This window comes from Strongyloides ratti (assembly GCF_001040885.1).
Source record: "Strongyloides ratti genome assembly S_ratti_ED321, chromosome : 1".
Lineage (NCBI taxonomy): Eukaryota > Metazoa > Nematoda > Chromadorea > Rhabditida > Strongyloididae > Strongyloides > Strongyloides ratti.
In genome coordinates, this window is record NC_037307.1 from 3148611 (window position 1) to 4216751 (window position 1068141).

The 1068141-nt window shown below is 22.2% G+C and overlaps 349 protein-coding genes across 349 annotated transcripts; 164 read left to right on the top strand and 185 right to left on the bottom strand.

Moving 5' to 3' along the window:
* Positions 1-576: 576 nt before the first annotated feature.
* On the top strand, positions 577-1840 carry SRAE_1000101800 (Paired domain and Homeodomain-like and Winged helix-turn-helix DNA-binding domain-containing protein; the record flags this gene model as incomplete). Its single annotated transcript, XM_024647921.1, has 3 exons — positions 577-672; positions 733-1703; positions 1792-1840. The coding sequence occupies 3 exons, from the start codon at positions 577-579 to the stop codon at positions 1838-1840; spliced, it is 1116 nt and encodes a 371-aa protein (XP_024501950.1).
* A 1452-nt stretch (positions 1841-3292) lies between these two features.
* Positions 3293-4690, top strand: SRAE_1000101900 (PDZ domain-containing protein; the record flags this gene model as incomplete). The annotated part of the gene is made up of 4 exons (XM_024647922.1): positions 3293-3346; positions 3596-4420; positions 4489-4580; positions 4639-4690. 4 exons carry the CDS (start codon positions 3293-3295, stop codon positions 4688-4690), a joined length of 1023 nt encoding a protein of 340 aa, XP_024501951.1.
* A 4614-nt stretch (positions 4691-9304) lies between these two features.
* On the top strand, positions 9305-10663 carry SRAE_1000102000 (Hypothetical protein; the record flags this gene model as incomplete). The annotated part of the gene is made up of 3 exons (XM_024647923.1): positions 9305-9402; positions 9766-10599; positions 10651-10663. 3 exons carry the CDS (start codon positions 9305-9307, stop codon positions 10661-10663), a joined length of 945 nt encoding a protein of 314 aa, XP_024501952.1.
* A 3856-nt stretch (positions 10664-14519) lies between these two features.
* SRAE_1000102100 (SoxNeuro) lies at positions 14520-15503 on the bottom strand (the record flags this gene model as incomplete). Its single annotated transcript, XM_024647924.1, has 1 exon — positions 14520-15503. One exon carries the CDS (start codon positions 15501-15503, stop codon positions 14520-14522), a length of 984 nt encoding a protein of 327 aa, XP_024501953.1.
* An 11539-nt stretch (positions 15504-27042) lies between these two features.
* Positions 27043-30261, bottom strand: SRAE_1000102200 (Geranylgeranyl transferase type-1 subunit beta; the record flags this gene model as incomplete). The annotated part of the gene is made up of 6 exons (XM_024647925.1): positions 27043-27218; positions 27272-27768; positions 27824-28195; positions 28252-28357; positions 28400-28425; positions 30245-30261. The coding sequence occupies 6 exons, from the start codon at positions 30259-30261 to the stop codon at positions 27043-27045; spliced, it is 1194 nt and encodes a 397-aa protein (XP_024501954.1).
* Positions 30262-31073: 812 nt separating this feature from the next.
* SRAE_1000102300 (Protein-tyrosine phosphatase, receptor/non-receptor type domain and Protein-tyrosine/Dual specificity phosphatase domain and Protein-tyrosine phosphatase, catalytic domain-containing protein) lies at positions 31074-32648 on the top strand (the record flags this gene model as incomplete). The annotated part of the gene is made up of 2 exons (XM_024647926.1): positions 31074-31731; positions 31774-32648. 2 exons carry the CDS (start codon positions 31074-31076, stop codon positions 32646-32648), a joined length of 1533 nt encoding a protein of 510 aa, XP_024501955.1.
* Positions 32649-36325: 3677 nt separating this feature from the next.
* Positions 36326-37341, bottom strand: SRAE_1000102400 (Glycoprotein-N-acetylgalactosamine 3-beta-galactosyltransferase 1; the record flags this gene model as incomplete). The annotated part of the gene is made up of 2 exons (XM_024647927.1): positions 36326-37133; positions 37199-37341. 2 exons carry the CDS (start codon positions 37339-37341, stop codon positions 36326-36328), a joined length of 951 nt encoding a protein of 316 aa, XP_024501956.1.
* Positions 37342-38449: 1108 nt separating this feature from the next.
* SRAE_1000102500 (MSP domain and PapD-like domain-containing protein) lies at positions 38450-38950 on the bottom strand (the record flags this gene model as incomplete). Its single annotated transcript, XM_024647928.1, has 1 exon — positions 38450-38950. One exon carries the CDS (start codon positions 38948-38950, stop codon positions 38450-38452), a length of 501 nt encoding a protein of 166 aa, XP_024501957.1.
* A 1923-nt stretch (positions 38951-40873) lies between these two features.
* Positions 40874-41636, top strand: SRAE_1000102600 (Hypothetical protein; the record flags this gene model as incomplete). Its single annotated transcript, XM_024647929.1, has 2 exons — positions 40874-41461; positions 41574-41636. 2 exons carry the CDS (start codon positions 40874-40876, stop codon positions 41634-41636), a joined length of 651 nt encoding a protein of 216 aa, XP_024501958.1.
* Positions 41637-42654: 1018 nt separating this feature from the next.
* SRAE_1000102700 (C-type lectin domain and C-type lectin-like domain and C-type lectin fold domain-containing protein) lies at positions 42655-45540 on the bottom strand (the record flags this gene model as incomplete). Its single annotated transcript, XM_024647931.1, has 2 exons — positions 42655-43471; positions 43958-45540. The coding sequence occupies 2 exons, from the start codon at positions 45538-45540 to the stop codon at positions 42655-42657; spliced, it is 2400 nt and encodes a 799-aa protein (XP_024501959.1).
* A 1866-nt stretch (positions 45541-47406) lies between these two features.
* Positions 47407-48696, top strand: SRAE_1000102800 (ADP-ribosylation factor GTPase activating protein 3; the record flags this gene model as incomplete). The annotated part of the gene is made up of 1 exon (XM_024647932.1): positions 47407-48696. The coding sequence occupies one exon, from the start codon at positions 47407-47409 to the stop codon at positions 48694-48696; it is 1290 nt and encodes a 429-aa protein (XP_024501960.1).
* A 753-nt stretch (positions 48697-49449) lies between these two features.
* Positions 49450-51111, bottom strand: SRAE_1000102900 (Hypothetical protein; the record flags this gene model as incomplete). Its single annotated transcript, XM_024647933.1, has 1 exon — positions 49450-51111. The coding sequence occupies one exon, from the start codon at positions 51109-51111 to the stop codon at positions 49450-49452; it is 1662 nt and encodes a 553-aa protein (XP_024501961.1).
* A 1262-nt stretch (positions 51112-52373) lies between these two features.
* SRAE_1000103000 (Histone RNA hairpin-binding protein) lies at positions 52374-53453 on the top strand (the record flags this gene model as incomplete). The annotated part of the gene is made up of 2 exons (XM_024647934.1): positions 52374-52614; positions 52660-53453. 2 exons carry the CDS (start codon positions 52374-52376, stop codon positions 53451-53453), a joined length of 1035 nt encoding a protein of 344 aa, XP_024501962.1.
* A 1727-nt stretch (positions 53454-55180) lies between these two features.
* SRAE_1000103100 (Si:ch211-105d4.5) lies at positions 55181-55711 on the bottom strand (the record flags this gene model as incomplete). The annotated part of the gene is made up of 2 exons (XM_024647935.1): positions 55181-55306; positions 55355-55711. The coding sequence occupies 2 exons, from the start codon at positions 55709-55711 to the stop codon at positions 55181-55183; spliced, it is 483 nt and encodes a 160-aa protein (XP_024501963.1).
* A 517-nt stretch (positions 55712-56228) lies between these two features.
* SRAE_1000103200 (Hypothetical protein) lies at positions 56229-56539 on the bottom strand (the record flags this gene model as incomplete). The annotated part of the gene is made up of 2 exons (XM_024647936.1): positions 56229-56488; positions 56536-56539. 2 exons carry the CDS (start codon positions 56537-56539, stop codon positions 56229-56231), a joined length of 264 nt encoding a protein of 87 aa, XP_024501964.1.
* A 1059-nt stretch (positions 56540-57598) lies between these two features.
* On the top strand, positions 57599-58511 carry SRAE_1000103300 (Hypothetical protein; the record flags this gene model as incomplete). The annotated part of the gene is made up of 2 exons (XM_024647937.1): positions 57599-57728; positions 57778-58511. The coding sequence occupies 2 exons, from the start codon at positions 57599-57601 to the stop codon at positions 58509-58511; spliced, it is 864 nt and encodes a 287-aa protein (XP_024501965.1).
* A 664-nt stretch (positions 58512-59175) lies between these two features.
* SRAE_1000103400 (Hypothetical protein) lies at positions 59176-59607 on the bottom strand (the record flags this gene model as incomplete). Its single annotated transcript, XM_024647938.1, has 1 exon — positions 59176-59607. One exon carries the CDS (start codon positions 59605-59607, stop codon positions 59176-59178), a length of 432 nt encoding a protein of 143 aa, XP_024501966.1.
* A 2451-nt stretch (positions 59608-62058) lies between these two features.
* On the bottom strand, positions 62059-62469 carry SRAE_1000103500 (Hypothetical protein; the record flags this gene model as incomplete). The annotated part of the gene is made up of 1 exon (XM_024647939.1): positions 62059-62469. One exon carries the CDS (start codon positions 62467-62469, stop codon positions 62059-62061), a length of 411 nt encoding a protein of 136 aa, XP_024501967.1.
* Positions 62470-64259: 1790 nt separating this feature from the next.
* SRAE_1000103600 (7TM GPCR, serpentine receptor class x (Srx) family-containing protein) lies at positions 64260-65045 on the bottom strand (the record flags this gene model as incomplete). Its single annotated transcript, XM_024647940.1, has 1 exon — positions 64260-65045. The coding sequence occupies one exon, from the start codon at positions 65043-65045 to the stop codon at positions 64260-64262; it is 786 nt and encodes a 261-aa protein (XP_024501968.1).
* Positions 65046-70698: 5653 nt separating this feature from the next.
* Positions 70699-74101, top strand: SRAE_1000103700 (Hypothetical protein; the record flags this gene model as incomplete). Its single annotated transcript, XM_024647942.1, has 4 exons — positions 70699-70765; positions 71781-72045; positions 72106-72556; positions 72602-74101. 4 exons carry the CDS (start codon positions 70699-70701, stop codon positions 74099-74101), a joined length of 2283 nt encoding a protein of 760 aa, XP_024501969.1.
* Positions 74102-74652: 551 nt separating this feature from the next.
* SRAE_1000103750 (Hypothetical protein) lies at positions 74653-74962 on the bottom strand (the record flags this gene model as incomplete). The annotated part of the gene is made up of 2 exons (XM_024647943.1): positions 74653-74724; positions 74774-74962. The coding sequence occupies 2 exons, from the start codon at positions 74960-74962 to the stop codon at positions 74653-74655; spliced, it is 261 nt and encodes an 86-aa protein (XP_024501970.1).
* Positions 74963-77571: 2609 nt separating this feature from the next.
* On the bottom strand, positions 77572-81936 carry SRAE_1000103800 (SH3 domain and Variant SH3 domain-containing protein; the record flags this gene model as incomplete). Its single annotated transcript, XM_024647944.1, has 6 exons — positions 77572-77843; positions 78352-78615; positions 78670-79085; positions 79135-81445; positions 81482-81745; positions 81792-81936. The coding sequence occupies 6 exons, from the start codon at positions 81934-81936 to the stop codon at positions 77572-77574; spliced, it is 3672 nt and encodes a 1223-aa protein (XP_024501971.1).
* A 738-nt stretch (positions 81937-82674) lies between these two features.
* On the top strand, positions 82675-83218 carry SRAE_1000103900 (Probable rRNA-processing protein EBP2; the record flags this gene model as incomplete). Its single annotated transcript, XM_024647945.1, has 2 exons — positions 82675-82835; positions 82879-83218. The coding sequence occupies 2 exons, from the start codon at positions 82675-82677 to the stop codon at positions 83216-83218; spliced, it is 501 nt and encodes a 166-aa protein (XP_024501972.1).
* Positions 83219-85445: 2227 nt separating this feature from the next.
* SRAE_1000104000 (RE39068p) lies at positions 85446-87161 on the top strand (the record flags this gene model as incomplete). Its single annotated transcript, XM_024647946.1, has 5 exons — positions 85446-85511; positions 85565-85690; positions 86139-86264; positions 86592-86951; positions 87006-87161. 5 exons carry the CDS (start codon positions 85446-85448, stop codon positions 87159-87161), a joined length of 834 nt encoding a protein of 277 aa, XP_024501973.1.
* Positions 87162-87402: 241 nt separating this feature from the next.
* On the bottom strand, positions 87403-88379 carry SRAE_1000104100 (Origin recognition complex, subunit 2 family-containing protein; the record flags this gene model as incomplete). The annotated part of the gene is made up of 2 exons (XM_024647947.1): positions 87403-88221; positions 88260-88379. 2 exons carry the CDS (start codon positions 88377-88379, stop codon positions 87403-87405), a joined length of 939 nt encoding a protein of 312 aa, XP_024501974.1.
* Positions 88380-88787: 408 nt separating this feature from the next.
* SRAE_1000104200 (Glutamine synthetase/guanido kinase, catalytic domain and ATP:guanido phosphotransferase, N-terminal domain and ATP:guanido phosphotransferase, catalytic domain-containing protein) lies at positions 88788-90030 on the bottom strand (the record flags this gene model as incomplete). Its single annotated transcript, XM_024647948.1, has 2 exons — positions 88788-89900; positions 89941-90030. 2 exons carry the CDS (start codon positions 90028-90030, stop codon positions 88788-88790), a joined length of 1203 nt encoding a protein of 400 aa, XP_024501975.1.
* Positions 90031-95461: 5431 nt separating this feature from the next.
* Positions 95462-96511, top strand: SRAE_1000104300 (G protein-coupled receptor, rhodopsin-like family and GPCR, rhodopsin-like, 7TM domain-containing protein; the record flags this gene model as incomplete). The annotated part of the gene is made up of 1 exon (XM_024647949.1): positions 95462-96511. The coding sequence occupies one exon, from the start codon at positions 95462-95464 to the stop codon at positions 96509-96511; it is 1050 nt and encodes a 349-aa protein (XP_024501976.1).
* A 563-nt stretch (positions 96512-97074) lies between these two features.
* SRAE_1000104400 (Hypothetical protein) lies at positions 97075-99141 on the bottom strand (the record flags this gene model as incomplete). Its single annotated transcript, XM_024647950.1, has 1 exon — positions 97075-99141. One exon carries the CDS (start codon positions 99139-99141, stop codon positions 97075-97077), a length of 2067 nt encoding a protein of 688 aa, XP_024501977.1.
* Positions 99142-100402: 1261 nt separating this feature from the next.
* SRAE_1000104500 (Hypothetical protein) lies at positions 100403-102259 on the bottom strand (the record flags this gene model as incomplete). The annotated part of the gene is made up of 1 exon (XM_024647951.1): positions 100403-102259. One exon carries the CDS (start codon positions 102257-102259, stop codon positions 100403-100405), a length of 1857 nt encoding a protein of 618 aa, XP_024501978.1.
* A 1602-nt stretch (positions 102260-103861) lies between these two features.
* On the bottom strand, positions 103862-106732 carry SRAE_1000104600 (Hypothetical protein; the record flags this gene model as incomplete). The annotated part of the gene is made up of 4 exons (XM_024647953.1): positions 103862-103881; positions 103946-105574; positions 106580-106609; positions 106648-106732. 4 exons carry the CDS (start codon positions 106730-106732, stop codon positions 103862-103864), a joined length of 1764 nt encoding a protein of 587 aa, XP_024501979.1.
* Positions 106733-107162: 430 nt separating this feature from the next.
* Positions 107163-107375, bottom strand: SRAE_1000104700 (Hypothetical protein; the record flags this gene model as incomplete). Its single annotated transcript, XM_024647954.1, has 1 exon — positions 107163-107375. One exon carries the CDS (start codon positions 107373-107375, stop codon positions 107163-107165), a length of 213 nt encoding a protein of 70 aa, XP_024501980.1.
* Positions 107376-107789: 414 nt separating this feature from the next.
* On the bottom strand, positions 107790-108791 carry SRAE_1000104800 (Alpha-2-macroglobulin receptor-associated protein, domain 1-containing protein; the record flags this gene model as incomplete). Its single annotated transcript, XM_024647955.1, has 2 exons — positions 107790-108584; positions 108627-108791. The coding sequence occupies 2 exons, from the start codon at positions 108789-108791 to the stop codon at positions 107790-107792; spliced, it is 960 nt and encodes a 319-aa protein (XP_024501981.1).
* Positions 108792-109639: 848 nt separating this feature from the next.
* SRAE_1000104900 (Hypothetical protein) lies at positions 109640-110398 on the top strand (the record flags this gene model as incomplete). Its single annotated transcript, XM_024647956.1, has 1 exon — positions 109640-110398. One exon carries the CDS (start codon positions 109640-109642, stop codon positions 110396-110398), a length of 759 nt encoding a protein of 252 aa, XP_024501982.1.
* A 513-nt stretch (positions 110399-110911) lies between these two features.
* SRAE_1000105000 (Basic-leucine zipper domain-containing protein) lies at positions 110912-111671 on the top strand (the record flags this gene model as incomplete). The annotated part of the gene is made up of 2 exons (XM_024647957.1): positions 110912-110957; positions 111205-111671. The coding sequence occupies 2 exons, from the start codon at positions 110912-110914 to the stop codon at positions 111669-111671; spliced, it is 513 nt and encodes a 170-aa protein (XP_024501983.1).
* Positions 111672-112736: 1065 nt separating this feature from the next.
* On the top strand, positions 112737-113928 carry SRAE_1000105100 (Calponin repeat-containing protein; the record flags this gene model as incomplete). The annotated part of the gene is made up of 3 exons (XM_024647958.1): positions 112737-113003; positions 113069-113174; positions 113228-113928. 3 exons carry the CDS (start codon positions 112737-112739, stop codon positions 113926-113928), a joined length of 1074 nt encoding a protein of 357 aa, XP_024501984.1.
* Positions 113929-115084: 1156 nt separating this feature from the next.
* Positions 115085-117352, top strand: SRAE_1000105200 (LD31742p; the record flags this gene model as incomplete). The annotated part of the gene is made up of 1 exon (XM_024647959.1): positions 115085-117352. One exon carries the CDS (start codon positions 115085-115087, stop codon positions 117350-117352), a length of 2268 nt encoding a protein of 755 aa, XP_024501985.1.
* A 102-nt stretch (positions 117353-117454) lies between these two features.
* SRAE_1000105300 (Mitochondrial-processing peptidase subunit alpha) lies at positions 117455-119051 on the bottom strand (the record flags this gene model as incomplete). The annotated part of the gene is made up of 2 exons (XM_024647960.1): positions 117455-118942; positions 118995-119051. The coding sequence occupies 2 exons, from the start codon at positions 119049-119051 to the stop codon at positions 117455-117457; spliced, it is 1545 nt and encodes a 514-aa protein (XP_024501986.1).
* Positions 119052-119156: 105 nt separating this feature from the next.
* On the top strand, positions 119157-120135 carry SRAE_1000105400 (Methyltransferase-like protein 16; the record flags this gene model as incomplete). The annotated part of the gene is made up of 2 exons (XM_024647961.1): positions 119157-119261; positions 119302-120135. 2 exons carry the CDS (start codon positions 119157-119159, stop codon positions 120133-120135), a joined length of 939 nt encoding a protein of 312 aa, XP_024501987.1.
* Positions 120136-120444: 309 nt separating this feature from the next.
* On the top strand, positions 120445-123591 carry SRAE_1000105500 (Ubiquitin conjugation factor E4 B; the record flags this gene model as incomplete). The annotated part of the gene is made up of 3 exons (XM_024647962.1): positions 120445-120537; positions 120587-120913; positions 120958-123591. 3 exons carry the CDS (start codon positions 120445-120447, stop codon positions 123589-123591), a joined length of 3054 nt encoding a protein of 1017 aa, XP_024501988.1.
* A 477-nt stretch (positions 123592-124068) lies between these two features.
* Positions 124069-126639, bottom strand: SRAE_1000105600 (Hypothetical protein; the record flags this gene model as incomplete). Its single annotated transcript, XM_024647964.1, has 1 exon — positions 124069-126639. The coding sequence occupies one exon, from the start codon at positions 126637-126639 to the stop codon at positions 124069-124071; it is 2571 nt and encodes an 856-aa protein (XP_024501989.1).
* Positions 126640-126945: 306 nt separating this feature from the next.
* Positions 126946-127519, bottom strand: SRAE_1000105700 (von Hippel-Lindau disease tumour suppressor, beta/alpha domain and von Hippel-Lindau disease tumor suppressor, beta domain-containing protein; the record flags this gene model as incomplete). The annotated part of the gene is made up of 2 exons (XM_024647965.1): positions 126946-127347; positions 127388-127519. The coding sequence occupies 2 exons, from the start codon at positions 127517-127519 to the stop codon at positions 126946-126948; spliced, it is 534 nt and encodes a 177-aa protein (XP_024501990.1).
* A 341-nt stretch (positions 127520-127860) lies between these two features.
* Positions 127861-128256, top strand: SRAE_1000105800 (Hypothetical protein; the record flags this gene model as incomplete). The annotated part of the gene is made up of 1 exon (XM_024647966.1): positions 127861-128256. One exon carries the CDS (start codon positions 127861-127863, stop codon positions 128254-128256), a length of 396 nt encoding a protein of 131 aa, XP_024501991.1.
* A 73-nt stretch (positions 128257-128329) lies between these two features.
* SRAE_1000105900 (Hypothetical protein) lies at positions 128330-128947 on the bottom strand (the record flags this gene model as incomplete). Its single annotated transcript, XM_024647967.1, has 1 exon — positions 128330-128947. One exon carries the CDS (start codon positions 128945-128947, stop codon positions 128330-128332), a length of 618 nt encoding a protein of 205 aa, XP_024501992.1.
* A 639-nt stretch (positions 128948-129586) lies between these two features.
* SRAE_1000106000 (PHD finger protein 10) lies at positions 129587-131102 on the top strand (the record flags this gene model as incomplete). The annotated part of the gene is made up of 2 exons (XM_024647968.1): positions 129587-129746; positions 129792-131102. Coding segments are annotated over 2 exons (1471 nt in total), but the record flags the coding sequence as incomplete, so codon positions are not given.
* Positions 131103-131204: 102 nt separating this feature from the next.
* SRAE_1000106100 (Hypothetical protein) lies at positions 131205-132381 on the top strand (the record flags this gene model as incomplete). The annotated part of the gene is made up of 3 exons (XM_024647969.1): positions 131205-131280; positions 131325-131598; positions 131637-132381. 3 exons carry the CDS (start codon positions 131205-131207, stop codon positions 132379-132381), a joined length of 1095 nt encoding a protein of 364 aa, XP_024501994.1.
* Positions 132382-132463: 82 nt separating this feature from the next.
* SRAE_1000106200 (Hypothetical protein) lies at positions 132464-133649 on the top strand (the record flags this gene model as incomplete). Its single annotated transcript, XM_024647970.1, has 3 exons — positions 132464-132563; positions 132605-132896; positions 132941-133649. The coding sequence occupies 3 exons, from the start codon at positions 132464-132466 to the stop codon at positions 133647-133649; spliced, it is 1101 nt and encodes a 366-aa protein (XP_024501995.1).
* A 544-nt stretch (positions 133650-134193) lies between these two features.
* On the top strand, positions 134194-136437 carry SRAE_1000106300 (Hypothetical protein; the record flags this gene model as incomplete). The annotated part of the gene is made up of 1 exon (XM_024647971.1): positions 134194-136437. The coding sequence occupies one exon, from the start codon at positions 134194-134196 to the stop codon at positions 136435-136437; it is 2244 nt and encodes a 747-aa protein (XP_024501996.1).
* Positions 136438-137149: 712 nt separating this feature from the next.
* On the top strand, positions 137150-139186 carry SRAE_1000106400 (Hypothetical protein; the record flags this gene model as incomplete). Its single annotated transcript, XM_024647972.1, has 1 exon — positions 137150-139186. The coding sequence occupies one exon, from the start codon at positions 137150-137152 to the stop codon at positions 139184-139186; it is 2037 nt and encodes a 678-aa protein (XP_024501997.1).
* On the bottom strand, positions 138796-139221 carry SRAE_1000106500 (Hypothetical protein; the record flags this gene model as incomplete). The annotated part of the gene is made up of 1 exon (XM_024647973.1): positions 138796-139221. One exon carries the CDS (start codon positions 139219-139221, stop codon positions 138796-138798), a length of 426 nt encoding a protein of 141 aa, XP_024501998.1.
* A 555-nt stretch (positions 139222-139776) lies between these two features.
* Positions 139777-140851, top strand: SRAE_1000106600 (Protein Wnt-4; the record flags this gene model as incomplete). Its single annotated transcript, XM_024647975.1, has 2 exons — positions 139777-139832; positions 139891-140851. The coding sequence occupies 2 exons, from the start codon at positions 139777-139779 to the stop codon at positions 140849-140851; spliced, it is 1017 nt and encodes a 338-aa protein (XP_024501999.1).
* An 811-nt stretch (positions 140852-141662) lies between these two features.
* SRAE_1000106700 (Transmembrane protein 41B) lies at positions 141663-142506 on the top strand (the record flags this gene model as incomplete). The annotated part of the gene is made up of 3 exons (XM_024647976.1): positions 141663-141760; positions 141826-142048; positions 142108-142506. The coding sequence occupies 3 exons, from the start codon at positions 141663-141665 to the stop codon at positions 142504-142506; spliced, it is 720 nt and encodes a 239-aa protein (XP_024502000.1).
* Positions 142507-142628: 122 nt separating this feature from the next.
* Positions 142629-143954, bottom strand: SRAE_1000106800 (Hypothetical protein; the record flags this gene model as incomplete). The annotated part of the gene is made up of 3 exons (XM_024647977.1): positions 142629-142840; positions 142999-143310; positions 143363-143954. The coding sequence occupies 3 exons, from the start codon at positions 143952-143954 to the stop codon at positions 142629-142631; spliced, it is 1116 nt and encodes a 371-aa protein (XP_024502001.1).
* A 3031-nt stretch (positions 143955-146985) lies between these two features.
* SRAE_1000106900 (Glycoside hydrolase, clan GH-D family and Glycoside hydrolase, family 27 and Glycosyl hydrolase, family 13, all-beta domain and Aldolase-type TIM barrel domain and Glycoside hydrolase, superfamily domain-containing protein) lies at positions 146986-148396 on the top strand (the record flags this gene model as incomplete). The annotated part of the gene is made up of 3 exons (XM_024647978.1): positions 146986-147315; positions 147385-147810; positions 147896-148396. 3 exons carry the CDS (start codon positions 146986-146988, stop codon positions 148394-148396), a joined length of 1257 nt encoding a protein of 418 aa, XP_024502002.1.
* Positions 148397-148476: 80 nt separating this feature from the next.
* SRAE_1000107000 (Epidermal growth factor-like domain-containing protein) lies at positions 148477-154174 on the bottom strand (the record flags this gene model as incomplete). The annotated part of the gene is made up of 2 exons (XM_024647979.1): positions 148477-153948; positions 153992-154174. 2 exons carry the CDS (start codon positions 154172-154174, stop codon positions 148477-148479), a joined length of 5655 nt encoding a protein of 1884 aa, XP_024502003.1.
* Positions 154175-155102: 928 nt separating this feature from the next.
* On the bottom strand, positions 155103-156713 carry SRAE_1000107100 (Hypothetical protein; the record flags this gene model as incomplete). The annotated part of the gene is made up of 1 exon (XM_024647980.1): positions 155103-156713. One exon carries the CDS (start codon positions 156711-156713, stop codon positions 155103-155105), a length of 1611 nt encoding a protein of 536 aa, XP_024502004.1.
* Positions 156714-157589: 876 nt separating this feature from the next.
* On the top strand, positions 157590-158742 carry SRAE_1000107200 (Hypothetical protein; the record flags this gene model as incomplete). Its single annotated transcript, XM_024647981.1, has 3 exons — positions 157590-157691; positions 157742-157930; positions 157975-158742. The coding sequence occupies 3 exons, from the start codon at positions 157590-157592 to the stop codon at positions 158740-158742; spliced, it is 1059 nt and encodes a 352-aa protein (XP_024502005.1).
* A 303-nt stretch (positions 158743-159045) lies between these two features.
* SRAE_1000107300 (Hypothetical protein) lies at positions 159046-160130 on the bottom strand (the record flags this gene model as incomplete). Its single annotated transcript, XM_024647982.1, has 2 exons — positions 159046-159747; positions 159792-160130. 2 exons carry the CDS (start codon positions 160128-160130, stop codon positions 159046-159048), a joined length of 1041 nt encoding a protein of 346 aa, XP_024502006.1.
* A 3636-nt stretch (positions 160131-163766) lies between these two features.
* SRAE_1000107400 (ADP/ATP translocase 4) lies at positions 163767-165285 on the bottom strand (the record flags this gene model as incomplete). The annotated part of the gene is made up of 4 exons (XM_024647983.1): positions 163767-164579; positions 164639-164796; positions 164839-164844; positions 165267-165285. The coding sequence occupies 4 exons, from the start codon at positions 165283-165285 to the stop codon at positions 163767-163769; spliced, it is 996 nt and encodes a 331-aa protein (XP_024502007.1).
* A 2348-nt stretch (positions 165286-167633) lies between these two features.
* Positions 167634-174205, top strand: SRAE_1000107500 (Hypothetical protein; the record flags this gene model as incomplete). Its single annotated transcript, XM_024647984.1, has 4 exons — positions 167634-168303; positions 168368-170187; positions 170442-173969; positions 174014-174205. The coding sequence occupies 4 exons, from the start codon at positions 167634-167636 to the stop codon at positions 174203-174205; spliced, it is 6210 nt and encodes a 2069-aa protein (XP_024502008.1).
* Positions 174206-175413: 1208 nt separating this feature from the next.
* On the top strand, positions 175414-176140 carry SRAE_1000107600 (LD39266p; the record flags this gene model as incomplete). Its single annotated transcript, XM_024647986.1, has 3 exons — positions 175414-175459; positions 175547-175732; positions 175788-176140. The coding sequence occupies 3 exons, from the start codon at positions 175414-175416 to the stop codon at positions 176138-176140; spliced, it is 585 nt and encodes a 194-aa protein (XP_024502009.1).
* A 247-nt stretch (positions 176141-176387) lies between these two features.
* Positions 176388-176908, bottom strand: SRAE_1000107700 (Ribosomal protein L26/L24P, eukaryotic/archaeal family and Translation protein SH3-like domain and Ribosomal protein L2 domain 2-containing protein; the record flags this gene model as incomplete). Its single annotated transcript, XM_024647987.1, has 3 exons — positions 176388-176501; positions 176551-176707; positions 176760-176908. 3 exons carry the CDS (start codon positions 176906-176908, stop codon positions 176388-176390), a joined length of 420 nt encoding a protein of 139 aa, XP_024502010.1.
* A 12-nt stretch (positions 176909-176920) lies between these two features.
* SRAE_1000107800 (Hypothetical protein) lies at positions 176921-177919 on the bottom strand (the record flags this gene model as incomplete). Its single annotated transcript, XM_024647988.1, has 2 exons — positions 176921-176928; positions 177574-177919. The coding sequence occupies 2 exons, from the start codon at positions 177917-177919 to the stop codon at positions 176921-176923; spliced, it is 354 nt and encodes a 117-aa protein (XP_024502011.1).
* Positions 177920-178372: 453 nt separating this feature from the next.
* Positions 178373-179188, bottom strand: SRAE_1000107900 (Hypothetical protein; the record flags this gene model as incomplete). Its single annotated transcript, XM_024647989.1, has 2 exons — positions 178373-178623; positions 179038-179188. 2 exons carry the CDS (start codon positions 179186-179188, stop codon positions 178373-178375), a joined length of 402 nt encoding a protein of 133 aa, XP_024502012.1.
* Positions 179189-179736: 548 nt separating this feature from the next.
* Positions 179737-180837, bottom strand: SRAE_1000107950 (7TM GPCR, serpentine receptor class ab (Srab) family-containing protein; the record flags this gene model as incomplete). The annotated part of the gene is made up of 1 exon (XM_024647990.1): positions 179737-180837. One exon carries the CDS (start codon positions 180835-180837, stop codon positions 179737-179739), a length of 1101 nt encoding a protein of 366 aa, XP_024502013.1.
* Positions 180838-181373: 536 nt separating this feature from the next.
* SRAE_1000108000 (Regulator of chromosome condensation) lies at positions 181374-182685 on the bottom strand (the record flags this gene model as incomplete). The annotated part of the gene is made up of 3 exons (XM_024647991.1): positions 181374-182062; positions 182105-182327; positions 182371-182685. 3 exons carry the CDS (start codon positions 182683-182685, stop codon positions 181374-181376), a joined length of 1227 nt encoding a protein of 408 aa, XP_024502014.1.
* A 1388-nt stretch (positions 182686-184073) lies between these two features.
* On the bottom strand, positions 184074-187345 carry SRAE_1000108100 (ATP-dependent DNA helicase Q5; the record flags this gene model as incomplete). The annotated part of the gene is made up of 5 exons (XM_024647992.1): positions 184074-184123; positions 184185-184233; positions 185557-185906; positions 185952-187046; positions 187087-187345. The coding sequence occupies 5 exons, from the start codon at positions 187343-187345 to the stop codon at positions 184074-184076; spliced, it is 1803 nt and encodes a 600-aa protein (XP_024502015.1).
* A 4773-nt stretch (positions 187346-192118) lies between these two features.
* SRAE_1000108200 (Tetratricopeptide repeat protein 17) lies at positions 192119-195473 on the top strand (the record flags this gene model as incomplete). The annotated part of the gene is made up of 3 exons (XM_024647993.1): positions 192119-192346; positions 192407-195112; positions 195183-195473. The coding sequence occupies 3 exons, from the start codon at positions 192119-192121 to the stop codon at positions 195471-195473; spliced, it is 3225 nt and encodes a 1074-aa protein (XP_024502016.1).
* A 289-nt stretch (positions 195474-195762) lies between these two features.
* On the top strand, positions 195763-197403 carry SRAE_1000108300 (Neurotransmitter-gated ion-channel transmembrane domain and Neurotransmitter-gated ion-channel family and Neurotransmitter-gated ion-channel ligand-binding domain and Nicotinic acetylcholine-gated receptor, transmembrane domain-containing protein; the record flags this gene model as incomplete). The annotated part of the gene is made up of 4 exons (XM_024647994.1): positions 195763-195921; positions 195981-196090; positions 196145-196260; positions 196307-197403. 4 exons carry the CDS (start codon positions 195763-195765, stop codon positions 197401-197403), a joined length of 1482 nt encoding a protein of 493 aa, XP_024502017.1.
* Positions 197404-199263: 1860 nt separating this feature from the next.
* SRAE_1000108400 (Hypothetical protein) lies at positions 199264-199627 on the bottom strand (the record flags this gene model as incomplete). The annotated part of the gene is made up of 2 exons (XM_024647995.1): positions 199264-199448; positions 199504-199627. The coding sequence occupies 2 exons, from the start codon at positions 199625-199627 to the stop codon at positions 199264-199266; spliced, it is 309 nt and encodes a 102-aa protein (XP_024502018.1).
* A 3254-nt stretch (positions 199628-202881) lies between these two features.
* On the top strand, positions 202882-203756 carry SRAE_1000108500 (Hypothetical protein; the record flags this gene model as incomplete). The annotated part of the gene is made up of 2 exons (XM_024647997.1): positions 202882-203522; positions 203630-203756. The coding sequence occupies 2 exons, from the start codon at positions 202882-202884 to the stop codon at positions 203754-203756; spliced, it is 768 nt and encodes a 255-aa protein (XP_024502019.1).
* Positions 203757-206467: 2711 nt separating this feature from the next.
* SRAE_1000108600 (Hypothetical protein) lies at positions 206468-206869 on the top strand (the record flags this gene model as incomplete). Its single annotated transcript, XM_024647998.1, has 1 exon — positions 206468-206869. One exon carries the CDS (start codon positions 206468-206470, stop codon positions 206867-206869), a length of 402 nt encoding a protein of 133 aa, XP_024502020.1.
* A 190-nt stretch (positions 206870-207059) lies between these two features.
* Positions 207060-209345, bottom strand: SRAE_1000108700 (CAP domain-containing protein; the record flags this gene model as incomplete). The annotated part of the gene is made up of 8 exons (XM_024647999.1): positions 207060-207203; positions 207250-207341; positions 207388-207491; positions 207605-207678; positions 207725-207749; positions 208514-208961; positions 209029-209253; positions 209297-209345. 8 exons carry the CDS (start codon positions 209343-209345, stop codon positions 207060-207062), a joined length of 1161 nt encoding a protein of 386 aa, XP_024502021.1.
* Positions 209346-210934: 1589 nt separating this feature from the next.
* Positions 210935-213321, top strand: SRAE_1000108800 (tRNA (guanine-N(7)-)-methyltransferase; the record flags this gene model as incomplete). Its single annotated transcript, XM_024648000.1, has 3 exons — positions 210935-211191; positions 211239-211804; positions 212981-213321. The coding sequence occupies 3 exons, from the start codon at positions 210935-210937 to the stop codon at positions 213319-213321; spliced, it is 1164 nt and encodes a 387-aa protein (XP_024502022.1).
* Positions 213322-213586: 265 nt separating this feature from the next.
* Positions 213587-213917, top strand: SRAE_1000108900 (Zinc finger protein 593; the record flags this gene model as incomplete). The annotated part of the gene is made up of 2 exons (XM_024648001.1): positions 213587-213800; positions 213844-213917. 2 exons carry the CDS (start codon positions 213587-213589, stop codon positions 213915-213917), a joined length of 288 nt encoding a protein of 95 aa, XP_024502023.1.
* Positions 213918-214849: 932 nt separating this feature from the next.
* SRAE_1000109000 (Ethanolamine kinase) lies at positions 214850-215864 on the top strand (the record flags this gene model as incomplete). The annotated part of the gene is made up of 4 exons (XM_024648002.1): positions 214850-214869; positions 214926-215386; positions 215434-215663; positions 215721-215864. The coding sequence occupies 4 exons, from the start codon at positions 214850-214852 to the stop codon at positions 215862-215864; spliced, it is 855 nt and encodes a 284-aa protein (XP_024502024.1).
* Positions 215865-216941: 1077 nt separating this feature from the next.
* On the bottom strand, positions 216942-222944 carry SRAE_1000109100 (Myosin head, motor domain and Myosin tail domain and Myosin, N-terminal, SH3-like domain and Myosin-like IQ motif-containing domain and P-loop containing nucleoside triphosphate hydrolase domain-containing protein; the record flags this gene model as incomplete). Its single annotated transcript, XM_024648003.1, has 2 exons — positions 216942-222491; positions 222549-222944. The coding sequence occupies 2 exons, from the start codon at positions 222942-222944 to the stop codon at positions 216942-216944; spliced, it is 5946 nt and encodes a 1981-aa protein (XP_024502025.1).
* A 1075-nt stretch (positions 222945-224019) lies between these two features.
* Positions 224020-224956, top strand: SRAE_1000109200 (GM06185p; the record flags this gene model as incomplete). Its single annotated transcript, XM_024648004.1, has 3 exons — positions 224020-224151; positions 224191-224692; positions 224745-224956. The coding sequence occupies 3 exons, from the start codon at positions 224020-224022 to the stop codon at positions 224954-224956; spliced, it is 846 nt and encodes a 281-aa protein (XP_024502026.1).
* Positions 224957-225291: 335 nt separating this feature from the next.
* Positions 225292-225675, top strand: SRAE_1000109300 (Thyroid transcription factor 1-associated protein 26 family-containing protein; the record flags this gene model as incomplete). The annotated part of the gene is made up of 2 exons (XM_024648005.1): positions 225292-225386; positions 225429-225675. The coding sequence occupies 2 exons, from the start codon at positions 225292-225294 to the stop codon at positions 225673-225675; spliced, it is 342 nt and encodes a 113-aa protein (XP_024502027.1).
* Positions 225676-225813: 138 nt separating this feature from the next.
* Positions 225814-226167, top strand: SRAE_1000109400 (Hypothetical protein; the record flags this gene model as incomplete). The annotated part of the gene is made up of 1 exon (XM_024648006.1): positions 225814-226167. One exon carries the CDS (start codon positions 225814-225816, stop codon positions 226165-226167), a length of 354 nt encoding a protein of 117 aa, XP_024502028.1.
* A 702-nt stretch (positions 226168-226869) lies between these two features.
* Positions 226870-227456, top strand: SRAE_1000109500 (Hypothetical protein; the record flags this gene model as incomplete). The annotated part of the gene is made up of 2 exons (XM_024648008.1): positions 226870-227139; positions 227190-227456. 2 exons carry the CDS (start codon positions 226870-226872, stop codon positions 227454-227456), a joined length of 537 nt encoding a protein of 178 aa, XP_024502029.1.
* A 486-nt stretch (positions 227457-227942) lies between these two features.
* On the top strand, positions 227943-228895 carry SRAE_1000109600 (Hypothetical protein; the record flags this gene model as incomplete). Its single annotated transcript, XM_024648009.1, has 3 exons — positions 227943-228229; positions 228385-228670; positions 228773-228895. 3 exons carry the CDS (start codon positions 227943-227945, stop codon positions 228893-228895), a joined length of 696 nt encoding a protein of 231 aa, XP_024502030.1.
* Positions 228896-234247: 5352 nt separating this feature from the next.
* On the top strand, positions 234248-234703 carry SRAE_1000109700 (Hypothetical protein; the record flags this gene model as incomplete). Its single annotated transcript, XM_024648010.1, has 1 exon — positions 234248-234703. The coding sequence occupies one exon, from the start codon at positions 234248-234250 to the stop codon at positions 234701-234703; it is 456 nt and encodes a 151-aa protein (XP_024502031.1).
* Positions 234704-235560: 857 nt separating this feature from the next.
* On the top strand, positions 235561-237300 carry SRAE_1000109800 (Band 7 protein family and Stomatin family-containing protein; the record flags this gene model as incomplete). The annotated part of the gene is made up of 5 exons (XM_024648011.1): positions 235561-235651; positions 235731-236162; positions 236310-236622; positions 236675-237160; positions 237256-237300. Coding segments are annotated over 5 exons (1367 nt in total), but the record flags the coding sequence as incomplete, so codon positions are not given.
* A 1995-nt stretch (positions 237301-239295) lies between these two features.
* On the top strand, positions 239296-242309 carry SRAE_1000109900 (Hypothetical protein; the record flags this gene model as incomplete). The annotated part of the gene is made up of 4 exons (XM_024648012.1): positions 239296-239384; positions 239448-239548; positions 239683-241095; positions 241240-242309. 4 exons carry the CDS (start codon positions 239296-239298, stop codon positions 242307-242309), a joined length of 2673 nt encoding a protein of 890 aa, XP_024502033.1.
* A 242-nt stretch (positions 242310-242551) lies between these two features.
* On the bottom strand, positions 242552-250568 carry SRAE_1000110000 (Thioesterase domain and Acyl transferase domain and Acyl carrier protein-like domain and GroES (chaperonin 10)-like domain and Alcohol dehydrogenase, C-terminal domain and Polyketide synthase, KR domain and Beta-ketoacyl synthase, N-terminal domain and Beta-ketoacyl synthase, C-terminal domain and Acyl transferase domain and Acyl transferase/acyl hydrolase/lysophospholipase domain and Malonyl-CoA ACP transacylase, ACP-binding domain and Thiolase-like, subgroup domain and Thiolase-like domain and NAD(P)-binding domain and Polyketide synthase, acyl transferase domain and Polyketide synthase, phosphopantetheine-binding domain and Polyketide synthase, beta-ketoacyl synthase domain and Polyketide synthase/Fatty acid synthase, KR domain and Polyketide synthase, enoylreductase domain and Fatty acid synthase, domain 2-containing protein; the record flags this gene model as incomplete). Its single annotated transcript, XM_024648013.1, has 2 exons — positions 242552-250363; positions 250491-250568. 2 exons carry the CDS (start codon positions 250566-250568, stop codon positions 242552-242554), a joined length of 7890 nt encoding a protein of 2629 aa, XP_024502034.1.
* A 5632-nt stretch (positions 250569-256200) lies between these two features.
* On the bottom strand, positions 256201-256434 carry SRAE_1000110100 (Hypothetical protein; the record flags this gene model as incomplete). The annotated part of the gene is made up of 1 exon (XM_024648014.1): positions 256201-256434. The coding sequence occupies one exon, from the start codon at positions 256432-256434 to the stop codon at positions 256201-256203; it is 234 nt and encodes a 77-aa protein (XP_024502035.1).
* A 1883-nt stretch (positions 256435-258317) lies between these two features.
* Positions 258318-259433, top strand: SRAE_1000110200 (Peptidase M14, carboxypeptidase A domain-containing protein; the record flags this gene model as incomplete). The annotated part of the gene is made up of 2 exons (XM_024648015.1): positions 258318-258749; positions 258801-259433. The coding sequence occupies 2 exons, from the start codon at positions 258318-258320 to the stop codon at positions 259431-259433; spliced, it is 1065 nt and encodes a 354-aa protein (XP_024502036.1).
* A 1457-nt stretch (positions 259434-260890) lies between these two features.
* Positions 260891-263536, bottom strand: SRAE_1000110300 (Protein of unknown function DUF1647 family-containing protein; the record flags this gene model as incomplete). The annotated part of the gene is made up of 5 exons (XM_024648016.1): positions 260891-261427; positions 261472-261882; positions 261931-261988; positions 262623-263131; positions 263183-263536. The coding sequence occupies 5 exons, from the start codon at positions 263534-263536 to the stop codon at positions 260891-260893; spliced, it is 1869 nt and encodes a 622-aa protein (XP_024502037.1).
* Positions 263537-265015: 1479 nt separating this feature from the next.
* On the bottom strand, positions 265016-265365 carry SRAE_1000110400 (Dolichol-phosphate mannosyltransferase subunit 3 family-containing protein; the record flags this gene model as incomplete). The annotated part of the gene is made up of 2 exons (XM_024648017.1): positions 265016-265174; positions 265234-265365. The coding sequence occupies 2 exons, from the start codon at positions 265363-265365 to the stop codon at positions 265016-265018; spliced, it is 291 nt and encodes a 96-aa protein (XP_024502038.1).
* Positions 265366-270126: 4761 nt separating this feature from the next.
* SRAE_1000110500 (G protein-coupled receptor, rhodopsin-like family and GPCR, rhodopsin-like, 7TM domain-containing protein) lies at positions 270127-271761 on the top strand (the record flags this gene model as incomplete). Its single annotated transcript, XM_024648019.1, has 2 exons — positions 270127-271139; positions 271197-271761. 2 exons carry the CDS (start codon positions 270127-270129, stop codon positions 271759-271761), a joined length of 1578 nt encoding a protein of 525 aa, XP_024502039.1.
* Positions 271762-272581: 820 nt separating this feature from the next.
* SRAE_1000110600 (Nicotinamide mononucleotide adenylyltransferase 1) lies at positions 272582-273256 on the top strand (the record flags this gene model as incomplete). The annotated part of the gene is made up of 1 exon (XM_024648020.1): positions 272582-273256. The coding sequence occupies one exon, from the start codon at positions 272582-272584 to the stop codon at positions 273254-273256; it is 675 nt and encodes a 224-aa protein (XP_024502040.1).
* A 2228-nt stretch (positions 273257-275484) lies between these two features.
* SRAE_1000110700 (Sodium/potassium/calcium exchanger 6, mitochondrial) lies at positions 275485-277522 on the top strand (the record flags this gene model as incomplete). The annotated part of the gene is made up of 3 exons (XM_024648021.1): positions 275485-275539; positions 275627-276865; positions 276912-277522. 3 exons carry the CDS (start codon positions 275485-275487, stop codon positions 277520-277522), a joined length of 1905 nt encoding a protein of 634 aa, XP_024502041.1.
* A 1243-nt stretch (positions 277523-278765) lies between these two features.
* Positions 278766-279192, bottom strand: SRAE_1000110800 (28S ribosomal protein S33, mitochondrial; the record flags this gene model as incomplete). The annotated part of the gene is made up of 2 exons (XM_024648022.1): positions 278766-279035; positions 279082-279192. The coding sequence occupies 2 exons, from the start codon at positions 279190-279192 to the stop codon at positions 278766-278768; spliced, it is 381 nt and encodes a 126-aa protein (XP_024502042.1).
* An 824-nt stretch (positions 279193-280016) lies between these two features.
* Positions 280017-281027, top strand: SRAE_1000110900 (Ground-like domain-containing protein; the record flags this gene model as incomplete). Its single annotated transcript, XM_024648023.1, has 2 exons — positions 280017-280652; positions 280701-281027. The coding sequence occupies 2 exons, from the start codon at positions 280017-280019 to the stop codon at positions 281025-281027; spliced, it is 963 nt and encodes a 320-aa protein (XP_024502043.1).
* A 736-nt stretch (positions 281028-281763) lies between these two features.
* On the top strand, positions 281764-282809 carry SRAE_1000111000 (Zinc transporter ZIP2; the record flags this gene model as incomplete). The annotated part of the gene is made up of 2 exons (XM_024648024.1): positions 281764-281972; positions 282041-282809. The coding sequence occupies 2 exons, from the start codon at positions 281764-281766 to the stop codon at positions 282807-282809; spliced, it is 978 nt and encodes a 325-aa protein (XP_024502044.1).
* A 158-nt stretch (positions 282810-282967) lies between these two features.
* SRAE_1000111100 (Cation efflux protein family and Cation efflux protein transmembrane domain and Cation efflux protein cytoplasmic domain-containing protein) lies at positions 282968-284143 on the bottom strand (the record flags this gene model as incomplete). The annotated part of the gene is made up of 2 exons (XM_024648025.1): positions 282968-283709; positions 283788-284143. 2 exons carry the CDS (start codon positions 284141-284143, stop codon positions 282968-282970), a joined length of 1098 nt encoding a protein of 365 aa, XP_024502045.1.
* Positions 284144-294825: 10682 nt separating this feature from the next.
* On the top strand, positions 294826-298331 carry SRAE_1000111200 (Zinc finger, FLYWCH-type domain-containing protein; the record flags this gene model as incomplete). Its single annotated transcript, XM_024648026.1, has 3 exons — positions 294826-294883; positions 296868-297999; positions 298058-298331. The coding sequence occupies 3 exons, from the start codon at positions 294826-294828 to the stop codon at positions 298329-298331; spliced, it is 1464 nt and encodes a 487-aa protein (XP_024502046.1).
* A 3265-nt stretch (positions 298332-301596) lies between these two features.
* SRAE_1000111300 (Zinc finger, FLYWCH-type domain-containing protein) lies at positions 301597-305282 on the top strand (the record flags this gene model as incomplete). Its single annotated transcript, XM_024648027.1, has 3 exons — positions 301597-301654; positions 303425-304481; positions 305006-305282. The coding sequence occupies 3 exons, from the start codon at positions 301597-301599 to the stop codon at positions 305280-305282; spliced, it is 1392 nt and encodes a 463-aa protein (XP_024502047.1).
* Positions 305283-308956: 3674 nt separating this feature from the next.
* SRAE_1000111350 (Proteolipid membrane potential modulator family-containing protein) lies at positions 308957-309192 on the bottom strand (the record flags this gene model as incomplete). The annotated part of the gene is made up of 2 exons (XM_024648028.1): positions 308957-309076; positions 309139-309192. The coding sequence occupies 2 exons, from the start codon at positions 309190-309192 to the stop codon at positions 308957-308959; spliced, it is 174 nt and encodes a 57-aa protein (XP_024502048.1).
* A 1595-nt stretch (positions 309193-310787) lies between these two features.
* Positions 310788-311729, bottom strand: SRAE_1000111400 (Ubiquitin thioesterase OTUB2; the record flags this gene model as incomplete). Its single annotated transcript, XM_024648031.1, has 2 exons — positions 310788-311343; positions 311413-311729. The coding sequence occupies 2 exons, from the start codon at positions 311727-311729 to the stop codon at positions 310788-310790; spliced, it is 873 nt and encodes a 290-aa protein (XP_024502049.1).
* Positions 311730-318876: 7147 nt separating this feature from the next.
* Positions 318877-319647, bottom strand: SRAE_1000111500 (Zinc finger, C2H2 domain and Zinc finger C2H2-type/integrase DNA-binding domain and Zinc finger, C2H2-like domain-containing protein; the record flags this gene model as incomplete). The annotated part of the gene is made up of 2 exons (XM_024648032.1): positions 318877-319263; positions 319330-319647. 2 exons carry the CDS (start codon positions 319645-319647, stop codon positions 318877-318879), a joined length of 705 nt encoding a protein of 234 aa, XP_024502050.1.
* An 858-nt stretch (positions 319648-320505) lies between these two features.
* Positions 320506-322446, bottom strand: SRAE_1000111600 (Thrombospondin, type 1 repeat and Apple-like domain-containing protein; the record flags this gene model as incomplete). The annotated part of the gene is made up of 5 exons (XM_024648033.1): positions 320506-320807; positions 320850-321573; positions 321618-321772; positions 321823-322332; positions 322389-322446. 5 exons carry the CDS (start codon positions 322444-322446, stop codon positions 320506-320508), a joined length of 1749 nt encoding a protein of 582 aa, XP_024502051.1.
* Positions 322447-323206: 760 nt separating this feature from the next.
* Positions 323207-324437, top strand: SRAE_1000111700 (7TM GPCR, serpentine receptor class v (Srv) family-containing protein; the record flags this gene model as incomplete). The annotated part of the gene is made up of 4 exons (XM_024648034.1): positions 323207-323287; positions 323442-323654; positions 323715-324122; positions 324174-324437. The coding sequence occupies 4 exons, from the start codon at positions 323207-323209 to the stop codon at positions 324435-324437; spliced, it is 966 nt and encodes a 321-aa protein (XP_024502052.1).
* A 324-nt stretch (positions 324438-324761) lies between these two features.
* SRAE_1000111800 (Hypothetical protein) lies at positions 324762-325490 on the bottom strand (the record flags this gene model as incomplete). The annotated part of the gene is made up of 1 exon (XM_024648035.1): positions 324762-325490. One exon carries the CDS (start codon positions 325488-325490, stop codon positions 324762-324764), a length of 729 nt encoding a protein of 242 aa, XP_024502053.1.
* A 626-nt stretch (positions 325491-326116) lies between these two features.
* Positions 326117-327335, top strand: SRAE_1000111900 (Speckle-type POZ protein; the record flags this gene model as incomplete). The annotated part of the gene is made up of 3 exons (XM_024648036.1): positions 326117-326221; positions 326286-327179; positions 327225-327335. The coding sequence occupies 3 exons, from the start codon at positions 326117-326119 to the stop codon at positions 327333-327335; spliced, it is 1110 nt and encodes a 369-aa protein (XP_024502054.1).
* A 277-nt stretch (positions 327336-327612) lies between these two features.
* Positions 327613-328406, bottom strand: SRAE_1000112000 (Hypothetical protein; the record flags this gene model as incomplete). The annotated part of the gene is made up of 2 exons (XM_024648037.1): positions 327613-328240; positions 328285-328406. The coding sequence occupies 2 exons, from the start codon at positions 328404-328406 to the stop codon at positions 327613-327615; spliced, it is 750 nt and encodes a 249-aa protein (XP_024502055.1).
* Positions 328407-329908: 1502 nt separating this feature from the next.
* Positions 329909-330186, bottom strand: SRAE_1000112100 (Hypothetical protein; the record flags this gene model as incomplete). Its single annotated transcript, XM_024648038.1, has 2 exons — positions 329909-330131; positions 330170-330186. The coding sequence occupies 2 exons, from the start codon at positions 330184-330186 to the stop codon at positions 329909-329911; spliced, it is 240 nt and encodes a 79-aa protein (XP_024502056.1).
* A 257-nt stretch (positions 330187-330443) lies between these two features.
* On the top strand, positions 330444-331668 carry SRAE_1000112200 (Hypothetical protein; the record flags this gene model as incomplete). The annotated part of the gene is made up of 3 exons (XM_024648039.1): positions 330444-330626; positions 331484-331510; positions 331648-331668. 3 exons carry the CDS (start codon positions 330444-330446, stop codon positions 331666-331668), a joined length of 231 nt encoding a protein of 76 aa, XP_024502057.1.
* Positions 331669-331677: 9 nt separating this feature from the next.
* On the top strand, positions 331678-333306 carry SRAE_1000112300 (Transcription factor IIIB 90 kDa subunit; the record flags this gene model as incomplete). The annotated part of the gene is made up of 1 exon (XM_024648040.1): positions 331678-333306. The coding sequence occupies one exon, from the start codon at positions 331678-331680 to the stop codon at positions 333304-333306; it is 1629 nt and encodes a 542-aa protein (XP_024502058.1).
* A 1038-nt stretch (positions 333307-334344) lies between these two features.
* Positions 334345-336114, top strand: SRAE_1000112400 (Set1/Ash2 histone methyltransferase complex subunit ASH2; the record flags this gene model as incomplete). Its single annotated transcript, XM_024648042.1, has 4 exons — positions 334345-334400; positions 334484-334576; positions 334623-335629; positions 335675-336114. 4 exons carry the CDS (start codon positions 334345-334347, stop codon positions 336112-336114), a joined length of 1596 nt encoding a protein of 531 aa, XP_024502059.1.
* Positions 336115-336256: 142 nt separating this feature from the next.
* Positions 336257-338071, bottom strand: SRAE_1000112500 (Glorund; the record flags this gene model as incomplete). The annotated part of the gene is made up of 5 exons (XM_024648043.1): positions 336257-337044; positions 337081-337220; positions 337310-337448; positions 337610-337921; positions 337981-338071. The coding sequence occupies 5 exons, from the start codon at positions 338069-338071 to the stop codon at positions 336257-336259; spliced, it is 1470 nt and encodes a 489-aa protein (XP_024502060.1).
* Positions 338072-338539: 468 nt separating this feature from the next.
* On the top strand, positions 338540-340244 carry SRAE_1000112600 (FERM domain and Pleckstrin homology-like domain and FERM, C-terminal PH-like domain and Band 4.1 domain and Protein of unknown function DUF3338 family-containing protein; the record flags this gene model as incomplete). Its single annotated transcript, XM_024648044.1, has 2 exons — positions 338540-338703; positions 338816-340244. 2 exons carry the CDS (start codon positions 338540-338542, stop codon positions 340242-340244), a joined length of 1593 nt encoding a protein of 530 aa, XP_024502061.1.
* Positions 340245-341257: 1013 nt separating this feature from the next.
* Positions 341258-343138, bottom strand: SRAE_1000112700 (Hypothetical protein; the record flags this gene model as incomplete). The annotated part of the gene is made up of 3 exons (XM_024648045.1): positions 341258-341338; positions 341384-342979; positions 343043-343138. 3 exons carry the CDS (start codon positions 343136-343138, stop codon positions 341258-341260), a joined length of 1773 nt encoding a protein of 590 aa, XP_024502062.1.
* Positions 343139-343513: 375 nt separating this feature from the next.
* SRAE_1000112800 (Synaptotagmin beta) lies at positions 343514-345074 on the bottom strand (the record flags this gene model as incomplete). Its single annotated transcript, XM_024648046.1, has 3 exons — positions 343514-344657; positions 344708-344857; positions 344932-345074. 3 exons carry the CDS (start codon positions 345072-345074, stop codon positions 343514-343516), a joined length of 1437 nt encoding a protein of 478 aa, XP_024502063.1.
* Positions 345075-348028: 2954 nt separating this feature from the next.
* On the bottom strand, positions 348029-348367 carry SRAE_1000112900 (Hypothetical protein; the record flags this gene model as incomplete). Its single annotated transcript, XM_024648047.1, has 2 exons — positions 348029-348193; positions 348257-348367. 2 exons carry the CDS (start codon positions 348365-348367, stop codon positions 348029-348031), a joined length of 276 nt encoding a protein of 91 aa, XP_024502064.1.
* Positions 348368-351224: 2857 nt separating this feature from the next.
* SRAE_1000113000 (Hypothetical protein) lies at positions 351225-351815 on the bottom strand (the record flags this gene model as incomplete). The annotated part of the gene is made up of 1 exon (XM_024648048.1): positions 351225-351815. One exon carries the CDS (start codon positions 351813-351815, stop codon positions 351225-351227), a length of 591 nt encoding a protein of 196 aa, XP_024502065.1.
* Positions 351816-352291: 476 nt separating this feature from the next.
* SRAE_1000113100 (TMC family-containing protein) lies at positions 352292-357664 on the bottom strand (the record flags this gene model as incomplete). Its single annotated transcript, XM_024648049.1, has 3 exons — positions 352292-353579; positions 353744-356167; positions 357330-357664. The coding sequence occupies 3 exons, from the start codon at positions 357662-357664 to the stop codon at positions 352292-352294; spliced, it is 4047 nt and encodes a 1348-aa protein (XP_024502066.1).
* A 3079-nt stretch (positions 357665-360743) lies between these two features.
* Positions 360744-364119, bottom strand: SRAE_1000113200 (Serine/threonine-protein kinase N2; the record flags this gene model as incomplete). The annotated part of the gene is made up of 3 exons (XM_024648050.1): positions 360744-360881; positions 360939-361413; positions 361466-364119. The coding sequence occupies 3 exons, from the start codon at positions 364117-364119 to the stop codon at positions 360744-360746; spliced, it is 3267 nt and encodes a 1088-aa protein (XP_024502067.1).
* Positions 364120-371410: 7291 nt separating this feature from the next.
* Positions 371411-373515, bottom strand: SRAE_1000113300 (Rho-type guanine nucleotide exchange factor; the record flags this gene model as incomplete). The annotated part of the gene is made up of 3 exons (XM_024648051.1): positions 371411-372965; positions 373002-373348; positions 373414-373515. The coding sequence occupies 3 exons, from the start codon at positions 373513-373515 to the stop codon at positions 371411-371413; spliced, it is 2004 nt and encodes a 667-aa protein (XP_024502068.1).
* Positions 373516-374375: 860 nt separating this feature from the next.
* SRAE_1000113400 (Eukaryotic initiation factor 4A-II) lies at positions 374376-375762 on the top strand (the record flags this gene model as incomplete). The annotated part of the gene is made up of 3 exons (XM_024648053.1): positions 374376-374395; positions 374450-374525; positions 374617-375762. The coding sequence occupies 3 exons, from the start codon at positions 374376-374378 to the stop codon at positions 375760-375762; spliced, it is 1242 nt and encodes a 413-aa protein (XP_024502069.1).
* A 463-nt stretch (positions 375763-376225) lies between these two features.
* On the bottom strand, positions 376226-377809 carry SRAE_1000113500 (Carboxyl transferase domain and Acetyl-coenzyme A carboxyltransferase, N-terminal domain and Acetyl-coenzyme A carboxyltransferase, C-terminal domain-containing protein; the record flags this gene model as incomplete). Its single annotated transcript, XM_024648054.1, has 1 exon — positions 376226-377809. The coding sequence occupies one exon, from the start codon at positions 377807-377809 to the stop codon at positions 376226-376228; it is 1584 nt and encodes a 527-aa protein (XP_024502070.1).
* Positions 377810-380123: 2314 nt separating this feature from the next.
* SRAE_1000113600 (Cytochrome c-type heme lyase) lies at positions 380124-380977 on the top strand (the record flags this gene model as incomplete). Its single annotated transcript, XM_024648055.1, has 2 exons — positions 380124-380569; positions 380626-380977. The coding sequence occupies 2 exons, from the start codon at positions 380124-380126 to the stop codon at positions 380975-380977; spliced, it is 798 nt and encodes a 265-aa protein (XP_024502071.1).
* A 239-nt stretch (positions 380978-381216) lies between these two features.
* On the top strand, positions 381217-381777 carry SRAE_1000113700 (Pre-rRNA-processing protein TSR2 family-containing protein; the record flags this gene model as incomplete). Its single annotated transcript, XM_024648056.1, has 2 exons — positions 381217-381329; positions 381375-381777. 2 exons carry the CDS (start codon positions 381217-381219, stop codon positions 381775-381777), a joined length of 516 nt encoding a protein of 171 aa, XP_024502072.1.
* Positions 381778-382958: 1181 nt separating this feature from the next.
* SRAE_1000113800 (Asator) lies at positions 382959-384712 on the bottom strand (the record flags this gene model as incomplete). Its single annotated transcript, XM_024648057.1, has 4 exons — positions 382959-383249; positions 383294-383723; positions 383759-384086; positions 384160-384712. The coding sequence occupies 4 exons, from the start codon at positions 384710-384712 to the stop codon at positions 382959-382961; spliced, it is 1602 nt and encodes a 533-aa protein (XP_024502073.1).
* A 244-nt stretch (positions 384713-384956) lies between these two features.
* SRAE_1000113900 (Hypothetical protein) lies at positions 384957-385910 on the bottom strand (the record flags this gene model as incomplete). Its single annotated transcript, XM_024648058.1, has 2 exons — positions 384957-385762; positions 385802-385910. 2 exons carry the CDS (start codon positions 385908-385910, stop codon positions 384957-384959), a joined length of 915 nt encoding a protein of 304 aa, XP_024502074.1.
* A 513-nt stretch (positions 385911-386423) lies between these two features.
* On the bottom strand, positions 386424-388097 carry SRAE_1000114000 (Tyrosine-protein kinase Fps85D; the record flags this gene model as incomplete). The annotated part of the gene is made up of 1 exon (XM_024648059.1): positions 386424-388097. One exon carries the CDS (start codon positions 388095-388097, stop codon positions 386424-386426), a length of 1674 nt encoding a protein of 557 aa, XP_024502075.1.
* A 3177-nt stretch (positions 388098-391274) lies between these two features.
* On the top strand, positions 391275-391953 carry SRAE_1000114100 (Hypothetical protein; the record flags this gene model as incomplete). Its single annotated transcript, XM_024648060.1, has 2 exons — positions 391275-391532; positions 391585-391953. 2 exons carry the CDS (start codon positions 391275-391277, stop codon positions 391951-391953), a joined length of 627 nt encoding a protein of 208 aa, XP_024502076.1.
* A 316-nt stretch (positions 391954-392269) lies between these two features.
* SRAE_1000114200 (Atrial natriuretic peptide receptor 1) lies at positions 392270-395446 on the top strand (the record flags this gene model as incomplete). Its single annotated transcript, XM_024648061.1, has 1 exon — positions 392270-395446. One exon carries the CDS (start codon positions 392270-392272, stop codon positions 395444-395446), a length of 3177 nt encoding a protein of 1058 aa, XP_024502077.1.
* Positions 395447-395565: 119 nt separating this feature from the next.
* SRAE_1000114300 (PAN-1 domain and Apple-like domain-containing protein) lies at positions 395566-397029 on the bottom strand (the record flags this gene model as incomplete). Its single annotated transcript, XM_024648062.1, has 1 exon — positions 395566-397029. One exon carries the CDS (start codon positions 397027-397029, stop codon positions 395566-395568), a length of 1464 nt encoding a protein of 487 aa, XP_024502078.1.
* Positions 397030-398476: 1447 nt separating this feature from the next.
* Positions 398477-399949, top strand: SRAE_1000114400 (Cytochrome P450 18a1; the record flags this gene model as incomplete). The annotated part of the gene is made up of 1 exon (XM_024648064.1): positions 398477-399949. One exon carries the CDS (start codon positions 398477-398479, stop codon positions 399947-399949), a length of 1473 nt encoding a protein of 490 aa, XP_024502079.1.
* A 450-nt stretch (positions 399950-400399) lies between these two features.
* SRAE_1000114500 (ATP-binding cassette sub-family D member 4) lies at positions 400400-402211 on the top strand (the record flags this gene model as incomplete). Its single annotated transcript, XM_024648065.1, has 2 exons — positions 400400-400535; positions 400590-402211. The coding sequence occupies 2 exons, from the start codon at positions 400400-400402 to the stop codon at positions 402209-402211; spliced, it is 1758 nt and encodes a 585-aa protein (XP_024502080.1).
* Positions 402212-402966: 755 nt separating this feature from the next.
* Positions 402967-405065, bottom strand: SRAE_1000114600 (Hypothetical protein; the record flags this gene model as incomplete). The annotated part of the gene is made up of 4 exons (XM_024648066.1): positions 402967-403004; positions 403099-403412; positions 404851-404896; positions 404936-405065. 4 exons carry the CDS (start codon positions 405063-405065, stop codon positions 402967-402969), a joined length of 528 nt encoding a protein of 175 aa, XP_024502081.1.
* Positions 403080-403427, top strand: SRAE_1000114700 (Hypothetical protein; the record flags this gene model as incomplete). The annotated part of the gene is made up of 1 exon (XM_024648067.1): positions 403080-403427. The coding sequence occupies one exon, from the start codon at positions 403080-403082 to the stop codon at positions 403425-403427; it is 348 nt and encodes a 115-aa protein (XP_024502082.1).
* Positions 405066-405120: 55 nt separating the features above from the next.
* Positions 405121-406568, top strand: SRAE_1000114800 (La-related protein 1; the record flags this gene model as incomplete). Its single annotated transcript, XM_024648068.1, has 3 exons — positions 405121-405250; positions 405304-405717; positions 405775-406568. The coding sequence occupies 3 exons, from the start codon at positions 405121-405123 to the stop codon at positions 406566-406568; spliced, it is 1338 nt and encodes a 445-aa protein (XP_024502083.1).
* Positions 406569-408546: 1978 nt separating this feature from the next.
* SRAE_1000114900 (Histone H3) lies at positions 408547-408957 on the bottom strand (the record flags this gene model as incomplete). The annotated part of the gene is made up of 1 exon (XM_024648069.1): positions 408547-408957. The coding sequence occupies one exon, from the start codon at positions 408955-408957 to the stop codon at positions 408547-408549; it is 411 nt and encodes a 136-aa protein (XP_024502084.1).
* A 235-nt stretch (positions 408958-409192) lies between these two features.
* On the top strand, positions 409193-409504 carry SRAE_1000115000 (Histone H4 family and Histone core domain and Histone-fold domain-containing protein; the record flags this gene model as incomplete). The annotated part of the gene is made up of 1 exon (XM_024648070.1): positions 409193-409504. The coding sequence occupies one exon, from the start codon at positions 409193-409195 to the stop codon at positions 409502-409504; it is 312 nt and encodes a 103-aa protein (XP_024502085.1).
* Positions 409505-411086: 1582 nt separating this feature from the next.
* On the bottom strand, positions 411087-411458 carry SRAE_1000115100 (Histone H2B family and Histone core domain and Histone-fold domain-containing protein; the record flags this gene model as incomplete). The annotated part of the gene is made up of 1 exon (XM_024648071.1): positions 411087-411458. The coding sequence occupies one exon, from the start codon at positions 411456-411458 to the stop codon at positions 411087-411089; it is 372 nt and encodes a 123-aa protein (XP_024502086.1).
* Positions 411459-411749: 291 nt separating this feature from the next.
* SRAE_1000115200 (Histone H2A domain and Histone core domain and Histone-fold domain-containing protein) lies at positions 411750-412139 on the top strand (the record flags this gene model as incomplete). The annotated part of the gene is made up of 1 exon (XM_024648072.1): positions 411750-412139. The coding sequence occupies one exon, from the start codon at positions 411750-411752 to the stop codon at positions 412137-412139; it is 390 nt and encodes a 129-aa protein (XP_024502087.1).
* Positions 412140-412885: 746 nt separating this feature from the next.
* On the top strand, positions 412886-414334 carry SRAE_1000115300 (Hypothetical protein; the record flags this gene model as incomplete). Its single annotated transcript, XM_024648073.1, has 1 exon — positions 412886-414334. The coding sequence occupies one exon, from the start codon at positions 412886-412888 to the stop codon at positions 414332-414334; it is 1449 nt and encodes a 482-aa protein (XP_024502088.1).
* A 196-nt stretch (positions 414335-414530) lies between these two features.
* On the top strand, positions 414531-416631 carry SRAE_1000115400 (Hypothetical protein; the record flags this gene model as incomplete). The annotated part of the gene is made up of 2 exons (XM_024648075.1): positions 414531-415394; positions 415441-416631. 2 exons carry the CDS (start codon positions 414531-414533, stop codon positions 416629-416631), a joined length of 2055 nt encoding a protein of 684 aa, XP_024502089.1.
* A 136-nt stretch (positions 416632-416767) lies between these two features.
* SRAE_1000115500 (RNAse P, Rpr2/Rpp21 subunit family-containing protein) lies at positions 416768-417348 on the bottom strand (the record flags this gene model as incomplete). Its single annotated transcript, XM_024648076.1, has 2 exons — positions 416768-417160; positions 417196-417348. 2 exons carry the CDS (start codon positions 417346-417348, stop codon positions 416768-416770), a joined length of 546 nt encoding a protein of 181 aa, XP_024502090.1.
* A 505-nt stretch (positions 417349-417853) lies between these two features.
* SRAE_1000115600 (Six-bladed beta-propeller, TolB-like domain-containing protein) lies at positions 417854-418821 on the bottom strand (the record flags this gene model as incomplete). Its single annotated transcript, XM_024648077.1, has 2 exons — positions 417854-417940; positions 417982-418821. 2 exons carry the CDS (start codon positions 418819-418821, stop codon positions 417854-417856), a joined length of 927 nt encoding a protein of 308 aa, XP_024502091.1.
* Positions 418822-419225: 404 nt separating this feature from the next.
* SRAE_1000115700 (Hypothetical protein) lies at positions 419226-422395 on the top strand (the record flags this gene model as incomplete). The annotated part of the gene is made up of 3 exons (XM_024648078.1): positions 419226-419246; positions 419301-419449; positions 419506-422395. The coding sequence occupies 3 exons, from the start codon at positions 419226-419228 to the stop codon at positions 422393-422395; spliced, it is 3060 nt and encodes a 1019-aa protein (XP_024502092.1).
* A 1696-nt stretch (positions 422396-424091) lies between these two features.
* SRAE_1000115800 (Zona pellucida domain-containing protein) lies at positions 424092-425460 on the top strand (the record flags this gene model as incomplete). The annotated part of the gene is made up of 3 exons (XM_024648079.1): positions 424092-424173; positions 424218-425300; positions 425351-425460. 3 exons carry the CDS (start codon positions 424092-424094, stop codon positions 425458-425460), a joined length of 1275 nt encoding a protein of 424 aa, XP_024502093.1.
* Positions 425461-425523: 63 nt separating this feature from the next.
* On the bottom strand, positions 425524-427939 carry SRAE_1000115900 (Bifunctional 3'-phosphoadenosine 5'-phosphosulfate synthase 2; the record flags this gene model as incomplete). Its single annotated transcript, XM_024648080.1, has 2 exons — positions 425524-427392; positions 427925-427939. The coding sequence occupies 2 exons, from the start codon at positions 427937-427939 to the stop codon at positions 425524-425526; spliced, it is 1884 nt and encodes a 627-aa protein (XP_024502094.1).
* A 1214-nt stretch (positions 427940-429153) lies between these two features.
* SRAE_1000116000 (Hypothetical protein) lies at positions 429154-429776 on the bottom strand (the record flags this gene model as incomplete). The annotated part of the gene is made up of 2 exons (XM_024648081.1): positions 429154-429551; positions 429617-429776. The coding sequence occupies 2 exons, from the start codon at positions 429774-429776 to the stop codon at positions 429154-429156; spliced, it is 558 nt and encodes a 185-aa protein (XP_024502095.1).
* A 1690-nt stretch (positions 429777-431466) lies between these two features.
* Positions 431467-431942, bottom strand: SRAE_1000116100 (Hypothetical protein; the record flags this gene model as incomplete). Its single annotated transcript, XM_024648082.1, has 2 exons — positions 431467-431808; positions 431871-431942. 2 exons carry the CDS (start codon positions 431940-431942, stop codon positions 431467-431469), a joined length of 414 nt encoding a protein of 137 aa, XP_024502096.1.
* A 7203-nt stretch (positions 431943-439145) lies between these two features.
* On the top strand, positions 439146-442128 carry SRAE_1000116200 (Protein argonaute-2; the record flags this gene model as incomplete). The annotated part of the gene is made up of 2 exons (XM_024648083.1): positions 439146-441430; positions 441486-442128. 2 exons carry the CDS (start codon positions 439146-439148, stop codon positions 442126-442128), a joined length of 2928 nt encoding a protein of 975 aa, XP_024502097.1.
* Positions 442129-443010: 882 nt separating this feature from the next.
* SRAE_1000116300 (Heat shock protein 83) lies at positions 443011-445101 on the bottom strand (the record flags this gene model as incomplete). Its single annotated transcript, XM_024648084.1, has 1 exon — positions 443011-445101. The coding sequence occupies one exon, from the start codon at positions 445099-445101 to the stop codon at positions 443011-443013; it is 2091 nt and encodes a 696-aa protein (XP_024502098.1).
* Positions 445102-447446: 2345 nt separating this feature from the next.
* On the top strand, positions 447447-448496 carry SRAE_1000116400 (Adenosine kinase; the record flags this gene model as incomplete). Its single annotated transcript, XM_024648086.1, has 1 exon — positions 447447-448496. The coding sequence occupies one exon, from the start codon at positions 447447-447449 to the stop codon at positions 448494-448496; it is 1050 nt and encodes a 349-aa protein (XP_024502099.1).
* Positions 448497-449669: 1173 nt separating this feature from the next.
* Positions 449670-451259, top strand: SRAE_1000116500 (Sulfurtransferase; the record flags this gene model as incomplete). Its single annotated transcript, XM_024648087.1, has 5 exons — positions 449670-449894; positions 449941-450024; positions 450124-450298; positions 450347-450891; positions 450936-451259. The coding sequence occupies 5 exons, from the start codon at positions 449670-449672 to the stop codon at positions 451257-451259; spliced, it is 1353 nt and encodes a 450-aa protein (XP_024502100.1).
* A 487-nt stretch (positions 451260-451746) lies between these two features.
* SRAE_1000116600 (Mediator complex, subunit Med4 family-containing protein) lies at positions 451747-452369 on the bottom strand (the record flags this gene model as incomplete). The annotated part of the gene is made up of 3 exons (XM_024648088.1): positions 451747-452081; positions 452121-452244; positions 452286-452369. 3 exons carry the CDS (start codon positions 452367-452369, stop codon positions 451747-451749), a joined length of 543 nt encoding a protein of 180 aa, XP_024502101.1.
* Positions 452370-453757: 1388 nt separating this feature from the next.
* Positions 453758-461575, bottom strand: SRAE_1000116700 (Spectrin beta chain, erythrocytic; the record flags this gene model as incomplete). The annotated part of the gene is made up of 4 exons (XM_024648089.1): positions 453758-454215; positions 454298-454381; positions 454464-460718; positions 461452-461575. 4 exons carry the CDS (start codon positions 461573-461575, stop codon positions 453758-453760), a joined length of 6921 nt encoding a protein of 2306 aa, XP_024502102.1.
* A 7001-nt stretch (positions 461576-468576) lies between these two features.
* SRAE_1000116800 (28S ribosomal protein S11, mitochondrial) lies at positions 468577-469940 on the bottom strand (the record flags this gene model as incomplete). The annotated part of the gene is made up of 3 exons (XM_024648090.1): positions 468577-468852; positions 468903-469240; positions 469427-469940. 3 exons carry the CDS (start codon positions 469938-469940, stop codon positions 468577-468579), a joined length of 1128 nt encoding a protein of 375 aa, XP_024502103.1.
* A 299-nt stretch (positions 469941-470239) lies between these two features.
* SRAE_1000116900 (Machado-Joseph disease protein MJD family-containing protein) lies at positions 470240-471036 on the bottom strand (the record flags this gene model as incomplete). The annotated part of the gene is made up of 3 exons (XM_024648091.1): positions 470240-470592; positions 470647-470974; positions 471013-471036. 3 exons carry the CDS (start codon positions 471034-471036, stop codon positions 470240-470242), a joined length of 705 nt encoding a protein of 234 aa, XP_024502104.1.
* A 170-nt stretch (positions 471037-471206) lies between these two features.
* SRAE_1000117000 (Hypothetical protein) lies at positions 471207-476609 on the top strand (the record flags this gene model as incomplete). The annotated part of the gene is made up of 5 exons (XM_024648092.1): positions 471207-471269; positions 474246-474302; positions 474467-474591; positions 475276-475505; positions 476065-476609. The coding sequence occupies 5 exons, from the start codon at positions 471207-471209 to the stop codon at positions 476607-476609; spliced, it is 1020 nt and encodes a 339-aa protein (XP_024502105.1).
* Positions 476610-476641: 32 nt separating this feature from the next.
* SRAE_1000117100 (Protein SERAC1) lies at positions 476642-478439 on the bottom strand (the record flags this gene model as incomplete). The annotated part of the gene is made up of 4 exons (XM_024648093.1): positions 476642-476890; positions 476932-477080; positions 477127-478319; positions 478366-478439. The coding sequence occupies 4 exons, from the start codon at positions 478437-478439 to the stop codon at positions 476642-476644; spliced, it is 1665 nt and encodes a 554-aa protein (XP_024502106.1).
* Positions 478440-478939: 500 nt separating this feature from the next.
* Positions 478940-479397, top strand: SRAE_1000117200 (Hypothetical protein; the record flags this gene model as incomplete). The annotated part of the gene is made up of 2 exons (XM_024648094.1): positions 478940-478957; positions 479002-479397. 2 exons carry the CDS (start codon positions 478940-478942, stop codon positions 479395-479397), a joined length of 414 nt encoding a protein of 137 aa, XP_024502107.1.
* Positions 479398-479487: 90 nt separating this feature from the next.
* On the bottom strand, positions 479488-480329 carry SRAE_1000117300 (Methylmalonic aciduria and homocystinuria type C protein; the record flags this gene model as incomplete). Its single annotated transcript, XM_024648095.1, has 2 exons — positions 479488-480204; positions 480258-480329. 2 exons carry the CDS (start codon positions 480327-480329, stop codon positions 479488-479490), a joined length of 789 nt encoding a protein of 262 aa, XP_024502108.1.
* Positions 480330-481144: 815 nt separating this feature from the next.
* Positions 481145-483510, bottom strand: SRAE_1000117400 (Xylosyltransferase oxt; the record flags this gene model as incomplete). Its single annotated transcript, XM_024648097.1, has 4 exons — positions 481145-481254; positions 481336-482439; positions 482491-483249; positions 483300-483510. 4 exons carry the CDS (start codon positions 483508-483510, stop codon positions 481145-481147), a joined length of 2184 nt encoding a protein of 727 aa, XP_024502109.1.
* A 416-nt stretch (positions 483511-483926) lies between these two features.
* On the bottom strand, positions 483927-484349 carry SRAE_1000117500 (Apoptogenic protein 1, mitochondrial; the record flags this gene model as incomplete). The annotated part of the gene is made up of 1 exon (XM_024648098.1): positions 483927-484349. One exon carries the CDS (start codon positions 484347-484349, stop codon positions 483927-483929), a length of 423 nt encoding a protein of 140 aa, XP_024502110.1.
* A 131-nt stretch (positions 484350-484480) lies between these two features.
* On the bottom strand, positions 484481-485626 carry SRAE_1000117600 (Queuine tRNA-ribosyltransferase subunit QTRTD1; the record flags this gene model as incomplete). The annotated part of the gene is made up of 1 exon (XM_024648099.1): positions 484481-485626. The coding sequence occupies one exon, from the start codon at positions 485624-485626 to the stop codon at positions 484481-484483; it is 1146 nt and encodes a 381-aa protein (XP_024502111.1).
* Positions 485627-485771: 145 nt separating this feature from the next.
* SRAE_1000117700 (General transcription factor IIF subunit 2) lies at positions 485772-486620 on the bottom strand (the record flags this gene model as incomplete). The annotated part of the gene is made up of 1 exon (XM_024648100.1): positions 485772-486620. The coding sequence occupies one exon, from the start codon at positions 486618-486620 to the stop codon at positions 485772-485774; it is 849 nt and encodes a 282-aa protein (XP_024502112.1).
* Positions 486621-487150: 530 nt separating this feature from the next.
* On the bottom strand, positions 487151-487842 carry SRAE_1000117800 (Hypothetical protein; the record flags this gene model as incomplete). Its single annotated transcript, XM_024648101.1, has 3 exons — positions 487151-487545; positions 487592-487732; positions 487770-487842. 3 exons carry the CDS (start codon positions 487840-487842, stop codon positions 487151-487153), a joined length of 609 nt encoding a protein of 202 aa, XP_024502113.1.
* A 4573-nt stretch (positions 487843-492415) lies between these two features.
* SRAE_1000117900 (Putative hydroxypyruvate isomerase) lies at positions 492416-493752 on the bottom strand (the record flags this gene model as incomplete). The annotated part of the gene is made up of 6 exons (XM_024648102.1): positions 492416-492768; positions 492830-492964; positions 493073-493119; positions 493184-493280; positions 493516-493646; positions 493697-493752. The coding sequence occupies 6 exons, from the start codon at positions 493750-493752 to the stop codon at positions 492416-492418; spliced, it is 819 nt and encodes a 272-aa protein (XP_024502114.1).
* A 6464-nt stretch (positions 493753-500216) lies between these two features.
* SRAE_1000118000 (Dopamine D2-like receptor) lies at positions 500217-504657 on the top strand (the record flags this gene model as incomplete). Its single annotated transcript, XM_024648103.1, has 6 exons — positions 500217-500639; positions 500966-501078; positions 501374-501706; positions 501801-501883; positions 502014-502847; positions 503027-504657. 6 exons carry the CDS (start codon positions 500217-500219, stop codon positions 504655-504657), a joined length of 3417 nt encoding a protein of 1138 aa, XP_024502115.1.
* Positions 504658-508176: 3519 nt separating this feature from the next.
* On the top strand, positions 508177-510335 carry SRAE_1000118100 (Ribonuclease H1; the record flags this gene model as incomplete). Its single annotated transcript, XM_024648104.1, has 3 exons — positions 508177-508182; positions 509771-509884; positions 509922-510335. 3 exons carry the CDS (start codon positions 508177-508179, stop codon positions 510333-510335), a joined length of 534 nt encoding a protein of 177 aa, XP_024502116.1.
* A 1300-nt stretch (positions 510336-511635) lies between these two features.
* Positions 511636-512500, bottom strand: SRAE_1000118200 (Hypothetical protein; the record flags this gene model as incomplete). Its single annotated transcript, XM_024648105.1, has 3 exons — positions 511636-511715; positions 511755-512326; positions 512370-512500. The coding sequence occupies 3 exons, from the start codon at positions 512498-512500 to the stop codon at positions 511636-511638; spliced, it is 783 nt and encodes a 260-aa protein (XP_024502117.1).
* A 453-nt stretch (positions 512501-512953) lies between these two features.
* On the bottom strand, positions 512954-514348 carry SRAE_1000118300 (Alpha tubulin-like protein; the record flags this gene model as incomplete). Its single annotated transcript, XM_024648106.1, has 2 exons — positions 512954-514297; positions 514346-514348. The coding sequence occupies 2 exons, from the start codon at positions 514346-514348 to the stop codon at positions 512954-512956; spliced, it is 1347 nt and encodes a 448-aa protein (XP_024502118.1).
* Positions 514349-516960: 2612 nt separating this feature from the next.
* On the bottom strand, positions 516961-518826 carry SRAE_1000118400 (Hypothetical protein; the record flags this gene model as incomplete). Its single annotated transcript, XM_024648108.1, has 5 exons — positions 516961-517193; positions 517241-517585; positions 517666-518323; positions 518363-518700; positions 518745-518826. 5 exons carry the CDS (start codon positions 518824-518826, stop codon positions 516961-516963), a joined length of 1656 nt encoding a protein of 551 aa, XP_024502119.1.
* Positions 518827-519484: 658 nt separating this feature from the next.
* SRAE_1000118500 (Hypothetical protein) lies at positions 519485-520897 on the top strand (the record flags this gene model as incomplete). Its single annotated transcript, XM_024648109.1, has 1 exon — positions 519485-520897. The coding sequence occupies one exon, from the start codon at positions 519485-519487 to the stop codon at positions 520895-520897; it is 1413 nt and encodes a 470-aa protein (XP_024502120.1).
* Positions 520898-522632: 1735 nt separating this feature from the next.
* On the top strand, positions 522633-523394 carry SRAE_1000118600 (Electron transfer flavoprotein subunit beta; the record flags this gene model as incomplete). The annotated part of the gene is made up of 1 exon (XM_024648110.1): positions 522633-523394. The coding sequence occupies one exon, from the start codon at positions 522633-522635 to the stop codon at positions 523392-523394; it is 762 nt and encodes a 253-aa protein (XP_024502121.1).
* A 302-nt stretch (positions 523395-523696) lies between these two features.
* SRAE_1000118700 (Hypothetical protein) lies at positions 523697-524620 on the bottom strand (the record flags this gene model as incomplete). Its single annotated transcript, XM_024648111.1, has 1 exon — positions 523697-524620. The coding sequence occupies one exon, from the start codon at positions 524618-524620 to the stop codon at positions 523697-523699; it is 924 nt and encodes a 307-aa protein (XP_024502122.1).
* Positions 524621-530415: 5795 nt separating this feature from the next.
* On the top strand, positions 530416-538985 carry SRAE_1000118800 (Girdin; the record flags this gene model as incomplete). Its single annotated transcript, XM_024648112.1, has 7 exons — positions 530416-530624; positions 531004-531121; positions 532434-532503; positions 534719-534861; positions 534925-537822; positions 537876-537969; positions 538012-538985. The coding sequence occupies 7 exons, from the start codon at positions 530416-530418 to the stop codon at positions 538983-538985; spliced, it is 4506 nt and encodes a 1501-aa protein (XP_024502123.1).
* A 189-nt stretch (positions 538986-539174) lies between these two features.
* Positions 539175-540112, top strand: SRAE_1000118900 (Girdin; the record flags this gene model as incomplete). Its single annotated transcript, XM_024648113.1, has 2 exons — positions 539175-539187; positions 539367-540112. 2 exons carry the CDS (start codon positions 539175-539177, stop codon positions 540110-540112), a joined length of 759 nt encoding a protein of 252 aa, XP_024502124.1.
* A 4131-nt stretch (positions 540113-544243) lies between these two features.
* SRAE_1000119000 (Hly-III-related family-containing protein) lies at positions 544244-545366 on the top strand (the record flags this gene model as incomplete). The annotated part of the gene is made up of 3 exons (XM_024648114.1): positions 544244-544369; positions 544429-545025; positions 545079-545366. 3 exons carry the CDS (start codon positions 544244-544246, stop codon positions 545364-545366), a joined length of 1011 nt encoding a protein of 336 aa, XP_024502125.1.
* Positions 545367-545485: 119 nt separating this feature from the next.
* On the bottom strand, positions 545486-547629 carry SRAE_1000119100 (Kinesin-like protein KIF2A; the record flags this gene model as incomplete). The annotated part of the gene is made up of 2 exons (XM_024648115.1): positions 545486-547465; positions 547507-547629. The coding sequence occupies 2 exons, from the start codon at positions 547627-547629 to the stop codon at positions 545486-545488; spliced, it is 2103 nt and encodes a 700-aa protein (XP_024502126.1).
* Positions 547630-550133: 2504 nt separating this feature from the next.
* Positions 550134-553415, top strand: SRAE_1000119200 (Hypothetical protein; the record flags this gene model as incomplete). The annotated part of the gene is made up of 2 exons (XM_024648116.1): positions 550134-550152; positions 550873-553415. The coding sequence occupies 2 exons, from the start codon at positions 550134-550136 to the stop codon at positions 553413-553415; spliced, it is 2562 nt and encodes an 853-aa protein (XP_024502127.1).
* Positions 553416-553817: 402 nt separating this feature from the next.
* Positions 553818-554114, top strand: SRAE_1000119300 (Transcription initiation factor TFIID domain and Histone-fold domain-containing protein; the record flags this gene model as incomplete). Its single annotated transcript, XM_024648117.1, has 1 exon — positions 553818-554114. The coding sequence occupies one exon, from the start codon at positions 553818-553820 to the stop codon at positions 554112-554114; it is 297 nt and encodes a 98-aa protein (XP_024502128.1).
* A 393-nt stretch (positions 554115-554507) lies between these two features.
* On the top strand, positions 554508-555503 carry SRAE_1000119400 (Methionine aminopeptidase 1; the record flags this gene model as incomplete). The annotated part of the gene is made up of 2 exons (XM_024648119.1): positions 554508-554690; positions 554727-555503. The coding sequence occupies 2 exons, from the start codon at positions 554508-554510 to the stop codon at positions 555501-555503; spliced, it is 960 nt and encodes a 319-aa protein (XP_024502129.1).
* A 252-nt stretch (positions 555504-555755) lies between these two features.
* Positions 555756-556519, bottom strand: SRAE_1000119500 (Thymidine kinase, cytosolic; the record flags this gene model as incomplete). The annotated part of the gene is made up of 3 exons (XM_024648120.1): positions 555756-556160; positions 556199-556406; positions 556449-556519. The coding sequence occupies 3 exons, from the start codon at positions 556517-556519 to the stop codon at positions 555756-555758; spliced, it is 684 nt and encodes a 227-aa protein (XP_024502130.1).
* A 1072-nt stretch (positions 556520-557591) lies between these two features.
* On the bottom strand, positions 557592-558146 carry SRAE_1000119600 (Hypothetical protein; the record flags this gene model as incomplete). Its single annotated transcript, XM_024648121.1, has 1 exon — positions 557592-558146. One exon carries the CDS (start codon positions 558144-558146, stop codon positions 557592-557594), a length of 555 nt encoding a protein of 184 aa, XP_024502131.1.
* Positions 558147-558845: 699 nt separating this feature from the next.
* On the bottom strand, positions 558846-562569 carry SRAE_1000119700 (Diacylglycerol O-acyltransferase 1; the record flags this gene model as incomplete). The annotated part of the gene is made up of 7 exons (XM_024648122.1): positions 558846-559218; positions 559261-559801; positions 560030-560281; positions 560769-561477; positions 561534-561679; positions 562196-562453; positions 562506-562569. The coding sequence occupies 7 exons, from the start codon at positions 562567-562569 to the stop codon at positions 558846-558848; spliced, it is 2343 nt and encodes a 780-aa protein (XP_024502132.1).
* An 862-nt stretch (positions 562570-563431) lies between these two features.
* On the bottom strand, positions 563432-564944 carry SRAE_1000119800 (Hypothetical protein; the record flags this gene model as incomplete). The annotated part of the gene is made up of 2 exons (XM_024648123.1): positions 563432-564771; positions 564824-564944. 2 exons carry the CDS (start codon positions 564942-564944, stop codon positions 563432-563434), a joined length of 1461 nt encoding a protein of 486 aa, XP_024502133.1.
* Positions 564945-573501: 8557 nt separating this feature from the next.
* On the bottom strand, positions 573502-575023 carry SRAE_1000119900 (Ankyrin repeat and Ankyrin repeat-containing domain-containing protein; the record flags this gene model as incomplete). Its single annotated transcript, XM_024648124.1, has 2 exons — positions 573502-574737; positions 574790-575023. 2 exons carry the CDS (start codon positions 575021-575023, stop codon positions 573502-573504), a joined length of 1470 nt encoding a protein of 489 aa, XP_024502134.1.
* Positions 575024-576303: 1280 nt separating this feature from the next.
* On the top strand, positions 576304-579434 carry SRAE_1000120000 (Edem2; the record flags this gene model as incomplete). The annotated part of the gene is made up of 4 exons (XM_024648125.1): positions 576304-576389; positions 576445-578134; positions 578787-578993; positions 579039-579434. The coding sequence occupies 4 exons, from the start codon at positions 576304-576306 to the stop codon at positions 579432-579434; spliced, it is 2379 nt and encodes a 792-aa protein (XP_024502135.1).
* A 1622-nt stretch (positions 579435-581056) lies between these two features.
* On the bottom strand, positions 581057-582476 carry SRAE_1000120100 (Poly [ADP-ribose] polymerase 1; the record flags this gene model as incomplete). The annotated part of the gene is made up of 2 exons (XM_024648126.1): positions 581057-581894; positions 581944-582476. The coding sequence occupies 2 exons, from the start codon at positions 582474-582476 to the stop codon at positions 581057-581059; spliced, it is 1371 nt and encodes a 456-aa protein (XP_024502136.1).
* Positions 582477-585659: 3183 nt separating this feature from the next.
* On the bottom strand, positions 585660-586271 carry SRAE_1000120200 (Proteinase inhibitor I2, Kunitz metazoa domain-containing protein; the record flags this gene model as incomplete). The annotated part of the gene is made up of 3 exons (XM_024648127.1): positions 585660-585841; positions 585925-586194; positions 586241-586271. The coding sequence occupies 3 exons, from the start codon at positions 586269-586271 to the stop codon at positions 585660-585662; spliced, it is 483 nt and encodes a 160-aa protein (XP_024502137.1).
* A 945-nt stretch (positions 586272-587216) lies between these two features.
* On the bottom strand, positions 587217-587931 carry SRAE_1000120300 (Proteinase inhibitor I2, Kunitz metazoa domain-containing protein; the record flags this gene model as incomplete). The annotated part of the gene is made up of 2 exons (XM_024648128.1): positions 587217-587848; positions 587886-587931. 2 exons carry the CDS (start codon positions 587929-587931, stop codon positions 587217-587219), a joined length of 678 nt encoding a protein of 225 aa, XP_024502138.1.
* A 3048-nt stretch (positions 587932-590979) lies between these two features.
* On the bottom strand, positions 590980-592137 carry SRAE_1000120400 (Thyroglobulin type-1 domain and Proteinase inhibitor I2, Kunitz metazoa domain-containing protein; the record flags this gene model as incomplete). Its single annotated transcript, XM_024648130.1, has 2 exons — positions 590980-592019; positions 592071-592137. The coding sequence occupies 2 exons, from the start codon at positions 592135-592137 to the stop codon at positions 590980-590982; spliced, it is 1107 nt and encodes a 368-aa protein (XP_024502139.1).
* A 2413-nt stretch (positions 592138-594550) lies between these two features.
* On the bottom strand, positions 594551-595626 carry SRAE_1000120500 (Elongation factor Ts, mitochondrial; the record flags this gene model as incomplete). Its single annotated transcript, XM_024648131.1, has 2 exons — positions 594551-595483; positions 595528-595626. 2 exons carry the CDS (start codon positions 595624-595626, stop codon positions 594551-594553), a joined length of 1032 nt encoding a protein of 343 aa, XP_024502140.1.
* Positions 595627-596214: 588 nt separating this feature from the next.
* On the bottom strand, positions 596215-597059 carry SRAE_1000120600 (Hypothetical protein; the record flags this gene model as incomplete). Its single annotated transcript, XM_024648132.1, has 3 exons — positions 596215-596433; positions 596478-596646; positions 596938-597059. 3 exons carry the CDS (start codon positions 597057-597059, stop codon positions 596215-596217), a joined length of 510 nt encoding a protein of 169 aa, XP_024502141.1.
* A 976-nt stretch (positions 597060-598035) lies between these two features.
* SRAE_1000120700 (Galectin, carbohydrate recognition domain and Concanavalin A-like lectin/glucanases superfamily domain and Concanavalin A-like lectin/glucanase, subgroup domain-containing protein) lies at positions 598036-598990 on the top strand (the record flags this gene model as incomplete). Its single annotated transcript, XM_024648133.1, has 3 exons — positions 598036-598056; positions 598115-598291; positions 598352-598990. The coding sequence occupies 3 exons, from the start codon at positions 598036-598038 to the stop codon at positions 598988-598990; spliced, it is 837 nt and encodes a 278-aa protein (XP_024502142.1).
* Positions 598991-599374: 384 nt separating this feature from the next.
* On the top strand, positions 599375-600113 carry SRAE_1000120800 (60S ribosomal protein L12; the record flags this gene model as incomplete). Its single annotated transcript, XM_024648134.1, has 3 exons — positions 599375-599485; positions 599528-599708; positions 599908-600113. The coding sequence occupies 3 exons, from the start codon at positions 599375-599377 to the stop codon at positions 600111-600113; spliced, it is 498 nt and encodes a 165-aa protein (XP_024502143.1).
* A 283-nt stretch (positions 600114-600396) lies between these two features.
* SRAE_1000120900 (Serpin domain-containing protein) lies at positions 600397-601563 on the bottom strand (the record flags this gene model as incomplete). The annotated part of the gene is made up of 2 exons (XM_024648135.1): positions 600397-601122; positions 601162-601563. 2 exons carry the CDS (start codon positions 601561-601563, stop codon positions 600397-600399), a joined length of 1128 nt encoding a protein of 375 aa, XP_024502144.1.
* Positions 601564-603412: 1849 nt separating this feature from the next.
* Positions 603413-604771, bottom strand: SRAE_1000121000 (Equilibrative nucleoside transporter 3; the record flags this gene model as incomplete). Its single annotated transcript, XM_024648136.1, has 2 exons — positions 603413-604173; positions 604228-604771. The coding sequence occupies 2 exons, from the start codon at positions 604769-604771 to the stop codon at positions 603413-603415; spliced, it is 1305 nt and encodes a 434-aa protein (XP_024502145.1).
* Positions 604772-606467: 1696 nt separating this feature from the next.
* SRAE_1000121100 (Hypothetical protein) lies at positions 606468-608376 on the top strand (the record flags this gene model as incomplete). The annotated part of the gene is made up of 5 exons (XM_024648137.1): positions 606468-606540; positions 606596-606779; positions 607270-607391; positions 607441-607616; positions 607663-608376. The coding sequence occupies 5 exons, from the start codon at positions 606468-606470 to the stop codon at positions 608374-608376; spliced, it is 1269 nt and encodes a 422-aa protein (XP_024502146.1).
* A 1414-nt stretch (positions 608377-609790) lies between these two features.
* SRAE_1000121200 (P-loop containing nucleoside triphosphate hydrolase domain-containing protein) lies at positions 609791-610562 on the top strand (the record flags this gene model as incomplete). The annotated part of the gene is made up of 3 exons (XM_024648138.1): positions 609791-609836; positions 609877-610292; positions 610332-610562. 3 exons carry the CDS (start codon positions 609791-609793, stop codon positions 610560-610562), a joined length of 693 nt encoding a protein of 230 aa, XP_024502147.1.
* Positions 610563-611270: 708 nt separating this feature from the next.
* SRAE_1000121300 (Hypothetical protein) lies at positions 611271-611597 on the bottom strand (the record flags this gene model as incomplete). Its single annotated transcript, XM_024648139.1, has 2 exons — positions 611271-611526; positions 611569-611597. 2 exons carry the CDS (start codon positions 611595-611597, stop codon positions 611271-611273), a joined length of 285 nt encoding a protein of 94 aa, XP_024502148.1.
* A 1457-nt stretch (positions 611598-613054) lies between these two features.
* Positions 613055-614191, bottom strand: SRAE_1000121400 (Hypothetical protein; the record flags this gene model as incomplete). The annotated part of the gene is made up of 2 exons (XM_024648142.1): positions 613055-613684; positions 613727-614191. 2 exons carry the CDS (start codon positions 614189-614191, stop codon positions 613055-613057), a joined length of 1095 nt encoding a protein of 364 aa, XP_024502149.1.
* Positions 614192-615524: 1333 nt separating this feature from the next.
* On the bottom strand, positions 615525-617689 carry SRAE_1000121500 (Hypothetical protein; the record flags this gene model as incomplete). The annotated part of the gene is made up of 5 exons (XM_024648143.1): positions 615525-615806; positions 615849-616118; positions 616174-616278; positions 616336-616566; positions 616742-617689. 5 exons carry the CDS (start codon positions 617687-617689, stop codon positions 615525-615527), a joined length of 1836 nt encoding a protein of 611 aa, XP_024502150.1.
* A 556-nt stretch (positions 617690-618245) lies between these two features.
* SRAE_1000121550 (Hypothetical protein) lies at positions 618246-618577 on the bottom strand (the record flags this gene model as incomplete). The annotated part of the gene is made up of 2 exons (XM_024648144.1): positions 618246-618473; positions 618509-618577. 2 exons carry the CDS (start codon positions 618575-618577, stop codon positions 618246-618248), a joined length of 297 nt encoding a protein of 98 aa, XP_024502151.1.
* Positions 618578-618944: 367 nt separating this feature from the next.
* On the bottom strand, positions 618945-620853 carry SRAE_1000121600 (PDZ domain-containing protein; the record flags this gene model as incomplete). The annotated part of the gene is made up of 3 exons (XM_024648145.1): positions 618945-619163; positions 619207-620600; positions 620661-620853. 3 exons carry the CDS (start codon positions 620851-620853, stop codon positions 618945-618947), a joined length of 1806 nt encoding a protein of 601 aa, XP_024502152.1.
* Positions 620854-621687: 834 nt separating this feature from the next.
* Positions 621688-624484, bottom strand: SRAE_1000121700 (Transitional endoplasmic reticulum ATPase; the record flags this gene model as incomplete). The annotated part of the gene is made up of 6 exons (XM_024648146.1): positions 621688-621750; positions 622130-622433; positions 622498-622729; positions 622776-623432; positions 623482-624359; positions 624417-624484. 6 exons carry the CDS (start codon positions 624482-624484, stop codon positions 621688-621690), a joined length of 2202 nt encoding a protein of 733 aa, XP_024502153.1.
* Positions 624485-624938: 454 nt separating this feature from the next.
* SRAE_1000121800 (Cytochrome b561, eukaryote domain and Cytochrome b561/ferric reductase transmembrane domain-containing protein) lies at positions 624939-625863 on the top strand (the record flags this gene model as incomplete). Its single annotated transcript, XM_024648147.1, has 2 exons — positions 624939-625666; positions 625725-625863. The coding sequence occupies 2 exons, from the start codon at positions 624939-624941 to the stop codon at positions 625861-625863; spliced, it is 867 nt and encodes a 288-aa protein (XP_024502154.1).
* Positions 625864-626065: 202 nt separating this feature from the next.
* On the bottom strand, positions 626066-627260 carry SRAE_1000121900 (Transforming growth factor-beta, C-terminal domain-containing protein; the record flags this gene model as incomplete). Its single annotated transcript, XM_024648148.1, has 3 exons — positions 626066-626877; positions 626923-627113; positions 627154-627260. The coding sequence occupies 3 exons, from the start codon at positions 627258-627260 to the stop codon at positions 626066-626068; spliced, it is 1110 nt and encodes a 369-aa protein (XP_024502155.1).
* A 511-nt stretch (positions 627261-627771) lies between these two features.
* Positions 627772-629015, bottom strand: SRAE_1000122000 (Alcohol dehydrogenase class-3; the record flags this gene model as incomplete). Its single annotated transcript, XM_024648149.1, has 3 exons — positions 627772-627805; positions 627852-628843; positions 628896-629015. 3 exons carry the CDS (start codon positions 629013-629015, stop codon positions 627772-627774), a joined length of 1146 nt encoding a protein of 381 aa, XP_024502156.1.
* A 362-nt stretch (positions 629016-629377) lies between these two features.
* On the top strand, positions 629378-630574 carry SRAE_1000122100 (Hypothetical protein; the record flags this gene model as incomplete). The annotated part of the gene is made up of 2 exons (XM_024648150.1): positions 629378-629467; positions 629513-630574. 2 exons carry the CDS (start codon positions 629378-629380, stop codon positions 630572-630574), a joined length of 1152 nt encoding a protein of 383 aa, XP_024502157.1.
* Positions 630575-630625: 51 nt separating this feature from the next.
* On the bottom strand, positions 630626-631316 carry SRAE_1000122200 (NIF system FeS cluster assembly, NifU, C-terminal domain and NIF system FeS cluster assembly, NifU-like scaffold, N-terminal domain and HIRA-interacting protein 5 family-containing protein; the record flags this gene model as incomplete). The annotated part of the gene is made up of 2 exons (XM_024648151.1): positions 630626-631130; positions 631183-631316. 2 exons carry the CDS (start codon positions 631314-631316, stop codon positions 630626-630628), a joined length of 639 nt encoding a protein of 212 aa, XP_024502158.1.
* A 181-nt stretch (positions 631317-631497) lies between these two features.
* Positions 631498-632972, top strand: SRAE_1000122300 (Diphthamide biosynthesis protein 2; the record flags this gene model as incomplete). Its single annotated transcript, XM_024648153.1, has 2 exons — positions 631498-631605; positions 631650-632972. 2 exons carry the CDS (start codon positions 631498-631500, stop codon positions 632970-632972), a joined length of 1431 nt encoding a protein of 476 aa, XP_024502159.1.
* An 81-nt stretch (positions 632973-633053) lies between these two features.
* Positions 633054-634460, bottom strand: SRAE_1000122400 (Epoxide hydrolase 1; the record flags this gene model as incomplete). The annotated part of the gene is made up of 2 exons (XM_024648154.1): positions 633054-634331; positions 634377-634460. The coding sequence occupies 2 exons, from the start codon at positions 634458-634460 to the stop codon at positions 633054-633056; spliced, it is 1362 nt and encodes a 453-aa protein (XP_024502160.1).
* A 545-nt stretch (positions 634461-635005) lies between these two features.
* SRAE_1000122500 (Major facilitator superfamily and Major facilitator superfamily domain, general substrate transporter-containing protein) lies at positions 635006-636537 on the bottom strand (the record flags this gene model as incomplete). The annotated part of the gene is made up of 2 exons (XM_024648155.1): positions 635006-636347; positions 636392-636537. The coding sequence occupies 2 exons, from the start codon at positions 636535-636537 to the stop codon at positions 635006-635008; spliced, it is 1488 nt and encodes a 495-aa protein (XP_024502161.1).
* Positions 636538-637300: 763 nt separating this feature from the next.
* Positions 637301-637577, top strand: SRAE_1000122600 (Hypothetical protein; the record flags this gene model as incomplete). The annotated part of the gene is made up of 2 exons (XM_024648156.1): positions 637301-637379; positions 637420-637577. The coding sequence occupies 2 exons, from the start codon at positions 637301-637303 to the stop codon at positions 637575-637577; spliced, it is 237 nt and encodes a 78-aa protein (XP_024502162.1).
* A 261-nt stretch (positions 637578-637838) lies between these two features.
* Positions 637839-638339, bottom strand: SRAE_1000122700 (Cytochrome b-c1 complex subunit 7; the record flags this gene model as incomplete). The annotated part of the gene is made up of 3 exons (XM_024648157.1): positions 637839-637952; positions 637999-638240; positions 638282-638339. 3 exons carry the CDS (start codon positions 638337-638339, stop codon positions 637839-637841), a joined length of 414 nt encoding a protein of 137 aa, XP_024502163.1.
* A 1094-nt stretch (positions 638340-639433) lies between these two features.
* On the top strand, positions 639434-640414 carry SRAE_1000122800 (Hypothetical protein; the record flags this gene model as incomplete). The annotated part of the gene is made up of 1 exon (XM_024648158.1): positions 639434-640414. One exon carries the CDS (start codon positions 639434-639436, stop codon positions 640412-640414), a length of 981 nt encoding a protein of 326 aa, XP_024502164.1.
* A 7998-nt stretch (positions 640415-648412) lies between these two features.
* SRAE_1000122900 (Gonadotropin-releasing hormone receptor) lies at positions 648413-649843 on the top strand (the record flags this gene model as incomplete). The annotated part of the gene is made up of 2 exons (XM_024648159.1): positions 648413-649223; positions 649275-649843. 2 exons carry the CDS (start codon positions 648413-648415, stop codon positions 649841-649843), a joined length of 1380 nt encoding a protein of 459 aa, XP_024502165.1.
* Positions 649844-650208: 365 nt separating this feature from the next.
* Positions 650209-651314, top strand: SRAE_1000123000 (BESS motif domain and MADF domain-containing protein; the record flags this gene model as incomplete). Its single annotated transcript, XM_024648160.1, has 3 exons — positions 650209-650356; positions 650398-650433; positions 650530-651314. The coding sequence occupies 3 exons, from the start codon at positions 650209-650211 to the stop codon at positions 651312-651314; spliced, it is 969 nt and encodes a 322-aa protein (XP_024502166.1).
* A 765-nt stretch (positions 651315-652079) lies between these two features.
* On the bottom strand, positions 652080-656283 carry SRAE_1000123100 (WD40 repeat and Small-subunit processome, Utp21 domain and Quinonprotein alcohol dehydrogenase-like superfamily domain and Alpha/beta hydrolase fold-3 domain and WD40/YVTN repeat-like-containing domain and WD40-repeat-containing domain-containing protein; the record flags this gene model as incomplete). Its single annotated transcript, XM_024648161.1, has 6 exons — positions 652080-654533; positions 654572-654749; positions 654800-654807; positions 655022-655510; positions 655645-656142; positions 656191-656283. 6 exons carry the CDS (start codon positions 656281-656283, stop codon positions 652080-652082), a joined length of 3720 nt encoding a protein of 1239 aa, XP_024502167.1.
* Positions 656284-657278: 995 nt separating this feature from the next.
* SRAE_1000123200 (MSP domain and PapD-like domain-containing protein) lies at positions 657279-658114 on the bottom strand (the record flags this gene model as incomplete). Its single annotated transcript, XM_024648162.1, has 2 exons — positions 657279-658030; positions 658096-658114. The coding sequence occupies 2 exons, from the start codon at positions 658112-658114 to the stop codon at positions 657279-657281; spliced, it is 771 nt and encodes a 256-aa protein (XP_024502168.1).
* Positions 658115-659051: 937 nt separating this feature from the next.
* SRAE_1000123300 (Rabconnectin-3B) lies at positions 659052-662717 on the bottom strand (the record flags this gene model as incomplete). The annotated part of the gene is made up of 3 exons (XM_024648164.1): positions 659052-661697; positions 661907-662612; positions 662680-662717. The coding sequence occupies 3 exons, from the start codon at positions 662715-662717 to the stop codon at positions 659052-659054; spliced, it is 3390 nt and encodes a 1129-aa protein (XP_024502169.1).
* A 49-nt stretch (positions 662718-662766) lies between these two features.
* Positions 662767-663612, top strand: SRAE_1000123400 (Transcription initiation factor IIE subunit beta; the record flags this gene model as incomplete). Its single annotated transcript, XM_024648165.1, has 1 exon — positions 662767-663612. One exon carries the CDS (start codon positions 662767-662769, stop codon positions 663610-663612), a length of 846 nt encoding a protein of 281 aa, XP_024502170.1.
* Positions 663613-664214: 602 nt separating this feature from the next.
* Positions 664215-665259, bottom strand: SRAE_1000123500 (Rabconnectin-3B; the record flags this gene model as incomplete). Its single annotated transcript, XM_024648166.1, has 2 exons — positions 664215-664260; positions 664334-665259. The coding sequence occupies 2 exons, from the start codon at positions 665257-665259 to the stop codon at positions 664215-664217; spliced, it is 972 nt and encodes a 323-aa protein (XP_024502171.1).
* Positions 665260-665527: 268 nt separating this feature from the next.
* Positions 665528-666033, top strand: SRAE_1000123600 (Prefoldin subunit 5; the record flags this gene model as incomplete). The annotated part of the gene is made up of 2 exons (XM_024648167.1): positions 665528-665740; positions 665779-666033. 2 exons carry the CDS (start codon positions 665528-665530, stop codon positions 666031-666033), a joined length of 468 nt encoding a protein of 155 aa, XP_024502172.1.
* A 141-nt stretch (positions 666034-666174) lies between these two features.
* SRAE_1000123700 (Exosome complex component RRP45) lies at positions 666175-667074 on the top strand (the record flags this gene model as incomplete). Its single annotated transcript, XM_024648168.1, has 1 exon — positions 666175-667074. One exon carries the CDS (start codon positions 666175-666177, stop codon positions 667072-667074), a length of 900 nt encoding a protein of 299 aa, XP_024502173.1.
* A 962-nt stretch (positions 667075-668036) lies between these two features.
* SRAE_1000123800 (Protein-tyrosine phosphatase, receptor/non-receptor type domain and Protein-tyrosine/Dual specificity phosphatase domain-containing protein) lies at positions 668037-669330 on the bottom strand (the record flags this gene model as incomplete). Its single annotated transcript, XM_024648169.1, has 6 exons — positions 668037-668125; positions 668167-668200; positions 668246-668355; positions 668399-668507; positions 668556-669094; positions 669261-669330. The coding sequence occupies 6 exons, from the start codon at positions 669328-669330 to the stop codon at positions 668037-668039; spliced, it is 951 nt and encodes a 316-aa protein (XP_024502174.1).
* A 659-nt stretch (positions 669331-669989) lies between these two features.
* Positions 669990-670694, bottom strand: SRAE_1000123900 (Hypothetical protein; the record flags this gene model as incomplete). Its single annotated transcript, XM_024648170.1, has 2 exons — positions 669990-670225; positions 670391-670694. 2 exons carry the CDS (start codon positions 670692-670694, stop codon positions 669990-669992), a joined length of 540 nt encoding a protein of 179 aa, XP_024502175.1.
* Positions 670695-674381: 3687 nt separating this feature from the next.
* On the bottom strand, positions 674382-675921 carry SRAE_1000124000 (Serine/threonine-protein kinase Chk1; the record flags this gene model as incomplete). The annotated part of the gene is made up of 4 exons (XM_024648171.1): positions 674382-675481; positions 675526-675561; positions 675604-675756; positions 675795-675921. 4 exons carry the CDS (start codon positions 675919-675921, stop codon positions 674382-674384), a joined length of 1416 nt encoding a protein of 471 aa, XP_024502176.1.
* A 451-nt stretch (positions 675922-676372) lies between these two features.
* Positions 676373-679245, top strand: SRAE_1000124100 (Parafibromin; the record flags this gene model as incomplete). The annotated part of the gene is made up of 6 exons (XM_024648172.1): positions 676373-676393; positions 677395-677450; positions 677501-677547; positions 677606-677646; positions 677685-677887; positions 677943-679245. 6 exons carry the CDS (start codon positions 676373-676375, stop codon positions 679243-679245), a joined length of 1671 nt encoding a protein of 556 aa, XP_024502177.1.
* A 102-nt stretch (positions 679246-679347) lies between these two features.
* SRAE_1000124200 (Uridine 5'-monophosphate synthase) lies at positions 679348-680296 on the bottom strand (the record flags this gene model as incomplete). The annotated part of the gene is made up of 4 exons (XM_024648173.1): positions 679348-679572; positions 679618-680045; positions 680178-680200; positions 680247-680296. The coding sequence occupies 4 exons, from the start codon at positions 680294-680296 to the stop codon at positions 679348-679350; spliced, it is 726 nt and encodes a 241-aa protein (XP_024502178.1).
* Positions 680297-680428: 132 nt separating this feature from the next.
* SRAE_1000124300 (Uridine 5'-monophosphate synthase) lies at positions 680429-681838 on the bottom strand (the record flags this gene model as incomplete). The annotated part of the gene is made up of 1 exon (XM_024648175.1): positions 680429-681838. One exon carries the CDS (start codon positions 681836-681838, stop codon positions 680429-680431), a length of 1410 nt encoding a protein of 469 aa, XP_024502179.1.
* Positions 681839-682982: 1144 nt separating this feature from the next.
* SRAE_1000124400 (Putative deoxyribonuclease TATDN1) lies at positions 682983-684030 on the bottom strand (the record flags this gene model as incomplete). The annotated part of the gene is made up of 3 exons (XM_024648176.1): positions 682983-683644; positions 683698-683796; positions 683838-684030. 3 exons carry the CDS (start codon positions 684028-684030, stop codon positions 682983-682985), a joined length of 954 nt encoding a protein of 317 aa, XP_024502180.1.
* Positions 684031-684643: 613 nt separating this feature from the next.
* SRAE_1000124500 (Hypothetical protein) lies at positions 684644-685793 on the bottom strand (the record flags this gene model as incomplete). Its single annotated transcript, XM_024648177.1, has 2 exons — positions 684644-685711; positions 685758-685793. 2 exons carry the CDS (start codon positions 685791-685793, stop codon positions 684644-684646), a joined length of 1104 nt encoding a protein of 367 aa, XP_024502181.1.
* An 828-nt stretch (positions 685794-686621) lies between these two features.
* On the top strand, positions 686622-687063 carry SRAE_1000124600 (Multiple coagulation factor deficiency protein 2; the record flags this gene model as incomplete). Its single annotated transcript, XM_024648178.1, has 2 exons — positions 686622-686710; positions 686763-687063. 2 exons carry the CDS (start codon positions 686622-686624, stop codon positions 687061-687063), a joined length of 390 nt encoding a protein of 129 aa, XP_024502182.1.
* Positions 687064-687374: 311 nt separating this feature from the next.
* SRAE_1000124700 (Multiple coagulation factor deficiency protein 2) lies at positions 687375-687799 on the top strand (the record flags this gene model as incomplete). The annotated part of the gene is made up of 2 exons (XM_024648179.1): positions 687375-687463; positions 687508-687799. The coding sequence occupies 2 exons, from the start codon at positions 687375-687377 to the stop codon at positions 687797-687799; spliced, it is 381 nt and encodes a 126-aa protein (XP_024502183.1).
* A 1237-nt stretch (positions 687800-689036) lies between these two features.
* On the top strand, positions 689037-691551 carry SRAE_1000124800 (Astacin-like metalloendopeptidase; the record flags this gene model as incomplete). Its single annotated transcript, XM_024648180.1, has 4 exons — positions 689037-689651; positions 689690-690494; positions 690905-691370; positions 691416-691551. The coding sequence occupies 4 exons, from the start codon at positions 689037-689039 to the stop codon at positions 691549-691551; spliced, it is 2022 nt and encodes a 673-aa protein (XP_024502184.1).
* Positions 691552-692971: 1420 nt separating this feature from the next.
* On the top strand, positions 692972-695464 carry SRAE_1000124900 (LD35640p; the record flags this gene model as incomplete). Its single annotated transcript, XM_024648181.1, has 5 exons — positions 692972-693031; positions 693265-693331; positions 693492-693816; positions 693871-694570; positions 694805-695464. 5 exons carry the CDS (start codon positions 692972-692974, stop codon positions 695462-695464), a joined length of 1812 nt encoding a protein of 603 aa, XP_024502185.1.
* A 1107-nt stretch (positions 695465-696571) lies between these two features.
* On the bottom strand, positions 696572-697732 carry SRAE_1000125000 (GPCR, rhodopsin-like, 7TM domain-containing protein; the record flags this gene model as incomplete). Its single annotated transcript, XM_024648182.1, has 3 exons — positions 696572-696722; positions 696769-697512; positions 697563-697732. 3 exons carry the CDS (start codon positions 697730-697732, stop codon positions 696572-696574), a joined length of 1065 nt encoding a protein of 354 aa, XP_024502186.1.
* A 4151-nt stretch (positions 697733-701883) lies between these two features.
* Positions 701884-703215, bottom strand: SRAE_1000125100 (G protein-coupled receptor, rhodopsin-like family and GPCR, rhodopsin-like, 7TM domain-containing protein; the record flags this gene model as incomplete). Its single annotated transcript, XM_024648183.1, has 3 exons — positions 701884-702447; positions 702493-702735; positions 702799-703215. 3 exons carry the CDS (start codon positions 703213-703215, stop codon positions 701884-701886), a joined length of 1224 nt encoding a protein of 407 aa, XP_024502187.1.
* A 2340-nt stretch (positions 703216-705555) lies between these two features.
* SRAE_1000125200 (Carboxylesterase, type B domain-containing protein) lies at positions 705556-707214 on the bottom strand (the record flags this gene model as incomplete). The annotated part of the gene is made up of 6 exons (XM_024648184.1): positions 705556-705595; positions 705664-705773; positions 705824-706065; positions 706108-706593; positions 706645-706942; positions 706993-707214. 6 exons carry the CDS (start codon positions 707212-707214, stop codon positions 705556-705558), a joined length of 1398 nt encoding a protein of 465 aa, XP_024502188.1.
* A 1026-nt stretch (positions 707215-708240) lies between these two features.
* SRAE_1000125300 (Phosphate-regulating neutral endopeptidase) lies at positions 708241-710526 on the top strand (the record flags this gene model as incomplete). Its single annotated transcript, XM_024648186.1, has 1 exon — positions 708241-710526. One exon carries the CDS (start codon positions 708241-708243, stop codon positions 710524-710526), a length of 2286 nt encoding a protein of 761 aa, XP_024502189.1.
* Positions 710527-712042: 1516 nt separating this feature from the next.
* Positions 712043-712754, top strand: SRAE_1000125400 (Bifunctional epoxide hydrolase 2; the record flags this gene model as incomplete). The annotated part of the gene is made up of 3 exons (XM_024648187.1): positions 712043-712339; positions 712389-712431; positions 712471-712754. 3 exons carry the CDS (start codon positions 712043-712045, stop codon positions 712752-712754), a joined length of 624 nt encoding a protein of 207 aa, XP_024502190.1.
* Positions 712755-713198: 444 nt separating this feature from the next.
* SRAE_1000125500 (Protein BUD31 homolog) lies at positions 713199-713666 on the top strand (the record flags this gene model as incomplete). Its single annotated transcript, XM_024648188.1, has 2 exons — positions 713199-713333; positions 713385-713666. The coding sequence occupies 2 exons, from the start codon at positions 713199-713201 to the stop codon at positions 713664-713666; spliced, it is 417 nt and encodes a 138-aa protein (XP_024502191.1).
* Positions 713667-713743: 77 nt separating this feature from the next.
* SRAE_1000125600 (Tubulin polyglutamylase TTLL5) lies at positions 713744-715828 on the bottom strand (the record flags this gene model as incomplete). The annotated part of the gene is made up of 2 exons (XM_024648189.1): positions 713744-715438; positions 715484-715828. 2 exons carry the CDS (start codon positions 715826-715828, stop codon positions 713744-713746), a joined length of 2040 nt encoding a protein of 679 aa, XP_024502192.1.
* A 2424-nt stretch (positions 715829-718252) lies between these two features.
* On the bottom strand, positions 718253-718989 carry SRAE_1000125700 (Desumoylating isopeptidase 2; the record flags this gene model as incomplete). The annotated part of the gene is made up of 3 exons (XM_024648190.1): positions 718253-718776; positions 718825-718897; positions 718951-718989. The coding sequence occupies 3 exons, from the start codon at positions 718987-718989 to the stop codon at positions 718253-718255; spliced, it is 636 nt and encodes a 211-aa protein (XP_024502193.1).
* Positions 718990-722569: 3580 nt separating this feature from the next.
* SRAE_1000125800 (Fermitin family homolog 1) lies at positions 722570-724804 on the top strand (the record flags this gene model as incomplete). The annotated part of the gene is made up of 3 exons (XM_024648191.1): positions 722570-724303; positions 724349-724618; positions 724694-724804. The coding sequence occupies 3 exons, from the start codon at positions 722570-722572 to the stop codon at positions 724802-724804; spliced, it is 2115 nt and encodes a 704-aa protein (XP_024502194.1).
* Positions 724805-724964: 160 nt separating this feature from the next.
* SRAE_1000125900 (Cytochrome C oxidase subunit II, transmembrane domain-containing protein) lies at positions 724965-725500 on the bottom strand (the record flags this gene model as incomplete). The annotated part of the gene is made up of 2 exons (XM_024648192.1): positions 724965-725210; positions 725312-725500. The coding sequence occupies 2 exons, from the start codon at positions 725498-725500 to the stop codon at positions 724965-724967; spliced, it is 435 nt and encodes a 144-aa protein (XP_024502195.1).
* Positions 725501-726835: 1335 nt separating this feature from the next.
* On the top strand, positions 726836-728512 carry SRAE_1000126000 (Cct8 protein; the record flags this gene model as incomplete). Its single annotated transcript, XM_024648193.1, has 1 exon — positions 726836-728512. One exon carries the CDS (start codon positions 726836-726838, stop codon positions 728510-728512), a length of 1677 nt encoding a protein of 558 aa, XP_024502196.1.
* Positions 728513-730247: 1735 nt separating this feature from the next.
* SRAE_1000126100 (CUB domain and C-type lectin domain and C-type lectin-like domain and C-type lectin fold domain-containing protein) lies at positions 730248-731083 on the top strand (the record flags this gene model as incomplete). The annotated part of the gene is made up of 3 exons (XM_024648194.1): positions 730248-730617; positions 730666-730915; positions 730960-731083. The coding sequence occupies 3 exons, from the start codon at positions 730248-730250 to the stop codon at positions 731081-731083; spliced, it is 744 nt and encodes a 247-aa protein (XP_024502197.1).
* Positions 731084-731592: 509 nt separating this feature from the next.
* On the bottom strand, positions 731593-734373 carry SRAE_1000126200 (AT03104p; the record flags this gene model as incomplete). The annotated part of the gene is made up of 4 exons (XM_024648195.1): positions 731593-731702; positions 731748-733796; positions 733845-734230; positions 734282-734373. The coding sequence occupies 4 exons, from the start codon at positions 734371-734373 to the stop codon at positions 731593-731595; spliced, it is 2637 nt and encodes an 878-aa protein (XP_024502198.1).
* Positions 734374-740644: 6271 nt separating this feature from the next.
* On the top strand, positions 740645-742401 carry SRAE_1000126300 (Hypothetical protein; the record flags this gene model as incomplete). The annotated part of the gene is made up of 3 exons (XM_024648197.1): positions 740645-741164; positions 741204-742273; positions 742327-742401. The coding sequence occupies 3 exons, from the start codon at positions 740645-740647 to the stop codon at positions 742399-742401; spliced, it is 1665 nt and encodes a 554-aa protein (XP_024502199.1).
* A 276-nt stretch (positions 742402-742677) lies between these two features.
* On the top strand, positions 742678-743164 carry SRAE_1000126400 (Cytochrome oxidase assembly protein 1 family-containing protein; the record flags this gene model as incomplete). Its single annotated transcript, XM_024648198.1, has 2 exons — positions 742678-742929; positions 742970-743164. The coding sequence occupies 2 exons, from the start codon at positions 742678-742680 to the stop codon at positions 743162-743164; spliced, it is 447 nt and encodes a 148-aa protein (XP_024502200.1).
* Positions 743165-743403: 239 nt separating this feature from the next.
* On the bottom strand, positions 743404-744723 carry SRAE_1000126500 (F-box domain-containing protein; the record flags this gene model as incomplete). The annotated part of the gene is made up of 2 exons (XM_024648199.1): positions 743404-744074; positions 744138-744723. The coding sequence occupies 2 exons, from the start codon at positions 744721-744723 to the stop codon at positions 743404-743406; spliced, it is 1257 nt and encodes a 418-aa protein (XP_024502201.1).
* Positions 744724-748687: 3964 nt separating this feature from the next.
* SRAE_1000126600 (Hypothetical protein) lies at positions 748688-749246 on the bottom strand (the record flags this gene model as incomplete). Its single annotated transcript, XM_024648200.1, has 3 exons — positions 748688-748885; positions 748949-749051; positions 749134-749246. 3 exons carry the CDS (start codon positions 749244-749246, stop codon positions 748688-748690), a joined length of 414 nt encoding a protein of 137 aa, XP_024502202.1.
* Positions 749247-755282: 6036 nt separating this feature from the next.
* Positions 755283-756476, top strand: SRAE_1000126700 (Histidine phosphatase superfamily, clade-2-containing protein; the record flags this gene model as incomplete). Its single annotated transcript, XM_024648201.1, has 2 exons — positions 755283-755363; positions 755412-756476. The coding sequence occupies 2 exons, from the start codon at positions 755283-755285 to the stop codon at positions 756474-756476; spliced, it is 1146 nt and encodes a 381-aa protein (XP_024502203.1).
* Positions 756477-756705: 229 nt separating this feature from the next.
* On the bottom strand, positions 756706-758771 carry SRAE_1000126800 (Potassium channel subfamily K member 18; the record flags this gene model as incomplete). The annotated part of the gene is made up of 2 exons (XM_024648202.1): positions 756706-758658; positions 758697-758771. The coding sequence occupies 2 exons, from the start codon at positions 758769-758771 to the stop codon at positions 756706-756708; spliced, it is 2028 nt and encodes a 675-aa protein (XP_024502204.1).
* A 482-nt stretch (positions 758772-759253) lies between these two features.
* On the bottom strand, positions 759254-759841 carry SRAE_1000126900 (Mpv17-like protein 2; the record flags this gene model as incomplete). Its single annotated transcript, XM_024648203.1, has 1 exon — positions 759254-759841. One exon carries the CDS (start codon positions 759839-759841, stop codon positions 759254-759256), a length of 588 nt encoding a protein of 195 aa, XP_024502205.1.
* Positions 759842-760537: 696 nt separating this feature from the next.
* Positions 760538-761744, bottom strand: SRAE_1000127000 (Ground-like domain-containing protein; the record flags this gene model as incomplete). Its single annotated transcript, XM_024648204.1, has 2 exons — positions 760538-760729; positions 760782-761744. 2 exons carry the CDS (start codon positions 761742-761744, stop codon positions 760538-760540), a joined length of 1155 nt encoding a protein of 384 aa, XP_024502206.1.
* Positions 761745-763068: 1324 nt separating this feature from the next.
* On the bottom strand, positions 763069-765438 carry SRAE_1000127100 (Exocyst complex component 3-like protein; the record flags this gene model as incomplete). The annotated part of the gene is made up of 1 exon (XM_024648205.1): positions 763069-765438. The coding sequence occupies one exon, from the start codon at positions 765436-765438 to the stop codon at positions 763069-763071; it is 2370 nt and encodes a 789-aa protein (XP_024502207.1).
* A 682-nt stretch (positions 765439-766120) lies between these two features.
* On the bottom strand, positions 766121-766581 carry SRAE_1000127200 (LDLR chaperone MESD; the record flags this gene model as incomplete). Its single annotated transcript, XM_024648206.1, has 2 exons — positions 766121-766444; positions 766483-766581. 2 exons carry the CDS (start codon positions 766579-766581, stop codon positions 766121-766123), a joined length of 423 nt encoding a protein of 140 aa, XP_024502208.1.
* A 1014-nt stretch (positions 766582-767595) lies between these two features.
* Positions 767596-768006, bottom strand: SRAE_1000127300 (Hypothetical protein; the record flags this gene model as incomplete). Its single annotated transcript, XM_024648208.1, has 1 exon — positions 767596-768006. The coding sequence occupies one exon, from the start codon at positions 768004-768006 to the stop codon at positions 767596-767598; it is 411 nt and encodes a 136-aa protein (XP_024502209.1).
* Positions 768007-769158: 1152 nt separating this feature from the next.
* SRAE_1000127400 (Soluble calcium-activated nucleotidase 1) lies at positions 769159-770295 on the top strand (the record flags this gene model as incomplete). The annotated part of the gene is made up of 1 exon (XM_024648209.1): positions 769159-770295. One exon carries the CDS (start codon positions 769159-769161, stop codon positions 770293-770295), a length of 1137 nt encoding a protein of 378 aa, XP_024502210.1.
* Positions 770296-770889: 594 nt separating this feature from the next.
* SRAE_1000127500 (Amino acid transporter, transmembrane family-containing protein) lies at positions 770890-772425 on the top strand (the record flags this gene model as incomplete). Its single annotated transcript, XM_024648210.1, has 1 exon — positions 770890-772425. The coding sequence occupies one exon, from the start codon at positions 770890-770892 to the stop codon at positions 772423-772425; it is 1536 nt and encodes a 511-aa protein (XP_024502211.1).
* Positions 772426-773234: 809 nt separating this feature from the next.
* On the top strand, positions 773235-776977 carry SRAE_1000127600 (Farnesyltransferase, CAAX box, beta; the record flags this gene model as incomplete). The annotated part of the gene is made up of 3 exons (XM_024648211.1): positions 773235-773312; positions 773355-774421; positions 774559-776977. The coding sequence occupies 3 exons, from the start codon at positions 773235-773237 to the stop codon at positions 776975-776977; spliced, it is 3564 nt and encodes a 1187-aa protein (XP_024502212.1).
* Positions 776978-779700: 2723 nt separating this feature from the next.
* On the bottom strand, positions 779701-780507 carry SRAE_1000127700 (Hypothetical protein; the record flags this gene model as incomplete). Its single annotated transcript, XM_024648212.1, has 2 exons — positions 779701-780252; positions 780295-780507. 2 exons carry the CDS (start codon positions 780505-780507, stop codon positions 779701-779703), a joined length of 765 nt encoding a protein of 254 aa, XP_024502213.1.
* A 1074-nt stretch (positions 780508-781581) lies between these two features.
* SRAE_1000127800 (Hypothetical protein) lies at positions 781582-782713 on the top strand (the record flags this gene model as incomplete). The annotated part of the gene is made up of 3 exons (XM_024648213.1): positions 781582-781591; positions 781651-781820; positions 781865-782713. 3 exons carry the CDS (start codon positions 781582-781584, stop codon positions 782711-782713), a joined length of 1029 nt encoding a protein of 342 aa, XP_024502214.1.
* A 60-nt stretch (positions 782714-782773) lies between these two features.
* Positions 782774-786267, bottom strand: SRAE_1000127900 (FERM domain and Ezrin/radixin/moesin like family and Pleckstrin homology-like domain and FERM/acyl-CoA-binding protein, 3-helical bundle domain and FERM adjacent (FA) domain and FERM, N-terminal domain and FERM, C-terminal PH-like domain and FERM central domain and Band 4.1 domain and Band 4.1 family-containing protein; the record flags this gene model as incomplete). Its single annotated transcript, XM_024648214.1, has 6 exons — positions 782774-784090; positions 784137-784728; positions 784768-785031; positions 785088-785323; positions 785381-785971; positions 786028-786267. The coding sequence occupies 6 exons, from the start codon at positions 786265-786267 to the stop codon at positions 782774-782776; spliced, it is 3240 nt and encodes a 1079-aa protein (XP_024502215.1).
* Positions 786268-787901: 1634 nt separating this feature from the next.
* Positions 787902-790339, bottom strand: SRAE_1000128000 (Hypothetical protein; the record flags this gene model as incomplete). Its single annotated transcript, XM_024648215.1, has 2 exons — positions 787902-790199; positions 790250-790339. 2 exons carry the CDS (start codon positions 790337-790339, stop codon positions 787902-787904), a joined length of 2388 nt encoding a protein of 795 aa, XP_024502216.1.
* Positions 790340-790752: 413 nt separating this feature from the next.
* On the top strand, positions 790753-791343 carry SRAE_1000128100 (Hypothetical protein; the record flags this gene model as incomplete). Its single annotated transcript, XM_024648216.1, has 1 exon — positions 790753-791343. The coding sequence occupies one exon, from the start codon at positions 790753-790755 to the stop codon at positions 791341-791343; it is 591 nt and encodes a 196-aa protein (XP_024502217.1).
* A 2395-nt stretch (positions 791344-793738) lies between these two features.
* SRAE_1000128200 (FCH domain and SH3 domain-containing protein) lies at positions 793739-797089 on the bottom strand (the record flags this gene model as incomplete). The annotated part of the gene is made up of 5 exons (XM_024648217.1): positions 793739-793773; positions 793825-793831; positions 793919-795290; positions 795340-795584; positions 796958-797089. 5 exons carry the CDS (start codon positions 797087-797089, stop codon positions 793739-793741), a joined length of 1791 nt encoding a protein of 596 aa, XP_024502218.1.
* Positions 797090-797843: 754 nt separating this feature from the next.
* Positions 797844-799220, top strand: SRAE_1000128300 (Ubiquinone biosynthesis protein COQ4 homolog, mitochondrial; the record flags this gene model as incomplete). The annotated part of the gene is made up of 6 exons (XM_024648219.1): positions 797844-797987; positions 798032-798227; positions 798274-798559; positions 798624-798710; positions 798772-798924; positions 799061-799220. 6 exons carry the CDS (start codon positions 797844-797846, stop codon positions 799218-799220), a joined length of 1026 nt encoding a protein of 341 aa, XP_024502219.1.
* An 811-nt stretch (positions 799221-800031) lies between these two features.
* On the top strand, positions 800032-801783 carry SRAE_1000128400 (G protein-coupled receptor, rhodopsin-like family and GPCR, rhodopsin-like, 7TM domain-containing protein; the record flags this gene model as incomplete). Its single annotated transcript, XM_024648220.1, has 2 exons — positions 800032-800127; positions 800671-801783. The coding sequence occupies 2 exons, from the start codon at positions 800032-800034 to the stop codon at positions 801781-801783; spliced, it is 1209 nt and encodes a 402-aa protein (XP_024502220.1).
* An 846-nt stretch (positions 801784-802629) lies between these two features.
* On the top strand, positions 802630-804529 carry SRAE_1000128500 (RNA-binding protein 25; the record flags this gene model as incomplete). The annotated part of the gene is made up of 3 exons (XM_024648221.1): positions 802630-802636; positions 802675-803273; positions 803315-804529. 3 exons carry the CDS (start codon positions 802630-802632, stop codon positions 804527-804529), a joined length of 1821 nt encoding a protein of 606 aa, XP_024502221.1.
* A 43-nt stretch (positions 804530-804572) lies between these two features.
* On the bottom strand, positions 804573-806557 carry SRAE_1000128600 (RNA recognition motif domain and CID domain and Nucleotide-binding, alpha-beta plait domain-containing protein; the record flags this gene model as incomplete). The annotated part of the gene is made up of 3 exons (XM_024648222.1): positions 804573-805748; positions 805794-806323; positions 806404-806557. 3 exons carry the CDS (start codon positions 806555-806557, stop codon positions 804573-804575), a joined length of 1860 nt encoding a protein of 619 aa, XP_024502222.1.
* A 218-nt stretch (positions 806558-806775) lies between these two features.
* SRAE_1000128700 (Phosphatidylinositol phosphate 5-kinase type III) lies at positions 806776-811588 on the bottom strand (the record flags this gene model as incomplete). Its single annotated transcript, XM_024648223.1, has 2 exons — positions 806776-811295; positions 811342-811588. 2 exons carry the CDS (start codon positions 811586-811588, stop codon positions 806776-806778), a joined length of 4767 nt encoding a protein of 1588 aa, XP_024502223.1.
* Positions 811589-814792: 3204 nt separating this feature from the next.
* SRAE_1000128800 (Schwannomin interacting protein 1 family-containing protein) lies at positions 814793-816381 on the top strand (the record flags this gene model as incomplete). The annotated part of the gene is made up of 4 exons (XM_024648224.1): positions 814793-815353; positions 815430-815549; positions 815597-815798; positions 815846-816381. The coding sequence occupies 4 exons, from the start codon at positions 814793-814795 to the stop codon at positions 816379-816381; spliced, it is 1419 nt and encodes a 472-aa protein (XP_024502224.1).
* A 2881-nt stretch (positions 816382-819262) lies between these two features.
* Positions 819263-820736, top strand: SRAE_1000128900 (Hypothetical protein; the record flags this gene model as incomplete). Its single annotated transcript, XM_024648225.1, has 3 exons — positions 819263-819337; positions 819453-819780; positions 819835-820736. The coding sequence occupies 3 exons, from the start codon at positions 819263-819265 to the stop codon at positions 820734-820736; spliced, it is 1305 nt and encodes a 434-aa protein (XP_024502225.1).
* Positions 820737-820864: 128 nt separating this feature from the next.
* SRAE_1000129000 (Hypothetical protein) lies at positions 820865-821450 on the bottom strand (the record flags this gene model as incomplete). Its single annotated transcript, XM_024648226.1, has 3 exons — positions 820865-821186; positions 821305-821402; positions 821439-821450. 3 exons carry the CDS (start codon positions 821448-821450, stop codon positions 820865-820867), a joined length of 432 nt encoding a protein of 143 aa, XP_024502226.1.
* Positions 821451-821721: 271 nt separating this feature from the next.
* SRAE_1000129100 (Hypothetical protein) lies at positions 821722-822304 on the bottom strand (the record flags this gene model as incomplete). Its single annotated transcript, XM_024648227.1, has 3 exons — positions 821722-821762; positions 821829-822197; positions 822241-822304. 3 exons carry the CDS (start codon positions 822302-822304, stop codon positions 821722-821724), a joined length of 474 nt encoding a protein of 157 aa, XP_024502227.1.
* Positions 822305-822628: 324 nt separating this feature from the next.
* SRAE_1000129200 (WD40/YVTN repeat-like-containing domain and WD40-repeat-containing domain-containing protein) lies at positions 822629-823606 on the bottom strand (the record flags this gene model as incomplete). Its single annotated transcript, XM_024648228.1, has 1 exon — positions 822629-823606. The coding sequence occupies one exon, from the start codon at positions 823604-823606 to the stop codon at positions 822629-822631; it is 978 nt and encodes a 325-aa protein (XP_024502228.1).
* A 3396-nt stretch (positions 823607-827002) lies between these two features.
* SRAE_1000129300 (Epidermal growth factor-like domain and Laminin G domain and EGF-like calcium-binding domain and Concanavalin A-like lectin/glucanases superfamily domain and Insulin-like growth factor binding protein, N-terminal domain and Concanavalin A-like lectin/glucanase, subgroup domain-containing protein) lies at positions 827003-832555 on the top strand (the record flags this gene model as incomplete). Its single annotated transcript, XM_024648230.1, has 4 exons — positions 827003-827042; positions 827145-827865; positions 827917-828565; positions 828689-832555. 4 exons carry the CDS (start codon positions 827003-827005, stop codon positions 832553-832555), a joined length of 5277 nt encoding a protein of 1758 aa, XP_024502229.1.
* Positions 832556-833200: 645 nt separating this feature from the next.
* SRAE_1000129400 (Hypothetical protein) lies at positions 833201-833707 on the top strand (the record flags this gene model as incomplete). Its single annotated transcript, XM_024648231.1, has 1 exon — positions 833201-833707. One exon carries the CDS (start codon positions 833201-833203, stop codon positions 833705-833707), a length of 507 nt encoding a protein of 168 aa, XP_024502230.1.
* A 1117-nt stretch (positions 833708-834824) lies between these two features.
* SRAE_1000129500 (Hypothetical protein) lies at positions 834825-835495 on the bottom strand (the record flags this gene model as incomplete). The annotated part of the gene is made up of 3 exons (XM_024648232.1): positions 834825-835108; positions 835152-835269; positions 835310-835495. 3 exons carry the CDS (start codon positions 835493-835495, stop codon positions 834825-834827), a joined length of 588 nt encoding a protein of 195 aa, XP_024502231.1.
* A 2005-nt stretch (positions 835496-837500) lies between these two features.
* Positions 837501-839354, bottom strand: SRAE_1000129600 (Cyclin-dependent kinase 19; the record flags this gene model as incomplete). The annotated part of the gene is made up of 2 exons (XM_024648233.1): positions 837501-839082; positions 839122-839354. The coding sequence occupies 2 exons, from the start codon at positions 839352-839354 to the stop codon at positions 837501-837503; spliced, it is 1815 nt and encodes a 604-aa protein (XP_024502232.1).
* Positions 839355-841593: 2239 nt separating this feature from the next.
* SRAE_1000129700 (UDP-glucose:glycoprotein glucosyltransferase 1) lies at positions 841594-846144 on the top strand (the record flags this gene model as incomplete). Its single annotated transcript, XM_024648234.1, has 1 exon — positions 841594-846144. The coding sequence occupies one exon, from the start codon at positions 841594-841596 to the stop codon at positions 846142-846144; it is 4551 nt and encodes a 1516-aa protein (XP_024502233.1).
* A 98-nt stretch (positions 846145-846242) lies between these two features.
* SRAE_1000129800 (DNA-directed RNA polymerase I subunit RPA12) lies at positions 846243-846629 on the bottom strand (the record flags this gene model as incomplete). Its single annotated transcript, XM_024648235.1, has 2 exons — positions 846243-846472; positions 846515-846629. The coding sequence occupies 2 exons, from the start codon at positions 846627-846629 to the stop codon at positions 846243-846245; spliced, it is 345 nt and encodes a 114-aa protein (XP_024502234.1).
* A 195-nt stretch (positions 846630-846824) lies between these two features.
* On the top strand, positions 846825-847268 carry SRAE_1000129900 (39S ribosomal protein L23, mitochondrial; the record flags this gene model as incomplete). The annotated part of the gene is made up of 1 exon (XM_024648236.1): positions 846825-847268. The coding sequence occupies one exon, from the start codon at positions 846825-846827 to the stop codon at positions 847266-847268; it is 444 nt and encodes a 147-aa protein (XP_024502235.1).
* A 324-nt stretch (positions 847269-847592) lies between these two features.
* Positions 847593-849798, bottom strand: SRAE_1000130000 (cAMP-dependent protein kinase catalytic subunit PRKX; the record flags this gene model as incomplete). Its single annotated transcript, XM_024648237.1, has 3 exons — positions 847593-848070; positions 848129-848561; positions 849711-849798. 3 exons carry the CDS (start codon positions 849796-849798, stop codon positions 847593-847595), a joined length of 999 nt encoding a protein of 332 aa, XP_024502236.1.
* A 5867-nt stretch (positions 849799-855665) lies between these two features.
* SRAE_1000130100 (Hypothetical protein) lies at positions 855666-857676 on the top strand (the record flags this gene model as incomplete). Its single annotated transcript, XM_024648238.1, has 3 exons — positions 855666-856119; positions 856165-856643; positions 856687-857676. 3 exons carry the CDS (start codon positions 855666-855668, stop codon positions 857674-857676), a joined length of 1923 nt encoding a protein of 640 aa, XP_024502237.1.
* Positions 857677-857848: 172 nt separating this feature from the next.
* SRAE_1000130200 (Hypothetical protein) lies at positions 857849-858378 on the bottom strand (the record flags this gene model as incomplete). Its single annotated transcript, XM_024648239.1, has 2 exons — positions 857849-858240; positions 858282-858378. 2 exons carry the CDS (start codon positions 858376-858378, stop codon positions 857849-857851), a joined length of 489 nt encoding a protein of 162 aa, XP_024502238.1.
* A 1164-nt stretch (positions 858379-859542) lies between these two features.
* On the top strand, positions 859543-860871 carry SRAE_1000130300 (Hypothetical protein; the record flags this gene model as incomplete). The annotated part of the gene is made up of 2 exons (XM_024648241.1): positions 859543-859571; positions 859608-860871. The coding sequence occupies 2 exons, from the start codon at positions 859543-859545 to the stop codon at positions 860869-860871; spliced, it is 1293 nt and encodes a 430-aa protein (XP_024502239.1).
* Positions 860872-861208: 337 nt separating this feature from the next.
* On the bottom strand, positions 861209-861943 carry SRAE_1000130400 (Hypothetical protein; the record flags this gene model as incomplete). Its single annotated transcript, XM_024648242.1, has 1 exon — positions 861209-861943. One exon carries the CDS (start codon positions 861941-861943, stop codon positions 861209-861211), a length of 735 nt encoding a protein of 244 aa, XP_024502240.1.
* Positions 861944-863452: 1509 nt separating this feature from the next.
* On the top strand, positions 863453-865411 carry SRAE_1000130500 (Homeobox protein prophet of Pit-1; the record flags this gene model as incomplete). The annotated part of the gene is made up of 6 exons (XM_024648243.1): positions 863453-863714; positions 863756-863873; positions 863912-864056; positions 864972-865044; positions 865102-865246; positions 865303-865411. The coding sequence occupies 6 exons, from the start codon at positions 863453-863455 to the stop codon at positions 865409-865411; spliced, it is 852 nt and encodes a 283-aa protein (XP_024502241.1).
* Positions 865412-871816: 6405 nt separating this feature from the next.
* SRAE_1000130600 (UPF0364 protein C6orf211) lies at positions 871817-873061 on the bottom strand (the record flags this gene model as incomplete). Its single annotated transcript, XM_024648244.1, has 1 exon — positions 871817-873061. The coding sequence occupies one exon, from the start codon at positions 873059-873061 to the stop codon at positions 871817-871819; it is 1245 nt and encodes a 414-aa protein (XP_024502242.1).
* A 476-nt stretch (positions 873062-873537) lies between these two features.
* SRAE_1000130700 (UPF0160 protein MYG1, mitochondrial) lies at positions 873538-874581 on the bottom strand (the record flags this gene model as incomplete). Its single annotated transcript, XM_024648245.1, has 1 exon — positions 873538-874581. The coding sequence occupies one exon, from the start codon at positions 874579-874581 to the stop codon at positions 873538-873540; it is 1044 nt and encodes a 347-aa protein (XP_024502243.1).
* Positions 874582-874670: 89 nt separating this feature from the next.
* SRAE_1000130800 (UPF0160 protein MYG1, mitochondrial) lies at positions 874671-875703 on the bottom strand (the record flags this gene model as incomplete). The annotated part of the gene is made up of 2 exons (XM_024648246.1): positions 874671-875562; positions 875603-875703. 2 exons carry the CDS (start codon positions 875701-875703, stop codon positions 874671-874673), a joined length of 993 nt encoding a protein of 330 aa, XP_024502244.1.
* Positions 875704-876861: 1158 nt separating this feature from the next.
* On the top strand, positions 876862-878264 carry SRAE_1000130900 (Splicing factor 1; the record flags this gene model as incomplete). Its single annotated transcript, XM_024648247.1, has 2 exons — positions 876862-877667; positions 877712-878264. 2 exons carry the CDS (start codon positions 876862-876864, stop codon positions 878262-878264), a joined length of 1359 nt encoding a protein of 452 aa, XP_024502245.1.
* Positions 878265-878865: 601 nt separating this feature from the next.
* Positions 878866-879384, top strand: SRAE_1000131000 (Cysteine alpha-hairpin motif superfamily domain-containing protein; the record flags this gene model as incomplete). The annotated part of the gene is made up of 2 exons (XM_024648248.1): positions 878866-879010; positions 879053-879384. 2 exons carry the CDS (start codon positions 878866-878868, stop codon positions 879382-879384), a joined length of 477 nt encoding a protein of 158 aa, XP_024502246.1.
* A 374-nt stretch (positions 879385-879758) lies between these two features.
* SRAE_1000131100 (Major facilitator superfamily and Major facilitator superfamily domain, general substrate transporter and Major facilitator superfamily domain-containing protein) lies at positions 879759-881313 on the top strand (the record flags this gene model as incomplete). Its single annotated transcript, XM_024648249.1, has 3 exons — positions 879759-879984; positions 880027-880049; positions 880090-881313. 3 exons carry the CDS (start codon positions 879759-879761, stop codon positions 881311-881313), a joined length of 1473 nt encoding a protein of 490 aa, XP_024502247.1.
* Positions 881314-881427: 114 nt separating this feature from the next.
* SRAE_1000131200 (Xanthine/uracil/vitamin C permease family-containing protein) lies at positions 881428-883154 on the bottom strand (the record flags this gene model as incomplete). The annotated part of the gene is made up of 3 exons (XM_024648250.1): positions 881428-882680; positions 882747-882820; positions 882874-883154. 3 exons carry the CDS (start codon positions 883152-883154, stop codon positions 881428-881430), a joined length of 1608 nt encoding a protein of 535 aa, XP_024502248.1.
* Positions 883155-884827: 1673 nt separating this feature from the next.
* On the bottom strand, positions 884828-887975 carry SRAE_1000131300 (Amontillado; the record flags this gene model as incomplete). Its single annotated transcript, XM_024648253.1, has 3 exons — positions 884828-885964; positions 886914-887579; positions 887787-887975. The coding sequence occupies 3 exons, from the start codon at positions 887973-887975 to the stop codon at positions 884828-884830; spliced, it is 1992 nt and encodes a 663-aa protein (XP_024502249.1).
* Positions 887976-889168: 1193 nt separating this feature from the next.
* Positions 889169-890580, bottom strand: SRAE_1000131400 (Hypothetical protein; the record flags this gene model as incomplete). The annotated part of the gene is made up of 4 exons (XM_024648254.1): positions 889169-889864; positions 889926-890222; positions 890277-890419; positions 890520-890580. The coding sequence occupies 4 exons, from the start codon at positions 890578-890580 to the stop codon at positions 889169-889171; spliced, it is 1197 nt and encodes a 398-aa protein (XP_024502250.1).
* A 2323-nt stretch (positions 890581-892903) lies between these two features.
* SRAE_1000131500 (Sterol-sensing domain and Patched family-containing protein) lies at positions 892904-895764 on the bottom strand (the record flags this gene model as incomplete). The annotated part of the gene is made up of 2 exons (XM_024648255.1): positions 892904-895608; positions 895659-895764. 2 exons carry the CDS (start codon positions 895762-895764, stop codon positions 892904-892906), a joined length of 2811 nt encoding a protein of 936 aa, XP_024502251.1.
* A 2390-nt stretch (positions 895765-898154) lies between these two features.
* Positions 898155-915366, top strand: SRAE_1000131600 (Jitterbug; the record flags this gene model as incomplete). Its single annotated transcript, XM_024648256.1, has 13 exons — positions 898155-899510; positions 901482-901799; positions 901863-902463; positions 902790-903473; positions 903537-903758; positions 904624-906654; positions 906774-907991; positions 908149-908910; positions 908960-909106; positions 909229-911383; positions 912208-912358; positions 912397-912766; positions 912926-915366. 13 exons carry the CDS (start codon positions 898155-898157, stop codon positions 915364-915366), a joined length of 12456 nt encoding a protein of 4151 aa, XP_024502252.1.
* Positions 915367-916285: 919 nt separating this feature from the next.
* SRAE_1000131700 (Putative cleavage and polyadenylation specificity factor subunit 4-like protein) lies at positions 916286-917258 on the bottom strand (the record flags this gene model as incomplete). The annotated part of the gene is made up of 2 exons (XM_024648257.1): positions 916286-917089; positions 917133-917258. The coding sequence occupies 2 exons, from the start codon at positions 917256-917258 to the stop codon at positions 916286-916288; spliced, it is 930 nt and encodes a 309-aa protein (XP_024502253.1).
* A 985-nt stretch (positions 917259-918243) lies between these two features.
* On the top strand, positions 918244-918464 carry SRAE_1000131800 (DNA-directed RNA polymerases I, II, and III subunit RPABC4; the record flags this gene model as incomplete). Its single annotated transcript, XM_024648258.1, has 2 exons — positions 918244-918397; positions 918442-918464. 2 exons carry the CDS (start codon positions 918244-918246, stop codon positions 918462-918464), a joined length of 177 nt encoding a protein of 58 aa, XP_024502254.1.
* A 1384-nt stretch (positions 918465-919848) lies between these two features.
* On the top strand, positions 919849-920431 carry SRAE_1000131900 (ADP-ribosylation factor-like protein 1; the record flags this gene model as incomplete). Its single annotated transcript, XM_024648259.1, has 2 exons — positions 919849-920160; positions 920201-920431. 2 exons carry the CDS (start codon positions 919849-919851, stop codon positions 920429-920431), a joined length of 543 nt encoding a protein of 180 aa, XP_024502255.1.
* Positions 920432-920712: 281 nt separating this feature from the next.
* SRAE_1000132000 (Protein-associating with the carboxyl-terminal domain of ezrin) lies at positions 920713-922516 on the top strand (the record flags this gene model as incomplete). The annotated part of the gene is made up of 4 exons (XM_024648260.1): positions 920713-920928; positions 920968-922033; positions 922088-922446; positions 922505-922516. 4 exons carry the CDS (start codon positions 920713-920715, stop codon positions 922514-922516), a joined length of 1653 nt encoding a protein of 550 aa, XP_024502256.1.
* Positions 922517-922902: 386 nt separating this feature from the next.
* SRAE_1000132100 (Integrator complex subunit 3) lies at positions 922903-926335 on the top strand (the record flags this gene model as incomplete). The annotated part of the gene is made up of 3 exons (XM_024648261.1): positions 922903-922992; positions 923046-923225; positions 923267-926335. 3 exons carry the CDS (start codon positions 922903-922905, stop codon positions 926333-926335), a joined length of 3339 nt encoding a protein of 1112 aa, XP_024502257.1.
* Positions 926336-926645: 310 nt separating this feature from the next.
* SRAE_1000132200 (Alkyl hydroperoxide reductase subunit C/ Thiol specific antioxidant domain and Thioredoxin-like fold domain and Peroxiredoxin, C-terminal domain and Peroxiredoxin, AhpC-type family-containing protein) lies at positions 926646-927361 on the top strand (the record flags this gene model as incomplete). Its single annotated transcript, XM_024648262.1, has 3 exons — positions 926646-926660; positions 926707-926852; positions 926899-927361. 3 exons carry the CDS (start codon positions 926646-926648, stop codon positions 927359-927361), a joined length of 624 nt encoding a protein of 207 aa, XP_024502258.1.
* Positions 927362-930877: 3516 nt separating this feature from the next.
* SRAE_1000132300 (Hypothetical protein) lies at positions 930878-931705 on the top strand (the record flags this gene model as incomplete). Its single annotated transcript, XM_024648264.1, has 6 exons — positions 930878-930990; positions 931046-931105; positions 931165-931296; positions 931346-931414; positions 931459-931554; positions 931594-931705. The coding sequence occupies 6 exons, from the start codon at positions 930878-930880 to the stop codon at positions 931703-931705; spliced, it is 582 nt and encodes a 193-aa protein (XP_024502259.1).
* Positions 931706-931823: 118 nt separating this feature from the next.
* SRAE_1000132400 (Trafficking protein particle complex subunit 5) lies at positions 931824-932524 on the bottom strand (the record flags this gene model as incomplete). Its single annotated transcript, XM_024648265.1, has 4 exons — positions 931824-931934; positions 931977-932274; positions 932329-932417; positions 932462-932524. The coding sequence occupies 4 exons, from the start codon at positions 932522-932524 to the stop codon at positions 931824-931826; spliced, it is 561 nt and encodes a 186-aa protein (XP_024502260.1).
* Positions 932525-939591: 7067 nt separating this feature from the next.
* Positions 939592-943831, top strand: SRAE_1000132500 (Sodium/calcium exchanger 2; the record flags this gene model as incomplete). Its single annotated transcript, XM_024648266.1, has 8 exons — positions 939592-939875; positions 939939-940471; positions 940520-940770; positions 940821-941365; positions 941928-942109; positions 942450-942533; positions 942711-942782; positions 942924-943831. 8 exons carry the CDS (start codon positions 939592-939594, stop codon positions 943829-943831), a joined length of 2859 nt encoding a protein of 952 aa, XP_024502261.1.
* A 626-nt stretch (positions 943832-944457) lies between these two features.
* SRAE_1000132600 (LD15927p) lies at positions 944458-945672 on the bottom strand (the record flags this gene model as incomplete). Its single annotated transcript, XM_024648267.1, has 1 exon — positions 944458-945672. One exon carries the CDS (start codon positions 945670-945672, stop codon positions 944458-944460), a length of 1215 nt encoding a protein of 404 aa, XP_024502262.1.
* A 944-nt stretch (positions 945673-946616) lies between these two features.
* Positions 946617-947044, top strand: SRAE_1000132700 (Hypothetical protein; the record flags this gene model as incomplete). The annotated part of the gene is made up of 2 exons (XM_024648268.1): positions 946617-946683; positions 946728-947044. The coding sequence occupies 2 exons, from the start codon at positions 946617-946619 to the stop codon at positions 947042-947044; spliced, it is 384 nt and encodes a 127-aa protein (XP_024502263.1).
* Positions 947045-947255: 211 nt separating this feature from the next.
* SRAE_1000132800 (Potassium channel subfamily K member 18) lies at positions 947256-951896 on the bottom strand (the record flags this gene model as incomplete). The annotated part of the gene is made up of 5 exons (XM_024648269.1): positions 947256-947537; positions 947578-947709; positions 947864-951603; positions 951694-951814; positions 951879-951896. The coding sequence occupies 5 exons, from the start codon at positions 951894-951896 to the stop codon at positions 947256-947258; spliced, it is 4293 nt and encodes a 1430-aa protein (XP_024502264.1).
* Positions 951897-953230: 1334 nt separating this feature from the next.
* On the bottom strand, positions 953231-957798 carry SRAE_1000132900 (Zinc finger protein 296; the record flags this gene model as incomplete). Its single annotated transcript, XM_024648270.1, has 4 exons — positions 953231-953407; positions 953466-955102; positions 957118-957184; positions 957241-957798. 4 exons carry the CDS (start codon positions 957796-957798, stop codon positions 953231-953233), a joined length of 2439 nt encoding a protein of 812 aa, XP_024502265.1.
* An 11929-nt stretch (positions 957799-969727) lies between these two features.
* On the top strand, positions 969728-971247 carry SRAE_1000133000 (26S proteasome non-ATPase regulatory subunit 5; the record flags this gene model as incomplete). Its single annotated transcript, XM_024648271.1, has 2 exons — positions 969728-969912; positions 970011-971247. 2 exons carry the CDS (start codon positions 969728-969730, stop codon positions 971245-971247), a joined length of 1422 nt encoding a protein of 473 aa, XP_024502266.1.
* Positions 971248-971304: 57 nt separating this feature from the next.
* SRAE_1000133100 (Cytochrome P450 18a1) lies at positions 971305-972684 on the bottom strand (the record flags this gene model as incomplete). The annotated part of the gene is made up of 1 exon (XM_024648272.1): positions 971305-972684. One exon carries the CDS (start codon positions 972682-972684, stop codon positions 971305-971307), a length of 1380 nt encoding a protein of 459 aa, XP_024502267.1.
* A 1046-nt stretch (positions 972685-973730) lies between these two features.
* Positions 973731-976225, top strand: SRAE_1000133200 (Cytoplasmic dynein 1 intermediate chain 2; the record flags this gene model as incomplete). Its single annotated transcript, XM_024648273.1, has 5 exons — positions 973731-973745; positions 973992-974022; positions 974257-974391; positions 974431-975944; positions 975989-976225. The coding sequence occupies 5 exons, from the start codon at positions 973731-973733 to the stop codon at positions 976223-976225; spliced, it is 1932 nt and encodes a 643-aa protein (XP_024502268.1).
* Positions 976226-978194: 1969 nt separating this feature from the next.
* SRAE_1000133250 (Ground-like domain-containing protein) lies at positions 978195-978957 on the bottom strand (the record flags this gene model as incomplete). Its single annotated transcript, XM_024648275.1, has 4 exons — positions 978195-978374; positions 978423-978469; positions 978824-978841; positions 978948-978957. The coding sequence occupies 4 exons, from the start codon at positions 978955-978957 to the stop codon at positions 978195-978197; spliced, it is 255 nt and encodes an 84-aa protein (XP_024502269.1).
* A 4456-nt stretch (positions 978958-983413) lies between these two features.
* On the top strand, positions 983414-985164 carry SRAE_1000133300 (Hypothetical protein; the record flags this gene model as incomplete). Its single annotated transcript, XM_024648276.1, has 4 exons — positions 983414-983564; positions 983606-983808; positions 983868-984419; positions 984475-985164. 4 exons carry the CDS (start codon positions 983414-983416, stop codon positions 985162-985164), a joined length of 1596 nt encoding a protein of 531 aa, XP_024502270.1.
* Positions 985165-985542: 378 nt separating this feature from the next.
* Positions 985543-986213, top strand: SRAE_1000133400 (Homeobox domain and Homeodomain-like-containing protein; the record flags this gene model as incomplete). Its single annotated transcript, XM_024648277.1, has 2 exons — positions 985543-985812; positions 985854-986213. 2 exons carry the CDS (start codon positions 985543-985545, stop codon positions 986211-986213), a joined length of 630 nt encoding a protein of 209 aa, XP_024502271.1.
* Positions 986214-986966: 753 nt separating this feature from the next.
* Positions 986967-987911, bottom strand: SRAE_1000133500 (Calcineurin-like phosphoesterase domain, apaH type and Serine/threonine-specific protein phosphatase/bis(5-nucleosyl)-tetraphosphatase domain-containing protein; the record flags this gene model as incomplete). Its single annotated transcript, XM_024648278.1, has 4 exons — positions 986967-986978; positions 987025-987423; positions 987471-987790; positions 987839-987911. The coding sequence occupies 4 exons, from the start codon at positions 987909-987911 to the stop codon at positions 986967-986969; spliced, it is 804 nt and encodes a 267-aa protein (XP_024502272.1).
* A 262-nt stretch (positions 987912-988173) lies between these two features.
* SRAE_1000133600 (Alkyl hydroperoxide reductase subunit C/ Thiol specific antioxidant domain and Thioredoxin-like fold domain and Peroxiredoxin, C-terminal domain and Peroxiredoxin, AhpC-type family-containing protein) lies at positions 988174-988896 on the top strand (the record flags this gene model as incomplete). The annotated part of the gene is made up of 2 exons (XM_024648279.1): positions 988174-988765; positions 988817-988896. 2 exons carry the CDS (start codon positions 988174-988176, stop codon positions 988894-988896), a joined length of 672 nt encoding a protein of 223 aa, XP_024502273.1.
* Positions 988897-989182: 286 nt separating this feature from the next.
* On the bottom strand, positions 989183-990405 carry SRAE_1000133700 (Maverick; the record flags this gene model as incomplete). Its single annotated transcript, XM_024648280.1, has 4 exons — positions 989183-989424; positions 989467-989809; positions 989896-990153; positions 990310-990405. 4 exons carry the CDS (start codon positions 990403-990405, stop codon positions 989183-989185), a joined length of 939 nt encoding a protein of 312 aa, XP_024502274.1.
* A 2563-nt stretch (positions 990406-992968) lies between these two features.
* SRAE_1000133800 (Hypothetical protein) lies at positions 992969-994027 on the top strand (the record flags this gene model as incomplete). Its single annotated transcript, XM_024648281.1, has 1 exon — positions 992969-994027. The coding sequence occupies one exon, from the start codon at positions 992969-992971 to the stop codon at positions 994025-994027; it is 1059 nt and encodes a 352-aa protein (XP_024502275.1).
* Positions 994028-994374: 347 nt separating this feature from the next.
* On the top strand, positions 994375-995199 carry SRAE_1000133900 (Hypothetical protein; the record flags this gene model as incomplete). Its single annotated transcript, XM_024648282.1, has 3 exons — positions 994375-994537; positions 994607-995005; positions 995045-995199. 3 exons carry the CDS (start codon positions 994375-994377, stop codon positions 995197-995199), a joined length of 717 nt encoding a protein of 238 aa, XP_024502276.1.
* A 2148-nt stretch (positions 995200-997347) lies between these two features.
* SRAE_1000134000 (FACT complex subunit SSRP1) lies at positions 997348-997878 on the top strand (the record flags this gene model as incomplete). The annotated part of the gene is made up of 3 exons (XM_024648283.1): positions 997348-997390; positions 997449-997600; positions 997660-997878. The coding sequence occupies 3 exons, from the start codon at positions 997348-997350 to the stop codon at positions 997876-997878; spliced, it is 414 nt and encodes a 137-aa protein (XP_024502277.1).
* Positions 997879-998616: 738 nt separating this feature from the next.
* Positions 998617-1001065, bottom strand: SRAE_1000134100 (Prolactin-releasing peptide receptor; the record flags this gene model as incomplete). The annotated part of the gene is made up of 4 exons (XM_024648284.1): positions 998617-999104; positions 999152-999660; positions 999921-1000199; positions 1000989-1001065. The coding sequence occupies 4 exons, from the start codon at positions 1001063-1001065 to the stop codon at positions 998617-998619; spliced, it is 1353 nt and encodes a 450-aa protein (XP_024502278.1).
* Positions 1001066-1004215: 3150 nt separating this feature from the next.
* Positions 1004216-1004763, top strand: SRAE_1000134200 (Zinc finger, LIM-type domain-containing protein; the record flags this gene model as incomplete). Its single annotated transcript, XM_024648286.1, has 2 exons — positions 1004216-1004407; positions 1004500-1004763. 2 exons carry the CDS (start codon positions 1004216-1004218, stop codon positions 1004761-1004763), a joined length of 456 nt encoding a protein of 151 aa, XP_024502279.1.
* Positions 1004764-1010021: 5258 nt separating this feature from the next.
* SRAE_1000134300 (Low-density lipoprotein receptor-related protein 5) lies at positions 1010022-1015761 on the bottom strand (the record flags this gene model as incomplete). Its single annotated transcript, XM_024648287.1, has 2 exons — positions 1010022-1015468; positions 1015665-1015761. 2 exons carry the CDS (start codon positions 1015759-1015761, stop codon positions 1010022-1010024), a joined length of 5544 nt encoding a protein of 1847 aa, XP_024502280.1.
* Positions 1015762-1017722: 1961 nt separating this feature from the next.
* Positions 1017723-1018970, bottom strand: SRAE_1000134400 (Protein quaking; the record flags this gene model as incomplete). The annotated part of the gene is made up of 2 exons (XM_024648288.1): positions 1017723-1018856; positions 1018911-1018970. 2 exons carry the CDS (start codon positions 1018968-1018970, stop codon positions 1017723-1017725), a joined length of 1194 nt encoding a protein of 397 aa, XP_024502281.1.
* A 1113-nt stretch (positions 1018971-1020083) lies between these two features.
* Positions 1020084-1020865, top strand: SRAE_1000134500 (Hypothetical protein; the record flags this gene model as incomplete). Its single annotated transcript, XM_024648289.1, has 2 exons — positions 1020084-1020130; positions 1020172-1020865. 2 exons carry the CDS (start codon positions 1020084-1020086, stop codon positions 1020863-1020865), a joined length of 741 nt encoding a protein of 246 aa, XP_024502282.1.
* Positions 1020866-1021018: 153 nt separating this feature from the next.
* SRAE_1000134600 (General transcription factor 3C polypeptide 3) lies at positions 1021019-1023941 on the bottom strand (the record flags this gene model as incomplete). The annotated part of the gene is made up of 2 exons (XM_024648290.1): positions 1021019-1023858; positions 1023899-1023941. 2 exons carry the CDS (start codon positions 1023939-1023941, stop codon positions 1021019-1021021), a joined length of 2883 nt encoding a protein of 960 aa, XP_024502283.1.
* A 325-nt stretch (positions 1023942-1024266) lies between these two features.
* On the top strand, positions 1024267-1025952 carry SRAE_1000134700 (Nrf2-associated protein keap1b; the record flags this gene model as incomplete). The annotated part of the gene is made up of 2 exons (XM_024648291.1): positions 1024267-1025392; positions 1025441-1025952. The coding sequence occupies 2 exons, from the start codon at positions 1024267-1024269 to the stop codon at positions 1025950-1025952; spliced, it is 1638 nt and encodes a 545-aa protein (XP_024502284.1).
* Positions 1025953-1029518: 3566 nt separating this feature from the next.
* Positions 1029519-1031345, top strand: SRAE_1000134800 (Frizzled-5; the record flags this gene model as incomplete). Its single annotated transcript, XM_024648292.1, has 1 exon — positions 1029519-1031345. The coding sequence occupies one exon, from the start codon at positions 1029519-1029521 to the stop codon at positions 1031343-1031345; it is 1827 nt and encodes a 608-aa protein (XP_024502285.1).
* A 2300-nt stretch (positions 1031346-1033645) lies between these two features.
* On the bottom strand, positions 1033646-1034596 carry SRAE_1000134900 (Hypothetical protein; the record flags this gene model as incomplete). The annotated part of the gene is made up of 2 exons (XM_024648293.1): positions 1033646-1034464; positions 1034510-1034596. 2 exons carry the CDS (start codon positions 1034594-1034596, stop codon positions 1033646-1033648), a joined length of 906 nt encoding a protein of 301 aa, XP_024502286.1.
* Positions 1034597-1034852: 256 nt separating this feature from the next.
* SRAE_1000135000 (Probable 2-oxoglutarate dehydrogenase E1 component DHKTD1 homolog, mitochondrial) lies at positions 1034853-1039634 on the bottom strand (the record flags this gene model as incomplete). The annotated part of the gene is made up of 6 exons (XM_024648294.1): positions 1034853-1034957; positions 1034999-1035084; positions 1035131-1037727; positions 1038336-1038914; positions 1038962-1039170; positions 1039515-1039634. The coding sequence occupies 6 exons, from the start codon at positions 1039632-1039634 to the stop codon at positions 1034853-1034855; spliced, it is 3696 nt and encodes a 1231-aa protein (XP_024502287.1).
* Positions 1039635-1039982: 348 nt separating this feature from the next.
* SRAE_1000135100 (Negative elongation factor A) lies at positions 1039983-1040948 on the bottom strand (the record flags this gene model as incomplete). Its single annotated transcript, XM_024648295.1, has 3 exons — positions 1039983-1040538; positions 1040599-1040675; positions 1040724-1040948. The coding sequence occupies 3 exons, from the start codon at positions 1040946-1040948 to the stop codon at positions 1039983-1039985; spliced, it is 858 nt and encodes a 285-aa protein (XP_024502288.1).
* A 187-nt stretch (positions 1040949-1041135) lies between these two features.
* SRAE_1000135200 (Probable elongator complex protein 3) lies at positions 1041136-1042850 on the top strand (the record flags this gene model as incomplete). Its single annotated transcript, XM_024648297.1, has 2 exons — positions 1041136-1041360; positions 1041411-1042850. 2 exons carry the CDS (start codon positions 1041136-1041138, stop codon positions 1042848-1042850), a joined length of 1665 nt encoding a protein of 554 aa, XP_024502289.1.
* Positions 1042851-1044024: 1174 nt separating this feature from the next.
* On the bottom strand, positions 1044025-1046572 carry SRAE_1000135300 (Transcription factor HNF-4 homolog; the record flags this gene model as incomplete). Its single annotated transcript, XM_024648298.1, has 7 exons — positions 1044025-1044141; positions 1044193-1045068; positions 1045123-1045153; positions 1045197-1045266; positions 1045327-1045506; positions 1046442-1046448; positions 1046567-1046572. 7 exons carry the CDS (start codon positions 1046570-1046572, stop codon positions 1044025-1044027), a joined length of 1287 nt encoding a protein of 428 aa, XP_024502290.1.
* Positions 1046573-1046748: 176 nt separating this feature from the next.
* SRAE_1000135400 (28S ribosomal protein S18b, mitochondrial) lies at positions 1046749-1047526 on the bottom strand (the record flags this gene model as incomplete). Its single annotated transcript, XM_024648299.1, has 2 exons — positions 1046749-1047111; positions 1047161-1047526. The coding sequence occupies 2 exons, from the start codon at positions 1047524-1047526 to the stop codon at positions 1046749-1046751; spliced, it is 729 nt and encodes a 242-aa protein (XP_024502291.1).
* Positions 1047527-1047642: 116 nt separating this feature from the next.
* SRAE_1000135500 (Pre-mRNA-processing factor 6) lies at positions 1047643-1050756 on the bottom strand (the record flags this gene model as incomplete). The annotated part of the gene is made up of 2 exons (XM_024648300.1): positions 1047643-1049899; positions 1050224-1050756. The coding sequence occupies 2 exons, from the start codon at positions 1050754-1050756 to the stop codon at positions 1047643-1047645; spliced, it is 2790 nt and encodes a 929-aa protein (XP_024502292.1).
* Positions 1050757-1052208: 1452 nt separating this feature from the next.
* On the top strand, positions 1052209-1052895 carry SRAE_1000135600 (Alpha-ketoglutarate-dependent dioxygenase alkB homolog 6; the record flags this gene model as incomplete). Its single annotated transcript, XM_024648301.1, has 1 exon — positions 1052209-1052895. One exon carries the CDS (start codon positions 1052209-1052211, stop codon positions 1052893-1052895), a length of 687 nt encoding a protein of 228 aa, XP_024502293.1.
* Positions 1052896-1052902: 7 nt separating this feature from the next.
* Positions 1052903-1054258, bottom strand: SRAE_1000135700 (Hypothetical protein; the record flags this gene model as incomplete). Its single annotated transcript, XM_024648302.1, has 2 exons — positions 1052903-1054042; positions 1054082-1054258. 2 exons carry the CDS (start codon positions 1054256-1054258, stop codon positions 1052903-1052905), a joined length of 1317 nt encoding a protein of 438 aa, XP_024502294.1.
* A 206-nt stretch (positions 1054259-1054464) lies between these two features.
* Positions 1054465-1055865, top strand: SRAE_1000135800 (Extracellular solute-binding protein, family 3 domain-containing protein; the record flags this gene model as incomplete). The annotated part of the gene is made up of 3 exons (XM_024648303.1): positions 1054465-1055040; positions 1055078-1055580; positions 1055625-1055865. 3 exons carry the CDS (start codon positions 1054465-1054467, stop codon positions 1055863-1055865), a joined length of 1320 nt encoding a protein of 439 aa, XP_024502295.1.
* A 445-nt stretch (positions 1055866-1056310) lies between these two features.
* SRAE_1000135900 (Dim1) lies at positions 1056311-1056773 on the bottom strand (the record flags this gene model as incomplete). Its single annotated transcript, XM_024648304.1, has 2 exons — positions 1056311-1056610; positions 1056654-1056773. 2 exons carry the CDS (start codon positions 1056771-1056773, stop codon positions 1056311-1056313), a joined length of 420 nt encoding a protein of 139 aa, XP_024502296.1.
* Positions 1056774-1057750: 977 nt separating this feature from the next.
* SRAE_1000136000 (Kinesin-73) lies at positions 1057751-1061044 on the top strand (the record flags this gene model as incomplete). Its single annotated transcript, XM_024648305.1, has 2 exons — positions 1057751-1057802; positions 1057851-1061044. The coding sequence occupies 2 exons, from the start codon at positions 1057751-1057753 to the stop codon at positions 1061042-1061044; spliced, it is 3246 nt and encodes a 1081-aa protein (XP_024502297.1).
* A 990-nt stretch (positions 1061045-1062034) lies between these two features.
* On the top strand, positions 1062035-1065168 carry SRAE_1000136100 (Hypothetical protein; the record flags this gene model as incomplete). The annotated part of the gene is made up of 5 exons (XM_024648306.1): positions 1062035-1062234; positions 1062282-1062639; positions 1062679-1064227; positions 1064621-1064973; positions 1065019-1065168. 5 exons carry the CDS (start codon positions 1062035-1062037, stop codon positions 1065166-1065168), a joined length of 2610 nt encoding a protein of 869 aa, XP_024502298.1.
* Between the last annotated feature and the right edge of the window lie 2973 nt (positions 1065169-1068141).

A 1068141-nucleotide genomic window follows, 5' to 3' on the forward strand; every position in this document is an offset into this window, starting at 1 on the left:
TTTACCTCTTCCTCAAAAATAAACACCCTTATATATGTATAGACATTTCCTTTATAAAAATTCATTATTATTATATTTTTGTTTTTTGATCAAATATTTGAGGATGTTAAATTATAAAAAAAAAAAACCTGCTATATACACTTTTTTTTTTCAGTTAAACCTTTTTTTTTTATTCCCTCTTCATAATTTAGTTGTAGTTTCCCGATCAAAAATCTATACACTTCTATTTTGTTTCTTTTTGAACAACAAAATTACTTACCAATTACAAAGTTAATATAAAAAAAATAATCAAATTTAATTTAACATGCTACTTACCTCTTCTTTGTTGTTTGAAGGAATATTTAAGTTGTAGGAATTGCTTGAACCATTTCATTTACTATAAATAATAACCATTTCATGTACTTTGATTCTGGTAAAATAATTTCTTATAAAATATCTTATCATTATAAGAAAAAATAATTCTTTATTTTTTTTTAGAAATAAAAAAATTATCTACAATTAAGCTAAAAAAATATTTCTATATTTTATTATTATATAAATTTTTTTAATTTTTGTTAATAAGAAAAAATTAGACATATGAGGATGACTGAATGTTTACAAGATCAAAATAATTATCTTATTGATACTTCAACTCCAGAGACATTGGAACGGGATTTTTATGCTTGGTTAAATGTATGTTTAATATTAAAAGATAAATAATTTAATTTTTTATTAATAATATTTTTTTTTAAGACTGATTACCCTCCAAATTATTCATATCCATCATCTGGTTATATGTATTCTGGTGGAAAAATGTATTATGCTCCAACAAATTATACAACATCAACAATGTCATGTTCAGGGGATGAAGCACAATCAGATAGATCATCACCAAATTTATCATCATCACCTCAAAGTATTATGGGTGAGAATGTTGAGTATAATTATTATAATTATCCAGCTCCAATGACGATAACTTCAAATATGGTACAAAGAGATGATATATATACAAATGGATATCCAAATATATCTCAAAATTCATCATTACATCATCCACTTCAACAAGGTACTATTATGGGAAATGGTTTGATTGGTAATAATTACATGTTAAAACAAAATAATATCCACCAACAACATCATAATCCTCATCATCCAATTAATGGTGGAATGATTATGAATTGTAATGATAATATGATAAGAGGAGGAAAAATATCTAATAATACACAAATAAATAATACAAATTTTATTACAACTAGTAGTTCATCATCATCACCACCACAATCACAACAGACAACATCATCATCATCATCATCATCAACATCAACAACAACAACAACAACAAATTGTACTCCACCATCAAATCAAGGAAGATCCTCTGGTACTAATCAATTAGGAAGAACATACTCACCAGGATTACCATTATCGATGGGTGAAAGAGAACAAATTGTTGCTTTATATCAAAATGGTTGGAAAATATGTGATATCTCAAAAAAATTATGTGTTACACATTCATGTGTATCAAAAATATTAAATAGATTTCGCCTAACAGGCTCCGTCCGTCCCAAAGATGCTAAAGAAGGGCGTGTGGAGTCACCATTAGTCATAGCTATACGTGATTACAGATTTAGACTTGGTATGACAAGGCAAAGTGAGATACGTGAACAATTAATTGCTGATGGTATATGTAGTCGGGAGAATGCTCCAAGTAGAAGTAGTATTAATCAGTAAGTTTAACTAATTAAAATGTCCTTTATATTATAATTAATTATTTTCTTATATAATTTTGTTTTTTTTTTCTTTTATCTTTTTCAGCATTCTTCGCACTAAATTAGATATAAAAAAGAAACCAAAAATTGTTTAAATTTATGGGAGAATGAAAAATATTTGAAGGTTAAACTAATAATCGGGAGAAAAAAAAATTTTTTTTTAAATGATATACAAATATTTTTGTCTAAACAATACATTTATATATTTGGAGGAAAAAAGAGAAAAAAAAAATTTTTTTTTTAAATTAATATTTTTCAATTGGTACTAAGTTTCAAATATGTTTGTAATTACTATTATCAAATTGCATTGGTTATCTATGTCTTTTTTTTTACTATCAAAAAATGATTAATTTTAATGGTAAGGAGAAAAGTAAAATACTTTGATCTCAACCTTTTTTTTACATACCATCAAATTGACAGTTTTTTGTATTTAATATAAATATTTTATTGAGGATGCCTTTCAAAGATACAAAAAATGTTTAAACCGTTTTGGAAATCAATGACATTTTTTTCTGGTATATATTGTCTAAAAATAATTTGTATATTTTTTTTTTTGTATGTTACGAAGAAATATTATTATAATGGATATTTTTAAATATATATAATGTTTTTTTTTATCTGGTATTTTTATATAATTATATTATTTTTCTTAGTGTATTCAATACACATATGATAAATGATATTATTACAATAATCAATATTCTTGATTTTATCATTTATTTATACTTATTTTTATTTTGTATATGTGTCTGTATAAAGAATAACATTTTTTTTATTGTTTAATTTTGTTTATGTATAAGGTTAAAATAATATAAGTATTAATTATGATAAAATAAATATATATGATGAGTCATGAAACTAAAAAAAAATACCAATAAATATAATTGAATAAAAGTTATTTTAATTTCTTTTTTTATTAAAAAAAACTAATGGAGATTCACATTAGATAATGTAATATTCATTTATTATATACTTTAACAGAAAATATTAAAACATTGATAGTGTTATAACAGGTTAAAATATCATCAAGGTTAATATCTTATATATTGAAATATTAACATAACAAAATTGACTTTCAATATAAAATCATCTCTTTATTTTCATCAATTTTTTTTTATTTTCTTCCATTTAAAGGTTATTATATTGATTTCATTTGATTGATATAATTTTTAACATTTTTTTTTTCTATTTAAATATATTAATATTTATCGTTCTCAAGATAACAATGAAATATGAACTTTTATGCTTATTTATTGATAATGAAAATTTATATTTTATCAGTTTATTCTTTAATTTCCAATACATTTAATACCCCATATTATTATCATCATACCAGGAGACCTCTATTTATAGTCAAGTTAAAAATGTAGTTAAAAGAAATTTTATGTTTATTTCTTAATTTATTTCTTTTTAATCTACATACTTTCTTATTATAAAGAAATAAAAATATTTAATATTTTATTATAATTGTAAATTTTTATAGATACATTTATAATTAAATTTATTTAAGAAAAAAAAAATTTTTATAAAAAAAAAATTTTGAAAAGATGTCAGTATTTTACCCATCCCTTGAGGATATGACAGTGGATCAGTATATTGTGGTAAGTTCTTTTTTTTTATTAATATTTTTTTAAACATATCTTAGAAAGTAATAAATTTAAATATATCTTTTTTAATTAATTTTTTTTTTTTTTAAATTTATAATTGAATAAGTTGATATAATTATTTAATTTTTTTTTTCTATAAAAATTTTTTATCATTCATATTCATGGTAAATTTTTATACATTTACATATATAACTTTTATTTATTTACTTTTTTTTTATATTCTTTTTTATTTTTTAATTTAAGTCTCACAGACATCCATCACACCCACTTCCAACTGCTCCAGCATATTATTATGCTCGTGATTCACAAAATGTAAGTAATAATATAACAAATGTACCAATATATGAAGCTATTGGTAATGATGATAAGGGTAGAAAAAAAGAATTGGGTAGGCATTGTAATGAAAATTTGATGCAATTTGATGCTTCAAAATTTAATACTGATATGTGTGGTGAGGACATTACAACAATACCAAGAAATAATCCTGAACAAACTATTATTTCATGGAATAATGATGATAGAAGAGTAATCCAAAGTAATGGTGGTATACATAGTGATGTAACTGAACAACTACCAAATGGAGCATTAATGGTGGCACCAGTTAGTATGTTATCAAGTTCCTTATCTAAGTCTGTTGTCCATCATGGTGTTAGGACGACAACATTATATAAAGAAAAAAATGGTAGAGTTGGTATAAGATTAAGATGTATTAATATGGGGATGTTTGTACAATTTGTTGCTGAAGACTCTCCCGCATCAATTGGTGGTATACGTTTTGGTGATCAAATTTTAGAAATTAATGGTATTGAATTACTAGGATTATCAGAAAATGAGGCAATGGACTTATTAAATTCATCTAAAGATGAACAGACATTAGATCTTGTCATAAGAGATAGACCATTTGAGAGGACAATTACTTTACATAAAAATAATGTTGGTTCCTTGGGATTTGCCTATGCTGATAATAAGATCACCCATATTATTAAAAGTACATCTGCATCTCGTAATGGATTACTAATAAACCAAAGAATTCTTGAAGTTAATGGGCAAAATGTAATTGGATTTAAAGTACGTTAAAAAAAAATAAAATATTCAAAAATATAATTTTTTTTTTCCTTCTAATTATATTTTTATAGAGTCCACAAATGAAAAAAATTCTTGATGAAGCTGAGCAAACAGTAACATTAACAATTATAAGTAATGAGATGTATAATGAATTATTAAAAAAGTAAGTTATTATATCATCAGAAATATTAAATAGTTTCTTTTTAACATTTCAATTACAGTGTATCATGGAGTTTGATATTAAAGAAACAGGACCATTCTGCTCCAGAATAAATATTATATTTTTATGTCTATATAAATTACATTGTATATTTTGTTCATTTACAATAAAATAATTAATTTTTTTTTTAGATATAAATATTTATATATGATATATGTAATATTTTAACATATTTAATTCAGAAAATATTTTCTTTAGCTGTTGTTTTAAAGCAATTAAATAAGGGAATTTAAAAAAAAATATATAAATTGTTAATAATCCATGAATACAATCAATAGCATATTGTTTAGGATAAAGTAAATTAACTAGCTCAAGAAAATAAAAAAAAAAACTATTATATTTATTATAAAAGTTGACATATTTGAAAATTTAATATTTTACAGAATTTAAAAAAAAAATTATTAAAACGGAGGATGTCTTATCAAAGTGTAGTGTAATCGTAATCATATATAACTCCCAAACCAATGTAAAAATATTCCCATAGAATAAAAAGTTAACAAAAGACAGTGACATCATTAGAAGCTTAAAATATAGGATATATATTTATATATAGTATCGAGGAGTATTTTTTTTTTATACATTTAAACAATAAATCTATATATCTATTTATTTCTAATTCTCTAAACAATTAAAAAAAAAGAATATTTTGAAGTATTTATATATATATATATATATTTAGCTTCAAAAAAATTATTTTTGTTATACTATTATTTGTACCTTTTTAAGTGGTTAAAATCTTTTTAATGTTTTATCATTATTTTAAGTTTATACAATTTTACTGTGGGATATCATTTTATTTCTTTGTTAGGTTGAAAAATAAACCTTTAATTTTTTTTAGATAATTATTATTATAAAACAAATATAATAATAATATTAAAAATAATAATTCTAGTCTATATAATTGTCAAATCTTTTTATTTTATTTTATTATCTATATATTTTTAAAGATAAATTTTTTTTTACCCATTTTTATTAGAAAAATACACATATAAATTTATATTAAAACTTTTAAAAATACTTATTATTATTGTTTTGCTGTTCTTTTTTTTTTAAAAAAAGCATAGTTTTTTTTCCACGGTTTTAAAAATACCTAAGTTAATAAATAACATTATAGTACAAAAAGTAATTATATTATAATTCTCTAAATTTGAATTGTTTATGAGGGCAATTTTACTGCATTTTTACGTAAGTCCATCATCCTCTCCTTCTCCTAAAGCTGTAATAAAAAATAAAATATGATATAAATTGAAATTCTATTGATACAACAGAAAAATTGGCAATCTAAAAAAAATTTGTCATTATATTTAGTGTTATCATATTGTTGTTTACTATAGTGTGATTTATATATATAAATTTTTTTTCTTATAAATATTCTTAAAATAAAAGGTTGAGTTAATACAAAAATATAAATAATTTTTTTTTACCCAAATCTTATATAAATATATGTTTATCTTCTTTCAAATTATTGATAATTATAATTAATTATCACATGTATTTTTTTATTTTTATAAAAATAACTTTTTTTTCCATTTTTATTGCATACTTTTTTTTTTAAAAATCACTTACTTTTATATTGAAAATAAAATTATTACTATAAATAAAATATTTTATGTTTAATATTTTTATTTCATCATTAAAAAAATATTTTTGAACTTAAAATTATGTTAATTTTTAACCAATATTTCAATATTTTAATAAGTACATTAAACTATTTTTAAAAAGTTACAATAAAATGATTTTTGTTTTCTTAAATACAAACTATTACAAAATTTTATCCTTATCCTGATAATAAGTGTATTTTAAAATACTAATTTTTTTAAAAATTATCTTAGTAAGTAAAATTATTTATTACCCTCTTTTATTTATTTATCATTAGTTAGATTGGGGGAGGAAAATATCAGTATATTGTATATGGATATATTTAAATATTTATCTCTCTTCAATTTTTACTATTAATGCTTCTAATTTTTTTTAAATATTAATGCACAAAGACACTTACATTTAATTTTTAAACACTTAAAAAAAATTTTATTCCTTATTGTTAAGAATTAACTAAAGAGCATTCTTTTTTTTTTATAATTTTTAAATGTAATATAAAATAACTATATATAAAAAAAAACAATAAATTTGTTTAACATTTTAAATTAAGAAAATAAATATTTATTTGTATTTTTATGAAAGTAAATGAGTAAATTAAAAAAAGTATGCCACTGAAAGGTATCACGTCATTCATTTTTATATGAATATTAAAACTAATTGTCATTTTTATTAATTATTCTCATGTATAGATAAATTTTCTGATAAATTTTTTTATAAAATTATACTTGATCATGCCATGTATTATTTTTTTTTTCTAACTTTTATTGTAACAAGTATATTCTCATTAAATTTTTCTATTTAACATATTAAATATTACCTTATAATGGAACAATAATTCTCAAGAAGTAAAATTTTTTCTTATTAAATAAAGTTAATTAATAGTAATTTTTCAGGATACTGATAATTATTTTCACATATATGTATATATATATATTTAGTTATCTTTTTTTTTATTATTAGTATCAAAATATTTTTCACTAAAGACAAACTAACTTTTAATGTATTTATTTTTACTGTCAAATCATGATATGAAAATTTATAAAACATCCCACGTATATAAGGTAAATTATCCTACCTTATAATTGTAATTTTATCCAAAATATATATAATTATCAAAAAAACAATAATATCATTATTCATAGATATATTTACATTTGTTATATTATTCACAACAAATTATATAACATTTTATATTTTCTTCAATAGTTATTATTTTAAATATCAAAAAACGTATATATATTTTTTATGTTATTATTTTCAAGAGTACCTTCCTTATTCAATTTTAAAACGTGATAAAAGTTTAAACTTCATACAATATAATTAATTTTTCATTTTATTTCAAATTTTTAAAATTATGTAAATTTCTAAAATTATGTATTTCCTCTTCTTTTTTTTTTTTTATTCATAACGTATAATTAGGTAGTACATTTAGAAACCAATTTTTATAACACAAAAGATTAAAATAGTATAAAACAAGTCTTTATTATTTTTTTTTGTTGTAACATTTAGTATAAAAAAATTATTTATAAGAAAATTTTTAATATAGTACTCATTTATTAAAAAGTACTTTTTTTTATTTATTCTAAAAAGACAAAAATTAAAAGTTATAAAATAGTCATTCATAGATTCTATTAATAAGAATCCTTTTTGTAAGTTAATGGTCATTCTAAAAAGCCTTATAATGGTCTTTTCTCTTTTATCAAAGAAACTCAAAAACTAAAGATTTATACATCATATATATTTATATGTATATAACTATCATCTTATTTATTTTTAATTATTTTTAAATACAAATTTTTTAATAAGAAAGTAACCTATTAAAAATTACTAAAATTCTTTATTATAAATAATAAAAAATTTACCAAAAATTCATACATTCTACAAAATTTCTATAGAATTTTTAAGAAAAAAGATTCCATTAAAGGGTAAAAAAAAGTTTACTTACCATTAAATAAAATACATCTAAATATTTATAATTTAAAATTATTTTCTTTAAAAAGTGTGAGTATAATTAAGAAACCAAAGAAGAAGTATATCTTAATAATATATTTCCTTTAAGCTTTATTTTCAAAAATAAAAGATCTTTTTTTTTTTTCTAACTAAAATATAATTTATTTTTACTAAAATTATTTTCCTTTAAAATTGTTACTTTTTTAAATTTAGGTGTAAACTAATTAAAATATTCCCAACAAAATATATTATTAATTTTTTTCTTATTTATTTTTTTTTTGGTCTAAATTTTAAAATATTACAAATTTTAATTGACGTATATAATTTATATAATAAAAATTGTTATTAAAAAAGAATAAATTTTTTTTTTATTACTACATTTATTTTAACTTTAAATAATTTACTTTTTTAAGAAATATATGATGAGATTGATATACTATTAATTATAACCCTACATCATTCATATATATATATTGAAAATATAAGGAAAAAATTTATTTTTGTTATTTAATTTCTTTATATTAAAAAGAGTATATTTATATATTATTTATTAAGAAAAAAAAAATTATTATTTTGGAGAATTAAAATATATATTTATTTCTTAATATCAATTACAGTACCAAAAAATTAATTACTATACTATCCTCCTCCTCTTTTTTTTTCTAATATATATATATTTTTATTCATTTTACTAACTTTTCACCATATCACATAAAACATTCATTTATAAAATATTAAAGTTTAAATATACAACTCTATATTAATCTATAAAATATATATTCATTTATTGTAACATTTTTTGGTATTTAAATTTGAATTAATTAATTAAACTTTTGTAGTATTAAAATTATATTTTAATATATAATCTTCAAATTTTAATTATACCCCTGAGTAATATAGACACTCATGTTAAAATATCAACTGATAATATAAATAGATTTTTGTTTGGAACAATTTTTGATATTTTAACATTTTTATCTTAAAATTTTTAATAACAATATTATTATATATTTATACATACATTAATATTATTTTTCTGTACTTTTTTTCTGAAATAATTAATTAATTAGTTAATTAATTAAAAAGTTTTTTTCAGTTTCAAATTTGGAGGATTAAACATGACTATCAACTATTGTGATATAAGAAAGATCTGTAGATTAATCTTTATCCTATCATTAATCACCGTAAATACCAATGGTATTAATAATGATAATTAGTAAGTTTCACAAAAATAAAGGTTATTATTTTTTAATACAAAAATAAAATGATTATATTTATGTGACGTAATCCAACATATAATTATACTTTTATTATATATATAAACAAAAGAAATTGTTAATTCTTATTAATTTAAAATAATTATCATTATTTGTTATATTTCTTAAAAAAAAAAGAAGAAGAAGTAATTATTTTAAATTAAACTTATAGATAAATTATTTTTATTAAATTAATGTAAAAGAATTTTTAACAAATATATTTTATAATAATGATATACAGTATATTTAAATATATACATATACATATATATATATATATGATATCATAAAAAATAATATAATAATTAAATTTATATTTTTAGTTTCACAGCTATTAAAAAGTCACCATTAGATTTTGCAGCAATCACTTCACAATTAGGATCCGCTGAAAGAATGAGATATGGTAAAAGAAATGGTTTTGATGTTACAATGTTACCACATGTTTATAAATTAACAGAAGTTGGTAAGAGAAATGATAATGATAATATTAATAAGAGATCAAGTAAATATATAATGGAACTTGGGGAGTATTCAAATTTAGGGAAACGTTCTGATAACTTTTTACCTGAATTGACTAAATTTAATGAAGTTGGTAAAAAAAGTAATTATTATGATAATTTACTAAAAAAATATAATCCATTGACTAAGAGATATCGTGGAGATGTTAGAGATATAACACATCTCTATAATTTAGGTAAACGTCCAATGTTATCAGAAATTGGTGAGTATGAAAATGTTGGTAAAAGGAATAGTGAACATATTCCACATATTATTGAATTTGAAAAATTTGGAAAACGTAACTCACCATACCTTAATGAGATTGAAAAATTTCATGAATTAGGTAAAAGAACATCTTATAACCAGGTAATACCAATATATGAAAGTGCTGGAAAAAGATCCTATTATCCATTTTATGATAGTGATACATATTATTATGATTCTGTTGGTAAAAGATTAAGTTCAATAATAAAAAATGTTGCTGAGTATAATGAAGTTGGTAAAAGATCAAATTCTTTAATACCAAATTTAGTTCATTATAATGATTTTGGTAAAAGAAATGATGATTATGAAAATTTAAATTATTATTTTCAACATGGTAAAAGATCACCTAACTTGAATGCCATCATTCAACATCTTAATGATGCTGATAGATTAAGGTAAAAAAAAAATTTGTCATACTAATGTAATTTATATTAATTATTTTTCAGATTTGGAAAATAAATAGATATAATTGAAATAATTTTTTTTAATCTTATCATTATCTTTTATTTCAATCAAAACATTACATATACCTATAAACGACATCACATACAATATCAATTAATTAAAAAAAAAATAATTTGTATAAAATTTATAATCGAAATCATTTCAAATATATGTTTGCTGCGATCAATGGGATTTTTAGTAGTTATTAATGGAGATTTTTGTGTAATAAAAAAAAAATTTTTTTTCTATAATCTAAAAGAATAAACATATGTTCAATGAAGCCAACAACCGTTCAAGTCATTGACGATTAATAATATTTTTTTTCATAACATTGTTTAGGAGAGGATGGAAAATGTGACAATACATGAAATGTTAAACAAGAAGAATGAGACCTTTGTTAATTAATATTGAGAGAATATTTCAATTATAAAATATTTTATTATATACCTATTTTTCTTTTATTGATCTCACAATTAAAAGATATAATTTTATTATATATTTTTAAATACGAGAATAATGTTTACATGTGTCAAATATATTTCATTAAAAATAAATAAAATCTGCTTCACGATAATTTTTTTATTTAATATATATTTTTTTTATTACAACTATGTTCCCTTATTTATAGTTTAAAATTCAATAAAGAATATTTAATTATAATAAGTTTAAACATTTACGTAATTGTAAAGAAATAGATTGAACTAACAAAGTATGACTCCACTTGATTATTATTAATTTACCTTAAAAAAAAATCTCGGCACACTTCTTCTTATCTTCACTCCATGTATCAAGAATAAAGGATATTACACAGTAATGTGAAGTGTTTAAACTGGCAGAGTTAAATTAAATATAATAAACATATTTTCTAACATTTAACTCTTCATTATCTAATTGAAAATATATGAATTCTTTTCACCTTTAACTGTCATGCCGCTCCCCTCCATATAATGTTTATTTTTGTATCTTTTTTTAGATAATCATAAAAATAAACAACGGTAATTCATTGTTTTGTAAATAAAATCATCTTCACAACATATTACTAAACTTTTATACAATTAATTACACTCTTGAAATGATATAAACATAACTTTTAACAAAAGATATATATCTTTTTTTTTCAATATAGGTTAACTTTTAACGGCAACATAAAAAAAAAACTACTATGTTGATGAGGAAGATTATACACTTCATAAATCATATTAAAAACAAACTCAAATTTATTTGTTTATTTTTTTTATGAAGAAAAAAAAATTTTTTTTTTATTTTAAAAAAAAACAAAAGGTATATAAAATGATTAATAAAATAAATTTCATGACTTTTAAATAACATAATACATTAAAATAACAATATTTTATCATTGTCTTATGTATTATATTATGATTACACATTATCAATAAAAATTTTATAGTCCCTAAAATAATCTTTTAAAAAAATATTATCAGGTAAAAATTTTTCCCTTTACATCATAAATAGTTATAATCATAATAGTTGTGGTGTCGCGCTAAGGTAAAGAAGAGAATAAATATGAATAAAATTTATTATTTTTCAAAATTACATTATCAATGAATAAATCTTAATTTACCAGAATAAATGTATTATATCATTCACTCATGTTAAAAAAATAAGAAAAAGAGGGAGAGAAAGTATTAATTAACATATTAATTTAACGATGTGATTATTTTTAAATTACATAATTAGATTCTTTATAATTATATACCTGTGAAAAATGAAAAATGTTGATTGTCTCTTTGATGGGACCCTACGGATATATAAATATATTTTCTTTATAATCATACCGTTTTCCTTTTGCCTTTATTTAGATGGATGACAACTTATTCCATTATAAATTCATACTTTTAAGTACATATTTAATGAGGTGTTATTAAAAATGTTAATTATTTTATACCTTTAAGATATGAAAATTTTTTTATCAAATAAAAAGATTTCTTTTTTAAATAAACGGTATCTAACATTTGATGTTTTGTATAACTTATTTTAAAAATTAAAATAGTAAAAAAAAATTATTTTTTTTTAAAATGCATATTTAATATAATTTATTATATAATATTAATAAATATAAATAATCAAATAAAATAATAATTCTTTAAATTTAATTACCTTTTTTTTTGATTTATTTTACTTAAAAATTTATTACATTTCATTAATATTAATGATATACTTTTAATAAATTTATATACCACACTAAATATGTTATATATTTAATTATTTTATAACCATTATTTTAAAAATAAATCACTATATTAGATAAAGTTAAATAATATTTATATACTATTAAAATATAACTGAGTAAAATAAATTTTTATTTTATATAATATTTTATAACAAACATATATATATATATATATATATAAGTTACCCTTTAATATTGCAAAAAGAAATATAATTATTAAAAAGATATAGAAATAATTTAAAAAAATATATAACAAAGAACCTTATTAAAAGGTTAAAGTTATAATCTTATCATTAAAATATTTCCACGAAACTTTTTAAAACAATAAAATGGTAAAAATTTGTTTTTCAATTATTTCATTATTTTTTTTTATCAATTTTTGCAATAATATCGGAAATGTATAAATTTTATTACATCAATTTACAAGTTAATGTTAATAAAAATTTTGATAAGAAAATGGTCAAGAAAGGTTATAAAATTTCATAGAATTATTTTTATAATAAATAATAAAAATACAAATATATATCTAAATTTGATATGATTATTTATAATATTATTGAAAAATTTTCCTTATGATGCATCTTTTATATTATTATAATCAAAAAAAAAAGTTTGCATTTAATTTACTATACAAAGTCTAGACTCACTTCTTATCATGTAAAAAAAATATATTTCATTTATATGTTAATTTTTAAAAAAAATTAAGATTTCATAATTTTTTTATACTAATAAAATATAACTTAATAAATTATATAATATTATACCTATTAATAAAAAAAAATTTCTTAACTCTTCAAAAATAATTAATTACAATCCAAACAACTGTCAATTGTGTATAAATCAACAATATATAACAATTTGATTAATTTAATTTTTTTTTCTTGTCTCTTCTTACAATATTTAAAACTTTTTGTATCACATAAATGTTTATCCATTCTTTATTTTAAAATTAAATTTAATATAATTATTTTAAATAATTAATTATAAGAAATATAAAACAAGCATATTTCTCTTTTCAAAAGGTTACGGTAATGAAACACTTACCTATGTAAATATTTTGTTTCTTAAAACACAAACACACACACCCATACCAATAAACAAAAACAACACAAATTAAAAAAAAATTTTTTTTTATTTAATATAATTTTTTATTAATAAAAATAAAGATCAATTTGAATTTTTATACAAAAAAAAAAGAAGAAGAAGAATAAAAAAAATACAAAAATAATAATAATATTAAATTGTAGATAAAAAAAAAAATTTATGGGACAAAAAAAAAGTATTAATAATAATGACTAATCTTTTTTCAATGGAATTATATTACATATTTCTATTATTTATTTTTCTATCTTTTATCTGTATATGTAAATGTAATAAAGAAAAAAAATATGTAAAAAAATTCTAGTTTTCATAATAGAAAAAAAAAAACCTGGAGAAGAAGAGAGAAAAAAAAATGTTATAACAAGCCTTTCTTTATCGTTTTTTTTTTTATTTTTTTGTCTAATGATCTTTTGTAGAGTAAAGAGATAAAAAAAAAAAGAACGACAAAAAGATTATACAATTCTCCAAAGAATAATAATAATAATAATAATAATAAAATGAAAAGATATTAATATAATGAAAACAAAAACAATTGAAGTGTACAAAAAAAGTAACTTGAGAAGCAGGATTATTCATTGTTTACATATTTAAATTATGTGGAGCTGTAGTTAAGGAATGCATAAATGCTGCTGGAGAAACACCGATAGAATTTAGAAATAAAGAAGCTGTATTATTATTATTATTATTGTTGTTCATTGGAGAGGATGAATTTGTATCAGAAACAATATTCTCCATATCACTGGTTGGACTTGTGGTGTTGGTTGTTGAAGAACTTGTCGCGACCTGATTTCCTTTTATAGTTGGAATTGGTGGCATCTGTTGAAATTGTGATAATGTCATATGATGAAGTAAAGATCGTTGCATTGCTTCAAATGACAATGCTGCTGCTGTTGCTGCTGATATTTGATTTTGTTGTAAATGATGTGGTTGTTGTGGTTGATGGTGATTGCCTCCAGACGACAATTTACTGAGATCAGATAGATGGTTAAGAAGTTGTGTAGTAAGTATAGGATTCAAAGGTAATTGTGGATTGCCAAAAGTTCCAAATGGAGATATAGAATTAATATTTCCTAATACTGAAGGTTGATTACCTCCCATACGTGGTAGTGATTGAACAGACATATTTGATGGATGATTAATAAGTGTTGGTGAAGAATTTGTAGAAACATTTTTTGGTTTTCTTCTTGGTCTATATTTATAATCTGGATGTTCCTTCATATGTAATGCTCTTAACCTTTTTGCTTCATCAATAAAAGGTCGTTTCTCAATTTCACCTAAATTTTTCCACTCAGCACCTAATCTTTTAGATATCTCACTATTGTGCATCTTTGGATTCTCCTGAGCCATCTTACGTCTTTGTCCCCTAGACCATACCATAAATGCATTCATTGGCCTTTTAACATGTGAATTAAAATTACAATTAAGTGTAGGTGATTTATTATCAAAATCTGAATGTGAATCATCTTCTAATGTCATCTCATGATCATATACCTCATCATCAAGTTTTAAACCAGGTGATGATTCTTGTTTCATAACACTCACAGCCATTGATTCTAAAGCCATATGTTCGTATAATAATAATATTAATTATATAGCTTCTGTTTTTTTTAATAAATATTAAAATAAACTTTGCCAAAGATATATTCCTAATTATCTTTATTATAAAAAGAAAAAAAAATTATTTTTTTTTTTTGGATGGCAAACAAATATCACAAAACTTTTGTCTTTTCCTTATAATATTATTTTTTTTTCTTATTAAACCCAAAATTTAGAGAATAATAATAAAGAAAGTAATAATTCTTCCGTATTGGTATAAAAATAAAATTCTCCCAAATCTGGAGAAAGTGAGAGATTTGAAAGTAAGTAATAAGTAATTAATTTGAAACCAAGATATAAATTTATTTATATTATATCCTTTTTAGAGATACAAATAGAGATCTGAAATGATATAAAAATATATACACATATATATATTCAATGAATAACATAATAATATAAATACATAATATATTAATAGAAATAACATAAATAAGGTGCTAAAACATATCTCGTTATTTATAAAAAAAAAATAATTAAAGAAAAATCCATAAATGTATAGGTATTTATATATATTTATATATAAGATAAAAAAAAAACATACTTTATAACAGTACAAAAAAAAATATTTTTCTTGTTTAAGAAAAACTAAATCATAAAAATGAGGAAAACAAAAATGTTTAAACAATTATATTTTGTTTCCATATATAAATACTATCATTTTTAAATATATTAACCAATTACATATCGAGATTTTGATAAAAAGTACATTTTTAATGAAAATTTATTGTTGATAATATATTTATATATATATAAATTTACGTGGTAAAGGATCCTATCATTGATAAGGTGAATAGTATTATTAGAGGAAGAACAAAGATTTTTGAAGACATAAATATATGATAAGAGATTGGTAACCTTATAATATAGTTATGTACTAAAAATGATTAGGTTATTTTATCAATTAATTATAATAAATAAAAAAAAAAAACTTTTATATTACTCTTATTAAAATATATTTTTATAATCTATAAAAGATATAAACCAATATTTTTTTTTAAAGATAATAAATGTTAAACTTTCTAATAATTACTTTTATAAAATGTTATATTTATTATAGTTTAGGTGATATATATATATAATGTGAGATATATTACAAAAATAAAGGGAAAAAAAAATTTTTTTTTTATATTTTGTACTAGGAAAAAGTAATGATAAAAATAATAAGTATCATATAAATTTTAAGACACAAAACTTCTATAAATAAAGCTTTTAACTTTTGAAGGGGGGAGTAAAGCTAAAATTATACCTTCAAATGGGAGAATAAACAGGTAGATGTATCTTTATTAAAGACAATAATAATCAAGGTTAAAGATGCTTGTATTATCAGTGTGTATATGGTATAATAGTAATACAAATAATAAAATAACTAATATAGGTTTGGATAGTTTGTTTTAATATAATAATAATAATAATAAAATAGATTTGCTTAAGTGGAAGAGAGATAAATGAAAGTTAAGGTGATTGTTGTTTCAATTAATTAATGAACCGAATATTAGAAATATATATAGGTATAAATATCATGCAATCCACAAAAAGGATAATAGATTTTAGCATATACTTTATTACCTATTTATGATAAATATTAAATATATACAATTATTATTATTGTTATTATTTAAAAGAACATGATAAGATTCATAATATATGATAATTATATATTAAAAATGTAATAAAAATACTTACTTAATATATTTATTAAGAAATTAGATTTAGGATAATAAAGAATATGTTAAATTGACAGTAAAATAAGATATAAATTATAATAATAATAATGATAAAAATATAAATTTGTTATGATATATAAATATATAATATTACTTATCAGTATAAAAAAAAAATTGCTACAAAAAAAAATAAGACAGGTGTCTGTATAGTTATTGTTATATTAAAATGTTAATGGATAATTAATTTTAAATTTACATTCTCCAGAATAAGGAAAAAGGCGTGTCTTCTGGATGAAAAAAAAAAATAAAGAGAGAGTGTTTAGCTTTTATATTAATCATAAATAAGAGAATATAGATATATAAATAAGAATATATATATATGTTACATATTTTAACTAATAGGTGGGAAGAACATATCTTAAGATGTTTGTTTTGAAGAAAAACAATACTTCAAAAGATTAAGAAAGTGGATAATAATTATAAAATGTTTAAGATTAATTTAGATGTTAAACTTTTAAAAATAATTAAACTTTAATAAATCTTTATATAATATAAAAAGAAAGGTCCATAAATTAACTGGTCGCTGTTAAAGTATATAACTAATAAAATGAAATAATTAGGAAGATGCCGAAATTTAGATAAAAGAAACCTGTTAAGATAATAAAAAATTAAGCTATATTGTAATAAAAAAGAAGAAATTATATAATTTTACAATATAATAATACAAAATGATGTTGTAAGTTTTTATAGTAATGTTATATCTCTATATAAATAAAATTTGTATTCTTTTTGATATATTTCATTAAGAAGATTGTGGTTCATTAAGCGCAGGTGAAAGGTACATGTATAATATATTTCATAATATAAAATATAAAAGTGTATAAAATAATAATAAATTCATTGGTATATATGTAAATAATAATAATAATTATTAATAAGGTATTTAATATAAAAATGACCATAACAATAATAATAATAATATTATAAATTAATTAGAACAGTAAATTAAATGCCATTTATTTTAAAGTTTAACAAACTTAAATAAAAAGAAATTACAAAATAAAATGCTAATTGGATATGATAGTTTCATATACAAGAATAACCCTTTTTAACCTGATGATACTATTATAAATAAAAATAAAATTTATTACTAAGTTAAAATATATCCCTTAATGAAGATAAGAATTAAATTTAATCAAAACTTTTTACAAATATAGCTATAAAATGGAGATACAACTCACTTCATTACTATTGTCATTGATAATAGAATTGTAATTAATATAAACTTTAATCTTATTATTTATCAATTGCATACAAAATGATAATGATATATTTAATAACCTTCTAAAAATATACATAAAATATAAGATTTCAACTAATATCCTTATTTAAGAAAGAAAAAAAAAAGTAGAAAAAAAAAATATAGAAGAAGATATAAAATAATTTAAAATATTATTATATAATATTTAACAAAATAATATTCTTATTTGATACATCTAATGATATAAGAATAAATTAGGAGGATATTAGCATGATGTCGTAACATTACAAGGTAACAAAAATACTACATCCGTTGCGTGATTTTTGCTTTTAAATAATAAGGATATTAAAAAAAAATATATATATATACGTATATATATATATTATTTTAAAAGATTAATATTATTTGTTAATAAAACTTTTTTTTTCATCAAAACAAAACATGACAAAAGAGATAGATAAAAAAAATTATACATTTTATCTTTAGATATTTAACCATCATAATCAGGATTTTTCTTTTTTTTTATTTTACTTTAACAAAAAAAAAGAAAGAAAGATAATTTTTGTACAAAAAATATTATACTAGTAAAAAAAAAATAGCAATTTATATTGTTTCATCATTAAAAAAAATAATGGAAATTTAATCTGTCATATTTAATGTAAAAAAAAAAAAATATTAGGCTAGAAAAGTTTGACATTTAAGAAGAAGATAGAATTTTGTAAATGAGAAATCATTTTAATAACACAATAGAGATATTAAAATACAAAATAAAAAAAAAGATTATTTATTATTATTGTATTGAGGTAAAATATCAATAGTTAAATGATAGATAAATATATATATAAAAATAAAAGGTGGCAATAACTTATAAATTATACAATATCGTGTATTATAAATTCAATTTACCACATTAAAAGTAATTATACATGATAAAAATGTGAGAATTTTTTAACTAAAAAAGTATATATTTTAAAATTAAAAATTAACGAGTAAAGTACAGGACACGGTAGAATAAAAAAAATAATAAAAAGATATTTAACTTGTATATTATAATAAAAATTAGTTATTTATAAAAAAGAAAACATGCAGTAATTCTTTTATTTTTTTTTTCTATTTTTTAAACATTTTTATAATATTTTTTTTGATACTCATTGTTATTTCTTTTATTCATTTTTATAAAGGTACAAAATATATATTTAAAAAAAAAGATCTAATTTTGGAAAAGAAAATGTCATGATAATACTTATGTAATAATGTATGATTAGTAATTTTAAAAAAAAAAAAAAAAAACATTGTATTGAAAAATGTAAGAATAAATTTGTTACTTGATAAACGTAACAATGACACAAATTTCGTTATACAAAATGTGTATGATAATAATAAAAGGTTTAGTAAGATAATTATCAGCTATCAAATGATTCTTTTGTTTAAAATTATAATAGTATTAAAAAAATCTTCAAAAAGCAAAACTTGTGACGCTTTTTGATGAGGTGTATTGATAAGAATATAAACTACTAAGTGAAGAATGATGAGATAAGAACACAAAATACAGTATTTTTTGTTCTTATACTAAATAATATTGTGTAAGAGAATAATAGAGAGAACAAAATATTAGGCAAAAAAAAAAGTAAGAAATAAATAAAGGAGGAAAAAATATCATAATATAATATTAAGGTATTTCAAAGAGTATTACAATAAAAAAATGTGATAAGAAATTAAAAATAAAGAAATACACATTATACTTTTATTTTATGAGTTAAGAACATTAAAAAAAAAACAATAAAAATGATACATATTATATTTAAAAGAATAAAAAGTGGTTATATATATATAAAAAAAAAATTGTTTTATTAAATATGTTAAATGAAGCTTATAAAAATCAAAACAACCTTAAATAGCTATAAAAGGAATGTATCTTTTGATAACAAAAATAAATAATAATTATTATTATTATTTAATCTAGTATTTAGGGTAAGTGAAAACATTGCGGAGATAATGGGAATTGATAAATTGAAACAGGTTTAGAAAATGTATGATAAGAATACATTTGACAAAAAAAAAAAAAACGGTCAAAAAATGTTTTACCTAATAATAACAAAATGATTGGTAAAAAAAAAAAATTTGCACTTTGGTGAATATCTACAATTTTAATAGAATATGATTATATTATATACTAGATATAACTTTGGACTTTGCTTTTAAGAAAAACGTTAATAAATAAAATTATACACTTAAAAATTAACGATAATTAATTGGAAGAAATGTAGAAAAAAAAATTTTTTTTTTTCAACAGATTCATTAACAATGGTATATAACACCAAAATGATGTATTAATGATTAGCTTTTTTTTTTGTTATATATATTCTAAAACAATAAATGGGTAACAATGATAATATAATAATAATAATAATTTTTTTATCAAAAAACACAATGTTTATTGAGGTAAAAATTTTTATGAGAAAATATTTAATATAATTTATATATCATTATATATAAGATCAACCGGTTGTCTTGATAAAATAAGTATATAATAAAGTATATTAAATAAAAGGTCAACATATTATAATGAAAATTATTTAAGAAAGAATAATCTTGGATAGGGTGTGGAATTTTTCTTCCTGAGAATAGGTAATAAAAAAACAGTTACTTGTTTTATCATTTATATTAGTAACAGAAATAAACCTTGCTAATATTCTTTGTCAAAGTTTTGTTGATAAGAAAATTTTTTTTTTATTTATTAAGTTAAAATGTGCATATTGAAAGAATGAATCAAAGGTTTTTTTTTTTTCTAAATTCTTTTGCTTTTAAAACATTCATTTTTATTTTTTTAAGGTATTATAAGAAATATATATATATATTTATATATATATAAATAATAGAAACTTAATTAAGAGGGGTTATGTAAAAAAATGACTATGATAATAATAAAAAAAAATAATAGTGAATGATAAGGGATAACTAAAGAGACAATAGAAACAAAAAAATACCAAAATAGTATATTATAAATAATAAGCTATGTATAATTAAATTGTGATTTATTATATAATCCAGTAGTAAATGAAAAGAACCTGTATTAAAAATATTAAATTAGTAGTTTAGTAACCTTTTTTTTTGTATGATTTAAATTTTAAATGTCCTGAGGATGAGTAACTTTATAATTTGTAGAGGAAATAAAACAATAATTAGACAAAAGTGATGAATGTATTATATAATGAATAAAGAAAATATTATTATTTTAAGAAGTATGAAAAAAATTGGAGGGAAGTTAATTTTATTGTAGATGAATGTTAATTAGAATTATAAATAGAATGATTAAAGAATTATAATCATTCTTAGTTTTTTTTTTTATTGTTTAAGTTTAATTGAAACAATCCATTGAATAAGAATGATTCTTGTTTTTAAATTACTTTTTATGTATTCTTTGAATAATATATGTTTTTAAGTACAATACATGGACATTAATATTTAAAAGAAGAAAGGAAAAAAAAAAAGATATAAAGAAGTATAGTCAACTAGAAAATGATATTTCTTTTTAAAAAACAAATTTAATATATTTATATATTGTAATTCTAATTGAAGAATAGTCAAAGAAGATGTGTTGAAAAGATAAAAATACGATTCCTTAATAATAAGATTTGGTATTGAAAAAATTGTTGTATTATAATATTATAATATGTATATTATTTTTCATTTAAGAATGATTATTTGTATAAAGTATATTTAGATCAAATCCATCATCATATCCTAATCATCATATATGTAATATCTTTATTTTTAAATATAAAATAAATAAAAAACATATAATAAAAAATAAAGAAAAAGAAGACTAAAACAAAGTATGAAAACATCTCTAACTCCTTATTATAAATGTGATGACATTATAGATTAAATAATGAATACAATTATATATGTAGCGATAAAATAGTCATTGTCTCCAAAAGATAAGGGATGAAAGAGTGGGTATTATTTTGTTGGAAACAATATGTATATAATTGAACAATGGTAAATTAAAATAAAATATATAAAGTTACAATATCCTCAACAAACAATAGCGATTTTTAAATAAAGAAATAAATGTTTGAATGAGAGAATTGAAATATAGAAGAATGTAATAAATATATTCACCTGTCATTTACCAAGATTTGTTAAATTGGTTAACAATAGTGTATGATCAATGAGGGAAGAAATTTTTGTATCATTTTTCTTATATCTTAAAATAAACTTTATTACTATAATTGCCTTATTACATATATTATGAAAAAATATATATATAAATAAATAGGTATTATCTTCAAAAAGGACAAGCCGAATTTTTGTTTAGACTTTTCTTTTTATAAAGAATAGTTAAAAAAAAAAGAAAAGAAAAAATATAATACAATATAAGGTGATTTGCATAATTTATTTTAAAATAACCATTTAAATAAAATCTTTTTTTTTTAACTTCTTTTACATCTCTTCCGATGATCAAGAAAAAAGGAGGAAAAAAAAAAAGAAATACATTTGTCTAATAAAATGAGTATAAATATGTTATAATCTTTTATGAGGAAGAAAATAGAAAGTTTAGTAATAACATTTTTTTTTTTCCTTGATATCTTAATTAAATAATATTAAACAATAAATAAAAATTTTTTTTTACCACCTAATGTTTCCATAAATAAAAAAGAGTGTAACTTTTGTTTTATAATTTAAAACTGACACTATAAAATTTATTTATCTTTAATATGACTCATAATCTAAAAATTTTTTTTTTTTTTTAGTTACCTACAAATAAAAATTTTTGAAGATGTATTTTTGTATACTTATTTCTTCCTCTCAACTTTTATTTTTTTTTTAAGTTGATAAAAAAAAATTTTTATCAATGACACAACTTCCTTTTATAGGTTCATTTTTTTTTGAAATACAAAAGAATTTATTTTTGTTAATGGCTATTTGTAGGTATTATATATATATGGTTTTATAAAATAATATATAAGAATCGTTAACAATATGATTGAAAAGTAACTGGAGGAAAGTTTTGTTTGAGGGAAAGAATGATTGTATAATAAGATAAAGAAATAATATCATTTAACTTTAGATAATTGTAAATAAAAATATAAAAGTCTTTTTTGTGTATTGTATAATATAAATGAATATATTTATATATATATATATGATTTTTCTAATATATTTACACTATCTGGAAGGTTTTGTTAGAAGGAAGTGATTGTTTTAGTTAAGTGGAACTAGTTAAATTTAAGTTTTCTCTTCTCATTAATTTTAAAGTATCAATATACATATATATAAATAATTATAATGAAATGTAATGGTAAAAAATATCTTGTGATTAGTATTAATGTATAATTAGTAAAGTGCAAATATTATTTATAAAAAAAAAAATTTTGAAATATATTTTCTATAAAAGGATAATATTAATAGAAGGTTTTAAAAAATATTTTGTTAAAAAAGAAGTAAAAATGTAGAAATTTTTTTTTTTGTTAATATTTTATAATAATAAATAAAAAAAAAAAAAAAAAGAAGTTGTTATAGTAAGGTTAAAAAATGAAAGTGCAACAATTTTTAGTAAAGTATGGTAAAAAGAATATAAGAAAAAGATAATAAAATTTTTAAAAAATTAATTGAATTTTAATACCATAAGATATGGTAAAAGATGTGTCTGGAAGAGGATTGTTAAATAAAATTGTTAGGAAGTTATAATAATAATCATAACAATAATAATAGTTAGATAAGCATTTTCTACATAAAAATCGGAATGTGTCCCTTTTTTGGATAAAATAATAAGTGTATATTTGTAAGAGGAAAATAAAAGAATGGTAATATAAAAGTAATTGTGAATATAACAAAAGTTTATTGTTATAGAAATAAATTTAAAAATTATTAAATTTATGTATAAATATTTATATTCTTTATCCTTTTTTTGCTTATATTTATAAGTTGAATTATGAAATTGAAGACGAGGCGTTTACAGTTGCGTCATCAAGTTATTATCCTAAAAGAAACTTCGTAATCAAACTATTTTTATATTTTATGATATTTAAGGATACCAGAATAAAAGCTATTAATATTAAGGAGACGATAATGATGATATATATTTTAAATAAAAGATATATTGAGAATCTTAAAAGGATATATTTTAGTAATTAAATTACATATTTTTATAGAGAATTAATAAGCTTACTGTATATCACCAGAAATCAACTAAATTTAAAAGAATTATTAAATTGTTAAAATATAACAAAGAGTAGCAATGTTTTAGGAGATGAGATTATATTCCATTGTGTATCTTCACTCCTTAAAAGCCATTGGGAATGTAAATTAAGCTGGTATATTATTTGATTTCCTTATTAATAATAATAGAATAAAATTTAAAGTTTTTTCATTGTTTGGGATTGAGTAGAAAATATGAAAAATTTTGGAATGTCAAAAGATTTTGTTAAAAATGAATGTTAAAAAATAAAAATGATGGTATAAATAAATATATACACTCCTAGTCTGAAACCTTAAAAATCATTTTTATTGAATCTTTTCAAACTTTTCATATCTATATTGTAAATAATACAAAGAAATAATAAAAAAGAATATAATGTGAATTAGTCTTTTTTTTTTTGTTATATTTGAAATATATAATCGTCTCTTGATTTCTATAAAAAGTATTTAGAAAAAGACATGATTAAAGTTAAAAAAAAAGAAAAAATTTTTATATTTATATTTATATTTTTTTAAAAGATCATCATTGAAAGTTTAAAAAGTTCAATATCAAAAATATACATATATATTTATAAATAATACATATAAAAATGAAGAACATTTATTAAAATATATAGTCACTAAATATTTTTATAATATCTTTTTATATTTACATATAATAATTTTATAGAAATATGTTTTATTTAAAAAAAAAGAGGAAGTTAAAAATACCTTTTTAAACTAAATTTGAATAGAAAAATTAAATTTAACTAATAATAAATAAAACTTTTTCTTTTTATTGTTAACTCTTTATCCATTTCTAATAACTGTATAAATACATACCCAAAACTCCATTCAACCCATCAATTTCCTCCCTCTTTCCTAATAAAATTTACACTTCTATTGGTTATAAATATCAAAATTTAATCAAGAGTAATAATTTGGTAGTATTTTAAAAGTAAATGGAATAAATGTTTTTATTAAAATTATACCAAAACCAAGGTTCAATGAATTTCGGAGCTTTAAAATATTACAATGAAACATACAAAATATATAATATAATGAATGATATAAAAGAGGTAACAACCCATGAATAAAATACATAACAAATTATAATAAATAAATAAAAAATATAAAAAAAAAATTTGAATTGTATTAAGAAAAAAAAAAAAGTTGTTTCTTAAGTACGCTACAAATTATAAAAATAATATAAATGTTGTTTTTTTTTATATTTTTTTGTTAGTTGAGGTGAACGAAACTAAATTTTTTAAAAATATATTATATAAATATAGAAGAAAAAATAAATTTTTTTTTTATATAATTGTATATATTTTTCCTCCTTCTATAATATTTATTATATATATAAAACTATTAAAAAGTTTCTATCTGTCTCCATTTTTTCTTACACTTAATATACTCCTGAAAAAAGGCAATAAAACATGTCTTTATAAAGCAATTATAATAATAACAAACTTTTAATCATATCTCTCTTTTAACTACCTAAACAACTACCTATTTAATGATTATTTAATAAAAACAAATTAATTAAAATCACATTAAGGAATAGTTAATTTTACATGATAACAGCTGTAAATACAATATGTACAACAATAAGGAGAGAATGTGATACAAAAATTTTTTCTATATTAAAAAAAAATTATATAACATAATTATATAATAGAATTTAAAATTAAAAAAAAAAAGTGAACTAACTTGATTTTTATTTAAAAAAGGTGGATTGTATATATTTGCATTTATTACTAAAACAAGTGAAGAGAAAAGTATATGATTATTATTATTATTATTATTATTAGAATATAAAATTTGTCATTTCAAATAAATGTATAAATGTAAAAAAAAAAGAATATAAATATATATTATAATTAAATATCTAAGGAAAAAAAAATTTTTTTTTTTTATCATCATTCAAGAATATAACAATTTTAAAATGTATTATTAAAAAGAAGCTATAATACTTTGTTAAGTATTCACACCACAATCTCCTTAATATTCTAAACTAACCTTTTGTATCTTTTCTCATTATTCTTATTTTTATAACATCATTTATTAATAAAGGAAGACTTTTATAATAATGAGAAAATATAATTCTTATTCTAATAGCATATATTATTAAAACAATTAAAAATGAAAAAAAGATCTATAGTAATAGGATAATGTTAAAATTTATTATGGAAGAAATTGCCGTTGTTGTTTTTTTTTCCATTAATATTACTGGTCATTTTACTTATCATATTATTTTTTTTTTCTATTCATTTCTCTAACTCACCAGATGCTTAAAATTACAAATATTTAATTATATTATATATAGAAAATAAAAGTTGATTTTTTTTTTTTGATATATAAAATTTTATGATTATTAAATAATGACATTAAGTTAAAAGTTTATATGTGAAAAATTAGATGTTTCATGTAATGAAATAAGATGTAAATAAGCTTGTTTTGTAATGTTTAATGGAACAAATAATGGTGATACAACTAAGTCTTCATTTTGTTTGTCAGCATGAAGTAGTAATGAAATAGAAGCTATTGAAAAATAGGAATGAAGAATATCTAAAAAAAAATTTTATTAATATTTTTAATATAAAAAAAAATATAATTATTACCTGGTGGATATCCTGGAAGTTTTGCAAAGCCTCCTGTAAAATTATCATAACAATGTTCTAGAAATTTAAAAGCATTACTAGTTGAGACAACACTTAAATATCCCAAAATTTGTAATGTACCACAAACCCAAAATGTATAACAAGCATCTTCATTTTTATTAATTCTTCCACTAAATCCTACAATTTGCCGTGAAACACAAAATCTAACAGTTTCTTCAATATCATTTTTAGTTAAACATCTTCCTTCATCTATTACAGATGGTGTTAACATTCCTAATAAATGTAATGATGCTATGGCACAAAATGTTGAACCCGAATGAGCCTCTAATCCAGGCCTCATACCAAATCCACCGTGAAAAGATTTACACTTTTTAATAAAACTTATTATTCTATTTTTATCAAGATAATCGAGACCATTCAAAATATATGCTATAGATACACCACAATAAACCATTCTCATGTCATATTCCTCTAAATCATACTTTGAAACAGCAATACTAAAAAAAAATACAAATAATTTTTATTCATATGAAATTAATAGTAATAACAAACCCTCCATCTTCTCTTTGACATTCTTTAACACTTTGAAGAATTTCTTTTCTTTTAACACGTGTTAAATCATCACCAAGTGATAAGAGAACACAAAGTGCTGAGTATGTTTGTGATATTGTGGGTATATCATATTCATTTTTTGCATCTTCTAAATGATCAGAATCTTTTATATAATTACCGGCAGTCATAAAAGAACCCCTAAAACCAAATTCTGCATTACTAGAACTATCAACATCATCGAATTTTCCATAAATTTGTGTTCTATAAATCCATTCCACCATCTCATTTGCACTTTTATTATCCTCATCACAGCATTTATCCAGACATTTCAATATATCTAATCCAATAATAATAAAAGAATTAAATGTTTGCCTTAAAAATAAAAAAAAAATTAATAAACAAATTTTTATTTAAAAAAAAAAACCAACTTGTTACTATCGACAGCTTTAGCATATTCAGATGGAAAAACATCACCAAAACGTTTCAAAAATTTTTCACTTTTTTTAATATTAAACCAGGAAGGTGATGACATAACTACATATAAACAAATAATAAAAAGTAAAAAAATATACAAACTTTTTTTTATATGATATGTTTTCTTACTATACAAAAATCATTAGAGAATATTAGAAAAAAAAATGATAACAAAACTAAGAAAAGATATGTATCTTTACTTATTAAAAAAAATTAATAAAAAAAAATAACTTGTTGATTTTTTAATCACCTGCTTTTTCTTGTATAATAGTATGTTGTATATTTAGAGAGAGAAAAGATAACAATGAAACAGAACACCAAAATGTTTTATTGGAATACTATTCTTAAGGAGAATGATAAAATATGGAAGGAAGATTTCTTGTTTTTAATTTTCTATAAAATAATAATTAAAAAAAAATGTTGAATTATAAATTTTTTTTAATAATACTTATTTTATTATCTTTGAATACTAAAATCTTTTTTTTTTATAAGAAAATTAATCTTACAAGAATTATTAAAAATAATTAAAGAAATTTTATGAAAAATTATCTTTTCAACGTGATTTTTTTAAAAAAATATTAGAAGAATATATCATTGCTTCAAAAAAGTGGTTGGTATACTTTTTTTAGCTCTTATATGGAATAATATAGATTTTGAATATGTGGCTTATGAATTGTTTTTTCTTTATCAGTATTTATATTAACAAATAGATTTGTTTTCAATATTTTGATTAGTTTTTTTATGAGATGATGGAATTTTTCTTTTTTATCTTGATAAGTATTTTTTTATTTCTACGTCATTTTACTTTTAATAATGGAAACAAGTCAGTTGAAGGTTCTAATAAAACTTTTAAATTTTTTAAGAATTATGATAGTTTGATAGGTGTACATTTAAATTTGACAAAATTAGACGATACATTAAACTCAGACAAAAACAATCAAAAAAATTTACTTGGAAAAATTACTGAAAAAAGAAATCAAAAAGACAACTTAAATACAAATGATTTGAAATCAAAGATTAAGCCAGTTCAAGATGTATCTTCTGATTTAGATGGTAAAACCAGTGTATCATCTAGTAAATTAAATGATAATTATTTTCAAAAAAATAGATCAAACAATATCTCATCAATATGTTTATTCTACAACACCATATTTATCATATTTTTTTGCTTTGTCTTTTTATGTGAATGATAACAAATTAAATGGTAAATAATATTTTTAATACAATTGCTCTTTTAAATAATACTAACTTTTATTAAATAAAAGCATACATTCAAGAAAAACTTTATAAAATTAAAATTCAATTGATAAAATAAAATAAGAAATAATTTTAATGTTTTTTTTTGTATTCAGATTGTTTAAATATCATTAACGTATTTTTCGTATAAAAGATATTTTTGTTCTGCATATATTATCAAAAAACAATTAATATTTATCAAATAATGTAAAAATAAAAATGTTTTTAAAAAAAATAATACAAATAATAAGATAGAATCAAAGAAAGAAAAGGAAAAAGACAATTTTTAATCTATTGTATTTAGAATAATATGTTAATGTAATTCTTAAATTAATAATAAAGCTAAATTTAAGCAAAGAAATATTTATTTAAAAAATATTATTATTATCAAATTAAAAAAATGTATTAAGAACTTATAAAGGAATAATGACGTTTTTCCTGTTAATAAAAATTCATAATAATAAACTAAAGAATGATTTTCAAAAAATTTCCTTTTTTTAACAATATATTACAAACTATATAATATTCATTGAAAATTTTTCCAGAAATTTAATTTAAAAGTAATTAAAATGTGAGTAATTTTTCTTCATTTTAATATAGTTAAAAGTTAAATGACTGATTATAAAAATATTTTTAATGAAAAAAAATAAATTATTATTGATTTTGTCTTATTTTCTGATATTTTATTTGGAATTCGATAATACTTATCACCTGAAATTTGAGTACATTTAAAATCAAAAAATTTTAACAAACAATAAATTATATTGTTATCTTTTTAGTACATAATTTCATGTGCTAAATTTGTTATCATATTATTATTTAAAATTCACTAAACAGTTATTTGTATCTTCTTTACTACAATTTTATTTTTACAATTAAAAGGTCAATCACAAAAATTACTAATTACAAAAATATGTCTAAAAATTTTTATAAAAATAATATCTTTAAAATTTATAAATATAAATCAACTTTTATTATTTATTTTTCAATTTAAATGATAGTTTTAACAAATCAAGTAGTTATATTACAAAGATATAAAAATAAATATATTTTTAGATATTTTGTCAAAAATAAAAATGATTAATGTTATCATATAATCATCAAAATTCTAGTAACATTAACAAATTAAAACTTTTTTTTATTGTTTTAGAATGGATAACTAGTTGATTGGTTGTTAGGTAACCAAAATTTTTCTTATAATTTCATAATTAATTGTACTTTTATACTAGATATTTAGAAAAACTTGATTTTAAAAAGTAATAACAATGTACTATTATATACATTTTTGAGCATTAAAATAATAAAGTTTTACTTTGCAAATTATAGTAAAATTTTTAATAATTCTTGCAGAAGATGAGGGCATTTTATTAATACTTTATCAATTAACTTAAATTATAATATCAATTGATATCTTAAAATATTTTACTATATATGAATAGGTAAAATTTAAATATAACAATAATAAATTCATATACAAAAATTAAACTACATAAAAATAAAAGAAATTGTAAGTATAATTATTTGTCATATTTTTTAAATAATGTCAGCACCCGTACGTCCACCACAAAAACATTACTCCCCTCGTACACCTGAACATATAAAAATTGACAATATTATAAATGGTAAAAAAAAAATTAATATTAAAAAACCAGAAGGTGATGAAAAAGATGGAAATAAAAAAAATTATAAAATAATAAATGTTGGAGGTAAAATTTATGACAATAGAAGACCCAATGATTCATGTCCAATTCTTAAAACTAAAGGAACCTCTAATGTGAATCTTAATAACAGTGCAAAATGTGGAAGTTTAAATAATCAAAATAATTTTAAATCAAAAACAAGCATAAATCTTTCTGAAAGAAATAATAAAAAAAAACAAAAAGTTTCAAGTATAAATATTAAAGAGGAGATTAAAGTTCCTCAAAATTATTTGGGTGATAATGATCATGGAGAAACAAATGATGATGACTTAAATGTAATAGAAAAAAGAGAAAATATTTTTGCTCTTGAAAAAAATACAGTAGAACAGTATGATAAAAGAAAAGATTTTTGTAATAATTTATTAGCAATAAAAAATTTTAGATCACTCTTAATTTGTCCTGCATTCAAAGATCCTAAATATAAACCAACTGATTATACCAAAAAAGCATGGCTTGAAAATCCTTCTTTGAATCGTTTTAATGATGTTTTTTGTATTGGTAAGATATATTATCTTTAAATTTTGAATATTTATAGATTAGATAGTACAAGAGTTATTTTAAAACGTTATTTTTCTAACAGTAACAAGTCAACTGCTGCATCAAATTTATGTCAAAATATTCATAATCAGGCGTTAAAAGCAAAGAAAAAAAATGATTATATTCATGCTAATTATGTTAAAATTCCATTTTCTGATTATGTTTATATTTGTACTCAAGGACCACTTCAAAATACAATTGAAGATTTTTTATTAATGTGTTGGCAAGAAGATAGTAAAGTTATTGTAATGTTATGTGAACTTAAGGAAGATGATACTGAAAAATGTTGTAAATATTGGCCTGAAGCTAAAGAAGTTGCTACTTTTGGAAGAATTTGTGTTTACAATGAAAGAGAAGATACTAGAAAGTATGAAGGAATTGTAATAAGAACATTGAAGATTCAGTTAGGTGAAACAAAAAAAGTAATAATACAATTTCAATTAAAATCATGGCCTGATCATTTAGTACCTTCTTCATCAACTATTTTAGTAACATTACTTCGTGAAGTTCAATTAATAAGTTCTAGAAATCCTATTGTAGTACATTGTAGTGCTGGAATTGGGAGAACAGGAACTTTTATAGGAATTCATTATGCTAGTGAAAGATTTAAAAATCAGAAAAATGAAGATATAACATTATTAGATGTAATAAGAGAAATAAGATCACAACGTCTTCAATCTATTCAAACAACAATTCAGTATGCCTATCTTAACATTTGTCTTCTGGAATATTTTGCACTAGATAACATTATCGAGTATGATGATAATGTTAAACAGTTTATAAATAAAAATATTTCATTTATTCAGGAATATGCAAGAAGATTACTTGCCAAAAGAACCAAAGTTAATTTAACAAAAAATAAAGATACACAAGAATAAAATATAATTAATTAAGTTATTACGTAACTAACAAAATAATATGTGTTATGACAAACTGTTCTATCAATAATAAAGAAATAAATAAACTTTAATAAATTATTTTATAACTAAGTTATATAAGTATTACTTATTCGATAATTTCCTTTTGAATTATCAAAAGTTTCATGTTATATAAATAAAATAGAAATAACTTTTCCAACTACTTCCAAAGAAAAAATATTATTATAATATAAAACAAAGTTACCATATATTACTCTGGAAATTAAACAAACATCTTTTTATTTTACTGTAAATGAAAACAAAAAATGGTGGATTTTCTTGTAAATGATGATATAAATCTTTTTGTGATAAGTTTTTTGTCTCTTATTTTTATCTATTAACTCTTTATAAAACTTTTTACGTGTTTCTTGTTAAAAATTTGTTAAATAAGATATTAATTTAATTACTATCTTCAAAACTTTGTTATTAAATTTATTTTTTTAAACATAACATTCAAGCCACAATCATATGATAGCTCTTGAAAAATCATAAATTTTGAATATAATAAAGAGCATAAAAAAAAGAAAAGTTTAGAAGTTATAGTCAAATGAAATTAGAGGTGAAAAATGGGGAATTTTTTTTGAAAAAGATCGCCTTTCACGGTACAAAAGAAATTATTTAAATCAATGCAACTATTCTAGATATGTTTTTTATCGGAAATTCACTAAGCTTAGTTTTATTTTTGTAGAACGTCTTAAACTCGAGATATGATAAGAAATGTAGTTTGATAAAATGTTTCAAGAACGTGCTCATAACTCGGCTAAATGATGTCGCAGAAGCATAAAAATAGATGCGCTAAACTTCTTATAAGTGTTCAAACAAAGTCTACGTTGAAAAGTTTTTCATAAAATCAATTCATCTTGAAATATGATATGTGGTATTTTTGCGCGCTTAATCTTTTGTCATCATTTTTTTATATTTCATGAAGGATTGGAGATAAAAAAAAATTTTGAACGTGGACCCTAAATGAAAACTGATTTGAAGTCTATTGCAGAAAGTTGCTTCATTTTATCTTAGTTTTTAAGAAAAGTATAGAAAAAGATTCAAAATTTATAAATTTCTGACTTGATATTTGACATTAGCACTAAAAAAAACTTTTTTTTGGAATCCGGAAATGTAATTATATTCATTCGATAGCCCTTGAAAAATGATGAATTTCTAATATAATCAAGACTATGCTAGAGTTAAAATTTTAGAAGTTGTGATCACTTGAAGTTTGAGGCGAAAGTGGGGAATATTTTTTGAAAAAAATCGCCTTTTGCCATTCAATGAAGTTATTTGAAATAAAGTAGACGATTCTAGCCCAATTTTTTACGAAAAGTTCATTAAACCTAGTCTTATTTTCATAGGATGTCTCAAACTTGAGATATGATGAGAAATGTAGTTTGAAAAACGTTTTCAAGTACGTGCTCATAACTCAAGCAAATGAGGTCGTAGAAGCATGAAAGTAGATGCGCTGGACTTCTTATAAGTTTTTAGGCATAGTCTACGTTGAAAATATTTTCTGAATATCAACCCATCTTGAGATATCATATGTGGTATTTTTGCGCGCTTAATCTTTTGTCATCATTTTTTTATATTTCAGAAATGGTTGGAGATATAAAAATATTTTGAACGTGGACCCTAGATGAAAACTTATTAGAAGTCTATTGCAGAAAACTTCTTCATTTTATCTTAGTTTTGAAGCGAGATATAAAAAAAGTTTATAAGTTTCTGACTTGGTCTTTGACATTGGTGTTAAAAAAAAATTTTTTTTTTCGAATTCAGGAACAAAAATATATTCATTCGATAGCCCTTGAAAAATGATGAATTTCTAATATAATCAAGGCTATGCTAGAATTAAAACTTTAGAAGTTATGGTCACTTGAAGTTAGAGGCGAAAGTGGGGAATATTTTTTGAAAAAAATCGCCTTTTGCCATTCAATGAAGTTATTTGAAATTAAATAGAAGATTCTAGACCAATTTTTTACGACAAATTCATTAAGCTTAGTCTTATCTTCATAGGATGTCTCAAACTTGAGATATGATGAGAAATGTAGTTTGAAAAACGTTTTCAAGTACGTGCTCATAACTCAAGCAAATGAGGTCGTAGAAGCATGAAATTAGATGCGCTGGACTTCTTATAAGTTTTTAGGCATAGCTTACGTTGAAAAGTTTTTCATAAAATCAACCCATCTTGAGATATCATATGTGGTATTTTTGCGCGCTTAATCTTTTGTCATCATTTTTTTATATTTCAAAACTGGTTGGAGATATAAAAAAATTTTGAACGTGGACCTTGATTGAAAACTAATAAGAAGTCTATTTCAGAAAACTGCTTTCATTTATCTTAAGTTTGAAGCGAGATATAAGAAAAGGCGGAAATTTTTCTAAAATATTCATTGTTCTCGACTTTTCAATATTTCGGGTGAAACAAGACATATAATAATGAAACTGGTACCAATTATTTTCTCTCAAAAAGTTAGTTTAACATGACAATTTCTATAACAATATCTTTAAAAATTTAGTAAGATTCATAAATATGTAATTTAAATTCTATATTTCTGACTTGGTTTTTGACATTGGTGTTAAAAAAAAACTTTTTTTTAGAATCTAGAAACGTGATTATATTCATTCGATAGCCCTTGAAAAATGATGAATTTCTAATATAATCAAGGCTATGCTAGAATTGAAACTTTAGAAGTTATGATCACTTGAAGTTAGAGGCGAAAGTGGGGAATATTTTTTGAAAAAAATCGCCTTTTGCGATACAATGAAATTATTTAAAATTAAATGGACGACTCTAGACCAATTTTTTACGACAAATTCATTAAACCTAGTCTTATTTTTATAGGACGTCTCAAACTTGAGATATAGCAAAAAATGTAGTTCGATAAAAGTTTTCAAGAACGTGCTCATAACTAAGGTAAATGAGAACGTAGAAGCATAAAATTAGATGCACTAGACATCTTATAAGTTTTTAAGCATAGTCTACGTTGAAAATATTTTCAAAAGTTCGACCGTTCTTGAGATACATTGTTTGGTATTTTTGCGCGTTCAATTCTTTTGTCATCGTTTTTTATATCTTAATAACTGTTGGAGATATAAAAAAATTTTGAACGTGAACCCTAAATGAAAACTGATTTGAAGTCTATTGCAGAAAACTGCTTTCATTTATCTTAGGTATGAAGCGAGATATAAAAAAAGGCGGAAAATTTTCTAAAATATTCATTGTTCTCGACTTTGCAATATCTCAGCTGAAACTTGACATATAATAATGAAACTGGTACCAATCATCTTCTCTCAAAAAGTTAGTCTAACATAAGTAATTTTCATAACAATATATTTTTAATTTAGTAAGATTCATAAATTAGTCAATTAGATTCTAAATTTCTTAACGTGGCTTTTGTCATAAGTTTTAAAAAAATAATTTTTTTCAGAATTCAGAAACGTGATTATACTCATTTAATAGCTCCTGAAAAATCATAACTTTTTTTTGTAGATCTATAAAGACTTTTAATCATGCTAATGTTTTATGTAAAAATTATGTTTTAAAAAAATATCCAAAAACAATGATAAAAATATTTATATAATAAAAAAAGGAAATAATAATTTAAAAATTCTTTTCTATTTAAATTTAAGACAAATATTTTTTTATCTCATTCATACATCTTTTTGTATATTTTATCAATTTTTGTATTGTTATTAACTACATTCATCTTATAAAAAAAGTACTCTAAAAAATACATGTCACCATTACGAATATGGTGAAATGATATAGGATATCTTGATATTTTATCAATAGCAGTAAAAATAGTATTTTGAGATTTATTATTAGATGAATCTGTTATATTACCAATAAAATTTGAAGCAAGTTCTGATGGAGAAAATTCATTAAATATTTCCTTTTCTTCTGTATCAAGACTATTTTTAAATTGTAGACCTAATTTTTTAAAACATCTTGCAACCTCAACGTCATCAGGAGGGAAATTCTTTTGTACACAATATTCAGATGAGTTAAGCCCTTTATCAACTAAAAGTCTTACAGCTTCTTTGCTCATGACATAACCTGCACCACCTTGAGCAAATTGGGTGTCACCTTGTCGTGGTGGATCCATTCTTAAAAGTCCATGATACTCAGGTACATTTTTATCTTGTTTCGATAAGTATGCTTTTAAATTTTCCATAACTACATATGAATCATCATCTAATTTTATATACCAATCATATTTCTCTCCATTGTTTTTCCAAGCATATTGTATTGTATTTTTAAATTTACAAAATGAATCATTATACTCATCACTATTACATGCTTTTATAGCAGGTAAAATATTATTTTCTTCCCCAGACCCAAATATATAATTATCACAACGTTTAACCCATGTATTTTTTTGATGAATAGCTCTTCTCATATGATTAAATTTTGAAGTTAAAATAATACAAAAAACTTTTATATTACTTTTATATCTTCAATAATTAAAATAATATTAAACATAAAAATTATTATAAGCAATAAAAAATATTAAATTTACCTATTATCATTTTCGTTTTCAGGATACAAAAATTTAAATATATTATTCGTTCCTCCAAAATTTGAACATACAATAAAAAATGATACTAAAAAATTGATAACTATAAAAGCTAACAGATATAGTATTATTTTTTTATTGGACATTTCGAAATAAAGAAAAATAAATTGTCAGTTGAAAAAAAATTTTTTAATATTTAGTTATTTATTAACAGGAAGAAATTTAAATATTACATTTGTAAACATAAATTTTGTAAAATTTACTATTTTAATTGTTTTCCCTTAGTACATGATAAATAGAAAAATAATATTAATGATAAAATAAGCAACTTTAGTTTATATTGGGATGCTTACCAACAATAATGCCTTTTTATTTTATTTAAAATCTGTACATTTTTCTAATTTATATTCACTTAATAATAAAATTTAACATCATCTATTTCTTTTTAATAAAATATTTATAAAATTTTTTATATTTAAAAAAAAAAATTAATAATTTTAAAAAAATTACTGAAAATTTTATAATTTGCATAAAATTTGATGCAATGCTTATTCCATCAAATTGTTGTTTGATATTGTTGTTAATTTTTAAAATATTAAACTTTCCTTTAGAAATTTCTAAAAGTTCATAATAAATATGCTACTTCTAATGAAACTATTATTATTTATGCAATGTTAACTACTATGGAAACTGGCACAATAAATGTATTTATAAAATTAATTACAAAGAAAACAAATAAATTTAATCTTTTAAAAATAGAAAAATGATTTTCAAAGATTGAATGACTTTTAATAATAAAAAAAAATTATTTAATATTTCATTTAAAAAGTTTTGATATACAATTAACTTACTTCTTATTTATATATACCAGGATTCTTCAATTGATTTTTTTGAATGATAAATTTATATAACATAATTTTAAATCTAAAATAATTAATTCAATAAATGCATAAGTAAGCATAAAATATTTTTAATTTATTTAATTGTTTATAAAATAATGCTTTTTTTTACAATTTTTTACTAAAAAAAAAGTAATAAAATAATTTACAATTATGAACATTTTTATATACCTAAGTTGTCATATAGATACAATTTTATAAATCATTATAAATATCAAATTGGTAGAAATTAAATAAAATAGATCTGAATTTTTAAATTTGTTAATAAATTACAATACATTAGATATTTATGTTTTAAAAAAATGTTACAGTATGTATAGTGAAAAGAAATATTTTGAATATTCTCTGATAAACTTTATTCTTTTTTGTCCTCTTTCTTTTCATCATCTTTTTTCTCTTCTTTCTTTTCATCATCTTTTTTCTCTTCTTTCTTTTCTTCTTCTTTCTTATCATCCTCTTTCTTTTCAGGGACATCTGGTGCTAACTTCTTAAAGTCAGCAAATAATTTCTTTGACTTAGCTTTCCTTCCTTTTTCTGAATTAAAAGCTATTCTAGCATTATGATAATCAGTACATGGTGTTCCATAGACAGCAAAATAGTGTTTTCCATTTTCAGGTATCTGTTTTCCAGCATTAAATATGACATTAATATTTAATGGTTCCTGTCCAGGTGGAGAAAATGTAACTGGAGGACGTAGTCTGAAGAAATCATTACTTGTACATTTGATTTTAAAAGCCTGTGGTTCATTAGTAGTGTTATAAACTTTCAATACTACAGAACAACTTTCATCACCTAATGTTGAAGATGAAAATAATAATCTTTCTGATGGTTCTAATTTGAATGGAAAATCACTCATAATCGTAATATAATTAAATCGATTTAATTTGTTAGAAAAAAAATTATGTATATATGTAAAAATTTGTTATTAAAATATGAATTGAGTATAGATATAATTCTAAATTATATTTTATATCATTGCCTAATAAAATGTAACTATTTTATCAAGCAATAAAACCCTACAATAAAATGAAACAAATTATTAAAAATTTCTAAAATATCTTGAAAAAATAATAGTTTACATTATAATTAAAAGTTTTAGTTCAAAATTTTTTTTATTAATTTTAAATATAATTCATCAAGTGCCAAAAAAAATATGAAAATAAGCAAGTGTTCGTTTTAAGACATGATTGACATAGAGCATTATTCTAAATAAGTTGAAAATTTAATTTATGCTAATAATATAATGTTTTTCAGTATTAAAAATTTTTAATGCTAATAATTTTAAGTTAATTGATATTCTTGGAAATGCTATGCAAATTAATATTTTCTTGGCATTTTAAATTTTTGATTGTGTTGTTCTATTGAAGAAATATTGAAATACAGTAATTTGATTTAATACAACAAAAGTTTTACTAAATTACTATTTCAAATAAATGATCAATTTTAAGCTTAATAATTTTTTAAGTATATAGATATTTTGTTGATATAATAATACTAAGTAATTTAACTTGTAATCACACTAAAATATTTATAGGCACTTTATAGTGGATTTATAAAATTTATACTTTTAATGAGTACACTAAATATATTTAATTAAAAAACATTCTCTTAAACAATTTAACTTCTTGTAATACAAAATTAAAATGAACAACAGATGTTGCTTAGTTTTATTTAATCTATTTTTCTTAAAAAAATTTTTAAATTATTTTACTCTATTATTTCCACAGTTTCAAAAACATTTTTTATCATTTATTATGTCTACTATTAATTATTCAAATGTTAGATAATTACATTTTTAATGAATTTAAGTTTATTTTTAATTTTTAGGTAGAGGTAATTTTTAAATTAAGATAAAAATTTAAAAATATTTTTGAGAATAAGAATAATTAAAATCAAATACAATGGAATTGTTAAAAAAAACCTACAAGAATAATGTATTAATATTTCATAAATAAAAAACTTAGCTCTAAAATATTTTATATGAAAAATAAAAACATTTAACTATAGGAATAAGATATAAAAAATACATAAAAACAACAAAAAAAAATTTTAAATATTGATAATTACAATAATTAAAATTATATATAATGTGAGATAACCAAAATAATATCTTTGAAGCGTAGAAAAAATTTAATTTAAATTTGTTGAAATTACAAGTTAGAAATAATTGCATAGAAAATTTTTCACCATAATAATAAAAAACATATTGATAAAAAAATAATTATTTGAAAAAAATTTGAATAGTTTTTAAAAGTTTGCATATTATACTGAAATTACAATTTTATACTTCAATTATAATAAAATTTTTAGATAAGTAATTAATATAATAAATATTTTTTCTTATGATTTATTTGAAATCATACTATATATTTTATGCATGATTGAAGTATCTTTATCTAATTTAACATATTGTCGAAATAATGATATATTTGATATTCATTCATTTTATGAATATTCACATGGAAATAAATTTTTAGTTAATTCTTATAGAAATGTTACGTTAAATAATGGAGAATACCAAAATTTTAAAAAAATATATAAAAAACTTCCTCAAACAAATATTTTTTACATTGAATGCTGCACTACAAAAACTGAAAAAGGCTTGATATATGTTAATCCAAGTAAAATTACTATAAAATTTCAAAAGGAATTTACAATTGTAAAACATATAAAAATATTAAGTAGAAAAAATAATAAAAACACTATTGAAATAGAAGATAGTATAAAGTGTTCTTGGCACCGATGTTATATTGGAAATATTTTTATTCATCACAGCTATATGCTCAACAATTGGAAAGGAAAATTTAAATTAAGATATTGTAATGAAATTGTTATTCGTTTCAAACCAACAACTAACGAATTTTCTTTTTTAACCATTTCATATAATGGTGATAATTTCCTTGCTCATGGTTGCCCAACAGAAACTTTTCTTGGTTACAATGATGATATCAAATATATTACTGATAAATATGTTTTGGAAAAAGGAATCAAACATTCTATGCAAGATCAATCATATATATTAATACCTATTTTTCCAAGAAAGCCAAATGATACTTTTTTTGTTTGTGGAACGTTAAAACAACCATCACAAGATGATTTACATTTTGGATTTAAATTAAAAGATGATGCGTATTTTTTTTATTATTATTTGAAAGAAAAATCTTTAGATGTTTTGGATCCTTTTTGCAAAAACAATGACAACATGTATCATACTTTTAACTATTTACATTATAACTACAAATTTGAAAAGATCAAAATGACTGAAATTAATGCCTCCGATGAATTGTATTATGGTAGCAAAACTGTGGGTTACAATTTTAAAGATTTCACAGATAGTAATTATGATAAAAAAGTTGATATTATACCTGTAAGTCCAATTTGTAGTCAATATTCTAAGAATTATATGCCTGAGTGGAACTTTATAATAGATGATAATGTTTCGATAAATAAATTATATCTAAATGTTTCTTACTATTTAGTTAATTTTAATAACGAAACTTCTTATGACAGAAATATTTCTGTTAAATGTGGTTTTGATTTAAATGACAAATATTATTCTAAATCTATAAAATTTGAAGTTAGCCGTACACATTCAAAATCTAATAATCAAAAATCGTTTATAAAATATATTTTATTTAAACACAACGATCTAAGTTCATTTGGTGAATACTTTTGTCAAATTGGTGAAAAAATTCCAGACATTAAAGTAGATAAATTTCAGATAAAAAATTTTTACTTTATTCCTTCGCAAAAAAGAATATTCATGTTACCTGATATTTTATTTAAAATCAATGACAAAAATAATGCTTATTGTAACAAAAAAATTTCAAATTACGCTTCAATTAGTAGCATGGAATTAACTGATTATGTAATTAAAATTGGGAAATTTTCTAATGAAATATATGATAAAGAAAAATTTACTATATCAAATGATACGGTACAATATATATCAAAAATAGTTGCAACAAATGTAAAAGTTAATTGTATATACAAAACTATTGTTAATACTTATTTTACAACAATAAGAAATTTTGAATTTTATGGCTTTGTTACAGAAACAACAACGAAAAAACCTGTTTACTTTAGAAATAATACTAAAAATCAAGGCAGTGAAAATTATTCAACAAAGGATTCAAAAAATTATGCTACAGAAACTGATGCGCTTATAGAACAAAACAATTTTAAGTCAACTTTATCCAATGATGACACTTTAAATGAATCAGAAATATTGAGAATTATAGTAATTTTATTAATTATTATTGTAATTTATATTTTTGGGTTACTTATTTACTTAGTAAAGAGAAAAAAAAGAAAAAAAATGAAGCACAAAGGCACTAATTCAGAGTCTTTAAGTTTATAACTCTATATAATTTTTTTAATAACTATAATATTAACATATATTCATAATAATCTCATATTTAAATTAAATTATACTTTAAAAATTCATTATATTCTTATGTTAAAAAAAGTTGTCAATTCAGTACATTTATTTATTAATTTATTTTCAAAAACATATATATAGTGAAAGTTTAATATTCTTTATTAATTTTAAATTTCATTTTATATATTTCTAATTTGACAAACTACTTTTTTTCGCGTATTACATTTATCTGCTCCCCAAATATTTTGATTTTCCATGTATCCACATAAATTGTCTTTGGTTAAATTTAAATTATCAATTCTTGCATATTTCAACATTTCATTGGTACTCCATTTACAGGTAGAAGGATCTTTTGTAGGACATGAAAAACCAAGCCAAAAAGGAGAACCTATTTCTCTAAATAATTGATTTAAAACCAAATTTTCAAAGTCATAATTTATCATTGGTAAAGTTCCTGAATGTTCTCTACACATCATTTCTGCAGTCTTTTTGGTAAAACTAATATTTTCTAACAATGTATAACAATTACCATCACCATATTTTTTATATTGAATGTGATTAGTACAATTTTTTATGTATAAGTAATCTTTTTCACAACCAAAAATAACATCATCTAAATCACCGAAACTTATACAATAAAATTTAAAATTTTCTCTGTTCATTACACCTCTACATGGAAATTCATTTGTTAAAAATTCAATTTCATTTTCAATTTTTAAATCATGACCTGTATTTAAAAAACAATTATCTGAATTTTTGTAACAAAAAAATCCTCTATCAATATACTTAAGTTTAATATTCTTAAAATAAGCATTAAGTAATTGAATAAAAGCATGTATATCACTGTCAGTAATAAATCCCGACAAAATTCCTTCATCCATTTCACAAAATTGTTTCATTAGATATTTATCTAGATGTTCATGATAAATTTTGTAACATTTTCTATTTATTGCCATAAAATATCCTGGTAATCCAGCACATGGTTCTGAAATAACACTTTGAAAAATAAATAAAAATATTAAAAAACAAATTTCTATTTTTATTATCACCATATTATTATTATTTTTATAAAATTAAATTAATGAACAATAAACAATTTCAAAGTAAATTTTTTTTATTTAAAATATATTATTTTACTAAATATGAATAATAATTTTAATACCACACACTAAAATCCACAAAATATATACACTATATTTAATTTAAATATATTCAAATTTTTTTTATTAATAAATTTACACTTCAAAATTAATTAAACATATACACATTAAATTATTAAGCAATGAAATAATACAATTTTTTTTTCTAAATTTATCTTATTAAAAACAAAATCAACATATCAAACAATTCAATTAAAATTTTACTATCCTATAATATGTTATTTAATATTTAAAAAGAAAGTTTTTAATTTTATATCATAAATTTACTATTAATTATATTCAGTAAATTTAATAGTAACTTCCAATAATTATGCGTTTATACATGTCCCATTGTAAAATATCATTAAAAAATATATAATCTCCTTTTGTTGTTTGAAGACTTTTTTTAAATCTTTTCGAATATGTGCTAAGAACTTTTTGATTTAGAGATTCATCAACACAATCAGTTAGAGAAACTCTTTGTAAAATTGCAAGAAATTTTACCGATTTTGGAATATCAATATTATAATAATCATAAGAAATAAATGCTTGTAAATTTTTGAAAGCATTAAGACAAGTTGAATCTTTATAAGATACATCATAAGTTATTAGTAATTTTATATTTGGCATAAATTTACTAATTGTTTCAGTAATTTCATTAGTTAATTCAAATCCATTAATTAAATCAAATCTTTCAACACAACTTGGCATTAGAGAAGCTAAAAATTTTAAATTATTATAAAATATTGGTATTCTTAAATCATTTCTTTTTTCTTTGTATCCTTCAAAATACAATATAACTCTTTTTAAATATTTACAATTTTTTAATGATAAATTATCAAAGTCAAATATTTTCATTCTTTGAAGACCTTTTTTTAAATCAGAAAATCGTAGTGATATTATTAACATTTCTAAATTTTCAAGACCTTGCATATTCTTCATAATATTAAAAAATACCCTGGAACTTTTAATATCATTAGCAATTGAAGTAATATGTTTTCCCATTGGCACAAAATAAGGACATCTTTCAATTGAATAAAATCCACTGCCTTTATTATTAGATAATGGGAGAAGATTAATAAGATTACATTTTATTTTAACATTATATTTTTTTGCAAGTTTGATAAACATATGATTGTATAGAATAAATGTTTGGTAGGTATTGTAAGTACTTGTCAACACAATTGTAGGATCATTTTTTTTAGAAAGATCTTTTAAAATATAATGTAAAATTTTTTCATTTTCTAAAAGTTTAAAATAATCATTCTTAGTTACATTTCCAAAAATAACAAGTTCATTTAAATTAGGAAATCCTTCAAAAATATTGTCTAAAATTATATCATTTCCACTACAATCAGACATCAATGCACTTTTTTGAATTTTAATTCTTTTTATGTTTTCATGTTGCATATAACATAAAGCATATAATATCATTGAAGAGTTATCCGGAGAATTGCTAGTAAAATCAAGTATAGTAGCATTTTTTCTTGTTTGAAAATTTAAATCTATTGCATCAACTAACATTTTAAAGAATAAATTATCTTTTTCTCCTCTATAATATTGTATCATATTTTCTATTTTGACAAATATACAATTAGAACTAGCAACTACTTCTCCATTAAAATTACTAGCAGTATCTAATATATCCAAATTACATTCTTTGGGTGAAAAATCAATGTCATTCATACTTAAAACAGCTAAATCATTTTGAAATCCATCTTTAACTTTCATAGTAACAGATCTTTCATCCTTATACCAAAACATTTTTTTTCTAATTATATCATTTTTAATATAGAAATTAATAATTTTACAAGTTTTGGTAAGATTTTGTATATCTTCAAAAGTTGGAACCCATTTTAGAATATTTTTTCTTAATAATCCAGTTTCCATAATTTCAATAAATGACAAATTTTGACCAACCTTCATTATTTAATATATTAAAGTAGGATAATTTTAAATATTTTAAAATTAAATTAAGATGGAAATATTAATAAGTGTAAACACATTAACTATTTTCTTTTTGTACTAAAAAAACAAAACATATATGCTTAAATTTTATAACAACAATTTACATATTATGATTTTATGTGGCCAATTAATTAATGAAACGTCAAACTTTTACATAAATAGATTGTGTGTTTTGTTAATAGGACAAAAAAAAATAACAAACATTTTTATAAAAAAATGTTTACCGCGTAATTAGAATACATAATTATAATAAAAAAAAATAATACAATATATATTTGATTTAATAATAAAATTAAATAAATTACAAAAATTGATGAAGAAATAAAATTTTATACAAGTTATAAAACATCTTTTTTTTAAATTGTCATAAATTTGTGTTAACAAATGTGGTATAATAATAGTTGCTTATTTTTAGGTTAGAGAAATATATGATTTTTCATCAGGTACAAAATATCATTTTATACTTTGAAATATATAAAAAAGTTTAAACATTCATTGTGGTCAAGTTAGCAAATACCATGCAATATATTTGTCTATTTTAAACAAAAGATTTTTATTCACACAAAAAAAAATAATCTTTGTAATTTGATGATAATATTATCATTTACTAAAATCATATAAAAGCTGTTTACCAAGAAGTTTTTTCCAAGATGTGCACCAATGGATTAAATATAACTAAATTATAAATTAATATCTAAAGTTAAATGGTTGATTTGTTTATTTTAAAAAAAAACATAATCTTCCATCTAACATATATTTTTTTTTTATTATTTTTGCGCCTAACTTATTATCTTTTCAAAATTAACTAAATAAATATTTTTCAATTTTTTTTTTAAAATAATAACACATGCATTTATATATAAAAAAAACATTAAAGATTGTTCTTGAAATTTACACACAATATTATATTCTTACATATGATATGATACACATATAATAAAGAAACTAATTATAAAATATTGTTTAAAACCTATATTTGTTTGTCTAGTATAAAATTTTTAATTCAAAAATTGCATTTAGATTCGGTAATTAGATTCACTCTTGCAGCATTAGGTAATATTCCCATATCAACCTTTTGGTACCTTTTATTACACTGTTAATTCTAACTTCTCATTGATCTTTTCTCTTCATTACTTCTTTTTTCTTTTTATCAGATACATTCTCTTCTTTTTATCTTTTTTCTTTCATTGTATTAATGATTTTTAGTCAATAACTAATTTATGGTTAAAAATAAATTAGCAGTCTGGGGAATTATTTGGAAAAAGTAAGAGAATAAATATTTTATCCATTAAATATAATTAATAGATCTTTTCATTTAATAACTTTTATACTTGTATTACCTATTTGATATACTTGGTGAAGATAATATAGATTCTCTAGAATATTTCATAAAATTTTGAAAAAAGAAAAATCCTTTTTAAAATGATATTAACTTTAACAAAAAGAAGTTTATAATTAATTTATGTTTATAAAAAATTTGGAAGTATCTCATTGATGAATGAATTTGTGGCTATGTTATTTCTTTAAAAAATACAATGACTAGAAATCATGAAAAATTGTATGATATATTGAAATTGAAGAGAATTTTCTATTACAAAATTTTGGTTTTATTAAAAATTAATTTAAAATATTTTATAATAATAATATAATAAATCTGTATTAAAATTTTTTATAAATATGTAGAATTTGTTTTTAAAATAAAAATTAATTTGCATAAATATATTTGATTATTTTATCTATTATATATAAATTTAATTTTTTAAATTCCATTGTTTTTATAATTGAAAAAAAATATTATAGTTTTAAATTATTTTTATTTTAGATATGACTTCAAATTTACCAACCGTAGATGAAATTCAACAAATAATTTCAAAATTAAAGAACCAACCATGTAATAAAATTTGTTTTGATTGTAAGGCACGAAATCCAACATGGGCCACAGTTACCTATGGAGTATTTATTTGTATTGACTGTTCAGCTATTCATAGAAATCTTGGTGTACATATTACTTTTGTTCGTTCAACAAATCTAGATACAAACTGGACCTGGCATCAATTACGTGCAATGCAAGTTGGTGGAAATGGTAATGGTACTAAATTTTTTAAAGAAAATGGTTATGAAATAACTGATATTAAAATAAAATATAATAGTCGTATTGCTACAATGTATCGTGACAAAATTAATAAAATGGCTATACATGCTAATGAAACATCTGGTGGAAAACTTTTTATTGATACTTTTAATAATAATTTAATAGATGGAGAACAAAATAAAGAAGAAGATTTTTTTTCACAAGAATTTAAACCTGCTGTACAAGTAATAAATATACCAAAAAAGTTGATTATTGAAGAAAAGAAAATAAATAATGAATTATTGGATGATAGTTTAGCTATTGCATCGCAATCAGTAAAGTCTTCTGTTATAAAAAAACCAATAAAAAAGATATCTCTTGGAGTTAAAAAAAATCTAGGTGCCACTAAAGTAAACAAAAACTTTGATGAAGTTGAAAAAGAAATTATAGAGGCTGAAAAAAAATCAGAGGCATCACAAAAATTACTTGATAAAATTTATGTTAAAAAATTAGATAATAAGTTTTCAATACTAAATTTAGAAAAATATCAAACAATTAACAAGAATATTAATAAACATTTAGAAAATGTAAAAAATGATCCAAAGAAAGGGGAGATAATTGAAAGATTAGGTATTAGTAATGTTCAAAATTATGAAATTTCTCATAATGTTTCATCTGGCATTTTTGTTATTAATAAAGACAACGATATACCAAAACAATCAAAAAATCAAATAACTTCTAATTTATTTGATACAAATAAATATAATCAATGTTTAGATGTAAGAAGTAATGAAAGCTATAGTTTTAAAAATAAATATGATAAGCAATTAAATTCTAGTTATTCTCCTTTATCTACCACTACTTCTGATTTACAGGCTATAGAAGAAAGATTAAATAAATTTGTAAAATCAAAGTCAATATCTTCAGAACTGTTTTTCAATAACAATCATGTGGATGATGAAACTCGTGGGAAAATGAAAAATTTTCATGACGCTAAAAGCTTTGGTAGTGCTGATATTTTTGATGATATTAAATCCAGTTAATCTTCTATGCCTTATGAATCACCTGTTCTTAACGTATTTGGTATTCAAAATAAATTTCAGCATTGAATTGTTGAGGCTAATGAAATGAATTCCATTTTTAGATATTTTTATAAATTTCAAAACATAAGTATTATATTTTTAATAATAATAATATCGTTATTACTATTTTTGAAATAATATTTAATTTAAAAAAAAAGTTATTACTGTAAACTATCTTTCAATAATATATTTTAATTATTTTGTATTAAAATATAAATAATATTCATTAAAAAGTATTTGATTATTCATATTTTATCATGATAATTATATTAAAAAATTTGATCTGGAATCTCTTTGTTTTTTCTTTAACTATTTTCTTAGTACATTTAATAACTTCTTTTATTTATTCATTACTTATATTTTCAATATTAAATTTTTTATCTTTTGTTTGTCAGTAACTAAAATCAAGATACTCGTGTGGAAGTATGTTGTTTGTAATTTAAAACTAATTATTGTTTGATAATATACCAAAACACTTCAATGATAGAAAGAATATTATTGTTTTAAAAATAGGTAGTAAAAAAATATTATGTAAATTGACATTAAATGTGTTAATAATTATATTGTTTTTTAAGAACATCCTTGGAATTTTATTATAATAAATTTTATTAGTAGATATAAAAAATAAAAAAAAAAAAATTATTTATATGAAAAATTAATATAAGATAACTGAAAAAGTAATTTTATTTTCTTCCAAATAGAAAATAAAATATTTTAAGTTTCAAAGGTATAATTTTCAAAATATTTACAATATTTACATTGTCCAAAATGAATAAATTCACCATTGTACATTTCGTCAAAAGCCATCTCATTATTGGAGATAACTAATTCATAATCAACATCATCTCTACATCTAAGAAGTCTGGCAAAATTCATAGGTCTAGGAAATTCTTTCATCATTACTTCAAGACGTTTAGGCATACCAGATCCAAAACCTGACATTATAAGAACATCAAAATCAACCATTTTTTCATTTTGTGGTCTTTCAATAATTTCTTCAAAATATCTTAAAAATGAATCTCTTACTATAAGATTAGCCTCTTCTAAAGAAAAGTGGCGTAGACGTGGAAAAAGTTTAATAATATCAGGAATAAGTAAAGAATCATGTGTTAATTTTGACAAATTAATATATCTCAATGAAGGGCATTTATCAGCAAGTTGTTTTAAATGTTTTATAGTTAATGTATCACATTCTTTTAATGTTAACTTAACTAAACTTGATGGTAAAACATAAATTAAATTCATAAGTTGTTCACCACATAATCTAAACTTTTTTTTAATTACACTTGTTAAATTTAATTCAACTAAATTACTACATTCAAAAAGAACTAATTCAAGAAAAATTGTAAATGTTTGACTTTCTTCAGTAATTAATTGTTTAATAATTTTTTCATTTAAAAATAATTTAAATGTTTCAGTCTTATGAAGGAAACATCTTAACATATGATGAAGAACAGCTGGTAGAACATCAAGATCATCCAAACAATCTACTTTTATAACTAATTCTTCAAATTTTTTAGCTATAAATAAATTTTGTGAAACTTTTATTATATCTGTTGGCATGAATGTAAAAGCCATTGAATTTGTCATATGATATAACATATTAAGAACAGTTAATTGTAATGTTGGTTCATCTTCTCTAAGAGGAGTTTTTAACAAATTAAAATCAATTTTTTTTAATTTAAAATTGGTTTGTCTTAATGAAAGTATCTTAGAAAAAATACCTGTTAAACGATATAAATTTTCAGACCATACCATTGTTTCAAGTTCACTTGTTATTAATTCACCTAAAGTTTGTGAATTTTCAATAAAACTTCCATTAATAGAATGAAAGTTAAGTGCATCATTATGAAAACATGCTATTTTTGGTCTTACGACTGAAAGATGTTTCAATACATCAGAAACTGATTCAGAATTTATTAATGAAACTACCTCAGCATCTTTATAAATATATATTAATTCTCTATGTAACTGTACATGGCAATGAAGCATCTTAAATGAATTGTCATATGATATTACAGCATATCTGATTGATAAATTTTTGACATATTTACTGCACTTTCTAGCTAATGACAATATTTTTTCATTATTTCTTATGTTCTTAGCATCATCATCAAAATAATAAAATGTTCTTAGGTAACCACAAGCATTAACATATATTCTTGAACCATATAAAGGATCTTTATCAGCAAAATAAATTGAAAACATTTTATTTGTATATGGATCTTCATCAGTATATTTGGCATAACTAGTCAAATAATATAACCATCTTGAACTTTTTGATAAATTAGCTCTATCATTAATAGATGTTATTTCTTGAATTATTTTAAGCATAATATATGGATCACTGTATATTATATCAACAGCAGTCTTCATTTTTTTTTAAATAGTTGAAAATAAAAAAAAAATGTAGAAAATATTAGTTATATAAATATATATAAATAATAAAAAAATAAGCAAATAAATCCTGAAGATTTTATTTTATCACAAGTCTAAGATCAATACCAATGTGAAGGATATCCTTTTATCATCCTCTAGATCAGATATATAAAATGCTTTTTGTTCATATAACCTCCGAATGTGTAAGATGTAAACTTAAAGGCCAGCTGTCAATAGTTATCATTTAAAATATATCCTCACGAGTTATATTATACAATGGTTTTTTTTAAAATGAGGACAAAAATTAAATATAATATTTAATAATCAACAATAATATATGTTCGATTTATAAGAAGATATGTACATATATTTAAATATAAATCCAAAAAAAATGAGGATAATAGCAGAAGAATAATTCTTTTATAATATTTATTTATATTAAGAAATAAAGAAAAATATAAAGAATTTAAAAATATATTTAAATAACCTTTCTTATCACTTTAAAATTATACTCCCTTACTTAATCTATAAACACTTTAAAAAATTTTTATTAAAAATTAATTTTATTTGTAAAATAAATAAAATATTATTACCTAATTAATATTATTTTTAAAATAATCTTGTTTGGTAAGTTTTATGTAAGTAATAGTGAAACATTTTACTAAAGATTTATTATTTTTAAAAAGATAACATGTAATTACTTGCTTTTAATAATAAAAATTTTGTTTATCAAAATATGATTAATCGGTACTTCAAAAGTTGAATAATATTTTGACATTGAATTTGAAAAAGATATCTTATTATTTCCTACATTTGATAAGATTAAACGAATATTCAATTCATAGATATGGCTAGTTTTTTTTTTCTTTCTGTTTTTCAACTTTTCATCAAATTTTCATCAACTTTTGTTTTTTTTTCTTTCAAGTAGTAATTATTGTCATTAACATGTCCTTTCCTCTTAACGCCAATTTTCTTTAAAATCATTAATAACTTAGATGGATGATTTTTCAAAATTATAGATAACCAATCAAATATTTCAAAAGACCATTTCAAAAATTTTGATCATTATCAATACCAGCATTATTCACAAATTCATTACAAAAAAAATTACGTCTTATAAAGAAACATTTTGGTATCTTGGTATCAAGGCGCTTTTCTTTTTGTCAAAATAATTAAAAATCATTCTATTTTAAGTTTTTAGCAAATTTCTTTTTTTATTATCTCTTATTTTTTCTTCTATTTTTAGAATAATAATAATAATGAATCAGAGAAGAGGTATTGATACAGAAAAAAATTGTATACCTACATCACCAAATAGAAAGTCTCCAAGAATACTAAAAAATCAAACTTTAAATGATTTGTCAAATACAGAAGTTGAAAGTCATTTTCAATTACTTCTAGAAAACAATAAAAAGTTGGAAAATAGATCATGGGTTGATATATGTGAAAGTGAAAAAAATGAAAGAGAACCTGGTAGTGTTAAAACTACAGATTTTAAAGGTATGTCTGATTCTAATGAGATTAAAGCAAATTTATGTAATATAGATGACACATCTTCTTGTACAAGATCCAGAAAACAAATTGCACCTAAAAAATCTTCAACTACTCCTAGGTACATGAGGTCTAGAGTTAAAGATGTAAGAAATGAAGAAGGATTGAATAGAAAGAGGAGAATGGACCGATCCCGTTCATCTTTTAAAGAGGAAGAATCTACTGATATTGAGATGAGAGATATAAAAGGATCTCCTAGAAAAAAGGCTTGTACCACACGATCTTATTCCGCTTCAAATAATAATGATGTAAGGTCAAAAGAAGGTTGGGCTGAACCAAAACTAGGATGGTGTAAAGATCCAGAAGTTCTAGCCCGTCGATCTAGAGACATTGAAAGGGCCAAAGAAAAGTCTGTATATGTTGAATATTTGGAGGCAATACCAAAGTATGAACGTGTAAAAGGAATTCACCCCAAAACTCCTAATAAATTTATAAATTATTCACGTCGTTCCTGGGATGCCCAAATGAAGTTGTGGAAAAGAAGTTTGTATGATTTCTTTGGAAGGAGTCCCGGCACTTCATGTCGTTCAACTCCACGTGCATCTCGTGATGTATCACCTGTCACATCTCCATGCCAAAAAAATAAAGGAAATATGGAAGAGGAAACGCAAAATATTGGAAATACTGAGTTTTCCATTAATAACATTGATCCAGATAGAATGGCTTCATTATTGTCTAAATTTGAAGTAGATTCTAGAAAGAAATTCCAGGACGGTGATGATGAGTCAACTTTAAAGGCTCAAACAGCTACTCCTGGTGGACCTACAAGTTTTGCCAATGTTATTTGAGAATCTTGTTATTAGTACATTTTGTCTTAGTTACGCTTCACTTTTTTAAAATAAATGTAATCTAATACTTGTATCATTTAAAGAAGGTTTAAATTAATAAAATGTTTTACGATTTTTAAACTTTTACAAAATTTTTTAAAAAGAAAAACTGCACTGATTACGAAAGATAAGATTTTTTTTTTAAATTTAAAATGGGAATTTAAGAACGCAAAAATACATTTAATTATATAATTATATAAAAAAAGATATTGACGAAAGAAAAACAAACAAAATGATTGCAAATTACTATATGTATGTATTGCAAATAAACATATATATAGTTGTTGTTAGCTTCTTGATATTCAATTGATATATTTGTTTATTCTACATGCATAGTAATTCATAAATTTCTTCCCATTGAACTAAAATCATATGCATAATACAAATAAGGTAAAACGGTTTGATACTATTTTATTATGACCAAACTTTTTTTTTTTATAACTTCAATAGTTTCAACATTAATTTAATTATGGAATTTTTTTAAACTTTCAAAAAGATGTAAATTTTTAAATCACAAAAAAAATAAGTATCATTTTAAAATATTTCTGTTAATATTGCATTGTAAAAAAATATTTTATTACATCAATAAAAATTGTTTATTGTTATGCCGTATATTTCAAGTCAATATTTTTTTTTTATTTTAGATTTTACGTTTTATATTCTTAGTGATTTTTAGACAAAGTAAGAATATGTAAAAAAAACTTTTTTTAAAGATTCACTACAACATTGTAATAAAACTATAATTTTAAAATCTTGGTACTTAATCTTATCTAAAGAGAAATCCTGTAACAATTTTGTACTAAATTAAAGTGTCAGAAATTTTAATTTAAAAAAATACTTAATAAATCATATATTTTTTTTAGACGATCAGGGAAAAAAATTCATGAAATACTTTAAACGAGAAAACTATTTCTTACATTTTCAATAATATTTTTGAAACTAAAAAATTAAAACTAGGATAAAATGGTAATTAAAAATTAATGAATCCAGTTGAAGAGAAAAATATAGAAAATGTAAATTTTTAAAATTACTTATAATTTCATTTAATATATGAAACTTAACGTAAAAAAAAATTAAAATACATAGCTGTTAATTGTGTGAATGTTTTCTTGAAGAAGTATAAAATATCTTTATTTTATTACTCATCTATTTACCAATTATTTTTTATAAAAGTATACTCTAGTTATAAAGTAGAAATTTAAAACAAGATATACACTTATGATGTTAGGAAAGTTTCATTGAATATAAAATTTGAAAGGGTTAGTTTATTTTTATATAAATTTTAGTAAAGATAAATGTTTCAAAAATAATAAAAAAAAAGTAATAAATTTTTTTTATTTTACCAACAAATATTATATATTGACATTTAATGATTGCTTTATTTTTGAAGATAAATATTTTTTACTTTTTAAGTGTTGGTACTCGTGATTATTTAATATTATTAAAATATATTTAGATATATAAAATAATTTATAAAATTTATAAAACTTAATAATAATAGTAAAAATGTTTGTTATAATGTTATCAAAAGAATTTTTTAAAAATATTTTGAACCATCATATATTAGTATATCAGGATAATTAACATGTTATGATAAGAAGTGTACAAATTTTATTTTTGATTATATGTTTCTAATGTTATCTAATATGTGTACAATAAATATTGACAATTGTTTATACATAATACTATTATTTTATCCTTGAATATACAACTTTTGAATGCCTTAGAAGACCCGTTTCTGGATGTGTTGCTGTTCTCATTTCTAGTATTTGCTCCATATAATTATCACCAACCTTAACAAATGTTCGTCGTAACTTAATAAAAAAAAATTAAATATTTTATAAAAAATTTTATTTACTTACATCTTCAACCGGAAGATCCCTTGAAAATGATATTCTTCCAATATCTTTAAGATTAAGAATAATTTTATCATTATTAACAAATGAACCAACTTCATATTTAGCAAAACCATTACCACCTGATGTCATTAAAGTAACTTGACCATTTCTATTAGCAATTAAATGTCCCCATTCACTATGAAATTGATCTTTATTAGTATGACTCCAGGCTTTTGCAGTAAAATTAAGAAAATGAACAATTTTATTATCAACAAAAGTATCATAACCTTCACCAATTTCAATTTCTTCTCCAAATGTCATTGTTGGAATTGTTGGCCAGGTAACTTTACCACCAAATTCACTTCTCCATTTTCCAATCATCCATGAAAGTTTTGAATTATCAGTATTTATCAATGAAGATACATAAAAAATTAATTTAAAAAAAATTAATAAAGTAAATAAAAAAGTCATTGAATATTCTTGAAAAAACAAATTAAGGTATATTTAAATAAAAATATAGTATGATGTAATTTAAAAGATAGCAATATATAATTATAAAATATTCATTTAATTTGATTTCTATGTATATTACAACAAAATTAGAAAGAGCAGTAGAAGGTTGCTATATAGAGGATATTAATAAATTAATGTATCAAAAACAGGTTATTTAATTTATTATTTTATAGCAATTGAAAAATAATTATTTAGGTTGGTTATAGGAATGTTGTCAAAATATAATAGTTTATCTAAATATTATTTTTTTTTGTAAATTTTAAATTAAATAGCTATTTAGGTGTTTTAAGAAAAAATAGATTTTGTAAGTAATTATAAATTTATTGTATCCTACAATTTATAAAAGAAAAATTAAGAATATAATTCATGTTATAATTATTTTTATTTAATGGTGTTTCTCTTCATGGTGTTTTTCTTCATGATGTTCATGATGTCCATGAGCTTTATCATGGTGTTTGTCATGGTGTTTATCATGATGTTCATGGTGTTCGTGGTGTTCCTTATCATGGTGCTCCTTTACATTATGTTTTTCATGGTGTTCATGGTGTTCATCATGAGCATGAGCATCATGAGCATGTTCATCGTGGTGAGCATCATGGTGAGCATCAGCGTGATGGTGTTTGTCTCCGTGTTCATTAGTCAAATCTAAAAATATAATAATAGTATAAAATATTAAAGATATATAAACTTACGCATAGTTAATTAGAAGTTGTTGTTTTGTTTATAAAACTTAAACTGTTTTATTTTTACAATTTTAGTTTTCCTTTATATATTCATGAAAATTAATAAAAATTTGATAATAATATGATAAAAAGAGGATCTTTGATATAAGAACATTCCAAGAATGATAATAAAACTTGAAAAAAAAAGAAAAAAAGCATGACAAAACTATCTTAATTAAAACATAATCTTTATAATAAAACAACTTTGTTTCCTTAATAATTAAAAAAAAAAGTAACAAATTTATTATCAATTTTACTACTTAATCTAATAAAACCACTATACTTTACAAGAACAAAATTATAATTAAAATCTTAAGATAAGGCTAAAAATAGTTTTATTAGTGATTGCAAAAATATCAATCACTACATGAAACGTAATCCTTGATCATATAATTTAGGTGCAATATTCTAAGAACAATGAAATTAATATACTAATTAGTTATATAATATTAAAATGTAAGTTTCTTTATCTTCAACATGTCAAAACATCAAAAATAAATTTTGTTGCTTTTTTTTTACCTCAAGAGTGATTTAATTAAAAAAATTTTTTTTCTTTTTTTTAAGTTAAACTTTCAATTAAAATTTTACAGTGGAGTATGGATTTACAATATTTATGATTTTTTATAAAAATATTTTTTAAATATTTACTTAAAATGATATTAATTTTTTAAAATAAAAAAATGAGACAAAATATTAGAAATGTTTAATCATTTAACACTAAAATTTTAATAAAATACATTTTTGTTTAATTGAATGTATTTCATATTATTGACAAAAAACTTTCATTACCAATTTTCGTTTTAAATCTTTTTTATTTCTGTGGGAAATTTGTATTAATTTAAGAAGATTTTTTAAAGTTATTTATATTAGATATTTTTCTACACTTTCTTTTTTAAAATACTCTTACATAGAAAGAAAAATTACTGAATAATAGTTTGTAAATGCTGACATTAAACTTTATACTATTTTCTGACATCTTTTGCCTGATAATGCTTGCTGTTATTCTATCTGTTTATAAAAATTTATTGTAAAAATGAACAACATTAACTCATCAAATTTCAATGAAAATGATTCTTTTTCTAATGATTCTTATGAAACTGATGGTTTCAATAATGAAATTGCTGAAATCTTAACATGCATCTGTCAAATTCGTAATATAATAGGTAAGTCTTTAATAGTGTTAAATTATTATTAATATTTTAAAATCAATAGAAGGAGATTTAACTTTTATAGTAAAAAAATGTTTCGAAAAGTTAGAAAGTCTAAATGAAAAACTTAATGGAGGAGATAAATTTTTGTTAGATGATTTATCTACTTTAAAGATGTTTACAGATACATTTAATGAAAATTTTGATAATTTTAAAAATTCTTTAACAAATATTCAAAAAAAACAAAATTATTTTGATAAAAGTTCATATAACACTACTGCAGTTAAGTGTCCCAAAATTAATGATACACCTACAATTTGTAATGGTGAAATTTCATCAGAATTAAATATATGCTTAACGTCAACTGAAAGTGATTCACACAGTGAATTTAATTTTTTACAAGATGATGACAACCAATCTAGTCATCCTGAAACTATTATTTTTCCATACATAGCTAAGATAGTTATCAAATTAACTGAAATCACAAAACTTAGAAAAATCAATGTTAATTCATATGGTTTTTTTAACGAAAAAGAAAATGAAAATTTATTGACTATTAATGGAAGTGATAATTGTTATAATTTATATCATTTTTCAGTAAAGTGTTTCTCTAATGATAATTGCTTTTCAATTGAAGAAAAAAATGGAACAATTCTATTTGTTATCAAAAAAGAGGCAATTGTTGAGGCAAATGTACAAGTTGATAAAATTGCCATTTTTGTTAAAAAAACAAATAAATATAAAGTATTTTTGGAAAAAATTTGTAACCCAAAAATATTTGAATTATTTTTTTCCTAATTAAATATATTTTTTTTATATATTTTGATATACCTAATTGTTATTAAATATATTTATTAATTTAGACAAAAATGATATAATAATTTTTTAGAAAAATAAATATCTGTATTATTAATAAATAAAATTGCTTTAAGAAAATATTTTTATTAATATTTTTTTTTTAAATTCTAGCTTTAACAAAATTTTTTTAATAACAACCGTTAACATAATTTTAAAATAGTCTTATATGACTATTTAGATTCTTAAATAAAATTTTAAAATTATTAAATTTGAAACATAAATATATTTATTTAAAAAAATCTGTAGAAGTTATATAATGTAAAAAAGTAACTTAGATTTTTATATTATCATTTTTTGTAATTTTGTAACGTACTTGAAATTTACTTTTTTTAATTTTGTTAATATTTTAAATTTTAATTTATTTAAAAATATTAACAGTATTTTTGTGATTAATTTATTATTATGAGTAAAATATATTTTATTTTAAAAAAATTTTGATATTCTTATTGAATGGATTATTTTATTTGTAAAAAAAAATAATTATTTTAAAATAAATTTTATATATATACCATAAAAAATATAAATTAAAAAAAAAAATTAAATATAATAATACATAAACATCAAATTTTTTTTTATAAATTTCTTATTTTGATATGTTCTATTATCAAAAGTCTGAATCATCTTTTTCGTTACTATTATCTTCTTTTTCTCTTGGTGGATTTATTGAACGTTTAATTTTTTCAATTATATTATCAACAATAGCTTTTGTTATACCTTTTCTAAGTGTTTTATTCGTCTCTAAATTTTTTGCTACCTCCTTTTTAATCATATTAGTAAAATTGCTATCTGATTTTAATGATTCTACCATTTTAATTAAGCCAGATATATCAGTTGCTGAAACAAGATATGTCTTTTCTTTTTTTTCATTCTTATTTTTTTCAACTTCTACATAATTATCTGTTGATGAATTTTTTCCAGCATTTGCATACAACTCCTTATTATTAACATTTAGTTTTGTAGAATTAGTATCAGTAGCTATGGATAAACTTAAAAAAGTTAAGAAAACGAATGTTAAAATAATATTTTTTATCATCATTTTAAAAAATAATATTTATTGTAAAAATTTACACCCTTAAATATTTATTTTTTTTTGCATTAAATTAATTCTACTTTTTTTTTGTTATATATTTTTGATTTTTATTTTATAAATATTTATAGGTTGAATAATAAAATTTTTTATAAAATGAAACTTGATTAATAAACAAAAATTAATGATTGTTATATGTTAATATTATAATAATATTATTCATTATTATTATCTAATAATGTTTTATTTTTATATTGAAATAAAATAAATATTTATAAATGTAAATAATAATGTTATAAACAAAAAATTTTTTGTGGATATTTAATTTGAAATATTAAAATTTTTATGCTTTTTATGTTTTAAATGAAAAACTAATATTATAGTTATTGTTTTTTTTTAAAAAAAAAACATATTCAAAAGTTATATGAAAAAAAATTGATTAATATATGTTAAAATAAACTGTTATCACATATATTTGTAAAACTTTTTAATAACATTTAAAAAAATTTTTTAATGTTTATTGTCTTTCTATAAGATATAAATAAACAAGCGCGTGCTTCGCACACACTTGCCAGCAGGGCATGACTTAGTAAGCTTTATAATTTTTTAATTATATCAATAGAGTAAATTAAAGTTTTGTAAATAAAATTCAAATACCTTTTAAATTTTTTAAAACATATTTTTTACATTTTTTAAAAGGATATATAAAGTAACGTTATCACTTAAGTTAATTATTTATTTTTTTTTGAAATAGAGGTAAAATTTTCGTTATTGATAAAATAATACAAATATGAAATTTTTGATAAAAAAAGTAGAATAAATTTATAAATTTAAAAAAAATGCGCTTTTTCTGATTTAACTTGTGATTTCATTCATTCTTTTGAAGTGATTAAGTAAACTAAATTAATAATTATAACAAATTTAAAAAAAAGAATTTTTTTAAAAATGATTATATTTATTTTTCTTTTTAAAAATATTTTTAATAAACAAAAAATCTTTTTAAATAAATGAATTTTTTTTATTAAATATTTCATTATATGTAATTTAATGTTAACATATAGTATATATAAAATTTTTAAATTATTTCATATTTAAAAATGTTACAAAAAAAAATTATTCGTATATATAGTATATACATTATTTTATATTTATATTAAATTTTGGTAAAACGTTCATATAAAAAAAAATTTTTGCAAAGTGAAATCAGTCTGAAGCGGGTTTCATATATCAGATCAAAATATTTTTTCTTGATTTATATCTTAAATTGAAGCCAACAAAATTACCCCGAGTCGTTTTTTTTTTTCTTAAAAAGTTTATTTTAAACTTTAGTTTTCAACGTTTGAAAAAAAAATTAAAAAAAATACAAAAAAAACACAACATTTTTTTTCTTCATATCTCATGAACAAAAAATTATTTTTGATTGAAACTTATTTCGATCGAAAGAGAATTAATTAGTGCGTAATTAATGTCTTATTAACAATTTTTAAATTTTTTGTTTAACTATCATTTTTTTGAAAAAATACAGAAAAATTTTTTTCTATTTTAGTGAATCTTATATACACAATCTCAATATTTTTTCATGAATCTGATATCAAATTGTAGCCCATAAAAATATCCCCAGACGTTTTTTTTCTTTTCGCAAAAACTTAATTTTTTATATATTTTTATTAAAATAAACACGAAATTTTTCAAAATTTTAAAATTTTTTTTTTGGTCATAACTCTGGAGCGAATGAATATTTTTTCATGAAACTAATTTTATCTGAAAGGCCTTCAAAAATTACATAATTAATTTACTCATCATCTTTTCAAAAAAATTACTTTATAAAAAGTTATGGCTAATAAATAATTTTTTTGATGGAAAAAAAATTTATTTTTTGATTATCTCAAGAACGAATGAAGTTACAGAAACTTTATATTACTTAAAATGTAGCGCTTTAAATTCTCCAGGATGTTTTTTTTTCTTTTTTTGAAAAAATCTTTTTTTAAAAAGTTATGGGACATTAAAAATTAAAAAAATGCAGTAAATTTTTAGTCCAACTACGGAAGCTTTTATCTTGCTTCAAAATTATTTTTTTCAAGATGTTAATATGAAAAACGGTTTCTCCGAGCTTTCTTTACTTTAATCATAATTGTTTATTTCAAAATCACTTGAAATAACAATTTTGGAGCAGATATTACTGATGCTTCTTTTTCATCTTTATGCTGCATTATCTCTATGAAGAAATTATTTTTTGAAAAAATAAATGTGCTTATCGTTATCAGCGTGTTTTTTTACATTAGAAATTTTCATAAAAATTTAAATTTCAAAAATCACTTTTTAAAAGTCATTTCTCCTCTATATATATATAGGATTTTATATATATACCATAAAAAATATAAATTAAAAAAAAAATTAAATATAATAATACATAAACATCAAATTTTTTTTATAAATTTCTTATTTTGATATGTTCTATTATCAAAAGTCTGAATCATCTTTTTCGTTACTATTATCTTCTTTTTCTCTTGGTGGATTTATTGAACGTTTAATTTTTTTACGCATTTCTTCAAGAATAACTTCTGTCATATTTTGTCTAACTAATTTATTCTTCTCTAAATATTTTATTACCTCCTCTTGAAATTGTTTTATAAAATTTTTATTTGATTTAAATAATTCTATCATTTCAATATATTTAGCAAAAGCAGCTATCATAGCAGGGCTTAGCTTATTTTTTTTAACTTCTACATGATTATCTTTTGATGAATTTTGTCCAGCATTTACATACAACTTCTTAGAATTAACAACTAATTTTGTAGAATTGGTATCAGTAGCTATGGATAAACTTAAAAAAGTTAAGAAAACGAATGTTAAAATAATATTTTTTATCATCTTTTTTAAAAAATAATATTTATTGTAAAAATGTACACCCTTAAATACTTATTTTTTTTGCATTAAATTAATTCTACTTTTTTTTTTGTTATATATTTTTGATTTTTATTTTATAAATATTTATGTGTTGAATAATAAAATTTTTTATAAAATGAAACTTGATTAATAAACAAAAATTAAAGATTGTTATATGTTAATATTATAATAATATTATTCATTATTATTATCTAATAATGCTTTATTTTTATATTGAAATAAAATAAATATTTATAAATGTAAATAATAATGTTATAAACAAAAAATTTTTTGTGGATATTTAATTTGAAATATTAAAATTTTTATGCTTTTTATGTTTTAAATAAAAAACTAATATTATAGTTGTTGTTTTTTAAAAAAAAAACAGATTCAAAAGTTCTATGAAAAAAAATTGATTAATAAATGTTAAAATAAACTGTTTTCACATATATTTATAAAACTTTTTAATAACATTTAAAAAATTTTTAATGTTTATTATTTTTCTATAAGATATAAATTTGCTTAATTTTAAAAATGCACTATTTAAAAAGTTTCAATTAATCCGAAATCGACTATTTCTTTGATAAACAAAATATTATCATTAAATCCAAATGTATACATTTAAAAAACAGTTTCAATTTTAAGAAAATTTGTTTTAACTTTAATGGCATAATTAATATTTTGATTAGATTTTTGATTACAAAACTTTTTAACATATAATTCTGATTTTGACTAAATTATATAGATTAAATTTTTACCATACCTCATTCTTTACTTTATGACATAAGAATAATTTAGAAGCAGATGAAGTAACACTTTGTTTTTGAATTGGCAGATGAACTTTAAATTTAATTTTACATTAACATCAACTTTAATTAATTTATACATATAAAAATAATTACATTTAATATTAAATTAACATTTTATCTTATACATTTAAATTAATCATATATTAGAAAAAAAAGCTAATTACTTAAAGTTATTATAAAATTAGAAAATATTCTATTAATATCATGTTTTTTTATATTTTTCCACCTATAAAAATTAAATTTATTAATTATTTATCCTTAATTATAATTTCTATTTAATATAAAATAAATTTTTCTAATAAAAAAAAAGTATTTGCATTTCTGTTTTAAAGTGATGTTTTAAATTTAATCATTATAAATAATTAAGCTTTTATAGATTACTCATCATATTGATAAACAAATACATCATAATAATAATTATATTTCTTCATCCAATCTTTTATTTTAGTATTAGAATGTATATCAAGAATAAAAATTATTAAAAGAGATAAAAGTAATTAATATTTAATTTATTTCTTTGAACATTGATAACTTTTCACCAGCATCTGTTTTAAAATTACTTTTTTAAAATATATTTTTAAGACAAAAAAAAACAATTTTGTGTTTAAAATAATGTTAGAAAATGATATTTATAAAGATAACTTAATTAAAATTACAATTTCAATGGAAAATTTGTGGAAAGTTTTTTGAGATGCACGAAAAAGATAGATTCTTTCAAAACACTTAAAGATATTTGTAGAATTTATTTACAATTTAAGTGATATAAAAAGTATATCTATAAAAATAGAATTAGTGAGAAAAATATTTTTTCACTTTTTTTATTTATTTTGATACATCAGAAATTTCAATGAAATGATAAAACTTTAAAATTTCTACAAAAAAATATTAATAATTTAATATATTTATTTTTTTAATACTAATAAATTGTAATACATTTGAAATCATTAATTAAAAAAAGTTTTTTTTTTATTTTTTTTCATTTGAGTCTGTAGCAACAGTAACAGCATTAACAAATATCTTAACTTTAGTTGGTACAATTTTTGGTCTCAAAAAAATTTTTTTTAAATGTAAGTATAAATCTCTATAACATATTCCTAAAATAAATCCACTTAATGAATGATACTCCATCCATTGAAATGTTGTTAGAACAAATTCCATTGAACCTGTACCAACATAGTATGGGGCAATGATATGAAATTGTGTACAACATGCTATAAGACTTATATTTGCTAGAACAGTTTGAAAAAATATTCTAATTTGTCTTATATCAATATTATTTTTTGTAATTCCACTTTTTTTTCGTTCTTTTTTACATAAATATATTGTAAAAGTTATTACATCAATTGAAAGAACCAATAATCCCATAATTATACCAAGACCAAAATCTTGAATTTTTGAAAATATATTACATAATGTTGTTTCAAGATAGACCCAAAAATATTTGTCAAAATAAAAGGTACAGATGTTATGAAATGAGTATGGAATAATCATACAACAACTTAATATTACATTTAAATATGTAAGATATACTGTATTTTTTGTTGAAAAAATTTTTTGATAAGCTAACGGTGCTGTAATAGCAAAGAATCTATTTAAACTAAGTAGAAGATGACTAAATTCTGCACAATACCAACCTATTAATATAACCTGCCCAACACGATCTTCAATTATGTAAGGGAGATTAATCAAATTAAACATTTTAAGAGGTACCCATAAAATATCAACAACCAAAACAATTAAATTTCCAAACATTGAATTAACAGCTAATATTGTAAAAGAAGTTTTCTTTTTAATTTTATATGTAAAATAATAAATAGAATATCCATTACTAATAATTCCAAAAATTGTTATTATCACTATCATTAAAAGATAAATGATATCCATATTTCATTTGTAATTTAAAAATTATATAATTTTTTTTTATAATAATCACTTTATCCAAAAAAAAAAAAATATAAAGTACTTATTATATATTGTTATTTAATTAATAGTTAATTATCTAAAAACAATAAGTAGTGTTTAAATTTTAAAATGATATTTTTATTTCCATTATTAAATATCTTTTAAAATATTACTATCTGAAAAAAAAGGTAATATTTTGATTTTTATCACTGTTATAAATACTAAAATATTTAATAAATATTTTTTAGTGCGGTATATCCTTTTTAACAATTATATACGGTTTTTAGATATAAAAGTACTTTATAAATATATTGTAAAGGAAGAAATTTAATCATCAAAACTATTTTATGAATAGGTAAAAAAAAATTTTTTTTTTTTCATTTAACTTGAAAAATAATAATACTATAGATTTTAACAATGAAGAAAAAAAAATTTAATGTAAACTTGAAAGAATATATATTCAAATAAATACCACAAAGGTTTTTGTTATATATTTGAAAATGTTATAAATGAAGTTGATAGATAGTAGTAAATATTCATAAAGAATTTTTATTTAATTTAAACTGTATAAATCATTTTGAAAATTTAAAAAATTTTATAGAAAAATACTAACTTAATGTTATCATTTGTATGATAAATTATTATTAAAATAACAATGAAAATAAAACTTTGTATTTGTTAAAAAAGAAAAAAAAATGATATTCATAACTTTGATAGGTAAAGTAGCAACAGAAGATTCTTTGAAATAATTATTTTTATCAAAGTTTAAAGAACTCTCCTAAGAATATTTATTTTTCATACTTTATACTAACAAGAAATATCAATTAAAAGTTAATGAATATATTTAAAATATATTAGTTGATACCTTTTGATTTAATATTTTTTTTTTAAAATTACCTTGAAAAGTAAAAAGCTTAAAGTTAATTAGTAAGAAATATTTTTACTATAAAAATATTCATTAAATTAAATGTAAATAATTTTAAAAAGATTATGATAAGATAATTTGATAAGTATTATCAAACTTACAAAAATTTTTTTTTATTGAAAATGTTAAGAAAATAAATTATTTAAATGTATATTTGCTATAAATATAATTAATAAATATTATATATAAATAAATTAAATTATATTATTATGGCACATCAACATTTTATATTAACAAACCATAAAGTATTATTAAAAATTCAAAATTGCAAAAAAGATATTTATTTTAATAAAAATTTTTGTTATATATTATTAAGAACACTCAAGATATATAATTGAAAATGAAATATTTTACATGCCTTTATATAATATTATTATAATTGTTTTCCTATGATTAATCATCTTGTTATAAATATCATTTTATGTAATAACTATAACTTTTTATATATAACATTATAGAATTTTAATAATTAATTGACCAATTAAAAACTTCAATTAAACATCAAAATAAAAATATAATAATTTTTCATTACAAATTAACATTTTTAAAATTTTTATAATGATGAAAATAATAATTTTAAAAAATATTTATTTATTCATTTTTAAATCAATGTATCTCTTTTTATTTTATTGACATTCTCACTTTTGTACAGTTTTGACATAAATTTCAAAAAAATCATTAACAAAATAAAATCAATTAACAAATGTTACTATAAATTTTTACAATTAAACGGTAAATAAAAGAAAAGGATGTAAGAAATACTTATAAAAAAAAAGATTACTTTTAATAATAATTTTTAATTTGTTTACACAAAATGCCAATACAACATTATTATTAAAAGTAATTGAAAATACAAATAATAAAATAAAACATGTTTTTAATTAGTATGTTTATTCTTTTTTTAAGGAATACAAAATTTTATAAACTTAAAATTAAAAAAAAAAAAGGTATTGAAGATAATTTTTAATGTTTATTATTTTATTTAAAAATTCATACACCATTAGTTGTGATTGTTTGATTTGAATTATAAAAAAAAAAAGTTTAAAAAGATCAATACTACTAATTTTATGTAATTTGTAAAATGAAATTTTTAAAAATAATAATAAAATTATAAGTCATAATTCTTTTAACAAACAATATAAAGTATTTAAAAACTTTGGTAGAAAAATATTTCTTTTTTTTTTACTATTAAAAGATTTTTAAAAATATAATAAATTAATACTTTTTCTAAATCATTTAATTTTATTGTAAATAATTGATGTAGAATATATATATATATAAATATACTATTATTAGTCATATTTTAAGTTATCAAAATACTATTGTTACAATTTAATATTTTGTTTACAAATTCACTCTAAATCACAATAGGAAATTTGTAAGTTTTAAAAAGTTATTAAGAATTTTTTTTCTCAATTACTTATACTTTAAAACAATACCAAAACACAAAAATTCGTCATCAATTTACTTTATCTTGTCTGGGTACTTAACAATTTGCAAGAATCTTTCTTTTAAAACTAACTCTCTGAGACATCATAACTTAAGAATGCTTTTAAGTAAACTGATGAATTGGTTTGTTGTTTACAATAACCACCTTCCTATGCTTTTTTTTTATAGCTATTTTAAGTATTTTATGTGCAAATGTATTTTTTTTTAAACACAAAAAAAAGAAACTTGAAGTTCTTAAAACAATGATATAAACAATTTTTTTTTTATTAATAACACTTTTTTTTATCAATACCGGCATAAAATTATAATAAATTAATAATCATTTGGATTAAGAAATATAATATTTTTTAATTAGATAACTGATAAAATATATTTTTCCAAGAAACAATTTATATAATTATAATTAGATTGATATGATAAGAAGTAAAATTAAGGTTAAGATTATCATTTTATGTTAAGGGCAATAATCATACTATAACATTAATAAAACTTTATTATCTTTTTGAAATTATATTGTTAACATTAAAAATGATTGTTCTTGTTTATCATTTTTAAAAGAAAAATGTATTAAAAAATATCATTTTAAAAACTTAATCATCTATTTAAGAAAAAGTAATGTTAACAACAAATTTTCTTAATACATTCTTTTTTGTCAAAGCTTAAATTATAAAGTTACTTTTGAATCACCAAAAATACAAAAAGATAATAAGGTACAAAAATCAAAAAAATATAAATATATTTCTTTTTTTTTCTGAAATCTATTACATTCTTATTCCTTATCATAAATATTTATGAGAGAATGTTAAGAATAAATAAAAATTTTTAAAATATAATTATTTAATAACTATTTAAAAACATAAAATAAAAAAATCAATGAAAAACAATTATTTCTAATCTCATAAAAATGTCATATATATTTATGTACTATACTCTTCTCTTAATCACCTGATAAGCAAATACCATTTTCCAATGATTATTTCTCTTCATTTTATATAAATAAATTCCAATCATACTTTAACATTTATACTGCCTCACCTAATATCAAAATGCTTCTTCTTGATTTTACCACTGACTCATTAATATATATATATATAATTTTTTTTTTCATTTTAATTTTATCATCTTAAAAATAAACTTCATTATATTCTTGTTAACGTTGTAATTGTTTATACGTATAAAATATTGTTTTAATATTTTGTTGAGGAAAAAAAAAGATAATTTTTAAAGTACCTTTTTGTTATCTGATATATATTTATATATCTTACCTTTCTCCAATATTAAAAGAAAATGAATAAAGTATATATTTAATTATCCTCAAATTCTTAACATTTCTTTTTGTCATTAAAAAATGTACATCTCACTTAAATTATATAATTTTATTAACATCATTTTTCTTTTTTACATCTTTTATTATCAGTATCCAATTTAATTTTAAATAAAGTTGTACATTTTTTTTAAACAATAAAATATTTAAACTTTAAATATCCTTTTCATTCAGTTTATTTACATTTACTTATTACTTTATAAAATGACTCAGAAATCTTCTCATTTATTACATTTAATTCTTTTATTTTTTTTATAAAATTAGACCTACTTACAAAATTTGTATCTTTCATTCATAAACAAATCATTTTGCTAATTATTTGTTGTGCAAAAAAAAAAAAAAGTTTTTTTGCAAAAAGTTTTGTCTACGAAACCACTTTCGATCATTCATTTAAAAAATTTATAAAAATATTCATTTTAAAATGTATGTCTTTTAAATATTATACTCTATTAAATTTTTTGTTATATTATATATATTATAAAAAAAAAATACTACCATTATATTGTTTTTATATAAGTTAAATAAAATTTTTATATTATCAAATTTATTAATAAATACTTAAAATACATTCTTCTTAACATTCCATACCACTTTTAATTTTTAAGTACACGTACACATATATATATATATATTTATATATATATATTCTCACACATAAACGTCAACAATTCTAAAAATAAAAATTTTTTTTTTATTTTATTATCTTTTTTAAATAAACAAAACAAACTACATCTGTTTTATCTTAATTTTTTTTTTTTCATCCTCAATCTTTATCATAAAAATTATTTTAAATAAATATATAGAGTGATTGATGTAGATATATATATATATATGTATATGTATATAAAATGTAAACACAATCAAAAATGGATGTAAGAAATTATTTTTAAACTGATTATTTATTATATTACAATCAAACCTCCATTCTCTAAAGATATATGTACATTTTATATTACCTTCCTCCTTTTTCTTCAATCACTATTCTATTTCACCCTCTTTGTCCTCTATATTTATATATATATATAAATTTCTACATAAACATATTTATTATAATTATTATTAATAATATTATTTAATTCACCTCATTTTTAACTTTTATTATTCCTGAATACTACAAAATTATTTATTTAAACATACAATATGTTTATAGTATTAATACTTGTTAACAATAATACAAAATTATATTAAACTAAATTATTATAATAATTTTGAAAAAAAAAATTATAATATTATTATCTAATTAAATATATTTTTCCTCAAATTTTTAATGGAATGAATGGAATTTTTTTTTCATTTTTCACGAGTTACATTATTAATTAAAGATCAATCATTATTTTAAATATATATATATATATATATTATTTTTTACCTTTTCAATAACAAACTTTTAATTCATATGTAATACCACACACTAACTAAAAAATATTTTATTCATCCAAATCAAAAAATGCAAAATTTTTACTTGACATCTATATTTTAAAAATAACCTATAATAAACAAAAATTACTTTTTAATTACTATTCTTATCTTTGAATATTAAAATTAATCATTAAATATTTTCTTTTATTATTAGAGAAAAAAATTTATATCACATTTTTAATACCTATTTTTAATGAATAAAACTTTTTTTTTTTACAATTATTTACATGATTTTTATTCTATTATTTTTAAGTTTTTTTTCACTCTCTCTCACTCTTTCTTCATTCTATTATTATTATTATTTAAAAAATAATATATATTTATACTCAAATTGGAGGAAAAAAAAAAACAAATATATTAAGTTATTTTTTTATATTACCATTATAATGGAACAAGGAAAATTTCTTCATAGTCTTATTGAGGAGGCACATTCTTTACAAAATATGAATCAATGTAAGTTTATTTTTTTTAAATTAAAAAAAATATCTACATTTATTTATAATAATATGTTATTATTAGTATAAAAATGTTTTAAAAATATTAAAAAAAAAATTTTTTTTACCACATAAATATATGCTTCATCTTATTTTACACTTTTAAAAATAAAAATAATTAATATAAAAAAAAATATATATATATATACAAATATATATATAAATGTATACATATAATTAATTAAATCGTCCTTCCTATCTTTATGTTTTACATTATATCTTTTTAATGTAATTTATATATATATATATTTTTTTTTAATATTTTAATTAGAAACGAGCGAGAGACACATTATATAGATATAAATGTCGAAGGTGAATTGAATTCTTATCAGTAAGAATATTTTTTTGTTGTTTGATTGACAGTATAAAAGTGTATACTTATGTGAACATGTACATATGCATATAAACACATCATTCTATCTAATTATATTTTTGTTATACTCTTAATATCATGAATTGATTTTCATTTAATCATCTTAAACTTCTAGTTTAAAATAAAAGAATTTTTATAATATCATTTTCTTTTTTGTTTTATAATAATATACTATATGAAAAATATAAATATTTTATATAATTCCTGCTTTTTATTCTTAATATATACTACTCTAATTTATATACCCCCAAGATAGATTGATAATAGGGATGTATTCTTGATTATAAATATTTCTAACAATTCTATTTTTAATATTTATTGCCATCAATTATCTAATAAAATATCTTCTTTATCACACATAATTCTATCTTTTCATTATTATTATAATTAAATAATCATAATATACATATATATATATATTTTTAATTCATTATCATAATTTGAGAAAAAGAGATTAACATATACAATAATAAATATATACTTTTATTAATAAATATAACTGTCTATGGAAAATTATAATTAAATATATCATATTATATTAAAGTTATTATACTACTAAAAATATAATTATTTTTATTTTAAAGTTATTATAATTTTTTAGCTGATAATAACTCTACAATGAATGATGAAGATCTAATGCTTCAAAATATGATTGATAATTATCAAAGAGAGGTATTAAAAAAGAAACAAGCTAATATTTGTAGAGCCTCATCAGCAGCAAAATGTATAAGTATGGTGGAGAAAAGAAAAAATTTACCAACATCAAGTCATTCACAACCATGTCTTTTTAGTATGGTTGAATCAAAATCTTCACCAACATCACAGGTTCCTTCATCTCCAAATAGTTGTGATGATAAAAAAATTATGTATGTTAATTAATTATATTTATTTATTTATTTATATTATTATTATTATTATTATTTTAGAGATTTAAAATATGAAAGCATATCATTTTCACAAAATACAAAAATACCATCTTGTTTTGTGGTACCATCACAACAACAACAACAACAACATAATTCAATACTACAGGGAACACCTGGACAAAATATTCAACAACAACCACCAGCTTATCAATTTACGGGAAGAGATAATACATTAAGAGGTGAATTTTTTACTATTCAAAATGAAAATAAACAATTAAAAATAATTAATAATCAATTAAGAGAAAAATGTATGAAATTAGATAATTTAACAATAGCCTATGATAATATTGAAAAAGAATTTGAACTTCTTTTAATTAAAAGAGAAAAAAGTGAAAAGGTACATGAATCAACAATTGAAAAATTAGAAAAACAAATAGATATATTAGTTAATGAAAATAATAATCTTAAAAAAAGAGTTGATGAAAAAAGTAAGAATGATCATCAAAATGATGTAAGTAAGATGAAACGTTTTATAAATGAATTGATGGAAATTAAGGAGAGGCAATGCCTAGAGATTGAGGCACAAAATGCAACATTACAAGAACAAAGAAATCATATTGATGTTGTGGAGAAAGCTTTATTTAATGCTCAGGAAAGGTATAATTTAAAGGAAAGACAATTATCAGAAATGGCAATGGTTAATAAAAGTTTACAAAAAAAATTAGAAGAAATTTTAGTTAGAGAAAATGATTTAATTAAAGAGATTAAAAAACTTAAAAAAGGTAATGATGAAATTTGTGAAATACAAAAATTAAGAAGATTAATATATGTGAAGGAAGAAAATATATCTAATTTAAAGAAAAAATTAAAAGAAGCTGAAAAAAATTGTGGTCTTCAGGATGAGACTGATGAAGATGGTGAGTATGATGATGAAGATTTTGATGATCCTTATATTCCATCAAGAAGTACCTCACATACACAAAAAATATTTTCTAATAATAATCTATTAATTGATAATTTGGATGAAAATTTAAAAGAAAAAACATCTTTAAAACAACAATATCAGGATGAAAAAGATAAATTGGAGGAACGATTAAGATATGCTAATAATAGAAATGAAAAACAACGACTTTTTGATAATCTTAATAATAGCTATTTTCAAGATGGATGTAGAAGTAGGAACAATAAAAAACCAGGAATAAAAAATATATATGCTTTTAAACAACAACATATTCCATCAACATTTAGCTCCAGTTACAGTAGTCAAAATCATTCAAGAAGTTTATCTAGTGGTACTGAATTTCCACAAATATCTATACCACCAAATCCTATTGGAGCATATAGAGATAATTTATTAAGAAGTATTGGTTCTAATAATAATGTTAATCATGAAAATGAATATAATTTAACAAATTATCAAAAAATGTATAGATCTTATCAACAAATGCCAATAAATATTTCACCAAAATCAAGTAACTTTAATTCTGATAATTTAACAGCTGAAGAGTACCTTGAAACTAAAAGACATGAGTTACCGTATAATGGTGATCAATCAAATTTTGAGAATGTACTTGTAATTGACACAATATCAAATAACATTCAAAACACAAAACCATATACCATAGAAAATGCCATAAATTCACAAATAAATATCTTTACATCACCAACAACAACAAATGGATTACGTAGAAATAATGGTAGATATCAATTATCTTTTAAATCATCATCATCCTCCTCATCAACATCAAATAGTAAGACAAATTCAATTGTTATCAGTGAACCACAAACACCTACCAATATTAATAAAAGTACCTCAACAAAACATGTATTATTATCAGAAGGAACTAAATCAAGTTCAATAAATTCAATGGCACATTCAAAATCATCAAGTGAGGCAGAGAATACAGAAGAGATGATATTAAATAAAATTGAAATACCACATCCACATTTTGTAGAGAAAGCCATTGAAATACCTAAAAATCATTATATTCATGTCCAGACAAATCATAACACTCTCGTTCCAAAAACTATCATTGTTAATGATGATGAAATTTAAATCTTAAAAAAAAACAACGACAAACAAATATATTTGGGTATTTTTTTTTATTCCTTTTATTAAAGGAACTATTCACTGAAAAATTATTTTATTATATAAATTTACTTCGTAATTACTATCCATTTTAAAATTGGAAAATTAAAATTATACATTTTATGTATTTTATTTTAGCCAAAAAAAAAAAAAGATATATATTATTTATATATTCTTATATTTTTTTTTATAATTTGTAGGTATATATCAAAGAGAAATGCAATATTGTTTTAGAGTTTTATTTTATTGTAACGGGTTTTTTTTTGTTAATAAAAATTACAATTATTTTAATTTTTTTTATTTGTTTAAATTTTTTATTAATGGGGCTTGATAAAAAAATTTTTTTTTTATAGCGAAAATATTATGTTATATTTATAATACAATGTCATATTTAATGGTTAATTTAAAATACTTTCATATGGTATTTAGATCAATTTCATAAATGAGATGCTTATAGAGAGTACATTAAAAAATGATTTTCTTTCTTGTCTCATAAATAAAAATAGTGAAGATACTTTTTAACGTCCAGGTCTGAAACCATCACCTCTTCCGATGGCAAGATTTCTTGTCTGTCTCAAAAATGCACGCAACTAAAATTTTTTATTTTTTTTAATAAAAAAAAAATTATTTCTAACTTACATTATATGATTTTTCAAGGTAATCTAGCATATCTCTTAATCTTTCAGCTCTTACACGATCAATTTGATAATAGTCATCATCATCTTCATCAAATCTTATTAATGATAAACCACTACATAACATACAAAGAAGTGATAAAGCAAAAATAAAAATAAAAAGTTTATAATAGTTATTCATTATACGAAACATCTTCTTTCAACAATTACGAAATCTCTATAAATAAATTTTTATCCAATAATTATATAATTTAAAGTTATTAAATACAGTAATAATAATAATAAAAAAAAATTATATAATTTTTACTTAAGTTCATACATTAACTTAATATCAAAAAATATTTGTTTTATATGAAAAATTTTGTTTGAAAAAAATTTAATTATCTTCAAATTGGTAATTGGTATTAATAAAAAAAAAGTATATGATTGTTAATTAAGCATATATATGAATTTCAAAAAATAAAGCATTAACTAATTACAAATAAAAATGAGTTAAAAACTTAAAAAATGACTGTTTATATATAATTTAAAAATTTACCCTTATTAAATTTTTTTTACCCCATAGAATTAATTAAAAAATTTTGTTGTTTTTTTTTAAGAGCTTTAAATATTTAAGTGTAAAAAATTTAAAATCCTACCTTTGGGAATGAAATTAAATAACTATATTTAGTCAATTTTTTTTTTGCATCATTAAAAAGTTTAATTATAGGATTTTCTTTCAAAGATATAACTAATAATTACATCTCAAAAATATACTTATTTACAGTATTAAAGATAAAGGTTTTGAAGGATAATACAAATATTAAAAAGGATAAATAAGTATTTAGTCAAAATGATAAAAGTGAATTATCAAAGAACCAAAATTATTACTAAATATATTGGTCTATGTTAATAATAAAATTAAATTTTTAACAAAAAATTTTATAAATAACGTTTTGAATGACTTTCTGGGGATTAAAAAAATTTTTATAATTATAAATAATTTTTGTGCAAATTTTATTTTATTAACTTTTCTTTACACCCACTAAAATAATGTACTATAGTATTAAAAAAGCAAAATTAATATAATTAAAAAAAAGTATATCTTATTTGTTATAAATTTATAGTAATAGAATAATATTTTTAAATATATATTTATTAAAATCAACATTTAATATTTGAAACTTTTAATATATAATTAATTTCTAATAATAAAAAAATTGCCAAAATTTGAATAATTAAAAAAAGATGAAAAGTTAACAAATGAAACATGAAATTTTCTATAATTATATATTTCTTTTATTGGTATCTAATAATTGTAAACTTTAAATATATATATCATAAAATAATAAATAAGATAAATTAATAATATGTGATTAAAATTTTTATATGTAGCCATTTTTGATTCCAAATAAAATTTGTAAAAACATTTTTTTTAATATGTATATCTGTCTACCTGTAGATATCACTTAAAAACTAAAAAATTCTATTTAAAAAAAATTGAATTTTATAATAAAATAATATTATAATCTTAATAGATATAATTTTATTTAATTACTTTCTAATAATTTCCTTTACATATTACACACATAATTGCTACAACTATTAAAAAAAATCCTTCCTTTTTTAAAAAATAATAAAAACATTTCAATAAAATAAGATGTATTTTTAATAAAAAAAATGTATCTTTTTTAAAAAAAAAACTTTTAAGAGATAGGCTATCAAGATCATCTAATTAATCAAATAAACGTAGAATTCATATTGGAATTTTAAGTTGCCAAAAAATTTTTGTTTTTCTACAACATTTTAAAATATTTTTATATAAAAAAAAATTGGTCTGTCTGAAAAACATTTTTTTGGCAAGATTCATATACCTGTAATTTTCTATTAATAAAAATCTTTTTTATTTCATAGTAAGTTTACTGTTCCAGAAGTTTTCAACGTATTTTTTTTTCAAAAAAAAAATTATACTTCATAAAAATGCCAATAAAAAACTTATGATGTAGGTAATTTTTATATTACAAGAATGTACTTATTTTTTTATTTCTTAATTTAAAAAGTCAAAAATTATTAGTTTCAAGAATGCAATTAAAATTTTTTATTATTGGAAGTATAAAAAATTTTAAACTTATTTAAAATATACATATTTATTTATAGTTTAAAATTATTTTTAATTTTCAACATGATATGTTCCAAAATGTTTTCCATATTCTTCCTTATAGTTTTAATTCAAAGAAAATTATTAACTTATTATCTTTTATTAAATTTACTTTTAAAAAAGCAAATCTCAAGAATCAATTTTTTAAAGTAATTATTATTTTTATTAATACACTTATTATTGGTATAGTTTAAAGTTTCATTTATAATATTTTTCAAATGTACTATTCATTCACTTTACATCATATAATTTTAATTTTAATAGTACTCACTATTTAAAATTAAAAAAAAAAATATTATTTAAAATAATGTTTCACATATGGTAATATTAATTTTATATTTTAAAAAATTAATTTCATTTAAAAATTAAAAAAAAAACAACTACCATAATTAATAAAATAAAAATAGACAAAAATTTATTTGAAAAAGATTAAAAATTCATTACAAATACAATTAGCAGAAATCTGAATAAATAATTAAAAAATTGACATTGGAACCGTGAAAATAATTAAAAAAATGATCCTACCAGAATTGAATAGGACCAAAATTTTTTTCTTACTTGTACTATACATATATATCATTTTGGTTCAATAAGAAAATCTTCGTGAACCACCTTGTTTTCATTTTTTTTAATTTATAATATGTATTTCTTCTTCTTTTTTTCATTTATTTTTGGCGTTGATTTGATGGTTGTGGGTGATGAAAAGAATGTTGTTGATATTCAGGAAAATCATATCCTGTGAATGTTAATGGACTTACTAGTCGTTCACCTTCTCTACCCTGGCTTCTACTCCTGGTTCTTCTAGTTCCACCATTATGTAATGTTTGTGAACCACCATGTAACATTTCTCTTCCAACACTACGTCTTCCACTACTTGAGGCATATTCTAAATGTGGTGGTGGTATACCATAATTATTATATGACATATTAAGCATTCCTAAAATTATATTTTATCAGTATTTTTTAAATTGAATTACATTATCATCTTTTATCTTATAATTATAATATAGAAAAAACCAAAAGTTATAATGATCTAATTTAAAAAAATAGTCCCAGAAAACTAGTATTATTATTTTTATAATTATACTTAAAAAGGTAGAACATCAAAATAAGCTACTTTAAAAATTAATTTTAGCCTTAGTGTAAGGAAGAAGATAAGTTTACCTTATGTTTTAAGGAAATTAATAATATACTTGTATTTTAAAATTAATTGTACATAATTTATCAGATGCAAACTATGTGAAATAAGTTTAAACCTATATTAAAATTATGTTTTAAAAAAATTAATAGTAAATAATACCTATTTCCAAATTTGAGCCAATAAAATAAAAATATTTTACTCTGTTTATAAAACTAAATAACATGATTTTTTTTAAATAAACCCCTAATATAATATAATTTAAAAACTAATTGATTGTATTAAAAAAATTGACTTTAAAACGAACCTTCATGTAATGGAGGCTTACTTTTCTTCATACTTTTCCTAATCTTCACATTCTTCTTTAAACTTCCATTGTCACTACTATCTAATTCACTACCAAATAATGATGCTTGGTTCCTCATAGTTGATGAAGCAACTGGAGCATCATCAACATCACTCCATAGAGGTCTAATAGGACCTGAAGAATTCATGAGTGGATTCGTTGCAGTAATGGGTAAGCCTTCACTTAAACCTATTGACTGTCTACTACTATTTCCGCCAGCAAATTCTGTATTATTTAATTGTATACGTGATTGAAGAGTCTCATTCTGAAATTTCAAACCTTTTATTTCACTATTTTTTTCTTCTTCTAGTAATTTCAATTGATTTTTAAGTTTTCTAACTTCATTGTAATTTATTGTTTCAAGTTTATTAACTTCAGATTGTAATGATTTGACTAAACTTTCTGATTCTTTACATTTAAATTCAACACCCAATTTTTCATCCCGTAAATCACGGTATTTTTGATCTAACTCCACATATTCATTACGTAATTGTTTTTCCCGTGATTGAAGATCTTTAATTTCATTACTACGCTCCTCAACTAAAGTTAAAAGTCTACTTATTTGTGCTGAATTTTCATTTCTTTCTACTGCATTATGTGTTAACTCATTCTTTTGGGCATCTATTTCATGCTCTAATAAAGATATTCTATTTAACAAACTATCTTTTTCTACAGTTTCCTTTGTTAATTTAACACTATAAATAAAAAAATAATTTACAAAAAAATTAGGTAAATAAAACAAACGTTATATTCTCAATTTCTTGCTCAAGTCTCTTAATCTCAGCTCTACTCCTAGCTAAATCCAAAAGATTTCCTCCGCTAAGATCTGGACTTCTTCTTTTTACAGTTTTATTGCATCCCAAACTATTACTTCCAGCACTTTCAATTTCTACATCACCAACATCACTCCATCCTGTACTTCCAATACTTCCAGCACCCTCATTATCCTGATTTTGTGAATTTTGATTCATTTCTTCAAGTAATTCAGATAAACCTTCAATCTCTTTTCTTAATTTATCATGCTCATCCTTTCCATTTTTCAATTGTTCTTCAATATCAATAATTTGATGTTTCAAGTTTTTATTTTCTTCAATATTTTTTTCACATTCTTTTGAATATTCTATTATTTTCTTATTTTTTTCATCTAAAATGTCTTTTAGTTCATTATTTTCTTTTGATAAATTATTATTATCACTTTGAAGTTTAGAAGATTTCATTTCTAATGATGTTATACTTTCATCTTTACTATGTAATTTATCTTTAATAACTTTTAATTCATCCTTCAAAGTAATATTCTCATTTTCTTTTCTTTCAAACATTTTCTTAAAGTTATTATTTTCATAAGACAGTGATTCTTTTACTTTTAAAAGTTCTTGATTCTCTCTATATATTCTTTCATATTCCTCTTTTAAACCTTGAAATTGTTTCATTAACTGAGGATCAGCCTGTGTTTCTTTTAATTTATTTATCATAACTTCTTGTTCTTTTATTTTTGTTAAAGAATCATGAAGATATTTTCTTTCAAAAACTTCCTGTGATCCATCATCTGAGAGGAGGAATTTATTTGTTAAATGTATTATTATTGATATTGGGGCTAAAATAAGAAGAATGATACCAGAGTCATCTACTTTTGAAAGTGGTTCTGGTAAAGTTTCACGGAATGATGACACAGCCAATTTAAGATAATAACCTATATATAATTGCAAAAATGATTTTTCTTCCTCAATTTCTTTAGTTTTATTGTTATCATAAATGACACCTTCTTGAGATATGTTTTCTTTTGTTTCAAAAGTTTCGTTTGCGGATGAGTCTACTGACATAGATGAAGGTACTGTTTCTCCTTCACCTTTAATAGGTATATCTGCCTTGTTCAATGGTGGACTTTCTCTTAATGAAGGTACAGTTAGTAAATCACCTAATGGTGGCAGGCTGATAGATTCAATAGAACTAGGAGTGACTGTTTGTTCATTAACCATTGGAGCAGCTGTAGTTGTATCAACAACGATAGGAGGTGGGCTTACAATCTCATCAATATTTGGAACTGGAGGAGTCACATGTTCATGAGGTATTGATGGCATTGAATTTTCAACAAAGACTGTAGATTGTGTTGTTACTTCTTCAACAATTGGTTTTGAAATTTCAGAAATAGTTGGAGATGGTGTTGTAACTGTAGAAATAGTTGGAGCTGGTGTAGTAACTGCAGAAATAGTTGGAGCTGGTGTTGTAACTGCAGAAATAGTTGGAGCTGGTGTAGTAACAGCAGAAATTGTTGGAGCTGGCGTTGTAACAGCAGAAATAGTTGGAGCTGGCGTTGTAACAGCAGAAATAGTTGGAGCTGGTGTTGTAACTACAGAAATAGTTGGAGCTAGTGTTGTTGAAGCAGCAACAACTGGAGGGGGAACTGTAGCTCCAGAATTATCCGTACTAGGTAGATTAACTCCAGCATCTATTGGAGTAGGTGTAACTGTTTCTGAATTTAAAATTTGTGGTTCAGTATCAGCAGTAATTGATGCAAAGGCCTCTTGTATAATTTCAGACTTTATTTTGTCTAAATTTCCATGCATATCATTAATGTTAGTAACAATTTTTTCATTTTCTACATTGTCCTTAAAAATTTCATTTTTATTGTTTATATTTTCAAAGGTTGGATTTTCATTTATAATATTGTTATTAAAATCTTGGTTTGGCACATTTATTGGTGGCGGTACAGAAGAAGATATTATTATATCATTTTGCAAAGTAAGCTTTTGATCTTCAACGTTTGGAGATGGAGTTGTTGTAGTTAAATCATTTGTAACGGTATTCATAGATGGGACATCTTTATTTGCTTCAATTTTCTTCTCAACACTAGGAACCACGGTTGTTGTAATAATTTTTTCTTCATGAATATGGCCGTGATTATGTGATGTTTCTTCATGTGAATGACCATGTCCACCGTGTGAGTGCCCATGTCCACCATGTGAATGACCGTGACCTGAATCATCTTCTTTACTTTTTTTTGGTACATAAACTCCATTAGGATTAAAAGCTACATGAAGATCACTATCCAAAAAATCTGAAGCTACAACATTATTAATAAAGAGTCCTTTACCAATCTTATCTTCTGAAAAGCTTACAACAGACAAAATATTTTCATCTGTTGCAGTTATGTTAATTAAAAAACTATGATAAGGATCTTTATCAACAAAATTAGTATAGAAATATCCTCTTTCTCCATTAACAATTCCCTCCATAATATCACCTCGATGTGAAAACTTTATTGCAACTACATCAATTGTATCTCCCATTTTGAGATTACTAAAATTTGGGTGAGTTGATTTATAATTCCTAATAACTTTTGTTGAAAAAAATACTCCTAAAAGTTAATATTATGAAAAAAAAAAGATAAAATATTAATTTACCAGTACAATTTACATCTTTACACGTTTTTGTTTTCTCCTTTGAGATAACACAGTTAACTTTTGTTTTGTAGTTTATTAATAGTATAATAAAAAATATAAATAAAAAAGAAGAAAGTATTTTGGAAAAGGCTAAATTTCGAGTCATATTTCATAACCAAAATGATTATATTAATGTATATTCGATCATAAAATCTCAATTGCACAATATTACCATAAATATAACTTTAATCGTTCTGAAAAAAAGATAAATACAAATATTATTTCAACTGAAAATAAAATAAAAATCAATATAAATTTATTTCAAAAATGTTTAAATAAAAACATTAAATTTATATAATAACATTATTTATGGGTAAGTTATCACAACACGATTGGTATTTTAATTAACAAATAAATTATACACGTGTCAACAAAAGGATATATCATTAACTTTTCATAAAAAATATTAAGGAAAGATATAAGCTAGTTGGTAATAATTTAAATAAATTATAAAAGAACAAATAAAATAAAAATATAATTTATCTAATTCTGTTTTTAAAAAAAAAGAAAAAAAATAAATCATAAGATGTAAAGATTTTTGGGTAGATAAATTTTCTAAATGTTTCAGAAAGACTAGTAATAATATGATCATATTAATAAGTATGTTAATAAACAAGAATAAAATAAATTAGTAAATAAATACCAAGAAAAATTTAAAAAACCAGTTAACTTAAACCAGTATGTACACGTATGTGTGGTATTTTGTATATCAAATGTCTTGTCACGAATTAATCTTCACACAGATATTGGTATTTCGTTGTTTTAAAATTTCTAATTTAAAATATTATTTTTTTTATTGTATTATTAAATTTAGTTAACATTTTAAAAATCTTTCTTGTATAAAATGAATGTTGGAAAGATTAATAAGGTAGAGGAGATAAAAGCTAAATTGGCAGAAATGAAAAATAATCCATTGCCTTGGATTGAAAGTATGGATGTATCTGTTCCAAGAGATGAACTTGCTTTAGAAGATATTAACGACGATTTTAAAAGAGAAATGGTTTTGTAAGTTTTAATATTATTATTTTTAAATTTAACATTACTTTAGCTATAATCAAGCAGTTGCCGGAGCACAAATAGCTATAAATAAATTGAAAAAATTAAACATTCCAGTCTTCCGCCCACCAGATTACTTTGCTGAAATGGCAAAATCAAAAGAACATATGGATAAAGTAAAAAATAGATTAGATGATATTAAGAAACAAGAAGATTTACAAAAAACAATTCGCAGATTACGTGAGGAAAAGAAATTTGCTGCAAAAATTCAAAAGAAAAGGAAGATGGAACAAATGGTTGAGAAACACAAAGAAAAAAAAGAGTTGGAAAAAACAAAGAGAAGGGCTTTAAAATTAAAACCAAAGTCAAAGCCATCAAAATCAGCTAAGTAATTTTGTTAATAAGTTGTCTGTTAATTAAATTTTTGGTTTATGTTTATTTTTATTATAAAATTTTAATTCTTAATATTCTTTAATTTTTCTGTCAATTCAATGGATCAAGATATTTAATCATTTGGACAATCAAAGTAGTTTGGTTTATATTTAAACTTTGCTTTTGATTAAAGATTATTTCCAGAGTTTTTATTTTTAACAACCGGAAATAAAAGAAGGTTATGTAATTTAATATTAAAATAAGAAAAATAGTGTTAAAAGTGAGATAAAATTTCACCTACATCAAATGATCATGGCAACGATAGTAGTTTAAGTGTCCAGCATTCAAGTATTGTTGAATCAAGTTCTAGAAAGAATTTAATTAAAAACATTGAAAATGATAACATTAATATAAAGTAATTGCATATTAGAAGAATTAAAAGTTTGTCAAAATTTGAGTTTATGAACTTTTTTACCACAATTATAAATTAAGTTTACAAATTGAAAAGTTTCCTTGTAAATATTTAAGATACTTTTATCAATAACACTTTTTATTAAAATTTGCTACATATGGTTGAAACTATCTTATTAGACTAAATCAAATTTTTATGAGATATACTTTTGAAGATATTGATGAAAAAGAATATTTTGCAATTAAACTAGATAACATTTTGAAGAAATGAAAAGTTAATATAAAATATATTAAAGGAATTTTTTAACATCGCATTATAGCGATTCTATATGATTTGATATTTTAATATTTGCTAATGCTTTCTTGCTGTTACTTTGATTTTTTAAATGTTAATAGTTGTAGATATTCAAATATAACTTTTTAACTGGACAATATTTATAATTATCCCACCTATATTTAAAATCTGTAGTAATGTTTATTTATTTAACTGAAACTTTAAATTATATAACCAAATTTTGAATTAATAAATTTGTTTTTATTCTTAAACATTTAAAAAATTTTAGGAACTTTTTTGAAAATAATGATATTAAAGTTTTAATTTAAACTTAAAATAAAAAAATGACATTTTGTTTTGAGATAAAAATTGAATTTTGTGTCTTCAGTATACTTTATGTACATATGAAGCAAGAAGATAGTTTTCATTATATTTCGTGAGAAGAAATTCAAAATAAACCACAACACAATTGTCAATTGCTTTATTATATTTTTGTTAAAATATATCTAACTTATACATAAGTTGTAATGTAATAAAATGTTATTAAGTTAACTTATTAATTAATTCTTTTTTTATTATAAATATTGATAAACAAATTAAAATTTTATTATTATAATTTGATCAACTCACTAAATATTAAATTATGTTTTAAACGACTGCCAAAGTTACTAATAAAATTAAAGTATACAATTTATATTTAATTATAAAAAAAAACGACTTATCTATGAATTAAATTTATTTTTAAAAATAAACTTATAAAATATAACTTTTTTTTTTTATAAAAAATGAAATTATTAATGAGGAAAAGTTAATGATTTTTTATTCAAATAATTCTACATCATTTTACAGTAATAAAAAAAAAAATTGAAAACAAGTACTTGAAATATTCTTCAAACTTTCAACTTGGTCAAACCAATTCATTAATTAAATTATCTTTTCATAACAACAATGATACTACCAAATGACATGTGGGAGGATACATATATAATATTCGTTTACATACAATCACATATATATTTTAAATTTTCTTCTATATATCTCCAAATTATTTATAACAAACCCAACAACTAAAACTTTATCATCTAACTTATCATATCATTAACTCTTATATACATTTAACATTAAACAACATCACAAACATCTATCTATATTTTTGCCTTATTTTCGTTGATACAAATAAAAATGTCATAGATATTTTGTCAAAATAATAAGAAACAAAACTTTACTTAATTTTCAGGAAAAACCAAAAATAAATTATGAGTTGACAATTTTTATTTAATACATTTTATTTTTTATCACTCACTTCAATTTGATATTATATATAAAAATTCAGATGATTTATAGATAATACATCTTAAAAAAATGTCATTACTCATTTTTATTTGTATGTTTATCCTATCTTATTAATAGTTTTAATACTATCAATTATAAAAATAAACTTTTTTTTACTAAATAATTATTTTATACTAATATTTATATATCATTATCAATTTTTATAGTTTTTATATATAAGAAAATACTCTTATTTCATTGAATACAATTCTAAAATTTAAATTAATATTATGGGTTTATCCTGTGGAGCAAGAGCATTAAAATTTTCTTTATTCATTTTTAATCTTGCTTTTCTAGTAAGTTTTATAATAATTTTGAAATAAAAAAAAAAATTTTGATTTTATTTTAGTTTTGTGGTATTGTATGTGTTTGTTTAGGAATATGGTTAATTCTTGATAAATATGCTGTTGATAATCTTGCTGCAGCAACAGCCAAAATGAAAGGTTATGAAAAAGACGATGGATTAAGAGATTTGGTAAGAAAACAAAATATCAATTATTTAAAATTTATTACTTGTCTGAAGGTGATACTAATAAGACATTATAAATCATAATTAGTCTATTTAATCTGTTTCTTGTTAAGTTTAAAGTTCTAAATGTCTTAATATATATTATAATATTTCATTATGTTTAAAATAATTTAATCAACTATCAATTTTAAGTTTAAAGTGTTAAATTTACTTAAACTTTGTCTTTACAATTTCCTAGAAAAATTAATCATTTTATATTTATATGTTTATTAACAATTTTAAATTAAATTATTGCCAAAATATTTGATAATAAATTGAGACAATGAAGCATATATGACAAAAATAATACTTCCTATTATTATTTGTTTGTTTTTTTAAAAAATCAAAAAATAAGGAAAATTAAAAGGGATTTTCTAAGAAATATTAAAGGAAAAAATAATAAAAGTATTTTTAGGCTACCAAACCAACAGCTGTCCGTCAAATCGGATATTTATTATTATTTGGAGGCATTGTTGTCATTGTCGTAGCATTCCTTGGTTGTTGTGGAGCCTTCAAAGAATGGAGACCTTTATTGTGTTGTGTAAGTTTTAAGAGTAAATAAAAAACATAAATCGTAAAAATACATTCTTAATTACATAAATATTTTATGACATTATTAAATATTGTGTACTATAATACACGATATACATATTCTATTTTATTGAGACTTTAAAATAAGATATCATATAAGAAGTAAAATATTTAATGTCAATGAAATAATCATAAAACTATTCTCATAATAAGTCTTTTCCCAATTTATAATTCAATTTAATCATTTCTTTCTTTCAAATAGAGAACAATAAAAAGTTATTTATGGAAATGATATCCTTACCAATAAAAATAAACAACTAATGATAATTATTTTTAGTATGCAACATGTCTGATGATAATATTGGCAACAGAAATAGCAGCTGCTATATATGCTGCAATGCATTCACATATGTTTTCTAAAGATTTTAGACAAATTCTTCATGCATCTTTAAAAATGTATAATGGTACTGAGATTAATGATAGTTATGAAGATGATACAGTTCTTGTTAAACATGCATGGGATAAAATTATGATAGAAAAACAATGTTGTGCTGTTGATTCTAAAATTGGAGAATTTAGAGACAGTGGTTGGTATACTTTTAATAATAAAAAATATGAATTTCCACCAGCTTGTTGTCCACCTGGTAGAAATGGTAAACTTTTACCATACTGTCCTTCTATTTCACGATATGGAGATGTAAGTTATTATTAATATTGTATTGTATCGTTATTGTTTTGTAATATTATTTAGGGATGTTATGAAAAACTTAAAGAATCATTAAATGTACTTAGCCATCATTTTAAAGTTGTTGCGTGGACAGCGGTATTTATCTCCTTAATTCAAGTATTTGGTATAATTGTTGCTTTTTGCCTTTGTGATTCTATTACTGGAGATGAAACATACTAATAAAAAATACCATTATATTATTATACTTTTATAGGGGTGTTATAATGAACTCAATTTGGATTATTATCTAAGATTTTCTGTCGTCCTGGGATTTACGATATTTCATATTATCGTTATTATTGGCTGTATACTTCAAGCAGTAAAATTTTCATCTAAAATAAATGAAGATCTTTTGTATTTATATTAACAAACACAAATATTTGTACAATTTTTATTTTTAAAATAAATTACAATTATTTTATCATTCATCATCATCTTCATCTTCTAATTCAATTCCTTCTGATTCCATAAAATCATTCAATACTGTTCTTTTGATTCGTAAACTATATTTTATCTTCCCCGAAAGATCATGACATTTTTCAATAAATTTGTGGTCAAGAAATTCAGTTATCATTTCTTGCATTTGTGAAACACTATTTACCCAAAATCTGTCTTTTGCAGACAAAAATACATCATCAGAAAAGATACTTTTAAAGTTATTTTTGATGAATTGTTGCATCATTAAAACAAATAACTTTTTAGTATTAGACGTAAGACTGTCATAAACAACTTTTATAGATTCAACTTTGTGAGTTACTTCATCATCGTCATCCAAATCCATGGCATCATCTTTGTTGTTATAATTTACAGATAAATTAAATGTCGAAAATTTTAAAAAATAACATCTCAAGTCTTCACGTGCACTGGAACCAGGAGGAGGGAATAATGGATAAGTACAGGTGGCAATAAAAAAAACCTTTTTTTTACTACATATTATTTTCAAACAGTCATGAAAAGCTGTATCATATATTAATTCATCATTGTCACAATTATTTATCAAAAGTGCTAAACTAAACGTTTTTGGTCTTTTATCTATTTCGTCTTTTATCATGTTAGCATATTGAAGAAAGTCATTTTTTGAAAAAATAATATTTAGTTTACATTCTTCATTTATTGCATCAAGAAACATTCTTGTACGGAAACGTATTGAATTTGCCTCAAAAAAAATGGTTTTTATTTTAGATAGATAATTGTCTCTTAAATTTTCTAAAATTTCACTTTTATCACCAATTCCATAAATCTAAAAATAAATGAGTTGACATTAAGAGTAATACTTACAACAATATTCCTAAAAATAGATGGTCCTGTGTTAAGAATAACACTTATTTCTTTATATGGAAAATTTGTATTATAGAATAATTTCTCATTTACTTCACGATACTGCAACTCTGGAGCCATACTTGTAAATATTAAGTATTCTTTATATAATTATTTTGCCTCCATAAACATGAACGTTGTACAAACAGTTGATCGTGTTAAGAAAAATAAAAAAATATAATTTTAATCCTTCCATAGAAATAAACATGTTTTAATCTTTTAAAAGTTTTTTTTTTATCAACATTAAAAAACAATTTTATTTCCTTCTTAAATTATTTTCCAACAAACGTAATGTGGTAAAAAGTAATATAATAATAACTTTTTTTTCTTCTTTTAAATAAATATAGCGCAGAAAAATGTTTACATAAAAAATGGTAATTTTTTTACAAGAATCACTAGTGAGAAAAAGAGGTAGGAAAAAAGGAATATAAAACTTTTATTTGTCCTAATAAACATAGTCATTTTTTAAATTTACTAATATTAACAAAATTATTTAGCTTGTTCTTCCATTCTAATAAGTTCCTTAACACCATCATACATCTGTTTAACAGCTTCATACTCCGTCAAACCAAGTCTAGCTTTATTTGAAATATCATAAATACCACCTTCTGATTCAGAGTGTTCTCCATGAATACCACGAACTTGTAAATTAAGTTTCTCACAAATTTCCTTGAAATCTTTACGTGCAGAAACTTTTGGTAGTTTGATATGGACAGAAGCACGAACTGAACTTCCAAGATTGGTACAACAATGTGTTAACCATCCTAAACGTGGATCACGAGAAAACTTAAGTTTTTGTTCCATACTTCTAATACCACGATTTAATCTTTCCAAGACAGCACCAACATCAGAACCATTTTGCATTGATATTATTCTCATATGGTCTTCTTCATTAACCCAGATAAGGAAAGTCTTATCATTATTGTGATAAATACCACGGCCTAAAGGCCAATATTGGCAGGAATTAGCGTGTTGGAGGTGCCTATCACCTTCCTTAAATAAGAAGTGATCAGCAATAAGTTGTTTTTGATCAGCAGGTGTCATACCAACTAAACCGTAATATTTTCCTTTTAAATCTCCCTCTTTGAATGTTTCTAATGCATTCTTAACTTTTTGTTCCATAACTAAATAGTCATCCCCGGTTAAAAGAGGATTAAATGGATATCCTTCCAAACTACGACCACAACGTATTCTTGTTGACTTAATATATTTTCCTTTTGGATCAAGAGGTGGGAAATCAGAAGTTTTACCTTCACCCAAGTCAACTGGAGGTTGTGTATCATTTGGCCCAAATCCATGGTACTCTTCAATCACTGGGTCAAATAAATCTTTGAAAGTATTATATGACTCAACATCTGGTGCATAAATACCTACTCCAGCATCAAGATTAAAAACTCCCGATCTAATAACATCATAAAGAGATGCACCAAGTTTTGTCTTACGGTATTTTAATTTATCAAGAACATCTTTTGTAAGATGTTTCTTTAAAAGAGAATTACATTTATCAGATTCTTGAAGTTTTTTGTAAGCTTCTTCAATTTTTTTTACTGTAAACGCATCATTCTCATTTATTTGCATATTTGCCATGTATAATTCACGATTCTAAAAAGACAATATTTTGATAACATACATTTTAACTTACATAAGGATAGGCTACAAAATAAGCACCTGCCCCAGTTGCTAATGCAGCCAAACCACCAAAGACAGTTCTCCCATTTATTAAAGACGACATTCCTACAATATTAAAAATAAAGAAAATATAAAAAAAAAACTATTAATTTATATCATGATATATTATAAGTCTATTTGAAAATTTGTTGTATACATTTAAAGCATATTACTCCAAAACAATATAAACAACATTCGTTTTAAGAAATTTGTATTATTGGACTTGAAAAAAGATTGTATAAAGTTTGACTTATTATATAAAAATATAATTTAAAATTTTTAAGTATTTTAAATGTTTATTGAAAAAATAAAAAAAATGATATATTTGAGGGTGTGGGAAAGTTAAAAAAAAGTTTTTGTAACAAAACGGTATGCTTCAAAGTATACAGTAACTAAATGTAAGTTTAAAAATAAAAAAGAACTTAAAATGTACCAATATTAAAGTATTGTTTTTAAAAGGACATTATACTTTTTTCATTTAAAAGAAAAAGTAACCAAAAAAGAAGCATAATAAGGAATGAATTTTCTACTTTAAGAATGTTTCTGATATCTATTCCCAGAAAAAATTATTTAGAATGTAGGAAAAAAAAAAAAAAGTTGTTCATAAAGAAATATACAATTTTTTAAAAGCATTTTAAGAATATAGAAGTAATTTCTTCCTTGTTAAGAAAAAAGTAATTATCAACAATTTTTTTTTTTACATGCAAATGTATATTACATATTTCTGATTAATGTTTTTAACAGTATATTTAATTTAATTTTTTCATATGTATATCTAATTTGTTTTATCATATCATAGATTTAATTCTTTAAGGAGTATGTTTTTCATGTTTATATAGGTTACATAAAAATTTTTTTTTTTATAAAGGAAAAATTTTTAATATTATTGTCCATCAAAGATTTATAAATTTCATAAAGTCAAGTAGATTAAAGGTTAAAATAACTTTTTAAGAATACTTCTACTTGTATGCTTTTTAATAAATTTTGTTAAGCATAAAATTTTAATTATTTACTTGATACTTTTAATAGCCAAAAATAAGTCGCTTTTAACAACTATTTTGTTGATTTTCACCACTAGTTTTGGCCCTCCCACTCATAATGATTCATTAATTTTATTTTATATTCAATTATTTTTTAGTCTGTATGTACTTGAATATAAATTGTAAATTTATTTAATTTAAACTACTTTATCACATATTTTTTTTTTTGTAAATAAGTTGTGTATTTAATAAATAATATTTTGTTAAAAATTTATTTTATTCAATTTCTCAATGTAAATTATACTGTTAGCTAATATTTCTCATGATAATTTAATGATTTTTATAATAATTGAAAATATATTTTTATAGAAATTGTATATATTTTTATTATGATGGAAAATAATTTGTAATTATTTCTCATTAACTTGTTATTTTATTTTTTATTAAAACTGAATACTCATTATTAATGTTTTCTTTTTTTTTCCTTTTTTTTTACCAGAAATTAAATAAATTAGATTTATATTCAAAAATGGATCAAAATAATTATTTTTATTAATAAAATGTGGTTAATTTTTAAATAACTTATGTTTGAAATTTATCCCAAGTAATATTTACTACATATTTTTATTTTTTTATGAAAATAATTTTAACCTTTTAAGTGATAAAAAAATTAATCACATTTGAAGTTTATTCTCAAAAAAATAGTTTTTATTTAGTTATAGGTTTTTTTTCTATAAATTTACTATTTATTTATAGTATTTTTTTTTATTTGTTTCATATACATTTTAAAATTGTGAATATTCAATAAAAAAAAGAGAATATATACTGTAAAAAGCAACTATTATAATTTTACATAACATTAAAAGTTTTAAAATTTATTTATTATAATATCAACATTTTTATAAATTCAATTCATTTTTTTGAACCACAAAGTTGATTGTATCTGCCTCTTTTTTAATAATGTTTTGATAAAATTATTAGACTATTTTTTTTTATAATTCTTTTTTTTTAAAGGTGTTTACCAAGATGGATTATATAATATTATATGATTTTCTTTATGTGTAAAACAATAATCCATTTAATACATAAATTTATTAAATTAAAAATCACAATCTTCAGCATCTGGTTGTGGGAAGTGAAACTTATATAATATAATAAACACAATATTATATAATATGAAGTAAAAAAAAAAAGAAGGAAATATTATAGAAAAATAATAAAAAAAATTGGGAGTATTAGCATTAGAGCTAACAATTTTTTAAACTCATTAAAATCCCCTTTCTTTATCAGTAAAAAAAAAACATTATTCCCTAGTGTAAAATTTTAATTATAATACGGCAATATCATTTTTTCTTCCTTCCCATAAACACAATTTGAAAATTAAATATTTATAATAAAACCCAAATTTCAATAAAATATGTTTCTATAATAACGAAGAAACTTTTTATATAAGCTAGAGAGATTAAAATACATCATATATTTTAGCTATTTACTACCAAATTTTTATAAATATTTTAACAAGATATTTTGAGATGTCTTCATTAATCAAAAATAGACCTTAAACTTTGTAAATATTCCTTTGGGGTTTTATATTTTTATTCAATTGAACCTCAATAACTCTTGATATTACTTATAGCCCTTGTAGAAAGAAATATTATTGATATCAAATTATCATATAATTATTAAACACTTAATATTTCACTCAAAATATTGACCTTTTTTTTAATAATTTTTTTTAAATATGAATTTTAAATGCCATAAAGAATCTAATTAATATTTTATATATTAAAAATTATAAAAACAATTTTTAGATAATAGAAAACAATTTAGTTGTTATGTTAACCACCTATCCTCATTAATCTAACATAACTTAAAAATTAATAATATTTAAAAAAAAAAATACTTTTAAATTTTACCTCAACCATTAATATAATTTATTTCATATAATTAAAAATGAATTACTATTTAATTATATTAATTTATCAATTTATTTTTATTTTCTTTCACCAGCCACAAATGACCATTTGCCTTAACTGGTAAATATAAATTGTAGTAAAAATGATAAAAATTAAGCTGTGAGTAATAAAAGTGTTTAATTTAATTTTCACAACCATCATCTTTTAATACTATTAAAGTATTGAATCTTTTTAAAAAAATAATCAACAAATATTTTTTTTTTACTAAAATATCTATCAATTTTAAAGGCATTTCTAAATATATATATATATATTTATTGTTATTTTACTACTCATATATATTTTTTTTAAACTACTTGATAAATCATTTAAAAAAAAGCAACATCTTGATAAATAACCATATTTAAAAATAAAAAAATAAAAATACTAATTTATATTTGTATGTATATTTATACATATATATATACATTAGTATTATACAATTTCTTTTAATTATTAAAAGCAGCTGATATGGTAAAATATTATTTCTATTTGGGTTCATAAATTACAATAATTTTACCCTACTTATATTTATTATATATATTATATATATATATATTAAGTATAAGCTTGAATTTCATTCTTCAAATTGAATCATATATAAATTAAATTTTCCATCTCACTTCACCAACCATATTATTTTTATTTATATTAGTAGGAGAGGAAAGAAAAAAAAATATTCACCTTACCTTAATAAAAATTTTTTGTCACTAATAAAATATACCTACTTAAGAAATGTATATATTTTTATCAAAAAAAAAAAAAAAAAAATTGAGAATATTGTTTGTAGTTACACTATTTTTATTAACATATCAAAAGCTCTCGATATCATATTGTCATAGATTGGTAGTGATATTGAGTTTTCAAGTTATTTAACATTCCCATGGAGTGTGAAAATAAATGTAGATCTTATCAAAACAAATTTTTCATATCTTTTTTTTATCTTCCCTTTCTTTGTTTTATATCTATAAAAATTTTTATATTGTATATTTTGATTTTTCTTTACTTTTAAAATTACATTACTTTTATACTAATGTATATATATATATATATATATTTTTTTGTGACAGTATTATTACAAATACTTGATGCTAATATAAAATGAATAATTTAAAAAGCTAATTATTTTAAGGATGTTTATGGAATGTAATAAGATTCTTCTTCTCATTGATTTATTCAAATATTTTTTTTTCTTAAATAATAATAGTTTTAGAAGTATTAACACTATAATCTTTTTCTCCTTTTATTTACATAATTTTTTTTTTCAAATATCAATGAAAAAAAAAAACACCAGTTTTAACTAAATGTAATAATTAATGATATTAAAGTGTAATATTTTTTTGAATATACTATTTTCTTACTTTTAATTTTTTTTTTTTTATAATTTAATACATATATATTTTGTTATTGATATCTAAAAGAATTAAAATCTATTTTATTTTTTCTAATAATATCGTTTATTTATTTACATATTATCTCCTCCTTTTTATTATGTAAGTTTAAGTTATTATACTTATAAGTAAACTTTTTTTTTAACATTTTATCTAATCAAATATTCATATTTGGTTTTGACTATCTTATTATATAAATTTCTTAACTATCAAAATTTATCTTATATAATTTAAAAATATTCTAGTTTTTATTTTTAACTAGTGAAATTAATGCTTAGATCTAAAGTTTATACTTTTTAAAAGGTATTAATATCAAACAAACTTTTTCTTATTATATTAAAATGTCTTAAAGAACAAATTATATATAAAAAAGAAGATTAAATTCAATCCTTAAAAATTTTTTTATAAATTAAATTCAATTTACCACACAAAAATATGTATCATACAATTGTGGGTGGGGTACATTATAAAAAAAATAATAAACTGAGTACAAATTTTTATAAGATTATATATTTTCTATCAAAATTTATATCTATATATACTACATATTAACTTTTATAATAATGTATTAAAAAGGAGCAACTTAAGATGACTTTAAATTTTCTAAAAAAAATCTTCACAATGACTTTATGTCCTCTTGTTTTTAGCATCTTATTATAAATTTCCATTAACTGACAGCTTATTAGGAGAAGAAGGCTAAATATATATATATATATATATAAGTAAAACGTCATTTTTCCTATCTTTTATTTCTTATTAAATTTATCTAAATTTCTAAACATAAAAAATCTGGAGAAATTTTATTTGAAGTATAATTTTTAAATTCAACAAATTTATGAATATTTTTTATTTACTTTTTTTTTTATAAGCATTTCAATTTTTCCTACACATTATCTTTTGCCAATATCTTTTTATTTTATTTTATTATCATATAAAAATTATTTTCCTTATAATACATAACAAGAATGTTATTAACTTTTGTTATTTTAATTGAATTTACCATGGAATTTAGTATTATAGTTAAAAAATTTGTAAAGTTATTTACATTAATAGATTAAAAAAAATTAACCTCTTTTTTTTTTATTTATTTATTACTAATAAATTTTTTTTATTATAATATCATTTTATTTTATTCATTTAAGACTTTATGTAAAAAAATGATACAAAATATGAATAATAGTATAGAAGAAAATTATCATTATGAAAACATTTATACATCATCATCTAATTATCTTACTTTATCAATAATAAAAGCTATTATTGGGATTCTATTATGTATAACAAGTACACTTCTTATTTTTGTATATCAACGAAATCGAGAATTCAAAAAGAAGTATACAAATTTAACAATAATATTAAAAGCAATTGCAGATTTAGCTTTTAGTATTTCACTCCTCTCTGAATCATATATTTCAATTGGTTTTTTACCAAATACAAATATGATATTATCAAATCAAGATTGTTTATTTTTATTATCACCACAAATTTTATGTTTCCATTTTAAAACAATTATAATAATAGCTGTTACATTTGATCGTTATCTTGCCATTCAACATCCATACACATATAGAACGTTTGCTATTAAATGGAGAATTTCTTTGACACTCATATCATCATTAACATTTTCAGCATTCTCAACATCACTTTTCTTTTTTAATAACAACTTTTTAAATCCAATTTCTTCATGTCATTTAGGAACTATTGAAACAGACTTATTTAAATCTTATTTTATTTTTACTGGCTTATCCTGTTCAACATTAGTTATCTCCGTCTATATTTTTATGATTGCCTCAACACTCAATCCAAAAAGAATGAAAGATGTCAAAAAAGGAAATAAAAAATATCATAAGGTAGCCAAAATGTTATTTCTACTACTTTCTATATATTTATTTTTTTGGTTTTTACCATTTTTAATATTTAAAATTATTGAAAGTATAATACGTAATACTCAAAAACATATAATAATTGCTGGAACGTCATTAATTATTTTATCTAATCCTATTATATCATTAATGGAATTTGCCATTTACCTTCGTTATCATAAAGAAATACGTAAAACTCTTCATCGTGATGTTGTATGTTTCAGTTGGTTAGATGAAAATAATGGTACAGCTGCACTTGTCTTACGAACTGGTTTAGGTTTACTTGGAGCAACTATTAAACCAGATAAGGAAATGTTAGTAGATTATGGTTTTCCGGATAGTAGTAAAATTATTTAAGAATTTATTTAAAATTTATAATATTATTTTCATTATAAAGACGGGTCTTTATTATACTTTTTTATAATATTTTTTTCCATTAAAAATATTAGTTCAATTTATTATTTTAGTGTTTTTTTTTTCATTACAAGTATATTAAAGTAAATATATGATCTCAAGATATATTTTTATAATAAAAATTTCTATTAAATTGTTTTATTTATATAAATTTTTTAAAATAAATATAACTTAGCATTAATAAACACCTCTCAATGTTAATGATATCTTATTTAAGTTAAACATAAAAAGTGTACATTTAAAATTTTATAAAAATATATTCTTGAGAAAAGAATAAATACATAAATTGTATTTTAATTTAAAAATTATCCAATTAAATAAAAATATTTATTAGCTAATTTATAATATTTTGAATACAAATATTTATATGATTACATATGTTAAATTATCCTCAGAAAAAATTAATTAATTTTTGCATTTTATATTTAATGCTAAAAATTAAAAATTATAATTTTATCACAAGCTAATTGATAATAATTTTTAAAAAATTTCTTAAAGCAAGTATTTTATTTCACTTTAGAGATTGAACTAAAAGATGAATTTGAAGAGAAATTTGAATTTAACTTCGGGTTATTTTTGAAAGGTAATTTCGATGATGTAAATTTGCTAAACTTTGATCCACTTGAATCTGACATAGAAGAAGACATTGAAGTAAAAGAAAATTCTGATGTTGCCGTTTTCGACAACATATCAAGCTTTTTCTTTAATTTTTTAGCCTTTTTAGCTTTTTTCAACAAAATTATTAGAATAATAAGACAAATAAAAAATGCTGCAGCAACTACAATTGCAACTATAATTATTATATCCGGAAACATTGAATTTTTAATTTCATTTTCCAAAATAATGCCTTTTATTTTTATTGTAAAACTTGTATTACCATTTGTTTGATATTTACAATGATAACTTATATCTTCAATTTTATTTACTTTAGAAAAATAATCCTCATATTTAAATTTAACAGAATCATCATCTTCAAAAAACATTGACATTTCCTTATTTATTGAATTTCTATATTGTAATGTTTCAGAAAAAATTACATGCATATCTTTCAATTTTGCAAAATTAGAAAATTTTTTTTTACAACTTATTGTAACAGTATTAATTGATGGCCATGTAATTTTTTGAATTTCTTCTATCATTCCAATAGGAAATGTTTCAAAAGTTAATGGTTTAATATATTTGGCATCTTTGTGAAGTTTTTCACCATTTAATGAAGTTAATATACATGAATATCTACCATATCCTTCAAAATTATTTTTAAACTCTAATGTTGTAACATTCTTCTCATTGCCAAAATCATCGATAGATACCAATTTTGCAATAAAAGAATTTTTATAAAAATTTTTTAGATGCACATTTTCTTTAATATCATCAACTTCTATTTTGCAGTTATATTTCTTTCTTATATTCATCAAATTTTTGTCAATTGAAAAGATTTTAATATTAGGATTGTTTTTACTTTCAGAAAACTTAATTTTTTTATCATTTTCAGTAACAACTTTTAATGAAGCATTTAATGGTTTTACAATTTTTGCACATGAAGGTTGTATTACAGGATAGGGGTAACTTGAATTACCTATGTGAAAAAAAAAATTGAACCCATTTTTTTCAAATTTTTTTATTTTATCATTTTTTTTATCATACATATAGATTATACTATCATGATAAATACTAAAATTTTTTATATTTGCTTTATCTATAAATTTCATATTTGAAATTTTGCCATTATATAAATTATAAACAAAATGATAAAATTCATTTTCCGGTTTATCATTTTTGCATGATAATTTTTCATTTAATAAATTTAAACTTTCGATTTTTAATTCATTTATTTTTTCTTTCTTTATTTCATAACCAATCTTAAGTTTTGTTCCGTCCAAATAATGAACTTCACCACAAATAAAAACATTAGTATCAGCATGTTTTGAATATATTGGAAGCAAAATATGACGGTTAAAAAATTTCTCAAAAACAATTCCTTCTTTTTCTATTGGTATATATTGTGATGAACTAAGTTTATTAACCCAACCTTTATTTGGGCACAAAATTAAAGGAAAATTATTTGATTTTATAGTAATTGGTCCAAATAATAGTTTTCCACTATTTGTAACATATTTCATGTACACTATTTGATAAAAATCTCTAATTTTATCATTAAAAAATTTCATTCCCGTTTTTGTCTTGTGAAAAAACAGCAACCCTACTTCACAATGTGTCAAATGGCATGAAGTTTCATCTGCACCTGTAAGATGTTCATTTTCTGAACGCCAAGTTGTTATTGTTTGTTTATATTCATTTTCATTTTTATGTAAAAATCGAACTCCATGACTATTAACCTGAACAAAGCTAATATCTACCTCATGTATTGGAACATTTATTATATCAATATGCTTGAAAATGTTTATTGTTTGATTGAGAAAATTTTTTCTTTTTAATTCCACATGAAATTTTTTACTAAATCTATAATCAGTAAATTGATGTCTTATTATTCCATCATGTTTTTTACCATCCCATATTGGTTTTTCTGAAAATATTATTGAAATCAAAGATAAAAAGTAAAGATACTGCAGCATAATTTTATTTATTAATCATAACAAGTTTTATTTTGTATTTAATTAATACATTAAAATTTAAATATAACAAAATAATTTTTTGCATTTATTGTTACTTGTTTGAATATATAAAAAAAAAGTTAAATTTTAATTTTTTTCTATATACAAGAAATGTAAATTTGAATTTTTCAAGAATAACCTTTATCATAAAAAAATATTTTTTGAAATCATCATTTATCAAAAAAATATTATTATTTTATTTTTTTTATCATACAATATGCAGTGTCTAGTTTGAGATAGTATTTTTTTAACGCCTACCATATACGATATTGGAAAAATGTTCACATTAATTTGATAAAAAATGATTTTGCTTAATTTATAAATTAAGTACATACTCCATTTGTTTAATTTTTTAAAAGAACACTTTTTAATTTTTATTAATGAAAATTGTTTTTTATTTTAGACAAAAATTTTTTAACTTTAGTGATTAGTTAAATAAATATACCCAAATAATTTATTAAATTTTTATTCAAAAATTTATTTTGCAATAAAAAAATATAAAAGTATCAAATGTCAAAATATGTAATAAATATTTTATTTAACTAACTATTAGTTTAATTAAATATATTAAAACTTTAAATTACAAACTTTTTTCACGTCATCAAATTAAATATTTAATAAAATTAAAGTGTAATATGTAAATAGTTTTCATAAAAATATTATCAAAAAACATTGTTAAATTTTTTTTTCTATTTATTTTAATCTTTATCAATTTTAATTTTGTCATTTAGCATTTAAAAATTTAAATAAATAAAAAAAGTTAATCCGGTTATGTGTACTATTTAATTAAATATATTATATATGTGCAATTAAATCATTTTTTGAGCAAAATTATTATTATAATCTCGGTGGGGATCCATGGGAAAATTTGTTAGAGATTCTAAAAAAAAGATTCTTTAGAAATACGTTAAGTGATATAATATAATTATTTTTTTATTAACAGTATTAAAATATACATATTTAAAAACGAGATTGAGTGAGAGAAAAATTTCTCTCTTTTACATGGTCTAGTGCATCAGATATTTCTGTCCGATGACAATAATATTTATTAGCTAATTTATAATATTTTAAATACAAATATTTATATAATTATATTTGTTAAATATTTTTTAATAAATATTAATTAATTTGTGCATTTTATATTTTATGTTAAAGAAAAAATTATAATTTTATTACAAGTTAATTAATAATAGTTTTTAAAAAGTTTCTTAAAGCAAGTATTTTATTTCCCTTTAGAGATTGAACTTAAGGATGAATTTGAAGAAATATTTGAATTTAACTTTGAGATATTTTTTAAAGGTAATTTTGATGGTGTAAATTTGCTATTACTTAATCCGCTTAAGTCTGACATAGAAGAAGACATTGAAGTTGAAGAAAATTCTGATTTTGACATTTCCGAATTTAAGCCAAGCTTTTTTCTTAATTGTTTTGCTTTTTTAGCTTTTTTTAACAAAATTATTCCAACAATAATACCAATAAAAATTGCTGTTACAACTACAATAAATACTACAATTAATATTGTTTGATACATTGAATTTTTAATTTCATTTTCCAAAATAATGCCTTTTGTTTTAATTGTAAAACTTATATTACCATTTGTTTGATATTTACAATGATAAATTATATCTTCAATTTTATTTACTTTATAAAAATAATCTCCATGTTTAAATTTAACAAAATCATCATCATCAAAAAACATTGACATTTCCTCATTTATTGAATTCCTATATTGTGATGTTTCAGAAAAAATTACATGCATATCTTGCAATTTTGCAAAATTTGAAATTTTTTTTTTACAACTTATTGTAACAGTATTAATTGATGGCCATGTAATTTTTTGAATTTCTTCCATCATTCCAATAGGAAATGTTTCAAATGTTAGAGGTTTAATATATTCGGCATCTTTGTGAAGTTTTTCACCATTTAAAGAAGTTAATATACATGAATATCTACCATAACCTTCAAAATTATTTTTGAACTCTAATGTTGTAACATTCTTCTCATTGTCAAAATCATCGATAGATACCAATTTTGCAATAAAAGTATTTTTATAAAAATTTTTTAGATGTATATTTTCTTTGATATTATCAACTTCGATTCTGCAGTCATATTCCTTTCTTATATTCATCAAACTTTTGTCAATTGAAAATATTTTAATATTAGGATTGTTTTTACTTTCAGAAAATTTAATTTCTTCATCATCTGTAGTAAAAACTTTTAATGAAGCATTTAATGGTTTTACAAATTTTGCACATGAAGGTTTTGCTCTCGGGTAGTAGTATTCTGAATGACCTATTTCCAAAAAAAAACTATACGCATGTTCTTCTAATTCTTTTATTTTATAATTTTTTTTATCATACAAATAGATTATACTATCATAATATATATTAGAATTTTGAATATTTGCCTTATCTATAAATTTCATTTTTGAAACTTTGCTATTATATGAATTATAACTAAAATGATAAAAATCATTTTCTGGTCTATCATTTTTACATGATAATTTTTCATTTAATAAATTTATACTTTCAACTTTTAATTCATTTATTTTTTTGTTTTTTATTTCATAACCAATCTTAAGTTTTGTTCCGTCTAAATAACGAACTTCACCACAAATAAAAACATTAGTATCAGCATGTTTTGAATATATTGGAACAAAAATATGACGATTTAATAGTTTCTCAAAAATTATTCCTTCTTTTTCTATTGGTATATATTGTGATGAACTAAATTTGTTAACCCAACCTTTATTTGGGCACAAAATTAAAGGAAAATTATTTGATTCTATAGTAATTTGCGAGAATAATAGTTTTCCACTATTTGTAACATATTTCATGTACACAATTTGATAAAAATCTGTAATTTTATCATTAAAAAATTTCATTCCCGTTTTTGTCTTGTGATAAAACAGCAACCCTATTTCACAATGTGACAAATGACATGAAATTTCTTTTGAATCTGTAAGATATTCATTTTCTGAACGACCAGTTGTTATTGTTTGTTTATATTCATTCTCATTTTTATGAAAAAATCGAACTCCATGACTATTAACCTGAGCAAAAGCTAATATCCACTTCATGTATTGGAACATTTATTATATCGATATGCTTGAAAATGTTTATTGTTTGATTAAGGAAATTTTTTCTTTTTAATTCTACATCAAATTTTTTATCTTTTTTATAATTAGTTAATTCATGTCTTATTTTTCCATCATGTTTTTTACCATCCCATATTGGTTTTTCTGAAAATATTATTGAAATCAAAGATAAAAAATAAAGTAACTGTAACATAATTTTATTTATTAATCATAACAATTTTTATTTTGTATTTAATTAATACATTGAAATTTAAATATAGTAAATAATTTTTGTGAATTTATTATAATTATTTGAATAAATAAAAAACAACAGTTAAATTTTTATTTTATTTTCTATATTCAAAAAATTTAAATTTAAACTTTTCAAGGATAACTTTTATCACAAACATATAATTTTATGGAATCATTATCACATAATGAATATATCTTTTTATCATTTTTTTTATCATAAAATATGCAGTGTTTTGTTTGAGATAGTATTTTTTCTTTTAAACTTACCATATGCAGTATTGGAAAAATGCTCACATAAAATTGATAAAAAATGATTTTGCTTAATTTATAAATTAAGTACATACTCCATTTGTTTAATTTTTTAAAAGTACATTTTTATTAATATTAATAAAAATTGTTTTTACATTTAAGCAAAAATTCTTTTACTTTATTCATTTAATTATACAATTTTAACCTAATAATGTATTTAATTTTTATTTGAAAACTAATTTAAAAATTTATTTTTCAATAAAAAAATGTAAAAGTTTCAAATGTCAAAATAAATAATAAACATAATATTTAATTTTCTATTAACTTAATTTTATATATCAATATTAAACTATGAATTTATTTTATTAAAAACTTTCTTTAACGTCATAAAATTAAATATTTAATAAAATTAAAGTGTAATATATAAATAGTTTTCATGAAAATATTATCAAAAAACATTGTTAAATTATTTTTTCTATTTATTTTAATCTTTATCAATTTTAATTTTGTCATTAAGCAATTAATAAATAGAATAAATAAAAAAAGTTTATCAAGTTATATTTACTAATTTATTAAATGTATTTTATATGTGTAACTAATTTATTTTTGAACAAAATATTTGTTGTTATATCAGTGTGGATTTATGGAGAAAATTTTTAAAGATCATAAATATAAAGATTCTTTAATAATGCGTAAAGTGTTATAATATAATTAATTTTTGCGTTTTATATTCAATGTTAAAAATAAAACTTATAATTTTATCACAAGTTAATTGATTATAGTTTTTAAAAAGTTTCTTAGTGCAAGTATTTTATTTCCCTTTAGAGATTGAATTTGAAGATGAACTTAAAGAGAAATTTGATTTTAACTTTGATTTTTTTTTTGAAGTTACTTTTGATGACGTAGATTTGCTAGACTTTGATCCGCTTAAATCTGACATAGAAGAAGAGTTTGAAATTGAAGAAAAATTTGATTTTGACGTTTCCGAATCCAGACCGAGTCTTTTTCTTAATCTTTTAGCTTTTTTAGCTTTTTTTAACAAAATTATTAAAATAATAATAAAAATAAATAATGCTGCAACAACTACAATTACAACTATAATTATTATTGTTCGATACATTGAACTTTGCAAAACAATGCCTTTCGTTTTAATTGTAAAACTTATATTACCATTTGTTTGATATTTACAATGATAACTTATATCTTCAACTTTATTTACTTGAGAAAAATAAACTTCATGTTTAAATTTAACAAAATCATCATCATCCAAAAACATTGACATTTCCTCATTTATTGAATTTCTATATTGCAGTGTTTCAGATAATATTACATGCATATCTTTCAATTTTGCAAAATTAGAAAATTTTTTTTTACAACTTATTGTAACAGTATTAATTGATGGCCATGTAACTTTTTGAATTTCTTCCATCATTCCAATAGGAAATGTTTCAAAAGTTAGTGGTTTAATATATTTGGCATCTTTGTGAAGTTTTTCACCATTTAAAGAAGTTAATATACATGAATATCTACCATACCCTTCAAAATTATTTTTAAACTCTAATGTTGTAACATTCTTCTCATTGCCAAAATCATCGATAGATACCAATTTTGCAATAAAAGTATTTTTATAAAAATTTTTTAGATGTATATTTTCTTTGATATTATCAACTTCGATTCTGCAGTCATATTCTTTTCTTATATTCATCAAACTTTTGTCAATTGAGAATAATTTTATATTAGAATTGTTTTTACTTTCAGAAAATTTAATTTCTTCATCATCTGTAGTAAAAACTTTTAATGAAGCATTTAATGGTTTTACAATTTTTGCACATGAAGGTTTTATTTCCGGGTAAGGGTAATGTGTTTCATCAATAAAATAAAAAAAATTATACCCATCCTTTTCTAATTCTTTTAGATTATCATTTTTTTTATCATACAAATAGATTATGCTATCATGAATTATACGATAATTGTTAATATTTGCCATATCTATAAATTTCATCATTGAACCACTACCATTATATAAATTGTAACCAAAATGATAAAAATCATTTTCTGGTCTATCATTTTTACATGATAATTTTTCATTTAATAAATTTAAACTTTCAATTTTTAATTCATTTGTTAATTCATTCTTTATTTCATAACCAATCTTTAGTTTTTTTCTATCCAAATAATGAACTTCACCACAAATAAAAACATTAGTATCAGCGTGTTTTGAATATATTGGAAGCAAAATATGACGATTTAAAAATTTTTCAAAAATTATTCCATCTTTTTCAATTGGTATATATTGTGATGAACTAAGTTTATTAACCCAACCTTTATTTGGGCACAAAATTAAAGGAAAATTATTTGATTTTATAGTTATTGGTCCAAATAATAGTTTTCCACTATTTGAAACAAATATTATGTATACTACTTGATAAAAATCTTTTACTTTTTCATTGATTAATTCCATTCCCATTTTTTTTTTGTGATAAAATTGTAGCCCACATTGACAATGTGTCAAATGACATGAACTTCTATCTCTGTCTGTAAGATAATCATTTTTTTTGCTTCCAATGGTTACTGTTTGCTTAAAATTATTCCAATCTTTATGATTTAATCGAACTCCATGATTATTAACTTGAGCAAAGTCAATATTTATTTCATATATTGGAACATTTATTAAAGAGACGTGGTTGAAAATGTTTATTGTTTGATTAAGGAAATTTATTCTTTTTAATTCTACAACGAATTTTTTATTTCTTTTATAATTAGTTAATTGATGTCTTATTTTTCCATCATGTTTTTTACCATCCCATATTGGTTTTTCTGAAAATATTATTGAAATCAAAGATAAAAAGTAAATTAACCGTAACATAATTTAACTTATGTATCATGACAATTTTTTTTTGTTTTGAATTAATACACTGAAATTTTAATATAGCAAATAATTTTTTTGAATTTATTATAATTATTTGAATAAATAAAAAACAACAGTTAAATTTTTATTTTATTTTCTATATTCAATAAATTTAAATTTAAATTTAAACTTTTCAAGGATAACTTTTATCATAAACATGTATTTTATGGAATCATTATTACATATTGAATATATCTTTTTTTCATTTTTTTTACCATACAATATGCAGTGTCTAGTTTAAGATAGTATTTTTTTTAACACCTACCATATACAGTGTTAGAAAAATGCTCACATAAAATTGATAAAAAATGATTTTGCTTAATTTATAAATTAAGTACATACTCAATTTGTTTAATTTTTTAAAAGTACATTTTTATTAATATTAATAAAAATTGTTTTTAATTTTATACAAATATTTTTTAACTTTAGTGATTAATTTTAAAATTTTTACTTAAATGAAATATTTAATTTTTATTTTACAATTAAAAAATATTAAATTATCAAATGTCAAAATATGTAATTAATATTATTTTTAACTAACTAATTGTTTAATTAATTATATTAAAATTTTAAACTATAAACTTTTTTTAACGTCATTTAATAAAATATTTAATAACTCTAAGGTATAATATATAAATAGCTTTGATTAAAATATTATCAAAATATGCTGCTATATTTTTTTATTTATTTAAATTTTTATTCTTTTTAGTTTTTTCATTAATGTACTTGGAAAATTAAATAAATAAAAAAAGTTAATCTAGTTATTTGTATTAAATTATTTTATTAAATAAATTATATATGTGCAATGAACTCATTTTCTGAGAAAGATATTTGTCAATGGAATTAAAAATTATTTAAATTACATTATTATAATACAAATTAATTTTAATTTTTTATCTTTTTTTCAAGTTGACTGGTTGTTTTGAATCCTTCTTTTATAGTCTCTAAAAATAAAATTTTAATAAATATTAATGATAATTACCTTTCATGCCTTTATAATAACTACCACGAAGATTATAATGATTACTAAATTCTTTCAAGAGTAATAAATAATTTTTTTCACCCATTTTAGAACTACTACTTTAAATTGTTTAAAATTTATTAATAATATTTATTCAAATAAACGGTAGTTAATTGTAAAAAGTATCGAATAAAATTTTTATTATTAAACTATACTTTTAAAACTTTGTCCTTTAATTAACTTCTGCCAATCTTCTTGTATTAATCACTTTAATAAAAGAGTTTTTCTCACCAGATTCTTCATAGAAGTCTTAACGATAATATTAACTTTACAAATTTATTTATCAAAACAGATACAAACTAATACTAAGACAGAATTTTATTTTGTAGTAATGTTTTATGATAATAAGTTTAAATACAAGAAAAAAAAATTATACAAATACTTAAAAATGGGTTGTGTATTTAATAAAATATAAATTGACTAGTGTGAGTATCAGAAATAATAAGTTAAATTAAAAGATAAACAGAAAAAAAAAATTAAACGTGCTTGAAGTGTCCACTTTCACCAGCTAAACATCTTGGACATGCCTGTTGTTTTGGTGTTTCCTTAACAATATTATACTGTGTTTTTAATATGGTAGCTGAGTCTTTTTCCAAACGAATCTTTTTATTTCCTTCTCGTGGACAGTTGTCAACATAAAGAAGTTCTATATTATATTGGTAAAAAGGTCTTTTGCGTGGAGGAAACATATCTGTAAAAATACTACATAAAATATAAATATTATCATATAAAGTATTATAATAAAGGTGATTATTTTATACTATCATATTGCCTTATCAAAGATAAGGACCATTAAATCTTATCTAATTTTGTCAATTTTAAAGTACACATTAAATACAAAGGTAGTGTATTCCAATTTTCTCGATAAAACAATTTTTAAAATAAAGAAATTTTTAAAACATGTCTAGAAGCATTTTTAATATTTTACAAAGAAAAATTCATTTATAGTAATTTTCTTATTATAAATTGTAATTTGATAAAGATATATAATTAAAAAAATATCATTTATTATGTTGAAATCAAATTTCTTTGACATGTTGAATATTAAAAGCATAATAAAACAAATAAATAAATATCACAAAATATAGATTTCTAAAAATAATTTATAGTTCTAAGTGAGGATTAATTCTATTTCTAAGATATTCAGTATATTTTTTAACTTTCTTCTTTAACATTTCCGCCATCTCTTCATTTTTTCTAATATCTTCTGTTACTGCTTCCTTTTTTTCATATTGAGATACTTCCTCAAGTTGGTTTTTATGGTAGTCAAGACGGAAAAATTGTTCCTGTAAACTCCTTAACTCATTACGTAATGTTTTTTCTTCATCTTCAGAAAATTTTTTAGATGTTATTACTTCATTATAAAGTTTTCTCACAACTTCATGTAAAAATGGATTTGTTTGTAAGTTACCAATTTTTTTTATAATTCTTATATACTGATCTTCTAATTGATTATTTAATAATTTTGCTTCTTTTTTCTTAGAAGCAATTAAATAATGATAGTCATCATTAACATTATTTTCTTTCATTTCAATTTCATTAATATCCTTTATCAATTCGTAATATCTTTTTAAATCATCTTGATAACCAACTAATATATCATAAATCATCTTTTTTTCTGAATTCTTTTGGGTGATCTCACAAGTTTGACTCCACAACTTTTGAACTTCTTGAATTTCAAAATCTTCAAATTTGTTTATTTTATTAATTGAGGAATCCTCCACAAAAAGAGAATGTTCATGTTTGTATTTTGTGGAAAAACTTTTTGCAGCCTCCTCCAACCCATACTTATTTAACATTTCAACCATTTTTCTATCAACCTCATAAATTTCTTTTTTATCTAAATTTTTTGATTGTTTTAGATTCAAAACAATTTTATCAAATTTCTCTAATTCATTCTAAAAAAAATTTTATAATTTTAATATTAAAAAAATTATTACTTTTAATTTCTCAATTTTTGGCCCCTTATCATATAAGAATTTTGCCTTTTCATAAATATAATTAATTTTTTCACTACGAAATTCTTTTTTTTGACATAGTATATTTGTAGAAATTGAAATTAATACATAAAATATTATCCATGTATGGAAATTTATAAATAACATGATTTTTTTAATAAAAAAAAAATTTTTTTTTTAAAATAATTATTGTAATTAAGTTGATAAATGTTTACACAATTAAGATGACTTGTATTTGTACGTATTTTTCCAACATCTACATACTTTATTTCATAATTTTTTGTAAATAAAATTACTTTAGATTCATTTGGATCATTTTTCAAGGTTGGTGTTATATTTTTATTCTTTTAAATTTTAATAAAAAGGTAGTATAGAAATACAATGAAAATTGTTATTTTAATATGGTAATAATATTTAAATTTTAAATTTTTATAAAGTTTTTTTTTTCTTTTGAAAGTGACGCCGAATCTATATTTGAGGCGATTTTATTTTTATTGACAATTTAGAAAGTCATTAATTTTTTACAAATAAAATATAACTTTTTAAAATGAATATATTTATATTTCATCTATAAATTGTTTGACGTATACACAATTTTTATCTGTTAAAAAGTTATTTGTAGTACGCTGATAACATGTTACTAATAAAAATTTTCTTCTAGTATTTTTTACCATTAAAAAAATAAACTAAATCTATATGTGATGTTTGGTAAACTGCAATGTTCTTAAGGTTGTCGCAAGAAAAAAAAAATTAATTTTTTTTTTACTAGATAGACATATTGTTTATACCCATTATATAAAATTTTTAAAAATGTTATATATTAATATATTCATTGCGTAAAGTATGTATATAATATTTCGAAATACTTTTCGCGTATGAATTTATTTCTATTGATTATTTTTTATTTATTTTATTATAATATATTATATATTTTATTTATAGATAATTTCTAATATTATTATTGTTGAATTTTGGAAAATTTTTAAAAAACAAATATGTCGTCAATAAACAAAAGAAGATATAATTTTGTTCCAGACACTGAAAAAAATTCTGATTCATACAAAAAGAGACGTGAAGCTAACAAGGCTGCTGTTGATAAATTTCGTAGTAAAGAAAAAGAAATAAGAGATGTTCAAAATAAGATATTTGAGGAGAAAATTCATTCACTTGAGAAACAAGTTAAACAATATGATATAAATAGGCAAATTGATCTAAATATTATGAAGAATGAATTTACAAGACAAATAGATAAATTAAATAATTCATGGCAATCTTATTTTGATCAATTTGTTTCTAGTGTAAATTATCAACAACAACAAACTAATGCACAACTTGTACAGCTAGTTAGCACTGTTGATAACTTAAATCGTATTATCCAAAATCAAATTAGTGGTGGTGCAACAGGTAATTTATATTGTGAAGGAATGCACTTCCCAGATGAGGATGTATTTGTAACGTCTTTTGAAGATAATGAATTTAGCCCAACAAAAAATTCTGAATTTGGTCCATTAAGTAATATAAACAATGATGACCAAAATCTTCCTGAATATCCGTTGAATGATGAAAGCTGTGTTCCGTTAAACGCAACATTCACTACAGAAGGTGAGATTAACTTTAATGGTCCTATTTCAAATGGTGTGATTTTACCTGGTCGACCTCCACCTGCAGTTATGGAAGAACTGGAAGATGTGACAAGTTTAGATGAATTAAGTTATGTTACTGAGGGCAGTGACACATTTTCTTTTATGCTTTAAAAATGCAAATAACAAACTCTCTTGTTAAAAATTAATAATAATTATTTAAATTGTAGAGTGTTAAATAAATTTTTAAAGTAAAATTTTTTACTTTCTATTAATAGTAGAACTGTATATAATATTTGAAGTTTTTTTTTATTCTTATCACGTTAGGTAAAATGAATTCCAAATATGTAGAAAAAAATTTAATGAAATTAACACGGTTGATATAAACACAATCAACCCCTAAAAATCCAAATGGTTTTTTAAGAAAATTAACTACCAATTTAATTTTTTTATTTTATATCAACTGCAGAAAAAGAGAAAAAAAAATTTTTAATCATTATCATTTTAATGTAGCGCTTTTCATTTAAAAGATTATATAAAAATGTCATAGTTATTTTTAATACTCTCTTATACTTAATATTTTTTTTTTATTAAAAATTTTGAAATATTTATAATCATATCAAAAAAAATATAAGTATATATTTTTTAATAAATAAAAAGGCAAAACATAACTATTAAAATTTTGATATGACACTATTTTATACACAAATATTTGTCATCTTTAAATTTCATGGTAAATATATTAAAAACATATGATAAAGTTTTTTTTAATGAAATAATTACTTTTATCAGCAAAGATAGTCCATGAATCAATGTATTACATCATAATCAGATTCATTTTTTTAAAGTTTATTTCCAATTATATTTCTTTTTTTATCTTTAAAAAATCTATTCATAAGTGCCTAAATTTTTTCATTTTTTTTTTATTTCTAAAAGCATTATTTTAAAAATTTCTAAAAAAAATTTTTTTTTAATTTTAGATATAGATAGAATGCCACGTAATTATGTTCCAGATTGTAAAAAAGATGAAGCTTATTATATAAAACGTTTCAATAATGCTGCATCGGTAAAATCATTTAGGGAGAAGAAAAAAAAAGCTGAAGAGGAACACAATAAAAAAATTTTGAATCTTAGGCAAAAAATTAAAGAATTATCTGAGAGTATTCATATTTTAACAAAATATTATCAACTTACTGTGAATAATCTTAATTATAATTATGTAACTAATTTAAATAATATTTATATAACTTACAATCATGAAATTATTAGACAAGTAGAAATATTAGACAAGATTATACATGATATTCCTCAAATTAAGACTAGACAATATGGATTAAAAAAAATAGTCAAAGAAATTAATTGTAATATTGGGATTAATAAAAATAATCCAAGTGATTCAAATACTAACTATAATAAAATTACTTGTGAAAACAAACATTTAAAATAATATATGAATAAACTTTGTATAAATTAAAATTTTTTTTCTTCATTTGATAAAACTTAAAACTTTTTGGTTTAAATACAAATTTTTCTCAAAAAAAAGTATATATATTTTATCTTTTATATTTAATTTAATTTCTACATCAAATCTTGTTATATTCAATAATAATTAAGTTATTAAAAATATAAAACCATAAATTAAAATTTTTTTTAATATCACATGAATGAATAAAATAAGTGTAATTATTATAAATTAAAATAATTGACAATTACACAAATAAATCCATTTATAAATGTAAAAGTTTTTGGTTGAGAATTATTGAATAAGTTATAATTATTTATACTTAAATATATAAGTAATAATAAATTATTATTTTTCTTATAGAAACTTTAGTTGTAATAAGAAACAGATAAGATATATTCTGTTAAAGATAATATATTGGTATTTAAGAACGATTAGTAAAACATTAAAAACTAAAAAATAATTATAAAAATTACTTTAAATATTTTTGAAAGTTGACAAAACATTAAATAAAAATATGAAAACTATTAGACATAAACAATTATTTCTAACAAATATATAATAGATAAATTTCACATTTAATATTATTACCAACAACAACCTTTATTTTATAACCATAGCACATTTTAAAGTTAACATCAAAAATCACATTATAGTTAAATGTTTGATCTTAAAATAAAACAAAACAATTAATAATAACATACTTTAATGAAATAAATAAAAAAAAAAAAGTATATTATTAATTTTATAAAATACGAGAAATAGTATACTTCAAAAACAAAAAATTAGCTTTTTAATTTTTCTTAAAATTTAATATAAAATATCAAAATTCCTCATTTTAACTTATTTTTATAATATTTCTAATCTTTATCCAAACATAAAAGGAAATAAAAAAGATTTAATAAAATTTTATTTATTTCTCTTCTTAAATATATTTATGTTCCTCTTTTTTATTTTATAAACATTAACATTATAACTATTTTTAGTTTGTACTTTCTTCTATATTATTCTTTTATTGTTACATAAATACACTATATTTAAAAGTTAAGAATGGTTGTTAATAAAAATGATATAGACACAGTGAATGGAACAACTTTTTCAAATTTTATACCATCAAAACTAGAATTGTCATTAGATTGTAGTTTCCCCAAGTCCAAAAATTTAGTCAATTTTACTCTTCATAATTGTTATTGTCAAAGTACAGCCACCTCAACAAGAGTTTGTTTACTTTGTTCGATCAAAAAATTGAAACGTTGGAGGAAATTTAATAATAATGAAAATATGGTTGGTTCTGATAAATATTTAGAAAGTATTAAGGTAAAAATTATTTATATATATATACCTACTTTTTTTTATAATTAATAATTATTTTTTTTTTTTAGAAAAGAAATAGAATTCCTTTACCTAATGTTATACCATGGGAAGCTGGAACAAATAAATTTTCAAGTCAATCTGGTTCTTTACCATTTGGTTGTTATAGAAATATAGGTAAAATAATATATAATTAAGTTTTTTTTTTTTTATTAATAAATTTTTTTTAGTACCAAATATTTATTTACCACCACATTTAACATTAGATGATAAGAGGAATGATGAATTAATAATACCATATTTAACATGTCCACCATTACATCCAAATTCATTTCTTTCCTCACAAAAAGGATGTCCTCCATTTGGAAGTTTTAGAAAAGAAATTTGTTCAGTGACATATTGTGATAATAAAATAAAAGTTGAAGATTTACTTTCAGAGGATAAAAAAAAAAATTCTTCTATTTTACCTAAAATTTTTATACCACCTGAGGAGAGTAAAAATGATACAATTTTTGGAAAATTTCGTGAATTAGAAGTTAAATCACATGGTAATGGTGGTGTTAAAGAAATGAGTAAAGAAGATAAATTAAAATGTAATAGTGTTATTAAAAAAATTGATGATCCCAGGGATACGGTGGCAGAGATAGATAAAAAACAATTTAAATCACCATTATTTCAATCTTTTTATAAAGGTGATAATAATCCTGATGAAAAAAAAAGAAAAGCTGATGAGTACCACAATTGGATGGGTGGGCAATTGACAATTCATTCAACATATGATACAAATAATATTAAAAAAAGTAGTAATAAAAGTTATTATGATAAATTGATGAGTGAAAAAGATATGACTGGAGATGAGTTGTACCATAATAAGGCATATAATTTAAAAACAGATACAGATATGATTAATAAAAAAATTACTTCAAACTAGAAGTAATTATTTTTAAAAAAAAAATTTTAAATATTATTTTTTTGATTTTCTTTAATTTCATTTTATTATTAAAATTCTTATAAAATATTTTTTTTAAAAAATTGTTCAAATTTTTTTTATAATTATAATTTTATAAAATTCAAAGTCAAAAGTCTACTAATCATATACTTCCTGTCCAATCAAATAGACATGTGATTATAATGTCGTAAATACAAATTTTTATAATTTTCTTCTTATTTAAAAGAAGAAAGAGAGATAACAAAATCACGATAACTATATAAAAGTTAATATATACTATCTTAAAATGGACTTTGCCCTTTTTTTATATTATTCTAAATTTAGATGACATATTTTTATTCATTTTATGATTTATAATAAATTCTCAATCTCCAAATAATCATTCATGCCAGTATTAAAATTTTTTATTGTTATAATGCGTAATTTGATTAATCAAAAGAAGTCCAAAGTACAAATATTTTTGCAAAAAAAGGAGAAAAAAAAAATCTTATGATATTTATATTTATAAAAATTTGTTTGTTATAAAATTAGTGAATCATAACATAACTTTTTTTTTCACTAATTAATTGTAAATAAAGATTGACCTTTGCCCCCGGACTACTTTATCTGTCAAGTGTATTTTCTAATCATATAGTATTTAACTTTACGATATTTCTTAAATGATATATTTAAATTATACTTAAAGATCATTAACTCCAAAGGTTTCTATTTTATATTATATAATTCATTAGAAGTGGTTTTGTGATTTGATACCAAATAAAAATTATACAATGATCATACAACATACTTTTGATTAATTGTCATTAATTATCAAATATAAAAAATAAAATTATACTATAACATCACACAGTAAATATATTTGATCCACCTTTTTATAACTTTAATTTTTTGATAAAAATTTATTTATCATTTAACATTAAATATAAATTTTTATGGATGACGATGTGGTGTTAGCTTTAATTATAAAATTATCTCCGTCTGCCAGCCCACTTCTTTTAATCAAAAAAGATAATGGTCAGATATATATAGAGTATTTAAATTAAAGTCTACTCATCAAATACCATCATTTAACAGTTTGATATTTTTAAAAATTCTTCTTACAATAACTTTATTAATACTGTAATATTATCTAATAAGAATGGGAAAAAATTTAAAAGAATTGTCTGGTGAAGGTAAATTTATCCCAACCAACCAATATGATATTAAAAAAATTAAAAGAAAATTGGAGTTATATGAAATTACCCTTAGAAATAAATGTTTTCCATTAAAACCTGAATGGTTAATTTCTTTTATATTTTTTAATATTATTCTTAACTATTTTGGGATGGCTCCATTTAACAATTTTATAAATAATTTGTCAACAAAAATAGGTGATATATTAAATATTGAATGGCCAATAAGATTAGGAATAATTTTAACAATAGGTTTTATTTTAAGTACAATATTTGTTTTATTTTCAAGAATTTTATTTTCAATATTACTTTATTATCATGGATGGATGTATGAAGAAATTGGTAAAAAACCTTCAATACAAACAAAAATCTTTTTTGTTATTATACAATTTGTCTATTCATATGCAACATTTTTATCATATGAAAAATGTATGCCAAGAATGCCAATACCAAAAGTTAAAAATACTATTAAACAATATCTTAAAACAGTTAGACCAATTATGGATGATAATGAGTATAATGATATTGTTAATTTAGCTGATGATTTTGAAAAAAATGTTGCTCCTGGTTTACAAATTAAATTATGGCTTAAATGGTTATCATCACCTAATTATATATCTGATTGGTGGAAAGAAATTGTTTATATGAGATATAGAGGTTCTCTTATCAAAACAAATGTTGCCAGTGGTGATGTTATATATCAAAAAACAACAAATATTCAGGCTGCCAGGGCTGCTAATGTTACATTAATAAGATTACAATTTGGTAAAGATACTATACAAAAACAAAGTATGTTACCAATGACATTAGGTGGAGTACCATTATGTCCTGTACAATATAAAGATCAACATCGTTCAATAAGATTACCTGGTGAGGAATCTGATGTTATGCATAGATTAATTGATACAAAATTTATTGCTGTTTATTATAAAGGTGTATGGTATAAAATTAATATATTTTATGGTAATAGACTTCTTAGACCAGCTGAATTAGAAAAAGCTATACAAAAAATTATTGATAATCCAAAAAAATCTAATCCATTTGAAGATAAAATATCTTCATTAACAGCTGGTGAAAGAGATTTATGGGCAAAGATTAGAAAAGAAAAATTTAATAAAGGTATTAATAAAGAAAGTTTATTTATTATTGAAAATGCTCTTGAAATTATATTTTTGGATGATCAAGATTGGGAATATGATCCATTAAAACCTGAAACATATTCTAAAGAATGTGCAAAAGCATTAACTGGTGATGGTGTAATGTTATGGTGTGATCGTGTTAGTGTACAATATTATTCTAAAAATGGTCGTCAAGCCGGAAATGCAGAACATTCTGTTGTTGATGCTATGATATATGTTCATATTAGAGAATATATTAAATATCATGAAGAATTTATCTCAACATATACAGAGGATGGGCATTGTAAAGGTGAAATTGAATTTGTACCTAATGTTGAACATTTAAAATGGGAACTTGATGATGAATTAATTAATGCTATTAAGACAAGTTATACATTTGCAAAAAATGTTGCTGATGATTTTATTAATTCATATGTTATATTTAATAATTATGGTAAAAATTTTGTTAAAAAAGCTAATGTTTCACCGGATGCTTTTATACAAATGGCATTGCAAATGGCATATTATAAGGATCAAGGAAAATTTGAATTAACTTATGAACCAGCTGTAATGAGATTATTTAAAGAGGGAAGAACTGAAACAATAAGATCATGTTCAATAGAATCATGTAATTTTGTAAGAAGCATGTTAGATAAAAATATTGATGATAAAGAAAAATTTTCATTATTAAAGATATCTTGTGATGGACATCAAAAATATTTTAGAGATGCTATGACTGGTAAAGGAGTTGATCGTCATTTATTTGGAATGTATGTTGTATCAAAGTATTACAATATTCAACATAAATTTCTTGATAAAGTATTTAGTATGAATTATGCTTTAAGTACCAGTCAAACACCACAACATCAAATGGCTGAATATTCAAAAAAATTAAATGCTGATCCTAAACTTTTTTGGCCTGCTGGTGGTTTTTGTTGTCCTGATGGAAGTAATTATGGTGTATGTTATACAGTTGGAGCTTCTGGTGATTGTTTCTCATTCCATGTTACTGGATGGAGGTCGCAGAAACACACTGATGTTCATAGATTTATGAAATATATTATTGAAAGTATGGGAGAATTAAAAACAATGGTAGAAAATGCTATTAAAAATTAAACTTTTTACATATATTTTTTTTTGTACAAACTTGTAAATATTATTATATAATTATTTTTATTTTATAACATTCTGCTTAAAAAAATAAAAAGTGTAACATATTTATTTAAATCTATCCATTTGTAAGTTTCCTGCTTTAATTTGATTACATATAGCATCATACTTATGCATCATCCTATTATTACCATACATAACAACTGTTGGCACTCCTGATAACATTTTTTCTGCCACCCTTCTTATATCATCACTAGTTACAGCTTCAATTTCTTTTATATATTCCATTGGAGATTTTCTTTTTCCATGACCTAAAACTTGTCTTGCTAAATCCTCAAACATTACTGGTTTCTGTTCAAGATTCATTAACAATTGTGATTTAAGAAGTTGTTTAGCTCTATTTAATTCATCATCAGGAATTGGAATAGTTAATTTTAAAAATTCAAAAATTGCATAATCTACTGAGTTACCTGAATAGTCTGGATCATTACCAATATGAATACAAAATATACCACTATCAGAGTAAGAGTGATTGAAAGCTTGAGCATTGTACATTGTTGGATTATGTCTTAATACATCCATATATAACCTCGTATACATTCCTTTACCTGGACCACCAGCACTAAAACTTTTACCACCACCAAGTATATATTGCATAACACAACATGTTACAAAATCTTTATCTTTAAAACTAACACCTTCAAAAGCAAGAACAAAGTGTGCTAATTCAGGAAAGTCTACTATACTAAGTCCTTTATTACTTAAATCACCTATTTGATGAACTGATCCACCTACATATTCAGCAGGAGTATCATCACATATAGATGTATCATCAAAAGAAAAATCTTCTTTATTACTTATCCAAATAGGTTTTTTGTCAACAAAGTGTTTTTGAACCATTTCAACAAAATGATCATGATCAACTCCAACACCCGCAACAACCATATTTGAAGGTGAATGATATCGAGCCATATATTTTAATATATCATTCTTTGTCATTTTTTTTGCATTATTTTTATCAAGAAATTTGCTGATCCCAAGTGTTTTTGATTTATAAGCAGCTTTATGAAGCCAATCCATTAAAAGAGGCTCAGGATCTGGATTTCTGTACATTTGCTGTAACTCTAGTAAACAAATATCTATAGCATTTTGTAATTCATCATCTAATATAAGTGGTCTAAAAAGGGTATCAGAAATAATTGATAAAATATCTTCCTGACTACTATTAAAACAAGATGAAGCATATAAAAAACAATCTCTAGTAGATTGACAATCTAACAAGGCACCACTTTTTAGTAAAAAACTTTGTGTCATTGAAGTACTAGGATAATTTTCTGAAGAACCAAAAGCTAATTTTTGTAAAACATGTGTTAAACCTTTCATATAGTTTGTCTCATATCGACATCCAGAATTAATTGCAACCCCAATAGTACTAAAAGTACCGTAACTTTTTTCTGTAGCAACTGTTAAACCATTTGAAAGTTTTGTTATTTTTGCATCAAATAATTCTACATCGTCTACTGATTTATTCTTAAATTCATTACTTTGAAATTTTTTTAATGGTTTCGACAATGGAGTAGTCAAAGCATTTTTTATCTAAAATTTTAAAGCAGAAAATTTATTTTGAAGAATAAAAAAAAATACTTACATCAAATCCAGACCTGAACCTTTTTGTTAAATATAAAGGTATATTTGTCCTTAACATTTTAAACATTACCACAAATATTAGTTAAAAAAAAAGGATTTAACAAATTTTGAAAATAAAAAGTTTAATATATGTTTGGAATTCCGTCACTCTTATGTTTAAAGAATGCATCCAAGAAATATTTTCTTTAACAATGAACCAGATTTCAACAAATTAGCCATAAAATATGAAAATCTAAGAAAAGTTTGTAAATTGAATAAAAAGGGAAAAGTAAGTTTTTTTTTTAAAAAAAATACTTCTATAAAGTCAGTTTCAAGTGAATTTCCAAGACATTGATAGTAGTCGTATTGTAGCCGAAGTCCTTCTAAAAGAATATTTTTCATTAGATATAACATTTAGTAAAAATCATCTAATTCCAAGAATAAATAACCGACTTGATTATCTTTTAATAATTGAAGATTTTTTTAAATTGAATTACAAGGAAAATGGCAAAGTTCTTGGGATTGATATTGGAGTTGGTGCTAATTGCATATATCCATTGCTTGGAAATAAATTAATGGGATGGGATTTTATTGGTATTGACATTGATGCAAATGCGATTGAGGAAGGAAAAAAAATTATTTCTAATAATAATTTGAAAGAAAAAATAATGTTATTGATAAAAGAAGAGACAGATGTTAGTAATACTTTTGCACTTGCAGTAAAAAATATATCTAATAATGTAAAAATATTTTCAATGTGTAATCCACCATTTTTTGATGACGATGAAGTTAATAATCGTTTTATAAACGTTGAAAATTTGAAAATAAATATGTTATCTTCAAAAAGGCATACACCTTCATCTATTACCATTGCCACAGAAAATGAACTTTCATCAACAGGAGGTGAGATAAATTTTATTAAAAAAATGATCGAAGATAGTCAGGATGAGGATATTTCAAAAAAAGTGTCATTGTTTACTTCACTAATTGGAAAGAAAAAATCAATCAAAGTTATTGAAAATATTTTAAAAAATATAAAAAGTTGTTATTATAAATTTTATGAAATGAAGCATGGAAAAACAAGTCGATGGATTGTTATGTGGACATTCAATGAATCTCATACTTTTCCAAATAAAAATTGGAGGAAACGCAAAAAAATATAAAAAAAAATTAAGTATAAAAAGTTTTTTACAAATAAAATTAAAATAGGTGAATAGTTCTTTTTTTTTTTAATTTAAAATCATCTAAATGTGACAAGTTGAATAAGTAGCATAAAGATTTAGAGAAAAATATTAGATAAAAAATGTAATTGTCAGTTGTTTCTGACTTAATGGCTTCCGTTTTTCCAACGTCACATTAATTCTCATACGGACATAAGTTGTCATCTTTCCAAATAAAAATATAGTCATCCAAATTTATTTCGTACACAAATATATTTTGTTTCATTTGCGTTGTGGCAAAAATTTATTATTATGAGTGAACAAGATATTGGTGTTGTATTTAAAAATTCTGCATATGGTTATAATGAAACTTTTAATTTACTAGATACCGATTTTAACGTTGCTGTATGTTTTGTATATTTATTTATTTAGATTTTATTTTATTTCTTAATAGTCTGCCTTACCTGATGAAGTTTCAAGGATATCTTCAACACTAAGTGATGTTATTGGAATCGATGAAAGTACTTGTAGAAGATGTTTGGAAGACTTTTGTGATGGTACATCAAATAATAGAGCGCAAGTTGAAGCTTTCTTGATGGCAGTTTATTGTCATAAGTTGGCTCAAATTAAACCTGATGAAGATAAAAATCCAGTAACGTCCAAAATTCAAGCATATTTTGGTTATTCTTTCACTCCTGAGATTGGTTGTCAATTGGAAAATGCCTTTTGTAAATTATTACTTACTGATTTTGAAAAAGTTTACAATGGAAGTTGTAATGAGGTATGTTAAATTTTTTTTTTCTTACATAAAATTTTTTTTTATAGTTTTTTGATGTTAAGGTTAGAAGGTTGTTGAAAGGAATGTCCTTTATCATTGTACAATGTTTTATAAATATTATGGTTGATGAAGTATTTTGTTTTTCACTGTCAAAAAATGTGTTTGTCGATGGATTTATCTATCAATTATCAAAGATAGATAAAGAACAAGAATTTAAGTTACTTGTAAAGTTTATGTCTGAGCATTTATCTGACGAGTTTATGACGGCTTTTTTTACACCAATTTTTCAAAAACTACGTAAACTTGCTATTGATAGAAGGTCAACTAGACAAATTGCTTTAACATCCACACAAGTTGTTCATGCAGAATTACAATGGTTTCCCTTAGTTATTTTTTCAAAATTACTTTTACTTGATGACAATACTAAAAATCCATTCAATATTTTTGATGTTGTTGTAAATCAAAAAAATTTTAATTTTGATTTTAGTCATAAAGATACGTCATGTTTTATGGCTATGAATACATATCTGGGTCCATTTTTTTCATTAGGTATTTTTGAGAATGGTGATATAGAATGCTCTAGGGAGATGAATAGAGTTTTTGAAGGGCAAGAAGTTGAAAACATATCTAATTCTGGTCTTGCTCGTCAAATTCGAGATATTCACTCAAACATACGAAGACATCTTCTTAGTATTTGCCAAGCACTTGTAACAAAAACAACTACAAGACAAATCATGACACAATATTTGGTTGATGTCATCATTGCAACAGAAGGTCGTGGTAAATATCACTTTGAAAAATCAGAACATCTTGGACATGTTTTTATGACTAACTTTTTACATGTTGTTATTAGTTTAGCATCCAAAGTTCGTCTTGACAATTTAGATTTCAATTATCTTGCAAAAAAAGGTTGTCAGTTGCCAGTACATGATTTAACGAAAATTAATATGACATCACAGGAAGCTGATGAATTTTGTAAACAATTTGATGATAAAGATGAGAAATTTAACTTTAATACTACAATATTTTATGTTGCTATTTATGCTATTCATACAGGTTTTCAACCTCTTATTAATGAATTTACAAGTTGTAAAAGAGATTGGGGTTATGTGAAGAAAGATCTTAGAAAATTAAGAGAAGCTTACGATAGGGAAGTTGAAAGAGGAGCTCATTCAGAAATTATTAGATCATACATGCAATTTAGAATGCATGAGGAAAGTACAAAACAATTGAAGTATTGTTTAATGTCTTCAATTATTATGTTATATGATCAAGCTATAACTAGAGTACTTGCTCCATTTATGGACAAGTTAAGTCTTTTCCTTTTAGATGTACTTCATCCAGAAGCAAAGAAGAATTTTATACCAGATAATGCCAGTGATTTATTTAAATTTTTACCGGAAATGATTATTGAACATATTCTTTCAATATTTCAATTTATGGAAACTGATAGATCTGGAAATGGTTATTGTCTTCCTCTTGTACAAAGATTTTTAATTGTCTTATCAGTTTCTCCACATTACTTTAAAGCACCATTTAATTATGCAAAGTTTTTAGAAGTTATTGTTCAGTCTTGGAGTCATGCCAGGACTCAAATGTCTGTTAATTATTATCAACAAATATTAATCAATAACTCAACAAATTCTAAAATAACACCAATTCTTCTTAAATTCTATTGTGACGTTGAATCAACAGGTGCTTCATCAGAATTCTATGACAAATTTAATATTAGAAGGTGTATTCATTTTATTTTAGAACGTTTTTGGGAACATGCTAATCAAAAAGCAATGCTTATCAAAGCTATGAACAGTACTTCACAAGAAATGTTACGTTTTGCTAATATTGTTATTGGTGATTCAACATTTCTTTTTGATGAAGTTGTTGGTGGTATGAAAAAAGCGGTTTCATTAGAAAAGGAATTAATTGAATTAAAAAAAAGTAGTCATAGAGATAATGATGAGATAAAAAATAAACAATCAAAGTATGACGAGGCTGTACGTGGTGTAACTTCATGGATACATACACTATCTGAATCATTAGATTTACTTAAGAAATTAACTGATTATTCTCCAAAAGTATTTATGAATCAACTTATTGGAGAACGTCTTGCTGCATTATTAAATTATAACTTAGTTGAATTATCTCCCCCTAATCATTTAGCGTTTATATCTGAAAAAAATTTAGCAAATGAATTAGGATTTAGCGGGCGGGCTTTGGTAACTAAAATTATTGCTGTATACAACGCCTTAAATACACAACAATTTGCTAAATTTGTCGCTTTTGATGAGAGAAGTTTTACTTCAGAAAAATTCAAAACAATTTTTGATGGAATTAGAAATGTCTTTGGTATATCTGGTGTTTTGATGGAGAAATTTTCATTGTTTTTACAAATTGCATACAGTGAATATGATTCTAAAATGGAGGAAGAAGAAGATTTTGGAGATGATGTTCCAGATGAATTCCGTGATCCAGTTATGGATAATGTTATGTTAGATCCAGTTAAGCTTCCATCTTCAGGACAAATTATGGATAGAAAGAATATCATTAAACATTTATTAAATATTCAAATTGATCCTTTTAATAGGCAACCTTTGAAGCAAGAAGACTTAATTCCGGTGCCAGAATTAAAGCAGAAAATTTCAGAATGGATACAAGAGAAGAAGAAAGCAAGAAATCATTAATATATTTTATTTGTAATAAGATTTATGTATATTATTAACCTATAATTCTAAAAATAAATAAAAATTTGTCAGCTAACATTTATTAAAAAAAGCTAATGTTAAAGTTTCTAGGAAAAAAAGGTTTTATAATGACTATGTTATCTTTTTAAAATAGATTGAAAGTCATTTTTTAACTATTATTTTTATATATATATAAATGTTATTAAAGTTTATCTATTTTAATTATCAGTAATCTATATTATAAAAATGAGAAATTTTTTTAAAAGTATTATTAACAATTTTTTTTCATTATCACAATTCTTTTTGCTTTTTTGTGGAGTCGTGGAAAAATGTAGAATATGAACTCATCAATCCTCGTACTTCACAACAATGCTTATTAGAATAATTTTTCAAAAAAATTTTTATTAAACATACTAAATAATAAACCAATTAAAAAAAAATAACAAAAACAAAAAATCTATAGTATAAATTAATTATTTAACCAACTGAAATTCTATATTTAGCAAATTGTTGATATATAATTTTGAAACGTTGCCTATTTGATAGAGGTATTTTTGCTGATACTAAATCTATTCCTTTTTTATCACACAACATTAATAAATACATATATGGTAAGGTTAGTTTTCTAGAATATCCCAAAGCAACAGATAAAGTATATGGTGATAATCTACGATAAATATCTTTCTTTAACTTAAGAGATTTTATAGCAAGTGCTATGTAATGTTCAGAATGAAGAACATCACTAGGATTAATGTTATAAGAAGGAAAATATTTGATTTCACTAATAAATTTTACTAATTTTCCAATTATTCCACTGATTAAAGAAGCTTGTATAACAAGATGCTTATTATTATCACATTTCAATATATTTCTTACTGTAGAGACAAGAAGATTAAGAGAAGTAATAATAAACTTTGGCTGTTTATTTTTGAAATCATTATAATCAATTGACGATAGCAATAAAATAGTTGTTGGTAAAACTTGATTAAGTGAATTTTTTTCACTTCTAACATTTTTGATTATAGTTTTTAACATTGTTAATGATGAAATAATATTTTCTAAAGATGGTATAACACTGACTACAGCTTTCATTAAATATGTAATCACTGGAACAAATGATATACTTCTCTTAGTTGCAATACATCCAATAACCTTAAAAATTGATGTTAAATCCAACTCATCAAGAGGATATGGTTTCAAATTTTCTAATAATTCTTGTAAAGCTTCATTATTTGTAAAACTTGTCTCCAGAACTTTATCCATTAATGATTCATTATTTTTAACAATATTACAAAGAAATTTCCACTTTAAAACTTGGAAAGGCTTATTTAATGAATGATGAGCATAAAAAAGAAAATTAAAAGATTCAGTAAAAATTAAAGATATATCAAATGAAATAACAACCAAATCATGGAAATAACTTTCATTTAAACATTTAGATGATATCTTATATACTTGAGAAACAATTTTATCCTCAATAATTTCACCATCCATACCAATTTCTTTTAATATATATTTTGTTATAGATATGGCATTAAATAAACATGCAAATTTTTCTAATCTTTTCAAATCTTTTATCTCCTGATTATTTGTAGTTGGTATATGAATCATAATACTATTAACAACAGAAGCAAATGAAACAAAAAGTTTCTTTAAATCTTCAAAATATTTTTCATTCAAATGACGTTTCAAATTCATTATATGAAATACTTTATAAAATGTAATAACTGAAATAATGTCAACATTTGTTATTTCACCATCTATATGGAATTTTTTTGTTGATTTTAAATAATCTGATAAATATTTCAAATAACCTTCTGCATTTGAAAATTCTTTTATTTGTGTTTTGGTAACTAATAAATTTCCAACAAATGTTCCAAATGAAAATGCTTGTTTTGTGTTAAATTTATTGACAAAATCATTCTGATAAACCATACTATTGAATGCTATTTTTACCAAATATTCATTAGCAAATGAAGTGTTTAATGATGATAACATTTTGTTAAGATATTTTACAATTTGAGTACACGTGTTTGCTGGTAAAATTTTCATTGATATAAGCAATGATGAGAAGATATGAAGATAATTATCCTTCAGTCTTAGTATAGAAAACAGTTTATCAAAGATAAATATCAACTCTACAGTTAAATCAGAATTAATATTATCAAAATAATTTTTAAATTCTCCATTTTTTGAAATTTTCTTTAAAACATCTGGTATATTTTCTAAATCAGAATTAGCAATCAAAAGTATGGCTTCACCCACAGGATTAATAGATTCAGAATCAGATGACTTTTTACTTTTTTTAGCTACAGGTTCATTATCATCCTTATCATTGAATTGTTCACCATACAATTTTAATAGGCATTTGATTAGAAGTGATACAAAAGTAGATCCGCGTGTAGCAACAAGATAAGCATTACTTGACAGTCCAATGACAATCTTACTTAAAATTTTTTTCTTTGATGCATATCCAAGTATTAAATCCAAAAGATTCTCTTTATTTTCATAAACATCATACAATGTGTGAAAATGTTGAATAGTTAAATTAAAAAATTTATCACTATACATTACATTTTTACATAAATATTTTAAATTATTATTCCAATTTAAAAGAACGTCACCACTATAATTATTGTCTATAGCTTTTTCTAAATTATATATTCCAAGACAATGAATAGGACTTTTTTTTAAATTCTTAATTTTATAGAAAGAATCAATTACATTACGAATTTCCTCAGAATTTTTTTTTCCAAAATAATAAAACTCCATAAGAAGACATTGAGAAAGAAAATCTATAAAATATGCTGATGCATAATTAACATAATCCTTTTCTAATAGATTTTTGCAAGATTCATAAATTTCAGTCTTAATAAAATCTTTAAATTCAATATATCTCATTATATCAATTTTATAAACTAATTCGTGAAGTATTTCAAGATCTTCTTTTGATTCTGTTTCCAAAATTTTTGATAACAGCTTTTGTCCTAACTTTACAGCTGACTTGACTCCAATTGTTGGATAGTACCTATCTTTTTCTTCCTCCATTTTTATTTTTTAACTAAAATTTTAAAAATAATAAAAAGTTAGATTAACAAAAAGTTTATTTACGAATAAAATTTTAAATTAATTATAAAAGCAATTTAAAAAAAATATTTTCAATACACCAATTATCTTCGTGCTAGGATCGAGTTGTCAAAACCTACAAAGAAAAATAATCAGTAATGATGAATAAATAAAGAATTCTATTTCAATATAATTATTAAAAAAAAAATTCTCAAATACTATTATAAAAAGACTTAGTCAATTTCTTTTATTGAAATTTTCCTAATTTTAAAAATCTCCAACTTTTTTCTATGGTCTCTGCATTATGGCTGTTGTAAATTCTCTGTGAGTCTTAGCTCGGTAATCTTTAACAAAAGATGCAACTGCCGTTATATTTCTTACAACACTTTCAGGTAAAGGCAATTCTTCTAATGGAATTTTTTGTGATAAATTTGAAAAATATGTTATTAATATATCTTTTAATGATTTTACTTCATCTATCGGAAAACACAAAGCATAATTTCTTTGGTGGTCATTAAGTTCTTTAGGACAAGGTATTGCTTTAACAAATGAAGAATCATTCTCGTGTGAAAATTTTAATCCAACTAGATTACCATTTTTAAAATTCCTTGCACACCAAAGATGACCTGTATAAGAATCTATCGTAAGACTTTTACCATATGGAATTAAACCATATAACATAAAATTTCCCTATTAATAAATAAAAAATATAAATAAAAAATAAACATACATTATGAGTAATCCAATAAATACATATGTGTTTTTTTAATGTGTTTCGAAAAACTATCTTTACATGTTCTGCTGAATCTGGTGATTTGTATTGGCAGGACATAAATTCTTCATATTTTTGAATTTCTTCCATATCTATAGTAGAAACACTATACCAAAATTATAAACAATATATTTTTAACAATATTAAATTATTAATCAAAATCTGCAATAATTTACATTAAAATTATTGATCTTTTTATTGTAATAATGACATCAAAGTTCAACGAAAACTCGGATTATCAATTCTTACTAGAGGTCTTATCAAACAAGAAAAAAATTAATCACAACTACAATACAATTCAAAATAAAATAGAAAATTTATACCAAGAGTTTATTATTTTATATAATAAAAATCAAAAAAGTGTTTTTTACAAGTGGATAAAAAATGGAAATGAAAAACAAATTGACAGAATACAGACATTTACAAATCTCATGTTACCGAATTTAATCAATGAAAAAATTCGCCACATCTTTGAAATACCAGAAGAAATAAATATTCCTAATGATGTTACAACAAAAATATCAAACAAATTACTACAGATGTTTGTAAAAAATTCAGAGAAAAATACAACTAACAGTATAGTTATATCGTTAGATGAAGAAAATATCCCTAGTAACAGTAAAACATCTAATTATTTAAAAAACATATTAAAAGAAAAATTACTATGTGATGATGAAGATAATAACCTTAGCAATTATCAACAATACACAAACACAAACAACACAAATGATGCTTCAGAAAAATTACGTAAAATATTTGAAGAAAAAACATATACTGATGATGAAATATATGCAATATCGTCCGATATCCAATCTGACATGAATTGATCTAAAGATGAATTTAAAAATATAGCAAGCACAAATAAAAATAGTTCATTAAATAAGGTCAAATAAAAACAAATTAACGTAATTGTTTCTTTACATAAAACATGTTACCGTTCAACACATGATTCATTGCCTCCATTGCCTCCAAAGATGGTTCTCTTAAAAATGTGGGAACATAATTTATGTTGTTAAATTTTTTGTCATATGTAATTTTTAAAAACTTATGAAATGGTAGTTGGTCTGGTCTAATAAAAGGTTCTAAAAATTGATTGGCATTTGATGTAACGTTGCAACTTTTTTTGTTTGTTTTTTCTGTAGATTCATATACATAAGGATATTTATTAAATAAATTTTGCCTCTGTCTTTCTTTTTCAAATTCATTGGTTATATTTTTTGGTTTTGAATAACAATAATTTTTATTTTCTTTTATAGTATTATAATTATTCTTATAATATCTTTTCTGTCTATTTCTTTCATTTTCCCTTGGATACTGTTTAAAACTATCTGACATGAAATATCTTCCTTCATATTTAAATTCTGGTACTTGTTCATTTGTAAACTTCCTAGTACAGTCAATAATATTGAATAAATAATTATCCATAGGATAATGTGGCTCCGGTATTATTTCTTTATATAGATAATTTCTATTTTGTGTTCTTCTATCAAATGCATATGAATTTACATTTGAAATCATATTAAAAAAATCTATACCTTGTTGTAGTAGAATACAAAAAAAAAAACAAGAACTATTCTTTTAACTCAAAATAAATAAATATAAAAATAAATAAATAAATTTTACTTACCTACTAATTGGAATGTCTGATATAATATTTAATCTGGTGTTAAGATAAAGGTATAAATTTGTTAAGTCAGTGAAGAGTAATAGCAATATAAGCTAACAGGCCTATACTTTATACAATGATACGAATTTTATTAAAAAGCTACAGAGAGGAATAGATAAAAATGGAGATATTATAGAAACTCTAAAAGTGTTAATAGACTAATTATATAATTTGCCTATTACGCATAATTCAAAAAAAAATACATCCACTTTCCGAATTGTTGAATTAAACAATTTTAGCAATCCTTACATTCAATAATATTTTTTAGATTAAAGTAGAAGAAATATAAGTATATCTTCTCATAAAAAAATGCAAAAATATTTCAAAACATCTAATTTTATTAATAAAAGAAAAAGAAAAGATAGTTTTCCCATTCCTGGCGCGAGAATTAAAACAGAGGAACATTATCCCAATTGTTAGTGTTTGTTTAAAAAACTGTAATTAAAGTTTGTACTTTGCATGTATAAAATCTATTTTATATACTTTTTATAATGGAGGATTCAAGTACTTCATTATTATCTACACTAGAAGAAGATTCTACATCATTATCTCAATTTCCACCAGAAAGTTATGCAGATGAAAGTCAAGATTCAATATCAGTACCAAATTCAAAAAAAGTTAAGTTAGAAGATGATGAAAGTACAAATGATGGTATGTTTTATAAGATATATTTTTTAAAATATTTTATTTTTATAGGTGAATCAAATAAAAAAGTTCGTATGTCTAGGTTACTTACTCAAGATACAATACACATGCAAGTTGAGGTTGATCAAATTATAGAATATGAATGGCCTCTCAAGTCAAATGTAAAATATTTTATTCAAGAGCAAATTGCTGAATTACTAGATATTAAGTCTTTTAAAAGGAAATACCCTGATCTCACAAGAAGACCTGTTGAAGCTAATGAGCGCAATTATTTGGTTGATGTTCTTCATTTGGAAAAAGTTTTACCTAAGCATATGCTGTCAAATTTAACTGCTCTTAGAAGCTCTGAAATTCATCAATTAATGAGTCAAGAACATCCAGAGAAATATGCAGATTATCAAAGAGTTTCATCAGAAAGGGCAAAGGCAGCTTTAGCTGAACAACAAAAAATGTTACAAGCTTTAAAAAATGATTCTAAACAATTAGAAATAGTTAGAAAAAAAGCAATGGAGAATTGTAGTAGGTTTAATTCATTTCTTCAGGAAGTTAAAAGAAAGGAACGTTTTAAATTTTTTGATCTACAAACAGGAATAATACAAGAACCACAAAATTTAAGATACCGAGCTACGGCAGATGAAACAAAGATTGGTGAATATCCTGTTGCTTTGTTACAAGGTCAATATACAGATGGATATAAAATTTGGTCTTCAGATGAATTGAGGAAATTACCTTTAAGTACAGCTATTGAAACAGAAACATTATATCCTGTGGAAAGACCAGTTTCTCCAACAGAAAATTTAGAGATTTCTGAGGAGGAACATAAAAATTATATAAAAAAACGTGAGGAAGAAGAAGATAGAAAACAAGCTTTATTGTTGCAACAAAATCCCGATACACCACTAATTTTAAACAAAGATGGAAAAATATATAGATGTTCTAATTGCTCAAAACAAGGTACTGAAGAAAATACTATTGAATGTGCTAAATGTAATACAAATTGGCATCCTGAATGTTTAAATATGCCACCAAGAATGGCTGCTGTTGTTAAAAATTATGATTGGCATTGTGCTGAATGTAGAATATGTACAGTATGTAATAAAATTAACCGTGATGATCAAGTAATGTTTTGTGATGTTTGTGATAGAGGTTACCATACATTTTGTGTTGGTATACAGAGACCCCCAGAAGGTACGTGGTTTTGTGGTAAATTTTGTGTTACTGATGGTAAATGCCAAAAATGTTCTTCAATTTTGGTAGAAAAAAAGACACCTTCTAGGGGAAGACCACCTAGGAAACCGGCTGCACCTGTAGATAAAATTGTTCAGACAATCTCTGGAATGTGTGATGAATGCACAGAGAAATGTAATTAATATTTTAATTTTTGTTTGTTCACTTTTTATTAATATTTTTTCTATTTTTACATATTAAAATATTGGTGAAATTTTTTTTTTGTCTTTAATAACAATGAAGTTGTTTATTTTAGTTTTGCTATTTTCTATCATTGATGCTCATGATTCTTTGAATTCTATATATCAAGATTGTGAGTTTATTATTATTTTAATATGATTGTAACTTTTTTTTCAGATAAATGTCGTTCCAATAGACTTATTGATATATCTGAAAGTTTTGATTCAAATATTGTATGGGTTTTAACTCAAGATTGTTTTTTATTTTTGAAACTTGATTGGCAAATGAAATATTTCATTAAAAAAGGATTAGATTTTACCAAAATATGGAATAATAATTGTACTTTATATACAAAAGAAAGTAAGATGTTTATCAATGTTGTGAATAATCATATTTACATTACTCGTTTTTATTATACATTATTAGAAGAATTAGAAGCTATAGTTAATCGGTAAATTTAAATATTCTTAATTTAAAAATTAATTTTAGAATAAATTTTATAAAACTTTTACATCAAAAAGATATTGAATATATTAAAATAAAAACTTTTACTACTGATACACATGAACATCATGATTATATTGAAACACTACCAGTATCAGTTAGTACAACAAATTTACCCATAGATTGTATTGTATTACATAAAAAAACAATTGAATTAAAATGTTTAAAAAAAGAATTTGATACTTTATCTTTATTATCATATACTGTAACATCAAAAAACAAATTTGAATTAAAGACAAAAAAAAAATTAAGAAATATTATAAGTGAGGAACAATATAAATACAAATTATTTTTAAATTATGATAAACTTTTTCTTATTTTGTCACATAATGAAATGAATACTTTTGTTTTAATTAATGAAATAATTGAAAAAGATCAAACATCTAAAGAAAAATCACATCAAAATTTTATTGCAATGCCAAGTTTTAACAAAAAATTTTTTTTTAGTAATATTATATCAACAATAAATAATGTTGGATTGACAGTAAATTATTGTAATAAGCATGACAAAACTGATAAAGATATTTTTAATTGTAAAACATTTTTTGTTAAAGGAGAAATTTTTACAAAAAACTCAGTTTGTGTTTATAATTTTTTATTTAACAAAAAATTTGTTTCTTTAAGTGGTTTAATTCCTTTAAAAAATTTTAAAAGAACTCCTACAACATTATATAGAAAAAATGAATGTATAAATGAAATTTTTAATATATCAAAAGATGAAATAAATTAAATTTGTTTATGAATTATAATTAATAAAAATTGAATAATTATTTGTTATTTTTATTAATAAAAATCTTTTGTATAATTTTATAATGAATTTCTATTATCTTTTTATTTTTAATATTGGATATTTAATTTTTTTTTCAAAAATTAATGGAAAAAAAGTTTATCAATTTCCTATTTTTCAAAGTAGTATGTTTTATTTTATTTTAACATTATTAAGTTTTAATTAGATGATTGTAAAGTTAATAAATTAGCTGTCATTCATCCTAAATATGATTCACATTTAACATGGGTTTTATCACCAACTTGTGATTTTGCTGTTAAATATAATTGGGATGTAGGAACATTTTTAAAACTATTACATGAAGAAACTACACAATTAGAAAATTTAATAGGATATTGTTCTGGTAATTATAATAACAATATATTTACAAATTTTGATAATGGTATATTATTTATCATATTTCAAGATAAAAAAAACAATAAAGTAAAACATAATAAAGTATATTATGATGTTATTGTGTAAGATGTCTAAATTTATTCTAATAATTTTTTTTTCATTTCAGCATTGATACTATAGAATTTTGGAATTCTAAATTACCTTACATTAATATTTTAAATAAAATACCAGATAATATAACATTCATTAATAAATTGTCATTTAAAAGTAACGTTACTTTTAATAGTTGTATTGGGGATAAATCTAATGTTACAATTAATGTTGTATGTATTTATGAATCAAAAAAAATTCATTATCAATATTTTTTAAATAATACATCTAAAAAAACAATGATTATTAAAGAAGTATTTAATTTGGATTTTTTTTTACAAAATAATCATATATATTCTTTACATTATTATAAAAATATTTTATATATACTTTATTGGTCAGTTTATTTAGATGATGAAATTATATATGCTCATGAAACTGAAAAAATAAATTGTAAAAAATTAAATGAATGTTATCCTGGATTTAGAGTACCAATATATAGAAATGATGATTTATATTATCATAAGATATCTTCAATTAAAAATCTTGGAATTACATTAGATATATGTATGAGAATATCAAGTGAATGTAAGTCATACTTTTTATCAGATGATAAAATGTTAGACCCATTTGTATGTACACATGCTAAATCATTTGATGGTTTTAATTTGATTTTATCAGGAACTATACCTATTGCTAATCCTTATATAGGATTATTTTCATCAATGTCTTCTGATTCATGTTCTATTAAAAAAGACTATATATCAAAAAAGTATATTTTATAATGATTAATAAATTTTTTCTTTGATTAATTTATCTTGAATTGTAAAGTAAAATAAAAAAGAATGTTACAATCAATTTTACATTAAATTTTATTATCTAATAATTTTATAGATACTATTAGTAATATTTTAAAAATTTTTCTATTTTTATAAATGCAAAATATACTAATTATATTTTTGATTATTATTATTAGTAACTTATCAATTTCAACATATGTCTCAATGAATATTTGTGATCATTTGGAGACAAGAAAATGTAAAATTGAAGAAACATGTTGCCAATATAGTAATGGAAAATGGGGTAAATAAAAATTTATATTTTATTTAACTTTTTTTAAAGGTTGTTGTATGTTTCCGTTTGCAGTATGTTGTCCAGAATTTAATTCATGTTGTCAAAGTGGTTTTAAATGTGATAATATGAATAAAAAATGTATAAAAAATTTAAATTAAATTATAATTTTTCAATTAACATCTTAACTATAATATATTTAAATTTATAGAATATTAAATGATTATTTTTTTTTTTAAATAAATTATTTTAAAAATTATGATTCCATATTTATGGAAAATTTTCAAAATATCTTTTACGATATTATTTTTATTTCTATCAACAATAAATGGAAATGATCGTACAAAAAATGCTGATGGTATTTCATTTGTTGTTAAAGGATTAGCTAAACCATCTGGTTCTAGTTCACCTTCTCAAATAACTAGTAGCGTTGGTGATTATAAAGAATTTATTGAAAATATTAAATTTCACAAGACAACTTTATTTAAAATGAGAAAAATTCGAATAAAAATGGATACTTTTGTTGATCAACAAGGAGTCAAAGTTGAGTTTAAAAATTTTGAAGATAATTACTTATCAATAGCAAGAAAAAGTAAATCTGGTCAATATGAATTAGTATCAGAAAAAGCTGGAGATTTAAAAATTATTTGTTCTGTTACTAGATGTGAACCTGGAATTGTATTATTAAGTAAAGCTAGATTAACTAATTTAGAAGGTGTTACAACAGTCGACGTTGAAGGAGCATTTTATTTAGAATTTTATAACAATATACCATATATTGCTAGAAAAATTAATACTAAAAGAAATAAACCATTTATGTATATATGTCCTGGACCAGCTTGGATTCATGGTTCAACAGATTTTAATTATGAAATACATGAAGATAGTCAGTATTGGTTTGAAATAAATAACGGAATATCAAATATGAATGAAAGATATCCACCAAATAATGCATGGGAAAATATTATGAGATCATATGGCTCAATATTTCCAGTTCCAGTTGTAGGTGGAATTACTTCTCCAAAAAGAATGATTTGTGGTACTATAAAACGTTTCACTGATAATTCACCCATTCTAGAATGGGCATATGAAATAAATTATATAAATATTTCTCCAGATCAAATTGCTTTACAAGAAACGATTAATAAACAAAATTCTATTTTAAAAGATGATATAAATAAAGATTTATTTTGCAATGGAGATAATTCTGCTGTCAGTTATGTAAAAGTTGGTTATTTACCAAATTCACAAACAAAAGATTTGTTAGGAAAATATGTATATGAACCAAGTAAATCATTAAGATATTTATTTCATGATTATCATGTAATATTTTATAAATATAACGTTTTAAAAAGAGAACTTGAAATGAAGGATGAATATCATTATGATGGAAATTCTGTTGAACCAGCTTGTATTAAACATCTTCTTCTTAACTATACTGATATTGTTGCAACAATGGAAGTAAATCCCTCAAAAAGTAACAAAGAATATAAGAAAGTTCAAATAGATGGAAAAAGTACAAGTATATTTGAAATCACTCATTCAAGTTTTGATAAAACATTATCAAAAATTGATATACAATGTAAAGTTGAAAGCAATCCTATTGGACTAAGTTTAGATGAAGAAAATAAAAGAAAATTTAATAGTTATTTTAAACCTTATTTTAGTTTAGGTTATAAAAAAATTGATAAAACTGGATATAGTATTAATTCTACTGAAAAAATGATTCCCAATGGCGTTTTACATTTTAATAAATCTGATTTTAATATTTATGGTATGTATCAATGTACTGCAAAAAATATTGAACAAAATATAAGATATTTAAAAAATGAACCTGAAATATTTTTAATTCTTCCCAAAAATGATATGACATTTAATGTAGAAGTTGAAGTATCTAAAAATGGTTCTATGAATAAAGAATGTTATTTTGAATTAGGAATTTTTGCAAATCTTTCATCAATTACAATGCAACATAATGAAGCAAAGGTAACGGCTAAGGTTAATGAACTTAAAAATAATGGATACTTTGAAGTTATAAATGGAAAAAAAAAGTATGTTCAATTGAAGGGTGATCTTAAAAAAGGTGATACATTATTATGTACATATAAAACACGTTATAATACTACACTTCATACTAAAGTAGCATTTCATCATGAAGATGATTTTATAAATAGTGAAGCTGCAAGTACTAAAACAAAAAAAAATACTTTAATTTTTGTAGCTGTATCAATAGTTTTGTTTCTTCTTATCATTGGAATAACAATTGGTGCTTTTGTATTGTTAAGAAAAAGAAGAAGAAGAAAGAGACTTAGAAATACAGGATCATTAGGAAGTTTATCTACTACTGGTAAAAGATCAAGGAGTAGTTTTTCAAAAAGTAAATCATCAAATTCAAAAAGTAGAACATCTCGTTACAGTAAAAGTAAAACTTCTAAAAGTTTATCTAAATCACAACGTTCCAAAATAAGCTCTAAATTAGTTAATTTAAATACTCAAAATTGATGAAAAAAATTGAGTACTTTAGAATAATTTCTGTATAAATTCTACTTTTTTTATAACTCTAATACATTAAATAATGAGTTTATAGAAAAGTCTTTAGTATATAAATTAAATTTTTGCTTAAAAAATAAGATATTTCTTTTTGGATTGTCAAAATATTATTATAAGTAGGAATTAAATATACAATTTCATATAAAAAAGTGTATTGTTAATTCATAAATAAAAGTCTTGTTTAAAAAATATATTTTAGCTTTAAAATTAGGAAATATTTTTTTTAAATATAAATGAACAAATTTTAATATAATTAATTTATAAATTTAAAAAATAAAATAAAATAACTAATAATTTTTTTTTGATTAAACTAAAGCAATATATACTATTAATATCTATTTATTGTTTTTTTTTATTAAATATTATAAAAATTAATAGTAAAAATTTTGATATTTTTTTATATTACTATATTTCAAAATCATTCATAAATTAAAAATTATAATATTTTCTTATAAAACTAAGTAAAATTTTGAATATTAAGAAAAAAAAATTAAAATTATAGAAAAAATCTTTTATTAATAAAAGATGGATTCAAAAATTTTTGTCATATTTTTTTAAAATGATATATATTCATAAAGACTACCTTTTTAAAACAATATTGTTTTTTTATTTTATAAGTATTTTGTATGCTGTTGATAAGAACTATGGAGAAAATTTTGGAAATATGAATGTAAAAGTTGTTGGACTAAAACAAAATACAATAGTTAAAACATTTTCTATTAGTAAAAAAAAACTTGAAGATACTGTTTATTTTGGAAATAAATTAGGTCTTAAACAATTGAATATCATTAGTATTAATATGGATGATTTTACAAATGAAGAAGGTGTTAAAGTTACATTAAATAAAGGTGATGGTGTAATAAAGTATGCAACAGTTTATACACCATTAAATGGTAATGGAATTAAAAGTCTAGAAGTTGCTAAATTTGATATGTATTGTAATGTATTTGTCTGTGAAGGAGGAATTGTATTGCTTTCTACCAAAAAATTTGGATCTGAAGATGATGTTAATATTGATGATGTACCTCACGCTTTTTTTTTAACATATTTTAGTACTAAAAATTACATAGCTAAAACTTTACCAACTGATGTTAAAGTTCCAAATGCTTATGAATGTCCAAAACAAGGTTGGATTCATCCAAAAAGTTTAATGAAATTTGAATACCATCCTTCAACAGGACCAATTGATGCAAAATTAATTCATCATTCTTTGGACCATAATTATTTATACAGTAAAGTCTATAAGCAAATATTTATGTCTCCATTAGTACCTGATAAAAATTCTACAATAAAAACTTGCAATATAGTTACAATGTATGATAAATCAGTTTTAAAGTGGAGTTATGGTTTAAAGTATGAAACAAATAATGTACCAGAAAGTATTATAGATTTTCAAGAAGTGAATGGTCAATCATTAACTTGTAGAGAAGCAATAACAATTCAGAATAGTCACAATTATCTTTTTATTGCTTATATAGACAATAATGCCGTTGGAAAAGACAAAAGAAAGTTTAGTTATCAAACTTTCATTCCAACCCATTTTTATTATAAATCAATATTTTTAGTATACAATATTTATGGTGGTGACGATAGATATACTAATTTAGTTGATGCACCAAAAATTCCATTAAAAGCAGTATGTTACTATAAATTAAAAAATATACCTGAAACATTAAAAATTAATATTGAGCTTGAAACAAGTGTTAAATTGGGTAAAGATATAGCATTACCTGATTATAAACAAGCAAAAACAATAATAGTAGAAAAAAATGCTTTTGCTTTAACCAGTGAAAAAATCATTGATATAAAATGTAAAGGTAAAACTCATGTTAGCAAACCTGAACATCAAAGTATGTTTAAAAAGTACTTTGATCAATTTCTTACACCTCAGTTTGTTAAAGTTGAAGGATTAAATAATATAGATAAAGCTGTTGAAGATCCAAGTGATAATAAAGTTATAACATTTAAGGAAGGTAATATGGATTACTATGGTCTTTATAAATGTATACCAAATCAAAGAGAGCATCATATTCCTATTGATCAAGCAGATCATTTTGTCATTCTTCCAGAAGACGGTATGGTTTTGAAACTTCCTGTTCGAGTTCATCATCAAGAAACTATAAATTCTTGGTGTATTCTAGAATATCCAAATTTTGCCAAACTAGTACAAGTATCTATGGAGTTTCAAGGTAAAAAAACAGTAACAAGTTTAAATGAATTATATCTAAGTGATCATTTTATTCTTAATGAAGAAAAAAAAAGAATTGAATTTAAAACAATTTTACGCAAAGGTGATATTATGAAATGCAGTTATGATACTGTATATGGTACCAGATTAACAACATCTTTCAATTTTGACAATGAAAAAGAATTAATGAAAGGTAAAGCGGCGGAAACTGTTATATATACAGATAGAACTACATTTATAGTTGTTGCTGTAGTTGCCTTTGTAGTTCTGATTGCTGCCGCTGTTGCTGTATTTCTCTTTATAAGAATTAAAAGAAAACGTCGCATGAGATCAGAAGAATGTTCATTATCAGGAAGTTTATCAAAAACAAGTAAATCTAAAAAAAGTAAATCATCCAAAAGTAAGAGCAATTCAAAATCATCAAAAAGTAATAGTTCAACTTCTAAATCTAAAAAAAGTAAATCAGCATCTAAATCACAAATTAAACCAACTGTAACTTTATCAGCAAGATAATTAAAGTCACCACTTTTTAACATATTTTTTTCCATGTATATTGAAAAGCCCCTTTGCAAAAAGATTAAATTTTACCAATTTCATTTAATTGCAAATATTTATAACAATAAAATGTTCATTGATTTTATGTAAACTTTATATTTATTTGAAATTTCTATATAAATTAATGAATATTTGACAATACACTTTTATTCCTTTTGCAACAAAATAATTTATTTTTTAATCAGTTGTTTTAACAAAAAAAAATATAATTTAAACATAAATATATATAATATGTCAATCACTGAACTGTAACAAAATTAAACATATCATTTTTATCAATTTAAACAATATCTTTACAATCAAATAAACTAAAAAAAAAACTTTGCTATCAAACTATAAGAAATATATGACAGTTCAAAACTCTAGTTTATTTCATTCATTTATTGCTACAAGCAATTTATCAAACATATTACTCTCAAAACAACATGCATTTTTCTAGCTTGAAGATTAGTAATGATAAAAAGTTTTCAACAAGTATAAATAATCTTACTTTTATCTTAAAATAAATAGTAATTTACCCTTCTAACATATTTTAACTTTTTTTTACAATGTTAAAACTAATCATCTTACTTAATATCTTTTTTCTAAATGTCACATCATTCATGTAAGTTTCTTTTTTTTATTTTAAACAATAAATTAAAACTTTTTATATTTTTTTATAGATCATTAATAAAATTCTACGAAAACATTCAACAAAATGAAACATTATTTAATTGTAACGACATACCTAATTTAACTAACCGTCAAAGATCAATTTGTTATAATCATGGAACTTCTTTTGAAGATATTTTGAATGGTATTGTTAAAGCAAAAGTTCATTGTACAAATTTATTTCAAAATGATGTTTGGAATTGTAAAGAAACTAACGAAGATAATGTGTTTGGTTTTGACATATCAAAACTTCAAATTAAAGAAAAAGCTTTTGTTTATGCTTATGCTTCGGCTGCTGCAACTATTTCTGTTGCTAAAGGATGTGCCAGAGGAAGTAATCCTAGGTGTAATTGTGGTTCAATGCCTGAAAATGAAATTGATATGGAAGAGAAATATGGTTTCAGGTGGAGTGGTTGTTCTGACAATATAAAATATGCCGGAAATGTTGTGAGGCACTTTTTTGATCATCAAAAAAAGAATAGTCATCCTGGTATTTTAATGGATAATCATAATTTTATGATTGGAAGAATCATGGCTAAGAAAAGTTATAAAAAAGTTTGCAAATGTCATGGTATTAGTGGGTCTTGTCAAACAAAGACTTGTTGGATGAGTACAGGTAGTATTGATGAAATTGGAGGTGATTTGAAACAGTTATTGAATTCAGCTAAAATTATTAAAACACACAACACCAGAAGTGTTGATGCCAGAGGTGGAAGCTTATCTTTTTCCCGTGATTTAATATACTATGATTCTTTTAGTAATTTTTGTCAAAAAAATGGAACTTTAGGAATATCTGGTGTATCAGGAAGAGAATGCTTTTCACAGGAACATTGTAATGAATTATGTTGCGATAAAGGTTTCACCTCACATATGGAATTAATTGAAGAACCATGTAATTGTAAATTTGAATATTGTTGTCAGGTGAAATGTAAAAGCTGTCGAAGAATTGTAACCAAAAACTATTGTAAATAATTCGTATTTTTAAATTATTTAGTATATTTATTATATTTTGATATTTTTTTTTGTATTATCTATTAGTAATTTAATAAAATTTATACCACTAAAAGTTTTTATCAACCCACTTATTATGATTTTTTTAAAATTTGTTTAATAATTCAATTTTCAAAGTAAATTTTTTCTTTTTTAATATATTTTTATTTATGCCTTATTTTTTGAATTATAAGTAAAAGTGTATTTTTAAAAACTTAAGAAATTAAGTCAACTTCAAAATTACATATCTAACATCAAAATTAATTTTTTACAGAAATTTAATTTTACAAGTGTTTCTTCTAATTTTTTTTTACTCTTAACATTAATGTAACTTTTAAAATTAGCATTTTGCCAAAAAAAATGTTAATTAAAAAATTTTGCTATAAAATTTATAGAAAAGAAATACTTAGTTAAAATAAATAATTTATACTTTTCATTATTAATATATTATTTTTCATAATATTAAAATAGATTAATAATAATTAAAAAATATTTCATACTTTATTTCTTATCTATATATTATTCAAAATATTTAATACTATTATGTACATTTTCATATATGATAACAAGTTAAAATTAATGACGGTGCGTTATAAAACACTTTACCAATTGGTTAGTACATGACATAATTTTTGATAATTTTGCTTTACTAATATTTGTTATAATTTGTTAATTATTTGTTATAATACATGAGACAAGCATTTGTATATTAATTGTTTGCTTGAAAATTTATTCTTAGTATTTATTTTTTTATAAGAAAAAAAAAATAAAATTTACTACCATTATTTTTATAATGTTATCAAACAAGCAATTATCCATTGTAGCTTTAGTTTTTGGAGTCTATGCAACAGCCTTATACGTAATATATATAAAATTTCCTTCATTAGAAGAGTATGTTTTTATTATTTTTATTATCTTAATATTTTTAATTAACAAAAAATATTTTTTCTTTTTAGAAATGAAAAAGTACATTTAAAATATCCAAGAAATTTAGAGGATGCAAAACAATTGGGTATAGTTTTATCAAGATATACAGACAAACATTACTATAATGTTTTATCTGGTGTAGTAGCATTGTATATAATTCTTCAATCATTTGCTATACCAGGTTCATTATTTTTAACATTCTTATCAGGATACCTGTTTAATTTTTATCATGCCTGCTTACTTGTTTGTACGGTAAGTTAATAATTTTTATAAATAATGATTAATTTATTTTTATAAAATAAATGATTTAGTGTTCAGCAATTGGAGCATCTGTATGTTACTTTTTTTCTCAATGGATTGGACGGGAATTATTAATAAAGTATTATCCACAAAAAATTGAAGCATGGCAAAAAGAAATTGATAAACATCGTTCAAATATTTTTAATTATATCTTTTTTCTTCGTGTTACACCATTATTTCCAAATTGGTTTATTAATATGACAAGTCCAATTGTCAATGTACCTTTAGTGCCATTTTTCTTTGGAACAATGTTAGGTGTAGCACCACCATCAATAGTCTTTATACAAGCAGGGAAGACATTAAATTTAATGACAGATACAAATCAAATATGGTCATGGAATTCAATTTTGTTATTAACATTTTTTGCCTCACTTTCTCTATTACCAGTATTTCTAAAAAAGAAAGTTTAATAGAAATACTATATATATATTTGTATATTTTATTAATATAATAAAGTTTATTAGTAATTTTATGAAGTAATATTATGTACATAATATATTATGATTAATTTAAAAAAAAAAAATTTATATTTTTATAATTCCCGTTCTTTATAAAAATTTCTTTTTCCTTGATTGGTACCTATTGTTGATGTATTTGTTGTTAAGGTTGTACTTTTATAACTTTGATTCATTGTTGATCTAGTACTATTGTCATTTTCTAATGTTCCATAGACAGCAGGATCTAACATTTGTATTGGTCTAAGTCTTTGCCTTCCATCTGGAACATAACTTCCCTCAAAACCATCTAAAAAATAAAGATTAATAATTTTTTTTTTTAAATTATTATATTTTTTATTAATATTTTTGTATTAAAATAAAATAGAAGCCAATAAATAAATGTAATAAAAAATAATTAATATTTTTTAACGATAGATAAATTATTTTTTTTAATCATAATCTTACCTTCATCATCACCAGCTCTTTTTTTTATTGGTGGTAGGGGAGGCCGACGATACGGAGCTAAATTACTAGCAGATATTTGTCGTTCCAAATTACCGTAGTCTTCCTTTCTTTTACCACAACATTTAAAAAGATATTTAATAATACTTCTTCTTCCATTTAGATTCCCGTACTCATTTAAAGCCTTATCACTTCTTTCTTGGCGTATAATTCTTCTTCTATTACTAATAAGAAATGAAATAACAACACCAAGAAATAGGAAAAATATAATAACAATTGCGATTAATATTAAATATACAAGAAACGGATATTTTTCTATAAAAAAAAAAGTAATAAAAATTTGTTAGAAAAAAAAAGTAAAAAATACCAAAAATATTATTATGATGTTTTAATCTGGTTGTCCTTATAGTTGTACTTATAATAGATGTTATTATTGTACCACTACTATTGCTACTACTACTACTATTAACCATATTTTCAAAATCATCTTTGACTTCATCAATCGCCTTACCAATGATATCTGTGACATTTTGAGTAATATTAAAATGAAATGTTGTCATTTCAGAATTTGATGATGGTATAACATCTAATGTATTATTATTACTAGTAATATTGCCTAATATTTCACTCATCTTCTGTGGTACCATTGATGTTGAAATATTATTAAACAACTCAATATTAGTTAAATTATTAAATGATGTTGTTGTTTCAAAAATATTATTATTAATATTCTTTTCTAATTCATTTTTATTTACCTCCTCCATTATACTTGTAGTTAACATATTTTGAACATCATTTAGTAAAGTGATATTATTTAATGATTTATTTTGATAATCTATTATTGGAATTGGAGAATTATGAAGTGACTTTGATTGAGTGATTGGAGAAGGTGAAATATTTAAAAAACTAGTGTTATCCTTGTTGGGAGGTAATAAAGTTGTAAAAATATCTTTTGACATATTTAAACTGGTTTTGGTAAATATTTATTAGCTTGGATTTATGTAATAATTTGGTTAACAAATATAAATAATACTTTTGTATTTAGATATAATAGTATAAGAACTAAAAAAAAAAAATAAAAATTTTTTTTTTCTTCTATATAAATATAAAAAATGTATAATTAATATAATAGTAGGTATTTAAATGCAATAATTATAGAATTTAAAAATGAAATAGTAAATAATAATGTTAGATAGATGTATTTTAAATATATTTATTAAAGTATAAAAGGTGACCGTTGTCATGGAAGCTAATAATCCTTTTACATTTAAGGTAAAATATTAAATATGTTAACTAATAAATATAATATAAAGATATCATAAGTTTAATCTTTTGTCTAGAATAATATATATTATATATTTAAATGTAATATCCTCTTATTTAATGTAAAAGATACCAGGTTAAAAGAGAGGAGGAGAAAAAAACTAATATACAACTATTTTTTTTTTTTAAAGATTAAAAATTTTTGCCACTCAAAACTTATAAACATGTTTTTAGGAAAATGTATTTACTTAATAAATAGTTTTTTTTATTCAAGTGAAAAAAAAGAGTAATTAAAATTATAAAGATAATTTTAAAAAAATCCAATTCAAAAGAATACAATTTTTTTTTTTTTTGGAACAAGAAAAATATAATTAATATTTCCTTGATTGAAAGAGGAGAATATTAGATTAATAAAAATATATCGGTTGATGAGGTAACCATATTATGGCAATTATCATCTAATGATATACGTAAATCTATTTACATATTTTATTTTATTACATTAATAATGTTATATAGAAAAATAATCCTTGAAACAGTTAAAAACATTGTACATTAACATTAAAATGATAGTAAATTAGATATAAAAAAAAACAAATAAAAATAGTAAAATAATATTAAGTATAATTTTCTCATTTATATAATCAAAAAATCTATTTTTTTTTATTTATTTCCATACAATAAAATACAAAAATAAATAAATTATATAAAAGAGTGGAAATAATGAAAGGTGATTTGGTTTAAGAAAAGCTATTGTATTATATTACATCATACAAAGATACATTTTCCCTTGAAAATTGGTTATAATAAAGATGTATAAATTTAAAAAAAAAAAAAGTAATATAAACCATATATAGAGTATTTTAAAAGAGTAACAATAAAATATTGATAAAAAGTTTGATGTATTATTTTGTGAAAAAATTGCAATATTTGTTAAGTATCTTTTGAGGAAGGAAATTAATAAAATAAGATTTATTTGTTCAAAAAAAAAAAAATATTTTTAAAACGTTGTGTTTTGGTGATGGATAATGGTGAAGTTATATAAATATGTGAAAAAAAATGTGTAGGGTTGTTAAATAATTTAATTAACTATCCATTTCTAGTTAACTTTTAATTTGTATTCTATATTTAATAGCTCAAAGTTAAAAAGTGGCAAGTTTTGTTTAATAAAAAGAAAATGTATTGCTGTAAAAAGATGTATATTAATTTTCTTTCTTTCTTTCTTACTCACGTTATATATATATATATTAATATATATTAGTAGATGTTGTATTTAGATATATATTTATATATATATATACATAAATATATAAATATATATATATATATATAGGTAAAAGAGAATATAATTATTTACCACACATAGATGAATGATTTTGTTGTTAATTTTTACACTATAATCAAGGTTTAATAAAGAAAATAAAGGAAATAGGTATATAAAATCATTATTACTTAAAATGAAACATTTTATTTCTATAACATATGTTTAATAAATTTATACATTGACTTATCAAATATAATAAATGTTAAAAGTTAAAAGAAAAAGAATAGATAAATAATGTTATTTCAGTTCATTACAAACCGCAAACCATCATTCAATGGCAATTGAAATTGAATTGAGATTGATAATGTTTTAATAATAAGATTATTTTAAATATTTTATGGATATGTTAAGCTAAGATATTAAAATATAAAAATACCCTACCGCCTTTTAATACTTTTTCTATCTAAAAAGATTAAATATCAAAAAGAGGATAAGGTTATAGGAGGAGAATAAAAAGTCAAAAGAAATTGACCCTCTTTTATTATTATATTTTTTTTATTAATTTAAAAATTACCTTGTTAAAAGATTTTTAAAATAATGTCACATTAAAAGAGCAATTAAAGTTACAATATTAATACAAATTAAATAGACAATTAATAATAAATAAACTTTAAAATTAACACATTAACATACTCCTAAGTCAATTTTATATTATCATTTTTCATTTTGAAACAAGATGATGATAAATTTACCCCGAAAAAAGAGAGAGAAAAAAAAAAGTTAAATATTTTGATAACATATGCTTTAAAATATATTTTCTATAAACAAAGTTATCTTAAATTTCAAGATCAATTAAAAGCACCTCTGAAGATGATTTATATAAATATGTCATTTATTTTATTTTATTTTTTTTTGTTTTATCAAAAATACCTTTAACCAACAAAAATATAATAGATGAAATTTAATATTTCTAATATATTCTTTTTTTTACAACACTTTTATATCATTTTAAAGATAACAACATGAATGGATAAATAATACTTAAACATTTCAACAATTCATTGATATATTTTTTATTTTTAAATCTTTATATCATGTTCAATTATCACTTTTTTTTTATACTATACAATATTTTAATAATTCTAGTATCGGTTTCTTTTTATATATAATATAGACATTATATTATATATCATTTAAATAAATAGATTAAAATATATATTAAGATAAGATAATATAGAAGATAAAAAATAAATTTTTCCATTTATGTGTATGTGACTTGATTGACCCCAAGTTGATTGTCAATATCTTTTTTACTTATTTCTTTTACAAACAAATATAACTTGATTAAAGGCATTTTTTTTTATATTGTTTCAATTGTCTTTATATTTTATACTATATAAAGTCATCACATTATCATTTTAAATTTTTTTTTTTCTTATTTATCATTTTTTTTTTAAAGTATCATGTTAAATATCTTACTTTTGTTATTTTTTATATTTATACTTACTATTAATGGACTAGAGAATGGTTTAGCAAGACTTCCACCTATGGGATGGATGTCATGGACAAAATTTTATTGTGAAACTGATTGTGAAAGGCATCCATTTAGTTGTATTAATGAGAATCTTTATATGGATATGGCTGATGCTATGATTGAACATGGATATAAAGATGTTGGTTATGAATATATTCATGTTGATGATTGTTGGACTGAAAAAAATAGAGATAGTAGTGGAAAGTTGGTTGCTGATAAGATAAGGTTTCCTTCAGGTATTCCTGCTTTAGCTAAATATGTAAATTTTATTTTTATTTATTTTTTTTGATTTTTTTTTAAAATATATACATAAAATATTTATATATAGGTACATGAAAAAAATCTTAAATTTGCTATATATGGTGATATTGGAACATTAACATGTGGAGGATATCCAGGAACATTAAAACATGAATTAATTGATATAGAAACATTTAAAGAATGGAAAGTTGATTATTTAAAGTTAGATGGTTGTAATATTGATGAAGATGAAATGGCAATACGTTATCCATTAGTTAGTAAATATTTAAATGGGACAAATATTGTTTATAGTTGCAGCTGGCCGGCATACCTTATACAAAAACCAGAGAAGGTTAATTATACAGTTATTGCAAATTATTGTAATTTATGGAGAAACTTTGATGACATAAATAGAAGTTGGAAAAGTATACTTAGTATTATTGACTATTATGTTGCAAATCAAGACAAATTGATACCTGTAAATGGGCCAGGTAGATGGAATGATCCAGATATGGTAAGTTAATTTTTATAATAAAAAAAAAAAGAAAACTTTTCTTTTAATTTTTTTTTATAACAATATTTATATGTATATTTTAAAGATAATTGTTGGAAATACTGAAATAACAGTTGATCAATCAAAAGTACAAATGACAATTTGGAGCATCTGGTCTTCACCATTAATCATGTCAAATGATTTACGTATCATACCAGTAGAGTATAAAGAAATCCTTCAAAATGAAGATGTAATAGCAGTTGACCAGGATCCTCTTGGTATAATGGGACGAATGATATTTAATGTTAGTAATATTCAGGTATTTGTTAAACCAATGACACCATATGACAGTGAAAGAAAACTTTTTTCTTATGCTGTAGCTATATTTAATAGAGGTACACATGAATTAGAAACAGCAATTGAATTAGATAAAATTGGTCTTACAAACAAAGAAGGATATGTATTTAAAGATTTATGGGAGCATAAAAGAAAAGGAATTTTATATCCAAATGATAAATTGAAGGTCATTGTACCACCAACAGGTGTTGTATTTTATAAAGCATCCCTTCCAAACATGATACTTAAAAAAGATTTTGAAGATTTTTAAATCTTTTCTCAATTTTTTTTTTTATTTAAAAATAAAAAGTTTAAAAAATTAATAATAATAATAATAACTATAACAAAAATTTAGGGTGATGAAAGTTTTTGTAAGATCCATGTAGCAGCATCACTTGGTTGAGATATTCCATTCTGATAAAGATAAACAGAATTTTCATCTCCAGTTAATTTTATTCCTACTTGTTTATATTGTTGATCCATAACAATAACTAAAATTTTAAGTCCACTATTTTGAGTTTGTTTAATATTTTGTAATGTTGTTAATGTATCACTTATTCCATAAATAGAAGAACCAACAAAGATAACATTACCAGGAGATTTTGTATAAATATTGGTATTTGTTAAATTTATATTTACTTGATTATTATGAACAATACTTAAGAATGTTATATCACCTCCTGAAGCTTTTTGTGCACGTACATATTGAGTTTCAACATTTAATAAATTATTGTCATTTGCCTGTATAACTGTATAGTTATTATAAAGAGTATCTTGACCTTCTGATTCTATTAAAAGTGATGTTGAGACATTACTTGTAGGATTAAAAAATGAATTTATTATTTTAAGTTGATTTTCAATTGTATTTGCTCCATTAGAAGATTTATCACAAATGAATAAACTAAAATATTGGTTGGTATTCAAAGGTGATGTTGTTTGAGTGACTGTTGGTCCTATTGTTGTAGTTGTTGTAGTTGCTATAGATGTTGAAGAAAATGTTTTTTCACATAAATCACCCCAATAACCTGGAGGACAATAGCATACTGAACCATCTGAAGTACCACCATTTTTACATATTATTGTATTACAATCAAGTCCTGTAAAGTCAGTAGAAGTACAATTACAAAAACCATTATTATTGAGGACACCATTAATACAATTTATTGGTGTTGGAATATAATAAAATAGGCGTTGTATAGACTGTGCAAATTGATCTTGACCATTAATTTGTATCATGATAACATTTGGTATACTCATTTTAGGAATAGTTATTTGTGGTGAAATATATTGAAATGAACATGTATCTGGATTACGTAAATTAAAATTAAACATTGTAATATCAGTTGTTGTATCACTATCCATAATAATTGAATAAACTCTGGCATTTTCAAGAAATATATTCATATCTGTAAACATACTATATGGAAGATTTGCTGCAATATAATTTTGTGTTGAGGATGTTGATGTAATTCCTGGAAGTCTATTAACAAAATCATTTGTCATTGTTTCACTAAATCCAACTTTGACAAATACTTTTGAAGTTATTCTAACTTGAATTCTTAATGAACCAGAAGAACCCTGACCTTCTACCTTCCATTGTCCATAAAAATTTTGTGTAAATGCTATTCTAGAAATTTTTATTACAACATATCCAGATGTGAAGACTAATGTTTCATATTGTTGTGGTGGTACAAGATTTCCATTACCATTATAAACTTTTAAAGTATTTAAATTATTAACATTTTTTCCTAAAATAGAAATTGTAAACCATTCTGTTTGATTTTCAACAGGGAAAAATACTTTTGTTAATGATTTTGAAGAGTCACTAACAAATTTATCCTCAACAATTGCATCTTCCTGTAAAGTAGATGGAAGATAATTAGTAATTAAAGAAGACAAATCATTTCCATAATTTATTGCAATTAAACGACCACCAGATCCATAAGCAATAAGTTGTGGATACATAAATTTAGTTGATGTTGAAAATGATGGAGTTTGTACATTTGTTTTTGGAACATAAATATAGTTTATTTGTACATTTGAATTACCAATTTTTGAGGATGTTGTAATAAGACTACTAGTATCACTTGCTCCATTTGTTGTAAAAACATAAATAATTGTTGGTTTATATATAGAATATTGGAGAGCTGCATTAATTCCAGAAAATGTTTTAACATTTTGACCAGATGATGTTGATGATGGTATAGAGAGAACTTTTTTAAATATTTCAGTAAATTGTGATGGATTTGGTGTAACAATAATATTTTGACTAGATATATCATCAACAGTTATTAAAACAAATTCTTTAGCACCATTATTTTGTGAAACTGTATTAATAAATGTTTCTATATTTTTAATTAAATCATTATTCATATTTGCAGAATCAGCTGTATTTTCAACAATAAAAATAATTGTATTATAAGAATATCTATTAAAATTACTTAATGTCTTATAATCAATGGAATCACAACCAATATATTGGCAAAATTTACCAAAATAATTTGTTGGACATTTACATTGATTTTGTATTGATGTTCCACCATTATAACATAATGGTTTTTCACAATAATTACCAGAATAACCACTTGGACAGATACATGTTCCATTATTTAATGTACCACCATTTATACATCCACCAGAAGGTGGTCCTTGACAATATGATAAAATTGATCTTTGAGCTGTAAATGTTTCTGTTGATGAGATATTAACACTAATTGTTGCCGTCAAATAAAATGGTGAATTCATTACTTTACATGCATACTGTGAATCATAAAAATAATCATAAGAACATGATGATGATCTTAAGATTCCTGTATTATCATATGCTCCAGTTGAAAATTTTAACACATCATTTAATTCTATTGTTGGTTGATTTTGAAAGGCTGTTGATAAATGTATAACAGGATGATATGGAATTCCAAAACTAGGATTAGTATCATTATAATTTATTGATACAGATTGAGTAAAAGCAATAAATGGTACAATATCACTTTCTTCTAATATAGTAAATAAACATGATCCTTGATTTTGTGAATTTACCCCAAATATATATTTAGTATTTTTTTGAAGTGAAGATATATCATATAAAAAGATATTTGGAGTTGTTGAGATAGAAGTACCAACTTGTTGAGGAATACTATTAGCATCAGTTATAGACAATGTCAATGAATTTTTAGCATTTGAATTAATAAGAACAAATTTTTTATCATTAGAACTAAATGAAGCTGTAGCAATTTGATTACTATTACATTGTTGAAGAGTTGTTTGAAAAACATTTTCTACTCTATAACTTATTTGTCCAAATGTTGTAAAAAGATTTTGAATATTATTTAAATCTGGAAATGTACATAAATCAAGAATAACACCACCAGTTGTATAAGCTAATTGACTTAATTTACTTTCAAGTTGATTTTTATTATTTTGACATGATGAAGTATTTGTAGTAGTAAATGGATTAAATGGTTGAGCATAAATAATATTTACAGGTATTTCATTAGAAATGGCAGATTTTTGTGCCTCCTCAAATAATACATTATTCTCATCTTCAATTGTATTTTGATCAACAAACCAAAAAATTATTCTTTTTCTATTATATTTAATAGGTAAGTTTAGTGAACTAATAAGACCTTCAAAACTATTTTGTGATGTTGCAGCTGAAAATGGAAATTTATTTAATCTAATACTATTAACCAAGTCATCAGGTGATGTGAATTCTATTGAATCTACAGAAGCTGTATAATTATTAGTTACAAGATCAGATATATTAGAATAAAATGTTAATGTAAAATAATTAACAAAATCAGGATTTAATTTTGAGGATACATTTACATATTGTTCAATGGCATTTGCAATGTATGGTGCAAGGTATGCCTGTGAATTTACATTTGCCATAACAATAGAAAAAGTTCTATGAGAAATGTCAAATGTAGGATTTTGTTGATCTTGACATGTATCTTTTTCACAATGATTACCATGATAACCATTTATACATATACATTGATTATCTGTTCCAAGAGGATAAGGATTAACAGAACCACCATTATAACATAATGGTGTTTGACAAAAGTTTCCAATATAATCAGAAGTACATGTACAACCATTTCCTTGTGAATTTGGAGTACCACCATTTTGACAAGTTATTGGAACTTTTGATAAATCATATCCAATTTGACATAATGTTGGGAAAATTCTTGTATATGTTGAATTAGATACCAAATCATTATATTGAATTTTAATAACATTATATCCAACTGAACAACTATTTATAGAATTACTAAATTCAATATTAAATAATCCTTCTTGTTGACTATTTCTGGGTGTACTGGTACCAAGATTAATTACACCACCATTTTGAGAATTTGATTGAAGGGTCATTTGACTTGTGGCAACATTATATCCACGCATAACAGCTTTCATTGGAAATTGGTTAATTAAATTGAATGAATAAATATCTACTTCAGGGTGGGTTCCATCTGTAATAGTAGTAAATCCAGGAACAATAATATTTTTAACTCCTCCAAAAATATAATAATTTATTGCTCCATTACATTGGAAATTAATTGAACCAAAATCTTTTTTATTTATTGTATATATTGATATTGGTAGTAATGAAAAAACTGGAGTTTGATTAAGAATTTGCCCTCCACCAATAATTATAATATTAACTGAATCATCAAAAGTATTTAAAGTAACAGTAAATGTAGATTGAGATATTTGATTTCCATAATCAACAATTTCTTTTGATAATAAAAATGGTAATACATTAGTAACAAAACTACCAATATTTTTCTTTGTTGAATCAAAATCAAAAACTTGTCCAAGACTGGCAGTGGCAAGTCTTCCATACACCAAAAATCCATCAGCATTCTTATCTATTTGATAAAGAGAAGAACTTGTTAATGAAAAATAAATATTAATATTCCAATTAATAGAAGATAAAGTGATATATTTTTCAAAAGTATCATTAGAAATTTGAGAAAAATTGTATCCCTCAGACATACTTGATACAGAATCACAAAATACAAACATATTTGATCTTGCTTTCATTGACTCTTGTGTTGATAATGTATTATAGATAGCTGGTAAAGTTGGTTGTTCTAAATCACCATAAATAAATGTTGCTGCCTCGAGGGCTGTGATAAATTCATTTACAGTTGTATAGGTTGTTGTTTTTATGAAATTGAATGAAAGATTACTGTTACTTACATATGTTGTAAGAATAAAATTTTTGTATGTATTAATTTTTTTTAAAAGATCATTATTTGTATTAGTTACAAGATATTGAAAATCTTCAGCCATTGAATCACGTAAATTAATAACATAAATAAATGATTTATCATTAAAGTCAAAAGAATATGTTGTTGGTTGTGTTAAATGTAATGGTTCACAGTGAGTTGAAATAAATCCAGGTGGGCAGATACATCTTCCATTTGATGGTACAATTCCAGAATTAAGGCATACAATTTTTTCACAATCCTGTCCCGTAAAATAATCTTTACATTCACATGTAACATTTGGTAAAAGAATTCCACCATTTTGACATGAACCAAATGTTAAAAGTTGATTCTCAAAAATATATGAATCAGGATTATATTTTATTCTTCCTTTAAATAACAAAGAATATTCTGATGGTTTTGATATTTTAAAAACAGATAATGGTCCATTTTTGTTAATCTTATCAATAAGATTATTTCTTTTTAAAATATTGTTAATATATATTTGTCCAGTAAAGATTACAGTATCAAATGAGTCTTTACTTAAACCACTTAACTCTACATCAACAATATCAAGAAATTTAAAATCTGATTTAAATAAATCAGAAAACTAAAAAAAAAAATAGAAAATATTTCATAAAAATTAAACTTACAAAACTTGAAAATATTGGAGTTTGTTTATTTTTTAAATCTTGAAAATTAGAAAATTTTTTTAAATTATCTATATTAAATCCTTTGTAATGGAATACAAGTTCATATATATCAAAGTTATCTAATGATAATACCAAAGAAAGGTAAGAACAAAATAAAAAAAGAATAAACTTATAATTCATCATTTTTCATTAACGTTTAACCTTTAAAGTCAAAGTTAGATGGATGAAAAATATTTTTATGAATAATTAAAATAATCTCATAATAATATATACCGTCACTCTTATCAAATTATTCTGAAAATTGTGTAAAAATTTTTGATAAGCTACAAAATGATAATTAACAATTTCATAAGAATAAACCAATTTTATTTGATTACTTATTAACTATTAGTGTAATTAAAAATTGCAAAAGTTATGTTGATTAATAAATATAATTAATATATTATCACACATTAAAGAATGATTATGTCAAATTATACATTTAAAGATATAATGTTTTTTTCTTTCATATTTTTAATCATAAATATATTTGTAAAATGGATAGCATTTTAATACCACCAAAAAGAACTTTAATAAGCTATAAAATTTTTATTATTTTTTTTATTAGTATATAAATTTTAACTATCATATTAATATGATATATTATAGCTTCATAAAATTTCTTTTTAATACCAAACTCAAATAAACAATTATTAAAATATTTGTTTAATTACTTTAATATTAAAAAGTTTTTATTTAAAAAAAAACAAAATTAATAAAACATTGAAAAACATTCATTTTACATTTAAATAGTTTTTTTTTCTTTATTTTTATTATAGTATAAAAATAATAATTAATATTATAAATAAAAAAGTGTCATTTTTATATGATTTTTTTTCAAAGTAAACATTAAAATACATTTTTAACAATTAATAATTGTGAAAGAAAAAGATGATTAATTTTAATATACTTACACTTTTAAATGATCAATGGTTATATAATAAAAAAAAATAATTTAAAAATTTTTTTAATATAAAATATTAAAAGAAAAATAACCAATTTATTAAAAAAATTATTTTATTTTATAATTAACAAATAATTAATAATTTAAATATTAGATATAAAAGTTATACTAACAAAGATAATTTTGGATTAAATGTTTATACATATACCATTGTCTAATATCATCAAAAAAAATGTAATAATCTTTGTTATATTGAAGATGTTTAGAAAATATTTCAGAAAAAATTTTTATAAATTCTATCTGAATATGTTTAATTTTTTGACCATCCATAGTATTATTATTTTTAATGGTAAGAAGTTTTAATTTACGTGGTAATAATATAGGAAGATTTTGATTTGATATTAAACCTTGTAAATTGGTAAATTCTTTAAGACAATCAAAGTCCTTATATGATACATTATTCATTATTAAAAGTTTTATATTTGGTAAATATTCATTTAATATTTTAGTTGTTTTTGTAGTTAAATTGTAAGCATAATTTAATTCTAATTTTTCAATAGTTTTTGGCATCATAGAAATAAGATATTCTAAATCTTGACAAAATAATTGATCTTCAATATTTTCTTTACCACAATATCCATTAAAATCTAATTTAATTTTTCTTAATTTTTTACATTGTACAAATGATAGTATGTAACTATTTGATTTCATCATTTTATCTAAGCCTTCTTTAATATTATTATAATTAATTTTTAATTCTAATTTTTCAAGATTACTGCAACACTTTAGATTGACTATAATATCCAAAAGTTGATCAGAATTATAAATTTCAAAGTTAAAATAACTTGTTATTACTTCCATTGGAAAGTGATTACATTTGGTATATGAACATGGTTTGTTTTCTTTCAATTTAAATAAAGGAAAAATTGTTTCACCATTAGATTTTAAATTGATTTTATATTTTTTTGCAATTTTTAAAATCACAAGAAGATAATCAAAAACTTTGTAATTACTTTTAGCAAAATGTAAAATTAGAGTTGGATTTTTTTTTCTTGATAAATCCTTTAAGACATGTTTTATAATTTTCTTGTTTTTTAAAACATTTATATAATCAATATCAGTGGAATGACCATAAATTATTAATTCATTAAGATTAGGAAATCCTTTAAAAATATTATTTTTTAAACCATTATAATTTTTGATAGAAGATATAAATGAATATATTGGAATTCTAATAGATGTTATATTTTTATGATTTATATAACACAAAACATGTAAAATCATATATTCATTTTTATGAAAATCTCCACTCAATTTAAGATTTGTAGCTTCTCTACGAACCATGCAATCTAAATACATTTTATCAATAAATAATTTAATAAAATGTTTTCTATCTTTTTCTCTACATTTTTGAACATAATTTTCAATGTTAATTTGAATAAGACTTTTGCAAATAAAAACTTCTCCAAAAAAATCTTTAACATTATCTAGTCTTTCATAAAATTCTTTATCTTCAATAATATTAATATCTTCCAATTTTAATTTATTTATATTTTTTGAAACTTCTCCTTCAAATTTTATGACAATTTTTTGTTTGTCAAAATATTGTAACATTTTTCTTGTAATTTTTTCATTATAAATTAAGTAATCAAGATATTTGGAAGTTTTGGCTAAATTACTTATACTATTAAAAGATGGTATATGATCTAGTATTTTCTTCCTTATTATACCGATTTCCATAACTTTCTCCAATAATGAAATATTTATCCTTTTATGCATGGTTTTTTATTATTATTATTATTAAAAATTATAAGTGCGAAACTATAATTTTACAATAGTATAGATTATAATTTTGTATTAATAATAATAATATACAGAATAGAAATAAAATATATATATTTACACATATATGTAATGCAAACAAAAATATTCAAGCTATCAATTTTAAATTAACAAACAATTTATGTATAATAACAAATTCATTTTACATATAATAAAAACACTCCTTAAGTAGAACTATTTGAAAGGTAAATTACATTGATTAAAACTATAAAATTTATTAATTGATAAAGAAGTAACATGACAAGACTAAAACAAATAAGTCGTGCAAATGATTTCAAATTTTTCTATATGTAAAGTTTGAACTAAATTTGTAATTTCAACTGTTTCTACAATTTTTTTTCTATATAATAACAAATTATATAAATTTAATATAAGAGAATCTAAAATTGTGTCAAATTTTTCAATACCAATTTTCGATTAAATATATATCATCTTACTTGAAATTTATTTTCTGAACAATTTAACAAAAAAAATAAAATAATAAATAACTGTATTAACAAGATCACTTTATTTTTCATAAAAATAAACTTTTTAAAATATTTTATTAGTAATGTTTTGTCTAAAAGTAAAAAAGAAATAAAAAAATTTAGCAATCAAAAAATGTTTAAATAAAAGTTTAAATAATTTGTGGGATAAATATAAAAATGTTGAAATTTAAGGTCTCGAAAATTAAATACATTGAGTTAAAAAATAATAAAATATATAATTTTTATCGATAGAACTAAAATAAATTTTTTTATATGAAATATTTAATGATGTTAGTTTTATTTTTATATTTGTTTAATTTTTCTTTTAAAGTTTTTATATTTTATTATGATTTTGACTCCTGTATCAAATTATTTTGAAAGAGCAAATTACAGACCTTCTAGTCCTCATAAATATTCTAATTTATGTGAAGAGAAACTTGGTATAAAGGTAAGTTAAAAAATATTTTTATTTTAATTTGTGTCTTTTTATTTTTCTAGGATTCATTAAGAAATGTAACAATTTTATTATTAATTTCCAATTTTATATTTTTAATTGGAATGTGTTTCCTTTGTTTTTTTAATTTTATTGTTCAAACAGTTTTAATTTCTGTAGAATGTTGGTGTATTTATATGATATTTTATAAAAAAATAAATCCAACAATAATGAAATTTTTTATTTTTGAACAGGTATATTTACAGTTAGTCAACATCTATGAAAAGTTTATTCTTAGCTTACTAATAATGTATATGCAATTTTTAGTATTATTATAATTATTGCTGTTAAAACTAATTTTGGTTATGATTTTTTTAATTATCATAACAAAGAAATTATATTTACAACTTCTGATAAACTTATTATAATATCTAGTGTTATTATAATATGTTGTAAAATATTTTTAACGAATTTTTATAAAAATATTTACAAGCTTCTTGTTTGGCATCAAGAACATGTAAATAAAATGATTGAAATACATAAAAATTCTGTTACTCAAGGAAATAATAATCATTTAAATTCACCACCAAAACATTTAGTTATTCCTGAAGTGAAAAAAGGTACCAAAAGTGAGAGATTATCACCAATACAAGAATGTAGTGATAAATTGGAAGAAATGTCAGTATCACAAAAATCATCATTAAGAAAATTATCAAAAGTTAGTCCTAAATTGTCATTACAAGTAACTCCAACATCATTTAAAGATTATTCAAGTCCAGCGACACCATATGACATTAATTATTCATCTGATTTTTATTTGGTACCATTAAATACTCCATTTAATTTTGATGTCAAATTATCATTATTTGATGAAGAAGAAAAACAGAATGATGAAGAAAAAGAAAACAAAATTGATATTGAAAAAAATAGTGAAGAAAGGAAAAAAAGTGATGTTTTGCGAAGATATTTTATATCATTGAGTGATGTTAGCACAGTAGATAATAACAATTATTATATTGATAAATTCAATAACTCGTTACAACAAAATGATCTAAAATGGATGTAATTTTTAATAAATATTATGTCAATTTTTTTTATTTATTTAAACTTTTTTTATTAATATTTATTTTATTAACTAGCAAAAGTTGTATTAAAAAGTTGTTCATTAATTACTTTTTAATCAATAAATAAAAAAAGTTGATTTAATTTTAATTAAAATAAAAACTTTTCATCTTAATATAAAACTTTTTTAATATATTTATTTTAAACTCAATCTGACTGTCACAAAAAGCTAATGTAAATTTTTATAACTATAAAAACATTATATGTGTCTTTTTTTTATCAAATATTATTTGATTTTTTTAATGATTTAAAAATTATTTTTCTTATTATTATATGGAGGTAAATTGGGAATTTCAGATAATTTTAAACTTGAATCTGGTATCGCATTTACAGCTTTTTTTATAACTTCACAAAAATCATCTTCATTGTTAGAGTTTACAACTATATTAACATTATTTAAAGTTAAATTATTTGATGTCAATAAACTTCCAATTTGACCATCAAAATGTCCTGACTTTTTCTCATCATTTCTAGATTTTTCATCAACACTAGAGTTATTTTTTACTTCTGGAGTTTGTTTTGCTATATCAACTGTAGTTGGTGGTATGTAAGAAGTATTGGTTTGGCATTTAATTAATTCATTTGACGAAGCCTTTCCTAAAACATTTTCTTCTTTGGTATTTTTTTGATTTGTTCTAAGATCAATAACTCCAAGAGGGACATTAGCAACTGGCTTACTAGATTGAATATTTTGTGATGAATCATTCATGCTTTTTTCAGGATTACTACTTTGTTGCTTAAGTAACAAGGGTGTAGAATTATTTATTGTTTCCTTATTAATTTGTGGAGGTGGTGAGTTAATTGTAATATCATTACCTTTAATAGGAAGATTATTATTAATTTGTGTTTTGGTATTAGACTGACTTTGGTTGTGCATACTTTTATTATTATTTTGGGATTTTTTACTTTTAGATCTACTTCTACTCTTTGATCTACTTCTACTTTTAGACTAAAACTTAATGTATTAAAAAATATTGTAATGATAAAATTTACATTTGATTTTGAGTTATCACTTTTACTGCTAGAAGGTGAAGATGATGACTTTCTATCACGTGAACGAGATGATCCACTTCTAGAAGAAGATCGCTTATTTCTAGAAGACGACGATTTTTTCTTAGAACTTGAAGACCTCGATTTTCTACGTGATGAGGAAGATCTAGAACCAGACTTTGATCTTGATATTGAAGATGATGACTTCTTGCTAACATTTCTTTTTTTTCGAATTTTATCTTTTTCAGCTTTTTTATAACAATAATATCCTATTATTATAGCAAAAAAAGACAATAAAATAACAAGGCAAACAGTGATAGCAATGATAACTGTTATGTCCATCTTTTTTAATAATAATGAAAATTCTAGATATCAATGTATTTTTTTTATATAAATCTAAAATTTTAATAAAACCATTATAAAAAAAACATATATGAAGCTAAGGTAATTTGAATATTATAAATAAAACGTCTGATTGTATTTTAATAAAAAAAATCCTCAATTAATTTATAATTTTTTGCTATTTAATTATAATATTCATTTTTTTTATATATGAATTATGAAATCTAAGTATATGTTATTTTATGTTTTTTAAAAAAACGGTTTGTTTGTCAATGGTCATTTGCTTCTATTTTTTTCAAATCAAAATTTTGAAAAAGTATTGTTTTAAGGTTTACTTAGTATGAAAAAAACTTTTTTTTGGAATCCAGAAACAAGACTGTATTCATTTTATAGCCCTTGAAAAATAATGAATTTCTAATATAATCATGACTATGCTAGGATTAAAACTTTAGAAGTTATGATCATTTGAAGTTAGAGGCGAAAGTGGGGAATATTTTTTGAAAAAAATCGCCTTTTGCGATTCAGTGAAGTTATTTAAAATTAAAAAGACGATTCTAGACCAATTTTTTACGACAAGTTCATTAAACCATGTTTTATTCTTGTAGGACGTCTCTAACTTGAGATATGATGAGAAATGTAGCTTGATAAAAGTTTCCAAGAACATGTTTATAACTAAGGAAAATAAGATCGTAGAAGCATGAAATTAGATGCGCTGGACTTCTTATAAGTTTTTAGGCATAGTCCACGTTAAAAATATTTTCTGAATATCAACCCATCTTGAGATATGAAAGTTGGTATTTTTGCGCGCTTAACTCTTTGTCATCATTTTTTTATATTTCAAAACTGGTTGGAGATATAAAAAATTTTTAAATGTAGACCCTAAATGAAAACTGATTTCAAATCTATTGCAGAAAATTTCTTCATTTTATCTTAGTTTTAAAGCGAGATATAAAAAAAGTTTATAAATTTCTGACTTGATATTTGACATTAGCACTAAAAAAAACTTTTTTTTGGAATCCGGTAACGTAATTATATTCATTCGATAGCCCTTGAAAAATGATGAATTTCTAATAAATCAAGGCTATGCTAGAATTAAAACTTTAGAAGTTATGGTCACTTGAAGTTAGAGGCGAAAGTGGGGAATATTTTTTGAAAAAAATCGCCTTTTGCGATAAAATGGAATTATTTGAAATTAAATAGACGATTCTAGACCAATTTTTTACGAAAAGTTCATTAAACCTAGTCTTATCTTCATAGGATGTCTCAAACTTGAGATATGACAAGAAATATAATTTGAAAAACCTTTTCAAGAACGTGCTCATAACTCAGGCAAATGAGATCGTGGAAACATGAAAGTAGATGCGCTGGACTTCTTATAAGTTTTTAGGCATAGTCTACGTTGAAAATATTTTCTGAATATCAACCCATCTTGAGATATGAAAGTTGGTATTTTTGCGCGCTTAACTCTTTGTCATCATTTTTTTATATTTCAAAACTGGTTGGAGATATAAAAAATTTTTAAATGTAGACCCTAAATGAAAACTGATTTGAAGTCTATTGCAAAAAACTGCTTTCATTTATCTTAGGTATGAAGCGAGATATAAGAAAAGGCGGAAAATTTTCTAAAATATTCATTGTTCTCGACTTTGCAATATCTCAGCTGAAACTTGACATATAATAATGAAACTGGTACCAATCATCTTCTCTCAAAAAGTTATTTTAACGTAAGTAATTTCCATAACAATATCTTTAAAATTTAGTAAGATTCATAAATGGGTAATTTAAATTCTAAATTTCTGACGTGATCTTTGACATTGGTGTTAAAAAAAAAACTTTTTTTTGGAATCCGGAAACATAATTATATTCATTCGATAGCCCTTAGAAAATGATGAATTTCTAATATAATCAAGGCTATGCTAGAATTAAAACTTTAGAAGTTATGGTCACTTGAAGTTAGAGGCGAAAGTGGGGAATATTTTTTGAAAAAAATCGCCTTTTGCGATAAAATGGAATTATTTGAAATTAAATAGACGATTCTAGACCAATTTTTTACGAAAAGTTGATTAAACCTAGTCTTATCTTCATAGGATGTCTCAAACTTGAGATATGACAAGAAATATAGCTTGAAAAACCTTTTCAAGAACGTGCTCATAACTCAGGCAAATGAGATCGTGGAAGCATAAAATTAGGTGCGCTGAACTTCTTATAAGTTTTTAGGCATAGCTTACGTTGAAAAGTTTTTTATAAAATCAACCCATCTTGAGATATGATAAGTGATATTTTTGCGCGCTTAATTCTTTGTCATCATTTTTTTATATCTTATGAAGAATTAAAGATATAAAAAAATTTTAAAGGTAGACCCTAGATGAAAACTGATTAGAAGTCTATTACAGAAAATTGCTTCATTTTATCTTAAGTTTGAAGCAAGATATAAGAAAAGGCGGAAATTTTTCTAAAATATTCATTGTTCTCGATATTTTATATCTCATCTAAAACATGTTGTAGAGTAATGGAATTAGAGCCAATGGCTTTCTCTATAAAAATTAATATAAAAGAAAAAATATTCAAAAGAATATCTTCATTTTTGAAAAATTTTTAAATTTGTCAAAGAATTTATGAATTTCGGACTTGATTTTTAACAACTCTTTTTTTATAATGTTTCGAATATTGTTATGTATAACAACATAAAAATATTGCTTTTTAAATGTACATTTATTAACAGTTAATCTATCGGAACATTTTTTTTTAAATTTAAATATAATACCTGTTATTATTAAAATTTTTAAATTATATTTAGAACAAGTGGATTTTTTTGTTTAAACTCATGATGCACCATCTTTTAAAAGATATATAATGGATAAAAGTATGAATTTTAATTTTCTGGTTTTGAATACTTCGAAAATTTTTAATCAAAATTCAAAAGATAAATTTTTACAAATTGTTAAGTTACACTAATTCCATAGCATCTTTTTTTAATTTATATTTTTCATCATTATCTATTTCTTTATTTACTTTAATCTTTAAAAATATTATACAATTAACATGATTTTAATAATTAGTATTTGTTTTGTAGAAACATATTGGTTTTTTTTTATCATAATATGACAGGTATTGTAGAAATATATAATTTAACATTAGTATTATATTTTATTCATAATAAATTTACATATACATCTTTTTAATCTTTTTATAAAACAGATTTGTTATGAAATTTATTAAGTATAGGTTCATTGAAACATAAACATACATCATCATACATTTTTCTTATACAAATTGCGTACTGAAGTTCATTATTTTTGCAATATTCTATACAATCTGTATTTGGAAGTATAATATTTTCACAAATCCCATATTTATTATGATTAATTCCTTTTAATAATTGTATTAAAAAACTTATAAAAATTAATAATTTAGGAAACACTTTCATTTTATGAATAATAATCAAATTGTTAATTTTTTTTATAAATTGTTAAATTTTTTATCCATGAATATTCAAGAAAATTATTTTTTTTTAATATATAACATTATTATATAGATAAAATTATTGTACATATTCTCTTCGTATATATTTGTTATAACATTAAATAAATAGATATATATATATATAAAATCTAAATTTATTAAAAAATCTTTTTTTTACATATATTTTTCTAATTCGTTATACATTGCCAATACCAATGCGGCACCGACTCCTCTTATAGCATTCACCATTGCACCACTATAAAATGCTTTGAAACCCTCATTTAATAAGATATCTTTTGCACAGTGTATTGAATTTTTATAAACTTTATCTATTTTTCCTGATTGCATCATCATTCTTCTTCTAATAGTATCTAATGGATATGATATCATACCAGCTGAAAATGTTACTACCTGACCTAATATGAAAGCTTCAATAAAAGGTAATTTAATATTTTCAAATTTATATGATTTATTTAATTTTCCTTGTGATTTTCCATATAAACTTTTTCCTGAGTCAAAAAACCCGTAATAAGATCCTCTATATAAAAAAATATAAGCTAAACTTGGAGATAAACCACGATATAATCCTTGTATTCCATCTACTTTAAATATTTTTTTAACACAATCAACCATTCCTTTAAATTCTCTATTTGTTTTTCTACCCATATCTATAGCAAGTCTAGTTCTAGCAAAATCTAATGGATAAATAATGGCAAATGTTGCAACTCCTGCAGCTCCACCAGCTGCCAAATTTTGGCATGTCAATTTTAAGACACTTGCCTCAGTAATATTTTCATTCACCAGAAATCGTCGAAAGATATCTTTAAAAGCAAAACCTAGAGATTCTTGAGATGTTGCTCGATAAATATTAACCATATTTCCTCTCCAAAATGAAAAAAAACCTTGTTCTTTTGGTAAGCGTAAGAAACAATCAAACATTCCTTTATATCTTTCATTACTATTTATTGTAACTTGTGCTGTTTGAAGCTATAAATATTAATAATAATAATAATAATAATAATAATATTATATATAATTAAACTAACTTGAAGTATTAATTTTACTCTTTCAACAGGAGCAATTATAGTTTTTGCCACAATAGCAGCCACAGCACCAGCACTAAGATCTTTTGAGACTTTTATTGTTCTATCAATAAATATTTCTCCATACCCTTGTTTGGATGAGTCTCCATGAGAATTTAAAGCTGGAATTTGCATGGAATAATAAAATTAAATTTGAAAATTACAATTGTCTGGTCCAATGTATGTTTGAATATTAGAAAAAGTATGATTTTAATATTAGATATTAATATATTGTTAATGTATATTTATAATACAATTGAAATCTAAAAATCATATGAATAAAAAATTATTTTTTTTTTAAAAAATGATTTTTGAGATGTATAATATTATTTTTTTTTCTTAAAAAATAAAAATATAATTATATTCTTATGTTACTTATTTTAAGCCCTTCAAAAAATAAAGAGTTTTTTTTTTATTTTTTTAAATGAAAAGTAAATTTGAATAAAAATAAAATATAACATAAGACTATAAAATATAATTGTTTTTCTTATAAGACCTTCAATTCCACTTCAAAAGATCAAAAATGTATGTATGAAAAAAGAAGCTTAACATGTGATGTGGAATGATAAAGTTGTAATATAATATATTTTACCTACAAATAATTTACACATATATATTGAACGATCAACTAGTTAAAATTACATGTTTGTATATATAAATATATAATTTTAACATACTTTTAAAATAAAATATATTAATAATAAAATACATTATACCATTTATGAAAATAATTTTCCTATAAATAAAGCAATTTTTTTCTATATCTAACCAATTAATTTTAAATGATAACTTAAAATCATTATATTTTCTCTATCTTATCATTTATTCTCTATGTTATATAATGATATGTATATATATATATATTTTATAAATTTTAAACAATATATAAGCTAATATATATTTATTTGTAGTAACCAAAAAATACTATTTCTTTATAAATTTATCTTTTATTATCAAGTAAAAAAAAAAGTACATAAAAATAATATAAATAAAAAAAATAAAGTATTAAACAAATAATATAAATATAGTAAGATATAAATAAATAAATATAATATAAAATAAATTAAATTTTACATAGATACGGATAAGATAAAAAGCACTTTTAAACAATTTTATACTGAAGACATAGATTTGACAAAATAAATATAAGGTCATCTTTATGTAATAGACTAAGAGAATGTGCTAAGACAACAAACTATATATAGAGAAATGAAAAAGTTAAAAATTTGATATGTTAAATTTGATAAAATGCAAAAGAAAAAAAATATATATATATATTTTACAAAAATTTCAACTGAAAAATTAATTAATATTACTTTTAAAAAAAAAAACAAAAAAAATTATTGTATAATAATTAATTTAATTGCACTTTGTAGAATGAATTATATCACATAATATTATTACACTTTAAAATTACTTTTAAAATAATAAAATATTTAGGATATAAATAATAAAAACTGTATAAAAAAAACTCATAAAAATATCTAATTATTTTTTTTTATAATAAATAATATTAATAATGTGTCCTCTAAAAGTTATTATATGTAACATAATATTATTTTTAAAATTATATTTTAATTAATATATTAAATTATACTTCATAAATCTAGATCATGCGTTAAATTATTTTATAGAAAAAAAAATATATGAAAAAGTAATATTATATTTTGTAAAATTCATGTGAATTGTTTTCAATCATTTTTTCGATATAAATATAACATTCATCAACAATTAATTGTAAAATAATTTTTATTCTATTTCTTATTTTATTTAATAATTTTATATATTGTAAAGAAAGACAACAACTTTTTTATTTGTCAATCTACAGGTTATAAGTTGTATATTTTATCAATTCAAAAAAAGAATACAATGTAATTTGTAAAAAAATTTTTCTAATTTGTATTATTTAATCATAAATTTGTGGATAAAATATTTACATATTCTAAAACAACTGACCACTTTCTTGTTATTAAACTCCTCTTTAAATATCTATTATTTTTACCTTCAGACGGCTTTTCATTTATTAGTTATATAACATTCGTTAAAGTGTTAAGGAAGAGTTAAGATTAGGTAAATAATTTAAAGTTATACATAAAGAAAACTTAAAACTTGAGGTGGTATGATTTTAATTTTATAGTTATATTATATATTAAATCTTACTTAACTTGCTACTTGCCTGTTAAATCATCAATTGACATAATTAATACATGAATGATACATGAGAAAGGTAAGAATATAATGTAGATTATTTTAATAATAATATAAGCTTATATTTCAAGTATCTTTTTTAATAATAGTAAGTAACAACTTTGTATCTATTTTAGTATATTAAAAGTTAGGAATATTCATTATCAACTAAAATATATTCTAACATTATTTTTATTACTTATAATATATAAAAATAACAATACTTCTGTTATATGCTATAAATATAATATTTTTTTTAAAATAATTTTATAGACTAAAAAAAGTTAGATTATTAAAAGAAAAAACTTTTGTTATATACTATATATATATACTTTTTTTTTTTTAAAAAATTTTATTTACCATAAGATTACGTTAATAATATTGATTGTTAGAAATAACAGAAAAATAATGTTTGCCATTCTACACATGTACATAATATTAAAAAGTTTTTCCCATCATTTTTGGTAATTTTTTTTTTTAATTATAAATACTATATTTAAATTAATTTTTTTTTTAATTATTAACTATAAATTTTTAAGGTTAATAGAAAAAGATTTTTAAAATTATTAATAATCATTTTCAAATGTAATAAATAAAAATAACTAATATCATATTATAATTTTTAACCCCAATATTAAATAATATAATAATAACGACACTTGAAACATCTTTTCCCTTATACTCTCCCCATTTGTCTTTGATTATTTGAAAAAATTAATGACACAACATAATATATCTATATATTATTTTCTAATAATAATATTATAGCCAGATGGATGGAAATGAAGGAGATAAAAATAGAAAGAATGAAAATTTATTCTGGCATTCTATTCCTAAATCTAATCATCCCACAAATTATAATTCATTTTTTATAACTCCTGCTATTGGAAGACCAATAAAACCTAATATTAATACAAACATTCCTAATTTAATTACTAAATATCCACCTAATGATAATAAAATTATTATTGGAACAAAAAAAAATAGTTTAAATGAATCTGAGTTACAAAGTAATATGTTAAGGTATCAAAAAAATAAATATAATTATGATACTATGACATCACCACCATCATTACGTTACACAACATCTGACAGAACATCAAAAGAAAATGATAAATTAATATTAAAAAATCCAACATCAAATATACCTATTAGTGGAAGTAGTTCATTACCAAGAAAAGGAATTCTTAAACGACCAGCATCTGGTTTTATTGATAAACAATCTGATAATCAAAAAATACCTTCAGATGGTAAATTAGAACAATCAAATGGTAGTTGTATGACAAGAAGTTTACCTGGAAAATTAATTGATGGAAATAATGATATATTAACTCAGGAGAAAAATATACGATTTGATGAAGTGACTATTAAAAATACTACTACTAATGGTGATAAAAATAAAGGATGTAAACCTAAGTTAAGTTGGAGTGAGAAAGATGCTAGTATGTTTATATTATATATATATTAATAATAATAATAATATAAATATTTATTATTTATTTTTAGTTGCAATTTTTGGTGATACATCTGATGACTATACAACTGAAACAGAAAATGATCTTAATAGTGAAAGTAAAAAATTAAAAAAATCTGATTTAAGTATTTTTTGGGATTTAAATAAACGTTCCATAACTATTCCCAGAAAACCATCTGGTGTTATATCAAAAAATATTCCCGATACTTTATCAGAAACAGCTATTCTTAGTTCTGAGGAGAGTGGTCCTGATGAAGGACCATCAAAAATTAATGATAATAAAAATAAAAAAGAAGATAATTTATTAGAGAGTGGTGAGATGTCAGATGAAGGAACATTACATAGTACTACAAGTACCCTTCTTGAAAATGGTAAAGATAAAAAAATTGATGAAAAAGGAATAAAAGAAATATCAACAAATATACCAACAATACCACCATCAGTTATAACAAAAATTCCAACTATATCATTGAAGGCTGATTTTCCACCATTACCAAAAAATGAGGAAAGAATTAATATATTAAAAAGTAATTCAGGAAGTCATATACCATCTATTATACCTAAATGTTTACCATCAAATAATATATTAATGATAAGAAAGACACCTGAAACAGAGGAAGATATTGATAAATCATCAGTTGCCAGTAGTACAGGATCATCAGTTATTGCTGGTAAATGGTGGTTTGGAAAAGATACACGTTATCAGTTACACTGTGAAAAGAAAGGTTGTGCTCATAAAAATTGTGTACAAAAAAATGATGATGATTATTTAACACCTACACAAAGATATACACAAGAAATAAATAAATTAAAAAATGATTTAAGAAAGTGTCAAAATCAAATCAAAGATAAAGATAAACAATTAGAACAATTACGAAGTAAATATAAAGATATAGAAAGTCTCATAACAAATTCTGATAAATTTGGTAATCAAAAAGAAGTTCTTGATAGAAGAGAAAATGAGATGAATGAAATGTTTAGGAGAGAGAAAAATGAAATATTAGAGAAACATGAAATAAGAATAAGACAACTTATACAAGAAACAGTTGATGCAAGAACAGAGATGATGAAATATGCAAAAAAATTAGATGATCTTAGAGATATAAAAGAAAATATGGTTGATGCTTCAGTAAATACAGATAATATTGATTTTATTGATAATAATAATATACATTTAAATACAAATCAAGGTGTTATGATTAATTCAAGAAGAATGTCACCAAGTTTTCCACCTGTTGATCCTATTGTTAAAAATGGTGAAAAAGATTCTTCTGATATTAATGGTAGTTTTAATACATTAAATCAAAATTTATCATATAATAATCAAAATATTCCTGAAGGAATAAATATTCAAGAAACATTAAATCAATTAGCAGCTTATCAAAATGAAGGATTTATTTGGAGAACAAAAGCATCACAATTAGAAATTTGTTTAAAAGAACAAATATTAAAATCATCTAATAATGAAAGTATTTTATTAAATAAACTTGAACTTTTACAAATGGAAAATGAGAGTCTTAAAGATAAAGTTAGAATATTAGAGAGTGATGAAATTAGTGATAATGTTTTTGAAAATACAAGTCAAATTATTTTATCATCAAACAATGGTAATTCAGGAAATCACTTAACTGTTGATGTTTCATCTAATCCAAATTCAAGAAATCTTTCTCCAAATACAACATCAGATGGTATATTAATGGGAAATAAACTTTCTCCATCACATGAATTAACACCAACACAATTAGGTGTTATTTCAGCAGCAGCAATGGTACTAGGAACAGATTGTAAAATGAAAGAATGTATAGAATATAGAAAGAAAATAGGAGATGAAAATAAAGAATTAAAAGAAAAGGTTAGAATAAACAATCAACAAATTTATGAATATTTTACGGTAGCAAGTCCAGTGATAGTCTTCGTTTTGAGAGTTTATATTTTTAGTTAATATTTATTTATATTTTTATTTTAAAGAAAAAATAATTTATACTTAAGTAATAATATTTGTTAACTAGCATGTAATTGTTTTGTGATGTATATATTTTTTTTTAACATTGCATCTTAATTTATTATATAAAAAAATATGATTTATGACATTTTTTTTCTACTCAGGTTTCTCTCCAAATTAATCAACTCAATGATTTGACAAATAATTTAGAGGATTCAAAAAAGAATATAAATAAATTAAGTAATGATTTAGATTATATGAAGAATAAAAATGAACAATTAATAGGAAGTATTGAGGAGAAAACTGCTGAGGTAAATGCTACTTCAATGACTATATCACGTCTCCATGCAACTAATGACTCACTTAATAAAGCTGTAACATATTTAGAAGAAAAATTACAAGTATATCAAGATACAATTTTAAAACATGATTTATTAATACGTGATAATTTTGATAATGCTCATTATGTTAATGATAACCCCAGTACATGGAGAATAGGTTTTGTTGATAGTAATCGATATTCTGTAAATTATTCAAAACGTATTCAAACAGATTTGACAGCTGAAGACTTGTCACATCATGAAAATCAATTTACTACATTAACAGATAAAATACATGAATTAGAAAAAGAATTTGAATCTAAAAATATAAGTATGACTGATCGTTTTATGGATATAGAAAAAAATTTAATATTAAAAGCAAATTTAGTTGAAACATTAAGTAAACAATTAGATGAAAATGCTAAATTAATACAAGAAGAAGAGAAAAATAGGCAAAAAGAAAGAGACATATTTGAAAATCGTATAAATTCACTAGCAGCAATGGCAAATAAAGTTCCTATTCTTGAGATGGAGTGTGAAAAGTTACGTGAAGCGAAAAGTTTAGGTGAATTAAAGTATAGAGAATTAGAGGATGAGTATAATGATATTTTAAGTAGAAATCTTGAAACTAATCTTAATAAAATAAATCAAGTAGATGTTTATTGGAAAGAAAAGATGTACGGGCTCGAAAATAAAAAGAAAGTTGTTGAGGGTGACTTGGCGAAGATTAAAAAAGATTATGATAACTTAGTTTTAAGAAGTAAGGTTGAAAAAGCTGACTTAGAGGCAAAGTTGACGAGTAGTATCACGCACACAAATGAATTATTTAAATGTATTAATAAAAATACAGCAGAAAGTGAGGCACAAGTTGAACCATCAATGAATTCAAAGTATGTCTCCTGTAAACCTAATATGAAACATAAACCAACTGAAATTGGTAAAGATGATTTATGGAATGAAGATGAAGAAAGATTAAAGTCAATGTTAGCTGAACTACAAATGACAAAAAAACAAGTAAAAGTTTTACAAGAAAAATTAATTGAAATAGAGAAACATAAACGAGAAAGTGAGGAAAAAAGTTTAGGTGGTTTACAAATTAATGTACCAAAAAATATTGGAGGACTTAAAGGTAGTTCTCGTTCAACATTATCTCCAAAACCATTAGAACATAAAAGTGAATCTTTAATGCCAATACCAACAATTAGATGTCATTCACCTAGTGTAACAAGAAGTTTATGTTCTGAGGTACTTTCTGGATCAATCATGACATCATGCCGTTCATTATCTGCATTCAACGACAATATATGTAAAGATAGCATACTAGAGAATGATGAAAGAATTGAAGAATTAATAGGAACAAATTTAGGATTAAAACAAAGAATAGAAGAATTAGAAACTGAAAATAGTGAGTATGCCTCGAGAGAAAAAGAAAGAATTCAAACATTAACGAAAGAATTCGAAACATTACGAGATGAGTTAGATGAAGAAATTAAAAAATATGAAAAAGAGAAAAAAATAATGAAAGAAAAAATAATATTTTTGGAGAAATTTAAGGCTGAAAATATGGAATTAAGAAAGAAATGTAAAAGTTTAAGAAAAATATTAAAAGAACTTGGTAAAGATAGAATTGATAGTATGGAAAGTTTATGCCCCCTTAATCAATCATCAACATTCTTGGCAATTGATAAAAAAATTCAAAAATCAAAATCAAGTAATGATATTGTTGAAGAAAATAATAATAAAATGATTGAAAGGCAAACATCAACTAATATTATACATAGTAGTACAATAAATGAGGATGAAAATTTAATTGAAATGCAAAAATTACGTAATAAAAATATGATATTGGAGAAAGAATTAATAATAATTAAAAAATTATTGGAATCAAATATAAAAAAAACTTTTGTTTCATTGTCAAAGAACGATTTTCCTCAAAAAGCTATAGAGGAAATTAATTTAGAAAATACAAATATATTGACAGAATACTCTGAACCTGAGTACATCAATTTGTCAAATGATTTAGATGAAGTTTGTTTTGAGTTAACTAAATTTATGGAATATATTATGGATTCTGATGGTTCTAGTAATTTAGGTGACCATCCACAAAAAATTCATGTAGCGAAAGAAAAAGTTAGTAAGTGGTTTAATGAAAATATAAAAAATAAAAATGAAAAAGTATTAGAAAATGTAAAAGATGATAAGGATAATGATATGCAATATAGTTCAATTTTAATACAATCACTAGCATCACAATTAGATGTTGTGACAAAAAATCTTCATGATGCTTATCTTGAATTATCTTTATTTAAACAAGAAAATAAAAATAGTAGAAAGATGTCTGCTGGTGAAAGAGAAAAACATGGTTTACAGAGGAGTCGTAGTCACTCTGGTAGAGGATATGGTTCTGATTTTAAAAATAAAAATGATTCATTATCTTTAGCTGGAAAAGAATTAAAAGAATGGAAAGAAAAAACTGGAACAATGTTTAGAGAATTATATCGCTTACGTGGTGAATTTACTAAAGTTGATGAAGAAAGAAGAGAATTAATATATAATTTAAAAATTTTAAGAGGAGAATTAGAAATAGAAAGAGCAAAAAGAGAAACATTAATTGAAAAAATAATGGTAAAATTTAATGATAAAGATATTATTGAATCTATTGAAAGTATTAAAAATAATACTAATTCACAAAAATCATTTGATAAATGTGCAATTAATAAAAGTATAAATAGTTTATATTATAGTGTTAATGGAGAACACTCCTTGGGTGGTAATGAAACAGGAACATTTAAAAGTTTATCAAATAATTCTTCAATTAAAAGAAAAGCTTTTAGTGAAAATTCATTTGTTTCTAATTTTGTTTCTTGTTATTCATTAAATGATCTTGAAAGTGATCATGAATCTATAAATGAAGAAAGTGTAGCAACACTTCTCCAAGAAAATCGAGGAAATAAAAATGTACCAGTTAAACAACTATCGTTAGGTGAACCTATAAAATTAATAAATAAAAAAAATATATCAACACAAGTTATTTCTAAAAATAAAGTTAACATAAAAAGAGTATTGTCTCAGGCAGAGAGTGTTGAAAAGATTACTAAAAGAAATATAGAAACAGAATTAGATATTCTTAAAGAAGCACTAAAAAAACAATCTATACGTTTAAAAGAAAGAATTAAACATTTAGAAACTGAACTTGAAAAATCAAAAGTATCTGAAGAAGAACAAAAGTATATTAGAAATAAAATTGAGATGCAACGAATAGAAAATGAGATGTATGAAAGAAAAGTACGTGAATTGGAGGAAGAACGACAAAATATGTATTTAGTAATGTTTAAGAAAGGTCAAGAAGCTCAAAAATTTGAAGGTGTTGAGGTAATTTTTGATTTTATAATATTTTTTACTATATTTATTTATAGAAAAAAGACATAAGTCAGATGACAGAAGATAGGATTATTTTAAATTTCCTTCACGATGCATTTTATTATTATTTTGTAAATAAAGGAGATTCTAAGGAACATCTACAAGCAATTTTAACAATGTTAAATTTTACTCCTAAACAAAAAGATGATGTTTTAAGGTGTACCAGTAAAAGAAAAAGTCCATTTTAATAATATTATTTTTTTTCTTATTATTATATATATTATATTAAAATATATATTAAAAATTATAGAACAAGAAAAAATATTACAATTTCTTCACTTTTTATAATTATGATCCTGTATATAATATTGTTGTGCCTTAAACACACTTAATATTCTAATAAATTCATTTTATATTTTAATAATACTTTTTTTTTATTCTTATATTTACAGGATGGTCATATGAGAATTTTCCCTCATTTAACATATTTTTTATGTCCCTTCATAAAGTTTTTCCTGTTAAATATAATGAATGTAAAGTTAAACATTGTGCTTCAAAATTTTTTTTTTATATTTATATAAAAAAAGTTTCCAACTCATTCTTAAAAAAAATATTATATTCTTAAATCTTTTTAAAAAAGCTTACAATTTCAATCAAGAATGACTTTTATTCAAAAAATTTTTCTTATTAACAATGTATAAAAAACATATTTTTTAAATGTGATATAGATAATTTAATTCTTTGTGAATCTTTTTTCTAATACTGATTTTTGATATTTAGAAATATAATATTAAAACATTTTATTATGAAGATTTAATTAAGGCGATTCTTTTTTTTTATGTTTTAAAAAGCTAATTTTATTTAAGAATTATAAAAATACCTTAATTAACATATTAAAAAAAAACAAAAACTTAGTACATAAAAAAGCAAAATATGAATAAATAAATATAAAATTAATATTAAAACTATACAAATAAAAAAAATATTTTAATAAAACTAAATAATATCAAAATGTTTATTTTTGTCTGTGTTATAGAATACTATTTTAACTCAATAGGAAAAACTTCATGAACATCCCTGTATATAATAATTATATATTGTTTTTTTTATTGTTTATTCATTATAACTGTATAAACTAGATATAAAAATTGATAACAAAATAATATATTAAAAAACAATACAAGTTTTTTTTTTAGTGAACTAATAGAATATTTATTCAATCTAAAAATTTTACTTTTTATTTACACTCTGAGGTCTCACCACGCAAATTTCCTTCAATCTAGTGATACATCAGTTGAGTCGTCTATTTGCTGACGTGTTTTACGCCTTCTTGTCGCGGCGTCAACACAAAACTTTGTTAAGTGCACCTTCAATTATTGTTATTATTTGAAGGCATATTATAAAATTAATTTGTACCAAGTTATATATATTTTTTTTACTTCTAGATATTTTGGTTATGTCTTGGCTCTGGGACTGGTTTTCTGGTGTACTAAATTTTTTGGGTATGTTTAATATACTTACTCATATATCATTCTTTAATTTTATTATATTTTTATATTAATTAATTTATATGTATGTATTCATTTTAGGATTGGCAAAGAAATCAGGAAAGCTTGTCTTTTTAGGACTTGATAATGCTGGTAAAACAACTCTTCTTCACATGTTAAAAGATGATAGGATTGCTCAACATGTTCCAACGTTACATCCAACATCAGAAGAATTATCTTTAGGTGGCATTAAATTTACAACATTTGATTTAGGAGGTCATGCACAAGGTATGTAATCTTATCTTACTTTAAATCATCTCACTTCTTATTACTATCATTTTAGCACGTCGTGTATGGAAGGATTATTTCCCAGCTGTGGATGCAATTGTATTTTTAGTTGATTGTGCAGATCAAGAACGAATTGTTGAGTCTCGTGAAGAGTTACTTAGTCTAATGAGAGATGAACAGATATCTGAATGTCCTATTCTTATTCTTGGAAATAAAATTGATAAACCAAATGCACTTAGTGAAGACTACTTGAAATATCATTTGGGAATTACACAAATGACTACAGGTAAAGGAATTATTTCAAAGTCAGATTTAGCTACAAGACCATGTGAAGTTTTTATGTGTTCAGTTTTAAAAAGACAAGGATATGGCGAGGGATTTAGATGGCTTGCTCAGTATTTAGACTAATTTAACTACCAAAGCTATATCCTATTTTTTTACGTAATATACAACTTTAAAAATAAACATAATAAGAAATATTTATCTCTTACCAATATATTTATCATGCTATTTTTTTATATTTGAATAAAAAAGTATATATATAAATATTTCTTTTCGATTAACAAGTTAAACTTTATTTCAAGTAACAACAAGATAAAACAATGTAACTCGCAAGACATTTTATGTCCCCCAAACATAGGATGTTAAAATATATTTAAACAGTGGAGTGTTTTCCCTTAAGTTCTCCAAGAACAGCTTTACGTCCTTCTGCTTTACGTTCTAATGTTTTACGTCTATCATCATTCAACTTAAGTTTTGTGATAATAACCTATAAAAATATTTATTATTATATTATAATATGCCAATTAAAAAATTACATTTGATGGGTGAATTCCAATGTTGACAGTTGTTCCATTAGCCTTTTCACGTTGAACTTTATCAATGTGAATAACGAATTTTTTACGGTAACACTTGACAACACGTCCAGAGTTTCCCTTGGCACGTCCAGTAGCAACGGTAACTTCGTCATCTACTCTAAAATAAAATATTATTAAAATTATATATAAATCTAACAATTAAAACTAACCTAATTGGACAGGAGCGGACACCATATTTCTCACGAAGTTCCTTTGAAAGAGGAGCTGACATAATAACACGTCTAACGTGTGATGGAGCATTGAAGTGTCTAGCGCGAGATTTACGGGCACTGGATGAAACAAGTGGATTGAATTTCATTGTGAAAAAGTGCTAAAAACCTATAAATTAAAAAAAAATAAGTATTTTAAAAAAATAATATTATGTGTTTGCCAAAAATTACGCATAAAGACAAGGAAAAATTAAAAACTTCTAATTTTTTTTATAATAAGCAAAAATTTAATAAAAAAGAAAGTAGAAAAAAATTATCTAATATTTTAGAGATAGAAATATAGTACCAAAATCAACAAAAACAACATAAAAGTTCAATTATAGTAAAAATTTAGGGAAAAAATACAACTTATTGGTAAAATGTACCTCAATAACTATCAAGATATCGTTTTAAGAGATACCTTGAATTAGAAAGACAATTTGGTGGTTTGTCCATAAGACATCACATGTTATTAAAATATAAAGAAAAAGAGAATAGATCAATTAATAAAAACAACCAATATATATATTTATATTTATTTATATTACTAAATATTTAAGTTTTTAATAATTACTATTAGTCAATAAAATTATTTGTCATAACTTTTATTGTGTAAAAATTTTTTTAGAATAATTATAACAGAAATTTCTTTCTTTTTTTATTAATTTGTATAATATGTTAAAATCTTTTTTTGTTTCTTGGCTAGTATAAATAAGATAATTTTGTTTTCTGTTTAAAAATTTATCCATTGAATTGATTGCTGCTTTTAAATCACCTATTTCAGTTTTAGTACATTCAGAATAAGTTGTACTATTACAAGAAGTTTCATCTAATTGAAAGTTACTCTCACTTTCAGCATCAGATGTTAATTCTCCAATATTGATACGTCTCTTGGATTTTATGTAATTTTTTAAATATTTTAAATCTTTATAATGATTTTTTAAACGATAAAATGTTTCTTTGAAATCTCTACTTTCATTTTCTTTTAAAACTGGTTTAATTTTACGAAATGATTCATACATTACTTCAATGTAATACATAAGATTACAAACATCTCTATAACCATCAAGTGTTCCATAAATACGTTTTGTTAAATCTTTATAATATAATTGGGAATTCATACTGAATATAGTAAAAAAAAAATTCTATTATATCGAGTAATTATTTATTTTATATTCTTTTTTTTATTCAAATTATATTGTTGATAATTTTAGTAACTAAATAAAAACAAATTTTAAATTTTTCTTTTGTCTTAAGTAAAAACCTACTTTGACTGTTATTCAAATTGTTAATGGAATTTTTCAAAAGGATTTATCAAAAAATTTGTAACCATTTTTATAAATTTTCTTCAATGATTAGTATAACAATCTTCTTAACATTTCTTATATATTTTTATAAAAGGAGGAGATTTCCAAAAAAATTACCAAAAAAAGATCTTGACAAATTGATGGAAGCTAAAAAAAATTCAAAATATTACAATCATATAATTGTTTTATAAATTTACCTACAATGTTCAAGTATATATTTTTTTTTTATTGTAAATAAGATTATTTTCTAGAGATATACATTTTTTTTTAATCCCATTGTTTTTTTAACTGTTGAAAATAAATATCATTTTCATTTTTTATACATGAAATTTGTTTATGATTTGTGGGCTGAACTTTGTTCATTTTTTTAAAGGAACGTTTTGTTAAAAAATATAATTTAAAATGTGTTATTAAAGTTATAAGGATAATTGTAATTGAAGTTAAAATATATGTTGATTGTAATAATTCAAGTCTTATAATCCTTCTTCTTAAGCCAGTAGTATTAATAGCAATAGAATCTGAATAAATAAAAATAATAATATTTATAATTGATGATATGCAATAAATTAAAATGGAAGGAAAAAGTGCTTTTAAAAATTGTAAATTTTCTAATAATTGATATTTTTTAGAGAGAATATTTTTAGAAAAATTTAAACTTGATTTTTGGTATAATTTTCTATTAAATGTTAGTAGTATGAAAAAAAGTAATGAGGTAATGATTGCCAAACTATTCATTGTAATAAAAGTTATTCTTATATTTTTGTTGTTAAGATAATGATGTATGATTAGACATTGTATCTTTGATTTTTTATCACTTAAATTTAAATTAATTGATAATACTACAAGTATTAAATTAGCTATAAAATGTAGTGAAACAATAATTATATAAGTAAATTTTTTTCGTTCATTTTCATATGTATTATATCTGATACTTGCAATTGTTCTTTCAACAACAAGTATATAAAAAATTGAAACAGATCCTAATAAACCAAGTCCATATAAACAATTAGATACCCAACAATATAATCTTGTATTAAAATTTATATCTATAACACCACTTTCTAAATATACCAAAAATATCATAAATCGTGAAGTTATTATAAGTAGAAAATAACAAAGCATTGAAATTAGTATAATTCTTACATTAATTTGATGATGATTAGACATAATTAAATTTTTAAGAAATAATATTATAAAAATTGATGTAATCATATTAATGATATTTTCAGCAATAGGAATTTTAATAGACAATATATAAGATTTAATTGAATCCATAATAAAATTTAAAATATTTTTTAATATTTTTAAGTTTTATATATACTATAATTTGTAATAGTACACGATTTCATTATTTATATGAATTTATTTAAATGTTAATTAATATATTAATAACATAATTTATTGTAAATATTTTTAATTAATTTTATCTATTGAATTATACTCCAATTATAAATAATAATTTAATGTTAATTAAGATAAATAATAGAGTATTATAAGTTTTAAGCTAATAATAGAAAATAAAATAAGAAAATATATTGTAATAACTAAATATACAATATTGTACAATAGACTTAATTATGTATCATTATGATTAAAAATTAAAGAATATTTTTATAAAAATTATAAATATATTATTTTTTTGGTTTCTGACAATCCCATTGTTTATTAAATTGGTTAAAATATATATCATTAACAGTAGTTGGTTGTATTTGATTGTTTTTTGGTACTTTTTGTTTTTTGACATCATATAAATTATGATTGTTTTTTTTAAGATACATTTTTTTTAATCTTTTAAATGTGATATATGTTGTTAAAGGGATAGTAACAAATGATATTGAAAAAATGATATCTGATATTTGTCCCATCTCTACAATATATATTTCTTTCTCCAATGAATTTATTCCTTTTATAAGTTCACTAATTATATATATAAAAAGCATTCCATTTAAAACACTAGATATCAAGAAATTCAAAATACATGGTAGGAGAGCTTTTAGAAATAGCAAATTTTCTAATATTTGATATTTTGTAGAAAGGATATTTTTTGAAAATCTTAAATTTGATTTTATATATAGTTTTTTATTAATTATTAGTAATATAAAAAACGTTAGAGAAGATATTGTTGTCATGATTAAAATTACATATGATATAACATTTAAAAATCCATTATCAACATTTCTTCTTAAACATGGTATTCTGTTGATTTCTTTGTTATTTTTTGCAAATTCTCTTAAACGAAAAAACATTATAACAAATATAGTTAAGGAGTGTAGGCAAACAATAGTAATACATAACAACTTTTTTTTTTCATTTTCATATGTTTTATATCTAATACTTGCAATTGTTCTTTCAATAACAATTATATAAAAAATAGAATTATAACCTAAAAATCCAACACGATGAATTAGAAAAAAAAAGAAACAGATATTTTGTGAACCAAATGTAACAGATCGAAGAATTTTGCCTTCTAATAATGCCAAAAATATCAAAAATCTTGAACTTATTATAAATATAAAATAAATAAGCATTGTAATTAACATTATTCTTATATTTATATGATAATGTTTAAAATTAACCAAATGTTTGAAAAATAAAATTATAAATATTAATCCCAAAAAGTTAGTACAATTTTCAATAATAGGAATTCTAATAGGTAATACGGTAAATTCGTTTAATTCCATAGTTAACAAAAAAATAATATTTAAATTTATTATGATAAGATTGAATAACATTAATGTATCTTATAAAAATAAAGTTATACATTATGCTTTTTCTAAACTTGAAATAATCTCATATGTTCAAATATAATTAGCATAAGTATTGTGAGAGATTATTATCCATGCATTTATTATTTTTATAAAAATACGGAAACAAAATGCAATTTTATTTCAAAAGAAAAAATAAAACGTGATAATTATTAAGTAAATTTCTTTTAGATTAGTAAAATAATTTCTAATTATGTCTTAAAAAGGATTTTAAATAAATATTTATTTAAATTAATTGTTTTAAATCATTTGAAAATTATTATAAGGTATATGTCAATTCGTGACAATCTTTTTTTTTTCTTTTTATAAATTTTTTTTCTTATTATTACTTTTAGAAAAAGAATATCTAACAAAAAAAAAGATTAATCTTAGTTTGATACAATTTATTGAATATAAAATTGTTAATTAGTAAATATAAATACATATATACATATACACAAAGAATTTAAAAAATTATAGATAATTAAAATTATGAAAAATATTCAAATAAATAAAAAACTTCTTTAAGCATCAGTTGCTAAGAAGATAGAATGATTATCAGCAATAGATACTTTTAATATTTTCTTTCCAATTAAATGTTTTGATACAATTTTTTTAGGTTTTGGAACCATTTTATCATCATCATCTTTTATACCAAGTCCCAGTTGACCGGATGTATCTGATCCCCATGCCCATGCATTTCCATTAACATCCCAAGCAATGGAACATCCATAAGCTGCAGTTATACCAGCAATCTTTTGACTAAATTTTATTTTATTTAATTTACTTGATTTCCAATTAACTTCATCATTTTTTCCTTTCCATGAACCTACTCCAAGAGCATTGTCAATATTTTTTCCTATAGAATAAACATCACCATTATCATATCTTACAACAATATGTTGTGTTCCACATGCATGTGTTATTTTAAGTCCTTTTTTTGTAAAAATTGGTGACTTTTTAAAAGACATAAATCTATTATCACAATTCTCACCAGTAGATGCTGGAAATCCAAGTTGATCAAAATTATTTAAACCACAAACATATACATCTCCATTTTTATCAACAGCCATTGACCAATATCCACCAGCAAAAATATTTTCAAAACGAATATCTTTTCCTTTAATAATAATATTAGGAACTTTTATATTTTCTCCAGATGAATCTCTATAAAAAGCTCCACCTCTACTGGGATATCTTCCATTAACTCTACCTAGTTGTCCTTTAGATAAATCACCAAAAGTAAATAATTTACCCTTATTTGACAAACATATTAAATGATTCTCACCGGCAGCAATTTTTATAATATTATATCCTTTACTAGAATCAACAAGTACATTAACTCTATTACGTAATTTATCAAATATCTTATGATTTTCCATTTCACCTCCACCATCACGAAAGTCACCCCATGTTAGAACACTTCCCTGATCTGTTAATGAAGCAGTAAATGATGCTCCAGCAACAATACTTACAATCTATATTTTTTTTTATTACATTAACTTTATTAAAAAAACTTACTTTTCCATGAGCTTTTATTTCTTCATCAAAAAAAAGTTTTGTAAATGTATTAATGGAATCACAGTTATTATTTAATGGATCATCAATAGGAATTGTACCATTTTCATTAATACCACAACTATATAATTCACCGTTATTTGTTAACACAACAGAATGAACACCACCTGCAGCAATGTCAATCACAGTTCCCAGAAATAATTCTTCAATCATACGAGGTTTCTTTGTTGTTATACGAGGACCATGACCTATCTGTTCTCCACTTCCACACGTTAATACAAAATTTTCTTTAGTTTCAGGAAGGTAATCAGTAGACATATCTAAAAAAAAAGTTAAATTTACAAAAATTTATATCATAATAAAATTAAGTAACTTTTTTATCGTGTAGTATATCGGGTAATGATTATTATAGTACTACAATACAGATGCCAATAGCAATGTGTTAAAAATTATAGTATCAATCTGAAGAAAGTACTACCAGGGAATATATAAATTGGAAACCTAACATTATCATTCATATTCTATAAACTTTTATAAAAATTTAAGCATAATCTAATGAATAAATATAATAGCAAACGCCAAAATAAAATAAATTAGTTACAACGTGGTAACCAAAAATGGCTCAGATATTAAGACTTTTTAAATGACAATACTTGAATAGACAATTGGTTAAAATAATCGGATAAAGAAAAATAATAAGAAAAATGACTATTTAAAGGTATTCAAAAAAATTTTAGGATGATTATTATAGATTAAAAATAACACGTATTATTCAAACATAAAATAAAATTTTTTTTTGAAACATTATTAATTATTCAGATTTAATAAAATCTTATTAAACTAAAAATTTGTATTAATTACCAGTACGACGAGTTTAAAAATTTGTAAGAAATAAATTAAAAATTTATAGGCAAATATTTGATTTTTCAAAAATTTTAAAATATACATTTCACCATAAACAGAATTTTTTTTTTATCATTTGATCATCAAACATGAATGTTTGTACTCCTAGGAAGTTATTTTATTTTTGTATTTGAAATATTTATAGGTAAAAGTATCAATAACAAGTATATTCTAATTAGTGTCATTTGTTTGAAATTAAAAATAGGAGAAGAAAAATGTTGCTTTTTTAATTTATGAAAAAAATATATTTATTTAATTGATCTGATATTTAGTAAATTTTTTTTTAAACCAAAATGAATGTTGAAAAAAAAATTAAAAAAATATTAAGCAAATAAAGTACAGTTGAATATGGGGTTTTTTCTAAATTATTTATATTTCATAAAATATCAAAAAATTTAATATTCTGATTTTCTACACAAGCTAAAATGTAACTAATAAATTTTAGTAAATTTAATAATTAATATAATCAATTTCTGCTATCTGTACATCAAATTGCATCTAATCAAAAGAAATTTCTTGGTACTTTTGTAATCAAAGGAAGATTCAAATTAGAATAAAAAGATGGGCTCAACCGGTGATCGAAACCGGGGCCTCTCGCACCCAAAGCGAGAATCATACCACTAGACCATTGAGCCGTGATGTCATCAATTTTTCATAAAAACTTTCGGCCTTCAAAAGTAATTATCTCCTTTTTAAAGAGAATTAGTTATAAAATGACGTTTAAATAAAGTGTATATAATTGATAGAGATTTATTTTTTTTATAAACTTTGCCATTTTAAAACTTTAAACATTTTTCTTCTTTTCATTTTCTCTTTAACTTCTTCAAAAACTTTAATAAACAATGTTTCTTAACTAAACAATTAATTTAATAAAATATCACATGGATTTTATCAATAAATCATAGTAAACTTACTCAAAAATATAATATATAGAATTACTTTTTTAATATGGTTTATTATTAACTAACATTTATACATCTCTCAAAGATACAAAATATTTTTTATCTTATATTTTAAAATGTCTTATCACAACATTGTACAGATACATTATTTCAAAAAGTGTATTATAAACATTTCTTTGTACCCTGTTTAAAAAGTTATAATTTCATTGTAATAATATAATGTACCTTCAATATAATTTTAATCTATCTACTTTATCAAAAATTGGCTAATAATATGAAACGCAATGTGTGTGATAAAAAAATTATTGTAATACAATTTTCAATAAATAATTTCTAAAATTAAATTTTTTTTTTTTATTATTGTAAGTATAAAAAATGGTTAAATTTTTTACTTTAATCACATTATCATAACTACACTCGAAATTTGGATTAATTTTTGAATCTCTACCATAAATGTACTTCTAAGTTGTCTCTATATCATGTCAAAAAACACCTGTTAACAGTTTTGTTTTTAAGGAAGTTTTTGATGTTTTCGTGCAAGTGCTTTATTTTTTAGAATTCATGTCAGAAACTGATTTTCAATAATAAAATTTTCTTTTTAAAAAATTATTAAAACGGAAATTAAAAACAAAAACACATTTTTAATAAAATGATATCATATTTATTTTAAAAATAAAATTCTTTGTTTTCTTGAAGCTATTTCTAAATACGAAAAAAATTCTTTTGGAAATTAATGTCATTCATAAATAATAATCACCAATAATTTAAATCAACAATTGGTACTCTTATTGCTTTTATTCACTCCACATATCAGAAATGATAGAAGCTTCTGAGTCTATCCTTCTTTCAACACTTTCACCAATGTATTATTTAATTTTATTGCAAATTCCGTCGAAGTACCATTGTTTCACCATCATCTTCCTACAGTGATTCATCCTCTTAGCAAAGAAGGTTTCATAGATTTTATTCATTGACGATTAAATTTCATCTTTATTAAAATTTTGTTTGTTAAATCATAATCTAATTAAAACTTAATTTATCCAATGTTACATTATTTTAAAAAAATTTAACTTTTTCTTATGTATTAAATATTTATTTAATATATTTTATAAAAATAAATTGTTAGCAGCATTTTAATCGTATAATTGATAAAATAAATATATTATTCATATTTTTTATGTTAACTTTCACTAGTAACCGGATATTGAAAAAAAAACTTTTTTTAAAACTATTTTACATCATTTTTAATTAATAATTTATTATTTAAAAAACAAAAAAAAAATTACAATCAATTTTTTTAGACTATTCAAAAAATATGAGAGATAAAAAAAAATAATTACCTAATCATTTGTTCATTTATATATACTTAAGAATTATCTTTCACCATTCCACTAGCTTTCTCAAAAAACGATTTTTTTGGTTTATTTAAAATATCGTTGTCATGGGGATTAATTTCTTCATTTGTAATTCTTTTCCTTGTGAAACTTGTTCCACTCGATGCAATATTTGTTTCTATTTCGTTACGAAATGACTCCATCTGTTTGTGAAATCTATCTTTATCTCTACAAAAATCACAGTTTTTTTCACAACGAATACATTCAGTTTCTCCAAAGTACTCACATAACATACTATGTCTACACTTTTCTTTTTCACAATATTCTATCATCTTTTCAAAAGTATAATTTAATTGTTTACATTTTCTATTTTTTTCTTCTTCGTTATCTTTTTCATTACCTGATATTTTTTCTAACTTATTACTTTTAAAAAACTCTGATTTACTTTTAATGTATGAAGAATGATATATTCTACAATAACTCCTTTCTCCATCTCTTCCTGCTCTACCACTTTCTTGATAGTATGAAGCCAAGTCATCTGGAGTACTAGTATGAATTACAAATCTAACATCTGACTTGTCTATACCCATACCAAAAGCAATTGTAGCACAAATAACAGTCAATTCATTTACCATCCACTTATCGAGAATATTTTTTTTCTCATCCTTTCCTAGTCCAGCATGATAGTGACAAGATGAAATACCATTTTGAATAAAAAAATTTGACATCTCTTCGCATTTCACTCTTGATCTACAATAAACAATACCACTAAATCCTTTAAATTCCTTTCCATTTCTTTTTTTGTAAGTATTAATTAAATTTTTTATATATTTTACAGCATCTCTTTGAATGACTTCTGTACAATTTCTTTCTCTTTGATTTTTATAATCCATAGCACTCATTGTATTTACCACTGTTTTACAATCTTTATTTTCTTTATTTTTTATATCTTCTTCTTTTTTAAGTAAATATTCTGCAATTACAACATCATAAAAAAGATTTGATCGATAAGGTGAAGTTCTATATGTTTTAAATTTTTTGGGATATTTTAATTGTTTAAGAATATCTTCTTCAACCAAATTATTAGCAGTAGCTGTTAAAGCCATCCATGGAACGTTAGGACATATATCACGTAATTCTGATATCATTAGATATGCAGGTCTAAAATCATGTCCCCATTGACTTACACAATGTGCTTCATCAACAACAAAATAATTTAAAAGATTTTTTGAATATAAACTCTTCATCATACTCCTAAAAAATTCATTTTTTGATGATTCAGGAGTAGTGTAAACAACATGATATTTAGGAGAATTGGAAAACAAATCTTTGGATATAGTTGAACGATCACTAGTTGATAATGTTGAATCCCAGGCACAGCAACGAATATTTTTTTTTAATAAAGATGAAATTTGATCTTGAATCAAAGCAATCAATGGAGAAAATACTATTGTTACTCCTGGTTTAGATAAAGCTGGAAGTTGATAACATAAACTTTTACCAGCTCCAGTAGGGAAAGATACAAATATATCACTATTTCCTAAATAAAATATTTATAAATATAAAAAAATTAAACATACTTTTTATTGCATCAACAACAACATTTCTTTGATGAGGTTTTCTAAATATAGTATAATTAAAAATATTTTTCAAAAGATATGTTGCTTTTCTTCCAGGATTTAGTGCCAAAAAATCTTGTGCTTTTAATTTATCATCAATATCATTCATAGCTTCCTCGTCTATTACATCATATGAACTTTTTTCAATTTTTTTCTTTTTTCTTGAATGTTTTCTTTTTTTTACAATATCAATTATCTTAATATCTTCCATATCCGACATTTTTCTTTAAAATTTTTTGTGATGTTAGTTACATAAAAAAGCAAAATAAATTCTATATCATTAAAATATGCAAAATATTCAGAATAAAAAAATCTAACTACTGATTGTGTCAGTTATTAATGTTAATAAATATATTTTAAAAAATTGATAGAAAATAAAAAAATAAATTAAAAGATAGTTAGTTTTTTTAATATCTAATATTAATAAAAAACAATAAAACAGTAATTAAAAGGAAACAATTGTTTCCCAGTAGATCATTACTCCAACTACTTCCCTTATTTATTCTAAAAAGAATTCTGTCTCTCACTAAAGGTCAACTATTTAGAAATCTTATTTTTTTAATGTCAATTATTAAAATATTAATAATTAAAAGTAAAAAAAAAAGTAATTGATATTTGATTTTTTAATGAAAAATGAATAAAAATTAATAAAAAAAAAGTAATTGATATTTGAATTTAAATAAATAATTATATAAACAATAAAATTTGATTTTTTTTTCTAAAAAATAAGGAAAAAAAGGTAATTATTGATATTTGAATTTTTATTAAAAAACTTCATTGATATAAAGTAAGAGAATTTCTTTTCCTTGGACTTAAAAGAAAGATATATCACAGTACTTAAGGTTAATAGTACATAAAATGTATTTTTAATTACTATCAGTAAGATTTTTAACAAAAATCTATTTCATTTTCTATTATAGTTATATCTTTTTTTTTTAGAGTTATGAATATTATTAAGCTTCTGGAAATTATCCCTGATGAAGAAAAACTCATTAATTTTCTTCAGGAATATAATTTTTATAACTCAAAAAAAATTCTTTTTGTATATTTCTTATTTAAATGTAAAGAATAAATAAGATAGTTTTTCTTGAGTTATCATTGAACTATGATATTGGCATCTTTTTCATAATTTAAAAACATTAGTTATTATTTTATTGTTTTTTAATATTTTTATTAAAAAGAGGCAAAAGAAGGGCTTAGCCGGTGATCGAAACCGGGACCTCTCGCACCCTAAGCGAAAATCATACCACTAGACCACTAAGCCGGAGGCAGTGAATGCCACAAAAACACCCGTTTTCGAGGAAAAATTTGCATGGATAACTTATTATTTAACATAATAATAAATATATTTCGAACATATGCGAAAATTAGGAAATTTTTTTTATTAAATTTAAACTACAAAACAAATACATGATAGATAGTTAGTTTATGAAAAAATATTTGCAATCTATATTATAGATACCAATAACTTTTTATAAGTTAGTTACAATTGAAATTGAATACTTTTGTAAAGTTATTTAAAATAGGTTTATATATAAAACACTAATTAAATGATTGATTATTCTTATTGAAATGTATTTTACTTTTTATTTTATATATGTGTATATTTCTTTTGACAATATTACTTTCAAATTTATCTCCAGTAAAGTTAAATATATATCAAAATTTTATTAAAACGGGTTTTTCCTTGCAATTAAAATCATTAAATTAAAATGAATTAATGAAAATTAAACACTGTCAAATAATAAAACTATACAAATTTTCACTAAGGTATAAATTGTCATTTAGTAAAATTTCCAACACTCTAAAAATAGTCATTGTCCTTGTAACTATTTAATTTGTTAATTTTAGTTTCAAAGAAGGAGCATACTTAATTATTGTGAATTAAATATTTTGCAAAATTGAAAATATTTAATGCAAAAAAAATTGTTTTACTTGTGAAAATTAACATATTTTATTTGAAAAATGTTTCGTTTCAACATTCATATAATGTGTTACTTTTTTCCACATGATAGTATTATACATAATATTTTTTTTATAATTGAAAATAAGGATAACTTTTTAAACTAAGCATCTTTTATCTGTATTATTGTTTAAAAATTTAAAAAGTTTTGTACAAGGAATAATTTATTTATTTCTATTGTAATATTTATTTTTCATGAGGGAGAAAAAGAGGGCTCAACCGGTAATCGAAACCGGAACCTCTCGCACCCGAAGCGAGAATCATGCCATTAGACCATTGAGCCAGCCCGTTTTCGGGCCTTCCTAGCTCAGTTGGTAGAGCGTTAGACTTTTAATCTAACGGTCAGGGGTTCGAGCCCCCTGGAGGGCTTACTTTTGCTCTAATTACTTTTAAATAATTAAATTTTTATTAAAAACCGTCAAAACATAAATAATCACACACATAAAACATTAAAAACTTGAAATTTCTTTTATTTGCTCAAAAATAATTTCAATCATAAAATAATTTTAAATATAATTTAAATTATTCATTTTTTGAAGCTAAATTTTTTAAATTGGCAATAAAATGTTAAGATTATGGTATCAACTTTTACATGGAACAATCTTTTAAGCATTAAATTAAAGAATAGTTAAAGTAAATAAACTTTTCGAAAATAGTATAAAAAAACTTTTGAAAAAGATAATTTTGTATTTATTATTGTGAAATGAAGCAGAAATACTAATACTCAAAATCTTCTATTGTTATTATTCAATAACAATACTATTTCCATTGTTTATTAAAGTTTTTGAAGAAGTTAAAGAGAAAATGAAAGAAGAAAAATGTTTAAAGTTTTAAAATGGCAAAGTTTATAAAAAAAATAAATCTTTATCAATTATATACACTTTATTTAAACGTCATTTTATAACTAATTCTCTTTAAAAGGGAGATAATTACTTTTGAAGGCCGAAAGTTTTTATGAAAAATCGATGACATCACGGCTCAATGGTCTAGTGGTATGATTCTCGCTTTGGGTGCGAGAGGCCCCGGTTTCGATCACCGGTTGAGCCCATCTTTTTATTCTAATTTGAATCTTCCTTTGATTACAAAAGTACCAAGAAATTTCTTTTGATTAGATGCAATTTGAAAAAAAAACTTTTATATATCATTTTTTTATACTACATAGAAGTTTATCAGTTGCACTTTTTATTGTTTCTTTATTTTATCGCTACAAAGTATCAATTATAATTTTATGATTTCATGGAAAAATATGGATTCAAAAAGTATAAACTTAATATTTTACAACTATGATGGCAATTTATTTAAAATTTACGGCATCAATATTTTTATGATAATAAAAATTTTAATATTAAATACTAAAAATTCAAATTTTATTAGAATTGTAAATAGTTGATATGAATCACAACTTTTTATTTTTCCACATTACGTATATAATTAAGTGTTTGTTAGCTGTTGAAGTGTTATTATTGGTATTTGCTTTGATCATTAATGTTTAAATGAGTGGAAATTATTTTGTTGTCAATACTTTTTAATATTTTAGAAATCTACTAAGAAGTGATATATTATTTTATGAAACTAATAAAATATTTATGAGAAAATAAGGCAAGTTAATATATGGGAGTTTTTTTAATGTCTATTAGTATAATTGATATTTTTTAAAATTAAATTAAGTCGTTTTTTTTTTAATTCAATGGCAGTTTATATTAAAGTGACAATATTTATTGTTAACTATGTTTATCAACACATAATAGAAATATAATATTATTTTTTATTTCTCAACACATTTAAACAAATTGGTTTTTATATAATTTATCTATCATTACAATATATCACCAAGTTTTAATTTAATATGATAATGGCATCATTAATGCAAATTTTATCGTAGAAAGATTTTTTTTAAATTTACTTTATAAATAAAAGTTATTTTTCTTTATTTATAGAATACAATAATTTTAACCTCATAAAACTTCACTACAATCCAAGGTCAATACTACTACAAATGATTTTACAAATAATTATTCATTTTCTTTATCTTTTTTATATATTTTTTTAGTAAGTAAAATTATCTAATATTACAATTATACAATCTATATCAAATATTGTATTTCCATTTCAAACAATTATTTCCTTTCATCTTCATAGTACATTACACATGATAATTACAATAATCAAAAAACATTAAAATATTCTTCTTTACATATTTATTTTTAACAAATAGTATTAAAAAAAAATATATTCAATTGGAAATAGAATAAATTAAGAATTTTTTTATCATTTTTTTTAGATTATTTAATAGATGTCCTAGAAAAATAAATTTTCCATCTATCTTTGTAATATTGTTAAAAACTTTTTTTTTTGTATAACATAATCATTTTAATTATTGTACATCTTAATAATATAACAATCTTCAAATAATAATACATAGATCTTACTATATAAATTTACAAAAGTCAGCATTCTTTAAAACTTCCTTTTACTACATTTTTATGTCTTGTTAATATGTCTGAAGATATTTGGTATAGTGTCATTTTTATTTTTTGGATTGTAACTTTTGGAGATTTTTCATAAATATACATCTAATTCATACTTTTTTTTTATAATAATATAACTTTTATTAACATTTTAAAAAATAATTAATTATAACAATAAAATTGATATGATACTATAAATAAATTTCTTTATTTACCTATCTTTTTAAATATATCCATCTTAATCATCTACAAAAATGACATTATTTTTAAAATAAATTTAATATTTAAGACATCTAATTAACTTATCAATCACTTAAATAGATTTATATGTCTAGAGAAATAAAAAATATTATTGATAATTTTTTTTTTACATAATACAAATACACTTAAAATCCTAAAATAAGATAACTATCAAATTGTCCTTGAAATGATTTTACAATAATTTTAACCTTTTTCTGCCACGTTGTCATTAGAAAAAGAATAGATTTATATTTTTAAATTATTAAGAAATTATTTATCCATTTTTTTTTATAGATATATATAAATATATTTATTAAATATTATGAAATTAATATGTATAACAGCTGGAATTATATTATCTTTATTTATTTTATTTCTTTCTGTCTCAGCTGTTACACACTGGCAATTAAATCAAGATGGTACTGTTATACAACCTGTATCTAATTCTCCATATCAAATGAAAACTCCACAATCATTAAATAAAATGATGGAACAAATTAGAAATGTAGACATGTTAATAACAAATAAGGAGAATGTTAAAAGAGAAATTGTAAGAGATATATATATTTAATCATTATTTTTTTTTTTTTCAAAATTAATTTTTTTATAGGCAGAGATTCAAAAAAAATTAGATAAAGATATTCCTGATTTGGAGGAACAAATAAGAAGTACTGATGGTGATTGTATTTCATCAAGAGATCTCGAAAGTACAGAAAGTAGTGATGTAGGTTTTGCTTTATTAGCAGCAGGAAAAATTGAGGAAGCAAATAATGTATTTAGAGAAGAAGTTAATAAAAATCCTAATTGCCAATTAGCAAGAAAAAAATTAGCATATGCACGTTGTTATTTAAAATTAAAAGCTGCCTTAGAAAGTAGTCATCGAAATTTAATGTCTATATTTGAGAAATATGATAGATATAAAGAAAGATTAGCATTTGTTCAAGAGTTACAAAAAAGAGTATCTGATAATATGTTAGATGAAGAAGAAAGAAAACAAAGTATGTTAGTGGCAGATTTTTTTTCTTATGGTACTATTGATTATTCAATTTGTAAACCAACCATTGAAAATAATAAAATGGCAATCAAATGTAAAGTTAGTGATTGGCAAAATTATAATGCAACAGTTTTTATGAAATATATTAATAAATTTACTACTGAATTTGAATTAAGAAAAAATAAAAAGAAAACAGATTCTACAAAACAAAATAAGGGTGATGGTTATGTTGAACAGGGATTATCTGTTGATGATATAAAAATGACTGATAAATTTTATAGAGCCTTAAAAAAATTTTCAAATCTTGATACAAAAGATTTTTTTGAAGAAATTGGATTTATTCAGAATGGTTTTATTGGAAAATATCAATTTTATGATGAGAATGAAGATTTTGAAATGAAAAGTCGTTTAAATTCTGTTCAAGGAAAAGAATTTGACAATTCAATTTTTTCTATTCTTCATACAAAAGGAAGAATATTAGGAACACCAAATGAAATATCAAATATAGCTAAAGAAGCAGTAACTAAATATTTAAATTTAGATAATGGTTCAAATCATCCATTACCATGGTTAGAACCATATTGTAAAAAACCTGATCCAAGAATTATTCAAAGTCCTGATAAATATATGAGAGATGAATTATATAAAGTTACTGGATTAAATCCTAATGAAGTTCCATTAGTTGAGATTGCTCAAAGAATAAAAACATTAATGGATAATAATTTTAAACCATTTTGGTTATTAGCAAATCTTGCTGCAATGTATTTTAGAGCAATTGGAAGGATTGGTGATGCATATAATTGCCTTAAATATACTGTTGAATATGAATATGAAACATATGATCATAGTTATACATTATTTCATTTTTATGATATTAATTTTTTTATGCCACTTTTTAATTATACAGCACAAAATTCAATGTTAAATAGTCAAGAATTATTAAAACAAATGAATGAAGGAGATTTTAAAAAAAATTTAGATAATAATCCTTATTATTTATATTTATACAATTTAGTTCACTTAACTTCATACAGAGAAAATGCAAATTTTAAAAAAATTAAAAAATCATTAATAAAAATTGCTCATTTAAAAGAACCTCATGATAGTATTTTAACATCAAATGCCATTGAATGCCTTGAAATATTAAAATGTTTGGAAGAATTTAGTAAATCAATACCTAAAAATAAATATTATTTACAATGTTGTGATAAAAATCAAAATGTATATTGCCTTCCGATGGTAGATTATTGTTTTTCTCCATCAAAATATCCATCTGGTTTATGTTACTCATCTACAGATACTTCTAAGAAATTAGATGGTTTGTCAAACTTATTATATTACATTTTACCATCAAAAGAAAAGAATAATGAGAGAAATGAAGTTCCATTGATGGTTTCAGATCCAATTAGTTTGGCAATAATAAATGCTGCTAATAAGAAAATTGAGAAAGATATTAAGGCAGAGGAAGAAAAGTTTGATATTAATTCTCCTGCAACATATGAAATGCCATTAGATTATGGTGGATATGATAAAAAATTGTTTTTTAAAAATACAAGATTTGTCAAAAAACAAATGCATAAATTTAAAGATAGTGTTGTGATATTTGATGCTCCTCAACAAGAATTAAATGTTCCTCTTGAAGAGTTAACATCATTATGGAAAAGTATTGATGGTGAGATGGTTCATGATTTAAAAAATATTAAAGATAGAAGAGAAATATTACATTATGATTTAAAGTTTTTAAATAAAATTCCTGAACCTTTTAATGAACAAGTTAAAAAAGGAATGATATATTTAAAACCACCAAAAGATAAAGAAACATTAGATACTTTTTGTTATATGTATTATAAAAATCCTATTAATATAGATCAACCTGTTAGTACATGGGTTTCTGTTACAGCAAAAGGTATTAATATGGAAGATTATCTTGATTTAAATATGGTTGTTCCTGGTATTGCTAATCTAGAACCTGTCTGTCCTGGTATTGAAAATGACAAGAGTGATATTTCTAAATTAACATTAGATTATCTTCCTGCATTCTTATATAGAGATCAATTTTATTTTTATAAACCAGAAAAAGCTTTAAAAGATACGTTAAGAAGTCTTGGTAATGAAGGAGAAAAAATAGAACATGTTGCAGCAAGATTAACTTTAGCAATGCGTGTCTCAAAAATGTCTTCAAAGACATCAGAAAATCAAGATTCTGGTGTTCATTGGACTTTAACAACAGCCTCAACATTATATTGGAGAGTGAAAGGAGATGCTGTAAATGCTGTAAAATGTCTTCGTCATTCTCTTAAAAATGCACCATCAAATATGAGAGTAAGTTTTTTTTTTATTATTATTTATTTTATTAATATAACAATTATATTATTTAAAATCTTTGTTATAGGATGTTGCTCTTATAAATATGGCAAATATTTATCATCAGGCAGGATTTTATCATAGTGCATTATATGCTGGTGGGAGGGCATTAGAAATATCTCCAGAATTAGTGGCCATTCATTTTACACTTGCAAACATCTATGCATCAATGGGTGACAATGATCGTGCTTTGAAATTTTATTATTCTACAATAGCTTTACAAAGTAATTTTCAACCTGCCAAAGATAGAATACGTGCCATTATTTGCCAAAATAAAGACAATTCTTTTGAATTAGTTGAAAGGCTTAAAAATACGTAGTTTATTTTATTATCTTTCACCAATTTTTTTAAAAAGTTTTTTTTTTTTGTTCTGTATATTAATATTTGTATAAATTAAAATACTTACCACTTATAAATTTTTTATTTCATTTAATCTTTTATTCTATTATTTAACATTTATTTTAAAGGATATTTTTCTTATAATGAAATTATATATAATTATATTATATATATCAAACATTATTTTATTTTATTTTTCTAAAAATTTCAATGTTAATGCATTTTTTAATAAAAATGTTCAAAGAAATAATAAAATACCATATTTATATATGTTACATAGAGATTTATTTCAAGATTACATTTCTGATGTAAGACCTATACATAATGACTCACTTCCAATAGAAGTTACAATACAATTTTGGTTAAAACAACTTTTAAAAGTTAATGAAATAGATCAAACAATAAGATTATACTTATGGTTAGAATTAGTATGTAATTTCAAAAAAAAAAAAATATTTTTATCTTTTATTGTTTATTACTTTTTTAGTATTGGAAAGATGAGTTATTAACATGGGATCCTATTAATTATGGGAATATTACGGAAATTCACATTCCGGCAATAAAAATATGGAATCCAGATTTGGTTGTTTATAATAGGCAAGGAATATTTAAAGTTTTTTTTTAAATAAGTTTCTTTTTTTTTTGTTTTAGTGCAAATATGAATGTTGAAGAAAGTGATATGGAAAAGAATGTTGTTATAAAATATGATGGAAGTGTTGTTTTATTTAGATCAACTATTACAGATATAACTTGTAATTTAAATTTAGGTATTATTAAATAGATAAAAAAAAGTTTTAATAACATTTTTTTTAGCTAATTTTCCTTTTGATTATCAAATGTGTTATGTTACTTTGGCATCCTGGTCAATGGATAATTCAAAAATTCAACTTAAACCTATTGAAGTAAAAACTAATAATTCATATCTCGAATTGTATGTTCAACATTCTATGTGGAGAATGATTGGAATGAAACATAAAACTTATTTAAAATTTTATGATTGTTGTATGCATGCATTTCCAGATATAACTTATTTTTTTGTTCTTCAAAGATCACCTTCATATTATATATTTATACTTATTATTCCATCTACATTTATTACTGCTGTAACAATTGTAGGATTTTTTACTCCTCACTCAACAACTGGTGAAAATACAGAAAAAGTTTCATTAGGTGTAACTGCACTTTTATCAATGGCAATTATCATGATGATGGTATCAGATGAAGTTCCTGCAACTAATGATGGTTTACCCTTAATAGGAAAATATTATATTGGCTTAATTGGCCTTATCTTTTCAGCAGCATTTTCCACAACAGTAACTTTGCACTTTCAATTGCGTGCAAATGTTGGTATAAGGATGTCTGAACAATTAAGAAATTTATTATTTATAAAAGTTGCCAGAAACAGAATATTTCAATTTTTTTTTTCTCTTCAAATGAAAAAACGTAGTGCTAGAGACATGAATAATAGCACTTTATTATCCGGATTACAATCAGTTAACATTATGATAAATAGTCATCTTATTAAATCAAATCTTACACAAGCTTTTCTTAAACGTGATAGTCTCCTTGAGCATAGTAATTCATATACAAACTTCAAAACTCATCAAGATGATGTTTGGAAGTTAAATGAAGATATAAATTGCCAAAAAAATGAAGGGAATGTTGATGGAAAAATGAGGCAAATATTTTATAAAATATTAAATCATATTTCTGATATATCTTTTATCATGAAACACGAACAGGAAAGGAGAATTATAAAAGCAGAATGGCAACAGGCTGCCAGAATTCTTGAAAGATTGTTAATGTTATTTTTTCTTGTTGCAACGGCATTATTTCATGTTTATATGTTAACTAATACATATACTGATATTATATTATCAGACGAAGAACTTGAAAAAATTAAAAAATAAGTTTTAATATTTAATAAACAATATTATTTTAAAATTATTTATAAATGATTATTTTTATGTTTAAATATTTTTTTTTAACCATTACTTAAGATTTCTACAATAAAAAGAATATTTAATTCAAATAGTAAATATAATATTTCTCCATATAATTATTATGCAATTTTTTTCAATACTTCAGGATGTATTTTTTTTTACTATATTTTTGTACTATAATAAATAGTGAAATATCATTTTAAAATAAAATACTAATTTATAATAATTACCATAAATCTTTTACCCATACAATCTATTTTTACATTGAATAAGCAATGGCAATTTTTTTTTTTGAAAATAGTTATAAATTAACACTTTGTTTTTCCTCATTTATATTACCATTTTTTTTTATCTCATTGCATTAACATTAAATTCTGATCTCCCTCTTTAAGCATCTTTAGTTTTTGGATTTACATTTTAAGTACCATAGCTAACTATTTTTAAATTATTATAATGTACTCATTAACATTATAAAATTTCAGGATTTTTAACTCTCTTTTTTTTACATATAAAAAATAATCATTTCACATATTTTGATAAATCTTTTTACAATTTTATTGAAACCATGTAATATTTTCTATATATTAAAAAATAATGGTAAACATTTGATAATATTAAATAAATTTATTACTACAAAAGTATCATATTAAATGTTACTCATTTATTCATTTTTTTTTATTAAATTGACTCCATAATAATTGAAGCATAACCAAAGTTAATAAAAATTATTAAAATTAAAACTAAATATATACAAAATGTGTATTCCCTTATTTTCAAAAAAAAAAAAAAAAAATAAAGTTTACCATCAAAAAAACCTTTTTTGAATGTTGTTGTAAATATAAAAAAAATACAGTAAAAGAAGATACTTAAAAAATATTGGTAAATTTTATGTTTATCTAAAAGTATTAATTATTTATTTTTTTCTAGTATTACTTCAATATCTTTTTGTATAAATAGGTGTATGTTATCTTGTTACATACTAATAATAAGCATTGTATTTCTAATTACTTTTAATTTACACCTTTTTTTTCACATGCAATAAATGATAAAAAAAAATTAAAATCATATATTAATGTAAAGTATAACAAATTTAATATTTTTACCTTATTAATATTTAGAAAAATTGTTAATTATTTCTATATATGGTAACTAATTTTAAAATTTATTAATTTATTTAAAAATATATATACTTTTTATTTAATTCTCACATTGATAATAAATGATTATTTAAATTTTTTTGAAAAAAGAAAAATTAAGAATTGATGGAGAATATAATTACTTTTATCATAAATTAAATGAAAATAAAATTTTTCTAAATAAATTGAAAAAAAAACTCTATTCTACTTATTTTAAAATATATTTTATCATTTGTATGTAGATCATTAAAGTATAATACATATTTATATCCTAACTGTCATCTCATATCAAATAAATTTAGCTTAAAAGGAATGTTAATACCAAGGGCATTACGAGTTTTATTTAATTTTTATGATATACTTATTAAACTTTCTTATGTCTACATAGTTTTATATCATAATGTTATTAATTTTTGCAAGTTTTGAAAATATTTTATTACACTAGAAAAATATATATATATTACAAAAGATTTATTTCAATCTTTAACAATTTTATCTTTTTAATAAATAAAATAATAATAATATTAATAATTTTAAAAAAAAAGAAATATTTATTTTATAAAAATAAGCTTATATTTCAAGTAAGATATTTAGATATTAATAAAAATTCCCTTAAACATATATGATATTCTATCCTCAATGTTAAACACATCTATCTAATAAAAAGATTATATATTATCATTACTTTCTATTAATGACTTTTTTTTCTATCATTAGTTTCATATATAATTTTATTAATTTTTTCTTTTATTTCAACTAACTTAATTCTTTCTAAAGATATTTGTGCAATTATAAGAAGTAATTTATTTAAACAATTTTCACTTTCTCTACATCTTGTATCATCCATTTCATTATCCTCCAAAACTTTCTGTAACACTAAAAAAATATTTATTTGATTTTAATTAAAAAAAAAAAAAATTTTTTTTATTACTTATACGGTATTCACGTTCATATGTAAAAAGCTTTTGATTATTTTTGTCAGCATACAATTCAAATTCATTAATCTTTTCCACAATCTCATTTATCATATCTTTTGGATTTTTAATAAATGACATCCCTTACTGATAATATAAAGAAAAAATTAATAAATTTATAACTAAAATTTCCATTTTATACCAAACATTTTTCCAAACAACAGTATCTCTTAAGAAGTCTATAAAGTATAATTAAAGTGGTGGTAAAAGAAAAGTTCAAACTATGGGTAAAAAAATTTAATAGTGCATAGTAAAGATAAATAATTTAGAAAATTTAGCAAACTCATGAAAATAATTCCCTATATATTTTATCAAAAGTATTTCATATAATCTTTTCCTTTTTTTTTTTTTTGCCAAAATTATACTTTATTTTAGTTTTAAAAAGTTACTCACTAATAGTACCACTACTCTTTTCATGTTACTTGAATGGCATTATAAAAAATAAAATTACATCTGATATTGAAAGTATGATGTCACTAAAATTTTTATAACTTTTTTTTTTTTTTTCTTAGAAATATGTTTTTAATATTACTTTTTTTTGACATTTCTAAGAGTAAAAATATTTATTTTTTTTTTTATTAATGTTTTTTTTTATCAGATATCTATTTATTTCTGACATTTTATTAAATTTTTAATAGTATAAAATGAAAGGGACAAAATAAAATTTTGATATCAAGCTTGTTTTTTTGGATTAAAGTTGACCTTTTATAATATAAACATTTTATAATTATTTAAAGAGTAAAGAATTTTATTATATTTTATTAATTTTATATTACATTTCATTCTTCTGCCATGATGATTTGGCACATTTTATGGGTGCCTTGAAATGTATATATTCATTATTAATAGTATTATATATTTTAATTGTCTATTTTAAAAATATGTCTATATGAGAGAAAAAATTTTTTAATAATGTAAAAATCTTAAATTTAAAGATAAGAAATAAAATTATAATAAAAAATTATAAAATAGAAGATATGAAAAATATTTTCTATTATAATCAATGTTGTCCTAAGTGCTTTTAATTTTCTTTTAATCCTAAATAAAAATCTTTTTTATTTTTTTTACAAAATTAAGATTGTAATAAAATTTATCGGGAAAAAAAAAGAAGCAATTGTAAAAATAAAAATTTTTTATTATTTAAAAAAAAGATTAGTTTAATTTTTATAAAAAAAAATTGTAAAATCTAAAATTAACTTAATTTAATATTTCACATGACCATACACTTTCTTTTCTGGCAACCTATACTCTAAGTATATTAAACACAAATGTCTCTTGTGTATTAGTTTCGACTATCAAGTGCTATGTTGATGCCAATAAACATGGTGTTTCATAGCGCATGTGATGTGACGTTAAATATTTTTCATCTAAAATATGAATATTTTATAATTAATATATTTAATAAAATTAGTATTCTTTTGTGTTGAATATTTTAGTTAATAATAATTTCTTTATTGTATAAATTGCTTTTTTTTTCACACATTTAGTATGTTGTTAAAAATATATATATATATATATATATATTTTTCTATTTAATTAACGAACCAATTGTTTTTTACATCCTTTAAAAATATAAAAAAAAATGGCAATTTTTTTATGCATCATAAAATATCTATATACATATAAATATATTTATTTATCTGTTAAAAAGTTAATTGCAAAATAAATATATATTGTATATATATATATATAGATATATATATCCTTTGTTGACAAACAAACTATTATTTAAATTTTCATAGTTTAAATTTTAAATAAAATCTTCACATGCTCTATGGCAAAAGATAAAATAAGTGTAGTATGAATCAAAAATCTATACTTATTAAAAATGAATACTTTATTTTTTATCGTTTTTCTTATTTTTTGGTATAAAAATTTATTAAACTCAAATTTGGAGGATGTTAAAAAACAATTTTAACAGTTTAAGATTATCGTGAGAATATAACTCTTCTTAATTTATAATTTATTCCCAATAGAAAACATTTTTTTTTGTTTTATTTTCAATTTTATAAAAAAAAAATATCAGTTTTTAGTTTATTTTTAATGATATTATTTCTTTAATCATTAAACTTTTTTTTTTTCCTCAGCTATTTACAAAAATGGTAGTTTTATAAATTTAGGCAATTTTTCAAATGTTCATTAATATATATCCCTTTTCTTTATCATTCTTTTATTCTAAAAATAATTTATTATCATTGCTTAACCATCAATTTATTTGAATAATGGTATATATAATTTTTTTTTTTAAATTACACTATAATTATCATTAACATACACAATCTTTAATAACATAATATTTTTATAATTATATAACTATCTTTATTATAATAGGACATAAAATTTAAAAATGTCTCCATTTGTATGTGATGTTGAAAAAATATATATAGTTTTTAATATAAATGACAATATTTATACTTGTCGTTTTATTTACTTTTTTAATTTACCAAATACAATATAAAAAAAATATTTCATGTTTTTTATTTTTTTGTAAAATAAACTAATTTCATCATACCATAATATATACTGTGCCATTTCACAATACATCTTAAGAAAAAAATATGTGAAAAAAAATTTTTTAATATATAAATATGGATAAACTTAATAAAATAATATAAAAAAGTTTTTTTTTTATTTTTTTTTTCCAATATTTTTGTTTATTTTTATAAATATTTATAAATTATACATATTTAGTAATTAAATGTTATGATAAAATTTATTTATCGAAAACAATATTTTTTTTTAGTATAAGAATTATTTCTTTTGTTTAATTGTTTTCCTTTTTTTTTTATAATATTTTTCATATCTTAATTTTCCTTTATTTTTTTTTTATAATATACAGTACTATTAAAGATATCTTTAATATAGATGTCTTCTTTTTAAATAAAATTATTTTTAAATGTAAATATATATATTTAAACATATTTTATATAAGTTACAAACTTTTTTACGTTTATTTTATCTATTTTATATAATTTAAAAATTAATACTCCTATTTCAAGTTGATTAGCATAAATTTATGGTAAAATAATTTATATAACTAACAAGAGAATATGCTTAATATGTAGAGACATTTACATGAATGCTAATTAAGTATAATATACTAAGAACTTTCATATTATTTTATTTTCATAGAATATAATTTCTAAATACCCACCTAGTTTTTTTTTTTATGTTATTTTAATACAACCATATTTCATATTTTAATAATTTTTTTTTTTATTTTCTAATACTTAAAATATTTTATAGAACAGCATAATCTCCTTATGAGAGGCTGTATAAATTGGTAAAATTTTTTCACTAACGTTAAAAGTTTGTTGAAAAAAAAATAACCTAATATGAAATTTTTTGGGTTTTTTTATAAAAAACCTGATAAGTCAGGTACTACTATATCTAATTCTAATGATGGTCCCGTTATTGATGGTATAATTAATGAACAAAAATCATTTGGTATTAAAAGTTATCTTCATAATTTTTATCAAACTCCAACTGATGAGGAACGTCCAGGTACATGGTTACTTTTACCACCACCTCCAGCACAAAGACGAGGAATGTTATTTTGTAGAATTTTAACTGTTCTTGGTATTTTATTATTAATGTCAGGTGCAATTGGTATTGTTGTTGGTTATACCTGGCCACATGAACCAATTGAAGAAAGTTTATATAAGATTGCTATTGATATTGATGAAGATGGAAATTATTATTTACCACCAGGTTCATTGGCATACCTTATGAAAGATCCTATGAAACAATGGAAAGTTATTGGTTTTATTTTATTTGCTGCTGGTTCTGGACTTATGGCAATTGGTCTTTTAGTTCCAACTGTGGCACAATTATTAGGTGGTACAAGATTAGCAGCTTTTGCTAGTGAAGATGGTACACCTAATGAACCACCAATTAGAGTTTACTCTTCAAATACCTGCCCTAAAAGTATTAATCCTCCAAAAAAAGCAGGCTCAAATAAAATAAGTCCAACTAGGTATGTAATTTTTTTTTTTTATAAATAATTATATTAAAGTACATATAATAATTTATACATTAAAAAAAATAAAATAAAATTCTAACTAATTTTTTTTTCATTTACAGTGGACCAGTACCAGTAGCTGAAGAATTATCAAAAGTACAACCTTTAGAAAAAAAATCATTAGAAAATTCAATGACGGCAGATGATTTGTTAATGTCTTCTGATGATACTACACCTTTTATTAAATAATTTATAATAAAAGGGGGGAAAAACAAAGGGGCTAAAAAATGTTATTAACAAATATAAAAAAAATTCCATTTTTGATGAGATTGCTAGTGGTTTTGGAAAAATTACATATTATTATATATCATTACTATATTTATGCTGATGAAAGTGATTATCTAATGGCTGATCTTGATGAATCTAACAATAAAGACAAAAATTATTTTGAATACTTATGATTTTTTCTTTGAAAGTGACAAAAATTTTTTTACCTTTTTTTTGAATTTTCGTTTTTTTTTTTTTTTAAAATTTGGAGAAAATGGTTTATCTCATGTGTATGTGTTAAAAAAAATATATATATAAGAAAAAAAATATGTGATCTTATTTTGGTATTGAAGAGATGTTTTTTACAAAAAATATATTTAAAAAAATTTATTACTTTTTACTTTGTTTTTATACTACAATTATAAAACTTTTGATTATTATATTTTATAAAAATTGTCAATTTTAAAAATAAAGTAACAACATTTATTTGTAATTAAAATAAGAATAATCTTATAATTTTATTTTTTTAAAATAATTGTTGTTTGGTTGACGATAATAAAACATAATATTATCATATTAAAATACATTTGAATTAAAAAGAATCGTACTTTGTAGTTGGATTGTTATAAGTCAATTGTTTCTTATTATAATTGCATACAATAAGAATTCATAATTATCTTCATGGGAACATGTTTTAATCTATGTTTTCAAAACAAATATTATTGATGCTTTCATGGTTATTTTTTTATTGTTAGAAAAAATTTATTAAAGAACTATTTTTAGTCGTTCAATAAAATCTTTCAAATAAATAAATTTTTTCCATTAAAGAAATTGATATTTATTGATAAAAAAAAAAAGATGAATTATTTGGGACAAAAAAAAAATGTATTTGAAATTAAATGTTTCTCACAATTCAAAATGTTTTTTTATTATTCTTTTATTTAAACACATTTCATCCAATATCTTATAATATGAAAATAATTTAAAAAATTTTTTTTTTATTAGATATATAATTAAAAATAAATACATATTATTATTCTAATTAAAAAAGCAACTTTGAATTATATTTTCAATAACATATTGAAGAAAAAAAGTTAAAAATACACAGATGAAAAATAACTTTATATGCATCAATTTATTTGTTATTTTAAAATAAAATTATTTTAATCTTACTAGAAAACTTTTTTTTTTTTTAATTATAGTACAAAGAAATAATATCTTCTAAGAAATGTTTTAATTTGTAGAAAGGTACAATGTATGCATATATTTTATTTTCTTATAAATCATAATAAGTCAAATTTAACGTAATAAATTATATAACAACATTTGGTATTTTATCCAATTTAATTAATGCGTGGTATAACTAAAGTAATATTAATATTTGTAAAATAGTGAATAATACATGAGATTTTGTGTTATTTACAAATTTATAAGATGTTTTCATAACTAATACTTTTTAATACGTAAAAAAAAATCCAATAATATAATTTTAAAATGGTATTTATTTTTTAAAAATAAATGTTAATCTAAAAATACGCAATTTTTATATAATATTTATCTCTTTAAAAACTAAAAGAAGATAAAATATCATATAATTTATGAATGATCTGTTATTAAAATAATAATTAAACAAGCGAAACGTGGTTTTTAGAAAAAAAAAAAAAAACTTTATTATTTTTTTAAGAATCAAAGAATATAAAATAAAGCAACAAATTGATATTTGATTTTTTTTAATATAAAATAGTATTATTTATTCATTTATGAAATAAATAATTTACAAAATGTAATGTAAATAAATTATTACACAAGTACAAATTATTTAATATTCAATAATATTTCAACAAATTTATAAAATATGGAATCAAAGCTTAATTTGTGTTACAAATTGTATTTGTTCTTATGAATAAAAAAATAGAATACAGTTATTATTAAATTTCACACACTATAATGTTATTTGAAGTAACATTTTTTTGAAAAAATTTCTATTAAATTGAATTTTAAAAAATTACAATTGGGACATTAAAGTGTTTTCAAACTTTTATCCAATTTTAACAAATTTAAAAAATAGAATTTTTTTTTTAAATTTTACTACCATATATAATGTTTTATTAAATTAAATTTATAAATACATTTATGATAAATAATTGGTTTTAAAAATTAAAAAAATAAAATAAAAATATATTTTTGATAAAATAATTTTTTTCATAATATTTTTATGGTATTCTTTAATATTAAATGTATGACTTTTGACATTCACACTTATTTGTAAAAGATCATTCATTATCAAATAGGTAGTTTCAATAATTTTAGTGTAAATTTTTTTATAATGTAAAAGTATACTTCATTATAAAAAAAAAAATTTTTTTTTAATCAAAATAATTTAGGTTTGCCGTCAACAATGGTAGTGCTTTAACCTTTAGGAGTATGTATATGTATTAGTAATACTTAACAAAAAAGTTAATTATTTCCTTTTTTTTGTTTAATACCTCACATTATATAAATAATTGTAGATTAATCCAAGTTACTTGTCATAAAACTAGTTTCAAAAAGGTTGTCTTATATTTTTACTTATAAGTAATTATTATAATGATTATCAAAGTTATTCTTAATTTATAAAAATGCGAATAGTTATATATTTTATTTTGTCTATTATTCTACTTTTTTCTTCATCTCGAAGTCAGGAGGCTAAAAATATGTCTGAAATTCTTTCATCAGAACATGCTAATAATAATGTTACACATATTCATGAGACAATTGAAAGAGATGAAGGAACAGGATTTAGAATTGGGACAAATTTTTTTATTGATAACAGTCAAAAAAGAGGTAGAAGAGATACTCCAAATATTGGAATAAAAAAAGTTAATGATTTTAATTATCAGGAAATAAAAAATCAAATAAATGAGAAATCATTAAACTTTCAATTAACTACAAAAAAAACAAAAGCAGAAATTGATTTAGAAAATAAACAAATAAAAAATATTTTAGATGATGTAAATGATAGTACTACTATAGTTAACAATGGAAGAAATAATAATACATATTATTTTTTACCAATTACATTATTAATAATTTTGTTGTTATTAGTTGTTTACTAGCTTAAAATTTAACTTTCAAATGTATTATAAAATTAATTGTTTTTGTATTTATTGAAACAATACATCTATAATTAATTAATTTCATGAACATATATTTATTAAATAAAATTATGTCATAAAGAATCTTAAAATATAATAAAATATTTTTTTTTATTGTACTTTATAAAAGTAATCATTAAATTTTTAAACATTAATTAATTGATGGAAGAACATTTTCTTTGAACTTCCGAAGAATGTTACCTTTTGGATCAAAATTAGCAACTATTATATGTTTAGATGAGGCTGGATCTTTACCAATACCTATTCCAATTTTTTTTGTAGATTTCCAAACTAACTAAATAAAAGAAATTATAATTATAATATATAATAAATAATTTTACCTGAGTAAAATGAAGCGTTTTAAAATTTGTATCACTTGAATTATAATCATATTGCTCAACTTCATTATACCATAAATCAATTGAATGAAGTACTAAAAGTAATTTTATTTTATAATTTTATTTTGTTATTTAACATACATTCTGGACCACCGATCATTGCTATATTTTCACCATACAAATTGTTTGGCCTATGTGCTAATCCATTTTTTCTTACAAGTTTTTCTGCCCATTCCTGAGCATATCTAAAAAATAAACATCGATTTTTAATAATGTATTTAGAAAAAAAAAGAAGATTTTTTATTAATAAAAATAATTTTAATTAATATCTGTCATGGTTTAATTAAATGAAACACACTTGTTAATTTCAGCATCTAAAATTAATGGTTCAGCTTGGTGACGTTTTCGATATTCATTTATCTTTTGAAGCATCTTCAAATAATAAATATAAACATTATTAAAAAAAAAAAAAACATACCACATTTCTAAATTTTTCTATCTCACTTACTTCCATTATTCTAAAAAAGAAATAAAATATATATCAAACTAGGAATTCATTTCTTTTTAAATATTTCTGAATATTGATAATTCGTGACTTGTTGTTATCATAATCATTTATCAATATTATCAATTTTCAATTCTATTATTTTGATATGTCATGTTCAGAAATGTATCATTATTAAAACAATTTTTTTTATATATATTTTATGACTTTTATTTAATTTTTGCTATATAAACAAACTATTCTTGGTTATTTTATATAATAGAAAATTACATATTAATAGATATTATATATGAATTTTAATATTCAATTTTTATTTCTTTTTTTTTTATTTTTAAATTTATTTTAACAAGTATGAATTATTAAAAATATAATTTAGTAAAACATTAACCTTGGTTTTGAATTTAAAGTTATCTATAATTATTCCTCAGCAAGTGATAAAGGTTATTTTATGTTATAATAATATATAATAACAATAGAGGGATATTTATTTTTTTCAAGAAATATAACATAATAGTACAATAAGCATCTATGAATGAATGATTAAAACAAAATGAATTTCTTTTATTCTAAAGCATGAAAAGAAAAAATTAAAATATTAATAAATTTTTGAAGCAAAAGAATTTTTTTATATTTATTCTCTCTTTTTAATTTGTAAACTATATTACTATATAATATTGTTACAGAAATATATATAATAGATATGCACAAAATGTTATAATACATTGAAACTTGTTAAATATAAATGAAATATTTCCATTAGACCATTCGTCATTTTGTCTTGAAATATTATTCTCATTACTTTTCAATAAATTTCCAACTTTTTTATTACTTTCCATCTGTCTTCGCTCCTGTTTTTGTTTTTCTGTTTTTACAATTAATTTTCTTGAATTCCCATATGGATACCCTCCAGATGGAACACTATACTGCCTACTATCTGAAGTCCCGTCACCAATTGACCTTGGTAATATTGGAAGAAGTTCATAGATTAATTTTGTATCATTAATCATTCTTTCATCTACAATACTCTGTTGAGCCTCATGATTACAATACGCCTTTGAACATATACATCCAACATAAGATATTGCTGGTTCACCGGGAAATAATGGTTTTGAACGTATTAAGTAACAACCATCTTTTTTTAAAGCATCTTCTTCACCTAATTCATAACGAAGAATTTGTTTAACACAACCACGAATGGTAAAATTGAGATCTTAAAACAAAAAAAAAAGTATGATTTAATTATAAAATTATTATAAAAAAATTTAAATAAAATATACCTAAATTTGGTGATAATGTAATACATGCATCTCTTCCTGAACATAATTGACCACTTATATCAGTAGTCATAATATGATTTCTTGAAAAATGTGGAATTTCATTATGGCACATTTGAGATTTTCCATCAATTGGCCAATAAAAAGTATCCCTTTGTGAACCTAATATTCTTCTCAATGAAGTTTCAAGATATTTTGAGTCAGAGACACAACTATAACAACCAAATCCTAAAAAAAAAAATTATTATTATAAAATTGTTTACAAACTAACCTATAACAGAATTTAAGGTTAATAAAATTATTATTAAACATATAAACATAATATAGTTGATAAATTTATTTCAAAATAGAGTATTATTCTAAAATTAGAAATAGTTTCAACTTTAAACATGCAATGTTCACTTGAATATTTTTGAATAAGCTTCACTTATCTTCATCTGATCTACCATGCATAAAACATTTAAATGTCCAAAACTACAAACAAAATTTCTTTAGGCATGTAAATATATAATATCTTCTCAAAAATAGTTATTGATATTTTATAAAATAAAATAACAAAGTAATAAATTGTTTAAACTTTATTACCATGTAAATATAAAAGATAGTAAAAATTTCTATCAGCTCTTAAAATAATAAAATATAAATAGATAGTTGTTTTTATAATAAAAAAAATAGTTTTGTATCTGTAAATATATTTCTAAACTAGTGTATTTTCTTTATTGCAAAATGGAGTAAAATCCCAGTATTTAGATATGGTAAAAATTTATAAAACTCTCCTGAGAAATCGTTATAGTTTGTTATGATGGTGGTATATTAAACAATGAGATTGATATGGATGAATAAAAACAGTTATTTAATATTAATATTTATCAATTATTTTATTGAATTATTATCAATTCTATAAAAATACCTCTTTTGTTAAAAATTTTAGTTTAAAAAAAACTAAAAGCTTCCTTTTCAACATCATAAAAAAAAAGTGTCATTTTATTAACTTTAATAAAGTGTTAGAAAAAAAAATTCAAATAAATTAAATCAATGTTATTTATTTGGAAGATTTATTTTTATAATAATAAAATAAATTATTATAAATGGCCATTCCTTGAAACACACCATTCATTTATAATAAAAATTTTTCAATGGTCTTTTATTTTGATTAAATTATCTTTTATTAAGATAATACACTAATACTATCAAGTTTTAATGCAAAAAAAAACAATTTATTTTTATTTACCCAAAACAGGACATTTCACTTTATTGCAAAAGTATTTTTTTACAATTTCAATTGCTAAAAGCATTATTGTGATAAACAAAAACACACTACTGTATCTGTTAAAAGCTATTTTTTAAAAATTTTATTTTGTTAATAATAAATTAAAATGAAATTAATGCACTTAAAATTACTAGTAAAGAAAAATAATCAAATTATAGTATTTTAAGGATAATACAAGAATTACAGATTTAACTGAGTTATTATCAATTAAATAATAATTATTCTAATTGTTTTATGATTGAAATATCCACTTAGACAACTTTTTCCTCCAACAAAAGAGATGTTTTTTTAAACTAGAAAATTGTTGCTTTCATTTATTTAAAAAATTTTTAATTCATATAAAGTTTTTTGTCTGAAAATTACATTTAATTGGTTATTATTTGTTTATTAATTGCTATTTTTATTATGGCTAAAAAAATATATACAATAGATTATTAATTTAATTAAAGCCTATTTATCACTTTATCAATAGGCTAAATAATTATATCTGTGAATGAAATTTTTAAAAAAGTTACTTTATTAGGAAACATCTTTTTAACTTTATGAATATACACATTTCCAAAAGTCGGTACAGAATAATAATTTAATTTAAAAAAAAATTAAATTTAGTATTTTCCATTATAATATTCTTAAGACACAATGTCCAGTGAAGATGAAATATTAGATGGTGTTACAAATGGTGTTGAAGATACTACAATTTCTAAGGTAATTGGTAGCAAATCAGGAGAATGGCAATTTAATATTGAAGATCCAGCAAATTATCGTGTATTTAAATTAGATGGAAAAATGTATTGTTTTCCAGTTCCAAAATTGCCACAGAAAAAATATTACCGCCAAAGAGCACATTGTAATCCAATGTCAGATCATAATTTGAATTATCCATTAAATCCATCAGCGTAAGTTAAGCTTAATACAAATTTTTATAAAAAAAAATTCTTTTAAGTGTTGATTGGTATCAATGGTATGGAGAAGAAAGTAATACTAATAAAGTTGAATTTTTAGATATTGGTTGTGGATATGGTGGATTATTATTTAGATTATCTGAGGAGTTTCCTACTAAATTAGCTATGGGTATGGAGATTCGTGTAAAAGTAACAGATTTTGTTCAAGATAAAATTATTGCTTTAAGGCAAGGATTACCAGGGTTATATAGAAATATTTGGTGTTTAAGAAATAATACAATGAAATATTTACTTAATTATTTTGAAAAAGGACAATTATCTAAAATTTTTATTCTATTTCCTGATCCTCATTTTAAGAGACGTAAACATAAGTGGAGAATTATAAATCCAACACTTTTAGATGAGTATGCTTATGTTTTGAAGGTTGGTGGATTGATCTACACAATTACAGATGTACCTGATCTCTATGACTGGATGAAGGAACACCTTGATGATCATCCACTTTTTGAGCGGGTTGATGTAGATGAATTACATAAACAAGGAGACATTTGTGTAAATTTAATTCACAACAGTACTGAAGAAGGTGCTAAAGTTTCAAGAAATAAAGGTCTAAAGTTACCAAATATATATAGGCGTATTGAATCAAAGAAAATCTAACTAATCGTTTATATTATCTGTTTTGTTTTAAATTTCTTGTTATTGTTTTTTTACATGCCTACTTTTAAATTTTTTTGTTTTTAAGATAAATCATCTTTTATCTTAATCTTCTATTTAAAAAAGCCTTTGATAAAAAATTAAAATCATAAAAAAAATCACTATTAAATCTTAAAGATTATCCAAATTTTTGTTTGCTTTAATAAGACAGTAATATAGAATACTTTAAGTTCCACAAAAAATTACGAGATCAATGCGAAATTTGAAAAAACAAATATTTGGCCTAATGATTGAATTTCACAACCTACCAAGATACATTTTATAATATTAAATTATTAGAATACATTTCATTTTGAAAGAAAATTATTGAAAACATATTGTACAATTTAAGTATTTCCAAATTAATTCAAAAAAATAATACAAATTCTTTACAATTTCTAAATTTTTTAGTAATCAACTGTGATAAAAAAAGACAAATATATTTAAGCATAGATTTGTGTGATTATTGAAAAATGTTTAAATCAATTATAAGATTATTTTTCTTATTTAATTGTTTAGTAGGAGTTGATTTTTTTTTGATCACATAATTAATGATCTTTGTTCTTAAAAAATGAAACATCTTGGAAGCATTTAATTGATTTAAAAAAAGGCGGACCAACATTTTAATATTGACAATTTTAAAAATGAATCTGAATAATGTGTCAACGTTATATTTAAATTCTGAATATTTAAAGATAGATACTAAGAGAAAGAAAAACTAAATTAACATTAATCTTATCAATTTAAATAACACAAACTAACGAAGGTAAGTACTGAATAGTAGTAAAATAATAATGAAACAAATTTTACGCGTCCCAGATTGCAAACAATATTAAAAGTTATCGATGCTCGCTACTCAACATATTTCGCTCTGAGAGGTTTTTTATCTTTATGAGCCATTCCAAAGACATGGTTTGGGTTGTTGCATCATGTAACGTAATTTCCTCTTTTGTTTGCCTCCCCTATAGTTTATTGTTTATCATTTTTTTAAGTTGTGATAATAACAACCCACTTAATTTCATATATTTTATCTTCTGATTTGTTTTAATTTTTTTATACATATTTATTCTTTTTTTTTTAATTTTTTTAGAAATAATGACTATTCCAGAAGGAGATTACGAGAAAGGAAAAAAACTCTTCAAATCTAGATGCCTTCAATGTCATGTAATTGATTCTAATGCATCTAAAACTGGGCCAACTTTAAATGGTCTTATAGGAAGAACTTCAGGAACTGTTCCAGGTTACGACTTTTCAACTGCTAACAAAAATAAAGGTGTTGTCTGGACACGTGAAACTCTTTTTGAATATCTTCTTAATCCAAAAAAATACATACCCGGAACTAAGATGGTCTTTGCTGGATTAAAGAAAGAGAGTGAACGTGCTGATTTAATTAAATTCATTGAAGTTGAATCTGCTAAACCACCACAATAAGTCTTTTAAAAATAAAAACTTTTATAGAAACTTAGATGTACTAATTTTTTGTTTTGATAATAAAGTGATTTAAAATATTTTATTTAATTTTTATGTTTGTATATTTTATAGTTTGAACATGACGTCACTATTGATGAGTTTTTATTAACTGGAAAAAATATTTCTCCTATGACGACTACCTTTTGTACATAGTGTATTGGTTGTGAAAATTATTTTAAAATTTTTGTATTGTTATTTGTTAATTTTAATATATATATTATCTAGTATGCCATCCAGACACACAATTAGTAATAAAGTTAGAAAAAGGCCTGGTTTAGATTTAGATCAAGTACAAAAAAATCTAGAACCAGAAAAGCGTGAAAAATTAGAAAACCAACCTTTTGATGAAGATCTTCCTGGTGGAGGGCAACATTATTGTGTTCCTTGTGATAAACATTGTGCTTCAGCAAATGATAAAGAAAAACATATGAAAGGAAAATGTATGTTTTATTATATATTTTTAAATTAATATTAAATTTGCAGCTCACAAACAACGTGTTAAAGAACTTGCTAAAGGACCTGCTTTTACTCCAAAAGAAGCTGAAGAGGCTTTTTAATTTGTTATTTTTGAAATTGTTTTTTTTTAAATTGTATTATATATTATAAAATAAAAAATATTTGGTTAATTTTTTATTTTTGTAAATTTTGTATAGAATTTTTTACATAGCTTTTTATCAAAAAAAATTATTAATTAAAATTAATTTATCAGCAAATAATCATAAAACTTGTATTTATTTAACATAGTTAATGTTTTGATTTTTAATCTTTATTTTTACACATTATTTCTGCACATTATTTAAATTTAATAATTATTTATTTTTATAAAATTTTAACGTTAACAATTTCTAAAACTAAATTACGAAATTAGCGAAAGATAATAATTTAGTATCACATTTTTAGTGTAGTGAAATTATAACAAACTTCAAATAACATTTATCAAATAAGGTAATATAAAATCTGGTTGATTTATATAAAACACGTGAGATTGAAGGCGTTCATACAATTTTTAAAAATAATTGTTTGATTGCTTTATCATTTGAACCTGGTGCATTATCATTATTACCTGATGCTTGTCTTTAATTTGCATTTGTTTTAAATATTTATAAAATTTTTATGTTTGCAGTTTTGACTATTAAAAATGCTAACAAAAACGTTTGGATCTTTATTTTGATTCCAACAAATTTGCAACATTTGATATGTTGTTATAGAAACCAGATATAAATATTTAATTTTTTTTTACTTCAAAATACTATAGACGCTTTTTTTTTATACATTCTTATTTATAAATTACTAATTTTTTGTTTTTATATTTTCTAGAAATATTTTTTTATATTAAATATGATTGTAAGAAATTCTACTAATATTCCATCATTTCTTATAGAACTTCCATTAAATAATGATAATACACTTGAAAATTTAATGATTAGCCTTAGTGAACAATTATTTACAGAATGGAAGATGTATAATAAAAAAATTTCTTATTTTACTAATGGAATTACAAATAAAATTGTAGGAATACAAGTTAATAATTATTCAGGTTCTTATCCATCACGTCTTATTTTTAGAATTTTTGGTAAAAATACAGAAAATTTTATTGACCGTGATACAGAATTGTACAATTTTCAAATGTTAAATTCTGTTGGTTTGGCTGGAAAAGTTTATGCCAAATTTAAAAATGGTATAATTGTTGATTATCTTGATGGTGAAACGATAACAATTGATACTGTTCGCCAACCTGAGATAAGTAAAAAAATTGCCATTGCATTAGGTAAACTTCATGAATTAGATGTTGATAATGATAATCAAAGACCGATGATTTTTGATAAATTAAATGATTATTTTCTAATTATGCAAAATAAATTTAGTAACAAAAATTTTCAAACAAATTATGATAATTATTTTAAAAATATTTCTATACAAAATGATTATAATGAATTAGTTGATTATATAAAAAATGATCCATGTGATCTTGTTTTTTGTCATAATGATTTGTTACTTGGTAATATATTATATGATGAAATGAAAGGTAAGTACAACAAATAATAATATAAATTATTATATATTTAATTATAGATTCTATTCATTTTATTGACTATGAATATGCCGGTGTAAATTATCAATTATTTGACATAGGAAACCATTTTAATGAATGGGCAGGTATAGAAAGTATGAATGACAATCTATTTCCTACTGACATTCAAAAGAGACAGTTTATAAGAAATTACCTTCAAACTTTATCTAATAACCAAGACTTAGATAAGGAAATTGATAAAATAATGATACAATTGCCTTTGTATGAAGCTGTAAGTTGCTGACTTTAAAAAATAACACGTATATATATGTATATATAATTATTTTAGACTTCACATTTTTTTTGGGCTATTTGGGCTATAGTACAAGCAAGTAATTCAGTAATAGATTTCGACTATATAAAGTTTGCTATTGAAAGATACTCATTCTATAAAACAACATTGAATCTTTATAAAAAAAATCATTACAATTAAATAAGTAATTTTTTTAAAGATATTTTATTATAAAATAAAATAATTCTTAAAAAGTTTTGATTCTGTATTCCTGCAAATTCTTTCACAAAAGTTTTTCGTATTGGTTAACAGAATTTCACCAGTCTTTTTTATATAACTTTTGACCATGAATTTAACTTTTGTTGACTATCAAATGTCTTTTATTAATTTAAAATAATTATTTATATTAATAAGAGAAAAACTATAAATATATAATCATTGATAAAACCAATAAAATAAAACTTTAAAAATAGAAAAATTTTGAATATCACATTTACCATAAAATTAAAATAAAAAATTTATAAAGATGTACAAAATTTAAACTATTAAAAATAAAAAAGTTTAAAAAAATATTATATAAAAAAATTAATTTAATTATAAATTATAATAATTGTTTTTTTTTAACTTAAATCATTTTTTCCTTACTATCAAAAAATAGTTCTTGAAATTGGTGATTTGATATAGAAACAATATTTTTATTCTCTAAATAATATCAATATTTTTAAAATAAAGATTTAATGTAAAAATAACTATAAAAAAAGACTGATAGAAAAGTTTTGCTTATTAAAACATAATTAAATTAATTATTTTTAAAAAATCTAACTTTTTCTTATGTATTTAATATTTATTTAGAATATTTTTTAAAAACAAATTGTTAGCATATATTTTAATTGAATAGTTTATATAAAAAAAAATATTGATCATACACTGTATATTAACTTTCACTGGTAGCAAAATATCAAAAAAAAATTTCTTTATTTAGAAATCTTTTAAATAATTTTTAGTTAACAACTAAATTATCAATTCTCCTTTGATTATTCAAAAAATGTAGGAGATAAAAACGATTTTTTAGTTAAATTGTTTAATTTACTATTTTAAAAAAAAATATCTTATGAATAAAATATTATCTAAAAACACTAATCATATTTTTTATTTAATATGTTCTTTATCGCCTTTTAATCAATTATAAATTACCCTTTATTAATTATATTTGAAAGGGGATGGAACGAAATAGTAAATTTTGTTAATAGATTAATATATAAAATAAAGTTATTTAAATTAAAATGTCCCATCAGTACCAACACTCTCAGCATCGTCATTTCCTGGAAGGTTATCACTACTGCTGTTTGTCTTTGATGCTAAACCATTTCTACTTCCAGAAACAGGTCTTAAACCAGCGTGTAATCCAGCATGTCTACGATTTACTGCTGAAGAACGAAGTTGAGCATTATCTCTTTTCAGAGTATCATTTGCTTCACTGATATCATCAATCTCTCTTTGAAGATTTCTTGACTTTGCTTTTTCACGTGACAATTCTTCTTCAAGTTCATCCATCTGCCTACGCATTTGACGATGACGTAATGATACACGTTCAGCTTCTTCTTTAGCTTGTTCTGAAATTCTTTTTTCATCTTCTAATTGAAGATTAGATTCATTCAATTTCTTTTCAAGACGGCGAATGGTACGAGATAAACTGGAACGCTCACCTGTTTCAGCGGCAAGTTGTTCTTCCAAAAATGCAATTTTTGCTTCTAAGTTCGCTACTTGAGCACGAGATCTTGTTTGAGCTTGAGTTTCTAATTCAGCTATCTTTGTTTTTAACTCACGATTAGTTTTTTCCAAAGTTTGCTTATCAGTCTCTAAAGTTTGACACAAATTTCTTTCCATTGATAAATCAGAAGTCATTTGTTCTAACTGCATTTGAGCTTTCCTCAATTTTTCTTGTGCTAAGTCAGCATTTGCCTGTTCATCTTCTAATTCAAATTCAAGTTGAGAAATCTTACTTTCCAAGCGTCTTTTTTCTTCTGGTGAAAAAGTCCCCAATTTACCTTGATTTTCTTCAAGTTCTACAATTTCTGCTTCAAGATTTCTTTTTTGAGTTAATACAGCATTGTACTGTTCAGTCAATGCAGAATGATCATTCTCAAGAGTACGTAATTTTCTTTCGCAATCTTTAAGAGTATTACTCATTGCTTCACGACTTTGACGAGATTCTTCCATATCTTGTTGAGCATCACGTAACATTTGTTGAAGCTTTTTAATTTGTTTATTATAATCATCCTTTAATTTTGTAGATCCTTCTAATTGAAGTTCCATTTCAGCTAATTGAGATTCAAGTTTTTTACGTTGATTGGTTGCAGCTAATTTGCTGCGTCTTTCATTTTCCAATTCCTCTTCCATTTCACGAATTGTCTTCTGAAGATTCTTACGTTTTTCCTCAGCTTCATTTTCCTTATTAGCATGATTTCTATCGTATTCAGCTTTTATTGCTTGAAGGTTAACTTCCAATCTTAAACAATTGTCTTCAGACAGTTGTAGAGCATCATCAAGTTCTTCAACTTGATTTTTATAGTTCAAAAGTTCTGCTTCAAGAGCACGTTTAGTTTTCTCTAACTCATGTACATTCTTTCCATAATCATCTTTACTTGATATCAAGTCATCAAGTTCAATTTGAAGCATCTTCTTCACTCTTTCACTTTCAGCTAAATCATTATGAAGTCTATCAATATCCTGAGTCAAATTCATAATTTTTGTCTCCTTTTCACGGGCTTCTTGAGCAAAACTGTCCCTTTCAGCAATAACGTTTTGGTAGTTAGATTTTTCTTCATTTATTTGTTGATCAAACTTACGTTGTTTCTTTTCAATCTCTCTCAAAGTAGCACGAGTATTTTCCAATTCAATATTTGCATCTTCTAATTCAAGTTGGATTTTCTTCTTGGACTTTTCAGAACGATCACGTGCAGCCTCAGCGTCAATAACTGCTTTCTGAGTATTTTCCAAATCACGTTGAGCTTTCTTTTTAAAGTCTTCTAATTGTTGGAAAGCAACTTCTTCGGCTTTCCTCTTACTTTCAACCAACTGCTGACGTAACATGCTAAGTTCTCTTTCATTTTGTGATTTAACTTGTTCAAATTCTTCAATCTTTTCATTACACAAAACTAATTCATCATTGAGTTGACGAAGTTTAGATTGAGCAGCCAATTTTGTCTTTGTTTCTTCATGCAAAGTTTCATTTGTTTCATGTAATTGAGATTCAAGATTAGCAATTTTTCTTTCTAAAACAGATACACTTTGATCATCATCTTCTTTTTGTTTAGAAATTAATTCAAGTTCGCTTTGCAATTTCTGAAGTTCTATTTGAATAGTATTACGTGATGCTTCCAAATCAGAATATTTAGCTTGAAGTTCATTATAAGCAACTTCAAGTTGTTTCCTTTTTTTTTCAGATTCTGTTTTGTGTTGTTGAAGAGTAGTTATTTCTTCTCCAAGAGAATTGTTTTCACTTTCCAAAGCTAATTTAGCTTTTTCAATTTGTGAACGAAGACGAGAAACTTGATCAAGTTGATCACGAAGTAAATCTATTTGTTGTTGATGTTGAACTTTAATTTCATCGTGTTTAGTTTTAAACTGTTTCTCTTGAGTTTCTAATTGTCCTTGAAGATATTGTAATTCTTTATCCTTTTTCTTTTGTAATTCTTGAGAGATTGTAGACTTATCTGTAGCCTCCATGAATTCAGTCTTCAATGACTCTAATTCCTCGGCAATGTCACGACGATTACGTTCAGCCTTCAAACGTCCTTCTTTTTCAGTTTCAAAATCATCTTTCAATTCATCGATCTGCAATTCATAGTCGCGAATTTGCTTTTGCAAATTTGATAAAAGACCTGCATCTTCATCAGCCTTTGAGAGAAGTTTAGATATTTGTTCATCACGTTTAACCAATTGAGCATTCAATTCCTCCAACTTTAATACTTTTTCATCAATAAGTTCTTTATTTTCATTTAATTCGTTTTCTAAACGGCGTTTGATTTTTTCCAATTCAACACGGCTTTCATGCTCTCTAGCAAGGTCCTGTTCAAGTTCATTGATACGAGCTTGAAGCTTATGTGACAAACTAAGATGCTTCTTACTTTTGTCCTCCTCATCGGCAAATCTATTTTCAGCATCATGACATTTATCCTCAAGAAGTTTCTTCTCCTTGACAAGTTTTTCGTGTGTATCACGAAGTTCAGCAAGTTGTTCCTCAATTTTACTGCATTTTTGATCAACGTTACTCTTGTCTAATTGAAGCTTCTGTCTAAAGTGCTCTTCTTTTTCAAGTTGGTCTTCTAAATCATGTACTAATTCTTCAAGACGTTTACGTTCTGTAACATACTCGTGCATTTTTTGATCTTCCTCTTCCAAACGATTACTTAAATCGTCACAAACTGATTGAAGTTCTGATACACGGGCCTTATATCTTTCATTAATATCTTCCATTTCAGCCTTTTCCTCACTTTCTTGTTGTAACTGTATTTGAAGTTGTTGTTTATCAGCAAGTAATTGAGCTTGTTTAGACATAGCTTCTTTGTTTTCAAAAATAATTTTATCAAGTTTGTCCTGAACAGTCTTCAATTCTTCATTTTTAGCCGAAATTTCAGCTTCTGCATTTGTTACTTGAAGAAGTGGTTTAACTTTAGTATAAAGTCTCCACCATTGCCAATGTCTTAGTTTCATCCAAGAAGCTCCATTTCTTTGAATAATTCGTATAGCATTAGCTTGTTGAATTCTCAATAAGTAACGTTTCTTAGCAATATGTGCACGAGCAATTGCTTGGAAAGAGATAACTAATTCAGTTAATTTTAAATCACGATCCTCTTCAAGTTGTGCCAAAACACCAGCACGGAAGAAAATTTTAGATTGTCCAATTCGATAAATATTTTTATCCATATCCAAAGCTTCAACCATTTTACGAACAGCTTCCTTACCATCCATGAATCCTTTTGGAATAATATTTGGTGTAAGAATATCATATCTGTGTCTAAATTCTTGGAATAAAATACGATTTGGAAAACCTTGTCTACAGATTCTTATACCCTCAAGAACACCATTGCATCTAAGTTGTTCTAAAACAAGTAATGGAGCAATTTTGCCAGGTTTCTTTTCATGATTAGGTATTATACAACGAACAAAGTGTGGTACAGTATTTCTAAGAGTTGTCATAAGTCTAGCCAATTGTTCTTTATAAACTTGAGAAACAGTTCTAAACATGCCTTTACGACTACGAGCTCCAAAAGCAGTTTCATTGATTTCGGTAGCACCAAGTCCAGCAAATTCAGCATCTTTCCAAATATTAACAACAAAATTGTCATTTGAACTTTGAATTAAACTAACCAAATTTTCATTTAATGGGTCCATGTTTTTCATAAGCCATTGATCAGAACTGTAGTCAACTCTTCCGGCATAATGAATAACAGCAAAATCACTCTTAGCTTTCATTTCAGGAACCAAAAATTTTGGATGTTTTTCATGATTATGAATAAGTTTGTGAACAAATGATTTATCTGTTGCTTTAGGAAACAGACATTCTTCATCTAACAATGCAAGAACTCCCATATTCTTGTCAATAAGATCAATTGTTGGTTGAAGATCTAAACCAAAATCAATAAATTTCCAGTCGATTCCTTCCCTTTGATATTCTTCTTGCTCTAGTACAAACATTGTATTATTAAATAATTGTTGAAGTTTTTCATTAGTATAGTTAATGCATAATTGTTCAAAACTATTAAGATGGAAAATTTCAAATCCGGCAATATCCAAAATTCCAATAAATGAAGCACCTTGTCTTCTAGTTCTATCCAAAGATTTGTTGATTCTAGTAACAAGCCATTTGAACATGCGTTCATAGCAAGCTTTACTTATTGCTTCAACAGAAAATTCAGCCTGTTCTTTATTTTGAGCTTTGTGAACAAACTCCCTACCAACTTTAATTTTTGGCTTTAATAAAGCTCTACTGAAATCTTGAAGAGGAATGCCCAATAAATGACAAACTTTTTGAGCAACACTATCATCTACAATCAAGGCTTGATCAGATTTTTTTTCTTGAGCAAATTCAATGTTTCCGAACATTAAAACAGTGCTTACAACTTTAAAAATTGATTCAATTTCACTTTTTTGGAATCCCATAATTTCCATTGATTTAATAGTGTTATTAAATTCTGTAGAGTCATCGACATTTGGTAAACTAATAAAACCATTGTTTAAGAAACGATAGTCATCACAATTCATTAAAAGTAAATTATCTTTCATCTCAGCAGGTGCACCTTTTAACAATTGATAAAAAACATGAAAAGATCTCTCATCAGCAGCCTGACGACATGTTCTAGATTTCTCAAGAAGGTAAAATTCAATATTACCACCAGATATCAAGCCAGCTGTATCAAAATTAATTCTTATAAATTTACCAAAACGAGAGCTATTGTCATTTTTTACAGTTTTACTATTACCAAATGCTTCTAATATAGGGTTGGCTTGCAAAAGTTGTTGCTCTAATTCACCTTTTGAATTATTTGATATCTTAGATTGTCTCCCCGTACCAGCAACATAGGCCAAATATTGTATAACTTTCTTAGTATTCTCTGTTTTACCTGCTCCTGATTCACCAGTACATAAAATAGATTGATCTTCGTGTTCTGATAACATAGACCTATATGCCGTATCAGCAATCGCAAAGATATGAGGAGGCATAATGTTCCTTTTTTGTCCTTTATATGCCTCGATTAGATTATCAGTATAGATAGGTAAACGTTTATACGGATTGACAACTACGCAAAATAGTCCTGAATATGTCTAAAATAAAGATAACCATCAATTATTATTAACTTTCTAATAACATGTTCTACTTACATAAATCAGTCCAGAAAAGTATCTTTCTCTAAGATTATGTAGCACAGAGGCTTCGTTTAAACACGTCAAATCTGCCATGTCTTCTACCTTGTCAAATTTTGGTGGATTCATCTTTTGACAATCATCTTTACTTAATGTAACTCTTTTCCCAGTGTCTAATATTTCAACTTCAATATCATTTTGACGATCTTCAATAACTGATCCTACAACAAAACCCTCTTTTTCATGAGGTACCCAGACAAGACGTTTTTTAGCCCATTCAGCTTGCATACTAGGATCATTGATAGCGTCACGTTTAACACGAAGAACACTTAAACTTGATTCCATAGATTGGACAGCAGTAAATTTCATGTCCGGATTGTTATGATTCTCCTCCATTATATGGACACCTATCATCTGTACAAGATACTAAAATTTTACCAACTGTTGAAAAATTATAAAAATTAAATAATATAGTAAATAAATCAGCAATTTGTATATAACTGAAATTCAAATTACATAAAATCAACATCGTACGTAAAAAAAAAAAATTTTAAATACAGAAATGACAATTAAATATAAAATAGGGAGGAAAAAGTAATATAAACTTTAAAAAAAAAAAAAAAATTCTTTAAATCGTCATTGGTAAAAAGTTCTTTTTTTCTTTTGTGACAAATAGTAAAATAAGACAACATTCACAGTTATTTTCCTTCTGTTATTATATTATTTTAATAAATAAAAAGTTCAATTAGAACCTATTTTTCTTAGTAAAGAGTTAATATTTGCATGCGTAGTCAAATAAACATAGAAATTTTACTATAGTAGATCGATAGGGCAATTAAGACAATTCAAAATGGTGAGTTCTTTGGATTGTATAATTTATAAAAATAACCGATGGTATTGTTTACGGCGTCAAATTATTAGTATGACCTAACACTACACCTAACTGACACTGCAACCGCCCTTTCTGTTCTCCTTGAAGAGTCTTAAGAATGCGCCAGTTCTCTTTACAAGGACAACTTAAAAAAAAAAGGTTACCGTTAAAACGAGTAATAAAATATATACTAACCAGCTTATCTAAAGTATTGGGGAACGGATATCATGAATAAAAATCATAGTCATATATTTTTAAACATTACAATAATAAAGGAATTTATGACTACTTAGCAAAATGATTTTTTTTTGTCAAACACTTCTTGATGATAAAAGCATTATAGAAATTATAGCAACTGGTAGATAACAACTGGTGATTCATTTATAAAAAGAATTAAGAAAAAGAAATGCTATATATTGAATACGAGATATTTTTTTTTTGTGACGAAATGTATACTATGTACCCCTGACAAATTTTATATGTTTTCTTTTGCCTCTCTAATTTATATCATCTTAACAAGAATGGCATTTGGGAATATATGTACCAAGTGATAAAATTAATTCTGATACTAGATATTCATTATTTAATTGAATTACTTACTAAATATATATAAAAATTATGATTGCTGGAAGATGTCTATCAATAAAAAATTCCAGAATTCTTGCAACAAGAAGTGGATTTTTTAGTAAAAAAAAAGATAAAGCTAAAGAAGAAGTAGATGTGACTGTTGAACTGACTGATAAAGAAAAGGTTAGTAAATATTTTTTCTTCTTTTAAACCATATTTAAGGGAGCCTTAAAATCACGTTTTCCAGAAGTATTTTCTAAAATTGATTCTAGTATTAAAAAAATGATAGAAACTATGGATATATCAAAAGAAGATAATGACATATTTGAAGAAAATGAATTTGATTCAATTCGTGCTAGAGGAATATTACCTTTTACTTATACATATAATCCACCATCTAATTTAAATGATATTATATTAAATGCAGTAACGTCTGTCCTATCAACAACAGAAAAAGACTTTAGTAAGATTGATATATCAAATAATTTGAAGGATAAAGCTGCTTTATTAAAATTATTGGAAAAAAAATTACATCACAATATTCCTAATTCAAGACTTCATGAAATGAAAACAGTAGCTGATGTTAATAATTTTTATCTAGAACCAGTGACTAATGTTACAGAGTATATAAAAATGTCAAGGGATAAAACTGTACCAAATAATGTTTTTATGCGTGAAGAAGCTTTTAGATTCCATCCTGATGATGTAGAAGCCTATCATGGTGGTATGTCATATTTTTTCTATAAATTAAATATATAATAAAAATATTCTTATAGGTGTAACAGCTTTTCCTGGACAAGGAGGTAAAGTATATGGATTAAGAAACAAAAGATTACTTAGAGAATTTAATCCTCGTTCCAAATGGTATGATTATGAAGAAATGAGTTATGATTATACAAAAGTTGATGAAGGTCTTCCATGGGATCCACGTATTGCCAAAAAAATGGATAGTTATGTTAATAGGAGATATAAAATAAACAAGAACTAATTTTTACGTGAATTTGTTATACTTTTATATTAAATTGTTACGTCAATAATTTTATATTGTTGATTAAACTTATAGTTGTTATTTTTTTCAACCTAGTATAGATAACACTGTTATGTGGGAATGATAAATAAAAATTTGTGTGATTTAACAATACTGCCTATTAATTTTTTTTTTTTTTGATTAAAATATCTTGTTTACCAATTTTTCCGGTTTTATCTTTTATGAATAAATCTATTTTCATCAACTGACAACAGATATAATTATTTTAGCAGTATTGGTAAAGTGTCTCTATTTAGTTTTAAATTTTTTATTTTTACTTATAATATTGTTTAAAAATGGGTAAACCAGAAACAGAAAAAAAGGAAAAAGTTTCAAAGAAAAAATCTAATTATTTCGAAAAAAAGTTTGCTCATAAAAAAAGGAAAAAAGTGTAAGTTAATTTGTTTTTACTCCAATTAATTAAATTTTTTAGTACAGCTGCTGTTAATGAATTTAAAAATGCACAGGAAACATATAAACGTTTGAAAAAACAAGAAGAAGATGAAAGAGAAAGAAAAAAAAGAGAGATGGAAAAACGTCGAGAAAAGATGGAAGAATATAATCATATTAAAAAAGACATGAATAATGCATTAAGGAAAAGGAATAGAAAAGGGCAACCAAATTTAGGAGCTCAAGTAGAAGTTCTTTTGAAAAAAATTGAAAGAAAAAATCAGCAATAATTATTTAAATTTTTGTTGTACTTTGAATGTTATTGTAAATAAATTTAAATTTTCTTTTAAATGATATGTATTAAAATATAAAAATGTTAAATTTTTTTAAGCTGTTAAGTACCTATACAAATTTATTTTACTAATATTATGGCACGCAAAGATAATGGAAAGAAATCAAAAAGTAGTTCTACTACTCAAAAAAAAAGTAAGGATGTTAAAAGTCAACCATCAACGGAAGTTAAAGTAGATAATAAACAACCAGGTCTTTTAGCTCAGACAGCATCTACTGCTGCTGGTGTAGCTGTTGGAAGTGTTATTGGAAAATCTGTTACTGATGCATTAACTGGAACTTCTAAACCTAATTCTCAAGAAAAGTCAAAATGTCATATGGAGTTAAAAAGTTTATTTGATTGTTATACTAATAATAAAACAACAGGTACTTTTCAGCAATGTGAAAGTTTTATGGAATCATTATTCAAGTGTTTTAATAAAACGAACTGAAATACTAAACTAACTATTTTGTCCTAACTTACAATAATAAATAATTTGATATATTAAGTAACCAATTGATAATAAAATTATAACATTTATACATTTAACATATTTTCTTTAACTTAAAAGTAATTTTCTTTCTATGACAATATATAAGGATTCACATAAATATATTGCTCTACATATTTTTATTTTAAAAGTTTATATATTTACAGATAACATTTATATTTAAAACAAAAAGTAAACCTTTTCCATTTGCTTATATTTTCTTAAAAATCTTGATATTTATGCAAATCTTCATAATAAAAGAATTTTATTAATTCAGTTAATTGTATATTTTTTAAAATTTTATAAAATTATATTTATTTTGTTTACCGATGCATAAAAAAAAACAATTTTTTTTTTATTTATATTAATCAAAAATAAGTTATTTAAAGAAATTTTGTAGTATTTATCTTATCTTAGAGCTTTATCATTTATTTATCAGTATGAAAAAAAAAATTATATTAAGATACTTTTTTTTTGATTAGGCAAAATAAGAATCCTTCATTAAAGAGAGCTTAAAATTTTTTTTTTTTACTTTGAAGGTCTTTCTAAAAGCTATCATAGGTGCCTAGGAGTGTATTAGATAATAAATTTTTATATTTTACATCCTATTTTATTAAACTTTTTATATACATTTAAAATTTTCATTTCATTTTAATTTTCTTAATGTTATCTAACAAACCATCAGAAGGTTCATCTACAGATTCCAGTAATTCAGAGACACCGGAAAATAATTTACCAAAAAAAATTATACAAAATACTAATTGTTTAGAAAAAGAAATTACTCAAAGACCACCTTGTGATAGTTTACATTTACCATCAAATAACAGGCAATTTATAAGACATCAATTATCTGCAACTGAAGAAGAGCATAGTTCTGACGACGAAGAATCATTAGTATTAAGAAAAAAGCTATCTACTAAAACTAAAAAAGATGCTAGTTTTAATGTTTTCCATTAATTTAAATTATTGTTTTTCCTTTTTAGATACATCCGCTTTTTAAAAAAATTAAAGAGCGTAACTCTGATAAACCACCAATAGGAAGTACATTAAGATTATCTCCTCATAATATAGATACTTTATCAAGTGAAATGCCACCTATAGGTAATAATACAACATCTCCAACAAATCCTGTTCCAGCGTCACCACAAAAATCTATACATAATAGATTTTCTGGTGCACATGCTTCATTTCGTATACGTATGTTGCAAGAACAACATGGTGTTAAGAAGACTGGAGAGCCTGTAAGTTAATATATTCTATCATAAAATAAAAATATCATCCATACGGCTTCTTAATATGACAATAATAATATATATTGTTGACTTTAAAAGTCTTCATTATTTATAAAGACATAATTAGCATAAAATTCTATTCCAAACAATTTGTTAAATCATATATTTTTTGAAATAAAGAATACCTTATATGAAGAAATATAATATAGTCAATATTTTTAAATTATAAGTTTTAAAAAAATCATCCTCTTTATAAGAGGTATGTAGGCTTTTAAATTATTATATAATTTTATCATAAAATATCATAAAAATAATTTATATTTTATATATATTTATTTAAGTATTTATATATTATTGCAGCACTAAGTTGTTTTACTTTTAAACTTTCTTTTAGAAAATCATACTAAGATTTATAAATATAAATTATTAATAAAAAATATTACCTTTTATATCATATACATATTTACATATATATTTATATATTCAAAAATATAATTAGCTACAATGGCATCTAGTGCTTCATCTAGAAATAGTTCTATAAATTCTTTAAGATCATTTAAAAAAGAAAGTACTATTTCTACTATTAATGAATGTACAAAAACATCCTGGAACATGGAGATGCCTGGTAGTAAAGATATTAAAAAAAAGCGTTTTTTTGTTAGAAAAAATGCTACTTTAATATTAGATAGTATTTTGCATAATAAAAATCATTCATCACAATATGTTTCACCATCAGAACAACCATTAATCAAAAGTTCTGATGCAAAAAAGAAGGTGGATCTTGAAAAAGGGTAAATTATTGAATAATTTATTATATTATTTTTTCTTTTTTAATTTTTTTTTTATCAAAAAAAAAATCATAATTATTTATCTTTTAAAATACTTTTTATATAAAAATATTTTTTTTTATTTTTATTTTTTTTATATATTATCATTTTCAATTTAGTCATTCAATTCCTTCTCTTAAATTTTCTTTTTCTGATTCTGACATAATAACAATGCCAGAAGAAAGTAATACTATTAATGATTTACCACCTGTATCTCATCATGAATTTGGTCATAATAAATCAACTGACCATTTTACACAACAATTTGCACCATTACCAAAACATGGAAGTGTTAAAAGTAAAGGTGAAAATGAAGGTAGTTTTTTTAGTCCTAAAAAAACCTTCAAAATGGCTCATGCTAGTTTTAGAAATAGAATACATAGAGAGATGTATGGATTAGAAACGGTGTGTTTCATTTTTTAAAAAACAAAATTTAAATTAAATTATTAAAAAAATTTATTTACAAAAAAAAAGCTATCTTTTCTTACTATTTTATTTTTTTTCTAGGTCTTTATGACAAAAAAAAGAACACGTGATACAAAAAGTTCAGAATTTCAAGGAGGGGATCTCAATAAATATACTTCCCGGACATATGCAATACAAAATGGAAATGAAATATTTGGAGGTTAGTTTGTTAAAAAAAAAAAATAAAAATATCAAAAGAAGATTAAAATCTGATAAAATTTAAATAAATACTTTGAAGCAAAAGAACTTGTATAAAAAATATTTTTGGCAAATTTCTTTTTTTTATCAATTGGTGATAACCAATTTAGCATGCTTTAAAATATATATCATCTTATCTTAAAATAGAGATACTACGAAAATAATGATTTATACTATTGACAATAGAAAGACAAAGGGATTATATAATTATTTTTATCAAATCAAATTTCGATATAAGGAAAATTTGTTGTTTTTTTTTCCTCATTTAAAATTTATCAAATACAACATTTTTGTTGTAAAATAATTTTTTTTTTTCTACTTTTTTTTTTTTTACTATTTTTATAATAATGCTACAATAATTATTGAGGATACAACTATTTTGATACTTTTTTTTTGTCAATACAATAATAATGTTCATTTATATATATATTTTTTATAACATTAGATTAAAAAAAAAATATTTAATCATACTATTATGTCTGGGTATTTTAAAATTAAATGAGTCTTTTTAGTTATTTATAAATTGAGTCACTTATAATGGTTGTAAGTACAATTGATAATGAGAGACAAATTAATAGGAATACTCAATAGAGTTGTACAATTTACCTAAATTTAACTTTACCATTTATATCCTAATTAAACTTCCTTTGAGATAATTAAGTTAAAATTATATTTCTTAAGATAAACTAATTTATTTGATAATATTAATCACATAACATTCCAGACATTATGTTGTTAGTCAAGTAATATTATCGAGATACTCTCTTAGGAATATCTTTGTTTCATTATTAAAAAGCTTGAACATCTAACACTTACTTCTTTATTTTGGTACTGTCAAACTTTCATGAATTATCTCCTTATTTTTAAATTTTATGTGTCATGTCACTTACTTTTGTTTTTCCAATAAAAAAAGTTAAATTACTAACCCTTATCACATGAGATTTTTGGAGATAAAATATAGAAAATGGCAAAAGTTTTTGAAATATAGATGTCAGCTTTAATAAAGATATAAAATTGTATGTACTTAAAAATTATACATTTGACATTATCTAATTTTTATATATGATATGTAAATATCTTTTTTTTTTTAATTCTTAACTATATTTATATATAATATCTTTTTTTTTTCTGATCATCGTTTTTTTTTATTTGATAATATTTTTAGATATATATTATCAATGAAATGATATTAAAAAAATTTTTTTATTTAATCTAAATTTAATTTTATGTAATAACATTTATAAATATATATATATAAATATATACATAATAAATATTATATATATCATAAAAAAATTTTTTTTTCAAGATGCTGTCCACAGAGTTAAAATCAACTATGGAAGGTCTAGAAAAGATCACTAGATTAAATATGTCTAATATGCCGGGCCATAGAAAAAGGAAATCTTCATTTACAATGGTAAAAGGTAAATCATTTAAAATATAACTTCTTTTGCTTCATTAAGTATAAAATTTGATTATATAAAAATATACTCTAACTCTCTATTTTATTAAAAATATTATTCCTTATCAGCTGTAATTATTAAAAAAAATTTTTATTTACGTTATTAAATTTTTCTTTTATGAGTAAATAATATACTTTAAATTAATTACTTTATAATATATATATAATGGAAAAAACTTTCTTTATTACTTTAAGAACAATAAAATATTAATGTTTCTATACATTATAATGTGTTAATAGAAGAATAATCTATTAAGATCTGGAATTGGTTAAAAAAAAATCTTTTTTCGGCATTCCTTCATTTATTATAATAATAAATAAAATTTTTAACCATTTACTTCTACTTGCAAGAATATATATCTAACATTCAACTTTAGTTCTCCATATCTTCACATTCTGCCATTTCCTTGAATTTTTAAATAGAATTCTTACAAGTGTTATTAACGTAAATAAATTTTTTTTACAAGTAATAAATACTAAACTTCTAAATAAAATTTTTTTTCCCATTTAAATTAGATAACAATAATGAAAGTTATTATAGATTGTAGCAAAATTTTTTACATTAAAATAAATTCTTACTTTTTTTTTACTTTTTTTTTTTGATAAATGTTTTATCAACAAATTATTATTATTATTATTATTACTATTTTTGATTATTATTATTAGATAAAAAAAAAATTAGATATTCTTTTTAATAATATATTTTTTATTCCATTAAGTATATATATATATTTTTTTTTAAAAAAAAAGTTATAAAGATTTATTTGATAAGGCAAATATTTTATTATTTTTTATCTTTTTAACTATTATTTTAATTTTTATACAAAGAATATTGTTTCTTTTCCTTTATCATTTTTATTTAGATTATTAAGATAATCTTTTTATAAATAAACAAGTTGAAGCATACTCCTAAGTAGTATTATAAAAGATGTATTTTAGTGTTTAAAATATTATTGTTTCATTCTTTACCATAAAGTACAATATTTTATGATTTATTAGTTTTAGTAAAATTAAATAATTTTTAAAAATAAAAACCTACTATAAATCATTTTTTTAAATAAATGTTCAGAATGTCTTAATATTTTCAATATGTGTAATTTGAATTTATAGATAAATTTTAAAATCAACTTATATATTTTCTTAGTTACAATAAATAAGATTATTATAAAAAATTTAAAATGTATTGTTACTTTTTATGAAGTTTCTATGATGCTTTTATTTCCGTAAATTAAATAACGTAATTTAAAAAGAATGGAAGTAATATTTTCTCTTTATTTATCATTATAGAGGTGACAAAAATTGTCCATTAAGTAAGATATAATAATACATCTTATACGATTAAGTTTTCAAATATATATATATATTTTTCCTTTTTTTTTTTCTTATTGTTCAAAATCTTTCTAATAAAATTAGATAAAGATGGGAATGATGATTAAAGGACAAGTAGTTTTGGTTAGAATAAAAATTTTCTAGTCTATTTTATTATTTCATATTATTTTATATTGATCAGGACATTTCTAGATAATGCAAAAAAGTGTTCCCATATATATATAAAAATAGTTACTATAAATATTAAATAATCCTAATAATATTTCGAGAATGCCAATTGTCAATCCAAGCATTAGAGTTGAAAACTTCCGTCATTATCCTAAACCTTCAGATAGATATAATGTTTACAAAATAATTGGTGCTGATAATGGTAAGTAAAAAATTATTTTATTTTTTTTTTTAAAATAGAGAGACAAACATAAATATATATTTAATTACCTGATACTTTAACTCAATTATCTCATTAAATTTTAATTATTCTATGGAAAATTGAAAATTATTCTTACAAACATATATTAAAATATTTATTTTTATTTACATAGTTTTATTTATGAAAGTTATACTATCATTTCATCCTACCTATATAACAAAAACTAATGAACCTTAATATTTATTATAACAATTTAAATTTTTAACATTAACAATTATGTTTTTCAAAATATTTGAGATAAGATATTAAAATATATGTAATGAATATATTAGTTTGTGTATTGACTCTTTACATGTAATTTACTACTTTTTTTTTTTTATTAATAAATATTAGTACTAATAAATAAATGTAGTTTTTTTTTTCTTATAACATCATAAAATATTTAAAATGGTAAGTTAATTATAAAACTATTTTTTTATATTAATTTTTAAAGCTCTTTCTTTTTTTTTTGGTAAATTAAATCTTTTTTAATTAACATCACACCCTTGTTTCTATTATTATTAATAAACATTCTAAAATTTTGTTTTTTATTATGTTTTTTTTGGTGCCTTTCCCTCTAATTACTTTAAATGTTTTTTTCAAATTTTTTTATGTTATTTAATTTATTTAGAATAAAACAGTTTTTTTTTTGAGATTTATACATATAAATGGGTTTTTTTTTTCCTAAACACCATATGAAATTTCATCTATTTACACTTCTTTATTTTTTTCTATATTAAATACCTTAAAAGTGTAAATTACGTAGAAAAGATATTTAAACTAAAAAAAAAATATTTTTTAGTATAAATTGTCATTTATTAGTCATTTCCATTAATAAATTACATATATCTTTTAAATTAGATAGAATATTTAATTCAAAAGGAAAAAAAATAAGTTTCTTTTTAATTTCATTACTTCTATTAATTAATTTAATTGTTTTTTTAGTATTTATTCTTATTAAATATATTTTGTTCCTTAATAAGAAAAAATAAATATAATTGGTAATGAGGCATAAACTTATTAATGTTAAAAAAAAAAATTTTTAAACTTCTAAATAGATGATTACAAATAACAATAGATATTTACCATATATATTTCTTTTTATTTCTATATATATATATATATTCACTCTCTAATTTTTTATTTTAAATATCTTTTATTATTATTTTTCCAAGGCATTATAGATTCTTTAACCTCCACCCTTTAATTTTATCTCCATATATAATATTTTTTCTTCATAATCAGGAGACCATTTACTTTTTAACAATACAATTTATCATTTATTTCAAATTTCTCTTAAAAGCACATTACCTAATACCTTTTTCAATAACTATTTTATACCTTTTAACAACTTTTAATATATTCTAATATAAAAGATTAAAATTTTTAAATTTATACGTTTAACTTGACATGCTCAATTTTTTAGAAATATAATTCTTTATTTTCTCGAATTACGATTAGTCATTCCTCCAAGTATTTCTTTTTTAATATACTAATATACTAATAATAATATTTCAATATATAAATATATATATATATATATTTTTATATCTAAAATTGTAAATATTACTAATAATAATTTATACCACTCTCTCCTTTTAATAATTATATCATTAAATATTCATAAATTTATTATGTAAAAAATTATAATTTTTATACAAGAATCAAACTTCATTTTTAAAATTTCATTTTTAAACTTATATTCTCTTTAAACTTTTTAAGAATAATAATCATTTACCATTAAATGTAATTTTATTCATTTAAAAAGCTATTTCTTTATTATGATTAAAATAAAAAAAAAGTTTAAATATCTGTATTTTACAAGTATAACCTATCTTTATACTCTATTTTTAAATGGGATATAATCTTTTTTTTTTTTGCCTTCTTTAAATCTATAGTTCTTTAAAATTATACTATCTTCAATTACTTTGTATATAATTTGTAAAATAATTAACTATCATTGAATACTTTATTAGTTTTAATTTTACAAATAACAATCATTATATCCTTTTTAAATTATATTATCCTTTTTCTAACTTGTAAATTTATATTATATTATTATTTTTCTATTAAATAGATCAACAAAAAAAAAGAATATCAAATTATTATTCTTATTTTAATGAGTTTCCCACCTATCTCTATGAATTTGAAGAGTGATTCAGAGGGAAAACAATATAAATTAATATCACCATCTCTACCTAAATATTCTACCTCATCTTGTATCTCAAATTCATCCTCTACTAATCAGTATTTTAATGGTTTACCTAGTATTGATGTTCCTAAATCTGAAAGTTCCAATTCTGGAGTATGTTCAAATTTTACGGTTATTGAGAGAAGAAAATCTTCTCGTCTTGATTCCTCTTTTATGAGTAGAAAAAGGAGTATGAAAGCTTGCCTAGCTGAAATTGAAAGTTATACTAATAATAATAAAGGTGATAATGAGTTAAAGTATCAGTTAAGAAAATTAAGTCCTGCTGTCTATAGAATACCTAAAAAAAATTTCAGTGATAAAAAAAGTATTGCAAGCAATCGTATTGACCTTCTTGGTGGTGCGTTTATTAAAAAAAAAAATTAAAAATTAAAAATTAAAAATTAAAATTAAAAATATTATATAATATTAATAAAAAAATTATATATATATATATATATATATATATAATAAAATTCTAAAAATAACAAAATTAGAAAATTATTTTTATAAAAAGTATCCTTCATATTTACTAAACATCCCTTTGTCTAATATTGCAAAAATAATGAAAAAAATTTCTTTATTTTTATATAATGAAAAATATAAATTATTTTTTCATTAATATTTGATTTTCATTAATCTAAAATCATTTATTAAACTATAAAATAAGATGGTTCTCTTTATTTATCTCTATTTTTTAATGAATAAAACAATATAAAGATTCATAATAAATGAGAATGATACTTCACAACTATATTGAGTATGTAATATAAATATAAAAGAAAATATTCAAGAACAAGTAAATGATACTGTCTTTTTTTTTTTATTCCTTCTTCAAGATATATAGTGGTTTAGAAACTTTATAATTACCATTTCATGAATGCATAATATATATATATATATAGAAAAGGATAACATTTTTATTTTTATTTTTGAACTGAAAATAACAAAGATAATATATACAATAACTAATAGTAATATTCTTTTTTAACACAAAAGTTGAGTAAAGAATTTAGTTGCCCTATCAATTTTAAAAATAAGTTATATCTTTTTTAAACTATATTTTAATATTATCTTCCTCCATCATCTCTATAAAGGCTGATGAATTATTATACTTTTATTGTTTCTTAAACTTAAAAAAGACAAGTTGTTTTAAAGGAAAAAAAATTAAATATTCATCAATTTACATCATCACATATCTTTTTTAAAGTTTAAAAATTTTCCATTAAAATAATATATACTAAATGACATCTATCAATAGTAACGTGAGAAATTCTATTGTATCAATAAATTCTTCCAATGCTATTATCACTTCAATTCCACCATCAACGAATGGTAAGTTTAAAATATTTATATTTTTTTTTATCTATTATAATAATAAAATACTTTTAATAAATTATTTTTTTTTTTTTAGGAATGTTATCTAAGTCTAGTTCAAAAAGTTCATTAAAACAACTAGGTAGAAATCAATTATATAATAGACCTATTAGTGAAATGTCAAATTCTGTTACATATACAGGACATGATCATGATGATGGTACATTATCTGATTCCTCAAATGATTTAGAAGCTGCTGCACTAGAAACTTTACAAAATATACATGAAGATGATAAGGTATTAAAAAATATTCCTGGGCATGATGTTACTAGTATATTATCTAGTTGGGATGGTGGTGATGGAAGTGATAAAAAAAGTATTAGGGGAAGTGTTGAGGATAGTAAGGTTAAAATATTACCTAATGATGTAATAAATTTTGATAGAGATAAACATATAGAGAATGGTGATTTAATAAATAGTGATAACAAAAAAGAATATAATATACAAAGGGATGAAGGTGACAATGAAGGTGAGCCTTCACATTATGCTTAACTTTTTTTTTTGACAAACTTTTAAAAATTACAAAAATATAAAAAAAAAAAACAAAACAAAACTTTTTTTTCTTTTTTTTTATTAAAATATATTTTATTAAAATATCATATATAATTTTTTTTAGCTAATATTCAAAATGAATTTGGAATATGTGGTTGGATTCTAACAATACTTTCTTATATTCTTATATTTTTTACCTTGCCAATATCTGCTTGTATGTGTATAAAAGTTGTTCAAGAGTATGAAAGAGCTGTAATCTTCAGACTTGGTAGATTAATGCCTGGAGGTGCTAAAGGTCCAGGAATATTTTTTATTGTTCCATGTATTGATACATATCGTAAAGTTGATCTTCGTGTACTATCATTTGAAGTACCACCACAAGAAATTTTATCAAAAGATTCTGTAACTGTTGCTGTTGATGCTGTTGTATATTTTAGGTTAGAAAAATAAAATATTATTAAATATAATAATTCATTTTTTTTTTTATAGAATATCAAATGCAACTATAAGTGTTACAAATGTTGAAGATTGTTCCAGGTCAACAAAACTTCTTGCTCAAACTACATTAAGAAACATTTTAGGTACAAAAACTTTAGCTGAAATGTTATCTGATCGTGAGGCAATATCTTTACAAATGCAATCAACATTAGATGAAGCAACAGAACCATGGGGTGTTAAAGTTGAGCGTGTCGAAGTTAAAGATGTCCGTCTCCCAGTTCAATTACAAAGAGCAATGGCAGCTGAAGCCGAGGCAGCCAGAGAAGCTAGAGCCAAAGTTATTGTTGCAGAGGGAGAAAAAAAAGCATCAAGAGCATTAAAAGAAGCTGCTGAGGTAATAGCTGAAAGTCCTAGTGCATTACAATTAAGATATTTACAAACATTAAATAGTATTAGTGCAGAGAAAAATTCAACTATTATTTTTCCATTTCCTATTGACTTATTAAGTAGTTTTTTAACAAAACCAACACCAAAACCGTAAGTTATTTTTATAACTTTTTAATATTTTATTTGTTTTTAAAATATAATTTTTGCTTGCATTTTTAAAATTTTTTTTTTTTTGCTTATTTTAGAACACAATCATCAACAACATCAACCAAAAGACATCTGTTAGAGGAGTCAGCTTAAAAAAAATATTTCTGCACATTCTAAAATATTTTTCTTTATTATTTTTATTAATAATCTCAATATAGGAATATTAATGAAAGATTAATATAAATATTTGATTTTTTTTTAAATAACTATTCTTTTATTAAAAAAAAATATTTTTTTTTTAAATTTTAATCTTATAATACATGTATTTGCAATAAAATATAGTAAAAAAAATATATAAATTTTTTTTTTATTTTAATGCTTTTATGTTAAAAATATATTTAAAATATTTTATATTAAAAATTTTTATTAGTGAACCACCTCCAGTTACAAAAAAAATTCGATCATGTTGTATGTATAAGTATCCTGATTGGGTTCAAAATATGCCTGGAACAACAGGACATGGTGGAGTAAGTACATCTCAAGGAAATGGATTAAAACAATCAACCTATCAAGGGTAAATTTGAATGAAAAAAAAAAGATAAATTTAAAATATATTATCCTTATACTATTATGGAAAAATAATAATTATAAAAAAAAAATTATAAAGAATACACTAATTATTTTTATATCATTATATCTTTTTTTTTCTGCTTCTATTTAATAAACACTTTTTTGCTTTTAAAACCCATTTTGTTGTGTGTAGTATTAATTTTTTTTTTGTTACTGTTACAAAAAAAAGTAAAAAAAACAAAAAAAATTTATACATTTGTTTATAAAGTATTATTTTTGTTTAAAAATATTTTTAAAAATATTTAAAAATCTCATTTTGAAATTTGTTAAGAATTTTGAGTATATATAAAAAGAAGTTATATCTTATTAAAGTAAAATAAAGTTAAGAAAAATTTGAATAAATAAAGAAAGATAGTTAACTATAGTATATATTCTATTCAAAAACATCCTTTTAAAAATTTTCTCAACTATCATTTTCCTTATCAATCTTTAGCTTGAACAATAATCTTTTTTAAATTTTTACTTTATTATATATAGTATTTTTAAAGACATCTAAAATTATTTTTATTATTATTTTAAGAAATAAAATTTAATATTTAAATGTTTTCATTTATCAAGAATAGTCCCTGTCTACATAAGAAAAATCAAAAAAAAGTTACCTTTCTAGATACACCATATTATATTTATTTTACTGATTCACAGGATGATTATAATGAAAGGTAAAATGATATCTTCTTTACAAAAAGTTAATTCTTTATTATTAAAATTTTTATTTTGAAGTTTAATAATTTTATTTTACCACATATAAGAAATGCTATAATGTAATGTGAGACTCATTATATAAATATGCTTATTCATCTTATATATAATTTTAATATTACCAATTTTTTTTTCTAAATTTTTTTTTTTAATCTTTATCTTATTTATTATATTGTCATATGATTTTTTTTTTAAAAAAATTTAAAAAAAAAAGCTTTCTACATTTATTAATTAGTAATTTTATAGTTGTGATAATTTTATTAAATTTTAATGTAATAGTATATTAATAAATTTGATTTTGGCATTTTATTTATTTATCTATATATAATTAACTTTACATTTTTATAATAATTAATACTAAAGAATATTATAAATAAGATATGAAAACTGTAATGTGATATCACAAAATTTTACTTCATTATTTGAACATATATATTTATTTGACCTATAGGTAAAATGATTAAAAAGTATATTAATATAAGCAATAATAATTTCTTAGTATAGGAAAATTTAAGAATATAAAGCGGTAGGATAAATGACTTTATCACAAGATAATCAAAATGTTAAGATGATAGGTAAAATTGTAGTGTTAAAGTTGTAACATTTTTAATACTTCTTTTTGTATTTTAATTATTTATATATTTTATTACTAGTAATATATTATACTATTAAAACTTTTCCTATAAATATTGTCTTTATGCTTATTTTCTATTTTTGATTGAGGTTGTATAATTAATTGATGTATTATTATTTTAGTTATTTATTTCTTTATAATTATATTATATGTTTAAACATCATTTTTCTCCTATATGCAGTGTGTTGAGCAATTGTTTTTTTGTAAAAATACTTGCTCTAAAAAGAACAGAGAACAATTTTTAGCAAAAGATGAAATTGATTGGTAGGGGTTTATATATATTATTAAAAATATTAATCTTTACTTTTCCTTATATTAAAATTTTAGTTTTCGGGCAAATATAACTGGTGGAGATGTTACAAATAAATATCCATCCTCAGAACATAAATCACTTAAAGCACCACATTTTGGAGGAAATCGTACACCAGGTTTGTTAATATTTTTTTATTATATATTTTTTTTTTCTATCTTTAAAACATTTTTAATATTTAATTTATAATACTTTTTTTTTTAAAAATATATATATAACAAATGTTTCGTATTATTCTATTAATCATTATAGTTCAATCATCATTTTCATATACTCCAGAAATAGCTACAAAAAGTATTACAAGTAATATTAAAGGATTATATGGATCATCAAATAAACAAAGTACAAAATCTTCTAATAATATATTGTTAAAACAGGCACTTGCCAATAGAATTAACCACCCACAATTAAATGAAGGATCATCAAAAGATAATACTTCGGGTAGTAATGATAATAAAAAAAATAATGAAAAAGGAAATGATATAGAAATGTCACAACAACCTGATGAATTAATAATAAAGTGTGATGAAGTAAAAAATAATAAAATAGTAGGAAGAAAAATCAGTGATGAGATGTCGTCATCAATCTTATTATCACCTGCCTGGTATAGAGATAGTGAAGGAAAGACTGGAATAAAAGAAAAAGAATGGGAAAAATTGCCAAATCAACAAAAATGTCCTATTAAACATAAAAAAGAGGATAAAACAAAAAATGATAAACAAAATTATGAAATTGAAAATATTTATGAATCTATTAAAAATGATTTTCAACCAACTACTTTGTCAGATAAAAATGATAAACATAAAAATAAAAATAAATTAAAAATTAAAAATGATGAAAAAAATGGCAATTTAGAATCTGAAGGGGGAGAAGGTATACAGAATGTTGAAATTAATGAATATCTTCACACTATTCCATCAACAAGTGATAATTTTAAAAATAATAGAAGAATTTCTGATAACAGTGATCATAGTAAACTTTCAAGTATGTCTAGAAAAAGTGTAACATTTTCTGATCAAGTTGTTATAAATGAAATTTCAAGAAGATTAGATGTTGATAAACAAATTGATTTTAAAATTGGTGAACATTTTGATGATTCTGTAGATTCAGAGGAAGATATTCCATCTACATTAACAGCTGTAACAATAATTAAAAATAATGATGAATTACCACCAACACATATTGATCCTTCTTTAGAAGTTTCAAGAGAATTACAAAAAGAATTTACTGAATATAATAATGATAATGTTTTCTCTAAACAACCATTTCTTCTTGGTCCAAATGTTGAAAAGTCTATCTATTTTGATGAAACACTTGGTGCTAATGTTTATTTATTAGAGGATAACTCTTCTGAAGATGAGTATTTATTTGATTCTGCATCATTAAATTTACCAGAATCTGTTAAAAGAGCTTTAAGAGCAGAAGCATTAGCTAGAAAAAAAGATATTTCAAATTATGAAAGAGATATTACTATTGGATGTTTATATGGAAGTATGTCACGATTACATGCTGATGATAGTCCAAATTTATCATTACATGATTTGTGTTATAGTAATACTGTTTCAAGAGAAGGAAGTTATAAAAAGAAAATTAAAGAAAAATCTATTAATGATAGGGCATATGATGGTGAGGCAGGTGAATGCAGTAAATTAACTACAGAAATAGGTGAGAAAGAGTTTTTTGCTATCAAACCACATTCTAATATTTTTCACTCCCTAAATAATACCAATAACAAGATAATTTTAAATTTTCTCTCTCATAATGCTTCTAATAATAATATTAATAATATTACTCATTCATCTATTGTAGGAGATAATTTTATCCTAGAAAATAACGAAATACCTATTGAAGATAATAAAAATAAACAATCAAAAAGTATTAAATATGAAAAATTAATGGAAGAAAAAAAAAATAAAGATTACAACATATCACCTAGTAATCTTCTACCATCATCACATAAAAAAGAATACAAAAAAAATAGAAAAAAGACAATTAATGATACATCAGAGGAAGGATTATCTACATCACCAGATTCAGAATATGATTATAATAGAAGATTATCAACAATTGCTGGTTCACCAAATCCTTCACATATTTCAAAAGTATCTAATAAATCTTCACTTTCATATAATGCACAAAAACCACCTCCTGGAAATATTTCTCCATCTCGTTCCAATTCTATCACTTCGTCTAATTCAGTTAAAAAACAAAATGATACATTAAATGATAATGATTCTCAAACAAAACATAATCATCCAAAACCATTTATACGTTCTGCATCCGGTTATTTTGAACCACCTGATTTATCTAAACAAATCATTCACCATGTTGAAGTTGGTGATACAAAAAGTATTACCATATCAGAAGATAATGATGGAGGAGAATGTAAAAATATTACTAATGTTATCAAAAGAATACCTAAACCATTACCACCAAAAGAACCTGGTGGTGAAAGTATACAACGTTCTTATTATGATAATGTTTCATATGGTGGTGTTTTTACACCACCAGAAAATTTAACTAATAAAAAAGTTATAATATCAAGTAAAAATAAAATAAATGATAATAAAGAATTAAAATTACCAAGATTAAGTATTGTTGTAACAGATGAAGATTCACAAACAAAAGATAGTGAACTTGAAGAAATTTATAAAGAAAAATTTATGAATATGTATTCTAAAAGAAAAGCACCATTAGTTATAGAGGAGTCTCAAGAAATAGCACCAAAAGATCCTGATCATTCATATAATTATGGATTAGGACCAGATTCAAATAGAGAACGTAAAGGAAGTATGACATCAAACAGTTCCAGGGAATCAGTTATATCAGCTACCAGTTACAAAGCAGAAATTAAAGTTAGAAGAAATTTTAACTATTAAATTTTTATTAAAAATAATTATATATTAGTAAATATAATATATAAAAAATAACAAAAAAATGGTATTAAATTACTATCTTTTTTGGTGTCAGCAAAAAAAAATTAGTAAATATATTCCATTTTTGTCAATTATTAAAAACACTCAAAATATAAAAAAAAAAAAAGTTGAGTATATTAAAATTTAAAAAAAAAGTTTTCTTTTCATTTTTTCTTTGTTTTTTTATATAAATAATATTTCACTCACTATTTTTGATATGATTTTTCAACTAATGTATTTATAAGTTCAACTGTCTTTAATGAATTTTTGCCCTGTACAAATGTATCATGATCTCCTGGTACAACATAAACTTGACTATCCATAGACACTTGACTGATGCCATAATCTGAACCAACATCTTCTTCACGAGCAGCTCCCTGTTCAGCTCTTATTAATGTTATTTGACCATTGAATTTTCTAACTGGTCTATATTTATCAGCCATTAAAAATTTACAGCGCATAGCTTCACAGGCAAATTGTATAGTATCTGGAGACTTGAAAAGTCCTGTCGTCATAACTGTATCAACAACTTTTTGTACTCTTGCTTTAAAACTAGGAAGTTGTAATAATTCTATACGATATTTCTTATAATCAACATTAGCAAAACGGAAAGTTAATGCAACTAAAATTTCAGTTTCAAATAATGGATCATTTGTTAATGTTTCTCCAGTAACACCAAATGCTTTACGATAAACATCTCTATATGTTTGCATATATAAATGTGAACCATCTAAAAGAATTAATTTTTCAACAGCATTTTCACCTTCTTTTTGCTGAAGTTTTGTTGCCATTTCAAATGCTATACATGCACCATAAGAATAACCAATTAATCTCCATGGACCTTCTGGTTGAATTTTTTTCATTTCATTTATATATTTATCAGCAACACTTTCAATTGAATCATTTGGTACATCTTTTGTTGATTGGAAACAATATGCTGGGAATATACAATTTTTCATTACTTTCATTAATGGTGTAGCAATTCCTTCAATTGAATGAAGGAAGAATACTTTTGGTCCTTCTTCTACTTCATTACATTTAATTATTATTTCTTGTGGTTCCAAATCATTAACATCAACTCTTAATTTGAATAATTGATTAAGTTGTTTTTCTAATGCTTCAACAGTATTTTTTTCCTCATCTAATTTATTCTCTTTCATTAAATCTTTTTCAGATGTTCCGAAATTTTCTGAATCATTCGTTCCTCCACTTTCAGCCATTTGTTGAAGTTTATTTAATGTTAATGTACGAATATCTTTCATTGATAAAACAATATCATAGTCACGTTCAAGTGCTTGTTTAATTTCAACACCCATTAATGAATCTAAACCAAGATCACCAAGATTAGTGTCTGGATTTAATTGTGTAATATCATTAACACCAAGAATATGTGCTATTGTTTGTAAAAGATTGCCACTACCAGATGATTTCTTATTAATATTATCAGCTTTAATATATGATGATACAATAGGATGATTCCATGATAAGAATAAATCTAATGTTGTTAAACATGATGGCATACGTTGTGGTAATGTACCACCAACAACAGTATTATTATCTCCCATATTTTCAAGAATAACACCTACATCACCAACAGCTCCCCATTGAATAGCTATTCCTGGATATCCATCTTCTCTTCTTTGTTCAATCATACGTTCCATAGTAGAATTTGACCATCCATAATTTGTCTGTCCAGCATTACCACGTCCAGCAGAAATAGAAGAAAATACAACAAACCAACGTAATGTATCTTTTGATACTAATTTTCTTGAAATATTATCTAAATTCATTGTACCAAAATATTTAGCTTCTGCTGAATCACGGAAATTTTTAACATTTTGATTTTCAAATAGACAATCACGTAAAACCATAGCAAGATGGAAAATACCACCAATAGGACCAAGTTCTTGACATTGTTGTATTAATGTATATGTTTCTGATTCATTTCCTATATTAAGTGTTGATATTAATACATTAACACCCATTCTTCTCCAGAAATGTACAAGACGTGCTTGATATCCTGTTCTTATTCCTGATCTTGATGTTAAAATAATATTTCTAGCACCACGATTAATTAACCATTGTGACAATTCCAATCCAAAACCACCTAATCCTCCTGTTATAAGATAAGAATATTTTGGATTACATAAACTTCTACATATAGCTTTAACTTTTATTGGTTTTGGTACACAAATTTTTTCTTTTTCTTCTTGTCTAATTTCCATTAAAACTTTACCAATATGTTTACCAGCTGACATGAAACGGAAGGCATCTTCAGCTTTCTCTGCAGAGAATGATGAATATGGTAATGGTTGTACAACACCACTTTTAATTCCATTTTTAAGAAGTTCTGATACTTGAAGCCAATCTTCTTTACAACCAATAGATGTATCCATAACAGCATCAAGTAAAATACCATGGAATGTTACATTTTTTAAGAAAACAGCCATACCAAGTGATGAATTTTGTGATAAATCAACTTTACCAATTTCTAAGAATTTACCATGTTGTGCAATACAACGTACAGATGCTTGAAGCATTTCTTGTGCTAATGAATTAAGAACAATATTAACACCTTTACCAAGAGTAACACGTCTAATGTATGTTTCAAAGTTAGCTTTTCTACTATTAGCAAAATGTTTATCTTTTAATTGTGGGAAACGTTTCATTAAAAATTGTTTCTTTTCTTCTGTACCAACAGTTGTAAAAACTTCACAACCATATGATAAAGCAATAGCAATAGCAGCTTGACCAACACCACCAGAACCACCATGAATAAGAACACGATCAGTTTTTTTAATTTGTCCACGCATAACAAGTGCATAATATGCAGTAGCATAAACAACAGGAACAGTTGCGGCTTCAGCTAATGTCCAATTATCAGGAACTTCCCAAGCATATTCTGTATCAACAACAACTGTAGTAGCTAATGCTTGAGCTGGTAATATTCCCATAAGTCTTTTACCATTTCTTAATCTTCCAGCAAATTCCATTCCTAATAAACATTCACGATCAGCAAAGTTTCCTGGAATAGCATCTGGTGGTAATCTACCATAAGCTAACATAACATCACGGAAATTTATTGCAGCATAATATACTGAACATAAATCTTGTGTTGGTGATTTATTTGGGAATGAATCATAAAATTGATTTGGTGATTCAAACCATTTTAATGAAGCAACATCACCTCTAACTAATGTATTAATAAATGCATGTTCACAATCTTTATAAACATGTTGTTCTTCATCTTTAACAACAATATGTCTCATACATCCCCAAACTCCATCTCTATAATTATTTGCATGTAAATCAAGATCCATAATTTGTTTGCCTTCTTCATTATCAAGTGAAATTTTTGGTGGTCCTGTTCTATTACATTCTTTAACAGAAATATCACAAAATGTTCTAAATCTATTATTTTTTAAATTTTCTTCATTAAAGCATAATGCCATACCAATAACACCATTATTACGAACTTTATCTGAGACAAGCCAAATAGATTTTGTATCAGGTTCAGTAAGACGTTCTTCAATTTTAACTTTTAAATCTTCTATCCATTCAAAATTTTCAACATCATCAACATTAATAATAACAGGATCTTTGGGTTCAGTTGGTACTTTACGTATTATATACATTGTTGTTAACATACTTGGATCAGTTTGATAACAAGAAACAGTTAAACCAGTTTCTTTAAATAAATTTAATAACATATCATGTGTATAGAAAGCACCGAATATACGTCCATTCTCATCTTTAGATGATAATTTTCTACCATTTAATACTTCAATAGAAGTAACAAATTCAAAATCTTTTGTATATTCATTAATAATAATAAATCCATCACTTCTTAAAAATTCACAACATTTCTTAATAAAGGTTATTGGATTATTTTGCTTATTTAATACTTTATCTAATATTATATAGTCAAATGGTTTACTATCATTTAATTTAGCATCTGGTGAATCAAAGTTAATTGTTTGTTTCTTAATACCTAATTGAGTTAAAGTATTTTCATCTAAACTATTATTAGTATTTCCAACAACATTCCATTCAACTTCTAATAATGGATGAGACTCAATAGATTTGATAAGATATTTTAATATATCAGTAGATGTAGCATTAAAAATACCACATCTTGCTTTATGTCCAGCAGTATTTTCTATAACAATATCATGAATAACTTTTATAATACGATCATGATTAAATGATGCACCCCATAATTTATCACTATCAAATGTTTTATATGATGATTGCATTTTATTAATAATTGTATCTTCTAATTTTTGATCCATAGAAGTTGATTTTAAAGATTGATTAAAAATATCACTTAATGTACGATATAATGAATATTGTGTTTCTTCAGTATATTTACTTGTCATTTCACTATCAGATTTAGGTAAAACATTTTTAAGTTTATTAATAATAATATTAAGTATTTCTGAATTTTCAAATGATTCAAGTTCACCTGATTTTTTCCATTCACAAAGACCTTGATAAAGTAATGCTTTAAGTGATTCTTTGTATGATGTTAAACATGAAGCATCTTTTGGAAAATCAGAAAAGGCATGATCATCAGCATTTTTGACAAAGAATATTTTTTCCATATAAAGTTGTCCAGAAATTTGTATTCTTCTAGAGACAGTATTTGAAGTTAATTCACAACATTCAACACCACCAGCAATACAACCATTTGTAGGAACATCATTACGAAGTTCAATAAGTTGAAGACCTTTTTCATCAATAACAGAATTTAAATGTTTAACAGGATCAATACGAAGATATCTTAATCTAGTTGGAAGGCGTAATGTATCAGCTTTTTCAACAAGTAAAGATGTTTGAAGTAAAGAATCCAAAAATGTTACCCAATTTCCATTCCAATATAATTTACCTTTTTCTCCAGAATTACATACTTTATATATACCACGGAAAGCTTCTTTATATTCATAACCACGAAGTAGAAGTTCTTTATAAGAATCATCTGAATCAAGTTCAATTCTTTCACCAATTGGTGCAGGTTCAATACCTTTGAAATCATCATAATATGGTGGTTGTGATTCATCTGGAATATAAATTTTTCCACTAGCACATACTTGATCTTCATCTAAAATTTCAAAATATCCTGTACCAGGTGTTACAACAACATCTAATCTAATTGGTTTAGTTAATATTGTTGCTTTAAAAACATTAACATTTTCTAAAACAACTGGTGTTGATTGAAAATCTACTCCTTTAATTTTACATAATGTTTTCCATGCAAGTACCATATGTCCTGTAAATGGATATAATACTCTACCATCAATACAATGATCAAGAAGATAAACATCTTTTGAATCATTAGCAAATGGATCAATATTGTATGATGCTGATGATGGTACTTGTCCACCACCACATGTTGCCATCATTTTACCATCAACAACTGACCAATCTTGTGAATGATCCCATTTCCACATTGGTCCAATCATTGGTGTACCTTTTGGTACAGGATATGTAACTTTTGGATAAAGTTTTTGAGGGAAAATTACTCCACCTGCTTGATAAATTTTTCCAATTGCTTGTAAAGTAAATTCTAATTCATTATCTGCTCTGTTACTTACTAAACCAATATTAGTACATGTTTTTGGTAAATTTCTTCTAAGAATAGCTTGAAGAAGTGCATGTGGTGCAATTTCAATAACAATAGCATTTACTGGAATTTTTTGAAGAGCAGAATAAAAAAGTACTGGAGAACAGGCATTGTTTACATGATATTCAGCAGATGATGTTTTAGCTAATTCAGAATCCCATTCAGATTCAGGAATTGATGTTGAAATCCATTTAGATGATCTTTCTTTTGGTTCAGTAACAGCTTGTTTCATAGCATTTAACATAGCATCTTTAACTTGAAGCATTTGTGGAGAATGGAATGGAATTCCTGATGTATCAACATACTTTGCAAATACTCCTTCTTTAGTTAATTCATCAACCATTTCTTTAATTTTATCAGCATCACCAGATATTGTTACAGATTCAGCACCATTATGACAAGCTGGAACAACACCTTTTGGACATCTTCTTTCAGCTTCTTCCCATGATAAACCAATAGCAGCCATACCACCAACAATTGGTAATTTACTTTCCATAATACTTGTACCACGATAATAAGCTAATTCCATAGTTTGTTCTCTTGATAATGAACCATCACAATATCCACAACCCATTTCACCAGTTGAATGTCCAATTAAACCATCGGGAACAACACCAAGATATAATATTAAATCAGTAAGAGCTATTTGAATTGATGAAATAGCAAGCATACAATTTAATGTATTATTTTGATATTGTGCTGGATCAGAATTACATAACATTCCATAAACATCAATACCAAATCGTTCTAAACATTTTGAGGATGCACGTAATGATTCATCAACAAGAGGTATTGACATTAATCCTTGTGCCATACCAGGCCATTGTGATCCCATACCGGAATAAACAAACCAAATTTGACGAGGATCACTTTGTGCAATTTTTTGAATATCAGTTATTATATCATCTGTACCTTTACGATTAAAAAGCATATAACCACGATATGGAGCAACTTTTGGTGACATATCTATTTGATTGTATAATAAACTTTGTAAATAAACATTATCTTTATTTTCTTCAACATTTTTAAATATTTCTTTTACTGCTTCTTGTGTTCTTCCAGGATATATAAGTAATCTTGGTAAATTTGATGTACCTTTAATTTCATTAACTTTATGATCAGCAGCTTTTAATAAAACATGAGTATTTGATCCACCAAAACCAAATGAATTAATACCAACATAACCACCTTTAAATGGTGTAACTTCAGAGACAACCTTTAGACGACCGTCAGACAGACCTGGTATATATGGATTTGGTGTTTTATAATGAAGGTTAGGTGGAATTGCACCCCTTTCCATAGCAAGAATGACCTTCGCTAATGAGCACACACCTGAAGCTGGTTCAGCATGTCCCATATTAGATTTAATTGAACCAACAAGAAGTGGGTTATCAGAAGAGCGATTACTACAAAATACTTCACAAATTGCATTTACTTCCTGTGGATCTCCTACTTTTGTTCCTGTACCATGACATTCAACGTAAGTTACACTATTTGGATCAATATTAGCCTCTTTATAAACTTCTTCAAGTAAAGCTGCTTGTCTTTCACCAGATGGAAAAGTAATACCTTGATCTTTAAAACCATCTGTATTTGATTTTGCATGTACAACAGTTGCATAAATACGTTTAGCTACTGGGACACGTTGTAAAAGAATTGCAGCAACACCTTCTGTACGACAATATCCATCACCGGATTCGTCAAATGTTCTACATGCACCACCATCTGATAACATTCCAAGTCTTAAAAATTGAAGTGCAGCAGTAGGAGTAAGTGTTATATGACTACCAGCTACAATAGCTGAATCACATTGTCCTTGTCTCATTGAATCCAAAGCTAACTGAAGTGCACATAATGATGAAGAACATGCTGTATCAACACTAAATGATGGACCACGAAGATCAAAAGTATAACTGATACGATTACTAAACATAGATCTGACACATCCTGTTAATGTATAACCTGTAACAGTTTCTGGATCTTGTGTTAAAGCACCACTTGTTTCTGAAGCAGAGCAACCAACAAAAACACCAGTTCTTGTACCCCTTAAATCTTTTGGATTTAATCCAGCATCAAGCATAGCTTCACCAACACATTCCAATAATAATCTTGATTGTGGATCCATAAAATTAGCTTGTTTAGGTGTAACTCCAAAATATTGGGCATCAAATTTTTTTAAATCTTTTAGTTTTCCATGACGATTTGGAAGTCCAAATAAACCAGGAGTCCATCTGAGATCATCCTCAGTAATTAAATCATCACCAGCATACAAATGTTGTTCAAATTCAGCCATATTATCTGATCTAGGAAAACGTCCACTTACACCAGTGATAACAATATCATCTTGTCCTCGCCAAAATGTACTATCACCAGATGCATGAATATTTTCAGTTGACTAAAAAAAAAATAAAAAAAAATATTGGTAAATTATGGCATTAAATAATAATTATTAATATGTTAATTTTATTTTATTACATTATTTTTTTTTCTCTAAATTATTTATTATATTCTAATTTACTTACCGCATTACTAGAAGACATATCTGATACACGTTCCCAGCTAGAAGACAAATTTTCAGGAGTATAATTAGACTTTTCCATGACAATTGTCAAAAAAAACTATTTTTCTTTTAAAATTTGAAATTAATAGAATAAAAATAATATCTATTAGCTGTCTATAAAATAAAAAGAAGAAAGATAAATATATATTTAAGAAGGTTAAAATAATAAATAGATGTCATAAAAGGTAGAGAGAGACGTTAATGAAAAAAGAAAAGAAATGATAGGCGAAGAAGAAAGTAGCCCACTTGGATTGCGTATTATTAGAACCCAGAAAATAATTTGTAATTTTGTAATATGAACAAGTACAAAAAAGATAACCAAATCAAGTAAGAAGGAAATAACCTGTTTAGATTGTATCATAAATATCATCTATATTTATACTTTTCATAAAAGACAATATTAATCAAGAAATTCAACACGCCTTTTGACCTCATATGTTTTTCATTCTAAAGCCAATCTTCAAAGGCATTTATCTTGGTAATATACTAAAATTTTTGTGACAATAACATTTTGGTCACGCCCTACGCCCACTTCTTAATGGCATGAGGAAACTTTTTTTAAAAAAAAATTTTAATATTTTAATTTTTAAACTTTTGATTTTTTCTTCAAATTCTAAAAATATAAAAATATGAAAGTTTTTTTTTATTAAAATTAAAAAAATAAAATATATCTATAAAATATTTCTGATTAAATAAAAAGTGTACTGAACTTTGGTAAAACAATTATCAACAAATAAAATATTAAAAATAGATCAGTCTTCTTTAATATGTCAATTTAAAAAAGACAATTTTTAATTTTATTAAATCATATTAAATCTTCCGAAACTTTATATAAAGAATATTTTCTTTTTTATGTCGATATCTTATAATTTATGGAAAAAAAATGTTTTTCTAAATAATAATTAATGAAGTAAATTTTATTATATTAATTTTTAATTAAAATATAATAAAAGTTTTAAAGAAAATATTACTTACATTTTTCAAGTCTAAATATTTGTTATCTTAAAAAATTATATATTTTTATGCACAAAAATGTTAAGAAAAAAGTTTGAAAAATGGATTTTTTCAATAATTTTATAATAAAGAAAATTAACAAATGGCCATACTTTAAAAATTACTAAATATCATTTTAATCTGAGTATTTTAATTTCAAGAAATCCAATAAAAAATTTTTAAAACAATTAATTTACAGTAAATTATTTTTAATATAAGAACTTAAAATACTTTTAATTATAGATATTATAGTCTTTGTAAACTTTTTTCTCGCATTTATATTATATATCATTGTTATAACAGTTTTAAAAAGATTTACAACATTTGACATTTTTACAAGACTTATCAAGATTAACCATGGACATTAGGATCAAGTTATTTAATTACTTATTACCTTACTAACTTATAGAAAACTTTTTTAACTAGACAAATCCTTTTTAATATACCATCATAAATTTATATATTTTTGCAAAAAAAATATCTATATAAGAAAAAAAAAATTATTTTATGGGTAATCTTAATTTTAATTTTTGCTCTATTTATCAAAAATAATTAGTATATTTAAATATAAATATTATTGTAAAAAAAATTAGACTATACTTTTTATCTTTATTTTAAAATATTATATATTTTATCATCTAAAATTGACATTTTTATAAATTTCTAATCATTTAATATTTTTTTTTAAAATAAGTCAAATTCAAAAAAAAAAAAATTATACTAGAATTAGATACATATTTATAGCTATTTAAAATAAAATGTTATCAATATAATATTATAGACAATTTTTATAAAACAAATTTATTTTATTAAAAAAAAAAATAAAAACATAAATTTTTATACATATGTAGAAAAATTTTATCTTTTGGAGAAAAGTGTGAAAAAAAGTAAAAGTAAAAGTATATTAATATATTTAAATTTTTGCACTATATAAATTTATTATAAGTAGAAAAAAGTTAGTAATAAAAAAATGACACATATAAAATAGTAATAAACTAAATTTTAATGATATTTATTTTATAAAAAAAAAATAATTTTCTTTTTTATAATAACTAAAAGTATAAATATGGAATTGATTTTATATATTTTTTTATAGAAAATAATAATAAAATAAAAAGTTTTAATTATTAATAAAATGTATAATTGTTATATATATATATTTAACATCTTTAATATTAAAAAGATTTGTTAAAAAAGAAATTTTTTTTTTATTAAAATTTAATGGTATTACCTTTTGATTTATAGAAGAAATATTAACCAATTTACAAAAGTTGGTGATGAAGATAAATTTCTTAAGTATTATTTTGAAGAATTTGAATTATGTCAATATCAACATAATCCACTTATTTAATGTATTAATTCACATAGACAAATATCAGCATAATTTAAATTGTTTTTTGAGATAGTTTAAAATCAACATATTTCATGTAACATTTTTATACTGTCTAATATCAACATTTATTCTTTTGCCACATTACAACGATATTTAGTAATGTAAATGTGGTTCCATACCATGATTGTTAAAATATATATGGTAGAGGCAATAAATTGCTAACAGGAAAAATTTTTTTTTAATAAATGATGGCAATTTAAGATAGTATATTTTTTTTGATAGGTCACAAAGATTAGATAATTATTAAAAACTTCATAAATTAGTTATTAAAAAAAATACCGCATTTCTTTGAAGAAAAAGTTTGATGAATAATCCTTATCTAAATTAGTTATCCTTTTACTTTTTCTTGAATCATTAATTAATAAGTTAACAATGAATGATATATTAAGTGATAAAATAACAATACAACCTACAATAAGGATTTCTCATAGATATTTAAAAAAGATATATGTTATCAGTCATTAAAATAATACGTCATAATATAACTATAAAACTATTTAATAATATAAAAAGATGAAATAATTATATTTTAAAATGGTAGAATTAATTTTACAAAAGAAATAGTTATTATATATAGCGTAAATTGGAAGTTGCCTTTGACATAATAAAATGACATTTGTTTATAGTTGATAAAAATTACATTTTCTCGGAATGGTATTACATAGTTATAATGGTAATAACCATATTACTTACTATCGCCATCATCTTTACATTTTGTAATGGTGTCAGGATTTTACATGCATAATAATTCACTCTTCCATTAACTTTTTTGATATCTTTTAACTTTAGAAAAAAAAAAATTTATTATTATTCACATTTATTTATTTTTCATTTTTAATTATTTTACAAAACAAAAATAATAAATATTATCATCATTTATTGTGATAATAATTATAGGTTAAAAAAATCAACCATTAATATGTAATGGCAAACTTTTTTTTTTTAATATCAAATACAAAAAAAAAATTGAATATATTTTGTCATTGATTGTTAATCTTCAATAACCTATAATATTTTTGATTGATATTATAAGCTTTTTTTTTATTTAAAATTTTTGTATTTTTGTTAGTTATGATAACCAAAATGTTATTGATGATATACCTGGCACAGGTAAAATGATAAGGGTTATTATTTTTTTTTTTTATTTCATTGCATCATATAAATATTTTTAAATATCTGATAAGGTTATAATAGACTTATAACAAAATATTAAATTATTTTATTATCTATCTTTAAGCTTTAATAAAAATAGAATAAGAAAAAAAAAATTTTTTTTTTTAAATTAAAAATAAATTGGTAGAAAATTTGATTTTAAGATAAATTTATTGAACAATTTTACATTATCCTCTTCAGTACAAACAATTTATATCACAATATGTGTCTTTTTGAAGATGTTTAAAAATAAAATCAAGTATAAGGAAACCACGAGACACCGGGGTAATCTAACATGACAACAAAGAAAACAGGATAACATATTTCTCTTTTCAATAATTAACATTAACAATGTATAATATTATTTCTTATACCTACATAAAAAAGGATCAAATTTTTAAATTGATATCTTTATATATATCAATTCTAAATTAATTTCATTAAATTTTTTAACAGACCATATAATGACTTATGTCATTTTGAAGGGGTCAAATTATTCATATGTTGATTTTATTGCTTACCATACCATTAAAATTGTTAATGAGAGAATAAATAATTAAAAGACATATTAAAAAATTTGTCAAGGAAAGGCTCTTTTTCAATGTTGAGGAAGTACTCCATTTCATTTTCTACCAACTTTTCATCCACAAATTAATTGTTAAAATATTTTTTTTTTTAATTTGTTATTAGGGACCAACTATATAAATATTATTTAAAAAAAAAATATATATATATTTTTTTTTTATTTTAATTTTTGTTAGTTATATCATACCATATAATATTATTTTTTATACTTTCTATTGATATAACTATAATATAATCAAGGTTATGTAAACAATATATATTTTATATCATTTTGATAAATTAATATATATATTAATAATTATAATTTAATAATCTTTCTTAATATAAAATTTTTTTAAAAAAAAAATAAAAATTATTAGTATAGTTTATCATACCATAATCGTACCATGATATTTTGCTAAGATAGTTAAATATAAATAATGATTGATAATATTATAAAAATAAACATATATTATTTTTTTTATATATATTGAATTATTTGTTATAATATTTTGTGTTGATAAATTATTATCAAAGTGCAAAAATATTTAGAAACATACTAGGGACTTTTAAAAACTAGTAGTATTTTAAAATATTTTTTATGGCAAAGAAGATAGAAAAAAAAATTTATATTTATTATGATTATATTTTCAATTAAGAAGTTAACAGGAAATCTTTTTTATATATTTCAACACATTTTAAATAGTTATTTAAAAAAATTGGTTTGAGCAAATCACAACTTGTAGTATATTTTTGATGTTCCTAATTTATAACAGTCAACTTCTGTTACCATGTTTTTTTTTCATAAGTATGTCTATTATACCTAACTACATAATTAAAAGTTAAAAAAAAATACATACATTTAATCAAGGTGTTTTAATAATAATAAAAGCTATTAATAATAAATATTTTTTGCACTTTATTTTTTTATAAAAAAAATATTTAAAATATGATTTTTTTTAAGACTATTATCTATCATTTTATTTTATCAACTTATTTTTTCTTCTTAAAATAGTACTTTTAATATTTTTCAAAGGAATACTTTTTATCAAAATATAGTATTAAATCTTGATCAGTAACTTATAACTATTATTAGAAAAAATTTCAATATTCATAAAAAAAAAATGTTATTATAGATATTATGACAATTATGAAGTTTTATCTTTGCTTTCTATCAATTTATATCTGATTTTATGTAACTCAAAAGTATCATTGTACTTTATTTTTTTCTATGATGTGGTATTTTTACAAAATTTGTTCTTACATATGATTTAAATTATTATAAAATCAAATATTTTTAGATCAAATTTAATAAAAGTAAAATTTTTTCTCGTTCTAACTAATTAGATCTAATCAGTTTTTTTTCTACCTTGATAATTTATAAAAAATTTGATTTTAATCAACAAAAAATGTTCAAATAAATGGTGAAAAAGGATAGTAAAATTACAAATAACAAAAATGTATGAATCATAATAAAAAAAAAAGGAACGAGAAAAAAAAATAACTTTATTGTTTTAAAATCAGGAAAGTTAAGAAGTTTTTTAATAATAATGATATAAATTTTTTAAAATTATTTTTCATATCTATAATATACCAAAGTTCTTAGAGCTTGAATTATTGTTATAAAAGATATTACCATTCCTATAAGTTGCATCAAAAGAATTTCATGAATTTTTGGTTCATACTCTCTTGAAAAGTCATAACTTTTTTTTTCAATTTCATAAAATTTTTCACGATATGATACTTTATTTTGTAAAGTATAATCTACAATTCTTTTAATATTTTTATAAAGACTTTCATTCATTATAATAAAATGATATTAACATCAATTATCAACACATAAAAATATCTAATGATTAGCTTAATTTTTGTAAACATTACATTGAAAAATTTAAATAAATAAATTTTACAATATTAATTTAGTTTCTATCATTATGTAATATTCAAAATTTACATTAAATTAATAAAACAACAATTCAAATGAAACATTTTTATTTTTAAACATTTATTTTTAAAATAATAAAACATTATTTTGTAGCTTACTTAAAAAAATTGTAACTTTCCAAAATATAGTATACATCATTAATTTTTGTTTAATTTAAATTATCTATCAATACTGTTTTATTTTTATATACAAAAATAACATAAGAAAGTATATAACTTTTCTCATGTTATATTTTATTGTTTTGTGAATGTTAAAATTTTTATAAACAATTTATTTTTCCTTTATCTTTTTTGCAAACTTTTCAAATATCATTATTATAATTTAAATATTTGTGTTTATTTAAACTAGTAACAACTGCCACATTAATGAACTAAAAAATTTTAAGATAAAAATTATACTCATTATTGATAAATTTAACATTTTTTATAATTTTCAATTACATTAAAATTAATTAAATCTCAATTTATTAACAAAAACTTGATCATATTATCAAGTTTTGATTACAAAATAAAATGCTAAAATAACTTTTTATTAATGATATCTTTTAGCAAAAATATTAATGACATAAAGACAATAATTTAAGAAAAGAAAATTTATTTATTTACAAGTTAAAATAAATAGACGTTATCATTTTATAAAATTCACCCATGAATAATAAAGTGTTTATTGAAACAAGATAATGTTATTTATCTTCTTTTCAAATTACAATCAACTGTTTACAAGTTTATTATATAAAAGATTAATCATATGTTATCTATAAATTTATTCAAGTTTAAATGGATAATCAATTATATATGTGTTCTTTCCATAAAAATAAATAAATTCAAATTAGCTAATATTTTAAATCAACTTAAATTAAGTTAATAATTTTTTAATCAAGAAAAAACATTTATATAAATAAATAATATATTTAATTAGAGAAAATAAAAAAATTGAAAATATCATATCACTATTGTTATTTGTAAAAGAATATATATGAATAGGATAAATTATTATCTTTACTAATTTTAAATTTATAAATTTTTATACAATATAATAGATATTTAATTGAAACCTATTAATTTATTTACTAGTATATTATACATACATTTCATACTAAATTACTTCAAAATTGTTTTTTTTTTAATTTTGTAGATGCTATATTTTTTAATTTTGCATTTTTATAAACGGTTTATTTAATTATTTAAGTATATTTTTACATAGAAATTTCATTTGTTACACTACAGATCAAAATGTAATATTCTATTTAACTTTTACCTAAGATATACGTCAAAGTTTCAACCAACTGGTTAATTTTATAATTCTAAATGGAAACCTGATGTTTAAATAAATATTTTGACACTTATTTATTTATTTCTGTCTTATTAATTAATATTAATAGATAAAAAAAATACTTTTATAAAATATTATATAGAAAATTTTCAATTAAATGAATAAGTTTTTATAAATAGTTTTTTTTTATATAAAGAAAGTAACTTTTAATAAATTTAAAATAAGTTTTTTCATAAAATAGCACTTTATTTTTATATTAACAATAACATTATTTCTTTTAAAATATCTTGAGGATAATTATAAATATATAAAATTTAATTACTTAAATTGTAGTGATTAATGTTAATTGAAATACCATTAACATCATTTATTAAACTGACCTTATATCATGATATTATAAATAGTTTGTAACTTTTGTTATTTTGTTTATTACCACTAAACTATCTCTTTTGATATCTATATATATTTATATGATTAAGTTTGGGATATTTCTAATAATTTATATTCCTATTATTTTATATGGATATATACAACCATTTGATTTTAGTAAGTATCATGGGTATACAGAGATTAAACAATTTATAAGAAATGTTGCTTCAAATAATCCTTCTTTTGTGAAACTTGTAAAAATTGGTCATTCTCATGAAGGTAGAACATTGGAAGGTTTAAAAATTGGTAAAAGTATTGATAATATTTCAAAACCTATTGTATGGATTGATGGTGGTAATCATGCTAGAGAATGGCCTGCTGTACATTTTTCTATGTTTTTTATTAAAGAACTTGTTGATGGATATGAAAAGAATGATGAAATTACTAGATACATAAATGATATGAATATTTATGTATTTCCTTTACTTAATCCAGATGGTTTTGTTTATTCAAAGTCATCTAAAAAATCTATTGTAAAAATATTTATTATTATTATTATTTTATTACTCTTTTTTTTTTCATAGATCAGACAATGGAGAAAAAATAAAGCACCAGAAAATTGTACTGGATGGACTTATTTTAAAAGTGGTATTTGTTGTGATGGTGTTGATTTGAATAGAAATTTTGACATAGGTTTTGATTATAAATCAGAAACTTTTAGAAATCCATGTTCTGATGAATATCAGGGACCTTATCCATTTTCAGAACCTGAAACAAAAGCTGTACGTGATTTTATATTATCAAATGAAATTAAAGGTAAATTAAAAGGACTTATTTCTCTTCATACACATGGTCAATTTATTGTCTTACCTTATAATTATAAACTTCATGAATATCCACCAGACTATGATAAATTGATGGAACTTGGTGAAAAAATAAAAAATTCTATAAAAGCTCATAGAGGAACTGAGTATCAAGTTGGTACTGCAGCTGATCTTTTTAAAATGGCAGCTTCTGGTGGTGCCATAGATTGGATAAAAAAAAATACAGATGTAAATTATATATACTTATTTGAACTTCCACCAGAATGGAAAACATGGTTTGCTTTTCAGATGCGTGAATGGCATCTTATATATACAGCTGAAGAAACATGGCAAGGTGTAAAAGTTTTATTAAAAAGATGTTATCAGGAATTTGTAACTGGTATGAGATTTTAATAAATTTTTCTCTTTCTTTTTGCAAATAAAATTTGAAATATATTATAAATGTACTTCAAACTTTTATTAAAGTGTATTTGAATTTAATTGAAATACTCTAAAAATAAAATCTTCTTTATACTATATTAAAAATAAATATAAAAGCACATGTTTAATACAATAAATATCAAGAGCATATACATAAATGAATGTACAATAAAATTTAAAATAATATATTAAGTAAACTTTCTAATAAAATGATAAAATATTGTATCACCATTAAAAAATATACTTCAAATATTGTTTTGTATATTTATTTATCAAAATTTTTATTATTAAAAATACTACAATGAAATAAATGTTATAAAAAGTAGAAATATTATCACTTTTAATACAAATATAAAAGTTTTCCACTTAATTAAAAAAATTATTATAAAATTATATAAAAGTTATTAAAAATAAGGTTGAACAAGTAGAATTTGTTCATGATAAATTTTTTAACGTGAAAAAAATGACACTATAATCATTGATATATGTCAAGTTTAACTTTAGATAATGAATTGTCGAGAACAATGAATATTTTATAAAATTTTCCGCCTTTTCTTATATCTCGCTTCAAAGTTAACATAAAACGAAGCAATTTTCTGTAATAGATTTCTAATCAATTTTCATTTAGGGTCTACCTTTAAAATTTTTTTATATCTTTAATCCTTTATGAGATATAAAAAAATGATGACAAAAGGTTAAGCGCGCAAAAATATCACTTATCATATCTCAAAATGGGTTGATTTTATGAACAAATTTTCAACGTAGACTATGTTTAAAAACTTATAAGAAGTCCAGCGCATCTAATTTCACGCTTTTACGATCTCATTTGCCTGAGTTATGAGCACGTTCTTGAAAAGGTTTTTCAAGTTACATTTCTTGCCATATCTCAAGTTTGAGACGTCCTACAAAAATAAAACTTAGTTTAATGAACTTGTCGTAAAAAAGTGGTCTAGAATCGTTTATTTAATTTCAAATAATTCCATTGTATCGCAAAAGGCAATTTTTTTCAAAAAATATTCCCCACTTTCGCCTTTAACTTCAAATCACCATAACTTCTAAAGTTTTAATTCTAGCATAGCCTTGATTATATTAGAAATTCATGATTTTTTAAGGGCTATCGAATGAATATAATCCTGTTTTCAAATTTGAAAAAAAATTTTTTTTTATAGCATAGAGTTGGAACAGCATTAAAGTCAATTTCATATTACGTAAATTTTATATAAAAAATTTTTCAAAATCTTTTGTAGTAAAACAATTATAAAACTTTCTAAAATTTATGGTAAAAAAATTAACCAAAAATGTTTTTAAAAATTTTTATCCATCTAAAAAGATAAATTTTGAGGAATATTTTATTACACCTCTTATCTATATTAAAAATAGTTAGAAAATTATAAATTTTTTTTAATTTTTAATTATTACATAATTATAATTTATTTTTTACAAAATAATAAACTTTTCCATTGACCTTTTTGGCCTCTTTTTACTCTATAAAAATTATTATATCCACTTGTATATTCAGTTACATTTTGATTATAGGCATTCCATAAGATAATATTTATGATACTTTGATCTTGTCTGTGACAATTATCAACATTATAACTATAACGATCACTTTTGAATCCATTACATTGTTTTTTTGAATATTTTGGAGCAATACAATCTTCTTGTAATGAACATAAAACAAACCATTTTATAACATTTTTCATTGATTCATTATTTCTTACAATATATGCAAGTCCTGACTGGTACATTGTAACTTTTTCTTCTAATAATTTTGTTGTATTAGATGATAAATAATCAAAAGTTCCTGAGACGGTTCCTCTAAGAATACCATGTCCAGGATCATCATGTAAAAGATATGATGATTTTTTTAATTCCATTGCTTTGTAAACATCTGTTAGATTTGATCTTGTAAAAGTTATACTTGAATCTATAAACCATATAGATTTGTAGATTTTTAAACTTTCCTAAATATGAATAATTTTTTATTAAAATATTCTTTATAACTTACTGCAATAACAATAGCTTTAAATGCATATGTCTTTAAATTTGAAACATGTTTGGGATAATTTTTAAAATTAAACTTTTTATATATAACATTACAAACTTTTTTTAATTGAATAATATTATTTTTTCTAAGTCCAAGATCATATACTATAATTTTTGATTTTGGGAAATATTTTAAAATTGATTTTAACATTACAATTCCTCTTGGAACAAATGCATCAGACATCTGTGTAACAAAAACAGGATTTCTCCTTTCTTTTAACGTAACATTTGGATAATCTTTTTCTAATAATTTTAATTGTTTCAAATATTTATATAATGATATATCAAATGTTTTCTTCATATCATTACTATATTTTAATTCATTTTTTATTCTATCTAAATTTTTAGTATAATTTGCTATATTTTTTATTCCCTGAATTTAATGAATAGTTAATAAATATATACTTGTCTTATGGCTTACCATTGTATTACAAATTTTTGTAAAAAGAATAATAAATAAAAGATATTTTAAAGAATTCCTGCATATTAAAATATTTTTCAAAAGTTTTAATAAATTCAATATCATTTGTTACAAGAAAAAAAAATGAATCTAAATATATGGTTAATTAATTAATTTGTAAAATAAACAAAAGAAAAAAATGTTTTTGAATAATAATATATTGTTTAATATACATAATATAACATATATTTGAAAAATATTATTAAAATTTAAAAATTTATTTTTGAACTGATTTTAAGATTAATTGTTAGAACTTTTATTTTCTAAAATGGAAAATACTATATAGTTGGAGTATGGAAACTAATCTTTTTGATATTTAAAACTTATTATTTGAAAATTATTCATTGTCTAATAATTATTAAGGATGTAAAACCTGTAAGCAGGTAATGTATTAAAGTTAAAATTTTAAATCCCAATTTTAATTATTAAATTAATTATAACTTTATTATAAATGGTTTTTATCTTTAAATCTAATATTTTATTTAAAACAAATAAGTTATATAATTTTAAAATGAATAAATATTGCTTTATCAACAAATATTTTTTATTTTTTTTTAAGTGAATTCAAGAATAAAATTATAATAGTTAAACATGACTTTTAAATATTGGCTTTCATAATGATAATGTTTTAGTAACACATTTGAAGTTTATACCATTTATCTTTTCTTTTTCTTTCAATAAGATAAAAGTTTTTTATACCACTAGTGTATTCAGTTGTATTTCCTTCATAGGTATTCCATAAAATAATATTAATAATACTTTGATCAAATCTATGACAATCATCAATATTATAACCATACTTATTTGAAGTTAAAAAGTCACATACTCTTTTTGAATGTCTTGGAGCAATACAATCTTTTTCTAATGAACATAAAAGATACCATTTAACAATTTTTTTCATTGTCTCATTTTCTCTTAAAATGTAAGCAAGTCCAGCTTGATACATTAAACCTCTTTTTTCAACAATTTGTTTTATATTTGTAGGAAAATAATTAAAAGTTTCTGAAGCTGTTGCTCTAACTATACCATGAAATGCTTTAGAATGTAAAAAATATGATGATTTTTTTGATTCCATTGCATTGTAAACATCTGTCAAGTTAGATCTTGTAAATGATACACTAGAATCAATATACCAAATTGCTTTATAATCACGTAAAGTTTCCTAAAATTTTGTTATACTTTACAAAAAAAAATATTTTGTTATCAAACTTACTGCAATAACAATAGCTTTGAAGGCATAATTTTTTAAATCCAAAACATGTTTAGGATACTTTTTAAAATTAAATTTTTTATAAATAACATTACACGATCTTTTTAAATGTTTCAAATTTTTTTTTGTAATACCAAGATCATAAACAATTATATTTGAATTAGGAAAAAAGTGTTGTATTGACTTTATTAAACCAATACCTCTTGAAATATACTTATTTGACATTGATGTTAAAAATACAGGATGCATTTTTTCTTCTTTTGAAACATCTGGATAATTATTTTTTAAAAAGTTAAGTTCCAATAAATATTTATATAATGAAACATCAAAATTCTTTTTCATCTCATAATGATACATCAATTCATTTTTTATTTTTTTAATATCACTATAAAGATAATTTTTATGATTTTTAAAAGATTTTTTTATATGTAAACATAATACACCTTTTGTTACTTTATTATGCAATGTTATAAGTAAAAATATCATTAGTATGTTTTTTAAAATATATATCCATCTTACATATTTTATTAGTATAAAAAATATATCTAAATTTATTTTTACCATCTAAAAAAATATTTTTAACTATTTGTCCATAAATTATAAATAAATAAATATATTATATATATCATTAAAAATGTTTATGATATCTTATTAGAAAGATACTTTCCTTTTAGGCATACAAATATAATTAATTTTTAGTTTTATTTGTTCTTTATCAAAATTTCTATCAAAATATTATTAAAAATATTTGAGTAATTTAAATTTAAAAAAAAATAAATTTCAAATATTGTTAATCAGAAAAAAAATATAAAAAAATAAATGTAAGAACATTTATTTTTCATAATTACAATAAGAAATAATTTATTATGACCAGACATTTAAGATAATGATTATTTTATCCATAAAAAAAAAGTTCTTAATTAAAATTTATATTGGCAAAAGTAATAGTTATGATAAATAAATTTTGTTATTATGGTTATAATATGAATAAATTAGCTTAATTATTATTGTTTTACTTAATTTTTAAAAATAATAAATGTATGATAACTTTATTAGATTTGATTCATTGTATCAAAAACAATTTTTCATAAATAGCAGATAATGTGTTGATAAAATCTAGAATTATACTTTTTAACTATTTTATGAATGTTGATTTTTATCTTTTTAGATTATTTACAACAACAATGAAGATAGAAAATATCTTTTTTTTTTTATCACACTTTGAGATTGAAAAATAAAAATTTAAAATAAACTTTACTAGTTTTTAAAAAAGGTAATATGAAAATAACAAATTGCCATTGGTTTTAATGGTAAATATAAATATAAAATCACCTTAATTTATTTTTTTTTTATATTTTAAACATCTTTTACAGGTTATTTTCTCATAAGACATCAACAAAGTTACTCATTAAATTTAGACAATTTCCATTTTTATTTAATATAGGAAATAAAAATTATTTTTATTTTAATTTATTGGATTTCTAGATAATTTTATACTGAAAAAATACGACCAAACTTTAAATATAAAAGTTATTTTCATTATGAAAAATTCTCATTAAATTTAAATAATTAATTTAAAAAAAGGAAAAAAAAAAAGAATGAAGTTAAAATTTTGGCAAATTACAGTATCAATATAATTCAAAGGCTAACAAATTCCTCCTTAAACAATAGAATACAATAACAAAAACATAATAATTAATCAATACATCAATAGAATATTACATATTCATTAAGCTAATGAATGTATCTTACAACCAAATAAAGTAACTTCATATTATTTAAAAGAGATAAGTTAAAATTAGTAACATTTATTTTAATAAAATATATTAAAAAGAATTATGAAATAATATTTCTTTCTTTTAATTCTTTTTTAACTTCCATAACTTCATCCATCAATTCTTTTTGTGCCTCTTTACAATCATTAAATGTAGCAACACCATATATAATTGAAAATACAGCATACATTCCTAAACCACCAATAACAAAAAATGGAATCTAAAAAAATAATAATTAATTAAATATATATATATGTATATTTTTTTTTTATAACATACATAAGCCAAAGTATCTATAAAATATATAGGTAGTCTTCGATTGATTTCTGGAACCCATTCATTATATAAACCTAGCCATGATATAATCAATGGAAGAATAAGAGAAGCAAATAATGCTAATTGAGTAGCCATATATAAATTATTTTTAAATATTTATTAATTAAATGAAGTAACAAGTATACCTAATATTGATAACTCATTTCTAAAATCATGCTTACGTAGTCGTGTTGTATATCATTTGTGGTAAAGTGTCTTAAAATTTTTTTTATTTATTTTAGATTTATTAAAACTGGTGATCATAAAAATATTTGATATAAAAATATTAAAACCAATGATTTTTTTCTTTTTTTTATAATTTTATTTAAACTTTTTTTTTTAAAGTTATAAAGTAATTCATTTAAAAAAAAAATTGAAATGTAAAAAAAATGATTGTTAAAAGAATTATTGTTATTAAATAATTTCAATATATTTGCTGTGTTTAATTTATGTTATTTAAATAAAATTTACAAATAATGGTTAAAAAGAAAAAAAAAAAGCAAAGCAATAGTTGAAAAACATTCATATATAATATTTATTTATAATATAAAAACACTTCACATCAACTTAATAAGTTGTAAAATTTTTTTTATTCAAAAAAATATATAATGGTATTGGTATTTATTAAATAATCTATAATTGAGTTAAAATATATTTTAAATGCAAACATTAAATCTTACACTTATTCTAATATAACATCAATTTTTTTTTGTTTTTTATTCTTTGTTGTGTTAATCAAGATTAGCAGAATCAATCTTCTTTTATATCTGATAACAAACATTTGAAAGCAATACTAAATCTTTCTTCTTGCCTTAAAACTTTTTTTTTATTTTGTCATATTCAATTTTAAATTTTAGTAATTATTAATAAACAAATTATTATTCTCATTTACTTATTTTGAATAGGTTTTTTAGAAAAAAAGTTTAACAATATTATAAATTATGTCCCTAAAAACCAATTAGATATGCCCTTTACGATTACACAGGAAATTATTATTTACAATACCAATGACATTTTTAAATTTTAACACTTTAACTTATTATGGACCTAAATGTTATAAATGCTTATGTAATTAAATCCATTTTCCATTCAATTTATCATTTTTCCTTATCCTGTCTTTTAGATATCCATAAGTTATTTCTTTTCTCTTTAAGTCTTACTTCAATTTAATATTAATTTCTTAATTAGTATTTAATTAAGTATTCCTAAAAAATCAAATTGTCTTGCTAAAAATAATATAAAGAAAAAGAATATTTTTATTTACTTTATATTTCAAAAAGAAAAAAAAAACTTTTTTAATACCTCAATTGTATAATAATATATTTTTGCAAATTCATTTGATATTATATAAAGATTAAATTGAAAACACAACTTCATAACATTTTTTTAAATTAATTTTTTTTTCAAAACTATTCTTTACAGCTAAATCAATTTATAATTTCTTTGTACACTTGTAAAAAAAAAAGAAATATTAATAATTGTAATGTATTATAGTATGTTATTGAAATTCTAACAAATTTTTTTTTTGTTTTTCACTAATTAAATACTATAAGAATTAATTAAAAATATATTATGTATTGTATGAATTAGTATTTAATAAAAAAAACCAACTTTTTTTTTCAATAGTTGTTAACACCTAAAAGTGTCAAAATTTTATAACATTAAAATTTTATATTTATTTCAAATACTTTAAAATTTCTATTGAGATCTCCTACTATTACACTAATGAAGTTTGATATTTTATCAGAAGACATAGTAATTAATCTACGATGTACTTTTGAAATATTTTATAATAATAGAAAATTTTCAATGTTGTGCTTTGATAAAAATTTTTTTGTTACACAGACATCTTTATGTTGGATAAGATAAAATTTAGTAAATACACGTTTTTTGATAAATTTTTTTTTTTGATAACATCAAAAAAAGTTCAATAAAATATATTTCACAAAATTATATTAATTACCAAATAAAATCTTTTAAAAATCTTTTTATTACCAATTATTTTTTAATATCTTTTTTGTATAATTATCAAATTAAATTTTAAATTAGAATTTCAATTTTTAGAATTTTGAGTTTGACATAAAAGCATATATAAAATGAATGCATATTCATATTATATTCACTTAAAAAATATGTTTATATATTATAAAAAAAAAATAAGATTTTGATATTTTTATTCAAATATAATATGAATTTTATCTTATAAAAATATTAGTCTATTTCACACTATTTTTTTCATCTTTATGATTGCTCAAATATTTAAACTTTTCAAATATGTTTTTGATATAATTAGTTATTGTTTATTACGAATTAAACTTTTAAATAAAGTTATTTTTTAAAAATTTTTTTAAATAATCAGCTCATTTAATATGAAAAATAAAATAATACCATTCAAAATACTCTTTTTTTTTATAAAACAAAAATGTGAAATTATTAAATTTTATGAAAAACAGCTAATTGTAAAAACATTTTTTTTTTGATTTTAATATTTTAAAATTTATACATATGTTCATTTAAATGCTTATTATATATTATGTCTGATTATACATTGCAAAAATATTTTATTATTACTTTGTTTTTTTTTTATTTTAAAGTAATTTAAAAAAATTTTTTAATTTATGTAGACATAAAAAGTAAAATAAGTTTAAATAGAACACCTTAAAACTATTTTATACTTCAATTTTTTTTTTTTACCAATATATAAAATATTTTAAATTTTTTTAGCGGAAACAAATTTTCAATTATGAAATGTATTTTCATCTATTTTAAAAACTTTCTAGTTTTTATTATAATTTAAAAAAATAAAGTGTTTTACAAAAATTTGTATAGCTATTCGTGAAAGCATATGCTTAATTACTGTTAAAACATTGAATTTTTATATATTTTATTATATATCATAATAATACTAATAATAATTTTTTTTTCAAACCTTTTACTCTTATCTTTCTTTTAGTTTCTCCATATATAGATACCTACAACAAGTATATGTCTTAAATTAAAATTATTATTTTAAGCATCTTAAACAAATAAAGATATTTAGAGGATATTTAATATATGAAATAAATTCTTACAATAATTTTGTAAAGCTATGTATCATTATATATATATATAGATATTATATATTAATATACTTCTTTTTTTTTTTATTTTTTTTTAGTATAAAAATAATATATTTTATGACTCTCTTATTATTATTATATTATCAATTTTATCTTTTCTTAATAATTACCTCTACTACCATTTTAAATAAATAATGTTTAAATAAATATATTATTTTTGAAACAGTTTTTCATTCAAAATTTGGTTTTTATTATTTACTTATAAAAATACTTTTTTTATTTATTTAGTTAAAGATAAAATAAGTGATAATTTTTTAAAATTTAATTACCCTTTAAATTTCTTTACGTTTTATAGTAATATATTTAAATTAAAAAAAAAAAAAGATTTTGTTTGATAATATGGAGTCATTATTATTATACTCATTTCATTTGAAATAAGACGGGGAAATAATGAGAATGATAAATGTTTCTTTTCCCTAAAATTCTTGAATACCAAATAAGAAGAGTAATTTTATTAAATTTCTTTTATTAAAACAAAAATATTATACTGTATTTAATGATAACTTCTATATCATTTACATATTAAAATACTAAATAATTAACAAATTTTTTTTTACTTTTAATGGTTGAAATTGTAAAATTCAACTAATAATTATAAACAATTTGATGTTAAACTTTAATTACTCTTATCTATTTTATATTACATTTTTATGTACTTACTTTAATCTTCAATTTTTTAAATAAATAATATAATAAAAATATAAGACTAGGATATAAGTTATAATTCTAATAAAAAGCCATAAATACAATTTCTTTCCACTAAACATATACATTTGTTAAAAATTATGAATTAAAAGTTTTTGTTTATTTAAAAAAAAATAAATATTATCATATTATTAACCATTTTTTTTTTTTTTTGGTTTTATCTAGTGAATTAATAAAAGTAAATAATATTTTGAATGTTTCATTTTAATAAAAAATAAATATATTTTAAAAATAAAATAAATCTCACGATATTTTAATTTTTATTTAACTATTTTGTATTAATTAATTAAAAAATTATTTATTAGTTCAATTATTATACATCACTAAATTATTTTTTAATTAAGCTAATATTAAGAATTATACAAAGGAAATATTAGGTTCATATTTATATCGTAATATAATACTTCCATAAAACTTTTACTTTTATTAATCATAATTATACAATATTAATTTTATCATAAAAATAATAATGTTTTTTTAATTTTTTTATTAAATATATTATTAACTTAATAAATCTTAAAATAGTAATAATGTAAAAATTATAAAAGAAATTAAATTTTTTAATTTATATAAATAACTATCAATTTAATTTATTCTATTTTTTAATATCAATGTTAAATAAAAAAACTAAGAAAATCTTCTTAAGTTCATTTAATTTATTGTATATAAAAGTATAAACATTTTCACAATTTTTTTTTGTAGAGTTATATTAGAAGCCGATATTATTACATTTATTCTAGTGCTTTTTCAAAATTAAATCAAGAAACTTTTAAAAAATATATATAAATTACTATTCAATCTTTATAGATGTGTTGAAATGTTCAAAAATATATTAACTATTTTATTATTTATTATATTTTTGACTAATTTTGTCACATTCATTAATAGTAAAATAGTTTTGCAAAATAAAACTTATAATGGTTATGTTCAAACATTTAGGATATCAACAACTCAAGAAATAAACCAAAAAATATTTCCTAATACAAATAGTAGTATAAATACTTTAAATTTTAATAAAGAAAATAGTATTAATATGTCAACAATTACCTATAATATTCGAATGATTATATCAATAGTTCAATTAATATTAGTATTTCTTGGTTTAGCTAATATTTTAATAATTCTTGTTGTATTAATAAGGCCATATATGAGATCAATCACAAATGTATATATAGTATCATTATGTCTTGCAGATTTTATTTATCTATCTAATCTTGTACTTGTTGTAAGTACCCAATATAATAATCGTGAATGGCCATTTGGTGAATTTTTATGTACAACATATCATGGAACTGAAACAACAGGAAAATTTGCTTCTGTTTTATTTGTAGTATTATTAGCTGGTGATAGATATTTTGCCATGTGTTTATCACATCTTTGTAGTAGATATCGTACCTATAAATTAGCTATAACAGCATCAATAATTGCATGGATAATTGCTTTTTTAGCAGCATCACCATTATACATGTATGCTACAGTTATTCAAATGAAAAATTATAATGGTAATATACGTACATTATGTATTGCTAAATGGCCATATCAAGCATTATCACATTATTATGTAGGAATATTAACTATATTAATTTATATTATTCCTTTAATATTAATTGTTTATTTTTATTATCATATAATTCATAAGTTACGTGAAGCAGTAAAATCATCAAAAAGATTAAAACGTGCTTCAAAAACAAGAGCATCATATCATCGTGTAACAAGGCTCGTTTTATGGGTTGTTATATTTCATGTTATTTCATGGTCACCATTTTGGATGTATAATATTGTAAATTCAATTTTTAAGTTACGTCCAACCTCACATTTTGATAGAATTTTTGCAAATATAATTCATTTATGTCCTTATATAAATTGTGCTTTAAATCCATTTTTATATGCTGCTGCTGCTGAAAATTTTCAAACTGCTTTTAAAAGTCTTATATGTATTAATGGAATTGGAAAAAGACTATCAATATTTGAAAATGATAAGAATGTTTTGACAAATGCCCTTGCTACATCTGTCGTTCCAAAAACAAGTGAATATCATAAGTTACCGTAAGTTTTTGACATTATTTAAAATAAGAAAATTTAATAATATTTGATTCTTTATAGTGCCGCACTTATTCCTCAGTCAGTATTAGTTTTTACACCAAATAATGTTAAAGAAGGTGGATCTGTTACAAGAACACAATTTAAAAAAAATGATAATGTAATGGAAAATATTTCTAATAATATGGTTACACAATCTTTAACAATTCCTGTTGTTCAATTTAATTTATCTTCTTCTTCAACTTCTATTTTTCCTTTAGATGAAATTGATAGTAATACTAAGGATATCCCATTAGTCATTCATAATACAACATTTTTTAATGGAAAAAATTCACCTAATGATAGTAAAAAAATAATTTTTAATGATTGTGTTGTGGAACATTATGATAATGTAACAGAAAATGATGTTAATGAAGATACATTATCTTATGAGGATGAATCTGAGACACTTGAAACATTAATTAATCCTTCAACAGAAAATGAAAATAAAATTAATATTGATTGTTATCAAAAATCAAAAAATTCATTAAAAATTGAGGAAGAAAAAAATAATATGATTTGTAATGAAGAAAATGATAATGATTTTAATGGTGATACATCATTTCATGAAGATGATATAATAATTTAAAATAACTATAATGAATATTAAATTAATTCTTTCAATAACAAAAAAAAAAGAAATTATATATATAGTGTTAATTTATTCGTAAAAAAAAAATAAAATTTCTTTCAATATTTTATATATTATAATAAAATTGACCTAATGTAACCTTTTAAATAAATTAATTACGCTTCTTTTAACATTGTAACAATCCTTATAATTTAATTTTTAATATTTATCTTCCATATCACTAAACAATTTCTTTTTCATATATATTTATATATATATATAAATCTCAGAAACTTCAAAAATTATTATTTCATATCATTTTTTTTTATTAAACATCTAAACTTATCTTTTTTTTTTATAATAATTTTTGATAAATAAACAATTACAAAAAGTTCAAAAGAGTAGTTAAATTTATATAAATTTATTATTTTTATTATATTATTTCCTGATATTATACGCTTTATTTATTATTCATAAATATGACGTTTTATTGATAAAAAAAATAAATAAATTTTATTCTAAAATTATTAAAAAAAATGAATAAATAAAATATATTGGTAGGACTAACTTTTGAAACGTTAAGTCAAATATAAAGTTGTTGACAATCATTAATGGAAGTTTTGGAAAAAAGTACATTCTAAAGTATCCTAGATAATAATAATATATAAACTAGATAAAAATTAAATTAGCGAACTGATATTTTCTTAAAAATTTTTATTGTTATTATTTGAATAACAAATTTTACAAATCTAAAGTTTACATTTTTTTTAATAAAAAAAAAACATCTATTTTAGAGTTGCACTTTCAATTTTTTTTTTTTTTTGCCTCTTAACTATTTATGATGATATCAAATGGGACAAAAGTTATTCTTCTATCATGTGGAACATTTAATCCCCCTACATATGGACATCTTAGAATGATGGAAGGTGCTAAAGATTATATTGAAAGTGTTACTGGATGTACAGTAATTAAAGGTTTTTTATCACCAGTTTCAGATTATTATCAAAAAAAAGAAAAAATATCATCAGAACATAGGATAAAAATGTTAGATTTAGCTTTAAAAACTTCATCATGGTTAAATGTACATACCTGGGAATCTAAAAGAGATACTTGGAGTAGATCAATAGAAATTATCACTCAATTATATAAAGAATATAGTCATGTAAATAATTTAAAAGTTGCCTTAGTATTAGGTGGAGATGTTTTTGATTCATTTACAGTCATCAAACCAAATGGAGAAAGATTATGGAAAATATGTGATATTGAATATTTTGCCACAAATGGTTTATTATGCCAATTTAGACCTAATTCTTCAATTGATAATACAATAAAAAAATTAAATTTAGAAAAATATAAAAATAATAATTTATTTGTATTTGATGATAATATTTGCCCCAATGATATTAGTTCAACAAGAGTTAGAGAAGGTATAAAAAAAGGAATCTCTGTAAAATATACCATTCCTGATAATGTATTAGAATATATTATAACAAATAATTTATACAAAGAATAAATTTTTGTTTACACATAATTGATATTATTTTAAATTTATATATTTAAAAAAAATGAATTATATATCATCATAAACAATATTATAAAAATTTAAATAGTTTATTATTGAAAAATTATATCTTAAAATTATTATCAAAAGAATTGGTAATATATTATTTTTATTACTTTTATAATTTATTTAAACAAAATGTATTATTACAAAGTTAATGAGAAAAAAAAATGTCTATTGATATAATTTTAAGATATCTTATAAAAGTTATCTATTTAATTTCTTCTTAGTTAAAAAGGAAAAACATAATTATTTATTATCACTACTTACTTTTGAATTCAAATTAAATCTATCTTAATTAAGTACTTTCTCTTTTAAGACAACAAATGTAAAAAATTTATTTTTTATTTCATATTTTTTATAATAATTTTTAATCTTTTATTATTAAAGTTTATTCTTTGTGTCCAATAAAAGTTCAAATTTACTAATAATTGTTATAAACTTTTATCAATAAAATTTATTTATAAAAAAATTTAAATGTTTTTATTGTTAGAAAAAAAAATAACAAAAATGTTTGTAATATAATTTTAATAATAATTCAATAAATAAATATAATAAAATGTATTGTTTATCATTGCGATAATTTTTATTGAATAAATTTTTATCACTTAAGAAATAAAAATTGGTAAATAATTTATTAAAAAAAAATTAACTAACTGTAGTTAAATAGCTGTAGTATCTTATTATCAAAAATTAATATTGTTAATTATTAAAATTTTAATCTTTTTTTCTATAAAATATGGAGAACGATCAATCTTATTGACAGAAATCAAATTAAATAAAATAAGATTAAAATTAGAAAAGTAACATTAAATATTATTTTTAAAAAGTAACTATCCAATTAATGAATGATTATAATGAGAGGAAAACTATTGCATTAATTTGTATTTCAAGTATATTAGTTGCAATTAAAATGAAATAAGAATTAAATATTTTCATTAGTTACTAATAATGTCTTAACAATCTTTAATGAAACTTGATTATAGGAAGACAAAAAAAAAAAAAGAAAATATCTTGAGAATTATTTATATATTTATATTTATCAACAAAAAAAAATATTCTTATTGTATTATTAAATAATAAAAATACATTTATGAAACTAGTTGAAAAGAAGAATATATTTAATACTGTACTTTTCACAAGGTTATAAATATATATTGAAGCAAATAAATTTTTCTTAAAATTAAATGTTATTGTTATTTTATTTTTATTGACAAATTATGTTCTAAGAAATTCATTTTACTATCTGTTTGTAAAAACATTTCTTCTATTTTACTTTAATGAAAACATTTTTAAAAATAATTTATATGTATTTTTATTTTAATCTAAATCTTTTAATCAAAAATAAATAAACAAATTTTTATAGATGTAAAAAAAAAGATATTATGACTCTTTTTCTTAACCGTTTGTATTATCTTAATTGATAAAATCTTTTTTTTTTATTACTAACAGTTATAAATATATATATTATTTCAGAAGTTAACAATAATTTTTCATAATGTTTATGGATTATGCTATTGCACTTTTTTTAATATTGGTTGTCATTGTTGCTATTATTGTTTTTATAAGCAAGAATAAAAAGAATTTTGGTAATCTACCAAGATTATTTTATGATAAGGAAGATGGAATGTCAATTAGAGATGACACCTATATAACCATATAAAAGTTTTCTTCATATTAATCATAATAATAATATCTGTTAGATGTAAAACAATTTCAATATATTAATTTAATATTTTAAAAATATAATTTCTTTTTTTTTTAATACTTTACGTAAATAAACATCTTATCAATATATAAATTATTTCCTTAATTATATAATGCTTTAAAAAAAATGATCTTTAAGTTACCTAACGTTTCAAGACTTGTTATCACAAATATTAAAATCATTAAATTAAATATAAAAATATTTTAATTCTTCATAAATTTTACAATTTCCATATAATTATCTTTAAAGAAATTATTATCAAGAATATATTGATAACAGATTCACCTTTTTTATAGGATAATTATTTTTACTAGTAGGTTACTACTTTTTATTATTAAAAATTAAGTTACTTTTGACGTCAGCATACTTTTTTTTTTTTTTTTAACCTAACTATTCTTATGATAAAATTTGATAAGTTTTTTACAAGATACTATATTATCAATTTTACTTTTCTTGGTGTTTCTCATTTACTATGAATTTGACTGATGTCAGTGAATGTACCCCATCACATAATTTAAATATAACTGGTAAGTATTATATAAATATTTTTTACTATTATAATAATTAATGGTAATAAATTGATTATGATTATTAAAATAGAAATTTAATTTTAGAATTATGTAATTATATATCTAGTCATACTGATGTTTGTGAAGGTGGTGGTTTTGTATTATGGTCAACGTGGACATTATGTCAAGAAACGATATTAAAAAAATATTTTGTCTTTGCTTTTAGTATATTATGTTTGGGATATTTTATATTAGTTCTCCTAACAACAGCAGATGATTATTTTTCTGTTAATATAGCACAAATTGTTGAACATTTTAAAATTAGCCAAAATATAGCTGGAGTTACTTTTATGGCATTTGGTAATGGTGCACCAGACATTTTTAATTCACTTGCTTCTATATTATCTTCAAAAAATCCTAAAGCAGGACTAGCATTAGGTGAACTTTTAGGTGCAATTATATTTTTAAGTACTATTGTAGCAGGATCAATTGGTATGATAAAAAATTTTACCGTTATGAGAAGGCCATTCATACGAGATATCTTATTTTTTTATCCACCATTTGTGCTTCTATTAATTTCTTTTATTACTACTAATTCTGTTCATATTTGGTTACCAATAACATTCTTAGTTATTTATATTATTTATGCAATTATTGTTATACTATCACAATATATTAGAAAAGGAATGATAAAGGCAATTGACGATGTAAGATCAACAAAACAACAAATAAATATTAGTGTAATAACAACAGAAGATGAGGTAAATGATATTACATCAACTTCTGAGGTACAGGGACCAGTGATAACTGTTACCTCACTTGAAGAACCAATTCCACGTTCTCGTCCTGAATCATTTTCAAATTATTATACTACTCCATCAAATAATTTAAAAACACCAATTTTAACAAGACACAATTCATTAAATTCATTAAAAGAACGTGCCAAAAGTTTTATAATAGATCATTCCTCTTTATTTGTACCAAATAATGAGGAAGAGGAAGAAGAAGAAATGGTATATGTATCAAGAACAAGAAAATCAATTTTTGTTCATGATGCAAGAAGTAGAGCAGAATCTGAATTGACAAATAATAATGCTAAACTGGAAAAGAAAAAAAGAATGTTAAAGTTAAATATAATTCAAAAAATTTGGGCTGATATTAATCCCTGGGATCAAGAGATGTTTGATGAAGAAAATATTTCTGGAAAAATATTTTTTATACTTAAATTACCTATATTTTTAGCTTTAAATATTTCATGTCCTCTTGGTGATAGAGAATGGAATAAATGGTTAACATTAGTTCATATATTTATATGTCCTATTATTTTATTTACAGCATTTCAAGGTAATTATAATTTTAATTAATATTTTTAATATAAGTTTTATTCAAGTTTCATTAATTGTACCAAATTATGGTGGACCAAGTATAGGTATTTATGTTATAATTGCATCATTAATCTTAGCAATTATTACACATTTTTTTACAAAAGAAGATGAAGAACCACGTTTTTATAAAATTATAGCAATTTTTACTGGTTTTTTAATAGCAATAAGTTATATTTATGCTGCAGCAACAGAAATTGTTGGAATTTCTGGGACAATAGGTGTAATAACAGGATTATCACATGAAATATTAGGGTTAACCATCTTAGCTTGGTCAAATTCAGTTGGAGATTTATTTTCTGATACGGCTGTTGCAAAAGCCGGTTATCCTCGTATGGGTATTTCAGCAGCAATAGGTGGACCACTTTTCAATATTTTAATCGGATTTGGTTTACCATTTACAATTGGAGCTATACAGGGAAAACATATATCACTAAAATTTTCAACTTTAACAAAAATTCTTTTAATTTTTGTGACATCATCCCTGACATTTACACTGATTTTTGTTCCTTTAAGAAGATTTAGAATTGATAAAGTATGGTCAATTTGCCTCTATTGTTTGTATGTAGGATTTCTTGTAATGGCATTTCTTGCAGAAGCAAAAATTATTTCTTTTTAATGTTTTTTTTTTATGATGTATATATTTTAAATATTTTAATAAATTTCTATACTTTAATTTATTATATCATTTAAAAAAAAATTAAAAAGATAACTTAATAAATTATTATCAATTTACACATTTCATTGAAAAATATATTTTCATCTTGTTAATAGTTGTTTATTATAAATTTACTTTTAAGTGTAATAAAACTTGCTACAGTACTAATTAATCTTCTTTTTATAATGATTATTACTTTAGATCCTTTATCAAAGATAAAAAAAAAATTTTTTTTTTAAAACTATACACAATCTTTAACACTTGAGGAAATATTTATATATGTCTGATAACATTTTATGATGTATATAAAATGACTATTAATTAGATAATAATTAATCAGTTTAGCTAAAAAAAAAACTAATTTTCAGTTTTAATAATCTTACTTTCTTTGCAGACTATATTTTTTTAATCTCAGAATGTTAACAAGTTATTATATCTTAAGTATTTACAAAGTAAATTCTTACTTTTAATACTCTTTCTTTAAAATTATTATTTTTAAAAAAGTTATTGATATTTTTTTTAATATAATACTTAATTTTTTTTATTATTAAAGTATGTAACGCTTCAAAACTTTTTTTTCATTTTTAATACTAATTTCAGGATTTGGATTATTTTCTAAATTTTTATCATCATATGCTCCAAATTCTTTTCTACTTTTTGTAAAGTCAGATTTGTTAACATCTTTATTGTAAAAAAAAGTTGTTACTTAAAAAATAATTTTTTTTTAAATTAGTTTTTTAAAATTCTCAATATTCTAGTTACAAAAAAATTTTTTATCATGTAACTTTAAAAGTTTTAGATTAAATCCTTTTTTATTTTTGGAATGGGTTATTTGTGTCATCCTACATTATATAACTGTTAAATAATTGTACATATCATTATTTAAATTTATTTTATTTTTTTTAAAGAAATTTCTGGAATTAAGATTCATTTGTAAAATATCAATATATTGTCACAGATGGTTTTTTTCTACACTTTTATAAAATTTGAATTCAATTGTCTTTTTTTCTATCAAAAATATTATTTAAAAGTATCATTTAAAAACTTTTTTTTATTAAAAAAATTGTTCCTCTTCAAAAATTGCAAAAAAACCATAGTTAAAAATTAACAAAATATATTTATTTAATTTTTTTTTAAAAAAATTGCCCTACCAAAACTGAACAGTACCAAAAAAACTATGCAATAAACATTACAACCAAACAAATTATTTCTTGGATCTTAATTGAGCACGTTTACCTTCTCCAATAACTGGTTTAACAACTTTTGCCCTCAAAAGTTTCAATTCATCTTGATATTTTCTCCAAACTACATGTTCATCAAAAAACAAACCATGAAGATATAATAATTTTGAAAGATAATGAAACATTGGTAAATTTGGATAATAAGAAACAGATTTTTGTTCCTGTTGTTCTAGTGGTTCTGCTGACATAATTCTAATAACTTTCATTGATTTTGAATCTGTCGGCGTAACTAACTAGAGATAAAAATAAATTTGATTAGAAATTTTAACTATAACATACCTCATTAAATATTCTATTTGATAATCTTTCCATACGTTTTCCATATGGTGTGGTATTTGTTATTCCTCGTCCATAAGTGACGACCCTCGAAGCCATTGTTTTTCCAGACATTGTCTTATATAATAAAATTTAGAATTACTTGGAGAGAAAGACTACTAAAGAAAAATCTAACTTCTTGGTAAAATGTTTTGTATTAATTCTTTTAAAACGAAAAATTCAAACTACATTATAAAAATATTTTTAATAAAAAAAAATATTATATTTAAAAGTTTAAGTTTTTCTTATTAATAAAATAATATTAAATCCATACACTATAAATATTTTATGACCTTTCTTTTTTTAAGAGTTTTAACCTTTAAGAAAAGTGGTAGCTTAAAACTTTGATATTTAAAGAAAATTACCTTGAGAATAAAAAAAAAAATGATTTTTTAAAATATTATATAAAAATAAATTTATTTGCATATCAATAAAATAATAATTTTTGTATGAAAAGATTTTTAGATAAAGATTCAAAAGACATAAGTATTGATAATCTTATTTACTATAGGTTATCATAGAATCACAATAACCTTGTATTTAAAAAATTCAAAATTTGTTACAATCATTTAACAGTACTTAAAAAGGTAATAAATGTTGAAAAGAAAATATTTAACACTTACCTTTGATTTATTTACCCTTTTTTTTATAAATACTAATATGTATATTCTTTTTATAATAATAATCATTATCAAAATACTAGTTGGTTTATGGAGAACTAGTTTAAAGCTTAAATAATATCCTATATAAAAGAGAAAGGAAATAGAGAAGGTGGATATGACAGTAGATTTCCGAATTTTACGCTTCATTTAATCAGAGTTTATAAAAATAAATTTTATTGTCCACTCATATTAAGTTTCTGTTCCAATATTACTGTTAACCCTTTTACTATTATTATAATGAAATTTCTCATTTTTTTTACTATTTTCTATGTTTCTTCTGGATTTCTTCAATATCCTTCACCACCATGTTGTAATAATGCTAATTATGGTTGTGGAATACCTATGAGTGGTAGTATGAATCCAGGATGTGGAAATCCATTATCACCAGCTCCTTTAGTATTACCACCACCACCACCATTACCTCCAGCTCCATGTCCACCACCATTACCATGTCCAAAAATTACATGTCCTGCTCCACCTCCATGTCCACCAACATTTTGTCCACCACCTCCACCACCACCACCATGTAATTGTCCTCCACAATTGCCACCAAAAATTATTCATGTTCCTGTACCAGTACCAAGTCCTCAACCATCAGGATGTGGATTAATTATGACATCATTTGGACCACAACCGGATCCTTCATGTAGTGGTGGTAATATTCAAATACCTCCAAGAGTTTTACCACAACCAATACCTCAACCAATGCCACAACCAATACCACAACCAATGCCACAACCAATACCACAACCAATTCCTCAACCAATTCCTCAACCATTACTACCACCAATGGGTTGTGGAGGTAGAGAAGGACCTTATCCATTTGGAGGTAGTTGTGGATCACCAAGACCACCATTTTTCCCACCTCCAATTGTAAGTTAAAAAAATATATCTTAATTTTCTTTTAACCATAAACTTTAGAATGATTGTTGTTGTAATTGCCTTGCACCATGTGCTTTTAATGTCCAAAGGAGTCATCTTCGTTCAGCATTCGCCTCCAAAACATTCAATTCACCTCAAGATCCAAAATGTAATCAAAAGGAGTTACGATTAATTATAAGAAAATATATATCAAATGACTTGGATATCTCTAAACGTCTCATTCAAAAAGCTGCACAAGAAAAATTGGAAAAGAAGTATAATGTTATATGTGGAAATGGAACATTTAGTTTTGTAGTTTTTTCAGATAGTTTTTGTCAACATACGGTAGATGATGTTACATGTTATGTCTTTCATCCAATTGCCTAAAATATGAATCTTGTAATATTATAAGTTATATTAATGGAAGTATGTGCCAAGATTAAGATAATATATTTATATAATTTTAGTCTTCTAGAAAATCAAAAAAAAGAAATTTTATTATTTCTATTTTTCAACTTTTTTTTTTCATTGTAAATAAATATTGATTGTCTCTTTTGATATGATATCATTTTTTTTTTATATATTTGTTTAGAAATATCTTTTAAACATTAATAGAAAATACCTTTTATATAAACTTAATATTGTATTAATAAAAATATTTTAAACATAAAAATAATATTTTTATTATATTTGATTTGTTGGACATTATAATAAAAATATAAATATTGTACAAATCTATAGGTGTATGGCTTTTTCTTGTAAAGTCTCAATCTATTAATTGATAAGAATCATCTGAAAAATAATATAGAATCATTTTGTAGATTAAACTTTAGTATGAGTATATTTGATCATTTATTTGATAAGACATATATTCATCTTGTCAATATGGCTATCCTTCTACAAATAAACTATCTTTTTGATTTAATTTTTCACTTCTATTTCATAACTGTATTTATAATCTAAAACTGCTATTCTTTTGTGAATATTTAATACACTTAATCATTATAATATTACCCACAATTTTTAATATTGTATTAACAAAAATTATATATATATATATTTTTTTAATTAAAAAAAAATTTTTTTTTTTACAATGTTAAATTCAAATAATGGTATATATTTTATGTTTGGTCTTATAATTTCCTTATTTGGTGTTACTATCATATCTGGTATTATTGCTGCTTATGTATCAAAAAAAACATCCAAAAGAGTTGTAACAAATATTTCAATTGTTACAACTAATCGTGATGCCAAAATATTATCATTATTATCATGTTTTGGTGGTGGTGTATTTTATGCAGTTTGTTTTCTTGATATATTTCCACATATAACGTATGTATACATTTTTATTTTATTTTTTTTAAATAAACAATTGACAATAAATATATTATTTATTTTAGAGAATTATATGAAAAATTAAAAGGAAAAATAGAATATGATATTCATTTACCAGTTACACAACTTTTAATATGTTTTGGTTTCTTTTTTGTTTACCTTATTGAGGAAATAAGTATTAAATTGATAGGTGGTAATAATCATTCACATAATCATGTTTCTATTGATATTCAAAGACCTTTGAATGAGGAGAGAAATTCTTTCATTGAAATGAATTCAAGACGACATAGTTTAAAAAATAATGAAAGAAGGTTATCTGCACAAATTGTTAATGTTATATCAACAGAAGATAATAGTCATAATACTTCACTATTTAAGGCTATCCTTTTTGCATCTATAATGAGTTTTCATTCAATTTTAGAAGGTATTGCTTTAGGTGTTAAAGATGATAGTAAAAGTATGCTTATAATGTTTGGATCATTATTAATACATAAATCTATTGAATCATTTAGTGTTGGTTTACAAGTATCAAAAGAAAATTCATCAAAAATGAAAATGATTATAATAACATTATTAACATATAGTTTTATGACACCACTTGGAGCTGGTATTGGAGCTTTTCTTCAAAATCTTACAATTGATGAAACAACAAAAATATCAATAATATTATTTTTAGAATGTTTAGCAGCAGGAACATTTATTTATGTAACATTTATGGAAATTATTGCTATAGAAAGAGAGAATGAACATGATAGTATACAACAATTATTAGCTATAATAGCTGGTTTTGTAGTGATAACATTACTACAAATCTATACACATCCGGATTATTGATATATTTTAAAAATAATCTTTGTTTGAAACATTAATTATTATTATTATTATTATTATTATTACACAAAAATAGTTTTTATGAAAATGAGTATATAAATGGTATTTAATATAAAAATAATACAAATAAAAGTTATAAATGAGAAATATCTTAATCACTATTAACTTTTATAATCACAATGTATAAAAACTCTTTCAACAAAATCCAACATATTAAGTTTATGTTTTAATGCTTCTGTTATAGTATGAATATCTTTTAATGTTAATTTTTCATCCATTATTATATAAATTTCAACTTGAGCCTTAACACCAATATAATATACTAGTATATGATCTAAACGTTTAATCCTCCTATCATGATTAATTGATAGATGGACAACTCTATTATATTGTTCTTGTTTTAATTGCCCACCAACAATTAATGGTATCTGTTCAATTAAACTAACATACCAAGAATAGACAATCCATGAACAGACAAGTATAGCACCAATGGGATCGGCATACTTCCAATAATTTGTACCAATATATGCTCCAGTTATAGCAACAATATTTGTTAATATATCACTTTTTAAATCAACACTCAATACACGTGATGATGGTGTATTTATTTTTCTACATCCTAATAATAATAAAAATTTACAAGCAACACTAAATAATAAAATAAGAATGGTCATTGTATCAATATTTAATATTATATTATAATCATTAAAAAATATTTTTATTGAATTTAATATCATTAAAAAATTTGCAATACTCATAATAACAGCACAAATAATTCCACATAATATTTCTAATCTATCTCTTCCTCTTGGATATAATAATTTATTTGTATTATCAATGGCATGATTTGCATAATGAATAATTCCACCAGTTGTTAAATCTAAGAATGAATCTAAGAATGTACTATAAAAAATAATATAAAATATATGTTATCAAAAAATAAAAATAAAATAATTTTTTTTTTCTTATTTAAAACATTACCTTATAACTGAATATGATCCAGAAGTAATTGAAGCAATAAAATTAATTAGAAGACGTATAATATTTATTATTAATGATGCCCTCGAAAGTAAAATATATGTTTGGCGATTTGAATTATCTAAATCATTTTCTTTATATTTTATTTTATTATTATTATTAAAAAATTCTGTTATATATAAATCTTCCTGAAATATTTTTAATAAACGAAGTTCCTTTTCATAGTAAGCTAACACTTCCTTCTTTTTGTATCTATTAATTTTTAAAATGTCAAAATATGAAGAATAAATTTTTTTTTCATTATATTTTCTTTTTAATAATTGAAAAGTATACTCATTGGTAATATTGGTTTTATCCATACTTTATTATTATTAACAAAGTATTAGTAATATATATAAAAAAAATAGAAATAATTTTTAAAAGCTAAATTTGTGATTCTTTATATAACCTTCAATAATCTTATCGGTAGATACTACTTTCCTTCAATCATGAAATAATATTTTTATTTACATTAGCAAAAATTATTAACTTTCATCTTCAAAAACACTATAATATCTTTCTTCTCTTAATTTTGATCATACAATTTTTTAAACAAATCATCATATAATCATCAAGATAAAGTATAATATTATCTTATCATTAAAATGCCTTTTCTCTCTTAATATATAAATATATATTCATATATTTATTTGAAACAAAATATTGTCTTTAAAAATGAAAAAAAAAAAATCTTTTTTTTTTAACCCTAACCTAACTAATTATTTCTTTTCTTCTTTCCATTGAAAGAAATCACCAATGGCATACACTAACATAGACACACACATTTATATATATATATACGCTATTCATCATCCAATAAATCTAGACACAATTTGCGCAATAAACAACAAATTTATTATTCTTTTCCATTGATAATTTTGGGTAAAAATTTTAACAAAGCACAATATGTTTAATGCCAACAATGTTAATAGAGATAACATGTCAAATGTATTAAATTGTTAAGGTAAAGAATGATCATTATTTTAAAACACAAATTGCTTTTTTCTTAAATCCATTGTTTTGCCAAACATAAATAGAAGTACCACAAAAATATATATATATATATATAAATATATATATCTATTCATTTTTACTATACCTAATGATGATACTTCTTTTCATTCAACTATGTTTTTTTTTTTTTACTTCTATATATTTCTTCATCTTCTATCACACATTTGGTAGATTATATGTGTCCTTTTTAATTTTAAAACAAAAATCATACACAAAATCAACCATGGCAACATTTTTATTAAAGTGAAGTATTGTGAAAAATTTTTCCACAATCAAATGATAATATTTTAATGAATGTTTTAATGTTATATTTTCTTTTAACATACAACTATTAATATTGCCATTTAGTTTTGACTTTTAGAAGAGGAATGATAAAACAAAAAATTCTAAAATTTCAAATATTTTCATTTTTCCCTATATTTATAAAAATGATAACTAAAAAATTTTTTTTAAAATTATATACAATATAATAATATATTATTCTTGTTAGGGGTATATAAAATTTTATATAAATTATCTTATGATCAACAAGTTAAATTATTTTATTAATGATAGCAGTTGGCATTTTACTTTTAACCCATGCCATTCTTCTTCAAACGGCAATTGTTAATTTTTAATTTGATATAATATATATATATTTTTATATATATATTTATATTTATATTAAAATTATATATTTTACACAATCTTTTTAAATAACTATCAAAAAAAAAATAATTATTTCCCATTAAACAATGGCACTTATCAGTTAACATTTTTCCTTTCATTGATATTACCAATTAGCTGATATTAAAAACCATATGGTTTTGGTATGTCTTTTGGAGAAGATAATATTTCTAAACTATATTTTTGTCTTCTATTCTCATTCCTTATATCAGGTACCACTTTTAAACTAATGTAAATTTTATTATATATACTTGCCATCAACTATCATTCTCCTATCTTTGATTCATAGCACATGTATGTTTGTTTATATCAATTTTATATTTTATCAAAAAGTAATATTATTATTTATACAAAATATTTCACAATTTTAAAAGATGGCATTTTTATAAGTGATAACAAATTGGGTGATATTATAATGTTAAAGTATAAACATATTCAGCTATCATATATTATTATATACTATTATTGTCCTAAATAAAAAAAATAATAAAAATTTGTTATCTTTTATATTTTTTTTTATTAAACTATTATATTTTTGATATTGGCAAAAACAAAAATTCTTTATATATATATATATTTATAAATATATTTAATATTATTATTTTTAATTATTATAAATATAAAATGTATATATTATAATATTAAATTAAATATTATTTTGATCAATGATACATCATTCCTTGCCCTTATCTAATGAAATGGCATACTTAAAGTAATTATATTGGATGAAAAGTATTATGATATGATTTGAATAATATCAGTAAATTTAAGTAGCCATCAATTTAGAAAGGACATATTTGATTATATTACAATCAACCGCTTCCCATTTTAACCATCAAACATCGGCACCTATATAAATATTTGACAAAAATAGTTATTTGTATATTTTAAAATTAGTTCGGGGCATGGAAATAAAGTCTTTTCTATTATTATTTTATATATATATATTATATTATATATATACATATCTATATGTATAACTATTATAAATGTGTTTGGTAACTATTTTACATAACTTTAACTTAATTTTAAGATACCTTAAAAAGATTAATATGTGAGATTTATTATGTTTCTGATCATGCCGTGCCACTTCATATTTTTAATTTGACATTGTATATAGAAATATTTTAATGTTTATTTCATCTATTTCTTTTACAAGACCTTGAATTGTCCTTTATCCTAACAAATATTTTTTATACTTTTCTTTTCACATTTTGCCACTTTATTCCATCCACATTTTTTTTTTGTTTGATCATTTTAACAGTTACTAATTTTAAAATGTACAATTTTTGACATATCTTTAATATATACAATTATTTCTAACAATAAAAATAATATCAATGTTAAAAAAAAAGATATAATACGTTAGAAGATAATTTTTTTTTTTCATACATATAATTATTTGTACTTTAAAAGGTTATAACTTTAGTACACAATCATTTTTATTAATGTTTCCTTTTTTTTTTTTATTTAATTAAGCATTTTAATATTATAAAACTTTTATATTATTTTATAAATATTATCATTTAAGTGGCATAATAAAAACGTGACTTGATCTTATTTCATGTTAATCATAGTGATATAAATTATATACTAGACAATTTTCCTGAATAGTGATGGATATATCAATATATGATATAGGTAAAAGACACATATTCATGTTCATTGAAGGGGCCTATTAAAAATAAGAATCGTCATTTTATATATATATGTATATATATGGCAAAAAAAAAAATATATATATAATAAAAATATATGTAAATAAATTTATTTACCTCTTACAATTTTATTATTATAGTATTAAATACTTTATATATATAATTATCTTTTTTTTCTTCTTAATTTTTTCTTAATCAAAATTCTTATAATACAAGTATTTTAAACTCAAAAATATGTGTATAAAATTTTATAAAATATTATACATTTAACATTTATAATATCAACCAAATTATATATACAATGTAATAAAATACTTTGTTACACTATAGATAAAAAAAAACTTAAAAATTTATTTAATCAAAAACAACCGGTTGATATATATTATCACATGGCATACCTTGGAATTATTTATAATATAAGCCATACGTAGTATTTTATATTTATATATATTTATTATAGATAATAAATAAAAAGATTTTTTTTTTTTTTATTAAAAAAAAATTAACAAACTAATCATAATTTGAAAATAAAAAGTATAATTAAAAAAAAAACACTACAATGGTATAATAAATTATTTCATCTTCTATAGTTTAATGGTATTAATTAATTTACCAGCATGAATTAAACATTTTTTTTTATTTCTCTCCAAAACTTTTTCCTAAATATAAAATATCTAATTTTAGAAAATACAAAAAAAAAAAAAAAACCAAAAAATCTTCAAATAATATTTCCACCACAATAATACTATATATACATTTAAATATTATTTCAAATAATATTTTCTTTTCACAAAATAAATTTATAATAAAATTAAAGATTTGTAATTTTTCACTGATTTTTATTATACAAATATTTTTGCCTTTCTCGTTCCTCCTAAATCATTAATATAAACATAAAAGATGTTTTAAATGTATTTATAAAAATATTTTATCAAAACTTGATACTTTACAACAAGCATTTTTAATTTTATAGTTACCAATTTATTAAATTATTTTGGTGAAAAGAAAAATTTAAAAGTGATTATAAATGTGTGAAAAAAAATTATTTTATATTCTTTAGTGTTATGTTAATTAAATAATAATAAAAAAAAAGTTTTATATATAATTGTTAATTTTATTACTTTATATGATTTTTTTTTATTTATTTAACTGTTTGTTGTTGTTATTATTATTTTTTTTTATTTTATTATTATTTTAATTTATTGAATGATATTTTTATTGGAGAAAAATTTTAATTTATAAAACTTATATACTATTTTATGTAAATTAAGTTAAATCAAATAATTCTCTAAAATTTGTGTGTGATCAAATGAGAAATTATATACATTTTAGATGTATAAATATATATAAATGCTTATCATTTATATGTAATGTGTATATGTATATATATGTATATGCATTTAAACAGTAATGGCATTTTGTAGCTTACCTAAATTGAAACTTCTCATCTATCATTAAACTGTCACTACCAATCACTGCTCCATTTCCCTGCCAAATAATTCTATTTAGTTATCAAACCTTTGTATAATTCAACCCATATATACTTTTCTTTGCCGCAATGAGTGGTTCATTATTTATAAAATCATTTCTTATATGTGGGTTCCTGACAAACAATTAAAAGTAAATGATATTTTGTTAATTATTATTTATTTATGCCATTTAAAAAAGTTTACTTAATGCAATTAACTGTTTAATATTCTATCTACCTATCCTTTTTATCTATACTTATTTAAAAACTATATCCTGATAATTAATTTTTTTAAATATTGAGGTTAATGTTCCTCATATTTTATTTTTTTTTTTAGTTTAAATTATTACATTTTATTCTAAAAAAAAAATTTATCACAATGAAAATTGTACGTTCACAATTATTTTTTAAACACTTTATTTATGATAACAATATATAATAATTTATAGTTTTACTCACATTCTATTATCTATGATTAATGCCATCTTTATCTATTATCCAAAAAAAAAAAAATATTAATAAATAATATTACAATAAAAAAAAGTATTGTTTACTTTTTTTTATGTCACAACCAATTTATAATATATTATCATAATAATAATGTATATATATATAAAAAAATAAAAACAATTATTATGAATCCAAATAACTTTTTAAATATTTTTATTTTTAATATTGCTTACAATAAAATACAATTAACCTAAAACATCTACATAAACTTTTTTTTTTTATTTTTTTTAAATACAAATCATTATTCTTATCCTTCTTAGGAGTTATTTAACATATTTATATTTTTAATAAACCTTTCCCAAAATCAGTTGGAGCGCCACGTCAACTGCCAATTTCGGTTTATCTTTTTTTTTTTTTTTTTGTTAATTTACCTTCCTACTCCTCATTGCCATATTTTTAATCATTCATCAGGGAAAGAGAGAGAGAGAGAAAGTTTATCTATTTGATCGGCAAACTCCATCAAAAATAATACATATAAAGTATTATTTGCACAGTTTATTTGATCATTGCCGTTAAAACTTTTGAAAGCTCAATACAATAATTGAATTATATAATGAGAATAGGTATTAAACAGAAAATAAAATATATAATAAGGTATACAAAGAAATAATCAAATTATAATATTTTAAATCTCTTTTTTTTTTTTTAAAAAAATAATATTTTTTTTTTAAATCATTTATATATTGTAACATAACAAGATTTACCTTTATTAAATCAACATAATATTTCTATATTTGCCAATAATGATCATTATATTTTTACAATTATAATAATAACAATAATAATAATAATTATTATTATTATATGAAATAATAGATTTATAATATATTATATATATCACATTTTTGGATGAACAAACTACCTTTACAATTATTGGCAACTTTTAAATTAAACAACTTAAAGTGTTTCATCTACCCTTCACTCTCTACAACATTATCACGATTTTATTTATTAGATAAGGATATGGTACTAAATTTAAATAGAAAATCTATAATATCTTGTTAAATATAATAAATTTATTTTACTAGTTAAATATAAAATATTATCTGTAATCTCTTACATATATAATTAATTATTAATAAATTTAATAATATTACTAATAAACATTTAAACAATAAAAAAAAAATTAGAAATAAGAAATTTTATATTATAATTTGCCATTGACATTTAAAAAAGGTAAAAAAAAAAAACTTTTTTTTTTTCTAAGAAAAATAAAATTTTGAATATAATTTATATATTTTAAACTTTATTCTTTTAATACTTTGTATGAACTTTGTATATATAGTAGTATAGTTTTTATAAAATAAATCACATGTAATTATATCATATTATAAAAACAAGTACCTCATCACAACATATTTGTCAATTAAAGAGACTATGTTTAAATAAAATTTTATTTCGGCATTTTTTAATATATATATATTTATAATAAAATTAGGTAAATAAAATATTATTTATAAAATTTAAATAATATTACAAATAATTGGATGGCTTTTCATGTCTACTGATCATTCATATAAATTATATAACAAAGTCCGTAATCCAACATTTTCTTTCCACTATTTTATCATCCATAATAAAATGTATATATTATATTAATATTTGACAAATACCTGTTTCTATCCTCCATCTATAACCAATATGATAATATAAAATATATATATTTAATATATATATATACATATATTCTATATTCTTTATTTTGTTGCTTGTGCCAATAATTTTGAATGATAAAAAAAATTGTATACTGTACTTTTATATAATATATTTAAATTATTATTTATTTAATTGTTTCTTCTTTTATTTTTTTTTTTTTTTAAAACTACCTACACTAATCTTTTTTATATATATATTTTTTCTAAATAATATAAATTGTTTTGTTTAATTTGAAAAATAAAACAAATTGTATAGGTATTTTATTTTAAAAATTTTATTTTATTAAAGTTACAACATCGTTTATTTTATTATTATTTGATATATATATATATATATGTGTGTATACTCTTGCCATCTATTGTTTTGTAAAATGGGGTAAAAGCTCTTAACAAAAATTTAACTGAATTGTCAATGTACTATAAATTTTGATATATATTATTTGTTTTTATCATTTCATACTTTTACAAAACTTATTTATATGTAATATACAATAATAAAAATAATATATTATTGTCTTCAAAAAGGCAACCTTAATGTCAGAAGTTAGGAGAACTAGTTTCGTGAAGCAGCTTATACAATTAAATAGCCTGTCCACTACAAGACATATACATTTCTATACCATCAGTCAAATAATATAATAATATTTCTATCATATTTTCTCCACTTGCCTTCCTTTCACATTGAAATATAATGTATTATTTTAGAAGGTATCTCTCTTTTCTATTTCTTCTACCTATACAAAATATTATACATTTATTTATATATATATTAAAATATTTTATCATTCTTTAGAATAAATTAACTTTAACAATAATTTTCATTGACATTTGGCCAAAATTTTATTATATATATAAACATTCCTTTAATAGATCATTAATTTATCTACATAATTTTTATATCTTTTTTTTTTCTCATTTATAATTATCTATTTTTTTTTATAATATTAATCATTTTATATTTAATTTTTATAAGCTTACCTCAAAAAAAAAATCATATTGTTCCTTTACGCCACATCATAACTAATCATCAAAAATTATTACTCATGCCACTATTCTTTTTGAATTGTTTTATACATCCTACCAATAAAATAGGTTTTTTTTTATTTTATTATTCATTTTATCATTTTTACCTATGAAATAATTAAATAGAGACATTTATAATAATTCTAAGAATTCTTTTTTTATTTTTTTTTAAGATATAATATTTACATTATATATATATATATAATCATTTTGTTTATCATATATTTGATACTCTTTACCAATCATTATACAATATTTGATATATATTAAAATTATCTATAATTTTAACAAACCCGTACCTATATTTTATTGGCAATTTGTTCATTTTTAAAAAAATTTAATCTACTCAACATTATTTTATATATTATTATATTCGTATATCGGTATTACCTACTATATCAATCAGTTGATCTGATTGACAATACAAGCTGTCCTTTTTTTTTGTTTCCTTATTTTCCCTATCAACAAATTATGGATACCAAAATTATATATATATATATATATACTATTTATTATTATATTTTTTTCTATTTCTTTTCCTATACTTCATTATATTGTACATATATATATATTTTTATAATGTAATTTTTAATGATTAAAAAAAAAAAAGTTGTTGGCATTTTAATATAATATATATACTTACTACCAGTTTTTTACAAGCCTATTCATATTTTATAGAAAGAGAGAAATGTCTATCTACAAAATAAGTACTAATAAAAAAAAACAAATTTTCACATATTTTATAACATTATCTTTTTTTTTATGTTATATATTTTTTCTCCTTTTTTTTATTTTGTTGTTTTTGTGTTTTGACATTGATAGTAGGATATGATCTTTATATATGTTGATTTTGATTCTTTTCAATTTTAAAATCATTTTTTTTTTAGTTTATATATTATTATTATAATAATTTTTAAATAATATATATATATATATAGTTTGAGAATAAAAAATAAATATGTATACAATTGGTAGGTATTACTAGTGTCCTAGACATTAAAACAGGCATCAGCGTAAAATAAATTATACAAAAAAAAAATAAATGATAAGAGAAATATAAAAGAGGAAAAAAAAAAGATTTTTATTCTATATTAAGGATAGGGTTGTATGGATAAAATATTAATGTATCAACTGTGATGATCATTATATAATGAAGGAGCATAATTAGTAGATGAAAATGTTTGTGTGCGTGTATAATATATATATATATATATATATATTCTGATACACATCTAGATATGCTTATAGATGTGTTAAAAATTTTGTACCTTGCCTTTGAGAAACAAAAAATACTATAACTACTATTTTTTATTGTTTCTGTGTTTTTTTTTTCAGACATAAACTTCCTTGAATCCAGTTTAAATATGTAGCAGTTGTATTTTTGCAAAAATTTTTTGATACAATAACCATTAACAAAAATATATATTATTATTATTATTATTATATATAATGATAGATAGATATTATGTGTTGTGAAATTTTTTTTTTTTTTTTAATCACAATTTTAATTGTAAAGATATAGGAGAGAGACCATTTTGAATTTGAGAGTTTTATCATTAAAGGAGTGTATTTTTTGGGTGAAATTTTTTTTTTGTAAAAAAAATTGAAGGTTGTTTTTTTCCTTATTTTAAAATATAGTCTTTTTTTTATATTTCTTTTTATTTATCCTTCCTGCCATTGATAATAAAAATGTTTCTGGTTGTTTATTGTATACCTTTTACATAATACATATTTTGTTGTCATCTTTTACGTTTTTTTATTTTTATTTTTTATTCACTGATAACACTATTCATTTTTATTGTAGATTTTATTTTTAAAGTACTCTTTTTTGTATAAAATGATGTATTTTTAGATGAAAATTATTTATTGTGTCATACATTATAATAATATATTTTATTAGGTATGCCGATAAGGGGAGAAAATAAGAGACATTTATCATAATAGATATAGAAAATTATATAAGTAGATTTAATTATATTTTATCATTTTCTTACTTTTTATGATTGTGGCGTTTTAAAATTTTGTTTTTTGGGGTTCTCATTGTAGTTTGTGGTTGTGATGGTGGTAGTGGTTGGTGACACTGTACTTTTAAACTCTCTTTTTCTTTTCTTGCCAATTACACTCTTCATCTTAATACTTTTATTATACCCAACTCAACAATAAAAGCTTTCCCTCATATTAAAACATTAAAAAATACTGTAATTTAGATAGGAATGGCATATATCTAGAGGTAATTTATCTTTTAATAAATATCTATTGTTAAAAAAATTTTAAAAGTTTATTGTTAAATTAATAGTATCTGACATATTTCATCACTCAAAATCTATTTTTTCCTTGTGTTAAAAAATTTATGCCTTTGATATATATATTAAAATAATTATATTTATTGTCTTTTAAATATGTTAATGAATAATTGTTTTAAGTGGTTAAACTTTTTTTTTTTAGTATCTTATACTTTTTGATGCCGTGATACAAATAAAGTATTATAAGGTTCTTGTTATCTTTATACTATTCGAAATGATATATAATCATCTATTGCTATTTTGAAGTAACATTATAACAAAAATTTTTATAAAATCGTCGATCGTGTCTTGGTGCTCAAAACCTTCGATCCTTGCCTCGTCTTGTCTACTAACATTTCATTTAATATTATATATATATGTATTTTTGCCTGCCCATACAGCACCCCAACAAAAATTTTTATAATATCACTAGTCAACAATGTTTGCATTTCAGGCCTCTTATCAGAGACACTACTACCAATATATACAACCTGTTTGCCGTTTGAGACTTTCTGCGGTTGGAAGAAAAGAAGAAGATTAAAAGAGAATTTTTATTGCTGTCTCTAGAAATTTATATATATATATAATATTATTTAATAATTCATCACTAAAGGTAGAATTATATTAGAATTGTTTCTTAAAATCTTGCTACAAAGATATATATATTCTCAAGAAAAGGATTAATAAAATTATATATACAAAAAAAAAGAAAAAAGAATTTAAAAAATGTATAATTTTGAAAGATATGATCCTGATAAACCTAGAATGGTTACATCATTCAAAGGTAAGTTGAATTAATCAAATCATATGATTTTAAAAGCTTTAAATACTTATAAGTAGAAGTAAGCTTCTTTTTTTTTTTAAAAAAAGATACTTTATTATTTTAAATATGAGATTCTGTTATTATTATTATTATTTTCTATTAAATTTATACATTTGACATATTTCGTAATAACATCATATCATAAAAAAGATTAATTAAAATGTTTTCTACCATTAATTTAAAAGGTATTTCTTTGTCAAAAAAAAAAAAAATTATTTTATTTTTTAACAAAAAAAAATATAAAAAAAAAATCAGGTAAATTAATGGCGCATACCCTTTTAAAATATTTTTTTTTTTATATATTATTAATCATGGAAAGGAAATGTGAAAAATGTAATCATGGATGAAACTATTTCTATTGTTTCATTATATTTAATATGACATTTTAAAATCAAAATACCATATACAACACTGGTGGCAGGTCCCCCTTCTTTTTAATATTTTTCATTGTTAATTGTAATACATTTTTATTATCGGTATTATCTTTTTCTCCTCTAGTTACCCCCCCCCCTTTTTTTTATTTTTAAAATAATGTATATATAATATGAAGGGGAAAAATTCATTAAAAAAAAAAAAAGTTATGAGAAATACCTTCAGTTGAAGTTTTATAAGTCGGCAGGTTTTTACCTCACATGACAACACCCAATATATATTAAATGTATATCTTTTTTCTTAATTTTTTTCTACCATTGTATTATATATATTTTTATAATATAATCAAGTAAAATGAATAGATGTGAAATCTTTTAGTATTATTTTTGTATATTATTGTAAGGCAAAAAAGAAAATGAAAGTAATGAGGTATTTGAGGTTGAATTTTTGAAATGTAACTAAACACAATTAAAAGAGAAATATGAAGATATTTGTTAATTTTTAAAATATAAGTATATATATATTCACTTTTAATCTACGATATGTGGCAATACTTAAAATTATTAGAAAGTAGTAATATACTTCTGCGCAATAAGATTATATTTAAAAGAGAGTATAAATTTTAAATGAAAGGGAAAATTTCATAATCTGTTATTTAATTATTTTATTAAAAAAATTATTAAAATTTAACATTTTTTTAATTTCTTTTATTTCTATTTTTATATAAATTGGTAAAATTTCTTTATGTGATAAAATTTCTTTTATTTATGATAAAAAAATTTTTTTTTCTGGAGAACTGTTTATATAAATTTGTAATTATAATTAGGTGCGTAATAGTGATAAAAATATAATTAAAATGAAAGGGAAAAAAGAAAGAGTGGGGGGGGGGGGGAGATTACATTGAAAGTTGAATGATTGTCTACAATATTACGTACATATACGTGTTATTTGGGGGGGGGTATAATATTATGAAATATAATAACAATTTATTTATTCTCATTGATACATATCATTATTATTTAACCAAATAATGATATAAAAATTAATCACTTTCATTTAGAAAAAGGGATATATATTTGATTTTGAAGATTTGTGTGCGTAATATAAAATTAAACAATATATAAATATATTTAAATATATAATAATATTATTATTATTTTATTTATGTGTATATTTATTACACATGTCTCAGCGATCAAAATTTTTCTTTTTATTAAAAACTTTATGGCAATTCAGACATGACTTAGGGATGATCATGTACATATAAATAATATTTAGACATTAAATAGAAAAGATTAGCATTATTGTAAATAATACTTTTCTAGAAAATAATATTTTACATCATATGTTAAATAGTTGAATAATTCATAGTAAAATGTTGTTATTATTTCTATTCTTCAAGGTAAATAAGACAAAAAAAAAATTACAAATATTCATAATAATATAAATATTACAGCTGATTATATAGAAATAAATCAGCTGATTAATATACATAACTATTATAAAACAAAGAAATAAAATAAAAATTATTTCTAATAAATATATAATATAATTATTATATTTATAATTTTAGGTAATCAAAAATTGATCTTTGAAGGATATCGTTATAATATTCATCATATCGTTCCAACAAAAGGTGTCAAAACGTGGAGATGTGTATGTGCCAAAAAATTAACATCGGCACGTTCATGGTGTAAAGGTAGAGCAGAAACCTGGGATTCAGATACTCAGGGTTTAGCTAAAGGTGAACATAATCATGATCCAGAACATGAAGTTGCTGAGTTAGAATATTTTAAATCACAATTAATTATGGCTGCTATTGCTTGCCCTAATGTCCCATTAAATGATTTGATTGCTGAGGCACAGCAGTATATGACGGAAGGTTTACAATTTACCTCAAAAGACAGTTTAAAAAAATCATTAACTATTGCCCGAAAGAGTAGTGATAATGGTGGTTTTAAATTTAGAAATTATAAAACAGCTGGTGGTACTGGTATAAAAAATACTAATAATAAAAAGGAATTTGATACAACAAATGATTTTCCAACACTTTTAAATTCTATCATTGCAAATACTCCAAAATCTGATATACCATCATCAATGGCTACACTTATTCATTTATCAATGAAATCAGATATGGAAAAATCAATAAATAGTAATACATCAACAGAATCAGAACATGATTCTTTACCGGAGCAAATTATTTCTAATCCTATGATACAATTAAATACATTACCAAGATTTCAACCAGATAACAATCCTTTCCTGACACATTTTAACTTATTAAGACAAATTGCTCTTGCACAACAATTAAGTTCTGCTGCTGCCTCTCAACAACAACAACAACAGCAACAACAACAACATCACCTTTCAACACCACAACAACAAATATTTAATGATAATAATTCAATTTTTGATCTCTTAGGAACTCCACAAACTCCTAGAAAGTACCGTAGAAATACAGAAAATAATTGTAAAGGGTCATCCGTTAAAATAAAATTACCCCCAACACCTAAAACTATTGATAAAAATAATACAATTGGAAAAATTTCTTTTAATTCTCCAGTTTTACCAAATATAACAGAATACATTAATGGTAATAATGTTGATTTATCTTCTAATATAAAAAAAGAGATAAAAATTAAGGAAGAAAGTACAGATGAAAGGATTCTCAAGGCTAATCGTTTAACAGATATCTTTAATAGGTAAATAAAATAATTAATTATTTAATTTTTTTTTTCTTTTTTTTTGTTTTTATTTTAGACTATCATCTCGTGCAGCAATGAATATTGAGTCACCACCACCAGATCAGTCATCACCTACAAGTAGTTCTGGTGAAAATATTTCACCAGAAAAAGTTACTATTGGTACACAAACAGTGTGCTCTGCTGCATTATTCAATGAAGTTGAAAAGAAGGAGGATGACAATGATATTTGTATAACAACATCAGCATGTGGATGTAAAGCTATCAAAATGTGTTGCTGTATAAATTCTTCAGGAAATAGAAAACGTCCCTCTGATCAAATTAGTTGTTGAAGGATTTATTTTTTTTTTTTATCAACTACTAATAATTATATGTATAATTTTTTTTATTGAATCTATTCCTAATATATTTATATTTTTTTAAGATATGTATTTTTTACTAGTATCTTCAAATATATCCCAGCCAACATATATATATATATATCATCATCATCTCTTTTTTCTTCTATCACTTTAAAGCCTTTAAGCTTACTTTATCCTTTTTTTTTATAATATTACGGTGCCTTTCTCTAATAACCTCATATCACTTATAAGAAGGATATGCCTTTAAATTTTATATTCCTCATTCTCTACCAATAGTTTTATAATATTAGCTTTCTTAGAATAGACAAAAAAAAATTGTATATATTTATAATATATATATAAAAACTATTCTGTCTTTCCTATATTATAGGGTTTTCTTAATTTTTTTTTCTTACAAATAAAAAATTTTTTTTACCAAATAGATATATATATTTTTTTTGTTAAATGATAAATTTTTAATAAAGTTAAAAAAAAAAAGTTTTAAGCATTATACATTGTATTTTTACGGTGCCTTTCGATGAAAAAAAAAAATAACCATATATTGTCACTTATGAGAATTTCATTCATTATATGTCCTTTTCTTTTTATACAGTGAACTTTTTATATTTTTAAAAGTACATAACATTATATATACCCTATTTTTTTGTACAATTTTTGAAAAACATTTAAGTATATATTTTTCAATTATATATATAATTATAAATATATATATATATATATATTTTCTATGCAATATAATTGTAATTTTATATGTCAATTAATAAAGTATTTTTTTATTTAATTAATAAACTGATTATCATTATATTCAATGAATTTTATAATATAGTAAAATATCTAACAATTTTAATTGAAATATAATTAAAAATTTTAGGTATTTTAATATATTCATTATAATATATTTTATATAATTTGATATCTATCTTTTTGGAAATTGTATGCAAAATATATCAAAATTTTGGAGACTGATTTGATGCAACATTAAAATACATGACATCCTAGATCATTATAATATAAATGTATAAAGATTGTAATTGTATAATAATCATTCATCTATAAATAAAAATTTTTATCTTGTCTTCTTTTAAATGATATAAACTTTTAAATTTATAAGCATTCCATAACTACTCTTTCTCCTGCCATTATAGAAGCAAAAAAAAAAAAAGTTTTCTCTTCTCTATTTAACAATAATATAATATAATATTATATATATATATATATACTCCGCAATCAAGCGAAAATGTGTAAAACATCCATATGATTTGTGAAACTAGTTACAAATTTTTGAAAAAAGACAATCTTTTTGTCTCCGCCAATATTCTTTTCTTGTTACCACTATAGTACTATCATCCAAGAAGCAGATAATTAAAACCTATTTATATTTTTAGCTATTACTATTTATTAATATAGCTGGTAAAATGTTATAAAATCATATATATATCATTAAAGACATTTTATTATGAATCAACTCTTAAAGTTTTACCATACATATTATTGCCATTTTCATATCAAGTATACCCTATATATATATTATTATACACATTCATATTATATATATATATATATACATATATATTTAAACAGTTGATAGCGATTTGATGTACTCGTAAATGTTAATGTGTGCAAATTATATATATAGGTGTGCCGATATTTTCATCTACCAATAGATAATCAAAAAGTATATAGAGAGAGTTGCATGGCTGTCAATACCTTTTAATTTTGATTAAAAATAAATTTATTGTACTTTTTTTTTTAAGATAGTTGGCATTGAAAAGTATTTTAATCTTCTTTTTTATTTTAATCATCTTGTTTATAAAAAAACAATATTTATGTAACAATTTGTACTTTCTCCACTTTTTTTTTTTGTATTGTTAAATATATATATCATTATTATTATTATTATTTAAGTTTTTGTATTTTAAAAATTGACACTGTCATATTATATATAAGATATATAGGTATATAAATATAAAAGTTTATAGAGAATGGCAAGATAGTGGGAGTGATTTGAAATAAAATATATTGAAAAACAATGACATAATCGTGTTGGTGATTCTATCAGTCCCATTTTGATCATTCCCTCTTAATGCCAGCCTCCATTCTTCTACCTTTATTCTATATAATATGTTTGTATATATGAGGTCCCTCTTATCAGCGGAGGGTAGTTAGATTGTCGACGACGACCTGTTTGCCGACAATCATCATCACAATCATCATTTCATTTCTCGAACTCCACACCTCGCCGTAGACGTCTGTAGACGTTTCAACAACCAGCCACAAATATATTCATATATATATATTTATTTATAATATCAACCACTTTATCTATAATAGTAGTATTCTATTCAAAAAGTTTTCTTCTTCTTCTTCTCCTTTCATATTCCCCCACAGCAGCCGGCGGTGCTTCGGATGACGACGACAGGTCTTTATATAACTACATCTATACACTCCTATAAATATTTCGCTTTCGCCATTGTTGACAAAAATATAATACAATTGCTGCAACCAAAAAGACATATAAATATATATATTATATATATATATATATATATTATGTATAATATATAAATATATATATTTACAAAACGTTTCCAATCACAATGGGTGTTGTTAGGAAAACGTTATAATTCTTCAAGAAAATACATTTTAATTGTATAAGAACCAAGAAAGAGAGCTAACTGTTTGGGAGAATTGTCTGTCTTGCTAACATTATATACATATATATATATAAATATATAATTCAATCATTCAGATCTTAACAGAATAGTATTGTTATTTTGTCATTGGCTGGTATTTATATTTATGTTCAGGTGACTTGATGAATGCTCCAATATTTTACAGGAGGAGAGGAACGTCACATACTCTTTTTCGTGCTCTATTCAAAAATTTTATTTTTTTTTTTTTTAATATAATTTATTATTTTCTTATATTATATATATCTTTTTTTTATATTATATATATTTTTTAGCTTTAATTTTTATCAAATTATTACTTGCATTTTATTTAATAATACAAAAATTTGTTCTGTGCAGTAGTATTCTAATTTGTTGTGTCTTTTTTTACCTATCCTGATTCATCTCATATCATCGGCTACTACTACAACATTTATTACTATTATTATTATTATTATTTTTTTTTTTTATTACTATTATTTTCTTAACTAGCTAAAAAATATATATAAAAGAATAACTTATATCAAAAAGTTTATAAAAGATTGTAGAGAAACTTTTTTGATAGTATGTATCAATTTGAAAGATATGATCCAAAAGTGCCAAGAATGGTAACTTCCTTTAAAGGTAAGTTGTTAAAGTACTATTGATTTATTTAATTTTATTAATTATATAAATATCAACAAATATATATAAGGGTATTTCAATTAATCACCCTACTTCTACCTCACTTCAAATGTACTTTCCTAATATAAGTACTTATTACTAATTTTCTTCACTTGATTCATTTTACCTTCTGATCTTGTTAAAATCTCTTATTATTATTTAACCAGTATCTTTATATTATAAATAAGAGTAAATAAATTCCATTCTACCTTTTCTAAATTGCTTATATTTTATTTTCTTTCTTAATGATCAAGTTTTTCAAAAATTTTATAACTACTAGTGCTTGATTATAGGGGGGGGGGGATGATGATAATAATAATTTATACCAAATTACTATTTATATAAAGATAATAAAATAATGGTAATAATATTTATCAAATAAAAAAAAATTTTTATAGGCACAAGTAATTTATTTTTTTTTATTTATTATTATATTAAATATTCTAATTATTATTGAATATATATATAAATTAAAATAAATAAATAAATGTGTTAAAAAATTAACAATCCATAGAAGTTTTTTTATGTTTAAAAATTTACTATAGGCATACTTTATAAATATTTTCTCTCTCATCAACATTTATTTTTTTTTTATTAATATTTTTTTTTTATTAATAACATAAAAGGTTTTTTTTTATTAAATGTATTGTCTGTTAATGTATATTAAACGATAAATTATATTCTTTATTAATATATATATTTATTATCATCATCATCATCCCTCGTTTGATAATTTATTCAAAATGTGTTTTTTTTTTGTAAATGATAATTTTGTATTAATATTGTATATATTTGATTGTATACTTAGGAAAAAAAAAATTTATGCTAAAATAATGGCAATATATATATTTATATTGTATTATGAAATAGGAAATAGGAAAAAGATAGAGGGGGTACATATTTTAAAATATTGGTATGAGAAATAGAGTTAGAGATAATTTTAAATAGTTGGGAGAAGATAAAAAAAAAATTTTGTGTATAGAAGTTTAGACAGTATTCGGCAACCAATAAAGCCATTGAAATGAAATATATATATATATAAATATCTTGTAAAAATTTTTCTTTTGATAAGAGAAAAAGCCAGTTTGGTTGATCAAAAGCCTATTGTAATATTTGTTTTACAGCTCAATATATATATATATGAATATAATCATTATAGAATAGAAAAGGGGTATTTGTAAAGATAGTAGTAGGTATGAAAATTTAAAGGCGCCGCGCCGACCGTAATTCTTTTTTCATAATGTGATGTCAGTTAATGTTATTTATCTATGATGAAGTGAGGCACGACAAGACTGATTTATATAATGGAGTAATATTATATATCAGGTAGATTGTCATAGTTAAAATCATATTTGTAGTTGTAAAATTTTTTGGCAAACATTGACAAAGTACAAAATTTATATAACTTGGTAAATGGTTAAGAATCAAGGGAAAATGATAATATTATTATATTAACAGATAGACATACCTGATGAAATTTTTTAAATTTTGGGGGATTTTTTAAAATTTTTTTTTTTATTATTATAATAATTATATATAAAACTTTCTGTTTATGGAAAAGTTATAGCTAAGTTAATGATTTATTACCATTATTATTATAATACCCTTGTCATATAGGGCATATTTTTATACAATAAATCATGTTTTGTTTTAAAAATTTTTTTTTTTTTTATTAAAAAAAAATACAATAAATATAATGAAAGAAAATTTATAACTTGATTTCAATTTCAGGGAATCAAAAATTAATCTTTGAAGGGTACCGTTATAATATACATCACCTGATACCAGCAAAGAATGCCAAAACGTGGAGATGTGTATGTGCAAAAAAATTGACATCAGATCGTTCTTGGTGTAAAGGTAGAGCAGAAAGTTATGATAATGATACAAGGGGTGTTGGTAAAGGTGATCATAATCATGAACCGGAACATGGGGCTGCTGAGTTAGAATATTTTAAATCTCAATTAATTATGGCTGCTATTGAATGCCCTGATACACCATTAAATGAATTGATTGCTGAGGCAAAACGATACATGAATGAGGGACTTGATTTTCCATCAAAAGATAGTTTAAAAAAATCATTAACAATGGCTAGAAAAAGTAGTGAAAATGGTGGGTTTAAATTTCGTAATTACAAGACATCTGGTGGTACAGGAGTAAAAAGTACCAAAAAAAAAGAACCAACAAATGAGTCATCAAATACCTTTCCAGCTTTACTTGATTCAATTATGAGTAATACACCAAAACGTGAGGCAGACTCAACAATGAATGCCTTATTATCATTATCAAAGACAGAGGAACCAAAGACATTAGAAAATAATAATTCAATACAATCATTATTTCCAGAAAAATCAATAACTGAAAATAGTAATAATGCATTATTTGCACAATTAGCAACATTTCATTCATTACAAAATAATAATACGGCATTACTTGAAAATATAAATTTATTTAAACAACTTCAAATGACAGCATTAGCTGCAGCGGTAACTGGATCATCAGTGAAAAATACACCACCGGTGAAAAGACCTCGTAAGGCTACAACAACGGGAAATAGTTCATCAAAAGCAAAGACATTAACATCAAAATCATCAAGATCTTCAATTTCCACCAATCCATCAATGGCATCTTCTTTATTATCATCACCTAGTTCAAGTATTAATGTAGAACAACCACAACAATCATCTATTGTGCCAGCATCATCAAATATCGAGAGCAATTCAATGCAACAAAAGAAAGATTCAATAGACATGGCAATTCGTGCCAACCGTCTGACCGACATATTTAATCGGTAAGTTTTTATATTATATAAAGTGTAATACTCATAGACAATGTATCATTGTGACTGATAATAAAAGGCATGAGATAAGTAGATTATTTAAGCGTATTATTGGCATGTTATTAAAGATTACGTAATGATAGTTTGTAAAAGTGTCTATATTTTTATTATAATTATGGTATTAAAAGTATGCACATTTTGTTTATTTTTATCATGACGGCAGGATGATTAAAAGACCGGTTTATTTAAAGGTACATTAATACATATATATCATTTAATAAAATATGTAATTTTATTTTAAAAGAACTTTTTAGGGGTAGATAGATAAAATGAATAATAAAATATATAAATTTATAAAAGATGAATGCCAATAATATATATTAAAATACAAAATAATTAGTAATGTAGAAGGCCATCTTTAGAAACAAAATTATTTTATTTATTTTTAATATAAAAGATATATAATAAGATTAAATTTAAATAAAAATTCTTTCTTCTTTTTTTTTTTTATAAACATAAATTTATTTTTATTATAGAATTTCGGAACGTGCATTAGCAAAAGCAACATCTCCAACAAATACACAATCATCAGGTACATCAACAAATGGTGAAGAAGAAAAACTTGAAACAGAAACAACAAGAACAATTGGTACACAAACAGATAGAGGAGAATCTCCATGTGATGAGGAATTATTAATTGAAAATAATAAATGTATAGCCAAAAAAGATTGTGATTGTAGAACTATAAAAGTATGTTGTTGTTCAACGAAGGGATGTATACGTAAAAGAAAATCAGAAGAGATAAGCTGTTAAAATAGTTTGTTTTTTTTTGAAAATAAAACAAGGAAAAATATCAACTTAATATATATATATATATATAATTTAAGTTGTACCGTGATATTGAACAAAAAAAAATATCCCAGATTAATTAATACTTTCATGATTCGCCTTAAAAATAATTGATAATTCTTCGCTTTTTTATATTATCATTATCGTCGTCCTACCAAAGAATATAGAATTTTTTTAAAAATATTTATTGTTTATAAAAGTAATAAATTTTTTTTTATTGATTATAATAATTATTTATAATAAAATTATTTTTACAACAATAGACTTTATTAAGAATAATTATTTAACAATATTTTATACTTTTTTCTTTTCTTTACATTAAAAATATTGTAATTAGAAAATGTTAATTGATTTTATATTATAATATTTTTTCTTTAAAAAAATTTTTTTAAACATAAAGAAAAAAAAAAAAGAAGTCATGTTGATAATTATACATTCATCAGTGCACATGATAAAAATACAATAGTATAATTTTATGCTTATATAACATAACATTTCCTTTTACTTAATTTACCTATCAATCATTTTTTATGATAAAAAAAAAAGTTTATTAATTGTTAATGAATAAGGTATTTCACAAATTTGATATTTCATTGTTATCATTTATTTTAACAAACTTAATTTTAGACATAATTAAATTTTTACTTCATCAAATTATTGTTTTTTAAAGAAAGAAATTGTAACTTTAAAATTTATTAACTAAACTTAGGTAATAATTTTTATAAATTTTTTTTTTATATTAAAAAAAGTATTATTAAAATACATTGTGGTAAAAATAGATATTTAATTTATAACATATATATATATGTATATAATATTATTTTATCATTAAATATCATTAAATAAAAAAAATTTTCCAAAAGTTATTAAATTTAATTAAAAAGAAAGAAAATTTATCTCTTAAAGTAAAAATTTTTGTTTAACCTTTACACAAAATTTCGCCAATTTTTAAATCTTATCATAAAATAGATAGTCTTTTATTTAATATTTATATATACATGAACTATGATATGTCCTACATTTCCAATTTTATTAATAAAATATAATTTTAATATTGGCATTAATATTTTAATAGTTGTTAAAATTAAAACATTTAAATAATTATTTATTACTTTAATATGTATAAAAATAATTTTGCAAAAGTTTCTTTTATATTAAAATTGTAAAGATAATTATAAAATATATTATAGTCTATTATATATGAAAAGGTATTTGATTCTTTTAAACGTTTAATTATAATATAACATGTACTAATTTTGTTAACAATAATTATTTTAAAACTTTTTATCAATCATTACCATAAAATTTAGTTTTATTAAGTAAATTTAATAGTCAATCATATAATGTAAAAATGTTATTGTCATTGTGGTATATAAAGTTTTGTACAAAATATTTGCCAAATTACCGTATGAAGGATAACTCACAAATTAAGAGAAATACATTTTTAAGTTGACAAGATGGTAAAAAAAAAAAAACGTTAAAGAAAAACAAACTTTAACAGGTATTGTTTTTTTTTTACCATTTTAAAGAAAGTAAAATAATATTAGTTATTCGTGACAATATTATAACAATTACATAACGATAAGTACTATAAAAATAACTATTTATATTTTTACATAAACATACTATTTTTTTAACATAAAGTTTAATTATTTTCCTCCCACACAAATGTTATAAAAAAAAGTTTTTTTTTTTGCCATACATTTATTACATTTAAAATAATAAAATATTTGTTAAATAACTTATATTATAAATATAATAAAAAAATTAAGTTGAATAAATATTTGTCATATGTAAATAGTGTTGGTGGTTTTATATATATCATCATTAAAAATTAACTTTTTTAAAAAAAAAAATAAATAAATAAAGATAATTTAATGACTTTAGAATGTTTTATCATTTTAGTAAATAATTACTTTATTTATGTTGAAAGTTTTTAATAAGAATTTTATACTCAATTTTTTTTTTGGTAATTTTAATTTTATTTGGGGGGAAAAATTTTTTTTAGTTTAAAATATTGTTAAACAGGAGTAATTACTAATTCTTATTTGATAGATTATGTTTCTATAATTTTAATAATTATTTATATAAATAAAATAAAAAAGATAATCTTTTTCTCAAAACATTTTCTTTTTATTAAAGACTTTTGAAGATGTTCTTAAAAATAAAGTACACAATTTTATTTAATTACAATTAATAAGATAAAAGTTAAACCACTATTTAAAATGATAAAAGATATAAATTTGTTTTATATATTCAATTTATAAGTTATTTTATAAACAAATGACAATGATATTATCAATCTTCCGATACTAAAATTAAATGATCTTAAAGAGTTAATTTGATGAATATACATTTAAGTACAGGTAAAATTAATTAATTACACATAAAAATAGTACATTTATAAAAACTTTTTTTGTTGTTTCATTGTAAAGATGGCACTTTAAAATTGTAACGATAAGATAATGTCAATTTTATTAATCAGTTAGTTATTTATGTTATGGATTTAGAAATCACCTTGATACCTTTTCATATGAAATATAAATAATCTAAAAGTATAATGATTTTAAACTTAATTTGACCTGATCATTTTATGGATACGATAACAGTCACTAGAAATAAAGAACAATTTAATTATCTTTAATGCTACTTAAAAATTTTTAAATTTGATAATTTTTATGAGATTGTACTTTATCATAGTGTGAATTTTTATTATAATATATTAAATTTTAAAATCTTTTTTAATATAATTTTTTATTATCATATTTATTAGAATATATTAATAGTGGTAAAATGTTATGTAGAAATAAAAAATGAACTAAAATTGTGTAGAAATACCTCATTTCTTTTTATAGATTCATAGTATTGATAAAACTTTTTTATAATATTGTATTATTTATATTAGTGTGCTTAAAATCATATACCATTAAAAATATTATTTGTATTAAATTTATGCTATTTTTGATTTAAAAAAAAAGAAGATGTTAACAAATTTTGGACAAATTTCATAAAAATTTGAGGAAAAATTTAAAAAATTTTAAGGCAACATAGAACATTTTTTAAAATTAGATGTATACAAAGTTTTTTATACATTTTTAAATAATTGTTAACATTTTATCATTCTCATATATAATCAAAAGATAATGATTAATAAAAAAAATGTCTTTAAAAAATGACTATTTTTCCAAAAGCTGTATACAAATATTATTATTATTATTAGATATTATACATACATTTATAATCACAAAGACCTTTAGAAAAATTTTTATGATTTTTCATGTTTTCATATTGATAATGTTTGACTGAACCAACAATTTTTTTTTTGATTTTTATTTAAAAATAAATTAATAAATTTATTTTAAATTTGCATTTAAAAAACAAATTAAATAAAGAAATCATTTATTTTTAATTATAAGAACAATTACAAAATTTCGTCAAAAAAAAAAATACTCCTCACATTAAAAATAAATTCAACAAAAATTAAAAATAATTTTTAATATAATGAGTTTAAAAAAAAACTTCTTTAAAATTATTTTAACAATTGAAGAAAAAAAACATTGTTATACATTGAAATCAACCAATGAAAAAGCTTGAAAATATTATTCGTAAATTTAAATATATTGTTTTATATTATCAAGCTAATATTTTACAATAATAAAGCATGCATGTATAAGACCTGGTATATATCCAAGAAGTGTCAAAAGAATATTGATAGCCAAATGAACACTGCATCCTTTTTCAAAGAAAACACCAACAGGCTATAAATATAAATTAATAAAAAAATAAATTTAATATATATTAGTAGTTGCCAAGGACTTACTGGAATAATTACACTGCAACAAATTTTTGGGCAATCGCTACAAGTTAATGGCATTTTGAAGAAATTTTCTAAAAAATATAAAATGAAAAATAAGTAAAATTATTTATTATATATATAAATATTATATATATAACTCGATTACATATTTCTATCAACCTAGAAAATTTAAATGATATAATGTTATATATAACGAATTGATTTATAAATAAATATATGATTCATAATTTCATTAATAATAGGTACCACAGTATGAAGATAATATCTTCTTGTCAATATTTATACTTCCACATATACTATCGTAAAAACTAGAATTGTCAAAAAGATAGAATGAAATATAATTATTGTTATTTTGTTAAAATTTACCAGAAATATAAATATATATATAATGTTAAAAAAAATTATTGTTACAATGAGAGACAACTATATATAGTTTAAAATGAAATGATATATCTAAAAATAAAGCGTTGTAATAGATATATAATAAAGTTAACTATAATGCCAATAATACTACAACTAATAGTAGTAATAGATGCTTCTCATATAAGCGCCAAATATATATTTACTATTCATCAAAGGTTAAAACAAAATATAATTAAGATATATATATATGTCATAATATCCATTGAGCAATTTCTTTCTCTATATTAAAAACTTTGGAGGTTGTTAATTTCTAAAAATAATTTTATCTTTACATATACATTAAAATAATGAAGTATATAGTAATAAATAATTAAATAACTTCATGGAAATAAAATTTATTTTAAATTTTATAATACTAAATAAATAATTAACTAAAATTATTTAAAAAAAAAAAATCAAATAATAGATAAAAATTCACTTAATAGCAAAACCACACATTTTACTAAAAGCATCTTTAAATGATAAAATTTAAAAGGGTTTTTTGATACAAAATTGTAAATTACCAAATTTAAAAATATTATTTTAATTTAAAATAAATATTTTTAATGTTAATGGTAATATTATGAACGAGAGGAAGTCATGTGAGAATTAATATTTTTTCATGAATTTAATATAAGCTTATTAATCTTATAAACTATATTTTATATATATAAAATTTTGGTTTCTTTTTTTTTCCTTAAGTTATTTTATAAATAAAAATACTTTGAATAGTAAACTATAGTAAACGAAGACTAATTCAACTTTAAAATGAAAATGGCAATAACACAATAATACATTTATATATATACAACATATATATATATTGTCTATTGATAAGAAGGAAAAGGATGACAAAACATAACAACAAAATAAAATGAATGATATCTTATTATTTTATTTTACTCTAACAAGCATACAAATAGTGGAGTAAAAATCGTTAAATAAAAATATATATTTGATAGTATGTATGAAAAATATTTTTAAAAATATATTTCTATACATAATGAGTCGTTATTATTAAGTACAAATATTTATTATTGTTGTACTCTTGATATAAATAATTATATAAGTAACACTTGATATATTTATCATATTTACCTAGAGAGGAACAAGTTTTAAAGACAAAAACTTTACTTATTGTTTACTATTTTATCAATAAAACTTAACCATTTACTAGTAAAAAAAATAAATGCAATTTAAAACTTAAATAATGTTTATTATCCAATCAAAAACTCGTACATTAGTGAAACTTAGTCTTTATACAAAATATCATAATGCCCTGGTCTGTAAAGGAAAAATAAAAATGGTTCTGTGTTAGGGGAATCACTACCACAAATATCATAGTGAATACCACCTTCTGGACTGTGACTTTGATCCATATATTCAATACGAATGTTAACTTTTAAAGCATTTACAAGAGCAATTATTGTGATATGATCGCATTCCTTCCACATAGGTTCTACCTCATCCAAACAAAATGCCTCCATTGTCCTTTCACCTTCAATAAAACCTTCATACAACTCCTTATTTTCTCTTAAAAAAGCTGATGTTAATATTCTCATGTATGCAACATAATAATTAGCAATATTTTCATCACCTAATGTTACCATTAATGAATTACAATCATAAACATCATTTCCTAAATCTTTTAACAATTCATCAATACTATCACAAAAATCTGAGGTCGTCAATTCAGGAAAACCCATAGCAAAAAATTTATCTCTCCATTCTCCTGCTAGTTTTTTAAATTGTTCTAGTAAACTTTTATCAGTTAAACATTTTTCAAGGAGTGCTGTCAAAATTGATCTATAAAAAAATTCATTATTTTTAAGATATGAATAAAAAAATATTATAAAAATTGAAAGTGCAACCTACCTATAGAAACAATTTCCATCACCACGGACACGCCTCACATGTCCATATGTATTTGATAATTGTACAGCTTTTTTAGAATATTCTGGTGATGTCTCAGGAACATATGCCTCAACCAAAGTTAATATATTTGATTTTGGTCCAATTAACTCTTGATTATTTCTTACTTCATCCTCAATTTGTAATGAAAATATCCTTGATTGCTCATATAGTAAATGTTCATTCTCCTGTAACTGTTGTTGTAATGTTTTGCCATTGTCGTCTAATTCATTATTAGTAACTTCGTTAACTGTTCGTGGTATTTGATTTTCAGCAGACATATTTTTCTAGAAAAAAAAAAGAAGGGTACCAATAGTTAGTTAAATATGTAAGAAAGACACCATAAGACGCGAAGTTAAATATTGATACAAATTTAATATAAGATTAAAGTAGTTTTAAATGTAAATAATTAATTGATCAGAAATTTATAATTATTCTCGAATTGTCTAGAATATATAATATTATTTGTAATCAGTAAACGCTTTTGGAGTATAGTGTACCTTATTCAGCTTATTCAATTAAATGGTTTAATCATTAAAATTATTGCAAAAATTATATCAATTAAGTGTCTACTTTAATATGAACTTTAAACTTTCCAATCATGACTAAGAATTTTCGATCATAAAACAAAAATTTTTTTGTACTAAGAAAACGTGAAAATTTTAAAATTGATAAGTATTTATGTTAATTGTTATAAAAAATGAAAGAATAAGTATTACTCAAAGAATAAAAATATTTTTGTCATGAGATAAACAACTTAAATGTGAATCAAAATATTAGTTTCTTTTTTTTGTGAAGATATGTAAAACTTTAGAATAATTATGTTAAAAAAAAAATTTGAAGGAAAACATCCTACTATTTTTTTTTTTAATACAAATTCAATCTTGTTACAAACATCATTTTTAAGAATATAAAGAAATAAATTTGATCATCAAAGAAAAAATGACAACATAAAAAAAGAACAATTTTCTTTGTTAAAAAATTAAGAACATTTGTAAATAAAGTTAAATGTATGCCAACAACTTTTTTTTTTAAATTTTAATAAAAGTTTAGGAATTATTTTATTAATAATAGTTTGAATTGATAATCAAATTAAACAAGTCAAAAAATGATAGATCAAAAGTAATTTTTATTTTTTATTAATATTATTTTTTATAGGAAAATTAATATATATTTAAAAATTACATAAAATAAAATAAAAATGGTTTAAAAAGTTAGGTTAATAGTAGAATAAAATGTTATTTCAGCAATTAATTACTATAATTAAAACTTTTTAAGTAGAAAAATTGTTTTCTACTTTTTAGCATATCATGTGAAAGATAATTCTTTTAATATATTTACGTCAAAAAATGATCATGGCAATTTATGAAAATACTTAATGACAATAAAATAAAAAATATCATATATATATAAAAAAAAAGATAATCTATGAAACATAAAATTTTATCACATAAATGTTTATAAAGGTAATTTTCTTAAACAATTAATTCTATTTATAAAAAAAAAGACAAAAACAATCAAAATAAAATCTCTGGGGTTTTTTTTATTCATGATACTAGTTTATGAATGGCTTTGTATATATATTTATTATCCATTGAACAATGTTTTTATAAAATAAAATAAAAAGTTAGAGAAATAAAAAATATGTATATATCATAGATTATTGTGGAATATTTTTTCAGGTCGATATATATTTAATCAGATATGTTATGATTTATATTTTGTAACTTTATATATATATATATATTTGATAATACTTTATTAAAAAATTTAATATTATGGCAAAAAAAAAATTTGATAATTTATGGAGAAATAAGAAAATATTTGAAATTTGATATATTAACTAATATTTGTGTTATTTTTACACTTTATTAACAAAGATATATAAATTGAGTATTTGTAATACTAATAAGAAAATTTTAAAATGAAGCCTAAGATTAATTATAAAAAAAAAATGCAGTATTAATAATAAATAAACAAATAGTATATAATTTGTTCTTTTTAAATTTTTTGTATTTATTATACATATATTTATAATAAATGTAAAATAATAGTTAAAACTATAAGCTTTCATTTTATACATTGTTTTGGTAGATTATTGTTATATCATATATATATATATATATAAATATATATACATATATGTATATAAACATAGTATTTTTAAAAATATTTTGAATATTCATTTACAAGCAATTTGAATTTATCGGGAGAAAATTACATAAATGTAGAAATAAGAAAATGAAATTTTTAAAAATGTTAACCTGAATTTGTTTAAATTATATGAATATTTTTATATTTATGATAATAAAAATATCCTCATTAAACTAACAAATTTACCTTTAAATTTGATACCATTAATGTAACATCATTTGATAGATATCATTACAATATTTTTAATTATTACAATCATTATTTTTTTTTAAAAATCTTTTTATAGATTTAAGTAAAAGAACTTACCACAAGATATAATGAAAATATTTTAAAATTAAATATTCATTTAGAAGTAATAAAAAATATGTAAACATTTTTTTTATAATTATATAATGTTTTAATTTTTAAGTTAGAAAAATACCTATATTGAATTTTCTTATATTTATAATTTATATCATATGTGTTGATAATAAAATAAAAACATATTTTATCTTTAGATATATTTTTATTATTTTTAAGCTAATGAAACTAAATACATTTTTTTCTATAAAAAGAGAGGTAAAGATGTTCATCATGAAAATGTAAAAAATTTTTACTAAAAGTATAAAAGTATCAAAAAGTATAAATTTTACATTATGAAATATTATAAAATAGAATGTGTTAATATATTGAATAAAAAGTTTTCTACCACAATAAATATATATATATATACGTATATATATATATTTCAACTTTGACAACTTTTGATGGTAAATTTTTTTTTTATTATACAATTAACTTTTGTTTGAATCTTTAAGTTTTTGAAAAATTCATACTTTTTACATTATTATTTATTCTGGTTACAAAATTAAATTTTAAAATTCAACATTCTTATGACATGTTTTACTTATTTTTTAAATGTAATCTTTTTATCAATCTTTGTTAATCGCATATTTTTATAATTCAATAATTAGAAAAAAAATTTTTCTTTTATTTAATGATTAAATATAATGACATTGTTGTGGAAAAAAAAATATTGGCAAATAAATATTTTAATTGGAAAACTTTGAAAATATTTATTATAAAAGATATATAATTTATGATAATTATGATAAACAATATTTAGTCTGTTGTATAAATAAGTTACCTCTTTTTAAATAAAATAATTTTGTTGAAAATTCCCTTATAGTTTGAAATTAATAGAAATTTGTTGTTACTTTTGACAAAATTTTATATTTAATGGTATATTACATAGTAATAAATTTAAAAAACTTTGTAATAAAATTGCAAAAAAAAAAAAATCAATTTACCTTTTTGAAATTAATTATAGACATAAATACGTATTTATTAGTTTAACTTACAAATAAAGTTATATATAAAAAGTACCAGATGAAGTATTTAATTGCATTGACAACTGTCATAATGTTGCTAAAAATAACATTAATATTTAAATCAAAAACACTTTTTTTTTACAATTATTTACAATCAAAAAATATTATAACTTCATTTTTATTAATTTTTTAATATACTTATTATTATGTTATTTGTAATTAATGATTAAAGGTATGTGTTAATAAGTTAGTGGAATGAAAAATTAATGAGAAAATTGGATTTAAAAATAAAATATTATTGAGAAATATTTGTTCTTGTCAACTTGCATTTTGTAAGTAAAAAAAATATGCTAAAAAAAGAAATTTTTTCCATAGATTTCTAATCTTGTATGATAAAAAAAGCAAAATGTTATGCAGTATAAAATTTTTATTTTTAGAAATCATACATATTTATAAAATCATTTGACGTCATTACATGGAATGACGTATAAATATTAAAGTTTATCTTTTTTTAGCTTGAAATTTTTTATTTTCTTTATTTATTATCCTTGATCCCTTATCAATGTTTTGATTTAAAACTATGATTAAGTATACATAATCCACCATAATCAAGTTCTGATATAACATTTTTAAAGACCATCAACCAATCATTGAAATATACTTCTTCTTTTTTCTTTAGATTTATCCTTTTAAATCTTCCTGTACCAGCTAAGTCAACATAATTAAATTTTGAAGTTAATATTTCAATTTTGATTTCAATATATTAAAAAAGTTTTTAAAATATCAGCACTAAATATTCAAAATACATATATGTTATATCATTTACAATTTTTCTAATTTTTTTTCTTTCATCTTCTATAATCCTCAGTTTACTATTATCCTCTGATAATAGATCACTTATCATATATATTATTTACACTAAGAAAACATTAGTATCATGCAATTAATTTGTTGATAAAATATTGTGTTTAAAAAAAAACATGGACAATTCTGATGGAATATTTAAGTACTTTTTTAAAAATAATATAATAACTATGGAATTAAAATGTCTAAATAAATATATAAAAAAAAATAAAATAATTAATTAAATAAAATATAAAAATTTATTATTTGATCTGAATACATAGATTGTTTTCAAACATCATATAATCAACTATCACTATCAATCCGTATATATACTTTTCAAAGTATATACATATGCAAATTAAATATTAAAAAAAAGGAAATGTCTCCAAAGTACCTAATATGAAGAAATTATTTTTTATCGTTTTCTTAAAATGCCATAAAAGAAGTATATCATACATATATGTTATATGAATACTTTAATGTTAAAGGTATTAGAGATAAAAGACAAAGCTATAACTTATAGAGTAATGATAAAAATGCCTAACAACTTTTTATTAGCGTTAAACATACAACTATGATAGTAACAATGACATTTATCATTTATCTATTTTTTTACCTTTGGGATTCAATTGCTTTTTGATATCGTTTCGGGAATTAGTTTTTGATGAAATAAAACATTTCATTTGTAGTGAATATTCTTCATTTTTTTTTAAATTCATTTCAATGTTTGATTGTAAAACTTTTCATTTTCTTGAAAGAGTGTTGTTTTCAATAATAATAATACTATAAACTTTATCTATTGGATTACAGTAAATATTTTCAATAGTAATGGTGAATATTTTTAATCACAACAATGATATATTATTGAGGTGATTATTAACATAAGAATGATTTTAAAAAGAAATTAAAAACATTCTTTTCTTCAATTGAATGTTGATTTAATCTTATTTATCAAATTTTTTTTGATTTTTATGGAAATTTAATATACTCAAGTAGCTCCTATTTAATAGGGTATTCAGGGATGTATGAAATTTATTATGAAATAGTAACAAATTATAGTGTTCTTCGGTAAGTCAGTAGAATAAGTTACTGAACCAATAGATATTTTAAGACTTCTAATGAATATAAATTTTTTAACTTAATCATTAATGATTCATTGAAATGATTTAAAAAAAAACTATTGAAAATGTTTTTTGTATTTTGAATATCTCTTGTTAACTTTGATTTTAAATGAATCAGATAGAGGAAAAAACTCAACTCTTTTTCCATCATATCTTAGGAAGGCAATTATTCCACTTTGGAACTCTTTTTCAATTACTACTTCTTTATTGTCAAATACATTTGGTCAAGTTTTCTATTGTTTTCAAATTTTTTTTAAATTTTTGAAAGATTAAAAATTCGATTCTGTATGTTTATTATTAGAATCAATAGGAAGTATTTCTATTTTTCCCAAAATTTTTAATTTCTATAAGAAAATAAGAAATATCATAGAATCCTATGTATAATTTTATTGTAAGTCAGGGTTTTTAAAATACAAAAAATAGATTTATGGTTTTTTACCAATAACTAAAATATAACCCGTTTACGGGATGTTTTCCTATTTATATAAAAATTTTATTATTAATAATAACACTTTTGAGTAAGTGTTATCTAAAAAAATGGATAATAATTTCTATTAAAATATCAAATTTGGAATTTTTTCAACTATTTTTCAACATCATGTTAATAATAGTAGCATTTTTTGTACTCAAAATTCTCCCAATATATTAATTGATAATTTATTTTTTTCTTAAAATTTAAAAGGGAAATCAATAACATCAGTAAAAGTATAACTATTAAGTTATCACCTTTACCAATATCAAATCTTTACTAAAAAAAATTCCTACATTTATAATCTTTTTCTTCCATCTATTTACTTTTAATAATTTTTAATATTAAATATTTTATTGCTTTTAAAAATTCTCAGCCCATCTGACTTGAAGTTGTACCTATCTGAAAAATATCAAATAAGTGCAAGTTTCTATTCTTATTTCTTGTATCCTATAAAAGTTATCATAGAAGTTGAGAAAAAAATATTAACTTTAAAATGTTATAAAGATTTTTATTTAATATATTTATTAGCTATTATTGCTTAAAAAGTTTTGTTTTTATATCTGTTGTTGTTATTTTGTAACACACTTTCAGGCATTTTATTTTATTCTCATAATATGCTTAATATTATTTATTATTTAGTGTTCTAAAATTTATTATAATTATGAAAATATTTGTTAATGCTATATTAGGTAACATCAAACTTTTTTAGAGTTGACAAAATTTATATTACTTTTTTGTTAAGTAATTCTGATGATTTTAATATTTTTATCTATTTTACCCAATATTGTGTAATATTTTGTACCTTTTAAAACTTTTATATTTTACATCTTAAAATGATAATTGTATAAAATTTTGACAAACTATTTATAAATATATTAAATATACAAAATAAGACTTAAATCAAGTATACTGTAACAGTGAAAAAATAATTATTACATTTCTAATCTTAGTAGATTTTTAAACTTTTTTTACATATTATATGATAAAACTCTTGTTAAAACTATTTATAACAAATTTTTGATTAAAATTTTAACTACTTTTTATTTTATAAAATCATTAAAGATAAATTTTGAATCTCTATTAGTTGAGTTAATAAAATTCCAAATTAAATATTATTTTAAAATTTAAAAAATTTTCTTAAAATTATTATAAAAAAAAGGTGTTAGATATGAATTGTTTACATCTGGACTTTTTTTTATATAAAAAGTAAGACAAATTACTAGTATGGAAATTTATCTTTTGAATGATCAAAATTTAATAGGATTATCAGATGACTGATATATTTACTTTAACAACTGAATGTTCTTATCTAGTAATAAGTTTACCTTTAACTTGTCAATCAAAAAGTCTTTAACTATAACGACAAAACAATCAAATAATATTATATAACCCATACAACTATAAAATGATATAAATATCAATGATAATATAATTAGATTTATATTATTATAAAATTAAAAAATGATTACTATTAATTACAAATATAATTGTTATAATATATAACATTAAAAATTTATATGTAAAATTAAACTTTACATAATGTCCTATTGATTTTAAGGGGTCCGTGAAAATTATAGTAATGTATCATTAAATTTTCACTTCTTGTAAATCCTTTGCCACATTCCTTACAATTAAAAATACTATTCTCATGGGATGTTTTGATATGTTCAGTAACAGCATCAACTCCTTTAAGTGTAAGAGTACAGTTAGGTAACGGGCATTCAAGACCAGCATAACCCTGGATATGTTTCATTCCATGAATATTAAATGTATCAGTTCTAGTAAATGTTTTCGAACATATGACACATTTATAACATAGAGATCCTTTATGGAGACGATTGTGCCTTTGGAGTGAGGAGGAACATCCAAATTGTTTACCACATACACTACATATGAAAGCTTTTTCATTATTCTATAATTTTAATTTTTTTATAAAGAATAAATTATTAAAAAGCTTTCAATTATATATTTAACTTACATTTTTACCATCATCACAACCTCTACTCCATTCATCTTCTTCTCTAGTATTATTACTATCAATTAGCCCATTACCATCTTCAAAATATCTAAGACCATACTCCTGTTGATCAGTATTTTGATTATCATCAATTGATATGGAATGAATATCAATACCAGCAATAAGATTATCCGGATGAGTTGATGCATGAACAGATCTTAACATTGGATCAATGAACATTTCCTCACAAGCATAACATTTATACATGATGTCAAGATAGGAAAGGCAATTTTCATAAGTATGATGAATGATATTTTTTCCTTCTAAATCGTTCATCATCAAACTTTTATGTTGTATATCTGTAACTTTTTTTATGGCAATATACAATAAGATACTATTTTGTCAAACACACAAACAATTTTTTTTTTTTTTTTTGAAATTCTTTTTCTTCTTTATCTTGATATATATATATAATATATATATTTATATAGTATACCTGTAAAAAGTATAAAAAAAAAAAACAAAAAATAGTGTATAAGGTTCTGTTTCTATGGTATAGGCAGATGATGACTGTATGTCTCTGTGTCTTCGTAGAAGGAAGAGGTAATATCATAAAAGTACACAAAAGGATGTATAAAAAAGGAATGTTTTTTTATCTTTTTTTGGACTTTTGTATCTATAAATGTTAAGAAAAAAAAAATGTTAACTTAATGATAGAATGGATTTTTTTTCTATTAATTTTTCTAACCCTTTATTAACCTATACATACTTATTTTATATTCATTTTTATTATATTTTTAGTGATATATTTTATCATGGTATATATATGTTTGTTTTAATAGATATTGATAATGTCCTAAGGTACCATTTATGCATCGTTATCAATTGTACATAACATGAATTGATGATAAATATGTACACGTTAAGGGGTAGGATTATAATTTCTCATCAAAATTAATAGATAAATATAATACTTTTTTTTTCTATCCAGACAACTGTCATCAAGAATTAATAGTATATATATAAATGTAACCAAAATCATCATAATATAAATTCTTTTTTTTTTTAATTAAATTATTAGATATAAAAAAAAAATATTAGATTCATATCATACAAATTAACATATAAAATATTAGAATTAAATATATCGAAATTTTTCTTTTAAAATAATAAACTAAAAAAATGATAAGAAAAAAATTAAGAACATTTTTTAATATATAAATCACCAGAACCACTTTGGAAAGAACTTATGTCACCATTAGTTAATGGTTTGTATAAGTAACAATTAGGTGAAGTTTTCATAAAACCTGCTACCGGATTAAAAACCCAAGCTCCACAATATTCTGTATCAAATAATGGATGATTCATGTTACATAGTTGTTCACAATGATTAGCATCCATAGTATAATATCGATATGCTACATTTGCTGTTGTCCCTGTTGTACCATCGACTTTGTTTTCTTGTTTTTCCCATACACATATTGCTGTTTCGGGTGTTTCTAAAATTTTTATATCTAATACTTTTATCTAAAATAACTTACTTCCCACAACACAATTTATATCTTGCATATAATATATTGAATTTGAAACTTGCATCACTGGTTTTGTAACATTTCCAAATAATATACATGATTTTCCTGGACCTGCTGTTATATATGCTCCACATTTAAACTTTGTTTCACTTTTACATCTAGTAATACAATTTTCTTGTTTACCTACAGCTTTAAAATTTTTTGATGGACGAGAATTAGAATCAACATTATCTATTCTACAACCATCTTCAACAATAATTGGATGAGGTGATGTTCCTGGAGGTGGACATAATCCTCCAGTACATGATCTTGTTTCTATAAGTGTATCATTCATTGTTATACAGTAATCCTCCTCACCAGAAATTAATGGTCTTTCTTTGTTTTGTATACAATCTTTATTACATTCACTCCAATCTGACCAATTACCAAAAATACATGGTGCTAAAGTTGATGATGATTGGACAATTTTTGATGACGAAAATGTTGTTGGAGGTAATGTTGAGGTGATGGGAGTTGTCTCTGTAATTTCTACTGTTATTGTTGTTGTTACTGGAGGTGGTGGTGTTGGACAGGCGCCACCAGTACAATTTTTATTATTTATCAATGGTTCATCAATTGTATCACATTCTTCTACTTTTCCTGTTAATAATTCTCTTGTAGAAAACTGATTACAATTTTCATCACATTCACTCCACATACTCCAATTACCGTATGTACATATTGAGTCGCAGGACTATAAAATTGAAATTATTTTTTTTTATTACCAGTTTTACTTACAACGGAACAATTTTCTGTTAATGATTTTTCTGAATCTAAACAGGGAACACCATTAGGATCACCTTCTTGTAAGACTTCTCTTGTTTTTATGTGAACACCATCACACGTCGCTGAACATGCTCCCCATTCACTCCATTGTGTATATTCACAATTTTCTGAAAAAAAAATAAATTTATTTTTTTATTAAAAAAAAGTTATATTTTACTTGGTGGTGCATGACAATTTTTTGTCCATAAATTTAAGTTACCAGTTGGTAAATCTTGTGGAATATCTTCATAAAGCATACAATTAGATAAACCATTTGGATTAACAATAAATGCTTCATAATTAAATCCTTTATATTGATTTATACAAAATTGAAAACATGATTCTTGTGTTGTTTGCCCCGGTGATTCTGCTTTTGCAGATGGATGGTAAGTGATACCTGTTTGATTAACAGTAAATTCACAATATCCTATTGATGGAATTGTATCATTACAACTTTTAACATAAAGAATATATGGTCCATCATCTTTAAATATTTGTATTGATAGATTAACTTTATCAAAAAGATAACAATGTCCAGGATATCCTGGCCATAAAAAAGCTGTACAGGTAATATTAGTTTCTTTGATACATGCATCACGACAATCATCACTATTACGTATGAATATGTTAGTTGAGTATCCTAATGGTTGTTGTGTATTAACACCATATAATATTGGAAAATAGGAACCTAGAAAAACATATCAATTAATTTACTAGTTTGTTACTTTATTCATAATAACTTACATGTTAATGCAATTTGTGGTAATAAAAAAAGTATAAAAACAAAAAATATATAATTCATAATAAAAAGAGTTTGGATATGACTATAAAATAATGGATATAAAATACTACCTATTTTATAATATCTTTTAGTATAATAAAAAAAAAAGTACTTTATTTCAAATTTAATAGTAATATATTATATATATTAATAATTATTAAAGAGTAATCGGTTTATTCTAGTATATAATTTAATCTCTTAAAATTTACTTGAATTTTAGAGTATGGTATTAATGTAAAAAAATTTTTTTTAATTATATGGTATAAATTTAAAAAGATAATTATATTTTTTTAAACTTAGCAACTTTAATTATTTCTACTAAATATATTTTTTTTATAACATTTAAAAAATTATAATATTAAAAAAAAAATTCTATTTTTAATTATATAAATAATTATTATTTCTCTTAACAGATTTATAATCTTTTAAATAATTGTTTTTGTGGAAAATAAATAAGTATATGTACCTATATAAATTAGTCTTCTTTATTATAAAAATAAATTGACAGATATTAATTATATTAATAAAATAAATTATATAATTATGTATAATTAATGAAATTTCAAATAAAGTTAAAATTTATAAAATTACAAAATTTATTTCAACATATATTATAATTACTAATACCTTCATTTCATTTAATTTTAAAAAGAGATTTATTTTAAAGTAATAAAGTAAAATAGATTTTTATTTTTAAAATATTATGTATACTTTACAATTAATATTGGTATGTTTATACTATATATATGGTATACCATCATATTTTTTAATGTTACTAGTAATGTATATTATTTTATTTTCAAAGCAATATTCTGATTTAAAATCGGCTTACTATCAATTACAATTTTATATTCTCATTGTGGTATGTTTCTTTTTATTATTATAAAAATATTTTATATAATATGTGTTCGTTTAATTAAAAAATAAAAAGTTTTTTGTACATTGTAATTATATATATAATTAATCTAGTTACTTACTGTTAATAAAATATTTATTTTGATTTATCAATATTATAGGATTTTTTATCATATTTAAATTCAAATGCCTCAAATAGATTACCGAATTATGGTGTATTTAATAATTTTTTTGAAACATTACGTATTCAAGAATTTGATATAAGAATTATAAATTTTATTTGTTATACAACAATCTTTTCACAATATATAGGTGTTGTATTTTTATCATTAAATAGATTTACAGCTATCTATTTACATATTTATTATGATAAGGTAAGTAACTTTTTAATTAATTAATTAAATTGTTACTTTTTTATTAAATTATTTTTATAGTTCTGGAAATACTTATTACCAGTTGCCGTTTTAATAATATATTTATTTCCATTAATTTTTACCTGGCCATATCTTTGTAATTTAACAGTTTATAGAATCCTTTGGGATGATGATGGAGAAGGTGGTTATAATATTACAACAAAACAAAATAAATGTATATTTTTTGATAAAGCATTAGTTGTATCTACATTTTCATTTGGTTGTTCATCCATCTCTGCTGTACTTAATTTTGCCTCATTAGCTCATCTTGTCAAAGAGAAGGGATTTCTTGCACTTTTTAGAAATAATAAAAAATGTCCTAAAAAAACTATTAGTGAATATGAGATGAATAAAACTAGAAGTGAAAGGAATATGTTATTATGTTCAATATTATCATTTTTCTTTGGACTATTATTTGGAATTTGTTCTGTAAGTCTTTTTTTTTTAATAATAATTTTTTATAAAAAATATTTTTTTAAGCAATTATCTGCCTACTTTGCTGAACGTAAAATGTGGAGAGGTTTCAGAATTAATTGTATGGCTATTTCTGTTTTTTATGATTTAACATCACTCTCAAAATGTTGGATGTTGTTTATAACAAGTTCAACAATCAGAAAAGAGATTAAAAGGATATTCTTTGGTAACAGTAATCTTACTCGGGTAAAATTAATTAACCTTCGTTCATCAAATATTATTCCTGTTGGAAAAAAAACAAAAACTGAAAAAAGTAAAAGTTCAATTTAATATATTTTTTAATTTAATTTTTATAAAAGATAAATTTCATAAGTCATATTAATAATTAATTATATTATTATTCATGAAAAAACAAAGTTTTAGAATGTATATATATAATATAGAAAATATGATAATATACCATAAGAAAATGTTATTAAATTATAGACAAAAAAATATTTATATTTTAAATATTTTCAATTACAATGAAGAAATAATTTTGTAAGGCATTAAATTTTTTTATATTTCAATCATTTTACATGCTTCATAACTATCCTTTTTTTTTTATTAAAAAGGACATTGAGATTTTATATTGGTTCATCTACATTAATGATATTATTGTTCATTGTTATTATTGGCAGGTGAAGTTATATTAACATTTCCAGCAAAACTAATTGGTTTTGAAGTTGAACCCATTTTTGATCCCATTTTTGAACCACTTTTTGAACCACTTTTTGAACCTGTTTTTGAACGAGTTCCTGAAAACATTCCTGAACCTTTACTACTAGTTGTTCCTGAAAGTGAACCTGAATAACCAGATGGATTAAGATCATCAAGTTGTCTTTTTTTATTTGGTATCTCACAACACCATATACTACATATATTAAAAAATATAAAAAGGGCACCTAACCAATTTAGGCCAACAGCAATAAACCATCCAATATGTATAGTATCTTTTTTGTTTAAAGAAATATTTCTTATTCCAAAGTGCATTGAAGCACCATTAATAACATATAATGCTATTGTAATAACCAAAAGAACAATCTTTCCAACTGATGATAAATTTTTTTTTAAACAATTTCTTATAAGAAACATTCCAAGAAATGGAAAAATAATGGCTACTGGAATAAAGATTACTGGAGCATACATTTCTGGAACTTTATTATCAACCCATGTACCAATATGTGTACTGGAATATGGTGAGTAAGACTCAAGACCATCTTTTCTGAAATCTTTGCCTAAATATTTAAAAAATGGTCCCACCATCAAGATAACCCATGCTGTAATTGTTACCACTATTTGTAAACTAAATAGTATATATGATGCTACTGTTAAATGAAACATTTAAAAAAAAAAATGTTTTTATCACAAATGAAAATAATTTAACACTGGAATAATTTTTGTATAATAATTTTTATATTTATATATTCTTAATATTCATTTTTTTTATAAAAAATAGAATTTGTTGTCAATTTGTCTGTAGGTAAATTTTTTATAAATTATTATGGATTTTTAATTTAAAGGAATTTATTATGGTAATTGATAATAAATAAATAATATTAAAAGACACAAAAAATTAAATTAATTATCAAATAAATTATATCAAAATACTTTTACCTATGAACTTCATTCGTTTTATATAATATTGTATTACCTTATTTTATAAAATTTTCATTATTGACGTCATAAAATATTTTTGATATATAAAGTACAAAGAAAAGGATTATAATGATTAAATATATATATAAAAATTTTTTTTAATAACTTAAAATAATTATAACATTTAAAGTGAACAATTTGATAAATTGAATTCTTTTAAATGTATGTTTCTAAATTGATGATAAATAATTATATTTTAATTTTATATTAATATAATTTTTTTATCGATAAAAAAAAAGTATTGTAATTATCTAATTAATTTTTTTTTTGTTTAAGGTTCAATGATAATAAATATTTCAAGTTTAAATAAAATGAGTAATTCAGATTCATCTTCTACCACAAAAAATAAAGTAGTTTTTCATGAAAGTAATAGTTCAATTGTCATTGATACTGTTCACCTACGCCATGAAATGACTGTAAGTTTTTTTTTATATTTTAACGTTAAAAAAATAATTATCATTTATATTTTTTTTCTTATAGATAAGTAATTTTTCATCATTATTAAAATTATCAATGCCTAAATCATGTATCAGAAGTGATATTTTTATTGATCCAAATATACCAAAAGTTTGTTGGGAGATTTTTCTTTATCCTGGTAAAGAAAAAAATTGTAATATTATTTTTTTTGGATTAAATATGTCAACACTGATACCGGTTGAAGAGTTAACATTAAGAGCATGTTGTAGATTTTCTTTTATTAAAGATAATGGAGAGTGCCAATATAGTACTGAGTGTATCAAGGACTTTCATCTTATAGCACCATATTTTATTCAGATTGGTTGTATTAAAACTATGTCAAGATTAACTGTTGAAGAATGTATAAGAAATGATAACTCATTATTTTTGGTATGTGAAATTGAATATATTCCAAATCAGGAAAGATTTTTTTCAAGTGTTACTTTTAAAAATAGTCTTCAAAAAAAAGACATTACTACTTCTGATGTTAATTATATTTCAAGAATATCAGAAATGTATGAATTAAAAAGATTAACTGATTTTAAAATTATCTGTGATGATCATCAATTTTTAGTTCATAAATTTATATTAGCTACACATAGTCCTGTCTTTAGAGCAATGTTTTGTCATAATAATACCAATGAAGTTAAAGATAATTGTTTAACTATCATTGATTCAAACCCATTTATTGTTGAAAAAATGATTAAGTATATGTATTATTTAGAAATAAACAATACTTTGAATGTTGATGAAGGATTAGGTTTGTTACACTTAGCTGAAAAGTATGATATAATTTCATTAAAAAATTTATGTGAAAAAGAACTTTTAACAAAAATATCTAATGATAATGTTTGTATGATTTTACAAAACGCCGATATTTATAATGCCAATATTTTGAAGGATATCTGTATTAAAATGGTAAATTTCTAATGTTTTTTTTATAATTTTTATAAAATATTTTAGATTTCACAATCTTTTAAAAAAGTAATGAAAACTAAAGAATGGGATCAACTTAAAAATACACATCCAGCAGTTATTGATGAAATATTATATTATATTACTTCTTCCTGTTAATAATGTAACTTTTTTTTTAAATATGAATTATTTTTTCTCATATCAATACAGTACTTTTTGTTATTTATGCTGAATTTAAAATAAAAAAAAGATAAAGTGTTTTGTACTTTTATTTATTCATTTTTATTTTTATAGTTATTTTAAAAGTTTATTGTTAGACATTTTAAAGAATTTATCAATTTTAAACATTTACTAAATTTTATAAAAATATAATTCAGTTCTATTTTACATAATTTAAACTATAAAATTATCAATTTAAAAAAACTTATCTTTTAATTTAAAATCTTAATACATCATTTATAATAAAACTCATTTTAAAATCTTTTTTAATTGTCAATCCATAAATTTTGGCTATCGGCATGTCTAATTGATAGACACAACATAATATCCATCTTTCTTCCTTGAAACCTTTAAGATAATCAAAATCTTTTCTAATAAATGATACACCATCATGAATAACATTTGTAATTTTCTTATTTGGAAGAAGTATTCTAATAATATCTTTTAATGTTATTTTATATGGATTAATTTCAATTGTAATTTTTTCAAGAATCCCTTTTTTTATTTTATCATATCTGAATGACTTAAGATAAATGTCAATTTCAACATTTTCATCTTCAGATGGAATAATGTATGTATCTAAAGCTTGGTACTTATAATTTTCTTTGCATTTTGGACCATTATAAATAGTAAAAGAAACTAAAGGTGATTTTAATGATGTACACATGGTAGATGAATAATATGATGAATCTGTCATTGTTGACTTTGACTTATCTGTTGAAGTATTACCATTATAAATTGATAAGTTTGAGTTTTTTGATGTCTTATTAATAAAAGAAGGAATATCAAAATCTATTGATAATTCATTAGGTATTTCAAATTCAATTATCAAATCTAAATTTTCGCTAAAACAATTATTAATCCATTTTTTGATTTATTCTAATCTTACCCATAATTTTTTGAGTATGATCTATTACATTTATAACTAAGAATATCCGATTTTTCTTTTAATATATATAATGCTTTACAAAGTTTCTGACATTTTTCAATTTGTTCATCCTTATCACTCATTATTTAAAAATGAATACAAAAATCAACACAATTAAATAAATTAATGATATTTTTTACTGTTGTAATTAATGATAAAATTTAATATTTTGCATTTTATCATTTTCTTTTTTTAAATTAATATGTATATTATTATAATGTTGATAATAAATTTGGAAATTATTAAAAAATCATATTATTAAATTTGACAAAACATCAAAATGAAAATTATTATTGACATGGGAGAATATTTATCAATATATCTCTTTTAAAAGTTTATTGGAAATTTTAAGTGAAGTTTATTCTACTAAAAGAGATAAAAAAAAATTATAATAATTTATTATGAAAAATTTTTTAAAAACAAATTTCTTTTTAAAACAACCAGAAAACATGTTTAAGATTGATTCTATTTTTGGATAAATTTTACCCCTGTGACCAAATGTATGGTAACTTTTTCTTTACCATTGTTTTTTAAAAATAAAAAAAAATTTACAGTGTATAAAAACAAAGATAATAATGTCTTTTTTATTAATTGTTTTTATATCTTAATTATAATTTAGTATCATACCATTATCAAAAAATGATATTAACTACCATTTAATTGGAGTATTAAATAATAAAAAATATAAAAATTACTTTTATTTTTAAAATAATGTAAAGAAATAAAAGTTGGAACGAATTAACATTTTTCAAATAATTTGTCTATCATTGTTTGTGTAAATTTATGTTTAAAATAAAAGTTGTATGAAAAATATGTGAAACTGTTTGATCTAAATAAAACATTCTTATAATTAAATAATTAAACAATAATAATGTTACAGTTAAATATTTGATATTATTTTAATGATAAAAGATAAATATTAAAATAATTTTTAACCATTATATGCTTAAAAATGTCTAAAAAATTTTAAATAATTTGATGTTGATAATTTAATAAAAATTTTTTGTTAAATATACATTATAAATTTAATATAGCATTTTTAATAATTTAAAAAAAAAAAATTTTAATACTTTAATTATAAATAAAAAAATTTTTATATCCCTTTTAAAAATAAAAAATTCAAATATTATTATAAAACTTATTTTCTGCTTTCTTATTTTTTAATTAATAATACATTTTCATAACGTCTTAATTAAATTAATTTATTTTCTTAATATTTTTAATTCATGTTTAATTTTAATTTAGAAAAAATCTATTCCACTTTCATAGTATTTAGATATTAAAAATGCTAAACATAAATATATAATGTAATAATCGTGTTTTGAAATAAAATATTTTTTATAAAATTACAACAACATTTACATAACCAATAATATATTCATAACATTTTTATTTACATAATTATTAAAAAAAAAAAATATTTTTCCACAACATTAAAAGAAAAATTTGATTTATCTATAAAATATTTTATAATTATTAAAAACAATTTTTATTGATATACAAAAATCTCATAAATGCAAATTGACACAAATATACATAAATCTTTTTAAATAAATTTAAAAGTAAATTATTTAAAAAAATTAAATCAAAATTTTAACAATTCAATTGAAACTTCTTCATCAGGTAAATAAGTTACAGAACAATTAACATTTTCAGGTTTTTTTGCATCACTATTAACTGTGTTTAATTTACTATATTTATTAAATTTTCCAACTTTAATACTGTCCCGTTGATATGTTAACAAAACAATTAGTACAATAATTGGTGGTGTTAAAACAATAATGCCAGATAAAATACCAAGTGCATCTCTTAAAGATATTGAAAATTCTTTATCATCTAAATGTACCTCTTCATTTGTATCATTTTTAATAAAATCTTCACCATTAATATCATATACAAAATAGCAAATAATTAATAATAAAAAAAAAATAATAACTTTTTGAAATGAAAAGTTAAATGTCATTGTGTTACATTAAAACAAAATTATGTATATTTTAAATAAATGTAAAATTCTTTTGAATAAATATTGCATTTATCAAAAATGCAAAAATCCACACACTTATAAAATATTTAGTATTCTAGAATACACTATCTTCTTTGTCGCTTTTTGTTCTTTAACTATGAAATATCATTTACGTCCAGGCGCTTGGGAGGCTGTAGACTTTAACACTGTAGCTAAAATTAGTAATAATACAAATGATAAAGTGAATGATAATCTTGTTGCCGAGTTTAATAAAAATGAAAAGAAAGAAATAGAGAAGGTCTCACAAGATAATAATAATAATAAGAGAAAACTTACTTATGTAAAGTACAAAAATAAATATTTTTTAATTAAAAAAAATTATAAAAAAGATATTGGGCAAAATATTTCTCAAAGTAAAATAAAAAGTTTAAGTTTATCAAAGAAAGAAAGTAAAAAAAAAATTTACAATATTGTGAAACAAAAAAATATATTATTGAATAATAAAAAAGAAGACAAAGATAAATTAGATTGCCTTGCTACATTAATAATAAAACCACCACCAAAGTCAAATATTGAAAATAGTTATAACTTCAAAAGAATGGACTTAAATCTTTCAATGTCAATTTTTAAAATAAATACATGGTTCAGATTGTATATTGGATATACCTTTTTGTTTATCTATTTTTTTTTCATTTTGTACTACCGTTCACAATTAATAATGTATCCCGTTAATTTCAAAAAGTAAAAATGAATTTAAAAATATAACTATAATTTTTATTAAAAGTTTTTAACTATTAATTATTAAAACTTATCACATATATATATAAAAATTGTCATCTATTTAAGCTAAAATTTTCGTTACTTATTATAATAAAAATTTAATAATTTTTATGATTGATAAAAATTTTATTTTATTTTCTTAATGAAATAAAAAATTGATTATTAATATATATAATCAAAAGATGATTATATATATTAACACAAATAAAAAAAGTTGGCTTTTTATACTAGGGTTATCGTCAACTTTTAAACATTGAACTTATTATCACACTCTTCTCTTAACACGAGTATCCATAAATATTTGGAATTTAGTCAATTTATTTGTATTTCCTATTTACATAACCAAGTCAATTTTTATTTTTATAATACAACAATTGCATGAAAATAATCTAAATCTAATTAATAATATTTTAATAGCAATACAACAAATTTATAAACTTTAAGGTATGTTAAATTTTTTAATGGGAGGCACGGTTTCTTCTGTGTCAGATCATAGGATGACATACTTATAACAATTATAGACCCTGGTTCGAATACCTTATGCATTTTTCGTAAAATATTTTAATATTTTTCTTTTATAGTTAATTATCTTTCATCAATAAGTTGTTATAATGGTTCGTACATGCCATCATTGTGGATCATCAGAAATTGATGAAGATACATCGCGTGGTGATACAACTTGTATGAACTGTGGAACTGTTTTGGAGGAGTCAATTGTTGTTTCAGATGTTCAATTTGAAGAGAGAGCTGGTATTAGTTCACTTGTTGGTCAATTTGTATCAAGAGATCGCGCACAACCAAATTCATTAAGTGGTATTCCTGGACTTGGTGGACAAGAATCCAGAGAACAAACTTATCTTAGAGGAAAAAAAATTATTGATGAAATTGCATCACAATTACGTATCAATCAAATGCAAGGAGATATGGCATATAATTTTTATAAAATGTGTGTTAATAGAAATTTTACCAGAGGAAGAGTGAGATCACATGTTGTGGCTGCTTGTTTATATATGGCTTGTAGACTTCAAAATACTGCACATTTATTATTAGATTTTTCTGATGTTACACAAGTTAACGTTTTTGACTTAGGACGTACATTAAATTTTGTTGCTAGATCTCTTAAAATTAATCTACCTGTTACTGACCCATGTCTTTATGTACTTAGATTTGCTGTTCTTCTTGAATTTGGTGATAAACAAAAAGAAGTTGTTTCACTAGCTACAAGAATTGTCCAGCGTATGAAGATGGATTGGATTGATACGGGAAGAAGGCCAACTGGCTTATGTGGTGCTGCATTATTGTTAGCAGCAAGATCTTATAATTTTAATCGTTCTGTTTCTGATGTTGTTCGCGTTGTTCATGTTAGTGAATCAGTTGTCAGAAAACGTTTAGAGGAATTTTCCAATACACCCTCAAGTATGCTTACAATAGAACAATTTAGTAATGTTAATCTTTCTGAATGTGAAGACCCTCCAGCTTTCCAAAAGAAAGTTAAACAAGAACTAGAGGAATTGAGAACAAAAGAGGAAGAATTTATTATGAATATCAAACCTGAACTTAATGCTGTTGAAAGAGAACTAGAAACAGCACTTGAAAAAAAAAGAATAGAAAAATTCAGAAAGAGTAAATGGGCAAAAGAACTTTCTGGTAATGTAGTAGGTTTAGGAGAAGATACAGCTATTGCTAAATCATTAATTGGAGAAGAAATAGTTGATTATGTTTTTAAAGAATCTAAATCTGAATATGAAAAACCATCAAAAAGTGAAATAACTGATGATGACAATACTTATGCACAAAATTGGCCCACCCTTGAACAGATGGGTGTTGGGAGAATACCTTCAAGATCTAATATTGATGAAGAAATATCTCAACAAGAGTGGAATGAAGATGAGTATGAAAACGAAAATGAGGAGGAGGATACACTTAGTGATATAGATGATGATGAAATAGAAAAATATATTTTATCTCCTAAAGAACGAGCATTAAAAGAGAAGTTGTGGTTAAAGGCAAATTCTCATCATCTAGAGGAAATGGAGAGGCGAGCAAAGTTAAAAAGAGAAATGGAGGAAAAAGGTGATGAGGAAAAAACTGAGAAGAAAAAAAGGAAACCACCTAAAAAGAAGGCTAAAATAGAAGCTGATACAGCAACGGAAGCCATGCAAATGGTTATACAAGAAAAAAAATTATCAAAAAAAATCAACTACGATGTTTTAAAAGAAATTGGATTACTCGATGATTAATTTTTTTTTAAATTTTTATGTAAATCTAAACAAGTTTTAAAAACTTTTTTTTTAATATTTAATAAATTTTTTTAATTTAACAAATTGTGTTAATAACAAAAGATGCAATTATTATTTCAGAAAAAATTACATTTTTATATGAGTACTGTAGCGGAAAAAAAATGGTATCGGCAATAAAATAGTTTTTTCAAGTGATTCTGAAGTGAAGTTTAGCTTAAAAGTAAAGAAGAATTGGGAAAACTATTTGTGATGTAAACGTTTTAGAAAAATTAATTTTTAAGCTAGAAACAAAAACTCTGTTAGAAAAAATGTCATAATATTTATATATTATTGGTTCTTAAGAAAACTTTGCTGAAATATTATTCAAGAAAATTGGATTTTAATACAATTACTACTGTTAGCTGAGACAGTTGTCACGAAAAGTTTACCTTTTATAGAAAAATGAAAGAGAATAAATATGGAAGCACGAAATTAATTATAAAGAATAATTGAATTTTTTAAAAACAAATGTTCACTTTACGCATACTTTTTTATTTCAATATTTTATTCTTTTATATTTAATAAAAATACAGCTAATTAATTATGAATAAATAAGTAATGTATAATTTATGTATATATGATAATAAATTGTTTTAATACATAAATTATATTTTATTTTATATTAAATAAATTCTATTCATATATCATTTATACTTTGAATACTTAAAATATACATTAAATATATAAATATTTAATTTGTATTAGAATTTAAAATATATAAAAATTAATAATATTTTAACAATAAATTTATAAGTAGAAAAAAAAAGTAAATAATATTTGAAATAAATGTCTTTTTAATTATTAGTTTTTTAGACATTATTTCATAATGTATTATTATAATAAATTAAGTCATTTGTTAATTATATCTGTGTTTTTACAAAAACAAAATGCCATGTCTCAATAGGAAATTGGAAAGACATCGATTTAAATTATATTAAAAGCAATTCTCATGTATTAACTTATACTCATTGTATCTATTTTTACTACATAATTTTAATTATGGAAGGTAACAATGAAAATATTAATACAGAAGTTACAGATAAAGTTTGTTATTGGTATGTTATAAAAAAAAATAAGAATTATCTTTTTTAAATATAACTATTAACAATTACTTTATTTATTTATTTTTTTCTTTTAGTAATGGAAAAAGAGAATTAGGTTCTTTAGAAATACATTGTATTGGATGTAAAAAATGGTTTCATACTAAATGTTTTAAAGATTTAAAAGATTTGTAAGTTTATCATTTATTGTTAATTTACTTTTTTTTTATAATTTAGTTACGGACTTCCATTTATGGTGTCCTATACTTTCCATTGTAAAGATTGTTCTCCAACAAAAAAAGAGACATGGATTGGTAAAACTGTTACATTTATTCATATGTGTGTTATGGCAATGGCTAATATAACTTATAATAAAAGAGTAGAAACTGGAAGATATGATGAAAGATTTTTCTTTGATGTTGATACTGTTATAATACCATATTTTTCTAGAAATTGGGAAAATTTGTCAGGTGAAAAAAAAAGAGCTAAAAATACTTGGCATCATACATTAAAAAGAACATTACTTAAAGAGAATAATCTTTTTATTTCTCAAGATGCAAATCATTATGCTTTAGTTGAAAGTGATCTTGAAAAAATTGGACCTTTAATGGAAGGTTTAAAAAATCCTGGTAGAAAACCTGGAAGTTTATCAAAAGAAAATATTGATAATAAAGATTCTGATCAAGTGACTACTAGGCAAACGAGAGGATCCAGAAAACGTGCTGCTGATGATAAAAAAGTAGTAGGTAAGAAAGCAAAATTATCTGGTGAAAGTGGATTTGACAAAAATGGAAGTGAAGATTCAACAATAGATTATCCTCTTAATAAAGAAGGAAACCGATATTATTTAGCTGTAAAAGATATAGCATTTCCAGATCATGAAATGTATACAAATACATTAGTAACAAATACTTCTCTTCGTATTCCAACATTTGTCTATCGTTTAGCTGATATATCTAAAGTGACACTATCAGCTTCTGATCATGCTCCGCAACTTTTATTAACAAATGATAACTTAACAGTAGCTAATATAGAGTGTGAAGGTTATTGTATGGCTAAAGCAACACATTCAGTATCAAAAGGTAAATGGTATTATGAGATAAATTTTGATTCACAACCACCTGGCACACATATTAGAATTGGTTGGGCTACAAAAGATGCAATTATACAAGCTCCTGTAGGATATACACAATATTCATATTCATGGAGGTCTAATCATGGTACAGCATTTCATAAATCAAGAGGTAAAAAATATGCTAGCAGAGATTTCAAGGAGGGAGATGTTTTAGGTTGTGCAATATATTTTGATGAACCAGAAAATATTGGAAGTAGATTACCACAATCTGCTAAAACAAGTTATACAGTTGTCAATCATAAATCAAATATATTTTTCCTAAATTTTACAGAATCAGAGACGTTAAAAAAAGAACGACCAATTATTAAAGGAAGTAGAATAGAATTTTTCTTAAATGGTCAATCATGTGGAACTGCTTTTCATGATATCTATGAAGATTTTTACTTTCCTGCAGTATCAATATTTGAAAATGCAAAAATAACATGCAACTTCGGACCTAACTTTATTCATCCACCACCCAAAGATGTCAAACCAATGAGTGAACGTGTATTCGAACAAGATATTGAAAATTGTCTCTCAGATATGTTGTATTTTGTCGAAAATAATAATGAAATCGAAAAAACAAGACAACTATTTATGGAACACAAGATTTAAAAAAATATTTATTTGTAAATATAATTGTATTTGCTTTAACATTCACATTTGTAAATTTTATTTTTTTTTTCTTTTACTTTTTTTTTAACTTAAAAAGAGATACCTTTATAATATAATTTTAATAATTGTCATTTGTTAACATTTAGAAATACTTTGTACGTTTGTGGCTATCAAAAAAATATTCTGGAGACTTATGGTAGTATCCATATGAAATCGATTGTCCATAAAAATTATTACACGGTGGTTTGTTATAAAACGGGGGCATTTCGCGACTTTCAATTTCTGTTGGATATTTTCTTTTTTTATTGTTTGGTAATTTTGAAATTAATCTTTTCACCGGAGTACACAACGATTCATTTGCTTCTTCATTACTAGATTCACGTTTCGTTTTAACATTTGAACCATTTTTAGATAAATTTTTATCACTATAAATTATTTCATATTTAGCACCTTTTGTCAACCTAGCATTTTCATGATTAAAAATTTCAATATACCTTGTACCCATATGTAAACCATTTTTTTTCATCCCTTCTAGTGCTGAATCACTATCTTCAAACTCTACAATACAATCACCTGTTAATTTCCCGTTTTCATGATAACCCATACTAATAGATTCAATATGAATAGGTTTAAAAAATTCTTGAAGATGCTTAACATTAACACTAAATGGTATACCCCTTAACTGAAGTTTATTTTTATTCATCAATTTTCCAGGGATATCCTGATGATGATATCCATCTTCAAAATTATTTGATGAATTAATATTCGTACAATAAGAATTGTTAAAGAAAGAATTATCATTTGAGTATCGAAATTGTGGACAAAAACCACTAGAATTTTGTGGTGAAAATGTTTGATTTTTTATATGACCTGGTCTTCCAGTCATCCTATCATAAGGTCCATGAAAAAATGATGGACCACCACTGCCCCCTGGACAGTATGGTGAATAAAAAAATGATGTCTTACTATAAAATGATCCATAATCATTATTTGTATTAAAAAAACTTCCTTGACCAGATCGTAAAGGGGGTGTAAATTGAGGCGTACTTTTTCCCTCTTTCATACGTATAAATTGATTAAAATCACCTCTAAATACTTCAATATATCTAAATTCAAAGAATTATTAAATAAATTATAAATAAAATAAACACTAATAATTTGAAATGTAGAAAATTATAATATTTAATCCCCCTACCTGCTTCCTATATTTTGTCTGTCTCTGTTAAGTGCTGCAGTGACATCATCACTCGTGGCAAAAGATACCATACCCTCACCTGTCAATCTACCTCCTTTTCTTGGATCTTTTTCAAAAATTATTTCAAGCACTTTTAAACCTAGAGGAAAGAGAATATATATGAATATATATATGTATAAGTTTAAACATAAATATACAAAAATTTACGACAACCTAATGCTTTTTATTTAGAACGATAAAAAAAAAAACTAAATATAATACTATTTCATTTGTTATAATACGCTTAGAAATCCTACCTACCTTTAAAAAAGTTTTTTACATCACCTTTTGTCACTGAAAATGGTAGACCACGAAGTTTTACGCAATTCTTCATTTCATTCAATAAATACCTTCCACGATTTAATTGTTCCTCATATGCTTTATTATTACTTTCCATATTTTTTACTTCAACTTCATCTGTCTTGAATATTTCAATATATCGATGTCCTATTGTATTTTTATGTTTTAGCAATCCTTTTTCAGCATCATCTTTATTTTCAAATACTACATAACATTCTCCCTGTGGACGTTTACCACTTGTTATAGGAAAAATAACATTCACAATTTTAAGAGCTAAAAAAATGATAGTGTTATAAATATTGATAGATTAATATATATATATATAAACATACGTTCAAAAAATTTTATAAAATCAGTTTCTGTAGCAGAATAAGGATAACCTCGTAACCGCAATATTCTATCAGCATTTATATTATCTTCCATTATTGTGATTCCCTTTTAGTATATATTTAGATCAATAGTAAAATAAAAATATAAAATAAATAAGAGTATCTATGATTTCAATAAAATTTATGTCTCTGGATACATAGCTACCAATCTTTATCAAATATCCATTAGTATATATACTTCCAACTAATAATCGCCACAAGATAATTTAATATAGACGCGCTAAAATTAATGGCTTTTTTTATATGTTTGGCCTTCAGTACTTCAAAAGAACAGAAGACTTTCACTATATTTTATTATACTACATCATAACTATATATGTTATATTTTGTTATATTAACTTGAAATAACAGTATTAATTTTAGAACGAATTCATCATTTGAATCATCATCTTTTCTTAAAAAGAACCTACCCCCAACTGTTATTTTAAACATACTAATATTTTAAATTAATAAAAATAATAATAATATCTAACTCTACAATATTTTTTATATTATAAAAGTCATGGTTAAAGAAATTGCCGAGATATGTTATGCCAATGGATCAAAATTAGAATTTCTTATAACAAATAAAACGACAACAGAAGAAATTTTTACAATAGCATCTGATGGTATTGAGATGTCTGAGGGTGAAAGAAAATATTTTGGTATAGCTGTTGTTGATGATGAGTAAGTTAATAAATTTTTACTAACCCCATTTTTATTTTATTTAGTATTTAATTTAAAATTATTGTTTAAATATATATTATAACAAAACTATATTACTACATTTTTATTTTAGTGATCAATACCAATTCTTGGATAGTACAACTAAATTATATGACATTTCTTGTAAATGTCAGGGTATCAATGATAAAAGTAAATTGTATACATTACAATATGCTCTAAAAAGAATTCCTACAAATTTATTTTCAAATATTACATCTCCAAATTTGTTGTATTTATTATTTTTAGAAGCTAAAAATCAATTATTATCGGGAATGTTACCATTACCAAATATTAATTTATGTGCTCATTCTTTTGCCTACCTCCTTCATTTATTGGAGGGTCCTTATGTCAATGAAAAACTTTTTATCATTATGTTAAGATCTTTACAATGGAATCATAGAATATTAAAATATTACAATGTTACAGAAGATATATTTAATAATGAAGTAGAAAAATGTTATAAAGAATGTATATCAAGAAGTAAGGGTGATATATTTTTTGAATTAATAAAATTAATGCAACAAAGTTGGGCTTTTGTTGGAAGATTTTATAAAGTTAAAGATAAAATGAATATGAATTGTTTGTTAGGCTTATGTGAAAAGGGAATATTTTTAGTGACGGATGATGCATTATTAAAAATAAAAAAAGAAATTCCGTGGAAAGATGTACAAAATTTCCAAATGAAAAGGGAATGGTTAATTATTGATGTCGATGGTTATAAATATTCTTTTGCCACTAATAATAATACTGCATGTAAATTATTATGGATTGAAATTGTCAATAAACACCAAGATTTTTTAAATGAATGTTCAAAATCTTTAACATATATTGGTACAAGTGATAAAAGTTTATTTATTAAGAAATATGATACTTTTTTTACCCAAACTTCTGGACAATATTCTGCTTTTCTTAATAAAAATAATAAATATAGGGATTCTGTATGTTCTGTTATATCTTCACTTTCATCAGAAATGTCACTTAAAAGGGAAAATAATCTATTGCAATATAAAAAATATAAAACAGAGAAAGAAAATCTTGTAATTCAATTAATAAAAAAGTTAGATGAATTAAAAGAAATATGTATTCAGGAAGCAGAACTTACTGGAGAACTTCCCAAAGAAATATATAAAACATTAATGCCAGGAGAACCTGAGCCTAAAATAAATAGACGTGTTGGTACAACATTTAAAATATCAAATGACATTCTTAAGAATTTGACAAATGAAGGAAAAAATGAAGTTGATAGGATATTACAAATGGAAGTTGATATAAATGTACAAAGAGCAATAGTAAATGCTGAAAAGTATCTTTCTCGTGATAAGTCAACTCATAAAAGTATAAGAAAAAAAAGAAAAAAAGATTTTGTTGCTGCTAATGAAAGATTAAAAGATCTTGAAAAATGTTTAACTCAGGAAAGAAGTGTTCTTCTAACTAAAGAAGAAGATGTTGTTTTTAAGGATTGTAATCTCACAGAAAAAAAAGTTATCTTTTTTAATTATTAACGGTAGTTTTTAAATTTTGGTAGGACCGTTTTTTTCATAAAAATATGTAAATAAATTGTTGTTTATTATTTTTTCTTATTTTAATGTTAATTTTTCCATTATTTATATTCAGATTTTGGCTAGTAGAATTTACAATAACTTTTAATTATTTTTTTAAATAAATTTTTGTTTATTATTAATGTGTTAATTTTTTAAAAGAATCATTATAAATGATTTTCTACAATTTATATATGTTTTTTCAAAGAATTCTAGAAGAAGAATTTTTATATTACACTTTTGAAGGGCAAAATATTTAGTAAAATAATAATAATTATCATTTTAAAGAATAAAGTATATCCTAGAACCAAATTAGTTGAAGTTTTGAAAATAAAAGCAATTTAAATAATAAAAAAATATGGGAATATATAGAAGAATTTTATAAAAGAATCATGACTTTAAAATACTTTATAAGAAAAATAAAAATATCTACAAATAAATGTAGAAATTATGATTTATTAAATTCAAATTTTTAAAATCACATAAAATCTTCTTTGTGACCGAAATCTTGAAAACTTTATTTGACTAAATTATTAAAAACTATTTATAAACCTTTTAACTATAGTATTGATAAGCATATTGAAAATAAAATTCTTTCAAAGAAAAGTTGATTCTATTTTTTTTACTCTTGGCAAGAAAAGTTAAAAAGAATAATTGATAAAAGTAAATTACTTCTTTTAAAATAAAGAGACTAGCAATTTAATTTTACAGTAAGATAGAAAAGAAGTTGAAGTATACTATATTAAGAATTCAGAAAAACAATACAAATTCTGAAGATAGTTATGGAGACTTGAAAAAAATTAAAAAATTTATCATATTTGTAATGGTAAAAAGTTTTATCTTATTTTAAAAAATGACAATATTGTGATTCTGAAAATATGAAACATTACTTTTGGGAAAAAAATACGACATCTGGTTTATTTTTTGTTTTTTTAATTTAATATTTAATTTTTTATATAACAATAAGTATAAAATAATTATAACATCAAACGATTATAATATTCTCCAAGTAATGTACTAGCTATTTTATTAAGAATCATTCTTCCACCTTCAGGTATCTAAAAAAAAATATTTAAAATTTTATATTTTTAATAATGACTTACAATTTCATCAATATTCTTTTGAGTTATTGTATTTACTTTATCACCAGTTTTTTGAATAACAATATTAGATAATGGTTTTTCTAACAAAATTGTTGTATCAGGTTTAGTGGTTGTTGTTGACACAAAAATATCGTGAGATATTGGAGATCTACGAATATTTGATGGTGTTTGATGTAGGGGTGAGATGATTGCTCGTAAAGCTTGATCTAATGTTGGTGATGGTGTAAATATTGAATGACTTTGTAAAGGACTAAAAATATTTAATGCATCAGGTAAACCATCTAATATTGATGTTGGAGGTGATTGTGGTCCTGAAAAAGGTGCTAAAACATCTGGTACTGTAAATTCATAGGATAATTCTGGTGTAAGAGTATCATAAACTTTATAAGTTTTACCAGGAACTAACTGTTGCCCAAACCAATTGACTGTTCTTTCTGGTTGAGATGGTGGTGATGGTGGTAACGTTGTAGAAATTATAGTTGACATCATTGTTAATCGTTCTGTTTTTGGATATTGTGGTTCAAGTGTTGTTCTTTTTGGTATCTGAACATAAACACCAGTTTCTAATTTTAATTTTCTTAATTTTGGTTTAACAGTAACAGGAATTGATGGTACTGAATGATCTTCTGTATAACCTTCAGAAACTATTGAATCACTTGATGGAAAAAGTATGTCATTACTAATTTTTTGATGTGTTTTATTTCTTATAAATGTTTTATATTTCCATTTATTTTCATTAGCATCCCAATATGCTTGGTATCTTGGTTGTGAGTCTCTATTATTTTCATCAACTTCAATAACATCTAAGTTAACTTTTCTTTTAGGTGACATTCTTATATCATTTTTTATATGTTGTTTATAATAACTTTTATCATATTTATTTGTTTTACCTTTTTTAATAATATTCTCAGCCATCTGTATTTCTTCTAATAATTTAAGAAAAACAACATCAGATATATCTTCTGTATCTTTATTCTTCTTTATTTTATTATTTATTTGTTTTTTTATTATTTCTTTATTAACTTTTTTTTTCATAATAACATTAATCTTTTTTAATTTTCTTCTTCCTATATGTTGTTTATCTTCATTAGATCCTCTCCCACATTTAAATCTTCTTGTCGTTACAGTATATAAAATTCTTCCATTGTCTATTTTTTTATGTATATCAGCTATATACTCAAATGCTACTTGTTTTTCATTACGAAATATTTCACCACCAACAAATATTTGCCCAGGATTGACTTCACCAACACCTTGATCAAAAGAATTTAATAATTTATCATATGTACAACATTTCATTTTCATTGTTGTATTTGTTAATTTTTCATATGGTAAAAATTTTATTCCCCCAACCCATTCACCTGATTTACCACAATGTTTTGATGGAAAACCTTCTTCACATTTAACAATAGATTTTGAAGAATATTGATTTATATATATATCTTCCATTCTAAAATTTTGAGATCTTAAATACCCATCAGGATGCCCATCAACTTTCCAAAATTTTACATTACCTCCTACATGTGTTCCATTTGGTAGCCATCCTAAACATGTTGCCTTGGCACATCCTAATATTGGTTGACCATCTTTTAATGCCTATAATTATATTAAAAATATATAATAACTAATTATTATTATTTTTTTTTATATTATATATACCTCAAAACTAAAAGGAATAGTTCCATTTCCACATTGACTACTTTTAACATAATTATTTATAATAAATAGAAGATATACAATTAATATTAAAATCATTTATGTAATATATTTTTTATACCAAAAAAAAAAAGAATAATAATGATAATAAAAAATAATAAAATTTTTTTTATCAATTATATTAAATATTACTTTGTCATGACCGACATTTTTAAAAAAAAAATAACCTAATTAAGAAATTTCTTTAAATTATTTTTACCTATTATAAATATACTAAATGTTAACAACATTTTAGACAAAATTATTTGAGTAAAAACAATTAAAAAAAAATAAAAGAAATAAAGATTTGATATAATTTATGAAGATAAAGAAAAAAAAAACTAATTTATTATTAAAAAAATTAAAAATTAATTTACATGAATGTAAATAAAATAATATTATAAAAAAGAAATAGATGAAATTAAATAAATTTAATTATGCTCTCTCTAATTGATACCATCGAGCTTGACATTTTTGTTCATGTATAATACCTCTCCATAAATCTTTACATTTATGAAGTGGTATATTTATTTTTCCTATTATTTTATGAGACATACCAAATGTACCATATTCAGTAACAGCTTCAACCTCCAATAACATATCACAAAGAGAATTTTTTGGAACATTAAAATTTAATGATTCATTAAATTGTGGATTTGATGTATTCTTTTTTGAAGATGTCTTTTTTCTTTTAAGTCTTTTTTCACCCTCTAAATGGAGGAGTGATATACGAATGGAGGTACTAACTTGTGATTCATTTGATGAAATAGAAAGATTTCTACCTTTAAAAACATTTACCGTCAATCTTTGGGCTTTTGATAAATATGAAAATGATAAAAGTACCTCACCATACTCATTTCCGGCACCTTCTTCTATTGGTAATACCTCAGCCCAAAAACATAATGGTTTATCTGTAAATTGGGTTATACCTAATCTTCCTAGTGTTAACCATATATAACCAATTCCTTCATCAACAGAAAATTGATCATAATCATATACTAATATTTCTAAACGACATTGTGTTATATCAACATTTGAAGGAATTTGAAAGAAAAATTCTTGATTTATTTCTGGATTATTTGTATTTTTATAAACTTTTGATGTATGAGTAACTTTTCCCTCTTTACTTTCAGGAACCTCAAGACTAATCTTAAAATATGGATTAGGTAATTCTTCTGTCCTTTTAGAAATTAATTCATTAGCCTGTTTAAGAATAATTGTAAATAAATTTAAAGTTGAATCTAAAAACATAGAAATTTTAATACTACCACAACAACCACCAGATGTTTGTTCCTCATCATAACATGATTCCATGTCACCAAAACTTGTCTTATACAAACCACGATCAATTTGATTTTGGGAGATACCCTCAAATAATGATGTATGGGGTTTATTTAATTTTGGTACAACAAACAATCCTGATAAATTTTTCCTATCAACATTATTATCACTATTATTAAGATTTAACAAGTAGTCTTTGTTATCCAAATCTGAAGTTATATTTTTAATTATTGACTTTCTTCTATCACCAACAATAACTTTTGAAATACCACTACACTTTGACTCTTTACTTGGTATCCTAAAAATAATAATTATAAATTAATTATTAAGTGAAAAAGTAAAATTTACATTATTGGACTAGAATGTGATACACTTTCATCCTCAGTATCCATTCTCCTAATATTTTTGTATTTTATAGTTTTTATCTTATTTTGTATTTTGTTATTTGAACCATAAATTGGTTTTGATGTTGACATTTCCAAAAGATTATTCTCATACCTATTTATTTTTTTTAAAAAAATTAAATTACATTTTGTTTTATTTTTAAAATTTTTTTTTTTAAAAAAACATACCAATTAAGGACAAAATTTTGCTTTCTCTTTTGTAATATAATATATCCCATTATTATAGTAACTAAAAACATAGTACCTCCTATCATTACAAGGAGAAAAATAGTGTTATCAGTTAAAGGATCATCAAAAAATTGGAAATCCATTCTTTTTATCTTCAAGATTTATTTTTATTATTTTATATAAAATATTATTTTATGGTATTTATATAAAAAAAAATATTTATTTATGAATAAAAAGGTGAAATAAATTAATTTTTTTTTTGTTTATTTACAAAATATGGCATATTATTAAATAATTAGATAAGATATAATGTTTTATTATTTTTAAAAGTCATATTAATATTATTATGTATAATTTTTTTTTTATCACATTAATTTATGTTTTTTATGAGAGATAATTAATGTTAAAATCTATACAAAAAAAAAGAAAGGATAATTAGAATTATTTTTGATATACAAAAGTAAATATATATTAAATTAATGTTAATAATAATTAATGTTAATAAAAATAGCTTTATATAAATAGTTGTTGCAAAAAAAAAATTATATAGAAATATATATAGAAATACATATGTATATATAAATAACTTAGTATTATTTAATATTTTAAGAATATCTAACTTTATAAATATTATATATTATTTAAGGGCTTTAAATAAATAAATCTATATTATCAGGTGAAATTAAAAAAAAAATTATCATTTTTTATGATATTAAAACATAAGTTAACATTTTTTTTAATAAATAACTAAAAAAAGAACATATTGATACGTTTAAGAGCTATTAAACTACTTAGAAGAGATAAGAAGATTTGATTAAAAAAAAATTATTTTCACAATTATCCATCTTCAATTTATTTAATTTTGTTTTTATTAGAATTAACTAGATAAAGAATGCAATTAAAATATTCAATTTTTAAGTTAATAAAAATCTAAAATATAAAAAGTTACAGGAAATTTATTTTTTTTTAACTAAAAATAATTCTTAAAAAGTTAGATTTTAATAAAATTGTACATCTCACATTTGATTAATATATAATAATATTTCATAGTGCATTTTAATTAATGTTCTTTTAGGATGTTACTTGTGTGAAATAATTGAAATAAGAAGTGATATTTTAATGAAAATACTTCGACTTTTAGACATTACTATTTCTTATCACATTATATTAATAAATATATGCTTAATTTGAGGGGAATAATAATAAGAAATATACATTATAGTATATTACTTAATTAAGAATATGGTTAAAAAATGTTTTAAAATTACACTTAACAACATATAAAAGAAATGTTAGAGAAATTATATTAATTAAATATAAAATAATAATAATTTTTAATATAAAAAAAAAGTATCAATATACATGTTTTTATTAAAAAAAAGAAAAAAAATGTTACATAAAAATTTTTCCCCACTTTTAAACAATATAAAATTTATTATTTGATCTTTGTTTTGGGTATAATTAAAAAAAAAAAACATTTTTTTTAATATGCTTTGAGTTATTGCAATAATTCTTGTAAATATATTTTACCAAGAAAGTAATAATAAAACAATAAAGATTAATTAACAAATTAATATATTTTTTTTACAAAAAAAATGTTATACATCATTTAACATTTACAAAATAATGCTACTTATATTATTGACATTCAAATTGTTTATTGTTTTGAGTAAAAAAAAATTGTTTTAAACTATATTTCTGATAAGGTAATATCAATATAATATTATTTTTTTTAACTCATTTTTTTTTATATCTTTAAAGTTATATCTCAAAAAAACAAATTTATCGTAAAAATGATTAATTGTAAAATAGAATCAGTAATTTATCTTTTTAATATTTGTAGTTAAATGTTGTTATGATAAAAATAAATAAAAGAATACAAGTATAATAAAATTACTCAAGTAAATATGAATATGTAAACATTAATTCATGAAAAATAAATATATAAATAATAGATACAACATTCTTAAAAAAAAAATAAAACTACAATAATTATACTTTATGAAACTTAAAATATTTCTAAATTGTATAATATTTTTTCAAAATATTTTGACAAAAGGCATGTTATATTAAAAAATAAGAACTAATAAAATAAGGCTAAAAATAAATGCTTATATAAGATATATATATTTTAATTATTACCTAAATATAATTAAGTATGTTTTCAATTGAAATATAATTTTGTAAAACATTAAATGGAAAATTTTTTTATATTGGAAAAAAAAAATAGCCTTACAAACAATAAATAATTACCATCATAAATATTTGTAATCATTTGTAGGTATTTTTTTTAGTAATTTAATTTTACTTATTCACAAAACACATACACAATTCTTTTAGAATGAATCTTTTTTATCATTAAAATATTATTTTTATTAATTTCTTTTTAATAAATATTCTTTTAGAAACATCTGTGGTTTTGAATAAGAAATAGAATTACTAATACTTTAAATTTCAATCATACTTCTAACATATCTATTAATTATAATTCCATTTACAATAAAAAAGACATAAACTTTTTTGTCTATTTTTTTTTTTATTCAATAAAAATTTTTTTATACAATAAACATATAAATGTTACATAATGTTTCTGTTAGCCTTTATTTAAAAAAAATCATATTTAAAAAAAAATGAATAATTGATGAACCATTAACATTTAAAAATAAAATTAATTTTTTTTTTTAATTTTATCAAAATTATTTGTTGTTATATAAAAAAAATAGATTTAAAAAAAAAATAAATTATTATTTTTTTGTATTTGAGTATATTCTATTTTATTATACAAAAAAAAAATTATTTTAATATGTAAAAATAATAATTATGATTAACTTTTTTACTTCTTTGTTGTAGTGAGAGAAGATAATGTTTGTCATATCATTGAATTTTTTTTTTTTGGCTGCTTTCAATTTGTCTTATTTTATGGGTATATAGAGATTTTGTTACTGGTAAAATTTGATGTAAAATTAATGTTTTGAAGTGACGTCAGGTAGAGTTCTACAGAAAGATTACATATATATTATAAGTTGGTAAAAAAAAAAATAAAAAATAATAGAATGTATTATTTATTTATGAAATAATTCTACCTATCAAATCGTAGTTATTTATATTGTAATGTTCTTTCTGAAGGACTTTGCCATGGTTCTTCAAGTATTTGATTTGTATCTCGTGGAAGAAAGTAACTGGAAGGCTCCGAACCATAACGTCTACCTCTTGTCGTTATGTCACCTTGAGGCCCTTCACCAAGAAGACCACGAAATACATGCTACAAAAATTAAAATTTTTTATATAATAATAAAAAAATATTTTTTTTTTTATTTTAATTTACCTGAATTCGTGTCATTTTTTCTGGAGATGCCTCTCCACATTGGAATAAGATACTAAGAAAAGTACCAATAATAATAAAGAATAAACAAATATTTTTTAAAAATTTCATCATTTTTCTTTTTTGTTAAATAATTATTAAAAATCTTTAGTCAAATTTTAAAGACCTATAATATTAAAAAATTAATACTAATTAAATCTGCTTATCTTTTAAAAAAAAAAAGAAATTTTTTTAAAAAAGGTACTATAATAAAAATATAATATTTGTAATCTTTGTTTTTAGTTCTAACATTCATAAAAATTCCATTAAAATAATTTACATAAAAAATTAAAAAGAAAATATATTTTTATCTATACATAACTGATATCTACTTTTTGAAGTAAACAAAGAACTATAATATTACTTAAAATATATTTATAACTCTTTAAAGTTTAAATTATAAATGATTATCAAACATTTAAATATATTCATTATACACTAAATATAGTAAAAAAGTCTTTTTAATACATTTTACTATTATATGTATCTAATTTTCTTGTTAAATAATATTATAAAAAGTGAAAATATTTTATTATTTAATAAAAAAAGTAAAGTTTTTAGGTTATGGCAAATAATTATACCATAAGTTTACTTAAACTTTTATTATAGGTGTAAAATATTTTATTAGTATTTTAATGATAAAATAAAAATTTATATATATCCTTCCTCTTAATAATATATATATATATATATATGATATTTGAAAAATGAACATGTCAATAGATAGAACAATGATATCATTTTATTTCTTGTATTAAAATGATATATTGTAAATTAAATAAAAATAGTTTTTGATTGACATATATTCATTTTTATATTTAAAAAAAAAATGTTTAATCATTATCTTTTGATAAGTCAAATTAATTTAAAAAATAAAAATATCCATCTCAAAAAAAGGGGGTGTTTGTTTTTTTTTCTATTTTTTTTTCTCCTATTTTTCCTATTATCATTTAAATTTGTTAATAATAATCACTATTCTCTTTTTTTGTAATTTTGTTTGAGGTAAAAAAATTATATAAAGGTATACGGTATATATTATTAAATATATAATCATTTGTTTTTATGATAAAAGGGTAACCTTATAAAAATAATTATTTTAAATTATTTTTATTAGAATTAGATGGTAATTGAAAAGAAATAACTAAAATTATACAAAATACGAAGATTATTTTAAATATTGATGTTTTTAGTACATAAAAAGGTTAAGTAAAAATAATTATAGTATAGATTCTTGATCATAACTTAATTAATTCTCTATTTTTCTTAATATTTAAAAAAAAAAAAAATAATAATGTGGAGGAAAAATAATATATTTAAAGAATATTATAAAATGGGAAAAAAAAATAACTTGATAATTATAAAAATATTTCTTTTATATTATTTTAAAGTAATATATTATGATAATAAAAAAAAATTGTTAATAAAAAAAATAATTTATTGTGACTAAATTACGATATATTAGATAATGATGTTTGGTAAATTGTTACAATTCACTAAAAAGACAAATTAATTAAATATATATAAAATTAATGAAAAAATATTACATCAAATATCAACATCCTTTTTGTATTATTATTTGTACCTTAATTTATTTCATATATATATATATATTTTTTTTTTCTATTTATTTATTCAAATAAATAATGTTAAAAAAAAGTTATAATAAATTTTATTAACAAAATATATTACTGTAAGGGTTATTTATTCAAAAAAATTTTTTTTATTTAATTTTAAATATTTTTAAGGTTTCTTAATTTAAATAAAATGGACATATAAAAGTTGCAAAAAAAAAAAAGTAAAATATTATAATTTTATTACAAAAAAAGATATGAACATTTTTGTAATATATGTTTATACTTTTAGAAAGTGGTGGATTTAATTACATACCCTACAAATCATAGTTTAAGAAATAATGATAATAGCAACCATGCAATTATATAAAATAAAAATTGAAACTTTATCCTTGGTATAAATAATTATTGTATAAAAATATTTTATAATTATATGGGGGTGGATTGGTAAAAATTAAAATATATATACTATAATATTACATTAAAAATGATGTTATTTTAAAAAGAATAATGTAATCAGTTAATATTTTATGGTCAGTTAGCTTCACATTTATAATCATTTAACTAGTTTAATTTTCTTTTATCTATTATCTTTTATATACTTTTTTACTACTTTTACACCTACTTTAATAAATTTATTACATGCTTGAGATGAAAAAATTACTTTATTTCGATTATCCACATTTTTGAGTAAATATTAACTTTAAAATGATTATAGTATATTAATCATTCTAAAAAAGCTATTACTTTTATTAAAGAAAAAAAAAATAGAAATAGATAAAATAAAATTGTTGTCGCTTTCTTTAACTTTTATTTATCTTTATAAATTGGTATAAAATTTAAAAAAAAAAAATATTATGGAGGTATTTATAATATATGTAGAAAATAAAATAAAAAAAAAGATAACTTGAAAAAAAAAAGTTTTTTTTTTAAATATTAAATATAAGATGCAAATGAAATTTTTATAAGTTTATTATAATGTGTACGGAAAGTATATCATTTCCAATCTATTAATATTTATAACTTATTATCTTAATAATTTTAAGAAACATATTAATGATTACATTTTAAATTAAGGATGAAAAATAGATAGGATATTTATTATAATCAGTATTCTATCATTATTTCTTTTTACTTTAGAATAAAAGTACTTTTAAAAGTTTTATTATAAAAATTTTACCAAAATTATTTAAGAAATTTTTAAGTAATATTAAAGCTTTTTATTTGATGAAAAAATAAACAAAAAAATAACATACATGAGATGATAATTAATTTTTTTTTTAATTATATTCAAAGAAATTTTTCATTTAAAAACTGGTATATTTTATTAATTTTTTTATCTTTTGTCAATTTTAATTTAATTAATTAGGTACTACACGGGGTGAATCATCATCTCCAAATTCTACTCTAGGAGCCATCCTACAAACAGGATCTGAAAAAGTTTTTAAAGGTACATCCATTCTTCTTGTCAATTTTATTTTATCTTCTTTTTCATTACCTGATTTACCTAATAAATAGTCAGCTCCATTTGACGCAGTGGCTATGGCTGTTGACAGTAATTTACCTTTTGAAAAAATATTTTTCTTTTTTAATGGAACAGATGATGATACTTTTTCATTATAATTATCATAATTTTTTGTTTTTTTATCATTATCTTTTTCTTTTATCATATCTGTTAAACATTTTATTTCCACTATATTTCTATTTTTAACATTATTGTCATTTTCTATTAATGAAGGTGAAATTTCATTAAAACTTTGTTTCTTCTTACTTTCTTTTATAAATCTATTTTTGATTGATTGTAATGAAGATCTTTTATTTCTAACTTCTTCTATTGAAGGCCATGGTTGAAATGTATCAACAACTTTATATTGTGGAAAAACATTTTTTATTAAATCACTTTTATTATTACCATTTTCCTCTTCGAGAATTTTACAATGATGTTGTTCCATTTCATCATTACTGTTTATTAAAGTTTTAACATCTTTTATCATATTTCTAAAAAAAAAAGGGAAATATTATAATAACATCAAAAATGATTTCCCCTTCCTGATAAACAGTAATGAAGTATTTAACCAAAGAATACTATAACTTTTCTATTAATATACATATAACTATGTATATATGTCACATGCAAAAAAAAAAGAAAGTATCAACAAAAATAAAGATGTAATTATAAAAATTAAAAGTTGAATAAAAAAAAAATGAATTCTTTCATTTTTAAAATACATAACCACGTAAAGGAAAATAATATTAACTAAAAAAAAAAAAAATTTTTTTTTCTTTAAATTTTTGTTGATATAAGGGACAAAAAAAAAACAATAAAGGAAATAATTATAATAACAGATGACGTTTGATAATACTTAACAGATTAGTAACCAAAAATTATTTGTTTCAATGGTAAGAAAATAGTAATAATATTAATTTGTTATGAACATTTTTCACAAATATCATATTCACTTTGTGTATCAATCTCCAATGGCATGCAGGGAGGATATTGATATAAATTTTTAGTATAAACAGACCCTTTAGAATTTTCTAAATTTTTACAACTTGTACTATTTTTTCTTCCTGATAATGGAATAAGTTTTGGTGTATCGAGACTTGTTATACTTCCACCAATTTTTATTGATGCTGTTTTTGATGGATTTTGTTTTCCTGAGGATGATTGAAATACAACAGTTAAATCATTAGTTGAAAAATTAGAATTTGACAGGACCGTTGGAAATGAGGCTAATGAAAGACCAACAGAATTTGTATTATTTAAATATTCATTTGATTGAAAATTTTTCATTAAACTTTTAACATCATCTGGTGTACCAGATAAAGGAATATTTTTCTTACTTAAATTATTATCAGAAATAATTGAAGAGAAGTCATCTTCATTGATACTTTCACTTAATTGATTATGTTTATGTGGTATTGGTATTACAACAGAATACCTATGACCACATCTTCCCATTTCTTTATTACTTTTAATTTTTAAATTATCCTTCATAACAAGAGATTCTCCATCATTTTCTTTAACAGATTTTTTACCATCTTTAAAATTATTATTTGAAATATCTTGATTAATAATATTAGTAATACTTCCTTCTCTTGTACTTGGTGGTGTAAGAATATTCTTTAAATCTTTAATTTCATCTCTTTCATCACTTGGTATCAATGATTCATCATTAATAGTACCATTATATACTCTCCATGGTTCACGTTTTTTTTCCTCCAAATCACATACATGAATTTTAAGTTTCTCTTTTTTTCCATTTTTTTTTCTACTTCTATTATTATTATCACCAGGAAATATTGTACCACCATGTTTTAATGTATCAAAGAAACCTTCTTTCTTTTTAGCACCACCACCAGCTAATTCAAAAATTTTTTTCTTCTCCTCTGTTCTTTCATGAATTAATTGTTGTTTAAGGTCACTGTTAGCTTCACGTAATCCTCTTACTAATGATACCAAAAAATATATTGTTAAAAATAATACCAACATAACAGGTATTATAACACCAGGTGATACTAAAAATCTTAACCATTTTAATATTTTTGGATCAACTTTTTCTTCTAATACATGTGTAACAACTTTATAAAATGTATCACTACCAGCAAATGGACCACAATTTGATGATGGTCTTTTTGATGCTATTACAAAACCAACTGGAACAGTACATAATAATAACCATATTAAAAGTACCATAAGATAAAAATTTGAAGATCTATAATAATATTGAATATTATTTGATGATAGATGAATATCTTTTAGATCCATATTATCATTTAACTAATAAATATTACTAATGTTAAAATTAATAACAATTATATATGATGTTATTTAAAATTATTTAATAATAAAATTTCTTAAAATTAATGTTAAACTTACCTACTATCTCTAAATATTTCACTGGCAGGAACATTACATGTCATCACTGTCCACCCTCTTATATATAATAAAATAATTAATTTTATATTATTAATAGCAGGTAAAAGTGGTGCAAAGAATAAACCAAGCCATATCATTCCTTGATTATTAATAATATGTAAAACATTTTCAGCAACTTTAAATTCACCATACTCAGGAAATATTGTTTCTAAATCCCAAAACCACCATGTTGAACAATATCTTACCCAAAGACCACGTAAAAAATCTATAACAAATATTGAAGCAATTGTTATATATAAATCCATTGTTACTAGGCGAACAATTTCTTGACCAATCATTGTTTCCCAACATATTTGTCCACTATCATTTCTTCCATTTATTGATGGTAAATTATAATTTTCTTTAACTTTATGAATTAAATTATCATTTGTTGGTTTACGAAATATAATAGCAGTATTATATTTAGCATTTTTTTTATCATTAATTGTTTTATTATATTTTATTGGTTTTAATGTTGATGTTATAAATTTTGGATTTTTTGTTTTTCTACCTTTCCATTGACCAGCTCTGGGAGCTTTTGTTGTTGTGGGAAATTTTTTTAATTTTGGTGTATATAAACTTTTTAATGTTGGTAATGGATTAGTTTGTAAAATTTTTATTGGTTTTTTATTTTTAAATTTTAATTTATCACCTGTTATATTTGTTTGGTGGGCTCTTAAACCTGATACAATTGATATATCTTTATCTGTTGTTGTTAAATTTTTTAACTCATCCTCAATATATTCATCTTTTGGTGAAATTGTTGTTGTAATAGAAGTTAAAATAAATGTTATATTTTCATTTTTTCTATTTAAACTTTTTGGATGTGATTTATAATTTTTATCTATTAATTGTGTTTCTTCTGTTGTATTATTATTTGTATCATTAATTATTGTTACTTTACCATTTTCAACTTCACCACTATCAATAATAGGAACAACTGTATTTTCCATATAATTTAAAAATGCTTTCCAGGTAAAATTTTTTCTTGGTGATGATCTACTAGCTTCAGCTGAAAATTTTCCTAATTGTTTATTCATACCACCTAATTGTCGACGTAATCGTAAAAACATTTCTCCTTCTAAAGGTATTTCATCAAAAATAGGACTTCCACCAGTATTTGATGCTCCACGAATATTATCTAATTTATCAAATAAAGCAATAATAAGAGTTGCATAATTAATAAAATATAAAATAAGAACACGTCCTAAGTGAAATCTTAATGCTGTTCGAGGATGAAAATTTTCAACTTTTCCAATTAAATCAAAAATCATTGGAAAAACATGTGTTATTGTAGCGACAATTGAAGGTACCTGATTTTTAGATAATAAATTTCCACTATCATCTTGAACATGTTGATTGGTATTTGTTGAACTGGAATGAACGGCAAAATATATAATATATATACTTGCTCCTAACATTGCTAAAATTATTGAATTAGTAAAGACTCTTGTAACAACTTGAAGCCATCTTAATTGTTGCCTTTGTTGTATCTTTGATTCAGCAATACTTTCTCTTAACTTTATAACAATAGCCATAACAGAATTTGAGGCTGTCTCACTGTTACCAATAGTATAATCCCAACCAGTAAAAACTTTCCAATTAAAAATATATTGTTCCGATTTACTACCAGCCATTTTACTTAATCTGGCATTTGCAGCTACTTTTCGAAGGATGGCAAAAAATGAATAACCAAAAACAAGTAATACTATTACAAAATATGCTAATGGTAATGCATATTTTACTTTTGTTCCAACATATTTATCATCAGAATAATAACCATAAAATAATGGACTATATTTAAGGTAACCATCAAATTGCCAAATAACTTGTAATTTAGTTGTTATATTAACCTCATTTTCTGGTACTAATTTTCTTGATGCTGTCCTCATTTTTCTATCATTATCTGCAGTTGCATCAGCCAAAACTTCTGGTATTACAACAAAACCAACAACAATAACAGTTATTATAAGATTCATAAAAACAATCCATCTTAAAAATGTAAAATATGATGAAACAACACTCCCAAAATGTGATTCAATTTTTTTAATTTTACTTTCCCATGGAATAAAATATGTATGAACATTTGAAAACCATCTTTTAAATTTAAACCATGCTTTTGTTAATTCTTCTTTTATTGCATGTGTCTTAGATACTTTTGATTCATTTTGTTCTAAATATTTTCGAGCCAATCTTAATGTTCTCCTTTTCCTACTCATATCCCATGGTTGGCATCTTAATTTATTTATTACTTCCCTTTTTTGTCTAATAAGATCGAGAAGATTTTGTCGTGTTGGTGGTTGTTTATTTCCATCTTCTTTTACCTGTTCAGTCTTTTCTTTTTTAATATCATTACCTCCACCAGTAGTTGTAATGTCACTTTCACTATAATAAAAATTTATATATAATAAAATTATTCATTTTATTATAAAATATTATAATAAATAAAAATTTCTTTTTAATGCCCTTATAATATATTTATATATCTTATTTTGATTACTTTTTAAAAGAAGGAAAATGATAAAAATCTGTTTATTATTAGCATACCAAATTTTTACTAAATAAAAATAGAAAAAGTTTTAACAATTTTTTTAATCAAAAATATTGAAAGTCCATACATTAGATTGAAATCATAAATAAATAAAAACTTATTAATTTTCAATGATATATATTTAAATATTACTTATTTTAATAAAAGAAAATTTTAATTGTTCCCCTATCTATACATATATTATTTTTAATTTAAAAAATACAATTGATATTTTGATAAAAATTTAATACATTATTATTTGATGAAATCTTTTTAATGAATTCATTAATTATAATATTAAAAAAGACAATTTAATACTTTTTAAGGGTGGTCTTATAAAATAAATTATTTATTTTTTTTTGCCAACCATTATCTATACACTCTTTTTTAATATAAATTTTTATTATGGTAAACTTATTTTGTTGATGATTTTCTGCATAATTATAAAGTAAATAAATAAATTTTCTCTTAAATATCAATATTCATGAAAAGTATATTAAACTTTTAATGATACAAGTAATTTAATAGTAACAAGTGACTAAATTTTCTCATATAAAAGTTTAGAACATTCTTTAAACAAAATTTAAAACTATATATTATAGTACTTTATAAAAAAAAAAAATATCCCAACTTTCTAATGTGTATAATTTTTCCTTTTGAAAAATATTTTTAGAAAATAAATTACCCTTTAAATAGTTGTTTACTCTTTTATAAAGAAAAGATGTACTTTTCTAATTATAATGGATCAAGTTTCAAAAGATTTTATATGATAATCTAAAAGACATAGATGGTTATAGGAGTAAAGGAAAATTATATTAGCACCTGTTTAACTACTTTAAATGGATATTTAGTAGTTTAATAATAAAAAAGATAATAATAAAAAGAAAAATCTTTTAAAAACTTATGATAAGTTTTTTTTTTTAAAAAAAATAAAGATATATAATAAAAAGAATTTTAAAAAGAAAACATTTAAATTTATAATTTAATTATACATAGAATATAATTAAAAATTCTTACCCAAATGCATGTAAAATATCAAATAATTCTTCATCCAATGTTAATTTACTACTACTTCTTTCACATAAATCGCTTTGTTGAATACCTTGAGTAGAATTAGAATACATTTGAGAGAGTCTTCTTTTAGTATTAGTATAAATTAAAGATCCTCTCCTTGAATAATATTCATGTTCATTAATAGAATCATCTTTATTATTATTCATTATATTATAACAATCTGAAGTAGAAGAATGCCGTTTTGAGTAATGAAATGTTGTTGGGGATGGTTCTCTGAATAAAGATCCACTACGTACTAAAGTGCCAGGAATAAGTGAAGATTTTAGGACTGCCCCCATGCTATTTTTATTTAGAATGTTTGTCGTTCCCTGTCTCTCCATTACATTTGCCATAACTTACAATGAAAATAAATAAAGATGAGGGTAAACTTTTAACGAAAAATTACATATACCACTAAATATTAAATTTAACCACTTTATGAAAATTTTTTTTTTTTAAAATAATTTATTATAAAATATATTCTTTAAATGTTCATTTAGGAATAAAAAAAATTGTTTCTTTTTTTAAAAGTTATCAAGAAAATCATAAGAAAGGTAGTGTATTTAAATTATTCTTATTGAATATATTTAGAAATAATTTTAAATATTTAATTTCTTATAATAATAAAATTAATTTTTTAAAAAACTTTTAATATTTACTAAGAATAGAATTCTATTGTTAAAATAAAAAAAAATATACAGCAAATGGTAGATGACGTTTTGAGACTTATTAAAATACCTTTATATTTATAATTTTTATGACATTATTTAACAAATTTTTTATTTTATTAAATATTAAATTTCTTTGTTTTCTCATTCAAAGATTATTTTCATAAAGATTAACATTAAAAAAATGGAACATTTATTCTTAAAGTATATATATAATCTTTATATATATAAAATATAACAACATAATTTTATATAAAAAAGAAATAAATTTTAAAAGTTAAGTTTTTATTTTATAAAAAAAATGTATATTTATGATGTGATTTGTTAAAAATTATATCCAAACTAATAATATTATTTATTTTCTTATAACAAAGATGTTCTTAAATAAATATATAGTTGATAACTTATAAGGCTAAAAGATTGAACCAAGTATAAAAAAATATTAATCATCTTTTATAAATGTTACATATCAGTTACTATCAATCATTTAAGATTTAAAACATGCCATGTATATCAACGCTTCACTATAGAACATTTTAACAGTTAACAAAAATGACTACTAATAAAATATCCTTTTATAGATAATAACATATCCCATGAGATTTATCACAATTTTGGTTTCTTTTTTAAAATTTTTATATTTAAAATATTGCTTTAAAATTTTAATAATAACTTTTGATTTTTGCACAAGATGTGTTATTCTTTTATAGTGAAAAAAAAAAGTTATAGAAAGTCAAAATAAATAAATTAAAAAAAGGGAACTTGTCTAGTATCATAATACTATTAAAAAAAATTTTTTTTTTTATTTGAAATGTTTAATAAAAAAATAAATAAATAAAAAGAAGGAATAAGATTCATATATGAAGGTGTACTATTAAATGAATTGGCAGACATTTAGAAACATTTAACAAATAATTCAAATCTTTTCATTCATAAATAATAACCATATAACTTTGTCTTTCATGCTTATTGAAGCAAATAAGTTTTTATATACTTTATATAAAAATTTTTTAAAAATCTTGTCTATACTCTATTATATTTATATACGTCTTCCTAGGTAGAGATTAAATTATTACATCACAATGAATTATAGTTGGTCTTTATAATTATTTAAAGAATAAAAAATTACTACTGCTTTTATAGTTTTTATTCATTGAGTTTTATATTAATATATTTAAAGTTTTTAAAAAAAAATTATCTGTTTTAAAATGTTATAAGTTATATTAAAATACATCTTTGATACCATATAAAACCACTTAGTACTCAAATTTAAATTCTTATTGTAAAAATCACTTTTATAAATAACTTTAGATAATACTTTAATATTTTATTTTCAATTGTTTGTTTAGGCTTGTTATCAAAATAAAATAAAAAATATTAGTTATTGGGGAATTTTCATTAAAATAAATAAATTTATATTGTTATAATAATAAAAAAAAAGATTAATTTGAAGACCAATGAAAAAAAGCTATTTTATTCAATTTTCCAGTTACTTGCTGTTGGCATTTAAAAAAAAATACTATTTTATATATTTTAAAGTACCTAAAAATATACTTTAAAAAAATATTATTTACGAGTTAAAATTGTTAAGGTTATAAAAAAAAAACTACATTACGTGGTATAAAATTGTTAATTGAAGTATATATTTTAAAATTGTTTTTTTAATAAAAATGATATCTGAATAATCATTAAAAATGGGATAGTAGAAATTTAGTAAATAATTATTTAAATTTTTAAACATTGAAAAGTTTAAATTAATCACTTTATCTTATCATTATTTTCTAAATGCATATGTTATTATGATGGAAGAAATTATAATACCATATATCTTTTCTGTTTAATTTTTTTTTTGGTAAAATTGTTTTAAAATTTTTTGCTATAAGTTTTAAAGAAAAAAGAATATCTGTAAATCATTTATTTTAAAACTTTTTTATCATTTTTATTATTAACTTATATTAGTTTGCCCATTATTCATATTTATTTTTAATTTTCTTTTGGATTCAAATGTATTTCCTCTTATTGATATTCATAGAAAAAAGATTCACGCAAAATGATAAATTTAAGATTTTAAATTAATATTCATGTAAAGTTATAATTGATAAATACATTTTCAAAAGCAATAATTTCAATGTTTCTTAAAATTAAGAAACAATTTAACACTGATAATGTTGTAAAATTAATTCTCTATTTTAAAATCATTAATAATGTTTCAAAAAACTTCTACAAATAATGTGATGGAAATGTGCCTTTTGTGTTATAATTAACACTTCCTAGATATATGTTACCCATAAGTGTAATAATGACAAAAAAAATTCCAATTTTTATATTGAAAAAAAAAATGAAATTTAAACAGCAATTAATGATAAATAAATTAAAATAATTTATGTTAGTTAAAGTTTTTCTCGTAACCAATTAATCGATGATATTAAAGTTGTAAATTTAAATAAAAATACATAAAAATTTAAAACAGTTTAAAATGATAAAAATTATTTATTATTCAATATTTTAAAATGTAAGTTTCAATTGTTAAATATTTAATTTTTTTAAATTTAATGTCCTTTTATATTTTAGATTTATTTTATCAAAAAAAATGGCCCTACCAAGACTGAAATATACCAAAATTATATATTGGGATGCACGGAATGTGTGCTGTAGTAAGCGAAATATAATTATACAGTAAATACATAAATATAAAAAAAATTCTAATAAATTAGAGTGTTGAAAAATCAAAATCTTTAAACATTGTTTGATCCGCTTCTGTAATTACTCTCTTATCCTTAGCTGGAGAGAATGTTGGAAGTTCTTTTGTAAATTCTTCATCAAAATTTGATACATCTTCATAGCCTTTCTATAAATATAGAAATAATAATTTTTATTAAATAATTTTAATAAAAAAAAAACTTACAATTTTAGGAACAAATTTAGGTTTGATTTCTTTTCTTAGCAATTTATCCCACTCCCAATTTATATGACTAAAGAATCTTTGTTCCTTAACTTCTTTAGCATCCTTCTCCCCACCACCAAGTCTTCTTTCAGGATTTTTTCTCATTAACCTTCTCATAATACTAATAGCTTCAATTGATAAAAATCTAGGATATCTAACATCATCATTAACTATTGAGTCAAATATTTCTTCTTCATCATCACCAGAGAATGGTGGTTCTCCAACCAACATTTCAAATATTAATACACCAAGTCCCCACCAATCTATTGCACGTGTATAACATGTTTCAACTAAAACTTCTGGTGCCAAAAACTCTGGTGTACCACAGAATGTTGATGTTGTATCATTTGGTCCCATTCCTTCTTTACATAAACCAAAATCTGCTAACTTTACATATCCTTGAGCATCTAACAGTAAATTATCAAGTTTAAGATCCCTATAATTAATATAATTTTTAAAATTTTTAATAAAAAAAAAAAACTACTTACCTGTAAATAATGTTATTCCCGTGTAAAAATTCAAGTCCCAACAAAACACAACTAGCATAAAAGCAAGCCCTTTCTTCACTAAAAATATCATCATGAATATGTCTCATCAAGTCACCACCCATTGAATATTCCATTACAAAAAAGACATGTTCCTTTGTTTGAAAACAACCATATAAATTAACAAGGAATGGATGTTTTGTTTTAGAAGCTATCTCAAATATTCTTTTTTCTGTATTCAATGATTCAACCTCATCTCTAGCCAAAATATCACCTTTTTTTAAAATTTTTAAAGCAAAATATTTAGATGTATTTTTGTGTTGTGAGAGAATAACTTTACCAAAATGACCTCTACCAAGAACAGAAATTAATCTAAAATTTGCCAAAGTTAAAGAACTACTTTTTTGAGATTTTTGAATTCCTTCTATTCCATGTTTATGTAGTGTAGAAAGATTATTACTTTCTTTTAATTTTGGAATTTCATAATTTCCCTCTTTAATTTCTGACACTATATTTTTATTTTGTTGTACATTTGGACTACTTTGCCTTCTCCCATGAAATGATGTAGCCCCTCCTGTTGATATGTTACTTGCTGAAAATACTACTGTTTTTGTTGGATCAATACCTGCAAAGTTAAATCCTTTAGCATTTCCTGATATTATTGTTTTATCATTATATACACTTTGACTAACTGTATTTGAACATTTTTTATTTACCATAATATCACTAATACCTCTATTAACATCTTCTAAACGTTTATCTGTATCAAGTGATAATTTTTTTGTCCTATATGCAGCATCATCCCTGTCTTTAAGATTAGCTGATAATCTTGTTGTGGGGAGAACATTCATACCAGGATATGCTGTATTTTGCCTTCCCCAATTTTTATTTAAAACATCTTTTCCTGGAAAAACATCTCTTTTTCTCATAACTCTTTTTTGTCTCATTAAATTTGGTTTCCTTGAAACTACTGGATTGAAATATTTAAATTCAACAAATACATTCCCTTGTGGTTCCAAAGGAAGCATTAAACCAGATGTATCTTTTTCATCTATTAAATCACCCAATTTTATAACTGTAAAAGCACACATTGAACGAAAATCTTTGTAACATATTTCTATTTCTAATTCTTTGGCACGGTCTAAATCTAAAGTAAATCTAGAATTATTCCAGGCTTGTAATGAAATTGGTTTTATTTCTGTTTCACCAACAATATGATTATCTAAACGGAGGCGTGCAAAGGCATCCGATGATTCCTGATTTAGTGATAATTGCCCATGTGAATGATGTTTTTGTAATTTTTTACTTCCTTTCTTACTTAAAATTTCTGTTAGTACCATTGTATTACCATTTGCTGTATCATGAGCTAGATCAGTACGAAGACGTTGTCCAGGAATTTCTTTTATAACATCTTGACATCCAATTATACGAACTTCTAGTTTACCTGATACGGCAAGTTTTGGTAAACCAGAAGGTTGAGCACTAAAAGACATCTTTGAAGAGGATGATGAGCGTCTAGAAGTAGTTGAACGATTTCTTTCAAAAGAATTACTCAATTGTTTATGTGTCAAAGGACTTCCCATAGAACTACAATTTCTTTTTGCTTCACAAGATATGGATGTTTCAATGTCTTTTAACAAAGACCTATTTGGGGAGTCTTCAGGAAGTTCATTACAATATTTAATTAAAGAAAGCCTTATAAGGTTAATCTTTTCTTCAGCCTGTACATAATTTTCAAAAGCATCTTGTAATTGTTTAGAACTACCATTTTCAAATAAATTAGAGCCTTTCTCCTTATTATGAATATTTCTATTTTTACACATTAATTTTAACATATTAGCAGCACCGGAGGAGAATGCCATTTCGCGATGTAACTTATACATTAAATCTTCAACCATTAATTCATACCTGTTATGTTTTGTATTAGATATGTTAATTGTTTTTTGAAGTTCTTGTCTTTCTATTTTTTCAATTTGCATTCTAAGGTATGATATTTTGGCACGAGTATCTTCATACAATGACTGTACCTTAGAAGCTTCCTGTCCTGAGGTACTACTTTTAAGTTGTGTATTACCTGAATTTCTTTGAAATTGTGAATTCATAAAACGTTCAAAACCATCCCTAATTTTTATTTCTTTAGATAATTCATTTTTAAGAATAAATAATCTTGAAGCATTATTAGTTGTACTCTGACTATCTCCATCAACATGATGGGCTATAGAACCATCTAGTAACAAATCATTTGAATCTATACTTTCTCTTTCAGAACCACCAATTTGATAAACTTCTAATATTTGTAAATCTTCCATTAACTCAGAAATAATATCACTTAACTCAGTCATTGATTTTTGTAAAGAACCTTTCATTTTTTCTTTGGTTACTTTTAACATCTCAGCATAACCTTGTTTTATTCTAAGTTGTTTTTTAACTTTTTCTTTTAAAATTTCTTTTAATTTTACAAGATCTTTTTGCCATTCTTTACCAGATTGAAAATTAAAATTATATCTTTCACCCACTTGTGCAACCTCTTTTGGAATCATTTCACTGGAAGAGGGACCATTACCATGTCCCTCTTTACTTTCCATATTTAACCCGCTTCTAGTAGATGTTGGATTGCTGGAACCAAATAAATTTGATGCCGAATGCGATGATGACATTTAACTTCCCAAATATACTTTTTTTTACTATATATAAATATTTGTCTTTTTTTTTTTCTTCCAATGATAGATTAAAAAAAAAATATGTTAGATGTACACTTCCACCTAAAATAAATTTAAAAAATATTAATAATAATAATAATAATAATAATATATTCAGAATAATGACTATGATCTTATAAATCATGATAAACGGTGTACCAAGTTTTATTAACAAAAAAAAAAATTAATGATACTTTTTTTATTTTATTATTATTAATTTATGATAATTATCAAAAAAAAAAAAAAATTAGTTTAAATAAATAAAAACTTAAAATAACAATATTATTATAAAAATATATACATTTAAAAATGACAAAATTCAAAACTATAAGACACCCCAACATCATCACAATTATCCATCTATTCATTAAAAAATTTTCCCTCCCTCTTCTTCCTTCCGATTGTATATATATATATATATATATAAAATATATATTTTATACATATATATGTTCAGGGATTTTGTGTATATGTATTATGTAAATAAAATTAAAATATCACAGGTTAATTTTTTTTTTTGTTAAGAATATATACACAGATGATTTTTAATAAAATCAAAGCATAATCAAATCATGTAATGTATAAAAAAAAAAATGTTTTAACAGGTGTAGATATATTTATAATTATTATATTAATGATAACAATGGAGAAATATTATTATATTAATACTCAGTACACATATAAATGTGATAAATTATTTTACAAATATTAAAATGTATAAAAGATATTATTCTTAACCTTTACATCATCAAATAATATACTCCAAATCAACCTCTTTTTGTCTATCTACTATTATATAATAACAGTTAAAAAAAAATAAAATAAAATCAAACATATATTTTTCAAAAACTCATTAGACACTAATAAGAAGAAGAGTTAAAATAATACATATGTGTATATCTTTTTCCTTTCTTCATTATATGAAAGTTGAAAAAGAACATTGAAAAATGTGAAGTTAAATTATCGGTGTGAAGGAATATATCAAAAATATTCATACATCTAGGTGTATATGAAGAAAATGTGAATAGTGTGATATATAATATTATTTAGATAAAGACAAATTTAACGTAATTTAAAATAAAACTAAATACATAAAATACATCTCTACACTAAATACTATCAATTGAAGTAATGACCAAAAATAATTTTTTTTTTTTATTTTATGAAAACACTATTATTTAGAAATGACTTTTGGTAATGTACTAGATTTATTCTTTTTATGATTATAAGAATAAAGACAAATATAGTACTACTGTCCTTATAAAAAGAATATAAAGATAAAGACCTAAATGTTAGTTTGCTTTTTTTTATATATATATTATTTTTTTAGTACAGGGTGTCCATTCTTATCAGAAGAAGGTTAATTTAAGAACATTTACTTCATCTATCAAATGATATTGTGGATTTTCCAATGAGAATTCATATCAATATAGATGTTTATGTTTTTAAAATAATATCAAAGGTACATATATATTTGAAAAATATAGACTGACAAATTTTTGATATCAAAGTTACATAAATCTACATCAATGACAATATATGTATAAAAATATGTTAAACAAAATATTGTGTAGAAAGAATAAATGTTATTTTAATAGATTAGTAGTTTGTGGAATGAAAAAAAAAAAAGATTCTGAAGTGGAATTAAATAAAAAGTGCTGGGAAACCATATTACACTTATGAGGTGATTAAAATGTTTTTAACAAAACTGTAAAATAAAAAATAATAGAAAATAGAACATTTAAATAAGTGAAATATATATAAAGTTTATATATAATGATTGTTGATTTTTTATAATAATGGCAAAAGATTTTTGAATTTATGATTCAAATATACATTGTAAGGGTTTATATAATAATTGCCAAATATCATGGGACATTCAACATTTCCTTTGAGCTACAATTTTGACTGTTGTCTTGAGGCATATAAAAATAATAAGTTATAAAGATTATAAAGAAAAATTAAAAATCCCTATAGTTATAAAAAAAAGATATGTAATTTAAACATAAGATAACAAAAATACATTTTTTTTCTTGTAAAAAGACATTAAAAAATAAATTTAAGTATGATTATTCAATATGGGTGAAGAAGACCATTATTTGTAAATAGAATTTTATTTTTAAGAATGTGGAAAATTACACATATGCAATAAAATTATACTATACCTTATCAAAAAAAAAAAAAAAAATAAGTAAACGAATGATATAGAAAACAAGAAGACATAAAAAAAAAGATGTTTTTATGAAAATAAGAACGCATACATAAACTAACTAAATACGCTCGAATTAGTTAAAATTTAAAATAAAGAAAAAGAAAAAACTCCAATTCATTTAGATATAAAATATAAATATATATATATTCCATCTTTAGTTTAAAAAGTGATAAAACAACTCCTTAGAACAAAACTCTCAAGAGCTTCAGGGTTCTCCTCTGTTTTGGCATTTAATTGAAATAAAAATAAAGAATTAGTATGTCACATATATTCGACAATTTCTAAGAATCTATCCTCCCACTATCTACTTTTATAGAAGGCAATTTAATAAAAAAAAAAAAAGTTTTAACATAAATAATTGGTCACCAATAAATTTGGACGTCATATAATGAGAAGAAAAATATTATTCTTTGGCATTATATACTATGACTTTCAAATATATATATCTATCTTCATGATTTATATTCTAGAAACAGATAAAAAGATAAATTTTCATATTTTTTTTTAAAATATACACCAACCAACTTATCGTTTTTTTTTAATAATAAAAAAAAAGTATAATATCCTTAAGTAGTTCTATATGTTAAGAATAAATTTTGATTCCATATATAAATATTTTTTGATAAAAAAAAACAGAGATAAGCTTTTAATAAGTATAGATGGTTAGTTGAATTATAATATAATATTATTTTCACTCATGTGACAAATAAATATATAACGAATTTTAATAAAAAGAAATTGACTGGCATATCAATTATTATTGTATGATCAAATAAAAAAGTTAACAATATAGCACACCTATAGTATATATTGGGCTTAAAGTATTGTTATCAAAAATAATATAAAATTGATATCATATTAAATAGTTATAAAGTTAAATACATTAATCAAAATGGCTTTTGATAAAGTAATATTAAATAGGTGAATCTTTTTCATAAATTAAATTTTCTGTAAACAACAAAAATTTGTTCATTTTTAATAATCATTCGTTATGGTTTAATAATATATATATAAATATATCTATAAATTTATATACTACATAAGGGATAATAACTTAATCGAAACTAAGACAATACACTTATAATATAAAAGTTAACCTCCTTAATACAGTTAACCTGTAGAAAAAAAAAGACAGTTACACACCTAGATTAGTAAATAAGATTCTTCCAGCCACTTCTTTTTCAAATGACTACTTCTAAATGTGAAAAGGCCATTTTAATAAAGTGAAAACTATGAATAGTGAAAATTTATGAGAGGTGTGCAAATTGATAAAATATACAAGGTAAGCTAGAAAAAGACTATATAATTTATACATACAAATTTGTATAATAAAAAAAAAAATTTTTAACTATTTCTTTATAACTTAACAGTACATTTTAACAAAAATTGTCACTTTTATTTAATCGAAATATTAAAGAAATCATTAATTTATGTTAATCTAATTTAAGAAATTTAATATTAATAATGACGCAAATGATAGAAAATAACTAATCATTTTATATAAAAGTGCAAAACTTATCTATCTCTCTTATAATCATTGTCAAATTATATTTTATTACATTAAATATACTATATTTAGGATAAAATTTTATCAAAAACAAATCGCACATTTATACTATTTAAAATCCATACACCTGTCATCCTACAAAACTATATAATAGACTTACAGTTATTCTCTCTTTGAAGTTTCGTTTCATTTCGTTATAATATTATAATATGTACCAACTTTCTAAAACACGTCTCTTCTCAGCTCAACATTTTGGTGATTATATATCTAGGGGGGTAAACGTGTGGTAATTGACTAATGATAAAAGAGACATACAGATCACGATTTAGAGTTGATAAATAACTACTAATAATCAAATATAACAAAATTTTAGGTTGTAAGCTTTGAATAAAGCTAACCACAATTGTTGCTATGACTCTCCTCTTTTATTTTTCTCCTTCAAAAAAAAAAAAAAAAAAAATTTCAAAATAAAAATTAAAGCTGTTAACATATACGAATATTTCTTTTAGTACATTTTTCTTTTAAATGCCGCAAAAATATAAATTTAATAATAAAAAAAAAAAATCTCTCCTTTGAAAGAGAAAGATATATATATATATTTATAAATATACATAAATATAACACATCTAGAAAAATGTAAATATTTTTTTTAAAAAAATTATATAAAAAATTAAATAGAAAATGCCAAAAATCATTATAATAATACAGTTTAAGATAAAACGACTCAACGGACAGGCTTCCAAAGAAAGTCCATTTTATAATCGTTACGAAAAAATAGTAAATCTGATTAATTGTTTAAAAGGAAGAATGTCCTAATATGGATAAATATTTAACCGCTCTGTTGTATATGTCAAGTTATAATCAGTTAAGGTCACCAGTATTATATTGAGCTAAAAATTAAGTAAATATTACTCTATTATACTATAAATGGTATAATAACTACTACTCTTACCATTATAACTAACAATTATAATACATTTACCATGCTTTTGATCTACATATTTCCCCTCATTAAAATTTAAATAGGAAAAATTATAACACACAAAAAGAGAAAAGATAATAACTTAGGAAACGACATTTGTTCAAAAAAAAAAAGATAATAACTTTTAAAATAAACTTTTTAATGTTTTTTTTTTTTCAAATTTTATATGATTTGATATGTAAACTTTACTAAGTTTACACAATTTTTTGGTTAAAAACTTTTTCCAAGTTTTAGAAACTTTTTTTAATACTAAAAATTTATTTATACATTAAAAAAAAATTAATAAATAATTTAAATAAAAGGCTTTTAATATGAATATATTAAAGTTCAAATTTTAAAAAATAAATTGATAATTAAAAAATGAAAAAACGGAAAAAAATAAAAAAAATTTTTTTTAACTTTTATTAAAATTGAAAAATTTTTATAACAAAGAAGTTTTTTTTTTTAATTTTTTTTATAGCCTTTTAAAAAAATATAAATAATTAATGAATGGTAAATAAATAAATTCAGGATATGATATAAAAAAAAAATTATTAATGTAAAAAATGTGGATTCATATGTAAAATTTAAATTTTTTTTGCCTAATATTAAAATTTTATAAAACTTTTTACAAATGTAATTTTTTTATTCTAATAAATGATGTTAGAATTATTTAGAAAAATAAATGTTTTAAAAAAAATTCATCTATTAAAATGAACTTTAACCATTATAGTCTATACTTATTACTTTTTAAAGAAAACATAATTATAGTTTCTATTCAAAATTTGATAGTTTACTTATAGATGTGTTTATTAAAAACATGTAATTCAATGCTTAATCTTTCAAAATTCATATTATTTTGTTGAAGCATTAATAATAGGTAACAAAAAGGAACATATTTATTTTGGAAATTTCTATCAACATTATAGACCTTAATTATTAGGTAGATTGTGTGGGTGTTGTTATTATACATATATATTACATATTATGTTCATATCATGATGAAAAGAAAAAGATATATTTTTTATTTTTTTTTATCAAAATTTATTTTTCAACATGCTTAAAAAAAATTACAAAATCTTTTTATTTCAATAAAATTACATACATTTATCAAGAAGTTATCAGTTGACGATGATGCTTTAAATCATTAATAAAATTGTTTTAATATTAATTTTCTAAATTTAGAAACATAAAAATTTTTGTTTATTAAAATTTTTTTTGGGAGTGGCTAGTGGATTATATTTTAACATGAACTTTAAATCAAAATATTAATATTCTTGGTTTCAAAAAAGTTATTATTTTTCATTAAGATAAGATTCAACTTTTATCATTACAAGTTTAACATTTTTCAAATTTTTTACTTTTTTTTTATTCTTTTATATTTACTATCAAAATCTTAATTCTGTTCTTAATTATTAGCATAATACATTTCAAGTTCATCTATATAATTCATTAAAATTAAATTGCTGATATTTGCATTCTTAAAAAAGTTATTAACATTTTTTTCTTATCATTTTTTATTAATTTTCGTGTTAAGAGTAAAATCTCAAGAATCAATTTTTTTTCAAAAAATTGTTTTTATTATCAATTCATTATTACTATTAAGATTAAAAATTTTATAAATAACTTTTTTTTTTAAAAATGGTTATATACACTTTTTAAAATTCTAGATATAATGAAGCTTCTTATCTTATATAATTTTTTTATTCTTTGTATAGGTTTTTTTTTATTTATTTTACATCATATACTATTTTAGTGATTGTAGTTGTCATCATGTAAAAGTCTTTTTTATCAATTTATTTATTTTTTTAATTTTCTCATTAAACTTTAATGTTTTCAAAAATGTATTCTTGTTATGAAGAGACATCTATGATGATTTTTTTTTCTTTGTTATAAGAAGTTACTTTTTTTTTTTAAAAAAACTAAAATAATACCATAGTTAAATATTAACAGATAAAAAATAAACAAAAATTTATTTATAAAAATTAGAAATCTAGTACAAATACAAGTAGTAAAAATCAGAATAAACAGTTAAAAAATCGACATTTAAAATGTGAAAATAAAAATGGTCCCATCAAAAATGACTAGTACCAAAAAGTTTTCTTTTATTTGTATTATAAAAACCGTTTTGGTTAAATGAGAAAACACTTATGAATTCGCCCGTACTTGAAGTAAAAAAAGACATAAGTTGAAATAAATAGAAAAAAAAAAACTATATAAATATAATTTTTTACTAACATTTAAAAGTTTTTATCAATTACGATACGATTATGATAGTCAGTATAGTTTATATAAATAACTATAATGACAAATAATAATTGCTTAAGCATCATTACTTTAAACTTCATTTTAATTTTGCCACTTTTTGTGTTTTTTGATACATATTTATGTTAAGTTGGAAATGTTTTCATAAAAAGTATCGTTTTTCGTAATTAGTACAATTTTTTCTCAAAGAATGTTTTACCAACTATTTGAAAACTGAAAAAAATTTTATTAGCTCAAATTTCGCTTATATAATATATATAAGGACTATTTATATACAAGTAAAAAAAAATAAATAAAAAATAAATTACACCTTGTTTTGAAGTAATTTTTTTATCTCAGCAACATCTTCTTGAAGGTGAGTAACAGAATCACGCAATGAATATACTGTATCAACAAGTGTCTTTTCTTTTAATGTTATCTCTCCTGTCTTTTCATCAACTTCTTCTATAAATATTTTTTCTTCATCTGCAACTATTAACTGTGGACCTTGTTCATCCATTCTTATTATAGCATCCGATAAGGAATTTGATAAATCTTCAACACCTGCTACTTTAAAGGCAGAATAAAATTCATCAATCAAATTTAATAGTTCTGTATCACCCTGTTCTGTTCCACAACTATTACTTTTTTTTCTCATTTTAACATTACTCATTGAATCTATTCCCATATATTTTTCAAGTACGGTGTTTGGTGGTAAAGGTCGAGGTAGAATTAATGGTGTATTTATATTTGAATTATACTCAATATCAAATGTTTTATTTTCATTTGATGATGGTAATCTTGAAATTTCTCTAACATTTTTACTCAAAACTGGAGTTATTGGTGGTTCACAATAATCATCATCACTTTCAAGGCATGCTATACCAAGATCATGATTTACTTTTATTCCACCAATTATATCACTACCAGTTTTTTTTGACTCTGATGAGAGTGCACATTCAGTACGTGTCATCCCAACAGAACTATTTGATCGTTGATTTTTTTCTCTTAAAATTACACCATTTGTTAATTCTAAATTTTTTTCACTATTACATTTTGTCAAGATGTCACTTCTTATTTGTGGTACTGGACTTGTTGGATTTGACATTATACATTGTTCAATATTAATATTTTTAATCATTTTCATCTCATTAAAAACTCCACTCAATATCTCAAATTCATCATCATTTGTTACTATTATAATATAGTCATTTTCTATTTCATTTCCTATTCCAAAACTATGCTTTCCCTCAATATTTTTTCTAACATAAATATTATTTGTTGTGTGAGAATCAACTAATTTGTATGTGGCTGTCTCAATTATTAACTCAATAATTAAAATTTTATTTTCGAATACACCATAATAACGTTCCTCACTACATTTACCGTCTTTTGTATGACATCCACCATCTTTTTTCCATTCTACTATTCCTAACCATTTTATATCGCCAATGTTTTTGCATGTCTTTCCAAATTTGGAGATATATTGTCCTGATATAAAGTCCATTTGACCCTCTTTTTGTTTTCTTACTGTTAAACAAAAACTAGCCATACTCCTATAAACAGCTGCTGCTCTTCTCAAATCTCCTAAATCAGGATGGTTACTTTTTGAGTTTCTATCTATTTCTAATAAATGATTAGCATACTTTTCTATATTTCGAAAATAAGAACTTAAACCCATTACAATATCTTTTAATGGTACCCCACATACATCCTCTAGTAAATTTTGTTTTTTATTATTGATTAGTGTTATATTTTCAATAACTACAGGATGCCTAAAGCAGTACTCTTTTAATAATTCTTTATATTCTTTAGCATTATAAAGTAGTACTCCACCAATACGTTGATCTGTAACAGGTAATGATAATGTTTCTTTTAACCTTGGAAATAAAATATTTTCAATAAATTGTACTAACTTTTGAGTTATTTTAACAAAATTAATTACATCATTATTTTTTTTTAATTCTTCAATATCTCCTAATTTTAAAATATATTCTTCATATATTTGTTTATTTTCTATAATCATTTTTCCCATAAAATCCATAAATTCTTCAATAGTTTGGTCTCTAAATTTCATATTACCACCACTATTTGATATTAATTTAGTAGGAGTTGTCCCATTAATCTCCTCATAAATATCATCATCAATAAGTGTTACATAATTTTCTGGAAACCATCCAACATTTCCATTATATGTTCCTTCCCACCAACCCCCTTCCAACATCTGAGTTATCTTTATAACAGCTGATCGTGGAAAGGACAACTAAAAAAAAATATTTTTTTTATTTGTAATTTTTGTTGAAAATATAATTGAGAAAAAAAAAATACCTCATCATTATTTTTTCCTTCAAAATCAAATTTTGCCACTGCTCTGTATGTCTCAGAATCGTGTACCTCATTTTCTGTTCTTTGGTTATTTTCACCATCCATTATTTTAGAGAATTTTTTTTATATATAGTAGTAACAGTTTATAAAATTAGTAGTATTATATATATATATCTTTTTAAACGTTATTTATTATTTTTATAAAATAAAACTAAAAAACACTATAATTATTTTATTTATCCGATAATTAAGTATAGTTTTATTGCTATTTAAAAAAAATGGTAGGTTAAGACGTCGAAAAAAAAAATTGATTTTTGATTAATTATTGATATGCAAAGAATTTTAAAAATGATAATAAAATCTGAGTTCATGAGATGATGATAATATATAAATAGATCGACAATTAAATGTCACCAAACAGTAGAAAGAAAAAAAATGTTGACAAAAAGAAAAAAAACAATAACTATAGAAGAAGAAAAAATGAATATATAGAGCAGGTGATAAAAAAAATTGACTGAACAGATATATATATATATATATATTAATATTCTGTTTTAATGTTTTAGTATATTGAGAAAACATTTGAGAAATGTGTACTACTTTTATGATTTTACCTACTTCTGTTGTTGTGTATTGTGTGTTAAAATATTTGTTATATTATTAATAATGCCTACACTACTTTTTATTAAATTGCCGTTTTTCTAGTCATTGTATGTATCATTTTTACAATATTTTTATTGAAACCCTAATAGCTGTCATTATTTTATATGTCACTGCACCGTTACATTATCTATATCCCAATGTCGCTTTAAGACAATTTGGAATGGCTTTCCATTTTGTGACACATAATTTTTATTTACCAATTTCAACGATATAATTTTAGTTGACCGCCAAATTGTAAATTTTCTACATTTTTGGCTTTTATTTAACCTGCTACAAAAACAAATAAATTATTTCATTAAAGTATGTCTGATAACAGAGAAGAGTAAGTTTAAAAAATAAAAATTGATTGTTTAATGATGGCAAATTTTTTTTATAGAAATTATGGAGAGAACAATGGTTTTACTGAGGGAGGTGAACATTGTGAATCATATGGTGATAATATGGTTATAGTTGTAAGTATACTATTATAATATATAAATAATAAAATTAATTTGAATATAATTTATTATTGGGGAGACATATTTTTTTATTATTGTTTTTTAGGGAAATTATGATGAGGTAGTTGAAAGCTTTGATTCTATGGGATTAAAGGATTCTCTTCTTCGTGGTATTTATGCTTTTGGTTTTGAACGTCCTTCTGTTATCCAACAACGTGCTATTGTACCATGTTGTGGTAATAAAGATGTTATTGCTCAAGCTCAATCTGGAACTGGTAAGACTGGTACTTTTTCCATATCAGTTCTTCAATCAATTGACACTAATTTACCTGAAACTCAAGCTCTTATTATGGCACCTACAAGAGAACTTGCTCAACAAATTCATCAAGTAATTGTTGAAATAGGATATTACATGGATGTTAAAGTTCATGCTTGTATTGGTGGAACAAATGTACGTGATGATCAACGTATTCTTTCATCAGGTGTACATGTTGTTGTTGGAACACCAGGACGTGTCAATGATATGATTTCTCGTAAATTTTTGAAAACAGATCATATAAAAATGTTTGTTCTTGATGAGGCTGATGAAATGTTGTCTATGGGATTTAAAGAACAAATTTATAATGCTTTTAAGGCTTTACCACATAATGTTCAAGTTGTTCTTTTGTCTGCTACAATGGCTCAAGATGTATTGGAAGTCACTAAAAAGTTTATGAATGATCCAATTAAGATTTTGATTCGTGAAGAGGAAGTTACACTAGAAGGTATTAGACAATTTTACGTTAATATTGGAAAGGAGCAGTACAAGTTTTCAACACTTTGCGATCTTTTCTCCATTGTTTCAATTACTCAATCAGTCATCTTTTGTAATACTAGGAGGAAGGTTGAAGATTTAGCTGCTCAAATGAAAGAACAAAAATTCACTGTATCATTTATGCATGGAGATATGGATCAACAAGAACGTAATGTTATTATGCGTGAATTTCGTTCAGGATCATCTCGTGTCCTTATCACTACTGATCTTTTGGCACGTGGTATTGATGTACAACAAGTATCACTGGTTATCAATTACGATCTCCCAGTTAAAAGAGAAAATTACGTTCACAGAATTGGAAGAACCGGACGTTTTGGTAGAAAAGGAGTTGCTATTAATTTTATTACTGATGCTGATCAAAGACAATTACAAGATATTGAAAAATACTATAGTACGAGAATTGATGAAATGCCAGAGAACATCGCCAACTTCCTCTAAGGTGTTATGGGTAGAAAATAGTGAAGCCGCAGTTTTTTGATGTTCGTATAGAAGATATTTTAATAGCATTGATTAATTATTATTTTAATATATTTTTTCGTTATTTCTTTTTCCCATATGTAAGCCTATTATTTTTATTCTTTCCACTATTCTTGACTTCAATGAGACAATTTTATCTTTGACTTCTCCTGCTACTCCTCAAATACTGTGACTGACGAAATCATTATTATATATTACTCATGCCAGAGATAATTATTTAAGGTGTTTTTTTTTGGTGACGACTTCTCCATCCTACCATTTTGTTGTTATTGTTATTGAGATTTCTATTTCTCATACTAAAGTAATAAATGATAATAAAAAAATAATGTACCTTTATAATTTATTTTTTAACAAAGGTAAATAAAAAGATAACTTTTCTTTATTTTAAAACGTCAAATCACAACTTTTTTTTTAATATTAATAATTATAATGGGATATTAGCATGTCGCTTTTTTGGTTTGACAACTACTTTATTTTCTAAAAGTTTTAAATCTTCACAAATTCTCCTTCTTGTTGTTGATGGTTCAATAATGTCATCGATAAATCCTCTTTTAGCAGCTGGGAAAGGATTTGAAAATTTGTCAATATAATCTTCTTCATGTTTAGACCAGTTTTCTTTATCGTTTCTGTATAAAATTTGTACAGCTCCTTTAGCACCCATAACAGCTACTTCAGCTGTTGGCCAGGCATAATTGATATCAGCTTGTAAATGTTTTGATGACATAACATCATAAGCTCCACCAAAAGCTTTACGTGTAATAATAGTAATTTTTGGAACAGTTGCTTCAGCATAAGCATATAAAAGTTTAGCTCCATGACGAATGATACCACCATATTCTTGAGCAGTTCCAGGAAGAAATCCGGGTACATCAACAAAAGTAATTAATGGAATATTAAAAGCATCACAGAAACGAACAAAACGAGCTCCTTTGACAGATGAATTAATATCAAGACATCCAGCAGCAAATTTTGGATTATTTCCAACAATACCAACAGTTCTTCCATTCATACGACCAAATCCTACAACAATATTTTTTGCGTATTCTGAATGAATTTCAAAGAATTCCCCTTCATCAACAATAGAAGTAATAACATCTTTCATGTTATAAGCAGTAGTTGATTCAAGTGGGATAACAGTATCAAGATTTGGTACATCACGATCCCATGGATCTTCACAGACACGTGTTGGTGGAGGTTCATTACATGATAGTGGAAGATAATTAAATAAGGCACGCATATTTAATAAAGCATCAATATCATTATCAAAAGCTCCATGAGCAACTCCAGATGTAACTGTATGAGTTTTAGTACCACCAAGTTCTTCTTGTGTAACACTTTCATTGGTAACAGCTTTAACTACTTCAGGTCCAGTAATGAAAAGATAACTGTCTCTAACCATAAAAGTAAAATCAGTCAAAGCAGGTGAATAAACAGCACCACCGGCACATGGTCCAAGAACAAGAGAAATTTGAGGAATAACACCAGATGATTGAACATTTCTGTAGAAAATGTCAGCATACCCAGCAAGGGAATCAACACCTTCTTGAATTCTAGCACCACCAGAATCATTTAATCCAATAACTGGTGCACCAACTTTAACAGCTTGATCCATTATCTTACAAATTTTCTTAGCATGTACAGCTGAAAGAGAACCTCCAAAAACAGTAAAATCTTGTGAAAAAACAAAAACTGGTCTTCCAGCAATTGTTCCTCTTCCTGTAACAACAGAATCACCGGCAAATTTTTGCTTGTCCATTCCAAAATTAGTACAGTCATGTTCCATTAACATATCATATTCACGGAAAGAATTTGGATCACACAAAATGCTAATTCTTTCACGTGCAGTTAATTTTCCTTTCTTGTGTTGTGCTTCAATTCTTTTAAGTCCACCTCCAAGTGCAGCAGTGGCTTTGGCATCATTGATTTGTTGCTTAACTTTTAATGTATGTGCAATCGTTGAACATTGTCGATTGAAGCGTAAGATACTTGGAAATTTTGTTAGATACATGACTAAAAAGAAAAATATTTTAAAAAAATAGATAATTTATATACTAAGAATTACACGCAATATAACAATAAGATTCTCTCAAATGTTAAATAATAGACTTGGTGGAAAAGATAGCAAAAAAAATAATCAAAAGAGAAAAATGGATCACACGTAGTTATAGAAGTTGTGTATTGCTCGACTGTGACTAGCATTTTTAAAACCATTATTTGCCGTAAAAATATTATTTAAATATCACGTACATTGTTTAAACTAAACTATAACCAAGTAGTTTCTAGAAGAAAAAAAATACTAGTGACAATATTATTTAGAAAAACATTAATATGTAAAATGAAAGGACAATGTATGTACATCTAACAATTGTTATTTCTAATTTTTTTTTTAAAATATTTAATAAAAAAAAGACAAATTTTAAGGTAAAACAATAAACAATTAAAATGAGCACATTATGTAAATATATAATTAGGAACTCGTTGTGACTTAAAAAATCTACCAAGGTCGTCTTTTTTTTACAAACGTGATAATAAAACCTTTTTTCTTATCCTACAACTGCTCGTATTATTTTGTCTGATGTGTGTATGAAAATTCTTAAGAATACGCGTCTATCATAAACATAAATTAAAATATATTATTTATACAAATTTAACATTTCAAATTAATAACAAAAAGTAAAAATAGATTAAAAAATAAGTTTATTGATTAGTATCAATAAAGAAAAAAATGTACGAATAAAGATCAAGATAAAATTTGTACAAATTTTAATACCAATCAAAATTATCTTGTCTAAAATTAGTGTTACTTTGTAGTATGTGTCTTGTATCTATTGATTATTAAAAATGAACAAAACATATCACTTGTAATTAAAATTAGCATTTAACAATCTTATTTTGAAAATTTTCTAAATTTCCCTTAGAAAGTTTGAAGGGAAATTTTCTAATTAAATTGGCTATAACTATCTTTTTTAACATAAAATATTTGTTATATTTTTGAAAAATATCAAGTAAAATGTTGGCTTCCCAAGACATTCTAGAATAATGACCTTGAATCTACAGTAGATAAATTAAATTAAAAAGCCAAAAAACTCAATACTATGTCATAATTTTTTATAGAGTAAGAATCCCATACAGATTTACTTGAAATTTATCCCGGACATTGCAAGTATAAAAAAGATATAAAACGACTTTTCTGCTAAATAAAATATTTAACTAGTATACAAAGTTTTGGTTTGATTCTTAATAAGAAGAAAAGAAGTAACAAATTTTATGGAACTGTTTCAAAAATGACTTCTCTAAAAATAAAATTATTGTTTCTAAGGGGTTGCAAGAAAGATTTAGAAAGTATAACCACTTTTCTAAAATATATTCTAAATAATAACTATGTAAATTAACAAATTCTTTTACAAATAATTGCAATTCTACTAAAAAAAATTGAAATCACGATCCATTAAATGTTATCGTAATTATAAAACCTAGAAAATTAATAGAAATCAAAATTACATATAACTGATAAACCAACTAAACACGATTAAAACTTTATGCCAATTAAATATTGTGACAACTGGCATACTATAGTCATCACTGCGTCGTTATTTTAGATGACAATACAAATCTTAGAAACGTAATAGTTACTACGTCGATGCGTTATTTTAAACAGTCACAATATATTTTTTGGGGTGTATGAATATTATATTGTACCATTTTTATCAACTTAATATGCAAAATAAATTATTAATGTTTTTTGATAAAAAAATTTACATAGGGATCTATAGATTTGGAAAATAGATTCTAACTGGAGATTCATTTCTCTGTGTTATCTTATAAAGTGTACTTTAACGTAAAAGTAGTTTTATTTATTATATAAAAGATTAACGGAAATTGATAATTTGTTTTAATTTTGATAAAAATGTGTGTGTGTTCAACTTCAAAAATTATAAGTGATTAGTGAGGTTTTTGATCATATCCAACATTATAGTGTAAAGTCAGTATAATTAGTTGATCATTATCATAATGTGAGAATTTATTCTTATCTTAATTTTTTGAAGAATATGCTAATAATTTTTTATTGAAACTGACTTAAAAAGAAATTATTGTTTCCACAATTAAACAATATATGTCCCCCACAAGTTCAGGGTGATTACATGAAAAGAAGGGGAAACTCTCACAACGATGACTTTTGTTTTAGGTTGGAAAATGATCTATTATATCAAATAGGTATAATATTGAAATTTTCTTCTTTTCTTAGTTCTTTTTTCCATTTATTTTGAAATCATACACCACACAGTAAAATAAGTTCAATTTTTAGAGTCAAATAGATAATAATGGGTTGGTTTTGGGGAAGCAGTAGTAACAATGAAAATCAATCTAATATTCCTAAAGAATGCCCAATGAGAAAGGAGAAAGAAGAGAAAGATGAAAATTTATTATTTTTTAGTGAATGTCCTTCAAATATGGCTAATAATGGATCCTGTCCTGTACAAAAAAATCCTTTAAACGGTGAGGAAAATCCTAATCAAAAACCTGCACCAGATCAGCCATTTAGTTTGTCAACTACGAGAGTAAAATCATCGATACCTAAAGCTGGAACTGATGAAAATTGGGAATATCCTTCACCACAAATGTTTTGGAATGCTATGAGGAGAAAAGGATGGAACTGGAGAAGTGATAATATGACACAAGCTGATATGGAAAAGCTGATTCTTATTCACAATGCTAATAACGAAGAAGCTTGGAAAGAAATATTAAAATGGGAAGAATTGCTACATCCGTATGTTTGGTGCCATTACAATAGATTTAATATTTTTTAACTATTTTTTTTTCTAGAGAATGTGCAGCTCCAAAGTTAAAAAGTTTTAAAGGAAACGCTAAGAAATTATCACCACGTGCGAGGGTTCGTAATTGGATGGGATATGAAAAACCTTTTGATAGACATGATTGGATTATAGATAGATGTGGATTGACTGATGTACACTATGTCATAGACTATTATGACGCTGGGGCAGTTGATCCAGAAACAAAATTATTTACGGGACTTGATGTTCGTCCTGCAATGGATAATTTCTCGAATATTATAGATAGAGTAAAGGTGGCTAAAATGAGATTTCAGGTTGAATGGTTTGGTAGTACTCCAAAGTTACCAGATCATTTGAAAAAAAGTGAATCTAGTTCTCATTAACTGTTTGGTATTCTCCATTGTAATTTCTTTTAGATGCTAGGTTATTTTTATAAAATATATATGAGATGGTACATTTTCATCTTTTTCTTCTTATCTAATAAAATTTATTACATTCCTGATTATCTTTTTTTTCTGAAACTCTAATTGTCTTTTAAAGCGATAGTTTCTTTCTACCATTGGGGTCTTGTTTATTTCGAATATTTAATATTCAAATTTCTATTGTAAATTTTAGAAAAAATATGTCTCTAACTATAAATGAATATATTGAAAAATTATTCACTGTATGGGATACAATTGATTTTATTGTAACTGAAAATGCTGGTGGTGATGAAACAAAAGAAAAGTTAGAATGGTATGACTTGTAAATGTTTTTATTCTTTTATACAAATTTTTCTAGGTTTAGAGAAGTATGTGCTGAATACAGTATGGATAAAGACAACACAGATCCAATGGAATTTGCTGATTGGATTGACACAATCTTAAATGATGAATTTAATGTTATACTTGAAGATGATTCTTCAGTTTCTATTGCTAGAAATATTATGAAGTACAGTGATGCTTTGAGGAAAGATGATAAAATACAAATAAATGAAATTATTCAAAAACTACTAAAAGTTATTCAGGAACGTAGCAAAAATTCAAATATTAAAAGGAAAGTAGAGGGAGATAGTGATAATGAGGGTAGTACAGATGACAGCTCAGATGAAGAAATGGAAATTGGAAAAGATAAACCACAAAAAGATAAAAAACCTAAGCAAGTTGTTGATGACGATGGATGGACAACGATTCAAAGACATTAAGTCTTTAAAATTTTTATTTTTTTATATTTTATTATAGTGGAGTTATTCTACTAATATTATTTTTATTACAAGCTGAAAATAGTTAAATGTAAATTATTAAAAAAGTACTATTTTTGTTATTTTTTCTCATCCACATTGTTTACAATATCGTGATACTAGCTTTGGTTTTTTGATAAAGAATAAATATTGTAAATCTGTTATTAAATTATCAAAAAACTATAGTAAAGTAATAATAAACTTTTTAAACATTAATAGTTTTATAAAATTGTGCAATAATTTATTTTGTTGGATAAAAAAAAACATTTTTTTCGAATTCGGAAACGTAATTATATTCATTCGATAGCCCTTGAAAAATGATGAATTTCTAATATAATCAAGGCTATGCTAGAATTAAAACTTCAGAAGTTATGATCACTTAAAGTTAGAGGCGAAAGTGGGGAATATTTTTTGAAAAAAATCGCCTTTTGCGATACAATGAAATTATTTAAAATTAAATAGACGATTCTAGACCACTTTTTTACGACAAGTTCATTAAACTAGGTTTTATTTTTGTAGGACGTCTCTAACTTGAGATATGATAAGAAATGTAGTTTGATAAAAGTTTTCAAGCACATGCTCATAACTCAAGTAAATGGGATCGTAGAAACGTGAAATTAGATGCGCTGGTCTTCTTATAAGTTTTTAAACATAGTCTACGTTGAAAATATTTTCTGAATGTTAACCCGTCTTGAGATATGATAAGTGATATTTTTGCGCGCTTAACTCTTTGTCATCATTTTTTTATATACCAAGAATAGTTAGATATATAAAAAAATTTTGGCGTATATTTTAAATGAAAAATGCCTTAAAATTTATTGCAGAAAATAGTTTTTTATATTCTAATTTTGAAGTAAGTTTTAAGAAAAAAAAGAAAAGCTTTTAAAATATTCTATGTTACCATTTTTTTAATATTTCCACTAAAATTCATGATTTGCATTGAGATTAATTTTAAAAAATTTATGTTCAATAAATTGGCTTACAATATAGCAGTATTATTTTTAATTTAAAAAAAACTAATATAAGTTATTGAAATCTTATTAAAAATAGAAAATATTACTTTGTAAAATTTATTGTATATTTTATTGTGATATAGTAATTAATTTTATTATGAAAGTATAACATCTTATATTTTAATTATTTTTTTAAAAACGCGTTTTTGAAGTTGCGAATTTTTCATATATATAAAATTCATTTAAATTATTTAACATCTTATAAATTGAATTATTTTTATTGGATATTTTAGATTCCATAGATACTTTACTTTTTTGTGCATCCTTCGAAATATGGCTAACTAAAGGAGTTTTATTTTTGCTTTCAAGCTCATTTCTTACTATATCTATTTCTTTAAGAAATTCCTTTGGAAGTTTTACTACTCCTTCAATTTCCCAATCATATAAATCTGACATATAACCTCCTTTTGAAAGAAGCATATTCTATAAATATTAAATAATCTATTAAATAAAAAATAAAAATTTACTTTTAATACATTGAAAATTATTCCATATTTTGGTCTACTGTAATAGTTAAGAGTATCTAAGTAATCCGATATTATTTCTATTTGTGGAAAATTTGGAAATAATTCTTTAGTTGAAATATTTTCTTTGGCTTGAAGAATTCTTAGTTTGTTTCTACCAAATTTTGACCATGGAAGTGGTTGAATAAATTCACTTAAAACATATAATAAAGACCAAAGATCATCATTTCTACCTTGCTCCATATTTTTTTGAGCATTTATGCTACAATATCTTGATGTACCTCGAAATAAAACATTATTTCTTTTTTCTCTTATGACAGTTACTTGATTGTTAATGATAGTATATCCTCTTGATAATCCAAAATCAAGTAGATGTATTATTTTTATTGTTGTTACCACTCCACCAATGGCCATGTTTTGTGGTTTAACATCTCTAAAAATATAAATTCAAAAAAAAAATTATTATACCTATGAATAAAACCAGCTTCATGAACTTCTTTTAATGCATATAAAATTTGTATACCAATTCTAGCAATTGTTGAATAAGAGAAACTATCACATGCTTTACGTAAGTCATAAAGATTATGTCCAAGAAGTGTTAATACAATCCATGAAAATGATTCTTTCTTACCATAACTTACTAATTGAACAATATTATTTTTACCATCTAAATGTTTAAGTACTTTTACTTCAAATTTTAATACACACCCCTTATCATCTATATTTTTTTCTGCTTTTAAAGCAACATAATTTTTTTTTATATTATCAAAACATTTGTAAACAGCACCACAACCACCTAAAAAAATTTTTATATATTTATTATTTTAATTCAAAAATGTTTTTGATATATAGCAAAAAAAAAGTTATACCTGAACCAATTTTTTCTTTTATAACAAATCTACCATTAATAAGTGTTTCCTTATCTAATTCAAATGGTCCTTTTACTGCAGCTTTAGGTTTATTTGCATCTAATTTTTTTTTAACTTTTATTTTTTCTACACCATTTATTGTACTATTTCTATCTTTTTTTATTTTATCTTCACTAACATGAATATCAATATTTTTTGTATTTATAAAATTTGTTTGATTATCTTTATTATTTTGACTACATAATTTATTTTCTTTATCATTTATTGATATACAATTTTTTTTATCATTTTTTTGAATTAGATTATGTTCACAGCTTTTTTTGTCATTTGGTGATATGGTAATTGTATTAGATGGAATTAGTGGTGATTTGGCATTCACTGTTGGTTGTTTGTATGATTGTATACTTCTTGTCTCTGATATTAGTTCAAATGTTGTTTTTTTAAGTTTAAAATTATCATTATCTTGTTCTATAAATGATCTTTGTGTAGCATTTACTGGAAAGCCATTTTTGGTTTTTTCTACATATGAAACTACATTATCTTTGTCAACCATCATAAAAATTTTCTTTTTAAAACAATTTTATCTTATAAAAAAATTTTTTTATTAACAAATTTGAGTTTAATTAAAATTTAAATGATATTAATAAATAATATTAAAAAATATATAAAATAATATTTTTTATATCAAATGATAATATTATTTTTATTAAAACATTAGAATAAATTAAATCAATTTAAATATAAACTTTATTTATTGAATTTTATTATAAGTTTCTAGTAATAATAATTAATAATATTTATGTGTTAGTTTTAGGCTGTCCTTTTTGCCTTGTTAATCTTTCAACGACATTTCTAATTCTATCGTTTGATATTTTATATGTATTTTTTATTTCTGTTACAACATTTGCTGTTGATTTAATAAAATTTGTTGATCTTATTTTACTACCTAAGAATGATGGTTTTAAATCTGGTCCTATAGATGCTGATCTTTTCATTTGAAATCTTTTATGTCTTGATAGATCAGATTCATTATTTAAGAATGGTTTTGTAGCTTTAATTGGATTCATCTTTACTGCTTTATTATGATTATCTAATTGAATAAAGGATGGATATCTATTTACTGATCTATCAAATGAATATGATCTTCTTAGTGATGGATTTAAAATTCTTCCATTTATATTTGTTGTAGTATTAACATTTTGATTATTTATAGGAAATGTATTTTTACAAAAATTGTTAGTAATAGATGTTGTCATGTCAATTAATTTTTGTTGCCTTACATTTAATGCTGATGGTATTTTGTATAACGAACTTGGTAATACAACTTTTTTTGAAGATGTATTAGAGTATTCAGAAGATGAACATTTTATTGTATTCGTTTGTTTTTTAATCAATGAAGGAAGTATCTTACTTGATGTATTAAGATTATCCTTTAATTCAGAAATTACTTTTGATGTGTTTTCACTAGCAATGGGTGGTGGTATAATTTTATTGTTTTTATTTTGAGAATTTTTTTCACCAAGAATCTCATCATAAGATGAAGGAAATTCATTAAAAATAATCAAATTTTCATTATTTTCTTCAGCCATTTCTTTTCTTAATTCTAAAATATATTATATAAACTATTCTCTAGAAAACATACTTTTAAAAAATTTTTCTCCATCGAAATTTGGAGGTGAAGGTTCATCGAATTCTCTGAATGTACAAACTGATTTAATAATCCAATACTCTTCTTCATTTAGCATAACCATAAATTAATAAATGTATATATTTTTGGATAAATAATTTTAATTATATATAAAAATTATTATTAAAAAATTTAAATACAACTATATAAAAAAATAAAATTTTGCAGAATATTAACATGCAAAAATGTATTTTGCTTTGATAATATAAGATAATTTACGTTTGAAGATTATATTTTTTTTCTAAGCTACATTAAAGTAAAATTTAAAAAAAAAATTACCTTTTTTTGGATATTTACTAACATAATTTTCTTTACTTTTTTTTTGTATTAATCTTTTCTAAATATTACATTAAGCCATTCTACTTTTTTGATTCATTTTGAAAGAAAAAAATTTTTTTTTCACATTATATTTTTTTCATGATATTTATGTTAGAAAAAAAATTTTTTATAATGTTTAATAAATTTATTGTCTCTAAGCTTATTTACAGGTTACGAATGAATAATATGATTAATAAGTACTTTTAATGACTAAATATTGATGTTATTTTTTTCAATTTAGAAAAATTTATTAATTTGCTTATTTTTTTAGCATTTTATTATAAATAGTTTTCATTATATTGGTAACTTCTGAGATTGGTGGACGTTTATCTGGACTAAGTTGCAGACATTTATTTTCAATAAGATCAACAATTTCTGGTGGAACTGTAGGTAGTGATTTTGGTTTGAGACCACGGCGAACTCCTGAAATTACATCAACCATAGTTAATGATTCAAATGGTTCTTTACAATTATGAAATAATTCCCATAGAAGAATTCCAAAACTATATACATCTGTTTTATATGAAAAAATAGAATGTTTTAATGTTTCTGCTGATAACCAACGTAAAGGTAATAATGAATCTTTACTATCAAGTTTAAATTCTTTTTCACCTTCTTTTAATATAATAGCTTGTCCAAAATCAGCAAGTTTTACAACTTTATTTGGAAAAAGAAGACAATTTCTTGTTGCAATATCACGATGTATTCCATATTTCGAATGAACATGAGATATACCTAGCGAAGCATCAATAGCAAACTTAAGGAGATCTTTATCACTAATATTTTTCCTTCTTCTGATATATTTTCTTAAACATCCAAATACTGATAATTCCATGGCAAATAATATAGGTTCTGAGGTAAAACAAGCACCATGAAATTTGACAATATTTTCATGTTCAAACACTCTCATAGATTTTACCTCTAATATAGCTTCTGTTACTATTTCAATATATTTATCAACATTTTTTGTTTTTGGAATTTTTACAGCAACAAGTGTATTTGATTGACTGTTATTTATTTTTATATTAGCCTTCCAAATATCACCAAATGTACCTTGGCCTATTTTTTTAATTAATGTTAAATTACTTTTATTAATTTCCCATGATTGTTGTGGTATTGGATTTTGAAGGATAACTTTAAATTCATTATGTATTGGAATTTTATTTGTCATTAATCTATTAACTAATTCTGATATTGAATTACTTTTATGTTCAAAAAGTATTATTTGATTTTCTTTATTTTCAAGAACAAAATGAATTCTCCTATTATTCCATTTACATGATAACATTATTTTTTTTTCTTTAGAATTTGTTATATCAATACGAACTAAAAAACTTCCTGATGTTGAAAGGAGATCTTTGATGTCATCTTTTGTCATTATTCCATGAAACCATTCCTCTTTTTCAAGTTGTTGTAACATTTCTACAGATAAGTTTGGTGATGATATTAAAGGAATATTACCTAGTGTTTCATTTTGATTACCTTCTTTTTCTTTCAATCGATTTACAGAAGATTTTTGTGACTTTGTTTTTTGAAAATTTGCAGAAAATTCAACTTTAATATTCTCATCTGATTTAGAATTTTTTTTTAAAATTATATTTGGCTTAGTCATTGTTGATATAGTCTGATGTTTTATATCAGTTACTCCAATTATTGTTGTTTTTAATTTTGCATTATCATTTTCAATTTCAATGTTGTCATTTTTGTCAGGAGGTATATCTTCTGCTTGTGTTGCAGCAGGATCAATTGATTTATTTCCTACTTTTTTTTGTCTTTTTAAATTAAAACATACACTTTCTTTTTTTTCATATTGGGTTCTATCTAATCTAGATGCATTTTTTTTCTTTGGGCCTTTTTTGTTATCAGTTTTAATTGGTGTATTTACTACCTCCACGTCCATTCTCACACTATTTTTACCACTATATTTACTCATATTTTTAAAGTTACAGTTGTAAAAATAGAAAAATGAATATTAAATTAATTTGTTATTTTTTATTTTTATAAATTCTTAATTTGAATATCTTTTCTTTTATAATTAAATTTTTTTTTTATATAATAATGTATATTAAAAAATATAGTAAAGTAATATTTTTTCTTAAAATTAATCAATCAGAAAAATTTTTAAATTAATTAACGTACCATTCATAAATTTTAATTGAAAATTAATTTAAAATATATAACAACTTTGAAAATATTTTGATTAAAAAGTTTTCAATACTTTTGTATTTTTTAAGTGAATGTTGCTTAATAATTTTTGAAAAAAAAATAAAACATTCTACATTGTAAAGTAGAATCTTTTCTATAAATATCATTTTGTTTATTTTTGAGGTAGAATTTTTTTTTTTTCTAAAGTTATTGTACTTGACAAATTAATTACATTTCAAGAATGTCCTTTGAAAATTAATATAAACTTTTATTTATTAATCATATGGGCATTAAAAAATATTAATAAATCAAATATAATATTTGTCAATGTTAATGACATTTTAACATAAAAGAAAATTTACCCATTCTATTTATCATAATTTATTTTATATTTTTAAAAATTTTGACATCTTTGCTGATAAATGATAAAGCAATATTAGAAACTAGATTATAGTATGATTTAATTAATATTATTTTAAATGTTTCAATTTATAATTTGATCAATTTTTTTCTTGAAGTTTATTTTGATTCCTACTTTTAAGTATTTGTAAAAATTACTCTTTTTAACTTTCTAATATTTGGATTAAACTTGAAATACTTTATTTCTCAACTATAAGCAAGATTTAAAAAAAATTTCTGGAAGAAGTGCCCAAAAATATTCAGAAAAGTGATACTGATTTGTATAAGCATGGAATGAACAACTTTGAACCTTTTGACAAAATATTTTTTATTTAATGATAATACTATTGAAACAGAATAGCAATTTTTAGTTTTAGTTATCTGTAACACTGAACTTTAAATAATTAAATATCTCTTAAAAATGATGAGAAGAATTTTTAAAACTAATTTAATTTAACTTTGATAATATAAGAAGTGAAAAAATACACTTATTAATTTATTTTTACAAAATATACCAAATAAAATTATATACTTTTAAATTTTAAACTATAAAAATGAATTTTTTTTATCCAACTTTTAGTAAAATATATTTTTAATATTTATATGTTAAAATAAACCATCTCGTTTATTGAAGTAAAATATTTTTTATAAAACTACCATTTTAATTTAAATAGTTTATCTTAATTTATAAGACAAGTTCAATGAAACAAGAAAAAAATTTAATAAAGAAAAATTCAAATAATATTGACTGTTGTGTTTTACGTTTTTAAAAATATTTTTTTTTGTTTAAAATTATAAATTATGATGTAGAAAATATTTGTTCAAAAATTAATTATTGATGTTTAATGTGATGGAAAAATTAAATTTCTAGAATTGTATAATCAAAAATTTTATAGTTTAAAATGAAACTTATTTTAAGCATCTTCTTCTTTTTGATGTAATATGATTCTATTAATACTTCTACTGATTAAAAATTGTAGATTTATTTATTGTAATTTTAATTGTTACAGTATCTATTTTTTTAAGTTTTTTTTTTAAAACAAATGTTAATTTTAAACTTAAAACTTTATTATTGGTAAAATAAATCAGTTGCTTTGGTAAATCAAAAATATGTTTATTTTAAATAGTTTAATTTTAAAAGAATAACATCATCTAAACTTTTTATGATACCATTTTTAATGCATTTTTTTTATCTTAAAAACACAAGCAGTTAATAACATCTAATGTACTAACAAGTATTAATAAAAGTCTAAAAAAAATAATAATATACCATTTTTATTTAAGTTATAAATAAAAAAACAAATTTTATTACTGTAATATAGTTTGTATTAAATAAGTATAAATAATTAATTCTTATATTTCAGTAATATCTAAAAATAACTAAGAATTTTAATTAGAAATTAAAATAATATTATAAAATTTTGATATATCAGATATACTTTACTACATCTAAATAATAATAAACTAATGACATCTAAATATGGTTCAAAAAAATTATTTACTAAAGTAACATTTTTAAATTTATATTAACTTTTTATATTAATAATATATGTATTCTAGATATTGGTATTTGAAAAAGTTAATTTTTATTTTATTAGATATTATATCACAAAACTTTGAAACACTAAAGAAGCAATAAATTTTTCTATTTCTAGAATATCTCAAAAGTATACATTTTTAATAGATAAATTTTATCAATTAAAAATCCAAATTCCTAGAATGTTTTAAAATTTTTTAATATAAAATTGCAATATATATTTATATATATGACATTATTTATAATTACAATCTATCAGTAATATTTAAAAACTTTATAAGAAGTATAAAAATTTTAAAAATTTTTTATATTATAATAAATAATAGGCATATTTCTTAAAAACTTTATAGTAGCATCTGTCATTTATAAAATAAACCAGATATTCTTCATATATCCTTATGGATACTTTATTAATTCTTTATCCTATTAACAACAAATTTTTATTTTATATAAAGACAATGAAAAAATTCTTTTATTTACAATAAGTAAGTAAAAGTTCTTTTCTCTTTTCATTGGTATTTATAATCAATCATGTCAAGGTTATATTTATATATTAAATTTTTGTCTTTAAATTCTATTTTAATGTATCATAAATATATTATTTATTCATTTTTCATAATAAATATTATTTTTACATAAATTATAAATAATCTTCTAATAAATTAAAAAGTTAAAACAATATAAAAAAAAATTATTTGTTTATATTTACTATAAAAAATAGTTATAGTTTTTTAATTCCTTTTTTATATATTTTTATAAATAATATCAATGATATATTAATTATATACTAGTTTTATTAATTAAAATTATTTTTAAAATATATATATATATATAAATTATTAGTTCTATTTAAAAAAAAAGCATCATTTTTAATTTTTACAAATAGTAAATATATATTAATAAAAAATCTAATTGTTAATTTAAATCCAATAAACAAAAATTATTATTTTATTTATTTATATAAAATTTTCTTTTTTATTTTTTTCTAAAAATTTTTTAATATAATTATTTAAAATTTTGTTTTTAGAAATGCTTTCAGCTTCAGAATCGGCTTTTATTTTTTTTATCTCATTGTGTATTGTTATTTCATTAATTTTATTATTAGCTGGTATTCATTGTTTCTTACAATGTAGAAGTTATAGAAATGATAATGAAAATAGTGATTCTAACTTATTTGATATTATAGACCTTGATAAATTAATTGGAAGATATGAATTTATTGAAAAAGAAAGATTGAAAAGACAATCTGATAATGGAAATATTTATAAACAAGAAATAATGCCTTTTGTATGTTTTATTATTTTAAAAATAATATTTATATATATATAAAACTTTTTAGGAGTGTTTAAAGGATAAGATGTTTGATGGTGAATTGTATAATAATATTATGATTATGAAAAAATTATCAACATCAACTGAAGAGAGTACACTTCCAATTTACTCAAGTATTGATGAAGAAAATGAAAAAATAAATAAAGGTACTTCAAAAGAGATATCGGAAGATGATATTAAAACTACAAATAATGTATTAGAATATCAAAGGACATGGAAAGGATTAGATGATGATTTAAAAATGATACCATTTCCTATGTTTATTGATGTTGAATGCCAGACAACTGAAACATTGGATAAAGTAACAGCAAAAGAGGTTCTTAAACAATTATTAGGTTTTGATAAAACAACAAAATCTTTAGAGACATTAGTTTAACTAAAAAATAAGGTTTCTTATTTTTTAAACTGTTAAAAATTGAAACCATACTATATGAAATGGTTTTATAAAATGTTGTTTGAAACCTAATAATATAATATTTGATCTCATCTTTTTTTCATCAACAGTATAACAAATTTTATAATGTTTTTATTTTAAAATTGTTATATTACTTATTAAATAACAAAATAATAATGGCTTCTTATTTAAAACTAATTTTAATATTTAATATTTATATATAAAAGTTGATTAAAATAATACTTTAATTATATAAACTATTTTTTTATTATCATAAACTAGAAATATAATATATATAATGTTGAAAATAATAATTTTATTATTATTTACCTATACTTTATCTATTTTAACATATGAAATACCTAAAAAATTTAGTCTTGGTTTTTTAATACCACATACAGATGATCCTATTCTTGAAGCTAATGTTGATTTCTATAGAGTTGCTGGTGCTATACCTATAGCTATTAATAAAAGTAAAGAAGATAAAGTTATTCCTCAAGATACAATTGTTGATGTAGTATGGTATTATGATAATTGTGATGAAGCATTGGCATCTGGATATACAGCTAAATTAATGTTTGATGATAAAGTTGATGTTATTATTGGTCCAGCATGTTCAGATGCTGCAGCACAATCTGGTTCTTTAACAACATATTATAATTTTCCTCAAGTTATATTTGGACAAGTTATATCATCTGATTTATCACAAGTTGATAAATATTCTACACAAATTTTAGTCTCTGCTGATACAGGTAATTTTGCAAGTGCTGTTTCAGCTTTATTACTAAATTTTGGATGGAGACAATTTGCCTTTTTTTATTCTTATACAACTGCAAATCCATTATCTGGTTGTGCTTATATTCAATCTGATATGGATTTAGCTGTTTATGCATTACCTGAATTATCAATGATATATAAAAGAGGTATATCATTATATAATGATGATGAACTTGCTACAGCTATACTAAGAATGAATGTAACAGCAAGAATAATTGTATCATGTTTTGATGATATTGATACACAAATAAGATTTTTAAATTTAGTTAATCAATTAATAGTTAATATGAATGAGTATGTATTTATTTTTATTCAAACATGGAAAAAAGGTTTTGGTAATCCACTATTATGGGATGTTCCAGAAAATAAAACTGTTGCTAATAATGTTAAACAAGCTTGTAAACATGTTATAATATTTGATCTTCAACCATATAATGATTCTTTAACATCTTTTTTAGATGATGTTAAAATTGCCATACAACAGGAACCATTTAATTGTAAAAATTGTACTAATTTAACTATGTCAGAGTTTGCAGCATCTTTAGCTGATGGTATACAGGCATACTTTAGAGGTATAGTAAAATCAATTGAATCTGGTACACCAAATGCTACAAATGATGGAAATAAATTTTTACAAAATGCAGAAACAACATTTCAAGGTTTTACTGGAAAAGTATCATTAAATCAAAATGGTAGTAGAGATCCAACATTTTATGTATATACATTAGGTGATAATTATAATGTTAATTTAATTGCTATGATATCAATAACTTATAATCAAACATCATATACATCTGTTATTAGTGATGATAAAAAAATATTTCAAAATTGGGGTGGTGTAAGACCATTAGCAATACCAAAATGTAATTTTGATGGTAGTGATTGTCAACCAAGTTTTTTTAGTCAAAATTTATCATGGATAATTGTTTTAATTGTAATTGGTATATTAATTATTTTATCAGTAATATTTACAATTATATATGTTTTTTATCAAAGAAAATTAGAAAGAGAGAGACAAAATTTATTGTGGCAAATAAAATTTATAGAATTAACAAAACCTGGAGAAAAAGATAATTTAACAAAAAGTACAAGAAGTTTTCAATCTGGTGTTAGTAGTACATCAACAAAAATAACTATTGATTCAAAAGTTGATACAGATTCTCATGGTTTTTATATATGGAATAATGAAAATGTTGTTGGAAGAAAAAGTAATATAAGAATAAAACTTGGTGATAAAGAATGTAAAGAAATGAGATTTTTAAGATCATTAGATCATGATAATTTATGTAAACTTCTTGGTATGTCAATTGATAGTATAAGTTTTATTGTTATTTGGAGATATTGTTCCAGAGGAAGTTTATATGATGTCATTGAACAACAAAATACTCAAATGGATGATTTCTTTTGTTATTGTTTAATAAAAGATATTGTTAGTGCATTAGATTTTATTCATGATAATTCAATGTTAGCTTATCATGGACATTTAACATCAAAAGTTTGCCTAATTGATGAAAGATGGCAAATTAAGATATCTGGATATGGACCAAAGTTTTTACAACTTCATGAAACAAAAAGTCAACATACAAATTTATGGATGGCTCCAGAAATTTTAAGAGATCCTAGTTTAAATGGTACACCAACAGCTGATATTTATTCATTTGCTATTATAATGAGTGAAGTTATCAATCAAAAAACAGCATGGAATTTAGATGAAATAGAAGAAAATGAAGATGATATAATATATAAAGTAAAAAGGGGGGGTTTAAATTTATTTAGACCTAAACTAGTTCCTGATGATAGACTTCAAGTTAATTCATCAATACTTCATTTAATAAGAGATTGTTGGAGTGAAAATCCTAGTGAAAGACCAAAAACAAGTACTATAAAAAGTTTACTTAAATCTATACATTCAAGTAAAGGTGAAAATTTAATGGATCATATGTTTGGAATTATGGAACAGTATGCATCTAATCTAGAACAAGAAGTTGAAGAAAGAATGAAAGAATTAATTGAAGAAAAAAAGAAAGCTGATATATTATTATATAGAATGCTTCCAAAAACTGTTGCTGATAAATTAAAGTTAGGACAAACTGTTCAACCAGAATCATTTGAATCAGTAACAATTTTTTTTTCTGATGTTGTTTCATTTACTACACTTTGTTCTAAATCTACACCACTTCAAGTTGTTACATTATTAAATGAGCTATATACAACATTTGATGCTATTATTGATGAAAATGGTGTATTTAAAGTTGAAACAATTGGTGATGGTTATCTTTGTGTTAGTGGTTTACCAGTAAGAAATGGTAATGAACATGCTAAACATATAGCTGATATGAGTTTTGGATTTTTAAGAAGTTTAAAAACATTTAGAGTTCCTCATATTAAAGATGGTAGAATTAATATTAGAATTGGAATTCATACTGGACCAGTTGTAGCTGGTGTTGTTGGTTTAACAATGCCAAGATATTGTTTATTTGGTGATTCTGTAAATATAGCTAGTAGAATGGAAAGTAATAGTAAACCAGGAAGAATACAAATATCAATTGAAACAAATAGATATTTAACAGAAATAATTGGTGGCTATCATACTGAACCAAGAGGTGAAGTTATAGTTAAAGGACAAGGTGTAATGCAAACATATTGGTTATTAACAGGTGAAGAAACACCTGAAGATTTAGAAGAAATGAAAAAATAATTATTATTAAATATATTTTAAAAATCTATCATATACAAAATAATAAAACATACATTATATATAAATTAATAATAATAATAAAAATATTAATAAAAAAAATTAAACATAATTTTATTTGATCAAGTAGGTTTGCCTTTCTCATCATCATACATATCAATAAATTTATTAAATTCTTTTTCATTTTTTATACATGGAACAGTTTCACTTTTAACAATACACGTTGTACATTGTAAACGTGTCCTTGTTTTTGTCATACTACTATCACAATCTGACCATACACCCCATTCAGCTTCATCATATATTGTATCATCTGCTGTATATTTATAATCATCATTTGATAAAGCAATTTTTTGATTTTCTTTTAACATACATGTTGGTAATTCTATATAATCAACTTTTTGTTTTAATTCTTGTCTAAAAAATTGATATTTTGTATATCTATTTTCTTTATTTAAAATACAATTAAATTTATCAAATTCATAAAAATACATTATTGATGAACATTTAAATCCATATTTAGGAAGAGATGTTATACAAAATTTTATACATATATTTTGACTTGATGCATCAATTATTTCTGTAGCATGTCCTAATAAAACATGTTGAGGTAATTTAATTAAACCTTCATCACAACCAATTGAAATATCAGATTGTGGGAGGCAAATTTTTTCAAAATATATACTTTGTCTGTTTGGATTATAATCAAATGATCCTGATGGTATTAATAAATCATCATATATATAACATATAGAACGAAGTTTATCATATGTAGCACTACGACATTGCCTTGAGAAACGCCTTCCCTCAATTTCAGAATTTATTCTACATGAATATAAACATTTTTCAGTATCAGGTAAATGTAAACTTATCATTGGTTGTTGATTAATTATTTCAATACCATCAGTTATTAATATTTTAGCTTTACTACTATCAGGACAATCTAACATTATAGGAAGAACTTTAACTTGATTATCCACATTATTATCATTTGATATAAAATTTACTTTTGAAAAAGTTTTAAAAGAATTTTGAATATCATTATTAATAAGTGATGGAGTATCTGTTTTAAAAGGATTTGGTGGTGTATCATTATCTTCTTCTTCTTCATTATTATTATTAAATGCCTCCTGAACAAAACCAACACCCATAGCTTTTTTTGTCTTAACATTTGTAGTATCATTTTTAGTTGTTTTAAAAACTTCTAATTGTGTATTAACTTCACTTGTAAATTCAATTTGCATTTTATAACATTCTTGATCAAAAACAATAAAACTATATCCAATAGATGGAAGCATTGTTATTTCACATACACCATTATCTTGAGATGATTTTTGTAATTCAAATGATCCAACAGAATTAGAATTAACCTGCCTTCTAAAACGAAAAGGTGTTTCTTTTAAATTTTTAATACCAAGTTTTCCTGTAGTTTGATCAAAAGGTGATGGTGTATTAAAAACTTGACAAGATTTTTTATATAAATCATATTGAAGTGTCAAACAACTGGGTGTTTTATTTATACATAATGTATGGCATTCCTCCAATGATACATTAACTTTATATTCAATAGGTACAGCACATGTCATTTTGATATTAGGATATGATCGGAAACATGCTGAGGTTGGTAAACTTTCTAAAATAAATTGTCAAAAAAAAAAGATATTTATTTTAATAATAATATAATATAGGAAAAAAAAATTAAAAAAAAAACCATACCATTTGTATCTTTGAAGATTAGTATAAAAATAAATAACAAAAATAGTTTAATAATCATATCAAAAATATGTAAAAGATAAAAATTATAAAAATTTGTGATCAAAAACTTATGAATTTAAAAATATATGATTGAATAAATAGAATTACTGAAAGAGTATCTCATTTCATATTATTATTATAATTTAATGAATAGTGTTTAACAAAATTTTACCAGGTCAGGAAGAGATTTAAAGGAAGATTTAAGGCTAATACCTTCACATGGGATGAGGTAGATATGATGAGTCGTTTGTTTCTATATTAATAAATATGAAGTCAATTATTGTATACTTTAATATATTAATATATATATTAAGCCAACAGGAAATGGAGTGAAAAAAAAATTTTTTAATATATAATTTGTTACCATTAAGAGTGGGATTTTATTAAAAATGTATGAAAAGAAATTATTCCATAGAAATTTATGTATATTTTTTATGAATTAAATAAGTTATTTATAGTTAACTATATATATATATATATTTAAAAATTATAATCTATTTATAATAATAATATTATAAATAGTTTTGAAAAATATTTCTTTTATTCTTTTTTTTCAATGTCTTGTTATAAAAATATTCTTTATTTTTATTAAGGATTCATAAAAACTAGAATCTTTATTTCTTGCAAATTTGAACAATTAATAATTTTTCATAAGTGAACATTTTTTTTCTAATAAATACTTAACATTCATAATTAAATGTTGAGAATTTCATTTGTCTTTTTTAATTATTATAATTGATTTAATATTTAAAAAAAAAATTTAAAAATTATTTGTTAAATAATTAAAATACAATAATTTTAACAATGATAAATGAAAAAAAAATACTATTACTTTGATAAAAAAAAAATTTTCTGTTATCAATCAAAAATAAGTTTTTATTATTAAAAGAAAAGTTGTATTGTTATCGATAAAAAAAAAATGAATTTAGATATCAAATGACATATAATGAAAAATAAAAACTTTTTAATAATAGTTAAATCAATTTATCAATTAAGGTCACTTAAAATTGCATCTTTTTTTGATAAAATATAATATTCAAACATTTTTATCTATAAAATAGTCTACAATTATCATTTGTAAACATTTTAAAGCACAACTAATTTCTAAATATCACAGAATTTTACAAAATATTACACTTTATTTGGTTAAAATCACAAAAACGTTAGAAAAAATAATGCGCAATTAATTTTAAAGATGATTAAAAATCAAAAGTATAGTTTAAAAGAAAATATAAAAGAGATGAAAATAATGATAAGTATCATTTAAAAAATTAAACTATGATTGGAGTATTAATTATAACTTTACTTATACTATATTTAATAAATTTTTATAAAAAAGTAAAATCACTACCACCAGGACCGTTACCATTACCTTTTATTGGAAATTTATATTTAATTGATTTAAAACAATTACATTTATGGATTTATGAACAAAAAAAAATTTATGGTAATGTTTTTACAATTTGGATCCCACATCCTCAGGTTGTTTTTGCTGATTATGATTCAATAGATGAAAGTCTTCAAAAAAATGCTGATCATTTTATTGGAAGAAATGTTAATGGTTTTCCTGAAAAGACTTTTCATGAAAATGTCAATGCTGGTGTTATCATGTCTGAAGGAGAGGAATGGAAAGATCAAAGAAGATTATCAATACAAATATTAAGAAATTTTGGAATGAGTAAAACAATAATGCAAGATAAGATTCACCTTGTTATTCAAGATTCTTGGGATTATTTAGAAAGTTTAAAAAATAAAAATGATGTTAAAATTGATAAAGTAATTCAATTGGCAGTTGGTAATATAATCAATTCAATTTTATTTGGTTATATGCATACACATAATAATAGTGATTCATTTTTTAAATTTGTTTCTGCATTAGAATTAAGTATTAAGACAAATTCTAAATGGGAAATGAAACTTTTATCATTAATACCTTCAATTGATAAAATTCCAATTATAAAAGATATTTTATATAAACGTTTAGTAAAAGTACAAAGACAATTAAGAGAATTATCAAATATTGAATTAGAAAAATGTTTGAAGACATATAATTCAGAGGAGGAACCTACTAATTTTATACATGCTGTTATGAAAGAGATGAAAGAAAATGATTCAAAGTATAGTTATCTAAAATCTTATCATCTTCAAGCATTAGTATTAGATTTTTGGATTGCTGGATTAGAAACATCAGCCACAACCTTAAAATGGTTTATTCTTCTTATAATGAAACATCAAGATATTCAAGAAAAATTACATGAAGAAATAGATAGAGTAATTGGAAAAGAAAATTTAGTACAATTATCTGATAAAGTAAATATGCCATACATGAATGCTTTTATTTCAGAAGGTCAACGTTACATAAATATGGTACCATTTGTTCCTTCACATAAATGTACAAAAGATACAATAATTAATGGTTATCTTATACCTAAAGATACATTAACACAACCATTTTTCTGGGGTGCAAATAGAGATGAAAAATATTTTAATGATCCATTTACTTTTAATCCAAAAAGATTTTTAGATGATGATGAAAAAACATATAAAATAGAGCATGATCATATGAGTTTTGGAAAAGGAAAAAGAATATGTGCTGGTAAAAGTTTAGCAGATGCTGAAATATTTTTATTCTTTACATCATTCCTTCAAAAATATAAATTTTCTCATCCAAATGGACCAGTAGATTTAAGTTGTGATTTTAGTGATGTACTATTACCAAGAAAATATACATGCAAAATTGAAAATAGATAAAAAACATAATTTTTATATCAATTTATCATACTTTTTTTATTGAAAGTTTTAATATCTATATAAGTACAATTTTACTAGTTAATTTTAATGTATTATAACATCAATAAAATATTTTTAAAAAATGTAATAAATAATTATTTTATCATTTCATCAAAGTACATTTTATAAATTTTTAAGTATTATCCATTTTTAAATTCTTTAAAAATTATAATTTATTATTATAATATCAATTTGCAAATTGATACTTTTGTTTTATCAAAAATTTCAACTGATAAAATATGCAAATAAATCAAAAGTATTATTCATAAAGATATGAAAAATTATTTAAAAAGTATATTCGATTAAGAATTTTCCATCTAGTTAGATTTTGAAAATATTTAATCATAACTTTTTTTGTATAAAAGGAAAAAATTTTTTTATCTTTTAATTTTATATATATTTTATTTTATAATGCAAAAGAAAAAAGATTTTTATTTTGACTTTAGATTTATTAAAGCTCTTTTCAAGTTAACTCCTTCTTTTTTTCTTAAAGGTAATTGGTATTCAGAATGTATGATAACAGTTACTCTTATTTTTAGTGTTGCAAGTAAGTTATTTTTTTTACAAAAATATTTTTTTTATTATATCTTTTTTTTTTAAGGTGAATGGGTTGGTTATAAAATTGGTATGATTCCGGGGCAGATGTATTCTGCCTTGTTAAATGAAAATGATGGAGTATTTTGGCATATTATGCTTATTGGTTCATTAATGTATGCAGGAAAATGTCTTTTAATTGCCTTAGTTAACTTTTCATCATGGTGTTTATATTTAGCATTTAGAAAAAATATTACAAATGCCCTTCATAATACATATTTTAATGGAATGACAATGTATAATTTATTATTTATTTCACAAAATAATATTGATAATCCTGATCAAAGAATAACACAAGATGTTGATAAGATGTGTAAAGATTTAGCATTAACTATTATTCCAGCAGTTTTGATATGTCCTTTTGTTATTGTATATTATACATATAAAACTTACACAACAGCTGGAATATATGGTTGTGGAATGATATTTGCATATTTTATTATTGGTACAATTGTTAATAGAGTTTTAATATCACCATTAGCTAAATGGGCAAATAGAGTAGAGAAATGTGAAGGAAATTTTAGATATAAAGAAGTTTCAATAAGAGATAACTGTGAACAGATTGCTCTTTATAGAGGACAAAATTTTGAAAAAGAAGAAAGTAATAACTTTTTAGATAAATTATTAAAAACTCAATTCTTATTATGTATCTGGAGGTTTCCTAATTATTTTTGGCAAAATTTTTTTGATTATTATGGTGGTTTACTTTCATATGGTATTCAATATATACCAATATTTTTATTACATACATATAAAAATGTTGATCCAAAAGTATTACCAGAAATTATATCAAATAATGCTTTTGTTTATATTTATTTAATTAATTCATTTACCCGATTAACTGATGTAGCATTAACATCAGGAGAGATGGCTGGTTTCCTTCAACGTATTTATGAATTATTAAAAGAATGTAAAGATATGAATGGGACAAGATATAATAACACACAAAAAATAAATAAAAATGATTCAAGATCATATATTTTTGAAAACGTTAATATAAATACACCAAAAGGTAAAGTTATTGTTAAAGATATGTCAATGTCAATTGACAATAATACTAATTTATTGATAAGAGGATCATCAGGAACTGGTAAAACATCTTTAGTTAGAATACTCTCAGGATTATGGAAACATTCTTCAGGAAAAATTTCAGCAAAATATACAATTGATGATATTGAAATTATACCACAAAAATCATATCTTCCAGTTGGAAGATTTTCACTTTATCATCTTATAATGTTTCCTTCAATAAATATTGATGATGGTTTTCAAACAGATATCAAAAGTCAAGATATTTTTGAACTTTTAAATAAATTAAAAATGAAACATTTATTAGATAAAGTTGGCAACATTTTTGATCAATTATCAATTGAATTTATTAACACTCTTACACCAGGAGAAATTCAAAGATTAGTTTTTATAAGAGCTATAATTAAAAATCCAAAAGTTATAATATTAGATGAATCAACTAATTCTGTTGATTCTGAAACAGAAAATGTAATGTATAGTATTATGAAAGAAAATAATATTCAATATATTTCTATTGGTCATAGAGATTCATTAAAACAATATCATGACAAATGTTTAACTTTAGAAACAGATGGAAAATATTCAATTTTAGATTTATAATTAAAAATAACATATTTAATTAGTTTTCAATAATTGTGTTAAGTTTTATTATATGTTTGATACTAATTACCAAAAAATCTTATAAATAATGTATTAAAATAAATAAAATAACATTTTTCTTTTATTAATGTAAAAATAGAATATTATTATATAAATAACTAACTATTTTAACAAAATGAAATACATAAAAATTTTAAAAACGTAATTTGTTTTATTTAAAATACCCTGACACATTATATAAAAATGACATGAATTTCATTATAATACGAAAGAATGTTTCACATTTAAAAAAAAATTATTATATACGCATACAAATAAATTCTTTATTAATTAACAAAAATCAAAACAACTGATACTATATAAAATATGTAAATATAAAAATTTAACATCATTTCAAATTTTTGATGAATCACTAGTATTATAAACATATTTATATAAATAAAAAAAATATTATATATTTGATTTAAAAAAAAGATTAGCATTTGTAGCATTCGTAATTTTTTTTTAAATCAAATTATTTACTTACATTTTTAAAATATTTTTGGATGAATGTTGTAAAAATTGACATCTCTAATTACTTATATTATTTTTAATTTACTTTAAGACAATTATTTATTATTTGTACGATATTGTCTATCTAAAAATTTTTATTATTTAATGTCTTCTAATTATATTCTAAAAAATTTTATTCTTATATATCTAAAACGTTCTTAACAAAATGGTGTGACAAATTGATAACATATGTTATTAAGAATTTAAACCCCCTCCATAAATTTGACAGCAAATGTGACGCCTAAAATTTACATATATATAAGTTAAATAAAATATATAAAAAATATTATAAAATCATTAGACAAATATTTATAAAATGTCTTTTAAAATTTTACCTATTCTAATTATATTTTTTTCATTATCAATTACTATTGAGGCATCATTAGGATATGCCTCTGTATCAATAGGTGAAACATTTAAATATGACTTTGGTCCAGAAGCTAAATCTATTCGAATAAATCGTAATGATGTTGAAGAAATATTATATGCTGGTAAAGAAGGAATATATCCAAATGTTAAATTATCAAATGATGGAATTCTTACAATATCACCTATTACAAAGAATGATTTTGGAATGTATTCTGCAATGTATAAATTAGATAAACAAATTGATAATGCTGTTATTGGTGTGGCACCACCAGCAATAATACTTACGGAAAATTAAAGTTCAATCACTAAAAAATGTTATGATTAATACATTATTATTTAAATTACATTTAAAAAAAAAGTTAACAGAAATATTAATCTAAGTATTAAAAAAAAATTAAACTTACATATTTTAACAAAATTAATGTAAAAATATTAAGAAAATATTAAATCAATAATGACATACAAATTCAATTAAAACAAATATTTTTTTTTATCTTACAAATAAGTTATAAAAAAATAAACAATATATTATTAATTATGATTCATAATATTAATTATCAAAGTTCAACTATCTTATTTTTAAAAACAATTTTTATACTAAAAATTAAATAAATTAAAATTTAATTACTAGTCGTAATGACAAGAAGTGTTCTTATAAAACAATTTATCACAAAATATTTTCTTAAAAAAAAATTTAAAAGAAAATACTTTTTTTTTTCTTATAATATAATTTATTTTCCATGGTGATATTACACTTTTATAATAAGCTATTTCAATTTTGTTGCTTTAATAAACATTGTAATATCAATTTATATTAAAAATGTACTTTTATAATATAATTATAATTTTTTTTATATATTATTGAAATCTTAAATGTTTTATTATTTCTCTTTTTTTTTCTCTTAAGAATCTTAGATAAACATAACTTTGTTAGTTAAATTTCTTTTTTCACAGTTAAAAAAAATTGGTTTCTTTATAATAAAATCAGTAATTTATTAATATTTATCAATAATTCAAATTTCAAGATAAACAAAATATTAATTAACTATTGGATAATACAATTTTTTTCTATATTATTATCATTATTAATTTTTTATTTTCTTATAATTTATTGAGAAATATTTTATTTATGAAATAGGCAAAATTTAATCTACCATATATCATCAAAAATTAACATTTTACATTAAATTAATATTGGTAAGTCTATTTAATTTTAAATGTAACTACTACTATAAAATAATAAAACTTATATAAATTTAATTTATTTCCTTATCAGTCTAAACAAACAAAAATATTAAATCAGAAAGTAATAACATTCTTTACTTAACAACAAAATAAATATTTTATATTAGGTGGGAATTTTAGATTTATAAAATAATAATTTTACATTTATTTTTATCAGTAAAGCTAAACATTTTAATAACTTATTTTAAAAGATTAAAGAAAATAGTTATACTATTCCGTTTCCACAATTTTGAGAGTAAGGTGTACATTATATTCCAAAATTTAGCAATTATATATCCCATTTTTTTAAGCCATTCCAATATTTAACTAAAAAAAATATTTTTTTATTCACCAAATAAACTTTTAATAATTAAAATATTTTTTTTTCAGTAATAATAGTTTTTTTAAATTTATAAAATTTTAGAATCCTTGTTTTACACATAATTCTATTGTTGAAATATTAGATAATGGCTTCTAATATCAACAATTCTGACTTCAACATATTTATTGAAAGTAGTGGTATTGTAAAAAAATCAGATACTAAAAAAGAAAAAATGTTAGTTGATAAAATTTTATTACCTAATGAAAATATTTCTTTAAAAGAAACTGTAACTTGTTCACCTACTTCAAAAATTATAGAACAACTAACTTCTGTTGATTCTTGTAATATTTTAAATAAAAATAAAAGTTTTGATGAAAAAAAAGACATACTGGATATTGAAAATAGGATAAAGAAAGACCTTAAACTACCTATTGATAATAAGATGAATGAATCTATAAGTGGAGATGATGATGATGTATTTTATGATTGTGAGGAGACTTCCAAACACATAGATGAACGTATTTTGTCTCTTTTATTATTATCACAAAAAACTCCTTCTTTAAATGACAATGGTAATTTTTTTTATCATTATATAATGTATAATATTAACTACAATTTTGTTTAGAAAATGTTGGTAAAATTACAGTTTCAGAAGTAGAATCAAAATATTTTATCCAATCAAAAAATAATAATAATTCAAAAAATTCTACTTATTTAGAAGAAAGAGAAAATCAAATACACTCAGAAAAAGGAGAATCTATCAATGATGATGAAAAAAATGTGAAGAAAAAGTTATTTGGAAAAATTGTTAAAAAAAATAGTTTTACAACTAATAACGATATCAATGTTGAGTATTCAAATAACTTTTCTGATACAGCTTCAAAAATTCAACAACCAAACAGTAAAACAAGACATTTATGCAAAACTGTCAAAAAACACCAAACTTCAAATGGTAATAAGCATTATAAAGAAGATGGTTCTCAAAGTCAAGGCTCAAAAAGGAATTCAAGAAGTAGTATTTCTTCTCCGTCAATAAAAAGTAAGAAATCAGGATTACCACTTTTCAAAGATTATTTTAATTTTAATCAAACTTCAGATGATGAAAAAACAAAATATGGTAAACGTTATAAAGAAAATAACTTTGAGGAAGATATCTTTAATGATAATAGTAATTGTAGCAATCACAAAGAAAACAACTTGTATAAAGAACTTGGGCCTTTACCATCATGGGATGAAGCGGCAGAACATGCCGAAAATGGAAAAGATGATGGAATAGATTATATGGCATTACTGGAAGATAAATTTAAAAATAATCCATCATCGTATTATACTATACAATCATTGAACATCAAAAAAATAGAAGGAACAGCAATTGATTCTGAATTTACATTAACCAAACCAAAGCTTCCATTCAGGCCAATTACTATTTCAACAAGTTTAGATACATTTTTAAAATCTCCTGCAAAATTATATACTAGTATGAAAAGTCCTTTATTGAATCACACACTTTATACTCCACCTTATACTCCAAAACTAAATCAAAATATTTTTTTTGAAAGTGTTATGACAACAGATCAAATAAAGAATTGTATCTTACGCCAAATAGAATATTATCTTTCTGAAGAAAATCTTGTAAAAGATTTTTTTATTCTAAAAAACATAGATAAAAATGGATACATTTCATTACCTTTACTGGCTGGTTTCCCAAAAATAAAAAAATTAACTAGTGACATTAATCTTGTCATTGAGGCTATGAAATCCAGTATTCTTTTGGAGATGTCGGAAGATTACCAATTCATTAGATCAAAGACTAATAAAAATAATATTTCAACAATGGATGGAAAAGAAAAAATAGTAGAAGAAATAAAAAATATTACCTTGGAAATATAAAAAGTTTAAAAATATTATTTATTATTGTACATAGCATTATAACTTTTCGATTACTTTATTGTAATAACATTATACTTTTAATAACTTTACCCATAAAATTTGTTTTTATATAAATAAAGTGTTATTTTAACTGAAACTAACATCCGGTTACAAGATGTAGTAAATTTATAATTGAGAAATTTATATTTGAATATTTTCTTTGTTGATCATAGTATGCCTCTCTTCTTGTTTCTCTTTCTTATTTCAACGGTTTCTACTACCCGCAACTGCATTTGACAAATTTTCTGTTTCAAATATTCCATTCATTTGAAGATACCTTTCATTTTTTTCTCAAAGGATTGGATTGCTTAGAGAATTTTATAATTTCATTTAAAATAAAATTCTTTACTTTTTAGATTTAATTTTCTAATTCTTAAAAAAATAAAATAAAGTTAGGTTTTTGAATCTACTTTTTATCAATTTCATTTTTTGATAATACAAATCATCTTCACTATATCATATGCTAGTTGAGATTTCTTTGAATCATCTTTCTGAGAAAAAAATCAGAGGATTCAGATTGATCACGTTTTCTTTTGAAGTTTTTTGATGCCATTAATAAAATCAAATATTCAATTAAACCAAAAAGTTGTATTTATGTGGAATTTTTATTCTTATATACCAATATATTTTTTTATGTACTATACTTTATTTTACCTTTTAATATAATATTTTTTTTAACAATATTCTATAATAAATTACTTTATAACTTTAATAATATATTAATTTACTTTTCTTTTATGTAAAAAATATGCTTATGTTATTGTAAATTAAATATTTATTTACTAATTTTACTTCATATCCCTTAATTTAAAATACTTGAGAAGTAAAAAAAAGTAACAATAATAATAGTTGGCTTTTATAACATTTATCACAAACATATTTATATCAAATATGTAAATTTTAACAGAAAAATTTGAATATTACTTTTACTGCAAAATTAAAATAAAAAACTTGAAATTAACAAAGAAGTTGTAAGAAATTCTTTATTTTAAACATTAATAGAATATATAAACTATTAATAAAAATCTAAAACAATATTATTTTAAAAAAATAGATAAATTATAAATTAAAATAATTAATTATTTTTTTAGCATAAAAACTTCTTCATTTAATGCCAAAATGTATAAATGAAATTGGTAAATTTGGTATGGAAAAAAAGATTTTCATTTTCTGAATAACAACAATTATTAAGAAAAAATTTAACATTAACAATTGTTATGAAGTTTTTAGTTGGATTAGAAAAAATTTGAATATAAAAATAATTTAAAAAAAAGACAAATTTATTGAAAAGTTCTATCTATTAAATCAAAATCTAATTAAACCTATACTTCATCGATGTTACATTCTTTGGAACATAACCTAATTAATTATTTTAAAAAATTATAACTTTTTTAGTGTATTAAATATGTTTTTATAAAACTGATTGTTAGCGATATATTTAATGTATCTTTGTACTTGATACATATCTTTCTAGCATTAATTGTATAGTTTACTAAGCTAATATATCGGTTGAATCCTTAATTTTTACCTGTAACTGAGCGTGATGAAAAACTTTTTTTATTATCTTAAACAATTAATGAGTATTTTTTTCATTAATTAAATAACTATGAAATTTAATTTTTATGGATTAATATTTTCTATCAACCAAAAAATATAAAAGCGTTGTAGGATACAAATTTTATTTTCATACAATACTTATGTTTTAGTAAAGAAGGAAATAAAGCGACTTATCTCTACTCATTTCATCATTCCTTTTTGTACATTTGGCCCCAGAAATATTGTTGTAGAGATTATCAGGAACAATATAAAAATAAAACAAGTAATTTTAAATTTTTTCGTAGATGTAAAAAAAACCACACAGATTTAAAATAAAAAAGTATTAATTGGTGGCCCTAAAGAGGGCCTTTGGGATAAAAAAGATAAGATCTAAGAATTATACTTAAGCACGTTCTCCACGGATTCTTCTGGCCAATTGAATATCTTTTGGCATAATGGTAACACGTTTGGCGTGGATAGCGCAAAGGTTAGTGTCTTCAAAAAGTCCGACAAGGTAAGCTTCAGCAGATTCTTGAAGTGCCATTACAGCAGAAGATTGGAAACGAAGATCAGTTTTGAAATCTTGAGCAATCTCACGAACTAAACGTTGGAATGGTAATTTACGGATTAAAAGTTCAGTAGATTTCTGGTATTTTCTGATTTCACGAAGAGCAACTGTTCCTGGACGGTATCTGTGAGGTTTCTTAACTCCTCCAGTAGCTGGTGCAGATTTACGGGCAGCCTTGGTAGCAAGTTGCTTTCTTGGTGCTTTCCCTCCTGTGGATTTACGAGCGGTTTGCTTAGTACGAGCCATAGTAACAAATAAAGTTATACTCAGATGCGAGTGGTGATAAATGATTAAATTTCTCTTCTTATATATTGCTCAAAACAAAGTGGAACGCCCACAACACACAAGGACATTAAAAGCGCTATATTGAAACACACCTACTATACACTAGGTCAATTTAATGTGTATAAATAGTGAAAATTCCGCATTAGAATTTACCAGTCATTGCGACTAAATTTTATAACTTTATTTGCTGTTAATCATGTCAGGCCGCGGAAAAGGAGGAAAAGGACTTGGAAAAGGTGGTGCAAAACGCCATCGTAAAGTTCTTCGTGATAACATTCAAGGAATCACTAAACCAGCTATCCGTCGTCTTGCTCGCAGAGGAGGTGTTAAACGTATCTCTGGACTTATCTATGAAGAAACCCGTACTGTTCTTAAATCATTCTTGGAAAACGTTATTCGTGATGCCGTCACATATTGTGAACATGCCAAAAGAAAAACCGTTACCGCTATGGATGTTGTCTATGCTCTCAAAAGACAAGGAAGAACACTTTACGGATTCGGAGGTTAATTTATCCTTCTTCTTGTAACATCTTTGATTTAATTTTTTTATCCCAAAGGCCCTCTTTAGGGCCACCAAAAAATTAATAATTATCTTTCTTTTTTAAAAATAAATTTTTCTGTATGAAAAGTTTTATTATTAAATATTATCATTAATAAAAACTGAATTGTCTTAAAAATGTAAGCTATCTTCTGTTTCGTTAGTAAGTCCCTTTAGAAAATACTTATCTATAAATTTTGTTGGTCCCTCTAAAATGCAATCCCTTTCTATTCAAACTTGATATGGAAGTATATTTTTGTGTGTTTTGTTGGCGCCGTTTCAAAAAATGCGGTGGTTGGCTATTGTACACATAATAGAAATATTGTAATGGCTATAACATTGAATTCGCAGAAAACAGGAAATTTAGGTACCTTTTGATTATATACCTACATTTTGAATTATCATTTAAAACATTAGAAAAAAAAATTGTAATTGATATCTAACTTTTCATTTTGTACGAGAAAATAAATAAGTTACTATAATAATGCAAGAGAATTCTTTTTAGCTTGAGTGGGAAATTTTTTTTAAATTGGTTTTATAAAGTTTTAAAAAATCTTGACACAATGAATTTTTTATTTTGTGATTTCAATAAATAGACTAAATTTATTTTGAAAGCATTATTTATATCATTCTACATTATATTCTATTGTAGTAATTTCATTAAGCACTAATAAAAAATTATTTCTTGTAAAAGAAACATTCATTAGCTAATCCTACATATTATATCCCTTTATTTAAAATACTTGAGAAGTAAAAAAAAGTAACAATAACAATAGTTGTTTTTTATATTTCTTATCATAAACATATTTATATCAAAATATGTAAATTTAAATAGAAAAAATTTGAATATACTTTTACTATGAAACTAAAATAAAAAATTAACGAAGAATTTATTTATTTAAAAACATAAATACGTTACATAAACTATTAATAAAAGTTTGAAACAATATTACTTAAAAAAAAACTAAATTATAAATCATAATAACATCTTTCCTTACTGCCATAATGGATCCTTGAAATTGACGATATAATATAGAAATAACACTTCCATTATCTGAATAACAAAAAATTTGAATATAATAACAATTTAAAAAAAAAAACATCTATTGAAAAGTTTTATTTATTGAATCAAAATCTAATCTGACCTATATTTATTCAACGTTACATTCCTCGAAACATAATCAATATAACTTTTTTCAAAAATTTTAAGATCTTATGTACTAGATACTTATTAAATATGTTTATATAAAACTGAAGTGTTAGCAATATCCTAACTGTATACATGTACCTAATACATATCTTTCTAGCCTTAGCTGTATATAGTTTATAAACTAACATATCATTCTATCTTGTATTCATAGCTTTTACTTGTAACCAATTTAAAAAATCAAAGTTTTATAGCGATTTTATTAAAAAAGAAGTTTTTACACATTTTAAAATAAATGTAAGCTTTTCAAAAATACTTTAAGGTAAGCAACAAAAAAAAATATAATTTGGTGGCCCTAAAGAGGGCCGTTGGGATAAAATTAATACTTTTTTTTTATTAAACTGTTTACTTTGAACTGGTAAACTTAGTTACAGCTTTGGTTCCTTCAGAAACAGCGTGTTTAGCCAATTCTCCTGGGAGGATAAGTCTGACAGAGGTTTGAATTTCTCTGGATGAGATGGTAGACTTTTTGTTGTAGTGAGCAAGTTTTGAAGCTTCAGCAGCGATTCTTTCAAAAACGTCATTGACAAATGAGTTCATGATTGACATAGCTTTAGAAGAGATTCCAGTGTCTGGATGAACTTGTTTCAAGACACGGTAGATGTAGATGGAGTAGGTTTCTTTTCTGGCCTTTCTTCTACCTTTCTTATCTCCAGGACGGACAGATTTTTGACTTTTAACAGCCTTTTTTCCTTTGGAAGCAGTTGGAGGAGCCATAGCAACAATAAAGTAAGAGTTATTAAGTATAACGTGCGAACACGAGTAAAGGTTTGGACGAATCTATCTTCTTTAAATACACTCGATATGTGTATACGAGGTGGAGCGTACATACCGCGGCGTACATTTCACGCGCTTAACACCATCAGAGAGTGCGCATCAATAGTTTGACCTATCTTTTTGTAACGCCTTATATACACAACCTATGTATATATAATGACAGAATTCTTTATAACGATTACCGAGTTTTTACTCATTTGTATCGTTACATTTTACTCTTAAAAATCAACTATGTCTGGACGTGGAAAAGGTGGAAAAGCTAAGACTTCGGGAAAGGCTAAAAGTCGTTCCAGCCGTGCTGGACTTCAATTCCCAGTTGGTCGTCTTCACCGTATGCTTCGTAAAGGAAACTACGCTGAACGTGTTGGAGCTGGTGCACCAGTTTATCTTGCTGCTGTTCTTGAATATCTCGCTGCTGAAGTTCTTGAATTGGCTGGTAATGCTGCTCGTGATAACAAAAAAACCAGAATCAACCCAAGACATCTCCAATTGGCCATCAGAAACGATGAAGAATTGAACAAACTTCTCAGTGGAGTTACAATTGCTCAAGGAGGTGTACTTCCAAACATTCCTTCATCACTCATTCCAAAGAAATCTTCTGCTGAAGAACCAGCTGAGTAAATTCAAATGATCTCTATAAAAAAATATCATTTTATCCCAACGGCCCTCTTTAGGGCCACCAACTTTTATTATATTCTTTTTTCATTAGTTTTCTTAAAATAAACTGTGTCGTACATATTAGTATCGAATGATTTCTTTTTCGCGCTAAAATGTGTGTCAGGGCAACAATTTCTTATCTGTCTTAAGTGTACTCTTGTACCAAAGTTATATAGTAATTAGTGGTCAATGTTAGACCTTGGAAAGTTTTTTTTTATTAATTTGCGAGGTTTAGAAGAAACCTAAATTTCTAGTATCTTTTGTTAAAATATGCGCAACTTCTAAAAATAATTAGTGGGTGACATGTGCTAAGTAAAATTAATAAAACAATGAAGTTTTTCTAATAACATCTGGAGGTAAACAATAGACTTTAGAAATAATTTAATTATATCAATTTTCGATCAAAGCAATAATTTAAAATGTTTTGACATCATTCTTTTTCACATTTAATTATTTTAAAGTTAACAAACAAAATTTTAAGCTGATTATAACAAACAAAAATTATAATAACTAAAAATGAATTTTAATATAAAAATTATTAATCCTTGGCAGGGCTCGGATTAAAATTTAAAACGTCATATTAAAAGATCAACTATCTTTTTGATAAATTTAAATTTATGTAAAACTATTTATGAATAAACAATAATCATTTCAAAAATGTATATAAAAGTAAACTTTATTTTTTATTATCAATACAAGCATATATCATTATGCAAAAATTACTTATTTTAACCATTTTGGCTTTAACAGCTTCAACAATTTACTGTGGCAGTGGCAGTGGTTCTTCTGAATCTAGTGAAGCAAAGGATTTGAAAAAAAAGAAAGAATGTGCTGGAGATGTTGTTGATGAAACTGGAACTAGTGATAAACCACTTTTAATTGAAGCTTTATTCAATGTTTCTATTACTTTAACTGGACAAGACAAAATTATCTTTGATCAATTTGTTATTGAACTTGAAGCTTTCTTTGCTACTGAAAATTATACATCACTTGAAATTGTTATGTATTCATCTTTCAAAATAAAACAATTCTTCATCAAATATCCAGTATTTTATGAAAAATGTAAATTTATGTACATTGGATCATGGGGAACATTCTACGATTTATTCCAAGTTGGAGTTTATCTTTCTGCTGATAAATTCAATGGATGTTTAATAGTAAATCAATTTGGTAAATTTGATCTTATTGAAGCATTTTTACAATTCAAATTAAAATGCCCAAATCCAGCAGCTTTTGATGTTTATATCACAGATCTTACATTAATTCTTGAATCAACTGTATATTCTGAATCTGAAAAATATGCTCTTATTTATGAAATGATCCTTAAAATATCTGTTGAATTCCCAGACTTAAAAGAAGAGTTTCTTAATCTTGAAATTGGAAGTTTCGGATCTATTTACATGCTTCAAGAAATTTCTGTTCAATATTACAGAATGAAAGAAATTAAAAAACTTTTTAAAGGAAAACCAAAATGTGAATTTGTTTCTGCTCTTTACACATGTTTAACTGATTCAAAATACCAACTTTCTAATTCAAACAAAGGATTTTTAAAAATTCTTTTTGATAGATTTACAGTTATCATTGCTAATGATACTCTTACATATGCTGAACAAATCAAAGCTATTTCTTATCAATATCGTCAATTTGTCAAAACATATTATTATTTAGAAGAAACTTTCTTATCATTTGAAATTTCTGCTGAATTTGGAACATTCGGTGATTTCCTTGCTATGTTTGCTTTTGGTGAATCACAAGAATGCTGGCCAGAAGATTTCCTTACTCTTCCAGAATTAACAACTGAAGTTTCTACAACTGAAGCTGCCACAACAGAAGCTCCAACAACAATTGCATTGACTGGTGATTGTTCCACTGCTTCAAGTGCTGTTCTTCAAGTTGTTAATGGTCAAACCATCCTTTACACTGCTGCTATGGATTCATGGTCAACATGGGCTGCCATTGAAAAAGCCAACTGGAAAACATTCTGTACTAAGATATATACAAACTATGTTATATCTACAACAATGACTGAATCACAAAAAGTCACAGCCATAATTACAGATATTAATGCATATGTTGCATTCTACTACTACAGAGAAGAACATATTCATTCAATCAAACTTGGAGTATGGGGAACTGTTGGAGAATTGTGTTCATGTTAAGCATAATTGATATATGATTTTTATTTTTAACCTAAATATATTAGAATAAAACATACTTTTAAATATCTATTTTTTTCTACAATTAATGAATATTTTTAAATGTTATTTTATCTTAATTTACATATTAAGAAAATAAAACTATAAAATAAATTTTATTATTTACAGCATTATTAAACAAATAATTTTGTTCTAAAAAATGACTGATAAAGCGTTTACGAAAGAAGATAAAGAAAAATATTTACAAGAATTTTTATCCATCAAAAGAATTACAAAAAATTCACCATTAATAAAAACAATTGAAGAATCAATTAATAACAATTCACCACTACCATTTAATGAAGCACCAAAATTATACAATGATAATGATGCAATTCTATATTCAAATTTAATACAACCTAGTTGTCCTAATGTTAATCAAAATTTTAAACTAATTAATCTTTTGGAACTATTTAGAGAATCAAGTTCTATACAAGCTCAAAATGCATTAAGAAGAGATGATACAGAGTTTAAAGGATTTTGGAGTTCTTTTACATGTTTTTTCATATCTTTAATTAATTTTCAAACTTTAATTATAATTCCAATTATGACTTACGAATATGGATTTGGTTTTTTAAAATGGTTAACTATAGCACATTTTTTAGTTTGCTTTCCTTTTCTAGTCTTTGTAATTAATGTATCTCAATTTTCAGGACTTGATTCTTCACGTGTTTATTCAAGAATCAAGCAAGTTTGGTGTGGAATAGAATATGCTGTACTACTTAGAACTCTATATTCTATAGTTATAGTTACTCAGGAGTTACAATTCACTTTCGAAAGTTTAAAATTAACAGCTGAATTCAAAATATTAAACAAAAATTATTTAGAATCATGCTTATCAAATAAGAATGGTTGTGTAAATATTGGATTTATTCATCCATGTTCTACAGGATATTCGGAAGATGTATTAGATAATATTGATTGCCGTAATATAAATCAAGCTAATTGGGAAAAATATTTGGATCCTAAACCTGTAATAAAAACAATTTCAATGATTCAATATATAACACATGCATTTTCAGTGGTATGTTTTTTTATTTAATCTCAATAACTTTTTTTTTAAATTAAAGCCAATTTTTAAAAAAGATTTAAAAACTGCATTACTAATGCCTTTTGTGGTTGTATTTTTGACAACATTTTTTATGTATTTTGGAAAGGCAAAATGTGTAGCTGTTATTGGATTATTTTGCATACCGATAATAGGTGGACAATTATATGGTATACTACTTCTTACAGTAAATCAATGGTCAATTGAATTCAATCAATTTCTAAATATAGAATTTAACGAATCGTTTCGCATGATGGTTGTTATTTTAACCTTATCTATTCGAAGTTTAAATATGATTGATTTGGTACCAAAAATTTCTGCTTCTCTTCCATCAAAAGTAAAAGCAGTTAACTTAGCATTTCTTATAATTTTATCTAATATTATAATAATTATAATTTCTACATGGATGTATATAATCAGTTCAATATACTATAAAAAAATAATAATGAAAAATGATACTAGTTATGGAAGAATACAAACGTATGAATTATCAAATTGGCTTCCATCCGTAGCGTTATATGAACAATTTATTATTAACAACAGACAATTTGAAAATGTTTCAATTCTTGTATGTAGTTTTATTCAACGTTGTTTCCTTTTATCACTATATATTGAAATTTTTTATGATTATATAAAAACAACCTCAATGAAAACGTATACCATCTTTTATAAAAATGGTTTTATTTCAAAATTCTTAATAACACTTCTTTGTTATTTAATAGGATTATTTTTATTGGAATCGACATATTTTAATATTTTTACCTCTCCAATTATGTTAATGCTTCAAAAGGTAGATACTAGGTTATTATTTTTTCAATTTTTTATTGTTTCCTATGTTTATGGAACCGACAAATTTTTAGGAAATATTAGAGAAATGAATGGAAAAAGTAAACTTAGAGATAATATATTAAAATTTTTAAGAATTATTGCACAAATACTTTTTGTCATTTTAACAATGACAAGAGATGATAACAAAAATTATGAATATTACATGAAACAATATTTTCATGATGCTACAATTATAGTACTTATTGAATCAAACTCAATGCTTTCTACTTTATTTATTGCTACACCAATTATTTTATTTATAATTCTAGAAATCGTAAAATCAAGAAGTAAAGGAATATATTGGAAAACAATTTTTAGAAGTATAGATTACTGGGGTAAAAGAGAAAATAAATTTATCAAAGCTTCTAATCTTCAAGAAGATTAAAGTTAATTTAAAAAAAAACGTTATAAAAGTGTAAAATCTTTTTTTATAAAAACATAATTTAATATTTTTTTTATTACTATTAATAATAATAAAATATATCATTACTTACACATTTTATATATGTAGAATTGCAATTTCATAAAGCAAATGAATCAAAAAATGTAGAAATTTGTGATGACTTGTCTAATTCTATCTGTTCTTGAAGCATCAACTGTAACTTGGATAACTTTTTCTTTGGTTTGATATTTACTTTCGGTTTTATAATTTGTTGATTTTTAGGCTCATCAATTACTTTATTTTTTTTATCTTCTTTTTCATTTAATTTTACTTCAAGAAGTTCTTTATTTTTGGATATTTTAGAAAAATTATTATAAAACACTGCGCCACAACCTTTACATTTCATTTCACATAACTTTTTCTTCCTAGAACGCTTGGTAATTTTAACTATTGTTAGTTGACTAGTAAGTATCAGGCTACATTTTGTACAATGAAATTTTGTGGCAGTATTTCTGTGGGATCCATGAACATTCTGAAAAAATTTATATTTAAAAAAATTAAATTTACCTTTGAAAGTGACTTAGCATTATTTGCTAATTGTGACCTTAAAGTTGGTGGTAAATCTTGTAAATTAGACAATTTTCTTAAATAATTAAGAGTTTCTTTTTCTGTCTTTTCAATTGACTCATCAACAGATATCTCACTAAATAGGAAAGACATTATTTTGATTCAAATAAAAAGGACACATTCCCAATAAAATAAAATCGTCTTGAGATATGGTAAAAGTTATAAAATATTATTTGTAGTATATTTACTAATAACTTTTAATTAAATTATAAAACAAATGAAAATTTATATATAAATTTTTTTTATTAAAAGAGAAAAGTATAAATTCAAAAATAGAAAAAAAAAATTTATATAATTTGTATTAGAATGATTATATGACTTTAATTTTATTTTATTAGCTTACACCTTATACTGATAATACTGGTTTCAATTGATGTAATCACTATTTGTTGATAATAAAAATAGAATAATTTTAAATGGCAATATAATATGATAGGTAAATCTTTTTCAACTACTTATAACAAAAAAAAAACTTTTTTCTAGTTAGGAAATATAAAAAAATAAGAAAACAGCTAAGAAAATTTTGATAAACATATTTTATTGAAATAAGTGAATAATTTGATAACAAGATAGAAATTTATAAAAACATAAAAACATTTTATTGATCACGAAGTCTTTCACTTTTCCATGAACTACCATCAAGTGTGATCTTTTCTAACCAATCATCACAAATTGTTTCTTGAGACTAAAAAAAATTAAAATAAAAATTTATTATTTTTAACTAACCTCATCATAGACAATCCCACTACAAATTATCCATGCTTCATCTCCTACTATTTCAAATCCATTACCAAGATAGGCATCTATTGTGGCTGATGTTTCAAGATATTTACCCTGTCTATTAAATTTTTGAAATTTCCCAGTTTTGTCAAAAATAATTATATCATCTTCATATCTTTTTATTGCTCTTGGAAAATAAATCTGTCCCTCATCTTTTCCATGTGAAGAGAATGGTGGACTTAATTTTTTTTCTTTAATATCAACAAATCTTAACCATTCTTTTGAGTACATGTTTATTGGTACACTAACAGTAGATACAACTAATGTATTATCATCATACAAGCACAATGTTTGGAAAGCTTTCTCATCCAAAACAACCAATTCATCCCATCTTGTTGGTTTATCAATTGATGTTGTATAAATAAAAAATTCATCCTGTCCAGTTTCAGCTTGTTTTGTTATGTACATTTGATCATTTGAACTAATTACTAAACTTTGTACTCTACCATCTATAAATGAATCATGAAGCTCCTCACCAGATGTTGAATAAATTTTAAGTTCAGATAATCCTGTTTTATCTTCATTTTGTATATGGTATATTTTTGATTTATGAAAAACTACCTGTGTATATGCAGACATTTTTTTTGGAAAGGCATTTTCTTTACTCCATAAAACTTTTTTTCCATCTGGTGATAATTTAAATAAACCTCCTTTTGATGCAATCCATATATTTTTTTTATCATCAAATGCCATTGTATATGGAACAACAGCTTTTTTAGGTGTTAAATGGCAAAACATCTGCTTCAAACGTTGATTATCTGATGTGTCAGAAGGTTTTTCAGCCATTTTTTCTTGCTTAAAAGTGAAAATAATACAAAAAAAATAGAGTAAATATTTTATAAATAAATTACGATTAAAAAGATAAAAGATCAACAATTGAACATGGAAATCAAATTATTTTATATTAAATTTTAGTTTAACTAAATAAATAAATTCATAATAAATATAATACTAAAATAGTAAGAAAGAACTTTTATCAATAATAAATGTATGTATATAAATAAAACTATATTTTACTCCATAATAATATAGCATGTAATATCAAGGGCAACTCCATTCTTCTTTTTTCCTCCCTTCAAGTTCATTATTTTTCTTGAAACGAAAGTTTTACACAAATTGGAAGTGTAATCTTGACATACTTCAAGTTCTGTTATCTTTTGTATGTATTGTGTTTGGATAAAAAATAAAAAATGGAATCACAGGATGAATCTGTAAGTATAATCTTTATAATTAATAGTTATTAATTTTTTAAATATTTTTTATAGCATGATGCAAAAATTTTAAAACTCGCAACAGTAGCAGAGAATATAAATATTCATAATTTGTATAGTGGAACAATAATATGGGATAAAATGCCTTTATCAGATATTAAAATTCTTGCTGATTATCTTTTTTCAAAAGATAATGTTTTTACGTAAGTTGTTTATGAATATTCAAATTTTAATAAAGCATAAATTCAATTTTTTTAAGATTAAAAGAAGGAGCTTTTTATTTTGCCTCATCACTTATCCATGAACAAATACATATTCAATTAACTAAAATGGATTTAAAAGATCCAAAACAAAAATATCAACAAAGACAAAATGCTTATAATTATGTATTAGATCATATTTCTAAAAAATGTGAAACAGATGAAGGAACTAAATTTATTTATCAATGGTTAGCTGAACTTTACAAAGATATTGTTTATTTTAATACAAATAAAAAAAATACTGATGTCAAACAAGCATCTACAGGACAATATTATAATTCATCTAAAGCATTAGGACAGCTAAATACTTTGTTTGTTAAAGTTGCTAAGGATGTTTTGGCTAGTGATAAGGATCATTATGTCAAATATTTAATTGAAATGGGAAAAAATCAAAAATTTGTTTTAAATCCACTTGTTAAATTATTTTATGATCCTTCAATATGTGAATTATCACAACATCTTTTATGGGAATATGGTAGTAAAAGTTTTTATCAAAGTTATAAAGAAGGTTTTCTTAGTACAGAAACTCCACAAGAATGGCATGCTTTTATTTTATTTATGGAACATTTTTTAAAGATAAATTCTTTAGCCAAAGAACCATCGTTAAGGAATATTTTGTATGATTCTTTAAATGGTGTTAATGTTTACCTTGAATCATCACCTGAAGCTACTTTTGTATTTCTTATACGTGTCTTTGCAACCAGTTCCTCATTACTTCAAAGTATTTTTCCAAAATTGATGAATGATCTTACGGCAGATTCTGTGATAAAAATTTATAGATATTTTCATTTTATTGCAATTAAATTACCTGCAAAAGATATTTATTATCATGATTTAATATCAAAGTATTTTGATGTTTTTGAAAAAAAGACATTCTTTGTTGTTTTGGATGCTATTATAAAATTATTAATGAATCCTAAGGTGTATCAGGAGAAATATTCATTTGAAGAAAATGAATTTTTACATTTAATTGATGGATGTTTTAAAGTAGCTTCAGAAATAGTTAATGGAGTTTTGGAGATTGTTTATTTTAAAGGTAAAGATATCAAAAGTTGTGATACTCAAATTGATCGCTTTGAATTTTTTAATGATATTTCTAAACCAAATGGAAAGTTAGATAAAATGTTAAAAATTATGATAACAAGTGATACATTGGGTAAACTTTTTACACCACTTCTTCATGCTTTTTGTGTAAATGATTATACTAATCTTGGTATGGATATTGTTTCAAAAGGATTATTTATACCAAAAAATGTAAATGATCTCAAAAGATATTTAGCATTGGTTGTGGCTAATCAAATTATTTACCCTGATGTACTTGTTGATGCAATTAGATATACAAGAAAAAATTTTGATCGTCTTATGAGAGATTTTGGTGATGATGCTATTGATTATAGAATACAAATGTTAAAAAATATGGTTCATTTAAAGAAATGGCATGATAATGTTAAAGGAACAACTAATGTAAAATATTTAAAAATGGAATTATTAGAAGTTACTTGTAATGTAATAACTGTAGCATTTTTTTCAGCATCTTCTATAGAAGAAATTGTCTATAAATATGATCAAGATGGTACAAAAACATTAGATTTAGATATTTTTAATAATTTAGTTAATTCATTATGTGGTATTGCAAATGAATTTAAAACTGATATGTTAATACAAATTGAACAGACATATGAATGGACAAAATGGATGTGTAAAATTTTAACAAAAGTTTTATTAATGATTGAAGATGAAACAACAAGTGTTGATGTAACAACAGCTTTTGATAGACTTTTTTCAAGTTTTCTTCTATTATTAAAAGATCAAACATACATGGTTAAAGTATCTTTTTATGTTTCTGTTATTAGTGATATCCTTGTTAATTCACATAGATTATTTAAAACTGATCTTTACTATGAAAATGAATTAAAGGAAGCTTCATTATCTCATGAATGTTGTTCTATTATTGCTGAGATGGCTGAAAATGATACAGAAACATCAACTTTATATTATTTAAGGAAAAGTAAAGATTTAGTTGTTAAAAAAAAACTTCATAATATGGTACATGGAGGACAATTATCAAGATCAAAACCTTTTGACAAAGATATTTGGAATAATTATGCCATAATGCATAGGAAAGATTTCTTTTTTTCATATTACCTTGATGCTATTCATTCAATAGAACCAAGTATTGAAGTTAGAAGAGATGTTATTAGACTTTTATGTGAAGCTGTCTGTGGAAATTTAGCTCCATCCTTAACAATATCATGGGTTGAGTGGGAATTTGAAAAACCTTTAGCTGATAGTCATATAAAAATATATAATAATTTTAGAAAATTTTATTGGATTGAAGATTTTTTAATTGGTTTATCAAAAGGGTGCCCAGGTTTATTGTGGCATTTTGTACCAGTTTTTAGGTCTTTTTTTGCAAATATAATGTTTAAATTAGAATCATTTCCTGATAAAAAAATGACAGTTATACCATCAATACTTAAATTAATTGATGAATTATTTGTTTTATTATCAATAGGAGAAATATTACCTTTACATATGGAGTATATTTATGAAATGTTTACTGTATGTACAATTCATGAAACATATTTAGTTATGAGTGATATATGGAAAGTAATATTAAAAATGGTAAATTTATGGAATATAACAGAAGTTAAAGATAGGAATCAGGAGAGGAAGCTTCCTAAACCAGATATTAAAAGCTTATCATTAAATTTAATTTATATAATACAAAAATATGATAAACAACTAGGATACCTATTACCGGTACTTGAAGATTGTCAATTATTGTACTTTGAAGATGATGATATGTCACCAGAAAACTTTAAAGGTAGAGATCATCCACAATTTTCAGCTTATACTGAATTTATACGTGTAGATAAAAGAAAATAACTTAATTTAATTTAATTACTTGTTTACTTTTTTAAACTTTTGTATGTATAATGTTGTAAATAGTATTAAATTTTTCAATTTTTTTTTTTAATATAATAAATATATATCTTAGTAGTAGTAGTTTTTTTTTTACAAAAAAAAAGATAATTGTAATGTTTAAAGGAAAAAAAGAGATATCTCTTACAATATTTTGAAATTAATTTTAAATAAAGATAACTGTAACTAGATTTGATTATCATTAAAGAGTAGCTAGGGCAATTAAAAAAAAATAAATTTTTTTTTGTCTTGTTATATAAATAGAAATTTAATTTTCTTTACTACACACTTTCCCTAAATAAAATTTTTTTATATATTTAATTATGAAATGTCCTTAAAGTTTTTGTACATTTATAAAGAGTAATAAATGAAGTAATTATCTTTTTTGTACTACTTATTGTCCGGTGATACTGGCAACCTTACCTTTATAAAAGTATTTTAAACATGAATATATAAACTAATTATACTACAATTTCTATTAACTTTCTTACATCAAAAAGTACAATTACCTATTTGGGTTTATAAATACTAGCTTATTATAATTATTCTTATCAATAAAAATTGTTACATAAAATATTTTCATACATACATCTTATTTGTAACAATTAAATAATGACAAATTTGCCCATCTACCTCTCTTTTTAAAAAGTAATAAAATTAAAAAAAAAAACATTTAAAATTCAACATTGATCACTTTGAAAAATATTTTATTAATCATTCAAGTTATTTTAAAATACTTTTTATTATTATTTTTTTTAAGGATATCAATTTCATCATAATATTATAAAAAAAAAAATAACAAACCATTTACCTAATCTATCTATATAAACTGCTTTTTTTTTGAAGAAAAGAAGTATATATATATATATAGATATATGTATATTATTAGCTTGTTAATAATATATCTCAATTACATAATATTTTGATATATCATAACTACATATAATCTATTAAAATATTTATTTTTTTTTTTAAAATGAATTAATTAAAAAAATTATAACATTTATTTTTAGTTTATAAGTATCAGTTAACAAAAATAAAATGTTAAATAATTCTAGCTCCCATTAAAAATATTATTACATATATTAATAATTTTTATAAATAAAAGTATATATCTATTTAAAGTCATTAAAATATCCCCATCTAAAAGGAGATCTTTTTGTTAATTTTTAAATACCTATTTTATTTCTTTTACATTACAAAATTTAAGATATACCTTACAAAGGATGATAATAGAAAAATAAAAAAGATATTAAAAGTATTAATTTTATAATTTTTCTTATTATCATAATATATCTTAAAGTATTACCTTTTTTCATTTGATCTCTCCACCTTTTTGAGATATCTTTTATGTTACAATTTAATATTACATTTTTATTACTTTCGATTAATATTGTATCATACAAATCTCTTACTGTCTACATTCTTTTTGTAGTATGGTAAAATAAATAAATAGGAGTTTAATTTTTATTAATCATGATTTTAGTAACAGCATGATAATTTTTTCTTTAAATTATATCTTTTTAGATTAAAAAAAAAGTTTTACTTTTTTTCTTTTAAATTAAAAAATAAATCTTGATTTTATTTTAGTACTTAAAAGAAAAGTATAAAGTAACATTAAAATTTTATTTTAGCTTTATTTATATTTATTTACCTATCAATGGTATTAATATATTTATTTATATTTTATCTTATTTGCCATTCCTCATCTGGAAGTCATTTTCTTAGTAATGGTATTACTGGTAAGTTTAAAAAAAATTACTCATTAATATTTATATATATATAGCTAATCCAGTGATAACATGTGCAAGTAATGAAATAATATTTTTTGTCAATACAACATACCCATTTTATGGTAAAATTTTTGTTAAAGGATACTCAACAGATTCTAATTGTTACATATCTGGTAAATCAACTAATTCATTAAAAATAAATTTAAATTTTGAATCATGTGGTTTAAGAAGAAGTAGGGAGATTAATGGATTATCAGTAACAACAACAATAATTGTATCATTTCATCCAATGTTTATAACAAAAATTGATCGTGCCTTTAAAGTTAATTGTTTTTATACAGAACCTATTAAAAGAGTTGCCCAAAAATTGAATGTTTCTGATGTACCAATAGAATCATTAAAAGTTAATGCACCTCTACCAACATGTAAATATGAAATATTAGATGGAAGTAGTGATGGTAAACCTATACGTTTTGTTAAAATTGGTGATATTGTTTACCATAAATGGTCTTGTACATTTGATGAATTAATTAATGAACCTCCAAGATACTGTATATTGGTACATAGTTGTTTGGTTAATGATGGACAGGGTGGAGATGATATAACTGTAATTGATAAAAGAGGTTGTGAAATTGATGGATATATATTAAAAAAAATTAATTATGTTAATGATATGGAAGCTGGTCAGACATCAAATGTTTTTAAATTTGCTGATAAAAATAGTTTAGTATTTAATTGTCAAATATCATTAACTGTTCGAGATCAAATGAATGGATGTTCTGGAACTCAACCTATTTGTGTTACATCAACTGCTATACCAAATAAAGGGATACCTTCTATATATAGTATATCTTCAACAAATTATGAAATGTTACAAAATTATCCTACAGCAGATGATAATAATAAAAATGAATTACAAATTAATCATGTTGGAATTCCATCATTATCAAATTATAATAATAATAGTAATAATACATATAAAACTAATTCATTTAATAATAATGTTATTGAAGTACCACCTAGTGTTTATGTTGGTGAGGAAGAATCTGATGATAATAATGAATATATTGTTCTTAATGGAGTTAAAACTATATTTAATAATATAACAACACGCCAACAAAATGGTTTAAGACATGGTAAATTTTTATTTTATTATTTTTAATTTTAAATTAAAAAAAATTTACAGTACGTAAAATAAGAAAAATTGCTGATTTTGATTTACCAGAACAAACATTGATTGTTCTTGGTATTGAGGATACTCTCTCACCCATTCCTTATACATCAAGTAAGTTCTAAGTAATAAAATTAAAAAAAAAAAAATTAATATAAGATTTAATTAAATTTGTTGGGATTTTTAAATTAAAATGAACCTAGTGATTGATAATAATCAGAAAGTACATGCCATGCCTTCTGTCCCATAAATCCTTGTGGTGGTGTTTGTCCATTTCTTGCTAATTGTCTCATTAATGTACCTGATATAAATAAATAATCATCTCTATGATTTTCATCATAAAAATCCATTTGTCCTGATCTTTTATTATATGCAGCAACTCTAAATGGTATAATTTGTATACCTTTTAATCCTGGTGTCATTGAAAGAATTTTTGATCCATGTGTAGGATCATATAAAAAATCACCTGTATCAGGATTTTGTATACCAGCAGGATCTCTACCAACAATATAACAATCAACACCAGCAGCTATTCTTGCTTTACAATGCCATTGTACTTCTGTTGGTCCAGCATATAACATAGGTGATGGAAATATTGATATAACTGTCCATCTTGGATCAAGAATTCTTTCCTCCAAAACAGCTAAATGTTGTTTTATTCTAATATTTAATGGTACATCATCATCTTTAGTCCATCCACCAATAGGATGTAATAATAACATAGGATTTTTATAACCTTGTGCTAATAATTGTTCTCTTGTCTGTCTCATTAATAATGCATGACCATTATGTATAGGATTACGTACTTGAAAAGCAAAAATAGCATCACAATTAGCATTATAAAAAATTTCTCTTAATTCTCTTGGTGTATGCCTATATTCATCTAAACCATCATTATAATTAATTCTTTCAAATACAATTAAATCACCCCCAATACACCAATCACCCTGTTGTGATATTTTTTTAATACCTGGATGTCGTTTATCATTATAACCAAATATTCTACATATTCTTTCCTCTTTACGATGTGGATATATTTCAATATTTTCTAAAATAGCTAAATATCTACCATCATATTTTAAACCAACATGTCTATGTTTACCAATTTCATGACATTTTTCCTCATTAATAGGTAAAACAATTGGTATTGATTGTGATGAGGTACGATTACTTTCTGGGGTATATTTTTCATTACCAGTTTCATCAAATTTTGTATATGAATCATATATTTGACCAAAATGTAAACATTGAAGATATTGTCTTTCTCTCATGAAACCATTTAATGGACTAGCCCATCCCTCACCTAATACTTGCATCCATTGTAAATCATCTAATGTTAAATCAATTGATGGAAAACATTCTATCTGTTGTTGATATGTTTCAATTTGTTGTGGTTTAGCAAATAATTCTTTAATACCATGTTCATAATATTCTAAAGCACAATCTTCTGGTATAAGACCATGATCATATAATAAACCGAAACATCTTTCAACACAACCATGTTCTGTATTACCAGCAGCATCTAAAATTAATTTTGGATTTGTTGGTATTTCATAAATATCATCAATTCCTGTAAACCCTTTTATTAAACCAGCTCTAGCTTTTTTATATAAATTTTTAGGATCTCTTTTTTCACAAATATTTAATGGTGTATTAACAAAAATTTCAAAAAATAATAAACCAGCTTCTTCATGTTTTTTTCTTGCTTCCTCTCTTTCAGCAATTGTTGGTGAGATAAGACTAACAAGTGTTATTATACCACAATCAGCAAAAAGTTTAGCTGTCTCAGCAACTCTTCTAACATTTTCTTTTCTTTCTTCTAATGTAAAACCTAAATTACTACATAATCCTTGCCTCATATTATCACCATCAAGAACATATGATGGTATTCCTACTCTACTTAATAATTGTTCTAATCTCATTGAAATAGTTGTTTTTCCTGCAGCAGGAAGACCTGTAAACCATAATGTACATCCACGAAATTGTGGATATTTTCCTAAATTTCGGGCACGTTCTTCTCTTGTTATTTTATGAAATTGTTGTATTACATTTGTAGACTAAAATAATAATAATAATTATAATTTTGATGATTATAATAAAAAAGTTTTTTTTTTTTAATAATTAAATACATACCATTTTAAATATTGTTTTATGTTTGTAAGTTATATTTATAAATTATATATGTATGTTTCTTTATAAATATTGTCTTTATTCTCTTTTTAATATTTATTATAGAAAGAAAACAATCAAAAGTTTCTATAAATAAAAAAATATATATATTTATAATGTGTAATAGTGAAAATTTTTTTAATATGATTATATGATAATGCTTATAAAAAGTGTAAACATATAAAATATTATATTAAAATAAAAATTTAAAAGAAAATGAAACATTTTTAGTTACTTGTGTATATTAGTATTAAATACTATTTCAATCAATATTTGAATAAGTCTCTATATATACATTGTGATATGGGTATATATATATATATATATATATATAATTATAAAATTAATAGATAATGATAAATAAATGATAAATATAAATTGGGAAGAAAATTTTATATATATAATTAAAAATAATCTTACAACTCTTTTACTCATAAATTTTTTTAAATAAAATTTATAAAAGACATGAGAAATAAATAACTATTTTATATATTATCTTTTATTATATTAATTTATAAAAACCTAATTTTATTTATTGTAAATAATTTTTTTTTCTAAAATAATATCCTCTTTTATTATATTTAATAAAAATTAACTTTAACATAAAAAAAAGATATAAAAAAAAATTTTTTAAATAATTATTTATAAAAATTTTACCAAAAAGTTTTATTAAAAAAAATTTTTTTTTGTTATCAATTTAAATTATACATATATATTAAAATTAATAATATATAAAACATAATTATTTTTTTTTTAATTTTAGATGGCACATCAAGTAATGAAATAAAAGAAGATAAAATTCTTCAAAATTTACAATCTTATGAAAGAGATGATACAATAAAATGTATAGATCAACAAATCTTGTCATGGCTTTTAATAGGCACCACAATTATTACAATAATACTTTTCTTCCTCCTCCTCCTACTACTAATGAAAGTACGTAAAGATGAAAAAAGTAATGGCATTCAATTTTAACTATCATCATAAAAAAAAATTTTTATTATATCTTTTTCAAAATTATTTTTATACCATACATGTAAAAATCAACTTTTCACGTTTTGTCAAAACAAAAAACAATTATATTATTTATTAAATTTTTATATAATTTTATTGATAAACATGAATAAATTTTAAAAATCTTTAATTGATATTATTATTATATATTTATCAAAAAAAAAAAAATATTGGAAAAAAAATAATTTTTAATTCTTTATATATTTTAATTTATTTTTTAATACATATTTAAAGGTATCATATAAACATTTTTTTAAGAAAATCATCTTTACTCTTTACCTAATTAAATATACGAATTGATATAAATCAAAGTTCAAGGTGTTTAATATAATCAAAATCATTCATTTTATTTCTTTTTTTTTTCTCGATATCTATTAATTAGATGATTAAATAAAAATTAAAACAATTTTAAATGTTTAACATTTTACGTTGGAATATACCTAAAATTTTTAGCATGACAACGTTATGATTTTTGATTAATTATATTACGTAACATGACATGAAAACGTGATCGGAAAAATTTTTGTTAAAAACAATTAATTAAGAATTATTACTTAATGGTGTATAAAGTTTATTCGGATATTAACATTAGTAATTATATTAATTAATATATATTATTAAAAAAAATTTTTTAATTAATGTTGCATATCAGGACATTTGAAATTTGATAAATCCATAGTAGCATGGGTAGTATTTTTATGTGAGACAAATTTTGATAAAGACATTTTTTTTAATTCATTTTTTGAAATGGCACAAATTAATGTACTATCCATGCCATCATTATTTTTTCCTAAGTGTAATTTTTCATATGAATTAATGATAATTCTTTTGTATAATTTATTAATTTCTTTACTTTTTATTTTCATAGTATTTTTTAAATCTAAAGTAGTTTTAATTTCACAATTGTTACATGGAACCTGACAACGATCATAAATTTCTAATTCATAGGTTCTGGTGAATGAAGAGTCAAATTCAAAAATAAAACTTTGGTTTACAAGAATGTATTTTTCAATGTTTTTAAGGCTAAATAATTCTAAAATTAATTTTATTTAAAATGTATTTTTAATATGTAATTTAATTAAAAGTCCCAAAACTTACTCATGACATGTTGTTTTGCAACTATTTTTGCGGCAAATAGCACATCACTTTTACATTTAAAATATCCTGAAATTGCTAAATGTTTTGTCTCCAATAAAGTACTTCTTTGGTAAGACAAAACAAAGGAGGATAAAATTAGAAGAACAATGAATTGTTTCATTTTTTTTTTTGAAATGTTTATTAATTTAATTATTGTTATAATATTTTTAAAAAAATACAAAAATTTTGTAAAAATTTATAAATAAAATATTTTTAAGAATATTAAATTAAAAGTTTAAAATTTGAATTTATTTTTTATTTTGCATATAAAACAAAGACAAAATTTGATTATTCATTTAAAAAAAACAAATTTCAACTACACAAAAAGCTTATTTTTTGAAAACATATTTAAATAATTAAATTTTTTTTTTGAAAGATTAAAGATAACCAAAGATGTGCTGTGGAGATCCATATGGTTCTTATTATGATTCACCAGTTATTGTGCCATCCGCGCCTGTGGTAGTTGCTGTACCTGTGGCACCTTCACCAGTTGTGAGATCTACACCATACTATCGTTAATTTAAAAATGAAGAAAAAATTTTTTTTAAAATTTAACTTTTTAATAAATTAATTTACAAAAAAATTCATGGATTTAACTTGCATATAAAAAAAAACATATTTTTATATAACTTAATAAACATATTTTTAATTTAATTTTACTTTGATAAAAATATTTTTTAAGAATGACTAAATATCATTGACCATTATTCTAAGTTCTTAAGACAGTTTTTTTTGAAATAAAAGGAGTAAAAAATTTTTAATAAATGATGTGAAAATATTTTGTTTTTTGAAGTAGAAAAAATGTGACATTTGTTACCACAGTACATAGATAATACCTTAAACAATTTTTTTTTAACGGAAATAATAGTTAATAAATAAATGATAATGTAAACATTTTTATGGTGCAAAAATTAATTTTAAGTGGAAGGTGTTTTAGGTAATGTGAATGTTTGTTTATGTTTTAACTTATAAAATTAAGTGCTCGTTAATTTCTGGAATATAATCATTGTTACTATATATTATATGTTAAGATTAACTATTTCCTGTTACAATTTAAGATTACTTCTGTCACTTGTTTTGAATATTAAAAATGTACTTAGTATAATTGTTAACATAAAAAATAGAAACACTTTTCGTAAAGTTTAAAAAAATAATTTTTTTTAATATACATAATTTTTCCTTGTCTAGTCGTAGTATTACTTTTTTTTAAAAAAATTATTTACTTAAAATATTTATTTAAATTAATTTTTTTTTTGTTATATCTAGTACTTTTAACAAAAAAAAATGTTTAGCAATAAAAAAATAATTTATTTAATATTTTAGTTTTTATGTTACTTTATTACTGCAATTAATTTATTATAGACAGCTGTGTGTTCTTTAAAAAATTATAGTTAAAATTTTCAATAACATTTGAACTTTTTTCACAAAAAATGTGACAAATATTTTGATCATTTGACATAAAAATATGTTCTTTTTGATTGAATTTTTTTTGTTCTTAATGAAAAAACTTTTTATTTTTAACTTTGATTTTGGTAATTAATTGTTGTCTTGTGAATTTTTTGCACTTACAAGAATAAATATTTTTTAAGAAAATTATTTTTGTATAAAAAAAAAGAAAAATTAAGCTGAATTATTATATATTAAATTTTTTAGTATATTATATGTCATCTAAATATGAAAGAACATTCACTACATAGTTTACATATAAATAATATTGTATAAACTAATTATTTATTGTTTGTATTTTAAAAATTATATTAGATAATTGTAAAATTTTATTAATAATTAATGCATAAATATGTAAATAGACATTAACGAGTTTCAGATAATCGAAGAAGCCATTTTTTTCCTAGTTCTGTTGTTAATTTTTTATCAAAATCAGATGACATAATTTTTTTAGGAACAATTTTATGTTCTTTGATGTCTTTTATTACATCTTCTATTTGAACCCTGTCTTCAGTGTCAATGTCTCCTGTTCTAAAAACATTATATTGCCACAATTTATGTACTTGTAAACAAAAAGAAGGTGATGAATCTTCATTTTTTAGATCTGGAATAGTCCAATGAATTATATCAGAAATGAGTGAAGTATCTTTAATTATAACTACTCCCCAATTTCCTCCATACATATCTTCCATTATTTTTCTTATAATCTAAAAAAATATATATTTATTTATTTATTTAATTTTTTTTATTAAAATATATTAATATCTACCTGCATCTGTAAAGCTGCATCATCTTGAGCAACCTCACTTGCCCTAATTATTACATCCTTAATTGGAGACATTGGACAATTTTGTATTGCCAAAATATTTAAAAAATTAATAATAATTAGTATAATTAACAAAATTTTCATTTTATTAATATGAACGAAACAAATTGGTAAACAATTTTTATTAATAATTTAAATCAAATTTTATTTGAAAGGTGATTATTTAATTGTCGTTTCTTTATATTGTCAAAACTATCGTGAAACTCTTATTTTGCACCTTTTTGCCGATATTATAAAGAGGTTTCACTAAATGATGACAGCTCTTTATCCATTTGTTCATAAAAGACACATTGGTTAAAAGCTAAAATGATTTTATATTAAAAACTGGTTTTTATTAATTTTATATAAAAATCTTTTATTTATAATTTTGTAATTAAAGAGTAATAATAAATTAATAGGCTAAATTTATAATCACTAAATTGAGTTTCCTTTGTTGTTGTATACTTTTCATATTGTTATTATATAATGCTTCTTCATTTTGTCAACATAAAACATTTGAATATATCAATTTATTTATATAACACTTTATCATATAAATTTTTAATTTTTATATATAATTTAAGTTATTTTGAGAAACTTTAATGCTTATATTATTTATATAAATGTAATGAAAACAATTTTTTATAATATGATAATTGTTGTTAATATTTTCTGAATTTTGATTGTGATAAAAAAAAATATTAATAAATGATAATTTTTTATTCCGTAAAATGTTGTTATTATAATTATCATTAAATAAGTTTTATTAATATATATAACTATTTTTCAAAAAACAATTTATAAGATTTTGAAATATAGATTCATAAATTTAACATAAAATTGGCCTTCAAAAATAGAAAATTAATTTTGTTCATAAAATATTTTATCAATTTAAATAGTATTTTATATTATGACATATAGTCATTGTCTATAAAGTAAAATTTTATTTTAATTATATTAATAAAAACAACATTAATAGAAATTAAAAAAACTAATCATAAAATGATTATAAAAAAATTGCTTTAATTATAAATGTACTTAAGTATAAAATTGTTCAATAAAAGTTTTATTTTTGTCATAAAATGATATAAAAAAATATAAAAATTGTTTTATTTATAAACTTTTCTTCTCAAAAAGATAAAATTGGATGTCATTTTCTTTTGAATAAAAAATAAACTTTTTTTTTATTGTCATTAAATATATAACTCAAAGTATCATAAACAACTTTCAAAAAAATAAATTTTAACTACTACTAATTTGTGATAAAAACTTAACAATGATTAAGTACGTTTTTTATTAAATTTATTCCACAATTTTAATAATTTTAACTTCAAAAATCAAACTAACAAAATATTTAATAATAACATGATTATATATTTTTACAGTAATATTTACGTTAAAAAAAAGTTCAATGTATATTTGATTTGTAAACTTTTTTTAGAACTAGAAACATTTTATTTTAATGTATGGGGAAAATTTCATAACAACATCATTACAATTATGATAAATTGTTAACGTTTAACAAAATTTTTATTGGTAAAATTCTAACTTATAATTTTTAAGAAATACATAATTGAGATTTATTTGTTTCTGTTTAATAATTTTAATGTTTACATATATTATCAATTGAGTAATAATAATTTCATAATTACAGTAAAAAGATAATACATTTCAATGTAAATAAACATTTGTACACAAATGGTAAGTTTCAACCTGTAAAATATTAATTTTTCCATATCCTTACCTTGAAGTATTATAACAAAACATTTTTTTTCTTTTAAACTTATGTCAATGTTAATTAATAAATATGATTAAAATTTTTATTTGAAAAATAAAATTTTCTTCTTCTACTTTTTTTTATAATTAAAATATATCTTGTTTATAAAAAAATAAATTAATTTATTTCCCTTAAATCTTTCATTGATTTAGAATTTAAGAACAATGTAGTTAATGAAAAAGCACTATGTGCTTTGTTTATAATAGAATTTTCTGTGCGATAAAATTATATTTTTTGTTCTTTTTTAATATATTTTATGTTACTTTATTGTGAAGAAAATTTAAATAAGCAAATGTATTAAAAAATATCTTTTTTTTTTTATTTTATAAATACAAATATTCTTAAATAATATACATAACTAATTGAACAACATTAATCATAAAATAATATTATCATTTTATAAATATTTTTATTATTACAACAAAAAGTTAATTTTCCTTTATTTTATTTTTAACTTTTTCTCGTTCTGAAATACATAATAAATAATAAGAAAAATGAAACATTTAATTTCTAGATATATTTTAATGTGTATATTTTTATATTAAATATAATATTTATTTGATTATATATGTTTTAAAATTTCATTCAAGTATTTTATCATTATTGTGTAATAATGTTTTTTAATAAGCTAGAATATTCACCAGTTGTTTTTAGTGCATCATTAAAAATTTACCATATATATATATATTTTTTTTTTTTTAAAGAAATATTAAAACTAAATAACTTATATCTTTAAGCAATTAATTAACTTTATTTCAATAGTATTATTTTTACTTTTTAATTAATTAAAGTTTAAAAAAATTTTGGAACTAAAATATTTTTTTACAAAACTTATTTGATAAATGTATATATGCGAAGTAAAAACAAAAACGTCAATTTTCATTGTACAATACAAGAATACCAAATCAATTTATTAGTTTACTTTATTTTTTTATATCATTTATTTTTTAAAAAATATTATCACTATTAAAAATTTAAAACACAACAAATTAGATTAAAAAAATGTTTCATAGTTATTTATACAACTATTTAAAATAGTTTTTTTTTGAAATATTTTATTTTAATAATTTTTATAATAACTATAAAAAATAAATTTTTTTTTTGTTTAAAGCAATTTAAATATTTTCAATCTATATTTTTAAATTTTAACTAAATAAAAAAAGCTTTTTTTATTTACGATTTTAAAATAATTTCACTTAAAGTTTACTCATTATTGCAAGTTTTTTTATTTGACATCAATATTATGTTGTAAAAAATAAAATTTTTTTTTTTGAAAATAGATATTAAAATATATTTATTTAATAGTTTTTAAAAAATGATAAATTTTAAGTATAATCATCAGTGCAAAAAAATTAAATGTTTTAAAGTTATAATAAATCAAAAATCAAACCATGTGTAAAAATATTTTTAAAAAAATATCTTTTCATGATAAAATGAAGATTTATAGAATTTAAATTATCATTCTAAATCAATTTTTGGCGCAAAATCCATTTATAGTAATTTCATATTCATAGGACGTCTTCAACTCGAATTATGAAAAGAAATCATGTTTTGAAAAAATTTCAAGCATGTTCTTATAATTTGAGTTAACAAACTTCTATAAACATATAACATGATGCGCTGGGTTTTCTTCAACATTTTAGTCACAAAATATATTGAAAAGGTTTTCTGATTTTCAACTTTTTCGAGATTAGATATGTGGTGTTTTTGTAAGCTAGGAATATGTGTTATCATTTTTTTTATATCTCAAAAAGGATTAGAGATATCTAAATATTTTAAAGATATACTTTAAACGAAAACTAATTTTAAGTCTATTGCAGAAAACTATTTTCATTTATCTTAATTTTTAATCGAGATATAAAAAGGATTCGAAGTTTATAAATTTCTGACTTGGTCTTTGACAATGGTGTTCAAAAAAAACTTTTTTTTGGAATTTTTAAACATGATTATATTCATTAGATAGCCCTTGGAAAATGATGAATTTCTAATATAATCAAGGCTATGCTAGAATTAAAAATTTAGAAGTTATGATCACTTGAAGTTTGAGGCGAAAGTGGAGAATATTTTTTGAAAAAAATCGCCTTTTGTGATTCAATGAAGTTATTTGAAAATAAATAGCCGATTCTAGACCAATTTTTTACGACAAGTTCATTAAACTTAATCTTATCTTCATAGGATGTCTCAAACTTGAGATATGACAAGAAATGTAGCATGATAAAAGTTTTCAAGAATGTGTTCATAACTCAGGTAAATAAGATCGTAGAAACATGAAATTAGATGCGCTGAACTTTTTATAAGTTTTTAGGCATAGCTTACGTTGAAAAGTTTTTCATAAAATCAACCCATCTTGAGATATGATATGTGGTATTTTTGCGCGCTCAACTCTTTGTCATCATTTTTTTATATTTAAAAAATGCTTTGAGATATAAAAATATTTTGAACGTGGACCCTAAATGAAAACTGATTAGAAGTCTATTTCAGAAAACTGCTTTCAATTATTTTAGTTTTGAAGCGAGATATAAGAAAAGGCGGAAAATTTTCTAAAATATTCATTGTTCTCGACTTTTCAATATCTCAGCTGAAACTTGACATATAATAATGAAACTGGTACCAATCATCTTTTCTCAAAAAGTTATTCTAACATAAGTAATTTCCATAACAATATCTTTAAAATTTAGTAAAATTCATAAATGGGTAATTTAAATTCTAAATTTCTGACGTGATATTTGACATTGGTGTTAAAAAAAAACTTTTTTTTGGAATCCGGAAACATAATTATATTCATTCGATAGCCCTTGGAAAATCATGAATTTCTAATATAATCAAGGCTATGCTAGAATTGAAACTTAAGAAGTTATGATCACTTGAAGTTAGAAGTGAAAGTGGGGAATATTTTTTGAAAAAAATCGCCTTTTGCGATTTAATGAAGTTATTTTACATTAAATAGACGATTCTAGACCAGTTTTTTACGACAAGTTCATTAAATTTAGTCTTGTTTTGATAGAATGTCTCTAACTTGAGATATGACAAGAAATGTAGTTTGAGAAACGTTTTCAAGAGCATGCTTATAACTCAGGAAAATGAGATCGTAGAAGCACAAAATTAGATGCGCTGAGCTTCTTATTAGTTTTTAGACATAGTCTACGTTGAAAATATTTTCTGAATATCAACCAATTTTGAGATATGATATGTGGTATTTTTGCGCGCTTAATTCTTTGTCATCGTTTTTTTATATTTCAAAAGGGGTTGGAGATATAAAAAAATTTTGAACGTGGACTTCAAATGAAAACTGATTTGAAGTCTATTTAAAAAAGTTTCAATCCTTTATTTTTTAATTTGAAACAAAATATAGCAAAAGGCAGGCATTTTTTTATAATATTTATTGTCCTTGACTTGTTCTTTTTTCATCTGAAATTGATTATATGAAAATGATACTGATGGCATTATATTTCCTTTAATCAATTAACATAGAAAAAATGTATTTATATAAAAACCTTCACTTTTCACAGGATTCATATTTTTGCTAAAAAATTTCAGAGTTCAAAGCTTATATTCAATAACTTTTATGTAATTTTATGTTAATTAAAACTTAATATTTATTTTATTATCATTTACATTTTTTTTTATTCATTAATCTCAGTTAAATGTTTTTAAGCATGAAAGTGTTATAATATTTGGAAACGTTTTATATTTATTTGAAAATATAAAAAAAAATTATTAAAAATTAATGAGAGATCATAGTATATTTTAAAAAATATAGCCATTTTATTTCTAACATTTTATTATTTTACAATTTTCTTTAACTAACAAAAGCTTAAGTAAAAATATTTTTTTTTCATAATTTTTCAAGTATTATTATACATAGGAACTAAACATGATATATTACATTTTTATATTTATAAAATATATTGAAAAAATGATCATTTTATTTTATTATGTAAAAAAAGGCTACTTATAGTAGCATTAAAAAATTAAAAAAGTTATAATATTAAAACTAGGGAATATTTATTAAACAATTGTATATTGGTATAAGTATCATTGATTAATAAAAATAAAATATTTAGATTTTACAATTTGATAAAAAGTTTTTTATGTAACATTTTCTTCTATGTTTTTCAATTAAATATTATTATTTATATTTTTATAAAATCATGAAATTATTCTTAACTGATTTTGCAATAAACATTAATGTTACTAACAATAATGTCAAAGTATAAACTTTTAGCAAAAAGTACTTTGTTGTTTTTGTCTTATAGAAAAAAGATCACAATAACAAAATTTCAATTTCTCAATGGAAAAATAAATTTACTTGAATAACTATAAATAATTTCAAAATTTTATTTGGTATTATGTATATAATTATTCTATGATATATTAAAAATTACTATTAAAATTAGTTTTTTTTCATTTTTTTATTTAAAACATTAGTCAATTGGTGAATAAGATCATTTAATGGTTGTTAACAGTTTATCATGTATGCGTTACATGTATAATTCTTACGATAAAACATAGTGATTTTCTGGTTAAAAGTGTTATTAATTCTTTTCCTATCTAATGTTCGCTTTAAAAAATTGTTGATTTTTATTTTTTTAAAAGTATATCAGTAATATTTTAACTTGTAAATATCTTTGTTTTTATTAAGAAATATTTAATAGAAGAAATTTTTATAAATATTCACACTTATTTATTTAATTATTAAAAGTTTTTTTTGATTAAGATATTATAATAAAATGTTACATTTTACAATCTTATTATATATTAACAAGTACATTTATGTTTATCCTAGTTTTTATTTAATTAAACGTTCAAATAAATTATTTGTTTAATGATAAGTTTGATGTACTATATCATTTCATCAATTATTATTATTAATTATTCACAAATTTTTATCTATAGTAATTCATAACATTTAAGAAATAAAAAAAATACATGCATAAAAAATTGTAATACAAACTATTTTATCTTTATCATAGATTAAAGATCACAGATAGTTTGTTATTTTAGGTGTATTTTTGATATAAATTTATTTTAAAATCTCTTATTTCATTTTTTAATAAATTAACTATTATTTTAATTATTTAAAAAAAAATATTATTATTAATTAGTAATGTTTCATCAAATTAATTTATATATTTTGATCTTAATAGAAAATAAAAGTTGAGTTATATTATAAAATAAATGTGTCAATAAAGAATAAGCATATATTATGAATTTAAAATAAATATATTTTTTTAATTAAAATATCAAATTTTTTATATTTATCTAACATTCAATTTGGACATGTTAAATAGAAAACTTTATATTTGCAAATTTTGTCTCTAGTACATTTGTTTATGGTTTGTAAATATAAATGTATACTTTGAATTATCATGCTTCATTACGTTTTGGAATGTATTATTATTAAATTTGTTTTTTTTTTTTGCAATTATGTTTATTTTTAAATATAATTCTAGTTGGATAAAATGGATTATAGTCCTAAAAAAGTTTCATATAGAAGAGGTGGTGGCGGCGGCCGAGGAAGAAGTGGCCAAGAAGGAAGTAGTAGTAGAGGAAGAGGTAGTCAAGGTGAAAATATTAGAGGAAAAAGAGGTCAATTATCTTTTCGTGGTAGAGGAGATGTTAAAGAAAAAATAAGTTCGGATGATCAAGAAAAGGAACATTCAAAAAATATTCATGATGATAGTAAACAAGATAAGCCATCATCTCATGATATTTCAAGTAAATCTACAATACCTACTGATTTGGAGTGTTTAAAGATTGAGGAACCTGATGTTGCTCCAGTCATTTGTCGTGGTAAATTGATAACAGTTGATGAACCAAATTTCAAATCCTATAGACTAAGAACAAATGATGAATTAACAATAGGAAAAGATTTACCAATTATTACAAATGTATATAATTTTAAAGTAAAAGAAAATTTATACGTTGATTTATTTAGTGTTCATTTTTTAAATTCTGATAAACAAATAAATGAAAAATTTAAAAATAGTAGAAAAAGAGCTGTTGTTATGAAAGTTTTAGCAGATGCTGACAATAAATTTGATCTTGATAATTTTGTTTATGATGATTCTAATTTGTTATATGTTCTAAGTGGAATTATGAAAAATCAAAAGTATGAATTTATAATAGATCAAAATGCGAAAGTAATTAATTATGTTCGTTTTGAAAAAGCAAAAAGCTTATTAATAAAATTGACAAATAATGATAATATTTCACATTTTGAATCAAAAACATTTTTGAATCTTATGCTTACACAATTTGCAAAAAATCCCTACAATGAAAATTATAATAAAAAATGTACTGGAATAGGAAATCAACTTTTTTTTAAACCAAGTGAAGCATATTCAAATAAAGTATCTTTGGATTTTTTAAGGCAAATTTGGCCAGGTTTATGTTTTAGTATATCACTTGGACCAAGGGGATTACCAATATTAAATATTAATCAAAATTATGCTTTATTTCCAAAATCAGATTTAACAGCAATAGATTTTTACTGTGAGGCTAATGGTGTAAAAGTAAATACATTAAAATTGGAAAATTTATCAATGAATCAGATACAAAGACAACGAATGACTAATCTTTTAAAAGGTTTAAATCTTTCTGTAGATTATAATAAATCAAGAGAATTTACTGTTTATAATGTTATTGATAAAATTCCAAGTAAAACAATGATAGAAATAGAAGGTGAAAAAATGACTGTTAATGATTATTATAAAAAAAGATATAATATTAATTTAAAATATCCAAATTTACCTTTGATTCAAATGAATCCTGAGCAAGCTAAAATTTACATACCAATGGAACTTGTTAAAATTAGTGAGAAACCACAAAAATTAAAACAAAAATTAGAAGGACATTTAATTGCTAAAATGGTTCAAAATTGTACTAAATTACCTGAAAAAAAATTCTCTGAAATCAACAATTATTTAAAAGATATAAAAAAAGATGGAGATATTATTTTAAGAAAATTTGGTACTGATATAGGAAATCAAATTAAAACAACAGGTAAAATTTTACCTACTATTAAAGTAAGACAACCTGTTGATGAAAAAAAACGTAGTATTTATGATAATAAATTAAAAAATTTTACCTATGGTATTGTATTTGTTAACAATCCAATTAATCCAAAGGCACGTGGTAATTATATTGGTAAAATTAATCATATTATTAATAATGTAAGAAAGTATGGTTGTGGATTTAATTCAAATGTAGCACCATTATATGATTGTAATTTTAATTCAAGAGATAATTTACATGAAGTATTAAAATGTAGATTAGAAAAACTTAATGATGCTGATAAAAAGAATCATCTCATAATTTTTATTATAAGAGATGGTTGTACATCTTATGGATTAATTAAAATGTATTGTGAACAAAAAGAATTTTTAGGATGCCATTCACAAGTATTAAAAAGTAAAACTTTAGAAAAAGTAAATGTTTCTAATCCAAGATGTAGAGTTACATTAAATATTTCAATGAAAATTAATGGAAAACTTGGAGGATTATCAAAAGATTTATATTATGAAGATAATAATCAAAAATTAATTGATTTTAAAAAGAAATTTTTTAATGAAAAAGATGCTACAATTTATATTGGTGCTGATGTTATACATCCATCTCCACATGACTCTGGTCAAAATTTTATACCATCAATATCTGCTGTAGTTGGATCAATGGATATTTTAGGTTTTAAATATGCTATATCTGGTAGAGTTCATACAACAACAGTTAAACAAAATAAACAAGCGTAAGTAATTTTAATTTATTTTTTATTAATATATTTTTTATTAATATATTTTTAGTATGGAAACACTTCAATATTTTCAAGAACAAATACATGAACGTATTATTTCTTTTAAAAATGCTACTGGTGTTGTTCCAAAACACATTGTAGTATTTAGAGATGGTGTAGCTGATTCTCAATTTAAAATTACAATGGATTATGAAGTATATTCAATACATAAAGTTTGTGAAAGTATAAATAAAAATTATAAACCGACTATAACATTTTTAGTTGTTCAAAAACGTCATGGTGTACGGTTTTTTGATCCAAAACAAAGTATAGATAAATTTTTTAATGGTAATGTTCCACCTAATACTGTCATTTCAAAAGATATTGTAAATCCAGAACTTCTTGATTTTTATGTTATTCCACATAAAGGAGCTCTTGGTACTTCAAAACCTTGTCATGTATATGCACTTTATGATGATTGGAAACTTACATTAGATGAAATAAGTTTATTAACATGTTGGATGGCTAATATATGTACAAGATGTACAGATCCTATAGGAATTCCAACACCATGTTACTATGCTGATTTAGCATGTACAAGACTAAAACATCATTATATTGAGAAAAAAGAACTTTTAAAAAAAATGAAAAGTCAAAGTAAGATAACAATAGATATTCATCCATCAATGGTAAATGAACAATTTTTTGTTTAAATTTTATTGACATATTATTATATGTATTTATTTTTTAAACTTTTTTTTTACATTTTTTTAAAGTATATATTATTTCAACTTTTTACTATTATAATGAAATTTTGATAAAAATTTTTCATTTTAAATAAAAATAAATAAAAAGAAAAATCACACTTCAACAAGAGACAGTGATCACAAGATTATTTTCTTGAATGCATATTGCTTTTATCCCCTTCATATATCAAGAATGATAAGGACTTACTGGGGCCATCATTCTTTCAACATTTTTACTAGTTTTTTGGAAGTTATGTTTAGAATCGGCTCTGCAAAGCATTTTTTGATTATCCTGCAGATCCTTCTCAAATACTGTTGCTGCTCCAATATTCTTCGTCATAGCAAAGAGAATTTCATCAGTTTCTACAATTGATGATAAAGAATTATCTTTATTACATCACTTGATTTTCTAGGCTTTTTACAAGTTTATTCTTGAAAAATTATTAGAATATTCAAGTTCAGATTCTTTGTTATTATATATCAAATTTATTTTATAATGTAATATATTTTATTTTAAATATTAATATGTTATGAAAACTATTAAAAATATAAAAGTTTAAAATAATACTATTTAAAAAATTTTTAACTTTCTACTGACTCTCTTTGATTGTTCAAAAACATAAGACGAAAAATACAATAAATATCTTTTTCTGTGATAAATTTTTTCACATTTAAAAAATGAACCCTTAACTGTATATAACAATAGTCAGAATCATTAAACAAAAAAAATTAAACTGTAAAATATAAAAAAATATATTATTAGAATATCTTAGCACAACACATGTAAAACTCGAAATAATACCAATTAAAATTAATAAAAAGAGATCTGGCAGAAAATAATTAAACCTCTTAATCGACCTCTTCCATACGAGCTGAATCTCCAGCATCTTCGTGAACTTCAGTTACAGGAGCAGCGACTGGTTCAGGTTCTGGATCATCGGCTTCCAAATCCAATCCCAATTTAATCATACGATAGATTCTATTGGCATGAGCTGATGGATCGGAGAGTGTGAATCCACTGTTGATTAAAGAAATTTCAAAGAGAAGAATGATAAGGTCCTTAGCTGTCTTGTCGTCTGGATCATTGTCGATACGAGTTTTCAATGTCTTCATTATTGAGTTATTTGGATTTATTTCAAGAATCTTCTTAGACTCCATATATCCCATTGTAGATGAATCACGTAAAGCTTGAGCTTTCATGATACGAGTCATGTTACTAGACCAGCTAGATTCTGTGGTAACAATGCAGCATGGAGACTCTTCAAGTCTATTAGAAACAACTACCTTTTGAACTTTCTTGTCAAGGATATCAGTCATAGTTTTACAAAGTTTTTCATACTCAACTTTAGCTTCTTCGAACTTCTTTTTCTCTTCCTCATCCTCTGGAAGTTCGAGTCCTTCACGGGTAATTGAAACAAGTTTCTTTCCGTCATACTCTTTGAGTTGAGCGACGCAGTATTCATCAATTGGATCACACATGTAGATGACTTCATAACCTTTACGGACTAAACGTTCAACAAATGAAGACTTGGATACAATCTCAATTGATTCACCGGTGATAAAGTAAATTGAATTTTGTCCCTCCTTCATTCTTTCAACATATTGTTTTAGTGAAACTTGCTCATCACCAGAAGCTGAAGTATGGTAACGAAGGAACTCTGAAAGTTTCTTTCTGTTTGTTGAGTCTTCATGGATACCGAGTTTAATGTTCTTTGAGAATTGCTCATAGAACTTCTTGAAGTTGTCAGCATCCTCAGCGATTTCTTCAAAGAGCTCCAAAGATTTCTTAATAAGATTCTTACGGATGACCTTAAGAATATTAGAATGTTGGAGCATTTCACGAGAAACGTTGAGTGGAAGATCTTCAGAATCGACAACTCCCTTAACAAAGTTCAAATACTCAGGCATCAACTGTTCACAGTTATCCATGATGAAGACACGGCGGACATAAAGCTTGATTCCATTCTTATTTTTCTTGTTCTCAAATAAGTCAAATGCAGCACGTTGTGGAACAAAAAGAAGAGCACGGAACTCGAGTTGACCTTCAACAGAGAAGTGTTTGACTGCAAGATGATCTTCCCAGTCATTTGACAAAGATTTATAGAAGTCAGCATATTCCTCATTGGTGACATCATCTGGATTACGTGTCCAAATTGGTTTAGTCTTGTTTAATTCTTCCTCTTCATTGTATTTCTCTGTGATCTTTTTCTTCTCCTTCTTTTCATCTTCCTTGACATCTTCAACATCACCTTCCTTCTTTGTGTCATCTTCGTCATCAGAAACTTCCTTTTCACGTTCCTTCTCAACAACCAATTTAATTGGATAACCAATGAATTGAGAGTGTTTCTTAACAATTTCTTTAATTTTTCTTTCCTCAAGATACTCAGCTTGGTCCTCCTTGATGTGGAGAATAACTTTTGTACCACGAGTTAACTCAGGATCATTGTATTCAGTGATGGTAAATGAACCACCAGCGGATGACTCCCACATGTAGCATTCATCATCGTTGTGTTTTGAAATTAAAGTGATTCTGTCGGCGACAAGGAAAGCAGAGTAGAAACCAACACCAAATTGACCAATCATAGAGATATCTGCACCAGCTTGAAGAGCTTCCATGAAGGCTTTAGTACCAGATTTTGCAATAGTACCAAGATTATTGATAAGATCAGCCTTTGTCATACCAACACCAGTGTCAACAATTGTAAGGGTTCGCTCAGCTGTGTTTGGAATAATCTTAATGTAGAGATCCTTTCCAGTATCAAGTTCTTTTGGTTCTGTAAGAGCTTGATAACGAATTTTGTCCAAAGCATCAGAAGAATTAGAAATCAATTCACGAAGGAATACATCACGATTGCTGTAGAAAGCATTGATAATCAAACTCATTAACTGAGCAATCTCAGCTTGAAATGCAAAAGTTTCTGTTTGTCCTGATTCAGCCATTATGAAAATACAAACTAAAAGTAAATTAATATAATATTACACGTTAAAATAAAGAGTTAGAAAGTTAAACGCGATAAAAAAAGTGTCACTAAAGTAGAAAAAATGAAAAAGAAAATACAAAGTTAGGGCAAACGGCGTACTGAAAGTAACAGAATAACTCTAACACACAGTTGGAGAAAAATGTGCATAGAAGAGGTGGGTAACAACGTATTGAAAATGAGAAACAGAGCTATTTATATGAAAGCAAACACACCACCAGAATATTCGAGAAAAGTTATTGCGCTATGCGAACATTGAAATAACTTCGTACCAATATTTTCTTTGCGAATGGAACGTTCTAGAACATTTAATGTGTGACAACAATAACATGTAAAGTACATAGAAAATTATATTCGCACAGCATTGCTTGTCAATGACTTCGAAATATCTAGAAATGTGTAGAATTTTTAATATATTTATGCCACTTTCTCTTTATTTTACTCTGATAGAAACGCTCTTTATTGTAAATGTTTTCCAAAGTATTCCTTGTAACATAAGGGATAGGTATCATTGTTTTAAATTTAATTTTTTTTCTATTGCTTATCAGTCAGAAAAGTTTTGTCGAATCAAATTTATCACTCTATTGTTTTAAAAGTAGTCGAATTCAAATCGTAACTTTTAATGTCATTCAAAAGTTTTTAAAAATCATTATTTCAAAAGAATTTGATCATTGATAGACGGAAAAGTTTACAATTTATTTTGAGGTAGGAGTAGTAAGTACTGGCATGGTGTGAAAAGGCAATCTTTTATCCAAGAAACGTTTGGAATAGTCAGAAAGTTAATTGCAATAAAATTTGTGAGGATGAATTTATTAGAAAAATTGTAATAACATTGTTTCTTAATGGAAATTTTACAGTATATTATTTTTTGCAAAAATTGATGATACTTACAACTTTCTAACTCTTAAAAGAATGTAAATTTCAGAAGGATTATATTAAAAAGTGAAGGAGTAGTTTGTTAGATAAAGTATATTGTTTATTGAATATTTAAGCAGACATTTTTATGCATCCTACTAGTTGAATTAATTTTAAGTAATACTAACATTTCTTTTCCATTGAAAACAGTGCAAGTAGTATGTTTAAATGTAAAGATAATTTTGTTTTTATTTATTTTTGACATGGTAAAAATGTTTTTATCTTTCTATTATGCCGAATGTATCACTGTAGTAAGAAGTATATAAGATTCAGTACAAAAAGTGGAGAAGTTTGATTCATTCAAATTTCCTGTATACGGTATATTTTTTTTCAGCAAAACGGAAAATTTCGTTGAAATTCTATATGTCTATTGATTAATGCAATTTGTTATAAAATATATAAATGTGGTGTTTTCTATCGTTAAGAATTTCCCAGTGATTGAAAGAAGTTTTGAACTGCCGGATATATTTCCAATTTTTTAATAATTAATGCGATAGTATTATTTAAAGTAAATTAGTTTAAGAAATCTGTGAATCTAAATTTTAGAGTGAATTATTTAGAATCTAATTTATATTGTGTAAGTATAGTTGTCACCAAATATATGATTTTTTTGTCTACTACTCGTTTTGTATACGTAACTGGATTAAATATATCTTTAATTGTCTTGTTCTTGTGACTTGTAGTTATTAAGATTATATACTTTACTTTAAAAAAATTTTTTTTAGATTTACTTGTAAAAAATTGTTGTGTACATATTAAAACTTACTAATGTAGAAAAAGTGTTCGTTTATTTTGTTGGTGAAAATTACTTTGAAAAATATATTTATTAATTACTTGAAGGTTACGATCTAATTTATAAAAGGATTTAAAATTGTATAGAACACAAACATTAATATATATATTTATTTATTTTTAAAAATAATATATTAATCCCTCAGATACTGACAAATATTTGTAACGAATTTTAAACAAAATGCATTATAGAACATTTATGTGTTTTGTTTTTTATGATCATGTTATAACTTATTCATCTAAAATTTTACGGTAATCAAAGAAAAGTAAAAGAATATTAATAACCAATGCTAAAGTATTTTATTTGAATTTGTATTCTTAATTTTACAAAATAACATTTTCTCTGGTATTTAAGTAATAACATGAAATGTCAATCTTAAGTTACTAATATTAATATCTCCAGAGATAGCATCATCTGGCTTAGTGAAAGTGTGGAATAGTATCACACTTCTAATTATATGCTCTTTATGGTAAATCATAAACGTTTTACCAATTGATACCTTTATTATCAATCAAAAAGTTGCTAATTACTTGTGTGTTGGACAGTCTTCTCCAACTTTTTCTTAAACTTTTTTAATTTTCTTCAGTTTATTGTCTGCAATGGTTACAAATATAGATGAGGGAATACTTCTTGGTGTAGGAAATCCTTTATTGGATATGGAAACTACTGTTGATCAAGAATTTCTCAAAAAGTATAAATTAAAATCAAATGATGCCATATTAGCTGATGAAAGTCATGAAGCACTTTTTCATGAATTGGAATCAATGGAAGACATTGCATATATTCCCGGAGGATCATGCCAAAATTCTCTTAGAGTATGTCAATGGATTGTTAAAGGAGAAAAAGCTTGTACTTTCTTTGGTACTATTGGAGATGATAAGAATGGTGAAACATTACAAGAGAAGGCAATGCTTTCAGGTGTTAATGTTAAATATCAAATTAATTCAACTGTAAGAACTGGAAGATGTGCTGCATTAATCAATGACACCCATAGATCATTGGTTGCAGATCTTGGTGCTGCTAACACATTTACTATAAATCATCTTGAAGAAGATATTAATGTTTCCTTAATTAATAAGGCAAAGTTTTTCTACATATCCGGATTTTTCCTTACTGTTTGCCCACCAGCTGTTCAAAAAATTGCTGGGCATGCTGCAGATAATAACAAAATTTTATGTATGAATTTGTCTGCACCTTTCATTTGTCAATTTTACAAGGATCCTTTAAATGCAGCTTTACCATATGTTGATATTTTATTTGGTAATGAAACAGAAGCTTTAACTTATGCTGAAGCCAATGAATATGGAACTGAAGATTTGAAAGAAATTGCATTAAAACTTTCACAACACACAAAAATTAACAATGAAAGAAAACGTATTGTTATCATAACTCAAGGACATGAACCTGTAATTGTATGTAATGAAGGTAAGATAACAGAACATAATGTTGATCTTTTGTCAAAAGAGAAGATTATTGATACTAATGGTGCTGGAGACGCTTTTGTTGGAGGGTACCTTTCACAATTAATTCAAGGAAAAGATATTGAAGAATGTATTAGATGCGCTAATTTTGCTGCCAGTACAATTATTCAACATCATGGATGTACATTTCCAACTGAATGCAGTTATAAGCAAAATAATAGTAACTAAAATTGATTATATTTAGTTGAATATTTGTTGTTTGTTATTTACAACTGAATAAATTTAGAAAATCACATTTTACATTTTTTGATACTTATTTGTTGCTCCACTTTCTGATAAAATTAGTAAAAGTTACTCTGGTTTTTTTTGTAAACTTATTTTATAAGTTGTTTACAATTAGTGATCAATTACAAATTAAATTTATCAAAAGTTAAATGTATAAAAATTATTATTGTTATATAAAAAACAGTTGGCAAAAATTTTACATGTTGATTGTTTATTTTTAAAATAGACTTTGAATTATCTTTATATCATAAAAAGTTTTGTAAGTTTTTAAAGAAAATAAATAAATACTCTATAAAGTTATGTTCAATATAAAAAATATTTTAAATAGTTTTCATTAAAATTGTTTTTTATTTTTTAAAAAATTAATTATTAAAACATTATTCAAATTTATTGTATAAAAGAAATTATCACTAAATATGAAAATTTTTTTAAAATTATAATAATAATTAATAAAACTATTTTACAAATAATTAAAAGTACAATAAATTTATTTAATAAGAATATTTTTTTTTAAAAAATAAATAAAAAGATATAATAACAAAGTATTTTACTTCAATTTAATTTTTTTCTTATATTAATATAATATCAATTAGGTATAAAGTATACATTAAATATATTTTTAAACAACTTAAACACAATTTTTTTTTATTATTTTTTAATAGTTATTATATGTCCAGTTAAAATTTAGTTAATATGTTTTACCATATGTAAGTAACATTTGTTTATTTCATTAAATAAAATTTTATTTTAATTTGTAAAATGAAAAACTTGTTAAGCTTTCTGATATAATCTCCGGCAAATGTTTTATTAAATAAAAATGCTTCTATAAATGTCATAAGATTTGTTTCATATTTTAATTAATTATTTGATATTAAGAAGTGTATATAATGTTTGCTACGATGAGATCAAAAGAAATTTAGGGTGATAGAAATACTTATTTGTCCTTCTCTTTAAAAAATTTACCTAGTTTTGAAGGCGTAATATGTCGAAAAATTTTATATTGTTAAATTAGATGGGCTTTTAATAGTTTGTTAAAGATAATTTACTAATACAATTTTTATTTGTTTTCCCTATTTTTTCATTTATAAATATTTCTTAAAAAAAATTTAATTTAACATGTATTATCCTGATGATAGAGTATGGCAAAATAGGAATAAAAAATATTCCATACAAAATTCATTACCACGTTCTATTCCACAAAATTGTTTTATTAGAACAGTTGATCCAAATATTTCTAATCAACATCAAACTTATAATACAGTTATTGATGATAAAACTGGACCAACTTATGAAGATCCTGATACATTATATGATAAAAATAATATTAAAAGAATAAGTGATGTAAGTATATTTATTAAATATTATTATATAATTATATATACTTTAGATTCCACCTCCATTACCTCCTACAGCAAATATTGAAAGCTTACAACGTCTTAAAAGATCTATGCTTAATAATTCACCACTTGATGTAAGTTAATTATAATTTTAAATTTGACCTAGTACAACATAAAGGTCGTTAACAATAAATATTAGGTCATATAAATTTGTAAACTTGATTTTTTTTTAGTCACTACAATTATTGAAAAAATCTTCTTATAACAAAAAAATTTACATCCTTCTTATAATTGTTTTTATTATGTCAATAGCTTTAGCTATAACTTTAACATCAATTGTTATAAAATTAAAATATCAACAGGAAATAAATGAAAAAGGTATTTTAATCAAAGATAAAGAAATTAGAAGTGAGACAGTACTTGGTAATTTAAAAAAAATTAACTCTGATGATATAGAGAGTAGTGATAAAGTAAAATATGAAGTATTAATAAATGGTAGTGAATTATTAAACCAAATAACAGCAAAAAATAAAATTTGTATTTTTGAAGTTTCATCTGATAGAGTTGATGAATCAAAGAATGATTTTAGAAGAGAACACATTGAATCAGCAAAATTACTTTATTATGGAAATCTTAGTCATGTTGGTGTACCTGTTCATCCACTTCAATTTCAACGATATATTAGAAGTCTTGGAGTTGATGATGATTGTCATGTAATAATATATGATAAAGGTGAAATAATATGGTCAACATATGCCTTTTGGATTTTTAAATTATATGGACATGAAAAAATTTCCATACTTGATGGAGGAATGATTGAATGGAAAAAATTACAATTAACATCAAGTAAATATCATACAGAAAGTGGAATAAGTAACTTTCTTTTTAAAATGGGTAATTTTAAATCAAAATGGAATCCTAAATATATCTTAACTTTTGATGATATTCTTTCAAATTTTGATTATAAAGAATATGATATTGTTGATGCTCAAAGTCCTGAGGTAATATAATATTTATATATATTTTTTAAATATTTTATTTTAAGGAATTTAATGGATTAGATGATAGTGATCTTATTCTTGGACACATCCGAACATCAAAAAATATTCCTATTGAAGAGGTCTATGAATGGTCTATCGATAAATGGAAAAATTCAACACAATTAGATGAAATATTCAAAAAAGCAGGTCTTTTACCTTCGCGTGCTATTGCAGTATATTGCTCAAATTCATTAAGAGCATCATTAATTTGGGTCGCATTACAAAAAATGAACTATAATGCTTCCGTATACTTTGGTTCATGGCCAGAGTGGTTAATTCGGGCACCAGATTATCTCAAAGTAATTCCAGTAGGCAGATTAAAACAATAATTTTCTTTGTTTATTTATGCATAAATTAATAAATATCTTACAGACGTACATTCACCAACTCAAGAATGCTTTAAAAATTTGTATACTATAAAATTATTTTAAACAATTTTACAGGAATAAATTTTATTACCGGTTTAGAATATTTTTTTTCATTCAATATAAATTCATAAAAAAAATTAAAGTTATTCTTTTTATCTTCAAAATCTGTGAAACCTCTATGATATACAGATAATTAAAACTTTGTAAAAAAAAAACAAAGGTTGATATTCTAAATAGTCAACATTTATTTGTCTTCACCACAAAAATATTTTAATTAATGATGGTTTTCTATTTAATTTTTGCCTATAGTTAACTATTAATTTTAACAAATAGCACATTAAACTAAACAAAAACATATTTACTTATTTTTATGCAAATAAATGATTTTATCAAAACTGAATAGTACCGTTAATAAATATAATTGATTTCAGTAAAAAATACATAAAAATTAAATTGTAATTGTACCCCCAAAAGTACTATTTAATAACATAGCGGCAGTAGGATAGGGTCTTTCTTCAGAACCTGGTACCCATGTATAATTGTTATTAATACCAAATGATTTCGCAATACACTTAGAAATAGAAACAGACTCTTCAACATCTAAAGGAACATTTGAAATCTCCTCCATACGTTCCAATTTATTTTGCGCTTTATCTTTAATTTCTAACAAACTAGAAACATTATTTCGGAATGTTATTTCAATATTAGATATTATGCTATCATAAAATTTAACTTCATTCTCCAGGTTTCTAATAATTTCTTGTCTTTCTTGAAATTCCTTTACTAAAAAGTATATTATTTATATAAATATAAAATTTCTACCTTTATCCAATAAATCTTCAAATTCATTCTCCCTTGTTTTTAACAATTTTGCTAAATCAAGAAAACTGACATCTTCACGTACCAATCGTTGACCCATATCACTTGAATTTAAATTATTTAATATCTACAAATAAAAATGATAACAAAACATATTAAAAAACAAACCATTTTAACTATAGCTTCAATATCATTATAGTTTTCTTCAAAGGATTCTCGTAAAGAAAAAGTGTTGTCGTCAAACCGAGCCATTATAGTATTTTATCATTACATTAAATTACTTATTTGGTAAGTTTAATTATCTTTGCTTAACACACATATATAGAAAGCATATCTTTTGCAGGAATTCTATATAAGAAAAATTTCATTGGAAAGATTACACCTCAATAAGGAAAACTTCTAAATACAAATAAAAGAGAAAATAAGATGTATAACATTTTTTTATTTTATTTTAAATTTTTTTGTAAAATTAATTGTGAAGCCAAGTATGATATTTTGAAGCTTAGTATAAAATTTATAACTTTTTTAAAAATGCATATATAAATAAAATCAAAAAAAAATTTTTACACAATTTTTTTCTCTTTATTTTATACACATTATCATTTTTATTTCTTTTTATGTGATTCGGATGGCAATGAGAAATTTCTTGTACTAATTTTATGCTTGTTTTCTACCTTTAATCGATCTAAATTTTTTTTTCTATACATTTACCGAAATATTTTTTTTATAGAAACTTTTATTTGAATATTTATATTTGATTTATTGTAACATTCAAATAAGAAAATTTGTATGTACACAATAATACAAATAATCAAATTTTTATATTATTTAACAGTGATAAAAGTTGTAATATTTAAAATGTAGTATACAATTAACTTTTAAATAAAAATTTTATTTTTTACAAAGCAATAAATTTATCGACATAATAACAGCCATTAATTATGCCAAAGATAAAGGCTGTGCCAAAAGGTTTTTTTTTTTATGATTAACAATTGAAAATACAATATTCAATGTATAGCAGCAATATAAAAAACTAAATTTACAATGTTATTATAATTGATAACTATTGAGTATTAGAGAAATCATTTTGAATTTAGTAAAGAAGCTAACTTTTTGGACGGCAGTCCTGAGCACATATTGTCTGATTTATTGAATAATATCAAACTTTATAGAAATGAAAGATATCTATGATTGTTGGAATTTGTCTTCAATAATCATTCAAAGACTAAAAATGAAAATTAATTTAATTTCTCATGATTGAGAAAAACTTACGAGGAGATAATTTTTGAGATTTAGTCATAAATAATAACTAAAGGACGGAATTATTTTTTAAAACACAACTTAAATAATAAATCTTATCATGCCATCGATTTTCTAATGTAACGAAACAATCAACAAATATATGTTGGAAAAAATGAATATAAGAATTAAGTTAATGGTAACATATGAGGAATGTTGTTAATTTGTCTTGTTCAACAAAACAAAATATTATGAATAGATAAAATTGAAATTCTGATTATAGTGCAATAAAATTGGGTGTGGAAATTAAAAGAATAATATGATGTTATAACAAATAAAAGGCGCTATGATAATGGTGAATTTTTGAATAGAAAGTGCAAATAATATAACTTAAAAAATGACTAATTCTTTTCTTTTTTGGTTCTACTAAAAAAGCCACCTTTTTTGCTCTTTGTTGTTATAGGTTGAGATGAATCCGAGGGCATGGTTTGTGATCTAACATCTTCTTGTGATGCTTGACCAGTTGCCAATTGAAGTTGTTGTAACCAATGTCCCATATCATCTTCATTAGCACATTGTAGCAAGTATTCGCTACCATATGGTAAACGTAATGAAAGAACATGTTTTTTCTTTGAATAATCAGCTGGAGAAACAGAACAACCAGGTAAGGATAATGGTGGCTCTCCATGATATAATTGATTTTCTTCTCTATGTTTAGAATCCTTAAAGAATGCAATTTCTCCACCCTGTATAACGGCATATAATTTTTCCCATGATCTATTAGATGCTTTTTTATCTAATGATTCATATGTATGTTTACGAATAAGAACTCCTTCAAATGCATCTCCATTGAAAGTGCCTAAATAAGAAAATATTAATATTATTTCAATAAAAAATAACTCGGTAAATATAAAATATATATATTTAACATGACAACATACCACGAATATCTTTACTATCAAATTTCTGTGAACGAGATAACGACATGCGCCAACTAGAAGGTTCAGATGGCATTCTCGAACGATCTGGAAGAGACAATGACAAACAATTAATAAATATAATTACAATGCAACATAGGTAAAAACATATCAAAAAAATAAAACTTACCATCAAATGTTTGAGATCTTAATTCAGAAGTGGGAGGGAATGAAGTTTCATAACTTCTTTGTTGTCCTTTTGATGGAGTTGAACCTCTTCTTCTTCTCTCCTCTTCGGCTTTTTCCATATCTCTTTGTTGCATTTGTTTTAATTCAAATGTTGTTAATTTTTCAAGTGCTAAGAATCTTTCTTGTTGAGCAGAAGCACTCTTTTCAAATGCCTCATGTTTCTTAATTAGATTTATAGTTTCTTCTAAGTTTCGTCCATATTCTCTTGACAAAAGATATGGTTCTTGAGCATTAAGCCATGAATCAGCAACAGCAGCATCACGAGCAAACTGATAAACTTCAAGAATAAGTTGAAGATATTCCCATCTATCTTCCCATCTTCTCATCATTTCAGCTCTTTCTGTAGTTAATTTAATTAATTTCTTTTCAATTTCAGCACTAGCATAATGTTTTCTATTTAATAGATCACGTCCAAGAGATATACATTGATTAAAGTTTTCTTCACGTGCATCAATTTCTGCTTTAAGACTTTGATGATTATTCATAAGTAATTCAACTCCAGAAACATCTCTTGGTCTATCATGTGAGGCCATTTCTCTTTTAACTTCATCCATCCATAAAAGTAAATCTCTGACCATATTAAGGAATTTAAATAGATCAGAAGTATCAAGAAGTCTATAATTTCTAGTATCACACATAGCTTTAAGTTTTTTCCATGCTAAAAGAACTTCTTGTTCTCTTGAAGCAATATCAAGTGCTCTATCGCCAGCATAAGAATCACGAAGATTATTTGCATCCTCTTCTACTTTTCTAACACTTTCACCAATTGCTTCAACATCTTTTAAGAAGTTTTGATGTTTTCTAGTTAAAGCACCAACTGTTGATGAATCTCTACCAAGATCATCAGGCATAGCATGTGTCTTTTCAACAATTCTTGAAAGGCAATCTCTACAATCATGGAAGAATTTATGACATTGTCTGCTAGCTTCAAGCATTTGTGATCTTGTATCAATAAGTTCAAGAAGATTTTCCCATGCTTCATTTAATGAATCTTTCCATAATGCAATCATTGGAGCATCTGTATGACCAATAGATATTAATTCATCACAATTATCATTAGCTTTGTCAACTCTTTCACTACCAATAGCTTCGGTATCTCTTGCAAATTGATGGAAACGTTCTTGTAACATTTGAACATGTTCATAATCTTGACCATTTTCTTGACTTCCAGCAACAACTTCTTTATCAGCAATCCATTGGAGAAGATCATCAATTTCACGATGTAATTCATATAATTGTAATGTTTCATCTAATCTCTTTCTTCTTTCTTTACAAAGATCTTGTAAGCCAGCATAAAGTTTTTCAATTTGACTTTGTCTAATAGCTATTTGTTCTGAAAGTGGTGATTTCTCACTAATAAGTTGTTGAGCTCTTCCAGCTAAATCTTTAATTGTTTCAGCATATTGTTTAATGTCTGTATGTAAACGTTCGTGATTTTTAATTTGATTTTGTGTACTAAATTCATCTTTTCCTCTTTCATCTTGCATCATATATAATTCTTGTTCACTCATCCAAGCTTCAGCTTCATTACAATCATACAAATATTGGTGAGCACGTTCAGAATCAGTAAGTTTTTCTTTACGTTCATCAATTAACCTTTTAAGTCTACTCCATTCATTAGCAAGTTCATTAACTTTTTCTCTAAAATCTTCTGGATTACCATATCCTGATTCAATAAGTGCTTGACCATTATTAGAAATTTCATTAATCCATGGTTCATGATTATCAATTTCATTTCTAAGACTTTGTAAATTCTTTTGTAGTCTGTGACAATCGAAAAGATTTTCACCAAGATTTGTGGCACTAGCTGCTGGACAACGTTCTTGAATATAAAGTTTTTCATCATCAACATCTCTAAAGAATTGATATGCAGCCTTCTTTCTTTCTAGAATCTTTCTTCTATCATCAAGTGGTGCTTGAAGTTTTTGTAATTGTTGTTGTACAGCAAGTCTATGTGCTTTAATTTGTTCAACTTCTTCAGGATGCATTTCTTCAAGTTGTGGTTCCATTTGTTGTAATGATTCAAGATGTTGAGTTTTCTTAACCATTTCACTTTCAATCATAGCTTGTTTCTGCATTTCCATGTTAACAGTTGTTAAATCTTTAGATGGATCTTCTTTGATCATTTGTTGTTCAAGTTGTTGTGCCCAATCTTTCATATCACTAATACTTTGTACATATAATTGTTGTCTATTAGCATCAAATAATTTTTGTCCTTTTTCTTCTGTTGTCTTTTCAAGTTGTTGCCATTGTGTAGATAAATCTTCTAATTGTGGATCAACAGTTCCTGTAAATTCAGGCATTTCTTCTGTAAGTTTAACAGCTGCATGTTTTAATTCATTTAGACGTTCCTTATTAGCTTGTAATTCAGATTGGAATGCTTGATGACGCATAAATTTAGAAGTAATTGTTTTTGCATCTCTATAAGTTTCATCCTGAGCACGGATCATTTTTTCTTCTATCCATTCTCTTAATTCTTCACAATCACTCAAAAATTGTTGAAGAGCAAGACTTTCTTTAAGTTTTTCTAATTGTGCCATAGCTTTTTCTCTATTAGCTTCTCTACGTTCTTCAATATTTCTAGCTTTCTTATGAATTCTATCAGCAGCATAATGACCACTATTAGTAAGTTGATCTCCAAATTGTATAACAGCTTTAATCTTTTCATCATTAGCATCCATAGTAGTAATAAAATCTTGATGTCTCTTAAGAGCTTTCTCTGCATGTTCTAATGATTGTGGTTGTTCTTCTTTAGCAAGGAAATTTTCTTGTTGTCCTAAAGAAACTTCAGCTTGTTTAGCATCTCTAAGGAACATTTGAAGATCAAGTCCATGACTCAAATATTGATGTCTATTATCCCACATATTACGAAGTTCTTCCCAACCTTCTTCAAGACCAGCAAGTCTTTGTCTAAGGAACATGTATTGTGGATCAGTTTGATCTTGAGTAACACGATCTCCCATGGCACGCATTTTGGCATAATCTTCTGCATATCCATCAATTTCTTCTTTAATAGCACAATGTTGATTAAGAAGTTGTTCAGCATCAGCAAGGGATTGTGGTTCATCTGCAGAGGCAACTTCTCTTTGAGTTGCTGAAAGCCATGATTGGAAATGATCGAGATCACGAAGGAATCTTTGTAAATCTCCAGCTTCATCAAGTTTAGCTTCATGTTCACGGACTTTTTTATTAAGGACATCCCATACATGGTGAATTCTTTTAATGTCTGCACGAATAAGTTGTGCTTGTTGAGGTTTTTCTATTTCAATGGCATCAGCTTCTTTATGTAAAGCATCTAATTTTGCCTGTATTGCTCCTAAATCTCTTTCCATCATTGATAATCTTCGTTGAAGTTTCATGACACCACTAAGATCGGTCGTTAATTCATCAGAATCTTCAAGAACTCTAGTTTTATCTTCAATCCATGTTACAGTTTCTTGACAATCAATTCTAAATGTACCAAGTCTATGAGCACGATCAAGTTCATCTCTCTTTTGATCAACCATATCTTTAAGTTGTGCCCATCTAGCATTAAGTCTATTTTGTCTTTCAAGAATTTCATCAGAATTTGGATGATCAACATGAAGAAGTTGTCTTGCCAATTCATTGACAGTTGCAAGTTTAGCTGCTTGATTATTCATATCAATTTCAAGTGTTGCAAATCTATGTCTCATTATTTCAACTTCTTCAATATCTTCTGAAGGAGCAAAGGTAGAAAGAAGTTTTCCTTTCTCATCAATCCATGCTTCAAGACTATCAGCATCAGCAAGTAATTTATATAATGAAAGAGCATCAACCAATCTTTGTTTACGCATTCTAGCCAACTCTTCAAGTTCAGTCTTTCTACGAGTTGTGGTAAGAAGTCTTTGCCTAATTTCAGGATGTTCTCTTGCATCAGGAGGTAATGTAGCAACTTGTGCCTCCAATTGTTGAATATGCCTTTCAAATCTTTCAATTTCATCATTAACTCCATCATGTTTTTTAATGAGAGCTTGAACTGTTCCTTCATCACGACCGACATCATCACTTGAAACAACACGAAGAGTATCAAGAAGATAAGCATCAACATCATCAGCATCAGTAATAAATTGATAATAATCAACATTTCCTGTAAGTTTTTCTCTTCTACCTAAAGCTAATTTACGAAGATTATTATAAAATTCTCTGGCAACTTTTAATTTTGGATCAAGATTTTCTGACCCAAGAATATTATCTCTTTGAATGTCTTTAGCCTGTTTATCCATATCACCAAGAACACCTTCAAGGAAATCAAGATTATTTTCAGCATTCTTAAGTTTGGCAAGTAATCTTTGGACAGATGAAACATCTTTTCCAGTATCAGTAGAACTAAGAACTTTTTCTTGTTCTCTAAGTGTATTCTCCAAATCTTGAAGATCCCAAAGGAATTGGCAAAGCCTTTTATTATCTTCCAATTTAGCTTTTCTTTCTTTGGCAAGTTCAATAAGTTCTTTATATCTATCTTCAAGATTTTTCATTCTTTCTTTAACAATATTTACATCAACTGGTACATAGCCAGATTTATCTGGACCCTCTGGATGAGTGAATTTTTCTGCCTGTCCATTGACATCTTTAATACGTTTACCAATAATATTAATATCAGATTCAAGTAAAGCTTGTTTTTGTAATAAATCTTCACAATCCATTAAATGTTGTCCAAGTTCACCACTAATTAATTTACTCTTAATATCATCAGTCCAATCAAGAACATAAACCATATCATGGAATATTCTTTGAATAGTCATACTAAGTTCAAGTCTATGTCTTCTAGCCATAAGTAATTCCAAAAGTTGATTCCATAATTCAAGAACTTTTCCTTTTCTATCATTAATTTTTTCAATATCATGATATTTTTCAGCTTCTAATTCACCAGCAACAGCAACAACGGCCTGTACTCTTTCTTCATAGGCATAAATATCAGTCTCAATTGCTTCATGTTTTTTGGTAGCTGCTTCAACACTAGCTAAATCACTACCAAAGTTGTCTTCAGCAACAAGTTTTTGATTTTCTGTAAGCCATGCTTCACGCATTCCAGCTTTTCTATTAAATCTAGATGCTAATTGTTCTAATTTTTCTTGCCTTATTAATTCTTCTTTTAAGACAAGTTCTCTACCATGTTCAGCTTTTTCAAGTTCTTGCCAAGCTGCATTTATATCAGAAATTAATCTTCCTTCACCTGGTCTATAAGGTTTTTGATTATTAGCTTTAAGTTTTGCTTGTATTGTAAAAAGCATCATTTCAAGTTCACCCTTTTGTGTAAATTTTGGTGGTTTATCTTGTGTTCTGTATGAATTAAATTCAGTCAATTGACTTTGAACACCAGATAATGAGTTAGCAAAATGGCGATCATTTAAATTACTAATAGTATGTTGAATCCATTCCAATAAATCTGATGAAATAGTTTCAAATTCTTGAATAAGTTTATCATTTTCTATTAAATCTGAAAGTACTTTTCCAATTCTTCTAGCTTGAACAGTTTCTTGTTTCATTTTATTAAAATAATGATAAAAAGTAACAATATATGTAATAATACTTTTTTCATCAGGCATATCAACATTTATATCTTCAGCATCTAAAAATTTGGTAAGTCCCAATTTTTGTTCAGCAACTTCAAAAGCATTATTAAGATTATTAAGAGCATCAGATTTTTTTAATCTTTCATATTCAATTAATTCTGGTCTATGTTTATGAATTAATGCATTAAATGCAAGACCATCTCTCCATGAAGTAGTAAAATTTCTAACATTAACGTTAGGATAACCGGCAGTTTTCATTTGACACCAAAGTAAAAGTGCTTCTTTGGCTGAACGTGTTTCCTGATTATCAGTATCTTCAAAAGTAATATCTTGAATTTGGAATCGTAGAATAATTGTCCATATAAGACCAAGTGTTAATCTTGGTGATCCATCAACAATATCCTGTGAACCTAAATTTTCAAGATGTACATGTTGATCTCTTAAAAATTGTAATCCTTTATCAACATTTTCCAAACAATGAATTCTCATTTTTCCTCTAGTTGCTTTTGGTAATCGATCCCCAGAAAGAACTTCTAAAAGCTTCATAAGCATTTTTCCATCTCGCATATCCATATAAAGATCTTGAATTTTACAATTGACACGAATTAAGTGTGAGTTTACCCATTTTGTAAAGGTTTTCTTTTGTACATTTTCTCTTTCATCTAAAATAAAAAAATATTACAAAATTAATTAAATATTTTATTGATAAAAAAAAATTTTTTTTTACTTATTAATTTAGTAATTCTATCATAATAATCTATAAGACTAGATGATGACTTTGAATTTTCAAAGTTTTCTAAAATTTGTTGTATAGAATCACCACAAGTAGTAACAACTTTCATATTTTAAAAGATAAAATTGTAAAAATATTTTAGTGTAATATAATTTCCAAAGATAGAAACATGAAATAATATAGTATATTTCAATAAAAAGAAAATGATTATCTTATATTGGTAAAAGAAAACAAATGGTTGTTCAAATGTAAAATTATGTGAATAAATACTATCTTAAAATTTGTCATTTTCTTCCTACACACTTTTATCATTTTAACATATTGAAGCTATTTTATCAATAAAAACATGTAATAGTTTGATAATTTCATCTTATAAGACCTATTATTAAATGTGTATTATTCTTAATAAACTTTTTATTATCAAATAAATTCCAAATTAGATAAGAACAATAATTTATAAATAGATCGTCCTATTCATTAAAATAAAAAAAAATATTTTAATTTGTTAAAAAATAAAAGTTTACTTAATGTAATAAATATATATATTTAAAACTAATTATTTAATTAAATTAAATAAATTATTTTAACATTATTTATTTTATATAAAAATTATATTTATTTATTTTTTTTCTAATAATTATTATATTTTTAATTTATCTTACCTGCAAGAGCTTTAATACGTGATCTTTCAAAAAGTTTAGCAGAAGAACTTTCATCATATTCATCATATTCCTCTACTCCGAGACCATTATATTCATTGCTTCTTACGGCTATATCAGTCGTCATTTGAGCTCTAAAAAGAAAAAAAAATTTTTTTTATTGGTAAAAATAATTTAAATAATTTAAAAAATAAATAAATAAATGACAAAATAAGTATATTAAAAAATTGTATCATGTTTCAAGAGGAGAAAAAAAAAATTTTTATTTGTTTTTTATTATAAAGATAAAAATGTTGTAGAAAATTAAATATAACTCAAATTTTTAAAATTACTTTGCGCAAAATTATATATTTTTAGTAAATAGTAAACTTTTTTCATATAACATCAATATTGATATTTGAAAAAGAGACAATATGGTACAAAAATTGAATGTATCACAAGAGACCATTGCATGCTATAAAAATCTCGATAAATAGCTAAAATGTTATAGAAAATTTTTCATGTTACAACATAACATGAGGTATAACCTTATACAGTTTATGTATTTAAATGTATATATATATAAATGTATATATATTGAAAAATGAATGTTGATTTTTATGAAACTTATTTGATGCATAAAATATATATATATATATAAATATTATGTATAAATATAAAATGTACATATAAATTTGTATATCAAGGTATACATATAGTATAAATGAGGATATTAATTCTCTTTTTTGATTTAATGATATATAATGATTATTAAAATAGACAATGAATATATATAGATATATTTAGATTTATAAAAATAAATTATATTATTAAATGTCCGATGTCCTTTATTATTTAATATATATCTATATCTATATATCAATATATATTTTGTTTTTAATTTACCATACTAAGTTATATAAAAATAAATAAATATATATATATATAAATATAAATATATATATATATATATATATATATACATTGAATGAATAAAAATATTAATATTTGAAAGTGCGAGGAAAATCAATTTCAAAGGTTAGTGTAAGTTTCTTAAGTGTCTACACTATATATCATCAACATAACTTTTCTAACATACGTATATACATATAATAATTGTTGAAACTACATATATACTATCAGTTAAAATGATGAAGAGGGTTAGTAATGTTTCTATGTTTTCTAATGTCCTCAATGTATAGATATATTAAAATATTTGGATGATAACAATTATTACAAATCTTTTATCATTCTTGTAAAAGAATTTGATATTTTAAAATTTTTCAAATAAATCAAAAATAATAAAAATATTTTTTTTTAAATTTATATTATATATAAAAGAAGATAATTATGTATTGAGAAAAAAAAAATAAAACTTTAATATTAATATAAAATGTTGTACTATTAGAATAATATTATAAATAAATAATAAATACAAGTATCATTTAATATAATAATTTGTATTATACTTAATAGTCTTATTAAATGTTATTGTTTAATATAATAAACAAATACAATTTCAAGAAATATACAACTAATTCGGTTAATAAACGATAAAATGGCATTTTATATACATTATTATAATGTTTTCCTTAGTATCTTTATAATTAATTGGTCACTTAAAATAAGCATTTTTTTTTTTTTTAAATTAAAATATATAACTAAAATTTATCTTTAACATAATAAAATGAACAATTTAAAAGAATTTAATAAAATGCCAACATACTGTAGATAAAAATAAACGTTTGAACGGCATATATTTCTAAAAACAGCCTTACACTATCATTCTGGTCAACACGTTGAGGCCTCGATTTTAGTTGGTCTTGTAAAAGAGTCTCTCTTTACTCTAACAAGCTATGTATGTTATAGTTAGGACAAAACGCAATTATTGTTGTACAGACTGCAAATAAACAGCTTTAATGCCAACGACGGCAACTTTGTGTCATTGATGGCGCGTCCTTCGAAAATAATATTATAATTTCTGGGTCGTCCATACTATCAACATTAAAAATATGTCAGAGAGTTTAAAAATGAAACAATATACTAGATTTTGTGAAATTTGGCCAGAACATTAGGGGTCTAAATGTTGAACGGAAAATTTTTAAAAGAAAAGATGATCAAAAAGATTGGAGAAGTAATATGAGAAATAATAAAAGTTAAGAAAAAGTTATAATAAAACTTAATATTATTTAGTATAGTTAAATAAATTTCTATATATTTTAATAAAAAGGGTTTAAAGAGCTAGAATATATAGTTGATAAAAATTATAGTTAAATGATAGATAAGATAAGTTTTTAAAGTTTGGTTTAAATAAAGATACCACAATGTGTCACAAAAATGATTAATTATGTCAAAAATTATGCCCTCTGATTTATTATTTCTTTTAAATAACAATCTCTATATATTATACAATTTATATTTTTCTATTATAAAATTATAAGTGCTTTTTTCATATCAATTATTTACATATATATAAATATGTATATATATTTTTTTATCACTAAAATCAAACTATAACATATTATTTTTTTAAAAAATTTTATTAAAATTAAAAAACATTATTTTTTTTATTGTTATATGATTAATAATTTTTTAAATAAAAAAATTATTTAAATTTAAACATTTTTTTTTATAATAAAAAAATATTTAGTATAATTAATTATAATAATATTTATAAAATAAAGTTAAAAATGTACCATTTAAATGCTTATAATAAATAAGAGTAATTTTTATTTATATAAATTATCAAGACAAAAAGATTATACAAATATTAAATAAATAATTTTATCTAATTAACTTATAATTGATTAAAATTACTATCAATCATTTATTTAAAGTAACTTTAATGATTTAATGATTTGAAAAAGTTTGAATATTTTTGAAATATAGATTTAGCTTAAAATTGGTCTTTTAAAAGTAATAATATATAAAATAAATAAAAGGATATAATATATAAATTATTTTTTTTTTGTCCTAAAAAGTAAATATAAAATATAGGAGTATAAGTTTGTACATAATAATGAAGTGTATTTTGTTTTTGATAAAGGGTAATAAATTCATAAATATATTTAAAATCATTAAATTTAGATAAAAATTTTATTTTTTATTTCTTGTTTTATTAATGGAAAAATTTAACAAATAAAATTTATGTTATGTTAATATGATTAATAATGATTATAAAATATAAGAATACTAATATTCGTGAGATGATGAGAGTTTTCTTTCCAACAAAATTATATTTGTTTAAATAAAAACATTAACACTTCATTTGAAGATAAATAAAATAGTATGTTAATTGAGTAAATAGAAATTCAATCATATTCTAGGGAAAAATCTATCCAAAATTTTTATTAAATCAATATAAATAATCTCAGTTCTTATTTAATAAACTTGATATAAATATTAAAAATTATAAAGTATATATATATATATATATATATATGTTGTTTAAAAAATTGCCCATTAATAAAATGTTGAATTTTATTAAATGTGACATCTTTACTGATTTTACGGATATATTACTAGTAAATGTTAAATCATTCATTTTATTGTATTTTTAGCTTTTAAAACAAATGGTAAAATAAAAATAATAAAATGTAACAAGAAATATTAAACAAGGCCATTCATTGAAATGTACAACATTAACTGAAACTGATGTCGCAGACAGTGACAATTTTGTAAAGAAACTCTACAAAGACATATTTAGTAAAAATTTTTGAACTACTCTATTTAAGATATAAAATAGGCAGAGGTTTAAAAAGTTTTTGTTAGCATTAAAATGAGTTATCTTTGTAGTTTCATTTTTGGCATGATATTGTTAAAATAAGAATTAAGAGAACAATATTGAAATGGATGTGCGTGTAATAACAAAAAAGATAAAACTTTATTAGTACACTTTTTTTTTTTTTAATTTTTAAATAGGATAACAAAAATAAATTTTTTTTTCATAAATAATATTAAAAATGAATTATTGTGATTAAATATTTAATAAAATTTTAAATCCAAAAAAAAGAAGAATTTAAAAACTATTAGAGTGAAAATTGATAACATTTTATTGTTGATATAAAATGTATGTATTCCTTATTTTATAAAATTTTTATTGATATTTGCAAATGCTTTTGTTAAGTAGAATATCTTAGTAACTAACATGATTAAAAATGTCATTATTCTATTTCGTATTTAAGTAATAATAAAAACTAATACAATAATCTTTCATTTTGAAATATGTTTGATTGAAAAATTTGTTTCATTTTTGTGCCATAAATAATTTTTTATATATATTTTAAATAAGTATAACAAAAGTAAAGTTAACATTTATTTTAACTTGAACTATATAAATAGGATATATTACATCACTATTTTAACCTACTTATTTTAATACATAAAATATTGCAAATGCTTTTTTTTTTTATCATATCCACTCTTTGATAAAATTTTGAAAAAAAATCATTTCTATTTAAAAAAAAAAGTTATAAAATATTTGGATATAAAAATATAAAAATTATTCATATATATATAATAGTTGAGATTTCTTTTGTCATTTGATATGCTATATTATTTTAAAAATTAAATATCCTCTTCATTTATATCGTGATTAAATTATTATAAGTATTATAAAAAGATTACATTATTAATCTATATTTATTAAAAAGGTTTCTATTGATAAAATAGATAGTTATAAATATATGTCTTACTTTATTATCACATGAGATAAAAACTATATTATAAATGTTTTTTATAATACTAATATTTTGGCCGTCAAAAAAAAAAAACAAAATAAAGTTACCGTCATTTAATAGATAATTTAAAATTATCCCTAATTACGTAATAGGAAACACCTTGTATATAGAAAATTTAAAGTGATATAAATATCATTTTATAAATTATTTATAAAACTTGCCATAAAACATCTGTTTTTTTAATCTATCATTTTATAAAAAATTTTTAATGATTATGTAAAAATTAATGTATCTATAAAGTAAATCAGTCAACCAAAAAAAAAAAAAACATTTTGTAGTTAAGTTAATTATCTCACTTAATTAACAACTAAAATTTTAAAGAAAACTTTTAAAAAATTATATTTTAAAAAAAAATATGTATACATAATACTTCAATAGTCATTGAAAGATAATTTAATTTTTTAATAGCTTCCTAAAAATTTAATATCTTTTTTAATTTTATTATTATGAGATAGCTTACAATTACATGGATCATTTGATAAACAATTTCATTAAAATTAAACAATAACAAACAACGTCATAAATTCAAAATTAAAAATAGTCTTTTTTTTTTAAACTATAAAGAAGCAATACATTTTGCACTATAACATACACATGAATAATTTTTATAAAAAAAAAATTTATATATTATAGAGGAAAAAAATTTTTATTATATAAAAAAAAACAATTTACTAGTAATTTTTATGAAAAAAAAAAATTTTTTTTATCAATTTAAATTTGCATATTACATAAAAAGAAGCTTATAATGTATAGAAAATGTAAAATTATTTATTTTCACTAAGGCATACAATAAAATTTACTAAAATTAACTCTTATAAGAAATATCTATTGTATCTGGTATAAAAGAAATGTATATATATTCATAGTAACCAGCTGGTTAGGCAAAATAAAAATAAGTTAAATAAGAGATAGCATATGGTAAAAAGTGGTTTTAAGAACATTTTATTTAACTAATATTTCTTTATTTACTATAATTTCCTATTTTATAAAATGAAATCTATTTAAAAAATTATTAATGTTATCTCTAGTTAGTATAAAAATATTATAAATATATAATTTTATCTTTGATATTTTAAATATAACATTTATATAATACTTTATTTGGTAGTAATTTAAAAAATAATTTCTATCAATATGTTCATATATTTAAAATGAGTATCGTTATGAATTTAATTGATATGAATATATATAAATATATGACTCAGTTTTTTAAAATTTTTATATTTAAAAAAAAAATTTTCTTTAAAATCAATATATATATATATTTAGTAAAAATGAGATAAATTTTTTAAAAAAAAAATTTAACAATTGATTATATATAATATAATTAAAATAAGTGGAGATAAACTTCATTGACATTAAAACATTCTAATGGATTAAAAAGCAAAAAAAAAAAGTTAAAGTGTCAAATATTAATAAATAAAAGTTAAAGAAAATATTAGACTTAAATATTTTAAGAAATAAAAATATTTATTAGAATGTTCATTATTTCCAAACAATTGCTAATCTTCTAGTATAATATACTAATCACTATATCATTTGCATTAACAAATTTTTAAAATCAACAAAAACTAAAGATGTTAAAGAATTGTTAAATAAAGAAGTAACAAAAGATGTTTCTACATTATGATAAATTTTATAGAAAAAAAAAGATTGTAAATTAAAACATATACTAATTGGAATTTATTTTTATATGTACCATAGAACAAACAAAAAAATATTTTTCAATTACAGTTCATTTTTGATCAATATACACTAGTTTTTATATAAATTTTTGCAAACATTCTTTTTATCAAAACTTTTATTTTATATTCAAATGATAAACAAGACTAAAACTCTATTTAAATTTGAATAAGTATTTATTATTCATTTTTGCAGAAGTTTATGAAATTTATTCATAATTAATATATGATATAAAATTTTTAAAAAAAAAACGTCAGATATTTATATATACAAAGGTACTTTGCTTATGATAAACCAATTTTATCAGTACCTTAAAATTGTATCCTTATTTTTATTCATAATAAAATAAATTTTTATTACTTATTAATGTGAATAAAAATTATTTTTAAAAATATAAAATAATAGTAAACACCGCCTACAGAGATATAAAGCATGTAATAAAAAATATTTCACATTTCTCATTACTTTTTATTTTTACGTGGTGAAAAAAGTTTTAAACATAAGAATGCTTATTATTTTTCCAGTACTTTTTGTTCAACTTTTTACAATTATTACCATATATTTCTTTTTTTGACTGATTCAATATGACAGAACAGCTGTATTAGAAAAAAAAATACAACATCTTATTACTTAAATAAGAAATATTTTATTAAACATAATGTCTATTGTTATATGTATTAAAATAAACAACTTTTTTTATACTCATTTTCTTTTAACAACCAACAATCTAAACTCTTCTAATTTTTCTTGGTCTTGGACCTAATTCATTTAATGGTGTATTGTCTGTTATGGTAACAACATTAATACCACACTTTGCCAATCCAAGAACAGAAGAAATTCGACCAGGTCCAATACCCTTTACTACTACTCTAACTGTTAAAATTCCACGTCTTTTTAACCTTTGACCAGCTGCTTCACCAGTCGTCTGACCAGCAATTGTAGATTTCTTCTTGGCATTTTTAAATCCTTCCAACCGACAAGAGGTGTATGTAATTTCATTATACTACAAATTTTATGTTATTTTATAAAAAAAAATAAATAATAAAATCTTACGTCAGAGTCAGTAACTGTTATTAAAGTATTATTTTTCGTTGCTTTAATATATACAATCGGCAAATCTTTATATAATATACCATCAAAAGAAGTTGTTAATAACTCAGGACCAGGTAAACGATCATCAAAATTTGATGTATCAATAGTCCTCCACTTTTCTGAACCAACTGTACCTTCAATGGTACTAGATCTATTTTTTTCATCAGAACTAGCATTCGTTAAGTCTCTAATTGACCGTAATGCTACATTTGATGTTGATAGTGGACGATGAATAATATTATAAATTTGCTTTGAAAATATTCCTGTTTTTGATACAATGTTTTGAAGATTAAACATAACTGTAAAAAAAAATTAAATTTAACATTTAGATAAAAAAAATATATGTAGAGATTATCTATAACCCATTAAAATTTTTTTTAAAAATTATTTTTATATCAATAATAAATATAAAACAAAATGATATTTTTATTCTCTTGCGTGTTTCGCTTCATTTTTTTTTATTTTTGTACTTAATTTATTTTCACATTTATTTAATAAACAATTTTGTCTCTCAACTGCTTTTGTAATATCATTTAACTCTTCAGCTTCAGCCTCCTCAGGGTTTGACAATTTCCATTGAACATATGCTTTATTAAATTCTGACTGAACATCTAGTGCAGCATCTTTCACTTGTTTCGATATAATTTCTGCAGTTTCTTTTAAAGGTAAATCTAGAGCACTTACTAAATGAGATGAACATGTTACACGAAAACTTGAAAGTAATCCATGATAATGAACTAATAAATCTTCTACAGCAATACTTAATCGTGTTTCTTTTAATGGTTCATCCTTAACAGAATCTAGTAAAACTTTAAACTTTGTTTTTCCTTGTTCTGTTCCTTCCTGAACATCCATATTTCTATCCTCCTCTTGTTCTATTTCAAGAGTATCCATTTTATCATCATTATTTGTAGCTTTTTGCTCATTAACATTGCTAGAATTATCAATAGTCTCTGGTACACCAGAATTATCAGATAATAATGAGGATAACTCAGACATTCCTTTTAATTGTTGTCTTCAAATTCTGTAAGAACTATATTTATGGAAATTGTTGTAAATATTCCAGATAATAATAAAATACAAATGCTTTGCAGCAAATACTGTACAAATACTAGAAAAATTGGCATAAATTAAATAAGTAACAGGTATTAAAAAATTAAAGACCTTTTGGAAATATGTACCCTTATATAAAAACTTGTTTGGAATATCATATTTTCTCAAAAAAAAACAAAATAAAAACATTTTTATTTTTTAAAGCAACAGAATCAGTAAAAAAAAATTAAAAAATTTTGAAGTACCTAACTAGTTCCTTCTTTTTTATCATTAGAAGAATCAAAATTATTTTTAAATGCCGTATTATTAACAGCCAATCTTGATTCTTCAAGAGCTTTCTTCAACTCTTCGTCTTCTCTCTTCTGTAAATCCATTTGAAATTGTTGTTCTGAAGCTGCAATTGCTTTCTGTAGTTCATTGTCACTATCTATATCACTATTGGAATCTGCATGGAAAGGTACATTATCTGTATTAGATATTGGGAAACTACAAAATTGTACAACATCATCTGCTTCACAATGAGGAAGAATTCCTTCAACTATAAAAATATGGTAATTTTCTAGAACCATTTGTGAAAGGAATAATGATAAATATGTATCTGTAATTACAATTGGACCATTGTTTAATGAATTTAAAACAACAAATTGACTACCAAATTTTCGGATGGCAAACCAATGTTGATCAAGATGGAGGACAAAGGCATTGGCAAGTGTTGGATTAGCTTTGATATGTGCTCCTTCTGGTGATTCAAAATTTATCAATCTCAAATTTGAAACATTTTTCAAAGCCATTTCAATAACTTGAAGAGAAAAATATCCTGTATCATCCATATGTTGACTAACATAATTCGAACTATCTAAAAGTTGTTCCTTTTCTTTTGTGTCAAGAGTTTGTGCTATCATACCAAGATCAACAGCTGTAAAAATGTGATCCTGAAGAAGCATGTTTATTGCATGTTGGGCACATAACTGTCCCTCTTGCTAAAAAATATAATTTATGTAATGATGAGAGCAGATACCTTCTCAAAATATATTGAATCCATATTAAATTATTTTTGTCTGATATTTTAGAATATCCTTAAGGTAAATTTTCTTTTACTCTTGAAGTGAAAATAATTGCATTTTTTTGGTAAAGTGTTAGCTTGTTTTTCTGAATGTTTATAAGAAGTGCTAGGTTGTTATTTTATCCTTTATATCGTTTAACAGATTAAAAATGGATAACAGTATAGAAGAAAAAAAAAAAGATATTAGTCCTAGCGAGGATCGTTTGGAAAAGGTAAGCAATAATTAATGAAATGAACTCATTTAAAAATATATTAGTTAATATTTATGTCACCAATATTTCCTTAAAATATTTATTTATATTATGAAATGTCTTAGTATAATGTAGAATTTATGTATAATATTTTTCTAAGTTATGAATAGATTAATAGGTTGAATTTTAGTTGAGGTTACGCATTGTTTTGTTGATTGAAAACTACATTAAAATTAATTTTTTTTATCAGTTTGATATATTTATCATTTACTTATAATTTCTGATAAAAAAATCAAAAAAATTTTTTTTTTCTGATTCCCCGTATTTTATTATGTTAGAAAAAGTAAAAAAATTTTTATTTAAAAAAGTTTTTATATGTGTAACATTAACTAAAAGAAATCCCATTAAATGTTTACAATTACTACTTTTTGTAACAATGGAAACTTTTTATTTGTTATGATCTCACTTTATCCTTACATTTTCTTATTTATTGAATTGTGTTTATTTTCTTTTAGTAAGTAGTATAACTATTTTAATCAAATTGAATACCGTATTGAAGAGGAATATATAGTAGTTGTATAGATACTACTTTACTAAGATTCTAGATTTTTTAAAATAAATTTGTATGAATATTTGAATATGTCGACAGATAAACATCTTTTAATTTATTTAAATTTTACTCTAATAATACTATAAGAAGATATATAATAAATAATGTAAGTATAAATTTTTTAAAAACTTTATCTAAAATGTATTATTTTAATTACAATGTTAAGGTTTTTTTTGCTAGTTTATAATTTATATATATTTATTATTGTTTTTATTAGCAAAAAAATCAAATAAATTATTTACTATTATTTTAACTATTTTGTTTTTTTTTTTGACCTTACACTATATAAATATTACAACGATATATTTTTAGAAATTTTCAATTAAAACTACTTTTATTTCTTATAGTATTCTTGTGTTTTAGTTGATGAATATATTTTAAACTATCATTTATTCATAATTTAATACTTTCCTTAGGCCTTAGGAGGCAAATTTTTGTTAATGTAACTCTTAGCAATGTCTAAATAAATCATTATATTTGTAGTTATATTTTGTATATATATTTAAAATTTTATTTTATATTGTAAATTAAAATTAACATTTGTCAATTCATGAAAAAAAGTTTTCTATTAAAGTTATTTTGTTTATTAATGTTCGTTTTTCATTAAGATGTTGTATTCGTATATGAAGTTACAACTACAACATAAATAAGCTTCACAAATCTTTTTCTATTTATGTATTGTTAAAAAAAAACTATTTATAGTGTAAACGAAGTAAAATTTACTTTGTAATTCTTTGTTTCTTTTGACTTTTTATTGTAGATAATATTTCATAATAAAATATTTTACCAGTACCATAACAAATATTTGCAGTTTAGACAATTTTACTTCAAAATTATGTAAGCATTTTCTTTTTTAAAATGATATCATTTTGCCGATAAAAAGTAGTGTTTATTATCTTCTTTCTTGTGGAAAAATTAAATTTCATAATATTAAAGTTTTTGTGTCTTAAAGGAAAATTTTTAAATGAATATTTTCCATTTGGATGAAGGATTTTGTGAAATTTCAAGAATTCGTGCAAATTACTAAAATAAAATTTAGACATATTAAAGGAGAATGAATAATCGAGGAATATCGTCGATTAAACTTTTATATTTATTAACATCTTTTTAGATGGGAGGGACCATATCAAATATTTTATTTATTTTTATCAATTATTTTAGAAATTTTTGTGAAAGATGTCACATTTCTAAGTTTCCTTGATTGTTCCTTAACATTTATATAAATTATCATAAATTCTTAATATTATTTACGAGAATTCTTTATAAGTTTTGCATACTCCTCTTTTAGTTTATGAAATTTAGAATGTTTTTCATTTACTTTCAACAATACACACATTTGCATTAATTTTTTTTATTTACATATAGAATTATACTATTTTATCAAACTCTATCATTTTAACAAAACTAGACTTTTGTTAAAAAAATTTTATTTGTTTAAAATAGTGTTAATTATTTCATGTTTAAATTTTTTTTTTCTTTTGTATAAAAAAAATAATCATTATCATTGGTATAATAAATTTTTTCTACAAACAAATGTTAAGCTTTATTTAAATAATCTTTCTATATCCATTTGTATTTTTTTTTAAAATTTGATAGTATTTTTTTTCTAATGATTAGGTTTAAATATTTGTGTGTGAACTATTTTATTTTTTAACTATTAAGCAAACATTAGAATATTTTACTAATGATTCATTTTCGAATTATTTTTTTGTACATTGTTTAGTAATAAATAAATAATGTATTTTATTATTATCATGAGTATTTATTCCAACAGTATAAAATTTAATCATGTTGTAAAGATATATATTTATTTTTAACAAATTATATATGTTTTTACAAAGTTGTTATAAATTTTTGATGGGCGAGTTTTATTTATTTAATGTTTACTATTTTAATAACTTCCATCTTTTTGAGTTTTTACAATTATTGCATATTTTTATATAATACATAGCAATAAATTTTTATTCTTTTATCTGTTTTTTTGTATCTATTAGAAACCAATTCTTTTTAGTCCATGCCTTTTTTAAAATTAAACAAAAATTGGTTTCCTATTATTGGCATTTTTCTTTAAATTTTTTTCTAACAAAATATTTTTAAAATAATTAAAAAAGATGTTAAGAGAATATTACCATCGGAGACTTTTGGACTCAACCTCAGATTGTAATATGAAGGTGAGCAAGAGCTTCCGGTGTGTAATTTATCTTGATTTTGAAATCTTATATTATATCTAATGTATTTTATTCTTTCTAAAATAAAATATTTTTATAAAAGAAATTAATACAATTTTTTTAAAATAAAAAGGTGACATGAATAAAAATTGTAAGAGATTATAAAATTTTTAATATTCCAGAACTTTATTTTTTATCATATTAAATATTTTTTTTTAGATTAAAAAAATCTTTGGTATTGAGCGTGAACAGGAAGAAAAAAATGCTTGGCAAAATGTTTGTTTTATTATCAGTTGGAAAGTTTCTTTACATTAGGCTTAATAGTTTTTTGTGGTGGTGAATATTTTTAATTAATGATATATTTTTTAAAAATTAAATATTTATTAAGTCTAGTGTGGAACTTTTTTTAATATCATTGTTTGCTAATCTTATTATTTAAGGTTTCTGAGGAATCGATATGTCGATTACTGGATGAATTATTACTGGATCCAACTCAAAATTTGCATGATTTCAGATGTATTTTATTAAGATCAACTGACAATGTTACAATAACTAGTGCAATGCGGTGAGTATAATTTTTATTTTTTTGGAAATTGAAAAAACTTGAATTTAAAATTAGTTATTAGAGTATTCATAAAAAGTTGTTTCAAGAAATTTTTTAAATCATTAATATTTTTAACTTTGTATATTTATTATCAATTACAAATAACACATAAATAGTTCACATAAAATATCATAGTGATATTTAAATTATATAATGAATTATATTGTTATTTCTCCTTTAATTAATTTCTTGAATCAAATAATTTATTCCTCAGTATTTAAAATAAAATTTATCACTGAGAAATTTGTTAAAAAAAAGAGAAAAATATATTGATAAATTAATTTTGTTACATTAATGGTTTTAATTTATATGATTTTGTGAAACAATTTTCTTTCTTTTATTTTTCAAACTAATCTCAAGAGTAAACTTTTAATCTGAAATACTAATCTTTTATTTCTGATATAAACTTATGTTTACGGTATTCCATTTAACTTTAGGATATATATATTGATGTTTGCAGATATGTATATAAATATTAGATATTGTTTATTTTAAGTGATAGTAATTAATGCATTTTTGAAAAGTTCCCCTTGGATAGATAATTAGAAATTTATCATTTTACAAATCTTTTTTTTTTCTCTTATCTAAAACAAATATTTATAAAATAAATACATTTTCTTTATTTTAAAATAAATCTTATTTTAGCATTTTTGGAAAGTACAATCCTTTAGAGATTAGACTAGTTAACAGTTTTTCTGCTATAATACATTTAGAAAGTCCAATTATATGTGCTGCCGCCTTACTTGATGTTTCTAAGGCACTTCGAAGAATAAAATATAAAGTAGTTGATGATGATGTGGAGGAGGATGATGAAGAAGGAATGATTATCAATAATAAAGGAGATCCAGTTGTTATAGTAACATGTAAAAAAAGTGGTAATTTTATTTTCAATTTTAAATATTGAAAAAAATACAAAATTTTTTTATGTAAATGGAAAAAAAATGGAAAAAATAGTTACTATATTTTAAATTTGAAAAAATTTAACTAGTTAATTTTATTTATTTGAAATCATAGAGTTAACATTTTTAATTTATGTTTCTAATTGCAGTTAAAATTATTTTTACTATAGTTGAAAACTAGTTTTTAATATAATTTGATCCTAAAAAAAATTATGTTAAATTAAAATCTAACATTTTTTTTAAAAATTTAACAACAAGCAAAAATTAGTACTTGATTAATGTTATGAATGAGTTTTTAACAATGAATAGATAATAATATATTTCATATTTTATGCTAGTGGATTTTTTTGTCCAACAAAACATTTAATAAATGAACTTCTTTCAAGGACGTTAGGTACAATTAATTTCAATTTTATAGTTGATATAATCTACATATTGTTAATAAATATATATTATAATAATTATCATGAATTTAAATAAAAAAAATTCTATTCATACTTTCTAACATATATTTACCCTATAAAAATTATTTCAGATTCCAGATTAATTAGAAGACATAATAAAGAGGATGATTATGTTGAAGTAGATGTCGACAGAGTCGGTATACCAGAAGGTGCTTGGAGAGTTGCTAAACATACAACAAATAAAGTTCTCGTTTTATGCACATTTGCAAGTGATCTCGATTTTAAAGAAGCTAGAGAAAATAAATTAGAAATATGGAAAAGTTCCAGAAAAAGATTGAGCTCAGGAGGTAATGATATATTTTCAAGAATAACTAAAATTGGAACTGAAGGTGATACTAAAGTTTCATTTTCACGTGAAAAAAATGATGAAATGAATAATGATGTGTGGAGAAGAGATAAAACCCTCATTAGAGAAGGTTTAAATATTTTTAATAAACAGGGTGAAGAACTTGATTTTGATTTTGAACATTGTGTCAGAACATTCGTTAATCCTGAAGCTGACAATACATGTAAACGAAAAATGGATGAAGACAAAGATGGAAAAGATGATCAACCAGCAAAAAAAAAAGTAAGAGGTCGAGGTACCAGTAAATTTATGTCTGGAATTGATCGCTAATTTTAATTAATTTAATTTTCATGACTAATAAATCAACTTTTTAAGTTCCTTAATGAATCTGTAATAAATTTCTTAATTAAGATATATACAAGATCCTCTTTGTTTTTTGGTTTTGTGATATCAATGTGATTAATATCTATATGATAAAATGAACCTTTTTCAAAATATGCTGATTCTGGTGATACCATATGGTACATTTTTAATATATCATGTTTAATGTTTTCCGTTAAACTCATGAAAATTGGTATTTCTTCACTAACATTTAAAAAATCTTTGTGTATCTTAAAAAAATGTTATGAAAAATAAAGGAAGAAAAACTTACTTTTAAAATCCCTTCACTTTCGGGTTTTAAAAATTTAACCTCATTTGAGAATTTTGGAAGGCTACCAAAAAGTTTAGAAAATGTGCTACCCCTGTGAGGGACTGCAATAAATAATATGGATAATGTATTTTCTCGTATACTTGGGTTATCTAAAAATAAAACTTAATAAATGAACTTTTTTACATCTATACATACCTAATAAAATTTTTTTTAATAATATACCACCCAAACTATGAGATATAAATATAGTTGGACGTTTACCTATACCAGCTTCAGAAAATTGTTTTTCAAGATTTTTTGCCAAACTTAAAACCGTATTACTTCTTTCTTTTTGAAAAAAAAATGATGACAAATAGTCTGTAGCTAAACCACGAATAGGAATATTTATTTCTGGAAGTAACCAATCAGCAGGCCAACATTTTGTTTTGTTATTTTTTAAAGAATCATGAGATCTCCATGTAGTTAGACCACTTCCCTGTATTCCATGTACAAAGACAATATCAACAATAGGCTCAATACCATTGGGTGGTGAAAAAATTTCAATAATATCACATGGTATAGGTGAAGTTTCATAGTTATAAGAAAATAAAATATTATGAAATATTTTTTTTGCCCAATAAATTTCTTCATCAGAGATGGGTTGAGTTAACATTTTGCAAAGTAATGAAAACCACTCACTATTTACAATAAAATCAGCACTTTTTTTATCATTTTTTGCAATATTTGAAAGAATTTTAACAATCAGTTGGCATACTTTACGTGATTTTGGTTGATTACCATTTACCAAATCTTCTCTATTATGTATATAAATTAAAAACAAAAGATTCATCAATTCTTTTGAAACAAATCTTCTACAATCTCCAGTTTCGGTTGCCATTAGACCTCTCATCAATGGAACAATACTACCAGAATTTTTAGTATAATATTTTTTAAATCGACCCTCTTCTATACATTGTGAATCATAATCTTCACATAATTTATAACTATAAATCCAAAAATCTTCAAAAAGTTTACTTTTTTCTTTAAAAATTGTGTTAAGACGTTTGTAGAAGAATGTATCTTCATATTCGTCATTCAATTTTTTATCATTAATAATCTCATTATATTGTTCCAGTGATTTTATTACTACTTTATGATTATAAATAATTTTTGATTTAGCTAAAGCTAACAAGCATAATGCTGTATTATCCAAATTATTTATTAATTCTTCTTTCTCTTCTTTTTTTAGTATGTTAAAAAAATTATGTTCCAAATAGTCAATAGCTTTCTTACTTCGAAGTTTGTCTGAAATAAGTTTCAATACTTCTTCAACATTCAAAATATCTGGACTAAAATTAGATTCCTCTTTTTTTAATATTTCATTTTTATGTTGAATTAAATGTAGTGTTCTAAAAATTTTTTAAAAAATATTATCCCTATGTAATTTGGACTTACCCTACAGCAGAAGAAGTTAATGCAAATGTTAGTAAGCTCAATTTTTTATAATTATTTTTAAAAATATTAAACATTGATATAAGATGTAATCTTTTAAATAATAATAAAAAGAAACATGCTATTGTTTTTTTAAAATTTGAAAAATTATTTTATTACTTATTAAGATAAATTTTTGAATTTTAACTAAAAAAAAATATATATTTATATGAATAAATTTTAAACAAATTAATATATATATATTATTTTGGACAAATTTTTTTTTTTTTGATACATTTGGAATTATGCTTATTTTAATTTTCATTTCGTTAAAACAACATGATAATAAAGCTTAAAAAAATAATTTCTAATTGTTAAGTATAAAATATATAAACATTGGAACAAGACAATAGAATATTTATACACGTGATATCTTTAAATTTTTAAAAACAAAATACATTTACAATTTGTAGAGCTTGTAAAGTACTTGATAATTTTTTTAAATGTTTATATATATATTAAAAACTTTTCATCAAAATATATTAAGAATAATATTATAGAATTGTTAAAATAATCAAATTAATTTAATGTTAAAAAAATGATACAATTAAAGTTGGTAAGTTTAAACTAGAAAAATAATAAATATTTTAAAAATATTAGTTACTAGTGTTCTATTTTATTTTGGTTATCATACATATCAAATCAAAAGATGACAATATACTTGTTGAAGCAGGAGAACAGTTATCACATCAACAGGAAAATTCTATCGATAACTCGTTAACTGAAGGAATTTATAAAAAAGCAAAGAAATTTGTTTCTGATATAGAAATGGTTGGTGAAAAAATTGTGGATGCAATTAAACCTAAAGTTGGAAAAGTTAATTTTGACATAGATGATGATGATGTTGATGGTGATGATGATGATTCTATTGATACAATATCTGAGAAAGCTTCTAAAAAAATTATAGATGGTGCTAAGAAAGTTGTAAATTTAGTAGAAAAAACGGGTAGAATTGTTATTAAAAAAGGGACTCGTAAACCTTTAGATGAATTTTAATCTGTAAATATTAAAATATACACCTAGCTTTATTTTTTTTTTACGAATTGTACAAATAATCGAAAAATAATTTAATGTAATATTAAATATTTACATTTGAATCATTTTTTGAATAATTTGCCATCTTTTTTCTTGTGGTGAATTGAAGTACTCAAGTTGAAGTTCACTATATTTATCATCATATTTAAAATTGTCATTTTCACCTATATTTCTATATTTTCCATTAATCCAATTATCATTAAAACTCATTATAAGATTGGCGATTTCTTTCTTATCTTGTAAAACTTTAACTGGAACAGAAGGAATAAAATTAGGAACAAGTAAATTTCTAAAAATTAAAACAGCACGAAAAGCAAAGTTTCCTCCTAATTTACTGTGCATTGCAATACCTATTAATTTTTTCTTTCCCTGTGAAATACGTTCCTCATCACTTGGTACTAAATCCAGACATTCATCTTTACTATAATAGTAGGTTGCTCCTGCTGCATGTCCAGCAGATGCCATTAAAATGTAGGGTTTTCTTTTCCATGGATGCATTGAATGATCAAAGTATATTTGGAGATCATAATCAATAAACATTTTAGTTGCTTTTTCTATATCTGTATTGATACATTCAGATATTGGATTAGGCATTTTTTCTTTAAATTCCTCAAAATTACTAATATGTTTTTCTTTTATTGAAGTTTTAAGAAAGTCAATATATCTATTTCTAAACCATTTTGGTGTATTAATTATAAGAACACAAAATGAATCTTCATTTTCATCAATTTTAAATTCATCACCAATAAATTTATTATAATCCCCAAACTATGATAAAACAATTGAAAAATATATATATTTTTTTTCCATACAAAACTTACTCTAAATGGATATAATTCATAACCATTATCTTCAATTAATTCATTTTTTAAGTGCAGTAATACATCCTCCATTTATAAATCACTATAAAAAAATTTTTATTATTTATGAAATTTTTAAACACTTGTGAAATTATAATATTTTGTTGATGTTAAATGTAATGGGAATATACGTTTCTTCTTAGTTATTAACTCACAAGTAGTTTTATACATTATCATTAATATATGTCATACTAAATTATGTAAAAAATATATATAAATATTAAAATTATTATTTAAAAATATTTTAAATTTAAAATATTGTTATTTTTTAGAGTTAAGAAATTTTTTTTTTTTGATTGTTACAATAGAAATAATGTCTACCAAATATTAAATATATATATTTCATAGATTCAGACAAAATTATCACGAAAATTTTCATATAGTAATTACGGTTTTATCATCGTTTTTTTTTCTTTTAATATGTACCTTTATACATTAAAATAGAATGGATATAATTCTATAAAAGTTTTGGTAAATTTAACTTTGAAATATATAATATGTTAAATAAAATTTCATTCTTATATTCATATAAAAATATTTTTAATTTAATTTAAAACATTAGTACTGTAAAATATTTTTAAATAATAGAAATTAAAAGTTAATTTAAATAAAAACAATTACTCGTAAAGTTAAAAAAAAAGGTAGTGGCTGATAGATAACAGCATAAAAATATTTTTAAAAACCCTAGGTATACATAAAATTAATATTTATATCTTTATTACACATTTACAAAGTTAAATAATTGCACTATAAGATCACACTAAAATTAATATTTGTTATAGGAAATTCCCAATAAAATATATAAGTAAATGATAAACATTTTATTACCAAAAGTTAAATTATTAATACTAAAGAATCCAATTATGTTTCTTATCATAACCATTTATAATATCACTTTTAGGATCGGGAAAATGTGTACTCCATGAAAAAGTTTTGCATTCATCACCAAAACACTCATCTAGAATTTTATAAAATTTTCCCGTTAAATTGTGATTTATATTATTGTTAGTGAGATCAAATACTGGAAAATAAATAGTACCTGTCAATTTACCATTAATTGAATCTTTTATAAGTAATTTCCAAGAACCTGGTTTAATATTTGGTAAAGTATCTAATTCTAATAAAGAATATTGATTATAAAATATACTATCGTATGATGATATATTTTGAATTGCAATCAAAGTTTCATCTCCATCATACCATTCTAAATGTAAAGGTGGACTTGTTTTTCTTTCACTTGATGAGGAATTTTGAAGTTTATCTTTCCATGAAAAAAGAATATATGCTGTTCCTGTTTTTGATAAAAGATTTGTGGGATCTCTAAATATTTCTTCTTTTAAGTCTAAATTTAGACCAAAATTAACATCTAGTAACAAAAAATTGTCAATAATAAAGTTTTTAGGAAGTGATTTATGTTGAATATATTCAATTAAAAGTTCAATTTGTGATATTATATTAAAACATTTTGCGTTGATAGTAACAACAATTTTACTTTTTAGAATTGAGTTATCTTTGAATGTATGAATATCTGTTATATTTATAAATTGGCACTCACTTCGATATTCTATTAAAGTTTTAGCCCAATTGTTAATAAGTTCATTACTTCCATCACAATTTATATTATATAAATTTACCCAACTACTATTGTAACTTGGATGGTTTTGAAGAATAATATCATTAATATTTTCTCTATTTTTCAAAGCTTGTTTTTCGGCAAAATGAATAGCCTTTATATCAACAAAATCATCAAATTTCCTGGCAAAATATGTTGCTTTTTGTTTAACTATTGAATCTTGTATATAACTTGTATCTGTATCACGAAAAACTAATGGAGAACAACCACACCAATCAACAGTTTTTTTTAATTTTGCACATCTACATCCTTGTTTTCTTTTCCAATATGTTAACCTTAAATTTCTAGCCTTAATTTTATCACAAAATCTAGAATTATATCCTAAAGTATGGAAAAAACTTTCTAAAGGAAGTAAAACTGTTTTAAAAATATTTCTTAAATCTCTTGGTAATTCTTCATCTGACAAAGCATATGTGATAAAGTTTCTATGAATTACAATCCAATCACTTCCTCCATCAATATACATATTCTCAGGAAATGTATCTCTTTCTTCAATTCTCCACATTCTCTCTTCACATTCCATAAATTTAAAATTAAAACCTTGTTTTTTTATAAATTTACCAGCACTACTTCCATGACTACTAATAAAATTTATTCCTTTATTTAAAGATAGTTGAATTTCTAATTCTTCTAATGGTATAACAAGAAAGTCACTTTCACTCATATTTATTACAAACTCCCATTCTTTGTCAAGTTGACTTTCTACAAGTTTTAAATACATTGTCAATAAACTTGCACCTCCCCATATAGTACTCCATCTATCATTTGAAACTTTAAAATTTGGTAAAATTTTCTCTAATAATTTCATTTTTTCATACATATATTTTTGTCTTTTATCAACATGAACAATATAATAATGATCTGGACTGTAGACAGACTTGAGCATTCTTTTAACCTGCCTATCATTTCTACCATTTAATTGTAGTAAAAATAAAATTTTTATTTTATTATTTTTATTTTCTGATGTTCTTTCAATATAAACAGGATATGGACGTTTATATTCTTTCATTCCAGTTAAATATATAGCAATAGCTTCATAACCACCACAAAAATAATTATCATTTGGAGGAGGACATTTATATTTTTGGCAGTTTGAATCATCTATCTTTACAACTGATGAACTATTAAAATCAATTTTTTCTCCACAAAAACATTCTTTTGTAAATTCAACACCAGCATATATGTAACCACCCTGAATACATGTATCTATACATTTTTTAGGACTATTCATTTTAGGAATTACAATATCATATGATGAAAGAATACGTTTATTACGTGAATCCTTATAACAACCTATATATGATCCTTTTAATTTTTCATCTAAAAATAATATTATAGTAAAAAGTTTTCTTTTTATAATTTAAAATTACCAAAAAAAGGACAAGAATTATGAATATTTGAAGGCATTTTTTCTACACAAATATAGTCATAAACTTTTTTTTTACATTTCTCTGTTTTCAATCGTTCAAATGTACTTTTAGCAAGAGAATTATTAAGATTAAAGCACCATCCATTATTTTGAGATTCTTCTTCTTTTAAAGAAGGTAGTTCAATAATATATATAAAAATTAAATTAAGCATAAAACAAAATATTATAGATATTAATCCATATTTAAAAAAATTTAGACCCATAGTTGTAAAGTATATATGACCTTTAAGAAATAATCATGTGCTAAAAAATTATATATCATATATAATTATGAATTCATGTAGTGTCATTGAACTTTTATAAACGAAACTTTAAGAAAATATATTATAATTAAGAGTAATTACATTTAAAAAGATATATTGATAAAAATATTAATTTATAAAAGATATATATATAAAATAAATTGTTTATATAGATGATAATTATTTTACACTAAAATATACAGATGGATTTTGACCAGATACAATAACAAAATATAAAAAAATATATATATAAAAAATGTTAAGATTTTATAATAAAGAATAAAACTATTTGTTAAGATTTTTTTTTTCTATAACACTTTTTACTATTATTTTCTAAATAATCTAGATAATCTAATAATATTAACCTTGAAGGCTGGCCATAGCAATTGAAAATTGCGTATATACCATGTTTTATTATATTGGCTTAAAGAAGCATATTCATCATTTAAAAATTTCTTATAAAATGTTGACATATCATTTGCTGTAACATTACCAAGTCTACCTAATTCTTTTTTACGTTCACTTATAAAATTGTCCCTTTGTCTTTCAAAAGAAGCATTATGATTTTCCCAAAATTTTGAATTCCACGCGTTCAACTCTTCCCGATCCATTCGATATTTTCTTTCTATCTCTGTTTCATTGTCAACTATACGAAGTTTTATTGGACGTATTTTAGAAAGACGATCTGGTGGACCAACCCAATCAAAACGTTTATCTAAACGAACACGTGAATTGTTGAATACTTCCATACTAAAATAAATTGACATATTATTCTAATTAAAGTCAGATAATATAAATGGTTTTTTTTAACCAAATAATAATGAATTAATTATAAACAACTTTTAGTAAACAAACAAAAAACATAACAATAAAAAAAAAATTAACAAGAATTTTGAGAATCAATGTATTTTCTAATAATATCAAACATTCTATCATATTCAAAAATATTGTGAATAGTCAATAATAATGGAGCTAGTAATTCTTTTGTATTAACTAGATGAGCCATATAAGATTTTGTATAATTTTTACATGTATAACATTTACAATTATTTGTAACACTTGAAAAATCTTTTTCAAACAACTCTTTTTGTTTAAAGTCAATTTCTTTAAAATTACCACCACAATTTGGGTAGTCATCATTTAATCTGAAACATTTACCCTCTGAAGCTAGTTTTGATGCATAGGAACTATCAAAAAGATCAAAACCAATAGAGATTAATGATAAAATTTGTGTTGGATTAAAAACACCCTCAGAAACTTTAAATTTTTTTACTGGTAAAATTTCAAATGTCACTTTAAGTAAATTTTTGATATATTTTTCATCAAATCCCATGTACAATTTATTTTCCTCAGAATTAGAAAATAGTGTCATATCTAAATTAAATCCTGATGCTTTTGGATTAACAGCAAAGAAAGATGCTAGTTCTTCTCTACACTCTAAAGAATTTCCACCATTTATTGAAACAATTCTTGGAATGTTTACTTCACCTTTACTGTCAAAATTTTTCATATAAATATTAGTTCTAGCAATAGATCTTTTTAATCTTTTTTCTAATGAATCTTTAGGAGTATCATAATCCATTAATGTTGAAAAACTACTTGGTTTTACAATATCAATAAATTTTTTATAATACTCACCATTAACTGATCGTTTTCCAGATTTAGTCCATATAGCCATACCAAGATCATTATTATAACCTATTTCAATTCTCCCTAGTTGATCCAAAATTGTTAAATGAATAGGTAAATTTCTAGGAATGTTAGCAAATGTAGAAACACCTTTACCATAATTTTCTAAAACATCTAGTGAATTAGAAAAACTAGAAATACTTATTTGAACTATAGGTTCTTGCTTTAATTTCAAATAATTTTCAAAATTTTTCCAATGCAAATGAGGTATACTTCCTCCTCGAGTATAAATCATATAACTTGGTGTTTTATGTTTCATATATTTTTCCTCACCCCATTCAATAAATTCACCTAACCTTCCAATATTTGTACATTTTCTAACCTCAAATTTTATCATATTTTTCTATAAAATAAATTATATATAAAAATAAATTAACTATTAAAGATATTATGATATTGACAAAAACATATTATGTATAAAAAATTAAAAAAAAAGTTATTTCGTTAATACTAATATAAAACAAAGCTTAAAGCAAAAATAGTTATTCATCTCCATAACTTCTGTATTCAGGTTTTAACTGCCACATTCCTTTGTGTGGAGGTTGTGAGATGTGTTCAGCAATCTCATTCAAAACTTCATGAACATAACTTTGTGGTTGATCAAGTTTTTTAGCGAGATCTTTAAGAAAATAAAATTGATGTAACTCGAAACATTTGAAAATCTCTGTTTGCAAAGTTTCTTTTTCCATTCGATAAGCTTTTCCTTTCTCTTTTTTTACCTTATCTCTATTAACCATAAATTCATGTTTAGCTAGAGGTTTCAATTTCTCTTTATAATCATCATTTAATAAAATTGCTGTTCTTTTGGGAATTGCAGTTTCTTTAATTTGGTGAATTTTCATATTCATATAAACTTTATTAGGAGGTGGTTGAATTTCAGCTCTTTTTGCAATCTTACCTTGAATAGATAATTTTCCAGAATATAAATTTTTATTTTCCGCCAAATGCGATTTATCCTCATTAAGTAAAAACATTGTCTGATCTTTGACGGAACGAATTTCAAATTTATGTTCAACTGGAATTGCGCTTGGTTGAAATAAACTTGTATATCTTGGTTTCTTTAAAGGAATAATATCAGGATCATGTAAAGTATTTTCATTTTTTTTTGCATTTGCCTCCGAATTTCCATCTTCTTGCTTAAATTTTGCTTGATTTGTCAACCGGCATTGTGTACGTCCTTGAGGATCAGTCCAAACATCAAGTTCACCAACAAATTGACCATGGTTTTGTCTCCAAATATCTGAAAGGTATCTTGGTACCTTTACAAGCCAAACATTTCTTTGAGCATCGTTTACATCAACATTACTTTCAATTTTTTTTGAAGAAGACATTGATTAGAAATTAGAAAGAAAAATAATTAAAGTTAATATCCCTTGTAAGAGATATTTTATCTTTATTCTGAAGAATTAAATTGCTGTATACATATCACCAATTAAAGTCGTTTCGAAACGGACGATTTTTATAAAGATCATAACAAATCACAATTGAAATTTGTTTCTTTGGTTTTGGCATTTAAATTCAAGTCTTCTTATATTTTATCACAAAATTTAGTATTTTTTTAATAAAATTTTTAAATGAACTTATGTTTTTTTTTCTAATTAACTACAAAAAACATTAATCTTATCATTAAGCATTTTAATAATTTATAAAGAAAATTACTACTAATAAAATTTTCTTTTATTTTTTTTCTGAAACTTAAGCACAAAAATTAAAAGTTGAAAAAGAAAGATTAAAAACTCTTTCTGGTATATTAAAGCATCGTAGTAAATTCAAATAATTTCAAGTGATCATTACGTTGCAGTTTATTTTTATAATAAAATTAAAAAGAAAAAAAAAGATTAGTGTACATTCAAAAAATTAGTTATTTTATAATTTTCTTTACTATTTCGCTAAACTTTTCATCATTTATCTTATCTGCCCATGGTGGAGGTGTAATATTTATTTTTTTCATTACATCTTTTATTTTTGATATTACTTCATCATCAAGTGTAAACTCTCTTTTATCTACAGGAGTATAATCAAAATCTTTTTCTGATAGATGTACACTTTCTGTTTCACGTCTTACAGAATCCAAAACATTACTTAAAGCCAAGTTTGTTGTATACAAATTTCCAGTACTCACTTCATTCACTTCTACTTCTGTTTTAACATCTTCTGAATTACTTTCTTCAATTATTAATGGTATTGAGGTGTAACCAGCATATGTATCTTCGTTATTTTTTATCTCATACTCTTCATCTGTGTCAGGCCAAGAAGCTAGAATATTATTAATTATTATAATATAAGAAATATTATAACATACATTCTGAGTCATCATCACTACATGGAAAATTATTTTCATCTTCCTGAGAATTATCATCTAATGAGTATGTTTCAGTACTACGTCCAATCATCTGTATTTCAAAATCTGCTGGAACCCATCCATCTGAATCAGATGCTTGATCTACTAATAAATATTTACAAATTACTATACTATTTACCTTCAACATTTTCAATACTTTTTTCACCAGGTAAATTTTTTATATCATCTTCATTTTTATTATTTGGAGACATAATTTATTAGGAATTTATGGGATAAAGAGTTTCTAATCTTTAATAATAATAATTAGTTGGTTATTGACAGTTATAGTCACTGTACCAAATTGTAAACAAAAGTGAGCGAATTCTGTTTAAGAGTTTGAGATTAGTAATTGGGTAAGCATGCAAATGTAGTATATTTTTATGAAACTTTAAATAAAGATATAAAACATATTCTATATGGTTTTTTTTTGGTTAAAGAATTAAATGGTGGTCTAAAAAAATGTTTTCTATGTAAGTGTAAAAAAAAAATTGAGTTTGAAAAAAAACTTTAGAAAGGAATAATAATAGGAAAAGAATATTTTAGTAGAATAAATAATTTAAAATAATACTTTAATATATAGATTATTAACATAAAAGTATTTTCTATTTTATGATAATTATATTTAATTAGATAATTATTTATGCCATAAACATTATACTAAAAAAATTTAAAGAAATTTAATAAGTTATCAAAAATATATAAAAATTATTCTTAATGTAAATAATAAGAAGACTCATCATCATATTGCAATAATATAAAATTATTAAATTGATAATAATAAAAAAAAATATAGGGTGATAAAAATTTTCAATTTTTTTTATAATTAATAATCTCTAATGGATTTATAAAATTTTATATTTTTTTATGAATTAATAAAAATATTTTACTTTATTACAATGATTTTCGTAATATATAATTATTTTTTATGAAATTACATTAATAAATCATATTTACATAATTCTAATAAATATAATTGATGTAGTGAAACAAATTCCATAAATTATAAATGATTTAAGTAATCAAGAAGTGGTGTAAAATTATAAAGTTGTAAATGTATTCCGATGTTTTCGATAAATTATAATTAAGAAAGTCTTCTAAAAATATTATAAACTCTCCAAAGAATTATTTTAATATTAATAAAACTATAATTATTATAATATATTTTTTTTTATTATTATGCAAATTTATACATTTTCAATGTGTAATAAATTAACGAAAATAATAAAATGTTTTATTTTAACTAATTATCATGATTCACAAAAGAAGTAATTTCTATTATTTCTATATAAAAATTTAGCCTCTTAGATACACTATTGCCAATAGCTACTTGTATACACATAACCTTTTTTTATTTATTAACAAAATAAGTTTAATTAAATATCATTTAAAAAAAAAAAACTTGATTCTATATTTTATTAAAATTAAATATTACTACGACTAATAATTTTAATTATGAACATTTGTAAACTTTAATAATAATAATAAATATCGACTTTTAATAAATATTATTTTATTTTATATATAAAACAATAAGGTTATTTTTTTTTAAATATATATAATTAGGAAAATATAAAATAAGTATATATGGTTCAATAAAAAAGAGGTATCTAAAATACTATTAAACTTTTATAATTTTATGTTAAAAGTATTTACTTTTATCATTTAGAATTTTTGTAATTCATTTGTTTTAATAAATATAGTAAAATATTTTTAACATTATAAAATTGTAATAAAAATACTTAAAAATACATTATTTTTTTTATATTAGAAATAAATCTATTTATTGCATCCCCATAATTTATTTTTTCTAAACTTCTTAATGATAATTTATTGTGGATGTTATGTCATTCTTATTGTTTACCAATGTCATAACAGAGAAATAATATTTTAATAATAGGTTTATTAAGCAATGTTTTCTTACTATACAATTATTTTTTTTTTTTTCAAATGAATATTTTATTAATAAAGGGTAAACTATGCATATCATATTGAAATTGCAGAATTTCATTTTTTGCTACTACTTCAAAATACTAATATTTTGAAATTACTTTTTATTTGGGATAATGAACTTTTAGGAAAACAAAATATTGTTTTAATTATAATTTAAGAATTAAAATTGTTTTTAATAAAGGTTATTTAAATTTGACAAAACAATATGTTATGATGAAGAACCAATAAAGATAATATAACTATCAAGATATCCGATTTAAAAAAAATTTACTTTAAAATATGTTTATGAATTTTTTAATATAACATTAATAATAAATAATTGTTACTAAAATATCATAACATTAACTTTTGTTAAATATGAATTAAAAATTAAGTGTTTTTTTTATGAATATTAAAAAATATTGATAGAACATTAATTTTTTTACAACTATATAAATTATATGTTTAATAATTTAAGCAGTAATTACCGTATTTAAAAAAAAAAATTATGTTTTATGAACAATATAATAAATCTTTAAAATATATATATCCATATTATTTATGCATTAAATCCCCAAAATTTCAAAATTTTCTACAAAAATATGATGCACTTTTATTTATAAATATTTTGATTATTATAAATAAAATAAAAAAAAAATTATTTACTTCTATTTATCTTGTATATTTATTTATATAATAATCATTATATAATTTTATATTTTTAAATTCTATGCCAATGTGTACTTATGAATACTTCAAATTACACATAAAATGATTTTTAAACCTTTTATATCTTTACCGCATATTATGAATATTTTTTGTTATAGTTTAAATTAACATAACTTTTAATCGTTTGTAAAATAAACATTTTAATATTTTATAAAAATTTTCCATTGTATTTTTAAAATGAAAATAATATTTTTAACTTGAAAAAAAAAAAAATTTTTTTTAAATTAATTTATTTTTAGTTGTTATAAAATTAGGTTCTTTAGATGTTTTTAAAACTGTATAATGATAAAAATTCCATAAAATAACTAATAAAGATACAATAAAAAAAAGAGAAATAAAACTATTATATTGAATTTAATAAACTAAAATAGTCTTTTATTTATTAAAAAGATATTATTTAGAAAAGTTTTAAAGAATACTTAATACAATTTTAAGTTTATATATTAGTTATATGATCTTAATTTAAAAAAGTGTCTTCTATAATAAAATGTTTTTATAAAGATATTTAATATTTTTATTAATACATTTTAAGTATCAGATCATTACAATTTTTATATAATCATAAATATTATTTATATGTAAAAATATTTTATGAATTCTGTTTTTAATATAAATATATATAATATGAATTGTTACAATTTAAAAATTAATTAAAAAATTATTTTCCACATATTTTGTGTATACTTTTTAATTAACAATAATGTAAAATTTTACATCTTTCAAAAATTTATTTATAATGTTATTGTTTGTTGATCATTTTTTATTCTGAGAAAATTTGTCAAATAAAATTTAAATTTTATCATTACAATTAATAACATTTCAATTTTTTTTTATATATCTTTTCTTTTTTTTTTTTACTTCTACACTATGTATAGGATGATATAACTTTCCCCTTTTATATAATACACATTTTTAAAAAGAAAAATTTTATATCTATTTAATTTAGAAAGGTATAAAAAAATATATATAATTTACGGTAAAAGAATTATTTATAAATATTGAAAGACAATTCTCATATTTATTTCTTTATTTACTATCTTGATAAATTTTACATCATATCCTTTATTACTTACGCTAGAAACATAATACTACCATATCTTTTTAAATATTTTTTTTAACATTTATATGATTTATATTTTTATTTTTATTTCTATTATAATTTAATCAAAATATAGGAAGTTCTTTTATTTTATATATATTATTTTAATATTTTTTAATAATCATTGTAATTCTTCATATATTGATATATATATATTAATAGTATTATATTTTTTTAAACGATACTTCGAATCTTTGTTTTTAATTATTTGTATATATATTTAAAATAATAAAAAAAAAAGTCATTATAAATTATAATAATTTATTTACTAAAAGTATTATTATCAAATAGTTTAACTAAATATTTTTTTATGCATTATAGCGAAAATTTTAACCTTTTTATTTTAAGTTTTCATTTTATATTTAAAAAAAAAAAATCTTAAATATATCTTATTTTAGTTTATTAAATGTTATTTGAAAATTTAGAATTATCATTAAACTTTTATAAATTAAAAATAAATAGAAATTTATGAATTCTTCTTTAAAAATATTTGAGAAAAGAAAATTTTTACTCGATATACTTCTTTTATGTTGTTTTTATAGTTATACAATACCTTAAAAATTTGTTTTTAACATAAAGTATATATATTAATTTGGTAGATAAATCTGAATTATTTATCATTACTTTAGAATATATTTATTTAATTAAATGAGTATATAAAAATGAATTATTTTAGTAAAAACTAATTTTTTTATAGTTATAGTTCTATTGATAAATAATAATATAGAGAAAAAATTTTAAAATAAATTTAAAAAAATTTAATATAATAATAAAAATAAATTACTTAATTTAAAGAGTTATTAACAATTGTTTTTATTAACATAAAATGCATAAGTGGTCTTATACTAAAAAAAACTTATACAGGAAAACAATACGATAAAATCTCTTATCAATATTTTTATAAATCGTTTTATTTAAAAAAAAATATATTTATTTCATAAAAAAAAAATTTTTTTTTTTAATTTAAGTATTAAAATTATGTTGTAAAATTTTATTACAAAATACAAAAATAATTTGTAATAAACACGTTATAATTCAAGATTACATTTAGTAAGCCATTCATTCATAAATGAAAAATTTTCAATGCCATCATAATTTTTATTTATCAATTTTTTGATGTCATCTGCCTCCAAAAAACACTCAGCCCCTATCATCCAGTTACAATTTATTTTGCCTAATTCAGATAATACATATGGATAGTTTATCTCTCCATCTTTTATAAATATTCCACGAGATGGAACTTGTGCCCCTTGAAGGTGCCCTATTTTTGACATATTAGATATGGCAAATTGTATTAGCTGACCCTGAATTTGTTGTGCATGAAAAAGATCATATAATATTTTAATATTTTCAGAGTCCACCATATTTATAATATCTAGAGCTGAAAAAGTTTAATAATATATAAATTGCTATTATATTCTTTTGAAATATCAAAAAGTTACCTTGTTGGTAGGAAGAAAGAAAATATCCTGGAACAGTATAATTATTTATGGGCTCTATTAGGCACTCAATATTATTCTCTTCTAAAATCTTATTTGCTATTTTTAAATTTCTGACGTATGTTTCATGAATTATTTCTAAAATACATATATTATAATAATGATAGAATAACATTCTATTATAATAAAAATTGTCAAAAACTATATAAAGAATAAAACATACACAATATAACTAAGACAACTTACCTTTACAAATATTCTTATCATCAATTACACCAGCCATTACATGTACCCTAAAAAGTATTTTTAATATATTTTATACAGTTTTTATTTTTCTTTATAATAAAAAAAAATTACTTTTTAACACCTAAAATATTTGCATATTTTACTGCAATATTAATTGATTCTTCCATCTCAGATTTTGAAGCATTAATAGCTATACCTTTATTATTACCTATAAATTACACAAAATTATATAGATAAAAAAATTAATAATAATTATTAAATATATAATCTAACTGTAATCAAAATAAATTATCAAAATGACTTTTTTTTTCTTTAAATTATTTTATTTATAATATATAATCTATTCTATATAAATATAATTATTAAATATTTTATTTATTTCCTATTTAATTTATACCTATGATGTTAAAATAAATAAAATTTATAATAAAAAAATATCGTACCTGCAGGAGCATTTATTAATATGTGTTTCATTCCATATTTTTGGCTTTCAAGTAATAATTTTTCTGCTTCTTCTGTATATGGATTAGGAATTTCAATTAATTTAAATCCTAATTTATGAAGAACACCATATCTTAATAAAAATTGTTATTTTTTTTTATTTATTAAACTAGTAAAACAAACTTTTCTAATAAACTAATAGATGGAAGTAAAGTACCGAAATTAGCGACTAATTTCATTGTTTTTAATTAGATTTAACAAAAATTTTACTCATTTTTCACGTCAACACACCAATGTAATTTCTTCTCAAAACGCAATTTTGTTGAATAGCGGTATATAATATGTATATATATATATTTATTTATATATGTATTTGTTTGGATATAATTTAATTAAACCAAAAAGATGAATAAAGTGCTTGAAAAATGAATGAGTTATTTTAATATGGCATGCTTTGTCTGAATAAGACAATACTTTCATTATATTATTCTATATTTTATCAACCACTTACAACTCTTCCCATATTTTTACAATATTTTTATACATATAACGCATTTAAGCATAAATTACATTATGTAGCACTGAAACAATAGATTTATTAAATTTTTTTGATAAGCCAAATAAAGGAATGTTTTTAAAGTGGGTAACTTAAAGAAAAAAATAATACAAATAAATAGCATTATAAATGTGAAAACATAACAAATTTTGACATGAGTATAATTTTTTTTTATCGGTAGAATGGCAAAATGGTAATGACACGTAAAAAATTTTTATTTAAAGTTGAAATTTAGTTATGATATTTATAGTATTTACTGAAGTATAATTTAGTAAAGAATTAAATAACTTCTTTAATTTGCAGTTATAAAAATTAAAAAAGAAATATATTAATATTTTTATTAAGAAAAAAATAAATTTGAAGGAAAAAATTTTTATAATGGAATGAAATTGAAAATATAATCAGTTATTTTATTTATGATCTTAAAATACTTTCTTTTTTTTTATTTCTTTAAGATACTGAAACATTTACACTTTTATTAAAAATAGTTAAAATTTATTAAATAATTAATTTTTATGTAAAAATTTTAGTAAATATTTTTGTTTATCTTAAAAGATTTTTACTAATTAGAACTGTCAAATGTTTTCTTTAACTCTAATAATGACCCATCAAAATAAAATGGGCATTTATTTTGGAATGTTTTTGGTAAAAAAAACATTTTAATAAAATAATAAATATGACATAATTGTCATTACCATTCTATGTTGCAAGTCTCAAAATATAAAATTATCATCTTTTACCAGATATCTTTAATCAAAATTTTCAAAGATATTGAAATATTTTTGTTCTTTATATGTTTTGTTTACTTCACATTTTGTTACACATGAACAAAATATACCACACAGTAAATACACATGATATTTAGTTAAGGTAAAAATGTAAACCAATATAATAAACTTATGAAAAGTTGTTTAATTTGTTACCTTTTTTTATATATATATATTTTTACTAACTTAGATAATATTTAATTAAATGTTGAATATTAATCGTAATATTCGACATGTTTATTATAGAATTCTATTAATAATAAAATATATTTGTCTATTATATTATTTGTAATAGATTTTAACTTTTTTTTTACCAAGCAATTAATAATAAAATTTTTGTTTTTATTATTATTTAAAAAAAAATTTTTTTTACTATAATTTGTAAAAAAAAATAAAAAAAAAAAAAAAAACTTTACCATTCTCTCTTTTTTTTTTTAAATACTCAAATAATTTAAGTTTAAGTTTTTTTCTTATATAACCAATAAAAGAAATAAAATAAAAATTCAACTCATTTTTCTAATTTATTTATATTACCTACTTAATCAGTATAATAACATCATTCCCAATAACATGCACATATTTTTGGAACAAACAATAAAATTTGAATTTTTAGAAAACAATTTTGTATGTATTAAAAGTTTATAAATAATTATTACATAGTATATATATCAAATTTTAAAATATATCATTTAGTATAACTACAGGAAATAGATATTTCCTATAATATTTTTATAAATGTACAAAACTTTTTAAAAATATTCTTTCATTTAACTTATATTTTTACTAAAAAAATTTCACCTTATTTTACTAACTCGTTAAAATTTTTTGGTATAAAAAACATTTAAATTATTCTACAATTTCCTTTAATCATTTATATATATATATATCATTTGTTAAATATAAAATCTTTACAACATCCGGTAGACTTCACCACAAAAACCAAATCATATGGTTTTTAAAAATGCTATTTTTATGATAACAATTATTTTTAAAAATTTATACCATTATATTCAAGAGATAGTAGATGAGATTAAGGACCTTAACAAAATTGGACATATTACAGAAATGTCCATCCAGTTATAGGATTAAAAAGAGTATTGCTTTATTAAAAGTGAGGAGAATAGTTTTAATAAATTGAATTGTCTTAAAAGATTTTGATTATTTCTTTACCAGAGGTCTTCTTTAGAAATAAAATTAAATAGAAATAAATTTATAAATATTTAATTATGAGTATAAATTTTTATTTTTATAATTCATAATAAAATATTACAAATTAAAGAGATAAGAGTTTCTTTGATTTAAAATATACTGTAACAAAATGTGGTGCTTTTTCAAATAAATGTAAAATAGACTTTTTTAAATTTTAATTTTACTATCAATTTATTATACTTACTATTATATGTACCTTTCAATTTTTTTTTTTCTTTTCACTATTTTATTTTTATTTGCATTATCTATAAAATACTATAAATGTACATGTATTACACTTTTTTTTTTTTAAATATAATTAATTTTTGAAAATAAATAGTAGTATATATCTATTAAAAGAAAAATAAATAAAAATTTCTGTTATACTATATATGAATACTATAATATGCTCAAGAAAATGTAACTATTTCAATCATTCTTCTTGTCAACTTTTATAGATTTTTTCTTTTTTTTTTTACCAACAATAATTTTTAACTGATATTTAAATATAAAGAATGCCAGTTAAAATTGATAAAGTAAGAATATATAGTTTTTATATATGATATGTAAAATTTAATGAAGTGATATAACTTTTTGTGAGTTTTTAAACAATAATAACTTCAATATACATAAATATTTTTTTTTTATTATTAAAAAAATTTTTTTTTATTATGAATTTTTACATTATTAAATTCTATATCTATTGTACTTTTATTAACTTTATTGAAAAAATAAAATTTTTCTATTACTGTTAAAAATGTAATACTGAAAAATTTTTATAAGTGGATTTCAATTAACTTCTATCCTTTGTACTTTGTAACATAAAATTTTCAACATGTAAATATTATAAATGTTACTACGATAATTCTTTTTCATTAAAAACAATTTCAATGATTTATTAAGCATAATATAAGAACATTTTATTTGCCTAAAAAATTAAAAATATCCTCAAAATTTTAACCTTTCTAAAATAAACTATGTATAGTGTTGTAATGCAATAAAACATCAAAATTGTTATCAATTTTGCATATCTTTATAACAAATGCTTTAAATAATATCTTTGTTTTTTTTTCCACATATTTATATTTAAACCATTTTCAATACAAATTTTATTTATTCTACATATTTTTTAAAATTCATTTATTCTATTCTTCAAATGCCCTAATATTATCATAAATTATTAACAATAATGAAAGCAAGTGCTAACAATCAAAATTTCTTTTTCACTTTTTAAAAAAAGCAGGTAAAACATGGAGTTTGGTGAATATTAAAATAGGTATAATGAATTTTTGATTCTAAAATAAATGTACTTGGTTATTCAAAAGAATGGAAATTTAACTTTTCATTTCATTAATGACAACCTCAGATAATTTTTTAAAATTATTTTAGCTTTTTAACAATACTATAACAGTATATATATATGGATATTTGTCAATCGCCAATCTAATCTCATAAAAAATTATATAGCCTATTTGATAGAAGAAAAAATTTAACATAACATGATTAGTAAGATATATATATTTGTTTCTACTTTCTAACAAAATTAATCTATTTTAACTCAATTAACAATGTATTTATTTTCACTAAAATCATTTTATAGTTTAATTTTCTGAAACTTTATTTCTTCTCCTATTTTATTGTTTTTGTATACAAAGCCAATATATATACCTAATTTAATTTATTAGTTACTAGAAGAAGCACACACCGTAACATATATGTGACAATTCCAAAAAACTAATAAACATTTCTTAATTGACAGGGAATTTGTTAAGAAAATTTAATAATGTTTGACTTTATATCAAAATGGTTAGTCAAAATTTTAAGTAAGTAGTTTTTTATTTATTTTTTTTTTTTTTCAGGATTTCTGATATACCCATACAGTCTGACAATTTATTGTTTAATTCTGTCTATTTTTTTATATTACTTGCTTATTTTAATTCTCATGATATTAATTTTATATCATTACATTTTGAGTAAAAAACTCTTTTCAATTTTATTTTACCTAAATTTATACTTCTTCTTTATTCAATGTCATAACTTACTATTATTTTTATCTAATTTCTTATTTTGTAATTTATATTTTAAATTAAGTCTTTAATTCTAAAAGTTTTTTTTATGTACTGAGAAATTTCTGATATCATTTTTAAAATTTGTGCTTATCAAAATTTAAATGAAATAAATATTTATTCTATAACATAGCTTGCTTTTTGATAGAAAAAAAAATCTTATTATATTAGTCACTGAAGAATAATAATTATTTTATTGTTAGATATTATAAAATTAATCATGATATATAAATTTATTTATTTTATACATACTATCTTTATATTTTATTACTAATCATTATATATATAAAAAAAATATTATTAAAAAAATTTGTATTGTTTATATTTCTTAATTATTTAGTTATGGATTAATAATTTTATATAAATGATTTTTTTTTTTGTAAATATTATCTATAGTATATGCTTTTTATATAACTATAAAAATAATGTTTTTCTAATGTATACTTTATAAAAAAAATGAGGTAATCTTTTTTCTTATCCTATAAATAAAAAATGTTAACATTTATCAGTAAAAAGAGTAGTAACATTAAATATTTTAAAATTTAAAAAGTTGATGATCAAGATTGATGGTTTTTATCTTGACTAATGAATAGTTATTCATCTTAATGCTGATAAACCATTTCATAATAATATTTTAAATCTCCACTTAATCTAACTTAATATTCTAAAAAATCATCTTTTTTTTCACATTAAAGCAGGAAGTGTCTTTTGATATTATTTTAATGTAAAAACTTTTTCATATTTAATAGTAATTGTTTTTAAATTTGCTACAGATGTTTCTTCTTTTTTTTTAATAATTTTTATATATATATATATATTTTTATATGGTTGAACTTTAAATATACATGAATATAATACAAACAAGTAAACAAGAATGACAGATGTGATTAATAGTTATTCTTCACAAGCATATGAAAATATTGTACATATTTTTTTTAATACAATATTTATTTTTATAATAAGCTTTAATACAGTTATCATATTATCTTTTTAAAAAAAAAAATTGAGACATATTTAATTTTTTTTTAGGATGAGTTTTTTTTTTTTTACATCATTTATCAAAAGTTATATATATAGTATATGATTTTTTAGAAGGTAATATGCACGTATTTATATATACATATGTTGATAAAAAAAATATAAAACGTGAAAAAAAAAATTGTAAATATGTCAAATAATTTTATAAGCTATTGGTTTATGGTCAATAAAATTAGTAATAATTTTTGTTATTTTTTTTTTTTTTTAAGAATAAGAATTACACAAAGGTAGATTTATTAATAATGTAATACAATGACCTCCTAGAAGTTTATTTTCTCGGAAATACATAAATATATAAAATATATTTATATAAAGAATAGTCTCTATTATTTCATAAACAATTTCATGCAATCTAATCCATTTAAAGTCCATTTATTTGAACTACATTCATAAGAGCGTGAAGTGTCAACAGTTAAGCTGTTTATGAAAATCCATCTTTTATAATTTTCTGTTAAATTCTTAAAATTTCACTCACTTTTTCATATCATATAATTTTGGAAGAGTGAAACTTTTCATTAAACAAATTAAATTTTTTAATAATTCTATCTTTTAATCTAATTCATCTTTTAATCACAATTCAAATACCTCGTTTACTGCTATGTTTTATTAGTAATATATGAATAAATATATATATATATATATATATATATATATATATATATATATATATACATATATACTTATATATATTTATTTATATATGTTTTAATTAATAAATTTATTATTTAAATATTAATAAATATTTAGTACTTCTTGAAATTTATTTTAACTTACTTTTTTTTTTTATTTTTTATTATTTTTAATTATCTTTAAAACATTATTTTGTAATTGTAATTTTATTACCACATATAATTTTTTGTTATAATATCTTATAAATTTATCCTTTTATAGACGGTCTTTCAAAAGTCGGAATGTTAACACTTGAGGAAAGTGTGATACTATATTTTTATATTTAACATAGCTATTTATCTAAATTGGATTTTAAATTTATAAAAAGACATAAAAAATCATTTTGAAAAAAAAAAAAATTCCTATTTTTAGAAATAAGTAAAAATAAGGACAAAATGTTCTTATGGATAAATATAGTAATGCTGATAGCATTGATAATTCCTTTAATTTGTAGAGGAAAAATTTCAAATTATGATTATCCTTCTTTTAACAAGTTGTTGTCATTTCCAAAATTTGAGGATAACGTTAACCAAATTGATAAGAGGAAATTTAATGATAATGAAACAATTATAGAAAAAATAAAACCAGAGGTGATAGGTTTTAGGGCAAATTCTTATGATTATGATTTATCAAAAGATATGGAACAATCACCACCAGCATTAATATATACATTATTTTTATGTTTAATACCATTAGCAACAGTCATTGGTAATGTATTAATTATTGTAGCAGTATTAAGATTTAAAACACTCCATACAGCTATTAATTTTTTAATTCTTGGACTAGCAGTAGCAGATCTTTTGGTAGCACTTTTTGTAATGCCATTTGCTGTATATGTTTATGTAAGTTTTTTATTAGAAAAATTTATATTTTTTATATTACATTTTATTTTGGTAAATTGATTTATAAAATATATTGTTGTGAAAGAGAGTTAGTTAAATTACTAAAAAAAAATTTTTATTATTATATTTTTCTTCTATTTTTATTAACTTATACTTTTTTTTTTATAATTAACATGAAAATACAATTCAATTATTTATTTATGATAAAACATTTTTAGTAAACTTTTAAATATATCACTATTTTACTATTACACCAATTAAACATTTTTATTACTTCTTTTATATTTTTATATATATATATTTTTTTTTTAATTGTAAATTTTTAGATGCATGATGGAAATTGGCTTTTAGGATCCCGAATGTGTGATATGTATACAGCGGGGGATGTTGCTTGTAGTACAGCATCAATTTTATTATTAGCTGTTATAAGTTTTGACAGGTAATATTAATACAGAATGTCATTTTTAAAACTTTAATAGACAAAACTTGGTAAAAACGATTTAATATTTTACTAATAAAAATTTTTTATAATAATGTATTAAAAAAAAAAAAAAAGAATGAATGACAAAATATTTTTTAATTAATTTGACAGAACATCTAATTTATTATAATTCCAAAATCTGTCTATTTTAAGTTTTAAAAATGATACCTTATATTAAAATAATTTATTATAATTAAAAAAAAAAATTTTTGTTTTAATAGTTTAATATTTTTTTTTATATATATATTTTTAGATATAGAGCAGTTTCATCACCAATAGAATATTCACGTCAATCAAAAAATATAAAACGGGTTCTTTTAATACTTTTAGCTATTTGGATTATATCATTTTCTTTGGCATCACCAATAGTACTTGGTGTAAATGAGCCTCCACCTGATGCTTCACAAAATGAGTGTCGTTTATATTCAGCATCATTTTCTATATCTTCATCAATTATTAGTTTTGTTATTCCGTGTTTTATTGTTTTATTTGTATACATACGTATAATGGTTGCTTTAAGAAAACGACAAAAAGCTGCTAAAATGAGGAGAGCAGCAAATGGTGGATGTGGAGTAAAGAATGATAGGTGGGTAAAAATTTTTATATTAATATATTTTTTTCTTTATATATAAAAGAATTTAAATATAATTTATATGATATATATTAATATTTTTTTTAAGACGTTCTTTTAGATTACGTTCTTTTAAAAATCAGACAAATGATTTGACAAAAGATGAGGCAAGTAGAATAGTTTCAGCACCAGGTAAGTAAATTGAGTTTGGTCTTTCTTTTTTTTTTCTTTGAAGTGCCTGCTTGCTAATTTAATATTCCATTTTACCTAATTCTTGCTAGTCCTTTTATTTTTAACAATTGTCTTTTTTGCAAAATTTTAGCTGTCAGCATGATGATGATGGCTTTACCTTCTATGTCTAAACGCATGCAAAAAATGGAAAAATCAAATAAAATTATTGAAAGCACTATTACTGAAGATGATTATGAAGAAGATGACAATAATAGTGTTGAAAGTGATGAATCGACATATGAAAGTTGTATGGATGATAGAAGGAATAAAAAAATGGGATTGCCAATGGTTTCTAATTTAGCTAGAGTTTTAGATAGTAGTAAATCTTATAATCTACTTTTTTCTAGTATTGGATTATCTAAAGATATAAAAGATAAAAAAAATGATATATTAAGAAGAAAAAGTTTTGCATTTAAAAAATCTTCTAACTTTGTTAAATGTATAGAAAATCGACGACATAGTAGTGGAAATATAACAATTAATCCTACTAATTCAACATCAACTTATGCTTTATTTAATGTTAATTCTTTTTCCAATTCAAAAAGTTCTTTTATTTGCAAATCAGTTCCACAAGTTTTATCTAATATTCATTCTTTATTAAAGGCTACATCAATACAATCATTAATTCTTCCACATTCATTAGAAGAAAAATCATTATGTAATGAGTCATATCATAAACCATCATATACTCCATTACATGGTAATAATATAAATTTAAATAAAAGAAAAAATTCTTATGATACTTCATATCATCAAACTTCTCTTATACCATCCAATTTTAACCATATTGAACAAGTTTCTAATACTAACAAACCTGTCTTCAAGTTGTTTGATTATGATATGAATGTGTCAAGTGATTTAATTGATAACCCTATTGAGTTGGCATGTGAAAAGTTAAATGTAAAAGAGTGTGAAAATCAGTCTGGTATGCTTTTTGATTTTTTTATACAGTTTACTATCATTTGTAATTATATTCTATTTTTAAATTAACTTGTTGTTTGCATGTGTGGTGTGTTTAAACAAAAAAAAAAAGATTTATGATTTTTTTTGAGATTTTATTTTTTAATTTTTGAATTAAAAAAATTGATTAATAATATATTTTAGTGCCGTTAGATTCAAGTAATCCATTATATTCATTTCAAGGAGAAAAAAATTTACCATCTAAATTAGAAAATTTTCCCGCAAATAGATTTGTAGATACTTCTAAAAGTACCACATCCGTCAAGTCAACAGAATTTGATGAGTCAATATCTTTAACAAAAAACTCAGCATCTAGTGATTATTCAGAAAGTTTAAGTAATGTTGAAATAGAAAAACCTAAAAGTGAAAAAAAGTCTAATTTTTTTTCAGCTACTGCTAGAAGGTATACATTAGCAAAAATTCCAGGGAGAGAGATAACCCAACATGGAGATAAATTATTAAAAAATGTAATAAATAAATTTTACCTAAAAAAACATTCCCATTCAATTGATGTACCAAATTTATTGGAACAGGTCAATTCTGCCAATCTTAAAAAAATTAAAAATGATATGAATTTTGAGTTATATAAAAATTATAATTTTATTCCTACCAAAGAATCACCATTAATTAATAGTTATGAATTTAATGGTTCCTCAAAATGTTTAGAACTAAATAATGTTATTAAGAATGAATATATAAAAGAAGAGGATAATTTTTCAATAGATGATTTACAAAAATTTCAAGAAGATATATTAGCAGGTAAAATAACAACAAAATGTTATTCTACGGCACCATTAGCAAAATCAGAATTTGATATGAATGATGATACCAGTGGAAAAAGTAGTTTACATTCATTTGACAATTGTCCATCAACTCATACAATATTATATGGATTAGAAACATTAAATGATCCAGCGTTATGTTCTTTACATGAATTTGACAATATGAATGAAATGAATAAGGATGATTTTGATGATGGAATACTTTTGGAAAATGAATATATAATAGATGATATTATTTCAAATGCATCTAATGAAAGTAGCACAGAATGTCAATCTATTCCAAGTAATTCTATAACATTCCAATTAAGTATGGATAAATCATTTAATGATAACAATACAAGAAAAACATCAACAATAGCAAAACAAGTTTCACTACCTATTCAACCATCATTGATTATTCATTCTCCAGAGGATGTAGAAAATGAAAGAAGAGGTAAAAATCCAAAATTAACAATTAGTGCAAGTAACATTGAAATTGGATTTAATGAGATACATCAAAATGATGAAATAAATACAAAATCAAGTTATGAATCAGAAACCAAATTATCAGTAGCTTCAAAAATGTTGGAAATTAAAAATAAATTTTTTAGTCATTCAGAGGATAATTTTCAAAAAATTGTTACTAAAAAAAATGGACAAAAATCAGTTAAAAGAAAAGAATCAAGTATGAAGAGGAAAGCTAACAAGGTTCAGAGAAAAGAAAAACGCGCAACAAAAACACTTGGAATTGTTGTTGGAACATTTCTCATTTGTTGGGTTCCATTTTTTTCATTAAATATAATTAATGGTATATGCAATTTAATTGAAGCTGAATCTTGCCAAGTAGGCTTCAACCCTTTCTTTTATACAACATGGATTGGTTACATGAATAGTTTTATGAATCCTATTATTTATAGTATCTTTAATACAGAATTTAGACGGGCATTTAAAAGTATTCTTACAGGTAACAACAACGGAAATAGAAATAGATGGGTTCTTACGAGAACATCTTAAAAGCTTTAAATATTATTTTTATTAATTTTTTTAAATCTAGAATTTGCAAATATATAAATAAGCAATATAAATACATTTGCTTATTTGTATGTATAAATTTAATTTTTTTTTTTTTGGTTTTCATTTGAAAAATAATATGTATGTCATAAAATAAAGATAATGAATTATTGATATTAAATTTTTTTTTTTTTGAAAAAATTTTGAAAAACAACGGAATTTTATATAATTTTTACAGAATAATATTACTTCACAATATAACAGTAAATAATAGTTATAAATAATTATTATTTTTGAATAGCATATTAGATAGTTTTAGAAATACATAATAATACTCTTTTTGTTTATTTGATTTATTATATAATAGAAATTTTATTTATTTCAAAAAAATGTTTCATATCACAGTATATTTATATTATTTGAATTTGTTAAAATGAGTAACTATAATTTTATTTTAATAAAATTATAGAAAATTATATTAATTTATTTACAAACAATAACATGATAATTTAATAATACAATTTTATTTGCTAATTACAGATGAGAATTTTTTTTTTCTAAAAATAAAGAAAAATATTCATTTTTAATTTTTATATTAAATGTAAACAAAAATGTAACATAAAGTATATTGAAAGTAAATCATAGAAAGCAAAATATATTATTTTTTTAATTTAAAAAAAAAAGAAATATATGTATATATATATTTAAATAAATTCTCTTAACTTTGATATCCAAACAAAATGCAAATTAATATAAATAAGCATATTTTATATAAGCCAACTTTAAATGGATAAAATAATATAATTGGTTGTACCACAAGATTTCTATCTTACTATGAGAAGCGTTTATTAATAAAAGTAATTTCAACTTCTTTTTTAATCATTTTATATCTTTTCTAGTTACTTAATGCAATAAAATAAAATAATAATAAAAATTAGAAATTTTCAAGAAATTATACAAAATTTGTCATCTAAAAAAGGGATGTAAAATTTTATATTAAAATATATTTCCAAAATATTTAAATATTAGGATAACAAAATTAATAATTAAAAAATACAATTGTTAAAATTTTTTCTCAAAACAAGATATGTTATCATCAATGGCTTCTTTTGTTTTAAGCAAAAACAAAAAATTAAAGAATATATATAAAAAAAGTATGGCATTTTTATATTAAATAATACCAATAAAAAGATCGCCCCCGGGTGGGCTTGAACCACCAACCTTTCGGTTAACAGCCGAACGCGCTAGCCGATTGCGCCACGGAGGCTTGGGACCGAAAAAATTCAAGTTAACTACCGAATTTTTTAACGGTATTTAACTGTAATAGCAATATTTCTTATGCATTTAGAAATGTTTAATGATAATCTACATGTTTATAATTTATGTTAAATTTATTTTCCCATAATATTTTTATATACAAAATTATACAACAAAATTTATAAACAAAATTTTATTATTTTTTTGTTAAATTTAATTGTAATACGTTTACTTATCATTTGACTCAAAAAGTAGTTTGCCAAAAGTTTAAAAAAGTATTTGAGTATAATATAATTGGAAAATGAAAAAGTAGTTCATGAAAAAAATATAATTCTTTAAAAATTTAGATTCTCAAAGATATGTTTGAAAAATATTTTACCCTATAACTATGGTGTAAAATTTTGAATTCAATTATCAATTGTCATAAAACATTCTTTTGTAAAACTTTAATTTTTAATAGTTTTCATAGTTGATGATTCTTTTCAAATTTTCACTGATTAACAATTAAGATATATGAAATTATTTGTAAATTATAAAATATTTTTCAATGAAAAGACTAAAGTTTTTATATTTCATTTATAGTTTTACTACTTCTGATTCAATTTTTTTCAAATTGGTTTATTTTCTAAGTTAATATAATAAACATAACACAATTATAATATTATTAAAATCAATTAATTTTAAATAAAATAATTAAATTAATGTTATTCTTTTTAATATAATTTAATCAAACTTAAATTTTCTATTGTATCATAATAAATTTGTATAAAATTTTTGAATTTTAAAATGATAAATTAATATATTGATAATATTAAAAAATATTGCTTTATTTTTATTATCAACAACTACAATGTTTTTATATCTTTATCAGCTTTCTATTGTTGAATTGAGATTGCAACCTTAATGTACTGTAGTATTAAGGCCAACTAAATCTTTTTTATTCATGTTCTTAGTGATACTTTCAAAAAGTATTTTTAAGTTATTTTTAAGATTAACACTTCTTCTGATATCATTTGGTCAATTAATAGTTAAGACAGATTATTTAAATGTTAATAGGATGAAAAAAAATAGTTTTAAGTTATCAAAAGATTACACTTTTATGTCAAATGTAAAAGAGTGTAATATAACATTTAAATGTACCTACATTTCAGTAGTTGAAAAAGCTAATTTTGTTTCATTGTTTATCTTAGTACAAAATGTATTTATAGAAGTGGCTGCTAAAGAATAAGAAATGTATGAAGTAAAAATAAATGATGAAATTTTAAAAAAAACCAGGAAAATTAGAATATTTAAAGTGTAAAGATAAAGTAAAAGCTAATGGAGTGTAAAAATTTTAACTGGGGTTTCTTTGGTCATATTTGTATGCAACACCATTATTGTAATTTACTTATAAAAAAACTATTGAAAAAAGTAATTTAATAAATTATATAATATATATTAATTACCAGAACAAATTCCATTATAAACTACTTTCTTTTTTTTGTATAACTATTGTTTTTCTATAGCAGTTTCTTAAAATTTGTTCTTTGTAAAAATTTTTTTACTTTGATCAAATTATCTTAATCTATTTTTGTTCTAGAATAAATTATCAAACCATTAGTTGGGGGAGTTGCCTGAGATAGTCTATCATAAAGAAGATACATTAAAAAACTTTACATTGGTAATGCTACACTATTAAGAAAATATATCAAATATGATAATGAAGCAATAATATATAAATTGTGTAACATTATTTAATGTGACTTAAAGTTACTTTATAATATATTTCAAAAATATAATGTATTTTTTGATATATGTAACTGTTATTTTTTCAAATTTTATTGAAATAAATAATTTGTAGCTACATTAGCATGAAATAAGTAGATTGAAAAAAAAGCTATAGCAAAGAAAAGGACAAAAAAATGGAAAAAAAAAGAAATCTTTTTAACTTTTATATTTATTAATAATAAACGTCTTTAAAATAAGTGTTAATTATTATTAGAAAAAACGTAAAGATTTTAATTCCAGTGTCAATTCATGAAGAGTCTCATTTGAAGCTCCAAATAAAAAATTCTTTGAAAACATTTAAGTTATGTGATATATTTTATTTATAATAAAAAAGTATCAAAATTGCATGTTAAAAATTAAAATTGAGTGAGAAAAATGTTTCCTCTCATTTTTATGTAGTTTGATACATCATAATTATTTATTCAATGACAAGATATTTTTATTCTACTATTGAAACTTTTTGTCTTATACCAAATATCATGATGCATATTTAACAACATGAAGGTAAATTTTTAAAGAATAAATTTATATGAAAAATAAAGTAAAATGAATTTTAACAAAAGGGAAACAATTTTTAAATATAAAATTTTAATTGAAAAATATAATAGTGAGAAACTAGAAATAAAGTAATTTTATTTTAAAATACATTCAAAAGAATAAAACATAATCTAGATAAAATGAATTTCTAGACAACTGGGAAAGTACAAGTAGTCTATATTTATAAAAGTAGTTGTAGTTTGTTTAGGATAAAATTATTTTATTAAAAATGAAAAATTATTATCCATTTCCATTTTATTTTTGTATATAATATAATAAAGTTTATTTTATTTAAAGTAAAATTTGTCTGATATTATTTAAAAGAAAATTCATAGTTGCAATATGTGAAAAATGCAAAATATTTGTAGTATCAAGTTTTAATACATAAAATTATGAGATCAACATAATTTTAAGATAAACCTTGATATACTTTTTTTTTATAATATAAATGCAAGTTATTATACAATTTGCTATTAATATTCTGTTTTTGAAAATTTATTAGCAATCAAATCAAGATATAACAGATACATTTTTTCCAGACAGATTATATTTTACATTAGATACTTTATACTGATTTATAAATTAAAGAAGAATGTTATATTAGAACAAAATTATATATTAACTTTGTTAGTCTTTTTGTTACAACATTTTTTATTCAATTGATAATTAAAGTGTTACATAAATATACGTTGGTTATAATAAAGTTTTCTAATTATAATATTTGATACATTCTACTATTAAAGGGCGATGCACTTTAGACCATATTGTTAACTTTAGACAAATGCTTTAAATACCATTAAAAGTTAAAATCAATAGTGCCATTAAGCTTATATAATATTTTTTGATACTAAAGTAAAATTAAAAGTCTAAATTTTCATTACTTTAAATTAAAATTTTTTATTATTATTTTTAAAATAAAAAATTTTGTTAATATTAAAAGTTTTATTGTGTTTATTTAAATATAATATATATAATCGTACCTGAAAGTATTCAGGTACTTTTTGTAATATAAAATAACTATCACAGTTATAATGTAATGTTTCTTTCTATTTTTCATTTATATATTACTCTTATTTTGTTGTTTTTCCTTCTTTCCCAAAATATACTTTTCTTTTCCAAAATATGATGTATGAATCATATCTACAATATTGAATTATTTAATCTATCAGCTCTATTATTACAGTCAATTTTTTTTCATGTTTTTCGAATGTTTGTTTAAATCATAGGTTTTTATTTGATATATAATTTAAAGATTTTAAAATTGTGTAAATATTAATTTTAATTTTCTTAAATTCATAAAAAAAGATAATATTTTATGTTGTTTTTAAAAAATAATACTAGATTTTTGAATAGTTTTGAATTCTCAATAGTATTTGTAAAAAATCAACAAAAAAATATTTTTGAAGGTGTTTTTCTTTACTGTGAAAGTCTCATATTTTTTTTCTTATAAACATTTATTGTAACAGATATCATTATTAATATCGTATCAGTTTCTATGCTTTTAAATAATTTTTTTTTAATAATCGTATATATTTATATGAAATTTTTGTTTTAGATTATCATGGGTTATCGTAGAAGAAGACCAAAAAATGTATTTACATGGTGGGGTAATAAATGTGTTGTGTACACAGATGGATCATGCATAAATAATGGAAGATATAATGCTTCGGCAAGTTTTTATTTTTTAGTATTAAACTTTTTTTTAGGCCGGAATTGGAGTTTATTGGGGTGAAAACAATAGGTTTAACGTAGGTGAAAGATATCATGGGAAGCAAACAAGTCAAGCTGCTGAATTAGGGGCTGCTATAAGAGCTTTGGAAATTGCCAATGAAAGAAATTTTAATGGTGTAATTTTGTTTACAGATTCTAACTATGTATATAAATCTATGACAAGTTGGATTTATAAATGGCAGATAAACGGATGGAAAGATGTTAATGGCAGACCATTATCTAATGAAGAACTATTTCAAGAATTGTATGATTTAGTTCAAATAACCAATGCTGATATCAGGAAAGTTAGTGCTCATTCAAATATAGAGGGTAACGAAGAAGCTGATGCTTTAGCTAGATTTGGAGCAGAACAATCTGATGATGATGATGACGATGATTATTATTATTAACATGTTTTCTTATATACAAAAATGTTAAAGTTATTTTATTTATAATAGTTTCATTTTTATATATTCTAATAAAAAATATATGATTTTTAATATAATTATATAGCAAAAAATGAATTGCTTACAATATTTTTTTGAAACATTATTTATTCATAATGAAATATCATTAAAAATTAATTTTTACAAAAGTTATTGTTATTATCAATTAATAAAATTATCGAAAATGTTCTCCATATGTTCCATTTAAATCATCCTTTTGAAATGTCAATTTTTCCAAATTAAATTTATTTAGTATCAAATATATTTGATTTACTTTAATATGAAATATCTTTTTGATTTATAAAAAAAGTAATTCTTTAAATTGTTGTTTTCTATATTTTTTTTGTACATAATTTTAGTTTTTTAGAATTTATATTAATATTACATTTTCATATAAAAAAACATTGTAAAATTTGACTTTTTTCATACTTAAGATTTTTAGTTTAAATTTTTTTTTACTTTAAATTATTTCTTGGTCATTTTAAATTATTGTTTCATATTTGTCATAGAATATCAATTATTGAAAAACTTTTATATCATGAATTTTTTTTTAAAACTAATGTTTATTACTTGCTACATTCTATTTATATTCATATCATTCTATAGTAAAGTAAATTTATAACTAATATAAAATATTAGTAATAAAATTATACATTTTGTAGAATGTATTATAACCACAATTATAGATAATATATTTTTTGTTTAAATAAGTTGAATAAATTATTTATTTAAAGAAAGAGAAAAATTGCATGCTTAAATACAACATCATTTAATAATATTTTATTTACAAAAAATAATGGTTTATAACATTTATAAGTAAAGATGATATATTTTTTAAAAATAAAATGAAGATTTCTTTTTTCATATTACAAAAACAAAAGTTAAAAAGAATGCTAACAAATTTTTACCGTATTATTTAAAAGATCCATAATGGTTGGTATCTATTGGAACTTTTTAACATTTCTCTTAAATAATTTTATCATTTATACATAATTACAGTACTTTAAGATTAAATTGATGTTTTTTTTAAATAAAGAATATAAATAAAAAAAAGTTTTTTTGCACAAGTCTGTTTTTACTTAATTAAAATTCATATATAAAAGTTTATTCTTCATATTATAATTACTTATGTTAAAAATTAAAAAAATTAAACTACCATAAATATGTGAAAAACTTTATTTACTTTAAAGTTACTAAAAAAGATGATACCAATATTAAAATAAACCGAGTACAATAGTTTAGATTTTTTTTTAAATTACTTTTCTTATAAACGCGAACGCTTTTCCTGTTCAAGATCAACTTTTTGATTCATTCTTGAATTAGATGATGTTTGTTCATTGTCACCTGAGATAAAATTATTATTTTGAGACATTAAAAACTTACGTTTTCGTTTTAAAACTTTTGTCGGTTTTCTTTCTACAACTTGAACAGGCTGATCTTCAATAAAAGAAAAAGAATCATTTGAACTAATACCACTATCATTAAACCCATTTTTTGAAAAACTTTCATTTTCATCATTATTCTCTTTTTTATTTTTATTTTCTTTCACTCCAAAAAGATCTCTTGGTTTAATACTGGAACTATTTTTTTTCAGCCTTGAAACTCTTACTTTTCTACTTTTAAAAGAATTTTCGGCTGAGTCACTAAGTTTTTTAAGAATATTACCACTATCACATAAACGAGGTGTTTTAATATTACGTTTTGAGGAGGAAAAAATTGGAGAATTGGTTGAAACTTCATTAACATTCTTTTTTCTAGTTTTAGAATTTTCAGGTGTTTGAGAATAGTTCTTCCTGATTGCAAAAACTGGTGACATAGATAAATATTTGTTGTTGTGCGACATGATACATGTAAACTTTCTTTTACTCCCTATACAATCATTCTTAACAAATCTCCTCAATTTCATTTTTTCAAATTGACATGATAGATCATTAACAGATTTTATTTGTGCTTCACTAAACATTAAATATAAAAATTTATAATTTATAAGTAACTTACGATGTTTGTCCAACAGTTTCTTGACTATCCGATGCAATTGATGAGTCTTTTACCAAAGATTCAGTTGATTTAAATGAAGATTTAAAACGCCACTTCAAAGCGTCTCTAGAAAATTTCTTAACTTCATACATATTCAATTTCAACATTTACAAAAAAAATAGTGTTTTTTAAATGGACACTTGATATATTTATACTCTGAAATGTGTAGGTTTACAAATGTATTGTTTTTTTTTTTTCCTGGAACAAAATGAACCTAACACAAATAAAATATGTTACTACAAATAAATAACAAATTGAGGTGGCGCTCTTTTTGGTTCAAAAGAAACTACCAACAATCGTCATAAAAAACAATTGTAATTATAAAAAAAAAAATTATTTAGTCTAATTTTATCATCAATTTCCCATCAGTATCGAAGTACAAATTTTAAAAAAGAAGAGTATTTTGTAAATGTTATAGATGATAAAAAAATAAAGGTCATAAAAAAAGAACTTTTTATAAAATAATTCGAAGCAATAGTTTATTCTTTCAATATTATATAATAATTAATAGGTTAATTTAACATCGAATTTTTACTTCAAAATTATCAATATTCTTCATCATCACCTCCTTCATTGGAATCACATCCCACTTCTTCATAATCCTTTTCTAAAGCAGCTAAATCTTCACGAGCTTCAGAAAATTCACCTTCTTCCATTCCTTCTCCAACATACCAATGAACGAAAGCTCTCTTGCTGTACATAAGATCAAACTTATTATTAAGACGAGCCCAAGCCTCAACAATAGCTGTTGTATTTGAAAGCATGCAAACAGATCTTGGAACCTTAGCCAAATCAGAACCTGGAGGGATTGTAAGTGGTTGGTAGTTAATACCAACTTTAAATCCAGTTGGGCACCAATCGACGAATTGAACTGATCTCTTGGTCTTCAAATGAGAAATAGAAGCATTGACATCTTTAGGGATGACATCTCCACGATAAAGAAGACATACAGCCATGTATTTTCCAGCTTGAGTGGAACATTTGATCATTTGATTTTCTGGTTGGAATGCTTGATTTGTAATTTCCATAACGCTAAGAGACTCATGGTAAGCTTTATCAGCAGACAATATAGGAGCAAATGTAGCTAATGGGAAATGAATCCTTGGGTATGGAACCAAATTAGTTTGGAATTCATTTAAGTCAACATTAAGAGCTCCTTCAAAACGAAGCGAAGCGGTAATAGAAGAAACAATTTGAGAGATCAAACGGTTAAGATTAGAATATGATGGACGGACAATTCCCAAATTTCTACGACAAATATCGTAAATTGCTTCATTATCAACCATGAAAGAACAATCAGAATGTTCAAGAGTTGTATGAGTAGTAAGGATTGAATTGTATGGTTCGACAACAGCAGTTGAAACTTGTGGAGCTGGATAAACAGAAAATTCTAATTTAGCTTTCTTTCCAAAATCAACAGAGAGTCTTTCCATGAGAAGAGAAGTAAATCCAGATCCAGTACCTCCACCAAAAGAATGGAAGACTAAAAATCCTTGAAGACCTGAACAGTTATCAGCAACCCTCTTGATACGGTCCATTGTTTGATCAATAATTTCTTTTCCTACTGTATAGTGTCCTCTTGCATAGTTATTAGCAGCATCTTCCTTTCCAGTAATCATTTGATCTGGATGGAAAAGTTTTTTGTAGGTTCCTGAACGAATCTCATCAACAACAGATGGCTCAAGATCAACCATAATGGCTCTAGGAACATAACGACCTTGACTAGTTTCACTAAAAAAGGTAGTGAATGAATCATCAGCAGTTCCTGATGTCTTTTCACTTGGCATTGTTCCATCAGGTTGAATGCCATGTTCCAAACAGTAAAGCTCCCAGCAAGCATTACCAATTTGAACACCAGCTTGACCAATATGAACTGAAATTACTTCACGCTAAAAATAAGACATCTAGTTAGATGAGTAAAATATAAAAAAACATACCATTTTTAAAAGATGAGAAGTTTAGAAATTTGACTAAGAGAGAACAAGCCTAAAAATAGAATAATTTAATGACATATAATTAGTTGTCCATTGATTTTATAAAAAATCCAAGAAACGAAAAAAAAACCTTTCAGAGGTAAATGTAAATTTAAAACATGGAAAAAAGGAAAATCAAAAAAAATCATATATGAACATATAAATATCTCCAGCATTATACATTTAACGATTTGATGACAATGATAAAAGAATGCCAGTCGTTGTGAGAATTACAAACATTATTTGGAATGGAGCGTCTAAATATGATAGTTGGAATAATAAGGGCGCATTGCGCGGTAGTAATTGTTAGTTGACGCAACTATCATAGATTTGACTGACACATAAAAATGAGTTGGTTATAGTTATGAAATTAAACATAACTCCATACTTAGTTGAGATTAAGTAATATATAAAGATATTATATCTAGATATTTTTTTTTTGAAGGACAACAGAGAAAGGAACGAGATAAAAAAATGGGATTAGATTTAATATAGTTACAAACATGTTTATTCATTGAAAAATGTTTTTCACTTAGAATCATTGTCGGAGACTTGAGAGACCTCAATAACTACTAATAAAAAAAATGAGATACAACTATGACAGTTGTAAACTTTTAAAATAGGTAGACACCTTAAAAATAGAGGAAAATTATGTTTATATATTTTAAATTTTAAAAATGTTAATTTAAGCGATATTTTAAATATAAATTAAAGATACAAATGTAACATTTTCCGCAAACTAATTACACGTAATCACATTTATAAAAAAAAAAGTTAAGATTTTCAATATAATATTTTACACTAGCATTTTTTAATTAAAATAAAGTATATTGAAAAATGTACATAAAAATATACGATTCTCCTGTGTAATATCTACAAAAATAAAAATTACATAATAAAATTCAATGCGTATATATTATATAAATAACAAAGACAAAAGATGGAAATATATAACATAATTTTCGGCATCTTAAGAATAATGTTAAGTTATTGAATTGTTGAATGATTGATAGGCAAGTGGTACATATATAAATGTGAGTTATGTCACAATGACTAAAATAACTACTGAATATCCTATCTATATCTATCAAGAATATGGTAATAAAAAAGAAACAAAATTGAATTTGGTGGCATCATGAAAAAAGACAATACAATGCCTTTCTTATAATTATAAATTATATTCTATATATATATATGTGCTCATCTATATAAAAAGGCTATAAAAATTTTTCTAAGCCTCACCAAATTATTCACCATATAACTAGGATATAAAAGTATAATTATATTTTAGCTTATTTCGTGTGTAATTGAAAACTGTTTAGTTTTAAATTCTTTTAGGTTTAATATTTTTTAAAACAATTTTAAACTCTCTCTAGTAATATCTTATAACACAGTGTATATTATATATAAAAAAGAAAATAAAACAAAAAAAAAACTGACATATACATAAAAATTAAATATTTTTAAACATCTTTAATATTCACTCTATCTTTGAATTGTGGTCTATCAGTATAAAAAAAGCTATTGGTGTGGTATCGCGTAATGGCAATCAAAAGAATAAAATGTATGGCGACTTAGTAAATAATTGTTAAATACACAATCCCATTTTGAAAAGTATATAAAAATAATAAAACGAGAGAACAGTACTATGATATGAAAGTTATATTATAAAGAACAAATTAGTTAGAAATATATAAATCACAGGTATAATAAAAATTGATTTTATTTTATAACTACAAATTCTCAAAACTAACTATATTATAGATGAAAAATTTATCCATTGAAATATATTACTATAATAAAATGAATGAGAAAAATAATAAATTTTTTCCCATAATGTTGATTTCATTGAAATTTTGTTAAAAAAAACTTCATTAAAAAATAGTACAAATTTATAATTATAAATGTATCAATAACATCATTAAAAATATTTTATATAAATAAACTATATAAAGTTATATCTTTAATCAATTATTTAGTTAATGTTAATAATACAAAAATTTAATAATTTAATTTAAATAAAAATTAATAGTCAAATAAAACATTGAAATAGAAAAATAAATATTACTTTTACATTTAATTTACTAGTATTACTTATATTACAATCAGAATTTTTTCTAAAATACTAAGAAAAACATGTTACGTAATATAATATCTTAAAGATAAATATACTATAAATTGTGGTGTGTCAAAAGTTATAAATGAAAAATATATAAGTATCTGTAAGATAACTTTTTTTTTTATTATAAAAGAAAAAAAAAATAAATGATGATAACAATGATACTCCAAATTATATCGTATAATCATATTTTAACGGCCTTATTTTTATATTAAGATTTTAAATAAATTAAGAATAAATAAAAAGTGGTGGACAGAAAAGTCATTCTAAATTAAAAAAAATTAAAAAGAATTTTTATATTGCACAGTGTATCTAGCCAATCAACACTCTGGTAACCAAAAAATGTATACTGATATTTTTGGGTTGATTTAATTTATAAAACAATTAAGTTCAAATAAAATATTTATAGTTAAAGTAAACAAATCTAACAAAAAAAAAATATATATATATATATTATCGTTTATAATATATCTGTTTTTTCATGATTATTCATTAGACAATGATATTCACATTCTTTTTTAGTTTTTGCAAACGCTTCTTCAGTTACTCTATCTCCGTGACAATATCCATATGGAAATGTAATACATTGATTCTCATAAACAAACCATCTTAATGTCAATTGAGATGGAAAACCATCAGGACAAATGTGGGCAAAAGTATCGGGACGGACACAGATAAATTGTTCCAAATTGTCTAAAAAAAAAGAAAAGTAATACAATAATTATTATAATAAATCTTACCATGTATTTGAAATATTTCTGTATCTTGAGAATTAAATAAATTATTTTTTGAATTTTCTTCATTAATAATTTTTGATGCATATGTTTTCTGATTTGTTAATAATTTTGTTCGATCTTCAATTGTCATCGTTTTAATAATCTCATCTATATCAGTTAAATCAAAATTTTTTTGTAATTTTTGACTTGTATTATTAGTTATTTCATCAATAATATTATTATCATTTTTTTCTATTGATTGTACTATTTTTAATGGCATATTAGAATTTATTTTTTGTCCTTTTTTTAAACATATTTCTTCACATTCTTCTTTTGATCTAAGTGATTTATCCATTGATATTGTGTCACCTATAAAATTAATTAATCTATTATATATAAATAAATAAATTAAAAAAAAAAACAAAAAAAAAATTTTTTTTAAATATTACCTGGACAAAAAGAATATGTATAAGTATGACATTGGTTATCTTTGGCATACCAACGAGTAACAAATTGTGTTAAAACAGTTCCATTATTACATGTATAATTTAATGAATGTCTTTCACAGTAATAAGGTGATAATGATAAAAATGATTGTAAATCAAAATTTTCTGTTTCTAAAAATTTATTTTTTTCATATATTTGTAAATTAGTTAAATTTTCCTCAGAAAAAAAACTCTGATGAGATGGTATATTTATATCATTTACCATTTCTGTATTAACATCCGTAGAAGAAGGTTTTCTTCTAATATTATTTGAAATTTTATTGGATGATGTAGTTGATGGTATTATTATTGTTGTTAGTGTTGTCGTTGGAATAGGTGTTGTCTTCAATGTTTCTAAAGTTTTGGACTGATTATTTTTTTGTATTGTAGAGTTTGGTATTGGATTAAGAGTTGTTGTTGTTATGTTACTTTTTATTGGAATTAAAATATTTTTCAATAATGTATCGTTAACTGACTTCTGTGGATGATTTTCTTTACTTGTTATAGTCACATTTTTAATAATATTTTGTTCTGTTTTATTTTTATGATTTGATAAAACTGATATTTTCATTATTTTTTTATTTTTGTTTGTATTAACAAGATTATCATAAATGTCAAGAATCTATACTATATTTATTATTAATTAAAATTTTTATATTACCTTAGTATTTGGAAATGATGCAAGATTACTCCATACATCATTATTAGGAAATAATGGAAATGCTGTTTCAACATCTTTTGAAGTTAATGCTTTTGGTTCTGGATATCGTTTCATAGTATTTAAATAAAAATCTCTATCAATATTATCATATAATTTATGTAATAAATCTATATCAGGGCAACAATATTCAGATATTTCACTTTCATTCTTATAACAATTAAAACCATCAGGGCATGCTGAACCACATTTTGTTAATCCTTCTGAATCAATCAAAGCATTCTGCCCATTAGGACATTTTGGTATTTTTAAATCTAACATAATTTCTTCTGGCAATCTTTCTAAAAAAAAAGTTTCCACTACATTACCGTATCACTAAACATACCACATTTTATAATTAATTGTATTTGAAAAAAAAGAAAAAGTATCGTAATGAAATTTATAGATAGATGTAAAAAAAAACACATAAGAATCTAAAAAAAAAATTTAACATTCAATTGAAAAAAAAAGTACTTGTATAAAATTTTAAAAATATTTGATATAGATATAAAATAAAAAAAAAAGCTGTTTTTTTTAATTTGTTTTAATTAGAAATAAATTATTGATAATTAAATATTTAATTTGGATATTGTTAAATATAGATAAACGGGTCGTTTGGATATTTCAGAAAAGAAAATTTTGAAAATAAATATAATACTTGGTATCTATATCATAACAAAGATAATTATATTTTATTTATGTGGTATAAATTATTATTTAATAATATATTAGATTTGATTTAACTTTTACTAAATGAAATAATTTCTTTATTATGTATTAAAATTTATTTAATGTACTGTGTCAATTTTTATAAATATTCTTATGAATTAATAATACTTTTAAATATTCATGTTTTGAAACAATTGTGTAATGAATATGATATATACAAAAACATGAATTTTAAAAAGGTGATATATTTTAAAGGCAACAAACTATGACCTTGAACTACAAGATCAATTGATAATTGGCAAAACTTAAACATATATATTTAATTAATTTACCAGAGTTATTTTTTTTTAATTTATCTAATAGTAGTATTATTATTTTTTTATTTACCATCTCATTTAATTATTATTAATAAATTTTATGGCTAAACCTATAAAAAAATTTGTAATTTGTGGAGCTGGACCAACTGCATTTGGATCATTACATCGTTTACATGAAATTTTGTCAAATGACGAATTAAGAAACGATCTACCATTTATTCCGTCAATATTAATTTTAGAAAAAGAAGATGTTTTTGGGGGATTGGCAAGATCAGTTACTGATGAGAATGGATTTGTTTTTGATCTTGGTGTTCATGTAGTTAGTGAATCAAAATATCCATTATTTATAGATACAATGCAGGAGGCAATTGAAGAATGGAATATTGTACGTAGAAATGTAAAAGCTGATTTTCATCATATAATTAGTAAAGAAAAAAGAATTGATTCTTATATACCATATCCTGTTCAAGAAAATATTATGTTTTTTCCGGAGAATATAAAAAATAAATGTTTTAATGAATTAAAAGTACTAGAAAATATTTCTAATAAATGTCAAAATTTTGATGATTTCATAGAAAATCATTTTGGTAAAACTTTAAAAGAAATATTTTTTAAACCATATAATGAAAAAGTATGGACATTAAAATTAAATGAAATGAGTAATGAATGGGTTTATGGAAGAGTGCCAAAAATAGAAATAAATAAATTAACAAAATTATGTAATACAAAATTAAATGATAAATCAAAAAATATGACAACATTTAGATATCCATCAGGATGTAAAGGAGTAGGTGATGTATGGAAAAAAATAGCAGAGAAATATCCTAAAAATTATTTTAAAATGTCATGTGAAGTTTTTGAGATAGACCCAATACTAAAAACTATAAATATTTTAAATAAAAATACAAAAAAGAAATCAAAATTAGAATATGATTATTTTATTTCTACAATGCCAATAACTCTTTTAGGAAAAATGACTTCATTAGCTCCATCAATTAATTTAAAACATTCCAAAGTTATTTTAGCTGGATTTGGTTTAACTAATCCACAAAACAAATTTTCAAAATCACATTCATGGTTATATTTTTCAAATCCTGATATTATTTTTTACCGAGCAACTTTAATATCTAACTTTAGTACTGATCTTACTCCAGATTATACCAAATATTGGTCTGTTCTTTGTGAAATTGGTCTTAAAGCAGAGGAGGAAGATAATGAAAAAATTATTATGGAAAAAACATTAAAAGATTTAAAAAGTTGTGGAATAGTTGATGAGGTAAATAATGTTGTTACAAAATTTTATATGGTACTTCAGTATGGATATCCAATTCCAACATTAGAACGTAATAATGAATTAAAAAATGCTCATTTAATTTTCGAAAAACATGACATTTATTCTAGGGGAAGATTTGGTGCCTGGAAATATGAAGCATCTAATCAAGATAGTGCATTTACACAAGGTTATGAAGTAATTGATAAGATTATTTATGGAATTAATGAAACTCTTGTTTAAAAAAAAACATTTGTTAATAAAATAATGTATTATATTTGATTAGTCATAGATAAGGTACTAATTCAAATTAATTACCTAATGATGATAAATAAAAAATATTATTTATCAAATTTTTTTTTTCTATAACAATATTTTCTCAATAATTAGTCAATAAAATATTTAAATACCAATGATTTCCTAAAGTAAATAATTATCTTTTCATAATTGTTTTGCCATCTAGTTTAACAACAATTTTTTTTTCAATAATATCAAAGTATTATTGTATGATGTTACTCCCTTTAAAATATAATTTAAGTGAACAATTTTAAAAAAATTTCACAATAAAGAAACATAATATATATATAAATATAATACTATTATCATTAAAGTATTATTTGGAATCATTTTCTAAATTAAACATACAAGACATAACAAATTTTTATGGATATAAACAATATTATAAAATTTCCATTAACATAATGAAAACAAATTTTTACCCAAAATATTATTTTAATAGGTATATAGCATATCCAGATTCAATAAATAACTAAAAACATGTTAAAAAAAAATTAACAAGTATTTGATATTCTTACACAACCTCCATAAAAAAAAACAATAATGATCTTTACTTAAAACACAAATAACACAAATTGAACAATGATGAGAATGAATATAATACTCTACATCACATTTATTACAAAAAATTTTTTATTTATTTTATTCTTATTCTTTTTTTTTTGTAGTAACTCTTCTTTAATGTTATCATCAATATTTAAATGATTAACAGGATCATTAAATTTTTTATTTTCACAACTACTGTAAATACCAAGTTTTGTTTTCTATTTTTTTGAACTATTATCTTTTATTTGTAACCTGAAAAATAATAAAAAAATTTGTAAAAAATTGATAAGATAAAAAAAAATATTCATTACCATAATGTGGTATCACTATAAAAGTTATATCATGAAGAGTAATTAAACATAAAAATAAAGCTTGTATATCTCCAGTAATTCTATATAGTACTTAATAATTCTTTTCAAATAAATTTTTTCTCTTAAATAACATTAAAATTAATTCTATTAGAATTTAAAAAATATTAACAAAAAAAAAATAAGTAAGCTATATTTTATTAATTGAAATTGAAACATAATTTTATTAATAAAATATATTGATAAAGTACTACAAATTTAATTATTTAAATTAAATATTTTATCTCTTGCATATAATATTAAAAAAATGTGTTTAAAAAAATACACTATTAATATTTAAATTTTTTTGATAACCAGAATTTCTTTGTATTAATATTCTAATAAAATAATGATAAAGAAAAATATTTCAAGTGCATTCATACATAAAATCATAGATATTTATTATTTATAAATACCTTCTAGACACATTTTTATTTACTACAAATTATTATTAAATTATACTAATTAAGTTGTCATTTTATCTTGATCATTTGTACGCTCACAACTCCAAAATTATTTATAAGACAAAATTACTTCATATGTACATTGATGTTTTTTGATCTTATTATTTTTTATCATTGTACCAATTGTTTTGATTTTGTTATATTAATTATATAACTTATTTACAATTAATGATTTTTAATAAATTTCTATTTCTTTTTTATTGATATATTATTTCTTTTTTGTTCTTTGTTCATCTCTCAAGATACTCTCTGCCGTTATCTTTTTTTATTGGTGAAATATAATCATCATTGTAATTTTATTATTATAGATTTCCTTATTTAATCATGAGAGTACTTGTTGGCGTTAAGAATGTTATTGATTATGCAGTAAAAATTCGTGTTAAGCCAGATAAAAGTGGAGTCGTTAAGGATAATGTACCTCATATCATGAACCCATTTTGTGATATTGCTCTTGAAGAGGCTGTTAAATTAAAGGAAGCTAAGAAAGTAAAAGAGATCACTGTTATGTCACTTGGAACTGACAAATCTAGTACCATTTTAAGAACAGCAATGGCTAAAGGTGCTGATAAAGGTATCCTAGTACAAGTTGATCAAGCCACAAATGAAAAATTGGAACCAATTCATGTTGCAAAAGCTCTTGCAGCCATTGTTAAGAGAGATAAGTATGATTGTGTTATTCTTGGAAAACAGGCAATCGATGATGATTGTAATCAGACAGGTCAATTACTTGCTGGAATGCTCAACTGGTCACAAGCTAATTTTGCCAACAAAGTTGAAGCTAAAGAAGGATCAATGGATGTTATTTGTGAAATTGATGGTGGTCTTCAAACTGTAAATGTTAAAATGCCTGCTGTAATTACTGCTGATCTTAGATTAAATACCCCAAGATATGCTACTCTTCCTAATATTATGAAGGCTAAGAAAAAACCATTAGAGACTGTCAAGCCATCTGACTTAGGTATTTCAATTGAAAATCAAACTGAAATTCTTGAAGTAAATGAACCACCAACAAGATCAGGTGGAGAGATAGTTCCAGATGTCAAAACATTAGTTGAAAAACTTAGGGAAAAAGGTCTTATTGAATAATTAACTAAATTCTTCTATATGAAACTGTTTGTTCTAAATTAAATTAAAATTAGGATTTACTTGAGTTCAACTCAGTAATTTGAAGTAAATTTATGTTTCTTTCTTTTCTTTTTTTTTTCTAATTTTTTTTTATAGAAATATAAATAAAAAAGAAAAAAAAATTAATATTTTACGTTTATTTTATAAAAGAGGTAATTTATAAGAAAAAGTAGAACAAACATTTTGTAGTATTTTCTTATTACGATTAAAGAAAAGGCAACTGTTGTCGTTGTTGTCTTCTTCAAAGAATTCTGAAACATTTTTTAAGCAATAATAATTTTTCTAGGAGCTTCCATTGTAGCTTTGTCATGGAATGTTGGGGTATTAATAGTTTTAACAACAGGTTTTACTAATTTTCCATTTTCAATTGTATCAACTTTAATATATCTAACACGTCTTAAGATAACATCTTTATCATCATTAGAAGTTTTATTTTTTTTTAAAATTTCATTCAGGGTTTGGAGAATCACTTTTTTTTCTGACTCACTAGTACTTTTTTTTTCCTCCTCAACACTTTTTTTTGTAATTTTTGTATTTTCCTTCAATTGATCAATCTTCAACATTGGTTGTATTATTTTTAATTTTTCTTGTTGAACATTTTCTTTCAATTTAGGTTGACTAATCTTTATTTTCTTTTCATCAACACTTTTTTGTGATTTTTCAATACTCTTTTTCAACTGGTCAGTCTTCAATTTTAATTGTGCAATTTTCAAATTTGTTTTTTGAACATTTTTTTTTAAATGTTCACTTTCTATTTTCAATTTTCTAATTCTTTTTTTTTTCTCGTTATTACCTACTTTTGGTGTCTTAACTTTTTTTATCAATTGATCAGTTTTCAATTTAAGTTGGGACATTTTTATCTTTGTTTTTTGTACATCTTTTGTCATTTTTTCAGTTTCTAATTTCAATTGTTTTATTTTTGTTTTTGTTTGTTGAATCTTTTTTTCTTGTAATTGTGTGCTTTCTTTAGTTTTAGTGGGTAAAACTTTTCTTGCTATAACAATATTTCTCGTTTCAACAACTTTTGGTTGTTCGGTTTCCTTAACCAAACTTTTGATAATTGTTTTATCACCAAGTTCTCTTTTAAGGACAGTTGATTCACTATCTTTTTGAATAAAAATCTTGACATCGGTTGTAGCCATCGTCATAAATCCAAATGAAAACCAAAGGATAGTGGCGAATTTCATTTTAAAAGAAAAAGTAAAATTGAAATATGATATTTATAAGGAAAAAAATTTATTTTATATTATTTTAAAAACAATACAATAATTTTTTATTTAATGGTATTATTTGATTAATTAATAAAATTATATATGAGAATTATCAATTTGCCTCAATAAAGTTTTTTGTTAAGACCATTAACTATATTAAATTTCTAATAAAAATTATATAATATTTTTTTTAACAATATATTATAAAAGTTTCATTTTCTCATACCGTTATTATTAATAATATAGATAACTATTTGATTTAAAAATTTATTTGTTGGATATTTTTCTATAAATAATAAATCTTTTCTTAAAGTTTTATATTAAAGAAGCTTTTAACTAAATTTGTTTAAATATTTTTTGAATATAACAGTTGCAAAATATTTATAATAAACTAGATATTATTACATATACATTTACAAAAGTAACATATACTTTAATACAGTACAACACCAAAATAATTAATTCTCATTTTTATCTTTTTCTATTATTCTTTTTAGAAATCTTTTGATGGTCATCTGATAATTTAACATTTAAAATATTTTCTGTACATTATTACTATCCATAACTATTGAAAATATCAAAAGGTTAACCTACAATATACAATGAATGTATTGAAATTAAAAGTTATGTAAATTGATATCTCATGTTAAGACAAGAAATGAAAACAAGAAGATAAAATATTGTATTTTTGTTACTGGAACATATTAAATAGATAAGAAGTTATTTCAACGTAAGCAGGATTTAATTTATTTATAATTTATATTTATGTATACTTTTTTTTGTGTTGATTTTATTATTTATTTAACAAAAAAAAATGACTACTTTCTATTTAAAAAAAGTGATTAAAATTCTATTGTATTATTAAAGCGACAAATATATTCAATGCTAATTTTCTAATAAGTTTTTTTTTTCTTTTTATAAAAGTTGAATGTCAGTTTTTGTATAATTTTATCCCATCATTAAATATTTTTTCGGCATATATAGAGAAAGATGTACCAATTTATTCAAACATCTGTTTAGCCATCTCATAAACTTCTCAAGGTAACATTTGACTCATTTTATTAAAATCATTTAACAACTAAAACGAGTTTTAAATGAAATCCTTTGATTTGTAGTTATCTATTTTACTTGTATATTATTATCATTTGCTTATAGTAATAGTACTGGATGTGAATTAAATTTTTATTGTGACACCAATAAAAATGCTAATATAGAGAGAAAAAAACGAAATAAAATAGTCATTAAAGATAAGTTAACAGTTATAACAAATTTATAAAAAAAAGTAATTATTTTTTAATTTTTTTTATTAGTTCTTTTAAGATTTTCTTATAAATAAAAGTAACATTTGTAATTTTATGATTATCAAAAAAAATTTTTTAGATAAAAATTTAGTTGTATATATAAGTAATATAAAATATAAAAAGTAGTAAATTCAAATTATATTATTTTGCTACAATTAATCATCATTTATACCATATTGCTTGTAAGTAGTCATAAAAGAGAAGCGAATGTTTCTAAAATTTTTAGTGCAATGTGTTATTAGAACACCTGCTTGTTCAATATTCAATAAATGTATAAAACATTATTTAAAGTTTTGCATGAGATGCCAACTACATTTATATTATGATTCGTTTTATTTATTACATAATTTCTTTTTTATTTAATAGTTATATATTTTTTTTAACAATTTAATTAAAATAATTATTTTAAATATATAATATATAGTATATATATAAATGCCTTTTATTAAAAATTTATAAAGTTTTATGATAAATATAATAATAAATAATTAATTTTATTTAAAAAAAGTGATCTTACTTAATAATATTGATTTAGATAGAATGGTTAAGTTGATTCATTTTTGTTAAGCTTAATCTATAAATAGAGGTATATATTTTTATTTATCGTAAATTGTTTATTAGTGTTCATGCCGTTTTAGGTCACAATAGGTCATCATCACGTGTTAGCATTATAAAGGCTAATTTATATTTCTCATATATCTCTTTTAACTGATAGAGACTTGTAAAAGGGACTACATTGTTATGGATAATAAATTTATAATTATTAATAACATGTTTACTGTAATATTTTTAAAATAACTTTATTAATTTATATCTGATAATGATGTATAAAAGTTTATAGTTCATTATTACTATATAATATTATTCTATTACTATATTTTATTTGACTTATAAAATTTTTTTAGTAATTATATATAATAAAATTATCAAATTTTTATAGAAAAAAAATTGTTATCAATTTTTAAAATATTAAATCCTTAATTATTAACAAATACTAAAAAGGTTTTAGCATGATTATATCATGATTAATGTATATAATCTTATATTTTTTTCTTTATAAACTACAAAATATCTTTTATTTATAACACCTTATCACATACATATCTTTAAATAGAAATATTTTGTTATAAAAATTCACTCATAATTTAGGTTTTTATTTCTAACAATATCTACTAGTTTTACATTTTTTTTTATTAATCATTATGAATGGTAAAAAAAAAATTTTATTCTTAAATATATTCTAAGGATTCTTTTAATAATACATATTTTTTTAATATTTTTTGTAAATAATTACTAACAATATTTCAAAATAGGTATTTATTTAATAATATAAAACATAGTAAATTAATTGCTTTATTCAAATGTTATATGAAAATGAATAAACAAAAATTAAAAAAAAAAAATAAATCCACCTAATGTTAGTATATATAAATTAAACAAAGGTTGATAAAAAAGTTGAACCATAAATTTCAAGTTTTCACTACTATTAGTAATATGTTTTTACCTTATTATTCTATCATATACTTATTTTTTAATTATTTGTGTGATTATGACACAATATCAATAGTAATAACATTTATTGTTTAAATAAAGTAATGGAAATATAATATAAATTGTTCTATTCTTTACTAACTTAAAAGTTGACTATTATTTTCTTGTGGTTCTAGTTTTAAACTTTTAAGAAATAATATAAATTTGTCAAGATGACCAATAATATATTTTATTTAAAAAAAAAAATTTCTTTCCCATATTATTTCTATTAAGATGGAAACATTAAATATTTGCTCAAAAATTGGTAGAAAAAAAAAATCTTTTTTTTAAGAAATATATAACACTCTTTAGAAAGATTGTTCTTATCTGTAAAAGTTTACACATAATAAGAAGCTTTCTTTTGATACTGTTAACATTAATCAGTAAAAATTTCTTTTTTTTTTGATTCTGAGAAATAATTTGATCATGCATTGTTTAATATACATTTTTTTAATTCCTCTCCACACCTTACTATATAGTATTTCATATTTCTATAGATACAGTTAGGTGAAAAATTTTTTACTGTTATCATTTCAATTTCATTACAATTTTAATACATTCATAAATTTATTTTTAAGTAAATAAATATTTTTTATAATTGTTTGGTTAAAATTTTAACATTTTACTTTTTAAATTTATAAATATATATTACCTCAATTTTATATATATATTTTTTTATAAAGTTTAAAATGAATTTTGATATTGTTAAATAAGAAATTATGACACCTTATTTAATTAATATCATAATACTATTAAATGATTATTATATTTATTATTTGTTTAACAAAAATATCTTTTCTTTATCTTTGAATTACTATTTTTATATGAAAAATTATTGTTATATAATATTAAATCAAAAATTTTTGTAAACATTTATTTCATTAAAATTTTTTTTTTTTATATATTTTTCATTTGTATAGATAAAATATTTTAATGTTTAAATATTTTACTTTTTATTTTATTGTAAAAATGATAAATTTATATTGTTGTTATTCATGAAGTCTACAAATAAAAATTTAATTTTTTTTTATTATTTTGAGAAAAAAAAAATAAATATTGTCTATCAATTATCTTTTTTTTTTCCTTTTATTTCTCATTAACCTTATCACTCTTTTGTATGATACATTTATCTTAAATATTTCCTCATTTTTAATGACCTATGTAATCATTGATATTTCTAGTTTCTTGCCCTTGTAACATTATACAATAATACTTTTACCTTATAAAACAAGGTTTGACAACTTTTTAAATATTTAATGATATTGTTATTGGCAACCCCAAAACAGTAGGAAGTTTTTTTTTGTTGATAAATAAACATTATATTTTATTGGTAAAAATTTGCTTACAAAGTAATTATTTTCTTTGAAAGCCTTTTAATTCATTTAATATGGTGATTTAGATGATTTATGGTAACTTTAATTATATATCATTTTTTTTTATTATTTTATAATTTTTATTAAATATAGATACCTTAATTTATTTCTATTAAATTACTTTTTATCATCCAATGACACAAAATTTTAATGTTAAATAATTTTTCTTAATAAAATATTAATTAAAAATTTTGTATCTAAAAATAATATAATCAGGTAATTTTTTTTTAATAATAAAAAAAAATGAATCATTTTTATAAATTAAATTGGTTAGTTTCAATTTAAAGATTTATTGTACTTGTTTTTAGTTCTATTAATTTTTATTGAGGATTAAAATAATATTATATTTTATTATTTGGGTTTTTGTTGTTTGTATTATTTTTAATCTCCAAGTATGTATCATATTGTATAAAATATAAATTGAGGCTTGATTCATTTAGTTAGTCTATTTTAAACTATGGTATTCATTCATTCATCTATATATATATTTAATTAAAGTGCATATGATAATATTATCATTTTTATTTGTACTAAAATCATGCTGATTTTTTTTTATTAATATTATATATAATTTTTTATTTATTTATTGTGTAGTCTTTTTTTTTTCTTTTTTTACTATAATATTCTTTAACAAAAATATTTTTTAATATTATGTATGGTTAAATTGTCTATTGTTTGGCATAAGTTTACCTTTATAGTTAATTCAATTAAAAAGAAAACATGTTCATTTCAAGAATTAAATCTCCAAAAAATCTAGTTTTTTTTCTATAATATTTCATGACTTTTAACACTATCTTATATGTTATTAAGTTTACGTTATATAAAATAGAGAACATTCTTACAAATAAATAAATAAATATATATATCATTTGTATCAATTAGCTAGTTAGTTATTACGCTAAATATCTTAAAAATTGTTTAAGGAACTAAAACTAGTTTTTTTTTTATCATTTTTAAATAAATGGACAGTTAATTTTGACGCTTTGTTCAATTTTCTTTCCACTACCTTTCTTCTAAAGTTTATTTGGAGAAAGTTAATTTGAGATAAAATTTATTTACTTAAAAATATTATATATTATTCTTATTAATTTATAAAAATACAAAGAAGATATATTGTGTGAAAGTTAGCATTATTATATTGTCATTAGTTCTATTTAACAACTTCTTCAAATATAAGTATCGGTAATGTAGTTATAATTGAAATTGTTTGTTTTTTTTTCTAGTGATTCCGGACATTTTACATAATTATTTATTGTATATAAAATTGATATATGATCTTTTTTTTATTCACCAATTTATTTTATTTCCACATTGTATTTCTTTTTTTTTTATTTTTATCTCGTTTATTTCTATTTTCTTATTTTAGGTTTCAATTATATATAGAAGGATCATTAAATCAGTTTTATAAAAGTTTATTTTATAAAAAAAAAAATTTTTAAGCTTCATTGGTCTTTTCATCAACATTGAAATAGTTTTTATCTTGGTATCATTAATCTTTAATCATATCAATTTCCTTTATGATTGCTGTTCATTTTTAATCATATGTTTATAATATTTATTCGTTCAAATGAATGAAGAAGTTTTTTGGGGTGGTTGTTTAGCCGAGTGGATTAAAGATTTGTTAGCTGGAGAAGAACCACTAATTCCAGTAAATACATTAAAAATTGGTTATAATATTGATAATGAAAATACTATACAAAATAATTTTAAAAGAATTGAATTACAGTATAAAGATCTTTGTGATGGATTTCTTCTAAATTTAGTATATTTTTATGCGTAAGTTTATTTGTATAAAATATTTTTATTAAATATAGACTAAATTTATAATTAATTATAATAAATGAGTTTATTTTATTAGAAAATTTTATGTTACATGTAATTAGAAAAGTATTATTAAAAAAAAATGTGATTTAATTGGGTATACTTTAATAATAATAATAGGACATCTAATTATATTTGCAGTTTCCTTATACCAATTACGTAACACATCATAAAATGATTATTTTATCAAAATAATCTATATGTTAAAAAATTTATCTAACATAGTACAAAAATAATTTTGATCTTTGATCAACTGCTTATTATTGTTAAAAAAAAAGTTTTTTTTTTCTATATTATATAATATATATATTAAACCTATAATTTTATATTTCAGTGACTCTGACTCAATTGACTTTAATCTTATTAATAATTCTAATTTGGAAATTCGAGATTTTACTGGAAGATTAAAATATCTTAAAGTTTTATTAAGTAATCTTTGTCAATTTTATGAAGTAAGTTTTATAATATTTTTTATCATAAAAATCTTTTTTTTTTATTAATATTTTCTAACAAGTTAATTTATATAATTAAATTTTTTTTTATGATTTTTATAATCTATCTAGAAAGTTATATATAAAAAATAATTTAATCTAGCTAACTTCTTGTTTTTTTTTTTTTTAATTTAATTATTACTATTATATATAAAGGCATTCTGTAATAAAATATTGTCATTTATATATATATATATAATTAAAATCAAAAATTAATTGTCAAAAATATTATAGTTTTATGGAAATTTTTATTTTACAATTAATAATAATATTGTATCTCATTAAATTATTTCCATAAATATGTTAAATCTTTTAAAAACTGTTATCTTTATTATTTGATTATTCATTTTATAGTAATATCTTAATGTAAATGATTAGTAAAAATAAAAATTTGTATAGGTACACTTCCTATGTATCAGAGACATTGTATCTAACAACATTGAATTAATATCTAAATCATATTTTATGAGTTTAACTGATAAATATTTATATATATTATAATGATAAATATCCTATTTTCTTAAAATTATTATACTATGCATTTTGAAAGTTTTAATAAACTTTACTTACAAAGCACCAATTTTTTTTTTTTCCTCTAATAATTCTTTTAATATCAATTTAATAAAATATAATTATTTGTAAAATTAAAAGATGTTGTATATATACTTAGGGTGGAAGTTTTAAAATTTAATAATATAAAAATATTTTATTTCTTTAAACTATCTAAATCAATTAAAAAGGTTTTACTCCACCAGAGTTATTAATTTTTATTGGAAGATTTTAATATAACCGTAGCAAATAATTTCTATTGTCGTTTAGTTATTTTGTTTGTTAATTGTATAAAATGATAGTATTTTGATGATCTAATATATTTATATATATATATATTATTATTATAGTATTTAAAAGTATTAAAAATATATGAATGAAAAAAAAATTATTTTCTATATTTGTTGCAAACTATTATAACGTTTATTTTTACTAGAAAAAAATTATTGTTGATTATACAAGTTTTTTTTTAATTTTTTTTTCTTTTTCAAAAGTACTTTTATAATATTATATTAATTATTTATATATATATATTTAATACAATTAATTTTAATAAAACTTGCTATTGTATAATTTCTTTAATTATTTTATACTATAATCAGTTTATAAATTTTAATTGTACATATATATATTTCTTTTTCTGCAAACAATTTATATTCTTTAAAATTATAAAAAGATACTTGAAACTATTAATAAACATGAATAATTATTTTTGTAATTTTAGAATCGACTTGGTAGAGTGATTGTGATGTCACTACCTGATTTAATATCAATAGCCAGAAATCCATCAACAGGTAAGAATTGTTTAAATATTTGTCCATATTTTGAAACATTTTTTTTTAATTTTATTTTCTTCTTTCTATTAATTATACTCATAAAATTTATATTTAAATATAAATAATAAAACACGTCATAGGAAATATCTTTTGTCTAAAAATAAATATTTCAATATATATTTCTTTAACAATCAACAACCTAATATCTAATAATTGCTTTTTTTTTCTTTATACTATTTATATATATATTTTTATGATCCAATCTTACTATAAATTATTTATTCTTTTAAATATTATTAAATATAGAAAATTTTAATAGGATGTTTTTAAGAATTTATTATATTAAAAAGGAATATTTAATAATAATAAATGTTTATTTCTATCATTTTTCTGTATTATTCAATATTATTACTAGATAAATATTGGTGATTGATGAATTTTAAATGAAAGATTAAAACAAGAACTGGTCATTAATACTTATGCAATCCAGTCTACAAAAATTTTTTTTATATTTTTATTATTTTCATACATGCAATAGAATTTCACGTAATTTTTTGACACTTCAAATTAAAATATTTCTTTTATATTTATACTATTATTATTAAATATTTTGATAAGTCCTTTTTTTTTTTAATTTAAGATATTGTCAGGGCCAAACTGTAATATATATATACATATATTTTTAATTGTTCTTTATGACTATACCATTAAACATTTATAAAAGAATGATAAAAAGTCGATTACTTAATTATATTTTCTTGTTATTATTCTTATTTAAGAAATAGGAAGATATTTTAGTTATGTTAATAAACATTAGTTATTATTGTTTCAGTGCCAGGAACAGATTAAAAATAGTTATATTATTATTGGGTGTAATGTCTCGAATTGGCGCGACCACATACTTACCACCTGATCTTTTTATGATTATAATCTGTAGAAGATCGACAGTTAGGCATTTTATATCAAAACTTTTATATTTGTTTTAATGTTTTTAATTACTCACATTACTTGTTGGTTGATCTCAAAAGACATAACTTACTTTAAAAGAGATAAAATGACATTGCTCATCTGACTTTTGTCTTTTAACAGTAATTTCAGAAGATATTATATTATATATATACATATTATTTTTCCATTGAAAGTACAATCTTTAAAAATATTTCTGGTTTACTTGTCTTGATCAACTTTTTTTTATAAATAATAATATTTCTTTGAATAAATAATTAAAATTTAATTTTCCATTTTTTTTTCCTCTTTTTATTTATCATTTATATATTATAATTTATAATAAAATTATTAAAAATACTCTAATTACTATATTTCATTTTATATAACATAAATCATTACTAAAGCTTTTAAGGAAATTATTTTAATTAAGATTTAAGCTTATATATACTACTGATTTTATAATAGATAAAAATAATTATTATAATTCATCATGATAAAAAGTTATACATTTGCCTGTCGTTCATAATGTATATATGTATATATAATTATTATAAAATGAAGTATTATAATTGTATATTTTTGAAAAAGCTTATATAGATATTTGTAGTATTGTTACAAATTAAAACTCATCATTTTCTATTCAAATCTTGACAACAATGATTTAAATATTTTTCATTTTAAAACAGTTGAATTTTATTTCTTCTTTTTACTTTTTACTTTTTCCTTTTATATATATATATATATTGTTATATATTTATTATATTTTGTATGGTATTACTATCATAATATATATATATATATATATATATATATATATATATATATATATATATATAAATGTTATAATATATACGTTATCTTTTGTACGAATATTTTTATATACATATTTTGGTTATCATAAAATTATACCAATCCTCATAACTTGTTCGCAGGTATAATGTTATTATAAAATATATTATATAAAAGATTTGAAACAATTTTGTTTATTCTTTGGATAAAATATGGCATTAAGAATAATATTTATTTATACAGTAAGATGATTCTAAATTAATTTAATATTTAAGTAGATAGTCATTTATTGCTTAATTATATTATCACATTTATTACTTTATTTTGTTTTTTTTTTTAATTAATCTTTAATATGAAATTAAGAAATTGAAATAAATAATTAATTTTTGAAAAAAAAAGTTTTTTTTTTATTTATAATTATATAAAAATGTTTCAAATTATTTTTTTTTGTTTACTTTATTTATATATAAATAAATAAATAAATAAATTTTTATAGATCAATCAGGACATGAAATGAACAAATTATTGTTTCTTCTTTTTGGATGTACAGTTCAATGCGAACGAAAAGAATATTTTATTGGACGATTCAAATCTATGAGCTGTGATCTTCAAAATGCATTATTATCAGAGATTAAAAAGGTAAAAATACAATATATTTCAGAGGGTGTATCTAATCATGGATGTTTTTTTTTTTATTTATAGATTACTGATGATGCTGATTATACAATGGATATAAATTCTTTACAATTATCACATGATGAGGAACATTTTTATGCTTTATTACAAAATTTTCAAAAAATTATGAAAGAGAGAGATTCTTATGCTAAGGGTATATTGGAATTAGCATTAGATATGGAATCTGATACATCATCCTCAACAAATGCCTCTATTGGTGGAAATGTTTTAACATACTCATCAACAACATCCTCCTATAATTCTGTTAAAAATATGAATGATTTATCTGATCGTGGTAGTACCAGAACTCCATCTCCAACTGCCTTTGAAAGAAGTGAAAATCTTAAAATTACAGAATTAAATGATGAAAATAGAAAACTAAAAGATACTATTTATGAGAGAGATGACACAATTGCAGGTCTTATGGATAATTTAAAAATAAAAGAAAAAAAATTAACTAAATATGAGGAGGAACTTAAGAAATTGTTAAAAGATTCAGTCACAGCACAACAATGGCAAGATGAGGCACATTGCCTAAAACATCAACTTTTAGATGCTGAAAGGAAGATGATTGATTATGATAATATGAAAAAAAAACTTTTAGATTATGAATTTTATAAAAATAGAATGAAAGATTTAGAAAAAGAAGTTACTACATTTAATGATAATTTAAAATTACAAAGAGAAAAAGAGGAACAATTAAAGAATAAAGTTAATCAATTGTTAATTTTTGAAAAACAATCCTCTGAACAGGAGGCTATTAATAAAGAGTTACAAACAGACTTGGAAAAAGAAAGAGAAAATTCCAAGAATTATATGATGGAGAATCATAAATTAAAATGTCAAATTGAAACTTTAGAGCAATTATATACAGAGACACAACAACAATTAGAATTAAATAATTCAAATTGCCTTTCGAAGGAGCATACACTAAGTTTGGCTGAGGAGATAGAATATTGTGAGAGGCCCAAGATTGCTGAACTTATATTTGAAAATCAAAGTTTAAAAAATCAATTAGAAAATTCTTTTAATTTACAAAATGAGACAAATCGCCAATCTGACATCTGTACAAAACTTGAAAATGAAATTGAAATGTACAAAAAACAGTTAGCTGAAAAAGAAAAAGTACTTTTAGAAATTAAACAAACATTAAATACAGAGGAAGAAAATAGGCAAAAACTTTTAAAAGAAGTTGAGGAACTTAGAGTTGGTAAGGTTACTTTAAGCGAGGTCCTTGAAGATACCAAAAAACAATTAAATGATATTCGGAATGAGTATAAAATTGAAATTGAGTCAAAAATTAATAATGATATTATTGAATTAAAGAATACTTTGGAGGAAAAAGAAAAGATAATTTCTGATATTAAAAATGAGAAAGATGCAATTGAAAATATATTAGAAGAAGTTAAAAATGACAAGAAAAGGCAAAAGCATGAGTTGGATGACTTAAAACAAATTATAGATAAAATAAGTGTTGATAACTCAAATGTTGTTAGGGAGAAAAGAACTTTAGAAAATGAGAGAAATGTCTTTAAGATGAAATTAGAAAATTGTGAGGAGACGATAAATAAATTGAATTTGAAATGTTATGAAATTGATAATTTGTCAAGAAAATTAAAAATTAATGAACAAAATTTGACTGAGAAATGTTTTATTCTCTCAGAGGTGGAGTCAGAAAGAGATTCCCTAAAGATTGAGATGCAAACATTACATCTTAAAATGGAGAAATTAAGTGGTGAAGTTGAAAGTGAAAGAAATAAGATATCTGATCTTATTAGTAGATTAAGAACAGTAATCAAAACTATGAAAATTAACGGTGAACAATTTTTGGGAAGTGAAATGAATAATGCTTTGGAGAATATTTGTAGTAAGGATGACTCAGATTTGATAACTGCCATTGACTCTGTCTTCATGGAAAGTTTTAATGCCGCCAGAAAACAGGCTGATGCATTAAGAAATGAACGTCAAAAACAGATTAATGAATTAGATATATTAAAAAAAGACATTGAAGGATTAAGAAAAGATAGTTGTGAGATTCCATGTAAAGATGAAGAAAAAGAAATTCTTATTAAAGAAAACAAAGAAAATAAAGAAAAAATTCTTCACTTTGAAAATAAAATAAGTCAACTAGAAGTTTTAGAAAATAGTAATAAAATTAATTTAAAAAAAATAAAAGATTTAGAAAATGAAAAAAGAAGTATAAATTTAAATCTAGATAATATTACTTTATTAAATGACTCATTAAATTCAGAAATTAAAACATTAAGAAAACAAACACAAGCCTCTCAGGTAGAAAAAAATGAGTATATGAAAAAATTAAGAGAAGTTGAGGATGCATATCAAAGTCTTGTTAAAGATTATGATTGTATAAATAATATTTATGGTAATCTGGTAAATGATTATAATATGAGGCGTTCTGAAATTGAACATTTAAAATCTCAATTAAAGAGTGACTCTGAATTTTATGAGTTACAGGCAAACATGGAACAATGCTTAAAGAAAAATCGCAACTTAGAAGAAGAACTTTATGAGGAACGTTCTATTAATGTTCAAAATCAAAGGCAACTAGTGGCACAACAGATTGAAGATAACAAAATAAGAAAAGAATTAATGGATATTAAAAATAAATTTAACTGTTTGAAAGAGGAACATCAGGTTATGATGAAAAATGAATCTTTAATGATAAAAAGAAACACCTCATTAGATCATAAAATAGATGATATGAATAATATTCTTGTTAAAAAAGATAAAGAACTTTTAGAGTTAAAAGAGGAATACAAAAAGTTAAAAAATATTTATGAAAGAGAAACAAGTATGTTAAATGAATTATGTAATAATCTTAAAAGAAAAAATAAAGAGTTACTTCAAATGAATGTTAATAATAAGGATACATATTATACAAGAGATCAAGGATATGAGGTAAGGGTAAATATTTTTTATTTTATTTCTAATTAATTAATTAATATAAATTTTTTTAGAGACAACTTGAAAACTTTGGTAATATTAAAGAGATGTTAGAAGAAAAAATTTATGATCAATATAAAAATCTTGAAAAAAATTCTCAAACATCTGGTAAGATGAATAATTTATCTAAAAATGATAAATCATTTAAAGTTCCTTTAGCTACAAGGAAAGTACAAAAACAGTTACTTAATATACTTCCTTCATCTTCATCAGAAGATTGTGGAAGTAGTACCAATTCAAATGAAGAAACACTTATCCCACCATCAATGAGTGCTAAATTAACGAGTTTTCCTGACGGTCAGTTAAATAAAAATATAAATTGCCCCTCTTCCATTTTTTATTGTAGATCAGAAACTCCAATATCTGATAATACTAATTTTCATCATTATGACAAGAGTAATGATGATAGTTTAGATGTTGGAAATGATTCTGGTGTTTATCTACATTCTCATAGTGATACTTCTTATCATTCATATTCATCCTCTTCATCATCCACTCCTGATCAATTTAAGATGTTGTCAGCACGGGACAAATCATCTATTTTTAAGTTTGCACCAAATCCACAGTCATTGCATGAGACTGAGGATATAAATAGTATTACTAAAAATTCAATTGCACCAAATTTAAATGAATCAAAAAGTTATAAAAATATTTCAAAATCATTAAATGGTAATTGTCAAAATGTTGTACCAAATTTAATTAAAAATAACAATAATTCTTATAATAATTGTGGAAATTTTAATAAAAGTGAATCTTGTACTGTTGAAGATATTACTTTTATTGAAACAAAAAAAAAATCTTTTGAAAGGCAATCTTTGACAACAAGATCATTAAGATATTTAAAATTACCTGTTGAAAGATTTCCCACTAAAAAAGTTCCAGATGTTAAAAATTCTGTTGCAGTTAATGGTGCAAAAGGATTAGCATGTTGTTTAATTCCAATGAGTAGAAAAGCCATTAAAAATGATACTGAAATTTATAAACCAATTATAAAAGAACAAAAATGTTTATCTGATAAAGTCAATATACCAATAAATGATTCAAATGAAATTTGTAGTTCAAATATCTCATCACTTAATATGGTAACTCGCCATCGTCCAAACAGTTTATATGAAAATGCATGATTATATTTTATATCTATTCCTTAACTTTTATAAGATCTCTTTATATTCATATTATGTATTTTTTTTTATTATTTTACCATTTCTAAACTTTCATATATATTTTTAAAATGTGTCTTATTTGAAGTTCCAGTGATTAATTTTAATATTTTTTTTTTTAATTTTTATTGCATGATTATACTATTTTTTTTTATGTTGAAATGGTGTATGTCGAATATTTTGTTTTGTAAAATTAAATAAATATTTTTTTTTGCACAATTTTCCATAAATAATAAATTAATATTACTCAAAATAAAATGAAGAGACGAAATATGAATCTCAAGCAAATTATAATTTTAAAAGTTTTTTTTTTATATTTTTATCTCATAAAATATTTTATTTTAGTTGAACATCATTTAAATTCAGAGTATGCAATGAATGGAATAGGTACCTGCAGTTCATCAGAAGGTGATACAAATTCAGTTGAATATGATAGTATAAATTTTATTAAATCAAATGAGATACAAAAATTAGAATGTGATACAATTAATAATAGAAATCATTTAAATCATATTCGATATAGAAATGGATTTAGTGGTAATAATTATCATAATCCTCAACAAGAATCACGTTCATCAATTGCAGGATCAATTGATTATGAAGTAGCTAGTATAAATAAAAATTGTGAAAATATAGAAGTACCTGTTCAACATTATCCAGTGACTTCATCAGCATCATCAAAAAATACATCCCCATTTCAATATAGACCAATGTCATTTAGGCAAAAATCATCAAGTTTAACAAATAAAAATAAAGAATTACCTCCACCATATGGAAAAAAACCACCATCATATACACAATATCAACAAATTAATTCACGTTCAGGAACTCCAAATTTAAATATGAAACATTTTAAACCTAAAGCAACATCAACTCCAAAAACTGATAATGATGTATCATCATTCTTCTCTTCATCACAAAATAATGTTCCAAAAGAGGGGGAACGTCGGCATATTGATCGTGAAAATGATAAATCATTAAGTGTATATGAAAATGTAGAAATGGAACAAGATAGTTATTTATATACAGAACCTAACAATTCTGATAAAATATGTGAAGAAGAGAAATGGCAAAATTATGGATGTTTATAAAATTAATTCATATTTACCACTTTTTTTTTCTCATTACTTAGTATTATAAAATTTATAATATAAATTTAATAAAATAAGACAATAATTATTTCATCAGCAATTTTATTTCTTTTTTTTTTTAAAAAAGTACTTTAAATAATATTTAATAAATAAGTCTTAATTAAAAGGATATATCAAAAAAACATTAAAAAAAACTGTATATGTTAACATTAATTAATAAAATTTTATATAAAATATTATTAATAATTTTATTATAACTTTTTTTTTATCAAAATTAAGCAATTGTTTTCAAAAACTTTAAAATAAACATTATCTTCTTTTTTTTTCATTATTATATTTCGATATTTATTTAAAAACTATACATATAAATTAAAAGGAAAAAATGCATGAAATTCATATTTTCAAAAATTTGTGTACATAATAAATTATATGTAAACTAATAAAAAAGATATATAGTATAAAAAACTTTTATTTCTAAAAAAAATTTAATAAATTTTAAATAGAACAATTTAATGTTTTTGAAATAATATTTTAATAAAATATAAATATTTTATTTTATCAACAAAAGATTGTTTGACAAAAGTGTTGATCATTAAAAATATTTTTATTTTAATTTTTTCTTTTTTTAATATAATATTTTATGCAAACATTTTTAATAGAAGTAATTAAAAATATATTTGAAATGTTTCAAAAAAATTGTAAAAATATGTATAAATTATATTTTATAGTTGCAATATATAACATATTTTTTATATATATATATTCTATATAATATTTTATAAATGATTAGTGTTTATGTATAAAAATATCCCATACTTTTATCATACATTTTAGAATGATTCAATGGATAAAAATTTTAAATAAACAATTTTGTGTTTTAAATTAATCAACTATATTATTATCACAATGTAATTTTAAATATATTTTAAAATTTTTCTTAAATCCATTTTATTTATAAGATAATCATATATCCTTCTTAAACTTATTATTATTATTATTATTTTTGAGATATGTTAACATATAATTTGACACAATCTATATAATTTATTCCTCATATTTCTTTTTTTCTTTCTTTTTTTTTTTACTAATTTATTATATTTATATACTCTATTCTTCAACAAAATTATTTAAAAAAAAAAGTAATATCGTGAGAAAAGATAGTTACAATGAAGATATATTTTCAATATTATCTACAAAAAAAAAGACTCAAAAATATCCAAATCATTGAAATATTAATAATTTTTTTTGTTGAATGTTAATAAAACTTTACTACAAATAACTGAAATTAATAAGATGTGATCAACAATATATAGATATTTTAGTAAGTTATTATGATAGAAAAAAAAACGTGATAACAGGCAACTTTGAACATAAGATAAATTAAAATCTTGTGGAACATCTAATTTTAGTTACTTAAAGATACAACTTTTATAAAAATTATTATTCCTAAAGGCATACATGTGTTTAGTAATACAAAATTGATGGAGTACAGCACAACAATTACGAAACATGCTATTGAAAAATAAGAGATATAATAAAACTGGTCCTTTTTTTAAAAAAAAAATTTTTTTCTATAAAGTTAATTTCCTTGCTGATAAAATTAAAAAAAAAAAAAGAATATTTTTATTAATCTTATAATGAACAAAAATTTAATTTCTATTTAAGAACAAGGCTTCTTTTATGTATACATAAAAAAAAAATTATATAATTCTTTTTATATAATTTTTAATGATAACAATAATATTTGGTAATCGTATAGAAACATATGAACTTGATATATATGTAAAATTTTTATAAACTATATTAAAGATTTATCGCTATCATTATTTAAATAATGCATTTAGTATGAAAGAAAAAAGTTTTCTATTTCTAGTATCAGAAAATGAAAAATCTTAAATAATTTTAAGAAGTATTTTACATTACTTTTAAAATTAAAATAATTTGTATGTTTTTTTTTAGATTAGATAGATGTTTTAATTAACATTTAATAATGAATATAATTTATTTTAATAGAAAAAAAAAATTTTACTATAAGATATTTGAATGATAGTATTTTAATAATTATGTATATCAGTACAACTATTATTTTTCAATAATATATTGTTACATATATATACATATATTCATAACTTTCCATCACAATAAATACCAATCCATTTAATATATATTTATATAAGTTAACATGTTACTTATTTTTATAGCATATTTGGTACTATTCTGTTATACCCCCCCCCAAATAAAAATGATAGAAACTTGTCTTAAAATTATTTTTTTTTAAAAAAAAACAAGCCTATCAGATTCTCCATCTTCTTTTCTACAAGATGGAAAAAAAAAATTTTAAAAAAAATTAAAAAAAAAAAAATTAATTTATTATTTATTTGTTACTAATCTTGGTAAAATTCTGTTAAACCCTTTTTTTGCTTAAAATGATAGAAACTTATATAAAAAATATTTTTTTTGAAAAGTAAATAGGTCTATCAGATTCTCCATCTTCTTTTCTACAAGATGGAAAAAAAAAATTTTAAAAAAATTAAATTTATCATTAATTTTTATCATGAAATTAAAAAATTGTCGTTAAATTTTATCATGAAACGAAAAAAAAAAAATGACTCAAATATCAAATCTCATCATGTTTTCTATTATTATTAGCTAATTTTTAAAAAAGTTTGTTTATGTTTTTTATTTTATATTGGGTTCATTCTATTTTCTTTAAGTAATTAAGATTTTATTTGAAAAAATTTTATTAATTATAAAGTACTTTCTATCATTTTAATTTGGGGGGGGGGTATAACAGAATAGTACCGCATATTTTTCTAATAATTTGATAATTTTTTATTCAAATTTAAATATTTTTTTATCCATTAATACTTTGATAACTTTTAAATTACAAAATATTTTCTATTGTTTTTCCATTTGAAGCTTATCTTTTTTAAAAAAATAAAAATTTAATTGCATATCTTAACATGTTATTTAGTTTTTTTCTTTATTATATCCAAAAAAAATAAAAAATTTTTAATTCTTTATTAATTAAAAAAAAAAATTTTTAAAGTTTTTTTTTTATTGTTATATTTTGTCATATTAATTTCAAAAGCTTTAAGCATAAATGTATTTTTTTTTTTTGTTACATATTTTTAGAAATAGGAAAGTCTAAAATAAAAATATTATATGTTTTGTTATTTACTTGGTACTTGTTTTATATGTACTTAAACATAATATATTTACTTTTTATATTTTATGTATAATTTGTTACCTTTTAGCCCTATTATAAATAAATAAATAACCGTATGAATGAAATGTTATAGTATTACAAAATATTTTAAAGATATTTTGAATAACATTTTGTAAACAATTGAAATATACCATATTTACACATTTAATTTTTCTATTTTACTCAAATCATAGAAAAAAAATTTCTTTTATAGTAGTATCTGCCAAACAGCCAATATATCATAAATTTTAGATTGCGTTTTTATAATAGTTACCCCAAAACTATATATCATTTGTAAAATAATTTTTAAACTTCTTTCTGTTATTTTAATTTAATATAAGAAAAACTTTTTTTGTATATATATTTAAAAGCTAATTAAGTCCATTAAATTTTAGTTGAAAGAAAAATCTATTTAAAGATATTTCATATTTAATTACAATGACAAAACTATATTAATATAAATATTGTTTTGATACTTAATCAAATTAAATAAATTATATTAATATTTTTTAAAAATAATATTTAAAAATTATAATTTTTGTTATACTTATTTCCTATCATTATTTTTTTTTTATTTTTATTTTTAGATAATTAATAATACTACATTCAAAAATTTAACTGACACAAAAACTAATCTTTCTTAAAGATTTATTTTAATGCGAGGGAAAAAAAATTTTTTTTATAGAAATAAAAATTGCCAGATTAGTTCTAAAGAATGGTTGAAAATTTTATTTTCGTGTTTTGAATGATTGTAAAACATTACCCCTCTTGATATATTTTTTTTAAAACTTATTTTTATGATTAAAATACAAAAAATTTAATGAAAAAAAAAATTAGATATATATTAATATTCAAATGTTTATTTTTTTTTTTTGTATTCAATCATTTAATTTCATATTTAATAATTATTTTTAGATTTTAAAATGTCAAAAGATATTGATGATATTCCAGTTATTTTAAGAAGACGCCACATCCTAACATCATATCGTCCACTTCATAAATCTACAATTTATTATATATTATCTGCTTTTATTCCAAATAATGAAATGGTAAATTTTAACTAAAGAAATAAAAAAATTTTTTTTTATCATTAATACAAAAATTATAGCTAAATTTTTGGACACATTTTTTACCAGCAATATATATATCAGTTAATTATCTTTACACAGAAATTGTATCTATTAATGGTCCTCATTTTAATTTATTAATTTTATACATTGGTATAATAATTTTATTTATCTGTTCATCATTCTCACATCTTTTACATTCAAAATGTTATTCAAGTCATGTTTTTTGGTTATTAATAGATTTTTTTGGTATATCATTTTTTTCTATTTGTACTGGAATTCAAAGATATTTAAATTCAAAATCTCAAGGAATATGGTATGATATTGGATATATTCCTTGTTTATTGTTTGCAAGCTTAGGATTACAATTTACAAGCACAAGTTATTTATTTGTCTTTAAAAATTTTATGAAAGGGAGAATTTTGATAAAAGTTATATCATCTATCATTGTTGCTTTATGGATATATGTCCCATTATTGGAAAGATATTTTGCTAATTCTATCTCAAATATAGATGTAGCTCTTCAATTACATACCAAAGCATTGGGATGGTTATTTTTATCGGGTTTTTTTATGGGTAGTAAAATTCCTGAAAGATTTTTTGAAGGGACATTTGATGTTGTAGGATATAGTCATCAGGTAGATATTTTTTTTTAAAATTATTTTTTTTTAAACAAATTAATAATTTTTAGTTATTTCATAGTTGTATATTTATGGTAACATGGAATTTATGTGAGGGTGCTTATATAGATAATACAAATATGGATGAAATAATTTCAATTTCTTTATTTATGAAAATTTGCATAATAATAACATTATCTGGAGTACTTCTAACTTATCATATTATTATTAAAATAATGGTGAAAAAGGCATATTCAGAATCAAAAATAAATAACAATTCACCATCTAAATTTAACTTAGTTAACAATACATGTATCTATTCACATTGTCATGTACCATTGAAAATGAAAAAAATGTAAATGAAATTTTTTTTTTAAACATGTTATTTATTTATTTTTTTTAATAGTACAAAATATTTATCAACAATATTAATTATTGTTATTTACAATTATTTACAAAAAAAAAAAAAAAGATAAAACTAGTTTCGATACATTTTAACTCCTTTTGGCTTTCTATTCTCTACACAACTCTGAAGAGATTCATTTAACTGATTACATTCGCTCTCTAAATCTGTTACTAAATTATTCATTTGGGGTTTTAATATTGAAATAAATTTTGTAAGATCATCTACATATGATTGAATATTATTTGGAGAAATAGAATTTCCTTTATTAATAAATTTTTCCAAATTATTTGATAAAAGATTTAATTTTTTTAGTGACTTTTCAGCTACTTGAATCATTGATTCTTTACAATCTTTTACATCTGGTAAAAATGTATTTTGTAAGATAGATTCATTTCCTTTTGGACTTTCATCAAAATCTTCCTCTGAATCACCATATTTCATATCAATATCATCTATATTTGTTGGTTCTTTATCACCTAATAATTGTTTAACTGCATGAGCATACCGTAAAGTATTTAAAGTAGCTTCACATGAACCAATTGCTGGAGATACCATAGCAATCATACATAATTTTGAATTTTTTCCAATAAATGAATCTTTTAAAAATTGTGTTAAAGCACTATTTCTAAAAGGAACATGTTCTTTTGTTGGATCTGACATATGGCGGATACATTCTTTAAGTGCTAACAAACTTTTATTAATTGCTGCACTTTCTCTTCTTGTTTGAATATCACTGTTACCTGTATCAGCACCACGTTCATTTCCAGCCAAATCAACAAGTGACAATTTTCCCCATAATTTTCCTTCACTATTTTTAAGAATAAATTGGAATATGGCATGTGATCGTGAAGATGTAGCATTAGCAGATGTCTGTCCAGAAATTCTTTTTAAAACTCCCTTTTTAATAACTTGAAGCACCTCAGAATCTGTACTACATTGTTGTGTTTTTAATCCAACAATTTGAACTTCATCATTATTATCAGCCAAAACTTTTAATTCTGATCTATTATTTAATAAATCATATGCTTTATTACCATATATTTCAAAAAAGGCGCAATCTATATAAAATCCCGAATTCCTAAATTGACTTGAATTTAGTTTATCAAAAATTTCTTTTGATGTTTGAGCATAGATGCCTTTGGTGTTATTTTCAGTGCCTCCTTTAGAACCACTCATTGTAAAAGTTTTACCAGATCCAGTTTGTCCATAAGCAAAACATGTAACAAAACCTTGATCAAAAAATGTTTGTATTAATGGTTGTGTTGTTGCTTTATATATACTATCATTTGATGCATGCTCATCAAAAACACAATCAAAATCAAAATTATAATTTTGAATATATTTTGTTGTGTCAACTTTTGTTTGTGGTTGATGAACCATAAGAAGTTTTGAATGTGGTATTGAGAGAACTTCAATTTCATTTCTTTTTGTTTCTTTTTCTGACAAAGGTCTTACACGAACACATACTGCAATACGTTTCTCGGAAATATTTAATGATGGAATAAGTGGTTTAAATGAAAGACCACTTTGAATTTCACGGATTTGATTATAATACTCCCAGTTTGGATTATTTGGATCAACTTTTTTCATTTGTTCTTTTTGTTTTCTATCCTCAATTTGTTTAGCTCTTCTTTCTTCACGTTCTTTAGCAAGCCTTTCTATTTCTAAAACAGTTTGACTTTTTCCTGGAAATTTTATAGAATTTGGTTTATTTTTACCGGAAGGTGATATAAAATCCGTCTTATCTAAATCTTCTTTTAAAGCATCTTCATCAAAAAATTTGATTGCTCCCGAGGATGGAGTTAAAATTTTTTTGGGAAATTCTGTTGTTGGAGTAACAAACATTGAATTACGAACAGAAGTTTTTGTTGGTTGTTTTACCTTTGATTGATCATTATTTGATGTTGGAGCAACTTTATTAGAAATTGTACTATCTTGTTGAGAGGATGTTGATGTTGTCATACTATTTAAACTTTTTTGATACATTTGTGCCAACATTGGATTTGTTGCTAGAAGTGTTCTAATTGGTAATTCTTTTCCTTTTGTTTCTCCCTATAAATAAATTAAAATATATAAAATATTTAAAAACTTACAGCTTCATACCACTCAACATGTACACATTGCTTTACTGAATTAACCTGAGATATACAGGCTCCATGAACTCGTCCATCTGAACGTTTAATATCAACATTCATACCCTCACAAAATATATTCATCGTGCTTTTTTTGAGAACTTTAAGAAAAAATTAGTAAAAGTTTAATGTTGGCAATTTCCCGTATGTCACGCTAAAAATAAAACAATAGTTTTGTACAAAAAAAAAAAAAATTAGAAAAATTTATATAAGAGTATAATTAATATTTATTAATATCATTCTATTAGTACTAAATTATCAAAAAATATTCTATTCTTATCTACGATTTTATTGATTTATTGTATCTAAATACCATGAACTTTATATAATTCAACAATTCTACATTACCATTTTATCTAAGAAGAGAAACAAAGAGGCAATTCATTTGTAGTAGTATGACGCGTTTTAATTTATAAAAAAAAAATATATTTTAAAAATTTTAGCGATTACATTAGAATAAAAAACTGATGCTCATAAAATATAAAAAAAGGAAATAATATAAAATAGAGAAATGTAGTTTTACAACGTGCCTAAAAAGTATATATACATATATCAATAGATATCATTTAACGAAAGCTACTTCCTTTAATCTGTAGAAAATACTCAAATACCAGACAGTTATATATATAACAACACATTATAACATTATTCATTGTAAATTTTCCCAAGTAATTTAAAAACGATTTTTAAACAAGAAATAATTATTTAATAAAAGAAAATTTATTTATAAAAAATTAAGTCATTAACTTTCTAGAAATATATAAAGAATATTTTTTTAATATATACCTGATCATATATTTATTAATATGAAGTTTAGTTAAATTAAATATTAGTACAAAAGATAACAGTAGGCAATTTATTGAAAATAGTATAAAAAAAATAATATTTTAATTATGCCTAACTTTTCTATAGTTATAGTAAATATAAATATAGCAATAATAGGTAGAAAAAAAATAAATATTGTTATATCATAAGTTCTATTTTATAAACCAAACTAAAAAAAAATTGATAATTATAAGAAAAAAAAAACTTTTTTTTTCTAAACTTCATGCATTTTTAGTACAATATAATATAGAGTATAATACTAAAATCTTTAGAAAATGATTACAAAATAATCAATAACAATGTAAAATATATAGATACTAAGTTTTTCTTCTTTGAAAGATATCCTTCTTATATGTAGAAGAGTATTGAAAATTTTCTACAATATTAACTTGAACTTTATCAAGTAAAACTAAACAAATATCCTGTAGTGTGTACTAAGATACAACTTTTTCTGTCTTTATATATTAATAATTTATAATATATGTTATTTCAATCAAATCCAACACTAAAGAATATATTATATTTTTAATAATTTATTATGAATCAAAAAAAAAAACAAATTTCAATATTGTTGTGTCAAAATAAATTATAAATATAGTTGTGGTACATTTTAGTAAATAATTACACCAAAATAACGATACATACTTATTGAGTAAACGCGCTTTGTTTTCTTAACACGATTTAGTGAGTTTTTAATTTTTTTTTTTCTGGTGTAGATAAAAAAAAATTATTTTATCAATAGAAGTATTATTTTATGACATTATAAAGATTTTTTTTATCATAGATTAGATAATTAAAAGAGCAAAAAATATTTATTTGAGAAACTATTAATAACTATCACTTGATAATTAAAATAGTTCATTGAATGAACTGTCCTATAGTTAACCATAATAAGTATGATTTAAGAAATATATACAATCTTCATATAATGTTACAAAAGAAATATAATTGAATTAACATATTAGTTTCTTAGGCTGTTCAAGTTTTTAATTAAATTTTAATTCTTTACTAAGATGATAACAATTATATGATTATTTGTTTAATGATACTTATTTAAGTGTTTCTTTTAAAGCATGGAATAAATTTACAATTGACTTATTTTTCTATTAAAATATATTATAATTTATAAGTCAATGTGTTATAATTATTAATAGAAGTAATACACTAGAGAAGTTTATCTTTAAATAAATTAAAAATTTATATAAAATAAAATATGAAAAGTTGTTTGAAAAAAAAAATTTCAATATTTTATGTAAAATGTTTTAAGAATTATTTGGTAAAAAAATATTGGTAAGAAATTTAATAATATTGTTTGATTTAAGAAAAAAAAATTGTTTTTATCCGGTTTTTTTTTGTTCAATTGATACATATATGGCTTGTTCTTTTAAAATATATATATTTTTTTTTCCTGAATAAAATATTTAATAATTTAAAAATTGTTTATAAAAGTTTCTACAATAAAAATTTTCATTAAATTATCATAAATTCACACAAATAATAATAATATGTTTTATTATCATAAAAGATTAATTAATATAAAGGTATTTTATGCAAATTATTTTAAATATTGATGGTCCATTATTAATAGTACAAAAATTTATCATTTGCTTAGCCAAATTATAAATATAAAGAATTTGTATTTATAGAAGACAAATATATATTTGATTTAACAAGTAATTTTATTGAAAATAAAAGAATATGTAAACATTGTTATTGTTGTAAAATTATAAGATATTTTTATTTTCAAGTAGAAGATCCCTGGTATGGGGTTAAACTTTACAGGTGGGTTGTTTTCTTTATTTAATTTGTAACGTCTTTAAAATTTATACCCTAGTATGTTTTTAAAATCATATTTATTAATATATATATTTATATATATACTAGTGGTATATTGAGTTTGTTTGTTAAAAAGAAAAAGGCACCAAAACAAGAGATTGGTAAATGATTAAATTTATAGAATATATAGTCAACATAATTACAATTATACACATATAAAATGACCGTTTTGTATTTTCAGTTATTTCAATTAGCTCACTCCTTTAATAAAGTGTGTTCCCAAAGTAACATATATATATATATATGAGGGTGTATACAATGATAAAGGGGTACCTTTATTCGTTATAGTAAATACATTTGAACCAACCATCTTCCTCGTATATGGACAAAAACGTTATGTTAGTTTACCTTAATACAATAATTAGAGGAAGAAGAATATAAGGGTTGAGTTACCTTTATATATATATATATATATATTATATTTTATTAAAACAACAGATTGATTATATAGAGATATATACTGATAAGCTTCTTGGTCACTTCTGCAAATAACACACCTCTTCAAATTAAATGGTTAAACTATATTATATCACAAACTTTAACATATAACTCTTATTTAAAATATGTTTCATATAAGCATAACTTTATAAACAAGTTAATTTACATTATTTATTAATTTATTTACTTATTTTTCTATACTATAATTATATTCTTTATTTTTTTTAGATCAAAAAAAAATAATAAAATTATTAGAATTAACAAAATATAATATGATAACTTTGCCAAAATTGGAGGCTGAACCTCGTGGTGCAACAGCTCAATTGTCACTTGTTAATGGAGATTCATTAGGTGATCATCCTAATAAACATAATTCATGGCAAAATGTTGTAACGGTAACATCATCCTCAACACATGATAAGACAACACGATATAATGTACCATTACAACATTCAAATGTAAATCCACATTCAACATCTTATGATATTGATCATGGAAATAATCAAAATCTTTCAAGACAAACTAGTGTATCACATCTAAGTAATGCAAGTTATAATATAAATCCTTTAAATCCCACAACACATATTAATACTAATTATGATAATACAATAAAAAATAATTCTATACCTCAAGGTAAATTTACTCAACAACCATTATATTCACCATATCCTTCAACAAGTGTTGCCTCAACGACAATTCATAATCCACAAAGAGAGGTAAAAATTAGATCACCATCAGTTATAACTGATGAAAAAGATAGAAGTAAAAGTACACACTCAACACATTCCTCAACCCGTCCAATTAGTTCTAATTTATCAAAAAATTCTAAAGATAGTTTAACATCAAATCAACCAAAAAGAAATAGGCTACAAGAATTTATACAATTTTTAAAAATAAATCAAAAATGTTGTTGTACATTACTTTTTCTTTTTTTTACTATTGCAATAATTCTAACTATTGTACTGTGTGCTGTACTAATACCAAAATATCAGTCAGTTTTTAATTTTCAATGGGCACCACCAGCTTCTGTTAAAGGTTCAGGAGTTGTAGAAAGTACTGGTGTACATTTAACTATTGATGATAGTAATCAACAAGTTCGATTTGACATGACTGGACATGTTCCTTTTAAAGCTAATTATGTATCAGTATATGATTTTAAAACAAATAAAGCAATTATATATGATCCTTCATTAAAAAATGGAACAAAAACTTTATATTGTTTTGTTATGTCATTTGGAAGTGATAAAATAAAGGATATCAGTGAGTTACGTAAAGCAGCACATAATACAAGAGGATTGTCATCTCAATCAACTGGATGGGAAGAACATTGGAATTACATTCCACAAAATGCTAATAATATTTTACAAGTTAGTTATGTTAATCCAGGTATCCCAGAATGTAATGGAGCTAAGTTAGTGGAATTAAAAAGTGTTGGTACAAATCAAAAAAGTTTAAGATGTACAGATTGTTTTGATTTTTGTTTACCTGAATATGGTATTGAGAATGACTTAATTAAAAGTCAATCAAAATTAAATATACTTAGTCGTATGTGTTTCTATTTCTTTGTCCCAGAATGGCAATCATTTGCACAAGGTTATAATATTAATAATGTTAATCCAAATCTCAATAAGCCTCAATTTTCATCATACCAATTTAATGGTAATGTACAAAATATCCCCTATTCTACAAATCCTTCTATGGAAAATAATTATGGAAATGGTCTATTTGTTGGACAACAACAACAAAATGGTCAGAGAATGATGGGACAAGGATATAGTAATACCGGCCAATTTCCCAGTAATTTACAACAATTTCCTAACCAACAACAAAATTTCTATAATAATAAACAACAATCACCTAACTATAATAATGGAATTAATAGAAGTCCAATTGTAACACCTAATTATAATGATCCAAATAATCTTCAAATTGGTTATCAGAATCAATATAATAATCAACAAAATGGTCAACAGAATATGCAACAAAATATACAACAAAATGGCCAACAAAACATGCAACAAAATGGTCAACAAAACATGCAACAAAATGGTAGAAGAAATATTATTTCAACGGATAACAATAGTCATCCAGAATCAAAATGGATTCCAGTAAATTCTAATAATGGAATAATTGATCAAATCACAAATTCTACATCAAATATTTGGAGTAATGCTAAGGAAACATTTAACACAGGTGTCAATAAAGCACAAAATGTTCAAGAAGCACTAGGTCGGGGAATCCAAAATGTAGGCAGTGGAATCGAGTCAATTGGTGGAGGTTTTCAGCGTTTTGGTGGTAACATTGAAACAGGTATAAGTAACATGAGACAATCTATATCCAGTGGTATTGATAGTGCCGGTCAGGCATTAAGCAATTTTGGCCAAAATACAGGAGAAAATTTACAAACATTTGGTCAAAATGTACAACAAGGAATTAATGATAATATGAATAGTATGCAAAATAGTGCTGGAAGTATTCATGAACAATTGAGAGCACAGTTTAATCAAATTAAACAACAAATCCCAACCGATTCCTCATATAATACTCAACCATCGGATGTTAATACGCAGAATAATGTACATTATCTTGTTAGAAGTCAATTAAGTGGACAAAATTCACAAAATAATGGAAACTATTTACCAAATTCTCAGTTTGATTCATCTTCACAACAATTAATGAATTACAACAACCAAAATAATAATCTTTCACCAGGAATGGCTCAATACAGTCAATCAAATCATAATTTAAAAAATCCCTTGGCTGGATATTAAATAACAATATTTCTTAGATTAATCTATTTCTTGCTTTAAAATTACTTCACTTAAATAACTTACAGTTTTATTAATTATAAAATACCTCTTTTTTTTAAATATACCATAGTCATATAATAAATTATTATATGTTTGATAATAAGAATTCTTGTTATACATGATATGTTACCAGTAATGATAAAACAATGCTATAGGTAAATCATAAAAAAGACAATAAAAAAAAATGATTTTCACATAAACTTTTATTGAGAAAAGACATCTAAAATGATTTTAAGTTAAAATTCCCATTGTGTATTTGATTCAATTTTTTTTTTCATGTTTTAACTCATTTGTATATATATTTTAGTTGATTATAAATTAATTTTTATAATAAATTATTTTGATTAAATATCTCTACTAAAAATGGATGAGACAAAAAAAAATTTTGAAAAACAAGATTATATTGGGTCGGATATTATTAATTTGGACAATATTAAAAAATATATTGCTATCTTGGAACCAAATTTATGTATAACTAATGATATTTGTGTGCTTTTAATTGAATCACTATCAGATTACCTTGATGATCTTATTTCAGTATCTGTAAAAATGGCAAAACATAGAAAAGGATTATATGTACAAAAGAAAGATGTATTAGAAGCATTAAAAAGATATTCAAATGTAATATTATTAGATGATATTAATGACAGTTGGTATTAATTAATTGTTTCAACTTTTTACAATGTTTAAACGAGTATGAAATTTTATTACAAAAATCTTTGTTAATAAATTCTTTTTTAAAATAAAAAAGTATTTATTTCTTCTTTTTTTTTCAAATTTTATTTTATAATAGTGTAATAAATTTTCTTGAATTAAAAATACATAAAAATAAAGTTGCCAATTTTTTGATATTAAAATACTAGTTATGAATAAAAAATTAGTCTTACAACTATTATCTGTTACAAACTTTGTCATTATTCCAATCATTTAAAAAAACATATACAGTAGTAGTAAAAGTATTTTTTTTATATGGCTAATACTTTAGATAAAAAATTGATTAAAAACAATTTTTTAAGTCAAATATCAAATTCAAGTTTCATTTTGTATAAATTTATGCTTGATCAACAGATGTATTCTGATTTATTTAAAAATTACCAATATACAGGTAATTTAAAGAGAGGAAAAATTTCAAAAAAAAATATTATCCCTAATCATATTCGTAGACCAGATTATGCTAATAATATAAATGGTATATGTTTTGAGGAAGAAGAGATTAAAGACAGTAAAAAAATTAAAGTAATTTAGTTTTATATGATTTATTGACATTTTAAGGTTTTAAATGATGAAGAAATTGAAGGTGTTCGGGTTTCTGCCAAACTAGGAAGAAAAATTTTAGATGAAGTAGCTAAGATGATAGATATTGGCATTGAGACTAATGATATTGATCTTCTTGTTCATGAAATGTGTATTGAAAATGAATGTTACCCATCACCATTGAATTATTATAAATTTCCAAAGTCAGTTTGTACATCAGTTAATGAAGTTATTTGTCATGGTATTCCTGATGATTACAAACTTAAAGAGGGAGATTTATGTAATGTTGATGTTACCGTATACAAAAATGGATTTCATGGAGATTTAAATGAAACTTTTATTGTTTCAAAACCATTAAATGCAGAAGATGTTCATCTAGTATCAACGACATATAAATGTTTAATGGAAGCAATAAAATGTGTCAAACCAGGAGCAAATTATAATGAAATTGGAAATATTATTCAGAGAGTTGCTGAAGATGAAAAATTAAAAACGGTAAAGGAGTATGAGGGACATGGATGTCATAGACTATTTCATACAACACCAAGAATAAGACATTATAGAAATAATAAAAAAGGAGTTATGAAAGTTGGACATTGTTTTACAATAGAACCAATGTTATGTATTGGATCTTCAAAAAGTGTTGATTGGCCTGATGACTGGACAGTTGCCACTTTAAATGGAAAAAATTCTGCACAATTTGAGCAAATGATTCTTGTTACAGATGATGGTCATGATATTTTGACTGAACGAGATACAAAACGTCCTTGGTTTATGGATCAACTAAACCTTTAATATTTTACCTTTTTTTTTGTTTTTTTTTTTAATTTTCTTCAAAAAAAATATTTTATTTTGTTGGTTAAAATTCCATTATTTTTGTTCTTTAGTATAATAAAATTCCTTATATACATTTTGAAATAAGGTCAATGATTTATATTTTTATTAATAGAAAACGTTAGAATAAAAATTCATGAAAAATATATAATCATTATTTTAAAAATAAAACGTGTACCATAAAAAATGACCTCAATGCATCAATTAAAAATTTTATGTACATATTGCTGGATCTAAATTTTCATTATCATTTGGAGAAAATAATATCTCATTATTAAAACGTTCTTTATTTAGTATTTCCTTAAAAGTTTTTATTTCTTTTTGTTGTGTATTAAATTCATTTTTGAATTTCAAATAGCATAACCTACAAACGGCTTTGTAAATATCCTCCCCACCAATAACTTCAATTTCTGAATTTGAAATAGTTCTAAGGGTAAAAGAGGCAAAACCTCCACATGACCGACAGACAGCACTCAATTTTTCAATCTTTTCACACAAGGGATAAAGGTTGATGATATTCTTAAAAGGACGACGCTGAAAATCTCCATCTAGTGCAGCAACTATTACAATTTTTCCAAGGTTTGCCAAAAATTCACAGACTTCAACAACATCATCAAACTAAAAATTAAAAATAAGAAATAGAAAGGGGGACTTACAAATTGTCCTTCATCAATACCAATAACATCGTATGCTTTAATCTTATCTAATATACTTTTCAAATGTAATGCTCCTATTGCTTTCATTGTCCTCTTATCGTGTGTTGACGCCAACTCCTCCTCATAACGATTATCTTTTTCATATTTGACAATAATTACAGATTTACTGGCAAGAATGTGTCTATTAGTAAGACGGAACAATTCAGTTCTAAAAAAAATATTACCAAAAAATCATTCAAGTAAGACTTACGATTTTCCACTAAACATTGGACCGACAATCAAATGAATCATTCCACAACCATAAAAATTAAATAGATCCATTAGTTCTAAAAAAAAGAATAAAAAATTAGAATCTTAAACTAAATAAAAAAATTTATATATTAATAAAAAGAAAACAAACTTTAAAAATGAAAACACATCTTTTATGTAATCACCATTTACCGCCAAAAGTTAATTAAAGATAAATTAGTATCAATTAAACTTATATATATATATATATATATCAGACATAATAATATTAATGAAATTTAAATTAAATAATAAAATCATTTTATATTACATCATAAAGTAGTTCAAATTAAATGCAATATCACAATTTTTAAAAAATAAAAAAAAAAAAACTATATCAAAATGGTAATTATATGTATATATATAAATGAACAACTGAAATAAGGATGCATATAAGTACAATAGTGTCTGTATTTAATAGTTATATAACAAAAAAAAATCCGCCAAAAAAGAAGTATAATTACCAAGTAAATATAATAAATAGGTGTCTCAGAATGATGCACTCTTAATAAAGGGATCTTATTGAAGCGTGGTAAAATTGTTTTAATATATTTGTTAAATGTTAAAATTTCTATTATTTACAAGCTAAAATTAAAAACAAATTTGTAAATTTAGTCAAAACACACATTTCAAAATAACCACCTGTCAATAATTTCCGAAAACTGTCGCATTAAAAAAAAAAAAAAAAGAAATAGCCACCTATAATTTAGAAATTATTAAAATGATGCATAACTTACTTCTTATAGAATTTTTGTTTCTTCATAATTTACATAAAACTTTTACAATATATCTACCAAAATTTAAATCGTCATAATATTGATATCAAAATATTTCATGATCTTGGGACATTTAATGTGCTTGGGTCGTAAGTGTTTTCTTTCTTGTTACACAACACTGTTGGAAAACTATTAACAGGTTAACTAAAGATATGTTGTTCATAACTTTGGACAAACTAGATAAAAAATATAATGTTTTATTATTTTTATCCAAATTAAAAATTCATAAGTAATATTTGATGATACAAAAAAACGATTTATTATTAATAAAATACTATTAAAAATCATTATATGTACAAATTAAATGTGGTCTTGAAAACAGGATGATTTCAAAGAAATTGTAATACAGGAGGTTTTCGACTATTGAAAAAAGTATAGCATCTACCCTCTGAAATATTCTCCAATGTTTTTATGTAAAAATATTGAGGATCTACATCATTAAGCCTTTCAGCAGATTTTCCAAAACTTTCAACATACACACAACGTCCATTTCTAGAACAGGGTACTGATTTTACAGAAATGAGATCTCTCCAATCATCAACAAAAAAGTTATCCTTATTTTCTTTAAATACATCATCTAAAAATGAAGAATTGGTTATTTGATCCATGTATTCCATGTCTTCGGGTGTTGATCGACGTCTAAGTGGAAATCGATGCCAACCTTCGTGGTCTTTTTCATAACAATTCATCATATAATCATGAGAAACTAACCAATCTTCTAATTCTTTCATTATTTTTCTTTTAACAGCAGTCTTCTTTGCTATCTCATAGATGTGTGGAGAATATTCATGATATTCATGTTCATTGAAATTTTCATCTTGACATTCTAAATAACAATTATTGAACATATTTAAAGCAAATGGTAAACCAGAAATAAATGTCATTATAATTGGGATCTTATATAAAAATAAACTTTTGACAACGTTTTACCAAATTAATTGGAAAAATAACAGAATAAAAAGTACATGATCATGTTAAGAAATTCGTTTGTTAATTAAGCAAATTTCCCAAATAATTTTTTTAATTTTATTTTTTAAAAAAAAAATTTGCTTAAATAATTGATAATAATATTTGTTATATGTATATTAACCATTAAATATATGTTAAAAAAATATTTTTCTTTTAAAACACAATTTTCTCTTTATACTGTTTTCTTTCAAGAGTCATAGTATTACACTTTAAAATATAAAATTTATCTTAGCATTACTAATCTTTGTTTTATAAAAAAAAAAGAAAAAAATAATTATAAAACATTTTAATAGCTTTAAATTATAAAACAAACATATGATAAAAATAATAATCAAATTAAATTTCTATTTCAATAATATTTTATGTAAAATAATTTGATTGACATTTTTTCTAATGTAAGAAAATAATAAAAAGATTGTTTACAGATTATTTATTTTTAAATGTGTATAACTTTTTTTTTTTGTTTTCAATATTACTTTTAAATATGAAATTTATATTATATTACATCAATGTATTGATCATATCAAAAATATTTGAAATAAAAAAATATGTATAATTTTAAATTATTTGTTAGTAAAAAAAAAAGATTATAGAATTAATTATTAATAAATTTATTAAACAGGTGGATAATTTATCATATACCAATCATGAACATACATAAGTATTGCCATTGGTTGACCCAATATAAGGGAAAGCCAAACAATTATATTTCCAAGTTTACCTTTTTTGACAAATTTATCACAAAACATATTAAGAGGTATCTGAGCAAGCATCCCATTAAATGCCCATAATCTAAACATTTTTAATGGAATTGAAACAAGATATTCATGGAAGAATGCTGAAACAACAAAAACTGCAATTGAAGCAACATATTTTGTATATCCTAATTCAACTAAAGGAATAAAACAATGTCTAACACACCAACGATGAACAGGTATATTCCATGTCCTCCAAAACATTCCAATAGATTCTGCATTCCAAAAATCTCTTAAAAATATTTATTTTATATTATGTATTATTATTTATTACCTATAAAATTCTCTGTCGGCAAATCTTAAAATTTCAGCAATTAAATTTAAAAAAGAATGAAAGATAGTATAAAACATCAACAACCATAATAGTAAATTTGGAATAGCAAGTTTTAAAACACGTTCTGTCATTTTTGAAATATTCATTTCTGAAAATGGTACAACTCCATTTTTTACCAATGGAACTATCCATTGTTGACATAGAGCTGTATATAATATTGGCAAAAAAATCATTTCAATTATTCTTTTTATTAAAAATGTTTTTCTTCTTCCTGGTGTCCTTGGAAAATTTAATTCATAACATAATGTAGGTGCAACCATAAAATAATATATGTCATAAAATGTTAAATTTTCGGGATAAACATTTTTTGATTGTATTGAACAATTTCCAGAATCATTTGAATCACTTGAATTTTTTCTATTTAATGATGTAACATTTTCTTGATTTCTACACCAATAATTTACTTGAACATAGGACCAAAGTTTTAAAAATTGAACAACAATAATCGATAAAGCCAAATTTGAAAATAATGGATTAGCATCTATATATTGTAATGTTATTATTGCTGGAATTGTTATATGTGATAATAACAAACATATGTAAAAAATGATAACGACCTTGTTATTGATATATTTATAAGCCAATAACTTCTCAACATATAATACTATTATAATAGTCACGTTTGAAAGAAGGATAATAGAAAAATTTGACCATGTATAAAAATCAGTAAAAATACATTTTATCCATTCAAAGGGTGTAATTAATATACCATATTTCATTAGATTTTCTAATGCAACTCTACCATTTGAAATAACTAGTAATAAAATAATTAAATTTAAAAAACCCCTATAATTTGTCCATCCAGAACTACTACTAAATAATGAATCTTGTGGCTTATGAATTGGTTTATCAGGTCTATCACACTCTTTGTTTGAAGAAAAAAATTCTTGCTTACGTTTCCCGAGACTATCAGAAGATAATTTCCTTCTTCTTCTTAGTTCTGATATCTCAGTCATGTTATCTAAAATTTAATAAAAGCGATAAGAAAAATATAATAAAATAAAAATATGATCGTTATATAAAAAATATATTTTTTTTTTATCTTAACAACTGTGTCATTGCAAATAGGGTATATACACTAGTAAATGCTATGGATGAAAATCATCAACGTGCAAAAAGATAAGACAAAATAATAAATATAGACAGTCGATTCTTTTAACTGTTTGATTGAAAGTCAAAGCCATAGACAACCTCTTAACTAATAAATTAGATGTAGTAATGCTAGTTGGTAGTTAAAAATGTTTCTTTTACACTATTAAAATAAAATTATTAAAAGCTACAAAGTACACAAATTCTTCACTACAACTATACATATTCTATTTTTTACTACATTATTTTTGAATCTAAACATGAAAATAATTTACATATTAAAAATATTTTTAAATATAACAGTATAATTTATTTGATAAAGTTTTATAAATAAAATTATCTTGTGATACTCCATTTACCAGTAAGGTAATGAAACCAAATAAGCATAATGTCTCTTCCCATTTGTAACCAACTCCAAACGGGAACTATTTTTGACCCGTCAACTTCTTTCCATTCAACAGCAACCTCATTTATGGGATAATAAAGTTTTTCTGCCAAATAAAGTAACTCTACATCAAATGCCCACCTTTCAATATGTATTAAAGGAAATAATTTTGCTGCTGCTGCTCGTGAAAAAATTTTAAAGCCACATTGTGTATCATGTACAGATTTTACGGTAAGTAAATAAACAATAAAATGGAATCCTTTCATTAAAATAGTCCTAAATAAACTTCTCTCAGCAATAGATTCTTTCTCTAAATGACAACGTGATCCAATAACAATTCCAGGAAAAGTATAATCTATATCATTATCACTATTACTCATTTCTCTAAATTTTTTTTCCAACTTCTCAAAATCCCTAAATTTAGTGGCACCATCTGCATCAGCAAAAAGTATTAATTTTCCTTGACAATGTAAAATACCATCTCTAATTGCACCACCTTTACCTTTATTTTGTGGTAATTTTATTATTTTTAAATTAAAATTTGAAAATTTATAAGCAATTTCAGAAGTGTTATCTTTACTACCATCATCAACAACTATAATTTCATATGAAAATTTACTATCATTTATTGATCTTTTTGATAAATATTCTGTACATTCTTTAAGCATAATATGAATACGATCCTACAAGAAATATTTTTTTTAGTATATATATTTTTAACTAATAATAAAAAACTAACTTGTTCATTCATTGCAGGAATAATAACAGATAAGTAACATTTTGGATCTGTATAAATCCTACTTCCATTTTCATTTAACAAATTATCAAACTCAATATCATCTTTATAACTATAAATTTTTTCCATAAAATCTTTCTGAGATCGTACTGGATATGGTGTCAAAAAAGATAGTAAGACTAATAATACTACCGCTAATATAATAATGAGTATAATAATCCATATAAAAATATCAAACATGTTAATATACTTAAAAAATAATTAAATATAATAAAAAATAATCTAAAATATTATATAATTTAACAAATATATAGAGTGCATCAAATAAAGCACATTTAATTATTTAGATATAGTAATATTTTTAATATAAAGTTATATCAATAAAGTAATTTTAAAAATTTAGAAAAATTGTTTAAACAAGCTGCCAAAGTGTTCAGAAAGTAGTCTCAAAACGAAAATTGAAAAATATAAATAAATGTAACAAAATTCCTTAAAAGCTTTATTCCTATTTTTTAAAAATTATCTTTTTATTTTTTATAAAATCTTTATAATATTACGATAAAACTTTTATACATTTACATTTTTTTATTATTATCCTAAGATAACAATGAGAATATCATTATTAAGTATATAAATGAGTAAGTTTTATATTAAGAATTATTTACAATCACCTATTTGATAGCAAATTTCTTGTGGTCTCATTTTTTTTTCAAAATCATCATATATTAAATTAATATTTTCTTTTACTTGATTAATACAGTACATGACAGCAGGCCGACCTCCGCATATCTCCCCAACATAAAGACATTCTGTTTCTAACTCCTTTAAAACAAAATCTTTCGGTTCACTTTTGTGGAAATGACTTTCCGCTAATTCAATTATATGATTACACAATAAACATCTGTCAAATGTGTTACTACTTTCTAGAAAATATTTTTTTTTACATACTTAATATTTATATCTCTTTAAACTGACCTAATTTTTTTAGAAAAATAAAAATATAAATTATTAATAATAGAGCGCTTTTTTGAAAAAACATTTTTAACGAGGTTTAGTTTCAAATAATAATAAGAAAGTTTTATTCCTAACAATAATAGAATAAAAGCGGAATTAATTATTTGATAAAGACTATATAGTCAACCATTATTTGTCTTTTTAATACTTTAAGATAAGAATTAATAGGGAATGTTTTTTTCCATCAGATTGAAATACATTAAACATTCTTATTTTAAGAATAAATTTTTCTTTTTATATTGTATAATAATATATAACTTTCCCTTTTTTTTTTGTTTAAAGTCAATAAATAATAAAGAAATATTATATATGAAATTAATTTTATTGGTCTATTGACAAATATATATGAATGATAAATAATATATGACAAAATAGGTAATGAATCTTTCATTTACAAATATGTATTACAAACGGATAAACTTGAAGAAGACTTTTAATGTGTCCATATCAATAAATGATATATTTTAATACTTAAATAAAATAAGTAAAACTGATTAAATATGTTCCTAGATAAAATGATGTATAAAAATTACGTAAATTTGTAATAAAAAAAAAAGAAAGACATTTCAAATCAACAAAAAAATTTAGCATAATAAACTAGTGAAATAATAAGTGTCAACATTTTACAGAGTCATACTTATTATAAAAGATATGTAACATTATACAATATTACTTTAAATATAATAATAATATTATGATAACATGAGGATCTGACATATTTCTAGTGACTATTGTAATAAAAATACCGCAAAAATATTAAATATGAGGGCAAGATTAGATTATTACGTATAGATTAAAAATGTATGAATGTTTAGATTACGCTGCCGTTGATTTGAATAAATGAGCTATTATTATATAAAAATATTATAAATTAAAAAAAAAAAGTCCTAGTTTGTACATCCTATTTCACCTCCAGTAAGTAAGTTATTATCCAAATTTTGCCAAATTTGTTCTAAAGCTTTGTAGTCAGTCTCTTCTCCACCACATATAAATGATCCACTTTCAGAGTTAGTTGTCCTAAATCCCCAGACATCTCTATTTGTAGAGTCAATTAAATTAGATCGATCATTAAAACATTCAGATGTAGAAAAAGCCTTATTTAAATCACTTGCCAAAAACACATCATTATACTCATAATTTTGAGCTATAAATGTACATGATTCATTATTACCAAACATCTGTGGTTCTCGTGTTTTAAAATAATTTAATTTATTATTTATTTCATTATTTTCTTGTTGCATTTCAACATCAAAATTACGATTAACATTTTTTTTATTTGTTTGTATCTCAAAAGATCCCTGTTTAATAGAATCATTTTTAGGTAATTGTTGTAGATGACGTTGTTGATTTCTATTTGTAGATATATTATCAAAATAACTAGCATATGTTCTTGAAGTGATTGAATTTTGATTAGGTATAAAAAACTTAGGTCGAAATCCTTCATCTAAAATAGAGGAAGCTGCACTTGATCCTGTTGATTGTGCTGACGATCCAAATTCATTTATATTTTTATTATCACCATCCTTTCCATTAATAATCCATTCGTTATCATAACTAATCGCTGACTCATTAGATTGAACTTGAGAACGAATAGACTGTTGATTATTAAATATTGGTGATGAACAAGAATTTTTAGATGATGATGTCACACTGTCTGTCCGCCGCTTCCACCCTTCTACACTTCCCATATTATAATAATAACCATCAGAGTGAGGATCATAAACTTTATTGGTGAGTGATCCTGATGATGATGTTGATGGTAATATAGATTTATTTGTGTTAAATTCACTATAAAAATAATTAGGTAGATTTTCATTGTCATGTGGATGAGGTATTTCCATTGGTAGGGGATTTTTACTTTTAAATGTCTGTGTTGTCTGGGGAAGAGATTGAATAGGTGTATTTTTATTTCTTTTTCTCCATCCTCTAGATCCTGCAAATTCATAATAAAATCCATCACTTTCTTTATCATAATACCAATAATCTTCTTTCTTTTCTTTTCCTGCTCCACCACCTAATGTAGGAGATGCAAGTTTATCATCTATCAAAATTGATTGCATAGCTGAACCTAATGTATTTGCTGAAGCAACTTTTTTTTGTTTTCGATTTCCTTTTTTAACATTACCATTTGTCGGAGTATTATTACTTTCAATTGTATTTATCTCACTTTTTGTTGTATTGTTTAGAGAAACTTTCTTACCACATGATATATTATTTTCTGATGTTTCTGAAAATAAATTTTCTTATCAAAATAATCTATATAAAATATTAATAATTACCTGTTGGTGCATTTTTAAAAGAATTATCAAATATTTTATCATTTAAAAAACATGCCAAATTTTGTTTTGTTCTTCTTTGAGAAGCCATTATACTAGAAAAATTTGATAATCTTTCCTGCATAACTTGACAAACCAATTATTAGAAGTAGTAAAAAGCAATAAATTTTTATTACTTTTATTATTATTGTAAAAATGTAACAAATTTAGTACACTAATAATAATCTTTGAAAAATTTCTCTTTTATAGAAATATCAAAAAATAACTTGTAAGAAATTAAAAAAAGATACAATAAATATATCTTAAAATTTAATTACTATATAATTTCTATAAATATAACAGTTAAAAATATATAAAATTAAATTCAATGAAAAAGTAAATATAACCATAAATAAATAGTATAAAAAAAAATTTTGAAATAAAATCGAAAATGCACTTTATAAATTTCAAAATATTTTATAAAACCTAGGACGGACATGGTAGGAGTAACACAAATAATTATTTGGTAAAAATGCATTTTATCAACCGGGAGGTTGTTAGTATCTCAGATGAGGGCGATCAAGATTACCAAACAATATATTAAATATTAGTATGGTCTGTAGGAAAAAAAAAAGAGTATAAGATACACTACGATTGCGAAATTATAAAAAATTTTGTATTTCAAAACGCTCTTTTAAATTATAAATATTATGACATTCAAACGTATGACATTGCAAAATCCAATGTTAACATACAGCTGATTATATTTTAAAAACTTTACTATATAATATTAATGCGTCATCTATTTAAAGAATAACAATAGTTATTTTTAATTTAATAATTAATCTTAAAAACTTTTGCCTGACACAGAACGGTGTCGATTGATGAAAAATATTTGATCTAAAGAAAAAAAAAATTTACACAAAGGTAATATAAAAATTTTATGTGCATGTTAAAAATAATTTTTAAAGATAAATTTCTACCTCTTAAGTATTAAGACAAACTGACTAAACAAATGAAATGAGTCATGAAACAACTTGAAAAACAATATAAAAAGTTTAAAATTCTCATATGCATTTGATAGATGATTTTTAATAGAATTGTAAATGTCTTTTTTAAAAGCAAAATGGTATATTTTTAAATACTTAATTTAACAAAAACTATTTTGTTTAAAATTATATTATCAAAGATTAATACTTTGTTTCTTATTTTATTATTTTTTTTTTTTTATTTTAGATACAACAAATAATAAAAATAACAAATTAATGAAACATATTAATTGTATGTAACACATAATAAAAATAAAGAAACAATTATATTGTTTGTAAAATTAATGGTTAAAGTTCATGAAATACATGTTGTAGTACTATAGTGATAATCAATAACAATGGTAGTAAACAATGATACCATATACATATTATTTATAAAACTTATATAAAAATATCAACTATAATAATAGACATATCTTTAGAAGAATTACATTGAATTTATAGTACGCAATAAAATAATAATGCGAAAAATCGACGTTCATGACAAGTTTGGTGCATTCGATGACAACAATAATAATAATAATAATATTAATAATAATAATCATTTTTAGAGGGCGCCATGTACAAACATCATTTGCATAGAATTAAAATCATTTTGCATATATCTCGCGATAATGTATTATAAAGGACGCCAGGTGCGAAGAAATCACCACCTGTTTTGGACATGTTGATGATCTTTACGATAAATTAATAGAAAACATCTGTATGACTATTATATATATATATATAATATAAAAAATGATTATTTAATTAAGAATATTACCTTGAACTTTAAATTATCAAATATATAAAAAGAAGGTATGTAGTTTAAATAAACAACTAAAAATACAGTGATAAAAAAAAATTAATTTTTTTTTTCTTTATTGATGTATTAACAAAAAAAAAAAAGCAACATTTTATAAGTATATAATTTTGAAAGACGTCATTAAAAAGATATATCCATCATATTATATATGAGTAAGGAAGAAACAGTCGGTTGCCATTTCCTAAAGCAATTTTAAATAATTATTTAGGGTATTATATGGCCTTTAGATAAAGCATCAAATGGAATCCTAGGAGAATGATAAAAAGAAAACAATATACAATCTTTGAGAATGATACAAATAATGTGACAGCTCCAAAAAAAAAATATATATATATATATAATACTATGTTTGAGTTATATATGAAAGGTGTTGTGCTTGAGAAAATGTAAATAAAAAAAAAAAGATTGTTTGCATGATTGCTTCTAAATAAAATTGAAGATTTGTAGTTTACTTTATTAGTCAATAAAAATTTTATTTAACAAGAGGTTAAAAGAAAATTTTTTCGAGAGTGAAAGTATTGTTAGACAAAAATTTGACCAGGATAAGGAGATAGTATTTTGATGTAATAATATATGTATATTGGTGGATTATCTTTATTCTCAATATTAATAAATATTTATGTATTTATAATTTGTAAATGATGGATGTCTAACATGGTAATATTAAATTTTATGTTTCAAAGAACAAAATTAAAAATAATATATTTTAAAGGTAGACACATAAATTGTTTTGTCATTCTTGTTAAATAATGTTAATAATACATATATACAAAAATATATTTTAAAAGTTAAAAGAACAAATATATATACTACTAGAATAAAATATAATTCTTTTAAAAAAAAAAATCAAATTTTGAAATAAATATAACATTTAAAAGAAAAAAAAAATTAATTGATTTTAAAAATGGTATCAACTAATAAAAATTAGTGACAAAATATAATATATGTAAAATAACAAAAACATAATGTCAATATACTAAATATTAAAAGATTATTATTATCAAAAATATCTGGTAAAATTAAACTACAACACTATTAAAATAAAGTTATATTATATTTTAGAAACATATAAATATATACTATTAAAAAAAATAATTTAAACTAAATGCGATTGCTTTTATATGCTTCATATATTTAACAGAAATAATTTATTTTTAGAATTATTGATGTTCCAAAAGTTTAAAAATTATTTAATATAAAAATAGTACATTTAAAATAAATACTGGATAATATATAAAAGTTTTATGCTAATATAAGTATAATATTCGTATTTTAAAATTTTTATATTTAACTTTAATAATAAAAAGAATAGTTCAGGCCGTTGCTTGAATATATGATTAATACCAGATGAGAGAGACATCTGTATTGTTCTTCTACCCCCCCTCCAATTGTATGACGAGCGTTACCATAAAAGTACAAATTTTATAATGGTGGACCAACAAACTTGATATATATAGACTTTTACAGCTGTTGACAAGTATTATAGGGTCGTAGTAACATTATGGCCATGACAAAGTTAGAATGGAATAACAAAAGAAACTGTTAATATGGGTTGATTTTGGTGCGCTTTGTTTAACAGTGTATAAAAGTCTATGGCATGTGCTTGTTAGCGTTTAGTTGTATTGTTAACAATCATTTATATCTATCTATATGTCTTCATTGAACAATTGTTGGCAGTATTTTTACTTAACTCCGAGTATATAATATAATATTATCTCCCTTAAAATTCTTGTGTTTTATATTGAAGCCTTGAGATTATGCGCGAATAAGTGCTTATTTAATAGTGACTGTCACGTGTAGTGGTAGACATTGTAAGAGTATTGTCTTTAACAATGATATGGCATATCAGAGTTACTTGCTATCTCGATGTGAATATCATGTGAAATTAAAATAGTCTGTGTCAAATAAACGTTTTCGTATCAATTGATGGACAACATTATTTTTATCCGCTTTCTATTTATTTAGAAATAGTTCAAGATATAAATATATATTATAATAAAATATATAACATTTCTAGTGCACTTTTTTTTTCTTTATAAAAAAATAAAAATACTCAAAACAACAAGTAACTCACGTGGTATGTATAAATAAAGATAAGAATTGGAAATATTTTAATAACAGAAACATATATAATTGATCATAGATCAAATTAGTCACTACTTGTCCATCTTAAAATCTGAAGATGCTCTTCCTAATTATTTGCGTGATTTGGCAATTTAATTATAATGCTCAACTAAACAATTAGTATTCTTACCTAAGGGTGAATATTGTTCAATGTGATTTTAAAATAAAATTAAATAAAAAAAAGAAAGTATAATGGCACGACAAATCTATCATTTAAACACATTTTTCCTATTGACATACATTAGACTTAACTTTGGTCGTATGATTAAACACCGGAAATCTGATAACAATTAGCTAAAAAAGATGCTTAAGTTTAATGTAAATAAATGTTATAATACACCAAAACAAAAAGTTGTAATAATATATGGCTACTTCGTCCAAAAATGTTAAAGATGACAAAATGACAATTTAAAAACTAAATCAAAGACACTTTAAATTTAATTTAAATTTTGCGCAACTAATTAAAGATATTACTTCTCATGGAAAAATTTACCAAATGTATTTTAATAGTAAATTAAGTGCTTTTTAAAAATATTACAATGTTTTGTAATTTTTAACGTAAAATTTAATTGCAAAAGTTACTTTTAAAACTTATAAAAGATATAATACATTTTATACTATCAAAAAGATAGTTATTATTTTTTTTTATATTTTATATTATCATACATAGAAATAATCAAAAATTGTCGACATATAAACATAAACAAAAATTATTTACTTTTATGTATCTAATTATATTTTATTTTATCAACTTAAATATATCACAAAATATTGGTAAATAATAAAATAAATTAATTTTTTTTTTATTATAATAAAAAATTTTTATGCAATTTTTTATTAATCAAATATAAATTTGTAGAATTAAAAATTATTTTTATATAACTTTTTTTTTTTAATAATTTTTAATTATATGATATATACAATTTATAAATAAATAATTAAAATATTTTAATATTTATAATAATTCTTATTACCATGAAAATATTAATATTATAATATTTAAAATTGTTTTTATAAAAAAAAAAAATTTAATATAACGCTACATCATGCATTGTAAATGAATTCTTATCATTAAGTTTAATATTTATAAAATGAATAGTTAAAAATATAATATTTAAAAGTATTATATTAAATAATCAGTACTAATATAAATATAAAGATATAAATTAGAAATAAAATAAAAAAAACGACTATATGATGTTGGTTATAATGTTTATGATTAAAAATAATATATGATCACAATGTAATAAAATATACATGAATGGTTTTTATTTTAGTATAATTAATAAAAATTTTCTATTTCAAAATATTTATTGTTTAAGATGGAAATAATAAATAGAAACATTTGGAGAGAACCATTAATATAATAAAAATACTTTTGTTTATCGGATTATGTTGATTTATAAAGATCAGCTTAACAGATTTTGAAAATAGAAATGTCAATAACAATCATCATGACTTAAGTATATGTCATTGTCATATGATATAAAATGTGGTTCTTTTATTTATAATTTTATTAAAAATACTTTTAAGGATAATAAATGACAATTAAAAAATAAATATATATAGAAGTCCAATTAATTGATAAATAAAAAAAAAAATAATTTTTTATTTTAAGTATATATTAAAAAAATATAAATTAATAATAAAATAAAAATGATTCTATTTAAATTATTATACATAGTGAGTCTACTAAAAATAATAATAATAAAAGTATACAAAACATGTTAAATGAATCTTGTAAAAAAATGTTTTGAAAAAGATAAACTATATTTTTGAATAAAAAAGTATTTTGAACAATTAATATTTTATGTTATGTATGGATTTAATGTTAAATACATACTTTTTATGTTAAAATAAGGCAACAAATACTGTATATTTTTATAATATGATAACTTTTATTTGATACGTGTTATGAAAAAATATATATGTATAAAAAAAAAACTAAAATAAAAATAGGATTATTTTATTAGAATATTAATTCATGTCTGTTTTGGACAGATATAATAATAAAAATAAATGAAAGTTTGAAGTATTTAATAAACATAGAATGTAATTCATCATCAACCAGATATATAACTAATAAACTTTTATTAAAGATTTATTTATTAATGATACATTACACTTTAACTGTAAAACATTAACAAAAATTTTCGGCAAATAATCTTTATAATGAATAAGTAATAAAATTATCTATATTATATATATTTATATATTAACAATTTTTATTTTGTTAAACTTATCTAAATTATAATATAAACATTGTCATGAATTATCATTATATGTTAAATTATATTATATTATATACATACATATATATATTATATATATAAGAAAAACGTTAATAAGATAAAAATGATGAGATATTTAGATATTATTAAAATGTTTCTCAATACAATAAATCAAAGAAATTCAATTAAAATTTATTTTACTAATAAAAATTAAACATATTACAATTTATTTTTGTCTATATCTATAACTAATGTTAAATAAAGCTAAATCTAATATAAATTATATGAAGCTGATTAATATTAAAAAAAAAAGTTGTTGTATAATACTAATAAACATATGGTTTCTTATAGTACTTAAAGTATAGAATAAAAATAGTTTATATTTATTTTATAATAAAGATTTTTTTTTTTTAAAAAGATAACTCTTAATATTTCTTTAAAGTATGTGGTATTAATGATGTTTTTATTATTGTTCATATATAAAAGTAGTTCAAATTTCATTTAAATTGAAAAATAAATGAACATAATAAAAAAATTTATCATTTTACAATGAATTGTTGATAAACAAAATAAGACAAAAAAAATATTTAAGTACATTTTAAATAGCTTATTTAAAAATATATTATAAAATACTTTTTTGAAAATAAAAAGAAAAAAAAATTAATTGACAACAAATTAGTTTACATAAACTTTTTTGATGGTCATTATTTTAAGATAAATTTAAAACAATGATAAGATAAAAAATTGTAAATACTTTAAAAATATTTAATAGAATGATTTATCACATTATGTAATTAATATTTATATATTACTATATTTATTAAACTATAAGGTAATTTTTGATATAATTATTATTTATAAAAAAAAAATAAATATTTTAAATCCAAAGAGTATTACTTCTGTTTATCATTAATTATATTAGTTTTAAATATAAAATGTCATTTTATTTTTAGTTATAAATAATTTATTTTAACTTATGAAATTTAATCATTATTAATGGTTTTAATAATGTTATGTTAAAAATTAAATACTTTTAGATATGTTAATCTAATTAATATTAATTTAATAAAATGGAATAGGAAGTAATATAAATGTGATTTTATCTAGGAAATTTTTTTATTTTTTAGATTATTTTTTTTCTATTATTAAAAAATTATACAATTATAACTAATAATATTTTCTATTGTTAATTTTTTTTTTTAAATATATACCCAAATACTATCTATCCATGTGAAAGTCATATATTGATCAAAAAGTAATATTAAAGAATTGATAAAAAAAAATATATATACATAATATGAATGTGAAAAACTGTTATCATTAAATCAAATGTTCATTATAAAATAAAATGAAAGAATAAACATTTTATAATTAAAATGTCATCCTACAATTTATTAAAAAAAAAGAAGTTTTTCTCTGTTCATCGTACACAATTTAACGGAAAAAAAAAGAAAAAAAGAAAATTTGCATTGTTAAAAATATACTTAATTTTATTGTACTGTAAAACTGTTTTTCTAAAAAAAATATATATTATATACGTTTTATGAGTATTTAATTCTTAAACTCTCGATATCAAATAAAGATAGCAATAATATTTTAAAGTATAAATACTATTTTCACAATTATAATAAATATAATATCATTTTTTTTTAATATATTTATTTTTTTTGTTAGAAAATTTAAGAGTCTTTTTTTTTTAATATAATTTAGTATCAATATTTGTTTTGTTAATACAGTTTTTTAAGTTAAAAACAAAAATTGTAAGGGAAGTATAATGAAAGAAAGATAAGACATAAGGATTTTATATTTCAAAATATTTGACTTGTATGAAAAATATTAGCTTATTCCAATGATATTGTAAATAATTGTATTACTTATAAAATAAATATTTGTTTACATTAAAAATACATTTAAACATAAAAAACGCTTTAAAATTAAAATAATATATATAAATGATTTAAATAACAGACTTAAAAAATTAATAATATTTATGAAAAATATTATAAATAAAATATAAGAAATATCAAATAATTTAATATGTCATTTGTTTTATGCAACAAAAATTTTTATAAATATTTATCGGAAAAAATTTTATATAAACAAAAATTTTTTCATTTAAAAATATATATTATATAATAATGAAAATGAGATATTTTAAATTAGTTAAAAATAAGTTCAAATGTCATTAAAATACACATTATTTGAGACATTAAATTAATGAATTGGCATTATATAACATTTATTATTTCTTAGTAAATAAAACAAAATTTACCAAAAAACTTATTACATTTGGTAAATTGTTTTTTTTTTTTTAATTTTTTTCTTTTTTTTTGTCAGACATACGAATGTATTTTAAAAAAAAAAGCAAAATATTTAGATGAGAAATTTAGAAAAAAAAAAAAAAATAAAATAATTATGACTTATAATTATTTTGAATATTGGAACAACAACAAAGTTATCATTACCCGCATGTCAATTAAATAAATTAATTCATCATCTTATTTTTTGTAAATTAACTAGTGCTATAGCCAAATTAAGATATTGTGGGTTCTTTATATTCCTTATATCATACGTTATTTTAAGTTGACTAATATTTATAATATTATCTGGAATTCTAAACATATAATAGTAACCATTGTGTTCAGGATCTATTGTAAGTGGTAAAACAGGATATGATAAAGTGCCAGTACATGTTCCTTCCATTTTTAAGTTATCGTAAAGATATTTAACTACAGTTTCTTTTTTATTTTCATTATTGTCACAAACAAATTTAACACGAGTAGCGTGAAATTCACTTATACAACCACCCAACTCATTAGTATTATAGTTAAAAGGAATAATAACAATTACAGGAAAAATTCCATTTTGAAGATAATCTTGATTTTGTCCATTTACACATTCCATATCTACATGAATTATTTGTGTTTGAATTAGATATTTTTTGTCAATTGGATAACTTTTACATCTACCAGTATAACATGCTCCTCGTAATATATGGACATTTGAAACAACCTCTTTTACTGTAAAACCTTTAATATATTGACTACACCATTCTTTAAAAGTAATTTTCATATTTTCTAATCTTCGTTTTAAAAAATTTATTCGTTGTTGTATTTTACCACCAAAATCTGTACATATTAAAGAATTTGGATATGAAGCAACACAATCTATTATACTACATCCAAATAATAAAAGAACTTTAACAAATGATATATTATCTCTCATTAATGCATAAATCATAGGTGAAATAGGTGACATTACAGAAGTTGATGTTTTTTCATTAATATTTGAATTGACACCATGTGTAAGGAGAACCATTAAACAACATGGTGATCCCATCATAGTGGCAAAATGTAAAGCTGTAAATTTTGTTTTGGCAAATTCAGCTGTAAGTATTGCATAACGATCATCTACAGAAAGACTATCAAGTAACATTTTCATTAATTCACAATAAGTGTGTTTTAAACCTTTTTCTTTATTTTCTTCACACTTCTGAGTACATAAATACATAATTAAATTAGCTCTAGTGGATTGATCAACAGTATAACCAACAAGACCTTTTGTTATTTCTTTTCTTATTTCTGAAACTCTGAGATTTTTATCAACATGATTATTTTTAATATCATGAATAAATTCAATTTCAATATCTGAGTACTTTTTAAAATCGCCTTTTATAATACAATCAGCTAAATTCCAAAAATCATTATATTCTAATTTTAATCGTAAAAACTAAATTAATTTGTAAGAAAAATAAAAAAATAATAATTATTTAACAACATACATTAACATATGCTTTAGGCATTCCTATAACTTTTTCATGAAACATTCTTATATCAAAATGTTCAAATTTATTGGCTTTTTTCAGTGTACCATTATGTTTTGTCCAATGATCAATCATTGAAAATGTTTGTTTTGCCTCACGATTGGCTTCATCTTTTTCATTTGCTAATGAATATTTACTATTTTTAATTAGAGAATCAAAGTTTAAAAATCTATCAACATCATCTTTCCCCATGCCGTTATAAATTATATAAATTAATTCTAACTATATAAAAAAAAATTAATTTAATATTACAAATTAAATGTATAAATAATATGATAAAAAAAATAATAAAACTTTTTTTTTTGTAAATAATATCTAATAAAATAAACAAGTTTTGGTAAAAAAAAGTGTATTTAAATTTTTATATTTAAAAACGATGCCAATAATGTAACATAATAGTTATTCATAATTTTAATAAATAAAAAATGATATGTTTATTTAAAAGTTTTTTTTTTTATTCATATTGAAAAAAAATACTATAATAGTTACTTTTTAAGAAATCAATATTTCAAAAATATAAAAAAAAATTGATAAACGAAGCTAAATAAAACTTAAGAAAATATATATAGAAAATTGTACCACGTTTCATACTAGAACTTTAAAATAGGTCATTATCAAAATGATTTTTATTGAAAAAGAATAATTTAATAGTAATATCTTATCAACAAAGTAATATTATATTATTAAAAATACTAGAATATTTATCACTATTAATATTAGAAATAATCTACAATAAAAATTTAAAAAGCAAGTCTATTTATAAATTTGTAAAAATGAAAAATCAAAATTAATATGAAATAATTAAATAGAGACGCGGCTCATTTATAAAACCTTTTCAATTGATTAAAAGTTGACTTGGCAAGAAGGGGTACTAAGTACATTTTTCTTTATATTATATTTTTATTAATTTATTATATAATTTAACTATATATTTTTGTAATTTTTATTTTAAATTTAATTAATATATTATATGTATAAAAAGTTTATACAAACTAAAAATTTGTATATTAATTTTTTATTAACAAAAAAGATAAATTTTTTTTTTACACTTTATTAACATTAATGTTATTATATATAATATCCTAATATTAATTTTATTTCTATTCATTTTTTTTTCCTCATCATATATTTTAAAATTTATTTTTATCTAATGAATAAATGATCCTTTTTATTTTATTTATAAAAAAAAACAACAATTATAACATAGAAATTGCACGATGTTGTATTAAAAAAAATAGATATATACGTGTCATAAGATAGTCAATGATTTTTTTTTTAATATAATTTTGTTTATTTTTTTCATTAACTTCTATAAAATTTCATACATAATTAGTAATGTTTTAATTTAGATTTAAAAAAGCAGATAAATAAAACCAAAAAAAAAATTTTTATTAAAAAGTGTGATGTTTATATTTGGGTAACTTATTGTCTATTTTTGTATATAATTTTCTACCAATATTATTAAAAATACTATGAAATTAGTGATACATTTATTTATTTTATGTCTTTCATTTCTAGTTCAAAATGCAAAGTGTATCATAGATAAGAAACAATTAAAGTAAGTTTTGCTAATATTGTTTGTTTTTCATTATTATTATCATTTTTTTTTTAAGAGAGACTGTCCATCAAATGTTTCTTCATGGATATACCTCTTATCTTAAATTTGCCAATTATGATGATGAATTGATGCCCCTAAGTTGTAAAGGAAGAAAACGTGGTGTTACACCAAGTCGAGGAAATATAGATGATGCTTTGGGGAATTTTTCTTTAACACTTGTTGATTCATTAGATACTTTAATAGTTTTAAAAGAATTTGACGAATTTGAAAAAGCAGTTAGAATTGTTATTGATACTGTTCAATTTGATAGTGATTTAGATGTATCTGTTTTTGAGGTTAACATTCGTATGATTGGTGGATTGATTTCAGCACATCTTATGGCAAATATATTACAAAAACATGATTCAAATAGAATGACATGGTATCGAGGTGAATTACTAGAAATGGCTGAGAAATTGGGTAAAAAATTACTGCCAGCATTTAATACTACTACAGGAATTCCTTTTTCAAGAGTTAATTTAAAATATGGTATAACAGATAAGATAAAAAATCAAAAAAATACTTGTACTGCTTGTGGTGGTACAATGATATTAGAGTTTGCTGCATTATCTAGATTAACTGGAAATTCTATATTTGAAGAAAAGGCAAAAAAAAGTATGGATTTTCTTTGGTCACAACGGCATAAAGAAAGTGATTTAATGGGTACAGTTTTAAATATTCATTCTGGTGATTGGATTAGACGTGAATCTGGTATTGGTGCTGGTATTGATTCATATTATGAGTATTGTTTAAAGGCATATATTTTATTAGGAGATGAAGTTTATTTACATCGTTTTAATAAACATTATAAAGCTATTATGAAATATTTGAATAAAAAAGGTTTATTTATAAATGTTCATATGGATAAACCAAATGTTGCATCAAGAAGTTTTATGGATTCATTACTAGCTTTTTGGCCTGGATTGCAAGTTTTAAAAGGTGACATTAAACCGGCAATTGAAATGCATGAAATGCTTTATCTTGTTATGAAAAAACATAAATTAATTCCTGAAGCTTTTACATATGATTTTCAAGTTCATTGGGGTCAACATTTATTAAGACCTGAATTTATTGAAAGTACATATTTCTTATATAAAGCTACCAAAGATGAACATTATTTAAAAGTTGCTGCAGATGTAGTTAAAAGTCTTAATGATCATGTCAAAGTTAAATGTGGTTTTGCTGCAATTAAAGATGTTAGAACAATGGCTCATGAAGATCAAATGGAGTCATTTTTATTAGCAGAAACATTTAAATATCTTTACATGATTTTTGCTGAACCAGAAGATTTAATTTTTGATCCAGATGTTTTTGTTTTAACAACAGAAGCTCATTTTCTACCATTAAGTATTGGTGAAAGTGATATGGATAAACCTAGAAAAATTTTCCTTGATTTAGATGAAGTAGTAGATGAAGATCATCATAAATATGATAAAATTTGCCCCTATTATGAGGAACAATTTAAGAATACTGAAAAAATTGCGGAATATGGTAAAAATATTCGCCTCGAAACACAAGAATTTGTTAGGCAGTTAACATCTGGAACAAGTACCAAAGATGATACATGTGAATTAATTCAACCTCAATTAGATCCTAAAAATTTCAAGTATGATGATAAAGAGCAATTAAAATTGCTTAGTGATATGGGTATTACTGTTGAGCTAGATAAATTAGGAAATATTAAATTTACTCATACTCCTGTCACTGTAAGTAAAAAACACTTTTTTGGTCTCTGTATTTTTTTACTCACATTTTGTTATTTAACAAATATCAATAGTTTAATCTTTTTAATTTTTTTGTCTTTTTCTACTTTTATTTTATACAATTGCATCTTAACATTGTGGACTTTACATATATATTAATAGTATTTTATTTAATTTATTTGTATATATATAATATATACATGCATATATTTTTAATAATATTTTAACAATAACTTCACATATTTACACAATGAATAAGATGCCTAATAATGTAATTATAGTTTCAATCGCAAGCCCAAAAATATTTAGAAGATACTTTGTTATTGTCGGCTGATCAAGTCGTTGTTATGGCTGGAAAAGAATTTATTGGAGAGCATGTTCTATTAGGTTTACTTTGTCTTATTGGATGGTTTATTACTCTTTTTATTGTGATAATTTTTTTAGCAATTTTAATTATTTTTTTCCGATTTACCTTGTGTATTTTCAAATTAATTGAAAAAATTTTACAACAATAGTATCTAATATATATTTATATATATATACATATATGTTGTTGTAAATCTTTTTTTTTAAATATTAATATTGTAAAAAATGTTATCCTTATTTATTTTATTTTATTTTCTATAACATGTATAATATTATTATAATTTGTTAGGCTCAATGTGCTGCAAGGGCTAAACAAGGATTGGTTTATATAACAGAAATGATGGCCATACATAAATCTTTATCGGAATCTGGTGAAAATATGATGTTAAAATTAACTAGAACTGTACAAATTTTGAGTCCCCCATATTATGGATTAAAATATAAAACGATAGCTGCTCCCGCTCAATACGGTTATACTTTTAATAAACATAAATTTGTATGTTTTTTTTAATCATTAAAATATTTTAATGGATAATTTTAGATAATTGGAAAATTAGAATTAGCTACACCTTTAGTTGGATGTTCCACTTTAAATAATAAAGAAAATTATGTAGGAAAAATTGTTGTTATGAAGAGAGGAGAATGTATGTTTCAGGAAAAGTCAAGAAATGCTCAAAAAGCAGGAGCAATTGGTGTTATTGTAATAGACAATGTAATTGGATCTTCCCATGAAACAACTCCACCATTTGCTTTGGCAGGTGATAATATGCAAGATGATGATATAATTATTCCAACAGTTCTTCTTTATGATATCGAATCACAAGAATTGATGAAATCTTTTCTAAAAAATTCAAATATCATTGTCCGTATTGGGGAATCATTTGCCAATCCCTTATATATATTCAAAGAAACATTACTTGGTTATACAAAAATTTAAAGGAAAAAAAGAATAATTTTTATCTTAAAAATTTTAAATATGGGTTATACATAATAAAAGTTCTATCAGCCTCTATTGTGAATATCTTGTCTTCAATATTATTCTCCTTTTTTTTTTTATTAGAAAGCAAACTTTTTATAACAAATAATCCCAATCAATAGTAGTACTTGAATTCAGATTCAGTTTCCTAGTAAAATTTTCCGGCAAAGTTTATTTCAAGAAACAATAATATATGAATATAATGGTACTTTTAATCAGAGATTGATTAAATAATATTAATTTAAAAATTATTGTTTGATCCACTACAATATATTTTTATTTTAAATAGCTTTTTCCTTTAAAAGAATGTCATACTCCAACAGGCTGGTGATAACTTTTTACTAATATAGTAAAAAGCTTTTTAAATGAATAAAGAATTATCTGATTAAAAGTATATTTTTTTTTTATATTTTTTACTATGTTTTAAAATGACTCACAATGTTAAACTTAAATTTTTTTGATAAAAATAATTAATTATATTACAATTTACAACAAATTCTTTTTATATTACAAGTATAAACTTATTATATTTATTTTCAAATTTATAATCTTTAAAATTATTATTTATGGAGAGTCATTTTTATTTTGGTTCATGAATTATATCTCAACATAAATCATAAATCATAACTTTAATATTATTGTTTTCAAACATAAATTTTTTTGATGATGAAATTATATTTCTTTTTATTGTGTTAATTACTTTATCATGTTTGTAAAATTTTTCCATCATTTAATAACTAGTACTTTTTCTTAAAAAAAATTTTTTTTATCAATTTTATTTTTACTCATTAAATTATTTCTTTAATTTCAACTACTTTTATTTTTTTTAGATGCTTTTTTTATCAATGTTGTTAATTTTTTAAAAAATAATTTAATATAAAACTATAGTAATGAGTAAATTTCTTTTAAAAAATTTTTGTAATACTATATTTTTTGTATCATAAATATATTTATGTATAACATGACACTAATAAATTAACATTTTAAAGAAAGTTATTTTTGTTTTAATTTAAAAACAAATTGTTTTTTCTAGTAAAATTTATTTTATTCAAAAAAAAAAAACATTAAAAACGACAAAATTCTTCATCTGATTATCAAAATTGAAAATATTACTTTTATGAAAATTTATTACCTATTAGAAATTTAAATTACATCAAAATTAGTGATAACAAAAATTATTCGTTAAAATATTTTAAGAATAAAATAAATGTAATAATACTCAAAATGTAGGGCTATGATCTCCCTGGGAACATTTCCTCTATTTTGCTGATAAATAATTTTTAAAAGTTGTTATGAGACTTTGAAAACTTTTAATCAAATTTCAAAAACTTTTACTTAGCTTCAAAATTATTTTCTATAAAACATTTACATTAAAAACAGTTTCCCAATTTTTCTTTACTCTTAACCAAACTTCACTTCAAACAACCATTTGCAGCATATACTAATGTTGCTCTCTTCTGAACTTTTTGCTGCAATATTTATATTAAAATAAAAGCTTTTGAAAAAAATATTGCACTTTCATTATCAAAACATTTTTTATGTTACAAAATTTTATTAAATACTAAAAAATATAAAAAAATGACTTAATCTCCTCCCATTGTATCTTTAGGTAAAATACGTGTTCGTTTTCTTGGAATAAAAACATTCTCCAAATAATTGTTGCTATCTTTCATACTGTCAGGAACGACTAATCTAGTGACAGTAGGATTTTTTGTTTTAAAATCACACCTAACTTGATCTTCATCTTTTCCTCTGCATACAAATTTCACCTGTGATTCACTAAATTCAACAACACTTCCACATTTCTTACAATTTTCAGGAACACCAAAAAGACTTAATTCAATGAGACATTTTATGTTACGTTCATGAGTACGTTTATCTCTACCATGACCATTTGCCTCCAACAACTCTTTTACTTCATCTCTTGATAAATTATTTTCAAAAGCTGTCTTTAAATCATTCATCAATTTAGATTGTTCCTTCAGCTGAACTTCATTTTCATCTATTTCATCTTTCTTTGCAATCTCTTCAGCTTTAGGAAACATTTCATCAAGAATTTTTTTGTCATCATCAACCATACTATTATAATTGTGAATTTCTTTGGAAGATCCTTTGAAAAATCTTTTGTTAGAACTTTTATAACATTTCAAATGGAAATTTTGATTTTTGCAAGAAATTCTAATTTCATCTTTTTCCAAAGATTCTTTACATTCTGCGCACTTGGCAGATCTTTTACCAATAGATACAGTAGGAATGTACTCTTTGAGAATCTCTTCCAATCCTCCAGCGTCTTCAATTACCTCATCAATTTTTCTTTTAATACGTTCTTGATCTTCCTCCTTAATCCAATCAAAACCTTTGAAGTTGTGTGGAAAAAGTTTAACTTTTGGTGCTCGATTAAAAAAACAGACAAAATGAAATCTATATAAATATTAAAAAAAAAATACAAAAAAAAAAAGAAACAACATACCCTTGTTCTTGATAACCATCAAAAAATGGAGATGGAAATCTTGTACATAATTTTAATTCATTTTTTTCAATTTTACTACCACAATGTTTACATGTAGCACGGGATGTTTTAGCATACTCAGCAGCAAAAGGTAATTCTTCAGCACGGGGAGCATTGTCACTTTTACTACTACTTTTTTTATTATCTGAATCATCAACTTTTTTCTTTTTTACTTCTTTTTCATCTTCAATAGAATGTTTTCTTTTACTAACATTATTTTTATCTTCTACTCTTTCAATTTTAATATCAGATTTTTTATTTCTTTTACTAAGAGAACCTTTTGCTCCTTTTTTGGTGTTCTTCTTGACAGGAGAAGGTTCAACCTCTGAAGAAACTACACTAGAAGACATACTTTCTGTATCAAGTTCAGATTCTGATGAACTTTCATCAGCTTTGAAATCATCTTCAGACGACGATTGAATAATTGGTCCTTCTAACTCATCATCTGATAACTCAATAATAGCTTTTCTATTTTTCTTAGCGGCGCGAGACATATTTCATCAATATTAATAGTAGTACTAAAAAATATAATAAAAAAAAATTATTAATATTAGTGAAAATAATGTGTTTATGTACAGGAATGTTGTGTTATGAATAGTAAAAACAAAAACAACAAAAGAAATCAACGCGCATTTGCAACAATCGTCCTAAGACTTTACACACAACAAACAGTTCCGTTGTAGGATGATGAAATTTAATGTAGTGCTAAGTTATAAATGGTATTCCAAATATAAATCGTGTCAAATACTCTTCTAGGATTTGCTTAAAAAATTTGTAAACTTAATCTAAATCCATAAAAATATTTCCAGTATGTCTTAATGTTTAACTAGCTTTATCATATTTTTTTTTTTTAATTTTAAAGTAATAATTTTAAAGTTATATAACAACGCTAGCAATATAAATAATAGATAAAATTGAGAACAATTTTCTTATTAGAGTTAACTGTGATATAAACTTATCATGTATATGATTAATCTGTTCCTAGGTTAAACTTCGCAGTAAATAACTTGTATATCAATTTTATCAAATAGACATAAAAAAAAATAATACAAAAAGTATGATTAGTGTTCATTTGTCACATTGATAAAAAAAAAGTCATTATGTAGAAATACAAATAAAATATATTAAAAATTATGATAAACAAATAATGTATATATATATTGTCAAATAAATTTGAATTATTTTATTCGGAAATACTGAGGGTTAACAAATGATATTTTTGAATAAAAAATTATTAGTTAAAAAAATATTTATAAACATTTTAATATTTTAACAATTATAATTTCTTATTAATTAATATTTTTTTGAAGACAATCTTCATACTTTTAATTGTTTGAAAACATAAAAAAAAAGAAATTAAGCAACAACATGATCAAAAAATAATGGAGTTGTTGAGATGAAAAATAACATATAATTTAATTTAATAAATTATGTGTTTCTGTTTGAAAAAAATTGTCCTATATGTTTACGAATTTTGTTTCTTAAAAAAATAAGAAATTTAAAAATTGTTCAGCAATTTAAATTTATCTCTGAATAGTCAAAATATTTTCCCATTCATTTTTACGGCAAAGAACCAATTTTAATAAAAATATTGGTAATATTTTATAGTGTTTTGAAAAATTAATAAAAAAAAAAGAAAAAGCATATATTGGTATCAATTAAGAAAAAATATTATTAAAATGTCAAGTTATAATGTAAGTTTATATTGTGATACTTTTTTTTTTTTCTAACGCTTTTGGTATAATTGCAAAAAGTAGGTATAAGAATGTGAAGATAAAAAAAAATACATTTTATTTTTATAAGATGGCCATACTTTTATCAATCTTTCAAAATTATGTACAAATTAATTTATTTCATAAGATCAAAAAGTATTTGAAAATAAGTTGTTGTATAAAAAATATTGATTAAAATAAATTAACATTTTCAAAATAAGAAAATTAAAAAAAACTTTTTTTTAAACTTTTCTAAATTAAAAAACATTATTTTATTTTTGAAAAAAATTTTTACAAGTAATTAATAGTGTAATGTTACATATTTTGGTAAAAAAAAGAACAACTAAATAACAGAAAATTTAATATCTTAAAAATTGGGATGAAAAGCATAAATATTGTTAGCAAAGATTTTTCAATTTATTTCATAATTAGTAACAAATATGACATAGAATATAATATCAAAGATTTATATATATATATATATTAGAAATTACACTTTTTTTTATTTTAAATTAAATTAGAACTAAGACTAAATTTCAAGATATATAATGATAATTGATAGTCAAAAAATTTGGTGTAAATTAACTTACATGTAAATTTTGTTTTATAAAAGTTTTTCCTTAAACGGCAAACAAGAGTAACATGAAATTTATGAATAAATTATAATTAAAAAAATTATTTTAAAAAACTTTTAATTAAAAATATAAAACAAATAAAAGATAAAGTAGTGTTTAATGATTTAAAATTTAAAGATTGACCATTATAAAATAAAAAAAAATGTATTTAAAAAAAATAATCCATCACCTTATTTGAGAAAAATTTATTGAAGCAAGCATAAAAAGATTTATTAAGAACATTGGATTTGAAACACTAAAAAGAATAATTTAATGAAAGTAAAAATTTTTTTTTAATCTTTGAAATAAATTTTACCACTAATACTATACTTTTTTAAAGTTTTTATAAAAATACATAATTAAAAATTTCTGTCATTTCAAATATTTTGTTACAAAATAAATAAAAAAATGATATAAATAATAAAAATAATAAATTTTATTGAAGCTTTTTTTTAAAAAAAAAATGTTTTATCTAAAGCGCTTAAATTGTCTTTTGTTTGCATGTTATGGCACATGAAATACTAAAACACAAAATTGTATGTTATGAATTAAAGGTCAAAAGGAAAATCAAATACATCAAAACTCAATGAATATCCAAATTGTACTTAAGTAAATTATGCCAATGTTTACCAGTTTTCTAAGTTTAGAATAGAATTAAAAAATAGTTTCTGATATATTATTTTTTTAAAATCTTATGAATATTTAAATTCTAAATGAGGTATCCAACGTAATAAAAATATTTACAATTATATATTTTAACTTCTCAATTACTCGTCATATGCCATAAAACAACATTACTCAACGCAACATATGGTTGAAGTAGTATTTTGACCGTTGTTTTAATAGTGTGATACACATATTCATCGACAAAACCTAATTACTTTACGAAACTCTTGTTAAAGAAGATTATTTGCGTTTCAGAAAAATCAATGAATGCAATGCGGAATTTTTTTTTTTTGATTATATTATAAATTATGTATAATAAAATAATGTTTTAGTGCGTCTTTTTTACATGATATCTAAAGAAATGACTATACATATTAAATAAATAAAATCTGTCCATATTATGGTGGAACAATTCTTTATATTATTTCTGTAATATACATTTTAGAATGTTGAAAAAAATAAAAAAAACTTTGTCACGCTAAAATATTTTATTCAAATGAATAATGCATAATTAATCTATATAGCATTCAAATAGATTTAATTGTATTATATTTTTCTTCAAAACGTTATTTTAACCATAATCAATACTAAATAAAGATAAATCTAGGAAAAAAAAAATAAATAGCATTTGATATGTATAGTTAAAACATTTTAAAAAAATATTTAATTTATTGGAGAAGTATTCTTATTTGTTTTTTCCACCACAACATTTGGCAAAATCTTTATTTATCTGGACACATTTTTTTTTATCTTCACAAATTAAGTCATCACATGTTTTTCCAATTATTGGTTGAAAATAAAATGTAAAAATACCACCAGAATCACTTCCATCAGGACATTTAGCATCATATGCTTGATTAAGATTGTCTAAAAATTTTTGAAGAAATATTTAACAAAAAAAAAAAATAAATAAAAAAGAAATTAAAAAGAAATTAAAATTAAAAACATACTGTAATCTGTTTCATGACAACATTCAAAAAGAAAAGCACCCCTAGCACATTTGTAACCTTTTGGACATACAATTGAATCACAATCCATACCATTCTTAATAATCTTTTGAGGTTTATTTGGACCTAAACACGTTGAACCATCAAGAGGTAAGCATGATCTTTCACATTCTGATTTTGTTTTAAACAAATTACCATTTCCACCACAACCTGTATAAACAAAAGCAAGACACATCATCCAAGTAGGGTCATAATAGTAACGTTGAATTTTATCTAAATTATATGTTAAAGATATTTAAGATTAATTAATAAAAGATACCTTTACATGTTCCTACATTTTTTGGTTCCATACAATTTTTAGACTTTCCATCTACACCCTCTACATGTCGATTCAATACCACTAGGAATATTAAAGCAGTAAAAAATGTAAAGAAAAATAGTTTAATAAAATTTCTTTTGAATTTCATCACTATGACATTCAACCTCAAAACAAATTCTCTTTTATATAATATAATAAAAGTTAAATGTCCTTGAGAATTTACCTTTTATTATTTATAAAGCTGATAAATGTAATACCATTAAAATTTTACAAATAGCTCTTGATTATTTAGCTATTTACAAAAAAAAAAATACTAAAAAAAAAGTTAGAATTTGTTTCTCAATTATATACAAATTTCAAGTAATTATTTATTAAGTAAGTATATTTATTTTTTGAATATATTTAGTTAAAAAAAAATCTAGTTAACACTTATACTCCTATTTACATTGCTTTTTTTTTTGTTTATTTTTAATGCAATTATATTTTTAATGTTTTGTTCTTAATTTTTATGTATTTTTATCTTTAATAAAATATTTTTTTTTAATTAATATGTTAATAAAATGATTTCTAAACCAGAAAAAAAAATTACAAAATAATTTAATGAATATTTTTAGTTTTATATATAATTTTATTAGTTTAATAAAACTAATTTTATTTTTTTTTTTGATGGAATCATTTAATAAATGACGTTTAATATTTTAAGATGACACAAAATGAATAGGAAGAAAAAAAAAGAATTATTTTATAAGATATTTTATAGAAAAGGATTGTAGCATTTAGTAATAAAACTTTGTTGATATAATTTTCATTGTTTGTCTTTTAAAAATTTTTTAAAAATCTGACATTATATAAATACTTCAAAATTTGGCTATTGTATTTTTTTAGGAGTATTTTTTACATATATTTTAAGTATCAATATTGCTTTGATAGTAGAATATTATTGTTAAAAAAAAATTTAAAAATATAAATTTTTTTTTTAATTTATGTAACAACAATATGCATAGAGATCTTTTTGTTGGCAAATGGTATTTGATGGGCAAAAGTTATGTTTACATGATCTACCTAATAACCACACAGGATGGTATCTTTTTTTTGTTAAAATAACTGGTGTTGCTTTTGTAAAATTACCACCCATACAACGAACCAAATCTTCTTTACCCTGTAAAAATAATTCTGTCTCCTTGTAACAACAATGATCATATTTTTTTCCAATTACTAGCATATAATTATTTGAACACATGTAATGTTCTGTTTTATTTAAGTTTTCATTATCACAAGTACTATTCCATCCACACATTTTTTCAGAAGGTTTAATACCACCACGACAACCATCATAATCAGATTTAAGGCAATGTGATTTGCAGAGTTCTTTATCTACAAACATATTTCTATTTCCTTTACATCCTTTATATTTCATTGGATAACATTCCAATGTTTCAGGATCAAAATAGTATACTATGTTTGAGGTAATATTTGAATCTATCATATAACATGGTTCACCAACATCTGGAGGTAATTTACAATCTAGAACACTTGTAAATCGTGTTCTTTCAGGCATATCTTCTAACATCCAAGATTCATATTTTATACTAGGTAAAATTGTTGCATCTATTAAAACAATATAATATAAAATTATATAACTTACTCAAGTTATATATTAAACTTATAAAAATTATGAAAATAAAATACATGGTTATCAGTAATTTGACATGTACCCCTTTTTCAATTTTACAGAATAAAAAAAAACCACTATATATAATAAATATTATTAAAAAAATTTTGTTGAGTAAATATAGTTAATCCCAATGATATATTATTTTATAAAACCTTTTAATGTCAATAATTTGAATATTACAAAAAATTCAAAAGATATTTGTAGTCAAAAACTTCATAGAGTACTATCCTTAAATTTCCATTAATTTTGATTTTTTTTTCTAAATAAAAAAAAGTAACAAAATTAAACATTGTAGAAGAAATACTTTTTTTAATTTTTACTTCTTTTTTTCTAAATGTTATATTTATTTGGATTTTTAAAATAATTTTTTTTTTAAAAAATTGTAAAAATGATTAAATTTTGTTTTCATTTACAATGTTTGTTTAGTTTTAAAATGTATATTTAAATTTATAATCATACATTAAATATTTTATTACTATAGAAAGTGACAATAAATAATTGTAGAAAAAACTTTTAAATATTTTTAATTATAAATTAATTTTCCACGCTTTAAGAAATCTTAATGTTAACATTTAATTCAATAATAATTAAATGTGATTAGTTTAGAATAAACAAATACAAAAAATTTTCATTAATTATCAGTCACGTTAACAAAAACGTTTTGTGTTCTTTGTGATAAAATTTTTTTTTGTAAATTTAATGTTTATAATAAAATTAAGTTACCCCTAAATAAAGTATTTTTAAAAACATTTCAATTTCCAAACTTTTTTTTAAAATTTTTTAATCTTTTCAGTGGTAAAATTATTGTTTTGAGGTATTTATTTATTTGAAATTTTGGTTAAAATGAGTTAGTGATAAACTTTACATATGGAAATTAAATAAAAATAAAAATTATTATTTACATTCAGTATTTTAAATATTTAAAATTATTTTTATTTTTATGATAAATTATTTAAAAAGTAATATCATGTGTTAAGCTTATCTAATATATACAGATAATAACTCCAATTATGTAACTATCAATGAAAGCATGATTTTTATCTATATTACAAAATGAATCATAAGGATAGTTGAGCATTTATTGTGTATATTTATTATATTATTCATTAATTTCTTGAAGAACCAATGAAGACAATATCTTTATCAGGAGTGACTCTAATACTCATTATATTTAAAGTTTTGATAAACATAAGTAATTGATAAATAAGTTAATCATCATTTTTGTATCAAAAATAAATTTAGCCTTTTTTTACATAAAATTGTATATATTTATTTAAAGAAAATATATTTATCAAAAGCTGTATCATCTAAACTTTGTATCATAAAATAATTTAATAATACTTTTTTTTTTTAATTTATATATTCCAATTGTTAATTATTTTTTTATATAATGTCTTCTAGTTTTATAAAAATAAAATAAAATAATAAACATTAGCTTGTTAAAAGTCAAATTAAAAATAAAAATAATTAGATTTTTTAATTGATACTTTTAATGTTGTTTATAATTTTGAAGAAATATTTTTAACAATTTTATATTTTTTCTTGATAATTATTATAAACAGTTTTCTCCTATAACATCATTAATATTTATTATATTTTGATGAGACAAAATGAAACGATAATAATATTCCTTCATCTGAATCTTTTTGTACTGTAGAAAAAAAAAATGTAGTATGTACTACAAAAGTGCATGGCTAAAATTTTGTCATTCAATAAATAAATTGTTTTAAATATAAAAATGATAAATTAACGTTTATCATCAAAGTTGAAAATTAATAGATAAAAAAGTTATTTACAATTTTTTAATTATACAATAAGTAAAATTATGATTGATAATTATACTTTTTCCACAATATTTATAATTTTTGTTATATATAAACAACACAAATATTATTTTTAATTTTATCTAATAACCTATACAATTCAATTGTAATAAAAAATCTAAATAATTATTTTATTAAATTACAAGTGCAAAACAGTAAAATATTTTGATTATAATTTTCTTTAAAATATTTCACATTAATTATATTTTAAAATGAACTTTTTTTCGTTATTAAAATTTTGTGTTTTTAATATTAATAACATTAAAAGTACGTTTTAAAACACATCTAAAGATATCACTTTTTGGTTTTTTTTTTCTTTAAAAAAATATTTTGATAGATGTTATATGATAAAGGCAAAAACATTTTTTATATATCAAAATGAAAACAGATATTTTTAGATTATAATGTTTTTTTTTAGTTAATAAATAGTTAAACTAATTTTTATTTCAAAATAAAATTAGTGGTAATTGGTATATTTTGAACAATATGTATTGTTAATTTTTGTTAACAAAATAAAACTTTTTAAGTACATATTTATAATTTGATATAAAAAAAAAGTTAAAAAGTAAATATAGTTTATTTTAGTATACTATTTACTTCAAAAAGTTAAGATAATTTAAAATAATAAAATGGTAAAAGATACGTTTTTAAGTATTTATTTACTTGTAAAAAAAATTTTAAATGTATCAAGTTTTTAAACGAAATTTTGATTGTATAAATTACAAAAATATATATTTTAATGTTTAATTTTTGTACATTTGATTATTTAAAATTTAGCTGTTAATTTTTATATTTAGTTATTTAAAATTATTACCAAAAGATAAACTATTTTATATATATATCACAATTTCAATTTAATTTTTAGTAGAAAAGAAGGTTAAAATAAATTGAAAATTATTTTTTTTATTAGTTCACATTGAAGTATGTTAGAAAAATTTAATTTAAACTAGAAATTAGAAGAATATATGTTGAGATAAAATGAATATCTAAATTGTCAATTTATAACTCTTTACATTTTAATATATAATTAATATTATAGTTACAATGTATTATATTTTAAAATTTATATAAAATTTTATTTGATTGTTGATTATTACACTATAATATTGGGTAAATAACATTAAAGTAAACGATTAACAAAAACGATTTTTGTATGAAAGTTTACTTTATGATATATTAAACATACAAAATATAGTTTACTAAATACTGATAAAAATTATATAACTAGATTTTTTTGGAACCTATTTTTTTAAACAACAGTAAGCAAATATTTCACCCTGTTGGCAGACAGAATTTGATGGACAAAAATTGTCTGAACAATCTCTTCCAAGTAATGTTGTTGTAAAACCATATTTTTCATATTTAATAGGTTTAGATGATTGGAATTGTTCCTCATTACATGTAGGATTATAATTTTTATTAAATAAATCTTCAGTTGGTTTATGACAACATGTACCAAAAAATGCACCCATAACACATGAAAAATTTTGTGGACATTCTTCTTGATTTTTTTCATTACCGGCCATTTTTCCTCTATAATTATTACATATGATTGTATTTCCAGTACTATCAACTGCACTCATTATTCTTCCACTACAGGCTGAAAAATCCATTGGTAAACAGGCTGAGGAACATTCAGATGCTGTGCTAAATCTATTATTATTTCCTTTACATCCTTTATAAAATATTGGTAAACATTGCATTGTTTCAATATCAAAATAATAAAGTAATCTTTCACTTTTTTTATGTTCACCTGGTGGACAGGTTTCACCAGCATCTTTTGGAATTGAACATGCAATGTTGACAGTTGGAATATCATATTTAGTTGTTGGTTGTGTTTTTTTAACATCTTCTGGATAATTAATTGATAAAGAATTCTCATTATTGGTATAATTTGAATAATCATCACATGTTAGCATACCCTTATATTCATTTATCTTTTGATTAGTTTTTTCACCTGTATTTTCATCAACACAAAATGTTCCATTTTCAGTGTATCTTAATTTTTCATACTTTCCATTCATCTTATTACATTGTGGAAGATCAAATTGATTTTTATTTGATGCAGCAGCAATAGCATATGCCTTTAAACATTTTCCACAATTTGGTGTATATTTAGGATCTGTTCTTGTATCACCAGCTTCACTTCCAGTAAATGGATCAACACAAACACAATATTCATTATTACATTGTACTAATTCATAGTAACCTTCAGTTGTACATTTATAATTTTTTGCATCATCACTTGTACCCAAAACACAAGGACCTTCAGATGGAATAACTGTAAATTTTTTTTTTATTAATTTTAAATTTATATTTTAAATTAAATTACCTGCAATCAATGAATAAAAGAATAAAGTTGATAAAATAAAAAATATAATAAAACTTTTATTTAACATAACTAAAATTATTATTATATAAAATGGTTAGAAGTTAAAATAAATAAATTAAAAAAAAAACGAATACAAAAAAAAGGCTAATTTTGATATAATTACCTTAAACTATTAATAAAAATAATATACTTGACCTCGAATATATATTTATTTTAAAGTGAATTGAAAGTTAGTTGTATGATTTTAAATACATCAAATAAGACAAATATATTTGCATTGTCTTTAAATTACAAGCATTGATTGATAGTAGAAGAAAAGATGGCAAAGATAAGATGATTATATATACATTTATAATAATTGTCAAAAGATAACTCTTTCTTTATATACATTTTTTTTTACCTAAAATATGACTCATCAATAAGGATAATTTTGTTGTTTAATATTGAATTAGATGTAGTGCAAGTAAATCAACAATCATTATATAAATTAAATTTTTCACGAGGTAACAAAAAGAGGCAGGAAGTTTAACTTCATACTTATATATTATTCTCAATATTTTTTAGCTAAATTTAACATTTGAAAAAATTTGTCTATGTATGCATGAAGTAGTTAAAAAAAAAGGTTAGATTAAATAGACAGGTTTTAGGTAAATATGATTGGTATATTAACACAGGGTTAAATTACAACATATTTTATCAAATCAAAAATATTATGATAAAAATGTATAAGAAGATGCTACCATTTTAATAGTTTATGTTATTTAAAACATATAATTCATTTACTTTTTTATGCCACTTTTAAAACAATTGATAATGTTTATTAATATCTTAAAAAATATTGGTATTAAATAAAGAAAAAAAAAGTAAATTTAAATATCACTTTAATCTTAACTATTTAATAATAATATTAAAACATTTTCAAACTTTAAAATAAACAATAGAAGAAGAAAAAAAAAATACTAATATTCAAGAAATGTAAATTTGATTTATAAAGCTATCATATTTTTTGAAAAATATTTTTAAATTAAATTTAAATAATATATAAAACATTATAGAGATATTAAAAGAACAAAATATAAATTATAATATTAATATATTACCAGTTATTCAGTTGGTTGTTTCACTTCAATAAACATGTAATAAAAATTTACCTATAGACCATTATAAAAAAAATATATTTTCAATATTATTCAAATTTTTTAAAATTGATTAATTTTTAGAAAGTTTAATCAAAAAGATACTTTATCTGTTAAATTTTTTTATCACTTTCTAGATTAACTTTCTTAATTTTATAAAAATTATTAAAGTATTTATTTCATGTAACAGATAAATAATTAAAAAAAAAACATTTTAAAGTTTAAAATTAAATTAAAATAGTCTTTATATATCAAAAAAAAAATATTTTAAATTACATATTACCAGATTTTCTAAAAAGTTACAGGTCAAATTCTTTTTCTTTAAATTATTTTTTTTTCAAATTATCTATTATTCCGTTATTTGCATATCAATAACTTTTTTTTTAGCAATAGTAAAAATATTTTCGAATTGTGTATTACAATCACACAATAAATATAATTATTTAAATTTGTTATAAAATAAAAAAAAGTATGTAATTACCAGATTTATATATTTTTTTTATTGAAATAATAATTAAACTCTACTTAGTAATTAAATACCTTTTTGTTTTAAGGATCAAAAACATTTTTAAGTCTCTAATAACCAATCAAAACTTGTTACAATATTTTTTTTTTCAATAATTTTATGTATAATCATAATTATTAGGGAAAAAAGAATTTTTCAATTGATAAATGAAATGTATTTTGAGGTATAAATTTGTTCAAAATTTATTATAAATTATTGGTTTTTAAAATTTTATTATTTTATTATTTTTTTTATAATAAAATTAGTTGTTTATATGGAATCTATTTATTTATTGGAAAAATTGTTTAAACTAAAAAAATATTTATTTTTTACATTCCAAAAAAAATTTTTTTATTTAAATTTTCCCTTTTACTTCATTTTTAATTTACATTCTACTGATTACTTTTAACAAAACAAAAAATCGGATTATAACTACTTAATTATTTAAATTAGTACACAACTTTTAGTATCATTTATTTTATTTACCAATAAGTTTTAGAAGTAATGATTTTTTTAGAAGCGACCATTTATTTCTTTGTTTATAGAAATTATATTTAACATAAAAATATACAAATAAAGTAAGGATTTTATTAAATGAACACCATTTTTTGTAATTTTATCTTAATTTTTAAAAATTTAGAAAATATCAAATATTTCTTTTAATTCCCATACTTATTAAAAAATGATAACAAAATTTTTATAAATCAATTCATTCTCCAACAAAACTTAAAATAATTTTACCTAATAATAGTGGTTTCTTTAATTTTTGAACAAAAAAAAAACCATCTTATACATTATAATTTTTGACAACTAAAAAAATAAATATTTAAATTAAATATCTATTCATCAACTGATTTTTCTCCAACCTCCATTCGTAAATAATTAACTATCTGTGCACCATGACCTTCCAAATATGAGTAAACTGATTGTGATGGATTTAACATAAATTGTTGTCTAAGAAGACCAGTTTCATCTTCATTTAATTCTGTTGTTCTACCACTATAATAAGCATTAACATCTTCTTCTTCTTGAGTTTCTTTTGTCTGATCATCTTCTTGAGTTTTTTTTATCTCATCATCTTTTGTTTTGTTGACTACCTCTGGTGGTTTACCAATTGTTTCCGGTTTCATACCTATTATGTGTTGACAAATTTGTTCTCCTAATATTTCTGATGGAAATGATGTACTTTTGATAGGGTCGCGTTTTAAACAAGCAAGAGAAACAAATCTTCCAATTTCACATTGATTTAATTTTTCTTTTGGATGAGAATGACCACTTATTTTGACATCTGATTCAGTAAAGATCATACTCATTGTTGGAGATGTAATGTTTTCACCTAACTTTCCAATAGTCATAGCAATAGCTTCTTTTACAGAAGTCCCATCAGACATCTTGATTTCATCACCTTGTACAGGTACAGTTATTATTTCACCCTTAGCAACATTAACAGAACTTGAAAAAGCTTTAGCATGATTTAAAATTGCTACTGTTACATTAGTAATTAAGTTTTTAAAATCATCTCCTCTAGCAACAAAATCTGTCTGGCAATCTAACTCAACAACAGCTGCTACATTTTCATTTGTTGCAACTGATAAAAGTCCTTCAGTAGTTCTTCTATCACTCAATTTGGCAGCCTTTGTCCATCCTTCTTTTTTTGCCAATTCCCGTAACCATACAGTTGCCTCTTCTATATTATCTGGACCAAATTTATCAAGAGCCTTCTTACAATTTACATAATTATAGCCTGTTATTTTACGTAATTTCATCAGAGCCTAAATTACTTTATTATTTTTAATTTATAAAAAAATATTATTACCTTTTTAGTAGGTGTAAGTGTAGAGCTTCCGGTAGATGGAGCTGCAGCAGAAAGATTTCTAATAGCATATTTACCAACAAAACTTGATATACGGAACATCTTGGATAGAAGTAAACAGAACTTTCTATAAAATGACACTTCTCCAACCCAATGAAAGGTTTGTGTTTCAGGAGTAAAATAATTAAAGACTGGATAGATTCTGTTTAATTATTTTATTTTGATTTTTTATTACGTCCTTGAACCTTATATTCTTTTAAAATCATCATAAACTAAATTTGAGTTAAATAATTTCAAAATGATAAATAAAAAACAATTGCTAAAAAAGTAAACTTTGTTTTTGATAGTAAAAATAATTTATTTTAAATTAGCTACAGATTGGTTAATTTTAGATAATGAATACAAATACAATTATATCTTTAATTAGATTCTTTAGCTATTAATACAATGTAAAAATAATATATCATTCATAACGTGACAATGACAACAAAAAGGAAATAGGAAAAAATAAAAAGAGACAAATTATACCTCATAACAATAGACCATAAACCATGTAGTCTTTGAAACTTAAAATTAAATATTAAAAAGTTACAACTGAAGAAATAATTTAGATGGTTTTTAATTTTAAATATTAAGCTTTTATTTTATTTATATAAAATATTAAAATGTAATAAGTTTATTGTATTAAGTTTATTGTCTGTGTTTTTGACTTGGAAAAGAATTGAAAATATCACTTGGAATCCTCCCATTTTGGATAATATTAGATTGATGTAAATAATTTACTTTATTGTTTAAATTTTTTGATTTCTCATCAAATAAATCTTTGGTTTTTTCTAATTTTTCTAAAGCTACATCAATTTCCTCATTATTTATAATATCTTGATTATAGAATTTCTTTAGTTTAGCAGCCTTCAAGTCACATATATTTTAAATAAATTTCTAATTAAACTTACATACATAAGTGTTCCTTTATTATTAATTTCTGGTAAAATTAAAACACCATGAATATAAATGTGTTCCTCATCACAAAACTGATTCATTTGACAGTTCTTCATTGATTTCTCCATGTCATCATCTAGTTTTCCTCGAAAGTCCGCCGGCGTCATGTGATTCATTTTACGTCTTTAATTGACGAAAAATATACGTAAAAGAAATTAATGATATGTAAAAGAAGTAAATACTTTTACAAAAATATAAGATTAATAAAATTTTGTTTATCAAGTTATTAATACTCTACCATTTTTACTTTCATTATTTTTTAGTCAATGAAACTTATTATACATTGAGGCATTAAACAGTAAAGTTGCTTATAAAACTACTAATACTGTTATTTTAATACCCCAGTCTGCATTAAAACTTTTATAAACATAAGTAATATAAAACTGTTTTTGTTTTATTTCCTAAATAACTCACCGTTCAGAGGGAAAAACAATTTTAGTTATTTCTTTTCCATCTGTATTATGTTTTTTTTCATTATCATTTTTTTCTTTTTTTTTGTTTTTTCTAAAGGAAAAATTAAAAGGCATACGGACCATGTTATTGATAAATATATATATATATAGAAAATACTTGTATATATGTAATGCTATATTAAATAGAAAAAATATTATTACTATTAAATATTAGGTATGTATGTATAAATACTTGTGGATTGTTGTTATATTTATATAAATCAATTTATACTAACATGAAATAATTATACGTAAAATAAAATTAGAAAATCAAGGCTCTTTTCAATGTTAAATTAGTTGATTCACTTATATATTCAAATAATTTTCCTTTATAGTAATTTTATTTTTAATTTAACTATTTATTTTTACTTATTATAAAAATTACTAATAAGCAAAAATGGATATTTATAATTTTATTGATCCAATCATGTGTAAATTACTTCAATATTTCTTTTGTTACTGATTATTCTCCTCAATAAAAGTTATTCAGCTTTGTTAGTATTTACTTTGTAGGAGTAAACCGTAAGAAACTAAATGTTGACTTTACAAATAGTTATTTTAAAAATTTATTTCTTCGTTTTCTCTAGATTTGTTAATAACAAATAAATAATAATTGTAGAAATGTCATTAGATTGAGCGCATTGTACATTTTTTGACTCACTGTATCTATTACCCCTGTCAAGAGCTACAATTATTCAAAAACAAAAATATTTTATATGGATAATGATACCAATGTCTTATATTATAAAAAATATTAAACATTATAATAAAATAACATTGCACCATACGCCTGTGTCTTTTACTTTAGTCCTCTTTTTTTTTGTAATATGTTTACTATGACAAAGAAACATTTATACGTGATTTTTAATGTAAATTTTATTATTTAACGGAGACGTGTATGAATCATCATACCTTTTTCTTATTTTATTCTATTAATATGCTTTTGTTTTTAACCATATTTTTATTGTCCCATTTTTAAATAAAACTTGATGTGTGTATATAAATAATTTATTATATTAAATATAATTACAGATATACACACTAAAAGATATATTTAAATATGTCTACTGAAACTCATTTAGTAAGTATAATAATTATCTTATTTTTTTTTTTTATATTTTATTTATTTTTTTTTTTAGCCAGTACCATATCGTTCAAAACTTACTGATCCCTTTGAACCTGGTCAAACATTAATGGTCAAAGGTAAAACAATTCCAGAATCAAAACGTTTTAGTATCAATTTTCATTCTGGTTCACCAGATCTTGATGGAGGTGATATTCCATTCCACATTTCTATTCGTTTTGATGAGGGAAAGGTATAATATAATAATAAATAAATTATTTATTTAATTATATAAATTTAATTATATTTTTAGTTTGTTTTTAATACATTCAATAAGGGAGAATGGATGAAGGAAGAGAGGAAATCTAATCCATATAAAAAAGGAAGTGATATTGATATTAGAATACGTGCCCATGACAACAGATTTGTCATATATGCTGATCAAAAAGAAATTCATGAATATGAGCATCGTGTACCACTTTCTACAATAACTCATTTCTCAGTTGATGGTGATTTAATTCTTAATCAAGTTACATGGGGTGGAAAATATTATCCAGTTCCATATGAAAGTGGGATAACCGGAGATGGGTTAGTTCCTGGAAAAAGTCTTATTATTCATGGAATACCAGAAAAAAAAGGCAAAAGTTTCACAATAAATATCTTGAATGAAGGAGGAGATGTAGTTCTCAGTTTTAATAGTAAAATTGGAGATAAACATATCGTTCGTAACGCTAAAATTGGTAATGAATGGGGTAATGAAGAAAAAGAAGGAAAAAGTCCTCTTCAGAAAGGAGTTGGTTTTGACTTAGAAATCAAGAATGAACCATATTCATTCCAAATTTTCATAAACAATCACCGTTTTGCTACATTTGCACACAGAACTAATCCAGAAGGAATAAAGGGTCTTCAGATTTGTGGTGATGTTGAAATTACTGGAATTCAGTTGGTTTAAAAACTATCCTAAATCTGCCAAAATTTTAAATATTCTTTCTTTAAAACTTTTATAGCTATCTTGCTAAAAGCTTTGTTTTATTTTTTCGCTTGCCTTTCGAATAATAAAACTATTTGATGTTATCTTTTTTTTTTGTCAAATAAAGCTATGTACTTTTATATTAACTTATAAGATTATTCCCAAGGTTATCAGTACACATACATATAGCTTCGTCCGCAACTTTTTTAACCTGCATTAATTTTTGTAAATAAATATTATTCCACTGAGCATCGACACATAAATATTTAATTGAAAATTGTATCCCATAATTAAAGTGAGGAATTATTTGAATCATTGTGATTACATCCTTGCCTGTTTGCGGGGTAGTTTATATTATTTTCCATAATGCCACCAAAATTCGATCCTACAGAAATTAAAATCGTATACCTTCGTTGTGTTGGAGGAGAAGTTGGAGCTACATCAGCTCTTGCCCCAAAAGTCGGTCCACTTGGTTTGGTAAGTAGAAGTTTTTTTGTAAATTTTTTATTATTTTTATAGTCCCCGAAAAAAATTGGAGATGATATTGCTAAGGCCACTCAAGACTGGAAGGGTCTTAAAGTTACATGTAAATTGACCATCCAAAATCGTGTTGCTAAGATTGATGTTGTTCCATCTGCTGCTTCACTTATTATTAAAGAACTTAAAGAACCACCACGTGATCGTAAGAAGGTTAAAAATAGTAAGTTTTATTTAAAAATTTTGAAGAAGAGTTATTTTAACTAAATTGGTAGTTTCTATCATTAGTTAAAATATTCTCCTGAAACCGTAAATAAGTTTAAACCAAGGGTAGTGAATCACTGAATTCTCATCCCCCAGTTTAAATGTTATTATTAAGACATAAACTGGTAACCGGTTTTAACTTGTAATTTTTTTTTCAGTCAAGCACAGCGGAAATTTGAGTTTTGACACAATTCTCAAGATTGCTCGTACCATGAGACCACGTTCAATGGCTAGACAACTTGAAGGAACCGTCAAAGAGATACTCGGAACTGCTCAATCTGTTGGTTGTACTATTGATGGCCAACACCCACATGACATTTGTGATGCCATCAATAATGGAGAAATCAAAGTTCCAGAAGAGTAAGCTATTTTTTGGTGATTATTGTTTCTTGTTATAATGATAAATAAATTGTTGTTTTGATGTTTGCTTTTTTTTTAAGGTTTCTTTAGTTGCATTATTTTTTACAAGTATTTTAGAATTCTTCTGAATTACATACGATTAAATAGAATTAATTTTAAAAGATGATATTTCTTTAAATTATTGGGAGGTAAAATAATTAAGAATTTAAGTAATATTTCCAGTGGTTTTTTTACAAATAAAAAATAATTTTATGAAAGGTATTTATTTCAAAATAAAAAATAAGTAATTACATATAAATACCGTTGAACAAAATATGCTTGTTGTCATAAAGAATGAAAAAGAAGAATGGATGATCTGCTTTAAAAATAATTGGATTTTCTGGAGTTTGTATGGCTGACAATAATTCTATCATTACTCCAGTTGCAGCTGCAGCTTCAGTTCCTTTCTCATTAACATCAATAAAAACTTTTTGAACAACGTTAGAAATGAAAAGTTGACCATTTTCAGTTATTCCACTAAAATTAGCCTCACCAGAAAATCCATATTTTAAACCTAAGGTTTTTAAGCAATCATTTAAATTAAAAGTTGATTCAATTTTTAATTTCGGAATGGTAATTTCAACACTTTGACATGATGCATTATTAATTAAATTTAATAATTTTTCTCCACTCAATTCATTAAGAACATTGGAAATATCATATTTTTTTTTAGGCAATAATATGCCAAATTTAAATTTATCATATGTATAATCTAAAGTTACAAGTTGTGCAACCTCATTTTCACTAAACATATGGAACTCAGTTTGTTTCATGAAATTTATTTTTTTACTAGAATTTTCATTTTTATAAAAGAAATCTTCACATGTATTATAATCTTTAAATGCCTTTCTCCATTCTCCACTAAAATACAAACAGTTGACAAGTATAATTCTTGTCATTCCACTTATAGCATCACTTGAAATAATATCTTTTATTTTATCATTTGTTGCTTCAGAAACGAATGAATTAATTTTCTGAATAAATTAAAATGTAAAAAATTAACTGCAACTTACGTTAGCTGCATTTACACTTTGATTAAAGTCAATACTCTCAAATTGTCCATCATAATATTTTGATAATAAGTTTTTGTATGATTCAAGAATTTCAAAATCATTTTTTATATAAATTTTATTAGCCATTTTTACTATTAACTCAATGTATTGAGGAATTTCTTTTGATGATTTAATAAGATCAAAAAAATGTTCATGAATTTCGTTATTTTCATTTTTTACATTAAGAATTTTAAGAAATTCTTGTTTTGTCTTATCTTTAGCACCTGAATAAGCCATGCTAAGGGCTACAATCAAACTCATTGGAGAAAAAACAGTGTACTCATCATTACTTTTCAATTGCATTAAACAATTTAATGAAAAATTAGCAATTGAATTTACCAAAGTTTCGTTTGAATGACTCATTCTAAAAAAATCAATACTTTTAAAATAGTAAATTGATAAAATTAATATAAATCTTTTAATCAAAATAATATATGAAAATAAGAAATATTAAATATAAATTAATATATAAAAATAGCTTATAATTTCAGAGTTTTTTTAAGGGGGTATAAGTTTAAATATACTTTTTTTACATTTAATTTTTAAAATTATAAATAAAAGTAGAAAATTTTAAAATAGTATACTCAACAAATGTTTTATTTTATAAAATGGTTACTATGGAACATAAATAAATACATTTTTTGAGACTAATTGCCGTCAGTTAATCAATTTAATATTAAACTATCATTAAAAACTAATTTTAAAATTATGATATCATCATATTTTTTACTAATTTTTATTCAGAAAATTTAATACATACTATTTTAAAATGGTAAGAAGACAACGAAAGATGACAAATGATCTTTTTATTTTATTAACCTAATATTTATAATTTTGTTAAAAAGCCGATTAAAAATAAAGATATTTTTTTTGTTGTGTACTTTATGCTAAAAAAAATCATATCATAGATATCTAATAAAAATAAAATGTACAAAAGTGATAACAAAGAACTTTTTTAGGAGAATTATGTAGAAAAAAACTTTTAAATGTTTTGTTGAAAATTACTAAACATTTTATTTTTTTACTTTTTTTTAATATAAAAAGTTTCTTATAACCTTATATTGAAAGAAAAAATTATTTGTTTAGTATTTGATGATTGTTGTTTGTAGTTAAATGATCAAAAATCAGTTGATTTTATAAATAAATTATTATTATATTATAAGTATTGTAGAATTTAACTTTGAATTTTATAAAATCAATATTTGTATCTTTTCTTATTATTATTAATATTATTGAGAAATATTCTATTTGATGAAATAAATTAAATAAATAATTAGAAAAGAGATTAAATAAATAGTAGATAGAAAAATTTGTAAGACAATTAATTAAGCCATCATTTTAATATTATTTATTGTCTTTATAATAAATAGAAAAAAAATTTTTTTTGTGGTCATTTTATAATCAACCAGAAGAAGAATAAAATATTTCATTAGCAATTAACAATTTGAAATCATTCTGTTATCTAAAGTGAAAAAAAAAATGAAAAAAAAGTTTAATCTCTTTATTAAAAAATTTATGGCTATTATAAAAAATAGTATAAATAATATAAAACTTTTAATTTCTTAGTGTACTAATGAATATTAAAAGATTATTTTATTTGCAATATAATTTTTTAAAATTTTAACCAATGATTAATTATTATAATAGTAAATCTTTTTAATATTAATAATATTATAATATCATAAATATTTAAAATTGTTAAAATACTTTTAATTTAATACATCTAACTTTAATGATTTTTAATATACTCTTATCAATTTTTTCAACATTATATTAATTTTGAAATTCTTTTAAAATCATAAATTAAATTTATCACACATAATTATAATTTTGTAATAAAATATACATTATAATTATAAGTGTAATATAATAATAATCTTTTTTTGATAACATATCACGTGTCAATTAAATTTAATAAATAAGTTCATTTATAAAAAATTTTGTATTTATTATACAACTGCTAAGAAAAGGTTGTCTTATTGATGTTTTAATTTTTACAATAAGCATGGATAATGACAAAAATTAACGTTTTAATATTTCCTCTTTTGATAAGATAATATTAATTATCAATGATTATGTTTCTTTTTTTTTTGTTTTTTTTTTCACATATGAATCATAAATTAGTATCTTTATGGTATTTGAAATAAAAGAAGATTATATAAATTAATTAATAAAGAATGAAAAGAGAGTTAAATTTTATAAAAATATTTTATTAACTTTTAAGTGGTTTTAATGGACCTAATTGTTCTGTAAAATAGGTAACAAAAAATGTAAATCCAACTCCAGCACAGATACCTGAAATCAAGAAGAATGCGGCCATCATTCCAGCAATGTGTGATTTTGATGCTTCAACTGTCTGAGGGGCAAGCATCATTGATAATGATGAGAAGTAACCTGATGTGGTAGCCATTATAATATTTCCAATTATATACCACCACTCATTTTTAAAAATAACCGTCCATGTTCTACTTTCCGGTCTAAAGTTACAAAAGATAAAAAATGGAATAAATAAAAGTCTAATTATGATAATAAGAGATGCAATTTTTTTGTATTTGATTGGAATGTACCCAGCAACCATATTTCCTGCAGATGCAAAAAAATTAAAAAGTAGGAAACATAATATTGGTGAAAAAAATTTTTTTGATATAAAAAATGTCCAGTTATTGTCATTATAGTTAGTTGGAAGGATATCAGTAAGTATTGTTGGGTATATTGTTAATGATACAAAAAATACCAAAAATACATTTAACATTTGTTGCCATCCTTTTTTGAATACTTCACAGTATGTTGCCATATTTAATTCAACATGTTCCACTTTATCATTTTGATTTTGCGTTGATGTTTTTGCTAAATTATTATAATATCTATAGAATTCTAATTTTTTTAAAAATGGTATACTAAAAAAACATAGAACAATGACAGCTAATGATACAACAAAATAGGCTGTTGCAGCTACTTTTGGATTATTTGAACCTATTATTATAAAAATTAAAAATAAAAAAAAAATTTTAAAAATAAAAAATATACCTGCTATTGTTATAATATTAATAATAGAAATAAAGGTACCACATATATTATTTCCTAAAATAACAGAATTTGTAAATTCCATTGGTAGGACAGCTGATATTCCATAAATACTATTTTGATACATTCCACTTGCAGCATTTATAACAAAAAATGATGCCATACTCATCCAAAAAAATCCAATAATCCATGATGATGTATCAATAAAAATAAAAACAATTGTAAATACTATACCACTTCCAAGAACAAGTAATGAATAAATAACTCTTTTTGTTAGGTCTCCTTTTATTCTTAGGAATAAATTTATTAAATTTAATAAAAAATTTGGAAATTGGGCAAAAATACCAAGATAACTGAAGAAGTCTTTTGCCAAATCAGGTTGATATTCAATTGTCCCATTTCCATAATAAGTTGTCAATTTATAATCTACATAATATGATGGAGCTATTGTAGTTAACATATTCCATGGTAATAAAACTCCTACTCCATTAAGCATCATAATAAAATAAACTGTATTATAGACATCTTTTGGTGGTGAAAATGTCATATCTCACTGAAGTTAGAAAAAAAAAAACTTTATTTAAATGTATGATACATAAACTTTAATTTGTAAAGAAAAAAAAATATATTTAGAAGAAACTTTATATAAACTTTAAATACCGATAAAAACTTTAATTTTTATCACAAATTCAAATATTCATTTAATTTTGGTGTTTAATTTTTCAATTAGTATATAAATTAAAGAAAAACTTGATATATTAACAAAATTTTTTTTAAAAGTATTTGATAGGAAAAATAAATGAATATTAGAGTATTAACTAATAACTAATCTTTTATAAATAGTGCTGTAATGATATCATAAAATAATAATTTTAATTTATGAAGATAGCAGCAACATAAAATGAGATTTTGATACATTAATTATTCCTCTGATAACATTTTTGGTTAAAGTAAAGTAAAATATATTTATGTGATATCAAATTATCTTATTGATTTGGAAAATTTACTTCCAGAAAATATTATTTTTTTTTATAAATATAATCAAAGTATATTATTAATTAAAAACAAAAAAAAAATTTTTTTTTTTTTATTTATAAAACTTACATTTAAGAACAATTTACTGTAAATTCATTTACATAATTTCCGTTCCATGTTAGTATTAATATTAAAATAATAAAAAAAATTAAAACAAATAAAAAGCATAAAATAGTATTGTTAAAAATTTGATGAAATAGTATCATTTTTAGTTAATAAAAAATCTAAAAATATATACAAAATATAGTTAAAAATTTGTCTAAATACTTATATTATAAACTAACTAACAATATCAATAATTTATTTATATCATTTTCAACTTTCTTATATATATTTATGAAAAAAGTTATTTTTATTGTAAAAAGAATAAAGAATTATGTTATGCATGAGATATACAATTTACAACTAATTAGTTGCCCTTTCAATTTTTATATTTTAAATTTTTTAATATATTTTATATGATGATCATCTTACAAACAAATATGGCAAATAAGAAATAATATAAAAGAATATTTAAGCTAAAATTATTTAATCTTAATATCAAGTTACAACTACTTAGTAAGCTTAATTTTATTCATGTTGCGTGATGTTATTGTTTAAAAAAATGTTATATTTTAGCTTAAAACTTTTAATATTATTTTATATTCTTTTTTAAAATAAAAAAAAAAAAATATATATATATATAATTTGTGTTTATATTTCAAATTTTACATAAATGTTTTAGAAAACTTTCATTTATTAATATTACATATTTTTTTTTTTTGTATTTCTTTTTATCAATATGTTATTCTTTACCAAAAAAATATATAAAAACTTTTATTATAATTTAGAACTTATATACATTATATAAATACATGGCAACATATATATATATATATTTTAATAAAATACTTAATGGTTAATTTGATCAACTTCAATGATTATAGTAATTACATTCTGACAACCAAGAAATGCCCATATTTTGTTTATACATCTTATAACTTTTATTTTTAAAAAAAAAAATAAAATAATATTTATTTAATTTCTAAAAGTCTTCATATATCTATATGCCTATTTATGGAGACTTTTGTGATTTTTACTATAAATATAATTTAGCCAATTAGATATTCTTATGAATAAAGTTAATTTTACTTCGTTTATCCACTTTATTTCTTACTATTTTTTTTTTATAAAACATTATATTATTTATATATAGAAATTGGCAGGATATGTTATATATATTATTTATTAAATGTAAAAAAATTCTTATCATTATTCTAGGAATTTTATTAATATATACAGGTAACATTAATAATAAATATAATTTTTTAATTAAATATAATTATTTTTTTTTAAGTTAAAAAAGTTAATTCCGATTTATATAAATTACATAAATGTGAAATTTCATTAAAAAAGACATTGGCAAGTATATTACAAAATTCAAATGATAAGAATTCAGTACTTCTTACACCATTTCATGAAACTATTGCAAAATTTAAAAATGACTCTGAGGCATATCAACGTATAATGTGGGGATGTTTGTAAGTTAAATATAATTAAGAAATAAAATTTTTATTTTAATAATTATTTATATAATATTTTAAAATAAATATATATGTATATTAAAAATTATTTAAGAGAAATAATTATATAGTTTACTATCTTTTTTTTCATTAGTTAACCTAAATACTTATTATAGTATATTTCGATTATAAATTATATTTATTTTAAGCTTGTATCAATATGATTAAAAACTAATTCATAGTTTTTATTTATTTATTTTCTAAATTTAATATTGGTTAAAGTATAATTTATTTTAAATATATTTAAAAATATATAACATATGATAAGAATTATATTTAAAAATACGAATTTAAATAATAATAAATTAATTTCCACTTTTTCAATTTAAAATTAAGTGAATACTAGATAAATATTATCTCAAGTTTCAAAGAAATCTATAATTAGTTAAATAAACGGAAAAAAAAAATTAAAATCTCAAATTATAATAATATTATATTTTTTTTTTAGTTCAATATTTCGTTTTGAAAAATGTCTATCTATATTAGAAGATTCACATTTAAAAAATATAAAATTAGCATCTATAAAACATTGGAAGGAGATATGTAATTATGCTCGAGAAAGAAGAGAAGGTAATTAACATAAATATTAATATTTTTAAAAATAATATTTTTATTAAAGATTTTCACGATTTTTTAAATTGTGAAAGAAGGCATATCTTTAAGGCTAGAAATCTTTGTACAATTCCATCAAGAAATCATAATCAAACAACATTAGAAATTTTTTGTGAAGATTTATATGAATATAATAAATGTTATAGGAGTATTGATAAAAGATGTGCAGAAAGTGCTCTTGAGGTATAACTATTTAAAAAAAATTATTTTTTATATTATCATTTTATAGTTATCTTATATATTGGATGAAGCTGTCATTGAATCATATACAAATGTTGTGAAATTAGCAACATATGTTATTAAAATTCCTGGAACCTGTAATTGGATAATGAAACCAAATATAAAAGAAATAAGTAAAAATAAGTATAAAGAATCAAGAGAATCTAAGAAACAGGAAAAAAGTGTGTATACATTATTGAGTAAAAAAAATATCACAGATTTAAACTTTTTGTCAAAGAAAGATGATATCAAAGATAATACTTTAAGCCTGTCAAATGATAATATTTTGATTGATAAACATGACAATAGACATCACCATACGGCAAAAAAAAATAATTTGTTGATAACTACAACAACTGAAGCAATTGATACTTTTAATGATGAAGAGGAATATGAAAATGATTCAGTATTTCAGGGTAACAATACAATAGAAAATTCAAATGAAGTTTATATTGATTTTTATGAAAGTAATAAAACTTTATCACAGGTTAATTTTTCCACCACAAAAATCAGTGAAACTTTATCATCAGAAAAAAAATCCTATGATGATGAGTATCATTATAATTCAGATTGGAAGGTAAACTCAAGTGATATGATAACACAAATTGAAAATACATCAACAAAAAGTTCACTTTCTTCAATTTTCGGGTTGATTAAAAATAAATCAAATTGTATATATTTAAGTTATCATTATATTTTGTTAACAATAATATTGTTCATCTAACTTGTTTTGTATTAAAAATGTCATTATATTTTTATAGAAGATTATATATTTTGTTTGGGTGTCAAAAAAAAAAATGTTATGATGGGAGGGGGTAAATATTGAAATTGAATTTTCAGAATATCATGTAATTCATGAATTTCTATCTTTTTTTTTAATCTTATTTCTATTACTTTTTACAAAATAAGTACGATTTTTAAAAGTTAGGAGAAATAATATACAAATCTCAATTTTTTTAATAATAATTTTAAAATTAAAATTTGAAGTTAGTAAATTAAAAATTTAAATGTTCAATTTTAGTTATTTAAAATTACCACTAAATAGAAGACTATTTATGAAGTATGGTTAACATCAACTAATGTTTTCCTCTTTAAAAACCCAAATATTAAAAATAGTGTAAATAAAATATAAATAAATTTCGACTTTTTCCTATAAATGAACATTATTTAATTTTGTCTTTTAAAAGTTTTATATAAAATTTCAAACAATGATAATCAAATAATATTAATTTGCCTACAATTGTGTAAAAGCAAATTATATTTAATAATGTTTTAATAGACTTATGGGCTTTTAAAGATTAGCCAATTTTTAATCATATTTAAATATATATGTATTTTCTTTAGAAAGAGTATCTTGATGATGGATGTCTTAAATCATTTTGTTGCAGACAACCAAAATATTATTAATTTATTATGTAAAAAAGTTTCAAAAATGTTTTTTCTTATCCATTTTATGGTAATTTTTATATAATTATTAAAGTTTAAAATTCAATTATATGATTTTTATATCTTGTAAATTTGCCATTTTTAAGTATTACATGACAACATAAAATATTTGATAAATGAAAAACTTTATAAAAAAAAATATTTTTTTATTATCATAAATGTCAAAATAAACATATTTGTGTAATCTATTTTCGTGAAATAACCATATACAAAGTAATAAATATAATCATTTTTCTCAATAACAACATTTTTTTCTAGCACTATTATTATTGCTACAAAATTATGACAATTAAATAAGGGATAAATATACAAAATTAAAATAAAATTTGGAAAATAATAAAAATCAAAATTTTCGAGATATTTTAATAAAATTAATACATAAAAATTTCTACAGTATTATTATAAAATACTTTTCCCAATTATTAAAAATATAATTTACTTTTTGTATATATCTTAGATATTATTAATTAACATTACATTTTATAGAAAAATGATACTTTTGTATATTAATCAGTTCTCAGAACAAAAATTTGGAGTATTGTTGAATAATTTTAACCGAAAAAATAATTAAATATTTTTCAGTTATTCACATTAAACTTTAATATTTTATACTTTTTTTTAATTTTTACAAATATTTTAAATATATTTAATTATAGATTGTAGAATATTTTTTTTATATTTTACTCTATTGAATGATGGAAAGATTGGGACTAAAAGATTTGGATTATTTTCCTAGTGGTAAGAAAAAAAAATTAAATTTTTTAAAATATTTTTCTAGAAAATCATGAAATTTCTCTTAATCATTATGATGATTTTAAAATGCATAAAGATATTATAGATGTTATTGGAAAATTAGGATATTCCTTAACACCTTCAAAATTGACATATTCAATTTATATTACTTTACACCAAAAAGAAAAACGTGATATAAGATTAATTGGATTTGAAAAGGAACATTCTTTTATATCTTATTTTCCTCTTATTTTGGATCATGTTCATGAGAAACATCCAAATGAACCTGATAAGAAAAAACCATATATTATTTTTGTAACTTCAACACCTGAATCTGCTATGGAAGTTTATGATATGATTAATGAATTTACAAATGATTTAAAAATTGTGGTTGCTTTGTCACATCAAGGTCGTAAGATGGAAATGAATATCAGGCATCTCCGTGCCCCATTTCATATTCTGGTAATTACTATTGCCAATCTTTATCATCATGTTTTAAAGGGTATAATTCGGTTTGATGATTCTATGTACCTTATTCTTATGGATATTCATCTTTGGAACAGTTCAACAGATTATATCACTTTAATGAATGAAATGATAAAATGTGGTCTAGATCCAGTAGATAAATGTAGTATTATAGCTATTTCTGAAAATTTTGATAATACATCGAAAAACATTTATTCATCTTTTTCATTTAAAAATCACTATGATTTTACACCAAATTTGAATTAATTATAGAATAATAATAAATAAGTTAAAATTAATTTCCTAAATAAAATGTTATTATTATTGATATTTATAATTTATCAACAATTACTGTGAAATTTATCTTAAGTTACACATTAAAATCAGTACTTAAGATATACTTGGTATACTAGTTAACAAACTTCAATAATTTTTTTTCTCACTAACTCTTAAAATAAAGCAAGAATAGTATGCTTCATTTTTCCTTTGACTATCAATTTCTTTTCTGTTTTTATTATTTTTGACATTGTTTCACTATATAAAAATTGTAATAATACTGAAACTACAATAGAAATTTTTATTAAAAACAATAAAAGAATAGTATTTTGTTATAAAAAAATTTTTAAAATATGTTATTTGTATTTTTAAAGATTAAATTGTGTAAAAAAAAATTTTCTTTGTAACTTCATCGTACAAAAGAATTATTTTTCTCATTTATATAAGTTCTTTTATTTAAAATTAAAACTTGTTGATTTTATAATAGTGTATGTAGAATATTTTATTTAATTGTAAAATTTATTGTTAATTTTTTATTTGTGTAATAGTTATTTTTAAACTGTTAAAAAATAGATTTTTTTTAAATTTAATAGAATATTTATAAAAGTATAATATAAATATATATATTTTTATTTCTGAGAATGAATATAGTATAACTTTATACAATAAAAGTTTAAGAAACAAGTTTTTTAGTTTAATTTAGTTCTTTTTTACACCCTTATTTGAACCAAGTAAAACAGCAGAAGCAGCAAATGGAGCATATCCAGGAACAGCAACAGGAACAGCTGGTGCTCCAACAACAGAAACAGCAGGTGCTGCTACAACAGGTCTCATATATGGTACAGCTACAGCAGGGGGGTGAACTAATGCCATACTTGCTGGAGCTGTTGCATAATATCTACCGAAATTCCATCCATTGTATAATTGAGCATTAAGAAGTGCAAAAAGAGTAAAGCTAAATATAAATTAATAAAATATAAAAGTTTTTTAAACTTACAAAATAATTGTTTTTAAGAAATGAGCCATTTTTAATCAATCACAAAATTAAATCAAGAAAAATATAATATTTAAAATGACAAAGATTCTTCTTATATACAAAAATATCGGCATGAAAGTAGACAAGTTATTAAAAAAACTTTGTGAAAATAACTAGATTTGTACTTTTTTTTTTAATTGTAAACAAGAGATAACTTAAATTTAATAAATTTTAAGACTCTTTTCAACGCCTCTATAAAATATAAACTTTCTAATCTCTCAGGTTTTACTACTTTTTCTTCCTCATATTTTAAGTTGGTTATTTCTATTTAAAAATTAAATATTTAAAATTTATAAATGTTGCTTTAATTAAAAAAATTAACTTGTTTACTATACAAAATTGTATTTGATAAAATATTTTAGATAACAATAATATTAGATTAGCATTTAATACAAATAAACAATAAGCATTTTGATAAATAAAAATTTTATTAAAATTTTTGTGATTTGTTAATTAAATTATTAAGAAAAAAAAAGTTTTTGTTTCGTTATCAAGAACAAAGATTTCAAAAAATTCACAAAATTTCTGGAGATATTTTAAAAAATACAAACTTTTGGTAGATTTCTGTTTTATTTACGTTTAAAAGTATATAATAAGATCAGTCAAATGAGTTAAAATTAATAATTTTTAGATTACAAAAATAAACTTATTTTTTACTTTAAAATTTAATGTTTATAAAATTGTTTATTCTGAAGAATCTTTTTGAAAGTATCACATAAATTATATTTTAACCTGAATTTTAAATTAGAACTTTTATATTTCTATTTTTAAAAAGTTATTAAGATTTTTTTAAAATCAAATATAATTATTTACTATTTTAATATATGAAAATGTTAAATTTCACTTTACCTACATTTTTATAATTATCTTCAAAACTTGAATTTATTTTTGAAATCTGAGTATGATGTAACCCAATATCTTATCTGTCTCTCATCAAAAACCTAATGTTAAAAGCTTCATTTTTAAGAAAGTTATTTATGTTTTCCATAAATATTTTATTTTTGAATATTCATATCAGAATCTGATTTTTGAAAAATAAAATTTTTTTATCATTAACAATACTTTATACTTTATCATTTATTTGTTAACCATAGATTTTTCTTATCACTCAATATATTAAAATTCTATTATAATCAGTGTAACTTTCTGAAAATCAATTTTTTTAATTTTTTTTTTAAAGATATTCTTCAAAATTTTTATCTTTGAAGAATTTGTTTAAATGTGGTTTAGAAAAACATAGTTTGACTGAGATTGGAATTTTTAAAAATTTTTTCTGTCTTTAATCCAAATTTCATTTCAACCAACTATTTCGAAGCAAACTTAAATTTACACTTCTTGCTATAATATCTATATGGAAGTAGAATTTTTTTAAAAATTGTTTGTACACTTTTTGCCTTAGAAAAGTTTATAAGAAATGAAATAAAATTTATACATTTTAATTATCATTTTATATATATTTAGGATTATGATTTCTTTGTCTGTTTATTGTTTCTTCGTATATTATACTTTGATCAATAGGAGAATTAAGTAAATCTTCTGATACATATCGAGATTTTGGAGTTTGAATATTCTTTTTTATTTGCAAGACATTTGATTCAAATACAACTGGAGAACCTGGTTCTTTTAAATCCATGGAAACCAATGACTGGACATATGATTGTTGAGTAGTATACTCCATGTTTTCTTTTCCAAATTGGCGTGCTATATAATTTTTTGAGTTAATTGAAAGAGGTATACCTCTAGCAGGAGATGTAGCATTAATATTTTTGAAATTTATAATTTTTGAAGATGAGGTAACTTTTTTTTGTGAATCATCGACTTCTTTAACGTTTTCCTTACCTATTGAAATAAATTCTTTACTAAGCCAATTTTTAAATTCAATATCATCTTTCAACTTTTTTGTAATAACTTCCTTTAATTTTTCTTCAGATAAATTAGTTGATTTTTCATTAGTATCATTCACTTGTGATGAAGGTATCTTGTTGTTTAAAATTAAATCTAGTTTTTTCTCAATACTTTCCATCTTATCAATACTTTTCTTTTCAACACTTAATATAAGATTTTCAAGACGACTAATCTAAAAAAAAATAACAAAATATAATAATTTTTATAAACTTACTCTGTGCGAATTTCTTTTTATTTCACTTGTTATGGTTGTGTCATCCTGCCTGTCTGTTAAACAAAGTCTATTTGAAGAATTATTTCCTGATGATGAAGTGGACATTCGTCGACTTGTATAAACATTTGGAGGAGTTAATGTACTATTTTTTTGTACATTACCTCCTAATTTTTCTTCTAGTTTACCTTGAACGGTTTCTGCAAAATTTGTTGTTAAACCAAAAGCTACAGTAGTACGTTTTTGATTCCGTCTTGAAGATGATGAAGATCGTTCACGAGGTTCTTTTGAAGAACTAATATTATTTAGGTTATTTGATGAAGAATACTTTTGTGTCTGTGTTCGAGATCTAGATCTGGTATTTGTTGACGACTTTTCAGCTTGGTTAAAATTAACTACATTGGTTGGTGGGCATTGAAAAGAAACTAGCGATACTGCAAATTCGTTATCTTGCTTATTATCAGTCATTCTTAAAATAATTCAAATAACTAATACAACAGTGATCAACGGTCTGTCTGTAAAAGCGCAGAAAAAAACATTACTCCACGCAAAATCGTGTTAATTATTTCTCCATTATATTTAATAAATTTAATTATACTGTTTACAATAACAAATTTAATAATATTTTAAATTATTTTTTTTTAATTTTATATTTAATAAATTTTATACATTTAACAATAATCAAATACCATTTTCTAAAATCACTAATCACTTTAAACATATAAATTTATTTTAACAAAGTTTATTTTCTATGAAAAAAAAATTTAATATTTGTAGTTAATCAAATTAATGTTATTAAAACAATGAAGTAATTTATTTAATTTTGTTGATAATTAGTAATTGTAAAATAAGTGTCTTGAGAATATAGCATTAAATAATATAAATAATTAGTTTGCAACAACTAGTTATATTATAAAATTAAATAATATAATTTTTATTATGTCAAAATATTGGCTCTTCTAATAATGATTGAAATGAGACAAAAAAATTGTTTTGTTAAGTTATAAAAATTTATAAAATCATTTATCAAATTTGTTTATTAAAATTATGTCTTTTCAAAAGAATTAAAGACATTTATAAAATTTTTACCAATATTATATATCAATTTTTATAACTTTAAACAAATTAATAATATTGCAAACATCATAAAAATAATCACTTGGTATTAATAAAAAAATAAAAAAAATATGCTTAAAATTATTTTTGAAAACAATGTTTTGAAAATAAAAAAAAACAATTCATAAAAAAATAATCATTTTTCTCTTCAAAATTTTGTGACAGTTAAAAATTATATGATTTTTCAAGTTTAACTCAATACTGAATTCAGTTTCAATGATAATAAAATATTATATTGGAAAATAATTTAAGAATAAGTTGTTTACTTTTCCTAGGAATTTTCCATAATATTTTTTAAGCAAATTTTTGAAATGTAATAAATTATTTATATTTTTTTACTTATTATTTAACTGTTTTTTAAAATTATTATGTAACACATTTGTGTGTTTTTACTAGTGAAAGTAACTGTTAATTTTAACAAAAAAAATAAGATTAATCTATCATTATATTTTTATAGTTGATGAAAAATGTATAATAAAGAAAATCTATCAAATATTTACTTATTAAATTGTGGCACAAATGTTGGCATATGTTTAATCTACCTTAAAGTTTATCGATTTTACTACTATTAATCTAATAATATGAAATTATTATAAAAAAAAAATATAATGACTAATTATTTTGTAATTTTTTTTACATTGACGTGACACATTTTTTTTTGGTGTATTTTATTTCAAAATATTTTTTATTCATTTTGTATTGTTCCAGCTGGAACCATCTTTGGTGGCTCTGGTGGCCATTGTCGTTGATGTTTATTAACTGGTAAATGAGTTTGAATGACTTCAACAATTTCTTGTTCATGTTCTTCAAATTCTGGTGGTGGCCATTGTATTGGTCCCATTTGATTTGGCCCAGAATATCCACTTTTAAGCATATCCTGCTCTTGTGGTGGCCAGGCTCTTGATTTCAATGAACCAGCACCAGTTTTTTGTTGCCATACTGGGTAACTTTCAAGTGATTCATTTTGCTAAAATGATTATAAAAAAAATTAAATTTTTTCTTTACTTACATTTTGAATCCAAGCAGTATCATCGGAAGTTTTAACTTTTAAAACACCTTCATTATTAATTTCTCTCTCCATTTCTGGTGGTGGCCAGACTCGATTAATTCTTGATGGTTTGTAAGAAGCTTTTGGAACAATTTTTTCTTCATCATTAACTGGAACCCATTCTTGAGTTTTAACCTTTTGTCCATGTTCAATTTCATATTGTGGATCTTCAGGAAATTCATTCCATTGAATTCTTGTTGATTCAATTACTTGTGGTGGAATAACAGTTGGCTATAAAAAAAAAGTTTTTTTTATAAAAAAAAAATATATATTTTTATATACATACTTTAATAACAACTGATCCTTTTAATTCTGGAATTTCCATCTTTTTTGGTGATGGAATTTCATATTCAGGAATAACTCTATGTTGTACTTGCCATGAATTATCATCCTTAAAAATTATTATTAGAAAAAATAGATATATATATATATTTTTTTTAAAACTTACTTTTACAGTGTGATGAGAATTCTCATCTCCATGAGGTAATTGTATTGGCGGCATAATATTTATTAATTGTGAGAAAGGGTATAACTTAATGATAGATCTTATAGAATTATTAGAGGCAGAGCTTTTATTTGTATCAGTTACTTTAACATTCTTTTGATCAAATGTCTGTTTTTTGATTATATCTGCATTTTCATTGGTCTGCAGTTTGTTGATAACACTTATTGAGGGCTGCTAAAAAATACGTTATAATATTAATAAATGAGGTAAATATATATATATAAAAGTAAAATATAGTGTTATAGAAGAGTAATATTTAGTGATAGAAATATTGTGGGAGTAATATAAGTGAATAATTAAAGTAACGATAAGAATATGCTAGTATTTTTCTAATCATATAAAAATTTACATTAGAAGTTTTAATTGGTTTGTTTATTTCTTTTGTTTGAGGTGTTAATTTTTGTTGTATAAGTTGCTGAGTAACTGTTGTTTTAAAAGGCTGTTGTGTAATATTTTTTGATTCATTTGAAGAATTATTTGATGAGGAAGTTGGAGCAATAACTGTTGGTTTTCCTAAAGTTTGTATTGATTTTGTTGGTGTTTCTTCCTGGCTAACTTTTTTTTCTTTTTTAACATTTTCTTGATGTTGTTTCCATTGTCTTCGTCGTTGTTCCTCTTTTTCCTTTTGAAGATTTAATTGCCTTAATCTTTCTTCCTCCTTCTTTTTTAATTCCATTTGTCGTTGAAGTTCTTTTTGAGCTCTTATTTCAGCCTCTTTTTTTGCCTTCTCTTCTTCCATTCTTTTTTTAGCTTCCATTTCAGCTTTTAATTGTTCTTGTCTTTTTTTCTCCATCTCTTGTTTTAATTTCTCTTCATGTTCCTTTTTAATTCTTTCTTTTATCTGATCCCATGTATTATTTTGTTGGGTATTCTGAGTCATTTTTATTGAACTTTTGGTTTCGATATTTTTATTAACATTTATATTATTATTTTTCTTTACCTCTTCCATACTTGATTTCTTAATAACTTCTTGTCGTTGTTTATTATACATTTCCTGTGCTTCTTTTAAAATTACTTCTCGTTTTTTAGGGATTTCCATAGTTATTTTTTTTTCCTCTATTATAGTTATTGTTTCGTTTTTTGGTACTCTTTCCTGTACAACATATACTGGTGACTTTTTACTTAATTCGTTTTTTTTCATCTCTTCGATTTGCTGAGATTTCAATAATTCTATCATTTGTTTTTCATTTCTTCTTTTAGCATCCATCTGTTCTTTTATTCTTGCCTGTTGTTCCATTAACCGAGCTTTTGCAGCATCCTGGTGTTGTTTCAATATATTTGGTGTATTATTTATCATAATGTTGATAGTAAATTATTATTAAAATTTGCAAAAAAAAAATTTTTTACTTCTTATAATTTATAATTAAATTCTATATTAAAAATAAATTTTTATTAATAAAATTAAATACAAATAAAAAAAAAGACAAAAACTAACCGTTAAATATTTTATTTGTATAACTTAAATACAAAATAATATTAATTTGCCGTAAAGAAAGAGTAAAATATGTTAATATCAATTTTTATTACAAATTTATTTTTACACACATTTTTATCTAGCTTATATCCTCCTAAAATCATTTATTTTAATTTTAAATTTTACCATCCCACTTTATTTCTTAATGTATATAAAGAAACATCATATGTATTATTATATAATAAATGTATTTGATATTTATTTTTAGAAAATTAAAAAAAAAAAAAATTGGATAATTTATAATTATGTAATAAAAATAATTTGCAAAACAAAAGGAGAAAAAAAAACTTTTTAAACAATTATAATATAAATTTGTTTATTATATAAAAGTAGGAAAAAATGTTATTTTTTTTTTACAAATAAAAACTAAAAAAACTTTTTACATATTTATTCCCATTTCTCTTAATTCTTTTAATATTTTCTTAAATCTTTCAATTTGTATTATAGTTCTTTTCAATGAATCATCCTGAAAATTTTTTTCCTCCTTCAAATTACTATTTTTATTATTCTCATTAACTTTATTCATTATATTATTATTATTTGACTTTTCTTTGTAATTGTCTAAAAGTTTTTTTAATTCATAATAACTTTTACTAAGAGTATGTTCCTATAAAGTTAGGTAAATTATATATTCTGACTTACCTTTTGATCTTCAATAGGTAATTTGCTGTCAACGTGTACTGATGGATAATCGAATGTGCTTTTTTTCATAATGTTTCAGTTATAATGAATATTTTCACGAAAATATGTTAATTTTTATAATATTAGATAAGTGAGTAAACAAGTTATCTTATTTTTATTATTACTACATAATAATAATATATATATATATATATATATATTAATTTGTAAATGAGGATATTTTATGTGTAAAAGTTATTTATTTTTAATTAAATAATAATATTAAATATCAAAGAAAAAGTAATTGATTGTAGTAATAAAATTTATTAATGTATAAATATTAAGTTTTTATATTAATTTAAAATAAATTTAAAAATATTTTTAAAAAATTAAGGAGATTAATCGATATTAGTGTGATATTAAAATTATTAATTTTTTTTATTTACAATGTATTATTTTAATTAACATTAAATCCAAGACTTCTTAGTTCCTCTCTTTGTTCTTCAATAATTTTTTTATTTTTTTCAAGTAATTCTTGACAATATTTTTTATTTATTTCATTTTTTTCATTGCATTGTAATTTTTCTTTGTCATTATCAATTGGTGATATTGGATCTTTGTAAACATTACGTAATTTTTCTTTTATCTCAAGATACATTTTACCAGGTGAAGTTACCTAAATTTAAAATAAACATATTAATAAAAATTTATAAACATACAATTTCTTCATTATTTTTATCATTTATTAATGATGTATTTGATATTGGTAATGGTGGTAATTCTCTTTCCACAATAGGAATATGTGGAGGTGTATCTAGACGTTTTATTGTCTTTGCCTTCAATAATTTTATTTCAGGTAATAAAGTATCATTTTTAGGTGGTGAGTTATTAGGCATACTTTTTTCCTCAATATTTAAATTTTCTTTTAAAGGTACTTCTTCTGAATTTAGTATACTATTGATTTCAGAAGAATTGGTAGATAATGATTTGGTTAATGAAATTTTTTCTGGTGTACTGGTTATTGATGCAGTATCAGGGAATGTTTTATTTTGTGTTTGTTCACTAATTGATGGAGTTCTTGATATTCGTATATTTGTGTCTGTTAATCTTCTTGGAGATTTTGTTGGTGTTGGTAATCTAGATGGTGATGGTGGGCGTGATTTAATACTAGTTGATCTTTGTGGAATTTTTGTTTTTTTAATAGATTCATCCTTTTGTTCTATTATTTCCATTTTTGATGGGATTATTTTACTATCAATTTGTTGAACTTTAGCAAATTCAATTACAACTGAATTTTCTGCATCATTAAATTCTGTTGATGAGACTGTTGTAGCACTGGAAGAAGATTCACTGCGTTCAATGTGATTAACTAATTGTGGTGTATCTATAATTATTTCTTTTTCAATGTTACCACTAATAATGACACAATTATTTTGAATTATACTATCAACAGCCTTGACTTCGTGTGTACAATTAGAAGTTGTTTCAGAATTTTTCTCAATAATATGATTTTTTTCTTCTGGTGTCGTTGTTTTAGGGCTAATATTAATTGTAAATGACTCACTAATACTTGTATCATTTTCCATATTATTTAAAGGACTTGTACGTTCCAAATTTAATTTAATTAAATATGGTGAGGAATAATGAAGTAATTTAACGGCATCTTCATATAACATATTTTCAAAACTAATTGTTAAATTTTTAATACAATCACCTTCAAAAATGTTTCCTGATTGGCTGGCAGGACCATTTTTTTCAACTTCAAGAATTTTAATACCTTCAATGTCATTTGGAGAAATAGAAAATCCTAATTTTGTTATTTTATTACTGGTACATTTATTCATATTACCAATATCTTTCATACTCTGATATAATGAATCAATTGATCTAGTTCCTTCATCTGATGCAATTCCACTACTAGTTCTTTCCTCAACATCTGCCATCTTCAAATCAGTTATCATTTGATTATCTCTTAATGAAGTATGCCTTCTAATACTAACACGATCTGTTCCAATACCTTTTTCTAATTTTCCAACTTCAGATGGTTCTGAACTAAAATTACTGTCAGTCTCTATTGTTGCATGAGCTCTCTCTAGTATTAAAACTTTTTCAGCTAAAAAAAATTACCATTTTAAATAATTTATTGAAAAAAAAAGTTATAATTTCACTATACCTTTTTTATGTTTTCTGGATAAAAATAGAATAAACATTGCAATTGAAAGACATATTACTAATGTTCCAAAAATTGATCCAAAAATTAATCCTGCTAATTTACCACTATTTAAGCAGGTATCTGCTAAAATAGGTCTCACAAAAAGTAAGAATATAAAATTCTTTAAACAACATTTCTTTAACTGTTTAATCATTTTAAATATTTAGCATTTTACTACTATATTAAAATAATTAAAATTTTATTTTGTTATAATATTTAAGTTGAAATTTAATTACAAAATAATACTAAAAAAAAAGTTACAGTCAAAATTTATTCAATTAAAAAATTATAAACATTTAATTTATATAAATAGTACATCTTAATAAACTAATAAAAAAATTTTTTATTTTAATGATCACGTAATTTAATTTAATAATCTATTATATTTTTTCATGTTATAGTGTAAATATTTAAATAAATTTAATTATATCATATAATATTATATAAAAAAAAATTTATTAATTAAAAAAAAATAATAATAATATTATTATTATTATAATGTGATGATATTGATGACACGATAAACATAAATCAGCTGCAATGCTTAATAATGATTGCGCAAGATATGATTTAAAATATCTATGTTTTAATATATTGCGAACATTGATAAGTGGACAAACTGCAATCTTCTTACAAATAGAAATACTTTATTTTTAGATAAGTAAGTTGATATATTGTAAAAATAGTTTAAAATATATCTAAGTTTTATATAAACTACAATTTTATATATATTTTTGTATGTTGTAATATTTTACTATTAATAAAGTATTTTTAAAAAAAAATGTAAAACAAAATAATTACTAAGTAATTTTTAATTATTTAAGATACGCAAATGATATAAATAAATAAATAAAACTAATATATATGTAAGAAAAATATATTATATAAAAATAAAATAATAAAAATAATTTAAGAAATCGACATACATAATTATGGGATAACATAATTATTTTAGTATAAGATAAAATAAAATAAAAATTTTCACACCTTAAATTGTATTTTGAAGGCCATTTTTATGAGTATGATCTGAAGGTGCAAGAGAATTCTTGAACTGAAAAACAAAGATAATTAGCAATTATATGTATATTTTAAATGATATTATTGTTGATTAAGGTCATCATAACGAATTGTTTCTAGTTTTTAAAATATATATTAATGATAATTTATTATATAGTTTAATGATACAATTATCATTCTATAAAGTATAAATTTTTGATATTTAAAGTAAAATATTTAGTCATTAACTATATGGTTTAATATAAGATTTTGATGGTGTTTTTAAACCAAATTTCATTGACATATATCAAATAAGTTAAAGTTAACAAAAAGAATTGATAACCTACAATGGAATGTTATTTTTCAAAGGAAGTTATATAACCTTCGATATAATGTTATTAATCAACAATATTTAATACTTTTTATGTACTTACCATCTCTAATGACTTTGTTATATGTTTCATTGATACTATTAAATCTAATTTTTTTTCATCAAATAAATTTTTATTATTTATTTTATCATTTTCAAGTAAATATATATTTTCTCTAACAGCTTCCATAACGGCATTTGACATTAAACTATAAATATCAGCACCCGACATCAAACGCGGACATTTTTGTGCAACTTTTTTTAACTCAACATCATCAGATAACTTTAATTTTCTTGTGACAGCTTCAAGGACTTTAACTTTTGTTTCAATATCTTCAGCAGCTTTTATATGTATTGTTTTATCAAACCTAAAATTATAAAAAAAAAAGTTTTAGAAAATATAGGGTAAATGTATGGTATTTATTTTTATACCTTCCAGGACTAAGTAATGCTTGATTTAAAAGATCTGGTCGATTTGTTGCAGCCATAACAAAAACTTTACAATCTTGAGTATTATTAACTGTATCAAGTTCTGTTAATAATTGTGATACAACACGATCTATAACACCTCCAGAGTCAGATGAACGACCTTGAGAAGGACATAGTGAATCCATTTCATCAAAAAATACTATACATGGTGAAGCATGATAAGCTTTTTCAAAAACTTAAAAAAAAAAAGTAATTTAATTTTAAGAAAATTAAAAATTTACGTTTTCGAATATTTTCTTCACTTTGCCCAATATATTGATTAAGTAATTCAGGTCCCTTAACAGAAATAAAAGAAATATTAAATTCATTTGCCACAGCTTTAGCTATTAAAGTTTTTCCACATCCTGGTGGACCATACAATACAACACCTGATCTTCTTACATTTATATTATTTTTTCTATTAATACCTAAACTTTCTTGAAGTATTAATTTTGTTTCCTCTAATCCACCAATATCTTTCCATCTAACATTAGGAATTGTTGGTCCATTAAAGAAATGACTTAATGATTTAGTTCTTTTTTCTAAAGCTTTATCAAAATCTTCAATTTGAGGTTTGAATAAAAAGTTTCTTTCAGGGAAAGTATTTCTATCAAAGTTTCTAAAAAAAATACTATCATCAATAAGTTGATATAATTCATTATATGAATATCCTAATGTTTTTTTAGATAAATATGTTGCCATTTTATTAGAACAATAATTTTTAAAAAATTCATAACGCATCTCTTCTGTTATTGTTGGTATAATTATTTCATAGGTAAAGTAACCTTTAATGGAAGTTGGTAAAATATTAAATTCTGTAAATGTCAAAGTAAATATAATTATTATTGAATTATTTTGTGACTTTAAAAATTCAACTAATTTTTGTATAATAAAAAGATCTAAAAATATATATATTTATATGATTATTAATAAAAACTTTCTACATACCATGTTCATTTTTTTCATTTTTATTTCCAAGTAAACCACAATTTTTTATTGTTACTATACATGGGGTGTATTCATGTACTTTTGTAAAGTTATCAAATAATTTAACATCAAAACAATCACTATCATAATTCCATAAGTCGTAAATATCCAATTCTATCAATTGATAACACAACAAATCAGACACTCTCCTAATAATTTCTCTTTGACCACAATTTTCAACCCCAACCAATGCTAATATTAATGATGATGATGGTACAATCCTCAAGTTTGATTCATATATTTTACATATTTTTTTAACAATTTTTTTCAATGATTTAATTAATATATTATATTTACTATCATAACTATACCCACCAGGTATTTTATTATTTATATTATAAAGTTGATACATTGTTGTTGATAAATTTAAGTATGAATATTTTGTATCTAAGTTAACTTTAAAAAATATTTTTTCTCCAGTAGTTTCAAAATTATATAAATCTACTTTTTTTATACATAAAATATCTTGATCTTTAACAAATGTCTCTTTTTCAAGAAAATTTTCAATTGTTTTTTCAATAGGTATATCTAATGATTTTTTATATATTCTTATCATATTAATTTTGCATACTTTTGTACAAGAAAATATTTCTTTAGAAATATAAAGTTTTTTAATAGTGTATTTGTTAAGTATTAATGTACCAAAGACATTAAAAGCTGATGTTACATTCATAATTGCATGATTATTTCTTATCCAAGTATTATAATTTAAAATTTTTACAAGTATAATAGTAGATAAAAGTTTAATATTGTTTGTTTTATCTAAAAAAGTAATATTGTATAAAGTATTTGGGTGAATCATTTCTTTAATCATAAAATGAATTGGAAGATATATAGTTCTAAAAAAAAAATATTTATTTTATTAAAATATTTAAAATATTATATAAAAAAGATACCTGACATCATGATAATCAACATTTTTTGAGACTGTTATTTTAATACCATTTTTAATTGATTTATTCATTTGTTTAATGATAATCTTCCATAACCATACATTTTGTAAGAATGTTCTTAATAAATATTTTAAAATTTTAAAGTTAATTATTGTACACATTCTAAAAAATTTTATTATATTTTAAAAATTAATAAAAATATTAAATTAAAAAAGTAAATAAATATTTACTATCTTATCTTTTTTATGAAACGAGAAAGTTTTATAATATATATGTCTTTATTTTAGTAATATGAATCACTTTTAAAAAGGATTACTCATGTATTCTTTTGTGCTATCACAACAAGACTAATAAACATTCTTTTAAACCATCTTTATCATATTTTAGAATGAAATTTATTTAGTTAATATGCATTTTGATAAGATACATAGTAAAATAATAGTTATATTATTATTATTATTATTCACAAAATTATTTTTATAGTTACTTTTAAAATAAAAGTTTGTAAGATTATTTTTATTTAAGATGTCTAAAAATATATATGGAAATACTATTTCACCTGGTCATCCATATTGGGATTACTCTGAGGAACATGATGATGATTATGTTGGATTAGAATCTACAACAAAAGTTGATAAAGATTTACTAGAAATAAAACAAGCATCACTTAGAATTTTTGATTTTTTTAGTACATTTAATCAATTATTTGGATTGTCAATGGTAATATTAGTAGGATATTTTTATGGAAATATTGATGGTTCATATTACTGGAAAAATATTGATAGTAAAAGTTTAACAGCTGAAGATGAAAGAGCATACCTTAATTTACATGGTTTAGCTGTCATTGTTGGACTTGTATTTTTTCATGGTGAAGGAATTTTAATAAATCGCCATTTTAGACATGAACTAAAATGTATATTTAAGGTATATCAAATAATATTTAATATAATCTCCTTAGCATGTGGAGCATTTGCCTTAGCATCATTTGTAATATACTCAAACAAACAAATAGACTATCAATATTATTCTTTTCAATTTTGGTTATTATTAGGTGTTTTAACTATATATGTTGTAGTATCAACTATATATATGTTTGTTTATACATTTCCTAGATTACCTAAAAAGTTTCGCCTTATAATTAAACCATATACAAATGCCATGACATTAGTTGCATTTGTCTTATCATCTGTCTACTCAATCTTATCTAATGCACTTTATATTAATAAATATCTAAATAAAACTAATGCTCCAATGTAAGTTTTATTATCTAATAATAATTATAAAAAAAAATAATAAATATAATAATTATAGTTGTAATAAAGATGAAAATTGTATTGTAAATTTACAATATGTTATGAATTTTGGTCTTCTATCAACTGTATTGTATTGTATTGTTGTTGTCATACAAGCATCCAAGAAAACATGGAGTAGAAAAATTAAGAATTTATAGAAAACAAAAAAAAAAAAATAAGTAAATAATAAATAAATAAATAAATGTTGTTTTATTCTAAAAATTTTTAAATTAAAATGATAAGATTGTTATAATAAATTAAAAAATTTTTTATTAAACTATATTTATAATATAAAATTTGCTAGTTAAAAAAAAAAAAGTTATAAGATAAAATTATTAATAGATAAAAAAAAAGAAAGTATCATTGACAGCCACATTCAATAGCCATCATAGCTTGATATCTTTTAATTACTACATTACTATTATCATCAATAAATAAAATTTTCATAGGTTTTAATTTTGTAGGACTACATTTAGGAGGATCTGTTCTTGTTGGATCAATTAAATGAATAAGTGTAGTAATAATGGCGTGATTTGTTGCATTCATATTATTATTTAAGGGAAATGTACATGAACCATCACAATAAGATGCTTCATATCCCCTTGGTGCAATGACCCAATGATCCCATCCAAGATCTTTAAATTCAATAAAAAATTTATGAAGTTGGCAACGTGGATAAAAACGAAAAGGATTATGAGTTTTAAAATTAAATGGTACTAATTTTTCAGAAATATTTTGATCAATTAATGATCTTTTTAAACGATATGAATTTATATCAAATTTTTCTTCATCTAGATATATTGATTGTTTATTATTATTAGAATATTGTAGTGATGTCAATACAATAACCTTGTAGTCTCCAAAATTTTCTAAACTTTTACCATTATAATCAATGTATATTATTCCATCATTATCATTTGTATTTAACCATTTAAATAATATTGATGTTATATTAAGAATGTATGTATTTTTTAATTGAGACATATCAGTTGTATCAATCATTATACTCTCTTCAGTTTCTTTTCTTTTAATACTTGCTGTTAACCATCCTAATTCATATATTTTTTTGTTAAAAATTATTCTTAATTCACTTGTAATTAATTTACTATCTTTTAGAAGTAATTTTGATACTTCAAATAATAAAATACTTTCTTTTACATTTGAAAATATTTCTATATACATAAAAATATTATAAAATGAATTTATTATTAATTTACCTTTTGGTGATAAACAAATAACTTCATCAGGTGTTGATATATCATACATTAAATATTTATCATTTTTAAATATTTCTTCCATATACTTTTTTGAAAAATCTTCTCTAGATATATCATTAATTTCAAAACTAGGAACTTTATTTATTCCAATTGTTTTAAGTAAACCATCTTCAAAAACATTTCTTGTATTACTAAAAATTTTAATAAAATTAAAAGAAAAAAAAGCCATACTTTTCAAATTCAATTGGAACAGAAACTTTATCTTCCTCATTTAGTAAATATATTCTAAAAGTGAAACCAATTTTTATAATAGAAATTATAAGTAAAAATTTAAACATTTTTATATTTTTAATTCTACAATATTTAAAAATTAACTAAATGACAAAATTTTAATATTTTATGGCATTAATGTTTAAGTTAACGTTAAAAATATAAAGAAACTTGATACTATTCTCAAGAGTGTAGTAAATGACAAAGATTATTTTCCAACTTGATTGGAACAATTTAAAGTAGTAAAGCAATTTTTATTTATAGTATCACAAATTATCCCATGTTTTATTGTATTTTTTACTACTTAAAATCAATGATGATTATGAGGAATTAACAATTAAAATATACTTACTTCTTAGAGTAAACTACTTTATCATTTAAATATATAATGTAAATGTTCAAGTTACTTGTACCTTCTTTCAACTTTTTCTTTATATAATAACATTAAATATTATTTAAAAAAATGAAAAATTTAAATATAAACACTTTATTGTTCATATTCATTATATTAATTTATAAAACAAAAAATAAAACTTTATTTATATAAAAAAACAACTTTGTTTTCAAATAAGTAATCAGTTATTCATCACATAAATTTATAACAGAGCGTAAACTATAAAAAAAAATTTAATTATTAAAAAAAAATCAAATATACTTACCTTTCTCCACGATGAAGAACATCAAAAGCTTCATTAATTTTTTGGAAAGGAAATGTGTGTGTAACAAATTCATCCAAATTCAAGACACCATTAATGTTGTCATCAACAAGCTTTGGAACGGAATCTTTACTTTTGTAACCTCCAAATGCTGTTCCACGCCATGTTCTACCAGTAACAAGTTGGAATGGTCTTGTACTTATTTCCTGTCCTGAACCAGCAACACCAATAATACAAGATTCTCCCCATCCTTTGTGGCAAGCTTCAAGAGCTTCTCTCATTGTTTTAACGTTTCCAATGCACTCAAATGTGTAATCAAAACCACCATCATATTTATCAACTAAATAACTTTGGAATGATTTATCCTTTGGAGCATTCAATGGATTTTCAAAATCTGTAGCACCAAACTTTTTGGCAACTTCCTCTTTTCGTGGATTAGTATCAATAGCTACAATTCTCCTGGAACCAGCCATCTTGGCACCCATAACAGCAGCCAACCCTACAGCACCAAGCCCCCAAACAGCAACAGTACTATTTTTTTCAACTTTACAAGTATTTTTTACAGCACCAAGACCTGTTGTAATACCACAACCAAGAAGGCAAACTTTTTTTAAATCAGCCTTCTCATTAATTTTACAAAGTGAGATATCAGAAACAACAGTGTACTCTGAGAAGGTTGAACAACCCATAAAATGATAAATAGGTTTCCCTTTACAGGTAAATCTTGATGTTCCATCAGGCATAACACCATTTCCCTGTGTTACACGTATTTTTTGGCATAAATTTGTTTTTGGATTTTTACAATATTCACACTCTTTACATTGTGGAACATATAAAGGAATAACATGATCACCAGTTTTAAATTCAGTAACATTAGGTCCTACATCACATACTATACCAGCTGCTTCATGTCCAAGAACAACAGGAAATAAACCTTCTGGGTCTTGACCACTAAGTGTAAATGCATCTGTATGACATAGAGCAGTATACAAAATCTTACAAGAAAAAAAATTATTTAAAAAATATAAAAAAATAGTTATTTCTTACTTTTATTCTAACTTCATGTTCTTTTGGTGGTGCAACCTCGATAGTTTCAATAGATAAAGGTTCATTTGGAGCCCATGCAATAGCAGCTTTGCATGTAATAACTTTTCCATCAAATGACATCTTGAAAATAATCACACTAAAATATATGTATAATTAATAAATTTTATAAACAACATATTAACTACTCATATGATAATAATAATAGTAATATAAATGTTGTAATACATATATTTATACTTTACTTTATATTAAAAAATATATTAATTCAATATTAAAATACAAAAATAAATAAACTAAAGATCAAAAGTTTTTAAATTTCTCCATTATCAATATAACCTTTATTTTTATCTTATAACACAAATGATGACTTTTTAAGGTTTCATAATTACATTTGGAATTGTGCAATATTAAATACTTCTTATAACGATTTTTTTTCTAAATTTTTTATAACAACCATATATTAATTACTTACTGACTGTATAATGGGAAGTTATCCTTGTACTAGGAATTTTGATAGTCAATCAAATAATTATGATAATCAGAGAATAACAAATTTTGTAACAAGAGGTCCTGTAAGTTTTTGACAAAACATTTGTTTAGTGGCTATTTTATTTTAGCACAATTCATTATGGAAAAATGTAGGAATTAATAGTAGTGGTAAAAACTTTAAAATTGCAGAAAAAACTGATGTAAGAAAAAAACGAAAAAAATATATAAAAAATGGTGGAATTTTTGTTTTTTTATGTCATTTCATAATTGTCTTTGCAATGTGTATTTTAACATTAAATGATATAAATATTTTTCAACAACAGGCAAATGTTGAAATTGTTAATTTAATGAATTTACCTAATTTCATAAAATTAATAATGAGAGAGTCAGAAAATTTTGGACTACATATAATTATTTCATGTTTTTTAATAGAAATGACATCTTTATATTTTACGAAAGCGAGGACAAATTTTTTAGATATTATGAGTTCATTTCTTTTTTTAATACTTGGATATCTTAAATTTACTGACAATGATGCAGTTGAAGGAATTTTTGTTGAATTAGCACTAACGTCAATGACTTCTGTTGTCACATTTGCCAACCTTGTCTTGCCAAAACTTCCAAAACACAAAACTAAATCTAATTCAATAATGAGTGCTTTTCATGTAGATTCACCATCAAGTCAATGTGAAAGTATTTATGAATTTTCTGATAATAATGAAGATGAAAAAATGGATGTTGATGAATATAAAATTGAACCAGAAAATAAATTGTTAAATAGATTAAAGTTTAGAGATACTACCAGAGATGATACACCAATTCGTGAAATAAGACCACTACTAAATAATTTTAAATTGGATAACAATAGTGGAAATTTACATACAAAACAAAGGGAAAATGTTTTTTCAAGGAGTAATTTAATTTCAAATCAAGAATATAATCATCGACCTATATTTAAGAGACCTTTATTTACTCGAGAAACTTATATGGAAAGCAAAAACCTATTCTATAAATCTTCAACTGTTCCACAATTACCAAAAAAACAGCAATTTAGTGAAAATGAGATTTCGTGTAATTCAAGTTATTATAAGATACGTAAATCATATGTCTACATTGGATTATTATTATTAATGGCTAACACATTTTATAATATATTCTCTTTCTATCAACAATTCCGACAAAGCTGGTAACATTCTTTTTATTATTTTAATTTCTATATATACTAAAGTCATAACATCTATTTATTCTTTTTTTAATTTCTGTTCTAGTTTTTCCAATTCTTTTTCAATAATATCATCTGTTTCATCTTTTACTTCAATTACATCTTTTACTTCTGGTACATAAAATTGCATCATATTTTTAATTCCACTTTTTAATGTTACCTGTGAACTTGGGCAACTTGTACAACTTCCCTGAAGTTTTAATTTTAAAATTCCATCTTCAAAACCTTTATAAATAATATCTCCACCATCTTCTTGTACCATTGGTTTTATTCGTGATTCAAGTAGTTCCTTTATCATTGCAACTGTATCATCATCATCAGGTAAGATTGTTGTATCTGTTATTTCATCTGACTCTGTAAATTCTTCATTTATAATAGGTTTCTCACTATTAAGGAAATCCATTATTGTTGCAAATATTTCTGGTTTCATAACTCCCCAATGTATATCTTCATCTTTTTTGGTTATTGTAATAAAATCTTCTCCAAAAAATACTCCCTTTACACCATCAACTCGGAAAAGTTGTCTAAAAGTTTTTAACAATAAAAAATTAGATTTTTTTTTATTTTATAACATACAATGCCAAAGGACTTTGTTTGGCCTCAGAAACAGAGGTAAAATTGTATGTTTTTGTATTCTCCTTTAAAATACTTTTTCCGGGCATAAATTTTAGTGTTAAAGGATTAGGAGTTTCTTGGGTCTGTATAAACATAGACCGAACAAAATTGTATGAAACATTATTTAATTTTGTAATAATATTTACAGAATTTTTTGAATTAATAAATCGAAGCAACATCATTAAATGAATTAATGTTTTCTGATTGATAAACATTACACCAATTTTTTAAACACCATCTTGATAAGACGTTTAAAAAGTTTAATTTTTTAAAATTATGTCAGTTTTAAATGATCCTTCAGCTTTGAAACTTTATTCTGATGACAATGTAATTACTCAAGATATTTCACATGGTACAGAAGAAAATTTTCTCAATATTTTACAGGTATAATTTTGAATTTAAAAGTTTTTACTAATAATTTAATTTAGAATTTATCAGAGGATGATCTTTATAAATTTTTTGAAATTGATAAATGTATTAAATGGATTGATGAAAATAAATTTCAAAGGGTAGCTCTTCAATTACCAGATTCTTATCTCATTTATGCATATTTTATTGTACAAAATATTGAAAAAAAGTTAGAACATGTAAAACTGTATGTATTAGCTGATACTTCTTATCGTAGTTGTTGTGTTGATGATATTGCAGCTGAACATGCAAAATGTGATTCATTAATTCATTTTGGTGAATCTTGTCTTACATTAGCTTCATGTAGAATGCCTGTACTATATATTTTAGGAAATTTACCTATAAATATAGATTTAATTAAAGATTTTATTTGTAAAAATGAAATTAAAGAAGAAAATATTGCCTTAGTATATGATTCTTCATACAATAAACATGGAGAGGAATTATTTAATCTTCTTAAAGAATTATTAAGTGATAAAAGAATATTTCATTTTCCAATTGATACAAGTAAAGAGGGGAAACGTGTAATTGGAAGAAGTGTTCCCAAAGAATTTGATGAAAATTTAGAAAATGTTTTAGTTTTTTTTGTTGGTTCTTGTGATTCGCCATTAATAACATTATGGATGATGACATTTATCAATATAGTTCAAGGAATTATTTATGATCCTATTTTAAATAAAATAGAATACAAAGATTCTTTTGCATTTAGATTATTAAAAAAACGGTTATTTCTTATTGAAAAGATTAAAGATGCAGAAAGTATTGGATTAGTTATTGGAACACTTGGAGTTAGTGGACATAATGAAGCTATTCAAAGAGTGAGAGAGTTATGTAAACTTAATGGAAAGAAATTATATGTTTTTTCGATTGGAAAATTAAATGAAGCAAAGTTGGCTAATTTTTCAAATGAAATTGATGTTTTTATATTGTTAAGTTGCCCATTTGGTGTATTGTTGGAGACTCGTGATTTTCATAAACCTTTAGTTTGCCTATTTGAAGCAGAAATTGGTTTGAATGGAGATAAAAAGTGGTTTGCTGAAAAAGGATGGACAAGTGAATTTTTAAACTTTATAGATGATAAAATTAAAAGTTCAACCTGTGAAGATGATGTTGATGTTAGTTTAGTTACTGGGCAAATTCGTAGAACAAATTTAAATTCATACAAAAATGACAAAGAAAGTCAGGAAATTCAGCTTTATTCTGCAAATAGTGTACTATCTAATAGATCATGGAAAGGACTAGATCCAAGTATTAAAGTTAATGATGATGATGATTTAACAATTAAAGAAGGAATAAAAGGAATTGGAGCTCAATATTTATCAGAACCTTTTAATAAAAATTAAAAATATTTTATAGTTATTATTATTTCCATAAATGAAAATTGTATTGAAATAAAAATAATTATATATTCAATTTTTTTAAACTTAAACAGTTTTTACAAACTTAAATATATCATATGCTAACTCTTTAGGTTTTTGAAAAGCTGCAAAATGTCCTCCATCTTCCATAAGAGTAAAATGTGTGGTATTGTAATGAAGTGAAAAAATTTCTAAAGGTGTTCTAATTCCAAGATCATTTGGAAATGAGGCATAACCAGTAGGTATTGATACATATACTTTACTGGTTTCAAAACATTTGGAATTATAAAAATATTCTCTATAGTATCGTTGAGATGAAACTATATTTCCATTAGTCCAATATATCATGACAATCGTTATCAATTCATCAAGTGTAAAGTCTTTTGTTAGTCCACCATCTTGCAAATAGATATATTTATTTGACGTCCATGTTGAATATTTTTCAAGGATATATGCTGCCAAACCAATAGGAGAGTCATTCAATGATGTTCCTACTGTATCTGGTTTTGTTCCTTGAATATGCCCATATCCAAATTCTTTTAAAATAATACTAATTATGGAAAGAGCATTATAATCGGAGAATTCTTTGTCCTTGAAAACTAATGTTGGAAATATACTACCAACTATTTGATAATAATAGTCCCAAATTGATGTTGGTGAAAAAAAGGCCATATTTAAATGTAAACCTAAACAATTCTCTGGCCAGAATCTTGCTAAATTTGATGTTATTACTGCTCCCCAATCACCTCCTTGGAGGAAAAATTTTTTATGACCCAATCTTTCCATTAATTTTTTAAATATTCTTGCTGTTGCTATCTGATTTAAATCCTTTTTTCTTGGTTGAGAAGAATAACCATATCCTGGAATTGATGGAATGATCAATTCAAATGCAAAGTCATCTTTCGTCGAAGGTAAATGGTTTTTTGGATCAGATAACATTGGTATTATTTTATAAAATTCAAATATATTTCCAGGCCATCCATGAACAAGAAGTAAAGGATATACTTTTGTGTATTTTTTATCAGGAATTACCCGAATAAAATGAATATTAAGTCCTTCGATTTCTGTGGTAAATTGAGGAAATGAATTTAAAATATTTTCATATTTTTTCCAGTTATATTGATTTATCCAATAATTTTTTAATTTATGTAATGTTTTTGAATTGAAACCATACTCAAAAGTATCAACATCCTCCAATACTTCATGTGAAATTCTGGCATTCTCTAATCTATATTTTAAGTCATCTAATACCGATTTAGAAACATTAATTTTAAAATCATATATCTTTGTGTCATCAGCAACTTTTTCTCCAGAACCATAATATCCATCATTTTCAATAATAATCTATAAAAATAAAAAATAATTTTGTTATTCTATATATAAAATTACCTCATTCTTGTTTGTAATATTATTAAAAATAGCCCATGAAAGAATCAAAATAATGATGGCAGATAGCCATTGAAATTTTGACATATTGCTATAAAATGAAATTTATTATGAAATTATTTATTTATATAAAAGAAAATAAATATTGAAATACAAGGTCAATTTATTGCTAAAGAAGTATGAACAGACAAATAAACTTTATCAATAATATTGATGATAATATACAAAGTGTTACTTATAATCAAATTTAAAAATTTTTTATATACAATTGTATATAAAAAAGCAAAATAAGATTGTTTATTGTGCAAAGTTGTTACATGTTGTGTAAAATTTTTGAAAACAAACGTTGCCTATTATTTAAAGTTAAACATATGATACTAATTGTTTATCACTATCTTCTTAGATATTTAATTTCTAGTGAAGAGTGATAACTACCATCAGTAGTCAAAAATACATTTTTGTTAAACTTTATATGTTAACAATTTATTAAACATAAATGACAAATCAATTACAATAATGATTTTTAATTATATCAAAAAATAATTAGATATTCATTTGTTATTTATTATAATAATGTAATAGTTAAAAAAAAATAAGTTTATTTATTTAATTAAAATTGTTTGGAAGAGTAATTAAGTGTTTTTGGTTGGCATATCAATTTCTTCTCCCATTCTCTTGTCTGCCAAGGTACGCTTAAGAACAGGTTTTAAAAATATAAATGTAACTAAGACAAAAAGAATACCAAGTCCAGCAATATAAAAATTAGAATAAAAGAAGTCTTTTGCAAAGTATTTATCATTAACGACACTTTTTTCATAACAAACTTGATATTCATCTGCTCGTAGACCAGTGGCCCTTTTAGAGAATATATCAATACCTTTTCCAATGATAAGTGTAAATATTTGACCCATAATAACAATATATCCAGAAGAAATACCTTCAGATACAGGATATGTACATTCAGCAGCAAGTTCTAAACCATTTGGATATGCTGATAAACCACAGAAACCAAACAAAATTGCAGTAATTATTAAAACATAAGTCATTCCTGGGAAATAAGCAGTAAAGACAAATGAAAGTCCAAAAATAATAGCTCCAAGCATTGCTACTTTCATTGTTAATGCAAATTTCTTGGTTCTATCAACAAATATTCCTGATGCTACAGATCCAAAAACTCCACCAGTTACCATTAATGCAGCACATGCACCAGAAAATGCTGGTCTATATCCACTTGAGCAGAGAAGATCATTTATTTTTATATAAAGAGTATTAAACATTCCTATACCACCTCCCAAAATAAAAATAATAACAAGATATTGTACATTTGTAAAAGCTTCCTTCATTCCTTTCAAATATGGCATTTCTTTTTTAATAGAAGTAACTGAAGGTGGAAGTAAAGGAGCATTTTTATGAACAAAGATAAATGTTATTAACATTCCAAGAACTGCTGGTACTCCACCAATAAATATTGTTGTTTTGACATCTTCAGGAACGGAAACAACAGCTGGTGATATAATGTTAGCAAGCATAACTCCCAATGGATTTGCCATAATACCTATTGTTGTTGCAAGAGCGCGTTGGTTAGATGGAAACCATACAGAGGAAACTTTAGGTGGTGTAAACATAATCCATGGATATGCAATAGCAGCTAAGGAGGTACCAAAATATGCACCATAAGCCTTGTACTCTCCCATATAACATGATGCCATTCTAATAAGATTTCCTATACCATTACATGCATTTGCTATCCAAATTGAATTTTTCAATCCAACTTTATCGGATAAAGGAATGGCAATCAATCCAAATGGTATTGTTGTGGCAATAAAAAGCCCAGAAAGAACAGCATCGGCATAATTATTACCATAATATTGATTTGTAACAGTGTTAATTGATGCAAAACAAATCCAACTATATGTATTAGTAAGGTTTGCCAAAGCAACTGAAAGAAGAACTATCCAACGAATTTTGTATGTTCTTAAAAATTAATATTATAATCAAATTAATGATTAAAAACATACCTTAATTCAACTCTTGAAGACACTGGATCTTCTTCACTCATTTTTCCTAAAGCTTGCTTTGCTTCATCACTCGTCAAAAGTGGTACAGATACATTTGGCTTTTCTAATGTATTCTCTGATTTTGTTATGCTATTTTTAGTATCCATTCTAAAATTAAAAAAAAAATAACATAAAGATGAGAAAATAAATTTTTAACAAAAACTATAGCACAACATTATAAATATTATCAACAACATAATGCAAATATTTTATAGAAATATCTTAAAATCGTTTAACATAAATTTTTTCCAAAATGATTTATTGTTAGCATGACTTATTATAATCATACAAAATGAATATGATTGTGATATTTAGCATATAATAAAGGGGAAATTTAAAATTTACAATCAGGCGGTGAAGAAAATACATAGCATTTTGTAATGAACGTTATATATATATCTTATTACAAACAAGACGATAATTTAAAATAAAGTTACAAATAAAGCAATGATAAGAGTAACACATACTTTCCTCATCAAAAAATTACAAATTACAACCTACTATCATACAACAAGCAATGTACAAAAATTTAGACCTACGAAAAGACATTAAATTTAATATATTATATATAGTACTAAGTTTTATAATATAATTACCTGTAATAAAATTTAAAAAAAAAAAACCAAATAATTCAAAATAAATTAGATTTAAAGATAAAAAAAATTTCTAATATAAAGACGTTTAGTCATCCATTAAATTTTTTCTCATAAGAAAAGCTAATTTTAAATATGTAAAACTCTATTCCAAAAAGTCTTGAGAAGATTTTAAACTATTAATTTTCCGACATTTGTCCCTTTTTTTGAGCCATTCTCAATCACTTTGTATTGTAACTTAGAAGTTCTAATATTAAAATAAATTTTAGATTCCAAGATGAGTGCCTCTATCCGTAGTTATTTTCAACCATTAATGAAACTCAAGGATGCATATTTTCATCCATATGAGGACTTTGGTAAGTGATCATTATTATAAATAATATAATAATTTTTTAGGAAGAGCAAACATTTTCCGTGCTGTTTTGGTATCATACGTTGGAGTCTATTTCGCAGCTAAATGGAACTCTGAACGAAAAGCTAAAGCCCTTAAGGCCGAAAAAATTGCCAAGAAGGAATCTGTTGTTAAAGATGCCCTTGCTAGAGCTGGATTTTAAATTAGTAACAGATAGATGTTTTGTACTAGCGAAATTAAATTGGTTTTTTTATAGGATTTGTAATTATCGTGTAAGATTTATCGATTTAAGAATAAATTGTTTTTCTTTTCTTTTTGTTATTACCTATATCTCACAATTATTCTTTAATTAAAAGTGCTTACGATCAAATCGTCTTCAAAATTTAAATCATTTTAAAAACAAAATATACAATATCAACAATATCAAAATTTTATTTAAATCAACCTAGATGTAAAAACAAGTTTAATGTTTATCAGGTTTAGGCATCTGATAATCTGGAACTATACCAGAAGAGTTAGCTCTTTCCTCTTTTTCAGCTTCGACTTCATCCAAATATGGTTTTAAATACCAAGTTTCCTAAATAATTTTCATAAATATTGTAAAAAATAAAATAATTACTTACATCTTCCCATTTAGTCCATTGATCTCTTGGCAATTTTTCACCATGAAGAGATAAAACATGTGCTCGAGATAGGCGCATCTTACGTTCATCAAATTTCCATGGTTCTTTTAAATTAAGTCTTCTAAGGGCTTCTTGAACTTCGGGGGCTGGTTCAAAACATTGATCGTGGAAAAGTAAACCATACTTACGTCCTCCCCATAAATAATTCCAAGATACATAACGAGCCATACGCACAAATTTATCTTAATAAAAAGTTTATTTTTTTTTTAAATATTCCACCTACTGTCATATGTAAATTTAATATTTTTGGCAGCAGCTGGTATAACGTTCCATGGAGCCATTATTCTAAAAAAAAATGTATAGAAAAATAATAGCTACAAAATTATGAGCAGAAAATGAGACTTTGGAAATACGTTCTTTAGTTGTGTTGTTAAATTCTTTTCAAGAAATTATTTTCTTGGTAAAAATAGTTTATATGAAAATACTTCATTAATATGATAAGAAACAAAGAAAAAAACTGTTTATTAAGTTAATTAATTTTATTATTAATTTATTTGCATTATTTATAGTCAAATTTGTTTTTAAATAACTTTAAAAAAGATTAATTTAAAAAGAAATTATTTTTTTGGTGTATTAAAAATCAAAGTAAAAGTTATCATTTGTTGAAATAAGTTTTTCTAATACTAAAATTTTAAAAATATATACATATGATTGTTTCATTATTATTTTAAAGTGGTGAGGAAATAGTTTTTTTTTTTTTTAAATAAGTTTAAAATAAATATAATTATTTTATATTTTTATAAAATATATTTAATAATCTATGGAGATAATATATAATTTTTTGAATAAAAAATATCTATTACTAATACTACTTATTTTACAATTAATGGCCTTCAATGAAGTGAAACACCTTAAAGGTGTATTTAATAAATATAAATAATATCCACTTTTAAATACAATGTATATTAAAAATTTATCCATTAAGTGAAATTTTTTTTTAAAATTCAAGTTATAAATAAAAGATAATAACTACTAAAATATAAATTATTTTTATAAAAATAATGAGTTCTATTGAACTAATATTCAAGGTCTTATTTATTATATGGATATATAAAACTTTAGCAAAAATCAGACAAACTGTCATTTTATAATAGGATTTTACCTTTAAATATATTTTATTTTTCATATAAGGATATTTAATTATTATCTATCTGCTAATAATTTAATGTAAACAAAATATAATAATTATAAATTATTGTAATTATTGTATAATTTTTTTTCCAATAACTATATTTTAACTATTAAAATATTAATATAAATTATAATGAATAATTTATTTTATCAAGTAAAAATATTACTTTTTATTTCAATATTAACTTTTATAATTGTTTTAAATATAGAATGTCATGATAATTTTATTAAAGGAAAACCTAAAATGTTATATAATTTGTCATTTGATGTGTTATCAGACAAATCAACCTCACAAGAAAATAATGTTTTATTAAAATTACCAAATAATGATGTGACAACTCAAAATATACCCACTGAATCAGAAGAAGAAATGTCAGATCCATTTGTATTTACGACATCTATACCTTCTGTCTCTCCTCAACCTCCAGGGATTGATTTAAGTTTTGATAACAATCTTGAGACAACAACTTTAGATAGTCTTATAGCAAATTCAAGAACAACAAATTTTATTGAATTATCAACATTAAAAGATGACTTTAATTTGGAGGATAATGATACAATTGAAGATGATCAAATAAATATTACTGTAGCTCCTTTGAATTCTAGTAAACAGGTATCATTGTCAAATGATTTTGACAATAAAACATCAGAAGGAGTAAATAATTTTAGTAATTTTGATATAAATGATCAATATGTTTCCTTAATTTCTAAAGAAGCATTCATAACAACAACACCAGCAAATGAACTTAATGATAATGATGAATTAGATAACCTGGATGATAATGAAATATTTTTAAATACTTCCTCAACTACTACAATATTACCAAAAATGGTAAATGAAAATATTCCTTTGACAACAGAAGTATACCCAACAAACATAACATCTACATCGGAGGAAGTTCATTTGAATAATTCAGATAAATTCATTGTTGATGAATATAATGGTAATTCAATTGAAAATAAATATACAAATGATATAAAAAAATTATGCCCAGAAGTTGAGATTTGTAATCCTGGATGTGGTATAAGTATTGATTTTGATGGTTGCCAGAAATGTACTTGTTTATGGATACCAAACTTTTGTATAGAAACTTCTGATTGTAATGGTCCTGAATATATTTGTGAATATGGTAAATGTCTTTGTGATATTAATTATACTCAAGATATGGAAAGATCAGGAATTTGTATTCCAAAACCAAATAGTTTAAAACAAAATGATGTATAAAAAAGGAAATAAATTAGAGTAATGGATAATGTTTTGAGGTGCTAATTAATTTGTCTTAATTATAATTGTAGATCATAATATATATTTTAAATATTAATTTAAATTAATTAGTATTTTAACCTAATAATATGTATTTAGATTATTATTATTTCAATATTATTTTAATTTCCTTAGCATCAAGATAACTTGTCATATTTTTAATTTATAAATAAATACTTTTTTTTGTTTAATCTATTAATTAAGATTATATATAGTATAATAACTATTTAAAGATAATCATAATACAATCTAGATAGTTTTATTAAAATTAAGACCATAATGACGTATTGGTGGAAATCTTTAACCACAAAAGAATATATATAAAAACAAGAACAATTTCATTAGACCTAAACATTAGTAAGATTTTGATAAGAATGACAAAAATTATATGAATAAGGAGGATAAAATTACTAATTCCTATGAGAGTAGAAGTTTTATAAATCGAAATATATCTTGGACGACTCAATTGTTGCTAATGAAACATATTTTGATATTAAAAAAAAATATACAATATCTGTAATTTTTTATCATCTATGTCCATTTAATTATGACATATATTTTATCAAAGTTTTTTAAATTTTAGGATTATAAATTTACTGACATAAATATGTGTATATATTTTAGAAAACCCTTGATATATAACATTCATATTTGTTATATGCCATTCCAGTTACCATTACTTTCATTTAAATATTTTTACTTTTTAAAATTTTTTGTTAAAAAATTATTTTTCTATTAAATAATATATAATTTCGTATAATCACCATAAATTTTGATTATATTTTTCTTTGTTAAATAATCTAATTACCATTACATTATTTTTAACAAGATGTTAAAATATATAAATAATTAAATTTATTTATTAGTTTAATTTTAAAACAATGTTTAAATAAATTTACCAACATTAAAATGATATCCATATAAATGATTGTACTTATAATAATAATTTCCTCGATTTTCCAAAGTATTATTTTTTTTAAAAACATATAAGAAACAAAAAAAAAAAGAAAAAGATATACATATTATGTAACTTTAATTTAAGATAACGAGAGCGTATATATGCAAATTTTGTATAATCATACACTTGAATTGATAAATAATTCCGATTGTAATTCTTTTTACTCAATATTTAATTTATAAATTTCAATGTAAACATTTATTTCAATCCAATTTTACTTAATCAGGAAAGCATAGTTAATTTTGCGTGTTAAAATTTTTTTTTTAATAAGAAAAAATTTTAATCACTTAAAAAAAAATATAAAAAAAATTGAATGCAGTTATTTTTTTATATTGAGCAATATTTATTTTACTTTAAAATATCTTATCTTAGGGTTATTATATTTTTATCAAATGAATAATATATATTTTAAATAACTGTAAGCATTTAAAAATGAATTTGTATGTCAAAACTATTTTTAGTTTTCCTGAAAAATGTATATATTATTATATTATTAAAAAATATTCATGTTATAAAAAAATTGCATTTAATCAATGAACAATTATAAATTATTAATACATTATAAAAATTGAAAAAGGAAATAATAAAGTATCATCAGAAAATGAGCATTTTTAATATTTAAAATTACCAAATATCTTACATTTATTAAACTTATAAAATTTAGTTAAGATTTTTATTAAAATGTTTTATAAAAAAAATATTAATATTAAAACTATTATTTATATTAATTAAGGGTTATAAATTAATTGTAAGAAAAATAATTAATTATAACCATTAATTTTATACTACTGTAATGACCATGTCTTATAATAATTTATAAATTCTACTGTATCATTTTGCAATTGTAAACAACAGACAAAGATTTAAATTTTTAATAGCAAATTTTAGGATAATTTTTAAATATAATTAGTCCCATTTGTACCTGTTATCTTAATACTAAAGATATATATTTTATATCTATAAAATAATATATATATCGCTCGCCTCCGTAAAGATCTTATATTTACAAAAAAAAATAATTTTTTTTTCTAATTAAAATTTTTAGTGCAAAAATGAAATAAATATGTTTACGAAAGTATTTTCTATAAAAAGAAATTAATTGCTATCTTGTCTTTTATAGAACTACGTAAATAATAAAAAAAAAATATATAATCATGTATATCACATTTTAATTTACAATAACAAAGTTATTATTTGTAAACTATAATTAAGAATATACATAATCAGTAGTATAAAATAAGTTTAATTTTTAATTTAACTGGTCTAACTTTTGATACTAAAATAATATCTAGGAGGCATGTATAGTGATACTAATTATATGGACAATTGGGATAAAAAAAATGTGTATATATTTGAAAAATTTTTGTTTACTTTCTTCTTTTTCTAAATTTATTTAACACTTTGTTATTTGTTTTAAGAAAAATCTTTATCCATTTAAAGTCATTTAAATATATTTAATTACCTATAAAATTAAAGAATATCTTATTTTAATAAGTCATTATTAAATAATAACAAAATAGTATTTTTATATAACAAAAAAAGAAGATAATGTTTAAGATTATATATTCTTTTTTTTTTCTATATTACTATAAACCATAATAATTTTTTATTATTAAGTAAATTTATAAAATTAAAAATTCATTAACCTTTTAAAATCATTATTTCAATCAAATAATATAAAATCTAAAGTATCATTGATATAATAATTTAATACTTTTTATTTAATTTTACAATACTTAGAAATGTTATATTATTGCTAATAATTTATTATTTATATATATATTTTTTTTTACTATTAATTCATATAAAAATTTTTAAGAAAAATATAACTTTTATAAAACCAATTTTTAAACTTCAATATGTATTATAATTATTTTAGAAATATTATGACATATACAAAATTTCTTTTTTAAGAGTAACTATAAATTAAAAGATAGATTATCTTTGGTTTTATATTATCTTGCATTAACAAACATCAATTCCTTCTTAATGGTTTGAAAAAAAGATTAACAGCCATAGCTATATCCGAAAAAGATTGAAAAAGGTTTGTTTAAATAGTACTTAAATTTAATATATTATTTTCATATAAAATTATGAACAAATAAACACATTAATATTTTAATTTTCCTTTAAATTGTTTTTCATCTATAATAAAAATATATCTTTTATTGTTCCTGAAAAAAAAATATTATGAGGATCTTAAAATTAGATAATTGTATTCATTTTATATGCTTGATAAAGTAGTAACTATTTTTAAGAAATATTAAGTAATTTAACATTAAAAGTTTAATTAAATTTATAGTAATAATATTAATAAATTACATAACAATATTTTTAATTTTAGAAGTCTATTATAATAAATTAAAATTTAAAAGACGGGTAAAGTAGTAATTATATAATTTTTAATAAATGTTTTAAAGTAACTTATTTTTAGACATAAACATATGTACATCTATATCTATATATCATAATTTTTGAAGCATCACAAAATGATAAGTGAATATAAATTATCAAATTTAAGTTTTTATAAATATACCTTTACCTTATTTGATGTTTAAAATTTTTTAACTATTAATAAGAAAAAATATATTAGAAATAAGTATATATTATTTTATTTTAAAAAGGGACTACAAATTTAAGATAAAAAAAATTAAAAAATATTACAATTCTCTAGACTAGTTTAAAATTACTAAAATTTATTAAAAATTTTAACAAAATAAAAGGGTATTATATACAATATATAATTACTTTAAAAATTCATTCCATTTAATATATTCTAAAAAAGTTGATAGTTATATTTAGTTTTAATAAACCATTTTTCTAATAAATAATTTAAAAATTTAAAAAGTATAACTTAAAACTTATCAATTACTAGTATTAAATTTTTTTACTTCTATTAGACTAAAAATTAATCTATTTTTTTTTATTTTTTATTAAATAATATTTTTTCAATATAAAGTTTAAAAGAAATGAAAAATAAGTAATCATTTTTTTTTGATGTTTTTAAATTAAATAAGATAAATATAACTAACTATTGACTATACAATTTTTTTTTTCTAAAATTTCTACATTTTTATCACTTATTTAAAAATTATTCTTAACTTTTATGCAATATATTACTTATATTTCATTTTACTCTACCTTTAAATTAATCTAAAAATTGAGGATGCATTAATAATTAATTACTTGAGGAATACATATATATTTCCGACATAACTAATGATAATCAGGAAAAAAAAACTAACCAACTTTATAGCTATATAATGTTTTAAAGATATAATTAATTATAAAATCTTCTTATTGACAAAAATATAATAAAATGATTTTGAAAATATTTTATCTCAATTATATTGATGTTATTAAGTAATTAACTTTCATTTTATTAACATTTTATGTATTATTACTTAGTACGGTAATTTAAACTTACATATATTACTTTATTAATGTTGTTATTTTTTAAATTTATAAAAAAAAAATATTTATCTAATACAATTAATGATTTATTATATTATGATATTCTTGCATGTATTAATTTAAATTAACTAAAAATTTAGAAAACTTTACAAAGAATATTTTATGCAATATTGAATTAATTGTTAGTTTATAAAATTTGCATTATATAAATTTTTTTATTTTAATAAATACAAGTAGTTTTTTAATTATGGTAATTTAATTTTATAAATAATTTTTTATCTAATGCAAAAGTTAGCGTTTATAATTTTCTTTTTTTTTTTTCAATAAGAAAAATATTGCATAATATCTTTTATTTCTTTTGAATTAAAAAAAAAATTTTCTTTAATTGTTATTATTCATAAAATATCAATTCATTAACTACTTTTATTATAAAGTTGTATGTTTGTTTTCAAGAATTAACTTTAAAAGGTGGACTTTAACATTTTTCTTAATAATTACAAATCTTTTACCTCAATTTTATATTAAATACAACAATTAAAATTAATAACATTTACATTTATAACAAAAAAAAAGTAATACAAAATTTTAAAATTGATATCTTTAAAACTTTTATAAATATTTATTTTCTCTTATCTTATAATAATTTTTCTTAATATTTTTCCCCACTTATAAAAATATATTTAAAATATTTTTTTTTAACCATCAATAGTTAACATATAATATGAAAAATGATAAATTTTTAAAACTATACTAAGCTTAATTTTTAGAAAACTTTACCACTAACTTATAAAATATAAAAAATTTAATCTGATTTACAATTGGATTTTGAAAATTGTACTATATATGTTGCTATTTTAAAATATAATTATATTATTCTTTTAAGAAAACTAAAATATTTTATATTTATATATTTATGTATTTGTTAGGAAAAATTTTTTAGATTATTAAAAGTATAAAGATAATTATTTAATTAAATTTTTTTAAATAATTCTGTAAGAAAAAATTCTTACCAAATAAAAAGTACTTTTTTTTAATTTAAAAATTTTGTTTAAAAAAAAATTACATCATTTAGATAAATAATTTATTCATTTAAAATCAGATTTTTAGATATTTTTTTTGAATAAATTATTATCACCCATTATTTTCCTTTAACAAAATTGTGGGTTATTTTTATGATTTTAAAGTAAACAAAATATTGAAAAAATAACCATCATTTTTAAGAAATTTTAATAGCATGATACCTACTATTTAAATTGTTTCTCTGGAAGCATAACAAAAATTAGACATTAAATGAACTTAGAAATTTTATTTTACATGAATTGACAAGTTTATGGTGAAATTAAAAAGATTTTACCTAAACTTTTCATTTATATTTTTAAAGTAATATAGGATGACTTGGTTAATGTCAATAAAAATAAATGAAAATTTTGAATAAAATTGAGGTCGTTACGTCAAACCATTGTTTTTATCTTTATTTTAAAAACTATTTTTCATTCAATTTAATTAATTAAATAAATAAAATTTGTTGATAATTTATTAAAAAAAAATTATGGTAATTTGGTGGATGTAAATATATTTTTTTTTATATGTTTTGTAAAAAAAAGATGAATATTATTTAATATTAAATATAAAAACATTTTGATGTTATTGTTATTAAAATATTATAGATTAATATTTTAAATGTTTTAATTGTATATTTTTTAATAAATAAGGATGCTTTGAGTGTATTCTATTGAACTTTTTTAACAATAAAAATATAGAAGGTCTTTTTAAATAGTACAACCATAAAATATTTTGTGAGTATTATCAATCATATCAAAAGCTTTAAATAAAACATCATTATTTTTTTTTATTATTTTTCTATGTAATTTATAAAGTTTTTATAAATTTTAAAACATTTTTTTTAAGCCATTTCTTTTATAAATATTTTTATTTCTTTAAATACTTCAATTGCTTACCATTTATTATTCGATAATAATTTTTTTAATAATCTTTAATAAATAATATTAAAAAAATATTATCTTCAAATATTTCTTACTGCTTCTTCTATGGGATATTTGATTATCCTATATGTAGTATATTTAATAACAAATATTTCATTACAACTACCAAACTTATCAATGGCATTAATAAAGTTTTCAAGTTATATAAAGGGAAATATTTTTATAATTTATCACTTTAAAAGTGTATATTTATAGTAAAGTGACAATAATATATCAAGATAACATTTGTTATACTAAATCATTCAAACATAAATCTACCAATAATAAATGATTCTAATTTTCATCACATCTAACTTTTAATAGATTTTAATTATTACAATTTATAACATTAAAAACAACAGCTTTTTTTTATGTCAATTAAAAACTTGCCATTTTACTAAAACATTCATTTATTTTAATTATAAAAATAACAAATACTATAAACTTTTTAAATTTAACAATAATATATTTTTTTTTATAATAATTAAATGTATTAAATTCATATTTGTTAATTATAAATTTCTTTTTGTTTGCATATATATTTTTCTTATATATATATATATATATATTTTTTTTTTTATTTTTTTTTTTAAGAATACTCCGTTTTTATATTATGTTAGTAAAAATTTTATATTTTATTAAATACATTTTTAAAGAAGTTGATTACATGAATAAGTATATAATTTATAATTTATAACTATTTTAAATCAAGATTCAAAAAAAAAATTATAAATTTTCATTATCATTTATTGTTTCCATTATAAAACAACTTTATAATTACATAGATATTTTTAATATTAACTTTCTATTTCACAATTTTTAAATATAAACTTATATTTATTATATATCATTAAATACTAACAGAAAACATTTTCCTTTTTTTTATTTAAATGATAATTAGTGTAAAAAAATTACTTTATATAACTAAATATATACACAGTTCGAAAACGATAACGTATGTCAAAATCCATACTAAATATATAAAAATATGAACATAGAGATATATACAAATAAAATAAATATAAAAAATGATTAAATAATAAAAACCTTAAAAAGAGTACTTTTTGCCTCATGGCACTATTGATAATTTGAAAGGCATAAATAAATTCTTCCCTTAATTTCATTTTTACTATTTAAAATATTAAAACATTTTAAGGTGATTCCGTGCATTTATTTTTATGATAATCACTAAATTGTAAAAATTTATTTTAAAACTACTTAAATATATTTTATTTATTTATGGTTAAAATTTGAGGCATTGTATCTTATCTTTTTTAAATCAAAAGATACTTAAAAAGATAGTAATATTTAAGAACTTTAGCGAGATATTTTTTTTTTAATTTTTGATTTTATCAAATATTAATTACATTCTATAATAACTTATACTCATTTTTACTACTGTAATTTTGTATGTAACATTTACTTAATATATAGAAATAAAATGTTTCCTTATTATGCTTATAGTTGTTATTTTTAATTTAAATTGTATAAGATTTAATATTTTATTTTATTTTCAGTTTTTGAAATATATACATTTTAACAATTTATATAAATAAATATTATAAAAAAAAATATATATAAATATATTATTAATTTATATATTTAATGAATAATAGTAGTACAATAAAGATATTTCCTTTGCTCTCAAATGAAACTGAAAGCAATACAGCTAACAATGTAACCGATGATTCTACAATTTTTACAACAATTGAAATGTCAATTTATTTTCTTTCATTTGTTATTGGAGGACCTTTAAATATAATATCATTCTACAAAATTTACAATGTATTTTGTAATACTAAAAATTGTACTCAAATAATATTATTACGGTTAAATCTTAATATTGCTGATTTGATAACTGTTTTTATATTTGCACCAGGACAATTTTTTTGGCTTTATTTTTATCAATGGTACGCTGGTGATATAATGTGCAGAATTTTTAAATTTTTTGCTGTATTTTGTTTTTATTTAAATTCATTTATTATTGCTTGTATTGCTGTAGATAGATTATTTAGTATGACAAATATTCATTCAATAAAAATGAACCAGCTGGCTAAAAAAAGAGCCATCAAAATGATTATATTTGCTTGGATTGTATCATTTATTTTAGCTTTACCACAATTATTTATCTTTCAACTTTTCAAACCATTTGAAGGAACAAGTGACTTCAAACAATGTACACCTATATGGACAATAATATCATTTAAAGTCGATAATATATTAAATGATAAAAATGTTAATGAGGAAATGAGAAATTTAGCATTAGAGAAATTTTCTACAAGTAAATATTGGGAAAAAATGTATAATATATTCCATTTACTTTTTACTTTTTGGATACCAACAATAATAATTATTATTAGTTATGTTCTTGTTTTATTTATAATGGGAAGTTTTACTTCCTCAGCTCCAAAAAAAGGTATATAAAAAAATATAATTTAAAATTAATTAGATAATAATTTTTTTTTAGAAAATGAATCTAGTGATGAAATATCATTATCATCTTCAATTGAAATATCTGCCTTTGACAAGTTATCAAAAACAAATACATCAATAAAATGTGATGATTGTAACTATCAAGAAAATCAAATGAAAATTTTATTACAAAATGAAGATGGTCCACTTATTTTGGATGAAATTGATAAAACAGGTACATCATTAATAAAAAAATCTGAAGAAATTACATCATTCAACAAAGGACATACAAAACATTCATCACAAAAAAATAAAAAAGAATTTTTGAGGATGTCAATAACACCAAATATAATAAATAAAGAAAATAAACTTGGAACTATGGCCATCAAAACAATTGAAATAGCAAAGAAAAGAACTAAAAAACAGGCAATGTTTATTATAATTGCATTTTTAACTATTTGGACACCTTATAATTTGTTAGCTATTATGAATTTTACATTTTCTCATATTCAAGTTTTAGAAAAAATTTTGACATCACCTTTTATAACATGTTTAAATGCATTACTTGTTATAAATCCTATTATAAATCCAATTATATATGGAATATTTGATGGAAAACAATAAGATTTTTTATTCACTAAAATTAATATAATATTTTAATATTATATTTCTTAAAATATGGGTATAATCATTAAAATTTATATACTTTTTTCTATATAATAAATATATACATACATATATATATAAATATATATTCTTACTATATAAATTAATATTATAATGTTTAACTTACTTTTTATAATTCATTTTTTCTTTTCTCATTTGTAAAATTTTTTAATAAACTTTTAATAAAATATTTTTTTTATAATATTTATTTTTAAAGTTTGTCTTAAGCAGAAATTAATATTTGTTAATACACATATCTCCAAATAAACTATTGGTTTCTAAATTTTTTTTTCCTTTTTTTTTTTAGATATTGTGCTAAAAAGATGCCCGACGAAGACTCGGCTACTGTGAAGTTGATTGAGACTGTTAAATTAAATCGGTGCCTCTATGATTCTAGAGATAAAAAATATAGGTCATCAGAATATAAATTCAATTTATGGAATGATATTTTAAATGAAGTTAAAAAAGCAGGTAAAAATTTATATATATACATCAATTTTCAATCTTTATAGATCCAAATTATAAAGGTGATTCACGAGCTTTAACCAGTAAGTGGAAACAATTGAGAGATAAATTTGGTAAAGAAAGAAAAAAATTTAAGGCAACACAACAAATATCTAATTGGGCACTATATAAATATTTAGAGTTTTTAGATCCATTTATGACGGAACGTGATGATCATAAAAATGAGACAGAGGAAGCATCATATATAAGGCAACGAATAAAAACAGATCCAAAATTTTATGAAAAATTAATAAATGAAGTTAAAAAATATTCAAGTTTGTATGATTCAAATGATCCTAATTATAGGCATACAAATTTAAGGATTGGTATATGGAAAAATATTTTAGAAAGTCTTGATTTACCTGGAGATGTTAGTGATATATATAAACAATGGAAAAAAATACGTGATAGATATGTTAGAGAAAAAAGAAAAAGAAAACAAATGAATTCATCTTCTGATGAACCTTCTTCGTGGGGTTTATATGGTAAATTAACGTGGATGGATTCATTTATTGAAGAAAGGAGTGATAGTAAAGCAAAGAAAGAACATTTACAATTACCTGATATTAGTGGTGAAGGTTTTATTCAAAATGACTTTGATAATTTTAATCCCGGTATTTTGGAAGATGCTCCTTCACCCATATTAAATGATAATAATCAAAGGCAATCTCTTGATGAAAATAGGGCACGTGAAGATCCATATTTTTCTCAACAAATTCCTTCTAATTTTAATAACAATACAACTCACCCTGAATCTCAAAGTCCAACAGAACCCCCAGTAAATCAAATTGAAATTCCTCAGGAAATGATGGATGGTGATATGGCATATGCACTAAGTGTTTTAATTGACATTAAATCTTTAAGTTATCAAGACAAAGAATCAGCTAAAGTTCAAATTCTTCAACTTATAAAAAACTCGCACTAATCTCAATTTTTAAAAACCTTTTGCTCAATAACCTTCTCTCATTAAAAAATTATCCTAAACCCATAATATATACAGACGAGAAATGAGCTATGAAGTATTTTTTTTTTCGATTTTCAAATATTTTATAAATTTTGCTAAGATAAAAAAATGCGCTAATAACAAAAATTGCAACCATTTTTTTTTTAAAAATTATGCTTTTTTGTAGATATATCAGCAAAAAGTGTAGAATTATTTTTTGTTTTCAAAATGTTGGTTTAAAATAATTTTTGAATGAAACTTGGCCTAAGGGTAGAAGGTCGGAAAAGATGTTTGTGGAGTAAACTTTTTTAAAAAGTGTATTAATGAATAATGTTAAAAAGAATACACTCAAGGCAATTTATTTCTTTCCACTTCTAGTACAACGCCATTTTAATTTATTTTTTACTTTATATGATTCAGCTGGCAATAGATAATTTCTCGTACTAATTTTAATCCTTTTATGTCTTTAATCGGTCATAAGTTTTTATAAAATATTTTTTTATGTGACAATAGGAAAACAAATTATGCTCTTTTTAATGTTTTAATATTTATAAAAATTAATGGAACATATAACAAAGTTTATTTATAAAAATTTTAACATCTGAAAATCTAATGATTTTAAAAATATAATAATAACATCGAGAACGGGCGTAGCCGATGCTCATAACAGTATATAAACTAAAACCAACAATAAAACAAAAAAAAAAAACAAAAATTAACAAAATATATAAAACTTTCTTTTTCAAGTTAAACAGTGGAACATTTAATCCATTTTAGTAATGATGATACATGTGGGACAACTTTTTTAAATTCCCCATAAACTTGCTCATTCATTATCATGTAATCCTCAATAGCTTTTGTTAGATTATTAATACTTTTGTCATCTTGTGCCTCCTCATCACTCCACAAATAAGATCTATGTTCTTTTATACAAAGAGCCACATAATGTTCCACAAGTTCTATATCAATTCTCTTACTTAAAATTAAAGTCATCATATTAAAAAATTTATGTAAACTATCATAAGGAAGGGACTTAATTTGATATTGAATTGAAGATACACTCATATTCCGTAGAGTCTCAAAAGCTGATAACAAATCTTCATCGCTTTGACAATTTAATAATTGTGAAGCATATGCAGTTAGTAATTCTAAATTTTTACGTTTAATTGCAATTTTCTTTTCATACTCAGCACTATTATCTTCGGGAGCAACAAATTCAAATCCATTTATTGTTTGAATAGATGGAAGGAAAAATGGTGCATTCTTTGGTTTCTTCAAAGCATTTTTTGGCTTATTTCTTTCTTTAATAACATCTAAATAAGGAAGATTTGCCCACTTAGTTTCAGGGTATCCGGATAACTTTAATAAATCATCATTTCTAGTAACTTCAGCATTCTCTGTTGTACAATCCATTACCTCATCAAATTGGGCAATAAATTCATCTTCTTCAAAAATTGGTGCCATCTCAAATTGAGGAAGAGACACAACATTTGTTGGTAATGTATTATAATCTCGAATTGGTTTTATTAAAATGTTATCATCATAATATGTTCTATTTGACCAAACAAAAACATAATTTTTTTCATTTAAAATGGTACTTAAATAAGCACCATCAGGAGAAAATGATAAACCTGTACAAAAATGTGGAAGAACGATGATATCAATCAACTCCGAAACAACAAGATCCCATACTTTTATTTTATTTTTATCATCTGCACTTACAAGCCATTTTCCATCTGGAGATTGTTCAATTGCTGTAATTTTACAATTTTTATGAGCATCAACAAATTTTCTACCAACACTATAATTTATTGTATCTATTAATGATATATGTCCATCTGTAGAAGCAACTGCTAATAAATTATTTCCTGAATGAAGTGATATTTTTTCAATACTCGATGTACTATTCATTTTACATGAAAGATTTGATTTTGAATGTCTCTCATAAAAACTTATCATTCCACTTTGAGAAGCAACAACAATTCTTTTTGATGAAACATCAACAGCAACACCAATAACTGGTCCTTGTGTAGCTACATTTTTTTCACCTAAAGATTTATCAACAAATGAACATTTAAATTGTCCTGATTGAATGTTATAACAATTAACATGACCTGTTGAATATCCAACAAATGCAAAATTTCCACAATTTGAGACACATATTGCTGTAGCTATTATTCCAGCATAAATAGGATTATTGAAAAATACATCTTGAAATAATAAATGTCTACCTTGTGTGTCTTTTCTTGTACTCCAACAACTAACAAAAGGAGAATCTTCATGTCGACATATTATATTATCCCAAACAGATTCTCTGGCCATATTTCCAGCAATTTCAACAATTGGATTGAGTAAACTTTTTTGATAACTATCTTTTCCAACATATTTTTTCTTTTGAAACTCTCCACGTCCCATTCTTTTAAAAAATAATGGTCCTTTAGCACTATTTCGTCGTAATGTTCCATCTAAAGAAGATGATATCATTATTCTATCATCTAAATATTTTACAAAGGTCATTGGTTTTCCATGACCTTCAATAACTGTATGTGCTTCAGGAAGACTTTGATTTTCATCAAATGACCATTTTACTATTCTATTATCATTTCCTGATGTTAATAAAAATGGTTGACCATTTAATGCTTCAACTTTTACTATTTTTCCCTCATGTGCAGAAGTAGTTATTCCAACAAGACTTTCCTCATCTAAATTCCATACAGCAATTGAACCTTCATCTGATGTTGTAATCATTGAATCAACACCATCATTTCTAAAAGTAATTCCCGTTATTTGACCATCTTGTTGAAAAGTCATAATAATTTCATCAAGCCTTATATTTCGAAGTGTTATTAATCCACATGTAAATCCAAAAGCAATAATGTCAATAGCTGGAGATTGAGCCATACATGTAATTTTAGAATTTGACATTTTAATTCTTTGAAATTCATGAACTAATTTTCCTTTTTTTGTATTTACAAGACGAAGTTTACCACTATCAGAACCAATTAAAATTTTATTTTCATATGTTTGTGGATGTATAGCAATTGTAGGTATAAAATCATCTGGAGAAGAAATATTAGATAAAATTTCAAAATCATCTAAGTTATAAGTAGTAATATCTCCATTTATGTACACAATACTTATAACATTCCCAACTGGTACAATACTAACAACTTTTTCTTGTAATTTTAATGAATTAACACACTAAATAAATAATTAATATTAAAAATAAAAAACTATACCAATTTTTTTTGTTCATAAACTAATAATTCATCTCCACTAACAACATATAATTTTTTTTTATGAACAACAACATGAGTAATAATATTTTTACATGGTGTTGTGTTATGTCTAAATTTAATTGGACGTAAACTATATACATTTATAGTATTTTCAACTGCTATATAAAGTACACCAATTCTAGAACAATTTGGTTCATATTCAATAGCAAAAGGAACACCTGTGCATACCTGTCCAACTATACGAGCTGGAGAAAAAATATGAGAAATCTCTTCAGACATAATTCCTTTAATATAACATTAAAAACAATGTTTAAATTTAAAAGTGGGATATAAATTATCTGTGTAAGATTAGTTGTTGGTAAAATGAGTATCTAAAAAAAGTAATACTAGAAATATATAATTTATTTACAATAAATGTTTTTTACAATATTCAACAATTTTTTCTTTTACATTTTTTTGTGTTTTACTGCCAGCAAGATTTAAAATGCCATGAAATGATGTTGGAAAATGTTTCCATTCTGCATAAACACCAGCATTTTGTAACTTTTTATAATATTCTATTCCCTCATCACGACAAATATCAAAACCTGACGTTATTACTAATGTTTTTGGTAATAGATGTAAGTCATTTGACAAAATAGGGCAAAAATCTGGATTCCTTGCAAATTTTTCAAATGTTTCACTTAATTGTTTATCACAACCATTTAAAGATTCACTTTTTAATAAGAAATCCTTTTTTAATTGTTCACTTATATGTTGATTCTTCATAACTTTCTTAACATTACTCCTTGTTGCAGGTATCCCTAGATACAAAAGCATCCATCTTGCCATACATTCTGGATTTAATAATCCTGTCCCATTGTATTCTTTATAATATTCTTTATAACTTGAATTTTGAAAGTCTAAACATGATGTCACAGGATAAACCAATATTTGACACTATAATAAGTAAAGAAAAATATCTAATAAATAAGTTTTTTTTTTAATGCTATAATTAGTTATAGAGAAATGATTCTTTTATATACTAGTTATAAAAATTAGTAACTAGAATTTTTCTTATGTAACATACTAACCTTGAAGTAATTTTTACCTGTTCTGGAAGATTTTAATGCTAATGCAGCAGCCAAGTTTCCACCAGCACTATCACCAAAAATTGCTATTTTTCTTTTATCAATTTTCAAATCACTATGAAAATTTTCACAAATATCTTGAATCGCTTTCCAACATTCATTAAAACTATTTGGAAAAATTTTATCTGGTGCTAATGTATAATCTATCGATATTATGGTGCAACCACAATTTTTGACAAGTGCTGACATAATATAATCAAAGTGATGAGCTTTTAATATACACCATGCTCCACCATGAACGTAAATTAAACATGCATTTGATTTTTTAAATTGTTCTGTTGGAGTATAAATTCTACATGATATTCCTCCAAATTTACGTTCTGTAATTTTTAAATGTTTTTTAAATGGTTGTGTTGCTTGAAAAATTATAAATGAACTGGCTAGTAGGCGTATCCAATCATTTCTTCTTTTAGGTCCTCCAACAACTTCAACAACATCTCCCTAAAAAAATTTATAATAAATTAAAAAAAAATGTTAAAAATTACGGACCAAATACATATTTCCTAATCTGATAAAAAATTCAAGGGCAGAAACTACATTTCTATTACATATATTTTTTGGTACTTGTGGTAACAAAACCATTATTAGATATAAAATATATATATATGATCAAAAATCTTTATGCTTAACTTTTTAAGGTAGGAAGTTTGAAATTATAAATCACAAAAAAAGGGTTGGCTTATTAGGTTATTAAAAGTCATCTTTATTTGAAACAAAACCAGTTTATTAAATTCTAAAATTCACCAAACAACCATATATGGTGGGTTATACAAATTTAAAAAAAATATATTTTGATGCTTAAATAATAAAAAAAAATTTTTTTTATTGAGTTTTTTTTTATTTATTAACTACTTTAAAAAAAAATATTTTATATATACTTAACTCATTTTTTATGAATTGAATATTTTAATAGATTTATATAATTAATCTTCTTCACCAAAGTATTATCTACAATTAACATATATAACGATATTAATTGTGGCATATTAAATTCTTATTTATTTTTGAAGTGCATTCAATACTTTTAAGATAATTTGTTGTATTCAAATCATATTTATAGTAAATATTTCTTTATATATTTTGATCATGTTAGAACTAGATCTTTTTGTATTTCTTCAAACTGGTTGAGTAAAAATTTTAAATCAAAAAAAGAATAATTCAGTGATTTTTGAAATTTAAAAAATTTATTAAGTTAAGGAATATTCAATTCACACTTCATTTCAATCTTTTTTAATTCTATATAATTACTTTGTAAATATAAAATTACTGTTGTTTTTAAAAAATAATAATAAATTTACCAAAATAAATTACTATTTTTAATTTATTACATGCAATTAAATGTTTTATATAAATTTATAAACAACTTTTTTTTTTCGTTATATAAATTGAGTATTTAATATAAATTTATGGAGAAGTGTAATGAATCATAATCACAAATAAAATTATCTAGTAATGACATTTTAAAAAAATAATGTGAAAAAAAAAGTACATCAATATGTAAAATATTTTTTGTTTATTAAGTGAAATAATGTTTGGTAAGAATTGTTATGATATATACCAATAATAATAACAATATATTAATAATGACACAATTTAAAAATTTTTTTATACCGACCATCAATAAGGTTTGATGAAAAAGTTTTTGTTCCAATAGGAGCAATGTTGTATTCAATTACAATAATAATTTTATGAATTTTAAAACCCTCAGACATTGGTCTTAGAAGTATATTTATAACTAGTGTTTCTCCATTATTTATAATTGCTTTTCCTGGTATTGCATTTACACAATTTGGAGCGTTAGTTTTTATATTAAAAACCATAGGATTTGAAGTATTTAAATTTTTAATATATACACATTCAGAAACTTCTGTTATAAAATTTTTTGGAAACGAAAGAAATTTATCAACTGAAAAAGCTATGTCACCAGGATGAGCATATAATATACTTTCTGAAATTTCATTTGAAGATAAAACATTTTTATTATTTTTTTTTAATAATTCTGAAGAATTATTGGTTGAATCATAAATAGATATTTTACTTCTAGAATCATTTATTGATGCTTTATCTTCTGATATTTGAAATGTTGGAGAATCAGACATAGAATTATTAACTGTTTTTGTAGATAAAGTTTCTTTATTTTGTGTATTTTCAAAATAACTTTTATTCTTTTTACTAAAAAAATTTTCAACTGTCACACCAATCATATTTATTTTTTTCATCACTTTATCTTTTAATATAATTCCATATTTTAAAGGACTAAGATAAATTAAAGAAAATATAAATACTTTTAAAATATAGTATAACGGTGTTAATGTCTGAAGTAATGGATCTAATATAGATACAATAGAATATATACTCCTAAAATGTTTTAAAATCATATTTAATATTACTTACCAATACACAAAAATATCATTATTATCAAATTTTATTTTGTTAAATGATGAAAATAAAGTAACCGTTATTATTGGAATAAGTAAAATTATGTCAGATGTATATTTTCCTGTACCAGGATTTAATAATAATAAAAAACTAAATAATATAAAAATTTTTGCTATTTGCTTTGGATATACCTGAAACTTTTTTGATATAATTTTAATAACTTTACCATATATAAAATAATCTGTTTCAAAACACCAGAAAATATCTTCAAGATATTGTTCTAACATATTTTACTATGTGGAAAGAAAAAAATAACAAATTTGGAAACAAATTTTGTTTTATAAATGCTTATAAATCATAAAAATTTAAATATTCTAAAAAATAGATGAAAAATCATGGTAAAAAATCTATAAAATGAAAAAGGTTTTCTCAAGAAAAAGACAATGCTTAGCAAAAATAGTTCTTTTTGAAATGGCATACTTTTATTTTTAAATATTCTGGTAAATTTAAAAAAAAGGTTCAGAATAGTTAATTTTCTAAGCTTCTACATGTTTCATAGTCTCGAGATTTTGATAAAATTTCTTTCTCTCTTCTTCTACATTTATTGTTATTCATTCGTGCAGAAATTATTCAAAAATTACATTTTAATGTCGTTTATATTAAAAACATTACCATGGTTCTTTCAAATTAAATTAAATTTTTTATAAAAATGACTTTTTTCAAGAATTAAAAAAATATAGTAATTAACGATCAACAAATTTAAAAAATTTTATTATAGAAATTGAAAATCCATTATAAGTACAATTAGCCAAAATCTGAATAAATAATTAAAAAATTGACATTGAAATCGTGAAAATAATAAAAAAAAAAATAGTATTACCAAAACTGGATAATACCAAAAATATTTCCTTTATATTTATTATATATACCATATTGATCTAATAGGAAGACTTTTATTAGTCATCCGATTATTAAGTTAAAGTGAAACGGCTTTCTTTACCATTAGGTAAAACTAATGTTAATGCTTTAGATCCATTAAAAACTAATTTAGCTTTAAAAATTTGAAGCGTTTCTCCAGGATTTTGAATAGGGAATTCTGCTGGAGCATTCATTGATTTAATACATTTAACTTGTCCTGGTCCCATTCCTAAAAAGGATTGTTGAGATTGCCAAAGAGAAATTTTAGCTTCTGTAGCACAATAGACAGCTAAAACTTTGCCATCTGGTGAAAAATCAATTGCTGTTATAGGTTGATTATGAGCCTGAATACTTAATGTTTTGGAAGTTTTTAAATCATGAATGACTATTTTTCCATTTTTACCTCCAAAACCTATCCGACGAGACTGAGCACAATAAGCAACCATATGAAATTTAGCTATTGGTGGAAATAATTTTACTAATGGTGTTGTTTTTAAAATAGGTGGTTCTAGACAATGAACAAGTATATCACCAACAGGAATAATAAGGTCAATAATATCATTATACTGTTTTTCAGTTAATTGTTCAATGATTCTTAAAATTTCAACATTAGCTTTAACTAAAGGTGATACAAAAGATTGTTGAATTGTTTGATGTTGAGTTGCAGAATTGAATCTGGCAACTTCAGTAGATAAAGCTAAAATAAGTGCATGGGGCCTAACTGAAGCAATTAAAGATAAAGCATGCTTAGCTGTTCTGCAAGCATCAGCAGCAGGAGTTAAAGGAAATGTTGGAGAACCAGGTATAGTATCTTCTGTGTTTTCACCACTAGAAGCTAATTCAAGTAGTCCTAGCAAAACTTTTGAAATATCTAAATGTGGTTGCCAAACAGTGAATCCTTTACCTAATAAATCAATAGCTGCTCGACGTAAAGGTGTCTCAATAGGCAATAAAGGAGAAGGTGAAGCTATTAAAAGTTCTAACAGTGAATGACTAGCTGCACGAGCTAAATCAGGATGAAAAGATAAATCTGTTGAAAAATGAGCTCCAATAACACCTAAAATTACAATGGCTGATGCTTGATTTTTATAGAATTGTTGTAATCCTTCACATGTCTTTATTGAAGGTAATGTAATATTTCGTTCTTTTAAAATTGATTCTGTATCATTAACATTATTTTTTGCACTTATATTGGGACGAGGTGGAATTGGAGGTGGTGGTCGAACTGGTGGAACTCTACTAGTAGGTGGTACAATCATTTCTGTAGCCAAAGGTTTACTTGACACAAAAGTACCAATAGATCCAGACATTGAAGTTGAACAATTTCGTGATAAACTAAAAATACTATTTTTTTTATCCACATTAGATGGTAAAAATAATGACCATGCAGTTATTAATTCTTCTCTTCCTTTTGTTTTAAGTTGTTTTAATTCTCTTATCAATAATGTTTGTGCAGCTTCACGGATTTCAATGCAACTATCTTGCCATTTTCTGGCTAATAACTCAATCCTTGGATGACAAAAATCTTTTTTATGTTCAATCATATCATATAAAGAGACACAATGAAGTGATAAAATTAATGACCATACTTGTTTTTTATTTCTGATTTCAGTATCATTCACTAATTCTGAAGTTTTGTTGCTAGGTAATTGACATATTACTGACCCACGACGTCTTGTCAAAATGGGAGCTGATGCATGTTTTAAAGTTGAATCTTTCATTGACATTATTGTATTTGAAATTGCAATAATTGACAATAAGTGTAATGTAGTAATACTAGAACTAAGATGCCAATGAACTTGTTTTGAAAAAGTTGTGAATGACATCAACTCAGCAGGTATTGGTTGACTTTTTAAAACTTTTGGTCCTGCCATAGGTAAATAAAGAGACACAAAACTATGATTTCTGGAAATAATACCATAATTAATTGGATATTTTGGTTTGTGCAAATTTAAAGTAGAAATTATCTTTTCATCAAGATCTAAATCAACATTCCATGCATGTAATAATGATATTAGAAGATTCGCAGTATCAATGTAAACATTGAAATTTTCCAGAGAAGTATCAAATTTTTTATTCGTTCCTGATCCCTTATTACTTCCCAATGATATACGTTTTTGAATAGGAGTTATTTCTGTTGACTCATTGGTATTTTCTTTTTTCTTTGTTTTATTAAATTCTTTATCCATTGCTAATAATCCCATTATTAAAGATTGTAAATCTATTATTATCATATAAGCATCATTTGAAATTTTTTTTAATTGTTGAATTTTTATTGGTGGTGGTACATTAATTTCTTCCAAATCATGATCATCAGATTCTCTCTCATTTTGAGTCACAAATTTCTTTACGACGTTTAAATTTTTATTTTTAATAGCTCTTAATAATTGAACAGCTTGAGCTGCTCCAGCACTATCATTAACATCGTATAAACCAATTTGTTCATCACAAGCATCCATAATTTCATCAACATACAGTCCAGTTATAATTCTTTCAAGATTGCCTGTTTCCATTTGCCAAACAAATATTGAAGTATCTTCGCATTTTACTAACATAAAATCATCCAATGGACGAAATTTAACATCAACAATAGGTGTCAATTGTCTAGAAGCCAATACAAGACATGAATTATCTTTTAAAGATAATAATGCAACTGAATTATCCTTTGCTATAGAACAAATACAATTTTGAACTTTTTTCTAAAAATTATGATTAATTTCAAGTTATTATTTAAAATTATCTGTTCGTTTATCACTGTACAAATATCACAATACTTTGGTGATTTTGTTTATCATTAAACAAGTTTATATTGCTTTACTATCACACAGTATAACATTAATCATTTTAGTTATATGCCTCGAGTAAAGCGTTTTAATATAATTTATGACAAAAAAAAAAAAAAACTTACAGTAGCATTGTTTGGTGTTATCATTAACTTTAATATTGGTCCACCTTGAACATTAAATCTATGTACTTTGGTTCCAGTATATATATTCCAAACTATAACTGAAAAATCATTTCCTCCAGAAACCAAAATTGATGTGTCATATCGAGAACATTCATCATGAGGATATAATAATGCAGTAACTGCAGTATAATGTCCATGTAGTATCCTTGTTTTTCTGGATTCTGGCGTATTAAAATCCAATAGCTGTCTCATAAGTGCATGTATTGAATATCGTAAAACAATTGATCCATCTTCTCTTCCTAAAACTAAATTTCCTTGGTGATGAATATACAAAGAAGATGTTATTTGTTTTCCTTCTTCAACTTCACTTATTGAAGGTGGTGTATTGTTCGACATCAAATTCCATAAAGATTGCATACTTTGGCTTGCATTTGCCTCATATAAAACAGGTCTTTTTGTTCTTAAATATTCTTCAATTAAAGGATCACATTGTTTTGGCAAGTGCCAAATAGATAAATTTCCATTTTGATCTCCACGATAAACAGTATTCCTTTCATTTTCAAAATAAAAACATACATTTTGAAGTGGTGACAATGGTGAAACCTGACAACCTTTCAAAACTGCAAATACCCATGGATGATCAAATCCTCCGATATCCTTAGGTTTGTCTCCAAATTTTTCTCGAGACTGTCTACCAGTTAAACGGCTAAAAAAAAAACACTTAAGTTTTTCAATAGAAAAAAAAATACACTCGCGCACAATTTATCTTATACGGAATAAAAAGAATATTATTCCAACTATTTATTAACATAGAAAAATAATCAATTCGTAGAAATCTTTTTTTTTTTTTTTTTTCTACTATGGATGCAACATTGATAAATCAAGTTTCACAATTTAGACAAGCTGCTACAAAAAACGCGTTTGTCCCACAAAAAGCATCATCTCAAAATTCTTATTCAACGTATACTTCTGATGTTAATCGTAAAAGAAAAGTTGTTAAGCCAGAAAAAAATGAAGCCGTATTAAAAAGTCAACAAGTATCTAATTCTGCCAATTTTTCTGTCATGGCAAGAATTGTTGAGTATCTTAAAAAAAGATTTTTAGATAAATTAAACCCTTTAAAATGGGGTTTAACGTTAGATGAAATTTTACAAGAAATGCAAATTTATGATTTAAATAAAAAGGCAATTTTGTGGCTTAGTGAAAATTTACCAAAAAATCCTAAAATAACTCAAGAAGAACCTGGAAAATTTATTTTCAAACCACCATATAGCATTTCTAATCCATCTGCATTAAGGAATTTATTACAGAAACAAATGAAAAGTGGTGAATGTGGGTTACTTCATTCAGAATTAGCTGAATGTATTCCTGATGTAGAATTATTTGTTTCAAAAATTCAACAAAACGTCATATCAATTCCTACACAATTTAATAAAAGAAAAGACACTGTGTATTTCTATAATGATCCAACACATGATTATGAATTGGATGAAGATTTTAAAGCTCTATGGAGAACTATACCAGTAAGTCATCTTGATGATAGGAGGATAGAAGAATATCTTAAAAAACATAATATAAAAAGTATTAAAGATATACAGCCAAAAGCAAATAATTCAGGTGTTCCTAAAAGAAGAACTCGTAAAAGGGCTAATGTCAAACAACAAAATGTTCATATGGATGGTATTCTTGAAGAATATGCTGAATAAAAAAATTACCTTACCATTATTAATAATAACAACGACAGTGAAATAAAGTCTTGAAGAATAAAATCTTCCTATCATAAGTATATATATATTTTTTTATTATAAGTAACAAATTTTATTCTTTAAGTATCCTTTACGGTTTTAAAATAAGTATATGATCAAAAAAAAAAACACATTTTATTCTTAGCTACTTTTTAGAAGAATTGTAAATTACAATGTTAGAAAAAGATAAAATACCTGTTGAAATAATTTTCTCTTTTATCTAAAATTCTTTTTTGGTCTAAGAATTCTATTTATTAAAGTTTGTTATGTAATGTTAAAAAATTTTTTAATTTATTTAAAAGTTACTTTGGTGAATTTGATATTATTATTTATCGTATTATTTATAAAGAAATAGATTAATTATATACAATAAAATAATATAAAACTATAAATTTATATCTAATTTTTATATTAATTCAGGATTAACTAATAACTACTACCTTTTTTTAAATCGCAAAATAAAATTATATATAATTTAATTACGATTTCCATAAAGAATTATTTCGCAAAAATTATTATAAGTGGTTATGTCGATTTGTAAACTTACTGCACATTAGCATAATTTACAACAAACTATATAGAAATGAAATATTGTAATAAGTTGGAAAACTACAAATATGTAGAAATATTATACGATATTATGATAAATCAAATAATGTAAAAAAAAATTGAAAACACTTACCTTCTTGGTAATTGAAATAATACAACATTCGAATCTGCAAAACCAATTGCAACTTTATCTGTATCTATTATTGTTCCATTTACTGCATCTACTTTACATTCAGAAACAGTAAGAGGTTTTAAATCAGTCAAATCAACAATTTGCCAACAATTTGAAGAAATTATTAGCATTATTCTTTTATTTAATTCACTACATGATATAGAATGTATACTTTTTAAAGATAAAACTTGTGACTCATCTTCATTTAAATTATTTGTTGCTTCTCTTTTTTCCACATCTACTAAACTCCATAATTTAACCATTCCTGACATTGATAATCCAATTACTACATCATTTTTTTCAAATGGTCGTACAACAGCCAAAGCTGTAATCCAATCGGGTTCTACCCGTGATGTTAATGTAAAAAGAATAGTTAAATCATTAGGTTCCATGACAATAATTTCTGGATAATCTCCACAACAAAATAATCTTGTTGATTTTTGATGTTGCATATCATGCGGTATTATTTTACGATGAATATATATTGAGCTTTGTATACTATCTATACAACGTCCTTCTTCAGAATCCCATAAACACATCTCTCCAGAAACATTTGTAGATACAAAACGTTTAGATTCTTTATTTAATGATGCAGGTGATAATGTAGTTATTTCTGAATTATGTCCAAAAAGCATCATTCGTGCTTGTAATATAGAACTATTATCAGGATCCGTCCGCCATATTACAATTTGCCCATCAACAGAACCTGTCAAAATTGTTTTATTATCTGGAAGAGAAGAAATCTGACAAATTTTATTTTTTATAGGTTTTGATCCCCATAACACAATTGGAATTTCAAAATTTGATTTAGGTATTTGTAACATTTGTGGATAACTTGTACCATCAGATTTATAATTATTTTGTTGCTGATTTTGTATAACAGTCATTTTATCAAATTTCAATAGATACAATACAAATAAAATATATACAAAATTGATGTCTAACAATTGCCAATCAAAAATAAACAAAATTGATAATCAATTGTGTGTTCTCAAAACAGACAACGTACCACTGATAGTTAAATGAGTAATATCCTAAAAAGATTGTTTGAAAGGGAAGGTACTAGAAATATTGGTAAAATGTTTTGTATTAATATATTTATATTTTTTATATTTCTATCTTGATTTTTGCTGTTGTTTTGTTTTTTCTTCAAAAATGGCTACACAAAAAAAATATGATATTGATAATCTTACCATAGCTCAATTAGGACAATTTTCAAAAGCTGTAGAAGAAGAAATCACATTTCTTCAAGAATCATTAGATCAATTAAAACTTGTTAAAAAAAAGTTTGTCAATAGTCGAGATACTGTAAAATCTGTTGATCCTAAGGAAGCAAATAAAAAATATTTAATACCATTGACAGAAACAGCAAGTTTATATAGTAAAAATATCAAATTCTTTTTTAGATGTTTGTTAAAGCAAAAGTTCCTAATCCTGATGAATATTTAATTGAAATTGGTACTGGATATTATGTTCAAATGAACAGACAAAAATCAATGGAATATTTTGAAAGAAAAGAAAAATATTTGAATGACAGAGTTCAAGAAGTTGAAAAAATTATAAATGATAAAAGAGCAACTCGCCAAGCACTTGTTTCTACACTTCAAGAAAAAGTTGCAAAACAAGCATCAACTACTAACCCACAGCCTGCTCAAGTTTAATCGCCATTGATTAAAATGCTTTAATAATGATTATAAAAAAATTTTCTTCCAATTTAATTTTGATCTCTAAAAGTTAATTAGGTTTATTCCCAATATTTTAGAAGTATATTTTTGTATTTCAAACAATAATTATAGGTAATAATGAGGGATGATCCTCTATCAACGCAAGAATGTGAATTTTATCAAAAATCATTCAGGGAAAATTCACGTTTTGATAATAGATCTAATTTAGATCATAGTAATTTAAGTATAATGTTTGGTAAAGAGTTAGGGACATGTTTTGTTACACTTGGACAAACAAAAATTCTAGCTAAAGCAGTTTTAAGTTGGAGTTCAACACGTGAAAATAGAAAAAGTTCTGGATTTATTGAAATGTTTGTATCGAAAGGAAATTTAGGTAGTACAAAGGCTGAACCTTTAAAATTAGAAGGAAGACATTTAGAAATGTTACGATGTCTTGAATATGTTATCCGGGAGACAGATTGTGTTGATGTCGATAGTTTGTGTATACGTATTAAAGAGACCTGTCTTCAGCTACGTATTGATATTCATATAATAGATGACTTTGGTGGTTTATGTGATGCTGGTAGTATTGCTGTAATTGGTGCTTTAAAACATTGTTATGTACCAATGTACGAAACAACGGCAGAATGTGATTATATTTACAACGATCTCTATAAATATGGAAAACCTTTGACGGTTTTTCATACACCAATTGCAACAACTTTTGGTTTATGGAATGACACTGGGATATGTGTTGTTGAACCAACAAATCGTGAGGAAATGGCATTAGATGGGCAAGTTGTTATATCTGTAAATAATCGTAGTGAAGTATGTGGAATTTACCAAATCAATCAAATTGATATAAATGCTTCTAAAATGTCAGAACTAATACAAATTGCCGAAAAAAGAACTAAATTTGTTACTGAAGTTCTTAACAATGCTCTAGTACAAGACGCAACAAATAGGAAACAAGGAGTTCCTGTAAAGCCATTCCACTCTTTGATTGACCTTAACTCTATTAATACTTTTGTAATGTGATTTAAACCTTATTATATAATTTTAACGGAAATAAGTTTCTTATTTTTTTTGTGATTTTATAATTGCAAGTTTATGTACAAGCGAGAAATGAGCCGCACAGATTTTTTTCATTTCAAAATAACTTTTGGGAGTAATAAATAGTGTTGATCATAGAAAATGAACTTTTTTTTCTTTCCTATATAATTAATATGGTAGTAATTTATGCAAGTTAAATTGACTATAATTTTTTAGAAAAAAAAAATCATAATTAGAGGAAAGAAACGAAATGATTTTAAAAAAATTTGAAAACTTAGTCATTTATATTCTTTTTACTATATACAATAATTTTTCATTATCGGTTGATGATTGTCGTCAAATATATAAAATTAAGTATCGTTATCAATTGAAAAACTTCATATTACAAGTTATAATCTGATATAAATTTTTAAGTTATGAAACACTCACAACTAATAAAAGTTTTTTAAAAATTTTATAAAATTAAATGATTTATAAGTTTTTTATTTTAAATTATCATAAATTTATTTTTTAAAGGTGAAAATATGAAAAGTAGAAAACTACCAAATTAAGAAGTATTTATTATATCAATTTTTATTGATTCCAAAAATCTCTTCAACTCTATGTTTTTAGTTTTAATGAAAATAGTCAATAAATAAATGTAAGTAAATTATAATTAAAATTTATTTTTTAATAGTTATAGAATGATGTTATTATTATATTTTAATTATTTAGTTAAATGCTATGATTGCATTTTTTGAAATTAAATATTTAGAAATTATTATATTTTATAGTTTTAATCTTTACGATAAATATTTTTTATCGCCGCCATGAAATTTGGGTAGGCGTCGGGATCCAGAGTATCTATCTTTTCTCTGTAATGTCCATGAGCAATTGATAGTGAAAAAATAAATTAATTCTTAGTTTGAAGTGCTTCATAGCATTCTGTCCATGAGTCTCCAAAAATTTTATTTGATCAAACGTTTACCATAATTGATCATATAAATAGCTAATGCTAATGTTCCAGTTCTTCCTATTCCTGTACTACAATGAATTGCTATATAACAATTATTGTCAAGATTTATAATCTTTTTGTACAGTTCATGAATAGAACCACTTTCAGTAGGTATGCCTAAAAAAACAATCAACATAAATTTTTTTATTAAAATAAACTTACTTGTATTGGGTCAATTAATGTAGTGAAGAAATTTAAAATTGTATAATCATATTCAATAATACGATTTACATTATCAGTTTTTTTTATTAATATACATGACCGTATATTTACTTGTTTTTATTTCACTACCATCTGTAGGGAAATAAGGGTAACACTTATTTTGGACCTTTATTTCTTTTTCATTGACAAGTATGACAATGATTCCGATCTTGTATCTAAAAATCATGTCATACATATCATCAACTGTTGTCTGTATTGGTGCCTAAAAAAATATACATTAAATAAAGTTAAATTATTATTAATATCTTACCTGACACATAATAATTTTTCTTTCATTTCCTTCACCATATTTATAAATCATTTCATTAGCGTGGATATAACCAAGGATATTTTTAGAATCATATCCATTGATGTTAACTGAAGTTTTGTCAAGACATTCTATGTCATTGTAACGATTTCTTCTTAGAAGACTTTCTTTAGCGGTGTAAAAACGTTGACAGTTGTTTATAAGAGCATCTTTACTCATCATTCCTATGTTATTAAATTGAACACAAAGTTCATTCAATTTTCCAGCATCATTTATATTAACATATTTTAAGAAATTTTTAACTTTTTTATCCATTAAATTTTCACTAGCATCTAACTTGTAAACATAGTTTTCGTACTCCTTGGCAAAATTTATTCTTCCATTATTTCCACCAATTAACATCTTGTTCTCAAAGAAATATGCTAGCAGTGCTTTCAATAAGTAAGCATATTCCATAGAAGAAATATTACCACCATAACGCTTTCCACGAATTTGTTTTATAATCTCCATTGGATTATAAATTGAATCATTAGCTTCCATTGCTTCCAAAATACAGCAGAAATATGTGAACATGAATACACGTGATCCAGCACTACGTGAAGCATGAATAAGAACATTCCTATTTCCAGCACATTCAGAAACCTCTGAATATAAGTTGGTGAAGTGCAAATCTGTATTTGGTATTACATGTTCTTTCCAATAACTAACATGAAAAAGTGTTACTTCCTTTGGCTTTTCTCCTTTCACAATCATTATAAGCTTTAATACTTTGACGCATAGAAGATTCGTATGTAGCACTTTCAGACGTTCAACTCTGACATTCCCATAAGTTTGGTTCCTTTGGCCAATATAATCGCTTGTCATCTATTACTAGTCCATCGCTCTTTTCTTGATAAATTATTGAAATAACAACTGCGACATCCTCTTTGTAGAGTAACTCCTAAAAATATTTTACTTTTTCAGGTGTTGGTCCATCAGAAATGATATATTTTCTTTCTGGTGAGACATCATTAATGTAATGAGCTCATTTTTCCCCAAATATTGAATTAAAACATTTGACCAAAGAAGAATCAAAAATAGTGGTTATGTCAAAATCGATCTCTCCATCACCTTCTATTTTCTTTGAAAAAGTTTGTTTCTTCAATATATCCGGAATATAATCTTTGTATTGAATTATCCTACAGTACTCTTCCAAATTGGTATTTGATAATTCTTTCCACAATGCAAATATATTTGGATATTTAGATTTTAATTTCCTTCTTCTAATATGCAACTTTATTTGTTTAAGCATAATCAGTACAATGATACCAGCAAAAATTAAGACACCAATAATAATACTTCCAACAATAATAGAAATTGCACCAATAGATCCGAATGTTTCCTTAAATTTTTCAAATCCTGATTTTTGTGCTTTCTTTATAATTAATTCATCATCATTCACATTTGAATATTTTTTTCCATTTTCATATATTTCAAAACTTGTTTTATTCTTATGTAAAACGAGTGGATAAAAGTAGCTTCTCCATTTGGTGTTTTATAAGTACAATTTAAAGATGTATTGAATTCTTCAACATTTGATGTGAAGACGTAGCTACCGGAACGAATTAAACCATGTTTTGCTACTCCATTGGCATTCAATTCATTTAGGTTAATTGTTTTTTTGTTATAACCAACTAAATAGAGATATCCAAAGTTGATTCGATTGATGAAACAATTCGGCTTTACTGCTGACTTATTTACTAGGTATATTGATGGCTCCAATGGAAATATATATTGTTCTTTGGGTGGTGAAAGTTAGAATATCTTCGTTATCACTTGGTTATCTTCAAGTGTTGGACAGTTATAAGAAAACTTTGAAAGTCCATATCCATTTAATGAGAAGGAGTCTTTAGTAATTTTGTTGGAGTTTGGTACTTCTTTAACTACATCATTTTTTAATATAACATTATTAATTAAGATTTTCTCATCTTTGTAAAAGTCTTGGAAATTTGATTGATCTGTTAAAAGAAGTTGGATTGCAAGATGCTTTTTCAAATAGTCAGATTTGATAGCATTAATTTCCATATTATTAAGCGATAATGATGTAGAGTTGTATCCTTTTATTACCATTTCTGGTTTATCATTGACAGCCCTAAAGATCATGCAAGGTTCTGTATGCTCCTATTTAAAACTATCTTCAGGTGCGGTAAACAAATAGTAGAGTTTGTTTACATTGGGCAGTTCTTCCAGTTTCTCCAATTTATCATTCACTAATTTGACTTAGATTATCTTGTATTCTTTGTCCTTTGTAAATTTTTTTTTCTAACCATTACTACATTTGATAGTAAGAGAAGGTTGATTTGATATTATAGTTCTTTTTGCTTTCATAAGCAGGTTAGGTCGGGATTGGAAATTGAAGTTTAACTTCCAATCATATTATAAAAGTGTGGGTTTCTTGATATAAAAGTTTCCACAATTGATTATAAACGGTCCAGATAGACTATGTGCCAACTGTGTCCATATAAGATTATTGTTTTGATTGCGAATTATCCAAGTTAAAAGAGTCTCCAACAGTTGAATTTCTGCATTACTTGTCCAAACATTTCAAAAGAAATTATATACGATGCAGAGATTTACTTGATAATAATTGGAAAAGTATCTCCAGGAATATCCTAAGACCAAAAGAAAGAAAGTTTCATGAGTACTTCCTTCACTGTATGTAAAATTTGAAATAGCAACAGCCAGAAAGTTGTAAACTAATTTAAATCCAGAAACATAGTAGGTCGTTTTTTTTTAAAAAACACGATATTTAAATAACTTCTTGAAAGATAAAAATTTTAATGTTTTATTCAATTATTCAAAATTTGTAACAAAATTAACGTTTTCTTTAAATAATATTCATATTTTATCAAATTATAGAAAAAAAAACGTTCTAGAATGAATAGCTCTCATCAAAGTCAATTGATATTTTAATGATATTATAGTTAAAGAATGTACTTTGTACTAACATAGAAAGTATGATAAATTCGAAAAGAAATTTCATTTAAATTAATATAGTTACAAATAGAAACATTTATTATAATTTTTTATTATACATATTTTTTTGTATTTAGAACTAATTAACAATGTGTCAAATAGCATTTTGATATTATAAAATGTTAATTTTCTAAAAATGTTTAATTTTTAATCTAATATGTTTTTAAAAATTATTTAAAATTTTAATGTTTTATATTTCAAATTTAAGTTTCCCATGAACATTGTTTCTTAAAATTTGTGATAAAATATTTATTTTTAAAACAAATGATAAGCAAAATTGTTAAAATAAAATTCAATGATAAATTATTGTAATTTTGCATAGACAAATTAAGTTGACAAATCTACGTTTCTTTCTGATAAAACATTAGTCAAAAAAATTTAACATAACAATATTTCCCCGTTTTTCACACTTTCTAAACAAAAAATTCTTTGGTAAAGCTGTTTTTTTCTGTCACATTTCTAGAGGTAAAATTAGAAAGCTAGAAAATTTTCAGCTAATTTCTGAATCTCTAAGAAAAATAATGTCATAGCTATGAAAATTAAAAATCTAGACCTACTTTTGAATAGAAATCGAATGAAACTAGTCCCATCTTCATAGGACAATTATTTGCAGAGATACTGAAAAGTCGGGAACAATGAATATTTTAGAAAAATTTCCGCCTTTCGTCATATCTTGCTTCATTATAAAGATAAATGCAATCAGATTTCTGCAATCGTCTGCAAATGAGTTTTCATATAGGGTCTTCCTTCAAAATTTTTTTATATCTTAAAGCACTTGCGAGATATAAAAAAATGGTGACAATGGAATACGCGCGAAAAAATACCAAGTTTCATATCTCAAGAACGGTTGAAAATTTAAAAATCTTTTCAACGTACAGTACACCTTTAATTACGAAAGAAGCCCAGCGCATCAAATTTCATAGACCTGTGACGTCATTAACTTGAGTTATCACTAAATTCTTAAAACTTTTTTTTAAATATATTTCTTATCATAACTTCATTTTTAGAAGTCCTATGAAGATGTGAATAGGCTTAATGAATTTCTCGTAAAAAATTGATCTAGAATCATCTGTTAATTTTTAAAATATCTCATTGTATCATGGAAGTCGAAATTTACAAAAAAATATTCCCCAATTTCGCCCTCAACTTTGAATCCTCATAACTCCTGAAATTTCAATTTTAGAATATTGTTGATTATATTCAAAATTCATCCCATTTCAAGGGCTATCGAATGATTATAGTGGCATATTCAAATTCCAAAAAAAGTTGTCTATTTTTGGTTTCATTTTTAGAGGTAAAATCAGAAATCTAGAAAATTTTCAGCCAATTTTTATATCTCTGAAAATAATAACGTTATAGCTATGAAAATTATTTTCTTAGACCTACTTTTGAATAGAAATCGAATGAAACTAGTTCCATTTTCATAGGATAAGTATTTTCTGAAATACCGAAAAGTCGGAAACAATGAATATTTTAGAAAATTTTCCGCCTTTGTTCATATCTCGCTTCAAAATCGAGATAAATGCAATTAGATTTCTGCAATCGTCTTCTAATTAGTTTTCATATGGAGTCTACCTTCAAAATATTTTTATACCTTTATTCATTTTCAAGATATAAAAAAATGGTGACAATGGATTACGCGCGAAAAAGTACCAAGTTTCATATCTCAAGAACCATTGAAAATAGAAAAATTTTTTCAATGTAGAGGCTAACTTAAATTATGAAAGAAGCCCAGCGCAACAAGTTTCATGGTTATGTGACTTCATAAACGTGAGTTATTACACGATTCTTAAAACTTTTTTTTAATCATATTTCTTATCATATCTTCATTTTTAAAAGTCCTATAAAGATGTGAATAGGCTTAATGAATTTCTCGTAAAAAATTGATCTAGAATAAAGTATTTTTTTTTAAATTTACATTTTTATCATAGAAATCCAAATTTACAAAAAAATATTCCATCATTTCGCCCTTCAACTTTGAATCCTTATAACTCCTGAAGTTTCAATTTTAGAATATTGTTGATTATATTCAAAATTCATCCCATTTCAAGGGCTATCGAATGACTATAGTGACATATTCAAATTTCAAAAAAAGTTGTTTTTTTATTTTTTATTTTAAAAAATTTTCTAAATCACTTATTTTTCTTTATTTATTTGTTGGTCTAGTATAAAAAATTTTATTAAATCAACAATATAATTTTTAAAAAAAATTATACATATGTATAATATTCAAATATTCAAAAAAAAAAAAATTTGTGGCACGTCAGTGTCTCCAAAAATAAGCTATTGTTTTTAACTTAAAAACTGTTTATTACATGCTAATAATTCAAAATTTATAAATAAATAGTCAGGATTTTAAAAAAGATAAACCTATTTTTTTACAATTAAAATATCTTTTTTACTGATAAAACTATTTTTTGTAAATACTTATAATTGCTTTATTTTCATATGCTTTTTATGTTTGACAAATTTATATTAAAAAATTTGTTCAAATTTTCTTAATTATTTATTCATTCTTAATACCAAATCTTTAATATTTTATGCTAATTGATATAATCACCTACTTAACTTTTGAAAAATATTATTTATGTTAGTTTGCTAAACTATAAACAATTTACACACAAAAAAAAATAAAAAAATCGTCTTTTGTTTACATAATTATTTTATTAGCAGAGAAAAAGTTTGTACATAAAATACTACTTTAAACATAAATTATTTTCATTCTTTTAATAACCTCTTTATCCTTTTTTATTAGTTACATGATATACTATATTAATTATATTTAAAAGGACACAAGAGGAAATGGTATCAAAGTCAGTAAATATTATCATATACACGAAATGATAATTCTTTTTTCAATTCATGGAACATAGTGATAAAATCAAAGCCGGAACCTCCAAGACGACGAAAATGTACATACGTATATACTGTTTTTCTTTTAATAACACCAAATGCTCTCATCAAAAAAATTAATCCATCTTCTTTTAAACGTGATGTAAATTTCAATCCACAAAAACCACTATTTGTAGAGGTGTAATTCTTACTTTCAAAATATGAAATAACTGCCTTGACAAAATCTTTCTTTGGTACAGATACAAAAAATCTTGATCCTTGTAAAAGTGATTCTTTCCATAAATCTTCAAATTCACCTAAGTTTGAAATATCACCATCATGAATTTCTAAATCATTTTTACAAGGTTGAGAAATAGTATAACCAGCTTTTGAAATAATATTATTATTTTCAGCAAATTGAGTAGCAACACTAAAATTCTCATCATTAGTTTTATTAGAATTAACTTGTACAGGTTGCGTAAATGACGTGATTTTAGAAGTATTTTCATTATATGAATTATGTAAACTTTTAAAAGCGCGAGAAAAATTATTACTTTCTTGAGGATTATTTTTAATAAAACGATGCTCAGCAATATCTCTTAATGTTGCACGTTTTCCAGGATTGATACATAGCATCTCAGAGATAAGAGATAATGCATCAAGACTAAGATTACTTGTACAAATATCATTTTTAAATCTTTTACCCATAACATATTCAGCAAAATCAGGGTTGGAAGTACACGCTTTTCTCCATGGTAATTTACCTGTTAACATTGCAAATAAAACGACCCCACATTGCCAAATATCACTAGGCTCAGCTCTATATGGTGGATGATAAACTTCAAGAGGCATATATGCTGGCGATCCAACAGTATTTGTTAATTGTCTTTCAACACCATTAATTGTAAAATAGGTAGAAAATCCAAAGTCTGCAATTTTTAAAACATTGTTACAACAGACTAACAAATTTTCTGGTTTTATATCTCTATGAGCTATTCCTCTATGGTGTATGAAAGCAATACCGTTCATTAGGTTTATGAATAATTTCCATGCTTCTAAAAGCGGCATTCCAACATCAGGTTCTATAAATATAATTAGCAAAAAAAAAATTAAAAAAAAAACATACTAATTTTATCAAACAAATCACCTTGTGATGCATATTCTAAAAGCATTCCAATTTCACCACTTCTACTTTGCTTCATACCTAAAACATTAATAATGTTTGGATGACCACGTAAACGTTCCATAATTTTATATTCATTTTCAAATACAGTACGATTTGCAATGTTAAAAAATTTACAAGCATAAAACTCCCGTTTATTTTCATTGAAAATCAGTTTGACAGTAGCATATGACCCTACAAATATTAAATAATAATTAAAATACCAGACCAACCACAACCAAGTTCAGAACAAATCTTGAGATTCTGTACATCAAGAGCATTTAAAGGCTGCATATTTGTACCAGAAGTGTCATCTAAAATATCAGTGTCAAGCTTACGTCTCTTACGTTGACAGAGCATATTACACCAAAATACGAAAAAGAATGATTTCTCATTAAAAAAAAACTGTTTAAATTTTAAACAAAATTTGCGCGAAAATTGGTTTTATTTATTATATATGTAATTGAAAACGTATTAAAGTTCATGCCCCAAAATTATGTTTTTTGGTGGTGCTTAGATTTTTTTTTTTTACCAAAAGACATTGTATATTTTTTTGGCTTTTGTTTCGTTATGACAAAAAAGAATGTTGACGAAACTTTCATGAAAATGTATGGCATTATATGCAAGAAAATTTTTTCTAATATGATAACAAAAAAGACTATGTAATTTTTGTAGCATAGAATTTTTGCAATAGCTGTTATTTATGTAGGTTATTTCTAATCTTGATTTTGCAAAATTTTTTGTTTTTGATATAAAGTCGCTGCAAATCGTTTTTCAATAATGGGAAAAGAATTATTAAAGTAGCTATATAATGACAGAGTATTTAATACAGGTACGTTTGTTACTTCTTTGTTAGAAGAAATAACTTTAAAATCTTTTTAATGAGTGTAAAAAACTAAGTTAATGGTATTATTAACCCAATGCTTTAACATTGTTACAAATCATTGAGTAGAAATTATTTTCGGGCATATTTTTTTTAATTTCTCGATGTTGGTGTTTTTTACATCTATTTTAAAAATGTCAAGTATGGATAGTTTTTATTTTTACAATAAATATCATTTACCTTAGTTGGAAAAGAACAAATGTTTACTATTGTCAACAGTTTATAATTTATAAATAACAAGTAGAAGTAAATTAGTGTAAAATTTGTTGCTAGATTTTGTTTTATCAATTTCCAATTGTTCTTCTGGAAAAAATATTTCTCAATTATTTTTACTACACAAAAAATATCGGGTTTTTTTTCACTATATCTAATTGTGAAAAAGTATTATCTAACTTATTTATTTTGTGATTGTTGTACTTTTTTTTAATTTCAAATTCTTGATGTATAAATATAGTATTTCAGAAAACTGCATTTAATTTGCTATAAATTAAATAAAACTGTAACATTAATTTTATAAAAAAGTGTTTTACTTTTAATTAAATTCCGCTTAGTTATAAAGAAATATTCCATAAAATTTAAGGCAACAGTTTCTTACTGGAAAATTTTTTTTTGATAACTTTTTAAGTTGGTTAATTATATATAATATTGAAAAAAATTTTGTAAAAAAAGTCTGATTAAATTAGTTATTAAATTAACTAAGTCTTGTTGATTAATTTTTCTTGTTACATATTTAATCCATAATAAAAAAAAGTGTATTTTAAACAAATTCACCAATATATCAAGGTCATAAAACAAATTTTACATTTTTATGGTTATCATAGTACAAACATAGATATATATTTTCCTGGCTAAGGTTAATTTCTCAATTAAATTTACAAAAATAAATTGTACTTTATATCTTTTGAGGATATATGTTGGTAAATAAATAATGATAAAATTTTTTTTAACAGAAATTAAAAGATAACAATTATCAACCTATGTATGAGGACTATGCAACAAATTATTGGTGAGTTAATTCAACTATTAAATAACGACCGTAATTTCTTAACACGATAGGTTTTGCATAATTTATAATTTTCTTGGAGTTTCGTTCGTCTCTATCTGTAACTTCTTTGTTTTTTTTTCTCCAAAATATGGCTGATGCATTGAAATGTTTTCAAGATATTTGTATTAAAGGAAAAAAATTTGTTGATATTGAATTTGTAAGTCATTTATTTTTTTATTTTATAGTTTATTTTAGCATGGTCAAACATATTATATATTTGGGGAATTCGCATTTCCGAAGAACGCTTTAACGCGTTTTCCTAATTCTCAAAAGAAAGGTGTTTACTACGATATTGAAAGTCTTAAATATTTTTGGGAAAACAAAGAAGATAACCATGCCCTTTATGTAAAAAAGGCTATTGCCAAAGGAGGTTTGACTGTTATTGGAAGACCAGATCGGTATGAATTATCTTTGAAATTATAATTTTCTAAAATAATAATGATTTATTTTTAGACAGTCGATCATAAAATATCTTGAAGGTGAAGATTCTATTATTGATGAAAATGATCCAAATGCTCCAAAGGTTTCACCATTGTTATTAACTGATATGGTAAATTCAAGTGATTTTGAACCTGAGAGAAAGAAATTTAAATCAGATCACAATGGAGAAGCAGCAATGGAGGTAGACGGTGATGACTTAACAGATGACAAGGCACAAGGAAATTCTCATCGTAGTTTAAATTCTGATCTTACAGCAGAAAAGATTGCGATATTAAAAAATAAAGCTAAAAAACATAAAAAACACATGATTCAAAATAATGAGGATGAAGACAATGTCATGGAGATGGATCCTTCTATAGCTAAAGTTTATCAAAGAGTATCGGGTGCACGTGAACGACTTGACGAAAGAACCTGTCATGATAGTTCAACATTTATGGATGGTACTACTAGTCAATTTGATAGTTTTTGTGCAATATTTAGAAATTGTATTGAAAAGAAAAAGAAACCTCATAGTATAAATGAAAGTAATAACAAAAAGGTAGTCACACAACCGGCATCTTCATCACAACAACCATCCGGTGGTTATTCACGTTATGATCAGGAAAAGTTTAGTAAACATGATTCATTAGGTTTTGAAATTAATCCAAATCTTACATTTCAAGGAACAACATTACATTCACTGTCAACGGCTGTTAGTGCTAAATCACTACTTTCTAGTAATATGCAACAAAATTCAAGATCTCCAGGAACTCCATTAAGTTCTGTTAATAGAAGTGATTCAACGAATGCATCACCAAATGGGCAACAAAAGCGAAAATCAAGAACGCCGATTATTATTATTCCGTCATCAAACTCATCACTTATCACATTATATAATGTTGCTGATATTCTTCAAGACCTCAAATTTATTTCGACCTCAGAAAAAAAAGACTTAACAAAAATAAAACGTCCTAATGAAGTCATGATACATAGAAAAAAAGATAGTGGCGATACGGTTCATTATAGAGTTGTTGATTCACCACTTGGTTTTACCGATGAAGAATGGGAACGTGTGGTAGCAGTATTTGTCCAAGGACCTGCATGGCAATTCAAAGGTTGGCAATGGAAAGGAAACCCAGTAGATATTTTAGCAAATGTTCTTGGTTTTCATTTAAAGTTTGATTGTGATAAACTTGACGATAATATTAAACAATGGTCGGTAAATATTCTTGATATTTCAAAAACACGTAGACATTTAGATAAAGCTAGTTTATTAAAATTCTGGCAGATTTTAGACAGATGGATTGTTAAACATAAACCTAATTTACGTTTTTAATTGTTTTTTTTTAAATTATTTAATTTTCATTATAAATTTTTCTTGTCTGAAAAAAAGTTAACAACTAGATTATTTAAAAAATATATCTATATAATTAATATTCTAATGTGAATTTGAAGGAACAAATGGTTCAGCTAACTCATCAAAGATATGTTTTTTCTTAGAATGATCAATTAAATCTTTGGAAATCATGTAATCAAGTAGATATTCAAGTGTCAAAACAGATGTTAAATGAACATTAATTTTTTCTAAATTTTCAGCTCCACCTTGCATCCTATCTAAAACAGTTATAGCACTGGAGCATTCAAGGCCTTCATTTTTTAAAACCTGTAAAAAATTACATAATTATATAAATATTTGTAAAAAAAGTACATCAACCGTATCTGCAATACTTTCACCAGCAACAACAACATCTTCAACAATTAAACATTTTCCTCCAATTTTATATTCACCTTCAATTAATTTTTTAGTTCCATAACTTTTTGCCTGCTTTCTTCTCATTAACATTGGTTTTTCTAATCTATCACATACTAAAGTAGCTAAAGGTAATGCTGCATATGGTACACCAACAACATAATCAAATTGTAAATTTGATTCTTTAATTTGCCTACATAATGCTTCAGCAGCAAGTGAAAGTATTTTTGGAGATGATATAAGACCTCTTAAATCAATGTAAATTGAACTTTTTTGACCTGATTTTAAATAATATTCTCCAAATTTAACAACATCACAGGCTAATAAAGCATCCAAAAGATTTTTTCTCGTAGTTTCCATTCTATTTACTTTTTTTTTTATAGAAACTGAAAATAAAATGTATCTTATTAATGTTAAATCGAGAAATGTTGTTTTCAAGAATTATGATAATATTTTAACATATCTCATGTAAATTTAATGTTTATATAGACAAAAAAATTAGATATAAAAGCACCTACGTATTACAAACAGATAAAAATCGCTTATCAACTATGTACTTTTATATGATAAGCTTTATTTTAAATTACACTTTAAAATGATAAAAAGATAAATCAAAATTTAAAAGTATAAAGATCATTTTATGGGCAAAGTACAGTAGTTTCACTACTAATTCGCACAGAAGTTTGGAATAATGAGTTTAATTTTGAGCTAGAAAATAGTTTAATAACAATATTTATAAAAAAAAAGAAACAATCAAGGTAATTTTTTTTTATTGTTTATTATGAAAAGCATTCCATCCACATTCTTTGTAACGTTTAACTTCTTTTTTAATATTTTCATCAGGACCAGCATTAGTTATTGCTCTACCAACAATAATAATATCATTTCCATCATCAATAATAGCTTTATCTATGGATCTCCATTGTTGACCTGCTCCATCAGAAGTAGCATTAAGATTTACTCCAGGTGTCCAGTAAAGGAAAGATGGATCATCAAGGCAACGTTTTTGTGTAATAAAACCAGATACAGAATCACTGTTATCTATAGCCATTTTTTTAGTTTTTTCAATATAATTATCATCATTAGTTAAAGCACCTTTTGTACTTAACTCAGCAATAATTAAAGAACCCTTTAATTTTGATCCATTACTATCCATTACTTTCTTAACTGTTTTTAAAATAGAATCACCTGATACAGAGTGAACAGTAACAAGATTTGCCCATTCACTAATATGATACAAACCTTTAGATAACTGTAACTCGACTGTATTTCCAGTATCAGCAAATTTCCTATCTTCAAAAATGATAAAATTATGAGTTTCGGCAATTTTTGAAAGATCATGTATAAATTCTAAGGTAAAATCTTCAATAATGTCACAATGTAACTTGAGGCATATAATATCATCTTTGATAAGATCAACAATATGCATTATATCTTTTGTTTTTGTATAATCAACAGCAACACAAAGATTTGACTTCTTCATTAACATATAATCAAAAATTTTTTTATTAAGTGGATTTTTAAATAAGGAAGAACGTTTTGAGATATCCCATGAAACAACCTCTTTATCCTCAACATGTTTTTCTGGATTATCTAACATTCTTTTAATATCATCTCTTCTTTTATTATCAATTGTTCCTTTGTTAATTAAATATTCAAGAATGTTATCCATATTAACACATGTTTTTAAAATAATTTTATTTTTTAATAACTTTTCACTACCACCTTGTTGTCTATCAAGAACAGCAAATACATCCCTACAAACAAGACCTTCCTTTTCTAATGCATCAACAGTTTCCTGTATACTCATTCCTGATGTAACAACATCTTCAACAATTAAACATTTACCACCCCTTTTATATATTCCTTCAATAAGCTTCTTTGTTCCATAAGCTTTAACTTCTTTTCTTTTCATTAACATAGGCTTATTAAGTTTTTCACAAACTAAAGTAGCAACAGGTAATGCAGCATATGGAACACCAACAATATAATCATAATCAGCATTACTTCCTTTAATCAAATTAACTAAAGCATCAGCAGCAAGTGATAAAATATTTGGTGTTGATATTAATGGTCTCAGATCAATGTATATAGGACTTTTTAATCCACTTTTTAAGACAAAATCACCTAACTTAACAACATCTTTTTGCATTAATGCATCCAATAATTGGTAATTCATTTTGTAGAAAAAATAGATAAATCTAAAGATAAAAAAATATATTAATTAAAAAATTTTTTAAATATATATAACACCAAATGAAAAGTGAGAAAATAACATGGCATTATTTATAATGTTAATGTTATAATCATATATAGAGATAATACTATCTGTTAAAATAGAAAATTTTTGATATGATACCTATCATAAAGAGTATAAATATATACGTTTATACATTATACATATATATATGTTCTGGCAAAGAGACACACTAAGTAGAAATAGTTAAACATTATTACAATAAATATAATATTATAAAATGTACAAAATTTTATAAATAATTCTAATATACTATTTTCATTTAAAATAAACTTTTTATTATTAAAATTTCTATTTTTTAAAAAAAAAAATAAAATATTTTATAATTATTTTAAAAGAAATAAAAAAAAAGTTTATTTTAACAAAATTTGATAATATTTATGATTACAAAAAAAAAAAAACAAAATATTTAGAAAATTTACATAAACACTATAACTAACTAACAATATTCAAACTTTGAACAAAATTTCTAATTAATCTTAAATATTTCTAAAAACATTTTAATAAATCGTTTAATAAGAAATCAAATTTTAAATAAATAAATATATTTATAAAAGTGACTATAAACTAATAACAAGTTTTTATACACAAACTTGATACTATTTTTAAATATTTACAAAAGTTTTTAAATAAATTAGTAATTTAAATATTAAGGTTAAAATAAATAAGTTAAATAAGTTTTTTTCTAAATACTGATTTTTAGATATAAATCATTTATAGTTATTTATTTTCAATACTATATATAATAGTTTATAATCAATATATTATAGTTATGAAAAGAAAAATTCAGTATTTTCTTTTTAAAGTATAGAATTTAATATGCTTTAAAAAATTTATATAGTATTCATAAATTCTAATATTATTTTATATCTTAAAGAATAGTTTGAGATTTTATAAGAACAAGTAATTTTTAAAAAAAGAAATAGTACATTATTGTTTGATAAATTTAAGATAACTAAGTAGCATCAAACACTTATTTTTATAATAATTCAACAAAAAAGATTTACTTTAATAGATTATAACAACTTTGTTTTAATTAATAATATAGTTAATAAAAAAAAAAAACTTATTGCAACCCAAAGACAATCATTGAATTTTTATGAGTCTCTTCTGCCACCTTTTCAACAGTCTCACCCATAAAATGTGCTATGACTTCAACAATAGCTGCCATTGCACATGGTTCATTTCTTTCAAAACTAGAATACTTATGAAGAGCCTTAGCCTCATCAGACATAGATTCTTTAATTTTTTTTAGCTTTTTATTACCAATATTACAATACATATATGGAGCATCAGTTTCAATCATTAACCTATTTAATGGAATTATTCCATTTTTTAATGCATATTGTACACCATTATCAGTTTTATCTTTAGCTAAAAATCCCGTCAATCCAATATAAAGACCCATTGATATATACTTTTCTGCCTCTTTTGCAGTACCGGTAAAACAATGTATCACAGCAGGTGGAAGTTCAGATTTATATTTTGTCAACAACATTACCATATCATCATGAGCTTCTCTTTCATGAAGGAAAAGTGGTTTTTTAACTTTACATGCTAATTTTAATTGTTCCTCAAAACACACCAATTGTTCTTCTTTTGTAGAAAACATTCTATTATAATCAAGTCCACACTCACCACTAGCAACACAATGAGATTCTTTTAATAATTCATTGATTTCTGAAATTGTATTTTCATTAAATTCTTTTGCCTCATGAGGATGAACACCTAAAATAATTATGGAAATATAATCATCTTCTTTTTTTTATAAATATACCAACCTGCTGTAAAATAAAACAATCCTGGTTTGGTTTTTGCTAGTTCACAAACTTCTTTACTCCCAGAAACATTAGGTCCTGTAATCATTATTTTTTCAACACCTAAAATTTGAATATAAAAAAATTAAAATTATTTTTTTTACCTGCTTGATTGGCTCTCTTCAATACTTCTTCAAAGTCATTCTTAAATGAGGGATGACCCAAATTACATCCAATATCAGTTAATTTATTATTTAATTTAATTGAAGAAATATCTGGTAGTGATTTGGAAGATTTTGCCATTTTTTGAAATGTTCCTAAAATAGTTTTTGAAATATGATGGTGGAATTTTAACATTCAGTAAATATTTAATTTACTTTCAAATATACAAATATAAATATATTGTTGTAATAAATATGTCAAAAAGTTTTATTAATTGATTGAAATTTCAACTTTTTAATTATTAAATTTAAAAATTTCATTTTTATTTTATCTTCAAGTGTCGATATTCAACAACGAAAAATTGGTAAACAAGGGTGCGGGCCTAAGAATTATTTTTTAAAGTGGTTGGATTTTGTGTGATGGTAAATTTAACAAATAATTAAATAAAATTTTTATGACATTAAAAAAAATTTATACTTTGTGACATTAATCACATAAACATGATAAAATAAACTATTAAATAATAGTTATTCAAAAAATCTAATGTAATTATTGACAATTAAATTACATAAATATATATATTTTTTTACAATATTTTATAATCTTACTTTAAGGTAAAATGGTTTAATTTTAAAATTATGTTTAATTAATGTAGAGTGATAAAAAAATAATGTTATATAAAACTATTGTTAAAAAAAACCATTTCTTGAAATGAGATCTAGTTTTAGAATTATATTTTCAGGAAGATTTTATTTTGCATTTATTTTTATTATAAAAAGTAAAAATAATTATATTATATGTGTATAATTTAACAGTTTCCTTTGTTACAAAATCTTCCAGATCTTTCTACCATGGCATCGATTAAATTGTTTACAAAATCGAAACCAGTTTTAAGTTGACTAGAAGCAGTACCAGTAGTATCAGCAATAACTTTTCTACATCCAACATTTAAAAGACTTTCCATACCAAGTGATTGACCTGTTGGTTTAGCTTTGATACATGTTCCTAATGCAGCATCAATAACAGTTACCCAATCATTTACAGGTGTAACCATTTGAGCTTTAATATTTGCTACACAAATATCAACTTTACTTGTTGAGCCAATACTTGGTGAGGAACGTCCACCATTAATAGATTCTTGAATAGCTTGAGATATAGATGAAATTCTTTTTTTCAAATCATTTCTTGCTTCATCAACACAATCACATGTAGCATCTCTTATTTGTTGTACATTATTTATACAATTACTTGGTAATTGTTGATCACAATTTTTAATAACTTGACAATGTTTTGATAGAAAACCATCAAATGGTTTTTTAAGACATGCCTTTGTATTTTGTGCTCTATTTGGTTTTCTTTCACCACAAAAGGCAAGTCTAGATTGAACAAGAATAAAATCAGAAATTGAATTCATAACATTTTCTTTAAAATAAAATGATGATTCTTCTAAATCTGGTATTTCAGGAACACCTGGGAAGTTAGAAATTTTCTTACTTATACAATAATCGGCTTCTCTTGCAATAGCCTTTGAGATTTCACCTCTTATACATTTTTGATCTTCTGCTGGTGTATTGAGAAGAGCTTTAATGGCTCCTGATGCAAATGTTCTACATATTGAACAATCACGAAGTGGTCCATTTCTATCCCATGCTTTTGAATTAAGGTCATTCAAGGTTAATACACATCTATCTTTTTTGTTTGCTTCAGAAATTGATGATGAAAAACATTTAGAAGCAGCTTGCCTATAATGTTCTTGCATTTCAGTTTCAAATCCACCATAATCAGCATCTAATGATTTTTTGATACAATTTAAATATGTTCCAAAGACAGGTTTAATTGCTCTTGGTGAGGAACAATCTTGAGCATGAGTATAAATCTAAACAATCAATAAAAATAATAATAAATAAAAAATAATTACTTACAAAAGATATTGATAATAATATAACAAGTGCATTCATTTTAAAAATATCTTAAAAACAAATTTCTGAAACAATAAAAACGTATTATATTTCTTATAATTTTATAAGGAAGATCTAATCAACCTTCAGTCATCGTCCATTATTTTTGATAAATTATATAAGTTGACCTAAAAATAAAACTTTACTATTAACTTTAAACGACAATATATTTATATTTATGTTATAGAACTTTCTATTCATCCTGTCTTGTCAAGGTTACATTTATATTAAATTGAATTATTGTATTTTGTATATAACAACAATTAAAGTTTGAAATTTGATCGAGATTTTAGAAAATGATATAGAATAACATATTTTATAATTAGATTTACATATAATTACTTTGTATATAATGATTACTGGTTATAAATATTATTTTGTGCCTTTTTGTAAAAAAAAAAATTATTACATTTTAGTCATTATATATGAATCATCCATGATATAGATATTAATACTATACTGTAATCTTTTATCTTCATAATAAAATATTTTTTTTCTTCAAATATTGCAATTATTAATATACTTTAAAAATAATAAAAAAATTTTTAAAAAACTCTTATCATATTTTATTTTTTTATAATTTGAATCAAAAAAAAAATTTTTTTTTATTAAAATATAACTAATATGATGAAAAAAAAGTCAATTACTTAAAATAAAAGCTAAATAAATTGATTATAAAATGATTAAAATTTACAATGCTAACTATAAGTTCTTATCAATATAAAATATGAATTTAGTAACAAATATACTTTTGCTCTGCATCCTATTTTTATGGTACGAGGAATGATGTGTTGGAATATGATTTTATAGTTCAGCTTATATTATAAAATGAAATTTTTAGTTACATTTATTATAATATTTTCACATATTATTTTTGGACATGAATTTGGTAAAGAAGATTCTATTCATGATAAAGGGTAAGTAATTTAATAGAATTATACAATAAAACTTTCTTTCTTTTTCCTCTAGACATTTGAAGGAACATCTTCAAAATAAAATAGATATTGATAATACAGAATGGACTGAGGATCAAGAAAGATATTATTATTTTACTCTTCATGATTCAAATAAAGATAATATAATTGATGGTATAGAAATAATGAAAGCTTACACTCACCATGATCATAGAGTTGATGGAACTAAACCACAATTAGAAGATTATCAGATAGAAAATTTAGTTGATGCTGTGTTACATGAAATGGATCAAAATAATGATGGTTTTGTAACGTATGCTGAGTATGTTGATAAAACAAAACGAAAAAAATATTAGTTTAAATAATTTGGAGTACAAAATTTTTTTTTTTAAATTTTTAATGATTTAAAAAATATATTTTATTTTTTTATACATAAAAATTGTTTAATCTCTTCACTTTAAAATAATATTTATATCTTAAAACATTTATTTTTATGTAAGTAAAAAGTATAGCAATAATGTTTTTAAAACATATCTTAATTTATGCTTAAATCAATTGATTATTAAAACACATTTTCTTACTTTAAGAATATATATAAATTTATTGATATATTAGCCTATATCTTTTATCAGAAATTCTTAATATATAAAAAAAAAAACTTTTCAAAATGTCTTTTTATTTATATATAATTATTTTATGTCTAAGTATTATTTATACAAATTCATCTCAGACATTAAAACAATTTCACAATAAAAAGTAAGTTGAAAAATTACTAAATATTTTAAATATTTATATATTAGAGATTTAAAGGAACATCTACAAAATTTAATTAACGTTGATAATACAGAATGGTCAAAAGATCAAGAAATATTTTATAATTTTAAAATGTATGATAGTAATGATGATTTTTATTTGGATGGAAAAGAAATAATTGATGAATTTATTAATCACAATCATAACATTGATACAACAGCTCTCCCAACAGATGAAGCTTTAGAAATTTTAGTTGATGATATTTTAAAAGAATCTGACTTAAATAATGATGGTTTAATATCATATAGTGAATATCATATTTTAATGCTTAAAAAATAAATTAAATAAAAAAAATTTTTTTTCATTTTTTTTAAAATTAATTCTAAACATCATACATCTATTAAAACATTAATTTATAAATATGTGATAAAGTTTACTTAACAAGTATAGTATTTTTCTTAATCCTATTAAATTATAACTGTTAATGTATTATAATATATATTTAAACATTTATTCTTAATTACTATTCAAGAAAGAATAATTTTTACAGGTATATACAAGTTTCCTTAAGCTGGTTTTTATTCCGGAAATAAAAAAATTTTTCCATTATTTTATTAATATATTTTTATTAATAATCATTTAATATTCCAAAATATATATTTAAAAATTAAATAAAGATTGGATAAATTTATAATTATCTTGATTTTTTTATATCAACATATCTTTTACCTTTTGTTTTAAACTTTGTAATATATTTGGTTAAATTTTTAACAAAAAGATATGATATTTTTTCTTTTCTATAAACTTTTATTGAAACTGTCAATAGCCATTTCGTCACCAATTTATTGGAGGGTAATAATGTAACACCATCTCAATTAAATAATATTTCTAAATTAGTGCCAAACGTCATGTTGATAATACATTTAACTTGATCTATCTTTTAATTTATTCAGGATATGTTTGATTTAAACATTTTCTATTATTTTATCGAGATAAAAATAGATGATGAATATCTAAAAAGCTGAAAAATTTGTTGCATTAATAGGCAAATTAAGACCAATTTCATGGGTTCCAGGTTGCGATCTTTTTTAAATAAATAATTCTATTAAAAAAATTTTTCATAGTAATTTATATTATTTTTTTTTATAAATAAAGTTGATCTTTATTTAATACTACCAGCTTGACTTTAAAATACATAAAAATAATACTTTTTATTCAAAATTGTACTTAGATAATATTTTAATTTATTGTGCCTTTAGAATGAATATTTTTGTATAATTTGCATTAACCTGTAAAAAGTAATGCTGAAAATTAAATGATTCATAACTATATAAACTCAACATTCTAACTTTGTTTGATGAAATTTCTTTGACCTCAAAAAATTTATACTTTTTTTTTTAATATATATATTCATTTTCATTATTTTTTGAAAATTTTTAATCCTAAAATATATTTATATTTTGAAGATTTCTGGTGGTTTCCTTCAACCTTAATATTTTATTTTAAATTACTACATTGAATATAAAAAGAAATTTTTTATCTTTTTTTTCCGTTATTTTATTTTTAGTAAATTTAAATGCCCACTCAACAGATGTTAGTAAATATTATATTAATTATATTATTCACCAATGTATTATCAATTGACAATCCTAGGAATGTCTCGGAAAGTACATTAGACATAGCAAGTGATGCAGCTGAATTAAAATATTTATTACATGAGATTAAATCTCAGTCTGCAAAGAAGTTTGGAATTTTTTCAGATTCATTAATTATCTCTGGTGTTGAGGAAATGAAAAAGGCAACTTTTAATGATGGAACAGAAGCATCAATAAATAGAAAAGTATCTGATGATCTTTTTGAGAATGATATTCTTTTAAATATTGAACAGGCTCATGAAATTTTAACTGAAGTTAAGAATGAAAAAAGGTTACTTAAAAGGCAAGCCCAACCAGGGTTAAAATTTATGTGGACAAATAAAAAAATTAGTTATGTTTTTGGATATAATGATTATATTTGGCAACAATTAATAAAAAGAGCTTTATCTCATATTGAGGAACAAACATGTATAAGATTTTTTGAAAATGGTCCAACTTATGATAAACTTCAATTTATACGTGGATCTGGATGTTGGTCAAATGTAGGAAGACAAGGTGGTCGTCAACAAGTATCTATAGGTTATGGTTGTGATTCTGTAAGTTTATTAATTTTAATATATAAATATTTTTATAGTTGGGAATTGTTGCTCATGAAACATTACATGCTCTTGGATTATGGCATGAACAATCAAGATATGATAGAGATGATTATATTAGAATTGATTGGACAAAAATATTTAGAGGTACACAAAGTAATTTTGAGAAACGTACTCCAGTAACAAGTGATAATATGGATATGGCATATGATCTTGGATCTGTTATGCATTATGGATCTAAAGCTTTTAGTACAGATTGGTCAAGTTATTCAATTGTAACAAAAAATTCTATATATCAACAAACAATTGGACAAAGAAGAGGTATATCATATAAAGATGCAAAGATGATTAATTTGCGTTATTGTATGGATATCTGTAAAAATCAATTAAAATGTATGAATGGTGGTTATACTGATCCAAATAATTGTCAAAAATGTCGTTGTCCAACAGGATACTCTGGAACATTATGTAATCGTGTTCAAGCAAGTAGTATTCGTTCATGTAATGGTGGTGAATTAAGAGGAACAGGAAATTGGAAAATACTTACTAGTCCTTACCTTAATGCAGGAATTAATTGTTTTTGGAGAATTACTGCTCCAGCTGATAAAAAAATAGAGTTAAAATTTGAAAAATTAAATTTCCCATGTTCTGATGTTTGTGATAGTTATATTGAGGTGAAATATCTTTCTGATAAAACAATTACAGGAGCAAGAATGTGTTGTTTACCACCAACAAAATCTATTATTACTAAAGAAGTTGGTACAGATGTTATATTGAACTTTTATGGAGACGCCTCTGTTCAAAATGGTTACCATGGATTTTTAGTTAAATACCGTATATTAAGTAAGAACAACCGTGCCCTTGTTATAAAAAAAAACACATTAAAAAAACAAAAACACAAATTAAAAAAAAGAAAAAATAAAAATCACAAAAAAAAAAATAATCGCAAAAAAATATAACAAAAGTACAAAATTCCCTATATCACATAGTCTACTTTTTACATCATCCTACCAACAACACTTTCACCAATCCTTTTTCACAAATTGTATAAAATTTTTTTCAAAAACAGGAAAAATATTTTGTACTATTTGATAATTTCACATTTATAGAACAAAAAATACCAAAAAAAAAATAAAATTATCATCTTATAATTATGATCTCTCGCAAGTACTCCATCACAAAACCACAATGCACTAAAATTAAAATATAAAAAAAAACCAGAAAAATAATAAAAAAAACTTTTTTTTTTGTAGCTGAAGATGAAAGTCCTGTTGAAGGATATTTGGAAAATCTTTTAACAACTACTAGCCCACAAGAAAAGGGTGAATGGTCTGCATGGGGAGAATGGAGTACTTGTTCACGCCCATGTGGTGGTTGTGGAACTCGTATTCGTGTACGTGCTTGTTATCCAGAACACCTTAAATGTGATGGTGATTTTCAAGATACAGAATCATGTAATCAACATGTTTGTAAGACAATTGATACAAAAAAAAATCAAAGATGTATGGGAAGATTAGTTATGCCTTGTGATTTAATGGAAAAACTTGATTTTGGTACAACAAGATCAAGTGACTCATCAAAAGAAAATGATATTCCATATCTTCCAACTAATAGTAAAAATTTACACATAGTTAATAAAGGTAAAAAATTAATGAATAAAAGAAAAAAAAGATTTGTTGATGGTGATAAACAAATGGAAGAAGAATCTATTTGTGAAAAGTAAGTAAATAAATAACATTTAATTTTTATTATATCTTATTTTAGAAAATTTTCATACAATTGTCCAACAAACCTATTGACAATTAATGTTGATTGGAAAAAGCCTAATGACAACTATCAAATTGGAATGTGTTGCTCAGGATACAAGCCAAATAAAAGTAATGTGTGTGTCCTAGTATAGTAAATTACAATTATTTATATAGTAATATTTAAAGATATTTTTAAACAAAATTTATTATAATTATTAATTTAAAATCAATAGAAAATATACATTCCATTTATAAATATATATTTGTCGTTCTTAAATTTTAAATATTTTATTATTAAAATTCTTAATGTATTTTATTAATATATTTTATAAATAAATAATTTAATTTTTATCTTTTTTGATAATTCTTTTAGTATAACCAATATACAGGGCGGTCCATAAAGGTTTTTCCATTAGATGAGTACATATATCCTGAAAATGATTCTTGGCTGTCCCCTGGTACTCATACTTATAATACTAAAGTTTCAAAAATTCTTTTTATTTTATAGTAAAGTTATTCATAATATCTTAGTAATTATCTAAGAGTACCTAATATTAATAAAAATTTTTATAAAGGCTTAGAAAAATGTACGTTTTTTTTTTCGTTAAAAATTTATCAATAAAACATTATTTTATTTTAATAAAAAAATATTTCTTTATCATTAGTTAAGTATCTTTATAATTATCAAATAGTCTTAATTAATTTTTGAAAATAAATTATTTTCTTTTAACTTTATAAAATATTAAAATTATTATTAATTTCTTTTATTTTCATTAAAAAAATTTTTTTTATCATTAAACAAATATTTTTTTTATAATATTAAAATGTTTTTAATTTTTTTTTTTTTAAAAATACACAAGTGAATATTAATTTATTTTATTTTAAAAAATTACCATATTTTGATTTTTTACTATGATAACTAATTTTTTCTTTCGTTGGTATTTTATATACCATTTTTGTTCAATGGGAAGACCCTTGTAACCACCCTGTACAAAGTAACATTATAAATTTAAACATAAAAACGCTTTATAGATATCTTTTCATGTTTAAATTCGTGCTCCCCATCTATTGACAGATTATTACATGTATGTCACTCAATATTCCTACAAACATCCTATAACTATTCTTTATTCTCAGGAAAAAAAAAAAAAACAAAACCTTAGAATAACAAACTTGTACTTGTCCTATATTTTATATAAAACTAGCAAACCTCCACATTTTTACAATAACTTAGTCCATCCCTATATAATTTTTCTCTATACTTCGTTTAACTTTTATATATAGATGTTAGTTAACTATAGATGCTTTAAACAAACTTATATCTTAAGCGGAAAAATGTTTAACTACTGTACATTTGCGCAGATGTCGCTACGCGACGCATTATAGGATCGTTATTCCAAACATATCCACTTATTTGTTCTGCATAAATTTGCCGGAACAATAATATAAATTATCAACTTTTGTTTTTAGCAATTTTTTTTGCAATCTTGCAATTTTACAAATACTTTTAATTGAATTGTATATCTGTGTTACCACTTTTATCTTTATATTATTTTATGCTCATTTGCGGGAATGTCTTCTGATTCAACCAATCAAGAAATATATAACGATTCTTTAATACAGTCTAAAGAGGTAATTTAAATCAAAAATTTTTGTTTTTAGCTACTTTGACAATATCAAATAGAATTATAAAGTAATGGGGTGCGCAATGTAGTTTATTATGTTTAGTGAATTGTACCTTTATTGATTTTGCCTAGTGCTCAAATCTTTTTGAAGTAACTTTGTATTTATTATCAATTGTTATTTTATCACCCTTTTTTCATTTAAATATATTTTTATATCTAATTATATCTGTATTTATTTAGCAAACCGCAATATCAACCCCAAGCGGAATCAAAAGAGCATTTAAGGAGGAAGACGGCAATTCTTCATGTATGTTATATATATATTAATTCATAGTATCTTGAATTGATGTACCGGAATTTACGATATTTTTTAATCACATTATGAATATATTATCGTTTGTTTTACGGTCTATCAATTAATCAATCGATTATTTTGACAAAGGTAATTAATTTTCTAATATTTTCAGCATCACCTGTCTCCAAGAGGGCGAATACAGACATTATCACTGACAATATGAATTCTGTTCAAATTCAAAGACCATCTGGAGGTTTTGGTAATGCTCCTGGGATCATTCCGTTAAATCCAAGCATGGAAAATATTGGGCCAGGAGAAGATGGATCTGTTGAATTGATGGAAGTTCCTGACCATACAGTTGGGTTAGTTATTGGAAGAGGTGGAGAACAGATCCAAAATATTCAAGCAACTTGTGGATGCCGTGTACAAATGGCAACAACAGCAAATGCTCGTAATTGTAGAGAAGTTACTTTAACCGGGAATAAAGACGCTATTCTGTAAGTTATTAGTTTTTAAATAACATATTTATATTATTGTTTTTTTTATTTTAGTAAAGCTAAAAATATGATTAATGAAATTGTAAACACTGTGAAGCAAGGAAGTCCAACTTCGACACAACCTCGAGTAATTCATGCAGAAATGTCAATTCCAGGAAGGAAATGTGGGCTTATTATAGGTAAAAATGGTGATACCATAAAAAATTTGCAACAACAAACAGGTGCAAAAATGATGTTAATTCAAGAAACACATACAACTAGTGATCTACCTAAAATTTTAAAAATTAATGGTGCTTATGAACAAGTTGAAGCTGCAAAAAAAGCAGTTCTTGATATATTGAATGCACATGAAGTTAACAACGGTGGTAGCAATAACACACCAACAAGTCAAGTTACTCGTCCTCAAAGTCAACGATTTACTAACCCAAGTGAGGGTGGTTCTTATGTTGGTGAGGTTATTGTTCCTAAAACTGCTGTTGGTATGATTATTGGAAAAAATGGAGAAACGATAAAAAGATTAGCATTTGATACAGGTGCTAAAGTTCAATTTAAACCTGATTCAAATCCTGAAGGTACAGATCGTACAGCAGTCATACAAGGTACTGCAGAACAGATATCTATTGCTACAAGACTAATATCTGAAATTGTAAATAAATGTGGTGGAAATGGACAAAATCAAGAAACTGTATATATGCCAGTACCATCTAACAAGACTGGACTTGTTATTGGTAAAAGTGGTGAAACTATCAAGTCTGTAAGTTTTTTATATTTTTTATTGTAACTATTTGAGCGTATTCTTAAGAACTTGTAAGAACTTTTTGGTAGCTTATAGGTGTCATACATACGCTATATAAACGTAGATAGCTTGATATTTATTTTTGTTATAAGATTAACCACGGGGTTATTTCTTTTACAAATATTCATGCAATCTTACAAATAAAAAAATTTTTAATTAAGAAATTTTTTAATAAATTTTATTTTTTTTTAGCTTATTGCTGAATCATCTGCACATATTGAACTAGCTCGTGATTATCCTTGTGATGCGAATGAAAAAGTTTTTTCTATTAAAGGAACACCGTACGCAATTAGTCTTGCTCAGCATCTTATTCGTATAAAAATTGGTGAAGTTTCTGTTGGTACACCAATGCCTAGTTATAATCCACAAATGCAAGGGCATGTGTATCCAGGATATCAAAATCCCAGTTATCTACCAAACCAACAATGTTTTTCAGGAAACAATCAACCAACTCAATGGAATAATCAAGAAGCATTTTATCAGTTGGGAGGCAATTTTACTGGCTCAGCTCCATATGGAAGTGGAATGGGTTACAACTCACAACAAAGTGGACAGATGCAGAATGGACAAGCTCCTACAACTCCAGTTGGTGCTGTTGGAAGTGTTCCACAAAGTCAAGGAAATCAACCAGATTACTCAGCAGATTGGGCTCGATATTATAGAAGTGTTGGAATGATAGAACATGCAGAAGCTATTGAAAAATTGTTAAAAAAGAATACTAATGGGGCTGGAACAGGACCAGTTAATGGTAATCCAGCTACATATCAAAGTAATTTTGATGGAAATAGAGGAATGAATGGACAACATGGTTCTGGGACACAGTCATCTGGTCCATACAAATATCCTCAGTAATTTAATTTCTAATAATATAATATTTTGTCAACTTTTTGGTTTCTCAACCAGAAAATTGTTAATTATGATTTAATTGTAACCTATTTTAATTTTAATTTTTGATATATCCTTTTGCTATAGAATCGATCTCGAGATTGAAATTAACTAATGTTTTCTCTATATAATTATTAATTTTCTTTTGCTTTAATTTTTTTTTTTTGAAATTTGGCCTACGGGTGTGGTATTGTCTGATTTTTGATATAATTTTCATTTTTTTTTACTGCTCCAATCAATCCTTAAGTATAATATAGGCGTGAAATTGGCAGCATATATTTTTTTTTCGATTTTATAAATTTTTATAAACTTTTCTAAGATAAAAAAATGTGCTGATAAAGAAAGTGCAATTATTTTTTTTTCATGAAATAACATTTCCACATAGACATTGCAAAAAAAAATGCAAAATTAGCATTTGATACAGTATAATGATTATAAAGAAAAATTTGATTTAAGGGTAAGAGAACATTTGTAATGCTAACTTTCTGTAAAAATTTATTTTAAAGATAGATGTAAAAATTTTCAAGTTTCTAGAAGTCTATTACTTTTTTTTAGGAAAGGACCTATCAATGAAATGAGAAACATGTCAAAGCACTTTTTTTTTATCTATATTTTAATTACTGTATTGTTTTTATTTGTTTTTAAATCTAAAAGTAATTTGTAAAAAAAACTAAAATTTTTATTATTAACTTTAATATATTTTGTATTTTAATCGATCATAACTTCTTATAAAATATATTTTTTAATTCATATGATTATATAAAATTGAATTATGTATCATGTGTCACTAAAAAAACTTTTCTTTGAAATATAAACTAGAAAACATTATTTATCATTTTAAGAAGTTTCTTAAAGTTTTAATTTCTAAGTTTAAAAAAAGATTATTTTAGAAATTTTTTTTTTGGCTACAATTTTAGAAAAAAGTTTGATATTAATTTAGATATTTATTGTCATATTAATTTTATAGAAATCGTTCAATAATTTTTTAAGTTTTATGTAATTTTATTGATCAAATAATTTATATAAACAATGTATAACTAAATTTTTACAAAAAGGAGATCTAAGGAATATTGATTAATTATTATTTGTTGACTGATTACTATTTTTTTTTACCATTAATATATGACATTCATCATTACTTTTAACTTTAAGTGTTAATTGTTTTCCTCTAATATTTGTATTTTTTGGAGATCTTTTACCTAAATAAACAAGGTAATTTGTAGCACTAAAAAAAAAATAAATTAAGATATAGGTATATTTTTATTTATTACCTATTAATAGTTACTAGGACGTTGCTGAGTTTTGCAAGAAGATCAAATATATCTGTTGGATCTATGAATACTTCCCAAACATCCAATGAAACTCGTAAAAAATGGAGAATTAAAAATTTAAAAACAATTATTACTGCCATATAAGAGGCAGCTTTTTCATTATGATCTCGTTGACTTCCAGGTGCCAATTGCATTCGTCTTTGATTACTTTTCATAACAGTTATTTGTGTTAATGCTAATAATGTAGCAGCTAAAATAAATGGTATAAATGATTCTAGTGTAGTTTTTAAAATTAATCTATAAAATGTTTTATACATAGGATTAATTCTTAAAGGTGTTGGATTTGCATTTTTACTCCATGTTGATGTTTTTTTATCATAACAATCTTGATAACTCATTTCAAAAAATATTGGTATATTTATTAGTATTGCTAATCCAACAACAATTAATGGAATCTTGTAGAATTTTATTTTTTGTGTGAAAGAAGATGAATTATTTATAATTGTATATATGGAACCATCTATTCCATTAAAAGGTTTAATTACAGCTAGATATCTATAAATAACGATAAGTAATGTTAACCAAATACTACTTGTTAAAGTAATAGAGGCTGGGCCATGAAATATTACGATAAATTTATCCATTTGTATAGGTATTTGAAAAAGTTCAAAAAATGAAGTAAGTGAATAATACAATACAGCTACAATTAATAAAAGACAATCCCAAATAAATAGAACTGTCATACTATAAAAAAAAATAAAAAAATATAATAATTTAAAATATATTTAACATACTTTGCAACCAATCTACGATTTAATTTACAAGATTGTAAAAATAAAATTGCTTGAACATTTCCAATGACACCAAGTATAACACAAAGTAATGTTAAAGGTCCATCAACAATTAACTCGGCACTATTTTTTGATAACGGTTCACAATATGTTGTGTTATTTGATAAAGACATCTTAATTTTATTTATTTTTATATATATATTTATTCAATTTTTATTTCAAATATGTAGTTAATTACTATAAAAAAAAAGAATTAAAATTAAAGGATTGATTAACTTAAAATAATGTATATAGATAAATAAAATATATAGAATTTTTATAATAATTTTAAAAATATTTACTACAAAAATTTTTTTAATTATAAAAATATTATTTTTATAGATATAAATGCAGTTTGAAAAACCTATCCAAAAAATATCCTATAATTTTAAACTTGTTATGTATTTTTAAATTATACTTTCATCTTTCTTAAATAATTTAAAGAATCCTAATAATTTTAAAGATTATAATAAATTACAAATTGTATGAGTTATGTAATTAAGAATAGGTTTCTTTAAAACAATATATAATTATAAACGTATAACATAAAATCGAAAAAAATTTAACTAGGAAACTTTAACTAACAAATTTAATCATAAATCAAATTTAACATAAATATAATAAATTATTTATTTAAATTATTTCTAAATAATAAAATATTTAAAAAAAAAATTAATAAATAAAAGAATTTAATATAATATATTTATATAAAATAAAAATAAGAAATTTACATGTATTATTTCGATAAAATGAACTTTAAAAATAGTGCATGCTGCATTTAAAAAAAAAAAATTATAATGACAAAAATTGAAAATGCGATCAAACTTTTATTCATATTTAATAAAATACATTTTTTTATTATTTTAATATCACAATATCAATCTATATTTGATTGAAAAACATATATATTACATTAATACTAATATGATTTTAAGAGAACATTTATGTTATGTAAACTAGGACTTTGAAATATTAACAAAGACATTTCGTTATTTATTTACAAATTTAAAAAAATATTTTTTATTTTTTTTTTGTTTTTAAATAAGAAAAATTTTGTTTTAAGGAAGGCAAAAAAATTTGTTTGTATTTTACGGAAAAACATTAATGAAACTTAATATAATTATGATTTTGTTAAAGAAACAATTTTACATTAAAATTTAAGGTTTTTAAAATAAATTTTTTTTTTACTCTAAAATATGTATTGTAAAAATTTTAAAAATAACTTGTTAGTTATTTTTTATATAAATATAAATAGCGATATATAAGATTATTTTAGCTGAAAAATATAATAAACTTTTAATGCCTATTGTTAGTTGAAGGTAGTTAAATTGCTACAATAAAAGTTAACATTATTATATTATATTTTATGATTAGATGGAGATAAAAAAAAATATGATAATGACTAGAAGGAAGTAAAAAAAAAATTTACATTGAGGAAGAATTTTTTTTTTTTTGAAAATCAACTTGGGAATAAAATATATCCTTGATAATTATTTTAATATTGAGTAGTGAAACCTTTCTTTTCTACTAAGATTGTTAAGCTTAACTTATATATAGTTAGAAAATTAAAATTAATAAAAAAAAATAAATATGTTATAAATTTATTATTAATAAAAGTTATATTTTAAAAATTATTTACTTAAATATCCCATTAATTTTAATAAAAATTATGTTAATAATCTGTGAATTATTTGATCATAAAATATTATATATATTATTGTTAAAATGTATTATATTTTACAATATAATAATACTAAGAAAAAAGACTTTAAGATTGTTTTATGTGAAAGTAAATAATATTATTAAAAAAAATATGTTTTTTTGGTAATATTTAATTACAAATTACAGTAAAAAGGATGACACTTTTAACCATAATTAATTATAGTATAAGTAATTATACAAAGCTTGCACTAATATTAAAATAGAAAGTATAAATATTAATTTTATTTAAAATAAATTTAAGTCTCGAAAAATTACTTATTTGTTTAAGTAAAACATAATTATAAAAACATAATAAATATTATGTTATACTATAAAATATTGAGTACTTAAAAAATAATTAAAATGTATTTTCAACAATTCATATATATTTCCAAAAACAAAAATTACATATAGCTATATTTTTAAATAAATTAAATTACTTTATAAAAAAAAAATTTTTTTTTTTCTGTTTTATAAAAGAAAATATACATTTAAATAATAACAGTTTTTAATAAGATAAAAATATGGTTGGTGGAAATTTTCATATGTAATAATCATAAAGAGGTGGGAAATTAGAAAAAAAAAGTGATTAAATGATATATAATATGTATTTTAAATTAACTTAATTGTATCTTCTTACTTTAAGACAAAGAGATTTTTTATTTATTTTTAATAAATTTTAAATTATTATATTTTAAAAACAGAAGATAAGAAGAAATCAAGATGGTTTTAGAAAGTATATTACCCACTTCTTTTAGTAGTATATTTGTTAATATATCTTGAATTAAAATGATGAACAAGTAATAGAGAGATAATTTAATATACAATATGATATCAAGATCCATCTTTGTTCTCAATGAATTTAAAATTAAACTAATTATTCTAAGTAAAACTTATATATAAGCAATAAATGATGATATAATAAATTGTTTCTTGTATATATATATGTAGAAAAACAAATTTCCCAAAAGAATAAAGAATTCAAATATTTTTAAACGTTTATAAAAAAAAAATACAATATTGAGATCTTATAAGATAATAATTTTTTAATAGTTAAAATATTCAATATAATGTATGTATATATGGATGAAATATTTTAATAGAATTAATAACAAAAGAAACTTATGAATCACCTTATTTTTATGCTAAGTATATTTTAAATAATTAAAAATTATTTATAGAAATTTTTTTAGGAATAACTAAATAATATTTTTAACTATTCAATTATTTTATTTCAAATTATAAGCTAATTTTAAAAAAAATATATTTATATAGTAAATTATTTGCTCTTATTAATAATAACTTTTAGGGGTATAAATTTTTTTAAAAAAAATAAAAACCTATTTATATAAGCTATCTCAAAGAGAGATAAAACTTTACAGTAAAAAGATAAGTTCAAATCAAGACAAACTTAATATATATTTTAATAATTTTTCATATCATAAATAATTTGATATCATTGTTCTTATAAAAATCTGATATCTATCGCTTATCTAAGCAATCATCACCAATAAATCTTTTTTTTTTAAATTTACTATATGATATATTTTATTAATCTGTTTTATATACATTATAAAAATAATAAAAGCAATATTTTTTTTTATAAAGCGTCAAAAAAGTAATGAATTAAGATATATAACATTACGTTTTCGTGATAAAAATAAAGATATTTATAAATTCTGTTTTTTTTTTCTAAATTTGTATTATTTTCATTATATTAAATATAAAAAAAAATATAGCTTTGTCTATGTGAATTAAAATAATTCATGTGTTAAAAATTATAATAGCCCATGTGTGAATTTTATAAAATTAAAAAAAAGAAAACTATCATAAATATTTTCTAATTAAGTAATATTAGTTTACTTTTAATTAATTATATTATTGATAAAAATATATTGTTTATTAATTATTATATTAAATTTGTTTTAAATAAAATTTTGTTGTAATATGACTAAAAAAAATTTTTTAAAAATATCTAAATTTATATTTTACTGTGAATCATGATTTAAGACTTAAAGAAAAAAGTTTAAAAAGTTTAAAAGGTTATTTAAAAAAAAAAAAGTACTTTAAAGCATCATTTTTTTCATAAAACGTTTTGAAATATATATTTATTTTAATTAAAAATAAAATATTTTATATCTTTGTTTAGAATTTTTTAACAATTTCTTATCTTTTAAATCTTTTTAATATTTTATTTTAACTATTTTCTAAAAATAATATTTAACAAAAACTAAGAAAAAAACTTTTAATATTTTTTTTATATTAATATTCTAACAATAAACTTTGTAGAATAATTATATTTATATCAATAATATAATATAAAATGGCATTTTCAACAATTATGGTAACATTTAAATTATCTTGGCATTAATATTTTTAATAAAAACAATTTATAATAAAATGTCTTAATATAAAAATTTTTTTAGTTAAAAATCAATGAATAGTATAAAAAAAAAAATTTATATATGAGATCTTTATTTACCTTAAGTTATATAAAATAAAAAAAAACTTTTCAAAAAGTACACCCGATTTAAATTTTTTAAAAAAATGATTACATTTATCCTTCACACTAATATATGTTTTTCTAAGCTAAATTACTTGATATTGTTTGAACATCTTCATGATCATAACCAAGTAATAATGATTTATCAGATGCTATAAATCTTGATATTCGTAACATTTGTACAGCAGTATTAACAACCATTTCTCTTTGTCGTTCTCTTGCTTTTTTAAGTCTTCTTGTTTCAAATACTGCTTTTATGACAACAAAAACAAAACAATTTGTGGCTGAATTTAGAATAATTAATAAATCTGCTACATCAGTTAATAAAAATTTTTGACCATAAATAAGTTTAACAATTTCTAAAAATGTTGGAAAACACCTTAATACTACAAATTTTCCTAATAATAATGCGCTTATCAATTGAAGACTTTTTGTTTTATCTTTATCAGAAAAAAAAATACTATTTCTACCTTGTTGAAGTAATATTAAAGCTCTCCTATGCATCATCATTTTTAGACTATTAATAGTTTTATATGTAAGTATTGAAATTATTGTAATTGGACCAAAACTTTGTAATATTGGTAATAATATTGAACGATAAAATATAATATAGTTTCTATTTTCGATTAAAGAACTAGTTTGAACCTAATAAAAAAAATAAAATTTAAATTTAATAATATTTTAGCTTACAATTTTAACAACATAACCGGTAGAGTTTAAACATTCATCAACATAATATTCAAAAGAGCATGGAAGTGATATTATAGCTGATACAATACTTAATAAACACGGAATCTTTATTTTAACAATTGAAGATTTAACATATGAAGTTCTTCTTTTTTTTTTTGATGACATTGATTCATGACTTATAAATGATAAAGGTCTTGAAACAGCAAAAAATCTTTGAGCTGTGACGTAAATAAGCATCCATGTCTTTAAAAATATATATAATATTAAAATATATTATTATTATAATTTATATATATAAAAACTTACAGAAGCCATGTGAGCACATGCTAACAATCCGTTTAAAATACATGCTGATAAATATGGATTGTATTTAAGTTTATTAAAAACCCAATTCTTAAAGATATTTTTATTATTTGAATATTCATCAAGCCACAAGACAAATGTATAAAGATTATGATGAAAAAATGATATTACAAGGAGCACAACATCCCAAAGTGCCAATGCAATTAGACTTATTGTTGTTGATGTATTAATTGTAGATTGAAAAACAACTTTAATTGAATGAATATTTCCAAATAATCCTAAAGTTAAAATTATTATTGATATTGGTCCTTGAATCCATATAGATAAATAATCTGAATCTACATTATTTTTGATACTAATATACATTGTATGATCATTATTACAGGGTGGCAATGATGATTCTATATTTAAATTATTCATGTTTTCATTTGAAAAAAAAAATATTTTTAAATTCTAGAAAATAATTTTGAAAAAAAAAATAAAATTATAATAGTTATGTTGGAAATAAAAATTAATAAATAACTATATTTTAATAAATATATTTTTATCTTTAAAAGTAAGTTATTCACATTTCAGGAATTAGACGTAATATTACACTAAATTTTAAACCTGATAACAACATTTAAATGAAATTAATAATAAAGAAAAAATTTGAGTTGTAAAAATGATAAATACATATATGAAAAAAAGTACACTTAAAAGAAGTAATAGAGAAGTGTCATTTTTTTTGATTTTATTGTAGATCAAATGTCATTCATTATATATAAATTGAAAAAGATTTATAGATAATACTATAAAAGGAAGTTGTTTTTATAGAATAAAATTTTAGGCAAAAAATTATTAGATTATCTTTACAATATAGAAAAAAACACTTAAATATTTGTTTACAAATATTTTTTTTCTTTAATTTGTAATAATTAAATTGATTTAAAAAAAATATTTTCTATTATTAAAGAAAATATTTTTTTTTCTGAATTCTAACATTTGGTTTAAGCCATAAATTTTATACAAAAGTTATATCAAAAAAAATTAATATAATAATTATGAAAAAAAAACATAATTTGATAATATGTAATTTGGACTATATAAAAAATACAATGTATACTTTAGATAATAATTAAAAAATAAAATAGTAAAAAATATAATATATTTTGATAGAAAATGACTATTTATGAAAATTTTAATAAAGTGAAAAATATTTATAAGCTTTTTAAATTTTTAAATAAAGTGATGTTTGAAAAAGTTGACTTTTATTAGAAGCTTTTATAAAGTACTATATAACACAAAGAACAATTTTAAATTTTCACAATATTCTTTATTATAATTTGCTTAATGAATCATAAAAATTTAAGTATAGGTTATGTTGAGAAGATATTAATATTAAATTTTTCATAATAAAATAAAACTTTTTTTTAATATAAATATTTTTTAATATTTGAAAAATTTGAGTTACGGTAAATTTTTATTAAAAATTTAAATAAATATTTAAGGTTTTGATTGACATTTTTAATAAAAAGAAGAAAAAAAACAAAATTCACATTAAATTATTTTTTTTTTTTTTTGATAAATTTTAAGTATTACAATACTAACATTTTCTTCCACTTAATTTATATGTAAAATAAATAAAATGGTTGTTAAAAGTTTTGAATTTTATCTGTTCAAAATTAATGTTGGGAAATTGCTTTTTGCATATGATTTTAATATTTAAAAAACTTTTTTTTTTTCTCAAAAATTTGGATGGGAAGTATAACTAGATTTTTTCAAGATTCCAATATTTGGATTAAAATTTAAATAATTGTTAAGATAATATCAAGTTAATAAGTTGTTAAAGTGAAACATTGTTATACTATACTCATTAATTTCTTAACTAGATTTAAAATTTTATTGTCATTAAACAAAATGTAGATATTAATTATAAATTCATTTTAAAGAAAAAAAATATAATACTTGAATAATAATTGTATATTTTATTTATTCAAATGTTGCTAAGTCTTCTAAGAATACTTTCAAAAATGTTTTTTTATTATAGAGATTATTGTCTTTTACATAAAAGGCATTTAGTTGTTATCATAAATATATTTATGCTACTTTTATTTTTTTTTTTAATATTTACCCTGTATTAATATAATATTTTGTCTATCATTAATTGTACCTGATTAAACAAATCCATAGATTATTGTTTATAAGAAAAAACAAAGTTTTTATAAAAAAGCATACTTCAAAAAAAAAATTATATATCATTACTTTTCTTAATACAAGGATATTACATATATAATAACAAAATAATATTAAAACATTTTTATTGTTAAAATTAAATTTCTTTCTTTAAACAAATGAAATATAATTTGTCATGGTACTTTAATTATTTTAAAAATATTATAAAGTGTAAAATTTAACTGACACAATGATGAATTTTTAATAATTTTTATAAATAAAATTTTAATAATATATTTTATAATGTAAAAAAATTACTTTCAAATATATAAAATAAATTCAATTTAAATTTTTATAAATAAATTAAGATTGAATTGGTTTTCTAAGTCATTCCAAAATAAATACATATCCAGGAAGGGTAAATTATTAGTAAAAGAAATTTTTTTATCCAAATTAATAAAATAATTTGGTAAAAATATTTTTTCCCCTATTTTTATAATTTCAATTTTTTTATTAAAAAAATTTGTTAATGAATCGTTATTGGGTTGTCTTTTTAAATTTATAAAATCAATTAAAAGATTATTAAAATTTTTTTTAAATATTTCATCATTTTTGGTTGAAATAAATTGGCCTGTTGATGGTATTCCTAGAAAATACCAATACTCTGAAGTATGAGTTGAAGTATTTAGATATTCTTTTGTTTTTTCATCATACCAATTAGGATTGTAGTATGAAAGATAGGAAAAATAATTATTATGCATAAATTTATTGCGAAGTATGGCTAATTTTATTGATGGTAAATTAAATTTAACATCTGACAGTATCTGAAACAAAAAAAAAAATAATAATATATTTTTTAAAGATAATATTTTACCTTAGTATAAACAGTAAAAAAAACTTTTGTATCATTAATTTTTTTAATATTAAAATTTTTATAAAGATAAAAATTTAATATTTTTTCAATTAATTTCTTTCTTATTTCAATGTCAGTAATATAAAAAGTATCTTTCAATATCTTTTCATCTATGAAATTAGATAAAATACTTTCATTTAAGTATTTTATAGTATTATTATTTAACATCATTTTATTTATACTTTTTGCCTTTTTAAGTATAGCTATTAAAAATAATTATTATTTTAGTTTTAATTTAAACTTACTAAAATATCCAGCTTCCTCTGACATTAGTGATGTCAATGATATAATGTCTTTTGATTTTTCAACATTATTAATTACTCCTCCAGAAAAAAATTCCCCATTAATAGTTGAGCCAAATGAACCAAAATGAAGGGTATTAAAATTTTTATATATATTTTCAGATACTTCCAATATTTTAGTTAAACTTTTGTTTTGTAAACAATTAATTGTTGTTTCTAAAACATTATTTGTACATGAAAGTTTATCAATAAATTTTTTTGAATTTTCCTCCAATACATCAACATCAAAATTTGACCATTTTGATAAAAAACTTCCACTTAATTCAATAATTTTATCAATCATATGATAAGTAATTGGACTAATTGATAAAGAACCAGCTGAAGCACCACCTGCACTACCACCAATAATTGTAATTTTATTTTTATCACCACCAAATTTTTCAATTTCATGATAAATAAAACTTAATGCCATTGCCTGATCCCAAAAACCTATATTTTGTATATGATTATTACTAGTTTGATTTTTAATAAAAATCCAACCTAATGGACCAAGTCTATATTGAAGTGTCACAAATATAATTTTATTTGATATAAAAACATTTGATATCTCATCAATATTATTAAATAAACTACTTCCAATTGAATAACCACCACCATGAATCCATAAAACAACAGGAAAAAGTTTATTTTTTTCTACACTAGGTGTTATAATATTTATAAAAAGGCAATCTTCCGAAAAATTGGTAGATTTTTTAGTAATATTAATATGTGGAACACATGCTTTTGGATTTTTATCAGCCTTTAATATCCCATTCCATGGTACTTTTTTAAAAGGTTTCTATAAAATATTATTTTTTAAAAAAAAATATATATAATAATATGACAAACTTTAAATCTTCTTTCATTTATTGGTGGTTCAGCAAATGGTATACCATAAAAAAGGCATGCAATATCATTATTTTTTAATGTAAAATATTTTCCTTGTATTTTACCTAAACTTGTAGAAATAACAGGATACTCAGATGCTCTATATTTAGATAATAACAAATAAAATAAATACAAAAATATAAATATAAGTAATGGACTTGATTTTACCAATAAATGTACCATAAATTCTAAAAAAAAAAATAAATTTTAATCATTTTTATAATATTAATATTTTATTAAAAAGTAAAAAATAATAAATATCTTTTAATTGTCATTGTTATTTATAATTTTTTTATAAAAAAAAAATATTTAAAAGATTATCATTAAGTTAATGTTATCTTTAAAATATTTTAAGTTAAAAAAAATATTTTGATGTAAAAATAAAATATTTTAGAGTATAATTTTTACATCTACAATCATAGTAAATTTCTTTTAAATGTCTATATTTTTATTTATTTTATCTGTTAAAAATCACGAATGTTGTTAGACATTTATTTTATTATTACAATGTATTATTTCAAATTAAAATTTTTGATCATAAATTAAAATAAACGTCTTAAGGAAGATAATGTTTTCTACTATTTATTGTTAACACTATATCATATCAATGTTGCCATTTTCTAAGTTGATTAAAGATAACTGATAATGAAATAATACACAATTTTAAGTGGAATAACGATTAAGAGGATAAAAAAGATTAATGTAGCTATTATTATTTTCTCCTTAATGATATTATCAATAAATAAATTAAAAAGGTTAAAAATTTATTGTTTAGTATAACTTAATATATACTTTTTTTTTTTGAATACTCTTATTTTTATGATACGGTTTTTAATATCAGTTATTATCATCATAAAAAAGATATTAATTATTAATGTACACATTCATAATATACATATATAAATTATTACTTCTTTAATTAATTTTGATAACAAAATTTCATCATATTATAAAATATTACCTAAATATTAATAATATATCATTTTTAAATTATTTATTTTAAACTAATATATATTTTGGTTAAAAATTTTTTAATTTTAATTAAAAAAAAACAATTTAATTTATAAAACTATAACATACTTTAATAAATTGGTATGTTTTGATTAATTAATTAATATAAAATTGTTATTAATTATATTTTATTATTAAACAAATAATTTTTATTTTATTAAAAAAAAATTTTTTTTATAAATATTGTATTAAAAAATCATGAGTACTAAAATTAAAATAATTTTATTTACTATTTTTGCTTTTTTAATTTTGGCTTGTTTAATTATTTCAATTGTTTTATTGACTACTATTGAAAATAATAAAAATAATCAAGATAATATAATTAATTCTAATAATATTATTTATAAAAATGATTCAATTTCTAATGAATTTGCAGTAGGCCTCCTACAACGTATCAACAAATCTGTTGATCCATGTGAAGATTTTTATGAATATGCCTGTGGTAATTGGCAAATAAATAATCCCACCCCAAATTATACCTCATCCTGGACATTATATGATGTTGTATCACAAAATGTGGGAAAATTAGTTGAAGATTCTATAGTTAATTTTAATGTTAATGATGCTTCTGATGGTTTAATTAAAGCTAAACAATTTTATGATACATGTATGAATACTAAATTAACAGAACAAAGTAAGGGTATACAATTAGGAAAATTGTTACATTCAGGTGAACCTGAAAATGATAAATTTAATAAATTTATATATAATAATGGAAAATGGCCAATAATTGATAATTCATGGAGTCAGGAAAATGTTAACATATCATTAGAAGGACAAATTGGATTTCTTAAAAGAGAATTTGGAATTGATACATTTATTTATACTTATGCTATGGGATATGATCTTCAAAGTAATTTAACTATACTTTTAATGACAGGAGAGATGTTACCATTAGGATTAGGTATTTTTAGTCAGGAAAATTATTTTAATGATAAAGTTATGAATGCATATAATATATTACAAGAAAAAATTGCATACCTCCTGGCTAGAGATAGTAATTTTACCTTATTAAATGGAAAAATAAATAAAGATGATTTAAAAATTATGTTACAAATAGAAATTGATTTGGCTGAAGTTATAGTAAATGTTTATATGCAACCAAACAGTACAACTTCAGATGATCTATATAGTTTATTAACTCTCCAAAAAGTTTTACCAAATTTTGCTTGGAAAGACTATTTATCGAATTTGTTACCAAAAGAAATTTATAATAAAATATTAACTGGAAAAAAATTAATAAATCTTGATTCATTATTATATATTTCAGAGGTTAAAAAATTACTTTTAAAATATAGATATCAAGATATTCAAAATTATATGATATGGAGACTTATAAAATATTCTTTACCTTATATGTCTATTGAATATACACAGGCATTAGCTAATTTTACATCAATATTATATGGTAAATCAAATCAAGTTACACCTATTAATGAAACATGTCTATCATATGTTAGAGGAAATTATGAAATGCCTAATTTAGGTTATGCTGTTACAGAAGCATTTGTTAAAAAAAATTTTAATAATAATACTAAAAATGATGTTTCAATATTAATAAAAAATGTTAAAGAAAGTTTAGAATATATAATGTTACAATCATCATGGATGGATGATATAACAAAATCAAATGCATTAAAAAAAGCTATATTTATGAAAACATTTACTGCTTACCCTGATTGGGTATTAAATAAAACATTACAAAATATTTATTATGAAAATTTATTAGCACCAGAGGGAATTACATTTGTATCATTAAATCTTATGTTAAGATCATGGGCTGTTATTAAAAATTTTCAATTAATTGATACTCAACCAAATTTTCTTGATTTTCATGGTCCACCTGTTGCTACAGATGCCTGGTACACAGCAACAGCAAATTCATTTTCTATACCTATTGGAGAATTACAACCACCATTCTATAAATATGGATATCCGGATGCTGCAAATTATGGAGCTGTTGGAGCAGTTGCTGGACATGAAATGTCACATGGATTTGATGCTATGGGACATCAATATGATGAATATGGTAATCTTAATGATTGGTGGACAAATAAGTCAGAAATTATGTTTAATGAAAAATTAGTTTGTATAGAAAATCAATTTAATAAATATTGTTATTCTGGTATTGGCTGTATTAATGGAAAAAATACAGTTAATGAAAATGTTGCTGATCTTGCTGGATTAAAAGCTGCATTAAAGGCCTATGAAATAAATAAAATAACTTTTAGTAATAAGAAAGAGGAACGTTTACAATTAATACCAGAATATACAATGGATCAATTATTTTATCTTAATTTTGCATCATTTTGGTGTGGTAAAGAATCAAATGAATCATTAAAAATGTCACTTAATGAAGATTCTCATTCTCCAGGAAAATATAGAGTAATAGGTACATTACAAAACATTCCAGAATTTTCTAGAACTTTCAGCTGTAATTTGGGAAGTAAAATGAATCCAATCAATAAATGTTCAATATGGTAAAAAAAAATGAATGTAATTATTTTATTTTATAAATAAATATTTTTTTACTCAATATTTTTTATTATTTTAAACAAAATAATATATATATACATATTTTTTAAAAAAATATATTTTTTTATTATTATATTCATCTACATTGATCATTTGTATTTTAATCTTTAAATTATAATTTAAGATTTCTTCACTACATCTATTCTTTTTTATACATACTTCAATATCAATTTATAAGTATAATGAATTTAACTATGATAATTATTCAAAAAGGTTGTTAAAATAAACTTTAAAATAAGGCTTAAATAATTAATAATATTTACAAATACTAATTCGTTATCTTTCATCAGCGATAAAGAATTATATTGTGTATATGTGTATTGTTTGTAATGTTAAAGTACAAAAAACAATATATAAGTATTTTAAAATTTGTATTCAATATATTATTTAAAGAATACCTAAATAAATACGGTATTAATAAATTTATTATCGCGGTTATTAATACACTATTTATCAGAAATTTATTCCTTGTTGGTTATTATAACCTGTTATTATTATTTCATTACTATAATCACGTTTTTAAAACATTAATTTTCTTTTGTTATTAATAAGTTTAAATTCTTTTACATTTATTTAACTAACTATTTGACATCATTGGCTTATAAAAATCATAGAAATTTACGTCACATCTTGATCATCGTATACTACATACCATGTGATACTTCAATTTGGTAAATCACGTTGTAGCAAAATTTAGCATATTATAAATTATCTTAAGATTTTAAAATACGCCTATTATTTTTATTCATTCTTTATTATATTTAAATTAAAACACCTCCATTTAATTTTATTATTAAAACATAAATATAAGAACCAATTGGATGTATTTTAATGTAAAAAACTTTTTAAAACATTTCATTTACTTTTTTTTTAATGGTCCAAAAGTTGTAACTGTTTAATGTAGAAAATATAAGTAATGTTAATACCTAACAACTATAACACTACATTCTATTTTAAAATTATGATATTACATAATATAAAACATAAAATCTTATTAAAAAAAACCAATCATATTATATTCTATTTTTTTTTATCACAAATTTAATTTGTTATTATAACAAATTACATTCTATTCAATCAGATGATACTTCTGTGATTTTTGATTAAAAAAATTATATTACTCATATTTTTAATGATTGCTAATTTATTCTTTGCTGAGTATCATCAAATCTGATTTTCGCAACTATTAACATTTTATATATTTATCCATTTACAAACCCATTATAACATTTTTGTTAAATACAATATCACTGTTACTTTTTTTTATATTATCTTCTTTTTCTTTTATTTTATCAGAACTAAGAAACAATTAACTAATTAATAGTGTTAAAATTACATGTTATATTTTTCTTTTTTTTTTTTTAAAACGGGTATTTCTTTCGTGAAATACTATATTTAGTAATAAAAAAATTATATCTTTTGTTTATTTTTTAAAATAAATATATTTTTTTTAGTCTCCTAAAAAATGAAAATAAAGGCAGTTATTTTTGATTTCAATGGCAATTACATTTCAAATTGTGGAAATGAAGATTACTGGAATGCTTATGAAGAATATCTTAATTTACCTAGCGGATCAATAAAAAAAACTATGAATAATTCAGAAATAGCCTTATATCAAATGTTTACTGGTAAGATAAGTGCCGAACAATTTGAAAAAATGTATTTTATTAAGGCATTTAACAGGCAACACAATTTAAATATAGAACCATTTCCAATAATTAGAGATTTTGTTGATGTATATAGTGATGATAATATACTTGAGGTAAGATTAAATTTTTTTTTTTTTACCTTTTGTCAATATAAGTTTTTAGGAGTATACAATGAAAAATGCTATAAATAATTTACGCAATTCTGGTATTAAAACTGCTTTGTTAACTAATAATTACTACTTAGATAAAAATTACAGACAAAGAAGATTACCATCAAATAGAGACTCATATGATGTAATAGTTGAGTCATGTAGAGAAGGAGTTATGAAACCACATCCAGAAATTTATAGGATTATGTTAGATAGACTGGATGTTGGAGCAGAAAATTGTATTTTTGTTGATGAGTCAAATTATAATTGTGAGACAGCTGATCTACTAGGAATGAAATCTATTCTTCTAAATCCTATGGATCCATCTGCATGTCTTCAAAAATTAGATGATGTGTTACGTTGCCAAAAAACTTCATAAAAAAATTTATACGATTTATTTAGAGTTATATAGATTTTATTGTAAAGAATTTGTGTAATGTTAACATTACTCTAAATATTTTGTATTCACTAAATTAGATCGAATAAAATATTTTCTAAACATATTTCAAATTTTTTTTTCCCATTAAAAACGTAGGCGTGTATGTCAATTACTTTATTATAAATTTCAATATCATTGCGTTGTTGCCTTTAAAATGACTTACTTAATAAAATAAACAATTACTATTAATTTATAAGTTCATTATTATAAATGTTGATAAAATGATTTTGAAATATTCTAAAAAAAATATTTAAAAAAATTTCCAATTTATCTTTACAAGAAATTGGAATAACGATACACAAGTTTTAATTTTAAAAAGTTAGTGTTATAAAGTTATTTTTTATTTTTCTTAAAAAAATGTCAATCATTTTAAAATTAAAAAGAATGAGAAAAGACCCCCCAGAAGGATGGGATGTTGTTGAAGAGACACTGGAAGAGTTTGAACAAAAAATGAGAGAAGCTGAACTTGAATCACATGAAGGTAAAAGAAAAACTGAATCAATTTGGCCAATTTTTAAAGTAAGTTGAAATATTTTGTATTAAAAATTATTTGTTTTTTTTTCTTTTCAGATTCATCATCAACGTTCAAGGTATATTTATGAAATGTTCTATAAACAAAAAGCAATTTCAAAAGAATTATATCAATTTTGTATTGATGCCAAGTTTGCAGATCCACTTTTAATAGCTAAATGGAAAAAACAAGGTTACGAAAATCTTTGTTGTTTAAAATGTATTCAAACAAAAAATTCTAACTTTGGAACAAATTGTATTTGTCGCGTTCCAAAAAGTAAACTTGAATCGGATCGTATAATTGAATGTGTACATTGTGGTTGCCGTGGTTGTTCCGGTTAAATTTATTTTTGTATATAATAAAGTTGATATAAAACATTTAAAACTATTTATTTTTTTTTATTTAAAAAAAATGAAAATTATAATACAGGAGTGGTGGAATCAGTGGAGCTACAATCAATGAGATCGTCATCAGGTTTAGATAAAGTTTCTTGTGCCACTAACAAACGTTTTTTTTCTTCAATTAACTGACGATTTCTGTCAAGAAGCTCGTTAAATGAATGACTACGAAGTCTAGGATTAATTCTTATTCTAGGAAGCATTTTGGGTAATTCATTATTTTCGAATATTGATTCATTATATTTTGAAATATTTTTAAACCATTCAGTCATTATTTTTAATGATTCATCTTGATAATTTTTAGGTAACTCAAAATTAGTGTTAATCATTTGTTTATGGAAACATCTTACAAATTCGGAATCTGTATATGTCTCAATAGCCTCATTACCAAATAATACTTGGTGAATTTTTTTATCCCATTGTTCATTTCCACAATAATCCATTAACGGTTCATATATTTTGTATGTAAAAGGTTGAGGGAAAATACGTTTAAAATAACCTAATCTATTTTCTTCTAATCTTACCTTTTTTTCTAATGTTCTTTGCATTTTTGATAAATCAAGACGTTTAGAATTTTGTGATTTTATACGCAATTTATTGTTAAAAATATTACCAAATCTTCTAATAACTTGGTTGTATGGTCTTATTGGATAACAACGTTGTTTTTTATCAATAACATACTCACCAATGACATCATCATAATGGTGTTCTAAAGATTTATTGTTAATGCTTTCCTCATCTTCCATTTCTTCATTAGTACCAGGTTTTAATTTTTGACATGACATAACAGGTAATGAAGCAATATTTAACGTATCAATAATAAGTTTTGACTTTAAACCCGTGTCTAATGGCGAGTCACATTTTAATGAAGGGGTTAAATTTACTTCTATTAACCATGGTTTTAAATTTTCATCTATCATAATATCATATCCTAAAAGTTCAAAACAGTTTTGTGGATGATACAGTACACTTCTAGCAGCGGCTGAAATTACACTTTGAACAGAAAGTAAACTTTTGATTACTAAATCTTCTATTCTGGCCATTAATAAATCAGTATCAACACCATCAACATTTTTCAAATGTCTCAACATTGCTGAAATTGTCCATTTATGTCCTTGTCCTTCTTGTCCATTATTTTTTTGAAAAGATGTATTGTCCTTGTTAAGTGAATAATTAGTTAAATGAACAAATGGTTGTTTAATAGTTTCAACATCATTTGAATATTTCTCTGAAGCAAATCTTGTTAATCCATCTTCATACAAATAACAAATTAATGGATAAAATGAGGTGATCAAAACATAAAAACGTAAATCAAATTTTAATCCATTAATTAAGTATGGATTTTTAATATATCTGGATATAACTAAGTTCTCATTAGAATCAATCTCATCTAAAGAATTCACAATATGAATTCCTCTACCACGAGATGAAGCTGGTGGCTTTACAATATACATATAATTTGAATTCTTACACATATCCTCTTTTAATTTTTCTGTATCCCTAGGAAAGATAAATGTTTTAGGAAATATATTGTAAGCATCACCATGTGTATATTTTGATTTTAAAAGATTTTCAGACATACGATCTTTACGCGTTAGTTCAGACGACTTTGGAAAATGGTTGACTTTTTGCCATGGCTGAAGGTTTCTAAGTTGAAGAGGTCTTATATGAACACGAGACCATAAGATATTAACTTTTGTATTTGCTGGTGAACACTAAAAAGAATAATAAAATAATAAAAAAAAATTTTTTTAACTTACTTCAGTAAAACCATGATTATAAAATATTGTTCTTATCAGCTTATTGTCACTTTTAATCATTTTAAATGTTAAATTATTCTCTATTCCCAACATTGTATATCTTTTTGAATTTCTATTTTGTAATGTTGGATGCAAGGCACGAATATTGAAGTTTGCAAAAGTCCATAATGTTTTGTCATCACAATTTATTCCATCATCATTTAAAATTTCTGAATCCTGAATTTTCACAATTTCTTCTTCTTCGTTTTCCTTTTGAGGTTTAAGCTTTTTGGGAATAGGTGGACCAATTAATGAAACCATAGCGGTAGATTTTACAATTGATTCTTGTGTTGAAGAATCAACCATAAGAATAATTTAGTATTTAATTATAAAACTTTCATAATTTTTTTGAGACTAGATGCCTCAGTATTACAGAATTTCGTTATAAGAGTTTTAATAATGTATATGTATAACTTTACTTTGCTTTAAAAAAATAATATTTTTACATAATAAAGATGTATATTATAAACTACTGAATAATTTTATATTATAATTTTATAATATTATAAAAAAAACATTTGATAAGTAAATTTATTTTTATTAATTGTCAATATTAAATAATAATAAAAATGTTACATATTGTTTTAATGGTTTTATTTTACATATCTAGTTAACTATTTTGAAATTTTAGGAAATTACAAATAACCACAATATAATTTCTTAATTTTTTATTCAGTTATTTGTTAGAAATCAACCTTACCAATAACAATAACTTTATGAAAAATTTTTTGTTGTCAAAAAAAGACCATTATACTTACTTAAGAAAGTATTTTAGACAAATAAATTAAAAATTCTTTTACATATACTTATTATAAAAAAAAAGAATGTAAATAACAAACAGAAAAAGCTAGTTCCAAAATATTTTAGTTACCTTTATATTATTAGCATAAGACAAATAATCATATGTTTTTGTGAAATTTATTTTCAAATAATTTACAACATAAAGTACAACAAAATAATGTACATATATGGTGATTTGAAATTGTTTTTTTTTTATGTTAATACAAAGCATGATGCATCAATAAATATTAATAAAATATAATTTTTAAGAAAAAAATGATAAAAATATTTTTAGATGCTTTTTAATATTGGTAGATTTATTTTTTCACAGAAATGTCATGTTCTAATAAATCATCAATGCTTTTTTTTTCTACTTTATAAAAAATTTATAAAAAAAAATAATTTTCAAAGAATCTTTTTTAGAATTTATTTATGGATTATTTTTCAACATAAATTTTAAATCCAAACATTAATATCGTTACTTTAAAAAAAGTTAATAAAATATTTTGAAATCAGAATTAATTTTTCATTATTATGATTATAAAATTTTTTTACTCTCTTTACTTTGTTTTTATTTTCAAAACTATCCCTAGAGTTCAGATTAATTTTTGAATTCTAAATATGACATAACTAAATGTCTTCTCTATCTCCTGTCAAAAACCGCATGTTAATAGCTTCATTTGTAAGCAAGTTATTAATGTTTTTTAGAAATTAGTTCATTTTGAGAATTCATGTCAGAATCCAATTTTAAATGAAATAATATTTTTTTTGAAGAAAATTATACTTTATATTATTGCGTTAATTAATATCATAATCAAAAAACTTCTTTATTATTTTTTCCTCATCAATTATTCATTTTTTTTTATCAATTACTTTTTATTATGTACACTTTTTTATTTGTTGACTTTAGATTTTACTTTATTATTTAGTTTGTAACTGTTCTTATTTATATTTGGTTATTTTCTGATAAATTATTTTAAATATATGAAAATATTGTACATTATAATTTACAATAAATTTAGTATTAAGAAAATTTTTTTAAACAATTCTTTTGCAAAACTTTATTTCTTCATATTATAAATATTTTTATACATAAATAAATATTATAAAAATAACATTGTAATAAAAGGTATTTGAAAAATTTTTTTTATTATTATCTAATATTATTTACTAATTAATATTGTTTATTAAAATGAAGCATAAAATATTTAAAAAGTATAATTAATTATTTTATATAATTTATTACTACAAAAAAAAATAACTTTCAAGATGAGAATTAATTTTGCAATATTACAATTGAAAATTTAGTTATTAATTTTGATTTAAAATTCACTAATTTTAAAATTAATATTTTTGAAAAATATTATTGAATATAATTTAGGAAAAAAAAATATACTTAAGTCTAAAATTAGAATATTATCTTTAAACAAGTTATTATTCTTTTCATGAAAAAAGATCATTTGATAGAATTCATGTCAGAAGCTAATTTTTAAAATTTATCATAAACAAAAAAAAACAACCACTCTCCCTCGTAAAGAAAGATAATTTTTCAATAAGAAAAAAAAAGAATCAATTATTTAATATTATTTATCACAGCTGAAAATGATGTTTTTATATATATATAAAAAATAACACAGAAAAAAGATATTAAAATAATATCGTACTCAAAATACTGGAAAGAAAAAAAAAATCTTTAAAGTGTTTTTTTTTTGTTTTCATAGTAAATGCTAGTTTTACATTTCTGGTGAAATAATATTTATAAAAATTTAATTCTTTTAAAAAATAACTGCACTTTTCACCACAAGAAAATTTTATTATCTTAGCAAAATTTATAAAAAAATTAAAAAAACGAAAAAAAATTCTTCACATTTTAGTTTCTTTCTACATATATTATAGATAAATATATATAGGATTATATACATATCGAAGTTTGATAAATAATCTTGCATACTACCAAATAATACCTTTACCATTATTGGAATATTCTCCTTCTTCTGTTGCTTCTTTGGCATAATCAACATTTATAGGATAATTTAATGATGCTGTTTTAGTAGGTACTTGTTTAGTAATAACATTTCCAGGACCTGATTCACTTAGTGATTGTTTATTATCAATACTCTCCTGCAATGCTACAGGAGTAAGCCATTCTTGAGGTATCATTTTTTCTAAAAATGGTATACTTTGAGAAATAGAGGCAAGTCGATTTATCCATCCAGGAATCTCTACACCCGTAAGAATTTTGGCAAACTCAGCAGAAAAATGGTTACAATTTTTACAGATAAGATGATAGGCATTTCCTTTAAAATCTTGTCCTAGCTGTTTAACGATATGTTTGATATCACTGACAGAAAAATCAGTCTCACCAATTATAATACTTTCTCTAAATTTAAAATTTTCACCCAATTCTTCTGCCTCCTGAGGAGTATTTTCAAAAACTCCTGAAAAATCAAATGGATGTCCTCCATATGCATATTCTATAATAAATTTTTATATAAAATTAAGATATATTAATTAATACTTACCAACACCATATATTTCTATTCCACTATGAAATACACCAACACCAAGAGTTGATGCATATTCATTGATCCAATACTAAAAAAAAGTATATATATAATATATTTTACTTGAAAATTTTAATTTCTTACCATATCATAAACATTAAGCCTTACCGGAGCACGAACCATTTTAGATTATCTATAATTTGTAATTTCCTTTTAGATATATAAATTATATTAATAAAATTTGTAAACTATAATATAATAACAATATAACGGAAGAAGGAAATGTAAAATAAGAAAAATGACAATAAAAATGAGAGGATTATAGAACTAGCTATATAGATGCAAATAAACAAAAGAGGTTCTGAGCTAGATAACAAAAAGAAAAAAAAAAAACTATTTTTTGATAGTGAGTAGAACTAGGAAATATAGTGCATGAAACTAGTTTTAGATATTGTTAATGACAAAATGCTTTCAAAAATGAGGAAAGTAGTTCATCGTTTACTTGCATTATTCCTCAAAGATATATTAGTATTTTATAATAAGAATAAGTAAACTATGTATTATACATATATTTTCTGACTCAACTCGTTGTACAACGAGAAGTAGTGTACACTTAAAGATATAATTTCAACTAGAAAATGCTATGTGGTTCGGCTAAAAGAAGAGAACTGGGCCAAGTTAATCTTCCTCTTCCTTTCAACGTTTTATTTGATTATTGTTATTATAGAGAAGAATATAATGTCACAGTTGCGCACAACAACATTTGTTATTGAATGTAATTAGAAATAGAAGAGACATGAATGAATGAATGAATATTTATCTATCAATATGTGATCATGGTGGTAGAATATTTATAAAACTATGTAAGGAAGAAACATAAAATATTTTAGTAACAGGACGATGAGAGAGTGAGAGAAAGGATAAATATAAATAAATATTAAAATAAACCAAAACTATGTATAAAACTAAGTAAACGTAATGATTAGTAAAATGACTTTTCAATCAATCATGATGCTTTTATTTGTAAAAATATCTACAGTGAGTGCTATCTATGTTTTTACTTGATAAAATAAAAAGTCATAAGGTATATATATAATATATCCCATTGACATATTTTAGTATATGGTTAATAAAACAAATGTCAAAGATTATATTTTATGAATATTCAAAATTGCAAATATTAAAAAAAAAAATAAATCAATTTTTGTTAAACATTATTATTTTTAAAACAAAATAGGGAAATAATCTTAACAAATAATATATATTTTTTTTATTATAATACATTTATTATATTATTCCAAATTTAGAAAATGTTTTAAATCATGTGAGGTAATAATATTACAATAAAATATAAATTATAATTGTTATTTTAGAAAAAAAAAATATACGTGTGTTCTGCCTAAAAGTCAATAAAAAAATACAGAAAAGATTATTTTCAATCTATATAAATAAATTATGTATAATATATAACTTGATAGTCAACATTTTTAAAAATACCATGTGTCTATTCTTAAATTTTTGTATGTCATATAAATTCTTAATAAAATGTTATAAATTTATTACCATATATTTTAAAAGAAAAATGGATCAAATAAAGAAAATAATATCACAGTACAATATAGTATGTGCATCATTATTTAACATTAATAAATATTTTTCAATAAAATAATTAAATATTAGTATAAAAAAGTAACAAATTAAAAATATTATTAATATCTTTTTTATTTTTTATCTTATTAGTAAAAAAAAATTTATTTTACCATATATATATTTTTTTTATTTAGTTTAAATAAAAAATTATCAAAATTGTTACTGATATTTTTTTTTATAATAATTATTTTATTTACTAATTATTCTTTTTCTTTATAAATTTAATATAATACTTAAATTCCCATTAATAATATTTGTAAATAAATGAGTAGACTAAATTTTGATTAATTTTTTTTATAAATATTATTAGTATATGTAGAAGCCATTTAAAATACCAAATAATTAAAAAAGGATAAATAATCTAAATATATCTATAAGAAAAACAACAATAATAAAAAAAAAATATTTTTCTTTAAAAATAAAAATAAATTTTGCTTAAATAATATTTAATTAAGTAAAATCGATTATTTTTTTTTCATGAACTAACAACTATTTTTTCTTAATTAATAAAAATAAGTTATTTTTTTGTTGTAATACTAATTATATTTTCTTTTATATCAATATAACCAATTAAAATAAAAAATATCTAATATAAAAAATAAATTTTATTAAAGTAAAATATGAAAATAAATTAAAAAAGTAAAAAACATTTTAATTTAAATATAAAAACAATAATGATGGCATAATTTTAAGTTAAAATATAATATGAAAAAATACTATTTTACAAGATTTTATTATACTATAGTGCTAATAGAAAAATGTATGTATGTATAAGTAAGATTTTTTTTAGTTAAGGAATGTTTTGTTCTTTATAATCTTTGTACTTTCAAATGGATTTAAAATAAGATCTGCCAACTTTTATTTTTCCTTTTTTTTATTTTGTTGTTTTCTTTGATGGATAAAAAAAAATATTAAAATGAAAAGGTTAAAAGTTTTTTATATTAAAAAAATATATCAATCATGTAAAATTTTTTATTTTATCTGAGAAATATTTTTGTTATTTATTATGAATTATATGTAAAAGGTCTTGTAAATTTGTAAAAAAAAAAGATTCAATGGAATAATGAATAATGAATGGAAAAAAATTACATACATGTAATATTATATGATAAATAACATATTTAGTTAAAAAAAGTAGTATTAAACATTATAAAAACTTTTTATTATTGTTATAGAAATTTTTTATTAAATATACTTTTCGTTATTTCCTTTTCATAAACAGAATTCTTAATCATCCCACTCAAATATTAAACTATTATTCTAACTCACATTAGTGATTGCTAATGTCTTAGTTGTATAGTGTTATTTTGATAAAATAAATAACATTATCACTAGAATACAGAGATAGATAATGTAAAAGAAATGATTTAATAAAACTTATGCCAAAGTTATACGAGAGATTTCAGTTGTGTTAAGATGTTGTGCTCTATTAAATGTGATCAATTTTTCCATTATTTTTATTATATATATATTATATTATTTTTTTTTTAGTTTTAATTTAAATTTATATATAATTGGAAAATATTTAACATTCCATACATAAAATATTATTTTATACAACTAGTTACATATTTTTAATTTTATAGTTTATTAGTTATAATATTATTAAAATAATAGGTAAAATATATATAGCTTAAAATATAAGAAAATATATTAATTATAATAGTTTACCTTTTTTTTTACAATTATTTGTAAATTTTAGAAATAAATTAACAATAGAGATATTATAAAACATTGTCGTACATGGTCTGTTCTTCAACAATACATAAAAATAAATCAATAGAATTAGTTGACCCTTTATTGTGGGCAGATTGTTGGTTTTTACAATGACTTCTCAACAAACACAATTGTATAGAAAAGCGGAAGCGTATGAACTTTAAGATTAGAAAATATTATTATTGTTAAAAATTTTAAATAATTTGCTTCCGTTTTAAATTGATGCTTTTTCATGTTATCTTATAACGACAATTTATAAAACTTTATTTTTTTTAAATATATTGTTTAAAAAAGTACTACTACGTTTTTTTTTTACTTTTTTTTTTGTTTTGCACTCTTTTATATTCTAAATAATATATTGCTTTAAATATTGTTAAACAAAAATTCTAGAATTGAAATGGCTCATCTAATTACTGAGTCATTTGCAAATGATATAGGAACATGGAAGTTACAAATTGTTGTAACTGACATAAATAAATCAGTAGTTTTATATGTTCGTGGTGATGAACATATTGGAGGTGTTATGAGAAAATTAGTTCAAGAAATTGATATGCCACAAGACTGGTCAGATCATGCTTTATGGTGGCCTGATAAATGTAAATGGCTTCAACATACACGTTCAACATTAGATCAAGTTGGTGTTAATGCAGCAACATATCTTGAATTTACTCCAATGCATAAATATGTCAAAGTACAATTACCGGATTTACAAATAATTGATGCTCGATTAGATTTTTCTGTTAACGTCCTTAGAGTAACAAAAGAATTATGTAAAGATATAGGAATCAAAAATCCTGAAGAGTTGTCATTAAAAAGATTTTATCTCCCTGATGAATTAAGAAAACAAGTAAATAATGTTGAGCATGAAAATGCTAATGCATACTTTCAACCAGGAATTGAATATGTTGGTCCAGGGACATTAAGACGACAAGCTCCAATTAGTGCGACATTAAATTCTCAAGGGAATAATACTTTTAAAAGACATCAAAGTCCTGCAATTAATATACAAGGACAAGTTTTTAATTCATCAGAATTGGGAACAATGCCAAGAGCAGGAACTTTACCAAGAGGGGCAAGTCCTGGACCAGGAGCATATTATGGTACATTAGGAAGAGTTCCTCAAACTAATGGAATTGGAAGATATAATGATGATTTTAATTTTGAAAATTTAGATATTGCATTAATTCATTCACCAAGAGTTTTACCAACAAAAGATAATAGTCTTTTTAGACCTCAAAGTTACTGGGAAAAAGCAGCTATAAATAGAGGATGGTTAGATAGTAGTAGAAGTTTAATGGAACAAGGAATAAAAGAAGATAGTTTGGTATTATTAAGATTTAAATTTATGAATTTCTTTGATCTTAATCCTAAATATGATGCTGTAAGAATAAATCAATTATATGAACAAGCTAAATGGTCAATTTTATTAGATGAAGTTGATCATACAGAGGAGGAAGCTGCATTGTTAGCTGCTCTTCAATTACAAGCAACACTTCAAAAAAATGTTAATGAAGATGAAATTTCAGAGAAGGATGATGTTGATATGTTGTTAGATGAACTTGAACAAAATCTTGATGCAGCTGCAATGTCACGTAGAGCTGATATAACATCAGTTCCTGAATTAAGTGAATATTTAAAATTTATGAAACCCAAAAAACTTGGATTTAAAAATTTCAAGAGAGCCTACTTTGTATTTCGTGATTTATATCTTAGTTATTATGGATCAGGAAATGATATTAATGGTCAACCATTATCATCTTTTTCATTAAAAGGATGTGAAGTTAATCAAGATGTTAGTGTTTCTCAACAAAAATATCATATTAAATTATTAATTCCAACAAGTGAAGGAATGAATGAATTTATTTTAAAATGTGATACTGAACATCAATTTGCAAGATGGTTGGCTGCCTGTAAATTAGCATCTCGTGGAAAATCTATGGCTGATGCCAGTTATAATGGTGAAGTTGATCAAATAAAAAAATTATTATCTCTACAATCAAAGACAACCAATGGTACATTAAACAAAAAAAGAAATCAATCTGTTCAGTTACCTTCAGATTTTAATGTTGATGAATTTATAAGTCAAAGATGGATTAAAAGATCACGTTCAAAACAAGTTTTGCAAAACAGAGTAAGTGAATGCCATAATAGTATAAAAACACTTTCATGTACGGAGGCAAAATTACAATATATAAAAACATGGCAAGCATTGCCAGAACATGGAATTCATTATTTTATTGTTAAATTTGGAAGTAATAAAAAGCCAGAAATTGTAGCTGTTGCCGTAAACCGTTTAATGAAAATTAATCCTGATAATGGTGAATCGGTTAAAACATGGAGATTTTCAAATATGAAGAAATGGCATGTTAACTGGGAAATTCGTGAGTTAATGATTCAATTTGATGGTGAGGATGTTAATTTCAAACCACTATCTGCTGATTGTAAAGTAAGTTAATTAAAGTAATTGAAAAAAAAAACAAAAATATTTTCTATTATATCATTTTAAACAACAATATTTTAGGTTGTCCATGAATTTATTGGTGGATATATATTTCTACAAATGAGAAGTAAAGAAAAAAGTCAGACACTAGATGAAGAATTGTTCCACAGTTTAACTGGAGGATGGAAATAAATTTTTTTTTTAATTTTTAAAAATATTATTATGTGCCTTTGGTATCAATTTAGTAAAATGTTATAATAAATTAAAATCGATAATATTAACATTTATTCTAAACTTTTATTTTAAAGTTATTTCAGTAAATAAAATAAAAATATTTAAATGAAAACATTTTTCAAACCAAAACCCCATATTTATCATCACCAATACTGGAATTTTCTTCTTTAAGTTTAAAATACTTAACTTTATTTTGTAATTTTGAAAAAAAATTACTTTCATTTGAAGGTGGTAAAATATTTCGATATCTTCTATATTTCTTGTACATCAAAATTAAAGCTAGCATTAGTAAAACAATAAATAATGAGATCAAAATTGCAATAAAAAATAATACATCACGCAATTGTATACGAGAATAATGTAGCTGAAAATTAAACGGCCTAGTCATTGAAATAAAAATGTAAAAATGGCAATTTTGTTAGTTGGTTAAGTTTAAGTAGAATAAAATTTAATTTTTTAGCTTACCGGATTATTTTGCATAATATAATTACCAGGCAATTCTGAAAGAGCAGGATAAGTTCGTAAATGATGAAAGTATTGAGAATTTTTTTGTGGTGAATGAAAAATTATATCATCCATGTAAATATTTGTCATTGGTGGTTTGTAACGATCTAGTGATATTTTTTTATAAATTTCAAATGAAGAAAATGACATAATTCTAAATCATTAATTATAATAAATTTATATATAATTTTTACTAAATAATTTTAAAATATAAAACGTCATAAAAATAAATTTTTATATCTTCAATTAATGTGACATAGAGTATACTCAAAAATTACAATTAAAATTATTTATTGTTATTAAAAATAATATACAAACAAAAAAAGAATGACATATAGAAGATAAACTTTAGAAATTAATAAAATATATTGTTTGAAAAATATAGGGATAAAATTACAGTAATGGATAAAAAAATTTTCTAATAAACATTATGTTTACTTAAAAAAAAATTATTTATAAACATTATATATAGTAAGAAAATTTAGAATTAATTTTATGATAATCTTATAATTAAATAAAAACATTTTAAAATAGCTTAATAAAATTCTATTGCATTATATAAAGTTTCTTGAAAAAATGTTAGTTAATCTAGAATTAATTTAGCTAAAAATATATCATTATTTGTAGTTACGAACCATTTTTTTTTTTAAAATTTACAACATAATATTTATTTTAATAATGTAGCGAAATGTAAAATGATAAACATAAAATATTATTAAAAATAATGTTTTTTCATGCATACGGTAATGAAGTAAAAATGTCAGATTTTGTAATTTATATTACATAACTTTTATAGGAAAAATAATTTTTAAATTTAATGTAAAACGATCAAATAAAAAGTTTCAAAATGTTGAAATATAATGTTATACAAAGTTTCTCTTTTTATCAAAGTTTTTTTTTATTATTAAATTTATGTTTTTATATTCATCTATAATTGAAACAAATTTTCCCAACAATTTTCATTAATTATAATACATTTTCTTTTGCCATAGTTTTAAAAATAAAATAGTTATATTTTTTTTATAAATCTAATACTACATTAATCATTTTATTTTAATAATTTATTTTACTTTAATTGAATATTCAATTGTGAATGAATTACTTTTTTTTATTTTTATTAATTACCCAATAAATTTAAAAATTATACTTTTGTTAAAACAAATTATAATAGCTTAACTTTAAATATTATCAACTTCAATCTTGGTAGGTGTTTAAACATATAAAAATCATTATTCTATTATTTTAAAAGATATTAGTAACTTTCGCGTTAAGAAAGTTGCCATTGGACTAATGCTTTTAGACTCATTTACTTTGTTCTACTTACTTCTAGAAAATTAAATGCATTATTGATGATTTCAATTAATTTTTTAGTAGAATGTCAATAATTTTATCCCTCTAAATCTTTATATCCGTTATTTTGTTTATTTAATATATGTTTATACTAATAATTATATTTTTTTTTAGAAATTAAATTAATAATTCAAAATGGCTATGAAAATACCAAAAAGTGGTTTCAGAACTATGTTCAAAGAAGGAACACAATATTTTGAAGGTGTTGAAGAGACAGTTCTTAAGAATATTGATGCTGTTAATGAATTAAATGAAAAATTGAAAACATCTTTTGGTCCAAATGGTACAAATAAAATGATAATTAATCATTTGGAAAAACTTTTTGTTACTAAGGATGCCGCTACAATGCTTCATGAAATGGAAATTATACATCCAGCTGCTAAATTAGTTGTTTTGGCTTCAGAAATGCAAGAACAACAAATTGGTGATAATACTAATTATGTTGTTATTTTATCATCTGCTCTTCTTCTTGAGGCTGCAAAGTTATTTGAGTATGGTCTTAGTATGACACAAATTGTTGATGGATTTGAACGTGCTTTAAAAGTTGTTGAAGATGTGTTACCTGGTCTTACTGTTAAGACAGTTACTGATCTTTCTAATATTGAAGATATCAGAAGTGCATTAAAAGCTTCAATTACATCTAAACAATATGACAATGAAGATCTTATTGCTGATTTAGTTTCTCATGCATGTATTCAAACTTTACCAAAAAATGCAGCTAATTTTAATGTTGATAATATTAGAATTGTCAAAATATTAGGATCTGGTATTCATGATAGTAAAGTTGTTAATGGTATGGTATTCCATAGAAAAACTGAAGGAGAAATTACCAAGGCAGAGAATTGCCGTGTAGCTGTATTTGCTTGTCCATTTGATGTTATGCATACTGAAACAAAGGGAACTATTTTGATGAATAATGCTGAAGATTTATTGAATTTCAGTAAAAATGAAGAGGCTTTAATTGAAAAACAAATTAAAGAGCTTGCTGATGCTGGTGTTAATGTTGTTGTTGCAGCTGGAAAGTTTGGTGATCTTCATATACATTTTCTTAACAAATATAAAATAATGGGTGTCAGACTTGTATCCAAGTTTGATTTACGTCGTCTATGTAAACAATTTGGTGCCCAGGCTCAAGCTAGAATTTGTTGCCCACCTGTAGCAAGTCTTGGACAATGTGATAAAGCTTTTGTTTCAGAAATTGGTGCCACATCTGTTATTGTTTTCTCAAAAGAATCTGAATATGGAAATATTAGTACTATTGTTGTTAGAGCATCTTCAAAACCCAAGATGGATGATATTGAACGGGCATTAGATGATGCTATTAATACATATAAATGCCTTTCAAAAGACGCCAGATTACTTCCAGGAGCTGGAGCTTGTGAAATTGCTCTTGCTAGAATTATTAGAGAAAAAGCTCATGAAGCTGCAACTATTGGTAGAGAAAAGAAATTAAACAAAATTGAACATTATTGTTATGAAAATTATGCCAATGCTTTTGAGGCAATTCCAAAACAATTTATGGAAAATCTTGGTTTAAATCCTGTTGAAATTGTTGCTAAAGTATACAAAGCTCATGAAGAAGGTAATTCTCATACTGGATTAAATGTCTTCACTGGAGAACTCATGGATGCTGTAAAAGAAAGTATCTATGATCCATATTTGGGAAAACTCTCTGCAATCAGACTTGCAACTGAAGTAACATTAAAAATTTTGCAGATTGACAAAATCATTATGGCAAAAAGAGCTGGTGGACCACAACCAAGAGGACCTAAACCTCAGGATGAAGATGATGATTGTGGTGGAATGGCCTAATAAAAAAATAATATTTTTTGCTTTATTAATATTAATTTGCTTCTCCTTTTTATCTATATTTAATCAATGTATCTTCGATCACTGATTAGTAAACTTTATAAAATGATTATTTTTAATTAACTTTTGTTGCCAACATTATTGTTTGCTTGCTAATAATAAAAACTTGTTAATATTAATATATTTTTAATTAATTTTAGTTATAGTTTGTTTTATTATACTCAAATATTATTTTAATAGCCATATTGCATATTTTTATTACTATAATATATGAATAATTAATGTTGTGTTTTCCAAAAATATATTTATCACGAATTGAACAAGAAACATTTCTTTGAATTTTGATTTTTTTTTACTTTTTAAGGGGTAAAAGAATGAGCTAATCACGAAAAGTCTAGTAATTTTTTTTTGAAAATTATTTTTTGAAGTTTGATAAGATAATTATAAACTAGGTAAAAGAAATAAAATAATTTAAAACTTTTTGAAGCAATAAAATTTAAAAAAAAATATTTATCAATAAAAATCAACTGAGTACAACTTTATTCTCTATATTCATAGTATCACACCATATCAATAACATTTATTACTCTTGAAAAATTTTAATATAAATGAAAAAAAATTTCAAAAATATTATCAATTTTATCTCTTTTCTCACTTCTTATTAGTCATATATTTTTAAAATATAATTTTTTCAAAATGATAATAAAGATACAACTTTTACAGTTTTTAATTTTCTTTCGAATGAAAAAAAGTAACGTCAAGATTAGATTATTTGTTCTTATGATATAAACTAGAAAATATATATTTGTTTTTTAAAATACTTCTTGTAAGTTAACATATATAAAATATTGATAAGTTTTGGCAGGAATAAATAAATTTAAAAAATTATATTATTATTATTATGAAAAAAAAATTAATATGTGGTGAAATGATAAATAAAATATATAAATAATATATTTTAAATTTTATAATAACATTTGGTAAAAGGTATTTGATGTGAAAAAGAAGTTATTAATCAAAAATATTTATGTTTAAAAGGACTTTTTATATTTGTGCATGAGCTTTAATATTTACTACTTTTTATTTTTTTTTATAAAAGATTTTTATAAGTTTTTTTTGAATAAATTTTCTTCTTAATTAAAATACTATGAATCTTTTGAAAGTTGATAGAAACTTTTTTATGTAAAAGGAAAGTTGCAAAAATTTATAATTTTAAAAGAAACAGTAATCTGATCAAGAAAAATTTTTTTTTCATTATAAAATACTTCCCACGTAATGTTGTGATTGATAAGAAAACATTTTTTTAAATATTAATCATTAATTTATATTACTCCCATCAACATTGAATTGATAAAAGTATTTATTATTTCTTAAATATTTTATTTTTAAAATAACAAAATTCTGTAAATTACAAAATAAGCCTACAACTAATAAAAAGTTTTATACTTTTAATTAGCACGTGCATTCTCACGCGCTAGCTATGAATAATTATTAATGTTTTTATCAATATGCAGAAAAAAAAATATAATTAAAATGATTAGATTATTTTATCATGAATGTAATTAATAATTACAGGAAGTAGATAGCATAATATTTATATAATTGATTATCTGAAAGTAAAAAATATATTTTTTTGTTAATAATGTTTATAAATTACTTTATTTTTTTAATTGGAATAAAAATTATATATGGAGAACTTCCTTCCTGTCCAACAAAAGATTGGAAATATGATATAAGTATGAATGCATGCTACTATCCTTCTAAAAGTTATTATTCATTTCCAACAGCACAAAAGGCATGCCAAAATATGAATGCCACTTTAACTTATGTAAAAACATTTATTGAAGATGAAGTAATAAAAACAATTGTAGAATATACCTCAGAACATGAAGAATTTTGGTTAGGAGGCCAAAGAAAAGCCTCTGACAAAAATTTTTATTGGCTTGATGGAACACCAATAACAAATAATCATTTTGAAAATTGGATGATTGGATATCCAAAAAATAATAGTGGTAATTGTGTAGCAATGAAAGTTAAAAATTTAGCTTTAAATGGATTTGTAAATGATAATTGTTTAAATAATAAGAAATTTATATGTGCTATTTATAGTATGTTTTTAATTTAAAAAAAAATTCTAAGATTGATAAATATTATAGATTACGCTTTATTACCAACTGAAAATACTAAAAGTTGCCCTCAATCAAATTATGATGCATCTACTAATGGATCAATAAGTTCTCCTGGATACCCACAAAATTATCCCAATGATTCTGACTGTATATATTCAATTGTAGCTCCAGAAGGAAAAAAAATAGTTTTAACAGTTAATTTTTTCCAAACTGAAAGTTGTTGTGATTGGTTATACATTCATGATGGAAAAAATTCAAATGCTAATAAAATTGCCAGGTTACTTAACTTTTTCTAATTACTAATATTTAAAATGTTTTTAGTTTACGTGGATATGTTCCCAGTGGAACACAATTTGTTTCATCAGGAAATGCATTTTATATTCGTTTCACCTCAGATCAAAATAATAGTGAGAAAGGATTTAATATAGGATATGAAAGCATTTGAATATAATAATTAAGCAAAAGTATATTAAGTAATAAAATATTTAGTCATTTAGTAAAATAAATTAACTTTATTTTAACAATAAAATATTTATAATAATTACAAGTTTTTAAATTAATTATTCTTGTAACTTATAGGTAAGAAATAAGCTCTAAATATTTTTTTACGTTCTTGAGATTAACTTTGAAATATAAAACTTTTTCAAAAAATTATGCTACTTTACTTTAATTTAATTATATAAATATTAAAAAAGAATAATATGATAACAATTTAATTCCAATTATAAATGTATTTAAAATAAAAAAAAAAGTAAAAATATTATAAAAAATAACATTTATTAAGTAAAAAATTATAACATTACAAAAAAATAATTAGTAATAATTTAAAAGAATTAATCATTTTAAAGGTTCTCAATTAGAAGCCATTTTCTTACTGACTTTTCTAAATATGCCTAATATCTGTTCTTGTCTTCTTTTTCCTTTTCAATGCCAGTAAGAAGATGGTTTTACAAATTAAATATTATTTGTCGGTAAAGCAATTGGAAAAAATTTAACATGAGTTTGCCATTGTGAAGATATTTGAAAAAAACGAATTGAAGTATAGACATTACCATCAATAGTTACTGAAATTACAAAATTAGAAAAGTTTGAAACTTTAATAATCTTACCTTCAAAATTTGAATGTTTAGCATGACAAATTAATCTTGTAATACTTGAAGTGATAAAGTTTTGATAAGAGGTTAAATCATTTTTACCACCTTTTTTTCTAGCAAATTTTTGTAAAACATTATCTTTTTTCTTTTCTTTTACAAATTGAAAATTTAAGAATTGAGAAAGTAAATCTCTATAAATGCAAAGATATTTAAAGTTTGTTTTTAATGTAGTTTTTTCACTATTTAAAAAAAAATCTTTCCTTGGTTGAATATTTCTATCAAAAGCATAATTATCACTAGATGCCTGAGCTTCCCTAGCTGCTGATGGTGCTACTGTCCAATAGTCAATCTGTAATTCTTTAGTATCACCTTTTATTGATGATGGTGAATGTGGTGGGGAATAGGTATTTCTTGATAAATTATTAACATTACAATGTGTATTATTATTTGGTATTAGTTTATCACCATTATCCATTGAATTAGTTTTATTTAATGTTAAAATATTATCTATATCACCAACAGTAACTTGTAAAATAAATGGAATAAATAATTGCCTTGAAACTGATACTTGTTCATTTGTAGATGATTGAAGCATAACCTCACCTAATGGTAAATTTAAACGTTTAAAACATAAACCTTCACCTGAAGAACTATTTGGAGAATCATGACTAGTTTTTAATACATTGTTTAAATTTAACAAAATACTCATTAATTCTTCAACATCTGTAAGTTTGTTACAAGATAAACTAATCCAAAAATTTTCAATTAAATTTGAAAAGTCAGAATTTAGTGGTCTTAACAATCGACCAACAGTTGAGTATGATGGTGAGATAACGACAAATCTTAAATAATTTGTCCAATTATTTGATGTCTTATTTTGCATTGAATCAATGTATGCTCGAACAATATTTGAAATATGTTTATCACTTCCACAGACACCAATTAATGTCTCATCTGGTTCACATGAATTTGTATTACAAAATTTTTGAATTTTTGAAATTATACCATGTATAGCAGCTTTTGTATCAATTAAAGAAAAACAATCAAGTATTTTAATTTCAGAGGAAAGATTATATAGACATTTTAATGATGGCATATCTTGTGTACATATTATCCATACATTTTTTAAGCTTACTAAAGATGTATCATCAAGTTTTAAAGTTTTAGATAATAATTCAGTAAATGAAAGTTCACTTTCAATTTTTTTATTTGGAGTAGATGGTTGGCAAGATTGTGCATGTACAAATGAGATCGAATCAAATGTTTGAGATATGTTTTGAGTTGAACATTTTTTTTGATCACCCAATGAATGTAATGTTGATGAACGTAAAATTTTTTCCGTATTTATTTTATCAGTCATGTCTAAAGAAAGTGCATGGATATGTTGTTTATTAGTATTATAGTTAGAATTATCCTTTGTTATTGATTCTTTTTTATGAATATCAGAATCACGTTTAAATAATGATTCTGTATATGATTCATTTCCTATTTCATGATCAGATGATGTTTCTGGTTCATCAGTCTCAACACTCTCCTCTGACAAATTATTTTGATATTTTTCTAGAACTGGATAAATATCAACATTTGATGTACTACCAAAAAATGGTCTTAATCCTGGACGTGGATTTGATATTATACTAACTCGATCATTATCAAATTCTGGACCTGAATCAGATAAATTTTCTAATTCTTCAAACCATTCCTCTAATTCTTGTGCTGTTCTTGCCATAACAATACTTCCTTCTTTTTCAGGTTCATCAACATCAGTATTCTTAAGTTTTTTCATTAAATTAACAAATTTTTGTTTAAGATTTTTTTGATTTATCTTTTTTGTTGAAGGATTCTGCCTGGAATGTTTATTTCTCCTGGAATGAATATTATGATAAAGGTTATTTCTAATATAATCATCTCTTATATTATTATCTTCCTGTGAAGAATCTTGATCATCATCCTCCTCACTTAATGTTCCTAATTCATCATTTTTTGATTTTTCAATAAATTCTGATGGTGCTGCTTGACTGGAACAATTGGTTACATTAAGTACACCAAATGGAGTTAAATATTCTAAATAGTTTATTAAAAAATTATAAAAATATTTTTACTATTACTTACCATTATTTAAATTTTCACTTTTATTATAATCATTCATTAACCATAATGTTATTTCTTTTAAACTACCATGTTGTAAGATATCCGTTAAATTTAACCTTCCAACAGCTATATTTTTAAATCCAGGAATTTTTCTTTTACCATACTTTTTTCTCCTCTGTATTAATATAAGTAATGTATTAGCTTTTTTTAAAAAATGAGGATATTGTATGGTAATAGATAAATCAAGATCAACAGTTATCTTGTCATTTTGTGATAATGGAATATTAATGTCATTTGTTCTTAATGATCTTTTTCCACTACGTAATTTAAAAGTAATTACTAAGGTATTGGCAAGATCATCTGATATTGAGTTTAAAGTTAAACGATTAATAGATAAAAGAAATACTCTATAAAATTTTTATTAATTTATAAAATATATTTTAAAATATTATTATTACCTTTGAACAGTACTTGAATTTGACCGATCAGACTCCCAATTAGCAAACATACGCATTTTAAATTGTGAAGAATAAAGAGAGAGATCCGTCATTTTTGTTGTAATTTATTAAAATTTAATAAAATAAAAGTATATTATGTTATTTTTGACAACCAATATGTAGTTGTATTATAATATTTTTTCTTTTTGTTAAGAAAGTAGATAAATTACAGAAACATAACTTATATCATAAATCGGAATCAATTGATATTAAATAAAAATATTTTAGAAGTATATAAAATGTTAATATTTTTATGTGTAGTAGATAGATAAAAAAAATTTCTTCCAAAAGATATAATTGTATAATTTTATAATATTAGTGAATAAATATATAGTATACCCGATTTATATTTGTATAAATTTATATTAATTAGTGATAAAAATTTTCTGTATCTAAAATTAATAAGCTTATATATAAATAAATGTAATGTTAAAAAAAAATTGACATATAATATAAAATGAAATATAAAAATTGCTAGTAACCATATAAAGAACATATATTATTTTTTCCGGAAAACTTAAATTTTAATATATATAAACTAATACATATGTAAAATGTTATTAATTAAAAATGACTATTTTAATATTTTTAAAATGTATATAAGTATATTAAAATGTACTATAATTATAAAATAAATTTAAAAAAAAAAAATAATTTAATTTTTAATAGTTACATCTAATATATCCAAGTAATATTAAACCATATAACATTAAAAATAAAATAGTTTTAAATTTGTTTATAAAAGGAATTGAAAATATTTCTTAAATACAAAGAAATGACTCAATTTACTATTTAAGTAATTTTAGAGTCATTATTCTTTTTATTTATCTTTAAATAAAAATATTTATAAATCTTATCTATACATACTTGATTATAGGCAAAAAAAATAAAATAAATTATACTATAGTTTTTTTTATAACATAGATCATTTTATTCACAATTTCCTTTTAAATATTCTTGAATAAAAAGTGTAAATTGATTGTTAATTAAAAATTATATTTAAAAAAAATGTTAGAAATTTTAAGAATGTGAAAACTATATATTTTATAAATAATTATATTAAATAAATATTTTATAAAATTATAAAAAAAAAATTTATAAATAAATTTAATATGATTAAATATAAAATATAGTAATAATCATAGTCAAAAAAAATAAATAAATAAAAAAATAGTATAAAATATATTGTTAAAAAAATTAAAAATTGTTTAGATTATTGATTTGATTACATAAAACTATTGTTATTGTATTATAAAAAGTAAATGAAATGAGTGAGTTATAACAATGGATAATTTTAATGAGAAATGAATTGAATCTAATAAATACTAATATTAACTTTTTAGAAAAATAAAATATTTATTAAAAACAAAATGTTGAATAATAACTAAATTAGGCTAATGGATTTGTATTGTAGATATCATAAACAATGCACACTTTAAATTTATACACAACTTGGAACTTTATTACATACAATAGTGTATTAAAAATTATAATTTGTAACAAGGCATCTCTCTCATCAATAACATTAGACATTATATTTAATACAATATCTACTTAACAGTAAAATAAATAATGCCATTGATCGAGATAGCAATTACCAAAAATAAAATATTATAAAATGCTTTGTTAAATGGCATAATTTATAATAGTATATTTGATAAGAATAAATAAATAAAATAATATTAAATATATTTTATTAAATTTTTTATTTTATAAACTACTATCAAAGTCATTTTTTTTTCTTATACAATGGAGGAAATATTTATATATATATTTATAATAATATATTGTTTCAGTGATATTAATCAATTAAAAATTTTAATATTTTGTTAGATTTTTATAATAATGATATATTAAGTTGTCATAAATAATTTTTCATAAAATATCAAATGCCTTCAATCTTATGTCATAATCTCAAAAAAAATAATTTAATAAAAACAATAGAAAATATGACTAAGTAAATAAATATATTTTAATAGTTTACTATTAAAAAAAATTTAATTCTATATAAATATATTTAGTTTATAATTTTAAAAAAAAAAACTAAAAAAAAATATTATTGCTAATATATATATATATATATTAATGACACCATTATTATAGCAAAATGTTTTTAAATAAATATTAAAACATAAGTATAAATTAATAGTTTGCGCATCGTATAGATAATATTAATAAACAATGATAAATACATATGTACATATACATATACAAACTTTGACCTTAACTAGATATGAACAAGAATATGCTTCTTTTTTTTGATATATTAATAATAAATCCAACCAATACAACTTAATACAAATTAATTATAATACTACTTTAACTATATAAATTACTAAAATAAAATAATTTGTTTAAAATTTTCACAAATTTTAAATTAATTTTTTTTATTTATTTTTAGTTTTTAATATGTTAAGCTTAAAATTTTTAATCATCAACATTATAATAAGAGAATTATCTATTATTAAAGTGGAAATTAAAATGTCTCATATGATAATAATAGAGATATTTTGCAAAAAAAAAAAATTATCATTATAGTATTAAATAATATGAATAAATTTGCAAAAAAAAAAGAGAGAACACACGTGACATTAATTATTGGTCTAAATTAAAAAGTACATATAAAAAATTGCCTCTAATTTTTTGGTATTATCAAATTTAATTGATACTAATAATTTTAATTGAAAATTTTTAACAAAGATAAAAATATAATTGTTGGGATAAAATTTTAAACAAAACAATAATGTATCACATGAACAAATCATAATATAACTAAGTTTTAAAAAAAAAATTTAAAACAACAAACGTAGTCACTTGGAATTTATATATTATATCAAGAATGCATATATTAATAACATCATAAATTACTAAGGGAAAAAAAAAAATTTATCTTTATCATAACAATGAAAATATAATAAAAATAATATTTTCTTTTATTTCAATTTGAAACCAATTGGAAGTTTCATAGTAATTAATCTAAGTTATAGTTAACAATAAATTAAAAAAACAAAAGTACACTATGAAATGAAATGATAAATATAATATAGAATTTTGTTAAATGAGTAAAAATGAAATAGTTAAATAATGCCAAATAATAAATTGCAATTGAAAATTCACAAAATATTCTACTACTTATTTTTTAAAGTAGGATTTTTTAAAACATTGTACATAAAACTTGAAACAAACAAACTATTTTTTGTAGACATATTAAGAAAGATTCTTTTAATAACACAGGAACATTAACTTTGCTTGCAAAAATAAAACATAAAATAAAGTAGCAATCCTTCCTGTCTACATTTAACTCTTGTTAACATAATTTAAAAGAGAAAATAAGTAATATTCAAAAGATAATTGATAATAAATAAAGGAAGAAAAGTTTCAAAATAATTCAAAAAAAAGATCTTACTAAAAAGTGGGATGGCTAATTATTTTTGAAATAATGATAATAATTACATCTAATAACAATTTAAATGTTATAAACTTTAATTTGTTAAAAACATCAAATATGTAGTTAAAATATATTTTAAGTAGTGATAAAAAAAATTTTTATTAAAAAAAGGGCCTTAAGTATTTTTTTTTATGTTACTAAATATTATTAAATAATTACTTTGATATAATTTAAAAAAAAATGTAAATATTAATGTCTGGAAGTAATGAAATTATAATAAAAAATATATTTATTCTTTACCTTTGATATATACAAAAAAATTAAAAAAAAATTTTTTACGATATCTATATTATAAATGTAAAAAAACTTTTTCTTCAAAATAGTAAAAAATTAGCAAAAATGTATTAATATATATATATATATAACTACAAAAGGGCATAAAAAATTTATCATTGTTTTAATAATAAAAAAACAAATTGATAAACTTTAAATTAATCATATGTCATTAGTAAACATTATATTAAAACAAAAGCTTAAAAAAATGACTAACTAAAGGTAGCATGACTAAAAATTTATCATTTTAAAATGTAACAAAATAAATATCTAACAGTAGGATATATTGTATATATATTTAAAATATTAGTCAAAATAAATAAATATACTTTTTAATTAAACAATATATCTATAATTGTCTAAGGAATATAATTTTATTTATACTTAATAATACTATCACATATCTTATCTATTAGACATATCCATGATATTAAAAAAAAACAACAATTTTTTTTACAACTACTTTGAAGTATTGATGTAAATAGTATAAACACCAACTCGAAAACATTATTTGTAGAATAATTTTAAAAATACTTTATCTTCAAATAAAATATATGTATACAGATACATATGTGAAAACCATGCTATTTATTCAGTTTAAAAATGTAACAAGATTTGTAAAAAAAATAAACAAGAGATAAGCTATACAGGAAAAATATTTATATCTTATGGGTATTATACAATTAGGTCATAGAAAATAATTGATAAAAAATATAGGCTTTCTATTAAAACACATATAACATTTTAATTGAAAAAAAATAAAAAATTATCATGCATATTTGTTATAATCTAAAATATAAATTACTACATTGATAAGTAGCAACAATTAAAATTAAAAAAAAATATTGATAATAACATATAAAATAGATCTATTTTACAATTGTTAATTAACCAGAAAAATATTAACAATTTTTAACCAAAACATTTTTTAATTTTTTTTTTTAGTATTATAATTAATATCATAACATTCTCCTGCAATATATAACTTGAATATTTTTACACAAAACATCACAAATGATATTAAAATTTTGTGCAAAAAATATTATTATTTTTAAATAAATATTTTTAATTAATTTAAACAGCATTATTTCTTTTTTTTTACGAAAATTTGATTAGACACAAGTATAACTAAATAAATTTATGTATTAGAGATATAAAATTGATTAGAAATTAAAATTTCTTTTTAAAAATTTATGGTAATAGTAAATTTTTTTTTTCTAGTAGTTAAAAATTTTTTCTAACACCAAAAGTAATAAAGAATATTAAACTAATTCTAAAAATTTTTTTTTTGTTGTATAACTCTCAATTTTATAAGGAATTTAGAATGTTAATTAACATAATTTCTAATTTTTGACTTATAATAAATATGAATTTAAAAAATTGTTTGAACCAAAGAGCATCAGTAAGTATATATATATTAAAAATAAAGCTTAAAATTAGTTAAAAATTAGATTAGAAAAGTTAATAATCAAGTATGCACCATTTTAACTAATATATTACAGATGATTTTCAATGTTAAAAAGAAACATAAAAGTAATTGGTCATTTAAGATAATAATAAAACTAAATATTAGAAGTAAACGTCAATTACCAGGACCATTACTTTTACTTAATAACATTAAATTAAAGAAATATTATTTTAATGTGAATCACAAAAAAAGATTAAAGTTTATGTTTTAGAAATAAATCAAAAATCTTTTCATATTCCATTTTAAATTAACACAAAAATATTTTTTCAATCACTTGGTCTTAACACGATCCCAAAAAGTAAATACAAACAAGGTTATTTTGAAAATGTAAACTTTAAATGAGATTAATTGTTTAATGAATAATATAAGTGAAATATGTAGATTTTATGACTAACAAAACCCTTGAATACTAATATTTATATTTGTCATATGTTTTTAAATAATTTTCACATAATAACTTGTATAATCATCGTAACATTTTAAAGATCAATTTCCAAGTAAACACTTTTTTTAATTAAGCAAATATAAAGCTTATGAAAAATAAATCTATTTAAATACATATATTACAATGTGATAAAAAAATATTTTATAATTGATAAAGAATTTTATAATTTAATAATTATTACAAAGATGGCATAAACTAAACAAAAAGTATAAAGCAAATCCATGATAAATATTTTAAAATGACAGTTTATTTGGCAGGGAATTTAAAAAAGAAATACTTGCAAATATATATGACATTGTTAAAATAATATATGGCAAATCTATATTTCTCTCTATTTAAACCTTAGAACAGGTATTCTATACTACTAAATTTCTTTTTATTGACTATTTACATAATAAATAGGTTTAGAAGATAATTTCAACAATTATTTAGTACTTTAAAAATATGATTCTTAAAATTTAAACCATAATATGAAAAATTAAACACAATTGAATGACATCATCTATCATAACTCAGGTAAAATTTGAAGTAACAAAAAAGAATATCTAAACTCCGCCTGCCTACAAATTTATTTTGTCTAGAAACAAAATTTTTCTCTGTATTTGGTAAAGTGTTTTATATGGTGGTAAAAACTTTCTATTGTTTCTAAAACTTTTATAATTTTTGATCCTTTGTAAATTATATGTATTCATGATGGTAGAATCTTTGGATACACTTACTTCTAATGAATTAAACTTAATACCACAAATAAGTAATATTATTGACCAAATAAAAGTTCTCAAAAACGATTGCAAATATGAACACCTATTATCTATATATGAAATTATAGATATTTTTTTTTCTAATCTTTACAAGTCAAATATATCTATGGAATTTTTAGAATACATTGAATTAGTTACAAAATTTTTATCAACACCTATAGATATTCGTTTGATTGTTGTAAAATTATTGTTAAAAAAACCTACAAAATATCCTGGAAGAATATTTAATAAAGATGAACTTCAGATTCTTTCTCAGAATTCGAATAATATTAATGAATTTATTAATATTGTTTCTAGGGAAAAAATTTCTCTACATTTTATGATTTCAAATACATTTCGTCATGAAAGAATTGAATATCAAATGGGTATCACTGGAAAGGAGGTTAAAAAGTGTTCTGTTGAGAATCTTATGGATACAGTAGCAAAGATTATCAAGCAAAATAAACTAAGTTTTGATAGTATTTTTGATTATTTTTTTAACTTAATAGGAGGTGTCTATAGAATCAACTTTTCATTTTATAAAATGTTTTCTTCAATGGTAATATTTATCTACAGTAACAATATTTCAAGACTAACTCTTGAACATCACAATATAATTGAATTTTATGTAAACAAAAAGCTCAAATACATGGTTATGCCAAATATCGAATTATTAGAAGAGTCAAAATTAAAATTATTTACTGATATTGTTATGTTATATTTTAGTATTATCAATAGTAATCACATTGTTACAAATAATGACAAATTTTCAACGTACACTTTAAGTGAGGCATCAAAAAACTACAAACTTTTGATGGTAGACAAAAGTTTTAACAAATTTACAAAAGAAAATTTTCAAAATTCACCACATTTTATCTTGTTTAAATGTATGAAATTCATGGCAGGTAGTTTTGCTTCATTTTCAAGATTTGACATAGCAAAAGAATTATTTGAGCCAATAATTTCTACTGTCTTTTTTACCAAAATTCCTGATTTTCTACAATATGGGTTTCTGTATGACTACTGCAAATTATTAAAAAAATTAGGTGAAAGGAAAAAAATTTTAGAAATTTCACAAAAGTTATGTGAAAGATTAAAACAACTACCTTTGTATTATGCTGTGGTTTTTTACAAATTGTACAGTGAACAAAAAACACTTAAAAAAAATGAGAGTATTAAATTTTTTGGTGATCATTTTTTACCTATACTAGAGGGAACAATAGAGGGAACTTCAAAAGGAAATGTCAAGTCTTTAGAACAGTTACGTGGAATAATATTAAAGGATTTAAAAAAGTTTATAAATTGTTCAAAAGGGGGTATTCTAAATAAAAATTTATGGGAAGAAGTCTGTTTAATTTTAATATTTAACCATCTTAGTATTGAAGAAATTCATAGCTTTTTTTATACCGAACATTTTCCCCTATTTTCTAAGGAAAAAATGAGAAGTCTCGTTGAAAAAAGTTGCAAACTTTTGTTGAATTTGAAAAGTCAAAAAAATTATGCAATCATTTCATCAAATCATGATCAATATTCAAAGTTTGTAAAAGAACAAGAATATGGAAATGTCAATTTTGTAAAGGTAGAAGATTATATATCTTTTTTAGAATGTTTTGATATAATAATGATGTTAAGGTTTATGGTGTATATGTTAAAGAATCCTTTTCGAGAATTGAATCAAGAATTTATTTATTTATGGGATTCAAATAGAAAAGTATGTTATGCGGCACATTTAAGAGAAATAACAACTGAAAAACCAATTACACTTAAGCAAAGATGTGCATTTTATACTCTTAAAAAATTACTTAACATTTCATGCTACACTATAGAATATTTATTATAATTTTATATGATCATCTTGAAAATTTTCTTAAGTGACGTTGTACCAATTTTTCATATTTTCTCTTTTTAGAATAGTATTTTTTTTAATAAATTTATATTTTGATATCATATCTTTATTTCTATGTGATTTAATTTTTTGTTGGCATGTTTAAAAAAATTCAAATATCAACATTACTACAAATTGCGGGTGGAACTTTAGTTGTGGGAGGATGTTTGTTGTGGTACTCACAGAAAAATGTTCAAACCAAAGTACGTAATTTGCCTCATTATAAAGAAAGTATCGATATTATATCAAAACATAAAAAGGCCTTATCTCTTCTTGGAAGTCCAGTGCAACTTGGAAATGTTGATTTATATGATAGGAAGAATAATTTTATTGGAAAAGATACATCACAAGTTAGTTTTTTTTTGATGTCATACTTACTTTATCTATTAGTTACGTATTCCTATATCGGGAACATTTAACAGCGGATTTATAAATATTCATGCACAAAGATTTATTTCAACAGACGAAGTAAATAAGGAAGACGTTGGTACTGGACTGAAAGCCATAGGCAAAGATAACTTTATAACAAAGTCAATTGAATTAGAAATGGAAGATCAAACTATTTTGATATATGAAAAAAAATAAAAACCATTCAATATATTTTTTATTTAAAACAATTCTACTGCCTTTTTTTTATCCAAAAAATATTTTAAATTTGCAATTTGTTTTTTTATAAAAAATATATAACAATATTAGGCATAAAAATTTTTATTTAAACATCTAAAACTTTAGTTTTTGTGAATTATTACAATTTTGTTAAAAATTTATAAAGAAACAAAATTATATTAAAGCTATTTGTATTAACTGTATGTATTTTTAAAGATTTATTGAAAGACGATTCGTAATTGATCACCAAAGTTGGGATGTTTTACAGTTTTTAAAGTGAATAAAGATTTATTATTTCCTTTTAAAATTAAAGTTTCACCGTTTTTGTTGACTGATACACCTAATTCTTTGGAAAATTCAATTATTTTTGGTTGTGTATTGAGATCAGTTGTTAAAGGACAATTTGATAGATAAATTATTTTGGGTGATTTATATCCTGTTCTCCATTCCATCATTAATTCTTTTAAAATATCCAAATTAATGTTTGATCCATCTATTCTTAGGACACAAAATGTATTTAATAACATCTTTACCTCTTTTATATTAAAATTTGTAATTATTGTATCATTATTAAAATCGGTTAATAAACCTAAATCAAGTATTTGTAGTGTCTTTTGTTTACTAATCTTTCTTTCATTTAAATGTAATTTTTGAACAATATCATTTATTGAAAAGTGTTCATTTCTAGCCATTCTAGCCCAATTTACACGATAACCTCGTGTAACATTTAAATTTAATCTATCAAATAAATTTAAAAATTTTAATGGAGTACAGTATGTTAATTTGACAAATGAAATTGATAGAATACCAATAGTTGCTTTTTTCAACACTTCTATTATTCCATCAATTATCTCATCAGTCAAAGTTATTTCTTCAAATTCAAGAGTATCTATATATGAATTTTGTGAAATTTTTTTTAACTTATCAAAAAATTTTTGGCAAGGAACATTACTTTTTTTGTTTTTCTTTTTAACAGGTGTATAATTCATGGATTGAGAAAAAATATTTGAATAAACATCTGATGATTGTGATGAAATTAAATTAATTATTTCCTCCCAAATAGAACTATTTATTTTGTAGATGAATGTATTATTTGAAACTTCATTGTCATTTGTAATATTGTTATCGGTAAAAATATTTTTTATATTGTCTTTATTTACTACAGTATACTCATTACTGGGTGTATTCACCTCATCTATATATTTTCTTTTTCTCAAATTTCTATTTATATCACAGGAAATAACTTTTTTTTCAAAGTTCCATTGACGTGATTTCATGTTATTTTCTTTAACAAAAATTTGGAAAACTGATCTTGATGATATTTTAATTTTTTTATATTGACGTTTGGGTAATGATTTTGAATTGCTTTTGATGAAAGTATCCCAATTTTTACATACCAGTCGACAATTATCAATATTAGATCTTGATAGGTAACATAAAATATATTTTGAAATTTCTGATGGTAATGAACTGATAAAATCAACATTCCTATTATCAATTGTAGTTTCATCAATTTTAGGTAAGGTTAAAGTTATCATAGCTATCAATAATAATAATCCTCAATAAAAACAAGAATAAAAAAAAAACTTTAAAAATATATATATTTATAATCTGTAATAAGAAAAGTTATAAATTAGAAAATAAAATAAATATGATGATATATATGATTAAATATAAATAATAACCGTAATGACAAATAAAAATTTACATTATAATATTCCCACCCCTTTGGGATAGTTGATATATTGAATAAAGTTATCTGCCGTTCTTTTTATTTTTATTTAACTTAAAGGCGCCAATGACAATGATAAATGTTATCACAAAGCTCCCGCTAATATAAAACTCGTGCCGAAAGATAACATCAGATCGTAATTTAATCAACAAACTGGCATCAAAATATTAATAGAAGGAAGTATTTATAGACTTGATACAAGTTATGATGATTAATAACCTGAATTATTTGCCATTGTGACCTGAACTATCTCAAACTTCTCAATCAAAACAGGTGTTTTTATATTCCAAAACATCATTAAATTGAGAATGAGAATAGAAGATTAAAATATTTTTACATTTCCTAATACCTTTTAGGTATATTAAAAGTATCTCTAGGAAATATAAAAGTGTATATCAAATTAAGTATATTAAAAACATCTTGAAAAATTTATATATATAATATCCTCTTATAACTTGAAAATAGACAGGTATATATTTATGTCATAATAAACATATATATATTATATATTTTAAAATGGCAATTATCTTATTCATTATAACTTGTACTTTAAAGAAACATATTTTTATATAGTTAAAAATAAAAAAAAAATTAAAAATTTAATATGTGTGAAAATTAATGTTAAATGATGTTTTAAAAAGACTAGTTCTAACCAACAAACTAAAGTATATAATTTATTACAAAAGATTTTTTGAAAAATGAACAAATTATTGAATAATTTTATACAAGAAAAAATTGTATAAGTAAATAGTGAAGACAAAAGGAATTACATTAAAATAGATTTTTTTGAGTAATGAGTTTAAGTTAGATAAAATTAATGTGGTGAGTGATAATTTATTATGTGAAATGAGTAGTTTAAAATTATTTTGAACTTATTTTTAATTGTTGTTATAGTATAACAAACTATAAGTACATATTTTTAATTATATAATTATTATTTTTATAAAATATTGAAAATAAAAAGAAAAAAAAATAAAAAATTGGTTTTTTTTTTATATATAATTTGTATGAGACATAGAAAGGTTTAAAATTTTAATAAAATAATATATATAGTTTATGATAAAAATTTCTAACATTAATTATTATAAAGAAAATATTGGAAAGTGCTAAGAAGGTTGTTATTTATATGTGCATACATGAAAAGATTAATAATAAGTTAAACGACATTATAACACTAAGAGTGAAGGAACACATGTAAAAGCTTTTCCGACACATACATATGCAAAATATTTTAAAGAAAAGTGATAAAATAAAACTTTAAAAATATTTTGTTATGTTGTAAATGTATTTTAGAATAATATTTAATTGTAAAAGAAAGAACACTTTTTGTATAATAAATAAATCTCATTGTTATATAAATTAACTCTTAATGACAATTAAAATGTTGCAAAATTAATTACCATATCAACAAAAAGAGAGTATCATTTCTTTTAAAATAAAAATATACAAATCTTGTTCTTTTTTAAAGTGGAACAATAAAAAAAAAAGTTTTAGTTCAAAGTATAAATTAAAATATTTTCAATTATTATTATATTTTATTTTTAAAAATAATAAAATAGTGATATAATATAAAATATTTTCTATGCATCAATAATTTATTAAACATATTTAATTATATATATATATAGTTAAAGAAAGAATTATTTTTACATAAAACTAAATAAAATATAGTACATCTTTTAATATAATAATTCGTCATTATGAAGATTTTAATGCCATATAATGAAAAAAGTTTTTTATTAAAGTTAAAATTAGAAAAGACATTAAAGCATGAAGATTTATTTTTCATACAATATCATGTACATTTTATTGTAAAAAGACATTAAATTGTATGACAAAAGTTGTAAAACATATAACAGAAGTAATAAAAGCCATGCTTTTAAAAAAAAAAAAAAGAAAAAGAAATACATTTATAGGTTGTAAAAATTTTAAAACATCTTTTTTTTATCAATAAAAGTAATATATAATAATTTGTTTGTACATTGTTTATGATGACAAAAAATTTAATTTTAAAATAAAATTTTTAAAATGAAATGTTTTATAAATTAATTGTTATCGTTGTCTAATCTGAAAAACCTTCATGCATCACTGATATAACATTCTCAAAAGTCCCTTATGGCTTATAAATATATAGATAGAGAATGACTTTATAAGAATCATTATCTATATTTTTGATCTACAATACATGAAATAATGAGATAAATTGAGTAATAAACATGTCAGATAACAAGAGTTAAGGGAGTTATGTTATAATGTAGAAAGAATTTGTTAAATACAAGATAAAAAGATTTTAAAAATTTAATAATATTTATAGAAGAAATGTGAGAAAATAAAGTAGGTACAGTATATAAATGAATATATGTCATTAAATCGAATATTAGAAAAACAAAAAAGCTATAACCTATTAGCAGGGATCTTAAAATATTTATGTTCATCGTAAAAGATGAAAATGTTATCAATAAGTAAAAAGTAAACACTATGTTTTTATGTTTTATTATGTTACAACAGTAATTTGTTAATAAAATTATATTATAGATTAATAAAAATTTTTGAAATAGAAATAAAAATTTTAATGTTAATTTTAGATTATCTTTCATTAAAATGATTTGCGCAATAAGGATTTATAAAATTAATTGTCCAAGAAAATTTTTTAGATAATATTAAATGCAAGAATTTTAAAAATAATGATCTCTCTATCTACACCTTCATTATTAATCTCTCTTCTTAGTTTTTAGAGCTAATCTACATATAGACAATTAGTCACTCAAATTTCCTATATTCTTCCTCATCATTAAAAGTTGTCAAATGTTTCATATAATTTATAAAGAATATGAAGTATCAAGCAGAGTAAAATTATACTTCACAGCGGGATGAAAAGCTAAAATGACAAAAAGTTCATTTTTTTTTTTTAAAACAATATTATAAGAATTCTTGCTAACAAAAGGTGTATTATCCTTCTGTTGACATCAATTATAAAACACCGACAAATTCAATTCTTTTTTTTTTTTATTATTAATTAAGAAAAGCTTTTTAGAAAAGTAAAAAGTTTTTTGGTTGCGCAGGCATATTGTTAACTTACATAATTGACCTTTAAAATAGGAAAACATATGTTAAACAAGACAAATTGACAGACTAATTGAGTTAGGTAGAATATAAAAATGCCGACAATTAAGTAAAATGATAAATCTGTTATAACATTCAACAATTGTAAATCTATAATTTTATTAAAATTATCTATTTATACATATGTAAAAGTGATAAATGTTAATTATTATAAAGTTGAACCTTCCAAAATATAATTAAAGAAAAAAAAAGCAGTAATATCATAAAAAAATAATGATATTTTTAATGATTTGAATGGGAAAATTATGTTATTACTTTTTTAAAAATATATGAACATTTGATTATCAATAAAATCACTATTTTATAGTAAAAATAAAAATTTATAAATTAAAATAAAAAAGATGAATATTGAGATTAAAATGTCACATAATATTATCAAAATTGTATTATAAGACATATCACAAAGAAAATATTTTTATTTTGATATACATATGTTATATTTGAAGGAAAAAAAAATTATAATAAAATATACAAAAAAAATTTATACAATTTTTTAAAAAAGTATTATCTTGTAATATATGATAATGAATACTTTTGTAAAAAATTTCTTAAAACCGGGCAGTAGACAACCGATTTCAGATCATTGAAAGATATCTAATGATTTAGAAATTTATATTTTGAAGAGTAATTTTTACTTGAAGTATTGTTTAAAAGTTTTGTGCTTTCCGCCTTTTTTTTACATCATGTATCTTATGCCAATCACTGAACCCTACACTGCCTGGATAATAATATACTTCCATAATCCAATGTTGATGAGAATCTCTGGAGATTATTTTCCTTGGAGATTTGGCATATTTTTCACCAGGAAACTCTACAAATAATGTCCAGTATCCTTTTCTGTTGATCTATAATAAGAAAAAAAAAAAAGTTTGACAACTACATGGAACATAGATTTTTTTTTTGTTTACCTCATACTTGTGTGTAAAAACTTTTCCTTGGGGAAGGTTAAAATCTACTGTGTTATCAACACCAACTAAACGGAAAAATTTGGCATCTGTTACATTATGATTTCTACAATAAAAATAAAAGTATTATTATTAATAAAAATAAAATTTATAAATAAATGATTATTGATATGATTTATAAAACATACCTAATTGATAAAGTTAATGAATACTTTTTTGATCTGTATCTATGGTATCTTTTTAATTCTGAGTATGGCAACAATATTATCAGTAGAAAGATTAAACTTTTAATATAATCCATCTCCCTAAAATACTACTTTAAATTTCTAAAAAAAAAAAAATATAAATTCAAACATATAACAATTAAGCAAATAATTAATATAATAGCAATACAAATCTTATAAAACATTTCTAATGATAAATAAATAAAAAAATTAGAAAAAAAATTAGTTTTATTGTAAAATTTTTAATTGTTTCATTCATAAATAAAATATATTTCTGCAAATAGGATTGAAGTGCGAAATATTTTTATTTTCTATACAAATTTTTCGTTTTATCGTAATTAATATAAATAGTTAACAGATTAAAAATACTAAAAAAATATTGAAAAGAATGTAGTTTAAATAGTATTTTCAAGAAATATAATAATTGAAATGAATAATTATTCCTACCAGATTCATAAAAATAAATCCTATGAGAATTTTTTCTTTTTTTTTTAACATTTTTCATGTTTGCTGTTTTCTAATAATTTTTGCCATGTTATATAAACAATTTACTTTGTGTTTACATATATTTACAATTTTTTTTTTAATTTGTAAAAAAGAAAATAATATTTTTTTTTAAGAATTGTAAAAAATACTATAATATTATTTAATATAATGAATAAAATTTTGAAAGGTTTAAATTATAAAATATTGTTATTTTAAAAAAAATTATAAATTTGGTAGTAGAAAATATATATATATATTTTCTTTTTGAACATAAATATAAAATATTTTAATAGTAAATGAAGAATCATTGAAAAGATTTGGTAGAATATTTGTTTAAACAATATCATGAAACATTTATAAATTTCTAACTTTAATAAATATATAAAAGTAAAAATGTAACTTGATATTGTCAATTAAAATAAGTAAATAATAAATAATCTCGTATATCATTTTTTTAAAAAAGTTTATAAAATTTTTACTTAATAAAAAGTTAATAATTTAAATATACTATTATTATTAAATATATATAAAAATATAAATATATTTCTTAGACTTTTCAAATCATTGTAAATCATTTTAACATCTACATATATGTCCTTGCTTGTCAAGATTAAAATAAAAAAAAAATAAATAAATGTTATTTTAATACATTAAACGGCATAATATTTCCTTTGGCTGTTTTAAAATAAAAATAAATTTTTTTTTATTTATTATTAAATAACAAAATATGCTACAATATTGTTTAATATATGGAACGTAGCATTAGATTGAAATTTTTGTAAATGTCGATCACATTATCACAAGTAGTTGCGCAAAGAAATTTAAAAGTGCTGGTTTTTATAAAAGTTTAATGTAAAACTAATTTAATTTTCACTTAAGAAAAGCTATTATACGTTGATTAAATTTTTATACATATACAATGATTATTTAGTAGTAAATAATTATCACTAAATTAATTAAAAATTTACCATATTTGTAGAAGTAAAAAAAATATACAAAGTACATGATATAAATTAAAAATTTTTTTTTTTAAATTAATTATTTATCATTAAAGAATAGTTATACAATGGTATGAAAGTTTTGAAAGAAAAAAAAAATATAATAAGTTCAAAAAAAAAGATATTTATCATATATATTTTTATTTAATATATTGGTGTTAATTGAAACTCATAGTAAACAATTATTTATTCAATTGTTAGAAGAGTAGAAAAATGTTATCAATATTAGGAAAGCGTTGTATAATGAAGGTTTATCAAATTTATTTGAAGAAATAGCCTTTTCGTGTTTGTTGATGTAAATTAAATTTGACAATAAAAATGCTAAAATACAAAAAAATATCTGTTAAAATTTTTTCTAGTTTATTCTAAATAAGAAGATTAAAATATTTTTTTAAAAGAAATATTAAATTATATATTATGATAATTTGTTAATTAAATAATATAGAATATAATTGTAAATATGTTTACTGTTATTGTAAATGACAACTTAATAAAGGTTAATGATCTATTCAAATTACTATTATTATTTTTTTTTTGGTATTATTATTATAAACAAATATTAACTAATATTAAATAATATTATAAAATAAAAATAATAACTTTAGGTAAATTAAAAATTTTGTTATTCTAAAAACTTTATCTTACTTTTATAAACAATATTTTTATTGTAACAGCATTAATAATTTTACCTTTACTTGTCAGAACAGTTTATTTATATCTATAAAACCTCACAATACTTATGTTAAAATATAATCAACATTTTGATTGTAGATTTGATATTTCTAATTCAACATCACTCATATAAAAGAGATGTTATATAAATGTTATCTTCGATTTTTAATAAAGAATCGGATTGACAAGTTGAAGTATATATAATATCTACCATTCATAAGTACTTAAAAATTTGTTACAAACATGTTTACATTAAAATAAAAGTATATTTCAAATTTAACAATGGCATTTATAATGTTAAGAAAAACAATTTATGGTAAAAGAACAAAAAATATATTTATGAAAAATGTTTTATTTTAACAAATATTATATATATATTTTTTTTCATTAATTTACAAGTTTCCTAAATCTTTTTTATCAACCAAAATTCATCTTTAATTAAATGTTTCTAATATAAGATGACAAAGCATGAAATTTTTTAGAATATAATATAATTGATAGCATAATATATTAACTATACAATTGACATCAGATAAAAAATTTTTATATTATTTTAAATAAAAAAATAGATAATTAAAGTATAATTTACATAAATTATAAATTGTATAGTTTAATTATATAATACAAAAAAAAATTATAAAAATATTTTTGCAAGTTAAATCATATAATTAAAGAATACCATTATATTTTATTTAAAAAAAATATACCATTAGTGTAAAATTTACCTTATTAGCTATAATTTTAAAATAAGATATGTTGTATTTACTTAAAAAAATTACTTATAAGTAATAAGTTTATGAGAATAAATTACTATATTAGAAAAAAAAATAATAATAATAGTTGGTAAATTGAAATATGATAAAAATTTCCTAAGAATAAATTAAAAATATATATTAAAATTGTTTTACTTATAATACAACAAAATTTAGTTTACCAATAAACTTTCAAATTCTTATTTAACTATTTATTATATTGTAATACTAACAAAATTTTCTATTTAAAAAGAAAGGTAATGCTTCATTGATTTAAGCAAAAATCATATAAAAATTTAATTAAATGTTAAATTTTTATTTTTACAACACATCTAAGTAAATAGTTTGAGAAAAATTAATATTAAAATATTATTATGTCTAAATGATTATTATAAATCTAAAGATCTTATTTTTTTTTTATTATATCAATATAAAAATGTTACATATAATATAAGATAAATAATTATATTTTTACATCTTATAAATGATATCTTAATATATTTATTTAAAAGATTAGTATTGTTTAAAAAATTAATTATTAAAAAATTAAGGTATAAAATTTTTATAAAATATATTTTAATCAACACAAATTAATATCAAATAAAATGTTTATGTAACTTTCTAATTAATTTTTAAATAAACCCGTTGCTGATTATTCAAAATTCATGTTATTTATAAATGAACTTCTTTGTATGATTTAATTAGTTAATAAGTATATATTAACTATTATAAATGTTTTGTAATGTGAATAATATAATAATTTATTCAAATCAAAAAAAATAAAAAATTTAGTAAAAAAAAATGTATCTACAAAATTATATTAAAAATTTGTACTAATAAAGTTTTTAACAATATAAAAAATAATCTTATAATCAAGAGTTTTAAAATATGAAATGAAGTAATGTGATACAATATTTCAAAAAATAAATTAAATAAAAACAGATAAAAAATATGTGTAACATAAAACTAGTCTATAAAAATATTTAAGATTGCGATTAATATAAAAATAATTTTTTCCTACTATCATTAAACAATTAAATAATATATATTTTTTTATAAATGGATATAATTTAATTATCATACTATTCATTGTTTTGATTGAAATATTACATATATCATTATCAAAATTTCTTTATCAACAATAGATAATGTCAAAAAAAAAAGTAAAATTAAATAAACAATAAACATAAAAATCAACATTAAAATAAAATGATATTTTTACAAATTTAATACTAGTCTTTTTCTATTTAAAAATAAATTAAATTATCATTAAAAATAAATAGAATTTTTTGGCAAATAAATTTATAAAAATGTGTAAAATCTTTTATAAAAAATAAAAGTAATTTCCTCAAAAGTTTTTTACTCATGTGTATTAAAATTTAAAATAACTTTTTTTTTTATTGTAAAATGATACTTTATTTACAAAAAAAAATATATATATATAAAATTTTGTCTTAATAATATATATATCTTGAGGCGCCTGACAGTCTCATAATTATGACAAAAATATATATAAAATTTTAATGAAAAAATATTTATGAAATATTGTTTAGTTAGTGATAATAAATATATTACATTGAGTTAAAAATTTTTAAATGTTAAAATATTAACAAACATTTTGAAAAAAAATAATTTTATAACATTTGATCAAGGTATTTTTTTTGAAGATTAAAGTTTTTTAATATTTTTGAAACTCAATAGTAGATCACAATTATATTATTGCTTTTTCTACAAATAATTGAAATGAATATTTTTGGTAATTGATTGTAACAATATTGTTTAATTTTTATGAATTATTCACATTTTTATGTTGAGGTTATTTAAAGAAATTTACATTAGAATACTTTTTTTTTACTGTCAAATTTTACTACTATTTCATTTACATCCTTTTGACCTATCAATAAGGATATATTCTCATATGAAAGCTTAATAAATATTGTTGTTTCAATTACTTTTTAAAATGTTTACTTTTTTCATTATGTATTATTTAAATTTTAAGAATACACATTAATGGGATACCATAATAATAAATAAATTTTGTTTCAAAATCAGGTAATATATTGTTATCTCTTTAAAGTAATTTTTAAAGTTTCAATAAATCTGAAAATGTATAACAATAATAAAAGTAAAATTGGTTGAAAGAGAATATACAATATTTATATTTTATTAGATCCATGATAAAATAATTTATATCATAATCATAACTAAAGTGTAAAGAATATTATACAGATAAAATTTTAATATTTATTTTTGGTAAATTTTAATAAATAATCTTTATTTTGTCAATTTGATTTGGTAATATTTATTGACTTTTAAATTTGTCTTTGTAATATGTGTTGCATTTTACAAAATGTTCTCGATTTTTAAACCATATAAATTGTGTACTTTTTAACAATGACTTTTTTTTTGTCTAATACATATCAAATAGATATGTAGGATGGATGGATGTAGTCATCATTTTTTATAGTTTAAAATAAAATAAAATATAATAACAGAAATTTTCTTTTTCAATCATTCTTTAATTTTTTATTTCATTACAATTTTTTTTATCTTTTTATATTTATATATGTAGTATAATCAAATAACAATATGTTAATTGTCAACAAATCTTATCAAAGTTAAAGTTAAAGTTAATTCTATTAATCAGTATCATGAAAATAGTACAAGACTAATTATTGATATCATCTGAGAATGTCATGCAAAAATTGTGATAAGAAAAATTTAAATAAAATTTTTATGCGGAACAAAGAATTTAACTTATTAATTAAAATTTTTATTATATTTCTATTTTTGCAACTTTTGAAATTTTTTATTTTTTAGGAAAAAGTTTATTGTAAATGTTTATTAATGTATTTTCATAACATTAAATAGTCATTATTTTTCTAATTTTTTTTTAATACAACTAAATCAATGTATAGAAATATAAAATTTTATTTTATCTTATTTCTTAGAAAAAGTTATATTAAAATAGTTGGTAAATTATATAATTTTTATCTATATAATTTAAAAAAAAATTAAGCTTTTTAGATTTTATCATCATTTAAATCACAATATTTTAACCTTTGATTATTACTTAAAATTTTTTACTTATCAAACCAGTACTAAAAAGTTTAATATTTTATTATATACCATGTTATATTTAGATAAGATTCAATATTTACTAGACAAAATTAAAATTATATACTATTCTTGGTAAACAACAATAATGATAAAATTATTTATTTTATTATTTATTTATCTTTCTCCATTCACCAATGGACAGGATACACTTGTGGGTGTTCAAGCTGTAAGTTTTCCATGGTAATTTTATATAAATTAAATCTTCTTTTTTAAGCTTTGGAGACATGGTGATCGACCACCAGAGGTAATCTTTGACTATGATCCACATAAAAATGATTGGCCAGTGCCATTGGGTGAATTGTCACCACGAGGAATGCGTCAACATTATGATTTAGGAAAACGATTATTTGAAAGGTATGCCATACAACACAAATTTATAAATCCAAATTATACAGTAAGTGAAATACATGTTAGAAGTACAAGTGTTAACAGAGCTCTTGCATCAGCATATTCAAATTTAGCTGGAATGTTTAGTAAATCTAGTAATACTTATCCAAATGATGGTGGTGATTGGCCAAAAAATTGGACACCAATACCTGTTCATACTGAAAAACAATCTACTGATTATTTATTAAATAGTAATTATGAATGTCCAAGACTTCAACAATTATCAACTGAAAGACTTAATACAAAACAATTTTTGTTATTTGAAGAAAGTCTATCAAATTTATTTAAATATCTAACTTTAAATTCTGGAGTAAATGTAACTGGATATAAAGTATTAAAAAAACTTTATGGAACAATACATTTAGAAAAAACATATTATAATTATTCTCAACCAAGTTGGCTTACTTCTGATATTTTTTATCAAATGGAGACTGTCGTTAATACATCAATAAATTATAGTTATGGTTGTGCTGGTTTTGGTTTACCAGAAGATACTGAATTAATAAGTTTAAAACAAGGACATCTTGTCTGGAAGATGATTGATAATATGAAACAAATGAAAGATAATAAAAATATTGAAAAATATATTGCTTATTCAGCTCATGATACAACTCTTATGGCATTTGCAAATGTTTTGGGAGCAAAAGTTTCTATTATGGGTAAAGGTTTAATAGATTATGCTGCAACATTTTTATTAGAATTATGGAAAACATCAAGTGGTGAATATTATTTAGAACTTTTATATGCAAATAATGCATATGGAGAATTTAAACCTGTTACATACTTAATTAATGGATGTAAAAATAAAGTTCAATGTAGTATAGAAGATTTTGAAGAAGGTACAAAAAAATACCTACTTCATCATCCAGAAAATTATTGTGCTGCAAAATAAAAATACTATAAATTGTTACTATATAATATAAATAAATATATTTAACAATGATCAAGTATAAATTTTTATTTGAAAAAATAAATATTAAATATGTAAATAAAAAATAAAATTATGAAAAGCATTATAGATATTATTTTTTAAAAATGATAATAATAATAATCATTTCAATGTTTACCTTACTTAGAAATAAAAGAAAAACATATTGCTAGAAAAAGTTCCTATAAAAAAATTATTTCTTATCTATTTTTAAGCTTGTTATAGTGTTACCAAATTCAGAATTACTTCCTTCATGTTCATATTTATCATTAACTTCAGAAGTAGCATTATTAAGTGAATAATTTGAGTGAAAAATTGATTTAAAAAATTTAGAAAATGATCTTGAATTTGAAATATGCGTTAACTTATTTTTCTTTGGTGACACAGGTGGTGTGTTAGAATTTTTTATCATTGATTCTTTTATAGATTCAATTTCTTTGTCAGAGGTGTCATCTTCTGTTTTATCATTATTTAAAGTAAATGATGACTCATCTGATACAATAGATTTTTGTTCTGGTATCAATGAGAGACGAGAACGAAAATGAACTAAATTTTGTGAATCTGGTGTTAACTCATCATTTTTAGGAAGTAAATTTTGTAGTATTATTTTATCTTCCATCTCTTCAATTGCCTCCAACTCATAAAGTGTTGGCATTCTATTTCCAACTTTTGATAATGAGGGAATTGAATATTTATCTAAACTAAGTATTGGTGCAAAGTTAACATCAAAACTTTTTGAAATAACAATATGAGTTTCAGAGTCAGTTTTATTATTATCACATTCATCACTAAATTGATTTTCTTCCTGTTCACCATCTGAAAGTAAATAAATATTTCCTTCTTCATTATCAACTAATTTCATTACATCCTCAATTGACAAACTTTTTGGAATATATTTTATATGTTCTTGTGATACAGATTTAATAATATTTGTATTATAATTATAATTTGGAAATGATAACATTGTCTGGCATCCTTTATTACTTTTTTGTTTATTATTTAAAAATAATTGAATTTGTTCTCTACATATAGATAAACTACTTCCTTCACTACTTTTAAAAATACCTAATGAGCTACCTCTTCTAGATGTTGTTTTAATACGTAATTGATTATTATTATTTGAATCTAAATTTTGATTTCCATGTAATGAATACTCACCACCATATATACGAGAACCACCTTCATATGTTTTTTCTATTTTTGATTGTATTAAATTAATACACATTGAAACTAAAGATAATCCAATAATTATATAAATAAATAATATTGATAAATATTTTGGTTGTGTTGGTCTTATATCACCTAATCCAATTGTACTTAATGAGATAAAGAAAAAATAAAATGCCACAAAATAATCCCAATCACGTTCCCAAATACAAAATGTTGCACTACAAATAAATATCCATGCTACAACAATACCAATTGCAACTATTATTGGCATATCAAAAACCTCCAAATATAATTTATCTTCTTCATCTAATTTTTTAATTTCTTCCATTGTTTGTTTTGTAAAATATCTAAATGCTCTCCTACAACCACATTTAAATAGTAGCCATGGATATTTTAAAAATTTTGTTAAAAGTTTTCCAAAATCATCTAAAACACTAAGAACTAATGGAATTCCTAGTATAGCATAAAGGATAGTTGCAATTTTTCCTAATCGTGTATTTGTATAAGTAAATCCATATCCAATTGTTGTACATATTGTTTGTGCATATAACATTGCATTCCAAAAATCCCATTTTATCTTTTGATCTGTATATTTTATTCCTAATTGTTTTTCATAATCTATTAATTTATCATTTAATTGCCAAAAAACTTTTTTTGTTTGATTTTCTGTTAAAAAAAATAAATATTCAGAATTGTTAAATAAACTAGGAATAATATCATTAATTAATTTTGTTCTATTTATCTTAATTTCCTCAATCCATGTATTTTCTTTATTTTCATCATATGAAACTTCACAAAAATAAAAAATACCTGCTCCTAGAAATTGATATGCAACAAGAATTAATATTAAACATATATGTTTTAAACCGTAATCATGATATATTTTACTTAATACTCGTACCCATTTTGGAACTTTACTAACTGTTTGTAATGATTGAATTGCTTCATCACGAATTTGTGAAGATAATTGTGTAGCCTAATAATAAATTATAAAATATAACAAAAATTACTTACTCCACTTTTAAATGATTTTCTTATTCTATTAATATTTCTACGAATATTGTTAACTTTTTGTGTCTCAGATAACATAATTTAATATTTTAATAAATAAATAATAATAATAATAATAATTTTTATAATAAATTTATTTATTTTAATCCTTATTATTTTAATATAAGAAGAAATAATATCAAAAATAAGTTTGGATATATTTTTAAGTTTATACTTTTGTCAAATATTATACCAATTAATCATTTAGTGTAGAAAATTGTATATAAGATAAAGATTTATTTTAACTTTCACCATTGTTCATATAATTTAATGGAACAAAAGCATACAATATACATAAAATATTTTAAATAAGATATTGAAGATGTTAACTATAAAAAGAAAAGATTTGATATGGCAATTGGTTGTCTCAAGAGTAATAAATATAAAAAGATTGACAAATTTTATAACTTTAATATTTTTTTAATGTAAAAAAAAAAAGTTCATTCAAAGAAAGTTAATTTTTGTTAAAAATTATTTTTAAATATAACTTTATATATAAAAATTTTTTTTAATATTAATATTTAACATATTTTTGAGGGATTATTCTTGTTGGCAAAATAACTCATACAACAACTGTAAATAATATCAACTGTAGCTACATATAAAACACGAAATTTTGGATCTAATAAAAAAAAATTAAAAAATTGAAATGGTGGCCATATACATAAATCAGTCTTTAAAATATGTTTCCATTGTAAAGTGTATTCTTTAACACTACTTTCAAATGTTTTTCCTTCAAGTAAATTAGGTGTTATTATACAAAAACTTGAAAATATAGGTGATATACAAAAGTCAGCTTTTATTTTTACAAAATTTCTTATTATCCTATTTGGATGTCTTACAAATCCATCAAGAAATTTATACCATACTGTTGTCATGAGACCTATATTTCCACCAACAAAAGAAAGTCTTAATATTCTAGAGTAATCTAATTTAAATTCTTCATTTATATTTCTTGTTATATATTGTGATAAAACATCACCTATTATAAAAAATCCTGATGTTGTAAGGACATTTGATAGATAAATATATTTTGTTGAATATATATTATTTGTAAATACATGAAATGGTGTAAAATCAACTTTTAAAGATCTTTTCTTTATTTTCATTTTTTTATAAAATTTTAACATTGTACTTGTTTTGTATTATTTTAGATCTAAATATAAATTTAGTATTAAGTAATTATTTGTGTAAAATTAAATATATAACTTACATGTTTCTAATGAGGTTAAAATATGTGTAATGATTAAGAATCATTTAAAGGCAGTATTTTTAATTACTTTTACTAGTAAATAATATTTAGCTTTCCTTAATTTTATTAATACTATTATCTTATTTTTCTCAATTCTTTCATATTAATTTCCCTTGAGTTTATAATATAACATTCCTTCTGATATTTATTTTATTTTTTATCTTGATACTTACTATTATAAAAATTACCCCTTTTTGTAATATTACATTTTACATATAATAAAAATTAAAATAATAATTAGAATAAATATTTTAACATTTTAAAAATAAATTAAAAAATTTTTTTTAAAACTAACTGTTTAATATAATTTAATGAAAACAAAAAGTTTTTTTTTTTTTACAAAATTTTATTATAAAACAAATAATTCAAATATATTTACATTCATCTGTAACTTAATAATAAAAAAAACTATAAAATATATTATGCTTGTTTTAATATAAACAATTCATTAAAAAATAATCTTCAGATTTCTCATATAATATCATAATATTTCATTCAAAATATTTTAAATGTTAAGATAAAATTTTGATTAACATTTTATAGGTGAATATTTTTATAGTTGCCTATAACTGTAGCATGAAAAAATCATATTATTAATTTTAGATGAAACTTGACAATATAATTCTGTATTACTTAAATATGAAAAATCATGTGTTGCACAGATGACATCAAATCTTCCTCCAAATTTCTTTTCTGCCTCAATTTGTATTTTTCGCTTTGAAACATTTATATCACCAACAATACTCTAGAAAAAAGAAGTTTTTAATAAATAAGAATATAATATTATATTAACTTACTCTTTTCATTATTTCTCGAAGTTCTGCAACATTACAATCTTCATCATTTATTAATACTATTTGATCTATTGGGACTGGTGGAATTTCAGATTCTAGTGTTTCTCCATGACCAGATGTTGCCTTTTTATCATTATTTAATTCTTCATTTTCTGAACTTTTTACTTCAACATTAATATCAGCTGCAGCATGATGTGGAACATCATTATATCCATTTCCTGAGGGTGGATTTACTGGTTGAGGTGGTTGACTTTGTGGTTCACTACCATAACCACCTGATGGTTGTTGATTTTGTACAGGAAGTGATGGTTGTTGATATTGTTGAATATTTTGAACTTGCATTTGTTGTGGTTGATGATATGGTTCTGGTATACTTATTTGTGGTGATGGTGCAACTTGTTGAGAATATGTTTGAGGTACTGAATTAGAATATGAAGTAGGTGCACAGGAACTACCTTGAGAACTATATCCTCCACTATTACTTTGCTGATATGAATATCCTGTATTACATGAACTTCCACATCCAGAAGAAGTACCTGCACTTGAGGAACAACCACCACTACTATAACTTCCACAACCTGAAGAAGAAGAACAACCTCCTCCACATGATGAACTGTATCCTCCACCAGAACAACCACCTCCACATGATGAACTGTATCCTCCACCAGAACAGCCACCTCCACATGATGAGCTATATCCTCCACCAGAACAGCCACCTCCACATGATGAGCTATATCCTCCTCCAGAACAGCCTCCTCCACAAGATGAACTATATCCTCCACCAGAACAACCTCCTCCACATGATGAACTATAACCTCCACCAGAACAACCTCCTCCTGATGATTGACAACAACTACTTCCACCACCACAACAACTAGATCCACCTCCACCTAATCCACCAAAAAGAAATGAATTTATAGACTTTATAAAAATAATTAAAAATAATGCTTTAAATATTATCTTCATACTATATTATTTTTTTATAACAAATAAATAAAGGTTAAGAAAAAAAAAATGAAATTTATATCATTAAACTTCACATTAAGTAATCACTTTTCCTGCCCATATATCACACTTTTTTATTTATTCATTTAATTTTTAAGAAAGAGAAAATACTTATGTAGGTTAACGAGAATTTTTTAAAATAAAATATAAATCAAAAAAAAGAAAATTTTTTTTCTTTAAAGTTTGATTTAAAAATAACCTAAATAATCATTTAGTTACTACAAGTAATTTTTTTTTTGATATAACAACAAAATGTATGAAAAAAAAAACAACAAAGAATTAATGTTTAATAGACTGGATTTTGAAAAAATAAAAAAATTTTTTTGTATTAATATTTTATGTTTTTTTTTAAATAATATAATATTTTTAAATATGTGAAATGATGAAATTAGACACATTTTACTTATTAAAAAAATATTCATAATATTTGAATGATAAAAAAAAGGATGTACAATTTTTATTAAAAAAAAATTAAAATTAATAAATTTTAATATAAAAATAAATGTTGTTCTAATTTTTTAAGAATGTAATTTGATACTTTTTTTATTTTTTAAATTAATATAATAATCACAAAACCAAATTTTTTTTTTGCTTAATTTTTTTAATAGCATTTATAATTCTCCTAGTATTAGTTAATTTTATTTTCAAGTAAATTTAGGTTAATGACATTATTTAGAAAAATTATATATAATTAATTTAAGACAATACAAATAGTCTACAAAACTGCTTCTTGTATTTTTTTTAATTTTAAAAAATTTACACATTCATTGTCTGGTAAACATTGCTTTGAGAAAATAAAAAATTATTTTTTATTTTTGTTTTAAATTAGTATTATATTTTTAATTTTTACCTAAAAAATTATAATTTATAATTAATTTTATTGTAGAAATTATTAAACAAAATATTTTGTTTAAGAAATTTAGGTACTTTTTAAATTTGAAAAAATCATTTTTTTATTGACAATATCTTTCTTGAATTTGGATATAAGTTAATTTCATTCTCCAGATAAATTAAGTAAATATAATTTCAAAATATTTCTGATAAAGTATACTTTTGTATTCATATTCAAATATTGTAATTTTATTAAATTTCTCATTTTAAAAATGTTGCTAACTTTTTTTAATTTCTATAATCTTTTTTTATTATAAAAAATTATTTTATATATTAAATAAAATTTTTTTTTGTTAAAATAAATCATAACTAATAATTAAAAAAATAAATAAAAATATATTTACTTAATTCTATTAAATAAATGGTTCTATCAAAACTTAATAATAATAAAGTTTTATTGTATAAAATTAGCAAGCATTGATTGGACACCTTCTTCAATGTAAGGAAAAGTTCGTTTTGTATTTTGTTTTGCCATTGAAAATAATTTTATCAAATCTTTATCTCCTTTTGGGTGGAATTTAACGTGTGATAAAGCTTCACCTGCCATTGTTTTACTATCTGATTTTGTCATATCTTCTCTTGCCTGTAAAATTGCTGAAAATAAGTCTTCTGGGATGTCTGGATATTTTCTGGCAAAAGCGGATGTTTCTAAAGATAACAAAGATTTATCAGTTAATTTCCATATATCAGCAATCGATGAAAATAATTTATGAAATGTATGAAATTCAAATCCACCATCACTCATAAAATCAAGATATAACTTTTCTATTTTATTTGCTTCATTTTGTAACCGTTCCGCAGCAGCAAATCTCTCCTCATATGATGAAAAAACAATCCTCCTACTTTCTATTCCATATAAATATTCACCACACAATTTATATTGTAATTTTTGAAGTAAGATACTACGAATATGAGGTCTTAAATGTTTATAATCATTATTATAATCTATAATTGTTATACATATTGTTTCTAGTGCCCCTGAACCACTAGTCCATTTTTTTGTTAGTAATTCTTGAAGATATGGATTAATATCTGCAATGACTTCTTCCAATAAATCATATATAGCATTTTCCATAAGTGACATCCATTTTTTCTTTAAATTTTCAATTTTATCTATAAGTTCTTTTCTATTTATTCCAAAATTTTGATCTGTATTTGATTCTGATTGATCATGAGTATGATCCATACCAAAATTAGATTCCATTGTCATACGAATTTGTTTTTCAAGTTTATCAGTAGATTCACAAAATATATCAGAATTATTAGCTATAGCAATAATTGTAGAGGTAAATTGAGGAAATCTACTACGATCTTCAAAATGTTTTAATTTATATGCAATTGCAGCATCACGATATTTTTGAGAAAATTGATCAAATTGATCAATACTTATATCAATTACTCTAGGAATTAATCCTTGTGATATTTCTTTTGTTAGAGAAATTGTATCTTCAACCATACCAAATAAAATACTAGGTAATTGTGTATAATAACAACCATTACTTTCTTCTTCTGGTTTAATATTTTTATACCAATCATCTTTTTCTTGAGATATAGTTCTTTCTAGCCATTCAGTAAAATCTTGTCCAGTCATTTTTACAAATTTATCATATAATTTATTTGTTGTTTCTTTTGTTAATAATGGCTTCTCTGCTATAAGTTCATTTATACTAATATCTAATGAAGGATTTCCTAACATTTCCTCTGTTGGATATAAATGTATCCAACTTAAAAGTTGTACTAATTCATTTTTTTCTAAGTCATCAGCTGTCATTTCTCGTAAGACAGAAGCAATTGAATCATGGTACATTAATATATAACGATCATAAATTTTATATTCTGCTGGAAAACATGGTATTAAATTATTTTTAACAATTTGTAAATCATCAACTACAGTACGCCTACAAACTTCTAAATATCGAGCAAGCCATGCTTTATTTGTGTGACGATCTTCAATTTGTGTACCCTCAATACGTTCAGTTACATTTTCTTTCAAAACAGTAAATAATTTTTTCTTCCATTTTCTTGGTCTACCTGGTGGCATAAAATCATATGTATTTGATTGTTTAGAAATATAATATTTATCAATTCTTTCTTCTCTTTCAATAATTCTTAAAGCAGATACTAATTTTTCACAACCACCATCTTTACTTCGAACAGCTTGTAAACCTCTTTGACAAATAAACCAAAGTTGTTTTCCAAGTTGATTAAATAATATATCAACTTCATTAAAATAATTTTTTAAAAGTTGAATTTCTCCAGCAGAACGATCTGATCGTAATTTATATACTTCATACATTAAATCATCTCTAGCATTCTCAAGTTCCATTATTATCTTATGAGTATGTAAAAGTTTACCTTCTTGTAAATAATTAGTTGCTTTATCAACAGATTCATTTATATTTACAATATGTTTTAAGTTATCCATAGCAGCAGCATATTGACTATGAACATTATTAGCTTCTGAAAGTTTTCCCATCTTAGTTTTTAATTGTGGAATAATTTCTAAACTTTCATAAATTTCTGTTAAACTTTGTTTTTGTTTTTCTATATCATCAGAAGAAATTTGTAATCTATTAACGGCAGTTCTAATACCTTCTAATTGATATTGCATACCAGTACGTAACATAGCTTCTACAGCAGCTTTCTTACGTTCAGCCTTCTTTATTTGAATGTCAAGTCTATCTAAATGTTCAGGTCTACTAAACATAGCAGCTACTTTTTGGATTGCTGATTCTTCTACTTTTTTAAGATTTACATTATTCATATTAAAACCCTATAATTTATATTTTTTTTTAATATATACAATAATTATATATATATTTCATATTGTTTTACACATATATTTAAAGAAAAAAAATGTTATTATATAATATAGGGGTATTTATTACAATTAAACTAATATTTTTATTAAAAAAAACTTAATAAAAATTACTACTTTTTAATGTGATTAAAAATTAGTTTGTTACAAAAATATTATATATATTTAATTTATAGAATCATTCTAAAATATTAAATAAAACATCAAAATAGTACAAATTGATCTTAATGCCAGCGATACACATTTAAAATATGTATAGAACACTCCACCACTTTCAAGATAGGAAAACAAAGTAAAAAGATAAAGTTTTTTTTTTAAATAAATTTTAAAATTTATTTAACAACTATTAAAAAAAAAACAGCTTAATTTCTATGAGATGATATTCTATCACAAACAATTTACTTAAAGCATTAAATGATAGCATAAAATTTATAATTTTATTTCTATAATTCTGTATCACAATTATATATATATATAAAAAATACACATTTAAATTTCATATTTCAAACTCAATTTATTTTGTGAATTAAAAAATTATAAAATGACAATGAGTATGATAAATCAGTTATGTAAACAAATAAGTTAATATTGATTATGCCATATTATGTATATTTTGTTTATTAAATTCTTATAATTCTGACTTTTCATAAGCCAATCCTTTACTAATTTTTCCTTCCAAAACAACTTCATAACATTCCTTTTGTTGTAGTAAAAAGTTTCGTGCCTCAAATGATTGTGAACCTTCATCAAATAAAAATATTGCCCGATTATCCTCTATAACATAAACATTTGCATTAATATGATTGTTATGTAGATTATTTTGCCAAATTTGGGTAATTTTTTCGGTAAATGATTTTGTCGTTATTGAATTTTTTAAATCTTTTACCATAACAAACATCATAACATTTTGGTTTTTTTTACTCATTTTTAATAAATCTTCTTCATCTTTTGCCTTAAATATCATATATTTATTGATCTATCTAAACTTACATTCTTTTTCATTTCATCAAAACTTATTGGATTACCATTATTTAACTTCTGATCTTCATCAAGATCACCATCTTCATCATTTTCATCCCATTGTTTCATTAACCTTTCCAGATCAGCCTCAGTATAATCTCTTACATCTTTCTTTTTTGTAATTCCATTTATCTTTTGAATTTGTAGTAATAAAAAAAGACAAAATAAAGTTAATATATAATACTTCATTGAATACATACTAATTATATCATATTTACAATAATGCTGATGAAAGTATTATTTACCAATAGTAACAAATTTCTTTACGAGAGATTTCTTTAGTTATTCTTTTACAATTATAGAGAAGTTCATAAATAACTTTTTTTTTATGATAGGTGGAGATAGTTATAAGATGTCCTTAAATTTTCTTGAATTAAAAAGACAAAATTATCGAGTTACACTTATATTCACAGCTAGAGTTATTCTTATATAATTCTTATTAAATAAATTGGAAAGTAAACTATTTATTTTAGAAATATGGTGGATTTAGGTGATGCAAGATAAGATAAATTGTGTTTTGACTCCACCTATCAAAAAATATCTTTTTATTTTGTTACAGGATTAGGAAAAGCTTAGTGCTATATATATATATGACCACCTGTGTAATCCATTTTTTTAATTAGATAATAATTTAGGTAAAATGATCTATATGATGTGGGTACATTATAAATTTTTCAACAATTTCATTCAAATTCTTGAGTTTTATTTCTATAACAAGTAATACTCCATTTTTTATAGTATTAATAATTAAGTAGTAAAAATATTAATACAACATTTTAAATACTTTTTTTATTTAATTTAAAAAAAGTGATATTTAAATGCAAAAAAAAAGTAGTTTGTTATGTTAAATATTATTATTAATTACTAAAATAAGATATTCTAGTTTGACCAATTTAAAGATTTCAATAAATATAATTTCAAAAAGTTCTACAACGAAAGTGACAATTTTTTTGTTAAACATTATGATATTAAAATTTTGAGTCTATCTTTTGGTAATTATAAAAATTCTTCATGAATATTTATACTCGTCAAATTTTATCTATTAAAAATTTAAAAACTATACATTTAAATTAAGTAATTATATTATTCAGTTATAGACATGAATGTACAAACATATGGATTTTCATCATATTCACCAAAAAATACACGATTATAGTTAATTATTATATCTGGTAAGGCTGCAAATGATACTGACATTTTACCTTCACTTTCATCAGAATCCATTTTCATGTCATTTTGAGGTAGAGAATCAACATCTATAACATTAATCATTGACCGAATTGTATTACTAAATATCATATATTCATGAAAATATGTATTATTGAATTGTATCATGGTATTTAAATCTCCAAGTGGTCCGATATGTTCTACCTTAGCTAAACTTTTTTTTAATTTTATTTTACCTGTGTATACATCTTTTAATATGCCAGAATCTAATGGTAATGTGTCATCAGTATGACTTTCATCTTCATCTCCAGATTTTTTGTCATTCATTATAAAAGATAAATAATTAAATATTTTGTCAATAAATTTATAAAAATTAAATATATAGAAAAAGAATTTAAAAAAGAAATATGCATAAAATTAAATAATTATGCTTATTTTACTTTGGCATAATTAAAAGTAAAATAAATATTTATTTATTAAATTTTTATAAAGTAAATGTTATATAAGTGTTATTTACATATTTATTATCAAAAAGTTTTTATTATAAACAACTTTTTTTTTAATATTATATATGGTTGTTATTTATAAATAATATATTTATTTTTTTAATTTATATATTATAGATAAAATATTTCTTTATTTCTATTAAAAATACTTCTTACATTCTCCAACAAATTAACTTTCTTTTTGATCATTTTTTTTCCATTTTTGGAACAAAGTTTTTTTTTACTTTTATAATTTTCAGTTATACGTTATCATAAAAATATTTTGCGTACAATTTCTATCATACAGTTAAATACTTATTTAGTACATAATTAAATTATTGATAAGTAAAAGTTTTTATACATTTAATTGATTACAATTTCTAAATATGATGAATAATCATTATAATTGTTATAAATCAAAGAATTATTATTTTAATTATATTGATACGAAAAAAAATGAATAAATAATTGTGTTACTTTAAATAGGATTAAATATGTCTTTACAATTATAGAATTTTAAAATATAAATTTATACTTTTTTGCTGATTTCATAATACTTTTATCTTTATAATACTACAATTGTATTGAAAATTTTCTGAAAAGATAATATATTGTCAGTAACTTACCCTATTCATTTTAATATTTAATTTATGTGTAATATATTATATAATTTTTATTTAACAATTTTTTTAGCATTTTGTTAACTGATTAGTATATTTTAGATAAGCTTTTGTATACAAAAAAAAATTATTCTTTAACAAAATATCACACTTTATTCACGAATATAATCAATTAAAGTTATAATACTATCTACTTTATTACTTAAGTTGAACTTTGTATAGAAAATATTTTATGATACAAAATACAATTATTATAGATTAATTATCTATTTTTCTATTTTAAAAGACACTATCTTGAAAGAAGTAAATTTTGTATTCTAACTTTATTATATTTAATTTTAATTATAACCTATTTATATTAAAATTTGAATGTAATGGTCAGTAGTGAAGAAATGAAAAAAAAAGATAAAATGTCGTCAACCACATCTACACCTTTTAGTAATAACGTTTTCATGACGTTTGCTATTGTTGGAATATTTATTCACCTTATATTTGCTCTTTATTATGTACCAAGTTATCAAACTTGTTCTGAAGACTATCAATATAATGATACTAAATTAGCTCATATTAAAAAGCATAATAATGGTGATCATGAATATAGATTTGTCGTCATTACAGATCTTGATCATCATAGTAAGGTTCAAAATTCTAAAAAACCAAAATGGGAAAGTTATATGAAGTATGGAAAATTAATTATTAATAAACAAAAAACTTCAGCAAAAGTTTTTTGGGATGATGGAAATGTTATTTCTATTAGTTCTGATATAAGTGCTGGTGGAAGAGGAATGGAATTATCTGATTTGGCAGTTTTTGATGGAAATCTTATAACTGTTGATGATAGAACAGGATTACTTTATAAAATTATTGATAATAAAGCTTACCCATGGATATTTTTAAATGATGGTCCTGGTAATACACTTAAAGGAATAAAAGGTGAATGGATGACTGTAAAAGATAAACATTTATATGTTGGTGGTCTTGGAAAAGAATGGACAACTACAGAAGGTGTCTTTGTAAATTATCATCCAATGTTTGTTAAAGTTATTTCTCCATCTGGATCTGTAAAACATTTAAATTGGACTGATAATTTTATTAATATTCGTGATGCAGTTGGTATTAAGTATCCTGGATATATGATTCATGAGTCTGTTCAATGGTCTGATGTTCACCATCAATGGTTTTTTATGCCAAGAAGAGCATCAAATGAAACTTATACAGAAGCTACTGATGAATTTATGGGTACAAATTATATGATTATAGCTGATGAAGATTTTACTAATATTAAATATAAAAAAATTGGAAAAACTGGTGATGGTTCTAGAGGATATTCTGCATTTCAATTTGTTCCCGAAACTAATGATGATATAATTGTGACATTAAAAAGTGAAGAAAAAGATGGGGTTCCTGTTGCAAGTTATCTTTCTGTTTATTGTTTATCTACTGAAAAAGTAATATTAGATGAAACTCCTTTGTCAGGTACATTTAAATATGAAGGAATTGAATTTGTATAAATAATTTTATCATTTAAAAACAATTTTAATAGAGTAATAAATTTTTTACTATGATAGTTTTATTAATGATGTTTGTCAAAATGTTTTTCTTTAATTACCTTTAAATCATTCTTCATCAATATATAAAAATTATTTTATTTATTAATAATTTAATTCATCAATTGATACGGTACATATTATAAATATAATATTATTTTTATAATAAATTAGAATCCACAAGGCAGCATAATATAACTTTTAAAAAGTAAATCATTTAGATCACTTTATATCTTATAAATTTTACTTAAATGTATAGATCATATCGGAAGTTACTAAATCATTCAAAGACCATCATATGAGATCAAGTGTATACAATGGAAGACCAAATTATTCAAAGAAATGCCTAAGTTAATTGTAAACAAATGATATAATATGACATCATATTTATTTTTAGCAAAAAGAGTAGATACTACTGTGCTGTAATGTTGTAGCAAAAACTTGTTATATATTAGTGGTAAATATAAAGTATATAAATGAAGTTAATACATCATATAAAATATTTAGTCTATCTTTCCATTTATAGTTAAACAAAAAAAATATTAAAAATATATATATATGATTTCACCAGTTGATTCTAAAAAAATTCATCCTTTTTCTACAAATATTTGTATTGAAGAAAAACAAGAAAGAAAAAATGGATCATGGTATAATGGAGAATTTATAAAATATAGTGGACTAAATTGGTTTTTATCAACAGTTTTTGTTATTGGAACATTAGCAGGTGGGGCTCTTGTAGCATTACCATCAGCTATGGTTATGTCAGGTATATTTCCAGGAATACTTTTAACAATAATTTTTGGAATCCTTTTTTGTTATGCATCTGTTTGTATGGGTAAATCATGGTGTATGCTTCAAAAACACTGGAGTGAATATGAAAATTTTTGTAGAAGTCCTTTTTCTGAAATGGCATATAGAGCTTCAGGAAAAAAATTTGAATTTTTTGCAACATTCATCTTTTATGTTAATCAATTTGGAACATCAGTAGTCTTTTTACTTTTAGCATCAAAAAATGTATGGAGTTTATTAAAAGTATTTTATTTGGTAGATATTCCATTTTGTGCTATAATTTTAATTCTTGGATTCTTTTCATTATTTTTTATATTGTTAAAATCACCCGCTGATTTTTGGGGAGCAGCATTTTTAGCAATGGTATCAACTGCAATTGTTTCAGTTTTAATAATTATTGGTTCTAAAATAGATTATCATGATTGTGCTTCTCAAAGAGAAATACCTGAGTTAAGTTATACTAATATTTTTTTGGCTATTGGTATTATTAGTTATGCTTATGGTGGAGGAGCATCCTTGGCTAATGTACAACATGATATGAAAAAACCAAGTGAATTCACATTTTCATCAATAATTGGTTTTATAATAATTATATTATTTTATGTACCAGTTGAACTAATAACCTATTATACTTATGGTGATTCACTTCGTCATTCGGTTTTGGATTCAATGCAAACATTGGTAATTCAAAATATTGTTAATCTTTGTATAGGAATTCATTGTATTTTTGCATTTATTATTAATTTAAATCCATTAATGTTACATGTAGAAGAATTAGTTAGAATACCTGATAAATGTGGATTTAAAAGAGTTTTACTTCGAATAATAGTACTTGTTATTATTGTATTATGTGCTTTATTGGTTCCAACATTTGGTCCAATAATGCATCTACTTGGTGGTACAACAATGATGTTAACATCACTTTTAATCCCAATTTTTATGTATACTTCATTAAAAGCAAGAAAAAGGTTAATAAAAAAAGATTCAAAATATCTAGAACAATCACCAACATTATTAGAAACTTTAAAAAATTCATCCTCTACAGATACAATCACATTCATTGTTATAATGATAATAGGTATAATAGCAATGGTCTTCATAACAATATCTTCAATAAAAGCTTTGCTAACAACACATTATGCTCCACCATGTTTTGTATCATTCTTTAATGAAAAAACAATTGGTGAAAATTATTTAGCACATACAAATTGTTGCGGCCATTATCAAAATATTTCTATTTACAAATATCGCACAGGTTATTGTTCAACTCCTCAACTTGATTTCTACGATAATAATATTTTTTAATGATAAATAAATATTTTACTACATTTAATGTATTTTTAATGAATCTTCTTTTTTTTTTTGAAAACTTTAACAAGACTCCCACGAATCCTCATCAGGATTAAAATATATGTTTTATATAATATAATAAATTATTATTTGTCTTAAAAAATAATATTTTAAATAAAAAACTATTTTGTAAAAAGTTTTATAAATAGTAACAGGAAATAATAATATGATACACTTTTTTCTTACTTCATTTAATACATATACAAAACCAATGATCTTTTTAATTTATGATACAGAAATGATATCATCTATCATCATGCAATATTTTATGATACTACATAATTATATACTTTATATCAAATAAAAAGCAAAAATATAAACAAATTTTAATGTTTGTAAAAAAAAACTTTTTTAATTGAAAAAAAAAATTATTTTTCAATTTTATTTATATAAAAACTACTGTTTATTTTAATAATTTTTCCAATATTCTCTAATTTATAACTTTATAAAAAAAAACTCCATTTCTAAAATATTGTGAAAAAGAAATTTTGTAATTCATAATCATGTTGTAAAATCAAAAAATTTTTTACTAACATGTAATTTGTTTTTTTATTTTTATGACTACAGTTAAAATTAAATATTTCATTCTAACTCAAAAAAAGAAATTAATCTATGTTAAAAAAAGGAAATAAAATAGCATTGATAAGTTTACGTGTCACCTAAAAATGAATAACTTTTTTACTAAATATCTTAAAACGATAGTTTTTGTTTAAAAGAAGGTCATTTTTCCAAAATATCAAAATTTTTAAATTAAGTTTATTATAATGGTTAAATTTTCAAACTTTGATAAAAATGCTGTGTTTAAAAATTTAGACATTGCTACTAATACAAGTGTTAATCAAGTAGGTTTCATTATGTAATAAAATATTTGCTAAATTTAATAGGAAGAAGTAGAAAAAGATGTTGCTGATACTTTTGTAAATTTCTTAACCTTTCTTGATATTAATGAAGATGAAGCCTTTGACAATGCTAAGTTATTTCGCCAATCTCATGCTCAATTTGCTATAAAGCAATTAAGTTGGCTGTCATCTGGTGCTTCTTCCATGGAATCAAGTAGAACATGGTACTGTTTTTGGGGTATACATACACTAAGATTATTAAATTATACAATAAGTGAAAAATTAGCTAACAATGTAATTACATTCTTGAAATCATGTCATAACAGTGATGGAGGTTTTAGTGGTTCTCCGGGACAATTATCACATTTGGCACCTACATATGGTGCTGTAATGGCTTTATTAGAAATTGGTACTGAGGAAGCTTATCATTGTATTAATCAAAAATCTATGTTTAATTTTATAAAATCTCTCAGTGTTGGTGATGGAAGTTTTTATATGCATGTTGGTGGAGAAATTGATATGCGTGCTACATATTGTGCAATTTCTATTGCTTCAATATTAAATCTTGACATGAATGTATTATTTAAAGGTACTGCCGTTTGGATTCGAGATTCACAAACATTTGAAGGTGGTTTTGGAGGTTTACCTGATGTTGAAGCACATGGCGGTTATACTTATTGTGCTGTTGCAGGCTTATCATTGTTAAACAAATTGAATACAATTGATTTGACAAACTTGTCATGCTGGTTACAACTTAAACAAATGCCTTTTGAGGGTGGATTTTGTGGTCGCACAAATAAACTTGTTGATGCGTGTTATTCATTTTGGCAAGGATCTATTTTTGCAATTTTAAAAAATTTCAGTAAGACAGAACCAAATTTTGTTTATCCTGAATTGGATGCAAAAGCATTAGAAGCATTTACATTGTTTATCTCTCAAGATCCTTTGGGTGGTTTAAAAGATAAACCAGGAAAACCTTGTGATTTATATCATACTTGTTATTCATTAAGTGGTTTATCAATTGCTCAACATTACCATAATGAAAATCAAATAGTAGGCGGGGAAAATTGTATAGTTGAAAGTATAGATCCTCATTATAATTTAACTGTGAAGTATGCCGAGAAGGCACTTTTATATTTTAAAAACATATAATTTATTTATTTTAATACAATTAGAAATATTTTAATTTTGGTTTTTTTCCAATAATACTTTTTTATTAGTTATATTTAATTTAATATAAAAATTTTAGGATGGTTAAAGTTAAGAAGAAGGCATCAAAAATTGATAAAAAATTAAAACTTAAGAAATTTGAAAATGTAAATGTAAATAGTAGCCTTTTAATTCATCATGAACAAGGAACAAAATGGTATAACAATACATATGATGACAAAGCAACTAGTGAAAATGATTTACTTACTGGAGATGAATTGAAAATGTTAGAAGAAAAAGCTAGCAAGTTATTACAAAATGATTGTAATATTTTTCATAAGAAAAATAATACTTCACTAGCAAATATTAATTGGATGGAAACTATATTATCAAAGGGTACCTTCAATGATAAAATTACAGCTATGCAACTTTCTATCAAAAAAAGTCCAGTACATTCTTTAGAACATTTAAATAGTTTAGTTTCTATTTGTGAGAAAAAAAAGTTAAGAAATTTATATTTGTTAATTAGATTGTTAAAAGATATCTTCCTTCTTGATCTTTTACCCTCAGATAGAAAATTAATTTCATTTAATCAACGTCCTTTAGCTAGAATTAATGAGTTGTCAGGTGGTGATGCTAATGTTATTAATAGAAGACTTATCATGTGGAAATATGAATCTGAACTTAAAAATGTTTACCATAAATTTATAAAAGCTTTAGATAATTGTAGTTCTGTGGTTGTTGAAAATATTGCCAACCAAAGTAGTTCTTTTTTGATGGATCTCTTAATGGAAAGACCTGAAAAGGAAAGTGAAATATTGACAATGTTAGTTAATCAACTTGGAAATCCTCATAAAAAAAATGCTTCTTATATAATTGTTCTTTTAAAAAAATTAATAGATAAGCATCCATCTATGAAAGAAGTTGTAATAAAAGAAATTGAAACATTAATATTTAGAAAAAATATTCCAATTAAAACACAACAGTATGCTGTTGGTTTTCTTACACAAATATTTTTAAATGTTGTTGAGAAGAATGCAGCTCAAATATTATTAAAAATTTATTTTGCTCTTATTAAAACATTGTTAGCAAAAGAAAATAATGAATGTAAATTAATGGATTTAGTAATAGTGGGGGTATATCGTGTTTTACCATATGCTAAAGATAGAATTAATGAAATGAGTAAAGAAATTGAAAGTTTATATAAATTGATTACTGTTGCCAAATATTCAATTTCTATGAGAACATTACGTTTAGTATTTAAATCAAGTTCAATTGTCGGTACAGTATCTGATCAATTTTATGCATCTCTATACAGATTTATGTTTCGTGATCATCCATCTAAATACCAAAAGGATTTATTTGCTCTTGTCTATGATGCTGTTAAGCATGATGCTATTTTTGAAAGACAAAGAGCTTTTATTAAGCGACTTTTTCAGATAGCTTTGGTAGGACTTCCTGAATTAGCAGCTGAAGCCTTATTTACAGTTGGAAGGCTTGTTAAAACAAATAAAAATTTAATTTTACTTCCTGAACATGACTATTCAGGTGGTTGTGATGTAAAAAAAGAAGAAGATGATATTGCTGAAGTAGAAGTAGAGGATGAAGATGAAGTATATTATGATTATGATATTGACGAAGGAGGAAATATTGTGAAACTTGAAGCACAGGTTGATCAAAATAATTTTAAATTTGCCGTAAAAACTGAGGAGATTGAAAAAAATAAATTTAAAATTACCAAATTTTATAACCCTCATGGTCTTAATCCGCAATATTCCAAAGCTCATCAATCTTCTGATGTTGAATTATTGTATCTTAAAAAACATTACCATCCTATTGTCTCTGATTTTGCTTCTAAATTGATAAGGAATACAGAGATTATTTACAAAGATGACTTTAAGGAGGATCTTTCTGTTATAAGATTTTTGGATCGTTTTGCTTTCCAAAAAAGTAAAAAGAGTTCAAAAAATAGTATTAAATGTTTGGCTGTTGATTCAGAGGAATACATTCAAATGAATCCTAATAAGGTTCCTTTGGATGAGATATATCTTCATAGATATGCTCGTCTTAAACTTTCAAAATCTAAAAATACTGAAGAAGATAGATTCTCTATTAATTCTGACGAGTTTGATGAAATTATTAAAAACTTTAATGATCAATCTATGGCAGATGATGTTATGGATAGTGATGATGATTTGGATATTTTTGAAAAAGAACTGGAAGAAAAACAAAAGGTTGGTAAGAAAAGAAAAAGAACAAGTGATGCAGAAAAATCTCTTTATGAAGTTCTTAAAGGTGTTGATACTGAAGAACCTGAAGATAGTGAGGAAGAAGTCGGTTTTGAAAATGATGATGGTTTTAGCAGTAGTGACAATGATAGTGACGATAATGATGCTTTCATCAACGACGACGACGATGATGATGCTGTTGACGATGATGATGATGATGATGACGATGCTATGAACGATGGTGTCGGTGATAATTTTGTTGAGATTACTGATGAAGAAGAAGATGAGTAGGAATAATTCAAATTAAAAAATTTATTCTATAATTAAAATTGTTTCTTGATGTTTTTAAATTAGCATTGAATTTAGTAACATTTTATATATTTTTGTTATTATTGTTATTTTGTTGTTTATTATTAATTATTAAATTACATTATTGTTTTATTATGTTTTGATAAATTAAATGGCCATGCTTTCGTTATCAATTTTTCAAAAAAAAGTTGTTTTTTAAACTCTTTTTATACAAAGATAGAGAAAATTTTATGACTCATTATTGACAAATAAATTAACATATTTTTATTATTATTTATTTTAAAATTCTAATTTACAACAAAATTTTCTTTTTATCATTTTTACAGATTGTCACGTTATACAAATATATTCATATCATTCAATGATGAATTAATTTTGGACTTAATTTTAAAGTCATTTAGGTATATTAAAAATTTTATTTTAAAAAATTAAAAAAACAACTTTTTTTGGAAATTAAATATGCTACTATAGTCATTCGATAGCCCTTGAAACGGGATGAATTTTGAATATAATCAACTATATCTTAAAATTGAAACTTCAGGAGTTATAGGGATTCAAAGTTGAAGGGCGAAATGATGGAATTTTTTTCTGTAAATTAGGATTTCTATGACAATATTGTAAATTTTGAAAATAAATACTTTATTCTAGATCAATTTTTTTACGACAAATTCATTTAGCCTATTCACATCTTCATATGACTTATAAAAATGAAGTTATGATAAGAAATATGATTAAAAAATTGTTTTAAGAAACTAGCGATAACTCAGGTTAATGAAGTCACAGAACCATGAAACTTGATGCGCTGGACTTCTTTTTTAATTTGAGGTATACCCTACGTTGAAAAGATTTTAAAATTTTCAACCGTTCTTGTGATATGAAACTTGGTACTTTTTTGCGCGTAATCCATTGTCACCATTTTTTTATATCTCAAAAGCGGTTGAAGATATAAAAAATTTTTGAAGGTAGGCTCTATATGAAAACTTATTTGAAGACAATTGCAGAAGTCTAGTTGCATTTATCTTGATTTTGAAGCGAGATATGAACAAAGGCGGAAATTTTTCTAAAATATTCATTGTTTCCGACTTTTCGGTATTTCAGAAAATACTTATCCTATGAAAGTGGGACTAGTTTCATTCGATTTCTATTCAAAAGTAGGTCTAGGAAAATAATTTTCATAGCTATAACGTTATTATTTTCAGAGATATAAAAGTTGGCTGAAAATTTTCTAGATTTCTAATTTTACCTCTAAAACTGTGACCAAAAATGAACAACTTTTTTTGGAATTTGAAAGTGCCACTATAGTCATTCGATAGCCCTTGAAACGGGATGAATTTTGAATATAATCAACAATATTTGAAAATTGAAATTTCAGGAGTTATAAGGATTCAAAGTTAAGGGCGAAATTGGGGAATATTTTTTTGTAAATTTCGACTTCCATGATACAATGAGATATTTTAAAAATTAACAGATGATTCTAGATCAATTTTTTACGAGAAATTCATTAAGCCTATTCACATCTTCATAGGACTTCTAAAAATGAAGTTATGATAAGAAATATATTTTAAAAAAATTTTTAAGAATTTAGTGATAACTCAAGTTAATGACGTCACAGGTCCATGAAATTTGATGCGCTGTGCTTCTTTTCTAATTTTAGACATACCATACGTTGAAAAGATTTTCAAATTTTCAACCGTTCTTGAAATATTATGCTTGGTACTTTTTCGCGCGTAATCCATTGTCACCATTTTTTTATAACTCGAAAGTGGTCAAAGATATAAAAATATTTTGAAGGTAGACCCTATATGAAAAGTGATTTGAAGACGTTTGCAAAAATCTGCTTGCATCCATTTTGAATTTGAAGCGAGATATGAACAAAAGCGGAAATTTTTCTAAAATATTCATTGTATCCTACTTTTCTGTATTTCTGCAAATACTTATCCTATGAAGATGGGACTAGTTTCATTCGATTTCTATTCAAAAGTAGGTCTAGATTATAAATTTTCATAGCTATAACATAAATATTTTCAAAGATTTAAAAATTGGCTGAAAATTTTTTAGATTTCTGATTCTACCTCTAAAATTCTGATAAAAAAAATAATTTTTTTTTTGGAATTTGAATATGCCGCTGTAGCCATTCGATAGTCTTTGAAATGGAAAGAATCTTTAAAATAATTAACAATGGCTTTTTTTAGAGTTATGTATATATAAGAAATTTTTTTTTGAAAATTTGAATATTAAATATATGTATACATTATTTTAAAAATACAACTGTGATTTTATATAAATTTTAATCTAACATATTAACTAAATAATTTAAAAAAGTAAATGATGTTAAAATTTTATTTTTATGATAATTTTGGTTATTTATGTAAAAAAATTATTTCTAAAACTTTTCAAATACTTTTTTTTATTTTATTTTTTATAAATTCAGTACGTCACAGTGACTTTAAAAGAGATCCTAAATTTGAAATATATAATTGATATAAAAACTATAATTTATAAATTATAAGAAATTATAATTACTAAAAATTAACTATAATTAATACACACAAAATAGATATTTAAAAAAGTAATAGTTAATTATTTTATCAAAATTACTGGATAAATACAAAAAGTGATCAAACAAATGTTTATGTGTAAAAAAAATTAAATATAATAGTTATAATTATCAAGTTTATAACTTATATTGGGAAAGTATATTGATATCAAATTTTTAGAAATGACTTTTGATTTTTAGATTTGTTTTTATTACAAATTTTTGAATATAAAAACATTCCCATAAAAATTAAAAAAACTATACATAATAAAATTTGTATTTCACTCCACTTGGCAGCTTCAATTAAATTGTCTGATTCTACTGTGAGGAAATTGAAAAATTTAATATAAGGTTGTATTGCAACTATAAAACTATACTCAATGAAAACAGTTGAAAGAAAACATATTGTTGAAACTATTATTATTGGTAATGTTAATTCTGTATCATCCCAAACTCTCCATTGTTGAAATAATTTAATTTTTTCCTTTCTTGAATTTGACAAAATATAATCATCAACTATTTTTTTATTATCATAATTATTATTTCTGTTATATAAAAGTGAAGTATAAATAAACAATGAAAATAATTGAATAGATATTAACATATTAAAAAGACTTTTTGATCTAAAAAACATTTGTGAGTTAATGGAACAATGTGGAAAATGATCTTTTATTATAATATTAGGATATAAATAATAAAATATTGCAACAGGAACTGATATCTAAAAATAAATTATTTTAACATAATTAGAAATATTACTTACTTGAAATAAAAATAAAATAATACCAATACATTTTTTAGTATATTTCAATTCACAAATCAAACGTTCAATAGCCAAAAATGCAGGAAAAAATAAAAATATTATTTGACCTAAATTATAAGAGGAATAAAATAAGGCACAATTTTCTCCTGTAAAATCTATCCATGAACAAAGATGATCTTTAGGTTGTAGATATATTGTTTGTAAAAAGTACATTGATGGTATTATGGTACCAAAAGATATTAAAATTATTGAAAAACATAAACCAAATAATATAAGTTTTGTACTTATTTCTAATTGATTCTCAAAATATAAATTTATACATATTGTTATAAACAAACATAAGCATATTAATGATAAAAAACTTTGAAGTCCATATATTATTTGACTACTAGCATTATTTAAGTAAAAAGTTTCACCAAACAAGCAAAATGTAGTATTGAGCATTTTAAATTGTAAAAATAATTTAATATTTACTACATGAATAAATTTAACTTTCTTTAAATAATCATTTTGTCCTTGATTCAAAAATTTGATATGTTATAATTTTCTTAAAAATTGAAATAGGTCATTTTATTAATTATAATAAGTAAGTAAAAAAAAGTATCAAACTTCTAATGCATGGCTATTTAAATTACATGAATAATAAAGTTTTTCATGACATTTTATTTAAACTATATTGTTATTAACATTATTAAAATGTTGTAACAATTAATTACATTATATTTATATGTAGGATGTTTCACTTTATCTTTTCCTTGTAGAACTTGTATTTATTCAAAAAGTCAAAAAAATTTAATTTATTCACATTTTATATATTGATAAGCAATAAATTATCATGCATAATTAAACCTATTTTTTGATATAATATATTTTTTTTTAATTATAAAAAGTTTTATATGATTCTCAATTTCTATCTATTTATAATTTATTTCAAAAATATATTTATGATTAAATAACAAAAATTAGAATTAACAAAATATGTGATAAAAAGTCATACAAAATAGTATGTATATAAAATTTTTAAATTCAATAAGAATTTTATCAAATAACCTAATAATATATACAAAATCTTAATATTTTTAATGATATAAACAATTTTATCTTTTTTTAATTTGTAACATTTTTTTCAATAATTGAATAAGAAAACATTATAAAATAACATAAATACATAATATTTTTATTAGATGATTTAAAATGATCGTACACTTGATAAGAAATCAAACATATTAATCAATATTTAACTGTTTCTATCAAGATTGTCATTCATTATGATTTAAGATTGATTAGATGCGTTGTGGTAATATTAATATTAATTTATTTTGACTAATTTTAGTATAATTATGCCTTTTTTCTCAGATATATTTAATTTTGCAAAAAATCACAAAAAAACAATTATTACAGTGGCTGGTTTGGCAATTACAAGTGTTCCAGCAGTTTATTATTTTTTAAAAAATAATGAAGAATCTTCATTAAAGATAAATGAAAAATGGGAAGATGAATATATTAATAAAGTTGATACTTTAAAAGTAAGTTAAATCTTTTTTTTTTAACAAAAATTTTTTTTTATTAGAAAAAACATGAATATTTGTTGAGTGCATATTCTAGTGTCTGTCAATCAAGGATGAAAAAATACTTATTAAATATTATTGAAATAATAGATAAAATTTATGATATTGAAAGTTTAAAAAAGCAAGTAATGGAAGCTGAGACATCTGGAGCCAGAGCAAAAGCATTTAAAATTTTAGGCAAAACGGTAATTGCAAGAGATATATCATTTTCAATTATAACAAGTTGTATGATCTTTGCACTAGAATGTCAGGCAAATGTTATAGCTCATGAAATGGCAAATCAATCTAAATTTAATAATTCCTCCAATTCAGTAGACTCAGAGGCATTGTATATTCAAACTTTTTTAAGAATGATATCATTATTTATTTCAGAAAATAATTTAAAAAATATTACAAAAAAAGTTAATGAAATTGTATTTGTAGATATGGAACCAGTTGATTTAAAAAAATCATTTACAAAAAAAGAATTTATTGATACTCTTGTAGTTCTTGGAAAAGCTGTACTTAGAGATAACTTTTTTCAAAATATAAGTGATAAATTTGTTTCAAATATGAATTTTGTAAGACAACAAGAAATTGAATTAGTTATCCTTTTTGAAAATTATGTTTATTTACTTAAAAATGTTTGTAAAAATAATTTACTAGAATTATTAGTTGAGAGATATTTGACAAATTTTGGCTTCAAAATATTTTCAAAGATTGAATCTGACAATTGTTATTATATTGGATTAATACCACAAATATCCGAAACATACAATGAAACTGCATTCCAAAACGGAAATTTAAATGTTAATGATATTATATGTGATATTCAAAAAATTTGTTATGACAAATTGACAAACAAAGCATAAAAAAAATATTTATATTATAACAAAAAAAAAATATATAAATTTATTTAGAAATTTATAATATTAAAAATCTGTTTCTAAGACACCGTTTTCATTAACTCTTGTTTTTATACTTTCAATGTTGTTTGGACTTTTTTCTTTATCTGAATTTTCAGATGCTGTCTCATCAATAAAAGGTGGTGATTTATTTTTTGTCATCGGTTCTTTTGGGGATTCATTAGATATATGGCTTTTTTGTATTTCAGTTTTTATTTCTTTTTGTGATTCTAGAGGTGAAAGATTTAAAAATTCATCTAGGCATGAGGTATCAACAGGTACTTTTGTTTTTGTTTCATTTACATATGTTTTTTTTATAATACTTCCTCTTTCATGACTTGCACTACGTTTTTTATTAATATACTCAAGTATATTTCCTGTATCAGGTGTTGTAGGGCTTATGGAATGATCTTGACTACTAAAACTATCTTGTGATGGTAATCTTTTTCTTTGAACAAATTCTAAACTTTTTCTTCTTGAAGCATACATACCATTAGAAAATTGTTCTTTGACTAACTGTTTTATAGATGACATCTGTAATTCTGATGGTGGTGATGGAAATGATGTATTATCAATTATTGGGCCTGTTGATGTGGTAGTTTTTTTTCCTCCTGATGTATTAATATGGCGAACTGTTAATGTATATGGTATTTCACCTTCTAATAGATGAATTTTTTTTATATCTGGTTGATCTACACTTTCAATTGATATCATTGTTGGTTTATCAATATTAGTTATTGTTTCACTAGTTGATACTATTTTATCTACAATTTTAGAAATATCATTTGAATTACCTAAATTTTTAGGTTTTGGTGGAACAATTGGTTTTGGTTTAAGTAACTTTTTTTCTTCCTCATTACTTTCTTCCTCAGTTGAAAGAGACACATCTGTTACTGGGGTTTTTGCTGTTATTACAATATTTGATTTATGTATAACTTTACCAGGTAATGGTCCTGATGTTGATTCAATTGTTGATGATATTGATGAAGCTGTTGTTGTGGTAGGTTTAATGTAATATGAATAATCTTTAGGTGTATTAGGTATTGATACAGATGGTTTAGGAAAAACAATAGGTTTATCATTGTTTTTTGTATTATTAATATTACCAGAATTTTTTACCAAACATTTATCTTCATTTTTTTCATTATCAATAATTTTTGGTCTTTGTACTTTTATAGGAATGTTTTGTTGTGATATTATAGGTTTAAATGTTGTTGATGATTCAGGAATATTATTTTTTTTATTAATATTAAAATCATTTTTTAAATTATTTTCCTCTTTATCTATATCTGGTATATTATCTTGGGTTACAAATGGACCATCAATTGGTACTGGAATAGAATTCTGAAAATAAAATAAAGTTGTTTTATTAATTATTATATAAATTTACAGGAAATAATTGTTTTGATGAAATATGGACAACTTTTGATGATACATTGCTTGAATTTTCTTCATTTTTTTTATATTTTGTTTTTTTATTATTTTGATTTTTATCATTATCATTGTCTTTTTGTTTAACAACAGTTTTTACAATAACTTCTCCTATACGTTTTGTAGTAAATACTGTATTTAATGCTCTATTATCAGTTGGGGCAGTAACAGATGATAAAATATCTGATGCACTTGAAGCATCATCACAAAGTTTATAAGATCCCTCTGAATCATAATCAAAATCTTTTATAATATTTTTTTTGGTTCGAATTTCATAATCAATAAAATTTTCCCCTGAGGCAGATTTAAATGGTATTCTTTTACCTTCTGTTTCGAGATCAATTTCAATAGATGATTTATTATTATTTGTAACATTAGGCATAGATAAAGATATATTATCTAAATAATCAGTTGTATCATGTGGAAGTACTGTAGCATATAATTGATTTAAATTTTCATCATTTTTATTTTCATTAGTATTTTTATTTATAGATGAATAAACTTTTGAATACATAGCATTAGGTATTTCTATATCACTACTTTCATAATCACTTATATAATTACACTTAGGATTATTACTTTTAACATACATAGATTTTGTTTTCATATCACTATTTTTAGATGTATTAATATAATAACTTCTATTACTATATGAATTTGTTTGATAAGGTACTTGTTCAATTGTACTTGCAGATTTACTTTCACACAAAGGTAAATTTTCATTTTGCTTATTTCTCATTGTTATTTTTGGCACATACTCATCCTCAATACCACTATTTTGATTATTATTTAAAGTTGATGGATAACTATTAGTTATATCTCTATTAACTGTTATATGACCTGAACAAATAGCTCTAAAAATAATATATTAAATTTAAAAAAAAAAATAAATGTAATAATTTTTTTTTACCTTGAAAAAGGTTCTCTTCTTTTTCTATGTTCCCTTACATAATCAATTAATTGTTTTTGTGTTCTTCCATGATACCTAAAACTAGATCCTCTACTAAATAATTTTGTATTATCTTTTTTAGGTTCAATAATTTCAGAACACCTAAAAAATGCATGATGTTCTACACATTTTTTCCAAAAAGTTTTACATTCATTTCTTGTTTCAAAATAAAATTCAATTGTTTCCTTATAAAATTGCTAAAAAAAAATAAAAAATTTATTGATAAATAAAATAAAATTTTTTTTATATTTTACATAATTTTCTGGATGTAACTTTATTAAAAGTTTTTTTCTTTTAAAACTTAGTTTTCTTATCTTTGCCCATGAAAATGTTGAGATACATTGTATTTGATGGTAAACTTTAACTCCAACATGAGCTACTGACAATGAAACTGATGTTCCTTCTATATCACGACATGGATGTAATTTAACACCAAAAAATTCACATTTTCTGGCTGTTTCAAAAATTAATAAATCACACTCAGCAGGTGACATTCCAATTAATTTTTTATGATTTTCCATAACTTTAATTTGAAATCCTGGTGTTTGTTTTGGTATAAATGATATAGCAGATAAATAGGTATGATCAGGATAGTCTTCTGCTGAGTAATCACCACAATCTGCCTGTACAAAATATGATATCAGGAGGGCAGCTGTATTTTCATTACATAATAATTCACCTCTACCTAAATCTCTTCTTAATTGTAAACTTATTAAATATTTTGTATACTCTTCCTCAATATCAGTAGAATTTGGTGGGTAAAATTTAACAATAAAATAAAATCTTGCATCTGAATGGGTAGCTGTAATTTGGCGCAAAATAGATTTATCTTTATCTAACCAACACTAACAATAAATTCATTATTACTATTATAATATGTTAAAAATGATAATAAGCTTACTCTATTTCCATAACAATCTATAAATTCTAATCCAAAATAATCATTTTCTATTAAATTTAGATGACGACAAACTTCATCAAATAATGCTTGGCCATCAGCTTTATGTCCTAAATGAAAAACTGCAACTGTATCATCGAGCATCCTAACTTTTATACACATTAATTTTCCTTTTTTAGGATCTAAACCAGGAACTGGTGGTGCTCCAACACCTTTTGGAATTGTTGAAGACATATTCCGCATATCATTTATCCTAAATATATAATTATTTATAAATTATAAATAAAAATTTAAAAATAAATTGGTGAAATAAAATGTAATAAACATTGTAATAAAGATATTCAACAAGAAATTTTATCTTATTTGCAATTAAGACATTACATTATTCATATTATATTATATCAATCTTCTTGGATAACAATTTTAAAAGTAGAATGATATTTATAATATAAAAATAAGCTCATATAATTTCAAAATACTTAAGTTGTTAGAGACAGTCAACATAAAAATATAACCTCTGATATATTTTAGTATAGACACTCTTATAATATTATATAAGAAATGTTCTTCAGTTGAACTACATATTGCCAATTGGCAATTGGAAAGCTTTCCTCCGGTAATAATAATTTGAAGAGTATTTTCACATATACTATAATGGTAAAGATAAAGACATGTTATATATATATATTTTATAATCATTTTATAAAATATAATAATAAAAATAAATAAACATAGTTTTATAATACAAATATTACTAATATATATTTAATTTAGATGGCACAAATTTCCAAGTATGTATAAAAAGTTTTTCAGCTTTTAGTATTTAAGATGGTATTAAAATATATATAAAAATTGATTCGAAAAGTTATAGTGTTAGATAATAATTTAATTTTTAACAAAAGAGTTAATCCTTTAATTTAGACATTATGTAAGTTATACAAATAGACAAAATAATTTAAAAAAGTTGTAGAATATATTTATCACATATGTTATTATTATTTTTTTTTTATTATGTTAAATATTTTTTTTTTCTATATCTAAAACATCATATAGCATTTTAATATAAAAAAAAAATTTTTTTTTTATAATATATTTTAAAAATTTATTAAAAAGGAAACAATTTAATTCATTTATTCGAATAATATAAAATATAATTTTAGATATATTTTATATATTCTTTTTTTTTTTTTTTGATAACAAGAATAGATATTTAAATATTCTTTAGAAATATTATATGGCATATTGATAGTATCAAACAAATTTCTTGTGATGAAAATAAGAACAAAGCATTTTGGCAGTTAGTTTGCTACTACATTATACTCAACTTTTTAAATGTCTATTTTACTTTAAGACTTTCTGCCAATACAACATTAAAATTTCTTTTATTTTAATAGAACTACTACTATATTCTAAAATTTATTTAATGCATTTAAAGGAAAAATAGTATATGATGTTTCTAATAATTTATAGTAATTATAAAAGATAATCAAAGAAAAACAAAACAGAAATTCAAATAAATAATTATTGAAACTAGGAAATAGAGAAATAATTTTATTTTTAAATTAAGTTTGCTTTTAAATAGAAATTTGGGTCAAAAACTAATATTAAAATTAAAAAAAAAATGTTTTTGTATATAATATAGTAATAAATATAATCTAAAATATTTTATTATATAGTATGAGTATAAAAAATTGAGTATAAAAAGTTATAAAATTATTACAATTTTATTTAAACTTTTTTTTTTCAAGCAAAAAATAATTCAATAAAATATATTGTCTTTTATTTATCATAGACACATCTTCTTAATACAATATTTGAAAAAAAATATCAAAAAGAAAGTATATATATTAAATATGGATTATCAATAGTTTAATATATTATTGGTCAGAAACATCACCGGCTTCTGACGGTGATTGAATTTTAATGGATGGAGAAATAAAAATATTATTTTCATCTTTATTTGTTTGTTGAAAATTTTGAGAATTTTGTTTTAAATTATTTGTCATCTCAGGAGATGTTTTTTCAGATTTATTGTCAGTTGACGAAATTTCATGTGAATTTTCTTCATCTGTATCATTACTATTTTCTAATTCTGTTGATCCGGATGTATGTATACTTTCATCTTCTGATTTTTCATCCTCAACATCAGATGAATTTTCCTCATAATCATGATTAATTGAATCATCTGTCATTTTTTGTGTTCCATTAATTTTTGTCTCATCTATTACATTATCCTCATCTAATTGTTTATCAACATAATTTATATTTTGAGAATGGTTTTCTAAATTATTATATTCATCATCCACAGAAATATTATCGTGTAAAGTATCTGCCCTTTGTAAACTATTATTTTCAGCTGGTAAACTTTCTTCATCATCTGTTTGATTACTTTGTGTTTCGGAGATTAAAACATTTCCATCAAATTCATGTTTATTATTATTTTCGTTTTCTGATGACAAATCCATTATATCGTTTTTTTTACCTTCAGAACTATTAATCTCATTTTCTATATTTTTAAAATCTTGATCTAACTTTTCTTCGTTTTCATTTGTAATATCATGAGGTGAATTTAAATCAATTAAATCTTCTTCACTTTCATAATTTTTATTTTCCGTATTGTCATCTTTTTTAATTACAAAAGAATTATGAAACTCAACTTCACTATCTTCATCACTTTGAATGTTGTTTTGTTTATCATTTTCATGCATTTTGTCTTCCTCAAGATTGAGTATGTTTGAATTTTTTTCATCATTAGTATTATCAAATAAGATGTTATCCACCTCAGTATTTGTATTATCATAATGTTCTTCATTATTTGTGTCCTTTTCTTCATCTTCATCCTCTTCATCTTCCTCCTCATCCTCATTATTATAATCTTCTTCAGAATTTTCATCAGAAAATTCACTTTCATAATGCTCTTTTTCATTATTTTCATAAATATCCATATTATCTTGTTTAGCAATATTCGAATTATCTGAGGTATTAGTTTCAATAGAATTTCTTTTACTATTATTTTCTTCATTTAGATTATTTTCATAAGAATTATCTTCTAGCTCATTTTTTATAACTTTTTCATCACTTTCAAATTCTTCTTCATTATCAATTTTTTTTTCTTCCAATGTTATATCATTTGTATTGTTATCTTTATCTTGATTTATATTTTCTTCAATTGTATTGTTATCATCAATTTTTTCTTCATTACTTAAATTATCCACCACACTCTCATTGCCTATTATGTCTTCATCATTATTTTTTATTGTATTTTCAATTGGTTGTTCTTCCTCACTAACACTTCGTTTTTCTACTACTTTTATCTCCGTATTTTTATCATCTAATTCACTATCCTCTTCATTGTCTTTTTTATTGTCTTTATCATTATCATCTATAATTAAAATATCAGGCTCTTTTTTATTATTTTCATCTGATGAAACTATTAATGAGGGAAATTTATTACTCATTGGTGCCAATTTTTGTGCCATGTAATTTGGCTTTTGTTTTCTAGGTAATCTTGCTAATGGAGGTAATCGACTTCCTTCTACTACATTTTGAAGACGTTTATTACCAAATACAGTATTATTTTCATTTTGATTTCGATTTATTTTTTTATTTTCTTTATTTAAACTTTTAACAGGAAATTGTCCTTCACTTCTAGTAAAACTATGAGCTAAATTTGGTAAACTTTTTGGTTTAAAAAACCAACTTGTCTCTGATGAGTTGAATCGTTTAATTGCTGAACTTGTATTCCAAGGTGTTAAATCACGAATTTTTTCCATTTTTGCAACTTGATTTTTTAATGATTCTTTGTATTCTGTCAATGTTAAATCATCCAATTTATGAAGATAATTATATTTATCACTCTGTGAAAATAATTTTTCATAAACATTTTTATGTCTTTTTTTCATTTCATCACTATTTCTATAATTTGATTCAATACGTTCTATGACAGCTCGATCATGAGATGTCATTGGTCTTTTCAATGTTCTAATGTGAGGATTTTTTAATAAACCATTTTTTTTAATTCTTCTATATGTTTCAACTTTTTCAACAGCTTCAAGTTTTCTACTTAAATCACTTAATTGTGCTAGATGTCTTTCTTTATTTCTATTTAATAATGACATCATATGTTGATGCCTAGCATATACAGCATTCTTAGAAGGCACTTCTTCACCATCATCCTATAAAAAGAAAAAAATTAAATAAATGTTTATGTTAAATTTTATCATACCAAACCTAAAAATTTTAGATGTCGTCGCATACATGGTTTTTCTAAGTATCCTCTTAAATGAGTATCTAACAAAGGATTGTAATATTCCATTAAAATAATAAATAAAGTAATATCAAAAAATATTCAAGTATATTTTCAATAATCTATAAAGTTACTTTACATTTTCTGTTCCATTCTTTCCATATGTACGCTATCATAATATCACCTTGTCAACGGATTTATATTATAGCCACTCCTAGCAAAACAATATTATTTCTAACGCTATATTATTAATATAAAATTTAAATTAAATTTTAATTTTACTAATATATACATATAAATCCAAAATAAAAATGATCTATATTAAAATAAAAAATATATAATTTTATTAAAAAATATTAAAATTTTTTTTATATTATTATAATTTTAATATAATAATAAAATTTTTTTATTATAATTTATTATAATAATAATTTATCCATTTATTTTTTAATTTATTTTTATATTTTTAAATAAATTGTAATATGTCAAGTACAATTCCACCATTACCTCATCCAGTTAGAGGTTCTTTAAAACTTCCATTATCAGTAAAAGAATTTGAAAACATTAATAATCCTGAGACAATTTTATCATTAATTGAAATGGTAAAATTAGAGGAAATAAAAAAATTTATAAATTGTAGTGATGAATTAGGTAAAATAATACAAAAAGATATTAAGAGAAGATGGGAGATTAGTGAACAACGGGCTAAGGATATTGAAGCATATTTAGAAGTTAATAAACCAGATCAAAATACTATTGAAGATGATAGATTTGATATTTTTTGTGATCTTTTAGATAAAGCATGTCAAGCATTTGAAATTTATGATGAACATGAAAGTAGAGAAATAGCTAGTGGAAAAAGACTTTATTTGGAGTGTGAATTATTAGAAATTATTAATAAGTCTTTTGATACAATTTATAAAAAAATGCAAACATTAGATGAATTTAAAGATGATAGAGATGGAGCTTTTAATGAACGTGATATTATACGTATTGATATTCGATCACTGGATGTTCAATATTCTTTAATTCATGAAAGATTTTTAAAAGCATTCTTAGAAATGGAATGGTAATATCTATTAATGTTGTATTTTTTTTTATTAAAAATAAAATTTGAATTTAATTATCTTGGTATTATTAAAATTTTTAAAAAAAAATCACATTATTAAATTTTTTTTTTATAAAAAATATTATGCAATCATTTTTGAATATATTTCAATAGATAATAATATAATTATTTAATTGTATTTATTTGATGATTTTTAATTTTTCTCTATTTTCAAAATATTTTTTTTATTTATAAAATATAATATTGTTATAAATTTCTATTACATCATTAAAAATAGTTTGTTCTAAAAAATTCTATTTTATTTAGATAAATTTTTTTTTCTTACAAATATTAATTGGTTTTTCATTGTCTCAATAATTGTTAATTCAATGAAAAAAAAAATACTTTACAAATGACTAAATATAAAAACCAATTGGCATTAAAGATTAAAATTGTCTATGAAAATAGATGTTATTATGTAATTTCAATTAAATGAATCATTTAATATGTAAAATATAGAAAATAATTAATTTTATTTCCAAATGTAAGCATGTATTTATATATAATAAATTAAAATCTCTATAAATATAGAAACACTAAATTATGTTTTTAAAAAAGGTAGTTAAAAGTACTCTAACATTTGTTGGACATTATAGTGAGGCAAAAAAAAAGTTATTAACATACTTTTTTAGTTCAATTTACGATATTAATTTAGTAATTTTACTTAATGATTATTATATTAATAATATATAGAGTAATAAAAATACGGGAAAATTTTTATAAATGCTTTAAATGTATTTTAATTTATTATTTTAAAAATAATATAAAAAATATAGTTGTGCTTTTTATTAGAATTTAAATATCACATAATACTTTTATCTAAAAACCACTAATATCAAAATACATGTTTATAATATATTCTTATATAAAATGAAAGCTTTTAAATGTACAAAAATATAAGTAATATACATTAACTGAATTAATTAAAAATAATTTTTCTTGTTTTTAAGTAAAACACTATTGACAGTAACCATAAAAAATTTTTCAACAAAAAATTCAAAATATTTTAGTATCATTATTTTTTTCCAAAAAAATTTTAAATAATAATTAAAAATGATATTGAAAGAATGTGCTAAATTTCAATATGAAAAAATAAATAATTATATTTAAATTATTTGATCTTTTACGCATCATTATTATTTCAAAGTATCTTTGAAAACATAAAAAATAAAGAAAAACAATTTATTTCTAAGTATGAAAGAATTCTATTCTTGAATTCACTTATTATCTAAAAGTACTTTGTTTAATAAAAACAACACCATTATTAAAAAAAAACACAATCTTAACGTTAAATAAAATGTAACTAGTACATCTAAACTCTTGTTATTAAACAATCTAAAACAAATTTCAATGACACTAGATGCCAGATATATCAATCGTAAATTGATATTTTCTAGTGAGAAAAAAAATCACTTAATGAGAAAAATGAACTAGTATTATTATATTCTATTTTCAAGTTATTTTTTTCTTTTCATCGTTGTTAATTATACATTTACTAATATTTCATTCGTATATATATGATATATAGTTTTAAAATATAATAAAAAATGTAAATTTATTTGCATCATCATAACTACTTTTGAAATTTGGAATAATTTTTAAATCTCTGGTATGATATGTTCCAAAGAGTTATTTATATTCTGTTCAAATCCGCATGCTAATAGCTTCATTTTAAAATCAAATTAAAAAAAAAAATTTTCTTTTTAATTATGTATTAGAAAAAATTATTTTCTCTCATATAAATGTATAATTTTTTAATTAATAAAGTTTTTTAATAAGACAAAAAAAACGTTCTTGAATATTTTTTTTACTACTTAATGTTATTTTTTTCCTGTGTATTCAAAAGTGCATTAAAAAATGTATCATTTTTTATCATAGAAATTGAAACTTTAAAAACACTTTAAAATAACAATATGTCTTTTTAAGTTTTTATCTCAAGAACAAAATGAATATTCTAGCGGTACTAATTTCATTTTAAATAACGCTAAAAACTAAACAATTTATCTCCACATCATCACGTTAAAAAAATTACTTTATCAAAAGTTATAATCCATTAAAGTACAAAATATATTAAAAATTAAAAAAAAAAAGTTTTGGTTTGTGTATAATATCTCAAGAAACAAAAAAAAAATATAAAATGTTATAATATTCAAAATATAAAGAATAAGATTTCAATAGGGATCTTTTTTTGATTTTAATAATAAATAATGTTTTCAAAACTTTATTAGTTTTTAAAAATTTGTGTAATTTAAAGCTTGAATTCAAGATTTCATATCTGAATTAAAAATTATTTGCATCACAACTGTTTTTTCCAATTTTTATCTTTAGGTTGAATTTCAATTTAAATAAACACCAAACAATTATTTTACTGCAGATTCTAATGTTGTATTTCGAACTAAAATAAATTTAAGTAAAAATGTTTACTATCAAAAAAAAAATTAATTACATTTTATCTTAAAAAAGTTTATTTAAAAATTAAAAAAATCGAAAAACATTTACACAAATCATTCCTCGTATGTGTAGGATTATTATATTTTAACCACATAACTGTGGGGAAATAAGCCAGAGGAACCATTTTTTTCACCGTAACACCAACCTAAATCATCAGGTCCTGAAAGAACTTCTAGAGTTTCCCCTTTTATTAATGGAATTTCATCATCTTCAATTGGTGTGTAGTCATAAAGAACTTTTGCTGTGTAACGAAAATGCATTTCCTGGGTAGATAAAGAATTTATTGATCCGTTATCATTGAAATTAGTAGGTGTATGTGAAGTTATTTCACTTTTTTGTTCAATATTAGTTGTCCTTTCAGGAGTTGGCATAGGAAATGGATCCTTGAAAGGTGATTTATTTAAATTTTGTTTATTTATTTTTGGAGAAGAAATTTTACTTCTTGGACTTTTTGGTGATTTATTTTCTTCATTTAATATATATTCACTTTTACACAATCTATTTCTTTGTTCGCTTATACGATTATTTTCAGGAGATTTAAATGAGCACGAGTAGTCATTTGATGTAGTTAATTCAGCAGAGGAATGTCTTATTGTAGTATTATCTTTCACTGTATTATTTGTTTTATCGCGAATTCGCACATTAACTTCATCATCTTTAGTAATTTTTTTTGTTAGAATAACTCCTGCATTCTCTTTTTGTGTATCGCGTTTAGATGATATTTGTCGTAATTCAGGTTTATATTCTTCATATGTTGGCCATTGATGAATACAATCAGGACCATACTTGGTTGACCATTCTTTAAGATCTTGATTAAATACATCAGTAGTATTATTACTAAATGTATTTTCAAGTTTTTCATGTATTTGAACTAATTTCCTTGGATTAACAAGATCTACCAAGATCTTTTGTGTTCCACTTAACATTTCATTTATAAATTTCATCCTTTTCAATTCCATTCCTTGACATTTTTCAAAAACAAATTGCATATTTTCCAGGTAAACACTTCTGTAATCTGAAATTTCTTTTAAATTTTTTTCATAAATTCCTTTGTACTTCTGTACATCTTCTTGACACCTCATTAGTCTTTCTCGTGCTTTATCAACATAATCAGATGACAATGAAGTATCATTTTGTTGTGCCTGTAAAACTTGATTGGCTGATTTTTGTTGTTTACAAGCATTATGATAATTCTTTTTAGCTGATTCAACTTTTTCATATAATTTTTTCCAGTTTCTTTGAGCCTTTTCAAAACCTTCTTCAACTTCACGAATTTCTTTAATTCCGCGAAATGTTGATGAATGATGATTTTCTTTTTTAAAAAGTGCAATTGTTTTAACAATTTCATCTCCAAATCTTTCTTTCATATCATAATGAACTTTTGATAACTCTTTACTTTCTTCAAGTATACCATTGAAACCATTTTTTAACGTTCCTTCCGTAATATCTTTATCTACATATCTAAAAAATAAATATATAAAAAAAAAATTATGACAACAAAACAGCATACCCAGTCCATTTAGAATTCCATATTTGTAACATTTTTATATACTTATTTTCTAATTCAATTCTTTCTTTTATCATTTTTATAAATTCCTCCAACTGATCCATACCATCTTTAATCCGTTTAATATTTGGTTTATAACCTCCTATATCATAGAAAGTTGTAAATGGTGGATTTGATATACTTAAAGTTGACATCCTTTCACCAATTTCTGTATTTTCACCTTTTTGATTTTCTTTTAAATATGACTTCTAAAAAAAAAATAATAACAGAAATGAAATAAATGTAACAAACATATTTATTTGAAATTAACCAATTAAATAATAATGTCATAAAGTACAAATACAACTCTTACTAAGAAACAGTGGTATAGGGTAGTTTTTTTTTGGAATTATAATACAAAATTCATGCATAATAATGCTAAAAGTTCTAATAAAAGTTTAATAAAACATTAATATATGAAAATATAAAAATTAATATGAGTTACAAACAAATAGTAAATTATATTTAGAGCTTCCAGCATATTTTAAAAAAAAAGTTTCAAAAGATAATGTTAGTTATTTATCTAATTTTAATATTAACAAATTAATTATATGTATTTTAGAATTATTTTGTCTCATATATCAATATTTACTGGAATTAAAAATTTTTTTTTATTGTACTTTAAAAAAAAAACATTGTATATAAATATATATATCTATAGTAATAAAAATTTAAATAAAATAAATTAGAAAAGAAAAAAAGTGGCGCGATTAACATTGGCATTATTATATACAGTCGGCAAGTATAATGCATTTACAAAACTTTTTTTTATTCCACCACGTTAAATATATTTTATTTCATAAATGAATAATAAATAATAATGCCTAAACATTAAAAGTGTGAATCTTAATTGTAAGTGTCATCAACCAAAATGACCATCATAAATTAATGAATTTACTTTAATATTATTTCTAAAAGATTATTTTAAAAATTAAGATAAATATATAAGAATTATTTTTATTATAAATAAAAGAGGAAGAAAATAGTGATGCATAATAATAATGAAAAAGTCAAATTGAATAGAAGTCATTATGTAAAAATTAATTATTTAATGTAAACAATTTTATTAAAAAGAACTATAAAAACAAGAAAAAATATAACTTATAACTATATTAAATTGAAAAAGTTTTATACATTTATATTATCTATATATATATAAAAATAAATATAAACAATGATAAACGTAATAAACTCTGAACCAGTGTTCTTAGTATTAACAATAACTTTAAATGTTAATCTTAAACTGCGCAAACATAATTTTATGAAAATAAATCGTTGAATATAGTTTAACAACAGGACAATTCTAACCTTGATAGGGTGGGGTTATTAATTTCAATCTCCTTCTCTTTTATAAGAGCTTAAATATAAAAGTAAACGAAAAAAAATTGAGTAATAATATTATCTTACAAAAAGATGTGTTATTTTTTCAAAAGATGATACAAAACAAGAGAATAATCTTACCTTATGACTACAAAACATGCTCCTAGTAACATATATATTTAATGTTTCATAGAAGTTATCATTTACAAAAGTATTATTAACTAGTCGTTTAAATATAGTGTGTTTTATAAATAAGACTTACTTTTAAAGTATTTCTTTTAACAATTTTATGATTTGTTATCAATAATGCAGCTATATTGAAACGTGAAAAATGTGAGCGTGATGATACAAAATTAGATGTTGGTACTATTGTAGATTGTAACGTCCGACCCATTATAGCATATGACTCACTAAAATATTATCAAAAAAAAAAGTTAATTTGTTTCAAAATAAATTGCTAGTAATTCATGCATAGAAATCATTAAAATATATTTATTACGTACGTTTTCTTTTGAAATATATTATTATACTAATATAAAAAAGACTTTTTTTATAATATAAAGTACTAGTATTTTAATAATGGCCAATAAAAATGTTTTAAAAGATTATTATAAAAAAAAAATTCATTTAACCATATTATTTTGAATTTATTGAATAAAAAGATCTTAAAATTTTTATTTATTAGTCTACAAAATCTTCTAATTATACCAAAATTATTTATCTAGAATAAAATATTTAATAAAAAAATAAAAATACTTACGATATTTTATGAAAAAATAAATTATTCGAATTTGTAATACAGTCATTGAAATAATTTAGGCATACATTTCCAATATTTTCAAAAAAAAAAATCTAATTCCATTACATTATATATATCTATAATATTACCAATATAAATTTCATATATAATTATAATCTTATCTATTTACAAAAAAAGTTTCTAAATCAGTTGTAAAGTTAAATAACTAAATTGAAATGAAGACAATCAAGTATTTAAGTTAATCTTTAGAAGAAAAACATTTTTCCAATTATTTTAAAATTTCTATTAAAAATTACCATCTAATAATAAAAAAACGTTAAAATAATTTTTTTAGTTTTAATTAATATAATTTTGTTAAATTATAAGTTTTCTAGCTTTTGCTCATATAATGAATAATTTAATTAGAAAAGTTGTAAGATATACTATAAATAATAATAGGCAATTTATTGTACGTTTTTGTTCTTCATCTTCTCCTAAACTAAGTCCCCGTCTTTCAATTTATTATACTTGTAAAGTTTGTAATCATAAACAGGTAATTATTATTATTATTATTATTATATAAATTTTTTATTAAAGGGACCAAAAGAATTTTCTAAAAATTCATACGAAAAAGGTGTTGTTATAGTAACTTGTGAATCTTGTTCAAATCATCATATAATAGCTGATAATCTTAATTGGTTTAGTGATCTTAACGGAAAGAAAAATATTGAAGAAATTTTAAAAGAAAAAGGTGAAATTGTTAAAAAAGGAATTGAATATAAATCATTTCAAAGTAAGGAAACAATTGAAATTGAAAACCAAGAAAAAAATGAATAAAGTACCATTATATTCTAATCATATTCCTTTAAATTATCTTCAAAAATTTATTCTTGCTGGAGGGTCTTCTGCTACAGCAATAACAAACCCACGAAGAGGTGATATGGTAGCAGCTATGGGAGAGGTTACTGCTATTCCAACAATTTTAAAAAAAATTTACACACGAATGGAGAATGATGTTGAGGGAAAAATAATTTTAGAAAAAAAACCTAGAGTTAATGAATTTACAGTTAATCGAGAATATTTACGTTCACTACCAGATGGAACTTTTGGAAGAGAATATGAAAGGTATATATATATATATATATATATATATATATATATATATAAAGTTATTTATTTTATTTTTTAGATTTCTTGAAAACTTAAAGACTAGTCCTGATAATCGTCCTCCTGTAAAATATATTGATGATGTAGAATTATTATATGTAATGCAAAGGTAAATTATTTCTTTATATTATTTTAATATAATTAATTAATGTTAAAAATAATTTTTATAGATATCGTGAAACTCATGATTTTACTCATACAATACTTGAAATGAAACCAAATATGCTTGGTGAAGTAACTGTTAAATATTTTGAGGCAATTCAATTAGGCTTACCAATGTGTATATCGGCAGCAATTTTCGGCAGTGCTCGGCTTGGTCCAAAGTAAGTTATTAAACTACCACAAATGTCAATTTAAATGGCATACATACATTAATAATTATGACTTCTTTTATTTCAAAATTTGATGTTATGCATGATTAAAAAAGTTTTCATATATATATAACTTTTTTTTTTCTAGACACCGTCAGTTATTCACTACTTCTTACTTACCATGGATAGTTGAGACAGCAATTAATTGCCGACTATTCATTGCTTTGGATTGGGAATCACGTTTTCATCATCCTATATGTAATATTCAAAAAGAATTAGGAATTCGTTCATTTTCTCTAAATAAATAATTATACACTTTTAATTTTAGTTGATATTACAAAAAATTTTTAATATTATGTGAAAAAAAAATTAGTTTATAATAAAGTTTTATTATTTTTTATTATGTAAATAATCATATATAACAAATTCAATTTTACTACATACCATTTATAATTTAATATTTTAAAAAATAAAAAATAAAACAAAATAATATGATCTACTATTATAAATATATTATATTGCTAAGAATATTTATGTATTAAGATTATACAAAAATGTGAAAATAATTACCATTTAAAAGTATATATTTTTTTAAATGAACTATTTTTTTTAATTATAACTATTTTCTAAAAAAATATTTTTTTAATTATTTAAGTATTGTTTTGTCAAGTGTTAACTTTTATTGTTTGACTTAATAAAGTAAAATTATCATTTTAAAAGTAATTACACTTGCTAAAATTATGTATTCATTAGCCATTCAACACATTATTTGTATTCATTAAACTGCCCTTATTCATTTATTATGGTTCTATAACTAATCTTCAGAATTAGAAATTTGTTGAAAAATTATAAAAATGTTAATATAGTTAATTTCCCTTAGCTCATTAAACCACACCTTATAAAGCATCCAACATTATATATGCTACAACAGTCTTCTATGTTGATAGTAATATATTTATGTCAAAATATTCATTTACAACTTTTTTTTTAAAATATTATTTAACATACTATAATATATATTACAAATTTTTTTTTAATTATAATTGATATTTTTATGCTTTAACACAAAACAATATATAAATTTTATTTTAGTAAATATTTAAAGAATAACATCAAAATATGAAAAAGATTTTTAATGATTCAGTTCAAATTCCAATTGTTGAGATGCCGCCTTTAATTGACTGGGAGCATTATAATGTTCGAGAATATATTTTAGTAAGTTGTATGAAAAAAAAAAACACTACAAAATATGTTTTTTTATATTTTATGATTGGCGAAAATATTTGAGTTATTATTTTGGTACAAATATAATTAGTCTGGTTTTCGAGACTTTTTTAATTATTATTATAATTTGTGATATTTAAAAAAAATACAAAATATATAAGTTGAAGTTCAACTTAATATTAGCAAAAATTTATTGTTTTTTAAAAAAAAATAATTTAAAAAAGGATTATTTATTATTATATAAATGAACTTAATACGATTATCCAGTAAAAAAACAATAATATTAGAATAATAAACTTATTACCGTATAAAAATTGAGTTTATTAAAAGTAAAAAAAAAAATAATAATTATGATAATAATATTAAATAAAGCAATATTAATAAATTATAGCTTGTTTTTTTTATTTCAGTACATTTAAAAAACATTAAAATATTTTCAATTTTTAATATTATATTTAATTTGTATTTAAACTTATTAATTATGTCTTATAACTTTTAATCTTACAAATTATTTTCTTTTTTTTTTCTTTCTAGATATATTCGGCTCTTTTTCTAATTGGAGTATGTGGGAATGTATCAGTTATAACTTTAATAAGATTAGTTCATACTTCTTTACCATATGATAATACAGTAATTTATATTTTATTTTTGTCAATTGTTGACTTAGTATCAATAGCTCCATTACCATTAATTATTCTTGATCAAATGCTTGGTTTTTGGATTTTTAATACACCAGTATGTAAAGTTTATAGATGTATGGAACATGCTGGAAGAGCTTTATCAACATTTGTTTTAACTGAAATGGCATTTGATAGATATTTACTTGTATGTTATCCATATAAAAAAAGAAGTCGTAATACTGTTATTAAAACATTAATTTGTTTAACAATTTTTGCATTATTTTTACTATCTCCAGTTATTTATGTTTCCAGTAAAATATCTATTATTCTTCAAGAAACTGTTGTTGATGAACCACCAAGAATAATAAGAATGCGAATATTTAAATGTATGGCAAATTTTACAGATAACCAACAATTAATCTTTGTTTCATATATGTTTCTCCTAGCTTTTGCTGCTCCAATGTTTCTTATCATATTATTTTATAGTTTAATGATAAAAAGATTAGTTGAAAGAAGTCGTGTTTTATCTTCATCATCAGTTCCTGTAAATAGAATTGCCTTTTATACAATAACAATATCCATATTTTATCTTATATGTTATTTACCGTACTGGATTTCACATTTATATGCACGTTTTCGTGGATCGTCAGATACAGAATTTGATGAAAATGGGGATGGTTTATATGGATGGATGAATGATAATAATAATATTGATGGAGGAATGTTTTTTAACTCTCCAAATGTAACAAAATATTATTTTATAAGAATAATGTATGGTATTCATGCATTACCATTTGTTAACTCATCCTTAAATTGGTTTTTTTATGGATTATTAAATAGTCAATTGATAAGAAAGACAAATCGAACAAATCAAAAAGGAGTTACAGCAACAACATCTGAAAGATTTTTATCATTGAAAAGGCAGATTAAAATGGATAATGAAGAAAGTTCTATGAATTCAGATAATGCAAAAGAGGAAGACAAGTTTTTCCTCAAAACTCAATGTTCTTTAGATACATTTTTATAAATACTTTTAATTATTCTTTTAACATAGTTATATTTTATTCATTACAAAAAAAGCAGTAAATGATGTAATGTTGCTTACTATTATATTTACTTTTTATTTTTTTTTAATAAATAATTTTTATATTCTAATACTTCATAATAATATTATACATTCTGATAAATATTTCACCAATCATATTAACATCAAATTTATAAATTTATTTGTTAACTCAAGCATTAAAATTATCAGATCTTGACAACTTTATATTATATTAAATTAAATATGTATAAAGTAACTTTTTATTATTGATGGGATAATTTATGCTTCATAAAGTTAAAGTAAAATAGTTGAAAAAAGTTAATAACTTTTTTTTTCATAAATTAATTTAAATTTAATATTAATTAAAATAAATTATATATGAAGTGTAATATATTTTACATACCTTATATTAACTTCCTTAAAAATATACGCAAAAACATAATAAAAATGTTGAATAAAAAAAAATAATAAACTTTAAAAATGAATATTTAATTGTATTTTTTTCTTAATTTACATAAATAAATTTTTTTTATTAAAATATTTATAAAAAAATATTAATGTTAAGATATTTTTTAAAGTAAAATTAAATTGATATTAAATAAATGTATTAAAAAGTTAATATTTAATTATAAAATATAAAAAAAAAATGCCTGATTTTTTAATTTTCTTAAATAATATATTTTATTTATTTTAAAATTCTCGGCGCGAAAATCAAACAACGTATCCTTTATTCCAAAAGTGTTTTATAAAATCAAGGTACAATTCTGGCTCTAATTTATTTTTCTTTAATTATTAATAAATAGTTTACATTATATTGTTTAGTTTAAAATGAATTGTAAGTTTATATCTTTTTTTTATTTAATATTTTTTTAGCACAAGGTTTTGCCAATAGACAATTTTTTACAACAAAACCTAAGAAAGAGCAGAAGCCATGTTATTTTGCAGTAGGTGAAGTATTGGATTCACCTCAAGCTAAAGTTTTTGTGTCAGGAATAACAAAACTAATAAGTGATGAAATTTTAAAAAAGATATTTGAACAATGTGGTGAAATATTTAAATGGAAACGTACCGAAGGAGCTGATGGAAATTTACAATCATTTTTATTTTGTGAATATGTTGATGCACAGTCATCTGTAAAAGCAGTAAAATTTTTAAATAATTTTAAACTTGGTGATAGAAGATTAATTGTAAAAATGGATGATAAAACTAAGAAAAATATTATTGAGTATCTTAGGAATTCTCAAAAACCTGATGATTTGAAACCAATAAAAATAAATGAAGATGGTCTTCCTATTTTTGATAATGATAGAAAGGCAAGAGAAGAAGTTGAAGATAATGTTGTAGCTATTATTAGGGGACATTATCCAGAATTTATAAAAATGCCTTTAGCTGAGGATAATGAGAGTAGCAAAGATGATACACATGAAGATGTTTCAAGAGAAAAAAGAGAGGAAGAATCTGTTTGTCGTGATGTAAGGATAATTTAAATTTCTAAATTTTTTTATTATTTTAGGAAGGTGAAATGTCTGGAAGAGAATCTGCATTATCAAATTCTAAAAAGGACAGTGAACGCAGACATGGATATGATAGCTCTTCCCCGGAATCAAATCAAAGTAGTCCAGTTTCAACTAGTAAAAAAAATAAAGATAGTAGTCGACGTTCTAGAAGTTCTTCTAGAAAAAGGGAGGCTGAAGATAGTGATGAAGAATATGAAAGAAGGAAACTGAAACAAATAATGAAAGAAAAGGAAGAAGAGTATCAAAAACGTTTAAGACGATGGGAGGAAAGAGAGGAAAGGCAGGCTAAAGCATATAAAGCTGAAGAAAGATTTAATATGGAAATGAGTAAAAAAAAGAAGAAAAATATAAGTAAAATGCTTAGATTTTTGGAGGATTACGATGATGAAAAAGACGATGACAAGTATTATAATGTACATACAATGAATAAAATTCGTAGAGAATATGATAAACAAAAAGATGGTGATTTAAAGGATAAGGAACGAGAGGAAAGAGAGATTAAAGAATTACGTAAAATTGCCTCATCTCATTCTAAGACTACTAATGATTCAACAACTATTTCTGATGATGATATGGAAGTCGACAATCATGAAGGAAAATCTTCAAAAAATTTAATTGTTGAACAGGTAACACCTGATTCAAGAGTTTCCCCTTCAAACGGTAGTTGTGAAAATAATGATAACTCTACTTTAAGTGATAATGGAGAAAAAAAACCAGCTATATGCCTTAATTTGAATGTAAATAATAAAAGAGTACAAAATGAAGCCTTTGATATCGCAGATGATGAGGATGATGACGGGCCAAAACTTGAAATTAAAAAAAAATTAAAAATCTTTGAGGTGACGCATGAAGAAAGAATGCAAACTATGACAGTTGAAGAAAAAGAAGTTCTAATAAAAAGTATTGTTAACAACATTCCAAAAGATAAAGAAGAATTATTTAAAACTCCAGTTTTGTGGGAACTAATTGATAAAGATACTATTGAAAAGAAAATAAAACCTTATGTAGATACAAAAATTCAAGAATATCTAGGAGACAAAGAAGAAAGTTTAACAGCATTTATTCTCGAAAAAATTACTAACCAATCAAAACCTGACGATTTGCTTAATGATATAAAACTTGTCCTTGAAGAGGATGCAGAGGTATTTACAATAAAATTATGGAGACTAATTATTTATGAAATAGAAGCAAAAAAAATTGGAATTGTATAAAATATTCATTAATCAATTATTAAAAAAATAGTATTCTACTTTATCATTTTACTGTCTTTCTGGCATATTCAGCAAAATATTTCTTTTTCCAGTCACTAGCAGTGATTTTTCTTGCCTGTAACGTCCTCGACTTTGAATGAGGTTTCGTCTGATTTTTAGAGTCATAGTTTACTGGATCACCTCCAATGCCATACAATTTATTTGAGATATCTTGTAAAATCCCAACATCAAGGACTTCTGAATTTTGCCACGATGTTACAACACTTAAAACTTTTTTCCTTAATTCCTCTTTACTCTTTTGGTTTTCCATATTATCAATTGTAAGTTTTATTTTACCCACTATTATATCAACATTGTCCATGATCTCAATAAAATATTTTTCAAACTTTGACGAACTACTACCGCCCTCTTTGTAATTTCGAATTAAATCTGAGATCAAAAACCAAGTATTAAGAATATTTACATAATTCTTTGAAGATTCCAAAAATGAAATAATACATTTAACAACTTCCTTCGCTTCATTTGCGTGATTTCCACAGAAGTGAAGTAAGTTAACGACGGAAGTATTTTCTAGATTTCCTGAAGACAACATCACCAGAAAATCATCCTTATCTTTTTTCAAAAGCATTCCACTATCTCTTAATTCCCTTGAAGACATTTCTTTATAATTGTATGCAGTATGATATAAAAATTCAGGCATCTCATTAAAAGTTTTTATTTTTGAATTTGGTGGAATCCAAACTGGACCATCTTTAAATATTCTATAATATTCAGTCATCCAGTCGTCAAAAGTATCGCCATTCATAATGGAAAAAGCTTTCCAAATAAAGTAGTTCGATTCAACTGTTCCATGTGTAAACAAATTTAAAAAAAATGGACGATGCCTATCATTAAACGGAAGATCATCTATTAACTTTTTGATCTGCGCAAGAAAACTTTCTATTCTTGATTTATTTTCAATACAATCAACAATAAATTTATCTATTAATTGTTTGTGTAATTTATTTACAGGTTCACAAACTGGTACAACAGAGCTTAATGTTAGTGTTTTCAATCTATCTACATAATGTTCAGAATTAAAATTTGTCTCTGTTGATGTAAGAAGTGTAGTTCCAAACTCCTTAAATTTATTTTCAGCTTTTGGTAGAGGATTAGCACTAAAAGGCATTTTCCTTTCCAATCTAAATTTATATATTTCTAAAGGACGAGGCCAATAAATCTAAATAAATTTATTGTATTTAAATTGTGTTTACTATAAACATACTATACTATTGTATGGTTGTGCACTAGCAAAAGATATTTTAATAGGAGAATTATCAAAAAGTTCATTATTCATTCCAAGTAATGCCCTTTCAGCATCTTTTCTTGATGCAAATTGAACAAAAGCACAACGTTTTACATTTTTCACCTGATTACGTGGTGGTTCTAAAATCTTAATTTGAACTAAAGGTCCATAAGATCCAAATGTTTCTTTTATTTTATTTTGATTAATTCGATCAGGTAATCCTTGAACATAAAGATTAGCTGTCGTTGATTCATCAGGAATTGATTTCTTTGAATTGTTTCTGGATATAGCAATTGCTTTTGATACATTAGCAACAGGATTACTAGTATTCGATGTAATACCTTCACGTAATCCATTATTTTCATTCATAATCTCTATATAACTATTCTGCTTTTTATCCTTTGGTTTATGACGATATTTAGAGTTATCAGTATTTTCATCAAATGCAACTTGTACATCTGATGACGAGTCATCACCTATTGTTATATACTCACGTAAATTTGAATTTTCTAGTAATAAAAAAGATTAAATACAGAGGAAAAAAAATAGTTTTCTAAACAAGCCTACGCTTATTAAGAAATATTATTACTTTCTGAGTCCCCATTTATTGTTCCAGCTTTTAAAAAAGTCATCTTAGATTTCTTAAAACTACTGTGTTCATCATTGACAATCTTTAACTGTTGGGCTAATTCATTAGCTTCTTTATCTTTATCCTCTTTGCTGCGTTTACGTTTACCATTCATAGTGAGAAAAAAAATATATTTATAACTACAAAAAAAAATGTGTGATAAAAGGATAACGAACAACAACAAGAGAAAAACATTCTTCCAAAGTATGATGCTGTCTTAGGGAGAAAAAAGTAACTTTGAATAATATGTACTTTACAAATATCAACATGTATACATTTTATACTTTTGTTAAGAATCTATGAAATAATTAAAATAAATATTGTGAAAAATAATTAAAAACCAGAAATTGAAGCAAGTCCTGTCCATTGGTCAGGTGCAACATGAATATAATGATTATTAATAGCTTCCATAAAACGAACTCTATAGTCTTCTGGATTAATAATTGTTGGTAATTGGTTTCCTGGTAGAGCTGCTTTCTTTACCGCACTTTCAATTTGTTTTTCTATTGTATATGGGCGCATATAATCTACTATACCAAGTATAACTTCATCATTTTCTGAATCTACCCCAACTAGTAAACTATAATCCATAATTTTTTGTGCACTCAAAAATTTGGAATCATTATCTATAGCTTGTGTTAAAGCTGCTTTTGCATGAGGATGAACGTAAAATTGATTATTCCATAAATTATTAACAAAGTTTTCATCTAGTAAAACTTGATCTTTAGCGTGATGTTTTTCTGGATATGCTTTTCTATTTCTTAATGAACCTTTTAAATCCCAATATTGTTTTATATTTTTTTTGTAAAAAAGGTATTCCATAACAAGAATATCCATTTTATATTGAGAATTTGTTTTTTTATTTTTATAACAAACACGATAAACTCCATATATTTTTCCTAAACATGTAATTTTTTTTTCTGTAATAGAATTATAAATGTAATCAAAGTATTTAGGGGCAAATGTTAAAAAGAAATCTATTTCTGGTTTTGCCATTTCTTTAAATACAAATCTCTTGTCATCTGTTCTATAGAAATCTGAACCACTTTTTCCACCTTGTGGTTTCCACATAGTTGTACTTGATAAACTTCTTATAAACATATCTTCACCATCAGCAAAACAAATTTTACGCAACATTTGAAAATGTTCAGCATAGTAAACATTAACAAAGTATGATGCATTTATATCTTCAAAGGTTATATCGATATGATTTTTTTGATGGTGAACTTCGTTATTTCTGGATGAAACTTCTTCTTTATTTTGTGACTCTGGAATTTTTAAACTTAGTGGAGTGTCCATACAATTTTTTAAATGTCTAAGTTTTATCCTTTCCTCTTTATATTCATTTGATGCTAAAGTATAAGCAATGATTGATCCATAATCTGGTTTTACTGAATCTTTTTTACTAATTAAATCTTTAACAATAATACAAACATTATCTTTTGTTTGAGGTAATGATAAATGCATATTTTCAGGAAAAGGATCATATATTGTTACAAGTTCCAGTGGTGTATTTGTATCTGTAGAAGATACTGATAAATTTCCACTTGAAACTGTTGTTATTATTGTATTATCTTCAGTATTGGTATTTATTGAAGATGAACTTTTTTTGAGTGATTTACTTTGAGAATTAATTTTCGCCACTTCATCATTCCATAATGTAGTTAATTCATATAGTTTATGATTAGACCAATTTAATAAATCATTAATTTTTAAAACATCACTATTATTTGACATAACAGGATTATTTGATTGAAATATATTATTTGTACTTATACGTTGTAATGCTTCATTAACTTCAACTTCTATTTTTTCAAGGAATGCCTTTAAAGTATCATGTACTAATTGAAAACGAATTCCACTTGGATGAAATTTTAATTTTACTAAATTTTCATTAATTTTTTCAAATACATCTTTTGCCAATGAATCTACCTTTCTATATTCTAATTCTAAACCAGAAATTGAAACAAATCTTGGTTCAATTAAACATATAATAGGTGAAAATTGAACATGAAATGGTTTAATTGGATAAACTTTGAAAGATGTTACATAATCATTGTAGGCAAAGAAATGCTGATGATCATGAAATGAACAATGATTACATGAATTTTTTGAATTTTGTGATGTTGAAAGATTTACACAATTGATAGAATTTGCCAAATATTCTATATATTTAGCAAATGATAAATGCCAAACTTCATGTGGTAGTGGTGTGGCAGCAGAAGATACAATACAAGTTGGACAATGTTGCCAACAAAGAATTACATTTTCCTGATTAAAAGCAGATGTTGTTGCTTTAGATAAATTTATATCTTCAATAGACTGAACATACTTTTGACTTATTATTTCTATTCGTACTTTTCTATGAACAATTTTTCTTTGATGATCTATCATTGGAACTGAACAATTTTGATCATAACATTTATAATCATCATTAAAACAATATTTAGACAAAAACATTCCAAGACACATATCATGTTGTGAATAAAATTCCATTTTTAATACATATGGTAAGACACAAAAAAAGGGGTTGGATGATTTTTTGGTAAATGACCCAAAAAGATAAGATATTCTTTGATGATTTTCAGGATTAAAAACATCACTGTCTTGGAGAATTCTCAGTGGACTATTTGCATCATCAGCAAGATGAACCTGCCTCTCCATCAACTCTTTCTCCATTATTCTTTTTTTTTCACAACGGTCTTTGAATATTTTTGCTGAGACAGCTCTATAAGAACTCATGTCATCATCTACATCCTCAATTAATAAACTTTTTTCTTTTACAAAAAAATGTTGAAAATTATCCTCAATTTCTTCTTCCAATAATTTGAATTTTTTTTTACATTCAAACAAATCATTTTCTTTTTTATCTTCATCTTCAGCCAAAATTTTATAGTCACTTTCATTTCCAATGGGAAATAAATTATCTTTTAGATATTGTCTTATAGCTGATGATTGTCCTCGTTTAGTTTCCATATATGGTGGACCAACAGATATAAATGGAGACCATCCTATATGACAATAATTAATTTCATGTAAAAAACCATTTTTAGCATTATAATCTAAATCCATTAAATTTAATTGACATGTAAGACATTTGGCTGGTGTTATTGATGAAGAAATTGTAATAGGCTTTGTATTAAACATTTCAAGTAAAGCAATTTCAAGTTTGGATGAGTAACGTGCTAATGTCATTAATTTTAATATTCTTTTAGCAGCTTTTAATTCTCTTATTGAGGATGCTTTTAATATTACTGAGACACCATTTATACCAGATTCTTGTTTAAATACTAATATTGTTTTTATTTTTCCATCTCTTAATAAAATATGTTCTTGTGAAAAATGATATACATATCCAATACGCTGATTTAATATTTGTGCATCAAAAGCAGGTAAAACATCAGAACCAACAATTCGGGCAATTCTTTTCATAATCTTAGGTTTTGTATTATGAATAAGGCAAATATTATTATCAAGAAGCATATCTAATGCAACATATGCCACTGAATTTTCAACTACTAATATTGATGGTAGACGTGAAACAATTCTATCAACCTGATTTGATAAATACCCTCGTTCCTGTTGTAAAATATGATCTATAAAAGATAATTTATCTGTTACACGTTCATACTCAATACTACCACTTAACATCATAACAGATCCATTATAAATTTTTGTGGCCATATTTGCATGAGCAACACTTTTTGAACATACAATTCCATTAATTAATTTTGCTGATGGTTTTGAAACATTACAACAAAATTTTTTTATATGAACATATTTTAAAATACTCATATTATCACCCTTATTTCGAACATCAACTTCTACAGTATCATTTATCTCTTTAGATAATTTCCAAAGTAATGTTTTCCATTTTGTTTTATCTATTTGTTCTTTTTCTAACAATACATCTAAAAAATCATTTAATTTTTTATCAAAAGCATCTTTTAAATTAAGGGGCATCTCATTATTGGTGGATAAGTTATTTTTTTCATTTAAATTATTTGAACTATTTAATACATTCCAGGTATTAAATAATTTTTGTTCATTAAAAGAACTAGGATTACTATCTGAAGTTTGTTTACTTTCAGATTGATTACTAGAATTGGATAATTCTATATTTTTAACCCATTCTGGTTCATTATTATCACTTGTACCCAATAAAGAATCCTCTTTACGTTGTATATTTTTAAAATTTGTTGCAACAACAACAGAATTTGTATAATCTGTTTCAATGGAATTTCTTGCCAAATCATCAATATTTAAAAATGTTGGTAATTGTTTTTCACATGCAATATTTGTTGGTTGAAAAGATGTAATATCATTAGATGTACTAAAATTTGCAACATTATTCTTTCCATCATCATTTTTTTTAAATAAAGGAAAATTCATTGAAACAGAACTAACATTATTCGTTGGTTCAAAGGCAGATTCAGTAATTTTTTGAGAAAGTTCATAAATTTTTTTATCATTTGTATTTCTAAATGTTTTATCATCATTATATTTTAATATACATTCTTCATCAGAATCATAACCATTTTTTTGAAAATGTTTATCATTAGGTTTAATATTTTTTTTACAATAATTACAGACACGAAGGAATTCCCTATATCCTAGTACAGCACCATCAACAGTATTATTGGTACATTTGGCACAAAATATCTGACCACAAATACGACAATGGTGTTTTCTACGGAAGGCATTAAATTTTTCATGACATTCATAACATTCTTTTCCCGTTGAATCAGGTACCCAATAACGTTTAAATTCAGATTGATCATATTTTTTTAATTGATCATTTTTTTTTTCTAAATTTTTATCTATAACAAGAACTTCCATTGCATCATCTGCAACTATTATTTTTAAATAATATTTTTATTTTCTTATTTTATAACTTACGAGATACATTTGTTAAACTATCTTTTTTATTGTTTATATCATTTTCACTATTTTCGGTAATTGAAGATGTATTACTATTATTGATCTTCGTATTATTAAAAGTTTGATTTACTTGAGTATTTGTTTTGAAAAATTTATTAAACAACCCAACTAATAAAGATGATTGGTCATTCTTTGAAACATCATCATTTTCTTCCCTTAAAGGTGTAAAAAATGTAAAAGTATCTTCATCTTTAAAATCTGACATAGTTATTATAATTTATTATTCTTGATAAATACTAGATAATTATTACTAAAAATATACCAAATATACATCACCATTTATTTTTCATTTGGTATAATGTTACTATACTTTATTTATGAAACATATTTGTATGTATATAAATAAAATTTTTAATTTTTAATTTTATTGTTTAATTAATATAAATCATAATCAATATATTTACAAAGTTATTTATAAAACAAAAAAAAAAGGAAATTTTTGTTATATACTTTTTTTTTAAAAATAGTATAAATAATGGTATTTTAAATTATCACGAAAAATGTTATTTTATATAATGCTTAAAACACAATTGTTTAATAATGTTTTTTTTTATCTAATTTTGTATATCATATATGATTGGGGAATCAATAAGATAAATGAATATATAAAAATGTTTTTATATAAATTCTTTGAAAATGTAAACAACTATAATTGTTTTTAATTGTGCACTTTGTCAAGATAGAAAAAAAAAGTGGTAATTGTATAATTTGTAGTAATAAATGCTAATGAATTATTTAATATTAGTTAATTTATGTATAATTAATTGCAATTAAAAATTTAAAAATTGAATATATATATATTCATTAAAAGATAATATAGTTATTTTAATATAAAATAAATTTTTATTTTTAAACTTTACAAATTTTTTTTTTCTATATAAATATTTTTTTTACTAATAAATATTTAAATAATAAAAAATTTTAATTATTAAAGTTTTATATATATATATTAATCTATTGTTTCTTTTTTTTTTGCCTTTAATTCTTAGTATTTTGATACAAAAATGAATGAAAAAAAATATTTTCTATTGTTAGTGTAAAATAAACAATATTTTATGAAAATTAAATAAGAAATAAGAATATTTGAGGTTCAATATGTGTGCCACTTATTTGGAATTTATGTACACATAAAAATGTTTTGTGATTCAACATTATTATTATAAACAATTTATCGCAAAAAAAAATATATTTGTTATTTTTTAACATTTTTAACAAAAACGTTTACTAGAAACTTAGTAGATAAAATATTATTATGACCACATATATTTATTGATTATATACACAATATAATAATTGGTATATATTATTATTTGACACTAATTTATAAATAATACCCAAAATTAATTTTCTTAAAAAATTATCTTCAATAATGAGGAACAATTTTTATGAATTAAATTTTAATACTTTACACATTTAAAAAAAAAAATATAAATGTTAAATATTTTTCTTTATAAGAAAATTAACCATTTGACATTATCATAATTATTATTTTGAGTAAAAAAAATGTTTTTATCCATTGTTAATTTTCTAAAGATTTATATATTTTTAATACAATTTTTCAAGTATATTTTTGCCATTAACTTTGAATTTTATTTTACAAATTTCGTTAACTTTTTATTATGTGTTGCTTATAAAAATAAAATATAGTAAAAATTAGGTTTTCCTTTTATAAAAGAATTTACTTTTAGTTGAAATAGGCATTCTCGTAAAGTTATTAGATTTTTATAAAATCAAATTTAAAGTTTTAGATTACACATTTATATTTTTACTTTTTGCTTTTATTTGAAAAATAATATTGTTTAATAGTTTCAATAAAATTATATTTAAAAAATTTTGTTTTTTTTTTATTTAATAAAAAAATGTTTACACATCCTATAAATTAAAATTTCCTGAAAATTAGAATTAATTAAAAACAAATGGTAAAGGGGATTTTTAATGAGAATTTTAATTAATAATATAAACCATTTATAATTGAATTTTCTTTAATGAGTATTAAACATAAGCACTAGAATATATTTAATATTTAACAGTATATTTTTTATAATCCTCATTTTATATATAAATATTTAATAATCAAAAAAGAAATTTTTTTTTAAACATTTCCTACTAAAAAACATTAAATACCTTTTGAAAGATTATATTTCATATGATTATTTAATAAGTTATTCTATTTAAAAAACATTTCAACAATAGATAGATTAAGATTATATTGATTATAATTAAGATATGACCACTTAATCGTTTTAAAATTTTTTTTTATCAAAGATAAAAAGAAAACTTTATTATTTAACTTTTAAATTAAATAAAAATTGAATAATTTTAAATATACTTTTGTATTTCTTATAAAAAAATTTTTTTTGTTCTTTAGTATATTTTATTTAAATATATACTATTATAATATTATTTTAAAATAACAAATTATTATATACATCTTAGTTTATATAAAAAAGACAAGCTTAAATGTATTTCAAGTGTCATTGAAATATATAATTTTAGAAAAAAAAAAAGGAGAAAAAATTACATTTTTAATACTTTAAAATGGTTGCATTTTCCAAAAATAATATTTTAATTTATTTATTGCAACAATGATATACTATAAATTTATTAAAGCTACCAAAATTTTTCTTTAAAATATTTTATTATAATGTCAAAGAAATAAAAGTTTTGCCAACTATAATAATATTTTAGTATATAAAACTAAAGTATTTTATATATAATGTATCTTTATTTAACTTCGTATAGAATTAACAATTTGTCTATAACGGAGTTTTTACATAGTAAATGTATAAAACTATATAATTTTCGTATAGACATCTTTTTAAGATATATATGCATACAACATAGATATACTTGTTTATGTGATGCTATACTGTATTATAATGATAAGGAATACTAATATTTTAGGGTGCCTATTTATTCTAGAATTTGATAAATTGTAAACACAGAAATTCTTTTAAAAAACTTTACCATCATTTATATAATATATATATGCATTTATATATATATATGAAATATATATTCATAAAAGAACTCTAAAATTTTATTATATTTTTTTTTTCTAAATAAAATTGATGACATAACAATAACTTTTATATTTAGATTGTACTTCAGTTTTATGTTGTTAACTTTAAATAAAATTTAAACAGCTAATTTATGGGAAAAAAAAATTTTTTTATTTGATAATAATTTTAATTTATAGATATATTTTTTTTTTGTTGTTATAATTCATTTTATCCATATTTTTTTATACAAAAATTTTTCACTTTTAATTAAAATATTTTTATTTTAATGAAACTAATTTTATTATATATATATATTTTTTTTTAGACATAAAATATTTTGTTTTTCTATATATTGAAATGATAAATTTTAATATTGAAAATATATAAATTATTCAGTAAAATTAAAAATGATTGGTAAATGTTATAACAATGTTAGAACAGATAATAATAATAATAATAAGGAAACAAAAATATTAAAAAATGAGAGTAGTAGTGACTTATTGATAAGAGAGAAATTATCTCAAGATATAATTAATTTTCAAAATGATAATAGTGAAGATTATAATATTAATAAAGATTTTGAAAATAGTATAAATACACAAAGAGAGATAAATATTCTGGATGATAACTTGGTAAATAGTTATGAGAGCCTTCATATTTCTAATGATATAAAGGATTCCTCAACATCACTATCTGAATGTTCATTACAATTATCAGTTAGTAGTTTTGAACAAACATCACTTGAAAATTTAATAATGTCTGAAGAAAATTCAAATGAAAATTTTGTTAAAGATTATACATTTGAAAAAGAATCACAAAAAATAAATGATAATAAAAAATTGGTTATGGAGGAGATAGAAAAAATTGAATGTAAATTACCTGAATTAGATTTTAAAAAAATTGAAGAAACATTGCATAATTCTGCCATTGAACATGATATGATATCGAGGCGATTATTAGGTGACCAAGTAAGTAATAATAATAATAATAATTATTATTATTATTTTATAAATATATATATATATATATATATTTTTTTTTTAGGTTCGTAGGCGATTAGCATTACAATATGAAGAATTAATATGTGAACCATCACCACCTATAAATACATATCCTAAAAAGTCTAATTTTGGTGAAAGACTTCAGGCAGCAAATAAACTTCAGGTATATTTTTTATTTTTATTATAAAAATATATAATTTAAAATTTTAGATTTGTTACTTAAATGAATTACATTATGAAAATAATACTTCACAAAATTGTTCAAACACCTTCTATAAGACTAAAAGCAAATCAGCTCCAAATATAAAAAGCAATCATTCCTCAAATAAAAATATATATCTAAATAAACCATTCTTAATTCCTAATTCCTCAAAAGAGATATACAACAATAATAATAATGAAATAAATAATGGTAAGTGTCAAAAAAATAATACCATAAATTTATATAAAATGATTTAGAAATACAAAAAAAGCCACCTGACAATAAAAAATCTTATGAAATTTTATTAAAAGCCAAAGAATCCGTCAAACTCCAATTTGATTTTGAAAAAAAAGCCGGAAGATTTATTTCATGTAAAGATATGTTAAATAAAAAATTTACTAGAATTGAATTGACTAAAAAAAATAATTTAGAATTAATTAATTTATATAATGAATTGCAAAGAAAAGTTGACACTCAAAATAATACTTTGGTGAAACTTTTAATAGAAAGAGATATTTTACATATGCAACAGGATTCATTAATTTGTGATATTGATGATTTATTACATAGTAGAAATAGTACAAAACAAATTTCTAAATTACCAAATTTTATGTCACTGGAGGATGACTTTTTGGAAGAAATTACAGAAGATAAGGAAATAAATGATAATAATAAATCTGCCACAGCTCACAACACCCCAAGGGCAGAGAATGACAAAATTTTTGGTGGCCTAAAATTGTCAAATTCCTATCCAGCCGGTTTTTTAAATATTTTTGGATTTTTTAAAAAATAATTCAGTAGAAATTTTAATTATTACTTAGAGATATTATTTATTAAAAGTATAGATAAAAAATGTATAGTTATTTTTAGTACTTTTAACTCTTAACTTTGAAATATCTTGTTAAAAATATTTTTTATTTATTGGATAAAAAAAAATTTTTGTTTAAAATTCTTTATAGTACGAAATAATTTATACATAAAATATTGTTAAAAATATGAGACTGTATGTCTAATTAGTAGATAAAAAAAAAACATTTAATATAATTAATTATTTTTGATTTTATCACATAATTATCTATGAATATTTAATTTTATTAAATATCACAAGTAATTTTAAAAAAAAGTAAAAGATATATTTTGGATATTGAAATAATTTTATGGCTATTTTATTAAAAATGGATATGTTAAGTATTATATATTATTAATAATTAAATACTATAAGTTACATGATATAATTTTTTATTCAACTTAATTTATGAGGAATATAAAAAATATTTATATATATAAAAGTTTATTAAAAATTTATAAACTACTATAATATGAATTTTGTAATGGTAAAAATTTTAATAATACTATGAATTACAAAAATATATTTTAATTAAATATTACATATAAATGGTAAAAATTTAAGGGAAAAAAAATGTATAGTATTTATAATACTAAGAATAAATAATTTTAAAAAAAAATTATTTTTTATTTAAACAATCAACTTATTATGAAGCTTATCATAATATTTGTTATAGGAAGTAGTACTTATTATCGGTAATCTTTTATAAGTTTACAAAAAAGCTAAAAATATAATTGGAGATATTTTAGAATTCCTCAATTTATAATATTATTTATTGGCATTATCGGTATTTAAAGATAAATAACTTTATATATATATTTAATTAAGAAGTTAAATTATTTTATCTATAACAAGTTTTATGCGGCTTTTAATGTTAAATTGCCTTTAAAGATATTTACATAGGATTTAATTGTGTACCAACAATATTAATAATCTCTATAACAAGGACATTGACACTTATTCTTAATAATTTAAATTTAAAAATTTTACTTTTTTTTTCTTTACTATTATTTAGGTATATTGGTTAATAATATTCTTGAAATATATTTTAACATAATTAGTTATCTACTTAAATAAAATTCTAAAGATTAAAATTACAAATTGCCTTCAACAAGTAGTTGTAATTTCAAATTATCTACTTTATCATTTCACATATATTATCTCTTGCTAATTCATGTATTTAGGTTTATATAATAAATATAATATTTTCTGGAATTAGTTTATGGGTTGTTGATTTAACTATAATATAATGTAATAATATAGAAAAAAGATTATGATCATATATAGTACAGTCTTTAAAATTTTTAAAATAGTTTATATAATTTTTTCCTATAATAAATATTTTTATGATATTAATACCTGGTGATGAAATATTTAAAAAATTTTTATTTATTATAACTTTTATTTTTGATATATAAAATTTTTATTATTAAGTTTTTATTTATTTATTCAAAAAAAATTAATTTTTTTTATTATGATCATAAAAAGATAATTGAAATGAAAGTATTACTTTTTGCTCATCTTTTCTTATAAGAATAATTAACTTTTTACTTCTTTTTTTTTAATTAGTAAATGGAATGAATGTTAAAAGAAGCTTAAGTGGTAGTTTTATTAGTCATACAGTTGTTAATTATAATATTATTTCATTATTATGAACTGGACCAACATATAATTCATCCTATATATATAAATATATATAATAAACTGTATTATTTATTTCAATCAGTAATTTATAAATATTATTTTCTTTAGAAGTTAAAGATCATAATTGCGGTAACAAGCTTTTTCTATTTATTATAACTATATTAGTAATTATTATTTATAATATACCCCTCATCATACATTATTAAATTTTATTTTGGCCCTTTTTACAATTTTAATCTTAAAATTTTTCACTTATCAAAAGCTTTTAACATAATAACAATTGATAAAATATTTGTGACAAGTATAAAGAAACAAAATTACATTACGACAACCTTAATCCATCATTGTTATCTTAAAAATTTATTTGTTATCCTCTAATACCAATAATTAATATTGTCTTATTACTAAATATTTGTTTAAACTTTACATCAACAATAACATTTCAAACTTTAAATCACCAACTAATCTATCTTACTTATCACAACATTAAAAAACCTGAAGCATTATAAATTGATATCAGTTATGCCCTTCAAATTAAATTAAAAAGATGCCTATTATGTTATTTTCTTTTTAAATATAAAATTTCTTCTTTATATAATTGTAAACTACAACACATCTTCACTTAATAAATGGGTGTTACTATAATATTTATATTAAATTTCATATAAATCAACACATTTTGAACTTTTTAACTTTAATGTTTATTATAAGTACATATATTTTAAATATAAATCATTTTACCCCTACCTTGTTTATCTAAGATTTATTTTTATTAATGTAATTAGTTAAAATCTTATATTAATATAAATATATATATATATATATATCCATGTAATAGTTTAATATTCTCCTAAAACTTCTTCATAATTCACCCGACTGCCGGTAACTATATTCTTTATATTAATATTCTAATACAAGAAATGCAATTAAATCTTCAATGTTATCTCTTTTTGATTTTTCAGATAAAGTTTTGCGCATATATAGTGTTTATATTAGATTATTGATATAATACCTTTTATTACAATAAACGTAATCGAGTTAATATTCTCTTTTACCAATTTGTGGGTATTTTTTTTTTCTTTAATTTATGATCATCTATATTGATCTAAAACTATCTACTGGTTATCAAATAATACCTATGTATGTCTCTTGAAGAATGATAGGAAAATGGTTAATAATTTTTATGGCATTTCTTTGCCATATTATTATTTATCTTCAAGGTTCTCCAATTTCATATAAAGAAAAAAGTTGTAATAAAGTGAGTGACATCTTTTGTTAACAAGACCCAATTTATGGGTATTATAAATTATTATTTTGATTGTCATATTAAATTTCAACAAATTAATAAATATATATATATATATATATTTTAGGGAACATTATATCAATGTAATTGTAAAAGTTGTTGGAAAGAATTTGAAATACAAAATATGACAGAAAAATATATTAATTGGGTTCAAATTGAACTTATTAATTGTCCAAATCAACAAGAAGAAAAGACATTTGATGATACATTGATAAGAAAAAAAATATCAAATTGGATAAATGAAGAGTGTGCCTTAGTATTGGATTGTTTAAAAATTGGAATTACAAAACGTATTACTGAAAAAGATGTTGTTATTGGGGGTTCAATAGAATGTACACCATTAGGAGGTCAAGTTAAAATAAATGTTATTGGTAAAGAAAATCACTTAACAAAAGGTAGTTTTTGATTATTTATTATAATTGTTAATTAATCTTATTTTTGTATTTTAGAAAATGTGATACCTTCAGAAGTTTTGGTACAAATTTTACAGGCAAGAGAACATTTACTTTCATATATTATTGGTATAGATCTTATGAGTATATCAACTTTATCAAATAATAAAATTTTTTCTCATCAAATTGATGATTTAAGTGAAATTCATTTTGATATGTTTGAAGATAACAAAAATGATGATGATGATGATGAGAATTATGAAAATGAAGATGAATATAATGAGGAGGATGAAGATTATAACCATGATGATATTATTGATAATATACAAAAAATTGATTTAAATGATAATCATCATGAAAATGATACTTCCTTTAATGAGAAAGATATATTTATATCAAGTAATACTACAATACTACCAGAATTATTCACAACATTTTATATACCATCTACTTTAACATCATTAACAAAACAAATTATAAAAGAAAATGAAATTGTTACAACAACAAGTTTGTCACCAACAACTATACAAAATATTTCTACTTATTTTAAAACAGAAAATATTACAAATAATAAAGTTTCAAATGATACATTGTATTCTAATACAAAAGAAAACTTTGATGAAACATCTGATGATCTTACTAATCACAACATTAAAATAGATACCAATAAACCTTCCTCAACATTATCATTTAATAACTTATCTATTGATATCCCTGAATGGTTAACAATACCCTTAATAACAATCTTAACAGCATTACTTTTAATAATCTGTATAATATCATATATTACATGTATGTTTTTTAATTGCCGTACTAATTTTAGAAAAATTCCAAAAGATAAATCTAATAAAAGTATAATTACAATGAGACAAGAACAAAAAAATGATATAACAAGATTAGAAGAAAATAATAATGTTGAAAAGATGTTATTAAATAAAGTAGGAACGGGAAACAGTTAAATTTAATTTTTTTAAAAAATACGATCTCTAGTTTAATTTTAATTCATGAATTATTATTTTAAAAAAAATGTGTTTTTATTTTTTTAACCTAGGTTTTTTATTTTTTTTTTTTACATAATAAGTTATATTTATAAAGTAGCTCTTTTAATTCTTATCATCTTTGAATCTTTCCATTTACCAGCTAATCCTTTTGAATTAATTGCTTGAACACCACAAATGACAGCATAAGCATGACTAGCATCAGGTTGAAATTTTTCATCATAACCTGTGAATTCATCATTAACATAAAAATCTAGAAATTTTACTTTTTTGAAATTATTTTCTATGTTATAATAAACTTCGCATATAATATGGTATTTTCTATTACTATTATCAAAACCATCATTCCAAAATTCAGAATCTGTCCATCTTAATTTAAGATGACATATGTCAATTATTGAACTTGAACTTCTAAAGTAGATTTTACAATTAATTTATTACGCAAGATAATAGGATATGCTTATAAAACAGTACTTATAAATTAATATAAAATTTTATAATAAAACACCATTTATATATGACAACTTACACTGCTTTTAATGTTATCAAAAATAAACGAACACGTCCTATTGTTGAGGGAATTCCTATTAAGGATAAATCTTTAATATATCGTTGGCCACTAATAAACTTTAAAAAAATTATTTAAATTTTAAAATAACTTACATCATGACGCATCAAAATATTATCATCTTTCAATTTACAAAAAATATAATTAAATAGTATAAATATTAAAAAAATGGGTAAAATAACTTTCATTTTTATTAATTAATGAAATAACCCTTTTTAAAAAAAAAACACCAATTTAAATAAACCGACCTATATAATAATAATACTTTTCAAAGAATGTTGTTAAGAATAAAAAAAATAAAATAAAAAAAAACATTAAACCATAAATATGTTGGCTATAATATAAATAATAATTTATATTTATAAATATGACAATATTTTATTCATCTATTCCAGGAGGTAAGATCATTTGATCTACATCTATAAAAAAAAGATAAGATAATAAAAATATTCTTGATTAATTAAAAAAACAATTACAATACTTACAAGCTTCACTAATTAATCTATCTAATATCAAACCTATAAATCCATCCTTCTCCTGCCTAGGTTTTGAAAAATACCAACCCATATGTTTTCTACATTTTCTGCACAAACAAACTGTCCATTGATAATTAGGGTACCATGTCGCTTCAAAACTAGGATCACCATGATACATTAATGTAGCTCCATTAACAGTCATAACAGAAAATTCATCATTTGCAGGATTGATAAATTTTTGTATTGATGCATTTACACCAACAACATTTTGTATATATCTTCCACTATTTAATGGGCTATTTTTATCAATTATAGCTCGATCATTTGTAATTAAATTACCACAATTTCGACATAACAAATTATGTCCATAAATAGATACTAAAATTATATATTTTTTCCTTTTTTGAAAAAAAAAACATACCAACATTAATTAAGATTAAGCAAAATAAATAAAAAATAATTCTGGAGACCAAATTACAACTCATTTTAATATTTTTATATCTTTCTATTAAAAATATTTAAGGTCACCGTGATATCAATAATATTTTCAGGGGTGCGTTTTAAGACAACTAATAAATTGATGGCATACCACGTATAGGATAGATATAATAATAAAAGATTTTTAAAAGTAATATAATTTGTTTATATTTTTTTAAATGGAGAAATATTTATTGTAACTTTTTTTGTTTAAAAAGTATGATTTTTTAATAAAAAATAAAGAAAAAAAAAGATTATTTATATTTATTCATTAAAATATAATTTACTTTATACAAAATTTAAATTAAAAAAAAAATTTAAACATTTTTATATTACAAAAGTGGAGCCCACATGGATAAATTATCACCTCCAACAGCCATTGCATAGTAGTTGTCATTAAATAACATATTTACCGATGCATTTTGATTTATCTTTTTATCATTATACAATAATTCACCACTTATACATGAATAAAGATTAAGTCCATTAGCACTATTTCCAGTAACTATATATCTTCCACATGGAGTAAAATCCCATCCTGAAGTTGTTGGAAAAGATTTGCTCCCAACAACAATTTTATTTTTTTCCACAAGATCATAAGAATCTAATAGATGAACTGAATTTTCATTTGTCATAAAACCAACAAATTTTTCACATGGAGAAAATTTCATACTACAGACATTTCCAACATTCTCAGAAGAGATATTTGATTGAGCAAAAAATTGATTTAAGTTTCTTGCATCATAAAGATAAAATTGATTTTCATAACATAAACATAAAACATTATTTGACTCCACAGCAACTCCAACATAATCATTTACACGACTACTAGATGATACAGGTCTTAATTTTACTGTTGGATGATTTATTCGAATATCCCATTGATTAAGTATACCTTTTTTATCTGTTGAAAAAAATATCGTTGAACATGGTATCTGGACAATTGTATTAATTTCATCATCACAACCTATAAACCGTGTCCTGTAAGCAAGTTTAAATAAATCAAAATGTAATATATCAAAAGTATTTGATTTTTCATTTCTTTTTGTAGCCCCATGAAGACCATTTAAATCGGTAGCAAAAAATTTTGGACAACATGCACCACTATCATTAATATTAAGTGAGTATTCTTTAGTAAATGTCATAACATTATATATATCTAAAACTGTATCCTTTGTGGATACCATCAAAAAACTTCCATTATCCGAAAAATCTAACCCATTTATGTGATCGTTAGTATATGATGTACTTTTTAATGGTTTTAATTTTTTTAATGTTGGAAGTTTCATCTGAATCGTTCTAGAATCCATTTTGAGGAAAAAGGAAGTTATAAATAAAAAAAAAATTTATAAAAATTTATGTTTCTGAACTTGTAAAAGAATATAATAAATTCAGTGGCTTTTTGTTATTTTGGTAAAGTGTTCCTTTGTTGACGTGATTTGTTGCGTTACCTTGTTTACTATAAATCTTTACGAGAGTTTTCCTTTTATAAAATCATTAATTTTGAGGAATGTTTGTAGTAACAAAATTAATACTTCTGAAATAAAAATAAACATTAACTTTATTTAAAAATTTTTTTTATGATATAAATATAAATTTACATACATGATATAAACAATCTAATTAAAATTACATGTAATAGTTGCTTTGTTAATACTTTAGATAATCTGATTTTTTACAACTAAAATACATTATGTAAATTAAATGTGGATTTTTATCTTTTTTTTTATTTATTTTTATTATACCATAAAATTGAAATATATATATTTTTCAATGGCAATATAATAATTTGTAAAAATATAAATTTGAATACAAAATTATAAATAAAAAAATAATCATGTCTGATGTCAAAGTTTCTCATAATATTAATCTAAGGCTCCTGGTATCTATTTTCATTAAATTTGCATAAAACCATACTCTGTTAACAAATTAATTTGAATGAAATTGAAATTATCATAATATAAAAGTTGTAGTAAAAATATGATTTGAAATAATTTTTAATGGATAAATATTTTTGTTAATTAAAAATTATTTGATTTGTAGGTATTTTAAAAATTTACCACTTGAAGGCAAACCAAAGTTTATTAAATTAAAATATCCGATTAAAGATATATTTTTAATATCTAATGATACCACTTTTTTTTTTTGCTAAATTATTGCAAAAAGAAGTTTATTATAAAATGTAAGATAGAAAAAATTGTAATTAAGAGGACATTTGATTATCTGGTTGACTTAGCATATTTCCATTTTTATATTTTGTTGTAGGCAATTAAACTGATAATTAAATATATAACGAGTACTTTTAATTTATCAACATTTTTTTTTTCTATAAATATATAAATCAAAATTCTAAATATTTTGAATATATATTTTTGATACCTTTTGTCAAAAAGACATTTTTAATTTTTGAAATATTAATTTTATAAATGATCAAAGACACTTTATCTGATTAAATAAACTTCTTTTTTCATTTATTTATGCTAAAAATATAATAATTCATGTTTTAACATTTAACATTTTGTAAAAAAAATCGTGAATTCTTCATATTTAAACTATTATTTTCCATCAAATTTTAAGATCATTTTTTTGATAAATTTATATTGTTTTCTTTGTTAAAAAAGAAAGTTAACTCAATGATTATATCTTTAATTTAATTTTGTTAAATATTAAAAATATCAAATGTTTGGGATGTTTTATTTTTTTTTATACATTATATATATGATTGGCGATGAATAATGATGCAAGAGTACTAATAAAAAGTATGGCCTTGATATAATATTAAAAAGATTATTTTTAGTATATAAATTTTTGTTTCCATTTTAATGATTGTAAGTATAATGATACCGTTATATTATAAACATTGAAAGACCCATTTTTGTCCTTTTATTATATATTTGGCCCCTCTAGTCCATCTATAAGATTACTTACACCTCATTTCCATAAACTCATTCAACAACAGTAGAGGAATGTTAGAGGTCATGAATAATTATCTTTATGGATAAGGTTAGTGCACAAGTATATGTGATTACTTTTTGCAACATAAATATACCGTTACTATGTTAAAATAAAATCATTAATATTATGAGGATTTTACTTTATTATTTATATATAATTATAAAGAATAAAAATGTCATTAGATGAACATTATAAATTATTAAAATGTTTTAAAAAAAATAATATTTTAAAATGTATGGATTTCTTTTGTTATTCCATAATTTGGCTAATCATTTTCTTTAAAGAACATATTTTAAATAGTAAACTTTTATTTCTCTATCAATTAAATATAGTCATATTAAAATCCACTTGATATAATTGTTCTTGTAAGTCATCACTCACCTTCCTATAGACCATTGAATCACCAACATCTTTTTTCAATTATATTAAAGTATTTGTTCCTATTATAAAACATGATTATTATAGTGATTATATTTGACTTCATAAGACTTGATTATTATATCATTATTATAGATTAACATGATGTCTATCTTTTGTTTTCAGTTTATATATAATATAAAAACGTCTTCACCTTTTTCTTAATTATTACTATTTAAATTTATTTTATCTAATCAAAAGTGCCACATACTTTAAATAGACTGGTATTGTACTAAAGATGTTTTATTTATATCAGGTCATCTAAGGTAAATAAGTTATTCTTTTGAAAAATTTTTCTTATCATATCAATTACAATTTAATTATTAAAACAGTTAGCTTATACAAATTGTGTACTCAATATTATTAATTCATGATTTGAATGAGTAAACAATACTATTTAACAAAATAAAGTTTTATTTTTATAGTTTTTAGGTGAACAATAATAATAATAATAATAATAACCAGCTTTATTAAATTTTTATCTTTTTTAATCTACAGTAATTATAGGCTTAGAACACCTGAATTAAGTAGACTTTAGAGATACAATTATATTTAAATCAATGCAATGCCATTGTTTGTTTCCGTTTCATGATAATAAAATAAATTACATTTTATTTTAAATATTAAATGTTATAAAATTTTATAATTTTTTAATATATCTCATCAACTATGATATTTCTTTATAATACTATCTACTTGAGAAAGTCAATCTTATTTTAATGTACACCAAAATAAAAATTTACTTAAATAATACAATTCTTTCATATATCATTATTACTTTATCTATTCTCGACATTTGGTTACACTCCCTATATCTACTTTGATCTTTTTAAGTCCCATCTCTCAATATACCTAAGTATATCTAACTCAAATAATTGATGGAAGAACATACTTTAACAAGTTAAAAGTTTCGTTAACATAAATTACCTTCTTTTTAAACTATATTTTAATTTCCGTTTTAATAAATTAGAAGATTTTACCATTGATTTTTTTTAATGATTTTTTTTTCTATTATTTAATAAAAATTTGATATTAATTATTAGAAATCATGTTATATTATAACAAACAAAACACTTAAAAAAAAATAAGTGACCAAATCGCGAATTAAATTATAATAATTTTTAAAATCTTCTTATAAATAATTATTAATTTTTGATAAAAAAAATACATTTTTTTTTCTACAAAAATAATCATATAAAAATTTAGGCTTTCAATTAAAAAAAAAATATAAAGTGATATATTTATAAATATATTTTTCTAAAAAAAAATAAATCTATTATAGGTATATATTATTATTTTTTTTATCATCTATATTTCTAAATGTCTTTAAAATCATGAAGAATGTGATACTATTAATATTTATTTTCTCATGGAGTAAGTATAATATATAATTTTATTTATCATATAAAACTATTTTCACATACAATTAATGCAAATTTATATTTAATTATATATATTATAAACCTTTAATTTTAGAGAATTTTGTATTATCAGAAAAATTTTGTAATGCAAATGTTTGTTTTAATGGGGGAACTTGTATTATTGATGATGTTAATTTGACTTTTTCTTGTAAATGTCAAAATCCTTATTATGGAACATTATGTGAAAAAGGTAATTTATGTTCTTTGGATTGTGGAGAAAATGGGATATGTAAAAATAATTCAAAAAATGAAGAATTTTGTGAATGTCAAACCGGTTTTGAAGGAGTTTTATGTGATGTAATATCAAATCCATGTACCAATAACAAATGTAGTGAAAATTCTACTTGTTTTGCAGAAGGAAATCAATATTCATGTAATTGTAATAATGGATGGCATGGAGAATTTTGTGAATTAGATGTTGATGAATGTCAATTTGAACCATGTAAAAATAATGGTACTTGTATAAATTCTGAAGGAACTTATAAATGTGAATGTTTAGAAGGTTTTAGTGGGGATGTTTGTCAAAATAAAATTAATGATGAGTGTGTTTGTGAAAATCCTTTACATGTCTGTTTTAAAGATGCTGATGGTAATATAGAATGTAGATGTGAAAATGAAAATTGTGATATAACTCAAGAATCATGTAAAACAAAAGGATGTGAAAATGGTGGTAATTGTGTTTCTAATGATCTTAATAATCAAGCATTTTGTATCTGTCCTTCTAATTTTGAAGGACCTTATTGTGAGACATATACTGCAAGTTGTTTAGTGGAAGGGTAATTTGTTTTTATTATAATTTATTTTTTAAATAATTTTTTTATTTTTAGTAAAGAATGTCAAAACAATGGAACTTGTAAAGTTTCTGCTGCTGGTACATATTGTGAATGCCTTAGTAAATATTCAGGAAAATATTGTGAAACATTAACATTTAATTCATTAAATACACCACGACCAACACCATTATCCGAAAAATGTCATGAAGATTATTGTAAAAATAATGGAAAATGTGTCGAAATTCGGGGAGTTTCTCCAAAATGTGTATGTCCACAACCATGGACAGGTGATTATTGTGAAACATCAATTACACAATCAGTTTCATTATGTACACCAAATTATTGTTTAAATGATGGAATTTGTTCAATAAAAGATAATGAAGCAGAATGTTCTTGTATACCTAATTTTGTTGGTATTAATTGTCAGATTCAATGTGATTGTGATGTTAATACAGAAGCTTGTATAGAAGATAACACTAAAGTTAAAGGATTTATTTGTATTTCGGTAATAGATGATTCAACAAAAATATCCGGTCACTTAACCTCAACCACCGAAAAAAGCCCAACTCTTACTTCTGACATTTCAAATTTAACTGATAATATAACAAGTATTAATACATTTTTAACTACTACATCTTTTGAACTAATTACCACTAATACTTCTGATATTTCTCTTACAACAATTTTACCACTTGATAATAATGTAAGATTTTATAAATTCATATTTATTATGATTATCACGACAAAGTTATTTAAGTACCTTTCTATTGTCTATAACTTAAACTGTTTCTTTTTATTATAAATAATATTAAACAATTATTTTTAGATAGTAAAAAGTTGTGATCAATGTCAAAATGAAAGTAAGTGTAAGGTAGCTGATGGTAGGAAAATTTGTTTTTGTGAAAAAAATTTTTCGGGATTATATTGTGAAAAGAAAAATGAATTATGTAAGAGTGTAAATTGTGAAGAGGGTCAAGTATGTAAAATAAAAAAAAATATTGATGGAAGAGAGGAAACTTTTTGTTCATGTTCAGAAGGTTTTCATGGTGGAAATTGCCTTCATGATTCAACAGTTTCATTTAAAAATTCATCATTATTTGTTTATCAATCAAAAGATTTTGTCAATAGTTTAAATCAAAATTTACCATATTCATTAAGTTTTGAATTTAGAACTACTGTTCCTGATGCACTATTAATATTAGGTGAAAATATCTTAGCACAAGTACAATTTTATATATTTTTAAAAAATGGTCGACTTATTTTTCAACTTCTTGAATCTCAATATGCTATTTTAAGTGATTTACAATTAAATGATGGTGAATGGTATAGAATTGATATGAATAAAAAAGAAAATCAAGTAATTTTAGAAATTTCTGATTCACATTATTATGTATTATCTAAAAAAATATTTACTGTACCTCAATGGAATTTATTTACAACACGATTAGGAAAAAAAGTATTTAATCGTAAGACTTCACCAGATCATTATATTGGTTGTATACGAAACCTTAAAATAGGTAATGAAAATATTAATTTAATAGATTCAACTAAATCTGTTGATGTAACAGAAGGATGTTTAAAAATTGATCAATGTTTAGATAAACCATGCCAAAATGAAGCTGATTGCCATGATTTATGGGATCATTTTACATGCCAATGTCATAGACCATTTTTACCACCATTTTGTATTAAAGCATTAACAGAAGTTACATTTGGTCATGAAAATAAACCTACAATGATAAAATATAATATTGATAGTAATGATTCTGATTTAATAAAACAATCAACTGATATAAGTTTTTTAATAAAAACAAATAATGAAAATTCAAGTATAATGTATATTGGTGAAAATGGTGATGAAGATGTAGGAACATTTATATCAATAGAAGTTGTTAATGGTAAAATTGGTATTCGATGTCGATTAGGTGGAAAACAAATATTTTCAAAAATTGGTAATATTGATATCAATAAAAATGGTACACATCTTGTTGAAGTTTTAAGAGAAAATAATAATATTCAAGTTTTAATTGATAATATACCAGATTTTACAATATTTATAAATCGACCATTTTCTCATCCATTATTAGTTGATAGTATTATTCTTGGTGATGATTCTGAAATAAGAAATGAAGCATATACTAATAAAGGTACCCTTCTTAAAGCAATATTACAAGATATAAGAATTAATGAAAAAATTATTCTTCTTCAAGATTCACCATTAGAAGATACTGATATAGATATTTTTGGTAAAAAAATTTTTGAACAAAATTTATTACAAGGTATTGTAAGTGATGATATTTGTAAAAAAGAAAATCCATGTAATAAGGGTAAATGTCAAAATACTTTTAATGATTATGAATGTATATGTGAACAGGGATGGACTGGTAAAAATTGTAGTTATGAAAATTATTGTTTTCATAATAAATGTCCTGATGGTACAGAATGTTTACCTACCAATCCTGGTTTTATTTGCCATGGACCAACAACATTTTATAATACTTCAAAAAGTTTATATCAATTAAATGTTCCAAAAAATCAGTCATTAAAAAAAGAAGATAATTTAATTATTGAAATAGAATTAAAGACAACAAAATCTATTGGCCATATTAGTACATTTTCATATTTAAATAAATCATTATCAATATATATAGATCATGGAAAAATTAATATTATTCAAAATAATAGTGATCATGAATTTAGAGAAAGTTTTAATTTTTATATATCTGATGGATATTTACATATTATAACATTTCATGAAAAAGAAAATGGATTATATGGATATATAGATAAATTTCATGAAACAAAAATTGGTGGAAATTTTAAAATTTCTGAATTTCTTCAAAATACCAATTCAACAATTGACTTTGGTAATAATCCAACATTTGAATCATTTTCAGGATGTATTAATAATATTATAATAGGATCATTACCACAGTTATCTTTTATTCATAATGACAATTCAACAAAAAGTTTAGAAGAAACATATTTTTTTAAACCTATTTTAATTGAAAATGTTAGACATAATCAATGTAAAGTTAATGATATATGTTTAACATCATCATGTAAAAATGGTGGAATATGCCAATCAGATCCATTAGGTTCTTCTTATACTTGTAAATGTAAAGATAATTTCTTTGGTAATTATTGTGAAGAAAAAACAAAATTATGTTTGACAAATGATAAGTATTGCCAACCAAATGGGATATGTTATGATGATGGTATAAAAAAATATTGTCAATGTAAAGATGGATATAAAGGTGAAAAATGTGAAATAAGTATAAATGGTTGTGATAATAATCCATGTTTAAATGGAGCAGAATGTGAAAATTTGGCAAATGGAAAATATTTATGTAAATGTATTCATAATTTTATAGGTAAAAATTGTCAGGCAATGAAAAATTCAACATGTTCATCAAATCCTTGTGAAAAAGGAACATGTACAAATTTATCAGACTCATCATTTGAATGTTCATGTTTTGATGGAATTGAAGGTGTATTATGTGATACTGAAATAAATTATTGTAACGAAAATTCATGTAAAAATGGTGGTGTATGTATTAATGGGGAGAAAAATTTTAAATGTGAATGTAAAGAAGGTTTTGATGGTAATGATTGTTCTGAATTTAAAGATATATGTAAAATAGAAAATCCTTGTATTCATGGAAAATGTAAAAATATTTGGAAAGGTTTTCAATGCCAATGTGATAAAGGATGGATTGGTGAAAAATGTGATATTGATATTGATGAATGTAATGATATGCCTTGTTGGCATAATTCAATATGTCATAATACCAATGGTAGTTATACTTGTGAATGTAATAATTTTTACCTTGGAGATACATGTAATATACCAGGAAGTTGCCTATTCAATTCTTGTGGTCATGGAGAGTGTCGTCAAATAACAAAAGATAACCATGAATGTTATTGTAATGAAGGTTTTAAAGGTCATAATTGTTCTATTCAAATTGACTTTTGTGAATCTAATCCATGTTTGAATGGTGGTACATGTCAAAATATTATTGGTGGTTATGAATGTCATTGTTTACCTGGTTTTGGTAAAAAAGATTGTTCAGAAGATATAAATGAATGTGAATTAAAACCATGTAAAAATAATGGCAAATGTACAGATAGAATTAATGGTTTTGACTGTGAATGTAAAGATACTGGTTACAAAGGTTTAACATGTGAAGAAGATATAAATGAATGTACTGATATAAAAAATAGTTGTGTTAATGGAATATGTGAAAATTTAAAAGGTGGATATCGATGTGAATGTAAAAATGGATACATTGGAGAAAAATGTAATCATTTAGATCCTTGTTTAAAAGAAAATTCTAATTCTACAATTGAATTATGTATAAATGGAAATTGTATTAATCCACATGTAATGTCTTTTGATAATGGAACAGAAATTGCAACATATGATTGTCAATGTTTTGATGGATTTGAAGGATTATTATGTGATAAAAAAGCTGAACATTTTGGAAAATTACCTCTACCTTATATTATTAGTATTTTGATTGTATTATTTCTTGTTATATTTATTTTACTTGCAACATTATGTTGTTTTATCTTTAAAGCAAAACGAACATATCATGGACATTATAGTCCTTCAACTCAAGAAAATCTTGGTTCAAAATTACATATGAATTCAATGGCATTAAAACGTGGTCCTCCTGAAAGATTGATATAATTATCAAGTATATTATCATTTAATAATTTTAAAATATTTTTAAATGATTTTATTCTTATTTCATTTTAAGAACAAATATTAATGGATATGAAAACGGGTTCAAATTTATTAAAATTATATATATACATTTATATATATAAATTTTTATAAATATTTTTAAAAACTGTAAGCATACATATAAGACTATTTTTAAAAATTCTATTCTATATTCCAATGAAAATATCTTGAATATATATTAAATTATTAATTAAACATTTTATTTTCTTGAATTTTTGAGGAATTATATAATATCATATATATATATGATAACATAAATTAAAATATTCCATTAAAAATGTTTATACATATATTATATAATACTTAAAAAAAAGTAATTTTTGTATAATTTCATAAAATAAATTAATTTTAATTTTTTTTTAAAATAATTATCATTGTGTTTATTATTATTTGCAAGAATTTGGTATTTAGAATATATAGTGTATATTAATTTAATAAAGAATTTATTTTATCTTGACTGCAATATCTATTTTAATAATTTTTATCATTTTTATTGCTGCTTTATAAAATATCTCAAAATTTTTTTTTGATATATTTTTATGTTTTATTTAAAAAATGATTAATTTTTTTTATATTGTACTACTTAGTATGTTAATTTTAAATGGAATTCATATTAATGGATTAATTGAAAATAAATTAAATGGAGAAAATATAATTGATAATTTATATGATATTGGAGCTTCACCATTAGAATCATACCCTGATGAGAATTATTTTTTGAATAAAGATATGAATACATTTGATAGAAATTTACGTTCCACTATGAATAGTTTAGAGGAAAAACTTGATGCAAGGTCAAAATTTTTTAAAGTTCAACTTAAAGAATCTATTCCAAGAAATGACAATATTAAACTTTTTTCACAAAATTTAATTAATAATGATGCTTCATCAAATATGAAGAAACATTTGTATAATCAGACGTCTATGAAAATTGAATGTTTAATTTCAGTTAAAAATTGTATGCCTACAATAATAAAAGAAGATAAAAATAAGTTTAGTATACATAAACTGTTGGTTGATAGAAAACCCCCAAAAACTGATAATTTTTTGTACCACTCTTATTTCTCAACATTGAAAATGAAAAGAAATTTATAAAATATGTCAATTAAAGTATACTTAAAAAAATATATATATACTAAGAAATACTTGTCTTCAAATAATTTTTCAATTGTCATTATCAAATTGATACAAAATCTTTTCTTATAAAATATACAAAATTTTAAATCCAAAAAAAAAGAAAATTTATAAGCTTTTTATATTTTGTGAAATATTATATTATATAAAAGGATAATTACATTATAGCATTATAAAAGATTAATAAAAGGATAATTTTATTTTTATTACTATTATTTCAGAAAATTTATTTTCTATTATATATATACTAAAAGTACTGTAAATTGCGTGGTTGGTTGTACTAATAACAATGATATAAAAGCACGCACTAAAAATATATTATTCATAATTTTATTTCTATTAAATCAAAATGCTTCTTTTTATATTAGGATCACTTCTTATAATCTATGCTGGCCTGATAAGCTGGATATTTTATGGAAAATAAAATGTTTCATTACACAAGAAAAACTGCTATTGTTAAAGTTTACCAATATATACCTTTTATGTTATGTATAATTCATGTAACAAATTATGTCAACTTTTTTTTTTTAACTATATTACTTTATCTTTATTAGAATTTTAACTAAAATGTCATCTTATATATTTTATGAATAAAATTTTTTTTTTTATTAAAAATAATAATATATTTTTTTGATAATTAGAAATCGACACATAAATAACAAAATTTTATATATAATAGTTCCTTGTTTTTAATAACTTTCTTTTTATGCATCAAATGTTTTTTTTAAATAAAATAAAACATTTTAGATACTTATTATCATTAAACAAAAAAATAGAAATAAAAAGAATTAAAATAAAGAAAACAAAAAATATACCATTTTATGTTGTCTATCATTAAAAAAAATTTCATTAATTAAATGTTGAAATGTAGTAAAATATTTTAATTTTAAAATTTTATCTTATAATTTTATATTACGTCATTCATAAAAATAATTAATGTAAAATAATGGCAAAAAGCAAACATAATTAAATATTTAAATAAACATTATTCTTTTGATTAATTTATTCTGATGTAAATGTTGAGTTAAAAAAATAATTAAATAAAAGTTCACATAAAAAATTAAGCATTTTTATTACTTTAATTTGATTTATTAATATTAATGTCTTTAATATATTCTTCAGAATTAAAAGATCTTTTCATTTTTTTATTTTCTTCATTATTTAGATTTAAAGATTTTTTTGTATTTTGTTTGTAACTATTTGTTTTTCTACTTGACCATGTTCCAGCATTGTACTTTACTTTAGTTATTGCCTTAAAACTTTTGTTCCTAAAACTTCTCATAACTTTTCTAACTTTCTTTTTTGCAGTTTTTGTTGTATTTCCAAAAAATAAATACCAAATTTTGTGTTTTCCATCTTTTACTTAAATAAATTATTTAATGGCAAACAAAGTATTAAAACTTACAGTTATAATAAGATTTTGATGCATGATAATTTAATATACCAACAAAAAATAATATATATGCTAATGTCCAAAGAAAAGCAAAACAGGGATATATATTTTTTCCATATTTATTTATAATCTAAATAATTAAATGATAAAAAAAAAATGTATATAATTACCTCATTAATAGCCAATGGTGACAAAAGTGTAGCCAGTGCTTTAGAAATAAAAATATAATTAATCTTCTTAACATCAGACAACTTTAAATAAGCTAAAATAGTTGGAAATATTGGTCCGATTCCTATTCCATATAATGTATAAATTATATTAACTGATATAGGAAAATTAAAAAGACATGAAGCCATTGAACATATAGAAATTGAAGTTGTTAAAATAAATAATTGATGGTTACGTATAAATGATAATGATGAAACAAATTTGGAAATAAATAAAAAAAATGTAAGAAAACTTAAACTTGTAAATAATTTCCATTGTTTGATACAATAATATGTAAGAAAAAAAAGAGATGAATCCAAACAACTTATAGAAAAAATCATTAATGATGAATAAACAATTAACATTTTTTGTAAAGGATTTTCTTGATAATCCTGTGATATGACTTCATATCCATCTGAAATGTTTTTTTTTAAATTTATCTGTAAAATTTCTTCCTTTTTCCAGTAATAAAATAAAAGAGTAAATGATATTTTAATGATATGAAAAGAAAATTCATATATTTCTAAAATTTTTATATTATGGAGTCTTGTTGAACAAATTAATTTATTATAACTAGTATCTGATTCTAAAATTATTGAATATGAATGTCCAAAAAGAGTTCCCAAAAAGTATCCAAAAGTATGGTAAGCTCCATTAATATATAACAAATTTATTTTGGAATAATTTAATTCATTATACATTATCAGGTAAATCATTATTTCTATGAGATGATTACACAACTCAACAATTATTATTAATACAGGAAAAATGTAATTATAATCATAATTTAAAAAAAATAAAATTAAATGAATAAATGTTTTAACTATAAATATTTTAATTATATTTTGTATGTTTAAAAATTTTTTTCTCAAAAAATAGATTATAACACATAATGCCAATTGTGGTAATCCAAATAAAAAAAAAGTTGGAGTATGTGGAGTTTCATTTTTGGATATTTCAAATGGAGCAATTGAAATTAGAAATTTGTCAAATCCACAAAATAGCAAAATTCCATGAAAAAATATAAATCTATAGTATGATTCAAATTTTGAATGATTGAAAAAATTAAAAATTTCTTTTTTTAATATCATTCTTAATTTTTTTCTTTACATGATAAATATAAATGAGATGAAAACAAGGTGATAAATGTAATTTATAATATTAAAAATGAGGAATACTTATATTTCCTGGATATTAAAAACTTTTTTTAATTTCAATTTATTAAATATTTCATATAAGATTGTATTTTCATAGAATAATTTTATAGAAAAAATTTATAATCTTTGTTTTCCGTTTATTTTATTTAAAACTTTTTATGAGGTAAAATATATTATGATATTTAGTTTTAACTTTGTACATCATTTTTAACTTATGAATACATAAATCTATTTTAATTAAAAAGGAAACCACATAGATTCAAATAGTCATAATAATTTGAATATCTTTTTAAAATATAGTATCAATATAATATGCATTATAAATAATTTAAATAATGAAGTATTTTAAACTTACTTTCAAAATGTATTATAAATAAAGTTTTATAAAAAATTTCACTTTAATTACAAAAGAATATTTCTTTAACTAAGTAAAATTATTCATATGATACTTTGCCAAAATAAATTAAAAATCATTTCGGAGATATATATTAATTTACTTTTATCCATAATAAATTTTATATTTTTTTTCTTTTGTAGACTAATTTATTAAAAGAAATTCAATGAAACTAATCTCGTGATAATGTGATAAATTATAATTCAAATATTTAAAAATGATAAATATTTAGGAAAAATTTCTGTTTCTTGTTATATCATGCTTCAAAATTAATATACAAACAAGTAGATTTTTAAATATAACTACTAATTAGATTTTTTTTGAAGGTCCACATTCAAATCATTCTTAAGATATAAAAAATTTAAATAAAAATTATAGGTAAAAATAAATAAAAATTTATTTACATATTTTTATCCAAAAAAAACAACTCTACCAAAATTTTTTTAAAATAGTAGGTTAAATAATTTCAAAATCAATAAATTTCTAACATTTTAAAAAATGATTTCCTGATATTTAAACAATTTTCACATTTTATTTTTCATCAATTAAAATTCTAATGGATTTATTTGTCTGTATACATAAATATGACTTGTGGTCAAAATGTTATTGATACCGCTGTTGTTGATTCCACATAAAGTTTTGTTGTTGCATCATTTGTTGTTGTTGTTGTTGCTGTTGCTGCTGTTGTTGAGGGATTTGATGCTGTTGCTGTTGTTGAATGTATTGTTGTTGTATTGGAATCATATTATTTTGTCCCTGTGATTGAATCATTCGTCCTTGTTGTTGTATCATCATCCTATTTTGGTCATGAGGAACAAAGAGTTGTTGCTGTTGTTGGTTAAATTGATGTTGATTCTGTTGAATCATCATTCTATTTTGATCTTGTGAAATTATACGAGATTGTTGTTGACTTATGAATTGTCCATTTGGACCACGAATAGTATTTTGAACAACTGGTTGTTGTTGTTGTTGCTGGAGTATCATTCGATTTTGATCATGTCCTGTGAATATTTGCTGTTGATTATATTGATTCTGTTGCATTTGTACAACATTCTGTTGATTGCCATCATTAAAAACATTTACCTGTTGAGGAGGCGGTTGATTTAAATTTCCAGAATGATTGTTTAAATGACTAAATTCTGTTTGATTTGCCATTGTTATATTTGAAAATTGATTAGATTTAATGTCTGGTTCAGAAATTTGCCGTACCTGATTATTTCCTTGTTGAACTAATTTATTTGTACCTATATTATTAATTAAATGTTGTTGAATTTGTATATTTTGTTGAGGTATATGTTTTCCTATTATTTTTTCTTCATTTTCATCTTGCATAAATTCTCTACGAGGATAAGGAATTGGACCACCACGAAAGACATCTAATGTAGGTTTAGGTGATTCTTTAAAAAAAGCATCATTTATAGCATCAATTGCTGAGATTCTTTTTAACGGATCAAAAGTTAAAAGTTTTTGTAACAAACTAAATCCTTTGTCATTTGTTTTAACTTTATGTTTTTCTAGATATTTATATAATGCACACTCTGAAAATGTTTGTCTTTTAAAATCTTTTGACAACCTTTGATATTCAGGCATTTTTTTGAGATCTGGCCAATCGGCATCTTGTGGATAACCCATAACTTGAAATATTCTACTCAATTGATCTTTATGATAAGGACTACTTGCTTTAATGTCTTCTTCACGACAAAAAAAAACGGGCTCAGATGTTAGTAGTTCTGCAAAAATACAACCTATTGCCCATATATCTATTGCTTTTGTATAATGTTTAGCTCCAAGAAGAAGTTCAGGAGCTCTATACCAAAAAGTAACAACTACAGGATCTAAATCCGCTAGAGGTCTCACCGGAGTATGAAATGTACGTGCAAAACCCATATCAGCTACTTTAACTCGACCTCTTTCATACGGATCATCACCCATAACAAGAATATTAGCTGGTTTTAAATCTCTATGTAAAATCCAATTTGTATGCAAATAATGAATACCATCTAAAATTTGAAATAAAAGAGATTTTACCATAGATTTTGGAACCATAACTGCTTGTTTTTTTTGTTTAGCATTTCTATGAAATTTTATAATATGCCAGAGATCATGTTCTGCATAATCAAATAACAGCCACACTTTTCTTTCTGGACTGAGAAAAACACGATTAAGTTTAATAAGATTTGGATGGCTAAAATTTTATATAAACTATTATAAAAGTATTATCTACCTCAATTCTCTTAGTAAAGCAATTTCTCTACAGGAACTCATTGAAATACCATTTCCTTCAATAAGTTTTAATGCATATGTTTTACCTTTATTTTCAGGTGTTTCAAATCTTGGCGTCGCTTTATAAACATGTCCATATGTACCACGGCCAATTTTAGAACCTCGAAATGAATATAGCAATTCAACACGTTCTCGTTTAGATGCTAATTCATCTCGAAATTTGGTATCAATCATTTTTCTATAAAAAAAATTATTAAAAAAAGTTATTAAAAATAAAAAGAAACATTATATGTATAACATAAAAAATTGAGGCAGATAAAAATACTAGTCATACACATATGTTTTTAATGTATAAAACAGTAAGGATTAAATTAACTAAAAACTTTTAAGTAATATGATGTTTATTAAATTTAAAAAAAACCATATATTTATAAAAAAAATTTTTTTGATTTAATAGAAAAAGTTTTATATATTTTAAATAGTAATTTCAATTTCTATCAATAATCAATTCAAATGAAATCAATCAGAAATAATAATTTCATAGTTTTCTTCAATAACAAAATTTATATTTCTTAAAATATTTTTTTAAAATTAAAAGTTATATATTTTTTTAATGTTTTTTAAAGACAAAATATTTATTTTTAATACAATTCGTATTAATGTAATTTATTAAAGCTAATTTTAATAAAATAAAAATATACAATTGTATAAATTTAAAGATAAAGAATTAAAAATTTATTTTAATACATTATTATTTATTAACTGTTTATGAAAATGATACCAAAATAAATTTGTTTATTTGTCAATTATTAATGATAAATCAGTTACTTAAAAATTATCATTTATGATAATTATTCTAAAGTGGACTATAAGCAATAAATCAATTAATATGTTAAAAGTATATGTACTAGAAAAATAATACTAGTGAAAAATTACTTTAAAAAATTGACTAAAAAAGATTATAATTTAGCAAAACAATTTTTAATTATAGTAAAAGTTAATTTGTATTTAGGCAATACAAAAAGGACAGTTATATAGAAGTTAAAAATAGAAAATCCAATTCTGGTTCCAAAGATAAATTATTAAAGAACACATTAATAATTTTCTATGAAACGTTTGAAATATGTTATCCAACAATACATATTTCAAAAACGAAAATGGAACATCGTCACCAAGGCGGCACAACATCTCAATGTAAATTTCAGTTTTAATATGGAATAAATTTTTATAAACTTTTTTTTTTCTCTTTTATTATATTTAATTTAAAAGTTAATATAAATAATTATAGCTTAAGGACTTCAGATATCATTTGTATACACTTAAAATTATTAAAATTCAATTACTAAATTTATTATCAACTGAGATTACAACTATATTTATAATGAGAAGAATAAAATTATAAATTTAATTTCACGTGAAGCCAAAATCATTTTTCAATACGACATTTTCTGTGGAAACATTTATATTTTAATAAATTTTATAAAATAAGGTAAGGTGAAACAATTATTTAAATAAGATATTTTTGAAAATTACTACTATTTTATTAAAATAGTAATTTTTTGTTATTTTTTTACTTTTTATATATATAAACTTTTTATATTAATAAGCTTACTATTTATAAATCAGATAATTATGTAAATTTATTTTTTATCATTATATTTTTTTACACAATGTATACTTAATAGCACTGATTGCAAAATCTAAAACAAAGAATTATATTATCTTAAAATATTTTAATTTAATTCAAGGATAAAATAAAAATATCAAGAAGTTTATTTTTTTAAAGATTTATTTTTTTTATGTTTTTATTTTAATTCATGTACTATTTAACATGATCCAGTAGTCTTATTTCGAAATAGGAAATTTGTCTTTTTAAAATGGCATTCACCTTTTCTTTATAAAAACATTAAAAAAAATTAGCCTTGTTAATTATGTTACTTTCAATTATAGTTAAGCTAACAACATCTGCTCTTCTATACGTTTTTAATTGTATTTCTAAAGTTATATCCCTTTTTAATACATACAAAAAATCTGTTTAAATAATTTGTTATAATATACGTAATTTAAACTATGTTAATTATAAAAAATCTATTTAATTATTTATTTTTTTATGCCTTAAATGATAAAAATTGATTTTTTTATGTCTGGCATTGAAATACTTTTCCAAACTGTTTGACACTGTTGATTAAAGTACGCTAATACGTGTCAGAATAAATAAGAAGAGATCTATTAATATTAGATATTAATAATTTATGTAATATTTATTAAAAAAAAACAAATAATCGACAATTGATAAATTATTCGTTATAGATTTGTAGGGAAATATTTTTTTTATATTAATATTAGAATTGTTTACAATTAAACTTTATAATTTTTTTTTTGTTTTTTATTTTTTTATTAAAAAAATCATTAAAATAATGATTTCTTCATATTTGTATAATTTATTATTTTTTTTATTAGGTTTTGCTTAGGTATGAAGTGGCAGTATACTTTGCTGCTCCTATTTTTTATATTAAAGTCAACATATTCATCTAATAATGATGGTAAATTAGTAATCACATCATTGGTTGCTCAATGGAATCATACTTCTTTTATTGCTGAGATTGCAGAATTTATTGGAAAAGAAGATCCTACATTATTTTTTAAATATATTGATTTATTAACAGAAAAAAATGATATTAATATTGATAATCTTGAGAAAGAATATGAAGTAGGAATTAAGTTGGCTGGAGAAATACTTTCAGAAAGCAGACTAGATTTATTAAAACTTTCTCTTTCATTAAGAGTTGCATCACCTGCAATAGAATTATTTCAAAAATTAGGTAAAGAAAAAATTGATGGAAAAAATTGTATTGCTTTTGTTGAAATTGGTGATAAGTTTATATGTTCTGCTAATGAATTGGAAGAAATTTTTACAAATGGTAATAATCTTAATGCTGAAACTTATTCTATTGATCATATTTTTTATTCAAAAAAGATAAGAAATAATGAGATTATTGGTACTATTATCTTGTATGGAAATTACGCAAGTAAAGAATTTGGTCAATTATATAATATTTGTAAAAAAGCTTCAAAAAATGGAAAAATTAATTTTGCTGTTAGATTTTATGATAGTCAAGAAAAACCAGATGCAATGCCTGTTTCACTTTCTGGTTATGGAGTTGAACTTTCAATTAAGAATACAGAATATAAGGCAATTGATGATAGTAATGAAAAAAAAGATAATTTTGAAGATGATTTACCAGAATTGAATGATGTTCAAGGATTTAATTTTAATATTTTAAAGAAAAAACATGTTGATCTTGTGGAACAACTTAAACAACTTAAAGTTTTCTTAGCAGAATCTGATGAATTAACTCCTTTAAAACAATGGGAGGTACAGGATATTTCTTTTCAAGCAGCTCAAAAAGTTTTTAACGAGCCTAATGCAGAAGCTGCCATTGAAACATTAGTTGATATTTCTCAAAATTTTCCAATACGTGCAAGATCTATATCCCAAGTAGCAGTTGATCCAAAATTAAGAAAAGAAGTACAGGAAAATCAAGAAAGGTTAAATGATGAATTCGAAATTAGTCCGGGTGAAAATAGTATATTTATAAATGGTATAAATATTGATGCAGATTCTCTTGACATTTATAGTTTATTAGATACTCTTAAACAAGAAGAAACACTTGCAAATAGTTTTTATGAAATGGGTTTTCGACGAGAATATCTTAGTTTATTGTTTAGTTTAGATTTCTCTGAAAGTAAAGAATCTTTTGCAGTTGATTTTCGGGAAGCTTTTCCAGAATATATTAATAATCTTGATAAAGATCCTGAATATAAAAGAATGGGAAATTCAGTTAAACTTATGCTTCAACCATACTTTCCAGGAATGATAAGGCCTATTGCTAGAAACTTTTTCAATCTTATATTTGTTGTTGATCCTGGAAAGGTTGATCAAATTGTTTTATTAAAAATTGCTCATTCATTTTATTCACATCAAATACCACTAAGAATTGGTATTATATTTGATGTTTCTAATGAAGATGATGTTAATGGAATGAATGATATTGGTGTTGCTGTTGTTAATTTTTACAATTATGCTAAATCAGAAAAAAATGCTGCTAAAGCTTTAAATCTTTGTATGAAAATGTTTGACAGTCTTATGGATGATCTTACTATTGAAAATATTCATAAATTCTTTAAAAAAAATTTTAAGGATGTTGAAATAGATGAAGTTTTTGGTAAAGATTCAGATTACAATCAAGGAAGAGCCACAGGAAGATCATGGATTATTAGAAGTGGTTTAGGAAAATCACCTAAAGTTTTATTAAATGGTGTAGTTTTTGATCAAAGTAGTTTGTCTGCTGATAAAATTGAAGAAGCTGTTATGAATGAGGTTAGCAAACAAACACCATATATTCAAAAAGCTGTTATGAATGGTAAACTTACTGATAAGGATAATGTAATGAATTGGATAATGTCAAGACCAACTGTTTTGTCAAGATTAAACAATAGAATTTTAAATAATGGTGGAGAATATTTAAAAATGACAAATGTAATGCCATGTAAAGTTAAGAATGTTAATGAGTTTAACAAATTAAGTGATGTAGAAAAAACTCAGTGTATTATCACTAAGATGAAATATTTTACTAGAAGTGATGTTGAAAGTACGAAACCTTTAACAATATGGCTTGTTGGTGATATGGAACAATTTGAATCTCGTGAAATGCTAAGAAACGCCTTAAAATTTTTAAAAAAGAGTAAATTTTCTAGAATTGGTCTTATAAATAATCCTAAAGATGGAATGAAAAACTTTGGAAAAGTCACAAAAATAATAAACAGTATAATTAGATTGCTTCCACAAAATATAATTAAACAAATATTACCAAAAATTTTAGCTGAATCTGTTATTAAAAAAATTGAAAATGATCAATTTTCGATAGATGAGTTTGCTGTGAATGGTATGTCAACTGATAATTTCAATAAAGAAGCTAAACTTTTATCTAATGAACAATTGAAATTTGAAGTTAGTTATGCTAAATCAGTTTTAAATCTTAATCATGGTGACAGAAAATACATTGTAAATGGTAAATCATATGGTACACTAGAAGAAAAGGAAATTGTTGAAGTCGATGATTTTGATCTTCTTGAAAAAATGGCTATATCAAAAGGTGCTAACAAAGTAGCTTCTCAAATCGATAGATGGGGTGTTGAAAAAGATAATGGAAAAAGTAGTGATGTTGTTATGAGAAGTATCTCTGTTATTGGTAATTCTAATACAAAAAAAACACGTCATTGGGTTGTTTTGGCTAATGATCAAAAATCAGTTGTTCATTCAATTTCTCAAGATGATAAAAAAGCAGTACTTGATATAATTGTTGTTACAGATCCCTTAACTAAAGGTGCTCAAAAATTAAGTGCCATCCTAAAACTTATACTTAGATCATGTAATGCTGACTTAAAAATTGTTTTAAATCCTCAAGATAAATTAAGTGAACTTCCTTTAAAACGATTCTATAGATTTGTTGCTGATCAAGAAATTTCATTTACAACAGATGGAAAAGTTATATCTCCTGTTGCTGTATTTGAGAATTTACCAAAAAAACAATTATTAACATTGAATGTAATATCACCAGATTCTTGGATGATACAACCAATCTTTGCAGAGTACGATCTTGATAATATAAAAATGGAAAGTGTCGAAAAAAATATTGTTGCTAAGTTTGAATTAAGAAATATACTTCTTGAAGGCCATTGTTTTGATGATATAACGGGTTCACCACCAAGAGGTTTACAATTTGAATTATCAAATTACAATAGAAAAATAAAATATGATACTATTGTAATGGCTAATTTAGGTTATTTCCAATTAAAAGCAAATCCAGGAATATGGAACTTAGAGTTACGCCAAGGAAGAAGTGAAGAAGTATATAATATTGTTGAGCATAAAAATACAGAAAGTCAAAATGGATCAATTGTAAAAGTAATGGTGGATTCTCTTCCAGGAAGAGTAATAAAAATAAAAGTTTCTAAAAAAGCAGATAAATTAGAAGAAAATCTTTTGTCTGATGACAAAGATAGTTATGAAGATGATGACGATGAAGAAAATTCAATTTGGTCATCAGTTACAAAATATGTTAGTGGTGAGAAGTATGATGAAATTAATATTTTTTCTTTGGCCTCAGGGCATATGTATGAACGTTTGATGAGAATAATGATGGTATCTGTTATGAAGCACACGAAACATCCTGTTAAATTTTGGCTTTTAAATAATTATGTTTCACCACAATTTCGTAATTCACTTGAACCAATGGCAAAGAAGTATGGTTTCAGTTATGAATTAGTTGAATATAAATGGCCTCGTTGGTTACATAAACAAACTGAAAAACAAAGAATCATGTGGGGTTATAAGATTCTATTTTTAGATGTACTTTTCCCACTTCATGTTAAAAAAATTATTTTTGTTGATGCTGACCAAATTGTTAGAACTGATTTAATGGAACTTATGAATTTTGATCTAAATGGAGCTCCATATGGTTATACACCATTTTGTGACAACAAAAAAGAAATGGATGGTTTTAGATTTTGGAAAACAGGATATTGGGCAAATCATCTTGCCGGAAGAAGATATCATATTTCTGCTTTATATGTTGTGGATCTTGTTAAATTCAGAAAAATTGCTGCTGGAGATAGATTAAGAGGACAGTATCAAGGATTAAGTGCAGATCCAAATAGTTTGGCTAATCTTGACCAAGATTTACCTAATAATATGATTCATCAGGTTAAAATAAAAAGTTTACCACAAGAATGGCTTTGGTGTGAAACATGGTGTGATGAAAAATCAAAGAAGAATGCTAAAACAATTGATTTGTGTAATAATCCTCTTACAAAAGAGCCAAAATTAGATGCTGCACGAAGAATAGTTCCAGAATGGATTGAATATGATGAAGAAATCAGAGAATTATTGGAAAAAAATAAAATATCCAATTTAGTTAAAGAAAATGAAGATAAAAATAAAAATACCCACAGTGAATTGTAATTTATAAAATTATTGTAGTAAATTATTATCTATCTCATTTTTTAAAATAAAATATAATTTTTGTCTTAAAATTTATTAGTATATTATTTTTAAATGGATTATGAATATTCAATACATTTATATTTACATTTTATACACGTATAAAATATAGTAGCACCTTCATCAGCACTTCTAGTTTGTAATGTTGTATAAGATGCTTCATTAAATTCACATTTTGGACATATATGCTCAACAATTGCATCTCCATTATCTTTTCCGTCACTTTCTGAATCAGCAATAGATTTCGTGTATACTGTTTTAGCTGTCGTTACCTTTAAACCATTAATTGCTAAAAAAGTTTCCTATTAAAAATTATTTTATATATATTTACCATCAAATTTCCATGATGTTGAACATTGCTGACATTCTACTTTGCAGGGAGCCGAAGATGGGTAAATTAAAAATGTGCCGCAACGACCACAAAATTCTGAATCTCTTGCAAACATACTTTTAAATAAAAATAGTTTATTCAACTAAAAAAATTTCAATATTTTTGAAAAAAATTTACATTATTCCAATTCAAGTTAACTTATCGCGATAAGAATTTAAGTTGATTTTTTTTGTAAATATTATTGTTAGTTATCCTAACATTAAAAATATTATTTTATTTTTTTTTTAACTTCTATTATTTAATTTAAATAATGTCTACACGAATTCCAAGAATTTTTCAACCTGGTAATCCTCAAAGAAGAGTTTTCCTTCCTGATTTTTGGATGAAATTAGTACCAACACCAAAATTTGGTAGAGAAAGAGTTCCACCTAATGTAGTTAAATTTGAAGTATCTTTACAAATGTCAAGAAATGACGTTCGACAATATTTAGAAAAAATTTACAAAATTCCTGTTTATGATGTAAGAATAATGAATAAGATGGGTGATATAACGTGGTCTGCTCCATTAGATAAAAATTTCCGTAGAGCTTTATGGAAAGAAGAAGATAAAAAAATTGCTTTTGTTTATATGCCAAAACACATTAAATTTGAATATCCAACTCTATTTGATGATGCTAAATTTGAAAAAGAGTTAGATGATATGAATACACAACAGGATTCTATTGTAGACAAAGGTTCTCCGTTTTATAATTAAAAATAGTTTATATATAAAATATTGTTACATATTTTTTAGATACATCATTTTTGTTTTTAATAAAAATTATTTTAAACTTTATGTTGTTATAAATATAAATATAGATAGATTATTTAAAGTATATATTTATTATCAAAATATATTTGACAAGACAATTGAAATATAAATTAAATTTATTTTCATACTTTAAAAATTATTTTTTTTACTTATTTTGAAAATATTATATAACATCAGGTTATTGGAACAAAAAATTTTTATTTTAAAAAACACTTTTTTTTTTATAAAACATATTTATAAAATCAAACCCTTAAAATACAGTAATATTTACCAATCTTCAAATATTGCCAAATCTGATTGAGATGGTTTTTCTTTTAAAAAATTATCATCATCATTATAACTATCAAAATTTCCAGCAACTGGATATAATGTTGGCACTACCGGTGGTGGAATACCTTTTTGATATAATAATTCCCAATCATAATTACTAAACCATGGGTGTGTCTTAACTTCTTCAGCATCTTTTGGTCCACAACCTAATCTTTTACTAGGATCTTTTTTCAATAATTTAGATATTATATTTTTTGCATTTATTGAAAAAATTTTTGGTGGAAAAGACATTATTTCATAATTTTTTATTTGTTCATAAAATTCTTTTACATTTTCTCCTGGAAAAGGTGGATCACCAGTCATCATTTCATATATTAAGATTCCTAAAGCCCACCAATCTACTGAAATATTATGTCCGGTATGTTCTATTATTTCAGGAGCTAAATATTCAGTTGTTCCACAAGTTGTGTAAGATCTTAAAAAAATAAGTTTTTTTTTTTAAATAATTAAAAAATTATTTATTTTAAACTTACTTATTAATAATTCTTTTAGAAAATCCAAAATCTGTCAATTTTATATGACCCTCATGATCAAGAATTAAATTTTCTGGTTTTAAATCACGATAAGCAATAGAAGATTTATGAAGATATTCAAGTGCCAATGTAATCTCTGCTGTATAAAATTTTGCCATTGAACTAGGAAATGTTTTCATAGTTCTTAAGTAGGAAAATAATTCACCTCCAGGAAGAAATTCCATAATCATATTAAGATTTATCTTATCCTTAAAAGTTTCATATAACCTAACAATAAATGGATGGCGTATTGATATTAATATTTTTTTTTCATTAAAAACATGTTCTACTTGTCTGTTTTCAATAAGATGTTTAATATTCATAGATTTTAATGCGTAATATTTGCCATTTACTTTATGCCTACATAATTGTACTTTTCCAAACGTTCCAGTTCCTAAAATGTTTACATTTCATATTAATAAAATTTTATCAAAAAAAAAATGAGTGGGATCAAAAAAAATAATAATAAAAGAAGTAATAAAGATTTTAAACTTAACATTGAAAAGCTAAAAATTAATACAATGATAATAAAAATTAATATAGTAAGGATTAATAAAATATATTTAATCATTGGTGCTATTTATCATTATTTTATAGTGTTAAGAACAATAAAAAACTAAAAGAAATGTGTTTAATTTAAACAATATGTAGGTGTAATAGCTACTTTATGTAATATTATATTTATTTCTATTATAAAAAGAATAAATATAAAAATAAATATTATTAATGAATTATTTTTCAAAATGAAAAAATATAGTTTACTATCAATTATAATTAACAATAATAAATAGATATTTAAAAAAAAAAATATTCAAATAAAAGCATATAATAAAAAGTATCAATAAAGTTATTATAAAATTTATGAAAATAAATCATAAATATAAAAATTTAAAAAAAAATAATACAAATTTTTTGTTGTGAGGGGAAATTTTTTAAAGTTGTTTAAAAAATATTATTTATCAGTAACAATTATATAAAAATATATATATGTATTATAGGATAATAATTGACCTAATGTTTATTCATGTGTAAAATTAAACTAATGTTATAATAAAAAGTTAGTTTAAGTATGATAAATTGATATTTTTGAAAAATAAACTAAAATTTTCCAAATAAATATTTGTTATTTTTTTTTATATCATAAAATAAATTTATGTAAAGTTATTATTCACTTTTTAGATATTATTTGGAGTAGTTTTTTTTTTTATTTTTTTTTTTACAAAATGTTTTTGAATGGATAACAATTTTAGATGAATGAATCATTTATCATTTAAAAAAATATGATATTATCAGTTTGATTTTGTGGGATAACAAAATTATCATAATATTTAGATATTGGATAATAAGTAAATTCTTATATATATATCTTATATTTGTATTAAAAAATTGTGAAACTTTGAGTTGATAAATTTTAAAAACTCTAAGAATAAGTAAAGATTTATAATGTTTAGTTATTTGATAATAATGAATACATAAGATTTTTATTATATATAATTTTATAATAAAAGAAAATTTAAACGAAATTTATATAATAAAAACTTACCAATTGTGGTTACTGTAAGAAGGCAATCAATTAAATTACCTTCTTCTAAGTCCGATAATTCAAATTCAATTTCAGAACAGGAAGACATTTTTTTTTTATTTAGTAAATAAAGTTGTCCTTTTTATCTATATAAATATTTGATAATAACAATAAATTAAAAATAATAAAAGTATCACAAACCGTTGATAAATAAACGTTAGAAGACGAATAAAATTAAAATTAAAAATAAACAATTTAATATATTTTTTTTTATAAGATGACTATCTTTTGGCAAAAGCAATTTTAACGTTTTCTATAGATATTTTGTATTTTAATTTCCGCCCCAATTTCAATAACTGATAGAGCATAACAGAAACAATTAAATATATGTATATCTGAATAAGATTTTTAATGTACTTCATGAGTTAAAGTCTTTTTTTTTTAAATAAAAATAAAAAAAATAATATAATATTTAATTTCAGAATTATTAGAATATAAATACAAAACTTATATTATAGACAAATTTTACGCTATATAAATATTTTATATACATATATATTTAGAAAATTTTCACCTTATTATATAAAAAAAAAAAAAATAAAAGGAAATTAAAATTTTTGTGCTTATAATTTTAAATAATTTTAATAAAAAAATAAAGTAATTCATCTTTAAGACATAAAACATTAAATTCTAGCTGATCTAAAAAAAGAAAATGTAAAATAATTATTCTTATCATTAAGAGAGAAAAAAGAGAAAAGAAATGTTAACTTATTGAAATAATTGTAATGTTAATTTAATTTCATTCGTTAAAATACTACTAATTTTTCTAATTAAAATATTATAGAATTAATATATGCAATATATTTGTAAAAAAAATATATTATAATAATTAACTTTAAACATTTATATTCGTTCACATTAATGAAGAAATGTAATTTTTTTAATTATGAATTTTTAACTATTTTTAAATACTCTGTTAATATCATATATATTCTAAAAAATTTTTAAAATCATAATAAGAAAAATATAAAAATTATTTTAAGTGTGCAATATATATATATCCTAAATAATGACACATTAAAATAATACTTTTTATTTACAAAATTGTAAATATAATTTTATTATTTTTTTTTTACAAAATAAGTTCATTAAATTACAAAATTTATATACTATTTTTTTGTTGTAGATTAATAAAATGAAATCAATTTATAAAGCTTACTTTTTTTCTATCCAATAAAATTTATTTATTTACACAAAAAATTAAAAGAAAAAAAATAATTTTTTTCTTTAATTTTGGGTTATATGAAATATTAATGGACAATACCACATTTTATAAGAATAAAAAAAAAGTAAGTATAAATCTAAAATAAAGAGAATAAATTATGAATTTTTATTATATGATTAAGAATAAAATTTATTAATGAAATAACAAAAGATAAGGAACGCCATCATAACAATATTTAATAACTTATTATATGACAATATCAAAAAATCTTCTTTAGTAATAAATATATTTTTAGATATAAAAGATGTATAATATTTTAAAACTATCTTTAGTGATGAATTTTGATAAATAAAGAAAAATAATAAAATATAATATATTAAAGATAAATATTTAATGTTAACTACATATTTTATTTTAAAAATTATAAGACAATACATTATAAATTAAATACTATGGAAGTATTTTTTTTCTCTAAATAAAATATTGAAAAAAATACTACATAAAGAAATAAAATTTTTATTAATGTATAATTTAAACATCAAAGAAAGTAAAAATTTTTTTTTTATACAAGTCATTTTATTGTTTAAAAAATAAAGCTTTTATAATAAATTTTCAAAATAAATTAGCTAATTTAGTAAATTTATATATTCTATTAATCTTGTACTCATAGTAAATTTATAGATATAATAAATATATTCTTTTGTATTTTCCTATTAATGACCTAGTAAACATATTAAATTAATAATTTAACTTATTTTATATTAGCTATGTTTATATTTTCAATTTTACAACAGAAGTTTAAACTTGATATTTTATACGTTTAGTTATTGGCACGTTTGTGTTTAAATAAGTTTCCTGTTAATTATATCTCATCAATTTAATATTAAAAAAAATTATATATTTTAGAATAATAAATTTTTTTTTATATTAAATTTTGTTAGAATAATTTAATTGTTTTATAATAATATTTATTGTACAGAAAAACAAAAATAAAAAGAAAATCTTGGTGAATTTTTTTATCAATGTTAATTTTTTTTTTAATAAAAATAGTTTAGTTTTAATTTAAAAATTATAATTATTTTTTAAAATAATATTTTGTAGTAAGAAAATTTATTAGTTACATTTATATACGTTTGAGTTTTAAAAATTTTTTTTTTTTCTATTTATAATAAATAATTTTTTTCTTCGATAATATAAAAATAGCTTATCTTACAAAAAAAATATATATTCTTCTTAAATTAATATTATATACATTTTAAATTATTTGTATTGTATTACAAATGTGTGACATTTCGGAGATATTCTAAATGAATATATAAAATTGTTGATTTAAATAATTTTATTGTAAGTGAGCAGAATATAAAATTACTTATAAATAAAAATTCAGGAATATTAAAACTGTATAAATATATATATTTACTAAATAGAATAATATAATTATATTTTTTTTTATGAAAAATCATTACTTCCGCAATTTTTATAGTTTTATGTTACAATAAGATAATATAATAAAAAAAAAACGAACCAAAAGATCAATATCATATAGTTAAACTAGCTAAAGTGATTTTTAAAAAAAAATGCAAAAAGCTCTCTCGTTTTTCTTTAAATTTTGATACTTATATTGTTATAATGTGCTTGTATTTATTTCAAATTTTACTTCTTGTAATATTGAACATAAATGAAAAATAAAACATTAGAAAAAAAAGTATGTTCTATTTACTTTGTATTTATTAGAAAATAGAATTTAAATTTATGTATACTTAAATTATTATTATTAATATAAATTATAATTATACTTATACTATGATAAAAAAAAAATATTTGAATAAGTACTAAGTGTTTTTATATTATATAGTTTTTAAAAAAAATATATCTTTAAATAATACATAATGTTAAAAATCTTATTGTACAATCTTAGAAATAACATTTAAATTTATATAACAAATAAAAAAAAAAATAATAATAAACTTAAAAGATTTCAAAAGACAACAGTTAATTAAACAAAACATTTAATAAATATAATTGTCAACTGTTTCAAATGACAAAATAATTTAATTAATTAGGTGAAATATTAAATGTCAAGAAATGTATAGTGTCATATAATATTCTATCAATCTTAAATTGATATCTTTATTCTATATGTCAATATAAAAAAAATTCTTTTTTTTTTTAAATTCTGTTGCTAAAACAATTTAATTCTACTTATCTACAAATAATATTTTAGAGTTTCTTTTAAATTTTAAACATAAAAATTAAAATATATAGTATGTAACATATTTTTTAAATAAATAAAATCTTGTAGTTTTTTTTTTTTTAAAATGATTCATTATTCAAAATGTCAAGATTTTTGAAATTTTGTACTTATTTAAATAAATAGAAAAAATTAAAATGGCTAGTAATTATCAAGATAAAAATTACATGGAATTATAATAAAAAAAGTAATTTATTAAAAACTATTAAAGCCATACATCTTTCTTTTTTTTTATTATAAAATATTCATTTAAAAAACAAGTAAATTTTACATACTTTTTTACTAATTAATATTATGTTTAAAAAAAATAAATGTTATAATTTTAATTTAAAATAAATATTTTTTTTTTTATTTTTATTAAAATAATGCAAAGAAATAATATAGAAAAATATTAGACGAGTGATTTATGATACTTCAGCTTTCTTAAATATTCTGTCAATTTTTTTTTTACTTATCAATAATTTTATGTTTTAATCTTTAATTTTAAAATGCCCAATGAACAATGGTTATTTAAGATGTATTATTCATTTATCCTTAAAAAAAATAAGTAAATTATTCAAATGTTATTCTATTTTTAGCTAATACAAAACTTTACTACAATATCCTAAGATAAATTTATTATTTGTACATGTATTTGTTAAAGGGTATACTTTTTACCAATTTATATATAAACAACATTAAAAATTTTTTGCAAGTTTTATGAAAATTTATATTAGCTTTCCCTTTTTTTTTAATTAAATTTTTGTTTATATATAGATTAATTTTTTTTTAAATTATTTTATGTCATTTTCATTTTGAAAAACAATTTTTAAAAGTTCTAATGGTAAGTTTAGATAATTCTTAAAATCAAAGAAATATATTAATACACATAAATGAAGATAATAAGTATTTGAAAGAGGAAGATGAATTTAAAGAAATTATTTTTAACAATATTACAATTAATTGTGAAAAAAAGTTAACGATATTTAAATTAAATTCTTCAAAAACGGGAAATGTCAGTGGTAGAATATGATATTTCAACAAAGACAAAATAAATATAAATGTGTAGGTTGAATAAATGAAATACACGTTGATAATTTAACGAGTTTCAACGTTTATTTGCAACTGATAAAAAAAAAATTTTCAAATTCAAATAGTATTTTTGAAGCTAATAGTATAAGGAATTCAAAAAAAAAGACACTACAAATGACTGTTTTTTCATACTACTTTATACAATATAATCATCTGAAAATTTATCAAATTCTTTTGGAGAAATTGTTACTATTTAAAAAAAGATGAAAAATTATAGAAAGATATTGAAACATATTTAAGGATTAAACAAATAACGTTACCAGAATTATCAAGATATAATCCTAAAATAAAGATTTCTCTTACATCTCATATTGTATTAAATAAATATAAGCAATATGATGTTAAAAGTTGCATTGTTGATCAATGGTCTTTGCCTTTTGCTGATTTCAATTGTTGAAATTCCTCTGTAATTAATTTAAACTCTATTTATGCTAATAAAACACTAGAATAGTCAAGTATTTATATTAGAAAAAAGAAGAAAGTTCAAAAATTTCATTATCAATTAGTGAAAATGTACAAAAAAAAAAATTACCGATCTTTAAACATAAAGATAAAATAGTTGAAAAATGTATAAATTTTTAGGCTGTTTTAATTAAAAGTTTAACAAGATTAGGAAAATCTACGTAATATTTAATATTTATTAACATATACTTTTTTTTTTAAATTACAAAACAAGTACAAAATTAACAGAAGTTTATATACTATCAACTAGTGTGTGTTTCTCACACGATGGTTAATGACTAGTTAAATATTATTTTAATATCAAAATAAACTTAAAAAAAATGTTTTTTTAAAAAATATTTCAAAAATGAAAAAGATATAGAAAGTTAATAAAACTCAAAATGTAGGACTAAAAGTTTCCTAGAAAAGATTTATTTATTTTATTGATAAGTCTTTCTTAAAAAAGTCATGATTCTTTAAAAATTTTAAGCCAAACTTCAAAAACTTATGATTTGCTTAAAATTTATTATTTATGAAACGTTAACATCAAAAAGGACTTCTCCACCTTTTTTTATCTTTAGGCTATATTATATTACAAAATTATTTAAAACAACCATTTTGCAACAGATGCTAATGTTGCTCCTTTTTGTACTTTATGCTACAATACTTTTATGAAAAAATTACTACACTTTCTTGTTATCAACGCCTTTTTTAATGTTAGAAATGTTTTTTTGAATATTAAAATTTTGAAAATAATTTTCATAACACATTTATTCTCTATACATATTATAAGATATACAATTTTAATAACTTTTTTATAAAAATAAGATTGATTAAACAGTTGCTTTTTTACAAGTATTGTGCACAAAGGAGCAGAAAATAATTTTATTTCGATATCCTACAACGAAAGTTATAAAGAAAGTTATATGTTTGAATTATGTCTTTTACATGTTAAAAGTTTGTGCCATAGTTTTCGTGATTTAATAAAATGGCCGATGTTGCTAAAGAATCTAATAATATTTCTAATTCACCACTATCCGCGTCTAACTCCGATCATTTGAATGAGACAGTTGTCGTTTCAGAAAATAAAACTCAAATCATTTCAAATGATTGCAGGCCGTCTTTAGAAGGTGAATTTGATAATATCCAGAAAAATGAAGAAAACTATGTATTCGGTAAGAATGAAAAAGAAAGAAAATTTAGAATTTTTGGAATTAAATTTCCTGGAGGTTGGATGGATGATGAAATTGTTTCATCTATTTTACTAAAGTCTGAATCCTTCTATTTAAACTTCAATAAAACGTATCAAGATGAAGATTATCGTCAGGGTGATATAAATATTACTTTTAAAACTTTATCAGATGCTGTTCAAGCTTATAACATACTTGAGAAAATGACTATTGATAATGTACGATTAAAAGTACATGCATCTTCTTATTTTGGTAAGTTTTTTTTTGACAATATTATATTATAATTTGAAAGTTTAGTAAAGGCTATGACACATTTTAATAACAAATTTAAAGAGGGAAAAGAGAATGATGAAACATTAAATATAATTAAAAAACCATTATTTGTAATTAACAATGAGGAACAAAGAGAAGAATTTTTAAGAAGATTGTATGCAGTAGATATACCTGTTTCAATGTCTGAAGAATTTATTGATAATGTTATAGAAACGTCTAATATTGAAGATTACACGACAAAACCTGATGTTATTCCTGGTGGATATTTACAAGCAGAAATAATATTTAAAAATAAACATATTATTAAAACATTAATAGATGAATTTAGAAAAAAGTTAAAAGAAAGAGATGATTCTCTTAAAAATACAAAAATTTTAACAGCATCAGAGTATTTATTGTATATGAGTCAAAGAACATATAATGATGATGTTCCAATCCAGTCAGATGTAGCCAATCTAGTTAAAGAATTTTCTGTAGAAGAAATTGCCATAAAAATCGAACAGGTAATTCTATATAAAAAAAGTGCAATTTTGTTTATTTTTGTAGTATATGATGAAGCGACCAATAAATTGGCGAGAAGTTGATTCAAAAGATGATATGTATAATATATGTGATACAGTTTCTAGACAGTTAAGAGGACTTCCAGATTCATTGTTAAAGGAATCAATGATGCTTACATTAATTAGAGCACGGGATGGTCCTCAAATTCCATTAAATAAAGTAAAGATAAAAAATTTAATAAAATTATGGAAACAAGAATTATTGAATGATAAAATATATGATCGGCCAACAAAATTTAAAGGTTCTTCAGCTAATTATGTTCCAATTTTAGATGAAGATAGAAAAAAAAGAAAAAGAAATAAAAGAGATAAAAATGTATTAAAAGTTCAAATGGGTATAGGTTCATTCTTACAAAAAGCACATAATGAAAATCTTATTAATAAATATAAAGATACAGAATTTGAGGAAGAAGATGAACCTATGGAAGAACCTTTAACTAATGAAAATGGGGAGCCATTGTCATTTAGTGCTTGGTCACAAATATCTCAAAGTGATAAAGAATTGGGTGTAGTAACAATGGATCCAGAAGAAATGAAGAAATATGTTAAACCATTAAAAAAAGTAGTCGTAAAAAAAAGAGATACTACTGAAGAACATAATAGTGACACATTAGGTGAGATGAATGATGAAGACAGACAACTTCGTGAAGATAAAGAAGAAGGAGAAGTTTCAACTGATGAAAGTAGTAGTTCGGATGAAGAAGATCTTAAAAGAGCAAAGAAGAAACGATATACTAAATCTGTTGATGGGCGTAATATATCCGATTCAGTGCAGTCATCTCACAGTAAAGAAGAACGTGATGAAATTGGAGTGTTAATAAACAAATTCTATGAATGTCGTGTTCATATTATAGAGAGTTTAAATGAATGTCAGAAAGCTGGATTTTTGCAATATTTAAAACATACAGCAAAATCAGATATGAATCCTCAATTAGTTAACAAAATTTTTGCTGAATTGGGAAATCTTAACAAGTAAATTTTATTTTTAACACTATTGTTTTTTAATTAAACTTCAATAAATATTTTTTTTTCTTATAAGTAAAAAAGTGTTTTATTTTTGTAATTATAAATTTTATTCTATTATACCAAAAGTAACGCCAATTGATTATTTTTGGACAATATTTTAATTGAAATTAAAAATTTCCTATTTATTTTACTTTGTCTTTAAAGATAATTGAAAATAACAAACAAACCATATTTAATAAAAATTGAATAATTATTAAAGCTAATGAATAATTTAACTGAAGTAAACTATTATCAGGATTAAGTCCATATATTAAAAATACTGTGATCATTTGATTATATAAATAAATAAGATAATATAAAATAATTTGACTTATTAGTGAAAGCAATGTAAATACAAAAAAAAGTAAAGTGTGTTTTTTAAAGTTTTGTAGCAATATGGTTACAACATATCCGTTAGTTAAACTGAAAAATAAGTGAAATGTAAAAGCATAATATTGACTACTTTTAAAACCATATAGTATTTCAACATCCAAAATTCTTCTAATACAATATGACTGATAATGACATCCAGAAACTATAACAAAAATAAATTATTATTTTAAAGTTTATTCCTACCAATATTTTTGTATGCTAGATTTTCTTGGATAAGTGTGCTAATAGAAAATGTAGATATAGCATTGAAAATAATGTACAAAACAAAAACAATTTGCATTGACTGTTGATGAACATGCTTATAAATAAATGTTTTGGATGATTTTATTATTTCTAAATTCATTTGAAACCTAAAAAAAAATCTTAAACATTAAAGTAATTTAAATATATTTTGAATTTAATGTAATGTAAATTTTCTATACTTAATTTTTAAAATATAACTTTTATCTTATAAGAAAAAATATTTTAATAAAAATATACATAATAAAAAAATAGTAATTTATAAAAAAATAAATCAACTAAAAATTTAAATAATATTTAGTTTACTAGATACCTTTTTCTTAAGATAAAAATAAATATCCTAAAGTAAAAAAATATTTCATTTTTATTTTTAAATATATATATAAATTCTTTTAAATTTAACAAATTAAAAATTTACATAAAAAAACCATTAAAAACATTAAAAAAATTTTTAATCTTTTAAATTATTTATATTTTAAACATGAATTAAATTTATTGTTTTAATATAATTTTTTATTTATATAAATATTTGTTAAATGTGTAAAAAAAGAAAAGAATAAATATAGATTATCATAAATATTCAAAAAAAATGTATCTGTAGAGTAAGTAATTTTGTGGTATACCAGAATTTATCCAATATTTGAAAGATCAAATTTCATTTTCTAATTTGTACCATATTTAGTTTCATATTCATATTATTTTATGAAAAGATTTTAACTTAGATTTATGTTATTTAAATTTAAAATTACATATGTTGATATATTAAAAACTTTTTTATATTAATTGATTTTAAGAAAGAATACTTTTACTTTTATTTTAAGTTTTTTATAAAATATTTAATTCATATAATAATGTTAAAAATTTAAATATATAATTTTTTTCTATTAAACTTTAATTAATAATTAATTTAAAAGACAAATAATATTAAAAAATCAATGATAATTTTCATTATTAAATAAATTGTCTATCGAATACTTTATATTTCCGATCCAATTTTATACTTCACTTTTTTTTATTAAGTATACAAATGTAAGTTTAACAATGTAACAAGTAAACGAAAGTTAGATTTAATGGGGCATGTTGTTCCAAATAAATGTCCTACAAATAAAATAAATTCTTGCTAATTTTTAATCGTTTCTTATTTTTTAGGAGATTCAACCTGGGTGATTTATTGATTTGAGTTTGCTAAAGTTGATTCTGCAGTATGCAGAAACCAATATATTTATTAAATAGGTAAGTTAAAATGTTAATAATAATAAATATTTTTAGATGCCTATTTTTAAATAATCTATTTTCATGTCGGACAAACTTTATTGCAAGCGAAATACAGAAAAAAACTACTAATAATATTTTATCTTTAAATTTACAAGATAATTTAAATAAGAAAACAATAGATTTTAGTGCTCTTACGTCAACTGAGGATTTTGGTCTTTTATTGAATGAAACAGATGTTTATGAAAATAAAAAAAATAATCTTGAAATACCAACACAACCAAGAATACTTGATTTTTATTCAAGCCTAGATTTTTATACTGAGGCAGAAAAACAACATATTGACTTGTTCTCATTTCTTGATGATGTTGTACATATTGAAGATACTGAAACCACAGAAGATGTAGTGAAAATTACACTTGATGGTGAAAGAATTAATAGTTTTAATTTAGAAAAAATGATAGAATTTGTTAAAAATGATGATTATGAAAATGTTGTTGATGAGTTAAACAATAAAAAGTGGCCTAAATTTGCTAATAATCACCATTTTTTAAATAATATTTTGAAATATGTAATAGAAAATAGTAGTTATGATGAAGCTAAAAGGGTAATAGATGACTTTGCCAAATCAGATTATACAGCATACCTCCAAAATTCTGTGGCTTTTTGTTATTTCACAAAAGTACTAGAACAAGAAGATTTAAAAACTGTTATAAATGAGATTAAAAGATTAAAAGAAATCTTTCTTGTTGATGAAGTATCAATGTCGGCCAATTGTTTAGAAGGCAAAGAAGTGAGAAAGGATTCAGATATGTTAGCACAGAAAATTTTCGATAAAGCTTTTGAAATGAAATATTCATTATTAGAGATTGAAAAATTATGGAAAGCATTATTGTCACATAACTATATTTTTTATAAATCACTTTTTTTTGAATTTGCAGTATCAAAGTTGTTAGAAGAAAACAAATATGAATTAGCATTAATGTATAGGGAACGCCAATTTTCTGAATTTTTAAAATCTTCCTGTTTTTCTTATTTTTACAAATATTTCATTACAAATAATATTTCACCAAAAAGTAAAGAATACAAGGAGTTTATAAGTAAAGAAGTGAAGATGAGAAATTTAACAAGCATTAATATAGATATCATTGTATGTCTTTTGGAGATGGATGAAGGTGAACGATTAAAGAATGTTATTAAAAAAGCATCTTTTACTCCTTTACAATACAAAGCAGTTTTAAAAGAAATGATGCTCAAGGATCTTAATGATAAATTTTCTGATTTTATGGCATCTTTTAATGAAAAAGTAGATAAAAAGTAGAATTATTATTATTGTTTTTTTCAAAATGATAGGGTTTAAATTGTTACGTTTTTTAGTTAATATTAAAATAAAGTATTTTTCATAATAGTTTTTATTTTTTTTAATAGTTTTTTTTTAAATTAAATTTTGTTTTAAAAATAATTAACTTATATAATTTGAGTATTATGTTATGATTATGAATTTTTGAGTTAATTTTATGACTGAGTTCTGTAGTAAGTAAAAAATGCAAACTTCATTGATAATAAAAAATATATGATACTTATTGATATAGATAATATTAATATTCCAAATTGTATATATACAACTTCAATTTTAATCTAAAATATAATAAAAATAATTATATTATATTAATATGTACCTGTTCATCATTCCAATGAAAATATGGATTTGAGAATGATACTTTTCGATAACAATAATCATAATCAGTTTTAGAATAATTACAAACTCTTTTAAATGGTACTTCTTTATTATTAAAAAATATATACCAACAATATGAAGCCATTGATGTTGCTGCTAAAAATATTAATGACATCCATACACCAATAGCATTAACAATCCTAAATATTTGACCTTTACATTGATAATAGTATGATGTTAAATGTTGTATAAGAATCCAAATAGCATAAATATAATAAAATTTAAAAAAATAAAATGTACAACAATATGTTGAATAGGCATATGCCAAAAAATAAATTAATACTGGTATAATAGTTAAAAGTAAATGTAAATTTGGTAATGATAAATTAATAGCTTTTGCAGAAAATATAGTTATTATTAAAGATGAAAATAATTGAATAATAGTTGTTAAAAATAATAATAAATAATCAAAAATATGAACACTTTCACTACCATTAGTAATTTTAAATGATTTTAAAACAACATCATGAAGATGTTTCATTATATCACTACAATCCAATAAATATTTTTCTGTTCTATAGTATATACCAAAACAAATTGATTTCATAAATTCTTCATTTGTTTCAAAAGCTGTTTGACAATAAAAAAATATCAATGAAACTATTGTAACAGGAAATGATATAAAAGTTATTATTACAAATAAAGCAAATGACATTTTTGTAGGTTCATTTAAAAACAATGCATATAAAGAAGATATAAGTGTTAAAGTAAGTATTAGAAATGATAATATACTCAATATTATTGGACCACAAAAAAATCCATTTATAATTGCATTGCCAAATTGTAACTAAAATATTTTTTTTTTATTTATATATAAAAAATATTAACTAACCAATGATATAAAAATTAATATTAAATATAATATATATATAAATCCATACGTTTTTGCCATTTTATAATAAAATGACTTTGTTATGTTATCATTGATATGTTTTAATAGAAAACAAAATTTTTAACTTTCTAAAGACACCAATTTGCTTTTTATTACTATATATCTAATCAAATCATTTAAATTTTGATTAAATTATTTTTCCCTTATTATCTCTTTTCTTGAATTTATAATGTTTGCCGATATCATTGCATATTTCTATTACGTAACATATCTGTTAAAAACCAATGATTGCATTAACTACTGTAATTGATACTTATATATGTTGTTAACATTATATACTTTTAAGTTTCTTTTTTATATTAAAAATATATATATATATCCGACAAAGAATCTTGACTTTTTAATAAAAATGATATCATGATACAATTGAGGTTTAAGAGCTATTGAATAAAAAAAAAAGTGTACTTATATTATTAAGTTTAAAGATTTTTTTTTTTAAATAAGCTATATTACATATGTATAAAAAAAAAGGAACTTTATAAATAATAATAAAAAAAAATTTATTTTTGTAATAAATAAAAATCTTTTTTGAATTTTAAAAATATATCCTTTATAATCCGGACCCCCAGTGATACAATGATAAGTTTCTCTGTTGACAGATGTTTTACTATTTCAACTACTTTTTCATAATAATCTTCAAGCATCATCTTTTCAATATCAACTCCTCCTATATATGACTTTAACCAATTGAATAAATGAAGAAAATAAGGGGTGTAACAAAACTAAACTTGGGACGTTAATATATTTTATTAAATCTATCAACATTTAGGCAAACTTTATTAAAGTTAGTGTAAGTAAGTTAGAAATGTGCTCCCATACTTTCCGTCCCAAACAAAATTATCCTTAATTTGTTATTTTAGTTTGAGAAGATGCCAAATAAGATTACAGACTACTCTGTAAATGAATCCAAATGCACAATCTTGACTTATTTGTTTATGCTAATTCATTTTTTCTCTTTTATCTATTTAGTTAAACGATATTATGCTACAAATTGGGATCGTAATATACTTATCATGTCATTATAAATTTCATCATTCAATTTCAGAAAGTAACTTCACACTGTGATTCAAGAACATCGGTTAAAGAAAATAACTATAATAATTGTATAATTAAGTTGTCTTATCAATATTACAAATTTAATAAGAAATAATCAAGGCGGATAGTTAAACATATTTAAGACGATAGTGATTGGAAGAAAGATTATTTAAATTGTAATTTAATAAATTAAAAAGATTATTAGTTTACAGCAAAAGGAGGATCCAATTTTTAAAAATGAAAAACGATTCACCTTCAACAAGTTCAGATTCTTCAAGTAACATTAATAGTCTTAATCTTTCTTCATCTCAGACGGCAGCATCATTGTTATTAAATCATAATGCCCTTGGAGCTGCAGCCGCAATTTCACAACAAGATTTGAAAACAAAAGAATTAGCTCAAGCTTTACAAGATTTTTCATACTATCCACCATTAGATCATAATTCTGTATCTGTTGGAAATGGGTCAAATACCATAAGAAATATGGTAGAATCAGGAGGTGAGTTATTATATTTTAACATTTTTTCTTTCAAATAATAGATTATCTATTTTTAGATGAATCATTTAAAAAGATGCGAAATGATTCTAATGGTAATGGTAGTCAACAAATTTTTAATTCATCTGCCATGAATTCTTCAGTACCTCAAACTCCTGCAAGGTAAGTTTTTTATAATATCATAAGAGAGTTAGGTCCAGTGATTATAGAAGACGGCATCGCACTACTTTTACCCAAGAGCAACTTGCTGAACTTGATAACGCCTTCCAAAAATCTCATTATCCTGATATTTACGTTCGTGAAGAATTGGCAAGAATAACTAAACTTAATGAAGCTCGTATACAAGTAAGTTAACAATTAACTGTAACTTGTAATTACACGATACTATCATAATTATTATTGTTAAACATCTGGAAATGTTTTCTTTATAAGACAATTGTTAATTGACTTTATATAGAGTTTCATGTGCAATTATCTATTGTATTACAAAATGGCTTATTAGATTATATTCGACTTTGAATTCTTAAGGGGTTATTATCTATTTTTATTGTCTTAAGTAACTTTACCAGCCAGCTTAAGACTGTTCACACTTTACTTCCAGATGCTATATATATTTTGTTTATGTTGCATAATTAGCTACTGATTGTTACAGTTCATTTAAGGTCAATTTAAATAATTAGATAGATAATATAAATATTACTAAGTTTATTATAATCACATCTGGCTCCAGTTATTTGTTATCAAGTAGCAAATAATTATTCTTTACCTAGTCATACGGTTTTATCACAGTAGGATAAATTGAAATTAGATATTTGTACCAGTAATTAACAGATTTTTATAAAATTTTTAATACTTTAAGAGACATGTTCATATATATATATATAAATATATATGTAATAATTTACTAGTTATATGCTTCAATAAATTTTAAACATTAAAATGTCTACCGTAATCTTGTCACAAGACTTCTATAGTCATTCCAGAATAATAAAACTAAATTTAATTTTATTTCTTGAGCAAGGCAAATTAGATTATGCTTATTTCTTTTTAATAAATATTTCATATCACTAAACAACCATCTGTTTTTAAAGAAGCCTATTTCTAGTTCTATTCTTTCCTCTTACTAAATCCTTATCCTTAAGCTACTGTAACAAATTTGATTATTTTTAATGATTATAAATTTAAAGCTCTTAAATATAATTATCTAACTTTATATATTATAACAAGCCTTTATATATAATTAACTTAAACTTTTTTTAGGTGTGGTTCCAGAACCGTAGAGCAAAACATAGAAAACAAGAAAAACAAATACAAAAGGCATTAGTTGGACAAGGTATATTAATAAATTATTATTAAATTTTAATAGATAAAAAAAATTTTTTTCTTATAGCTAATCCAATGGCTACCAATCGTTCAGCAGCTGACTCATTTTGGTATCAACCATATCCTGTAGCAAGACAAATGGGTTACCCTACAGCAAATATGTCTTATGGAACAGCAACAGGAACAGGAGCATTTGGAGCTGGAATGCCAAGGTAAAAATTATATAATGTTAGCATTTTAAATAACTTAATGAATATTCATTTTATAGCGCATCAATTGGTACATTTGGGGCAGATATGACAGAAGACTTTTATCAAAAAAGTTTAGCATTACGAATGAGTCAAACGGGAGCAGCTAATTTACAATATCAAAGCTGATAAAGTAATTTGAAATTATAATTTGTCTTATTTTAAAGAAGAATATTAATCACATTGTGAAAAATATATAGTGAAATTATACTAGCCAAAGTTATGATTTTATGAAAATTACTAAAATTTGTTTTTCCTTTAATATTATAAGATTTAAAATAGAATAATCATAATATATTAATTACCTCTTTAAAATGATTTTCGTTTTCTTCTATTTACATGAAAAAAAAATTTTTGTTTCTTACAATATAAAAAAATTATTAATATGTTAAGTATATTTTTTTTTCTTTTACTATAATATATCTATATGTAGTTAAATGAAACGTACTTCTTTTTCTAATTAAATATAGTAAATTAATGATAAAAATCTATTATATTAATCATTTTGAAAAAAAAAAATATATATAAAAAAATAGGTTAATTAAAAATATAAAATAAATATAATATTTTTATTAAAAGTATATAAAGAAAAAAATTACAACTTTTAAATTAAAAAATTTAATAAACGTAGTAATTTATTTATAAAAAAAAATTATTTTTTTTAAATTTTATTAAATTATAAAATATTTTAAAACAATAATAACATACAGTAGATATTATGATAAAAAAAATTGTTGTTTATAAAAATTACATTTCTAACTATAACTTGCCTTAAGTTGAAAAATTTTTTAAATGTATAAAAGAGAAAAAGATAAGTTAATGGTAATGTTAAAGATATTTCTTATTCTTACTTAAAAAGTTACCATTGTTTTTAAAGATAAGTAAAATGTTTTTAGTAGATTAATAATTTAATATATAATTAAAATAAATCGTATATGTTATTATATATATAAAGTTAAGTTGATTATAATAAACAATTAAAATATTTAATTATATATGACCCACCAATAGGTATAAAAAAGTTATATTAACTTAAAATATTAATCTCATAAATAGAAAAAACATTACAAATATAATAATTAAAAACTTTTTGACATAAAATATTGAAGCGTTAAAATAAAAAAAAAATGTAATCATTGGTATATGATGAATAATTATAAAATATTAAAGAGAAAATATTAGCATATTATGCAAAGAATTTTTTTTGTATTTATATAACTAAAAAATAAGTTTTAACACTTGAAAAATTTTAAAATTACCTTTTGTGATTAATAACTATAAATTTAAGTATTAAACTTATAAAATCTTAAACAATTAGATTCATAATTATATTAACAAATTGATTTATATTTAATATAAATTCTATTAATTAAAAAAAAACTAATTATCATTGGATTTTAAATATAATAATATATATTATTTTTTGATTACATTAAAATTATATTAAGATTCAAAAATATTTATGTAAATAAAAAGTATCATAAAATATATTTTTAACATGAATTATGTAAAAGTAATATTTAGATGTATGTAATTTTTTCCAATATACTTTTGTTTATCTATAAAATTGTTATTTCTTTATTGTTAATAAAATAATTATTTTAAAATTAACATTTTATAGTTAAAAAAATTATTCCTCTTCATTAAGTTACCATAAAAGTGTTGTTTATTTATTTTATTATCATTAGAAGTTAGTAAAAAATGAATATTATTAATGAAAAAATTTAATAAACTTTTTTTTGTAAAAATTTCTTGCATAAGGTATTATTACAATTTAAATTTAAAAAAATGATTGTATGAATATTTTTAGTTTACCAAAAAAATTCATATTATATCAAATTAAATTATTTTTATTTTTACAATTAAATTTATTTCTATGGAAAAAAAATGCTTCACCAAAATCTAATAATTTCTAAACACTTATTTATACGAATATTAAAAATAATTAATTTATTTAAAATAGTAAAAAATTTTTAAGTGATGTAAAAATTTTTTTCATAAATGCATAAAAAAAAATTGAATTCTTAAAGGTTAATTTCTGAAAATTAAAAATATCTAAAGTTTTTTTAGCAACTTATTTATAGAACTTTTATCTGGAACTACTTTTACAAGCATTTCTGAGTTTTCTTGTAGATTTCTTTGAAAAACCATTTTTACACTAAAGATCTTTTACAATAATTTTTCTTCTAAATAAAAAAAAGGTTTAAATTAAAGTTTTTTAATAAAGAATTTTGATTTTATTAATAAGAATCATATTTTACCCGGAAAAAATTATTAAAATTTTTACTTTGTGAAACTATAACTGCTTTCAAAATTTTTAATCATTTCTGAATCCTTATTTGAATGTGTTTTGAAATCGTTCTTACCTTCTTGTAAAATAAAATTGTTAATTTCTTTATTTTAAAATAAACTATTAAATTTCTTCTCTCATTAGTCATTTTTTTTTAAATTTTTTTTCTTGGAAACAAAATTTCAAAATCAAATTAAATTTCCAACCTATATATATATATATTAATATAGTTTAATAAGTTGTAAATAATTTTTTTTTAAAATAACTTCCTAATTATTTCAAAAATTTGATTAAAAAAAAGTTTCCATTTTTGATTTAAAATTTAATTTTCCATGTTTTAGATAAGTCATAATTAATTGGCATTTTACATCATATGCCAATTTAGTAATTGTACCTAATAATTTATTAAAGTTTTTTTGTCATATTATGTACTTTTTGAAATTTATAACACATTTTTATGCTTTTTTATAGAAGGTTTTAAAGGTATTATTTTTATGCAAAATTTAAATTTACAACACAGAGAACAAATTATTTTATTTTTATAACAGATAAAAGTTTTTTTTCTTTTCTAAGTGATGTATTAAGTGAAATTTAATTAAACTTGTTTTATTATTATTAAATAAGTTAATGTCAAGATATTAAAAAGTTAAGAATATTAAATATTTAGAAAAAATTTCCGATTTTTGTTTTAAAATGCATCAAAGTAACACTAATGGGAAACATCTTTTTCCAATTGACTTCTAATAAGTTTTAATATGTATCCTTATTTCAAACATTTTTTATGCCTTCAAATATTCATGAGATATAAAAAATGATGGCAATAGATTAAACGCGCAAAAATACATAATGATGTATCTTTGTAGTAGTTGAAATTCAAAACTTATTTTTAACGTGGACTACATCTCCAAAGTCTTAAGAAGTTTAGTACATCTAGTCTCATTCTTTTACGAGACTATTTATTTGAATTGTAAAATGTTCTTTAAAGATAAGTTTTAGTAGGATCTCTTTTAGAGTCACTGACGTACTAAATTAATAAAAAATAAAATAAAAACGTATTTGAAAATTTTTTAAAAATTTGAATAAATATATAGTGATTTGAATATTTGATAGTTGATAAACAGTAAAAAAATTTTAGAAAAATTTTTTTCGCATAAATAATCAAAATTATCATATAAAAAAAATAAAAATAAAATTAAGAAAATTAGTAGTAGATTTTTTAATAAAATTTTTATTAAAAAATTTGTTTTTATTTTATCACAATTTTAGAGGTAGAATCAGAAATCTGGAAAATTTTCTGCCAATTTCTGAATCATCGAAAATAATGATGTTATAGCTATGAAAATTATTAATCTAGACCAATTTTTGAAAAGTAATCGAAGAAAATTAGTCCCATATTCATAGGACAAATAGCTTCTGAGATACTGAAAAGTCGAGAACAATGAATATTTTAGAAAAATTTTCGCCTTCGTTCATATCTCGCTTCAAAATAAAGATAAATACAAGCAGATTTCTGCAATCGTCTTCAAATGAGTTTTCATAAAGGGTCTACCTTCAAAATTTTTTTATATCTTTAAGTACTTGCGAGATATAAAAAAATGGTGACAATGAATTACGCGCGAAAAAGTACCAAGTTTCATATCTCAAGAACCATTGAAAATAAAAAAATCTTTTCAACGTACGGTATACTTTAAATTAAGAAAGAAGCCCAGTGCATCAAATTTCATGGACCTGTGACCTCATATACTTGAGTTATCACTAGATTCTCAAAACTCTTTTTTAAATATATTTCTTATCATATCTTCATTTTTAGATGTCCTATAAAGATATGAATAGGCTTAATGAATTTCTCGTAAAAAATTGATCTAGAATCATCTATTTATTTTCAAAATATCTCATTGTATCAAGGAAGTCGAAATTTACAAAAAAATATTCCCCAATTTCGCCCTCAACTTTGAATCCTTATAACTTCTGAAATTTTAATTTTCAAATATTGTTGATTATATTTAAAATTCATCCCGTTTCAAGGGCTATCGAATGACTATAGTGGCACTTTCAAATTCCAAAAAAAGTTGTCCATTTTTGGTCACAGTTTTAGAGGTAAAATTAGAAGTCTAGAAATTTTTCAGCCAATTTTTATATCTCTGAAAATAATAACGTTATAGCTATGAAAATTATTTTCCTAGACCTACTTTTGAATAGAAATCGAATGAAACTAGTCTCACTTTCATAGGATAAGTATTTTCTGAAATACCGAAAAGTCGGAAACAATAAATATTTTAGGAAAATTTCCGCCTTTGTTCATATCTCGCTTCAAATTCAAAATGAATGCAAGCAGATTTCTGCAAACGTCTTCAAATCACTTTTCATATGGGGTCTACCTTCAAAATATTTTAATACCTTCAACCACTTTCGAGATATAAAAAAATGGTGACAATTGATTACGCGCGAAAAAGTACCAAGCACAATATCTCAAGAACGGTTGTAAATTTAAAAAAGTTTTCAACGTAGGGTATACCTTAAATTGTAAAAGAAGCTCAGCGCATCAAATTTCATGGACCTGTCACTTCATGAACTTGAGTTATCACTAGATTCTCAAAACTCTTTTTTAAATATATTTCTTATCATATCTTCATTTTTAGAAGTCCTATGAAGATGTGAATAGGCTTAATGAATTTCTCGTAAAAAATTGATCTAGAATAAAATATTTATTTTTAAAATTTACAATATTATCATAGAAATTCTAATTTACAAAAAAATATTCCACCATTTCGCCTCTCGACTTTGAATCCTTATAACTCCTGAAGTTTCAATTTTTGAATATTGTTGATTATATTCAAAATTCATCTCGTTTCAAGAGCTATCGAATGAATATAATTGCATATTCAAATTCCAAAAAAAGTTGTTTTTCTTTGTTCACATTTTTAAAGGTAAAATCAGAAATCTAGAAAATTTTCAGCCAATTTTTATATCTCTGAAAATAATAATGTTACAGCTATGAAAATTAATATTCTAGACCTACTTTTGAATAGAAATCGAATGAAACTGGTCCCATCTTCATAGGATAAGTATTTCCTGAGATACAGAAAAATCGGGAACAATGAATATTTTAGAAAAATTTCCGCCTTTGTTCATATCTCGCTTCAAAATGAAGATAAATGAAATCAGATTTCTGAAATCGTTTTCTAATGAGTTTTCAAATAGGGTCTACCTTCAAAATTTTTTTTTACCTTAAAACACTTTCGAGATATAAAAAAATGATGACAATGGATTACGCGCGAAAAAGTACCAAGCATAATATTTCAAGAACGGTTGAAAATTTGAAAATCTTTTCAACGTATGGTATACCTTAAATTATGAAAGAAACCCAGCGCATCAAATTTCATGGACCTGTGACCTCATAAACTTGAGTTATCACTAAATTCTTAAAACTTTTTTTTAAATATATTTATTATCATAACTTTATTTTTAGAAGTCCTATAAAGATGAAAATAGGCTTAATGAATTTCTCGTAAAAAAATGATCTAGAATAAAGTATTTATTTTCAAAATTTACAATATTATCATAAAAATCAAGATTTAAAAAAAATATTCCACAATTTCGCCCCTCAACTTTGAATCCTTATAACTCCTGAAGTTTCAATTTTTGAATATTGTTGATTATATGCAAAATTCATCCCGTTTCAAGGGCTATTGAATGACTATAGTAGCATATTCAAATTCCAAAAAAAAATGTTTTTTTTAATTTTTATTGAAAAAATTTTTTTTATTACTTATTTTTCTTTATTTCTTTATTATTTTAGTATAAAAATTTTTTATTAAATCAACATTGTAATTTAAAAAAAATACATAATTATATTATTCAAATATTTAAAAATAATTTCTAGAACGTCAGTTACTCTAAAATTAAGCCGTTTTAGGACAGTCAATTTTTCCCAAAAAAAAACTGAATTTAAAAAGTTATTTTAATTATAAAATTTCAAATTGAATCATAAAAGTTATCTTTATTTTAAAATTTCCCTACTTTCGTCTATAACTTCAACATATCACAACTCCTCAAGGCCTTGTTTTGATGTAATCATGATTATATTAAAAATTCATAATTTTTAAAAACTATCAGATGAGCATGTTTTTATTTTTAAATTTGAAAAAATGGTCTTTTTAAGTAATTTAAAATTTATTACATAACTATTTTACTTGAAAAGGAAAAAAACAAATTTTTTTCAATAATTTATTTGCATTAAGAAGTTAATCCCTTTGTATCGCAAATTGTATTAATCCATATTCACCTGATACCATCCACGACGGCACTTCTTTGACAAGTTCATATGTATCTTTTGACAAACCTGCTACTGTTTCTGATTTCAATGTTCGTAAAGCAAGAAAAGGAAAGATGTCAAAAGAAAAAATTGATTTTAAAATTGATTCTGTTGGATTCCAGTTTCTGTCTCCTACCAATTTTCTGTAATTTAAATCTCCCTTAAAAATAACAAAACCACTATTTGACTTAATATCATTATACAAATCTGGAGCTAAACTGTTCATCTCAAAAAATGAAGCACCTGTATTCCAAAATTTATTTGTTTCAAAAATAAATGAACCATCTTCCAATCTTTTTTTCCATATATTTCCATATTTTTTTAATCCAATGTCATCAGAATTAATCATTGAGTCAATCATATACTGAGCATCTTTAAATGTAACATCAGAAACAAACCATGGAAATGGTTTTATATGAAATTTTATAGTTTTAGCAGTTTGATTGCTTAATAATTTTTCACCTAAACATAAATCAGTAAAAAATTCTAAACTAAAGTTATCCGTAACAATATCTATTCTATTTAAAGGCATCGTTTCTTTTAAGTAGTATATAACACGTATACTGTCATCTACTAGTATATATTCTTGACTTGAAAAGGCTGTTTTTAAAAATGATTTAACTGCCGTAACTGGATCACCACCACTTAATGACAAATCATATTTATTAGCCCATAATGAAATTAAAATCATTTCCTTCATATCAAATTTATCTAACATATTAATAATTTCTATCATACATTTTTCTGAAGATTTATATGCATCTAATTTTTCAGCCTCAAATGGATCAAGATCTTTTAAAAGATTTGTCTCAATAATAAATTCATAAATCATCCGATACATATAACATTCAACAAATAACCAATCTCCTTCAAACCAATTATCTTTTCCTAATTCTCTTAATTTTTTTATATACTCATTCCAATATAAACAATTATCACTAGAAGTGTTCAATTCTCTTAATCCTTTGTTTGTCATTATATGATATCGCATTTCTGCAACTTTATTAATAATTCCAGTTAATTCTTCTCCTGCCTTTTCTCCTTTCAAATTTGTTATCTCAAAATATTTTCTATGAAGTTGATCAATAATTTTGGTTAATATTTTTGGCCATCTATCATGAACTGTTGCAAATGCAAATGTTCCTTGAACAGCACCAGTTAACGGTTCAGCCATTTTTTATTATAAAAATTAATCATAAATATTTTAGTTAAATTTTTTTAAAAAAAAATATTATCATAGACAATAATAAATATAAAAAAAATTTTTTAATAGTTTTTTATGATCATAAAATATAATCAAAAACGTATTAGAAATTTCTTGTATACTTATTACCAATATATGTAAATATATATAAACAAAGTACTATATATTTAGCAAATTGTAATTGGAAAGTTGATAACATTTTTAATATTAAATATATTTTTTTTTTCTAATGCCATGAATTTTGTCAACAAATAGTTTTATATTTACAACAACATAACTCTAAAAAAAATTTATAACATATACTTCGTTTTTTAATTTAACTAATTGTTTTTTTTAAATATCTTCTTATATATTTAAAGTTAAATTATTTTTTTCATTTGACTGAACATATTTTATTTTTTTAAGATGTAAATAACAATATTTTTTTAAGTTATGATAAAAAAAAATTAATCATCTCTCTTAACTCTCTTACTTCTCTTTATAACACATCCAACAGATTCCATTGATTTCAATGCCATTTCTTTTGCATCTTCTAAAGTTCTAGCACCTCCAATAAATCCATTCATATGAACAAAGTATGCAGTTGGAATGCCACTGGTAGCTACTAATTCATCATCTCTAAGTCCTCTCCATTTATCATGTAATCCAAGTCTAAAATCAAAACTTCCATCATCGTGAAGAGGAATTGTTGAAACTCTATATCCATTTCCCTGTGAATCTTTAAAAATTGCAAACAAAATTTCATCGTTAGTGAGATCAAGTTCTTTTTCAATTTCTAATAAATGAGATTTCCATGGTAAACCACAATCAGGGAGAAGAATTATTTTTCCACTTTCATGAAAATCACATCTATTATTAATGACACTTCTGACAATTTCTCTAGCAGGTAACCAAGCTTTGAAATAAAAACTTAATTTGTTAGTAAAAGATTCACCAGTCAAATTAACTGCTTTTAAAAATCTTTCATCAGTATTTTGATTTGGATCATTCCAATAAGGCATTAAATCAGAAACACGACTATCTAAAGATTCAGCTTTAGAATATCTTTTCTCACTTTTTTTACAATCACACTGAGCTATTCCATTATCCACTGCATCTACATTTTCAACAAAATGTTCATACATTTTATTGTATAATAAAGGAATATGTTCATGTGATTCAGGAATAGAAAGTATTGAAGCAATTGCTCTTTTTCCATAAAATGCATAAATTAAACCAGCTGATGATAATTTTGTATTAAAATTTGGTAAAATATTAAGAGATGCCATAGTTTCATTAAATGTTCTTTGATGATGATCATATCTCAATTTTTCATGACTAAAAATACCACCAACATCAACAACGATTGTACAACAATCAAGTTTTTCTTGATTACGGGAACGAATAATTTGAGCATCTTTATATTCCGGAAGGCATTTTAACAAAAAACATGCAAAAGCTTCATCGGTATGAAATTTACCATCATGTGTTCCAATTGTAACAGTAGACATAATCTAAAAATTATTATAATATTTTTTTTTCTTTTATATAAATATGTATATGCTTATAACAATTATTAAAATATAAATTTATATATCAACTAATTTAATGATCTAACAGCCATTTCTATAACACTCTCTAAAGAATTTGCACCTCCAATAAAACCAGATACATGAACAAATTCAATATCATTAATTTTAGATAATTCTTTCAATTTTTCACGATCCAAACCTCTCCATTCTTTTTTAAGTAATGCCCTATTTTCAAAAGCCATATCTTCATTTTTTAATGGAATAGCTTGAACTTTGTAACGATTATTTATTTCATCTTTATAGACAACAAAAGATATATCTTTCTCATTTAGACATAATTCCTTTTCTAATATTAAAAGTTGACTTTTCCATGGTACACTTCCTTTATCTAAATAAATAATTTGCCCAGTACTATGCACTAAAAAACGTTTTTCTAGTGCTTCTTTTACAATATTTTTTGCTGGTAACCATGAATAATAAGTACTCTCTAACTTATTTGTAAATGATGTACCAACTAATTTAATAGCTTTCATAAATTGTTCATATAAATAATCTTCATCATTTGATTTAGTTGAATTCCAATATGGCATTAGATCATTTACACGAGAGGACAACGATTCAGGAACTATATATTTAGGGGGGCAATCATAACAATTGACTCCATTGTCAATAGCATCAACCGACTCAACAAAAAACAAATACATAAAATAGAATAAATCATCCATACTAGAATCATTTGGAGAAATATTTAAAATTTCTGATATTATTCTTTTTCCATAATGAGCATAAATTAATCCAGCTGAAGACAATTTTGTGTTAAATGATGGTAAAACTTTTAATGAAGCCATTGTTTCTTCAAATGTTTTTTGATGGTGATCATATCGCCTTTTTTCATGATTATAAACACCTCCTACATCTACTAATATATCAATTTTTTTTAGAATTTCCATATTTCTTGATCTATAAAAATATATAAAAAAAATAATCAAAATAATCATACCTTACAATTTCTGCATTACTAAACTCTGGAATTGATTTTAAAAAGAAACAAGCTAAAGCTTCATCGGTATGAAATTTTCCATTATGTGTGCCAATTGTCATTAGCATTCTCGAATGAAATTTACCCTTCAACTTTAGACATTTTGGGAATAATTTAACAAACATTTAAATATATTAAATGATATAAAAAACAGTATTCCAAATAATATAAATATATGTCCTAGAAATAAAAGTTATATTAATTAAATTTTATAATTATTTTCAAACATTCTAAGTAATAACATTTTATTTTTAAAATAATGTTGATATTATATTTTATTTTTATGAAAAATAAATGACTGATAATATACATATTATAAAATATACTAATTACAATAAATTAAGAAAACTTTTGTATACTTTTTTCTGATAAGTTATTATTATACAGTTTTTTGATAGCATAAGTTAATTGAACATAATATTTAATTAAGTTTAACTTATGTTGTTAATATTATATTGAAATAATCCAATATTTATTTATATTATTAACCATATATGATTTCAATGGTTTAATATACATTTATGATTGAATCTATATTTATTTTTTAACATAAAAAAATACCAAGAATATATATTGATACTTATAAATTTATTATCTAAATCAGAAATTACAAAATTATAAGGTAGTTACTTTTTTCATTAAAATTCAAATAGCATTCTATTGATTGTATATCAATGATTCACACATTCAATGAAAGAAAAATTAATTGAAAATGTTTTTGAATATTAATTTATAATATTAAATAAAAATACTTTTGCTTGCATGAAATTCTTGAATTAAACAAAAAGTTTTTTTTTAATTATATTAAATTGTTAAGAACAAAAGTGCATTGTATTTGTGAATCTAATTTTTTTGAAATCTCAAATATTAAAAATTTTTTTAAAGAAAATATTTGATATGCAATTATTAAAAATAAATAAAGGACAAAGTTCAATTTTTATTAATACAAAAATGTTAATGTATTGGAATAAAATCAAATTTTCGTATAATGATTGATTAATTAACATTGACATCAAAAATCTTTTTGTACATTGAACTTAGAAGTACAAATTAAGAGAAAATAATTTTTTCATATAGACAAGTAAAATTTATGTCTCAACATTGTTGAGCGACATATTGAAAAGGAATATATACTTATTCCAAAGTCGTTGTGAGAGTTGTTGACAATTGCATTCCATTTTTTTATTTATACTTATTGTATACATTTTGTATCTCTACTGATGAATTCAATAACTGATAATAAAATTATTACTAAAAATTCTGAACGGCGTAGGAAATCAAGATGGTCAACTAATAAACATTTTCTTCCAAATCTTCCTACTGTACTTCCTCCAGATTTGACAAAGGAGCAAATTAAAGCATATCTCCTCAAATTAGAAATTGAAGATATTACAAAAAGTTTACGTTCCGGCGATTATTTATTAGTTAGAGCTGATAATAGATCACCTTCACCAGAACCTGTCTATGATGCTCAGGGTAAAAGAACAAATACAAGGGAACTTAGAAAAAGGCAAGAATTAGAACATCAACGTCATGACAAAATACAACAATTATTAAAATTAGATCCATCATATAAGCCACCAACAGATTATAGAAGTCCACAAGTAAGGTTGAATGAAAAAGTTTATATTCCACAAGATGACCATCCTGAAATAAATTTTGTTGGACTTTTAATTGGACCTAGAGGTAATACATTAAAGGCATTAGAAGCTGAAACTGGTGCCAAAATTATTATTCGTGGTAAAGGAAGTGTAAAAGAAGGTAAACTTTCACGTAGAGATGGTCCAATGCCAGGTGAAAATGAACCATTACATGCTTTTATTACTGGAAGTGATAGTGAAGTTATTAAAAAAGCTGTAAATAAAATAAAAACTATTGTTGATGAAGCACTTCTAATGCCTGATGGAAGTAATGAATTAAGAAAAACACAATTAAAAGAGTTAGCATTGTTAAATGGTACATTAAGATCTGAAGAAATGCTTGTAAAAACATTTTGCGGAAATTGTGGTGGTGAAGGCCACAAAACGTATGTTTTTTTTTATATATATTTCATTTTTAATAAATTTTTAGGTATGAATGTATGTTGGCTCAAAATGTTACAGCAGCAGTTGTCTGTACAGCTTGTGGTGCAAATGGTCATATAGCAAGAGATTGTAAAAATCCATTACCAGGTGGTGTAGTTGTTGATGAAGAATATCAAGCTTTAATGAATCAATTAAATGAAGCAAATGTTGATCCTAGTACTTATGTTATGTATGCTCAACAAGGTTTGGTTACACAAACAACAGCAACAGGCACAACTTCAGGTCAATTTCCAATGGCAGGGGGTACATTACCAACAAATCATCCGGGTTACACACCAAGTCAAAACCAACAGATTGCTCCTGGATTTGGTTTTGTTCAAAATAATCCACAAAATGCTACAGCTACAAATTACCAACAACCTCCTATTGATATGTCTATGTTTTATGCACCTCCCCCTCCACCACCTCCTTCTTCAGGTAGTGTAATGATGGGATATGGAGATTCAACAGGAGGACTTGATTCAATCGAAAGTATGAAACAAGCAGCTCTTGCATATGCTGCCAGACAAACTGCAGCTAATAATGACGAAAGTAATTAAATCCAATAAATCTTTTTTACGTTTTTTAAAATTACATTTCTTCATCAAAAAAAAAAAAAACTATTAAACCGAAAAATTACCTTATTACCATTGGTCTTTTTTTTATTATCCTGGAATATTAAAAATTATCATTGACTATAAATTAAATTTTTAGTCAAATACCAAAGAAAAAATCAAATATTGTATAAAAAAAAAGTGTAAATATAATACAAAATATTTATATAAAAGGGAAAAGTTTACTATTCTATTAAGGAAATTTAAATGTCAAGGAAAAAAGTCTTCATGCTTGTTGGCTGATTTAAAATTATATCTTAAAAAGTTGAGATTAACAATTATTTTTATGCAATCAATTTATTTATTTATTTACAATTAGATATTGTAGTTTAAATTTTTTTTTTATTTTTAAAAAAATTTTTTGAAAATTATTATGAATTGTTGATTAATAATAAAAAATTTACATATTTTATATTTGTATTAGTTTTAAGACAGAGGAGCCAACTATTAAAATTAATTCGATTCTTGATGAGAAAAAGGCTAGTCATTATTCCAAACTTATAATTTTTCAATTGGTTTCGTAAGAATCCTCATTTAACCTAAGTACATGTTTTTTTCATTACCAATTTTTAAAGATACTTCAGCTTATAAGTATGCTGGAAGAAGTTTATTTCCTAAAAAATACTTTTTCCAAGAAATTCTTCCATTAGCATCAAGAAATAAGCTTGCAGAAAGTAAAGAAAAGTTGTCAAGTAAGTAAGCTATAAAATTTTAATTTGATATTTTATGATAAGGTGATGCTTGTATGGGAGAATTACAAAATTTATTCAATTGTCTTAAAAAGTGGCAATATGACGATCTCAATTGTGTGACTCAACATGAGACTTACATGAGATGTTTAGATGTAAAAACTAAGCATATTAAAGAATTTAATGAAGCTTCAAAAAAAGGTATTCTAGGACAAGGGACAGGGGCTTTGACAAATTCGCAGAAAAATCGTTTAATGAAATTATATCCCCAACCAGATATTGGTAAGATACCTAACAAATTTATGAAACGATTACCAACGCAGTCATATTCCGATGATTTGTTTAGAAGAAAAAATATACCTGGTAAAGCTAGTTAGATTTACAATATTTTTTGTTATTTTAATATCATTAGAAGTTTTTTTTAAATAAAAAGAATGTTTTTATTGTTATTTTAAAATGAATAATATAAAGTTTTATTGTTTAAATTTTTTTTTATATAATATTTATTTCATACTTTTTCAATTTCACCTTTCAGCATATTTAATTAAGCATTGTTAGAATAAAAAGGTTTTACCCGTGTCAAAGTTTTTTATCTTTAAAGATAATAAAACATGAATTGATAAAAAGTGTATTGTTTTAAAATTTCAAAGTTGAAATTGTCTTTATATTCTTAAATTTTTATAAAAATTGACGATCATAAATTTACTTTTTTATTTATTTAATTTTAATCTATAGAGAATTTAACTGTATTATGAAAGGTGATCTAAATATTGGGAGTTTTACTGATACTAATATTATTAATGAAGAAATAAGATTATTTGAATGTGATACGAATAAAATAAAACAACGTGATAATTTATCAAATTCAAAAACAAATCATGTAGATAATTTTTTAAAAACATTAGATTTTTATTTCTGTGGATATACACGTTATTTTATATTAATAATATCTATTCTTTGTATGACTGCTGCCAGAAGTAATGAACTTAGTTTTAATTTTAATGTTATTTGTATGACAGGAAATAACTCAACTTCAACAATGGTAAGAAAAACAAGTATTTTTTTTTTATTAATTATTTCAGTATTCAAATATAGAAATGTCTCCTAAAGAAAAAGCAGCTGTTTTTTCTGGATCAGGTTTGGGAGCATTTATTATGGTTATACCGGTTGTTTATGCAATTAATCATCTCGGTGCTAAAAATGTTTTTTCATTTTTATTATTTTTATCAATAATTGCTACAATATCATTAGCATATTTGCCTAAGATTAATGTTTACTTGATGGTACCTATGAGAGTTATACAGGGATTATCTATGGCTTCTGTTATGCCAATGATGGGATATGTCTCCTCAACATGGACATCAAAAGAAGAAATTGGAAATTTTATAGCACTCCTTTCGGCATCTGGACAATTTTCACAATTATTAACAATGCCTTTATCAGCATTTTTATGTACAAGTTATGGATGGGAATCTGTATATATTGTACATGGATTATTAGGTTCAATAGTATTAATAATTTTTTTAATATTTTTTAGAAATACCCCTCATAAACATCCTTTTGTTTGTGAAAAAGAAAGTAAATATATTACAAATGGATCAAAAAAATTGACTAAAAAAGAAAAAAAAATTCCATTTATTAAAATTTTTAAATCTAAACCAGTATGGGGTATATTTCTTGCATTTTTAGGAAATTCATTTGGTTTTCAAATAGTTGTACAATTTATGCCAACATATTTAAATAAAGTACTTAATGTATCAGTAACAAAAACTGGTCTTAGTTCTATAATTCCTTCAATAACACAATTAGTTTTTAAATTATTAGCCGGTATCCTATCTGATAGAATAAAATTTTTATCTGAAAAAACAAAAATTCAATGGTTTAATAGTATTGCTATGATAGGTTCAGGTATCTTTTTATTACCATTAGGTTTTCTTAATCAAAATCATTCTGAAATTGCTATATTTTGTTTTACTATGTCTATAAGTTTATTAGGAGTTACAGCATTAGGAGCTATGAAATCTGTTACATTAATTGCTAGATCATTTACACATTTTGTTATGGGAATTGTTCAATTAGTTATTTGTATTGGTATGTTACTTGTCCCTATGTTAGTGACAGCTCTAGCTCCAAACAATACAATTGAAGAATGGAGAATAGTATATTTTTTTGTTTTTATGGCTTTATTTTTGGGAAATCTTGCATTTATTTTTATGTGTTCTGCAGAACCACAAAAATGGGCTATTCAAAATGAGAACAATGAGAAGAAAAGATTTATCAATGATTCAAATATTTCTAATGAATAAGAAACTAAAAAAATATAAACCTTTTTAATATATATTTTCAAAGTTATTTTAAAATTTTATTTCTTATAAATTTAATATTTATTGTAAAAGTAAAACAATTGTTTAGCGATAATGTTAAAATTTTGATATATCATTAATATGATTATTTTTTAAAACTTTTTCTTTAGGAATAAATGGAAGAATTCTTAGAATAGGAACTTTTTCTACAATTTTCATTGCCCAATTTGGCCAATAATAAACATCACGATTCATTTCTCCTAATTCATGTTTTAGTCCTCTTTCTCTTAAACCTCTTTGTTCCCTGGAAGCTCCAGGTACTGTATTATCAAGAATACATGCAGTTAAACCACCTATAAACATTTCTAATGTTAATAAAACTTGTAATACTTGATTTGCTATAGCATTATTTGTATTAATTTTATGCCTTCGAAAATATTCTGGTAGAGCAATTCCTGTCATAATTGAAAAACCAAGAATTGTCATATTTCTACTTAGTTGCATATCAACTTGTTGAAGATTTGATATAGCAACACCTGCTACCATAGCCATTGATGATGCTAAAACTCCACCAACTAAAGGATCAGGAATAGTTGATAAAACAGCTCCAACTTTAGTAAAAATTCCCAAAATAATTAAAATACATCCAGCAAAACACATAACATATCTACTTGCAACTCTTGTTACTCCCATAACACCAATATTTTCTGTATGTGTTGTAATTCCAGCTCCAGGCCCTAGTAATGATGAAAGGAATGATCCACAGGCTTCTGCAATTATTCCTCTATTAATAGCATGAGAAGGAGGAGGTCTTTCCTCAGAGACTCTTGCTGCTGCATGATAATCACCAATAGATTCAAAGACTGATGTCATTGCTGATACAATAAATCCTAATATTAATGCAGCATCAAATCTAGGTGGTCCATACATACCAGGATATGGAACTCTAACCCATGGTGATTTTTTTATAACAGCAATTGATGAATTTTTATCAGTTCTTGCTTCTGATTCAGGTGGTACTAAATTAGTTATTGTTAAAATTATACATGTCATCCAGGCAACAATAATTGCAATAAGATATGGATAATGTGAAAATATATTTGTTTTAACCATTTTTATTTTACCATTTTTAAAAGTTGGTAATTTAACATTAAAATTTGCTAGATATAATATTGTAATAAATAATGCTCCTGCCTGTACAATAGCTACCCAATGTTTTTCCATTCTATTTACAGTCATATTTACGGATGAAATTACTAAACATAACATTATAGATGCTATTGTTAATGGACCAATATATTTTGTTATTTTTCCAACCATTCCTGTTATACCAATAAAAAATGGTATCAATGATGATATCATTAATGAACCTAAAATATATGCCATTTTTTCATTTATAATATTTTCATCAACATTATCATTTATAGTTAAATTACATTGTTGTTTTTGTTTAAAATATGCTTCTATTGTTGGAACATAGGCAAATGCTACCCCTTGAAGTAATGCTAATCTTAAAAATATTTTAAAATTATAAATTTATAATATAAATATTATAAATATTACCTAAAACCAAAAGCAGATTGAATTATTGTTGATATACCAGAAGTAACAAATGTTGCTGAAATAAGTTTAACTCTAACTTCATTTAATTTATCACCAGGACATAAACTATCAGTTAATATAAATGGAATTGTTAGTAATGCACTCACACATACCATGACTTGTTGAAATCCAAAAAGGACTGTTAATGAAAATGATGGCATTTGATCCACCTTTATCATTTCTCTTTGTTTAACATTTTTTGATTCTTCATTTAAATCTACAGGAGTATGAAAATCAGACATTTTGAATAAAAAATAAATATTTATATATATTATAACAAAATATAAATAAAATTTATAATTATATAAAAAAATTTATATTAGTATAAAATTCTAAAATAATATATTGAATTAAATTAAACATTTAATCATCTATACATATTTTTATAATACCATTAACATATACCGCAAATTAATCTCAACGAATTAACGTATTTACACCCAAATATTTTATATTTTTTTTTTTAAACTTTAAAATAAAATATATATTTTTGTTTAATGGAATATAAAATATTATAAAATATAAAAATTATTGCTAAAAATGTAGTGAAAATAAAAATAGGTAAAAATCAAATAAAACAAATTGAAAAGGTTAAAATTTTCGTCATCTTATTTATAAAAGCCTGTTTTTGTGTTCTTCATCAACAAGCATTAAATAAATTATTGTTTTCATGATCAATAAAAATTTTTTTTTTTTATAATATAACTATAAATCAAAATTTTATTAATCAATGTATACAAAATACATTAATTAAATATTTATTCTAGGTAAAATAGTATTGTTATGGTAAAGTATTAAAGAATAAAATTATCAGATATGTCAAAATACTCTACGTCCAATACTGATTTTAATTAACATTTTATGGAACAAGTTTCTATTTATATTTATATAATGAAACATACTTAGAGAGAATAATGAAAACAATATACGTAATTAAAATAATTATGGTTATTTATAAAACAATATGTACTATTAACTTAAGTTAATTGATATTTACTATCATAAGGGAATATTAAAAGAAACTAAGTTATAAAAATTATTTTTTTTTTTTATAGTTTGATATTAATGATTCTAATAAAAGTGATTTAAAAAAAATGATATTTAAAAAAAAAAAAATACTAGATTTCTGAAATATTAAAGTACCATGAAAATAACATATTAATTGACAAAACATCATACATCAAAAAACTTTTGTTTTAAATTTTTTTATATTTTTTATAATATATTTTACATTTTGATTTTTAAATTATCAAAAGATTTAAAATTAATCATTTGACGGTAAAAAATTTCATCTATTAAAAAATATTTTGTAAAGAATTATGAAATACTATTGTTTAAAATTGGTTTATATCATTTTTTTTTAAAATAATGTCATTTGGTTTATTTTCAACATTATAAATTTATTGTTTTTATTTATACAATATATGTCAACTTTATATTTAGAAAAAAAAAAACAATTGTTTGTCAAGTTATTTTAAATATGTATTTTAAAGCTTTATAGTTGTTGAAAAATAAAGGATTTAATAAATTTTTTAAATATAAAAAAAAAAATAATGTGATTTCCTTTTTTTTTTAATTTAAAAGTATAAAACTCTATAATTGTTAATAAGATTAAATGATAAGAACAATTAAAAATATGAAAATTTTTATAAAAAAATAGATAATCAAGATATCAAATCAAAAGCCATTACAATTCAAAAAAATCTCTTATCATCATCCCATCCATCTGCCTCACAAACATTTCCATTGCCATTAAATCTCATCCCATTATAAATTTTGTTTAAAAACAGCCAAGCATGTTTAAACAGTAAAAAAATGATTTTTAAAGTAAACTGCACTAGATATGATCAAGGGATTCACAACGCCCGCTAGTAATTTTTTTTTTTTTATACACATGTTAACAAAAATCATAAATTTATCGTTTTAAAGCTATTCTTTTGTGTGCTGTCTGAACAGCTTTAAGTTTATTATTTTGATGTCCATTTATTGTTTCAATGCTTTCATATGGTGTATCTTTTGTTCCATGAAGCATAAGGGTAAAACGTTTAAGGACACCTTTATTATTATCAGCACCTTGAAAACGTACTATCAATTTCCATATACCACGTGGGTATTCTCCCCATGTATGTGTTGTCATAAATGGCCAATTAGTGAATCCATCTTTATTGTCAGCATCTTTAGGTCGTCTAGATAAAATCATTGTTCTTGTACCTGATGGTGATACTAAATACATTGTAATATCTCCTCTACGTGTTGAATTTAATGAAATAACAGCTTGAACATGTTCAAGATAATTTATTTCAGTACTGGTACCACGACAAGCTTCTGTATCAATTTCAAGAACAAGATTTCCAGTTGAAGGAATAACATGATTTCCATTAATTGTTCCTGCCTCACAATGATATCTTGGTGGGGCTGTTTTCCAAACTTTTGCTAATAATACCATTTCAGCAGCATCAAGTACACCAAATCCAAACAAATGATTATACTCAAGACCAACACCATTCATATACCATTCAAAATGAGAACAATTACCTTTTTTAAACAATTTAGAATGATTATCATCAATTCCAAGATCAGGTAATTCACGGCATCTTCCATCATACAAATAATTTCTTGATGATGTAAGAACAGTTAAATGTTGTAAATCTCTCCATGTTAAACCTGGGTTAGCTTCTAATGCTAATGCAAAAACTCCAGCTGCTTCAGGAGCTGCAGCACTTGTTCCAGAATGACTACGTGTACATCTTCCATATAAATCAGTCGTAGCAACACCAGTCTCAGGATTTCTTCCTCCATTAGAAAATGTTGATGCTAATGTTGAGGAACAACTTTCATCATAATGAGCATTTTCACCATTATTAATGGCGGAGTTAATTGAAATAGTCCACATACTAGCAGCATATCCGTCACAATTACAATCGTCATCTTCACCACCATCACCGGATGCCCAGACAAAAATACTTCCTAATCCATTTCTTCCTTCATTAACACCTTTTACGATTGCTCTCATTGTAGCATTTCTTGGTCCATCAACTGTCATTCCATTATCCTAAAAAAAAAAGAAATTAAAATTTAATATATAAAATATAAGAAATATATTTTTAATAATTAATTAAAATTCTAAAGAATTTTATATTTACAAAGTTTAATCTACTAAAGTAAATTATATTTGTTTTAAATTAATAAAATAAAATATTAACAATAAAATGCATGAAAAAAAATTAATTTATATTTTTAATTAAAATAGTTTATAAGATAAAATTTACATTACTACATATTTATATTAAAATAGAAGATACTAAAATTACTTATATATTAACTATCATAATAGTTACTTTTTTTTTTGTTAATACATACTAAATATATTTTAGTTTTTAAATTAAATTTTAAATAGAAAAAAAGAAATTTTTTTAACCATAGAAATAAAGATAAGTAGAAGTATTGTGATGTATTACAAGCTTATCTAGATACACCACTTTACGGTAAAAACTATTAAATAAAAAAAAAATATTATGTTAAAATATACATTTAAACATGATGAAATTTTATTTTTTTTTTTTTAATATGCTTTTAAAGTATAAAATAATATATTTATAAAGTTTTCTGTTTCACACATACATAAATGTCATTTTATAATATTACATTTGTCATTTGTTAATGTGTTGTAAAATTTAATAATTTCACAATGATGAGAAAAATATATATAAAAGAATTAGTATTATATTATTTTTTTTTTTTTTTTTTGACAAAAAATTAGAATTATATTTCTTAGATTTAGTCCCTTTTTGAAGACTAGATATATTACAAAAAAAAAAATAATAAAAAAAAAAACTTAATATAAAATTATCATAAATAATTTTATGTAACTATGTGATAAGATAATTCTATAAATATTTAAATTTTATAGAATAAATATACTTTTAAAAATAATGCAAATTTGATAGATGTGAAAAAAAATAATCAAATTTTAATCTCATTAAAAAAAAAGAAAAACTTACAAGTGGACCCCAACTTAAACTCATAATTGCTATCTTATTTGGTTCGTGTCCCATTGAGTTAGCTTCAATTAAATCAGTCATATATGGTTGGTCAAGCATTCGTATTCCAGCAATTTTACTATCATAGGCAATCCCAACACCACAAATACCATTATCACGTGCAGATGCTATTTCTCCAGCACATCTTGTTCCATGTGAATTAAACCAATCATCAGTATATCGTGGATAAGGAAATGGATCATTAGATGAGAAATCATAACTTGCTTCAGCATTAAAATTATTTTTTAAATCAGGATGTAAATAATCAACACCATCATCTAATATAGCAATTGTTATATTTTTTCCAGTATATCCTAATTTCCATGCTGCTTCAACATTTAAATCAAGTCCTTTTTTACCACCTCCTTGTCCTTTATTTTTTATATACCATTGATAGGGGTAAAGTGGATCTGTTGGTGAGTCTATATCATTAAAATCCAATTGTTCTTCAATTTTTTGTTCAAGTGGTCGGTATCCTCTTTTAGCTCTTCGGTATCCAGTCAATTGTTCTACATGAACAACATCATCATCATGATGTAATTTAGCATGATGACCAATAGATCTTCGTGTTCGTGCATGAGAAAGAGCTGGTTGAACAAAATGAAATTCTGTGTCTGATCCAAGAACCTTAAAAATATATTATTAATATTATATTTATAAATAATTTATGAAGAAAAAAAAATTAATTTTAAAAGAAAAATGATATATAATATTTTTTTTATTTAATCATTTAACAATATATTATTTTAATATATTGTAAATATAAAAAAAATATTATTGTATATATTTAATGATAATCTTTGGTCTATTAAAAATATAAAAAAAAACACATACCGGTCCTCTATTAATAAATCTATGTCTCTTAGCTACTTTATGAGCATGCTCAATTCCTGGTTTTTTCATATGAACATAAAAATGGTTGGTATAAATTTCGGATATTGCTTCTAATGAAACCAACAGATAGAAAATTCCAAGAATGGCGACCAATGTGCTACATTTGATTAACCTAACACATGGTTTCATAATTCTAAAAAAAAAAAAAAAAAAATCTTATAATTTATCTTTAAAATATTTAGATATAAAAAATTTATATACGTTATTAAATATAAGGAATTTTAACAAAAATGAATATCTCTATTTTAGCAAAGACAAACATGATAAGACGGAATGTCTTTGACATGAATATGCCGTCGTCAAAACATGTTGAATGAAAGAATATTTATTTATTTTTATGTATATTTAAAATTAAAGTACATATATATAGAGAAATAGAGTGTTGAAAAATTCTGTTCTATGGCACAAATAATTTTTGTTATCATGGAGAGACAGATATGGTTAAGCTGATATAAGAGCAAACGACTGAAATTAAATGACGTTTCTATATTATTTGTTAATGTAAGTATCATATTGATGGTGAAGTAAAAAGAAAAACATTATGCCTCTAAAAGTTAAGATAAAAAAAGCATTGATTTTGAATTAGAAGAGATTAGCCTTAATTTAAAATGTCTGTTATATTTTAAATAATTTAAAAAGATTCTAATTATAATATAAAAGGATTTTAATACATAATAATAATAACCGATAAGATAAAATATGGTCTGTAAAAATAATATATCGTAATAATTATAATTTAGAAAAAAATAAATAAATTTTAATTAAAGTTTTCCTTTAAACAGTTTTATAATTTATTTTTAAAAAAAAAAATTGTTTATATGTATACAACTAAATGTTAGAATAAAAGATAAAACTATATCCAGTAAAAATAAGGGTTAAAATAAAAATGTATATTTAATATTGAAGCTTAAATAATGTATACATAGAATATATCACAAAACTTTATTAAATTCATCTACAACAAACTACTTTTTTTTTTTTTAAAATAAGTTATATTTTTTTTTGTCATACATTTAAAATTTAACTTTTGAAGAAATAAATATCGAACAATAAATATAATTGTATAAGTTTTTATAATATATTATTATGTCAAAATTTATTTTTTTTTTATAAATATAAAGAAATAATGTAAAATGCAATTTAGAATGAATTAATTATTTTAAAAAGCCTAAAGAATTTACAATGTAAAAAGATAAAATAAAAAAAAAATAATTTTTATATACAAAATAAACATTAAAAAAAATGTTTTTTTTTTTATTTTTACATTAATATTAGATAAACAAATTGAGATCTTTAAAATTATATTATTTAAATGAGATCAATTAAACAATAACAGAATTTTCAAGTGCCTCATCATCATCACTGATATGGTGTACTGATAGTGTATAAGAATTTTCTGATTTTATACTTCTATTATAAATAGATGATGTTTTTAATTTACCACTTGGATTTGCAAACAATTTTGGATGAGTGAAAGACACCGCTATACTGGCATGTGCTATCTTTTCATTACCCAGCCCATCAAAACCTAATACTTTTATAATTTTTTGGCGTATTGTGGTTGAAAATATTATAAGTAATATTGGATTGACTGCAGAATTGGCAGCAAATAATATTAATACTGTCCATGTTGCCCATTTACCTTCACCTGTACCTAATGTTATAACTATTTGACCAATAATAAATACTATAGTATTAAATAAACATGGAAATATTAATCTTGCCTCAATATTTGAATGATGAATATTTGTATTTAAAACAACATTACGATAATTTTTTACTTGTTTTAATGTTGTTTTATGTCTTTCAAATATACTAACATGTTTATGTCGTAATAAAAGTATTATACCATAAGTATAAAAAAATATTGGAATAATTACCATTAATATATGAAATGTAATAAAAAAAAATGATTGTCCTTCTGTAAGATATTTAATAAAATTTTCAGATAACATTCCATAATGTGATGGTTCAAAATAAAAAACTACATACCATGGTTGAAAATGTGTTAATAAAACCTAAAAAAAAAGATAAAAAAATTTTTTAAATATTATTATATTAAAAAATAATGTATATTACTTGAATAAAAGCAAAAACATAACAACATAAACAAATACTATATGATAAAATTCTTTTTTGAATTCTGAAAGTATTTGGAAATCGAATGGCTGCAAAACGTGACCATGCAACAACCATATAATGGTAACACATTGAAAACCATACCCAATCAAGATACATCTGAACCCAATGCCTCATATTATGTGTTATAATTTCTGATTTTAATAATATTGTAATTCCTGGCCAAATAGAATAATTAAATAAAAGTAAAATATCTGCAATTGAGGCAGAAAATAAAAATCGAAACCCGATGATATCCTAAAATATTTTTAATTTTTTTTTGTATAAATAATTTATAATAAAAAAATTTACCTTATCACTTTTAAACATAACATAACTAACTAATGAATAAAGAATTATAAAAAATAAACCAAATATTAGGAGAAAAGATCCTGCAAAAATATCATCTATATGAAGTGGTTCAGAATACCATAATAGTGTTTCATTATCCATTCCTAAAAAAAAAAAGAAAAAAAAAATTTTTTTTTTAATCAAAATATATGTATGTAGATTTTAGTTAAATAAAACTTATTTCAATTTTGACAAATTTTTTACCATTAAAATAATTCCACAATGTATTATTAATGCAATTCTTTGTGATGATAGATGAATACATAATAAAGTATAATAAATTAACAAAATATTATTATCAAAGTTCTCAGGGTTGTGAAAATGGCCCCAAAAAATCTGTGAGTGGTGAATAAGTAAATATAAATACTTAAATAAACATCTATTTTATGTTATCATTTATAGACTAAGGTTCATTTTTAAAAATGTTGAAATGAAGATTAAGATATAATAAAAGACCAACTAGAGATATAACATTATATATAAGAAATTGTGTTATTTTATATTAAATTACACAATTGTTATAGGAAATTTATATATAAAATAAAAACAAAAAAAGTTAATCGTATTACTCAAATAAACTTATAATAACAAATTATTATTATGACTAAGTGAATATTAATATCTATAAAACCTAATTATGCTCTTTTCTTATTAAAAAAAAACTTTTGTTTACAATTTTATAGATATATATTACAATAAAAAATAATAAACATATTATATAATAATTAGGATTAACTTCTACAAAACTTAATCCATTTTTTTTTTTTGAAAAAACTTTGTTTATAATTTTAAAAATACACTTTTAGAATGATAAAATATTAAAAATATACAAAATAAGTAAAGATCTTTTGATGTAAAGGAAGGATTACAATTAAATGTTATTGATATAAAAAATTATTAATAAAATGGTTTATAAAGCATTTAAAAACCATAACACCTTTAATCCAATATTTGCAACCTGTTTAACATATAAAATTAATCTTTCAACTAATAAATAATAATAAAATTATTATAATTTAAAAATGAATTTTTATGTAAAAATAATTTATGTATAATTATTATTACTTTATTATAAAAAAAAAATAATGATTCTTTATATATAATATGTCAATCATATAAAACTTTTAACATGCCATTGTAATGATAAAAAAATATCATCAACAGAAAAAAAATTAAAATTCTTATCAAACTAAAAAAAATTAACCAACTTTTTTTTATCAATATAAGTATGATATTGATAACAATATATCATGCGCAAAAATAAATTAAATTTGTTATTCATAAGGTAGACACTACTGATAATAAATTATTTCACCTGGAAACATTAAACTTTTATTTATTTTATAAAATAGAAAAAAAATATTTGATTGAGGTTTTAAAAGATTATGATTAGTTTGTAACAAGCAGGAAATATGAAAAATGATATATAAATAATAATACATATTGGAGATAAAATATTATCTGATGTCATTTTTATTCTTAGAAAATTGATCACAAGTTTGTAAATATATAAAATTTTAAAATAATTGTGACAATCAAATAATGATTTTTATAAATATTAGTATGTCTAAAAAATTTATTGCTTTTTTTTTTATAAATTTTAAAAGTAAGAAACTTAATTTATATATAATTTAAGATTGATTCTAGGAATAATTATTTTTGACAGAAAAAATTTTTTTTAATAATTATATTTTTTTTTAATAATATTAGATAAAGTAATTTAAAATATTTAAAATATGTAAAATTATAAATATAATAATAATAAATAATAATATAAAAATATTTTATATATAAATATAAAAATAATTTTTTAAAAAAAAAAAAAAAAGTTTTTGGGAATAATAAATATAATAAAGAAATGTATAATTTTTATATACACCAAATTAGTATAAAGAAAATATTCAAAAGAATTAAAAATTATTTAAAAGGGTATTAAATTATATATAAAGCTTGCGTTTGGTATACATGAAAATGTCAAAAGCGAAACTTCTTGACAGATATGCCTAAGAATATACATGCTTTAAAAAGTCATTTGAAAGAAAATATTTTTTGTGGTACATGATGTTTTAAATTTCTTTTATTACATATATTTTCTATTTTCTATTAAGTTTTATTATTATTATTTCGTTTTATAAATTTTTTTTTTTTCAAAAAACATGAGTTGAAAGATTAATAATATAAATGATATATAATACATTTTTTATAATCTTAATCCTCTATTAAAATTAAAAATTTTTATATTTTTATATGATTATTTTATGATGGAAAGTTAAACTTTGTGATGGGATGAAAGATTAATAATGAATCTAATATATATTTTATTATATTCTTATAAATTATTTTTATTTAGATAAATATTAAGAGATAAATTAAAAAAAATAATAAAAATATTATTATTTAAAAGATTAAAAAAAAAAATTAATAAAAAATATATATATTTACAAATTATGACAATTATTTACATATCAAATATTTTTTTTTTAATATAAAAATTATTTAAAATTAAGATTATAAATATTTTATATATATATATATTTTTGACATTATTTTGATGGGTAACTTCAATGAACATCAATGAATATAAACAATTAATTATCATTATTATTAATTTTTTTACTATACCATTCAAAAAATATTTTTAAATTCATTAAAGTTAATGGTAAATAAAGAAGTGAATGAAGTAAACCAAATGATATTACTAAGAAAATACACTTGAAGCATGTCTCAACAATATATGTTTTTATAGTTGCTAACACTGAAATACCTAATAATACTGCTAATGATGATTGTAAAATTGGCCAACCTATATGTGATAGAGAAAGTGATAATTGTTTGTATGGGTAATAAAAACGATTACTATATTCAGGTGTTATATTTTTTTGATGGGATAACCTTTTTTCTAACACCTCTTTTTTTCTTAACTCTCCTTCTGCTTCAACAAAGGCAAATGTTGCATGGGCTGCGAAATCAACACTAAAACCTACACTCATAGCAATAGCAATCATACTTGTGGCATCTAAACGAACATTCCAATAACTCATAAATCCTAAAACACCAAAACCAATACTAGCAATAGTTATAGGTATAGCAATACAACATGAAATAGATGGTATAAATAAAAGTGATATTAACATCATAACAACAATTGATATATAAATATCTTGCATTGTTTGATCCCATATTATTGAAAATTGATCAGATAATACCCATAATGGTGACCATGATATAGGTTTAAATAATTCATTAAATAAAATATTTTTTGTTTTTAAAAATTTTCTTATTTTATTGCAACAAAATGTAATATCACCTGGTTCATTAAGTTTTGTTGAATTTAAATGTATAGAAAACCTAAAACTTTGAATCATACCATTATTATTAATATTTGATATATTATTATTAAAAATAACATCGTATTTATATTTTTCATTTTCCATAAAGAATCCTTTTAAATTTCTTTCAAAAGTTTTATTATTTTTTATTACACTTTCCCAAATTTCAGGGGCTCCGAAGCCAAGTTTAGAAAAGTATTCTTTATATCCATAATACCAGAGATCAATTTTTTCACCAGAATTAATACATTCATCATTATGTAAAGTATAAATAAAATTATCAAAAAGTTCTCTTTCATTTTTAATCCAAAATTTTGGTGCTCTTAAAATAGCAACTTCAATTTTTGATTCATCAAAAATAAAATATTTTTTCTTTAAATCAAAAAATGCTTTTACTGGTGAGTCAGAATTTAATAATGAGGACACCTCAAATCCTATTGACAAATGATAATTAATTCCTGTAACTGTTAAATATATATAAAATAAATATGAAACAAAGGCTAATATTTGTATTGATGGTTTTGATATAAATGGTGCATAATAATCTCCAAAAAATGTTGAATACCACATATTTTTTTTGTTATCGCTAATGATTGTTGAATTATAACCGGTATTAAAAATTTTCTTTACAAAACTTGATATATTATTTTCTTTTTTTATATCATTAATTGTATCAATATTTTCTTTTGGATTTATATTTTTCCATAATAAGAAACAATTTTTTTCTTCTTCTTCTTTTTTTCCTAAAAATCCTAATATACTAATGTAGACTGTTAATGAGTATATCCATATAAAAAAAACAGCAATTGCAGAGTAGTAACAAAAATATTTAACTGCTAACAACTCTGCCAAACTTCCAATTAAAAATGCCAAACTATCAGTTAATGATGTTATAGTTATTGATAAGCCTGCTTTTAATAATGTTTCTTCTAATCTTTTATCATATCTTAATTTTCTTGATGAGTCATGCCAACTTGAAAGTAATAAAAATGAATCATCTATTCCAATAGTTAATGATAAAAATGGCATTACAACACAAATATCAGAAAATGGAATATTAAAAAATAAAAGAATACCTATAGAAGTTATTATTGCCATTAATGTATATAATATTGCAATTAATGATAAATAAGGTTTTGATGCTCTAAAATCAATCACAAAAATATTTGATAAAAATGTTTTTTCATTCTTAGATATTGATATTTTGATAATTGTAAATGTACATAATATACTAAATATAATAAGAATTGTTATAGTTATTGAAAATTTTGGAGTAATTCTTTTATTTGCTTCATCTAACTCTTCATCAATTGAATCAGAATGAAAATGGTTAATTTTTATTCTTTTAAAAGGGAAATTTTTCATGTGAATTAATTTAATTATTTCTTTAGCAAAATGTGATGATAATGTATTAACATCAATTGATGTACCATTAATTGTAATATACTCTGTTTGATCATTACGAAATTGATATACCAAAAGGAATGTTTTGGCAGATTTTACAATTTTTGTAATTTTACCTGTTGTTTTATCAATAACATCTTCCAATTCCACTCCACCTAATGTTTTTGATATGTCAATACTTTCTGTACTAAATTGTGTCTGAAAAACTGGATATGAAACATTCATAATTTTTTGATGTGATTTTGAATAAATATCAGCCAACAATCGTGCATGAGAATTTGTAAAACACCTATTTTGATAATGAAGGCAGACAGATGAATAAGTATAAGGTAACTTTGTTATCATTTTACTTTTAATTTTTTCAATACTATTATTTTTAAAATTATTATCATAAGATAATTTTGATGTTCTTGTTATAGGATAATAAACTGTTGCATTTGAAATCCAATCAATAAATTGTATAAATTCTTTAATAACTTTTGGTTGAAGAATATTATCATTTAACAATTCATTACTTTCAATAATAAAATATAAATTTTTTCGTAACATTATATCTTTACCTAAAAATAATAATTATTAATAATTTTAAATAAAAAATTTTAAAAAATACCAGGATAAAAATATTTATCATTTCTTAACCAAATATTTCTAAAAACATTTTCTTCCACCAGGCATGGAGCACTAACAGGTATGTATAATTTTTGGACACCTCTCATTATTTTAAAATTTACAAAAATACTATATGAACAAATTAATGTAAATATAATAGGAATAATTATAAATGGTAATGGATATAAAATAACTATTTTAGAATACCAAATAAAAAATTTTGAAAATGTTTTTTCTAATGGAAATATATAATTAAAAATATTAATAAAAATATTTTTTATATTTTTATTTTTTGTTATATTATTTATAGGTAAATTATTTTTTTTCCAATAAAATGGTTTTGTATCATTTTTAGATAAATTAGAAATACTTAAATTATTATTAGTAACATCATTAATATTAAACATTGAATGTTCCATGATTTTATAAAAATGAAAAATATATTATTGTTAAATCCTTTATATATCATCATTTGCTTAACTCAAAAATCTTACATTTAATATTTCTTTTATAAATAAAATTAAATCAAAACTGGACAAAATTACTTTACAATTAAATTTTATTAGTATTGCCTATGTAAAAGATTTACTTAATCTTATCCTTCAATTTTTCTTTGCTTTTACTGGTTAAATATTATAATAATTCATGACCATGATCTCAATTAAATTAAAAGTGTATATACAAGACTTTTTTGCCCACTTTTATCTTTAATAATAGATACTTCACATAATTTAGTAAATGTTTCCATAAATTAGAAATATTTTTAGATAATTTAATGTTTTCAAGGAGTTACCTGTCTATATATAAATACTCTAAAAGTAGATGATTGAATAATTTTATTGTAAATTAGATAAATACAATAGCCAATTTTTATCAATTTTAATGAGGTTTTTTTTTAATTAAAGTTAAATTTGACCGCAAAAAAAATATATATATATATATATATTTGAATAACATATTAATTTATTTTTAATAAAAAAAAATAATAATAAGGTAAACATTGAATTAAAAAAAAATAAATGATGTAATTTGATTTTTTTTTAAAAATATTGTTAAACATAAACTAAAGAAAAAAAAATTTCAATAACATAAAATAAATTTTAAAAGTATTTATTTTTCATTAATTAATAAAATAATTACAAAACTTTCCAAAGAGATATAAACAATAGAAAAGATTTCTTTATAGTTTTATATTAAAAATATCGTTTAAAGTATGATTTGAAGTTTAAATATTTATTTACTTTCACATTCTTAAATTCTATTTGAAGAAACTTGTCATCACCTCACATTTGCTTTTCGATCTTAACTTTCTCTAATAATGTTAAAGTTAATAAACATAATTTTTTCAATGCATCTCTTTAGTATATATATAGTTTACTTTACAGTCAGAGTATCTTACTCAAAACATTTTATTTCATTTATTATAATTATGGTATGTATTTTCTACAATAAATGCTATATATTTCTATTAAATAATAAGCATTATGATTAAAAGACTCTTTTAAAATATTTTTGCTTATTAAATAATATTTTCACTTTTTGACATTTATTATAAAGCTAGTTATTAATAATAATATAAATTTTATTAATTTATAATATGAATTTCAATGAAACAGTAAAGCTAATGATAAATAAAATAGTTTTATTTAATGATTAATTTAATTTCTAAAGATATCAATATAGTAAACTATTATGAATATTAAAATTTTTTCTATAAAAATATTTTTTATTAAAAAAAGATCTAAAATACTTATAGATATATATACTTTTTTTTCAAGAATACATTACTATTATAATTTAAAAAAATTTTTAAAATTATTCAATATTAAAAGATTAAAAATATGTATAATATTTGTATAGTTAAAATTTTTTTAAAAACATTTATTGATAGATTTTATTATACAATATATGAATAATCATCTACTGTACAATTAATCATAATATATTCTATTGTTTAGAAATGCTAAGATTGTTTTTAATCGATGTGTATTCTTTTGACTCATTCAATTCTTATCATAAGTTATAAGAACATTTTTTTAATATTATTTTAGATAATGCGTAATAAATTAAACATTTACAATTTCATAATCTAAATTTAAAATGTTTTAATAAACAAATATAATTTTATTATTGTTTTTTTTTTTATTAATTAAGATAAATAATATTATTTTATAATAAATTTTTATATATATAAAATTTTTTTGTTATAAATATATTTATACTTAAATTGATACAAAAATTATGTTATATATTTTTTTTTCGCTTAAATTATATGTTATATAATAATAAATATTTACTATATATATATATTTATTTATTAGATATTTTTAAATATATAATCTATTTTATCCTATTAATTCAAGATAATTTTTAGAAAAAATATTTATGCAAAGTTATTATGTCATATTTATAAGTAAAATATAAATTTTATTGTTATACGATATAGGAAAAAAAGAAAAAATTTTTTTGTGATTTTAGTTTAAAAATGTCAAAAAATATGGAAAATTATAATAAGATACCATCCGACATAACAACTGTTTCATCAGACAATGAAGAGATACCAGAATGGGTTGTTATCCAAATGACAACATTTACTAATTGGTTAAATTACCAATTGAGACAGTCAAATGTTGTTGTTCGAGATTTGTGTACTGATTTATCTGATGGTACACTTTTAATACAAATTGTTGAAATATTTCAACGTCGAATATGTACAGGAAAAATATATAATTATAAGCCTACAGAAATTCAATGTTTAATGAATGTTCAGATGGCATTAGATGCTTTAAGAGAAGATGGAGTAAAATTAGTTAATATTGGTAGTCAAGATATTGTTGAGGGTAATTTAAAATTAATATTAGGATTAATTTGGTGTCTTATACAAAAATATCAAATTTCTATACAAAGTAAAATTCCACCAAAAAAATTGATAATGGCATGGCTTCAGTCTGTCTTACCTGAAATAAAATTAACAAATTTTCGTACAAATTGGAATACTGGAAAGGCTCTGGCTGCTCTTATTAATTATTGTCAACCAGGACTTTTTGAGGATTGGCGTAATTTAGATCCTAATAATTCTTATGAAAATTGTAAAAAAGGTTTAGAGTTAGCTGAGAAATATTTAAATGTTCCCTCTGTATTGAATGCAGAACATATGAGTAGCCCAGAGTTAGATGAACTATCAACAATTACCTATTTATCATTTTTTGTTGCTGAAAATGGTCCTGGTTATATTGCATCATTACATAATTGTTCAAAATTAATGCCAGATGTCAGGATTACTAATTTTGATAGATCCTGGAATGATGGATACCTTTTTTGTAAATTAATCATCTCAGTTGGTGGTGAAATATCAAATTTTAATAGTATGAATTTTAATGATCCTAATTATTGGATTACCAATATTTCAATTGCCTTATCAGCAGCATCGCAACTAGGAATAGTATCATTACTAGGACCAAATGATTTAGCAGATCCTGATGTAGAATATTTAGGAGTTATGGCTCTCGTTGCAGCATTATGTTCATTAACAATAAATGATACATATGAAGAGTTACCAACCCCTCCACCTAGTATTTATTATCAACAATACTTTTCAAATGAAAAAAAGAATGATCACAATAAAATTAATATTTTTTCTGAAACTATAACAACAAGTTGTTATCAAGATCAACAAATAAATTTAGATTTGGCATTTCAAGAGAATAGTGGATTAACAATCAATGATTTAGATGTCATTGTCATAGGACCAAATAATAAAGTTAAAGATCATAAAACACTTTTTTTGGTGAAAGTAAAAACATCTAAAGGAGCTGTTTTGTCATTTGTTCCTGATCAAATTGGTGATTACCAGGTATGTTTAATAATATTTTTTTGATAAATTATAAATAAAAAATTATTTAATAGTAATAAATTCTAAAAAAAAAATTTATATTTTCGCTAATTAAAATTCAAGTTTTTTTAACCGTTAACTTATATTTTTGTTTATTAAAATTTTTGTGACATTTAATCTAATATACCATTCTTTTACACACATTTTTTTAAATATAAAAAAATGTACATGTATTAAATTTATTACCATAAATGATATTTTATTATATACATCTTTAACATTAATAGACTATTATAATATGATAATATATATTAAAATTTTATTAGAAATTATTGTTTAAAAAAAAACATTTTTTTATCATTTTATACTAATTTTATAAATTTATTTTTTTTAATAACATCAAATTTATATATATAATTTATTGGTTTAAAAAAATTTTTTATGGCATTAAATTATAAAATAAATTAGTTTATTTATATTATAAGAAAAATATGGTTCAAGTGAGAAATAATATATAGAATAATCACATTGTTATATTAATTGACGTTTCATATGATTAGTTGGATACAACAATGATACTTCTATGATTATATTTATTCACATTTTTAGTTGTGTTCTATTGTCAAAAAGACACTCAACGGTGTATCTTTTGTAATTTACCTTTTATTGATATTTCTTTCTTTACCAAAACATTTTAAAAGTATAAATATTAAAAAATATTTTTGTTATACCATTTTATTATATATATAAGTATATATTTTTTTTTATTAAATAATTTTCTTAAATTATTAATTAAAATATTTTTATTACTTAATTTTATCTTTATATATATGAATATAAATGTCTCTATAATAATAGTATTAATAAAAGTAATATTATATATTATACATAACTATGCCCTTGCCAAGAAAAATTCTTTTCTTAATATCTATCAATTGTTGAAGGTCATTTAAGGTACCTTTATACATATATATATATATAAATATATTATTGATACTATTTAGATATTAACTATCTTTTAATGATGAAAAAGGTATAAATATTTTGATAAATGATATTAAATTTAAATCTTACTTTAAGATAAAATACATTTAAATAAATTTTATGTTTATTTATTTTATTTATCTATTACAAAATTACTAATAATTTTTCTTTTCTACTCTATCAAATATTTTATATAATAAAAAAAAAAATTTCTATATTAAAAAAAAAAATAAGATCAAGAGTATTATAAATAAGCATAAGAATTTTTTTTTTTATTATTAATTTTCATCATGTCAATTATTTATATTTCTATATACAATTTATTAATTATATTTTTCATATCTAATAATATTATTTTTGCGCATTTTATTCATTTCCGTTTAACAACTATCAATTAAAATAAATAAAAACATACTTACATACTTTATATATAAAATACTATTTTACTATTATGTCTATCAAAAATAATTTAACAAAAAAAAAAAAAAAAAAATAATTGCATTCCATTGGTTCTTTGAAAAATAAATGTAGTACACTCTTAATAACGTACATTTCTAATTATATTTTTAATGTATTGGTATATTAAGATATTAGAAAGTATCAATTAATGCGCAAGTTACTCTTACTTTATAAAGTATGTCTTATCAGCAATTACACAATTACAAATATATTTCTTAACATGATCCTACTTAATTTATTGATAATGTTTGTATCACATAGTGTTTTATGAAAAATATTTTAAATAATATAAATGATGATTAAAAGTTATACATCTTATGTTAATTACCTATTTGTTTGCTTTTTATTTTTTTTTTTTTTTTTTTGATAAAAATATATAATAAGATTGTTTTTTAAAATATTCATAGTCTTTTTTTTATTAGTTTTTTTTTTTATATTTAATACTAAAAAAATATAAATACTTTATTTTTATAATAAATTTTTTTTAATATATTTGTTATTTATTTTATATTTTTATTCTCAATAAACAAAAATAATTTTATATTTTAGGTGAGAATTTTATGCCAAGGCAGTGAATTGCCATCAAGCCCAATTCTTCTAACCGTCTTACCATCGACAGACAAAAATTTTTATCAAGAAAGTGAATCAAATTTGATTGAGGAAACATATCAATTTCTTCCTGAAACGACAAATAATTATAATAATCAAATAATAGTTGAAAAGGCTTTGTTTAATCAAGAAAAAAATAACGAAAAAGAGGGATACTCTGGTGTTAGTAAAATTATGAAATCACACTCAAATATAGCAAGAGTTTCATTTTCAGGGTTATCAGAACCATGTTCTGTTGGAAGTACTGTTGAAGTAGTTGTATGTTTTGACTTTTTTTGATTTTTTTTGTTTTATGAAAAAAAAACTTTTTTTTTTTTATAGATAAATGCTCATGGAACAGATAATAATACTGATGCAATTCGTGTTACATCAACATCACCATCAGGTATAACAAAAGATTGTCATGTAACGTGTGATACCTCATCATTTACTGCAACATTCTCACCAAATGAAGTTGGGGAATGGAAAATTGGAATATTTTATAATTATGAACATATACATGGATCTCCATTTTCATGTAATGTATTTGATCCTAATGCTGTTGATGTCTATGGATTAGATGTCGGATTAGTTGGTCAGGAGTTAAAATTTACCATAAATACAAAAAAAGCTGGTAATGGAAAAATTGATTTAGATGTTATAAGATATGGAAAAAGTATTCCTTATCATTTAGAGAGTGATAATTATCATGAAGGAATATATAAAGCTAACTTTACACCAGATGGTTCCGGACAATACAAAATACATATCATGTTGAATGGTGTTGAAATTCGTGGATCACCATATGTCTTAGATATTGCTGATGCCAGTAGTATATCAGTTTATGGTGATAATCTTAAAATGGGTGCTGTAGGTAAAGGTGCAACATTTATGATTCATGCTGCTAATGCTGATACTAAAGATATAACAGTTTTAATAACAGGTTAGTTATCAATTTTAATAGAAAATTTTTTTGTATTAGTCATGTCATGTTTAATGTTTATTTCTTTAAATTGTCATTTTAACTTTAAAAAGGTGATTGTAATAGAATTATAATAGTCTTTGTCCAAAAAAAAAATAAAAAAAAGGTATATTCATTGTATACAATCACATATAGAAATATTTATTAATATGTAAGTTTTTTTTTTGTTATACTAACATGTCTTGTATTTTTTTTTAAATAACATTTTTTTTATACCCCTTAATCCATTTGATTTTAATAGAAAAATACAAATAATATTTGAAAAAAAAATTTTTTGTTTATTTTAGGGCCATCAATGAAATCAAAATATGGAAGGATAATACCTTTAGGAGAGTCAAATTTTAAGGTTGAATTTAAACCAATTGAAGCTGGTGAACATACAATTGATGTTCAAATTTTTGGTCAATCAATCTATGAATCACCATTTATTTGTAATGTTGGTGATCCTGAATTAGTTACAATAGAAAAATTACCAAAAAAAATTTATCCATCAAATGTTGGGTATGATATAACATTTGAGATAGATGCTACAGCAGCAGGTTCTGGTAATCTTGAAATAATGATTAATGGTGGTAGAGTACCATGTAGAGTAAAAGAACTTGGTCCCCGTCATTTTTTGGCAGAATTTACTATAGAACAATTAATAGATCATGTAGTTGAAATGAAATTTAATGGAGTAGAAGTGACTGGTAGTCCGTGGACTTTGAAGGTCAAGGATATAGATGAAGAAAGAAAAACTTTTGATAAAAATTATACTACAAATAATTTATCATCATCTTTTGATGGAATTAAAAGTGTTTCTAATTTTGGTATGTATACTAATACTAATAATAAAGAAATAATGAATGATGAAACAGAATATACAGAATTATCTGGAGTTGGATTATATAAATCTGCTGTTGGTCAACCAACACATTTTGAAATATCTGGTGGAAATTTAAAAGCAAAAGATGTTAAAATTACATTAACATGTAAGTTAAATATATATATATATATATATGAAAATAAATAAATAAATTTATATATTTTTTTAGCACCATCAGCTATTATTATTCCTGTAAAAGTTACAGAATGTGATAATGATAAATTATCTTGTTCATATATAACTTCTGAAGTTGGTGAACATCGAATAAATATACTAGTTAATGGATCACCTCTTGAAACAGAGCCAATTTATGTATCTTCTTTTGATTTTACTAAAGTAAAATTAGAAGCAGTTACGGGAGCGTTACCTGAACAACCAGTTCAATTTATAGGTAAATTTTATATAAATGTATTTTTAAAAAAAATTTTTATTTATCTAAAATAATATTAAGTATAATTTATTATTTTAAAATTTTATGAAACTATAAAAAAAAAAGTAAAACACGTTTAGTATAATAGTTTTATGTTAACTAATAGTTCATATAATTAATAAAATAGAAAAGATAAAGAATTATTTTATAGATTATAATATAAATAATAGCATTGATAAATATATAGGTAAAATTAAGATTAAATCAAAAATTTGGTTATTTCGAACAAAAGGATTGATTAAAATATATTCAATCAAGCATTTATTTTCTACCTCTTTATATACAATTATATTATATGATCCTCATATATATAGAGAATGATAATATAATGTATGTTATAGATTACATTCTCATATAATTGTATTTTAAATAAAGTCTTCTATAATGTTTATTATTTTGTATGGTATTCATTTTATCAACTATATAGTGAGTTAAATTGTTCCCATGTTAGATAAGCTTTCATTATATTATAGTGAGGTTACTTTTAGTTGATTATTGATAATAGAAGTTTCATTTTTCTATATATTGCCTGTTAAAAATTATTGTTACACATTTAGTTTTTTATTATTTTTTTAACCTATACAAATAATATTTTGTAGGATAACTAATTATTTAATTGGATTATTTTATATTATCCAATAAAATTTATTTCATATATTTATATATATATATATATATAGATAATACAATATTTATATATATTTATATATATATATATTTCTTTATTATATATTTTTATAATATGTGTCAATAATGAATGACAATTCAAAAAATTTAAATAAAAATACATCTCATTATGTTTCTGAATTATATGTTATTCCTGCAGTTGATGCCGCTAATGCTGGAAAAGGACAATTAGAAATTTCTGTTAATCGTGGACAAGTACCAAATAATGTTAAATCATTAGGAGCAGGACGATGTTTGATAACATTTATACCTCAACATCCAGGAACATATGTTGTTGATGTAACATTTAATGGTCATCAAATACATGGTTGTCCAATCAAAGTTGATGTTCAACCAAAACAAGTTGGTAAACCATTACCAACCTCAATTCATAATTCACCATTATCAGTATTAAAGTCAACAACATTAAATGATAATTCTGAAAAATTAACACCAATACCTATAATAACATCATCAACAACAACTACTAGAAGTACAGAAATTGAAAGAGTTTATGATACTGTTCATGAAGATAATATTTATGATAGTATTAAAGATATTAAAAAAGAATCAAATAAATCTGATTTATTTAATAATTACAAAATGTCACAATCAGATATAGATAATAAAAATGATGGATTAAAATCACCAAAATTACTTAGAGCAACATTAGATAATGTAAAAAATGGTAAAAAAGAAATTGGATATACAGTAGCAAATTATAATGATGATAAAGAAGATTTAAATGAGAATAATATTAGAAATAAAAGTAAATTAAATCAAGATAGTACTAATATGTCATATAATAATGATGATGTTTATTATAAAGGTATAAATGATAATAAAAATGTTGGTCATGAATATGGAATAAAAGAAAAATTATTACATGATAAAAGTTATTCTAAAAAAAATGAAGAGATTATATTACCAGGATTAATTGTAGAAAAAAAAATTGAAGAATTAGAACCTAATTCTTCACAATACTATTATCAAAAACGTTTTGAAAATATTGACAATGAAATAAAAGAAGAAAAGTTTGATGAAAGTTTGTTAACCACTATTGATAAGGCCGAAGAGTCAAATATTTCAACTATTGATCCAACAGTTGTTGATAGACCAAAAGTAAATACCAAACCTTCCATTGAATATGATAAAAGTACAATTGAAAAGGTAAATGAAATGGATGTTGAAGATTTTGTTCCTAAAAATGTACCAAGTGTTGTTAGAAGTACCTCAAAAGGAAGTCTTTATGAACATAAAATAAGAAAAAGTGAAGATTTAAATGAAAAAAATACTGTTAAATCTGATTATCAATTAGAAGATACTTTACCTTTTGATATGTCATTACAACAAGAAGATATCTCAGAAGGTGAAACTAAAATACTTGGAAAAAATTTTGATTTTGGTAAAAGTAAATTTTCAACAAAACATGAAGTAATTAAAAAAGGAAAAGATGTTGAAGTTAAATTAGAATCATTAAAATTAGGAAAAGATGATACACTTCGAATTACAATAGTTCCACCACAAAGAGTTAAGGGAGAAAATGTTCAGGAGATTACACCAAAAGTTAAAAAATCAGGAAAAACATATGAAATTTCATTTAGACCAACAGAAGTTGGTACACATAAAATATATGCATATGTTAATGAAAATTTACATCCATTATCACCATTTGCCATTCGTGTTTATGATGCCAATGAAATAAATGTTGGTGATATTGTTTCTGAAAGTTTAGTTGGTGAGGTTGTTGAATTTACTGTTGATGCTGGTAGAGCTGGTTTTGGAAATTTAGAAATGGCTATAAAAGATAGTAGTAATATTATTATACCATCACATGTCTCACAACTAGAGACAGGTGCAGCAAAATTTTTAGTTACATTTAATCCAACAACAATTGGTGTCCATACTGTCAACATAACATTTAACAAAGAAATTTTAAAAGGATCTCCCTTTCAAATTGATGTTGTTGATAAAAAAAGTGATGATGATGATAGTGGAAAGAAAAAAAATTTAAAGAAAGAAGGCTTATTGAATGTTAAAAAAAATATACATGATAAGAAAAAAAGTAATGAAGAAAAAGTATTTACAACAGTTCCAAAAATTCCATCATTATGTAGAGTTAATAAAGAAACAAATTTTACAGTTAATTTACCATTTCCTGCAAGTGAATTATTAGAAGTTGATATTTTAGGTATGAAAAAAAAAAATAATTTATTAAGATAAACATTAAACATGACATGAACTTTTACTTAACCTTTTTCTTAGATAACATTTTTTCCCTCATAATAACATTTAATTATTTTTTTTTAGATTCACATAAAGAAAAGATACATGCACAAATTTATGAGGAAAAAGATAATGTAAAACGTGTTGAATTTATTCCATTAAGAGTTGGTGATCATGATATTTCAATTTTATATGGTGGACAAGAAATTCCAAATTCTCCATTTACATGTCGTGCCTATGATCCAACAAAAATAGTTGTTGGAAATATTCCAAATGGAACAATTGACAAAGCTGTCCATTTTGTTGTCGATGCCTCATCAGCTGGTGTTGGTAATTTGGAGGTTGCAGTTAATGAAGGAAAAGTTCCATCAATGGCTCATGCCTTAGGACAACATAAATATGATATTTCATTTATTCCAAAAGAAGAAAAAGATCATACAATTACAATACGTTTTAATAATGAATATATTCCTGGAAGTCCATTTATATGTCATTTGGTGGCACCTAGTTATGCCTCTGCAACAGGTCCTGGTTTAGAAAGAATTCAAGTTGGTAATAAAGTTCATTTTATTATTAATGTAACAGGAACAGAAGTTAATGAATTACCAGTTGTTAAAATTATTGATCCACAAGGATTAGAACTTCCATGTAATATTAGTAATGCAAAAGATGAAAAAAATACATTTATTGCTGAGTACATTCCAAATTGTATTGGAAATCATAGAATTGAAGTTTTATATGATAATGAACCAATCAACGGATCACCTTTCATATCAAAAGCTTTTGATGCAAATAAGGCAAAACTTTCTTTATTAACAGATGCAATAATTAATAAAGAATGTAATTTTATGATTGATGCTGGTAAAGCAGGAGCAGGAAATATGGAAATTATTGTTAGTGTAAATGAAAAAAATGTACCAAATTTTGTACGTGCAGAGGGACAGGCTAAATTTAAAGTTTCTTTTACTCCTCAAGAATTAAAAGATCATTATATTAGTGTTAAATTTAATGGAATACCAGTTCCTGGATCACCACTTAGATGTCAGGTTAAGGAAGATACTGAAAATATTCTCTCACCAGTATCTGACATTCCACCAATTAGTAGAAAAAAAGAAAAATCAACTGATTCAACAATTAATACAGTATATAATAATTCAAAAATTACTAAATTAGATGATAACTCAAAATTATTAAAAGAAATTAAGGTTGTTGGTGATATTACTCAGGGAATTGTTGGTAAAGTAAAAGGATTTAGTATTGATGGAGAAAAAAAAGGATTAGAATGTAATGTTGTTATTACAGGTTAGTTTATATATTTTAATTTTTTTTTTTTAAATTACCTTATGAAACCTTGTCTTATAATGAAACTTTATTAACATGTACCTCATTCTTTCTAATAATTTTTTTTGGTATAAATATCAATATATAAAATAAAAATTAAATGATCAATATTATATAGATCCAATGGAAAATATAATAGATGTTAGTATAGAAAAAAATGATAAAAGTTTTTATGTACAATTTTTACCTACACATGTTGGTATATATAAAATTGTTATAATAATTAATAATCAAGTATTACCTTTATGTCCAATTTTTATGAATTCAATAAAAGATGATGAAATAATTGATAGTAATCAAGATAATAAAGTATCAAGAAGTAATTCTAATAATAAAATTGATGATGAAGAAATTATTGAAAATGGTATTGTTATTTTAAAAAATAAGGTAGCTTTATTAGGTGAAGAAAATGAATTTTCAATAGAGACAAAAGATAAAATTACAAAATCAATTATTGAAAAAAATATGAATATTGAGTTAATTGATAATTCTGGAAATTGTTTACCATTTAAAATAAAAGGTAAAGGAAATATTATAACAATAAAATGGAATCCTTTAAATGAAGGTGAACATACAATATTTGCAAAGTATAAAGGAATCCATCTTAAAAATAGTCCCTCTGAAATTATTGTCCTTGACTTGAGTGCCGTTAAAATTATTGGTTTAAGAAATGGAAAAATTTATGAAGAACAGGCTTTTGAAATTGATTGGAGTAATTCAGGGGGTAGAACGATAAGTGTATGCCTTACAGATCAAAATGGAACAGTTTTATCTTGTATTTTAAAAAAAATAAAAAATGGTGTACATAATTGTATTTTTACACCAAAAAAAATTGGATTATATTCTATTGATATATTTATTGATGATGTATTATTACCAGGTAATATTATTAATTTTTTTTTAATATAATATAATATAATATTTTTTAGAATGCCCTTATGAATGTACAATAAATGATCAGAGTGGTTTAATAGCAAGAGGTGATGCTTTAACAAAAGCTCAAAAAGGAAAAACAGCACGTTTTGAGATATCATTAGGAAATTGTAAACCAGGAGAATTAGATGTTTTTATTTCAGGTTGATAAAGTTTTTTTTTATAAGACAATCCATGTTTCATATACTTAATACTTTTCCTTTTTTTTTTTATTTAATATCTGAAAAATAATTTTATATTTCTAATATATAAATATATATTGTAGATCCAAATAATGGTCCAGTACCAGTTAAATGTTTCAAACAACAAGATGAAGGATATTGGGTAGAATTTACACCAGAAATTGTCGGTAAACATGTCATTGATGTCAGTGTTGGAGATCAAAAAGTTTATGGATCACCATTTTATTGTAAAGTAATAGATCCAAAAGAAATTAAAATAGTTGGTTTCAATAATAAAGTTCTTATTAATCAAGGTATTCAATATACAATTAGAAAAAAAGATGCTGGTGAAGGTGATGTTAAAATAGAAATATCTGATCCTGAGAATCATTCAGTTGTATTTAATAAAGTGAAAGATTATAATAATGATGATATCATTACTTTCCTACCAACTAAACTTGGTGAATATAAAATAAATTTAAAAATGAATGGTTTTCAGGTTAATGGATATCCTAAATCAATTATTGTTGAAAGAGAAAGTAAACCACAAGTTTTTAGTAAAGGTTTAACACATGGAATAGATATTGATGAGGATGCTCATCTTTTATTTGATCCAAAACATTCACAAGGTGGAATAAAAATTCATGTTTCAGGTCCTGATAATGAAAAAATTAGACATGTAACAAAAAGAAATGATGATGGAACATCTACAATATCATTTAAACCATCATATCCAGGAATATATAATATTAATATTGATTTTAATAATAAACCAATTGAAGGAAGTCCCTTTAAATATTATGTAGTTGATAGTAAAAATGTTATCATTGATGATGAAAATGTTGATTCAAATGGAGTATTAGGTATTCAACTTAATAAACAAAATTCTATTAATGTTGATGGTACAGCAGCAGGACCAGGAAGATTAACTGTTGAGGTAAAAAATAAATTTAATGAAATTGTAGATGACATAACAACAATTGATTCATTTGGAGAGGGAAAATATAGAGTTAATATAACTCCAAGATATGATGATGAATATAAGATATATTTTTATTGGAGTGGAAATCCAGTTCCTGGTTTTTATCCTATTATTGCTTCTACAGTAGGAATATGTAAACCAAAACAAATTCATACAGAAAAAATAATAACATCCTCAACAACATATAATTATTCACTCTCATCACCAGAGGTTATCCTTCGTGGTAGAGGTGCTGAATTAGGTGTTAATGGAGAACCAAATGAATTTATGATAGAATTTAACAAACCAATAAATATTAATGAACTTTCTATTGTTTTAGCTGGTGATAAAGCTGATATTCCAGTTAAATTAAATTATATTGGAAATAACATTTATAAAGCTACATATGTACCAAAATTTCCAGGAAATTATACTTTATCTATCTTTTCAAATGGTAATGAATTTTTCACAAGTCAAGAACCTATCAGAATACAAGATTTAAAATCACCAGCTGATCGTGTTTTGGTTGATTTTAAAAAACTTAAGATAGGAATTATTGATGAAGAAATGACATCTCTAATTGATACAAGAGATGCAGAACCAGGAAAACTTTCTGTTAAATGCCAAGGTCCAACTTCAACACAAGATATAATGTTAAAAGATAATATGGATGGTACATATTTTTTGTCATTTTATCCTAAAGAACTTGGTAAACATACTTTAACAATAAAGTATGCAGATCAACATGTTCCTGGAAGTCCATTATCATTTAATGTATCTCTTCCACCTGATGCTTCTAAAGTTAAAGTTTATGGTTCCGGAATTCAACATGGTATTTTAAATAATTATAAAAGTGATTTTATTGTTGAAACAAAAGGTGCTGGAGCAGGACAGTTAACTGTTCGTGTCAGAGGACCAAAAGGAGCATTTAATGTGGAGATGCAACGTGATACTAAAAATGATAGAACCATTCATTGTAAATATGAACCTAAAGAACCTGGTGATTATCAGGTAGAAATCAAATGGCATGGTAAACATGTTCCTGGTTCACCATTCTTTGTTATGATTGTGGATACTGAACAAGAATTACAAAGATTTTTAATGGGAGAAGCTCCGTCACCACAACCACCAGGACCATTTGTTCCACCAGGTTGGGTTGGCGGTCCATTACCACCAATAAATGGACAAATATATAACTCCGGTTACCCTCAAATGATACCACCACCACCACCACATCTTTTACATGGACCACCATTACCAATTCCACCACATAGAGGAATCCCACCACAACCAATTATGTATTCTCCAAATAGAAGACGATTTATGCCACGATAAAACTTTCTATTTACAATGAATTATCATTTTTTTTTTTCTTTAATAATTATAAGTGAAAAAAAAAGTAAAGAAATATAATTTAGTTAAAGTAAAAAATTTTAAAATTATATTCAATATAAGATATATACATATATATAATTAATATTCTTTCCTTTTTAATTTTATAATTTACTAAACATTTATAATGGTAAAAATTATATAAACTTGCTCAATTATAATGTGATTAATTAATTATTAAATATTGTTAAAAAAAAATTTTTTTGTAGGATAATATAAAATTCTTTAATAATTCTTTTTTATTTATATCTTATTAATAATAATAATGTACTTTTTTTTTTTCTAAAAGTTTTCAATATATTTAAAAGATATAATAATTATAACATCGATGGATACTAGCTTTTTTCATCTTTATAACTTTATCTTTCATCTTTATCAATAAAGTATAATAATATTAGAATAATTATGATTAATAATTTTTACAATTTTAATAGACATCTTATTGTCCTTAACTGGTTACATTGATTATAGGTATCTATTGATATAAATTATAATTGGTGGAACCTTGAGGAAAAAGAAGGTAGGATCATAATATCAAGAGGTACAATTTTATTTTTGATTATTTTTATTTTTCTGAAATAATTATATTATACAAAAATTATTAACTTTGAATGTATAATATTTTTATAAGACAATTTTAATTACTTTTTTAGTATATTTTAAAAATGAAGTATTATTATTACTATTATTTAGCATTATATATATTTTTTTTTAAAAATTATTTATATAGTATTAAACTTTGTGTTAGGAAAGACCAATCATTTGCAAAAGAAATATTTTTTCAACGTGTTGAAACAGAAAATGCTGATAAATGTTTAGAGAGATGTTTAGATAATGTGGATATTTGTAGATCATTAGTTTTTATTAAAAATATTAATTCAGTATGTTATATTTATAATTTATTGTAATTTATATTTAGGAAAATGATTTGGGTATATGTCAATTATATACAATAAATTCAGAGACAAGTCCTATAATATTTAAAAATGAAAATCCTTCAGAAAATGTAACACTTATTTATGAAATTGCTGAAAATTGTAATGAAAATAGTTATGAGATGAGTAGTAAACTTTTGACAAGATTTATTGGAAATCAACAATCTATTGGTGAAAAATCTTCAAATAGTGATGTAACATACCCACAAGTACCCATTATACATATCTCAGATAAAAAAAATATTGAAGGACCTTCACTACCTAAATATCCTCCAAAAATAAAACCAATTGTTCCTGTTCATGTATCACATGCCCAAACAGGTCTTTTTGGTTTTCCACCTCTTCCATGTACAGGTAAATATTACATCATAAAAATTTAATATATTCATAAGTTAAATAATATTATTATTTTTTTTTAAATTGAATAATTTGTTAAAAAATAACTTATTTTTTTTTTTAAATATAACTATTAAAATTTTGAAAAACAACAATAAAATAAATAATATTATTTAGGGATACTATGTTCAACGCCTATTACTCCAACCAAAAAAACACCCTCCCCAATTGAGGCAATTTTGACAGCATTAAATTTAACCACAACAACACAAAGAATTGAAATTATAAATAATAATTTACCTGAGGGGACAAAAATTTATACGAAAAGTGAACATTTTCATGAAGAGGGAGAAAATATAATTAATGTTGATGTTAAAAAACCATGTGAAGCTAAAAAAAAAGATGATCCATGTGTACCAAAAAATAAGGAATATGTTATGGTTACAAAAATAAAAGAAGTTAGTGAAAATATAGTATATGGTACTTGGTCTGAATGGATAGAAACTGGTCCATGTAGTGTAACAACTGGTACAGGTGTTATTATATATAAAAGAAGATGCCTTTCAAAAGAGGAGTGTATTGGTAAAGATACAAAAGAAGAAATATGTAAAATAGAAAGTTATTGGTCTGATTGGAGTTCTTGGTCTACATGTTCTGTTAGTTGTGATGGAGGAATAAAATCAAGGAAAAGAGAATGTTTAGGTGATGGTGATTGTAAGGGACATATTGATGAAGTTTTAATGTGTAATATTCATAAATGTCCACAATATGAAGAATGGAGTTCATGGTCTGATTGTTCAGTAACATGTGGTGGTAATGGTGTTAGAATTAGAAATAGAGAATGTAAATATTTAGGAGTTAAATCTGGAAATTGTCAAGGACCTGCTCAGGATCAAATTTCTTGTTTATCAGATCCATGTCCAAGATACTTAGAATGGCAGGAATGGCAAGATTGTTCTGTTTCTTGTGGACAAGGAATTCAAAAAAGAATCAGAATATGTTATCCAAAAGGAATTGGTTGTGTTGGAGGAGATCAAGAAGTTAAATTTTGCCAAAAATCTGTTTGTCCATATCTTAGTGAATGGAGTGAATTTGGTGGTTGTAGCGTAACTTGTGGAATTGGATATTGTGAAAGAAACAGAAAATGTATAACTGATGGTAATGTTGATTACCACTCTGAAAATAAAAGTAATAATAAAAGAGTAAAAAAAAGTAATATAAAATTAAATATTAATAATGGAAATATATCATCAAATTTAAAGGAATCAGAAAAAGAATTATTAGAAATTGATCATGTACGTCTAAAACGTGAACCAATCAGAGTTAAAAATGATTCATCTATCTTTTCTGGATGTATTGGGTCATTAGTTGAAAGAAAATTATGTGATGCTGGACCATGTTGTTATGTTGGTAGCTGGACAGAATGGACTTCATGTCATATGATAAATAATAAATGTCTTAAAAAACGTAATCGTCCATGTAAACCTGATATGAGTTATCAGTCTCAACAAATTTCACACCAATCTTCTACAGGTTTAGATGATGGAAATATAAAAAAAATAAATGAAGTGTTAACTCCAATTAAACCTGTTAATGATAGACGTCGCCCAAACAGGCAAATAATTAATTGGGACAATTATCATTGTGAATGTAATGAACCACTATTTGAAGATATTGAGTGTGATGAAAATTTATGTGAACATAAAAGTGAGAGTACTGAATTACAGGAAGCTTTAAAACATCGTAACAGACCTCTTTTTTTGTCTGAAGTATATGAAACACCACTTTCGAATGTTACAACTGATTGTACATGGTCATCATGGAGTGAGTTTAGTACATGTACCTCAACTGGAAGTTGTGATAAAGGTGCACAAGCTCGAACAAGAACATGTAAACCAGTTAAAGGATTTGTTAATCTTAATGTTTGTAATTGTCCTGGTAGTAATGTAGAAGCAAAATCTTGTATTCCAGAAGGATGTATTGATGAGAAAGAAAGATCAATACAATCAAAACATTCTATTTCTAGAGGAAGTTTAGATAGTGCTATTTTTGACTATGAACAAGAAATGAGTGGAAATGCAAAAACTGCAATAAAAATAGTATCAAAGCCGGATGAAACTGATGGGGGAAATTATATGACACAAATATCTTTTGATTGTAATTGGTCAACATGGGAATCTTGGAGTTCATGTATTAATCCTGGGATTCAAACAAGAAGTAGAAAATGTCCACAAAATTGTAAATGTCAAGGTATTGAGAAAGAAGATCAAAAATGTAAAGTAATTGAAGATTCATCACAAATGTATGAAACTTATAAAATACCGCGATCCGTTTTACAAGTACAACCTTCAAAATATACTGGTGCAAATGGTAGTGGAGAAAATAATTCTAGTAATGACTCTTACAATGATAATGCAGATTTAATTGTATATGCAAGGGACCAAAAAGTAATAAAAAAATGTGAATTTTTCCCATGGTCTGAATGGTCTGATTGTTCTAATCTCAAAAATAAGGGTGAAAGAGTCCGAATGCGAATATGTGGTTGTAAGGATTGTGGTAAAGGAAAAAGTGTAGAGTCAGAAGTTTGTAATGAATCAATAAATACATATAAACAATAATAATAATATCTTTACTAAACATAAAATTACTTTCACTTACTTTTTGATTTTTTTTTATAAACAAATTCTTGTTTGTGAATCTTTGATTTCAATAAATTTAAGTAAATTTCATAAAAATTTTTGTTTACTCCATTGTTGTTAAATGTTGATGAAGTTACAAAATTGTTGAAAATTTTGTCATTTTGATTTTTTTTATCCTGTTCTGCATACATATCTTTTAAAGTGTTTACAGCAAATGATACATTGCTTTTTGAATGATTGCTTGCAATTTTGGCATCAAATAAAAAATTCATTTTTAAATCTAAAATTTAAATTTTTAAATATCTCAACTATTTATTTTCTAATATTACTAAATTTATTCAAAAAAAAAATTTTTTTTAATTAATAAATTTGCTTTTGAAATAAGAAAGAAACATAAGTTAGAAAAATTTTAATAAAAGTATATAGATATTTCAAAGTAATATCATATCAAAAAAAACTTCAATCTTATATATTTTATTTATTTATATCTATTCTTTATATATTTTATGTATGAAGCACTTTAGAAATTTTAAACAAAAAGTTTATTTTATACAAGACTATTAGAAATTCAAAGCAACAATTTTTATAAGTTCACTTAAAACATAATAATAAATTCACTTTTGAAAATTAAAATATTTATATTTGTATCACAACGTTGCACCTTTTGGCAATATAATAGTGTTTTGATATTAACGCAATACAATTTTTTAAAGAGTCTAGATACCTAAAAGTTCAATGATATAAAATTCCAGATAAACAGCCTTTGAAATTTAAATTTAAATGGCACTAGAAATAAAAAAATAAAATTTTCAAAAACAAAAAAAAAATTAAAAAAGTTTAACTTGAATTCCTTTATTTACAAAATGTTTAAAAAAATAAACAAAACAAAAAATAAATACTATGCTCCCTCATTGTTACGAGAGTGAGATAAAAATGCCAATGATCCCTTTCCACAACGATTAGCATAATGTCCCTTTTCACCACATTTAAAACATGTAACTTCTGATAAACTTCTTTTGTCAAAATTGTGATTATGACTTTGAAATGTACGTCCAAGTTGTGGACCAGATGGTGTATTAGAATTATTAGTCGTTGTTGATGATATACTTGTATTCATATTTACATTATTTCCTTTTATGGAATTTCCTTGTGAATTAATTAACAAAGGACAATAAGTTGCTTTATGGCCTTTTCCTTGGCAGTTATGACAGGTAATACTTTGAGGATTATAATTTGGTTGGAATAATTTAGGTTTTGGATCTGTTGAAGGTATAGCAAAACTAGGATGAGCATCTTTACATTCTTTACCTTGAGAACAAAAACCAGCCAAAAAAAATGGACACATAACTCTCCTCCTGTGCCTGTGTTTACAAAATGGTCCATGTCTACAAAAACCTCTATCATACCATGGACAATCTTTTATTTTAGAATCTGGATCTATATGTCTAAATGGGCATTCTTTATTACTACATGCTTTAAATTTTGAATAAAAAAAACATTCTGGCATTTTTTCTAAATCAATTTCATGTAAAAATTCACATTGATCACCTTTTTTACATAAACCCCTTAACCAATGTTTACATACGACAGATTTATTCATGTTTATATGACGCAAAGGACATTGAGGTCCTAAATCACACTCTCCACGATTGAATTTTTCACATGCTCCTCTTCCCGTTTTATCCATATGAGGGAAAACAACCTAAAAAAGAAGAAAAAAATAAATTATTTTATTAGAAACCTACTTTTGACAATCCATCTTGATCTTTTAAAAGTCTTTCAACATCCGTTAACCAATGGTATCCACATAAATCATCTTCGAATCCGACAGGATCAAAATCTGTTGCAGGAACATGTGTTAAATTAACCATAGTCTGTTATCATGTATATTCTAACGGCATTTAGAAACTAAAACACTTTCGCTTTTGGTAAGATACTTATTTAAAAATGTCCTGAAAAGAACAACTTTTCACGAAAAAGATACAAAAATTCTATCCAACCAACCGGATTCGAACCAGTGACCTAAGGATATCAGTTTTAGAAGCTACAGTCCTCCGCTCTACCAACTGAGCTATGGTTGGGATGAAGGCGCCATACCTTGCCCCCAGGCTTTAAAGCTAAAAGTCATAGTTTTTCTTTCATTTTAAAATTTTCCTGACTAAACTCATCATAATGACTAAAATAATTTTTAAAAAATATTTAAATATTGTTTATCAAATAATTCTTGCCTCATAGTATCTACCTAACTACTAATGCCACATTAGTTTATCTTTGTTACTGCTTTTCTAACATTTTTCTGTGCTAATCAGTAATTCTACAAAAAATAAGGTCATAAGTAATCGTATGAATAAATATAAATAAGTTCAAGTCAAAAGTTCCACGATATAATATTTTTACTGCCAACAAAATATACTTTTCATATAATAGATAAAACAATATGAACAAAAAAAATTGTTTTTATGAAAAATGTCATAAAAAAAGATTAAAAATTCTTTAAGTTATATAAAAAAAAAATTAATGAAAAAATGGCCCTAGGCAAGCCTTCCTAGCTCAGTTGGTAGAGCGTTAGACTTTTAATCTAACGGTCAGGGGTTCGAGCCCCCTGGAGGGCTTACTTTTTACTCATTTTCTTCTGAAATTCTACGTTAATGAAAAAAAATTTACATAAATTTTACACTATTCTTTCTACTAAAAAATATTTTGTATTTTGTATGTACTTTTCCCTATACTCAAACTCATGAAGTTCTTTTTACAAAAAAAAAATGTTGTGTCTCGATGCGATTTTAAGTAGACAAAGGATAATGTTTTATAGTTTTTGAATTATTTTCTAAATTTTAAGGTAGATAATTATTAATTATGGATTCAAAACAATCTCAAAGTGCTGCCAGACAGGAGCATATGATTTATATTTGTGGAGATTGCCAGGCAGAAAATTCATTAAAAACAAAAGATGCTATTAAATGTCGAGAATGTGGCCATCGTGTTCTATACAAAAAGAGAGCCAGAAAATGTATGTTCATAGTGATAAATTAAATAATATATTTTAAATTTTAGTGATGGTGTATGATGCACGTTAATATATTTTTTTCCACTATTGTTTCGTGTAAATGAGTTATGGAAAGGATTGGAATATAATTACATGATATTTCTAGAAGAATATAAAATGTTCATTCAAAATGTCGATTGTTATTAATGATTTTGAATCAAAAATTTATGATTGTTTCCATTTTTTAACTGTATACTTTGTTTTTTCTTTATAATATTTTTTTGAGGTTTTTACTAATTTTTCAAAAGAAAATAAAAATTATTTTATTTTAAATGTAATTTTGTTTTATGAAAATTAATGTTTTATTATTTGTACTAATGAAAAGATTTCAAATTGATAAGAAATTGTGTTTTTTCTTTTCAATAGATTATAAAGTGTTGTGTTGGGGGAATAAAAGTTACAAATTTTTTAATAGGTTACCAATATTTTTTATCATCTATTTATTTTACATAAATTTTTCTTAATTTATTTTTTAGAAAAGTGTTTTTATCTAAATTATTAATTTGTATCAGTTTATAGTTACTTCAATAATAATATTTAACGGCTTTTATTATTTCTAGTGAATAGTTTTATGTCAACTTTACATGTTATTAGAATATATTTTCTCGTTATTTTATATTACTATACCTATGTCAATAATGTTGACTTGGAATAGTACGAAATTTTATTTGTAATTTTTAATTAAATTTACGTATAATTTTTTTAATTTTAAATAACTTATTATTATTTTAATTTTATTGTAAAAATTTAGTAGAATTTCTTAATTATTAAAAATATCTTTTATTCTTCATTTTTTTAATTTAAATATAATAGTGAATTTATGTGTAATTTCAATGCTTTAAAATTCAAATACCACTTTTAATTAACCAATGATTTGTTTGTTTTATCATTTCTTAAGCACTTTTGCTTTTTGAAATTACAAAACAAATAAACATTTAGTGTTAATTATGCTATTATATGTAAAATTATTAAACTATTGTTTAAAATTAAAGATTAAATTTTAAGTTTATGTAAAAAAAATATAAATTAAGTAATAAGAAATTTTAACAATATTTATATCTTTTAATAAACTGTAATTATAAATAACAAGTAAGAAAGATATATTTAAAATTTCTTATAAATATAGAAGAAAAAATAAAAATTTTATGATAAATTTTGGTCAATACAGTCTAACAAATGAAATTGTTAAAATTTTGCATATAAAATAGAAATATAAAACTGAGTCATCATTAGATTAAGTTTAATATTATCAATTTTCAATGTATAAATACAGTATACGATTTTCCATTTTAACAATTCTTGAAATAAAAGCGGCGAGGACTTGGTAGTCAACGTTGCCAAATTATGAATATTACTATTTTGTTATAATATATCAATTGCTTTTTTAAATCAATTTTTTTTATAGATTTAAAATCATGGGAGGAATGATGAGTTATTTTCGTAACCTTTTTGGTAGTAAGGAACTTCGTATTTTAATTCTTGGTCTTGATGGAGCAGGAAAGACTACTATACTTTATAGATTACAAGTTGGAGAAGTTGTAACAACTATACCAACAATTGGATTTAATGTAGAACAAGTTACATATAATAATTTGAAATTTCAAGTGTGGGATTTAGGTGGACAAACATCAATCCGACCATATTGGAGATGTTATTATTCTAATACTGATGCAATAATTTATGTTGTTGATTCAGCAGACAAAGATCGTATTGGAATTTCTAAACAGGTAAACATATAATAATTTTTATTTTATAATTGTTTTTTAGGAATTATTATCAATGCTTGAAGAAGAAGAACTAAAAACTGCAGTATTGATGGTTTTAGCTAATAAATCAGATATTCCAGGAGCATTATCCGAAGTCGATGTTTTTAATGCACTAGGTCTTGATAATATTAAAAATAGAACTCTACAGATTTTTAAAACGTCGGCTACCCAAGGAACTGGTCTTGATGAAGCTATGCAATGGTTAGCAAATACGTTGAAAGGTTCTTCCTAATGAAATTTATTAGATTTATTTATCATTATAAATTGCAATTGAATTTGTAATTGTTTCAGCAGCCTTGTGCATATTATGTATTCACACATTAACTATTTATTCATCTACGTCAGAAAAATTTTTAGCCATTCTATGAAAAAAGTTTATGTTTAAAATATGTTTTTTGTCTCGAATTTATAATAATATTGTATTTATTTACAACATAATTTGGTTTTTCCATTATAATATTTATTTTTTTTTTTTTGATTTTTTGTGTATTTATGTTTTTTTTTTAAAATTAGATGGGAAATAATGCTGGTTCACTAAAGAGAGATTTTATCATTGGATCACCATTAAACATTAAAAATGCTTTATGGGATTCAATAAATCATTGTCAAAAATTTGAAGTCAAAGATACAAAGAAATCTTTGGGGAAAAATTATCTTATATTTATTAAAAATTTTCCATCAAAATCACAATCAACCATTCAGTATCTTACTTGCCAAAAAGCTATTCAGGTTTGAGTTGACAAAAATGTATTAAATTTTTAAGTTTAGAATTTAAAATTACTACGGCATCCTTATATTTTGGAGTATGTATATTCAATTGTTATGCCTACGCAAATAGTTTTAGTTACTGAAGATGCAAAAGATTTGACAAGTTCACTAGTTTCACTTAGTGGATTTGATGTCCTTACAGGTGTATATCATATTTTAGAAGCTCTTGTTTTTCTAGAGACTAAAGCAGGTATGAGACATAATTCAGTGTGCCTTGAAAATATATTTGTCCTAAGAAATTGTCATTGGGTTTTGGGTGGTTTAGAATATGCAGCAAAAATTGAAGATTCTCAGAATGTTCCAAAGACTGATATAAAAGGATTTGGAAGTATACTAGAATTTTGTTTTAGAACAATGGTTAATATAATGAATGAAAAATCTAGAGATTCTATGGAAGATTTAATATCTAAAATAAATACTGATGAAATTGTAACTTTTGATGAAATATATAATAATTATCAAGATGCTTTCAATAATAATTTAGTTATAATTGAAAAATTCCTCATGAATTTGCCTTTAAAAACAATTGATGAAAAGGAAGCTTTTTTTTCAAATATAATAAATGATTTAAAAACAATTCCAAATCAAATTATTGGGGAAAGACTTTTAAAATCATTTCTAAATCCATATATGCGATTAGAACCACTTGCGCATAAGGGGTTTTATGACCATTTTTTTAAAAGTGCCGAAGATGGTGGAATATTGACTCTTACCAACTATAAAATGTATTTAATACCAGCCTTATTAAATGAATTTAATGTTTATGAAATTGGAAAGCGCATATTTTTATTAAATTACTTTGAGATATATATAAAATATTTAGATAGTGAAACTTTAGAAAAAAAAATATTACCACAACTACAAATTGGGTTAAAAGATATAAATGTGGAAATTGTTTCTAAGACATATAAGGCACTGGGATCGTTAGTATCTTTAGTTGGTGTAGAATTAGTTACAGGAAACAAACCAAAAAAACTTTTTGCTGATGGAAGGCTTAAAAATATAAATCCAAATTTTGATAATAACTACTTACAAACATTACAATGTAATAAAGAGATACCTAATGGTAATAAAAACTTTCTATGTGATATTAAAGAAAATAATATTAAAAATAATATAGAAATTAAGGAATATAATACTACAATTGATTTACCTAATATAGATAAAACAAAACATTTGCATACTATAAGAGAAAACATAAATTCATCAGTAGCACCAAAATCTAGTACAAATTCAAAGTCATCTACACCAATTGAACCTCCTGAGATAGATTATTTTGCCGATATGGAGCCTGAAATAGAAGCAGGACCAACATTAGATGACATTTTTATGCAACGTGCTGCTATTGAAGGGGTAATATTAAAAACGGATAATAATAAAGAAAAACTGTCTTCAAAGTTTGCTATTTCAATGACAGAGACAGATGAAACATTAGCTGAAGATGCATGGTTATCAGATTCCGAAGATTTACTAAAAAATGTAAGACAAAATGGTTAATTTTATTTTTTTAACATTAACATATTTTTACAATATTTAGACTACATGTTAAAAAGAAGTAATGCCTTTTTATTTTTAAAAGAAAATTGAATGTATAACTTTGAAATTTTTTACTAATAATTTTCTTTTTCGCCTTAACTAAAATTTTGCTATTATGTGAGTTATATCAATAAATATTTTTTTTAATAATTTTTTTAACTTTATTGATAAAACGCTTAGTAAAAGAAACTAGTTTATTTCTATTTCATTTTTAGTGTTCTCTGCTTTTAGAAGTTCTGCCACACATCGTTTAATTTATCCTAATACGAAAATGTTGGTGAAAAGATTACTTTAGAAAAGAAAACAATTGCATTGAAATTGTATATAATTGAATCTTTACACATTTCACCAACCCGGTATTACAAACAATAATTTTACATAAATTCTGATATCATTAGTATGGAAAGTACACCATTATCTTACCATTTTCAATCTAAGATATTTTTATTAGATTCTCGTTTTCAAGTACCTGAAACAAATATTGAAGAAGTAGGTTAATATCAAATAATTATAAATAAATATATTTATTTTTAATTTTTTAGCATTGGATAAAAATCCTAAACGATGTTAATGTTAGGCTGGGTGATGTTAAAAGTGACGAAGAAGCATTATCTGTTTTTCAGACAAATTTTTCTTCTGAATTATCTGATAAAAATTCTTTACCAATTTTGACAAGAGGATGTTTATATGGATACTTGACAGATGAAAGTAATGATGCAAAAGTAGGTTGATTTTTTAATTTTCTATTATTATCTTTTTTTAGTATTTTTATTTATTGAAGTCACTTGCACTTGCTGAAAAAGATGAGGTAGCATGGACACATTTATGTATATCTATGAACCAATTAGTATTGGATCATTTTCACATACTCAATGTGTCAGCAAGAAATAAATTATTTTCATTAATAAATAGAATGATAAATGAAAATATAATGATTGTAACGACAACAGTAACAAACATATTTCATGCATTGTGTGGAAAAGATTATAAACGTGAAAAAGATAATCTTAAAGCTTTAAATGAGCTTTGTACTTTATTACTACATTTTAAAAAATCTGATTTTTGTAATTCAAGTAAGAATAAGGATATATGTTTTTTATATAGTGCAAGTTTAATGATACTAAGTCGAATTTTAATGGAATATGCTAAAGCTGAAAATTCAGAAATAGCTATGAAAAGTCCTATTGCAGAATTTATAATATTTATTTTAACAGAAAAAACATGTGAATTACCAGTTATGGGAAGAGAACTATTTTTAGTATTTAGAACATTAAGTAAAATAAATGACATAGATATTATAATAAGAAAATTACTGCAAACACATTTTTTAAAAGATACTAAAAATTATACTTTATTAGATGAAATAGCATTTAAACCTTCTGCACCTGCTTTATTTACAAGAATTGTACCAATGCTTTTGGGTAGAAAAATTTCATTCATCTGTTCACATATTCCACCAGGTATTAATGTTATACCATTGCGACATATGAATATTTTTTATGAAAATTATATTTCTGGTCCACAAGCAACATCATTGGCTGGAGAAGTTTTAAGGTATGTCATGTATTCACGTGATTTGTTGACATTTGGGCAAAACAAAGCCTCGAATATTGTAACATGTGATAAACGTGTATCTTTTATATGTATGCTGATGAATATGTTTATAAAAAATAATTCTGATTTTTCATATCTTGTTCAACGTCTTGTATGGGATATTTGCTTTTACAATGAAAATTTTGAATCTGAATTTATTGTTGGTGATAAATCAGTTACCTCAGAATTTTTTAAACTTTTTTCAATTCCATGTAAAGTGATTTTATTTTATTTAAGCACTGCTCAAACACCACAAATATCAATAATTTTTGATGTAATATTTCAAATCTGTGATTCATATAAAGGAAATTCTGTTAATTGCTATAATTCATTTGGAAATTATTTGAAAGTATTAAAAAAACATTCTTTTATTAAAGAACCATTAGATATATTAGAACATGGAAAAATTACTGCTAGTGTTAAAGAAAGATTAAAAAAACATTTACCTGAATTTTATCCAAATAAAGTTAATATACCAAAACCAACTAATTTAATGATGAATGATAATAGTGTTGGGCCAAGATTTATACCACCTTCAAAATTTACGCAAAAAGGTGATTTAAGTAATAGTTTAAATAAAATGGCTATTAAATCTTCTACTTCATTAACAAATTATAATAATACAAGTACTGATGTTACAAAAGAATCTAAAAAAGATTTATTTAATAAACTTAAAAATAATATGAAATCTAATATGGTTGAAAATGGAAAAAATATGAAAGATGATAATTCTGTTAGTGAAGGAAGAAAACCATTATTAAGTTATGATAAAGATAATGAAAAAAACAAAATACCAAAAAGTATAAAAAGTGAAAAAAATTCTATTGATGTTGCTATTTGTAAATTACCTAATGAATTACAACAATTATTTATTAACATGACAGAAAATATTGACATTAACTTAGAAGATTCTGGAAATCATATGCTTAGTATACTAACATACTTAACAGAAAATTCCAATAATGTTGGAGAAAGTTTACCTCCTTTATTGTGTGACGCTTTTTCAATTACTTTTGATAATTTTTTTAAACAAGAATCATTTATTCCTGAAAAAATTGATAAAAATAGGCAGAAAGAATTTTTTATGCATCCATTTTTTGTTCTTCCAAGAATGATTAATACACTAGAATCGAGTGATGAAGCAAGAAATTTATTATTAACTTTACTTTCATTACTAGTAAAAAAAGTTAGTCAAACTGGTTTTTTAGTATTATTCTTTTTAAATGAAGAGGAGGGTAATGAAAATATAAATTCTATGAAAAGTACATTATATAAAGATTTATGGAGAATTTTGGATGTTAATTCTTTTGAGGAACAATTAGGGCATGATTTAAAATTATGTAATACTTGTGATCATGTATTATTTTTCAAATGTCTTCAGTATGCTTTTAAAAAGTATCAAAATGAGTATTTGGCATCTGTTTCATTAATGAAATTGATGTTTTATTCTTTAGATCCAAATCAATTGACAAATCTTCTAGAAATTATTGTAGATGATGATGATATAGCAATATTTACAAAATCTAGTTTTCCCAATATATTACTTGATTCTGTTTCATGGCCAGATTATGCTCAAAGAAATTTATGGGATTTAATTGATAGTCAAGACATTCATTTTGATTGGTATGTTCCATGTATGCATAAACTTGATATTGAAAAGTCACCAATATTAAGAAGAAAATTGTATATTTTATTTGCTTATCATCCATCTCCACTACTACAAATGATTAAGAATATATTCCTAAGATCAACAAATGATAAATTACCTTCAATGTACTTAAAAATAACAATTGGTAGTGAAGAAGCAGGTGAAAAATTATTAACACATTTAGGGCAACTTCTCGTTAAATCATTAGAGAAAGGTGAAATTTATGATAACAATGAAAATGGAAAAATAAGAAAAATATCACTAGAATTAATTTATTCTCATTTAAATACATTTATAACGCAATTTTATAAATCTAATAGTGAAGATGCTGTGATACAAGATTTTTTTAATGATAAAGTAATTAAAAAACATTTTCAATGTATTAAAAATCAACCAAGTTGTTATAAACTTCGTCAAAAATATCAAAAATTACTTTCAACAATAGATATGTTTTTGAATGTTAAAGGTTCACCAAAATCAAATAGAAGACGAAGAGTAAGAAATAATTCATGTAATGATACTGAAAAAATAAAACCAAAAAGAAGGAGAGTTGACATTGATAGTGATAGTGAATCATCTGATTTGGATTGATGGTTTATATACGGATTTTTATTACAAAGTTTTTTTTTTTTAAATTACTTTTGTTTTTCATTAAAATTATTTTATAATTAAGCATTAAATTCTCTAGATTTTAATCTTTTTATAATTTTTCTAACAGCTTTAATTATTATTAGCTTATAAATATGTATATTTAATAAAGTACAACATTATAGAAACATCTATTATAGAATAAACGTTAAACATTCCGTTGCCCATAGCATTAATATTTTGCTATAATCTTTAAATATCCATTTATATTATTTAAAATAAAATTATTAGTAATATTGATAAAATTGTTAGGATGTATAGAGAACATGTAAGTTTATCCATTTTTTTCTTGAATATTTTAATAATATATTTAGAGTATATATAATATGTCAAAAACAATTATTGGTAAACCAGCACCAGAATTTACATTAGAAGGTGTTTTTGAGTATGATTTTAAAATGATATCTTTAAATGATTATAAAGGAAAGTATGTTGTCTTGTTTTTTTATCCAAATGATTTGTGAGTTAAAAAAGTTATTATGATAAAAATTATTATAAAAATTTAGTACATTCGTCTGCCCAACAGAAATAATAGCATTTTCAGAAAGAATTAAAGAATTTGAGGAAATAGATACTGTTGTCTTGGCTTGTAGTTGTGATTCAAAGTATAGTCATTTTGCCTGGTTATCAATGGCACGTAAAGAAGGTGGCCTCGGTGAAATGAATATTCCTGTTTTATCTGATTTTACAAAAAAAGTTGCAAGAGACTATGGTGTTTTAAAAGAAGATGAAGGTTCATCTTTTAGAGGATTATTCATAATAGATCGTGAAGGAATCTTAAGACAAATAACAATTAATGATATGTCTGTTGGTAGATCAGTTGATGAAACTCTTCGATTAGTTAAAGCCTTTCAATTTACAGATAAATATGGAGAGGTTTGTCCTGCCAACTGGAAACCAGGTGATAAAACAATTAAACCAACTATTGCGGATGGTAAACAATTTTTCAAAGAACAAAATGAACAATAACAATACTTTCATATAATAAATTTTCATGGACAAAAAAAGATGATGTCATTTATATGATAGTACATTTAACATAAAGTTATAAACATTATAAAACTTTTTAATAAAAATAATTTTTTGCATCTTTTTTTAATTTTTTATTTTTTACATAAAAATATTATATTTTTCCTTTTAAGTTATTTTTTTATTATAGTAATAAAACAAAATTTCCTTTTTAATATTAGTGTTTACATGAATTAACTACATATATTAATGTTACAAATTTTGAAAAAAAAATAACAATTAACAATATAAATATTAAAAATAAATTTTTACTTGAAATTTATTATATCAACACACAAAAAAAAGAGTAAATACCTCATCAACTAACTAATTATTTAATTTATTACATTTTGACTAAAAATTAATGTTTAAAAATAATTTACTTTTCATGATATAATAACAAATCACTATAATACATTTTTTTTTACATAAAATAAAACATTTATTTTGAAAAACAACATTTATATGATTGTTGCTTTAAGACAATTGTTTATTTCAAAAAATTTTATTGATATAAATTCATTAAAATATTTTTCTATCTTTTATATAAAAAGTTTTAATTTTTAGATAATGAGTTACTCTTTTATTGTGTATTTAAAAATTTATTTGAATAAAAAAAAAAATTTTTATATAACAAAATAATTAAAGTTCTTATATTCATAATTTTTATTTATATATATTTGTATTAAAATATTATGTATTTTGAAATATTAAATTTTTTTTTTTACATTACTATTTATAGGAAAAAAATAGTTTAAATGTTTATTTTGATGTAAAAAATAGTTTTATTTTACAAAAAAAAGTTTTATTTTTAGTTACAAATAGGTGTAATTAGAATATGCTATTTTTAAATTTCTTAAATCAGTAGTTTTAATATAGTATATAGTATATATAAATTATCTTAATTAAAGTTTTATCATACTTAAAGATATAACGTATTAATTTGTTAAAATTTGTATAAATTTTCTTAAATTTATATATATAAAATATATATATATTTATAATGCCTATATTGATGTGACATTTTATATGATAAATATAAACCGAAAATCTATTTTTATAAGAAAAAAATATATTTATTGAATGTACATCTAATCAACGACTACTTTTTTTTTTTAAATTTTATTATTATTAATTTTACCAAATTATTAATTTTTTTTTACCATTAAAATAATAGAATATTTAAAAAAAAATATTATAAAATTTTCAATCTTTAAAGAAATATTTAATGTATATTTAAAATATATGTGAAATATATGATTATTGAAAGAACAACATATACTACTTTTTAGGAACAAAATATTTGCAAATACACCAAAATTATGCACATTTTGTTATTATAAATTATTACAAATATATAGTTTTAGTACCAAATAATAAATTCCATTTATTTTAATGTTAATATAATAAACAATTTATTATTACTATTATTTTATGTAGGTAAATATATATATTTTAAAAAATAAGTTATATTAATGAAAAAATTTGTATAAATTAAAAAAAATTTTTTTTTTCTTTAATTATTAAATACTTTTAAAAAAAAAAGTTTTAAATTGTATAAACTTATATTTAAATTGATTTTTATATGACTTTTTAGCACTCGCTTTGTATAGTCGATTAGCAGTGATACACAGAAAAAAAAAATGAAATATTTCAAATTGATGTTATTTCTTTTCTAGATTTGCTCACTTATTTTTGAACAATTTTATCTTTAAGTATTACATACATTATATATATATATATATAAAATTATATAAATAAATCATAATATAATATTGTCTATAATCTTACTTATAAAAATAATTACTAATATATTATCAATTACTATACTAGTTAAAAAAAAATAATTTTTTTTTTATACATATATTTAATAAAAGTACAGTTTTCTTTACTAAATATTTTTGTCATTCTTTTAATAATAATTATAGGAAAATGGCATTTTAAAATAATTAATTTAAATACATAATCATTCTCAGTTATATAATTCTCATGCATTTTTTATCTTTTATAACATTAGTAATTTGTATATATATTCTATAACATTTAAAAATTTTATTTTTTAACCACCTAAATATCCAAAGTTTATTTTTAATGATGTTCTATGGTAAGACTATAGTGAATAATTAAAGACGATCATACATATAGTCTTATAAAATTTATTTTTTTTTTTTTTTTCATTAATTTAAAATTTTTTTTTTTTTTAACAATTTAAAATAATAAACATAATAAAAACATTTTTTATGTTGAGAAAAATACTTATTATTATACTCTTTTATATATAATGTTATTATTTTTACATTTAAAATATTTAAATATTTTATATTATAGAAATATAATTTTTATTCAATACTATAATTTTTAATAACCGTGAGTATTTATTTATTACTAAAAATATAATATATTATTTGTAAAATTATATCTAATCAACATTTTAATATTAAACTTTTAAAAATAAAAAAAATCAATTAAGCCATATATTGTATATCTACTATCATTTTGATCGATTTTTTTTTTTAATTTCTTAAATTAACTTTATAAAGCATATATTGTTAATAAATGTCCATTTCTAATTCTTCAACTATATTAATACCATACACAATAGTTTGTTGGTAATTTCTTTCTGAGATGTCTATCGTGCTTACACTATTTTCAACAAACTCTTTTGCTTTTCATATTATATATATATATATATAGTTGATATAAGATTTTCAGATAATTTTTACTTTCACACACAAATACTTTTTGACCAAATAATCATTATTTTAATATGTAAGAATTTTTTATTTTTTTTTGTTTCAAATATAATTTATATTTATATTATGATAGATAAAAAAAAAAGTGTTAGTTACTGTTTAAAAAAAAATTATTATTGTTGAATAGGTCTTTGTTATTTTATGGTTACATATTTATAGTGAAAATGCTCTATCATACAGCTTTATTAATGCAAACATTTTATAATTTATCCCATTATTCTTTTCTTTTTTATCTTCTAATTATATTTAAATAATAAACAGTTTAAATATTACTACTTAATTTTTTTATTTATATTTTTTTACAATATTTTTTTTTAATGCCACTATTATATATGAAATGAAATGATAAAAAAAAAAGTATATTTGATAGATTATAGATCGATTTATATACATAATAATTTTTTATAAATAATTAAATTTAATCATTTTGCCATTTTTATTTTAAATTATTATATATATATATATTTAATACATATATATATATATATTCTTATTATTATTCATTATATTTAAAATTATTAGGTGAAACAAATATAAATGATGCATCATAGTCCAACAAAGCAATACTTTTTAACAATAATATAAGATATAATAATTCTAATTATTTTTCATTTTTAGAAATTATTAAGATCAATAAATTATACCATAGCTAAATAAATTTATAGTAATTATTATTGTTTGTGTGATTTTGATAACAAAAAAAAGAAAACTATAACAATATAAAATGGTAAGAAGAAAAAATAAACATAATATCACTAAATCAACACCTGATAATTATGTAAAAAACTATTTCAATCAAGTACAGAAGAATGTTCTTAATTTAATATTAGCAGGACCGCAAGTTTTTTTTTTATAGTTTCAATAATTTTCTAATCTATTATTTTTTTTTTAGTGGTAGTAAATTACCTAATGATCATGATGAGCATGTAATGTGTAAATTCAATAACACATAGTAAGTTATTTTATTATTGTTTTTTTTACATATTTATATATTTAATTCTTAAATTTTAGTCATCAACCAAAAAAAATGAATTTAAATTATATAACACAAATTGAATCAATTAAAACAAATAACAATATAATTAAAATAAATAGTATAATAGATGATTCATTATCTCCCAAAAGTGATTATATTATTCCAGTGTAAGTTTATTGTTAAAAAAAAATGTATAAAATTTTGATTATTTTTAAGAAAAAAAAGAGGAAGACCAAAAGGAAGTAACAAAAATAATATTAAATTGGATCAAATAAAAGAAATTCCGTATGTTGTTTTAATAAAATCACCATAAATTTTTATAAATCTAGGCAAATTAAAATTCCAAAGAAGAGAGGCCGCCCCAAAAAGAATCATAATCTGAGATCACCCTTGTTAACGTCATCTCTTTCAATAGACTCTTCTGTGTATGAAAGTTTATTATTTTTTCATATTATTAATTTTAGGAAAATGTTAAAAATCGAAAGTCAATCTATGATCTGTCACATTGATGATTATCATCCTATAATTGCTCTTAAGGAAGTTCAAAATTCTCATACAATATCTGAATCGGGATAATATATTTTACATATGGGTTCATAATTAATTATACATTAAACTTAAAAATATTCTTCACTCTGAAGTAATCTTTATTTTAAAAAAATATATAATATTTTACAATAAAATTTAAAAAATTTTATTTTGTTTTAGAAAATGTTTCTTTTGAGGGGTAATCTTCCTCAAAAAGAATCATGTATGTAGTTCCATTATGCCAATGTGCACTTACTTTGCAAAGATATCCTAATTCCTAGAAAATAATAATAATAATTTATTTTTTTTTTATAATTACCGTCAATATAGCCTCTATTATTCCGGCATTAAAAGTGGCACAATTAATATCTGTTTTATCTTTTCTCTGTGATATATATGTATTAATAACAGGATCTTTTTCAAAGAAAAAATATTTACATGGATCTTCATTACTTCTTTCTACCTTGTCAACCTCTTTACCCCATAAATTTTTCCACATTGGACCTTTGATAAATAGAAGTACATTATGAAATTTTGTATCCCGTTTATATCCTTTTTCTTTTAAATATATTGAATCATGACTTTTTCTTCCAACAAATTTTCCAAAATTTGACAAACTAACATTAATTAATATTTTTTTTTTAAAAAGTAAAGAAAAAAATTATACTTACATTTCCTGGAAATCTGTTGTATTTTTTGCTTTATGTTGGGCATATTTAACAATTTCCCCAAAAAGAAATACATATGGTGTTATACTAATCTTAAACCACCTTTTATAAATAATGATAGTTATAGAAAACCTACTTTTGGCCGTGATTTATTCAATGTTTTATCAAGAATTCCAGTATTTTTATTCGTTTTTAACATCTTTTATTAAAAAAAGTACTCAAAGTTGTGTGTAAATTGAATAAGAAATAGCCTGGTAATTATAATAAAATTTCCTTTTTTTTTTTCAATAAACAAAACAACTTTAGAGGAATGGAGGATGAATGAACATTTATTAAAATACAACATTCCGTGTAAGACACAAGAAGTACGTGTAGAAAATTATATTAAAAATTTTTTTTTTTAAAAAAAGTTATGTTATATATATAAAAAATTCTGAGAATCAAAAGTTTAATATAATAGTTTTGAAATATGTTTTTAATATGTTTAATATCCAGTTACCATTTTATTTACATTTTATCATTGTATAAAAAAAATTTTTTTACTTTAAAAAAAAAAAATAAAAAAATTTTACATCAAATAGTATTAGCTTGATTAATATTCATTAAACAATTGGAGAAATAAATTTCAGCTAAGATTGTCAAACATAAAATATAATTATGTCAATAGAAGAAATTATTTTATAAAAAGATATATTAATTTTGTAATCCATTTATTTATATTTTTATAAGCATAAAAGCAATATAATTTTCATGACGATTATTGATATTTCCATATTTAAACTTATTTAAAAGAATTATCTTCCTGTTAACGTCAATATTATACTTACTAAATAAAAAAAAAACATACTAATAAAAATATATATTTTTATGTGTATTAATTTTAAATGTGCCATGAAATTTTCAAATTTAACAAATGGGCTGGTAAAAATTTTTAACACTACTAAAAGTTTTTTGACAAAAAAAAATTAATTCTTTCTAAAGTTTAAAACTATTGTAGTTTAATGATAAAAATATTTTGGTTTTGATTTAAAATAAATTCTTTTTCTTTTAATCGTTACATAATTTATGTTCTATTATATACAAAAATAACAATTAAAAAACATTTTTATAAAATATTTATAGAAAAGTAAAAAAATTTAACTTAAAAAAATAATCAATTTTATCTCTTTGATTATTTTATCTTTAGTAATGTTAATATCAAGTTATAATATAATTTTTAATCTATCTTATTATTTAAATTTTAATATAGTTATATAAAGCAAAAAGAAAAGTATTATTAAATTATTTACTTTGAATGATTTGATTAGTAAAAGTACTTTTTTCTTATCCTCAATTATTTTTGCCATTTGTTTTTATCTACTACTATTAATATACTATAAAATGATAATATAAGTTATTCTTGTAATTATAAAATCAGTGATCTTCTATCAAGTAAGTATATAAATTATGTTAGCATTACTCTAAAGAATTATAATGATATTTTGTTAGTATATTATGTTAAAAAATTATTTATCCTTGTCTTAAGGGATTTACAAAACATTTAGTTCCTCAACAAGATCTTTAAAACTTAATTCCTAATATTATTTTTTTATCAAACGTTTTGAAATAAAAGCTTTCCATTTTTTTACTCTATATCAAATCATTTCTCTAAACATTAATTTTTTTTTTACTTAAAATTATCCATATATATCTATAAAAAAATTTTTTAAGTTATAATTTATAAAACATATTATCATATAAACATACATGAAGTAATAACAGATATTATTTATAAAATAATACTTCCGTAAATTCAGGTGCTATAAAATATAGATAGGCTATTTTAATATCATCAAATCTTGTCACATTTGATATATATAAAATAAAAACAGAGATACTAATAATTAATGTAAATTTGTCAAAATACATCAAATATTTTTTTACTTTTATTATTTATATTTTATCACATCATCGAGTATCTCTTTTGATACTTAATTAATTAAAAAATATTTTTCATTAATCTTTGAAAATGAAACAAAAATGTCGTTTTTTCTAATAAATTACTTTCATTTGTAGTTATACTACAATTTTTAAATTTTACCCCCTCAAATAAACAATAAATTTTAAGAAAAATAAAATTTAATGTTAAAAATAGTTTATATAAATAGTATTATTGTTTTGTGTGATTATTATATATATATATTTTTTTTTAAAAAAAAGCATCAAATTTAGAAATATTATTTTTTATTAAATTTTTATTAAATTATTTAAGTTTTTTTTTTTTTTAAATATAATCAAATCATATATCATTCTCGAAAATAATTTATTTTTTTTTTGTTATTTAATAAACAATAACATAAGACATCATTATTTAATTTAAGTTAAATATTTATATTTTATATTTCCTTTTTTTAATGATATTATATCTATATATATTCTTTTTTTTTCCCATAGTTTTTGTTATTTGAAGAATAATTGTGGATAAATTTGAAGAGAATAAAAAACATTATAGTCAATTTATAATAAATCTTTTTTTACCTTGTATAACTCTTTTCCATTACAAGTTATAGAAATTCATACCTATTTTTTTATGAATATTATATAAACATGAAGTATAAGTAAGATGTACCATTTCAAGTAAAAAGAAGATTATATATAAAGTATAAATATTAGTTGTATGAAAACTACTTCTATGTTAACTAAAATTCTATTCCCTATACATTTATTATATTTATAGGTTATTTTAATTTTTTAATGTATTTTAAATTAGTTAATGTCAACCAAAAAGATTTTTATAAAAATTATATGAATATTATATAATTTTTTTATATTTTTAAAACTTAATCTTTGAATAGATTTTTTTAAAAAAATGTTTTCAACAATTTTGATTATTTACCTAAATATTTTATAATACTTTTTTTTTTATTATCATATTTATTGTTATTGTTATTATTTACCAATACATATGTGATCATTTTTTTTTTTTAAAAAATGATTATTTTAAATTATTAAAATTTCAAATGTATAAACTATTTTTATGAAATCTATATTTTCTACAATGCATTTTAAAGTCACATTCACTTAAATATTTTTAATAGCACTTTAAAGTTAGATTCTTATATACAGACTTGTAATATTATAAACATCAAATAATAAAATAATTTTTTATAATAAATGAAAAAGAGATTATTTTCACATTAGTAAAGTATAAAAATATGGTATTTTTTTCTTTCAATATAACTTAATTACATAATTAAAATTTAATTACAAAGCATAAATTAAATATTTCACGTTATATATTTTTTTTTTATAATATATAAAAAGAAATAACACTTTTTTTTATTAAAAAGTAATCTTGTTTCTAAGTAAAATAAATGAACAAGCTTTTGAAAAGCTTTAAGGATGTTGTTATCAACTCATAAAATGTTTATTTTAACTTTTTTTAATACTCTCTTTCAAATGTATTGAAAACTTAATATTTAAATTTTTTTTTCTTTAAAACAAGTATGAGAGGTATTGTTGAACTTTAACAATATATTTAATAGTTTTTTATAAAAAAAAAATTGTTATTAAGCTTTTTTCTTTAACAATTGAAAAAAGCGGAAAGTACCAACAAAAATATTCATTTTTATGCCTACCTCTAATTTGCAGATGACTTTGTATTACAAATATTTATGAAAGAAGATATTTCTTAGTACAATAAAATTTAATGCAAATTTGATACAATGATATATTTTTCTGTGTTTTTCATTTATTAAGATGGAAATCTGATATATGTGTGAAGTAAAACATTACTGTAAAAGTTTTATTTATGATTTTGTTTTTTTTTTTTTTACTTATTTTAATTCATATAGATGCTTGCTCATTTTCATTTTTCATTGTTAATTTTTGCATAGTTAACTCTAATAGCATTCATCCAATTTTATCCTTTCACTATCTAAATATATCATATTACAAAATCAGAAATTTTTCAAAAATAATAAAACTTCTCATTCTTCTTAACGCATAACTTTTTTTTAACTGTAAATATGCTCACGGTTTTAGTTTGTAATATTATACAATTTTTTAATATAAAAACTTATACTAGAATACAAAGATATACTACCATTTGTTTTATATCTTAGGATTTAAACTGACAATAAAGCTTTATTTTATTTTATCATTACCAATACATCAAAATTTTTTTTTTTTTTTGTATATATTTCAATAAGCATTGAATTTTATTATACATTATTTTAATAATATTTTATTAAAATATTGTTTATATTAATGTAACTATCTATGTATCAAAGAACTTTTTGAATTGTTTAATTACTTAAGATTAAACAAATTCTTTCTTTTTTTTTATTTATCTCAAAAGTTAAATTGTTTCTATAATGTATTTCTCACATTTATCAAAAATTTTTATTCTATATCTATTTTTCAATAACAAATGTTAAATAAATATAATGAAAGTATCATTGTTAATTTTTTATTCTAATACTTGGGATACAAAAAAATTTTCATGAATGTTTATAATTAAAAATTTAATAGGACATAAATAAATAGACAAATTTAAATATATATATATTTTTTGTTAATATCAATATATAGTTAAATTAATTAAAAAAAAAATCATTGTAAAATAAGAAATAAAATATAATTTTTTTTTTTGTTGTTGATAAATGTTTCATTTTTCTAATAAATAGTATCCATTTTGTTAATATATCAAGAAAAGTAAAATTATAAAAATGTTATCAATGAAATAAATATTCTTGAAAAATTTTAATATAACTTCTTTTGTAAGATATTTAAAAATGATTAAGAAAGAGTGGTATATATAAGATACATATCTTTAAGCATTATCATATTTATTGCAACTCTTCTTTTTATATTTTTAAACCAATATATGTAAGAATTGGTTTTGGCTATATGAAATGAGATACTTTAGATAACCATAATGAAAAAGCAATAAGAATAATGTGAAATATTTTATTTTCTTTGTTCATAGTTTAATTTTATTAAAATTTCAAATTTTTACTATTTTAAATTAATATATATTTTTTATGAAATATATTTTATATCTTATATGGTGTTATTTAGTAATTTATTTTAAAAAAAAGAGAATATATATTACTTAACTTTGAAATACTTTATAATATTTTAAAGTTTATAAAATTACCTTTGCAATTGATATGTATTTAAGTTTACTTTAATAATTGTTAAGAGATTTTGATGATAATGATATCAGTACAAGAACATAAGTCAATGATTATAATTATAAACTGTGAGAGAGATTATATTGATAATTAAGCATAAGGACCTCATACTATACTCAGTATCAAAAATTAAAAGATGTGGAATGTCAAAAGAAATAAATACATAAGTTTTTAGATAAATTATTTCCTTAAATCTGTTTAATGTTATTTCTTTTTTTAATTATTTAATGTGTTTATTATCTTTAAAAGTTATTTATAATTACTAACAAATGTCTCAAAAATGTTCATAATTTTCATACACACATGTTTAAAACTTTCCAAAAAATATTTTCAATATTAATGATTTAAGAACTTAAACTGATTTCACAAACTGAAATTAATGATCTTTAACATATACTATTTCCAGATGTCAATAGAAACAAAAAAAATATTTAATATTTAACAACTTTATCATTTTAATTTTTCATCTTTAAAATATATTATTTATTTTAAAAACAAAAAAAATTTTTTTCTATTATTTTAAATTATTTATAACTCTATATAATATTTTTTTTTTTTATAAAAAGAATATTAATTATATATATATACAAGTTTTTTTTTTCTCTTTTTAAATTAATTTTTATTTGTTTTTAACGACAATCTTAATGATAAATTGAAAGTTGTCATTTAACTAACAATAAATATATTATTAGAAAATGTGAAGACTACTTCAACAACATATATATTTATACTCTTTATGGTATTTTTAAATTGTTATTTATATTATTGTTAATGAGTAAATATATATATATATATGGTATAAATGATATTTAGCTAAATATATGTTAATAAAATCTTCAAACTAACAACTTTACAATTGTAATGAATATCATTTGATCTTATGTTCTTGTATATCTTTATTTACCTTCCAAAATTGTCTTCAATTTATTTCTTTGTTTTAATTTTAAATAGTGGGTGTCTGAGGTCAAAAAATATACTAGTTTCAAGAGACACTTCATTCGCCAATATTCCACTTTGTTACAAAAGTGAGAGCTACTTTGATTTTATATAAAACCCTTAATCTCAATGATCTGCCAAATATCTTTAGCAGGAAGTTTCTTTCTTATCATTATTTCTTTCTTTATACGATTAATTTGACGATTGTGAGTAAAAAAGATACGAATGTGTAACTTACTTAAATCAACTTTCTTATTTGCCTTTTTTGCTACCTTCTCCATACTTTGTTTTAAAATAATCTCTTCAAGTGTTTCAAACATATCGGAGTCCTTCTTAATTTTCAAGATCTCCTATCCCTAGTAATATTTGCACGTTAGGTCTATGTCTATTTAGCCTAATGTGCGCATCTACATACCATTACTTTTACAAACGATCTTTTCTATATTCTTTTTCCTATCTCCAACAATAAGTGCGCCCCTTATCTTTGGTCTAAGTCTATCATATCTTATATACATACTATAATGTATGTTCCTCCTTCCATAGAAAAAGGTACCTCATTCATAAACCATCCCCGCTCTTATTTCCAACCCACTCTTTACATTGTCTTGAGATCAAAATCCGAACCTTCTATATTGCGCAGAGTCTTAGTATGAATTGTTAACATCCTATTGTATAAAAATATACAGCCTGCTTCTTCAAATCCCCATATATCTGGTCTTCTATCAATATATAATTGTACCTTTCATAGTTTATTTAACTTCATCTACTTGTTAATTTTGTACTTTCAATAGTAATAATGACATATCTCAGATATTTCCAATGTACCAATCCTCTATCTCGATATCAAAAGATAAACTTTGAGGATGTAATTTAAGTTTTAAAGATAGTAACATTACAATAATTGTTAAAAAATGTATGTGTTTGTAAAAATCTATTTTACAAGTTAAATGTTTATTAATTACTTATTGTATATTCATTATTTATAACATAATATTATCAATTATATTATTCATTCTAAATATTATACTATAATATTATTTAATATATATATCTATATAGATATAGATATATATAAATATATTATATAATTTATTATAATATTTATATATTATTATTATTTATTATTATTATTTTATAGGTGTTCCAACACAAAATGACATTCGGTAGGCTATCTCCATGCCTAATACCGATCGTCCTTCTGGTCATAATTATTTACCTTTCACAGTCAGTTGAAGCCGGTACTAATTGTTCTGCTGCTGATGCTACAAGAAATTGTATTGATGGTTTAATTGTACCAATATGGAGACCATTTCTAGATCTTACAATTGAAGATAGATTTATAAGAGGTACAATATATTTTGTAATAATTGCCTACATGTTTTTGGGTGTTTCTATTGTTGCTGATAGATTTATGAGTTCAATTGAAGTTATCACAAGGTATATATTTTAATTAATATTATTAATTTTTTAATTTTTTTTTTATAATTTATTATTTTTAAGTATGGAACGAACTGTTGTAGTTAAAAGACCTGGTCTTGAACCAATGAAAGTAACAGTTAGGATATGGAATGATACAGTTTCTAATTTAACATTAATGGCTCTTGGTTCATCTGCTCCTGAAATTCTTTTATCAATCATTGAAGTTATAGCTCGTGGATTTGAGGCTGGTGATCTTGGACCAAATACAATTGTTGGATCTGCTGCATTTAATCTTTTTATGATTATTGCTATATGTGTTTCTGCTGTTCCATCAACTGAAATTCGTAGGCAAAAACATTTAGATGTATTTTTTGTTACAGCTACATGGTCTGTATTTGCATATATATGGCTTTACCTAATTCTTTCATTTTTTTCACCTGGTGTTATTGAAATTTGGGAAGGTCTTCTTACATTTGCATTTTTCCCATTAACTGTATTAACTGCTTATATTGCTGATATTAAAATTATTCAAAGAAGATTTTTACCAAGAAAATATCGTAGATCATCACATGGAATGATTGTAACTGAAGGAGAAGAAATGAAGATGTTAGAAGGTAACGGATTAAGTGATGGTAATGGTTATAAAATGATTCCTTATACAGATGCTACTGATCCCGCAGTCAAAGCTTTTGAGGAACATAGACGTGAATTTATTGAAACAATGAGAGAAATAAGAAGAAAAAATCCTCATATTGATCCTGTTGAATTACAAAAACAAGCTGAATATGAAATGATTAGTAAAGGACCAAAAACTAGGGCATTTTATCGTGTTCAGGCAACAAGACGCCTTATTGGAGGTGGAGATATTGTTAAAAAACGTTTGGATAAAGAACATGATAAAAATCTTGATGCTGTAAGAAAAATAATAATTTAATATTAATAATAATAATTTTTTTTTTATAGATTATTCAAGCCCAAGAAAAACAGGCACGCCAAAATACATGTAGAATTTTCTTTGATCCAGCACATTATACAATTTTAGAAAATGTTGGTACATTTGATGTTGTTGTTGGGCGTGATGGAGGACCAGAAGGACTTACAGTTATGGTTGATTATTACACTGAAGATGGAACTGCAAACTCAGGAAGTGACTACATTCCTGTTAAAGGAACTCTAACATTTTATCCAGAAGATAAACATCAAAGAATTTCAATTGAAATTGTTGATGATGATGTCTTTGAGGAAGATGAACATTTTTATTTACATCTTAAAAATCTTCGTGTAAGAACTAAGGATGGTCTTATTTTAGACCCAACAAGAATTGGAGGAATTCCAGTAGCACAAATTGAAACACCTGCTACTGCAACAATTATGATATTAGATGATGATCATGCTGGTGTTTATTCTTTTGAACATGATCATTTTCAAGCTGTTGAATCATGTGGTCATATATCTGTTAGAGTTCAAAGAACAAGTGGATGTAGAGGAAAAGTTATCATTCCTTATAAGTAAGTTTAATTTTTATTTTTACAAAATATATCATAATTATGACAAATTTTTAATCAAAAAAAAAGTATGTAATGGAAGGAAATTATTCGGTAACGTTCATTTAAAGGGGGATTATTAATAACCAAAACCATGTCCATAAATGTTTCCATATCCTAAGTTAACTCCGTTACCATAACCAGTAGAGTATCCAGAGGCATCTCCTTTTGATCCCTGACCACCATATGAATACTGGGCAAAATTAGATTGTTGTCCATTAGATCTTGCATAATTATTAATACCATGAATACCATCAAAATTACCATAATTTTGTCCAAATTCAGAATTATAGACTGGGTATCCCCATCCATATACAGAACTTCCACCAATAAAACACATAGATGTCATAAGAATATTAAAAAAACTAACCATAGTATAAAATGTTTTAGAAACTTTTTGTGAATATCTTTAGAAAATTTTCTCTTTTATATTCATATTTTGAGATTAATAATTAAAATAAACTACCTCATGTTATAATAAATTTTCACATTACTTTTATTACAAATAATTAATATTTTATTATAGAACTTCTGATGGTACCGGAATTGCTGGAAAACATTATGAAGCTAAAGAGGGAGAACTTGTTTTCGAAGACAATCAAACAGAAGCTTTTATTGAAATAGGAATTATTGATACCGAACAATATGAAAGAAGTGATTACTTTTTCCTTGAATTGGGTCCTCCAATATGGGCTAAGAAAATGTCTGGTAAGTTTAAATCAAATAAAATATGTATATATAATGATATTATATATGCGAAAATTATTTTACCAACCATTATTATATATATAATTGCTTTAAAAAAATATAACAATTATATAATAATTGTAAATATTTTATAATATTATAAGTATATTTTTATTTATATATAAATTAAAAATTACTTGATTTACTTATCATTAATATATTATATTTTTAATGATAATGTAATGTTTTACAATAATATTCTAAGGCGCAAATTACCCTTACCTTTTTTTTAAAAAAAAAAATAAACTCAAGATATTAAAATTTTGGTAAAAAAAAAATAATATGATAATTATTTGTACAGATTTATCTAAAATACAAGAACGTTTCCATCGTCGGATGGAAAGAAAGCGTGGATCAGTGACATCATCAAGTGTTGATGATAAAGGTGTGTAACTATTTTTAGTTATTGTTTTAAGTATAAAAATAACATTTAGACTAATAAGCGCTTAACCAAAATTTTAGTTATACTCAAAGTAACAAACTACACTTTTTTAAGTTTAATTTATATACCCTTTATTTATTTATTTTTTACCTTTGTTTTAATATAACATTTTACCTTTAGAAGAAGATGAGAAACATCAACATAGATTGGCTAAAAAGTTAGAGGAATGGTTCTCTAATAACAAGAAAGAAGGTATCTATTATATGTTGTCTTGTCTAATAACAATAATTGTTTTTATTTTTGTTAAATGTTTTTTGTTTTATCCATTGCTACTTTTTTGTTTATTTGTTTTAAAAAAAAGAAACTTATAATAATCAAAATTTTTAATTATAGATTTTTCTGAAGCTCCATATGATTTAACTCAGGATCAATTAGAAGTAGCTGAATTAGGAAAACCAAGACTTGGAGAATTTAGAAAATGTCAAATTACAATTAAGGAATCAAAAGAATTTCAATCTGTTGTTGATCGCATGCTTAAAACTGCCAATACATCTCTTATGCTTGGAACAAGCAGTTGGCGTGAACAATTTATTGATGCACTTACTGTATCAGCTGGAGATGATGATGATGACGACAATGATGATGATGTAGAATCTAAATCAGGATCAGCTGTTAGCCTTCCAAAACAACCAACAACATTTGATTATGTAATGCACTTCCTTTGTGTGCCATGGAAACTTGCTTTTGCAACAATACCTCCAACAGAATATTGGGGTGGTTGGGCATGTTTTGTTGTGTCAATTGTTATGATTGGTATGTTAACAGCACTTATTGGTGATTTAGCATCACAATTTGGATGTTGGGTTGGATTAAAGGATGCCGTAACTGCCATTACTTTTGTAGCTTTAGGAACATCAGTTCCAGATACTTTTGCATCAAAAGTTGCTGCTATTCAAGATAAGTATGCTGATTCATCTATTGGTAATGTAACAGGATCAAATGGTGTAAATGTATTTTTGGGAATTGGTATTGCTTGGACAATGGCTGCTGTATATCATTGGTATCATGGTAGAGTATTTTATGTTAATCCAGGAACACTTGCTTTTTCTGTAACTATTTTCTGTATTGAAGCTGTCATTTGTATTGCAGTTATTGTGTTAAGAAGACACAAATCTGTTGGTGGTGAATTAGGAGGACCATTAAGATATAAAGTTCTTACATCAGGATTCTTTATCTGTTTATGGTTATTCTATATTGGAGTATCTTCTTTAGAATCTTACTGTTACATTGCCGGTTTTTAAATATTTAAACAATTTTTATGGATTAAATTTAATTCCAAAAATAACTTAAATTTTTATAGCCATTTATTAAAATTCAAAAAAAAAAAAAAATTAAGATAGAAAATTGTTACAATGAATAATTGTTGTGACAAATGAAAAAAGATAATGGCTAAAATGTTATCAAAAGTGCCTTTACCATTATGTAATTTATCACAATCTCATTTTTCCCAGTCATAATCATAGTTTTTATACACTACCATTTAGATTCGTTACAAGCGTTTTGCAACCAAAATTGATAATATTATGTATCAATAAAATTTTTCAACTTTTGCATAAACTCACATTTCAGTTACGGTCTTATATCAAACCTACAAAACTACCCCAACATTCTCTCAATAGAACTGTAATTTTACATATAAACAATTTTCCATGTAAACACTGTGGTCACTTTCATGTAATAAATATTATTACAACTGAAAATCTTAACAAAAAATATTTAGATTTCTATAGTAATCATAAATTGTCGATTTCATTTATTGAAATAAATAAAATATAAATATATATATATGTAAATTTCTTTTTTTTTAAATTTATTTATTTAATGAATAATAGTATGATTATAAAAATATCAATTAAAAATAATAATTTTATACACGAAGTAATTGAAGATTATTGTCATAACATATAGAAATCCAATCTGTCATTGAAGCAGACCAATGTATTTGTTCTATCATACCATCAGCTGCATACGCTAAGATGGGATCTTCTATTGGTTTAGGCATTTGATGGATATCCCAAATTAATGCCTGTATACCAAAACCGGTTGATAAATGGCATGAACTATGAGGTGCCCATGAAATTCCATTAATAAAAGCTTTATTATTTTCTAATTTTGCTACAGGAATTGAAGGAACCCTAACATCTAATATTGTAACATAATAACAATCTTTTGAAAAAGTAGCTAAATAATTTGGATCTTGTTTATTCCATGATAATCTTAATAAAGGTATCCTATATGGATCTTCATAAACTATTGTAGAATATTCCATATGTCGTAAATCAAACATCCGTAAAGAACCATCAGCTCCAACAGATCCAAATATATCACGACCAGATCCTAAACGTGAAAATGAAATATCATAAACTTCTTGATCATGAGCAATTAATTGAGTTCTAACATGAGATTCTTGTGATTGAGTTGTTTTAAATATTGGTTGTTGTGTCTCAACTTGCCATATTGTACAAGTAGTATCAATTGATGATGTACCTATTAATGAAAAATCAACTTCATTCCAATCACACGATGTTAATGGTGCACAATATTCTGAGGAACGATTATTATTCATAAGTAATTCAAGAGAAACTGAATTATTTTGATTAACACACCATATTCTTAGATAATCTCCTGTTGTTGCAATAAGATCTCTATGAGTACTTTTTGTATCAGGAATCCATATAACTTTTGTTGCTGGATATGGATGATCAAATGTTGCTGTTGCATGAAATTGTTGTGTTTCTTCATTTAATTGAACAATTTGTACTTTATTATTATACTCTTCAATAAAACTTGCAACTGCCAACCGAAAACGATAACTTGGTTCAGAACGAAATGACCAACCAGCTGAATATAAATTAAATGGAGCAGAATATGTATATATTTCTTTACGCTTTATAATATCTGAATTAATACATTGTTCTTCTGTTTCTCTGTTATGATTAATTGATTGAGATAAATAATAATTATGTTTTGGTGAAATTTTATCATTATTTGATTCACTAATATTTCTTATACTTTCTTCATTATCAAATCCATTATGGTATAAATCAATTGGAGGTGTTGGAATATCTAGTGATTTTTGCATTAGTATTAAAATGTTTTTATAGATATTTTATTGGAATTAAAAAAATATATATATATTATTTATAAATAATCATTCAATAAAAAAAATAAAAGTTAGAGAATATTTTAATAGTTTATAGATAAATTAAAATTTATTGATTATAATGTTTAACAATGATTGTCAATAGTATATCAGCTATATTCCTAAACTATTTAGAATTAATAATAAAGCAAACAAATATTAAATGTTACTCCTATTTTCAAGTATACATTATTCAAAAAACAATTTAAACTTCTAGTAGTTATGTTGGTGATTTTCATTTAAAAATATTTTTGATATACATATTTTTAACACAAAGTACATATAACTCCTTAAGTGATAAAAATAATATGTATCTAAATATTTGTAAGTTAAAATAATTATATATATATATACATACATATATTTATGTATGATAATTAAAAGTGTCCTTTTAAACATTTATCTATTTATGTCACGTTGGAACTTTTAAACCTCATTTTGTTAAAATAACTTTACATATTTAAATAAATAATATAATACTTTTTTGAATAAAATTTTTATTACATTAAATAGAAAACATTTCAATTTTTGTTTAAAGTACCTTCATTCTTATTATTTTAACAATTTTAACAATTAGAAAATTGATTGATATAACATTTATTATTTACCTCAAATTTAATACTTTATCTAAATACATCACTTTATAATTTTTTTTTATTAATTTAATACTTTCTATAGTATTATACTTAGAAAAAAAAACTTTACCCATTAGTTATTAATTTTGTTTATAAATTATAAAGTTTTTTTTTTATTTTATATTTTATTTAAAAGTAGTAGTATAAAACGATTTTGAATAATTTTAAAATAATACAATATCACATTCTTATAAATAGTATTTTTTTTGTAGTTTAAAGTTAATGATATTTAAAAACAATTTTTAAAATATGAAATTACGAGCAAGTTCCAAGAAAAAACCAGGTTATTTTTCAAGACTTTTAAAAACAGAAGAAGGTATACTTATCTTAAATTATTTTATTTTAAGATTCTTTTTTTAGAGTCTTCATCAAATCCTACAATGCATATAGAAATATCATTAGATGATTCAAGAAATGATCAGTTAGGTTCTGTAGGAATAACACCATCAAGTTCAGAAAATAATTCCTGCACTAATTCTCCAAAAAGAAGTTATGGTATTGTGAAACGAAATGTGCCTTCTTCAAAAAAGATTACTTATGATGAGAAATTAGTTTTACAGTTAAGGTATTTATTAAATCATATTGTTGGACCGAATATGTGTGTTGTACCATCTTTAAAAAAATTATATAAGGAAATTTTAAAAATTGTTGAACAAAGTCACAAGAAATCTTTATAGATTAATAATTATATATCATAATATATTTAGATTTTATCATTAAGATATGAGTAAAATAACCGAGAATGAAATATTTTTAGGGTTTTTACCTATGTCAAAAACAATTTATATTTTTAATTAAAAAAACATATCTTTGTGAAATTATATTAAAAAAATTTTTTTTTTACAAATTAAAATTTTATAGAATTAAACTTTTTTTTTTATTGCTTTTTTATTTTTTTGGTGGATTTAGTTTGCCACTTGGTGAGGATTCTTCCTCTTCTTCAAATGTATTAAAACTTCTTATCAAACTTGGTACTGTACTTTCTTTAATTTGATTTTTTAAATTATCATTATATATTTTTGAGGAACGATCTTTTTTTAAACTTAATTTTCTTTTAACTGAAATTGATGAAGGTGATGCTGGAGGTGTGATATCAATACTACGATAAACACCCTTATCATCTATTGCATGAAGTCTCTTAAGACTAACTTTTTGAAACTCTGGTGGAACCTAAAAAAATAGTTATATTATATTTAAATTTTAGTCATACGGTATTTACAGAATCACTTGTTCCTGAGTGTTTTCGGCCCTCTCCATATATATGTTGGACTCTGGCTAGGACACCTGTCTGGATTCCTACATCAACTAATTGATCTGATTTTTTTTCACTATTACTTTCTGTCTGAAAAGAAAAAAAAATTTAAGAAAAATTATAAAATACAAATATTTGTGACTTTGTGATATGTGGGTGTGTGCAATTAAAAACTTAAATATCTGAAAATTAAAATGTGTAAAGTGAAGAACTTAAAATAAGACTAATCAAAGTGCTAAGTTACTTCGCCATCACTAATAAGTGATTCAAAATCTCCCTCTTCTGTATATAATTCATCTTTAGAAGTATTATGAGTAACATCATCTCCATAATTGGTAAATTCAAGTTTTTTATTATAATGTTGTACTGTAATTTCAGATTCAATGTAATCTTTTTTTAAATTTTTTTTATTTATATCTTTTTGGGAAGTGTGACATGATGAAATGATACTATCATTTTCCTCTTTATTTAAAAAACCACTCTTCCAGTTTTTTGATTTTAATAATGAATTAGAATCCTCCTCAAATAATGTAAATTTTGTAGTAGAGGGAACGCTTTCTTCGTATTTTTTTTTAAACAACATTTTTGAAATGTCTTCAACACCTTCTTTTAAACACTCTTTTTCTCGTATGATTAAATTTTTTAAAGAAATATTTCTACTTATTATTCCTTCATCAAAACCAACCTGTGTTTCTTTGTTAATTTTTTCTAAATTAAATTGAGTTGCTTGATTTTCATAAAATTTAATCCTTGTTTGTGTATTATTTTCTTTTTTCTTACATGAAACTTGTACTTCTGAGTCAACTGTCAATGGTATAAATGCATATTGATTACTAAAATCCACAAATTCTGCCTTTATCTGTGATTCCTTTGACATTGTTTCTGGTTTATAAATATATTGACTTCCAAATTCACTACTGTTAGAAATATATTGTGTTTGTGAATCCATTTTAGGTATCTCATAATTATATTGAGAGGTAAAATTTCCATAATCACGATATGTCTGCACAGCAACATCTTGAATTTGGATATTTTTATCAAGATCATCAGAATCTTCTTTAATGTAAATGTTATCCATATTAATAGTTGTCTGAGACTCAGTATCATTTAATTCATTTATAATTGTTTGACTATCATTGTTTACAAAACTTTTATCCACTGTTTGGGAATTTTTTTCAATAAAATATGATTGATCAATTGTTTTATCATATTGGCTGGTATTATCTTTTAATGGTAATTTTGGCTTTCCAAATTCACCATCAGTTTGTACCCATGTATCAGTAAAAAGTTCCTCAATACTTATATTATCATCCTCACTACTAAATCTATCATGCATTTTTATAATATCATGTAACTTTTTACCATCAATATCATGTTCCTCTGAATCACTACTATCAGAGAAGATAAGATTTGTATTTTCAGTTAACTTTGAAATATAATCTTTTTCCTTGGTAGTTATTAATTTTAAATCTTCATTTTTTAATTTTTTAGTTAATTCTATATTTATAGTAACTTCTTCATACTTTTTACCATCTAATGATACTTCTTTTTCAGGACAGTCTTCTTTATTATTTTGAGGTATAGAAGTTTTACCATTGACCTGAATATTTTTTTGGTTAGAGTTAATTTGAGAATCAATTAAATTAATTATATTTGGTGATTGTTCAATTTTTGAATACTTATCCTGATTATTTGGTAATAAATTGATATTTTTTTCTTTTTCACCTGACATTGATATACCAATTGATGTCATTTTTTTATCATTTGTTACAGGAAGATTTTTATTACTATCTATTAAATTGTTACCTAGTGATATTAATGGTAAAGATTGTAAATTTTTTTCTTTACATAATTTTGCATTTTTGATAATAAAATTATCAGAATCTAAAGAAGTATTATTTGGTAATTTTTGTTGTGTTATATTAGACTTCAATTCATAGTCATAATTATCTGATTTATCATGAACAATTTTATAAATATTATTTTTTGATCTATAATTTTCCAATTCTTTTATCAATAAAATTTTTTCATCTCTAGTTGTCAATATGTCAATTTTATCAATAGGTTTATTAACATCATCATCAAAATTTTGTTTATCATTATTTCTAATATTAAGTAAAAAATTTTTTAGATGATTTTTTTCTTTTTTTGTCATTCCACTTTTGTTAATTTTTTTATTTTTATATCTATTTTTTTGATTATGAATATCATGTTCCATTGAAATAGAATGAATTTTAATATTTTTTCTTGCTTTAACAATTCCCGTAAGCCTTGTTTGTGATCTCCTACTTCTTATTGCAATCTCTTTGGTTTGTGTACTTGTATTGATATTTGTTAATATATCAATTGGATCTAATGCAGTGTCTTTCATAAAATTAACACAAATATTTTCATTAGATGATGAAATATTGTTACACTTTAATTTGTCATCATTTAAAATATTTTCAAATTGATTGTTTTTAATATGAAAATGTTTAACTATATAACTAACATCAGGTTGGATTCCACAATCTTTTAACAATATTATATCTGTTTGATTTGATGTATTTGTTGTAGGTATTTTTAAACTACTCACATCATTGAAATTGTTAATTTTCTTATTTTCTATTTGAATTATATCGTCATTGATAATTGAACTCATCTGACTAGTAATATCGTAATTTTTTAATTTTCCAACATTTTTAATATATTCATCTAATAATGATTCATCTGTTTGTATTTGTGAATTTTTAACATTTTCAAAATTGATTTTTTTCTTATCTTCATCAATTTTATTTTTTATAATAGAAGAAACTTTTTCAGCATTTATTTTTTCATTTTTAATTAAATCATCCAACTTATCTTTTGTTGTTTCACAAAAATTTGGTCTTCCAGTCTCGGGGTTGACAGATGAAATAGATGGTGGTAAATCAATACCTTTCTCCTTAGCATCACTTTTTAATTGTTCCATCATTTTAAGACCTTTACTTTTACTAATTAAAGGCATAATAAATTTTGCCTTACCACCAAATGCTGACATAGCATCTTTAACAGCATTTGGATCACCACTCTCGAGGGCTTTAATATAATCATCAAGTAATTTATCAAGAAATGATTTATATAATAATTCTATCTTCTCCTGACATAATGAAATACAAACGGTAACTAATGATAAACCAATAATAACAGCACCAAATGCCCAACAAAATAATTCTGGTCTATGAACAGGATAAATATCTCCAAAACCAATTGTTAAAAGTGATATAAATATAAAATATGTTGATGATCCATATGTCCAATCTTCCCATAGGCAAAATAATCCTGCTGACAAAAATATCCATATTAATGTTATCAGGACACCTGTTAATATTGGAGGATTATGAACAAAATTTTTTTCATTTTCTTCTATATTAATTTTTATACATGTATCACTGGTATTATCATTAACTTTTGATAAATCAATTAATTCATTTTCTATTAAATTATCAACATTTTTTTCTTTCTTCAATTTTTTGTAATATTTAATTTTTTTTTCACCCTCCAATTTTAATAATCCAAATTTTATAGAATAATAAAAAATATTATTCTCAAAAAGAATACTTATCATTTTAATTTTTTTAAGTAAAAATTCATTAAGATTATTTAATATTATTAAAAATATTGGAATACCAATGAAAGCATAAATGATACTAACAATTCTTCCTGTTGTCGTGGCACATGCTATATTACCATAACCAATTGTTGTATAAATTGTTCCAACATAAAATATTGCCATTGAAAATGTCCAGGATGTCTCTAATGATGGTGGTAGTGCATTTATATTTGCCTCAAATTCTAAAATAGCCTCTTTCCACCTATTTTCTCTATCATTTCTATTTTCTATATGTATTTGTTTTAAACTATGAAATAACATATCACGGGCAATTAAATGATAATTATATGATTCCTGTTTTGAAGCCAAATCATAGTCTTTCTCTATATATATAAATAATAATGCCCCAAGTACTGAATAAATAATAATTATAAAAAAAAATTTTAATTGATATATTATATTGTTAAAATATTTTAATAACCTATACATTATACTTTTTTTACATGTCATTTTTAAAGATACTTTTTCTTGATAATCTTTCATATCATTTATTTTAACTTCTTCATCATCTTCATGTTTTGAATTATATAAATTAACTTGATCATCAATATCAATTGAAATACCCTAAATTATATATATTTTTTTATATTATTATTGATAAATATAAATTAACAAAATAATAACATACATGGTTAAATTTTGCCATTTTTTTTTATAGAAAAAAAAAATACATAAATAAAATGTATAATAAAATAATTAATAAAATTAACCACTATTTAAAGAATAAATCACAAAAATACATATATTCTTAATAAATAAATCTTCTTATTAAAAGAAATTTAAAACTTTTGAATGAATAATACTTCTAGTTCTTTATAATCTTTTTACATCATCTTGAAATCTTCTAATTTCAAGGGATGTATCATTATCAATCGTCTATTCGACAACATTGTATAATATATTTAACCTTTTGTAATTTGCTATTTGTTAAGAGGTAAGTAAATACAGATATTTACAAAATATAATCCAAAGATATTTCTCCTTTATAATTTATAACAGAAAAGGGAAACTATCTTAATATATATTCTTGAAATATTTATAAATGTAATATTATATTAACAATTTTTTGAACTTTCTATTTTTTTTTTTAATTTATTATTTATTCATCTTATTATAATATAAAAATTAAGTAATCAAATATTTAAATTACAATAAACCAATTTATTTTATTTGTGGTACAAAATTTTATAAATTTTATTTGTACACATATGAATTATATTTTAATTCATATTAATTTACAAAATATCATTAAAAAATTATAAAAAAAAAAAAAATATTTGAAATTTTTTAAAAACAGACAATTATTGTATATATATATAAAAGGTTTTTTTTTTTTAAATGGAGGCAGAAGATAATGTATGTATTAAGATACAATTTTATATAAAAATCTGGAGCTATTAAAGATAAGTCTGATACAGTTTATTGTTAATGGATATGATTTAATTTTAGATACAAACTATTTAAAAATTTTATCATTTATGAATGTGGCTGCCCGTTTATAGTAAGGACTATACTTTAATAAAAATGATTTAAAAAAAAAAAAATTATAAAAAAAAAATTACAAACAATTTATGTACAGGTAACCGGGTATTGCTCGAATTCATCAAATATTCTATACAATAAACTACTATAAAAATATAATTTTTATAAAATTATACAAAAATCAAAGTGAAAAAAAAATAAAACTAAATTTCGGTAACTAAAAAAAAAAAATAAAACTAGCGAAAACTACTATTGTGAAAAAGGCATTACAATGATATATAATATTAAAAAGGTATAATTGAAATAAAAAAAAAATATATATATAATGACAAAATATCAAAAAGAAAATATTTTTCTTATATGATAGGCAACCAACTATTGTATCTAAAGGCTCCAAGATTAAATATGAAAGTATTGAAAGTCATGAAATCCTAGCGATACTCTCACCGAATAAAAAAATTAATTTACAAATAATGTATAGACAATGTAATGTATTATTTATGTTGCAATTTCATTTTTAATATTTGATGTCAATGTTTTGACTAATAGTTCAGATGCCTCTGTAACACCAACTAAATCTTCCTCAGCTCCAATATCATTCATTGAAATATCTCCAACATCAGTAGAATTATTTAATGTTGAGGTTGTTGTTGGTGTTGGATTAACATTTAAAGCCTAAAAAAAATAATATATATTATATATATAATGGTATTTTTTTTAAAATAAATATTACCTTTAACCAATTCATAACCATTTGATTTGATTGAGTAATATTATTTGGTAAAGCTGGTGGATTATTATTATTTAATGGTGCTGTTTGAGGTTTTAATGTATTTGTAGATTTGGTAAATGACAATAAATTATTATTATCACCAACAGGACCAGATGTAAGAGAAACTTTTGTAATTTCTTCTTGTTTTATACCACATCCTGGAGTATTATTTTTAAGAAGATTATGATTAACAACAACACATTTTCTCATATGTTTTTCTAATGTTGAATGTACTGAAAATGGCATGTTACAGATATAACAATGATATGTTTCTTTTCCTTGTTGTCCATGTGTACGCATATGCCTTGTTAATTTACTACTTTGAGCACAAGCATATGGACATAATTGACATTTATATGGTTTTTCACCTGTATGACTTCGAAGATGAACAATTAAATTTGATCTATTTGTAAATAACTTGCAACAATATACACATCTATCTTTTTTAGTTTTTGGATCTCTACGTGCTGCTGGTTCAGCTAATTCTTCCTTATCAACTATACCATTTTCACCTTTTAATGGTGATATTTTTGATATTTTTGATGCTGATACTCTATCTGTATTTTTAATCAAACATTCACTTGGTGATGTTCTTCGTCTTGGATTTACAGCAGAAACTTGTGTTATACCTTGTAATGTTTGATTATTATTACATGATTGTAGTGTATTACCATTATTTGATGTTAATGGAAGATTTGGATTAACATTTAACATTGAATTTTGTCTTATATTTGTTCCATTATTATTATTATTACCACCACCACCACCTAATACAAGTTGAGCTGCCATTGACATTGTATTCATCTTTTTTTGTTCATCATTTTGATTCATATTATTACCTAAATTTGATGAATCAAGAAAATTTGAATTATTTACTATATTTTGATTATTTGTTACAGATGAGACTCCTGAGTTTCCAAGAACTGTATTTTGTAAGTTAAATAGAGATGCTGCAGGATTACCTAATGAACTATAATAATCTTGCATAGCAGAGAGAACATTATTTTGCATAAACATTCCTGATATTCCATTTGAATTTGATGAGGTATTAACTCCTGTATTACCAATTGATGAGGATACTGGTGTTGATGAATTATTTAATGCAGCAGCAAGTGTAGCTACCTGAGCAAGAGCACTTGGTGGAGTATTTTGTAATTGAGATCCTGAAATAAATGCAGCAGCAGCTGCAGCCAGTGAATTATCTTCTTCCTGTTGTTGTTGTTGTTGTCCATTTTGTAAAACATTGAAATTATTAAATAATATTGAATCTTTACGATCTATATTAACATTCATCGTTAAATTTTGTAATCTAGGTGATAACATTGAAGAGGTATCCATAGATGAATCTCCAACCTTCTCAGCAATTTCTTTTAATCTTTCTGAACAAAAGTTTGATAAACTAAATGCAGATTTATTTCCATTTATTCCTTTCAATGTTCCCCCATTTGAAGCAATCATTGGTGTTGGTTTTTGAATTAACATATTTTGAGCAGGTTCTACTTGTTGTAGTAATGATGTAACATTATTGCAAGTTTGCTTACACTGTTGACATGTTACAAGACCAGAAGAAAATGGTAATTTGTTAACTATTGGCAAATCTAAAAAATCATTTTTTTTATCATAATATTGCATTTTAATGAAGGACACATAAATTTTAAAAAGTAATCAAACAAGTTTCTTTTTTATTACCAAGCCTTATTGGTCATTACTATTACTAAACATATAATAATTGAAATTTTTTTTTTTTTTTTATCAAACATCATACTTTTAATGGTTTCTTCAAATTAACAATATTTCCATGTTAAAAGTGTTAAATAAGAACAAGTTTTAAATGTAATTTTAAGTATCATATAACAAAATGATTAATATTAAATTTATAAAAATAATAAAATATATATATATATATATATATATATATTTCTTAACAATTAATATTTTTTATTTTGATAAATAAAAAAAATTATAATTCCAATGTGATTTTATCTTTTTAATAAATTAAATTTATCATTTTTTAATTTAGAAATAATAAATGTTAAACATAATCAAATATTTATATTTATAAAGTTGCTCTTAATGATGATTTTTCAGGGACATGATCAAGGCTTTTTAAAATTTAATGATAGGACTACTATTATTTCAATATAAAAATTTTTATTTATATAATTATTTATAATAAATATATACACATATTTGATGGTAAAATTTTTATATAACAAATTTTATGTTATATCCTTACATTAAATATTTTAAATATTTATCTTATTAAAATTATGTTTATTTTTTCTAAAAATAAGAAGAATTGGACATTGTTATATAGTAAAATAATCTAAATTTCCTGTTCCCTACTCATATAATATATATATATATATATATTCTTTTTAAAAATACTTTCTCCCATAATATTACAAGTATATTTATAACTCTGAGTCATTTTATTTTTGTTTAAAAAAAAAAAACAGTACATCTGGTAAGACACGTGATAATAAATATATTTTGAAATAAAAAAGAAACTCATTATTCTTTATTTTTAAAAAATAATAATAATAAAATTTCCAAAATAAAATTTAAAAATTTTTTAATATCAAACTACCATTCATGGAGGCCTTAATTTGTACTATAAAATTATTTTTATTAAATGAATTTTCTCCTAATAAATAAATATTTAAACATTTTCTTCTAAAGATCAATACTCATAAAATAGGAAGGAAAGGTCAACGGTAATTTTATTTTAAATAAACAACCAACGGACTATTTTTAAACTTGATACAGTAGGCTAAAATGTAAATAATTTTTAAGACGTCCATTACTTGTTTTTTCAAATAATTTTAAAATCTATCTTTTTAGTTTGTTATGTATGTTAAGTTAAATACACTCCTACAATAATTTTAATACATCAATTTTACTTTTGTGAAGACCAATAGATAACATAAAATAACAATCACTTTACTTATAACACATTGTTTAAAAGCATATGAATATAACGTTAAAAAAAAAACAATATTTTTTTTTAATAATAATAAAAAAAAAAAAACAACCACAAACTAATAAAAATTTTTTTAAAAATAATATAACTTGATAATTAATTTAATTTTCTATTTCTATTTTCTAATAACACATTTTTCTAATAAAAAAATAAAATAAAATATTTCAATTCCCTATTATTATATCATATTATGTGTATATATATTTAGTTCTTTGTACACAAGCTTTAAAATTTATAACTCATTGAATCACTCGATTTCTTTTTATTCATTCAAAATTTCAATTAACAATAAAAACTTTTAAAATAGTTTTGAAGCTCCAATGTAAATATTTGTAAAGCCTATCACAAGTTATGTATTCGAATCAAGCAGATATCGGAAGCAAACCTCTTTTATTTACATTTCCCCATTCTTTAGAAAGATTTTAAATTTACTGAGATTGTGGTCATAAAAATTTCATACTAGTATAATAGCAAAAAAAAAAAATTTTTTTTTTAAAGCATTTTTAGTTTTGTTAACGTGTAAGGAGAAATGTATATAAATAAATGATTTCAATTAGAAGTAATAAAAAAAAACTTTGTAGTGATAATTTTAGATATATTTTTTTTTTTTTTAAAAAAATCGTAACTAACCTATCGTGTCCGTAGAAGCATTAGCTTTAATCGGATTTGCTGATAAAGATCGCCCGCATCTCCCATCCTAAAAATATATAAATATTTGTAATTCTAAGGTAATTAATAAAATAAATAACTTACAAGATCAAAAAGTGAACGTTTAACTCTTGTGGATCGGTAATTTGTTTCGGCGGGTGAATCTCCCATTTCACATGAGGATTCCTCTGACAATGAATTTCTACCTTCACAACGGTGCATTTTATGTTCTAAGAAAGTTGAAAACCGATTAATAGGAAATCGTAGATGACATGAACCACAAATAATGAGATCACGACTATTTGATGTTACCGGTGTTCCATGCCTTTCAATAAATTCTTCACCAGGATTTGGTGATGATGTTGTGGCATCATCACTACTTGAAGCAGAATCAGATGGAGATGCTATAGTTACATTTCTATTTATCTGAGTCTGTGGTAAAGCTAACATTGAATCTTTTGAATTATTCTCTAATTCTGCTGATGACTCAACACCTGAGTCAGAAGAAGACATCTGTTGTGTTTGTGAAGACAATGATTTTGGAAGTGCCTTTCTGCCACGTTTTTTAGGTGTAACAATTGGTGGTACAGAATCTTGGGAGGAGAATGAATTTGAAAATTCACGTATTGATGGAATAGGGGATGACTGTTCAGGGCTATTCATTCAGTCCTCCTTAAGTTGTTGATTTTGAATTTGTAAGAATAAATTTTTTTTTTTTATAATAAAACCTACTCAATGAGAAGGTTTTTCACCGGGTAATTTTAATTTTTCTACCAAAATAAATTGAAAAAAAAAATAAAAAAAAATATTTGTGTACCCTTTCTTGTATTGTTGAAAATAAAAGGAAATGTAGATAAAAAAAGAATATTACCGCACAATTATTATTATTATTTTTTTCTATTTAAATATTGTAATAATAAATTCTAAAAATAATTAAAAAATATATTATAAAGTATAAAAAAACATATAAACAAAATAATAAATAATAAACGATATATAATATTTTAATAATTTATAACTACCCATGAAATCATATATTTTCTTTTTCTAGTATAAGTTAAAATGAGGTAACAAATTGCCTGACTAGCTCCAGGAAGAAAAATGAAAGGGAAATGTTGATTGTAGGTGTAGTTATAAAGTAAAACATGATAAAAGATTACATAAGAGCAATAACGTAGTATTATCTAAAAGTAGACGCCAGCCGACCTTCACCGGACAGTGTATAAAATATTTTAATCAGAATCACATACATACTAAAAATTTCATCGCATTTTTTACACAAGCGAAGGAAATATGAGAGGACGGTTAATGTTTCGCATTTGCTTACTACAAAGACCATCAGGTGGGCAATATATAATAACTATATTGATGAAAATATACTTATGTCATAATTTTGATGCCATTTCATGAATAGAAGAAGATTAAAATCAAATAATATCTATGTTAAAAGTTAAAAAGGGGCCAGTTATCGTCCATTTTTCGCATATATGTTGGTATTATTTGTTGGAGAACGTAAGTTAGTGCAAATTGATATGCAAACAGCTTAAGCTAATGTTCGTAAAAAATAAATATTAATTGAAATATTTGTTAGCATAACTGAGAAATGTTTCTGATGCTAAAAATTTTAAAGATATATTTCAAGTTTTACTTTCTTTAATATAATAATTTATATGTATAGATAAAATAAAAAAATATTAGATGAATCTAAGAATTAAAATTTACTCCTATTTTTAAACATCCAATTATCAAAGATTAATTTATTTAATACAGTATAAAATAAAAACTTTAAAAAGCTCACAATGATTAATTTATACTTATCTTCTACCTATCTATACTCTATTTAGTATTTTTTGTTTCTCTTTGTTTCTTATCATTATGATATAATAATGCAATAACGTATATATAAAAATTGGCCAAGGTCCGCAAATAAATGTTACATAAGGTGTTTAAAATTACAAAATCAGTGGTTCTTTTACATTTACTATACAATTTTCATTGCCAATTCTGATAAGTGTCTTATGATAAAAGATGATTAAACAATTCTTTTTTTTATTCATTTTAACTCTCGGCTATATAATGTCCTTTTTTTTTTAAATCATCTTATCATTTTTATGCTGACAGCATTATTACTAATAATTATTATCATATTGCTTGATAACATATTGAGATGTATATAGAAACAATGTAAAAACTATAGAATGGCTTTAACTGGCTTCAATAAAATAACCATCATTATTTTATATATATGTATATATTTCTATTTATATATATATATATATATTGTTAGAGCACCAAAATTATATAAAGTAATATCTAATTATTTTGCGATTGATAGAAAAAGATAGAAAATAAATGATATTTTAATGTTATATTAAAAGTTAGAAGAATAAAATAACATAAAAGAATTCAGTTAAAAGAGATGAGAGAAAGAATGAAAATAACCAACGGTCTTAAGAATGTTAATATGACTAAGTTTCCGTAAAAATTTGAACATTTGCTTAAGTTAGAAATAAAAATTTTTTTGACATTTTATGATAAAAAGTGAAGTCTGGAAGTATGGGTCATATGATGGAAGCTTCTTGGTGACGGTAAAAAAAAAAATAATGTTTGCTACCTTTATATAAATGTTTCATAAACGCCTTTATTTTTTACACAAACAGACAATTTGATTTTGTTGAAAAAATAAACAAAGACTATTAAGTAAATAAGTAGAGAATAAGGATACCAAGTAGTTATGTTATTGCGCAGTAATAATTTTTTTACTTTAAAATGATTATATAAAGCATATATATATATAATATAATATTTGTTGCTTTTAGATTATATAATATGATTGATAAAATAATAGTATTGAAATCAAAAAGTAGGAAGACATTGTTATGGTATTGAAATTGAGGAAACGGAAGAGAAATGAAAACTTGTCTGGGGTACTAAAATGAAAGTGAGGGGGAAAGTTAAAGCGAGAGGTTCTTTGTCTATAAAAAAGATGCTTACATCAACGTCCTTCACTAGACTATTATGTTTATTTTATTTATATTCATGTATGTGTTAAGGGCTCCAAATTCAATATTACTGAGGTGATATATTTTACATTGAAAGACTAGTCATAATTTAAAATTGCGCAATGAGAATCGAGAAATGCAAACAAATATTTATATATTAATAAATTTTGGATGTAGCGATTAGAATAAAAAAAAAAAAAAGTTAGTGAAAAATCACTATTGAAACTGTTGTATAATGGTGATTGTTTGTTCTTCCGGTATAATCAACAGCTTAAATGTAGTGATAAAATGATATTTATGTAAAGAAAGGATAATATAGCAAGCAAATTATATCATTATTATTCTTGATCAAATAATATCCCAAAAGTTTTTTTAAATTAATAGTAAATGTTTCAATGCATAAAAATATATATATTTTTTGTTTAAAAATATTATTTTAAAATTAATATTATAATTTTATATTAAAGAAAAAAAAATTTTTCTAAATAATAAATTTTTTTTTTTTTAAATTATTTTTGTCATTAATATATATATATATATAATAAAAGAATAGTAAATAAAAATATATACATAATAATTAAAAGTATTATCAAAAAATGCAATAACCAAATAATATAAAAATGATCATTGTAATATTAAAATATGCATCTAATATAAAATCACAATTTTTATAGCTAACAAAAGTAAAAAGCAAAAAGAAAATAGAAAAAGACATTTTTCCTTATACATGTAAATATATCTATTAAACATTTCATGTAGGCTATTAGCATTACATCAGACAGGATTCAAAAAGAAAAGAGCTATGATTGAAGGACAAATAATTGTTGGATAAGTGAAATATGTATATAAATGGTATGAAAAATGATAAGCTAGGAAGTATATTTTACATGATTAATCTCTACCTATTAATGGTACATCACATTGATCTTCATCTATTTTAGCAGTATTATATATAGTTACTAGTTAAAAAATTTTTAAAATTTTCAATGTCCTTTTAAAAAGTAGTAGTATATTTAATAATAAAATTAAAAAGCGCCACAAGGAAAAATAAATATAATAAAATTATATAACAAAATATAATAAAATCAACATAACTATTTATAAACTACTATTTAATATTATATATATATATTTATATATATATACATATATATTAATAATAATTTTTATCAATGCAGTTGTTTTGTTAAAAGACAAAATTGCAAATATTTTTACTGAAATTTATATATTATTTTAAAGCCCTTTTATTTAACAAACAGGAAACGAGCCATTAGCCTTTAAACAATAAAAAAGATATAATATTCGGTATGACTTAAGTGAGGAAAAAGAAAAGCTCTGTAAGATTTATATACATATTATTTTATTATATTTGTTAAACTTATTAAATATCACTACATACATACTTCAAGAACTTTAGAAATAAAAGATATAATATATATATATATATATAAATATATAAATATAAATAAATATATAATATATATATATATATATATAAATATTTTATATTATAATTAACTACATGAAATTTGATTGAATATGTTGCGTAATCTCTATTCATTTGTTGTGTTTTTGCTAACACTCAAATACCATACCTGTTTTTCATGAAAAGAATGATAAGGAAGATGTAAATGAAAGTAAATGGCGAAGGTGAACATTGTATAAAATAATTTGTCGAGGGGAGATCAGGCATTACATAATAAACTGAGCATTTCAATCTCTCCACCTCGCAATTTATCCCATGGCTGGTTTTATCAAGGACACTAGCATTTCTTTATTAAAAATTTAAATATAAATAATAGTAATTGTATTCATTTTCAAATGCTTCCTTCAAATAAATTGAAATAACTATATATATATAATGGTCACAGGAAAAAAAAATATATGAGTAACAAAAGTTTACTTTATAAAACATTGTCAAACAAATAATATATATCTTTTTTAAAAAAAAAAAAAAGTTTCATTAAATAAAAGTGCAAAAGTAATATTCTTTTTTCTCTAACTAATGTGACCACCAACAACTAGCTTAAAAAGACATTATCATTGTATTAAGATATTATAGGAAACGGAAAGATTTTTTGATAGCTAAATATAAAATTAGCCTAGACTACTTGAAGTAACAAAAAAAAAATTAAATAATTAAAAAAAAACTAGTTACAAAATGTCTGGGACTAAAACTCTTCAATGAACAAGATTAGAATTAGTATATATATATATACATATAATAATAATATAAAAAAAATTGATAATAACATAAGACCAGAAGAAGAATATTAACATATTCTTTTATTATTTAAATTATTTTGAAAAAAAAAAAAATTGTAAGTTAATGTTTAATTATCTAAATTCACTTACAACTGTGTGCATCAAAGTAACAGCTGTTGATCAAAAACATGGACATTAAAATGCCTCTTCAAAAGTTAAATTATCTAATAAAATAAATGATATTTGATACTTTTTTTTTATTATCATTGTTACATGATGTCATCAAAAATTTCAAAACAAATGGTCTTAAGAATCATAAATAATATTGTACTTTAATTTTCCTTGTCTTACAAAAGTTATAAAACATTATGAGACAAAGGATTGGTAAAAATGAATATATATAATCTATTATCACATGTGTGGTCTTATGTTTGTAATAAAACATATAAATCAGTAATGATTGAGTTTTTTGAAGGAGAAAAATAATACACATACACATTGTTTAAAATTAATTATTGAAATTATAATAAAAAAAAAAAAAAAGAATTTTGAATCAATTGTAATTTGTCAAAATAAGATTTTTTTTTATTTAAATTAAATAGAACTTAGGACTTAACTTGACAATATAAAAAAATAAAATGTAGAAAAAAATAATTTTAAAAACATTTTATAATATGTCTTTAAATTGTGTTTTTTTTTTCTCTTGAATTAAGATTAAATTTTTTTTATATAAATAATGTTGGTAAATGAAATATAATAGATAAAATTATCAAATAAATTAATCTTAAAATTTTAGATTTATTAAAATATATATAAATTAAGGTAAAAAAAATGAGAGAGAAGGGGGTATTGTAACAAAAATACTGATCAACTAATATTAATTTTTATTCTTTGATAGGTTTAATTTTAATATTTATTATTTTTTTTATACTTATTTATTTGTTCATTTTTCTTTTTAAGCATATTTAGTTTATATTATATTTGTATTTTTTTTTTTTTTAATAATAGAAAAACAAGAGAAATATTTATAATACATACTAATGTTGTATGTCATTTGATGGCTGATAAATGTCAATAAAATATAAAAAAAATAAATTAATGACGCAATTTATTTCTAATCAAAAAATTTTTATATATATACATATAATGTACTTTTAATGTACTTAAAAAAATAAAGCCATTAAAAAAGATGTTAAGGGGTAAAAAATAAAAATTTAAAAAGAAAGATAAGCCTTCTTTATTATTTTTTTAATAAAAACTTATTTAATATTTTTTAGAGTATATCTAATCTTAATATGTTAATTTGTATTATTTTATTATTCAAAGTTTGAAATTTAAAAACAAATAGCCATTTAATAATATTAGAGTATCAAAAAAATATGTTCTTTTAACTAAATCTTATTTTACCATTTGGTCTATTGGTATTTTGAAATAACAATCTAGTAGGAAAAAATAATTTCATGTATTAACAATATTAAAAACATTTTTAAAACAGAAAAGAATGAAATAACAAACATTGAACAAAGAAAATTCAATATTTTTTTAGTTATAATATTTAATGAATTTAATTAGTTTTTTTTTTTTATTTTTTACTACTTAAACTTTAATGATCAAACAAATTATATTTTAACATAAAAATCAATAATCAAACAATATGGCATCCAATTATTATTGACAAGTTATAAGTACACAAAAGTTAATATGATGTTGAATAAAACAATACATTTATAAAATTGTGTCCCAGCAACATGTATTTTTTTTTTCTAACTAGGATTAGTAGTTAAATTAAAAAAAAATGCCTATTTAAATTTATATATATTTATATTTAACTGGGACAATTTTTACATAATGAATAAAAAAGTTTTTTTAAAAAAAATGATTAAAAAGAATAACGATATAATATTCAAAAATAATTAACAACTATATTTACAATGATCAATGATAAAAAAAAGTAATTATAATGGATATTATAAATTAAATAATTACCTATATATTTAAATATATTTTCACTTATTTCTTTTTTATTTAAATCTATTAATAAAAAATATTATTTTTTTTTAATATTATTTTATTACTACAAGTTATTTTTAATAAAATAAAAAAAATTATTATATAATAGTAATTAAAAAATAATTTAATGATTGAATAATAATTTTATCAATTATCACTAATTTTACATGTATATATATATATATATATATTTTTTTTTTAATGTTTAGACAACGCATTATATATTATATATATATATATATAATAACAACATAGAAAAATAATAAAGATTTAGACCACGGATCTTTTAGTATTGGCATTTTGTTAAATTTTATGTATATATGTATATAAGAGACCCTTACCCACAAACATTTTTATCTTAATATTGCATATTTTTCTATTTTATTCTAAAACTCTTTTGCACTTACCAAACTGCCAATAGAAGTGGATTGTATAATACATAACGAGACACAAATATAGTATATTTATTTTCATTGCTTTTAACCCATATCATAGACTACTCCTGAATTCTGATACTAGTAAAAATATGAAGTATCCAAAAAGAGAAAAATTTAAAAACAAAATGAGGTTATATTAAATATATATATATAATATATATATATATATATATATATATGCTTGAAGTTAAAAACATATAAAAAAAAATAACATAAAAATAAATATTATAAGAGTAGCCTTATATTATTTAAATAGATAAATAAAAGTTAGTGATAATATAATTGAAACAATCCTGATAAAGGTATTGTATAATTTATTATCAGCTATAGAAAATTATATAATGACCATATAAATAATAGAGAAGACTTTATATAGAGATATAGAACCATGCCTGCAAAATTGTGAGGTGGAAACAAATATATAAAAGCTAAAAATTTTTAATGGTCATCGAGCAAAAATCACTTTTTTATCTTTTTTACTTTATATTTCTTAGCTTCATTGGTCCTCTAGTTATAAAATTTTAATTATTATAATCTTAACGTTTCATAATATTATTTTTTTTTTTTTCCTTTTGATAACGAGAAAAAAAAAAATAAAATAAAATAAAAAAAAAAAGACATCTGAATATTTTAAGTAAATTTAAGGAACATAAATAGAATGTAACTTCAAAATAACGAGTGCTGTTCAGTGGTATTAAAAATAAATGATAAACTTAAAAAGTATCCTTTTTGTGAGGTTTATCCAATACACTAAAAAAAAGTGTATAATACATGCATGTCATTAAAATGCTGTCCATTATTAAAATATTTTTTAAATAATAATTTTGAGAAAAAAAATATATATATATAAATAGACTAACAAAAAATAAAAATTTTTTTTTCAAAAATCTTAAAATGACAATATAATTTATTTGATAATGTTTTCATTAACTTTTTTTTTTTATTCATATATTAGTAAATATATTTGAAGCAATTTTTTTAAATTTAATAAAAACTTTTTAAAAATGAATAATATTTAATATTCAAGTATTATAAATATCAAGTATATTACTTAAGGTATAAAATAAAGTTATATATATATATATAAATATATTATATGCAATTTGAGATGCATATATAATTAACAAGTATAATGATATAATTATATGATGTGTTACTTAGATAGAATTAATGAAATTACTACATTTAATTGCTTTACCATTCATTCACTTTTAAAACTTCCTTTTAAAATAATATTAAATCCTTAAAAATTATCTCACTATTAAATATACTAATACTTTTACATTCATATTATCATTTTTTTTTTATTATTATTTTATTATATAAAGTTGTGCTAATAATTGACAATACCAGTTTTAATATGGAGCCAATTATTATGTAATCATTCATGCGCCAATTTTTCCATATATTGTTTATAATATCTTCTATATTTAATACCCAAAAGATATAAATATTTTAAAAAATCAAGATAATAAAGGATATTAAAAATGTTATTAATATTATTTCAAGAAACTTTTTTAAATTATTCTGTATACTAATCTTTTAAATATTCAAAATAATCTCTATTTTTTTTTTTATTTTAAATAATGTTTTACATTATTTAACTCTTCTAATAATGTATAGGATGTTGTTTAGTTGTATCAACTGCCGCTGTTTCGGCTTATCTCAACAAACTTGAGAATATTCCATATCACAAGACATGAATCTTTTGTCTATCTTTAGGTAAAAAATAAGAATACGACTAACTTAGAAAAATATTTGAAGCGTACAAATGTAAAAGAAACAATAAATGTATACCTTATAAATTTTGAAATAATAAAATAACTTTAAAGACATAAAATGTTAGATATAATAAATTGAAATATCCATATATAAAACGATAGTAATAAATAAATATATATATATAAAAAAATAGTAAAATATAGAAATTTGAAAAATTGATCAAAAATTGATTAAAGTATTACTTATTTAATTATTAAAATAATATTATAAGCTAAATATTTCAAGGTTAAAATTATGTAATTATAAAATTTCTCTTACGAAATTAATAATATTTAAATTAAAACATATTAAAAGATAATACAAATAAAATAATAACATAATAACATAATATTTAATCAAAAATAAATAATAAAAATAAAAAATTTAGATATAAAAGTTTCATTTATTTTAATTATTTTCTAAAAAAAAAAAACAGGTGTAACTTAAAAAGGAAAAAGTATTAACAATCTTCATTTAGTCTTTAGGCGAGACAAATATTTTTTAATTTTTCTCCTATTTTTATATTATATGTTGTTTTTTTTTTATTTGTATATCGCAACTTCATATATACATATATATACATAAATATATATATATAAAAACATACATTCGACCACAATTTTGTTGGGTAACGACTGAATTATGTTACTATAGGAGAAAGTCAGCTGCCCAGTATTTCTCCCCATCAAAAAGGGTCCGTATAGAAGGATGGCATGTTAGAAATTGGGTGTCTGGGTGTTGTGTTGATATATGTTGTTAAAAAAAAAAATTAAAAGTATACGGCAACATCAAAACATAAAAAATGTCTGCAAAGGAAAATGATAGAAAGAGAAAATAACAAAATATGAGGAAATTTTGAATGGTATGTCTGGATGGCGCTTGAATGATGTATATTTTTTTAAACAAATGCAAAGAGGGAATATATAAAAATATTTGTATCTCAATGTAAAAAAATATAATTTACTAAAAGCTTTTATTTGTCATCTGATAAGTGGGACAATTTATGGGGGTATACATTATAATAATTTGATAAATTTAAATACAATATTATAGAAATATAAGTTCTTTTTTTAACAGATAAAAATAAAATAAAAATAAATTATATGATAATACAAAATTCAGTGAAAAAGAAAATTAATGAAGCTTCTAAAGTTTTTTGGAATCAAAATATTTTGGCTAGTTTTAGGATATAATGAAACATAGTGTAAGCGAAAGTGTTTTGCCTATGGCTATGATCTAATAACCTGTTTTTTATCATTTCCAAAAGTCGTAACATTATCTTCCTCATAATCGTAATTGTTACGCAATGAAAGCGGTTTCAGAATAACATAACAAGTGAAAGTGAACAAAAAGAAAAGGAAATATTTTTTAATATACAAACCAGATAGTTGATAAATTTGGATTGTTCACGGAATATAATAATGTATGATTAAATGCTTATGACTACAAAAAATAATAGCTTTATAATTGAACTAGATGATCAATGGCTGAGTTGTTGTAAATGTTTCTAAAAACTATAATAATATTGAAAAAAAATATTTATTTGAAAATAAAATACAAATATACGACACATACGAAAAATTAAAAAAAAAATATATATATATATATTAGCTAGGGGACAGATAAGAGGCCATAAATATGTTGTGTTTCACATTTAATAGAAGACGATCATTGAAGTAAATGAAAAATAATAAGAAGAGACATGGAAACGTATAGAATAATAAATGGATATCACAAATTTTTTTGAACCAACAAACAATGGGCATGTATTTATAATAAAAACAGTTATGATATTAGTATGAAGAGACATAAATATCAAAATATTTTAAAATTAAAATTATATTATATTGAAAAAAAAATTTTTTTTTTATTTTTATAATAATAATAATAATAATTTTTTTTTAAATAAAATATTAACAAAATACACTATATCTTAATTAATAAGGAAACACAATATATTTATTTTATAAGTGTAAAAACATTTAATCACACCATTGAAAACTGACTTATATACCTGAAATTTAAAAAAAAAAAAAAAATAAATAATTTTAACTCATAATAGAAAGGATAGCATAAATATTAAAAAAAAAAATACTTACCAAACAATTGACATGTATTGTGGATTGTACAATTGTTGTTATTATATTTTACACAACTAAAGACAATGCAACATCTATCATAATAACTAAAAGACATTATTATTGGGTTTAATATTTTATATTTAATAAATTTACTTTAAAAAATAACATTTATTCAGAATTTTGAATATTAATTTATCATAATTTTTTTTTTTTAAAAAATTATTTTTAAACTAATAAAATATATATATATATATAATTTGTGTAGATTTTTTTCAAGATATATTTTATTATATTTTTCAAGCTAAAGTACATTCTTTTCATTATATATAACTCATAACAAAAAAACAAATAAATGATACGATACCAAATATATATATATAAATGCATATGCTATTTAAAATTAAAAAAAAAAATTTTTTTTTTGTAAAAATCATTAAAAATAACAAAAAATTCGTTTCAAATTATTAACTTATAATTGATCATTACTGAAACAGTTTAAAAATAAATAAATAAAACATTTTTTTTTTAGTATTTTAACACTTCTTTGCATTTTTATTTCAAATTATTCTATTATATCATGAAAATGATAAATTCCTTTGTTAGCTTTTAAAAGCATTTTCTTTCAATGAGGCTATAAAAAGCAAATGTTTTTTACTGAGTATTTGAGGTCAGATGGAAAACAAGTAAATTTAAAGCTGAACGAAGAGGAAACAGTGTAAACATTTTTTATTTATAAAATTGAGTTGTTTTTTAAGTAGATTTATCGTCCCGTCTCATATTACCGCCCTTGTTTTTTTTTATAACATGCAATGATAGTTGAAAAGAAGAATATTTCAGGGAATAACGAAATTGATGTATTTTTTTTTTGACAATATACATTAAATATCCCAATTTTATAAACAATAAAAAAAAAAAGTTTCTTAAACATGGGAGATATGTTCTTAACAAAAAATATTTTTACTCATTAAAAATATTTGATTATTTAACTCAATATAGATATCTTGAAAAGAATATTATTGGTATATGCATTTTATTTTGTAAAAAAAGTCTTTTTTTTTGTATTTACAATTTGTCATTTGCTAATAAAAGGTTAATTATGAAGGATAAAAAAGTATCTAATTTTGAGTCAATTGATGAAGTTGAGTTTACCTTAACTTCAGATGTTTGGACTAGGGAAAATTTGTTTAAAGTTACAAAATTATTTCAACAAACTGGAAACGAAGAATGTGCTGTAAATATTTTAGAAAAATTACTTAAAATTAATATTTCTGAAGTCCCAAGGTAAAATAAAAATTTGTTCTATTAATTTCTTTTAGTGAAATTAAGATTGAACTTCAGGATTTTATTTATGAAATTATGAAATATATTAATATTAAAAGCCTTGTTGAAAAACACCAAATGACAATTGTTTTTTTTATCAATCAATGCCCTTCTGAAATATTACGTATGCTTATTAACAAATATTTTCTTCCACAATTAACTGATGACAATTTAACTCTTTTATTAACTACTGGAAGAGCTATACCTGTAGCTTTAACTAGAAGATTATATAAATCTCCTATTGTTGAGACTATTGCTAGTATTGTGATACATTTTATTAAATGTCCAGAGGTTATCACAGAATTGGAACATAAATTAAAAGAGGAAGATTCTCAAAGAAGATTTGAAATTCATTCAGTAACTAAGGCTGTCTTACTTGAGAGTAATGAAAACAATTTTCATTTTATTGAAAATCTTGTGGATAAATTAATTAAAGAATTGGATGGAGATGATATTTTAAGTTCATTGGCAGCACTTACAATTCTTACTGAGATTACTTCTGAGAGAGAGACAGCTGCTGTCTACCTGGGTCAAAAAGGGTTAATTGATAAGATTTATAAATGCCTCATTCAAATGGAAAATGACAAAGATAATTCATTTTTGTATTTTGGATATATTAAATTCTTTGGTCATCTTGTTTCTGTTAACTCAGATTATTTAAAAAAATATCCTGTTTTTGTAAGATTAATACTCAAGATGTTTCAAGATTTTGATAAATTAGGAAATGATCAAAAGATTTTAACAATATCAACATTTGGAGCAATTTTTCATTCATCCCAATCAAAAAAACTTTTGTTTGAAATTGATGAAATTAAAAATAATTTACCAGATATAATGCCAATTTATACAAATTTTTTGATATATGGTAATATGGAAACTAAAATTCATGTTTTAGATTCATTAGTTATGATCTTTCAAAACTTTTTTTTGAAGGATACTTTTATCTTTGAAGAATTACTAGATTTGTGTGGTCCAAGTTTCACAACTACATTACTAGATATTCTTAAATCACCCTTTGAATCAAAATTGGCAGCTCTTCACTTTTTACAAATTATTACTGAAGTAGTATATGGATTTAAAAAAATTTATTTTACCCCAACTTTTATGGAATATCTTTTAGATAAAAAAACAGAAACAAACTTAATTGGAATGCAAACAAAAAATAATATTATATGTAATATTATTGAAAAGTACAATGATATAGTAGGTGAAGAAAACATAAAAAAACTCAAGGATTCCATTAAATATGGTAGTTCGTATATTGAAAAAACACCTGATGTTGCTGTAATGGAATAAAAATAAATTATTTTTGCATTGATAAAAATAAAAACTTATTTAAAAATAAAATATTTTTCATAATCTTAATTTTAATGATACATTATATGGTTCTGGGCAAACAGTAAAACTCATTTGTTTGTGTAATGAGGGAAATTTTTTAGATTCTGGTACATCTATTTTATATCGATTAAAAATATTTGCTATTATTAAAAAAAGTTCCATTTTAGCTAGGCTTTCTCCAAGACATTGACGTTTACCTAATGAAAATGGAATAAATTGTTCTACTTTTTTAAGATTTTTATTTTCATCTAACCATCTATCTGGATTAAATTTATATGGATCAGGAAATATTTTTTCATCATATAATAATGTTGATATTTGTGGTATTACACATGATCCTTTTGGAATAAATATATTATTTACCATGGTATCTTTATATGTTCTATGTAAAACATTTTGTGGAATTAAATTAGCCATTCTTTGTGTTTCATTTACCACAGCACTTGTATATTTTAGACTGTCTTTGTCTTTTATAGTTATCAAACGATCAGAATTTATTATGTTATCAAATTCTTCATGAATTTTTTCTTGAACTTCCGGGTTATGTAATATATAAGCAATTCCCCAAGAAATTGTATTTGATGTTGTATCTGTACCAGCTGTCCTTAAATCCATAATTACATTTTTTAATTGATTCATTGAAAATGAACTATTCTCATTTTTTCTATTATGCATTTCTTTTAAGTAAGCCTCCACATAGTTAGTAGGTTCTCCAAAATGATCAACATTTTTCATATTTTTTTCTATTTGTTTTTCAATAAAAGAAAACATTTGATCTTTATTTTGAATAATCTTTTTATATACACTATTAAAAATTGGTAAATATTTTAAAAATCTTGGTCCAGAAAGAAGTGTTGCAACAATACCAGAAGACATTAATTTTGTATGATTTTCTGTCAATATTTTTAATCTTATATATTCTTTATTGTTTGCTCCACCATCAAATCTATATCCTAATAATAAACTATTAATAATTGAAGCAACACAAAAATCAATGTTTCTCATTAAAAATATATCATTCATGTTATTTGTTTTTTCAATATCATTAAAAAGAAAGACAATTTCATTTAAGATTCTTTCTTCCATCAAATTTTTTCCCATTCCAAAATTTCTAAAGGTATGTATGGTAAATCTTCTTTGTTCCCTCCATTGCCATCCATCAGAAACTAGTAGACCATAATTTTCACCACCACGAACATCTTCATCCATCAAATGAAATGTATTTCTTCCACTAAAATTATCACCATCTTTAACAAATGTTGAAACCATTAAATCATAATCACAAATTGCTATAACATGTTGACTTCCAAACCAATAAGTATAAATATTGCCATACTTTTTCTTCCATTTAATAAATGCATCATAACCAGGTGGATTTTTTACAACATCTAACATATTCCCAATAAATGGTAAAGGAATTGGACCTTTAGGAAGATTTTTTCGTTTCCAATAAAAATTATTTAATAAAAATAATATAATTAAAAATAAAATAATTGTTGCAAACATTGTTCTACATAAATGTTATAATGAATTACTAAACCATAAGAATATAAATGTTCCTTATCTTAAATATTTATAATGCTATCATTTTTTAAAAAATCACATATACAATTTCAAATGTTATGATGAATAGTTTTTATCAAAGTAATCATCAGTTGCAGTAAAAATATAATAGAACAAAATTGAAGTTTATTATAACAAATTTAGTACATTTTTTGCAAAAATATTTATCAATTGCAATAACAAGTGGTCACCTTTAAGAACAAAAAATTTATTCTTTATATCTTGAGTAATATAATGTAATTATATAATAAAATAAATAATATTATTGTTTAACAAAATGTTTTTTTCAATAAAATCTTATTATTAAATGTTTTAAGTTTGTCTTTGAAAAATAGACTTGATCAAAATATAATATTACAATTAATAACTTTAATTAAAATAATTAATATTTTAAGCACATTTGTTAGTACTTTTTTTAATCATTAATCAATAACAAATATTTGTGACAGCTATAAAGTTATAAACATCTTTTACATTAAGTAAAATAATAAAAATAAAAGTACATATCGATAAAACGTGTTATAACCCCATATACGGGTAAAATTTGTAAGTTAATATCTCCTAAGTAGATTTTTCTGTCAAAAAAAGTTTTTTTTTCAATATTTTCATATACAAAATTTAAACACCAAATATTATATATCAAAAAAGATACAAAAAAGTAGCATATTTATTTAAATATTGGAAAAAAATGTGGTAATTTTAATGTATTGTAGAAAAAATTATGATTTTCTTGAATAAATTTTATATTTTATTTAATTAATGTAGAAATTTGTACTAAAAATTTTTGCTCAAATATATATTTAAAAAATTATGATATATTAAGTTTCTTTCTTTTTATTACCATGAACAAATACATTTTTTCTATACAATATTCTTAAATGATTTCAAATACAGTAAAAATTATTTTGATAATTCAAATACCATTTTATTTTTTTTGGATATTTAAAGACAATTTTTAAAAATTTTATTGCTAACAATACATTTCACCAAAATTTCTTAACACGACAAAGAATTTCGATCAAAGAAGCGATGACGCTGTCTTTAATTTCGGCACACAAATATATTGTTATTTAGTTTACTGTTATCATACTATACTTTTTCAGTTGATGCAAGTTTATTACCTTGATGGAAACTGAGAGTTTATATTTTTAAAAATTATTTTTTTTAATGGTTGGTTCTAATGTTTTTAAAAAAAAATCTTTTTATACACTCAATAAAATATTTACATTGTAAATGCTTTTATAATTCTATACCATTTCATTTGTTCAAATTTTTCTTCTTCTAATAGGGTATATTTATGTACATATATACTATGTTTGAATAAATTTTTTATTATTATTATTAAATTTTCCATGTTATAAATTTAAATATTAATTTGTATAATTATAAAAAAAATTTTTTTAGAAATGACTGATCCTTCTATAAAAGCTATTATTGAACTTAAACGTCAAAAACTAGCTGCTATCCGTGAAGGAAAAAAGAAAAAAGAAGTGGAAAAATTAACACTTCAGGCTGAAAAACAAAATATTGCAGTCCAAAGTATGTTGATAAATAATTAGTACCAATGTTTTTTTTTAGAAGAAGATTTTATTCCTGTCAGATATACATTTACTGAAAATGAACTTCAAGGAATTCTTGAAGGAGCGGGTATTTCTCCCACAACAGAAGTAAAAGTTCCAAGGCAAAGTTTAGCAGCAAATATGTTAGACAATTTTAAAACTCCAGCAGTTCCAACTCAAAGGCCAACTGGTTTGGTATTAGATTCAACTGAACCTGATATTATATCATTCAAACCAATTTGTCGTACAACATGTTATACAAAATCTGTCCAGACAGATGACAATAACATGGCTCATGGAGAATTTTTTGACGTTGGAAGTCAAGAATTTTATGATGAGTTTGATGACAATCCTTTTCCACAAGCACAACATAAATCACATCATCATATGCCTTTTGATGAAAGTCCTTCAAGTGATATTAATGAACTTTTAACTAGTAGTGGTTTTAGATTACCACCAACAGAAACCAAAGAAGTAGAAAAAGTTATCATTAAAGAACCTGTGATAAAACCACCACCAAATCCATTAACGGAAACTGAAAAAGAACACATAATAAAAAAATCTGTTGCACCAAGTGTTGGTAGAACTTATAAATTATTTGCTAGAGCTCTTGCTGAAGAAGCATATGTTAATGTTAATTATAATAATGATACAAAAGATAAACCTAAATATTGTAATGGTGAAAAATTAACTCTTGAGAGAACTTTTCATCAAAAACGATTAGAAAATACATTTGTTGCTTCTATCGATAGTTCTGAACATTTTAATGAACTTATTGTAGCTGCCTATGATCGAATAAAGATAGATCTTACTGAACCAGGTAGTATTGTTAAAATCTGGAATATGCGTTTTAAGGATGATGAACCAGAATTTAGTTTGTATAGTCCAACAAAATTGACTTGTGCGGCTTTTGGAAAGTCTAATGCTAATATTATTATTGGAGGATGTTACAGTGGACAAATTTGTATGTGGGATACAAGAGATAGTAGAAAAACACCAATACATAAATCACCTGTTAGTCTTGGATCACATACACATCCTATATGTAAATTGAAAGTTATTGGAAGTCAAAATGCAAATAATATAGTTACTATATCTTCTGAAGGTAAACTTTGTTCGTGGTCACTTGAAAATCTTTCACATCCAGCTGAAACTTTATCATTAAATCTTGAATCAAAACCAGTTGCATCAAACTCTCTCTCATTTTTCCATAATGATTCAAGTAACTTTGTTGTCGGTGGTGAAGATGGTCAAATTTATTGTGGTAGTTGGAATAATGAAAATTTATATGTTGTTAATGATAAATATAATCATTTTGGTCCTATTTCTTCTATCGATACACATAAAGCAGTTGAAAGTGCCAGGACATCTGGCTTATGTTTGACTGGTTCTCTAGACTGGAGTGTCAAATTATGGAATATAAAAGAAAATAAATTACTTTATCACTTTGACAATCATTCAAATTACGTTACTGATGTTGCTTGGAGTCCTGTACATCCTGCCATATTCGTATCAACTGATGCCGATGGAAAAGTAAGTTAGAATTACAAAAATATTTATTTGTAAAATTATTTTAGATCTTTTTATGGAACATCAATGAAGATGTTGAAAATCCAATATCAACAATTACATTAAAGAATGAAGCATCTGTTAAAAAAGTTTTATGGTCTAAAACTGGTCAACATTTAATTGTTGGTGATACTCGTGGTTGTTTACATGTTTATGCAGCTGAAGAATCTTTACATACACCCAGACAAAATGAATGGGATCGTCTTGAGGAAAGTTTAGATGAAGCATCATTAATTTATAAATAATAGATTTTTTGGTACTACTCAGTTTTGGTAGCGCTATTTTTTTTAATACAAATAAGTAAATAAATTTTTGTTTATATTTAATATATTTTTTTTAAATTATGATTTTTTTTTGATGGAAAATAATTTTTTCAAACACAGAGAAAAGAATAGCTATAGATGATTTTTTATAATAAAAATTTGAAGTACAAATTTCATAACTTAAAATAAATGAATTTTAAAAAAATGAAACTAGATGTTCTTGACTTTTTAAAATTTGCTTCTTATTACTGTTTCTTTAAAAAGTGATAAAATAAATAGCAAGAATTATTTTTAAATATTCATTTTTATAAACTTTTTATATTTTGCTTAAAATTTATTATATTAGAATGAGATTAATTTTTTTCGATTTCTTTTAATAGACAAGACTATAAAAAAATATAATAATAAGAATGACTTTTAAATAATGACAACTATAAATATTTATATGGTATAAAATTTAAAATAATATAAATAATTCATGTGAAGAATAAAAAAAACAAATTTAAAACTTTTTAAACTACAGGATAGGAAACCATTTTGTTTATAGAAACTTGAAAACTGTAAAAAAACCATTTTTTAATAAAAAAAAATTACATATTAAAAATTTAATCTTAACAATAATAAGTTTATTAATAAGAAAATTCTTTATTTGAAAAAATAATTATTCTTGAGATTTTGTTTCTTGAGAAGAAAATTTCAATGATGTAATTGATATAAAAACATGTAATAACTTTTTTTAAAAATGACGACATATTAATTCTGATTTAAGATTCATATTAAGATGCAATTTATGAATCACTTCTAAAAAGATTATCTTAAAATATTAATTATGGTGCTTCTAAATTTCGAAATAAATATAATAAAGTAGATTTATTTTTGTAATGCACAAATTGTTTATTGTAATATTGCAAATTGTAAAGCAATAATGTACTCTTATCATACATCATTTTTATAATTATTTGTCATTTTTAAAGAAAGTATAAATATTTAAAAACTTGACTTATAATTTTCTAATATAATATGTTAAAATTATATGTCAAAAACTTTCTAAATCTTATTATTATTATTTTTAATAATATTTGATAAAAAAAATTTATTTATATATTAAAATATTTAAAGTAATAATCAAATTAATATTATAATACATTATTCTATAAAATTATAATTCAAATATATGAGTTAATTGTGTTACAAAACAACCATACTTGTTTCTATTATGTTGATTTCAATACAATTTTTATGAAAATATATTTATTATTATAATTTCTATGAAGATAAATATGTACTGTTAAATTTTTTTTATTTTATTATCCTATAAAATAAGTTTAAAAAATATAGTATATTGGTTATATTAGATATAAAACTTGTTTAATAATTGTTATCAATGACAAAGTTACTATTATATTTTATGACCAATTAACAAACTTGTTCTCAAAAATATTGAAAGAATATTAGCTTTTTTTTTAATTATTATAACAAATTAAGTTTTGAGATGTCACTATAAACAACCATATACCTTTTCACTTAGAATAAATTTTTTTTTTTGCAATGATTACAATACTTTATTATAAAAACACATGAAAATTTAATTGACAGTTTTGAAAATAAAATGGTAATTAAATTTTTTTTGATAATTTACATATTTATATATTAAATTTTTTTTTTTTTAATTTATGCATACATAACAAATGTTTGGTGATGTTTTAAATTAAATATTCATAATTAGAAAAAAAGGAAAAAAAAAACTATTTTGAAATGAAAAATTTAGGTTATTAATGGAAATCTATTGATATTTTACCTCATTTAAAATTCCTTCATACTCCTGTCGTCTCTGAAAAATAAACACTATAATTTAGTGTTAAAACATATTATTTTTTATTTCAAAAAAATAAACTTAATAATTTCAAATAAGGCACTTTATTTTATTTAAAAAAATGTTAAAATGAATGTTTTATTCATGTATAAATGCAAAACATGTTACATTGTTAACTTGAACTTCGCAATAAAGTCTTGTAACAACTAAATAACTAAAATTTTCTTTTGAGCAAATTACAGAAAATGTTCCACCAATCCTTGCCTCTGCAACTCTTTGAATTGCTCTTTTAGATTCACTGGGACTTTCATTAATATTCTAAATAAAATATATACATAATTATTTATATTAATTAAAAAAACTTACCCGTTCCATATAATTTTTTAATGTTTCAGAATTACATTTCGGAGTGTCTAAATTATTATTATCGTTAATATTATCATTTCTTTTAATGAGTTTATGACTATTAACAAGACCAATAAAAATTAAAATAAAAATAATAATAAATTTGAAGATGTTTATCATCTTTGTACAAAATGGTATTTAAAAAAAAATTTATATTTATAAGCTAGCTTTAGTTAAATGAATAATATATTTGTTATTTTTTTTACTAAATGTTTCCTTCAGCTTAAAATTAATTTATATCCCAAATAATAGTATGAAAGAATTATTCCAGAAAATCCATTACTTGTTTTGGTTGTAATTTTATTTTATATTTTTAATTGCATACCATCAAAATTTATTTTTTTTCCATATATTTTTTAAACTATTATTTATGTGAATGTCTTGAAAATTAAAATATTTTTTGAATTATAGGAACTTTTTATAACAATTTTATTATTATTTTTTTTTTTATTAAGATTTAAAAATAAGTTTTTTTTATATAATAACTGTATCTCATATTTTATGTTAAGAATTGTACAGAAAAGTTTGATAATAACACTTTTATTTATTTGAAAAAAAACGTGTTTTATAAAAACCAACTTTTCAATAAATTTTAAGTGTTTCATATGTTTACTAATAAATATAATTGTTCTTACATTCTTTAAAAATATTATCAATAAATTATGTATAATTTATTATGTAACATATTTCTTCAAATATATTTATATCAAAATAAAAGGCTAAATTTACTAACATTAAAAAATTTGCTAATGTTGTAGATTAGAAAGAAAAAAAAATAGAAAAAAAAAACATTTTTAAAATAATATTTTTAAATTTCTCATATTTTTTTTTCTTTTTGCTAAAATGAAAGTTTAAAATTATAAACACATAATTTTAAATTAAATATTTGATAAGAAAATTAATATATTTTTTTTACCAATTGATTTTATACTAATGATTTAGGAAAATATTATAAATAATAAAAAAATTTAATTGGTTTATTTTATTTTTTTTGTTACGTATAGTAAATAATCTATGTACAAGTTAAGCGACAAATCTTCTTTTCAACATTACTTTATATTTACCATTTTCTTTTTCTATAAACTCTAATTCTAAAATTTTAGTTCTTTTATATTTATTTATACATTTCCTTTGCCATATTTTCTTTACATTTCTTATTTTGTGAAAAAGTATTTATTGAATACTTTTTGTTTTCTCCTCAATATATTGTTTTACTTTAAATCATTGAAAAAAATAAATGTTAAAAATAGTTTTTAATTTATGAGTTTTATAGTTATTGCTTTTATATCACTTTAAACTTTATAATATTACTAATATTGCTTTTTAAATATAATTTGCCATTATAAAAATTGCAATATACATACATACATAAAAATATTTTTTTTTTTTTCAAGTTACTACTTTTTTAAGTTTTTACTGGAATTTTCAGTTATTCTAATTTTGAAATAAATGCATATTTTAAAATATTTAAATAATATTCTTATTATCTATACTAAAATTTAAAATTTAAATATTAAAAAAAAAATTTTTTTATCCGTACACAATTAAATATGCAAAATTTCAAAAAATTGTAACAATTTTTGCAAATTAAAATAAAATTAAACAAGTTGTTAAAGAAAAAAAAAATGTTAATACTTCCTCTTTCTTGGAAAAAAAAAATTTAATTCACTTTATTATATTTTTATTTTATATTTAAAAGATAATTTTTTTTTAACATTTTTTATAATGCTTAAATTTTTAAAACCAACTAATTTTTACTAACATTTTTATATTGTTATATAATTCTGTTTAAAATATGTTCAAGAAGTAAAAAAAAAAAAAAAACTTGTTTATGTATTTATTTATATAATAAATTTATCTAATAGAAAATATCAAATCCTGATCGGATATATTATTATTTTAGCAAACCAACAACTTTCTGTCAAATTTTTGCCTTATAACAAGCTACTAATTTAAATATTTTTAATATATAATATTTATTATGTAGGCATGATAATAATCTAAGTATATATTTGGTTTTAAAATCTTCAATATATTATTTAGTCAATTAGATATAATTGCTTTATGTATAATTATTAAATATCTAATCACAGATAATTTACCAATTAATAGTTTTAATGATAATCAATGATGATTTGGTAACTAAAATTTTCTAAATATAAAATATTTTTAAATCAACATTTGATGTTAAAGATTTATTAAAAACCAAATATTATTAACACATGTTATTTTTACTATTTATATATGTGTTTTGACATTTTTTTTTATATTAATAATTGAATTTACACATATATATCTTTACATTTTTTTTTATCTTTGTTATTTATTAGTTGCAAAATTTTTAATAATTATAAATGTCTTTCATTTTTTTTTAGTTTATATAATGTTTTGCTTTTATTTCTTATTAAATTTTTATATATATATATCAATTTAACTTATTAACTCTTTTATTAAATATAGTATATTTTTGATGTTTACGTAAATATTTTTCAATGTTATGATTATTTTATTAAACATATTATTCATTACTTAAAATTATTTACATTTTCTATTAATATTCTAATTCATATCTAATAGAAAAATATATTAATTTTATTAAAAAAAAAATTAAATATATAAAATTCGATTAATATTTTTATATTTATAATTTATCTATTTAAATAAAAAGAAAAAAAATAATATGTATTATAACGAAACATTTATTTAAAGTATAACAATATTGCTTTATTATTAAATTTAAGTAATCTATGATTTAGAAATATTTATAAATATCGATATTGAAAATAATAGCATATTTAAACATACATAGCTTGGAGAAAGTATGTTATATATATACATACATCTTATCTAATTAAAATCAAATTTTGTTGTTATTCTGTTAAGGATAAATATAATTTTTTTTTTGTTAAATTTTTAAGCAAAATGGCATTTGTTATAGAATATTTTTTTTTATTAATATAAACTATATTATAATAAGATTGTATTTTTTTCCTAATTATTCAAACATTATATAAAAAAAATTGTAAAATAACCAATTTTCAATGATAATAATGTACATTAATTTATACTAAAAAAATATCACTCAAGATTTATAAAAATTTCACACACTTCTTCCTGTTTTTTTTTTTCCGCTAAAATAATTTTGGTGGTATCCAAAATATACCCCCATTTCTATAGCTAATTTTTTTATTGGTTGTTACATTATCAATTATTTTAAAAATACTACATTTCTTTTTAATATTAAGAATTAAAAAAATATATATTCCTTCACATAGACGACTTGTTTTTTTCAAATTTAAAGCATCTCCTTACAATATATATATATAATATCATATTAAATGTTTATTCAACTTTTTAGTGGATAATAAAAAAAAAAATTCATTTTAAAATTTCTATTCTTCATTACTATTGTTTCATGTACTTAAAATAAAAGTATCAACCCAACTAAAGTATAACATTTAAAAAAAAATAATATCTTAAAGTATATTTTTTAATAATATATAATATGGTAGGCTTTTTTTTTTCATTATATAGTTTCAAATTTTCATAGAAGTACTCAATTTCATAGGAATAGGTTATTTTTTTTAATAAATATATATATATATTCTTGCATTTCATTAAAAATTTTTTATCCTTTTTTAGTTATAAATTAAAATTAAGTTAATTAAAACTAAAAAGATAAATATCTTTAAATAAATTAATTTGGTATTTAATTTAATGGTGTTTTTCTGCTTTTTTTTTACCATTATTTAGTTTCAAAATCGAAATATAAAAGTTCTCTCGTTTAATTATAATTTCTAAATAGTGACATTATAAAGTTTGTATTTAAAGAAAAGTAGTTAAAACTTTTTATTACAATATAAATGACACAATTATTATATCTAATTAAGAACAATAATTAATATTATTGTTTTTAGAATTTAAAAATTACCTTATAACTATTCTTAATATATTTATTTTATTTTTAAAGTTTAGTTTAATTTAATGAAAAAAAATTTTTTTGTTATAGGTAAATTTTTCTTATTTTCATATTTTTATAATCATCATATTTTGATGGTTACCTTAACACATATATCAAATTATTAAAAGAAGTTTAATATTAATCAATTAAATACACACTCTTTTGTTATTATTAGTTGCTAAGTTTTAAATTAATTAAACAGGAATCTTCTTAAATATATTTAAAATTTCCTGATATTATAAATTATATTTATAATACAATAGATATATTTTCAATAAGAATTTTAATTTAATCCTTTGTTATAAACGACTCAAAAATTTATTTTTAAATATTTTAAAATCTAGATATAAATATATTAAATTTAATACAATAAATTCATAACATTAATAATATTTAACAAAATAATATAAAAATAAAAAAATATATTTTTTTTTAAATATTTTTATTTACCTATATTATATAATAATAATAATAATTTATATAACCTTAATGCTTACTTTTTGTATATCTTTTGTCCTATAAAAATGTACTTTTTTTAACTATATCATTGTTGTTTTTTTTTTATATATTTAGCATTTATTAATATTATATGCTTAATAAATTTTAAATTGCAAAAGATTATATAAATATTTCTTTAGTGCAAAGTTTATTAGCTTTTGGTTATTATTAATAATATTAACATCAATCATATAATGTTTGATGTGTGAAAATTATTATTTGTTTAAAATAAAAATGTTTATTTTATTTTAAAATAATATTTTTCTAAAAATCGTTTCATTTCATTAATCATTTTTTTTTAAATTCTTAATAAATTTTTGTAGTAGAAAATATTATTTTATGAACATACATTACATTATTATAATTTATTTTTCTAATAACAAATATTAAAAAAAAAAGATAAAAAAAAAAGTGAATGGAATTTAAATATAAAGATTTATGGTAAAATAGATTATAAATAAAAAAAAAGAAAATATAAAGAATAAATAAAGAGATGCATCATTTACTTTACACACAATTTTTCCTTTTACTATATATTACATCATTTAATATCTATTATGTAGAAAGTAGTAGTTTATTATTATCTACTGAAACAGGGGATCAATCAATTTTTGATCCTAATCATCCATTTTCATCAAAAAATAGTAAGTTTTTATTTATATTTTTAAATATATTAAAATAATAGTTATACAAGATATATCAAATAAAGATTCAGAGGTAACATTTACAAAAGTATTTCAAAAAGATCAACCAACTCTTGTATCTCATCATACTGCTAAAAATATTAAAATTATCAAAGGTGATAATGAAGGATACCATAATACAGTCACTTCATTATTTACAATAAAATGTTGTGGTGGTAGTTATCCAATACCAACAAATTCTTCAGTATGTCTTTCTTTGTTTTTGTTAAAAATATAATAATTATCATAATATAATTTTTATAGGTTCAAAAAAATTTCACTTATACTGAGGCTGATTATGAAATAGGAGAACTTGATCCACAATCTCTAATCATTAAACAAGAAAATAATGAAGCATATTGTAAATTATTTAATGGAAATTTTACAATTTCAGAAAAATATATAACACAAAATCATTTGTTATATTCATATAATGCTACCTGTAAATGTAAAAATCAGGATAACTTTCCTGATATTTTATTAGATTCATCTTGTCGACAATTACCAAAATGTTTAAATAATGGTTATAGATCATTTCATTCAAATAATAAATGTAAATGCCCACAACCATATTTTGGTTATATATGTGAAAAAAAATGTGAACAGGGATTTTTATATAAAGATCATTTTGGTAGTGATATATGTAGTTGTAATCCTTATTATCAAGGATCTGAATGTACAGAAATAGTTTGTTTAAATGGTGGTACTAGAATACATGATAAATGTATATGTCTTAATCAATTTTTAGGTTACCATTGTGAAATTGATACAAATAATACAATTATTAATCCAAGAATTACTAGATATGGTGATTCTGTAAGTCTTAAATATAATAAAAAAATACTATTTTTTAAAAAATATTATTTTTTAGTCATCTGATATATTTTCAAGAGATGTTTCTGGAACAGTTTTTTCACTAGTTATGATAATTGTCCTAGTTATATCTATGTATTTGCTTATGAAACATCGTATGCAATCACAAAATAGATATATTCCTAGAAGACCTGATCTTCTAGGAGGATATATATTATCAATAGGTGGTACCTCAAATTGTGCTACTACATCTAATGTTCATGGAAATTCACAAAGACGAGACATGTATCAGATAGATGGACGTAGGGGATATCAATTTAGAAATATGATTCCTATTGAAGGTCCACCAGCATATTATTCTCATGATCAAAGGAGAATAAGAAGAGGTGAAATACTACCACCATTACCATCATATGAAGATGCAACTAAACTTCCACCATTAAGACATGGTGGAATAAATGTAGAAGATACTAGTGAAATAAATGAAACATCTACATTAGCTAATGAAACAAATCAAGATCAAGAACCATCTTCAACATCCTTGTTATGTAACAGTGAAATGCCAGCTTCAACAGAACTTGATGAAGGCAATGAATCTGTTATATCTAAATCTTCATCATTAGATAATGAATCATTAAATCTTCAGAATTCATCAGCAGATAAAAAAAATTATCAAAATAATGATAGCGGGTCCATATCGAGTCAACAAAATACTGATTCTAAAAAAATAGTTAGTGAAAATGATTAATTTATAGTACATAATAGTAAATGATAATGATAAATAAAGAAATATATTATGTAAAAATGTTGTCAAATAAATATATATTTTATCAAAAATATTTGTTTCGTGTTAAAAAAAAATTAATGATATATATTTTTTATAGTTTTTAAAAACTATTTCCAAAATTTTAATTCATTATTAAATAATTTTTTTTTTGTGCATTCATCTAAATTTTTTTATAAATAAATTAATAAAGTTTTGAATAATATATATATGCAGAATTTCATTGTTAGTTATTATTTTATTAATTAATTTGCATAGATTTTTTTTATAAGAATATATAATATTTTTTTGGTTTTTATTTTTTTTTGTACAATTAATTAAAATATTTCAACAATAAATAAAATGAATATTTATACTCATATTAAATCAAATAATATTCATGAATTAAGTGAGGTTATTCCACCATCATTTAATATTGTTGACAATAATAATGTAGAAAAAATGTCAAATGATAAAGAAAAAACAGTAAAAATATATACACCTAATTGTGAATCACTTGGTATTACAGATAATAAACTTTTAGAAGAATTTTTTAGCAAAAATAAATATCCAAATTTAAAGGAAAAACGTGATTTAGCTATTAATTTAAAATCATCCCCCTTAAAAATACAGGTTAGTTTATTTAACATCTACATAAATAAACATCTTTTTAGACATGGTTTCAAAATAAAAGAGCTAAAACAAAAAGAAAAAATGAAATTAAAAAAATTGATACAATGAGTCTTTTAAAAAAAAATAGAATATCTCAGACTGTAGAAAATGTTATAGCACGTGAGATGAAAAAAACATCAAATCCAATTTCTGATTTACATATAAATGAATATTCTACCAAAGAATCTTTAAATAACTTAGTATCACTATTAAATAATTCTGAAAAAGGAAAAAAATGTCAAAAAGATGCAATTAAAAACAAAAATCCAACTTTTATATATGGTTTATGGTGTGGATTAAATTTGTTTTTTGGAAATGCTTCACCTGAAACAATTAATCAATTTTTAAATGAGTATAAGTAAAATTTTTTTACTTATAAATATAAAAATTAGAAATATTTTAAAATTTTTTTATTTCTTCAAAAACTAATATATATTTATTTTTAGTTAATAAATTTTATATGTTATTTTGATAAGACTATTTTTTATTGGTCTTAATGGTCTTCAATTTGAACTTTAAAATTAAAAAGATACCATATTCTGGAGAAGCTGTAGGCAAAAATTCTCAAAATTATTTTTCTGCCACCAAATGAGACTAGTTGGGTAAACATTAAGCATATTCTTAAATGAATCTCACAATTTTCCCTAGGGTAGCTTCATCATTAAATTTCATCTTTTTTTAAACCACTTTTCTTTAAAAATTAGAAAAATATTACAATTGAAAATTTACACATTAAAAATAAACAAAAATTTATTTAAAAAAAAAGATTAAAATTCATTACAAATAGAGTTAGCAAAAAATCTGACTAGTAGTTAAGGATTTGACATTGAAACCGTGAAAATAATAAAAAAAAAAGGCCTTACCAAAAATAGATAGTACCTTTATTTTTTACACTATAATAATTTTTAAGGATATAAAAGTAATATTGAAACCAGTCTTAAGTACTTTTTTTATGAGGCTCAAGATTGTCTACATTTTTAAATAATTTAAATGTTATTTCCTATAATTTTTGTTAAATAAATTTTACTATTAATAATAACTTACAAATTGTTTTGAAATAAACATAACTGTTGCTGTGTTTCTTTTCTTGTAATTTGGAGCTGAAAATATAGTAGCTAATTTTCTATCTGCAAAAAATTCGAAACCATTTTTAACAACTTGATGACCTCTTACAATTAATTGTAAATTATGTATATTTAAGAAATCTGTTAAAGCTTTTTCATTAAAAAGAAGACCAGCACCTCTAGGTGATTCATCAAATCCAGCAGATTCTGAGTCAGGATCAGACCAAGTAAAATGTGAAGCAACTCCAAAAATTGGTATTTCATAAGGGCGTCGCATCAATTCAAGTTGTCGAAGAGAAGATATCTCATCAGATATACCACCATGCATTCCAAGAATTGTATTTCCAATTAATACACATATTGGCATAGCACAAAATGCATCTATAAAAGCATCATAAACTTTTTTAGAATACCTTCTTTCACATTCAATAAAAAATCCATAATGCATAGTTACTGGTCTAGATTCATGATTCCCTCTAACCAAAACAACTTCATTAGGATACCGGACCTATAAAAATAATTTCTTTTAATACTAGTATATATGCTAATAATTACCTTCAAAGCAAAAAGTAACATAGCACATTCAATTGAAAAAGGTCCCCTATCTACATAATCACCAAGAAAAACTAATTTCACTTTTGGAGGGTACCCAATATGATGTAACTCTGCAAGTAAATCTTCAAATTGTCCATGTATATCACCAAAAACATGACAAGGTGGTTCAATTTTTGCTACTATTGGAGAAGCCCAAAAAGCTTCACGAGCTCTTAAGCATAACTCTACAACTTCTGCCTCATTAAATAAAAATGTTGATCTACCAGGTGTCCATAAATCTACCAATCTACTAATGTAACCATTAAGCATCTTAGCAATACCTTGTTTAGAATGCATTTCATCACTATACGACAAACCAGTGGTCTTACCCATCATAGAAAATCTGGTACTGTTTTTAGTATTTTTCGACTTCTTATTACCGGTCTTTTGACGTAACGACATATTAAATTATTATTTTAAAAATATTTTGACTAATTAAAACACTAATATTTCCAGATAACCAAAGCATTATTAAAAATTAAAAATGCCTTTAAAAATATACATAAATTTTACGATTATTAATATCTATAAAACCAAAACATTTTTCCAAACCCTATAAATTTTTACAATCTTAATTAGATATTTTTTATACTTTCATCCTTAGTAAAAAAATTTTTTTATCATCTTAGTCATTTCAAGAGTCACAAAAAGACATTACTCCATAATGATGAATTTATCGAAAATTATACGACCACTTTTGACAAAATCGTCACCTTATAATTTTGTTGGTGCTTTAAGAATGGCTAGCTCAATTAGACCTCTTGGACCAAAATCTCATATTCCATCTTTCCAAGGAAAAGCTGTTGTAGATGGAGAGTTTAGACAAATATCTAGCAAGGATTATGAAAACAAATGGCTTGTTATGTTTTTCTATCCATTGGATTTCACATTTGTCTGCCCAACAGAAATAATTGCTTTTGGTGACAGAGCCAAAGAATTTAAGGCTCTTGGAGCTGAAGCTGTTGCTTGTTCATGTGATTCTGAATTTTCTCATCTTGCATGGGTTAACACTCCAAGAAAGAAAGGTGGATTAGGAGATATGCAAATTCCTATTTTGGCTGACTTTGACAAATCTATCTCTAGAAGTTTTGGTGTTCTTGATGAAGAGACTGGACTTTCATATCGTGGTTTATTTATTATCGACCCAAAAGGAATGATTCGCCATTGTTCTGTTAATGATCTTCCTGTTGGTCGTAGTGTCAATGAAGTTATTCGCCTCTTGAAAGCTTTCCAATTCACTGATAAACACGGTGAAGGTATGTTTTTCTTCTACATTATTTATTTTAAATTATATCTATATTTTTTAGTTTGTCCAGCAGAATGGGAAGAAGGAAGTGATACTATCAAACCAGCTGAGGCTAACAAATATTTCGAAAAGAAAAACTAAATATTTTTAAATATATGTTTATTGTAATTTAATATTCCAATAAAATGTTTTAAATATATTTTTATTTTATATATTTAGAAGAATTGTATTTAATATATGTATAGAGATCAAAAGGATTACATAAAAAAAAGTATCCTTGTTTTATTCTAAATAGAAAATCTGAAATAACTAATAAATATTTTAATAAACTATTATTATGGCAAGAAAAATTTCAATTATAGGCAAATATAAATAAGAGAAAAAAATATATGTACAAGAATTGTGTTTAAAGACGATATTTGTCGAGTCAGTTGCAACCACATTCTACAACAATCATTTCAGCATAATTTTTGATTACTACATGTTTGTTAAAGTCGACGAATAATATTGATAAGGGTGCTAGACGTGTGGGAATACAACATGGTGCAGGGACTGATAAGGGATTTAAGGTATTTATAAGAGATTGAATAATAGCATGGTTAGTTGTGTTAAGTTTAGATGGGAGAGGATTAGAACATATTCCACGACACTGGTACGCATTATACCCTTCTAAAATAAAAATATTAAGTTATTTAAAAATAAAAATAATACCTGGAGCTAGTATCCAATCATCCCAATTTAATTCTTTAAAGTCAACATACAAATCTGTTTTCCGGCAAAGCTTCCTTCCACGTCCATTTTTAAAGTGCCCTCCTTTCCTTTTGGTTGATTTTATATCCCTTAATATTAGATCTGATTTTGTTTCTCTCTTAGATCTATGTAAAAATTTATCATCAATAATATTTCTTTTTATTCTTTTTGATTTGGTACCTAAAGTATTTTCAAGAAATATGATCAACGGCGTATCATTATTGGTCAAGGGAGGTAAGTTTGTAATATTATTTCTTAAATTTTTACAAAAATCAGGATCAGGTTTCAATGATATTCTCAAATTCTGAAATATGATAGTAAGTGAACAATTTAACTAGCCCACGTGAAAAAAAAAAATTTTATATAATAAAATTATACTTATTATCATACCTTTAAGGGATTCACTATATCGACAAGATAACTAATATCCACATTTTTCCAATCATAATATTTTTCTTCAATTTCTGGTACAAATATGCTATGATTTTTTGTTTTACCATTTAAAATTGTAATAGATAAACCTTTTAAAGGATTTAACGAATCAAAAATTTTTCTTAAATTTGTTAAAAAGATAATTTGTATCAAATATTCATTTTCTAACAATTTGATGTCGTATTCAATAATCCATCTACATTTTTTTGTTTTAATCTGTAATTTAAATAGAATTAAATTATTTATTTTTTTTTTCTAATTTTATTAGTTAAATACTATTCACTCTACATTACAACTTATATTTTAAAATTTACTTCAGTATTTTTTTTTTGTAATTTAATTTTATCTTGATATATAAATTTAAAAACTTACTTTTGTTGGAAATATATGTTTCATTGTATCAAAGTGTTCATGATTATTTTGGTGATATATATTCCATATATAATGTGGAATATCATCTTGACTCATTTTTGATAATGGTTTGTGGATGTTTTCATTCAAACCAAACCTATTTAAAAAAACGTTTTTAACATAATGAATGCGTTCTTTTTTTGTTAAAAATGAATGGTAATTTGTTTCTGATTTTGTTAACACAAATTTAAAAATAAAAAGAACTAGAAATACTATTGAAGTATAACGTGATTTATCTTGGCTATCTTTTAAATATTCTAATTTCTTTAATATCATTTTAAAAATTGATAATTTTTTTTTAATCTAGACTTCTATTGTCAGGTATCTTTTTAGCATATCAATAAAATGCCAGAAAACTTTGATAAATAATAGATATTTTAAAATTATAATATGAACTTTTTAGTTTTAAAAATTTCTTTTCAAATTGCAAGGGCAAAAATATAACAGTGAATATTTTTTTTATGATATAAGTGGATTGTAGTGTCTGTACTCGACCGTCTGAAAGAAAAATTTTAATGTTCAATGGATATTATTTGTTAAATCCTAAAAATCTAGCAAAATTTTATAACATAATATAAATATAATCTGCTTTCAATTAAAAAAAGTAATAAAAATTAAAACTTATTTCGGCATTCTTTTATAAAAAAAAAATGAATAATTAGGTAAATCCAACATATTTAAATATTTAATATTATAAAATGAAAAGTTAAAAGAGATTAATAAATTCGGATTATAATTTTTTTTAAATAAACGTAATAAAAAATAAATTTAATTTAAAATAAAATAACATAAAATCAAATATTTTGAATATTAAAAAAATCTTAAGATTAAATGGAATAGATAATTTTTATTTCAAAAATAAAGACTAGATGATTGTAGTAGATATTTTGGATACTTGTAAACTTAAAATAATTTTAAAATATTATTTTTGAAAGTAAAATATCACAAAGACTTTACATGTCAATTTGATATAAATATCTCGTGGGATTAATAATAAACAAAGTTTCACGATTAACTTTAAATTGACAGTAAGAAAATTTTTTTTTTATTTTATTTTATTTTACGTTAGGATAATGATTTATGAAATAATATTTAGAAAAAACGGTGAAAATTTGACATTATGTAACAAGACACAAATTCCATGAAAAGTGAAGAGACTAAAATTTTTATTAAATTTCTTTTAAAAAAAAATCATTGTTCTTATTCAAATTTATTATAATAGATCTAGGAATAAATGTTACAGTGATTGTCTTAAATGTTACATAAATTTATTTAAAAGTGTTTACCTTTTTGTATCATATGAAATGATTATATACAAAAATATAATATTGCTATTATAAAATTTAACAACTTTTTAAAATTTTAAACAATAAATAAAAATGATGAACATAGAAATGATATATGTCTGTTAAAACACGATTGATAAACTTTAGAAAGCCTACTCCCATAATATTAATTACAAATACAGCTCACCTGATTACGACATCACAATAAAAGATTTTTTTATTTATACCTTAAGAATAAATTTGAAATCAAAAATATAAAACTAATATTGAAAAATGTATATTATTATTAAATATGTTGTCCTATTTTTGCATAAATCTTTTAAATATATATATATATACGTATTAGACTTGTCATGATATATATTTTAAACAAAATAACTATCAGATATATCATTTACTAATATTAAAAAAAAAAAAACTATTAAAGAAAAAAAAGTACTTAATATGCAAATCATGAAAATAAAGGTCGATGAAGGGCAATAACTCTTTTTGACGAAGTAGCATGATATTTAAAAAAGTAATGAGATGTTCTTCTTTAATTGACGGCAGATCAAAAAATTAAAAATACGACTATTTGACCAGAGAATCTAGTCAGTTAAAAGTTTTGACTAAGAAAAAGCCACTTTAATTCTAATATTCTTTTACACTCTTTAATAAAAGTCAAAAGAACTGCAAGAGTAGGTGATCTTTTTTTTTTTCATTTTGTAATTACATATTGGGTTGTCCCTAGAAAAAAGATTTCTTAAATTTATAATATGTTTACAAAGGAATTATGATTAACTTTAATATCATGTAATCTTTGTATTACAAAAATTTTTTATTTAAGGTCTAAAACATTTAAAGTAAAATTAAGTTAATAGATTATTTATTGAACATATTGGATTATGGGGAAATATTTTGTAGAATTTTTTAAAAATAGTATGCGTAGGCGAGTTGTAATATTTTAATTAAGAGAGTTATTAACATTGTTAATGTTAAATACAAAAAAATAAGTCAATTAAAATAATATTAAAATGCATTAAATTTTATTATTTTTTTTTCTTTCTTGATGTTTATTTTTATGATATATTTGATTAATTAATGTTTTTTTTTTTGGAAAAGTTTTTTATCATAATACCTTATTCTTATAGATAATTTTTTTAAACTTTAATTTATTCAATTAATTCTATTGGTAATAATTGACTAAATATATTTTCACCATGACAACAAAACTTACCAATTTAATAGTCCTCCTATCGATGTCATTTATTAATTGTCATTAGTACATTAGTATATTATTTCTTTTTTTTTTCTAAATGTATACAATTTATTAGTTATTATAATATTTTTGTATAATGGAACGTGATGAGGCTTTGAAACTTATCAATCATCACTATCGTTTATTAACACAAATAAAACCAAAAATTGATACATCACCTCCTGTATCATTTTATGCAAGTCCAAAAAGTATTCATTATGTTCCATTTTCTTTAAGAAAGTCTATGAGTTTGGGTGAGTTAAGGAGAAACAATAAATCAACGACTGGAAAAAAATTAATTGTAAATAATAAAAGTGGAAAAGATGCATTAGAAAATTTTGTATTAACTAATAATATTCCTAAGACAACCATTGAATATCAATTAAATTCATTTAATATTAATGCTAGAAGAAGTTTTCTTGAAAAAGAAGCTCAAATATTATCTAATAGAAATAAATTTATTAAAAATTTAGATTTAAAAATTAATAATGATAATTATTATTATAAAAATAAATTACCTATTCCAATTAATGGAATAGTTGATAATTCAAGTTACCATAATAAAGATATACAACCTGAAAAAGGAATGACAAGAAAAAATCAGGTAGATAAAATCAAATTAGGAAGAAATCAATATCTAAAATTTAAAGATGATTGTCTAGAATCTATTTTAGAAAAAAATGTTTTTTCAGACAGAATGATAAAAGAATCTATTTATCAAGAGATGGATAAAAACATTGGAAAAATTTCAATGAATGATATGGAAAGTGTTTTTTTAGAATTATGTGAAGAACTTGGAGTACCAACTAATGGAAAAATGGATATGAATATTCAAGAGAAAAGTTATTCTTTAAAAAAAAGTTCATCCTCATTTAGTAGTCTATCATCTACTTCAAGAAGTATTTCCTCAAAAAAATCTTCATCAAAAGAAAAAAAACAACATTCATTAGACAAAGAAGGTACAAATGAGACAGTAGAGAGTAGTTCAATATCATCTATTAAAAGTAATTCTAATTATTCATCCATTTCATCTACTACGAATGGTATTAAAAGTGGCACAAAAACATCATCAACTTCCTCAAATTTATCAAGTCTTTCAAGTTCCTCTTCAACAAACAGCTCTTCCTCATCTAGAAGTTCTTCATCTTTCAATTAAAAATTAGGCATATGCCTTTTTACTAAATGTACCATCTTCAATAGTAAAAATATTTTTAATAATTTGTATTATCATAAAATAAACCCATTTCTTTTTTTTTTTTTCTTTTTACAAAAGATAAAATGTCTTGAAATAACAAATTCTATTTATTATAAATTCATTGCTTTATTATCCTTAAAATAAATTGCCTTTTGAGTGTCCTTAAGTAAAGATTATTTTTCTCATGATAGATTAAAAATTTTTTGACTTAAACGGTTGTGTTTAATGTTTACAAAGTCTTTTATTGTTTCAAATATTGTTATTATTACAATTTTTCAAAATATTTTGTATTAAAAATTTTTATTATAATGTTTTTACTAAAGTATCATATTTCTCTTATTACTTGTCTTTATACTATTGTCTATGCAATTGATAATAATAATGTATCTAAAATATGGAAAAAGTTTCAACCATTTCAAGATCCTTTAAAAAATGAATTTGGTCTTTTAAAAATAAATACAACAAATGTTTGTATGTCATTAAAATTTGACCTCAAAATTATAAATCTAAATTTGAATCGGACAGATTCTCATATAGAAGTACCATCATTTTCTTCACCAGCTGTCAAACTTCAAGGGTATTGTTTTACTAATACGAAAAATAAAGTTTCAGAAATAAAAGCTCAATGGAAACAAAATGATCGTAAGAAAGTTATTTATTTTCTTTTTACATCCGATAATCTCTCCGATAATACTGAGAATGAATTAAGATGGAGACTTAAAAATGTAACATATATTGAAAAACATGGAGAAGAAAGTATAACATTTAAATCTAAAAAAGATTCTTTTATGGTAACTTCTCCAATACGGTCAAAATATATATGTAGAGATAAATTAAATATAACATTAAGCCATGATAATTATAAAGATATTGTTGTACAATTATTACCAGAAATTGAATTTATACCATTTATTGGTGAAAAAGGATATGGAAGTAATAGTAAGTTAATACTAAATTAATAATAATTTCTTTTTAAAGTATTCATTTGTGAAAGAACAAGAAAAAAATCTTTATCAGAAGCTTTTCAAAGTAAAATGACAATTATTGCTGGTATAGTTCTTGGATTATCAAGCATCTCAGCAATTATAATACATTCTTTAAGGAGAACAATTTTTTCTCCTAATTTTAAATAATACAATTTTTTTCCTTTAAATAGAATAATTAAAAATTTATTTGTATATTATTAATCATATATATATATATTTTTTTTTTCTAAAAAGTTCCTTCAAAAATAATTTTATTAATATACTTTCATTTACCATTTATCTTTTTGCAAAAAGTAAAGCATAAAATTTATTAAAAAAAAAGACAAAAGAATAATTATATTATTATTCTGCTTATTTCAATGATAAATATTCTTATATTAAAATTAAATAAAAAAAAAACTCACTATTTTGATAATTTTCTATAATGATACAAATATATACTATCACCTTAAAAATTATGAAAATTTTTTTAATCAAATTATTTAATGATTTGAAAAAAAATAAATTATCGATTTTCCCACATGTGTGTATTAAAATATTTATCATTTTAATAAAATCATTAAACCACAAAATCAATTACAAATCTTCAAAACAGTAAATCTTCAATTTCATGCATTCAACCCTTCGCATCCTATATATAATGTTAACATTTGCAATACACACTATGTTCTATAAAATAGACAACACACTGCAATATACTCATATATATACTCTCCATTAAAAATATATAGGCTTGGTATAACACATAAATATAACCAAGGCTGCTTATATAAAATTTACACAGACTTTTTATACTCCTATTTCCAATACTACCAATTCTTTATATAATATATAACATCAAAAAGTCTTCTTTATATATGGATGCTTTAGTTAATTTTAAAATGGGGTTATTTGTTAAAATTTTGGTTTATCCAATAAAAATAAATTATACTTATAGATAGGTATGATCATAAAAAAATATATATTAATCAAATTTTCTTTATTTTTTTATCGATATTTTATAAAAACATCGAAAAGAAAAAAAAAATTAAAGAAAATTTTTTATTTTTTAATCGCTCTTATCATGTAATAAAAATACATTAATTTTTATAAAAACATACTTTTTACATTATAACCAAACTAGATAGTAAAAATTTATAGTTGTTTTATTATAATAATACTAATATATTAGATAATTATCATTAACCTTATTAATTAATAGATAATTTGGCCCATTATTTGAACTGATCGTATTATATTATAAAAACTATAAGTATTTATATAAGATAACTAACTAAATACAATACTAATTTCATTAAATATATAAAATAAAAACGGGCTTTGTAAGATTAAAATATTTCACACTTCATATAATTTTCTAATATTTTTTTTTTATCATATTTTTTTCTAAATACTAAATTATATTTGCATTTGAAGCGCAAGGTAAATGTTTTACTACTTTGTTGATTATTTTTATCATAATGCGTTAAAGATTATAGCACATAAAGTTGATACATTTATGTTAGGCGTTGTAGAAGACCAACAGGAAATGCCTTTTAATTTAATTTTGACTCTTTGGTTGACGGAGAATTTAAAATATAAAAAAAAAAATATATCATACATAAGTTTTATAGTCTTAATTGTTTATTAAACTATCTTATTTCATATAACATATATTATATATATATATGAAGTCATCCCTCAGTATTATTATTATTATTGTTTATCTTTGTATCATTAACCTGCCATAACTAAAATGTATATAAATATATCATACACGACAAAAAAATCAAATTCTCTTACTAGGAAAAGTTTTGTATGATCTTTACTCTTACTACTTTTTTATACTAAAGTTTTTAAAAATTTTAGTTAATATATAAATAGTACTATTTTAAGTAACTAAGATAAGTAGTTTAGAAGTTTTACAAAGTTCTTATCTTTAGTTTTAAATTACCACAATTTTTTTTACATTGAATTTTTATATTTTATCGAATAAACAGTATTCCAATACTTGTGAGATGATAAGTATAAGTAGGATGCCTAGTTCTTTTAATAACGTCAGTTGCGTTGTCCATTTTATTCATGTTATTTAAAATCTGGTATATAGTATTAATTTAATAAAAAATTAATCATTCATTTATAGTGTTTTTAATATATATTTTGATTTTAACTTATTCTTATTAAATTATAATCTATCTTCGAACATTTATATGATGATTGGCAGTATAAATTTATAGTCATTATTATTTGAATATATCTCTATGCGCTTGCGTTAACTACTACGCAGCAGTTCACCTTTACCCTTCTTATTTGTGAATGTCATCAGCGCGCGGTATCATCGACCTAACTTTTTTTATTTGTATTTTACCCACCTCTTATACACGGCATTATTTGGTTGTATAAATTTGCCTTTTCAGATCAGATTTTCCATACAGTTAAAGCTGTTTGGCGTACTACCTTGGAGTTTATCTTTACAAAAAAATTATTATTAAACTATTACGAAATGGCAAGACCAAGTAAATCTGTTAACAATGAAAACTCACGTGGAGTTACTAAAAGAGCTAAAAAGGTATGAAACAATATTTATTTAAATTATGATATTTATAATAATATTTTTTTTTTCTATAGGATGCTAATGCTCCAAAGCGTGGGAAATCAGCTTACATGTTTTGGCTAGCTGAAAATCGTGCCCGTCTTACCAAACCAGGAATGGGTGTTACTGATGTTGCTAAGGCTGCTGGTGCTGAATGGAACAAACTTCAAGACAAGCAGAAGTGGGAAAAGATGGCTGCAGAAGATAAGGAACGTTATGAGAAAGAAATGGCCACTTATAAAGCTAACCAATAAATAATTTTATCCTGGAAGCTGACGTTGTCGGTTGATCTCTTTGTTTATTATTTTTGCGCTTTATTTTTTAATTCGGAGATCCATCTTTTCTACCTTTATTGTGGTCCTTATTAAAAAATTGTCTATAATTAAAGTTTTGGATCCTTTCTTTTAAAAATTTTTTTTTTTGTATTTAATTTCAACTTATTTTCCAATAAATTATAAGAAAAATTACCCGTACTTTAAAAGCTGTTAGTAATTTTAGGCAGCTTGTTTTGATACAACTATATGGAGAATTTTGTGGCGCGCATTTGCGACCCGCCAATTTGTTATTCGTGTATATATGGTTTATACATCTCTGAAAGTGAAAGGTTGCATTAATATTAATTGAAAAAGACCGTCTAAATTATAAGATATAAACACCAAAACGAGTAAGTCGAGTAACTCTATGAATATTTTTTTTAGCTAATAAAAATAAAAATTTAATAAATTGAACAAGAAAAAAAAAAAGTATATTGTTTAATTATATTTATTTTGCAAAACTTTCAATAACTATAAAATTTAATTTAAGTTATAAATAGTGTAAGCATGCTAGTTTTTTTTTAAGTGGTATTATAATAAAAAAAAATTTATTAAAAACAATAATATATACAGCAAAATTTCAAAAAAAAAATATAATTGAACGAATTAATGTGTTAAAGTAATCCCATTAAAGCTTTCAAAAAATTACCCATTTAAATAATTTTTAAAGAAATTAACTTAAACTGCATTAGAATGCATTCTTTTAAAATGACTAATTTTAACAATTCTAATATCATTCTGGTTATCATCTTGCATACTTACTAATGGTTTTTGAGAATTTCTAAATGAATTATGGAGCCGATAATCATTATTTTGCCGTAATTTAAACCTGCTCTGACTATGTTTTCTTAGTGATCCACTGTTATTGTCAGAGGTGAATGTAGATGAATTTCTCATTGATACAATATCTGATGTTAAACTTAAAGTTTTTGTTTTATCTATAGTTTTCGTTACACTTCTTTTTGAAAATGTTGCTCTTATATTTTGAACACCATTAGCAATTGTTGAGATTACTTCAGATGCCGGAATTAAATCTCTAAATCTTGATCGTTGTTTTAAAGTAAGCCAAAATAATATAGGATTTAAGACGACAGTTGACATTGCAATACTATGAAAAACAACACCATAAAAGTATGGTTGTGAATGAAGATGTGGGACAGCAATGTCTATAAAAAAAATTTATATATATATAAATTAATTAATCAAAACTTACTGAAATCTTTTGTAATATTATAAAGCGTCAATGGAAACCAACATAAAATAAATGCTAAAACCATGGCAATTAAAATATAATTTACTCGTCTCTTTCGATTAACTGCTGCACTCCTTTGTGAAGCTGTTAATGAATTTGAAAATTGAACATTATGTATTATAGAATCTTTAGCTACTTTATGAAGAATTCTCCAATAACAATATGTAATTATACCCATAGGCACTATGAATTGAAATATTAATGCTATTAGACCATATGTTTGTCTTGTTGATTCATCTTGCCATGTTTCTTCACAAAATACTCCACAAAGTGGTTTATTATCCTCAAAAGAACTTGTGAAAGCCTCCCCCGATTTGAGATCAGAATTTACAATTGGCGGTATATTGGCTAATATAGATAATATCCATATTAAAACAGTAATAACAGTTGCTTGTTTTATTGATACTGGTTGTCTGATTGGATTTACTATATGTATAAATTTATCTAATGCTATAGCACATAAAGACCAACTAAAATTTAAAAATTTTTATAAAAACTTTTTGATTGTATATATATATTTTTACTATATATTAAAATGTCTTTATTTTATGTAAAAAAAAAATAGTTTACTTTATGTTTCTATTATAAATTTGTGGTATTTAAATAAATTATACCATAGAGAGTTATTATTTTTCAAATAAATTTATCTTTTTATATATATTGGAAAAATTTTATTGATGAATTAGAAAAAAAAATTTTTTTATTTATTTTTATTTTTTTATTAAAATACCTGCTAACAAATACTGCACAATTTGATCCTAGTGGTGTTAATCTACACATTATTAATCCTAATGTCCATTTTTTTTCTCTTGCATAAATATAAGTTAATGGAATTCCAAAACAACACAATATTAAATCTGTTACCATAAGATTCATTAAAAATATATTTCGTGCATTTCGAAGTCTTTTATTTTTTAAGACAATAGTTATCACACCACCATTACCAAATATTCCTATTATCATTAAAGCAGCATAAGTAAACGTAATTAAAAAACGTATAATGGGATAACTAAAATATTATTATTAATAATAAAAAAAAAATAATATTTCTTTTTTTTTTATTTTTATATATATAAATAAATTGGGATAACTATTTATTTTATATAAAAAATTGATTTTTTTTTTGGATAAAATTTTATATAAAAATTTTTGTTAAATTAAAATATGACCTATTCTTAAAGTGAATATATATTATTAAAGAGAAATAATTAACTTTTCTCTAAGAGGTACTCATAATATATTACGTTTTCTTTAAACAATTAAAAATCTCTTTTAATATCAAAGTTGTTTAGCTTCAAATATTATTCCGATTATGAGAATATATTAGATTTATTTGGTCATGTAAGTTATTTTAATATCCATATACATTGGTTTTACATATAAAATAATCTCGGGAGATTTATCATGAAGATGATTAATATCTAAACTTTTTGAAATAAAACTTTTGTTAGTAAAAATAAGTATTTATAGTTAAAAGTAAAACATTATATTTAAAAAAAAAAAGATTCTTGATTAGTTGTATAAGTCATATAAAAAAAAATGGTTTCTATATATATATATCAGTTTATCAATGAATATTTGAAAATTTTAAGAACAACCTATTTATCTTAGTAAAATTTATATATTTGATAACATCATTGGCATATTCATTTCCAATTGCAATGATATTTATCATTATCATATATATATATATATATATTTATAATAGCAGCTAACTTGCAAAAATAAAAAGATTACTTATAATAATAAAAGAAACGGAAATGTAAAAAAAAAAATTATTTTAGTCTTTTATACTTACGTTGTCCATTCAATTTGATTTGGATTAATAGATTGGAATAAATCCTTCAAATCATGACACGTTCCATTTTCTTCCATTTAAGCAAATATTTAGGAAAAATAAAATAATTTTAGCATTAAATTTGATTCTGTAATCTATTGAAAGGTAAATAACACAATATTAAAAATAATAGAATAAAAGAAAGTAATAAGTTGTAATAATGATAGATATTAGATAAAGAAAAATTGCAATTTTTTCAATATAATTACTTAAAAGATGTCATTTGCTTAATAATAAAACAGTCATTCCTTTATATTTTATAAATAATCTTAAGAAAATACTCGTTGCAAATATTTAGGAAGGCGTGTCTATAAAAGTATGAACATTGCAAAAACTCTACTCTTTCATACACATTATAGGAACATGAATTGGTTGTAAAAATTGTGATTATTATAATTTAAAAATGGTATGAAAAAATTGAATATTTACTCTTTTATTAAGTAAATGGTAAAGAAATTGTGAAAATAAGTATCGTGGGAGCAACAGAATAGAATGATGAAAGAATAACTAAATTTTTGAATGATTGTAAAAATTGGAACATCCCAATTTAAACGATTAGAATATGTTAATGACATATCATGATAAAATTTTAAATAGTCTAAAAATTTTTTTTTTAACAATATTATTATTAAATTTATAAGTTTATAAAAACCAAAAACAAAATTAAAAATAATTAAGTAGATATTTAAAATGATACAATTTGAATAAATATATTTATAATAATAGATATTAAAGATTTTTTTTATTTTACTTTAAAATATTAAAGTTAAATATTTTTATTGAATTAATTAAAAATAGTTCTTTTATAAATGTCAATTATATTTTTAGTAATATTAAAAAATAATTAATGTTAATTTTATTATTAACCTTTATATAAATAAATAAATTTTAATGATAAAAAAAAATACTTTTTTTTTATTGTAAAAAATAATTATTAAAAGTTTAAAAAAATTATATACATATTTATAAATTATATATATATATATTTTTTTTTTAAATTTAGTTTCAATAGAACATGAAAATATTTATATATAAAAAAGTGATAAATCAAAGTGTCATTTTCTACAACTTTAAATTTTTTTTTAAAAACATTAAACTATATTTAAAGAAAATAAAAGTAGATGTTTCTAACAATATATGAGCTTGATATAATAATAACTATGTCATTTTTGACTATTTTTAAATTTTTAAAAATTATATGATAGAAACAATAAATGTTTGAATCAGATGAATGTTTAAAAGTAATATGATGCCGAAACCTTAAGTTATTTTTTAACATCATTTAATGTAATAGAAATTTAGTGAAGTAAGGTTAATAAAAGTTATCCGGTAGCACGCAAGTCAACAATTTTTATAATAATAATAATCGTGTTTTACTAAAGCATTAATGTTTTGAAAATGTTAGTGATAGTTTTTGTCTTTTAGTACTCATTAATATTCACAAAAATCTTTTTTAAATAATTATTAAAATAAATTACAGTAAGAAATAAAAAAAAATGACCTTTAAATTTATGTATTTTACAAACAAATAAATAAACAAAAAAAAAACAACAATAATAATAATGTTCTTTTATAAAATCTTTAGTTATTATTATATATATATATATATATCATTGACTATTTTGTCAAAAACAACCATTTAGGATATTCTTATTACAATCTTGAGCTATATTTATATTTAACCACAAATAAAAATGGGTAAATAACGTTGTAAAAAAATTGTAAAAAAAAGAAATAATTTTTCTCGCTTTACCATTTTCAATAAGGTAATATAAAAATATTATCTATAAAAAAATTTGTTTCCAAAAAAAAAAAATGTTAGTATGTTTAAATAAGATAAAATGTTACAAATAATTTATATTTTTATTCAAATAATTAGCATGCTTATATAATAAAATGTAAAAAAAAAAAATTTTTTTTTCTTGAAATTAAAAATATGTATTTTCTAATTAACTATTATATAAATTATAAATGTTATTATCTAACTTGTTAATATAAAATCAATTCATTATTTGAGAGAAATTTTTATTATAGTTATAAATTTTTATAAACATGAAAAACTAAGATATGTAGTTATTTAAGATATTTTAATGAGTAGGTAAATATAAGATATAATGGTACAAAGAGAAATCATTAACAATAATATAATTAAAAAACTAAGAATATATATATATATATTTTTAATGAGTCAAAGTAGTGTATTATTCATTTAAAAATTTTTAGGGATCAATGAGTAGCAAATTGGATCTTCCTCAGATTTAACAGTTGTCATGCATATAATTACTAATTTTTAATCAACTTGTTATAATGTTATTCTAAATGTTATAAAGCTGTGTTTTGCTATTTAATGTCATAAAATATTAAAAGTACAAATTGTAGTCATTGTCATATGTTATTTAGCTTTGTAATTTGATAATAAGAAAGGACAAATAACTTTTTTAGTTTTTTTTTTATGTTAAAAAAATATATAAATAGATTTCATATAAGATAAATTTCACATAGAAAGCAGTTTTGTTTTTATAAATTTTTTTTTATTATCATTATTAGAGAAAAAATAAAAACAAGATAAAAATAATTGAAACATTTATATATAAATGGTAACTGTTCCTTTCTTATATATATTTAATTAAAATATATCAATTAATTTTAAGATATAAAGTATGATTTTTATGATTAATCATTTAAAACAGATATACTAGATAAAAATAAAGTATAATTTAGAACATGAGACAATTTAAAAAATTTATTATAATGATACTAACATTATATAAAGTACATTAAATGAAAATATAAAGTATTAAAGTAATTCGAAAATATGGTTTAAAATTTTCAATTTTACAATTCTTTTCTGTTTGAATTTTTTATGTTGAATAATAAAATAAATTTTAGGAAGACGTAATTAGTATTAGTTTTGTATTGAAAAACTTTTACTCGTTATAATATAGAAGTAATAATAAAGAATTAGATAAAAAATGCAAATTTTTTATAATATTTGACATAATCATTAAAAATAGTATTTCTTAATTTTGAATATAATTTAATATAATCAAAGAAAAAAAAATTTGCAAATATATATATAAAAAATTCAAAAAAAAAATCATTATTAAAAGGAAAAAATAAAAGAAATTTTTATTAATTAGTGATAATTATTATTAAAATTTAATTTTTTTTTTTATGTTTTTAGTAGAATGAATATGAATAATGGGGAAAAAAATATTTGTGTACCGGTAGGTACGGGAATTCAATGTGATGACCGTCGAATGTGTGCTTTATGTTCTGGAAGTATTGGTGAAGAAGCTTTAATGGCTATGCATAGATTATGGCATCCAGAACATTTTGTTTGTAATGGTTGCAAAAAGCCTATTAAACAAACATACCAGGTATATAAAAAAAATAATAAAAATATCATGAATTAAATTATTAAATTTTTTTTTTAATAAAAAAATAATTTTATTATATTTTTTTTTTTTAGATTGCAGATAATATTCCATTTTGTATTCCTTGTTTTGCTACAAGATTTAATCCAAAATGTGCAGCATGTAATGAAACATTAGTTGATACCTGTCTAGTGGCATTAGAAAAACACTGGCATCCAAGATGTTTTAAATGTACAATGTGCCATAAACCACTTCCGAATGGTGAATTTTATACAGTGGACAATAATCCTTATGATTTGGATTGTCATTGGGCAGTAAGATTAGATAAAAGAAATGAAAGAATGGAAATACGAATGTAAACAATTTATTTTATATTAATGATACATGTTTTCTAATTATTAATAATAGATTGTTAACAATTAAAATTAAAAAATTAATTGATTGAAAATAAAAACTTAATAATTTTATTTTTATAAAATTTTAATTTTTATAAATCTTACTATTCAAATTATATTTATATAATAATTTATGTTATAATAAATTAAAAAAAAAAAGTCAATTTAAGGGCTTCTTAATATAAGTGATTTTATAAAAAAAAAGTTTGTTAAAAATATTATTTTTTTATATCTTTCAATATCTTTTTAATATGTTAATTTTCTTAAAAAGACACATGTTTGGATATAAAATTTCGGATGTTTTATTTTACCATTCAATTATATTCATTTACAATATGATTATATAATATAATAAAAAAAAATAAGTAACAAAGAGTATGCTAAATTTATAAAAAAAAAGAAAATATTATTAAAAATTAAATTAAATAAAATTTTATTCTCGTATATATATATATATATTACCTAATATGTATATATATAAATATGTATAATAAATATTAAAATTTTCCCTAAATTGATAATGTATACAGCTAAATATTTAAGAATAATATGTATATATAAATTAGTCAACAACTAAAATAGCTACAGTTATTAATATATCTCTATCTGTATAGTATAATAAAAAATGTATGAAAAAAATGTATAACAAATAAGATATAAGTCATCTTGGATCGTAGCATTTATCATTTTAAGTTAAAAAAAAAAAACGATTGATTTATTAGTATTTATTTAAAAAATTTTTTCTTATGCATTTTAAAAAATTCAATTTATATATAAAAAAAAAATTTAATATCCTCAAAAAGTTATTTTTTTCCGTTATCTTAATTTTTTTTTACAACAAAAATTTACAAATATTTATTTAAAATTTATGTACTATGTGATAAATTTATACCAAGTAAAATATTTTTTTTATTATTTCCTTTTTTTTAAAAAAAAATTAATAAAAAAATTTGTGTATTGTTGTAGAAGTATTATTGGACAAAGAAATACATATAAATATAATAAAAAATGAGAGATTGTTAAAGTTTCTATTACTTTGTTGTAATGATTATTGATACTAGACAAAATTAATATTAATTTGTTATTCTAATTAATTAAATAAATAATTCATTAAGATTTTTCTATAAAAAGTCAAAATATTTAAATTAGTTACTTTTTCATTATAAAATTTTTGGTATATTTAATTAAATATGAAACAAATTGTGAATTTAGCTAAAAGTAGTAAAATTTTTCCTTTAAAATTAACTTTTTTAATAAAAAAATAAACTTAGACTGTGGGAAAAAAATGCAAAATTCATATTTCATTAATTTGAAATAATATAAAATTTATGATTAAACTATACAACTATAGAAAGATAATAATTATATGATAAAACAAACTTTACTAGAATACAAATTGTTATTTTAGCCATATTTTGTAATATTTTTAAAAAAAATTTATATATAAATGATATTTTAAGGAATAAAAAAAGCCAAAGATATGTTTTATAACAAAAAAAAAATAATTGTAGCATCAAACATTTATATATTGTCCTTCAAAGTAAAATTATTTTTAATAACAATTATATTTATAAACTTTACATTTTTAGTTATAACTTATACATTTCATTATAAAATAGATCTTTGATAAAATGTTTTATATAAAAACTATACTAATTTCTCCTTTCATAAACAATTTATTTATCAAAAGTAATTAATTTTTTTTTGTCATAAATTTGTTCAAAATAAAATCTTATTAAAATAAACATAAAATAAAACATTTCTTCATAATTATATTTATGGTTAAGACTAAAGAGTACAAAAGTATTGTAATATCTTGGAAATAATTATATTAAATAAAAAAAAAATTGCAAAAATAAAAAATTAATATAAGGTAATTATTTAATAAATAATAAGTTTTAAGAATTTTTTTTTATTACAGATTAAAAATTGTTTTAAATAAGGAATTTATAATTGTTAAAGTAGTATTTAATGATTTTAATTTTAAGGAAAATAATTTTAATGAACTATTTTCTTAAAATCTAATATAACTTAAATTTATAATTAAGCGGTTGTTTTTTTTGTAATTATATAGGTATAATAAAATAAATAGTTTTAAAGTCATTACGTATTTAAATAAAAACATTATATAAAATTTAGGACTACTTTTAAATTAAAATTTATACATTTATATATATATATATTAGAAAAAGTTTTATATAATACAATAATATGTTAATAGTTTTTATAATGATAAAATAAAATTCAAAATCTAAAAAGAAATTTTTAACAAATGGTTTAAAAATAAAATTATATATCATGAACAAAGAATAAATAATTTTTTTTTATATTTATATTAATTCATTCAAGAAATCTAAAAAATATTTTTATTGTTTTAAATAAATTGAAAAAAAAAAAAATCCTAAAACATTTGGAAAAATAATTGAACACATTTATATACATATATTTTTTATCAAATAAAAACATTATTTTTAAAGTATCTGATACTAAATACATTAATTTGTCTTCAGAAAAGTTTTAAACAATTTACTTCATATTGGCATAGAAAAATACTTATATAAATTAATGTTTTAGAATTTAAATGTGGTATAATTTATTTAATAAAAGATAAACGATAATATTTTTTGAAAAAATAAATAATGCTAACATAAATAAAAGTATGATTAATATTTTGATATTTTATGATTATAACATCATATTTTAAAATAATATAATATTTAGGTAAAGAAATTTTTACCTCATATTTTTATTTTTTTTTTTCTAAATTAATAAAGTAATATTAATTTTTGAGATGAAAAAGATTGCAAAATATCTTCTTCTTCATTTTTTTTATCTACTTTATGATAAATTTAAAACTTGCAACAATTATTTATGTTTTTGCAAAAATTTTTATAGTTTTTAAATAGCAACTGTAAAAGATAAATATATACATCTATTATAATTATTATTTATAGAATTATGTTTTGTTTAGCTAAATAAATTATAATTTTCTATATATAAAATTTTGCTAGATAGAGGAAATTATAATTTGCATTTTTTTTTTAGATAAAAAAAAAATATTATTGTTTTTTGTAATATCTATGTATTATTATATTTTTTTTTTATAGATTTATCTCATTTAATAATAGTATACAATTTAGTAAAAAATTATTTAGAAATCAAATATCGAAGTTATGTAGTTTAAGAATGCATAATAAAAATTTTTACTATAAACAAGAATAATTAATAAATTGACGTTATAATCTGTTTTTTAAAAAAATTATATCTAGAAATGACATTAACTTATGTCACATAGATTTTATAATATTATAACTAAATAAAAGTACAGTTAATATATTTAAATCAAAAAACATCTTAACAATAATTATAAAATTTTTAACTAATATATTAAGTTTGACTATATATATATATATATAAATTTATATTTTTAAATTATGATTATATATTTGAAAATTTATTTAATAATGATTCTTTGATTACAATATCATATTAAAAACATCTTTATATTATAATAAAGTTTTGTTAAATATTATATATATTAAATTTAATTTTAAATTAATTAAATTCTACCATTAATAGTATATATTATAACTAAAAAACATATCTTAAGAAAATGCTTAAAGGAAAAACAAAAGTTAATATAATAATAAAAGTTATTAAATCAAATGTACAAGTAATTTTTTTTTCTATTTATATTATCCATGATAATTTTCATGCGACAAAATGAAGAAAAAAAAAAGTATATAAAAACAGTAAAAATTTACTAATTAATAATTTTAAAACTAAAGTATATTTTTATCAATGTTATTGTAGTAGGAAAAAAAAAACTATAAATAATATTGAAAATAATTTTCTAAATAATGTGTTATAAAAACAACTTGAAGTGATAAATATGATATATAAAAATCAATTTAAAACAAGATTATACATTGTTATTATCAAGATAACGTCTTAAAAATAGTTTTGTAATAACAAATAATTTAACAAATGTTTAACTTTTTAATATTAAGAAATACACATTTACAATTTAATATAATAAAAAAATTGTTAAGATTATATATGTATATTATATATTCTTAATTAATAATTAAAATATTCAACCACTGAATAATTATTAATTAAAGATTTATACAATATTTTTTTACTTTTACTATATAATAAATAAAAAATTAATAATAATAAATAAGCACTAAAGTTTAAAATTTCAAAGAATTATTTGTATATATAATTAAAATTAAAAATATATTATTTATGAAATCTAACGTATTTTTTTAATACAAAAAAAAAAAAATTGATACACATTAAGTATATCATTAAATCTATTTTAAAAATCAAATGATAAATAAATATTTTTTTTTATATTTATTCAATAATAGTGCAATATAAAAAAAAAATCTTTTAAAAAATAGTTGTTAAAATTCAAAGTAAACATTTATGATAAAAGTTAAATCTTTAAATATATCTTCATTTATTTTTTATAACAAAAGAAAATATTTAGGTTATAATTTTGAGAAAATAATTATTAAAAATGATAAAGGTAAATATTTTTTTATATATTTATATATAAAATATGATTCTTTCATTTATTAAGAAATTAATAATATAAGATATATAAATACTACAAAGTACTTCATATTTTTAAATATAAAGATATAATAAAATTTATTAAATTTAAAATAAATAAGTTTATACAATTTTAAAATAAATAAGAAACTTTTTGTTTCTATTTTAAATCTATTATTGTTTCAATATATATGTAAATTTTAAAAAATGTTATAATGTAAGATAAAACTTAAAGTAATACAAAAATCTTAAGAAGACTTAGTTCATAAACTAAATTTAAAATATTATTAAGAAATACTATTAGTATATCTTTTATAAAAGGAAATAAAAAAAAAGTATTAACATGTATATAATTTTCTTACTTTCAAATACTTTATACATCAATTTAATCTTGAAAAATAAATTTTTAAAAAAGTTAATAATATAAGTAAAGAAAATTATAAATTTATTTATATGATAGTTTAAAGAAAATAGAATGTTTGAAATTAAATTTTATATTATTTAACAAATAAATACTTAGATAATAAATAAATAATATTAATATATAAAAAATAAAACAATAAATTTTTTATTTTTAATAAATTATTAATGATAAATATAATGAAAACAAAAAAAATATATATAATATATTACTACATAATATTTATATATTTAAAAAATTAAATAAAATTACTATTAGATTCATCTGATTCACAGTCATCCTCTTGTAATAATGTTCTATGTAAACGGTAATTTAATCTTCTATTACGACTTTGTAAGGTATAATAATTATTTGAATTAGATAATTCATCATTTTTTTTACTATGATTATATGTATTCTTTAATAATTTTTCATATGGTGGTGGTGGTGTAGAGGATGATTCTGATGTATTTGATTTTGTATATGTATTTTTTTTACTATTATTAATTTTTCTATCATCATTAGAAATTAAACTTGAATTATTACGATTATTTATTTGTTTAACAACACCATATGTAGTTGATAAACTTGCAGCTGATGGTGGTGGAGCATAAAATTTTATATATTGTCCATTAATTTGTGGCATTCCATCATAAGCTGTTGTGTATGATGAATCAATTGTATAATGATGAACATTAAAATATGAATTACCAGTTCTATCAAAAACATCTTGATGTTGTAATTGATTTGAAGATTGTGAATTTAAAATATAAGAATTTTCATTGTTACAACCTACAACAGATGGTACTGTATATGTTTTTAAAGCTACTTCAACAACAGGATTTTGTGAATTGTTTTGTCTTTGATTTAACAATACATGAGTTTCAGTTGACCTATTAATATCTATATTCTTTTTCTTATTTCTTTTAAAACAATTAATAAATATAATACATAAAAGTAAAATAAATATAGTAATACCTATGCCAAAAATTATAAAATTAAATGTTTTATCACGTTGATTAAATGTTCCTTTTATGTATCCTGTAGCTTCAATAATACTACATAAATTTTTTGCCTCATCAGTTGAATTGATACAATCTGAAATACCATCACATAATTTATATCTTTCTATACAACCATCGTAATTTGATCCTTTTCCAATATTTATAAATGATGTTTTTATTGAAAAATCAAAAGTTGATTTAATTTCACAATCAAATTGAGTTTGGGGATTTTCACATTTACAATACATTTCATCTGACTTATCTGGACAGTCTATTTTTCCATCACATATCTCAAATTTTGATATTGATTTTGATCCAGTTAAACAAGGCCATAAACCAACATCAAATTTTAATAATTTATCTGAATCCATTGTTTGAAATTCATTATAATAACATATATCAGTATTTTCATCTGATGTATCCATACAATCAATTATTCTATCACATTTTTTTGATATATGAATACATTGAAGACCATCACTACAACTAAATTGATATGATTTACAGGGTATTGTTGATATACAATTATTTAAATTATCTGGATCTAATCGTAAATTGTAGGGACAAAAACATTCAAAATTTAATTTTCCATAAGAAAAATCTCTTTGACTTCTACATAAATGTGAACATTCTGAATTTGTACAGGCAAATGTTTTAATTATTGTATTTTCATCCTGTGAAACAACTCTTTCAATTATTTTAAAATTTCCATTATGATTTGGTGAGTAATAATGAATAGGTATTAAATCATTAAATCCACCAACATTTGATGAGATATTATATGAAAAAAGAAATAATCCAACATTTGCTCTACTATTTATGCCAATAGCCATATAATTATGAGAAAGTGCAATACCTGTCATTCCAAATGCCTGTGAAATATGTATTTTGTCATTTATATTTAATTGTTTTCTTAAATCTAAATCAATATGTACATCTTTTGAAAAAATTGTTGATGGGGAAACATAAATTAATCTTTGTGTAAATTCATCAATTGATAATGATAATGAATGCCATGGTAAATCATCAGTTGAAGTGTATGATAATGCTTTACAATTACGACCATCAAAACGGCATCTTATTATTTGACTTGTTGTATCCGTTAATGCATTTATAAAAAATAAAACATTTAATTTACTAAATACTACTAATTGTCGGGGTGAATATTGATTTTCTGGGATAATTGTACCACTATATTGAAGATTATCACTAGGAGTTATACGAAATGAATGAATAGATGATGAGTTAAATGAATTTCCTGTTGAACATGATAAAAATATTTGCCTTCCCTGAATATCTAATGATAAATAATAAAATGTTTTACATAATGAATATTCTTTAATTTCATCTAATGTTATTGTTAATATTGTATTATTAAATGATGAACGATAGATATAATTTGGATTGGTTGAATCTATCCAATAAAAATATTGAAATTTTGATAATGGATCAAAAATTAATGAATGAATTTCACCAATATTTGGTATATCAAAATAATATGGTATAGAATTTGAAAATATTTCTTTTATATTTGATGATTTTAATATAGGCATTCTTAATAATTTATTTCCTTCAGATATCATTAAAAATTCACCATTTATTTTACATTTTCCATTTTTTTTATCTAATTCAAAATGATCATTACATAAACATTCATATTCAACAAAATTTTTAGGTATACATAAATGATTACATTTATTTCTTTCATTTTCTTTTCCACATGGATTTTGATTTTCTATTCCTTTAAAAATATTTAAATTTTTTTTATTATAAATATTCATTGATATTAAATCATCAACCTGTTCCAACACATCAACTTTATCATCTTCATATAACATTAAAGTGCCATTAAGTTTGTTAAAAAAATATATTTTAGATAAATAAGTTGTTAAATATAATGGATGAAATTTTACTGATGAGTATAGTTGTTTTTTTTTTGAACCATCAAAATCAGATGAAAATAGTAAACCAATTGATGTATGAATTGAGGTTGTTGACCAAAATATTTTTTTTGTTATACTATCAATTGTAAATGATGTTATTGGATTTTTTGATTTATGAATAATAAAAATATTTTCGTAATTTAAAAAAATTGAGGTACGGGCAATTGTCATAGAATCATTAATAAAATATATCATATTTTGGGTATTTTCAATAGTTACAAATATAGGATCAATATTTTTCCATAAAAATGTCCTCCTAACAGTACCGCTTTTGTTTATAATTTCAATACGTTTTAAATAACCATTTGAAAAAAATATGTTTCCTGTTATTTCATCAATTGTAAGGCCTGTTATCATTGGTGCTGAGGTACTCATTAAAAGTGTTTCTGTTTTATGATTTAATAAATTTATTTTTTTAATAAATCCAATTTGTTGATGAAATTGACTTGGATTTCTTCCTGTACCAGCAATTAAAATATATTTTCCATCTTTTGTTGGTTTGATAAATTGAATTGAATCTGAAATATCATCTAAATACATTCTTTCTTGTATAATTGTTCTAGGTTCAGTTAAACTACTTTGTACCAAATCATCATCAATAGAAAATCTTGAATATATAAGGCTCACTTCAATTTCTATACATTCTTTAAAATTTAAACTATTTAAAACCATACCATTTGGACATAAACATTTAATATCATTACTATCAACAATAGAACAAATATGAGAACATCCATAATTTTTACAATCTAATTTAGTATGATTTTTTTCTTTTACATTTACCGCTTTTAATCCTCTTTGATTTCCATTAATAATATTATCAGATATCTGATATATATTCATCTTTTTAATACTTTCATCTAAATATTCATATGAGGAATCATTATTGTTATTTTCAATATCATCTAATATAATATAATTAACTCCACGATCATTAATTGAATTGAAGTACAATTTATTATCTAATTTTGAAATTGATTGTGGATTATGAAGACCACTAGTTATAATTTCAACATTTCTTCCATCATTTAAAGATGCCGATAAAATAGAATTTGATCCACTTTCAGCCCAATAAAATCTTCCATTTTCTGAGTCAATCTCAATTCCTGTTGGATATGATTCTAAAGGTAAATGTATAAGAGATGTCTCCTTATTTCCATTAACTTGTAATCTTTTTATAGTATAAGCAGAATGTCTTTTTTCATAAAATAATACAGTACCTGTATTTTTGTCAAAGGCAAATGTATTAACTTTTTTAAGATATTTTGAAAAATAAATTATTTTTCTTGCCTTTGTTTTTAAACTCATCATTTCAATTTTTCCATTACTTGAATCTAACCATATTATGTTTTCATTATGATGATCAATTTTAAATGAGTCAATAGTTTCACTTTTGTTAGATGTTAATATTTCTTCACTATAATTACCATTAAATTTAATACGCCTAACTATGTTTTTATTTTTTTTATCTTCAATCCAATATATATATTGGTTAAAATTATCATAATCTATATCTAAAATTATTGAATTTTCATTATTTTCATGATTTTTTATAGAATTATATGTCATAACAGATCTAGGAATAAATTCATCAGTATCAAGAGAAATATATAATAATCCTGAGGCAGATGCTATAAATAAAATTTTATCAATTCCATTAGGATTACATGTTTTTTTATCTGATAAAAGACTAATTCCAACAGGACAATGACAAGAATAGAATGGTTCACCAGGATGTAAAATACAAAAATGACTACAATAACCATTATTTATGGCACAAGGATTTGGATTAATTCTTTCTGGTTGATTTTTATTTCCAATAAAACTAAAATATTCAATATTTGTTGAATTAGTAATAGTTATTTTTGTTTCTTTGCAACTACCAATTTTGCATGCCTCTATTTCTCCATATATTTTTGTAAGACTACTCCAAAATATATTATTTTCAATTAATCCTATTTGAAAAGCATTAATATTATTAATTATTGATCTACATGAATCTCTTTGATACATTTCACATGAAATAATTTCATTTAAAGAGGTACTTGTTTTTGAAGAAATATAGTATAATTTTTTACTTACAATATCTAATGATAAAGATGATATTTTGTAAACTTTATCAATAGTATAATAATTCTCTTGAAAAGGATGTTTTTCATGATGTTTTCCATTAATAAAACTTCTCTCAACTCTTTTACCATTACGATTTATCCAATACATATATCCATCTAAAGGATCTAATGATAAACTTTCTAAATTATTAAGACCACGATAAATAATTGTCCCACATTGTGTTTTATTATTTTCAATTTCTTTACATACATCTATTCTACCCGTATTTTGAATTGAATCTGTATTAACTCCAACAAATAAATTATTTGTCGTCCAGTCAAATGCTATACTACTAACACTCTCCTCATTTATATGTTCAATTATTTCCATTTTTTCCTCTATGGTACCATTATTTAAATTTACAATACGAATAAAGTCATTGTTTCTATTATTTTCAATCCAATTCTCAAAAAAATATCCTTTTCTTTTTTTCCAAGCTCCTGTCATTATAAGAGGAAAAATTTCATTAACTTTTGAAAATATATTTTTACTAGATATAAATTGATAATTTGTATTTTCATCAAATTCATTAAAATTTTTTGTAAAATTAAATATAATAATATTTGATTGTTTTTTAGCTAACATAAATACTGATGATGTACTTTTTAATGAATTATTATGGGATATATTTTTTAATGTAAAGATACCTAAAAATAAAAAGGAGTTTAATATATGATAAGAATGATTGATTATGATTAATGATATGTTAACTTTATAAATGAATTACTTTTTTTAGTATAATATTTATATATTTAAGTGTTTATAATTAATGTTATAAATTATAAGAATAATGAGTGAAGGACAATGTAATAGATTATATGAATCTTTTGATGTTAAACTTACCGGTAATAAAATAAGTTAAAAATAATATTAAATACAAAAAGAATAGTTGAGTATTGTATGGTAAAACAACATTTACCGACTTTTTATTTCTATTCATAATTTTTAATAGTTTTAAAATTGACTTTTTAATGATTATATAATAATATTTACTTTTGCACATATACCAATAATGTGATATGAATATTTTGTTATAAAGAAGCTAAATAGCTTATAAAATAAAAATTTACTCCAAATGTATTGTACATTTAAGATGTAATTTGTATTTATGAAAAGAAAAGATAGCTAATATAGATAAAATAAGAAATAGTGATTATATAAATTTAAGGCAAACTAAAATAGAGAAAAATTAGTTTAAAAAAATAAAGAGAAAATAATACAATTTATAATAAAAGAAAATTTAAAAAAGGACAATAAAGAAGTTATATATATATTTTTTTTCTTTTAAATATAAAAATATAGAAATTAATTTTATATTCATTATATTAATAAAGAAATTTTTTTAATGTTTTATAGCTTATTTTATTTTAAATACTTTAAGAAAATTAATTACAAGCCTTCTATACTAATCATTCTTAAACTTTCACTATAAACTTTTTTTTTCGGCATTTTCCCTTAATATTTAAAATTATCTCTTTCATTATTCACATGATGAATAGTGTGAATGACCTTTCTTTAATAAGCATATATATATCTTAACATAAAAAGTATCACTAAACTAAAACTATAAAAGAATAAATATAAACTTAATAATCATAATATTTAAAGATAATAAAAGAATATAACAGTAAGAATATTGATATGGTATAATTGTATTAACACATTATTGTAGATAATATAACATATGTGAAAATACTAAAGACTTTTGGTCCATCATACAATAGTGTCAATCGTTTAATTACCACATTTTAAACATATGGATAAAGATTTATTAGAAATCTTTTTAAATTAAAATGTTAATGAATTAAATTAAAGAATAGGATAAAAATATATGATAGTTTTAATAGATAAATTTAAGAAAAATTGCCATAAAATATTGCTTTTGTCGTGTTATCTACTTTAAAATTTATACTACAAAAAAAAAGAAAGTAATAAATTAAAAAATAAATATATTAAGATATTTATATTTCTATAAATATAAATATTAATGAAAATAATATATTTTTAAAATAAGTTAAAAAAAAATTTTTTTATTATTTTTTTTTTTATTATTAAAATATGTTATATATTATCTAAAAATATATATATAATTTTAATTATAACCATTGATGTTTTTAAAATATAATATTAAAATTCCAAAACAATCTTATTTTAATACAAAAAAAAAACCAAGATGTTAAAAGTTATAAATGACCTTTTTTTGTTAGTAGATGAGTTACACTTATTGTACAAATTCCCATGAATATTTATTATATAAAATCAATTATTTGGTAAAATCAAAATGATTTGTGTGTTATAATTATATAAAGCTATAAAAATTACTATTATGCTTAATAGTAATATCATTACATAAAATAATTTTAAGTATATTTTATGCTTTTATATATATATATAATAATGATAAAATAAAAATAAATATTTTAAATAAAATAATATTTATTTCTTTATTTATTACAGTGAAAAAATTTGTCAATGTAAAAAAGAAATATTCTAAAGAAAGATGTTTTAAAATAGTTTTAAGTAAAAATAAAATAAAAATATAAAGCTATTAATCCGAGAATAATAGTATATAACTTGGGAAGATATATTGCATTTATGTTAGAAGTAAGTACAACATACTACATAATCTAATAAATAATTATTAACATTAAAAGTAAACTTTTATTTACTCTTGTTAAATTAATGTAAAAAGTTTTTTTTTTTAAAAGATATATTTGATTTATATAATTTATATTTTATTTTTTATTCATAAACATTACAGTTAAACTCATTTAAAAATTTTTTAAATAAAAATAAGGTCTTATTAGACTAATTTAGTGTCAGAAGTAACAAAGATAAACTACTATTATACAATAATTTGATAGGCAAATAAATAATAGAGTTTAAAAAAAAAATTCAGTTTTAGTTATCACCACCACCAAGACGATTAAAAACATTTCTTGTCATATTTTCATATTCAATATTAAAATTACCATTATCAGAATGTTCACTAGATGAGAGTGGTGTACATTCTTGATTGTAAACATTTTGCTGGAAGAGATGTTGCATATTAATATCATTTAAAGCATTGCTAAGAAGATTAGCATTTTGGAAGAGAGGATTCATCTGAAAGTTATACTCTCTTCCATTAAGAAGTTGAAGACTTTTAAAAAGAGCTTCCATATTTTTTGTTATTTCCTCATTTTGAGGATTCATAAAAGGCATTCCTTTACCAGACATATCACAATTCATTGAATTAAAAGATGTATTATTTGATCCCTGATTACCCAAATATAAAGAATTATTAACACTTCTATTATAGTGATTTTGGAATGGTGAAATAACATTAAGTGGTGGAACAACTGGAGAAGATGAAGATGATCCTTTGTGTCCAGTTAAACCATTGCGATATGTACCATTGATAACAGCCAATTCCATTAATTGTTTTCTTTTTAACTCATCTGATCCTTCTGGTGCGGGAACAAGAAGTTTTTTAACTTGTGCAATGGCATTCTTAATCTTAATTAAGGCTCTATTTTTGGTATCTTCACATTGAATTAATACATGAAGATCATCATCCAAATGTTCCCAATTGACTTTTCCTCTCATTGCTTCTTCTTTTTTTTTATCTCTCATAGAACCTTTTCCTCTAACCATAATTTTACATTCTGTTTCCAATTCAAGTTGTTTAGCTGTCATACCACGTGGTCCCAAAATACGTCCAACAAAATTAAAATCAGGATATTCTTTGTAAGGTACATAAATTTTTTCCTGTACAAATTGAAGATTTCCTTCAGGTTCTGGTAAGTCTATCTTAGTATTAGAGAAATTGCATTGAAAAAGTCTCATACGAACACGAGAAATCTCTTCATCAACAAGTTGTTCAAGTAAAGGAAATACTCCAGAAAAAACCATTAATTGTTTTTTTTCTTTAAGAAGTCCAATAAGATGCTCCATGAGACGATTTTGTTCCTCATCCTCTTTAGAAGAAGTACTTCTACTTGATTGGGATGTTATAGAAGTATTTAATTTTTTCTCATGACTATTCAAATTATTCTAAAAATTTTATAATCAAAAATTATGAATGATTATATGGAAATTAAAACTTACATCACTAATAATTTTTCGAATATCGGTTAAATTAAAGCGACATGTGGTTGAATTTTGCATTATTGAAAAGTTAATTCTTAGTACTTAGAACAACTAGAGGATTAAGTTAATTAATCGTTAATATTCCTAAACGAAACTAAAGTATTATAATTATTATAACTAGAAAAAAAAAAAAACTAAACATTATCGGTAATAAAAAAAAAATCATATAAATTAAGGTAAGTAAAAACGTGTACCTTGGTCAAAGTTTATAATATGATTAGAAAAAAAAATTTAGATTATAAAATATTTAATAAAGATGATTCAAATGATATATATACATAATATTATATTAAAATTTTGTTAAAAATTAAAAAAAGCAATAAATAATGATGTTTTTTAAATTAAATTTTTCTGAATATTGAACTAAAATTAAAATTATTATTAGTTGATTACACAAAATGGTTTGATAAGAAATACAATTATCATGCAATTGCCTTCTATATCAATGTTACATTCTACAATGTTTTAAATTTCTTTTTAATACAATTAAATAATATTCAAAACTAAAAATCTTTATTTTTATAGATGATGATATAAAAGATCCTATTTTATGTAATGAAAAAAAAAAAAATATTTTTTAAACAATTATTGTATAAATGTTGTTTTTTTAAATAATAATTTCAGAAGATTTTAAAAATTAAAATAACTTATGTTAACATTTTTCCTAAAAATTTTTTTAATTTTTTTTTTACTATATAAAATTTTTTATTTTATTGCTTATTACTAAAATATTTTTTTATATACATATTTTCAAATACTATATCGATTTAATGATAATAAATAATAAAGTTATTAAATGTTAAATAATATTTCATTTTTAATCTATTGTTGATAATTCAGCTGGATTTCATTTATCATACATAAGTAAATATTATTGATCATTGAAATTTAATCTAAAAAATATAAAATTAATTTAAATCACAAATTTATTTATTATTAATTATTTTAATAAGATTTAAATTTTTTATAAAAAAAAAAAAATAAATGTAAAATTTTGCATTATAAATAAATCAAAAGATATCTTTACTTATTTTCACATAAAAATATTTATTAATAGAAAATATTAGCATTATAAAAAAAAATTTCATTTTATGATTCTAATTTTTAGAAGAGGATAGATTTTTTATAAATATGTTTGTATCAGAAAAAAATAGTACAGAAAACATTTACTCTGAAAGGTAATTTTTTTTTTATTTGATAAAAAATATTGTATTTTAAGTGATAAGCCAAAAAAAGTTAAAGACAACAATTTACTACAAAAACCATTAGATTTTGAGGGATTTTTTTTAAATCGAAATGCAAAACAAATTCTTGAAGAGATTAATAAAAAGTCCAAATATCAAAAAAGAAGATCAGAAATTGAATCAACAATAGTTAGTAATACAGAATATTCAGAGACAGATAATTTATCTCAACAATATAATTTTATAAATCACAATAGAAATAAATTTATAAACGAGAATATTTATGAGATAAAAAAAAATGAACCTCAAACAGATTTTGAATCTGATACTTTATCTAATGTATTTCATAATTCTATACCTAGTAATGAGGTAAATGAACATAATGTTGAAGTTACAAGAGATTATAAATTAAATAATCAAGAAGAAATAAGGCATGAAGATATAAATTATAATAATATATACAGTAATATTGAAAAAGTGGAAAATACTTTAGAAATTAATGAAGATGATCAAGGTTATTATGTAGATAATTTAGTAAAAAATGAAGATGAAATTTTACCTAAAAAAGTTAATATTTTTAAAAAAGTAGATGTAAAAATGTGTGTATGGATTTTTTTGTCTTATGCTTTTCTTGATACATTCATTGCTGTATACAATGCATGTACCCCATTACAAATGGCATTTATAGTAATGTTAATGGGTTCATTACTATTTTTCAAATATACTTAATCAAAATAAAATTTTTCAAATATAACAAAAATTTACATAATATTTATTTTTTTTTTGTAAAAAAATATAAGACAATATAAATAAAATAACTTTTTAAATTATTAATTATAACAAAAAAATACAACTTTTATATACATATATACAAAGCATAAATCAAATAACAAGAAAATCTTCATATATTTGTCTTGCTTTAACAAAATTTAAATTACTTTTATATATAAGAGCTAAATTGTAAGCAGCTCTTTTTTTAAAACTATATTCAGGAGGCTGAACTTTTATTAATTTTCCAGGATTTTCATAATCATTTCTTAGACATACTAAATCACTACAACCATCATCATGTAAAACTTTTTCATAATAATAAATAGCTTTTGGAAGAATATTTAATTGATGAAATAATCTTCCACAATTGTAAAAAACTTCTTGATTATTAAAACGTAATTCCATGTAACGTTTAAAGAAAAATATTGCACGATTTGCTACAAGATGTTTTGAAATAATATCTTTTTTTGATGATATATGAGCAAATATTAAACCAATTTGTAAATTTAATAATGGATTTGTTGGTTGTTGTCTCCATGCATGCATGTATTGAGTTAAAGCATGTCTATAACTACCAGTAAACAAAGAAAAATTAGCATTAACAATTCTTAATGAAATATTTTCTGGATTTTTTGCCTGTGCTCTAGCTATAAATCGTTGATTGTTAGCATTTTGATAATGACAAAATACAAAATTCATACTATTAAAAACTTTATGAAAAATTATTTGTCTTTCATTTTCATTTTCTACATGATTAAATGTTTCATTGTAAATAGAACGAAGCCATTCAAAAGCTATTTGCCATCTTTTAGCTTTGATGGCTGCAAAAAATAGTAAATCTGTAAAAAGATTAACCTTAGCATCTAAAATTAATGTTACTAAATTAGCATAACAAGCAATTGCTATCAATGTTTCATAATCTCCTCGTTCATAGGATATTTCAAATAATCTATAACAATATTTATGGAATTTGTTTCCTTTAATAACTTCAAAAACAATTCCTTTTTTTTCAGCATACCCTCCAACTTTAGCAACAAAATTTTTAATTTCTAAAGATTGTAAAGTATTATAACATTCAGTTTTCAAAACAAGTGTTGTTTTATTTCGTAAAGATTTTCTTCCAAAATTTTTAATATACCTTTTATTATGACATTGATAAAAATATGGAGCTAGTAGTAACTTAATAGTCTCAAAATACTGGTCAATTTCACCCTTTTGTTCTAAAATTTCGGCTCTACGGATAAGTAATCGTTCATCAGGTAGTCTTGTAACACCAAATAAGTTTGCTGGTTGTAATATTGATATAGCTTCTTCTGGTTCGTTTAATGAAACTAACAGATTACTTAAATTAATTCGAGAATCAACATGATTAGAGTTAAGTTCAATAGATTTATTATAAGCTTTACGAGCCTCATCTTTATCATTTATTAATTCATAACAAACTCCATAACGGAAAAAAGTTTCTGCGTTATATTTAAATTCATGTAATTGAACAACTTTATGTAAATATTTTATCGTTTCTTCAGGTCCATTATTTTGTACAGATAAATCAATTATATCAAAATAGTGACTTATAAAATCATCTTCAATAGGTCTTTCTAATAATTTATCAAGTAAATCTCCAACATTTATTCCACATTTCATTCCAACCAAAGCAGTTACAAAATATACAAAATAACTATATGGAGTTTCATCACTTACAGAAAATTCAACATCTTTAGGTGGAAAAGGTTTAACAATAAAACTTACACCTTGAAGAGATGCTTCAAACTTAACGTTACTTTTTAATGATTTACCACTAATTCCTTCTCCAATAACTAATAAAGATTTTACCATATCCTGCCAACGTTCATATTTATACCAAATTTTTAGTAACGTTTTAAATTGATCAGATACATTTCTTCCCATCTCATGATAACGACAAACATATGCTTCTAAAGCCATAGTAGCTCTATCAATATCGTTTCCTCTGACATAAAAATCAGAAACTGTTGAAATTAAATCATCCATTATGGCATATTTATCATCACCCATTGTATTCATATCACAATTTTGAATTGCTTTTAATCTTGTGTGCATTGCTGGTCTTACACAACCTAACATATCTAATAATTCTAATCTTTTAGCATAATTTGCCCACAATTCAGGTTTCAAATTTATTGCCTTTGAAAAACATGCTGCACTACTATCATAACGTCCTAATTGTTCAGATTTATTTGCTAATTCAACCCAATCATCATATGATGTATTTGATACAACATATGCAGCCAAAAGAAGATATTCCAATTCACGTTCAAGATTTTTTTGAAGACTATATATATTAGCAATAGCACGGTAAACTTCAGCATTTCTGGGATTTTCTTTTACAGCTTCACTTAAAACTTTTAAAGCATCATTAAAATCTTCTTTTGCTGCCATCATATTAGCTTGTCCAATTAAACCATCTAAAGCATTTGGAATACGAGGTTTTCTTCTACGAATTTTTACCCTTGGTTCATCATCTGAATTTATATCAGTTTTTTTGTCATCATCATCTGAAACTGGATTAATTTTATAAAATTCACCAGTCTCTTCATTAATTCTAATTTGACCATTTCTGTCAATTGCTAACTCAACAGGTGTATAATACTCTGAAACATATCCTGAATTTACCCTTTTACTTTTACGAGATACATTTTTATTTTTTTTAGTTGATTTTAATGATTTGCCTCTTTCATAGTCAGAAGGTTCGTATTCACTAACAGAACTTTCAATTGAAATATCTGAAGATGATTCATCTATATCACTTTCCTTATATTTTCTTTGCCTTGTATTTCTAAGAGATTTTTTGGGTGATGAACTATCAATATTATCATCAACACAACTTCCTTCATCTAATGTTGAGTAATAACCTTGTTTGACTAAACGAGAACTTCTTCTAGTTGAGTAACGATGTGTAACAGTTTCAGGAACTAAATAAAATAAAACAATTTAATCAAAAAAAAAACTTACCAGCATGACTCTCAGACATGCTATCTTCATTTTCACTTTCCATCCCTGTAGTTATACTATCCTCGAAGTATTTATTTTGACTTATTTACAAAAGATAAGAAATACTTATAAAAATCTAAAACAAATATGATTCTTTTGAAGAGATAGTTGTGGAATTATGTGTATGCCTTATGGGTAATGAAAGGGTGTTGTTATTAATTTAACTAGAATAATTTAAATATTATCAAAATATAAATTTAAAAAAAAAATGTTAAATAATAGATATTACTTTTATTATTTTTTTAATAAATCAGTTATTTCTTAATTTTTTTTATCATTACCAAAAATAATTTTAATTCAAAAATATTTTTCTTATGATACAGAAAAAGATGAAAAAATTTGATGGAAATTTTGGGTTATTAGATTTAGTGCGACATCACACCCAAGAATTTCTATCAAAAGATAAAACTAAAATATCACTCAAAAGAAGAATAAAAAATGAAATTGAATGTATTGGGACTACTGTATTATTATGTTTTGAAGGTGGTTATAAGTATTATGGTCCTATAGACTTTCTTTCAAGAATTAGTGGTTTTTTTAATATTTTATTAAATAATCCAATTATTAAAAAAAAAAATTATATTGTTGATTTAAGGCATACTGATTGTAAAATGTTTTATAATGTTCTAGTTTTATCATCAATGATTGAGGAGGGAAAAAAAATTAGTCATATAAAATGTTTTGAGACAAGAGATTTATTTGACATTCTTAATATTGCATCATTTTATCAAATTACAATTGTTATGAAACCATTAACAGAAATTTTATTTGAAAGAGTGAATGATGAAAATATATGTCATATTTATGAATTTTTTAAACATCGTATTCCAGAAATATCAAATAAATTAGAAAAAATTATTTCATTAAGAATGGAATTGTTAATAAAAAATGCAAGTGTATTTACTCAGTTAAAGCAAGATAGTTTTTTATATTTTATATTTAATCCAACAACATCAATACCATTATATACAGAATTATTTCTTTTAAGATTATATATAAAAATTGGCCGAGAAATAAAACGTGATGTGAGGCAAATTGTTAATGAACAAAAAAAAATTTTAAATAATACTGAGGGATGTTATAAAATTTATGATTCACGAATTCCAAATAAAATATTTTTAACAATAGGTGGTTACTGTCCAACTTTTTGTCCCAAAGTAACTGTTTATAATCCATGTACACAAGAATGGAGTCATGCATCTGAAATGGCATGTAAAGATATTCCAAAATTATTTTATCACAAAACAATTTTAAAAGATAGAGATGTATATTTTATTGGAGGGTGTGCTGAAAATAATTTTGCATTAGATACACTATCAAAATGGAATTTAGATGACTTTAAAATGACATCTCTTCCTAGAATGCTTTATCGAAGGAATTTTTTATCTGCTGGTTTATATGATAATGAAAATATATATGCTTTGGGGGGATTTAGTGGTAGGCAACGATTAAAAAGTATGGAAATTTTTAATATTTCTCATCAACGTTGGAAATTACTTTCAGAAATGAATTTTCCAAGAAGTGATGGTGGATCTATTGTAAGAGAAAAACAAGTTTATGCAATTGGTGGGTATAATGGACAATTTATTCAAGATTCAGTAGAATATTATGATCAAGAAAAAAATAAATGGTTTATTTTGTGTAACTCAATGAATCACAATCGTCGTGGACTTTCAGCTATCTCAAGTAATAATTGTATATATGTTGCTGGTGGATTTAATACCAAAAGATTAAATAGTATTGAAATGGTAGATATTCGTGAAGGAAAATGGCATTTTTTATCACCAATGTCTAAAGCTAGATCAAATTTTTCAATGTCTATTTTAGAAAATGATATTTATGTTTTTGGTGGATGTGATCAGATGAGTAGGATAATTTCTGATTGTGAAAAATATAATATATTATCTGGAAAATGGGAAACATTACCCTCTTTAAAATATAATTTATCGGCACACTCAAATATTATTTTGGAGTATGATACTGCTATATATAATTTATTAAATTATGACTTATAATTTATTTAATTAACTTTAAAAAACAAAAAAAAAAAACTAACATATTAATAGATATAATATTGTCGCTTCTATTAAAATGAATAAATTTTTAATAATGTTTTTTAAATTTATCTTCATATTTTTTTTTATTTGTATTTATCTCTCGTTATGGCAATATATTTTTATAATAATTTAACTATACTTAACATTTAGATATATATATATATATATATATATTCTCATGTCAGTAGTATCATATTTAATGAATTTTGTCAAATTTTACTATCCTTTTACGGGTAATGTTGTTAGTTATTTTAATCTTAAAACTCACTAAATAATTATTACTGGTACCAATAGTATCCTTATATTATCTATTTAACATTACTTAATTCTAACTGAGTAGATTAACACTCTTATCTAGAACATCATAATTGTGTAATAGTCCAGCTGTTAGTTACAAGCACATGCTTCTGATAATTATATACAAACATGTTTTCACTCATCTTCCAATAATTATATTGAGAAGTTCTATTTAACAATAGCTAATAATACATAATCAGCTTTAACTTATTGGAATTAATTTTCATTTACATGATTATTTGTGATTGACCTTTAATTGATGAAGATAATTGTTTAAAGATGATTTTTTCACCTTGTTAATTAAACAACAAATTACTTATTGTTGAGAACATTTTTTTTCTATATCATTTTATTAAATATTTATATAAAATTAAAAATGTCCTTGAATCATAAAGTTATATTTAATAAATAAATTTAATATACTTCAATTGCAAAAAAAAAAGAATTTTAATGTTTAAAAATAATTAAATTTATATAGGAAAAAAAAAACTTTTGCATTTGAGTATTGATAAATATAAAAATACAAACTTTTTGGATAAAGTTAAATATAGTTATGTGCATATGTTTAGCATAAATTATTTTTCATATTAATTATTTTAGTTATAAGTTTTATTTTTAATATTTTATTATTTATATGTATTCTTCTCTTATTAATGTGATTCTTATAAACTTTATAAAATAAATATTTTTATTATAAAAATATAAATATTCATATAATTATTTATTGATATAGTTAAAATGTTTTAGTTAAAAGAAAAAAAAAACTTTTTTTATTATTATTATAATGGAATATTAAAATGTAGTTACATCTTTCACATAGTAACAAATTACATATTTCTAGAAGATATTTTTTGTTGTTGTGTATTCACTTGTCACAACAATAGATTACAAAAAAAAAAAAATAAAGTCATACCGCTTTATTTTCTAATAAGGGACATATGTTTTTTTAGTTAATGTATAACGGAAGTGAGAATAATGTAGTTAGGAAATGGATATTTGATGTATGAATAATTTTAGTTAACAATATATATTTAACTTTAACAATATATTACAATAATTAAACTTATTTAGGTATATTTATAAAATAGATTTTATTATTTACCTATCACTTTAAGAATGTTATAACAATCTTGTTGTATTGTCTTTTTTTGGCAGTAGTTGAATTAAGTGGTACTTATGTAAACAAGAACTATATAAATAAATTATTTATATATTTCTGTTTGCCTTAAAATTTTACTTATATTTCTATTAATAATCTTTGTATATGGTTGTTATGAGTTTTAATAACAAACTATTATCCTTATACCACATTTATGTTTATTTAAGTGTGAAAATGGCAAACGGCTGTTATAATGATAATTATTAAAAGTTTATATAGTTATTTAATTCATTTTGTTAAGTATTATTCTGAATTTGTCATGTACTTTGTCATTATCATTATAAAAGAAAAAGTACTTTTAAAATTTATGGTAAAAGATTTTGATTAAATTACTTATAATAAAAATAGTATTATCATAATGTTAGAAATATAAATAAAAAGAGTATAACTAAAAATCATGAAGATATTGTCTTCCTTATATATCTTAATTTTCTGATTTTACATAAAGAATTATATATAATAAGATTACTTAATACTTTAATTATTATCTGTTCAATTGAAAACAAATTTCTCCAATTTAGTTGTCATTCATTGTAAGCTTATAATCAAAGTTTCTTAACCTCAAAGGAATAAAATTTTAATAAATTTAAAGAAAGTTTCTTAACAACATAATGACATCTGGTCTTTTTCAATAATATTTAATTCCTGTTATCAGTCGTTGCCAATAGACATAAAAGTTTGACCACTAAGTGGATTTTTGACACGATAAAACGACATATTATTTGTCGTAACGAAGTGTTAAAGTGATTTACAATGACCAATTACCTTTATTTATTAATAACAATGACTACTTTATTATTATCAATATTATTCAATCAAATTCTCAACAACTAAAATTGTATACCTTAAAATGGCAAATTTTTACTATCTTATTTTTATCTCTTGATTATCATTCAAGCATATTTAATTTCAGGGACACAATTGCCAAATATATTAAATAGAAGACAGTCGTTATATTATTATTATTATAAAAGTATATATATATATAATTATATAATTTTCTTTTCAAACTTTTATATTATTATTATTATAACTATTTTATTCTTTTTTTTAAAAAAAAAAAATGATATTTTTTTAAAAGTTATAAATTATACGAAAAAAAAAAAGATGTTAATATCTAATCTTTAAAAATTATTACTCTAGGTTATATTTTATATTTATATCTTTAAGTTATATTATCTAGGCAGGTGGTTTTCCATATCTATAATGTATATTCTAGGATGGCCATAAGAGTTATGGAAATTAATAATGCTAAAAAGTCACGCCTTCTACATATTTTGGCCAAGTACTATATAAAGAAGTATAACTAATAATTCTATGAAAAAAAACTTTACATATATATATTTATACGTATGTAAAGATTTTAAATAAATATTCTTACCGGTAAGATATATATATATTATAATATATATTTTTACTCATCAAATCAGTAATACCTCGTCAATCATAATCTCTTTTATAATTGTCATTCCGTCATATCTAACATTAACATTTGCCAGAACTGATCTTATAGTTTATTCTTAACTTCTAAATTATTTTCTACATAATAATTCCCGATACTTCTTAATATTTTTGCCGAAACAGAAATTTGAGCATGTATAATTTTTATAAGAAATTGGATATTATCAAGTTCTGTTAAGATTAGTAATAAGATATTCTTTTTTATTTTTCTAAACTTTTTCTTTTAACCTAAAGGAAAAAAAAACCTATTTATTTATTAAAGTTTAATAATATCTTATTTTATAAGGTAATACAAGTTATTTAACATATCTCTTATTATTAAATATCTTCATTTTACTAGATATTTATCTTAAATTTCTAACTCTTGACCAACTTATAGTACATATTGTTAATATTATATGCTTAACTTTTACCTACTTCGATAACCGTTATTTGTTTACTTTAATATAACTTTTTCAATCAACATATTTTTAGTGAAGATTATCCACGCAATATTTGCCTCTTGATTTGATTAAAAGTTGAGTCAAAACTAAAAAAATTATTCATCTATCCGTACAAGGACATTTTAATTTAAATATTATTATAATTTAGACTAACAAAAAAAAAAATGAGATACGGGTTTATTAACTGGATCTCCTATTTAAAATTACTTTTTATATCTAATTTTTTTATATTTATATTTGGAAAAAGATGTGAACAGATAACAATACCATTATGTAGAGGTATTGGATATAACTTTACATCATATCCTAATAGTTATAAACATGAAACACAATTAGAAGCAGCATTAGAATTAAATCAATTTTATCCACTTGTTGAGGTTAATTGTTATAAACATTTAAAATTTTTTTTATGTTCAATGTATACACCAATATGTCAGGAGAATTATGAAAAATCTATAATGCCATGTAGAGAGGTATGTTTGGAGGCAAAAAAAAATTGTGCTCCATTAATGAGACAGTATGGTTTTAATTGGCCAGCCTCATTATCTTGTTCTGTATTACCAAAAATGTCTGATCAAGGTAGGACAGGTGAAATTTGTGCAGCACCTCCGGATACACCAGATGTTGTGGAAAAAGATACAAAAATAGATAAGTATGATAAAAATTCATCTAAAAAAAATCAACCAACATTAGTATATCCTGTTATTGGTATTGATATAATTGAAAATTCTAATCAAAAAAAATGTGAATGTAGTTGTCAAAGTCCATTTGTTTTTACAGAAAGTAGTGAACAAAGAATTCAAAATGTTTCAAATTGTGCATATTCATGTTTTGGACAGTTACCAACACAAAAATCAAAAGATTTTATTAATACATGGATGATGTTATGGTCTGGTATTTGTTTTTCTCTTTCATTATTTACTATTTTAACATTTCTTATTGAAACTAATCGTTTTCAATATCCAGAAAGACCAATATTTTTCTTTGCATTCTGCCAATTTATGTTATCATTGGGTTTTTTAATACGTATATATATTGGACATCAGGATGTCGCTTGTAGTGGTGATTTAATTAAAATTGGAAATCATACATTATCACCATGTTTATTAGTATTTATATTAACATATTACTTTTCTATGGCTGTTTTTACATGGTGGATAATTTTATCATTAACCTGGGTATTAGCTTCTGGTTCAAAATGGAGTAATGAAGCAATTGCAGCATATGCACCATTTTATCATTTATTTGCCTGGTTTTTACCAGGTGTTCAAACATTTTTAGTTATTATGCTTAATGGAATTGAAGGTGACCCAATTTCTGGTTTATGTTTTGTAAGCAATACTTCACACTTTCAAAGATCTTTTGTTCTTGGACCATTAATTGTTTATTTCTCAGTTGGAGTTTTCTTTTTATGTATTGGATTTTTAAACTTATGGCATATTAGATCAGTTGTCAAAAAACGACAAATAGGAAACCAAAATGCAAATAAAATTACTCAATTAATGTCAAAAATTGGTATATTTTCTGTTTTATATACAGTTCCTGCATTATTTTATATACTTGTACTTTTTTATGAACAATATTATAGACCATTATGGGAACAATCAAAGTTATGTAATTGTGCCAATCAAGTTAATGAAAATGAAAATGCTATGTATGCTTTTTCATTAATAAAGATAGCTGCCATGTTATTTATAGGATGGACATCCGGAGTTTGGGTTATTAATTGTAAAACATTTAATTCATGGAAATATGTTATATGTTGCGTAACAAGTAAACATTTAAGAGATGTACCTTATCTTAATCATAATAATTTTGGATATAATACTGTACCATGTCAACGTACCAGATTTTGTAATCCACCATCACCACAATATCATCAAACAGAAATTCGTTATGCTAAGACAAATGAGGCTATGTCACCACAAACTTATGGAACATTAAGAAGTTACAATCATATGAATATACCAATTGTACCAGATAAAGTTTGATAAAAAAAAAATTAATATGATAATTTTTTTTTCTTCAATTTATGTATTAATAATCTAGACTTCTAACATTTAAATGTAAATACTTTTGTATATATATATGTATTTAATTTAATAAAATTATACAATAATTAATTTAATTTTAAAAAACACTTAACCTTATTAATCTATGAAATAATATAAAATTTCTTTCTATTTCTTTACCCACTTGAAAAAAAAATAAAATAAAATATTAATTATGTTTAATTAATTAATATCTATCTTTTTAATATCTTATTATTATTAATTTAAAATGTTTTTATAAATGTTCCGACATAAATTAAAGGTGAAAAATTGTATTTACAAAACAAATGCAGATGTTTGTTTGGTTGTCTATTAATTATGTAGCTTCTGTCAAGATAAGAGAAAATGTTTTTAAAAGATCAAATATCATACCGTCATTATTGTTTCTCAACCTTTTAAGAGTTTGATAAATACTTCAATATAAATATTTCTTATTTTAATATAATTCTTTATTATATTTATATATAGTACAAACAATAGAATATTTTTAAGTTAATGATATTCTTTATTATATATCTTTTTAAAAAGGTCAACTTGTTACATATATTAAATATACAACAAAAAAAAAAAATTTTTACTTTTCTTTTGTCATATCTTGTAACTAAAGTATACAAATAAATTCTTCTAAATTCAAAACAATTATAACTTTTGCTTTGTATTAAACAAGCTGTTGCGCAAACCACCCACTGTTTTAATAAACTATTATTGTAATGTTAATGTAAATTTATATGGTTTTTTTTTTACCTTATATAATTACCCTACATAATTAGCAATAAATTAAATCAAGAAGAAATAATTTGTTATGTCATAAAGTGTAAATAGTATTTCAAAACAAAACACATTATTTTTTTTTACAACAAAAAATAGCTTTTTTTTTCTTGTATTAACTAGTCTATTAAGGGAAATTAAATAAAATTAATTTCATGTTAATGTGATAAATTTTGATTGATATATCATGTTTAAAAGTAACAATAATGAGAAGAAACTTTTTATAAATGATTTAAAATTAGTTTTCATATATATCATACTTTTAAATATTTTTTTATACTTCTAAATGTTCATGAGATAAAAAAATAGAAGACGATGTATCTTTGAAATAATTGAAATTTAAAACTTTTTTCTAACATAAACCATATCTTAAAAGTCTTATGAAGTTTGAAACTTAGTGCAATCAATTTCTCGTAAAAAAAAACTGAAAAAGAAATATTGTTTAAATTTTAATAAGTTTGATTGTATAAACATAAGTTGGATTTTTTTTAAAAATATTTCACACTTCGTCTCTAACTTTGAATCATTACAACTCTTCAAGTTATAATTTTGATAAAGCCTTGATTATATTTAGAAAAATTTTATTTTTAAGGGACTATTAAGTGTGCATAATTTTATATTAAAATTCCAAAGAAAAATTATTTTTTTAGTACTTCTCTAGAAACCAGAGTGAAAATATTTGAATCAACTGTGAATTTTTGAAAAAAATTAAGATGTGTTTACGGAGACATTTTATTTTAGAGTAACTTTTTAAAAAAATATGGAATGAAGCTAGTATCAGGGTAATAGACTGAATGTCAGAAAAGATATTGAAAATTTTATAAGTATGAATATTTAAAAAAAATTTCCGTTTTTGTTATATCTCGCTTCAAAAATGATGTAGACAAGTGGATTTTTAAATTTAACTACTTATTAGTTCTTATCTAAAGTCCACATTAAAATAATTTCTATATATTCAATAGTCTTTGAGATATAAAAATTGATGACAAAATATGAAAAAGCGCGAAAAAATTGGACATTGTATCTAGAGCACGGTTGAAATATTTTCAAGATACATTTTTTTATCACATTCTTAATTTAAAAAATTGTGTATAACTAGGCTCAATCAACTTCTCAGAAAAAGCTAATTTTTATTTTTCTATATGTTCTGAAAGGTTTCCCTACAATCCCGTGATATATGATTAAATTACTTTTACTTTAGTAAAGTTTGCTAACTTTTTTCAATATATTTTTAATATTTACAATCTCCTCTTGTTACTATGAACTTATTAAAAATTATTTTGTTCTTTAGAAAAAAAAATGATATTTCTTATCACCATACTAATTATTTTAATATTTAAGGGTAATGTTATAGAGATTTAAAAAAAATTTTAGAAATAAATAGAAATTAATTTACATATTTTATTCAAAAAAAATGGCGCCAAAAAACTGATTACTACCGAAAATGTTTAAAATGTACAAAAAATAAACTATCAATTTTTCTTTGTAAAAAAGTTACTTAATAAAGTTTGTTTTTGAGGAACTTTACTTTGACTGGATTTTGATTTTTTCAATGGACTTTTTGGTGTAGGGTCTTGTAATAGTTGACTTTTCCCTGCTTTCACAGTACTTTTTGTTACCAAAAAACCATCTTCGTTCACAAAGGTTTCTGTAACAATTTCTTTATTAGTAAGATCTTTTGTAAATGTATTTTCTTTGTGACTTCCTTTACTTGTAGTCTTGCTTTTAGTTTCCTTCTTGGTAGGTTTAATTGATTTAACCGGTACATTATCTTTCGGTTCTTCACTAATTTTTCTTTTTTTTAAATCTTCTTCTTCATCACATGTTTTCTCTACTTCATCATCACTGAATTTCCTTTTTGTTCCCTTTTCTTTGGAAGATTCATTTAAATTATTTTCCTTCATATCAACAGAATCTTCCTCCTGATTATCATTATTTGAAGTATCTTCCATATTCTCTTTTTGAGGTAAATCACAACTTTTATCAAAAGAATCATCATTCACCCCCTCGGTGAAATCGTTATCACTTTCACTGAAATTTGAAGTAGAACTGAGATAATCTCGCTTCAAACATTTATTGTCAAACAATACACCTTTTGGTTGAACAGCGTATAAAGTTTTTCCTAAAATTTCATCTGATGAGCTATCATTTATTATTCTATCTAAATCTTCTTCATTTGCTAGAATTGTCTCATAATGTACATAATCTTCTCCATCAATAGTTTTATGAATCATTTTTTTAAATAATAAAAAAGTGCCATTAATATTATCCTTATTTTCACAATAAAATTTCTGAAGTATTGACTTCGATTCTTCCATTGAAAGTCTTCCACTTACAGATATAAATGATGCAGTTACACATATGCCATCATCAAGTACCCAAGTTTTCAAATTATTAAAAATAGGAACTGATGTATTATCCATTTGAAAAAAAATATGTTACACAATACTAAAAATAAAAAGACACAAAGGAAAACAAAGACAATTGGAGAAGTGAATTTATTTCGCTGTGAAATAAAATATTGTTATGTTACTTAATATATTAATTGCAAAAATATAAATTGAATCAACAAAATAAAGTTAAAACTAGAAACATATAATGATAAATAAAATTTTTTGATATGTGGTTTATTTTTTAGCTAAAAAAAAATGTACACAATTGTATATTTGATAAATAAATCTATATTGCGAATGTGCAATCAAGGACATCTTGATGCTCTTCAGCATGATGTTTGGCAATTGCCGTGGCTGTCCAGGCAATTTCTTTTCTTCCCGCATAAGTCAACTAAAAAACAATTTATATTTAATGGTTTAATAATATAGTACCTGTATGCCAAGGGCATTAGCAAAACGTGGTGAGACGAAACTCCATGCTCCGGCATTTCGTGGTTCCTCTTGACTCCAAACAAATTCTATAAAACAAAAAAGAATTAAAATAAAAATTTTAAATAAATTTACTTTTAGCATTAGGATATTTTTTCTTAATTTCGTTAAGTTCAGTAACTGGGAATGGACAAAGACATTCAACTCTTACAATAGAAACATCTTCAATATTTTTTTCTTCTCTTTCTTTCATTAAAGTAAAGGCATGTTTACCACTAGTAAATATTACCTTCTTAACATTATTTTTAACTGAGTCATTGATTTTATTATCATCAATAACTTTCTTAAAGTATGTACCTGGGGCAAAATCTTCTAATTTACTTGCTGCATTTGGATGTCGTAATAATACTTTTGGTGCTACAACAATCATTGGTTTCCTGTAATTGGTAACAATTTGCCTACGAAGCAAATGGAAATATTGAGCAGATGTTGTTGGATTTACAATCCACATATTAACATTATCGCCATCAACAGGATTTTGATTTTCTTTTGAATCACATAATTGAAGGAATCGTTCCATTCGACAAGAACTATGTTCTGGACCAGCACCATCAAAACCATGAGGTAAGAGCATTACAAGTCCAGATTGTGTTAACCATTTTGATTCACCAGAAGCAACAAAAGTATCAATTATTATTTGAGCACCATTAAAGAAGTCACCGAATTGTGCTTCCCAAATAGCTAGTCTGTTTGGATTTTCAATTGAATATCCATACTCAAAACCAAGAACAGCCTCTTCACTAAGTAAAGAATTTGCCAATTCAATAAAATGCTCCTGTTTTTCTGTCATATTATTTAATGGAATGTATATTTCATCTGTTTTTTGATCAACTAACATAGCATGTCTATGTGCAAAGGTACCTCTACCAACATCTTGACCACTAATTCGTACATCGAAGCCTTGTGCTAAACAACTTCCAAAAGCTAAAGTTTCTGCTGTTCCCCAGTCAATATTTTCCCCTGATTCCATTTTAGAAATTCGATTTTTAACATGTGTTTTGGCAAGATGTGGATGAATTGAAAAAGTTTCTGGAACTTTGACACTAGCCGCTCCTATAAAACGAAGGTGATCAATATCGAATCCAGTATCCCAAATTGTTACAGCTTTTGGAGCTTGAATAAAATTCTTCCAATTTCCTTCTAAATGTTTTGCTACAGGTGGAGCAGTATCTGCTTTTTTAAATTCTTGTTGTAAATAATCACTATGCTCCTTAAGCAATGTGTTTCTTTTTTCTTCATCATAAATACCTTGATATATTAATTTTTCACAATACTCATCTGGTACACTATCTCTATTTTCAATTTCATCATACATTACTGGTTGTGTAATAGTATAATTATCAAGTTCATTATGGCCCCATCTTCTAAAAGATATCATATTAACAAATATATCTTTTCTAAATTTCATTCTATAAAGCATTGCTAATTTTGCAGCTTTAATTACATCTTCAGGGGAATCTCCATTAACATGAATAACAGGACAATCAATACCTTTTGCCATATCACTAGCATGAGTTGTACTTCTTCCTATTCTTGATTCCGCAGTAAAAGCAATTTGATTATTAACAATTAAATGAATAGAACCACCAACTCTGTAATGAGGAACTTGTGACATTGCTAAAGATTCCCATACAACACCCTGACCACTAAAAGCTCCATCACCATGAACTTGAAGACACAATACACTATCTCCAACTTTTGAATTTTTATTAATGTAGTCATATTCTCCAACTCTAAGTGTATTAGAACGTCCTCTTGCTTTACCCATTGCTACAGGATTTACAGCTTCTAGATGAGAAGGATTTGGAAGTAATGTGATATGAACAGAATTATTACCATCATTTGTTTTAAAATCAAATGAACTTGTCAAATGTGAAAGAACATCACCTGCTCCAGAAACATCTTCAGGAAATTCTGGTTTTCCTTTTATTTTTCTAAACATTTGTACAACTGGAAATTCCATCAATTCAACAAGAAGATTAGATCTTCCTCTATGTGCTTTACACATAACAATATCACTAATATCATTTTCATGGGAGGATGAAAAAATTTCATAGAAAAAACCAAACATACTTTCACTACCTTCACAACCATAACGTTTTAAAGTTGGAAATTTTGTAGCTAAGAAATTATCAAAATTTTGAGATTTTAACATTAATTCTAAAACATTTACTTTTTCTTCATTTAACAATTCAATATTTTGAAGTTTTTCAAAATTTTGTGCAAGAAAACTTCTTTCATTAACATTTTGAAGATGCATAAATTCAATAGAAAATTTTCCACAATAAACATTTTCAAGATGTTTAACTAAATCTGATATACCAGGAGCATTTTCTACTGTTGATGAATTTATTGGTTCTTCTGAATCTGGATCTAACCCATAAATTCTTGGATTTAATTCTGGAACGTCTCTTGATGTTTCACTTTTTACTTTTAAAGGATTTATATCAGCTTTTAAATACCCATATCTTCTAAAAGCATTTATAAGATGAAGTCTTTGTGCTTCTTCAGGTGACATAGTTTTAAGTGGAAGTGAAAGAGGTTCAATAATATTTTCCTTCTCCGGTAAACATCCAAAAACTCCATTTTTACAATTATAAAAACATTTTTTTGTAATATTAAATTTACGAATATTTCTATATTGTTTAGATGAAAATAGAAGTTTCATTTTTCTGAAAAAAAAAATGTAATTAAAAAATTAGATATAATAAAGAATAAATTTAAATATAAGAAAATATATATATATATCATACATAGTAAATTATTTTTAAATTAAATAAAATTTTATAACATATACTTTATTAAACGATATATAACCAATCATAGACATTAATTAAAAATTTTTCGATCTTATTCAACTGAAGGCTCTTTACTAGTCTTCTTTAAACTTTCTAATTATTTATACACTAGAGAAATGAACACAAAATAAAGATCAATAAACAATGTGTCAATTTATATGGATAATTATAGTTAAAACAGTGTATCAATATATCAAAATCACTATAATATTTCAAGGTAATAACCAAAATTTATTGAAATTAAGACAAAACAGTAATTTTGTTAAATATAAAATGAAATGATCCAATAACAAACAAACGACAAAAGTTCGAATGACGGATAAAATATTTTTAATCAAAATTGAAAATTTTTAAGAAAGCACATTTTCTTTTTTAATGATATATTTCAAATTTATGATTGATAAGTCAATTATTAGATGTTTATAGTTATCAATTTTTAAGTTATCACCAAATACTACTTCCATTCTATAAAATTATTTTACCGATTTGCTGCAGCAGTAGGAAAGAAGGGAGTTGTCCCGGCTGCTGGAGGAGGAACAGAAAAATTTATTGGTGGAGGAATTGATGTAAAATTGGACGAACTATTTATTACAGGAAATGTTGGAGCTGTATTTGCAACAGGTACAGATGATTTACCATATGGACCCGGTGCAGGAACATTTAATGGACGTGTTGGTGGAGGAACATTAAAATTTGGTGGAGGAGCCGTAAAATTATTTGTTGTTGGATTAAATGTACTAACTAAATTGGCTGGTGGTTCAAACTTTCTAGCAGCAGTACCTTTTCCTGTGAGATCATAAATAAGTGTCGGAGTTGTTGCTACCTGCTGAAGTCTTATCATTTCTTTTTGATATTTTTCTCTAAAATAAAAATATTGTGCTCTTGCATCAATATATGCATCATATAGTGGTTTCAATTCAGAATTTGGTGGTAAAGCAAGTTCAGGATCATTGACAGCAGGATTAAGAGACTGAACAATACTACTTTTGGATAAACCATTAACAACACGACTATTTGAATTGCTACGCTTAGCTGTAGAACCTCCATCACTTCCGGTATTTCTAAAAAAAATTAACTTAATTATTATAAAAATGATAAAAATACTTACGGTCTTTTAATACCGTGTAGATTTACGCAATCATGCGGACAATTTGGTGTTTTATGATCACAAGCACCACAAGTAAAACATTTATCACCCATTCCAGGATCTTTTCTTAATTTTGATGTTGATCTTTCTATTGATATAACTCTTCCTTCTAAGTTATAATTATTGAATCTATCAATCACTTTTTGTGCATCTTCTTCATTGCTCACATGCTAAAAAAATTAATAATTATCAAAAGCCAAAAAAAAACTATATAAAATTTTTAGCGTGTCAGATTTAATAAAACTCTCCAACACCACTTACGAGTGGTTTCACTACTTGGTAAAAAAATTTATATTATTTTTATTTAAAAAAAATATGTAATTTAAATTAAATATACACAATAATACTTCAACGCGAAAGATAAAAAAAAATTAAAATTAATAACATGTACAAAAAAAAGTACATAATTTAATTATTTATATGAATGATAAAAACAGGAATTTAATCTCCATAACATTCATTTAACAATCGCAATTAAAATTTGACAAAATAAATATGAAATAAATAAGCTTACCACGAACGCGAAATTTTTCAATACATCACATTCTTGAACGTTTACAAATTCAAGAAATAAGTTTCTAAGGCGATGAGAGTCAACCTTATCACTTAAATTTCCGACAAAAAGCTTCACCATGTTGATAGAAATAAATTATTTATGATATCAGTATTTATATGAATGTCGTATTGATTTCAGATTAATGTAAATATATTTGGAAAATTATATAAATTTTTCACTGATAACTTCAAAAAAAAAAGATATAGATGATGAGAAATACGATAGAAGTTGAAGGTTATTGGCAAATGAAAAAGCTTGATTCCTTGGAATAAAGACTCTCTAAGTAGTTTGGTAAAATGTCAACATTGCGCAGGCTTTACGCATCTCTAATAGTAGATGGCACTAGATATAGTAAACAAAGAAATGCAAAATTTTATTTGGCAAAAGAAGATATACTGTTTATGTAATAGTATGATGGAGATTTTATTAAATATTAGTGGATTCTTCCACTGATGATTGTTGTTTTGTTTGTCTTTTCTCAAATTTTTCTTTACGTTTTTGTTCTAACTCTGCTTTACGTTGTAATTTTTTAGCCATCATTTCACCCATTTGTGTTTCATTTACATCAACAATTTGAATTGTTCTTCCTCTTTTTAATGGTGGCCTATTTAATTTCTTTGTCTCTTTTGAAAATCCTCCACATTTTTTAGCCAAATCTTCTTTAGGTATTTTTGTCATTGGCATCGTGGTGTTCGGTAGGCGTATCATGGAACGTGATTGTATAGGTAATGATTGTAATTTTACTGTACTTAAATTTATGGAACCTTTATTTAATGAAGTCATTTTTTGAATTTCAATTTTTAATTTTGCGGAGTTTGGTTGTTTCTTAAGTTTAAAATGACTTACAGGTACAGGATTATTTAAATGGTAAATATTTTTAACAGCATTTTTAGTCATAAGACAGACACTTGGTGGCATTAAACTTAACCGATAAATATTGTCCTTATCATCAAATATTTTATTAAGACTTTCAAAACAATTGCTAAAAAATTCATTGGTAGAAAGATCGTTGAGACATTTAGTGTTAGGAAAATTGTCATACATTTGTCCTAGTAATTCAATCCACTCATCATCATCATCTTTTGCTGATTCAATTATTTTTATATACAATTCTTTGTCCTAAATATTATATTTTAAATATTTATTCTAAATATTTATATTACTTACGATATCAGGATATCTTTCAATTAATTGAGGTAGTGATAATAAAACTTTAAGTTTTATTTGTGTACACAAAGACCTATAATTTACTGATAAGTACTCAATGTATTGTTTATCAAGGAATGCCGCTGTTTGACGTGAACTCCATAATTCAGAGAAGTCTCCTAATTTTGTATTCAATAACTTAAAAATATCCTGTTCTTTACTTGCAGAAGTAAATGTATCATTCATAATAAGAAAAAAAAAGAGACAGTTAAAAATTTATAATATTATTTTAAAATAATTTTTTAATTTATAATTAATAATAATGTAAATAATCTTGAAATGCGCCTATTCCTTGGTAGAATATGTATTAGGTGTTAAGATACAACGTTGGAGTGTTGTTCCTAATAATTATTTTTTATTAATTCATTTTAATATGGTTAATAAAGTTACAATACATAATAAAAAAAATAATTCTATTAATGAAAAAGAATTATTAACTAGATCAATACATGATATTGTTAATCATCTTGTTCAAGCACATAAAAATAACAAAGATGTTAATCTAAATCGTTTAAAATGTGACGTTTCACGTAAATATTCATTAAAAAGTCAACCAAAACTTGTGGATATTATTGCAGCTGTACCACCTGAATATAGAGTAAATTACTATATTATTTATATTGTTATATTTTATTATAATTTTTTTAGAATACTTTAGTTCCTAAACTTAAAGCAAAACCAATTAGAACAGCTTCAGGTATAGCTGTTGTTGCTGTTATGTGTAAACCCCATAGATGTCCACATATTAATTTTACTGGTAATATTTGTGTATATTGTCCTGGAGGTCCAGATTCTGATTTTGAATATTCAACTCAAAGTTATACTGGATATGAACCAACTTCAATGAGAGCAATTAGGGCTCGTTATAATCCTTTTTTACAAACAAGAAATCGTCTAACACAATTATCTCAGTTAGGTCATTCAGTTGATAAAGTAGAATTTATTGTTATGGGAGGAACATTTATGTCATTACCAGAAGATTATAGAGATTATTTTATTAGAAATCTTCATGATGCTTTATCTGGTCATACAAGTTCAAATGTTGAAGAAGCTGTTTATTTTAGTGAAAGAAATAAAATAAAATGTATTGGAATAACAATAGAAACAAGACCAGATTATTGTTTACCTAGACATCTAAATGATATGCTTTCTTATGGATGTACAAGATTAGAGATTGGTGTTCAATCTACATATGAAGATGTTGCTAGAGATACTAACCGAGGACATACTGTTGAGTCAGTTTGTGAAACATTTCATATGTCAAAAGATACAGGATATAAAGTTGTTATACATATGATGCCAGATTTACCAAATGTTGGATATGAAAGAGATGTGGAACAATTTATTGAATTATTTGAAAATCCAGCTTTTCGTCCTGATGGTTTAAAATTATATCCAACATTAGTAATTCGTGGTACTGGTTTATATGAATTATGGAGGACTGGAAGATATCAAAGTTATCCACCTCAAATGTTAGTTGATTTAGTAGCACATATCTTATCATTAGTTCCTCCATGGACTCGTGTATATCGTGTTCAACGTGACATTCCAATGCCTTTAGTTTCTAGTGGTGTAGAGTATGGAAATCTTCGTGAACATGCATTAGCAAGAATGAAACAATTAGGTACTGTATGTAGGGATGTTAGGACAAGGGAGGTTGGTATTCAAGAAATTCATAGTAAAGTCAAGCCTTATCAAATTGAGCTTATTAGGCGTGACTACTTTGCTAATGGTGGATGGGAAACATTTATTTCATATGAAGATGTTGAACAAGATATATTAATTGGCTTATTAAGGCTCAGGAAATGTTCAAATAAAGTTCATAGGAAAGAGTTAATGGATGAGTGCTCTGTTGTTAGAGAATTACATGTTTACGGAAGTGTTGTTCCTGTTGCTTCTAAAGATCCAACTAAATTTCAACATCAAGGTTTTGGTACATTATTAATGGAGGAAGCAGAAAGAATAGCAAGAGATGAGCATCATTCAAAAAAATTAGCCGTTATATCAGGTGTAGGTACAAGAAATTATTATAGAAAATTAGGTTATGAACTTGATGGTCCATATATGAGTAAAACTCTTGTATCATAATTTTATATTATATAGCCGAAATTTGAGCTAATAAACTTTTTTTTTCAATTTCCAAATATTTAGAAATTTATTTTTTGGAAGAAATGGTGCTGATTTAAAAAACGAAGTTTTTTTTAAACAGATAATATTTGAATGAAAATTTACATATCAGTAAAAAATGGTATATAATAAAATGCAAATAAAGGAAAAAATTTTGGTACAATTCAGTTTTTGTTATGAGTATGTTTTTTTTTCATTTTTACAACATCAATGAGATTTTTTAATTGTTTAATTAAATTTTTATTAATTAAATTTGTGTTAAATTTTTAATTACTTTAAATAAATTTTATTTATTTAAAAAAATTATTTATTAAACTATAACTATTAAAATATTAATATGAAAAATTGTTCTTTGACAAAAAAGTGTATTTATTAAAATTTATTTCCTGAAAAAAGCATTTTAAAAAATTATAACTTTTTTTTAAAAATAACAATTTTAATATTTTGATTTATGATTTATGTTGAAATAGCTTATAAAATATTTCAAAAAAATTTCTTGATGAATAACAATTCTAGAGTCTTTAAATTTAGAAATAAAAATAAGTTGATCTTTGTAATACAAAAATTATTTATTATAATTTAGTATACTGTAAGTTAATAAATTATTCATATCATTTATATTGTGTACTAAATTGTTACTTATTTTTCAAAAAATCAAAAAGATTAATAAAATGTTAAATAAAAATTTTAATCTGACTACAAAATCATATTTTATTATACAATTTTTAAAATGATATAATATGTCTGTACGATTTAATGTTTTAAACATCTCAAATTGTATGTTAAAAAAAAAGTTATTTAATCAATTAATTTTTTTTTTAATTCAAAAATCTCCATGGAAATTTAAAAAGAATAATTAAAAACAAACCACGATTCCATGGTTAATTGTCGCAACTTTGTAAACAAAGCATGTTTGGTTTCTTAAAGTACAAGAATTTTAGTGATTATTTAGCAAAGTTTTTTTTTTTTTAATAATTTAAAAAAAAAATTTTTCTTTATAATTATATTTTGTTATAAACTTTAATAAATAAATAAAATTAATTAATAGATTATAATATAAATAAATTTATTGATATATATATTTTCGATATATGCACATATTATGTTACAAAATTATATGTTTCTAATAACAATCCTAAAAAAATGATGTTTCCGGGTATCTTTTTGATATTTCCATTGTCAAAGAATGTGGTGACATCAAGTTAAATGTTTCAATAGTGCATATAGTTTCACGTTTAAATGCTGCTACTTTCTAAAAAAAATTAAATAATATAAATATTTTTACAATAAAATATAAATTTACATGTACATTGGAAATCCTAAGTAGTAATGCTGCATATCTTGCACTTGCATCAACATTACTCATTTCACTTTGTAAATATAATCTTAAACATTTCAACAATTCATTTCTTTTTTTACTTATACATTGTATAGCTTGTTGTGATAATGCTAAACATTCAGGATCAAAAAATATAATTGCTTGCAATAAAACATATTCTACAAGTTTCATTTTCATTTTTCTAATTGGCACTAATATATGGTTTATCACTGCAACTACAGTAGGTATTAATCCACTACGTTCTTTTAGTATGTCAGCAGATAAATTTCTATATCCTGATAAACCATCGGGAAAAACAATACGATCTGAATATCTTTCAGGTGTATGAAATGCTTCACTTAAAACAAGATATGAAAACGCTGTATGCACGAGAAGAGATTCCTTATCTTTTTGTTTTAAAGATTGAAATTCATCAAATGTTTTAGCCCATTCAATAAATGTACTCAAATTTTTAGCTCTCCAATATGAAAAATTTGTTTGATCACCAGGTTTCATTTGAACTGCCTCATATTTTTCTACTTCTAAAAATGTTGACTTTGGATTATTTAAAGATTCCGCCAATGTAGAATGAATTGGAGCAATTGTAGATTTTAACATTGAGACAAATTGTTTTTCTCTTTGAAGTAATAATTTTAAAGTAAAATCATTTACTTCAATATTATTTTCATTAATATTTCCCTCAAAATTTGTTGTCTTTCTTTTTCTTCTCCTTTCAATATTTAACTCAGACCTATCCATTCCCAAATCAAGACATTTTTTAAATCGACAATGTCGACATGCGCAACGCATACTTTTATCAATAATACATTTTCCATCATTTTGACATGAATATGTTCTATTCTAAAAAAAAATTTTTTTTTTTCATTTTACACAAAATAGAAAAAATAAACTTACTTCAATTACAACACGTCGAAAAAATGTTTTACTAAATATTTAATGCTTAAAAAAATTAATTAATTTAAACTTACCATCCATTACACGAAATAATCCCATAATGTATTCCAGAGCTACTATCACCACATACTAAACATTTTTGTTCTTAAAAAGTTTTTTTTTTAAAAATAAAAAAAATAATAATATATGCAACAATTAACAAACCTTCAGAAACTGCCTTATCAGATAATTTATTTTTTCGATTTTTTTTTAATTGAGGATTCCGTGAATTTTGACTTTCATTATCATGATTTAAAGCTTTTAAATGGTTATTTTCATTATTAGAATAATTAAAATTTGTTGTTGTTAATGTATCACCTATAGTTTGCATTTCTTTACCAACAACTATTATGGTATAAAAAAATTTTTCTAAAATAAATACTTGTAAAAAAGTTTTTTATAATAATAAAAATAGTGTGGAAATAGCTTCAAACCAAGTAGAAAAAAAAAATTTTTTTTTTTGTATATAATAATAAAAAAACAAAGATATATATTAAAAAAAAATAAAAAATATATATTTAATAGTATGATTTAAATAATAAAATTTTTAATGAAAATTATAGAATTTTTACTACAAAATATTGATAATAGTAATAACATTGTTTTAAAGTTCATTAATAATATTCATACATATATATATATATATAAATATATATAGACTCCCATAAATAAAGAGCATATGTTAAAAATAAATTCAAACTTGATAAGCGTTTATTTCATAATAATGTATAGATGCATCTTTAAATGTGCAATGATAAGATATTTTTATAAGATAAAAGTTATATATAATAGTAACAATAATAATAATAATAAATATTTACCTGTAAAAAATAAAAGTTATTGAAAATATTTTTTTATAAATATAATGTTAATTTATAAATTATCTAATTTATAAATAAATAATTTTTAATATTATTAAATTATAAAATTTATAATATAAATGCTTTCAATCTGATACAAAAAAAATATTTTTATACAATATATCTATCAATATATTTTTAATGTGTGTAATTTTATGTCTTTGCTTTTTATTTTATCCTGCTAATTACGGAAATAATATTTTTTTTTAGCTCTTACAACTAAAAGTTAATGATTAAAGATATATTAATATATAATATATTGTATTTTCATACATATTATTTTATGCACTTTAAAAGATGTTATAATGGTATAATATTATAAACTTAGCTAGCAAAATAATGCGTTAGAATTAATATTTAAAATAACAAGTTTTAATTATTAGAAGGCATGAGTTAAATAATCAATTTTTATATACTTACAATGTAACTAAATGTATAATTTATTGTTTTTTATCGTAGCATTGCAAGTATAAATGTAGAGAAATGTTATAAGTAATAATCAATGATCAGTTGAAGGTCAGGTTGATTTGAAATATTAAATTTACATACATTAAATAAATATATATATATATATATATATGTTAATAAAAATATAATAGCTAAATATTACTATAGTAAAGTATGTAAGTATATATATTTATTATAAAAAAATAACAAATAAACATTTATTTTAAAAAAATAACAACATATTGGTACTAAAAAGAAGTGTACAATTTTTTTTTAATATTTATTTAGCTTTTCTAGCAAACTTATCATGCCTAATCCACCACTCATCCCAATTAGTATTTAAATCTCTCTTATGAACAGGGAATTCAACCAATGGTTCAGGATGAATATCTTGTAATGATATACCACGTGTATTTGTTGAATTATTATCACTATCTCCCAAATGAGAAACATCTAAATTTGGATACCATTGTTTATAATCAAAATTACGAAAATCTATTGTAAAAGTAATTGTACCATGTTCTTTGGCCTTTAAAAGTTGTGCTTTCAAAAGATTATATTGCTCAATACAAAGTCCTGCTTTTAAAATAGGAATTACTTGATCAGTACCAGCAGCCAAAAATTGTTCAATAAGAGATGGATTCTATAAAAAAAAAATATTATAAAACATTAAAAAATTTGTGTTTACATACTCTATAATCAAAAAAAAGATATTCATCTCTACAGACTGGACAGGCATGATTCAGATTAAACTTTCCTTCTTTATCTATACAAAAAAGTCTAGGCTTTGATTGCGTAACTTCCTGTCCTCTAACATTTCTTTTATACCATTTGAATATCGGCAATCCTTTATAAGTATTTTTATAAGCATCACTTTCCATGTATCTTATTTGTTCTTCAATTGTATGTTTTGGTTTGAAAAGTCCTTTTTTAGATTCTATATCATTAAAAGCCCATTTATTAGTACTATGTTCCTGATCAGAACAATTCCTAACAGACCTTATTATGTTAGTATTTTTTGATAAAACCCTACTGACAACTTGTCTTAATGAATACATCTAAAAAATATAAAATTTTTTAAAATTTTAATAATACACTTAAATAGATACGAAACCGAAATAACGGAGATTAATAATATATTTTAAAAAGATAATTTAAATTAGAAATTGGAAAATTATTTTGGAATTTCTAATTGACTTGCAACTAGTTTTAATATATCGGCAGTCTTTAATTTCCAATGTTTAAAATCTTTTAAAATTGGTTGCCAAATTTCACCATGATGTGGTTCAGTTTTTGTACAATTTTCAAAAACAATATTTTGTTCACTTTCTGTACCATACAAAAGTTCAAATTTATAGTAAAATGCCCAAGCATCACCATTATCAGGATTTATTTTTAATGATCTTTGAAACCAATCTCTTGCTTTTTTAACCTTTCTTTCAGCCCAAAATAATTTGGCTATTGCAAGCAAAACATTTGGATCATTTTCACATTTTTTTAATGCATCAACACTTTTTTTACGTCTTCCATGCCGATCTTCCATAAATATTGCCTCTGCCCACAAAATTCCACTATTTTCACAATCTTGAAGTGCTCTAGATAATCGCTCTTTGGCAAGTTCTTTCAAACCCGCTCTCCATTCGAGTCTAATACTCTCTAACCATATATATGGATTTTTTGGGTTCTTTAATCTACCCTTTTCGAGATCACTTCTTGCTTTTATTAATTGTCCTTGTGATTCTTCTAATCTACTGAGAAGTATCCACAATGTAGTACAGTTAACATTTTTTCTTATACCATTAGTAAATGTTTTACGGGCCTCATCAATAAGTCCCTGTTCAATATACAATTGTCCTAACATCATATATAATTTTGGATAATTTTCAAATTTTTCAATTCCATTTAATAAAATTTCTTTTGCATTATCTAAATTTCCTAAACACCATTCAAATTTGGCTGATTTCATCCAAATTCTAGGAGAATCTGTTGATTCTTTAGCTTTTTTTAATAACTTTCTTGCCTTTTGATATTCTCCATTTTCACTTTCTAATTGAAAAGCAGCCAACCAAATTGATTCACTGTTAGAATTATTTTCAAAAGCTTGTGATAAAATTTTTCTAGCTTCATCAACATTTCCTTCACGCCAAACACAGTTAGCATACATTAACCAAATTACTTCAAATTTAGGAACATCCTCTACAGCTCTTTTTAATAAAGAAAGATATGTCTCAGTTGTTCCATGTACTCTTTCAAAATTGGCAACTTTTTCCCAAATAAATTTATCTTTCTTAAACTTATCTAACAATATATCATACACAGCTCTAGCACATCCAAATGCATTTTCTTTGACAAAGTTTTCAGCATCACTTAACCATGTCTCTCTTTGATCAACCTCTTCAACACCAATTGATATAACATTTCTAATAATAGCTTTACAAGTTTTTAAACATCCTGCTTTTTCACAATCTATGGCATCTTTAATCCAATGGGATTTATTAATTTCTACCATATTTCCTTGTAATGACTTTATAGCACGATCAATAATTCTATCAATTACATTTCCATTTCCTTTACTTTCTTCAAGTTTTGCTGCAGTAATCCAAATAAGTCGCTCTGTTGGTATATGTTCCCTGGCTTTATTTAATACTTTACGAGCATTTTCATATGTTTCAAGTTTTGCTAAAGCTAACCATAATTCAGTTGATGTTGGACAACATTCAACAGCTCTAGTTAATAATTGCCTTGCCTCCTCTGGTTCTTCTAATTCAACAAAATTTTTCCAAAGAACAACTGATGATGGTATATTTTCTAATGCTTTTCTTAATACCTTCTTTTTAGCTTTATTTTCTTTTTCAATATCTGTAGCTTTTAACCATATACGAACAGACTGAGGTAGATAACAAACTGCATTTGCAAGAATTTTTTTTCCAGTCTCTGGAGGATGTAAACGTACTGCTTCTATCCAAAGATCTTCTGACTTAGGATTTTTATCAGCTCCTTCCATTATAAGATTTCTGGCAACTTGCATTTTTCCTGCTATTTCTTCAAGTCTAGCTCCAGCTATCCATGCTGGAGGATGATAAGGATTTGTCTCTCTAACAGATTTTAACAATTGTCGTGCTTTTTTAATATCAGATATATCAGCACCATGTTGAGGGATCATAGATTGTAATCCAGTTATATATCCTTTAGGATCTATGACCGTTTGACCAGAAACAGAGTCAGAGGCTTTATTTAAATGAATATCCATTATTCTGTTTTTAGCTTGTCCAATTTTTACCAAATCTAAATCAGCAGATGGTATTTTAAATGTTGACTGCCCACCATCGATTTCTGATGTAGCTCCACTTTGAACAGAACTATCCATTACAGAAGATGTTTGACCAAAATTCATTGATGATGAAATTATTGAATCAGGAACTGGTGTAAATCTAAAATAAAAAAATTATTTTGAAAAGCAAAATAGTAAAGTTTTATAAGTTTTAAAATATTGTCAGATTGAAAACTTAAAATCATATTCACAACGATAATAGACTTTTTAGAGGAAAGTATGTTGCTTACTGTAGAAACTATTACTCAATACTTTTAAAAATAATAGCTGTTCACAAAGCATGCTTGATATTTGTCTATTATATTTTAACATTTATAAGACTCATTCTTTTATAAATGTACTAATTTTGTTAAAAAATAGCTTTGCTATCATTGTGGAAAGATTAATCATCACACAATATTATAACACTTATATGAAAACTTACTTGTCACCTCTAGGATTTCTTTTTGCCTTGTTTCTGGTATCACCTACATCAGGAATGGCTAACCATTCAGACTCTGATATACTTGCTAATTGTCTAGTCAAATCTGAAAATTGTTGATGAAAATCAGGTAATTCTTTTCTAAAAGACTCCTTCGCTTCAAGTGCAATTTTTTGCCTATGATCTTTTCTACGTTCATCCAACCTATCATCAATAGCTTGGTAAATTAAATCAGCCTCTTCATCATCCTTCTCATAAGGATCTCTGGCAACTAAACTTCCTGAATATCCAAAAAAATTATTAAAATTGGAATCGTTATAATCTGCACCATCATCTTCATCTTTTGACTTCTTAAATGGAGGTAATTTATCATCAGGTCCAGGAATGCCAGCCGCTTTTGCTGGACCAATATCAGAACGAGTTGTAAAACCAAAGTCACCACGACCTATTCCTGGAACATAACCTTCTGGACCAGACTGATTCCAAAAATGTTTACGATTCTTGTCAACTAAACTACCAGGTATAAAGATAGACATTAGTAACTATAGTAAAAAAAAAACTTTCTTGCCAAGGTAATTTATTAAAACATAAACAAAGTATAACAAAACTAAAGTTCTAAAATAGTTCCAAAATTTATCGTTCTAAGATATTTTATTTTTGAATAGTAACACAATACCAAGTTTTCGCACAAAAATAACCCTAGATTTTTAAGGTTAATAAACTTTTTTTTACAATTTATTAATGTTATAAAAATATTCATTTATTTAAAGAAAAATTAATTTGCTTAAATTACGAAACAATTACTTGAATAATTTAATTTTTATGAAGTAAATTATTAAGATTATAAAAAGTAAATTTAAAAGAACAGTGTCAATTCACCAAAGAAACAAGTTGATTTATCATTTTCTCTCTTAAATTTTATCATATTTACACAATAAATAAACTAACTATATATTAACTTTTTAATTTGAAATAAATTCTGTTGTATTACAACATAATTACCTAATCAAAGATTATATTTTTAATCTGTTAAGTACATAAAATAACGTATTTACGCAATTTTAAATATCATTTCTTCAAAGTTATATCTATTTTGTTAACCAAAAAAGTTTAATGTATTTTCTTACAATATAATATCGCTAGATTTGACTTGTGATAAGAAATCTTTGACATCAGCAAGCAATGATTGAAAAATTGTCAACAAAATATATAAAAAATCAAGTTTATTTGACATTTTGAATACGTGTTTTTCACGTTCTAATTGAAAAAAGTTTACGTCACTTGTAAATGGTAAAATATAATTTTTTGTTTCAGAAAAATGATAGGGAACCTATAAATTTACCATGATTTTTTTTCTTTTTATAGTTATAGTAAATCGTATAAAAAAATTTATTCCTATAAATCGGATTACAACAATTTTTTTTAAAAAGCATCTAGAACATCTGATAAATTTATGGTTTTTAACATAAATAAAATAATAAAAAGTACATCTTTTTCTTTTTTTACAATAAATGACCATATTTAAGAAACGTATTTTTCTGAGATATGATTAGTTAGAAGGATAATAAAGATGGATAATCTGGAGATCAATGTTTTTTAAAGATATTGAGAAAATTTCAAATCGTAAAATTAAATAGACATTTATTACTATAAACTTTAAGCTGAATTGGCATTATATTTTTTTTTTTAATTTTTTAACATTTCACTTGTCACAGAGATAAAATATATTACAAAAAATAATTTCTTCTAATAAATTTTAAATGAAATATTTTTAGATATTTGCTTTTATTTGTGTAATACTAATGTTTTAAAATATTTTTTCTAGTGTATAGTAAAAAAAATAACAACAAAATACTCTTGATAATTTACGTGCCTCCCAAAAGGTTTGATAGACTTGTCTTTTAACGACTAGTGGTAAAATATTTATTTGCCAAAATGTTTCATCATACATTTTACTTTACAAAGTTTATATTTTTTTAAAGTTTATCATGGATAGTAATAAATATTTAATTAAAAATTGCCCTGAAACCATTAGGTATATTCCAAATTTTATATCAATTGAGGAAGAAGAATACATGTTACACTTGATTAATAATGCTCCTTTACCAAAGTGGGATTGTTTATCAAATAGAAGATTACAAGTTTATGGTGGTATTATAAATAAAAAAAAAATTTTAATTCCTGATGAGGGAATACCACAAGGCCTTGATTATATTATTGAAAAAATTGTGTCTGTTGAAGATGGTTTCAAATTAGATAAAAGACCAAATCATTTATTAGTCAATGAATATCTTCCTGGTCAAGGAATTATGCCTCATACTGATGGTGATGCTTATCATCCTTTAGTTGCCACAATAAGTTTAGGTTCACCAATATTGTTAGATTTTTATAAAACTTTAAATCGTGAATGTGTTGCTTCTTTTAATGAGAGATATATTGGTTCAATGTTTTTGGAACCAAGAAGTCTTGTTTTGTTATCAAATGATATTTATTCAAATTACCTTCATAGTATTGCAGAAAGAGAGGAGGATGTTATTACGGAGAATATATTTAATTTGGATCAAATTACCTTAAAAATTGGAGATGTTGTCAAAAGAAAAACTAGAGTTTCATTAACATATAGACATGTTGATAAAGTAAGTAAACTTAATGTTATGAACTTACTAAAAAAATAAAAATTATTTATTTAAATTGCCTTATCAATAATAATTTTATCGTTTTAAATTTAAATAATAAAATTTCAATTATTATTATACCAATAGATATACCTATTCCTATTCCAAATATTAAAAGTAATTGTTCAAAATGTTTAAATAGACTAAGAGTTACTTTTTGAGGTGTTACTGAATTACTAGTAGATGGTTTTCTTTCATTGTAACCAGAAGCTAAATTTATTTGAGTAATTCCTCCCATTATTCTGGTAAGTGCATTATTAAAATCATTACGTAGACGGACATTTTTTTTATTAAATGCAAATCCTCCATATGAACGAATACCTGTTGGATCTCTGATAATAGTCATACTATCTTTATATGACCAAACACTTGATACATCAGGAATAAAGTCAATATCATAATCTGCATAATATATTCCACCTTTTTTTATTTGTTCAACAATATCATCAAAAGTATTACCTAAACGTATTGGATTTTTTTTAAATATTTGAGGCATTCTTTTACAATTTTCTTCATTACTACAATCAGGCATTTTATCTTCAATATATGTAGGAAATCTTTCTCCCTTTTCAAGTATATCTAAAAATCCTTTTTGATTTGTAAATGGTAAATCTTGTTTTTCAGGAGCTGTTAATCTACTATTCATAATAGATTGAAAATAAACATAAATTACAACAAACATTAATAATAAATTTCCTTGAAAAATAAAATGTGCAATACTTTTATGTCTTTTAACACTTTGTCTAAGTATAATACCAATTGGTTCTGTAACACTATCACTTATTTTTTGTAATAATGGCATATCTTTTTCTTCTAACATTAATATAAGAAATTCTAATATAATAACTGATATGACTGAAGCTATTATCATAAGCCAAACATCAGTTGTAAAAGTTGTAAAAATAAAATTTCTAAAATCAGCCTCAGTTGGTGTTTCAATTATATAAATTTGTTGAAAAAATCTAAAAGGATATGAAAAAATTATTGAACCATTTTGTTCTCTATCAACTGTTATTTTCATTGATGGTACTGCCATATCAATAAGTCCTTTTTGTAGTAATCCAATTATACCAGTATAATTTTTTGGATTACCTGGTAATGGATCTCCATACTGAGATTCAATACCATATTCTTTTACAACATCAATCTAAAATTTGTATAAATATATTTAAAATATTTTAGTTACCATAGTCCAATTCCAATTTAATAAAGTCATTACTAGTTGAATCATTTCTATTTCAGCACCTGGTTTTTTACATGATTTTTTTGGAAGATTTGCAAAACAATCATAAACATCTGGTATTGAAGTAAATGCTCCAATTCGAAATATAAAATTTTGATTACTTGAATAATATAATGTCATATTATTTATAATTGACATTATAATGATAAAAATAAAAATTTTATTTTATAAAAAGAAATTTAATACATACAATTTTTCAATAACTATTTAAATATATTTATATTAACTATAAGTGGATATAAAAGACTTTTTATATAAAATAACAATTATAAAAATTTAAAAAAAAAAAATATTTTATCAAATTATTATTATAAAAATATTATATAATGAATAACTATTCAGATATCAAGCCATTTTTTCGTGTAGGTGTATTTCCACTTATTCCTGATGCTTACAATTGTTTCTATAAAATGCCTAATGAATATTGTGAAAAACCTGGTTTTGAAATGGAAATTTTATTAATAGCTTTAAAAATATTAAATTGGAATTGGACTGTTATTGATGTTCAAAATGTATACAATATTTCTTTTTCAACAAATATATTTGGAAAAAAAATTCCAAATTCAAATAATTTTACTGGTTTACTTGGTTTACTTAAAGATGATTTAATTGATATTGCTATTCCTAGTATGAGAATAACTGAAGAAAGATTAGATGCTTGTATATTTACTCATCCTATAAGTTATATAAAACAAATATATATTATTAAAAAACCAAATGATCATTTTAGTATAAATTTTATCACTGAAACATTAGATACTTTTGTATGGATTATTCTTTTAGTTTCAATAATTTTTATAGCTATAATGAATTTTATATTTACATTAGTTTCATTAAAAATGTTGAAATCATCTAAAAAAATTAAAAATAGTTTATGTCAAATATTAAGTACCTCAATAACTGTAAGTATTCCATAATTAATAAATAATTTTTTTTTAGGAAACAATTTCTGTAATATTAAGACAACCAGTATCAATACACTCAACATTTTCATGGAATTTATTTCAATTAATATTTATTATATCATTTCTTGTTTTTTATAATTATTTTCAATCTTCAATGAATTCTAAAGTAATTGCTCCAGAATTAATAAATATACCTTTTACAAATCAGGAAGAATTAATTAAATTGTTAGAATCACATAAAATTCATCTAACGTATTATGATGATTCAATACCTATTTGTACATTACCAAAAAATTGTGAACGCCTAAAAAAGGCAATAAATAAAAATCCAATTATAGTACATAAAGATCAAGATGGTTTAAAAAAAGAAATTTATAATGGAGCAGTATATTTTGGAACATATGATATTGATTTTTTTTCATATCCTATATCAATATGGAGTGAACCTGATAATTTTATTGCAATAATGGATCCAGAAGAAATAAGTACTTTTAGTTCATTTGCTTTTAATAAAAAAAAGTTAAAAGAAAGAAACAGGTATAATATTATCTAATTTTTTTTAAATTTTTTATTTTTACCAGATTTAATGAAGCTTTATCTGGAATGTTAAGAGGTATAAAAACAATAGCAACAGCTGGAAAATATTATAGTAAAAAAGAACCATTTTCAACAAAAATATCTTCTAAAAATTTGAATAAAAAAAGTTTAAATTTATCTCAAAATTTAAGGCAACTATTTATAACATATATAATTGGAGTTATATTAAGTACATTTGTCTTAGTCATTGAACTGATTATTAAATATACTTTAGTATCAAAATAGTTTAATTTTAAAATAAATATCTAACAAAAAAAAGTTTGTTTTTTTTACCAACTCCCACACTTTTCCTATAAACTTTGTTTGGTAGATTTTAAAAGATATTCTTTAAAATATTAAAAATAAACAAAAAATTATAATTATCTATATAATTAATTATGAAGATGAAAAAAATGACATCGTTTACATATTGTCTTAAATATTTTTATAACATAGATATCAAAAATCTAACAACAACTGTTTTCTGAAATTTTCATTAATTACCTGTAGGTAATTTACAACCATTTGTATCGTTTTTTCAAATAATTAAAATCATTCAATAAGGTTCTTTAATACAAAAAAAATGCTTTTAATATTAATCAAATTTTTTTTAAAAAAAATATTTTTATTGTCTCAAGAATATTCAATTATATAACATAAGAACTTAAGGAAAATTAAATTTAAAAATTGTTTAGTACTTGTACTTAGTGGAATAATCTTTTGGTGAAACCACTAAACCACGTCCCTTCCTAGCACCTCTATAGACTGTTTCAATGATATCAATCAACTCCTGTCCATTTTCAATTGGCCAATTTATTTTATTATTATTTCCGGTACCTAAATCTACCATAATATGTTTGTTACGGAAAAAGAACATGACAGTTACGGGATCATATAATTCATACATTACATTAAAACATGGAACTTGTGTAATATCAACAAGGTAAATTACGGCAAAATTTTTTATTTTGTTTGCAATTTTAAATAATGTCTAAAAAAATTAAATTAAAATATTAAAAAAAAAAATAACTTACTTCATCCATTTTCATACATTGAGTATCCCAATCATGTCCAAAACGGATTACGACAACTCTGTCCTCTTCTGATAAAATGGCTTGGTCAACCTGCCAGCCATTTTGAAGATGTGGAAGCATATAACTCATCTTACCTCTTATTTATAAAAAAAAATATACAATAAACTTTTTATTCTTTTAATATAATACTATTAAAGAAAATGAAATAAATAAAAACATAAAAGACAGTATTCCACAAAATATCTAACACGAATTTAATAATGAAATATATTAGCATAACGATAAAAAGTTACAGTAGATTTTTGTTAAAAGTTATAGGCATACTTAAATTTTTTTATAATAAAAAATAATTCTACAATAAAATTGGCAGTTTTTTAAAAAATAAATTTCACAAATCATTTTTTTTCATAAAACTTTTAGTAATTGAAAAACAAAAAATAATACCTCCATGATATTCATAACGTGTTTTAAAAAAGTTTACATTTCTATTTACTTGTAGTTATTTGACAATTTGTAAACATTATTTTCAAAAAGGTATGTCGGTATTATTGATGTACCGTACATTTTTAAATTGTTTTTTTTTTTATAGTAAATGTTTACAAATACGGATGTAAACTGTGTAAACAAAAAAATATACATATAAGTGTATGTATTTGTATTAAAGTTCTTCGTTTGTGAAATATTTAATAAATTTATTGTTTAATTTGTAGTAGATGAGATTCGGAGATATCTTGACATTGACATGAAAAATTTAAGCGCGTTACTTAGTGATTTTCCAAATGAGATACACTATTTTAGTAAATGCTGACATTTAGGTTTGTATACCAAGCTTATTTTCTTGATTCTATGGTTTCAACTTTTTTTCTTCATTTTGAAAAACAAATCTTTTTTTGTCTTTATTTTAATGAGTACAATGTTGTCAAATTGTTGGTTGTTTTATCATTAAATTTACTACTTCTAGTTTTGATTTGTTATTATTATCTTTTTTATATACACATTTCTTTTAATATTTTATTATAATAATTATTATTTTTATTTGTAATATTATTAAGTTGATAGATTTATTTTAAATTTTCCTTTTTTTTTAGACTTTAAACATGTCTAATACTATTTTTAAAACACCAAAACTTGTTCAAAATTCTTCAAAAAGTAAGATAAAGATGATAAGATCTAATTCAGAAAAAAATATATTTGTAGAAGATAGTAATGTGAAAGAACCAAAAAGAAGTCTTAATGAATCTGATTTTAATTCTATGTATTCAGTGTATGATAAAAGAAAAAGTGGATCTTCCAATTCCAATATAAAAGTGTCTTTAAGAATAAGACCACATGATGTTCCATTGGATGAGACTGGAATTTCAATAGTGGGAGATAACACTCTCAATATAAAACATGGAGAAAGAACATTGGCTTTTGGTTTTTCGAATATATTTTCTAAAGATGCTACTCAAAGTGAAGTCTATGAGAGGACTGCAAAGGAACTAGTTAATGATGCTATTTCTGGTTATAATACATGTATATTTGCTTATGGTCAAACAGGATCTGGAAAGACATTCTCTATTTCTGGAACATTATCTGAGCCAGGAATATTACAACGTTTTTCTAGTGATTTATTCTCCTCTTTTTCTAATGCCAATTATTTTGTATCTTACTATGAAGTTTATAATGAAAAAGTTTATGATTTGTTAAACTATACAAAAGAACCTTTAAGGGTTCGTGGTGCGGATGTTGCTTTTGTTGAAAATCTTGCAAAAGTTCAGGTAAAATGCTTAGATGAGTTAGAGGCGTTAAGAGAAAAAGCATCACTTAATAGAGCAACTGCCTCAACGTTAATGAATGATCGATCATCAAGATCACATGTTGTGTTCATGCTTCAAATTAATCAAGAAGTCAATGATTGTAATATTGAAAACCATAAGTCAAACAAAAATAGTGGAAAATTTCTGCGTACTTCGACTTCCTACTTTGTGGATTTAGCTGGATCTGAACGTGCCACAGATGTTGGAAGTGAACATTTGGAGGAGACTAAGTCCATAAACAAGAGTCTTAGTTTTTTACAAAAACTCATTTTTGATTGTGCTGATAAAAAAACTTACGTTAATTTTCGTGAATCTGTCTTAACTCGTCTACTCAAAGATTGTTTTGGTGGTAATTCTAAGACTGTCCTCTTGGCCACAATATCTGCAGAAATTAAAAATAGAAGTATATCAATTGGTACATTGAGATTTGCATCAAAAGCGGCTCTTGTTCGTCAACAACCTAAAGTTGTTGAAGACACAAATTATGCTCATATAAAATTACTTGAAGGTGAAATTAAAGAACTTAGAAAAATTGTTGAAGAAAATAATTCAATTTGTAAGCAGGGTTATCATGTTGCTAGTTTCAAACAACCTATTGCTCCAGCTCTTATTGAATTAAATACAGATTCTTCTTTGACAATGTGGATGAAATTAGAAAATAGAATGTTGGCATTTAATAATCAAGATATTTGTTCAATAAAAAATGAAGAATCTTACATATGGAATCTTAGAATTCTAATGGAAGATTCGGTTTATGTTAATGGAAGAATACTAAAAAAAAATGATGTTATACAATTAAAACATTGTGATAGAATTGTCATTTGCCAGCAACAATTTTTTATTGTTTATCTTGATAATTCTACTTCATTTGATACTCTTCCAAAATTGGATGACGTTCGTGTAGAGGTTGCAACAAATGAAGTTGCTTTACAGTACAAAGAAATATTAAAGAAAGAAAAGGAGGCATTTATTGAAAATGAAAAATTAATTCGTTCTAATATTGAAAAGGAGATAAATGAAATCCGTCAACAATACGAGGAAAAATTAAGAAGTATTAAAGATGAAGAAGTTGAATTACGTATTAGAGCATTGGATGAATGTCGTAAGTTGAAAGAAGAAATTTGTTTGAAGGAGCAATTTGAGGCAGAATTATTGAAAAAGTTTGAAGAAATTCAGACAGAGTTATTACAACATTTAAATACTATTGAAGATGTGGCACTTGAAGATGCTAAATTTCTTCTAGAACGTGCGAAGTATGAAGTTAATGTTGTCAATAGAATGTTAGAATCATCAAATAAAATAACATTTTTTAAAACAAGTATTATTATCAAAGATGCTCAGAAGTTAGATTTTGTTATCAGACTTCAAAATAAAAAAGAAAAAATTTATACAGATTTAACTTTTACAGAATTTGAATGGTTAAAATGTGAATTAACTGATGCATATACAAAAAGTGGATCTGAAGAAATGTTTTCAAAAAAATTTGAAGATATATTTTACTCACGTAATTATCCATGGAAAAATATTACCAATAATGTAACATCAGGATTGATGTCAATGGCTGTAAGAAATTCAATCAAATTAACGGCAAAAAAACGAAAAAGTTCAATTGCTTTTACAAAGAAAACTTTATCAACACGTAGACAATCGACATTTACGGCACTTTTAGAATCAACAAATATATCAGATGAAGAGGAGGATGAGCAACTTCTTGGAAATCCATTCTTCTCCTATCGTTTGTTCTTAAATTCAAATCTTAAAGAATTACCAAATTATTGTATCAGCACTCCATATCAGTATGTAATGGATGTCATTTTAAAATTGTCAAAATCTGTAAAAGATTTAAGAAGTTTTATGAAGGCAGACTTTAACAGAGCAATGGGTCTCAATAAACTTCATGATGTTGTATCATGTACAAACAGTTTGTGTACCTCATCTATTATCTTTTCAACAATAGATAATTTTTTTAGTAAGGAGCAATTTATAAACTATACATTGTCTATTTTGGAAATTAAAGAAACCGTTGCTACTTATATTTATTCATTAGATTATCATACTTTAAATATTCAATGTAACATTAACAAACTGGAGGAACAATTAAATATTTTTCAAAAAGTATATGGAACATGTTTAACATCCCAAAAAGTTAATGCACAAGAGATTTTATACTGTATACAATTATCAGACAGTTTTTTTGAAGGTTTTATTTTAGGAGTTCAACAATTTAACAAAGATATTGAAGCGCGAATAAAAAATATTGTCTTATCCAAGTCGGGTGATCATTTTCTTAAACATATTCATGAAGTGACGACATACGTTTCAGACAAATTAATAAGAGATGAAGAATCTCATAATTTGTTGGTACTCTTGACAACAATTAGTTATCTTTTTGATATTGAACGTGCTCTTTATTTGGACATTAATTTAAAAACTTTTGAAATCACTTGCAAACTTACGGAATTAATTCATTGTTTAGATGAAATTTTTGAAAAAGAAGATAATCCATTAATTTCTGAACTTTCTCTTAAAATCAAAGAGCTTGTTGTGAAATATGAATCTGCTCGATTACCAGTAAAAGGTAACATATTGTAATGCACAAGCATTTAAATGAAAAGAAGAATAAAATTTTTTGTTATGCTACAATTATTTAAATTATTAAAAATAAATTAAAATTTTTTCTTTTTAATTTTATTTAAATATTTAATATATATGATAAAGATGTACTTGATATTTTTTTAAGACAAAAATGTTGATAAGGTAAACAACTTAGTACATATCTTAATTCTGATATAAGAAGTTATACCTTTTCTATTTTGATTTGCCAAGATTTCGGCCCGCTTAGATCATTAATAATCTAAAGGAAATTTGTATCTTGGGGATCGAACCAATGTCACAGTTATTCTAATGTACTCTAGACATTCTTTGCAAAGAATGCAAATAAAGCATCACCATACTTTTACATATTAAAGTTTCTGTAAATTACAATGAATATAACTAAATATTATTTCTTAAAAGATATAATATATATAGATAATATTATACACAAAGATTCACAATTACACCAACCATTTTCACCACTAACTACCAACATAAATATTAACACGATCATTATTTTACTCTCTTGAAATCATTGATAAAATCATTTTTGTTTTAACTTAATTTTATAAAAAAAAGAACGTTTTTTTTGCATGAAAAATTAATACAATGAAATGAAGAATATTATTTTACCAATTTGATTGAAATAATCATCGCTATTTTTTAAATTGCAATGTATCTATAAAATAAAATTTTCATAATAGTAAGAACATGATAGTTAAAACTAATCATCAAGTTTGCATTGTTTGGGTGTAAAGAATTTGTAGATAAAATAAACTTTTTTTAAAATAACTTTATCTGGTATTACAAGATATTATTTGGTAACATAAGGATTATGTCAAGTACTTAATTTTATAAATCAAATGATAGATTGTTTAAAATTAGTGAAAGATATTTGATTGATTAAAGATCAGTTACATGAAAAAAAAATATATATAAAGAAATAAATAGTTAAGAAGTTATGACTTTTAGTTACATTAACAAGTCATGATTTTACTAACCACTAGCCGTTCACTATTTTATCTCTTCGTTTTCATTGGAATCTTTGAAAGTATTCCTCAAGTTTCATCTAAACCAGTTGGTGCCAGTCATGATTTAAAAGAAAATTGTTTTGGAAAATGTACAAATATGTTTATTAAACTATCTGAAGACGTTTACAATTCGGGAAATATATCATCAAAATGCTTGTAAGTTTTCATTGTTATCTTTAAATAATCACTTTTTAATTGTTAAGACCATATTATCCATTTGGTGAATGTGTTGAGAAGTGTTATGATCACCATGATACAACTATTACACTTCAATTTTTGAAAGAATGTGATAAAGCTGTTCATGTACAGTATGGTAAAGTTTTGAAACACAAGAAATGTCTCCAAAAAAAATTTGGTAAAGTTAGAGATCAATGTAATCTTGAATGTGCTAAGGAAGCTGTGGAACATGAAGACAATGATGAGATTATTACCAACAAAATTAAAATCAACAAGAAATGGTATTCATCTTCAGAAAGTTTATGTTCAAGTCAAGTTTGCCGATTAAAATGTTTAGATAAAATGATAGAGAAGCAATGTCCACAAACATCAAAAGGAGTCTTAGTAAGTTTTTTTATTTAATAAATGTAGTATTATTTGTAGAATGCTTTACTGGCACCGTTGAATGGTTTTAAGAGTCTTATGAAAAAGTCTTCCAACCATCAGTATTTCAAAGATTTCATAGTTTCAAGTAAATGTAAGGGTCTTTTCGAGAAAAACATCGTTATCAATGTGTCTAAACCTTCGGTCCATGATGATCATGAATTGGATGATTTTAAATACGAAGTTTCCAATTTTGTTCCTGATATCAAACCTACACCTCCTGAACCTCTTAAATTTGTTGATCAATTGTCTCATAATTCTGATGAGATGCCTATCAGCAATTTTTCTGAGAACAAAATAGTTGTAGTTGACGAAGAAGAAGAAGAAGAAGACGTAACTGATGACTATGAAGAATTTGATAATGGTGTTGATAGTGATAATCAAGTTGGTGGAGAAATAACTGGTCATAACATGGATTATGGTGACAATGAAAAACATCATGAAAATAGTAATGTTGTTTACCAAGCTCACTTTGATTTTACACAACCAATCCAAACTTTCAATATTGAGCCATCAAATTATCACTTTATTGGTCGTACTCCAGAGGATTGTGGTGATACAATGGTTGTTGATGATGAAAAGAAGATACCTCGATGTTTGAATCCTACTCTTTATTTCGTTACAACGGATGACAACACTGTCAAAGAAATATTTATGAATGAAGGGATGAAGGAGAAATACAGTGATGGTCAAGTTTCAGTAGTAGATATCTATGACCAATACAAAGATCTTTTAAATAGGATGAAACTTGACGATTCACAAATCTCCTCATTATTCGAAAACCAACCTAAAAATAATTTACATAATGAGAATGAGGATTATTCAGATATAAAATCTGAAGATGATGGTATGGAACTATTACCAATCAGTAATTTGATAAATAATGGAGAATCTACAACAACTGTACACGACAACGAAGAGGAATATTCTGATAACAGGGACGAGTTTCACCAACCTCCTGATGAAGACGATGGTAGCGATTTCCATGCATTTGCCAAAGGAGTAATAAGTCATGGAAGTAATTCAATTAATAATGAACAATTAATTGAGGAACATGTTGGTGAGGAAAAAGAAAGTTCACTAGAGGAAGAATTCGAAGAGGATGAGATTTTAAATGTAAATCAAGATAAAGACATGTTCTTGAATGATGAAGATTTGAAATCAGTTTCGCATCATGAACCAATTGGTTTTGGTTTTAAATCTCTTGAACATGAAAGCAAAAAAGTGTCTCATCAGAAAGAATCAAATCCTCAATTACTTAAAAGTAAGGATAAAAAGATTCATGTGGAAAGGAAAAAAGTAGATGATGAATTTGAAGATGTTATGGATGATAATGAAGAAGATAGCGACATGCATGAAGAGGATGATGTGGAAAAAATGGAAAAGAAAAGTCATTCTACCTTCCATGGTCAAGAGCATGATAGTAATGATAGATTTAATAATGTTCTCCCAGATCAAGAAAGAATATCATATGGTTTGAGTGGAAGATTGGTTCCGAGAAGTATAAGAACTTATAGAATGAGGTTACCAGTTATTACACACATCCGAGGTATGAGGACAGATAATCATTAAATATTCATACTTGTTATATTGATTTATATTTATGTGGATTTTTATATAAAGTCGTATATTTAAAAAAATTTATCTTTATGTTTTTTTTTTTACACTTTTTAATCATTACTTTTTTTCTAGTAAAGAAGTAGAAAAAATTTGGTTTTATGTAGATTTTCTATATTTAGTATCGAAACATGTATATATATTTTAGTCAATTTTTCGTAAATTCAAAAATTTTGTACACATATTTTGCATATATATTTAATTTTTTTTATTTGATCTTTTTATTAGAAATAAATTAATATGATCTATCTCATATTTGTTGTATTGTTAAATTTCATTACTTTATGTTGTACTAAAAGTAAAGTATATAGTAACAATTCTAAAGAAAATGACGATAATAATTCAAATGAAAAAGAAACTTCTTTACTTATAACAGAAAATGATAAATATGAAAATTTAAAAGAAACAAAAAGTACTTCAAAAGATATTAAATCTATTAATAATAATATTCCAAGTAAAAATATAATATACAATGCTACAACTAAAAAGGATAAAGGCATAACAAATGTCGCAAAAAAATTTATGAATCTTACCAAAAGTAAATCAGATAGTACACAGTTAACAATTGAAGGAAAACCTTTAACATTATCAGTATCACAAATGAAAATGTATAAAGAGAAAGATCCAACTCCTGATAAATTAAAATTAAATAGAACACAAAAGTCAGAAAAAATTGTTGTAAGTTTTTAGAAATATATAATATAATAAATGTTAAATTTTTAGAAGGGAAAAAATAATGAAGAAGAAGATACATTAAATAATGTTGATACATTAGATGAAGATGATTCTGGTGTAACAAAAGCTGATAAAGAAAAAGCAAAAGCTTCAATAAGTACGGATGTCATTACAGTTTTTCCTGAATTATATAAATAGAATATGATATTTTTTTAATAATTGTATACACAAAAATGTGAATCTAGTTTTTGACCAAAATAAACAATATAAAAAATTGTTGTGTTATTGGAAATATATGAATTTTATTTTGCATTTAAATATATATGGTAAAAAAATTATCATTATAAATTTTTTAACAATACATTTCTAATTATTTTTTAAATAATTTTTTTAAAAACAACAATATATTAGAATATTTCAAGCTAAATATAAAATTTTACGACAATTTTTAAAATCTTAAAAAATCCAATTTCTTAAATAATGTAAAAAATATTAGTCTATAATAGAATTTATTAATGATGGGAAATTAATTATATTAAATTATATATTATTTTTTATTATCATGTGTTTTTGGATGCATTTGCATCGAAAAAAATTTTTTACTTCTTTTCAGCTTTTGGCTTCAATAAATTTTGAAAAACATATTATAGCAACTTTAACAATAGTTGCAAGTACAACAAAAACATTTATTTCAAAAAGTTGTATAAAACCAGATAGGTTTAACATTCTTTTTAAAACAACGTTTTCTTTAATTACTCTGAAGATTCATTAAAGTTTTTATTCGTATATTTTCTATCAAACAATTTTTTCCGACTTTCATCAGATCTACTAAATATTTTGCGTTCAATAATTAAGAACTGAACGACAGTAATTTGTCCATTTAGTAATTTATAAATACATTTTAATGTTCCATTAAATTCTTCAACATTTTATGTAAAGATGTGGTTACCTGAACAAGATAAACCATTCTTTTCTATTACATTAGCATTCAACTCATCAAAATTGCTCATTCATCCTTTATAACCAATTAAAAGAGATATCCATAACTGATTCCATTGATGGAACAATTATGTTTGACTGCCGTCTGATTTGCTAAATAAAAAATTTCCATTACCTTGTAGCCATTTTCAGTTGTGGGCTAGTCATAGGAGAATTTCAAAAGATATTATTCCTTTAATTAAAAAGAGTTTTTAATAGCTTTACCAGATATTGGTATTTTTTAGAGATCATATAAGTTTCTTTAATCTCGTTTTCTTCATTATTATCAGATCTTGGAAAGAAATATTATAGTTTCATAACATGTGCCATTTCATCTGGCGTTGAGCTTTCGTCACTGCGTTTTATACCAACAGATCCACAATTAATTAAGAGAGATACAGACAGGCCATATCCAAACATTGTCCAAATTAAAAAAAATCTCCAACAACAGAATGTTTGTATTTGCATGTTCAAATATTATAAAAGTATTACATCAGATGTAAAGTATGGCTTGAATGTAATTGGAAAAGTATTATTTGCGATTTCCCCAAGAACCGAAGAAAAGAAGGTTCTATGAGTACTTTCTTACTATTTGGTAGAAATTGGAAAAAGAAGTAGCAGCCAGAAAGTTTTGAAATAGTTTAAATATAGAAAAATGAAGGTTGTTTTTTGTTAAAAAAAGACGAGATTTAAATAACTTTTTGAATGATAAAAAATTGAATATTTTTCTTTCTTTATTCAAAATTTTTAAAAAAATTATCATTTTCTTTAAATAATATTCATATTTTATCAAATTATATGCAAAAAAACGTTTTGATGTGAATAACTTTTTAAAGTTAACTAATATTATCATTTTATTATATCTAAAGGATGTACTTTGTTCTAACATGAAATTTAAGATAAATTTAAAAAGAAATATAATTTGAAATAGTACGATTATGAATGAATATATTTATTTTATCATATATTATTTTTTGTAATTTGAACTGATAAATATTGTGTAAAGTAACATTTTGATATCATTAAATGAATTTTAGCTAAAAATGGCATTTTTTGATATAGTTTTTTTTTCATAAATGATTATAATTTTTATTTTTAAGATTAAAACTTCTATAAATAGTAATTTTTAAAATTTGTAATAAAATATTGATTAAAAAATCATTAAAATAAATTGAAAGAATATGCAGAAAAAATGAAAATAAAAATACCTCTCTGTTTTTTATATTTCTATTTCATTAGATTTTTTAGATACTTTTTAATTTTTTTTCCATAATATCATATTTTTTTTGCTAAAATCATTTGACTATTGTATATGCTTTTCGTTAACAATATTTCATTAACTTCCATCATATATTTTCAATCATCTTCATTTTGATATCTGAAAAAATGATAATCTGAATTTTCAGTAATAGAATATTAGAAATTCTTTTTATCTTTTTATTAGTTTACTAATATATTATTTTTATTATAATGTCCAGAAATTGTCTTTACTTGAAATATTTTTTTATACAAAAAATTTCTAGAATTTTCTATGATTAATATTTAAAATTATGAGCATAAAAACAAATTTTATTAGTATGCAAATATCTAAAAAAATGAAAATTTTTTTAACCTAAAAACTTTTAATTACATATTAATGATTTAAAATTTAAAGAAAAATAATCAGGATTTTAAATAGTAAAAAACTTTGTGTTTTATAACAAAAATATTTTTCTTACTGATAAAACTATCTTTTTTTAAATAATTATATTAATCTTTATTTCTATATATTTTCTTTGGTTGACAAATTTCTTTAATTATTTATACAATATAAATGCCAACTTTATTAAAATTTTTGACAATTATTATCATCGCCTACTTAACTTTTAAAAAATATAATTTGTGGTAGTTTTTTAAGCTATAAAAAATTTGCATAATTATTTATAAAAAAAATTGATTTTTTTTTGTTGCCAAATTTTATTTAATTGGTAGAAAAAAATGTTTGTACATATTTAATTTTAAAAATTTTATTATCTCTTTTTATTAGTTACATGATATTTTTTATTATATTTGAAAAATACAAAATAGACTGGTACAAAAGTTATTAATTATTATCATATATACAATATAATAATTCTTTTTTTTTATGTTATGAACAAAATGATAACATCAAAGCCAGAATTCTTTAAACAATGAAAACATACTTATTTTACA